The 1,153,433-nt window shown below is 36.0% G+C and overlaps 5 protein-coding genes across 7 annotated transcripts; 3 read left to right on the forward strand and 2 right to left on the reverse strand.

Annotated features, from left to right (window-relative positions):
• Positions 1-717: 717 nt before the first annotated feature.
• On the forward strand, positions 718-234,139 carry Xpc (DNA repair protein complementing XP-C cells homolog). The gene is made up of 14 exons (XM_090394599.1): positions 718-978; positions 12,664-15,291; positions 34,182-34,404; positions 46,065-46,233; positions 62,783-62,876; positions 82,105-82,198; positions 84,350-84,443; positions 91,819-91,939; positions 159,554-161,752; positions 194,301-194,526; positions 219,139-219,307; positions 229,326-229,419; positions 233,500-233,593; positions 233,683-234,139. Exons 2-14 carry the CDS (start codon positions 12,668-12,670, stop codon positions 233,776-233,778), a joined length of 6,297 nt encoding a protein of 2,098 aa, XP_090250725.1. The 5' UTR covers positions 718-978; positions 12,664-12,667; the 3' UTR covers positions 233,779-234,139.
• A 27,711-nt stretch (positions 234,140-261,850) lies between these two features.
• On the reverse strand, positions 261,851-585,015 carry Synd (protein kinase C and casein kinase substrate in neurons protein Synd). Of its 3 annotated transcripts, none has more exons than XM_090394450.1 (11): positions 584,769-585,015; positions 437,067-437,138; positions 427,973-428,219; positions 404,481-404,680; positions 367,075-367,212; positions 359,373-359,599; positions 340,202-340,322; positions 321,962-322,122; positions 299,815-299,883; positions 275,206-275,363; positions 261,851-267,214 (listed from the first exon to the last, which is right to left on the reverse strand). In XM_090394450.1, the coding sequence occupies exons 3-11, from the start codon at positions 428,184-428,186 to the stop codon at positions 267,102-267,104; spliced, it is 1,401 nt and encodes a 466-aa protein (XP_090250576.1). In that variant the 5' UTR covers positions 428,187-428,219; positions 437,067-437,138; positions 584,769-585,015; the 3' UTR covers positions 261,851-267,101. The 3 variants fall into 3 exon arrangements, with proteins under 3 accessions (XP_090250576.1, XP_090250577.1, XP_090250578.1); XM_090394451.1 differs by lacking the exon at positions 584,769-585,015 and adding an exon at positions 477,675-477,895; XM_090394452.1 differs by lacking the exon at positions 299,815-299,883.
• Positions 585,016-608,743: 23,728 nt separating this feature from the next.
• Positions 608,744-861,668, forward strand: Irbp (Inverted repeat-binding protein). The gene is made up of 16 exons (XM_090393723.1): positions 608,744-609,041; positions 631,015-631,095; positions 663,176-663,277; positions 671,745-671,819; positions 683,425-683,527; positions 705,873-705,966; positions 721,508-721,694; positions 725,482-725,561; positions 730,388-730,562; positions 737,714-737,828; positions 745,264-745,481; positions 783,104-783,299; positions 797,167-797,244; positions 811,914-812,023; positions 829,594-829,680; positions 861,377-861,668. Exons 2-16 carry the CDS (start codon positions 631,024-631,026, stop codon positions 861,491-861,493), a joined length of 1,809 nt encoding a protein of 602 aa, XP_090249849.1. The 5' UTR covers positions 608,744-609,041; positions 631,015-631,023; the 3' UTR covers positions 861,494-861,668.
• A 44,382-nt stretch (positions 861,669-906,050) lies between these two features.
• On the forward strand, positions 906,051-954,639 carry LOC150105960 (myotrophin homolog). The gene is made up of 4 exons (XM_090393724.1): positions 906,051-906,307; positions 938,307-938,417; positions 943,464-943,547; positions 952,693-954,639. Exons 1-4 carry the CDS (start codon positions 906,239-906,241, stop codon positions 952,777-952,779), a joined length of 351 nt encoding a protein of 116 aa, XP_090249850.1. The 5' UTR covers positions 906,051-906,238; the 3' UTR covers positions 952,780-954,639.
• Positions 954,640-1,004,645: 50,006 nt separating this feature from the next.
• Positions 1,004,646-1,062,239, reverse strand: LOC150105961 (calumenin-like). The gene is made up of 7 exons (XM_090394453.1): positions 1,062,007-1,062,239; positions 1,041,896-1,042,017; positions 1,035,523-1,035,687; positions 1,029,355-1,029,517; positions 1,017,095-1,017,331; positions 1,008,449-1,008,651; positions 1,004,646-1,005,400 (listed from the first exon to the last, which is right to left on the reverse strand). Exons 2-7 carry the CDS (start codon positions 1,042,004-1,042,006, stop codon positions 1,005,296-1,005,298), a joined length of 984 nt encoding a protein of 327 aa, XP_090250579.1. The 5' UTR covers positions 1,042,007-1,042,017; positions 1,062,007-1,062,239; the 3' UTR covers positions 1,004,646-1,005,295.
• Positions 1,062,240-1,153,433: the final 91,194 nt, after the last annotated feature.

Below are 1,153,433 nucleotides of genomic sequence, written 5' to 3' on the forward strand. Positions count from 1 at the left end.
GCATGAAGATTGCAACGGCAGACTTATTGGGTTTATTTTATAAACATCAAAGATGAATGCAGTTTAAACAAACATCGCAATTTTTTTGTGACCAGAGTGAAAACTTCTATGGCAATTATATAATGCATAGTGGGAACGGAAACTGTACAGATTATCCTCATTGGGCACATCTGTCGGCTAGTGCTATCTGAGGAGTACGAACAAATCGGATCTCACTTTAATATCAATTATTTTTGTGGCGGCTTGTGGTTTTAGAATGGCGTCGTAGGTTTCCTGGAAAATCATGTGCCAGCAATGGGAGAACGAGAAATGAAATTACAAGGTTTCTTTTCCCTTCTCAATCAACTTGTTCATTTTTTTTTTCAGACCTACAATTACTTTTTTACACCTACCTAACCTGTTTGAAAAAGTATGAGTGTGTATAAGTTCATACACCGCTATAGTTTCGTTAATAATGCGTGCTTAGATGATAAATTACTTCCTAAGATAGGTGATCACAAAATTGAATCATTTAAAAATAGAATTTTTCATATACTACTACTATTAATAATAATATAATAACAAGGAAGTTAGTTTTTATATTTTAAAAAGGCGTTTTAATTTTTTTTTTTTGGGGGGGGGTGTGATTATTTATATGGTTCTAGAATACATACTCAAGAAACTGAAATACTTTATTTCGTAATGTTTGTTCTGTGTCTGAGGAAGAAATGCGTTAGGATCAAAGCTATTTGATCTGATAAATGCACATTTTTATTTTACTTTTTTCTTCAACCTGATGTTTACTTTGGAGGTTATAGGCACCGTTCTTCATCTACTAAGTGGGATATCGTTCATCACAGTAAGTGGCGGGAAAAAGAGTTGCACAAGTAGGTTTTCAGTCTGTTGTGCAATCATTATTTCAAGGTCGGTTCGTAATGTGGCATTTTCAAGATTGTAACAAAGAGAGAAAACGTGATAATACCTCCGGCTTCAAATTGGGTAAGAGGCATTTTGATATTTTGTTAATCCATTTATTATTAATGAAATACTTAAACACTTCGATAGAGACGCGCATATACGGTTTAGAGTGCTTGGAATTAGATGCGAAAAATAATGATATTCGGCGTGAAAATGATTTGTCATGGAGGGGGAAACTACTATACCGCAAAACCCACAACGCTGGAGCTTCTTTTGTGTGTGTGTGGGGGGGGGGGGGAATTTAAGGCTTCTTCGTGAAGCGAGGTGGTGAAGGAAAGGGCCATAGGGTTTATACGATGCCTTTTTATATGTTCGTCGAAAACAATATTTATCAAATAAAGGTAATATACTTGTGTATTTTGCAAACTGCAGTGCAATTGGAAGAACGACGGTACATTGCGCCCTTCGATTGGAATAGGCCTAAGTTCGATTCTCGTCTTGACGGGAGGAATCTTTATATGGACTTTTTCAATCGAAGGTGAGTTAGCCGATCTCATACGGAGGTAGCAGGGTTTTTTCTCCTGGAAACTCGGTTTTTCATCCCGCATACAGACAAATCGGCCCTTCAGAACACACGCAATTTAGGGACAAAAATAATAGTTATGGTGGTGGGCGGTAGATGGCGTTGATTGGTAGTAGAGGTTCGGTGTAATGATGGAGACAGTTGTAGCTGTCCTCCCGCGATGAGTCTTTGGACTCCTTGGAGGTGTCACGAATAATAATAATAATAATAATAATAAACTGCAGTCTGTGAATCCTTCCATGAGTGAGGACGCTTGTTATATCCTAAAATTCCATAAAACTAATAATAAAAAACTATAGATACATTTTTTTTTTTTTTTGCAAAATTATGTAATCACATTTTCGACAGAGAAACTAATTCATCTGTATATATAATATAATAAGTTATACAGAAATAAACTAGTTAATGGTAAATTATAATTAAAATCATATCAATAAAGGATACCAAATGATGTAGGCACCTTGAGAGATTGCTCTTCTGAAGGAGTCAGTGTGTCAATGCAGGGAAACTAGAATGCCCAGGGGTGAATGTAAGCAGGGGGGGGGGGGTGGCCTCTTGTGCAAATGGGTACTTGGGAGAAGGGGGACGACATCAGGTAATGCTGAGCCCAGTTTAGTCTAGAGGGTATAATGCTGGGTAAAAAACAGTGTCATTTTTATTCTTTATAATAATGCCAGGAGTATCTGGAATAAAGGAGAGGGATTGGTGGTGCTGATAGCATCATTCTGGCCAAAGATTACTCGGATCACTGAGACGTGGTTGACAGAAGAGGATAAAATATCAGGAATATAAGTAAAAGGGTACAGCATTTTTCGGCAGGATAGAAAAGGAAAGCGGGGTGGTGGAGTACTGCTTATGATAAGTGACGACTTATGTCCTCTAAGAGTGGAAGCGTTGGAAGACAGTGACACTAATGATTTTGAAAACATATGGTGTGACGTAGAGATGGGCAGGATAGGATATTTAGGGGTGTTGCTACAAACCAAGGAGCACAGAGGGTGGGGATAGGAGATGTTTAGACAGTTGAGCTTGGCAAGTGCAAGAAGAATGATTGTTATGGGAGATTTTAACTGCAGTAGTATAAATTGGGGAGAGGAAGATGCATGTAGCAATAAGGGAATGGAATTTCTGGAATTCTTGATGAACAAATGTGTTATCTAACATGTGATAGAATGAACAAGAGGTTCAAGAGTTTTGGATTTGCTCAGAGCATCAGAAGAGTTGATAATAACGGAGATGCCATCTCTCCCACTAGTTGGAGAGATTGACCATATGGTTTTGACTTCCAAGATGAATAGACATGCAGGAGTATCAAAGAGACAGGAACGTATGTGGAATTATAAGGCAGGTGATTATATTAGTCTTAGATGTCAACTTGGGGAAGTTTCATGAAGGGAGGAATTGGATGGACGAGATATCATTAGTGCCTGTGAAATTGTGAAGCAATATTTAGCAGCAATAGTAAGCTGTATTCCACAAGTGAAGAAGAGGACACAATTTGGTGTAAAGTGGATGACAAACAATATTAAATAGGAACTGCATGTGAAAAAGAGGCCTATGGAAGAGATATAAGGAAACAGGTGAAGAACAGATGCATGAAGAATATGACACAAGCCAGGAGAGTGATTAGTATGGTATGAAAGGCTAAACTGGAATATGAGAAGAGATTGGCCCTAAGATCCAAAGAAAATCCTAGGAAGTTTTTAAGCTGTGTGGCCAGTTGGAGGAGAAATGATTGTGGAAGAATGACATTGTGAGATAAAAATTGGAATAGAGTGACTGATGCAGAGGACATAGTGGAATTGTTCAATGAACACTTTATTGGAGTATTTCATCCTGGAGGAGTAAATGTTAATGCTAGAGGGATAGGGCAGGTTCGAGGTTTAGATGTACAGGAGGAGAGTGTGTTTCAGATAATGAGTACTCTGGATGTCAGTAAAGCTGTGGTACTTGATGGTATTTCACCATGAGTTTTGAGAGAATGTGCTAAAGAACTGACGGTTCCTTTGACTTGGCTTTCAATGAAAGTCTGGCTACGGGAAAGGTGCCCAGAGAATGGAAGGAAAGTATGGTTTTGACTTCCAAGATGAATAGACATGCAGGAGTATCAAAGAGACAGGAACGTATGTGGAATTATAAGGCATTGCATAAGAGTGGTAGCAGACTGGAAGTGTTTAATTATAGGCCAGTTGTGTGTCATCAGTAGTTGTTAAGATCTTGGAGAAATTATTGAGGGACCATATACAGCATTGAGCAGATGAAGGTGATGTTATCTGTGAGAGTCAACATGGAATTGTGAAGGGGCGCTCTTGTTTTAGTAATATGCTAGCCTTTTATATTAAAGTGATAAGAGCAGCTGTTGTGGGAAAGGCATATACTGCTAGTTTTTTGGATTTTGCAAAGGCATTTGACAGGGTGCCACATGATAAGCTGATATTTAAGATGCAGCACATAGGTTTGGATGTCAGGTTGGTCAACTGGATTCAGAATTGGCTGTCCGATAGGTATCAAAGAGTTGTGTATGATGGGGCAGTTTCAAGGAGACAGAGGGTTACAAGTGAGGTCCCACTTGTAACCCTCAGTACTGGGACCTATATTGTTTAACCTTTATATCAGTGACATTGTCAGTAGATTGAAGGGGGATGTTCAGATGTTTGCAGATGATGTCAAGCTGTGAAGAGTTATTAGTAATAGAGCAGATGTGGTGGCCCTGCAAGAGGATTTGAATGGGCAAATGAATGGGGTATCCGTTTAATGCAGCAAAATGTAAGGTCTTGAGGTTTGGGACACATCGATGGAAGCTGCATACTCTATTTCAGGAGCTATACTGGAGGAAGTAGGGGGAGACAAGAGATCTGGGGTTGATGATTGATTGAAACCTGAAATTCATGGGACCTATTGCAAAAGTGGTGAAAGTAACACAGAGGATTGTTACAATAATGAGAAGGACGCTGACCTGCAGAGATAAAATAGTTATCATTCCGTTGTATAAGACCCTGATCAGATCACACGTATACTATTTTTCTCAGATTTGGTCCCCATGATTTGAAGGGGATAAATTAACTATGGAAAGGGTACAAAGACAGATAACAAAGACAGTTTTAGGACTGTACAATGTTAGTTATGAGGATCGGCTGAGGGAATGTGGACTGCAGAGTTTGGTGGATAGAAAAAGAGAGGTGACATGATTGAGACTTTTAAACTGTTGAGAGGTGGTTACAGGGTTGACACTTGGGAGTTCTTTCGCTTGGTTGAACAGTGGGAAGGAGTAATGAAAAGGGGCCATCCTTGGAAGTTTCGAAAGGAAACTGTGAGCAGGAGGGTGAGAAGTGGTTTCTTTGCATGGAGGGTGGTTGAACTGTAGATAGAATACATTGCCTGATAGAGTGGTGAGCATGAGAACAGTCAATGAGTTTAAGGAGTGGTATTGTAGACTTTGTGTTTCCTAGGAGGAACCTTCCCTGATGAGTCTTGATATACTTTGTGTTTCCTAGGAGAGACCTGCCGCTATGAGTCTTTTGATTACATGGAGGCCTGAATAATAATAATAATAATTATACTATATAAGAAATTATAATATTGTTTTAATACTTTTTGTAGAGCTATATCTGATGCAGATTATTTTAATAATGTGGTGATACACCATTTTACTACTTGTATTGGAAAATATATAATTTGTACATTGATTATTCATTATTTTCCTGAGTCTAGTTCCCACTGTTGAGATCCCAGTAAAGGTTGAAACTGGTCTTGGTAGTGAAGGTTTCCATAATATCTAGCAATATGTTTATTTAAAAGGAAGTTTTTCTGCACTCTTTGGGATACTAAAGCAGTAGCTGTGAAATAGCCTGGTTGTGATGATACCTTGCATGCATACTTTCTTTGCTTATGCTTGGATTAAAAGAATACAGGTAACCATCATATAATGCGGTACTTGTACAACGTGGTTTCGATATAACACGGTCTACAAAATATAGTATCTCTTTGAACACAGTACTTATACAGAGGGGTTTCTATATACGACGGTCTGCAAACTATAGTAACCCTAACACGCGACTTAAAAATCAAATTTTATCTTCATTAAATTTGTGTCTGCCTGTATCATACATGTAGATATAAGGAGCGAATTTATATTAGGAGAAATACTCTTTAGCACATATGTACGTCAATTGTTTACCATATAAAGTGTTTATTGTCGAAAATTGTCTTCGTTTTCTGCCAGGAAAGCACATTAAAAATTATAATCTTAACGTGTCTGTGTGATTTTTGTGTTTTCTGAGTATTTTAATTAGTAAATAGTTATAGATAGATACTAATATCACATGGTCCCCATGAAGAGAAATACAAAGATGGAGTCCAGGTTGGCATCTTTGTCTAAAAATTTTAATTTAAAGGATTTGAATCAGTGTACCATCATTTTTTATTTTGGTTTAACCAATAAGAATACAATTTGGTCAGCTAAATCCCAAATTGCCAGCCCATCCTCGTTCGTTCAGTATCCAAGTAGATACCCAACAGGGTGCACCATGAGAAGGTGAGGATTGGAGACATTAGGTCAGAAGCCCTGGTCGGTTCTCCGCATTCCTTTAAAGGCTATGTGGAGGTCTCCTCTCAGTTATACAGCTTTGACCCTTAAGCACCCCCTAGGAAATTAATTGTAGATAGGAAATTAATAATGATGTAATTTTTTTCATGTAGTACTATCATATCCTGTACACCCCTTGAGGGTACATGGCAGGAATTTGATGATGAATCAGTGTACCGTTTGCAAAATGTATGCATTGAGGAGAGCGGCTGGAGTCTGGTTAAAAAACGATAGTGGAGTGAAGGTCTGCAGAAAGTGTAAGGAATGTGAGGATTTAAAGAGTGTGTCAGGTCATGAGGGTGATATCGTTGTTGATATGCGAGGTATGAATGAGAGTGATATTTGCGAGGTAGTATCAGATAGCTGTGAGAGTGGCATTGAAAGTGAAAATGAAGGTAAACATACAGTATGAATGAATGAATTAACAGAAAATAAAAATAAACAGACCGATTCAATGAGTGAGATCGCACGGTTACGCAGAGCGATACACAGTGCAAATCGGCAGCTGGAGCTTTGGCATAAATGTTTACTGAGTGTACTGACTAATAAATGGCAAAAGTATGATAGGAAAAATAAGAGTATGATAGTGAGTGTAAACAAAATGAAAGAGTGAGTGTTGTATGGTGATTCTTTAGTAAGAGGTGTGATAGTTGAGAGTTTAACAAAATCGTACCAACCTGGTGCGAACGTTAAGGATGTAACGTTCAATTAGAATGCAAAAGCAGCGGGTAAAAGAATTGATAGTAGTAGCAGGTGCAAATGATTTGAAAGGAGACAAAATGGCTATGAGAGAGGATTTGAAGAAATTGCTTGAGGTAGCAAAAGAGAAGAGTGAGAGAGTTAGGATGGTGAGTCTGTTGCTGAGATATGACAGTGAAGAGTATAGAAGGAGGGCCATAATTGCTAATGACATTATGAGTGAATTATGCAGGAGGAGTGGTGTGGAATTTGTGGATGTGTGGAGTGAGTTCGATGGGCGAAACGATTTGTATAAGATGGATGGTTTTCATTTGAATGGATTTGGTGTACGGAGACTTGAAAAGGTGTTGAATGTAGTGGAAGTGGATGTGCAGAATCAGGGAAACTCAGGGAAGCAAAATCAGGAAGAGTATAGAAGGAGGGCCATAATTGCTAATGACATTATGAGTGAATTATGCAGGGGGAGTGGTGTGGAATTTGTGGATGTGTGGAGTGAGTTCGATGGGCGAAAGGATTTATATAAGATGGATGGTTTTCATTTGAATGGATTTGGTGTACGGAGACTTGAAAAGGTGTTGAATGTAGTGGAAGTGGATGTGCAGAATCAGGGAAACTAGAGTTATTCAGGGGGGGGGGAGTAGATATGCAGACTTCAGGGAGACGGTTGAGTGTATGAATGTGTGTAATATGCCTGAGCGAGTATGAAAGACAACAAATCAGAATGGGATAGTTAGTATAATGCATCAAAATAGGGATGGGACAAATGGGCTTCTTCAGTTCATGTATACAAATGCCAGAAGTATTAGGAACAAGAAGGAAGAATATTTGGCCTTGGTTGGCACTTCCAGACCACAGGTTATTGGCATTAGTGAAACATGGCTGACAGAAGATGACACAGCTAGTGGGATTGAATGTGAGGGGTATATGGTGTGTTCAGGAGGGACAGGGAGAATAAAATGGGGGGGAGGTGTGTTACTGATGATCGCGAATGAGCTACAGCCAAGGAGAATAGAAGTTGAACTGCAGGATAGAGATAAGAGCACATTTGAGGCCATTTGGTGTGAGATTGAAACTAGCATAACAAAATATACAGTTGGATGCTGCTATAGACCAGGTGATGGAATAAATGGTTGAGATAGTATGCATAAGCAAATAGAAGAAATGAGTGGAAGGAGGGTAATTATTATGGGAGATTTCAACTATGGTAACATTGATTGGAAGGAGGAGAGGACACATGGGAGGAAGGAATTGGATTTTAAGCAGTTATTAAGGGATAACTATCTGCGACAGCATGTAATGGAAAATACTAGGGTCAGAGATTGCTTGACCTAGTAATTGCATCTTTATGGGTAATGATCACTCAATGGAGCACTCCAGAAAATTCACAAGACAATTGGATATTTGTTTAGCTCCGTATTATGAACTTCATACTTCATAGATGTTCTTTATTTATGAGTGGCCAGACGTCGTCATCAATTGCAGCATAGTGGTAAGCAAGGTCTTATTACTGAATTCTTGATAACTAAATCAGCTTAAGTATGCAACGAGAATTATACAAATGATCTCCAAGAGATTTCAAATGATGACGACATCCGGTCACTCATAAATAAAGACCATCTACGAAATGTTAGTTTTGATGAGTGTTGACGATTAAAATACACACTTTATTTTATTTTGCCTAAAACATTTATGCAATATTACTATTATTATTACAGGCAACTCCAGGCAGTCATTAGACTCATCGAGGGAGGCCCCAAATCATATTCATCACAACTATTCGACATTCATACAGTATCTATCATACCTCGCCTTAAGCTCATTCACTGTCACAGCATCCACCACAGACTCAGGGAGCGCATTACACTCATTCACTACTCTAAAAGTAAAGAACCCAGCTCTAACACCTTTACTAACCATACTTTTGCCCAGTTTCCATGGATGTCCCCTAGTCCTCCCACAACCAGCCTTGTTCTCAAAAATATCTTCTTCTGAATTAATTTTATAGAAACCCTTCAGTAATTTGAATGTCTCAATCATATCTCCCCACCTCCGCCTATCAACCAATTTTTGCAACCCACAAATCCTCAACCTGTTCTCATAAGGTTCATTCCACAGACCTGCTATCATCTTGGTCACTTGCCTCTGGATCCTCTCCACCTCCTCCCCATCGAGAAGAAACCTATGTGACCAAATCTGGGCACAGTAGTCGAGATGGGGTCTTATCAAGGCTCGATAGTCTCTGCATTCTTCAGCAACCAAGTGATTTGATGAGCTGATTTGGCCACTTTTGCAATGTGTCCCCTAAATTTCAATTCCTTATCCACCAACACTCCTAAATCTCGTGCCTCATCAATTTCCTGGAGCACAGTTCCACCAATGCAGTAAACTTCCGCCAATCTTTTCACCCCAAAATGCATAACCTTACATTTTGCCACATTAAATTGACATCCATTCTCCTTAGCCCAGCCTCCAATCTATCCAAATCATCCTGCAAGATTTTGACATCTTCTGCATTCACTATTGCCCTACCCAACTTTGCATCATCAGCGAACAAATTAACTGTTCCTCTCAGATCCTTTCCTATATCATTAATGAACAAATTAAACAGCAGTGGTCCAAGAACAGATCTTTGTGGCACACCACTAGTAACAGGCCGTCTTGTGGACTCTACTCCTGAGTAAACCACTCTCTGATATCTCTCCGTCAACCACCCTCCTATCCATCTCACCAACCCTATGTCCATCCCCATATGCTGCAATTTACTGATTAGAATTCCATGTGGTATCCTGTCAAAGGCCTTAGCAAGGTCCAGTAGAATCACTGTAAACCCATTACCCTTATCCAGTTCAGCCGTCACTGTGTTATAATACGTGAGCAAGTTACTGAGGCATGACCTACCTCACAAAACCATGCTGTCCCCGATACAGTATCCCATTTTCTTCTATCCACTCTTGTATTTTCCTCTTGACAATTTTCTCTAAGACCTTGATAATGTTTCCTGTTATGCTGATTGGCCAGTAATTTTCAACAGCAGCCTTGGAACCACCTTTGTGCAGCGGAACTATTTTCCCCTCTTTCCACCCCCTTGGGACTGACCCAGACCCGAGGCTCAAATTAAACAAAATGATCAAGGGCACTGACAATTCTTTAGCCGCTTCACGTACAACATGAGCTGGTATACCATCCAATCCCACAGATGTATTGACATTGAGGTTCTGTAATAGACTAGTTACCTCTACTTCATTCATCACAATTCCAGTATAAGCTGTTGGTTCTTCCTTTCCTGCAAAGTCACCACCTGGATGATATACTGTTGCAAAGTGCTCACTCAGTAATTCCACAATATCGACTGATTCGGTTACCTCCCTACCCTCAGCATTTTTTAAGATCATTCTACCATGAGCATTTTTCCTTTTACTTGCAACATATTGAAAAAATTGTTGGATTCTCTTTAGCCTGCATGGCCAATTTTCTTTCGTAATCTGCTTTTGCTTTTCTTACCACCCTTGTTACCATCCTGGCCTGAGCTTTATACTGTTCCTGCACCTGATGGTCACCTTTCTCCTTAAATTCCCTCCACAATTGTTTCTTTTTTTGCAGCTCAAGCTTAATAGTGTTATTCATCCTTTTAACCCCTACTTGATTTATTATTCGGACTCTTGTTATACAGTCAACCATTGCCTCCTGCAAACAGTTCTTAACCACCTCCCATGCACTATCAACATCCAGCCCTTGCAGTTTTACATGACATGGCACTGAGCCAAGCACACACCTAAGCTTGTCATACTTACCAGCCCGTTAATTCCACATGTACCCTGTCTTAATTGTAAATCCCACTCCTTTAGCCACCTTCCAAGTCATGACCTTATGGTCACTCTCACCAATTGGTGGCAACATGGTCATGTTCGTTACAGCCACATTCTCAGTTGCAGTTACTAGGTGAAGCACTCTCTGCCCCATGGTATTTTTCACTACATGCTGCCGCAGATAGTTGTCCCTTAATAACCGCATAAAATCCAATTCCTTCCTTCCATGTGCCCTCTCCTCTTTCCAGTCAATGTTACCATAATTGAAATCACCCATAATAATTACCCTCCTTCCACTCATTTCTTCTATTTGCCTATGCATACTATCCCCACCATCTATTCCATCACCTGGTCTATAGCAGCACCCAATTGTATATTTTGTTCTGCTAGATTCTATCTCACACCAAACAGCCTCAAATGTGCTCTTTTCTCTATCCTGCAGTTCAACTTCTATACTCCTCGGCTGCAGCTTATCAGCTATCATCAATAACACTCCTCCCCCCTTTTTTATTCACCCTGTTTCTCCTGAACACGCTATACCCGTCGCATTCAATCCCACTAGTTTTATCATCTTCTGTCAGCCATGTTTCACTAATACCAACAACCTGCAGCCTGAAAGTGCCAACCATGGCCAAAAACTCTTCCTTCTTGTTCCTAATACTCCTGGCATTAGTGTACATGAATTGCAGAAGCTCATTTGTCCCATCCCTACTTTTATGCTTATACTAACTATCCCATTCTGATTTGTTGTCCTTCGTACTCGCTCGGGCATAATATACTCATTCATACACAACTGCCTCCCTAAAGTCTGCATATCTACTCCCTCCCCTCTTAATAAATCTAGTTTCCCTGAGTCTGTACATCCACTTCCATATCATTCATCAACACTTTTTCAAGTCTCCTTACACCAACTCCATTCAAATGTAACCCATCCATCTTATATAAGTTCTTTCGCCCATCGAACTCATTCTACACATCCACAAATTCCACACTGTTCTCCATGCATAACCCACGCATAAAGTCATTGGCATTATGGCCCTCCTTCTAAACACGTCGCTGTCATACAGCGGTAAGATACTCACCATCCTAACTCTCTCACTCTTCTCTTTTGCTACCTCAAATAATTCCCTTGCATCCTCTATCATTTCCATTTTGTCCTCTTTCAAATCATTTGTTCCTGCCACGATTATCATCTCTTTCACCCTCTGTTTTTGTATTCAAATAGATTCGCTGACATCCTTTATGTTCGCACCCGGCTGGTACGACTTCGTTAAACTCTCAACTATTACACCTCTTAATAGCGAATCCCCATACAGTACTCACTCCTTCATTTTATTGACGTTTACGAACATTCTATTATTTGCCGTCACAGACTTTCGCTGGTTATTTGTTGGTACGTTCAGCACACATTTTTCCATACGCTCCAGTTGCCTTTTAGCTCTGTGTATCGCACCGTTCAAACGGGCAATTTCACTACTCGCATTTATCTCACCATTTTCATTATCAATCAAATCATCCATATGCAATGAAGTTTATATTGCTTATATGCAATAAAGTTTACGTACAATTTTTAATTTTATACTCTGTATTTGTTTCATAGTTTATTTGTTTTCTTAACTTGCATGAATTACCTGAATTAAATAAAAATATATTTTTTGTTGGATATGTCATTGTTTATATAATCTTAAAAAAAAAAACGATTTCGGAACCTAACCTACTTTTCTATGTGATCTGAGTCTCGCATAACACGTTTATATAATGCGGCATTTCTATGGAACTTAACATCCACGTTATACGAGCGTCACCTGTAATATATCTTAGTATTTTATTATTACCTAGTATAATTTATATTGAAATCTATTATATGCTTGTAACAATTAATAAATTACAACTGTTGCAAATTTAAAATAATTATTACTCAAACATTTTATTATTATTGTTATTATTATTACATGGGAATGTAATAGATTATAGTACTGTATTAAAATTCAGTATTATGAACACAAACATGTTTACTTTTAAAATTTAATTTTCATTTTACATTATTGTTTTTTACCTTAAACAAATAAAACATGCTGTAATTTCTTTTACAGAATCATGGTTTTAAGAAGATTAGTTTCAAAAAGAAAGCATGTAGTTGAGAAGGCAATAGAATTACCAAAGAAAGCCAGAACAGTTCAAGTTAATAGTTACAAGAAGACTCACCCTAAACAAAAAGCATTCTGTTTATCATCAGTTAAATCAAAACCATGCGTGACAGTTAAGAGAAAAGGGCATAGAAAAAAAGATGCTGGTAACACGAGGAAGAAGAACCCAGCAAAATATAAACGAAACCAAATAAAGAAATCAAGATATTCCAAAAAGAAAAGGGAATTACAGAATTCAGAATTTCATGAAGCACATATTATTAATAACGATTCTACACACTGTTATAGTTTCAGAAAGCGAAAAGTATCGCCTGTTTCAGTAGTAGAACCAAAGGAAGTACATAGTTTAAAGAAAGGTCAACACAAGAGTAACTGTAATATGAAACTTGTAGATAAAACAAATACTATTAATAACAGGAAAGTATGCAGTTCCAAGGCAACAACGAATTTTCATGAGTTAGAAAAGAAGAAAAGTAATCTAAATGGAATAGAGATCTGTGAGAAAAGACAGTTATCATTTGCATTAGACTCATTAAATGCAAGATCTTGTAAGGTGATGGTAGAGAAAATGAATAGCAAAGAAATTTTTAGTAAGAGTAATTTAGATGACTTAATCACAAATAGAATGGGCAAAAGGAAAAGAAATGCTAGCAGTATGAATAAAGATAGCCAGAAAAAGATAAAAAATACTGAGTTCACAGATGAAATAAAAACAGAACAGTTTACATTCAAAATTAAAGATGAATCATTGTATAACAAATGTGTGCATACAAACAATTCTTTAGAGAGGAGCTTATCTTCTCCCATGGATAAAAAGCTAAATCAAAAAAATGCAACTTGTGCTGTGTACGTTGATAGTGATGAATATCTAGACTGCAAGACAGAATATCAGAATTCAGTTGGTATAAAAGTTTCAAAATCAGAGAATGGCATTCATGAAGACAAAGTAGCAGATGCAGCAATAGCTAAAACAGAAGAAAGTTCCTCAGGGAGTGAATCAGATTGGGAAGAAGTTGGCAATAATGAAGAAAACCTGTTAAATCTTGATGATTATAAACCAGAAATTCCTAAAGAAGGTGTTGAAATCATCATTGATACTTCCAATATAATGAGAAGACAGCTTAAAAGGCAGCATGTTGATGTACTTGCTGTTATCCGACGGCATTTGAATCGATTTAAGAAAAACAACCAAATAAATTTACACAAAATCAGTCTTCTGTGCCTTTTAGCCCATGGAATATATTTGAACAACTTTTTAAATTCTGCCCTTCTAAAGGGATTGGCCCTTTCTGTTATTCCATCTGAAATTTCAAATTTTGCCTCAAGAACTGTTACTATTTCCACTCTAGAAAGGCTTATTTCTTGGTATCGTAGTTTTATACATTATGAAAAAAAATATAATTCCAGGAGTTTGTTTTTGCTATCACCCAAATTTTTTATTCTGGGGTTTCAAGACAATAAGGCATATAGTGGTTGTTTTCTCAATCTGATGTTTATCATTATAGCAAGAGCACTGGGTTTAAATATTAGACTCTGCATTTCTCTTCATCCACTTCCACTGAAACCTGAAAAATTATTAACTTCTAAGAAACAGAATGCTAGGAAGAAACCTTTAAAAAAAATGAGAAAAAATAAAGCAAGGATGAGTTGTAATCATTATTCAGAAAAACTGAAGAAAAGTAGCAAACCCCCTTTGAAAAAATGCATAAATGTTTTAAGAAAACAGCAGCCTGAAGTGTTTGAAGATGATGATAATGGGAAAAAAAAACAAATGCTTAAGGGAAAACAGGTTGCAAATAAATTTAATTGGAAGCAAGGCAGAAAAAATAAGGCAAAGACAGAAATGTACTATACAGTTTATAAAACTTCAAGACCAACACGAGCTGCACGTCCCCAATCATTTAAGAATATTGACAATAGTAGTAGTGCTGATAGTAATATTGACTCTGGAAGTGATGATGACTTTGTTGCTACAAAGAATAGTAGTAGTAGTAGCAGCACTGTAGATGATATTAGTGATAGTAATGACTTTGAAAGCAATGAACTAATTGTGCAGTCACATCACCAGGCTTCCGAATATAAAAATTTACATACAGTAGAAATGGCATCTGCCACAACATATCTTAAAAATTCTTCAGATAAAAACTGTCTTAAGAAAAAAAATAGAAAGATCCTCTCATCAGATTCAGAAGATTGTGAGATAAGTGAAAATGAGGTAAATAAAACCACTTCCCAAAATGAATATTGGCTTGAAGTTTACTGCAAAATAAGGAGAAAATGGATCTGTGTTGACTTGGTTTCCAGTGTCATTGGAAGACCTTATGAAATTGAATCAAATGCCATCCACCCTATTACATATGTTTTAGCTTTTGATAATAATAATCATGTAAAAGATGTTACCAAAAGGTACTCAGCAAAGTGGTTAACCCACACAGTAAAGAACAGAGTAAATCAGGCTTGGTTTCAACAAAGCTTATTGCCTTTTATACCTCCTAGAGATAAAAAAGATCGAGAAGAAGATGAACAGTTAGAAGATATGCTAAGAGAAAAACCAATCCCAAAGACCATATCTGAGTAAGATTTATTTTTTAAAACAAAGTATTTCAGAAATCTAATTTTTCTGTATAATTAGATTAAATTTGATTTTTGAATTTTTATCATTGATTGTGCACTATGCTTGAGGAAGGAATACTAAGCATATGCATGCAGGCACACTAGCAAGAAGGCAAACATAAACTGAGTGTGAAAGGCAGGATTCTTCTTCGAAACAAACAAACAAAAGAAACTGGCAACTTCTATAGGTGCAGTGATGAAATCTTGTTGAAGGTCTCTAAATGGTCTCCCAGTCAAGTCAGCCCTGCTTTCTCAACATATCTCCTGTTTCAGTTTACCAGAAATCCCAGATTTTTGATAAAATGAGGCAGCCAAATTTATTAAAATTTGACAAATGTTGCAATGCAGTTCTGGATTATAGAAATAGAATCTCAGATTTATATCTGCTTCTGTATAAAAGGGAGGTTCCTCCATTTGATCTGCTGATCCATGCATAGGTCTGCTACTCCATTTTGGCTGTAGTGCAGGTGGGACATAGTTTGTGTTCCTCTGAATGGATATTGGTTCTTCTTCCTGTTTGTCCAAAGTAAGACAGTATGCAGGAGCAAGGGATGCTATAGTTCCCAAGATGGTCTAGATCAGCCTTTCTCAAAATATGGACTGTGGGCCACAAGACAATTTTATTAGTAAATAATATTTTTTATATTAGTTTGTAGATTTTCAGATGCAGTTTAGAAAAAATATGATAATAAATTATACTTGACAAAAAATTATATTATTGTTTAATCCTTTATCTAAGTGTAACAAAGATTGAAAGTAAAGTATCTTCATGACAAGGCTACTTGTACACATAGCAGCCAATGAATTAGAAACCTCTATGCAGATGTACATAAATGTCACTTATAAGCATATATTCAAAATACTTGATCATGTGCATCACTATGTGTTCTATGCAACTATTTAAGAATGCTGCTGATTAGTAATCATCAATAGTGTTGATCACAGTGGGAAAAACAAAGGATCTCTTGGAGTTTGATAAAGTTTACTGTGGGCACCTGTCTGGCTGGAGTAATAGCAGAGCTGAATGGTTTCTCAAAAGGTGAGATATCCGAATATAAAAATTTACATACAGTAGAAATGGCATCTGCCACAACAATTCTTAAAAATCCCAGGTGTTTAATTAGTGGAAAAATAATCCACATTGTTTGTCTAAGAGGCATAACCATGGGCCTAAGACAGTCTGTCAGGAACAAGATTGCCATCATCTAAGAAGGCTTGTATGGACAAACAGAACTTCCCACATGCAACACTTGACTGAAGCATTTAATGAAGGTTGTTCTTGACCTATACCCCACTGAACTATGTACAGGGGAATGAAGAGGATCAGTATTGGAAGTTGCATGCCTATGTGGAAACCACTAATTTCTGCAAAGAATCGGAAAGTTCATCTATACAGTGGTGTCAGGAACATTGTGACTGGACACTAGAAGACTGAAAAAAAGTCGTGATCTGATGAGTCATGGTACACCTTGTTCTGTACTAACAGTAGGCAGAGAGTTTGGCAGGAGTTCCATGAAGGAATGAACCCAGCTTGCCTTGTAAACACTACTCAGTGTTCTGGAGGTGGTGTCATGGTATGGGGCATGTTCTGTTAGTACACAATGGGTCCCCTGATATTGTGGGAAGGGTGGGTGTCCTCCAAGGAATATCTGAACACTTGCTGATCAAGTCCATCCTGCATACAATTTTGTCCATTCATCCTACTGGTTACTAAATTAGAAACTTTTATTTAATACTATGCTGGATCTTCTTTAGTGTGAGTTATAGTACATATGCTTTTGGTATAGATTCCACAAGGTGTTGGATTGCATCTAGATCTACAACATACCAGACAATCCATTAACTTGCTCAGATTTCATGGAAAAGGACTTTGCTCCCTGATCTGTTTTTCTAATATGTCCCTTACATGTTCAGATCTAGGATTTCTGGAGGTCAGGGAAGATGATTGAAGTCGCTGTCATGCTTGCTGAACTACTGCTGAACAATTCTTGCATGATAAATGGTAGCATTGTCATCCATGAAACAACTATCATTTGCTGGATAAAAAAAAGTAAAATGATAATTTAAGTAGGTAACAAGTTAGTAATATCAGTTTTACAGAATTCATGTACCTCTTTAAATGTTTATATATTTTTTTCTTTTTTGTCTAAGGATAAAATTAAAATAAGTCACCAGTTTACACAACTTGATTTAAAAAGAGTGTGGAATTTTCTTTTTTTGCTCTGGACATAGAACTAACAACTAATAGTAAGCTAATTAGTGCTATGCTTCCCCTTTGGTATTTATTAAATTAATTATTCTTTTTGGATTGTTGTGGGTTCATATTCTTTATTTTATTTTTAAAACCAGAAAAGAGATTTTTTTTTTTTTTTTTGAGTAGCTTCCTTACCAAATTGAATACAGTAGATTCCAGCTAATTTGGGACATATCGAGACTAGACACTTCGTCCCAATTATGTGAAATTTTACGTAATTGGAACAGCTAAAATATTCCAAAAAGTTAAAAATGTTTAAAAATAGACAAACTTTCAGTATAACCTTTGTTTACCATGTTTCTATTTAAAAAAACTAAATGTACACATATGTATCAGTATCCCTAAAGAGGTTAATTATTATTATTATTTAAGCTTCCAAGGAGTCAAAAGACTCATCATAGGAGATCCTTAATAGGAAACACAAGTCTATCGTCTCAACATAGGGAGGGGTCCCTCCCAGGAAACACAAAGTCTTTCATACCACTCCTTAAACTTATTAACCATTCTCGCTCTCACCACTCTATCAGGCAATGCATTACGCTTGGTTGAACCAGCTGTTCAACCAAGCATAAGGACCTCCCCCCCCCGAGTGTCAACCCTGTAACCACCTCTCAACAGTTGAAAAGTCTCAATCATATCACCTCTCCTTCTTCTATCCACCAAACTCTGCAGTTCACATTCCCTCAGGCAATCCTCATAACTAACATTGTACAGTCCTGAAACTGTCTTTGTTATCTGCCTCTGTATCCTTTCTATAGTTAATTTATCCCCTTCAAATCCTGGGGAACAAATCTGAGACCAATAGTCTAAGAGTGGTCTGATCAGGGTCTTATACAACAGAATGGTAACTCTTTTATCTCTGCAGGTCAGCGTCCTTCTCATTATTGCAGCAATCATTTGTGTTACTTTCACCACCTTTGCAATATGTCCCCTAAATTTCAGGTTTCTATCTATCATCAACCCCAGATCTCTCATCTCCCCTACTTTCTCCAGTATCTCCTCCAATAGAGTATGCAGCATCCCATCGATGTGTCCCAAACCTCAAGACCTTGCATTTTGCTGCATTAAACTGATACCCCCATTCATTTGTCCATCTGTCTAGCTTATTCAAATCCTCTTGCTTGACTACCACATCTGCACTATTATAATAATCCTTCTCAGCTTCATATCATCTGCAAACAGCTGAACATCCCCCTGCAATCCACTGACAATGTCATTGATATAAAGGTTAAACAATATAGGTCCCGGTATTGAGCCCTGTGGGACCCCACTTGTAACCCTCTGCCTCCTTGAAACTGCCCCACCATACACAACTTTCTGATACCTATCAGACAGACAGCCAATCCTGAATCCAGTTGACCAACCTGAAATCCAAACCTATGTGCTGCAACTTAAATATCAGCTTATTATGTGGCACCCTGTCAAATGCCTTTGCCAAATCCAAGAAAATGGCAGTATATGCCTTTCACTCATCTACTGCTCTTGTAACTTTATTATAAAAGGCTAGCATATTACTAAAACAAGAGTGTCCCCTAACAAATCCATGTTGACTCTTACAAATAACAGTACCCTCATCTGGCTGATGTTGTATACAGTCCCTAACTAATTACTCCAAGATCTTAATAAATACTGATGATACACAAACTGGCCTATAATTAGACACTTCCACTCTGCTACGGCCCTTATGCAATGGCACTATCTTATCTTCCTTCAATTCCCTGGGCACCTTTCTTGTAACCAGACTTTCGTTGAAAAGCCAAGTCAAAGGAACTGTCAGTTCTTTAGCACATTCTCTCAAAACTCGTGGTGAAATACCATCCAGCCCCACTTCTTTACTGACATCCAGAGTACTCAGTATTTGGAACACATTCTCTTCCTGCACCTCAAACCTGCCTTATCCCTCTAGTATTAAAATTTACTCCTCCAGGATGAAATACTCCAATAAAGTGTTCATTGAACAATTCCACTATGTCCTCTGCATCAGTCACTCTATTCCCATTTTTATCCTACAATCTTATTCTTCCACTATCATTTCTCCTCCTCCTACTGGCCACATAGCTAAAAAATTCCCTAGGATTTTCTTTGGGTCTTAGGGCCAATCTCTTCTCATATTCCAGTTTTGCTTTCCTTACCATACTAGTCACTCTTTCTGGCCTGTGTCTTATATTCTTCATGCATCTGCTCTTCACCTGTCTCCTTATATCTCTTCCATGACCTCTTTTTCACATGCAGTTCCTGTTTATTATTGTTTGTCATCCACTTTACACCAAATTGTGTCATCTTCTTCACTTGTGGAATACAGCTTACTATTGCTGCTAACAAATATTCCTTCACAATTTCCCAAGTACTAATGATATCCTGCCCTTCCAGTTCCTCCCTCCATAAAACTTCCCCAAGTTGATCTGTAAGACTATTGTAAATACCTGCCCTATTATTCCACATATATTCACTTTTCTTGATACTCCTGCATGTCTATTCATCTTCCAAGTCAAAACCACATGGTCATTCTCTCCAACTGGTGGGAAAGATGTCATCTCAGTTATTATCAACTCTTCTGATGCTATGACCAAATCCAAAACTCTTGAACCTCTTGTTCCCTCTATCACATGTTGCCTAAGATATTTGTCCCTCAAGAATTCTAGAAATTCCATTCCCTTATTGCTACATGCATCTTCCTCTCCCCAATTTATACTACTGTAGTTAAAATCTCCTATAACAATCATTCTTCTTGCACTTGTCAAGCTCAACTGTCTAAACATCTCCTATCCCCACCCTCTGTGCTCCTTGGTTTGTAGCAACACCCCACTAAATATCCTGTCCTACCCACCTCTATGTCACACCATATGTTTTCAAAATCATTAGTGTCACCGTCTTCCAACGCCTCCACTCTTAGAGGACATAAGTCGTCACTTATCATAAGCAGTACTCCACCACCACGCTTTCCCTTTCTATCCTGCTGAAAAATGCTGTACCCTTTTACTTATATTCCTGATATTATATCCTCTTCTGTCAACCACGTCTCAGTGATCCCAGTAATCTTTGGCCAGGCTGATGCTATCAGCGCAACCAATTCCTCTCCTTTATTCCAGATACTCCTGGCATTAGTATAAAGAATAAAAATGACACTGTTTTTTACCCAGCATTATACCCTCTAGACTCCACTGGGCTCAGCATTACCTGATGTCGTCCCCCTTCTCCCAAGTACCCATTTGCACAAGAGGCCACCCCCCCCCTGCTTACATTCACCCCTGGGCATTCTAGTTTCCCTGCATTGACACAGACTCGTTCAGAACAGCAATCTCTCCAGATGCCTCCATCCTTCCTCATTCAAATGCAAGCAGTCTCTTGCATACAATTCCTTTCTGTCCTCAAACACCCTCCAAGCATCCACATATTCCAATCCTCTCTTCTGACACATTCTAGCTATTATGTTATTCAATATTACTGCTCTTCTGCTCAGCTCGTCACTATTATACCTAGGCAACACACACAGACTATCTTTCCTCTCTGTGTCTTCTTTCATACAACCTCAAGCAAGAATCTCATATCTCTCACTGCCCAATTTACATTACCTCTCAAGTCATTTGTTCCTACCATCACAATCATCTCATCCACGCTTTCACCCCTCTTAATTGCCATAGCCACATTCTCTTCGTTGCTCCAGGTAAACACTCCTCATGCATCCTATCTTGCACACCACGGATCATTGAGTCATTGTACATCACAACTCTTGCCATTCCCTCCTTCCCTCCCTCCTACTGTTTCCATTCTCTCTTCTTCTATCATTCCCATAACTCTCTGTCATTCCCTCTCTTCCACTTATCCTATTCTCTCCTCTTCTATTGTTCACATAACTCTCTCTCATTTCCTCTCTTCTACTGTTCCCATTCTCTCCTCTTCTTTCATTCCCATACCCCTCTCTCATTCCCTGTCTTCTACTGCTTCTATTCTCTCCTCTTCTATCATTCCCAAAACTTTCTCTCACTCCTACTCTGATTCGCCTTGCATACATCTCTTCCATTCTTCTAATCTCATCTTTCATACTTCTCATCTCATTCACAAGATATTTCAGCTCATCTATCCCTTTCTGCAATTTAGTCACTCTTACTTGCCATTCTTTTACCCAATCAAAACCATCTCCGTAAACTTCACAGTCATTCAAGCCTTCCACACTCCCAACTCTTATTTTCTCGTTCATAATTCACTCATCATTCTCTCCTATCATGCTACTCGTCTCCCGATATTCTTTTCCCGTCCCTGAAGCAACTAGCTTGGTTATCGATATATCCAATTCATTAATTTCCTCCCATTGTCTGCATTTTGTCATATATGCAACCCCTTCTCTCACCTGCCACATATCCAACTCCCGGGAAGCATGCATGCCGCAAAGTCCTTTATTATATTAAATATAATAGAGTTCTTAAATGGCAGAGGACTCGCTGACACGCCGTTTATGATTGCAGTTGCATCTGCCATCATTCCTTACTGCCAAGTACGTAACTACTAAACTAATTGCCAAAAAAATATATGAACACTGTATTGCAGATATATAAATAAATAAACGCTAAATATAAACATATATAAATATAACGCTATAATCAACTATACTAGATAACAAAAACTTATCTTCTCTTCTACTGCAATGCTGCCGACTGTGACCTCTGGGCTTCTCGGTAACCTAACGAAACTCGGTAACAACGAAACTCCAAAAGCAGAACCGCTAAATAACACTTGTGTTACTGAGAAAAAAATGCAGCACAATTCACAAAAGAATTCACACTATACACTGTTTAAAAAAACACTTTTCCCTGCCACGGCTCAAATCGCCTGTCACGTGCTTCAGCGACCTTAGTGCCCTCAGCTATTATATGTGAGTATCTATCAAAGAAGTGTATTTTCCCTGACAATTATTTTGGAGAAATTTATCGAGTGTACCTTGACTTATTCCCTTTCTAGGCTGCAGCTGAACAAAATCAGCACAGGTATCTAATTCAGATAAAGCACTGCCTTCTTGCATAAAGTAGCATCATAATTCAGCAATAAATTTCCTGCTTCCTGGTTAGTCACTTGTTCAAGTGTGTCATCCTCATTACACTCAGTGTCTCTTTTGGGATCTTTAGGTGTTTTGTCGCAATTTGTTCAACGACTGCATCCTCACAATCTTCATTTTCATTATAACATTGAAGGCTATTGTCAGCAAAGCAATTCAAAACTAATTACTAAAATAAAGAGCCAAAAGGCTTTAGTTTGGCTATACAATATGAAGCCTTGGCTTTTTATTTTACTAATTACTTTTACATATACTGAGAGTTTCACTTATGAAAAATACATTTCTCTGACATTTCAAATTCTTTAGTACAACAAAAGTTTTTTGCACTCTTTATAATTTCTGACATGTTGCAGTTCCAAAATGGTTTCATTTTCATTATCAGTCATATCTGGCATTTCCTGGTCTGAATTCTTAAAACCACAATGAGTAAAGCAGTTTTGAATTGCATAAGCAAAGTGGATATTAGATCCAGCATTATTTTAAAGCCAAATGCAGAAACTATGAAAGTTTCATGAGTTGACCAGAGAGCTTGCAGGAATACGTTCCTTGGCATTCACAAGTTGCTTTAGTGCGGACTACTTAAAAGACATTGGCGCTGCCCAAGCATCTATATATTTGCCTTTTATTAGTCCATTTTGATAAGGTTTCACTGGCCTGACAGCTGTTTCGAACTGGTTAGTTCTCTTCAGAGACCAGGCAGAAACCTTAAGAGCAAAAACTCTTGTTGTACTAAAGAACTTGAAATGTTAGAGAAATGTACTTTTCGTAAGTGAACTCTTGGTATACATAAAAGTAATTAGTAAAATAAAAAGCCAAAAGGTTTTATATTGTATTGCATCTAAAATAAAGAGCCAAAAAACCTTTTTGCTCTTTATTTTAGTAATTAGTTTTGAATTGTTTTGCTGCTTATTTCTTGCCAGCTATCTGCAACAAATTGTACTGCTTGTAAAATGGTAACCTTTGTGCTGATTTCTTTGGCAGTTGAAGATGTCAGTAGGTTTCTTCAGTTGTTTCAAGAATGTAGTGTACCAACCTTCCAAGATACAATGTCTTCAAAATTTTTTATGATTCCATGGCTGTACTAGGGATGTGGTGTTAGCAAGAAGAAATTCAAGTTGAATATTTTTTCAAATAATCTAATTGAGACTATGCCACACAGCTGTCCAGAAGCAGAAGAATTTTTCTTGAATTTTGTTGCAATTCTGCATCGCAACTCATTAGCCATTCCTGAAAAATAACATAAGTCATCCATGCATTCTTGTTGATATAATACAGAACCAGCAAACTGTCCATTCTGAGCCCTTTAAAGCAGTGCTTTCCAACCCGAAGTGCCATGGCACACTGGTGTACCGTGAAAGGACTGGAAGTGTGCTGTGAAAAATTTAACCGCAAAGTCCTGATTATGGGGCGACGGTACCAGAGGGCTAGGCTGCCAAGTGGTTCCCTTTTTGCTTTATTGCTCTTTTCTAGCTATGCACATGTGAAGGCGACCTCTCAGAATGTCATAGGCGCCATTACTCCCTCCCTCACATTTTGCATCTATGACTCAGAAGATCATTACTCTGCTTCAGTTCCAAACTCGTCTGTTGTGTTGTGAGAGTACCAGTCAAGTGTTTCAAGAGCGTATCATTTTTGTAAGAACTGCGTTCAAATGGATGTTCAGTGTTGCTAAGTGGTCTGTGTAAAACACCTTAGCGGGGATGTCTTATTATGTCTTTTTCTGAATTTGTGTTTTAACAAATGTGATAGTTTGTGGAACATAAGTTGAATCGTTATTATTTGCTGACAAAGATGCTTCTTCCTGTTACCGTTGATCTATAACATTCATTTTAGCTGAAGCTGTAATGGTCATACAAGAAAGAAGTACCTTCGCATGATAAAATAAACACTGGTGAGTCATTTTTTTCTTATAGTTAACCATTTTTTCATAATGTATTTTCTTTGGAATCAAAAGGTATCTGAGATATTTTTTGGACAATGGATGCTGACATTATGAGTTACAAAATGATTAACGTGTAATTTGTATAGCTTAAGCTTGGTAAACATAGACTTTCTGTCATTAATAGGCATTTTCCTAACACAGTTTTGTGTGTGTTCTGGTATTTTGGATGCCCTAGTTGCAATGCCTATTTGATATCCTCGATTATAATATAGTATTTTTAGTTTCATGTGATTTATATCTTTCTATTCAATGGCTTGTTTATTTGCATATATTTTAATTCTATTAAATTTAATGGACAAATATTTAAAAAAAATCAGAAAATCCATCAAATTCGCAAGCCCAAGAAAGTGAACCAAAGAAAAAGTTTAAGGCGCAACATAGTCATAGACTATGTAAAGAGGATTATCTGAAATTTGGTTTCATGTGCTCTGATAATTCTTCTGTGCCTCAATGTCTCATATGCCTGGAAAAGTTGTCAAATGAAGCGATGGTGCCAAGTAAACTACATCGACACCTTTCTACCAAGCATCCTTCGTACATAGATAAGGATTTTAACTATTTTAAACGTCTGCAAACTCAAATTCAAATGCAAAGTTCTTTCATGAGATCAGCCACAATGGTATCTAATGGAGCTCTAAAAGCAAGTTACAAAGTCGCGAGATTGATAGCTAAAGCCAAGAAGCCTCACACAATTGCCGAATGATTCATTTTACCAGCTTGTGTGGAAATTGTCAAAACTATGCTTGGAATCGATGAAGTAAAAGAAATTGAAAAAGTGCCGCTTTCAAATAATACGATCAGCAGGTGCATTGAAGACGTCAGTTAGCATAGAAGGAACACTAATCCAGAAAATTTGTGAAGTTAAGAAATTTTCCTTACAGGTTGATGAATCAACAGATGTTAGCAACTGTTGTCAGCTAATTGCACTTGTTCGAATTCCTGATGAGAAAGGGTTAAAAGAGCATTATTTATTCTGCAAAGAACTTCAGAAGCAAACATCTGGGAAGGAAATCTTTAAAGTGATCAATGAATACTTTGATACAATCAAAATTTCATGGAAAAATTGCGTAAGTTTATGTACTGATGGCGCGGCTGCAATGACAGGAAGGGTCAGAGGCTTGGCGTCCAAAGTTCGGTCTGAAAACCCTGATGTTCAAATAATACACTGCTTTATTCATAGAGAAGCTCTCGTGTCAAATAATTTACCTCTAGAATTAAAGTCCACACTTAATGACAAAAATGGTGAATTTGATCAAAAGTAGACTACTTCAATCGCGTCTTTTTTTCAATTTTATGTGATGAAATGGGATCAGAGCATCAACTTTGTTGTTCCATACTGAAGTTCAATGGCTGTTGAGAGGGAGAGTTCTGTCCAGAGTTCATGAGTTGAAAGAAGAATTAAAAGTATTTTTTGAGGTTAACTCTCAGTATTCAGCTAAGTTGGAAGACAATTACTGGTTGCAAAAAATGGCCTACTTAGCTGACATATTGAATACCTAAATGAACTTAATTGAAAAATGCAAGGACTGCTTGAGAATATATTAACTTGTACTGACAAAATTAATGGATTCAAAAACAAAATTCAACTTTGGAAAGATGTGGTGAAAAATGCTTCACTTGAAATGTTTAGTCGGTGTTGTAGTTCGAATCCTGAAAAAAAGAACTACTAAAACTTGTAGATCAACACCTATGCATGCTTGAGAGAAAGCTTCATCACTACTTTGAATTAACAGAGACAAAGAAATTTGATTGGGTTCGAAATCCATTTGCATCTTCATTAGATCACATGGTATTCGATTTATCAGTGAAAGAAAAGGAGGAGTTATTAGACTTAAAACGTGATCGTACCCTTGAAGTTGAGTTTAAGGACGTTCCATTATCTCAATTCTGGGTAACTGCAAAAAAGTTATAAACAGTCTTTTACCATTTGCTACAACATACATGTTTATTTTGTCATTAAATTATTATTATTATTAGCATATTTATACATAGTCAGTAATTCTTTTGTGTATAATTAATTTTACTTTTGTATTTTCACATCATAATTTTATAAAATAAGTGTTCTAAAAATTTAATCACAGTTTCACTCAGTCAAATCTGACAATTTAGTTCATAGATGCGATATAAAAACTATGTCAAATATCAATCACCAAGGATGTATGGATTAGGTATTTTTATTCCATTTGTTTCATTTATTTCGTGCTCATGACTGCATAGAAGACTTATCTCAAACGAATGTCTAGCTGGAATGTTTATGTATTAGAATGCAAAAATATTTGTAAGAAAGATCTTATTAATTGAATCCCTGTATGAAATAGAAATTAATCATCTTAATAGAAAAATGTTCCTTCATAGTGTGTTGTGAAATTATATGCTTGTGAGGTGCACCGTGAAATTATTTATGCTTGTGAGGTGTGCCGTGACGCGAACAAGGTTGGGAAGCACTGCTTTAAAGCATCGAGGCTTAGCACTTTTTCCAATAACCAACAACTTCCATATGTCACTTCCCAACACAGTACACATCACGGTGACACAATCCTTTGCTTTTTTTGAAACTGACAATGCTGCAAGTGTATAGCTCAGGGAACCATCTGATGTGGCAAGAAAAACTTATCTGTTTCATCAGCATAATAGATTTCATCAAGATTAAATTTCTGCAGCAATTCGGGTAGCTTAGTTGATTTCCCCTGATCAGCGTTCACAGTATCAGCACTTTCCTTCTTTCCATGTCTTTTCTTAAATTTTATTTCATGTCTTTCCATCACGATACCCAACCATCTGTAGCTTTAAAGCTTACATGGCCCAGCTTTTTAGCTAACTCTTCTGATTTGGTTTTTAACTCTTGACCATTAACGGCACACCTCATCCAGTTACAATAGAGAACCATTGATTGAGAGCCTCATAATGTCTGAATCTTTCTTGCTTTCGTTTTTTGGGATCTTCCCTGTTGTCCCTTTGCGTGATGCCTATTCTTTTTGCAATTTGTCCATCTAGCCTAGCAAATGTGCGATTATAAATTTTGGAACACCATTTATCTCTGCCACTTGATGATGACTGATGTTGGAAGGTTGCTTTTTATTTTGTCAAGTAATGCAGATTTTATCTGCTAACGTTAGATCTTTCCTTGGCATCTTGACAGGGGCCTTATAAAAACAAAAAAATAAATAAATAAAATCACTACACTGTCTGTTACACTTTTTACTAAAAAATTTACACACACGTTTTAATCAAAAGTACACTACCTAGCAGTCACTCTAAGTAGAATCGTTACACTGCCAAAATATCTGCGTCCTCTCTACTCTGTTTCCTGGCACTAACTGAAAGTAACACCCACTATGCATCCAGTGGGTGTTACGGGCAGAGGCTGGCATCTACAGCCAGCCTCTGTCCCGATAAAGTGGCAAGGTGGCCCAAATAAGCAAAGCAACTTTGGGTTATATTTTCGATTTGTTTCAGTTTTTCAATATTTGTCCCAAATAAATAACTCCCCGATTAACCAGATTCTACTCTGTGTGTGTACACACACACATGCTTGTTTGCGCACGAACGCGCGCACACACACACACACACACAGTGGTGCCTTGGTTAACAACGGCCTCAGATAATGAAGTACTTGGTTAACGAGTGGCTGTAAGAAAAAATCTCTTGGTTAACGACACAGGCTTTGGTTAACGACTCTCGATTATGTGAACCTCTATCCCATCTAAAAAACGGAATTTTCCGATCGCACTCAGCCATGCACGGGAAGCCATTGTCAAATAGAGAACAGCCACGCGGCATAGCTGTGAAGCTCAGATATGTTTGACCCATCATAGCCAGCTGTTTACGTTTTCTATTTATTGTTTCTTTTCTTGTAGTGTACTGTGCTTTATTTTAAAATTTGTGGTTATAAATGCGTTTTATGATGAAAATGAGTATTTAAACATTTATTTTTTATGCGTTGGTTCATATAGACAATAAATCGGCGGGTGCGCGTCACTGTTCGTTCGCCATCAAAAGGTAAAATCAAATCTCATCTGTATAATAATCGTTGTATCTATAAGCTGCTAATCAGTGTATGTTATGGTAAGTGCTGTATCTAATATCGTCACATTACAAGCAAAATGCACTAAGCCAAAAATTGCAGGTTTCTAATTTAACTGTTAACTTTTATTTCAAAAAGTTTATTTTTTTTTGAACTTTTACTTTTATTTTCAGGTGACGATATGTTCTTTGTATCCCTTGTCTTAGTGTTGTGCAATTTGTAATAATACCGTATTTTTTTTTTATAGAGTGCATTTTTTTACTGTGTGACAAAATGGGTCTCAAAAAAAAAGCTAGTGAGGGGGGAAAAAACAGAAAAATTTTCTCTATTGAACAGAAGAAAGAAATAATAGCAAAACATCATGAAGGTGTGAAAGTTATGCAGCTAGCTCGAATATATGAAACCAGTCATTCTACAATATCAACCATTTTGGCTAAGAAAGAAGAACTTATGGTAGCTAAGGTTGCTAAGGGAACTTCAAGGTTGAATGTCAGAGGGCTTCTTTTTGAACAAATGGAAAATCTATTACTAATTTGGATCAAAGAAAGAGAAACGGTGGATGATACTACACCTCAAAATGTATTCTGTAAGAAAGCTAAACAGATTTATCAAGATTTGAAAAAGAAGACTTAGGGATCAAGTTCTGAGGTAGATGAATGATAATTTCAAAGGTAGCAGAAGTTGGTTTGACAACTTTGAAAAAATAACAGGAATTCATAGTGTGATCGGACATGGAGAGGCAGCTAGTGCTGACAAAGCAGCAACAGATAAATTTGTCAATAGCTTTACAGGAATTATAGAAGAAGGAGAATACCTACCTCAACAAGTCTTCAGTTGTGATGAGACTTGGTTATTTTGGAAGAAAATGTCCAATAGGACATTTATCACAAAGAAGAAAAAACACTTCCTGGGCATAAACCAATGAACGATAGGTTAACATTGCCTTTTAGCAGCAAATGCAAGTGGAGACTGCAAGGTAAAACCAATGTTAATCTACCACTCAGAGAATCCCCGAGCATTCAAAAAGTTCAATGTCTCTAAATCCAATCTCGGTGTTTTGTGGAAGTCTAACAGCAAAGCCTGGGTCACAAGAATAGAATTTAGAGACAGGATTCACGAAGTGTTTGGACCAACTGTCAAAGCCTATCAGCAAAACATTGCTGATAGGCTTTTGCCTATTGAACAAAACAATTTGCCTCTAAAAGCCATTTTAACCTTGGATAATGCACCTGGCTTCCAACAGGCATACAAGAAGAGCTACCAGAGGAATTAGATTTTATCAAGGTTATTTTTCTTCCTCCCATGACTATATCTCTGATTCAACCTATGGATCAGCTGATAATTGCAAATTTTAAAAAACTTTACACAAGAGCACTTTTTACCAGGTGCTTTGAAATGTGTGAGGCTACCAACATAATAACCCTAAGAAAATTTTGGAAGGAAGAATTCAACATTGTCATAGCAATTAGGCTAATTGTAAAGGCTTGGCAAGAAGTAACAATGAAATGTCTCAAAGCAGCATGGAGGAAACTGTGTCCTTCCTTTGGTAATGCAGAAACTTCAGATGAAGGACACAAATTGGTAAAGGATATTGTGGCAACTGCTCATGATCTTATTTGGAAGTAGAGGAAGAAGATGTTGAAGAATTATTGGAGATGCATGACCAAGAACTGACTACTGACAAGCTAAAAGAACTTTTCAAGCAGCAATGTGAAGAAAAGAAAATGGAAATTTCATCTGAAGATGAGGATGGAGAGAATGAACAAATTATGACTGCTGAAATCAAAAATGTTTTGGCAAAGTGGGAGGAAGTTCAAAATGTTGCTATGAAATGGAATCCAAACAAATCTGAGGTTATCAGAACTGTAGATCTATTTAATGAAAAGTCCATGCAGTTTTTCAGAAACATTTTAAAAAAGAGGCAGAAGCAAACAACCCTAGACATGTTTTTTACAGGTCCATTTGCCAAAAAACTTCGAAGTGAGCCCATTGTCCTTCTGGTGAAGTTTGATAATTAAAAACTGTTTTCATGAACAATTCATTTTATTAATGTTAATTTTTTTTGTAGCAAGTACATATACTATATAATAAATAAATGATATTTACTATATTTTTATGACATTTTAAATGAGTTTCATCTGAATTTTTAATATGTACTATGGTTGTGGGGAGGAGCCGGAACAAATTAATCGATTTTCAATTAAATCTTATGGGAAATCGCGCCTTGGGTAACGACGGTTTTGGTTAACGACGGTAATCCTGGAATGGATTACCGTCGTTAATCCAGTCACCACTGTGTATATATATATATATATATATATATATATATATGAGAGCCTCCATAACTCAGTTAGTATAGATGAAGCCCTTTGGTCAGAAAGACCTTGGCTCTATTCCCATCCAAGATGTGAGGACCCTTTATCTGGTCTCTTTTGACTAACGGTGAGTTAGCTGGTCTAATACAGAAGTAGGGTCTTTTTTTCACCCAGAAACTTGGGTTTTTCATCCCTTAGAACAGGCAAACTGGCCCTGTGAACACACACACAGATCTACACTTAGGGCTCAACCTGTCCTAAGGGATGGGGGAGAACCCAATATCAAATAAATAAATATATGTAAGGGCCGTGGTATTATGCCATTACACTACCTCTAGCTTGCACATAGCAGTGAGCTTATGCTGCTATCATCATGGAACAACTAGAATTAATCAAATCAAGCAATGTTTGTTCATTCTTTATTGTTGAGTGTTTGGGCCTACACAAATGTAGTTACATAATTTTACCTGACAGAGGTGGATCTTGGTAAAATTAACCCTTTTCCACTACTCAGGTGTTCAGCATCATTGAACACTGACACTGGATATCACGTCCACTTTATCCTTAACTGCTTGTTAAAAAAACTGACAGGAGTGGAACCAGGTGAGATTATTTGTTACTATATTGCATCCATGACAGTCTAATCCAATTGTGTATGCCCTTTTGTAGACCATTGCTATATTACGTTACCATCTGCCCATCGGTGGTTCATCTTTTTAGACTACTTGATTCTTGTAATCCCCTGCCTACCTCTCCTCCAAGCTATCTTCTGCCACAAGACTGTTAGATGTCTCTTGTGAATTATTTTCATTGTATTTGAGACTGTTTATGAACACTTAATCAATACAGCAGCTTCTATGATATGTGCATTGGCATGTATCTTACAGACTCTGCTGCTTTGCTCAGAGTCAAGTGTCAGAGTAATGCTGTTCATTAAACAAATTGCCTATGCCTTTTATTCTCCTCAAAGGAGGTAGTAGCACTTTCAAATCTTAACTTCTTGAAAATTGATTGGAAGTCATTTGAAAAATTAGTGTTATCTCTACTGGTAAGCACAGAAAAAAAAAGCATGATGGTATATCACATAAATGCTTCCACATGATAGTCTTAATACTAAACTGGTATTATTATGTGATATAATGTGTATTCTGCAGTTAAGTTTTCTGAGTTATATGGTTAAAAACCTGAGTTTCCAGGAGAAAGACTTCTAGTTACCTGTGCTGGAGATCAATTAATTCAGGAACCAGTTGTATAAAAAAATAACTATTTATTCACTTAAATGCTAATATTTTGCTGGTATTCTATCCAGCATCTTAGAGCACACAAAGTTTGTTACAGTAGTGAGGCAACCACAATCCAGTATAACAATGGGACTCATATGAGCAATTGTAGCGTGCAGAACAAAGACTAAAGTCCTAATTAGCCGCCATCTAAGTTGGAAAAAAAAGAAAAAATGAGAGAGAAAGTAGGTATTGATTTGGTCTTAGGATGACTGTCTCCCAAATCTTTGGTAGATTTATATGGCCATACTTGTTGAAGTTTGGAGTATGTTTCAAGGCTTCTGTTGATTTCAGGAACAACCTCTCTGACTTGTAAAAGTTTCTGTGCAGCACGTTTGTTTTTTTTCAATTGATCCTGTGTGCTACCATATCCAAATCATGGTCTGCTAAACCCCGACTTGCAATAGCAAAAGTGTTGGATATATTTCTTGTGTTCACTGAGGCAGATGTCCACAGTTCTTCCTGTCTGTCCATAGTAGACTACTTAACAAACACCAACTATGCACCATATTTAAACCTTATGTGAAGTTGACAACTCTCATATGTTCACCTAAGGACAGATTCTCTCCTTTATCACACCCGAAGTCTATGAAGTGCCCTGTTCGTGTCATCGAGCCTACAAGTCAGAGAGATTGTTCCTGGAATCAACAGAAACCTTGAAACATACTCCAAACCTCAACAAGTATGGCTGTATAAATCTACAAACGATTTGGAAGACAGTCATTCAAAGTCATCTAGGTTGTATAGTTAGTTCTATGTGGCTTCATTATCATGCTAAATTATATATGCCCCCCCCCCCCCAACACACACAGATTCCTTACAAAGTGGTAGATTCAGTGGATGATAAGGATATACATAATAAACTAGCCACTCAGTTATTTATCTGTGATTAAGTTGGTCACATTAAAGCAGTGTTTCCCAGCATTTTGCCCCACCTCAATGCCTCAAAGAATTTGATGCGCATCCTCTAGTATAATAGTCAGCCAAGTTCTGAAAATGTATAATATAAATAGGTACTTTAAATAAAAAAGGAACATAGATAAAACTTTTTAATTTGACTTTCTTCAATGAATTGAATATAAATTTTATATTATTATTATTACCACCCCAAGACCTCATGGAGTCAAAGACTCATCTGGAAGGTCCTTTTATCACACACACACAGCTCATCATACCGTGTTTTAAACACATTCAAACTCTTTGCAGACACCATATTCTCAGGCAAGGCATGATTATGCCTTGCCTGAGAATTTAAATATTATATTATTATGAATATAAATATTATAAACATAAATCGAACTGAACTTGGAAAAATAAAATCCAAGTTAATGTGATTCTTGAACTTGATGTCTGCTGCAAAGAGTTTTTATTTGAGATACTAATTTAGTCAATTTCAATCTCAAATCCCCATGGTTTGTGATATCCATACGATTTCTTTTTTTTCAATAACAAGTAATTTACAGCACTAAAGCCACATTCAACTAAATATGACGACAGAAGGGCAACAGTAATTTTTTGCAAAACGAGTTGAATTTCAGTATTTCGTTTCTGTCTTGTCAGAAAGCCATGTCATTGTTCTTTTTATGTTGAATAAAATTCTAATAAACTCATCATTTTGCTTTTCTGAGAGTTCTTGATACTGTATTTATGTTGACTGCTGTACTAGAGTTGTCAACTTTTTTCTCGGAAAGTCAGGATTGCAACATCGACAATTTATCGTCGACAATGGTGATTTTTTTGACTATATTGGTGATGAGATGACGAATGCAACATCATTTTCTAATTGCCCCCCCCCCTGTGGGGCATATGCCCCACGTTGGGAAACACTGCATTAGAGTGAAATTGCCAGCTGTCATTGTATTCAAATGTTAAATCAAAGTTAAATAAACTCTGATTAATGATTTATGTTGCATGAAGAAATAATGAAAAATCACAGTGAGCAATTAAAAAAAAAAAGTTTAGAATGTTTATTAATGCCTTTCATAGATTCAAGGATCATCCACTGTATGCTTTAAAACGTCATCTTCTCAAATTTCAAGCCATTTATCCTCCAGATGCACCAACTTTAGGCTTCATCCGAGGGGAGCCAATATATGCCAGAGATTGTATTCACACATTGCATTCTCGAGAATCCTGGATGAAAGCGGCACGGGTTGTGAAAATTGGAGAAGAACCTTATAATGTTGTGAAAACACTGAAGTGGGATAAAGTAAGTTGCATTGATATTTTTTGATATATCAGTGTACATTTAAGCTTTTATAGTAAATGCTGTTAGATGAAGAGGAAAATTATATCCCGAGAACTTCATGGAATCACTCTTATAATTGATTGTTAGAGGTCAACTTGAGCTCTTCCTTAAATTCATTAAATGCTATTTTACTAACTTTTTTCAGTAAGAAAGAAGTAGTGAGAAGTAAGTAAAAAAAACTTTCTTCTCACTCTACTGGTGACATCAAACTATTTTATAAAAAGATGTTTTATTAACTTGCTTTATATTTCACTGAATTTCAGATCAGTATCATCCGAGCATAACACAGCATGTGTACATGACACGTCACTGTTTAAATAAGTAATTATTATTATTATTATTCCTGACACTTCCAAGGAGTCCGAAGACACATCGCGGGAGGACACCTACAACTGTCTCAACCACTACACTGAACCTCTACTACGAATCATCTCCATCAATGCCATCTACCGTCCACCACAACTAGTATTTTTTGTCTGTAAATTGCGTGTGTTCTGAAGGGCCAATTTGTCTGTATGCGGGATGAAAAACCCGAGTTTCTGGAAGAAAAAACCCTGCTACCTCTGTATGAGATTGGCTAACTCACCTTCGATTGAAATCTTCCAGATAAAGATTCCTCCCGTTGCGACGAGAATCAAACTTAGGCCTATTTCAATCGAAGGGTGCAATGTACCGTCGTTCTTCCAATTGCACTATGGAGGCACTTACCAGGGAGTCCAAGGTCTCATTATGGAGATTCATTCAACCCACATTTTTTTTGGGAGGGGGGGGGGGACTCTCACTCAAGAAAGGTTGTAAACCTATGTACATTAATATGGGTGAGTTAAGGATTTTTATTATTTTTTTATTTTTTACAAAATCCTGAAATCCTGCTCTAGGGACCAAACAAGGAACTTTTTTAAGCTACTTGGATCTCCAGCAAGCAGAGAGGGAGAGAGAGAGAATCAAACTTAGGCCTATTTCAATCGAAGGGTGCAATGTACCGTCGTTCTTCCAATTGCACTATGGAGGCACTTACCAGGGAGTCCAAGGTCTCATTATGGAGATTCATTCAACCCACATTTTTTTTGGGAGGGGGGGGGGGACTCTCACTCAAGAAAGGTTGTAAACCTATGTACATTAATATGGGTGAGTTAAGGATTTTTATTATTTTTTTATTTTTTACAAAATCCTGAAATCCTGCTCTAGGGACCAAACAAGGAACTTTTTTAAGCTACTTGGATCTCCAGCAAGCAGAGAGGATGTCTCGCATCAGGTGATGAAAGTCATCTCCTACGTAAGTATAATTACAAACATCCATGCTTATGGTAGGATTTGGGCCCACAGCACCTGTTAGTTGGAGAAAAGCATATTATGGTAACCACTCAGCCAATTAGGCTGATAGCATTCCTTCGGTTATGCTCTCTCCTTAAATTTATTCAATGATATATTCACCATGCTTACTGACAATCCATTCCACTCCTTTACAAGGGAAAAAATCTAGCCTCGTCCATACTTTTTCCAACTACACTCCTACTTAATTTTTCGTAGATAGAGAACATATACACTGAACACTTGGTCAGCTAGACCAGTTCTGAAATGCATCCATCAAACCTTCTTCCTGCCTTGCATTGGACTAATTGACTGGGTGAATAAGGCTTTCCAACCTTATTCACCCAGTAAGGCTGTGGCAGATATATTTTATTAACATCTTTAGGCGATTTTCATTGTTCAATGTGCAATCTGCTTATAGGAGGCCAGAAGTTAGAAAAGACTGAGCTAGGTATTCTATAAATACAATACAATATTAATTATAATATTGCCTTGTGCTCACAGGTCATATGTACAAGAAGGTTTGATGGATGCATTTCGGAACTGGTCTAGTTGACCAAGTGCTGATGGGTCGAATCCCACTGTGAGCATGGATATTTGATAATAGTTTTATGTGGAAGATGAATTTCATTCAGCAGTATGAGATCATTGCCCTTCTCGCTGGATGCCTGAAGTGACTTGAAAAGTACCATGTTTAGCCTCTAAATCAGGATGTCCAGATTATTTAAAAAAATCAATTAAAAAAATAGTATAGTAATAAATAAAGAGGAATAAAGTTGATGTCCCACACAATGAAAATCCTAGAAAGGGTTCTTGATGAAAGATTGAGGAAGGAGGTGGAGATTGCAAAGGAACAATTTGGCTTCATGCCTGGTAGAGCAACAACAGATGCTATCTTTGGGTTATGGCAGATGATGGAAAAGTTTTGAGAGAAACAACGGGAGCTACATCTGGCATTTATTGATCTGGAGAAAGCATACGATAGAGTGCCAAGGCAAGAAATCTGGCGGTGTCTGAGGGAGACGAAGGTTCTGGAGAAATATGTCAGGTTGGTGCGGGAGATGTACAGAAATGTGAAGACAAGTGTTTGGACCTGTCTGGGACAGACAGAAAGTTTTCAAGTAACAGTTGGCTTGTATCAAGGGTCGGCATTTAAGTCTGTTTCTGTTTAACATTGTGATGGAGGTGGTAACGGAGGAGGTGAGAGAAGATGCGCCTTGGACAGTGTTGTATGCAGATGACATCTTGCTGTGTGCAGATTCAAAAGAAGCGGGAACTAAACTGGAAAGATGGAGAAAAGTACTGGAAGAGAGAGAGGTATGAGACTGAGCAGAAGTAAGACAGAGTATATGTGTTGCACAGTGGGCGGCGGCCAGGAGACAGACCTGGAGCTGGAAGGAAATGTCATCAGGTAGGTGAGGGACTTTAGATACTTAGGTTTAACAGTGGAAGAAGATGGAGGAGCTGAGAAGGAAGTGGGATGCAGGATACAAGCGGGTTGGAGGAACTGGAGGGAGATGGCTGGAGTGTTATGCGATAAGAGGGTGCCAATCAATCTGAAAAGCAAAATCTATAGGACAGTAGTGAGGTCAGCTATGACGTATGCTATAGAAATTGTGGCCCTGAGGAGAAATAACATCAGCAGGATGGAAGTAGCAAAGATGAGAATGCTTAGGTGGATGTGCAGTGCCAGAAAGGATCGTCTGAGAAATGACTATGTTAGGGGAACAGTGAGTTACGAACTTAGGAGCGAAAATACAGGAGGCAAGGTTGAGGTGGTTTGGTCATGTGATGAGGAGGGAGGACGAATATGTGGGAAGAAGGGTCATGCAGATGGATGTGCAAGGAAGTAGGAAGCGTGGGCAGCCAAAGAAGAGATGGAAGGAGCTGGTAGAAGAGGACTTGAGGATGAAGAACTTGGACCTGGTGACAGCCCAAGACAGGACGGATGTGGAGGAGACTCATCATCAACAGTGACCCCACTTAAGTGGGAGAAGCTGCAGAAGAAGAAGAAGAAGAAGCATAGTAATAGTCCCAGAAACTGGTTTTTCATCCTGCGTACAGGCAAATGGCCATGAGAACACATGCAATTTACAGACAAAAAATACCTTTGATAGGGAGTAGATGGTAATCCTGGTAGATAGGCTTATATGTTGGTTGCTCATAACTATTATTTTTGAGGAAATAACAATGCATACTAAAGCATTGATAGAGTGGCCTTTTACCGCATATCCTGTGGTGGGTGTCAAAACATGGTCAGCAAATCTTGAGTGCGATAATGGTGGAACCAGATGTCTTTGTATTCGGATATTCTGATAACAGGCAGGACAGCTAATATCAGAATATCTGAATACAAGGTCACATTCCCTCAACATACCAGGTCTCTTGCAGTTTGCAACTGCAAGAGACCTGGTATGTTGAGGGAATGTGACTAATCTTTGGAACGGGGCACTCTGTTACGCCAAAACAAATATTTATTATTTATTTATTTATTTAAATACCTATATTTTTTAAGAAATGTACAGTAATCATAATTGTAGTTTTTCGTACATAAAAAAAAAGAAAGTTATTTCGATGTCGATGGTTTCATAAAATCTAAATGAATAATGATGAAGGCCGTCAACATGAGATAAACTGGACAACAACCTCAAACCTTCATATATGCCATGACGAGGTGGAGCGCCGCATAGTCGAGTCTAAGGAAATTGTTATGGACCCTCATCACATAAATAATAACCTTAGCTATAATCTACCGGACTCTTTCAGCTCTGCTATCCGATATTGGCACATTCGTGAAATCAGACGCACGCAGCTGCTTAACAATAGAACTTCAACACGGGCTGTAGCTACAGTTCAAAACTAATTGAATTTTATAATAGTCGTTTGTATAGTGATACGATGTTTCTTATAGTGTTTATTTGCTTTTTATGTTCCCACTCCTGAGGAAGTCGGACAATCCGATAAAACATGTTGCATTTTGAATAAATTTAATTGTTATTCTAGTCTTGGTTATAGTCAGTATATATGAATATGAACATATATATATATATATATATATATATTTATATATATATATACACAGTGATACCCCGAAGTTACGCGGTAGGTGGGACCAATGAAAAGCGTGTAAGTCGAATTCGGGTAACTCAGGGTATAATTTTGCATGTAATTTATATATACAAACATACAATTGGGACCAAGGTTTACAAAAACACGTATATTTTTTAAGAAGTATACAGTAATCATAATTGTAGTTTTTCGTACATAAAAAAAAGAAAGTTATTTTGAAGTCGATGGTTTCATAAAATCTAATAGATTTGTCTGACGGCATAATGTCTCTTTCTTCTCATGCAAAATTTCTTCATTGCAAGCCAGTGATTTTTTTTATTCCTTACCTTGTGGCCACAATTCGTTCCCTCATTAGAATCTATGTCCTCCAAAATCTGTAAAGCTTTCTTAATTAAGCTGAGACCTTCTGTTAATTTTGCAATTGTTATGTGCTTTTCTGGTAAAACTGGATCTGAGGTTTCGGTCTCTTCAGTAGCGTTTTGCTTATGCATCTCTATGAGCTTGTCGATTGTAAGCTCCTTGTTATGTGAGTCTAACAGCTCGCTGACATCTTCACTGTCGGCTTCTAAATCTAATTGCATGGCAAGGTTGACAACTTCTTCTATTGCCTCAGCAACTTGATCAGTTTTTGGCAACATTTCCATTTCGCATTTAAAAAAGGATGGACAAAGTTTTTTCCAGACACCATTCAAGGTTTTTTGGGAAATTTCACCCCAAGAATTTCAGATAATCCTTACAGCATCTAAAACATTAAACTGTTTCCAAAACTCTTTAACAGGCAGTTGCTCATTTTGCCTCATAGCTTCATTCAGACTTGCAAACGAACGGCGTGTGTAGTACGCTTTGAATGTTTTGAAAACTCCTTGGTCCATCGGTTGAAGTAAGCTGGTTGTATTTGGAGGCAAGAAAACAACTTTTACACGTGGATCAAAATCAATTAAAGTTGCAGGAGGGTGACCAGGTGCATTATCAATAATGAGCATAACTTTAAACGGAATTTTTTTTTAAACTGGCAATAACGTTCAACTTCAGGTATGAAGTGGTGACCAAACCAGTCTTCAAAAATAGAAGCTGTCACCCAAGCTTTAGAATTTGACTTCCAAATCACTGGCAAGCCAGCTTTAGTTGTTTTTTTTTTTCAGAACTCTTGGATTTTTGGAGCAATAAATTAAGAGAGGTTTTAACTTGCAATCACCAGCTGCATTTCCACCAAGCATTACTGTCAACCGGTCTTTAGAAGCCTTAAAACCAGGAAACGGTTTTTCTTCATGTGCGATGAAAGTTCTCTTAGGCATCTTTTTCCAGAACAAGCCGGTCTCGTCTACATTAAACATGGTTTGACTGCTATAGCTACCTTCCTTGATGATAGTCTTAAGTGTCTCAGGAAAAGCAGACGAAGCCTTTTTATCAGCACTTGCCGCCTCTCCACTCTCTGTGATGCTGTGCCAGTTACAGCGATTTTTAAATCAGTTGAACTAACCATTACTGGCCACGAAATTTTCTTCTTTTGCTGCTTCTCCAGCTTCTACTTTTAGCCTCTCAAAAATCAGCTCGGCTTGGCTACATATCGTCGTTTGATCAACTGGGCAATTTTTTACTCTCACTTGATTATCACACCATAATTTATGCATCATTTCCATCTCACCAATAATCCCATGACATTTACAAATTATGCTTGAATTCAATGATTGGCCATTTTTCACAGCAGCGAGAATTCTTTCTTTATCTTTCATGATTGTTCTTACTGTGGATTCCTGTATATCGAACTTCTTTGATAGCTCACAAATTTTCATTCTGCCTTCAAAATCCTTAATAATGTTGAGTTTTGTTCGAAAGTCAATGTTTTTCTTTTCTTGCTAGCTGTAGAAGAATCGGACTTGCTTCTTTTGGACGACATTATTATTTTTTATGTGATTTTGTAGGCTATAAAAATCGTGTATGAATGGAGACCACGCGAAACACGTCAGTACTTGTTCACAGCATGTGCGACACCGGCAAATGTGGCTGGCGCGAAAAGATACAACTAGTGGTGAGTCGTGATGGGAATACGTACATATAAGAAACCGCGTAACTCTGGATTCACGTAAGTCAGGGTAGCATAAGTCGGGGTATTACTGTATACACACACACACACACACACATAGTTAAAAAATAAATTAATTAAAAATAAAATAAAGTTAGGTTAGATTAGCTGATTTAAAAAGTACTACCTCCCACAAAGGAGATATATAGATCATCAGATCTCTTTAAGTTAGAAAAATGAAGTAAAGTTTCACGTTTCTTTATGTGAAGGACTTTTGTGAAGGACTCTTGTCTTCTTCCAGTGAACCCTATGTCTAGTGTTGATAGCATGCTCTGCAAGTCCAGACTGTTCAGGTTCAAGGTATTGAATATAAGACTTCTGTTCTTCTAGCTGAATAAAAGCAGATCTTCCTGTTTGTCCGAAATAAGATAACCCATAAGAGCAAGGAATCTGGTAGACACTTGGATAATTGAGATGTGGAAGCTTGTCCTTTGGAGAAGTGAAAAAGGTGGAGATTTTTCTGATGGGGGGCGAAAGGCAACAAAAATATTTAGTGGTTTTAAAACATTTGCCTTGCAAAAAAGCGATAGGGATACGAATTATTTCTTCTGTATTTGAAAAGGTAGTGATACCAAAATTGCTTAAAGCTCTTTTGATGAAAGAATTCTTATAATAAATTTAGTTTAATCCTTTATCCAAGTGTGGGCAAACAAAATTTGCATCTGAAAATATCTTCAGGACTGGAGTAAGGTAGTACAACACTGGGCAACTCGTAGCAAAGGTGGACGACCAAACTAACATCACTCCTATCTCAGTATCTCCCATAATGCAAAACACATCTCCTTGCAGATATGTATAATGTTATGCATTAAGGGAAGGACCACTAGCCAGACTAGTTTTGATCTTTATTGAGGTCTCTTCAGTGGGAGCCAGGCCCAGAAGTGGAGATACCAGGCAGAAGCAATGGCGAGGTCATCTTTACCTATAGGAGTTGCCATACGGTGTGCATTATGGGAGATACTGAGATAGAAGGGATGTTAGCTTGGTCCACCTTTGCTACGAGTTGCCCAGTGTTGTACTACCTTACCCCAGTCCTGAAGATATTTTCAGGCGCAAACTTTGTTTGCCCACACTTGGATAAAGGATTAAACTAAATTTATTATAGTATAACCAATTGAAAGAATTCTTATAACCATTAGATAAAAAAGTGGAAATAATATGTTGTAATTCTTTCTGTAATAATTCATCTGAAGAACATAAGGAGTGAGCCCAATGAACCAGTGTTTTAATAGTTCCAGCCTTTTGACTGGGATGGTGATGAGATTCAGCATGGATGTAATGGCCTGTATGAGTCTTCTTCCTAAAAACTGAGAAATGTAGTTTACCATCTGGTTGACGAAGAATTAAAAGATCTAAAAAGGCTAACTGCTTATTTACTTCTTCTTCTAGGGTGAATTGGATCCTTGGATGAAGTGCATTTAATTTAGAGAGAAACTGTCATAATTCATAAGAGTCATTCCAGATAGCAAAAATGTCATCTACATATCTGAACCAGTGAGTAGGTCTAGGTAAAATGTTGAAAATACGTTGTTCAAAGTGCTCCATAAAGGGGTTGGCAAGAGCAGGAGAAATAGGATTGCCCGTTGCTGTTCCTTCAATTTGTTGATATAATTTGTTATTAGAGGAAAAATAACCAAAATCAAATATTTGAACAATGTCTGAAGAAAATTCTTGTCATAGTAATTCAATGCTGTCAGATAATAGAGTGGAGTATTTTCTGGGGGATGATCAATTTGGATTTAGAAAAGACAGAGGAACCAGAGATGCAATTGGAGTAATGAGGACCGTATGCGAAAGAAATATAGAAGTAAATAAAGAAGTTCATATTTGTTTCATCGACCTTGAAAAAGCATTTGACATGGTGAAATGGGAAAATCTGATGGAAATATTACTCAAAATAGGTTTAGATTGGAGAGACCGAAGGTTAATAGCTGAATTATATATGAACCAGACGGCCATAATAAAGACAAAAGTAGGAAAAACTAAAAAATGTGTGATTGGCAGAGGTGTAAGAGAGATGCTGCCTGTCACCGACGCTCTTCAATATATTTGCAAAAGAAATGATAAAAGAAGCATTTTATGAAGAGGAAAGAGGAATCACTATTGGAGGAAGAACAATACAAAATATTAGATTTGCAGATGATCAAGCAAATGTTAGGTAATACCGAAGATGAACTACAGCACCTATTCCAAAAATTTGAAAATATATGCAAGAAATATGGTATGAAAATTAACACAAAGAAAACAAAAGTGATGAGAGTCTCCAGGAAACCAGGAAGTGTCAAGGTGATGATGAATGGAGAAAGTGCACAGCAAGTGAGACAATACAAATACCTTGGTAGTATAATACAAGAAAATGGAAAATGTGACATGGAAATAAAAGAAAGAATTAACAAAGGAAAATATCCTCTGATAGCAAGAAAAATTTGTTTATTAATAAAATGAATAAAAATCTAAAGAAAAGGCTTATTAAGTGCTATATTTGGAGTATGACCTTATATTGGTCAGAAACATGGACAATTAGAAAGAAAAAAGCTAAAATGTTGGAGGCATTTGAAATGTGGTTATGGAGAACAATGGAGAAAATAATTTGGACAGAAAAAATCACTAATGAAGAAGTATTACAAAGAGTTGAAGAAGAAAGGAATTTACTAAAGACCATCAGAAGAAGAAAGCATAACTGAATAGGACATGTATTAAGAGGAGACAGCCTACTGAAAAGAATGATAGAAGGGAAAATTGAAGGAAAGCGACCAAGAGGAAGAAGATGACTAACGATGCCTGATGATATAATGGGAGCAAGAAGATATCAGGAAATGAAGGAGGAAGCAAGAGACAGAGGAAATTGAGGGAAGAGAATCTGCTGGGTTATACCATTGGACCTGTCAAGAGACAGAACACTAATGATGATGATGAATGCTATAATAATAATAATAAATATAATGCTGGTTCCTCATGGAATGACTTTATAAAGAAACATGAAACTTTACTTCACTCTCCTAACTTAAGCTGACCTGATGGTTTAAGCGTATCCCCTTTGTGGCAGATAATACTTTATAAATCAGCTAATCTTTCCTAAATTTATTTTATTTTATTATTTATTTATTTATTATTTTATTTTATTTTTTAAATTAATTTATTTTTAACTATAATATATATATATATATTTAAAAATAGGGGAGTGAGAGGCAGGTTTTTTCATGCAGAGTTGTTAATTATTGGAATGCCTTGCCTGAGAGTGTGGTGTCTGCAAGGAGTTTGAATATGTTCAAAGCACGGTGTGATGAGCTGTGTGTGTGTGTGTGTGTGATAAAAGGACCTCCCAGATGTGTCTTTGACTCCATGAGGTCTTGGGGTAATAATAATAATAATTTAATTAATTATTTATTTTTAATAAGTTAGGAAATTTAATGATCTTTTTTTAGCTATCTTACAGGAGATAATTACGTGGCATCTTTTGGAATTGTCAGTTATTGTTCGATTAGCTTCGTACTGAAGATGTCTTTCATACTTAGATGAAAATTATACTAATAAAATAATTTTGCATCAGTTTATTCTGATATTATAATTTATTTAAATATACCTACTCATGGTATTTCCTTATTGAAACACATATCTGAATGGTATTCCAGAGAATGAAAGAGAGCTACAGAAAGACCAAGGAGATGGTGGTAGGATGAGATTAAAGAGATGCCTATGAATTCAGTGGCATAGAAAAATCCAAGATAGAATTGAATGGAGGATTTTGAGGAAGGCCTTCGTCCAGCAGTGGACATGAAATGGCTGATAATGATAATGCAATTATTTGCAGATGATACAAAACTGGGGAAAGTTATGAATAATAGTGATGTGGCATTTCAAGAGGATTTGAATAAGCTGGAAAGGTTGACAAGTTAATCGAATGTCAGTTTAATGCAACTAAATGTAAGGTATTGAAATTTGTGATCCACCAATGGAAGGTTGTATACTCTGTTGGAATTATATCGGAGTAACTGGTGGAGGCAACTGATCTTGGAGTGATGGCTGATAGAAATTAACTGTTCATGGAATATATTGCAAACATAGTGCAGGCAGTCCATTGGATTGCCACAGTACTGAGAGAGACATTGACCAACATTCCTCATGAAATGGCTTGTCAAAAAAAGTGTATACCGTTTTATCAAACCACATCTGGATTACTGTGCTCAAATCTGGGCAGTGGGATTTGAAGGGGATGAAATAACCTCGAAGAGGATATGGAGACAGATAACTAAAATGGAATAACTGAAATCAGAACTCATATAATGCTTGCTGTGAGGATAGAGTGATTGCATGCAAACTGTGAAGTTTGGTGGATAGAAGATGAAGGGAATGTGGACTGCAGAATTTGGTGGATAGAAGAAGGAGAGGTGATATGATTGAGACTTTTAAACTGTTGAGAGGTGGTTACAGGGTTGACACTGGGGAGTTCTTTCGCTTGGTTGAACAGCGGGAAGGAGTGATGACAAGAGGCCATCCCTAGAAGTTATGAAAGGAAACTGTGAGCAAGAGGGTGAGGAGTGGTTTCTTTGCTTGGAGGGTGGTTGAACCGTGGAATGCATTGCCTGATGGAGTGGTGAGAGTGAGAACGGTCAATGAGTTTAAGGAGTGGTATGATAGACTTTGTGTTTCTTAGGGGGGGATCTCCCCTCGATGAGTCTTGACAGACTTTATGTTCTTAGGAAGGACCTCCCACGATGAGTCTTTCGACTCCATGAAGGCATGAATAATAATAATATTTACTGGATTGATACTAGGGGAGATTTTTCATATGGTTGAACACAAGGATAATTGTTCCTTCAACTTTGTTACTTCTGCCTTAAATGCTAGGCAGAAAGAACAAGGATGAGGAGCCACCCATGGAATTGCAAAAGGAAGTGATGTCTAAGAGGAAGAGAAGTAGTGTTTTGCCTGGAGAGTGGTTGGATAATGGAATGCTTTGCCTGAGAGGATAGTGGGAGTGCAGACAGTAAATGAGTTTAAGGTATGATATGATAGATTTTTGTGTTTAAGATGGACTTCCCAAGATGAGTCATGTGTGTAATTGGATGTTCTGAATAATAATAATAATGAAATTTAAAAAAAAGAAAACATTTAGAGAAAAAAAAGCTGTTTTCTGTTGTGTGTTTTATATTCATAGGTAGCAAAAGTGATTTTGAAAGATATTCCTTTGGAGCTGTTTGGCTATTGGCAGACAGAAAAGCATGTTCCACCAGAAGCAAAGGATGGAAAAGTTCCTCGTAATGAGTATGGGAATGTAGAACTCTTTCAGTCATCTATGTTACCTAAAGGAACAGTTCATCTTCAACGTAAGTTCATATTTCATTTATTATTATTATTACGTGACACCTCCTGAGAGTCCAAAGGCTCATCGAGGGAGGGCACCTATTCTACAACTCTCTGTCTCCACCACTCAATCCACCAACTACCTGGAAATGCAACTACACCAACGTCATCTACCACCCACCACCAGTAGTATTTTCACAGACAAACGCAAATATCCATGCCCACAGCGAGATTCAAACCTGCAGCCTTTGGCGGAGAGCAGATACACTAACCACTTGGCCAACCAGGCTCGTAATTTTTTTGTTAATGTTTTGCTTTGGGATTGGTACAAGTTTTTTTTTTTTAAATGTAGAGAATACTTTTTTTACATTTTCTCAAAATGTAGATTCCAATTTATAAGACAATACATTTTTCTTTTGAAAAAAGGACAAATGTTTTTCATCCAGCTGAGAAGCTAATCTAGTTTTGGTTCTGACTTTTATGATGTTTTGAATTGTCTCCCAATTATCAAAGACAAACTGGTCATCTCTACCAACTGGTCATATGAAAATGTTATCATTATTACTGTGACTAACATGAGCTTAGGCTCACATTTTATACATCCTGCTTCAAGCTGCTGTTGCCCATATTCAACATTATAATCAGTCTCAAAGGTGTTCTGTTGGGTTGAGATCAGCATTCTGCAGAGGCCAGCCAGTTTTTCCACATCTTTTCTTCAAACCATGTCACAACATGACATTATTACTATTATTACTATTATTACGGGCAACTCCAGGGAGTCATTAGACTCATCGAGGGAGGCCCCAAATCATATTCATCACAACTATTTGACATTCATACAGTACCTATCATACCTCGCCTTAAACTCATTCACTGTCACAGCATCCACCACAGACTCAGGGAGCGCATTCCACTCATTCACTACTCTAAAAGTAAAGAACCCAGCTCTAACACCTTTACTAACCACACTTTTGCCCAGTTTCCATGGATGTCCCCTAGTCCTCCCACAACCAGCCCTGTTCTCAAAAATATCTTCTGAATTAATTTTATAGAAACCCTTTAGTAATTTGAATGTCTCAATCATATCTCCCCTCCTCCGCCTATCAACCAATTTTTGCAACCCACAAATCCTCAACCTGTTCTCATACGGTTCATTCCACAGACCTGCTATCATCTTGGTCACTCGCCTCTGGATCCTCTCCACCTCCTCCCCATCAAGAAGAAACCTAGGTGACCAAATCTGAGCACAGTAGTCTAGATGGGGTCTTATCAAGGCTCGATACAGAGGAACAATAACCTGCTTGTCTCTGCTTGTCAACGTATTCTTCAGCAACCAAGTGATTTGATGAGCTGATTTGGCCACTTTTGCAATGTGTCCCCTAAATTTCAATTCCTTATCTACCAACACTCCTAAATCTCGTGCCTCATCAATTTCCTGGAGCACGGTTCCACCAATGCAGTAAACTGCCTCCAATCTTTTCACCCCAAAATGCATAACCTTACATTTTGCCACATTAAACTGACATCCATTCTCCTTAGCCCAGACCTCCAATCTATCCAAATCATCCTGCAAAAATTTGACGTCATCTGTATTCACTATTGCCCTACCCAACTTCGCATCATCCGCAAACAAATGAACTGTTCCTCTCAGATCCTTTCCTATATCATTTATGAACAAATTAAACAGCAGTGGTCCAAGAACAGATCCTTGTGGCACACCACTAGTCACAGGCCGTCTTGTGGACTCTACTCCTGAGTAAACCACTCTCTGATATCTCTCCGTCAACCACCCTCCTATCCATCTCACCAACCCTATGTCCATCCCCATATGCCCCAATTTACTGATTAGAATTCCATGTGGTATCCTGTCAAAGGCCTTGGCAAGGTCCAGTAGAATCACCGTAAACCCATTACCCTTATCCAGTTCAGCCGTCACTGTGTTATAATACGTGAGCAAGTTACTGAGGCATGACCTACCCTTCACAAAACCATGCTGTCCCCGATACAGTATCCCATTTTCTTCTATCCAATCTTGTATTTTCCTCTTGACTATTTTCTCTAAGACCTTGATAATGACTCCTGTTATGCTGATTGGCCGGTAATTTTCAACAGCAGCCTTGGAACCACCTTTGTGCAGTGGAACTATTTTCCCCTCTTTCCACCCCCTTGGGACTGACCCAGTCCTCAGGCTCAAATTAAACAAAATGGTCAAGGGCACTGACAATTCTTTGGCCACTTCACGTACGACACGAGCTGGTATACCATCCAATCCCACAGATGTATTGACATTGAGGTTCTGTAATAGACTAGTTACCTCTACTTCATTCATCACAATTCCAGTATAAGCTGTTGGTTCTTCCATTCCTGCAAAGTCACCACCTGGGTGATATACTCTTGCAAAGTGCTCGCTCAGTAATTCCACAATATCAACTGATTCAGTTACCTCCCTACCCTCAGCATTTTTTAAGATCATTCTACCATGAGCATTTTTCCTTTTACTTGCAACATATTGAAAAAACTGTTTGGGATTCTCTTTAGCCTGCGTGGCCAATTTCCTTTCGTAATCTGCTTTTGCTTTTCTTACTAATTATGTATTGGCATGCTGAAAGACACATCACTCTGTTCTTTAAAACTGCCATGATGTAGGAACATTGCATCGTCCATAATGTACAATCCCGGCAAAAGGCGTCTGATCAATGAATATAACACTAACATTGGATATAGATTAGGATTTATTTTTCCTCAATACATAAATTTTGTTCAATTTGAACAGTTATGAATATAAATATGATTAACATAGAAATAAAATTTACTACAAAAAAATTTTATGTTTTAACCAGAAATTAGGTGAATGGAAAATCAAACACTGAAGAAAAAAGTATGCGATATTTTTTGATCGGGAAATATGTATCCAATCACCTAACTCAGTATTTTGTTATTCCTCCTTTAGCCCAAGTGATGGCTAAAGGAGGAATAACAATAAGCGTTTGATAGTCAGTCGGCATAATTTTACTCCAGTTTTCCGTGATTTCTTAACATAATTCGATGACATTTGTGGGCCTTTTTTTTTTTTTTGCTTTAAAATATTCCAAACATTGTCGATCGGATAAAGGTCCGGGTTATTCGAAGGGCAGGTCATAGTTTTAATTGGAGTGTTTCCATTGTTTCCCAAATAGTTCTTGATTCATCTGCTGTGGTGACAAGATGCATTATCATCTTGAAAAATGACGTCATCAGAATCCTGGAATGATTTTTTGATACTATGAACCAAAAAATGCTCTAAAAGTTCTTTGTAGACTTTGGAGTTGACTCTATGCAACATGATACATAGTTTTCAAACACCTTGTGATGTCATGCGACCCCAAACGGTAAATGAGGGTGAAAATTAGCCTTGGTATTAATGCTCTCATTGAAGAACTTTTCACCAATTCTTCTCCATACAAAGGTACCGTAATTATCACCGATTCCAAGGCAAAATCGAGATTCATCACTAAAAATTACTTTTTTCCAGTCATCAAATTCCCAATTTACATGATTTTTACACCATTGGAAATGTACTTTTTTATGTTGCTTTGTCAAAAAAGGTTTTGTTTTTGCTTTGCAAAAGTGAAACGAAATCCTTGACCATTCAGGTGATCTCGTACTGTGCAGTCACTTACCTTCACTTTGTAGTTTGACGATGCAGCTTTGGACATTGAACTTCACATGGTCTTCACAAGTTCAGCCAGTTTTCTGTGCTGAACTTGTGAAGCACAGAAAACTGGTTCTCTGTTTTCTGAACAAAACTAATATTGTTCCACCTCATGCAGACAGCATGAGGTGGAACAATATTAGTCGAACAATATTTTTTCCAAATGTCACACACAATACTTTGAGCACATTTTAGTAATGTAGCTACTTGTCTTTGAGATATTCAATCATTCTATTTTTTAAATTGCTCGAAGGTTCTTTCACAGGAGCCATGCTTTAATACTGTAGATACAATTCAGATTTTGCAATCACGATTCTGCTCCTTATAAACATTTTCTTTTATGCTTTACGCATGCACAGACAATTCTAGATTTGCATATCGGGAAATGATACATGTTTGTTTCCTCAGTATCAGATACTTTTTTCTAACACAGATAATTTATTTTCTTTAAATTAGCCTTTAAATCTTTGAGTCATACAAAAAATTTTCTTTTCTTTTTATACTTTAAAGTAAGTTATTTTATTTCTTGCATGCTAAAACTTTCCAAGAAATGTACAGTGTGTATTGCAGTTGTAATAGTGATAACAACATTGATCAGATACTTTTTTGGCAGGTGTTGTAGTAGGCTTAAATTATTTAATAAAAGGGCACTAAAGACTTTTTCATTATATACCAGGAAGGGGAAAAACAAGCACCTACCCCTGCAAATTGTATACATGTGGTTAGCAAGAGCATTAGGACTGGATTTTTTGCTTGCAGGATGGGGGGTGCCTCATCAGCAAATGAGTTCAAGCAGAGTTTTGATAAGTATTGTGTGAACAGTGGTTACAGTGGGTCTCTTATGATGAGTCTTTGAGTGCATGCATGTCCAAGAAATAACAGTAAGATTCATTTGCTCTTTGCTGCTAATGGAAAAACTGGAGAGGGAAATAGTTAATAAAAGTGAGATAGAAATCTATTAGGCAAATTTGGAAAAAAAGTAAAGCTAATAATAATGGTTAATACCTGCTAGATTATCAATGCTAGGTATCAATTAACACCATGTTCCAACATAAAGTGCACAAATACACATGGGGATATAAAAAAACAACAACAAAAAAAAAACAACAGAAGAATCAAAATAAGTTTCATTGATTATGTTATTGTTGATAGTGATATTTTCATGTTGATTCCAGACAAAAGAGTATACAGAGGAATAGAAATAGGAAGTGATCACTATTTAGTTCTAAGCAGGATAAAATTGAATACCATATTGAAAAAAGAACTGTTTAAATAATTTTTAATAAGAATCAACGTTTAGCAACTTTTAGAGGTGAACTGTAGACTCAAATACACAACTATTATTCAAGAAAAAAATGAAAGAGTTTGAAAATGAGAACCAAACCTTGGAGAGTTGCTGGGAGACCCTGGAGAAAACATTATTATTATTATTACGGACAACTCCAAGGAGTCGACAGACTCATCGAGGGAGGCCCTAACATCATGTCAAGAACAACTATTCGTCTTTCACACAGTATCTATCATACCTCGCCTTAAATTCATTCACGGTCATAACACCCACAACAGACTCTAGCAGCTTATTCCACTCATTTACCACTCTCCAAGTAAAGAACCTAGCTCTAACACTCCTGTTAACCACATTTTTGCCCAACTTCCATGTATGGCCCCTAGTCCTCCCACCACCAGCCCTATTCTCAACTTCTGGATTAATCTTATAGAAACCCTTCAGTAATTTGAATGTCTCAATCTTATCACCCGTTTTCTGCCTATCAACCAATTTTTGCAACCCACATCTTTAATCTGTTCTCATAAGATTCATTCCACAGACCTGCCACCATTTTGGTTACTCGTCTCTGGATCTTCTCCACCTCCTCCCTATCAAGAAGAAACCCTGGTGACCATATCTGGGTGCCAGGGTTTCAGTAGTCCAGATGGGGTCTTATCAGGGCTTGATATAGAGGAACAATAACTTGTTTGTCTCTGCTCGTTAAAGTATTTTTCAGTAATCAAGTGATTTGATGAGCTGTTCTAGCCACTTTTGCAATGTGCCCCCTAAACTTCAACTTTCTATCCACCAACACTCCCAAATCCCTGGCCTCATCAATCTCCTGGAGTACGGTTCCACCAATGTGATATACTGCTACTAATCTTTTCACTCCAAAATGCATAACCTTACACTTTACCACATTAAATTGACATCCATTTTCCTTAGCCCAGTCCTCCAAACTATCCAAATCATCCTGCAAAATTTTATCATCCTGTGCACTCACAATTGCTCTACCCCAACTTTGCATCATCAGCAAACAAATGAACACTTCCTCTCAGATCCTTTCCTATATCGTTAATGAACAAATTGAAAAGTAGTGGTCCAAGAACAGAACCCTGCGGCACACCACTAGTCATAAGCCGTCTTTTGGACTCCACTCATGAATAAACCACTCTCTGGTATCTCTCCTTCAACCACCCTCCTATCCATCTCACCAACCCTATATCCATCCCCATCTGCTCCAGTTTACTGATTAGAGTTCCATGGTGAATCCTATCAAAGGCCTTGGCAAGGTCCAGTAGAATCACTGAAAACCCATTACCCTTATCCAGTTCAGTCGTTACTGTGTTATAAAACGTGAGCAAATTACTGAGGCATGATCTACCCTTCACAATACCATGTTGTCCCCCATACAGTATCCCATTTTCATCTATCCAATCCTGTATTCTTCTCTTGACTAGTTTCTCCAAGACCTTGACAACGATTCCTGATATGCTAATCGGTTGGTAATTTACAACAGCAGTCTTGCAACTTCCTTTATACAGTGGAACTATTTTCCTCTCTTTCTACCCCCCTCGGGACTAACCCAGACACGAGACTCAGATTAAACAGAATGGTCAAGGGTACTGACAATTCTTTAGCCGCTTTGCGACACGAGCTGGTATACCATCCAATCCCACATATGTATTGACATTGAGGCTTTGTAATAGACTACTCACCTCCACCTCATTCACCACAATTCCCGTATAAACTTTTGGTTCATTCATTTCTGCAATGTCACTACCTGGATGATATTGCAAAAGTGCTCACTCAATAATTCAACTATATCAACTGATTCAGTTAACTCCCTACCATCAGCATTCTTTAAAATCATTCTGCCATATACATTTTTTCTTCTACTTGCAACATATCGAAAAAACTGTTTAGGATTTTCTTTAGCCTGCATGGCCAATGTTCTTTCGTAATCCTTTTTTGCTTTTTTTACCACACTCATTACCCTTCTGGCTTGGGCTTTATACTGTTCATGTGTCTGCCGGTCACCTTTCTCCTTAAATTCCCTCCATAGTTGTTTCTTTTTTTGCAGCTCAAGCTTAATGGTGTTATTCATCCATTTAACTCCTACTTGATTTATTATTCGGACTCTAAGTATACAATCAGCCATTGCTTCATGCAAACACTTCTTAACCACCTCCCATGCACTGTCAACTTCTAGCCCTTGCAGTTTTACATGCCACGGCACTGTACCAATCAATCTCCTAAGCTTGTCATACTTACCAGCCCGATAATTCCACATGTACCTTGTCTTAATTGTAAATTCCACACCTTTAGCCACCTCCCAAGTCAAGACCCTATGATTGCTCTCACCAGTTGGTGGCAACGTGGTCATGTTCGTTACAGCCAAATTCTCAGATGCAATTATAGGTCAAGCACTCTCTGACCCATAGTATTTTCCATTACATGCTGTCGCAGATAGTTATCCCTTAATAACCACATAAAATCCAATTCCTTCCTCCCATGTGTCCTCTCCTCCTTCCAATCAATGTTAACCATAGTTGAAATCTCCCATAATAATTACCCTCCTTCCACTCATTTCTTCTATTTGCTTATGCATACTATCTCCACCATCTATTCCATCACCTGGTCTATAGCAGCACCCAACTGTATATTTTGTTATGCTAGTTTCAATCTCACACCAAATAGCCTCAAATGTGCTCTTATTACACATATTACATATTACACATATTACATATTGCACACATTCACATACTCAACTGTCTCCCTAAAATCTGCATATCTTCTTCTCTCCCCCCTTAATAACTCTAGTTTCCCTGGTTCTGTACATTCACTTCCACCACATTCGACAACACCTTTTTAAGTCTCCACACACCAAATCCATTCAAATGTAATTCATCCATTTTATATAAATCCTTTCACCCATCAAACTCATTCCACACATCCACAAATTCCACACCACTCATCAAACATAATTCACGCATAAAGTCATTAGCAATTATGGCCCTCCATCTGTACTCTTCACTGTCATGCCGTGGCAACAGACCCACCATCCTAACTCTCTCACTCTTTTCTTTTGCTACCTCAAGCGATTTCTTCACATCCTCACTCATAGCCTTTTTGTTTCCTTTCAAATCATTTGTACCCACTACCACTATCAGTTGCTTCACCCATTGTTTCTACATTCTAATTGACTCGCTTACATTCTTTTCGCACCGGGTTGGTACGATTTTGTTCAACTCTCAACTAACACACCTCTTACTAGGGAATCTCCATACAACACACTCTCTTTCATTTTGTTTACACTCACTATCATACCCTTATTTTTTTTATCATACTTTTGCCAATTATTAGCTGGTACGCTTGTTAAAGATTTTTGCCAACGTTCCAGTTGCTGGTTTACTCCATGTATTGCTCCGCATAATAGAGCTATTTCACTCATTGCATCAGTGTCGTCATTTTTATTTTCTGATGATTCATTCAATCATTCTGTATGCTTAACTTTATTCTCTCTTACAACGTCACGCTCACAGCTATCAGGTACTACCACACAAATATCTTCATTCATACCTCGAATATCACTGTTATCTAGATTCTCACAACATTGATTGATTGATTCTCCCGTGTTCTGAACTGCAAGTATTGAAAAATCAAAATTCCACATCAGGTTTAGGAAGTTAGACAATCATAGAAAAAGAAGAAAGCCATTTGAAAGTTTTTGGCAAGTAAGCCACAATGTGCTCTGAAAGAATACAAAAAAAATGTAAGAAAGTTTGCAAAGCAGTGTGCAAACTAACTAAACAAAAGTCATGGAAATACTTTGGTAAGAACATGGAAAATAAATATCAGGTGGGTGGCAAAATATTCTGGAGGCTATTGAGAAAGCTTAAAAATGAAGAAAGGAGGTGTTGCAAAAGGAATCAAATGATAAAGGGGACATGAAAACTGAAGATAAAGATATTCTAGATGTATGGAGTAATTACTTTGAAGAGTGCTGAATGAGGCAAAAAACAAGAATTACGAATGATATGTTAGCAGAAATGTGTGTAGAGAAAGGAGTGCAGGTTGTTAATGTGTGGAATGAGTTTGAAGAAAGAATTGAACTGTATAAGCAGTGGTGAGCTATAAGGGGCTCGCCCGAGCCCTTTGTTATTTTTTTCTCAAATTTGCGAGCTGTAAACAAAGTAAACAAGGTAATAAAAAAGTAAACAAGAAGAATTACTTTTTTATTAAAATAAAAAAAGTAAACAAGAAGAATATACTTCAAAAAACAAAACATAATTTTTTGAAATATGTTAAGCAACAAACTCATACGGTAACCTAACAAGGTGATTTTATTAAATAAAATATTGTAGTTACCGTTACTACCATTTTACAAATAAGAATTCCCTTTTGGTAATCGCATATAAATAAATAGGACTATAAAATAATGCCCCTTGATTGGTACCTTTGATTATGACTTGAAATATAAAAACAAAGAGCAATATAATGTACTTCAATATTATTGTGTTTAGATAATATTTATTTATTATTTATAGATTGTTTGTCATAAAACTTCTGTCGCAAACAAAAGAAATTTATTTTGTTTATAAAAAATGCGGACCATTTAATGTGCCATTATAAAAGATTTTATTCTTATTATATTTTGATAGTTAAAAATGTTTTTCTTGTGTAAGATAAATTAACACAGATGATCGTGTGCAAATATTTCATGTTTAGATCATGAAATATTGGTTTAAAAATGATAGCCTTTACAGGTTGTCCCTTCATACTTTTTGATTGGCATTTGTACATAGCTGTATTAATAAAAGTTTTTGTTTGTGTGAAATATGACCTTTTTTTTTTCGTCGATGATGCGAGCCCTTTGTTAAAATTTCCTTAGCTCACCACTGTGTATAAGAGTGATGGACTACATCTGAATGAGTTTGGTGTGAGTCATTTGAAGAGACTGCTGTTGGAAGGGAAAGTAATACAGCAGGATAGTAAAAATGAGAGATTGAAGTGGGGAGCATGAGTGTAGAGAATGACAGAACAAGTGTGCAAGTTAGGGAAACACAGTGTCAGAAAAGTTGACGCTCCAAGAGGATGTGAATGCATGAGTGTGTGTAAACAAAAAAGGGAAGGGGATGACATGGGATATAGGGAAAACAGTTGGATATGAAGAAGGTTCTGGGACAAGTAAGGAGAAAAAGAAATGGCTTGAGGAATATGGAGAAGTCACATCTACTGAATGCTATCAGTGAATCTTATTATAGATCCAGGAATGAGTTGTTATGTTTACTGTTTCTATACAAATGCTAGAAGTAACAGAAACCAGGGAAATGACATGATTGTATTGATTGAGTTTATTCACCCAAAGATTGTTGGAATAAGTGAGAAATTGTTGGTTGAATGAGGATGACATCCTGACAGGAATAGAGACGAAAGGGTATAATGTTTTTCACGAAGATAGAAAGGGTGAAAGGAAGTTGGAATGCTATTGATGATAGAAAAAGAGTTATGTTCATACAAGGGTGGTCTGAAACGTTCTCGGCCTCGACCATAGATGGCCACACTATCATCAAGATTTTTTTTTCTAAGTTGGTACATATGTCATAAGCATCCATGTGAAACTGCAAGTCATTCTATCAAGTAGTTTGTTTTATACAGCTGTCTGAAGCAAAAGTGTTGTCTGTATTCCTTGAAATGGATAAAATTGAGTATGGTCTAGTTATAAAATTCTTTGTAAAAGAAGGTTTAACGGCAAAAAAAAACTTATGAACTTCATTCGAAGTTCATAAAAGTTTATGGGCACTCTTCTTCTTCGTTTTTGACAATTAAGAAACGGGCTGCCAAGTTTAAATGTGGCCGTTCCAGCATTGAAGATGATCCACGCGAAGGGCATTCAAAAAAGTGTAACAACACCAGAACTCACTGATCAAGTGCACGATATGGTATTGAATGACCAGCGAGTCAAAGTGCATGAAATTGCTGGGACTATAGGCATTTCAAAAGAATGTATAGGATATATTTTGCATGAAGAATTGCAAATGAAAAAGCTTTAGGCAAAGATGGGTGCCCTGCTTGCTCACAGCACATCAAAAACGCACTCGCATGAAAATCTCTGAACAGTGCTTGGAGCGTTTTAACAAGAATAAAACTGATTTTATGCTTCCACTTATTACTATGGATGAGACGTGGATTCATCATTACACACCAGAATCCAAACAGCAGCCAAAACAGTGGGCAGAAACCGGTTGTTCAGTGCAAAAGAAGACAAAGTCGGTTCCATCAGCAGGATAGGTCATGGCATCGGTGTTTTGGGATGCTAAATATTATTCCGATCTTCAAATCAGACTAGACAAAAAAATTTTGTGAGAAAAGACCGAGTTTGCAGAAGAAAAAAAATCATCTTTTATCAGGACAATGCACATATCCACAAAGGTGTTTTGGCAATGGGAAAATTAAGGGATCTGCACTAGGAATTGTTGGAACATCCACCCTATTCCCCTGATTTGGTTCCCTCTGACTTCTATTTCTTCCCAAAACTAAAGCTCTTTCTCACTGGTCAGCATTTTTCTTCAAATCAAGAGGTGATTGCTGCTGTAGAAGAGTATTTTGTAGATCTTACTGAGAACCACTACAGGATAAGGCACTACAGGATTGTGCCCTCTCTCGATGAGTCCTTGGACTCCCTGGAGGCATCAAATAATAATAATAATGGGGCTGGAGCACTGCTGGAATAAATGTATTAGTCTTAAGGGAGATTATGTTAAAAAAATAAAAATAATTTTGAAATTATAAATTCGTTTTTTCATTGTTAGGCTGAGAACTTTTCAGACCACCCTCGTACATGGCACTACATTAGTTTTGAGGCAGTATCGTGTGAGATAAACACGATAGAATGAAATACATTGTTGGATATTGCTATAGAACTGGTAATGTGTAGGGTAGTGAACAGGAAATGTATAAGTAAATTAGCCAAGCATATGGGAAAAGGATGATCATTATGGGTGATTTTAATTACAGCAATATAGATTGGGATGATGAGATAACAACTGGAAATAAAGAAAATTAGTTTCTTCAGTTTTTGAGAGACAGCTACCTCAAGAAGTATGTAATGGAGGGCACAGGAGGATTGAGTGTGTTGGATTTGATCATCTCATCCAGAGAATGTTATTATAAATCAGGTGTCAGATCTCCTCCAGTCGGTGAGAGTGACCATGAAGTGATTACCTGGGCGGTTGCTAGCCATGTGAGGACTTCTGTGAGGAAAGGGTATATGTGGAACTACAAGGCTGGTGATTATGAGAATGTTAGGAGACAGCTTGGAGCTGTAGCATGGAATGAGGAATTGGGTGAAAAGGAGATCAATGCCACTTTGATGATATTCAAGAATCATCTAGTAGAAGCAATGTCTAAATGTATTCCAAAGGTCAGAAGGTTAAATAAGGTAGGTGTGAAATGGATGAATGAAGAAATTAAGAAGGCATTATGGAGGCAACATAAGAGGAGTGGTAATAATCAATTCCATGAGGAATACAAAGAACAGGCAAGGAGGGTGATGTGGTTGGTATGGATAGCAAATGTTCAGTATGAGCAGCAGTTAGCTATAGCTAATTAAGTCAAAAAAAAAAAAATCCCAGGGAGTTCTTTCGATATGCAGCCAGCAAAAATGATAATGATTATGGCAGAGTGGCACTGATTGGAGAAAATGGTATAAGGATAACTGCTGCAAAGGATAAGTTGATATTAATAAGGCTGTGGGCTGGCTTCAAAATATCTGCATATTTTGAAGAAATGTGCCAGAGAGTTAACATCTGCCTTGACATATTTGTTTAATATAAGTCTATTAAAGGTTCAAAGGAGTGGAAGGAAGATAAGATTGTACCACTTTGTAAAGGAGGTGACATAATTCAAACATCAAATTATAGGCCAGTCTTTGTATCAGATGTTGTGGTTAAAGTGTTGCAAAGACTGGTGAGAATCAAGATCCAGAGTTGAGTTGACAAGAATGGTATTATCTTTGACGGACAGCACGGATTTGCTAAATGTTTTAGTTAGTTAGTTACTTATTACAATCAGGTGACAGCAGCATTGGATGTGGGAGATGGATACACGGTAGTATACTTAGACTTTACAAAGGCTTTTGAAAGATTACCACATGATAAGTTGATAGACAAGCTAGAGTATATGGGGGTTGGATATTAGACTAGCGCATTGGATTGGAGATCAGCTGTTTGATAGGTATCAATAAGTTGTGTATGAGGGAGCAAGATACAAAAGAGGAAAGTCACTAGTGGTGTGCCTCGGGTCTGTTTTAGGGCCATTTTTGCTGTTTAACCTTATGTTAATGATATTGGGGAAAGATTTGAATGGGAATCCTTTCTTTTAGTGTTGCATGGTGATCAGCATTCATTTTAGAAAATATGGACTTTACAACCATGATTTTATAACACGGTTATAAAGTCCATAAAGTTTATTAACTATTTTAATTTCTCGACGTTTTGACCTTCATATTAAGGTCATCATCTGGAGTAAGGACAAATATACAAGGACAAGCCAAGTTACATTTCACACAGTAAGCTAAAGAAACAATGATTTGATCTCCGGTTATTCCACTGGCATGACCTCTAGTGAAAAAAAAAATTACAGATAAAATTACAAATTAATTAATTATTTAGAATCTGCATCAAAGCTAAATTCTATTTAAGATAACATGTTTCATAGAAATTAGTATAAAAAATTATTAACTCCAGCAATAAATAATTTACTGATATTAAGTGTTACCAAAAGTTTCACATTCTTTCTTATAGATAGTTTTCTTACAGTAATAATGATGTCCTATTTTTAACATTACAATTGTTATATTAGATTATTTAGGATTCTTGATTATCTATAGTCCTGTTTATAGTTAACTCTTATGGAGAAAGGTTCCATGAGTAGAATATGTGCCTTCAATATGCTTGGGATTTTTAGACCATCATTATTGTTCAGATTGGGGTGGTTGATAAGAATCTCACAGGCTTCCTTAAATTTGTGTTAAACATGGTATGAACGCAAATTTAAGGAAGCCTGTGAGATTCTTATCAACCACCCCAATCTGAACAATAATGATAGTCTAAAAATCCCAAGCATATGGAAGGCACATATTCTACTCACGGAACCTTTCTCCATAAGAGTTAACTATAAACAGGACTATAGATAATCAAGAATCCTAAATCTAATATAACAATTGTAATGTTAAAAACAGGACGTCATTGTTACTGTAAGAAGACTATCTATAAGAAATGATGTTTCTCTCATGTTATCTTAAATAGAATTTAACTTAGATGTAGTTTCTAAATAATGAATTAATTTGTAATTTTACCTGTAATTTTTTTTTTCACTAGAGGTACTGCCAGTAGAATAACCAGTGATCAAATCATTGTTTCTTTAGCTTACTGTGTGAAATGTAACTCAGTTTGTCCTTGTATATTTGTATATATACTCCAGATGATGACCTTAATATGAAGGTCAAAACATTGGGAAATTAAAATACTTATTTATAACATGGTCGTAAAGTTCATAATTTCTAAAATGAATTTGAATGGGGATATACAGCTGTTTGCAGATGATGCAAAGTTAGGACAAACTATGAAGAGTAGAGCAGATGTCTGATGCCAAACATGATACCTTGCTTGGCAAAGGGCTAGATGATTCAACTGCCATTTGAAGAGGAGGCAAATTTTCTTCACTTTGTCTTTCATAGTCAGATTTGGATTGTTGATTTAAGAAAAATCAACTGCCTTTTATTCCCTTATAGGGAATAGGTGAGGCTGTTTTAGCCCTATATAACTTTTGAAGACCGAGTGGACAGTTCAATCTCCACCAGTAGCCAATCAGAGATAGCTGTCACAAGACTATCACAAATTATAAGAGGCATCCATTGAAGGGACACGAGATGGTGATACATGCCATTCATCTCTTCATCAGATGTTTCTTATAATTAGTGATAGTCTTGTGACAGCTATTTCTGAATGGCTACTGGTGGAGATTGAAATAAACACTATTTCAATTTATAGTGTAGGCTATACAGTCAATTTCTTGAGTTTACAGGACAAAAAAAACTTCTGGAAGAAAAAACCCACTTGTCCATGCCAAAGATTGACTACCTCGGGAACCAGTCGAAGAAAAGCTTAGAAAAAGTTCCTCTAGTTGGCAACTAGATTTGAACTTAAGCATTTTCAGAGAGCTTAGTGCTGAGGATGCAAATGTCACTTCCAAAAGGGACACACATCTGGATTGTGAAATTTGGTGTCTACTTGAAAATATTTACTTTAGAAAATATAAAAAAGATATTTAAGTTTCTGGAAATAATTTAGGATCTGAAGAAATACTCTGTTACATGTAATATTATAGAAATATTTTTCATGAGTGCTTTACTGAATCATTAAAGTATACAAAAAAGAAAAATAAAGTGCTATACGATGAAGAAAATTTCTTTATAAAATTCAAGTCCAACATGTAAGTTATTTTATTATAGAATTATTATAGTATACAAAAAAGAAAAATAAAGTGCTATATGATGAAGAAAATTTCATTATAAAATTCAAGTCCAACATGTAAGTTGTTATTTTATTATGGAATTATTTGTTATCTGAAGTTCAAAATTATTAATGCATTCTTATTTATTTGTTTCAATAAAGAAACAAATTAATTATTTAAATTAAGGGGTTATTAAATCCCACATTGTTTTAAAACCGAATAAGAAACTCAAAGATTGGAATCAGAGAGTTTCATGCCGAATATAGTATAATAAACTATAAAAGTATTGATGACTACTAGCGTGAGCTAATGCAAGTAGTCCAAGTACGTTGTACAAACTCGGGCAACTCGCAGCAAAGGTAGTAAAGTTCTGATTGCTATTCTTGGTATTTTCCATAATGTAAAACACATTTCCTAGGAAATAACATTATGGTGGCAGGTCACTACCCAGACCGGTTTCAGTGGGATTTAATATCCCCTTAATTTAAATAATGTTTATATCGCTGAAATGAAGCCTATTGGCTCTTTATATTTAAGTAACTTAATTGGTTCACCTTTTTGACAACTCGTATAACAAAGAATATAAGTTCTTTTTCTATACCCTTTGGTATTAATTTGGTCTAGCTACTCACTGATGAAGCCTCAATAAAGGCTGAAACCAGTCTGGGTAGTGACCTCCCATCATAATGTAATAACAGCATATATTTCCTAGGAAATGTGTTTAACATTATGGAAAATACCAAGAATAGCGATCAGAACTTTACCACCTTTGTTGCGAGTTACCTGAGTTTGTACTACGTATTGGACTGCTTGCATTAGCTCACGCTAGTAGTCGCCGATACTTTTATAGTTTATTATGCTATATTCGGCATGAAACTCTCTGATTCCAATCTTTGAGTTTCTTATTCGGTTTTAAAACAATGTGGGATTTAATATCCCCTTAATTTAAACAATGTTTATATCGCCGAAATGAAGCCTATTGGCTCTTTATATTTAAGAAACAAATTAAAATTATTATAACTCAGCATTTTAATGCAGCTTTTTATTTTCATTATGTTTTCAATTTAATTTAGTATAATAATCTTCTTTGGTTTAGTTCCTGGAATAAATCGTGTTGCTAAAAAGTTGGGAATTGACTGTGCACAAGCAATGGTCGGTTTTAGTGTGAAACATTTTGGCATATTCCCAGTGTGAGTCCATTTTTATGAATTCTGTCTGTTTTCTTTGCCTTTAAAGTATATTATATTTCTAATATTCATAAATTTTTATGTACCAAGTGACATCAGATAAAATCTATAAAAATTAAATCATAATTGTTTGCATTAAAAAAACAGAATTATTTCTATCATCAACATAAATTATACTGGCCAAGAAATTATATTCCTGTTTAATCCTTGACCCAAGTGTAAACAAAGGAAGTTTGCAGGTGAAATATCATATTTTCGGGGTGCTTAAGGGTCTCAAAGCTGTATAACTGAGAGGAGACCTCCACATAGCCTTTAAAGGAATGCGGAGAACCGACCAGGGCTTCTGACCTAATGTCCAATCCTCACCTTCTCGTGGTGCACCCTGTTGGGTATCTACTTGGATACTGAACGAACGAGGATGGGCTGGCAATTTGGGATTTAGCCGACCAAATTGTATTCTTATTGGTTAAACCAAAATAAAATAAAAAAAATGATGGTACAACATGACAGAATTTCATGCCGGCTGGGGCATCGCCCGGTTAAACAAGGTCCCCGTTGTTTTCGCCAGGGAACCAGGGCGAACAGCGAAAAGTCAGCTATTGGAACAAATCTGAAAACAAACCCCAACTCAACATCACCAGAGTTAAAGATCGGTACTATCAACGTAGGAAGCCTGAATGGCAAAGAAATGGAGCTAGCTGAGGAATTAGATAAGTACCAGATCGACATAATAGGGGTGACTGAAACAAAAAAGACCAAAACTGGTGAGATCTTTCTGAGCAATAAATACAAAATGTTATATTCAGGCAATAACAATCAAGGAAAAGAAGGAGTAGCCATAGTATACAACACAAAATACGAGGCTAATCTTCTTGAATGGCAGTCAGTCTCAAGTAGAGTAATGTGGGCAAATATGAAAATGTGGAACTGGACAATGAGACTTATTTGTGCCTATGGTCCCACAGAAGGTTATACTAAGGTAGAAGTGGAGGAGTTTTTTGAGGCTTTAGAAAAAGCAACTGACACAATGAAAAATGAAAAGTTGGTCCTTGTTGGGGATCTAAATAGCAGAGTAGGAAATGATTGTGAGACATACAAAAATATTTTGGGAAAATTTGGAGAAAAGAGCAAAGCTAATAATAATGGCAAATATCTGTTGGATTTCTGCTCAGGACATGGACTGGTTATTACTAACACCATGTTCCAACATAAAAATGTGCACAAATTCACATGGAGAGAAGAGACTAGGAATAAGAAAAGTCTCATTGACTATGTTATTGTTGATAGTGATGTTTTCTCCCTGGTGCAGGACATCAGTGTGTACAGAGGATTTGAAATTGGAATTGATCACTATTTAGTCTTGAGCAGGATAAAATTGAATTTCATATTGAAAAGAATAACATGTAAGAATGTTTTAAAGCGAATAAAAGTTGAGCAGCTCTTAGATGTGAACTGTAGACTAAAATACATAAAGATTATTGAAGTAAAAATGAAAGAGTTTAAGAACAGGAATCGAATGTTGGAGATTCATTGGTAAACTCTGAAGAAAACATTGATTGATTCTGCCAGAGAGGCATGTGGTGAGGTGGTCTGTAAGGATAAAGAAATCAGAACTCCCTGGTGGACACAGGAAGTTAAAGAGGCAGTGAAGGAAAAGAAGAAAGCATATCAAAAATTCCTGTCAAATAAGTCAGCTTGTGCTCTTAGAGAATATAGAGACAAATGCAAGAATGCTAAACACTGTGTGAAACTAGCTAAACAAAAGTCATGGGAGGAGTTTGGCAAGAATACAGAAAATAAATATCAAGAAGGTGGCAAAATATTCTGGAGATTGTTGAAGAAGCTTAAGAATGGAGGAAAGAGTGCTGTAAAAGGAATTAGAGATGATAAAGGTGACATGAAAACGGGAGAAAAAGATATCCTTGAAGTATGGAGTAATTACTTGAAAAACTGCTAAATGAAACAAGCAGTGATGACAGCACAGTGGTAAAAATCACTGACCAGGCATGCAGTCAGGAATACATATCCATACTTGAAGTAGAAAAAGCCATCAAAGGCTTGAAATGTGGAAAGGCAGCAGGAGTAAATGATATTCGACCAGAAATGCTGAAGTATGGTGGTGTAAGAGTCTTACAGTGGCTGCACTGCATAGTTCAGAAAGCCTGGACAGAGGGACGAATTCCCGATGATTGGAGTAGACCTCTCATAGTACCCATATATAAAAAGGGAAATAAAACTGAATGTGAGAATTACAGAGGTATTTCCCTACTGAGTGTTCCTGGCAAGATCTATGCAAGTATACTTGAGAAACGGTTGAGAAGAATTGTGGAAGAAAAGCTTGGTGAAGAACAAGGTGGATTCAGGCCAAATACAGGCTGTCAGGATCAGATCTTCACTTTACGACAAATAGTCGACAAAGCATCGGAATATAACAAAGATCTGTATTTAAGTTTTGTCGATCTGGAAAAGGCATATGACAAGGTGCCAAGAGAGAAGCTATTCAATACGCTTCAGTTATATGGTGTCAATGGGGCATTATATCAAGCAATACTTAGTCTGTATTTGAGTTTTAAATCAGCAGTTAGAATTGAAGGAAGTACAGGAAGATGGTTTAATGTTAAATCTGGTGTGAGACAAGGATGTACATTATCCCCTCTGTTATTCATTATCTATATGGATCACATTATGAAGGAAAGTGGTATTAAACATGATATCAAAATTGGAGATGTTAATGTCAGCTCTTTGCTTTATGCAGATGATGTTATACTTCTAAATAAATCCGCTACAAGTCTGCAAGATTCTCTGACTAAATTGAATAGCTGTTGTAATAGATATGGTATGAAGGTCAGCAATAAAAAGACAAAGGCAATGAAAATAGGGAGAATCATTGAAAATGTCAACTGTGTTGTGAATGGAGAACCTGTGGAACAAGTAAAACATTTCAGCTATTTAGGCACGATTTTTACTGAAGATGGTAAATTAAATATAGAAATAGACAACAGAATCAGCAAAGCTGGTATGGTGGGAAGTCAATTGAATAAATTCATATGGAATAAGAGAGAAATTAGTCGGAACACTAAATTAGCTGTATACAAGACAGTGTTCAAACCAGTTTTAACTTATGGATCTGAGAGCTGGGTCAGAAGTAAAACACTTGACCAAAGACTAGAGACCACAGATATGAGAGTCCTGAGAAAGATTAGAGGCATGAACAGATGGCATCAATGGCAATATCATATTAAAAACGAGGATATTAGGAAAGAACTTGACATTGTCAGCATCCAGGAATTCGTTAGCAGAGCTAATCTCAGGTGGTATGGTCACTTAAACAGAATGGGCGAGGAAAGATTAGCAAAACAAGTGTTCTCTGCCAGGTTGGCAGCAAAACGACCCAGAGGAAGACCAAGATATAGGTGGATTGATACGGTACAAAGTGCTTTAGACGATAGAAATATAAGATCTGATAATGTTGTAGTCTTGATAAGTAACAGACTGATTTGGAGGAAAATTGTAGATAGGAAATTAATAATGATGTAATTTTTTTCATGTAGTACTATCATATCCTGTACACCCCCTTGAGGGTACATGGCAGGAATTTGATGATGATGATGATGAGGATATCATATTTTCGCACTAGGATATTTGTATGTAGAGGCTGTCGACTTTGAATGGGGATATACAGCTGTTTGCAGATGATGCAAAGTTAGGACAAACTATGAGGAGTAGAGTATCAATTGCCTCTGTATCCAATGATACAAAGCATTCTTCCATACTGACATGTATATTGCTGTGCATTATAGGAAGAGTTACTGCCTAGACTGGTTTTAACCTTTATTGAAGTCTCATCAGTGGGAGCCAAACCTGCAAAAATACGAAGGTTGAATTAATGCAGAAGTCATATGAGGAACCTTTGTACAGGTGCTGTTCAGCTAAAGATAAGTTAGCCATTATGCAGAACCAAAAGGGTTTTTTTTGGGGAACTCAATTTTTTTTTCCCCAACAAAACAGAGAAACCAGTTACTGGCCCACCACCACTAGTATTTCCACAAACAACAAACATCCATGCCCACGACTGGATTCAAACCTTGCAGCCTTTTGGCTAGAGAGCGAATACACTAACCACTCAGCCAACCAGGCTGTTTTTTATTTAATAAATAAAAAATCTCATGCCCTTAGTTTCCTCAGCTATAGTTTCATTCCACCATAATCACAAATAAAAAAAGGTGTGAAAGGCACACGGAATCAATAGCAAACCTTTCCAGCAAACTATTTCTTTGGTCCCTATGCATTTATTATTATTATTATCACTAGATCACCTTGAATACAAAAAAATTCACTGAGTTCCATACCATCAGACACAGAGTTCATGGACCATACCTTGAATTTATTTTCACTATTTCCATACTCACCACACTTTCAGGTAATGCATTTGACTCACTCTTCCACTGACAGAGTGAAAAAACCTGCTCCTCACTTTCTTGCTCACACCTTGCTTATATGGCTTCCAGGAATGATTTGTTGTTTTGCACCTTATGAAAATCTCTTCTACATTAATAGAAATGGGTATGTTATCCATCCTTATTTCATAGCCAAATGTATAGAAAAAGTTTAAAAAACAGAGAGCTTACGAGAATACAATCTTTTGCCTTGAATTTGCCTTTGCTTGCAAAACTTAGAGACACAAAGTATGCCCAGGAGCCTGTACATTTGTCTTTTATTAGTGATTATAGGTTTCACTGGCCTGACTTTTAAACTTTTTCTCATTAGATACCAGGCAGACGAAACCGTGAGAGAGAGAGAAAAAGTGAAAAACCTCTGGAATGCCATCATGTTTACATTTATGACCTCTCATCATTGTCAAAATCCTTGGATTTTCCTTCCTATTAATTTTCACAAAAAAGGTCACCTGATTTTTGAGATTTTGTAAAGATTCCAGAAAAGAGTGACTAAAGCAGTATCAAGTTTGGTTTAGTTAGAATTACAAAGCAAAATGCTACACTGCACTACACCACACAACACAACATATGTTAATTTTATGCAACTGGTTTACCTGTTTTAAGAGAGGCTTAAAAGAATTTCCAGGAAGGAAAGTTTGCATCAGATCTCTGGAATATCAAGAATAAAAACTGAGTAAGGAAATGCCATCTGTAGATCCTAGGGAAGGAGAAGAGGTGATAAAAAGATTGAAAAATATAAGTCAGGATACCAATTTGTGCCAGACTAATGTAGAAGAGGTTTGTATTCTCATAAGCTCTCTAGACTATTTTTGAAAAGCTTTCTTTAATGTTCTAAATAATCAGTTATGAAATTAGGATGGATTTATAATATCGCATACAGTAGTGCCTTGGTTAGTGACGGTAATGCGTTCCAGGATTACCATCGTAAACCAAAACCGTCATTATCCAAGGCGCGATTCCCCATAAGATTTAATTGAAAATCGATTAATTTGTTCCGGCTCCTCCCCACAACCATAGTACATATTAAAAATGCAGATAAAACTCATTTAAAATGTCATAAAAATATGGTAAATATCATTTATTTATTATACAGTATATGTATTTGCTACAAAAAAATTAACATTAATAAAATGAATTGTTCATGAAAACAGTTTTTAATTATCAATCTTCACCAGAAGGATAATTGGGCTTACTTCGGAGTTTTTTGACAAATGGACCTGTAAAAAAATGTCTAGGGTTGTTTGCTTCTGCCTCTTTTTTAAAATGTTTCTGAAAAACTGCATGGACTTTTCATTAAATAGATCTACAGTTCTGATAACCTCAGATTTGTTTGGATTCCATTTCATAGCAACATTTTGAACTTCCTCCCACTTTGCCAAAACATTTTTGATTTCAGCAGTCGTAATTTGTTCTTTCTCTCCATCCTCATCTTCAGATGAAATTTCCATTTCCTTTTCTTCACATTGCTGCTTGAAAAGTTCTTTTAGCTCGTCAGTAGTCAGTTCTTGGTCATGCATCTCCAATAATTCTTCAACATCTTCTTCCTCTACTTCCAAGTTAAGATCATGAGCAGTTGCCACAATATCCTTTACCAATTTGTGTCCTTCATCTGAAGTTTCTTCATTACCAAAGGAAGGACACAGTTTCCTCCATGCTGCTTTGAGACATTTCATTGTTACTTCTTGCCAAGCCTTTACAATTAGCCTAATTGCTATGACAATGTTGAATTCTTCCTTCCAAAATTTTCTTACGGTTATTATGTTGGTAGCCTCACATTTCAAAGCACCTGGTAAAAAAAATTATCAGCTGATCCATAGGTTGAATCAGAGATGTAGTCTTGGGAGGAAGAAAAATCACCTTGATAAAATCGAATTCCTCTGGTAGCTCTTGTTGTATGCCCGTTGGATGGCCAGGTGTGTTATCCAAAGTTAAAATGACTTTTAGAGGCAAATTGTTTTGCTCAAGATAGGCTTTGACAGTTGGTCCAAACACTTCACGAATCCAGTCTCTAAATTCTATTCTTGTGATCCAGGCTTTGCTGTTAGACTTCCACAAAACACTGAGATTGGATTTAGAGACATTGAACTTTTTGAATGCTCGGGGATTCTCTGAGTGGTAGATTAACATTGGTTTTACCTTGCAGTCTCCACTTGCATTTGCTGCTAAAAGGCAATGTTAACCTATCGTTCATTGGTTTATGCCCAGGAAGTGTTTTTTCTTCTTTGTGATAAATGTCCTATTGGACATTTTCTTCCAAAATAACCAAGTCTCATCACAATTGAAGACTTGTCGAGGTAGGTATTCTCCTTCCTCTATAATTCCTTTAAAGCTAATGACAAATTTAATGATATAATCATTAAATTTGCAAGTATCCTTAAAACAACTAATGACAAATTTATCTGTTGCTGCTTTGTCAGTACTAGCTGCCTCTCCATGTCTGACCACACTATGAATTCCTGTTATTTTTTTAAAGTTGTCAAACCAACCTCTGCTACTTTTGAAATCATCATCATCTACCTCAGAACTTGTAACTTTTACACCTTCATGATGTTTTGCTATTATTTCTTTCTTCTGTTCAATAGAGAAAATTTTTCTGTTTTTTTTCCCCTCACTAGCTTTCTTTTTGGGACCCATTTTGTCATACGGTAAAAAAAATGCACTCTATAAAAAAATAAGATATGCAAAATACGGTATTATTACAAATTGTACAACACTAAGGGATACAAAGAACATATCGTCACCTGAAAATAAAAGTAAAAGTTCAAAAAAATAAACTTTTGGAAATAAAAGTTAACAGTTAAATTCGAAACCTGCAATTTTTGACTTAGTACATTTTGCTTGTAAGGTGACAATACAGCACTTACCATAACATACACTGATTAGCAGCTTATAGATACAGTGATTATTATACAGATGAGATTTGATTTTGCCTTTTGATGGTGAACGAACAGTGACATGCACCCGCCGATTTATTGTCTATATAAACCAACACATAAAAAATGAATGCTTAAATATCATTTTCATCATGAAATGCATTTATAACCACAAATTTTAATATAATATATTTTATATATATTAAAATATATATAATATTATAATATATTATACAATAAACGGAAAACGTAAACAGCTGGCTATGATGGGTCAAACATATCTGAGCTTCACAGCTATGCCGTGTGGCTGTTCTCTATTTGACAATGTCTTCCCGTGCATGGCTGAGTGCGATCGGAAAATTCTGGTTTTTTAGATCGGATAGAGGTTTACATAATCGAGAGTCGTTAACGAAGATATTTTTTTCTTACAGCTGCTCGTCGTTATCTAAGGCCGTTGTTGTCCATGGCACCCTGTATTTCTATTGATTTATAAATGCAAAAATGAAGCCATTTAAGCTCTTATTCAATAATTACAATTATGCACTGACCAAAAATTCACTTATGAAAAAATACAACTCTCTGACATAGGATTGCTTTGGTATTGTGAAAACTAACAGTAATGACAACGATAGAATTGTGGCAATTATGAGAGGTCATAAATGTAAACACATCACTCAAGCTGTATTTGGATTATTTTGTGCAGATCACCTGATTTTTGAGATTTTGTAGACTCCGGAAAAGATTGACTGAAGCAATGTCAAGTTTGGTTTGATTAGAATTACAAAGCAAAATGTTCTAGAATTAGTAAGCTACACTACACCACACCACACAACACACACACATGTGTTAATTTTTTGCCTGGATTATCTGTTTTAAGAAAGGAAAAAAAGAAGAGTTTCCAGGAAGGAAAGTTTGCATCAGATTTCTGGAATGTCAAAAATAAAGACTGAGTAAAGGAATGCCATCATGTTTACATTTATGACCTCTCATCATTGCCACAATCTTTTGATTCTCCTTACTGTTAGTTTTCACAATGCCCCCCAGGTCTCTTGCCTGTCATCATCTCCAGATCCATTATCTCTTCTACTTCATTTAGTATATCTAATCAGTTTGAATAGGTGTATAGCATTCCATTTTTCTATCTAAATTTTGAAGCATACACTTTGCATTGCTGACTTGCCCTGTTCATTTCCCCATATATATATACAGCCTTTTCAGATCTACCTGAAAAGCCATAACATCAGTTTTTCACTCATCATAGTTCTTTCCAGTTTTTTGCATCATGTACCAAAGAAAAGGGAACGTATGGAATTATAAGGCAGGTAACTATAATAGTCTTAGATATCAACTTGGGGCAGTTCCATGGAGGGCAGAATTGGAAGACGACCGGGATATCATTAGTGCATGGGAAACTGTGAAGGAATATTTGTTGGCAGCAATAGTAAGCTCTATTCCATGAGTGAAGAAGAGGACACAATTTGGCGTAAAGTGGATGACAAACAATATCAAACAGGAACTGCAGGTGAAAAAAAGATTATGGAAGAGATATAAGGAGAAGGGTGGAGGGCATTAAGTATATAAGATTCAGACCAGGAGAGTGACTAATATGGTAAGGAAGGCAAAACTGGAATATGAGAAGAGACTGGCACAAAGATCCAAAGATAATCCTAGGGAATTTTTTAGCTATGCGACCAGTAGGAGGAGAAATAACTGTGGAAGAATGTCATTGTGGGATAAAAATGGGAATAGAGTAACTGATGCAGAGAACATATTGGAGTTGTTCAATAAACACTTGATTGGAGTATTTCGTCCTGGAGAACTAAGTTTTAATACTAGAGGGATAGGGCAGGTTCAAGGTTTAGAGGTGCAGGAGGAGAGTGAGTTCCAAATACTGAGTACTCTGGATGTCAGTAAAGCTGTGGGACTGGGTAGTATTTTGCCATGAGTTTTGAGAGAATGTGAGAGAACTGACAGCACTGTTGACCTGGCTTTTCAATGAAAATCTGGCTACAGGAGAGGTATGCAAGGAATGAAAGGAAAGTAAAAATAGTGCCATTGCATAAGGGCAGTAGCAGACTGGATATGTCTAACTACAGGCCAGTTTGTGTTTCATCAGTAGTTGTTAAAATCTTGGAGAAATTAGTGAGGGATCATATACAGCATTGGGCAGATGAGGGTAATGCTATCTGTGAGAGTAAACATGGATTTATTAATGGGGCACTCTTGCTTTAGTAATATGATTGCCTTTTATAATAAAGTGACAAGAGCAGCTGATGAGGGAAAGGCGTATACTGCCATTTTATTTGGATTTTGCAAAGGCACTTGACAGGATGCCACATAATAAACTGATATTTAAGTTGCAGCATATGGGTTTAGATGTTGGGTTAGTCAACTGGATTCAGGATTGGCTGTCTGATAGGTATCAGAGAGTTGTGTATGGTGGGGCAGTATCAAGTAGGCAGAGGGTTACAAGTGGGGGTCCCACAGGGCTCAGTACTGGGACCTCATTGTTTAACCTTTATATCAATGACATTGTCAATGAATTGCATGGGGATATTCAGTTGTTTGCAGATGATGTGAAGCTGGGAAGGGTTATCAGGGGAGAAAACGTGGCAGAGAATTTGAGCTGTGCTGAAAAAGTGCTTTTTTAATCGGTGAATAGTCTGTTTTTATACATTTTTGTAGTGCTACATTTTTTTCTGGAATATGAGTATCTTTCAGTGGTTGTTTTGGAAATTAGTTGTTGTAGCTATATTGTGTATTTTGGTTACCGAGAAGACAGGGTCGGAATCAGATGCATAATGCTGGAAGACAAGACGAAGGCAACATAAGTTTTCATTATTTTGTTTTATTTTATTTATATTTAGTATACTTAAATGTTTTGTTTGTAATTATTTGTACTTTTATTTATATAGTTATACTCTCTTATACTTATTTAATGTTTAGTTGCAACACTATTTGACACTAATTAGCAATACTATTTTGAATAAGGGCAGCAGTTGAAATTGCAATTGGCATATCACCAAGTCTTAGTCCATTTAAGGACTCCATTTTGCATGAAATGATAGATTTTGTAGCATGCGGGACTTGCGGAATGTATGTGTCCCGGCGGTTGTATATATGGCACGTAAGAGGGAGGGGGGGGGCATTTCGTATATGTGCAAAATGCAGGCAATGGGAGGAACTTGGTGAGTTAGAGATGACTATAACTGCCTCGTTGAGTCAGACAGGAGATTTCTCCACATAGAGAGATGAGTTGTATGATAGAGGGCGAGAGAAATATGAATAAAATAATGAGAGTGGGGAGTATAGAAAGGTTGAATGATAGTGAAATTTTCGTTGATGGTCTCAATTGGGAGGATGAATGGAAAATAAGAGTGGGTGACTTGCAGAAAGAGAGAGTGATAGATGAGCTGAAAGAGCAGGTGGAATGCTAGGGAATGAGATGAGAAGTATGAAAGATGAGATTAGGCAAATGGAAGAGACGAATGCAAGGCATATCAGAGTAGAAGTGAGAGAGAGAGAGAGTTATTGGAATGATTGAAGAGAAGAGAATAGGGAATGAGAGAGAGTTATGGGAATAGTAGAAGAGGAGAGAATAGGAACAGTAGAAGGGAGGGAATGAGAGAGAGTTTTGGGAATGGTAGAAGAGGAGAGAATAAGAACAGTGGAAGAGAGGGAACGAGAGAGTGATGGGAATGATAGAAGAGGAGAGAATACGAACAGTAGAAGAGAGGCAATGAGAGAGTTATGAGAAAAGTAGAAGAGGAGAGAATACAAACAGTAGAAGAGAGGGAATGAGAGAGTTATGAGAAAAGTAGAAGAGGAGAGAATACAAAGAGTAGAAGAGAGGGAATGAGAGAGTTATGGGAATGATTGAAGAGGAGAGAATACGAACAGTAGAAAAGAGAGAATGAGAGAGAGAGTTATGAGAATGATAGAAGAGGAGAGAATAGGAACAGTAGAAGAGATGGAACAAGAGAGTTATGGGAATGACAGAAGAGGAGAGAATACAAACAATAGAAGAGAGTTATGAGAAAGGTAGAAGAGGAGAGAATAGGAACAGTAGAAGAGGAGAGAATAGGAACAGTAGAAGAGAGGGAATGAGAGAGTTATGAGAATGATAGAAGAAGAGAGAATACGAATAGTAGAAGAGAGGGAATGATAGAAGAGTAGAGAATAGGGACAATAGAAGAGTGGGAATGAGAGAAAGAGAGTTATGAGAATGGTAGAAGAGGAGAGAATACAAACAGTAGAAGAGAGGGAATGAGAGAGAGTTATGAGAATGGTAGAAGAGGAGAGAATACAAACAGTAGAAGAGAGGGAATGAGAGAGAGTTATGAGAATGATAGAAGAGGAGAGGATACAAACAGTAGAAGAGAGGGAATGAGAGAGAGTTATGAGAATGATAGAAGAGGAGAGAATACAAACAATAGAAGAGAGTTATGAGAAAGGTAGAAGAGGAGAGAATAGGAACAGTAGAAGAGAGGGAATGAGAGAGTTATGAGAATGATAGAAGAAGAGAGAATACGAATAGTAGAAGAGAGGGAATGATAGAAGAGTAGAGAATAGGGACAATAGAAGAGTGGGAATGAGAGAAAGAGAGTTATGAGAATGGTAGAAGAGGAGAGAATACAAACAGTAGAAGAGAGGGAATGAGAGAGAGTTATGAGAATGATAGAAGAGGAGAGGATACAAACAGTAGAAGAGAGGGAATGAGAGAGAGTTATGAGAATGATAGAAGAGGAGAGGATACAAACAGTAGAAGAGAGGGAATGAGCGAGAGTTATGAGAATGATAGAAGAGGAGAGGATACAAACAGTAGAAGAGAGGGAATGAGCGAGAGTTATGAGAATGATAGAAGAGGAGAGAATACGAACAGTAGAAGAGAGGGAATGATAGAAGAGGAGAGAATACGAACAGTAGAAGAGAGGGAATGATAGAAGAGGAGAGAATACAAACAGTAGAAGAGAGGGAATGATAGAAAAGGAGAGAATACAAACAGTAGAAGAGAGGGAATGATAGAAGAGGAGAGAATACAAACAGTAGAAGAGAGGGAATGATAGAAGAGTAGAGAATAGGAACAGTAGAAGAGTGGGAATGAGAGAAAGAGAGTTATGAGAATGGTAGAAGAGGAGAGAATACAAACAGTAAAAGAGAGGGAATGAATGAGCGAGAATTATGAGAATGTTGTTTATTATTTTAACAGTATAATAGAATACAGAAACTAAGTAAATAATTAATTTATTAACTTGATGCTGATATTTCGCTGGTGTTATAACCAGCATCTTCAGAGCGCAAAAACACTGTTTGTCACAATACGCGAGACTAAAACAACATGGTGTACTTAAACAAAATTGTAGCAGCAATACAAAGACTAGAGTCCTGATTTTGGTGCCCTCTATCTGAAAAAAAAAAAAAAAAAAAAAAAGCTATCATATATTACTAGAGTCCTAGAAAAGTGCTAGTTTTTTCTTAATATGACTGTCTCCCAGATCTTCGGCAAGTTAATACAGCCATATTTGTTGAGATTTGGAGCGTGTTTTAGGGCTTCTGTCACCAGAACAATCTCTCTGATTTATATGGGTTTCTGTGTAGTACTTTTGTGTTTTTCCAGTTGATCCTGTGTGCAGGGGTATCCAGAGCATGGTCTGCTAGGCCCGACTTCCCATAATGATAATTCCGGACGTATCTTTTATGTTCGCTGATGCGGATGTTCACAGTTCTTCCTGTTTGACCGTAGTAGGCTTGATTGCATGAGCAGGGTACTTGGTAGACTCCTGGATGTGATAAAGGAGGAATGCTGTCCTTAGGTGAGCGGATGAGGGTGGCTAATTTGCTACATGGTCTGAATGTAGTGCGTAGTTTATGTTTATTGAGAATTCTTGAGATCTTTTCGGATGTGCCTTTAATGTAAGGGATGGTGACTGTTTTGTTGTAGTTCTCTGTGGTGGATGGTGGGAGGGGTTTCTTAGGAGTGTTTAGTATTTTGTTTATTTTATGTGGATTGTAGCCATTGGCCAAGAAGGTGTGGCGTAAGTGAGTCAGTTCAGTAGTAAGAGCCTTGTCATTGGAACAGATTGCTCTCGCTCTATGGGTTAGCGTTTTTAATATGCCATATTGTTGAGAAGGATGATGGTGTGATTGTTTGTGTAAGTATCTGCCTGTATGTGTGTGTTTTCTAAAAACTGAAAATGAGAAAGACACTGACCTGCAGAGATAAAAGTTATCATTCCGTTGTATAAGACTCTGATCTGACTACACTTAGACTATGGTTCTCAGATTTGGTCCCCAGGATTTGAAGGGGATAAATTAACTGTGAAAAGGGTACAAAAGCAGATAACAAAGATGGTTTCAGGACTGTACAATATTAGTTATGAGGATCGGCTGAGGGAATGTGGACTGCAGAGTTTGGTAGATAGAAGGAGAGGTGATATGATTGAGACTTTTAAACTGTTGAGAGGTTGTTACAGGATTGACACTGGGGAATTCTTTCGCTTGGTTGAATAGCGGGAAGGAGTGATGACAAGGGGGCCATCCCTGGAAGTAATGAAAGGATACTGTGAGGAAGAGGGTGAGGAGTGGTTTCTTTGCATGGAGCATTGGTGCACCCAGGAAGGGGGCCAAGGGGCCCTGGCCACCCCAAAAGAAAAAGGGAAAAAGACTAGAAAGTTTTCCAAAAATCTTTTCCTAATTAAAATTCTTTGTTTTTTTCAAATTATGTTGTATTTTTTTCAAATTTTTCATTTATGTTGTGTCGTGTCTTCTGTTGCTATACTACTTATGTATTCAGATAAGGTGGGAATACCCTCTGGCTCTTGGGAATCACGGGCGTTGTGAACGTAAGGCGAACGAAGTAGCGCTCGAGCGATACTTTGTTTGCCCGAGCCCGGCCAGAGATTATGGGTATCATGTATTGGCGATCGCTGCAGATGCTCAGTCATAGGTCGTATATGATGCATAGCGTGTATTCTCAAATCGTCTACTGAACTCCCCCCCCCAAGATTAAATCATGAGTGCTCCCCCCCTCCCGACTAAATATTGAGTACTTGGCCCCTCCAAGAGTAAATCCTGAGTGCGCCACTGGCATGGAGGGCTGTTGAACCATGGAATGCATTGCCTGATAGAGTGGTGAGAGCAAGAACAGTCAATGAGTTCAAGGAGTAGTATGATAGACTTTGTGTTTCTTAGAAATGACCTCCCACGATGAGTCTTTTGACTCCATGGAGGCGTGAATAATAATAATAATTAAACAATGTTTTCTAAATCATCAGACTGTGTATCGAACTTGATAGTGTCTCTACTTCCTGTTGTTTATAATGTTTACAAATGTTTAAAAAGATGTTTATATAATGTTTAAAAAAATCTTTATAATGTTTATAAAGATTTTTAAGTTATTGTTAAATTTTATTGTCCAATATGAGGCAATCACCACCTGTAATCGAAGCCTGAAATAGCTCAAAAAAGTTCTAGGTTTGATCTTTAGAGTAAGATTTCCAGATTAGCTATCCTTAGTCCATCTCCAGTGCCATTACAATGATTATAGGTTTACATCCCTTTTCTGAGTCAGCTTACCATAAAATAAAAATGAAATAAATCCTGTGGATAACTGCTAATGATTTTTCTCTTCTGGGATAATGCCTCTCTATGCACAACTTGCTTTTGATACCTGGGGAAATAGTCACTGTACTATTTGACTTACTAATATATTATTCAACCTAGTCTAGTTTAAATTAAATTCCAACTTGATATATAGCAACCTGTCCAAGACCTCTGCAAAAATCTAGATATGCTGCTTATATAAGCAATCAGTCTTCGACTTACAATGTATACAACTTATGACCACTCATACTTATGATGGCCATCCCATTAACACATTCACCGAATACCACTTCAGTCCTGCTTCCTGTGGATCAGAGTGTTATTAAGGCATATTGACTTGGAAGATGTAGAGCAATTGTTGGAAGCTGTGGGAGAAGAGCTCTCAAGCTAAGACCTTATAGAACTAAAAGCAGAAAGTTGCAAAAGAAGAAAAAGAAGACAGAAAAGATCAGAAAACAATGAGAGGAAGCTAAAAGTTTTACAGTGGAAAATTGGCCTGTTAATAAGGTGGTTCATTTGGGGAAATGGATCCCAACATGGAGAGATTTAGTAGAATGATGTAAACTGCAACTGCTTGCTGCAGAGAAATTTATGCAGAAAAGAAAAGCAAATGTGTAACTCAGCTGGATATAATATACACATTTTTTAAAGAAGCCCATGAAATTTGCCTAGGGTTATGCATCTGGTGAACCATCCTCAGAACACTTTGTTGCAGTTCCTGAATTTGAAGAATATGTTGTTAATTACCTAGCTGCTCCCTGCTTCTTCTGATGAATTGTCCTATTAATAAAACAGCAGCTTTGAATAATTACTATTGCTCCATGTATTTCCAATTGTTTTAGTGATAAATGAATAGAAACGCTGTACATTCATGTTTCACTGTAAACAAAGAGTGAAATTAGTTAAGAAATATAACAGACCTATATTTTAGCATTCAGACATGTTAACTCTAAACATGTCTGGTTCTCTTTGCTCGATCTTGTTATAAGTTGACAGGGTCAATACCCCCCCCCCCAATCATAAGTAGAGGACTGACTAATATATATATATATATATATATATATAAAATTATTTAATACATCTATCATCCTATTGTAATATGTAAGTAAATTGTTAAACACAACCCTCTCTTAATAAATTTATGCTGATTCTCATAGATAATCCTGACCAATTCAGACCAGGATTTTTAGCCTGCACCATTCTCTACCATTTTAACTGACATTCCAAATACAAAGATGGCTTGTAATTATGAACCAGCCATTTTTACTGGTCTGGTTGGCTGGGTGGTTATCATACCCACTCTCTAACTAACAGGCAGCAGGTCCGAATTCCACCATGGGCACGTATATTTATGAACGTCTTTAGGTGGATGATGAAATTGATCATCCAGTGTAAAACCAACTCCCCACTTATTAAAGGCCTGAAGTGTTGTGAAAAAAATTCTATGTATGGTATCTAGCGCATGGTGTCAGGACTATGTATAAAATAAATAAAAAATACAAAAAAATAAATACAGTTTCCACTTGAAGAACGTGTGTTTGAACTGCATGAATCTACTTGTATGGTTTTTTTTTTAATAAATATATTGGAAAATTTTTCAGAGATTTTGACAATTTGAAAAAACTCACAGATGAACCACGTGTCTTAGAAATATTGAAAAAATTAAGAAAAAGTTAGGTATGTCGTGAATGCAAAACTATTCGTAGATCAGTGGCGGCTTGTACATAAGCACTGCGACACTGCAACATCCCCAAGGAAAAAACAAAAAATTAAATTTTCTTTGTGTTTATAAATAATAACAATGCTTACAACATTATATAAATGCAATACAACATGTTAAAGGTTACATATTGTGTTTTGACATTGATTGAATAGTTAATAATTGGAATTGTTCGATTTACGCTTTAGATTACGAAACAAATGCACTGCGATCTAACAGTGCCAGAATTATCGTGTTCGGTCAGTTCTGTCTAGACTCACGGATATTCGTTTGCACTTGTCACTGCACGTAACAAGTGAATCCGACACTGCTTGTTGAGCAGTGTCGCTACAGATAAATTGTATGCTTGCTCACGTTATTTCTGTGAGATATGAAACTTTTATTATTGGTGTGTGTTCATGGTGAGGGTGAAATATTTATGGTAAATCTTATTTTATTCTGTTAAAATAACATATAATTATTTATTTATTATAAATAAGAGGATGAATTATAATGAGAGTGTCACTATTGTAAATATGAAAAGAATTATATTTTCTCAATTATCGTTACACGAAACAAATGCACTGCGATCTAATGCAGTGTCGCTACAGATATATTGCATGCTTGTGTGTGTTATTTCTATGTACAAAACTTTTATTATTGGTGTGTGTTCGTGGTGAGGGTGAAATATTTTTAATAAAGCAATATTTTAATATGTAAATTTACTTATTAATAAATTGGTTACTGATTAGGAAAAAATTAATTATTTTTTCTTATTTTGTATATGCAGCATCCCCCATTTAAAATTTTCATCAGGCACAATTGATGTAGATATTAGTCTTTATCATTTACTACTATAAAATACACTCAAATCTATTATAAAAAAAGTTAAAATTTATTAATATTTAAGCACACAAACACTTACAGACCTTACATGACCATTCACAATCAAGTAACAAAAATGTAAACAAACTTAGATGCAGTATTAACTCATAACTGCATAAAATTAACTGTATTAATAAATTAATTAGTTAAACTTATTTAATTAGCATAAAATAAACATTTTATAATGATTCATTCATTAGTGTACAGGATAGGCTACCGAGAAGCAGCTGTATAGTGGCCTACTGCAATCGATATGACTGCTTCTATTTCAGGTATAATAATCAATGCATGAATTATTATTATTATTATTATTATTATTTCGGGCTACTCCAGGGAGTCCTTAGACTCATTGAGGGAGGCCCTAAACATCATGTCCACACAACTATTCGACATTCTCACAGTATCTATCATACCTTGCCTTGAACTCACTCACTGTCATAGCACCCACAACAGACTCTGGCAGCTTATTCCACTCATTTACCACTCTAAAAGTAAAGAACCCAGCTCTAACACCCCTGCTAACCACACACTTGCCCAGCTTCCATGGTGTCCCCTAGTTCTCCTGCCACCAGTCCTGATCTCAAAAATATCCTCTGAATTAATCATATAGAATCCTTTTAGCAATTTGAATGTCTCAATCATATCTCCCCTTTTCCGCCTATCAACTAGTTTCTGCAACCCACAAATCTTCAACCTGTTCTCATATGGTTCATTCCATAGACCTGCTATCATCTTAGTCACTCGCCTCTGGATCCTCTCCACCTCCTCCCCATCAAGAAGGAACCGAGGTGACCAAATCTGGGCACAGGTATACCTGTAAATAAATATGAATAATTTCTTTTTCACATTATCTTTTCATTTTTGATGTGTAGTATTAGTAACATATAACATATACATAATACATATAACATCTACAGTGTTTTGTATTATATAAGACAATATTGATGACAATATAGACATAAGATTCATCTAGTAAACAGACAACGTAAACTTGCAGTATTAATAAATACAGTACTGTAAATGTATTTTCACTTAACAATTTTCTTTAATAACATTTTCTTTTCTCTAGCTTACTTTATTAGAATATAATATATAATACATACATACCCACAAAATATGTATTAATCGACAGTTTATGCTATTGGTAAGGTTTCTGGTAAGGATAGTTAAGTTTTGGGGGGAGTCAAAAGTTATACACAGATTTTTAAAAAATGCAGGAGGGGCTGCACCCCCCCATTGTTCAAGGGTCAACTGAATATAAAATTAATAAAAAAAGCAGAAAAAATATAGTACAATTGTACAGATGTTTTTATAAACATACCATACATTTGTGCTATATATTTATGAAATAAACGTTTTTTGGGTAGGAGCAACATAAAAAAAAAAGTTTTAATCTTGTCCCCTCCCAACCCACTTTTGTGTAGTTGAATAAATTTGATCTATTTCTAGTCTTTTAGGTATAATCAAATCTAAATTAATCTTTAAATTATTATAGACTGTGAAATGGCTTACATACTACTCAGTGCAGCTCTACTCCATACCTGTTTCACCACATATTCTCTGTCCTAAGTTAGTTTGTACTGTGATGGAGTTGCTGAATATAGAAAATCAAATTTCTCATTTTCAAATTATTAAAAGTTTTAAAATTAACATTTTATTTTTATTTTTCATGATTGTGTTAATGCTTAGTGTACTTATTGCTTCTATTAAAACAGATTTGATGGATGGATTGTATGTAAAGAATTTGAAAATATTCTGTTACTTGAATGGGAAAAAGAGCAGGAAAGTATGAAACAAAAAGAACAGGAGGTAATGCTGCATTTTGTTCCTTATTTTCATTTTATATATTTATAACAGAGATTACCAAATAAATTTTTATACCTTGCACCCACCCTGAAAATATTTTATAAATTTCACTTCCCCTTTCTAGAACTAGGGCAAATTATTATTACTATTATTATTATTCAGTCCTCCATGGAATTATATTCTTGGTTTAATCCTTTATCCAAGTGTAAGCAAACAAAGTTTACTCCTGAAACTTTTCCAGCACTGGGCAACTTGTATATAGAGGCTAATGACTCTTAGTATCCCATAATGCAAAGCACATATCCTTACAGACATCTATAATGCTATGCAAAATGGGAAGGGCCACTACCCAGGCCAGTTTCGACTTTTATTGAGGTCTTATCAGTGGGAGCCAGACCCAGAGGTGATACCAAGGGTGATGTAATGCACAAGTCATATTTTCCTATATGAGTAGCCAAAAGGAGTCACACCTTGTTATTAAAGTACTCTGGATTAGAGATGGTTGTTATAAGTTTTTCCACTTGGATATACTATAAATTAAAGATGCCAAAAAAAATTATATTCTTGGTTTAATCCTTTATCCAAATATAAGCAAGCAAAGTTTGCGCCTGAAGTGTTTTGGATAAAGTGGATGGATAAAGTGAACTTTATCCACTTTATCCAAAAATGGAACACTTTTGGATAAAGTGGATGGAACTTCAATAAAAGTTGAAACCAGTCTGGATAGTGACCCTTTCCATAATGCATAGCATTATACATGTCCATTTTGTCCTTTGCATTATGGGATACTAAGGCAAGTGATGTGAAGTCATTATACTCTATATATGAGTTCCCAGTCCCGAAAACACTTCACGTGAAAGCTTTGTTTGCTTACACTTGGATAAAGGATTAAACCAAGAATATAATTTCTTGACATCTTTAATTTGTACAAAGTCTATCATACCATTCCTTGAACTCATTGACCATTCATGTTCTCATCACTGTATCAGGCACTGCATTGCATTCCACTGTTCAACCACTCTCCATGCAAAGAAATCACTCCTCTTGCTCACAGCTTCCTTTCTTAACTTTCAGGGTTGGCCCCTTGTCCTCGCTCCTTTCTCCTGTTCCACCAAACAAAAGAACTCCCCAGTGTCAACCGTGTAACTACCTTTCAACAGTTTAAGTCTCAATCATATCACCTCTCCTTCTTTCCACCATTCCCTCAGCCTGGCTTCATAACTACCATTGTACACTTCTGATACCATCTTTCTTATCCACCTCTACACCCTTTCCACAGTTAATTTTTATCCCCTTCAAATGCTGGGGACCAAATTTGAGATTTGTCATATAAACGTTTTAGACCATTGACCCCCTTCATGGAATCTTTGATCCCTCATCAATCCCCATCATGTTAAATAAATGTTATCAGTAATAAATTTCTCAATTTAAAAATAATAATTCCTTCACCCAGGCCCAAATCAACACCTTCTTGTTGTCACCCCCCCAGTGCGAAGAGAAATGTGAGGCCCCCCATCATATTTCCTAATGTTCAGTAATAATAATAAGATACTCGTTGATTTTGAAGTCTCAAGCAATTCCATCGGTGGATGTGAAGGCGATATTCAAAACAAAATAACACAACAAATCACTCCTTCCCACCCACTTGCTTCCCCATAGCAAAACTAACATCATAAAGTGACTTTTCTACATTTTGACGTGGCAAAATCATGTATTAGGTCATCAAAGTTAATGATCAATGTTCATTAAACTTAGGTGGTTTAATCATGACTGTGCCATGCTGTTTCTTAATTCATTATTTAGTAATTTCATTTTAAAAAATTAACATTCACTGCAGGCTTTAGTAACCATCATTGAAAGAAAAATCCTCATAGAGATTTCCATATTACTTTATGAACTACAGTACAGCAGAATTTTAGTTGATATAGTATTGTATCAATTAAAATACTTCAGCCAAGGAGATTTAAAAACATTTCTCCATGTGTTGCTTAAAAAAAGTGTTGGATATCAACATTATATCCCTATACCCCATACTTTCGGAAACTCTGATTTAGTGCGAGGCTTCTATCATTAATCTTTTGAGCTATGAAGATATGATGTAATAATATTTAATTTTGTAAATTAAATTTAATGCATTATTTTATTTTATTTTAGAAACGAGAGAAAAGAGTTTATGGAAACTGGAAAAAATTAATAAAGGGACTTCTAATCAGAGAGAAACTTAAAGCCAAATACCATTCCAAAGATTAAATATTAATAAAGTAGCAGTATTTTGTGGGTTTTTATACACATTATAATTGTAATTGTTTTACTATTTTTGTTAACCCTGGCCATTCTAAAACCTCTTCACTGTAATTCTAGTAGCAAGGCTTATATGTTGGTCATATATAACTGGTAATTAACTTACGGAATTAATAACGCATAAAAAGGATATTAATTAAAGGCAACTTTAATGAATAACTTCAATATTTTGGCAGTGTCACGTTGCCATATTTAGGAAGATAAAATTATGGTATGTGCACGCAGGCACTAACAAAAGCGAAGGCAAGAAACTAATAATGTTCCTAAAGTTCCTAAAGTCAACAAATTTGGGTGCATGAAACTGCCCCAAATTTGGGAGACTTACATTATGAGAACTTCAGCCCAACGGCCAAGACAACCAAATTAGACTGCCAGAGGGGCATCATTAGGACTTTAGGAACGTTATTAGTTCCTTGCCTTCTTCCTCATTTGCTTTTGTACACATACCATACTTTGTACGTGTACAATTGTACACATACTTTGTATGTGTACGCCTGCGTACACATACCATACTTTTATGTTCCTGAAGATGGCAACGCGACATTGCCGATATTGAAGTTATTCATTAAATTGCTTTTAATTCATATCCTTTTTATGTGTTGTTAATTCCGTAAGCTAATTACCAGTTATCTTCACTGTAAATACGGTATTATTTTGATATAAATTTTTTTATTTGTTTACGTTTCTTTTCTTTGGATAAATGTTAGTATTAAACAAGCATAACAAAGTTTGTAAAGTTTCCATAATTTTACTGAAATGAAAAAGAATTTATGCTTGTCTATTTCACTTGAGCTGAGGATTTTTTAGTTAAACAATGTTGAGCACTAAATATATCTTCATAACAAGTTAAAGAATTGTAATATACAGGTTATCATAATGTTGCAAAGTTCAGTGCTACATTCAACATATTCAAATATAGTGCTATGAGTGTTAACATGTATTTTTTTTTTACTATAGATACATCGAGAGAGAACATGATAACATATCATCCTAGATTAAAAAAAAAAAAAAATCAGATTACAAATTATAAAGGTTCTTTCTGCAAGAAAAACCCTTCCACCTCAGTATGAGATTGAAGAACTTGCCCTCAATATTAGGGTTCCTTGCATACTGTCTAGGATGCATGGAACTCTTATTATAAGTTGCTTGCATCCTAGACAAAATGCAAACCTTGATCTTTCCAATCAAAGTGCATTGTCACTGTTGAATGACTTATGGAGGATCTCTCATAATGCAAAATATGACATTAATATAATATCATATTTTGCATTATGATATTATATTAAATGATACTGCAGAAAATAATTTCCATCTTAGACTTAAGGAAAACTTGGAAAACTCTAATGTAATACTAAAGAGATATGTAGGTTAAAGACAGGAGCCTGCATTTTATGGGGCTGAACTAGGACCTTAAATTTCAAAGTAGGATCACTATCCCAAAACACTGCAACACATTTATGTAGCATTTATTATTATGATTACTAGCTCTCCAAGAGCACAAAAGACTCATTGTGGGAGGTCTGCTGTAAATGTATGTCACAGTCTAAGCCAGTGGTGTGTTGGTAAATTTTTAACAACTGGCTTGCTTTATGAAAAATTTGATTCTTCACAAAGTTCTATTGTATCTTCAGATGTCTTTGTTTCTGCTTCTTCAAATTTTGTCCTTTTAATGTTTAAGAAGTTTCGTTCTATTTCATTTTTTCAACTAACAGCTATCTGCTTTTCGACCACAAAACTCTAACCCTGATTAAAATTATTTTAATTATTAAAAAACAAAGAAAAAACCGAAATAAAAACATATATTAAAGAAAATTTTCCTATATTACCTACAACTTACCTATTATCAAATGAAATCCTGAACAAAAAAAATGTAACACTAATATTACCACTCGTAGTTGATCAAATGACCAGAGACTGTAGCCGTCGCGATGAATTTTTGTATTTATCAATAGTGCAACAATGTTGCATTTCCAAGAACTTAATGTTGCAAGTTCTTGGAAATTCGCCGAAAAATAAGGCATTATTGTTTATTCAAATACCTAGTTCTGTATTCATTAAAACACAAACACGTTGTGTTTTATTGAATACAGACATTGTTTAGTAAATAAAATTGTTTCCAAATTCCCATTCGTAAATTGAGTTTGTGTTTTGTGAATTCTCTTTTATGCATTTATTTTTGATAATAATAATAATATATGTAAGTGTTTATTATACAATTTCAAAATATTTACGAGAAAAAGTGTATACCACCATTCATCATCTATCCTTTCATAAAGAATTTTAATAACCTGCTCGCCCAACTTAAAAACATTAACAACCGGCTCGCTAAATTTGAAAAATTTTAATAACCGGCTCGCACAAGCCGATGTGAGCCGGTCCCAACACACCACACCTTATTTTCTTGATTGTACACTCCATCTGCTGACAATGCATTTCATATACTCACCACTCTCCACGCAAATATATACTTCTTACTTCCTTTGTTATCTTTATTTCCTCCTCTTTTTTTTTTTCTTATTTTTTTTTGTCTCCTGTAAAGTCTTATGTTTATATTGTGTTATTTTTTTACAATATATTATTACTACTTATTATTATTACCCAAGACTCCATGGAATCAAAGACTCATCTAGGAGGTCCTTTTATCAAACACAGCTCATCATACCATGATTTTTTTTTAAACACACTGAAATTCTTTGCAGACATTCTATCTCAGGCAAGCCATTCCAATCATTCACAACTCTGCATGAAAAAACCTGCTTCTCATGCCCCTATTTAAACCCTTCCAGGGATGACCTCTGGCTCTTCCCCTGATCTCCCACTATTTTCTGTAGAATCTCTCCAGCATTGATCCTATAACAACTCCTTAATGACTTGTAGGTCTCTATCATATCTCCCTCCTCCTATCCAATGGACTCGGCAAGTTGCATCTTCTCAATGTTTCCTGATACTCGACATTCCAGAGGTCAGAAACTACCTTAGTCAGTCACCTCTGGACCTTCTCCAACATCTCTTCATCCTTCTGAAAACCAGGTGACCAAATCTGGGCACAATAGTCCATGTGTGGCCTAATCAAAGCATTATACAATGGAACAAGAATCTCCCTATTTCTACAAGTCAGTGTCCTCCACATCATTCCCAGAAGCCTTTGTGTTGTCTTCACAATTTTGCCTATGTGTCCCTTAAATTTCAGATCCTTATCCACCATCACCCCCAGATCTCTTATTTCCTTCACCTCCGACAATATATCCTCACTAAGCATAATTCTGCATCCCATTTTTGTTTTCCAAATTTTAAAACCTTACATTTTGCAACATTGAACTCGCATCCCCATTTCCATGCCCAATCACTCAATTTATTCAAGTCTTCTTGTAAGGCTACAACATCTTCACTACTCTTCATGGTTCATCCCAACTTTGCATCATCTGCAAACAACTGAATATCTCCTTCCAAATCTTCGTCGATATCATTAATATACAAGTTAAACAGCAATGGCTCTAAAACAGACCCCTGAGGCACACCACGAGTAAGTTTCCTTTTCCTGGATATCACTCCCCATACCCAACGTGTTGATACCTATCAGATAGCTAGTCTCCAATCCAATGCACCAATCTAATATCCAACCCCATCCACTCCAGTTTGACTATCAACTTATCATGTGGTAATCTATCAAAAGCCTTTGCAAAATCTAAGTATATTGCTGTGTATCCTTCTCCTCTGTCCATGGAAGCAGTCACCTTATTGTAATAAGTAAGTAGATTACTAAAACATGACCTCCCTGTAGCAAATCCATGCTGGCAATCAAAGATAATATCATTGTTGTCGACACAATTCTGGATCCTAGTTCTCATGAGCTTCTCCAACAACTTAACCACAACACGCAGATAGGCCTATAATTTGATGCTTGAGTTCTGTCACCTACTTTATGAAGTGGCACAATCTTGCCCTCCTTCCACTCCTTAGGAACTTGACTGAATGCAAGACTCGTAATTAAGAAAAATATGTCAAGGCCAGGGTCAACTCCCTGGCACATTCCTTCAGAATATGTGGTGATATATTATCAAGTCCCACAGCCTTATTTACATCTAGTTTGCTCAACTCCCCAAACGCCTCTTGCTCACTTACAGTCAGTCTCTCTTTCCCCATCATCAACTGCTTTCAATCTCTCCATGAAGTGACATTCACAAGATTGAAAGACTTTTATGAATTGCTCATTAAGTATCTCCACCACACCTTCTGCAACAGCTGTCTTTATACCATTTTCTCCAATCAATGTCATCCTTCCATAATCATTCTTTCTTTTGCTGACAACTTATCGAAAGAACTCCTTAGGATTAGTTTTGGCTTCATTAGCTAACTGCTGTTCATACCTCTCTTTAGTTACCTTCACCAACCAAGTCACCTGCCTTGCCTGGTCTTTGTAGTCCTCATGGAAGTCATTAGTCATTTCCACTTCTCTTATGCTGCCTCCATAATGTCAAGTCAAGGCCGGCCCTTTTTCTCTGTATCGCATGCTTAATCTCTTTATTCATCCATTTCACACCTACCTTATTTAACCTTCTCACCCTTGGAATACATTTAGACATTGCATCTATTAGATAGTTTTTGAAAATCCCCCAAGCCGCATTGATCTCTTTTCCAGCTAACTCCTCATTCCATGCTACACCTGCAAGCTGTCTCCTGAGCTCTTCATAATCACCCCCCCCCCCTTGTAGTTCCACATATACTTTTTTCTTACAGAGGTCCTCACACTGCTGGCAACCACTCAGGTAACCACCTCATGGTCACTCTCACCAGTTGGTGGGTGATTTGACACTTCATTTATAATTACATTCTCTGATGAGATGACCAAATCCAAGACCCTCAATCCTCGTGTGCCCTCTGTTACATACTGTCTGAGGTAGTTATCCCTCAAAAACTCAAGAAACTCATTTTTTTTACTTCGCGTTACTATCTCAGTCTATATTGCCATAATTAAAATCGTCCTTAATGATCACTCTTTTTCTTATTTGCTTGGCTAATTTGATTATGCATTTCCTAGTCACTACCATCCACATTTCCTGGTCTATAACAATATCCAACCAAGAATTTCATTCCATTCACCTCTATCTCACACCATACTTCCTTAAAACCACTGGCACTATTTCCCCTCTTGCATCTCTATTTTGTATGGACATAACTCTTTCTCTATCATCAATAGCACCCCCCCCCCTTTATTATTACTTATATGATTTTTCTTCTTATCTACCAAAATCTCAGATTTCTTTGTTAATGTATTTTATATCCTCTCCAAAGTTTTTCATCCTTGTCCTTCATAAAAAAAAAACTAATGATAATCAAAAATCAGGTCTAGATGCAATATAATTTCTGCTTTATTTCATTATCTTTCTTATTGCAGTAATCCTCTTGAGTTATCATTTGTCACCTTTGCTGTGTCTCACCCCCACCCCCCTCAAAAAAAATTTACCTACTTGTCCACCACTATCCACAACTGCTTTGTCTACTGCATTACATAGAATAGTAAGTAGGAAAACAGTACTCTTTGGTTGGTAAGAGCACTATTTTTCCTCAAACAGAATTTGAATGGAATGCATTCAAATTCTCTTGTTCAGGTTGTGAGAAATACTTATAAAGGTTTTGCAGCTAAAAGTAAGTTAGCCAGTGTCATGTGGTGGAACAGATAGGCTTGTCCATCCTGAAGAGTACAGACAACTGAGAGATATAGCTGACCATGGAAGTACAGTTAACTTCCCTATCCTGGTAATAATTGGGTTTATATAGTCAAATTACTTGGTTGCATCAGGCCATGAGACCTAATACATTAACTGAAGATGTGTTCGAAACTATCAGGGATCTCACTTAACATCAGAGGTCCTTACAGAAGGCTAGAAGGCTAGTCTTGAGCTATAGATATAAATATTAATTCTTGAATTTAAAAGGGTAATAAATATAAATTTATATGATGGTATCTCATAAAAACAGCTCGTATATATTAAATAAATAAAATAAGACCTCTTTTACCAACTACTTTACTGACATTATTTATAATTACTGGTGCTGTTGTTGCTGCTGTTATGGGGTAGCTCAAATTATTATGGGGACTTCAACTATGGAGAACATGAAGGAGGAAAGAACATATGAGCAGAATGAAATGGAATTTATGCAGATACAAAGAATATTACCTTAGAGAGCATGTAATGGATGGTCTTTGAGAGCAGTGGATTTAGTGAATGCATCACAGGATTTGTCTACAGAGTTTATCCTGGAAATTCCCAAACTTTTTAAATAAAAATTTTCCTGTCTAACTTAGAAGCCTCGTCTCCTTCAAAGTACTCTCCTCCACTTTGTATACATGGCTGCCAGTGTTTCTTCCATCCTTTGAAATATTTCTGGAATGCCTCTTTCAGGATACTGTGCAGTTCTGCTAGCAATTTTTTTTCTTTATTGAGTCAATCAGCTCAAAATGTTGGCCTTTCAACATTCATTTCAGTTTGTGGAATAAAAAAAAAGTCTGCTGGTGCGAGTAAGTAGACTGTGGAATGATCATTGTTTTGTGTTTTGCCAAAAATTGGATTAGTAATGATGTGCATACACATCATTACTAATCATGATGGATGCTTCATCATTATCATAATGAAGTATCCATCAGTTTCCCTCCAAGCATCAGGCCTTTTTTTCCTGATAGCTTCACAAAGACATTGCATTACCTCAATGTGACCCTTTTGACACCTACTGTGACAATTGAGCTTTTGGTTTGGACATCATGACCATAAACTCGCATGTCATCCCTGGCACTGATGTTTTTTAAAGTTTCATCCTTGTAAGCTCGACTGAAAATCTCTTGGCTCACAACAACTCTAATTTGTTTTTGATTGTCCGTCAAAAGGTGAGGAACAAATTTGGCTGCAATGCAATGAATGCCTAAAGAGTAAGAATCTCATGATAGACAGTTTTTTGAAATATTTACTTCTTCAGCTACCTCACGAACAGTTAAATGACAGTTAGAATGGATGACTTCATGAACTTTTGCAACATTTTTGTCAATTGTCATTGCTGACGATCGTCCTGAACAGGGATCATTATTGACTGAAGTTGGGCCATCTTTGAAATGTTTCCACCACCCATAGAGTACAGCCTAAAGCCTCATTCCCAAATGCTGTTTTTAGCATTTCAAATCTCTGGAAGATTTTCTCAATTTCATGCAAAACTTTGCACAAGTTCATTGATCATAAAAATCGCTCATTTTAAACACAACAAAAATTTACCAGTCAAATGTCTACTCAAACAGATGTAGTACAATAACTGAGAAAAATATCATGTTGCAGTTTTTGCTAAGCTATTTCCCAATGTTGTTGCTAGATTACAGCATATGGAGCATGCAGCTACTAGTGCTTGTTGGTGTGATAATTCAAAAGTTCATGAATTTCCCAGACAAACTCCTTATAAGTAAGTTGGCCACATTGTTTCCATTATCAGAAACATAAGGCCTGAATGGGAATTAGTAAGTCAAAGGTAATCCCTGAGTGATCACTTTATCCAGGTGAAGATGTAGCAGTGTCAGATATGACAGAGGCAGATGATGTAGAGGTGCATAAGATATTAAAGAATCTTAATGTGACTACAGCTATGGGATTACATGGGATATCAGCTCATACATTATGAGAATGAGCTAGTTCCTAGAAATTGACCAGATCAGATTTTTGGTCAGATGGTTAAAGTTTTTGCCCTTGTGGGATCTCAAGGGAGTAGAAAAAGGGGAAATTCCATTGCATAAAGGAGGCTTGAAGAAGAAAATTGCATATACCAAACTCTAGATGTTAAACATGGTACTTTTAAGCACTTTAAGCCTCTGCTAAGTATGCTCACACTGGCTGATGAAATTCCTTTACCACCTAAAGGTATTTCAGTTAGAATTTGGGATTTTAGGAGCTGAAAGATTATTATTATTATTATTAGCACGGGCTACTCCAGGAGTCCTTAGACTCATCGAGGGAAGCCCTAAGCATCATGTTCACACAGCTGTTCAACATTCTCACAGTATCTATCATACCTTGCCTTGAACTCGCTCACTGTCATAGCACCCACAACAGACTCTGGCAGCTTATTCCACTCATTTACCACTCTAAAAGTAAAGAACCCAGCTCTAACACCCCTGCTAACCACACTCTTGCCCAGCTTCCATGGGTGTCCCCTAGTTCTCCCACCACCAGTCCTGATCTCAAAAATATCATCTGAATTAATCCTATAGAATCCTTTTAGCAATTTGAATGTCTCAATCATATCTCCCCTTTTTCGCCTATCAACTAGTTTCTGCAACCCACAAATCTTCAACCTGTTCTCATATGGTTCATTCCATAGACCTGCTATCATCTTAGTCACTCGCCTCTGGATCCTCTCAACCTCCTCCCCATCAAGAAGGAACCGAGGTGACCAAATCTGGGCACAGTAGTCGAGATGAGGTCTTATCAGGGCTCGGTACAGAGGTACAATAACTTGTTTTTCTCTGCTCGTCAAGGTATTTTTCAACAACCAAGTGAGTTGATGAGCTGATTTAGCTACTTTCGCAATGTGCCCCCTAAACTTCATCTCCCTATCCACCAACACTCCCAAGTCCCTGGCCTCATCAATCTCTTGGAGTACAGTTCCACCAATGTGGTATACTGCTGCTAATCTTTTCACTCCGAAATGCATAACCTTACATTTTGTCACATTAAATTGACATCCATTCTCCTTAGTCCAGAACTCCAATCTATCTAAGTCATCTTACAAGACTTTGACATCTTCTGCATTCACTATCGCCCTACCCAACTTTGCATCATCAGAGAACAAATGAACTGTCCCACTTAGACCCTTCCCTATATCGTTAATGAACAGATTAAACAGCAGTGGTCCAAGAACAGAACCCTGTGGCACACCACTAGTCACAGGCCGTTTTTTGGACTCTACTCCTGAATAAACTACTCTTTGATATCTTTCCATCAACCACCCAGCCAGCCATCTCACCAACCCTATATCCATTCCCATATGTTGTAGTTTACGGATTAGAATTCCATGTGGTATCCTGTCAAACGCCTTTGCCAGGTCCAGCAGTATCACTAAACCCATTTCCCTTATCCAGTTCAGCCGTCACCTTGTTATAAAACTTGAGCAAGTTACTGAGGCATGATCTACCCTTCACAAAGCCATGCTGTCCTCTGTACAGTATCTCATTTTCATCAATCCATTCCTGTATTTTTCCCCTGACTACTTTCTCCAAGACCTTGACAACGACTCCTGATATGCTGATCGGTCGGTAATTTGCAACCATAGTCTTGGATCCTCCTTTATGCAGTGGAACTATTTTCCCCTCTTTCCACGCCTTCGGGACTAAGCCAGACCTGAGACTCAGATTAAACAACATGGTCAAGGGCATTGATAATTCATTAGCCGCTTCATGCAAGACCCGTGCCGGTATACCATCCAATCGCACAGATGTATTCACATTAAGGTTCTGTAATAGACTATTCACCTCCACTTCATTCATCACAATTCCCATATAAACTAATGGTTCCTTCATTTTTTCAACGTCACCACCTGGATGATATACTTTTGCAAAGTGCACGCTCAGTAACTCCACTATATCGACTGGTTCAGTGAACTCTTTACCATCGTCATTCCTTAAAATCATTTTGCCATGTACAGTTTTTTTCTTGCTTGCAGCATATTGAAAGAACTGTTTGGGATTCTCTTTTGCTTGCATAGCTAGTTTCCTTTCATAATCGGCTTTTGCTGTTTTTTACCACACTCGTTACCCTTCTAGCCTGTACTTTATACCGTTCGTGTGCCTGCAGGTCACCCCTTTCTTTAAATTCCCTCCATAGTTGTTTCTTTTTTTGCAGCTCAAGCTTAATGGTGTTATTCATCCATTTAACCCCTCCTTGTTTCACTATTCGGACCTTAGGTATACAATCAGCCATAACCTCCTGTAAATGCTCTTTGATCACTTCCCATGCTCTATCGACGTCCAGCCCTTGCAGTTGTACATGCCATGGCACTGATCCAAGCAATCTCCTAAGCTTGTCATACTTGCCAGCACGGTAATTCCACATATACCCTGTCTTAATCACAAATTTCACACCTTTAGCTACCTCCCAGGTCAAGACCTTATGATCACTCTCACCAATAGGTGGTAACATGGTCATATTCATTACAGTCAAATTCTCAGATACTATTACCAGGTCAAGCACTCTCACACCCCTAGTATTTTCAATTACATGCTGTTTCAGATAGTTATCCCTTAATAATTGAATAAAATCCATTTCCTTCCTCACATGTGTCCTCTCCTCCTTCCAATCAATGTTACCATAGTTGAAATCCCCCATAATAATTACCCTCCTTCCACTCATTTCATCAATTTGTTTATGCATACCATCTCCACCATCTATTCCATCACCTGGTCTATAGCAGCACCCAACTGTATATTTTATTCTGCCAGTATCAGTCTCACACCAAATAGCCTCAAATGAGCTCCTTTCACTATCCTGCAATACTTCAATTCTCCTTGGCTGCAGTTCATCAGCTATCATCAATAACACCCCTCTCCCAATTTTATTCTCTCTGTCCCTCCTAAACATACTATAACCTACACATTCTATCCCACTAACTATATTATCTTCCGTCAGCCATGTTTCACTAATGCCAATAACCTGTGGCCAGGAAGAGCCAATCAAGGCCAAAAATTCTCCCTTCTTGTTCCTAATACTCCTGGCATTAGTATACATGAATTGCAGTGTTCCCTTTGTCCCACCCCTATCTTGATGCGTTATTCTAAATATCCCATTCCCATTTTTTGTCCTTATTGCTAGCTCAGGTACATTATATACATTTTTACACTCAACTGTCTCACTGATGTCTGGATATCCACTTCCCCCCCTCCTTGGTAGTTCTAGTTTCCTTGGTTCTGCACATCCATTTTCACTTCATTCAGCAACACTTTTTCCAGTCTCCGCACACCAAGTCCATTCAAATGCAGTCCATCCATCTTGTATAAGTCCTTTCGCCCATCAAACTCATTCCACACGTCCACAAATTCCACACCACACCGTCCGCATAACCTGCGCATAATATCATTTGCGATTATGGCCCTCCTTCTAAACTCCTCTCTGTCATACCGCGGTAACAGACTCACCATTCTAACTCTGTCACTCTTTTCTTTCGCTACCTTTAACAATACTTTCAAGTCCTCTCTCATAAAAAATTTATCACCTTTCAATTCATTCGTACCAGCCACAATTGTTATTTCTTTCACCCTCTGTTTTTGCACTCTAATGCTCTCACTTACATCCTTAAATTTCGCACCCGGTAAGTACGATTTAGTTACACTCCCATCTATTACTCCTCTTAATAACGAGTCACCATACAACACTCTCTCCTTCATTTCGGAAACTCGCCCACGCTGTTTATTTACGTTAGCCGAATCACTCTGGAAAGAGTTTTGCAGGTGCTCTAATTGCCGCTGCGCATCTTGTATCACTGCACGCAGCCTAGCGATCTCACTTCCTACAAATAATTCCTCATTTTTTTTATCATTCAAGCCATTTTCTCTTTCTGTATAATTGCTCTCACTCTTTCTTAGATCACCGCTCACATTGCCATCTTGTACACCGCAATTCCCTATCGAGCCACTATTTTCACTCGCATTCAGGCTTTCTTCAACCAGGATAAATTGTTTATGAATATAATTAATGATAATTGATTCATTTTTTTCTGGATTACTATTTTTATGAGTGTTTGTTTGTTTGTAATGAGACAGATAAAAATAAGACCAGGTTATTTTTATCTGTATTGTGTTTTAGCACCAATGCAAAGAACAGTTGCATGCAATTTCAATGTGTGTGTGATTTTCTTGACTGCAGTGTGTGTGAAACATATTCATTTTGTATATTGAAAGATATGTGGTATTCTATTTTTATGAGTGTTTGTTTGTTTGTAATGAGACAGATAAAAATAAGACCAGGTTATTTTTATCTGTATTGTGTTATAGCACCAATGCAAAGAACAATTGCATGCAATTTCAATGTGTGTGTGATTTTCTTGACTGCAGTGTGTGTGAAACATATTCATTTTGTATATTGAAAGATATGTGGAAAGAGTGAAACTGGCGAGTGCTTGTGTCAGAAACATTTTAAAAGTGAGTGAGAAGGGTAAGAATGACAGCAGAGAGTAGAATGATGAAAGGCAGGAAAATGTAAGTGTAAATGTTGGCAGGGTTGTTGTTGCAAGTAAAGTGTTAGAAGAAAGCAAAGATGTACACAGTAAGAATAATAACTAGAATGAAATGGGTGGAAAATGAGTAATGATAACAAAAAATCTTATATAGAGTTCTTCATAAAACAAAATGTGAAATAGAATTGTAGGAGAAATTCATGGCAAGTGTTATGGCAGAGAACCAAAAGAAGAGGGGGATATGAGGGCAGAGAAGGCTGATTATGAAAGAGCAGAAGATAGATAGTGATTGAGTTATGCATGGAGATCTCATAAGAACAGTGGTTGAGAAGAGTGTAACGAAATCTAGTTTCCCTAGAGTCAGGATTAAAGATGTTAGCATTGCTGTGAGGATGCAGAGAGGAAAAGTGAAAGAAATGATTATTTTGGCAAGTACTAATGATTGCTACTATGAGCAAATAGAAAGGGTGAGATAGAGAATAAAGACTGTGATTCTCTTGCCACTGTATGATAAATGAGCTGAGAAGAGTTTTGATTGCAAACTAGTCAGTGCGCAGGTTGTGCAGAAAGAATGGTATAGAATATGTGGTTGTGTGAAGTAAAGTTTCATGCAGTGCTTCCCAAACTTATGGATGTAAAGGCCCCCTTAAAAATTAAAACATTTCACAGCCCCCATTGGAAAAAAAAAATCGAAATGCAGAAATGTATTATATTTATATTCAATACAAAACATACACAGCGAATATGGCAGAAATCAAATGCAAATATTATATTTTTAGTATCTTACATACACATTTGAGATGGCACACTTAGTGTTAAAACATTTTAAATTTGTTTTCATTATTTCACAGTCCCCCCCCCTCAACAAAACTAATGGCCCCCAAGGGGGGCCGTGGCCCAGTTTGGGAAGTGCTGGACTAAAGGACTTGTAAAAGGCTGAATGGATTTGGAGTGACGTGTGAGAAAGTGCTGTTCAGCAAGAGTTCGGAAGTACAGAGTCAGGAAAACTAAAGTATTCAGAGGATATTGTGGGTCTAGGCATCCTAGAAGTGAGTAAGTGAAAGAGTATTTAGATGATGCTGAATGTAGTTCTCCAAGTTCTTAACTTTAGTGAGATGATCAACAGATGAAGGTATGTGTGTATCTAGCTGATAGCCCTCATCTCATCTTCGTTATACCCTCTTTTACCTTGCGGTGTCGAGAGTTTATTAATCATCGGAACTCAAATCGTTCACAGGATAAGGTGGTCAGCCCTACACCCCGGTGTATCCTATGTCCTGTAGTGTTGAGTTCTCAAGGCCAGTTTGCCTGCTTTGCTGGATGAAAAATCCCAGGATAAACTGGGGAAAAAACCCTACTGTCCATGTCGAAGATCGGCTAACTTGGCTATGGCTGAGGAAGATCCTTCAGCTCCTCACGTTACTGATGGGAATCGAACCTAGGAGACACCTTCCCCAGGCATATGTTTGTGAAGCGCTCGGCCATTAGGTTAACCGCACGGACATTCCCTTCAAAATCATCTGTCCATGAATCTGCCCCAATTTCTGCAACTGTTATAATTATATTCTCTACTGACTCTTCAATTATCCAAATGGCAAATTGCCCTCCTGATGTGATTGGATAAATGATAGATTATTGTAATTCCACATAAATGTCTTTCTCCTTGATACCTGTTCATCCTTCGATGAACTAACCTTGGATGTCAACCTGGGACAAGTTTGACATCAAAGTCCCAGGATGGTGAAAGCAATCATGCATCTTCTGATGTTAGAACTAAATCCAAAACTCTTGATTGAAATTTCACTATTTGATGCCATAGATAGTCTTAATGAATAGGCCTGTGTAGCCCCCTTGGAAATGGCATTTGTGCATCTGTAGCACTTGGCTGCTAGAATTCAGCTGTTGCAAGCTGAATTCTAGTCGCCCACTAGAGGAGTTTGCCTAAGTTTTTCTTCGTCTGGTTCTCTAGTTTACAGACTTCTTCAACCAGAAACTTGAGTTATTCATTCTGTAAACTCAAAAAAAAAAAAAAAATTGACCATAGAACTTACACTATACCAGACAGAAATATTAATGCTGTTTTGGAAAATAAAAGGCATTAGCTGCTACTTTTCAATGTACAAACAATATACAACAATTTTATATTATTTGTACATTTAAAAGTACAAACAATATAAAATTAATTTAAAAAAAAAAGATGAAAAATTCTTAGCTCACTCATGGTACTAATATACTATAGGCGGCGAAATGCACGTATCACCCTTTGACAGTGGCGTATCTAGGGGGTTGCGGTGGGGACGGTCCGCCCCTGGTGGCACTTTGAACTTTTTGCATTTAATTCTAAAATACATTCTCCAGAGCTCAGTTCCAAATATTGTAATACCGCTGCAAATTTTCCTCACAATTGCTGTAAGTGTTGCTAGTTGTGAGAGGAGGTTTTCTAAATAAAATTGATTAAGAATTACCTACATTACTATGAAATAGACTTCGCCAGTGTCATCATACCAGAAAAGCAAGAAAAATAACATTTTAGAATATTGAAATTAAAAATTTTACTTCAAAAATAAAGTCTTTTAATTTATTTTCCTATACGTCGTTTTGATTTTTTGCAGTAATTTTGGCGTAGCTACAGCTTTTGCCGACCATCCGGGCGGCAAAAGCTGTAGCTACGCCACTGCCCTTTGAACGTGTTTAGGTAACAGTCTGTAACTATTATTCGTCGTATTTCCGACTTGTGTTACGCGGTATTGTTCAACTGCATATCGAATGATCAACTAATCGGCGTTTATTTGCTTGTGAGTAACTGATTGCATTTATTTCTACTAATCTGGTTTCATATTAATAAAAAAAAAAAAAAAAAAAGGTTGGTAGAGCCTCTGCTACTAATGGCTCAGTTAAGTAAGTTTGAGCGCGGTTAGTAGTTGGAAGGAGTCCAATCGTTCGATGCTGTTGGCACACTCTCCCTCGATGAGTCTTTGGACTCCCTGGAGGTGTCAAATAATAAAAAAAAAATCATCTAACGCCTTTTTATTCCCGTATATGGGGAGTAGGCGAGGCCATTTAGCCCTATCTAACTTTTGGAGACTGAGTGGGCAGTTCAATCTCCACTGGTACCAATCAGAGATAGATGGCCCAAGGCTATCACTAATTAAGCGGTACTCAGTGAAGAGAGACGGCTCAAATGTGCCGCCATCTCGTGGTCCCTAACCGTAACACTATATTTAATGTCTGAAATAATGTGGGTTCTACGGTCGATTTTCTTGAGTTTACAGGACGAAAAACCCGAGTTTCCGGGAGGAAAAACCTGCTTGCCCGTGCCAGAGATCGACTAACTCGGGAACCGGTCGAAAAAAGGCTTAGAAAAATTTCCTCTAGTCGCCGACTAGACTCGAAACCAAGTCTTCCTTCGTGCGGCCAAGCGCCGTGGTTGGCAAACCCCACATCCACTGAGCTACACAGGCTCTATTTGTACCACTGCCCGGAAAGATGTTACTTCTAGTGGCGGCTCGTGGCTTGAAATCGTGGGGATACTGCAACTTTCTAAATATAAATATGCACACTGTACTTTCAGTGTATACGTATTTGGATAGAATATCCAAATTAAACATGAATTTTTAATGTTTCATGTTTAATAAAATTAAACATGAAACAATATTGTTTATTATCGATAAAATTATACAGTTTGGTATAATTCAAAATTACTTTAAAATAAAATATATTCTTGTTTTGTTTCATGAAAATATTGTTTATTATCGATAAAATTATACGGTTTAGTATAATTCAAAATTACTTAAAAATAAAAGCCATTATCATAACCCCAATAATGTTCTAAAATAAAAACTATAACAAATGTTATGTCTTTAATTGTAATGTCCAAATATTTAAAGAGACAGAGTAAACACGATAAGCACTACGAACACTCGACTACTGGCTCAAACTGCATATCAACAACAGTGGAACTGCGCGATGGACAGTGTCGCATTACGCTAATAGCTCGCATCTCACTAGGACGAGCATATGTTTGTGCGCATAGCAATATGGCACTGATAAACACAGTGCTTCTAGCGTCCTTTGCGCTCCTAAGTGCTACAAGATTGATTTTTATTATTTTTTATACAAAATAAGAGGATTGTTGATGATAAAACTGAATATCACAAGCATATATAAATAAATTAATATATTTGTATATCGAGAAAAACTGGGAGTTCTGCAGTGCCTATGCATTAGCTGCCGTTGAGTACAGTGTATGCGTATTTGGATAAAATATCAAAATATATACCCACGGCCGTATGGCAGAAGGGCATAGAGACAGATTAGTGGAAGCGGGGCTTGCATCCACTGCGTTAGGCTGCTCGAAGATAGACTTAAGTTAGTCTAGTCGCCAACTGTAGGAATCCTTTATAAGCTTTTCTTCGACCGGTTCTCGAGTAAGTTGATCTCTGGCAGGGGCAAACGGTCTTTTTCTCCCTGTAAATTCAAGAAAATCGACCGCAGAATCCACATTTTTCTACAGTAACATACCCTGTTAGGATTAGGGATTGAGAGATGGCAACACTTGTTTTCCGTCTCTTCATCGGTTGCCTCTTATACTTAGTGATAGGCATAGGCAGATATCTCTAATTGGCTACCTGTGGAGATTGAATTGCCCACTAAGCCTTCAAAAGTCAGGATTAAAATGCCTTGCCTACTCCTTGTAATTGAATACAAACAGTTAGGTGATTATTTTATATTTTTATATAAAATGTGTGAACAGCTGCATGATTGAGGCACAGCAAATTTCAAATGTACTGTCACATCCAAATTTCTGCACTATTCTCGCTTCATCTTTCATTATAGCTACAATATATTTTTTTTAAATTATTCTTACATTCAGAAGACTAAAATATTTTGAATATCAACTGTCCTGGTATTCAAACTAATCGTAAATTAAAAGTTTTTGCATCACCTGAATGAACAACAGTACTGAAATATCCTTAATTTCCAATGCGGGTCTGCTCATCCCAAGTAAGACAAAAACGATGCTTCATTTCCTTAATTAATTTTTAATAATCGCTCTTAAGATATGTCCTTTTTTGGTAATACGTAATTCTTTGATATTGTTTCACATATAAAAGAATAATTGGAGTTGTTCAAAATAAGATTTTATCTTCGGCTTCCGATCTAGATACAAATCCACTTAAAATCCTTGTTAAACAAAAGTTTAGAATTGACCCATCAACCTTAATTCTTTTTTTTTTTTGTTACTTGACGGTTCTGTATGTTCATCGCCTTTAAAATTTTTTCATGCAACTTTCTAAATGCCTTATCAATCCACTCAGTGTTGGATCTTCACACGGATTCTGCTTTGGATAATAACTGCACTAAGCTACTTCCTCATTTTTCATTTCTTAAAGTATTTCCAAAGTTCGGATTGATTTATTTTCATTTTAAAGCTAAAATGAAAATGTTAAAATTATAAATTAAGAAAAATTAAAATTATAAAATAGCAATTTTTATCTTACCAATAAGTTATCAAATGTATTCAACATGTAAATATGAAACTGATAAATACACTTCGCTATCCATTATCGTGTGAAAGTATGTTCCTATTGGTAGTGATTTTTTCCTTTCGTTAATTAACGAATTATATGGAAAAAAATCAGCTAACGCCTTTTTATTCCCGTATACGGGAGTAGGCGAGGCCATTTAGCCCTATCTAACTTTTGGAGACTGAGTGGGCAGTTCAATCTCCACTGGTACCCAATCAGAGACAGATGGCCCAAAGCTATCACTAATTAAGCGGTACGCAGTGAAGAGAGACGGCTCAAATGTGCCGCCATCTCGTGGTCCCTAACACTATATTTAATGTCTGAAATAATGTGGGTTCTACGGTCGAATTTCTTGAGTTTACAGGACGAAAAACCCGAGTTTCCGGGAGGAAAAACCTGCTTTCCCGTGCCAGAGATCGACTAATTCGGGAACCGGTCGAAAAAAGGCTTGGAAAAATTTCCTCTAGTCGCCGACTAGACTCGAAATGAAGTATTCCTTCGTGCGGCCAAGCGCGGTGGTGTGCAAACGCCACATCCACTGAGCTACACAGGCTCCACGAATTATATGATAACATTGATAATTTTCGAACTGATTAGAAACTTACTAAGTGTAATTATTATCTGAGATCAGGCAGTCAAGAACTTATGGAGGAGGCTATACATCACCCAAACGAGGTGTGTTATCCTTAAACTCATTCACATGAGATTCCCTCACAAACTTCTATTCACCCAATGCTCTGGAAGAGAAAATCTAGGTCTTCACACTTTCTTAACCGCTAGCAAACTTAACTTCCAGAGATGTCTTCATGTTCTCTCCTCACCTTTCATATAATGAAATGTTTAATCAGACGACATCCTATGACACCCATTCATAAGATGTACGCCTCTATCACATCACCCTTATTTTTCCTATTAACCAGAGTCTGTAGTCAGCATACTCGCCATCTGCCCTTATATAATTTAGATTGCATCATCGCTATATAATTTTTGTAATAATTCTTTGTACCCTTTCCACAGCTTGATTACCTTGGAATCCAGGAGGTCAAATCTGTACACGGTAGTCCAGGTGCGATACTATCAAGGCAAAATGACTTCCTTGTCCTTAGATGACAAGGTTAGCTACATCATTGCAACTATCGTCTGAGTTGTATTTGCCATATTTTCTATGTCACCTTCGAACTTCAAATTCATATCCACCATTATCCTAAGATCTCTATCCTCATCATTTTCTTGTAGCGCATAACCAATTGCACTTTATTAACACCCACAGCAGTCATATAATGATATTATTGTATTATGTTTAAGAGAAACAAATCGATATATGAAATAACGAATAATATTATACTTATTGCAGTTATTAAATAGTATCATCAATTTTTAATAAAATTTATCATCATCTATAATCTATATGATACAATACTCATTTGACTATAATAAAAATTTAAACAAATACATAATGCATTTAACCCTTTTCTGTACAGATTTGTAAATTTAAAGTTATGAGAGGTTTCGAGCTGTTTTTCCCAGAACTCGAGACAAGAAAGATTATAAAAATTCCCAGGAATTTTATACTGAATTACCTGGACGGAATCCTCAGTCTATTACTATTATTATTATACAGGTATCCCCATGGGGTTAAAAAACTGATCGCTGGAGTCCATTGCTTTCACTCTAGCTATTATTATCACGATAGCTATCATAATTCATAAACTCATTCACTGATGAAGCACTCCAACCGTCACTGGCAACCCATTCACTGCTTCCAAGCAAAAAATGTAGTCCTAATACCCTTGCTTACCATACTCCTATACGATTTCCATTGGTGGCCTCGCGTTCTCTCCCTTCCTGCCATGTACTGAAAGAAATCTTCAGTGCCAATCCTTAAAATTCCTTTAATAACTCATATGCTATTAGTCCACAGACCCTCAACCTATTCTCATAGGATGCGTTCCATAGACCTGCCACAATGTTTATTACTCAGTTCTGTATCCTCTCCACCACTTCTTCGGATCGTATTTGTCAGTCTTCTAAGGGTCTAACTTCACACTTCTGACTGCATTAATCCGTTTAGATCTTGCTCTTCCCTTGGTCTTTTCCTACCATCCTGGCATCAAACTTCCTTTGCTAATCTTTCCATTCATATTTTGTTTAGACGACCATACCAACCTGAGATTAGCACTGCGAGATTTTCTGAATACTATCAATCTTCATTTTAATGACTCTGCTATGCATGCCATCTGTCTGCACACCTAATTTTTCACAAACTCTCAAATCTGCTGTCTCTAGTCTTTGATTAACTGTTCTTCTTCTAAAATAGCTTTTAGATCCATAAGTTAAATTTGGTTCGAATATTGGTACTGTACAGGTAGCGCAATTTGACTAATTTCTATCGTATTATATATATATATATATTCAGATAACTCCTTACTATACCAACTTTTATTCTGTTGTCTATTTCAATATTTAATTAGCGTATGAGGATACAATGGTGTGAAGCCCATCCTGCAGGTACCATCATCCTATGAAATTAACTTAAATCAATTTGTTAAAATGTATTTTTATCTGTCAATTGCGTATGTTCCCCTTCCCAGTTTACCAGCTTGAGGAACGAAAAAACTCGAGTTTCTGTGGGAGAAAGCTGACACCTATGTATAAGACTGGTTAACTCACCTTTATATGAAAAACCTTAATAAAAGCTCTTTGTGTGATAGACGGGATTCGAACTCTGGTCTTTCCAAATATTTTAGAAGCAGTATCTAAATAATAGAAATATTTTACTTTTTCTGTACGTGTCCATTCGGAATGGAGCTGAGGTTTTAGATGTACCTACCTGTTTTTATAGTATTGTTTTTCTTCTTTCAAGATATAGGCTAAAAGCCTGTTTTGGCATCTAAAGGAATGTGCTTGCATTCTCTTCCTAGATCCAGGTACTATATGTCCTTTCCCTTTATATTTATATTTTATTATTTCATTTGGTAGACTTCCTTCTTTGACTATTACCTCCAATTATTTTGGTGATCATTTATTTTTATCATTTATTGTCGAATTTGTATTTCCTTCCTTATTATTCATTTTTTATTTCCTTTACTTCCTCATTTCATATGATGAAATAAGAAATAGGGTGAACAAGAATGGCATTAGCCATTCTTGTACATCAGCTCTAAGAAACTTCATTTCAACTGTTGTACTCTATTTTATCTTTTTCCCCGTTTGTCAAACTTTCTGAACCATATAATATTTTTGGAATTGAATGAACTTGTGTTTCCTTTATTGTTTTTTTTTTGTTCGTCCTATAGCACCACAGATTGGTTGAAAGCACTGTAATTTATTATCTACATCATTATCTGTGTCAAATTTAATAAGTTTGCCAGCAAAGGTTGGTCGATTGGTAGAGCCTCTGCCACTAATGTCTTATGTAAAAAAAAAGTTAAGCAAGTTTGAGCGTAGTTAGTAGTTGGAAGGGATAAATCGTTCGATGCAGTTGGCACACTCTCTCTCTCTCGACGAGTCTTTGGACACCCTGGGGATGTCACATAAAATAATAATAATAATAAATATTGAAAATGTATTACTTGTTTAGAGTTTGGTTTTTAATTACTAATTTAGTTCATGTTTAATATTTACCACAGAGTTTCATACTTTTAGTTTTCTTAAATGAAATTCGTAAATTCTATTGTACACATTTCTGCTTTCTTATTAAGGCATCTACAATATATATATAATAATAATAATAATCAGCTAATGCCTTTTATTCCCTTATAGGGAGTAGGCAAGATCACGCTATCTAGCTTTTGGAGACCGAGCCGGCAGTTCATTGTCTACCAGTAGCCAATCAGATATAGCTGGGCTATGACTATCACTAATTATAAACGGCAACCGATGAAGAAACAGGCAAACAAGTGCTGCCTTCTCTTGGTACCTAACATTATGAGATACACTCTTCAGAAAAGTTGAACCCAAAGCATACATTTCTATTCCTTCGCTGCATACATAACTATAAACTATTCTCAGTGGCATTCATATAACTGTAACACTGACATCATATTTCGACTTACACTCATTGTCACCGTTCTTTTCTTGATAATCCTGCTTGCTTTAGGACTCAACCCGATTGTTAAAGTGGCGCCAGTGTCGTACATAGTAGAGATGCTTCTGTAAGTGGTTTAAATGTGTATTTTATTTTAGTGAATATTAGATAATTATTTTTGTTCATATATTACTTACTTTGGAATTTATAAAGGGTGCGTGTGTGATTTTATACGCGATATCGTTCCAAAAGCTTTTTTCATGGCACCGATGCGTATGAGGAAAATACGACTAAATCTTTCTTGTTCATTACTTGTTTGTTACTTGCTATGTAGAGCGTGTGTAGCTCAGTAGAAGTGGTGTTTGCACTCTACAATGTTTGACCTCACGAAGAAAGACTTGGTGGTTCAAATGTAGTCGCCGAATAGAGGAAATTTTTCTAAGCCTTTTTTCGACCGGTTCCCGAGTTAGTCGATCTCTGGCAAGGAAAAGCTGGTTTTTTCTCCCGTTTTGTCCCGTAAACTCAAGAAAATCGCCCTTCGAACCCACATTTTCAGACATGAAAAGTATTGTGTTAGGGTTAGGGACCACGAGATGGCGGCACTTGCTAGTCGCTTTCACTGCATACCGATTGTGATATAAATACTAAAGTGATAGCTTTGAGCCAGCTATCTCTGATTGGCTACCAGTGGAGACTGAACTGCCCACTCAGTTTCCAAAAGTTAGATATGGCTAAAACGGCCTCACCTACTACCTATACGGGAACAAAAAAAAAAAAAAAAAAAAAAGAAAGCAAAAGCCGTTAGCTGATTTTTACTTGCTGCATAACGGAAAAAATAAATACTTTGGCTTGCTTAGTTAATTTTCTCTCATAATCTGAATAGGCGTTTCTTACCATACCAGTCACCAGGGAAGCTGCGTTTGGCTGTGCAGGTTGTTCACTGCACAGGGGCAGATATTCAAAGAGGCGGCATTTTGATTATATATAATAAATTTTATTTTTATGGCAACATTTAAGTAATCACAGAATTATAAAGAGTCCGTCAAAATAATGCATTCACACTTTAACAGATGTCATCTATGGACTTTTTTGGAAGTTGAATCGAATTACGGCATCATTGTGTAGTATGATGTTCTCTCTCAAAAGATCTCGTTACATGAATACATTACTTGTAGGACAGTCAAATTGGCCGAGGCACGATTGTTTGAGGAACGCAAGACCATTTGAAAGTGTTGAGAATGTTGGTGAAGTTCAAAGACAATGAAGGTGTGAGTTTGCAACACAACATCTAACATGCCTGACAATTCCACGTATTTTTGAGATGAGATGTATATGTGCACAAGGGGAAGACCTGGGATGCCTCGCACAGCAACAAGTCCTGCTTCCTCAGCTATGGTGTTGAAACAGTTTACGCATTTGCCACAGAAGTCTACCATACAATGAGCACATGAGACAGGAGTTAGCAGTCCAAGCATATGACATTCTTAATGTAACTAAATGGAATGTTTACACTCCAAGGCAATGAATGAAGATGATCGAAGAATGCAGTATTGTGAGTGGTTTCAACACAATGGTAGATGAGAATGAGGAGTTTGGTCATTCATTCAGACCAAACCATATTTGTGAAGATGGTTTGGCCTGAATGAACACGATCCTGAAAGAACAATGAATCGGCATAATTGAGTTTAATTAGCTCTAGAGAATTCGGGCGTTCATGTGAACAAGGCAATCAATTTACCAGCGCTCAATGTCTTGTGTGGATTGTCATCTAGGGGTTTAATAGGACCATTTTTCTTTGAAGGTACCATTACTGGTCAAGTGTATTTAGACATGCTGTGCACATCCATTTTACCTACCATTCATGCACTTTATGGGAATGATCAATTTCTCTTTTAAGAAGATGGTGCACCACTACACTACAACCAAGACATGAGAGCTTACCTCGATTATAGGACGAAGAGGTGCAGTTGAGTTGCCACACATTTTCCTGATTTAACACCCTTGGACTTCTACCTGTGAGGGACTAAAGGATGTAGTGCAGTGTTTCCCAACGTTTTTTGGATCATGCCCCACCTCAATGCCTCAAAGATTTTGATGCTCCCCCCTCTAGCATAATTGTCAGCCAAGTTCTGAAAAAGTATAATATAAATATGTACTTCAAATAAAAAAGGATCATAGGTAAAACTGTTTTTAATTTGACTTTCTTTAATGAATATAAATTTTATATAACATTTTATATATTATAAAACATAAATCGAACTGAACTCGGGAAAATAAAATCCAAGTTAATGCGATCTTTGAGCCTGATGTCTGCTGCAAAGAGTTTTTATTTGAGGTACTAATTTAGTTATTTTCAATATCAAATCCCATGGTTTGTAATATCCAGATGATTTCTTTTTTTCACTAGCAAGTCATTTACAGCACTAAAGCCATATTCAACTAAATATGATGATGGGAAGGGCAACAGTATTTTTTTTTTTTGCAAAACTAGTTGAATTTCGGTATTTCGTTTCTGTCTCATCAGAACGCCATGCCATTGTTCCTTTTATGTTAAATAAATTTCTCATAGACTCATTATTTTGCTTTTCTGAGAGTTCTTGATGCTGTATTTATGTTGACTGCTGAGTAGTATGGATGGCACTTTAAATCAGATCAAGATCAAGATAAGATAAAGAATCGTGACGTCAAAAAAGCGTTTTTTTTTACTCCAAAATCATCAGTATCAGTTTGAGGTAAGTGACATCAGTAATAGATATCTAAAAAAGAAGAGGTCACGAAGCTCCCTGGTTATCAATTTGAGGTGACATCACTAAAAGATATCTGCAAATGGCAAGCTCGCTCCTCTCCCCTTGGGTGAGCAGACATCTTCTGGTGGAGATGATGGTGGGGGGAGTGGGGGGATAGCATTGTAGGGAAGACCACTGTCACCCTCTCGACTACCCTTTCACCTTCACTACCTAATGCTATATATATATATTTTTTCCATCCCAACAATTTCGGACATATGAGTGACAGAACTAGTCACATGCTCTTACAACAAAAACGCTGTTTGAGGATAAAAATACCGTACTTAACATAATAGGGATAAATAATATAGAATACCATTTGAGCACAGAAATAAGGTTTTCCCCATGATGTCACAAAGTAAGATAAAATCACATCATCATCATCATCATATCCACCAGCATGCGAAAACATGTCCGTGAGTCATCTGCGCGAAACTTTCATTTTTGAAGGAACGGTCAGGGTAAGGTCGGGTAAACATTACTATAAGGAAAAACAATTCAGTTGAGGGCCTTTTCAGTTACTGCAATCGTTCATCCAGTGCAGCTATCGTATTGTGTTGTGGTGTTTTGTGTCCAGTAAAGTAAAATAATGGATGAGCTACAAAAGTCTGAAATTGTCTTTCTTCAGGAAAATACCACGAGACAAAACTCTTCACAAAGCTCTAAAACGATGAAAACCGATTATTATTTTAGAACACACGTACATTGTGATGTATTTATCCAGGACCACTTGGGAAAAGTTATACAGGAAGTGCTCTGATATTCTCGCCTGCCTGCAAAGAAGAGCTTACTACAAAATGGACGTCGGCGACTGTGATATTCTGAAAAGCCAAGATGTGGAACTAATACTCAATGATATAGAAGCTGGCGGAAGTAAAGTTTTCTATATTAGTTATGAAGAAGTTGAGAGATTTTCACCAAACATGTACGACATTGATAATCATTTACTGTTTTTGGAAACTGAATTACCAGCTATTCGTATTATGAGAAGAATTATCGCTAACCATCTAAATTCATCACTGGTAAAATTAGACTTTCAAGATTTTTTTCTATTCGATAAAGATTCTTTATTTTGGGACATTTACGAACATTATACAAAAACTGCTTGTGTATATCTGGTGACAAAAGAATACACGTAAAGTTTAGGGAGGCATGGTGTCATTTCCAGATTGATGCAATATCAAATGTATGGAGCTGTGCTTCATGTGGTTTCCGTTTTAAGATTCTTTTGCGTGACCAGCTGTTTTGATGTAATGTAACCAAGAAACAGTGAGTAATGAACATTTTATTTATTGAACTCTTTGTAAAATGTTAAGAGTTTAAACTAAATATTGTGAAATATTTTTAGGTAATTACATCTTTCGAATTTTTCTCTGTGAATATACTTGTAAATAATATTTCATCAAAATAAAATATGCATTTGTAAACTTAAATGAACAAAGATGCTTGTTGTTATTCCACTTGTTGCTGTTTTCCACTGTGAAATTTTTACTCAGTTATTCTGTTTAGAAGATGATATATAAATCGATAACTTTATACCTTAACACTTTCATTGCCAGAGCTGAAAATTGGAATTTCGTATGGTGGCCAAATTGTTTTTATTTAGTTAGCGACGTCCACGCGATAACGCGTGATCGGCCGTTTCGTGAGAACTCGCATCGCGTGATGCGCGATATCGTTCATTGCCAAGCTGAAAATTGGAATTTCGTATGGTGGCCAAATTGTCTTTATTTAGTTAGCGACGTCCACGCGATAACGCGTGATCGGCCGTTGGTGAGAGCTCGCATCGCGCGATATCGCGTGCTTGGCAATGAACATGTTAATGCAATTCTGTTTAATTATAGTAAAAAATTGTGTGTGTGTGTGTGTGTGTGTGTGTGTGTGTGTGTGTGTGTGTGTGTGTGTGTGTGTGTGTGTGTGTGTGTGTGTGTGTTTGAGGTGACAGATATGATAGACTGTAATTAATTATTTAGAAATGTGAACATAAAAGAAAAGGTGTGTTTGAAGGACAGCAATGAAAGTCTGTAATTAATTATTCAGAAAAGTCTAAATGTTACCGCCATCTCTTGACTCTCAACTAAAATTCCCATACTCAATAACAGGAACGAAATACCTCACACCTATATTGGAAAAATTCGTGCTGCCACTTATAGACAAATATTTCCCAACACTTCCACAATCGAACCAAAGACCCCAACACATGAACTTTTATCCCCAGAACAATTATCCCCAGAACTCCATACTCTAAATATCACTCGAACCAAAGACAAAACGTGACGTCAATGACAGATGGGGTCCCCCAGTGAAATTCCAAACATTCAATCTTATCTCTAATCATCACACACAATTCCATATGCAAACCATTCACTTATCTACATCTCATAACAACACACACCCATGACAGTGATGTCGCTTCCCCCATTTACGCTACCCCTATTTGGTTTAAAGCATCCCACCAATCACGGCACAAATCCTTATCCACTATTATAATTTCCTTTTCCATTCAAATCAATGACGTCACTTATTTACAACTAACAAATTACGTCACTTATCTACATCTGATAACAACACACACACATCCATGACACTGACATCGCTACCCACCCCCATTCACCTACCCCTATTTGGTCTAAAGTGTCCCACGAATCACAACACGATTCCTTATCTCTAACCATCACCTGCAATTCCATATTCAAACCAAAACACATGACATGACGTCAATGACATCTTCCCCCAGGGAAATTCCAAACATTCCAAACTCATGATGTTACGATTCCTTATCTTATCTTGATCTGGTATAAAGTGCCACCCATACTACTCTGCTGTACTAGTGATGTCAGCTTTTTTTTTATCGGAAAGTAATGGTTGCAACAGCGACAATTTATCGCCGACAATGGTGAGTTTTTTGAGTATATCGGTGATGAGGTGACGAATGCAACGTCATTTTCTAATTGTCCCCCAAAATATTCAAATTTCTCCCTTGTAGGGCATACGCCCCACGTTAGGAAACACTGATGTAGTGTATCGTAGATGTATCCGGCCATTCGGAAAGAAATTGAAACGCTATGTGCAGCAATCTCACTGGACATGGCCAACGTTACCCAAGCAGTAGTTGGCCGCAATAATAAGTGTCTGGATGCTAATGGTAACCACTTTGAGCACCTCGAGTAATTGTAGACGTCAAAGGTAACTTGTATTCATCCCTTGATGTCTGTATAAATTTAGTATTACAATTTTTATACAGGTTTTTCTTTTGCAGAAGTGTTTATACTTTTTTTGACGGACTCTGTGTATATACAATTATATACACTGTGTGTATAAGGTGTGTATATACAATGTCCGTATGATGTAACCGACCTGTATTCATTTAGACATAGTATAGCTCTGGTTGCACGCGCCTGATATTGTCATTGTGTTATTGTATCTTGCATGATCCTACGTACATGTGAATTGACTGTTTTTCGAGAGAAGCTGCAAAATATTACTCAATAATTCTTGATACAACTCCAGGCATAACTCATACGGAACAATTAACACTTGTTATTAGATTTGTATTTCATAACAAAAATACAAACATTGCAGAAATTCACAAACAATTTTTTGAGATTTTGTGCTGTTGAGGACACCATTGGTCAGGGATTAAAAAAAAATCAGCTAATGCCTTTTTATTCCCGTATATACAGGGAGTAGGCGAGTCCGTTTTTAGCCCTATCTAACTTTTTGGAGACTGAGTGGGCAGTTCAATCTCCACTGGTACCCAATCAGAGACAGCTGGCCCAAGGCTATCACTAATTAAGCGGCACGCAGTGAAGAGAGACGGCTCTACAGGTGCCGCCATCTCGTGGTACCTAACACATGTATTTAATGTCTGAAATAATGCAGGTTCTATGGTCGATTTTCTTGAGTTTACGGGAGAAAAACCCACTTGCCTGTGCCAGAGATCGACTAACGCGGGAACTGGTCGAAAAAAGGCTTAGAAAAATTTCCTCTAGTCGCCGACTGGACTCGAAACCAAGTCTTCCTTCGTGCGGCCAAGCGCCATGGTCTGCAAACGCCACATCCACTGAGGGATACATGTGAATAATTACATACCGGTTCTGGGCATCAACATCGGAAGCTCAGAATCATACTAAGAACAGTGGAAAGAACTCCATGACGGCATAAAGAAGAAAATTAATGCAATGCGCCCTAGACAGCTGTCCGTCAGAGGAAGAGCCTGGGTTTGCAACATCTACCTAACATCTCGCCTGTGGTACAAGATACACAACACCCCATATCACGGAAGGTGGGCCGAAAAAATACACAGGCTCTGCGCTACGTACATCTGGGGGCTCTCAGTATGAACCCATGCGCAGATCAACACTCTTCCATGAAGTTGAAGCTGGAGGTTTAGCATTGCTAAACATCCATCTGAAAACTCTCATCGGCAGGGCAATAACAGCAGCCCGAGCACCCACAAAAACCTATCATGCCTATGCGGCAACATTCTTACAAAAGTGTTTGCCGCATAGGTTTATAAGCTCACTTCCAGATATAAAAAAAACCAAGCCCGAGAATGTTCAAAGAAATAGCCGAAGGGTACACATATATAATGAAACACTCAGATACCGAAACCTTACTGACAATCAAACCAAGAAAACTATATAAAACATTAAGTCAAGTGACATTCCTGCCTACCCAACACAGGGAAATAAGAAAAGGAGAAATTAGACTGAGTCCGGTGCTTAGCAAAGTTTTCCGACTTCCAATATCACCAAAATACAAAACATTTTTCTATAAAGTACATCATGCCTGTCTCCCCACAAAAATGTGCTGTGTAGCAAAAAAAATCTCATTACAAGGCCCTGCGACGTGTCATTTCTATCCCAGCCCACAAGCAATATATCATATTATGATGTTCTGTAGCAAAACGTCCACAGTATGGAGCACCATACAGAAACTCCTACACAAGACACAACCATTCTCTGAAAATACATTATTTTGGTTGGAAGACCAAAAAATGAAAAAAAAAAAAAACAGAACTAATAATCATAATAATAACAATGTATGCAATATGGTCCCACACATGTGACAAAATACACGGAAGAGACACAAGACCAGACATACTAGCAAAAATTAACAATTATTTAAAGGAAATTATCATAAACACTACACAAACCAGAAGCATAACAACACAGCAATGGAGGAAACTCGGCTTAATTGAAGAAGGAGAAGAAGAAGGAAAAATAAAACTCATACCGATAAAGGAACCCCCGTAGTTAGTGGTAAACAATAATGATAACCTACTATCTGAACAAAAAGCATAATCCCAGACAAAGGCTGTTAACCTAGGCTCTTTCGCCACAATGAGAGGAATAATGACAACAAGATATCAAATCTAATAAATAAATAAAAAATAAACAAATAAAAATAAATTAATTAATAAAATAAAATACATAATAATAATTTAAAAAATAAATAAAAATTAAATAATACTAATTATAATATATATATATATATATATATATATATATATATATATATATATATATATATATATATATATATATTTATAAAAATAAATTTAACTGACTAGAACCCGAGAAAGTATAACAAAAACCTTTAATACATCACAACTAGTTTCATCGGTGATCCGACTTCTTCAGGTGAGAAATAAAAACATAAGACATAAAATAACACGGTAAAAAATGAACTTTACAGCTTAATAAAAAGCAGAATTATAACAGTCATATTTGAATAGGTGACCGCGTGCTACCGTTGGCATGAGTAGAATGTGTGCGACAGCTAATTTTTGAGCGCTAGTACTGGATTACTGCGCTATGGGAATCGGGTAAATTGTAGCTAAGATTATTGTTTAAATGTGAAGGGTCCAGAACTATTTCTTTTGATTCGATGATTCTTCTTTCGAATTCATCCTTGCAAATATATAAATTAGTAGTGCGTTCCCAATCAACTTGATGTGGCTGTTCTTCAAGGTTAGAGTTTGCCGAGAAAAGGACATGACTGGAAAGGGCGCTCGCTCGTGCTCTACTGTAGGAGATGTCACGTCTATGTTCCTCAAGACGAAGTGAAACAGATTTGTCTGTCTGGCCAAAATAAGGTCGACCACAGTTGCACAAAACTTTATAAACACCAGGAAAATGCAGATGGTTGTGTTTTGGTTTTGGTCGACTCAGAAAAGAACGAAGTTTTGGCAGCGTAGTATAGTCGGTCTTTATGTTGAATTTTTTCAGAATCTTAGCTAGTTTTGGGGTAAGAGTGCTGATAAAAGGCAACTGTATATGAGTGATAGGGTTGGAGTCATCTTCTTGTCGAGGATGTTGGCGTGGTCTCAAACGTTTAGTGATGTTACGAGACGAATATCCATTATTTAAGAAGGTGTTTTTCAGGAAGTTAAGCTCTGTTTGAAGGTCTTCTTCTGTGGAAATGAGACATCTTGCTCGATGGGCGAGGGTGGAGATGATGCCCAGTTTCTGAGGTGGGAAGTGATGAGAAGAACCATGTAAATATCTATCAGTGTGGGTGGTTTTTCGAAAAATTGAAAATTTAAGACAGTCAGGAAATCTACTGATCTTTAGATCCAAGAAGGGGAGAACGCCGTTAACCTCTAGTTCAGATGTGAATTTAATGTTTTGATGTTGGTTATTTAAATGGTTTAGGAAGTTTTGCAGTTCCTCTAAACTATGTCCCCAAATAAGGAAGACGTCATCGATGTAACGTAACCACAGTTTAGGTTTCAAAGTAGCTGAGGAAATAGCTTTCTCTTCAAAATCTTCTAGAAAAAAATTAGCTAAGACTGGAGATAGAGGGCTGCCCATAGCTAAACCGCTAGTTTGTTTGTATATTTTCTCTTCGTAGCAGAAATAGCCGGAATTGATGCAGTGAGTTAGAAGAGCGAACACTTTTTTAGAAACCTTGTCCTTAAGAAGACTCAGAACTTCATCTGTAGGAACATTCGTAAACAATTTTTATTTCTCACCTGAAGAAGTCGGATCACCGATGAAACTAGTTGTGATGTATTAAAGGTTTTTGTTATACTTTCTCGGGTTCTAGTCAGTTAAATTTATTTTTATAAATGTATACATCCCGAGTAAATCCTAATTTCAACAATATATATATATATATATATATATATATATATATATATATATAGGCTATTTGGGAAAAAAAAAAAAAGGAAATGTAAATAGCAAATTACTCCTTAAGATAAATCAATACTATTCTAATAATAAATATGTAGATTAAGATATATTACCAGAAACATGTATATGTTCTTGTATATACAGACACAAGGACGGCAGAAATGTCAATTGTAAGAAATGCAGATAACATAAGTTCATAACATGATAATAACCCAAAATGTTAATAGGATAGGTTATCTATGTATAGATCTGTAACTTCTTCTACTACGCGTTATTCCCACTTCCCATGCAGGGTCTGCGTGTTACTTTTAGATGCGACTTCTTGTTAGTACTACTCCCAGCCGACCCGTGGCCTGGTCTGCCGCTGGGGGGGGGGGGGATATATTTTTGACTGTAGAGGCGTATGTTCATGGGGCCGGTTTGTCTGTTTGCGGGATGAAAAACGCCAGATAAACTAGCGGGAAAAACCCTACTGACCACGCCCAAGACCGGCTAACTTGGCTATGCCTGAGGAAGATCCTCAAATTCCTCACGTCTACAACGGGAATCGAACCTGGGACACTCCTTCCCCAGGCATATGGTTGCGAAGCGCAAAGCCACTAGGCTAACCGCGCGGTGTGTATAGATCTGTAACTAATTCTGCAATTCAGAAAACCTTTGTATATAAGAAATTACAGATTTATCTCTTAAGTTAAGCAAACAATATAATGTTAAAGCAATACGGAATTCATTTTGTAAAAAATAAGATTGCCAAAAAAAAAAAAAAAAAATCTGCATGAGCCATAGAGATACTACCAAAATGTATGCATATATAAATGTGAATAAAGACATAAGCAATGTATGTATTTGAAGAATAAGATGTGTATTTAAATTAAGTTAATAAAATAATCATCCAAAATATGTGAACAGAGACATAGAGTGGGGATATATATCTTCATTCTATATCTTTGCGGATATATATATATATATATATATGTGTGTGTGTGTGTGTGTGTGTGTGTGTGCGCGCGCAGAGCCGGTGCTAGGGTCTTTGGCGCCCGCATGCAATTTCTATCTAAGCGCCCCTGTAACGATCCGGGAGAGTGTGGTTCTTTTACGATAATAAAATTTTTAATTATTTGATATTTCTTAAATAAATTTTGACGGAACAATCACACGTTGGTTAGCTAAATGTAACGAACCGGGTGTGTTGGCTAGGCAGGATAATCGTTAAAAACCAGAATATTCAAAAAATTCTCAAAAGTTAAAGCAAATTTTGATAAAGCCTCTTCACTTTAATCGTTGAATATAATGATACAGGGATTATAGCCTTCTCACTGACCCGAATCGCTAACAAAATTAAAATTTATTTGAACTAAAGTTTAAAAAATTCTTGCATTTTACAAGTTACTAAATTCTTAGTAACTTGTAATAATTTTTATAAGTGGAACTATCTTTTAGAAAAATAAAAGAAACTCAAAATAGATGAGAAAATAAGAAAAGAATTCAGAAATAATTATGTTCTAATATTAAATGTTCAAAAAATGTCATCTTTACAGAATAGCAGAAAATAAATTAAATTACATAAATATACTTGAAATTTTTTAAATTAAAATTTCAAGGTTTTTGATTTCATATTCACAAAATCAGAAATAATGGTCTTAACGTCTAATTCCGCACATATATCATTTCCAATAGCTATTAACGAGCCTTTTTTTCTGACATACTTGTTCTTAAGTAGGTTTTAATCAATTTCAACTTGGAAAAGGAACGTTCACCGCTTGCTACACTAACAGGTAAGGTTAATAGTATTCTTAAAGCAATTGAAAAGTTAGGGAAAGATAAATTAGTGGACACAATAAAATTAAGAATATCGAAAGGGCTTTTGAATATTTAAATTATCCTTTCGAAAAATATCCCGGAAAGCACATAACTCTTCATATAGTTCTATTTCATTTACTTCTTTATTGTCGCAGTCCTTCAAGAGAATCTCTAAATCGTCACAATTTTTTCGTAAATCTTCGTTATTAATTTGTAGTAATCTATACAAGAAATTGAAATTATCATAATATGTTTTTAGTTGTTCAAAACGTTCTATTAACAAACACATTGCAACGTCTATAAGTGTATAAAAGACATAACTCTAAATTTATCTTCTGGCAATTGTGGCGTTTCGTCATGATGCAAATTGTCGTGTCTTCTTTCGTCGTCGAACTTCAGTATCAGTTTTAAATTCTCGTTCTCCATCCACCTCTTCACTCAGTTCTTTTGCCGTTTTTAGAACTTGTTTAAAATTTGTATCTGATCGATACTCTTGTAAGAATATTATTATTATTATTATTATTATTATATTATTATTATTTGACACCTCCAGGGAGTCCAAAGACTCATCGAGGGAGAGTGTGCCAACAGCATCGAACGATTGGACTCCTTCCAGCTACTAACCGCGCTCAAACTTACTTAACTGAGCCATTAGTAACAGATTTCGATAGATTCTAAAGCAAGTGTAATGTTCATATTTTTGTCTCGAAACATTTTACTCACAGGGTTTATTCTGTTAAGTATATCATGCCAAGTTATAAGAGAGCAAATAAATTTGTAGTCCTTTATTTTAGCACATAATGTTTGTGCTTCATGCTGAGTTTCTTTATTAAAATTTTCATTATTTAAAATTTCAAAAAGTGCATCATAAATTTCTCCTAACTGATATCGTAGAGGGTGGATTGCATTAATTTTACTTTCCCATAGCGTTTCTGATGGCTGTTTCAATGTTAGTTCTTTCACGAACTTTAAAAGGATTGCCCAACATTTGTAACAGAATGAAAAGAAATTTTATATCTCTTGAATAATTGCAAAGAAACTAAATGTATCTACATTATTTAGAGTATGAGCAGCACATGGCACATAAAACGCTCCAGGATTTTTGTTCAAAAGCAAATTTTGGAGTCCATATTTTTCCCTTTCTTATTTGCCACATTTTCATACCCTTGTCCTCGCATGTCTTCAATGGGAATGTTCAATTTTTCCAGTTGTTCCATTATTGTTGCACATAAACCACGTCCGTTCGAATCTGATATATCTGCAAAACCTAAAACGTTTTCCCTGATCTTGACAATTCCATTGTCACAGTAAACAAAGAGAATAATAATGGTCATTTGTTCTGTTTCACTTGCATCAGGTGTGCAGTCTAAAATTATGGAATAATATTTAGATTTTCGAATTGATAATAAAATTGTATCGCTGACTGCGTTACTTTAAGTTTCCAATATTTCATTTTGACTGTCTTTACTGAAATAGTGTACCCTATTGTATTCGTTGTAGGGTCCTTTCAACATGAGTTTCCATAACGGGATCAAACATAGCAAACAGTTCGACTAATTTTAAAAAATTGCTGTTACTCCTTTCATATAATTTATCAGATGATCCGCGAAAAGCTAAATTTCGACTACCAAGGAATTTTATAATTTCAATCAAGCGTTCTAAAACACTCGTCCAATGTTTCTTTTCCATTTCATACATGCTTTGAGTCTGGAAATAAATAGTAGTTTTGTTTTTTTAAATTATTATCAAGTTCTTTCCCTTTAAAGAAATTTTTCATGTGAGTTAAACTAGTCTCATGTCTATGTAAAGTTGTACTTACATTTCTCCAATCGTTATAACCTTCTACAAGACTCAGTAGGTGATTCAGTTGATTTAGTAGGTGCGACAAGTTTGCAACAAAAGCAAAAAACAGAATTTAAAGTTTCGGAATAAATGAGCCATGTTCTTGGCACGAGCTCCCGTTTTCCATTTTTCTATTATAATACGTGTCGCCAAATTTACGACCATATGTATCTCTGGGATATATTATATTTTTCTTTTGAACAGGCCCCATTTCAATTAAAACACCTCGTAATTTTTAATCAATATTTCCCCATTCACCTGGATCTTCTAAATTTACAGAGACTAGCAATGTGTTAGTTTCATGGTCAGCTACAACTAAATCTTGTTGTAGTTGATTAAGTCCTAACTATTTTTTACTTAAATCATGTTCAATTATCTTGTTCAATAGTTGCAATAGTACTTTCATGAAAACTGGATGATGTGCACGGTTCTTCAACTCTGATTTCTGATATCGAGTTGGTTACAATCTGAATCAGAATATTTTAATATTTTAACAAATTTATTAAGAGCCCCAGTTTGTTTCTTAATATCTGCTTCTTTCGCATCATGACGCTTACGATTTTGTGCACCGAATAACTTTTTTTTAAAATTTTTGATTCCATTTCTATTTTATATCCCACAAGAAATTATTACACAACACGACACAGAGACGAAATAATAGTCGGCACTGCGCTACTGTCAGTAGCCTACTGAGATGCGTACCATATGACTGGTTAACTAGCAACAAATGTTTTGTGCGAAAATTTGTTTCTGCGCATAAAAACCGTTATGCGCATCGTTTCACTTTAGATAGATTGCAGTAGACACAACATTCTGTAGGCAAGCATTTAGCCTGCTCTAGCTGCAAATTGTAAACAGCCAGCTGATCAAAGAGGCGGCAATATGCATTTTTTAAAAATTTTTATTCGGTGTATCCGGCCTTATTTATTTTAATATTGATCATTCTAAGAATTTTTTGTTTTTATGATAAAAATTTTGTTTCTTAAAAATTAACTTATGAACCGCTCTCTGGCGGCGGTGCCCGCATACATCGCATGCCCGCTTCCGCCGGCCCTGTATGTATGTATATATATATATATATATATGGATGGATGGATGTGTATGTATATGTATATGTAAATAGACTGATCTGATAATGGAATTTATAAATAGACTGTAATCCCGGTGTAATATATAACAAAAATAACAGCTCAAACAATTCAATAGGACAATAAGGAAAATAGAAATTGAACATGTGACATGTATCTTGTTAAAAAAAATAATTTTAAAACAGGTGTCATAAATATATTGTATCGGGCAAATGAAAATGCCTAATAGAATTAGCAGCCTATGTACAAATTGTAAATAGCTGTATATATATTTATTTTTAAAAATGTACACAGCTGCTGCTGTTGTTGATACAAGTAAAATCGGTTTGGAAGTACCAAAAAAAAAAAAAAAAAAACCTGAGCTCTACAGGCGTGGTCAGGGATTTTATGAATTTTAAATAATTTAAAATTGTGGAATCTTAATATTTCTTTACGCTGCCAAGGATATGACAATGGCTCGAATATGCATGGTAAACATTACAGGTTTCAATAAAGAATTATTGAAACAAATTACAATTTACAAATTACAAATTACTTTGTTCCATGATCTACACACACACACACATTAAATTTAGTAGTTTATGATGCGGCAAAAATATCTTTTGAAAGAGTTGATTTTTATTTTTACATCGTCCAAGAATCGTACAATTATTTTCCCATTTCTAGTAAACGATGGGCTATATTGAATTCTCATATTCAACATTTAACTTTAACACCATCGTCAAACACAAAATGGGAAAGCTGTATAGAAACCTCTTAAAATTAACATACATGGAATTTATCAAGCCCTCTTGGAAGTAACTCAAAACACAACTAAAAATATTGAATGAAGAGTGCAAGCTAATAATCTTATTTTAAAAATTACGTCATTTATATTTCTTTGTTCAATTATTATATGGCATGATATTTTAACTAAAATTAATGTCATCAATAAAATTATGCAAAATCTTTCATTTAATATACAAAAAATTATTGCATGTGTTGAACAAAGTACAAATGAATTAACAGATTATAGGACAGATCAAAATTTTGAAAGTCTTATTAATTCTACAAAGAAGATGGCAGATATTTTGAATATAGAACCAGTTTTTACAGATATTCGCAAAAGAAAAAAGAAAAGAATGTTTGGTTATAAAGCGAAAATTTGCCTTAGGGTGCGATCTAATCTGGCCGTCGCTAGATTAGATCGCAACCTAACGCAAATTTTCGCCGGCCAGATTAGATCTCGCCCTGATGGATTATAAGACAAAAATCTGGCTCTCTGTGCAAAGGCATCAAAAGCCATTGCTCAACTCTATCCTCTAATCAACAGGAACAGTAAACTAAACACCAGAATCAAATTGCTTATCTACAAACTGATGATCTATCCTATACTCACTTATGCTTCTTCAGCCTGGAGTCATACTTCTGATACTAATTTTCTCAAATTATGAGTACAAAATAAATGCCTTCGTATGATCCTAAACGCTCCATGGTTCGTCAGAACTGTGCAACTCCATCGGGACACAGATATCCCCCTACATTTACACTTTTCTGCAAACTACAAAAGCAAAGTTCTTCACAAAAGCATCTGCACACCCCAATGAATTGATCCAACTAGCTGCAAATTACGATGCCACGGACTGCTTCAAATACAAAAGACCCAAAGCCATTCTAACCCCCTATTCTGAAGTTTAACCTCCAAGCCCGCCAAGGGCGAGCAAGCAGCTCACAAACCTTTTCACTCATTGTTTCCATGTCAGATAGTGGGGAAGATGAAAAGCGCTTTGCTTCACCTTAGAGTCAGAAATGTTAATCGTATAAGACAAAAATATAAGAAAATCTTCAATTGCTATTTTAATTTTTATTACAATAGAAACATTGATGTAACACGATTACGTAATAATATAAATTAAATGTTTGCTCTACGTGATATTGCACAATAAAACTGTTTATAAGCTCCTTTAAATTTAAATTATAAGCTGTCCATCTCTATCGATATAGTTGCTAGACCAACCAATCTTTCTTGGGTCACTACTGTTCCCAAATAATTTTTAATCAGTTTAAGCTTGGAAAAACTTCTTTCTTGTTAGCGTACCGACGGCGCCTACCGCGGTATGGCTGAAAGAGTGCTCTTATTAAAGCGCGCCGTGAGGCATGCTGCCTCTGTGATGCACTCTGTCGACGGTACTGGTACTCTATCATCTATAATTGGAAGGTTTATGTTGACAGTATGTTCGTCAAAACATACTGTCAACTATAACTCGGCTTCTAATGAAACAAATGTCATATACGGTTGACAGAACACTAATGAAGGTTGCCGCTTTCGACAACAAAAAGATACAATAGGTGGCGCGACTAGTTTCTTCTATTTTCGAAAAGTTCGGTTTCTTTTTGGACAGAGGGTGTATATTATAATTATAAAAATGTTTCATTTTTAATTAATTTCATTGAAATCAAGGGGCAGTTTTTAAACTTTGCACAATAGTGGCTCATATGCACCTGGCAGCCCTACTAGTCACACTTCTTGCTTGCACCTTATATTGCTCAATACCTTTTCTTTATATACAGTATTTATACATTAATGATATTGCAGACGGTTTGAAGAGGAACATTCAGTTGTTTGCTGATGATCCAAACCTAGGGAGGATAATAGTTGATAAATGTGATGAAGATATATTACAAATTTAGGAAATTGACAGTGTTGGCAAAGGAAAACAGTATCCCTAAGTATGTCATAATTACCAGCTTTATAGGAAAAGAAACCCTTTTTTTTAAATAAAATTTCACATGTTTAGCAACCTCCCAGAATAAGATGGGATGGTCACTCTCCCCAGTTGGAACAGAGTGTCTATCTTGGTTATGGATTGATCTTCTCATGCTATTACCAGAGCCAACACTCTCAAGCCCCACTGGTCCACTCTTTAACATGCTGTTTCTGGTAATTACCCTTAGAAACGGAGAGTTGTACAACAGGTGTCCTCCCGCGATGAGTCTTCGGACTCCTTGGAGGTTTCACGAATAATAAAAATAATAAAAAAAACTGTATAAATTTCACTTACATCTTGCCATTCTTCTTCCCTCTTCCTTTCTTTCTTCTCTCTAATCTCTGTCACTATGGTTAAAGTTACCAAAAAAATCTCTCGTACTTATTTGGCCGATCTGCCAATGAATGCATCCACATCTTACTCTGAACTCCTAGGACTACAGCAGCAATTAACGATATATTTTGTCATACTGCCTTTGATCTCGCACCAATTAGTCCAAATGAACAATCTGTGTCAAATCTACAATCCTCCTTAACTTATATATATATATATATTTTTTTTTGCTCAATTTCTTCAGCTATGGTTAGTAATACTCCTCTGCTTATTGTCTCTATCAATATAATATCAATTGCATTCTATCCCTGTAGCTACACCATCTCTGTCAGCTAGATCTCGGTGCCGATCATTTTCGGTCAAGTTCAGCTGAAAATGACCAAACTCTTTTCCTTTATTTCTCATACTTCTGGCATTCGTTATTACCAGCCCATTCAGGTTCGAAACCTGTGAAACTATTTTCACTATGGCTTAATCATTTCTGTACGCACGCACCCACCCACCCACCCACCCACCCACCCACACACCCACACACACACACACACACACACACACACACACACACACACACACACACACACACACACACACACACACACACACACACACACAATCTCATAAGTGGCTGAACTGAACCCACATATGTCATTTCATCCATTAGAGTCACTTCATACATACATAATCTTACACCATTCCTCCCGAGGAACTTTTTCTAAGCCTTTCTTCTACCGGTTCCCGATTTAATCGATCCCTGCCACAGACAAGCGCGTTTTTACGTCCCGTAAACTAAAAAAAAAAAAAAAAAAAAAAAATCGATCGTAGAATAAAGATTATTTCATATAGTAAGATTCCTGTTAATGTTAAATACCAAGAGATGACAGTACTCGTTTGCCAGTCTCTTCATCGGTTGCTGCTTATAATTAGTGATATTCATGAGCCAGGTATCTATGATTGGCTACTTGTCGAGATTGAACTGCCTATTCAGTCTCCACTCCCTATATATATATTTTTTTTTTTTTTCTTTTTTTTTCTTAGAAATGTTTTTTAAAAAATTATTTTCTTCATAATACAGTATTTTAAAAAGTGAAAATGGAGCTTATTTTTAAGCCACTTCATGCCTCCAATAAGCAACGTAGTGGTCTCACTCTGGATGATGAAATTCATCTCCCTCCTGAGGAGAATCACAAAATCCATGCCCACAGCTCGATTAGAACCCCCAGCCTGTTGGTTGTTAAGCCACAGGTAAGCTGACCATCAGGCCATCTAATACATACATTACATGCATTTGGTTGCATATGATACTTCTTGGATGAGAACTAATTTCTTTGCTTTCATCCTCGAAGCTTATATGTAAACTTATCTGAGGATGACACCAGTTGGTTATTATGAATTTTTTTTTTTTTTGCTGTGTTGGAAAGCTGCGAAATCTGTGATTGAGAAATTCGCGCGCGCGCACTCACACGCACCCACGCACAATAACTTGGAATGCATTGATGCATCGCTGAACTGGAAGCCTGAACGAATATATTGTGTTTCATTAAATTTGTATGGTATTTTGGGTGCGTGTTTCTTGTTCATAGTATGTCCTTAGAGCTCTTTTCAGGCTATTGTAATTTGTAAGGTTTCTGTATTCAAAAGGTAATTTGTTTATCATGTCTGGGATGTAGAAGTTTCGCGTGGCCTTTCCGTAGTGATTATTGTATTTATATGTGATATAATTAGTAGTCTGAGGTCTTGTTATATGGTAAATATTTCTGACTGTCCTGTAGTTGGCATCGAAATAATGTTTTAGCAAAGCTGCATAGTGACATAAATGTTTTGCTGTCAGTATTTTGTGTTCTGACATTGCAATGTTTATAAGGTCGTGATTTTCTCTTTGTTCCCAAAAGATCAGTTTTGTCATTTTGTATTGTAGCGACATTAATCTATTTAATTTGTAGGGTGCGCAGAAAGCATACGTTGTTATAGCGTATCTTAGTATATTTTAGCATAGTGCTTTGTATATTAGTGTTTTTAGGCGTATTGGAACTATGTCTTTTAACCTGTACAGTTTGCCACTTATTGTTCGGAGTTTGTGGTGTAGGTGGTTTATGTGGCTATTCCAGTTCATATCTGCATCGAAGTAAACACCGAGGTATCGAATTTTTTCAACCTGAGTGATTGTAGCGGTTTTGCTGTTTTGTGTGTTTTGTGTGTTGGAAAGTGGATGTTGGATGGTTATATATTTGTTATCAACTGGTCGAGTCAGTGGATTTCTGAATATCATTAATTTTGCCTTTTCTGAGTTTACGTGTATGGAGTTTTTCGTGAGCCAGTCTATGATCAGCTTTATGTCATGTTGCATATTTGTTTGGGCTACGCTTGCGTTATTATGGATGGATATTATTGCTGTATCGTCTGCGTATTGGAATATCTTACATTTGAGTGGTAGCGGATTAACATCATTAGTGTAAATGTTGAATAGAGTTGGGGAGAGTACAGCTCCCTGGTTACTAAACTCCACAGGTTACTAGTAGCTCTCTGCTTTGGATTGACCCGATACGTGTGATATGCTTTCTATTTTGAAGGTAGTTTGTAAACCACCTGTGAAGAGGCCCGTCTATTCCAACATGCCTCAGCTTTTCTAACAAGGCTTGATGTGTAAGTGTATCGAATGCTTTAGTTAAATCAATAAAGACTACCATGGTAATTTTGTTTTTGTCTAAGGCGGTATTAATTACGTCTGTAAAGTCTTCCAAGAGAGATGTTGTTCCCTTATTTTTCTGAAAACCATATTGTGTTTTGGGGATAAAATGAAAGATCTCAGTGTATGCTGTGAGTTTCTTCAGTATGATCCGCTCCATAATTTGATTGATAATTGGTAATGTTGCTATGGGTCTGATTAAATTTCTTTTTCCATGTTTGTATATGGGTGTGATTATGGCTGTCTTTAGCATACTTGGTATCTGTCCTGTTTTAAATATTTTATTTATTAGTTTTAGTAGGATAGGAGAGCCTGTGTAGCTCAGTGGATGTGGCGTTTGCCAACCACGGCGCTTGGCCGCACGAAGGAAGACTTCATTTCGAGTCTAGTCGGCGACTATAGGAAATTTTTCTAAGCATTTTTTCGACCAGTTCCCGAGTTAGTCGATCTCTGGCACGGGAAAGCAGGTTTTTCCTCCCGGAAACTCGGGTTTTTCGTCCTGTAAACTCAAGAAAATCGACCGTAGAACCCACATTATTTTCAGACATTAAATATATTGTGTTAGGGTTAGGGACCACTAGATGGCGGCACATTTGAGCCGTCTCTCTTCACTGAGTACCGCTTAATTAGTGATAGCCTTGGGCGATCTATCTCTGATTGGTACCAGTGGAGATTGAACTACCCACTCAGTCTCCAAAAGTTAGATAGGGCTAAATGGCCTCGCCTACTCCCCGTATACGGGAATAAAAAGGCGTTAGCTGATTTTTTTTTTTTTTATAGTAGGATAGGACTTAAACTAGTTGCATGTTGCTTTATATCTTTAGGTCTGATACCATCTATTCCTGGGCCTTTGTTTGGTTTGATTTGATTTATTGCAGAGAGAAGTTCTGCTTCTTTTATGGTTGGGAACCATGATGCCTGTTTTGATTGTGGTCCAAGTGGAGGGTCTCGTTTTGTGATTGGGGGAATATTTCTGTGTAGTTCTTGGATGGAGTCTGCAAAGTATTGGTTAAAGTCATTTGCTAGTTGTTGGATAGGTTTTGCGTCTTTCATGAAGCTGTGTTTTATGGTTTTGGAGGCGGAAAATAATAATAATAATAATAATAATAATAATAATAATAATAATAATAATAATAATAATAATAATAATAATAATTCCTCTGGGCTCTCAATGCCAAGTCTATTTAAATACATTCCTCTTTATAAGTCATTTTCTATAATCAAACTCACTGTATGCTTTTAAAACCCACAACCAGCACATTGAATTATTTGTTGTCCTAGTCCTTCTTCAGTTCTATAGTACCAGAACCTTATTTAGGAAAATATATGTATTCCTGTACTTGCACAAGTTAAAACGTGATCTATTTCAAGTGTTTTTTCCCTTCAGTTTAAAAAACACATTTGCAGTGTAAGTTGGATTTGTATGGGGGAACCTGCATAAGTAGGCTATGATGACAGAATGTTGTTATCAGAGAAACATTATGACTTTCTCTTTTAAACTGACAACAGACAATACCTTAAATGAAAAACTGTTAGATATAGACAAGATATACTTAGTAGGGAAACAACTTCTGCACTTTTAAACATTTCTATTACGATGGGAACTCCCTTTGAAACAACTGTCATCCGTTGCTTTTGGTACCAATAAACTATTATTATTATTATTACATGAAATCTCCAAGGAGTCCAATGACTCATTGACGTAGGGCACTCTACATCTCTCTCTGTCTCCACAGCTTAATCTACCAGCTACACAAAACGCCACTAACATTATCATCATCATCATCTACTCACAACACCACCTACTGCCAACCAACACCATTAGTATTTTTTGTCTGCTAATTGTGTGTGTTCTCACGACCGATTTATCTGTATGTGGGATGAAAAACCCGAGTTTCCAGCATTAAAAAAAATGCTGCTGCCTCCCTATAAGATTGGCTAATTCTCCTGCAATTAAACAAACCCACATCTTGACGCGAATCGAACTTCGAACTTCGGCGCTTTCTAATCGAAAGGAGCAACGTACCGTCGTTTCTTTAAGATAGTTATATGGACTGTTTCGAAATTCCTAGACACTTCTCAATGAGCAAGTAATCTGCTCGTTATAAAATAATAATGGATATAATCCTATCATGAAATAAGGTTCGTTATCAAAGTGAAACATTTTTCGTTTTTTATCTCAATAATAAACGGAAGTTAAGGTGCTATTTAATCTTTGTGGATGAACACGCATGGTGGCGTGAAGTGCTGTATTTTTAAGTTTCATACATTAAATGAGCATGTTTGTTAAATGTATGATCGAAATAGTCAGTTTATATTACCGAATTTTTCGTTTCATTTTGTACTAGTTCTAGCTATGTGGTGCAGAGCTTGTAACGAACGAATAAGGAAATAATAAATAGTCCAGCAAAATTTCAGTTATTTGTATCTTTATTGATACAAATAACTGATGCACATCCATAATCGAAATAAGTTAAAATATGTATACATTTTCCCCTTTCCCACCATAGACTTCTTGGTTGTGTGGTTAGTTCTCACAAGCAGTACAATTTTTTTTTAAACATGTTTCTTTATATTTTTTAATAGACAATATTTATTGGTATGAGAACCAATGTAAAGATAGACTGAATATTCGTATCGCTCGAATGCTGTAGAATACTTGAGCATTGAAACTCGCAAAATTCGTGCCGAAACTCTGTTTTATTTTAGGAAATGTCAGTTTTGTGGTGACCTCCCCGCATTGCAATTTGGTGAGCAATATTTCATTATTTTTTCTTTGTTGACAGTGTAGAAATTGCAATACATTTTCTGAAAATGTATTGCAAGTCATGTTTATCAGTTTAGTGATGTGAAATTCACCAGTTGGTCCGAGAAAACCTAATAATAATATACAAGTACATTTGATGCTAGATAAATCTTAAAAGGTATAAAAGTTTTCGCTGGAAAGTTTTATCATAATCACTTTTTAAAATACTGTATATGAAATACGTGCAAAGGTTGGTTGATTGGTAGAGCCTCTGCTACTAATAGCTCGCAAAAAGTTAAGCAAGTTTGAGTGCGGTTAGTAGTTGGAAAGAGATCAATCATTTGATGCTGTTGGCACGCTGCTCTCCCTGATGAGTCTTTGGACTCCCTGGAGGTGTCACATAATAATAACTTTCGCCAGCAGTAACAAATGAAGAGTAAAATAAACTGCATCAGGTTAGACAAGCTTTTTTATACGTCCTTAAGTGAATACCAGTTGCTCTTTCTTTTTATAAGTACAAACTGAAACAAGAATCCCATGAGATCTCATTGTGTAGGCTTCTGCGGAGAAAGGAAACCGTTTCCTTTTGACCATGGCTGGCTCTACTGGCTCAAGACGTGCATTTGCACGGAGCGGCAAGTTTTTTTGGGGTGGAAAAGTTGGCATAAACTATACGAAAAATAAGGGAGAAGGGGCGGCCCTGTGTTTGACTTTGTGTTTGGTTTGATACCAGAAAATAGTGATTCTAATCCCATGGGATGTTTTGGAGAGGAAACTTAGTGACAGCAGAACAGAATCCAGATAGAGGAAGGAGCCACTTCTTTGTAATTAAGTGATTAATAGAAGTTCCCCTTTCCCACACAGATTCTTGGTTGTGTCGTTAGTTCTTACAAGCAGTACAATTTTTTTTAATATGTTTCTTTATATTTTTTAATAGGCAATATTTATTGGTATCAGAACCAAGTAAAGATTGACTGAAGATTCATATCGCTTGAATGCTGTAGAATACCTGAGCATTGAAACTCCCCAAATTCCTGCCAAAACTCTGTTTTATTTTAGGAAATGTCAGTTTTGTGGTAACCCCCGCATTGCAATTTGGTGAGCAATATTTCATTAATTTTTCTTTCTTGACAGTGTGGAACCAGTGCCGGCCTGGTTGGGCAAGTAGTTAGTGTATCTGCTCTCCATCCAAAAGGCTACAGGTTCGAATCCCGCAATGGGTATGGATGTTTGTGATTGTCTGTGTAAATATTAGTGGTGGTGGGCAGTAGATGGTTTTGGTGTAGATGATGATTGTAGTTGGAGAATTGGGTGGAGACAGAGTTGTAGAATAGGTATCCCCCCATTGATGAGTCTTTGGACTCCCTGGAGGTGTCACGTAATAATAATAATAAAGTTTTAATGGTCCTTGCTGATTTAAGTGCAATCTTGAGAGGAGAGTTAGTGTAGCAGAGATGCACCTTATGCAGTCTTCCTGTTTATAGGCAGGGATGAAGCTAGACATTTTATTCTTCATATTTGCCTTGTTACCGAAGGCCAATATTCTTCATATTTGCCTTGGGTAACAAAATGTTTATTAAAAGTACTTGTACTTTAAAATTATGTGTGTGTGTGTCTCACATGTGACACCCCAGGTAGTTTCTTATTAGCCTCATCTATCATGACAACCCTGGCATGATTTTTCTGATGTATTAGAGGATTTTTTTCTTTTAAATTGACAACATATCTGCTAAAATTTATGTGCACACCAATTGGCAGTACTCTAAATTGCAAAAGAAATGATGTTTCAAGCTTGCTAGCTGATAACAGTTGGCATGAATGACAAGTTTTGTCATGATAAGGAAAAATAGCATTTACAGTATTGAAGCATCATTGCTTTTCTTTGGTGACTTTGTTCTATGATACAGTCTCTAAAGCTTTAAAGAGAATACATACATGTGGATAATTTTTGAAATCTTGATTGGATGCAGGAAATTGCATATGGCAGAAATGTCTTACTTACCCACAACTAGCATTGCCTCTTACATGTGTTTTAACAAAACCAAAGGTATGCATGTGTGTGTGTGTGGGGGGGGTATTAGTAAGGCAATTTCACTCATCAGAATCTTGCACACTGCATTCAAATTTCCCCTTTAAGATTTGTAATAATAATTATGATATTCAATAATAATTGATGTATTCTTCACAACCTCCATGGAGTCATGTGATTCATTGTGAGATACTGTTTCATTCAGCTTTGTTTTTCTTGTCTGCAGGTTAATCTACATTTGTTCCACTGTGTTATTTTAAATAAGCAGGAAATCTTCTCCAGGTTCTTTTTTTCTTGTTTGTTTTCTCTTCTGTTCATTCCACTTTATGCCTTCAATAACCTTGTTATAAACAGGTGTGATGATAACCATCTATCACCTAAGAAGTCACTTGTGAGAGTGTCTTTCACACATATTAATGCCATAGTGTATCAACAGGGATGGTTGACTGATACGAGCTAGTGAGTTGTGTATGCAGGTGCAGTGTCCTGAAAAGGAGGGTGGCAAGTAGGATACCATAGAGTTCTCTTCTGGGACAGCTGTTGTTTACTCTTATATCAATGATATAGTTCATGGTGTGAAAGGAGATATTCAGTTGTTTGCTAATGATGCTAATTTAGAAAGAGCAATGTCAGACATTCTTATGTCTTGTTACAAGAGGATTTAAATAGATTTGTGCTTTGTGTTAAAGAATGGGAATGTTTTGCAGTGTTGTTAAGTGTAAAGTAATGCACTTTGACCAGAGGACTAGAATGAGGTTTACCATATTTGAGGAAATTTGCTTCAGGAGGTGGAGGAGACAAGGGATCTGGAGATCTTAGTGGATAGAAAACTGAAGTTCATGGGACACATTGCAAAAAATCAGGTTTACTCAAAAAATTGCTGCTATAATGTGAAGAATGCTGACATGTATGGATAAGGAGTAATAGTTCCACTGTATAAGGCACTAATTAGGCCTCATTTGGATTTCTGTGCACAGATCAGGTCATCTGACTACATTGGTGATAAGGAAACATTGGAGAGAGTATGGAGGCAAATAACTGTCCCAGGACTCTGGAATATTGAGTATGAGGACAGACTGAGGGAATATGGCATAGGATAATGGATGATGTGAGAATGAAGTTAACCCTAGAAACTATACAAAAGCCATGAGTAAGGAAGTGAAAAGGAGAATATTTGCTTGGCAGGTTGTGAATGAGTGGAATGCATTGCCAGAGTTGATGGTGAGTGCTCTAACATTGAATGTATTCAAGGCAAGATATGATACTTTGGTCTGTGAGTGTTTGACCTCTCTCAATCCACCCTTTGCAATCAGTGAAGGTGTGGAGGAAATACCATCCAACATCATGTGACTAGATCAAACCACATGTGGATTTCTGTGCACTGATCAGTGCTATATACAAAATTTATTATTTTCTTGGGCATCTCCAACGCATCAAGGACTCATTGAAGGAAGCCTGCGCTAGCTGGCTTCCTTCGATGAATTCATCAAATAGCTGTTATTCACACTGTCTGTCATACTTCTTGAACTCGTTCATTGAACAGAGTTAGTTGTTTTCACAGCTGACTTTGGCATTCCATTCACCATCCTCCAAGCAAAACCTGTAGTCCTCACATCTTTGCTAGCCAACCACACTCTTAAACAATTTCTAGGAGGTAACCCTTTGTTCTCTTTCTGTCAAGTATTGAAAAAAAAAATTCTATGTCAATCCTATAAAATATCTCCAATAACTTTGTTTCTATCGTATTCCTTTTTCCACTTATCAACAGACCTTCAATTTTGTAACCAACAAACCTTCAATCTTTTTCTTAGTGATTTCTGTAGACCTCTCAATCTTAGTCACTTGTCTTTGGATCTTCTCCACCACCTTTTTATCTCCAAGAGATCTAAGTGACCAGGACCTGCATCTCTCAATCACTGGATTCATCAAATTCCTGCAGTCAAGTTCCATTAATGTAATATACAGCTTGTAATTTCTTCATCCTGAAACACATAACTACAGTTTGGAAAAAAAAAAAAAATGGTAGCATTATCCTTTATCTATGAGCCAATAAATTTAAAATATCTGATGGGTGGGGAGGGGGTCTCTATATCATCTTCATTCTATCACTCTACCTGCTTCTGCATCAATAGCAAACAATATAGATATTTTCTCTAAAATCAGTTCCTGTGTTATTAATGTACAAATTAAAACACCAGCAGAAGTTCAAAGCCCTTCAATAAATATCCATCACCCCACCCTCTCTTGTATTCACTTTCTTCATATACTATTTGTTGATGTTTACCCACAGCCACCCTCTTATTTATATCATCAACTTTATATCCATCCTATCTTTCTCCTGTTTATGTGAATAATGTGGTATGTCCTATTGAATGCTGTCACACTGTCCCAGCAATATCATGTAACCATTTTTCTTGTTCAACTTAATTGTCACCTTAAGAGAGTAAATTAGTAAAGCAGGACCTGTCCTTCATGAAATCATGCTTTCCTCGCATAGAATATTATATTCCTGTCCACCCATTTCTGAATTATGCCTTTTACCAGTTTCTCCAATACCCATGCCACCACTCCTGAGATAACAATTGGTATGCAATTTGCTACACCTGTCTTGGAGTTTTCTTTATGCAGTATAACTATTTTGCCTTCTATTTCTTCCCTTGGTTTATTAGAGCTAAGATTTCAATTAAACTTGTTCAAAGGTACATTTGATTCCTTGTACATTCTTATAATATATGGACCATTAATCTATCTAATGCGCTGACCATATTTGCATTCAAGTTCTGCAATCTCTTAAGAATCTCCACTTCATCTGCTGCTATTCTCATCAGTATCACATGGGCACTGCAGTATCTCCACCTACTTAGTACCTTCTTGCAGATTGATTATTCAGTAACTCATCTATTTTTTCTGTTTCTGTTACCTCCCTTCCATCACCACTTGTTAAAGTTATCTTACTATAGTCATTCTGCCTTTTACTTGCTACATGACATAAGAACTTTTGGGTTATTCTTTGGCCTGCCCAGCTGATTTCCTGTTATAATTTGCTTTTGTCTTTTTGTACCATACTGGTCAAAAGCAGCTATGATGCTGCTATGCCACAGCATGCCAGTTCCAAGCACGGATAAATATTCAAGGATTGAGTGAAGAGCTGGCAATCCATCCTCATAAAATAGTGCTTTGCTGACCAGAAATCTGACCAAAAAGTAGTTTAAGTAAAGACAAAAAGGTTGAAAATGACATCCAATGAAAGCTGTTATGAAACAATTAAAGAACTGAAGAATACAGCAGCAGCAGCAGCAACAAATTGGACAACACTCAAAAACCAAGAGAGAGAGAGAAATCATTTGGAGCAAAAAAAAAAGATCTGAATGCTGGAATGTGAGAAGAAATTTCTTTTTATCTTAGCCAACTTTCAACTTTGTACAAATACCAAATTCACTCATCCTTAGAACATACTGTTCCCATGTTTTGGGTGGTGCACTTAGAACCTTCCGAAAAATGCTTGATGCTGTTCAAATGGAGAGTTATTTGGCTGATAGATGATCTCTCTCACTGACTCACTTCAACCACCATCTCACAGATTAACTACGACATCATTTTCCATCCAACTGCAAATACTGTACACCAAATCTCATCTATCTCTGTCCTCCAGAAGTGCCTTCCTCATGAATTGTTCTTTAACAATTACAACCCTCCAGTTCAAGAAAAATGTCAGTAGATTTCTTCCTTCCTACCCCCCCCCTCCCCATCCTCACATACACATCATTGATTTGTTGTAGGTTCTTGTACCTTTTTGTGTATGGGATCGACATAAAAAAAAAATCAGCAGTGAATGGGTAGGAATATGATACTGTATGGAGAACAATATAATTTTGTGAAGGTGAAGTTCTGTCTTAGTGATTCACTTTCTCCAGTCAAGTGACAGTTGAGAAGGGAAATGGCTAACATGATATTGCTATAGTCTTTGAAAAGCATTTGATAGGATTCTGCATGCAAACTCACCTCTGATGCTTGTGAAGCTGATAACATGGATAAGAGGGTGGCTGATGGAGAGATATCATAGAGTAGTACTTGATAGAGTTGAATCAAAGGCAAGGCAGATGATCATCACTAATGTCACGGGTACTTCTGTTCATTTTTTACATTAATGATATTAGAATAATTTGAGGGGGGGGGTTAATAAAGATAATTGTAGAGATTCTGCAGGATAATTTGAATAGACTGATAGCATGGGAAAAGACAATTGGTTGACAGTTTAACACAATACCATCTAACATGATGTTAGATAGTATTATGGCAAAGTGGAAGGTTATGCATTTTGGGGGTGAAGAGATTGCAAGCTATGTATTATCTTGATGGAACTGTATTACAGGAAATTAACAAGATTAATTTCCTGTCCATACATATCAAAACCTTGGTTTTGATATGACCTCATGCGGATTTGGTTGCCTGGCTTTCTTGGGAATGCAGAAGTAGTGAAAGGAATTCAGAGGTGAGTTGCTGAAGGTCTGTGGGTTACAAAGTTTAGCTCATAAGCAGATATAACTATCTGATTGGCCATCTGGACTTCCAGATGGCCAATCAGATATGCGATGGTCATATGCGGTCAAGCACATTTGCCTCCAACCACTGTTATGTGGTCCTTGCTTTTGTGTCCAGGAACTGAGTCCTGTTGGTAGGTCTGTGAAACACTGTGAAACAAGATGTTATTCAGAGGCTATCCCACAGGTTCCAGCACAGTGTCTTGATACACTTTGGCAGATTTTTTTTTTGCAGAAATGCAACTTGGATATCCCCTCTCCCAATACGTTATCCCCACCAAACCATTATTGACGTGGTCATTACTCTTCTGAATCCAGGATTCAGAGGGGTATTGACCTCTCTGAATCCTGGATGCTATGGCTGGATGTGATTGGATATATGCCATCCAGGGCATATATCCAATCGTTTTGGTGGTTAAACAGCTCTTCAATTGCAGATCTTCTCATCTGTGAAGAGGATAACTCTGTGTCTGTTGTTCATGTACTGCCGAAGAAGTGCTTTTGATTTTATCACCTTCAGCTGCATAAGTTGTGGGATTAGGAAGTCATCATCAAATTCCTGCCATGTACCGTCAAGGGGTGTACAGGATATGACAGTACTACATGAAAAAATTACATCATTACTAACTTCCTATCTACAATTTTCCTCCAAATCAGTCTGTTACTTGTCAAGACTCCAACATTATCAGATCTTATATTTCTATCGTCTAAGGCACTTTGTACCGTATCAATCCACCTATATCTTGGTCTTCCTCTGGGTCGTTTTCCTGCCAACCTGGCAGAGAACACTTGTTTTGCTAATCTTTCCTCTCCCATTCTATTTAAGTGACCATACCATCTGAGATTAGCTCTGCTAACGCATTCCTGGATGCTGACAATGTCAAGTTCTTTCCTAATATCCTCATTTTTAATATGATATTGCCATTGATGCCATCTGTTCACGCCTCTAATCTTTCTCAGGACTCTCATATCTGCGGTCTCTAGTCTTTGGTCAAGTGTTTTACTTCTGACCCAGCTCTCAGATCCATAAGTTAAAACTAGTTTGAACACTGTCTTGTATACAGCTAATTTAGTGTTCCGATTAATTTCTCTCTTATTCCATATGAATTTATTCAATTGACTTCCCACCATACCAGCTTTGCTGATTCTGTTGTCTATTTCTATATTTAATTTACCATCTTTAGTAAAAATCGTGCCTAAGTAGCTGAAATGTTTTACTTGTTCCACAGGTTCTCCATTCACAACACAGTGACATTTTCAATGATTCTGCCTATTTTCATTGCCTTTGTCTTTTTATTGCTGACCTTCATACCATATCTATTACAACAGCTATTCAATTTAGTCAGAGAATCTTGCAGACTTGTAGCAGATTTATTTAGAAGTATAACATCATCCGCATAAAGCAAAGAGCTGACATTAACATCTCCAATTTTGATATCATGTTTAATACCACTTTCCTTCATAATGTGATCCATATAGATAATGAATAACAGAGGGGATAATGTACATCCTTGTCTCACACCAGATTTAACATTAAACCATCTTCCTGTACTTCCTTCAATTCTAACTGCTGACTTACAACTCAAATAAAGACTAAGTATTGCTTGATATAATGCCCCATTGACACCATATAACTGCAGCGTATTGAATAGCTGCTCTCTTGGCACCTTGTCATATGCCTTTTCCAAATCGACAAAACTTACAGATCTTTGTTATATTCCCTTGCTTTCTCGACTATTTGTCGTAAAGTGAAGATCTGATCCTGACAGCCTCTATTTGGCCTGAATCCAGCTTTTCTTCCACAATTCTTAACCGTTTCTCAGGTATATTTGCATAGATATTGCCAGGAACACTCAGTAGGGAAACACCTCTGTAATTCTCACATGCAGTTTTATTTCCCTTTTTATACATGGGTACTATGAGAGCTCTACTCCAATCATCGGGAATTCGTCCCTCTGTCCAGGCTTTCTGAACTATGCAGTGCAGCCACTGTAAGACTTTTATACCACCATACTAAAGCAATTCTGGTCGAATATCATCTACTCCTGCTGCCTTTCCACATTTCAAGCCTTTGATGGCTTTTTCTACTTCAAGTATGGATATGTATTTCTGCCTGCATGCCTGGTCAGTGTTTTTTATCACTGTGCTGTCATCACTGCTTGTTTCTAGCAGTTTTTCAAAGTAATTACTCCATACTTCAAGGACATCTTTTTCTTCAGTTTTCGTGTCACCTTTATCATCTCTAACTCCTTTTACAGCACTCTTTCCTCCAAGCTTCTTCAACAACCTCCAGAATATTTTGCCACCTTCTTGATATTTATTTTCTATATTCTTTCCAAAGTCCTCCCATGACTTTTGTTTAGCTAGTTTTACACACTGTTTAGCTTTCTTACATTTGTCTCTATATTCTGTAAGAGTAAAAGCTGACTTGTTTGCCAGGAACTTTTGATATGCTTTCTTCTTTTCCTGCACTGCCTCTTTAACTTTCTGTGTCCACCAGGGAGTTCTGATTTTTTTATCCTTGCACACAACCTCACCACATGCCTCTCTGGCAGAATCAATCAGTGTTTTCTTCAGAATTTGCCACTGAATCTCCAAGGTTTGATTCCTGTTCTCAAGCTATTTCATTTTCTTTCCAATAATCTTTGTGTATTTTAGTCTACGGTTCACATCTGAGAGCTGCTCAACTTTTATTCGCTTTAAAACTTTCTTACATGTTATTCTTTTCAATATGAAATTCAATTTTATCCTGCTCAAGACTAAATAGTGATCACTTCCAATTTCAAATCCTCTGTACACTCTGGTGTCCTGCACCAGGGAGAAAACATCACTATCAACAATAACGTAGTCAATGAGACTTCTTATTCCTAGCCTCTTCTCTCCATGTGAATTTGTGCACATTTTTATGTTGGAACATGGTGTTAGTAATAACCAGTCCATGTCCTGAGCAGAAATCCAACAGATATTTGCCATTATTATTAGCTTTGCTCTTTTCTCCAAATTTTCCCAAAATATTTTTGTATGTCTCACAATCATTTCCTACTCTGCTATTTAGATCCCCAACAAGGACCAACTTTTCCTTTTTTATTGTGTCAATTGCTTTTTCTAGAGCGTAAAAAAATTCCTCCACTTTTACCTTAGTAGAACCTTCTGTGGGACCATAGGCACAAATAAGTCTCATTGTCCAGTTCCCCATTCTCATATTTGCCCACATTACTCTACTTGAGACTGACTGCCATTCAAGAAGATTGGCCTCGTATTTTTTATTGAATACTATGGCTACTCCTTCTTTTCCTTGATTGTCATTGCCTGAATATAACATTTTGTATTTATTGCTCAGAAAGATCTCACCAGTTTTGGTCTTTTTTGTTTCAGTCACCCCTATTATGTCGATCTGGTACTTATCTAATTCCTCAGCTAGCTCCATTTCTTTGCCATTCAGGCTTCTTACGTTGATAGTACCGATCTTTAACTCTGGTGATGTTGAGTTGGGGTTTGTTTTCAGATTTGTTCCAGTAGCTGACTTTTCGCTGTTCGCCCTGGTTCCCTGGCGAAAACAACGGGGGCCTTGTTTAACCGGGCGACGCCCCAGCCGATATGAAATTTTGTCATGTTGTACAATCATTTTTTATTTTGGTTTAACCAGTAAGAATACAATTTGGTCGGCTAAATCCCAAATTGCCAGCCCATCCTCGTTCGTTCAGTATCAAAGTAGATACCCAACAGGCTGCACCACGAGAAGGTGAGGATTGGACATTAGGTCAGAAGCCCTGGTCGGTTCTCCGCATTCCTTTAAAGGCTATTTGGAGGTCTCCTCTCAGTTATACCGCTTTGACCCTTAAGCACCCCAGTAGAAAAACGATAAACTCTCATCCCCAGATCATCAATTAGCACACATGACAGTACTGTCTGCAAAACGTTCATCTCTTGCAACATCACTTTCTGTATTCTCACAGATTTACAGCTGTGGCATGCCTTCATTGCCCTCACAAGCTGATGTGCCCTAACGCTGCATGGTCAACTTGTTCTTTAATGGTCAGATTCTTTTTTGTATTGTTATAACTTTTAATAGTTTGATGCACAAACATCCTACTTATCTCAAGTGTGTTTAGAATGTTGAAAATAACAGGTGGCTGCATTCCAACTGTGCGAGGTGCTATTACAGCTAAACGGTTCTTATAATCTCCCCACTGCATGTATAGCTAGACAACTCTCTCTCTCTCTACTGATAAACATGTAAATGTTGGCTGAACACAGTGCCATTAACAGAAACTGGTTCATGCAATTCTGTGGGCAGCCAGAAGTTGTAACAGTATTTATGGCAAGACTACGTAAATTTGTGCTGGCAGATTTCTTTCTTTTTTTTTTTTTTAAATGAAAGACTTTATTTCTACAAATATATTACTATGTTTTTGCAAATGTTTTGTTTAATATTATGTTATAAATCTATGGTTATTGACTGAAATGCCGAGTAGGTGCTCTTTGGCTCAAATTTTGTTTAATGGACTATAAAAAGAGTTTGGAAACCATTGATGTATAGTATTTTCATTCTTGTTCATTGAAAGTGTATTTCTATATTTAAAAAAACAAAACAAAAAAAAACTGCAGTCTGTTGTGTAGAATGTATCAATACTCTACGCTGATCACTGATTTGAATTGTGTTCAGTCTATTGTGTCAAGTGTTTATACAGTTTTTGCCCATGGTAAAGATATAATGGATAAATGTCCATAACAACACGAATATTAATAATATTAGTAATTTACATACGGGTGTGAATATTTCTGATGTTAATAAAACATGGTAAAGTTATATCATTTGAGGTTACCTGAAGTGTTAATTATACTGGCTTCCAAAGACCCCCACATGTCCTCCTTTTACTGATCTTTTATAGATGCCTTTGGCACTGGATGGCTCATAATTTCTGTAATGGGGGGGGGATAATAAAAATGAAAGCCTAACATTCTAAAATAAGTCACCTGTTGCAAGCATGATTGGGTGTTCTTTTCTGTTGAGCTTGAAGGTCTAAGGATGAAAGTTTGCTAGATGTAAGACAGTTTTATGCTTTTAAATTTATTACTGTTGGAATAATGTTTTAGGGCAAGACAGATTCATGAAAGAGTCTCATATGTATATTTACTACTTCAAAGTAAGGCAACTTTTCTTCTAATGCAGGCTTCTCAACCTATTGTATGCTCATGTACCACTGGTGGTACATCAGCCACTGCCTTACTGGTACATCTAATATCTTGAATTAAATATAGTGGTATGCCACTGGAAAAGGTGAACCCCTGTTCTAATGGATTTTGCGACAAGTATTCAAACCATAATCTGCAAGATGCAAGCCACCATAGTCATGGGACTGTATAAAGATTAAGAGTTGTTTTATATGTTAACGTCCTAGTTAGTATATTAACATTCCAATTAACATGACTAAAATGTTAACATATAAAACATTCCAGTTGACTAGTTTTAATGCCATTATTGTGTATCATCTCTCATTCTTTAGTGTTTCTGTTATTTGTTCTCAGAACTTCAGCCTTCTATTCACCATCATCTGCAGGTCCATTTTCTCTTTCATTTCATCCAGTACACAGTGTTCCATGTATTCAGTTCAAATTGCAGAAGCTTGCCTTGGAACTGTGGACATAGGTGTCTTCCCAACTGTCAGTCACTGGTCTGTTCAAATCCCTTTGAAGAGATGTCACACCCAGGTCACACTCTATAATGCTTCTCTTTGTATAATATATAGATTACCGATTCATTCAACCCTTCATCTCTCTGATAGTTCATTGATTTTTCTCAGTCAGTTTTCTAGCTAATCAGCCATTATCTTATTCATTTCCATTTCCCTTAATTTTGATAGTAACTTATCTGGGATTCTGTTAAAATCTTTTGGGCTTAATCCACAAAAATCACATTATATATTTTTTCTTCCTTTCACAGGTCATGTTACAAAATACAAGGAATGTTTGAAAAGTATTGAGACTACTTACATTTTTCAGTAGTATTTTAGATATCCTCAGATTTGAATGTCTTCTTTTCAAAGTAATGTCTTTTCTATATGTGATGTTTTTTTTTTTTTTTTGCATTGCTCATCCACATCTCAGGGGTGCTTAAGGGTCAAAGCTGTATAACTGAGAGGAGACCTCTACATAGCCTTTAAAGGAATGTGGAGAACCGGCCAGGGCTTCTGACCTAATGTCCAATCCTCACCTTGTTGTGGTGCACCCTGTTAGGTATCTACCTGAATACTTATCGAACGAGGATGGACTGGCAATTTGGGATTTAGCCGACCAAATTGTATTCTTATTGACTTAAACCACAATATAAAATGATGGTACAACATGACAGAATTTCATGCTGGCTGGGGTGTTGCCCAGTTAAACAAGGACCCCTTTGTGTTTGCCACTCCCCAACTCAACATCACCAGAGCTCAAGATCAGTACTATCAACATAAGACGCCTGAATGGCAAAGAAATGGAGCTAGTTGAGGAATTGGATAAGTATCAGATCGACATAGTAGGAGTGACTGAAAGAAAAAAGACAAAACTGGTGAGATCTTTCTGAGTAATAAATACAAAATGTGATATTCAAGCAATGATAATTAAGGAAAAGAAGTAGTAGCTATAGTATTCAACACTAAATATGAGGCTAATCTTGAATGGCAGGCAATATCAAGTAATGTGTTCATATATCAGAATGGGGAACTGGACAGTGAGACTTTATGCTTATCGTCCCACAGAAAGTTCTACTAAGGTGAAAGTGGAGGAATTTTTTAGGCTTTAGAGCAATGTTTCTCAATGTGGGGGTGTATGCCCCACAGGGGGGGGAAATTTGAATATTTTTTGAGGGGAATTAGAAAATGTACATGCACATATTTATACATATTTATATTATACTTTTTCAGAACTTGGCTGACTATTATGCTAGGGGGGGGCACCAAAATCTTTGAGACATTGAGGTGGGACATAATCCAAAAAACGTTGAGAAACTCTGCTTTAGAGAAAGCAACTGACAAAATAAAAAGGGAAAAGTTGGTCCTTGTTGGGGATCTAAATAGCAGAGAGTAGGAAATTATTGTGAGACATACAATAATATTTTGGGAAAAATTGAAGAAATAAGAGCAAAGCTAATAATAATGGCAAATACCTGTTGGATTTCTGTTCAGGACATGGATTGGTTATTACTAACATAATGTTTCAACATAAAAATGTTCATAAACTCACATGGACAGAAGAGGCAAGGAATGAAAAAAGTCTCATTGACTATATTATTGTCAATAGTGATGTTTTCTCCCTGGTGCAGGACACAGGTGATTTGAAATTGGATGTGATCACCATTTAGTCTTGAGCAGAATAAAATTGAATTTCATATTGAAAAGAAGACCATGTAAGAAAGTTTTAAAGCGATTAAAAGTTGAGCAGCTCTCAAATGCAAACTGTAGACTAAAATACACAAACATTATTGAATAAAAAATTAAAGAGTTTGAGAACAGGAATCAAACCTTGGAGTTTCACTGGCAAATCCTGAAGAAAACATTCATTAATAGATAACCCAAGTAAATTCCACCAGCCATATCACATGAATCTTGTGACTTTTTGTCAGAAAGTCCTGATGGTATTTTTACCAGCTGTACTTTAAAAGTTGCACTTCAGAAATAACACCTGATCTATATCATTCATACACTCTTTTATGCTCATTTATCATCTGCCCTACAATAAATATAGAAGCGTGTGTTTAGGTCATTCCAAAAACATTTCATAAGAGTCTGCCATCCAGGTATCACCCCCATTTATTCTTGCTGCTAACGTAATAGAGAACATCATTAAGAATCAAATTCTTCACTATGGAGGGCTACCATTTAATCAGTGACCAATGGATTCTTCCACTCTTGACCACATCAGACCTCCTGCCTTCATCACCTATCTCTGGACACATGCCGTGGGAAGGTTATGAGAAACCTGTGCTGCTTCTCTTGACATTTCCAAGGTATTTGATTGAGTTTGGCATAGAGCTGCTCAGCAAAATTGCCATCCTATGACCTTCATTTTCCCTTTGTAATTTATATAGTAATTTTTCACTCTAGTCATTCACTGTGTTGGCACCAAATTGCTTTTCCTTATCATATTTCTCTACCATTGCAGCAGTGTCCCACCTTTTCCCTGTACATATATTACCTCTCACTCATGGATTGTGACTTCAAACTCAATGTATAGTTTTGTTGATGAACCATGAAACTGCAAGATCTACATCCACTGCCTTCAATGCCAGTTTGCATACTATTCTTCAGTATGGTGGGGACATATTTGGGCATCTTCACTGCTAACAAAACACATTCAATATCGTTCTCACAAAAAAAAAAAAAAAAATCTCAGTTCACTTCCCCTTACCTTTGATAATGCCCAGCTCATCAAAAAAAAAAAAAGGATCAGATATTTTTTCTTGGGCTGATTTCTACCTCTAGCCTTTCCTGATGTTTGACATTGCTTCTGAAACTGTGTCCTTTTCTTCTGACAGTGTTACTTTACTGCCTCTCTACAAATATCAAATCCACTCAAACTTAGAATACTGTTTTCATAATTGGGGTGTGCACTAAAAATCTTCCTTTCTTTTAATGACATTCTACATTCTAACTGCTGTCTTACAGATTTGTTTTTGTTATATGTATTTTTTTTTACAGATACTTCATGTGAGTGTTCATCCACTGAACTAGCATCTATCATTCCTCCTTTTCCTGCTAAGCTTATAATAACATGATCAGCACCTACCCATCACCATTTACATTTCAACCACTAATCCATATCTGCTTTACCTCATCTTTAGTCTTCTTTATGAAGTTTCTTGCCATGTTTCTCAAGAATTGTAACCTTGAGTCATTCAGAAATAATATTGATTCTTTCTCTCATGACCACTGGCCACTTCACTAATGAGCTGTAGGTTCTGCAACCTCTGATACCAGATTGAAAACTACTACATTATTATTATTATTATTATTCAGGCCTCCATGGAGTCAAAAGACTCATCGTGGGAGGTCCTTCCTAAGAACATAAAGTCTGTCAAGACTCATCGAGGGGAGGTCCCCCCCCCCAAGAAACACAAAGTCTATCATACCACTCCTTAAACTCATTGACCGTTCTCGCTCTCGCCACTCCATCAAGCAATGCATTCCACGGTTCAACCATCCTCCATGCAAAGAAACCACTCCTCACCCTCTTGCTCACAGTTTCCTTTCGTAACTTCCAGGGATGGCCTCTTGTCATCACTTCTTCCCACTGTTCAACCAAGCAAAAGAACTCCCCAGTGTCACCCCTATAACAACCTCTTAACAGTTTAAAAGTCTCAATCATATCACCTCTCCTTCTATCCACCAAACTCTGCAGTCCACATTCCCTCAGCCGATCCTCATAACTAATATTGTACAATCCTGAAACCATCTTTGTACAATAGCCTTTGTACCCTTTCCACAGTTAATTTATCCTCTTCAAATCCTGGGGACCAAGTCTAAGTGTGGTCTGATCAGAGACTTATACAACGGAATGATAACCCTTTTATCTCTGCAGGTCAGTGTCCTCATAATTGCAGCAATCCTCTGTGTTACCTTCACCACCTTTGTAATATGTCCTCTAAATTTCAGGTTTCTATCAATCATCAACCCCAGATCTGTTGTCTCCCCTACTTCCTCCAGTATAACTCCTCCCATAGAGTATGCAGCATCCCATCGATGTTTCCCAAACCTCAAGACCTTACATTTTGCTGCATTAAACTGAAACCCCCATTCATTTGCCCATCTATCTAGCTTATTCAAATCAATACATGTTATGTTAATGTTATTTTCATTCCAGATCACTGTCATTATCACTATATTTTGCTTATTTTTCATTCAGTAGGCATAAATATGGTGATATTAAAATCACTTCCTCTCCTCCTGGAAAGAATATTCTTGATACTTTATCCTTGTCAGTATGTCATCTTCATTCAATCACTTTATTTTTATGATGTAACTTTTCATGTAGCATTGTCATAATGAGTCCAGGCAACCTAGAAGTTAGTAAGTGGGAGGGTGATCACATGATGCAAAGTGTAGCGCCACAGGTTAACTTTAGTCAGCTAAGTAACACAAGGTGTAAGGTAGGTATTGATACTAGCAATACCAATCAAGGGGTAGTGCAATTTATATATACTAATGCCAGAAGTATGTGGAACAACTTGGTCAAAAATTATAGGCATTAGTAAGATGTGGTTGACCTAGGATGATATGGTCTCATAGGAACAGAATGCAAAGGATGTTGTTTCTTCAGAGAGGACAGAAGGAACAGGATGGGGGAAAGGGTTTTTACTAATAATAGCAGAGGAATTAAAGCCAAAAAGAATAAAAGTTCATCACGGGAACAAGAATTCATTTTATGCTATCTGGTGTGAGATAGAGGCCAACAGGACTAAATATATAATTGGCTTCTGCTATAATCCGGGGGTATATGGGAGAATGTAGATGACATGCACTTGCAAATTAGCATGATGAGTACAGGTCAAGTAATTAGTTTGTGGGATTTCAGCAATGGAGACATAGATTGGGAAGAGGAAAAGCACAGGCAGGGAATGAAATGGAATTTATACAGCTTCTGAGATATAATTATCTGAGGCAATATGTAATGGAGGGGGACAATGTGGGGAGAATGTGCAAGGGAATTATCAGCTCCTCTGACCAAGCTGTTTAATTTAAGCCTCAGTACTGGGAAGGTGCCAGTGGAGTGAAAAGAAGGCAAAATAGTCCAGTTGCATTAGGGAGGCGCCAAAATAGAAGTAGCAGATTATAAGCCAATCAGCATCTCAGGAGTGGTGGTTATATTCGAGAAATTGGCAAAAGATTGAATTCAGGACTGAGTGGATAGGAGTATGATACTGTATAAGGGACAACATGTTTTTGCAAAGGGTAGGTCTTGTCGTAGTAATTTACTTTTTAAGATCAACTGATAATGGTGTTGAATATGGGAAATGGCTTTTCAGTGATATTGCTGGACTTTGCAAAAGCATTTGACAAGATTCCACATAGAACTCTATTGCATGAATTGGAGCAAATGTGTATATGATTATGAATCTAGAGGTTGATGGATATCAGAGGTTTATGGAGGAGTTGAGTTCAGGAGAAAGCAAATGACCAGTGGTATACCACAGAGCTCAGTAATTGGTCCTCTGTTGTTCAATTTGTATATCAATGATATAGGAAATTATTTGAGAGGAAATATTTAGTTGTTTGCTGACAATGCTAAAGTGGGAAGAGCAATGGTAGATGAAGGTTATGAGATCCTGTATGAACACTTAAACAGACTAGCAATATGGGCAAAGGTAAATGGCTGCCAGTTTAATGTGGCCAAGTGTAAGGTGATGTGCTTTGGAAACCAATCAGAAGCTGTATACTATATTGATGGAACTGAACTGCATGAAACTGATGAGGTCAGGGACTTGGATGTGATTGTAGACAGGGAGTTGAAGTTAAGAGAGGGCATATTGCAAAGGTAATCAAAACAGCCCATCAGATCATGGGGTTGTTAAAGAACACACACACGAACAAGAAGGGATAGAGAGGTTATTACTCCGCTTTATAAGGTTCTAATAAGGCTACATCTGAACTACTGCAAACAGATCTGGATTCCCAGATTTTGTGGTGATGAAGTTGTGGAGAGGATCCAGAGGCGAGTGACCAAGATTGTGGCAGGTCTGTGGAATGCTCCTTATGAGAATAGATTGATGGTCTGTAGGCTTCAAAAATTAGCTGATAGACGAAAAAGAGGAGACAATAGAAGCATTTAAGTTATTAAAGAATTCTATAGGATTAACACTGAAGACCTTTTTCAGTATATGGCAAGAAGAGAGAAAACAAGAGCTCACATTTAGCAAGGGTGTTAGGGCTAGATTTTATGCTTGGATGAATGGGTTGCCAGAAGTGGTTGTGGGTGCTTCACAGTGAATGAGTTTAAGGAGAAGTATGATAGGTGCTGTGTGAATGATGGTTAGTGTGTGAATAAATGGATCTCCCACAATGAATCTTCTGACTCCATGGAGATACTGTATAATAATTTTTTTTTTTTAAACATTTTATTGTCTCAGATAAATTACATACATAGATACAACAATGGTTTTATATACACGTATATATATATATATATACATAGTATTTATAATACATTACAATTGTGAATAACAAATACTGGCGAGTTATTAATATTTTTAAATTATAATAATTTTTTTTTTAAATAAATAATATTTTTGTTTACTGCTAAAATATTTACACATACATATATACAATAGTTATCTTTTTTTTCTTTTTTTTTTTTTTATTGTCTCAGTATAAGTTACATACAATAATAATATTTACAGTATTTACAATAAGGATTATACAGAATTTTTTTTTTTTTTTTTTTTTTTTTTTTTTTATTGTCTCAGTATAAGTTACATACAATAATAATATTTACAGTATTTACAATAAGGATTATACAGAATTTTTTTTTTTTTTTTTTTTTTTTTTTTTTTTTTTTTTTTTTATGTCTCATATGAATTGCATACATAGTTGCTGTAGTAATTATATGTATATAATATTTATAACGCATTACAAGTGTGTATAACAGATACTTGCAAGTTAGTAATTTTCTTCCTCGAAGCTTAGCAGAGCTTATCTGAGGAAGATAATAGATGACAGAGGGTGGTGGTTTCATGGTTGTGTTCCTATGGTGGTCACAAGCCAGGTGTTGATTTTACTGTTTGTTGGTACGTGTTTGAAAGACTTTGACTGCTATTACAGTTTAACTTTTTTTTTTTTTTTTTGTGCAAATAGGGTTGGATTTAGACATGGTGTGTTTGTTTCTTTGTGTTCTTGTAGTGGTAGTTTTTTGAGAGGGGGGGTTGTCGTGGTTTGTGTATGTGTGGTGGGGGAGAGAGAAACAGGAATTGCTCTAATTTTCATTCTCGCTATAATATTTATATAGTGCCTGTTTCAGCTCTCTGTATGTTCCTAGGTTTCTGTTGTCGAACGGCAATTTGTTTATCATGTCAGGTACGTAGAAGTTTCGGGTGGCTTTGCCGTAGTGATTGTTGTACTTATATGTTATGTAGTTTGTTGACTGTGGTCTTGTTATTTGATATGTTGTTCTGGTTACTCTATATGTTGGGCTGTAGTAGTGTTTTAACATGACTGTGTAGTGGCGTAAGTGTTTCACCTTAAATATTTTGTGTTTTGTCCATGCTTCCTGCATAAGAGTGGGTTGTTCCCAGAATATCAGTTTTATCATTTTATCTTGCAACCATTGTAGCCTGTTAAGTCTGTAGTCTGCGCAGAATGCGTATGATGTGATTGCATATCTTAAAATGTTTTCACATAATGCTTTATAGATTAGTATTTTTATGTGGGTTGGGGCAATGTCTTTTAATCTGTATAGTTTGCTTGCTATTATCCTAAGCTTGGTATGTAGGTAGTTTGTATGGCTATTCCAACTTTGATCTGCATCGAAGTGAAGTCCAAGGTAGCGTGTTGTTTTCACCTGTGTGATGGTTGTGATTTTAGGTTCTGCACTTTGTGTATAGGAGGATGAATGTTTGATAGTGAGATATTTAGTTTCTATGGGCAGGGTTTGGGGGTTTTTGAATATCATTAGCTTTGTTTTTCCAGGGTTTATATATATGCCGTTTTCGGTTAACCAGTTAGTGATTTGATTGATGTCGTGTTGCATATTTGTGTAAGCGATATTTGCATTGTTGTGAATGGATACTATGGCCGTGTCGTCTGCATACTGGAAGATTTTACTTTTTAGGGGGAGTTGGCTTATGTCGTGTGTGTATATGTTAAATAGAATGGGAGATAGGACAGCTCCTTGCGGTACTCCACAGGTTACATGTACCTCTTTGCTGTGTGCTGATCCTATACGTGTGATGTGCTTTCTGTTTTTCGTGTATGCTTTAAACCACTGGAGTAGATGACCTCCAATTCCGATATGGGTAAGTTTCGTTAACAAGGTTTTATGTGTTAGTGTGTCAAATGCTTTTGTTAGGTCAATGAATACCACTAATGTTATTCTGTTTTTATCCAATGCAGCGTTTATTAGATCTGTGAAGTCTTCCAGGAGTGTTGCTGTTCCTTTATTTTTTTGAAAGCCATATTGTGTTTTGGGTATGATTTGAAATTTTTCAACGTATGTGGAGAGTTTCTGATGTACAATGCGCTCCATGATTTGGTTGATTACAGGCAGCGTGGCGATAGGTCTGTAATTACTTATTATGTTTCTTTTTCCCTGTTTGTGTATGGGTGTGATTAGTGCAGTCTTCAGTGTTTCAGGTATGTGTCCAGTTTCGAAGATTTTATTTAACAGTTTTTGTATAACTGGAAGTAGGTCGGTTGAGTGTTTCTTGATGTCTTTTGGTCTGATTCCGTCTATCCCCGGTCCTTTGTTAGGATTAATTTGTTGAATTGCCAGTGATAGTTCTTCTTTTGTTACTGTGGGGAACCACATCGACTGGGTTGCTCGTGGACCTAGTGGAGAATGTTCGTATGTGTGAGGAAAGGTTGTTTCTTGTAGCTTTTGGACAGAGTTCACGAAGTGCTGATTAAAGTTGTTTGCCAACTGTTTAAGGGATTTGGGGTCGCAGGCAAAGCTGTGTTTTATTGTTTCTGTGGCAGTGGTTCTGTGTATATTGTCCAGCATTTCATTAATCAGGTGCCAGGTTTCCTTTATGTCATTCTGTGCTGTTGTTAATTTGTTGCTGTAATAGTTTCTTTTTGCCGTTCGAATCTGGGTTGTTAGGAGATTCCGTTTTCTTTTGTATTCAGCTTTTAAAGCGATATTGTTCGGTGACTTCTTAAGTTGTTTCCATAGGGCATCTTTTCTTTGTATGTCTGTTAGTATGTTGTCTGTTATCCATGGATTTTGTTTCGTTTGGGGGCGTATTTTTATTTTTGTTAATGCTTTGTTGTATATTTTGTTAAATGCAAGTTTAAGATTATTATATACAGCTTCAGCAGAGTCTAAAGATGCTATCTGCATCCAGTCTGTTTTTCTGATTTCATCGTTCACTATTGCTTCGTTTACAATGCTATGATACTGTTTTGTAGTCTCAGTGATTTTTATGGGTTCTGGTTCAGTGTGTAACTGCAATGCTGTGAAATAATGGTCTGCTAGTTTGCATGTTATGACGGCTGCTGTGTGGCTGTTTGGAGGGGCCCTTATATTTATATGATCAATGCAGGTTGAGGTTGTTGTGTTTCCGATTATCTCTTCTCGTGTATACGACTGTATGGATGGGGTTATGTTATATGCCGATAATAGGTCTAGGTATTGTTCTGTGTTGTTATTTATGTTCCTAATGTTTATATTAATGTCTCCTATTATTATCAAGTATTTTGAGGTGCCTACTTTCGTGGCTGAAAGCCATCTGTTTAGTTCTTCTAGGAATTTTGTGGTGCTTAAGTTGGGTGGTCTGTATATTGCGTTTAATATCAGGGAGTTTTCTTGTTTGATGTTTTTAATTTCGATGCATATGTTTTCTGCGTATTCTAATTTATAGTTTATTTCTGTTACTTCTAGTTTATGTTTGGTAAATATTATTATACCACCGCCTCGTTTTGTTTGTCTGCAGTGTTTGTGTTGTTGGAAGTGTGGCATTTGGTAGGAGGATGCCTCTTCGTTTGTCGTAGATACTTCAGTCAGTATTAAAATGTCTATTTCGTCTATATCTTCCTTCAGATAAGCTTGCAGGGTCAGCCAGTATTTTTGAATGCTTCTGATGTTGATGTGGAGAATAGATAGTCCTTTTTTGGGGATTGTCAGTTGTTTCCATTCTGATATTGATTTCAGAATGTGGCAATTATCATGTTCCGGGGTGATTACGTCTGCTTGATGGTGTGCATTCATGTTGGTTGGTGTGCTGTTCCTTCTTTACGAGTTGTCAATATTCCTTTCTATGTGACAGCCTGTTGAGGTTATCTACGGATTTTATTTCGATTGGTTTTGCATCTTGTGCCTTTCTAAGGAATATTTTGCTATCTCTTATCCATATAAACTGGTAATTGTTTTCTGTTTTTACTTTCCTTTGCTTGGTAGAATATTTTCTGATAGTGTGGAGTAAGGTATTCTGACAAGTATATTGGGGTGTTGTTGTGGTCTCCTTTCAGATCCTTTACTACTGGATTTTTAATCTTGCTAGCTTTTATAAGTATAGTTTTTCGTTAGGCTGTTGGTGAGTCGCACTACGACGGGAGAAGGACGATTATTATTTTCTCTTTTCCTTTTTTGTGGTAACCGATGCACTGACTGGATGTCTCTTGGTTCAATGGGGGAGCCGAGTTTTTGGCTTAGTTGTATTACAGTGTCTCTTAGAGGTTCCGTAGATATTTCTGGGAGACCATTTATGAGGAGGTCATTTTTGTGCTGCTGAGAGCTCGTACTGTTGCTTTAGAGAGTTTAATTCTTGCCGTAGGTCCGTTGTCTCTTTAATTAAATTATGCTGTCTTTCAGTTAGCTCTTTGACACAGTTTTTAATTTCTCTAACGGTCTGTAACATATCTTCTATCGAGTCATTATTAAATTTAATAAATGCCTCGTATTGGTTAAATTTTTCTGTAATTTGTGCAGTATGTTTTTTAAATAGTTCTCCAACAAAATCGATTAAACAGTCTTTTAGGTTTTGTAATCTATTTTCTAGTAATGCATTTAAAGATGGCTCAACTGGGTTTCCGTTGTTGTTTTCTTTGTTTTTAATTCCCTCTGTTGTTGATAGTTGTTTACTGCCTGCGGTTGTTTTCTGCGTTGGCTGTTTTCCGCCTGCGGTCGAAGGCAACGTTCCTTTGTTATCTCTGCAATGGGGACACTTCCATTCGTCACGATTCTTGTTTGGTTTTCGCTGCCAGGTAGTCTCGGGCAATCCTGAACATAAAAAATGCATGTTTCTTTGGCAGTTCCTACATGTTACGTGGTTTTCTTCTCCCGTTAGGACTTCTTGGCATTTGTAGCACTTCATACTTCTTGTTTAACGATCTTGCTGTATTTTCTAATATGGCGTCCTCCTTTGTTCTCTTCTCGCGTATTTGACCAACGTATACTTCGAAATTTGAATACTTATATTTTACTTATTACTTAACAGATACTTACAGTTTTTAAATCTATATGTTCGTCTTGAAGAAACGGAGTTCACTGATGTACTTTAAAATTTAATTCACAAGAGTAAATCTACTTTGCAACTTAAAATATAGGAGCATCAAAATAGCGTGCTTGCGACTGGTTATTATTATTAATTAAGGGCTGCTAAAGCACCCTTAATAATAATTTTTTTTTATTTTTAATTTTTTTTAAACATTTTATTATGTCTCAGTATAAATTACATACAATAATAATATTTACAATATTTACAATAAGGTTTATACAGAATTTTTGAATTTAGAATATAATAATAATAATAATAATAATAATTTTTTTTTTTTTTTTTTTTTTTTTTTATAAACGACTTATTTGTTTTTACAATGCAAATGATAAGGTTTACTATCACACAGAGTATTTGCACATACACAATGAAAAACATATTATCTTTTCTGTACAGTACAAAAATTCGATATACAAAATGCAGAGTACATTTTATAAATATGAATATACATTTTTTTTTAAACTAGCTAAATATGGATTGGCACCAATGTGCACACAATTCACGATACAATGCAGTAATGCAGCATACACACATAATTCAATAATAATAATAATATTTTTTTTTTTTTACATTTTATTGTCTCAGTATAAGTTACATACAATTATAATATTTACAGTATTTACAATAAGGATTATACAGAATTTTTTTATTATTATTATTTTTTTTTTAATTTTTTTTTTTATGTCTCAGATGAATTGCATACATAGTTGCTGTAGTAATTATATGTATATAATATTTATAACGCATTACAAGTGTGTATAACAGATACTTGCAAGTTAGTAATTTTCTTCCTCGAAGCTTAGCAGAGCTTATCTGAGGAAGATAATAGATGACACAGGGTGGTGGTTTCATGGTTGTGTTCCTATGGTGGTCACAAGCCAGGTGTTGATTTTACTGTTTGTTGGTACGTGTTTGAAAGACTTTGACTGCTATTACAGTTTAACTTTTTTTTTTTTTGTGCAAATAGGGTTGGATTTAGACATGGTGTGTTTGTTTCTTTGTGTTCTTGTAGTGGTAGTTTTTTGAGAGGGGGGGTTGTCGTGGTTTTGTGTGTGTGTGTGTATGTGTGGTGGGGGAGAGAGAAACAGGAATTGCTCTAATTTTCATTCTCGCTATAATATTTATATAGTGCCTGTTTCAGCTCTCTGTATGTTCCTAGGTTTCTGTTGTCGAACGGCAGTTTGTTTATCATGTCAGGTACGTAGAAGTTTCGGGTGGCTTTGCCGTAGTGATTGTTGTACTTATATGTTATGTAGTTTGTTGACTGTGGTCTTGTTATTTGATATGTTGTTCTGGTTACTCTATATGTTGGGCTGTAGTAGTGTTTTAACATGACTGTGTAGTGGCGTAAGTGTTTCACCTTAAATATTTTGTGTTTTGTCCATGCTTCCTGCATAAGAGTGGGTTGTTCCCAGAATATCAGTTTTATCATTTTATCTTGCAACCATTGTAGCCTGTTAAGTCTGTAGTCTGCGCAGAATGCGTATGATGTGATTGCATATCTTAAAATGTTTTCACATAATGCTTTATAGATTAGTATTTTTATGTGGGTTGGGGCAATGTCTTTTAATCTGTATAGTTTGCTTGCTATTATCCTAAGCTTGGTATGTAGGTAGTTTGTATGGCTATTCCAACTTTGATCTGCATCGAAGTGAAGTCCAAGGTAGCGTGTTGTTTTCACCTGTGTGATGGTTGTGATTTTAGGTTCTGCACTTTGTGTATAGGAGGATGAATGTTTGATAGTGAGATATTTAGTTTCTATGGGCAGGGTTTGGGGGTTTTTGAATATCATTAGCTTTGTTTTTCCAGGGTTTATATATATGCCGTTTTCGGTTAACCAGTTAGTGATTTGATTGATGTCGTGTTGCATATTTGTGTAAGCGATATTTGCATTGTTGTGAATGGATACTATGGCCGTGTCGTCTGCATACTGGAAGATTTTACTTTTTAGGGGGAGTTGGCTTATGTCGTGTGTGTATATGTTAAATAGAATGGGAGATAGGACAGCTCCTTGCGGTACTCCACAGGTTACATGTACCTCTTTGCTGTGTGCTGATCCTATACGTGTGATGTGCTTTCTGTTTTTCGTGTATGCTTTAAACCACTGGAGTAGACGACCTCCAATTCCGATATGGGTAAGTTTCGTTAACAAGGTTTTATGTGTTAGTGTGTCAAATGCTTTTGTTAGGTCAATGAATACCACTAATGTTATTCTGTTTTTATCCAATGCAGCGTTTATTAGATCTGTGAAATCTTCCAGGAGTGTTGCTGTTCCTTTATTTTTTTGAAAGCCATATTGTGTTTTGGGTATGATTTGAAATTTTTCAACGTATGTGGAGAGTTTCTGATGTACAATGCGCTCCATGATTTGGTTGATTACAGGCAGCGTGGCGATAGGTCTGTAATTACTTATTATGTTTCTTTTTCCCTGTTTGTGTATGGGTGTGATTAGTGCAGTCTTCAGTGTTTCAGGTATGTGTCCCGTTTCGAAGATTTTATTTAACAGTTTTTGTATAACTGGAAGTAGGTCGGTTGAGTGTTTCTTGATGTCTTTTGGTCTGATTCCGTCTATCCCCGGTCCTTTGTTAGGATTAATTTGTTGAATTGCCAGTGATAGTTCTTCTTTTGTTACTGTGGGGAACCACATCGACTGGGTTGCTCGTGGACCTAGTGGAGAATGTTCGTATGTGTGAGGAAAGGTTGTTTCTTGTAGCTTTTGGACAGAGTTCACGAAGTGCTGATTAAAGTTGTTTGCCAACTGTTTAAGGGATTTGGGGTCGCAGGCAAAGCTGTGTTTTATTGTTTCTGTGGCAGTGGTTCTGTGTATATTGCCCAGCATTTCATTAATCAGGTGCCAGGTTTCCTTTATGTCATTCTGTGCTGTTGTTAATTTGTTGCTGTAATAGTTTCTTTTTGCCGTTCGAATCTGGGTTGTTAGGAGATTCCGTTTTCTTTTGTATTCAGCTTTTAAAGCGATATTGTTCGGTGACTTCTTAAGTTGTTTCCATAGGGCATCTTTTCTTTGTATGTCTGTTAGTATGTTGTCTGTTATCCATGGATTTTGTTTCGTTTGGGGGCGTATTTTTATTTTTGTTAATGCTTTGTTGTATATTTTGTTAAATGCAAGTTTAAGATTATTATATACAGCTTCAGCAGAGTCTAAAGATGCTATCTGCATCCAGTCTGTTTTTCTGATTTCATCGTTCACTATTGCTTCGTTTACAATGCTATGATACTGTTTTGTAGTCTCAGTGATTTTTATGGGTTCTGGTTCAGTGTGTAACTGCAATGCTGTGAAATAATGGTCTGCTAGTTTGCATGTTATGACGGCTGCTGTGTGGAGGGGCCCTTATATTTATATGATCAATGCAGGTTGAGGTTGTTGTGTTTCCGATTATCTCTTCTCGTGTATACGACTATATGGATGGGGTTATGTTATATGCCGATAATAGGTCTAGGTATTGTTCTGTGTTGTTATTTATGTTCCTAATGTTTATATTAATGTCTCCTATTATTATCAAGTATTTTGAGGTGCCTACTTTCGTGGCTGAAAGCCATCTGTTTAGTTCTTCTAGGAATTTTGTGGTGCTTAAGTTGGGTGGTCTGTATATTGCGTTTAATATCAGGGAGTTTTCTTGTTTGATGTTTTTAATTTCGATGCATATGTTTTCTGCGTATTCTAATTTATAGTTTATTTCTGTTACTTCTAGTTTATGTTTGGTAAATATTATTATACCACCGCCTCGTTTTGTTTGTCTGCAGTGTTTGTGTTGTTGGAAGTGTGGCATTTGGTAGGAGGATGCCTCTTCGTTTGTCGTAGATACTTCAGTCAGTATTAAAATGTCTATTTCGTCTATATCTTCCTTCAGATAAGCTTGCAGGGTCAGCCAGTATTTTTGAATGCTTCTGATGTTGATGTGGAGAATAGATAGTCCTTTTTTGGGGATTGTCAGTTGTTTCCATTCTGATATTGATTTCAGAATGTGGCAATTATCATGTTCCGGGGTGATTACGTCTGCTTGATGGTGTGCATTCATGTTGGTTGGGGTGCTGGTCCTTCTTTACGAGTTGTCAATATTCCTTTCAATGTGACAGCCTGTTGAGGTCATCTACGGATTTTATTTCGATTGGTTTTGAGTCTTGTGTCTTTCTAAGGAATATTTTGCTGTCTCTTATCCATATAAACTGGTAATTGTTTTCTGTTTTTACTTTCCTTGCTTGGTAGAATATTTTCTGATAGTGTGGAGTAAGGTATTCAGACAAGTATATTGGGGTGTTGTCGTGGTCTCCTTTCAGATCCTTTACTACTGGATTTTTAATCCTGCTAGCTTTTATAAGTGTAGTTTTTGTTAGGCTGTTGGTGAGTCGCACTACGACGGGAGAAGGACAGGTATTATTTTCTCTTTTCCTTTTTTGTGGTAACCGATGCACTGACTGGATGTCTCTTGGTTCAATGGGGGAGCCGAGTTTTTGGCTTAGTTGTATTACAGTGTCTCTTAGAGGTTCCGTAGCTATTTCTGGGAGACCATTTATGAGGAGGTCATTTTTGTGCTGCTGTTGGTTTGAGAGCTCGTACTGTTGCTTTAGAGAGTTTAGTTCTTGCCGTAGGTCCGTTGTCTCTTTAATTAAATTATGCTGTCTTTCAGTTAGCTCTTTGACGCAGTTTTTAATTTCTCTAACGGTCTGTAACATATCTTCTATCGAGTCATTATTAAATTTAATAAATGCCTCGTATTGGTTACATTTTTCTGTAATTTGTGCGGTATGTTTTTTAAATAGTTCTCCAACAAAATCGATTAAACAGTCTTTTAGGTTTTGTAATCTATTTTCTAGCAATGCATTTAAAGATGGCTCACCTGGGTTTCCGTTGTTGTTTTCTTTGTTTTTAATTCCCTCTGTTGTTGATAGCTGTTTACTGCCTGCGGTTGTTTTCTGCGTTGGCTGTTTTCCGCCTGCGGTCGAAGGCGACATTCCTTTGTTATCTCTGCAATGGGGGCACTTCCACTCGTCACGATTCTTGTTTGATTTTCGCTGCCAGGTAGTCTCGGACAGTCCTGAACATAAAAAATGCATGTTTCTTTGGCAGTTCCTACATGTTACGTGGTTTTCTTCCCCGTTAGGTCTTCTTGGCATTTGTAGCACTTCATACTTCTTGTTTGACGATCTTGCTGTATTTTCTAATATGGCGTCCTCCTTTGTTCTCTTCTCGCGTAGTTGACCAACGTATACTTCGAACTTTGAATACTTATATTTTACTTATTACTTAACAGATACTTACAGTTTTTACATCTATATGTTCGTCTTGAAGAACGGAGTTCACTGATGTACTTTAAATTTTAATTCACAAGAAAAGATCTACTTTGCAACTTAAAATATGGGAGCATCGAAATAGCGTGCTTGCGACTGCTTGCTGCTAAAGCGCCCTCTTTATATAATAATAATAATAATAATAATAATATCTTGTGCCTGCAGGTACATGTCAGGAATTTGATGATGGTAATGATAATATTTTGACAAATCAGTCAATGCTGTCACCTCTTTTCCCTTATTCCTATCACTTCCTCATTAAAGAAGCATAGCATACATCTCTGTTTATAAGCAACATGTAATATCTTGGTCCAACTAAATAAATAATTATTTGGTGATCAGACTTAATGATTAATGACATATGCAAAATTATATTTTTCTTTTAATCCTTTACTAATGCTTGAGCAAACAAAAAAAGTTTGGCAGCCTGGTCGGCCAAGTGGTTAGCATACCCACTCTCCAACTAACAGGCTGCTGTTTTGAATCCTGCTGTGGGCATGAATGTTTGTGATTGTATCTAGGTAGGAGATGAATTTCATTGCCTGGTGTGAGACCACCATCTTGGTTATTGGATGCCTGATGTGGCTTAAAAAAGTTTTCATGTTTGATCTCTAGAGCAGGGTTGCTAGACTATGTAAAAAATAAATTAAAAAAAAAAAATATATATATATATATATATATATACATATATGAAATTGATGAAAATAGAAAAAAAATCCTTGGATCACCCATGCTACATAATGTACTATAGATTGGTAAATCCTTTTTCATGGGTGGAAGCAACATAAAAAAAAAAAAAAAAAGCCCAAAGTATCTTCATGCCTGGATTAGTCATACATGAGACTGTTGATTTCCAATCAGTTGCTACAAACTTTTTTTTTTTTTGCACACACTTTGGTAAAGGATTAAAGCAAGAATATATATATATAATTTGTCTTGTATAATTCTTTCTGAGTGAAAACTTTCTGTTTTCTTCAGACTTACTGATATCATAATAAAAGGCTATTATTAATAGCTTCCAAAAAATTATTTGAATTTACTTGATTAGTAATAAAGAAATTCATCTTCATTTCAGGATCATGGTTTCAAGAAGAAAGAGGAAGCAAACAGCACAGGAAGAAGATGAGCTATCCAAAATCACAAAAAGTAAAGGTTCCTGCAATGTATCTGTTCAGAAAAGCTTCAAAGAAGAGAAAAGTGGACAGAGAAAAGGATCAAAACAGTCTAAAGCACCAGCAAAATTGAAGAAAACATCTCATGTACAAACAAAAAAAGAAAATGAATTCAAACAAAGTGTCTGTGGTGGTAAGGTGAAAAATGTCGATAAGAAACTGCTTAATACAAGAAGAGGAAGGATTATTAAAACGAATTCTCAAAAGTCTAAGGAAATAAAAAGTGAAGCTAAAATGAATTCTCAAAAGTCTAAGGAAATAAAAAGTGAAGCATTTAATGCAAGTGACACTAAAGATTGTCCTCCATTTATGGAACATCCTTGCACAAGTACTACTTTCAATAGTAGTGACTTTTCAGTTCAAGAAAAATATACTTATTCTTCTTCTTCTAACATTAAAAGCAATGATTGTGATGTAGTAGATACAACACCTGCTAAAATAGAAAATACTGATTTACCTGAACTCAAATCGGAATATGGAGAATTTGTAGAAATTAAGAAAGAAAATTCCTCTGCCAGTGAGTCAGAATGGGAAGAAGTACAGATTAATGAGGAATCAAACCTTAATGATTATAAACCAGAGATTCCTTCAGAAGGTGTTGAAATCACACTTGATGTTCCCTTTTCAGTAAGACAAAATCGGAAAAGAACTCTTTTTGATATAAATGATGTTATTCGTCGTCACTTGAATCGTTTTAAAAAAAATGTTCAGTTAAATATACATAAAGTTAATCTGTTATGTCTTCTGGCTCATGGGTTACAGTTGAATAATTTTTTAAACTCTGAACTATTAAAATGCTTGGCTCTTTCTGTTATTCCACCTGAAATTTCAAAATTTTCCTCTCAGTGTCTCACAAAAAATAATCTTGAGGAACTTGTCATTTGGTTTCGTAACTTAATACTATATGAGAAAACTTATAACAATAGTGTTCCATTTTCTTTATCACTGAACTGGTTTTTACAAGGATTTGAAGAATGTAAAGTATATAATGCTTGTTTTCTCAATTTAATTCTTATTATTATTGGAAGAACATTGGGTTTAGATGTCCGACTTTGTATTTCTCTTTATCCACTACCTCTTAAGCCAAAAAACTTACTTTTGGCAAAGGAAAAGCTAGATGGAAAATCTTCACAGAATAAAGAGTCAGATCATGCTGTTATATTCAAAGAAAAAGGTGATTATGAAGAAAAAAATCTGGGCAAAAATCGAAAAAAAAAGCAAGCTACAAAACATAAAACAGGAATCAAATCATGTGGTACCTCAAAACATAATGACGAAAAACTTGAAATTATAGAAAAAAAAGGTGATCATGGTTTAAAAGAATTAGAAAGTAACAGGAAAAATGAGGATTTGGATATTCTGATTTCTGAAAAATCTGCAGAAAACAGGAAGAATAACAAAAGACCACAAAAATTGCAACGAAAAATAGGAGATAAAAATACCATTAATGCTTCAAGGCCAAAAAGAATTGCGAAGCCCCAATCCTTCAAGAACCTTAATACCATCAATGATGATGATGATAATGACAAAAGTGATGAGGAATTTCTTGTTGATAACAGTAAGGGTAATTCTAGCGATTCTGGAAGTGATTCTGATTTTATGAATGTTCCACAGAAACAGCTTTCAAAACGTCAGAGGCATTCTACTGAAACTGTAACCAAAACTAATTCATCTAAAAAACACACAAAAAAACAAAATAGGAATGTATTATCTCCAGATTCAGAGGACAGTGTGCCAGCTATATCAGATATTCAAAAGGGACAGTGTGAATACTGGCTTGAAGCGTACCATAAATTAACGGAAACATGGATTTGTGTTGACTGTGTTCACAACCTCATAGACAAACCTTATGAAATTGAATCAAAAGTTGCTCAACCTGTTACTTATGTATTGGCTTTTGATAATAACAGTCATGTCAAAGATGTTACAAAAAGATATTCTTCTAAGTGGTTAACCTATACTAGAAAAGCAAGAATAGACCAGAAGTGGTGGGAAGAAAGTTTACTACCGTTTGTTTCATGTAAGACTCAGAGACACAAAAAAGAAGATGAGCAGTTGGAAAATATGTTAATTAAAATGCCATTACCAAAGACTATATCCGAGTAAGATATTTTCTGTATTTATAAAATTAGTTTAGAGTTATTTTGCAATTTTTGAACAGCATATATACACTCATGAGCAGTTGAATTAGAGATACCTGCCTAGTAGCAGATAGCACCCCCCTTTCGTCTTGATGATGGCGGCAATGCGGTGTGGCATGGACTCCACAAGGCACTGGAAGCATTGGGGAGCTAAACTGATCCATGACTGCTGCACAGCCTCCTACAATGCATGGAGATTGGTCGGAGCAGGGTCCAAGGCGCGTATATCTCTCTCGACAACATCCCAGATGTGTTCAATAGGATTGAAGTCAGGGAACCTCGGGGGACAGCCAAGCATCCTCATGTCCGTGGAGTGTTCATCCATCCACTTGGCCACAATTCAGGAGTGGTGGGTTGGTACATTGTCTTGCTGTAGGTACAGGTCTCCTGCAGGGTGCTGTAAGTGCAGAAATGGGTGCACATGATCTGACAGCAGGTCCCTGTATCGTTCGCCGGTGAGGGACGATGGTAGATGTACCAGGGGACCCATTTCATCCCACGTAAACAGTCCCCATATGAGGATACCACCATGGCTTGAATTGTACCCTGCTGGCACAAGGGATCCATCGCTTCATGTGCTTGGTGACACACTCGTACCCTGCCATCAGTGTGTACCTCGACTCATCAGTCCAGGCGACCTTTTTCCATGTGTCGAGGGTCCAATGGCGGTGTTCCTGCGCCCATGCTAATCATTGTGCCTTGTGACCTGCGGCGAGCAGAGATACCCTAGTCGGACAGTGGCTTCTGTACCCCATAGCGAGGAGATGGTTCTAGATGGTGTGGCTGCTCACACGTCGTTGTTGTCCAGCATGGAATTGGCGAGTGATCTGCGGTACTGTGGCCCATCTATCCACTGTTACCATTCGAGCTAGCTGACAGCATCCCCTGTCATCGACATGTTGTACACCATGGCAGTTTTCCCTGGTGGCTGTGGTTTTACCCGATTCCATGTATTCACGGTACACTCTTGACACAGTGGCCTGTGAAAAGCCCAGTGCCTGCATGACTTCGGAGATGGAGTGCCCCATAATGTCTGGCTCCGACTATCTGGCCGCAATTGAATTCGCTGAGATCTCAAGTCTTCCCCATTCTGTGCTCGACTATTACTCAGACGTCAGTACAAGGTCTGACGACATCCCTGTCATGTGCCACATGACACTATTCCATTCGGCTGGGCGACCACAGCACCATTTCGCCAACACGGCAGGTATCTCTAATTCAACTGCTCATGAGTGTATATATATATATATATATATATATATATACACTCATATATATTGAAATGTGTAAATTCCTTAGTGAATTATTATTCTATAATCCAACCGGTTATTTCAGTAATTTTGAAATAAGCTCAGTACTCCTTGTTATTAAAATTCTTAGCAGGCATTGATAGAGTCAGATGTCCTTTTATTCATTGAAATTAAATGGATAACACTCATTATATGCAATTTATGGAGTCAATGACTGTTTGAGATAAAAACTTTAATTATTATTAAAGTTTTTATCCTAAGTGGTTGTTGACTCTATAAATCTTATATAATGAGTACTGTTATAACAAATTGCTCACTATATCAAACAACCTTCAAAGGAAAAAAATGGGAACTTGATAAACTGGAGAAATTATTGTCATGGGGTACAGCAGGTGGGAGAATGAAAGAAAAAGTGAATGGGGAAAGTATGAAAGTGCAAGAAACTTGAAACAAGGAAAAAGCATTGTATTCAGAGTAGATAATAAGGGATATACTTCCTGAGAAAGTGACAAAGCATGTTTTCCAGGGTCAAAGATCAAGGATGTTAGTGAAGCTATTAATTTGCAGAAGGAAGAAATGAAGGAGTTGGTTGTTTTGCAGGAACAAATGATTTGAAAGGGGAGAAATGTGCAATGAGAGATGATATAAAAGAATTGTTGAAAGTAGTGAAAATGAACAGTAAGGAAGTAGAGATATTGAGTCTGCTGCCTCAGTATGATAGGACAGAGTTGAGAAGAAAGATGATGATTGCTAATGAGTCAATGAGAAGATTGTGCAGGAGGAATGGTGTGCAGTTTATTGATATATGGAGTGAATTTGACTTTTATATATATATATTGTTTTGTTTTGCTTTTTTATATAGAGTGAAACCTGTGGAGTATCCATAACTATAGAATAACACGTATGCCATAGTAAATAACTTTTTTATTCTGTAAGTATTTCATCTTATGTATCATAAGACATCATCAGTATAATTATCGAAGAACAATAGGAATTGAATTAAAAAAATAGTAGTGTGCATGCTTAAATTGGAATCCCTCTATGTATACAGTCGCATGTTCATGAATTAAAACTACTGGGCTGAAATTAAAATTAATTATTATTATTACGTGACACCTCCAAGGAGTCTAAGGACTCATCGAGGGAGGGCACTTTCTCGACAACTCTCTGTCTCTACCACTTAATTCACCAACTACAACGAACCACAATTACCATCATCATCATCTACACCAACGCTATCTACTGCCCACTGCCACCACTAGTATTTTCACAGACAATCACAAACATCCATGCCCACGCCTGGATTCGAACCCACAGCCTTTTAGCTGGAGCAGATACACTAATCTTCTCTTGTTGGCAAGATTGACCGACAAGAGAAGAAGAAGGCCATAGGACTCCTTTACCATATATTACAGAAATCTCTGAACGTTTGGCAAAATTATGAAAAAATATCAACTCATTGCTATTTATCATCAACTCATTGATGATAAACTCATCAACCAAATTCACAACTTGCTAACTTCTCCAAAAGACAATCTCTCACCAATGATGCCACCTGGCATATACAACGTACCATTTAATTACATGTTCATGTAATTACAATTTAATTACATGTTCATGTAATTAAATTTAATTACATAATAATATATAAGTAATTTAATTAAATAATTAAATTAAAATATAACAGATAAATTATTTAATACAACTGAGGATAACAATTTCCCAAACTTTTGGAATAGTGAGACGGTTGTGCTGATTAAGATTAGGTCTGTGAAGTAAGGCTTCAGCATTTTCTTTATATAAATGTTCCTGTTTATATATGGATCTATGTAGTAGCTTAGCATTTTGAGATTGGATATTGGATCCTGTGGTTAGCATTTCAATTCCTTGTTGTGCAATGCCAGATTTGCGAGGTTTGATAAGACAAATGTGGTCTTGATGTTCAGAGATACGTTTATTTATAGATCTTCCTGTTTGTCCATAGTAAGACAAGTTACATGAACATGGTATGTTGTATACTCCAGGTGGCATCATTGGTGAGAGTTTGTCTTTTGGAGAAGGTATCAAGTTGTGAATTTGGTTGATGAGTTTATAGGCAGCAATGAGTTGATATTTTTTCATAATTTTTGCCAAACATTCAGAGATTTCTTTAATATATGGTATAGGAGTCCTGTGGCTTTCTTCTTCTCTTGATTGATTTGTAGGAGAGTGATTAATTATTTTTTCGGTTGTTATTGGATTATTTCCATTGAGTGTTCCAGGTTCAATTCCCATCGAAGATGTGAGGAACTTGAGGATCTTTCTCAGGCATAGCCAAGTTAGCCGGTCTTGGACGTGGACAGTAGGGTTTTTTCCTCCAGTTTATCTGGCATTTTTCATCCAGCAAGCAGGCAAACCGGCCCCGTGAACATACGCTGCTACAGTCAAAAATATATCCCCCAAGTGGCAGACCAGGCGACAAGTCGGTTGGGAGTGGTACTAATAGGAAGTCGCATCTAAGTAACATGCAGACCCTGCATAGGTAGCAGGAATAACGCATAGTGAAAGAAGAAGTAAGGCTGTTTCTTTGATAATTTCTAATTCTTGTTTTCGAGATTCTTCAGAACAAATCTTTTGTGCTCTGAATACTAAAGATTTTATGATGCCATATTTTTGAGATGGATGGTGAACAGATGTATTATGGATATAATAACCTTAAAAAATTGGTTTTTGGTAGACAGAAGTGGAAATTCATCTTGTTTATGCTGGATGTGTACATTAAGAAAGGAAATATTACCATTTGATTATTCTTTTTCTAGTGTGAACTTGATATGAGTGAACTTGAGAGAATGCAGGGTATTGATTTTATGTAGAAATGAGTAGAGTTTTGGTTTTGTGCGACTCCAAACTGCAAAGACTTCATGAATGACATAGCCTAATTGTTGGTTTTGGGTCAATGGAGATATCTTATAATAATGATAATAACTAAAACCATCCTTACCATTTCCTCACAGCAAAAGAGATTCACCATAACAAACTATTTCTGTGGTTCTTCTTATAAGTTTGCTGTAATGAGAGTTGAAAGTATTATTAAATTCTGTCAAACTACCAGATTCTGCATGGACTGGTTCCTTCTCTCCTGGTATTAATGAGATCTTTAATAATTGTATTGAGTCTCCATGTCTAAACTCTGCCCCTTATCATCTTTTCATCATCCATTCTCTTTTTGCTAAGCTGGACATGATGTAATGGAAAAGGATTTATTTATGTTATGTACGTCATTGGTGTACTTGCCAGCATAGTTGATCAATTGTTTAATGTACTTGCTCTTCACCCAACAGGCTGTGCAGGTTCAAATCCTGCCATGAGTATGGATGTCTGTAATGTCTTTAAAAACATGGAAGATTAATTCATTGTTTTGTGTAAGACATCATCCTTCTTGTCAGGGGACTGAAGTGGCTTGAAAATGTTCCATGTTTGGTCTGTAGATAGAAGGGTTTCTGGATTATGTAAAAAATAAATTAAATTTTTAAAAAATCAAAAAACTCTTAGAGCACCCACAACACTATATAGGTCTGCAATCATTCATGGAATGGGAGTTATGAAAAAACATGGGAAGGGTTTGTGAAATTTCGATTCTTCTGCACTAATATATTAGTACACCAAAATGACAAATGTTGCACATATTTAATAATTTATGTTCTTTTAATAGTTGTAGTATTAATATATCAAATCTCTTTCACCTGATGAAGAAGTTTTAATTTTTATGTACTTTTTTATTGAGTATAAAAATTATTTGTAATTAAAAATTGATGTTTTAAAATAAAATAAAATTCATTTAATTACATTTGAACTTAAAATTAATATTCTCAATAGGAAAATGTAAATTTATGTAATTATAAACAATTTTAACAATAAAAATTCAATTGGCTACTTTATATAGAGCTAAAATTTTTGTGCTCGAGATATAATTGTAAGTTATTATTACCTACTAAAGTATTTTTATTCTCATGGGAAGTAGACAAGATCATTTTAGTCCTATCTAACTTTTAGAGCCTGAAAGGGGGGGGGGGGTTGCAGTGAAATTCTGTTGTTAGGCAGTCAGAGATAGCAGGCCCAAGGCTATTATCAAAATAGTCATAATTTACAATTGTGAATCTTTTTATAGAGATACTTAATAAGTAGTTCATAAAGGTCTTTCAATCTTGTAAATGTGACTTCATGAAGAGATTGAGAGCAGTTAATGATAGGGAGGAGAGAATGACTGTAAGTGAGCAAGAGGTGTATGGGGAGAGCAAACTAGATGTAAATAAGGCTGTGGGACTTCATAATATATCACCATGTATTCTGAAGGAATGTACCAGGGAGTTGACGCTGGCCTTGACATATTTTTTTAATACGAGTCTTGCACTTGGTCAAGTTCCTAAGGAGTGAAAGGAAAGCAAGATTGTGCCACTTCATAAAGCAGGTGATAGAACTCAAGCATCAAACTATAGGCCTATCTGTTTGTCAGGTGTTGTTGGAGAAGCTTGTGAGAACTAGGATCCAGAATTGGGTTGACAACAATGGTATTATCTTTGATGGACAGCATGGATTTGCTAAAGGGAGGTCATATTTTAGTAATCTACTTACTTTGATAAAGAGCCAAGAGGCTCTTTATCGAAGTAAGTAGATTATAAGTAGATATAAGTTCGGTTCACTTAAACCTTGGTATTCCAGGTCTACCTACTCACTGATGAGACCTCAATAAAGGTTGAAACCGGTCTGGGTAGTGACCTCTCCTCATAATGTAAAACAGTAATACATCTCCTAGGAGCTGCGTTTTACATTATGAGAAAATATTAAGGATAGTGATGGATCTTGCTCCACCTTTGCTCCGAGTTGCCCTAGTGTTGTACTACCCAGGTGTTGACTTACGCTTGGACACGCTGATAGTTCTTCAGCATGAAACTCTTAGATTGCGATAGATTTCAATCTCCGAGTTTTGTATCCGGCTTTAAAATAATGAGGGATTTATTATCCCCTTAACTTAATCTACTTACTTATTACAATAAGGGTCACTGCTTCCTTGGACAGAGGAGAAGGATATATACACAGTAATATACTTAGATTTTGAAGGCTTTTGATATATTACCGCATGATAAGTTGATAGTCAAACTAGAGCAGATGAGGTTGGATGTTAGATTGGTGCATTGGATTGGAGACTGGCTATCTGATAGGTATCAACAAGTTGTGAAGATTTGGATGGAGATATTCAGTTGTTTGCAGATGATGCAAAGTTGGGACGAACCATGAAGAGTAGAGATGTTGTGGCCTTACAAGAAGACTTGAATAAATTGAGTGATTGGGAATGGGGGATGTGAGTTCAATGTTGCAAATTGTAAGGTTTTAAAATTTGGAAAACAAAGATGGGATGCAGAATTTATGCTTGGTGAGGATATATTGTTGGAGGTGGAGGAAATAAGAGATTTGGGGGTGATAGTGGATAAGGATCTGAAATTTAGGGGACACATAGCCAAAATTGTGAAGACAAAACAAAGGCTTCTGGAATGATGCAGAGAACACTGACTTGTAGAAGTAGGGAGATTCTTGTTCCATTGTATAAGGCTTTGATTAGGTCACATATGGACTATTGTACCCAGATTTGTTCACCTGGTTTACAGAAGGATGAGAGATGTTGGAAAGGGTCCAGAGGCGACTGACTAAGGTAGTTTCTAACCTCTGGAATATTGAGTATGAGGAAAGATTGAGAAGATATAATTTGCAGAGTCTGGTGGACAGGAGGAAGAGGGGAGATATGATAGAGACCTACAAGTTGGTAAGGGGTTGTTATAGGATTAATGCTGGAGAGGTTCTACAGAAAATAGTGGGAGATCAGGGTAGAACCAGAGGTCATCCCTGGAAACTGTATAAAGAGGGTGTGAGTAGGGGAGTGAGAGGCAGGTTTTTTTCATGCAGAGTTGTGAATGATTGGAATGCCTTGCCTGCGAGTGTGGTGTCTGTAGAGAATTTGAGTGTATTTAAAGCACAGTATGAAACTGTGTATATGATAAAAAGGACATCTCCCAGATGAGTCTTTGACTCCAACGGGTCTTGGGTAATAATAACGATAATAGTTTGCTCTTGTATTATTAGAATTTTGTTGGTTTTGGTTTCATAACCATATAATTGGCACTTGTGATGAAATTCATATTTATGTTAAAAATGTAAAGTATTTTTGATTGATGTACTTACTAGATATCTCATATGTTGTAATAGATTTCATGGTATGATATGAACACAGATGGATAAGAAAATAACTATTTATTAACTTAAAAGCTAATATTTCACTGGTATTATATCCAGCATCTTCAGAGCACACAACACAAAGTTTGTTACAAATGCAAGACAACCACAATCCAGTGTAACAGTGGGGCTAGTATAAGTAATTGCAGTGTACAACACAAGACTAAAGTCCTAATATGGCGCCATGTAGGTTAAAAAAAAAGAAAAAAAGTTCAAAGTTTTGAAATAGTAGTCCAAATGATAGTCTTAGAAAGTTTGAAAAAAAAAAAAAATAAATAAAAGTAATAAATATTAATTTGGTCTTAGGATGACTGTCTCCCAAATCTTTGGTAGATTTATATAACTTGTTCAGGTTTGGAGTATGTTTCAAGGCTTCTGTTGATTCCAGGAACAACCTCTCTGACTTGTAAAAGCTTCTGTGCAGTACTTTTGTTTTTTTCCAATTGATGGTGTGTAGGGGATATCCAAAGCATGGTCTGCCAGACCCGACAGACCACATTTTGGATACCCCTGTACACAGGATCAATTGGAAAGAAACAAAAGTAATGCACAGAAGCTTCTACAAGTCGGAAAGGTTGTTCCTGGAATCAACAGAAGCCTTAAAACATACTCCAAACCTTAACAAGTATGGCTGTATAAATCTACCAAAGATTTGGGAGACAGTCATCCTAAGACCAAATTAATATTTATTACTTTTATTTTATTTATTTTATTTTTTTCAAACTTTCTAAGACTATCATTTGGATTACTATTTCAAAATGAACTTTTTTTTTTTTTATTTATTTTTATTTTTTTTAACCTGGATGGTGCCATATTAGGACTTTAGTCTTGTGTTGCATGCTGCAATTACTTATACTAGCCCCACTGTTACACCGGATTGTGGTTGTCTTGCATTTGTAACAAACTTTGTGTTGTGTTGTGTGCTCTGAAGATGCTGGATATAATACCAGCGAAATATTAGCTTTCAAGTTAATAAACAGTTATTTTCTTATCCATCTGTGTTCATATCATACTGTGAAATCTATGTCTGATGAACACATAAGCCTATCCACGCATATAGATATCTCATAGTTGCAATAATTTCGATGTTTCTTTATAGTAATTCATAATTGTTAAGTATACTGTGATATTTGTCATTCATTGTAAAGACATTCTCATTTTTGCTGATGATGACAATGTGTCAGTTATTATTGAATTTTTTTTTTTGCAGCTTAGTGTCACAAGTGTGCATGCTTGCCTTTGATGAGAAATTGGCTGCAGACAGAGAGCGTTCAGTATCAGAGTAATGGAAAGAAAAGAGGAGAGAGAATGGATGTTTGAGAACGTAGACAAAAGAATTTTGTTTTTGGAAGTTTTTAAGAAAACTTGATAGTTGGAATATATTAATAGATGATTCCAAAAAGGGAATCTTAGCAAGGTGAATTCTTAGATTGATCAGATTTCTTGAGACATCTTCTGTCTCAAGAAATCTGATGATATTAATTATTGTATTGGAACAAGTGACAGAATTAGTGAAATCTGAAACTATAAAGTGGCTTTAATGAAAAGTTCTACTTTGATACAGTGTAGAAAATAGCAAAAGTAACTTTTTTTTCTCTGGTAAAGAATTTGTGATTTGTACTTCTTGTAATTAAATTGCCTAAGGTATTTTTCTTCTTATCATGGATTTTAGGCCAAGTGGTCTGTTCTGGTCTCATGCCATTGGCTTTTTTAATCTCTCAATTCTCCTTTTTCCCATTTATTTTATATATAGTATTTTTGGTGGTCTGCTATTGTCTGTTCAATTTGTTTATATTTGCTTATACATTACTTAGAAAGAAGTCAATGGCTGAAATCTCCCATGATAATTGCTTGTCTCCTGCACACTCAGTGCTAATCTGTTGATGCATGTCATCCACATCTTCTTTTGGACCTCCAGGTCTATAGCAGCAATGAACAATATATTTTGCCCTATTGGCCTCTATCTCACACCAGATAGCCTCAAACAAACCATTTTCCTGAGATTCATTTTAGAAATTATGGACGTTACAACCATGTTATAAATAACTCTTTTAATATCCTGATGTTTCGATCTTCATATTAAGATCATCATCTGGAGCATATACAAATATACAGGACAAGCTAAGTTACATTATATACAGTGAGCTAAAGAAACAATGAATTGATCATAAGTTATTCTACTGGCATGACCTCTAGTGAAAAAAAAAATAATAATAATAATTATTTATAAACTACATCAAGCTAAATTCTGTTTATGATAACAGAATGAGAAATTGGCTGCAGACAGAGAGCGTTCAGTATCAGAGTAATGGAAAGAAAAGAGGAGAGAGAATGGATGTTTGAGAACGTAGACAAAAGAATTTTGTTTTTGGAACAAAATTCTTCTGAATATGAATAAACATTCTTTCTTACAGATAGTTTTCTTTCAGTAACAATGATGTCCTATTTTTAGCATTACAATTGTTATTTTTGATTTAGGATCCTGGATTTTCTACAGTCCTGTTTATTAGTTGCTCTTAGAGAGGAAGGTTCCGTGGGTCGAATATATGCCTTCCATATGTTTGGGATATTTAGACCATCATTATTGTTCAGATTGGGGTGGTTGGTAATAATCTCACAGGCTTCCTTAAATTTCATACCATATTTTGGTGTGATGTAGACAACTAGTGCTTTTCCAATCAATTCTATGTAAGGTATTCAGGGCATGATCAGAAAGGCCAGCTTCATTATAATTATTATATTTAATGTGTCGTTTATGTTCTTTTTGTCTGATAGGAATTGTGTGTCCTGTTTCTCCTGTATATATGGTATGTTACAGGTGCAATAAATACGGTATACTCCAGGGTGGGCCAGCGGAGGGAGTGGGTCTGGATGAGTTGAGTAAGCTTTTTAATTTTGCAGGAGGCTTAAAGGTGGCTTTGAGGTTGTATTTTTGTAGTATTCTGTTTATTTTATCTGATGTCCCTTTAATGTAAGGAATGGTTATAGTTTTATTGTAGTCTAATTTGTCTTTGTTTATTATTGAGGTCTTGTAGAGAATTTTGTTAATAGTGTTTTGGCTGTACCCATTTTTTTGAAAAGTATTGCTGATAACTTTAAATTCATCTTTCAGTGCCTGTTCACTGGAGCAGATCTTCAGAGCCCTGTTTTTTAGAGTATTAATGACACCTAGTTTTTGTGTTGGGTGGTGGTAGGAGTTTATGTGTATATATTAGCCAGTATGTGTTCATTTCCGAAAGAAAGATTGCCAGAAGGAAGATGTGACAAGTGTATCTAGATATTAAAGAATATAAAGAAGATCAAAGGATATTAAAAGAGTTATTTATAACACGGTTGTAAAGTCCATAATTTCTAAAAGAATGCTGATCACCGTGTAAAAAAGAAAGGATTTTCCCGAGATCTATAATCTTAACTTCTATTTTTGTTGAAGTTTTTCAGTTGTCATTTATAATACCTCTCCTCCTGCTCTGTCTTCTCTGAAAATACAATATTTGTTATATTCTATCCCTATAACTACATAATTTTCTGACAAGCAGGTCTTGCTGGTGCCCATAATTTTTGGCAAAGTCATGCTGACCAATGCCAAAAACTCCTCTCCCTTATTTCTGATACTTTGGTCATTTGTGTGTCTGCATTTCAACCTCCCCTTGGGTCCACAGTTACTCTTACATAATGTCATTACCCCATTCAGATTCAAATGTTTTTCAAATCTATATACAGTATCAAGGAATATTTAATAATAAAATGTCTGAATATATTCACTGGATGGCTTAACAGCCCATTTACTATATGAATTTGCAAGAGAATTAGCTTTGCTTCTGACAAAGTTGTTTAATCTGTCTCAGCTCTGGCAGGGTTCCAAGGGAGTGGAAAGAGGATAAGATAGTACTGTTGTATAAAGGATGGCTCCAAGACTGAGATAGCAAACTACAGACCAATTAGCTCAGAGTGTTCTAAAAGAAATTAAAGATGATAAAGGTGACATGAAAATTTGAGAAAAAAATATCCTTGATGTATGGAGTAATTACTTTGAAAAATTGCTAAAAGAAACAATCAGTGACAGCACATTGATAAAAAAACACTCAACAGGCATGCAATTAGGAATACATATCCATACTTGAAGTAGAAAAAGCCATCAAAACCTAAAATGTGGAAAGGCAGCTGGAGTAGATGATATTTGACCAGGTTTGGAGGTGTAAAAGTCTTACAGTGGCTGTACTGTCGTGACGTTCTATTTTTATGTTGTGTTCTAATCTGCCATCTTGTTTCAAGACACTCTTATTAATAAAACAACTAATTGCAAATTGATCACCGATCCAAAAGTAGAGAAATTTATAATTATACTGCGCCACCCTATTTTTAGATTAGTCTATACAAAATAGTAGGATCAATTTTTAATTAAGTTAGCAGTCTCCTCATTTATTTAGGCCGAATTATTTACTATTCCACTTGGGGTTCCTGCAAGATTCGAATATTTATGAACGGTGCAATAAAAGGGAATTCAGGCAAACACAATATTTAGATTAACAAAGTAAAACATTTAATATATGATATATATAACAAATACAAGAATTCTGCTTTAAAATGAAACAATACAATCAACTTAATACATCTTGCTAAGTCACTCATGCCAATTCAATGTTCTAAACTTTCACATACAATTTACAGCTTCAAAATCACAAGCTTTCTTAACTCAAGTTAATAAAACGAAACTTCTTATTTAATCAGACTCCACATATCTATCAGCTGTACTAATGTTTAAATTCACAGGAAGCACTAATCAAGGTAGACAATATTCCAAGCAATTTTATTTCGGACTTTGAACTTCGAAGATATGTTAATGTTAGAATAAACAAACAAGTATGACTACTCTTACCAGATACAATCTTCAATACATCAATTAATTGCGAGCACACGTATGAATTAACTTATTCACGTTAGCGGAACACATTAATAAAAATTCTCCAACGATTTAACTGAACTACTGTTAGTTGCACTTCACTAAAAAAAAAACACATCAATAAGGCACTGATATCTTTCCTTGTTTACTTTTCTCAAACTAGTTAATTTCAATATAATTCTTCTCAGGGCAACATAGAATTAAGACGTAATCCTAGACTAACTGGAACTAATCAGAATTTTCCATTGAATGTCCAGTTCTGTATTTATCCGATTACGGCATTAATTTTCCTCTAAAACAACAGCTGACTTCACTTGCAGCTAAGTATATGATTCACTACGTTTTGGCTCACTTCTAAACACTATATCATGAATTTCTGCCCTAGAGAACTTATAATCTTCTTTCACTTCTTTTGCTTGTATCCTACCTTCCTTCCCGCTCCGCAAAAACTTCCTCTCTTCTCTAATTAAAATTCTTATTGCCTCCTTTCTCCTTTCTGGTTCCAAGGTCACGCACTCTTCGACTCGTGCTTGTTTATTTCATGCGTCTCCATGACAACGCATGAACGTAAACATTTCGCTAATGTAATACAACGCTCTACTCTTACATAAGTGATTACATAACATTAAATTTTCACAAATAAGAATAAACAGAATATTTGAGCTACTTAATCAGCTCTTTCATTACGTATACAATTATTTATAATACACTTTTCGTTACTTTACATATATATTTTAGTTATCATAAATTTCTACACATATTATTATTTAATAAATTAATAGTAGGTTAAGTTTAGAATAAATATTTAAATAGTAATCCTTAATTAAGGAACAATAAATAATCTTTATACAAATTATGATTAATACATAATAAGCAATGTTAAATGTGAATGAAAAAAAATAAATTACACAACATAGTTTCATTCACAATTTAACAGTACTGCATAGTTCAGAAGGCCTGGAAAGAGGGAAGAATTCCAGATGAATGGAGTAGAGCTCTCATACTATTCATATCCAAAAAAACGGAAATAAAACTAAATGTGAGAATTACAGAGGTATTTCCCTACTGAGTTTTCCTTGTAAGATTTATGCAAGTATACTTGAGAAACGGTTGAGAAGGATCGTGGAAGGGAAGCTTGGTGAAGAACAAGCTGGATTCAGGTCGCATTGAGGCTCTCAGGATCAAATTTTCACTTTATGACAAATAGTTGAGAAATCGTGGTTATATAACAAAGATCTGTATTTAAGTTTTGTGGACCTGCAAAAGGAATATGACAAGGTGCCAAGAGAAAAGCTATTCAAAACACAAAACACTACAGTTGTATTCTAGTAGCAAGGCTTATACGTTGGTTAGACATAACTGGTAATTAGTTTACGGAATTAACAACGTAAATGAAGTATATTAATTAAAGGTAACTTTAATGAATCACTTCTATATTTCGGCAAATTTAATCTGCTCAGATGACAAGGCCCTGACTATTGAACTAAACCACATCCTCAACACTTTCTTAGCCAATGGCTATAACCCCAAAAAAATCCAAAAAATACTAAAACCTGTAAACCACAACCCCCCTCCCCCTCCAAAATAAAGATTACACCAAGTCTATCACCATCCCCTACATCCAGGGCACCTCTGAGAAAATAACCAATATCCTCAAAAAATATGACCTTACTTCCTGTTACAGACCATATAAAAAGTTGGCATCCCTTATCCGCTCTACCAAAGACCAACCACTTCCCCTAGACCTACCTGGTGTATACCAGGTCCCTTGCAGCTGCAAATTGTCCTACTTTGGGCGAAACAGGCAGAACAACAAATATCAGGATTTCAGAACACCAAGACTACATCCGTTTTCACCAGTACAGCCGCTCTGGGCTGGCAGACCATGCCTTAGATACCCACCATAAAATTCGTTGGAAGAAAACAAAAATAATTCATCACAGCAAGTTTAAATACGAAAGATTATTCAAAGAATCTTCAGCAGCTCTAAAAAACAGTCCTAACCTCAACAAATTTGGGTGCATGAAACTGCCCCAAATTTGGGAGACTTTCATTATGAGAACTTCAGCCTAACTGCCAAGACTACCAAATTAGCCCGCAAGAGGGCACCATTAGGACTTTAGGAACAATATTAGTTTCTTGCTTTCTTCCTCATTTGCTTTGTGTTAGTTCCTGAGTGCACATACCATATCTTTATGTTCCTGAAGATGGCAATGTGACGTTGCCGAAATATAGAAGTGATTCATTAAAGTTACCTTTAATTAATATACTTCATTTATGTTGTTAATTCCGTAAACTAATTACCAGTTATGTCTAACCAATGTATAAGCCTTGCTACTAGAATCATGATCATCCACGGAGATGCAATCGCACGAAAGGCCCGTCAATACGGCAAATTGAGGTTGAAGATATCGAGGCAAATAAATCGTCTGACGTTCCTAAAACGCTGCCGGAATAACAAAATGATCCCTAATTGTGTCAAATTGAAGCACCGTTTTACTTCAGAGAAAGCTCTATGCATTTATAACCGCGCTAGCTTCGCCCTGTTAAGAGAACAAATTACCGCGACGCGCGTTCTCCTTGCCGACGAAAACAAATCCTTACGGGCACTAGAGGAGGAGCTTTCGGATACACTCGGCCGTGATCTATGGTCGATACTTCATGACATCTCATGCTCATCGGCAAGAAAAGAATTCGAAAAAATACGTAGTCGGCACGTAAAAAAATACGAAAACCTGACGAAGAATTCTACTTCCTTACCACAGCCACCACTCAACACTGTAGTCAACCTCTCGTTGGCAGTTTTAAAGCCTGCTCACCGCACTTTCACGTGGTCACAATTTCGCCCTAGCTCCTAAAAGGATACCTGCTGAAGAAATCATGATCCAAATAGAGCGTGGGATTCGCAACCTCCCTAACCATATCGCCAACAACGTAAGACTGGATGTAGTCGGTGTTCTGACTAAAGCCAAACCTCCAAAAACCAACTTATCCAAAAACGAATATGCAGCCCTACAAGAATTGAAAAACAACAAAAATATAGTAATCACCAAAGCTGATAAGGGAAGCGCCACTGTGGTACTCAATCAAAAAGACTATGAAGGTAAGCTAAATGCTTTAGTACTAGACCGTACTACTTACCTCCCCATTGAATACAATCCGACCAGCTCTCAGATTAGAACTCTCCACAGACTCCTTAAGAAAGTCACTTCTTGGCCTGTGGAAGTCACCAACAAACTTCAACCTTATAACTCTAGACCCCCCCCCCCCCCCCGATTATATGGACTCCCAAAAATACATAAACAAAATGTGCCATTGCATCCCATAGTGGATGGCATTGATTCCCCCACATATAAATTAGCCAAACATTTAGCCCAAACGCTCACACACTATGCTGGAAACACACCATCACACATAAAAAACTCAGCCCACTTTAAAGCCAGTATAGAAAACCTCACACTCCAACATACTGACATAATGGTCAGTTTTGACGTCTCCTCCCTATTCACTAATGTCCCACTCAAAGAAACCCTTGAGCTCATCCAAGCCAAGTTTCCTCCCGATATCTAGCCCTATTTCAGTTCACAATGAACTCAGGCTATTTCGTTTGGCAAGGAAAGTTCTACAAACAGATAGAGGGGACAGCCATGGGTTCACCACTTTCCCCACCCATGGCCAATTTCTTTATGGAGACATTTGAAGAGAAAGCCTTAAACTCCGCCCCACAAAAACCCACTATTTGGCTTCGTTATGTGGATGATGTGTTTGCTATTTGGCCACATGGCTCAGACACACTCCACTCCTTCCTAACACACTTAAACAACCAACACCCCAGAGTCCAGTTCACCTTAGAAAAAGAGGAAAACAACACCCTCCCCTTCCTAGACACTTTAATCACTTGCCAGCTTAATGGATCTTTGGTTTTCTCTGTTTACAGAAAACCCACCCATACTGGCCGATACATTCACCAGCAATCCCCCCCCCCCTCACAACAATATGGGGTGATAAAAACACTATATAACAGGGCAAAATTAATCTGCTCAGATGACAAGGCCCTGACTATTGAACTAAACCACATCCTCAACACTTTCCTAGCCAATGGCTATAACCCCAAAAAAATCCAAAAAATACTAAAACCTGTAAACCCCCCCCCCTCCACAATAAAGATTACACCAAGTCTATCACCATCCCCTACATCCAGGGCACCTCTGAGAAAATAACCAATATCCTCAAAAAATATGACCTTACTTCCTGTTACAGACCATATAAAAAGTTGGCATCCCTTATCCGCTCTACCAAAGACCAACCACTTCCCCTAGACCTACCTGGTGTATACCAGGTCCCTTGCAGCTGCAAATTGTCCTACTTTGGCCAAACAGGCAGAACAACAAATATCAGGATTTCAGAACACCAAGACTACATCCGTTTTCACCAGTACAGCTGCTCTGGGCTGGCAGACCATGCCTTAGATACCCACCATAAAATTCGTTGGAAGAAAACAAAAATAATTCATCACAGCAAGTTTAAATACGAAAGATTATTCAAAGAATCTTCAGCAGCTCTAAAAAACAGTCCTAACCTCAACAAATTTGGGTGCATGAAACTGCCCCAAATTTGGGAGACTTTCATTATGAGAACTTCAGCCTAACTGCCAAGACTACCAAATTAGCCTGCAAGAAGGCACCATTAGGACTTTAGGAACAATATTAGTTTCTTGCTTTCTTCCTCATTTGCTTTGTGTTAGTTCCTGAGTGCACATACCATATCTTTATGTTCCTGAAGATGGCAATGTGACGTTGCCGAAATATAGAAGTGATTCATTAAAGTTACCTTTAATTAATATACTTCATTTACGTTGTTAATTCCGTAAACTAATTACCACTACAGTTGTATGCCGTCAATGGGGCATTATATCAAGCAACACTTAGTCTTTATTTGAGTTGTAAGTCAGCAGTTAGAATTGAAGGAAGTGGTGGAAGATGGTTTAATGTTAAATCTGGTGTCAGACAAGGATGTACATTATCCCCTATGTTATTCATTATTTATATGGATCACATTATGAAGAAAAGAGGTATTAAACCTGATATCAAAATTGGAGATGTCTCTTTACTTTATGCAGATGGTGTTATACTTCTAAAGAAATCCTCTACAAGTCTGCAAGATTCCCTGACTAAATTGAATAACTGTTGTAATATGGTGTAAATAAATATATTGTAATAAATATAAGCAATAACAAGACAATGAAAATAGGCAGAACATTGAAAATATCAGCTGCATTGTGAATGGAGAACCTATAGAACAAGTGAAACATTTCAGCTACTTAGGCATAATTTTTAGTGAAAATGGTAAATTAAATATGGAAATAGACAACAGAATCAACAAAGCTGGCATGGTAGGAAGTCAACTGAATAAATTTATATGGAATAAGAGAGAAATGAGTCAAAAAATTAAATTAGCTATATACAAGACAGTGTTCAAGCCAGTTTTAACTTATGGATCTGAGAGCTGGGTTAGAAATAAAACACTTGACCAAAGATTAGAGTTTGCAGATATGAAAGTCCTGAGAAAGATTAGGGGTTATGAACAGATGGCATCAATGGCAATATCATATTAAAAATTAGGAAAGAGCTTGACATTGTTAGCAGAGTTAATCTCAGGTGGTATGGTCACTTAAAAAGAATAGGAGAGGAAAGATTAGCAAGTCAAGTGTTCTCTACCAAGTTGGCAAGAAAAAGACCCAGAAGATGACCAAGATATAGGTGGATTGATATAGTAAAAGTGCCTTAGAAGACGGACGTATTAGATTTGATAATGTTGGAGTCTTGATAGGTAACAGATTGATTTCAAGGGAAATTGTAGATAAAAAGTTAATAGTGATGTAGGTGTTCATGTTGTACTGTCATATCCTGTACATCCCTTGAGGGTACATGTCACGAATTTGATGATATTGATGTTGATATTAGTTGATAAAAATGGTAGTGGTAACTACTGCAGAAGATATAGTTAAAGTATTAAATGAGCAATTCATAAAAGTATTTCATCCTTGTGGGACATCAAGGAGAGCTTGAGTGCAGCAGAATGGAGAAGAATGAGTAAGAGAGCGAATCGAGTAAACTTGATGTTAATAAGGCAGTAGGACTTTGACATATTAATGTGTGTTTTGAGAGAATGTTCCAGTTGGTCAACAACCTTCACATACATGATTAACAAAATCATTGCAGAGGAGTGAGTCCCAAAGTGTAGAAAGAGGACAAAATCGTTTCAATTCACAAAGGAAATGATAAGATTGCTAGAGTAAGAAATAATCAGAGAGTGGTGGGATCTGAAATTTGATTGATGGCAGTAGCATTCTTTTTAATGATCAGCATATGTTTGCTAAAGGCAGACCATGTTTTAACAGTCTGCTTATGTATTACAACAAAGTGATAAATGCATTCACACAGGAGATATACAGTGATCCAGACAGGCAAGAATTATCATCACAAAGAAGAATAAACAACACTTTCAAGAACTAAAAAAAGAAGACATATTACAGGCAATTAGTAACATTCCAACAAACACATTCCCCCAAGAAAAGGAGAAATGGAAAAACTGCTACTTCAAGTACACCTATCCCTCCAGACACAATTTTAACTGGAGGATATTACACGATATCCTACCAGTAAACACAAAACTCCTAAAATGGAGAATACTTCAATATGCAAATTGTGCCTTCTGTACCATACAAGAAACACAAGAACATCTATTCTATGAATGCACAGTGGTAACACAAATATGGGCTAATGTCAGCAGCACTTTCAACATCCCCACACTCAGGAAGGAACAAGCACTACAAGGCTTACCAGGAAAAGGAAGCTTGAAAACTCAACTACTCTACCTACTAATTGAAATTAAGTATCACATTTGCAAAATCAGGAATATTGTAACATATGAAAAGCAAGCGAAAACAATAGAAGATATTAAAAGAAGTTGAAGGGTCTCCATTAAAAACTACCGGCAACTACAAGTAGAAGGACTAGGACCAAATCTGTTCAGGAAAAGATGGAGTTCCCCACCTGCATTATGTTACCTATCCGAAGGCAATATCATTGTGAAACTCCCATGACTGATTCCAAAGAAAAGTGAGTGAAATGGCCATAACACACCCACCTCCTCAAAATTGGGGCAGTCTTTTTTTTTTACTCCCCCCCTCCCCCAACAAATCTTTATAATAGCCTGTTAGCCTGTCTCCCATGCTTGAGTTTAATTAACCTTTTATGTTTACTTTATTCAATTAAAGCTTATATTATCATTCTCTTAAATTATACTTAAATAATGCCTATTTAAGTATAATTTAAGACTTATCAGAGCATTAGCCAAATTTCCCAAACAACTAACACCTGAGCAACTCTCTGGCTGCAGAAAAGACAAGCTAGTTATCGTTATCCCTTATCCAAAAAATAATAGATAAATAAATAAAAAATAATAATAACTAAATAAACAAAAATAAAATAAAACTTTACATAATATGGGGAAAAACATAACAAAATGAAAACAGTAAGGAAATACACCTAACTAATTATAAAAGACACTACTGTCCAGCCCAAAGAGTAGCCAGAATCTACTTTTGGAAAGCTGTTCCCCCAAAACTGGAGAGAGACTTCACACCCTCAAGTAAAATTAAATAGGAAAAATCCTATAAGATCTATAACTATCTCCAATTTCCCCATCTCCTCCAGGAATGAACACGCATTTCATCTTTCCTGCCTTCTTCTCTCTTAAGGCCATAGTTTCATAAGAGAACTGCCAACCCTGTCAGATGAGCAACAGACCTGTTCCTGTAAGAGTTGATAACAACCTGGAAAAATGCAGACAGTGTCAGTACTCAAGAAACAAGCTGGCAAGCAACTAATGATAGATAGATTGGTGGAAAGTTGCTGAAACCATTCTACCTATGACTTTGTAATGAATACAACCTTTTCTAAATTAAGGGGATAAAAATCCCTTATTATTTTACAGCCAGTATGTGAAACTCTGAGATCGAAAACTACGATCTAAGAGTTTCTCAGATCTCAGAGTTTCACATACTGGCTGTAAAGTAATAAGGAATTTTTATCCCCTTAATTTAATTAACTTTGCCAGAAAAAATAGCCATTTGGCTTTTTATTTTACAACCTTTTTCTGTTTTTGGTGGGTGAAAATCCGATACCACTAACAAAAAGGTACTAATTATATAATTAGTAAAACAGAGATCTGGTATTCAAACAAAAGTGATATGTTAGATTTTTCAAATGCTTTTGTTACATTACTGTGTGAGAAGTTGGTAATTAAATTGGAACACGTAAGGTTAGATAATAGATTAGTGCATTGGATAGGAGACTGGCTGATACGTATCAACATGATTTGCATTGGGGTAGTAGTGTCCCACAAGAGGAAATTCAGTAGTGGTGTGCCCCGTGGATCTGTTTTTGAGCATTTGCTTGCTGTTTAAATTGACATCATCATCATTATCCTTTAAGAGGTGTACAGGATGCTATGACAGTACTACATGATTAAGCTCACATTATTACTAATGTTCTGTCAACAATTTTCTTCAAATTAGACTTATCATCACTCCAGTATTGTAAGATTTATATTTTTGTCTTCTATGACACTACTGACTACATTGATCCACTTAGAAGTAGAGATATTTCTCTGGGACTTTTATCTGCTTTCTTGATATAAAACACCTTTTTTAACTTCCATCTTCCATCCTGTTTAAGTGACGCCATACCACCTTAGCCTAAGATTAATCCTGCTCGTATTCTTGAATGCAACAATGTCGAGTTCCTTCCTACTATCTTCATTTTTAATATGTTTTTGCCAGTGGTGCCATCTGTTCACTCCCCTTATCTTTCTAGGAACTCTGGTCACCATTCTTTGATCAACTGTTTTATTTCTAACTCAGTTCTGAGATCCGTGAGTTAAAATTGGTGTGAATACTGTCTTGTATATTGCTACTGTTTCATGTTTTGGCTACTTTCTCTCTTATTCCATTTTATTTAACCATCTTTTTATACTTCCTTCAATTTTAACTGCTGACTTACAACTTAAAATACATCGTATATCACTTGGTACAGTGTCCCATTTTCACCATATAATTGCAGTGTCTTGAACAGCTTTTCTAAGAACTTCATCATATGCACTTTCCAGATATACAAAACTTAAATACATATCCTTGTGATTTCTTAACTGTGTATCATAAAGTGAAAATCTGATCTGAATGACCCTGTTTGGCCTTAATTCGGTTTGTTCTTTTCTAAGATTCTTTCTCACAATTTTTCTTAGACTCTTTTTAAGTATGTAAATCATAAATAGATGGGAGCTATGAGAGTGCTAATCATCTGGAATTCAACCTTCTGACCATGGCTTCTAAATTATGCAGTATAAATCTTTTATACTGCTATATTTATGCATTTCTGGTTGAATATCACTACTCCAGCTGCCTCTTTTCATTTCAGGCTTTCAATATCATTTTCTACCTCAAGTGTGGAGGTATATACTCTTGCTTGCATTTCTCTTGAATATTTTCTACCACTGTTCTGTCATTGTTTCATTTTAACAGTCTTTCAACGTAATTACTCCATCAAACCAGAATATCTTTAGTTTTAGTTTTCATGTCACTTTTATCATATCTGAATTCTTTTTACTGTGCTCTTTCCTTTATTTGTAAGCATGTTCAGTAGCCTTCAAAACATTTTGCCACCCTCCCAATATTTATTTACTAAGTTCTTATCAGTCTTCTTTTTCTTATGACTTTTGTTCAGTTACTTTTTACAAATTCTGTTGTGTTGTACCATCATTTTAGACTGTGGTTTAAGCCAATAATAATAATACAATTTGGTTGGCTAAATCCCAAATTGCCAGCCCATCCTCATTTATTCAGTATCCAAGTAGATACCTAAAAGAAAAAAAAAGAAGAATAGAGGTTGTCAGGATCAGATTTTCACTTTAAGACAAATACTTGAGAAATCTTAGGAATATGACAAGGATTCATATTTAAGTTTTGTTGATCTGGAAAAGACATATGACAAGGTGCCAAGAGGAAAGCTCTTTAAATTGCTACAGGTATATGGTGCAAATGGGACATTATATCAATCAATATAAAGTTTCTATTTAAGCTGTAAATCAGCAGTTAGAATTGAAGGAGATACAGGAAGATGGTTTGAAATAAAATCCGGTGTGCCACAAGGGTGCACATTATCTCCACTGTTATTCATTATCTATATGGATCGCATTATGAAAGAAACGTAGTAAATAAATCCAGTAAAAGTCTGCAAGATTCCATGCCTAAATTGAATAACTGTTGTAATAGATTTGGCATGAAGGTCAGCAATAAAAAGACAGAGACAATGAAAATAGGCAGAAACATTGAAAACATCAACTGTATCTTGAACAATGAACCTATAGAACAAGTAAAACATTTCAGCTATTTAGGCACAATATTTAGTGAAGATGTTAAATTAAATATGGAAATAGACAACGTCCCTGCCCAGGATGTGAATCATCCCTTTGTTCAGCATATCCATGCTGTACGTTAATCACTTAGTAGCCATCTCAGTTATCAGATTGAGTGTTGCGATATCGCAGTGCTTGTGTTCGAGTAACCCTTATTTTATTTAATAATAGCCTAAAAGTGTGCAAGAGTAATGGCAATTCGTATATGCCAATCGTAAAGTGCTTCCTTTAAGTGATGAAAGTTCTTGACTTCATAAGGAAAGAAAAAAGAAATCGTATGCAGAGATTCCATTCACGTTCCCATAACTTTTATTACAGTATATTGTTATAATTGTTCTATTTTATTATTAGTTATCATTGTTAATTACTTGCTGTGCCTAATTTATAAATTAAATTTTATCATAGTATGTATATAGGAAAAAACATAGTATATATATATATATATAGGGTTTGGTACTATCTGCATTTTCAAGCATCCACGGGGGTGTGTGTGGTTTGGAACGTATCCCTTGTGGATAAGGGGGGGGGGGAATACCACTGTATTGGAATCTTGACATATAACAGATTAATTTGGAGGAAAATTATTGATCGGAATTTAGTAATGGTGTAACTTTTTCATGTAGTGCTATCATAATTTTCCTGTACACCTCCCCCCCCCCCCCCCCCCCCCCCCCGAGGGTAGATATCAGGAATTTGATGATGATGACGACTTTTTACATAGCTCTTACTCTCTTAAATTTCTCTGTATTCTCTTTGGTCATCTTAGTTGCGAAAATATGCTTCATCTCTATCAGGACTTTCTCTTTAAATTCTTATACTCATCCTGGTGTTCTGATTTTTTTTCTTTCCTTTCAGATGATTTCACCCCATGCCTTCCTAGCTGAATCAGTCAATGTTTTCAGCTTGCCACTGAGATTCCACTGAGGAGGTTTGGTTCTTGTTTTCAAACTCTTTCATTTTGTGCTTAAGAATTTCTTAGTACACTTTGGAATTGACACTTTTGCACACAATACACAGCCTACCTGGACCATCTGCAGTCAGTCATATAAGCCCAACCATGACAGAGGTTGCAAATTTCACCAAATACTTCATGCATTCTTTATCAAATGCTTCTTGCTTAAGACACCAAACATGTATCCCCTTGATGACCAAGGGACGCACAAAACATACTTTCATTGCAAAAAAGTACCTTTTTTACGGTCCTCTTGACCTCACAACAGTCTTTGCTTACACCATCACACTCTAGCTAACTTTTGTTTGGAAGTCATAATGGCTTTGTCTTAAGCACATGTGATTTAAAACCCAATTTGTGAAGTTATCTCAATGTCATAGATTTAAACACATTCACACCTAATTCTTTCCATCTCCTGTGAAAATATCTTACACTTTGGAAGTGGTTTTCTTCACGATATTCTTCAATCTCCTCTCATCTCTTGATGAGAGGAGATTGAAAAGTTTCTAATTATTCTAATTATTACCTTTCAACCCTATTGCAGCGATTATTTTGAAAACTCTGGTTATTAGAATACTGTCTCAATATACTCTACTCATGCTTACTTTAGAACATTTCAATTCCTTAGCTATAAACTGTTGAGTTTGTCCTTTTTTGTGTAGAGACACCATACAAAATTTCTTAGCTTCAGATATGTCACTCATTTGACTCATGTTTAGCAAATGATTAGCTAAAATCCATGTGCACACGATTCCTCACACACAAGTCAATTCCGCAGCTACTGAAAAAGATGCTGTTTCTATGCTTTCCTCAAAACCAGTCGAAAAAATTTGGAATATTCTAATATTTTGAACCATGTTAAAAATGATTCTAATTTTGTGAATGTTTTCAAATAATAGTTTTCTTATAATTTATATTACATTTTTATGTGTTTACATGGTTATATGATCTACAAAGTACATAGATTTAGATTATGCTAATTCATGTTTGGTATAGTTCGCCCACCGATTAGAGGTCCCTCGACACCTGCGCATGTCAGAAAAAGGAGAATCCATTCCAATAATAGGGTAATCAATCTGTCTTCTGGGATGTGTTTGTTTATTATTACAGGTCGGAAAATTTAGCTTTTCTTTTACGAACATTGTAGTTTTTAGAGTGTAACTATTTTGCTTGTATAACGGTTGGAAAAATGTATGTAGAGTATTAACAAAATTAAAAAAGGTATAGCATAAAACAAAAATTTAACTAAGTTTATTTTTAAGAAAGTTTTCTATAAAATAAAAATAATTATACAGAAAAACAGAAATTTTTTCAAATGAACTTAGATATTCTAAATTTACAGTTGAGAGAACTGAGACACTTTAATGTCCTAAACCGATTAATTATTTATGACTTGTTGTGACTCTTTTAACAAACCCATGCAAAAAAAGGTTGGAAAAAAATATCATTATCAAATCCTTTTAATCTTCATAGTCATCTGAATCGGTGTCCGAATCGCCATCACTTTCAAACTAATCACCAAAGGTTCGCATAATTCTTCGATAATTCTGTCTCTGTCCCAATACATATTTTCCAATGAGGTGACATGAAAGCAATATTTTTCCCAGTTTTGAACTGCAGTACTTTCATTCGCTTGTTCTGAAAGCTTTAAAAGTTTCGACATGTCAATATCTCCAGTTACGTTGCGATGGTGAATGAAACTTTTCACTTCTGCCCAAACATGCTCAATAGCATTGATATCGCAATGATATCGTGGTAGCCTCAAAGCTAGAAATCCATGCTCTTTGAGCATCATGTCGAATTTAAATAGTTTAGTTGCGGGCGAGTTTCTTTTGACCAAATTAAGCAATTCAATTTTTCGCATATCTGGGGAATGAGAAATGTTATTTGCAGAGAGCCAATCCATAAGAACTTGCTTCATATTAGACCAATTTGGAACTTTGTTTAATTGAATAGAGTAATATGAAGCGTTATCAATTATAAAAACAGCATTTTTAGGAAGGTTTGGAATCAGTTTTTCTTCTGCCCACTTTTCGAAGATCGTAGAATTCATTTGCCTATGGTAATTGGCTTTATATAGTAATTTGAATTCGGTAAAAAACCCATTTCTCCACCCGCACACAAAATTATCATGCACCCCGAGGCATCTCCGGTTTGGAGCACTCCACATTCTTCTTTAGACTGCCAACATTTTCCATAAGTTAAATTACTATCAATCCAAGTTTCATCTAGATACACAATCGGTCTTTTCTCCTCCCTGAAACGTCTTATTGCTCTCAAATACTGCGTTCTAGATAAAACAATGTCACTTCTCTCCATGATAAGTTTCCTTTTATTCTGGGACTTTTTAAAACAAAATCCGATTTCATGAAGTATTTTCCTTAAAGTTTCTCTTTTCCAAGGAAAATTAATTTTTTCTTTAAGCACAGGAATCAATTTCGGAACAGTTGGCACTCTTTTCTCAACCACGTAGAATTCGTGAATAGTTTTTCTTATAACGTCTACATCAAAATCATTCAAAGCTACGGTTTCGATGGTTTTCTTTACTCTGGCGCTTTTTTTTAGGAGATTTAAATTTTGGCTTACCTTCACCTTTTGATTCCCTACGAATTCTTTTAACAGTCAACCCCGATACACCCGCAATTGCACTTGCACGTTTTATGACTTGAGAAAGGGGAACAAGGAGACGATTCTTTTTTCGCAGAATGTCAGCACATTATTCAATATTCTTTTGGAAGAGCTGCTGAAACGTTTAACAACAGAACTTGTTGACTGTACTGGATCCATCATACAAATTAATAATAAAAAATAATGCAAAAAAGCGACAACAAAAATTAAGCTAGTACTAGTACAGCGGCAGACAAGAAAGCACGTGATTTCGCATGTTGGCGACCAATTTGTACATTCTTCATTTCTTTCTCCCCTTCAGCATGAATCGACTATTCTTGGCAAAATGCCAAGGAGATCTACAAACGGTGGGCGAACTATAATAATTATTTTCTATGCAATAAATTAGAATTGCAAATCATTCAACATATTTTCTTTGATTATTCTAATTTTTTGATTTGGAGGTGTAGAAGTAAGGAGATTATGATGGAAATGGTTCCTATGCATATGGATTAATGCATGCAGATTTGGACACCTGCTTTTCATGGAATGAGGATGTGCTGGAAAGGGTACAGAAATGATTGACTAAGATAGTTTCTGGTATTTGCAATGTTAGGTGTGAAAAGAATGGAGAGTATATGATTTATAGAACTTTGTAGGCAGAAGGGATAATATGATTGAGACATAAATTAGGTGTTATTACTGGATTAATGTGGAAGAGATGATGAGCTATGTTTGACGACAGTAGGTGACAGATGATGAGGTGGAAGATATTAGTTGATAGAAATGGTAGATAGATAACCACAAATGAAGATATAGCTGAAGTAGTTAATGAGCAATTCATAAAGTATTTCATGTTAGTAAGAACATCATGGTATTTCTTTCTGGTGAGTATTAACTTGTACAATGTTTGAATAAAAATGGAATGGTATAGGGAAATATATAAAGAACTCATTAAACTTGTCAATAATGGGATATGATTTTGAACAATCATAGAACATTGTGTTTTGTAAGGTAGTGTTCTGTTCCAGGAAGTTAATGGCACCATTGAAATGCATATTTAATAAGAGCCTTGCAGTAAAGGAAAGTCCAAAATGAGTGGAAAGAGGGGGGGGGAATCACTATCCTGCATACAGAATTGATAAGATCAGGGCTTCAGATTATAGGCCATTCTATCTATCTGAAGTTGGTTAAGATGTTAGGGAGGTTGGAAGACTATGATCTAGAATTGGATTGATAATAGTAGGTTGCTCTATGAGGATCAGCATGGATTTATTAAGAGGATGTTGCATTTAATAGTTTATTTAAGGATCAATTACAACAGGGCAACACATTGGACAAAAGATGCATATATAGTAGTATATTTATATTTTGCAAAGATTTTGATAAAATGCCACATGACAAGTTGATAATTAAATTGGAATGGATGGATGGAATTTGTTTAATAGATTATTAGTGAGATGGATGGGAATTTGGCTATCTGATAAACCTAGTTGTGTATGATAGAGCATATTCCAGAAGAAGAAGAAAGTCACTAGTGTTATTTCTTTTGGTGCATTATTATTATTATTATAAGGGAAGGACATAGTCACTCATATTTAAATACCTGTCTTATCTCTCTTTGAACACTTTCACTAAAGACACACTCACTATTCATTGTGAAAAGAGTCAGAATATCTTTAACTGGTTTCAGATGATCCCAAGTTCTGTCTGCACAAGCCGTAAGCTAAAAAATGTCACTTATCTATACTGTAGGGATACCCCTTACTAACTTATGTTTTCTCATATCTTCTCTTATCTGTCTGTTCCTCAAACTTTAAGACCACATTCCCTCATTTATGCAATTCCATAGGCTGGTTATCATCTTGGTTGCCCATCTCTGGATATTTTCAACTGTCTCTCCATCTAATTGGAACTAAGGTGACCATATTTGCACAGAGCAACCAGATGTGGTCTTATCAAAGCCTCGTAAATAGGAGAATAACATAGTTTTTCTTACAAGTTAATGCTATCTTCAACAGTGCACTTATCCAATGCAATAACTTAATCTTCTTATCAGTGTAGCCCCTAAACTTGAACACACTATCTACTATAATCCCCTAAGTCAATAGTTTCATTGACTGCTTTCAAGAAATTCTCATTAATATTAGTGATGCCTTTTGTTCATAACGCATAACCTTACATTTAGAAACATTAAACTGACACTTGCTAGCATTTGTCCAAGTGTTTGGACAAATGCTAACAACTTGAACAGACAAATGCTAACTTGTGGGACAGAAATCCCACAAGCATTTGTCTGTTCAAGTCAGCTTGTGGGATTTCTGTATCATATACCCTTATCACTCATCAACTTAGCATCATTAGCAAACAACTGGATATCTCCATCTTGTGCATCTCCAACATTAATGATATTGGGAAGATGGTCAAGACCACTCCTGCTGTATTTGAATTAAGCTCTTGTAACAGGATGCTATCTCTCAACAATGGCTCGAGTACAGAACCTCACAGTACACCACTGGTCACCTTCATTCCCTTGCTCAGCACCTCACTCGGCCACTCTCTTATCCCCATCAATTTTATCTTATCCCTTTGAGTTTATATAACATCCTCACATTGTGGAATCTCATCAAATGCCTTGGCAAGATCCAGAAGTATTATAATACACACTGCTTCGAAAGAGGTCGATGAACACCCCATGGACAGGATGCATTGTGCCATGTAACAAGCCACATGTTTGTAGCCAGTATAAATTAGAAGAATGTGATGCTCCTAAGTCAGTGCAGCTGTCCAGTTGAAAATGGTTGCAAGAAGGGAACTGACAGAGTTTGAAAGAGGTGTTGTGATAGGATGCCATGTTGCAGGTCTATGTGCTTGCTAAATTGTTGACAAATTGGGGCCATCCCAGTTCAACAATCAGTGATGCCATACTGAGATGGAAGCACAGGGAGTCAGCTACAAGTGCTGCCTGCAATGCATGACCTACCACACTCACTGAATGTGACTGTAGAGTGCTACAAAGGATAATATGTAAAAACCACCATTCATTGGTCAACATATTGAATTCAGAGTTCCAGGCATTGAATGGAACATGAATCTGTACTAAATATTCAGAATCAAGGCTCACAACATGCGGTTTTCATGAAAGGACTGCAATATGCAAGCCCCATATTACACGAAGCAACATGAATGCAGTGTCTTCTTCTTCTGTGACAGCTTTCCAAGGTTCCACTTGGAAAGTTGTCCGAGCACCAGGTATCTGCCACACCCTCTACTGAGCAGATGGATGAGTGTGGCAGATACCTTGTGCTTACCAGAGTTCATAACCCCAAATATAAAATTCATAAGTGGCAGTGTGCTGGTAGAGTCCTGTTTTTCCAGGTCTGGCCTCAAACCTCTGTTTGTGGTGCCACGAACATTGAAATCCTAGAGAGGTATCTGATTGTCTCTTTCAGCAAGACAATGCACCACGTCATAAGGTTGCTGCTGTAATTGTGTGGTTTGTGGACATGAATGATGCCACACTTGACTGGACTCCAGAGAGCCTTGATCTCAACTCTGTTGAACATTCTTGTTGGAATCAAGAGATGTCCCACAACAATCCAGGACTGCATTACATGCTTACAGGAAGAATGGTCCAAAATTTCTATTGATCACTATCGTACACTTGTGGAAAGTATGCCCATAGGATTGCTACATTCATCACAACTAAAGGAGGTCCTGTATCTTATTAAGATGGACACCATAGCTGTTTGTTTCTCACACTATGGCATCCATTAACTTCTTTCCAAGCAGTATATATCCATTCTCTTTATCTAATTCTGTCATTACTCTGTTACAGAACTTAGCAGATTGCTAAAGCAAGACCTGCCTTTAACAAGTCCATGCTCTTCTCTACAGTTGATCCCAGTGGCATCTAATCAGCCTCCAAAACCTTGATGATCTCATAAGAGATACTGACCTGTATCAGTCCTAGTTTCCCTCTTGTATATTGGAATTATCTTGCTCTCCTTTGCTCATTGGGAATCATACATGCATCGAGGCTCAAGTTAAGCAATGTCAGGAACATTGCTGACTTGCTTGCATATTCAATCAGCATCTGTGCCAACATCCAATCCACCTGCAATATTCAAATCATGCTCTTATAAATAGGCTGATACCTCTCTTTTTCTTCTATTTTTTATTCACTTTCTTTTTGACATCCAGAGAACTAATGGGACTGCATGGAATGTTTACTTCACTGAAATGAACACTTAACAGCTGAGTTACCTTTTCATCACTTTTCATCATCACTTTTCATAATAGCAGTTCATTTTCACAACATTCTTTTTTTTTATGCTGCATAAAATGTTATTCATCCATTTAAATCCCACATGAGTTATTCTTCTAACTCTGGAGATACAATGCAGTCATGTTAGTTGTAATACATGTAACATATATTAGTCAATGCATGTAAGGCCTCCTTAATTGGAGCCCTTACATGCATTGCTGCTTCCCAGGCAGGATTGCATAATCACTTTCACTGGTGAAAGTGATTATGGTGAACTCATTTATAGAACAGATTCTTATCGGTATTATTAGATTTAGTGCTCTCGTGCCATGAGTCCTTTCCATTATATGTTACTTAAAGAAGTACCATGGGTAATTCTATGAATTATTTTCTCCTTCCAGTCTGTATTACCATAGTTAAATTGCCCATAATGACAGCCCTCTTTATATCCATAAGATTTATCTGTTTATGCAGTTTAGTCCTTTTCAGATGATGCTGATCTGTAACAGTACCTGATTGTGTATTTTATCTTGTTACTCTTTATCTCACACCAATCTTCCTTGAGCCTGCTGTGTGTTACTCATATTACCACTACCATTTAAGATTGCTACTTCGATTCTTCTTCTGAATTGCAATTCAGAAGTCTTTTGCAAGTTTCTGCAATTTTTAGCAAAACTCTCCCCCCAACCTTTCCATCTCATCTGTCCTGCTTCTTATGTTAACACTGTTAGGAGAAATTTAAATGGAGATATGCAGTTTTTTTATAGATGATCCTAAGCTAGGGAACTGTAATGAGAGAAAACTGATGATGTGCCTCTCCAGAAGGATTTGAATAGATTGTCTCTATGTGCAGATGATTGGAGCTACAAATTCAGTTGTTAAGAGTGAAGTTTTGAAATTTGGATGCAACAGTGGGATGCAGTTTAATTGGTGGAAATGTATTGAAAAAGTTGAATAAGATACTACTGGAAAATTTTTGTTTTATAAATTTCAATGAATTCACATTTTTTACATTTATATTTTACTTTTTTATTATATTATATTTTTTCCCCCACTGCACTTCTCTAGGATCATGTGTTGGCACACATTGTTAAAATTTGAAAAGATCATACATTATTATGAAAAATATGTCTAAAAATGGTTAAACAATAATAAAAAAAAGATTGCAGTTGAGATCAAGTTATTTAAAACTTGTTTGTTACTGTTTTGTTGACCTGTTTGTTACTATCTTTTCATGTGTGCATATATGAATGAATGAAAATGAATGAAAGAAGGGGAGAGCATATACACAAGCATAAGGAGCTGCATTTGAACACCATTCATTATCATGTTAAAATCATTGGAAGATAATCACAAGAATTAGCAGTATAAAGAGTTAAGATCCATCCTGCAAGAAAAATATGCTTTGAAGGTTGTAATAGTCGCTATTGCCATAGAGGACCTGGAGTCGACAATTGAAAGAAAGGAGTGGGAATGGATATTGCTCTTGCCTAATCATTCATTTCCTTCATTTTGAATAATAGATATTTAGTTCATCTTACCACAGTTTGACGCTATGATCCTTTTTCATCTGCATAAAAAAATGATGCTCTTAATTTCATTGATAACAAATGAAATTATTTTATGGAGTGATTTCAGTTTTGTTATTTGTGATATTTTGCAAAATTAATTGGATAATATCAGTAATTGGACTGTTACTGATTTTTTTATATGAACATTTAGTTGATAAATTAGAAAAGCTGTGATCTCATATACAATGTATATTGTATTTTATTATTATTTTTTATTTTTAGCTTCAAGAATCATCCTCTGTATGCCTTAAAGCGACACCTTCTCAAATTTGAAAGCATCTATCCTCCAGATGCACCTAGTCTTGGATTCATCAGAGGAGAGCCAGTGTATGCTAGGGAGTGTATTCATTCGTTGCATTCTCGTGAAACGTGGTTGAAAGAGGCACGTGTTGTAAAAGTTGGCGAAGAGCCATATAAGATCGTGAAAGCAAGACCAAAGTGGAATAAAGTATGTTCATTATTATTCCATAATGATTTATTTATTCTAAATGAAGCAAATGTACATTACATCTAAACAGTTCTAGAATTGCATTATTACATTACTGCTCTGTCAGCATCATATGACCAGTGCCTACCAGAAATAGTTGCACTTCAGCATACTTTAATTCTGCATACTGTTTTATTAGCTTCACTTTGAGAAGGGATAAAGGGAGATGAGTTAGAGGTATTGAAGCTTTTGTAAGAGCTTGATTTGAAGACAGCAAAATTGAATGTGATACCAGCAAGAGTGCTGAAGGAATGTACAAAGTAATTAGCAGTTCTGATTAGGTTATTCAACTTGAGTCTCAACATGAACACATTTTGTAATAAGTGGAAGAAGGACCTGATAATTCCACTATATGAGGGTGGAGCAGCTAGAACAGAAGCACACAATTATGGACCAATCCATATATTTGGAGAGGCTAATTAGGATCTGGCTCCAGAGATGGGTCCTGTCCTGTCAAGTGTCAGCTTCATCCTGTTACGGATCTCCAATAATTTCCCTCTTGGTCTACTTTCTACGTAGTTCAGCCAGTCCTTTATATTTCTGAACAATGTGTGGCTGTCTTCCTTCTTTCACTTGCCTTACAATATGACTCATATATTAAAATTGTCTTTTTTTTATGTTCTTTGTTAGTTCCAATTTAGTGCCCATTATCTGCAAAACTTCTTCATTTCCCTCTGAATCTGTGAGACCATCAATGCTTTTCTGTTTGTCTGCATCTCAGAAGCATCAATTCTTCTCCCATTTTCCTTGTTTATTGTCCATGTAAAGTACACAATCATTCTTAATCTAGTTTTTTTTTTCCTTTTTTTTGCTTATTTCACTTGATGTTAGGATATTTTTGATTCTGTTACAAGTTGATTTTTCCATTTGTGTTCTCCTAATCTCTCTTTGGCATTTTCATCCTCTGGAATTAAGCATTTAATTAGTTCTATAATTTGGGCTGTAATTTTTAACTTTGGGGTATATTTTCCTCTGCTTACTGTCATAACTTTAATGTTCTTGGAATTTAATGCAAGGCCATATTTTTTACTCTGAATATTTCATGTTAGAGGTTTAATGGAATATTAACAGCACTGAGAAAGGATTAAAACTAATTTTAATACTTCCAATATTTCATCTCCGTCACAGAGACATCTTCGGGGATTACAAAAACTTTTTGTAACAACACACACACAAATACAATACAAAGTGAAACTAAAGTCCTATCTAGGTGGTGCGACTTCTATGGGCATTTGCAGGTGGCCTGGGATGTAAAGAGGGATCTCTGATAATTAAAAGTTCCCCAAATTTTGGGAAGTTTAATGCAACCATATTTGTTTAAATTAGGTTGATTCCTGAGTGCAGATGCAGATTCAAAGAATAGTCTTTCTTTTTTGAATTTGCTATATACTCTGTGACGGAGACGAAATATTGGAAGTATTAAAATTAGTTTTAATCCTTTCTCAGTGCTGTTAATATTCCATTAAACCTCTAACATGAATTCTTCACAGCACTTAAGCCTCAACACACGTACTCTGAATATTTATTTGAAAGTATAAAAAAACCCTCTGGTTTTTCTATACTTTCAAAAGTTTTTTCACTGTAGAGATTAAAGAGAACAGGAGAAAGTACACATCACTGCATATCACCTTTTTTGTATTTGGAAAGTTTCTGACAGTTTACTATTGATTTTTGTTCACAGTTTGATTGCAATATATGTAGGATATCAGTCTCATGTCATTCCGGTCTGTTCTTTTCTTTATTGATGTTTCTGTTAATTTCCTATGGTGAATACTCTTAATTTCTTTATTATAATATATACAGCAGGGATAAACATCTTTCTGCATTTCCAAGTTTATTCCTAGCATCATTCCGATATTGAATACTCTCTCTTGTTCCTCTGTTTCTCATCAATCCACTTTAGTGGAACTTTACAAGATTATTATTATTATTGTTTATATGGGTACTCGATTGAGTCAAGCAATTCATTGCGGGAGATCCATTAACACAGTGCCTATTATACATCTCCTTAAACCTATTCACTGGGTTTAAGGAGATGGGGCTGCTCACAACCGCCTCTGGCACCCCATTCCATTCATTCACCATTCTCCAAATAAAAAATCTAGTCTACGCACCCTTACTAACCAAACTCTTAGACAACTTTCAAGTGCAACCCCTTGTTTTCCCCCTACTTCCCATGTATTGAAAAATTTCTTTTGTGTCAATCTTATAGGATCCCTTTAGTAACTTATAAGTTTCTATCATATTCCCTCTTCTCCACCTGTCAGCTAAATTCTGTAACACACATACCTTCAATCTATATTTATAGGGTACATTCCACAGATGTGTCACAAGCTTGGCCACTCGTCTCTGAATCCTCTCCACCCAATCACCTAGAAATGCAGGTGGCCAAATCTGTGCACAGTAGTCAATATGCAGCCAAATCATAGCCTGATAACTTCCCTATCTTTACTGGTCAATGTGTTCTTCAGCATCCAAGTAATCCAGCCCATCCAAATAGGCTTCTGAGCTGTTTTGCCAACTTTTGCAGCAATATGCTGGGCTGGTTGGTTGAGTGGTTAGCGTATCCGCTCTCCAGCCAAAAGGCTGCAGGTTCGAATCCTGCCGTGGGCATGAATATTTGTGATTGTCTCTGAAAATACTAGTGGTGATAGTGGGCAGTAGATGCCATTGGTAGAGTTGGTGAAGACTGTGTTGTAGAGTAGGTGCCCTCCCTCGATGAGTCTTTGGACTCTCTGGAGGTGTAACATAATAATAATAATAACGTCCTCTGAATTTCAGATCTCTATCCACCATCACCCCCAGATTCCTAGCCTCATCAATATCCTATAATCCAATACCATCAACATGATACAAAATATGCAATCTTTTCATTCAAAAGTGAATTATCTTACATTTTCCAACATTAACTTGATAGTCATTGTCCTTTGCCCACACTGCCAATTTATTTAAAATACCCTGCAAGATAACTATAACACCTTTATCAACATTTTTTTTTATTTTCAACGATAACATAATTTTTTTTTTACGTTGAAATTTAATAAACAAAAACATGAGCCTGTGTAACTCTTTGGAAGTGATATTTACGCTCTACAGTTCTATGCTGCCCCCAAAAAAACTCAGTTTGATTCTTGTCGCCAACTAGAGGAACTTTTTCTAAGCTTTTCTTCAGCTGGTTCCTGAGTTAGTCGATCTCTGGCACGAGCAAGCAGTTTTTTTTCTCCTGGAAATTTGAGTTTCTCTTCCTGTAAACTCAAGAAAATCACCCGTAGAACCTACACTAATTCAGACAATAAATATAGTGTTAGGATTAGGAACTACAAGATGGTGGTGCTTTCAAACTCTCTCTCTTCACTGGATGCTGTTTATAGTTAATGATAATCTTAAGCTAGCTATCTTTAATTGGCTGTAGGTAGAGATTGAACTTCTCCCTCAATCTTCAAATATTAGATAGGTTAAAATGGCCTTGCCTACTCTCTATAGGGGAATAGAAGGCATTTGCAGTAACATATCATATGGACTTCTAAAGAGTGAGATTTAACAGTATGAGACATGATACTTCATCCATAGTACCAGCATTTTAATAAACCATACTAAGTTTATTTTAAATACTGACAGAGATTTGCCAATATTGTTGGCTATTCTTTTTCTAAGCCGAAGAGGATGCCAACACATGGTCTTAAGTTGAAAGATATATAGCTCTAAAACTGATTGCCTGTAAGTTGGATGTAAATATGAATGGCAAAGTTTGTCTTTGTTGTGTGCAGCATTCTCCTTATATAATTGCCTAAGTTATATTACCTAGGCAATTATATAAGGAGACTGCGCTTTCTTTCCTTCTCTTGTCTATTATTTTTATTGGGTGAATATTTTAATGAAAATGGAATACTTCCAAGTGGCAAAGATAATTGGGATTTTTGTATAAATTTTCTTTTTGTGATAGTGTTGCTTCAGTGATAATGATGATTATCACTGTTTCTGAACACTACCTGATTAAGTTTACATTATTATCAATTTCCTATCCTATCCACAATGTTGGACCTGGTTATTGGTTCAGAGGATATATGCATAAGTAAGGTGTCCTCGTTACCTCCAATTGGTGAAAGTGATCATGTGGTATTGACTTGGGAGGTTGCAAAATCTGATTTTTCTGTTAAGAAGGGGTATATATGGAACTACAGGTTAGGCAATTATAACAAGCTTCAGAATGCGCTTGCAGCCATCCCATGGCAGAACATATTGCAGGGGGAAAGATGTTAGCAGTGCATGGGATAAAATCAGCAGGTATCTCAGGAAAGCAATATCAGATTGTGTCCCCATGGTCAGGAAGACAACAAGGCAGGCGTTAGATGGATGAGCAGTAGTATCACACTTGATCTGCAAAAAAAGAAAATGTTATGGAGAATGTACAAGGAGAAATGCGATCAGTACACCCATGAGCAGTACAAGGCTCAAGCTAGGAAGGTTACCAGCATAGTAAGAAAAGCTAAATCTGAGTATGAGAAGACCTTAGCCAATGAGATCAAGGGTAATCCCAAAGAGTTCTTCTGTGATGTGGCAAGTAAAAGGAAGAATGACTTCGGAAGGATAACTTTAGTGTGTGCTGATGGTATTGAGGTAACAAAATCAGATGTAATAGTCGAGTTACTGAGTGATCACTTTTCAAAAGTCTATCACCCAAGTGAGGATATCTCTGTACCTGTAGCAACAACTAATGTGAAAATTGAAGCTAAGAAATCAGAGGTATTTAATATATTGCAAAATTTAAATGCAAACACTGCTGTAAGTTTAGATGGAATATCTCTTCTGGCTGAATCAATCCACCTAGACCAGTGGTTCCCAAACTTATTTTGCTTACTACTCCCTTTTCCAGAAAAAAAAAAAAAATTATTCAGCATCCCTCTTCTGGAAACTACTTCTTAACACCTGGTCAGCTCTCCCTGATATATATAAAAAAAATTGTATGAAAATTGGATCAGGAGTGCTTGAGTTTAAGCGAACAAACAGATAGATACAGGAAACAAATTTGCGTTTTATTATGCATAATAAAACTCTTTTTGAAGTTTGGAAATAAGACACCTTGGAACTGAAATTTGAAAACTATTTATTGAAGTCAACAAAAGAAACATAAATTGCACGTAAACATAGGATAAGTTGGAGCTGAAAATTTAATAACACTACTAAAATTAAGAAAACAAACATAAATTCATATATGTAAAAATTGCATATAAAATATTAAATAACGATTAGTAATATTAAATATTATGAATTGTTTTTAGGATGAGCCTGGTGTGCTGCTACCAATTTAGTGATATTTGGCTCTATATTGGTCAGCAGCATTCTTAAATCATCGCAATCAGCTATTTTCAGTCAGTTTCTTTTTTTAGTTAAAAGATTTGTGACCGCACTGAACCCACGTTCCACTAAATATGATGATGGAAATGCGATTATAAACTTTTTTTACTACAGCCCACAATCCAGGATAAAGTATGGGCATCTGCTTTTGCAACCAGAACTGTTGGTACCTGTTTTTGAATTTTAATTTAAATTCCTCATTTTGTTGTTACTTCTATCAGTTCTTCTGGTAATTGTAAAAATTCTTCTGTGTTTGTACTTGAAAACAGGTTCCAAACCTAATCTGGTTTTTTATTTCAAGAATATCTTTAAATAGTTGGTTGAAATCACAATGGAGAGCCTCCAAGTGCTGACAGTAACTGAGCACGTCTTCATCACATTTTTCCCCTGTTGATAGATTTGGAAACTGGCTGAATTCTCCTCATCCTAAGTTTTGTTCGTACAGGATAAGTTTTGACACAAATGTAGAAATAACAGCTTTTGTTTTTATTAAATTCAGCTCATCTCCTTGGAGCTGTAGATTTGTTTCATTAAATTTGTTAAACAAGTGGGCGAAATAAGCTATGTCACTTTTGAAATTAATCAAGTTGGCTCATAAAGAATCATCTCTGTTTTCTAAAAACTGTAGCACTGAGTCAAAGAGTTTATAAAATCGATTCAAACAGGCACCCTTTGATAACCAACAAACTGTATGGAACAGCAAATGATTGAATTCATCATTTTCAATACAAAGTTGTTGAAACAATCTGTCATTCAATGAATGACTTTTGATTTTGTTGACTGCTGTAATTACATAATGTAATGACCTGTGTAGGTGATCACTCAGATATTTGGCAACTAAATGTTGACAATGAATCACACAGTGTACAGTGAATACAATTAGCACCACCTTTTTGAAATATGCAATAAAACCACGATAGCGGCATACCATTGCTGGAGCTCATTGGTAGCAACTGACAAGATATTATTCAGAGGGATTTCTTTTTCTTTAAAAACTCTTCCAATGCATGAAATATCAATTCTCCTTTAGTATCAGTTAGCAAATTTTTAGCAAATAATAATTCTTGGCAAATTTTTCTTTTTTATGTATCATACATATGCTAAAAGTAAGGCTTCATTTCCTGGTAAAGTAGACTCATCAAGTTGTATAGAGAGCTTAGTTGTTTATAAATACTCGCATAATGAGTCTTCAACATCCTGGACTATTTCATCAATTGTTCATTGCACTGTATTATTGCTCAAAGGAATTTTCTTGATAATATCAGAGGCTGGCTTGTGCAGTACAGTGCGTTAGACCTCACTAACAGCTGGTAAGATTAGTTCTTCACCAACATTATGCAGTTTTCCCAATTTAGCTATCAGTAAGGAAATGTTGTAAGAGACATGCAACCCATCAATATCTAGTTTGGATGCTGCTGAAAACATACCTGCCAATGTTGGTTGTTTCAAAAATTTTTCTTTAAATGCTTGAAAATACAATAAATCCACATCTTTTGTCAAATGTTCTTCTAGTCTTCATAGATTCATTTGAAGAAATATTTTTTGGCAAATCAGGCACATCGGTAATGTTTTGTTTGTTGGCAACTGAATAAAGCCATATTTCAAATATTCAGTATTATGTTGTCCACATTTCTTCTTGGGTTCAGCCATGATATTATCTGTAATTAAATTTCAAAATTGCTAGAATGCAATTTCTCATGCTTAAACCAAATTATTTTTACAAGAAAAGGTATAAAGATACTCACATGAAACCTGCTGTTTTATTGGAACAACAATAATTTGCTTTGTGTATAATCCGTATACTTCCCTTGCTTCAATTCAACACCCCCTTTTGCTCATGAGGCCACTACCCTCCCCTCCTGGATTGTTCCAGTGCCCCAAGGGGGGGGGGGTGATACCACCCAGTATGGTAACGACTGACCTAGACAGACCCTGGTCTTTCTCTGTGTCTCTTTCTTGCAATCTTGTCATCAAATACCGGTTTTGCTAACCTTTCTTCACCAATTCTATTTAAGTGGCCATACCACCTCAGATTAGTTCTGCTTACACATTCTTGAATGCTAACAATGTCAAGTTCCTTTCTCATGTCTTCATTTTTAATATGATTTTGCCATTAACACCATCTTAGATCCCCTTCGGGAATTGGATAAAGGGCTAATCGCCACTCTCTGAAAATTATCTGATTATGGAAACTGCAAATCTGGATGAACAAATACTCCTAGCAATAGACATGAGTTGCGAGACCCCAGAAGATGGTTATCTAGCCTGGTCTGATGTGGATAACGTATATATGACACACCAAGGGGAAAGCCTTTCGGAACCCTCATTGTTGAAAGAGTCACTTATGAAGCCACAAAAAATTTTAAAGATTGGATCATGGAATGTCAGAACACTGTACCAGGTAGGAAAAACTAGTAATAGGCAGAAAACAAATGAAATGGACAATTACAAGTTAGACATTATAGGCATCAGTGAATTCAGATGGACTAGTTTTGGCAGACTTATAGCTAAAAACAACAAGACAATATTGTACTCTGGATCAGAGGAGTTGCACTAATATTGAACCCAAAAGTAACCAAAAGCCTGATGGAATGGGAACCAATAAATGAGAGAAGTATAAAAGCCAGGTTCTATTCCAAATTTATCAAACTTTCTGTTGTACAGGTTTACACACCTACTAATGATGCAAATAAAGAAATAAAAGAATGTTTTCATGAACAACTCCAAAAGGTAATAAATTCTATTCCAAAATACAATATGATAATAATCATTGGCGATCTTAATGCAAAAGTGGGTAAAAGGTCATGTGCATTAAGAAAACTCCTTAGGTTTCGAGGTTTGTGGAGACTGAAATGAAAATGGCATCATGTTTGTATCCTTATGTGAAATGAACAACTTTGTTATTGGAGGAAGTAAATTGGCTTGGATCGCACCGGACGGCACTACAAAGAATTAAAATGATTATGTTGCTATCAATAGTAAATTCGTAAGATCCATGCTTGATGTGAGAGTCAAACGTGGTGCTGATGTCGGTTCTGATCACTTCTTGATGAAGTTGAAATTAAAACTTCAAAGTGTATTAAGAAAGAAAAGAAGTTCAAGAACTGCATTTGATATTGAAAAATTAAAGAAACGAGAAAAGTTTGCCTCAGAGATAAAGAACAGATTCAATATATTAGAAATAGAAGAAAATCAAGATGTAACAGTAGAAAACAACAAAGTAGAAGAATATTGGAAAAACTTCAGGAACACATACAATGAAGTAGCTGACGATGTAATTGGTAAACGAAGAAAAAAGAAAAATAAATATCGGTTAACTGCAGAAACTTGGAAGATCATTGAAGAGAGAAAAAAGATTAAATCATTAATGGACAATATAAATTCAGAATGATTATATAAGGTACATAGCAATTGCTATAATGAACTAAATAAAAGCTTAAAGAGAGCTGCAAGAGCCATCAAGAGAAAATATATTGATGAATTAGCAAAAGAAGTGCAACATGCTGCAGAAAATGGACAAATTAGACAACTTTATCATATTATAAAATGAATCAACGATAACAAAAAAAGCAATTCCTTCCTCCATTAGAGACAAACAAGGAAAGTTATTGACAATTGACTTCTAAATCAAAGCAAGATGGAGAGAATATTTTGATGAAACTATGATTGTAAAAGTAGATACAGGATCCCAACAGGCGCAAAATATTACAACTTGTGTAATACCCACTTTGAACATTTCCGAAGATGAGATTTCGTTGCACGAAGTCAAAGATGCCCAGAAGGCACTAAAATCTAACAAAGTGGAAGTGATAAACCTAAACATATACACTTTACCTAAATTTCATCAATTTTATTAAAACGTTAACTCAGTAGATAGAGAGAAACTTTGGAAAATATTAGAAGAATACGGAACACCTAATAAATTTCTCAACATTATTAAGAATATATATAATGGCAGCAAGTCTTGCGTGGAAGTAGATAGAAAACTTACAGACTTCACTTCTTTATCATTGAAACTGGACTTAGGCAGGGTTGTGTTCTATCTGGTCGATTATTTATCATTTTAATTGATTGGATTATAAAAAACTCAATTAATCATCAAAAGAGAGGAATAAGTTGGGACTTTACATCCACACTGGAAGATCTTGATTTTGCTGATGACATAGTGCTCCTGTCCTCCAAGTTAAGTGACTTACAGCTGAAAACTGATGACTTTGCTCGGTGTGCAGAAACTGTGGGTCTTCATATAAACAAGAAGAAAACCAAGGTCATGCGAATAAATGAAACATCAATTAAAGAAATTAAGTTAAAAAGTTAAACAATTGAAGATGTTGATGAAAGTTTATTTTTCACTTGGTTAGACTATAATAAATTTAGTTTAATCCTTTATCCAAGTGTGAGCAAACAAAGTTTGCACCTGAAAATATCTTCAGGACTGGGGTAAGGTAGTACAACAACGGGCAACTCGTAGCAAAGGTGGCACAACAACAAAGGTAGTACAACAACAGGCAACTCGTACCAGTCCTGAAGATATTTTCAGGCACAAACTTTGTTTGCTTAAGGGGTGCTTAAGGATCAAAGCTGTATAACTGAGAGGAGATCTCCACATAGCCTTTAAAGGAGTGGAGAACCGACCAGGGCTTCTGACCTAATGTCCAATCCTCACCTTCTTGTGGTGCAACTTGTTGGGTATCTACTTGGATACTGAACGGATGAGGATGGGCTGGCAATTTGGGATTTAGCCGACTAAATTGTATTCTTATTGGTTAAACCAAAATAGAATGATCGTACAACATGACAAAATTTCATGCTGGCTGGGTCGTCGCCCGGTTAAACAAGGCTCCCCCGTTGTTTTCGCCAGGGAACCAGGGCGAACAGCGAAAAGTCAGCTACTGGAACAAATCTGAAAATAAACCCCAACTCAACATCACCAGAGTTAAAGATCGGTACTATCAATGTAAGAAGCCTGAATGGCAAAGAAATGGAGCTAGCTGAGGAATTAGATAAGTACCAGATCAACATAATAGGGGTGACTGAAACAAAAAAGACCAAAACTGGTGAGATCTTTCTGAGCAATAAATACAAAATGTTATATTCAGGCAATGACAATCAAGGAAAAGAAGGAGTAGCCATAGTATTCAACACAAAATACAAGGCTAATCTTCTTGAATGGCAGTCAGTCTCAAGTAGAGTAATGTGGGCAAATATGAGAATGGGGAACTGGATAATGAGACTTATTTGTGCCTATGGTCCCACAGAAGGTTCTACTAAGGTAGAAGTGGAGGAATTTTTTGAGGCTTTAGAAAAAGCAACTGACAATGAAAAATGAAAAGTTGGTCCTTGTTGGGGACCTAAATAGCAGACTAGGAAATGATTGTGAGACATACAAAAATATTTTGGGAAAATTTGGAGAAAAGAGCAAAGCTAATAATAATGGCAAATATCTGTTGGATTTCTGCTCAGGACATGGACTGGTTATTACTAACACCATGTTCCAACATAAAAATGTGCGCAAATTCACATGGAGAGAAGAGGCTAGGAATAAGAAAAGTCTCATTGACTATGTTATTGTTGATAGTGATGTTTTCTCCATGGTGCAGGACACCAGAGTGTACAGAGGATTTGAAATTGGAAGTGATCACTATTTAGTCTTGAGCAGGATAAAATTGAATTTCATATTGAAAAGAATAACATGTAAGAAAGTTTTAAAGCGAATAAAAGTTGAGCAGCTCTCAGATGTGAGCTGTAGACTAAAATACACAAAGATTATTGAAGAAAAAATGGAAGAGTTTGAGAACAGGAATCAAACCTTGAAGATTCAGTGGCAAACTCTGAAGAAAACATTGATTGATTCTGCCAGAAAGGCATGTGGTGAGGTTGTCTGTAAGGATAAAAAAATCAGAACTCCCTGGTGGACACAGGAAGTTAAAGAGGCAGTGAAGGAAAAGAAGAAAGCATACCAAAAGTTTCTGTCAAATAAGTCAGCTTGTGCTCTTAGAGAATATAGAGACAAATGCAAGAATGCTAAACACTGTGTAAAACTAGCTAAACAAAAGTCATGGGGGGACTTTGGCAAGAATATAGAAAATAAATATCAAGAAGGTGGCAAAGTATTCTGGAGGTTGTTGAAGAAGCTTAAGAATGGAGGAAAGAGTGCTGTAAAAAGAATTAGAGATGATAAAGGTGACATGAAAACGGGAGAAAAAGATATCCTTGAAGTATGGAGTAATTACTTTGAAAAACTGCTAAATGAAACAAGCAGTGATGACAGCACAGTGGTAAAAAACGCAGACAGGCATGCAGTCAGGAATACATATCCATACTTGAAGTAGAAAAGCCATCAAAGGTTTGAAATGTGGAAAGGCAGCAGGAGTAGATGATATTCGACCAGAAATGCTGAAGTATGGTGGTATAAGAGTCTTACAGTGGCTGAATTGCATAGTTCAGAAAGCCTGGACAGAGGGACGAATTCCTGATGATTGGAGTAGAGCTCTCATAGTACCCATATATAAAAAGAGAAATAAAACTGCATGTGAGAATTACACAGGTATTTCCCTACTGAGGGTTCCTGGCAAGATACATGCAAGTATACTTGAGAAACGGTTGAGAAGAATTGTGGAAGAAAAGCTTGGTGAAGAACAAGGTGGATTCAGGCCAAATAGAGGCTGTCAGGATCAGATCTTCACTTTACGACAAATAGTCGAGAAAGCAAGGGAATATAACAAAGATCTGTAAGTTTTGTCGATTTGGAAAAGGCATATGACAAGGTGCCAAGAGAGCAGCTATTCAATACGCTGCAGTTATATGGTGTCAATGGGGCATTATATCAAGCAATACTTAGTCTTTATTTGAGTTGTAAGTCAGCAGTTAGAATTGAAGGAAGTACAGGAAGATGGTTTAATGTTAAATCTGGTGTGAGACAAGGATGTACATTATCCCCTCTGTTATTCATTATCTATATGGATCACATTATGAAGGAAAGTGGTATTAAACATGATATCAAAATTGGAGATGTTAATGTCAGCTCTTTGCTTTATGCGGATGATGTTATACTTCTAAATAAATCCGCTACAAGTCTGCAAGATTCTCTGACTAAATTGAATAGCTGTTGTAATAGATATGGTATGAAGGTCAGCAATAAAAAGACAAAGACAATGAAAATAGGCAGAATCATTGAAAATGTCAACTGTGTTGTGAATGGAGAACCTGTGGAACAAGTAAAACATTTCAGCTATTTAGGCACGATTTTTACTGAAGATGGTAAATTAAATATAGAAATAGACAATAGAATCAGCAAAGCTGGTATGGTGGGAAGTCAATTGAATAATTTCATATGGAATAAGAGAGAAATTAGTCGGAACACTAAATTAGCTGTATACAAGACAGTGTTCAAACCAGTTTTAACTTATGGATCTGAGAGTTGGGTCAGAAGTAAAACACTTAACCAAAGACTAGAGACCACAGATATGAGAGTCCTGAGAAAGATTATAGGCATGAACAGATGGCATCAATGGCAGTATCATATTAAAAACAAGGATATTAGGAAAGAACTTGACATTGTCAGCATCCAGGAATGCGTTAGCAGAGCTAATCTCAGGTGGTATGGTCACTTAAACAGAATGGGCGAGGAAAGATTAGCAAAACAGTGTTCTCTGCCAGGTTGGCAGCAAAACGACCCAGAGGAAGACCAAGATATAGGTGGATTGATACGGTACAAAGTGCTTTAGATGATAGAAATATAAGATCTGATAATGTTGGAGTCTTGACAAGTAACAGACTGATTTGGAGGAAAATTGTAGATAGGAAATTAATAATGATGTAATTTTTTTTCATGTAGTACTATCATATCCTGTACACCCCTTAAGATTACATGGCAGGAATTTGATGATGATGAACTTTGTTTGCTCACACTTGGATAAAGGATTAAACTAAATTTATTATTGAAGATGTTGATACTTTTACATACCTTGGATCAGTGATAAATAAACAAGGTTGCACCGAAGAAGACATTTTATAAAGAATTGCTAAAGCACAAAATTGTTTGAGGTCATTAAATAAATTATGGAAGGCTTCAAATATTACAGTTAAAGTAAAAATTAATATCTATAAATCTGTTGTGCGAGCAGTACTGCTATATAGCTCTGAAACTTGGAAACTTACCAAGGCATAAAGTAATAAATTAAGAAGAATTTTAAAAATCTTCTATCCAAATACAATTACTAACAAGGAACTTTTATAGAAAACCTTCTCCAAGTCAATAGATGAAGCGATTCACCTAAGAAGATGGAAATGGACCGGACATGTTCTTTGCATGGGATCCAGAAGGGAGACGTTCTAGAGGTTGTCCAAAATTAACTTGGAGAAGATTGATGGAATCCAAAATGAAGGAGGAAGATTGGCGAGTTGAGCAGAAGCAAGAGAAGCTGCAAGGGATAGGGGCAGATGGAAAACCAGCATTGCAGCCTAATGTGTCAGTAGGCATGGAAAAACTTGATGATGATTAATGTCACGAGTTCATTGTTCTAATTTTTTTTCAGAACCCTCATATCTGTTGTCTCTAGTCTTTGATCAAGTGCTTTATTTCTAACTCAACTCTCAGATCCAAAACTTGAAACTGATTTGAACACTGTTTTGTATACTGCTAGTTTGGTGTTTTGTCTAATTTCTTTCTTATTCCATATAAATTTATTCAGCTTGCTACCCACCATGCCAGTCTTGCTTATAGTGCTGTAACTAACACATAACGGTGGCACATTTTTCTCTCTTCTTTACTGAAACTGAAAGTGTGATGCATAGTGGAGCACGCATGGAGTGAAAATAACACTATACACTACTATGAAAGAAATGAGGGAATTTTTGAAACTTAATAGTGGATATTTATTTAAAGTTTTCATATAGAAAGAAAACATTTAAAAGTTATCCATTGTTGTGTTATGGCATTGACGATGGAACAACTGTTGGGGGGAAAAGATATGGCAGGTTGATTTTTAATGACTGTTCTGTGAACCTTAAAGGAGATAAAAGGACAGAACAAAGTGAAGATGACTGAAGGTTGCATCATAACTTTTAGAGAAAACTGGCAACAAAAATTGTGTTTTTTGTGATTCTTTAACACTTTTGATTCCTAGACCTACTGGAACTTAAAGGACCATTTTTAGCTCTATTTAAAAACCTTGCTGTGCAGTATTTCTATGGAATATCCGAATAATTATTTTTTGTGTTTTAGTTAGCATCTGTGACAATTAATTGGAACAAAAATTTTTGTTATATATGTGGTATTGGCTCTTGAAACGGGTTGCAAGTAATCAAGGTTTTTGAAAAAACTAAAAAAGTAAATTTTTTATTAGTTTCTACTTGTATTTACTTATATTTACTATTTACTTCTCTTCACTGCGTGCTGCTTAGTTAGTGATAGCCTTGGGCCAGCTATCTCTGATTGGGTACCAGTGGAGATTGAACTGCCCATTCAGTCTCCATAAGTTAGATAGGGCTATAACCGGCCTTGCCTACTCCCTATATGGGAATAAAAAGGTGTTAGCGGATTTTTTTTTTACTTATATTTATTTCTTTAGTGTTCAAAATTCAACAAATTTAATCAAAATATTGCTTAGATGTTACATAAATAATGAAAATTATAAATAAAATTTATGTTATTATTATGATGAAAATATCATTTTACATAGGGTGTACATCACTATAATTATCCTCTATTGGCCACAAAAGTCGAGTGGCAAATTATCGAATTTATTCAATCCTCGTTTGTCCATGGTGACAGAGAAATTCAAACTGATCACTCAGGTCACAAGAAGAGAGTCGTGAATCCCTTGTATTGTTTAGAAAATGGAGCAGCTAGAGTTGTGATGACGCAATGTAATATAAACATGAACACGTGCGATTGTATTTGATGCAGCCAATGGGCAGGCTTTACGTTATACTTTATTTATTCGTATGGAGTTTCCTCCCTTTTTCTCCCCCATCCCTATTGGGGCGAGTTGAGTCCCCCTCATGGGGGTTAAGTATTTATGGCTGTAGACCCGTGTGTGTTCACAGGGCCAGTTTGCCTGCTTGCGGGATGAAACATGCCAGATAAACTGGTGGAAAAAACCCTACTGCCCATGCCCAAGACCGGCTAACTTGGCTATGGCAGAGGAAGATCCTCAAATTCCTCACGTCTTTGACAGGAATCGAACCTAGGACACTCCTTCCCCAGTCATATGGTTGCAAAGCACACAGCCACTAGGCTAACCCACGTGGACTATGAAATATAAATTCACTTTTTATTGATAAAAGTCAATCACCCTCATGGATAATGAAGCTGAAGGTTCAAATTTAACTACGGTATAGTCTGATAATGAATTTCAAGCACATATTATTATTTTCGGAATTTTTAATTTAGCGATGTATATTTGCATCGCTAAATTAAAATCTACGGGATTCTGGGTTCACGCGTGATCGATGTATATTAACATCAATAGGACTCAAAGTATTAAAGGGGAACACTCTAGTGTTTGAATTAAGGATTTCAGATTCAGAAGTTTTATCTCCAACTCTCTGGAATTTGTTGGTAGTCACTGTGATCAAATATAATGTTTTAAAATGAAAACAAAAAAATAAGTAAATTATGCAAAGAAAATAATATATTTTGAATGCATTTAGAATAAGACTGAAAATTTACTTGCCACTTGTGAATGGATTTCTGTGGTGAGTGGATTTCTGGAGCTCTGCTTATACTATGTTCATACATTTTTGAAAATAAAGGATAGGCAATTTTTTTTTTTTGCTTCTTCTTGGCTTCCCGTATTAGAATAAGACTGAAAATTTACTTGCCACTTGTGAATGGATTTCTGTGGTGAGTGGATTTCTGGAGCTCTGCTTATACTATGTTCATACATTTTTGAAAATAAAGGATAGGCAATTTTTTTTTTTGCTTCTTCTTGGCTTCCCGTATTAGGCAATTGTTTGCCTGTCACATTTTCAAGGGTTTATAAAGTCTTCTGCCCATCTCCTCCTGGGTCTTCCTCTTGATCGATGTCCCTTTGGTTTATATTTCCAAGCAATATTTGGCCATCTGCCCTCATTCATTCTTTCTATGTGGTTTTTCCAGTTCTTTCTATATGTTGCGATGTCTTCTGTTATGCTAATTATGGATAACTGTTTTCTTATTTCTTCATTTCTTATCTTGTCTAATCTTTTATAGCCTGCAAGTGGTCTTAGGAACTTCATTTCTGCAGCTTCCGTGTGTCTTTTATCTCATTCTCCCCAAGTCCATGTTTTACTGCCATATTTCAGAATTGGTTTGGCTATTATTTTATATAGTTTTATTTGGGTTGTTCTAGACATCTGTTTACTGAAGTGTCTATTCAAAGTTCCGGTGACTGCTAGCAATTTTTGCTTTTTATATGCAATGTTGATTTCTCCATTGGGGCTTATGTAATTTCCTAGATGTTTAAATTTGTTAACTTGTTCTATTACTTTGTCGTGGATGACTAGTTTGCATCTTTTAATTTCTTTATCTTGAAATGCTATTGATTTCTTTTTATTTATTGAGATTTTCATGTCATACTGTTCTGTTGTTTTGTTCAATATGTGTAGATTTTTCTGTAATTGATCTTCATTTTCAGCAAAAATAACTTGATCATCAGCATAAAGGGTGGTTAATTCTTTATTTCCTATTTTAATTTTAATGATTTTGTTTTTCTTCCATTCCCTTGAAATTTTTTCCATATTGAAGAGTATTGGTGATAATCCACTTCCTTGAATGAGACCGCTATTGGTTTTAATTTTTCAGTTGTTTCATTATTAATTTTAATATAGCTTTTTGAAGTTTATTTTGCACTTGGTTAGACTATAATAAATTTAGTTTAATCCGTTATCCAAGTGTAAGCAGAGTTTGCACTTGAAAATATCTTCAGGACTGAGGTAAGGTGGTACATCCTTTGGTAATTCGTAGCAAAGGTGGACCAAGCTCTCATCACTGAGATAAGGAGTGATGAGAGCTTGGTCCACCTTTGCTACGAGTTGCCAAGGGATGTACCACCTTACCTCAGTCCTGAAGTCCCATATTTTCAGGCGCAAACTTTGTTTGCTTACACTTGGATAAAGGATTAAACTAAATTTATTAATATTACCTTGATGGACCCGTGTTTCACTCAGGATTTCTCCATGAGTGCAGGTCACAAAGATGCTTCCAACGATCTCGATCTTGAGCCTCTCTCTTCCATGTTATACCCATAGATTTCACTAATGGATCTTTCCATCTTGTAGGTAGTCTTCCTGGTTTTTTCTTTATTCTTGGTTGCCAGTTGAGTATTCTATATGTCCATCTGTTATCGTTGAGTCTGGCTATGTGACCTGCCCATATCATCTTGCTTTCATATACTGCAGTTACCACATCTTTTATGCCTGATCTCTTTCTTAGTTCCGTGTTTCTAACATGTTCCATTCTGCTGATGTTACAAATCCTGCATTCTATTGCAGTCTCTTCTTCTTTTCTTGTCGTGTTCCATGTTTCTGATCCATATTTGAGTAATGGTAGAATATCACTATTAAATAGTTTTGCCTTCGGAGAGATGTCAAGATTTGGATCAGTAAGTGTTTCTTTTAGTCTGATAGTCGTGCAGCTTTCTTTCTTTTTGCTAGTTCTTCAGATAAATCGTTATTCATTTTTATTGTTTGTCCTAAGTACTTGTATGAGTCAACTTGTTCTATAGGGATGTTATCAATACATAGGTGACTGTCACTTGTGCAGATGTTTTTGATCCATTTTGTTTTTTCTAGATTCATTTCTAAGCCTTGTATACTTTTTCACCCATTTCTTCTAGGTCTTTTGGGTTGTGGGATATCAGTACTAGATCATTGGCAAACATAAGAATTTGTAGCTTTTTTACCATCTATGCTTATTCTTCCATTTAGGTCTATTTTTTTCAGAATGTATTCTAAGTGCTGGTAAATAGATTTGGGGAGATCACATCGCCTTGCCTGACCCCTCTCTTTATATCTATATTTATAGTTTGATCAAATAGGGTTATTTGTGTGGTCTGATTTTTGTTAATTTCTTTTATCATGTGGATATAAGTAGGGTCCACATTTATTTCCAGTAAGGCACTGATGACTGCATTGTGTTCTGTGGTATCAAATGCTTTTTTAAAATCAATAAAGAGGAAACATAGAAGGATTCGGTATTCTCTGCATTTTTCTGTTAGTTGTGAAATGACCTGGATATGATTTACTGTGGAGAAGCCTCTTCTGAATCCTGCCTTCTCTTCTGGAGTTGTCTTCTAGAGTGTTTTGGATGCCATTCAGTATTACTCTGTTCATGATCTTATATATGTGAGAGAGTAGACAGATTGGACGATAGTTTTTTATGTCTTCCTTGTTCCCTTTTTTGAATAGAAGTATGGTTTTTGAGGTTTTCCATTCCTCTGGAATCTTTCTTTCTTTGAAGTACCACGTGAATCTGGCAGCCAAGGCTTTGAAAATAATAGGTCCACCTTGTTGGATTTCTTCAGCCTTAACATGATCAAGTCCTGAGGCTTTACCTTTACTCATTTTCTTAAGGGCATGTTCTATTTCTTCTGGAAGTACATGTGGTATATTGCTTGGTTTTGGAATGATAGGTTCTGAAACTTGGCACTTAGTTGCATAGAGATCATTATAAAAATTCTGTACAATTTCTTCTATCCTTTTTCTATTAGTATGTTTTTCTCCATTTTGATCCTGTAAAGCAGATGGAATTGACTGTTTAAAATTTAAGTCTTTCTCTATTTTTTTCAGGCAGGTTTTTGCCTGCACTGCTTCTCTTAATTTTTGTATCTTGAAAGCTTTGTAGTCTTCTGGAGTTCTTTTCCTTAGTAACTTACAGAGAATTTTGTATTCTAGAAAATTTTCTTCAGATTTCTTCAGTTCTTTTCTCTTTTTCAATAGTTCTATAGTTTGAGGTGAGAGTCGTTCTCTTTTTTGTTTCACAGGAATTTCTGATTTTTTCTTGCACTCATTGAATTTATTAATAAAGTCAATATAGTCATCATTTATGTAACAGTTTTTAATAATCCATTCGGTCTCTTCTATGTACTTCCTGAACTTGTGATAGTCTATTTGTTTGGGTTGTCTTTTATGGTTTGATGTTGCCCTGATTATGTTGTTCTTTTTTGTGGTCTATTCTTATAATGGCTCTGAGGAGTCTGTGGTCAGAATCTATGTGAAGTATGTTTCGCTTATTGTACCAACATTTTGTACCAGTCTTTTACAGTCTGTTAAAATCTAGTCAATTTGATTTTTTGTGTCTCCATTCAGTGATTGCCAAAAGTGTTCATGATAAAGAGTTGTTCAGCTGCAGCAAATTCAGCTAATCTCTCTCCTCTTCTATTTCTTTATCCTAGGCCATGTGGTCCTATAAACTTTTCATCTTCTTTTCCATATCCTATTTTGGCATTAAAGTCACCACCAACAAATGTGTATGTTGACTTGTAATTTAATGCCGGTTCAAGATTCATGTAAAACTTTTCTATTTCTTGATTATCAGCTACAGATGTTGGAGCATAGCAGGATATTAATTTTATTGTTATATTGTTCTCTATTCCAATTACGAGTACACCTATTCTTTCAGATATGATGTTACAAGAAAGGATCGACTTGGTGAGCTTAGATTTAACCATGAAGCCCACTCCGCCTTGTTTGCTGTTGTTTGAGGATGCTCCGAGGAGTATCTGTGAGCCATTGTACCATCTTGCTGTCAGTTCTTTCAATCTTTTTGTTTCATTCACTAGCAGGATATCCAAGTTGTTATTGGTTAGTTCTTTGATTAATAAATCTATTCTGTAATCTCTTGCCAAAGTTCGAGTATTGAGGGTACTGATTGCCATTTTCATAGATTTAAGAGGCGGCCTGTTTTCATCTGCGAGATTCTTAGCACCCCTGGCCACACTCAGTGCCTTACCACCGCTGTAGAAAGGTGAGTTTGGGCCGCGCAGGACTCGGGGCTGTTTCTGTTGTTGTAGTGGCATCTTTGCTGTGGTCGCATGTACACTTCAGATCCTAACCAGGGTTCTGAAGTATTTGCCTATATTTATTAATATAGCTTTCTTTTATTATATTTGCTATTGCTTTTGTGGTTTGGGGTGGAGCTTTCAATTCATACAATATATAGATTAATTTTGTTCTGTTGATTTGATCATATGCTTTCTCATAATCTAGGAAGGCCATATATGTTGGCAGGTTAAATTCTATTCTTTTTTCTATAATTTGTTTGAGCGTAAATGTGGGATCTGTGCAGGATCTTCCTTTCCTAAAGCCACATTGTTCTTCTCCAATAATTTTCTCAGTCCATGGTGTTAATTTACTTTTAATTATATCTAGATATATTTTCTAGCATGTATAAGGATATTCCTCTGTAGTTTCTGCAATTCTTTCTGTTTCCTTTTTCTTTTTTTTGATGAATATATTTATGACTATTGCTATCTTCCATTCTTCTGGGATGTTTCCTTCTTTCCATATTCTGTTTAGAAATTTGATTAATTATAATTGAAATGGTTTAGAGCTGTATTTGTATAGTTCTGAATTTATTCCATCATCTCTAACTTTTCGTCTATTTTTTAGTTTTTCCAATATTTTCTTTAGATCATTTAACTGTATTGGTTCTTCATTTGTTTCTTGACTTATTACTTGTTTTATTTCAATTTGATTATTATTGTTTAGAAGCTGGGTGTAGTGATTGGTCCATTCTTTTGTGGAGGGGCCTTCTAATGTAAATTATCCTTTGTTTCTTGAGTCATTTTTTGAATGATTTTATAGCTCTTTAATTGAGGTCCATTTATGTCATGCTCTAATCTTGATATAAATTTTTCCCAATCTTGCCTTCTGATTTTCCTGTTTTCTCTTCTTGTTATTGCTCTGATTCTTTTATATTCTATTTCATTTCCTATGGTTCTGTCATTTAACCATTTAAGGGATTTCTTTTTTCTTTCTTATTAAAGATTCTATTTCTGGGTTCCAGGTTCTTAGTCCTTTCCTTTTTCTTTGCAGTTTTGTTACTATGGTTTCATATGCTGCTTGCTTTACTATTTGTTTAATGTTTTGCCATTCATTTTCTATATCTGTATCTTCATTCATTTTCTTTTTATGATTTGTAAGTCTTCTTTGATATAGTTATCTGATACTATCTTGTTGTAACAGTTCTATCTTAAATTGCTCCTGCTTTTGTTTCTATGTTCTTGTATTGTTTCTATTTCTCTGGTTTGGGATCTTAATAGTACTGGTTAATAAATAGTGGTCTGAGTCAATATTGCATCCTCTGTATACTCTGCAATTTCTTACCAACTTCTTTAGTTTTTCACCCACTATTATATAGTCAATGATGCTTTTATATCCTCTGGCTTCCTGTGTATATTTATGTATATTTTTATGTTTAAAGAAGCTGTTGGTGATTTTCAAACTATCATCGTCATCATGATCATCATCAAATTCCTGCCATGTACCCTCAAGGGGTGTACAGGATATGTACAGGATACTATTTGAAAAAAATTACATCATTACTAACTTCCTATCTACAATTTTCCTCCAAATCAGTCTGTTACTTGTCAAGACTGTAACATTATCAGATCTTATATTTCTATCGTCTAAGGCACTTTGTACTGTATCAATCCACCTATATCTTGGTCTTCCTCTGGGTCGTTTTGCTGCCAACCTGGCAGAGAACACTTGTTTTGCTAATCTTTCTTCGCCCATTCTGTTTAAGTGACCATACCACCTGAGATTAGCTCTACTAACGCATTCCTGAATGCTGACAATGTCAAGTTCTTTCTTAATATCTTCGTTTTTAATATAATATTGATGCCATCTGTTCACGGCTATAATCTTTTTCAGGAATCTCATATCTGCAGTCTCTAGTCTTTGGTCAAGTGTTTTACTTCTGACCCAGCTTTAGATCCATAAGTTAAAACTGCTTTGAACGCTGTCTTGTATACAACTAATTTAGTGTTCCGACTAATTTCTCTCTTATTCCATATGAATTTATTCAATTGACTTCCCACCATACCAGCTTTGCTGATTCTGTTGTCTATTTCTATATTTAATTTACCATTTTCTATTTTCCTTTTTATATGTGGGTACTATGAGAGCTCTACTCCAATCATCAGGAATTCGTCGCTCTGTCCAGGCTTTCTGAACCATGCAGTGCAGCCACTGTAAGACTCTTATACCACCATACTTGAGCATTTCTGGTCGAATATCATCTACTCCTGCTGCCTTTCCACATTTCAAGCCTTTGATGGCTTTTTCTACTTCAAGTATGGATATGTATTCCTGACTGCATGCCTGGTCAGTGTTTTTTACCACTGTGCTGTCATCACTGTATGTTTCATTTAGCAGAAAATGGGAGATGAAACTGTTTGTTTCATCTCCCATTTTCATGTCACCTTTATCATCTCTAACTCCTTTTACAACACTCTTTCCTCCATTCCTAAGCTTCTTCAACAACCTCCAGAATATTTTGCCACCTTCTTGATATTTATTTTCTGTATTCTTGCCAAAGCGCTCCCATGACTTTTGTTTAGCTAGTTCTACACACTGTTTAGCATTCTTGCATTTGTCTCTATATTCTCTAAGAGCACAAGCTGACTTATTTGATAGGAACTTTTGATATGCTTTCTTCTTTTCCTTCACTGCCTCTTTAACTTCCTGTGTCCACCAGGGAGTTCTGATTTTTCTATCCTTGCAGACAACCTCACCACATGCCTCTCTGGCTGAATCAATCAGTGTTTTCTTGAAGGCTTGCCACTGAATCTCCAAGGTTTGGTTCCTGTTCTCAAACTCTTTCATTTTTTCTTCAATAATCTTTGTGTATTTTAGTCTACAATTCACATCTGAGAGCTGCTCAACTTTTATTCGCTTTAAAAATTTCTTACATGTTATTCTTTTCAATATGAAATTCAGTTTTATCCTGCTCAAGACTAAATAGTGATCACTTCCAATTTCAAATCCTCTGTACACTCTGGTGTCCTGCACCAGGGAGAAAACATCACTATCAACAATAACATAGTCAATGAGACTTTTCTTATTCCTAGCCTCTTCTCTCCATGTGAATTTGTGCACATTTCTATGTTGGAACATGGTGTTAGTAATAACCAGTCCATGTCCTGAGCAGAAATCCAACAGATGTTTGCCATTATTATTAGCTTTGCTCTTTTCTCCAAATTTTCCGAAAATATTTTTGTATGTCTGACAGTCATTTCCTACTCTGCTATTTAGATCCCCAACAAGGACCAACTTTTCCTTTTTCATTGTGTCAGTTGCTTTTTCTAAAGTCTCAAAAAATTCCTCCACTTCTACCTTAGTAGAACCTTTCAAACTATTATAGGCCATAAATTCCCTGAGTTCTCTTCCATTATTATTTATGGTGTTTTCTACTTGATTACCTATTAAATCTTTAAATGTATTTGATCCAATTCTAGCATTAAAATTGCCTGCAATGATTAAGTAATTTTGTTTATTTGTGTTCTGAATTACGTTTTAGAGATTTTTATAGAATTCTTCTGTTTCAGATTTTTTTCCTTCTTTGGGTGCATATATTCCTATGATTGTAATAAAATTCTTATTTAAGTCTAGCTGTTATTATTCTTTCAGAGATCCAGTTATGTGATTCAATTTTGTCTTTACATTTATTGCTGATAATGATGTCTATACCTGCTGCTGCTCGTTTTTTGTTGGGTACTCCACTGTATATTAAACTGTAGTCCTGAAGTTCTGTAGAGCCTTTTGATTTTTTCTTTGTTTTCTGAAATTACTGCTATTTCTGTTTTCATTTCTATTAGAGCTTTTTGTATTTCTTCGATCTTGTGAATGATGCTTCGTATGTTTACTGTTCTGAGATATATCCAGTTCATAATCCTTTTTTCCACTTTCGTTTTGTTATTCGTTTGAGCTGTCTGGTTTTTATTCCCTTGAAATTTCTGAGTAAAATAATTTGTCAGCTGGGCTGGTCACAGCCTAGTTGGATGATGGGGCAGCATTCTTAGGGCCCCCAGACATTTGGTCCAGGACTGCTTATTGGGTATTCGCAGCCAACCACCATTTCTGATGGCCATTCCCCTACCTACCACCTGGGGACCTACTTGGTTTCAGTAGCTCTGCTCCAAGTTTTTTTTTTCTTTCTGAAAATAATCAGTAATATATATATGTGTGTGTGTGTGTACTGTTGTCAATTGTTGCAATTAATATTTGCAGATAACAAGAGAATTCAAAACAGATCTTCCATTAGAGCTTTTTGGTTACTGGCAGACAGAAGAATACACACCTCCTGTGGCTAAGGATGGCAAAGTTCCCCGGAATGAATATGGAAATGTAGAGTTGTTTCAGCCATCCATGTTACCTAAAGGAACAGTGCACCTGCAAAGTAAGTTTACTTAATCAAGTTTAAGTAAACATCAAGTTTACTTAATTCCTCATATACTTCTTGCATGCGTGCCATTAGTCAGTCCTCTCCCATTCTCTCTGCACTAGAGCTTCTCATGACATCACACTTATGAGGATGAAATAAATACTCTGAAAATTTGCTCACAGAATACCTTGATTCTGTGCTCTACAGCAGTTATCACTCTACCATTTTCATCCATTAAAGTCATCTTATCATAATCATTCTTTCTTGAACTTGTCATATATTGAAATAATGCTGTGATTTTTCTTGCTTTTATTGGCTAGTTTCTTCTCACCTTTCTTGCCTGCTATTTATGCATTTGATCCTTACCAGTATTTAACTTGTGCCCTCAACAATACCTCCTTCTTCTTCCAGGTTGCATGTTTAATCTCTTCATTCATCCATTTTATACCTACTTTATTCAACCGTTTGCCCTTTAGAATACATTCACACATTACTGTTGTTAAAGAGCTCCTGATCAGTTGCCCAGGCAGCATTTATCTCCTTTCTGCTTAATCATTCAGTATTATAGCTCCAGCTGTCTTCTAGGTTTGTCATAATAACAGGCCTTGTAGTTCCACTTATATCCTTTCCTCATAGAATTCTTCATATGGCTAGTAACTAGAAAAATATTTGACATTGACATCCTCTTATGATCTGATCATATCTAAAACCTATATTCTCTGCCTGATATGTGACAACATTTATAATGACATTTGAAGTAAAAGTGGGTTTGTTTGCCTCATATCCCAAAAACTAAGTTATGTTCCTCACTCACATACATGCAAACCATCTGGAGAATATATATGCAATTAACAAACGTGATATACTTGTTTCATTTCTTTAGTTTCTTGGCATGATCAAAACAGCTTCAAAATTTCAAAATTTATAATTGTTATTAATAACAACAAATCTGCATGGAGTCAACAGATTCATTGTGAGTCTCAGTCACCTAGTAACATATCTTTCATACTGAGATCCTTAAACTCATCACACTCTTAGCATTCATTACACAATCTAGCAAAGCATTCCACTCACCTGCGACTCTCCATATGAAAAAAAAATCTCCTCACTTCCTAGTTCACCACACTCGTACAACTTTAAGAGATGGCCCCTTGTCCTTCTTTTCTCCCTCCTACTTTGTATATAGTTTCCTTCCTATTAATCTGGTAAAACTCCTCACCAATTTAGTCTCTATCATGTCATCTCTTCTTTGTCTGTCAACTAAATTCTGTATATGTCTCGAAAGCTTAGGTGTCATTAATTAAATACTATAATTATTTATAGTAGTGCTTCATGATATAAACAACACTAAGAAGAGAAAAATAATCATTTTATTGTACCTACTAATATTTCATTGGTTTCCCTCCCTGCATCTTCAAGCACAAATTTTAACTGTGAACAGGCACTACATTAAAATTACATAGGCAAAGTGGATATCAGATCCAACATTACTTCAAAGCCAAATGTTTGTGAAATCTATGAAAGTTTCATAAGATTTTGATAAAGGTTTCACTGACCTGACAACTGTTTCGAACTGACAGCTGCTCTCTTAAGGCAGAAACCTTAAAAGAGCAAAAACTCTCATTCAGTACTAAGGAAATTGAAATGCCAGAGAAATGTATTTTTCGTAAGTGAGCTCTTAGTCGGTGCCTAAAAGTAATTACTAAAGGAAGAGCCAATAAGGCTCTTTGGCTTTGAAATAATGTTGGATCCAGTATCCGCTTTGCCTATGTAATTTTACATTGCTGAAATGAAACTGTATGGCTCTTCCTTTAGTAATTACTACACTAAAAACATTTTAAACAATTCAGTTTGTAACTGACACAGAACTAATGTCCTAAGCGTCCTCTCTGAGCCAGTTAACTGTAAAGTTAATTTGGAGAAATCAGGCTATCTGGTCTCCCCAATCTTTAGCAAAGTACTGCAGCCATATTTGTTAAGGTTGGGTGGATTCTTCATAGTAAATGTTGATTCTAAAAATAGTCTTTTGGACCTATAGTGACTTATGCATAAAACCGATATATTCCTCCATTTAATCCAATGTGAAGGAGTATTCAGAGCATAGTCTTCTAGTCCTGACTTATATTAAAGATGATCATGGATATAATTTTTGTGTTCTTCAAGGCAGATATTAGTTGATCTACCAGTCTGTCCAAAGTAAGTCAAATTGCAGGCACAAGGAACTTTGTACATTCCAGGATGCACAAAGTGAATGGTTTAAAAGTGGCATGGAGATAATATTTGTAGAGCATTTTAGCTGTCTTTTCTGATATGCTCTTAATATATGGGATGGGAATGCATATAGTATTTTGTCTATTTCACTTGGGCTGTAGCAATTAGCTAAAATGGTGTTGTGATCTCTGAGCTGTTTAAAGGGCTATGCCATATAAATAAATAGCCCTGTCTCAGTGAGTAAGTGTTTTGAGGATGCCATACTATTAGAATGGGTGGTGGTGGTGGTGTGATTGCTTCTTGTATGTGGATTTTCTGTAAATGGAAAAAAATAATAAGTCATTAGGAAATCTTGTCACTAGTGTATCTAAAAAGGGGAGACAATTATTACTTTCTTTTTCTATAGTGAAGTTTATTTTAGGATGCTGAGGTGTGCTAAAAATGTGTCTAATGTGTCTGTGCCATGAGGCCAAACAACAACCACATCAACAATTGGAAATTTATTAAGAATAAAATGATATCTATTCAAGCTAAAAAGTCTGTTTAAATCTTCCCAAAGGAATCTTACATCAGCATCACTCCTTATAGCTCACTCCAACTTTGCATCATCAGCAAACAGTTGAATATTCTGCTATCAGCTGACATGAAATATCATTAATAAATAGGTTTCAGTATCACTAGTTACCTTCCTTTTCTTGGACATTTCCGTTTGTACAAACTTTGATATTGTAAATAACCAATCTCCTGTCCAACAAGTTGATCTCTGAAATATCTGAGGGATTATTTGAAATTTCACTGCACACTACTTAATCTAAAACTATAGCTATAATTCTGTAACACTTTCTTTTTAATTTAAGAGATTGCATGAAAGTTTACATTTATACCATTCAAGTAGAAAATCCAGAATATTTAGGAAGGTTCTATCTTATTGGCCAATGAAACAGAAGCAAAAATTCTATATGACTGCATACACCTTTGTTTCAGAAATTTTCAAATAGCCATATGCATTTTGTCTTATAACAAAAATCATTTGAACTCATTTTCTCCTTTATAAGGAACAATGGTATCTCGCTAATCCGAACTAATAAAAACCGTGCTCATTTGGATTAGCAAAAAAAAGTTCGAATTAGCAAATTTTCCCCCAAGAGACAATAACTAGAATTTAAGACAAAAATAATCAGATTCTAATGGTAAATCAATTTAATTCTGTAAATAAATGAAGTAACTGATAGAAAAAAAGCTACTGTACTGTAATGTAAAACTTAAAAAAATAACACAGTACACTTTTTATAGTACAAGTTTATTTTAGTAAAAAATTTAGTATTTAGTATGTACCTGTATTGTTGAGGATTCTGGTTTAATAAAATTGCATAGTTTTTCTTGTACACAACACAAAAAAAAAGTTTCATTATTTCTTTGTAAAAAGTCACTGATTTTCTTTTGCGTCTTGGAAGCTAAACTTTTTTCGAATGCTTCTTCTCAGAGCTGCATTAGCAATAAAATTTTGTGGAATGCCGCATCATTCTGCTTAAAAAAATACTATAGTGTAAATAATAATAAAATAAATATTAATAGTTAAAATAATAATTATTAAATAAAAATAATAGTACATAAAATAATAACACATATTAAATAAAACTTTTTTTTTCTTCAAACCACAGTTCGGGTTACTGGAGGGTTCGAATTAGTGAGATCCCACTGTATTTTGATACAACAAACTTAAAAAAAAAAAAAAAAAACTTAAGTTGCATCGGATGATAGAACCCATATTTGAAATTTATATTTGGCTATAGCATGAAACTAAACTAATTGTAAGTATTTTGAATAATACTTAATATTTCAAATACTTAATATTATAAAATATAATTGTCACTTTACACATTTTTATATCTGGTTTTATTCACATTAACACATAATTTTGTTTCTTTTTTGCCACTCCATTTAGTTGCTGCCTAGGGCAAGTTCCCCAGTTGCCCCCCTCTTCTAGATCCATATCCATTCCTCTTTGTTCATCTGATTAATCTGTTAGCCATCACCCTGTATGTAGCAATCTGTGAAATGCCTTTGCAAATTCCAAAAATATGATTATTATTATTGCATAAAACCTCCAGGGAGTCCAACGACTCATCGAGGGAGGGGCACCTATTCTTCACCAACCACAACTACCTCCATCATCTACACCAACGCCATCTACCACCGACCACCACCACTAGTATTTTCACAGACAATCACAACCATCCATGCCCATGACGGGATTCGAACCTGCAGCCTTTTGACTGGAGAGTGGATACGCTAACCACTCAGCCAACAAGGCCGGCTGTATATTGCTGTATATGAGTTCCCCTTATCCATCATATTCATGATATTTTCATAAAATGCAAATAGATCACTAAGCTAAATGCACTTTTTTACAAATCTGATATAGACAGATATTTTCAGTTATTACCAGTGTGTATATCAGTAGTTATACTTAAGGTATTGGAGAGATGGATTGAGAATAGAATCCTATATCTATCAACCCTTATTATCAGTTGAAAGAATCCTATATCTTTCAACTAATAAGGTGATAAGGATTTGACAAACAGATCTTACCTATTTTACATTACTTCTGTGCAATAACTGTTTGTCACTTTTTATTTCCATTTCTTTGAGATACAACAAACCTTCCTTATCAAGACTTGCTGAAACCCCCCCCCCCCAGACTTGTTCAATTCTTTTGTGCATTTCCTAAAAATATTTGTTGCTATGTATTCAACTCCACGGCTTTGTATGATGACTTCTATCCTGCTCAATACTTCCACAACTAGTTTATTCACTTATAGTCCCTGTAATATTTGTCACCCTTCTGGGTGTTAACATAGTATCATTCATATTGGTTTGGAATACATTGATAAAATGCTGATTAAATAATTTTACTACATTTCAGACTAGTCATTTTGCCACATGTGACACCTTTCTATAGTTATTCTTTTTCTTACTTATCATATAGCAAAACTTATTTGGATTTCCTTTGGTTTGACTGCCCATTCTTCTCTCATATTGGAAGTTTCATATTATTATTTTCATCTTATTATTGAATAAGGTGGTACGCCTTATTCAATAATGAGGTGGTACACCTGTTGGCAACTCGTATAGGTAAATATGACCTCTCCTATTGCTTCTGCCTTAGTATCTCCACGTTTGGGTCTGCCTCCCACTGAGGAGACCTCAATAAAGGTTGAAACTGGTCTGGGTAGTGGCCCTTCCCTTAATGCATAGCAGTATACATGTCCATAAGGAGATGTGCTTTGCATTATGGGAGATACTGAGACAAGGAGTGATGAGAGCATGGTCCACCTTTGCTCAGAGTTGCCTGGTGTTGCACCACCTTACCTCAGTCCTGAAGATATTTTCAGGCTCAAACTTTGTTTGTTTACACTTGGATAAAGGATTAAACTAAATTTATTATATTCTTCTCTCATATTTCTCCTATTCTTTTCTTACTATGATTGTCACTTTTTTTGGCCTACGTTTTATATTCCTTATTGTTTGATTGGAACCCCGCAAAGCTACTAAGGCCAGTTTGCCTGTTTTATGAGGTTAGATTTTGCTTTTACTGAGATTTTTCAATTGTTGTAGTTAGTGAGTTTCATAACCTGTGCTTCAAAAGTTCTATTTGTAGTCTAGTTGTAGTTGTAACATGGTAGTAGAAAATGTGAGTCCTCTGCCCTTTTTGACTGATGGTTTGAGTAAAGACTTATGAATGGCTATCTACTAATGTTTAATTATCACTATGAACTGTGTAGCTACACTGTTAGCAGTATCATGGACAATTTTGGCAGTGACAGACCACTACTGTACTTAGAGAATAAGAAGGAAAGCAATGAGAGAGAGAGAGAGAGATGGTGCCATTACTTTGATCTTCTTATTATTATTATTACGGGCAACTCCAGGGAGTCATTAGACTCATTGAGGGAGGCCCCAAATCATATTCATCACAACTATTCGACATTCATACAGTATCTATCATACCTCGCCTTAAACGCATTCATTGTCACAGCATCCACCACAGACTCTGGGAGTGCATTCCACTCATTCACCACTCTACCCAGCTCTAACACCTTTACTAACCACACTTTTGCCCAGTTTCCATGGATGTCCCCTAGTCCTCCCACAACCAGCCCTGTTCTCAAAAATATCTTCTGAATTAATTTTATAGAAACCCTTCAGTAATTTGAATGTCTCAATCATATCTCCCCTCCTCCGCCTATCAACCAATTTTTGCAACCCACAAATCCTCAACCTGTTCTCATAAGGTTCATTCCACAGACCTGCTATCATCTTGGTCACTCGCCTCTGGATCCTCTCCACCTCCTCCCCATCAAGAAGAAACCTAGGTGACCAAATCTGGGCACCTAGGTTTCTTCTAGTAGTCGAGATGGGGTCTTATCAAGGCTCGATACAGAGGAACAATAACCTGCTTGTCAACGTATTCTTCAGCAACCAAGTGATTTGATGAGCTGATTTAGCCACTTTTGCAATATGCCCCCTAAACTTCAACTTCTTATCCACCAACACTCCTAAATCTCGTGCCTCATCAATTTCCTGGAGTACAGTTCCACCAATGTAGTAAACTGCCGCCAATCTTTTCACCCCAAAATGCATAAAATTACATTTTGCCACATTAAATTGACATCCATTCTCCTTAGCCCAGACCTCCAATCTATCCAAATCATCTTGCAAAATTTTGACATCGTCTGCATTCACTATTGCCCTACCCAACTTTGCATCATCTGCAAACAAATGAACTGTTCCTCTCAGATCCTTTCCTATATCATTAATGAACAAATGAAAGAATGATCTTCCTGAAAAGATTTTTGTACAACTATTGGTCCTTGTTGGGGATCTAAATAGCAGAGTAGGAAATGATTGTAAGACATACAAAAATATTTTGGGAAAATTTGGAGAAAAGAGCAAAGCTAATAATAATGGCAAATATCTGTTGGATTTCTGCTCAGGACATGGATTGGTTATTACTAACACCATGTTCCAACATAAAGATGTGCACAAATTCACATGGAGAGAAGAAGCAAGGAATAAGAAAAGTCTCATTGACTATGTTATTGTTGATAGTCATTTTTTCTTCCTGGTGCAGGACATCAGTGTTCAGAGGATTTGAAATTGGAACTGATCACTATTTAGTCTTGAGCATGATAAACTTGAATATCATATTGAAAAGAATAACATATAAGAAATTTTTAAAGCGAATAAAAGTTGAGCAACTCTCAGATGTGAGCTGTAGACTAAAATACACAAAGATTATTGAAGAAAAAATGAAAGAGTTTGAGAACAGAAACTAAACCTTGGAGATTCAGTGGCAAGCCTTGAAGAAAACCCTGATTGACTCAGCCAGAGAGGCATGTGGTGAGGTGGTCTGCAAGAATAGAAAAAGAACTCCATGGTGGACACAGGAAGTTAAAGGCAGTGAAGGAAAAGAAGAAAGCATATCAAAAGTTCCTGTCAAATAAGTCAGCTTGTGCTCTTAGAGAATACAGAGACAAATGTAAGAAAGCTAAACACTGTGTAAAACTAGCTAAACAGAAGTCATGGGAGGACTTTGGCAAGAACATAGAAAATAAATATCCAGAAGGGTGGCAAAATATTCTGGAGGTTGTTGAAGAAGCTTAGAAATGGAGGAAAGAGCACGAAAAAGGAGTTAGAGATGATAAAGGTGACATGAAAACGGGAGAAAAAGATATCCTTGAAGTATGGAGTAATTACTTTGAAAAACTGCTAAATGATACAAACAGTGATAGCACAGTGGTAAAAAACACTCAGCAGGCATACAGTCAGGAATACATATCCATACTTGAAGTAGAAAAAGCCATCAAAGGCTGGAAATGTGGAAAGGCAGCAGGAGTAGATGATATTCGACCAGAAATGCTGAAGTATGGTGGTATAAAAGTCTTACAGTGACTGCACTGCATAGTTCAGAAAGCCAGGACAGAGGGATGAATTTCCGATGATTGGAGTAGAGCTCTCATAGTACCATATATAAAAAGGGAAGTAAAACTCAATGTGAGAATTACAGAGGTGTTTCCCTACTGAGTGTTACTGGCAAGATTTATGCAAGCATACTCGAGAAATAGTTGAGAAGAATTGTGGAAGAAAAGCTTGGTGAAGAACAAGGTGGATTCAGGCCAAATAGAGGATGTCAGGATCAGATCTTCACTTTACGACAAATAGTTGAGAAAGCATGGGAATATAACAAAGATCTGTATTTAAGTTTTGTCGATCTGGAAAAAGCATATGACAAGGTGCCAAGAGAGAAGCTATTCGAAACGCTACAGTTATATGGTGTCGATGGGGCATTATATCAAGCAATACTTAGTCTGTATTTGAGTTTTAAATCAGCAGTTAGAATTGAAGGAAGTACAGGAAGATGGTTTAATGTTAAATCTGGTGTGAGACAAGGATGTACATTATCCCCTCTGTTATTCATTATCTATATTGATCGCATTATGGAGGAAAGTGGTATTAAACATGATATCGGAATTGGAGATGTTAATGTCAGCTCTTTGCTTTATGTGGACGATGTTATACTTCTGAATAAATCTGCTACAAGTTTGCAAGATTCCCTGACTAAATTGAATAACTGTTGTAATAGATATGGTATGAAGGGCAGCAATAAAAAGACAAAGACAATGAAAATAGGTAGAATCGTTGAAAATGTCAACTGCGTTGTGATTGGAGAACCTGTGGAACAAGTAAAACATTTCAGCTACTTAGGCATGATTTTTATTGAAGATGGTAAATTAAATATGGAAATAGACAACAGAATCAACTAAGCTGGTATGATAGGAAGTCAACTGAATAAATGTATATGGAATAAAAGAAATTAGTCAGAACACTAAATTAGCTGTATACAAGACAGTGTTCAAACCAGTTTTAACTTATGGATCTGAGAGTTGGGTCAGAAGTAAAACACTTGACCAAAGACTAGAGACTGCAGATATGAGTGTCCTGAGAAAGATTTGAGGTGTGAACGGATGGTATCAATGGCAATATCATAATAAAAATGAAGATATTAGGAAAGAACTTGACATTGTCAGCATCCAGGAATGCGTTAGTAGAGCTAATCTCAGGTGGTATGGTCATTTAAACAATGGGTGAGGAAAGATTAGCAAAATAAGTGTTCTCTGCCAGGTTGGCAGGAAAACGACCCAGAGGAGGACCAAGATATCGTTGGATTGATACGGTACAAAGTGCCTTAGACGACAGAAATATAAGATCTGATAATGTTGGAGTCTTGTCAAGTAACAGACTGATTTGGAGGAAAATTATAGATAGGAAGTTAGTAATGATGTAAATTTTTCATGTAGTACTATCATATCCTGTATACCCCTTGACGGTACATCAGGAATTTGATGATGATTACCGTACTACTTGAGTAACTGCTAAGCTTTAGAGATGCTGTGATAATGTCGTAATGGCGTTGTCATTGATATTTCTCCTTGTGTCATAGTCATAATCAGCACTATTTTGGAAAGCATTGATATAATTTTAATTCAAAGTTAATAATGATTCCTAAAGATTCTCTTGTAGTTTGTAGAGTAAAAGAGGGTAAATGCATATGGGATAAAAGTTTTTTTCCATTAATGGAGCCACATTGTATTCCAATATCCTCTCTTTGAAATGATACCAAATTACAGTTTATATATTAAGAAAAAACATATACGTATGAAAATCATATTTGATTGTTATTTTTATTTATCTAATTTTTTGTTTATTTTTGAATATTCTGAACAACTGAAGAAGAGTTATTTTAATTCTTCTCTTTCAGTACCAGGCCTGAATCGTGTAGCAAAGAAGTTGGGAATAGACTGTGCACAGGCAATGGTAGGGTTTGATGGGAACTGTGGTGGATCATTTCCAGTGTAAGTTTTTATTTTATCGTTTACTTTTTTTTTTCTTCTGCTAAATTAATTCTTATTGTTTTACTTGATTTCAGTTGTGAAACTATTTATAAATTTATGATACGATGAAAAATATCGTGTTTTTCAGAATGCACTTTATTGAAAAAAATAACTGAAGTTTAATCATTAATATGATTATTAATGATAGCCTCCCATCTCATGAGGAAATTTTCAATTTTCCATAAGAAGAACTTAAATAGTTTTATACATGGAATGAATAATATCGCCTCATTGTCTTCATTTTTAGATGCTTTACTGCTCAAGTGATATTGAAATCAGTGAAACACATTTGTGGATGCCATACCTGAAGTGCACGGTGGACATATGCAGAATCAAAAAAAAACATATTACACCTGATTTTTTGAGTCATGCTATAGTGAGATGGGTGTTGTACTTGGAATACATGAGTATATTTCCAGTATAGGGCCAGTACCTGTCAGTTTTGATGAAGTCTTTTGTTTCAAAAAAAAAAAAAAAATCAGTAGAGGTTCTTTACATCCTGTCTAGGACAGAAAGGAATCATTATCAGGACTTTTCAGTTGAAGGTGAGTTAACCAGTCTTTTTCATCGTGCATTAGGCAAACCATCCAGGAGAACACACACAAAAAATATATATTTATGCATAAGACTAATCATCTTATCCTAATATTGTTAATTATGGTTACATTGTGGGCCTAGAGGTCCTGTAAGTATTGCAGATTATTATTATGTATTAACAGTATATTGCTCCATATTTCATCCTCATTATATTTTCTTCCAAACATCTATATCTGTTTACCACTTGTATGCTTTTGACAAAGATAGTGTGGTTTAAATGAATTTAATTGTTGATATTGCAGTCAGGAGCTATGTAATGCTGATTCAGGGAGTTATCCTCTTCCCACAAAATTCAAAACATTATCTTCTGTGGAAAGATTTAACAATTCGAGATGTGAATTGGTATTTTACTTGGACATAACCTTAGTTAAACCACAGGCTATTCAGTCCTAGTTACAATCTTTTCTAGAAATAGTCAACAAGGAGAAGCAATAATGTATTATAAACTGTCTCCCTCTCTCTACCTCTTTTTACTAAGGGTGATTTCTTCTTAGATCTCTTAGATGATTTCTTCTGATTTTTAATTAGCATAAGTAATATATGATGCAGTTAAAATAGCCTGAATATTCCTCAGCTGTTTAGTTTTGTCACAGTTTTCATTGTATGTGTGTCTGTGTGTCCATACACACACACACACACACACACACACACACACACACACACACACACACACACACACACATATATATATGTATTTTTTTAATGTAACAAAAGGTCATAAACCAGTGGATAGACTGACTTATTTGTATTTTTTTTTTTTTTTTTTTTCCATATTCCAGAAATCTTACTGGAGAGACTAAACAAGAACTTTTTCAAGCTGCTTGAAGTTAGATGTCTTGGTTATACACCCATTGGGTCTGAGACCTGACGAGCATGGAGGTAGGCCGCCTCCTAGTAGTGTGATATGGGTACCTTCGGGTGACCACCACACTATTTTCTCCTTTCTGGGGTTAACAGCCTCAGAAAGGTTTGTTCCTCACTATGAGTTTAACAAAGCAGAATAAAGACTCTCTCTCTCTCTCTTGCTTAGGGACCATGGAACTCCACTTCTGTGATTGATGTTCCTCTTGACTTGGATGGTGGCAATGCCTAAAAAAAACTTTCACCACCTTCATGAGAAGACCAGCCATTAGATCAGCAGTGAATTCTAGAATGAATATGACTCTCTCACAATCATCAATACAGAGACAGTATATTTGTCCCACTTGCATTACTTACAGTAAGGCCTTTACTGCTCTACTCCAGCAAGCCTGGGTATGCATCGGCGAGCAAAACATTCCATCATCCATGTGAACACTTCTGCAAATTTAAATCTTCCTATCACATCCACTTATCAAAATATCTTGGTTCAACCAGGACCATTATTTCAGAGATGCTTTGTCTCTTCAGACTGTCAGGCAGCCTTTATCACTACTATTGGTCTTGGTGTTTGTCACCATGCCAAACATTCAAATGCTGAAGTTTATACTGAGCTGGAAAAAAGCAGGATGGACTACTGAAGAGGCACATTCTGCAACTTTCAATGTTCCTCCAACATCCAACTATCAGAATATCTTAGTCCAACCAGAAACATCATCTCAAAGACACTTTGTCTGCCCAGAATGTCAGCGAGACTTATCTACCTCTATCAGTCTTGATATTCACCACCATGCAGAAAAATCCCATTGCTGTTAATGCTGAAATTTGTACCAAACATGCAAAGCATGGTGGACTGGTGAAGAGGAATATCATCTTGCTTTTTGTGAATCCTCGTTAGCTACAGAAGATATAGCTCATATCAGTGAAGTTTTAGCAGCGGTTCTGCCTAGGAGGACAATAGCTGCAATCAGATTGCATCATAAATTACTATCCTACAGAGAATTAGTGTTGTAATTGCTGGAATTACCTTCATGCCTCCTGCTCCATTGCTATCATCTCAAGAGAGGAGTAGGACAAGTAGAATTCCCTTTCTTCTTAAAGTATGCCTTACAAAATCTCAGGATCAGCCTCCTCTCCCTCAATATAATCACAGAGTGTTAAAGAATATTATTAGACTGTCTCTCGGTGAAGTATCTATTACATTAAAGTTGGATCATTATTTGAAGATGGAATTTTCCAGGCAATGTCCTCCTTCCTGGTTAATTGAGAATCATCCTGCATCATCAGTTCACTCCAGGTAGAAAGAGAGAAAGCAACTCGATGCCCAAATGCAGGCATTATGTAAGAGGAACAGAAGCATTTGTGCAAGAACAATACTGTGTGTAGCAGTCTCCTCCCCAAGTGAGCTGCTTGAGGGGTTTGTCCACTTTTGGAGGGATCCTAGAGCATGTGGTATGTGGAACACATACCACATGCTCTAGGATTTTGCTACTTTCCCTTTCATGTGCCAATTTCGCTTTCCCCAATACACCTATCACCTGCCCTGCATCTTATACTTTTCATACCATTGGTGAAATATCTTCCTCAGCATAATGTCATAATTAATCCATTTCACCCGTATAATGTGACACTGCCATCAGTAACTGATCTTAAACTATATCCTTCCATATCTTTTGACCATACCACAGTCCATCAATCTTTTTCCTTAGTCATAGTCTCCTGCTCTGTAGTTTTACACATCTCCTTTGTTCAGTGCAGGTTTAATCTGCTTAATCACATTTTATAGTTGGTAGCATTGTAGTTATTTCTGTTTGTTATCATATGAATTGATATTATTAGATCCAATGCTTGTATGGCCAACTGTGTATGCATGTTGTTTCCTGCTTCAAGTTAATGTTTCTGTAGTTAAAGTAACTCATTATTATTACTCATTTGTCACTGACCAATCTCATCTCCCTGAACAGTATAGAATCATTTCCCTCTATTGAAACATTCCACTTATAATAACAAACTACTGATAAGTCCTCCTCTGGTTTTATAATTCTTTTCATTACAGATAAGTCCTGACCAAAACTCCATAAGTTCAATGCTATTCTAAAAGAAATTCACTGTAGCAAACTGTTCACTATAAAAACTATTGCTGTGGTCTCTACATGTTTGCCATAGTTAGTCTTTTGTATTGCTTAGACACCAGTGCAAGGAATATTAAGAGTAAACAAACTGAGTCTGTAGTCTTGATAAAGTTATTAGTTCTGAAATCACTGATGATATACTGGTGGAAATAGATGTGATGAAGATAGCATTTTTTTGAGAAGTTCACCTCGGTCTCACACCCAATAGCTTCAAGACTGCTATCACTATTAATTAAAGATGCCAAGAAATTATATTCTTGGTTTAATCCTTTAGCAAAGTTTGCACCTGATCTCTAATTCAGAGTATTTTAATAATAATGTGTGACCTTATTGAATTGAGTTAGTTCTGCATCTTCTCTAGTACTTAAATAGTTTAGAGGTAGATAAGTAAATAATAATCATTTAAGTAAATAATTTATTTACTTAAATGATTGATAATTTTTTGTTTTAACAGGTTTGATGGGTGGATAGTTTGTAAAGAATTTGAAGATACATTAATAGCTGCATGGGAAGAATATCAGGCCATTATGGAAGAAAAGGAACGAGAGGTAGGTTATATTTTTTATTCCTGTTTTTTTTTATTTTTACAAGTTAACATTGAAGATTAACATTCTTAAAACATACGTTTTTGTTTCAGAAACGTGAAAAAAGAATTTATGGAAATTGGAGAAAACTGATAAGAGGTCTTTTGATTAGAGAGAGACTTAAAGCCAAGTACCATGCCGATGATTAAACTGCAGATCATCCTCCCCCCCCCCATTTTCTTTTTATTATAAAGTGAAGCATTTGTACTTGCAAAAAATCTCATAAACCAGTGACTTTTTTTTTTGTTTGACAAGTTTTATGTAAATATTTCTAGATACCTTTGTGGTGTAAGAAATAAAAGTCAAGCTTGTAAATGTAGTAATTCACTGCATTTGCTTACTAATAACTGAATTTCACTCGTTAAAATTTTTTTTAAGTGTTTTTAGAAGGATTTCTTTATATATAATAATGTTCAGGTTTAGTTTGATTAGTTTTAATGTTCAGGAAAAGTATTTTTGCTGGTTGTTTATATATATTTTTTATATCTTTGAATGAAGTGAATCTTACAAATGTCATGGTAAGTGTTCTGTAATTTTTTTCCTAAGATCTCTGCATTGTTCATGAAGTAACATACACAGGAAAATAATTAAAATTATTTCAAATCTAAAATGTGAGCGATTTTTTTTTTAATTTTTCAAAAAAAAACTTGTTAAACACTTGCTGTTAACTGATTTTCTAAAATTCTTGTATAGTCAATTCTCACTATATTAAACACTACTATAACAGATTCACTGACTACTAAACTAACTAAAAAAGTTATTTATTATCGTATGGGGGAAATACAAGAAATTATTGAGCAAAACTATATACAGACTGACAGGTCAGTTATCCAGTCGATGGCACTCTCTGGGAGTAAATGCAAATTCCTGAGGCCTCTGGGAAAGGAGTATATGGGGCAATCATGAGTGATATGATGCATAGTCTGCACAGAACCACACACATATGCAGAAAAGGTGACTGTGAAATTCCTCACGGATGTAGTGAGCGGACACAGCAGCCTTGTCCAATCCTAAATCTTTTTAGCTGACTCCAGAGGTGTCAAGGTAGGTTGAACCTATGATCAGGTACTTGTTTGTAGTTCATTCCAGAGTCTTCTCCACCAGTCCTGGGGACCATCTGAATTACAACGCCAATTAGTGGGGTTGTAATACTTGTCAGCTTGTTTATGATATTGTTCCTGGCAATATCTTTAAGTTAGTTTTTTCAAATGTTTTTGGTAAATTAGGTCAAGTGTGACACCAAGGTAACAAGGGTTAGGTTACTTTCCTAGATTAGAGTTCTGTTGCAGAAGTTTATTTTAAGTTTTATATGAGCCTTGTGGTTATTTAGGTTGAAAGCAAAAACAACAGTTTTGCTGGGATTAGGAGATAGTACCCCAGCATTCAAAGTAATTTTTTAGTGAGCTCAGATCTTTGCTTAGTGTTTCCTCAAGGCCTTGGAAGATACTGTCTTGGATGGTGATAGCTGTATCATCAGCATAGATGAACTTTTGACTAGCCATCGGAGGGGGCATTCACTTGTGTACAGGTTGAATAAAGCTAGGGTGAGGACAGATCCTTGTGGCAATCCATCTTGCAAGATAAATGTTCTGCTTTTTTATGAATTCAGATGAACTTTTATTTTCCTATTGGAAAACATTTGTTCTAGTAATTTTAGTGTTTAATGCCGATTGATTATTTTAGTTGCTTTATACAGTTTTCTTCCATATGGTCTCATGCTGAAAAGTTATAATTTGGTTTAATGGAATGAATACATCACAGAAAGATAAATAAACACAAGTCTCACGCACAAAACACCCAAAGTGACAAGTGGAAGATGTAGAGTAGAAGCCTGAAGTCCTACCCTTTGTGGATGCCAATAGCTAGTCTTGGCTATGGGAGGTTTAAGAATTAATGTCTCCCAAATCTTGGGACACCCTAATCTATTTCTTTAGATTAGGTTGTTTTTTTTAAGTCTGCTGCTGACTGAAAAAAAGTCTTTCAATGTTATATTTGCTGCAGTGAAGCATATGATCCAGTGCAAGGTATCCAAGCATGGTTAGCTAAACCTGACTGACTAAAGTTGTGGTGGCAGATGTATTTCTTGTGTTATCCAAGGCAGATGTTGGCAGATCTCTCAGTTCATAATATGACAACCTGCAAGAACAATGAACCTTGCATACATTTGGGAAAAAGGATAGGAGTGGATCTTTAGGAGAGTGGGCAGCCAGCTTCAAAGGAGGTTCAAAAGCAGTGTAAAGGTTATATTTCTTTAAATTTCTGGCTGTTTTTTCTGAGGTGCCATGAATATAGGGAATAGCAATAGCATTGCTATAACCTTATGTTATGAGAATGATGTGAGATGGTAATGAGAGGAACAACAATTATTTTGTTAATCTTTTTGACATTGTAGTCATTTGATAGGCAAACACCAAATGAAGGAGAGTTAAGCTGTTTGGTGAATCCTGATTGGAAAGGTGGTTGGACCCTCTGTTAACAAAGGTTTTTATAATATTGTATTGTTGGGAGGAGCAGTGATGAGAACGTTTGCATGTGTCCACCCGTATGGATAGGTTTCCTGTAAACTGAGAAAGATTGAGTATCATTCGGAAGATCTGTGATTTGAGAGTCTAGAAAAAAAAGGCAGGCTATTGTTATTCTCCTTTTCTATAGAATTAGATGATTCTGAAGTGCTGGCAAGTTGATGTGGAAGAGGATTATTATTATTAAGAGAGACCTCCAGGGAGTCAGGGACTCATTGAGGGAGGCCACATACTACATGCACCAGCTATCATACTTATTCTTGAATTACACACTGTTTGCACATCCAATGCATCCATTCCAATCACACACCACCCTATGAGAGAAAAATCTAGCCTTCATCCCCTTCTTAGTGGCATTCATTCTCAGCTTCCAAGGATGCTCTCCTGTCCTTTCCTCACCCTCCATAAAATGAAAAATTCCATCAACTGAAATCCTGTATGATCCTTTCAGAAGTTTGTAGGTCTCAATCATATCACCCCTCATTCTCCTTTTTGCAGTCTGCAGTCATTAAATTCCCAATCTGTCTTCATAATCAGTATTCCACATTCCTGATATCATTTTTAACACTCTTCTTTGCACACTCTCTCTCTCTCTCCACTGTATCAGAATCAGAACGGAAACCAGGAGACAGACCTATGCACAATAGTCCAAGTGAGGTCTTATCAAGGCCTTGTAAAGAGGCAAAATGACATCCTTATCTTTACATGTGAAAGTTCATTTCAGCATTGCAATTAACTTTTGAATTGTATTTGCAATCTTTGCTACATGGCCTCTGAACTTCAACTTGCTATCTACTAACACATTTCAAGATCCCTAGCTTGATCAGTTTCTTCTAGCATAATCCCACCAATATAATATGACATTGGATATCTAATCATGCCAAAGTGCATGACTTTGCATTTACTGACATCTATTTTCCAATACCCACAATTTCGGCCTATTCAAATTATTCTGCAAGTACTGCATCATCAGCAAATAGTTATATGTTGCATGTAAAATACACTTACCAATATCATTAATGTACAGATTGAATAACAGTGGACTAAGGACTGATCCTTGTGGTACACGACTAGTTACCTTAAATCTTGCAGACTTGCATCCCCCTGCATACCACTTTTTTGATATCTGTCAGTCAGCCATCCTGTTATCTACACTAATATGTAGTCTTAGTTCATATACCCAGAAAATGTTCGTCAATTGATGTGCATCATTATAACCACAACATTCAGAATATTGTGGTTATAATGATAGATGAAGCAAGGATGTAGAAATTTCGATGTGAAAAACTCAATTGAAAATCTTGCACTTAACCAAGCCATTCATTTAGCAGTTGCTGGCACAGTTGATAAAATCATATAATAAAATCTATATTAATATATAATAAATAAACATATGACTCACAGCCAACAAGCCGGCCTGGTTGGTTGAGTGGATAGCGTATCCACTAGTGGTTAGCTCTAGCCAAAAGGCTGCAGATTCGAATCTTGCCATGGGCATGGATGTTTGTAATTGTCTGTGAAAATACTATACTAGTGGTGGTGGACAGTAGGTGGGTGGCTTTGGTGGAGATGATGCAGTTCGTTGTACTTGGTGAATTGAATTGTACTTGGTGAATCTCCAAGGAGTCCAAAGACTCCCTCGATGAGTCTTTGGACTCCTTGGAGGTGTCACGTAATAATAATAATTTGAAAAAATAATTTTTATTAGCAAAAATGTATAGTTCCTGCAATTCCTAGGGCTTGGAAAAACAGTGTTTCAACTCCTGGGAACAGAAAAATAGCTGAGACTCAGAAACCCTAGTACCAAAGATGGGATAAGATTATTTATTTTATTTTTTCTTTTTATATGAAATCAACTCCAAACATGGAACTTTTTCAAGCCACACTAAGTAGTTATGGTGCTTTCACACCTGGAAATGGTATTCATTTTCTACTAAAGATATTCATAAACATCCATGCCTATGCTGGGATTTGAACTTGCATTGTCATACTTGTGCTCTCTGTGAAGATGCCAATGACTCAGGCAAAATACCCTCCCTGTGATGGTACTGCCCTTTTCATTCTTCTTTTTATTTGTTTTTCTTTCTGTATTTTTTGCTCTATCCCGAGTCTTTTTTACTATCCTATCTTCCAGGACAACATCACTAGGATCCAGCACCCTGCTGGTGTATGGTGAAACCCAGGGACATTCAGAAAGGTAGTCTTACACTACTTTGGCTTCTGCGTCAGCAAGATGGATGGTCCAGATGGCCAGGATCAATTGGCTATTGAGCTTGCCTGTTGCAGTAAGTCTCCCACGTGGATTGGGACACAAGGCTAACTGTGATGCTGATATAGCATCTGGGATAGCACTGGCTTTCCATTCCTGAGCGCAGTCATTGCTTGTCAGTTGGTGGGCATCCATGTGTGGCTCCATGGTGGGTGGGAAGCTCTGTGTCGAACAGAAAAAATCTCTTGAGCATGAATCCTTAATTCTCAAATATTTCAGGGTCCCTGATATTGCAGATACATCATTTCATAACAGAAGAAAGAAACAAAAGATGTGCAATGTACCAGTGTTTCTGATCATCCATGCAACAGGTTAGCCAATAAAGAAAATGTCACTCTTCTTTATTCAAAAGGGTTTAGAACTGGTAGGATCTTACAAAACAGGCAAGAAACTACATTCTGGTAATATACCTGTGGAAACATCTAGTGAGCAACACTCAGAAAAATTATTAAAGGCTGCATCAATGGGTAGAATACCAATTACATTGATGCCTCATAAACTAAATTCTTCTTGGAGTGATATCAGAATGGGATCTCTTTGATGAGGAGATATGTTCAGAGCTTAAAAATCAGGGCGTGACATGTATAAGCTGCATCCTCCAACATATGCAGAAGCAGGGTATCTCAACTGTCCTGTTATAATCTACATCCCTAATTGACTGAGATGCTTTCAATGTCAGAAATGTGGACATTCCTAAACTGCCTGTTGTGGCTCTCTACCACCTGTGCCTGATATGATAGTAAAGAGCATGTTAACAAATCTTGCCTAAAACTAAATGTGTCAACTGTCAGGGAGATCATCCAGTTTACTCTCGTGTATGTCAGAAGTGGAAGAATGAAAAAGAAATACAAAAGATTATAACAGAACAAAATATATCAGGATGCAAAAAGGAAGTAAGCCACCATCACATCTGTCTTGAAATCCTCCTATGCTACGAGGGTAGCAGTTAAGTAAATATCAACAGCATCTCAAACTTGTATGTCTATTCCACCATTTGGCAATTTTACCATATCTGTACTACTCTGGGGAGTGTATCAGTCTCATGACCTACAGTCTCACTGCTGACACAACTCCATAAATGGTCCCATTTGATGAGAGCCTACTTGTTAAAAAATTATTATTATTTATACGGGCACTCCATGGAGTCAGAAGACTCATTGCAGGAGATCCACACTATCCATTAACATAATACCTATCATACATCTTAAATTTATTTACTGTTGTAGTGCTCACATCCACCTCTGGCAATCTATTCCACTCATTCACCATTCTCCAAGTAAAGAGCCTAGTTTGCACACCCTTACTAACCATACTCTTAGGCAACTTCCAAGTGTGACTCCTTGTTTTTCCCTTACTCCATGTATTGAAAAATATCTTTTGTGTAAATCTTATAGAATCCCTTTGGAAACTTATAAGTTTCTATCATGTCCCCTCTTCTCCACCTATCAGCTAAATTCTGTAAACCACACACCTTCATCTATCCTCAAAGGGAACATTCCAAAGATGTGTCACCAGTTTGGTCACTTATCTCAGAATCCTCTCTACCATCTCTTGATCCCCAAGAAATGCAGGTGACCAAATCTGTGCACAGTAGTCAACATATGGCCAAATCATAACCTTATAAAGAGGGATAATAACCCTTCCTGTCTTTACTTGTTGATGTGTTCTTTAACATCCAAGTAATCCTCTGAGCTATTTTGCCAATTCTTGCAATATGCATTTTGAATTTCAAATCTCTATTCATCATCACCCCCAGATCCCTAGCCTTATCATTTAAGGCAAAGATAAACCACAGACACTCCAACAGAAAAAAAAGGATCCTTCTGTATATTTGAATGTAACTTAATCTTACCAAATGATCCTAAAGCATCAGATGATGTACTGAACAATTTTCCAGAGGAAGAGATGGATACTGGATGTCCATACTTCCCAAAATCAATACACAAATATAAATCTGACAGGTAAGTCTTCACACTCTTTGAAATTGGACAGTCTACAAAGACAAAATAATAGGAAAATTTTACAGTGGAACTGTCATGGGTTTTGCCAGAGCACAAAACATTTAAAACCTAGTGGGGATCCCACCTTAAGGAATTTCACTGCTGCTTGTAAGGGCAGAACTGGAGATGGTTGTTCTCATGGTGTAATCTTAGTAGGCAATCATACTCCTTTCCGTCATGTCCAGCTTAATACTCTGGAGGCAGTAACAATTCACCTATCTGTGGGATTTCTTATTACAATATGTTCCATATATTTACCACCAAGTTATGAGTTAAGTGAGATGAAACTTGATAATCTTATGTTGCAACTGCCTCAACCCCATATTTTTCATGGGTGACTTTAATGGACACAACACTTTGTAGGGTAATATGAACATGAACAGTCAGTCAACATTTATCATTGAAGTACGTTACAGATTGTACTGTTCAGGCAGCAACAACTGCAGTTCCAAAAACATCATCTAGATTTCCACTATATCCAAAACCTTGGTGGACCCTGAGTGCCAAGCAGCCAAAAGAGAATCAGGACAGAGCATGGGATATATTTTGTAGATAACCTACCTGAATCAAATCTCACTGCTTTCAAAAGTGCTCAGAGCCAAAGAACATTATGTTGCATGCCAGAGTCAAAAGTAATCTTGGATTTTATTTTAAGAAATTGTATGGGATAAAATTCAGAAAATGAAAGGTAGATATAAAACACACCATTTGTCTACCTTGGATTATAATGGATGTAGTTTTGCTGAAACCAAAGCCATGGCCAACATTCTGAGAGGAAATTTTGCTAGAATTTCAGCAACAGCTTCATACCTATCTGAATTTTTAATATTGAAAGAACAATAAGAGAAACAGCAGTTCTATTCTACAAGTGGACTACAGCCATTTGTTAAGGAGGAATTAAAAAGAGCACTGTTACTCTCTCATCCCAGTGTAAGTGGTGTCTGATGACATCCATTATGAGATGATGAAACATCTTCCATCACCTTCTCTGGATCTTCTTCTCTTACTATATAATAGAATACTGACAGAGGAAAAGTTTCTGGATTGTTGGCATAAGTCAGGAGCACAGAGGGTGAGCTTATTGAGTGTAAAAAAATGACTTATGGGAGATTTCAACTATAGCAGAATAAACTAAGATGAGGAAACTGCATGTAATAGTAACAAAATGGAATTTCTGGAATTCTTGAGGGACAAATGTTTCAGGCAACATGTAGTAGAAGGAACAGGAGGTTCAAAAGTTTTGGATATAGTGATAGCATCAGAAGATCTGATTATAATTGAGATGGCATCTTGCTCTCTGGTTGGAGAGAGAGTGACCATGTGTAAAATTATAAGGTAGGTGATTATAATAATCTTAGAAATCAGATTGGAGCAGTTCCATGGATGGAGGAATTGGAAGGGCAAGACGATATCAGTCATCACTGCTTAGGAACTGGTGAAGGAATATTTAGAGGTTATGGAAGAGAGAGATGTAAGGAAAGGGGGTGGGTGGAGAGCAGATGCATGAAGAATATAAGATCAGGCCCAGAGAGTGACTATTATAGTAAGGAAGGCAAAACTGGAATATGAGAAGAGATTATTGGCCCTGAGATTCAAGGAAAATCCTAAGGAATTCTTTCGTTTATGGAAGAATGACTGTTGGATAAAGGTGGGAGTAGAGCGACTGATGCAAGGGACAGAGTGGAGTTGTTCAGTGAACTTTTTACTGGGGTATTTCATTCTGATTTTTACTCCAATTGCTATATTGACATCCAGAATACTGACTATTGTGGATGTCAATATAGCAATTGGAGTGAATGTGATTTCTCCAGAGGTTGTGAGGGAATGTACTAGGGAACTGACAGCTCCATTGACCTGTCTTTTCAATGAGTCTGGCCATGGGAAAGGTGTCCAAGGAGTAGAAGAAAGGTAAGGTAATGCCATTACATAAGGGTGGTAGTAGAATGGAAGTGTCAAACTATAGACCTGTTTGTTTCATCAGTAGTTGTTAAGAATTTAAAGAAATTAGTGAGGGGATCATTTCAGCATTAGGAAGATGAGGCTAATGTTATCTGGGAGAGTCAGCATGGATTTGTTAAGGGGCACTCATGTTTTACTAATCTGATTGCTTTTTATTATAAAGTAACAAGAGCTGCTGATGAATGAGAAGCATATTCTGCCATTTTTTTGGATTTTACAAAGGCATTTGACAGGGTGTCATATGATAAGCTAATATTTAAGTTGCAGCACATGGGTTTGGATGTGAAGTTAGTGGATTGGCTGTCTGATAGGAGAGTTGTGTATGTGAACAAGTAATATCAAGGAAGTAGGTTTCAAGTGGAGTCTCACAGGGATTGGACCTGTATTGTTTAACCTTTATATTAATGACATTTTCAATGGATTGCAAGGGGATATTCAGTTGTTTGTAGATGATGTGAAGCTGGGAAGGGTTATTAGTAATAGTGCAGACGTGGCAGCCCTTCAAGAGGATTTGAATTGGACAGATGAGTAAACGAATGAGGATATCAGTTTAATGATAATTCAGCTAAACACAGTCTTGAAGATTGGGATACATCGATGGCTGCATATTTTGTTCGAGGAACTGTACTGGAAGAATTGGGGGAGGCAAGGGATCTGGGGTGATGATTGATAGAAACCTGAAATTCAGGAAACATATTGCAAAGGTAGTGAAATAACTAGGATTGCTGCAATACCAAGGACACTTCTTGGTATTGCAGTATATGACCAGCAAAGAGTTGTCATTCCATCATATAAAGGTGATAAGACCACCCTGGACAATAAAGATACCAAGAAATTATATACTTAGTTTAATCCTTTATCCAAGTGTAAGCAAACAAAGTTTGCACCTGAAGTATTTTCAGGACTGGGACAGCTCTTGGTAAAGGTGGTATGACTTCACATCACTTGCCTTAGTATCCTATAATGCAAAGCACATCTTCTTGCAGGCATGTATAATGCTATGCATTAAGGGAAGGGTCACTACCCAGACTGGTTTCGACATTTATTGAGGTCTCATCAATGGGAGCCAGACTCAGAGGTGATACCAAGGTTGAGTAATGCCTAAGTCATATTTTCATATACGAGTTGCCCAAAGGTGTCACACATTATTATAATACTCTGGATTAGAGATATATAGTTGTTGAAAGTTTTTCCACTTGGTTATACAATAAATTAAAGATACCAAGAAATTAAATACTTGGTTTAATCCTTTATCCAAGTGTAAGCAAACAAAGTTTGCACCTGAAGTATTTTCAGGACTGGGACAACTCGTGGTAAAGGTGGTATGACTTCACATCACTTCCCTCAATATCCCTCACCTTTGGGCAACTCGTATACTTCAACCTTGGTATCACCTCTGGGTCTGGCTTCCACTGATGAGACCTCAACAAAGGGTCTGGGTAGTGACCCTTCCCTTAATGCATAGCATTATACGATACTAAGGCAAGTGATGTGAAGTCATACCACCTTTATCACGAGCTGCCCCAGTCCTGAAAATACTTCAGGTGCAAACTTTGTTTGCTTACATTTGGATAAAGGGTTAAACCAAGTATATAATTTCTTGGTATCTTTAATTTATAGTAATAACCAAGTGGAAAAACCTGCAACAACCGTCCTGGACAATTGTGCTCAAATTTGGTCCTCAGGAATGAAATCAGTACTATAATTGAGTTATGAGGATAGACTAAGGGAATATGGATTGCAAAGTTTGGTAGATAGAAGGAGAGGATGACTGAGATATTTAAACTGTTGATACACTGCAGAGGTGAAATTTCATCTCAGTAACTGAGATCACAGTCTTGTGCAAGTCTCCTTTCTCATAGAATGAGAGAGGAGACATTACCAAAAAATTCATATGAAGTAATGCCTCCCCCTCCCCAATTCTAATGGGAGGGAATCTTAATGCTGTGGCCTAAAATCACATAAAATCAGAGTGCAACCAGTGTGCTGAAGTGTGTGGCAATATTAAAAATCACCTGCTCTTGATTGAAACACTGCTGAGTTTTGAAATGCCTCTGCAAGCAATGCCAGCATCACAACTGTTTGCTGGGAACTGAAGAACATGGGTATCCATGGCTATGCTGTCACACACAAATCTAACACCAGCAAGGATAGTGCCAAGTGTTGGGTGGAGCGCTGTGAAGCTAACTCGCAGTGGAAATATATTCTTTGGAGTGGTGACTCATGCTTCACCACGTGGCAGTCCACTGGATAAGTCTAAGTTTGGCAGATGCCAGGAGAATGCTACCCGCCTGAATGTGTTGTGCCAACTGTGAAGTTTGGTGAAGGAGGAATCATGGTCTGTGGTTGTTTTTCATTGTTTAGGCTGCCCCCCCCCTCAATTCTAATGGCAGGGAATCTTAATGCCATGGCCTATAATGATGTTATACACGATTCTATGCTTCCAACTTGATGGCAACAGTTTGATGAATAACCTTTCCTGTATCAACACAACAGTTCCCCTAACCATTAAGTGAGGTCTGCGTAAGAATGGTTTGATGAGCTGGGTTGTGAAGAACTTTGCTGGATTACACAGAGCCTACATCTCGACCTTGGTGAACACCTGTGGGATGAAGGTTGTGAAGAACTTTGCTGGATTACACAGAACCTACATCTCGACCTTAGTGAACATCTGTGGGATGAATTGGAATGCTGAATTACCTGACATCAGTGACTAACCTCATTAAATGCATAAACCAGTTTCATGTTTTAAGATTTGTCTGCATAAGCCCTACTAGAAATTGTCTGCCAATGAAAGTTTACTTCATATTTAGTACTGAATACTATGCCTTCATTTCCCCAATTTCTATTTCCTGAATATAACATCCTACCTTTAGTAGGATCTCACCTATTTCAGTCTTTTTCACCTCAGCAACATCAGTTATGCTTATGTGCTCCTTATCTCGTTCTTTTGTGAATTCAACTTCTTTTCCATTGACCCTTCTTATCATGGCACCTATTCAATTCTGATGACAATGACTTTGTTCCAGTAGCTGAATTCTCACTGTTCACCCTGGATCCTTGATGAAAGCAGTATGTGTGTTTGCTGTGGGTAAAGCAACCTTGTTTAACCAGACAATGCACCAGCTGGCATGACATTTATTGTATCTTCATGATTATTTCTGGTTTAAGCTAATACAGAATACAATTTTGCTCAGCTAAGTCTTCTTATGCTGCTGCCACTGCCTTCCCATCCTCATTTGTTTAATATTCAGTGGATACCTACTAACAGAGTGCACCAAATGAAGGTGAGGAATAGACAGATCAGAAAAACCCAGTTCTCTGCATTTCTTAAAGGCAGTTGTGGGGATCTCCTCACAGTTATCCAAGACAATATGGAAAACATTAATATCTGACCTGAAGTTTCTGTGATTTGAATCGTCTGTATTATTTCTGTTATGAACCATAAAGAGAAAACACTAAAAATTGTTTATTCAACCAGTTTCCTATGTTCTATGGCATACACTATCGGGAATAAAATGTAATTAAAAAAAAATATATATATATATCCTAAAATATAAACTGCCATTTATGAAATTACATTCTATATATATGGCAGTCCAAAGGCATCTTCTAATCACCCCTATGCATAAATTCGCCAGTCAACACAATTCACTTTTCAATAGTAAGTGTTTTATCTCAATCACTTTCATTTTTTTTTTTTTTTTCAAGATTCAGAATGATGTTTATAATTTTCAAGTCAGTATAGTGATGAACGGTAGTGTTTCTTGTCAATGTTCATTCATTCGGGCAGATTTTCTTCATTACGCATTGTCAAAGGTATATTTCTATACGTTTGACAACAGGTCATGTAACACTTTTTCGCTTACTCAAGCAACTCCTTTCTCATTCGATGCATTAAATCCTATAATAGTCATTGCCAACATTTATCAGGAGAGGTTACAACTTATGCCAACATTTCATTAGTGTTAATGGTTATATTTCCTCCTGGCAAATGGCAACGAACCAGAACACCTTTTTCATGTTAAATTCTTGAATAAATGTCTCTACAGGCTTGTCAACATTTACATCTCGCAAATGCTCATGAAAAATGAGCGATACTTAGCCTTCACAGAACATAATATTTCTTGGTCTTGGATAAGGGATGTACAATTGGGTGGTAATATTTGCAGCGAAACTGTATATGACTTGCGTATAAACATTTTTCTTACACTCATGTTCAGTCCATCTACCAATAGGCCTACAGAGATAAGCAGTGGGCATATCTTTTCAAACCATTATAGTAATATCAATGATAAAGGCATTTTTATTTGCATAGTATATTCCAGGGTTAATTTTGATGTTTTTCAAGGACCTATGGCATTTTAGTTTTTCCTATCAATAGTAACTGACATCTGAGTATGTCTGTTGTGTGTTTGAGTACCACTCTAGGATAGTAACTTTATCCATAGATTGTTTGAATACTGTTAACCCTTCTTCCTCCTCTGCTTTATTGTTGTTCATGGTCAATATCATGTAATTTCATCAGCATTATATACTTGATTGAGACTGAGGTGCTTGTCATCTACAAGGTCATCAGATTCATCCACATACTCAACAGCAACTTCATAGTTTGCAGACCATTTTTCACCACAAAGGTTATGGATGGAAATTCTGTGACACTTCTTAAACCAATGAAGCCATCTTTCATTATAGTCACACTCATATTCTAATTTAAATTCTTTATTTAATAACAGTCTGTTCCATTAACATGCTATCCTAGTGCAGCCTGACAATTTCAAAACTATTTCATCAACTGATCATGCTCACTACTCTTACCATTTTACACTGTTTTTTTCTAGAATTGGCATCTGTGAAGAATTTCAATATTTGTTCCTTTGCTTCTTAACATAATATGTATCAAACAGTTGCTGCACCAAAAAAACTATGATCAAGTTGTTTCATCAAATGTAAGTCCATATCGATAATACAAGATAAAGTAAAAGTGTTGAAACAACTGCATCACATGTAATGTCATCTGTTGCAGCTCTGTGGATGAGTCACAACAATTTTAAGTGTGTTCTTATAATTTTTTCTGGACTAAGAGAGATATCAGATCATCCATTGCTGGAAAATTGGTGGTGAACCAGTATATAATTTTATGCTAATAAGTAGTTATTTTTTTTTAAAAGTGAAGTTGTATTATTTACCTCACATATTGTCTAATTATGCTCCCATTCTTAAAAATATTTTCTGTCTATTGATATCTATCTTACTATTAGCTGGAATTAATTCAAAAACTTTTAAACCTAACTTTCTAAATGCAAGTACAGTTAGTGTGACAATGGATGCAATAAAATTGCATGGCCATATCTATGAAGAATTTCTGTTGTTTATTGATCCATTTGCCAAACCAAGGAATGCACTTCATGAGGATAGGCTTTGCAAGAGTTGAAAAACATTGTTTTTTCAACTCTTGGTCTGTGAACATTAAGTTGCTCAGCATGGTCGAGTGATATTTGTATATAATAATTACTGTGCATGTAAAACAATTAAATAATGAATAAGAATAAAGAGCTAGTGAGTATTTAAACTTCTATAATTACAAAATCTTAAAAAGGACCCCAAGAAACAAGATAACAATTAATTATTCATATCAGTTAATTCTAAGTCACTGATAACAGATAAAAACAAAAATTGTAAACAGATTGATAATTATTGCATTATTAATTTAAAAGGCTTTGAATCCAGTTAGTTGGAAATTATTAAATGAAAAGTTTTGTATATACTTTATTTTGTCTTAATAAAGATACGTATTTTTTAAAATTTGCTCTTGAGGGAGAGAAACAAGGCATCAATAAGAAACGAATAATTCCATGTGATTTTTGATCTACCATTAAATATTAAAGTATAAATATAGATGTGAGCACAAAGTGGGTTAACGATGGGATTATAAGTGTTAGGGGGTGCTGGTGAATTGCTGAGAAGTCTAAGTTCAGAGGGCATGTTGCAAAAGTGCTAAAATAGCTCATAGGATAACCTTGTTACTGAAGAATCTTGACAAGCAGAGTTAAGGAGGTTACTGTATCTCTTTATAATGACTTGATAAAGCTCCGATCTGGTACTGGGTTTCCTGGGGATGAGGCAGAGAGGATCCAGAGTCAAGTGACCAAACTGGTGTTAGATCTATGAAACACTTCTGATACTGGTTGAAGATTTGTAGGTTACATTAATTGATTGATACACAGAAAAGGGGTGATATGATGAAGACATAAATCACTTAAAGGTTTTTAAATGATTGATATAGAGGAAATTTTTCAGTCCAGAACTGAATGTGTGTGTGTGAGAGGGGAATTAGAGGTCATCTCCAGAAATTTGAATAAGAGTATGGTTCACAAGAATGTAAGGACTAGATTTTTTGCTTGGAGAGTGGTGAATGAGCAGAATAGGTTGCCAGTGTTGTGGGTGCCATGTTGGTGAATGAATTCAATATGAAGTGTGAGATATTGTGTAAATATTGGTTAGTGCTTGGCATAACATTTAGAACCCCTCCCCCCATCAGTGTATGGAGTTGCCTGTGCAACAATAAATAATTATTTTTAAAAAGGTAAAAAAGAAAGAGTGAGAATGGTAATAAAAATAGACATATGGTGCTTATTTTTTTTTATTTTATAGGAGCCATATAATGGTTCTTACAAAGAAGAGAAATATGACAAACCATTATTCATGAGACCAATCAACTGTGTCATACCTTATCATCCAAAATTACAAATCGGTCTTTTCTAAGGTGAATTTGATATGCAGTTATGCTTATGGCATACGAAGGCACTTTGGATGCAACTTTTTCCCAGACACTTCCGCTATGTTTTAGTAGTTAAGCTACAGTAACGAAGGATCAGGTGAATGATTTTTATCCCCTATGGGGGATTACCACTTTGCTTTTAGATGACAGAAGTGACATGAAAAAAGATGTCTAGTCTCGAGGGAAGAGTTTATGACTAACCAATATGACAAATCCCATCTACGAAAGGTTGGAAAGAAACCTAGAGCTGCTTATAATTGGGTCTGCAAAAGAAATTCCATTATAAGTTCAGTTAGTCAATGATCACAAAAACATTTCTAAGCTTTTTCCCTAGCAATTCCAGAGTTAGTGAACTGGCACAGATAAGCCTTTTTTTACTCCTTCTCCTGGAAGAAACTCAGGTTTTTAATCTCACAATTCACCGGAATTGACTACAGAAGACAATATGGAGTACATATGAATAAATGTAGCTGGGATCAGGAACATTACTTCTTATCTAGTATGCAGTGGGTATACTCAATTTTGGCAGCTGTGAGAGTGCAGAGACTCTGCCTAATAATTTTTAAGTTTCCTTTGGGAATGAAAATGCATGAAAGTTAATCTACCATTTTGTCTTTTATTTTTTTTATTATTACATGACACTTCAAGTGGAGTCCAAGGACTCATTGAGGGAGGGCACCCACTCTACAACTCTCTGTCTCCACCACTCAATACACCGACTACAACAAAATGCAACTATCACCATAATCTACACCAATGGCATCTACCACCCAACTGGAGTTCCAACTTAATTTAATTTTTTTCTTGGACTGCTTTGGCACATCTGTTGGAGAATTAAGGCTTTGATACTGATTAAAGGTTCTAGATGGAATAGGGATGAGGGGCTACAATCCAATTATTTCAGTTTTTGCTCAAAGCAGGTGTTTGGATCAGAAGAAATGAAACAGTAACAAGATTAAGGAAAGGAATAAAGTCATGTCAGTCCATTTTTTGCCATTGTAGTTCCAAACTATGCAAGACTGAGTGTGGCTGGGGTGGAAGGGTCTTTCACAGAAAAGGAAACTCAGATAAGATTACTCAAATATAGCTTTCCAATGACATTTACAGTATACCTAGGAGAAATGACTAAGAATTTTCGGAGGATTATCTGGCATTACAGAGGGTAGATGAACAATGTGTTAGATCACTGCTAACAGTAAATATCCCATTAGTCAGTCATGGGATAGCAGTGATCTAATCTCCTTGACATTTCTAAGGTACTTGACTGTGTGTCTGACAGAGGCCTCCTTACCAAGCCACTTATCTGCCTTTGCAAATGAGTCACTAGTTGACTCATTTTCTTGTGTAGCAAGGCCTGTAGTTTCCATAATTAAATATTATCATGTGTGCCACAGTAAAAATATTTATTTTACAAATATTTCATCTTATGTATTGTAAAACATCAGTGAGAGTGAAGAACAACAGTAAGGAATTTGAACAGTAAAACAGTGGCACATGTGCCAAATTCGAATCCCTCTGTATCTGTACAAGTAATTGTGCATTTGTTAAGTTAAAACTATTGGACTGAAATGATAATTAAGTTAACCATGCTACCGGCCAAGATGTCTATAGACATCAAGGTTATCACAGATGTGAAGTGCATATTAAAATTGTAATACCATTGATATTACATTGAAATATATGAAGCATATGAGGATGCTTATTTGATTCCTAATGGCAGGTAAGGTGGTTAATTATGATATATAATACAATTGATTATAACAATTTCCCAAACTTTTGGGATAGTAAGGCAGTTGTTATGATTAAGGTCTTGGTCTATGAAGTAGAGCTGCTGTATTTTCTTTGAATAGCCTTTTATATTTGTAAATAGATCTGTGTTTTCCCATTAGATCCTATGGTTTGCATTTTCAATTCTTTACCATGTCAGGCCCAATTTGTGCAGTTTGATGAGCTGGTCTCTATGTTCAGAAATAGATTTATAGATATAGATTGATTTTCCTGTTTACCCATAGTATGACCGATTGCATGAATGTGGGACTTGGTATACTCCAGGTAGCATCATTGTTGAGAGTTTATCTTTCAGAGAAGGTAACAGATTACAAAATTGGTTAATGGGTTTGAAGGTAGTGATGAGTTGGTATTTATTTAATAATCTTTGCTACTCATTCAGAGATATCTTTGATGTAAGGTGTGGGATCCAGTATAGTTCTACTTCTTCTCTTGGATGTTGTCTTGGGCTGATGTTAACTATTTTTTGTGTTGTTCTTGGGTTGAATCCATTTAGTAGAGCTGTTTGTTTAATAATTTCCAATTCCTGTTTGAGCAACCCTTTGGAAGAACAAATCCTGTGTGCTCTGATCACTAAGGATTTTATGCCTTATTTCTGAGATAGGTGGTGTTATATTATTAATATATCATCCTGTAAAGATCATTTTTCTGTAGATGGAAGTAGAAAGCAATCCATCAGGGTTACATTGAATAGGAACGACCAGAAAGAAAATTCCACTTGTTTCTTTTTCTAACCTGAATTTTTTTGTAAAAATAAATGAAGTTCTGGCTCTGTGTGATTCCATACTGCAAATATGTAATCCATGTATTGTAGCAAAATGGATGGTTTGGGATCAAGAGCAAAGATTCTTACTTCCAGATAAAAATTTGTTAGATTAGGTGATAGTGGTGAACACATGGAAGTTCCTTCCACTTATTGATATAGCTGTTCTTTCCATGTCAAGTATCTTGATGTGATTGTGAATTTCCAGTAGACAGTGGATCTATTTGTCACTCTTATGAACCACCAACACCACAACCTATCATTACATTTATTCTATGAAACGTTAGAAAAGAAAAGTCCTCTGTTTAGTTGGCTGCCTCTTCTGGAGAGCATCAAATATTTTTTAGGAAAGCTTTTGATACACTATCTCAAATGTGAAAACTGCATGCTAAATTGTTTGAAGGCTGAATACCTGGAAAAGTACAAGAGATGAAATCTGATCTTGACTGGAGATTAGAATGCTATCAAAAGTTAGGGGAAGGTGATCCATTGGAGAGTAGATAAACATTGTTAGTTGGATGGGTGGTTTGAAAGTGCATGTAGATCATACACTGTGTGGTCACTTTATTAGGAATGAATCATTTATGAAAATTGGGAGATATTCCTAAGAAAGTGGTCACTCAGTGTATTTATGAAAAATTTTAGCTATCTTTTCATGTGTAGGAGGGATGGAGGAGTATGCAGGATGCCATCTTATTTTATGGGAGGTTGTAGTCATTGGCTAAAAAAAAGTGTCCCAAAGATAATCGAGTTCTGTGTCGAGGCTGTATCATTAGTCAGTCATGGGTCCAGAACAGACAGTCCTGGCTCTTTGTGCAGTTTGAAGATGATGTACTTTTGGGATGGATGGTGGTATGACTTCTTATACCTTCCAGAGTGTGTTGGTTTCCTCTTAAGAACATAAAAGGGTAATGAACTATTTGGTTTTTGTATACTTAGTGTATCCATGAAAGAAAGATAGATATTCATTTTTGTCTAGTGAAATGTAATTTTAGATGTTGGCAGTTTAAAATGTATTTAATATGTTTAGGACATGGAACAAAACAGCACATCCTATCTGCATACATAGTGGACTATTAATGTGCGTGTAACTGTGTTTAGTGCTTGGTTTTTTTTCTAGAAATTCTACACAGATATTGGCTGTGGAAGAAAGGGAGTGCCCATTGCACTCCTATCTAGTTCCTGTATATTTTTCTTTCCACGAGAAAGAACTTGAGTGTATGTCAAATTTTAATAACTCAAATATGTCTTTGGAGGAGGGGGAGTATGTAGCTTAATGAAGTCAAGGGTTTCTTGTCAGGTACATTTAGCAAATAATGGATATCAATGCTGATCATTATTATATCACACCTCCAGGGAGTCCAAAGACTCATCGAGGGAGGGCATCAACTCTTTGTCTCACTACTCCACCAACCTTCATCATCTACTGCCGACTACCACTAGTGCTTTCACAGACAATCACAAACATCCATGCCCACAGCGGGATTCGAACCCACGGCCTTTTGGCTGGAGCGGATATGCTAGCCACTCAGCCAACCAGGCTGGCAAATAAATTCTTTAAGTTTTTTTTTTTTTCCCCCTTTAGTAAGGGTTTAAAAGTGACCAGACTTTTTAATGAAGGAGAGATGGTTTCCCATGAGGAGGGAAAGTAATTTTGTAAACTATTTTAGTAAGTCTGTAGGTGAAGCTGTTTATGCTATCATCGAAAAGGTGTGTGTGCAGGGGTGAATTTTTTGGGCCCTATACAGGGTGCTTTATCATTGGAAGTTTTTTTTTTTTTAAACTGCACATGAAAACTACAGTGTGATTTCTAATTTATACACATTTTTCCTTTGAAATTTAGTGAGATCTTGATCTGATAAGTGGAGATATTTTTAAGAAGGTTGTCCATTTTCTTATTATATTCTGATTGATCGATAATGAGTTTCACTATCCTTAATTGCTTTAGTTATAATATTTCTACTGCTGTGTAAGTTTTTTTTAAAGCTACTATTTCATTTGGTGGAATGTGGCTTTTTGGAGGTTGTTTTTGACAGAATGCTGGCCCAAATTTCTAGAACAGGTAGTTGTCTAGGAGTGATCAAAATTATGACTTTGCCCAAAAGCAGCAGTTGCATTTTCTGTAAGTGATTGTGATCACTACTACGCAATCTTGTTGCAGTTGTTGCCAAAATGTTTTTCACTGTTGAGGGCTTCAAATTTTATCACGTGACAGCTTCTAACATTTTCAAATTATTTAGATGCTGCAGTGTGAGATTTTATAGACAATCAACCACTGGATTTAGTATTCCAAACAGTTCTATTTGGCAGCACCAGCATGGAGCTTTCCAATATCAACACAACCATGCAGTGATGGGTGTGTTGATTTTGGAAAGCTCCATGTTGGTTCCTTTATTCACAGAACAAAGTGCACAGCTATGAAGAAGAAATCACAGTGTACAGTTTGGTTAGTTGAGATGGACAACATTTGTGGCTGCCAATTGAAATTAAGCAAGAAATAACAGGATTGATTATTTAGATACTTGTGAGTAGCAGTGCACACTTCACTTCTCTTAAGGCTATTGATGTTGGTGAAGTGGATGCTTTTTTTTTTTGTATGGATTTTTCGTTTTTTTTACTTTTGATATGGTTTGTGGGAGATTTTTGGCGATCTGCAGTGTTGCACTGTATGTGTATCATACATGTATAGAAAGCATTCAATCTCTTGCTCATATAATGCCTTGACAGCCCCCCCCCCCCCCCCACTACTATGTCTGGACTTCCTTCAGGCTTATAGTTAGGAATTTATGGAGACACAATACACGTGTTAAAGTAATTACTTAATATATTCGACCTCTGTATTGAGGTCATCATCAAGAAAATACATGTGTATATCCAAGCTACATGCTACTGCACTTTATAAAGGTAAAATGAATCTAACTGCTTATTAATCTTTTACCTAGCCAGATCTCTTGTGGAAAAACTAAATTAATAATACTAAATTTAAAAACAATTATAAATAGATGAAAAAAAAATTCCTACATAGGAGAAACAGGATGCACAATCCTAATCAGAAAAGATGAACACAAATGACATATTAAATACCTCCATTATGGTAAAACAGGCCTATCAGACCACACGCTCCAACCATACCATAAAACTGACTGGAAAGGCAATAAGTCCCTACACCAAAACCTGGTTTGAGAGAAAATTCAAAGAAGCCTGTGAAATGCTAAAACACTATTCAAACCTGAACAAAAATGACAGATTAATCATTCCAAGAACGTGGGGGACCTATCTGCAACAACCAGAACAAGCCCAGAAGAAAATCTCAATACAAGAGGACTTTAGAAATGTTTAATGTAGTTCTATTTTTAATTAATTTTTTAAAAATATTTTGTATTTATTTTTATACTTATCTGTTTTTTTTAAAATTTAGTACTATTAAAATATTTTCCAGAAGTGGTCAGGCTAGGTAAAAGATCAATAAGCAGTTAGATTTCTTTTCTTTTAAGCTTACACGGTGATCCGAATGCATTTTTTTAAAATTATGGTGACAACTACCGTGTTTCAATAAAAACTTTAGTTTAATATAACTAAAATCTACATTCGACGTTTCAACCCTTATGTTAAGGTCATCTTCTGGAGCATACAACTATACACAGAAAACAAGCTACATTACAATCAGACTGGTTTGTTAAAGATACTGACCAACTGCTACAACAATTGTTGGTCTGACCTCTGGTTGGGAAAAAAAAAAGTATACATCAACTCTAGAGTCCTATTATTAGTGTTATCTGTTGGTTGTAGAAATACATTGGGTGTAACAACAAGTATCTATCTATATACATATATTAACATCATGAATATACTTGTACATTCCAGCCAGTTGGTATGGAATGGTTTCTAATACTAGTTGAAGATTGGTTAGAGTTCTGACTTATGTTGGATTTTATGTATTAGGTAGGCTGAATGTGTGCCATCCAGATGCTTGGAATTTTCATGCCATCTTTGTTGTTATTTGGGTGGTTTATCAGGATTTTGAGGGTTCCTTAAATGTCCTTTCATACCAGGTTTTTGTGTGGTGTAAAGAGTGGGTGCTTTTCTAGTTGATTTGGTGTAAGGTGTTGAGCGCGTGGTCTGAGAGGCCTGCTTCACCATAATGGTTATATTTAATGTGTTCTTTCTTGCTTATAGGGATTGTCCGTCCTGTTTCACCAATGTACGGTAAGTTACAGGTGCAGTGGATGCAATAGACACCAGGATGTGCTAATGGGAGGAGAGGATCCTTAGAGGAGTTGAATATGGTTTTAAGTTTAGTGGGTGGTTTAAAGGTGGCATTGAGGTTATGTTGTAGGATTCTGTTGATTTTTTCTGATAACCCTTTAATGTATGGGAGCTATGGTTTTACTGTAATCTAGATTCGTTTATGTTGTTTTTTGGAGTATTTTATTAATAGTATTTTTGTTATAGCCATTATTTATGAATGTGTCGCTGATGATTTTTAGTTCATGTTTCAGGGCTTGTTGATTAGAGCAAATTTAATTTAAGGAAGCCTGCAAAATCCTGATAAACCACCCAAATATCAACAACAAAGATGGCATGAAAATTCCAAGGATCTGGATGGCACACATTCAGCCTACCTAATACATAAAATCCAACATAAGTCAGAACTCTAACCAATCTTCAACTAGTATTAGAAACCATTCCATACCAACTGGCTGGAATGTACAAGTATATTCATGATGTTAATATATGTATATAGATAGATACTTGTTACGCCCAATGTATTTCTACAACCAACAGATAACACTAATAATAGGACTCTAGCATTGATGTATATTTTTTATTTATTTTTTCCCCACCAGAGGTCAGACCAACAATTGTTGTAGTGGTTGGTCAGTATCTTTAACAAACCAGTTTGATTGTAGTGTAGCTTGTTTTCTGTGTATAGTTGTATGCTCCAGATGATGACCTTGACATAAAGGTTGAAACGTCGAATGTAGATTTTAGTTATATTATTAAAGTTTTATTCAAACACAGTAGTTGTCTCCATAATTTTCAAAAAATGCAAGCAGTTAGATTCATTTTACCTTTGTAAAGTGCAGTAGCATGGATCTTATATACACATGTATTTTCAAATGATGGCCTCAATACAGAGGTCGAAACATCGAATATTACTCTCCTAATATTAAGTAAAGTAATTACTTTAACACATGTGTTGTGTCTCCATAAATTAACTGTGAATGCTGACCACCAACTTAAAAGAACGATTCCTTGGCTTAATCTGCTAGAGAAAGTGGCAGTAGGATTATTCGTTAGATTGCTGGGAAACTTCATGATGCATTACCATTGAATTCAAGACTCGTGCTATTGAGTATCAGCCAGCAAAACTACTTTATTGATATGTTTCACATGGAAATTATGGGTGCCCTTGAAGGGTATAATCTTTGTTTAGTCCATTCCTTACATGTAGATGATACCCTTCAAGGTCACCCATAATTTCCATGTGAAACATATCAATAAAGTAGTTTTGCTGGCTGATACTCAATAGCACATGAGTCTTGAATCCAATGGTAATGCATCATGAAGTTTCCCAGCAATCTAACGAATAATCCTACTGCCACTTTCTATAGCAGATTAAGCCTGAAGGAATCTTTCTTTTAAAGTTACATGGTGGTCAGCAAGAACCATTCCTCTGAAGACAAAATATGGCAACAGCCATTCAGACTTCTAATTTAGAGGCCTGAATTGGAATTGAGATCTTCAATGAACAACAGAAGTCATCGAAAATGGTGTAATTGGCATTTCCTGTAACTAGGAATGGCATACTCTTAATTGTAGTAATATTTGTTAGAATCTCAGTTGTTGAAACTGGTCACACTTGAGAAAGGTGAACTGGTCTTGTGTGAGAAAGGGCTACTTGTGGTATCACTAGTCCAATCAACCTGCTGTTGTCAAGTTGTGTGAATAGTCAGAACAAAGAATTTGTGTTACTTTTGTATGAACTTTGTGGAAGGTCTGCAAGTAGGCTACTTGAAGTGTCAAAGAAAGTCTATGAGAATCAAGTGATACTGCTCTTAATTATTACAGAAATATGAATGTAAGGACAATATGCCAGTTCACCACACAGCATTGACATTATCATCATCATCATCAAATTCCTGCCATGTACCCTCAAGGGGTGTACAGGATATGACAGTACTACATGAAAAATGTACATCATTACTAACTTCCTATCTACAATTTTCCTCCAAATCAGTCTGTTGCTTGTCAAGACTCCAATATTATCAGATCTTATATTTCTATCGTCTAAGGCACTTTGTACCGTATCAATCCACCTATATCTTGGTCTTCCTCTGGGTCGTTTTCCTGCCAACTTGGCAGAGAACACTTGTTTTGCTAATCTTTCCTCTCCCATTCTATTTAAGTGACCATACCACCTGAGATTAGCTCTGCTAACGCATTCCTGGATGCTGACAATGTAAAGTTCTTTCCTAATATCCTCATTTTTAATATGATATTGCCATTGATGCCATCTGTTCACGCCTCTAATCTTTCTCAGGACTCTCATATCTGCGGTCTCTAGTCTTTGGTCAAGTGTTTTACTTCTGACCCAACTCTCAGATCCATAAGTTAAAACTGGTTTGAACACTGTCTTGTATACAGCTAATTTAGTGTTCTGACTAATTTCTCTCTTATTCCATATCAATTTATTCAATTGACTTCCCACCATACCAGCTTTGCTGATTCTGTTGTCTATTTCTATATTTAATTTACCATCTTCAGTAAAAATCGTACCTAAGTAGCTGAAATGTTTTACTTGTTCCACAGGTTCTCCATTCACAACACAGTTGACATTTTCAATGATTCTGCCTATTTTCATTGTCTTTGTCTTTTTATTGCTGACCTTCATACCATATCTATTACAACAGTTATTCAATTTAGTCAGAGAATCTTGCAGACTTGTAGCAGATTTATTTAGAAGTATAACATCATCCGCATAAAGCAAAGAGCTGACATTAACATCTCCATTTCTGATATCAGGTTTAATACACTTTCCTTCATAATGTGATCCATATAGATAATGAATAACAGAGGGGATAATGTACATCCTTGTCTCACACCAGATTTAACATTAAACCATCTTCCTGTACTTCCTTCAATTCTAACTGCTGACTCACAACTCAAATAAAGACTAAGTATTGCTTGATATAATGTCCCATTGACACCATATAACTGCAGCGTATTGAATAGCTTCTCTCTTGGCACCTTGTCATATGCCTTTTCCAAATCGACAAAACTTAAATACAGATCTTTGTTATATTCCCATGCTTTCTCGACTATTTGTCGTAAATGAAGATCTGATCCTGACAGCCTCTATTTGGCCTGAATCCAGCTTGTTCTTCACCAAGCTTTTCTTCCACAATTCTTCTCAACTGTTTCTCAAGTATACTTGCATAGATCTTGCCAAGAACACTCAGAAGGGAAACACCTCTGTAATTCTCACATTCAGTTTTATTTCCCTTTTTATATATGGGTGCTATGAGAGCTCTACTCCAATCATCGGGAATTCGTCCCTCTGTCCAGGCTTTCTGAACTATGCAGTGCAACCACTGTAAGACGTTTATACCACCATACTAAAGCATTTCTGGTCGAATATCATCTACTCCTGCTCCCTTTCCACATTTCAAGCCTTTGATGGCTTTTTCTACTTCAAGTATGGATATGTATTCCTGACTGCATGCCTGGTCAGTGTTTTTTTATCACTGTGCTGTGATCACTGCTTGTTTCATTTAGCAGTTTTTCAAAGTAATTACTCCATACTTCAAGGATTTCTTTTTCTCCTGTTTTCATGTCACCTTTATCATCTCTAACTCCTTTTACAGCACTCTTTCCTCCATTCCTAAGCTTCTTCAACAACCTCCAAAATATTTTGCCACCTTCTTGATATTTATTTTCTATATTCTTGCCAAAGTCCTCCCATGACTTTTGTTTAGCTAGTTTTACACACTGTTTAGCTTTCTTACATTTGTCTCTGTATTCTGTAAGAGTAAAAGCTGACTTATTTTCCAGGAACTTTTGATATGCTTTCTTCTTTTCCTTCACTGCCTCTTTAACTTCCTGTGTCCACCAGGGAGTTCTGATTTTTTTATCCTTGCACACAACCTCACCACATGCCTCTCTGGCAGAATCAATCAATGTTTTCTTCAGAGTTTGCCACTGAATCTCGAAGGTTTGATTACTGTTCTCAAACTCTTTCATTTTCTTTTCAATAATCTTTCTGTATTTTAGTCTACAGTTCACATCTGAGAGCTGCTCAACTTTTATTCGCTTTAAAACTTTCTTACATGTTATTCTTTTCAATATGAAATTCAATTTTATCCTGCTCAAGACTAAATAGTGATCACTTCCAATTTCAAATCCTCTGTACACTCAGGTGTCCTGCACCAGGGAGAAAACATCACTATCAACAATAACATAGTCAATGAGACTTTTCTTATTTCTAGCCTCTTCTCTCCATGTGAATTTGTGCACATTTTTATGTTGGAACATGGTGTTAGTAATAACCAGTCCATGTCCTGAGCAGAAATCCAACAGATATTTGCCATTATTATTAGCTTTGCTCTTTTCTCCAAATTTTCCCAAAATATTTTTGTATGTCTCACAATCATTTCTTACTCTGCTATTTAGATACCCAACAAGGACCAACTTTTCCTTTTTCATTGTGTCAGTTTCTTTTTCTATTGCCTCAAAAAATTCCTCCACTTCTACCTTAGTAGAACCTTCTGTGGGACCATAGGCACAAATAAGTCTTATTGTCTAGTTCCCCCATTCTCATATTTGCCCACATTACTCTACTTGAGACTGACTGCCATTCAAGAAGATTAGCCTCGTATTTTGTGTTGAATACTATGGCTACTCCTTTTCCTTGAGTCATTGCCTGAATGTAACATTTTGTATTTATTGCTCAGAAAGATCTCACCAGTTTTGGTCTTTTTTGTTTCAGTCACCCCTATTATGTCGATCTGGTACTTATCTAATTCCTCAGCTAGCTCCATTTCTTTGCCATTCAGGCTTCTTACGTTGATAATACCGATCTTTAACTCTGGTGATGTTGAGTTGGGGTTTGTTTTCAGATTTGTTCCAGTAGCTGACTTTTCGCTGTTCGCCCTAGTTTCCCTGGCAAAAACAACGGGGGCCTTGTTTAACTGGGCGACGCCAAGCAGGCATGAAATTTTGTCATTTTGTACCATCATTTTTTTATTTTGGTTTAACCAATAAGAATACAATTTGGTCGGCTAAATCCCAAATTGCCAGCCCATCCTCGTTCGTTGAGTATCAAAGCAGATACCCAACAGGGTGCACCACGAGAAGGTGAGGATTGGACATTAGGTCAGAAGCCCTGGTCGGTTCTCCGCATTCCTTTAAAGGCTATGTGGAGGTCTCCTCTCAGTTATACAGCTTTGACCCTTAAGCACCCCGCATTGACATATTTTTTTAAAACAAAAAATTATCACATACTTTCTTTTCCAGCCTTGATGTCAAATGACTTCTCTTTCCAGAAATAAAGCTGTTTTGAAAGGGCAAAATATTTGATAGCACTGAAGATATTCAAAAGTGATGAAAATGTTTGAAAACAATTTCAAAAGAAAAGTTCAACAAGGTACTGAACAATGGCAGCATCATGGTAAGTGATACTCCTGAAATGATTCTGACTCCATGGAGGCCTAGAAATAACACTAGTACTATTGATGCTATTACATATATGGCTTCCCAAGATTGAAAGAAAAAAATGAAGAAAAACATATTTTAATTAGAATATATTAAAAGAATATATCTTATTACTTTATAGCTATTTTTTGTTATAACTGAAAGTTTTTACACATACAAATTATAATCATACTATCCTATTAATTTTTGTTACTAAGAGCTCTTCCAATACACACACACACACAATGAAATAAGTTATTAGTCATACTGATTTTGTTAACACCAACTGAAGATAATGCAAAATATTTTAAAAAAATGTTATTACATTTTCTTTCATCATGCTAAGGATATGCTTTGAAGTAGAAGGTGGTATAACTTAGTTTTCAACTGATATATAAAAATTATTTATCCATTCTTATACAATAATTTAGAAAAGACATTCAACATGCTCACTCTATTGTCTTTATTTAATTAATTCTGAAGCCTAGATGTGTAAGGTTTACAGATCAAGGATATCACTCCAATAATAACTATTAGAAAGATTAAAAAAAAAATCTCTTCAGCATGAGATTTGGAAGACTTGATATTTTGATGTTGCCATTTGATACAAAACAAATTACAAATTTCAATATTTTTTCAGTAGCAATTCTTAATTAAAACAATGGTCTAAGTAACAAGTTGACAAAATCATCCTACTTAATATTTTTATTGCTACTTTTCTTTTCTTTTTCTTTTTTATTAATATACACAGGGATGCAGCTGCCTTTTTTTCTCTGTTACAGTAACAGACAAACAATTAGGGGCATGTGTGTGTATTTATATATATGATTGTGGGAAAACATTGTACATATAGTTACAGAAAAATAATGAAAAGATACATGACACTATTTTTTTGCATATTATGCAATATATAATTCATCTTTTTTTTTTTTTTTTTTTTTGAACCATCCATGGCTATTCAGAACTAATGCTCAAAATCTTAATTATAAAATTTAAGTTATTTACATGGTTAGAAACTAAGAGAAAATATAATGACTATCATACTACAGTTATTCATAAATGTTTGAATTTACTTAAAAATTAAATAGAATACAAAAGTATGCAATTTTACATACAGTAAATATGGACATAGTAATGGAATGTATAATTAAAATTCTGTAAACTAAAGAAAGCTCAGTAAACTAAACAAGAATTTTAATTATTTTAATGTCAATCTATAACTACACATCTGAATTAATATTTATATTTTCACAGTAGAATTGCACTTATTATTCAAAACTTTGTACACTTAGTAGGCTTGCTTCTGTTAACATTTTTAGCTACCAGGTTTGAGCATAAAATCAGGTATGATGAACAGTCAGCAAGTCTTGATTTACATAAATTATACAATTTTTTTTTTTTTAAAAAAAAAGGACATAACTTATTCCTCTGTACAAATTAAAAAAAAAAAATTTGATCATAGCAATAAAGAAAAATGCATAAATGAAACAGCAGTTGCATAAAAAAAAGAAACCCAATGTATACATTCTAATAACAGAGGAAAAGGTTAAAATATATGCAAGTACATATAAAAATACAAATTAGGCAGTGAAATGCAAAACTCTAAAAATTATCTCATCTAGAAGGTGATAAAAAAATAACATTATAAAGTTTCCATTTATTAACTAAAAATTTGTTTTGTTCATTGATATTAAATATGCTCTTAATCCCTACTACTGATGAAAATGTTGAACAAGACAATGATACATGCAGTTTTGTATCCTCTTGAAGTAGCTCTATCAATTTTATATAAAATACAGCATTAATTTTCTAAGCATAAACCCCCTTCATACAATGCCATTATAAATGCTTACAAATTATAATGAAAGCAATTATAATGCAAGTTAATTTTAGAACTGCAATGACCATCCATTAAGAGATTTTTTTGAATATTGCTAACTATAATCTACAAATGATAACTATTTTTTTGATAAAGGGTAGGAAGAAAATATTAAAAAATATGCAGTTTCATGTTTTCAATAAATGAACTTAAAAAATGGTTTACATGTCTCCTTCAGATGCATGCTATAATAATTGCATGACTGATTAATTTATCAATATAAATAATTTTCATTCAATCTAGCTGAGCAAACCTTTTGTATGTATTGCATAAAATAAAGTTTCTGAACAATATTCAATATTGATTTTTACCAAATACTGATCAAAATAAAATAAACTTCATACTTTTTTTTTACTTTAAAAAAAGTTAAAAGAAAATAAATCTGAATGTTAACCTTTTCACTGCTAAGTTCAAGTTATCTCATGCAGTTTAAAAATGGTGTTCTCACTGAGCTTGAATATTCTTGAGTGTGCATTTGCATTAAAAAATTGCTGCTGAAACAAACGACTTTTAAACATATTTGTATTTTGTTGGCAAAGTGTGACATCTATTATGAATATCATTTAATTCAGTTCAACTCAAGCACATTTGTCTATATTTACTATCAGGAGGAAAATATTTGTACTGGTGCACATAGAGAAATATCCTGGCTGATGTGTCACACAGTCCATGCCCTCCCAAGGATAGTAAAAGAAATATTGGGAAGTCTGCATGCTAACCACAAGTCATGAAAACTGCATGAAATCATCAGGAAAGAAAGAGACAATTAGACTTCAATCAAAAATAAAAACCTAATGTGTAACAGACTGCAATAACAATATATGGGAGCAGATGACAGATCAAATATGATGAGTAGTTCTACTAAATGCTTGTCTTGATGCAGTAGAGAAAGTTATTTTTTTCCAACTCTTGCACATAACAGTTCTAAATTCTCAGACACTACAAAGTAAAACATAATACTTGCAGTTGAGTGGGTAGCATATCCACTTTCCAGCCAAAAGGCAGCAGGTTCGAATTCTGCCGTGGGCATGGATGTTTGTGATTGTCTGTGAAAATACTAGTGGTGGTGGGCAGTAGATGGCATTGAGTGGTGGAGATGGAGAGTTGTAGAGTAGGTGCCCTCCCTTAATGAGTCTTTGGACTCCTTGGAGGTGTCACATAATAATAATATTTTCAAGTGACTCTCATAAGAGAAATTTCAAAACTGCCATACACCAAAAGCAACCACTAAAATGGGATGTTCATCACTTGGTGACCAACCCATTAGACTGAAAGGAAGATACTTCCCAATGTTAGTTTTCTATCTGCAAAAATAGAAAAATCCCACTAAGTATTGCCATGTGTGTTCAAACATCTCACTTAAAGAGAAGAAAAGGAGAGCGAGCGAGCTGATATACGTGTATCTCAGTTTCAAAAAATATTGTAAAATGGCTACATTTTGAAAAGATGATGGAGGCGATATGATTAACCTCGATTTTGGGTTTAAATCGAGGTTTGGTTAACCTCGATTTGAAAACAAACAGCCTTTATATGTTCTTTTTTTAATTTACATTATAAAAGAAATTTTGAAAATAAGTCAGCAAGGAGAGTTTTGGCTGGCTTCTATTTTCTCAGCAGTGAAAAGGTTAAAAGCAAATACTTCAACTTACATGTAATTCTGGCTTTCAAGAGTCACTTTTTTCTTTTCTTTTTAGTATTTGACTTCACATATATTTATAAATACAAATATATTGATCCAGATTATGCATAGTTTAAGACTATTTTCAACACCAGTAAAACAGTTACAAAGTTGTTTTTAATTTCTTATACATGCCTGAAAAACAAAGCTGTGAAAAGCACCTTTGTAAAATTTATTTCATTAAAAAATACCAATAGGCAAATAGAATTAATAAAATCTTGTCTTGCAGAAAAAAGCTTATTTGAAGCTTATGACTACAGAGCCTTTGGTCAGCTGGCTAATTAAATGCTTCTGTTTTGCTCTGCATCAATAAAAACGTATACCCCATGAAAACATATATAAATATATATATCTTGGTCTTTGACTCCTGTGTGTCATTAATCCACAAAAATTCATGTTACACTGGGATAACAAAATACTAGCTACTAAACACAGTATATTACATCTATTAATATTAGGTATTATTATTATATTTACTGGTCCTCTATACTGGGAGATTGGTTTTAATATGGCTGAGCAAAATGTACTTTGAGAAATTCCTTCTATGTCTGCCATACGCTAACTACAAGTGCACAAATACATCATTTAAACTTAACAGATTATCATATATATTAAACAGTACTTCACAACATCTGTTAACAAGTGCTGATGAGGTATCCTGATTACTTAATTAACCACTGATATGTTTTAAATATGTAAAATACCAAAAATTAAATCTTAAATATTTATAGATCAGGTCTGATGCACAGAGAGGAAGTGCAAAAAATATATATAGTGGTTTTAGTATAAAAGAACATTTTGTTCATACTAGCTAAAGAACATTATAGAAGTATGAGCCAAGGACTAGTAGGGCTGTAGGTAACAATTACAAACCCAGGATTAGAAAGAGGAGTGGAGAAAAATATTCATTTACAAACATAAAATATAAAAATTAACAATAAACAACAGTACATTTTTTATCATTAATATCAAGAAGACTATAATTCCTTTTATATCATGAACACAATATATTCACACATGAATTGCCCCTTTCATACTCACTTATCTCATCATTTCAAGAATGCAGGTGGAATAACCAGCAAATCCTTAAATAAATGCCTTCATACTGAAATTAGTAGCAGATTATCAAAACTGCATATATAATCACTTGTACCAAAATAAAGTAATATAATATGTAGCTATATCTGCTGTGCCTTTTTTTTTTTTTTTGCCAGAGATGATATGTCAGTCATAATTCCAACAAAACAGTAACAAACAGAATACTGAATTTCACATATTAACATTAGCTCATGCATAAAATTAAGAACGTTCATATAATAGAAGACAAAACATTCCACACAGTGGAATGTTTATATTTGTAAGCTTTATGATGTTTCAAATAGTAACTTCCACAAAATTTAAATGTGTGCACATCTCTTCATATCCACATAGCAGTAAGTAGAGTAGAAGTACACACAAATCTTTGTAGTAGGTGGGCAGGATGAAGGGTATAACTTGCATTGAGCACTAAGTATATATGGGTGGGATCAGCAGCTAACCTCAAATTACTTTTCATGCTGTTTATAAGAAGTGCATCATTGAGATTATCCATGAAATTTTATCCAGTGTTATGCGATCTAAAAGCAAATCCAGTCATTTCACAGTTCACAACACATATGTAAATATATATATATATATATTTTTATATATAATCTGCGGAAATTGCTGCGTGGCCTTTAGCAATGACTACCACTATTGAAAAAATAGTGCAAAGGATTTCATTTCCTGCATTACATACATGTGCACCGACCAAGGTATGCACACATTTCTACATATATTACTTACAAATTTCTCCCTTATTTCAGAATCCCATTATTTCCTGAACAGTTTGAGATTCAAAAACTTCTCACTCTCTCATGCACACACACACACTCTTGCTAGCAAAAATATTTATCATTATAGAGAAACATACTCCTTCCTTCTCAATTAAATGACTGCAGGCTGCACCTATTCAAAAATCACTATACATGGAAACACGATGCAGCTAGGAGGTATTATTGGCACACCAGAACATTAACAAACCTGACACTTCTACAAATTCTGCTCTGAATCTTGCCAGTTTTTTGATTTATTATCAATGCAGCCTGCCCGCATTGATAATCTAATTACCAATAACCTCCACATAGTTAGCTGGATAGAGACCAACACGTCCATCTTTGCGTCCTTTACACCATCCTTGCTCATCTTCATCTTCAAGCTTCTCAAACATATCACCTTTGAAAATTTTAAAAGAAAACTATTTACTAAATAATTTTACTCCAAAAAAATTATTATAAAATATAAAGTTTAATTTTTTTTTTAACTTCCACCCACTAAAGATTGTAAACCTATAGTGCATTAGTACTGTAGGTGGGTTTATTTATTTATATTATTAACATTGTGGTGTTAAAGGAAATTAACAATGTAGACTAACTACAAATATTTAATTATTACTTCCTATATTTTGCTGAAGTTAAATCGACATCTTCAGGGATTAAACACATGCACCAAGCAAACTTCCGTAACAAACATGGAACAGGAGATAATTACAGGAAGACCTAAAGTCCTATAATTATGCCACCTATTGGGTGTTCTTGATTTTGTGTTGACTGTCTGCAAATGAGGGTTTTTTTTTTTCATATGACAGGCAGTCTGATAGAACCATATTTGTTTAGGTTGGGATAGTTGGTAAGGGCTACAGCAGATTTGAGGAAAAGCCTATTTTTTTCTCAAATCTGTGGAAATTGATCCTGTGCCTGGTATCCAGGGCATGTTCTACTAATCCTGAGTGACCGTAATGATGGAATCAGATGTAATCCTGATGCTCTGATATACAGATGTTGGCTGTCCTATCTGTTTGTCCATAATATAAACCATTACAGCTGCAGGGTACACTCTGGCCTGGCACACACTGGGTAAATCCAGAGGTTGTAGCTGGTCTTTTGGGGGAGTGGAAACGGGTTGCTAGCTTTGCATATAGTTTATAAGTGGTTACAAGATTGTACTTTTTAAAGATCTTGGTCATCTTTTCTGGGACACCATGAATATAGGTGATAGTGAGGAATTTATTGTAATCTATGTTTGGAAGGGATTGTGTGGGTACATGGTGTTAAAATTCTTTTTATTTGGTGGGAGATGTAGTCATTGGCTCAAAAGGCATTTTTTATGTGGATGAGTTCTGTGTTGAGGGTAATGTTATCTGAGAAAGTTAATTTTGCCTGGTGGACTAAGGTTTCTATAGTCCCAAATTGTTGGAGGAGGTGGGGGGGGGGGGTTATGTGACTGTTAATGGATATATTTACCTGTGTGTGTGTGAAGGTTTTCTGTAGACTGTGAAGGTCAGACCCATTTGATTGTCTTCTAATTAGGGTGTCTAGGAATTGCAGACTGTTCTTACTTTCTATATCTGTTGTGAATTGGATCCTTGGATGTTCAAATGGGATAGGAAAGTGTGTAAGGTGTCCTGGCATACGGCCAAATTGTGAACATATTGTCTGCATAGCATAGCCAAGTAGTAGGTTAAAGTGTGGGGAGGGGGGAGGATTTAGGGCATTCTTTTCAAACGTCTTAATGAAAACGTTAGCCAAGGTGGGGAAAATGGGAAGCCCATGGTTATATCCTTGATTTGTTAGTAGAATTTTCCTTGCCAAACAAAAAGTCCGAGTTCACAGTGAACTGAAACAGGGCTGAGATATCAGGAGGAAATTCTGTTTGAATAAGTGCCAAGGTGTCCTTATGTGGGACATTTGTGAATAAGGAGACATTGAAACTGACCATTAAGTGTTGTGGAGTGTCAGGTCTTGTATACGGAACTTGAAATGGGCCGAGTTTTTGATAAGTGATGAAATATTGCCAGTAGTACAAGAAAGCACTTTAGCTATATGTTTAGCTAGTTTGTAGGTGAGTGAGTCTATACCATCTGCAATTGGGCACAGAGATACATCCTCCTTATGGATTTTTGGAAGTTCATAAATACATGGTGGTGGGGGGGTCTGGAATCACAGGGTTTATTTTCTTGGTTACATTTGCTGGCCAGGAAGTAATAACATTATTAGCAGTCTATGGATGGTTGTAATTTGTGTGTGGGAGGGTCATAATTTAGTAGGCGGTAGGTGGATCGATCTTTAAGAAGGGTGGTCATTTTCCCATTATAATCTGTATAGTTTAAAATGTAGACAAGGGCAATGACAGTAGCATTGCCCTTGTCTACATTCAGGATTATTATATTTTTATTATTTCTTAGATGTAGAAGGGCTTTATGTTCTTTGTTGGGAAGGTTGCATCTATGATAGCATGTTGTTGGTCTCACTGGCAGGAAGGTTTTACATTCCACACTCGATCATCATCATCAAATTCCTGCCATGTACCCTCAAGGGGGGGGTGTATAGGATATGATAGTACTACACGAAAAATTTACATCATTACTAACTTCCTATTTACAATTTTCCTCTAAACCAGTCTGTTACTTGTCAAGACTCCAACATTATCAGATCTTATATTTCTATCGTCTAAGGCACTTTGTACCGTATCAATCCACCTATATCTTGGTCTTCCTCTGGGTCGTTTTCCTGCCAACTTGGCAGAGAACACTTGTTTTGCTAATCTTTCCTATCCCATTCTATTTAAGTGACCATACCACCTGAGATTAGCTCTGCTAGCGCATTCCTAGATGCTGACAATGTCAAGTTCTTTCCTAATATCCTCGTTCTGTTCATGCCTCTAATCTTTCTCAGGACTCTCATATCTACGGTCTCTAGTCTTTGGTCAAGTGTTTTACTTCTGACCCAGCTCTCAGATCCATAAGTTAAAACTGGTTTGAACACTGTCTTATATACAGCTAATTTAGTGTTCCGATTAATTTCTCTCTTATTCCATATGAATATGAATCCATAAGATTTCAAGTCAATTATTCAATTGACTTGAAATCTTTGCTTGATGTGTGTCTGGACGTGATGGCAAAGTTTTGGCCTGCAACTTGAGTATGTTGATGGCTTCTGCTTCGAGGATAGTGGAATGCAAAGCACATCTCCTTGCAGACATGTATAATGGTATGCATTATGGAAAGGGTCATTACCCAGACCGGTTTCTACCTTTATTGAGGGCTCATCAGTGGGAGCCAGAACCCAGAGGTGATACTAAGGTTGAAGTAAGGCACACTTCAGCTTTGTTACTGAAGTGTACCTTTGTCCATGTGTTTAATACTAGTGTATTTATCCCTGAAGATGCCAATTTAACTTTGGTGAAATGTACGAAGTAATAATTAAATATTTTTAGTTATTATCTAGTCTACATTGTTAATTTCCTTTAACCACATGATGCTGGAGAATCAATGTATAAACACCAGGATTATTTTATTTATTTTTTACATAATCTGAAAACCCTGTTACAGAGATCAAACATGGAACTTTTCCAGCCACTTCAGTCCTCCAATAAGCAGAGTAGCAGTCTAACACTAGGTGATGGAATTCATTTCCCACCTAACAACCATCCCCCCCCCTCACCCTCACAGTTTCTTTTCGTAACTTCCAGGGATGGCCCCTTGTCATCACTCCTTCCTGCTGTTCAACTAAGTGAAAGAACTCTGTAGTGTCAACCCTGTAACCACCTCTCAACAGTTTAAAAGTCTCAATCATATCACCTCTCCTTCTTCTATCCACTAAACTCTGCAGTCCACATTCCCTCAGCCAATCCTCTTAACTAACATGGTACAGTCCTGAAATCATCTTTGTTATCCACCTTTGTACCCTTTCCAGCAGTTAATTTATCCCCTTCAAATCCTGGGGACCAAATCTGAGAACAATAGTCTAAGTGTGGTCTGATCAGAGACTTATACAATGGAATGATAACCCTTTTATCTCTGCAGGTCAGTGTCCTCCTCATTATTGCAGCAATCCTCTGTGTTATCTTCACCACATTTACAATATGTTCCCTAAATTTAAGGTTTCTATCAATCATCAACCCAGATCTCTTATCTCCCCTACTTCCTCCAGTATAACTCCTCCCATAGAGTATGCAGCATCCCATCGATGTTTCTCAAACCTCAAAACCTTACATTTTGCTGCATTAAACCGATACCCCCATTCATTTGCCCATCTATCTAGCTTATTCAAATCCTCTTGCAGGGCTACCACATCTGCACTATTACTAATAATCCTTCCCAGCTTCGCATCATCTGCAAAACAACTGAATATCCCCTTGCAATCCACTGACAATGTCATTGATATAAAGGTTAAACAATATAGGTCGAAGTACTGAGCCCTGTGGGACCCCACTTGTAACCTTCTGTCTCCTTGAAACTGTCCCACCATACACAACTCTCTGATACCTATCGGACAGCCAATCCTGAATCCAGTTGACCAATCTGACATCCAGACCCATGTGCTGCAACTTAAATATCAGCTTATCATGTGGCACCCTGGCTTAGGTTATTTATAATAATGCTTCACTGCATAAACAACCAAGAGAGGAAAAAAATTTTAAAAATTAAATATATTTTTTCCTCTCTTAGTGTTGTTTATAGCATAAAGAATTATTAGAGATCCTTGTCTTAAAATGAAAATCTAATTCTGACAACCTGTTTCGCCTAAATCCAGCTTATTCTCTAAATTTTTCTCTTCCAGAATGTTTCTTAGCTTCTTAAGTATGCTTGCATAAACCTTACTTAGAGCACTCAGAGTGGAAATTCTTCTGTAATTCTTCCATTCAGTTTTCTTTCATTTTAAGTTGGGTAGTAAGAGAGTTATACTCCAATTATCCCAAATTTAACCTTCTAACTATGCTTTCTGAATTAATGTAGTGCAGCAACCATAAAACTTCTGTACCTCCATATCTGAGCACTTCGGTTCAAACATTATCTACTCCAGCTATATGTTCACATTTTAGGTTTTTGATGGCTTTTCTACTTCAAGTATTGTATTCCTCTTAAATGTTTTCTGCTACCATTCTCTCACTTCTTGTTTCATTAGCAGTCTTTCAAAGTAATTACTCCAAACTTCTAATATATCTTTATCTTCATATTCTGTAAACTTATTTTTACAGTAGTATTTTGATTTGTAATTTATCGGTATATGAGGTTGTAGGAGATACAAGCAGCTCTTTCCCATTACTGATTTTGTTTGCAATATGATTGTTCATTTTTATTGAATTTCCAAGGGACGTAGGTTACTGTTTTTTGTATTATGTTGCTTCCCAAAAAGACAATCAGTATGGAAAAAAAAAAAAAAAAAAAAAAAAAAAAAAAAAAACCACTAATTTTTATGGATTATGAGAAATTAAACATTATCAAATGGATATATGAGGGTGGTCTGAAAAGTTCTCGGCCTAACAATGAAAAAACAAACATAATTTCAAAATTATTTTTATTTTTCAACAATTATTCCAGCAATGCTCCAGTGCCATTATCCTATCCCTGTAGTGGTTCTCAGTAAGATCTGCAAAATTCCTCTCTACAGCTGCAATCACCTCTTGTAATTGCAGCTGTAGTGCAGCTGACCAGTGAGAAAGAGTTTTAGTTTTTGGAAGAAATAGAAATCAGAGGGAGCCAAATCTGGGAAATAGGATAGATGTTCCAACAATTCATAGTGCAGATCCCTTAATTTTCCCATTGCCAAGAAACCTTTGTGGGCAGGTGCATTTTCCTGATGAAAGATGATTTTTTTTCTTTGCAAACCGGGTCTTTTCTCATGAATTTTTTCGTCTAGTCTGGTTAAAAGATCAAAATAATATTCCCCGGTTATTATTTTACCTTTTTCAAGATAATTAATAAACAAAATGCCTTTAGCATCCCAAAACACCGATGCCATGACCTCTCCTGCTGATGGAACTGACTTTGTCTTCTTTGGCACTGAACAACCGGCTTATGCCCACTGTTTTGACTGCTGTTTGGATTCTGGTATGTAATGGTGAATCCAAGTCTCATCCACAGTAATAAATCGATGCACAAAATCAGTTTTATTCTTGTTAAAATGCTCCAAGCACTGTTCGGAGATTTTCATGAGACTACGTTTTTGATCTGCTGTGAGCAAGCATGGCACCCATCTTGCGCAAAGCTTTTTCATTTGCAATTCTTCATGCAAAATATATCCTACACGTTCTTCTGAAATGACTATAGTCTCAGCAATTTCATGCACTTTAACTCGCCGGTCATCCAATACCATATCGTGCACTTGATTAATGATATCTGGTGTTGTTACGTTCTTCATGTGTGGCTCATTTCTTGTGTTGGACGTCCTTAATGTGACTCATCTTCAAGGGTGGTACGGCCACGTTTAAACTCGGCAGCCCATTTCTTAATTGTCAAAAATGAAGGAGAAGAGTGCCCATAAACTTTTATGAACTTCAAATGAATTTCTTTTGCAAACCTTTTACAAAGAATTTTATAACCGCACAATACTCAATTTGATCTATTTCAAGGGACACAGACAACACTTTTGCTTCAGATAGTTGTATAAAACAAACTACTTGATAGAATGACTTGCAATTTCACATTGATTCTTATGACAGACGTACCAACTTATAAAAAAAAAAAAAAAATCATGCTGATAGTGTTGCCATCTCTGGTCGAGGCTGAGAACTTTTCATATCACTGTCAAATGGAGAAACTATAGAACAAGTAAAACAATTCAACTATTTAAGCACAATTTTTAGTGAAAATGGCAAATAAATATGAAAATAGACAGAATAAACAAAGCTGGTATGGTGAAGAATCAAATGATTAATTTATATGGAATAAGAGAGAAATTAATCAAATACTACACTAACTCATATTCAAACCAATTTTGGCTTATGTATATGAGAACTTGATCAGAGTTAAAACAGTTCATCGAAAACTAGAAATCACAGATATGAGAGAGAAAATTAGAGGAGTGCAGAGATGATCAATGGAAGAAGATATTAGAAAGGAACCTTGACAATGATAGCATCCAGGTATGTGTGAGCAGAGCTAATCTCAAAATGATATGGTCACTTAAACAGAATGGGGAGGGAAAATTAGCAAACAAGTATTTGATGCCCATATACGAGAGGATGGCTGGTCAACCATTAGTACCGTATATGGGTAGTGGGATGGAAAGGAGAAACTTGTTGACATTCAATTTAAAAGCCTGTATATTGTATTCTTTGGGAAATACATCAGGGGGAAGACTGTTCCACAGTACAGCAGTAGCAGTGATGAAAGAGGAGGAAAAGAAACTTGTTCTGTGGGTTTCAAGGTGTACTGTGAAGGGATGTTGGGAGGTAGCTGTACGCGTTCCAAAATTGTTGGTGGATTGATAAATTAGTGCCTTAGAAGACCGAAATATAAGTTTTGACAATATTGGAGTCCTGACAGGTAATAATAGAATTTGGAATAAAATTGCCAGAAAGTCAGTAATAATGTAAACTTTTCATGTAGTACCATCAAAGTATCCTGTAAACTCTTCGAGGGTACATATCAGGAATTGGATGATGAAATAAGATTACATTTATTTAATAGTCACAGCCTTTCAGCAGAAATATGGAATACAACATTAAAAGAGGAATATCTCTAATCCTAATCCAACAAATCAGAGAAAGGATAATATGCAATATAAGCAAATTAGAGCATATCTTTAATTTGTGTATGTACATTTGTTACATATATGCAGATCAGAAAGATGCCTGAAATAAATAGTGTAACAAGAACAACACATTAAAAAAATTGGCAAGAAACAAAGGATGGACAGTTAATAAATGGTATTCTTGAGAAGTCAAAAAGAAAACCAGGAATTCCCCTTCCCTACATATAGAAAAATTCAGTTGTCAAATATCACCTGCAGAAGAAGTGGAAAAGATTAGTCTAGAATAGGGCAAGCTAGAATCTTTATGACCCCACAGAGAATCCATAGCTGAAATTACAAGTCCATTAAGGTAATATGTGGAAAAATAGTCTCTAATAAATAATTTTGTGTATTAATGGTTGAATAATTTAATAATACACCTAGTTATTTTGTTTCGGGAACACAGAAAGCTGACTAGGAAAGTTTTTAATCTTACACTAATATAACAAATTAGTTTTAATTATGAAAATTAGTCATATTAAGTTTTGTACATTATGTACATTTACTGTCTACAATCCTGAAGGAACTGTCTATAAGAGGCTAAGGAAAGAAAGAGAAAATATCATTAATAATGGAATCTTGATTGTGTTAGGGCTATTATAGCATGATGTACATGCTTCAAAAACAGAATGGTTATATGTAAAGCAATACCTTGTTTAAATGATAATTCATCAGCTTCGGCACCTTCATAATCATATAAAGCTCTCACAGGAATTCCTGGTTCTCCTGTATCTACAAGGGCATCAGCAGTACCTTCATCCCATTCATCATGATCTTCATCAAATGGATTCTGTTCTTGCTGTCCATTTCTATTAAATGAATTATTTTGGTCATTATATCTCACTAAGTTTTAGTATTAACCTTAATTCTGACAGTAATAAATAAATGTTAAGATAGTTTGTCATTCTACTTACAAAAATGAGAATAATAAACATGCTCAGTTCTAGATTGAAGCAAAACAAAAAGCTTGATGGCATGAATAGTAAGTTAAATGCATAACAGTAGCTGCATGGCATTTAATTAAATGCTGGAAGTGCATAAAATAATAAAATTCTCAGTAAAACAAAGGCAGAGATTATGGTCCATAAATCACTTTTAAATGGTCTTTATGTGAGGAGAATAATTATTATAAATATGTGTGATTACACATACATGTTAAAGTATATACTTCAGTTATTCCATAAAATAACAAGGTATTTTATAGAATAACATTTTAAGTTAAAGTATGAAATAAGAATTCTATTTCATATTTTAACTAGGTAATTTATAAAATACCTAGATGTTCTACAGAAGTAATTATTTCTGAAATAAAGAATATAAATAAATTTATGAAAGTGAAAATCATAATTTTTGCAATTTTCACCTAATGAACCATAATATATTCAAACTGCAAACATTTCTTTTCACATAAACATTTTGTAGTATGACATTTTGCTTAGATACATCGCAAAACCCTGACCTGCATCAGTTGATTATACTATAGGTACCTTTCAAAGACATTTTTATGGTGGCACTTCTTCAGAGGAAATAAGTTTGTCATCATCACCACCAAATTGTGACCTTGTACAAAATTCTTTTATAATTACATTCCTAATGCCCAATTTATAAAAGCCATCCTTAATTTTGTACTTGTCATTGATGATACAGTAGTTGAGCCTTGCTGATTATCTGACAGTGTGTGGATGTATAGCTGCACAATAAACATCTAGATTTAATAAATGAAGTACAAAATAAAAATACTGAAAGGAAGGTTCCTCCTGATTATGGTTGAAGAGAGAGAAAAAAACTCTGTTCCAATGGAAGATTCAGAGAATAATATATGACATTACTAAAGAAGATTACACCCACTTGTCAAGTGATCATAGAGGCAGAGATAGAATGATTCATAAATTAAATAGGCATTAGAACAATATAACAGACCAATATAAAGGCATTTCTCACTTTTTTGAAGCATGTGAGAAGAAAAAGAAAAGTGAAGAAAAAGGTGTGGTTGTAAAGCGAATGGCAGTGTCAAGTTCAAGTTTATAGTGATGTATTAAATTTATAATGGCGTATATTTTCTTAATGAGATTCACTGCAGAGTGGGTCTGATTAGTTTGTTTTTGTTTATTAAAACTAGCTGTATCCTAATTTGATATGATCTGCAAGATATTTAAAAAATTACCATTCACTTTTGAGAATAAAAGAAATTTGGTAAATCATATATAGTATAATAACTTACCAAATTTTTTGACTAAATATTTTTTGATTATACAGTGGGTAATACAAGATAAGACTTCCTATAGTGATTTTTAACTGTTTAGCTCTTTGGCTGTTTAAAAAAAAATGGTAACTAAACATACACATGCATGTGTGTGTGTTCATTCATTTTGCTTTCTGAAGACCAATCTTAGATTTGTAGTTTAAAAAAATAAAATAAATAAATAAAGTTAAGTAAAGGCAGCTTGTGTCAGTTGAGCTATTACCACTGATACTTATAGAAAGGCAAGCATAAAGCAGATGGTATGAAAAATCCTCCCACCTTTTAACCACTGTACTTTTCCTCTAAAATCATAAAATATTACTGGCAATCCAAGTTTGTGTTTGTTTGAAATGATATGTCAAGGAAACACTTTTTTTGATAAAACTCAAACTTTTTTTTTTTTAAATTAAGTAAAATTAGGAAAAACTTAATTTTGATTTTTATCTTTTTTATTTATATCATCGAAACCACCTTTCCATTCTAGTAGAACCCTTGAGGAATGCCATAACATATTATAGGTTCTGCAACCTTTTGTATATGAGAATATAAAAAAAAGTGCACACACAGGCAATTTTGACTGACTTATAATTGCTCATCTTGCACTCATTATGCTAATCTGCTAATGCATGGCATTCACAATATATTTTGTGTTATTGGCTTTTATCTCACACTAAATATCTGCAAATAAATGATGCTTATCAATATGAATGTTGCAAATACAGGAAGAGTGGTATGTCATGTGTCATACAGAAGCCTTTTTATTTCAGAAAATGGTCATGATACACCTTCTGTCCAAAAAGAAACTGAACTTTTGATAGAAAATAAAACACAGGCAAATTATAATTATTCAAATCATTTATTTCAATCAATATACTCTCCCTCAACTTCGACATGGTCAATTAATTCATTAAATGAGTTTTTTATATCGGTTTTTGGGATACAGTTGAGGGTCGTGGTTACTGCCGCTTGAATATTTTCAATGGTGTCGTATCGCTTTCCTTTCATCGACAAAGGAAGTCGGGGGAAGAGAAAGAAGTCACAGGGTGCTAAATCAGGTGAATACTACGAGTGATCCAACACACAAACTTGGTTTTTGCTCAGAAACTGTCTCACAATATTCAAACGATGAGATGGTGCATTATCTTGCAAAAGTGACCAGCTGCCTGCATCACGATATTCATACCGTATGCGATGAATTCTCGCTATCAATCACTTTAAAACTTTGAGATAAAACTTACCATCGATCATTTGGCCAGGCAGAACGAATTCTTTGTGGATAATGCCCTTGAAATCGTAGAAACAAATCAGCATTGTCTTTACTTTTGACTTCTCCAAGCGACTTTTTTTCAGATGCCCATCTTCTGGTGGTCGCCACTTAGCACCCTGGTGCTTTTTTTCGGGCTCATACTCAAAACACCATGTTTCGTCACCAATAACGATCGTTTCAAGGAAGTTTGAGTCATTATGAGGTCCTTGCAGTTCAATTCGATATATTTTTTGGTCGTCGGTCATCTTGTGGGGAACAAATCCCGAATTCAATTTACGAAGGCCCAAACTCTTGATCAAAATGTTGTGCACAGTTGATTTTGAAATTCCCAATTCATCTTCAATCAATCTCATGGATGATTTTGGGTTTTCTTTGATGAAATCGCGCAGTTTTTTGATGTTAACTTCGCTCAGTGCAGTTTTTGGACAGCCCGGCTTTTCGTCGTTCTCAAGCTTCTCACGACCACTTTAAAATCACTTAAACCACTTGTAAACTTGAGTACAGGATAAGCATTCATCACCATATGCTTTTTGAAACATCTGATACATTTTGGTAAAACTTTTACCAAGTTTAACACAAAAGTCAATCGCAGCTCTCTGTTTGAAACTCATTTTCCAACGGTTTGTCAAAACACACTGTCACTCTTAGCACTATAACTCGGCTTCTAAAGAAACAAATGTCAAACAGTTGACACAACACTAATGAAGGTTGCAGCTTTTGACAACAAAAAGATACAACAGGTGTGCCACTAGTTTCTTCTATTTTCGAAAAGTTCGATTTCTTTTTGGATAGAGGGTGCATTGCTAATCATTATTGGTAGTATTTTGTTTACTTTATGACTGTGATTGTGTTTGTTTGCAAATCTTATTATGCAATACTGTTTAAAGAGCATTCCTGCATGGCAACTGCATACAAGAAAAATGGCAGATAAGGCTTTCTTATTCAATGAATTTAATGAGGGATTTTGTAAGATGCAGCATGTGTGCAATGTAGTCATTTGCAAGAGCAAATGGCTTGTGGTATGAAAGCGAGAATGGAGAGGGTGTGTCAGAAATGATTCATGAGCAAGTGCAAAAAATGCAAGACATGTCAAAACCAGGAGAATAAAGTGGCAAAAGTTAACAAAGTAAAGTGTGTTAGTAAAAATGTTGTAGAGAATGCAGTGGAAACTGAACATTAGTGAACAAAATATGAATGAGAGTATGAAAGAAATAGTTGATGGTTATGTAGCTGATGTGGATGCAGTAAGGAGAGAAATAGCTGTTTATGCAGTTCTTTAGGACAAGATGTAAGCTTAAGTGACTCTAGAAATGTTTGGCATGTGGCAGAGCAGCATGGAGAATGAAAGAAAACGTGAATGACAAAAGTATGACAAATTGGGAAACTGTAAGTAAGTTGCAGACATTGTACAGATTCTATGATACGAGGCATACTTAATGAGAATGTATGAAAACATATTTCTCAGGTCAGAAGATCAAGGATGTTAGTAAAGCTTTAGTCTGCAGAGAGAAGTGAAAAAGCTGACTGTTTTAGCAGGCACAAATGATTTAAAAGATGAGCAATATGCATTGAGAGAAAATATGAAGAAGCAAAAAAGAAATGTGAGAAAGTAAAGATCGTGAATCTGCTTGACACAGCTGATATGAATTGAATTGAGAAGGGCCATAATTGAAAATGAGTCAATGAGAAGATTGCGCAGGAGAAATGGTGTGTAGTTTATGGATGTATGGAGAATTTGATGAACAAAAGAATGTAGAATGCCTGACAGCCTGTGTTTGAACAATTTCAGAGACAGATGTGTTCAGAGATATCAGTGAGAGTTTGGAAGTACCAAATCAGGGAAACTAGATGTGTGTGTGTGGGGGGGTAGAACAGTCAAGAATGGGTTCAGCCACTGCTGTGAAAAGTGAGTGGAAGAACATAAATGATCATGCAATGCTAAGTGCAGTATCACAGGTTTTGTATCTGACTGGGTTGGTAATTGCATCACACAAGGGTAATTGTAGGTCCAAAGGGATGTTGAAATGCATGTACATAAATGTCAGAAATAAAGGGGAAGAGCAAGATTTTGGTAATGTCCAGCATGACAAAAGGTGATACAGTTATGGGAATAGAATGTAAGGGGGTATTGTATTTTTTTTGTGTGTGTGGGGAGGGGGGGAAAGAGAGTAGAATAGAAGGAGGAATGTTACTGATGACAACTGAAAAACTTCAACCAACAAAATAATAAGTTAAGGAGGATTTTAGGTCTAAGGAAAATGTTCATTTGAGGTTATCTAAAATGAGATAGAGGCCAATAGCATAAAATATATTGGGGGTTGGACCTGGTTGTCCAGAGGAGGATGTGGATGTCATGTATCAGCAGGTTAGCGCAATGTATGCAGGCTGAGAAATTATTATTGGGGACTTCAACTATAGGGATATAAACTGGAAGAAAGAAAGGGCACATGGCAAGATGGAAATGAAATTTATACAGTTACAAAGGGATAATTACCTGAAACAGCATGTGATGAAGGGATCAGGGGTTTGAGAGTATTGGATCTCGTAACAGCATCAGAAGATCTGGCTATAATTACAGTAGTAACATGTAGAATTCTCAGTCAATGAAAGGTTAATGTTGAATTACTAGGAATTATAGTAATTATGACCAAAGGAGGCAGCTTGGAGTACTGCCATGGAATAAGAAGCTACAAGGAAAGAATATGGATACTGCATTGGATGTGGTCAGGGATTGTCTGAAAGAAGCAGTATCAGACTGTATACTCAGGGTCAAGAGGATAAACAAAGTGGGAGTTAAATGGATGAGTAGCAATATAATGCAAAAGGAAAAAAATCAAAATATTGTGCAAGGAAAATAAACCGAAAAAAAATTATGAAAGTTCATGAGCAATACAAAGCACAAGTAAGAAATGTAACTAGTATACAATGAGGACTAAATCAGATTATGACAAAGAATTAGCTAAGCAGGCAAAAGAAAATCCTAAAGAATTTTTTCACTATGTGGTAAGTAAGAGGAAGAATGATCCTGAAAGGATAACGTTTGCATTGGTATATTATTCAGGTGGAGATTTTGTACTTGCCAATATGAGAGGGACTTGATGTGAATATTAAGGTAGATTTCATCTACCCTCAGTATACTGAAAAATTTCAATGTCAATACAGTGGTGGGATTGAATGGCATGTTGGCCCATGTGCAGTATGAAAATATGCAAGAGAACTGGTAGTGCCTTTGATGACTCTTCTTTCCACTCTCTTGAAACCCTATCAGAGTTGAGACTTAAATTAAGTCTCAGCTCTGATAGGGTTTCAAGAGAGTGGAAAGAGGGTAAGATAGTTCATTACAAAAAAAGGTGGCTTCCAGTCAGAAGCAACAAATTACAGACCATTTATCATCACAGCAGTGGTAGTTATGGTACTGGAAAAGTTGGTTAAAGGTAGGATTCAAGAATGGGTTAATAGTAATATGATACTCTATGATGGGAAGTATGGCTTTGTAAAAGGACAACAAAATTAGATAAAGGTAATGGCTACATCATGATACTGCTGACTCTGCAAAGGCATTTGACAGAATTCTGCATGGAAAGCTATTGCATAAGCAAATGGAAATGAAGTAGCATGGATGGGGGTTAGGAGGTGGCTGATAGATAGACACTAGACAGCAGTATATAGTGCCATGAGGTTCTTCACCATATACTGCAATAAGGGTTTGTAGGTAGCTGCAGTAAGTAATTTCTTCTCAAAGTGTTCTATGTACAAGTTAGCTAAGGGGAGAGGGAACCCATTGTAGTACCAATAATCTGTTTATGGATTTTCCTCAAGTAGAGTAACCTGCACACACAGTAAATTTGAATAATTGAAAGATATCAGGCAGGAACTTTATTAAATCAACAGTATCTGTTAGTGGTACATTAGTAAATAAAGAAGGGACACCAAAACTAACCATTATGTCTGAATTTTTAAGGATATAATTTTTAAATTTTAAACAGTGATTGAAAATGGACAGAATTTTTTTTTTTTAAATAAAAGTAGGGGGGGGTGCTTAAGGGTCAAAGCTGTATAACTGAGAGGAGACCTCCACATAGCCTTTAAAGGAATGCGGAGAACCGACCAGGGCTTCTGACCTAATGTCCAATCCTCACCTTCTGGTGGTGCACCCTGTTGATATTACTTGGATACTGAACGAACGAGGATGGGCTGGCAATTTGAGATTTAGCAGACCAAATTGTATTCTTATAATAAAAATTAAAAAAAATGATGGTACAACATGACAAAATTTCATGCCGGCTGGGGCGTCGCCCGGTTAAACAAGGCCCCCCGTTGTTTTCGCCAGGGAACCAGGGCGAACAGCGAAAAGTCAGCTACTGGAACAAATCTGAAAACAAACCCCAACCCAACATCACTAGAGTTAAAGATCGGTACTATCAACGTAAGAAGCCTGAATGGCAAAGAAATGGAGCTAGCTGAGGAATTAGATAAGTACCAGATCGACATAATAGGGGTGACTGAAACAAAAAAAGACCTAAACTAGTGAGCTCTTTCTGAGCAATAAATACAAAATGTTACATTCAGGCAATGAGTAGCCATAGTATTCAACACAAAATACGAGGCTAATCTTCTTGAATGGCAGTCAGTCTCAAGTAGAGTAATGTGTTCAAATATGAGAATGGGGAACTGGACAATGAGACTTATTTGTGCCTATGGTCCCACAGAAGGTTCTACTAAGGAAGAAATGGAGGAATTTTTTGATGCTTTAGAAAAAGCAACTGACACAATGAAAAACTGATCCTTGTTGGGGTTCTAAATAGTAGGGTAGGAAATGATTGTGAGACATACAAAAATATTTTGGGAAAATTTGGAGAAAAGAGCAAAGCTAATAATAATGGCAAATATCTGTTGGATTTCTGCTCAAGACATGGACTGGTTATTACTAACACTATGTTCCAACATAAAAATGTGCACAAATTCACATGGAGAGAAGAGGCTAGGAATAAGAAAAGTCTCATTGTTCAAAAGAATCAAAATTCCTATGTTATTGTTGATAGTGATGTTTTCTCCCTGGTGCAGGACACCAGAGTGTACAGAGGATTTGAAATTGGAAGTGATCACTATTTAGTCTTGAGCAGGATAAAACTGAATTTCATATTGAAAAGAATAACATGTAAGAAATTTTTAAAGCGAATAAAAGTTGAGCAGCTCTCAGATGTGAACTGTAGACTAAAATACACAAAGATTATTGAAGAAAAAATGAAAGAGTTTGAGAACAGGAACCAAACCTTGGAGATTCAGTGGCAAGCCTTCAAGAAAACACTGATTGATTCAGCCAGAGAGGCATGTGGTGAGGTTGTCTGCAAGGATAGAAAAATCAGAACTCCCTGGTGGACACAGGAAGTTAAAGAGGCAGTGAAGGAAAAGAAGCATATCAAAAGTTCCTATCAAATAAGTCAGCTTGTGCTCTTAGAGAATATAGAGACAAATGCAAGAATGCTAAACACTGCGTAAAACTTGCTAAACAAAAGTCATGGGAGCGCTTTGGCAAGAATATAGAAAATAAATATCAAGAAGGTGGCAAAATATTCTGGAGGTTGTTGAAGAAGCTTAGGAATGGAGGAAAGAGTGCTGTAAAAGGAGTTAGAGATGATAAAGGTGACATGAAAACAGGAGAAAAAGATATCCTTGAAGTATAGAGTAATTACTTTGAAAAACTGCTAAATGAAACAAGCAGTGATGACAGCACAGTGGTAAAAAATGCTGACAGGCATGCAGTCAGGAATACATATCCATATTTGATGGCTTTTTCTACTTCAAGTATGGATATGTATTCCTGTGGAAAGGCAGCTGGAGTAGATGATATTCGACCAGAAATGCTGAAGTATGGTGGTATAAGAGTCTTACAGTGGCTGCACTGCATAGTTCAGAAAGACTGGACAGAGAGACGAATTCCCGATGATTGGAGTAGAGCTCTCATAGTACCCATATATAAAAAGGGAAATAAAACTGAATGTGAGAATTACAGAGGTATTTCCCTACTGAGTGTTCCTGGCAAAATCTATGAAAGTATATGTTAAAAGATACCAAGCAATTTTAAACCTGCTTTTACTCCATTTTTTCCAAGTAAGCAAACAGATAAAATGTCAAGTTTGCACCTGCAATTTATGCAAGACTAGCTGATCCCACAGGTAGTGCAAGACCAAGGCAACTCGTGGTAGAGGTGGAGCAAGCTCTGGTATCTTTAACATAACTATACCCAAGTTAAAAATACTTTCTACATCTATGCAAGTATACTTGAGAAACGGTTGAGAAGAATTGTGGAAGAAAAGCCTGGAGAAGAACAAGCTGGATTCAGGCCAAACAGAGGCTGTCAGGATCAGATCTTCACTTTACGACAAATAGTCGAGAAAGCATGGGAATATAACAAAGATCTGTATTTAAATTTTGTCGATTTGGAAAAGGCATATGATAAGGTGCCAAGAGAGAAGCTATTCAATACGCTGCAGTTATATGGTGTCAATGGGGCATTATATCAAGCAATACTTAGTCTTAGCAATAACCGTTTCTCAAGTAATGTTTTAACAAGTAAAACATTTCAGTTACTTGGGCACGATTTTTACCTAAGATGGTAAATTAAATATGGAAATAGACAACAGAATCAGCAAAGCTGGTATGGTGGGAAGTCAATTGAATAAATTCATATGGAATAAGAGAGAAATTAGTCGGAACACTAAATTAGCTGTATACAAGACAGTGTTCAAACTAGTTTTAACTTATGGATCTGAGAGCTGGGTCAGAAGTAAAACACTTGACCAAAGACTAGAGACCACAGATATGAGAGTCCTGAGAAAGATTAGAGGCATGAACAGATGGCATCAATGGCAATATCATATTAAAAATAAGGATATTAGGAAAGAACTTGACATTGTCTGCATCCAGGAATGCGTTAGCAGAGCTAATCTCAGGTGGTATGGTCACCTAAACAGAATGGGTGAGGAAAGATTAGCAAAACAAGTGTTCTCTGCCAGGTTGGCAGGAAAATGACCCAGAGGAAGACCAAGATATAGGTGGATTGATACCATACAAAGTGCCTTAGACGACAGAAATATAAGATCTGATAATGTTGGAGTCTTGACAAGTAACAGACTGATTTGGAGGAAAATTGTAGATAGGAAGTTAGTAATGATATAATTTTTTCATGTAGTACTATCATATCCTGTACGTACATGGCAGGAATTTGATGATGATAAAAGTAGAGGGGGGGGGGGACTAGTGACTTGGCTAACTGTTGAGCACGTTTATAAGTACGACTGTATATACTATCAATTATAGGATGTGGGAAATGTTAGATTTGTGGATTTTAGATACCTCATATATATATATATATATATATATATATATACAAGGTGATATAACATGAAAAGGTTTTGCAGAAAAATTTTGTTACTGAAGCCATACGTTTTTAGACATACTAAGTTTAATAAATAAACAATATAACCCTACAAGTTTTGTAAGTTATCAGACTTACATTGTCAGGGGTAATAACAAAAGTTAAACATTTTTGTTAATTAACACCTGCTGTGTGTAATTAATTAATTACACACAGCAGGTGTTATCAGAACTTCATAACTGGTACATATAAACAACTGACCAGAAAAAATGTTAGATTAATTATTCTATACATGTTGGAATGACACTAGTTATTGATGTCACATTTTGTAGCATGGTCTGTTTCATATCCCAGATCAGTGGTAGTTAGATTTTTAATGAAAGCAGACCAAACTTGGTGCCTTACTTTTTGTTACATTGTGTGGGGATCTGCAGCAGTTCAAAGGCTTTCTGTAAAACTGCTATGATCAATAGATGGCATATTTGGCCAAACTTGGATATCTTTTACATATTCAAACTTTCCTGACTGACCTATATAGCAAATGCAGCAAAAGTAATGAATCGCTTAAAAACCTGGTTTTTATCATCAGATGATGTGGAGGTTTTGGTGGATGTAAGAACCTGGAGATTTTATATAGTGGCAGAAAAAAAAAGCCACTTTGTTGTAATCACAGAGCAACATTATCTAACATTTCTGATGCAAGGTAACATGATTGCATTCTTAATATCTCGTTTTTGATGTACTGGTAATGTTGCATGCTCTATCTCAGTGTTCTAATCATTTAATCTTTTGTAATGGATGATGGGGTAAAGTGGCATGTAAAAATTTCTGTATACTGAAAAGATCAATCTTTTTTCTTCATTGCTTACTTCAAGAAGAATATAAAGAAACAGTAATTTTTTTTGCAATCTTCCAGTTCAAGAGTGAATTTTATGTTTTGACACAAGATATCCAGATAGTCTCTAAACTGAATTAAGTCATCAATTGTTCCTGGAGAAACAACAAAAATATCATCACTGTAATGTAGCCAAGTTTTTGGTTTCTCATGATAGTTTTCAATAGCATTTGTTTTGAAATTTTTCATAAAGAGGTTAGCTGGGGGACTGGTGATGGGGGGGGGGGGAAAGACCCATGGCAAGTCCTTTTTTTGTTACCAATATTTATTCTGAAATATGAACAAAGTGTTTTCCATACAATGTTTGAATAGTCTGACTTCTTCCAGCTGAAAAAAGTTTTGAAGAAGATCTACCATCTCACTCCTAATGGAATATCCTTTTTGCGAATTTTTGGTGCTCCATAAATTCTTGGGACTAAAGATTCCCAGTTCACAGCAACATCTATATCTTTTCAAGACCATACCATTTCCCTCTAGATTATCTACCTGGGAGACCACAACGCATCGCCCCATTTATTTCCCTATCCTGGCAAAACATGCTACTGTAATTTCTGTTCCTGTCAAGTCCAACTCCTTTCATCTCTATGCTCATCTAATTTTCCAAGCCACTATCCCCATTTGAGGCCATCCTTGCTACTTTCTGTCCTGGAAACATCAGCTTCCCTGCCTAACCCACTTACCTATCCAGAAAACAACAGTCTTTCCAAATGCTTGCATTATTCTAAATTCAAATGTAATTCATCACTTGCATACTGCTCCCTTTTATCAGTGATGCACTCCAAGCATACATTTTCAACACCATCTCATCCATTACCAATGCTCTTCTTCTCCACTCTACATTACCATATTTAGGCAACACACTCCCTATCTTCCTCATATGTTCTTCTGCTGCAAAATTGCTAACACTAATCTCAAATTTCTTGCTGCTTGATTCATACCTTCTCAGAGCATACATATCAAGTATGACTATCACTCATCTCACCTATGTTTTCATCTTGTTTCATTACTAATGCCACACTTCCTATTATTTCTCCAGGTAAATACTCCTTTTACCACTTTATGCTGCACCTGAAATCATCAAATTTCCATACATCACACTTCCATTTATTTTTCTTTCGCTGGCATCTCTAACTTTTTCTGTTTTCTCTATCTTCTGGCATTTCTATTTCTTGGGCCCAAACTTGACTTTTTCTCTTTTTATGACTCTTCCTTTTTCATGCCTTCTTCTCTTCCTTATTCCTTCACTGTCACACCTTTCTTGCATATCTACTCTTGTTCTCCTTGCACAGTTAATCTCTCAAATTTCCATATCTTCTTTTACAGCCTTTAACTTTTAAATTGTCATAATAAATTAGAGAGATTCAAGGACAATCCTGGAGATAGATGTTTCTTTAGTGCTAGACCAACTACTGGAAGAAAGTTATGCCTTTGATTCCAGTCAATGACTACAGGAACTATTGCTAGGCCTTTTTTCAAACTGTTCCTATGTTAGTCAATATTTGGCAAAGGCAAGTAGTATCCCCCAGCCCAAACTTGAGTTTTTAAAACTACAACTAAAAATGGACTTTATAACTCATGCTATTTCAGACAATGTATACAACTTAAGTTTTAGGATAGCAACAGTCTTCCATAGTCTCTTCTTTGATGCCCATGAAATCACTGACAGCCTTATGTTCAACCATCAGTGACAGCCAAGAATAGATGGAGATTAGCTACCTACCAATCTTTCAATTATTATTAGGTTAAAGGAGCTCTGCCTACTCCCTATGGGAATAAAAGGCATTAGAGGATTTATTTCTTGGTAATTTACAGATTTAAGGATGAAAACTGTGCTTGACTGAATATGTACAGAAATAGGACAGGTTCAGATGCATACAAGCCATGCATCCATTTTTAAGCTACCATTACATGGACATTTGAGTCAAAATAGCTACAAAAAGGAATAAGTGACAATTTAAATTTATTGTATCATTACTTACTAATTCATGATAAAATATTCCAAAAATCTATGATTCATCATAATCATATTTCAGACATGCACAGGATGATATGATAATATTACATGAAAACATTTACACTTCATGTAGTATTATTGTACAAAATGTATGAAAAACATCCATATTTGTCCAAGACTACAAGATGGAACTTTCTGGATTGCAGATTCAGAATCAACACCTCAAAATACATTAGAATATCAGCTAAACTGGATAAAGGATTAAACTAAATTTATTATAGTCTAACCAAGTGGAAAATAAACTCCCAACATCTTTCTCTAAATTGAGAGTAAATTAATAATAAGGTGATACACCTTTTGGCAACTCGTATAAGTAAATATGACCTCTCCATTGCTTCTGCCTTAGTATCACCACTTCTGGGTTCCCACTGACGAGACCTCAATAAAGGTCAAAACCGGTATGGGTAGTGGCCCTTCTTAATGCATAGCATTATACATGTCCGCAAGGAGATGTGTTTTGCATTATGGAATATACTGAGACAAGGAGTGATGAGAGCTTGTTTTGATGAGAAATTTATTATAGTCTAACCAAGTGGAAAATAAACTTCCAACATCTTTCTCTAAATCCAGAATAAATTATTCTAGTAGTAAGACTTATACGTTGGTTAGACATAACTGGTAATTAATTTACGGAATTGACAACGCATATAAAGTAAATTAATTAAAGATAACTTTAATGAAACACTTCTATATTTCGGCAATGTCACATTGCCATCTTCGGGAACATAAAGATATGGTATGTGCACTAAGGAACTAACAAAGCAAATGAGGAAGAAAATAACAGCTTTAGGAACAAAATAACTAATTTTGTTCCTAAAGTCCTAATGGTGCCCTCTTGCGGGCTAATTTGGTAGTCTTGGCAGTTGGGCTGAAGTTCTCAAAATGAAAGTCTCCCAAATTTGGGGCAGTTTCATGCACCCAAATTTGTTGAGGTTAGGAACGTTTTTTTAGAGCTGCTGAAGATTCTTTGAATAGTCTTTCGTATTTAATCCTACATCCGATTTCACCAGTACAGCCGCTCTGGGCTGGCAAACCATGCCTTAGATACCCACCATAAAATTCGTTGGAAGAAGACAAAAATAATCCATCGCAGCAAGTTTAAATATGAAAGACTATTCAAAGAATCTTCAGCAGCTCTAAAAAACGTTCCTAACCTCAACAAATTTGGGTGCATGAAACTGCCCCAAATTTGGGAGACTTTCATTTTGAGAACTTCAGCCCAACTGCCAAGACTACCAAATTAGCCCGCAAGAGGGCATCATTAGGACTTTAGGAACAAAATTAGTTCTTATTTTCTTCCTCATTTGCTTTGTTAGTTCCTTAGTGCACATACCATATCTTTATGTTCCCGAAGATGGCAATGTGACATTGCCGAAATATATAAGTGATTCATTAAAGTTATCTTTAATTAATTTACTTTATATGCGTTGTCAATTCCGTAAATTAATTACCAGCCAGAATAAATTAATAATAAGGTGATACACCTTTTGGAAACTCGTATAAGTAAATATGACCTCTCCATTGCTTCTGGCTTAGTATCACCACTTCTGGGTTCCCACTGACGAGACCTCAATAAAGGTCAAAATCGGTATGGGTAGTAGCCCTTCTTAATGCATAGCATTATACATGTCCGCAAGGAGATGTGTTTTGCATTATGGAATATACTGAGACAAGGAGTGATGAGAGCTTGGTCCACCTTTACTACGAGTTGCCTCAGTCCTGAAGATACTTCAGGCGTAAACTTTGTTTGCCTACACTTGGGTAAAGGATTAAACTAAATTTATTATCAGCTAAACTTATTTCAGCAACAAAGACTTCAACTTCCTGATCAGCGAAATATGACTGAAACTATATTAAGTTTTAACAGAGGCAGAAAAGGAAGAGAAAGATCTCAATGAAAGCCAGTTGCAAAATCTTGAATTTTGTTTTAGCATATTTCTTGGAGAAGAATAAAAAAAAAAAAAAACACTGTCAACTACATCCCATTTTTGTTTTCCAAATTTTAAAACCTTAAAATTATATATGCCATGTCGTATATAATTCTCCAAACAGTTACTGAAGCAGACTAAACTGAAATTCTGGACACAGAGCAGCAGAACTACAAATCAAAACGGTATAACCTTCAATGACACAGTGACGGCTGAACTGGATAAGGATAATGGTTTACAGTGATTCTACTGGACCTTGCCAAGGCCTCTGACAGGATACCACATGGAACCCTAATCAGTAAACTGGAGCAGATGGGGATGGATATAGGGTTGGTGAGATGGATAGGAGGGTGGTTTATTCAAGAGTTGGGTCCAAAAGACAGCTTGTGACTAGTGGTGTGCCGCAGGGCTCTGTTCTTGGACCACTACTTTTCAATTTGTTCATCAATGATATAGGAAAGGATCTGAGAGGAAGTGTTCACTTATTTGCTGATGATGCAAAGTTGGGTAGAGCAATTGTGAGTGCACAGGATGTCAAAATTTTACAGGATGATTTGGATAGTTTGGAGGACTGGGCTAGGAAAAATGGATGTCAATTTAATGTGGTAAAGTGTAAGGTTATGCATTTTGAGGTGAAAAGAATAGCAGCAGTATATCACATTGGTGAAACCATACTCCAGGAGATTGATGAGCCCAGGGATTTGGGAGTGTTGGTGGATAGGGAATTGAAGTTTAGGGGGCATATCGCAAAAGTGGCTAAATCAGTTCACCAAATCACTTGGCTTCTGAAAAATACTTTAACATGCAGAGACAAACAAGTTATTGTTCCTCTGTATCGAGCCTTGATAAGACCTCATCTGGACTACTGTGCCCAGTTATGGGTGCCAGGGTTTCTTCATGATGGGGAGGAAGTGGAGAGGATCCAGAGACGAGTGACCAAGATGGTGGCTGATCTGTGGAATGAACCTTATGAGAATAGGTTGAAGATTTGTGGGTTGCAAAAATTGGTCGATAGGCGGAAAAGGGCTGTATGATTGAGACATTCAAATTACTGAAGGGTTTCTATAAGATTAATCCAGAAGATATTTTTGAAAATAGGACTGGTGGTGGGAGGACTAGGGGCCATGCATGGAAGCTAGGCAAGAATGTGGTTAACAAGGGTGTTACAGCTAGGTTTTTTACTTGGAGAGTGGTGAATGAGTGGAATAAGCTGCCAGAGTCTGTTGTGGGTGCTACGACCGTGAATGAGTTCAAGGCAAGGTATGATAGATACTGTGTGAATGTCGAATAGTTGTTCTTGACATGGCAAAGTCAATTAGGGCCTCCCTGGATGAGTCTGTCGACTCCTTGGAGTTGCCCGGAATAATAATAATAATAATGACTTTGTTGCTGCAAGGAACATAGTGATCATAGGACCTCCAGAACCCACATGCTGTAATGTGTCAGGATTTCTTTATCTCCTTGACATAGGGATACTACAAAATATCGTGCATCAATACCAAATAGGTGTGATGGATGATCTCAGCTCTGACCACAACCCAGTTTTACTCCAATGGGACTTGCAACATGAAAATAATGCAGGTCAGGTCCCTATTGTCAACCAGACAAAACTAAAGACCACTGCACATGAATCTGTTAGCCAGTTGCAGCCATTGACTTGAAGGAAAAAATCGATCAATTTCAAGCATAGATGAGATTAAAAACTTAATCCACACAAAAAAAAAAAGAAGCCAGCTACCAATACCACAGAATTCTGTCCCTCAGATCACCAACAAGCACTCAATAGGACTACAAAGGAAGTTTGATATGTGCTTAAAACTATCAAAATCAACAGTGAGAGGCAAAACTTCGGTCCTTAAACACAGAGGACCAGATATTTTAGAAAAGGACCTAAGCTCTACTTAGACCATAAACCTATCCCACCAATCCATGGTGAGTGTGATTTAGTTTATCATGATACACACCAAGTTGAAGCCTTTTTCGACAGCCTAGAGAAGCAGTGTAGTCCAAACTACAGCCATGCAGATCCAGATTTTATCAGTAACGTCTGAGTACATTGTATGCTAAAATGCAGAGAGTATATAAACCCCATCCAACTGACATCATCTGGTGAGGTACATGAAATCATTACCCATCTTAAAATTTAGAAAGTGACAGCCTCAGATGGGATTTCTAACAAAATCATCAAATGATTGACTCATAAATGTCATAATGCACATTGCTATTACTAATGCAATATTAAGATATTACTACTTCTCTGAATGATGGAAAGTAGCAGGTGTGATCTTAATCCCAAAAAAACAGGAAAAGCAGCACATCTTCCCTAAACTATCACCCAATCAACCTACTTTCCTGCCTAGCAAAAATAGCTGAGAGGATAATACTAATAAGACTGCAGAAAGTCACTAAAGAATTAAATCTAATCCCTGATGAGCAATTTGGATTATGGGAGAACCACTCTACAGAACACGTTCTTATTGTCATGGAAAACATCAGCATAGGGTTCAGCTGGAGGCAGCACACAGGGGGTGATCTTCCTGGACACTGCCAAAGCATTCAAATAATATGACATAATGGGCCCTCTTTTCAAACGTTCCAAATTGCACCTTAGTGACTGCAAACTCTGAAGCCATAAGGAATTAGATCATCTGAACACAATATCACTGCAGGCATCCCTCTGAGCTCCCTGCTGCTTTTTTATTATCTATGTGGCTGACATCCCATGCACACTTGCCACCACAATTATTGCAGTATCATCATGCAGATGATACTGCAATAATGATCTGCTGCTGGCAACCTAGATTGATAGCCAAAAAATTGCAAAATGCAGTCTCAGTACTAGAACAATGGTTCAAAAAATGGCAAATTGATGTTAATGCAGACAAGAGCACAACAGTGCTATTCACAAGAAGATGAGGGTGTTCCAAGAGGGCAAAGTTGTTATGTTTGGCACCTCATTCCATGGCAACCAGTATCCAAATAGTTACAGATACAACTAGATAAAGGGCTTTGCTTTACGACTCATAAATTGTCTATGCTCTAAAGCAAATAGGACAATGGGAGCAGCTATACCCATTACTGAATTGTCATAGCGGGCTAAGCACACAACTCAAACTGCAGCTATACAAGATGCTTATCAGGCCAGTCCGGATGTATGTCTCACCCACGTGGAGTTGCACAGTGCATTCAAACATTAACACACTACAGACAATCCAAAACAAATGTTTTTACAAATAGCATTTAATGCACTATGATTTGTAAGAAACATACAGCTTCACTGAGAAGCCAATATCCCTGAGATCAAAACTTTCCTACACCAAAAGGCTGTGAAATTCTTTGCAAATGCTATCCACATTAATCCACCAAGCGGTAAACTACAGTGAGCATGACTCTGCAAAACACAAACATCCCATAACCATAATGAAAACAAGTTTTTCTAAAAACACTGCCAGAAGCAGAAAATTGACGAGTCAAGTCTCAATAATATTCCAAGCCTGTTACAGCCTACCACTGTGGTAGACTAAAACAAATATCTCAGGACAAGTATGCCAAACAAGTCAATTTTTTTGTTGGTTTACTTTCTTATAAAAAAGAAAACAAAAGAACATAAAAAAGATTCACTGGTAGTTAATAGCCCATAATGGGTGAGCCAAGTGCTCCATAATATTTCTTAATCCAGAAATTTCATTGTAAATCCCACAAAGAGATAAAGAACCACAGGTCTAATCATCATCATGCTAGAACAGTTACCAGTTAACCTGGTAACTCTTCCAAGCCTGGCTCCCACTGATGAGGCATCAGTAATCGAAACTGGTCTGAGTAGTGGTCCTTCCCCATAATGCATAGTATTGTAACATCCAAAAGGGTGTGCACTTTGCATTATGGGATACAAAAGCAATTAATGTGAAGTCATTAGTCTCTATATACAAGTAACTTAGTTGTGAATGTATTTCACACACAAACTTTGTTTGCTTAAACTTGGATAAAGGATAAAACAAGAATATAATTTCTTGGCAAGTTTAATGTAATGGATATAGGATAACTGATTCTTCAGTAAACCTTGTCCATTAAGAAGTTCATCTAGATCCTCTACAAATCGTAGCCTTGGAAGTGCTTCCCATATATGCTTAATCAGCATTCGGTGTCATAAGTGTTTTAGAAGACTTCCAAGTTTAGCCTAATCTTTATTAGCTCTGTCAAGAAAAATATCTGAGCCCACCCTTTTAGGTCCAGTTTTTCTATTTGCTGAGAAGAATTCTAAAAAGGCCTGGTATCCTGTAGTGATGTTTTTTTTTAAATATGTTGAGCCCATACTTGAGAGGTTGGTTAATCAACCTATAGTACATTAGTATATATGGGTAGTGGGTTGGGAAAGGAGAAACTTCTTTACATTTGATTTAAAAGCCTGTATATAGTATTCCTTGGGAAATACATCAGGGAGATGACTGTTCCACAATACAGCAGTAGCAGGGATGAAGGAAGAGAAAGAGAAACTGTTCTGTGGGCTTCAAGGTGTACTGTGAAAGGATGTTGGGAGGAATCTGCACATGTTCCAATGGACTTAGTACTCAGTGGAGGAATTATTGATGCCATTTCAGATGAACATGGAAATATTTATAGAATACACACATTGCAGAAACCAAATGCCTGTGCAAAATTGGGAGGAGTGAGTTAGTAAGAGATGGGTTATTAATCAATCTAATTGCCCTCCTCTGTATTGAGTCAAACATATGTGATAACATATTGCTCTCTATTAGGAAATGCGTAGTTCCATTACAGTAGTTCGGTATTGAGCGATTTTCTGAAAGTAGTCACAAGCTTACAAAATAACGATTACACCAAGCAGAAACTTTCAATTTGGGCATAATAGTTTTGTTATGGTTAAAGACTTTAATACAATCTTTTGAACTTCAGCTAGGTGATGAATGATGGATAATTGAAAATATTTGTCTGTACTGCCAAGCAAAAAGCCTATAGAGGTTCTCACTGAAAGTAAATTAGTAGTCTATATGTAAATACAAACTTAGGCAATAACTACTGATGATGGCAATCTTTAATGACATATACTTTTTTCTATATTACAATTAACTGGATACTGTATGGGTTAGTTTATGATTTATGAGTGGCCTAATGCATAGGTAGAAGTTCATTTTAGATTTTCTTACCATATACTCTGAAAAGAGATGAAGATAAAAGAAATGGACTTATAATTAATGAAGGAATAAATTATGTATTTCTTAACTTACCTTGGTTTGATTGGTGGCCTAGCTTTTTAGCAACATTATTTGAGCACTGTTTACAAAGCATAAAACATAAGAATAAGACAAATCGAATCTGTCACGGGATTAGAGGATGAAATAAATATAAAGGATGTTAACACAGACATTAAAAGGAATGAAGAAAGAAATACCAGGAAACAGATAAAAATGTGATGACCGGAAGGGAGAACACATTATGTTTTTAACAATGTAACATTAATTTTATAGCACCATGAAATTTGAAATTAAATGGTCCTGAGCATTAGAAGTACTAAAATAATAAGAAGTGACTCTTAAAATTTCACCACCCTTACACTGATTTCCAGTTATCTTGGAGAGCACCTCATAAATAAACAAGAACAAACAATATGTGACATACCACTGTTTTTTGTTGCATATAGAAAATCTTGGGTCATAAGGGTTGAAGATGCACAAAATATAGTCTCTCTATCTCTCTCTCAATCAACTGTCATCCCCACCTTTCTGCAGTACAATCATCATAGAATGGATTCTAGCAACTAAGTATTGCTGATATATGCATAACATCTTAAGTTACAGGAAATACCAACTAAATTCCTGCAAGGGCATGCAGCCAGAAAACCTTGCCAGATTATCTAAATGCAGACAAATCTCAAGGAAGTGGATAGGCATAGGGCGAACCCTAGAAACAATGCATGTGAACTTTGTCTGGCACATGAAAAATGGGCAATGACTACTGTATGGTGTGGCAAAGAAAATAGCTCAGAGCAAGGGGAGAGAGAGTGACTCTAAAGTCAAAAAAGTCTTCACACATCAGAAACATGAAACCCCCAATGTGAGTTCCCTCACCAGAAGAAGCTGAGAGGTTGCAGACAATGCAGTGGAGGAGGGTGGCAATACTGTGTATAAGAAACAAAATGGAAAGGACAAACAGCATGAGACATTGTAGGATAAGTTATTTTATTGTAGCATGAACAGAAGTGGAATGGAGTAAAAATTGCACTCAATTGAGAACTTAAAGAAAATATGTTAGAAGTGAATAGGACATCAGATAGAAAAATTGCAGTGCATATAGACCCTGGTGGTGAAATTCTGACTTTGGTGAGTGTATGTGCACCTGAAGTTGGTTGTGAAGAAGATGAAAAGGAAAAATATGGGAGAGACCTAGAATGTATAATAAGTAGATTACAAAGTAGGTAATGGGTCTTGGTGTGTGGTGATCTTAATAGTTACGTTGGCAAAAGTAACGAAGATAGGGAGACAATACAAGATATAGAGACTGCAGAAGAAATGTGACAGGATTGCTGATTTTCCAAAGGAAGGAAATCTTGCTATATTAAACACCTTCTATAGCAAACCACACACCAGTGGAAAGAGAGAGTCCATCTGGGAGAGAGATACTCCAAGATGGACTATATACTCTGCAGAAGATAACATATGAAGGAGGTCAATGATTATAAGGTAATACCAGGAGAGGCAGTGGCAGAGAAACACAGGCTCCTACTCTGCCAAGTGGAAATACAAGGGATAAAACTGAGGCAAGTGAAAGGAATCATCAAAACAAGATGATGGAAGCTAGGAGAAAATCACTTTAGAGAAAAGTTTGTCAAAAAAAGTACAAGCAATGATTGCTGGAAATGAACCAACAAGAGATGGAAAATGGGAAAATAAAATAGACTGGGAAAGAGGTGTTGGGAAAGATAACAGGTAATATTAAGGTGGACAATAAAACATAGTGGTGGAATGACAAGGTGCAAAAGTGTATTAAGGAAAAGAAAATGACCAAGTAAAAGAGGGACAAATTAGATGATGAGAATAGCAGAACAGAATATAGAGAATCAAAGAAAAAGGCAAAGTGAGCAGTAGCATAATCTAAAGTTGAAGCCAATGCTAACCTGTATGAAGTCTGCAAAATGATGAAAGGGTCAAAAGGGCCCTCAAGATAGCCCGACAAAAGATGTGAAAAAGTAAAGATATATATGAGCCGTTTTTTTTTTAAAGTGGTATAAGTCTGTTTTTGGAAAAAAAATGAGACATAGATGTCCTCTTTTTATATTTTTAATAACATAGTCAATGGTGTACAATATCCTCATAAATTAATCAAAATTTATTAACGTTTGCCAATATTTTCTTAGTTGATTCAAACGCAAACCCTTAAATATCTCAATGTATGAATAAATGGACTCATACCACTTTCAAAAACAATGGCTCATATATATATATATATATATATATATATGGATGTTAAGGTGGAAAGAACAAGAGGTCATTCCTGGAAGTTGTGAAAAGATGTAGTGAAGAAGGGAGTGAGAGGAGTAGATTTTTTATGTGAAGAGTTGGTGGTGACTGGGCCTCCTACAATGAGACTATTGACTCCATAGTGGTTACTAAAATATATATATCAGCAAGGGAGAGGATGGTATTGTATTGTATGAAGAAATGGATCTATTTGATAGATGGAAAGAGTATTCATTCATTCATTTTTAGAAATTATTGAATGAAGTAAATAAGAGTATACAAAAGACTGAAGGAAATCCAGTAATAGGCCTACTTCCTAACATAACGAGAATGGAAGTGGAAGAAGCACCGAGGAAGATGAAAATTAGGAAAGCAGTAGGACTTGATAACATTCCCCATAGTAGCATAGAAATGTCTACGTGAATTGGGTGTGAATCTATTAATGGAGTCACATCCAATTTACACAGACATTTTATGGGAAATGCTATCAACTCCCACTGCTTTCCTATTTTTCATCTTTCTCAGTGCTTCTTCCACTTCCATTCTTGTTATGTTAGGAAGCGGCCCTATTACTGGATTTGCTTCATTCTTTTGTATACTCTTATTTCATTCATTGATTTCTCAAAATAATTTTTCCATCTTTCACCATTCCCCCCCCCCCCCCCCCCACCTTTAACAGAATCATTAAAAGTGTATGGGATTATGAGATTTGGTGTCAATTAGCAAACAGCAATTTAGATTTATGACCAGCTGGGAAACAACTGATGCCATCTTCGCTTTAAGACAGCTCATAAAAAGGTACTGAGAGAAATACTGAACCCTCTGGTCTTCATTGATTTGGAAAGGGCATTTGACAGTGTTACAAAAAACAAGATATACAGAAGCATGAAAATTATCCCAGAAAAATATGTACACCATGTAAGACATATATGATATCAGCAAAGCAAAGGAATAACTGAGGATTCCCAGTGAAGTGTGGGTTCACGGGTAGCTTGGCCTCTTCTAATTTGTTATGCTCTTAGATGTGTTGATAGAGATGGTAAGAACTGAATCATCCTGAATGATGTTGATGATGTAGTGATTTGCACCAAGTATGAGCAAGAAGCAAAAGAAAGATCTGAACAATGGAGGAAAACTTGGGAAGATAGTGGCTTGAGAATCAGTAGGCATTAGGAAACATTTTGTAGTGAAGCAGCAGGGAATATAACATACAAGGCACAGACATGTCACAAGTGCCCAGGTTCATATATCTAGGAATCATGCAATCAAAGTAATGGATACTAGACTCAGAACTCAATAGGAAGATCCTAAGTGTCTGGCAAGTTAAAAGGAAAGAGCTATAAAATAGTAGTGACACCACCACTAATATATAGCAGTGAGACCTGGCAGATGATCAAGAGATGGGAGAAGAGAATGTTGAGACTTGCAAGTGGTATAACAAGAATGGATAAGATGAAAAACTTATTGGTTGGGGGAGGGGGAGGGAGGTGACCTAAGTATCTAAAGAGATTAGGGAATCAAGGCTGAGGTGTTTTGGCCATGTTATGTAGGAAGGAGAGAGTGCTTTAGATGAAGTCACCAGGAAAAAGAAGTAAGGGGAGAGATCTAAACAATGACCAGACAGCTTGAGAAGGGACTTCGGATTTGAGGAGAACATGGCCTTAGATAGAAACTGAACAGAGGCGGCTGATCCACTACAGCAACCCCACTTGAGTGGGAATGAAACCGAAAGAGGAGATAGAAAATCTTTTAACTGAAAAAACCTGGAGAAGTATCTTTACATTAGTGAATATAAAATTAATCACAGCAGCACACTAATTTTGAATGAACTAAAAATTAATTTGTGCAAGGCAGTGCATTTTTAAAGCAGCTTTGTCATTAAGGCAGCATTTGCCTTTATTTCTTTCATTTTCTTTATGAATATAGTGTATAAAAATAAGCCTGCAAAATTATTGTGAAAGCTTTAAGGCATGATATTAGCATGCATTGCACAGGATTCTGCTGCAAGAACCTAGTCATGCTGAATGAAATGCAGCAGATACTGAGCAACTGCTACTTTACATTTTTTCTGGACTATATTTCCTTTCATCCTGATCCTCTTCTTCAAATGGATTGTAGGAACTTTGCATGCTAACAAAGGGAAACTGGAAATTAAAATCTCCACAAGCTCTAATCTATTCACATAAGTCATAATGGCTAAAATTTACACAACAAAGTACTATCTAAATGTTAGGTAATATTTGTCACACAAGACAAAACTCTTTATATATATATATATAACACATAAAATACCAAGATCTTAAATGTGAAAAAATCCTCTCTATTGTACTGAAAGAAATACATTAAAATATCAGATGGGCAAAAATCTTTAACCAAAACAATAACTAAACAACTGAATATTAACTTGAACTATTCTGTATGTAAATAATTATGCTCTGCTCTATATGTTGAACATGACATGTATAGAATAAGAAATCGATTTTGAAGCTCTTTGGTTATTCTCAGGAAGAACTGATACACAAGTTTCTGTGGTTCAAGAACAGGAGTATCCACTCATTTTCTTGAGCCACGGAAGTTCTCAGTACTGTACTAACAAATGAGTTATAAAAATATCTAACCATTCAAATCAAAATAGTCTTGTTTTCTTGTATACTATACTTGCTTAGAAATTATATTCTTGTCTTTAATCCTTTACCCAAGCATAAGTCAACAAGTTCACTTATACAGAAGCTGCTAACTTCTTATTATTTACCTCAATATCCCATAAAGAATCTTTATGTGAAGAGCCACTATACAGATTCAGGAAGATAAAGTTAAATCCAGGCAGAAATCATATATTTTCTATATACAAATAGTCAAGTTGTATATCATGCTAATATTGTGAGAAATATTAGTGTAAAACTGACCAACAAGTGTGGAATCTAGTCTCTCAAGCAAAAATACTGAATACAATACAGCAGTCCCTCGATTAATGCACCTAATGCATTCTTTAAAACAGGCGCATTAATCAAATATAATAACAAATGGGAAAATGTATAATTCGTTCCACCAATTTCTTTTTTGACCCTTAATTTTTTTTATAAAAGAATTAGGGTATGTCTCAGGGTCTAGTTAAAGGAAAACTATGAAGCTGAAAGACAATAAAACATGTTCAGAATATAAACTTATTATTCTGCTTCTTAACAAAGAATTGAGCTAACGTAGTTTGGCGGGCATTCTGTTTCTTTTTTTCATACAACTGACGGTATGGCCCTATTGCCTCTTCTACTATTTCTGCAAATTTTACTGCTTCTTTCTTCATCAGGGTCAGCCACTAAGCATTGCTGCTTAAAAACTTCGACTGTACAGAAACTATTTTCAAATTGTTTCTGTGAAACCTCTTTGGGCTTGTAAGTGATTAAATTTTCTTCATATTCTTCAGGATCTTCCTGCTGTGCATCTAAATTTAGCAGGTCAGAATCACTCAACTTCTCAGAATGAGATTTAATTAACTTAGATTCATTTGAAAAGAATCATTTGCACAATGTGGAAGAATGTGCTTCCAAATGGCTCGCATATTGCTAGCAGTAATTTCATTCGACTTTGCGACTTTATAACCAGGCTGAGATTTCTCTGATTTGGTTAGAAAAGTCTTAGAAGGCATTCGCTTCTAAAAAAAGGCCGGTTTCATCGACATTGAATATTTGATGATTACAATCCCTTCTTACACAATTTTCTTCAAAATCTCTGGATATCTCCTTATCAGTACTTGCAGCTTCGCCTGTGATTAGAACATTATGTAGGCTATTTCTCATTTTGAAATGCTCAAATCACCTAGCACTAACGTGGAATTCTTCTTTTCCATCATTGATATCCCTTTCTTTCTTTCTTTCTTTCTTTCCAGATTACAAAGAGACAATGCTTTTGATTTAATAAGGCCAGTGTTTAGCAGGATCCGTTTTTGGTTACAATCTTCAATCCACGTAAAAAGAAATCTCTCCAATTCAATCATTATAATACTTTGATTTCGAGTGCATGCATGATGAACTTGAAGCAGCCTTACCTTTCTTTTTGTATTCAGCAGTTGATTCACCCATTTTTGTGTTCTTGTCTTATCTTTGCTCTGGACTTGCCTTGTTCATTTTTCTTCATTATTTCAAGTTTTTCTTCCAATCAGATTACTTTTCGAATAATTTTCACCCTTCTATTTTTTGCTCACTAATTCTTTTATTCGTGATTAAAGGTTAGGAAAATAATTTAAAATAAAAAAGTAAGGAAAACAATTGCACGATATATGATCAGCAAAATGCTATGTACAGCAGACGTCATAAATTTTGGCGGTAAATTTGGAACATAGTGTACATAGAAATAGTGTAGTATGCCATTAAAAAATCATCATCATCATGATGCATATCAAGGATTTAGGCCTAGCATGGCCTGTTCTGGCCTTAGAAGTCATCGTTGAATCATTTAAGAGGACGTCCTGGTTTTTTTTTTTCCTAATGACTTGTACTTTAAGGCTTGTTTTGGTAATTTTTCTATTTTCATTCTTTGAACGTGTTTCACCCATCCATTCCATCCAGCCATTAAAAAATAACTTTGTAAAATGTTTCAAATTGGTAACTAAATTATTTTATCCTGGTGAGCGATTTTTTGAAATAGTTAGCCATAAAAAATATATAGATCGAAAATTTTTAAAATCTGTAATATTTATTTTTAAGATGTATATAGGCGCACCAATCGAATTTTAGAGGTGCACTAATCAAATTTGGGTATAAAAAAAATGATGCACTAATCGGGGGCGCATTAATCGAGGGATTGCTGTAGTTAATTAAGGAAGTAAAGATGGTTGGGAGCTTAAGAGATGCTACCATTTCTATATACTAATGCCAGAAGTATCAAGAACGAAAGAGGAGTTTTTGGCATTGGCTGGGGCAACTTTGCCAATTGTTATAGGCCTCAGTGAGACAGCTAACAGTAGATGATGTATACAGGGATAGAATGTGAAGGATTTAGTATTTTCAGAGAGGATAGGATGGGGGAATGGTATTGCTGATGCTAGCAGGTGAATTGCAGCCAAAATGCCTGCAGATAGCAGTTCTTTTGAATCAATCTGGTATGAGATTGAGGCCAATAGGACAAAATATAAAACTGATTTCTGAAAAGGCTAGGGTTGCCGGGGAGGATGTGGAAGATGTGCATCGACAAATTAGCATGATGAGTGTAGTTCAAGTGATTATAATGGGAGGGGGGAGGGAGGTACTTCAACAATGGAGATACAGACTGGAAGGAAGAAAGTTCATATGACAGGAAGGAAATGGAATTTATACACCTACTAAGAGATAATTACTTCTTCTGGCACCATGTGAGAGAGGTGGATTTGGAGTGCTAGAGTATTGGACCTGGCCATAGGATTAGAACAGTTAACAGGTGGTCGGCCACATTGCCTCCAAATGAAGAAAATCACCATACATATCTTAACTTGGGAGATTATAAAACATTAGGAATATTTTGTCAAGAAGGGGTATATGTGGAACTACAAGGCAGGTGATTATGACAAGCTTAGGAGAAAGCTTAAACCTGTGCCATGGCATATAGCAAAAGAAAACAGTGAGAGAGTTAGAATGATTAGTCTTTGCCACGGTATGACAGTGAAATGTTTAAAAGGAGGGCCATAATTGCGAATGACTTTATGCGTGGGTTATGTATGACGAGTGGTGTGGAATTTGTGGACGTGTGGAGTGAGTTTGATGGGCGAAAGGATCTATATAAGATGGATGGGTTGATTTGAATGGTTATGGTGTAAGAAGACTTGAGAAAGTGTTGCTGAATGTGGTGGATAAGCAAATTCAGGGAAACTAGATTTATTAAGGGGGGGGGGGGGGTAAACAGTCCTTAGGGAGGCAGTTGGATGTAAGAATGAATATAATATGTCCGAGCAAATAAGGACAACAAATCAGAGTGGGATAGTTAATATAAGGCATCAAGGTAGGGTTGGGGCTAATGGGAGTCTTAAATTCATGTACACTAATGCTAGGAGTATTAGGAACAAGAAGGAAGAGTTTTTGGCCATGGTTGGCACTTCCAGACCACAGGTTATTGGTATTAGTGAAACATGGCTGACTGTAGATGATATAGCTAGTGGGATTGAATGTGATAGGTATAGTGTGTTCAGGAATGACAGGGAGAATAAAATGGGGGGAGGAGTATTGTTGATGATAGCTGATGAGCTGCAGCCAAGGAGAATAGAAGTTGAATTGCAGGATAGAGAAAAGAGCACATTCGAGGCCATTTGGTGTGAGATTGTGGCTAGCAGAACTAAATATACAATTGGGTGCTGCTATAGACAAGCTGATGGAAAAGATGGTGGTGACAGTATGTACAAGCAAATAGAAGAAATGAGTGGAAGGAGGGTGATTATTATGGGAGATTTCAACTATGGTCGCATTGATTGGAATGAGGAGAGGACACATGGGAGGAAGGAATTGAATTTTATGCGGTTATTAAGGGATAACTATCTGCGACAGCATGTAATGGAAAATACTAGGGGTCAGAGAGTGCTTGACCTAGTAATTACATCTGAGGATTTGGCTGTAACAAATATGACCACATTGCCACCAATTGGTGAGAGTGATCATAGGGTCTTGACTTGGGAGGTGGCTAAAGGTGTAGAATTTTCAATTAAGACAGGGTACATGTGGAATTATCGGGCTGGAAAGTATGATAAGCTTAGGAGTTTGATTGGTTCAGTGCCATGGCATGTACAACTGCAAGGGCTAGAAGTTGATAGTGCATGGGAGGTAGTTAAGAAGTGTTTGCATGAAGCAATGGCTGACTGTATACCTAGAGTCCGAATAATAAATCAACTAGGGGTTAAATGGATGAATAACACCATTAAGCTTGAGCTGCAAAAAAAGAAACAACTATGGAGGGAATTTAAGGAGAAAGGTGACTGGCAGGCACACGAACGGTATAAAGCGCAGGCCAGAAGGGTAATGAGCGTGGTAAGAAAAGCAAAAAAGGATTACGAAAGAACATTGGCCATGCAGGCTAAAGAGAATCCTAAACAGTTTTTTTAGATATGTAGCAAGTAAAAGGAAAAATGTACATGGCAGAATGATTTTAAAGAATGCTGATGGTAGGAAAGTAACTGAATCAGTTGATATAATTGAGTTACTGGGTGAGCACTTTGCAAGAATATATCATCCAGGTGGTGACATTGCAGAAACGAATGTACCAGTAGATTATACGGGAATTGTGGTGAATGAAGTGGAGGTGAGTAGTCTATTGCATAACCTCAATGTCAAGACATCTGTGGGATTGGATGGTATACCAGCTCGGTTGTGTATACGTGTTGTACAAGAAGCAGCTAAAGATTTGTAAGTACCCTTGACCATTCTGTTTAATTTGAGTCTTGGGTCTGGATTAGTCCCGAGGGGGTGGAAAGAGGGAAAATAGTTCCACTGCATAAAGGTGGTTCCAAGACTGCTGTTGTAAATTACCGACCAATTAGCATATCAGGAATCATTGTCAAGGTCTTAGAGAAATTAGTCAAGAAAAGAATACAGGATTGGATAGATGAAAATGGGATATTGTATGGGGGACAACATGGTTTTCTGAAGGGTAGATCATGCCTCAGTAACTTGCTCACGTTTTATAACACAGTGACGGCTGAACTGGATAGGGGTAATGGGTTTACAGTGATACTACTGGACCTTGCCAAGGCCTTTGATAGGATACCACATGGAACCCTAATCAGTAAACTGGAGCAGATGGGTATAGATATAGGGTTGGTGAGATGGATAAGAGGGTGGTTGAAGGAGAGATATCAAAGAGTGGTTTATTCAGGAGTGGAGTCTAAAAGACGTCTTGTGACTAGTGGAGTGCCACAGGGCTCTGTTCTTGGACCACTGCTTTTCAATTTGTTCATCAATGATATTGGAAAGGATCTGAGAGGAAGTGTTCACTTGTTTGCTGATGATGCAAAGTTGGGTAGAGCAATTATGAGTGCACAGGATGTCAAAATTTTACAAGATGATTTGGATAGTTTGGAGGACTGGGCTAGGAAAAATGGATGTCAATTTAATGTGCCAAGGTGTAAGGTTATGCACTTTGGGGTGAAAAGAATAGCAGCAGTATATCACATTGGTGGAACCGTACTCCAGGAGATTGATGAGGCCAGGGATTTGGGAGTGTTGGTGGATAGGGAATTGAAGTTTAGGGGGCACATTGCAAAAGTGACTAAAACAGCTCACCAAATCACTTGGCTTCTGAAAAATACTTTAACATGCAAGAGACAAACAAGTTGTTGTTCCTCTGTATCGAGCCTTGATAAGACCCCATCTGGACTACTGTGCCCAGTTATGGGCACCAGGGTTTCTTCGTGATAGGGAGGAAGTGGAGAGGATCCAGAGATGAGTGACCAAGATGATAGCAGGTCTGTGGAATGAACCTTATGAGAATAGGTTGAAGATTTGTGGGTTGCAGAAATTGGTCGATAGGCGAAGGAGGGGTGATATGATTGAGACATTCAAATTACTGAAGGGTTTCTATAAGATTGATCCAGAAGATATTTTTGAAAATATGACTGGTGGTGGGAGGACTAGGGGCCATGAATGGAAGCTGGGCAAGAGCGTGGTTGACAAGGGTGTTAGAGCTAGGTTTTTTACTTGGAGAGTAGTGAATGAGTGGAATAAGCTTCCAGAGTCTGTTGTGGGTGCTACGACCGTGAATGAGTTCAAGGCAAGGTAAGATAGATACTGTGTGAATGTCGAATAGTTGTTCTTGACATGATGTTAGGGCCTCCCTCGATGAGTCTGTCGACTCCTTGGAGTTGCCCGGAACAATAATAATAATAATAATAATAATAATATACCCCTGCTAGGAAAGGATAGTTAAAGGGCAGCTAGAAGAAGAAATATTAAATTGTATACCTAAGATCAGGTGGGTTAATCAGGTAGGAATTAGATGGATGAGTAATATCATTAACCATGAGCTATTGAAAAAGAAACTGCTTTAGAGGGTATATAAGGAAAAAGGTGACTAGCAAGTTCATGAACAATGAAAGGGTCAGGAAAGAAGGGTAACCAGCATGGCAAGGAAGGCAAAATCAGATTATGAAAAGAATCTAGTCAAGTAGGCAAAAGGAAATCTCAAAGAGTTCTTTAGTTACGTGGCAAGTAAGGGGGAACAATGACTATAAAAGATTAACCATAATGAGTGATGATGGTCATGAGGAGAGAGAAGCAGATAAAATAGTTGAGTTGCTGAGTGACCACTTTGCAAGAGTATATCATCCTAATGAGGTTACTGCTTTAACTTACGTGACAGACACTGATTTGGGAATATAAGTGGATGAACTGAAGGTTCTTAAGATATTGAAGAAAATCTTAATATAAATACAGCTGTGGGATTAGATGGGATATCAGCTAGGGTTTTGTGAGAATGTGCAATGGTAATGCATCTGACGGCTCTTTAATTTAAGTCTCAGCTCTGATAGAGTCCCAAGGGAATGGAAAGAGGGCAAAATAATTCCCTTCCATAAGGGAGGTTCTAAGACTGCATTAGCAAATTATAGACCAATCAGTATCTCAGGTGTGGTGGTAAAAGTACTAGAAAAGTTGGTCAAAAAGAGAATTCAAGAATGGGTAGATAAAAATATGAGGGTCAATGTGGATTTGTGAAGGGTCAGTCATGCCTTTAGTAATTTACTAATTTTTTATAACAGAGTAACAGCTGAGTTTGATAAAGGAAATGATGCAAAATTAGATAGGGTAACAGTTAATCCAGATGATATAAATATGCTATCAGTACGAGCAAAAGATAATGGGTATCAGTTTAATCTGGAAAAATGTATCTTGGGATATGCTTATGCCTCTTGGGATAAATTGATTTGAAGCTGTGTACCACACTGATGAAACTGTATTCCAGGAAATAGATGAAGCTAGAGATTTGGGGTTGGTGGTAGACAGAAAGTTGAAGTTTACACATATTGCAAATATAGCTCGTAAGATTACTTAGCTATTGAAGAACACTAACAAGTAGAGATAAGGAAGTTGCTATTCTTCTTCATAAGGCCTTGATAATCTTGATCATCAGGATTACTATGCGTAGGTGTAGTCTTCTGGTTTTTTGGGGGATGAGGAAGTGGTGGAGAGGATTCAGAGGCAAGTGAACAAAATGGTGAATGGTCCATGGGGTGCATCCTATGAGGGAGTGTGGATTGCAGAAGTTGGTTGATAGGCAAAAAAAGAAGGAATATGATAGAAACATTTATATGCTATCCGTATTACTCAAAGGGTTTTATAGAATTAATCCACGGGAAAGAGGTCATTCTTTTAAGTTGAGTAAAAGTGGTTGTAGGGATTTGATGACTAGATTTTTCACTTGGAGAGCTCTAAATGAATGCCATAGTCATTTGTGAGCACTTTGTCTGTTAATAGCTTCAAGGAGAGGTATTACAGACTGTGTCATACGTCTCCTTGGATAGTTTGAGTCTCCCTCTCATTCTGTATTATTGCATAATACAGATGAGACACAGTTGTAGGAAATTTTATTACTGGGCTACAAAGTATATTACACTTGACAAGAAATTATGTTCTTGATTTGATGATACTGTAATAATTTAAAGTGTGATATTTAGTTGTTTGCTAGTGATGCAAACGTGGGAAGAGCAATAGTTGATAAATAAAAGTGATGTAGACATCTTGTAGGATGATTGAAATAAATTGGCAGTGTGGGAGAAAGATGATGGTTGCCAATTTATAATATTGCAAATGTAAGGTTATCCATTTTGGGATGAAATAATCATATACTATGTATTACACTGATGGTACTGGACTGCAAGAAATAAAGCTGGGGATCTGGAAATGATGGCAGACAGAGAGCTGAACTTCAGAGGACATTTGCAAAACTTTACAAAATAGTGCAAAGAATTACATAGATGTTCAAGAACACACTGACAAGAAGAGATAGGTTTACATCCTTTCAGGGTGGAAGTCACAGAAAAGCATTGAAACAACAATAGAACTGAATCATCGATATAACAAAATTCAACAGAAAGGGATAGAGATTATGGAATGACTAGGATGACAAATGCAAAGAAATTAAGGATAATCTTCAATAGAATAACCATACAATGCATATTGTATGGTTATTCTATTGAACAGTGCCTTTTGTTCATAAGAGCTGGATAACTGAGGATGAAGATGGAATAAATATTACTGATCATAAAAAATATTGAAAAGATGGTATGATTATTCAAGTATAATGATAACTTTAGAGAGAAATGACTCAGTGATAACAGAATAGTGATTATCATATACTTTAGAAAAGAAGTAAAAAGAGCTATTTTTAAGATCAAAAACAGGTAAAAACAGGAATTGACAATATCCATTTCAAACTGCTTAAGGAAGGGAGAGAAAACTATTGTTAGTACACTTCACAAAATTTGCTAGCAGGTATAGAACACTGAGATCTGGCCAAAAGATTGGTACACAGTTATTCCCATTCCAAAAAAAGGAAACAGCAAAAACTGAAAGACACATCTCATTAACCATCTGAGCAAAATATTTTTATGATCGTACAATCCTGAATTGAAGCAAAAATGAAACCTAATTTTTCAGAACTCCATGGAGACTTCATGGAAGTATCATCCTTATTATTATTATCACCATCATCAAATTCCTGATATATATATATATAGCCAGCAAAGGTTAATCAATTGGTAGAGCCTCTGCTACTAATGGCTCATGTCAAAAGTTAAGCAAGTTTGAGCACAGTTAGTAGTTGGAAGGGGTTCAAACGTTCGATGCTGTTGGCACACTCTCCCTTGATGAGTCTTTGGACTCCCTGGAGATGTTACATCATAATAATAATAATAAATATATACATCAAGAAGTGCACAAGATACTATGGTAATACTACATTAAATATTTACATCACTGCTAACATCCTATTCAACAATTTTTCTTCAATAAATTAAAGATACTAAGAAATTATATACTTGGCTTAATCCTTTATCCAAGTGTAAGCAAACAAAGTTTGCACCTGAAGTATTTTCAGGATTGGGCAACTCATAGTAAAGATGATATGACTTCACATCACTTGCCTTTCAACAACTGTATCTCTAATCTAGAGTAATTTAATAATCTCTAATCCAGAGTAATTTAATAAGGTGTGACACCTTTTGGCAACTCATATATGAAAATATGAGTTCTGTTTATTCTACAATTAAGTGCTCACCAAGTTAAAATTAAGCACTTAATTTTATCTTGGTATCAACTCTGGGTCTGGTTCCCACTGATGAGACCTCAATAAAGGTCAAAACCGGTCTAGTAGTAGTGACCCTTCCCATAAGGCATAGCATTATACGTGTCTGCAAGGAGATGTGCTTTGCATTATGGGATACTAAGGCAAGTGATGCGAAGTTATACTACCTTTACCACAAGTTGCCCCAGTCCTGAAAATACTTCAGGTGCAAACTTTGTTTGCTTACACTTGGATAAAGGATTAAACCAAGTATATAATTTCTTGGTATCTTTAATTTATTGTATGACCAAGTGAAAAAACTTTCAACAAGTTTTCTTCAAATTGATCTGCCATCTGTCAGGACTACTGTCTGATCTCACATTCTGGTCTTCCAGGGCACTTCTAACTGCATCAAACCACCTAGACAGTCTTATTGTGGGTCTTTAAACTGTCATCTTGGCATCAAATGCCTCCCCTCCCCCTTTCCTCTCTCATTCTGTTAAGACCATACTACATTAGATTAACTCTACTCACATTTTTTAATGCCAACAATATCAAGCTGCTTACTGATATCTTCATTTTTAATATGATTCTGCCAATCGTATCTATACTTACTAATTTTTCACAATACTCTTGCATCAGATGTCCCCAGTCTTTGAGCAAATGTTTTTTTTTTTTTTTTTTCCTCTCGAACCCAACACTACTGCTAATTTAGAGTTTTGGTTAATTTTTTTGCTTTTTCCATACATAGAAAAAACAGAACTAGTAATACTCCCCAGTATACTAGTTCTGCTTATTCTATTGTCATCTTCACTAAAAAGTATACTTAAATAATTTGGTGTCATGTGTAATAATAATTTAGCATTAGAAAATATTTTAAATAAATTATTGAAAGAGAAAGCCTAAAAGTTGCCTAGTTGACTGAGTGGTAGCATACCCACTCTCCAACCAACAGGTTGTGGGTTAGAATCCCACTGTAGGCATTGATGTTGGTAGAAGCTTGCTCTAGATAAGCTTGTATAGCTCCCCGAGTTTATTATTCTTATGATTCAGGCCTCCATGGAGTCACAAGACTCACTGTAGGTAGCCCATTCTAGAAAACAAAATCTATCATACCACTCCTTGAACTCACTGACTGTTCATGCTCTCACCACTATCAGAAAATGCATTTGGTTCAACCATTCCCCATGCAAAGAAACCACTCCTCATCCTCTTGCTCAACTTCCTTTTGTAACTTACAAGGGGCCCATCTCTGGAAGTTACAAAAGAAAGTCTTCTTAATCATATCACTTCTCCTATCTAACAAATTCTGCAGTCCACATTCCCTCAGCCTGTCTTCATAATTAACATTGTGCAGTCCTGATATCATCTTTGTTATCTGCCTCTGCACTCTTTCCACTGTTAACTTATCCCTTAAAATCCTGGGGACCAAATTTGAGCGCAATAGTCCAACTCTGGTCTGATCAGGGCTTTATACAATGGAATGACAATTCTTATCTCTCAAATTTCTTTATGGAACATTTTGAACAATATCTTTGAGAACATTTCTCCCAGACCTACTCATTGGTTCAGATATGTCGATGACATTTTTGCTGTATGGAATGGCTCTTCGGATGACCTTCAACAATTTCTCACTAAGTTAAACGCACTTCATCCTAGGATCAAGTTTACCCTAGAAGTAGAATCAAATAAGCAGTTAGCCTTTTTAGATCTTCTAATTCTTCGCCAACCAGATGGTAACCTACATTTCTCATTTCTCAGTTTATAGAAAGAAGACTCATACAGGCCATTACATCCATGCGGAATCTCATCACCATCCCAGTCAAAAGGCAGGAACTATTAAAACACTGGTTCATTGGGCCCACTCCTTTTGTTCTTCAGACGATCTTTTACAGAAAGAACTACAATATATAACTTCTTCCTTTCTATCAAATGGTTATAAGAATTGCTTCATTAAAAGAACTTTGAGTAGTTTTAATGTCTTCCTCTTCAAACACAGAAGAAATAACGTGCATTCCTCTCCGTTATGTACAAGGCATCAGTGAACGTATAGCAAAAGTTTTAAAACCACTAAATAATTTTGTTGCCTTCGACCGTTTAGAAAAATCTCCACCTTTCTCACTTCTCCTAAGGACAAGCTTCCACATCTTAATCATCCAGGTGTCTACCAGATTCCGTGCTCTTGTGGATTATCTTATTTCGGACAAATGGGAAGATCTGCCTCTATTCGGCTAGAGAATACTTTAAATTTAAACTTATATTGAATACTTTAAACCTGAAAAGTCTGGACTTGCAGAACATGCCATCTTCACTAGACACAGAGTTCATTGGAGAAAGACAAGAGTTCTTCACAAAAGTCAGGTTCTCATGGAACGCTTTTATAAAGAAACATGTGAAACTCTGCTTCATTCTCCTAACTTAAACAGATCCGACGGCTTACGTCTGTCCCCTTTATGGGAGATAGTACTTTACAAATCAGCTAATCTTTCCTAACTTTTTATTGTATTGATTTTTTTTTTTAAGGAAATTTATTGAATCTTTTAAGTTATCTTACACCAGCTACTTAGGTGGTGCTTTTTGGAATTGTCAGTTATTATTTAATTTGAGCTTAATAGGTACTGAAGATGCCTGTGACACACAGGCGAAAATTATACTATTAAATAATCTTTGTACGTGAGGTTTTCCATTATTAATTTTGTATCAATATTAAGTTTTGGATAACAAATAATATACAACTTTTTAATTTGACTTTTTTTGCTGATAAGAAAAGCCTTGTTGAAACTATTATGTTATCATGCTATCTAGAAGTGTCCATACGTCTCTTTCTATATTGTTTGAAATATCTTCATAAAGTTGGAAAAATATTAGATCCATTTTGCTAAGTTCGTATCTGATATTTTGTATTCTATCACGTAATAGAACCAGGGACGTTTTGAAATATATTCGTTTAGCCCTTTTTGAGTGGAATTTTTCTTTTATAACTAGAAATTTAGGATGATGTTGAAGTTCCTGCATCTTTTTAAGAAAGTGAGATGGTTGAAGAGTCTAGCTTTCTTACATTTGACTTTCTCAAAACAACGTACTTTATGTTTCATTGTCCCATCGAGTCTGTTCATTGTGAGTATATTTTTTTTGGCTATTAACTTAATTTTAGGATAAGATTACAATGTTTTTTTTTTATGGACCAATGAATTTAATGATAAATTATGCCAACAATTTCACCAACTGGGCTGTTTGGCTTCTTCAGGGCATACAAAACGGTAAAGACAACTCAAAGTTGCTAGTACATAGAACAAACGTATAAAATATAACAAAATTAAAAAGATGCATAACATCATACACATGGAGCGTGTGCACGCTCTGTAGTTTGCAGTGAAATTAAATTCTGGCAAGCTTAGCGATCTTATTATGGTTTTCCATATGTCAGGCAGGATCATTCCTTGATTTCTGTTTAGGCTGCTATCAGAGCAGAGAATCACTGTGGCTTCTTTGAAATTGCGACACCAGAAATCTTCTAGATAAGGCATGGAACTTTTGTCCCATTCAATGGTGTGGCTTGTGTTGAAGTGGAGGGCTAATCCAGAGCTATCTATTCTTTTTTTTTTAACATCCCTTACGTGTTCCTTTATTCTTATTTCAAGACTTATTTGATGTCTGACCTATGCAGTTTAAACCACAAGAGCAAGAGATGGTGTATACTCCAGTGTATTTGGAGAAGGCATTGCTGTCTTTTGGTGACCTTAATATGTTCCGGATCGTCTTGGTCAGTTTGAAAGTTACTCTAATTTCAAAAGGTTCAAAGAGTGTTGCAATCTTTTTTGACACTGTTTATGCATAAGGGAAGGAAATTGAGGATTTATATTGAGTCTTGGAAGATTATTGTGTAATCTTATCCAAAAATTAAGTTAGTGGCCAAAAAAATATAGTCACAATGAACAGACTCAATGGAACAATGAAACACAAGGTACATTGTTTTGAGAAACTCAAATGTAAGAAAACTCGACTCTTAAAAAGATGCAGGAACTTCAACATCATTCCTAAATTTCTAGTTATAAAAGAAAAATTCCACTCAAAAAGGGCTAAAAGAATATATATCATATAGGAAGTGGTTAAGGAGCGTTTGAGGGAGGTAATGGCTGACTGCATACCTAGAGTATAGAGAGTAAATCAAGTGGAAGTTCAATGGATGAATAACACCACTAAGCTTGAACTGCAAAAAACGAAACAATTGTGGATGACATTTAAGGAGAAAAGTGACTTGCAGGCACACGAACAGTACAAAGCACAGGCCAGAAGGGTAACCAGTGTGGTTACCCTTCTGGCCTGTGCTTAACCAATGTTAAGAAAAGCAAAAGCAGATTATAAAAGGAAATTAACAATGTAAGCTAAAGTTCTTTCGATATGCTGTAAGTAAAAGAAAAAATGTATACGGTAAAATGATTCTAAGGAATGCTGATGGCAGACAGATAACTGAATCAGCTGAAATAGTAGAATTACTAAGCGAACACTTTGCAAGAGTATATCATCCAGGCTGTGATATTGCAGGAATGAGAGAATTGCAGACTGACACAGGAAGTGAAGTGAATGAAATGGAGGTGAATAGTATATTACAGAACCTTAATGTAAATACATCTGTGGGATTGGATGGTATACCAGCTCGAGTCTTACGTGACGCGGCAAAAGAATTGTCAGTTCCCTTGACCATATTGTTTAATTTAAGTCTCAGCTCTGGGTTAGTCCTGAGGGGGTGGAAAGAAGGGAAAATAGTTCCATTGCATAAAGGAGGTAATTTGCTGTTGCAAATTACAGACTGATCAGCATATCAGGAATTGTTGTCAAAGTTTTGGAGATATTAGTCAAGAGCAAAATGCAGGAATGGATAGATGAAAATGAGATACTATATGGAGGACAGCATGGTTTCGTGAAGGGTCGATCATGCCTTAGTAACTTGCTCACGTTTTATCATACAGTGATGGCTGAAATGGATAAGGGTAATGGATTTACAGTAACACTACTGGACTTTGCTAAGGCCTTTGACAGGATACCAAAAGGAATTTTAATCAGTAAACTGCAGCACATGGGGATGGATATACAGTTGGTGAGATGGATAGGTGAGTGGTTGATGGAGAGATATCAGAGAGTAGTTTATTCAGGAGTAGAGTCCAAAAGAAGACCTGTTACTAGTGGTTTGCCACAAGGTTCTGTTCTTGGACCACTGCTATTTAATTTGTTCATTAATGATATGGGAAAGGATCTGAGAGGAACTGTTCATTGCTGATGATGCAAAGTTGGGTAGAGCAATAGTGAATGCACATGATGTTAAAATTTTGCAGGATGATTTGGATAGATTGGCAGACTCAGCTAAGGAGAATGGATGTCAGTTTAATGTGGCAAAGTGTATGGTTATACATTTTGGGATGAAAAGATTATCAGCAGTATACCACATTAGTGGAACCATACTCCAGAAAATTGACGAAGCCAAAAACTCGGGAGTGTTAGTGGATAGGTAGTTAAAATTTAGGGGCACATGGCAAAAGTGGCTAAAGCAGCTCATCAGATCACTTGGTTACTGAAGAATACTTTGAATAGCAGAGATAAGCAAGTCATTGTTCCTCTTTATCGAGCCTTGATAAGATCCCATCTTGACTACTGTGCCCAGATCTGGCCACTGGGTTTCTTCTTGATGGGGAGGAGGTAGAGAGAATCAAGAGGCGAGTGACCAAGATGATAGCTGGTCTATGGAATGAACCGTCGAGAACAGGTTGAAGATCTGTGGGTTACAGAAATTGGTTGATAGGTGGAAAAGGGGTGATATGATTGAGACATTCAAATTACTGAAGAGTTTTTACAAGATTAATTCAGAGAAAATTTTTCAGAACAAGTCTGGTGATGGGAAAACTAGGGGCCATCCATGGAAATTGAGCAAGAATATTGTTAGCAAGGGTGTTAGAACTAGTTTTTTTTACTTGGAGAGTGGTGAATGAGTGGAATAAGCTGCCAGAGTTTCTTGTGGGTGCCATGACTGTAAATGAATTCAAAGCAAAGTATACAGATACTGTGCGAATGCGAATTGTTGTTCTTGATATGATGTTTAGGGCCACCCTTGAGGAGACTAAGAACTCCTTGGAGTTGCCCGTAATAATAATCCTACCTGACATAAAGAAATCCCTAATAAGATCACTAAGCTTGCCAGAATTTAATTTCACTGCAAAGTACAGAGCATGCACACACACACAACAATAACTAATGAAACACAAGCTCCATGCGTATGATGTTATGCGTCTTTTTAATTTTGTTATATTTTATACATTTGTCCTATGTACTAGCAACTTTGAGTTGTCTTTACTATTTTGTATGCCTGAAGAAGCCAAACAGCCCAGTTGGTGAAACTTGTTGGCATAATTTATCATTAAATTCATTGGTCCATAAAAAAAAACCAGTGTAATCTTCTCCTAAAATTAAGTTAGTGGCCAAAAAAAAATATACTCACAATGAACAGACTTGATGGGACAATGAAACACAAAGTATGTTGTTTTGAGAAACTAAAATGTAAGGAAGCTAGACTCTTAAACCATCTCACGTTCTTAAAAAAGATGCAGGAACTTCAAAATCATTCCTAAATTTCTAGTTATAAAAGAAAAATTCCACTCAAAAAGGGCTAAACAAATATATTTCAAAAAGTCCCTGGTGCTATTATGTGACAGAATACAAAATATCAGATATGAACTTAGCAAAATAGATCTAACATGCTTCTGACTTTATGAAGATATTTTGAACAATATAGAAACCGACGTATGGACACTTCTAAATAACATGATACATAATATACAACTTTCATATAGTAATATTCTTCAGTTCATACCATATCATTCAATAACAAAGGAATAGGGAATGAACCTCACTTTTTTTTTTCCATTATCGACTGCATGCGTGCACGCACACAGAGAGAGAGAGAGAGAAAAGAAATCTCTTGAATGGATGGATGGCTAAAGTCATTGGGAACAATGGTATGTGGAAAATGTGGATGGTTATTCCAAAGATAGAAGAGGGGAAAGTCAGTATGATAAATCTGAATTTAAGCTGTGTATAGCTATCAACCAGCAGCTTCTCATTGTTTTGCAGGATTAGAGGAAAATATAGGAATGATGGTGGCCAGTTTGATGGAACAGTATCCATAGAAATACCTACCAGGGATTCTCAGAGAAGTTCTCCGTGCATCACCTTAAATGTGAAAAAGAGTATTTTTTTTCAAGTCAAGTAGATTTTGGATTTATGCAGTGTTTCGAGTTGTGCAAGAGAGGATACCAAGTTTTTTTTTTTTTTTTTAAACTAGTGGTGTACCACTAGTCACAGGTCTTCTTTTGGACTCTACTCCTGAATAAACTACTCTCTGATATCTCTCCATCTCACCAACCCTAAATCCATCCCCATGAGCTGCAGTTTACTGATAAGAATTCCATGTATCTTGTCAAAGGCATTTGCAAAATCCAGCAGTCTCCCTGTAAACCTATTACCCTCATCCAATTCAGCCCTGACTGAATTGGATAAGGGTAATTATAAAACGTGAGCAAGTTATTGATTCATGATCTACTCTTCACAAAACCATGCTGCCTCCCATACAGTATCCCATTTCCATCTATCCATTCCTGTATTTTGCTCTTGACCAACTTCTCCAATACTTTGACAATGACTCCTGATATGCTAATCATTTGGCAATTTGCTACATCAGTCTTAGAGCCTCCTTTATGCAATGGAACTATTTTCCCCTCTTTCCACCCACTCAGGACTAACCCAGAGACTTAGATTAAACAATATGGTCAAGGGCACTTGACACTTCTTTTGCCACTTTGTGTAAGACTTGAGCTGTTATACCATCCAATCCAACAAATGTATTCAATATTAAGGTTCTGTAATATGCTATTCACCTCATTTCCTGTATAAGCCATCGATTCCCTCATTCCTGCAATATCACTGCATGAATGATGATAAACTCTTGCAAAGTGTTCACTTAGTAATTCTACTATTTCAACTGATTCAGTTACCTTCCTACCATAGGCATTTCTTAAAATCATTCTGCCATGTACATTTTTTCTTTTACTTGCAGCATATTGAAAGAACACTGTTTGGGATTCTCTTTAGCCTGCTTTGCTGACTTCCTTTCATAATCTACTTCTGCTTTTCTTACCACACTAGTTACCCTACTGGTCTGTGCCTTGTGCTGATCGTGTGCCTGCAAGGTCACCTTTCTCTTTAAATTTCATCCTTTATTTTCCAGCTTAATGTGTGTTATTCATCCATTTAACTCCCACTTGATTTACTCTCCTGACTCTAGGTATGCAGTCAGCCATTACCTCCCTCAAACATTCCTTTACCCCTTCCCATGAACTATCAACATTCAGCCCTTGCAGTTTTACATGGCATGGCACTGATCCAAGCAATCTCATAAGCTTGTCGCTTGTCATACTTACCAGTCCAGTAATTCCACATATACCCTGTCTTAACTGAAAATTCCACACATTTATCCACCTCCCGGGTCAAGACCAAATGATCACTCTCACCAATTGGTGGCGACGTGGTCATATTTGTTATAGACAAATCTCAGATGCAATTACTAGCCTGAACACCCTTGACCCCCCCCCCCCAAAGATCCAGTTTTTCCTGATTCTGCCCATCCACTTTCACTTCATTCAACCACAATTTTTCCAGTCTCTAAACACCAAATCCATTCAGATGCAAACCATCCATCTTGCATAAGTCCTTTTGCCTGTCAAACAAACTCCACATACAAACTCCTGCTATATAACCTATGCATCAAGTCGCTATTATGGCCCTCCTCAACTCTGTCATACCATGGCAATAGACTCACTACCTTAACTCTCTCACTCTTTTCTTTTGCTACTTTCAGAAATTTTTTCAAGTTCTCTCTCATACCCTCACTTACATCATTAATTTTTGGACCAGGAAAGCACGATTTTGCCGAACTTGCATCGATTGGCTGAATCGCCATTATAACACTCGCTCCTCAATCTTTCTTTCTCTCCTGATCATGTCCTCATTTTTCTTCTTGCACTTGTTTCTTTTTGTTATTAGCTGATCCACTTGGTATATATTTTTTGCAATCGCTCCAGCTGCTGCTTTGCCCTATGTATCACTCCGAAATTAAAATTAAGTCAGTGTATTTGGAAGAACAATGAGGCACTCCTTATGTGGGAGCCATTTTCATGAGTCTTTCACACACACACACACACACACACACACACACACACACACACACACACACACACACACACACACATTTCAGGCCACTGTTCTCTAAATTTACAGTTGCTAATTATGAAATAATGTTGGCACTGTAGATTAAAAAAAAATCTTCCACAAAAAATGCAGTGGAAAAATAATGAAAAATTTACAAAATGAAGAAAAATCTATTTAAAAATGTAACACTTTCACATTCACTTTGCTAACTTTCATGTCATCAATTCAAACTTAAATGATCTACAGTTCGCCTGAACTATCGTAGGTTCTGCATGATTCTACGATAGTTCAGGCAAACTGTAGATCATTTAAGTTTAAATTGATGACATGAAAGTTAGCAAAGTGAATGTGAAAGTGTTACATTTTTCTTCATTTTGTAAATTTTTCATTATTTTTCCATTGCATTTTTTGTGAAAGTTTTTTTTAATCTGCAGTGCCAACATTATTTCATAATTAGCAACTGTAAATTTAGACAGACAGTGCAATCGATCCAAAGAGGATCGATTGCACTGTCTGTTTAGGTAATCAGATTGGTGGAAACCAATCTTCAGAGATAAATAATCAAGGAGGTGAACATAGTCACTGGAATTAGGAAATGGTAAAGTTACAGATGGAAGCAACAAAGTGAGACAAAGAAATCACGATGAATCAGATGATACAGAGGAGATTCAATGATTAGTATAGAATGGCAGATCTCATAAATGCATATGTTCTGCTCTTCTTACAGAAAGAATCATGAAAAATATAGTTAGGATAGTTAGAAAACTATAAAACATGCCAAGTAAGGTTAAGTAAGGAATAACAGATCAAGTTTGGATGCATGCCTTGCATGAACATCATTTAAATTTAAATTGAGGACATGAATGTACGGAAAGTGAAAGCAGTTTTCTTTTTAAATTTTTTGTTATTTTTACGATTCACTGTTTTTTTTTGTTGCATTTTTTGTGGATTTTATTTATTTTTTTAAAAATCTACATGCAGTACCAACTTAATTTGTGATTGGTAACTGTAAATTTACGGACCAGTGGCCTGAAATTGGTGGGTAAAAGACAAATGAACATAGCTTCTACATAAGAAGTGTCTGGTCTTCTATCTAAATGTAACTTGAACTATGCTCCAACCATTCAGGACAGATAAGGAAGAGTAAATGGTAGCAAGATTAACTAGTAGTTAGTCAAGAAGCATCCTGACATATTATCATCAGGTTTGGTACCACATACTATTTGGCAGTTGGCCTGTGGAACTACTTTAATGTTGTACCTTCAAATAGAGGAGGTAGAGCTGTTGTTCTTTGGAATTATAGCCAAAGCAATAGAGGTTATAATGATGCCAGTGTATTATACATGTTAATTGCATGCATTCTTCCAGCCAGTTTACATGTTTTGTGGGATGTAGTACCTTAACAGTTTATCCTACACATGAATGACTAAATAAAATTATTTTAGCTCTCAATGTTCTTCACTAGTGTTAAAAATATTTTTTCTCTCTCTTATGACACCTCTTTAGTCAGTTAAGGATGACATAATATTTATTTTTCATTATGAAACTCAAAGACATCACATCAGATAATTTCAATGATGTGGAGGACTCTGATACGTAGAAATAGAGAGGTTATGATGCTGGAAGTTGTTTTTACTTTTTTATCTGTTATAAAGGATAAAACCCAATATATAATTAGTAGCATAGCCAAGTGAAAAAACTTGCATAAACTTATCTCTAATCCAGAGAATTTTAATAACAGGGTGTGACACCCTTTGGCAACTCGTATAGGTAAATATGACTTCTTCATTACTTTAACCTTAGTATCACCACCTCTGGGTCTGGCTACCACTGATGAGACCTCAATAAAGGTCGAAACTGGTCTGGATTGGCCCTTCCCTTAATGCATAACATTATACATGTCCACAAGGAGATGTGCTTTGCATTATGGGAGATACTAAGGCAAGTGATGAGAACATATACTACCTTACCTAAGTTGCTTCAGTCCCGAAAGTACTTCAGGCGCAAAATTTGTTTGCTAACACTTGGATAAAGGATAAAACCCAATATATAATTAGAGGTTATGATGCCATTGTATAAGGCCTTGATCAGGCCTCATGGATTATTGTGCACAGATTTGGTTGCCAGGTTTTCATGGTGATGAGGATATGCTGGAAAGGGTGCAGAGAAGATTCACAAAGGTGGTCAGTGGACTTTGGAATGTGAAGTATGAGGGCAGACTGAGAGAATGAAGTTGCAAAGTCTCATGAATGGGAGGAAGAGGGGGGGGGGAGTTATGATTGAGACATATAAGCTAGTCAAGAGTTGTTATCAGGTTGACATGGAAGAGATTTTTCATAGAATGGGAGGGTAGAGCAAGAAGCCATCACTGGAATATTGTAAGGTGAGCACATTCTTTGCATGGAGAGTGGAGTGCATTGCCTGAGTATGTTGTGAATGTGGAGGATGTGAGCAGAGGAGTAGGTTCATTGCATAGAGAGTGGAATGCATTGCCTGATTGTGTTGTGTTGTGAATGTAAACACATTGAATCAGCTTAAGGCACAGTTGGATGAGCATTGTGTGTTTAATAGTGTGTACCTCCCATGATGAGTCTCTGACACCATGGAGATCAGATGTTAATAATAATAACAACTTGGGATTTTATGTAATGCATAACTTAATTTCTAAATTTACACAAATTACAAGGAAAGATATAAAACAAAATAACTGGGGTATGCTACTTACGAACTAGCTGCTGAATTCCTATTTGATGAATCTTTTCCCTTATCTTTGTTGTTTTTAGGAGTACTATTTTGATTATTAATACTAGTCAACGTCACTCCTGTGTCGCTAGTATGACCTTTCTTTTCTTTTTTTGAGATATTATGAAATTCTGGTGTATATTCCTATATAAAATATATAATACTCAATTATTCACAGTTTAATTACATTAAGAAGGGGATGGGGAAGAGAAATAAGATGACATGTAAGTGCAAGGAATGTGACATTAAATTATAGTAACAATTTCTGTTTAGCCTCTGTTGTATTTTCAACTACCTATTTTCTTTCTTTCTCTCTCATATTGGTAATCCCATGCATGAGAGATTCTCTAATTTTTAGTACACGAGCACTGCAGATGGGTAGGAAGTTGAGGAAAAATAAGAAGATTGTTAACTCTGAAGATTGTGCTCTTTTGTAAATATATAAGAGAGGGAAACTGTTTCAAAAGACAGCAGACTATTTGGATGCAAACTATGAAGAAGTGTTGAATAACTGTTACAAATCTTTCAATAAATTCATTAGAGGAGAGCAGAAGAATTGTCAATTCCATGGTTACTGATGAACAGTGACCAGGGAAATTTTTGTAGAAAATATAAGCATCAGGAACTATCTGTGCAAAGTGTGGAGATATCAATTCCTCAGTGGGCTGTAGTTTTGCAGATTGGAGATAGATATGAATATCACTGAGGCTGGAACTAAGACTACATATATTTCTGAAGCAAATACAGAGGATCTGGGAGGTTTGTCTTTTTTTTCCCACATATAATCTATTTCATCTTTCCTTGATTGTTCATGACTGTTGTTTCAAGTGTTGGAATCTGTCAGGAGATATGAATACACAGTAACAGATTTTTTTTTTTATTAAGCCCATGGAGACCTTCACCCAATTATTCTGCAAATCGCAGTGTTAAGAGTGTTCCCACATACCCCTAGTTACACATCCTCCAAGAACAGTGGAGAGAAACTCCAACAGCAAAAGTATCCACTAGCTAAGTTGAAGGTAGTACAGTAAATCTGTACTCACAAAAGAAGAAATATTAGAGTTTTGCCATACCATAATGTCTGACTTAACTCTGAAAATATAAATTCAAATTGATGGAAGAAATAGGAAAAATTAAACTGTATCTTTGCTCTCATTATCATCACAAAATCCTTGATATGTACCCTCAAGCAGTGTACAAGATACTATGACAGTACTATATGGTTAGATTTGTAATTTGGTTACAGCTTGAGTGGTACAAGGACAACTAAGATCATGATGCACCAATACAGATTACAGCAGTATACAAGGCAATAATAATAAATAAATAAAGCAATGGCATGAACAGGTATAGAAACCAGCATATAAAAAACAAATGTAAAAAGTGTATAAGTATAAAGAATTTCATAAAAAACAGACAACACCAACCAGGTATTAGCCTATCCCTTTTTTTTCTCCTATCAACCAATTTCTGCAATCCACAAACCTTCAATCTGTCCTCAGGGAACAACATTCCACAGGCCTACTCACCATAGTCACTCACCTCTGAATCCTCTTCATCACTTCCTCATCCCCAAGAAACCCAGGGGACCAGACCTGAGCACAGTAATCCAGATGTGGGTATGTCAAGGCCTTATAAAGAGGAATAACAACTTCCTTATCTCAACTTGTTGATGTGTACTTCAATAGCCAAGTAATCTTATGGGCTACCTTAGCAATATGTCTTCTAAACTTTAACTCTTTGTCTACCATCACACTTAAATCTCTAGTGATCTATTTATCCCAAAATGCATAACTTTACATTTCTCGACATTAAATTGACACTCATTAACTTTTGTCCATACTGACAGCCTATTTAAATTATCCTGCAAGCTCTATTACTATTATTCTGCCTAATTTCACATCATCAGCAAACAATTGAATATTTCCTTTCAGGCTATTTCCTATATCATTTATGTACAAATTAGCTGTTTTAGCAATTTGCTCATATTTTATAACAATGTTACGGCCGAGTTGGCTAAAGGAAATGGATACACTATGATAATGTTGGATTTTTCTAAGGCATTTGATAGGATACCACACAATAAGGTGTTGCGTAAACTGGAAAATATGGGATTGGAACATAATCTATTGACTTGGATCAGGGGATGGTTAACAGATAGATATCAAAAAGTGGTATACAGGTGTGAATCTGACAGATTTAAGGTAACCAGTGGTGTACCTCTGGTCTTGGGCGCGGGCTGTAGGGTTTTTTCAGGCAGTTTATCTGGTGTTTTTCATCCCGCAAGCAGGCAAACCGGCCCGTGAACACACAGGGATGCAGCCAAGAATACCTTGAAGCATAGGAGTGGCCATTCTATCCTCGTATTTCAGTTACGAAATCCAAGCATGCTTGGAAGGTTGTGGGCCTTAAAGGCCTGTTAAAGCCATTGGGATAGATAGATAGTGGTGTATCTCAGGGTTCAGTCCTTGGGCCATTATTGTTCAATCTATACATTAATGACTTCAAGCAGGGTCTATCATCAGATTTGCAATTGTTTGCTGATGATGCAAAGATAGGCAGGGCAATCAGGGATGCTACTGATATTCAGCAATTACAAAATGATTTGAATAGACTGGAAATCTGGGCAAACGAAAATGGCTGTCAGTTTAATGTTAGTAAATGTAAAGTTATGCACTTTGGCATGATTAGAGATCCCGTGGCATATTATATTAGCGGGGTTATGCTACAAGAAACCGAAGAGGCAAGGGATCTTGGTGTATTGGTGGATAAGAATTTAAAGTTCAAAGGTCACATAGCAAAAGTTGCAAATACAACTCAGAGGATAATTTCTATGCTGAAGCAAACATTGACATGTAAGGATAAGGAAGTTATTTTGCCTCTTTATAAGGCTTTGATAAGACCACACTTGGATTACTGTGCGCAGATTTGGTCTCCCGAGTTCCAAGGGGATAAAGAAGCTGCGGAAAGGGTGCAAAGAAGAGTTACAAAGATAATATCCAAATTATGGGATTTAGATTATGAGGACAGATTGCAAGTATGTGGATTACAGACTCTGGTTAACAGGAGAAAGAGGGGTGATATCGATAGAGGTCTATAAACTTTTGAATGGGTGTTATAGCATTTCAAGTGATGAAATTTTTCGTTATATGGAAGGCGGGGAGAGAACACAGGGGGATCCATGGAAGACTTAAGGTTGTTCTCAGTCAAGAAAGGGGTAAGAGCTAGGTTTTTCTCTCAGAGAGCAGTGAGTAGAATAATTTGCCCTTAGGGGTAGTGAGTGCATCTAGTGTAAATAAATTTAAGGGAAGGTATGATAGCTGGGTTGGGTAATTTACAGCCTCCCTTAATGAGTCCTTGACTCCCTGGAGGTCTCAGATAATAATAATAATTAAACAGCAACGGTCCCAGCACCGAACCTTGCGACACACCACAAGTCACCTGTTTTTGCCTTGATTCTGCCACTCCATATACCACTTTTTGACATTTGTCCAGCAGCCACCTTCTTATCCACTTAACCAGAGTCATATCCATCTCCATTTGTTCTAATTTGTAAAGCATGGTTCCACGTGGTATTCTGTCAAATCCCTTGCAAAATCCAGCCATTTCCTTTATCCAACACAGCTGTTACTCTATTATAAAACGTTAGTAAATTACTAACGCATGTTCAACCCTTCGCAAAGCCATGTTGACCCTCACACAGTACCATATTTTTATCTATCCATTCTTGAATTCTCTTTTTTTACCAATTTTTCTAGTACTTTTACCATCACATATGAGATACTGATTGGTCTATAATTTTATACTGCAGTCTTAGAACCTCCCATATGCAAAGGAATTATTTTGGCCTCTTAGAGCTGAGATTTAAATCAAACAGCTAGTCAAAGGCATTGCAAATTCTCATAAAACCCTAGCTGATATCCCATCTAATTCTACAGCTCTATCTACATTAAGATTCTACAATATCCTAAGAACATCCAATTCAATTTTGATAGAATATTCATCATGTTTTACAATTTCCCAAGTCAAGACCGCATGGTCACTTTCACCAACTGGAGGCAATGTTGTCACCTAGGTTATAGATATTTCTTCTGATCCTATGATTAGGTCCAATACCCTAGTCCCCTCCATCACATGCTGCCTTAAGTAATTATCTTTTTGCAGGTATATAAATTCTATTTCCTTTCTGCCACGTGATTTTTCTTCTTTCCAGTCTATATCTCCATAGTTGAAGTCCCCCATAATAACCACTCGATCTGTACTCATTGTACTAATTTGATGATGCATGTCTTCCAGATCATCTGTGTAACTCCCTGGCCTATAGCAACAACCAACTGTATATTTTGTCTTACTGTCCTTAATCTCACACCAGACTGCTTCAAATAAACAGCCACCCTTCTACCTGTCTTTTATTATTTTTGGCTGCAATTCATCTGCAGTACTCCTCCTCCCATCCTGTCTTCCATGTCTTACCTGAAAATACTAAACCCTTCACATTTTATTTCTGTAACTACATCATCTGTTGTTAGCCAAGTTTCACTAATGCCTATAACTTTTGGCAACATTGCACTAACCAATGGCAAAATCTCCTCCCTCTTGTTCTTGATACTTTTGGCATTAGTATATAGAAACTGCAGCATCCCTTTAGTCTGCCACCCACCTTTACTTCCTGAATTGACTACCCTATTCAATATTTTTGCTTTAGAGACTAGATTCCTAACTTGATCATTCTCACACTGACTATCTTCATGAGTGCCTTCACATAAACTCACTTGCTTCCACCCTAATTGCTTAAGTTTCCCTGAATTTGCACTTCAGCATGCTCAGTGAACAAAGTTCTCTCTCTCTCTCTCTCTCTCTCTCTCTCTCTCTCTCTCTCTCTCTCTCTCTCTCTCCCTCCCTCCCTCCCTCCCTCCCTCCCTCCCTCCAGACACTTAACACAAAAACAATTCAGATGCAGTCCATCAGCATTGTAGAAATCTTTCTTTCCTTCTTTGAAAAAAAAACATAGCAAAAAATAGTTTAAAAAAATAATAATATCTTTTATGAACTGCACACATTTTTTCTTCACAGACTAATAAACTCACTAAGAAGTTAGCACACTAATACATAAGTAGTTAATGTGCACTAGTTTCCATAAATTAAGGAACAAAGATAAAAAATTGCAATAACTCACAGAGGGAAAGGGAAAAAAAAATCTGAAGTCAGGTACATTATGTAACAAGTGACACTGACTCTGGTTATCAATTACAAATCTGTGATGCTGTCAGCGTTATATGTAAATGGCCCATGGAAGAGAAGCAGACGTTTTGGAATGGTTTTTTCGTTTCATGTCTGGAGTAAGAACAAGACATTTTGTAATAGCAGAATTCTTGGGTGTGGCTCAGGTACCAAGCCATTGTAAGACTAGAGCTACTCAAAGTCAGATGGAGGTAGCCAAATGGTTGCATGTGAGTTGTTCTGTGATTCGCTAACAGCATCCTGGAGATATAGAGAAGGAATGCTGCAGGCTACAATTGCAGTGGGTGACCAATATCTCTGATTATATGCTCTCCAAAACAGGAGTGCTATCCCTAATCAGCTATGATCTGGGATAGTACTCCTTCCATTGACTACCACAACATTGGCATCTGCTTTCCCCTATCCCCATGCCACAGGAGAGATTGTTTGAAATAGACCTGTCTCCATGTCAACTGGATACACCACCAATGGGAATTGGTATTTTGTACAGACGTCCTGATTTGCTGTACAAAGTGATACCAGCAGTGCTCTGATCTGAAGAGAATATGTTGTTGTTCCTCTAAATGTCTCTGAAAGGAACACAACACTTATGGTGGAGGTAGTGTGAAAGTTTGGGAAGGCATCTCATTGGATAGATTCACAATCTGCATGTACTTCCTAGTGGAACCAGAAATCTTGAAACTTATAGAGATGAGGTCCAAGACCTCATCTCTATAAGACTTATGTCACTTGCATGCTTTTCCATATACAAGTATGATAGTGAAGTCATTTATACTATAAGATAATAATACAAGTGTTCATGAAGCGAAGCTCGTGGACCAACATCTTCAAGAAGAGACTATCCTACATATAGACTGCATACAGGTCTCTTGACCTTAATCCTATTCAGCATGTCTGGGATGCTCTAGGTAGATGTGTTGCTGCTCTCAATCCCCTACATCTCCCAAAACAGTGACAGACTTAGGTGAGTTTTGTACAAGCAGTTGTTATTACCAACTGAACTCCTGGACACCATTATAAACAGTATGAAACATCGTTTTTGAGTACTGTATTGCTGTGCAGGGTGACTACATTCCTGATTGAAACACTCTGACAATCTCATTTTGACCTCTTACTGAATTAAACTATTTATTTACAATTTTTATAGTGTTTCTTTCACACCTCATATTATATTATATTATACTGCTTTTCAAATAATTGTATAAAAATTTATTATATAGTTTTTGAGTTATCATGATTTTCCTTTTGTTTATGAAAACCAGTGTTCGGTTTTAATACTGGGGGTTACTTCTTCCTATCGTGGATTTTAGGCCAAGTGGCCTGTTCCACTCTCATACCGTCACTTTCTTGGCTTTCCATTCTTCTTTTTTTTCTATTTATTTTATATCCGTATAGTATTTTTGGCTGCTATTGATCCGATTTAGATGTTCTAACCATTTTTGTTTATATTTATTTATATAGCGGTTAATTGGTTTTATATTTAGAGATTGTAAAATTTTTTCATTTGTTTTATGGTCCCACTTCGTATATTCAGCTATTTTTCGGAGAATTTTTATTCCTGCTATATGAATCTATTTTTCATTCTTCTTTTTTATGGTCCATGTTTCACTTCCATATAATAAAGTTAGTTTAGGCAGAATATTATATAGTCTGATTCTGGTGTGTGTTTGTACCAAGAATGGCTAAAATATATTATTTATTATGCTGTTTTGATATTTTAATGTCTATATCTTTTTTATCTTCATATGATTAATCACATCCCAGGTATCTGAAAATATTCACTTGGTCTAACATTTTATTATCTATCACTACTTCTTATTGGGTTTTCTCCTTCAAAAGCCATTATTTTTGTATTTATTTTTGATATTCTCATATTTCATTTAATGATTTTACTGTTTTCTGTAGATCATCTGATGTAGCTAATATAATATAATAAAATACAGTTTGGTCATCTTCAAATAATAGTGTACCTATCTTTATTTGTGGGTTTATTTTTATACCAAATGGATTATGCTGTTCCAGACTGTTATAATTTTAATTATATATATATATATTGGTAGTTATACAGAGTTAAAATTATCTATAGCATTAACAACAGCTTATAAATTGATCACATCCAGGAATTAACATGTGACTGATATATTAGATGACCACAGTAAAGTACCCAGGCTAATGTCTGACAAGTGGAATATTTGCCTGACTGGGGAGCCAGCACAAATTTTTCAAGCCCTGTAGACTCACAAAACTCTCTACAGGCAATAAGAAGTCTAGAGCTGCAGAAACATCTGCAGCTCTCTCTTATCCAACATGTCCTCTCTCATTAAAGGAAGCTACATTTGGATATGCATTTCTTTTGAGTCCCAAACCATGTTGGGATCAAAGGAAATGAGGCTGAAGCTAAGTCAGCTCATTTCTCAAGTTTACATCACCATCTGCTTGTCTCCTACACTGATTATAGATGATCATAAGACAGAAACCTTTATCTCAACAGTAAGCGCCATCAAATTAAGCAATCTAGTCTATGCTGGGACTGTAAACAGGAAGAGATTACTTGGCTCTACATAGGTCACAGAAATCTTACACACTCCTTCCTATTGAGAGGTAATGGCATGGCTGTGTGTAAGTTCTATGGTGCTGGTCACATTTTAATCAGTTGCTCTCATTTTGTTGATGAGCACCATCAACTATTTTAATCATATTCATAATCCAACTGAGCCCTATACACTCAGTCAGATTTTATCAGCTACATTAAATGTTTTTTTGGTTTTAAATTTTTACATCAATAATATTTATTGATATAAATAAATAAATAAATATTTATCACTACATATAGATTGTGTACATATTGCACACAATTTTTTATTTTATTTTTATTGATAGTTGACTAGTTGGGGGGGGGGGGGTATTGCAGTCTTATCTACTGTCTGTATACCTTTCTTTATCATAAGATATAACCAGAATAAACGGTTGATCTAAATATTTCAAATATGTCACAGGGGTTATGTGGCTTAATCAGAGCTGTTTATGCTATTCAACTTTTGGACAAATGGGAAGTGTTAAGTTCATGAATTCTAAGGACTCCATATATATATAGGATCCTCAGATTGATTGACAAGATAGGGTTTTAGCTTTTTGGCAATTTCTTTAGGCCAATATGTAACTATTTTTAATAATTTACATACTTTATTTTGAGATTTGGTAGGATACCAATCTATATTCTGATATGTGGAGGAGTCCTTACAATGACTCATTTTTTTTGTTATAATCCGTCTGATCAATAATGACAGTTGCACTTTCTTTATTAGCTCTGGTTATAATAAATTTTGTGTTCCTGTATAACTTTTCAGTGCTCATTTTTTTTTTTTTACATGGAATATTACTCTTGGGCAGCTTGGATTTTGTCAGAACATTTGCATGGACATGGCCAGTGACTGGCCATGTCCAAATGAATATTATTAGCCACTGTAAGTGATAGATCATAGATGCTAAGTTCCTGTCATTATTTTCAAAACACACCTTTTTTGAGACAATAGCAAAATTAAGTTTTCAATTAAGCATATTGACTGCATCTGCAAAGACTGACTAACCAATGCATGTTCTTTCTTTAGCTGCACACAGTCAGACAGACAGTGCTTCACTTTTGAAGAGCTTTTTTTTTCTTCTTCAAATGATTGAGTGTGAAGAGATTTTTTTCAAATAATGGCCCTTCACTTTTTCAAGTTCTTTAGTTACAGCATTATCAGAGATCACATACAGTATAGACCACATTTCTGGATTTAGGATTGCAAAAACACTCTTCTGACAATACAGTGATTTTAGCTAGCTCGATGAGGATGCTGCTTATCTATAAAATACTTTTAGCTTTTGCTGAATGGAACTTGTCTGAACCTTAGACAGTTAGGTATGGTTTTAGCATCCTGGCATATTGTAATAAAGGTAGGCCAATTGAGTTGTTGTGACAGTTTTAGTTTTCATTTACTTCACTGATGTGCTTTAATTGTTTTACAGTGCCTGCATTGAGTACCAAATACAAAGATAAACTTCTTGGTGGGCAATGTGAGCACAGTAATGTGGACACATGTCAAAAATGACAAATTAGACATATTTGTGTCAATGGTCCAACAGTATCTCAGTAGATGGTCCTCTTCTTTAAATGGAGAAATTTCTTGAGTCATTAGAGAAGGAAGTTTACACAAAGAAAAAGGAAAAGTTGGTCCTTGTTGGAGGTCTTAACAGCAGAGTAGAAATTGAATACCAGACATACAGAATTGTTTTGGGTAAATGTAGAGTAAAGAGCAAAAGCTAATAATAAAGGTAAACACATGATGGATTCTTGTTCCGGACATGGGCGAGTCATTACCAATACCATGTTCCAGCATAACATGTCACGTGTAAAATTTGCAGTTTTACATGTCAGAGCATGTTTATATCATCATAATATTATAATATCATCATTAAGCTGGAGCTGCAAAAAAAGAAACTATTGTGGAGGGAATTTAAAGAGAAAGGTAACCAGTAGGCACAAGAACAGTACAAAGTACAGGCCAGAAGAGTAACTAGTGTGGTAAGAAAGGCAAAAGCAGAATATGAAAGGAAGTTAACAATACAGGCTAAACATAATCCCAAACAGTTCTTTTGATATGCTGCAAGTAAAAGAAAGAATATATATATTATTATTATTATAACTATTATCTGAGACCTCCAGGGACCTCAAGGACTCATCGCGGAAGGCTATAAATCACCTTCAATCACTCATTGCTCTGTGAGAGAAAAACCTAGTTCTTACCCCTTTCTTGACTGTGAACAAACTTAACTTCCGTGTTCTCTCCCTCCACCTTCCATATAATGAAAAATTTCATCATATGCTATAAAACCTATTCGAAAGTTTAGAGACCTCTCTCATATCATCCCAATTTCTCCTGTTAACCAGTCTGTAATCTGCATACTCACAATCTGTCCTCAATCTAAATCCCATAATCCGGATATATAATCTTCGTAACTCTTCTTTGCGCCCTTTCCACAGCCTCTTTGTCCCCGTGGAATCCGGGAGACCAAATCTGGGCACAATAATCCAGGTGCAGTCTTATCAAAGCCTTATAAAGACAAAATGACTTCCTCATCCTTAGATGTCAAAGTTGCTTCAACATCGCAATTATCCTCTGAGTTATATTTGCAACTTTTGCTATGTGACTTTGAACTTCAAATTCCTATCCACCAATTCACCAAGATCCCTTGCCTCTTCAGTTTCTTGTAGCATAACCCTGCTAATAAAATATACTGCTGGAAATCTCATCATGCCAATGTGCATAACTTTACACTTGCTAACATTAATCAGACAGCCATTTTCGTTTGTCCGAATATTCAAATAATTTTGTAAGTGCTGAATATCAGTAGCATCCCTGATTGCCCTGTCTATCTTCACATCATCAACAAACAATTGCGCATCTAATGTTAGAACCTATCAAATGTCATTAATGTATAGAATGAACAATAATGGCCCAAAAACTGAACTCTGAGGTACACCATGGTCACCTTAAATCTGGCAGATTCACACCCGCTGTATACCACTTTCTGATATCTGTCTGTCAACCATCCGATGATCCAAGTCAAGAGTTTATATTCCAATCCCATATTCACCAGTTTAGGCAAGAGCCTTTTGTGTGGTATCCTATGGCATAGTATACATGCCTTAGAAAAATCCAACATTATCATAGTGTATCCATTCCCTTTATCCAACATAGCTGTAACATTGTTGTAAAATATGAGCAAATTGCTAAAACCATGACATTCTTTAGTCAACCCATGCTGCTCCTTGCAGAGTATAGCTTGTTAGTCTACCCATTTCTGTGAGTTCTTACCAACTTCTCTAAAATCTTTACTACCACACCAGAGATACTGATAGGTCAGTAGTTAGATACATTAGTTTTTGCACTACCCTTGAACAATGGAAATATCATACATCTGTTCCATTCCTGTGGTATCTGAGCTGAGACTCAAGTTATACAAACATGTGAAAGGTCTAGCCAATTTGGCTGAACATTCTTTAGCAAATGGGCAGATATTCCATCTGTTCCTATAAACAAATTCTTATCCAGGTTATGCAACAGCACTTCAACCTCATTTTCATGACCCTCTAGCTCTTCATCCAATGTAGCAGTAGAACTGTGCACCATGTTACATACAACTGGTTGATGTATCTTAGAAAAGTGAGCACTCATTAATTGAACAATTTCATTAGCTTCCGACACTAGAGTACCATGTGCATTCAATAAAGTTATTCTTGCATGGACAATTTCTTTTCATACTCTGATTTAGCTTTCTGCTAAATCAGAGTATGAAATACTCGTTATTTTTCTGGCCAGAGTTTTATATATTTTATAATTCCTCTCACTCTTGTTCTTTCCACATTATCTTCTTCTTGTGGATGTCTTGCTTAATAAGGTTGCACATCCATTTCACTCCCAACCTATTTGTTCTTCAAACACTAGGGATACATTCAGATACAGCCTTATTTAAGCATTTTTTTCAAATATTTCCATGAATTGCTGACATTTTTCCCATTCAGTAACTGATACCATGGGACCAAAGATAGTATATTCTCTTAAGTTGATCATAATTTCCACCTTTCTAGTTCAACATGTAACTTGTTCTAATCGGAGAATCAATACAATTAAATACTTCCCAAGAAATCACGGCATGATCACTGTCACCAAATGGTGGTAAAATAACTATATTCTTAACAGAGATCCCTTCTGACGTTATGAGCAAATCCAACACTCTTTGACCTCGAGTTCCTTCTTTCACATGCTGCTTGAGAAAGTTGATCTTCATCCCCTGCAACTGAATCACCAGGTCTGTAGCAACACCCACCATATATTTTGTTCTGTTAGCCTCCCCTTCACACCTGATAGACTCAAACTGACCGCTACATTGGACATTGTTTTCTTGCATTCTGTACCCTAACTAGACTTAAGTCATCTAATATCATTAGTAGTACTCCTCCTCTTCCTCTCCTATCTCTTCTGTCATTCATAAAAACAGTATACCCATTACAGTTGATGTCAGTTACCATATCTGATTCTAATAGACAGGTTTCACTAATGACAACAATCTTAGGCCATATCATATTTGATAAAGCAACGAACTCAACCTCTTTGTTTCTGATGCTCCTGGCATTTGTGTATAGATGTAATAAATCACCACCTTGCCTATTCTTATAATTAGATATGCAATCTATTTGGCATTGTCGTAGAATTTTTCTCTTTTCCCTCCCACAGGCATACTTAAAAGGTCCAAACCCAAAGCATATTTTCCCACTCCTTTGCCACATACATAAACATGTTCAAAGACATTCATATCTTTATCACATTTGCATACAACATTTGAACTTTCACATACATTTTTCCCATTCCTCCCTTGATGATTTAGTTTCCCTGATTCTTTCATTGGATCTCATACCAAGAAGTAATTTCTCCAGGCCCCTGATGCTAAATGAATTCAAGTGCAGGCTATCCCTCTAATACAAGTCTTTTCTGCAATCAAACTCACTCCACACACGAAATCATTTGCTATCATTGCCCTCCTTGTTAATTTGGTACTATCATATCTGGGTAGCAAACCTACAATTTTTACTCTTTCACATTTCTTTCTCATTTCTTCCAAGACCTTTCATATGGCAGAATGATTCTAATGAATGCTGATGGGAGGAAGGTAACTGAATTAGTTGAAATAGTAGAATTACTAAATGAACATTATGCAGGAGTATATCATCCAGGTGGTGATACTGCAGGAATAAGAGAGCTAAAGGCTTATATGGAAACTGAAGTAAATGAAATGGAGGTGCATAGAATATAACAGAACCTTAATGTGAATACAGCCATGGAATTGGATGTATACCAGCTGAAGTTTTATGTGAAGCTGTGAGGGAATTATCAGTGCCTTGACCATATCGTTTAATCTAAGTCTCAGCTCTGGGTTAGTCCTGAGGGGATGGAAAGAGGTGAAAACAGTTTCATTGCAAAAAGGAGATTCCAAGACTGATGTAGCAAATTACTGACTGATATCAGCATATCAGGAGTTTTTGTCAAAGTATTGGAGAAGTTGGTCAGGAGCAAAATACAGGAATAGACAGATGGAAATGGGATACTGTATGGGGGTGGGGGGGACAGCATGGTTTTGTGAAAGGCAGGTCATACCTCAGTAACCTGCTCACATTTTATAATACACTGACAGCTGAGTTGGATAAAGGTAATGAATTTATTCAGATTTACAGTGATACTGCTGGAGTTTGCAAAGGCCTTTGAAAGGATACCACATGGAATTCTAATCAGTAAACTGCAGCATGGGGGATGGATATAGGGTTGGTGAGATGGATAGGAAGGTGGTTGATTGAGAGGTATCAGAGAGTAGTTTATTCAGGAGTAGAGTCCAAAAGAAGGTCTGTGCCTAGTGGCATGCCAAAGGGTTCTGTTCTAGGACTGCTACTGTTTAATTTGTGCATTAACGATATAGAAAAGGATCTAAGAGGAACTGTTCAGTTATTTGCTGATGATGCGAAGTTGGGTAAAGCAATAGTTAATTTAGCAAGGGTGATATCAAAATTTTGCAAGATGATTTAGATAGATTGGCAGACCAGACAAAGAAGAATGGATGTCAGTTTAATGTGGTAAAGTGTAAGGTTATGCATTTTGGGGTGAGAAGTTTATCAGCTATATACAACATTGATGGAACTGTACTCCAGGAAATTGACGAAGCCAGAGACTTGGGAGTGTTAGTGGATAGGGAGTTAAAGTTTAGGGGACATATAGCAAAAATAGATAAAGCAGCTCATCAGATTACTTGGTTACTGAAGAATACTTTGACAAGCAGAGACAAGCAGGTTATTGTTCCTCTTTATCGAGCCTTGATAAAACCCCATCTTGACTACTGCATGCAGATCTTGGCACTAGGATTTCTTGGTGATGAGGACATGAAGAGAATCCAGAGGTGAGTGATCAAGATGATAGCAGGTCTATGGAAATGAACCTTGCGAGAACAAGTTGAAGATTTGTGGGTTACAGAAACTAGTTGACAGGCAGAAAAGGGGTGATATGATTGAGATATACAAATTGCTGAGGGGTTTGTATAGGATTAATTCAGAGGAAATTTTTCCGAATAGATGTGGTGGTGGGAGAACTAGGGGGCCATCCATGGAAACTGAGTAAGAGTGTTTAGCAAGGGTGTTAGAACTAGGATTTTTCTTGGAGAGTAGTGAATTGAGTGTAACAGGTTGCCATAGTCTGTTGTGGATGTCATAACTGTGAATGAGTTCAAAGCAAAGTATGATAGATACTGCACAAATGTTGGATAGTTCTTGATATAATAATAATAATAATAGATGTATACAAATCTTTAAGACAAAAGAAATAAGTCAAGTTTCATTGACTATGTTATTGTCACCAGCAATATCATCAAACCAGTTCAGGACACAATTAGTATACAAGGGATGATCTGAAACAGGAAGTGATCATTTAATTTGAGCAAGATTTGAATACGGAATATCAAATTGATAAGAAATTTTTAAAAAGAATTAAGGTCAAGCTGCTTTCAGAAGTGAACTTCAGACTCAACTATACAAATATTCTAGAAAAAAATGAAAGCATTTGAAGACAAGAATTCAACTTTGAAAACTCATGCAAACTCTGAAGAAACCTTTGATTAATTCAGCCAGGAAAGGATAAGGTGAAGTTAACAAGGAGAGAAAAAAAATCAGACCATGGTGGATACAAGAAGTGAAAGAGGCAGTCCTCAAAAGCTCCTATCAAGTAAGTTAACAGACATAAGTTAACACCATAAGAGAATACAGAGAAAAGTAAAAACAAAGCAGCATGTGAAAGTAACTGAAAGTCTTGAGAAAACTTGAGTAAGAATATATCAGGAAGGTGGCAAAATGTTTTGAAAGTTAGTGAAAAAGTTTAGAAACAGAAGAAAGAGTGCTACTAAAGAAATTAGAGACGATAAGAGTGATATGAAAACTAAAGTGAAAATATCTTAGATGTTTAAAGTAATTATTTTGAAATACAGGGTGATCAAAATTAAAGTATTCCTGTTTAAGGCCTCGTGGAGAGCCACCCAGTGATCGAAACGTGTCAAGCAGAAGAAATATATTGGGGGGGAGGGATTCCAAAATTCACCACCAGGGGAGCTGTATGAGGTACCAAATACAGATGCAGTAATTTTTTTTTGTGTGTGTGTGTGTGTGTGTGTGTGTGTGAGAGAGAGAGAGAGAAAGAGAAAAGGGGACACAAGCATAAGTGACACATTTTATTCACTTCCATTATGCATTCATGGGCTGTGCTGTTCAATGTGCTGCCCTGTATGCCACAAACTGCATTCTTTGCACAGTGTGTTCAATGACAGAACACACACTGGTTGGGACTGATGTTGTGTACATGCTATGTTATGCTGTCTTTCAGTGCTGGCAAGTTATTAGGGTGATCCTGATAAATCTTGTTTTTGAGAAATCCCCAGAGCCAGAAGTCAGAGGAGGTCAGATCATGTGAATAAGGCAGCCATGTAGTGGGAAATGAATGGCTGATCGCGCTGGCTTTCCTAAAATGTTTCTCGAAGAACCTCCTGCATGGATCAATCAATCTGTGGAGGGTCCCATCCTGATGAAAATGACTGAATCCATGCAAAGGAGTTGCTATAGCTGTGGCACAACAAAATTTTTTATCATATCATGATACCTCCCAGCAGTAACTGAGCAGGTCACAGGACCCAAATGGCAAATGTCCTCAAAGAAGAATGGTCCAATAATAAACGAAGCTGTAAACCTGCACCAGACAGTATGGGTGAATGCAAAGAAATTCATTGAATTATATGTGGGGTTTTGCATAGCTCATACCTGGAAATGATGGATATTGACAGCTCCATTCAGGTGAAAGTTAGCCTCACCTCCCTACAAAATTATCCACAGCCAGATAATGTCCAACTCCACTTGAGCAAGGAATGTTAAAGCAAATCTCATTCAACTTTCAAAGTCCTGAGGGTGCAAATCTTGAAAGGGTAGAAATGTAGAATCTTCAGTAGAATTTTCCAGACAGTTGCATAAGGCACATCCATGTGCATCTTGATATAGCATGTGCACTGCAGGAACCAACACTGTTATTCATGGCCTGCTCCACAACAGCAGTAGCAACTTCATTCACCTGTTGTGAATTGGCTTGTAATTTAAATTTAACCAGATTTATCACTGCTCTTGAATGTCTGGGGAAAGTCTCCCATTCCTGTCAGCAAACTATTTTTTGTTAATGTATTGGATAAGTCAGTCATTTTAGCAGAAACTTGTCAATGGATATGACATGTTTCTGTTATATCCTATGGGGTGGAAAGGCTTACTTTCAGCTTAGAGAACACACTGAAGTTTGGAGGGCTCATGTAACATTAGCCCTCCATACTTTTCCATATGATTAGGCAATATATGATTCAAGTAAGTTTTTCCTATATTCTAAAAAGAATGCCTTAGACAGAAACTAAACAGATACAACATAATTACTCAGATCTGGCTTACAACTGACACAGAAACTATTACATTATCCCACTGGCCACACATCTGCAGCATGTAGAACTTCTGAAATGGCCCTCATAAATAACACAGAATGTTTTGTTTTTTCAAATATCTTTTTCTTCATTTTTTTCTAACAAAGAGAAGGAATAAAGGAAGGGAAAAGAATAAAAAATATTTATATAAAATTATACATAATTTTTATAACATTTAAAGTGAAATATCTAAAAAAAAGAAATGTTACGTTAAAAATGTACATAAAATATTTTTGAAAAATTACTTAGGTGGTAATAAAAGATATAGTCATAATTATTATAAAACCACAACTACTTAGTTATTCTATAAAAACAGCAATGGGAAAGGATATGACAAGCCATCTACCACCACCAAATTGCTACCAGTGCATTTCAAGTAAAGCATCATTTTGATTAGAGTGAAAAGGATGAGAAACTTTAGGGGTCAAGTAAGCATTAATCTGGACTGCTCAACATAAAAAAAGTTACAGTATGGTTTCTGTATTTAAAAAAAATACTATACACTGCTTATAATTCTAATCTATGAAATGTTGAGCATCCAAAAATAGTTTGAGCGGTGACTAAATCTGTGCAAACTGTTAAGGAATCAATCACAGCAAGGAGATAATTGAATGTTAAGGAAAGACAAACAATGTGAGTAAAACAGGGCAGCAGAAAGTGCTTTCCAGGTGCTAAGGAAATATCTAGGTTGAAGGGCATTGTAAAAAATAAGGACCAAAACAGACAACTACTACTAAGGAAGTCTGTTTGTAGCAACAAGCAAAGAATGATTACAGGCAGATCCTCTCCAATTCTATGCTGATTCACAAGGGTGATGCCACTTTCTGGAAATGAGCCCTTCTTGTTCCTCCCTATGATGTCACGGAATTCTTCAGAATAATCCTAAATGACGGCAAATTAAAGATATAGCATTAAAAAACTGCATTGTGCAAAGTTTTATTGTATTTGTGTTTCGTTCACTGATGTGAACTGTTTGCTTATTTGCATCTGATTTTGGTAATTTCCACAACTTGATTTTAAGATCTTAACAACATGTTGGCTAATTTCTTTTTTAAATCATTATTGGGATGTAACAAAAACTTTAAGAAATAGTCTACTTAATATCCAATAAGATGAAATCAACACACACACACACACACACACACACACACACACACACACACACACACACACACACACACACACACACACACACACACACAGAGAGAGAGAGAAATGGCGGTGGTGGGGAATAAGAATTTCTTTATTTCTCTCTCTCTCTCAAGATAAATAAACAATAAGTCACTTGTGTAAGCATTCCAAATAAAAAAATAATGAACTCAAAACAGTGGAGTCCATATTAACATCAGCTACTTTTTTTAAAGAATTCAGGGGGGGGGGGAGAAAAAAGAAAACAATGTACCTCGAACTGTGGCCAGTTCATTGCCATTCCTATTCCATGCTTATTTGACCACCATTTTAGATCTTTTGTAGCATCGGCGTTTTGTATAGTATGTCTGTACTCCTCATAAATCTGGGGTAGTCTATAAAATAAGATAACAAAAAATCATTAAATGAAATATGTACATAAAAATGTCAAATGCACTCACATATATGACCTTAAAATTCCAGCAGTATTGTAATATACTATGATAAATATAATTATAATTTCAAGATGAATCTAAATTGAATATATTTAAAATTAGGAATACCTACTTTTAGGTATTCCTATTTTTAAATATATTCAATCTTATTTAATCTAATCTAATTTTATTGGCAGCATTTTACGACAATATGCCAATGACATCTAGCTTTAAGCTAACCAGATAAAAGTCTATTATTGTTCAAAAACTTCATAAAAGCATTTAAGATTGTTATAATCTTAAAAACAATTAACAGTTCTTACTATACTGGTACTCTTTAAAAGTACATTGATATAACACAGAATTATGGCCACTTGCCTGGTATCATATTAGGCTGCCCATTTCCCCCATCCCACCTTCTCCACTGTTAACAGTCTGCATCAAACATTGATTCCACTACTCTATTCTCAAAATCCTTGAATGAATGAGAATGTGAATGTCACATTCTCTGGAGTGTGTTCTGTAACTAGGCAAGTTACAGATCACACTCCAGAACATCCCACGGCTTTCTGAGCGGGCTGATAAGAACTCACTTCCCCCATTCATGTGTGATCCTTAACTTATTCTATATAGTGTGAACCTGGTGATAAGATGCATTACTGTCCTAGAAGATTCTGTCTGGGAATGTACACCATAGCATAGAGCATATAGCCTATCATTAGCTTCTGGTTAGCTACAGCAGTCATACTGTGGTCAATACACAATTCATATTTCTTGCCTAGTTACAGATCAACTTTCTTCCAGTCTCTAAATGTTTCAGATATGAAGCTATTGTTGGATCCTACTTCGTCTTAATCTATACTTTGGATCCGATATTTAGTTATTACGATGTTCTTAAACAATTGATAGGTTGCTAGTTGATTTCTAATCCAAATATAGAGAAAAATCTATATTTATAGACTGCGCCACTCTATATCTGAATTAGTTCAAGAATTGAAGAAAAACCAACTCTCAACTATTTCTCCTTTATATGTTGTTATTATGTTTACAGGCCGAGTTTGTTCAACTTACTTATCTTTCCCGCTTTGGTTCGAATATTTTTATGGATGGTGCAGTAAAAGATTCAAGCAAAATACAACTTCAGATTAACAAAAACAAACATTTAATTTAGGATCACAAATTCTACACTTAAGTTCAAATCACTAAATGAGATATTATAAACATTTTAGCTCTTCTGATAATACAGTCATATAATTTTAAGCAATGGTAAATCTGTTGTCCGAAACACAGCCTTTACAAAATTCAATTAAACACTTGGTAAAGCTCAAAGTCATAAAGTTCTTTGGTAACCACTTACACAAATATCTCACAGTGACTTAAGTTTCAAATACAATATAATGGCAGCAACACTTTTTCACAAGTATACACTTTTAAATCCACACTTCAGCTAATCTTTGCAAAAATGTTACTGTTAATATAGGGATATTTTAGGAGGAAACACACATATCTCTGCATAGGAATATCAATGGTTGGAATATTCTTACCGGTAATTTTCCTTCTTCATCTACTTATGTACGAACACTTTTTATAACTTTATACACTTTAAAGAATTAAGGCACTCATTAAAACAAATCTTCCTAGTAATAATTGAATTAATTAACGGTCACAATTCACATGGTTAAATGTTCTTGCATGAAGTAAAACGCTTGTACTATCTTAGACATTACTTGACCAATTCATTATTCTACTAATCACTCATGAACTAAGGTGACACACAATAATTCCTTAACTTGAAGTTTTCATGCACAGTTGCCTATTCCTCTGGCATTCAATTAATCTTTTAGCCACTATAATTCTTAACACAGCTATCATTAAACTCAACCTTGTTGCCTCTAATTACTCTCTAGTTACTCCATGTTATGCTTCAAGTTTCTGCGTGTCCTTGAAAAGTCGGCCCTGAAATTAAATCTCAACTAAAGTACAGCTAGTCATTTAGTAGTCACTTAGCTATCTTCCATTGCTTCATTTGTTATTCTGCAACTTACTAGCTAACCTGCTCCACGACTAGCAGACTTTAATTAGCTACTTGAGTGACTCGCTAATATCGCACGCTGATTCCCCGAATCACTCTCCTTTTTTCTTTCCTTCCTCCGAATGCCAAATTAGAATATCCTCTCTTTTTTCAGCGTTCCTAGCTTATATAATAACCCATATATCCCTTCTTCCCGCCTAAATTGTTCTCGTGCTCTCTTTAACTAAAATCCTTTCTAGTAAACTTTCAACATTCTCCCTCACGCTCTGTTCCAAACTCATGCAAGCTATCTAACATACATTTCCATGACAACAGAACAAAATATAATAAAATTGAGGCATTGCATAACATTATACCTCTACAAACAGGAACAAATAAAGAATATTTACATTTCAATTAATACGCAGTTAAATGTTAAATACAAACTCCTATAATATTAACATAGCAATAAATAAAATAACTTAATAATATTTTAATACAGAGTTTTTTCCTTATTAGTACACATACTTGATTAAATAATTAAATATTAAATCAACTTATAGGTAGTTATATGAATATTAATTTATAAATAAGTGATTTACATTAAATATTTACAAATGTAGCCTTTGCCATGGTGGATTATGTTGGATTCTGAAGAGAGTATTAATAATTTAAATTTCTCTTCATTCAGAATCCAACACTATCACTATTAACAATAACCCTTTATTTTTTATGTGTTCTCTGCAAGTGTTTTCAGCAATGAAAAAAGTCCTTATTCTAAAAAGAAGTAGTGTATTCTTCACATTGTTGAATAGTGGTCTAGTGGAAACAGTCCTTCCAGCAAATTGTTTGCTGGGAATATTGTTAAAAAGACTTGCTACATCCATAAGTTCTATTGCAGTTCATCTGCTTCCTGGAACAGTCACTGTGATTTAAATTGGGACTTAAGTATTAGCCTGGCTTTGTTTTACTTGCTGAAATGGTCATTATCCAATGCATGTTGTGCTAGTCCACCACACTAAATATACTTTTTTTTTTTTTTTTAAGTAGACTAGTGGAAAAGGCCATTTCATTAGGTGGAAGAAAGCCAGGCTAAAACACAAGTCCAATTTAAATCATAGAGGCTACTTCTAGAAGCGGTGAAGTTCTCCAAAGCAGCAATATAGCTGACAGTGTTCGTATTATCCTACACAAATATTGGTGCACTGCCCTGCCCAATCCTCCCATCAGCCGTAATCACAAAAGATACTATGAACAGCATCGCTGTTGTTCCCATGCACGAGCCTATCCTTGTTGTCGAAGTCATTTCATTCTCAGTTTGCAAAGTGAATGTGAGTGAGTGTGTGTCTGTCTTTCAACTACCTTTTATAATGCTAGCTTGAGCTGACAAAATGTTAACATGCAAGTAATTAATTTAGTTAGTGTATTATTTATTATCATTCCAGTTCCATAGTTTCTGTTCAGAAATTAGAACACTGATGATAAATGTTTACAGTACACAACTTAATACAGTTTTAGGTTGAATAACTATGATAATAGACAATGACCCATTTTTTACTGCAAAGTGCACTTTAAAATAAAATAAAAAATACTTCTCTTGAATCATTTCTGTACTTCTGGAAAACACTTGTTGGTATACAACTCTGCTAGAAGGAAGTGATATTAATATTAAATTCTAATCTGTTTCCCCCACCCATTCTTTGTCTGTATGCCTCTCCCTCTCTCTCTCTGATATGCATCCTATCCAAAAAAGGGTGTAAACTATAATATAACAAATAATGGTAATAACAAGTTGAACGAAGAGTATAAAGAGCAGGCCGGAGAGTGACACAGTTGGTAAGGACAGTAAATCAAGCAGAAATTAGGAAATCAAGCAAAGAGAAACCCTTGGGAGTTTTTTCAGTATATGGCAAGTAGAAAGAAGAATGATTATAGCAAGATGATGTTAATGACTGAAAATGGGATACTGGCAACTGCTGCAGAGGACATAGTCAAGGTATTCAGAGAGAAATTCATCAGGGTGTTTCATCCTCTGCATGAAATGAGAAGCTAAGTGCAGAGAATGAAATAAGATGAGAGAAGACTTAATGGTTGGTAAGTAAGCAAAAACTAGATGTTGATAAGGCAATAGGACTTGATGACATATCACCAAGTGTTTTAAGGGAATGTTCCAGGTAGTTAGCATCAGCCTTGGCCTACCTGTTTAACAAGAATCTGGAAAGAGCACATTCCAAAGGAGTGGAAGTAAGATAAAATTGTTCCACTTCAGAAATGTGGTGATAATTCTAAGGTTACAAATTATAGGTTGATAACAGTGGTATTCTTTGTGCTTGTCAGCATGGATTTGTTAAAGGCAAACATTTTGGACAAGGGAAATGCATATACAGTGGTATACTTAGATTTTGCAAAGGCTTCTGATAGATAGCCACACCACAAGCTAGTAACTAAATTAGAGCAGATGGTATTGGATGACAGATTAGTGAGTTGGATAGGCAACTGGCTCTCATTACCAGGTATCGCTGGTAATGAGAGCCAGGTATACTGAAAATTACCAGGCGCACCCTATGTTCTTATCACTGGTAATTTTCAGTATCTCAAAAGAGATAGTAGTGGTGTGCTATCTGTTTTGATACAGTTGTGTCCAATGCACTCACTTGATATCCAAACCCAGATGATGCAACTTAAAAATCAACTTATCATGTGGCACCCTGTCAAGTTCGTTGGAAAAATCCAAAAAATTGACAGTGTAAGGCTTATCCTCATCCACTGCTCTGTTACTCTACTATAAAAGGTTACCAGATTACTAAAACAAGAGCACCCTATGACAAATCCATGCTGGCCTGAATAAATAATATTGCCCTCATCTGTCCAATTGTACATATCAGCTCTTATCAATTTCTCCAAAATCTTAACAACTACAGAAGAAATATAAAAGGCCTATATGAGAGTGGTGGTGGTGGGGACTGGAAAATTCTGATAAACCTAGAACAAGAGTTAGAGTTATGAAGGTAATTTATGTTCTTATATCCTCCTTTGTTCTTTCATGTGGTTATATCAATTGCTTTAATATCATTTTTGTATCATTTTAATATCATTTATCATGTTTATCACAACTTTCCAGTCCCTCCCCTGCTCGTAGTTTCTTCTTCTTTGAGTGCCATCTCCTATCGGAGGTCGGCAACCACCTTGGCAAATTTTGAGTGATCTTCAACTACTCTGAGCAGTCTCTAAGAGCTCATACCAGTCCAATGTCTGATAGCCAATATTTTCTTCGCCTTCCTTGTCCTCATAGTTTGATACCTCCATTCTACTGTTGCAAAATATCAAAATTATACATGAAATTTTTATACAGAATCACATCACCAAGTGATCTGCAAAACCAATTGTAATTCAAATGTACAGCAGATAAACATTTTCTTGACACCTTTTTTTATCAACTGCTTTGGTTTGATACATTCTACTATTCTCTAGAAGATGCTTCTGTAATCATCTTCTAGTAAATATTTTTCATTAACATTCTTTGTAACATTATATTGTATAAACAGCTGGTATTGGTCTCGTCTCTCTCTCTCTTTTTTTATACACATATACAGGGATCCCACTTCACAAATGCTTTTTTTTTGTCAAGTATCAACAAAAAAAAAAAAAAAATCTAAAATATGAGCATTAATCGCGATAAATAAATGCTAAACATTCATAAACGTGACAAAACATGGCATTTCAAATACATGTATGTCTATACAGTATAATACTACTGTGCATTTGTTCAAGACTCATTGTATTGCTCTTTGTTTTCGGTGTCTTACCTTATTTTACATTAATTCATCTTATTAATACTGTGCCAAAACCAAAACAAAATAATACTATGGATAGTGATGTTAACAGAAAGAAACAGCAAAGGTTGAATCATCATCAAATGCACACCAATGAATGTGCATCTTATGAAGATTAAACATTAACATTTGCATGACATAAATAATTTCTTTATAATTATAATTTGCTTGATTTTTAAAGGCTATGTGTTCATTTATTGGATAAATAAATCATTGTTTAAACATAAACTACCATTTTGTTGATCTTTATTTAACATTACTATGGTCAAATTTATTGTTAAAACATAATCTCTGTTTTTAACATTATGTTTATAAGAAATAAATTACTGCTTTACAAGCTCGCACTAAGAAAGAATTTATTTGATAAGTTGAAAACTACCTGTATTTTTCATTTTGGTGGAGCACTTTTCTTCTATCTACTTCACTCTTTTTCAAAATCTTTCTCTGTTTAAACTTATGGATTTGTTTTTTTCTGCATTATCTTTGTGTTTAGGCTCTGGGTGATAATCAGGATCTCGAACAGAGCAGCCTGAATCAAAATCAAGTTGAGCCTCATCAAAATCTACTGTCAATGAAACTTACTACTGATTGAGAAAAAATAAAAAAAATTGTGATTTTATTTATTTTTGGAAGTACTAGAGTTCTGTTACTTGGCTTAGAACATTATCTAAATTTAGATAAGTAATTTCCAAATTTGCACCGGGAGAGGGCACTAGAGTCGGTGGATAATGTGGTGGGGAATTTGAGCTGTGCTGAAAAAAGTGCTTTTTAATCGGTGAATAGTCTAACTTCTGTCAAGATTTGTGCTACGTTGTTTTTCTGGAATATGAATGTCCTTCAGGTTGTTTCTGAAGTTAGTCATTGTCGCTATACTGTATATTCTGGTTACTAAGATGACGGGTGGGAATCGGATGCATGATGGTGAAAGAGAAAACGAAGATAACATAAGTTTTCGTTATTTAGTTTTATTTTATTTATATTTAGTATATTTAAATGTTTTGTTTATATTTGTTTGTACTTTTCCTTTTATAGTTATACTCCATTATACTTATTTAGCGTTTAGTTGTAATAGTGCTTTGATATTTTGAATAATGGCAGCAGTGGCAATTAAAATTGCAAATGGCATATCGCCAAGTCCTCACCGATTTAAGGACTCCATTCTGTGTGATATCATATGGGATTTTGTAGCATGCGGGACTTGTGGAATGTATGTGTCCCAGTGGTTGTATATGTGACAGGTGAGAGAAGAGGAAATATGTATATGCGCAAAATGCTGGCAATGGGAGGAACTTGGTGAGTTAGAAATGACTATAACTCGTTGAGTCAGAGGCAGGAGATTCTCCATGCAGAGAAATGAGTGGTATGACAGAGGACGAGAATGGTGAGAGAAATATGAATAAAATAATGGGAGTGGGAAGTATGGAAAGGCTGAAGGATTGTGAAGTTTTTGGAGATGGTCTCATTTGGGAGGATGAATGGTAAATAAGAATGGCTGACTTGTAGAGAGAGAGATCAGGTGGAATGAGATGAGAAGTGTGAAAGATGAGATTAGGCGAATGGAAAAGACGAATCAGAGTAGCAGTGAGATGGAGTTAAGGGAATGATAGAGGAGGAGAGAATAGAAACAGTAGAAGAGAGGGAATGAGAGAGAGTTATGAGAATGGTAGATAGAGTGATGTCAGTAGAAGAGAGGGAATGAGAGCGAGTTATGAGAATGGTAGAAGAGGAGAGAATAGGAACAGTAGAAGAGAGGGAATGAGAGAGCGTTATGTGAATATTAGAAGAGGAGAGAACAGGATAAGTGGAAGAGAGAGAGATATGGCAATGATAGAAGAGGAGAGAATAGGAATAGTGGAGGGAGAGGGAATGAGAGAGAGTTATGGGAATGATACAAGAGGAGAGAATGGAAATAGTAGGAGAGAGGGAATGAGAAGAATGAGAAGGGAACACTGGAACCATGGATAGAGTGATGTCAGGAAGGCAGGTAAGTAGGGGAACACAGAGAGAAAGTATTAGAGGAGAGAGAGAGAGTGAGTGAGGGATGCATTGTAAAAATATTTATGTAGCTCCAAACAGTCTAAATATTTTTACATAAATTTTATCAAGGTCAAGCCCAGTAAGAATTGTAACTTGTACATAGATGTTTGTTTAAATGTCAATAATCCCAATGGGAATTGTAGATGCTCTCTGTCAAATAAGGGAATATTCTACAAGGTGTAATATTAAGGCAATACCTTGCCACTAGTAAACAGTATATTTTTAGCTCTTTGTAAAGACGTCAAATTTTGTGTGTGTGTTCTACATGGAAACGCTCAAGGTCAGTGCTGGATGGACCGACAAAAGCTTCAAACGAATGTCTGCTGCCAGAACAAATAGAATTTAGGGAAAAAACAAAGGAAGGGTCAGTCTAAGAAAAGGATCAAGGGATTTCACCGAAATGTTCGGGGTCACATATCTCTGTACAAGGATTCACAAGTGACCGAATAAAAGACGTTGACGAAAAGATCGCAACATCGGTTCCAGAAATTTTCGTCAGTGATCCAGAGGTCATCGGTCAGTTGTCAAGAAGTTGTCGGCAGTTATCCATCAGATGCACTTCATCAGGAACGTGACTTCAGGAGAAATCATGCCAGTGATCTAAAAGAAAGATGACGAGGAGCCGATCCGCCAGGCAATGCAGATATTTGATGATGAATTGACGAGTCTTCGCCGGGAGCTGTTAACTAGAGGGAAGAAATTGCTCTGTTAGTCCAACGTGCATGCAAGCATTCCACAAGCCAATAATCTTCGTCCGAAGTGCAAGTACAGCGTCCCAGAAGCGTCAATGAATCTATCGCTGGCGTAAAGAGGGAGAGAAAAACCTGACACGAAAGAAAAGGGAATAGAAGTCCAGTTCGAAGCCAAGTGCACAGTGGGTAGCAGCTATAAAGTGAGTTGACCCGTTTGTTCAATTTTCTTGAGCTTTTAAGAGAACTTATTAGTGGACTGTAAAATAGAGGCTGATCTAAATAGGCATATTTAACAGTTGAAGATTATAAAGTAATTAATTGTCAGGAATTTGTAGTTGAAATAAGTCATAGTATAACTGTTTGCTGAATTGGTGAAACTTGCCTATAGAATATTCTCAGCATAGAAAGGAAGGAGCAATTGTGTATAAAAGATATTGTCTATGTGTTTGATGAATAAGAGTTAACAATAAGTAATAAGTACCATTGCTCAGTATGAATGATTTATGATATATTAAGAAAATTAGTTAAATATGTGATATGATTTGTGTGAGTAAAATGCAGGAACTTAACTAATTTATTTATGCAGATTTGAATTGAGATGTTTTTTTCTATTACTGAAAATGCAGTGTGAATTTGTCTTATGTGAATTAAATTTTGTTGTTTACATTTAAATAAGTATCGCCTGATTCTTAATTATTTGATGCACTGTTCTTGAAAAAATATTAGAGCCTATTAGCAGGAACCCAAGGATAGTAAAGAATAGATAGTAGACCACAACTGCAGATACTAATTAAATTAGGGATATTCTAAGGGTAAATGGAAAACTACTGGACGCATTTTTACACTTCTTGTTAATAGAAAACGAACATCAATGGTGCAGCATTTAATCAAATAAATTTTCTGGTGTTCGAAGAATAAGAAGGCAAGTGCGGAAAGCAGTTTAGCGTAAGGAGATATTAAAGATATACCAAAGAGTGATAAGGAAGAATAGTTAGAAGTACATAACAAAAAGCTGTATATAAACATATAAATATATAAGAGATTAAAGAGAGATAAGGAAAGCGAATTAAGTATAAGATAATAAAAGAAAGATATATAAAGAGATAAGATTGAGATATAATTAATATATATATATATAAAAAAAAGATAGAATAATAAATAAGATAATAGACTCCCCCCCCCCCCCCGTTTACAATTGCGCAGTTCCGACAGGATTACCCCCCCCCCATTACAATGGCGCAGCGCTGACAGGATTAAGCCCCTCATAATTTACAGCATGTGAGCAATCGAAGAACAGGGTGGTAACAGGTGTAATGCATGGGGACTCAATGATCTGTGGTGTTCAAGATAGGATGCGTGAGGAGTGTTTGCCTGAAGGAACGACAGAAAGTGTGGCTATGGCAATTAAGAGGGGTGAAAGGGTGGATGAGATGATCATGACGGTAGGAACAAATGACTTGAGAGGTAATGTAAATTGGGCAGCGAGGGATATAAGATTCTTGCTTGAGGTTGTACGAAAGAAGACACAGAGAGGAAAGATAGTGTGCGTGTTGCCTAGGTATGATAGTGACAAGTTGAGCAGAAGAGCAGTAATACTAAATAACATAACTAGAATGTGTGAGAAGAGAGGATTGGAATATGTGGATGCTTGGGAGGGTGTTTGAGGAGAGAAAGGAATTGTATGCAGGAGATTGCTTGCATTTGAATGAGGAAGGATATAGACATCTGGAGAGATTGCTGTTCTGAACGAGTCAGTGTGTCAATGCAGAGAAACTAGAATGCCCAGGGTGGATGGCAGCAGGGGTGGCCTTTTGTGGGAATGGGTACTTGGGGGAAAGGGGGATGATATCAGGTAATGCTGAGCCCAGTGGAGTCTAGCGGGGGAATAATGCTGGGTATAGAAACAATGGCATTTTTATGCTTTGTACTAATGCCAGGAGTTTCGAAATAAAGGAGAGGAATTAGTGGTGCTGATAGCATTAGCCTGGCCAAAGATTATTGGGATCACTGAGACGTGGTTGGCAGAAGAGGATATAATAACAGGAATGGAAGTAGCAGGATAAAGCATTTTTCGGCAGGATAAGAAGAGAAAGGGGTGGTGGAGTACTGCTTATGATAAGTGACGACTTATGTCCTCTAAGAGTGGAGACTTTGGAAGGCAGTGACAATAATGATTTTGAAAGCATATGGTGTGAGGTAGAGATGGGAAGGACCGGATATTTAGTGGGGTGTTGCTACAAACCAAGGAGCACGATTATTATAGGAGATTTTAACTACAGCAGTATAAATTGGGGAGAGGAAGATGCATGTAGCAATAAGGGAATGGAATTTCTAGAATTCTTGAGGGACAAATGTCTTATGCAACATGTAATAAAGGGAACAAGAGTTTTGGATTTGGTCATAGCATCAGAAGAGTTGATAACTGAGATGACAGCTCTCCCACCAGCTGGAGAGAGTGACCATGTTGTTTTGAAATGGAAGATGAATAGATATGCAGGAGTATCAAAGAGACTGGATCTTATGTGGAATTATAAGGCAGGTGATTATAATAGTCTTAGACATCAACTTGGAGAAGTTTCATGGAGGGAGAAATTGGAAGGTCAGGATATCATAGGTGCTTGGGAAATTGTGAAGGAATATTTGTTAGCAACAATAGTAAGCTGTATTCCACAAGTGAAGAAGAGGACACAATTTGCAAGGGAACAAGAGTTTTGGATTTGGTCATAGCATCAGAAGAGTTGATAACTGAGATGACAGCTCCCACCAGCTGGAGAGAGTGACCATGTTGTTTTGAAATGGAAGATGAATAGATATGCAGGAGTATCAAAGAGACTGGATCTTATGTGGAATTATAAGGCAGGTGATTATAATAGTCTTAGACATCAACTTTGAGAAGTTTCATGGAGGGAGAAATTGGAAGGTCAGGATATCATAGGTGCTTGGGAAATTGTGAAGGAATATTTGTTAGCAACAATAGTAAGCTGTATTCCACAAGTGAAGAAGAGGACACAATTTGGTGTAAAGTGGATGACAAACATTATTAAACAGGAACTGCATGCGAAAAAGAGGCTATGGAAGAGATATAAGGAGACAGGTGAAGAGCAGATGCATGAACAATATAAGACACAGGCCAGGAGAGTGACTAGTATGGTATGGAAGGCGAAACTGGAATATGCGAAGAGATTGGCCCTAAGATCCAAAGAAAATCCTAGGGAGTTTTTTAGCTATGTGGCCAGTGGGAGGAGAAATGATTGTGGAAGAATGACATTGTGAGATAAAAATGGGAATAGAGTGACTGATGCAGAGGACATAGTGGAATTGTTCAATGAACACTTTATTGGAGTATTTCATCCTGGAGGAGTAAATTTTAATACTAGAGGGATAAGGCAGGTTCGAGGTGCAGATGTGTTCCAAATACTGAGTACTCTGGATGTCAGTAAAGCTGTGGGACTGGACAGTATTTCACAAGAGTTTTGAGAGAATGTGCTGAAGAACTGACAGCTCCTTTGACCAGGCTTTTCAATGAAAGTCTGGCTATGGGAAAGGTGCCCAGGGAATGGAAGGAAGGTAAGATAGTGCCATTGCATAAGGGCGGAAGCAGACTGGAAGTGTCTAATTATAGGCCAGTCTGTTTGTCATCAGTAGTTTCTCATGCTGTTTCTCATGATCTGGCCAAGATATGATGTTTTTTGTTTCTTGATTATTTGTACAAGATGTAAAGCTTTGCCAATGCATTTTAAGACATCTTCATTGGTAATTTTTTCTGTCCATGATATCTTTAGCATTCTTCTGTATAGCCACATCTCAAAGGCTTCGATTTTCTTGATGGTTGTCGCCTTCAATGTCCATGTTTCAACTCCATAGAGCAGAATAGACCACACGTAGCATTTCAGCATCTGACTTCCATGTTTAGGTCTTTATTGCAGAATAGTGTTCTCATTTTCATGAAGGACTGCCGTGCAACTTCAATCCTTGTCTTTATATCTATTTCTGAATCCCACCGTTCATTAAGCCAGCAACCAAGATATTTATATCTTGACACTTGATCAATATTTTTCCCATTGAGTGTCAGTTGCATTGATGAGGCTGGATGTTTGCTGATGATCATGTATTTTGTCTTGTTGATGTTTATATTTATTCCCATTCTTTGGCTTTCTATGTATACTCTGTCAACGAGTTTTTGGAGATCCATAATGTTATCTGCAATTAGCACGGTGTCATCTGCATATCGTAGGTTGTTAACAATCTTTCCATTTATTGTGATTCCCTCTGGACATTCTTCCAATGCTTTTTTAAAGATTACCTCTGCATATATGTTGAACAGGAGTGGTGAGGATCCTTGTCTCACTCCTCTTTTGATGTTAATATCACTGGTGGTAATGTTGTCTAATTGAACGGTAGCTGACTGATTCCAATACAGATTTGTTATTAGTCTTATGTCTTGTTCGTCTAGCCTTATTTGTTCAAGGACTTCTATTAAGTTAGTGTGTCTGACTTTGTCGCATGCTTTTTCAAAATCTATGAAACACATAAAGACAGATTTCTCTTTTTCTATGCATTTTTATATCAATATTTGGGTACAGAAAAGGGCCTCTCTAGTACCAAAACCATTCCTAAAGCCGAATTGTGTTTCACTTAGAGTTTCTTCACTTTTTCTATAAATACGATTCTGAATTACTTTCAAAAATATTTTTAATGTTTGGCTCATTAGACTAATAAGTCGGAAGTCACCACAGGAATTCACTTTGGGTTTCTTTGGGACAGTGATAAATGTACATTTGAGCCAATCTGATGGAAATTCATCACTTTCATATATTTTATTAAATAGTTTTTCAAGAAGTTTGATGTTATCTGGTTCTATTAATTTTAAAAATTCTGTTTGCACACCATCTGGTCCACTGGCTTTTTCTGTTTTACTTGTTCGTATAGCATTCTCTATTTCGCATTTCATGATTGCTGGTCCTTGAATGTTATCTTTTATATTTATAGGCTTCTGTCTAGTATCATTGAAAAGTTCTGTTACATATTTTATCCAAATCTGTGCTTTATTCTCTTCTTCTAGAACTATTTTTCCATTTTCGTCTCTTAGAGACACTATTAGCTTTTTCCTCAGTTTTCCAGAAATTTCGTTGATTTTCTTATACAGATTGAAATTATCATGTTTCTTCTGAAGCAGTTCAATTTCAGTACATAAATTTTTCATCCAATTTTCCTTGGCTTCTTTTATTTTTTTCTTGATGATGTTATGTGTTTCTGTATACCTGGCAAGGTCTTTGTTTTTGTACATTCTTCTTGTATCAATAAGAGAAAGAATCTCATCTGTCATCCATTCCTGTTGTTTTATATTATTCACATAACCTACTTCTTCAATACTTGTTGTTACGATGGCATTCTTTAAGCTATTCCAAAGAGATTCCACACTTTTATTTTCTTCTATGTTAATCTGTTGTAATTGCAGGTTAAGCTGTGTCTTGGCAATTTTATTTATGTTCGGGTCTTTCAGTTTTTCTACATCAATTTTCTTTTTCTTCTTTTGTGATTTTTTAGCTGATTTTAATCTAAGACGTACTTCTGCAACTATGGGATTGTGGTCTGATGAGATATCTGCTCCAGGATAAGTCTTTGCACTCTTTATACTACTGTGGAATCTTTTATTTATCAGTATATAATCAATTTGATTTCTGACAATGTTATGTTGATTATCTTGAGGCGATTTCCAAGTGTACAGTCTTCTGGGTGGAAGTTTAAACCAGGTATTTGCTATTGTTAGATCTTCTTCCTGACAGAACTGGACTAGGCGATCTCCTCTGTCGTTTCTGGTGCCTAAGCCATGTTCGCCAACAATTTCTCCATCATCACCCCCCTCTTCCCAGTTTTGCATTGAAGTCACCCATCACTATGTTTATATCATGTTTCTTTGTTAGGTTTTTAATCTCTTTTAGGTGTTCATAAAACTCTTCAACATCTTCTTCACTTTTGTCAGCTGTGGGTGCATAAGCTTGGATGATATTTAGGTTAATGGAGTTTCCCTTAAGTTGTAACAGTATTATCCTTTCAGAAAATGGAATCCAATTTATTACTGATTTATTGATTTCTTCATCTACTATTACAGCTACACCATGTCGATGTTTGTTCTCATCATTCCCAGAGTAATACATCGTCGTATTATCTTGTTGACACTTTCCAGATCCTGGCCATCTTGTCTCGCAAATTCCCAAAATCCGGATGCCCAGCCTCTTAATTTCTCTTGTGGCATTTCTTAATTTGCCAACTTCATACAGAGTTCTGACATTCCAAGTTGCAATTTTAAAAGTGGACACCATTTTGAGCCCGGAGATTCTTCGCACCCCTGTCCCATTTAAGGGACGCCGGGAACTTGGGGCCAATTGTAAGGGTTTGCTCGCCGTGGTGGTTGTTCTGGAGATAAGGTAGAGCAGTAGTTTCTCTGTTTGCTTTCTGCTCTGCAGTATTACAGACGTACACAATATAATCATATTGCCATCTGCAAATCTCTGATCACAAGCTTTTCCGTCATCATTTGGCTTCAACCTTGTGTCAGTACTGACAATGCTGCTCCCCAATGTCAGGGGCAGTGACCCCAGCAGGTGCTTATTTAATGGCGGCACTACTCGCCATGTCACCGAGTTGTCATTGGGCTTTGTGAGGTTTTAAGTGAAACAGAGTTGCCACTTCTGCTCCCCCACGCCCTGATAGCTCAGTCGCTGTTGGTCCACGGCTGCTTATTCGCCAGATTGCTCTGCTTATATCGCAGCTAGCATCCATATCTGAAGGCTGTTCCCCGATCCGCCACCAGGGGACGCAGCCGGTAGTAGTCAGCTCTGCCCCAGGTTAGAAACCTGAAATTTAGGGGGCATATTGCAAAGGTGGTGAAGGTAACACAGAGGATTCTGCAATAATGAGAAGCACGCTGACCTGAAGAGATAAAAGAGCTATCATTCTGTTGTATAAGACCCTGATCAGACCACACTAAGAATATTGTTCTCAGATTTGGTCCCCAGGATTTGAAGGGGATAAATTAACTGTGGAAAGGGTACAAAGGCAGATAACAAAGATGGTTTCAGGACTGTACAATGTTAGTTATGAGGATCGGCTGAGGGAATGTGGACTGCAGAGTTTGGTGGATAGAAGATGGAGAGGTGATATGATTGAGTCTTTTAAACTGTTGAGAGGTGGTTACAGGGTTGACACTGGGGAGTTCTTTCGCTTGGTTGAACAGCAGGAAGGAGTGATGACAAGGGGCCATCCCTGGAAGTCACGAAAGGAAACTGTGAGGAAGAGGGTGAGGAGTGGTTTCTTTGCATGGAGGGTAGTTGAACCATGGAATGCATTGCCTGATAGAGTGAGAACGGTCAATGATTTTAAGGAGTGGTATGATAGACTTTGTGTTTCCTAGGAGGGACCTCCCACGATGAGGCTTTTGACTCCATGGAGTCCCGATTAATAATAATAATTAACATAAATTTCTGTTTAACAGCAACAGCATTTCTTGTAAATAAAAATCAAACACTTCACTCTATCCTGACATGAACATCATAGATTTACCTTTTCAAACTAAACCAAATTTAGTGATTTAATTCAAGATTATTTTAAAATCAAACTGAAATTTTTTTGCCTGACATAACTTTTAAACTAAGCTACCATTTTTACTCGAAGGTACAGGTACCTGTTAGTGCAATATTTAATTATTTTTATAACCTAGCCAAACTACAATATGAAATGATTACATATTGAAACTTGTTTTTATTCTTATGTACGTATCTGATTCTTCATTTCTCCTTGATATTATCTCTAACACTTCTGGGGCAGATTTTGACTAGCTTCCTTTACTCTTTTCACACAATTTCTTATAATCAAAAATACTTATAAGATTTTTGCTGTATAATATTTCTCTAGAGTTGAGTATAATTTAGTAAAATCCTGTAGGAGGAACTCACTTGATTTTTACTGTAGAAGCATTTATTATCTTTTGTATAATTATTATGAGGGATTTCAACTATGGTAACATTGATTGGAAGGAGGAGAGGACACATGTGAGGAAGGAACTGGATTTTATGAGGTTATTAAGGGATAGCTATCTGAGACAGCATGTAATGGAAAATACTAGGGGTTAGAGAGTGCTTGAACCTAGTAATAGCATCTGAGAACTTGAATGTAATGAATATGACCATGTTGCTACCAAATGGTGAAAGTGATCATAAGGTCCTGATCTGGGAGTTGGCTAAATGTGTGAAATTTTTGATTAAGACAGGGTACATGTGGAATTACCATGCTGGAAGTATGAAAAGCTTAGGAGATTGCTTGGTTCAGTGCCTTGGCATATAAAACTGCAAGGGATGGATGTTGATAGTGCATGGGAAGTGTCAAAGAGCGTCTGCAGGATGTAATGGCTGACTCTATACCTAGAGTCCAATAGTAAATCAAGTAGGGGTTAAATGGATGAATAACACCATTAAGCTTGAGCTGCAAAAAAAGAAACAACTGTGGAGAGAATTTAAGGAGAAAGGTGACCTGCAGGCTCACGAATGGTATAACGTGCAGGCCAGAAGGGTGACGAGTGTGGTAAGAAAAGCAAAAGTGGATTATGAAAGATAATTAGCCATGCAAGCTAAAGAGAATCCCAAACAGTTTTTTCGATATGCTGCAAGTCAGAGAAAAACTGTATACGAGAGAATGATTTTAAAGAATGCCGATGGTAGGGAGGTCACTGAATCAGTTGATATAGTGGAAGTACTGAGTGAGCACTTTGCAAGAGTATATCATCCAGGTGGTGACATTGAAGGAATGAAGGAACCATTAGTTTATACGGGAATTGTAGTGAATGAAGTGGAGGGAATAGTCTATTACAAAACCTTAATGTGAATACATCTGTGGAATTGGATGGTATACCAGCACGGGTCTTATGTGAAGCGGCTAAAGAATTGTCAATGCCCTTGACTATATTGTTCAATCTGAGTCTCGGATCTGGTTTAGTCCTGAAGGGATGGAAAGATGGGAAAATAGTTCCACTGCATAAAGGAGGATCCAAGACAGCTGTTGCAAATTACCGACTGATCAGCATATCAGGAGTCGTTGTCAAGGTCTTGGAGAAAGTAGTCACGAGTAAAACACAAGAATGGATTGATGAAAATGAGATACTGTATGGGGGACAGCATGGTTTTGTGAAGGGTAGATCATGTCTCAGTAATTTGCTCAAGTTTTATAACACACTGACGGCTGAACTGGATAGGGGTAATGGGTTTACAGTGATTCTGCTGGACCTGGCTAAGGCCTTTGACAGGATGCCACATGGAATTCTAATCCGTAAACTGCAACATATGGGGATGGATAGATGGGTGGTTCATGGAGAGAATCAGAGAGTAGTTTATTCATGAAAAGATTAGCAGCGGTATACCACATTGGTGGAACGGTACTCCAGGAGATTGATGAGGCCAGGGGTTTGGTAATGTTGGTAGATAGGGAGTTGAAGTTTAGGGGGGCACATTGCAAAAGTGGCTAAATCAGCTCATCAAATTACTTGGTTGCTAAAAAATACATTGACGCAAGTTATTGTTCCTCTGTATCAAACCTTAATAAGATCCCATCTCGACTACTGTACCCAGATTTGGTTGCCTGGGTTTCTTCTAGATGGGGAGGAGGTTGAGAGGATCCAGAGTTGAGTGACCAAGATGATAGGTCTATGGAATGAACCTTATGAGAACAGGTTGAGGATTTGTGGGTTGCAGAAATTGGTTGATAGGTGGAAGAGGGAGAGGATTATGATTGAGACATTCAAATTACTGAAGGGTTTCTATAGGATTAATTCAGAGGATATTTTTGAGAACAGGACTGGTGGTGGGAGGACTAGGGGCCATCCATGGAAGCTGGACAAGAATGTGGTTAGTAAGGGTGTTAGAACTAGGTTTTTTTACTTTTAGAGTGGTGAACAAGTGAAATAAGCTGCCAGAGTCTGTTGTGGGTGCTATGACTGTGAATGAGTTCAGGCAAAGTATGATAGATACTGTATGATTGTTAATTAGTTGATGAATATGATGTTCAGGGCCTTCCTCGATGAGTCAAAGGACTCCTTGGAGTTGCCTGTGATGATGATGATAATAATAATAATAATAATAAACAGCAGCACATACATTCAAAGTGCATTTAGTGTGTTTTGATTGTATAAATATGTTACTGTTTGGACTAATTAGATATGAACTATTAAGGTTATGAAGCCTTACATCCAACCATACTTAAATGATGTTTGTCAGTAGATTATAACTTGTAATTTGCACTAAACTGTGTAGAATAACTAAAAAGTGCACCAAAAAATAGACTTAATGGGCTTTGCAAGAACTCCACAATATATAAAAATATAAATTAAATGAATCTATTTTCTATTCAGTTATGCATGCAAGTATTAAATTAAACAATTATCACATACTCTGAATCTGTGGAAATGTTCAGGCATGAATGAATACCAAACAACATTTCCTTGAAAAAATTCAGCCTTTTTTCTTCAAATTCTTGGCACTTGTCAAAAACCACAGTCATGTCTTCCATATATTTGGCATTGTAATCATTTATCTCTCGAAGTGCCTGTTCATACCGCTCCTTAGTTTTTTGAACCTCTTCTTTGCACTTAGTTACACGGTCCTGAAGTTTTTTTACCTGTAACAATAATTTTTTAATTAATTTTTGATAACACTAAAATAGAATCGCAACAACAACTGAGATTTAAACTTTAAGAAGAACATCTAGTAGTGTATGTTTACGAAAATAATCAAAATATTTCTGAATTTCTAATGACTTTTTTTTTAAATATTAAAAATTATGGTGGGAAGGGGATGATATCTCTTTCTGTATTTATATAAAAAAAGAATTACAAATTGGCATTATAAAAATGAATCTAATATATAAATATTAGATTCTTTTTTATAATATCAATTTCTTGTTTTCAGAGATCTTCAATAGTAATACTCTGGCAGCTATTAAAAAAAAAAATGGGACTTTTAGTCTCTTCTTGTATATTAGGTAATAAGATTCGATGTTGCACACATATATTCATATTTGTATTGGTTTCTAATATACTGGTTTTCCTCAATAGTCAGTTTTTATACCCCCACAGTATCTACACTGACTACAGTAACCACATAAAATATCATTTCTGAGATGTATGTAGTTGTATATACAGTAATTTAAATGAGCTCTGACTTCACATCAACTTGACCCTCTAGTCTCTAACTGTCATCACTTACTTTGACGTTTGATCTTGAGGTAAAGAAGTAATAACAGATATGCAATAATGATCACAGCTACTGTCTTTTGTAGATAACTGTTTGAAAAGAAAAAATAAAACAACATAAAAACAAACCTGATAACTTTATGCATTCTCTTTTTAAATGTGATCTGTTTAATATTATTATATTATTCTTTATTTCAGAATGCCAGTCCTCTGAAGTTAAAAAGCAAGTTGTAAAAATCAAACAAACATTGACCTATGACTACTAAATGAATTCATTACAACAGTAATCATAATCATGATTAATAATTGTTGTTGATAATCATAAGAATTTAATAATTACTTAAAAAAGGCAAATTTAAGATTGATGGTAATAAAAAGATCACTCAAGGACTGAAGCAACATTACTAAAAGATCTCTGTATAGCCTATAGAAACGTGGAGAATTATTATCATCAGATCTCCATGAAGTCATAAGCACATCATGTGAAGTCGCACTGCCACACATAGCTAATCACACCATAACATAAATGCATTCACTGTCTCCACACACACCACACTGATGGGCAATACATTCATATCACCTACCATTTTCCATGCAAAAAACCTACTCCTCACCCCTTATAACAGCTTCCAGGGATGGCCTCTCGTTCTCCCTCTGTCTCTACCTATTAGATGAAAAATCTCATCCACATTAATCTGGTAATAATCACTTACCAACTCATATGTTGCAATCAGGTCCCACACTCTTTCCCTCTATCCACTAGACTGTAAATTGCATTCCCTCAATCTGCTTCACACTCAATATCATACAACCGTATATCAACAATTCAAGCCTTTCCCAATATCATTTATAAACAAATTAAATAGCAATGGCTCCACAAGTTATTTACCAGCTTACCACATGGCAATCTATCAAAGACTTTTGCAAAACCTATAAATATACCACTGTGTATGCACCCCCCCCCTTGTTCAATGCATTTGTAACCTTATTAGATTAAGCAGACTGCTAAAAAACAATCTTCCTTTAGCAAATACATGCTGTTTATCCAAGAGAATGCTGCTGTTATCAACCCAATTCTGAAGTCTGGTCCTTATTAGCCTCTCTAACATTTTGACCACAACCAGGCAAAAAGATTGGCTTATAAGTTGAGGCAATTCTTATCAACCTTTTATGAAGCAGAACAATTTTTCCCTTTTTCTACTCCTTTGGAACTTGAGCTCTAAGGCTCATGTTAAAGCTGTTGTTAACTCCCTGCAATATTCCTTCAAGACATATAGTGATATATTGTTGGATTCTGATTATGTAGAGATTAGAGTAATTATTATTCGCTTCAGAATCCAATTGATCTTCCATCACAAAGGCTAGACTTGTAAATATTATTTAATGTAAACAACTTATTTTACAATTTAATATTCATATAACTACTTTAATTTTGTCTAATATCTAATTATTTAATCAAAGATATATTAATAGTGATAAGACTGTATTAAATATTATTAAGCCATTTTAATTATTACTATGTTAATATTATAAGAACTTGTATTTGATAATTTAACTGTGCATTAATTGAAATATAAATATTCTTTATTTATTCCTATTTGTAGAAGTTTAGCGTTATGCAATACCTCAATTGTATTATATTTTGTTTGGTTGTCATGGAAACGTATGTAAGCGAGCGAGCACGTTTTTGGAACACCACGTGAGAAGGTTTATTGAAAAGAGTTTTAGAAAGAAATCACGAGAATAATTTAGGCGGGAACAACAGATATATAAGGATGAACGCTGAAATTATTATTTAATTAAGAGATAGATTAGAGAGAGAAAGGAGAGGATTGGCATTAGGTTGGAATCGGAGCTTTCGGCATTCAGGAATCAGAGTGCGATAATAGCAAGTCGGCAAGTCACTCAAGCAGCTAAATAAAGTCTACTAGTCGAGAGGCGGTTAGCTAATAAATTGTAGAATAACAATTATAGCTACAGAAGACAGCTGAGTGACTACTAAATAGACTAGCGATTGAAGGACATACAGAACCTTGAAGCAAAGCACAGCGTTATTAAGGAATAGTAGAGACTGTAAAGTTGAAGTTACCGTTAGCTGTGCTTAGAAATATATTGCCTAAAGAATTAAATGAATGCAGGAAGAATGAACAGCTGTGCATATGAAAACCTCAAGTTAAGGAATTATTGTATATTGCCTTAATTCATAAGCGATCAGTAGTATTTCATGCAAGAATGTTTGTTTATGTGTATAGTGACCGACAATTAATTCAGTTATTGTTTAGAAGAATTACTTTAATGAGTGTCGTATACTGTTTAAGTGTTTACAGTTATAAAAAGTGTTTACATATAAGCAGGTGAAGAACAAAGATTATCGGTAAGATTATTCCAACCGTTAATATTCCTATACAAAGAAGTGTGACAGTTTCATCCTAGAATTTCCTTATACTAACAGTAACTATTGCGGAAATTAGCTAAAGTGTAAATTTATAAGTGTTTGCTTGTGAAGAGGTATTACTGCAATTTTTATTGTATTTAAAACTTAAAGAACTATGAGATATTGATGTGAATGATCATTAAGGAACTTTATTAAATAGCTAAAAAGAACTGTGAGAAGACTGTATTACAGATAACAGAATTACCATTGTCTGAGTTTGCATGACTTTATTATCAGAAAGGCTGAAGTGTTTATAATAACTTATTTAGTATTTTGATCTTAAGTGTATAATTTGTGATTATAAAATTAAATGTTTGTTTTTGTTAATCTAAACCTGAATCTCTTTTACTGCACCATTCATAAAATATTCGAACTAAAGCGGGTAAATTAAGTAAGTCAAATATACTCGGCCAGTATATATTTTAAGGAGAAATAGTTGAAGGTTGATTTATCTTCAATTCTTGAATTAATTCAGATATAGAGTGGCGCAGTCTTTAAATATAAATTTTCTCTATATTTGAATTAGAAACCAACTAGCAACTTATTTTGTTTAAGAACATCATAGTGACCAACATGTCAGATCCAAAGTATAGATTGAGAAGTAGGATCCAACAATACCATCAAGTCTTCTTCTTCTTCACACATTAGATGTAATATCTGTAGCGACCAAGATTTCATCTTCTTTAATGTTATTTTTTAATCTTTTTCTGGGTCTTCCTGTTCTTCTCTTATTCATTGGTTTCCAACTATAAATTTGTTTTATTATTCTATCTTCACTTCTTCTCTCCACATGTTCAATCAATTTTATTCTTCGGGTTGATACCCAATTGTTTATTGCTTATATTTCACATTTTTTCTTATATCTGGATTTTTTATTTTATCTAGTCTAATTTTATTGATTATTTTTCTTAATATATTCATTCACATTCATCAAGTTAGACAGGACTAAAACGGCCTTGCCTACTCCCTATATGGGAACAAAAAAGCATTAGCTGATTTTTTTTCTGATTTTATTCAATTCACCTGTGTTTAACATTTGTCTTGTTTTCCTAGTGTTTGGTCTTGTTTCTGCATTATGTCATAATAGGCCTGATCTTTATAAATTCCACTTTTTGTTTCTACTCTAAGATGTTTATTTTTCCATATTGTTTCATTCAAGCATCCTGATATTCTTGCAGCTTTTGCAACTTGTTCTCTGACTTCTAGATGTGCCCTTCTTCTCAGTTCAATTGTATTCCTAAATAGTTGCAATTTGTTATTTGTTCGATAATAGTACCTTCCAATTTTAATTTGCATCTTCGTGGTTCTTGTGATATTGTCATACATTTTGTTTTAATTTTCGATATCTTCATATTATATAATTTTGCTGCTTTATTAAATGTATACAGTATATTTGTAACTGAGTTTCATTTTCTGCAATTAATAGTACATCGTCTGCATAACATATGATTCTTATTATTCTATTATTTATTTTCACTCCTGTATTTTGTATTTTATTAACTTTTTGTATTGAATATTGTTGGACTTGAGTCTCCTTGTCTAATGCCATTATTATGTATCTCTTTACTTATTTTCCTATTATATCAGCTATTAATATCATATATTTTAATTGCTTGTATTATGTTTTCTGATACTTTTCTTCTCTGCAATATTTCTATTGTCTTATGAACATCAAGTTTGGCTCTTTTAAGTTTACTCAATTCCTCATACACTCCTGCTAACTCCCAATTAGTGGCTCGTCCCTTTAACTGCTCTCAAGTTATGCATGATATTACATTCACAAGGATGAAACACCTTTATGAATTACTAATTTAACATTTTTACTATATATCTTTCTTGGTGGTTATGATTCTTTCATTCTCACTAACCAATATCATCCTTCAATAATCATTCTTTCTTATGCTTGCCATGTATCAAAAAAGTCTAGGATTTTTCTTTTGGCTCTTTCACTACCCTTAGCAAGTGAGTCGCCTTTCTTGCTTGATGTTTGCACTCCCCATGCAACTGACTATTACTACTCATCCTGTGTTGCCTCCACAATGCTTTCTTTCAAACTGGATACTTCACCTCTTCATTCATCCATTTCATTTTGCAGAAATCAGTGAGAGAGCATTTACAGAATTAGACAGATGAGGGTAATGTTATCTGTGAAAGTCAGCATGGATTTGGTTAAGGGGTGCTCTTGTTTTAGTAATATGATTAACTTTTATAATAAAGTGACAAGAGCAGTTGATGAAGGAAAGGCATATTCTGTCATGGATTTTACAAACATGTGAAAGGATACCATATGATAACATGATATTTACATTGCAGCACATGGGTTTAGATGTCAAATTAGTGAACTATATTCAGGATTGGAACATATCTGATAGGTATCAGAAAGTTGTGTATGGGACAGCAATATCAAGGAAGCAAGAAGGTTATAAGTGGAGACCCAAAGGGCTCAGTACTGGGACCTGTACTGTTTAACCTTTACATCAATGACACTGTCAATGAATTGCAGGGGGGGGGGGGATATTAAGTTGTTTGCAGATGATGTGAAGCTAGGAAGGGTTATTAGTAATAGTGCAAATGCGGTAGTGATGTAAGAGGATTTGAACAAACTCGACAGATGGGCAAATGAATGAGGATTTCAGTTTAATTCAGCTAAATGTATATTCTTAAAGTTTAGGATATATTTATGGGAGGCAAGGGATCTGAGGGTGATGATTGATAGAAACTCTAAATTCAGGGAACACATTGCAAAGGTGGCGAAGTTAACCCAGAGGATTGCTCCAATACTGAGAAGGATGCTGACCTGCAGAGATAAGAATTGTCATTGTACAAAGCCCTGATAAGACCACACCTGCTCAAATTTGGTCCCCCAGGATTTGAAGGGAATCAAATAAGTGTGGAATGAGTGCAGAAGCAGATAACAAATATGATATCTGTGAGTTAAGGCTTAAGTGCTGGGAAGACATCATGATGGCAGTTTAATAGAGTATTGACAGCACTAGGAAATGATTAAAAACTAAAAAAAAAAATTTAATGCTTCCAATATTTCATCTCAGTCACTGAAACAGCTTTAGCGAGTACAAATAACACACACACACACACACACACACACACACCACCCCCCCCCCCCCCCACCCCCCCCCCCCCCCACCCCCCCCCCCCCCCACCCCCCCCCCCCCCCACCCCCCCCCCCCCCCACCCCCCCCCCCCCCCACCCCCCCCCCCCCCCACCCCCCCCCCCCCCCACCCCCCCCCCCCCCCACCCCCCCCCCCCCCCACCCCCCCCCCCCCCCACCCCCCCCCCCCCCCACCCCCCCCCCCCCCCACCCCCCCCCCCCCCCACCCCCCCCCCCCCCCACCCCCCCCCCCCCCCACCCCCCCCCCCCCCCACCCCCCCCCCCCCCCACCCCCCCCCCCCCCCACCCCCCCCCCCCCCCACCCCCCCCCCCCCCCACCCCCCCCCCCCCCCACCCCCCCCCCCCCCCACCCCCCCCCCCCCCCACCCCCCCCCCCCCCCACCCCCCCCCCCCCCCACCCCCCCCCCCCCCCACCCCCCCCCCCCCCCACCCCCCCCCCCCCCCACCCCCCCCCCCCCCCACCCCCCCCCCCCCCCACCATACATTCCAGGCCACCTACTACCGCCCTTAGAGGGCGCTCCACCTAGATAGGACTTTAGTGTCACCCACGTGGTTGGGCTTAGTATTGTAAGTTTTTGTGTGCATGTTACATTAATTGTTTTTGTAATCCCCGTAGATGTCCTAGTGACTAGGATGAAATATAGGAAGTATTAAATTCTAATTTAATTCTTTTTGAGTGTTGTAAAAAATCCATTAAACCTCCAACATAATGTCCTCAACAGCACTTAAGCCTCTACACAAGGCAGCAGAATTGTATGGCAGAAAATCATGGGTAGATATGAGCCTTTGTGTGCTTTTCTTTCAAAATCTATAATTTTTTGTTTATTATGTAACACATAGAAGTTATTTTATGAAGCAATATCTCTAATACACTTCTACTCAAATCAACATATTTGACAATATTATACCAAATTAATACGTCATTAGTTAAATGAATCTTAGTTATGCTGAATGTTATCTAATTTGTCACCATAAAGTGAGAGTATTATTCCAGTATATAGAAATTTCTTTAACCTGAATACAAAGTATATTATAATTTATAAGAAATCATGTTCTTATTTTATCTGGGTATGATCAAACAAAGTTTGCATGTGAAGTATCTTCACAAACAGTCTGCTTGTTTGTGAAGATAACTCCTACTGTTGTAGAGGCATACTTCCTTTTCATCGTGTACTTTGCATCAAGGAAGGAAGGAAGACCCTATTATTTTATTTTATTTGTGAACTAGTGGGGCTTTTAGGTCTTTGAGAACACCAATTGATGAAGGCTGTTACTTATAAACTATTATTAATCACATATTGGCTAAATTATCATATACTTTAAATCATACTTTTACCTGATCAGGAGATAAAGATGTGTCGCTACTGGCATTTCTTTCTTGATTGACAGCAGATTTCTCATTTTTACAAGCTGTGTGGTAATCAGTTTTACATTTGTTAACTTTTGCCAGAACTTTAGCCCAAGGTTTTTGAGCCTGAAAGAATTAAAACATTTTTTTTAGATCTTCAATATTTTAAAATCAACACAAATATACAGTGACACAGTTTACATTTTAAAATATGCATAGTCAAGATGCAGTGAAATCAGGTATGCCATACCATTGTGTGGTATGGCATACTTGATTTAAAAAAAAGCACTGGTTATACAGGGTGACCCGTAAGCCACAGAGTTTAAACATTTAAACTTATTTATTATTTTTAATCTTTTTTTTTTTTTTTTTTTTTTTGTTATATTGAAACACACCACCTGGAAATTTTTTACTGCCCACACCACTGAAGATGTGGTGTGGGCAGTAAATCATATATCATTGTATGGGGATGTGTGTGTGTGTGTGTGTGTGTGTGTATTAGAAGTGTGATGACTAATAAAGTGCACAAAACATGCTTCCTAACAATGAAGTGGAACAATGATGCAAATAACTGACATTGTAGAAAAGGAAAGACTGGGCATCGAAATTAGTGGTATAGTCATGGGCACAAATGACTTGGGGAAAAAAAGAATGCTGATAGAGACTTGAGGAAGTTGTTAGGGCAGGTAAGGAATAATAGTGATGTTGGAAAAGTTGTAGGCAGATTGCCCAGATATGACAACAGGGAATTGAGAAGGAGAGCAGAGATAATGAATAGTAAGATGGCTGAGTTGTATGAGGCAAAGGGGTTTAATTTGTAAATCTGTGGAGTGAATTTAAAGAAAAGTTGAAATGGTTTAAAGTTGATGGATTGCATTTGAATGGGTTTGGTGTTGGGCATTTAGAAAGGCTATTGTTTTCTGAGAAGGAACAGAGTCAAGAAGTTAATGTAGTAAATAATCAGAGTCTACTGTGAAGCAGGATAGCACAACTAAACAGATTTTACGACATGAGGAAGATGGATATGAGGTTGAAGAGGTGGTTGCAGCAGCACAAGGTGACGAATACATAAAGGTCAGGATAAGACAGGTAGGAATGGAAATGCAAATCAGAATCAGGGAAATGGAAGTTGTCAGACTGAAGAGAGAAAGTTGTGGTATAGCAGCAAGAATAGAGAATACATCATGAAAATTATGGAAACAACTACTGTGTTAGAGTAAAACTTTAGTTTAATATAAACAAAAATAAACACTTGATGTTTCGACTTCACATTAAGGTCATCACCTAGAGTATACACATATATACAAAGAAACAACTGCACTACAATCTACATGGTATGCTAAAGTTACTGATCAACCGTTACACCTATTGGCCTGACTATTTGTGAAAAAAAAAAAAATCTTACTATATCAAAGCTAGATCAACGGTTGATCAGTAACTTTAACATACCATGTAGATTGTAGTGCAGCTTGTTTTACTCTAACAAGGTAGTTGTTTCCATAATATTCATGATGTATTCTGTAAGCATGAAATGAAACAGGGGTTGTTATGTTTGTACACAAAAAATGTAAGGAGTATTTGGAAGTTTTTTCCACTTGGTTAGACTATAATAAATTTAGTTTAATCCTTTATCCAAGTAAGCAAACAAAGTTTGTGCCTGAAGTATCTTCAGGACTGAGGCAACTCGTGGTAAAGGTGGACCAAGCTCTCATCTCTACTTGTCTTAGTATCTCCCATAATGCAAAGCACATCTCTTTGCGAACATGTATAATGCTGTGCATTAAGAGAACTTGTATAGGTAAATATGACTTCTCAATTACTGAAGGATTAAACTAAATTTATTATAGTAAGGAGTATTTGAAACAAGAGAGCTGAATTTGTTGCAATGATCTAGTCAGTATACCCAAAGATAATTGGAATAAGTGAAACTTGGTTGTTTGAGGAGAATGTGATGTTGGGAATAGAAATAGAAGGATATATAATTTTCCAGAAGGTTAGAAATGGGAAAAGAGGAAGGGAAGTGCTGTTAATGATCGCAGAGGAATTGTGTCCACAAAGTGTGGAAGCTGATGGTGCATGTACAGATTTTGAATCTGTGTGGTATGAAATTGAAATAAACAGGCTAGTATATCTGATGTCCGCACGGTTAGCCTAGTGGCTATGCGCTTCGCAACCATATGCCTGGGGAAGGAGTGTCCTAGGTTCGATTCCCGTCGGTGACGTGAGGAGCTGAAGGATCTTCCTCAGCCATAGCCAAGTTAGCCAGTCTTGGGCGTGGACAGCAGGGTTTTTTCCCCAGTTTATTATGGGGTTTTTCATCCCACAAAGCAGGCAAACTGGCCGTGAGAACTCAACACTACAGGCCATAGGATACACCGGGGCATAAGGCTGACCACCTTATCCTGTAAACGGAGTGAGGTCCGATGATCAATGGACCCTCGACACCGCAAGGTAAAAGAGGGTATAAGGAAGATGAGATGAGAATATCTGATAGGATGCTGTTATAGGCCATGGAATGGAGAGAATATTTACTGTGAAATGTTTAGCAAATAAGTTGGGCATGTAAAAAGAAGGTGATCCTAATGGGAGACTTTAATACAGGAATATAGAATGGAAGGAGAAGATAGTGTACTGGAAAAAGGAGAGAGGGTTTGTTGAGTTTGTGAGAGATAAATATCTTAAGCAGCATATGACTAAAGCAACTAGAGGCTTTAATGTTCTGGCCTTGGTGATAACTTCACAAGATGTAGTTCTTAATGAAGTGTTGACACTGCCAAAGGATGGTGAGAGTGATCATGAGGTACTTGTTTGGGAAGTAGTAAAACAAGAAAATATTACTGCCAAAAATGGATATATGTGAAAGTATAAAGCAGGCAATTATAGGAAGCTTTGTGGACAGCATCAGTAAGTTGGGTAGATGAGCTGAGCAGAAAATATGTCGACCAGGACCTCCCATGCAGGTGTGCCCCACACAAAGGCACCTGATCAGAAGGGGTTGCATTTCAAGATGATAAATAAAAGTAAATTTTTATACAATGCTCTTATTCATGAAGTAAAACTTTACTACAAAGATAGCATGACTTAAAATAAACAGTAAGGCGATAAAAAAATGAACAGTAAACTCAACAACCGATTAGCCGCTTTGCTTTGATGTAATGCTTCATGAGTGGTGCATCAAAGCAGGTTTGAATTGTGTTGTGATTTTTTGTGATAACTGAAAAAAAAAAAAAAAATTTTTTTTGACATACTCTATTTTTATTTACACATACATATATCTTGTGAGTCTCCATAGCTCAGTCAGTATAGATGAAGCTCTTTGGTCAAGAAGGTCTGGATTTGATTCCCCATCAGTGATGTGAGGAACCTTTATCTGGTCCCTTTCGACTAAAGGTGAGTTAGCCAGTCTCATACAGTGGTAGAGGCTTTTTCTCCTGGAAACTCAGGTTTTTTTGTCCCTCAAAACAGACAAACTAGCCAGTAGGGGACACACAATTTACAGACAAGAATACTTAGAGGCATAGGGGTAACTGCTTGATCCTCATATTACGAGGATATGGAAGGCTATGGGCACTTAAGTGCTCGTTTAAGCCACTGATGGATGATGGACATCAGTGGCTTAAACACTGATGTCCATCATCCATCAAACACTGTTCATTTACATACCAAATAAATAAAAATTTCTTGAAATTAATTTCATTTTAATTTGCATATTTATTTTATGGGAGCAGTGAAATATAATTTTGAACACCTCTTGTCTACAGGGCAGCTCTGATGTCGATAGTGCATGGAAATTCACAAGACAATATATATCTGACAAAAGCAATGCATAACTACATATCAAGGGTGAAGTGAGTAAATAAAGTAGAAGTGAAATCAAGCAAACTCTGCTGGGGAAAAAAATGCTATTGAGGAGGTACAAGACAGTTGATGGTGATTAGATCCATGAAGGGTATAAAGTGTAGGCTAGAAAAGTGATGAGCATGGTAAAGAAAGAAAAGATGCAGTATGAGAGGAGATTGGTGGGTCAGGCTAAAGTTAACTCAAGGGAATTTTCCTGCTATAGGGCAAGCAAGAGGAAGAACAATTATGGCAAGTTGACACTGGTGGATAGTCATGGCAGTAGAATTATTGAATGAGTACTTTATCAGAGTATCCGGTGTAAATGATGTGGTGCAATATATACAGAAGGAAGGCAAGTATTAGGAGAAGTGGAAGTGAAAGAGTCAGTGGTGTATCAGGTGTTGGTTGGGTTAGATGTTAATAAAGCTGTGGGAATGAATAACATATCACCATGCATTCTTAAGGAATGTGCCCACAGCTGGCTATGTCCTTGACCTGGTTAATTAATGAAAGTCTTGCAGTGGATAGGGTTCCTAAGGAGTGGAAAGAAGGCAAAATAGTACCACTCCACAAGCATAGTTCTAGGACAGAAGTTTCCAGTTAAAGACCCGTCTGTATAACTGTGGTTGTGGTCAAGGTGTTGAAGAGATTAGTTAAGGATTGGGGTTGATGAACATAGCATTCTTGATGATGGTCAACATGGATTTGTAAAGATTAGGCCTTGTTTTAACAATTTACTTGCATTTTATGATAGTGAAAAGGGTATGTTAGATAAGGGAGATTCATATTCAGTGATATTCTTGGACTTTGCAGAAGCTTTTGATAAATTATCACATCTGGAGTTATGGTGAAAGTACTGGAGAGATTGGTGAGAAGTAGGATACAGAAATGGGTTGATAACAGTGGTATTCTCTGTGGTTATGAGCATGAGTTTGTTAATGGGAGAACATGTTCTGCAGCTCATGATCTGATCTGCAGCTATTTGCATGATGCAAAATTGGGGAGAGCAATGCCGAGTCAAGCAGATGTTATGCCCTTACAGGAGGACTGGAATAGATTGCATGAATGGGCAGGTAAGTGAAATGTTGCAAAGTGTAAGGTTTTGAGATTTGGTAAGCAACAATGGGATGGGGAAATTTTCCCCACTTGGTGGGGAAACTTTAAAGGAAGCAGAGGAAATGAGAGATCTAGGGGTGATGTTGCACAAGGACCTGAAATTCAGGAGCCACAATGCACAAGTTGTGAAGATGTCACTTTGGATAATAGTAATGATATGAAGGACCCTGACATGCAGAAATGGAGGTTATGATGCCATTGTATAAGGCCTTGATCAGGCCTCATACAGATTATTGTGCACAGATTTGTCGCCAGGTTTTCATGGTGATGAGGATATGTTAGAAATGGTCCAGAGAAGATTCACAAAAGTGGTTAGTAGTCTTTGGAATGTGAAGTACGAGGTGAGGTCATATTGAGTGAATGTAAGTTGCGAAGCATCATGAATAGGAGGAAGACTGGGGAGATATGATTGAGACATATAAGCTAATTAAAGGGTTGTTATCAGGTTGACATGGAAGAGATTTTTCATAGAATGTAAGAGGAGATGGAACAGGAGGACATCGCTGGAAATTGTATAAGGAGGGTGTGAGCAGAGGAGTGAGGAACAGGTTCTTTACATGGAGATGGTTGGTGAGTGGAATGCATTGCCTGAGTGTGTTGTGAATGTAGACACATTGAATAAGTTTAAAGCATGGTTGGATGAGCATTATGTACAATAGTGTGTGCTTCCCCACGATGAGTCTGACTCCATGGAGGTCAGATGATAATAATAATAAGTTGGTGTACAAACTGCACAGGATGGGAATAGATAGTATATTGGTTAGATGGATCAGAGATTGGCTCTCTGAATGCTACCAGCAGGTCATGTATGGAGCAGTGTCTCAAAAAAGGAGGGTAAATGATATATAGTTTACTTATTTGTAAATAATATATCATTTGGACTGAGTGGGGATTTTCAGTTGTTTGCTGACGATGCAAAGTTGGGAAGAATTATAAGTAGCACTGCTGATGTTAATTCCCTTCAGGAAGATTTGAATACTTTTTACTTGGACAAAGGAGTGGAGAGTTGTAGTTTTAATATCAATAAGTGCAATGTGTTGCATTTTGGAGTGCAGAAATGTAAGGCTGTGTACTATATTGATGATGCCATACTGCAGAAAGTGGAAATTAGATATTTGGGAGTAGACTGAAGTTTAGAGGTCATACTGCTAGTGTTGCAAAGGCTGCACATTGTAGTGCTGTATGATAAGAAGCACTCTAACATGCTGGACTAAGGAAGTGGTTGTGCCAGTGTATAAAGCACTAGTCAGACCACACTTGGACTATTGTGCTCAAATTTGGTCACTTGATTTTCAGTATGATGTGGAGACATCGGAGAGGGTCCAGAGGCAAGTGACTAAGACAATATCAGAACTTTGGAAAGCTGGATATGGAGAGGTTTAAAAAATGTGGATTGCAGAGTTTGGTGAATAGGAGGAAAAGAGGTGATATGATAGAGATATTTAGGCATTTGAGAGGATTTTATCAGATTGATCCAGATGAGACTCTAAAAAGAGTAGAAGGCAAGAAGGGAAAAGCCAGAGGTCATCCCTGGAAGTTATGTAAGAGCATGGTGAAGAGAGGGTGTGAGGAGTAGATTTTTTACATGGAAAATTGTCAGTGAATAGACAATTCTTGCATTGACAACACATTCTGGTAATGTGTTGTCAATGCAAGGAATGTTAAGGATTTTAAGATTTGGTATGATAAATATATTGTCAATTGAATGAACCTCCCACGATGAGTCTGTTGATTCCATGGAGGGTGCAGCAATAATAATAATAATTATTATTATTATGGGCAACTCCAAGGAGTCCTTAAACTCATCGAGGGAGGCCCTAAACATCACGTCAAGAACTATTCAGCATTCGCACAGTATCTATCACACTTTGAACTCATTCACAGTCATGGCACCCACAACAGACTCTGGCAGCTTATTCCACTCATTCACCACACTCAAAATAAAAAACCTAGTTCTAACATCCTTGCTGACCACACTCTTGTTCAGTTTCCATGGATGGCCCTAGTTCTCCCACCACCACACCTGTTCTGAAAAATTTCCTCTGAATTAATGTTGTAAAAACCCCTCAGTAATTTGAATGTCTCAATCATATCACCCCTTTTCCACCTATCAACCAATTTCTGTAACCCACAGATCTTCAACCTGTTCTCGTAAAGTTCATTCCATAGACCAGCTATATCTTGGTCCCTCACCTCTGGTTCCTTTCTACCTCCTCCCCATCAAGAAGAATCCCTGGCACCCAGATCTGGGCACAGTAGTCAAGATGGGGTCTTATTAAAGCTCGACAAAGAGGAACAATAACCTGCTTGTCTCTGCTCATCAAAGTATTCTTCAGTAATAATAATAATAACATAAATATGAAGCCAAAACTTTTTTATGCAGACTCTTCACAACACTATCATCATCAAACTCCTGATATGTATCCTCAAGGAGTGCAGGACACTATACTACATGAAAAAATTATATTTTTACTAACCACGATCTTACTCAACTTCCAGGGATGATCTCTTGTTCTTCCCCTCTAGCCATGGGCTGAAATATATCCCCTGCATCAATCCTATAAAACTGTTTAATTATCTTAAATGTTTCTATCATATCACCTCTGTTTTGCCTATCAACCAATTTCTGAAACCTACAAACCCTCAATCTATCCTCAGAGGGTGCATGCACTCCACTCACTTATGGATCCTATCAACTACCTCCTCATCCCAAAAAACCCAGGTGATCAGCTCTGAGCACAGTAATCCAGATGTGGATATATCAAAGCCTTATAAAGAGGAATAAGACTTCATTATCTCTACTTGTTAGTCTATTCTTCAATAACAAAGTAATCCTATGAGCTTCCTTGACAACTTTAGCAATATACTCTTTAACCTTCAACTCTGTCTATTACAACTCCCAAATTGCTAGCTTCATCTATTTTCCCATGTACATTTCTATCAATGTGGAACATAGCTTGTAAACTATTTATCCCAAAATGCATAACTTCACATTGAACTGACACCCATTATCTTTTGCCTATACTAACAGCCTATTTAAATCATCCTGCAAGCTCTCTACATTGCATTGATTGACTTTTTTTTTTTATATATATGTGGATTCCACCTATGAAAAGTTATTAGTAAACCTATAGTATTTGTACGATGGGTGGGCTAAGGATTTTATTTTTAAAGATTTTTAGATATTTTTTGTAAATTTTTATTCCTTCATTTTTACATATTCTGGAAACCCTGCTCTAGAAACCAAACATGGAACTTTTTTCGAGCCACTCCAGGCCTCCAATAGGTGGGGCGGTAGTCTCACACTGGGTGATGAAATTCATCTCCCACCTAAAGACAATCACAAACATCCACATCCAAGTCAGGATTCGAGCCCATGACCTATTAGTTGGAGAGTGGGCATGCTAACCTCTTGGCAAACAGACTGGCTGTCAAATGCCTTTGTAAAATCCAAGCAGATTCATCATGTAGCCATTCCCTTTATATCTCCTAACTATTACTCTACCCAATTTTTGCACCATCAGTAAACAACTGAATATTTCCTTTCAGATTATTTCTTATAACATTTATGTACAAATTAATCAGTAGTGGTCCTAGTCATTTGCTTTTGCTGGATTCTACTCCTCCATATACCACTTTCTGATGTGTGTCCAGCAGTCACAATCTTCACATAATCAGTGTCACATCCATCCCTATTTGTTTTAATTTGTGTAACATCCATCCCTATTTGTATTTGTGTAACAGAGTTCCATGTGGTATTCTGTCAAATGTCTTTGTAAAATCCAAGCAGAATCATCATGTAACCATTTCTTTTATACCTCCATATCTGAGCATTTTATTTCTGTTTGTATATCATCTAATCCAGCTTTCTTTCTCCCAGTTTTTTCTGCTTCAAACACTGAAATATGTAACTATCTTCGTCTTTGATATTTTATACCACTGTTCTGTCACTGCTTAATAATTTAACAATCTTTTAAACTCTATACACATCCAGAATATCTTCATTTTCCATGTCACTTTTATCATCTCTGAATCTTTTTATGGTACTCTTTCCTCCATTTTAAGCTTTAAAGAATTTGGAGATTTGTGACCTTTAACTTTTCTTTATAGTCTTTCCATGCCTTTTAACTCATTTTATGGAGATTAACTTCCTTACATTTTTTTCTATATATTCTCTAAAGGGGCACATGTTGACTAATTTACCTGGTACTTTTGCTATAATTTCATCTTTACTAGAACTGCCTCTTTGACTTTGAGTCCACCTTAAAGTTTTCTAGCCTTATAAACAATTTAACCACATGAGTCAGAGTTCACCCCAGAAAGCTGCTGATTTTGATTCATTTTAAAAATCTTTATACATATATTTCTTTTCAATATGATATTCATTCATTTAAGTTAAGGGATATTACATCCCATATTGTTTCTTAGCCGAATAAGAAACTCAAAGAGTTTCATGCCGAATATACAAACTATATGAAGTTTGGCGATTCCAAGTGTAAACAAATACCTGGATAGTGCAGCAACTGACCCTTAAGGTAGTACAAGCTGAGGCAACTCATAGCAAAGGTGGAGCAAGCTCTGATCACTATTCTTGATATTTACCCATAATGTGAACTTAGCTCTCAGGAGCTGTATTACTGTTCTACATTATGAGAGAAGGTCACTACCCAGGCCAGTTTCAACCTTTATTGAGGTCTCATCAGTGAGTAGGGGAGCTAAGTTCACATTATGGATAAATATCAAAAATAGTGATCGGATCTTGCTCCACCTTTGCTATGAGTTGACTCAGCTTGCACTACCTTAAGGGTCAGTTGCTGCACTATCCAGGTATTTGCTTACGCTTGGAATCGCCAAACTTCATATAGTTTCTATATTCAGCATGAAACTCTTTGAGTTTCTTATTTGGCTAAGGAACAATATGAGATGTAATATCCCTTAACTTAAATAAGTTATGTCGCCGAATTGAAGCCTTTGGCTCTTCATATATTTAGATATTCATTCATATTCTGTTTGAAACTAAATTAACTAATCTTGGATAACAGAGTATATCGGTGATTTCTATTTTGAAATCACCGATATACTCTGATATCCAAGCGCAAGATGTCACTGACAACATAACATAGTACATAAAACTTCCATATTTCTTGCATGTTTTCTCTTGTGCATTTCTGCACATTTTTATGTTGGAGCATGAAGTTAGTAATGACTAGTTGATGCACATATCCTGAATCAAAATCCAATAATTACTTATTACTATTAGGTTAGCTCTTTCCTCCAAATTTTTACAAAACATTTTTATGTCTTGCATACAAGTCTGGTGAAGGATCAATAAAACTGAGAGTGTATGAATTACTTAATGGCTTCATCTTATGGTGATGAGAAAGATTTATACAATGCTAATGAGATCTGAATTTCCCAAATACAATTAAATACTCCGGATATCTTATTTCTAATTTAAAAAGAATAAGTAGCCACTATTAAATATGTGTTTGCATTCACAGCACTGGTATGTTTCACATTAGCATATCTCAGTTTTATTTTTTTTTATTAGGATAAGGTCAATATATTTCATCGGCATTTTTTTACAGCAGCATTACTGACAAATAAATGCCTCAATGTAAGTTAAACAGCAAGAGATAAAATAATAATAATAATAAAAACACTTTACAAAGTTGACAACCTGAATCAACAAACTTCTAAAAAATGTATTTTGTTTTGAACTCCTAGCAAAGTATGGCAAACAAGGTGAGTTCAAAATGATTGTGTGTGGGTGTCAGTTCAGTAAAATTTTATCCTAAGCTATATGCTTAAGTTTTAACAATAGTTTTTGCTGCTACCAAAAAAGAGAACTTTGATCCTGATGCAGTTCATAATAAAATAACAGCAAAATATGTAGATTGTAGTTTAATTAACTTCTAGTGTACAATAGTAAAACATAAAAACCTGCACAAGCAATACAGTCTATGGTGGTCCTAGAACTAGGTATGGTGATACCATAGTGCAATTAGCAAGGTATTCTTATGAATGCATCATTCATTCTTAAAACTGATAATTTTAAATGTTAATAAATGGAAAGAGATACAGAGAATTTATAAAGAGTGATTTTTAAAGGCCACCCAAGTCCTGTCCAACAGAGTACGTTGAGCAAGTAACATTTCCTTACTTATGTAAGCAAGGCCACAAGAACATGGAATATTGTTATGTTCACCTAAGGACCACCACCCTCTCAATAAACATCCTGGAATTTACAATATTCCATGTTCTTGGAATAGTTCTTGCTTACATAGGGCAAACATCTAGAAGTTTGGAAATTAGACAAAAAGAGCATATTGGAGAGGTTAATAACAGCAGAGAAGACAATTCAAGCCTAGCTTTCCACTTCTCCCATACTCACCATATTGAATGGGACAAGAGCTCCATGCCTTACACAGAAGCCAACTTCAGTGTCCACAACACCAAAGAGTATGACGATTATCCACTCACAAGGTACACTCAACAGAAACCAGGGAATGATTTTATGTGATATTTGCAAGTCACTTATTAGATCTTTCCACATGTCAGACTTAACTTTTCTGCCAGCTATTGCGCATACCTACTGAACAATGACTAACCTATGCCATCTTCATGCTCTAGGTGTTTCTGTTTTTTTTTTACTTTTGTGTAACAGTTCCTACATGTTCGGTTTTAGTTATGTAATGGTTCGTGTTACCACTTATTATATTTTTTTGTTCTTCCTAACCCAGAAGAAGCCACTAGCATATGTGGCAAAACTAATCACTTTAGTGATCTATATTATCACAACCTATTACACCCAATGTCAGTTATCATTTGTCTACCTTTAGTAAATCCATGCTGTTTCTTGCCAAGTATGGCTTCTTTGTCGAGCTATTTCTGTACGCAAGTTCTTACCAATTTCTCTAAACTTTCTGCTGGATCAACAGTCAGACACATTAGTTGCACCACTCTTGTGCAATAGGATTATCATGTTTTTTCCATTTCTGTGGGATATTTCCTGAGCCAAGACTTAAACTATACAAACATATCAACTGAACCTAGCCAGTTCAGCTGAGCATTCCTTTGGTATAAATGCTGATATCCCATTTGTCCTAAGTGCCATATTCAACATCTCTAGAACCCCCTTCTCATGCATTTGTATCTCTTCATCCAATGTAGTGGAAGCATTGTGCACTATGTTACATACATCAAGCTGACTTTGGAAAATGTGTACAGAAAGGCTTAGGTGCTGTTTATTTATAATGTTGCATGGTATAAACAACACCAAAAGAGAAAAAATATACATTTATTAAACTTACAAATATTTCACTGGTTTTATTTCCCATCATCTTCGTAGCACAGTTATAACTGTGACAAGCACAGTACCAAACTAAATAATTGTGGAAAACAATTCAACTTGTAATTGAAACGGAGCTAATGTCCTCACATGGCACCTTGTATAGGCTATTGTACTCTATCACCCTTCCTTACTGTATGGCACCCTCAGAACACTCACTTACTGGGCCAAGGCTATTTGTCCAAATGATAAAGCTCTTGAAACTGAACTCAGGGATCTTCACAACGCCTTTTTTAGCCAATGGCTACAGCCCATATAAAACAGATAAAATACTACATGTACTCACTCATTCCTCCTGCAACCAACACCAAAGATCACAGCAAAACCATCGTCATCACATATATTAAGGGCACATCAGAAAAAATAGTCACTCTCCTAAAGATCAACTTAATCCTCTTGCACATCCTGGGGTGTTTAAAGTTCCTTGTCCTGTAGCTTAGCTTACTTTGAACAGGCTGGTGGATTAGTTAACATTTGACTTGAAGAACAAAAAAATTACATTTCCAATCATTCCTATGGCAAGTCAGGATTTGCAGACCATGCTCCAGATACTCCTCCTTCACATAAGATTGCATGGAGGAAAACATCGATGCTATGTAGAAGTTGATATAGGACTATTTTTAGAATCAGCATCAGCTATGAAGCTCTCTTCCAATCTCAAGAAATGTAGCATTAATTTGCCAATGATCTGGGAAACTGTCATTTTGAGACGTGATAGCCTGGCTTCTTCAAATTAACTTCATGATCACCTGCAAACATTACACTAAGTAAGTTCTGTTTCAGTTGCAATTTGAACTGCTATTTTTCACAATTATTTAGTACTATGTGCTTGTCACAGTGATAATTGTGCTCTGAATATGCTGGTCAGAAAACCAGTGAAATATTAGTAAGTCTCTTGATGAGTCCTTGACTCCCTGGCGGTCTTCTCAGATCATAATAAGAACAAAGTTGAATAAATGTATTTTTTCCTCTTTTGGTGTTATTTATAGCATGAAGCACTATTATGGCAGAGTGAGCACTCATTATTTGAACTATTGCATCTGCTTCTGACAGAAGAGTACTTCTGTATTTAGTAAAGTTATTCTTCAGCACCCATTCTTTCTTTTACTTCCAACATAATGATAAAATTCTTTTGGGATGCCTTCAGCCTGTGAAATCAATTTCTTTTCATACTCCAACTTAGCTTTCCATACAACACTTGTAACTTTTCTGGCCAAAATTTTTTATACATTTATAAATTCCTCTCACTCATTCTCTCGGTATTCCTTTCACATCATCCTCTTCTTATGGGTCTCTTGCATAATAAGTCACACCACTTCACTTCCATCCTATTTGTTAAACTGCAGGAACACATTCAGATATCACATCAATTAAGCACTTTATTCAATAATTCCCATGCAGAGTTGATATCAGTTTCCATTCAGCAACTGATATCATGGAACCAAAGATAGTATTCTCCTGAGATTATCATAATTTCCAGATTTTTAGTGTTTCAGCATGTAGTCAGTCCTGATTTGGACATCTATGTGGTATGCTATGCTACTTCCCAGGTCAGTACGGCATAGTCACTGTCACCAACTGGTGGCAAAACAGTCGTATCCTTAACTGAGATACCTTCTGACACCAAGATAAATTTAACACTCTTTGTCCTCAAGGTCCTTCTTTCATATGCTGCTTGAGAAAGTTTTTGTGCAACAGCTCAAAATATTCTCCTTTGTTCTTATCATGAGATTTCTCTACTACCCAATCAATATTTAGATACTTTAATCTCTCATCATAGTTACTTGTTTAGTACCAATCAGGGTAATAATTTGGCGATGCATTTCTTCATCCCCAGAAAATGAACTGCAAGGTCTGAGGTACATTCCACCAGATATTTCATCCCATTAGACTTTATTTCACACCAGATAGTCTGAAAATCAATGCTACACAAGACAATGTTACCATTATCACTTTCTGTGTTTCTATCCTAATTGGACTCAAGTGATCTGATATCTTTAGTAGTACTCCCCCTCCTCTCCTATTGCTTTTGTCATTCTTAAAAATACTACATCCTTTACACTCAATTCCATTTGAAGATGATCAATGTGAAGGACTTTCAAAAAGTGTAACAACACCAGAAATCATTGATCAAGTGCTCGATATGGAATTGGATAACAGGCGAGTCAAGGAGTGAAATTGCTGAGACTATAGGCATTTTGAATGAACGTGTAGGATATATTTTGCATGAAGAATTGCATATGAAAAATCTTTGCGCAAGATGGGTGCCACGCTTGCTCACAACAGATTAAAAACGCACTCGCATGAAAATCTCTGGACAGGGCTTGGAGCATTTTAACAAGAATAAAACTGATTTGTGCATCGATTTATTACTATGGATGAGACTTGGGTTCACCATTACACACCAGAATCCAAACAACAATCAAAACAGTGGATAGAAGCTGGTTGTTCAGTGCCAAAGAAGACAAAGTCGGTTCCATCAGCAGGAAAGATCATGGCATCGGTGGTTTGGGATGCTAAAGCATTTTGTTTATTAATTATCTTGAAAAGGGTAAAACAATAACCAGGGAATATTATTCTGATCTTTTAACCAGACTAGATGAAAACATTCATGAGAAAAGACCCAGTATGCAGAAAAGAAAAATCATCTTTCATCAGGACAATGCACCTGCCCACAAAGGTGTTTTGGCAATGGGAAAATTAAGGGATCTGCACTATGAATTGTTGGAACATCCACCCTATTCCCCAGATTTTGCTCCCTCCAACTTCTATCTCTTTCCAAAACTAAAACTCTTCCTTGCTGGTCAGCATTTTTATTCGAATCAAGAGGTGATTGCAGGTCTTACTGAGAACCACTACAGGGATGGGATAATGGTGTGGAGCATCACTGGAATAAATGTATTAGTCTTAATGGAGATTATGTTGAAAAATAAAAATAATTTTGAAATTATATATTCGTTTTTTCATTGTTAGGCCAAGAACTTTCCAGTCCATCCTTGTGTATATATATTTTTTTTTCCACATTTTTTTTTTTTTTTTTGTAAAGTTTTTGAGCACAATACTATTTGCAATATCAAGGAGGCAGAAGGTTACAAGTGGGGTTCTACAGGGCTCAGTACTGGGACCTGTATTATTTAACCTTTATATCAATGACATTGTCAATTGATTGCAAGGGGATATTCAGTTGTTTGCAGATGATGTGAAGCTGGGAAGGGTTATTCAGTAATAGTGCAGATGTGGCAGCCCTGCAAGAGGATTTGAATAAACTAGACAGATTAGCAATGAGGGTTTCGGTTTAATGCAGAAATTGTTAAGTCTTGAAGTTTGGGATACAAAGATGGCAGGCTGCATACTCGATTGGAGGAGCTGTACTGGAGGAAGCAGGGGAGACAAGAAATCTGGGGGTGATGATTTGATAGAAAATTGAAATTCAGGGAGCATATTGCAAAGCTGGTTAAGGTAACCCAAAGGATTGCTATAATACTGAGAAGGACGCTGACCTGCAGAGATAAAAGAGTTATCATTCCGTTGTATAAGACCCCGATCAGACCACACTTATACTATTGTTCTCAAATTTGGTCCCCAGGATTTGAAGGGGATAAATTAACTGTGGAAAGGGTACAAAAGCATGTGGACTGCAGAGTTTGGTGGATAGAAGAAGGAGAGGTGATATGAGTGGCAGTTACACGGTTGACACTGGGGAGTTCTTTCACTTTGTGAAAGAAGGAGCGATGGCAAGGGGCCATCCCTGGAAGTTACGAAACGAAGCTGTGAGACAGAGGATGAGGAGTTGTTTCTTTGTATTGAGAGTGGTTGAACAGTGGAATGCATTGCCTGATTGAGTGGTGAGAGCATGAATGGTCAATGAGTTCAAGGAGTGGTATGATAGACTGTGTTTCCTAGGAAGGACCTCCCACGATGAGTCTGTTGACTCCATGGAGGCCTGAATAATAATAATGATGATGTTAACAGAGTGAAATGAATAATCACAAACACTTAAGATTTGCATATGACTGCCTATTCTACAAGAAGATATTATCATATATAAATTGCTGACTGAAACATAAATTTCAGTTAGTAAAAGTCCAATGCTTATATAAACAGTTGAGTTTATCACAGTAGGGGAACAAATCATTGCCATTCATGTAGAGCTCTCTAAAACAAATACTATTAATGTCCCAATTAAGATGCTGTTAGAATTCTAAATCCAGAATTATGGTCTTCTTTTATAACACTAACGAAGTTGAAGCAAAATAATAGAATATGAGAAAATTCAAAAGCCTCTAACTGCATGTAACTTGCTGGCAACAACCACATTCAGCTTATTCTGTTAGTGGTAGTAATGATTTATTACTACCACTAAGAAAGGAGTAATTCATGATGGAGGCTTAATTGAATAAAACAGCACTTGTAAAAGATAAAAAGAACTGTTAATTTCTTCCAGTATTTCATCTCAGTCATAGAGACATTTTCAGTTAGTACATCATAACTTGTAACATGGATGCACACAAAGGCAACACAAAAAGTGAAACTCATCGACAAAAGACTAGAGTTCTAAATACATGGGGTTCTCTCTGTGAATGCTTGCTGGAGGCCTCAGTTGAGATCTGAAACCTCAGATGATTAATGTTTCTCACAATTTGGATAGTTTTAAACAATATTTATTCAGATTACGCTGGTTTCTGAGGGAAGCTACATGATAAAGAAAAGATAATAATACTGGGCAACTTCATGGAGTCCTTAGACTCACTGAGGGAGACCCTAAACATCATGCTGTTGGTTTAGTCTTTCATCCAACCTTATATTTGCTAGCTGTTGTTTGACCCCACTTTCAAACATAAAGAAAATTTTTATTATACTGTGCCACTCTATGTTTGAAATCACACAATTTTTGTGAGAGAATCAAGCACCAATTAGCACTACAGCTATGAGAACTTATTACAGGTCGAAATTGTCTTACTTATATATAGGGTTTCCCGCAAGATTTGTATTTTAATGAGCGGTGCAATGAAACTGAAATTAGGCAAGCATAAGAATCAAGTTAAACAAGATATTTAATTCTCTCAAAAAATTATTCTTACATAAGAAACAAGAACTCTATTAAGATCAATACAATTAGAAAACAATTTACGCATTCTATAAAGAAATTAGATTCTACTCAGCTGAGTATATCATTTACTGCTAGAACTTATGTATAAAGTTTTCACAATTCTCAACTGTTATGATTTCAACTTAGTTTCACTTTAAACAACATCAATATTCAGCAAAACATTCAAAAGTTAATTCTTTTTAGTCTCAGAGAAATATTCATAATCTTCAATTTATCAAACACTTAACTGGCAACTTCAATATCTATCAGAGGATTAAAATAGTTCTTAAAAGGTTCAGTCTTAAGTATACATATGCATTGTGAGATAACACATTCAAACACGAACTATTTCTTTAATGAAGTTTCTCACATTTTGTTTCACAAGGAAATGTTTTATAATATTACTCAATCAAGCTGGACTTCAGCAACACGAAATTTTACCAAGTTCTCCGGACACAAGCATCACTATCACACGTTAGTTATAGAATAGATATTCTTACCGGTGTGATCATTATAGCATGCACATTATGGAAAATTCTTACATCACTTCTAGGCACTCGATAATCTTCCACTTTAGACGACACAAAACTTGTAGTATCCCTGAGTTCAACAACTTATTTGCCAAGACTGGAAAAGATATTTTCTTGCTCGTAATAACTTGTTTTATGATAAATCTCAATTATATTATTATTATCCATTCACTCAGGTAAATTCCTTTACAAGGTGACAGGAAATTATAAATAATTATGAGTTCGAAGTAAGATTCATTAAAATCGGAACAAGCTTCCAAATCTTTGTTGCAACGTTTGATCTCAGGTTAGGTCACGTCTCACTACCTATCTACACTCACTCCATTTTCCTTCTGATTCCTTCTTCCTCTATCTCATAAATCCTCTCTCTTTTTCCCGCCCAAATCACGAAATTATCACACGATCGTTGTACAGTTCTCAATGCTAAGGCACGTGCTATCATGAAATAACTTAGTTTTCTGACAGCAGCCAATCAAATCACATTAGCAGAGTCTGTTAGAAATACTTTCACTTTCCGTAACAACAAATAAAATGAATATATTACAGTTCACTTAGGATGCATTTACAAATTATATTAATAATTTTTTATTAATATAATTTGTTACCTATCTACACTCACTCCATTTTCCTTCTGGTTCCTTCTTCCTCTGTCTCATAAATCCTCTCTCTGAAGGGATATTGAGCAGCAGTTGGACGTGTTCCAAAGGACTTAGTACTGAGTGGGGGGATTATTGATGCTATTTCAGCTGAACATTTGCAATGGAAATATTTATAGAATACACATATTAAGTTTTAAAAATTAATTCTCTTATAAATAATGTATCTACATGGAATGAAGATCAAAAGAAAAAATTTAAAACCTTCTTCGGTCGTCCACCTAGATTATATGGTCTTCCAAAAGTTCATAAACCAGGTATTCCATTAAGACCAGTCGTAGATTGTATAGGTTGCCCCACTTACAAAATCTCAAAATTTTTTATCAAATTTACTCTCCTCTTCAACTAGAAAAACTCATACTTATATAAAAAATACTTTGGATTTCAAAAATAAAATTTCAGATCTTCATTTGGACGTTTCTGATATCATGATCAGTTTAGATGTTCTTTATTTACAAATGTGCCTCTTTCGAAAAGCATTGAATTACTACAACAGGAATTTCCTTCAGATATTGTAAACATATTTGATTTTGTAATAAATTCTGGTTATTTTTCCTTTAAAAATAAGTTGTATCAACAAATTGAAGGAACAGCAATGGGTAATCCTTTCTCCTGCTATCTCCAATTTCTTTATAGAACATTTTGAACAACGTATCTTTGACAACATTTCTCCCAGACCTACTCATTGGTTCAGATATGTCGATGACATTTTTGCTGTATATGGAATGGCTCTTTGGATGAACTTCAACAATTTCTCACTAAGTTAAACGCACTTCATCCTAGGATCAAGTTTACCCTAGAAGTAGAATCAAATAAGCAGTTAGCCTTTTTAGATCTTCTAATTCTTTGCCAACCACATTAACCTACATTTCTCACTTTATAGAAAGAAGACTCATAATTTTCATTATGAGTCTTCTATGAGAAGATTCATTATATCCATGAGGAATCTCATCACCATCCCAGTCAAAAGGCAGGAACTATTAAAACATTGGTTCATTGGGCCCACTCCTTTTGTTCTTCAGACGATCTTTTACAGAAAGAACTACAATATATAACTTCTTTCTATCAAATGGTTATAAGAATTGCTTCATTAAAAGAACTTTGAGTAGTTTTAATGTCTTCCTCTTCAAACACAGAAGAAATAACGTGCATTACTATCCCTTATGTACAAGGCATCAGTGAATGTATAGCAAAAGTTTTAAAACCACTGAATATTTTTGTTGCCTTCGACCGTTTAGAAAAATTTCCACCTTTCTCAGTTCACCTAAGGACAAGCTTCCACATCTTAATCATCCAGGTGTCTACCAGATTCCGTGCTCTTGTGGATTATCTTATTTCTGACAAATGGGAAGATCTGCCTCTATTCGGCTAGAAGAACACCAATCTTATATTGAATACTTTAAACCTGAAAAGTCTGGACTTGCAGAACATGCCATCTTCACTAGACACAGAGTTCATTGGAGAAAGACAAGAGTTCTTCACAAAAGTCAGGTTCTCATGGAACGCCTTTATAAAGAAGCATGCGAAACTCTACTTCATTCTCCTAACTTAAACAGATCCGACAGCTTATGTCTATCCCCTTTATGGGAGATAATACTTTACAAATCAGCTAATCTTTCCTAGCTTTTTATTGTATTAATTTTTTTATTTATTTATTTTTTATTTATTTTTTTTAGGAAATTTATTGACCTTTTTAGTTATCTTACACCAGCTACTTAGGTGGCGATTTTTGGAATTGTCAGTTATTATTTAATTTGAGCTTAATGTACTGAAGATGCCTGTGACACACAGGCAAAAATTATACTATTAAATAATCTTTGTACGTGAGTTTTTTCCGTTATTAATTTTGTATCGAGAATACACATATTGCAGAAATCAAATGCCTGTATGCAAGTGGGAAGAGTGAGTTGGTAAGAGATGGGTTATTAATCAATCTAATTGCTCTCCTCTGTTTGGGCTGAACATTTTGAGGGAATTCTTAGGATCCCACTCCAAATGTGATAGCAGTATTCAACAGCTGGGTAGGTTTGTGATTTGTATAAGGTTAATAGCTTTTCAGAGGTGAAATAATGTCTCGAGCTAAAGAGAAATCATAGTTTTTTTTAGAAGCTGAGAATGCAATGGTTGTGAAATGTTTATGCCAGGAGAGGCTTGATGTTAGGGCGATTCCAAGAAAAGAAATTCCATTTTCTGGAAATTTGAGTGTTGTCAAAAATAATACTGGGAGAAAAATGGTTCCTTTTTGTGAGAAATAAGGCAAAACTGGCGTTTGCTAGCACTGAAATTGAACCCTACTGGAGGTTGGCTCAGAGATCAGAATTGAGGGCAATGGTGGTTGATGTTCTGCAGGTTGAGGTGATTTGTGTAGAATAAGGTTTATCAAATGAAAGGAAGGAGTGAAATGTGCTGTCATCTGGAAAACTGTGTATTGGGTTGGAGGTCAATTGAAGTAGGTCATTGATATATAGAGGGAAGAGGGTTGGTGAGAGAACACAACCTTGTGGAATCCTGGCATTAGTTGAATGGTGAGAGGATAAGGAACCATCCACCATCACACATAGTGTGCATCCAGACAGAAAGCTGGCACTCCAACTGCAGAAGTCCTGAGGCAAACGAAATGATGGGGGAATTGTGCTTGTTATATGTGTTCATTATTTTTTTTATTTATTTATATTTTTTATTTTTTTTCTCTAAAATTAATATTATTTTATTTAGTAACAGTGTAATAATCAGCATACACTTTTTCATAGTATATGAATATATATATACTTTTCTTTTGTTATTCTTATATCTATAATTTTACAATCCAGAAATATACAATATAAGAATTTCTTTTGTTATCATAATTATTATTTGTGATGATAAATAATAATTATGCTTTCAGTTTCCACAGTATGTTATCACTTTCTTTGATTTATTGCCCAACAATTTGCATCTATCAATCTTGGAATTTTTTGGTAGCATTCTTTGCAAGCATACGGATTTTTTGACTGACCTTCCATTTTTCTTAGATGATGATTTTTGGGTGCTTTTGATATCATCTTGGTGGTATTTAAATATTATTATATCATCAACTATCTGAAGTGTAGGATGAAGAGATTTCTTGAGTAGCTGAATTTAGTGTGAATAATCTACAGCAATTTATATACCACCTGATGATCTTACTGCAATTGAAATAATAACATGCTATTTAGTCTGAGAGACTGATTCCATTCTTAGTGGCATTATAGCTTATCATGGTATATCCAGTGTACAACTCCTCTGTTCTTATGAGCAATACCAGGCTATTTCAATATCTTTATGCTTTTTTGCCTCTCTATGGCTATGACTTTTTCCATCTTTTCCGAACTTCTGCCAGAAGATCAATTCTATTAATCCTGATTGTTCACAATTTTTAGAGAGAAGTTTCTCAGCCAGTGGTAAACTCATATAACAATTATTGTCATACAGAATCTGACCTTTATACAGGAGATCACCAAGCAGTTTTATGGCAATGGAATGAGCATGGCCCTCCACTTGCAGTATCACCTTTAAATGAATACAAATGGATGTTAGATGTTATCAGCTCACTAAACTTTTAAACTTTCATTCCATATAGTTGTCTGCTTTGCTAAGAATATATCATTGGAAGACCAGCCTCCCATGGCAAGGAATCATGCTTTCACCAACTATTAATTAATAACTTAACATGTATAAAACCAACAATAATAACTTTAATGAATTAAAGGTACAAATATTTCATACTAAAAGTAACAGTACATCATCAGTGTTGGACAAACAGTTAAAGGAATGGAATAAAAAGTACAGAACAGACGGTGGATTACCAATGAAAATTGTTGCCGCATGCCAGAAAATTAATATTAATAAATTATTATTAAATAATTCTTAAAAACTATTTCATTGATGGTTGCATAAGATAAGAATCTCCCAAACTTTTGGGAGAGAGAGACAGTCATTTCGATTCAAATTCGGCCGATATGAAAGGGCTTCACAACTTTCTTTGAAAAGGCGTTCCATATTTAAACTTGCATCTGTGGAGAAGACAAGCTTTATCCCATTGGACATTATGTTTAGTGTCAATGTTATGTTGTGCTAGACCAGACTTATGGGGTTTCATGTATACGATATAATGCTGATGTTCCTTCATTCTTTTTTTTCCCCCACAGAACGGCCTGTTTGTCCAAAGTATGATAAATTGCATTCACATGGTATCTGGTAAACACCAGCTAATGAAAGAGGTGCCAATTTGTCTTTTGTAGATGGCAATGAGTGAGAAAGTTTGTTGATAGGAAAATATGTGGGAATAAGATGATACTTCTTCAAAATTCTGCCAATAGGTTCTGAGATGCCTGAAATATAAGGGATTGGAACATAGGAGTCAATTATCTGTTGGATTCGATTAGGGTTGTAACCATTAGATTCTATTAACTTTTTTTATAGTGAAAAGTTCTTGTTGTAAGCTTAAGGGGAGGAGCACACTTTATGTGCTCTATTAATTAAAGATTTGATAACACCGATTTTTTGAGAGGTGTGATGAGACTTTTGATGAATGCATCTGCCAGTAAAGGCAGGTTTTCGATAGACACTTGTGGACAAAGTACCAGAGGATGTGCGTGTAAGGAGGATGTCCAAGAATGTCCAACAATTTTTCGACCATGTCAGCATCTAAAGAATGTTTTGTCCAATAATAAATAAAAAAAAATAAAAAAAAAGAATTTACTCATTTACTCAACAAACTTGTGTTTTCTAAAGCAATGTCACAGTGCTGATAATGTTCTTACTTTTATTAAAATCAATGAGGCTATTATATCATGTACTGCACACAAGTCATCAATAACCTGATCTAACTAATAATAAGCAAGACCTTATTATTAGATCATATCAATTATACTAAGAAGCTTTTCTTTTCAAATAATGCTGAAATCTATTAGCTCAAAAACTAACCTTGTGAACATTTTGAAATATTTGTAGAATTTCTCTTCCCCCAGCCAGATAGGCACGTTTAACTTGCAAAAAAAAAAAAGATTGATTCACAAGTTGCAAATGTTAGAACAAAGCCATGATATTTCTTAATTACCACCTGTTTTTGTCTGTGACAAATGAGTTAGAAATTTAACTAATAGGCCTTTCACCTACAAACAGTTAAATGTATTATCAAAAGGTCTGGATTTTGCATTAACACCTAGACAAATACCTTATTATTTCATATCAATATGAAAATAGGCAAAAAAGACTTACATTCAAATGAAACAAACTTGGTTTGAAATTGCACAGATTTAATCCTTTTGCTAAAAGGCTAATACTGTCATCACACAAGCTGACAAAAGTAATGCCACTGTTCTGAATGGAGTTATAACTGCAAACTTAAAGTTTTATTATGGAAAGAGCTACATATAGTAAAGTCAGCACTCAAAGTCAAATAAACAAATTAACCCCCCAACCGGCCATGACGTCAATAGACATCCAGCTAAATCTGGATACGATTCTGTAGCACCTATTGAGTAACATGGTTAAGAAGTGTAATTTAGTCCCACTATTTTATCCATCTCGGCTGGTAGGGAGGTTAAATAAATTACTGGATCAAATATATTCTTTAGATGACGCTAATACTGTTGAAAAATTTTTAAATTCATCATACTAGTCCTCCATGCATTATCTATTGACTTCCCAAGGTAAACAAATCTGGTTATCCACTAAATCTAATACTTGCTTGCATCGGTTCACCTACTTAACATTTGGCTAAATATCTTTCTAATCATCTTCGAATCCTCGCTAACCAAACTTACTCTTACATTAAAAACAGTACTGACTTCAAGGAAAAAATTAAAGATATTTGTTTGCTGGACTCTGAAATTATGGTCTCTTTTGATGTGGTTTCTCTGTTTATGAAAACATCTCTACAAGAAATTCTAGTTTCTACAAGATGATTTTCCTGAGGGTGTAGTTAAATTGTTTAAGTTTGCACATCGATGCAGGATGCTTCATTTGGAGGAGCAAATTGTATTTGTATATAGAAGGCACTGCCATGAGCATTCGTATCTCATCTACTTTGGCTGATTACTTCATATAGCATTTCGAAAGCCAACTTTTTAATACCATTCTTACTCAAACCTCATATCTGGCTACATTTTGTTGATATATTTGAGGTCTGGTTACACTCTTAAACAGAATTACTTCAGATTTTGGACAGAATAAACTTCTTATATACCCACATCAAGTTCACTATTGAACATGAATCTAACAATATTCTTCCCTTCCTGGATACCTTAATAATCCATAATTCTATAGGCAATATTGAATTTTCAATCTATATTAACTATTCAATTACTGGCATCCACCCATCTTAATATTATCGTCACCCTTCACAAAAGAGTGGTATTATCAAAAGTCTTGTAAACACAGCATGCACAATTTGTTATTCAGACTCCCTTCTATTTGAAGAATTAAATAAAATAAGAATTGTGTTGTCATCTAATGGATAGATACAAAACATCTTCCATCTAAAATATGCTTGATAATTATCATCCTTCAACCAGATTACAATTTGATGTTAAAAGGATTTCCAGACTTGTGAACAAATAAGAAGGATTCCCCAAAAATACAATTTGTAATTTATTTTCAAAACAGCATGATTATCATCATCATCAAATTCCTGAGATGTACCCTCAAGGGGCGTATAGGATATGATAGTACTACATGAAAAATTTACATCATTACTAACTTCCTATCTACAATTTTCCTCCAAATCAATCTGTTACTTGTCAAGAATCCAATATTATCAGATCTTATATTTCTATCGTCTAAGGCACTTTGTACTGTATCAATCTACCTATATCTTGGTCTTCCTCTGGGTCATTTTTCCTGCCAACCTGGCAGAGAACACTTGTTTTGCTAATCTTTCCTCGCACATTCTGTTAAAGTGAACACAGCATCTGAGATTAGCTCTGCTAATGCATTCCTGGATGCTGACAATGTCACGTTCTTTCCTAATATCCTAATTTTTAATATGATATTGCCATTGATGCCATCTGTTCACGCCTCTAATCTTTCTCAGGACTCTCATATCTGGGGTCTTTAGTCTTTGGTCAAGTGTTTTACTTCTGACCCAGCTCTCAGATCCATAAGTTAAACTGGTTTGAACACTGTCTTGTATACAGCTAATTTAGTGTTCCGACTAATTTCTCTCTTATTCCATATGAATTTATTCAATTGACTTCCCACCATACCAGCTTTGCTGATTCTGTTGTCTATTTCTATATTTAATTTACCATCTTCAGTAAAAATCGTGCCTAAGTAGCTGAAATGTTTTACTTGTTCCACAGGTTCTCCATTCACAACACAGGGACATTTTCAATGATTCTGCCTATTTTCATTGCCTTTGTCTTTTTATTGCTGACCTTCATACCATATCTATTACAACAGCTATTCAATTTAGTCAGAGAATCTTGCAGACTTGTAGCGGATTTATTTAGAAGTATAACATCATCTGCATAAAGCAAAGAGCTGACATTAACATCTCCAATTTTGATATCATGTTTAATATCACTTTCCTTCATAATGTGATCCATATAGATAATGAATAACAGAGGGGATAATGTACATCCTTGTCTCACACCAGATTTAACATTAAACCATCTTCCTGCACTTCCTTAAATTCTAACTGCTGACTTACAACTCAAATAAAGACTAAGTATTGCTTGACATAATGCCCCATTTACACCATATAACTGTAGTGTAATGAATAGCTTCTCTCTTGGTACTTTGTCATATGCTTTTTCCAGATTGACAAAACTTAAATACAGATCTTTGTTATTCCCATGCTTTCTCAACTATTTGTCGTAAAGAAGATCTGATCCTGACAGCCTCTATCTGGCCTGAATCCAGTTTGTTCTACACCAAGTTTTTCTTCCACAATTTTTCTCGACCGTTTCTCAAGTATACTTGCATAAATCTTACCAGGAACACTCAGTAGGGAAATACCTCTGTAATTCTCACATTCAGTTTTATTTCCCTTTTTGTATATGGGTACTATTAGAGCTCTACTCCAATAATCAGGAATTCGTCCCTCTCTCCAGGCCTTCTGAACTATGCAGTGCAGCCACTGTAAGAGTTTTATACCACCATACTTCAGCATTTCTGGTAGAATATTCTACTCCTGCCGCCTTTCCACATTTCAAGCCTTTGATGGCTTTTTCTACTTCAACTATGGATATGTATTCCTGACTGTATGCCTGTTGAGTGTTTATTACCAATGTGCTATCACTGCTTGTTTCATTTAACAGTTTTTTAAAGTAATTACTCCATATTTCAAGGATATCTTTTTTCTCCTGTTTTCATATCACCTTTTTCATCTCTAATTCCTTTTACAGCACTTCTTTCCATTTCTGAGCTTCTTCAACAACCTACAGAATATCTTACCACCTTCTTGATGTTTATTTTCTATGTTCTTGCCAAAGTCCTCCCATGACTTATGTTTAGCTAGTTTTACACATTGTTTAGCTTGCTTACGTTTGTCTCTGTATTCTCTAAGAGCAAAAGCTGACTTATTTGCCAGGAACTTTTGATATGCTTTCTTCTTTTCCTTCACTTTCTCTTTAATTTCCTGTGTCCACCATGGAGTTCTGAATTTTCCATCCTTACAGACAACTTTACCACATGCCTCTCTGGCTTAATCAATCAGGATTTTCTTCAAGGCTTGTGACTGAATCTCCAAGGTTTGGTTCCTGTTCTCAAACTCTTTCATTTTTTCTTCAATAATCTTTGAGTATTTTAGTCTACAGTTCACATCTGAGAGCTTCTCAACTTTTATTTGCTTTAAAACTTTCTCAGATGTTATTCTTTTCGATATGAAATTCAAATTTATCCTGCTCAAGACTAAATAGTGATCACTTCCAATTTCAAATCCTCTGTACACTCTAGTGTCCTACACAAGGGAGAAAACATCACTATCAACAATAACATAGTCAATGAGAATTTTCTTATTCCTTGCCTCTTCTCTCCACGTGAATTTGTGCACATTTTTATGTTGGAACATGGACTTGTTAGTAATAACTAGTCCATGTGCTGAGCAGAAATCCAACAGGTATTTGCCATTATTAGCTTTGCTCTTTTCTCCAAATTTTCCCAAAATATTTTTGTATGTCTGACAATCATTTCCTACTCTGCTATTTAGATCCCCAACAAGGACCAACTTTTCCTTTTTCATTGTGTCAGTTACTTTCTTTAAAGCATCAAAAAAATTCCTCCACTTCTACCTTAGTAGAACCTTCTGTGGGACCATAGGCACAAATAAGTCTCACTGTCCAATTCCCGATTCTGATATTTGCCCATATCACTCTACTTGAGACTGCCTGTCATTCAAGATGATTAGCCTCATATTTTGTGTTGAATACTATAGCTACAACTTCTTTTCCTTGATTGTCATTGCCTGAATATAACATTTTGTATTTATTGCTCAGAAAGATCTCACCAGTTTTTGTCTTTTTTGTTTCAGTCACCCCTATTTATGTCAATCTGGTACTTATCTAATTCCTCAGCTAGCTTCATTTCTTTGCCATTCAGGCTTCTTATGTTGATAGTACCGATCTTTAACTCTGGAGATGTTCAGCTGGGGGGATGTGCTTTCAGATTTGTTCCAGTAGCTGACTTTTCGCTGTTCACCCTGGGTCCCTGGCGAAAACAAGGGGACCTTGTTTAACCGCACGATGCCCCATCCGGCATGAAAGTTTGTTGTACAATCATTTTGTATATTGGTTAAAGCCAATAAGAATACAATTTGGTGGGCTAAATCCCATATTGCCAGCCCATCCTCGTTTGTTCAGTATCCTGGTAAATACACAACAGGGTGCACCACGAGGTGAGGATTGGACATTAGGTTAGAAGCCTTGTCGGTTCTCCGCATTCCTTTAAAGGCTATGTGGAGGTCTCCTTTCAGTTATGCAGCTTTGACCCATAAGCACCCCCCAAAACAGCATAATAGGTATCTTATTTCCAACCATCTACTAAAGATAAATTGTCTCCACTATCTTTACCTGGTTTATCAAAACTGTTCATAATGACTGTTATTTTGGTTGTTCTGCTAGGACAGAAATCAAGAGCACACAAGATTTCTAGAATTAGAAAGTTCAGGTTTTTGCTTCTAATGCCATCGACAGTAGACAGAGTTAATTGGGATCAGAAAAAGATGTTACAGTACAGTAGATTTAAATTCAACCATCTATCCTTGAAAAACATGTGAAGCCTTGCTTCATTGCTCTAATCTTAATCAAACAGACTACAAGCTTATCTAGAAGTTTTCGGAAGATATCACCATAAATTCATAAATATTTTATTTTATTATTATTTTTTTTAATGAAATGTGGAAAGGCAGCTGGAGTAGATGATATTAGACCAGAAATGCTCAAGTATAGAGATATAAACGTTTTACAGTGGTTACACTGCATAGTTCAGAGGGCCTGGACAGAAGGACGAATTCCAGATTATTGGAATAGAGCTCTCATACATAGTACTCATTACAGAGGTATTTCCCTACTGAGTGTTACTGGCAAGATTTATGCAAGTATACTTGAGAAACGGTTGAGAAAAATTGTGGAAGAAAAGCTTGGTGTAGAACAAGCTGGATTCAGGCCAGATAGAGGCTGTCAGGATCAGATCTTCACTTTATGACAAATAGTCGAGAAAGCATGGGAATATAACAAAGATCTGTATTTAAGTTTTGTCGATTTGGAAAAGGCATATGATAAGGTGTCAATGGGGCATTATATCAAACAATACTTAGTCTTTATTTGAGTTGTAAGTCAGCAGTTAGAATTGAAGCAAGTGCAGGAAGATGGTTTAATGTTAAATCTGGTGTGAGACAAGGATGTACATTATTCCCTCTGTTATTCATTATCTATATGGATCACAATATGAAGGAAAGTGGTATTAAACATGATATCAGAATTGGAGATGTTAATGTCAGCTCTTTGCTTTATGCGGACGATGTTATACTTCTAACCCCTCTGTTATTCATTATCTATATGGATTACAATATGAAGGAAAGTGGTATTAAACATGATATCAGAATTGGAGATGTTAATGTCAGCTCTTTGCTTTATGCGGACGATGTTATACTTCTAAATAAATCTGCTACAAGTTTGCAAGATTCCCTGACTAAACTGCATAACTGTTGTAATAGATATGGTATGACGGTCAGCATTAAAAAGACAAAGACAATGAAAATAGGTAGAATTGTTGAAAATGTCAACTGTGTTATGAACGGGGAACCTGTGGAACAAGTAAAACATTTCAGCTACTTAGGCACAATTTTTTAGTGAAGATGGTAAATTAAATATGGAAATGGACAGCAGAATCAACAAAGCTGGTATGATAGGAAGTCAGTTGAATAAATTCATATGGAATAAGAGAGAAATTAGTCGGAACACTAAATTGGCTGTGTACAAGACAGTGTTCAAACCAGTTTTAACTTAACTTATGGATCTGAGAGCTGGATCAGAAGTAAAACACTTGACCAAAGACTAGAGGCCACAGATATGAGAGTCCTGAGAAAGATTAGGGGCATGAACAGATGGCATCAATGACAATATAATATTAAAAACGAGGATATTAGGAAAGAACTTGACATCATCAGGATCCAAGAATGTGTTAGCAGAGCTAATCTCAGGTGGTATGGTCACTTAAACAGAATGAGTGAGGAAAGATTAGCCAAACAAGTGTTCTTTGCCAGGTTGACAGGAAAAAGACCCAGAGGAAGATCAAGATATAGGTGGATTGATACGGTAAAAAGTGCCTAAAAAGAAGATAGATATATAAATATAAGATCTGACAATGTTGTAGCTTTGACAGGTAACAGATTGATTTGGAAGAAAATTGTAGATAGGAAGTTAGTAATGATGTAAATTTTTCATGCAGTACTATCATATCCTGTACACCCCTTGAGGGTAAATGTCAGGAATTTAATGATGATGATTATTTTTTTTATTAGTTTTGAATTACTCAAGTACAACTGTATTCCTGAAACCTTTGTAGGCTATTCTCCTGTTCACTCAGCTGCAAAACATGGAAGTATACTCCTGATGTTTGACTCATTCTTATGTTAACATTTTGAATGTTGCAACCAATTCTTTTGTTTATCACTTATTTTATTTCTAAAGTAAGTGATTTTGATGATTTACTTGATTAGAGTATGGAGGTGAAGTGTACATGGAGAGTGATTAGTGGAGTGCCACATGTTTAATATGTATATTAAGGAGATTGGGGACAGTCTGGATGATATCCTCATAATGCTAAGGTGCAGAGTGAAAAAGAACATATCAGATACAGAATCTCTGCAAGCTGACTTGAACAGACTAATTCAGAAATGTTAATGAGTATCAATTTAATGTTTCTAATTGCAACGTTATTCATTTTGGATTAAGAACAATGCAAGTGAAGTATTACATTAATGCGACATTTCTGCAAGCAGTCAACACTGTTAAGATGATTAAGTCACTTCACAATAATGTTGAAGAGAACACTAATCTGTAAGACAAATGGAGTTAATTCATGATGTGTGATGAACAGATGGAAAAAAATGAGATATGATAGAAATGGAACAGGCTATCATAAATGCTATGATTATTATTATTATTAACATCTTACCACCATGGAGTCAGAGAATCATTGTGTGTGGTATACACTATTGAACACAATGCTCATCCAACCGTGCCTTAAACTGATTCAATGTGTTTCAGTATTTACAACATACTCAGGCAATGCATTCCACTCACCAACCACTCTCCAAGCAAAGAACCTGCTCCTCACTCCTCTGCTACCCCCCCCTCCTCACAGTTTCCAGCGATGGCATCTTGTTCTACCCCCCTCTCCCATTCTATGAATAATATCTTCCATGTCAACCTGAGAACAACCCCTAACTAGCTCATACTGTATGTCTCAATCATACCCACCACCATTTCCTCCTATTCATGAAGCTTTGCAATTTACATTCTCTCAATCTGTCCTTGTACTCAACATTCCAAAAACCACTGACCACCTTCGTGAATCTTCTCTGGATCCTTTCCAACATATCCTCATCATCATGAAAACCTGGCAACCAAATCTGTGCACAATAATCCATATGAGCCCTGATCAAGGCCTTATACAATGGTTTAATAATTGTTAATGTCAGGGTTCTCTGCATTATTACCATTATCCTTAACATCTTCACAACTTGTGCAATGTTGCCCCTGAATTTCAGGTCATTTTCCACCATCAATTTTAGATCTCTCATCTCCTCTACTTCCTTTAAAGTTTCCCCACCAAGTGTATACTTCACATCCCATTGTTGATTACCAAATCTCAAAACTTGACACTTTGCAACATTGAACTGACAATTCCACTTATCTGCCCATTCATGCAATCTATTCAAGTCCTCCTGTAAGGCTATAACATCTGTTTGAGTCTGCATTACTCTCCAATATTTTGCATCAGCAAACTGCTCAGATCACCAGTTAAACCCATCCAAATATCATTAACATACAAATTTAACAACAATGGTCCCCAAACTGACACCTGCAGTACACCACTAGTAACCTTCCTCTTTCAGGATAATGCACCCTCATATACAACTTTCTGATACCTATCTGACAGCCAGTCAGTGATCAAACTCAGAAGTCTGTTATCCAATCCCATCTGTTTCAATTTATTTAACAGCTTGTCATGAGGTAGTCTATCAAAAGATTTTGCAAAATCAAAGTACACCATTGTATATTTGTATATGCATCTTCCCTGTCCACAGTATTTGTCACCTCGTTATAGTACATAAGTTGGTTAGTAGAACCTCCGTAGCTCTGTTGGTGTAGACGAAGCCTTTTGGTTGGAAAGACTTGGATTCGATTCCCGTCCAAGATGTGAGGAACCTTTATCTGGTCTCTTTCAAATTAAAGGTGAGTGAGACTGTCTCATATGCGAGTAGGGTTTTTTCACCCAGAAAATTGGGTTTTTCTTCCCCAGAACAGGCAAACTGGCCCAGTGAACACACACACAGATCTGCAGTCATAAAATACATATTTAATCCCTCATTGGGAGGGCACAACCCATCCTAAGGACGGGGAGGGCAACCCCATATGAAATAAACAAAGTAAGTTAGTAAAACATGATCTCCATTTAATGAACCCATGCAGATAACCCCAGAGAATACTGCTGTTATCAACTCATTTCTGTATCCTACTTCTCACCAATCTCTCTAGTGTTTTTCACCACAACTCCAAATATAGAGATTGGCCTATAATTTGCAACCACAGCCTTATCGCCACATTTATGTAGTGGAACAATTTTATGTTCTTTCTACTCCCTCGGAGCCTGTGCTGTTGTAAGACTTTTATTGAACAGGCATGCCACTGCTACTGCCAATTCCTTGGAACATTCCCTTAAGATGAATGGTAATATGTCATCAAATCCTATTGCTTTATTGACATCAAGGTTATTTATTTCCTCAAATACCTCCTGCTCACTTACAATAAAGCGATTCCCTCCTATGTCCTCTACACTTAATTTCCTCATGATTCCACCCTGTTCAGGATGAAACACCCTTATAAATTACTCACTGAATACCTCAACAATGTCTTCTGTAGCAATTACCATTCTACCATTTTCATCCATTAACATCATTTTACAATAATCATTCTTCCTTCTTCTTGTCACATATCTTAAAAACTCTCTAGGAGTTTTCTTTGTCTGATTTGCCAATTTCTGCTCATACTCCACTTTTGTTTTCCCTACTAACTGAGCTCTTCTGGCTTGTTCATGCTGTTCCTGTAACCTCCAAAGTATCTTTTTCTTCTAGATTTCATGTTTAAGCCCCTCATTCATCTATTTTACACATACTGTATTCAGCCTTCTGGCATTCAGAATACATTCACACATAGATGCTGTTATGTATTTCTTTGTCACTTCCCAAGCAGAATCTATTTCTTTCATTCCATGCTATAGCTACCAAGCTGTCTCCTAGACGTGTCAAAATCACCAGCTTTGTACTTCCACATATATCCTTTCCTCACAGAAGTCGGCATATGCCTAGCCAACCCAGGCAATCACTTCATGATCACTGTCACGAACTGGAAAAAAACGTGAAACTCCACTCACAATTACATCCTCTGATTAAATGATCAGATCTAAAACTCTAGATGTTAATTTATTTCAGAGAGAGCAAGAGAGAGAGAGAGAGAGAGGGGGGGGGGATAATAGGTATTTAGGGGTATAACTCTAAAAAAGGGCCCTCTCTCTTTTGATGAGCAATAACAATAATAATTCAAAGAGAACTTTTTTTTATTTACATTAAACAATTGTTGTGTCTATCTTTCATCCAACCTTATATCTGCTAGCTGTTGGTTGACCCCACATTCAAACATAAAGAAAATTATTATTATACTGCGCCACTCTATGTTTGAATTCACACAATTATTGTGAAGGAATCAAGCATCAAATAGCACAACAACAACTTGAACTTACTATAAGCCAAAATTTTCTTACTTATATATAGGGTTTCCTGCAAGATTCTTATTTTAATGAGCAGTGCAATGAAACTGAAATTAGGCAAGCACAAGAATCAAGTCAAATAAGATATTTAATTCTCTCACAAAATTATTCTAACATAAGAAACAAGAACTCTATTAAGATCAGTACAATTAGAATATAATTTATGTATTCTATAAAGTATTTATATTCTACTCAGCTGAGTGCATCAATTACTGCTAGAACTCATATATAAGGCTTTTACAATTCTCATCCGTTAGGATTTCAACCTAGTTTCACTTCAAACAATATCAATATTATTCAGCAAAACACTTAAAAATTAATTCTTTTTAGTCTCACAGAATAATCATAAACTTCAATTTTTTTATCAAACACTTAGCTGGGATTATCAATATTTATCAGAGGATTAAAATAGTTCTTAAAAGGCTCAGTCTTGAATTTACATATACATTGTGAAATAACACATTCAAACACGAACTAATTCTTCAATGAAGTTTCTCACATTAGTTTCACAAGGAAATGTTTTATAATATCACTCATTCAGGCTTGACTAGCTGGCTCCAGCAACACGAAATTTTACCAAGTTCTCCGGACACAAGTAACACTATCACACGTTAGTTATAGAATAGATATTCTTACTGGTATGATCATCATGGCTTACACATTATGGAAAACTCTTACACCACTTCTAGGCACTCGATAATCTTCCACTATCGGCAACACAAAACTTATGGTATTCCTGAGTTCAATGACTTATTTGTTAAGACTGGAAAATGTATTTTGTTGCTCGTAATAACTTATCTTATGATAAATCTTGATCATATTATTATCCTTGCACTCAGGTAAATTCCTTTACAAGATGACAGGAAACTATAAATAAATAAGAGTTCGAAGTAAGATCCATTAAAATCGGAACAAGTTTCCAAATCTTTATTATGTAGTACGATCCAAGGTTAGATCACATCTCACTACCTATCTACACTCACTCCATTTTATACGTCCATTTATAAATTAATAATTTATACGAGATAAAATAACTAAAAAAAATTACAATTATTATTTCAATGAACAAATAACAGTAAGTGTTTAAATTACAATTTAACACAATGTCAATACACAATTTCACATTATGTACAATAATTATACTTGTACTGCATGTAATGAAAATGTTTAATCCTAAACCAGTCTTAATTCAAAGTGGGTTCATTTATTAATATCATCTTTTTTTTAATAAATTTAGTTTAATCCTTTATCCAAGTGTAAGCAAACAAAGTTTGTGCCTGAAAATATCTTCAGGACTGAGGTAAGGTGGTGCAACACCAGGCAACTCCAAGCAAAGGTGGACCAAGCTCTCATCACTCCTTGTCTCAGTATCTCCCATACTACGCCTCCCACTGATTAAACTAAATTTATCATACTCTAACCAAGTGCAAAATAAACTTTCAACATCTTTCTCTAAATCCAGAGTAATTTAATAAAAAGGTGGCAGACCGATTGGCAACTCCTATAGGTAGAGATGACCTTGCTAATGCTTCTGCCTGGTATCTCCACTTGGGCCGTGATGAGAGCTTGGTCCACCTTTGCTCGGAGTTTCCTGGTGTTGCACCACCTTACCTCAGTCCTGAAGATATTTTCAGGAGCAAACTTTGTTTGCTTACACTTGGATAAAGGATTAAACTAAATTTATTATAGTCTAACCAAGTGCAAAATAAACTTCCAATATCTTTTTTTTTAAATGATTATCTCAGCTCAGGAAGAGACAATGCTTTAAATTTTTTAGAACAATAACAAAAAAACATTGATTACCTAATATACTTGATTACCAAAGTATATTAGGTAATCAAGTTATCCTGCTTATCCAATCAAAAGCTAAGTTTAATGACTAAAATAAATTAAAATTTTATATTAAAGAGTAATTAAAAGATATACCTGGTTGTATATTTTTTTTACAGGGAAGAGATGACAAATATTCGGAACTAAACTTGGTTGAGCTAAAACATACAGTAAGAGAAAAAAAAGATGTCGAACACGAAGCTCTGTTATGTGAATTTAAATATGTATCTTAAACGGTAGAAAAAGAAACATAAATAAAACAGGAAAACAAGTAAAATGTTGAATCAAATGGACTGCAGAGTTTGAAAAATTAAGAATTAAATATGAAAACTAAAATTTACAGACCAAAGACTAGTAAAGTATATGTAGAACCAGCAATATTGTATAAACTACTGTATACACACTTCACTAGTTTTTGTTCTTCAGTCTGTAAATTTTTAGTTTTCATAGTTTAATTCTTAATTTTTCCAAATCTATAGTCCATCTAATTCTTTTCTTTTCCACTTTTATTTATGTTTCATTTTCGACTACTGAAGATACATATCTTAGTTCACGTAGTTGAGCTTCATTTTCAACATCTTTCTCTTACTGCATGTTTTTGGCTTCACCAAGTTTGGCTCCAAATATTTGTCATCTCTGCCTTTGAAAATATACAACCAAATATGTTTTTATTGCTTGTTTAATCCAATTTAAAATTTTATATTAGTCTGGTTAGACATGCAGGGTAGCTCCATTACCTAGTAAGCTTTGCTATTGTTTTAATGAGCCTTCATAGCTCAGTCAGTACAGGCAAAGCACTTTGGTCAGAAAGACCTGGATTCGATTCCCATCCAAGACATGAGGAACCTTTATCTGGTCTCATATGGAGGTAGAGGGTTTTTTCACCTAGAAATTCAGGTTTGTCATCCCTCAGAATAGGCAATCCAGCCCTGTGAACACACACACACACATCTACAGACATAAGACACTCCTGAAATAAGGAATTATCAACCTATTCCATAGGATTTCAGTTTCGAATGCATACATGGTGAAGTGTGAGTCTACACATGAGTGTAAATCATCAATTCTTTTAACAATCTGGAGCAAGATAAAACCTAGTTTCTAAAACTTTTATAATTTTTGATACATAAAGTACAAGTAATCCAATATGCTTCCCAGAATTCCTTTATTTGCAACATTTGTTTCCTTTTGTAGAATATGAAAATGTGAAACTCAAATATAGTGAAAAATTTCTTATAGTAGCAGTTTTGCAACATGTTTTGACACACTGTCTTCAAATTTTGTGCCTGGTCTCTAAGGCATAACATTGTAGGTTGCTTCTTCTTCACACTTAAGAACAGCACTTCTCTTATACTGTTTAAATTATGTTAAAATCAGATTATCTTTTAAAAATTTTGAAATTTGTTGTATCTACAATTTCTTATTATTGTTCTTTTTAAGTAATACTAAAATAAAAATAAAATACATACCTTCTTAAATGCATCATCCATTTCTTTCTTCTCTTTGAGTGTCATCATAGATTTATGGTAATTATCTTTCTGCCACTGTTTAATTTGAGTCACTACTTCATTTAATAAACGTTCTCTAACACGTAAATGCATATCACAACGGCGTTCTGCTTCAACTAAAACACCTTTCCAAGCTGCTTCTGTTGTACCATATTCTGGTCCTAATAAATACAGATAACATTATAAATACAGGAGTAAAAATCTAAATGCACAATTACAATGCCTCTCCTACCATTTTACCTATTATACCTAAGACCCCATGAAGTCAGCAACTCATCTAGGAGGTCTCTTTATCATACACACTGCTCATCATACCATGCCTTAAGCACATTCAAATTCTCTGCAGACACCACACTCGCAGGTGAGGCATTTCAATCATTCACAGCTCTGCATGCAAAAAAAACCTTTTCATTCTCTTGTTCACTCCCCTCCTTATACAAGCTTCCAGGGATGACCTTTTGTTCTCCCCTGATCTCCCACCATTTTATGAAAAACTTCTTCGACATTGATCCTATAACAACCCCTTATCAACTTGTATGTCTCCCTCATATTATCCCCTCTTCCTCCTATCCACTAGACTCTGTAAATTGCATCTTCTCAACCTTTCCTCATATTCAGCATTCCAGAGATCAGAAACTGCCTTAGTCGGTTACCTGTGGACCCTTTCCAACATCTCTTCATCCTTTTGAAAACCAGATGACCAAATCTGTGCACAGTAGTCTACGTGTGGCCTAATCAGAGCCTTATGCAATGGAACAAAAATCTTCTTACTTCTACAAGTCAGTGTCCTCTGCATCATTCCCAGAATTCATTGTGATGTCCTCTAAATTTTAAATCCTTATCCATCATCACCCCAAGATCTTTATTTCCTCAATCTCCAACAATATATCCCCACCAAGTGTAAATTCTACATCCCATCTTTGTTTCCTAAATTTTAAAACCTTACAATTTGCAACACTGAACTTACCCATTCACTCAATCTATTCAAGTCTTCTTTGTAAGACCAGAACATCTGCTCTACTCCTCATAGTTCATCTCAACTTTGCATCATCTGCAAACAACTGAATATCCCCCCATCCAAATCTTTGTACAGGATTTACTTGTGATGGGCCTGATAAGAAATGGATATTTATGTTTAAAAAAATGTAAACTATTTGAGATTGATGTACATACCAAATATCTAATAACTCTAATAATTTCAGTGATGCTTTAGAGTGGCGACTGATATCAGTCATCATCGTAAAGACATTCTCTTTTTGCTAACGATGAGAGTGTGTCGGCCATTACTGATTTCATGCTTGCTGCTTAGTTGAACGAGTGTGCATGCTCACTGAGGAAGTTGACAAGTGATTGACAACTGACAAAGGCATTCAGTACATGGGTAACAGGGAAAAACCAAGAAGAGAGAGAGAGAGAATAGAAGGTTGATAATGCATATCAGAGGAATTTTAGGAAGTTTTTAAGAAAACTTAACAGTTGGAATAAATTAATAAAGGATTTCAAAAAGGGAATTTTAGCAAAGTGAATCCTTTAACTTTACTGTTAAAACAAATGGTAAATAAAAAGAGATATTAAGTAAATGTTCTATTTCAACACTCAAAGAAACACTAAATGAATAGTTTCATCTTCTGTCTCAAGGACACCGAAGATATCAATTAATTTCTCCAAACCAAGTGATGGAATTAATGAAATCTGAAACTGTAAAGTGGCTTTAATGAAAAGCACTACTTTAATACAGTGTTTATAAAGTAGCAAAAGGAAATGTTTTTTTTTTCTCTGATAAAGACTGCATAATTTGTGATTCTTGTAATAAAATTGCCTGAGGTAAAATGTTTATACTCTGTGAAACAGTGAGGATGGATGGAACAATATATGTAAATAAGGAAACATTGCACATTCCCATGGAAGTTTAAAAGGTTTTTATTTTGAGAAGAGGCCTAATAATGAACTGACTAATGAACCATTTATTGTTTTGCAGGAATATTTTATTATTATATGGGTACCTGCATAGAGTCTGAAGACTCATTATGGGAGATCCAAACTATCAACACAATATCTGTCATACCTCGCCTTGAAACCATCAACAGACAAAGTGCTAACTGGACTCTCGCAACACATTCCATTCACTCACAACTCTTCAAGCAAAAAATCTAGTCCTCACACCTCTTACTAACCACACTTTTACTCAAATTCAAGGATAACCTCTTGTTCTGCCCACTCTAGTCAAGTGCTGTAACGTTTCCCTGCATCAATCCTATAAAGCCCTTTAAGTAACAAATGTTTCTATCATATCCCCTCTTTTTCACCTATTGATCAACTTCTGCAGCCCACATATACTCAATTTATCTTCATAGAGAACTTCCACAGACCATTCACCCTCTTGGTTGCTTGCTCTGGATCCTCTCTGCCACTTTCTCATCATCAAGAAATCCAGGAGACCAGACCTGAGCACAGTAATACAAATGTGGCCATACCGAAGACTCATAAAGAGGATAACTTCCTTATCTCGACTTATTAGTGTTTTCTTCAATAACTAAGTAATGTTATGAGATACCTTAGCAACATATCCTGTAAACTTCAACTCTCTGTCTACCACCACCTCTAAATCCCTAGCTTCATCTATTTCCTGGAGTACAGTTCCACCAATGTGGTAGTAAACAGCTTGTATATTTATCCCAACATAACTTTACATTTCTCCACATTAAACTGATACCCATTATCTTTTGCCAATACTAGCAGCCAATTTAAATCATCCTGCAAGCTCTCCACATTGCCTTGTTCATTATTACTCTACCTAATTTTGCATCATCAATTAACCGAATATTTCCTTTAAGGTTATTTTGCATATCATTTATGTATAAATTAAGCAGTAGTGGTCCTAGCACTGAACCTTGCAGCACACCACTAGTCACCAGCTTTTGCCTGGATTCTGCTCCTCTGTATACAACTTTTTAATACCTGTCTAGCAACCAGTGTCATATCTGTCAGCATTTATTTTAATTTGTGTAACAGACTTCTTAGTGGTATTCTGTCAAATGCCTTTGCAAAATCCTCCAGAATCGTGTAGCATTTTCTTCATTCAACTCAGCTTTCTTTACTTCCTTACTTTTCTTTTTTGCTGCACTCTTTCATATCTTCTCTCACTGCACATATTTCTCACCATTCAACAAATCATTCATGCCAGCCAAAACAATCAATTCTTTCACACACACCCTGCTACACACACTAACAGCTTTATTAACATCCTTGATTTCTGCATCTGGGTAACATGCTTTTGTCATTTTCTCATTAACCACCCAATCAGCCACACAGATCAAATATGCAATAATATTCGCTTTGTATTCATATCATTTTTTTCTATAATATCCAATTGTCATATTGACTTCAATGAACACTTTGCATCCATGTAATTAATTATGGCCGTATATCCACGTTCAAGCTGGTATGGTGGTAAGTACACCACTTATCACTGAATCTCCATATAATACCTTTTCCTTACTCACAGTTTCTTGCACTTTCATACTTTTTCCCATTTGTTTTTTCTTTCATTCTTTTTTTCTGGTGTACCACCAATTGTTTCTCCAGTCACTTTCTAGCTTATGTTTTATCCTATAAATGACTCTGCATAAGTATGCTATTATATTCCTCATTATCATCTGATTACCCATATTAACTTCACTCTCCCATTTTCCACACAACTCATTTCATGCACTTGTACATGAAACATTTCTGACACATAGTCACTCTCTTTCTCTCTCTACTCTAGTTTTCATATCATAAACAATTCACTCTTGGACACACTGGACATATAACATTGTATGAAATCGCTCATGCTAAATTCAGTGAAAAATCTAACAAGTTTTAAAAAAATATGGCATACTAAAAATTAGCTACCTTTATCCACTCATTAAAAGATCCTGTCTATCACCTAGACCATCCTGGGATCAACAGCATTCCTTTGCAGACTTGCCTATTTTGGACCAGCAAAAAGAACCACCAATATCCATCTGAAGGAACATAGAAACTATACCCATTATCTGCACTATACAGCCGTGCTGCAGTACCACAGTATGCATGGATATGAATTACTGTATCCAACACAGGGGAGGAACTTCCCTTTTATACAGGAACAGATACAACTTGGAAAGAGAATTTCTATAATCTGCCACAGTATTACATCACTCAACAAATCTGAACAAATTTGGCTACCTCACTTTACCAAAAAGTCAGCTGTTAGAACAAATCCCAACTCAATACCAGCAGAGTTCAAGATTGGCATCATCAACATAAGAAGCATCATTAAAAAAAAAAAGAAACAGAACTAGCAGAAGAATAAAATAAGTACCAGATCAACATAATATATGTTGCAAAAACAATGAAGAACAAAAACATGTGAGATCTTTCTGAGCAACAAATACAACATGTTATATATGGCAGGCAATGTTAAGTAGAGTGTTGTGGGCAAATATCCAAATCAGGAACTGGACAATAGACTTATTTGTGCCTAGGGTCCCACAGAAGGCTACTAAGGAAGAAATGGAGAAATTCTATACAGCACTAGAGAAGGCAGCTGACACAATAAAAAAGGAAAAGTTGATCCTTGTTGAAGAGCTAAACAGCAAAGCATGAAACTATGATTACCATACAAATAGAAATGTTTTGGAAATACATGGAGAAAGAGCACGTCAAATAATAATGGTAAGCACTTACTGGATTTCTGTTCAGGACATGGCCTACTTATTACTAACACTATGTTCCAACAAAAGAAGGTGAACAAATTCACATGGATAGAGGATGTAAAAAATGTAAAGTCTCATTGACTATGTTCTTGTTGATGCGAAGTTTTCCCACCGGTGTAATCAACATTTAGTTTTGAGCAGGATATATTCAAAAGAAAGCATGTAAGGAAGTTTTAAAACGAATCCTAGTTCTGCAGCATTCGGAGGTGAACTGTAGATTGACGTACACAAAATCATTTAAGAGACAATGAAAAAGTTCGAAAACAAGAACCAAATATTGGAGATTCAGTGGAGAGTCCTGAAGAAAACATTGACTGATTCAGCCAGAGAATCATCTGGTGAGGTTCTATGCAAAGAGAAAAAAAAATCAGAACTCTATGACAGACTCAGGAGGTTAAAGAGGAAGTTAGGGAAAAGAAGAATGTATATCAAAAGTTCCTGACAAGTAAATGAACTTGTGCTCTTAGAAAATACAGAGAAAAATGTAAGAAAGTGAAGCACTGTGTAAAACTAGCTAAACAAAATTCATAGAAAGATTTTGGTAAGAATATAAGAAATAAATATCAGGAAGGTGGCAAAATATTCTGGAGGCTGTTGAAAAAGCTTGAAATGGTGGAAAGAGTACTGTAAAAAGAATCAGAGATTATAAAGGTGGAACCAAAACTGAAGATAAAGATATTCTAAATGTATGGAATAATTATTTTGAAAGGTTGCAAAATGAAGAAAAAAAAAGAAGAAAAATGTGGAATGGAAGCTTGAAGAAGAACAAGCTGGGTTCAGGCAAAACAGAGGTTGCCAGAAGACAAAAAGCTGAGAAATCATGGGAATATAACAAGGTACCAAGAGAAAAACTTGTTCAAATGCTACAGTTATACGTTCTAATTGAGATATTATATTCAAGCAATACTTAGTCTATATCTGAGTTGTAAGTCAGCTGTTATAATAGAAGGATGTACAGGAAGATGGTTTGATGTTAAATCAGATGGAGACAAAATGTCATCATCTTCACTGTTATTCATCATCTATATGGTTCATATTATTATTATTATGTAACACCTCCAGAGAGTCCAAAGACTCATCGAGGGTGGGGCACTACTCTACAACTCTCTGTCTCCACCACTCAATCCAACAACTATAACGAACTGCAACTACCATCATCATCATCTCCAACAACGGAATCTACCAATCATCACCACTAGTATTTTCACAGAAAATCACAAACATTAATGATCACAGTGGGATGCAAACCTGCAGCCTTTTGACTGGAGAGTGGATACGCTGACCACTTAGCCAACCAAGCCGGCAATATTATGAAAGAAATGTGGTATTAAACCCGATAGCAAAGTTCAACATGTTAATTTCAGCTCTTTACTTTATGCAGATTATGTTGTATTTCTAAATAAATCCAGTAAAAGTCTGCAGGATTCCCTGATTAAATTGAATAACTGTTATAATGCATTTGGTATGAAAAATAAGCATAAAAAGACAAAGCCAATAAAAATAGACAGAAACACCGAGACATTTGCTACATTCTGAATGGAGAACCTATAGAACAAGTAAAACATTTCAGCTATTTAGGCATAATTTTTAGTGAAGATGGCAAATTAAATTTGAAAATAGACAACAGAATTAGTAAAGCTGATATGATATGAAGTCAACTGAATAAATTTACAAGGAATAAAAGAGAAATTAGTCAAAACATAAAACTACCAGTATACAAGATGATATTTAAACAAATTTTAATTTATGGATATGAGAAGTGGGTTAGAAATATAACACTTGCACAAAGACTTCAGACCAGAGATATGCAAGTTCTAAGAAAGATTAGGGGAAATAAATAGATGGCATCAGTGGCAGTATTATAAAAGTGAGGATATTAGGAATGCACTTAGCATTGTCAGCATTCAGGAATGTGTTAGCAGAGGTGATACTAAACAGAATGGTCACTTAAACAAAATGGGATAGGGAAAGTTTGCAAAACAAGTGTGCTTTGCCAGAATTGCTTGAAAAAAGACCTAAAAGAAGACCAAGATTTAGGTGCCTGATGAAGTGAAAAGCCTTAGAAGACAGAAATATAAGATGTGATAATATTGGAGTGTTGAGAGATACCTAATTTGGAGGAAAATTGTTAATAGGAAGTTAGTAATAATGTAACATTTTTTATATAGTAGTATCATATCATGTACATCCCTGAGGGTGCATGTCAGGAATTTGCTGATGATGATGATTAATGTGTGACATGAATTTTATATAGAAATGGCTACATAATGACAATGCCAGATTTTGCATAGGCATTTGACTAGAATACCACATAGAACTCACTTGCATGAACTGAGGGAAATAGGGATGGATATAAAGCTGGCAATATGGTTGGTTGGTTGGTTTAGTTTATTTGGCACAAAAACTACAAAGGTCAACTGTGCCATACTAAAGGTTACAACATTAGCATTTACAGAAAATCATAAACAATATGTCTGTACAAGAATCTAGTTTCACAAAACAGCATCTCTAGGTAAACAGAACTGCTGCAGAGGGCACAGCAACACACAAGGTGAGAGGTTATTACAATAGTGCAAAAATAGTTAACAATATAAGTTAATACATAATATATGAAACACTAAGCCAAGGAATGCAGTATCTACATATATGTAAAATTATAATAGATGCCTTTAAAGCAGTACAAAAATAGGCAAAAAGAGATTATTATACAATATGCATGGATGAAAATTAAATTTAGCAATGCAGTATAAACAGAATTTAGCAATACATATAAACAGAATTACTAGAAAGTACACAAATAGGTAAGATGTCCTACAGCACTACATGATTATTTGAAAAATAAAGTAGTAAATAAGATGCAAACACAAAATGTATGTTAAGTGATGCAGTATCTACATATAAACAAAATTACTGCAGAGATTTCAGCAGTACATAAATAGATAACTATAGGTTAGCCTATGTGTATACAAAACAAGTCAAGGAAAGGAGTGTCTACATCTAGTAAGATTACAACAAACATTATCATACTAATACTTAAAGAGTCAGAAAGGAATTATTATACAGCATTGATGCATAAAATTTAAGTTTAGCATTATGGTATTTACATATTAACAAAATTACAGCATGGTGATACAAATATACAAGATCAAGGCCTATGGTAATACATAATTGGTCAGATTTAACCTAATGAATAATATGTATGTATAAAAGTTAAGTTAAGCAAAAAAGTTAAGTTTAAGGGAGATAGTAAATCCCATATTATTCTATAGCCGGGTACGAAACTCGGATCGAAATCCTAGAGTTATTATTATTATTATTATTGTTCCGGGAAACTTCAAGGAGTCAGACTCATCGAGGGAGGCCCTAACATCATGTCAAGAACAACTATTCAACATTCACACAGTATCTATCATACCTTGCCTTGAACTCATTCACGGTCGTAGCACCCACAACAGACTGGAAGCTTATTCCACTCATTTACCACTCTCCAAGTAAAGAACCTAGCTCTAACACCCTTGTCAACCACGCTCTTGCCCAGCTTCCATGCATGGCCCCTAGTCCTCCCACCACCAGTCATATTTTCAAAAATATCTTCTGGATCAATCTTATAAAAACCCTTCAGTAATTTGAATGTCTCAATCATATCACCCCTCCTTCGCCTATCGTCCAATTTCTGCAACCCACAAATCTTCAACCTATTCTCATAAGGTTCATTCCACAGACCTGCTATCATCTTGGTCACTCGTCTCTGGACCCTCTCCACTTCCTCCCCATCACGAAGAAACCCTGGTGCCCATAGCTGGGCACAGAAGTCCAGATGGGGTCTTATCAAGGCTCGATACAGAGGAACAACAACTTGTTCGTCTCTGCATGCTAAAGTATTTTTCAGAAGCCAAGTGATTTGGTGAGCTGTTTTAGTTACTTTTGCAATGTGCCCCCTAAACTTCAACTCCCTATCCACCAACACTCCCAAATCCCTGGTCTCATCAATCTCCTGGAGTATGATTCCACCAATGCGATATACTGCTGCTATTCTTTTCACCTCAAAGTGCATAACCTTACACTTTGCCACATTAAATTGACATCCATTTTTCCTAGCCCAGTCCTCCAAACTATCCAAATCATCCTGTAAAATTTTGACATCTTGTGCACTCACAATTGCTCTACCCAACTTTGCATCATCAGCAAACAAGTGAACACTTCCTCTCAGATCCTTTCCAATATCATTGATGAACAAATTGAAAAGCAGTGGTCCAAGAACAGAGCCCTGTGGCACTCCACTAGTCACAAGACGTCTTTTAGACTCCACTCCTGAATAAACCACTCTTTGATATCTCTCTCCTTCAACCACCCTCTTATCCATCTCACCAACCCTATATCTATACCCATCTGCTCCAGTTTACTGATTAGGGTTCCATGTGGTATCCTATCAAAGGCCTTGGCAAGGTCCAGTAGTATCACTGTAAACCTATTACCCCTATCCAGTTCAGCCGTCACTGTGTTATAAAACGTGAGCAAGTTACTGAGGCATGATCTACCCTTCACAAAACCATGTTGTCCCCCATACAATATCCCATTTTCATCTATCCAATCCTGTATTCTTTTCTTGACTAATTTCTCTAAGACCTTGACAATGATTCCTGATATGCTAATCGGTCGGTAATTTATAACAGCAGTCTTGGAACCACCTTTATGCAGTGGAACTATTTTCCCCTCTTTCCACCAGCTCGGGACTAACCCAGACCCGAGACTCAAATTAAACAAAATGGTCAAGGGTACTGACAATTCATTAGCTGGTATACCATCCAATCCCACAGATGTATTGACATTGAGGTTATGCAATAGACTACTCACCTCCACTTCATTAAACACAATTCCCGTATAATCTACTGGTTTATTCGTTTCTGCAATGTCACCACCTGGATGATATACTTTTGCAAAGTGCTCACTCAGTAACTTAACTATCTCAACTGATTCAGTTACCTCCCTACCATTGGCATTCTTTAAAATCAATCTGCCATGTACATTTTTCCTTTTACTTGCTACATATCTAAAAAACTGTTTAGGATTCTCTTTAGCCTTGTTTAGGATTCTCTTTAGCCTTTGTTTCATGCGAAAAAACTATCGGCGAGTCCAAGTGTAAGTAATCACCTGGGTAGTACAACACCAGAGCAACTTGGAGCAAAGGTGGAGCAAGCTCCGTCACTGTCCTTAATATTCTCTCATAATGTAAAATGCAGCTCCTAGGAGATGTATTACTGTATTACATTATGAGAAGTGGCCACTACCCAGACCGGTTTCAACCCTTTTTACCGGTTTCAACACCAGTAAAATAGCCTTTTGGCTTGTAATAGTAAGCAAAAAAGTATTTACATATAAACAAATTTATGGTCAAATGTGTTTGTACAAATTAATTCTTTCTAAAAAATTAAAAACATCATGCAATTTGCCTGAGTCTGCTAGCATTTCTCTGAGTGTATATGGCTTGGTTAGATAAGTGAAAATTTCATTCCTCTCTCGTGTAAATTTTTGACAATCTACCGGAATATGATGAATCGTGAGATGTGTGTGTGTTGCATTTTTCACATATGGGAGGGTCATCAGTTGACTAGAATGCCAGTGTTTAATTTCAGGTTTAATGTTATATAATTTGTTTGTTGATGCTTCTTGCCAAGTTAACTCCCACCGAGCAATTAGCTTTGATCTTATAAGTTGTCTGTAGTCTGTATATGGAACTGTCAAACAGTATATGGAGAAGGTATGAGCTGATTTAGCATCTGCAGCCTCATTTCCTTCGATTCCGATGTGGCTGGGAATCCAGCAGAACTGAACATCGAAATTAAGGATTTTCATTTTGTGAAGCAAGTGTAGCACCTCATAAAGAACTGGATGTGGATTATACATAGGAGAGGAGTTAGCCTATAAAGAGCTCAATGAGTCTGTATAAATTATACACTTTTGGTAGCAGTTTTCTTTTATATGCGCAAGTGCAAGCTGAATGGCATGTAACTCTGCTGTATAATTACTGCAGTCTGGTGGGATCTGATTTGAGATAATAATGTCAGGAAACACAGCAGCACAGCCAACGGAGATGTTAGTTCTTGAACCATCAGTATAGATGGGTAAGTAATCAGCGTGTGCTGCTCTGTGTGCATTAAACAATTGCGGGTAAATGGATGATGGGGTATAAGATTTCTGTAGCTGACAAAGTGAGAGGTTGCAGGATGGTGTGCAAACCTGCCATGGAGGAATGCTGTTGTATTTAGTGTAGCTAATGTTGTCAACATTTATACTAACAGCTTACACAGTTTCGCTTTAATACGCATACCAAAAGGATGTATAGCAGTTTGATGTCTGTGATATTGAGCTTCCCAATGCAGAGAGAAGATACTATTCCATGTAGGGCGATCTGGGAGAGATTTTATTTTTAGTGCGTAATTAAAAGACAACTGTTTCCGTCGAAGTGATAGAGCCGGTTCATTTGCTTCAACATAGAGACTTTGAGTGGGTGAGGTGCGAAAGGCACCAGTAGCTATCAGTATACCCTGATGATGGATAGAATCCAACCATCGTAGGTTACTCTGTCTTGCCGAGGCATGGACTTGGGACCCATTATCCAGCTTTGAATGTATAAGTGCATGATAAAGATGGAGCAATGAAGCTCGATAAGCACCCCACTCAGTAGAGGATAGAGTGCGAAGGAGGTTCAAAGTTCTTTTGCACTTTTCTCTTAGTTGACGAATGTGTACTAGAAATGTGAGTTTTCTGTCAAAGATGAGTCCCAAGAACTTGCTTTCTGTAACTACTGGAATAACAATATGTACCATTCTTAGTTCAGGATCTGGGTGATGAGTGTGTTCACTTCTGTCGAAAACGCAGACGCTTTTTTCTGTTGAAAACCTAAACCCATTATTAAGAGCCCACAGAGAGAGACATGATCAATTGCTTGCTGAAGTTGTCTTTCAATTACCCTCATGTTACGTGAATGACAGTAAATTGTGAAGTCATCGACATATAGAGCATTGTCTACAGTGGGAGGAAGCTGTTCAATGATTGAGTTAATTTTAATAGCAAAAAGGGTTAGACTTAAGACAGAGCCTTGGGGAACACCTTGTTCTTGATGATATGGTTGAAATAGCATACCTCCTACTCTGACTTGGAAAGTTTGCCTGGACAGAAAGTTTTTAATAAATATAGGGAGGTGTCCTTTGAGACCTAGGTTATAGAGGTCTTTTAATATGCCACATCTCCAAGCTGTGTCATAAGCTTTTTCCATGTCAAAAAAAAACTGAGACAAGATGTTCTTGCTTCAGAAATGCATCTCTTATACAAGTTTCTAACTGAATTAAATGGTCTAAAGTTGATCGATGTCTACGGAAACCACATTGTGTATTGGAGAGAAGACTGTTGCTTTCTAAATACCAGAGAAGTCTGGCATTAACCATTTTTCTCTAGTATCTTACAAAGACAGCTGGTCAGAGCAATGGGTCGATAATTATTTGCTTGTGTTGGATCTTTTCCTGGTTTTGGGATAGCAATGACAACTGACTGATGCCAAGAATTTGGAAACTCTTCCTCTGCAAGTATTCCATTGTATAATAAGAGAAGAAGATCCAAAGAAGATGGTGGTAGATGTTTTATCATTTCATAACGGATGTCATCAGATCCTACAGCACTAGAGTGAGATTGTAGGAGAGCTCTTTTAAGTTCCTCCTTGATAAATGGCTGATTATATGGCTGAAGAATGTTGGTAGAAAAATTAAGCCTTTGTTTCTCTTGCTGCTCTTTCAGTATTAAAAATTCCGGAGAATATGAAGCTGTTGCTGAGATTTTAGCAAAAGTTTCTCTCAAAGTATCTGCAATAGCTTTGGGATCAGCAAGAACACTTCCATTATAGTCTAAGGTGGACAAATGAAAGGCAGATACTACATCTGCCATTCATTTTCTGGATTTTATCCCATACAATTTTTGGACTGGTCATTTGATTAATTGATGTAGTAAATTGGATCCATGATTGTTTTTGATTCTGACGTCTTACATAACGTGCTTTGGCTCAAGCCCGCTTGAAAGTTATTAAATTTGATGTGGTGGGGTATCTACCAAATATGTTCCATGCTCTGTATTGATCTTTTTTGGCTGCCTGACATTCTGGGTTCCACCAAGGCTTTGGATAGACTGGAAATCGAGATGATGTTTTTGGGATGGAGGTTGTTGCTGCCTGGACAATGCATTCTGTTATATATTTTACAGCTTCATTGATAGGTGTTTGACTGATGGCATCAGCATTAAATTTTGCAAGATGAGAGAAAGTTTTCCAGTCAGCCTGGTCCATTTTCCATATAGGTAGCCGTGTGGGTGAACATGGTTCCTGTGAAGACATTGTACAAAGAACAGGAAAGTGATCACTTCCATATATGTTCTCTTCAACGTCCCACATGAGCAGTGGAAGAATGGAAGGGGAACAGATTGTAAGATCAATTGCAGAACATGAGTGGGTAGGCATATGGAAGAAAGCATCGAGTTAATTATTTAGAAGGGAAAGGTTATTATTATCAAGAAATTTCTCAATGATTCGACCTCGTCTATTAGTGTTGGCACTACCCCATAGAGTATTGTGACCGTTAAAGTCACCCATCAAAAGTATGGGTTCAGGCAGTTGTGAGATAAAGTTATCAAGATCAATTTCATTCAAATCAGCATTTGGTGGTAAATAAATTGAGCATACTATAATAAGAAATCCCAAAGCGAAGTGAATCGCTACTGCTTCCAGAGAAGTATTAATTTGGACCTGATGGAAAGGAATATGACTGCCCACTAGGATAGCTACTCCTCCATGAGCAGGACCATCTCCAGTTCTATTCTTAAGTACAATAGTGAAATTCCTAAAGGCATGGTCCTAATTGAGTCTTAAGTCTGCAACAACATCTTGATTTCGTCAATATTCTGGCAGATCCCATGACAGTTCCATTGTAAAAATTTTCTTATTGTCTTTATTTTATTGACTTGTCTGATTTTCGAGAGGTTGAGGGCTTACCTTTGTCAGATTTATATTTATCCACTGTTTTAGGGAAGTATGGATGGCCAATGTCCATCTCTTCCTCTGGTAGAGTGTTTAAAACATCAAATGTATTAGGGTCAGTTGGTATGTTTAGTTTGCTTTCAGTGGGTATCGAGGTATCCATTTTTTCTGTGCGAGTGTCTGGTGGTTTATCTTTGAGTGAAGTCTCCACCATAATTTTTTTGACAGGCGAGTTTTCATCGAATGGGACTATTTTTGAAGTTGTCTCTGGAGTAAGGCCATAGGTCTTGTGATTAATGCGCTCAAGAGAGAAGCACTTGCAATCGTAAAGTTCAGGTATGGTGAAATTATCAAATCGTGGAATAGACATGCATGTTTGAGTTGCTGTTGGCACTTTTTTTAATTGTTACTTTTCCAGCATAAGAGGATCATAGAACGGGTGTAATCGTGGCCAGCTTTCTTTTTGCATCCTGATATGTTATGTTTTGTTCTGATTTAATTTTTTGTATCTCTTTTTCATCTTTCCATTTCTGACATGCACGAGAGTATGCTGGATGATCTCCCTGACAGTCGACACATTTAGCTTTTTTTCACAGCAAGATTTATTATCATGTTCATTACTACCATATCGGGCACAGGTAGTAGAAACATGACAGGCAGTTTGGGCATGTCCATATCTTTGACATTTAAAGCATCTCAGTGGGTTAGGGATGTACATTCTAACAGGACAGCTGAGATACCCTGCTTTGATAGATGTTGGAGGCCTAGGTGTATCAAAAGTAAGGATGATGTTCTTGGTTGAGACCAGGCGACCACCCGGCATATCAGAATGCGCCTCACACCCATCACTCCTTGATCTTTAAGCTCTGAACATATCTCCTCATCAGGAACATCAAGGAGATCCCATTCTGATATCACTCCTCTACTGAAATGAAGTGTTCTGTGAGGTGTTACTGCAATTTGTATTCCACCCATTGTCGTTGCTCTCAGTAATTTCTCGGAACGATGTTTGCACATTGTTTCCACGAGGATATCACCAGAACGCAATTTCTTGACAGTTTTGGGAGGTCCTGCCAGTCCTTCTAAACCTTTCTGGATAAAGAAGGGTGACATTTTCCCAATTGGTTTTTCACCTGTTGCATGAATGATTAAAAAGGTTGGTACATTTATGTTAGTATCCGATATCTTTTGTTTCTTACTTCTGTTTTCATATGCTGTGTCTATATTATGAGTACTTGGTTGGGACTTTGTTAAGGTCCCTGAAACATTTGAGGATGAAGAATTCATATTTAAGGAATTTTTAATTTGGCGCCAGAGCTCCCCATGGATGCCCACTGCCTGGCAAGCAAAGCCTACTCTCAGGAGTGGAACGCCAGGGCTACCCTGGACGCTATACCGGCACTGCAGCAGGTCTAGGATCTTGACCCCGGACCATGGGGTGAGAGACTTACTGCAACACCATTGACCCTTGCAGGCAAGTCCACTAGCCGATTGATCCTGGTTGGGCCATTTGGGACCACCCGTCTTGCCGAAGCAGAGGCCAAAGTAGTGCAAGACTACCAGGATCCCCTTTTCTGGATGTCCGTGGGTCGCACCGCACGGCAAACACGGCGGCAGGGCGTTGGATCCCAGTGATGGTGGTCTGTAAAAAGGATAGTGAAGAAGACTCAGGAGAAGTAGAGCAAAGAATACGGGAAGAATGAAAAGGACCAGTACCATCACTGGGAGGTCCCCTCCACCACGAACAGGTGCCCCACATGGAGGGGGTGGCAATATGGATGTGAGGGTGGCCAAATGGCAGACACGAGTAGTATATGCAAGAGCAGAATCCAGGAGAAGACCAGGTGACTAGCAATGTACTGCTTGAAGGAAAATAATATTCAGTTGTTTGTTGATGATGTAAAATTAGAGTACAAGACAAAGAGGGGTAATATGATTGAGAGTTACAAACTTCTGAAAGGGTTATTCAGAATTTCAGTAAATGGAATTTTAATTTCATGCAGGGTGGGGAAAGAATGCCAGGAAGTTGAGAATGCTGTTAAGAAGGGGGTGAAAGCTAGATTTTTTCTCTGGTGCATAATTGGAATGGATTGCTGTTGGATATTGTGTGCAAGTAGTGCGAGTGAATTCAAGAACAAGTATGACAGCTGATGCAAATAGTATGGCTTCCCTTGATGAGTTCCTGACTCTCTGGAGATCTTTCTTAATAATAATATCACCACATTCATTATAACAGTGCCAAGTGGGACAGCCCCCCCGTAACTTCTATGCCTCATTCCCATGATTAGACTATTGTTTCTGACCTTCCAACCCAAACACATGCACTGAACTCATAACCAAAGTAATCCTCACTGGCATGGAATCATACATTCCCCACAGTACTCTGACCTACCTGCCATTCCCTAACTAAACCCTGGTTTTCCAAAACATGTGCCAAGGCAGTACAAATAAAAAACCATCACTGACTCAGATCAAGAACCCCATCCTCCTTTAGAGCTTATATCCAAGCCCAAAATAAATGCAAAAAAAAAAAAAAAAAAACAATCAATGCTTCCAAAACAGAGTTCGAAAGAGCAAGCAGAAAATTAGCAGCCTGTCTGAATGGCAGCCGAGCCTTTGGGTCTCTCGCCAAAGCAATCGGCTGTAACTTCTGCCCAACACTATTCCCACCTCTATCATATCCAGATTTCTCCATTGCATCATCTCCTACAGAAAAGGCTAATCTCCTGGCCTCACACTTTGCCTCCAATGCACGCACAATCGACAATGGCAAACCCCCCCCCAACTCTTCTGGATGCCCCCCTATATGCTTTTTTCAGAAAGAGATCAGCAAAACACTGTCTAAATTAGACACAAAAAAGTCTCCTGGCCCCGATGGCATTCCTCCAATTGTCCTGGAGGTTTGTGCACCAGAACTGTTTCCTGTCCTATGTTGCTTATATATGCTGTCTTACTCCACTGTATCTATTCCTCGGCCTGGAAATTGGCCTATATTTTCAACCCATTCCCAAAAAGGGTAACAAGTCACTGCCGTCCAAATATGCCTCATCTCGCTCACCTCAGTCCTATCTAAAGTAATGGAAAAAATCATCAATTCTCAACTCCTACACTACCTTGAAGCTAGCTGTCTAATAAATGACTGCCAGTATCGATTCCATTGCTGCCGATCAACAGGAGATCTTCTCACATGTCACCCATCTCTGGTCAAATGCCATGGAGAAGTTTGGCAAATCTCAAGCGGTTGGACTTGATATTTCCAAGGCATTTGACCAGATCTGGCACATGAGCCTACTAAGCAAGCTACCATCGTTTGATCCATCTCAAGACCTCTGTAACTGGATTGCCAGCTTTCTGTCTGGACACTCACTATGTGTGGTGGTGGATGGCTCCTTATTTTCCCACCATTCAATTAATGCTGGCCATCCTCAAGGTTCTGCCCTCTCACCAACCCTCTTCCTACTATATATCAATGACCTACTTCAGCTTACCTCCAACCCAATACACAGTTTTGCAGATGACAGCATATTGCACTCCTCCCTTTCTTTTGATAAACCTTACTCCACACAACTCACCTCAACCTACAGATCAGCAACCACCACTGCCCTTAATTCAGACCTCCAAGCCAGCCATCCTCCAAAGGGGTTCAGATAACCTAGTCAATTTTAATGCATACTGTCTCATTTCTCATAAAAAAGAATCAGTTTCTCATAGTATTATTTTTGACAATACCCAAATTTCCAGACAATCTGCGATTTCTCTTCTTGGAATTACCCTGACATCAAGCCTCTCCTGGCACAAACACATAACAACCATTGATCCTCAGCTTCTAAAAAACTAGAATTTCTCTTTCGCTCAAGACATTACTTCACCCCTGAACAGCTATTAACCTTATACAAATCACAAATCTGCCCAACCATTGAATACTGCTCCCACATATGGGGTGGAGCTCTGCAAAGCTCCCTCAAATTCCTCGACTCCATACAGAGGAGAGCAATCAGATTTATTAATGGCCCATCTCTTGCCAACTCACTCCCCTCCCACTTTCACACAAACGATTGGTCTCTGCACTATGTGTCTACTACAAATATTTCCATGGAAAATGTTCATCTGAAATAGCAACAATAATTCCGACCACTTAATACCAAGCTCACTGAAACATGTGCAGCTGTTGCTCAACATCCCTACACAGTGCACCTTGAAACCCACAGAACAAGTTTCTTCTTCTCCTCCTTCATCCCTGCAACCTCTATACTATGGAACAGTATGGAACCCTTGATGTGTTCCCTAGGGAATGTGTACAACAGTTAGCTATGCCCTTCTATCTATCCCAATGGCTTTAACAGGCCTTTAAGGCCCATAACCTTCCAAGCATGCTTGGATTTCGTAACCGAAATACGAGGATAGAATGGTCACCCCTATGCCTCAAAGTATTCTTGGTTGTATCCTGTGTGTTCATGGGGCCGGTTTGCCTGCTTGCGGGATGAAAAACACCAGATAAACTGGCGGAAAAAACCCTACCACCCGTGCCCAAGACTGGCTAACTTGGCTATGGCTGAGGAAGATCCTTCAGCTCCTCACGTCTCCGACGGGAATCAAACCTAGGACACTCCTTCCCCAGGCATATGGTTGCGAAGCGCAAAGCCACTAGGCCAACCGTGCGGACAGCTATGCCCTTGACATAGTTATTTAATGAAATTCTTGCAGTGAGTAAGTTTCGTAAGGTAGAAGGTAAAATAGTACTACTCCACAAGCATCATTCTAGGACAGAAGATTCCACATAGACCAGTCTGTATAACTTCAACGCCTTCAAGGTGTTGAAGTGATTATTTAGGAATGGAATCAAGATTGGGTTGCTGGACATAGTATTCTTTATGATGGTCAGCATGGATCTGTGAAAGGTAGGCTTTGTTTTAGTAATTTACTTGCATTTTATGATAAGGTGATGAGTGTGTTAGATAAGTGACAATCATATAGTGATATTCATGGATTCTGCAAAAGCGTTTAATAGATTACCACACGATAAGCTGATGTACAAACTGCAGAGGATGGGAATAAATACTACATTGGTTAGATGGATCAGTGATTAGCTCTCTGAACGATACCAGCAAGTTATGTACGAAGGAGCAGTGCCTCAAAAAAGGAGAGTAACCAATGGCATGCCAGGGTTCTGTTCGTGGGCCCCTGCTAATTAACTTGTTTGTAAATGATATATCATGTGGACCGACTGGGGATCTTCATTTGTCTGTTGATGATACAAAGTTGGAGAGAATTATAAGTAGCAGTGCTAATGTTAATTCCCTTCAGGAAGATTTGAATAGACTTTTGACTTGAACAAATGAGTGGGATTGTAGTTTTAATATTAGTAAGTGAAAGGTGTTGCATTTTGGAGTGAAGAAATATAAAGCTATGTATTATACTGATGGTGCTGTACTGCAGGAAGTGAATGAAATTCGAGATCTAGTAGTGATGGTTGACAGTAGACTGTTATACAGTCAAAGCTTTCTTTTGAGATCCTTTATCTCAAAAGGATAACATTATTATTATTAAGAGCAACTCCAGGGAGTCCTTAGACACATCGAGGAAGGTCCTAAACATCATGTCCACACAAATATTTGACATTCTTACAGTATCTATCATACCTTGCCTTGAACTCATTCACTGTGATAGAACCCACAACAGACTCTGGCAGCTTATTCCACTCATTTACCACTCTAAAAGTAAAGAACCCAGCTCTAACACCCCTGCTAACCACACTCTTGCCCAGCTTCCATAGGTGTCCCCTAGTTCTCCCACCAACAGTCCTGATCTCAAAAATATCCTCTGAATTAATCATATCTCCCCTTTTCTGCCTATCAACTATCTGCAATCCACAAATCTTCAACCTGTTCCCATATGGTTCATTCCATAGACCTGCTATCATCTTAGTCACTCGCCTCTGGATCTTCTCCACCTCCTCCCCATCAAGAAGGAACCTAGGTGACCAAATCTGGGCACAGTAGTCGAGATGAGGTCTTATCAAGGCTCGGTACAGAGGTACAATAACTTGCTTATCTCTGCTCGTCAAAGTATTTTTCAACAACCAAGTGAGTTGATGAGCTGATTTAGCCACTTTTGTAATGTGCCCCCTAAATTTCATCTCCCTATCCACCAACACTCCAAAGTCCCTGGACTCATCAATCTCAAGGAGTACAGTTCCACCAATGTCGTATACTGCTGCTAATTTTTTCACCCCAAAATGCATAACCTTACATTTTGTCACATTAAATTGACATCCATTCTCCTTAGTCCAGAACTCCAAGCTATCCAGGTCTTCCTGCAAGAATTTGACATCTTCTGCATTCACTATTGCCCTACCTAACTTTGCATCATCAGCGAACAAATGAACTGTTCCTCTTAGATCCTTCCCTATATCATTAATGAACAAATTAAACAGCAGTGGTCCAAGAACAGAACCCTGCGGCACACCACTAGTCACAGGCCATCTTTTGGACTCTACTCCTGAATAAACTACTCTCTGATATCTCTCCATCAACCACCCACCTATCCATCTCACCAATTCTATATCCATTCCAATATGTTGTAGTTTACGGATTAGAATTCCATGTGGTATCCTGTCAAAACAGTATCACTGTAAACCCATTACCCTTATCCAGTTCAGCCGTCACTGCATTATAAAACTGGAGCAAGTTACTGAGGCATGATCTACCCTTCATAAAGCCATGCTGTCCCCCTGTACAGTATCTCATTTTCATCAATCCATTCCTGTATTTTTCCCTTGACTACTTTCTCCAAGACCTTGACAACGACTCCTGATATACCGATCGGTCGGTAATTTGCAACCGTAGTCTTGGATCCTCCTTTATGCAGTGAAACTATTCTCTCCTCTTTCCACACCTTCGGGACTAAACCAGACCTGAGACTCAGATTAAACAACATGGTCAAGGGCACTGATAATTCCTTAGCCACTTCACGTAAGACCCGTGCCGGTATACCATCCAATCCCACAGATGTGTTCACATTAAGGTTCTGTAATAGACCATTCACCTCCACTTCATTCATCACATTTCCCGTATAAACTAATGGTTCCTTCGTTTTTTCAATGTCACCACCTGGATGATATATTCTTGCAAAGTGCTCGCTCAGTAATTCCACTATATCGACTGATTCAGTGACCTCCTTACCATCGTCATTCCTTAAAATCATTCTGCCGTGTACAGTTTTTTTTTTTGCTTGCAGCATACTGAAAGAACTGTTTGGGATGCTCTTTAGCTTGCATAGCTAGTTTCCTTTCATAATCCACTTTTGCTTTTTTTTACCACACTCGTTACCCTTCTGGCCTGTGCTTTACACTATTTGTGTGCCTGCAGGTCACCTTTCTCTTTAAATTCCCACCACAGTTGTTTCTTTTTTTGCAGCTCAAGCTTAATGGTGTCATTCATCCATTTAACCCCTACTTGTTTTACTATTCGGATCCTAGGTATACAATCAACCATAACCTCCTGTAAATTATCCTTGACCACTTCCCATGCTCTATCGACATCCAGCCCTTGCAGTTGTACATGCCAGCAAGGTAATTCCACATATATCATGTCTTAATCGAAAATTCCACACCTTTAGCCATCTCCCTGGTCACGACCTTATGATCACTTTCACCAATAGGTGGCAACATGGTCATATTCATTACAGTCAAATTCTCAGATGCTATTACCAGGTCAAGCACTCTCAAACCCCCAGTATTTTCAATTACATGCTGTCTCAGATGGTTATCCCTTAATAACTGAATAAAATCCATTTCCTTCCTCACACGTGTCCTCTCCTCCTTCCAATCAATGTTACCATAGTTGAAATCTACCATAATAATTACCCTGCTTCCATTCATTTCATCAATTTGTTTATGCATACTATCTCCACCATCTATTTCCATCACCTGGTCTATAGCAGCACCTAACTATATATTTTGTTCTGCCAGTCTCAATCTCACACCAAATAGCCTCAAATGAGCTCTTTTCACTATCCTGCAATACAACTTCAATTCTCCTTGGCTGCAGTTCATCAGCTATCGTCAATAACACTCCCCCCCCATTTTATTCTCTCTGTCCCTCCTAAACACACTATAACCTACACATTCTATCCCACTAACTATATCATCTTCTGTCAGCCATGTTTCACTAATGCCAATAACCTGTGGCCAGGAAGAGCCAATCAAGGCCAAAAATTCTTCCTTCTTGTTTATAATACTCCTGGCATTAGTATACATGAAATGCAGAGGTCCCTTTGTCCCACCCCTATCTTGATGTGTTATTCTAACTATCCCATTTCGATTTCTTGTCCTTAGTACTATCTCGGGTACATTATATACATTCTTACACTCAACTGTCTCACTGATTTCCGCGTATCCACTTCCTCCCCTCCTTGGTAGTTCTAGTTTCCCTGGTTCTGCACATCCATTTTCATTTCATTCAGCAACACTTTTTCCAGTCTCCGCACACCAAATCCATTCAAATGCAGGCCATCCATCTTGTATAAATCCTTTCGCCCATCAAACTCATTCCACACGTCCACGAATTTCACACCACACCGTCTGGATAACCTGCGCATAAAGTCATTTTCAATTATGGCCTTCCTTCTAAACTCCTCTCTGTCATACCGTGGCAACAGACTCACCATCCTAACTCTGTCACTCTTTTCTTTCGCTACCTTTAACAATACTTTAAAGTCCTCTCTCATAAAAAATTTATCTCCTTTCAATTCATTCGTACCCGCCACAACTATCAATTTTTTCACCCTCTGTTTTTGCGCTCTAATACTCTCACTTACATCCTTAAATTTCGCACCCGGTAAGTACGATTTAGTTAAATTCTCATCTATCACGCCTCTTAATAACGAGTCACCATACAACACTCTTTCCTTCGTTTCAGAAACTCTCCCACTCTTATGCTTATTTTTCCTTTCAAACACTTGTTTATTTCCGTTAGCCAAGGCACTCTGGAAAGAGTTTTGCAGGTGCTCCTCTCGCTGCGTACTGTGTATTACTGCACAAAAACTAGCTATCTCACTCCCTACGAATAATTCCTCATTTTTTTCATCATTTAAACCATTTTCTCTCTCTGTATAGTTGCTTTCACTCTCTCTTTGATCACCGCTCTCATTGCCATCTTGTACAACATCGCAATTCCCCATCAAGCATTATACTATTTTCACTCAACCATAACTATCTCACGACCTGAAACATACTTCAATTCCTCACTTTGCTTACACTTTCTGCACATTCCCCCACCACTATCACTTTCCATTCAATCTCCAGCCTCCTTTGGGAATGCATACATCCCACACACATCACATTGGACAAACTCCCTCACATTTTGAACAAAGCCGTCGTATTTTTGGATGCCATTATCTTACGTCACATTGCCGCCATGTGCCAATTCTATTCTATTCAAATGCTATTCTATGAAACGTATTGTTAAAATACTAAGTTAAATAAAACGTAATTCACACCAAAATCACACAGACACAACAAGCTACCAAAAATAAACAATACTCCGTTAAAATTTAAACCAATATTCCAATTTTCACTCAAAATTATACTTAGCTTTCAGGAGCTCTCTGAAAACACTACACACCATGTAGCCCTCTATAACATTAAAATCAAAATGGCAGTAAAATGAAATCATGACAAAATTTCTTCTACTCACCTTTTTCAATTAAATCATTCCATTTCTTTGCCCAATTTTTCATACTCTTTGCATAGTTTTTCTCAATCTCACTTCGCTCCTGAATCAGTTGTATCATGTCATTAGATAATCGAAAGCCATCTTCAATGTGTTTCGTGGTCCTTTTATAATTTCCAGGTTCCCAAAAACTATCACTTGAAGCAATGAGCAGAGCATCATCACTATGGTGAGACATGGTGGGATTTTAACTGGAAGTCTTATTATAAACCTAGAAATAAAAACATGCCATTCTAGCAGTAAAAACACCAACATGATGATTAAATTTAACTTTTTCCAAAACCTTTCAGTGACCCCTAATTCTCTAATTCATGAATAACTTCATACAAAATCACTTTCTAATTTAATCCACTTTCTAATTTAATAGGTGCAATGGATGCAATTAACTCCATGAAGTGCCAATGGAGGAAGAGGATCCTTAGAGCAGTTGAATACGTTTTTTATTTTTAAAGGTGGTTTAAAAGTGGCATTAAGATTGTAATGGTATAGGATTATATTAATTTTTTCTGATAACCCTTTAATGTATGGGATACCTATGGTTTTACTGTAATCAATATTTTTTGATGACATTTTATGAAGAACTTTATTAATAGTACAGCTAATTCTCTTTTTACACGGCTTTTTTTTTTTTGAAATAACATGGTATATTTTTATTTAACATCATTCAAATGGCACTTATTTTTAAAATTTCTGTTTGAATTCAGTTCTGTTAAAAAGAGTATTTCCATTATAATTATCATTTCCTAGTATGGGTATATATGTACTTAAACTTGAATTTTGGGACCCCCCCCCCCCGATGTTTTAAATATCAAGGCTTACTCTTCGCTACAGAATATAGACAAATGCCAAGTAAAACTTATATAGCGAAATCACAAAAAAAAATTGAAAAATTAGAGATATGTTTCAGAATTTTCTAAAACCGCATAAAACTGAAGCAATTAATTAAAATAAACCTAAAATCGCATAAAACTGAAGCAATGAATTAAAATAAACCTAAAATCACATAAAATAAGAATGCCTAAGTTTATTTTAAAGCTTTATTCATTTAATTTTATTGAAAAATAATTTTTTTTTACATTTTTTCGCTATTAGACAATATTCGGCACTGTTTGCGACCTGGTGCAAAATCACTTTCATCGCCAGAAGAGATAGCCAATCAGATCTGTATGGTAATGGCAATGGTTTTCATAAACAGAATTCTTCACCCTCATTCTGTGCTGATTTTTTTCTTCTGATAATGTCATCAGTGATTAAACTTTGATGATGATTTTACTAATTTTTTATACAGCTCGTGATATCCAGACATGCAGTTCTTCAGCTCACATTGGAATTTAAAGGCTCGTTCAGAATTTGTATCATTAACAGAAGTAATTTTCCAATTTACTGCACAGTTCAAGACCTTCTCCAATTATATTTGCAGTGAGGGGGACAGGTTTTTCTTCTGCTTCACTATCATTTTCTGGATCATCTTCGACGATATCTAAAGTTAATCGATATCCAATATCATCGTCACTCAAGACATTATCCACAAGCGATTTGTCTACAACAGTCTGGCTAAATGTATCAAAACTAATTTCATGTGCCAAAGTAACGATTTCAGCTGATAATGCAATCCAGGTCAAGCTGCTTTCCACCAGACATTTAAAGTTTGTGGTCTTATTTCAGTGATAGCAGATGCAACATGGTTTAAGCAGTCCAAAATAGAAAATTTTTTCCAAACGTCAGTTACTGTTAATGATTCATTTTCTAGTTTATCCAATATAAATTGAAAACTGTGTTTAATGTAATCTTTTTTAAAAGTAGCAATTATGCCTTGATCTAATGGCTGAATAATGCTTGTTGTATTGGGTGGAAAAAACATGACCTGCGCATTTGGATGTTCTAAATGCGAATAACTTGGTGCATTGTCAAAAATTAATTAAAATTTTTAAATCAAGAGCTTTTTGCTTCATACATGTTTCCACTTCTGGTACAAAGCAATTATTGAACCATTCAGTAAATATAGCAGTTGTTACCCAGGCCTTTGTATTAGCCATCCAATGTACCGGCAACTGTTTTAGATCTTTGCCTTTTAGAGCACGGGTCTTAGAGATCGATTTACTAGGAGAGTTTCCACATTCGCTCCCCTGATGCATTGCTACAAAGTAGCAACGTTACTCGATCTTTGCTTGTTTTTTTCTCAGACTTTGCGATATAAGTTTGACTAGGCATTTTCTTCCAAAACAATCCTGTTTTGTCAGCTTTAAACACTTAATCAGGACAATATCCACCATCTTCAATAACTCTGGCTAACTTTTCTTGAAAATTTTTGGCTGCTTCTTCATCTGTTGCTGCAACCTCGCCTGTAATCTTCACATTATGAAGCGCATTTCTTTTTAAAAACCCAGTTAGCCATCCTTTGCTAGCCGAAAATTCTTTATCACCCTGGGAAGTGGAAATAGATGGCTCCAATTGCTTCATCATAAAAATGAAGAGTTTTTTGTTTAATTAAATAACCACTTATAGGAATTCTTCTTTGAGTTAATTCTTCAATCCAAATTACAAGTGCTCATTCCTTTTTTTTCTAATAAAAATTAGCAAAATTTAGACTTACGATAATGAAAAGACAAACACTTGCATGCAAAATTAAACTTCACGGATACTCACTGCTTACACGTTATGGATGTTATGCCAGAATGTGCTGCAACACACTGTTCATTATGTACAATGGTACATAAGCTTTGAAGTCATGCAGTGCATAACTTCAAAACCGCATAAAAAGAGACCCAAGTGTATATTAAAACCAACGCATTGCCAGTGCACTGGAAGGCAAATAAAAAAGGTTGGGTTACAAAAGAAATTTTTAATAAATGGTTCTATCAATGTTTCATTCCAGAAGTTAAATGCTATTTGATAGAAAAAAATCTGGATTTTAAAGTTTTATTGATTATAGACAACGTGCCTATCCATCCTGTTTTAGAACACCCGAATGTGGAATTTTGTTTTCTACCACCTAATACAACATCCTTAATACAACCACTAAACCAGGGTGTGATCGCTACCTTCAGAACTTACTAAATAAGAACATTCCAATACATTTTGGATAAACTAGATAAGGATAATTTACTGAGAGTTTTTGATGTGAGGAAGAAATTTTCTAATTTGGATTGCATGAAATTTGCTAAGTTGTTGTTATCAGAATTGAAACCATCAACTTTAAATGCATGCTGGAAAGCTACTTGGCCAGAATGTGTGAAAGAAAAACCTTGTACCTTTGCATACAACTGAATATCCCAATATCATCAGATTAGCACATGCAGTTGACGGAGAAGGATTTGATGATTTTTCGTCTGCAGATATTGAAGAATTCATAGTTGACAAGGCTGTTAGTGATGACAAAATAATAGAAGTGGTCCTTGAGAATCTCGATGAAAAAGAAAAAAAGTGATGATGATGAAGAGATTCTACTCACTGCAGGATTAATTAAAGAGGGGCTTCAAATGGCTAGGAAAATTGCAAAGTCATTTTCTTACACATGATCCAAATACTGAATGAGCTGATCAATTTAAATGTGAACCGAATGCATGATGCAATATGAAGAATTATACAAAGATCTAGTCAAAACAGGATTTCAATGATTAATTACCGAGTTCGCGGTTTAAAAAAAAAAAAAAAAAATCAGCCTTCAGAATTAGTGCTTATTTAGTTCCTTTTACTGAAGAAAAGGTTTTGTTGGCATTGCAGTATGAACAGGATGGCCAAAGTGTTTGAAGTGATTTAATTCCAGTCTCACACAAAATAATGTGGCTACTGTCAGAAAGTGACGGAGAATAAAATTTAACTAATAACCATATGCGCAGGTGTATTTGGACCTTTTGGAATTTCTGTTTTATTAGTGACACACTATTTTCTTTAAGAGATGCATATATATGTTAAAGATACCAAGTTATTTTAAATATAAACCTGGTTTTTCTTTTACTCCATTTCCCAAGTAAGCAAACAGACAAATCAGTCAAGTGTGCACCTGCAGGTGTTGCAAGTCTAGCTGACCCTGCAGGTAGTGCAAGTCAAGGCAACTCGTGGTAAAAAGTAGAATAAGCTCTGATCACTATTCTTAATATTTACCCTTAATGCAAAGCACATCTCCTGGAGGAGATGTATGATGCTATGTATTAAAGGCAAGGGGCCACTACCCAGACCGATTTCGACCTTTATTGAGGTCTCATCAGTGGGAGCCACTAAGAAAGACTAAGTTTTAAGTAATACAGAGCTTATAAATATTTTACCAACACAAGTTACCATAAGGTGCTTTGACCTTATTAAATAAAAATCTCAGGATGAGAGATAGATGTAGAAAGTTTTTTACCTTGGGTATAATATATGTTAAAGATACCAAGTTATTTTAAATATAAACTTGTTTTTTTTTATTTTAACTTAATTTTATTTTATATTTTTTTATTTTATTATGACTTGGTATCTTTAACATATATTATACCCAAGGTAAAAAACTTTCTACATCTATCTCTCATCCTGAGATTTTTATTTAATAAGGTCAAAGCACCTTATGGTAACTTGTGTTGGTAAAATATTTATAAGCTCTGTATTACTTAAAACTTAGTATTTCTTAGCCTGGCTCCCACTGATGAGACCTCAATAAAGGTCGAAATCGGTCTGGGTAGTGGCCCCTTGCCTTTAATACATAGCATCATACATCTCCTCCAGGAGATGTGCTTTGCATTAAGGGTAAATATTAAGAATAGTGATCAGAGCTTATTCTACCTTTTACCACGAGTTGCCTTGACTTGCACTACCTGCAGGGTCAGCTAGACTTGCAACACTTGCAGGTGCAAACTTGACTGACTTGTCTGTTTGCTTACTTGGGAAATGGAGTAAAAAAAAAAAAACAGGTTTATATTTAAAATAACATGGTATCTTTAACATATATTATACCCAAGGTAAAAAACTTTCTACATACATACATACATATATATACATACATACATTATATATATATGTTTTGGATGTTTATGATGGACTAAGGTGTTGCACTACCTTACCTCAGCCCTGAAGATATTTTCAGGTGCAAACTTTGTTTGCTTACACTTAGATAAAGGATTAAACTAAATTTATTATATACAGGGTGTTCGGGATAAATTTGACAGTTTCGTAAGGAAAAAGAAAATCTTCTTTGTATCTATTAAATTTAATGAATTGACAAAAAAACATTACAGGCAGAGTTAATTACAATACTATCAACAAGATTTACTCAAAATAACCACCATTAGCATCGATCACAGCTTCAATTCTGCTTCGGAACCTCGAACAAGCTGATGCTACAGTCTCCCTGGGAAGGGCCGCAAAAACTGTTTTAATTTTATCCATTAACTGGGCTTTTGTATTACTGGAAGTGCGATTGGTGTCTTTTTCAACTGCGCCCCATACAAAATAATCCATGGGGTTAAGGTCTGGGGAGTTTGGAGGCCAAACATTTGGACTGGTGAAGTCGTAGAAATTTTCAGACAACCATTTTTGACTTTTCCCAGAGGTGTGGCAAGGGGCCGAATCCTGCTGCCATACATACGGCCTACCATTGGCTACCCTTGTTATCCAGGGCTTGACTACAGTTAGCAACTCCACGAACAAAGCCCGAATTCCAATGCCAGGGTTCTTCAACACCTGTTCCTGCAGATTTGCGAGGAATTCTGCTGTACGAACGCAATCAGATCGTCTGCTAGTCACCATTGCAAGTCTCTAGTTCATGCCTGATTGTTTTTACTGTATTCAGGGAGCATTGGGCAGCAGTCGTAATATCCTTATTTTGATGGCGGGCACGAATCATCATGATACAAGTTATTCTCTTCCATGATTCAGGTGGGTTCCAGCTATCCATCCTTTCTGACATCTTGTATATGAATGAAGAAGGGTCCAAACTTTTAAATGAAGAGAAGTGTGTGTTAATACATGTAACTTACGGAAAAATATAATTAATTATAAATATGTCAAATTTATCCCGAACACCCTGTATATGTTTAGTTTGAAAATAACTTATGGTTCACATCTGGAACCATTCTTCCATTTTTTCATATGCATTGTATTTTTGTTTTTACAGGGTTTTCATTTACATGATTTTTTCTGGAACCCAAACTATCGTGTAAATGGAGAATTGGGTGTATTTTTGCTATAGTCATTATTTATAAATGTATTGCTAATAATTTTTAATTCTTGTTTAAGAGCTTGTTCATTAGAGTAAATTGTTATAGCTCTGTTTTTGAGGGTGTTAATGACTCCAAATTTTTGTGAAGGGTAGTGATATGAGTTAGCATGTATATATTGGCCAGTATGTGCAAGCTTGCAGTAAACAGTGAAGGATAGACAGAGTGAGGGAAGATGTGTGACCAGTGTATCAAGGAAAGGGAGGATTTCTGATTTTCAAGTTCAATAGTATATTGTATGTGCTCATGTTGTTTGTTCAGGTGGCTAAGGAATGTGCTTAAAGTTTGGCGACCGTGTGTCCAGTAACAAAAACATTGCCAACATATCTAAGCCAAACTGTAGGTTTTAGAGTAAAGAAATCAAGAGCACATTGCTCAAAAGTTTCCATGTAAAAGTTAGCAAATGGGGGGGGGGGGGGAATAGAGGCGAGTCCATGCCTGTATCTTCTTTTTGCAGAAATTTATTTTGCCACATGAAGTAATCGGAACGCAGTACATGGACAAAGAGAGAAGTAATGTCGAGTGGAAATTTGTTCTGTAGGAGAAGAATTGTATCATTGATTGGGACATTTGTGAAAAGGACAGAAACGTCAAAACTGACTAACAAATCATCTTTGCCAAGTGTTATGTTTTTAATGTTGTTTATACAGTGTTGTGTGTTCTTTATATAGGAGGGGGGGATGACCTACCAACTCCTTGAGTGTTGATGCTAATTTCTTGTCTAAGTGATAATTAGGGCTGTCTATTCCCTCAACTATCAGCTGAAGTGGAACGTTATGTTTGTGTACCTTGGGAACACCATATATTCTGGGAGAAGGGGCGTAATAGGGTATAAGTTTTTTAACAGTGTCTGATGGCCAAGAAGTGACAGGCTTAAGTAATTTCAGTTTTTTCTTTATCCTGTTCGTCAGATTATAGTTCACAAGTTGACAGGTGCTGTTATCGGAGACTAGTTGATTCATTTGATGGATGTAAGTTGATCTGTCAAGGATGACCGTTGCATTACCTTTGCCCAATTTTGTTATAATTATATCTTGATTAGCTTTTAATGACTTGATTGCTGCTAGATCTGTTTTTGTAAGATTGCTACATATGGTTTTCTTTTTATTCAAAACATTGCTGGTTTCTAAACGAATATTATCAGCTATATTATTTGGAAGAGACTTAATGCCTCTTTCTATATGGTATATAACATCCAGTTTATTAACAGTTCTAGGTGCTACTGTGAAGTTTAGGCCTTTATCAAGTAGTGCAAGTTGACTGTTATTTAAGGTGTGGTTAGATAAGTTGATCACATGACAATTGCTTATATGTGGTTGGTCGGTCTACACCCGACACCAAATTTATTAGAAAAGTACTTGCTCATTACATCATACAAAAACTCTGGTATGAGCAGAAATTTAAAGAAGTCTGTGAAATTTTGATTAACCACCCTAATCTTAATAATGGTGGCATAAAAATTCCAAGAATTTGGACGGCACACATTCAGCCCACTTAGTTTCCAGCAAGCCCTGACTTTAGGATTCCAAGCAATTTTCAGCTTTTATTGGCCTATCCATACCAGTTGGCTGTAATTTATATGTATACTTATATAAGTAATATTTTTTTTTTATTTATTATCTATTAATTTTTCCTTTTTGTAAACCTTTTTGTAAGCTCTCAGGTAAAATTCACAAAACTTTCATAGTTTCTACATTCTGCTTTGAAATAATGTTGGATCTTTAATATCCACGTTTTCTATGTAATTTACATGAGCAAAATGAAGCCATATAGCTCCTTCTTTAGTAATTACTTTTATGCACCGACCAAGAGCTCACTTGTGAAAAATACATTTCTCTGACAATGGATTTCTTCAATACTAAATTAGAGTTTTTGCTCTCTTAAGCTTTCTGCCTTGGAGAGTTATTGGGCATCCAGGGATTTGGGTCTGTTGGGATGTCTCAGTGGATGCTTTTCCATGGAATATGAGTGGTTCTTCTCAGTAGTAGAGTGAGCTTGTTGCTGAGAAGAGCCACTGCTGAGTTAAATGATCCTTTGGATCACTCATTGTTGGGTGATCTGAGGGATTGCCTGAGTTTTTGGAGAGGCAACACTGCACATAAACAAGCTGCCTCATCTCTGAAGAGAACCAGTTTGAAACAGCTGTCAGGTCGGTCAAACCTTTATAAATGCACTAATAAAAGGTGAACATATGGACGCTTGGGGAGTGGTCATGTTCTTTTAAGTAGTGCAAGTTAAGCAACTCCGATGCCGGGGATTGTATTCTCATAAGCTCTCAGGTCAAATTTACAAAACTTTCATAGTTTCTACAAACATTTGGTTTTGAAATAATGTTGGATCTTTAAAATTCACTTTTCTATGTAATTTACATCATTGAAATGAAGCCATATGGTTCTTTCTTTAGTAATTAATATCAAAGAACATCATTCAAAGTTTCATTCATATTACTCCAAAAATTTCAGCGAGTGATGGTACTTTTGTAAAAAATCAAACAAATGTGTCAAAAGTTATAATGCATTTTGTTAAGCTGAAACCTGTTTCATCTTAAATTTTTTTGCAATTTAATTAACAAAACAAAGAAAATAAATAAGATTTAATTATTTAGCAGTTAACATTTTGCTGCTTTATACATGTAGACAGACTTCAGTAGTGCTGGTTATTTAATCACCATTATTTTCTAACCAAGAGAGAAAAAACATTCATGTATTGAAAATAAATAAAAGAACTTAATATGTACATAAGGAGAATAACATTTTGTGCTGACCTCTGTAAAGTACCACAAAGCTGAAAGGATGAAAATGTCATTCCCCATAAGATGAATGATGTATACTATGGTTATATTGTATATCTCATAAAAACACACATACCTCAGCAAAGAAAGATATATTTCACTGGTAGATCAATAAATTATCATAATTGGCTCTGACAACCACACGTTTCTGAGAAAAGAAAACGGAAAGAAAATGATAAATTAATAAAAGTAAATAAATCTGTGACATTTCAGTGAAATATCTCTGCATATTATTAATATAAGGTAAGTGAACCATTTAATGTGAAAACTCAATATATTACAATGGAATTATAATAAGATACAACAAGATATATACACACTGATTTCAAAGTAATATACTGCAAAAACTATGTAGAACAACTTGGGGTGCCTCAGCAACAATGGTTCGCTGCACTGCTCTTGGTCTCGTTTACTATACAGCTGAATACTGCTCACCCGTATGGCTGAACAGCGCCCATGGTTGATGTACAGCTTAACACCACTATGCGCTTATTTCTGGAACTGTAAAATCAACCCCAACCTACTGGCTCCCAGTGCTAAGCAACATCCTGCCTCCACACATCCAACTTTCTTCTACATGAATACAGCAAAATCATGGAAATCCGAAATCTTCCAATCCATGAAGACATCCCAGCCCTAGAAATAAACAGGCTAAAGTCAAGGCACCCTCCAATCTTAACAGCAAAAAATCTTGCTGAGACAAGTTTCGACATGGAGGAAAAGTGGAAAGAGTCCTGGTGTAACACTTCAACAGGGATCTTCCAAGAATTAGTGGACCCAACACAGATAACTTTGGGTTTTGACCTACCTCGGAAAACTTGGTCTGCCCTTAACCGAATCCGCACCAACCATGGCAGATGTGCAGACCACTTTTACAAATGGGGCATGATTGCCTCACCCAGGTGCAACTGTGGATCACCCTGCCAGACAATTAATCATATTATAGCAGAATGTGTCCTACGTGCATACAGTGGAAACCTGTCAGACTTCATCCATGCTACACCAAGTGCAGTCGATTGGATAATCAACCTAGACATTCAGTTGTAGCCTATTCTTGAGTGTCTCTTTTATGACTGTATTATGTCTTATTATTGTATATATGTCTATTACTATGTGCATATATATTAAGGATTAATGTAATGTAACTTTTCATTTGTGAGCCATACACTAAATAATAAATAAATAAATCAAAGTAATGCCTGCACACTGATTCATGGAGATCGGTTAGTGCACATTCATCACTTGGAAATCAATACATAGTCTTGTGAATCATAAATAACCTTAGCTATATCAGAGAAAAGGAACTGAAAATCAAACTCAGACTTACTCGAAACTTAAAGTCTGGTATTTGAATATTTCATGCCAAAAAACTGAAACAGCCTGAAATGTTTGCAGAGCTACATTTTGTCTATTAACTAAATATGTTCTCTGACTGGTCTGCTGGATCAAAAACATGAGTTTAAGAAAATAAACTTTGACAAGCCCATATGAAACAAGTATGTCCTATCTGATAATTCATGCCATTGGATAATTGAAGGATTATTTTATTTATTTATTTAGCTGCATTTCCAATCAGAATCTTCACAGCACAAAGAATTTGTATTGCATCACAGTATGCAAGCACACTAACAATCGATTATTAGTGGGAACAATAATAATTGTTATAGACATAAGAAAAGAACTAATATTCTGTTTTGGCACTCTCTAATATTGGATAAAAAGAACTTCACAGGATTAATGTTACTTTTAAAACAATTGCCTCCGAAATTTTGGTAAATTAATATAGCAAATACTTAAGTTTTATTTATTTATTAATTTTGAGAGTACTGTGTCATTGCTGCTGACTTTGAAAACAGTCTTTCTGCTGTAATAAATTTCTCTGTAGCACTATGGTTTTCTTACAACTAATCCATCTTGAAAAATTTAGGATATACATTTGATAGAATTTTTCTGGCAAGTTTAAACTGGCAAAAAACCCTTTAGATCCATCAACAACAGCAGTATTGAAAGCATAGTCAACAAGTACTGACTAGCCTTAACAATGGTAGCAAATGTATATTTCTTATGTTCTTCGAGACATGTTAACAGATCTTTACTGTCCATAGCAAGCTAATTCAGAGGTACAAAGCACTTCAACTTCATACATATCTAGGTAGGAGTTTGTTTTTAGGTGAATAGATGAGGGCTGCTAGTTTAATATGTGATATGAAGCTTATATTTATATTGTATATTATCCTAACATGCCATGGAGTCAAAGACTCATCTAGGAGATTCCTTTGTTATATGCTTACTTAATCACACCATGCCTGAACCTTCCAAACGGCTAGGACGTCTATAGACGTCCAACTAAATTTGGATATGTTTCAGCCCACCTGTTTAAAGAACCTGGATAAGAAGTGCAATTTGACCCTCATGTCCATTAGAAAGTGTGATAAACCCTCACGCTGAAGAGAACGGTTAATCGGATTATCTCGCGTTCGTAGCTACTCTCAGTTGCCTATAACAAGAAACGCACTTCCTTGTTCCATGCTGGTCAACTGGATTTTAGTTATATAGGATAAACTAAAAATAGAGAAATTATTTATATTTTTGTTTTCTCTTTTTATTGTACAATACAATAAAAAGAGAAAATTTTAATGTCTGGACAAAATAAAGATCTTTTATAATTTGTTCACTTAAAAATATTTAAGTGAACAAAGCCTTACCTTGGAGAACTAATTTAATTTTTTATTTTTTTTGCGATAATTTTTTTCTAATCGCTTACTAGACAAAAGATTTTTCTTTGTTCTCGAAGAAATTTAATTCACGATAATTATTTGAAATATTCTTTTAAAAAAAGAAAAGAAAAGAAAACCGGCTGCCGACGTTCCAGTTTATATTATTTTTATTTTTGTACAAAACCTTCGAAATAGAATAATACTTCACAGATTTCCTTTAGGACATGCTTGAGCAACTTTGCTTTATAGAGAATAACATGAAATTCTTTAATCATATTACTAAATTTTTTCTTCATGTTGTATAGTGATCTACTGTTCTTTGTACTTTCTTTGTACTTTTCACTTTCTTGGTTTCCTTGTATAATTGGTCATTACAAAATGAAATTAACAGTTATGATTTAAATTTATATTTTCTGCATAATTCAGATATTTTATTCTCCAATTTTTAAAGTAAGCGATAGATTTGCTTATTTTTATCATTCAAAATATGTATATCAAAATTTCATTTCCTTTCACAATAGAATTGAACTTTATTTCGCCTCTGATAGTTTAACCCCCCCCCCCCGTGGCATTACTATCACACGCCCGAAAACCGTTATGAAACATAGGTACAGTTTTTATTTAATTCGTTATTTTCCTCTAGTAATTGTTCCACATAACTTTAATTTTTCGATACTGAAACTATGTGGTGATTATTATAAATTAACAAATTATAAATCAGACAATATACATATTATTTATGTATATTGTCTGATATTGAGAGACCCCTTTACTGGGGAAAGGTTACTGCATTACAATGGATAATTACTATATGTGTCCTGAACTCATTGATTTGCTTTTACAGCATTGTACAGATAGTTATGGTACTGTAAATGCAAAAAGGCGAAATATGCCTCCAGATCTCGCTTCAGGAAAGCTATCGAAGGGGGAAATCCGAGCTTATCAGTGAGGGAAAGTCTTTGCACTACCTTGGAAAGACAAAAAAGATGTTTTTCTGCTGTCTTCCCTGCACAATCCATCAACGGAATCCGCGGAGAAGCATGGTTTGAAGAAAGAAAAACCCATTGCTGCGTGTGCATACAATGACACTATGGGTGGAGTCGACAGGTGCGATCAGCAGCTATCATTCTACTCTGTAATGAGGAAACAGAATAAAAAATATTACAAAAAAGTGTTTGGACATGTATTAGATTTTGTTATTTGGAACAGTTTCCTCCTGCACAAAAAAAAATGTTTGTCTACCATAACATATCTAGAATACAGAATAGAAATTGCAAAAGCATTGCTGCATGCACATGCGCCTTCTTCAGCAAGCAGAAAAACAGGAAATCCTGCCAGACATCTGAGGTTGAACGCTGCTAACTCAAACCATTTTCCCGAAAATCTACCACTAACGGCTAATAAAAAAAAACTGCATGCAAATGTCATGTATGTAATAAAAAAAATATCAGAAAGGAAACAAAAATCCGGTGCCCTGAGTGTAAAACTGCTTTGTGTGTTTACCCTTGCTTCAAGGTATTCCACACTGTTCAAGAATTTTAAATTCTGAACAGTATGAAATAAAAAATGTTTGTTTTCAAGGCCATCAAAACAGTCCTTTTCAGGACTACAAATATTGATAGAGATACCTGAATGAACTGTTTCCTTTTCATCTTGAAGGGAATTTTTAAGTTCTTTTTATGACAGAATGATATTTTCGAAGGAATAAAATATAAGAGGAACTGGAATACTCTTTCCAGTTCCAGAGGAACTGGAAAGAGTATTCCAGGTAAAGTATTTCACCAAAACAATAAAAAATAATGAAATAAAATCTACCCTATATACATATAAAATGATAAGCCTTTTTATGTCATGTTTTTTGGAACGTTTTGAAACTCAGGGGCTACCCTGAGTGTAGAGTTTTCAAAATTTGAGTCATCAGAATTCGAATATGTATGTATGTAATACATAACATTTGAATGGAGAACTGGCCTACCAGACCGGAACACGGGGGGTTGGGCATAGCCCCCCCTAGTTAATAAATGAAATATATAAATAATAACGGGAACATTTTCACCTTGCCAACACTCAGCATTGATGTGATATGGGTTCCAAATTTCTTGTTTCGGAGATATATATTACAAAGTTTTGTAATAAAAATTTCTGCTACAATGAAGTTTGGCAGAATCAACAATATTATTACTACCTTATTTTCTGTTTCTCATGTGGCAGAAAAACAGTAAAATGTCACTCTTATAATTATATGAGATGTTATAATGGCAAAAATAGTAAGAAAAAAAAAAGTCATTTGCACTTTCTCTTCAAAACACAAAGAAAGAACATTGTAAATTCAGCCAGTGGAAAAGAAAATACTACATATTTTTCTTCTGTTATCTGATTTTTTTTCTTGTAGTACAAAGAAGAAATCACTGCATATAACATAGGGTCTGCATGAGGGAAAAAATCTGGAAATTGGTTACATTATAACGAATAGAGAAATCATGTCAGAAAAATTATTCACGTAAGATTCTAATCTCAGCAGACATAACATTTTCTTCTAGATTACATATCTAAAGTAACTGAACCTTTGCTACTATTTTACACTAAAATGAATGGGTACGTTCCCCAAGTGATTTACATTTTTTACATTTGTAACAGCTGTCTTGCGAACGATTTATGAAATAAATTATCTGAAATATCCGCAGATTGATTAGGTCTATACCCCCCCCTCAAAAAAAAGAAGATTATGAAATGCATATGCACCTTTTCTTTGAAAATAATTCAAATCCTCTTTTTCAAGATAATTGTATGATTTAATTTCTAATTTTTGATAAAAGTGAAACTGATCATTATAAATTAAGCAATTATTTTGGCATAAATAATGTATAAGCATGTAAACAAAATGTCAGTATTTCTGTTAGGATATAGGTAATCAACAATCGAAAAGGAAACAAGACATTCTTGACATATTCGGCACTACAGCCTGAGGCACTTTAGTACGACTTTAGTGTTCTCCCCTTTCTTCTCAATAGCACTGAGTAAGCCTTCAACTTTTCCTCCAGCTAAGAGGATATTACCAAGTATTTATAAGACGTAGATTATTTCAGAAATAGCTTCCAGCAGCAGAAGTAATATTTAGATTTTTTTAAAGAAAAACAAACAAAATAATACTACTGAACTTTCTTTTGTGTGGTATGCATATAAACAATTTTGCATAGTGAAAATATAGCATATTATTTCTAAAATTTCACATAATTTCAGTGGACAGTAGAACAGCTGATTTTAGATTGCAAATAAATAGAACAGAATTAGAAGCTTCGCGGTACAATCTGATTGCCGTATATCTTTTGTCAAAATGGTAAAATGAAGTAATTGATTTTGAATGATGTCTAGAAAAGCTTTCAAACCTGTATAGAAATTTAGCGTAGTTATGCAATTCAGTTCCAGGAGAGAATAAGGAGGCGGGGGGGCATTAGAAAATCTTCAAAATGAGCAAAAATTTCGAATCATTCCGTATATGATATTTTTCACATATTTTCAACATATCTACGAGGATATGCATTAGATATTATCATAATATGCATAATACAAATAAATAAATAAATAAAAGACAACAAATCACTGCTAAAATATCATTGGATATAAATTTTTGATACTAAAAAGACACAATCGGAAACCAAGTAATGCAATTTAGCATTTTAATATTTTTTTTTTATTCTGTCTTTATGAATAACAAAAAATCGTTTCTAAAACTGAAATGTGATGATTCATATAATGCTATTTGGCTAGAAACAAAAGCAAAAGGACATATTTATTTCAATAAATATTATTTAAAAATATTAATATTTGACATAATATTTTCAAAGCAAACATTTGAAAATTCTGAAATTCGAAAAAAAAAGTATTCAATTATTATACGTAAAGTGAAAGAACAATCAGTGCAACTCTTCCGGTGCACTGATTTGTAGAATAAAATACTCCAAATTTACTATCACTAAATAGATTCATTGCAAAAGCTGATCAGTGGTCATTTCAGGATTGATTTCTTTCGCATATGTGAAATTCGTTTCAATTTTTGGGAAGAGACATAATAAATCATTTTAGAGGCAAGAAAGGTCAAATAACTTAGGACAGTAAATGAAATTCTAAGCAACACAATAGACGTAAAGACAGGGGGACACAAAGGTCACTCAGCAACAGTTAATCCACTAATGGCTATAGAATAGCCGTAACGAGATTAACGGTGGAGGAAGGTAATGGCATGATAAAAGGTAGAATGCCGACGAAGTTTTGATCCATGAAAAAAGCTAGGGAGAGCTGACTATATCATCCACACCAGCTGGTTAGGAGGTTAAGCACATTCAAATTATCTGCAGACACCACTCTCAGGCATTCCAATCATTCACAACTCTCCACACAGAACACTTGATTCTCACTCCCTTGCTCACATCCTCTTTAATGCTTCTAATGAAGACCTCTTATTCTTCCCCAATGTCTCACCATTTTATGAAAAACCTCTTCAACATTAATCCTACAGCAACCCCTTACCAACTTGTTTCTATCATATCATCACTCTTCTTGTATCCACTATAGACTCTGCTAATTGCATCTTCACAACCTATCTTCATATTCAACATTCCAGATATCAGAAACTACCTCAGTCAATCGTCTCTGGACCCTTTCCAACATCTTCATTCTTTTGAAAACCAGGTGACCAAATCTCTGTGCAGTAGTCCATATATGGCCTTATACAATGGAACCAGAATCTCTTTACTGCTATAAGTCAGAGTCCTTTGCATCATTCCCAGAAGTCGTTGTGTTGTCCTCTAAATTTTAGATCCTTATCCACCATCACCCTAAGGTCTCTTATTTCCTCCACCAAGAGCCTAATTCTACATCCCATCTTTGTTTACCAAATTTTAAAACCTTACATTTCGCAACATTGAACTGGCATGCCCACTCCCATGTCCATTCACTCAGTCTATTCAAGTCTTCTTGTAAGGCCAGAACATCTGCTCTACTCCTCATAGTTAATCTCAACTTTGCATCATCTACAAACAACTGAATATCCCTAACAAAATCTTCTCCAATATCATTAACATACAGGCTAAACAGCAATGGCCCTAAAACAGATCCCTGAGGCACACCACTAGTGACTTTCCTCTTCAGGGATAATATTGCTTCCCTATACACAACTTGCAGATACCTGTCAGATAGTCAATCTCCAATCCAATGCACTAGTCAAGGGATCGGCAACTGGTGGCCCGCGGGCTGCATGCGGCCCAAACTTGAATTTTTGGTGACCCATTAAAGATTGACCATACTTACATGGCATGTGGCCCGTTTAAATAATACATTTTATAATATGAATAATAAATTTAAAATAATTTTATACCTATACTTCGTGATATCGCCGTGCAACTTCACATGAGTCAACCGTGTAAGTCATCATGAGTGGGGATAACAAAGACGACTTCATCCGACGACAACAGAGATTTTGGCGCACTTTCGCAGTCGCATTCCCTGGTCAATCTTTTAATATAATTCAATAACATCAACTATTATTTTCAGAGGATGTATGTTTGTTAAAAATAATTTCAAAACTGGGTTCAAGAAAACGTAAAATTGCAGATGAAGGAAGGTGATTTAATGCTGAATGGAACAGCAAGCATTTCTTTATTGAAAATGGGGATAAGTCCCTTTGTCTTATTTGTCATAAAAGTGCTTGTGTTATGAAAGAATATAATATTCAATGTCAGTACAAGAATGTCGTAATCTTGTAATCTCGTACTTTAAATATTTCTGTATAATAAAAATTGATAACTTAAGTATTTTTTTCACTCACTATTTTCTCTTAATTAAACGCTTGTGGCCCGATTATAAAAAATAAAAGTTGAATGTGGCCCTCAAGTCCGAAAAGGTTGCCTACCCTTGCACTAGTCTAATATCCAACCTTATCCACTCAACTTATCATGTGGTATTCTATCAAAAGCCTTTTAAAAAATTTAAGTATAACACTGTGTATCCATCACCCTTGTCCAATGAAATTGGACAAGGGTGATGGATATTATAATAAATAAATAGATTACTAAAACATGACATCCTTTTAGCAAATCCGTACTGTCCATCAAAGATTATAGCACTTTTGTAAATTCAAATTCTGAATACTGAGTCTTACTAGCCACTCCAATGTTTTAATTACCACACCTGACACACAGACTGGTCTATAATTTGATGTTTGAGTTCTGTGACCTCTCTTGTCAAGTAGTACAATTTTCCCTTCTTTCCACTCCTTTGGAACTTGACCTAATATAAGATTCATATTAAACAAGTATGTCAAGGTAGATGCACTGACAGATTCCTTCAAAATGCCTCATGATATATCATCAAATCCCACAGTCTTATTAACATCAAGTTTGCTGATATACTTCTTGCTCACTCACGATCACTTTTTTTGGCTGGCTATATATCGAAGGAACTCCAGTTTTTTTTTTTTTTTGCTTCGTTAGCTAACTGCTGCTCATGCTGTCCTTTTTGCTATCCTTATCAAATCGACCTCCTTGCCTGTTCTTTGTACTACTCATGGAATTGATCATTACCACTTATCTTATGTTGCCTTTATAATGCCTTCTTTCTCTGTATTGCATGCTTAATCTCTTCGTTCATTCATTTCAAATCCACCTTATTTAACCTTCTGACCATTTAAGAATACATTTAGACATTGCTTCTACTGGACAGTTCTTGAATATCATCCAAGGAGCATTGATCTCCTTTCCACCAAACTCCTCATTCCATGCTACACCTGCCAGCTGTCTCCCGAGCTTCTCGAAATCAAAAGCCTTGTAGTTTCACGTATAACCTTTCCTTACAGAAGTCCTCACATGGCTGGCAACCATCCAAGTAATCACTTCATGTTCATTCACTTATACCAACTGGAGAGAGATCGGGAGACATTAGGTGATTTTAATAATGGGTGATTTTAAAATCACCCATTATTAAATTATGGTGAATGGGTGATTTTAAAATAAAATATGGGTGAATGGGTGATTTTAAAATCACCCATAAGGGTGATCATTATGGGTGATTTTAATTATGACATCCTCTGATGAGATGATTAAATATAAGACCTTCAAATTCTCGCATGCCTTCTGTTACACACTGCCTGAGGTAGTCTCAAAAAACTCAAGAAACACATTTCCTTTACTTCCGGTTGCTATCTCATCATTCCAGTCTATATTGCCATAATTAAAATCACCCATAATGATCACCCTTTCATATTTGCTTATACATTTCATGGTCACTATCCTCCATATTACCAAGTTTATAGCAACATCTGACCAAGTATTTCATTCTATTCACCTCTAGCTCATACCATACTATCTCAAAACCACTGCCACAATTTCCCCCTTGCTTCTCTACCTTGTATGGACATAACTCTTTTTCTATCATCAATAGCACTATCTCCCTTTTACCCTTTTTTTTTCATGAAAAACATTATACTCTTTCATCTCTATTCCTGTCAGGATGTCATCCTTCTCCAACTATGTCACTTATTCAAACAATTTTGGGGTGAATGAACTCAATCAATACATCCATTTCACATCTCTTGTTTCTAGAACTTTAGCATTCATATACAAATATAACAGCTCATTCCTGGATCTATAACCAGTTTCACTGATACCACTCATTAGAAGTGATTTCTCCATACCTTCCTTGAGCCATTTCTTCTCCTTACCCATCCCAGAACCTCCTTCAAATCCATCTATTTTCACTACATCCCAGGCCATCCTTCCCTTCTTGTATATGCACACATTTTCATCCTCTTTGAGCATCAATCTTTATTTCCTAGAAAATAAACCTTGTGCATCTTCTTGTATACCACACCTCTAATAATCAAATCCCTACAATGCCACTTGCAAATATTTTATTACCTCTTTCATACTGACATCATTTGTGTTCATCTTCTTTGCTCTTCCATACATATCTACAATTCTTTTCATTTCACTCTGCATCTGTGTCATCTTCACCAACACAGCTTTCAAATTTGCCACTTTTTTGCTATCATTCACTCTTGCTATTTACTGCCAGTCACACACTCGTTAACAGTGTACCCAACTTGCCATTACTTGTACTGTGTTTTTCAATATCATTATTGCCTGCTTATTGTCAAACTGAACTCTTTTCCTTGCTATCACTTCCACACAATTTTCCTCATCTGTCATTCCAGTTACAATGCCATGTTCCCTACTCATATTTAAACAAGCCTCATAATCCATCAGAATATCCTACATACCCACACTCGCTCTTTTCTCTTATTCAGCCTCTTCACATAAACATCTGTAACATCTTCCTATGCATACATACATTCACAGCACCATACTATTTTTGAAAAACACACACCATTTACTTTACTTGCGTTTCACATGGATCTACACAACAATCTTCCTTTCGCTGCCATTTTGTATTAGTGTAATAAAAAGAACAATGAATTTATAGTAATAGCACCTAACAAATTAATTCAAACACCATGTTCCACACTACATTATCTCACAGTAACACTCAATCTACAAATTAGACAATATCAGCACACATTAAATATAAAATTTACTTATCTTGTCACAGTCCACATGACAACCAAAGCACTTCTGGCTATCATTTTGGAAGTGCCTCAATATAAGAGATAGTTTTGCTATGGAGTATTAAAAGAGAATACAATAAAGGAACATCTAGAAATTTTATCTATTTTATAGGAATTATAGCTACTGGAAAAAAGCATGATAAATGTAGTTTCTATGCATGCTAGTATTGTTGGGCTTAGGGGCATGATTGTGCAAATACCTTCCAGTGCATGTGCGTGTTAGCTTTCTATAAACAGAAAATATAATGAGCATCTGAACGGCATGCAATTAATGTGCCTTGTGAGGGATAGACAGTTATTTCAATTTTTTGTGTATTGAGGATGTTGCCTAAAAATATATCTAATGCATCTGGGACAGGGAGCCAAATAACAAACACATCATCTACATGGCCACATGTCAACAACGTTGGTCTCTGTGTTCTGTACAAAAATTTAAGGGAAAAAGAGACAGAAACCATTGTGAGATTGCAGTCCCAAGTTGTTTGTATATTTCTCTTTTACCATGTAAAATGCATGCAATCACTGTAAATGAAATGGATATTAGAAGTGCATGGAAAGCTTTGAAAAGATGCAGTATCTGAATGTGTTCATACAAATCAAAGAACAATTAGAATGGAAGTAATGAATGTGCAATATCTTAACGAGCAAGAAATCCATAAGATGTGGAAGGAATATCATAAGAATAATATGAGAGAAGTTATGAAATAAAATTTTTCTGGCCTGCATTTTATGAGTAACGTAAGGAAAGCTAAGTTTGAAATATGAAAGTACAAATATAAAAAGAAATTTGCTATGCAAAGGCAACTCAAAATAATTTATTGTTATGCTACAAGTAAAAGAAAGAATGAATGCAGAATAACTTTACTGAATGCAGATGGTATCCTTGTATCAGAAGCAAAAGTAATAGTTAGAATTATTAGTAGTCACTTTGGCAAGATCTATAAACCTGATGGACATAACTTAGTGTGCAGTGCCAATGCTACATTGGATGAAGAGATATAAGTGCATGAGAAGGAGATTCTAGAGCTGTGGAATAAAATGGATAAGAATTTTGCAATTGGGACATATGGGATATCAGCACATTTAATAAAAGAATGTTCAGCTGAACTGGCTAGGCTCTTGATATATTTGTATAATTTCAGTCTTAGATCAGGAAAGATCCTACAAGAATGGAAATACTGTATGATAATCCCATTGTGCAAGGGTGGTGCAAAGATAAATGTATATCTCTGGAGTGACTGTGAAGATTTTAGAAAAGTTGGTAGGAACTCGCATAGAGAAATGATGGATAAAGAAGCTATACATTGCAAGGAACAGCATGGGTTTACTAAAGGGAGGTCATGTCTGAGCAATTTGTTCATATTTCATAATAATGTCATGGCTGAGTTGTATAAAGTAAATGGATACACTATGATACTGTTGGACTTTGCTAAGGCATTTGATAGAATACCACATGAAAGGCTCTTGAATAACTTGGAGAATATGAGACTGGAATGGGGGGGGGGGGGGTAGAACAAGATGTCATCCTTGGAAATTGTATAAGGAGGGTGTGAGCAGAGAAGTGAGGAACATGTTCCTTACATGGAGAGTAGTTGGTGAGTGGAATGCATTGCCTGAGCATGTTGTGAATGTAGACATGGTGAATCCATTTAAGGCACACTTGAATGAGCTTTGTGTGTGAACGTCTCACAATGAGTCTTTGACTCCATGGAGGTCAAATGTTAATAATAATAATAATATAAACTAGTGGCTTGGATAAGCAGGAGGCTGATTGACAGCTATCAGACCATGATATATATATATATATATGGTATAAGTGATACATATTGATGAGGGGTGTGAATCTGCCAGATTTAAGGTGAAGGACTAATGGATTACCCAGGGATCAGGTTCTTGGACCATTTTCATTTAATCTATGCATCAATGATATTGGAAAATGCCTAACAGGAGATGCTACTAATATACAACATTTACATAGTGATTTGAATAGGTTGGAAGTGTGGGTAAATGATGATGGCTATCAATTCAATGTAAGTGTGAAGTGATGCACTTTGGAGTGATGGGGAAACTTTAAAGGAAGTAGAGGAGATTAGAGATCTACGGGTGATGGTGGTCAAGGACCTGAAATTCAGGGGCCACATTGCACAAGTTGTGAAGATGTCACATCGGATAATGGCATTGATGCAGAGGACCTTACATACAGAAATAGAGAGGTTATGATGCCATTCTATAAGGTCTTGATCATGCCTCATATGGATTATTGTGCACAGATTTGTTTGCCAGGTTTTTTTTGGTGATGAGGATATGTTGAAAAGGGTACAGAGAAGATTCACAAAGGTAGTCAGTGATCTTTGGAATGTGGAGTATGAGGACAGATTGGGAGAATGTAAGTTGCAGAGCCTCTTGAATTGGAGGAAGATGGGGATTATGATTGAGACATATAAGCTAGTTTGGGGTTGTTATCGGATCAACATGGAAGAAATTTTTCATACAATGGGAGAGGGAAGGAGAACAAGAGTCTATTGCTGGAAACTGTATAAGGAGGATGTGAACAGAGGAGTGAGGAGTAAGTTCTTTGCATGGAGAGTGGTTGATGAGTGGAATGCATTGCCTGGGTGTGTTGTGGGTGTAGACACATTGAATCAGTTTAAAGCACGGTTGTATGAGCGTTGTGTGCAATAGTGTGTACCTTACACAATTAACATCTGACTTCATGGAAGTCAAATGTTAATAATAACAATAACAACGATAACTGTGCATGTGATAAATGACAGAGAAAGAAATCCATAAAACTCTGCTACTTCTGTATGAGGAGAAAAACTAACTGATCATCAAGCTGAAAAGTCCTTATAAAGGCGACTTGTATCCTAAATGAGATTTAAACTCAGGTCTTTCCAACAATGAGAATGTATTATGTTGTCTTTTAACAAGAGTTTCTTGGTTCCGAGTACTAGTACTTAGCAAGTTTTTAATTTTTATTTGTAATCAGCACTCAATATAAAACTTAATGAGTCTGAATCCAAATTTTGTATATTAATTAATGATTACAAAATGAAAAAACAATCACCTGTGTTCATTTTTACTACTTGTACTTGTTTACCTTTATTAATAATGCTCTGTTCATCATCATATCTAAATTCTAACATAACACTGAATGAATTTGGATTTAGAAAAAAATGTGTCATCTAGGACTAACATTCAATTAATAAAAATTAATTTTCTTAATTGCAAAGTTAATAAAATTTATATATAAATTTATACACACATGTGCATATGTGCTATAAAAAAATTACAATAAGCACTAAGGAATAGTATTTATTATAGTAAAGTAGCATAAATGAACAACTCTTTCGGCAACATAACATACATCATGTGGACTGACTAGGGATCTTCAGCTGTTTGCTGATGACATAATGTTGAGGGGGGGCGCATTATAAGTAGCACTATATGATGTTAATTCCCTTCAGGGAGAACTAAATAGACTTTTGGACTTGGACAAAGGAGTGGAGTTATAGTTTTAATATTAATAAGTGCAAGGTGTTGCATTTTGGAGTGCAGAAATATAAGGTTGTGTACCATACTGATGGCGCTGTACTGCAGGAAGCGAGTGAAATTCAAGATTTAGTAGCGATGGTTGACAGTAAACTGAAGTTTAGAGAGAATGTTGCAAAGACTGCACATCACAGTGCCACACAATAAGAAGTGCACTAACATGTTGGGATAAGGAGATGGTTGTGACAATGAATAATGCACTGGTCAGAACAACACCTGGACTATTGTGCTCAGATTTGGTCACCTGGTTTTGTTTTCAATGTGATGTGGAAACATTGCAGAGGATCCAGAGAATAGTGACCAAGACAATATGAAGACTATGGAACGGTGGCTATTATGGGGGGAGAGAGAAAGAGAAATTGAAGAAATGTGGACTACAGAGGTTGGTGGATAGGAGGAAAAGAGGTAATATGATAGAGACATATAAGTTAGTGAGGGAATTTTACTGGATTAATCCAGGAGGGATTATAAAAAGAGTAGAAGGTGAGAGGAGAAGAACCAGAGGATATCTCTGGAAGTTATGTAAGATTGTGAAGAAGAGGGACGTAAGGAGAAGATTATTATTTTTTTTTTTCAGATGGAGAATTGCGAGTGAATGGAACGCATTATGAGAATATGTTGTTAATGTGAGGAGCATCAAGTATTTTAAGATTTAGTATGATAAATATGTTGTCAGTTGAATGAAAACCTCCCACGAAGAGTCTGCCAAATCCATGGAGGGTGTAATAATAATAACAACACACAGACACACACACACTATAAAAATAAATTACAATAAGCACAAAGGAATAATATTTGTTATAGTAAAGTAACATACACTCATTTTCAATCGTTTCTTTGTCATAAATCTAGGATTTTCATTCTAATTTTTTTGTGTGGCATTTAAGTAAAAATGGGAGGTTGTTATACACTTTTTAAAATGAAGTATGATCAACAATTTAAACGTATTTACAAATGTAAATTATTTAATGATAAAATCTTTTTTTTTTTTTTTAAATTTTAGTTTTCAAATAAAATAATTTTTCTACATTTGTTTAGACTGAACTCAGTCTCTGACTTGACATGTGGTCTAGACTTTACTTCAAACTCAAAAGATATCAAAATACGGAGTTTTCCAAACCCTATTTTCAACTGTGGTATGGAAGTGATTTAGTGATTTGCTGTCAAAGCGGAGCATGACATTTTGGACAAAAAAACCAAAATTATCTCAGCACCAAATATTTGAGTATTATCTTATGTCAAAAATAATTTCAATCATAACTTCTAAACCAAATACGAAAACTGGTGAGATAAGTGGATGGCACATCTACTCTCTAACCAACACTGCAACAGGTTCAAAATCTCACTTAACATGGAAGTTTGTGATTGTCTTGAGAAAGATAACAGATGTGAGACAGGTATTCTGCTTACTGGAATCCTGAAGTGGCTTCAAAAGGATCTGTCTGGTATTCACAGAGAATTTATGAATTATCTAGCCATTCCACAACACTAAATTTACAATGCTTTTTGGATGGGATGCACAAGCTGTTCAGCCAAACTGTGGCATAGATGTCATTCAAATTTTTACTTCTCTTCTCATATACGGTTTTATACATACATTAATTAAGCAATAATGCATTGATATGTGGATATGATATTTAATAGTGATTTTAATAAGTATATTATTAAAATACACAATTTTAATTATTCATGACACCTCCAAGGAGTCCATAGACTCATCACGGGAGGACATCTACTGTAGAACTCTGTCTTCACCACCACACCGAACCTCTACTACCAATCACTTACATCAACGCCATCTATTGCCCACCACCACCACAACTAGTATTTTTTGTCTGTAAATTGCGTGTGTTCTGAAGAGCCAATTTGTCTGTATGTGGGATGAAAAACCTGAGTTTCTGGGCATAAAAACCCTGCTACCTCTGTATGAGATCGGCTAACTCACCTTCTACTGAAAAAGTCCATATAAAGATTCCTCTCATCATGATGAGAATTGAACTTAGATCTTTTCTAATTGAAGGGAGCAACATACCATTGTTCTTCCAACTGAGCTATGAAGGTGCTTAGTTGCCTCTGTAGCGCAATTGAAAGAATAGCAGAACATTGCACTCTTCGATTGGAAAAGATCTGGGTTTGATTCTCGTCGTTATGAGGGGAATCCTTATAGAGCTTTTTCAATTGAAGGTGATTTAGTCCATCTCATACGGAAGTAGCAGGGTTTTTCATCCCGCACACAGACAAATCGGCCTTCAGAACACGCAATTTAAAGACAAAAAAATACTGTTCTTGGCAATGATAGGTGGTAGATGGCGTTGATGATAGTAGTGTAGTAGTAAGAGAATGAAGTAGTAGTGGAGAGGGTGAGATGTATTTGGCAAAGTTGGGGTAGAGTGTCCTCCCATGATGAGTCCTTGGACTCCATGGAGGTGCCACGTAATAATAATAATCATTTACCATACCTGATGCTTGCATTGTATATGTATGAAGTGTATTTACAATTTACAAAAACAAAACTTCATATTCCTGATATCAAGTTTTGCAGGATACTTTGATGATGAGCTCACATTATTAACTTCCTATTGACAATTTGATTCAAAATTATTATTACTACTACTTGACACCTCCAGGGAGTCCAAGGACTCATCATGGGAGGATACACTACTCTACTTTGCTAAATACATCCCATCCTCTCCACTACTACTACTTAATTCTCCAACTACGACACTACTACCATCAATGGCATCTATCACCCATTATCACCACCAGCAGCCTGTAAATTGCATGTATTCCGAAGGCTGATTTGTCTGTAAGTGGGATGAAAAACTCTAGTTTCAGGGAGAAAAAAACTCTGCTACCACAATTAGTCTCTTATTTGTTAGGATTGCCATGCGTAATGACATTAGCAGTTTCTGTTTTCAATTTGTTTTCCACAATAATTTAGTTAAATGATGTGTGTTTGTCACAGTTCTAATTGTGCTCTTAAGATGCTGGGTAGAAATCCAGCAAAATATTAGTAAATTTAATCAATTTATTTTTTCCTTGGTGTTGTTTATACCATGAAGCACTATTATTAATACTCAATGGCACCTAAGCCCTTCCATATGTAAAAATTTATTTAGTTGCTTCCTACCATACCAGCTTTGCCTATTCTGTTATCTACTTCTATATGTAATTTGCACCATCACTAAAAACTGTGCCTAAACAGTTACATTTGTTTTACTGGTTTCTCACTGAGAAGGCAGGTAATTAATCAATTAGCTTGTCACTTTTTTGCACTTTTATAATCTCTTAATAACTTAGTTTTAAAAGTTTTATAAATTTTAAAACTTATTACACAAAAATTTTTCCAAATGGTAAAAGGAAAAAAAAAATCACCACATCCAGGTCATGTTACTTTATTGCTATCTCCAAGGATTCTGTTTTTGTCTATACTGCAAACTTTTTCGAGAGAAAAATGTCAATTCGTTTTGTTTTTTTTTGTATCATCCAAGAATTATACAGCTACTTTTCAGCTTCAACGTAAAATTCAAGTATACTGGAAATACATTTACCAAACATATCAAACATGCCAGAGTAGTTGGCCGAGTGGTTAATGTACTTGCTCTCCAACCAACAGGTTGTGGGTTCAAATCCTGGCATGGGCATTGATGTTTTTTGGTGGGAGACGAATTTCATCACCCAGTGTGAGACCCTGCCCTGCTTAGTGGAGGCCTGAAGCAGCTTCAAAAAGTTCTGTGTTTGGTCTCTAGAGTAAGCCTGTGTAAAAAAGAAGTTAAAATACAAAAACAATAATGTCAATAAAAATAGGAAAAAAAATCCTTATTCCACCCATGGTAGAAAATTCACTATAGATTTGCACATAACCTTTCGTGGGTGAGAACAACATAAAAAAACATTGAAAGCATCAACTTGGATTTCCCATTGTGTAATTCCACATCATGGCACTATATAACTATTGATTCTAAAGAACAGAAATCACCGGGAAAAAAATATATTTCGATGCTGTCATTGAAAACATAATCTACATGATTTCGAGTTTTTGTAAAGCAATTCTAGAGTTCAGATGATCAGCTAAGAAGCATGATATTAGGAATTTTCTTGATTTGGTAGAAACTATCATCACAAAAGTTAATAACATTATGGAAAAACATTTGTGCAGAATACACCGACACCAAATAATATTAGAATTTAAAATTATAGCAGATACAATGAATGAAATCATTTTGATAAGGTAAGAAATGCTAAATATTACTAAATTATTTTAGATACAATCTCTGATTGTAAGTCACGTATAAACAGATAACAATTATTCACACAGTTGTAGATTTCATGCAAATATTCCTATATGTGAACATTTTTAGGGTTTTGTTCAGTAGATGACATGACTGGTTATGGATTATATGCATAAAAAATTATATAAATGAGCTGGGGAGCTAGAGATACTACAGCAATCACTCGATTAATGCGCCTCTGATTAGCACGTGATTTTTTTTCTATACACAAATTCGACTATTACACTTCTAAAATTTGATTAGTGTGCTATATATATATATCTTAAAAATAAATGTTATTTATTTTAAAAATTACCAATTTAAAATATTTTACAAAGTTATTTTTTAATGGAATACAGTACAACACTGTTTCCACGTACCCTATGTTCCAAATTTATTGCCAAAATTTATGTCGTCTGATAATTACATAGCATTTTGTTGATCATATCTCATGCCTCCTTTGCAATTTTTTTACTTACTTTTTTTATTTTAAAGTATTTTCCCAACCTTTCACCATGAGTAAAAAATTAGTGAGCAAAAAACTGGAAGTGTGAAAATGATTCGAAAATTATCCCATTGGAAGAAAAACTTGAAATAATAAACAAAAATGAACAAGGCAAGTCTAGAGCAAAGATAGGACAAGAACATAAAGACAAAGGTAAGGCTGCTTCAAGTTCATCATGCATGCACTTGAAATCAAAGTATTATAATGATTGAATTAGAGAGACTTCTTTCTACATGGATCAAAGATTGTAACCAAAAATGGATCACGCTAAGCACTGACTTTATTAAATCAAAAGCATTAAGTCTCTCTGCGACCTTGAAAGAAAGGGCAGTCAATGATGGAAAAGAAGAATTCCATGCTAGGTGGTTTGAGCGTTTCAAAAAGAGAAATAGCCTACATAATGTTCTAATCACAGGCGAAACTGCAAGTGTAGATAAGGAGGTGGCCACAAATTATCCAGAGATTTTGAAGAAAATTGTAGAAGGGGGCTATTATGACCAACAAATATTTAACGTCAATGAAGCTGGCCATTTTGGAAGCGAATGCCTTCCAAGACTTTTCTGGCCAAATCAGAGAAATCTCAGCCTGGTTATAAAGTCGAAAAGTCGAATGAAATTACTGCTAGCAATGTGTGAGCTATTTGGAAGCACATTCTTCCACATCGTGCAAATAATTTTAGAGGTTTTTCAAATGTATCTAAGTTAATTAAATCTCATTCTGAGAAATTAAGTGATTCCTAACTGCTAAATTTAGATGCACAGCAGGAAGATTCTGAAGAACATGAAGAAAATTTAATCACTGACAAGCCCAAAGAGATTTCACAGAAACAAAATAATTTTCGTACAATCGAAGTTTTTAAGCAGCAATGCTTAGAGGCTGACTCTGATGAAGAGAGAAGCAGTAAAATTTGCAGAAGTAGTACAAGAGGCAATAGGGTCATACCATCAGTTGTATGTAAAAAAGAAACAGAATGCCTGCCAAACTATGTTAGCTCAATTCTTTTTAAGAAGTAGAATAATAAATTTATATTCTGAATGTTTTATTGTCTTTCAGCTTCATGGTTTTCCTCTAACTAGGCCCTGAGATATACCCTAATTCTTTTTATGAAAAAAATTAAGAGTCAAAAAAGAAATTTGAGGAATGAATTATACTTTTTCCCATAGTTTATTATATTCGATTAGTGCATTTTTGAATAATGCACCTGTTTTGAGGAGCGCATTAATCAAGGGATTGCTGTATAATGCTATAATTTGTGTGCAAAACCTAATGGATTGCTACAGAAAGGTGTTCCCAACCCTATGACCGTGGGCACCATGGCGCCCGAAGATCAATTTGTGTGTGCCCGCCGCTGTTCAACCGTGTGCTGTATAGTTTGAAATAATCAGTGCACATCACACAACAATTCATGACATGCTATATGACGCATGTGTTAATGACACATGACGATTATTAAACGCATACAATGTAAAGTAGACCCGCATTCGAAGTTGCATTCATTTAACAAGAGAATTCAAAAAATTTCCTTGAAAAAATAGATGGTGCCTGTCGCCCTACCGGTATTTTAGAATGTGCTCTAGGAAACAAAAAGGTTGGGAACCCCTGCTACAGAAGATCCTCAAAAAAATTTTGGGGCATTCTATATTCTTCGTTCTGTGCATTCTTTAAATGATAGCAAAAAGTGCTTTTTGACATCCATGAATTTTTTTTTTTTTTTTTTTATATCGTCCAAGAACCATTCAGTTACTTTTTTTTGACTTCAACGTAATATTGAAGTGTATCAAAAATGCATTATCAATATAAATTGAAATCATCCATTCAACTTTTCTATCACATTTTCTACATCATTACACAAAAATTTCAGTTAGGATGGTATGCAATTCTCTTTTAGAAACTATTAATAATAATAAATATATAGACTTCAGAATGCAAGACATACTGTTTGAAAAAGATCCACTTTTAAATTTATTTGCTCAATACAAATTTGGCATGATGCTTTAAGCAAAATAAATATGATAAACAAAATTAAGCACAAACAAAAGTTTAAAGTATATAATGCCCTTGAAAGCATCAAAAGGGGAAATTCTTTTAAGAAACATGACGACATGATATTTATGAAAATACATTACTGGTGATAAACAAATTGTAGTCTCTTGACACTGATGCCAGCTTCTCCAGACAGAAAATACCAGAAAAAAGAGGGAGAAGACCTGCTTCAAATGCCAATACTGCAATTATCCCATCTATGGTTCAAAATTAAATTTCAAAAGTAATTTTTTTTTCTATGGTGGAATACAACAACACCATCAATAAAACACTTCCACCATCTACATCATCTTTAAAGAAAGGCATACAATAATGAAAAAACATCATGGCATTTTCAGCGTTCTAGAATATGTCAATTGAAGAATTATGGTGAACGCAGATTACTGTAACTAAGAAAAAATTTTAAATCAAAACTGACTGATGAATATGAGAGTGGTACAAACAACAGTATATGTGATGTTGGTGAAAGATAGGCATATGAGGAACTAAAAACTTTAAGTTGTTTTCTAAAATCTAGTAACTCCCACTGAAGTATTGAACTACGTTTACAGCAATAATTTACTGGATATATTTCGGATAGTTTTGTTGCTCTCAGATTATATGTAACTTTGTCATTAGTAGAGAATGTAGTTTCTCAAAAACTTTTTTTTTTATTATTAAGAAACTATTTACTTCAAGTATACAATCTCACAAGAAAGAAAAATGATATACTTAAGTATTGCAACTGTCATAAACAATTCTCTTTCCATAAAAGTAAAATGTGCAACTATTTTATAAAAATTAATTATACTTTAGTTACTATGCGTTCCTAATTACTGTGATTAAAAATTTGAATTCTCTATTCTTTTAGAATCAATAATCTGATTCCTATAATTTATACAGAATGAGTGTATGTTTGTCAATTTTCATTATTGAAAATAATTCAAAAATAATTCAGGTGCCCATTTACTTCAGAAATGGGCACCTTTTTCCTAATTTGCACAAAGGCATCAACATGCCTTTGTGCAAATTAGGTGGCAGCCCTGAATGAGATCTAGCATCATATGCCAGAAAAATGCTAAACCATGAATCACTTTTCTTTATTATCTACTTGAGATCAAAATTTCCTGGCCAGACTTTACTGCTATCATTTGTTGTTTGTACGACTCTTAATTTTCTCCTCTGACCTCTGATTATTTTTTTCTGAAGGTCTAATTTTTTGCAGTCCAATTACCTGAACAATGAAATCACCTTCCTTGGAGACTCTCTAGCTTCAATGATCAGGTTGAAAAGAGATATCCAAGTATTTGCTATGGATAATGACCTAACACAAATTGCTCACTACCAGCCAGAATACCAGTTAACTCATCTTTCCAATACCATGGTCCATTTCTTCAACTAATTCTCCCTCGAAATACATTGCAGATGTCAAATCTCCTCTTGGTAACTCAGACCATAACCTTGCCCACAGTACCCTTTCTACGGATTGACCTTCACCTTTCTTCAGCCTTGTGGCCTTTGGTACTATAATAGTACCAACTGGGATAGTGTCCTGGAATGAGGGCCTTCATTCTTCATTCAATACAAAATCTCCAACCACTATCCAAACTGCATGCTTCAGCAAGTGAATCAAAGTAGTCCCATATAAAAATTCAGCCTATTCAAGCAACTCAAGTCAAAAATCCCAAGCTTAGCACTCAGCTGATGCTACAGCCTGCAAAAAAAACATGAACAAATGTAAATCAGACCAAATCTGAAAGGACATAATGAAGAAAACTTGCCTTTGGTCAAATAGCAGTTGAGCCTTCTGGTCCCTTGATAAGGCTAAAGATGCCACCTCCACCTATATGTTTTAATAGACAGAAGCTGTTCTTCCATTCTTTTATCTTTTTCACATCCTGATGTCACCCTACCCACATCACCAAAAGATAAAGTTGATCTCTTGACATTAGTCTTCAGATATTTTCCTGCAACTTTTGTATAGATGACCAAGGATATTCACCTTCCAATATACTATGAACAGCTCAATGCATGCTCCTATCACCTTTTGCCTGAAAGACATTGGAAAAATCCTCGTTAATCGGGATACCAGTAAGTCTTCTGGCCCAAACAGTATTCACCAAAATCCAGAATTAACACTCATCCTCAAGCTAGCATATAATCAACAGCAGAAGAGAGCCAATTCCAGACCATCACTAAAAAAAGAAGATAAGTCGGTCATCAACTATTATCCTACTACCTTCACCTTAATCCTCTCAAAAACAATGAAGAGGAAGATCCATAGCCAACTTCTTCATTACCTGGAGGCCCCAGTAATTAGTGATTGTTCATATGGATTTCACCACTGTCAATCAATAAAGGTGGGTAAGAATGCCTAACTAATGTTATCCACTTTCGTACATGCTTTAAAACAATGTTTCACGAACTTTGTGAGGTTGTCTTGATGTTTCCAGGGCATCTGATATAGCATAGAGACCTAATTACTAATCAGATGCTCTGGAAACATTAAAAGTAACTACAAGTTCTCCAAACCTTTTATTTATGGTATGCCTTTCACCCTTTGGAGATGAGTTACCAGTTTCCTCTCTCTGTTTATTCACTGCATATCAGAGTAAATGGTTTCCACTTTTCTCAATCAATGCCTGGCTATACTGGGGTTCTCTGCTTTTTCCTACACTCTTCTTACTATATGTTAATGTTCTTCTCTCACTAACCTTAAGTCCTACCCAACAGTTTTGCTGATGAGAGTATGCTTGATTCCTCTTCTTCATCTAGAAAATTTTCAGCAGTTAAATGATTCAAGCTTCAAGGTCTTCCATAACAAATCTTAAGTGGAATGAAGATAATCTGTGAAATTCAACACTAACAAAACACAGTACTGTCTCATTTCTCATAAGAAAGAACTTGTTTCCTTCCCCCTAACTTTTGATAAGACTCACCCTGCAGACAAGATCAGCTTTCTCCTTTTTGACTTGTATACCTTTCCCACCACAATCGTATCCAGAGCCTCTTCAGCCTTCAAAAACCTTTGTATTCTGTGCCATTAGAGACCTTACTTTCTGTATAAGCCAGAAAGTAAGGTCTCTAAGGTCTGTGCCATTAGAGACCTTACTTTCTGGCTTATACAACTTCAGCCACTCCATAAATTTTAAATCTGCTCAACTCTAGAATACTTTTCTTATATTTGTATGTTGTTCATTAAAATCCTCACTAAGAATGCTCGATGTTATCTAGAAGAGCAATCTGCTTAACAGATGTTCCTTCCCCCCTTCTCTCTAAGTTTCTATCCATTTTCTCACAGCTGTTCTCCCCTCCCCCCCCCATTTGATTAGACAAACAGAATGATATAAGTGTTATTCGATTCATAAGTGATGCAAATGACTCTGTCATGCAATTGGAAGAACAGCAGAACATTGCACCCTTCGAGTGGAAAAGACCTGAGTTTGATTCTCGTCACTATGAGAAGAATCTTTATATAGTCTTTTTCAATTGAAGGACAGTTAGTCGATCTCATATGGAGAAAGCAAGATTTTTTCTCCTGGGAACTCTGATATTTCATCCCATGTAAAAGGCAAATCAGCCATGAGATACATACAATTTACAGACAAATAAATACAGTGCTGGTAGTGATGGGTGATAGATGGAATTGATGTTATAGTAATATTGTGAGAATTTGGAGAATTGAGTAGTAGGTGAGATGTGTGTAGCAGAGTACAGTAGAGTGCCCTCCCACGATGAGTTCTTGGACTTCTTGGAGGTGTCACATAGTAATAATAATATAATATTGCTTCCCTGACTTTTTCACTAGAAGTTAATAACCTTGATACAGCTGTTGCAAGTTTTTTCCTACTTGGTTAGACTATAATAAATTTAGTTTAATCCTTTATCCAACTGTACGCAAACAACGTTTGTGCTGAAGTATTTTCAGGACTCTGCAACTCGGGGTAAAGGTAGACTAAGCTCTCATCATTACTTGTATCTCCCATAATGCAAAGCACATCTCCTTGTGAACATGTATAATGCTATGCATTAAGGGAAGGGCCACTACCCAGACCAGTTTCGACCTTTATTGAGGTCTCGTCAGTGGGAGCTAGACCCAGAGGTGGTGATACTAAGATGGAAATAATGGAGAAGTCATATTTACCTATACAAGTTGCCAAAAGGTGTCTCACCTTATTGTTAAATTACTCTGGATTAGAGAAAGATGTTGGAAGTTTTTTCTACTTGGTTAGACTATAATAAATTTAGTTTAATCCTTTAATCCAAGTGCAAGCAAACAAAGTTTGTGCCTGAAGTATCTTCAGGAGTGAGGCAACTCATGGTAAAGATGGACTAAACTCTCATCACTTGTCTTAGCATCTCCCATAATGCAGATCTCCTTGCAGACATGTATAATGTCTATGCATTAAGGGAAGGGCCCCTACCCAGATTGGTTTCAACCTTTGAGGTCTCATCAGTGGGAGCCAGACCCAGAGACAAGTGATAAGAGCTTAATCCACCTTTACCACGCGTTGCCTCAGTCCTGAAGATACTTCAGGCACAAACTTTGTTTGCTTACACTTGAATAAAGAATTAAACTCATTTTATTATAGCTTAACCAAATGGAAAAAACTTCCAACATCTTTCTCTAATCCAAAGTTAATAATAAGGTGAGACACCTTTTGGTAACTTGTACAGGTAAATATGACTTCTCCATTACTTCCACCTTAGTATAGTGCGACCACATAAGCGAGAGCTATCGTTGGCAGACCAAGAAGAGTTGATTCATGTTGAAGGGTAGAAAGAAATAAGGCGATGTACAAATTGGTCACCAACACGCAAAATAACGTGCTTTATACGTAAAATTTTCCAACTGTTATACAAGCAAATTAGTTACCACTTTAATAAGGTGAGACATCTTTTGGCAACTTGTATAAGTATATATGACTTCTCCATTACTTCCACCTTAGTATTACCACCTCTGGGTCTGGCTCCTACTGACGAGACCTCATGAATGGCAATGCTGTAGCCCATGAAGTTTTAACTGAGGCTCAGCTGTTGCTGTCACCCAGGTCCTGTGGTGGTGGTGGTGGGGGGGGGGGGGGGAATAATGGCAATGCTGTAGCCCATGAAGTTAACTGAGGCATGGCTGTTGTTGTTACTCCCCCCCCCCCAGATGAAATATGAGCAGCTCTGCTTGGCAGTGGGATGAGCCTGCCACAGGGTAGAGCCAACACTGAGAGTCCTCAGTGGCAGGGTGAGCCAGTGTGGGTCACTCACCCAGATCGATGATTGACTGCGGATCACTCATTGATCCGGGAGGATCTCACAAGTTTTTGGAGAGGTAACCCCGCACTTAAACAGGGCAACTGGTCTGGGTAGTGGCTGTTCCTTTAATACATGTCTGCAAGGAGATGTGCTTTGCATTATGGGAGATACTAAGACAAGTGATGAGAGCTTAGTCCACCTTCACCACAAGTTGCCTCAGTCCTGATGATACTTCAGGTGCAAACTTTGTTTGCTTACACTTGGATAAAGGGTAAAACTTGATACAGCTCTTGTTTTATTTCAATATCTTGATTATACTAGTACCCTGTGGAAATGTGATAGATAAGTATTCCAAAAAATTGTCAGTATAAGCATCAAACACCTGATTATTATTTAACTTCAACTATTCAAGTTATTTCAAGGTTCAAAACTGCAGTTATTACCACACACATCTCAACATGCATTTCTTTTTCTTCTTAATATGCACATTTTTATATACGATGATGGAACTTATACAAATCATTATTATTATCAAACCATAGTCAACAGATGTATCATGAGATGTTTTTCAACTAGAAACAGCTGTCATATTGACCCTTAAATTCAGTACTGGAATGTTCTGGATGTGTATAACTAATTTAGTTTTTCGGATATGCTAAATTTTTAAAAATTTTGTATCTGATATATAAAATGATATCACATTAATTAAAATGTTAGCAAGTTTATACTTGCTTTTCTCTTTTTGCTGTTACTAATACACACAAATATCAGTGCTGAACATTTTGTGATATTTCAGTAAACTCCTATGTAGTATGTGCTGAAAAGAGTATTTTTGTGAAATTCAGCTAAAAAAACAGTACTGCAGTATTGAAGAATATGTATTCACCAAGTTCTCCAAAGGATTATGAAATTTTTTTTAATATTTGTATAATGTTTTAATTTTTTTTATAATTTGTAATATATTAGAAGTAATTAAGTTAAACAAAACTTCTGCATTTTTCCTTAAAGCAGTAAATTATCATAATTAAAGTTTAAATGCCATAGTTCCTGGCATGTATTAATGCTTAACAAAAATGCTTTTGTTACATTAAAACATTTTTGGCTGATTTCCAGCTTTGTTTGGAATTAAGATGGTAACTGCATAGGTTGCTTTTTTAGATAAGTAATATAATGAACATAGTGTATGGCTTTAATCAGTGTAAGTGCACTTGAAGAACAGTGCCCTACAAATATAAAGAATCTTCAGTGTTTACATGTGCTGTTTTATAAGACATCTTTTATACGTTATGCACTCATTGACAGGGTTTCTTACTCGCACACTTTTCTGTCAAGTGTTTGAAGTATTTTTACTAATATTTTTTATTATAATGAATTATATTTTAATGTCTTAGTAGCAGACAGCTGTTTCAAAATTAATGTAAAAACTTTTTTCTTACATTTTAAAATAACCATGAAAAATAATTTTCCAAGAGGCTTTTCAGATAGGCAGCACACTATTCATGTAGATATTTGAGAACTACCTTGATTTTGAGATGCTCAAATAAAATAATTGTTAACATGGTCAGATACATGGATGCTGGAAAGAAACACACACACACACACACACACACACACCTAGGGAGAATAATTAACTAAACTGTATTTATCCATTAGGTCAATAAATATTTCAGCATGGTCAGCAAGGCATCTTCACATGTAAAGTAAGTATATGTAGGCACAATGAAGGAAGATGGACGATAGATTGTACTACATTTGCCAGGCTGGTTGGCTGAGTGGTTAGAGTACCTGCTCATCAACCAAAAGGTATAGGTTGAAATCCTGCTGTAGGCATGGATGTTTATGAATGTCTTTAGGTGGGAGATGAATTTCATCACTCAACATGAAACCAACCCTAATTATTGGAGCCCTGAATTGACTTGTAAAAGTTTCATGTTTGGATATCTGATAGGTATCAGACAGCCAATCCCAAATCCAGTTCACTAACCTGAAATCTAAAACCAATATGCTGCAACTTAAATAAGCTTATCATGTGGTACCCTGTCAAATCTTTTGTAAAAAAAAAAAAAATTGTGGGATATACCTTTCCCTCATCAACTGCTCTTGTCACTTTATTATAAAGGTAATCATATTATAAAACAAGAACACCCCTTAACAAACCCATGCTGACTCTCAGAGATAACATTACCTTCATCTGCCCAATGCTATATATGATCCCCCACTAATTTCTCCAAGATCTTAACTTCTGATGAAATCAAACTGGTCTATAGTGTGACACTTCCAGTCTGCTACCACCCTTATGCAATGGCACTATCTTACCCTCCTTCCACTCCTTGGGTACCTTTCCCATGGCTAGACTTTGAGTGAAAAGTCAGATAGTCAGATCACAAGGTCAGGAGCTGTCAGATCTTTAGCACATTCTCTCAAAACTCATGGCAAAATCCCATTCAGTCACATTGCTTTATTGACATCCAAAGTACTCATTATTTGAAACACATTTTCTTCTTGCACTTCTAAACCTTTAACCTGCCCTGTCCCTCTAGAATTAAAACCTACTTCTCCAGGATGAAATATCCCAATAAAGTGTTCACTGAACAACTCCACTATGTCCTCAGCATCAGTCACTCTATTCTCATTTTTACCCAACAATGTTATTCTTCCGCAATCATTTCTCCTCCTACTGGCCACATAGCAAAAAATTCCTTAGGATTTTCTTTCGATCTCAGGGCCAATCTCTTCTCATATTCCAGTTTTGCCTTCCTTACCATTTTAGTCACTTTCCTGGTCTGTGTCTTGTATTCCTCACGCAACTGCTCTCCACCCCTCTTCCTTATACCTCTTTTTTACCTACAGTTCCTATTTGATATTGGTTGTCATCCATTTTACACCTAATTGTGTTCTCTTCTTCAAAGATAGAGATGCCATCTCAGTTATAATCAGATCTTCTGATGATACAACCAAATCTAAAACTCTTGAACCTTATGTTCCTTCTACGTGTTCTCTAAAACATTTGTCCCTCAAGAATTTCAGAAATTTTATTCCCTTATTACTACATGCAGTTTCCTCTTCCCAACTTACACTGCTATAGTTAAAATCTTCCATTACAACCATTCTTCTTGCATTTGCCAAGCTCATCGCCTACTCTTCACCTGCTATGCTCCCTGGCTTGTAGCAATATCCCACTAAATATCCTGTCCTGCCCACCTCTACCTCAACACATATGCTTCTAAAACCATTAGTGGCATTGCCCTCCAAATGCTTCACTCTGAGAGGACATAAGTTATCACTTACCATAAGCAGTTCTTCACCACCACATTTTCTCTTCTTATCCTGCTGAAAAATGTTATACTCTGCTACTTCTATTCCTGTCAGTATATATCATCTTCTGTCAATCACATCTCAGAGATCCCAATAATCTTTGGACAGGCTCATGCTATCAGCGTCACCGTTGCATCTCCTTTATTCCAGATACTCCTGGCATTAGTATAAAGAATCAAGGCACTAAAACTCAACACCTATCATTATCCTCTCCAGACCACTGGATTTTCAGCATTACCCAATGTATCCCCCCCCCTGCCATCATCCACCCTGATAATTCTAGTTTCCCTACATTGACACACTGACTTGTCCAGAGAAAAGCATACTCTCCAGCCTACATCCTTCCTCATGCAAGCCACCTTTCTGTCCCCAAACGCCCTCCAAGCATCCACATATTTCAAGCCTCTCTTTTGACACATTCTAGCTATTATACTAGTTATTATTGATGCTCTTCTCCACAGATCTTCATTATCATACCTGAGCAACACACTCACTATTTTCCCTCCTCTCTCTCTCCATTCATAGCGAAGAATTTATGGAGACACAACACACATATTAGAATAATTACTTTACTTAACATTAATAAAGTAACATTTGATGTTTCGACCTCTGTATTGAGGTCATCAGCAGGAAACCATACATATGTACAGGATACAAGCTACATGACACCGCACTATACAAAAGTAAAACTAATCTAAATGTTTGTTAATCATTTACCTAGCCTGACTTCTGGTGAGAAAAAATATAATAAAAATAAATAAAAAAAAAACAGAACTACATTAAACAATTTCTAAAGTCCTCTCATATTAAGATTTGCTTCTATTTGGGGTTGTTCTATAGAGTTGAAGATGGATCCTCCAAATTCTTGGAATAATTATTCCATCATTTTTGTTCAGATCTGTATGTCTTAGCATTTTACAAGCTTCTCTGAATTTTCTTTCAAACCAGGTTTTGGTGTGGTGCAGGGTGGCTTTCCAGTCAATTCTATGGCATGTTTGGAGTGCCTGGTCTTATAGGCCTGTTTTACCATAGTGGAGGTATTTAATGTGTTTGTGCTCATCTTTTCTAATTGGGAAGGTGTGTCCTGTTTTCCCTATGTAAGGTAGGTTATAGGTATATTGAATTTTGTAAACCCCTGGGTGGGCAAGGTATGGAAGAGGATCTTTGGAAGAGCTAAGTAAATTTCTTAATTTTGCTGGGGCTTTGAAAGTTGTCTTAATATTGTATTTATTACTGTATTTAATATTAAAATGCAATATTAAGGTAGCTCTCAATCCCCTGAAAAAATTAAAAAATTTACTTAGCTCGTCCAAAGATCCTCTTTCATACCTTGCCCACCCAGGGGTTTACAAAATTCAATGTACCTGTTTCCCCTACCTTACATAGGGAAAACAGGATGCACCATCCCATTGCATGGTAAAAAGATGAACACAAACGCCACATTAAATACCTCCACTATTGTAAAACAGGCTTATCAGACCATGCACTCCAAACATGTCACAGAATTGACTGGAAAGACACCAACTCTCTACACTACACCAAAACCTGGTTTGAAAGAAAATTCAAAGAAGCCTGTGAAATGCTGAAACATCATCCAAATCAGAACAAAAATGATGGATGTTGTACTACGGACAAACAGGAAGATAGATCTATAAGTAAACATATCTCTGAACACTAAGACCACATCCATCTGATCGCATCGCACAAATCTGGCCTCACTCAAAAATGAAGCTGAAAACCCTAACCATAGGATCCAATGGAAAAACACCAAGCTGCTACATAGATACTTATATAAACATGAGCGTTTATATAAAGAAAGTGCTGAAGCCTTAAGTTACAGACCCAATCTTAACCGTAATGACTGTCTTACTATCCCAAAGGGCTGGGAAATTATTCTCAATTATACAAAATAAATTTATCAGATATATTTTAATTTAATTTTAATTACAGCCAAATATTTTTAGTCTTCAAACACGCTACTGTATGGAGGGATTCCAGTGTAAGCATGTGCACTAACTGCTCCTTTGAATGTAATTCCTAGTATTGTTTGTAATAACTGTACTGATGATGTCTTAAGATACTTCAGACAAAATATCTACATACTGCCAGCCTGGTTGGCCAAGTGGTTAGTGTATCTGCTCTCCAGCCAAAAGACTGTGGGTTCAAATCTCGCTGTGGGCATGGATGTTTGTGATTGTCTGTGGAAATGCCAGTGGTGCTGGTCAGCGGTAGATGCCGCTGGTATAGTTGTGGTCAGTTGGTGAATTGAGTGGTGGAGACAGAGTTGTAGAGCAGGTGCCCTCCCCTCGATGAGTCTTTGGACTCCCTGGAGGTATCAAATAATAATATTATTATTAAAATTTAATTACTGTGGTATACATGTGAATTTTTAGTAATGCTATTCAGTTGAAAAGACCTGTATTTGATCCCATCTAGGATGAGAAGCCCTAATGATAAAGAAGAACCTGTATCATCAGGGCTTTCCAATAGAATGAAAGTAAGCCAGTCTCATAATAAGGAAGCAGGGTTTTCCTGGAAACTTGGATTTTTCATCATGCAAACAACAGCCAGCCAGAAGTGTATGCATACACGCACAATTTACAAACATAGCAGATATGATTAACTGCCTTATTGTATGCAATAAGCAGGTTTCTAAGAAACCACATTATTTGGCTGTGACATGCCATTGGGATGTCAAAAAAGGATGATGGAATGGATTTCAGAGGATGGGAAGGCCATCCTCTGAAACCATATAAGAAAGCTGTGAAGAAAGAAGTGAGAAGTATATTTTCTGCAAGGTGGAGGGAGAGAGAGGGTGGAAGTTGCAAGACATTTTTCCACTAATAATAGACCAACGTAATTCCACATTGTCAAAAGACAGTTTATCAAATGCCATTTCTTTGAAAGAAAATACACTGAGAAAGCAATCCACTGAATAAACAATAATCAAAATAATAATGACAATTTATCCAAAATGCACTTAACTGGGAGAGATTCACTCAACAACATTATAAAAACAGTAAGCAATTCTCCAATAATTTTTGATGAATTCCATTTCATAATTTATCGATACAGCTATTTTCTTAAGAAATACTGCTTTAATGTTTTGATAAAAATTACCTAACATACAAACAACATAAGCAGGTAGTCATCGAGATATTTAAGAATTCTTTTGTTCAGTTTTAGAAAATTGAATAATGTGTGTATTCTACTTCGCAGAGAGGCTGGCTATTCTCCTTCAGTAACAGTTACTGTTGTCATGGTGAAGAACATGGGACTTACTCCTGTAGATTGCATTTAATCAACTTGAGTAGAAAATAACTTTTCTTATTACTGATCCATTTAGTTTCCACCTTGTGGAAACCCTGCTGTTCTGATAATTGCTAATCATAACGTCTACTAATTTTAGTCATCTTTACTTTGTTCTTATGAACAAAATGATTCCTAACAACAAATTATTATTATTTATTTTATAAGTTATTATTTACTGTTTTCATGGAAAACAAAAGTGCAATACTTTTGGCTATAGTTAATTTTTTGGATGGAGAGGATACACCAACCACTCAGACAGGCATATAAATATGCAGTGTGTTGAAATAAGTATTAAGACTCTATTTTAGATTAAAGCATGCTTATAAGCTCATCCAAGTTATAAAATGTATAACAAATACAGAAATTGATATACAATGCATAACAACACAGTGCACAAAAGATATTGGCGAGAACAATATATAGAGGATAAAAATATACATATACCTAAGTTATACCTATAGGTTTCAGAAGTTCAGAAACTTCTATCATATCATATCATCCCTCTTTGTCCTGTTTATTTGTTTCTGCAGCCAACATACTCTCAATCTGTCCTCATAATCTACATTCCATAATTCTAATATCAACTTAGTTACTCTTCTTTGCAACCTTTCATTGGTTTCCTTATCCCCTCTGAACCCAGGAGACTAAATCTGTGAACTTTGGATGCATTGATATCAAGGCCTTGCAAAGAGGCAAAAAAGACATTATGCTTATATGTTAATGTTTGTTTCAATACTGCAATTATCCTCTAAGTTATATTGTAATTTTTGCATTGTGACCTTTGAACTTCAGTTTCCTATCCACCAAAGCTCCAAAATCCCTAACCTCATCACACAAAACTAAATAACTTGACACTTACTAAAAATGAATTGACAGCCAGTATCATTTTTCCACTGTCAGCTTATTCACATAAATCAGTAAGTGCTGTATATCAGAAGCTTGATCACCCTGCCTATCTTTGCATCATCACCAGCAAACAATGAAACATCTGTTGTCAGGGTCTTCCCAATATCATTAATGGACAGATTGAAAAACAATGGTCCAAGGACTGATCCCTGGAGTACACCACTTGTCACTTGAAATTGGGTAGATTCACACCTACCATATACCACTTTCTGACACCTATAGCCACCCACAATACAAGTCAATAACTTAATATTCCAATTCCATATTTTATAGTTTATGCAACAGCCTTTCATAAGATATTGTATCAAATGCCTTAACGAAGTATTACAGTATCATAGTGTGTCCATTCCATGTATCCAACTCAGCTATAATGTTATTATAAAATATGAACAAATTGCTAAAACGTGACCTCCCTTTAGTAAACCCATGATGTTCTCAGCAAACTATAGTTTGTCTGTCAAGTCATTTCTGTATGCAAGTTCTTACAAATTTTTCTAAAATCTTCACCACCACTCCAGTTATACTGATAGGTTGGTAACTGGACTCATCAATTTTTACATCACCTTTGTACAATGAACTTATATATTCTTTTCATTCCTGTGGGATCTTTCCTGAGCTGAGACTCAGGAAAGATCCCAAGTTATACAAACATGACAAGAGGCAAGCCATTTCAGCTGAACATTCAGATGTGCTATTTCATCTAGCCCTACTGCAGAATTGATATCCAATGTTGTGCAGCACTTCTTGAATCTCATTCTTATGCACCTCTACCTCTTCATCCAGTGTAGGGACATCATTAGGCACTATGTTACATACATCTGGTTGATAGATCTCAGCAAAGTGAGCACTCATTATATGAACAATTTCATCTGCTTCTGATCGTAAGTATTCACTAAAATTATTTTCCCACACTTATTTTTTCTTTTACTTGCAGTATAATGCTAAAATTCTTTTCAGTTGCATTTAGCCTGAACAGGCAATTTCTTTTCATACTCTGGTTTAGCTTTATGTATTCATAACAATTGTGTAGTTTATATATTTCATAAATTCTCTCACTTTTATTCTCATGATATTCCTTCCATATCATCATCTCCTTATGAGTCTCTTGCTTAATAAGGTTACATAACCATTTCACGCTCATCTTATTTGTTTCAAACTCTAGGGATACATCCAGATATTGACTCACTGACTTCATTAGCTAACTACTGCTTATACTTCACTTTTGCTACCCTTACTAACCAAGTTACCCTTCTTGCCTGTTCTTTGTAATCCTAATGAAATGCATTATTACCACTCCTGTTGTTTCCATAATTCTTTTTCCTCTGTATTGCTCTCTTCATTCATCCATTTCACACCTACTTACTTAACCTTCTGACCTTTTGAATACAATACCTTCAAGCTATCTCCTGAGCTTCTCATAATCACCAGCCTTGTAGTTCCACATATATCCTTTCTTCACAGAGGTCCTCACATTGCTGGCAGCCTGCCTTTTACAACTGGTTGATGTTTCTTCCTGGTGGTATGTCTATGAGAACATGCTTAGTATGTCGTTATGCCCACTTAATACATGTCTTTATGATAACAAGGTAAATTGCTGGATGAATAATTAATTAACTACATTTATTCAGCTATTATATTTACATATGTATTTTCTAAATTTAACATCAACATGACTGATAAAATAGCTGAAAAGTTTATGGATAAAATTTTTTTTATAATTAATTGGTTTTTATGTTTGTTTCAGATGACCACTTTCTGTTACCATTTAAGAAAAACTTAAAAATAGCATGATTCAGTAAATTTTTTTCTTCATTAAGAAAGCTTTAAGTCTTGTTTTATTCAAATATATTTGTCACTAGAAATCTATTAAGTGCTTCCATAGAAAAATAGTGGGACACTGTGGCCTCCGAATGGAAAATAATAGTTCAATTCTTATTATGATGAGAGGAATCTTTATATGGGCTTTTTTCAACTGAAAGAGAGTCAGCTGATCTCATACGGAGTTATAAGGGATTTTCTCCCAGAAACTTGGGTTATTCATCCCACAAAGGTAAATACGCTAAGAGAAGACATACAATTTACAAAACAAAAAAATACACTATATGGTGATGGTGTTGTGTGTTTGTAGTTGGCAGATCTTTATATACACTTTTACAATATCAAAAGGTCGATTGGTAGAGCCTCTGCTACTAATGGCTTCAGTAAAAAGTTAAGCAAGTTTGAGCACGGTTAGTAGTTGGAAGGGAGTTCAATCGTTCGATGCTGTTGGCACACTCTCCCTCGATGAGTCTTTGGACTCCCTGGAGGTGTCACATAATAATAGGATTAATTAGGAGAAACAGTGAGTTTTGTTCAGTGGATCAGAACAAATCAGTGAATGGCAAGCAAGTAGCTAGTGAATGCCTAGATAACAGCACCCATAGAGGGTGTTCCTCATAGGTCTTTAGACTTCTAGCCTAACTTCTTCCACTTATTATTCTGTGTTATTACAATTTTAACATTGTATCCCTGATGATATCTAATAGTTCAATTCTTATTATGATGGCAAAATATAGGATTAAACTTGTACTTAATTATTTCTCTGTGCTACATTCATTCCATTAATCTAATGTGAGTGGCAAAGTTTTGCAGTGAAAGAGAGAGAGAGAGAGAAAGCACCAATAAGTGGGGGGTAGAAAACTATTTTAGCACAGTTATGTTGAACTGTGAATGGAACGAAATGAGAAACAAATGAAAAAAATTATAAATAAAATCAAATTTTATAACATATACTATTTAATGAATTATTTTTTTTTGTTTTGTCATAGATGTTTGAAAGTGGTTCTACACACTACACATAAAGAAAATTATTTCAAGTATCTTCATCCAATTTTTCATCATGATGTGGCATCACTATTGTTATTTAGAATGCTTGAAATGGAGTAATGGTTTTAATCCATTTTTTTGGTCTTCAGAACATGGTTCCTGGCATTAACTTATCTTTGGCCCATCTACTATACTATGTTACCTATTGTGGATGAGACTCATATAAAAAAATATAATCGATTCCCACCAAGAAGTGAAAGTCTTCTATGCAAAAAAGGAGAAATGTGAAATATAACTGGCTCATGAAGAGTATTATGAATCACAAAGGAGAAACTTCATTTTGGATATTTTAAAAGGGTTATTACCATTTGCATGTTAACAAGCAAATATGAAAACATGGTCATATATGAAAAACAGTTTTCATGAGTGCTAAAACTGGAGTGGTTTACAGGCTTATTTGGCTGAGAGGTTAGCATATTCACTTTCCAAAAGGTTGCAGATTCAAATCCTGCTATGGGCATGGATGTTTGTGATTGACTTCAGAGAGGAGATGAAATTCACTGCCCAGCTTATTGGGGACCTAAAATGGCTGAAAAAAGTTCCGAGTTTGGTCTCTAGAGTAGGGTTTCCAGACTTGGTAAAAAATTAACAAAAATACAAAACTTAAAATTAATGAAAAACATGGGGAAAAAATTTTTACCCACCCACAGCATGAATGTACTGTAATCTTTCATAAGTGGAAGTCATATGAAGGGGGGGGGGAATTTTGTTGGTTCTTTTTATACAGTACTTTAAAATGTAGAAATAATAACATGAAAGACTTCTTTATTCAAGGCAATATTAATTTTGAAAGCTAACTGCACGACCATGACCAGTCCGTGCGGTTAGCCTAGTAGCTGTGCACTTCGCCATATGCCTGGGGAAGGAGCATCCTAGGTTCGATTCCTGTTGGTGATGTGAGGAGCTGAAGGATCCTCCTCGGCCATAGCCAAGTTAGCTGGTCTTGGGTGTGGACAGTAGGTTTTTTTCTCCAGTTTATCCTGGGCTTTTCCATCCCACAAAGCAAGCAACCTGGTCTTGAGAACTCAACACTACAGAACATAGGATACACTCGGGCATAGGGCTGACCACCTTATCCTATACGATTTGAGGTCTGATTATTAATAAACCCTCGACACCGCAGGGTAAAAAGAAGATGAGATGAGAATTGCATGACCATCCACATTAGTAAAATGAAACGTTATTAAGTATATTACTATTCTGAATGTACTATAACTTTTCATGAGTGGGAGCTATATGAAGAAAAAAAAATGTTGGTTCCTTTTATACAGTACAGTACTTTAAAATTTAGAAGTAATAACATGAAAGACTTCTTTATTCAGGGCAATACTAATTTTGATAAGCTAATTGCAATGACCATCCACATTAGTAAAACGAAACATTATTAAGTATATTACTATTCTAAAATATTTTCTGCTCAAGTGATCAACAAGGTAGTGAAATCATCAATATGAATAAATTCGGGTGCTGTTAACAATTAACTTTATGCGAAGAACTTTATAAGTGGTGCACTTTCTATTTTCACACAGCCACAACTGGTAAAACAGAAATTCAAGCAGAGGCCAAGACCAAAAAAAAAAAAAAAAAAAAACACTATAATCTAAATAAACCAAGCAGCAACAATAAAACCTCAAAGAACATCCGGGAGTATATCACTCCAGACATCTCAATGATAAAATATAAAACAATACAGGAAAATATATGTAGTACGCAGTTCTCATCCATATTAATTAGTTACAGTGAGAGAGGGAAAAAATATATAAGTTTTGGTTTGCCTATAGAAGGCTAATTCAGTTCTTCTCTACAACCAACACGAACATAAATATACCCATTTTTACTTAAGATGGATAAAAAGCCTTGCGCAGATCCATGAAAGATTCCGGGAACAAGTAAATAAACGATTCAATGGTAGTAGTATCCAAGTGGTGTAACAACAATCAGGAATTTTTACCTGCGGGCTGTTCAGGTGAATGACCACGAAGGACTAAAGGATAGTGCATATCTGCAAACAGATATTTATTACTCCGTTTATGTATTGGTTGGAACCAAAGCAAAGCGGAGAATAAAACAGAAAAGAAAAATAATTCGGCTATACAACTATTTTTGAAACACAGTTGATTTTCTCATTTTCTTTCAGTTTTCCAAAAATAAAGGGAAATGTCTGACATTTAAAAACAGAATAGGGAATATTAGTATTCTGTATGAATTTAATTCGGCAATATGTCATATTAATCCCGCAAACACCGCACTGATACCAACTATCGGATCCAGCAATTCAATGTCAGTAGGACAAGGCTAACGAGTATATAAGCAAGCAAATTAAAATAGTTTTTAAAAAAAGTTTTACAAAAGCAAGCCAACAAGACAGCTGAGATCAAAGCTCCAAAATATTAAGTATAAATACAAGCAATAATCGGATTTATTTATTTTTAATGTTACGAATTCTTCAGGTATAAATAAAATACGTATATGTACAATAATAATAAATGCGCTATCGCTGGCTAGGAATGTTACTGATCTTCAGATTCAAGTATAATAAATCAAATACTGCTTTAATCTGTGTAATGAACTAAATTAAAGTTAACTGAAATATATAACTGAACTGACGCGAGACCCTAGTTTAGGTAGATATCTTAAATTTAAATTGAATATACTATGGTTCCTTGAAAATCTAAACAGAAGCTTAGACCTACTACGCACCTCTCAGTGATATTCAAAATAAATAACATAATCAAATTACTCAAGCAAAATGGAATGCATAACTCATACACATACTGATATTAAACTATCATAATACGGTAACATAATTCTGAATCAGTGTGGTATGCTAATAACGAATGGATGAATGAATGGTGAGATAAAGATATCGTATTGCTTTATCCACTCCATCACAGCAAAACCGGCATCAATATGCGCTGGAATCGGTGCTTTAGAGGCGGTACGCGCGTTAAAAATGTTTTTCTATTCACACGAAGTAAATATTGAACTACTTATAATAAGATTTTCTTCCCGAAACTTCCCAACAGCCTATACGGTAATATAGAAATAAAACTATTTTAAATATCTCAAAGAGCTACAAAAAGTTCACCCGATTCTGTTGCCCAGGAAACAATCTAAAACGCTAGCTGAACACATTTTATCACATATGAGTTTAAACCCGAATGATTATATTGGGTTTAGGTTCACTGCTGAAAAACTATGATATAACTTTATATTTCTCTTGTCTGAAACGAAGAAAGAAATACTGTACTTGAATACTTAAATATTGTATATGATAATTTATAAAATACATATTATAAATTACATAATTAATTTCATTCATTACTTCACTAGTAGATTAAGGTAACTGCTTTACCTGCTATACCGCACGAATTAATCAGATCCGTATCAAATAAAATGTATCACTGGTTATTATTACACTGAGCATCGCTTTTCTTACAGATCACAACAGTAGCAAGGCACAAAATCTCTTAGCCTTTCGGGAATGCCACCTTGACAGTTAAGCGTTCAACCGCGAAACATCAATGGCCTCAGGATGTAAAAAGTAGCATTACGCTGTCTGGCGGGTCAAGGCTTAGGAATGTAGAAAGCCCATGACGTACCTAACTAAACTTGCAGAATGAACAGATTCCCTTACTTTCTACACGAGGGAAATCACTGCAATGAGTACGTTATCACTGGATGATTACTGCCATCTAGTGGCAAAAGATAAATATTCCACAATACATCCATTTTACGAGTTGACAGTAAAGGGATAGTTATTTGGCTAACGCTCGACATTTTTATATATTTGGATATAAATTATTTCAAGTATACATATTCTAATTAAGCATTGAATATATTTCGAGATCCCCAAACGCAACTTTTTAAATGACTGTATGAAAAACTTCCTGTCATTAAAATAAGAATAAAAGAAAAGTATATATATCAGATTAATTAATCAAGCAGAAGTACAGTTGATCCGTCAACAACAAAGGTTTGAACTGCGCGGGTTCCCTTATAGGAGGATTTTTTTCAATAAATATACTGGAAAATTTTTTGAAGATTTGTGACAATTTGAAAAAACTCGCAGAAGAATCGCGTAGCCTAGAAATATCCAAAAAATTAAAAAGTGTAGTATTGAATATATTTCGATATATTCAATCGAATGCATAAAATGTATGTAGATATCAGTCTATCATTTACTACCATAAAATATATACAAACCTATTATAAAAAGTTAAAATTTATCAAAACTTACAGACCCTACATGGCGCCATTCGCAATGAGAGAAATATAAACAAACGCAAAGATACAGTATTAAATCATAACATACTCATCTTGTAAATAACTCTTATTTATCAATCAATTAATTTAATTAATCAGCATAAAATAAAAATTTATATCATTCATACTAGGCTACCATAAGCAATCATACTGCTGCTGCTTCGTTATCAATGCATGAGTCGTTATACCTGTAAATAAATAGGAATTTCTTTTTCATATTACCTTTTCATTTTTGATTTCTTGTGTTAGTATTCTGTATCACAGCGTTTCTCAACCTTTCTAAGCCCAAGGACCAGTAAAATGCATAAAACAATTCTACGGACCACTAAGTTACAGAGGCGTAGCTAGGAGGGGGGGGGGGGTCCGGACGACACTTTTTTGGCGTTTAAGAAATCTTGCCATACTGTCTATGGCAATAAAACTATAGTGTTGTTCACCCCTCTTTTATTATTCGTCATTTGGCCGCTACAAATTTAGCGGCAGAATGATGAATAATAAAAGAGGGCTGAAGTGAACAACAATATAGTTTTATTGCCTCTGCCTTGGAATATTCTGACGCTATTTGTTGGTTTTTTAGTAACCATTTGATTTCAATAATTTTTACTTATTCAATTTTAATTTGTTTTGTTTGGATAATTAAAAATATATATATTTATTTAATTAATTTAAGTCTGCCTGCGGACCACAGGTTGAGAAATACTGACAGACAGACGATTCATCTTGTAAACAGACGACGTAAACTTACGGCATCAATAAATACAGTACAGTACTGTAAATGTATTTTCTCTTCCTTATGATTTTCTTAATAACATTTTCTTTTCTCTAGCTTACTTTATTGTAAAAATACGGTATATAATACATATAACCAGAACCGGCACTAGGGTCTTCGCCGCCCGCATGCAATTTCTGTCTAAGCGCCCCTGTAACGATCCGGGCGTGTGTGGTTCTTTTACGATAACAAAAATTTAAATTATTTGAAATTTCTTAAATAAATATTGACAGAACAGCCACACGTTGGTTCGCTAAATGTAACGAACCGGGGGTGTTGACTAGGCAAGATAATCGTTAAAAACCCGAATATTCAAAAAATTCTCAAAAGTTACAGCAAATTTTGATAAAGCCACTTCACTTTAATCGTTGAATATAATGATACAGGGATTATAGCCTTCCCACCGACCCGAATCGCTAACAAAATTAAAATGAATTTTAATTAAAGTTAAAATTTATTTGAACTAAAGTTTAAAAAATTCTTGCATTTTACAAGTTACTAAATTCTTAGTACCTTGTAAAAAATTTTTAATAATTTTTATAAGTGGAACTATCTTTTAGGAAAATAAAAGAAACTAAGATAAATGAGAAAATAAGAAAATAATTCAGAAATAATTAGAACATTTAATATAAGTATGCAAAAAATAACATCTTTACAGAATAACAGCAAATAAATTAAATTACATAAATATATTTGAACATTTTATTTTAAATTTTAGGGGTTTTGATTTCATATTCACAAAATTAGAAATAATGGTCTTAACGTCTAATTCCGCACATATATCATTTCCAATAGCTATTAACGCCAAACTAACAAGCCTTTTTTCTGACATACTTGTTCTTAAGTAGGTTTTAATCAATTTCAACTTGGAAAAGGAACGTTCATCGCTCGCTACACTAACAGGTAAGGCTAATAGTATTCTTAAAGCAATTGAAAAGTTAGGGAAAGATAAATTATTGGACACAATAAAATTAAGAATATCGAAAGGGTTTTGAATATTTGAATTATCCTTCCGAGAAATATCCCGGAAAGCACATAACTCGTCATATAGTTCTATTGCATTTACGTCTTTATTGTAGCTGTCCTTCAAAAGAATCTCTAAATCGTCACAATTTTTTCGTAAATCTTCGTTATTAATTTGTAGTAATCTATACAAGAATTTGAAATTATCATAATATGTTTTTAGTTGTTCAAAACGTTCTATTACCGAACACATTGCAACGTCTAGAAGTGTATAAAACGCGTTCACTCTAAATTTATCTTCTGGCGATTGTGGCGTTTCGTCACGATGCTCGTAGTCAAATTGTCGTGTCTTCTTTCGTCGTCGAACTCCGTACCAGTTTTAAATTCTTGTTCTCCATCCACCACTTCACTCAGTTCTTTCGCCGTTTTAAGAACTTCTTTATAATTTGTATCTGATCGATACTCTTGTAAGAATATTTCTAAGTTTTCGATAGATTCTAAAGCAAATGTAACGTTCATATTTTTGTCTTGAGGCATTTTACTCACAGGGTTTATTCTGTTACGTAAATCATGCCAAGTTATGAGAGAAAATAAATTTATAGTCCTTTATTTTAGCACATAATGTTTGTGTTTCATGCTGAGTTTCTTTATTAAAATTTTTATTATTTAAAATTTCAAGAAGTGCATCGTAAATTTCTCCTAACTGATATCGTAGAGGGCGGATTGCACAAAACTTTAAAAGGATTGCCCAACGTTTGTAAGAGAATGAAAAGAAATTATATATTTCTTGAATAATTGCAAAGAAACTAATTGTATCTGCATTCACTTTGGCTGCATCGTTAATGATTAAATTTAGAGTATGAGCAGCACATGGCATGTAGAAAGCTCGAGGATTTTTGTTCAAAAGCAAATTTTGGAGCCCATATTTTTTTCCTTTCATATTTCCCCCATTGTGATACCCTTGACCTACATGACTTCAATGGGAATGTTCCATTTTTCCAGTTGTTCCATTATTGTTGCACATAAACCATGTCCTGTGGAATCTGATATATCTGCAAAACCTAAAAAGGTTTCCCTGCTCTTGACAATTCCATTGTCACAGGAAACAAAGCGAATAATAATGGTCATTTATTCTGTTTTACTTGCACCAGGGTGTGCAGTCTAAAATTATGGAATAATATTTTGATTTTCAAATTGATAATAAAATTGTATTCCTGATTGCGTTACTTAAAGTTTCCAATATTTCATTTTGACTGTCTTTACTTAAATAGTGTTCTCTATTGTTTCGTTGTAGCGCCCTTTCAACATGATTTTCCATAACGGGATCAAACTTCGCAAACAGTTCGACTAATTTTAAAAAATTGCCATTATTCCTTTCATATAATTTAGCAGATGATCCGCGAAAAGCTAAAATTTGGCTAGCAAGGAATTTTATAATATCTATCAAGCGTTCTAAAACCCTCGTCTAATGTTTCTTTTCCATTTCATACATGCTTTGAGTCTGGCAATCAATAGTAGTTTTGTTTTTTAAATTTTTATCAAGTTCCTTCCATTTTAAGAAATTTTTCATGTGAGTTAAACTAGTCTCATGTCTATGCAAAGTTGTACCTACATTTCTCCAATCGTTATAACCTTCTACAAGACTACTTCATTCAGTAGGTGCGAAAAGTCTGCAACAAAAGCCAAAAACAGAATTGAAAGTTTCGGAATAAATGAGCCATGTTCTTGGCACGAGCTCCCCGTTTTCCATTTTTCTATTATAATACGTGTCGCCAAATTTACGACCATATGTATCTCTGGGATATATTATATTTTTCTTTTGAACAGGCCCCATTTCAATGAAAACAACTCGTAATTTTTCATCAATATTTCCCCATTCACCTGGATCTTCTAAATTTACAGAGACTAACAATGTGTTAGTTTCACGGTCAACTATAAGTAAATCTTCTCCTAACTGTTTTTCACTTAAATCATGCATCTTGTTTTCTTATTCAATAGTTTCAATACTACTTTCATGCAAACTGGATAATGTGCACGGTTCTTCAACTCTGATTTCTGATGTATCGAGTTGGTCACAATCTGCATCAGAATATTTTAATATTTTAACAAATTTATTAAGAGTCCTAGTTTGTTTCTTAATATCTGCTTCTTTTGCAGTATGACGCTTACGATTTTGTGCACCGGATAAGTTTTTTTTTTTAAATTTTTGATTCCATTTCTATTTTATACCCACAAGAAATTATTACAAGACACGACACAGAGACGAAATAATAGTCCGCACTGCGCTACTGTCAGTAGCCTACTGAGATGTGTACCATATGACTGGCTAACTAGTAACAAATGTTTTGTACGAAAATTCGTTTCTGCGCATAAAAACTGTTCACCGTTTCACTTCAGATAGACTGCAGTAGACACAACATTCTGCAGGCAAGCATTTAGCTCTCGCTGCAAAATTGTGAACAGCCGGCTGATCAAAGAGGCGGCAATATACAATTTTTTTAAAATTTTTATTCGGTGTATCCGGCCTTATTTATTTTAATATTGATCACTCTAAGAATTTTTTTGTTTTTATGATAAAAATTTTGTTTCTTAAAAATGAACTTATGAACCGTGCCCGCTTCCGCCGGCCCTGCATATAACATACAAAATGTGTCAATCGACTGTTTATGTTATTGGTAAGGCTTCCGGTCAACGATAGGCTATTAGTAGTTAAGTTTTTGGGGAGTCAAAATTACATGCGAATCTTTAGCTGCGTGGCGGGTCGTCGCCCCTAGCTCCTGCGTTGTTCAGGGATCAACTGTACTTTTAATAAAACAATTGTATAGTATTACATACTCCACCAATTAAATGTATTTATGTTTTCAGCCTGGTTGTTTACTTAGCCAGGGTTGGGAACCCGAGTTTCTGGAGGGGGGGGGGAATTCTTTAATCATGGCAAGATTTAAACTTGGATCATTTCCAACCAAAACACAGGCCACGCTGTTCTTACTGCCAAAAGACAGGCACAGTATTCCTATGGTAAAAAGAATAATAAACCTGAATCACAAAAAACGTTCTTCTAAGCCAGAAAAAAGTTTTCAATAAGCATATTGAAAATAAGCATATTTTCAATAACTTAATTTAAAATAAGCATATTTTCAATAAACATATTGGAGGTATCAGGAATAATAATAATAATATTTAGAAGGGACTCTTTTTTTTTTTTTTTTAAGTTGAAAAACGTACGGGTTGCATGTGCAAAGGAATATCTACTGTCAGGGCCGTCGCGAGATTAGATTGCGCCCTGAAGAAAACAATTAAATATCGTCCCTGAGATTATAAGACAAAAATATAAGAAAATCTACAATTGCTATTTTGTTTTTATTACAAGAGAAACATTAATGCAAAACGATTACATGATAATATTAATTAAATGTTTGCTCTATGGGGATATCGTACAATAAAACTGTTTTATAAGCTCTTCTAAATTTAAATTATAAGCTATGTCCGCCTCTATCGGTATAGTTGCTAGACCAACCAATCTTTCTTAGGTCATTGCTGTTTGCAAGTAATTTTTAATAGTTTAAGCTTGGAAAAACTTCTTTTCACACTTGCTACGCTAACCATTCCTGTTAACGTGGCAAGTAGCGACGGCGCCTATCACAATATGGCTGAACGAGCGCCTTATTAAGCCGCGCCGTGAGGCAGGCCGCGTCTATGCTATATCCTGACGACGGTACTGTCTACTGTATTAGATTAACTACTTAGATGAATTAATGGTTAACATTGATTTTAATCTCAATAACCAGATGAAAATAAAATAAAATAAGGAAACAAAAGAATGATGAAATCCAGCAGTGTTATTACTGCCATGCCGTGAAGCCCAGTATGGTGAAGTAAGAAGCATCTTAAAACTTTCAAGAGCTCAGTTGAAATATTATCGCTGGGAAGGGTAAAAAATTGTCTTAATCTGGTGGGGATGAATTTGGACAATTTTGAAATCTTATTGAAAATGTCAATTTAGCAATCGCAAGAGATATTAGGTGTTAGCTTGTCACAAGGCAAATACAACTATGATGCACGCACATTTTCAGTAAACTTATGTTTGCATGTTATGAGGGGAAAAAAAAAAGTAAATATTCTAACTGCCGTATTTTATCAAACTCCTTTCCGGAATGAGAGTGCGTTATATAATTACGAACATGCAGATGAAATCACAGATAAAGAGCGTTATTAGATGTTTATGAAATCTGAAAAAAATCCTAAAACGACACACAAAAAAACTCCTTTATGAATATGATTTATAGAACAGATATTTATTCTATTTATAGCCAAAAATGTTGAATGGTTGCGCGTACAGAAATATAGCACAAGAAACCTAAAAAAAAAAAAAAAAGTCATTACACTCTGCGTTTCGAAAATGCTTTACGACAGAAACTACATTCATTGCATTCAAGCAAAGAAGAGTTACAATTTACGAATGTTAGCATGGCAGTGGTTGTGATCAAAAGACATTCCAAGCGAAATAATTTTGATACGCCATAGAAGTGATGAAAGTATATCACGATATCAAACGGAAAGCATTCTTGTTATTCATCTGTTCGATTCTACGAGATTATTAAAATTAAATATTGTTTCTATATACAAAATATTCTACAGAACTAAGAATAGCATGACGATAATCCAGAAAATTAACTTATTGAAATCTGAAACAGATCTCAGATTTTGTTGTTGTTTTTTTAGCTCCTCTCTCTTTCTGGAGAATGAATTTAATTATTTAATCCTTTGGTTTCTGACCTGATGGGTCTGTAACCTATAAAATAACCTACTCTGGGAAGCGATGAGAAATACCAGAGAACAAAACGTTTTTGACAAAGTTAATTTTACTTCAAATCTACGAGTAAATCCCGTGTTTTTTATTTTTTTTTTATAATAACTTACTGATGACTCCAAAAGCAAAATGTTTTAAACTTGCAATAGTATGTCATGGACTAAACTAAAATTATATAAAGTAAAGTAAATTTATTTCTTTTTCGGTGGCGTTTTGTGAAAGAACAGCATCGGGGTTATAACCTCTCTCTCTCTCACACACACACACACACGCGCGCGCGCAAACAGAATAGGCAACGGCTTGAATCGAAGCAATTCCTGTGTTATTTTTCTCACAGCAAAACCAAGATAACTAACTGGTAACAAAAATAGTGCGGGATATTAATGTGTGCATCTTTTATGTTTAATGAATTTTTGTGTATATTTGTCTCTCTGTTCTCTATTTTCTCATATATCCCTTTCGTCTTTCCAGAATGCTAGAGGACGGATTTGGGCAGATTAATGCAAGAGCGGTCATATTAAGTCCTTGTGATAAAGATGCATGACGTCTTTATCCTAAAATGTCAGTGTCCTTTTCAACACTTTTCAGCATAGTCTCCTAGCTGCAACTCCTTGTCGATTATCGCACACTGATCTCTTAGCATCATTAATTTAATTCTTGGAAAAAATTTCCATAAATATCGTAAACCTCCTGAATTGGAAAATGCTTGAACTGGCCTGCATTATCATTTAACTATAGCACCAGTCTATTCAGATTCTCTCACAGCTACGCCATACGAGAAATGCTCGTTATCACTATGCAATTTTTCATGTTATCTATCCTGTCAGGTGTCATCCCCATTCATGAGGATGGATATTCTGGATTTTCATATAACTCGTATTATCTTTGACTATTCTTATGCTCTCTACGTAGTTCAGGTTTACGAGTCCTTTGTTTTTTGAACCATGTGTTTCGTAATCTTCCTTTTTTCGTTTGTTTCAACTCTTTTCTCTAATAAATCTTTCTGAAGGCTTTCATGTCTCACAAATTTAACATAAACAAACAATTGGATCTCTCTCTCTCTCTCAAGTCTTTCCCAATAACGACAATCCGTCTTCTCATACGGTACAAAAATTGAAATTTCAAACCACGGAAATGCTGCGTTCATGTGCAACAAACAAGAAAATTCCGAAATCCAACATATATTTGATTATCCCATTTTTTTTTGAAGGAAAAAAAAGTAAGTGTTTTACAAGCTGCTCAAGCACTTACTACATTTCGCATTGTCTGTTCGTACTCAAGTTATTAATGGCGTTGCCAATAACGTGGCGTTGGTGGATGCATTTTAAGGAAATTTCACATTTGAAACCCTTAAAACAAATTGAAATGGTGCGACAATTTTTTTTTTTTAATCTAACAATATGAAGGGACAAACTGTTTTCAATCGGACTAATTTCAGTAGCAAAATTAGATGAAATGTCTATAGTACACACACACATGCCAGCAAGTGAGGGTATGATCTTGGGATAGCATAAAACAATACGCTTGGAATAACATTTTTGTATACAGATATCATTAATGATTACAGCGATTGTAGTATAGACATCGTTTTTCCAATTAAATGTCATTATATTCAATAGAACCAGAGTAATTCCGAATTGATTTTGCCAAAACCATTCATAAACCAGTCTTGAAATCTGACTAACATACTATATTATAATGTACATTATGGTGACAACTACCATGTTAGAGCAAAACTTTAGTTTAATATAAACCAAAATGAACACTCGACGTTTCGACCTTCATATTAAGGTCATCATCTGGAGTATACACATATATACAGCGAAACAAGCTGCACTACAATCTACATGATGCTAAAGTTACTGACCAACCGTTACAACAATTATTGCCCTGACCTCTGGTGAAAAAAAAATGCATTATAATGTATTCATATAAACAGATGTAGTCCGAATTAGCAGGATCTTTTATTCATTTACGATTATGATCTGAGTTTTCATTGTTGATAATTCGGTCGTCGGCGACAAGGTTAACGTTATGATACTCGAAGATACGTATGTGTGTGGAAACGTGTTGGTTTACCACTACAAAAAATCCGACTGAACATGTTTACGATTCAATATATTTAAAAAAAAAACGTAAATAACAGTTTTACATTAAATTCCATTCAGACAATGAGGAATTATCATTCCTATCAGTTCGACATGTTTTGCTAATTAATATGAAACGATTGCATCAATACTATATGAATATTCTAGTGTGCATCATAAATACCAAACATTAAATTCTATCCGGGCAGAATGAAGCTATTTCTGCATGTTTTATAACGTTTATTCCTAGCTTTAAAGGATTCTAAAAAAAAAAAAAAAAAAAATGAGATGGCTGGACATATTTTTGAAGAATCTACGAAATACCATCTTTCAATAAAAATATCAAAATCTATCCACATCGAGTCCAGAAACAACATACAAACGGATGTCCGGATAAAATGAATCCAAAAGGATAATAATGAAATTTGTGAAACGCCCCTAAATAGTTCTGCAATAGTTTGCAAGGCATTGTAGTAAGCAGTTCATTATCATAACAACCAGAGCCGTGAAGGCAATTTTGTTTCTGAATTTTGGCATTAAAAAATCTAGCTGAAAATAAAATTGAAATAATTAGAAAATTGGCGTTCCTGAATAGCAAATTTTATTAAACTTAACGAAACAAGGGAGGATTACGAGTTTTCGATTGCTATTATTTCCATTTCATTTTTGACAACTATTTCTTTTTATGGTGTATCTGAAAAATTTATGGAATTCAAAAAAATTATAGATGGTATTATTTTAGAAAAAATTCTCAGCATATAAAAAGGCACACGGTTTATTAAATAAAGCATTTTTTGCTTATGTAATGAAAAACAGATTTGATTTGCCTAATATTTTCTACAAACGAGTTCGAATGGCACAGATAATCAAACAAGTTTTAATAGAAACCTTAACATCAAAATTTCATTAAATTCCTGTAAGAGCTTATCTAGAATTGTTATTCTTAATTTGATATTAATATTGTCCTGTGGGTACATCGATCAATTTTATTGTTTCATTCAGCTAGTGAGGAATTCTTAATTAGCTGTTCGAACCGTTTTTATTCCGCATAAAATCCAATGAAACCAAACTGAACCACGGGGACATTTGGTTCAAGTTTGATTTGTGCTGATTCAGATGTAAATAGCTTAAGCACTCGTTAGAATTCATTTTATCCGTTGACTCAAATTTTTTCTGCTCATTCGCCTAATTCTCAATTTTGGTATCGGCAGGGACCCTTTCATGATTAAAATTTCATTAGGATCCTTTTCAAGACGAAAACTTCTTTCACTACGCGTTATTCCCGCTTCCTATGCTGGGTCCGCGTGTTACTTAGATGCGACTTCTTGTTAGTACCACTCCCAACCGACCTGTCGCCTAGTCTGCCGCTGGGGGGATATATTTTTGACTGTAGAAGCGTATGTTCAAGGGGCGGGTTTTGCCTGCTTGCGAGATGAAAAACGACAGATAAACTGGCGGAAAAAACCCTACTGCCCGCGCCCAAGACCGGCTAACTTGGTTATGCCTGAGGAAGATCCTACAAGTTCCTCACGTCTTCGACGGGAATCAAACCTGGGACACTCTTTCCCCAGGCATATGGTTGAGAATCGCAAAGCCACTAGGCTAACCGCGCGGACCTTTTCAGGACGAAAACTAAACCATGGAAACAAGTGATTCAATTTTGGTCTTGAAAACAGTCCTACTGAAACAGAAATGAGGCAACGAGCAGATACAACTTGAGTATAGACAGGAAAAACTGAATTCCAATCTGTCCTTAAGTTTTTTTGTTTTTTTAATGCCTAAATCATCGTCTAAGTTTAATTCCTGTGATAATGAATGCTCAATGTCCCAAAGCAATTTTCAGTGACTCAAACGAACTTCGGTCTGTCCATGTATATGATATTCCTGCAAAGATACTTCTTGAAATTCATTCGTTTCGCAAAACGTTTCGAAATTTTATGTAGCAATCATAAATCTGATATTTAGGATCTTTTAAAATGTATTGAATTGTTTCAATTCGATCATTTGTAGTAGCAACATGAGGTAATATATATATATATATATATATATATATATGATGATGAACAGCCTATTTTTCTACCCACTGTAGGGTGAAAGCCTCCCCCATTGCGGGAGGTTTTAGGTCTACTACTCCCATGGTGACCCAGTCATATATATATATTACCTCATATAATATATAATATTACCTCATATTATATAATACATATATATTATAACTCTACGGATTTTGTATCATACATTAAGGATATTACTGTTAAAGAAAATGAATTCATGGCTAGCTTTGACATAGTATCCTTGTTCACAAATGTTCCTACAGATGAAGTCCTGACACTTCTCAAAGGCAAGTTATCCAAAAAAATGTAAGCCTTACTTACTCATTGCGTCAAGTCTGGATACTTTAGATTTCAAGACACCATCTACAAGCAAAATCATGGTCTAGCAATGGGTAATCCTTTATCTCTTATACTTGCCAACATTTATCTGGAAGATTTTGAAGTCAAAGCTATCTCTTCCTATTCCTTAGCACCTAGAATTTGGAAACGATATGCAGACATTTTTCTCATTTGGGGCAATGGACGTGATTCTCTCCTGGATTTCCTTGAACATCTCAATAGTCAACACCTGAATATCCAATTCACGGCTGAGTTTGAAACTAATGGCCACCTGCCTTTCTTGGACGTGAAACTAATCCGTTCTTCAGGAAAACTTAAAATTTTGATGTACAGAAAACCTACACACACTAATAGGTATCTCCATAGTCAGTCCCATCATTTCCCTCCTCAGAAACTTGGAATTATTTCTACTTTGGCACATACAGCTCGCTCTCTTCTTGACGACACTGATGAACTTCGTAAAGAAATCAATTTTCTTACATCTACCTTCAGATGAATGGTTATTCTCAAAAAAATACTAAAAAATTCCTTTTTAATCCTCCTAGTCGCCATACTCAAGAAATGAATAATGTTAAAGGCAATATATCTATTCAATACATAAGCACAGTTTCTCAAAAATTAGCCAAGGTTCTCAAAAAATATAACATTAGAACTCTATTTACTCCGCTTCCTAAGATCCGTTCCCTAGTCAGTTGTCCAAAGCCTAGCCGTCAGAATCTAAAATATCCCGGTGTGTATAAGATATAGTGTGACTGCGACATCCCTTACTTTGGCCAGATGGATAAGTCCATTGAATTGCGTATGGAGGAGCACAGGAGGGATATCGCTTACAAGAGAACACGAGCCAGTGCTTTATCCAGCCATGTCATTTTTTCGGCCAATTCTGATGATGAAAACCATGGTCATGCAATCCTTTGGTCTAACAACATTTTCCGTTGCCATGACGAATTGGAGAGAAAAATTGTAGAATCTAGAGAAATCATTCTCAACCCTGTACATTTAAATAATAATTTAAGCTATAACTTCCCAGACTGTCATTCTGCTATCATCAAATACTAGCGCTCACGAGATGGCATGCGCGCGCGCGCACGCACTCACTCAACAATGTGACCAACGAAGGAACTACTTCTACAACGTTTTCACGTTAAATATGTATAGTCACTTCCTGTGCTGTTCACAGTTTTTATCTTCAATGTTTAATGTTTTTTCTTTTATAAAAACACCTGAAGAAGACTGTAAAAAGCCGAAACTAGTCGTGTGATACTCTTAAACCTTTTTCCTTTTTTCTCGGTTTTTGTCATTCAATTCTTTTTAAAAATATGTTTAACAACTGAGTAGATGAACCTCCATGCACGCACACACACAATACATACATATATGTAATTAATTTTTTAACTTGGGGATACTGTATATTAGGGTTACCGAGTAATTTTATAAGCTTGGTTATTTAACTCATAATCCCAAGTATGCAAACAATTAAGTTTGCGCCTGAAACATAGTTCAAGTCTTAAGATGATACAACACCAGGTCAACTCATTGTAAAGGTGGGTAAAGCTCTGATCACTATTCTTAGTATTTTCCCATAATGTAAAGCACATCTCACTAAAAGATGTATACTGCAATACATTATGGGTGGGGTCACTACCTCAGACCGGTCTAGCTATACCCTAAATACCACAGTTTAGTAATACAGAGTCTTATCAACTTTACCTACAGAAGTTGCTACAAGGTGTTTTTATTTTTAATAAGAATCTCTGGAAGAATAGTGATCAGATCTTTACCCACCTTTACAATGAGTTGCCCTGGTGTTGTACCATCTTTAGACTTGAACTATATTTCAGGTGCAAACTTAATTGTTTGCATACTTGGGATTAGGAGTTAAATAACCAAGCTTATAAAATTACTCGGTAACCTTAATATACAGTATCCCCAAGTTAAAAAATTAATTACATCTATATCTCCTCCAGAGATTCTTATTAAAAATAAAAATGCCTTGTAGCAACTTCTATAGGTAAAGTTAATAAGGCTCTGTATTACTAAACCTTGGTATTTAGGGTCTAGCTACTCACTGAGGAGACCTCAAAAAAGGTTGAAACCGGTCTGGGTAGTGACCCCACCCACAATGTATTGCAGTATACATCTTTTAGTGAGATGTGCTTTACATCATGGGAAAATACTAAGAATAGTGATCAGAGCTTTACCCACCTTTACAATGAGTTGCCCTGGTGTTGTTCCATCTTTCGACTTGAACTATGTTTCAGGCGCAAACTTAATTGTTTGCATACTTGGGATTAGGAGTTAAATAACCAAGCTTATAAAATTACTCGGTAACCGTAATATATATATATAAAGAATTGAATGACTAGAACCGAGATTTAAGTAAAAAGGTTTTAATATAAAAACACGACTAGTTTCGGCTTGTAACAGCCTTCATCAGGTGACATTATAAAAGAAAGAAAAAAGAAAAAACACTAAAATACTGAAGCTTAAATAAACTATGAACATCATAGAGAGTCTCTATACATAATTGACATTAAATCGCTGTGGTTGTATTTAAAGCGGTTCTTTTGTTGTATTGTTGGGAAAGTGCGTGCTAGTAGCATCTCGTGAACGCCAGTACATGATTACAGCTGAATGACAATCTGAGAGGTTGTAGCTCAAGTTATTATTTAGATGAACATGATTTCTCTAGATTCCACGATTTTTCTCTCTAGTTCATCATTGCAACGGAAGACGTTAGTAGATTTTTCCCAGAAGACTTTGTGAGTTTGGTTTTCATCATCAGGATTAGCCGAAAAAAGGATATGACTTGATAATGCACTGGCTCGCTGTCTCTTGTAAGTAATGTCCCTCATGTGTTCTTCCATACGCAATTCGACAGATTTGTCTGTCTGCCCAAAATAAGGAATATCACAATCACACAATATTTTATATACACCGGGGTATTTGAGTTGATGATGACAAGGTTTTGGGTGGCTTATTAAGAAACGGATCTTTGGAAGTGGAGTGAACAAGGTTCTGATATTGTATTTTCTTAGAACTTTTGCTAATTTATGTGAAACTTTACTTATGTAAGGAATAGATATATTGCCTTTGAATCTATTTGTTACTTCTGAGTGATGTCTAGGAGGATTAAGAAGGAATCTTTCAACGATTCTCTTGGAATATCCATTAACTTCGAAAGAAGTTTTGAGATGGTTTATTTCTGAAGTTCATTTGAGTCATCCAGAAGAGAAGGGGCTCTATGTCCCAAGGTGGAAATTATTCCAAGCTTATGAGGAGGGAAGTGATGGGACTGACTCAGATATCTGTTGTTATGTGTGGGCTTTCTATATATCGATATTTTGAGTTTACCAGAAGAGCGAGTCAGTTTGACATCAAGAAAAGGCAAGGAATTATCCATTTCAAGCTCGGCAGTAAACTTAATACTTTGATGTCGGCTATTGAGATGTTTGAGGAAAACCATAAGGGAATCATGTCCATGTCTCCAAATAATGAAGACATCATCTAGCGTTTCCAAACTTTAGGTGTTAAAATAAAGTTTATAGTTTATTTAAGCTTCAGTATTTTAGTGTTTTTTCTTTTTTCTTTCTTTTATAATGTCACTTGATGAAGGCTATTACAAGCCGAAACTAGTCGTGTTTTTATATTAAAACCTTTTTACTTAAATCTCGGTTCTAGTCATTCAATTTTTTATAAAAACATGTATGTTAACCGAGTTAATGATCATTCTTTCATCTATAACCTTCATGACGAGGCTTCTATTATTAATAATAAAAGAAACTTCAACAAGACACTGAAGAGGATTGGACTAAGCATCAACAGGTTGGTTTTCTTGAAACGTTGCAAATTTCACGTTGTCTTTCCTAAATTTATGTGCTTTAAAGAAAATATAACAACTGAACGTGCGAGGAGAATCTATCATAAAGCTAAGTTAGACCTACTGTCTGAAAGAATCTCGGATACTAAACGAACTCTCGCTTTTCTTTTCAATAAAAAAAGAACTATAGCGGAGAAACTGGAAGAATCTCTAGATAATGAAAGTTGGCATACCTTTAATACATACTGTGAATCTCAAGCAGCCACAATACAATATAATAACAAAGTAAATCTTATAAGTAAATTTGAAACATTAAAAATAATACAAAATAATAGAAACTTCTCAAAACCACACATCAATATTGACAAAGTCGTTATCAACAAATCTTCTTATATACTTTCAGATGTAGAAAAAATCATCCTTAGTAAAGGTCTAAACTTTATTCCTTCCCCAAAATGTATACCAAAGGAGACACTACTTACAAAAATAGAAAAAGCTACTTCTTTTCCCCCTCCACAAGATGCAAAACGTCTACGTATTGAATCAATCTTTATTATTAATAACGCAAAACCACCTGCAGATAATATTACTTCAACAGAACGCAATGCTATTAAAAGTTTAAAAAAAAAACAGAGATATAATTATCCTTCATCATATAAGATCAATAAGAATTCATCAATAGGGACTGATGGGATATCAGCCCGAGTGCTAAAAGAGTGTTCAGCTGAAATGACTATTCTTTTGAACAGACTATATATTATTTCCGTCTCAGAACGGGAAGGATTTCGCAAGAATGGAAAGAATGTATTGTTATCTCATTGCACAAGTGGTGTTGAAGATTTTGAAAAAAATTGTCAGGACTCACATTCAGGAATGGGCTGACAGCGAATCTCTACTTTGCAATGAACAGCACTGGTTTACTAAGGGAAGGTCATGTTTTAGCAACTTGATCACGTCCTATAATAATGTTACCATTGAACTAGACAAGTGGAATGGATACACCATGATACTTTTGTATTTTGATAAGGCTTTTGATAGAATATAGCATGAAAGACTTATGTTGCATAAATTGGAGAATATGGGACTGGATTAAAAAATATTAGCATGTATAAGAGGATGGCTGACTGACAGTTATCAAAAATTGGTATAGGGGAAATTTGAGTCTGCAAGATTTAAGGTAACTAGTGGTGTGCCACAAGGATCAGTATTTGGTCCACTGCCAATGTTATTCAATCTGTACATTAATGATATTGGGAAGGATTTCACAGGCGACATACAGTAATATGCTGATGATGAAAAGATAGGTAGGGTAATCAGGAATGCTGCTACTCCTGATGTTCAGTACTTGCATTGAATCGGCAAAATTCAAAATGATTTGAATGGCAGGAATTGCGGGGATAAAAAATTGGATGTCAGTTCAAAGTCATGCAATTTGTCGTGATTAGATATCCAATGTCACATTCAGGGACGAACATTCCGGGTATGCTAGATGTGTGGTGCTCATCACACCGAATAGCAATATCACCGATATTATAGTTTTGCATTTATTCCCGTTTAAGACTTCCCTAACTGTGACTTCGCATGATTACTAAAAGTAAACAGAATATACTAATGTTTCACGAAGAGGACACTTTCGACGCGTAAACATCACATTCGCGTTAATAGCCCGGGTGGGCGTTCAAAATACATACACCTTTGAGCCCTTTGAAAAGATGTAGAGATAGCGCAGCGGGTCAAATTCTTAGCGTTCTAGTAGTTTTAAACCGCTCAGAAGGCGAAGCAGAGCGAGCTCTGAGACGATAGCACCTAGAGGCTGTGATTGGTTATCGTGTCAATCAATCCAATGAACGTTGCCATTCGTCATGAGTTGCTGTTTTTGTTTTCTGAGTTTTATCTGTTTTGCATGCGTGAAGTGTGAACTGACGTGGTAGGTTTTTATATTACATATAAAAACTTGTATCATACCTGATACAAGTTTTTATATGTAATACAGACAAGATTTTAATATATAATTTTCGATAAATTTAACTCAGAAATTATAATTTCTTAGTTATAATTATAACTTTTTTTTGCCCATATTTACAATGGGAAACAGTATTGTAGTCGAAGGAGGTAAGCCTCCTCCTCCAAATTTTATACCTTTGAGTAATTATATACCAACCAAATATAGCATTCTCCTTCATTATCTTTTCAAATGTGTATATATTATGAACGCACATCCGGGCTATTAACGCGAATGTAATGCAACGTTTAAGCGTAGAAAAGTGTCCTCTTCATGAAGCATTCGTATATTGTGTTTCCTTTTCAAGCGAAGTCTGGAAACAATTAGGGGTCTTTAAATGGAAATAAATGCAAAAATATAACGGTGATATTGCTATTCGGTGGATGAGCACCGCACACTTTGAATATTCGCTCCTGTTAGACAGAGATATGTGCTTTCTTCTCTTGTGTTCAATCTGTAAGGTGAAAAAAAATTTGTCTAGAAGAACTGGAGAAAGTAAAAAATAGGAGGAAGAAATATAAATAATCTTTATTGTGCATACCTGATACAAGCACTGATAGCTTCTATTAGTGTTTATCCTCTCTGGATCTTTTCTTTGGCTCATTCTTACAAATTCATTTGTTGTCCTCGCTCTCCTAATGCCATTAACCATTCTGATAACCATTAATAAAGTTATCAGAATTTCACACTGAATTACTTTGAAGATCAAAATTTAGGATTGCAGAAGTTGATATTCTGAAAGGTTTGCTGATTTTTGTTGTATAAGATTTGTCAAATGGGAAAGAGAAGTATACTGTATCCACAAAACTGTGGGTTGGATTTGCAGTCAACTGGAAACGCAAATTTGTATAATCACAACAATGGCTGCAATCTGCGGATAAAAATCCGTCATATAATGTGCTCTAGAAAAAAAGAAGACAACTAGTGCGAAATTTCGACGGATCTACTTCTTTATGCCCAACATATCGAATGCCTTGGAAATATCAATCTCTGACTACATGAGATTCGTCAAACGTTTCCACTATATTTGTTCAAAATTCGGTAAATAAGCAAGAAGCTCCCCCCCCCCACACACACACACATACTGACCAACAGCCGCAGAATTCATATAAGCGAGCGTTTATTCTTCTTTGAAGTGAATCTGGAAAGTTTGGGGAGGCTGATTACAGCAAATATAAAATATACAATAATACATTTTTGGCTAAGCATGGTGAATTTCACATTTGTGCAAATTACGATTTCAGCAGGTACTTTTATAAAAACTACCTTTATAAACGACTGCTTGGACTTCCTCTAGGCACATCTTGCAAAACTGCGGCAGCATGATTATTTACTAGCTGAATTGGAATCCTCAAAACATTGCAATTAGGTTCGATTCAATATACTCTTTAGCAGCCAGTCTACAAAATAATTGTTTATCTGTATATCCTGAAAAAATTATCCACGATGTACCTCAGAAGTCATCGATCACACTGCATACTGCTGGAAAAATGGAGAACTTTGTTCTGGAGTCCATATGTGGTGTTCATAGTCACTTTCCAGTAAGCAATGCGGTATATTATACCTGTAATCCTTTACGATCAAATAATGCTTGCGTATGAAGTATCTTTACAACTGGTCGTAGACAGAGGCTATTGACTTCAAACTGACACACTAAGATCTCATCAGTGGGAGACAGACCCAGGAAAACACCAAGGCTAAATCAATGCAGAAGTCATCCCTGTCTAGCTAATACCAGACTCGTTTCTACATCTGTCTCTGATCCGGAGTAGTTAAAACGTGGTGATACACCATGCTACTACTTGTGCATAAGAAATACAGTATATAACTTCTGCATTGATTTAACCTAGGTATCTTCGTGGATCGCCCACTGATGAGGCCTCAATAAAGATCAAAACCGGTCTGGGTAGCGGACCGTCCCATCATGTTTATGCATTATTGGATACTGAAGGAATTAATGTGAAGCCAATAGCATTCAGTCGTGAAGACACTTCACGAACTGAAGTGTCTTCACATATAAACAAGAATATAATTTCTTATCAAGTACAATATACTTTATAATCCACTGGTAAATCTTTCTACAAGGCAGTAGATGATGAAACGTGCACTGGATAGTGGTCCACGAATTGGAGTTGCAGCTGTACACATTATAGCAGTGCTGATTCTTAAGTGGTTCTTAACCGCTATTCGGTTTCTAAAGTAATGTAATGGAGAGCGGCAGGTCCATCTGGCTAAATTATCGTTCTATTCAGTGATTTCTTAAGAACAAGAGTGTCCTCACTCTGAATTATCATTTGAGCAGTATAAAGACGGTTCATGTATAAGCAACCAATCAACTCCAAGTTCTTTTCAATAAGAATTACATGGAACAACTACCACTTTCTATGGCTAAAGACGTGGTATCTTAGCCATATCAGCAATCGGATTGATGATGTTGATCGACGATGAAAATGATGCCATTTTTTTCAGTGTGATCGCTTCCCGTTTTTCCTAAACAGTGTTCTTCACTATTTCTCAGAGATTGCAAGAGGCTTACCAAGAACTTCTGGCTTTTCTTTAATTCTTCCCTATTGAAGTTAATTTTTCTTCAAAGCTACGAAGGGAAAAATCATTTTCTACCGAATGAATAGTGCATTTATTTATTTTTTTATGCTAATAAAACTCTCTTGACAACAGCAGAATTATCACCCTGAGAACTGAAGTGCTTCTACAAATAATTAATTGTGAACTACTTCAGATATAAAATCAGGGAATGCAACACTGCCATTAATAATACTTGATTTAATTTTTTCCGCCATTTTTTTTTTTTTTAATTGAGAAGGTTGCTATCAATAGCAGGTCTTGGGACTAAATAAATTATCGTATTCGAAAAGTTGTTGCCTAAAAGCAATAATTTAAATTAAAAGTTGAACATTAATCCTTATGTCTAAAGGCATATTATATTCAAAGTTTTAACCAACGATGTTCCCCCTCTACCCCCTTTTTTTCTTGATTAATCATTCATAAAATTACTCGCATGAATGTAGCCATATACAGGAACATAGAAATGATTGGAAAATGGAAAACAGCTACAGCATCTCAGATTTGTAACAGCATTATAACGCTTAGTATTTCACTCTCCATGGATGTCTGCCATCTATACATTTACAAAGACGGCGTTTTACATTCTCTTGACACAGTGGCCTATATAAGTGCTATTAAAATCCCAATGTAATTATATATTTCTTAAATTAGATTACAGCGAGCTGACTTAGATAAGTACTCTCATCCTCACACCGCCGCACTGGCTAAGAACTTAATTACTTAAGCAACGGTAGGCATAGAAATTACGTGGCGAGTTTAATCATCTCATGTTGGTAATTAATCATATGAATGCTATTTTGAGTAGCATTATATTTCCTACATGTATTGAAGTAATAACAATTGGAGAAACATAATTTCCTGTTGTGTGCAATAGATCGTATATTCACAACGTAAAAAATCATTTTATACACCATTTCCTACGTCATCATGACTGCATTTTGTGACGTAAGGGTTACTATAGGATTTTTTTTGTAAGAGGAGAAAGGAAAGACAGCACCTTAAAATCTAATTTCAGCAAAAATTTAATATTAATACACATTAGTGCGTTTATTTATGATAAAAATACTGATTTTATCAAAAAAAGAATACACACACACACTGCTTGAAATAAGTCAACGGACAACATAGTGTGAGAAACAAACACCCATGGCGCTCACCTTATTAAGATATAGGACCTCCTTTGGCTGCGATGACTGCAGCAATCCTACGGGGCATAATTTTCACAAGCGTACGATAGCAATCAATGGGAATGTTGGACCATTCTTCCTGTAGGCATGCAAAGAGGTTCTGGACAGTTGTGGATCGGATACCCATTGAACTCACCAAACGCTCCAGTTCATCCCACAGATGTTCAATAGGTTCATGTGGAGACCAGTCGAGTGTGGTGACGTTCATGTCCACGAGACAGAGACACCACAGAGTAAGAAGCATGGCATTGTCCAGAATGTTCAGATACATCTCAGAGTTCAACGTTAGTGGCATCACAAACAGAGATCCGAGGCCAAACCAGGAAAAACCATCACACCGCCACCTCCGAATTTCATAGTTGGCTTACCCAGTTTGGTAAAAGACGCTCACCGGGCATCCGCAACATTAACACTCGTCCATCCTGTGTGAATCACGCTACAGAGTGTAGCGTGATTCGTCTCTCCATAGCACAGCTTTCCAAGCACTACTGTGCACGCTCTTTACACCAGTGCTTCCCAAACTTCTAGATGTCAGGGCCCCCCTATGGAAAAATTAAAATATTTCACGGCCCTCCCCCTCGAAAAAAAATCGTAATATCTACTCTATACTATAAAATGATAAGCTGAAAGTGGAAACGGATGTGACGTCGGCTTGAAATGGATGTAAGCTGTAACGTTTTCGTCAAGTTATTTGAAACGTTTTGAAACTTAGGGGCTACCCTGAGTGTCGAGTCTTCAAAATTCGAGTCATCGGAATTTTGAAGTCTACCAGTCCGGAACACGGGGGGGGGGGGGGGGTTGAGCTCCGCAGGCGTCAGAGCCCCCTAGTAGACATATATTATTATAATATTTATTGTATTTATATTCAATACAAAACATACACACCGAATATTGCAAAAATGAAATGCAAATATTACATTTTAGCATTTTACATACACATTTGACATGGCACATTATCTCATATATATATATATATATATATATATATATATATATATATATATATACAGGGTGTTCGGGATAAATTTGACAGTTTCGTAAGGAAAAAGAAAATCTTCTTTGTATCTATTAAATTTAATGAATTGACATAAAAACATTACAGGCAGAGTTCATTACAATACTATCAACAAGATTTACTCAAAATAACCACCATTAGCATCGATCACAGCTTCAATTCTGCTTCGGAACCTCGAACAAGCTGATGCTACAGTCTCCCTGGGAAGGGCCGCAAAAACTGTTTTAATTTTATCCATTAACTGGGCTTTTGTATTACTGGAAGTGCGATTGGTGTCTTTTTCAACTGCGCCCCATACAAAATAATCCATGGGGTTAAGGTCTGGGGAGTTTGGAGGCCAAACATTTGGACTGGTGAAGTCGTAGAAATTTTCAGACAACCATTTTTGACTTTTCCCAGAGGTGTGGCAAGGGGCTGAATCCTGCTGCCATACATACGGCCTACCATTGGCTACCCTTGTTATCCAGGGCTTGACTACAGTTAGCAACTCCACGAACAAAGCCCGAATTCCAATGCCAGGGTTCTTCAACACCTGTTCCTGCAGATTTGCGAGGAATTCTGCTGTACGAACGCAATCAGATCGTCTGCTAGGGATCTTTCTTCTTGCTACATCCTCGTAGTCACCATTGCAAGTCTCTAGTTCATGCCTGATTGTTTTTACTGTATTCAGGGAGCATTGGGCAGCAGTCATAATATCCTTATTTTGATGGCGGGCACGAATCATCATGATACAAGTTATTCTCTTCCATGATTCAGGTGGGTTCCAGCTATCCATCCTTTCTGACATCTTGTATGTGAATGAAGAAGGGTCCAAACTTTTAAATGAAGAGAAGTGTGTGTTAATACATGTAACTTACGGAAAAATATAATTAATTATAAATATGTCAAATTTATCCCGAACACCCTGTATATATATATATATATATATATATATATATATACAGTATTGTTATTGTACATTTGCAGTACAAGCACATGAAACGTAAAACGGTTAGTGACAAAGAAAGAATTTAAACATAAAAGAAGTTTAATAACAATTTAATGTGATGGATGTGTTTCAATACCGCTGCAGAAAAAGTCAATATCGGGTGAAATATTTGAAACTGCAATTCTTAGATTTCTGCTTTGAAATGAAACTTGTATGAATAAGCATATATTTACTAATATTCATTAAGCGCCAAAATACGCAGGAAACAAAATTTGTGAACCCGCACCAATGTGCGATTTTTTTTCCATTAAAATATAAAAAATAACGAAAAAAAAACATTTTTATCATTTCACGGCCCCCTCAACAAAACCTACCGCCCCCAAGGGAGCTGCAGCCCACAGTTTACACCACTGAAGAGGACGTTGGTTCCGCTAACGTGGGCTTTTATATTGTGGCCGTACCATTGAAGCCCATGTTGTGAGCCTCGGTTCTGAATGTTTTTGTGCAGATTCGTGTCCAGTCGATACACGGAACTGCACATTCAACGTGTCGGCTGACGAATGGCGGTTGTTACATACACCCTTCGTAGAAGCCTACGGTCACGTTCGTTGAGTCGTCCACTGCGGGTGGCACTTGCAGTTGACTCCCTGCGCTTCCATCTCAGTATGGTATCACTTATTGTTGACCTAGTATGGTCTAATTTGTCAACAATTTGTCGGACAGATAGACCTGCAACATGGCATCTTAATACAACACCTCTTTCAAAATTGCCGTCAGTTCCCTTTCTCGCAGCCATTTCACCCAGACACATTTGCACTGACTTTGAGAGCATCATATTCCTCCAATTTATATCGGCTACAAACTCGTGACTCGTTACATGCAATTGCACCTTGCCCGATGGGTATCTCCGCTGACTTCTAAGCTGTGTGTGCGCGCGCAGGGTTCGACAACTTATGCCCGGAAAAAAATCTACTCGCCCAAGACTCCTTCCTCCTCTCCATTTTTTTTCCAGCAAGTCAACAGTATTTGCCAGCCTGGTTGATCAAGTGGTTAGCATATCCGTTCTCCAACTAACAAGAAGCTGTGGGTCAAAAACTACGCCGTGGGCATGGATATTTGTAATTTTCTTTAGGTGGCATATGAATTTCATCGCCTGGTGTGAACCCACTTCTCCGCTTACTGGAGGCCTGAAGTAGCTTGAAAAGTTCCTTGTTTGATCTTTAAGGTAAGGTTTCCCGGACTTTGTAAAAAACAAATGAAAAAATACAAAAAAATATATAAAATTAATAAAAAATGAATAAGAAATCCTTAGCTCACCCACGGTACGAATGCACTATAGGTATATAGAAGCCTTTCGTAGGTGAGAGCTATATATATATATATATACACCGGTATATATAGTTCCATAAAATGGAATAAGAAAAATACTAAAACAACATTGATATTAGAAAATATAATTTGCTACATTTTATTACCAGAATGGCCCTTTACATTTCTCCACAGAAACATAGTCTGTGTTTTCTTAAAGTTAAAAAAGACTTTCTTTGCAAAAATTATTTAATTATTTTTTATTACATAAAATATATTATATTTTGTCCAGACTGGATTTGTATTTGTCGAACTCACACACTCTCTCTCTCTCTCTCTGTCTGTGTGTGTCTACACACAGTCTCTGGTGGAATACACTGCTACTCCAGAATTCCTTTTCACAAAAATTTCATGACACGTCCATGTTTAATATGTTTTGTTGTCTGAATTTATGAGTGTCGATTATTCCGTGTTCTTTTCTACACTAACTCGCTGGCGGTTAGATGAGTAATGGCTTCATACACTGAATATAACGCTAGTCAACCTAGTAATAAAAAGTGGTCCGTGAGTTAGCCAATTTTTAGTGATCATCCTTCCGCATTCTGTGTCAACTAATTGCAAGGAATATTCTCATTATTAGTAATTTAAATTAAAGACAACGGATGGGTCGTTTTTAAATTTTGAAACTATCCCAAGTCCTGATAATTATCGCCGAAGGCTGTTAAGACCACCAAGATGTACATCTGGTGGTCACCCGCATATTATCATAAAGAGGAAAACAAGAGTTTGCTGGAGAAAATACTCGTCACTGTAGTCAGAAACTGGCTAACTCAGCTTCGAATATTTATGAATAACCCTTTAGGATATTCATAAGTATTCGAAAAACATTAAAGATAACACAACAATAGCAATATGAAGATATTCAGATAATATATACCAAGTTGAAGAAAATGCTGAAGACAGAATAATATTGAGAAAACTGAAAAGTGCTGATGAAAAACTAGGATAACAAGCAGAGTTTAAAACCGAAATATACAAGACAATAATAAGATCTATTGTTTTATATGGGGCAGAAATCCGGAGCATAACAAAACCAAGATGCAAAATCTCTGCAGATCTTTCGCAAATTCTTTGAAATCAAAATCCTCAGAAAAGTCTATGCACCTGTATAGATTTCCACTGTCTGATAAAATCAAAGCCTACAGATCGAGATGGCTTGGACATGTGGAAGGGTGAGAAGAAAATTTGCTAAACAAGAATTCAAGATGAGACCTGATGGAAAGCGACCTAGAAGAAGAAGACCGCAGCAGTGCTCTGAGGATAATATCCAAAAGGACTTAATTGAGATGAGAATTTTGGACTGGATTGAAAGAGCTCAGCCCAGAAATTAAATGGAAGAAGCAGTACTTGCAGAAAAGAACCTTAGAGGTTCACTGAGCTAAGAAAAAAAAGAGTCCTTCGGGTTATTCAGAATCAATGATGAGGATGCTAAGTACATAAGGCGAATGTCTATTGAACTCGTGTGTTGATCGGCCAATTTAGCAAGTTCAGCGAAAGTATAAAAGTTGGAAGTTGTCATCCCCTATTTGTGATTGATTAACAAAAAGATCCAAAATGTTCCACGTATCTTTGACAAATTCGAAATCAAACTGACGTCTTTTCAGATGAAATACGAGTATCATTCTTCCGAAAGTACCAATAAAGCTTGAAGACTTGGCCATTTAATTTAATGTGTGCGTTAATTTTATACATCAGTCATACACCAGAGAGATAGAGAGGTTGAAGAACCCAGTGGCGTAGCTAGGGAGGAGCGGTCCGCTCCGGGCGACACTTATCTGGGGGTTTTCACTTGAGACACAATTTTATTTTTCGACGATTCTTTTATTTATGTCAACTTAGTAATTTTTATTACTTAATTAATAATTAATTTTTAACAACTATACTTATAACAACCATAAATGTCACAAAATCGTTACATTTCCCTATCAGAGTATAACTCAAATTCTTAAAAATAAAGCAATAAAACGCATGGCACGGCGATCGCTTTATTGCTTTTACGCGGCAGCACCGCACAGTCAGTACACATGCGAAAACTTTTTTTTTTTTTTTTTTTTTGTTGTTGTTGTTCTAATTTTGCATATAACTAAGGCCATCGACAGGATTTTAGGGCCCCGGTAATAATAATATTTCTGCCATCAGGGTTTTTTTCTTAGCCCTTTCGATGCGTTTATGCAGTGTATAAAAATTAACAAGCATGATTCCGTTTTTACCCTAAAAATGTTAACATGCCTGATTCATCATTAGCTTTTTTAATCTGTTACACATTTATATTCATTTGGTGGTTATCGAAACCGTTGAAAAAATATTTATTGTATTGTTTTATGTATGTTTAATCCAGAGTCTAGATTTAAACTTTTGTTGCAGACAGAAGTCATTCAAATTTTGATTCTGAGGATGGATTCAACATGCGGTGGAAACTTAATCCTAAAATATTCGACCATGAATCCAGTGTGGCCCATGTTCGATCTTTCACACAATGGAAGGAGTTTGAAATTGGAATCCAACGTGGAGCAACAATTGATAAAAAAGGAACAAGAACATGCTGAAAACGAAGTGAATGGATATACTTTCAAGATTGTCGGATTCCTAGCAAAACAAAATTTGGCTTTACTGGAATCACCGAGAAGGAAATCATTACGAGACTGATGATGAATTTGAATCAATGGGAGAGGAAATTTTTTAGAATTAGTTCATTTGTTGGCGAAATACGATCCAGTGCTACGTGAACATATTCTAAGAATCAAGGTGGGGAAAAAAAATCTAAATCCTATATGTCGCCTACTATTCAGAACGAGTTTATAGAATTTTTTGGGTAAAAGTAAGAAACAAAGTTATCGAGCAAGTAAAAGAAGCATAGTATTTTTCTATGATATTCGACAGCCCTTCTGATATTTCTCATAAAGATCAAACGAACCAAGTTTTACGCTACGTTATGATCGATAAAAATAAAGTGAAGGTTGTGGAATCATTTGTTGATTTAATCGGAAAAAAAAAAGTAAAACCGCCGAGAATATTTCAACTATGAATTTGCAAAAATTAGAAAACGACGGAATTGATATTCAAAATTGTAGAGGAATGCTGCTGTGATGGCTGGTCAACATACTGGCGTTCAAAGATGCATCAAAGAAATTAACGGAAAAGCAGAATTTGTCGCATGTACAAATCACTCGCTGAATTTGGCGGGTGTACATGTGGCTTCTATTGCTGTGAATTCTGTTACCTTTTTTGGAACGATGGAGCGTTTGTTCACGTTTTTATCTTCCTCAACCCATTGCTAGGATGACTTCAGTGACTGGTCAAAGTGTCAAGCGTGTAGTAGAAACTCGGTAGAGAGCACGTGAGTGTTGAAAAAAAAAAAAAATCAAAAATCTTATGTGCTGTAGAACATTTTAACTGGTGAAGAAGAAAATAGTTACTAGGTCAGATGCTGGCGTGCTGCTTGTTGCGTTATACGTTTTCCTTCCTGTGCTTTCTTGGCCTGTGGGAATCCGTCCTTCTAGAAATTAACGACACACAGGCCTACCTCCAAACCAAAGGATTGAATATACGTAGGCTGTTCAATAAGTAATAAGACTATATTTATACAGAAAACAGATTACCTTTAATCGTCATCATTTACATGGTCTTTTTCGAAGTAACTACTGTGAGACGCGATGCATTTGTCCCAACGTTGCGTCCACGTCTTAAACACATGTGAGAGTCCGTTTTTTGAGAGTTCTATCAAAACCGCCTCCGCAGCTTTTACACATGCTTTGTTGCTTTCGAAATGGCGGCCTCTTAGTGGTTTCTTGAGCTGAGGAAACAGCCAGAAATCGCACGGTGCGAGATCAGGACTGTATCGAGGGTGTGGTAGGATATCTGTGTTGTTCTGCAAAACGTCCACTACACAACCAGCAATATGCGGCCTTGCATTATCGTGGTGCAATAAGAAGCCATTCTTCAGCAATGGACGCTTCCTTTTGACGTGCTTGATGATAATCGCTGCTGTGTTGATCATTGTCTCTGTGATGGACGTTGAAGGTCTTCCCTCACGTTCAAGATCTTACCCATTTTGCCTTCCTTCCTTTAAAGATTTATGCCAGCGAAAAACACTTGTCCTCGACATTGCTTCATCGTGGAAAGCTTCGCGTATCATGTTAAAAGTGTCCGATGCCGATTTTTGCAAACGCACACAAAATTTAATCGCATAACGCTGTTCCAAGGACGCTTCCATTTCAAAGACTGATCGCACCTCGTAGGCGCGCCGATGAGCACTTGCGTTTAGTCACGTGACACTCTGGCACATCAGCCCTTATACGCCATCTATCAACCTCTTTTATTAATACATACAGCAACCATTCTTTATTCCACAGAAATTAATATTGTGATGAGTGGTTTCGCCACAGTAAAATTAGTCTTATTACTTATTGAACAGCCCGTGTACAACAATGGGACATAAAACTCGAGGCTTTAAAAGCGTTTTTAACTGAAATAGGGACGAATTAGTTAACAATTCAGTAGCTTACGCCAAAGAAATTTGTGATGATCTGGAGATAGTAATGTCTCATATGTCTCTAATAGGATCGTCGGTGTAGAAGAAGAAACTGATTGCAGGTAACGAATCACGAGATGCTGAATTCATACGAAACTGAGTTGAGGAGAGAAATGTTTTTTTTTCCCCACTGGACAGAGTGATCCAAGAAATCACCATGTCATTTCAACAGCTTCATGTTCTTGCTGAAAAATATGCCTTCTTACTCCATCGAATCTTTTGAATGATAAATACGAATGTCAACAAAATCATGATCACGATGACATTAATAAGGAAGGGTTCCTCTTTGTGAGAAAAATACTTCACACTTTTATTTCTGTTGTTGCTACGCAAGGCGAAACAGAGACGTGGAAGGACGGTCCCCTTGAACTTTTGCAGTTTATTTTAAAATACATTCTTGAGAACTCAGTTCCAAATATTGTAATATTACTGCGAATTTTCCTCACAATTGCTGTAAGTGTTTCTAGTTGTGAGAGGAGTTTTTCTAAATTAAAATTACGAATTACCTAAGATCTACAATGAGTACCTTGCATTTAAGAAATCTTGCCATATCAATGTCTATAGAACAGCAACTGAGTGATGAAATAAGACTTACACAATGTCATCGACGATTTTGCTAACAGAAAAGCAAGAAAAATAACATTTTAGAATGTTGGAATTAAAGTTTTACTTCAAAAATAAACATAGTGTTTTAATTTATTTCCCTATACATAGTTTTAACTTTTTTTTAGTATTTTTGGTGTGTACTGAGAGGAGCGGCAAAAGCTCTAGCTACGCCACTGGAAGAACCTATAAGTAGAGTAGTGCTGTGTGCAGCAAGGATAGGTGAGAAGTAAAGTAATGATACTTTTCTTTGAGAAGCTGGAGATTATAGTGTTGGAGAAGGAAACGCTTGGTGAAGATAGCAATTCTGGAGAACATAAGCATATTAAAGAAAGAGGAGCAGATTTTTGGTGGATTTGCAGTTCGAATATAAAAGGATGATGGACAGTAGCTGTTCATGTTATAAAGGGCTGAATTTTACGAAATTGGGGAAATGATTGATACTAGATCAGTAAAATAGAGCCCATGGAAACACTAAAAAGACATAAGGCAGAAACAGCATCGTCTGTGAGTGAGATAGCGTTGAAGTGAGTTTATGAGAGAGGAAGTGCGGTTCAGGAGATGACAGTGGCCTGAACTGCTCTGTGGATCACTTATATTGTTGCCCAACATTTATCTTCTTCCTGGAAAACAACAGACTGGGAGGAGAAAGATAAATATAAGTCGAAAGCATGCAGAAGGGGATCACAAAAGTCGTATTAACAGTACTCGATAAGGAAAAGTGGAGCCTCTGAAACAGGGGTGCAGGGGATACATCTTACCAGGGCCCGGTGTCAAAAAGGGGAGCCGGGAGCCATAAAAACAGAATGACTCATGGAGAAAATAAGGGCCCAAGAAAAACTTTGTAACCCATGACAAAATCCCTCTTAGTGGGCCCCTTAAGGAAGGGGGATTTATACCCTGTTTTCCCCTTCAAAAAGAAAAAGCACCATGACACCACACTAATATGTTAGGCTAAATGACTGTTTGAGATTTTAATTTGCTAGAGTCGAACGGAGTAAATGGAACTAGAAGAAGGAATGTAGTAATAAAAGCAGTAAATATAAAAACAGTAATTACCGATTTGTTTTTCCTTTGTTGCTATTCTGAGTTGATAGTAAAATCCAAAATTCTGAATTTGTTTTCCTTTTCAGCATTTATAAAACACATGGACTCAAACAAGAATTTGCAGTCTAGAGTAATTTTCATACAGTTTTATAATGTGTGTATATTCCCATTACAGAATAATTAATATGGAAAGCATGCAGACTTCCCCCCCCCCACACACACACACAGAAGTTTGATTCAAAAAAATGCGCGCGGCGCACACACACACATATAATTATTTACAGAAATAGTGAATATTAAAGATCCAACATATTTCAAAGCTGAATGTAGAAACTAAAAGTGTTATAATAATTATTATTATTACTAATAATAATTATTATTATAAATAATAATAATAATGAGGAGGAGGAGGGTTCTATTCTACTCTATTCGACTACAAACATCTCACCCCCCCCAACTACTTAATTCTCCAACTACACACAACGCCATCGCCAACAATATTTTTTGTCTGTAAATTGCTTGTGTTCTCACAGCCGATTTTCCTGCACGCAGGATGAAGAACCACAGTTTCCGGAAGAAAAAAAAATACCCTGCTACCTCCAAATGAGATCGGCTAACTCGCCTTCAATGAAAATACTTTATATAAAGATTCATCTCGTCACGACGACAATCGACTCTCTGGTCAAATTACGAATCTTTCATAGTTTCTACATACATTCGACTTCGAAATAATGTCGGATCTTTAATATAATAATAAAGTTAAAATAATACTTCGTTCCGTGTATTATTTTAACTTTAACAAGTTACACGATAGGTAATTTTTAAAAATGGTACATGCGCAAAGCAAAGTAGCTGTGACGTCACGATTGCCTGTCTACTTACGATAATCGGTTAGTAATAATGTTAACACATTTTATAATTCATCTATTTGTCATATGAGTATTTTGTTTTCGTAGGTGCGGTTGCTACAATTAATTATCAATACTAGGAAACGGTAAAAAATAAATTCTACAATAAAGCAGGGCCAAGTAGGAAACGCAAACTACAGGATGAAAAACGGCAGTTTCAGGATAGCTGGACCGAAAAATATGGTTTTGTGCAGTCGTTTAATAATATCGTGTGTTTGATTTGCAAAAGTGCTGTAGCCATACCAAAAGAATACAATATAAGGAGACACTATGAAAGTCAGCATTCTACATTTTCAAATCTACCCGAAGAACTACGTAAACAAAATATTTCATTTTTAAAACGAGAATTGACCGGTCAGCAAGTAATGTTTACAAAACCTATTCATGATTCGGAAATCGCAACAGAAATAAGTTTTGAAATATCTCGCCATATAGCAAAAAAGATGCCGACAATTTACAGACGGAGATTTCGTTAAAGATTGCCTTGAGATAGCTGCTAAAAAAATTTGTCCTCAATCAGCCAAACATGTTGAGAAAATTCAGTTAAACAGGATGACTGTGCAAAGAAGAATTATTGCAATGTCGGAAAATGTAAAGGACCAATTAACATCTTATTCAAAGAAATTTGCCTATTTTTCATTAGCTATTGATGAATCAACTGACATTACTTCCACAGCCCGGTTGTTAATATTTGCACGTAGAATTGAGGTAAGTGAGGAGCTGATTGAAATGAGTTCACTGTTAGAAACATGTCATTACCTTTCAAACGAAAGGTAATGACATGTTCACTGGGCTTTTGGAACAGTGTTCCAAAATTGATTTAGATCTGACAAAATTATGAGGTATCACGACTGACGGAGCTCCTTCCGTGATAGGAGCTAATTCTGTATTGGTAACATTATTGAAACAGCATTTGGGACGGCACGACGATGAGTTGATACAATTCCACTGTATAATCCACCAGAAGAGCTTGTGCCCTAAGAAACTTGGATTTGAACATGTAATGAAAGTTGTGGTTTCAACGATTAATTTATACAATCCGGTGGCCTTCATCACCGATAATTTAAAAAGTTTCTTGAAGACATTGAAAGTGAATATGGTGACTTAATTTTTTACACAGAAGTGGGGTGGCTAAGTCGTGGACAAACATTGGAGCGGTTCCTAAATTTAATTGATGAAATTGAAATCTTCATGACTGATAAAAACATAAACGTCCCTGACATAAAAAATCCGGATTGGTTATGTGACTTAGCCTTTCTGGTTGACATTACTAATAATTTAATTAAATACGCGACTTCAGGGCAAAGATCAATTGGTTACTCAACTTTACAGCCACATTTTGTCTTTTCAGTGCAAGTCAAATCTATTTCAAATCCAACTGAAGTCAGGGAATTACATCCATTTTCCTAATTATAAGAAAGTTTCTGAAAATTTCAATGTCAACTTCAAAACTGTGTATGTTGAAAAGATTGATAACTTGATATCAGCCTTCAAGGATCGGTTTTCTGATTTTAAAAAAGTGAAACCGTTGCTAGATTTATTTAGCAATCCTTTTGCCAGTTTGCCCGAAAATGCACCCGAATCAGCACAGCTTGAACTCATCGACATTCAAAACGATGAGAGCCTGCGAAATAAATTTAACGAAGGCAACTTATTAAACTTCTATCGTTGTGTCGATAAAAACAATTATAAATGGTTGCTAGATAATGCATTAAAATGTGCAAGCCTCTTTGGCTCAACATATATTTGTGAACAAACTTTTTCAGTCATGAATATTAACAAATTGAAAAATAGGAACCGCTTGACTGATGAAAAAATAGAATCAATTTTGCGGTTGGCTGCTACAAAACTCGAACCAAATATCAAAACAATTGTCAAATCAATGCAATGTCACGCATCAAATTAAATTCACTTACTTTTTATTACCTTTTTTGTAACAATTATGATAGGTATAAATAAAATAAACAATATATGGTAGATAACTTTCAAGTTTTTTTTTTTTTTGGCGACCCTCGGCCTTAACAAGTTTGTGCACCCCTGCATTAGATGCTTGCGTATGGTATAGCGTCTATTGGTGGTCTTCATCTGGACCTTTTGGTGGGTGGTTTTCCGTGGGATATGAGCGGTTCTGCTCGGTAGTGATGAGCCTGTCACTGAGTAGAACTACCGCTGTGTAATGAGTTAAATGATCCTTCAGGTCACTCAGTGAGGTTAGAGTGATCTGAGAGATCACCCAGTTTTTTGGAGTAAACCTATTAATTATAAACTGTGTCCGCTGAAGTGGTTTCGATCACTGCATTCCATTAGATGCTTGCCTATCGTATATCTTCTAGTGACGTAGCCTTTATCGGGACCTTTCGGTGGTTGCTTTTCCGTGGGATATGAGCAGTTCTGCTCGGTAGTAAGGTGAGCCAATCACCGAGTATCTTTGAGGATTGAGATTTATGAATCAAAATGATCCCTTCGGGTCACTAACTGAGGTTAGAGCGATCTGAGAGATTACCCAGTTTATGGAGAAGACCCTTCACAGTGGTCTCTGAAAACAACCAACAGTTCGAACAGCTGTCAGGCCAGTGAAACCTTCAGCAAATTCACCAATAAAAGGCGAATATACGGACTCTTGGGCACGATCGTGTTCTTTTAATTAGCGCAAGCTAAGGCAATTCGAATGCCGAGTAGTGTATTCTCATAAATTCTCTAGTCAAAAGTTCATAGTTTCGACATACATACATACTATACATTCGGCTTTGAAATAATGTTAGATCTTTAATATCTACTAGTTCTATATAATTTACGTCGCTGATATGAAGCCGTATGGCTCTTTTTTTAATATATATATATATATATATATACAGGGTGTTCGGGATAAATTTGACATATTTATAATTAATTATATTTTTCCGTAAGTTACATGTATTAACACACACTTCTCTTCATTTAAAAGTTTGGACCCTTCTTCATTCATATACAAGATGTCAGAAAGGATGGATAGCTGGAACCCACCTGAATCATGGAAGAGAATAACTTGTATCATGATGATTCGTGCCCGCCATCAAAATAAGGATATTACGACTGCTGCCCAATGCTCCCTGAATACAGTAAAAACAATCAGGCATGAACTAGAGACTTGCAATGGTGACTACGAGGATGTAGCAAGAAGAAAGATCCCTAGCAGACGATCTGATTGCGTTCGTACAGCAGAATTCCTCGCAAATCTGCAGGAACAGGTGTTGAAGAACCCTGGCATTGGAATTCGGGCTTTGTTCGTGGAGTTGCTAACTGTAGTCAAGCCCTGGATAACAAGGGTAGCCAATGGTAGGCCGTATGTATGGCAGCAGGATTCGGCCCCTTGCCACACCTCTGGGAAAAGTCAAAAATGGTTGTCTGAAAATTTCTACGACTTCACCAGTCCAAATGTTTGGCCTCCAAACTCCCCAGACCTTAACCCCATGGATTATTTTGTATGGGGCGCAGTTGAAAAAGACACCAATCGCACTTCCAGTAATACAAAAGCCCAGTTAATGGATAAAATTAAAACAGTTTTTGCGGCCCTTCCCAGGGAGACTGTAGCATCAGCTTGTTCGAGGTTCCGAAGCAGAATTGAAGCTGTGATCGATGCTAATGGTGGTTATTTTGAGTAAATCTTGTTGATAGTATTGTAATTAACTCTGCCTGTAATGTTTTTTTGTCAATTCATTAAATTTAATAGATACAAAGAAGATTTTCTTTTTCCTTACGAAACTGTCAAATTTATCCCGAACACCCTGTATATATATATATATATATATTTTTTTTTTCCTTCGGTTCTGTTACAGACATCAACTCTTCAAATTATGGTTCCATGAATTTCTTAACTGGTTAAGTGGTGTGACGAGTCGTCGTACGAAGAGTCAAAGCGCCTATTCATGCTGATTAGACAGGCGCCAAAAGCGCTTCGAAAAGTAAAAACGGTACCAATTCTAATTTGACCTAAACAAGGTACGTGAACTTAAGTAACTGCTGAAGAAATTTGCTCAATGTGATCAAGCTGCAAAATTACCAAGTTTTATGTTACGCGTTAAATTTTTATCCCTTTTGTCATTGCTATTACAAGATGCAGATTGAGATTTTGTTATGTTTTTCGAACATTTTCTCTCTTTTTATTATTTATAAAATAATTTCAAAAACAGCACTACAATCAAATAATTTATTTCCAATGAATAAACGTGTACCACTTAAAGATACTATTATCCATTATAATTAAATACAATGCTTTCAAAGGAGTGAATTTGTATATAATTGTCGTGGAGCCAGGATTTTTATCTGAAAATATTTTTTCCTGGGAACAAAGGTGTGTTTGTGAGCTCTGGTATTGTAAGGATTATATTCTGACTAAAGAAATATTAGCAGCATTACAAAATAATGAACAAAATAAACTTCGGAAATGTGGATCTAGGGAAAATCAGCATCCCTAAGAATTACAAATGAAGGCGCAAACTCGAGTGCTTAAATTTCTTTTTCTTATATTGGTGTGTGGTCAATTTTTTTTCAATATATTTTTTTTAACTTCTGTGGCACATCAAGTGAGGAAAGCGCATACTACAGACTGCATGGTCTGAGTTTTCGGACAGTACCCGAGATCCGAATGATCACCACTTCCAAAATCCAAATGTGACGGATTATCGTATAACTGGAATTGAGATCAACTAACTGATATTCCTGTGAACATTCTACGATGACACCGGTCAATGAATCGGAGATTCAGGTGACCGGTGTCATCACTGAAAGAGAACGACATTTGACGACAGTCAGACAGGCCATACTCTTTCAGCCCTGGTTTTAAGGTATCGAGCTGCTACCTTTAATACTGTAAAACGCTGGTCCTGACTTGGACCAACGTTTTACAGTATTACAGGAAAGAGAGAGAAAACCATGAGCATGTGACAAAATTCCTTTTTGAGACTGCAGAATCCCTATGAAAATTTTCATATATAATTTATCAGTAAGGAATTAACAATGAGCAGTTACCTGTATAATATATTAATCCATAATATATAACACATAATATTAAATAATCAAGTAGCATAACTTGTAGAAATAAGTTAATTTAATAAAAATTAATATTTCACCCATTCACTGAAGTATTTTTTTTTCTCCCCCCCAAAAAACTATAATCTTCTTCTCTCCCGTAGTCCTAAATGGACCGTTGGGTCACTCATGGCTGGTAGGTGATTTTCTTTGTTAGCCTCCTCCAATCATCTCGGTCTCTTGTTCTTGATGTCAGTTGAGAAAGGGAGGAATTTGTCCATTTTTTGATGTTATCAGTCTATTTTAATCGAGGCCGGCCCCTAACCCTTGATCCCGGAACGATTCCTTCTAGTGCTTGCTTTGGGATGTCATTAGCCCACTCCACATGTCCAAAACATTTCATCGGTCTTCTTCTGATGACTGTCGGAATATTTTCCCGTCTATTGAATCAATCAGTTTTCGGGCATTTTCATTGGTCTCGTGAGCGGTATAGGGAATTCTCAATAGTCTTCTGTAAGTTTTCATTTCAAAAGACAGGAGTCTCCTCTCATCTTCCCTCAATAAAGTCCAGGCCTCACAACTATACAAGAGGATAGAATTCACCAAAGTGTAATTTAGTCTTAGTCTGGTTGTGTTTGCTGTGTGAAAACTATAATACAAATTATAAATGTCTGTCTGCTTTGGGAAATCTCTACAAGTTTTCGTTGAATCTAGGTTCCTCGGAACACAGTTTAAGAAACAACAATGTCCTAGGCCATCATTGCCTTACAATTGTTACAACCAAGTATATCGGCCTATGGTTTCCGTTGCTGTCACTTTTTGCTCATATGAAATAATAGGAACTGTGGTTCATCACTCTATGCGACCTTCCTGCACTCTTGTAGTATCCACTACAGATGTTCCTCTGTCCCTTATAAGTAACCATTTGTTTATGTTAGATAGGAATTGAATCTAAGATGTTCGTCTTCTGTTATATATTGCATTAGAAACAACATTAGAAAATCTTCCCTGCGGTCTAATGCAATATATATATATATATATATATATATATATATATATATATATATATATTAAGACACTCCATACTCAACGGTAGCGAATCAAACATTTTGGCAAATACTGATCTGTGATGTGTACCAGAGATAAATGGTTTAAGTGAACCCTTAAAATTTTAATCAATCGAGTTACAAAGCTTGCACTCTTAATCTCGCAACATATACCTCTGTGATATCAGTGCAAGGGCCATTTTCCGAGACAATATATCTGAAATGACTGGCTCTGCTAATTTAATTTATATCTATACTCTGAGAGAGTGAGAAGGACACGATACCCGTGAGATTTACTGCAGATCCAATCTGGATGTAATAGGATAGAATAAAAGACAAGACAACTAAGTGCCAATAAGATAAATATTTTGTTCTGTATGGGATTACACATGTTCTGAGGTCGAGTTGTCTGTTTTGAGGATGTTCTCATCTACAATCAAAAATTTTGGCGAGATAAATGCGTCCGCTAAAAGAAATTTAAGAGGAAACGACACAGGGATTGTGTCGATGACAGAAAACAACATTTAAATGTTAGTGAACAAATTAGGGGTTCCCGAAAGAAAAAGTCAACAAGGAATATATCATAATCTTCTGATGTAAACCTAATGGTGTGAACAGATACTCTAATCTGGTATAATAAAATAAAATAAAAAAATCAGCTAAAGCCTTTTAATCCTTTATAGGGAGCAGGCGAGGCCGTTTTAGCCCTTTCTAACTTTTGGAGACTGAGTGGGCAATTCAATCTCCACTAATAGCTAATCAAAGAAAGGCTATCACTAATTTAAGCGGAACGCGGTGAAGAGACGGCTCAATGTCTGAAATAGTGCGACCTCTACGGTCGATTTTCTAGAGTTTACAGGACGAAAAACCCTGCTTGTCCGTGCCAGAGATCGAAAAAAGGCTTAGAAAAAATTCCTCTAATTGGCGACTAGAATCGAACTGACGACACTCTTTCTTCAGGAGGTTTAGCGTTGAGGAGTACAAACATCACTTCCACTCTGCTACACAGGCTAATTACAGTATACAATTACTATTCATTATAAATTTCCTATCTTTCTGCCAAATTGATCTATTATTTGTCAACTCTCCGAATTTATCAGTCTCTTATTTTTCTACCTTCTAAAGCATTCCTAACTGTATTGATTCACCTCAATCACGGTCTTCTTCTAGACTTTTTCGTTTCACATCTATTTTAACAATCACCTCCCATTCTTTTTAAGGGATCAAACCATGTCAGGTTAGCTCTGCTTACACATGCTTGAAAACTCTCCATTGTTAACAATTTTCTAATATATTGGTTTTTAATGTGCTTCTGTCATTGTACCATCTCTCCATTTCCCCTCCCCGCTTAGAACCCTCACATTTGTGGATGTCCAATTATATTAACTCAATTCTCCAATCTATAAGTAAAAACTGCTTTCAACACTGTCACACGGCTAGCTTGATGTGAATGATTTCTTTCTTGTTCAATATATTCAACTGGTTTCCCACCATACCTGTCTTATTCTGTTGTTTATATAGTTAAAATGTCTTCTATAGGTTTTGTCTTTTTTATTATTAATTTTCATACCACATATATCACAGCGATTATTTGGCTAAAGACTTGAAAACGTGTAGTATATTTATTTAATAGGATAACACCGCACAGAGCGAAAAAAAAAAAAAAAAAAAAAGAGCTTAATATCTCCTGTTGTGACCTCAACTTCAGTAGCACTTTCTTTTATAACGTAGTTCATAAACATTAAATAGCAGTGCCAATAACGAAGAGTCCTGCCTTCTACCTGAATTATCACACCATCTTCCCCTTCATCCATCAAATCTAACTTGATTTTTGTAAGCCATGTTTCGCTGTTATGTTTCCATTACACGACAAAGTTTATTTTTAAAAGTATTGCCCCTGCTCTGGATACCTTTATTTAATCCTAAAACCAAACTATTCATACTCAAATCTAGTTAAATCGCTCAATATTGTAAAAAGAACTGCTGACTAACATAAGATGTTCACTTATTTTATTTTCAGTACTGCTTTCTTCCTTTCTTTTTTTTTTTTTGTACTCTTTTCTTTTGTTAAAAAGTGTGAGAGTTTCTGCGTTCTTCCCACAACAGAAGTATCACTAAGAATAAAAGAATAAAAAGTTGTAAATTACCGACCGATTAGCATATCAGGAATCATTGTCAAGGTCTTAGAGAAAATAGTCAAAAGGAAAATACAAGATTGGATTGAAGAAAATGGGATACTGTATCGGGGACAGCATGGTTTTGTGAAGGGTAGGTCATGCCTCAGTAACTTGCTCACGTATTATAACACAGTGACGGCTGAACTGGATAAGGGTAATGGGTTTACGGTGATTCTACTGGACCTTGCCAAGGCCTTTGACAGGATTCCACATGGAATTCTAATCAGTAAATTGCAGCATATGGGAGTGGACATAGGGTTGGTGAGATGGATAGCAGGGTGGTTGACGGAGAGATATCAGAGAGTGGTTTACTCGGGAGTAGAGTCCACAAGACGGCCTGTGACTAGTGGTGTGCCACAAGGATCTGTTCTTGGACCACTACTGTTTAATTTGTTCATAAATGATATAGGAAATGATCTGAGAGGAACAGTTCATTTGTTTGCGGATGATGCGAAGTTGGGTAGGGCAATAGTGAATGCAGATGACGTCAAAATTTTGCAGGATGATTTGGATAGATTGGAGGTCTGGGCTAAGGAGAATGGATGTCAGTTTAATGTGGCAAAATGTAGGGTTATGCATTTTGGGGTGAAAAGATTGGCGGCAGTTTACTGCATTGGTGGAACCCTGCTCCAGGAAATTGATGAGGCACGAGATTTAGGAGTGTTGGTGGATAAGGAATTGAAATTTAGGGGACACATTGCAAAAGTGACCAAAACAGCTCATCAAATCACTTGGTTGCTGAAGAATACGTGAACAAGCAGAGACAAGCAGGTTATTGTTCCTCTCTATCGAGCCTTGATAAGACCCCATCTAGACTACTATGCTCAGATTTGGTCACCTAGGTTTCTTCTTGATGGGGAGGATGTGGAGAGGATCCAGAGGCGAGTGACCAAGATGATAGCAGGTCTGTGGAATGAACCGTATGAGAACAGGTTGAGGATTTGTGGGTTGCAAAAATTGGTTGATAGACGGAGGAGGGGAGATATGATTGAGACATTCAAATTACTGAAGGGTTTCTATAAAATTAATTCAGAAGATATTTTTGAGAACAGGGCTGGTTGTGGGAGGACTAGGGGACATCCATGGAAACTGGGCAAAAGTGTGGTTAGTAAGGGTGTTAGAGCTGGGTTCTTTACTTTTAGAGTAGTGAATGAGTGGAATGCGCTCCCTGAGTCTGTGGTGGATGCTGTGACAGTGAATGAGTTTAAGGCGAGGTATGATAGATACTGTATGAATGTCAGATAGTTGTGATGAATATGATTTGGGGCCTCCCTCGATGAGTCTAATGACTCCCTGGAGTTGCCCGTAATAATAGTAATAGTCATAATTCCCACAACAGAAGTATCACTAAGAATAAAAGACATAAAAAAGTAATCTCATTATGCTTCGCCTTTAAAATTTCCATATAAATGTATTTTTACTTTGTAGCTTCAATAATTAGATATATAATATCAACACTATGATTTTTAAAATCAAAAATGAAATAATGGGATTTAATCGGATTCAGCAAGTTTCAAAAATATTTTAACAATTTTTAAACTATCTTAAAAAGAGTTGTGTTTCTAATCTGAAAAATTCGAAAAGCGTTTCTATAAGAAGGTAATATACAGAATGTGCCCTCGCAAACTCAAAGCATTTTCTCGGAAAGATTTTAATTTCAGACTCCGCTCCCCCTTACAACCCTGACGTTGGCTTGTAATGTTCATCATGTTAATTTCTAATCTTACAAAGGATAATCTGGTTATATTCACATTTTAATAAAATCTCAACGTAACTACTAAACCCTAAATTCAAATACACAATTAATAGTTTTGAGTATATAATAATTTTACATCGTAATAACTGCGTACCGAGAGCCTCTAGTCGGTATAGACGAAGCACTTTGGTTGAAAGTACCTGGGTTCGAATCCCGTCTAGGACGCGAAAAACCTTTAGCAGAGCTTTTCAACAGAAGGAGAGTTAGCCGGTCTCATATGGAGTTGGAAGGTTGGAAAGTTGTGGGACGAAAAATCCGGAAACCGGGTTTTTCGTACAGCAACCAGGCAAACTGGCCAGTAGAACACACACCATTTACAGATAAAGAATACTTATAGGCATAGGATTAACTACCTTATCCTGGAGTTATGATTACGATGGACGTGGGCGCTTAAGTGCGTGTTAGAGCCACTGATGATGGAGAAAAGCTGCGATGCATTACAAAAACTGCCAGTCACTTAATATTATTCGTGACAGTATATAAAATTCTACCGATGAAAAGTTGAAATCTATATAACGGGTAGCTCAGGTTGTACTGTCAGCCTTAGCTAATTTAATTGCTAACAAAAATCAGCAATGTGTGAAGTGTAACTATTAAAGCGGTTGCTTCATATAATGGTATACATATTTAAGTATTGAAATCATATTCCATCGTTCCTCAAAATCAGTCAAACAGTTTACGAGAAAACCAAAGGCAATATATGACGGATTAACACGATATGTTCATACTGCAGTTTTGCTCTTATCAACTTTGATAGCCAATTACGTCTAAAGATAATTTTATCCAGACCCCAATTTTTTACAAATCTTAAGTTCACTACAAAAAATCGTTTGACAAGTACTTGCTTCCGTGGCATTCTACGAGCTACTTGAGTGATCTGCAAAAATTTCCCTATTCAAATTGAATTTTTAGGCAATATATATATATCAATCAAATTTCGGTTTAAATAAAAAAGGAAATTATCTAGCACAGCTGTAGAGAGAAAAATTTCATTCTCAGAGCATTGAAAACAAAAGAATTAACTATTTCTTTTAATGCAACTATTAAAAAGGAAAAAAAAAACTGTATACAGATACAAGTAATTATTAGCATGTGACAGAAATGATTTAGCTGTAGTACAACGTTTTCACTGGATTCTGACACGGTGCACATGGCATCACAGATTAATTTTCTACTCTCACCTCTAAAGAATGCTTCAAGCCCAATATTTCATACGACTGGTGAAAAGATTCTAGATTATAAACAGTAAGTTACCAACATCTTTTTTGTTGTTGTTATTAATTCTTGTTAACAGATTTAAGGAGCAAGTACTGTTAAAAAAAAGTTTCAACAGAACTATTTCAACTATTTATTTTGTTATTTTTTCCCAACCTACTCATTCGTCTTCCTCAATGAGTCTTTGCCTATACGGGAATTGTAACAATAATAATAATAATAATAAAACATGAGCTATCTCTTAATTTTATTTACACTTTATTTTGATTTTTCCGTGCATGTATAAAGCAGAATAACATCGGAAATAAAAAAAAAAAATTACAATTATTAGTCAATGAAACATGCACTTATTTGGTTAAATTCTCTTTCTAGTAATCATTCCTGACATCTTTAGCTTTATGTGTTTTATTTAAGCGACGGTTTGGTCATTTTAAATGAGTTTATTTCTCTGTAACAAGCTTTCACTCTATAAAGTTTGTTTCCTGGTGTCCATAACTAGCTCTTTCCTGTTCTCAGACAGCAATTTTCCACCCTCTTTCACTTCCTCTAGAGAAGTCAGTTCAAGTCCAACATTAGCTTTGTTTCAAAGTTTACTTCAGAACAGGTTTTATAACTCTGTTCTTCACATAGAGATATTTAAATATTCCTGGCTCAGTGCCAACATTTAAATATCCTGCCAGATGACCATCTTCGTAATAAACAAATTATTGTACGCGAGTAAAACACCCCAGTCTCACATATTTCAACTTAAAAATCAAGATCAGCTTTAAAGATCTGCATTTAATTTGTCATTATACATCTATTTAGCCAAATTTTAAAGCATGTGGTCTTTCTTTCTGATATATTCCTAAATTTAAATCCTTAAAAGAGAAAGCCGTAGTATTCGATATTCTCAAATTTAAGACCTTGACGTCCCTGGGTCTCGGATCAAGATGAGAAAAACAGCATACAAGTCAAAACCACCTTCTGCCAAATACCTAGCATCTCACCAGGATAACTAACAGGATACATCTTTATATAACTGTGACTTATAAGTAGAAAATGACAAATATACAAATCATATAATGATATTTTCCAGTATACAGGTAATGTATTAAATCAAGCCACGGTAGTCGTGCTAAAATCAATCTGTCTACAGTATACTGATTATTCTATTATGAATCATTACAGTCCCATTCGACCTGCGATAACTACTAAATTAATATCATCAATCCACCACTTTTGTTTCATGGGGTATTCAACCAACAGTTAGTGTAAAACTAATCAGAGCACGTTGAAAATAGCTAAAAACGCTAAAAACTCCTCCTCTTCTCCTCTTCCACCCACATCTCTATAGGTTCAGCTGTGCTACCTGTAGGATGTCGATATAATAGAAGACAAATGGAGATTTGGAGGCATTTCTAGACTAAATTTGAAATATAGTTGTTTGTTACGTTTATGCTCGCCTACAATTTGTGACAATTTAGACCAAAATATGCTGGAATATAGATTTTTTAAAAATTATTTATGATTCCCCTGAGCATTTCGGCACAATCGGATCAAATAATGGAAGAGAAGAATTATAAGGGAGAAAGAAGAAAGCAAAATGTCAGACTCTACGAATTACATCCTTCGGCCAATTCGATTTCTACCAGTTTACTCCTCAACTGTTTCATTTAGTTCATCTAAAAAGATGCAGGATTGCAGTAAACCAACTAAGCAGGATGGTTTACTGCAATTCTGAAGCGGCTACTTTGCTGACATTATTGTTTTAATTGTTGGGGATGTAAAATTCTCTCTGGTCTATTGCAACATATCACGACCAATATCAAGTAGCTATTTTTAAATTGTAGAAAGTAAAAAAAGTTCGCCTTTCTCAGTACTTCGCTTATTATACATATTTCTCGTGCGTGCGTGTGTGTGTGTGTAAAGCAGAAGGATGACGCCTAGAATCTAAAAGTTACTACTTACGCACGTTTTTATTAGTGTTATAATATTGTGGAATTTCACAAAAATTCTGCATCCTCAACAATTAAAATAATGTAAAATTAGTTGCTTCTAAATTGCAGCCAATCTTCCTTTCCTGGGTAGCTGGCTGACTTTTTAAGGAGATTTTTTAATGATATGTCACTCTTTTCCTTTCTTTCAAGATAAAGTAGGCAAAACAGACGAATGAAAAGTCAAAATCGACTGCACGATGCAATCTGTAGCGAGTCTGCATCTTTAGTTTTCACCCCTTTACTATATCACGCTTTCCAATTTAGTCTAAATGAAGGTAAAAATGACGGAGAACCTTTAGCCATAGAAGAAATAACTATATTCTAAATCTGTGTAAAATGGTGGATTCGATTTATACACGCGTATAAATCAAATATAAAGGAAAGACAGTAGCTTTCCTACAATTCAACCCTTTAATATTTTTGCCAGATTAGACTGATTTCAGGAATATCGTTAGCAAAGTAAAGATTCATAGAGGGTGGGCACTCCAAACAATCCACCGTCCACACTACTTAATACTCTATCAACATACAAAGCCCTATCTATCTACTCGAATGTCAGCTGATAGACAAACTGAAGTTTTGAATTTGTAATACAAACGAAGTCTTCATACTCTGGTTGAACAGCCAGGCTCTTTCACAGTGTAACTTTTTATAAATAAAATAAGATGATTGAGTACATTCTAGAAAAAGGAAACGGAGGCAAAAAAAAAAAAAACCTATTAGCAAAAAAGAGAAATCTAAAGTAGCACTGCATTCTCTTGATGTTCAAAAGAGAAAATCTACATCTTCACATACATTCGCACGAAATCCTGTACAAAAAGTAAGAATCAACAGGAAATGTAAGCGCGAAGAAATTATTGCAAGGGCCAACTCAACTCTCTGGTAAGAGCTGATGCTTTTCATTGAACACCGGAAAAAAACTATCCATTCACACAAAAGTCATTACAAAGAAGCCACCTCATTTCCATACACTGAAAACACAGTAATTCTACGGAATCAACAATATAAAGGTTGCATTTATGTTATGAACTTTATTTATTTATTCGTGTGAAGCTCCCCCGTTTCTCGACCGCCCCTTAGAACTGGTTGAGCCCTCCTAATGAGGGATTAAGTATGTATTTTTGGACTGTGGCAGCCTGTGTTCACAGGGCCGGTTTGCCTGTTCTGAGGGACGAAAACCCCGAGTTTCCGGTCGGGAAAAAACCTCTACCTCCGTAGGAGACCGGCTAACTCACATTTATTCGAAAGAGACATTTATTCACAATAAATGTTCCTCACGTCATGGACAGGAATCGAATCCAGGTCTTTCCGACCAAAGGGCTTCGTCTATACCGACTGAGCTACGGAGGCTCTTGTTATGAATTGAAAAGACTAATCAAATCACCGAAAGATCGCTATCCATTTCAGACGGATTCGGTCGTTTATAAGATTTGACACAAATGTGAAGAATTGTGTTCGATGCTCGATTTATGTTTTGCTGAGGGCAAAATCCTAGTTTACTGGAGAAAGAATCTCCTACTTCCTTCGTGTATGACCGAATAACTTACTCTTTATAAGTTAATGAATTATAATGAATTTTTGTGGATCGAAAGTTTAATAAAAGTTTTGAAGTCATAGAGCACTTATACTTACAGCATAGGTTATCGTGTTACTGCTCTACTAAAAGTCACGAAGCCCTTATTAATATTCCTGTGTATACCAAAAAGGATTAGAACCCCCCCCCCCCCAGTCTTTCTAACCGAAATGGGCGCGTGTTGTTCCTTCCAGTGAATTATACAGGATGGTATGTCGAGATTAGATTAAAAAAAAAAAAAAACTCACCAAGGCAGTACAGTACATATACGACACACGAGAGAAAATGAATCGGGTCTAGCAAAGCACGCAACTAAACAGGTAAACTGGAGTTTTTTTGTGCGCGTGTGGCGTGTGTGTGTAGCTTCAAAGAGGATGCTGCTGAAATCCTGAGAGGACTTTCCTCGTCAAAAAGATCATAGGAATCTGAACCATCATGATAAAAATGTAAAACAGGGGGATTGGCTTATTCAGACATCTGCAACAATCAGAGTACCGTGGTTAGGAGAATTCTGTTCAATTTATGAAGCCAGTGCTTAAAAACTTCATAGTTAAATGGATCCTATTTGTTGGCTGGTTTCTGTTAAGTAACGAACACTTAATAATATGTACTATCTCTTCTTTTAGATGTTATTTTATGTAGCTCTAGAGCCAATATGTTCCAGCAATAAGTCTTCACTGGGCTCTCAACTTCACCTTCCTGAACTATTAGTCAACTATTAACTTTGAAATCATTAAATAATTTAGTAATCTGATTTTTGTCGTATTTTTCGATTTTTAAATCGTTCAAACGGATCTAGATTGGATATATATTTCGATGTCAACTGCGACTTTGCTATTATAATTGTGTAGAACCTATCTAACATATAAGCTTAGGTGTTGAATATTATTCATAACTTATTTCTAACGGTATTAACAACACCAAACGAACGCTTTTATAAAAAAATATGTTTATTAGCTTGCTTATATTTCGCTGAATTTCAACTCGGCATCATCAGAACACAACACAGCATGTATACACGACAGTGAGTAAGTGAAACAATACAATTCGTAACGGACAAAGATCTAAAGTCCTAATTTGCCGATCTCTAATATTGCAAAAAAAAAAGTATTACAGCTATGTGGGAGTCGCTCTTAACCCAAATTTTTGGCAAAATAATACATCATATTTGTTGAGGTTAGGAAAATTCTTCATAGCCATGGCCGACTGAAAAATATTCTTTCCGATCTGTAACGACTTCTAAATAGCACATTAGGTTTCTTCCATCTAATCTTGTGTGAATGGATTTCCAAAGCGTGGTCTACCGGTCTTGACTTGCAAATGACGATGGAAGCGAATGCATTTCTTTTTTTTTTTTTTTTTTTTGTTCTTCCAGGAGGATGTTAACAGATCTTGCTCTCTGCCCATGGTAGGCCAGTCACAAGGAACTTCATACATTCCACGGTATGCTAGAGGGTGAAGTTTATCCTAAAGAGAGCGGATCAGAGTTTCTAATTTAAAATGAGGTTTGAATGTGGTGTGAAGGCCATGTTTCATTAGTACTTTGGCTATCTTTTCTGATGTACCTTTGACAGGGAATAGGAATGGCAATGTTGTGTTCCTGTGTATTAGAGGATTAAGAAGTAATGGGGTTTGGAAAGTAATTGGAAAGTTCATATCCGTGCTATGTCCCAGCAGTTCATGGCCAGAAAAGTCCAAGGAAGAAATGCTCTTAAACAAGTTTGAAAGGTCAGATTTATTGATCTCAAGTGTGTTTAATATTTGGAAATAAGGAAACTAAACTCGTTATTCCTTGTGCATCGAATCAGGATAGTTTCTGAACTTTTTAAGATGTAAAAAGGCTACGTTTCTAATAGAAAAAAAAAAGTTTACATATTTCTAAGAAAATGCTCCGACTTCTTTGTTTTATTGTTTCAGATATGCACCACCATCACAGTTTATCATATCCCTCCCCGGACACCTCATAAAAATGACATTGCTAACTAAACTGGAAAGCGCTCGGTATTCTGTTCAAGGCAAGTAAAAGAATGAATATTTGCTGAAAGGAAGTTGATCACAAAGTAAAACTAGCAAGATAATTTTTAGGTTGAAGAAGCGATTAATGATACTGTATTAATTATGTCTGAAACTTACTGACACGTGGAAAGATGCCATGCTTTTGAACTAGGTGAAGAGGAAGGTAATATAAACAATTTTAAAAGTTCCTTAGGGCGTATACAGTTATAAAGAAGTGACGCATCTCCGTATACGACGAACATATTTGAAATGAAAGAACTGTCTGCATATGATTAGAAAACCACCCACACATGAATGCAAACAGCCGGGACCGTTTTAATTTCCTTACAGTTGATATAACACAATCGGAAGTTTTTATTTCCGTGATGACTATACTGTCAACAACATGGTTTCTGAAAGTGAAAGCCTTGTGATTATTGGTCTTGTGGTGTAGTATTTTTCAGCAGTGCAATAATTTATTTAATTAAAATAAAATAATTTCTATAATTAAACATATTTTCTTTTTTGTAAAATACCAAATTTTCTGGCATACTAATGTTTGTGCCCAACACTTCAAATTTTAATCTTATCATAAATCATATCAAAATTTGAGGAGTTGCAAAGTTCACGTTCCAAGTGTTTAAAAGCAATCACATCAACTTTATCCATTAAATGCATGTAGTTGCAGACTATTAATGCATACATTTCACTGAAAGAACTGTGAACTCATGCTCGAATGAATATTCTATCGTCACTGATGACATGTATCAAAGGAGACGGTACCTGAGATGATTTATTTTTCTTATTTCTAATCCCACTCAGTATAGCAATTATTTCACGCAACGCTTGTTATTCCCCAGCAGTTATTTTGGGAGAAGTAAAATGGTAGATGGTTTTCCGAACAGTAATACTTCCGCCACTACATTTTCAAATCAATTTAATGCATTAAAAACCACTACAGAATTTCTATAATTGGTTGAATATATCCCTATGACATACTTATCCATCAATCCTTCCTTTTAAATATTCATATTTTTAATATTGCACATTGTAAATATGATGAGATAGCATATTATCTAACCACCGCCCTAGAAATTATTACTTAATACCAACAATGAGTCACCGGACACATTGTAGATGTCACTTCACATTCCATGTGTATTCTCCTGCCGGTCTGCCTGTTTTAACGGAAGAATCCAACAGTTGGATTTTTTACAGGGGGAGGGGAGGGGGAGCTGTATGAGCAAATCTCAGCTAATTTTCATCACACTGATTATAGGATCCAAAGCTGGTTGAAAAGTAGAATGCTTGAAGAAAAAAAAAAAAAAAAAAGCTTCTGGATTATCTCATAAAAGGGGTTAAAGATGGGAAAAAAGCAAGAAGCTCTAATTGGTCGGATTAATTTCTATAACTTTTAGCGCGTAAAAGATACGAAATTATAGGCTACAATATTATTTTAAAATATTACCGATGAGAAGGTTTCACAATCCGTGGTCATGGCAATTACAGCTGCAGTTGTTAACGAAACTGATCGAGGGAAACATGACCTCTGAAAAATGTTTTTGTCTTGCAGCACACAAAAGTAATACATAATCTCGATTTAAAAATAAAATTTAAATAGTGGCGTGTGAAGTTGCCATGCTGTAATGAGAATTCAAGGTGCCGAATTTCCTACATCAATAGAAATAACGAAAACACTTGTGATCAGTAGATAACCAATCAAGTCAGAAACAAGAAAAATATAATCGAACAAGTGATGCATTTTAAATACTTAGCATTTCAGATCAACTCCGAAGAAATAACAAAAAGATAAAGTAAAGATAACAATATAGAAATAAAAATTCTCAATACTGTAACTAAGACACACACACACACACACTTATAAGATCAATTTTAACTTATGCATCTGAAATAAAGAGATGTATAATAATGTGCCTTACAACCAGTAAATGAATGGATAGCAAACAGGAAAAAGAAATGGCAAAATCAGGTAAACAGAATACAAATAAATATAAAAAAATAAAATAAAATAAAAATAAAAAACTAGACGAACAGAAAAGTTAAAACCAAGCACGTCTACGAAAACGGTGGAAAGATATGGATTGCAATAACATTGTCTAAGGCGAAAGACGCAGAAGAATTTCAGTCGGACGTATTTCTCAGGTCAGTTTGAGATGGTGGTTTCTTTCTATTGTGAAAGGGGAGGGACACACTATTAAAAATATTTAAAATGATTAAAAGCGGTACACACTATTAAAAAGGATTTAAAGGTTTAATATAAATTGGTAATAATACTGGAATAATACTGAAAAGTATCATTGATAATAATACTTTTTTTCATTTAAAAAATTCCGAAGATATCATACGATGACATTCTTGTCGAAGTGCAATTAAATTACATCAATTCCATATTGCAAATAGCAGTTTTTGAGTTTAGATTTAAACATCTGTAACCTATTTCAGCAGCTGCGAGATGTCAGAATCTCAACTAAAAACTAAACAGATATTTTTAAAATCGAAAACTAGCTAAGATAATCATATGAGAAATACTTCCATGCTCAAACAAGTTGAAAATGCCGTTAAATAATAATAATAAGACCTGATTAGTTGGCTGCTATACATTATTATTATTATTCAAACCTTCATGGAGTCCAAAAACTCATCGCGGGAGGTTCAACTGTTACACACTCAGGTTGTTTAATTTTGACGGTGTATTGATAGCTAGTTTTTCCAGATGTTCTATGTATAGCCACTATATATATATATATATATATATATATATATACACACAGGGTGTTCGGGATAAATTTGACAGTTTCGTAAGGAAAAAGAAAATCTTCTTTGTATCTATTAAATTTAATGAATTGACAAAAAAACATTACAGGCAGAGTTAATTACAATACTATCAACAAGATTTACTCAAAATAACCACCATTAGCATCGATCACAGCTTCAATTCTGCTTCGGAACCTCGAACAAGCTGATGCTACAGTCTCCCTGGGAAGGGCCGCAAAAACTGTTTTAATTTTATCCATTAACTGGGCTTTTGTATTACTGGAAGTGCGATTGGTGTCTTTTTCAACTGCGCCCCATACAAAATAATCCATGGGGTTAAGGTCTGGGGAGTTTGGAGGCCAAACATTTGGACTGGTGAAGTCGTAGAAATTTTCAGACAACCATTTTTGACTTTTCCCAGAGGTGTGGCAAGGGGCCGAATCCTGCTGCCATACATACGGCCTACCATTGGCTACCCTTGTTATCCAGGGCTTGACTACAGTTAGCAACTCCACGAACAAAGCCCGAATTCCAATGCCAGGGTTCTTCAACACCTGTTCCTGCAGATTTGCGAGGAATTCTGCTGTACGAACGCAATCAGATCGTCTGCTAGGGATCTTTCTTCTTGCTACATCCTCGTAGTCACCATTGCAAGTCTCTAGTTCATGCCTGATTGTTTTTACTGTATTCAGGGAGCATTGGGCAGCAGTCGTAATATCCTTATTTTGATGGCGGGCACGAATCATCATGATACAAGTTATTCTCTTCCATGATTCAGGTGGGTTCCAGCTATCCATCCTTTCTGACATCTTGTATATGAATGAAGAAGGGTCCAAACTTTTAAATGAAGAGAAGTGTGTGTTAATACATGTAACTTACGGAAAAATATAATTAATTATAAATATGTCAAATTTATCCCGAACACTCTGTATATATATATATACAGCCTCTCTCTCTCACACACACACATAATACAGCCACTCTCAAACCAACGCTTCAGCTACTCTTTGTTAAAGATGTGCTTGCTATGTGGCCACATGGCCCAGGCACATTGATACATTCTTAACGTATTTAAATAGCCAACACCCAAAAATCCACTTTACAATGGAATGGAAGCAAATAACTGTCTGCCCTTCCTGGATACACCAATCACACGTCTTCCAGATGGTTCCTTATCATTCTCAGTTTTTAGAAAACCCGCACATACAGGGAGATATTTACACAAACAATCACACCATCAACCTTCTCATTAAAAACGCTAACCCACAGAGCGAGAGCAATCTGTTCCAATGACGATGCTCTTGCTGCTGAACTGACTCACTTACGCCACACCTTCTTGGCCAATGGCTATAATCCCCATAAAAAAAACAAAATACTAAATGCTCCCAAGAAACCACTCCCACTATCCACCACGGAGAACTGCAACAAAACAGTCACCATCCTATACATTAGAGGCACATCGGAAAACATATCTAGAATTCTCAATGAACATCAACAACGCACTGTATTCAGACTGTGTGTGTCAAATTACCAACTCTCATCCGTTCACCCAAGAACAACATCCCTCCTTTATCACATCCAGGAGTCTACGAAGTACCCTGCTCGTGTGATCAAGCTTACTGCGTTCAAACAGGAAGAACTGTGGACATCCGCATCAGTAAGCATAAAAGATACATCCACCACTATCGCTATGACAAGTTGGGCCTAGCAGACCATGCTTTGGATACCCCTGCACACAGGATCAACTGTAAGAAAACAAAAGTACTGCACAGAAGCTTTTACAAGTCAGAGAGATTGTTTTTAAAAGCAACAGAAGCTTGAAACATACTCCGAATTTCAACAAATATGGCTGTATAAATTTATCTAAGATTTGGGAGACAGTCATCTTAAGACATAACTAGGTACCTGCTTTCTCTGTTTTTTTTAAGATAGAAGGCGCCTAATTAGAACTTTATCTTTGTGTTGTTGCTACAATTTTTTAAACCAGTCCCTTTGTTACACCATGTTGTTGTAGTCTCGCGTACTGTGACAAACTGTTTTTGTGCTCTGAAAATGCTGGTTATAACACCAGGAAATATCAGCAATAAGTCAATAAATGATTATTTATTTATAATTTTGTTCTGAAATATACTGTCAGAATTAAACATGTACGACGAACACATAAGCCTTTCTACGTGTTACACACACAGTTTCTCATACCACGCCTTAAATATGTTCACTGTCTCCGCGTCACCACACTCTCGGCCAATGTATTCCAATCACTACTCTCCATGTTAAAAACCTGCTCCTCACTCTCTTTATACAGCTTCCAGGGATGACCTCTTGTTCTCTCTCTATCTTCACTCATTCTATGCAAAACCTTGCCAACATTAATCTAGTAATAATCTCTTAACAGCTTATATGTCTCGATCATATTCCCTCTCCTCCTCTAACTGAGAAAATTGCATTTTCTCAGTCTGTCATCATACTCAACATTCCAGAAACCACCTTAGTCAATCGTCTTTGGACCTTTTCCAATGTGTCTTCATCTTTTTGAAAATCAGGTGACGAAATCTGTGCACAGTAATCCATATGTGGTCTGATCTTTGATCTGTGCTATTCTCACAATTTTAGCAGCATGCCCTCGAAATTTTAAGCTCTTGTCCACATCACTTCCAGATCGCTCATTTCCTCTATCTCTTCCAAGATATTTCCCCCGATTGTGTACTCTATCCATCTCTGCTTCCCAAATTTCAAAACCTTACACTTCGCAACATCGAATTGATATCTCCACTCATTTACCCATTCAGCCAGTGTATTCATGTCTTCTTGCAAAGCCATGGAATCTGCTAAACTCCTGATAGCTCTCCCCAACTATGCATCATCTGCAAATAACTGCATATCACCATTCTTACAGCATTATGGCTGTAAATGTGTTATTTGGGCTAGTTTTGAAGAAAAAAAAAAAAAAAAAACGAGATTCCACGAGGGGAAAACTGCTATTTTCGTATGAACCCGGATTACTTACTTTACGACAGGGAGTAATAAGAGCAGGAAGTTCCATACATATATGGGAGAATAAGAAATATTACATATTTAAATGTTACAAAAAAAAAAAAAAAACTTATTTGTTTGTTCAAACATAATGAACTTGATATATAGATCACTAGGAAATATATTTATAGTACACATGTTCAGTATCCTCCAATTTATTTAATAACTAAGCCATACATTAATGTAATGTTTGATCCTACGACGCATGTCTTTGTTAACGTTGCAACATAATCATGGAACTCATATATTAGCAGGTTTCACAGGGAACATTTCTTTTATAAGTCCATAAAATTCACACGGATTTAAGTCAGGATTAAGAAATGGCCGAAAGTGCACGAAATTGCGTCGATTAGGATAAACGGTGTGCACACCGTTATAGGATATGAAAAAACCGAGATTCCACGAGGGGAAAACTGCTATTTTCGTATGAACCCAGATTACTTATTTTACGAAAGGGAGTAAGAGCAGGAAGTTCTATATATATATGGGAGCATACGAAATATTACACATTTAAATGTTTCACAAAAAAATGGAGGATCCAAGGCGGGGTGCAGAAAATTCCAGCGCAACAGTTGCTGTGTGTGTAGTGTCGTGCAAAAGAATAAATGCAGACAGTGGATCGCGCAGTGTTGTCATAACTTGAAAGTAATAATAATAATACACAAAATCGATGTCACTTTATTTGCAAAGCATGGCTTCAAATCTCTGAAATAGCTTTTCTCAAAAGGTTTTTTTATTATTATTATTATAAAAACCTCCATGAAGTTAAAGACTCATCGTGGGAGGTCCACTGTTATACACACAGTATCATACCGCGCCTTAAACATATTCACTGTCTGCGCTCACCACACTCTCGGGCAATGCATTCCAATCATTCACCACTCTCCATGCAAAAAACCTGCTCCTCACTCCCTTGCTCACGCCCTCCTTATACAGCTTCCAGGGATGACCTCTTGTTCTCCTGCTATCTTCACTCATTCTGTGCAAAGCCTCCTCGACATAAATCTGGTAATAACCTCTAAAACGTTTATATGCCACGATCATATCCCCCCCTCTCCTCCTTCTATCCACCAATTTCTGCAAATTGCATTTTGTCAATCTGTCTTCATACTCTACATTCCAGAGACCAGAAACTACCTTAGTCAATCACCTCTGAACTTTTTTCAACGCATCTTCATATTTTTGAAAACCAGGTGACCAAATTTGTGCACAGTAATCCATGTGTGGCCCGATCAAAGCCTTATATAAAGGAACCATAACATCCTTACTTCTACAAGTCGGTGTCCTCCGCATCATTCCCATTATCCACTGTGTTGTCTTCACAATTTTAGTAACATGTCCCCGAAATTTTAGGTCCTTGTCTATAATCACTCCAGATTTCTCATCTCCTCTACCTCTTCCAAGATATTTCCACCGATTGTGTACTTTACATCACATTTCTGCTTCCCAAATTTCAAAACCTTACAAATCCCCACTCATTTACCCATTCAGCCAGTGTATTCAAGTCCTCTTGCAAAGCTACAGCATCCGCTCTACTCCTGATAGCCCTCCCCAACTTTGCATCATCTGCAAACAACCGCGTATCACCATTCAGACCTCTCCAAATATCATTTACATACAAATTAAACAGCAATGGACCTAAAGCAGACCCTTGTAAAGTACACCGCTAGTAACTTTCCTCTTCTGGGATATAGCTTCCCAATAGACAACTCGCTGATACCTATCAGACAGCCAATCTCCAATCCAGCGAACTAATCTACTGTTCAGCCCCATCCGTTCCAATTTAATTACCAGCTTGTTATGTGGCAATTTATCAAACGCCTTTGCAAAATCTAAATATACCACTGTATATGCAACACCCTTATCCAACGCATTTGTCATTTTATTATAAAAAATAAGCAGATTGCTAAAGCACGATCTTCCTTTAGTAAATCCATGCTGGCCATCAAAGAGTATTTTTCTGTTGTCAATCCAATTCTGAATCTTAGTCCTAACCAACTTCTCTAATACCTTAACCACAACTTCAGACACACAGACTAATCTATAATTCAAAGCCTTACTCTTATCACCTCTCTTATGAATTTTACCATCTTTCCACTCTTTTGGAACTTGACCCAGTGAGAGACTTATGTTGAAAAGACATGCAAAAGCTGTTGTTAACTCTGGCACATTCCCTCAAAACACGTGGTGAAATAGCATCAAGTCCCACAGCCTTATTTACATCAAGTGTATTCAATTCCTCATATAACGTTTTAACAATACGTTTCAGTGAACCGAAATAAATATATCTGGCGAAATAAACAAAATATCCAATTTTATTAAACGAGCTCAAGGATACAATGCACTTAAAGACTGCATATTAAAAAATAACTGACGTTATCTATTTTCTAAAATTTTAAATGTCCCTCTTTCTTTTCAAACTTAAAAGAGACTGTCATGTTTAGCTTTACCTACGTGAAAGCACGATAAAGCTTTATTATTACTACTATTATTCAAATTTACTCAAGAATGTCACTTGAGATATGTTAGTACAATAATAAAATGAAAAAGCCTTGAAACAGTACTTTTTATAAACTATTTTGTAATTGAATTCGTTTTGAAATTAGAAATCCAAAATTGCCACAAAATAATGTGATAAATATTATTATTGTATAGAATAGCTAAATATCTGAATGTTTATTTATTTTATCTAATAGAGCTGGTGATCTTTTCCTTTTACGCTACGTTAACCTTGACAATCTATTGTGAAGCGTAAACAGAAGAAATGCACGGAGGATTACATTATACTATTGTGATGCCAAGGTTATCACTAACCGTACAAGAGGAAGTTACTTTAAAGAGGAGCTATCTGAACGAAGCTGTTTATACAGCACGCAGAAAACACGCAAAAGGAAATAATATAATTCAGTGAATTATTTTTAGCAACTGAAATATCTGTGAATATCGTAAAGAATCGCCAGATTACTGGTGACATCTTAAACAAAATGAACAAACTCTCCTCTGCTAAAGAGGCTGCTGAGTTTTCTAAACTCAAATACTCTTATCTTCTGTCATTATCTACTCCTCGGGCAAAAATTAATTCTTCACTCTTTGGATTTAAATTTGAACTACTTCCTTTAAAAAAAACAAAATTTTGAAAATCGGTGATTTTCAAAATTTTTTGTGATTTTTTTTTTTAAATTTGGCCCTTAGGCCTAAGGTCTCATTTTGCTGACTTCGATGAACTTCGCAAGAACAGTCATGACTGAAGAATTTCACTAACTCACACAATTATTTCTTTGTCTTTCAGCAAGAAATATCAGCACAAAGACGCATTCCTCACTTGTAGAAAAAATGTAAATAACTGATGACACACACGACTTACCACTAATTGCAGAAAATGAAGAGGGTCTGCAAGACATAGTTAATTAACAGAGGTGCGATAAATTCGGTCTAAAAATAAACACACAGAAAACAAAACCAATGATAATTACAGAATTATCACTGAATTATATGAAAACTTAAACATAAAAGACTCTCCCACAGAACACACACATGGAATGTCTAAGGTCATTTGCAATGGGAAATGATGTGAACAAGAAATAACAAAATACACTTAGCCATAAACGGCCTTTCTTAACATGAAACAAATACTAACAAATATGAATATCAAAAATACTGATGGCTCTAGAAATGTGGTTGCTAAGAAGAGTAATGCAGAATTAACTGCATAGAAAATATTCATAAGCAAACAAGTATTTCAAAGCCAAACCAAAAAATGAAGCTTACTGAATCAGATCGTAAGTGGAAAATGAAATTCTTAGGAAATACTAAGAATTTGGTAGACGCTTAGGACACAGTCAATTTCTTCCTCTTTTTCTTAGTTTTCCAAGAAAAAGAGGAAGAAACTGACTGAGTGTCTGACTGACTGAAACTGAGTTTTATTCCTTTAGATAAATTAGAGACATTTCATGTCTCTAATATAATATAAAGGTATCCTCTCACAGATTGATTTCTTGGCTTTTCACTTTCTGCATTATTTCAATCGTACAGTATACTATTTTTGGTCTCATCATAAGTCCCATATTAAAAAGTCCTATAAGTAATCAAATCTGAGGATTCTAGAAATGGCTATTACCTTTATTTTAAGAAATATCTGAGTAGGTTCCCATGTCAAGATATCAAGAACATTTCAACAACATTGTGTTCTTGATATACTGACAACTTGATGTTTTCATGCCAATGTATCTTTCAAAAATAAACTGACTTCAGTCATTTCAAAATCATTAGCACTGCGGGTTGGAGCAGTTATATGTCCATTAAAATCATTTCTTGAAACGCGGACTTTACTCAAGGAAATTTTACAACCTGAACATAATAATGATCCGATTTTTAACGCCTCTGAACGAACAATATAATTTACATCAACAAAAATTCAGCAGGGCTAGTCGAATAACTGAAAACATCAATTAAGATGGGTGGAGTATTAAAAGTTAATAAAATTACGGACGTATCAAATACAAGTTGGTAAAGAGTTACGAGGTTTTTGTTTAAAGAGATTCTTTCTGCGACGTGATGACTTCAAATATATATTTGAATTCTTCACGTTGGTTGAAACGGAAGGTGGCTAATCTACTATTCGTTCTACTACTGCATATTACTATTCAACAAAAACTTCTATTAAATGTCAGTGCTGAATTGAAGGGCACTGAAAAGACCTGCTGCTTGTTCCAAGAGTATATGATAAATGTTTAAAACCCACGAAACAGAATTAGGTCATGATACTGATAACTAGTAAACGGAATGTGAAATACACATGTTCAAATTTTCTAGATTCATGGGAATTAAACAGAATCGAAACATTTTAAAGGATCGTTCCAGCTGGTAAATGAAAATATTGAATATTTCTCTCTGTGTGTGCGCGCGTATTCTTTCTTTTCATATGCAGCACAAATAGTCCAAAGCCCAATACGAAACCTGTGCCGTTGTCATAATCGATATCATGACCTTTACTCACAACTCCAGTATGCATTTAGCAAGTTACAAGCTTGCAACTTGTCATTAAAAAATAGGAAACATATTACACATGAATATACTAAAATCTTTTTTTTTTCCCCTATGTATCAGAAAATACACAGAATTGCTTCTATAAGTTAAGGGGAACCCAAATATGACAATCGTTATCAAATTTTGGTTCCATTTTTTTTCCCCTGACCATATTGCTCGTTTATATTACATTGATACTTTTTAGAAGACATTTTTAAAACACAATACGCTCACCAAAAAGTTTCGTGATTTACTAGATATCATATATCGATCTGAATATGAAAGCAGAGTTGATGAAGACGAGACAAGAGATGAAGTTCATGCGAAATGAAATTAAAGGAATTACGGACCTACATAAAAGGAAGTGGAAGCGGAAGGAAAGATGGGCATGCAAAAGATGTAACGAATGATTCGAGAGTGGCTCTCTGTGGTGATTCCATTATTAGAGGTGTGGTGAATGAAAAGATGCATAAGGTTTGTTTTCTTGGAGGTATAATGAGCAGAGTGATTGAAGCGTTGGACATGAAGAATAAGAGAGGAAAGGAGTTGATGGTTGTAGTAGGGACGAATGATTCCGACGGAACAAGGAAAATGTCAGATTGGATATTAGGAGATTATTAAGGAGAGTAAAAGATAACAGTGTGGCAGCAAAGGTAGTCAGTGTGTTGCCAAGGTATGATAGAGATGAATTGAGGCGACGAGCAAAGATTTTGAATATGTTAGCGTAGTTATGCGAGGAGAAAGGAGTGCATTTTGTAATGTGTGGGATGAATTTGAGGGACTGATGGAACTGCATGAAGAAGATGAGCTGCATTTAAATGGTTTTGGTGTAAGTCGGCTGGAGGTTTTGGTGTAAGTCGGCTGGAGGGATTGTTTCTGTAAGGAGAGATAATGCCTATAATGAATAGATCTGAGATGGTGAGAGGTGATATGAAAGAGCAAAAAAGCAGGGTAGGGAGCCTTGCAAATGGAGAGATGAATATCATGAAGTAAATGAGAGTGTGGAAGCACAACACAAACAGGGAAACGGGGAGAAACATGTGGAAGTCGAATTCAGAGGTGAATATGTGAGTGGGCAAACCAGATGACCTGGGATGAGAGTTTGGGTGTGAGGAAAGTTGTGGAATTGGTGGCAATATGGAGGAAGGCACTGAAGAGTCATATCGCAGAAGTGATGTTCGTAAGATTTGTAGAACCAGAAATGATGTCTTATGCTTGTTTACTAATACCACAAGTAAACGAAATAAGGGGAACGAAATTGTTGCATTGAATGGATTTATTCGCTCCAAAATTGTTGGTATAAGCAAGACATGGTTAGATGAGGATGACATCCTGATAAGAATAGAGTTGAACGGATGTGATATTTTTCGTGAAAACAGACAGGCAAGAAAGGGAGGAGTAGTAGTGTTGATGGTAGCAGATGAGTTGTGTCCATCTAACGTGGATTTGCATGGTTCGAATAGTGGCCACGGTTTTGAGGCGGTATGGTGTGAAGTAGAGGTGAACAGGAAGAAATATTTAGTCGCGTGATGCTACATACCTGATAATATGGAGAGTAATGAGAAAGGAATCTATATACAAATTAGCCTGGTTAGCAAGAAGCTATTGATCATTGAGCAACTTTAATTATGATAACATAGACTGGAATCAAGAGACTACATCTGGGGCAAAAATGGAGTTTTTGAGAGACAATTACCTTCGGCAGTACTTAACATAGGGTACACGAGGACCAAGGGTATTGAATTTGATCATCTCATCGATAATGTTATTATAAATGAGGTATCAAATCTTCCACCAGTTGGTGAGAATGACCATGAGGTGATCGCTGGCAGTCATTTGAGCTTCTGTAAGAAAGGCATAAGTGAAATTATATGGCTGGCAATTATGAAAAGTTCAGGAAACAGCTTGTGGAAATAACTTGTAAAAAAGGAAATGGATGAAAAGGATATCACTGCTTCTTGAGCCCTACTCAATAACTATTTGGTGGAGGCAATATGAGAATGTGTTCCAAAGTCAAGAGGGTAAATAGAGCAAATGTGAAATGGATGAATCAAAAGTAAGGTATGCAATGTGGAAAAAGAAGGTATTATGGAAGAAGCACAAGATAAGTGGTTATAACACTCAGTTACATGAAAAATACAAAGAGTAGGCGAGGACGAGGAGGTGAGTTGCTTGATAAGAATAACAAAAGTACAGTATAAGCAGCAGTTAGCTAATGCGGCTAAAAAAAATCCTAGAGAATTTTTTCGATATCTGGCAAGTTGAAGAAATAAAGATTATGGAAGGACGGCATGAATTGATGAAAATGGAGGAAATGATAACCGCTGCAGAGGTTATAATTGAAGAACTGTATTTATTAAGCAATTTATAAAGCTATTTCATTCTTGTGAATGAGACATTATGCAGAACTTGAAAACAGTGGGAAAGGAGGAACTGAGTAGGAGGTATATGAGGAATTGAAAAAACTTCGTGTAAGGAAGGCTGTATGATTTGATGCTGTTTCACCACGTTTTGAAGAATATTCCATGGAGTTAACGGGTTTTACGTTTTTAACGTGAGTCTTGCACTGAGCCAAGTTCCAAAGAAGTGGAAAGAGGATAAAATTGTTCCGATTAATAAGGGAGGTCATAAGACTAGAGCTTTGAATTATAGGGCAGTCTGTGTGTTCGAGGTGGTGGGTAAAATGTTAGAGATTAGTTAAGCACAAGATTCAGAATTGGATTCACAACAGAAAAATACTCTTTAGTGGTCGGCATGAATTTGTTGAGGGAAGATCGTGCTTTAGCAATCTGCTTAAATATAATAAAGTGACATATGCATTGGATAAGGGTGCTGTATACACAGCGGTATATTTAGATTTTGCAAAGCCGTTTGATAAATTGCTATATGACTAGCAGTAATTAAATTAGAACCGATGGGGATAAACAGTACATTCTGGTTTGGATATCGGCTGTCTGATAAATATCAGCGAGTTGTCTATGGAGGAACGATATCCCAGAAGAGGAACGTTACTAGTGGTGTACCCCAAGGGTCTGTTTTGGGTCCATTGCTGTTTAATTTGTATGTAAATGACACCCAGAGAGGTCAGAATGGTGATATGCAGTTATTTGCAGATTATGCAAAGTTAGGGAGAGCTATCAGGAGTTCAGCAGATTCCATGGCTTTGCAAGAGGACATGAATACACTGGCTGAATGGGTAAATAAATGAGTGGCGATTTCAATTCGATGTTGCGAAGTGTAAGGTTTTGAATTTTGGGAAGCAGAGATGGGTAGAGTACACAATCGGGGGAAATATCTTGGAAGAGATAGAGGAGATGAGTGATCTGGGAGTAATGTGGACAAGGGCTTAAAATGTTGGGGGGGGGGGGGGAATATACTGCTAAAATTGTGAGCACAGCACAGCGGTTAATGGAAAAGATGAGGAGGGCACTGACTTGTAGAATTAAGGATGCTATGGTTTCCTTGTACAATGCTTTTATTAGACCACATATGGATTACTGTACACAGATTTCGTCACCTGATTTTCAAAAAGATGAAGACATTGGAAAAGGTCCAAAGACGATTGACTAAGATGGTTTTTGGAATGTTGAGTATGAAGACAGAGTGAGAAAATGCAATTTTCTCAGTTGGAGGAGGAGACGGAATATGATCGAGACATATAAGCTGTTAAGGTATTATTACTAGATTAATGTCGGCGAGGATTTGCAGAGAATGAGTGAAGATAGGGAGGGTACAAGAGGTCATCCCTGGAAGCTGTATAAGGAGAGTGAGCAAAGGAATGAGGAGCAGGTTTTTTACATGGAGAGTTGTAAGTGATTGGAATACATTGGCCGAGAGTGTGGTAACGCGGAAACAGTGGACATATTTAAGGTATGGTATGGTAAACTGTGTATATAGCAGTGGGACCTACCAAGAGGGGTCTTTTGACTTCATAGAAGTTTAATAATAATAATAATTTTCTATGAAGATTCCATCTTGATTCAATTAATGCTAAAATGATTCAAACTTCTAAATATTCCATAACCATTACCTTAATCAGTGATCGCAATATTGTCAAATGGGGCGAAGAAAATGTAGGGAATTTTGATGCTACCAAAACACAATCCTGTTTTATTCACAAGAAGGGTTTTACTTTATATGTTCTTACTTTCGATAATATTCCGATATCCAGTACTGCTGATTTTCACATCCAGCCTATCTTGGCACATATCTATAAAATCTTTCGACTCAAAAATTCCTGATGTCCTCTTTCGTTTAAAAGGCTTCTCAACTGCAGAACGTCTAACACTATAAATCTCAAATCAGCTTGATTTCAGAATACTATTCTCACATTTGGAGTGGTACACAAAATATTCCTTAAGAATGATAAACGTTAACCGGAAGAGGCCAATTTATTTAATAGACGACCTCATTGCAACGACTTCCATTCTTTCTTTACTTTCCTCTAATGGCATAAAAAAAAAAAAACGAGCAACTGCTGGTCAATATCCGTACAAATTTCAATCTAAACTTATCATACCAACTTCTGATCCTCTTCTTTCACACCATTCACCTCTGTACATTGGAACCGCCTTTCCCATAGTTCATCATCATCAAATTTCTGCCATGTATCCTCAAGGAGTGTACAGGATATGATAGTACTACATGAAAAAATTACATCATTACTAACTTCCTATCTACAATTTTTCTCCAAATCAGTCTGTTACTTGTCAAGACTCCAACATTATCAAATCTTATATTTCTATCGTCTAAGGCACTTTGTACCGTATCAATCCACCAATATCTTGGTCTTCCTCTGGGTCGTATTCCTGCCAACATGGCGGAGAACACTTGTTTTGCTAATCTCTCCTCTCCCATTCTATTTAAGTGACCATACCACCTGAGATTAGCTTGCTAACGCATTCTTGGATGCTAACAATGTCAATTCTTTCCTAATATCCTCGTTTTTAATATGATATTGCCATTGATGCCATCTGTTCACGCCTCTAATCTTTCTCAGGACTCTCATATCCGCGGTCTCTAGTCTTTGGTCAAGTGATTTACTTTTGACCCAGTTCTCAAATCCATAAGTTAAAACTGGTTTGAACACTGTCATGTATACAGCTAATTTAGTGTTTCGACTTATTTCTCTCTTATTCCATATGAATTTATTCAGTTGACTTCCCACCATACCAGATTTGCTGCTTCTGTTGTCTATTTCTATATTGAATTTACCATCTTCACTAAAAATCGTGCCTAAGTAGCTGAAATGTTTTACTTGTTCCACAGGTTCTTCATTCACCACACAGTTGACATTTTCAATGATTCTGCTATTTTCATTGTCTTTGTATTGCTGGCCTTCATACCATATCTATTACAACAGTTATTCAATTTAGTCAGAGAAAAGTTGCAGACTTGTAGCGGATTTATTTAGAAGTATAACATCATCCGCATAAAGCAAAGAGCTTACATTAACATTTCCAATTTTGATATCATGTTTAATACCACTTTCCTTCATAATGTGATCCACATAGATAATGAATAACAGAGGGGATAGTGTACATCCTTGTCTCACACCAGATTTAACATTAAACCATCTTGTACTTCCTTCAATTCTAACTGCTGACTTACAACTCAAATAAAGACTAAGTATTGCTTGATATAATGCCCCATTGACACCATATACAACTGTAGCGTATTGAAAATCCTGTACTTCCTTCAATTCTAACTGCTGACTTACAACTCAAATAAAGACTAAGTATTGCTTGATATAATGCCCCATTGACACCCATATAACTGTAGCGTATTGAAAATCCTGTACTTCCTTCAATTCTAACTGCTCACTTACAACTCAAATAAAGACTAAGTATTGCTTGATATAATGCCACATTGACACCATATAACTGTAGCGTATTGAATAGCTTCTCTCTTGGCACCTTGTCATATGCCTTTTCCAAATCGACAAAACTTAAATACAGATCTTTGTTATATTCCCATGGTTTCTCGACTATTTGTCGTAAAGTGAAGATCTGATCCTGACAGCCTCTATGTGGCCTGAATCCAGCTTGTTCTTCACCAAGCTTTTCATCCAAAATTCTTCTCAACCGTCTTTCAAGTATACTTGCATAGATCTTACCAGGAACACTCAGTAGGGAAATACCTCTGTAATTCATCACATTCAGTTTTATTTCCCTTTTTATATATGGGTACTATGAGAGCTCTACTCCAATCATCGGATATTCGTCCCTCTGTCCAGGATTTCTGAACTATGCAGTACAGCCACTGTAAGACTTTTATACCACCATACTTCAGCATTTCTGGTCGAATATCATCTACTCCTGCTGCCTTTCCACATCGTAGGCCTTTGATGGCTTTTTCTACTTCAAGTATGGATATGTATTCCTGACTGTATGCCTGGTCAGTGTTTTTACCACTGTGCTGTCATCACTCCTTGTTTCATTTAGCAGTTTTTCAAAGTAATTACTCCATACTTCAAGGATATCTTTTTCTCCCGTTTTTATGTCACCTTCATCATCTCAAAGTCCTTTTACAGCACTGTTTCCTCCATTTCTAAGCTTCTTCAACAACCTCCAGGATATCTTACCACCTTCTTGATATTTATTTTCTATATTCTTGCCAAAGACCTCCCATGACTTTTGTTTAGCTAGTCTTACACAGTGTTTAACTTTCTTACATTTGTCTCTGTATTCTCTAAGAGCACAAGCTGACTTATTTGCCAGGAACTTTTGATATGCTTTCTTCTTTTCCTTCACTGCCTCTTTAACTTCCTGTGTCCACCATGGAGTTCTGATTTTTCTATCCTTACAGACTACCTCACCACATGCCTCTCTAGCTGAATCAATCAGGGCTTTCTTCAAGGCTTGCCACTGAATCTCCAAGGTTTGATTCCAGTTCTCAAACTCTTTCATTTTTTCTTCAATAATCTTTGTGTGTTTCAGTCTACAGTTCACATCTGAGAGCTGCTCAACTTTTATTCGCTTTAAAACTTTCTTACATGTTATTCTTTTCAATATGAAATTCAATTTTATCCTGTTCAAGACTAAATAGTGATCGCTTCCAATTTCAAATCCTCTGTACATTCTGGTGTCCTGCACCAGGGAGAAGACATCACTATCAACAATAAAATAGTCAATGAGACTTTTATTCCTTGCCTCTTCTCTCCATGTGAATTTGTGCACATTTTTATGTTGGAACATGGTTCCCATAGTTTTCCCCACAAAATACGTCTCCTCAAGAATCTCATCGACATAATTTTCCTTTTTCTAAATCACTTGCCTCCCCCCCCCCCCGCCAAACACACACGCACTAGATTCTTATAAATTTTGTGACCTCTCTTATATAATGTAACAAAAGTGAGTCAAAAGTTAAGAGTTAACTTTGCTTAATTTAGCAACCAGAAATAGTCTGATTGAAACAAAACAAAAACAGTTCTCTTGAATTGCATTCCCGGTGTGACACCATCTCCCCATTGATGATGGCCTGTACTGACTTGAAAAAAAAAAAAAAAAGTTTGGTTGCTAGACTTGGGAGCTTGTTTACATTTCACCAAACAATATCTATCGATCAAGCGTAAGCATAACACTGCCTTACTTGATGTTGATCTCATTCACTGACAAAGCATTCACAACTGACTCAAGTAACTTAAAAAACAGTCTACACGTCCCTTCTAATGACACTCTTAACTCAATTTCGAGGAAAAAGTTCTCTGCACACTAGTCAAGTACTGACATTTTTTCTGCATCAATCCTATAAAATATTTTCAGTAATTTAAATGTCTATCTTATACCTCTTCCCCTTTTCCACCTATCGAAAAACTTCTACAACCCGCAAATCTATTCCCATAAGTGTCATTCCGTAGACCTGCCACCATCTTAGTCGTTCACCTCTAGACGGTCCACCTCATCTACATCCCCAAGAAATCCAGATTACCAGATGCACAATAGTCCAGATGATGTGATATCAAAGCCTTATAAAGAGGGATAACAACCTTCTTTTCAGTTTGTTCAATAACCATATTAGCTATTTTGGCCATCCTTGCAATATGACCTATGAATTTCAATTCACAGTTCACAAATCGATAATATGAATTTCCAGTGGTCCAATTCCATCAATGTAGTACACGGCTGGTAATTTCTTCATCCCAAAGAGCCTTACACTTTGCTACATTAAATTAACAGCCACTGTCCCCTACCCACAGCATCGCTCTACAACCTGCAAGTTCTCTGCACATCTTTATTAACTATTGCTCTAATCAGTTTTGCATCATCAGCAAACAACTGAATATCGCCAGTCACATCATTTCCTATGTCATTAACGTACAATTTAAATAGAAGCAACCCAAATAGAGTGCCTTTAGTATACTTTGAAGAAGGCCTTCTCCTGGACTGCTTCTCCATAAACTATACTCAGATGTCTATCCATTAGTCATCCTTCTATTCACATTATCAGCTTCATATTCAAATCCAATTTGTTACAAAATTCCAAACACAGAATTTTGATAAAACCTGTCCATACAAAGCCTGGAATAGGAGGGCAAAGGATTCTATTACGTTACGCATTTTACGAAAATAACTGAATCAAGTTGAGAGCATTTAAAAAACTTAACTTGATACAGAGAATCAAGAATTGTTCTCTGTATCAAGTTGGTGCTGATGAAAACATTTGCAAAACTGTTTCTGAATTCGCTAAGTATAGTCTACTTTTTCCTTTTGAATCACGATGACATTATCAAACTATCTTCCTTTATTCATAATTAAAAACCTTGCAAACATAAATATGCATTTTCAAAAAAAGAGCTCGAACCTTTTTTTCACTGGGTAAATATAAAGACACTAAGCCAAAATAAAATATTTCACGCCGACACACATACATACATTAATCAAAATAACATATCAATATCGGAATGAATTCAAACCGCTTCGCTCAGAAGTAATTTCAATTTTGTATGCCGAACGATGACTAAATGGAGAGTTAAGGAATGCGTTGTGAATCGAATGCAAAATCCCTTTCCTTTTGCGTATGATACCAACTAACTTGCTTTCAGCTGAAAAGTCTTTATAAACATCCTTCGGGTTCTACACCGAAATTGAGCCTACGTCATTCTAACTCAAAGGAACAGTCTAGAGTATTGTCGAGTTACTAGACAGAATGTCAATCAGAAGTCATTGGGATGGGGGTCTGTACACGCTTTTGCACACCATATTAAGTATTCTTAAGCTTGCGGATGACAAAGATACGTGCCAAAGATAAAATTCCAGAGATGACTAAGCCCATGGACTATATAGGCCTAAGATACTAACAGCATCATCATCATCCGAAACTAAAGGGTATTCACTGCTGTCACACCCTACAGATGGGTATCAAGGTGCAAAACGTCATCTCATGAGTTTTCTCAAAAAGCAGAGCTGTATGTCATGAATTTGCAAGAAAGAGCTGAAGCACACAAGCCTTTGTTAACAACGAATACACATATGTATGACGCGATGAGTTCCTCCGGTCCGATGAACTTCAGTATAGAGGATTTTATATATATATGCAAGTCCAGCTCACGAAAGGTGGCAAACCAATAGTTCATTAGGATAATCAGTGGGCTACATAAGTAATCCAGAAATCTTCCTTTACAGACTTTGATTTAAATCTCCGGTACTTTTTTAAAGCCATTTCAGAACAAAACAGAATCCAAAGTTGGAATTATGACCAGAAGCTACTAATTATGAGGCCAGTACAGTACGTGTGTTAAGTATGTTTTCTTATGGACAGTCTGCCTGTTTTGAAGATGTTCAACTTTTCCACTTCTGCATGAGACTGGATAATGTACCTTCACAATCAAAGAAGCCTTTTATTGAAAATACAATTTTCTTTATACCAGTGTTTTAGATTGAAAGGATGCATGTCTTGTCATCCTTACATGTGCGCCTAGTAAGGTGTCTTCATGGGTGAGATTCATACACATACAAAATTAAAAATTATTGTTTCACGACATAAAAGGCCTGTGTCGCTCAGTGGAAGTGGCATTTACTTCCTCAGCACTAGGTCAACCAAAGAAAGATCTTAGTTGCCGACTAGAGGAACGTTTTCAAAATCTTTCTTCGACTGGCTCCCAAGTTAGTCAAATCTCTGGCACAGCAAGCAGGTTTTTCTCCCAAAAAATCGACCGTAGAACCCACACGCAATTTAAGACAATAACATATCTGGTTAGTGACCACTAGATGGGAGTACTTGTTTGCCAGTCTCTTCAGTGGTTGCCATTTAAAATTACTGACAGTCTTAGACCATCTGTCTCTGATTGGCTACCAGTGGAGACTGAAAAGTGCGTCTCCGAAAGTTAGGGCTAAAACGACCTTGCATACTTCCTATAAGGGAATATAAAGCGTCAGCTGATTTGAAATAACAAGAATATAACACAAAGAGAACCATAATTTCTAGTGTAATAAAAGAATAAGTACTTTGAAAATTTTAAACAGGAAATGTACCAAAATTGACGTCGCTTGAGTGCGATATCTTTAATTTTGTCAATAAATAGGAAGCTCGACATTTCCAATTTCCATGCTTTAATCAGAATCAGCTAAATTAAAAGTACAACTCTAGGACCACGAAAAATTTTATTATAGCAATCTTAATGAGATCCTGCAGATTTAAATTAGGACTCCAGAGCAGCTGTTCAACTAGGAGTCCAAATTAGTTGTAGATGGAATTTCCAACCCTAGAAGAAATGCGAACCTAGATCCAAAGGAAAAGAAAATGACATATTACATCAGAATTGCCCAACACCAGGTGATAAAGAATACCAACCGAAGGCATTATCTATACCAAAGTTAAATTTGAATTCAACACTTGTGTGCTGAGTAAAGGAACCCATTCACTAGGCATCAGGCCAGCAGATACTGAGGCATCAATCCCATAATGCTGACTTAATTCTAGAAGGCAGGAATTTTATGGTGTCGGCTCTTATATCACCTAACACATCACAAAGCAGTTATTTCAAATACATTTCAAAGAGAATAACATCGGTTCACTAGTCACCACTATACAGCTACGACCTGCAGCAGACAAAACACCTATGGGATGACCTGAAATGCAGAATTAGGGCACAGCCAATAACATTAATATTTATTCGTTGAAGAAGAGCAAAAACATGAAATCGCAACATTTCTAGAAAGATTTCCATGATACATTTGAAGCAGATATTACAGCTAAAAGCAAGATAAAATATTAATTTCTGTCAATAAAGACACGTTCTAATTATACATCAGTAGAAATCTAATGAATTTAATAGATAATATGCTAAAAGTATTCAATGTAGAGATTTCAATATGCAGTATTGTCATAAACATTAAAATAAACTGAGCGGGCGTCGAAACAATATCTGGTTGTTTCGACGCCCGCTCAGTCGAAACAACCAGATATTGTTTCGACGCCCGCTCGAAACAATATCTGGTTGAATGACAATCGTGTCAACATGCAAAATGAGAAGTAGTACTAGGATTAATTAAGATACAACATAGCAAAGGCCTGTCAGCTACCAAAACAGGTTGCTATTAAATGTAGCTTTATAGCATTCATTACTAGCGGCGCTGATAACAGAAAATGCATGTGTCCTTAACGTTGCCCATTGCATCTTTTAAACCGCTATATGGATTTTGATAGTTTTTTTAGAATTTTCATTATAAAAATATGTCCAAAGTCAGTTTTTGGCCAAAATAGACCGATTGATCTACTGAATTTATCCACTGTCCCATTGTATTTAATTTACTCAATAAAGTTAACAATCACACTACTTTTTATTATTATTATTATTATTATGGAGCAAACACAATATCACTGACTTTCTAAAAAGACTTACACGATGTATCTGAAACAATTATTACAGCTAAAGGCAAGACAAGCACGTTTTAATTTCGGTCAATAAAGACATGTTCTGCTTATGTCTGCACAAGTATAACGACTTTTAGTATTTAGAGTATGTAGTGAAAGATATTCTGTGGAGAAATTTTCAACCATGCAGCATATATAGATGAACACAAACTCAGGTCAAAAAATACTGATTCCTTGATATTGGAGATGGAACGTCTGAAACAAAGCATTAAGTAGACGACAAAGGTTTCATTCACAGTCATACATCTGAAGAGTGCTGTCTGTTTATAAGGTATGCAATTGCATATTATGTGTTTTCACTGTAAGTCCATAAATCTGGTATTTATGGAGTAACATTGAAATATTATCGATGTTCGGTGTTTGTGAAATGATAGTGAACGAATTTTTCAGATGGTGGTACATGTATAATCAGAATAATCAGAAACTGAAAAAAATCAGTTAAACCCCGAAAACTGATGAAGGATGTCAATTTTTCTGGTCTGGCAGTAAATGCAAATTTACTGCATTGAGGAGAACATCAAAATTTCCTCTCTCAAAAAGTATTTCACGGCACTGAAGAATGAAGACGATTGACTTCGGACTTAGATGTGCCTAGTAGATATCCAATAATTTCTTCTCATAAAGCTAGTAGAATCTCCATTCTTTCTGTGGAAATGACGTATAAATATTTGCTACTGAACAGTAAACACATGTGTCAAAGCAAACCGAAAATTTCAGGGAGCTGTGAATGAGCAATTTGGCATTGCTTGTCTCGATGTTCTCAATGTAGGTAACTGTAATGAAATAAGTACTGGGAATAGCACCATATTTCAAAGAAAAAATCGATATTGCATACACACACCTCAATGGCCTGCGGGTATTCTTAGAGTACACTCTCGACACTTTGGACTATTCCATGAAATTGAAGAATATCCCAAAACGTCCTTCCATGTTATGTACATCTTTGAATGCACTGGTCCGATAGAATACTTTTTTAGGGGACGTTCTAGCACGTCCCCTAAAAAAGTATTCTATCGGGATTTGAGGCATGCCTGACTACTTTATCTACACAATTTTCCTCAAAATCCTACTCTTTCAAGTACCTTTCATGTTAAGTTCTTTTTGTACGTTTCTTGGCTGTGGTAGCACTTTAATGTTTCCATTATCCGATAATGTTGTCTATAACTGATTTCGCAAGATGCAGTTTTTTTAATCATTGTGATGAGTGGATATCACTAATACAGCATCTTAAGTGACACTGCTTTCGAAGTCCGAAAATTACAGTCAACTGCAGGGTTATATCTGTCTTATACAGAGGTGTAAGCCAAGTCGAAAAACAAGAATATACGTGACTGCATGTTTTATTTAAAACGGGATGGAGTAGTCTAATAACTTATTTCAACACAGCATCTGAGAATTAGATCATTACTAGATTCTCCAATGTAGCATTGGCCACTATTCCCAAATTAAATATACATATATTTTAAGTCATGTTCGTGAAATTACGTCGGGAGCTACACATGGTCCATAGGTCGACTAATCCCATTTTTTTCAATGGTGTCGTAAATATTTCAACTTCTTTTGTTTTGTAGTGTTTATTTTCCGCTCATATCCGAAATATTCTTTAACTCTGGTGGCTATCTGGAAAATGCACTAAGCATTATGCTCATAGTACAATAGGCTTACTTTGTCACAAAAACAATCTTGTCCGCCTTTTTCTCAAAGCATTACGGATGCTCTCAACGAATAAATAATTATTAGTTAAAACCTTTCCTAATTACATATTATTTAAAATCATTAGTATGCATTTAAAAGGATTTAAAATCGTTATTTTAAATTCTCTGAAATGCACAAGATAAATTCTAAGCGATTTATATTTCGATTGACGATCAGTCTTATACTGACATTGCTTCGATTATTCTACTGATTGCAAAATCACGCGCTACAGTGGCAAATCAGAAATCCTGGTGATACACAGTGGGATTTCTTAGTAATTTCTTTTAAAAGCAACGCCACTTTAAGAATCTGTGAAGTGTTTACTTCCTGTTATAACTCTACAGGAGCTCCTCCACTGTGATGTTTCATACTCACAGGGAGTATATATATCTGCAGGAGAGAGATGCATGTTTCATATCCCACTCTAAAAATTAAGATCTTTCAAATAATGCCAGACAGTGACTCTTGGATTCACCTGCAGGTCCTGTTGACCTCCTCTAATTATGCTATTTTCGATGCCTTAAATAACTGTCTTATAACTACAGAATGAAAATTTAATATCCCACAGTTAATTCTGATGTGCAAAAATCTTATAGTTCTAAATTTGCCGATCTGTAATGATGTTAAACTGGATAGGGAAATACGTAAAAATACATGCACTTCTGAGTTCAGACAGAATTAAGGGGATGTATAACTAACGATCACGAATTTTTGATTGTTGAAGCTAAATTGAAATTAAAGGCTAAGAAGAAACTAAAGGACTATCAAATTTGAATTAAATCATAAATAAAACAATTAAAGTAGAAGCTGTAAAAAAATTAAAACGTTTGGATACGACAGGAAGATAATTAGAACTATGGGAGGAATCAAAAAGAAAGAAAGAGTGTAAATGGCTGTCAAAGAACTTCCTGACCTGACTTGCCATTTCAAAATCTGCTAGTGAAATGGCAGGTCAGGTCAGGAAGTACTAGGTTTCACTGAAAATTTAAAAATATTCCTTCGTGAAGGTATAACGATTGTAAGCCCTCAAACATATTGATTAGCTACTGTATTTGTCAGTTAAGTAGTGCTAACAGTTTTAAAAGATTTCATATTTAGATCACGTGTCGATGAATAGATGTAAATATATACATATACACTGCTCTGCCAAACGTTTGGCAGGTCATACATGAGGGATGTAGTCAATAACATGTTGGGCCACCCTTTGTGGCAATAAACCCTGCAACATGTAGTGGAAAGCTGTCTACAAGTTGCTGACACTGTTCTGGTGGGATACGTTACCATTCGGCCTTTGACGTACCAACAATTGCTGGTGGTTGATGACAGGTGACTTGCACAGGCGTATGCGGCGCTCTAGTATATCCCACATTACTTCAATCGGCCAAGGCAAAAGGTGAACCACCTTTGCATTGTACGCGCAGCATGGCATGGCACATAGTCCTGCTGGGAGAAACAATCGGCTGCATTCCCAAGAACATTGCCATCGCTCCAGGAAGATGGTTAGCCAACATCTCTTAGTACCTAGAGGCACTGAGTCTCATGCCTATACTATTTCTGTTACTTTCCTTTTATAGTGGATCCCATGCCGTGCTTTATGATAGGCCTGTATATTATATCTAGGGATGTCCGGATACTTTTAGCAGGGCAGTGTACATGTATACATTTTATCACTGTTCTATAACGCCATGATTTTTCTTAGTTCATTTATGAAAGCTATGAAATTCTCCCGTTGTAGAGCACTGGGTAATTTGTAGCTGATGAATGTCTTTAGTAGGAAAAATATCTTTTAACATAGATACATAAAAGAAAACGTTCTTCAACGTTGGTCGATTGGTAGAGCCTCTGCTACTAATGGCTGAGTTAAGTAAGTTTGAGCGCGGCTTAGTAGTTGGAAGAGGACCAATCGTTCGATGCTATTCGCACACTCTCCCTCGATGAGGCTTTGGACTCCCTGGAGGTATCTAATAATAATAACTATGTAGTATCTCCTAGAAATACAGCTGGAACACGTGAAGACAAACATCTCAGTATGTTTTAATTTTCGTGTTCCATCTATATTTAATTATTTCTACTTAAATGTCATTAATTTCATAACTGAAATGAAATGTTTGCTCTAAAAATATCTACCCTATGTATATATAAAATGATAAGCCTTTTTATGTCACGTTTTGAAACTCAGGGGCTACCCTGAGTATCTAGTCTTCAAAATTCAAGAACCGACCTACCAGTCCGGAACACGGGAGATTGGGTGCCGGGGGGGTATCCCCCTAGTTTAATTATAAAAATACTTTATAATTAAATCTATAAGGTATTTACTTATCTGCCTAGTTGGCCACGTGGCAGTGTACTCGTTCTCAATCAGTCTGGCGTTCGCATTCTGCCGTGAGCATAGATGTTTTGTGAATGTATTTTAGGTGGAAGTGGCTTGAAAAAGTTCTCTGTTGTTTGGTCTCTAGGGCAGTTTCCAGATCATGTTAAAAAATAAATAACCTTTGGATCATTTGGAACTAATGGTTTATATACCACGGTTTACATCTTTAGTGGGTGGGAATTACATGAAAGCTTGTGGTAAATACTACTGGATTGGTAATATGACCTAGTAAACAAAACATATCTGCAAACACTAAGACTTTCAGAGTTGGCACGAACAGTGAAGTGAATCGATGAGGTGGAGTCTGGTGTCAAGAGGTAGATATTAATTTAAAAATGAAATCAGATGGCATTACTTTCGAGTTTCTTGTGAATGAAACTTTGACTATCAAAAATAACTTTATAAAATGAGGTCTACAAAATAAAAATAAAAATAATAAAAAAACACTATAGTTAGCTCAATGCTCATCACTCCATTTATTTCAAAGTAGCAGCGAATTCACTCTCCAGCCTGCAGGTTGGAATCGACTCTTACATGAATATTTGTGACTGTTTTTGTGGGAAGGTATACTCACGTCTGGTATAAGATCACCAGGCTTTCAACAGGCAAGAAGTGGCTTGCAAAAGTCCCGGTGTGCCAATCGTGGGTGTTTTGCAAGCCGATTTTTCTAGGGATTGGTTTCCAGATTATCTAGTCCTTTACCACGCCCATTTTACGGATATGCTATAGGTTTACGTCCTTTCGTAGATGTGGAATGCCATAAATACATATTAATAAACTTTGCTGCATCTGGAAAATACCAGCTTGTCAAAATAGTTTTTCCTGGAAAAAAAAAAAAAAAAAATAATAATAATTGTCAAGTACCAAGTTATCAATCAGGAAATGCTACGCGAAAAGAGAAAGTACATACTGTGCCAAAAAGAGCAAAGATACAGAGAGGGATTAATTTTCCAGGGGAAAGGGAGGGATTTCTGGCATTCATAACAAGCCAAATTTTTGGTTTGGTTTTAATTCATTATTTTTGGTTGAGTGCTTCGTTTTAACTGTCTTGACGATGTTTATTAATAGCGATGTGCATTTCTAATAGTAACAAGTTGACATTCGTAGTGTTTTGTTCATTTTGTGCAGCTATAAAATGGATACATCTCCAAGAAAGCGTTCAAAAATACGTGCTCTTTGTCAGCACACCTTCATGACTCAAAGACAAATTGCCAATGAGTGTATGTTGTGTTGGTTTGGGTACTCTTATAGTACGCCCACACTTTGTAGAGCTTCGCTTGGCTTGATGCCAAGAATAGTCAATTCATGCTGAAGGGGAGAAAGAAATGAAGGACGTACGAATTGGTCGCCAACACGCGAAATCACGTGCTTTATAGATAAAATTTTCCAACTGTTATACAAGCAAAATAGTTACCACTTTAAAAACAACAATGATCATAAAAGAGAAGTTAATTTTCCGAGGTGTAATAATAAACAACTCATCCCAGAAGACGGATTGATTACCCTATTATCGGAATGGATTCTCCATTTTGTGACATGTAAAACAGGTTTAGACATATACCTTTTCTCCTGACAAAATGAAAATGTGGGCGAAAAAAGAAAAGTACATCATCTCACGATCGTTTACTAGTTAAGAAAAGCAAAATGAATCCAAGATTGTCTGCTGTAGACTTAAATAGAGACTCGGCAGCTAGTCGGGTTAATGTTTCTAACATAGTCTGTCAAAGATTGTTGGAAGCAGGGAGGACTGCCAACAGACCAAAAAAGAAACAACTGCTGACGAAGGCTATGCAGAAAAATAAGCTCCAGTGTACAGAAGTGAAAGGTCATATTCTCTGATGATAGCCGTTTCTTTGTCCAAGGAGAGCGAGTACCTTATGTTAACAAATCAGCGGTTGAGAAGACTTCTCTCGCCAACCTTCAAGCTCCTAAACATCCAACTAAAAATATGTTCTGGGGTTGTTTTACACATGACGATCCAGGATCACTTGTGCCTATTGACGGTATGATGAAAAGTGACCAATGCATAAAAATGTTGGGGGAAAACAGTGGTTCCACAGATCCAGAAAGACAATGAACTCATTTTCAAACAGGATCTTGCTCCATGCCACGTTTCAAAAATAGTGAAAGAGTTCCTCAAAAATCACAACATCCAATTGCTTCAGTGGTCAGGTAACTCTCCTGTTACCTGGAAATTTGTGGGCCATAATGAAAGAGACTTGGAAAATTAAATTGTGATACAAAGGATAACTTAATATAATCCATTATAAACGTATGGTTTCGAGATGCAGAAATAAGTGAAATATGTTCTACGTTGGTAGAGTCCATGCCTAAGAGAATCGATGAATTTATTAGGAACAGAGGAGAACATATGATTAATTAAAGTTGTTCAAAAATTCAAAAAAAAAAAAAAAAGTTTAAATTTTGTACTTATTTTCTTGGGAAATTAAAATTTTTCTTTAAAATGTGTGTTCGGATTAATTTTTTCACTACTATATTTATAACAAACGATCGTAACTTTATATAGGTTCGCTAATAAATATAAATAGAATGAGAAAAGTAATATTTTCCAGTTTTAATTACTGACACTAGGTTGGAAAACAGCACTTTTTTTTTTTTTAATGTTGGACTTACAAATGCTGTAATATTGTTGCAATGAACTTAGTGAATTAAATCAGATATAGCTAACCTTTTGAACTAATTTCACTTTCATATTAATTTCGAATTTAATGAATGTTATACTTAGTTTCAAAATGTTTGGCACGAAGGAGATGTTGGACCTTGCTAAGGTTCATTCCGTTGGCTACTAATATAATCAAAGATATATCACACAAATCGTTCTACATCACCCATCACTAAACTTATGAATCCGATTGGTAAATGATTCATCATATTTTCTTCATTCTAATTTGTTTGTTCCACTTTGAAAGTGGAACAAAATGCATTTCTATTTCTCATTTCGCTCTCGAAAAGAGTACAGTTAATTTTTACCGGACTTTTTAAAATTTGACATTAAGAAATAAACAATGTTTGAAAAATAAACATATGGATAGTAATTAAAATAATATATTTTATATAATATAATTTAAATAATATAATATAATAAAATTATTCTTAAAAACATTTCTGCACAGTTCAGATCTTCATTGCCGGCAAAGGTTGGTCGATTGATAGAGCCTCTGCTACTAATGGCTCAGTTAAGTAAGTTTGAGCGCGGTTAGTAGTTGGAAGGAGTATAATCGTTCGATGCTGTTGCCACACTCTCCCTCGATGAGTCTTTGGACTCCCTGGAGGTGTCAAATCATAATAATAATAATTACTTTCCACTTGAAGCTGCATTTAGCCATCCAGTGATCCAAATGCTGCGAAACTTTGTAGGAATACACTGAGCGTTATGCGGAAGCGATATCTCAGGGGAAAAAAAAAGTTCCAAAATTCACCACCAGCGGTACCGTGTGATGTACCAAATGTCGATGTAGTAATTTTTCTGTGTCATTCTCTAAGTTCTCTTGTTATTATTATTTATGCCTTCACGGGCAGTACTGTTCAATGTGCTACACTTCCCGTTATGCCACAATGGGAATCCTTTGCACAGTGTGTTCAATGCAGATGGTCGGGCCTGATGTCGCACATGCTGCGTTATACTGTTATGGTCTCCTCGTTCATCTGATCTGACTACCTTCCGGGAGTCAGATCAGATGAAAGAGGTGGCCATGTAGTGGGAAACGCACAGCTGATCACTGGCTTGCATGAAATGTTCTCAGAGAACTTTCTGTAGGAGGCTCTCCGAGAATCGACCGATGTGTGAAGGGAGCCCCATCCTGCACGAAAATGAGTGAATCCATGCACAGGTGCTGCTGTAGCACAACAAAATCGTTTATGATATCGCGATACCTCTCGGAAGTAAATGAGCAGGTCACAAGACCTGCTGGCGAATGCCCTCAAAGAAGAATGGTCCAATGATAAACGAAGCTATAAACCCGCACTAGACATAACTTTGAGTGAATGCAATGGAATTTGTTGCACTGCATGAGGATTTTGTGTATCCCATATCTGGCAATTATGGGTGTTCACAGCTCCATTCAGGTGAAAGTGAGCCTCATCTTTCCACCAAATGATTCTTGGGCACGCAGTGGGCAACTCCAACTCAAGTAAGGAATTTTAAAGCAAATGCCAGTCGGCTTTCAAAGTCCTGCAGGCGCAACTCCTGTATCAGGTTATCTTGAATGGGTAGAAATGCAGAATCTTTCGTAGAACTATCTTGACAGTTGTGCAGGCAAATCCACGTCTTGATAAAAGCACGTGCACTATAGGCACTTGGCCTCCAGGATTTCACAGGAGACCAAGGCTTGATTTGGGTTGTAGGTTTCACAACTGTGTGTAACAATTGGACGAATTATGGATTTATCCATTGGAAGAAAAGTACAAATTTATATCTTATGAGCTTTTAATATGCAAGAGAGAATAATAACCCTTAATTACCCCTTTTTATTTGATTTTGCTCATTTGGTTGGCTTGTAATCATTACTAATAAATATTTAAATTGTTCCACTTTTTCTATTTCAAGGTTCTCAACTTACATACTTGTATCAGTTAACTGATTTCAGACAATATATTGTTTTAGGGACCACAAGATAGTGGCACTTGTCTGTCGCTCTTCATGGGATGTGGTATATAATTAGTGTTACTCTTGAACTGGCTATCTCTGATTAGTTATCGGTGGAGATTGAACTTCTCCTCCAAAAGTTAGATAGGACTAAAAAGGCCTCACCTACTCCCTATATAGGGAATAAAATGTGTTCGAGAATTTTTTTTTTTTTTAGTTTTCTGATTAATTTTTAGTCTTATCTTTTATGCTAATTTTTCTAATTCCAAATGTTTCTTCTGCTTTCTGTTTGGTTCTTGACATGATGTTATTGTCATCTGCATTTGCAACTATTACTAAGACAAGACCTACCCTTCATTAAACCATGTTGCCCATTATAAAATATCACATTCCTGTCCACACAGTCCTGGATTTTGTTTTTTACCAATTTCTCAAATACCTTAACCACCACACTAATAAACAAATCTACACTGATTTGTTTATTAGTGTCTTAACTATCTACTGGCAACAATCGTATAATGTATTCCAAAGGTAAATGAAAACGTATTAATCCTTGAAATATTCAAAAGGGATCTGTTAACCTGTGCTTCTGAGTTTTCCATTGTTAATCTTGTAATTCTTACTAGCTTATATTTATTTATGATATATAAATATTTATATCAAATTCCCAAAATTTTGCTAATATTTGCGATACTGCTGCACTTTTCAAAGTGCAGCAGTGTCATTGAGTAGCCATTTCCCTTCATAAAATTTCATTGTCACTATTATAAAAAGTAAGCAAATTACTCAGACAAGATCTACCCTTCATTAAACCATGTTGCCCATTATAAAGTATCACATTCCTGTCCACGCAGTCCTGGATTTTGTCTTTTACCAATTTCTCAAATACCTTAACCACCACACCTGAGATACAGGTTGGCCTATAATTTGCTACTTGTATCTTGCAGCTTCCTTTATGCAGTGCAATGCTATTTTGCCACTCCACTGGCATTTTTCCAGTGCTGAAGCTTAAAATAAACAGTTTGATAAAAGGAGTAATGCCTTTGCACACTCCTGTAATACATGGGCAGATATGCCAACTAATCCCATGGATTAGAAACTTAAATCACATTAAGGTTCTACAGTATCCTAAGCATTTCCAATTCTCAACTTCCCATTAGTAAATATCACATCTGACACTGCAATATCACCAGTTGGATGGTAAACATGCAATATTTGGTCAACTATTTGGTTTGCTTCTGCTACCTCCCTACCATCAGCATTTTTTAAAGGCATCCTTCTATAGTCATTTCTCCTTCTACTTGTTCAAAGTTTATTTTTCACTTGGTCAGACTATAATAAATTTAGTTTAATATTTTATCCAAGTGTATGTGCAAACAAAGTTTGCACATGAAAGTATCTTCAGGACTGGGGTAAAGTAGTACAACACCGGGTGTTGTACCACTTTACCCCAGTCCTGAAGATACTTTCAGGTGCAAACTTTGTTTGCACACACTTGGATAAAGGATTAAACTAAATTTATTATCTCCTTCTACTTGTCACAGGGGGAAAAAAAGCTATAGGATTTCTTTTAGTCTCATCAGCCATCTTCCTCTCATAATTAGCTTTGGCTTTCTTTACTACCTTGTGTACCTTGAACTGCTCATGGTATGCTGATCTATTTTTTTTTTTTTTATAATTGGACCAAAACTTTTTTTTTTTTTTTGCAACTCCTGCTTAATGATGCTATTCATTCACCTAACTAATATCTGATTTATTCTGCTGAATCTTGGTATACAGCCTGATTTACTTTGTCTGCTTTCTTCAAATATCTCTTCTCTGTAAGTTCTTATACTACTCTAAATTAATATTTATATCTAGTGTTTTTTTAGAGCCTGTGTAGCTCAGTGGATGTGGCGTTTGCACACGCGCTTGGCCGCACGAAGGAAGACTTGGTTTCGAGTATAGTCGGTGACTAGAGGAAATTTTTCTAAGCCTTTTTTCAACCGGTTCCCGAGTTAGTCGATCTCTGGCACGGGCAAGCAGGTTTTTCCTCCCGGAAACTCGGGTTTTTCGTCCTGTAAATTCAAGAAAATCGACCGTAGAACCCACATTATTTCAGACATTAAATATATTGTGTTAGGGTTAGGGACCACGAGATGGCGACATATTTGAGCCGTCTCTCTTCACTGCGTACCGCTTAATTAGTGATAGCCTTGGGCCATCTGTCTCTGATTGGGTGCCAGTGGAGATTGAACTGCCCACTCAGTCTCCAAAAGTTAGATAGGGCTAAATGGCCTCGCCTACTCCCGTATACGGGAATAAAAAGGCGTTAGCTGATTTTTTTTTTTTTTTTTTTTTTATCTAGTGTTTTTACTCCTAAAACAAATCTAGTCAAGTCTCAATTTTTTTTTTTAAAGTAAACCAAATACTGCAGTAACAAATTTGAATGAAAATCAGCAATAAAAAGACCAAAAACTATGGAGATGGGCAGGAACAATGCAGCTGCAAGAGAACTGTCTTCTTTTACTACGCATTACTCCCGCTTCCTATGCAGGGTCCGCATGTTACTTAGATGCAACTTCTTGTTAGTACCACTCCCAACCGACCTGTCGCCTAACCTGCCACTGGTGGGGGATATATTTTCTGGCTGTAGTAGCGTATGTTCACAGGGCTGGTTTGCCTGCTTGCATATGAAAATGCCAGATAAACTGGCAGAAAAAACCTACTGCCTGAGCCCAAGACCGGCTAACTTGGCTATGGCTGAGGAAGATCCTCAAGTTCCTCACGTCTTCGACAGGAATCGAACCTGGGACACTCCTTCCCCAGGCATATGGTTGCGAAGCGCAAAGTCACTAGGCTAACCGCGCGGACAGCTGCAAGAGAATCTATAGAACAAAAAACATTTAACTATTTTGGCACAATTTTAAGTGAAGATGATAAAATATAGAAATAAACAGGACCAGTATTATAGGGGAGCCAATCAAATAAATTGATATGTCTAATGATAAGATAAGATGATATAAGAAATACAAGAAATTATTAGTCAAACCACTGACCTAGCAGTGTACAAGAGAGTTCAAAACAATTTTAACTTATCTGAAAGTTTGGTTAGAAATAAAACAGTTGATAAAATACTACACACCTCAAATATGAGTTTAGCAAAATATTAAGCATGTGAACAGATAGCATCAATGCCAGAATCATATGAAAAATTATACATTAACAAGGGACTTGATATTGTTACCATTTAAGAATGTGTGAGCAGATCTAATCTAAGGAGGTATGCAATTAAACAGAAAGCGAGAAGAAAGGTAATCAAAAAGGCCAAGATTGCTAGAAAAAGATCCAGAGCAAGGTCAAGATCTAAGTGAATTGAAGTAGTTAGAAGTGTCTTAGAAGAAAATAATTATAAGATTTAATAATATTGAAGAAATTCGATGACATGAGATTAGTAATAATGTAAATTTAATCAAACAGCTGTCATAGTATCCTGTACATCCCTTGACAATATAAACAGAATGAATTTGATGAAGTCGGGTAGGGTGATAAAGGACATTTTTCATACAGGCTGCTCTGAACAAACTAGTATCATTATTAACACCAGACCTCTGTGAAGTCAAAAGACTCATTGCAAGAGGTACAGACTGTTATCCATCAAACTGTGCTTTAAATCCATTCAATAAATCTACATTCACCACACTGCTGGGCAATGCCTTCCACTTATCAACCACTCTCCATACTTTGAATTGTATAGTTGCCTACCCAATTCACTGAGGATATATTGGACCCATTCTAATACATCATCATCATGTAAATCAGGGAGCCAAATCAGTGCAAAATAATCCATATGAGGCCTTGTACAATAGAACCATAACCTCTTTATTCCTGCATGTTAAGATCCTCCACTTCATTGCCATAATCTGATGTGATGACTTTACAATTTTTGCAACGTCACTTCTGAAATTCAGATCCCTGTCCACCACCACCACTCCCAGGAATCTCACATTTTCAAACTCCTCCAAAATTCTCCCGATGCATCCCATTGTTGCCTAACAAATTTCAAAACCTTATACTTTGTAACACTGAACTGATAGTTCCACACACACTTACCAATGAATACAACCTGTTCAAGTCCTCCTGTAAAGACAAAACATCTGTTTGATTCCTCATCACAAGTTAAATAACAATGGCTCCAAAACAGATCCTTGCAGCACACTACTAATGACCTTCCTCTTCCATGATACCTGATAGTCAGTCACCTATCCAACTCACTAATCAAGCATTTAATCCCATTTGTGGTAATCCATCAAAAAGGCTTTGCAAAATCTTTGCAAAGCCTCTTCAACACCTTAACCACAACTCTCAGGACACACATCAGCCTATAATTTGTAGCTTAGCCATATCACCACCTTTGTAAAGTGAAAGAATTTTACTTTCCTTCTACTCCTTTAGGATTTGAGCTGTTGCAAGATTCTTGTTGAAAAATGTTAAACTGGTAGGCTAAGGCCAACGCTAACTCCCTCGAACATTCTCTTAAGACAAGTCATTGTCTTACTAACATCATGCTTAACTGCTCATATACCTCTACACTTGAGCTTGTCCTGATTAAGGATGAAACACCTGACGAACTGGTCATTGAATACCTCGACCATGTCCTCTACAGCACTTATCAATCTACCATATTCATCAATTAACATCATGTTGCCATGATCTTTCTACTTAATATACATTGAAAAACTCCTTAGGATTTTTTTTTTTCCCTGGATTTACAAATTTCTGGCACTACTACATTCACTACTACTTCAATATCCACTCTCCCTATGCAAACTCCCCCTGTTTGTCTTGCATCCCCAATAGAAGAATGACAATTGATTTTGAATTGACAACAATTCACTTAATTGAAATTTCCTACAAATGGTTAATGAAACTAAAGGTCAGGGGTGACGGTATATAGCAGTGGTGTTCAACCTTTTTTACTACACGAGCTACGTTTCTATAAAAAGTTATTCGGCGATCTACTCTCTTATATAGATCACATTCCCCCAACCTGATATCTGATTATGCACAAATAAACAATTAAAAAAAAAATGCACAACTAAAAACTTTATTTGTATATTTAAAAATTTATTTATCACTTTTAATTATTTTAATACAACAAAAAAAAAAAAAAAAAAAAAAAAATATATATATATATATATATATATATATTGGAATAAAATATTTATTTCTCTATTTTGGAAAACCAAAGTTAGAAAAAACAACAGATTGATTACAAACTCACAAGTTACAGGAAATGCTGGTTGATTAAAAAAAAAAAAAAGTTAATGTGAAATTTGGCATTGTTTGGACCTCACGATATTTTCATAGTCAAGTTGATATGAAGAAGTGGCCAATCACAGACAATCATCCAAATGATCATTTGTAATTTGGTTTCTTAATTGATTTTTTATGACTGTCATATTTGAAAAAGCGGATTCTGACAGTATGTAGATCCGAAACACGACAGAAATTTTCGTGCAATATCAGTTAATATTGGGAATTTTTCATGTGCATACTTCCAAATGACTTCATTGTTTATTGATGTTAAATGTAAACTATTCTGAATGTTTATTATCTCAAGTTCTACTTCAGCTTGGTTTATATCAAACAGCCCACTAATTTTATTTGAAATTTCTGTGATGTTCAAGTTTTCTTGAAATGGATTATTGATAAAAGATACAATCATTTCAGTTTTATTAAAATCTTTAAATCTTGAATTTATTTCTTCCTCAACTAATTCTATTTCATGAATGAATTCTTTTAAATCATAGCAAAGCATTTCTTGATTTTGTTCAAACAATTTTAATAAATATGGGAGATGTCTAAATTCGCAGTCATTTATATTTTTCTTTAATAAAAGTAAGTATTGTTGGAAAGTTTTTATTGAACTTAACATGTCAATTAAATTTTTATCTCTATCTTGTAACTCTAAATTTAAACTGCTTAATTTTGTACAGAAATCCACTAAAAATGATAACTGTAACAACCATCTTTTATCACTCAATTGTGGATAAATATCTCCTTTTTCATCAAGAAAAATTTTTATATCATTAATTAATACAAGAAATCTTTCTAAAAATTGACATCTGCTGAGCCAGCAAACATTATTGTACAACAGAAGTTCCCTATCATTATCTGCCTGTAATTTAAATAACCACCATTGCAGGGCTTTTCCTCGAACAGAATTTACAATTTTAAATATAATATCCAAAACATCTTTTGTGTTTAATCTTTTACTACACAGTACTTGTTGGTGAATAATACAATGGTATGTTAAAAAATCTGGATATTTGTCATCGTTTTTACATAATGAAACGAAGCCTGATTTATTACCTATCATTGCAGGAGCACCATCAGTAGTAATAGACACAACCTAACCTAAGTTTAAAAAGCGGAAGTTTGTGTTGTTTCACAAATTCATCAAATGCCGAAAAAATGTGTTCTCCCCTAGTCCTTCCCAATAATGGTAAAATTTTCAAAAGTTCTTCTTTACTTGAATAATCTTGAAATACCATGTGAATAAATACCATTAACTGAGCAATATCAGTGAAGTCATTTGATTCATCAAATTGTAATGAAAACACAACACACTGGTGAATGTCTGACATTAACCTGGCCTGGAAACTTTTCTCCGGCAACTGGAACTCTTCCTTTCGGCAATTTGAAACGTTGTCTGCAGCCTAGAAGTAGTCTCTCTCTAGTGACGTCTCGAACCGAGAAGCTCCTTTCTGGAAGCGGGAAACTCCTCTCTCAAGCAACGTGGATCCAGGCAGTCTCTCTGACAGCGACTCTGCACTGGGCGGCCTCCTCTCTGACAGCAATTCTGGAACCGGGACCGCCTTTCTGCTTGCTTCAGTCCCTTTTTATTAGGCCTCCTCTGAGACCTCGCATGAAGTTTGGCAACCCCCAAAGAATCAGTATGAGTCTTTCATCTTGAGTTTCAAGTTCGGCACACCTTTTGTTCTGGTTTCTGGTTTCTTTTGATTGTAAGTTGCCGGCCATCGGAAAGTTGTTTGAACTCTTTCTGACTTCAGAGATGTTTACACTTAGAGCCTGCAAGCCTTTCTCATACATACAAGTTTCAATAACAATCTTTCTAATGCTGCCATGTACAGCTTCAGCGACAAAAACATTGCCTTTGTTTTTAACACTCTAACATATTCTTATTAAAGCAGTATATACAGTTAGCTTCAAAAGAGTTATTTACAGAAACATCTAATACAAACTATACCGAGACAAACAAAGTATATTTTTTTTATAATATTCACATGGGACTTAACCTAAGTAAAAAATTGATGTAATGTGCTCTGGAATATTTAATATTTAAGCTAGTTTTTACACTTTGCTTATAATCGAATTCACTCCGCTCGCTGTTTGACTTCCACTCATCCAAATTAATTCATTTACCCGGACTTATAAGAAAATTACTGATTTGACAATTTTAACGAAACATAAATAAACAATAGCAATACACTTAAAGCGAATTAAAAATAATACAAAATAATGATAAATAAAATATTATGTTTTTAGTTTTAATTAAATTTATGTAAGGAGGAATACACAAGAGATCAACCGGTTGAACACCCCTGGTATATAGAGTTAAAGCTTAAGGTCGCAATGTTAAAGTGGTTACATCAGATAACTGCAACACCAACTAGTATGAATAAAATGTTATTTTCCCATTTTAAATAACATCTTATTCATCTGAAGATGAGATCCAGCATTCATTTGGATAAATATTCATCTGGAGATGACATCTGGAAGTAAATGAACAAATGATATATCACTTATGGAAGTGTATATGAGGACAGACTGAGGATATGTGCACTTCAAAGTTTGAGTGTATATAGAAGTATCTCCTCTCTTCTATATCAAAATATATCAGAGAGAGAGAGAGAGAAAGGGAAAAGACATGATTAGAATCAAGTTGGGAAGAGGTCAGACATATCCTTACATTATGAAGCTTGTGAGGTCCATGTCTAATGTTTAAAATGTGTTACCAGTGGATGTTGTAAGTGCATCTTCAGTGAATATTTTCAAATAAAGATATGAGAGGTATTTAGGAATAGTGTGGTGTGGAAAAGAACTTCCCTCAATGAGACCATGACTACCTGGAGGAGACCTTAATAATAAAATAACTGTACTGGAGAGGTTAAAATTTTTGGGTCCCTCACTGAACTGGGCAAAGAGTGAACTTTTCACTCTTTTTAGAACATTAGTTATGAGGATAGATTGGGGGAAGGGGTAATTTGTAAAGTTTGGTAGATAGAAGATGAAGAGATGATATGATTCAGGTATTTAAGATGGTCTGGTCTAGTACTTGACTATATTGACAAAGAATTTTCAAATGGTGAAACAAGGGGCAGGTAGTACAAGTACAAGGTATTAGTGATTAAGAAAATTAAGGAGATTTCTACATGAAGAGTGATAAGTGCATAGAATACATTGCTTGTGAGAGAATGGTGACAGTGCAGAACAATAAATGAGTTTAAGGTATATGACAGATTTGGAGGTTCTGACTAATAATAATTATTTCTCCCTTTCAAAAGAAGATATTAGTCCATGTGAGATGGAGACAGGCATAAACTCTATGAATGGCCCAATTCCAATACTAACTGTATTCTAAATATGGTAAAAGCCAGATTTACATTTTTGAAGAAAACCGATCTGAGACTGACTACCTGTGTTTAAAATATTGAATAAAAATTAAAATAAATAAAAATAAACTATCTCATCATTATTATCATGTGAAAACTTTAACATCTCATTTTCTCAGCACAATATGTAGAGTTTACAACCATGGTGTATGATTTCCTGAGGTATGGAGCACTTCAGGCTTCTGTACTCTCACAGACTCTTTTCCTCTTGAAAGAGTTGCCTCTCAAAAACAAACAAACAAAAAAAAAAACATTTTTCTTATTCCAAAATGCTATCTCTACATTCCAATCTATACTGTCATAATTAAAATCATCAATAATAATCACCCTTCCCTTGTTCACTTACCAAAGTTGCTTATACATTTCTTCATCACCACATTCCCTAGTTTACAACAACATCCAAGTAAATATCTGTTCCTGTCAACCTTCACCTCCCTACCTCAAATGTGTCAACCTTCACCTCAGTGCCCTCAAAACCATTGCCACTATTTCTTTTATGTTTCTACTATTTCTACCTTATGTGGACATATTTCCCCTGTTATCATCAGCAGAACCCCCTCCCTTCTTGTCATTTCTATCCTTGCAAAAAACACTATACCCTTCCATTTCTATTCCGATTAGGATATCATCTTCATTCAACCATGTTTCACTTATTTCAACAATTTTGGGACAAATAAACTCAACAAGTGAAACAATTTCATCTTCCTTATTTCTCCTACTCTTGACATTTGTAAATAAACACAGTAGTTCACCATTAGATCTATAACCATTCCTAACTCAAGCCACTTGTTGGATGTGATTTCCCTACCACATCTGCCCTTGTCCAATCATCTTTATCACTGTTTACCACATATATCCGCTCAGTCTCAACTACCCCATTCACATCCTGATCTATTCCATTCCTATGCTGATTATCTCCATATATACATTCACTACTACATCCAACATCCACTCTCACTAGACCAGTGGTCGCCAAAGGGGTCGATATGACATTGTTAGGGGTCGATTCGGGTTCAGGGGTCGACAGAAAAATATAAGACATCATCGTATGGGTAATATTTAATTCGGTTAACTTGGATTACCGCCATGACAAAAGACATGGAGGTAATGACAACGCAATTAAGAGTGAATCGTGGGATCAGTACCTTCATCTTACAGGTCCATGAATAGGACCTGTAAGATGGAGTAAGGTCATGAAAATAGTTACTGAGGCCAATCAAGTAGGCCAAAATGACGTATTTACCAATAAACGGATGTTGGTGGTTCTTACCGGCCGGCGCAGTGGGAGCGAGATTGCAACACGTGCGTGGTTCTTATTTACTGATACTTACAAGTATTCGATCCCAGTCTCATTTTTGAGCATCGATATACAAGTGAGCGTTAATGTTCTAAAATTCATCAACATACGTATTATAATTCAATCGTTATTCATTCACGAACTAAACTTCTCTATGTTGAAGAGTTGAGCAGCGCTGGTAGTAATACCAGTAGTTTATTAATATCACTAGTAATACCAGTGATATTACTAGTAATAGTAGTAGTAATAGTAATATAATAATATATACTATATTATACATACAATAAACACTAACTATAAAATAAACAATCTAAAAACTCACATAAGTGTCTTTTTTTGCTTGTCCTATTATAATTACGTAATAGTAAAATATAGGGGGTCGATAACAAGTCAAGAAACTCTTGAAGGGGTCGACGGGCAAATAACTTTGGCGACCCCTGCACTAGATTGTCTTCCTATTCTCTATTCATCTCTCATTACTACTGTTTCCATTGCCAAGCACTTCAGTCTCTTCTGTATAACTCTCCTGATCTTTCGCAAACTCTTACTTGTGCTCTCTTGCTTGCATCACACACTTCTATCCAGCAATGGTTTCTCTAGTTCACTCACTCCAAAGCCATTCAAATACATTCTGTCAAGTCTGTATAATTTCACTCTTCCCTCAAATGAATGCTATACACTCACAAACTCGTTCTCTTCTCCTCACACAGATCTAACAGCATATCATTCATAATTCTGGCTCTTCATCTCAAATCATCATTGTCGTACCTCGACAACACATTGGCACGTTTTCTCACTATACTGTTATCATCACAGACGAAAAAGATCTCCTTGATGAGCTCTCACTCATATCAAAAACTCTATCCAAAAATGGTTTTCCACAAAATATAATTCAAAAGATTCTCTATAGAAACAGCCCACAGCAACAACCTCAAGTGACACAGTACATATCGTCCATCGTCATACCTTATGCAGGCTCAGTCTCCACCAAAATAGCAAAAATCATGAAGTCTTTCAAAATCAGGGTTGCCTTTAAACTTATTTTAACTACACAGCACATGTTTAGATCTCCTAAAGACAGCATTGTTTTCTACAAATACGCAGGAGTATACAACATCCCATATTCCTGTGGACTGAATTATGTAGGTCAAACATCATGAAGCCTAGAAATCCGAAAAAAAGAACATATCGGAGATGTCAACAACAACAGAACAGACACCTCAGGATTAACCCATCATTTCTCAATTTCGAACCAATCCATTGACTGGGATTGGTTCGAAATTGAGAGTACAGGAGACAATCTCAATAGAAATCAAGGCATGATATTAAAAGACATTTGGAAAAGCTTAATAAATTCACTATATTTAGCAGAACTGAATTACGTGAAAAACTATAAAACATGATCTACTAACAATGATTAATTCTCCGCACTTTATGCTCTTAATGTCGTGCGTCCTTTTCAATTTTTTTAACTGATTTTAAGGTTGTTACTGCATTTTTCTGTTGTAGCATTTACTGTTAATGTAACCATTCTCGTCCTAAAGAAGCCAGACAGACCCAAGCTGGCGAAACTGGTTGACGATTGTATATATATATTTATATAAAAAATCATGGTCCAATAAAATCCAAAGAAAATATCTCATATACTGTTCTTTCACTCTCCTCAATAACCTCCTGATATCTGCCCTTACATTGTCCACTTAAAACGACGATTTCTCGTCGTTCTTCCAATTGCACTACGGAGTAGTGCAAATGGAAGAACGACGATACGCTGGGCCCTTCAATTGGAAAAGGCCTAAGCTCGAGTCTCATTGTGACGGGAGGAATCTTTATATGAACTTTTTCAATCGAAGGTGAGTTAGCCGATCTCATACAGAGGTAGCAGGGTTTTTCCTCCCGGAAACTTGGGTTTTTCATCCTGCATACAGACAAATCGGCCCTTCAGAACACACGCAATTTACAGACAAAAAAAACACTAGCTGTGGTGGTGTTGGGCAGTAGATGGCGCTGATGTAGATGATTGTTAGTAGAGGTTCAGTGTAGTGGTAGAGACACAATAGGTGTCCTCTCGCGATGAGTCTTCGGACTCCTCGGAAGTGTCACGAATAATAATAATAATTTGTTCCACAACCACCACTAACTCTTGCTCGTTTCCTCCTCATGTCCAAAGCATGAATTATATTGCTCATTCTCCGTCCTGAATAGTAGACCTAATGGACTATCTCATTAACTAATCCTCTAACAATGGAATCTCCATACACTGCTATTCTCGAATCGCTTGGCACCTCTTTTTCTATTTTTTCTTTTATTCTATTCTTTTGCATTCTTTCATTTGTTTACACTAAATATCTAATATCATTCCACATTCCTTGTTTCATTTTTTATTTTGAATAACTCTTTCTTCAAATCTTGCATTCTGACAATTCCACTCTCTGTTCCTCCTGCAGTCTCACTACCTCTCATTTGTTTCCTCATTCATACTTCCTTTTGTTTCCATATGACTTACTTTCATTTCTTCATTCTTGCATTCTTTCCCTCCCTCAGTCACACTAGCTTTCGTTTTCTTTCATTTACACTAACTTTCATTCCTTCAGTCTGTTTCACATTCGTTAACTCACAGACTAACAAAATATTGTGCTTTCTACAAATCCATACATTTCCTCATCTGCTGTTAAGTCTTTCCAGACATATCCAGACACAGGTGTCAGTTTTAGGGCCATTGCTTTGTTCAATTTGTATGTTAATGATATTGGAATGGGTTTAATTAGTGATATGTAGATGATGCAAAACTGGGAAGAGCAATGCAGAGTCAAGCAGATGTTATGGCCTTAAGGTAAGTGGAACTGTCAGTTCAATGTTGCAAAGTGTAAAGTTTCGAGATTTGGTAAAAAATGATGGGATGCAAAGTATATACTTGGAAATTTTAACAGAAGTAGAGGAAATGAGAGATCTAGGAGTGATGGTGGACAAGGACCTGAAATTCAGGGGCCACATTACACAAGTTGTGAAGACGTCACATTGGATAATGGCAATGATGAGAAGGACCCTGACATGCATAAATAGAGAGGTTATGATGCCATTGTATAAGGCCTTGATCAGGCTTCATATGGATTATTATGCACAGATTTAGTCACCAGGTTTTTGTGGTGACAAGGATATGTTGGAAAGGGTCCAGAGAAGATTCACAAAGTTGGTCAGTGGTCTTTGGGATGTGGAGTACGAGGACAGATTGAGAGAATGTAAGTTGCAGAGCCTCGTGAATAGGAGGAAGCCATTACACAATGACACGAGAATAAAAATATTAAGATGAATGAAAAAACAACAACAACAAGAGTTGCATAAAAGGAACACTGAAAGGAATACAGAAAAGAAACTTTTATATGAAGCACAATCTTGGGATGGAGAAACAATAAAAAAAGATTTGAGTTCATTAGGAAACAACTCATAGGCTACATGGACTTCCAAAAATTCAGAAAGAAAATGTTTTTTAAAAATTTCAAGATATTTGTCTACAGTTCTCTTATCATTTACTGATAATTCTCCAACATATGTTAAAAACTCTGAAGATTACAAAAGTAAGATTTTTAGAGTTAGTATGGAATGATTTTGCTATAAACGCAGGGTAGTTCTCCAGCCAAAATAAACCATACAAGCAAACTGAAGGAAATGCTGTGCTCATCTTTCTCTCCTGCATTGACAAACTACTATATGAAACACTTAGTACAACATATATGTACTACTTTCTCTTCCAAGCCTTCTGTATAGCTTTGTTATGTAGATAACTTTCAGTTTGGAATTCCTATTTATCTCACCTCAATGATTTTTTTTCCTCTACAAAATTAATCCTATTTATACAAGAATGAAATTTACTCTTGAAACAGATGACAATAAAAATCCTTCCTTTCCTCAATGTTCTCATCCAAACATAACCTTTTATGTGTCTTCCACCAACAAAAGACTTTTATAAACCTAGAGTACGTTCGTACCATGAGCAGATCAACAACAAAATTTTTCTATTTTTTAAATTCATTTTTTATATTTTTTTTTACAAGTTCAGAAACCCTTATCCAGAGACCAAATATGGAACTTTATTTCAAGCCACTTCAGGCCTCTAATAAGTAGGGCAGAGGTCTCACAATGAAGTTGATATCCCACCTAAAGAAGATCACAAACATCCATGTCTGTGGTGGGATTCAAACCCATAACCTGTTGGTTGGAGAGTAGCTATGCTAACCACTCAGCCAACTAGGCCAGTAAATAGCAATCTTCAGTTTTTGGCATACAAAAAAGAAATCAAGTGCAGGCAAGTAGGTACACTGATGCTCATCATCTGTCAAAGAAGTCGGACATTATCAAAACATCAGTTTCATTTTTAATTTTATATAAGTCTGTTATCATCAGAAAAATAATAGAAGACTATGGCCTTCATCCTAGTTCTTATCAAGAACTAGAATGAAGTTCCCTAGCATTTGTCATAGGTTTACATCAAAAGCATGTCAGATTTCTATTAAGCTGAAGTCTTCTTCCATTCTGTTCAAAAATTAAACTCATTTTTATGCTCTTCAAATGATAAAGTTTCCTCCTCTTTCCTACACAGTATGTTATGTGTAGGAAAGAGGAGGAAATGTTATGTCATAAGTGTACCAAGAATACATCAGTTCCATGATTCTGACAAATCAGATGTCACTAATACCACTACAACAAATGAGGTCCACTGGAAAGAGACTAAAGTGTAACGTTAAGACATTTTTTCTTAGAAAGATTATAGAAAGGAAGTTGTGAAGCTTGTATTCATTGACCAAACTTGGGAATGAATTTTGGAAATTTTAGTTTAGGAATGAATAAATTTTTAAAAAGTGTATTATTATTTTGGTAACTTCCATGAAGTCAATAGACTCATTGTGGGAGGCATGCTCAACCAGCAACATGTCTATCATAATGAACTTTGAAGTTATTTACACTCCATGCATTCACAATGCACTCTGGCAATGAATTCCACTCGCCAACATCCCTCTACATAAAAAATCTACTCCTCGCACCTTTCTTCACCACATTTTTCTAGAACTTCCAGGGATGGGATCTTGTTCTTCCCATCTTAACATCCACGATTTTTATAATTCCTTGTATTAATCTGGTAGAATCCCTTAATTAACTTGAATGTCTCTATTGCATCTCCTCTTTTCCTCCTATCCACCATACTCTATAATCCACCTTCCCTCAAACACGCAACATAACCAACATGCCAGAGTCATGATGTCACTTTGGTCACTGATCTTTGGACTCTCTCTAATGTTGCCACATCACAATGAAAACCAGGCAACCAAATCTGAGCAATGCCTTATACAGAGGCACCACTACCTTCTTATCCCTACATATCAATGTAATTTTTATCATAACTGCCATACAATCTGCAATCTTTGCAACACTTGCAATGTGTCCATGGAACTTTAGTCTACTGTCTACCATCACCACAAGATCCCAAATCACATCTACTTCACCAATACAGTATGTAGTCTTATATCTCTGTACTCCAAAGTGTAACACCTTGCATTTATTAATATTAAAACTACAACCCCACTCATCTGTCCAAGCTAAAAGTCTATTCAAATCTTCCTGTACAGAATGAACAACCAGCAATCCTCCTGATAATTCTACCTAACTTTGCAAACTTTATTTATTTATGTTGCAGTAGCAATTCCTGTGTTCTTTAAAATTTTTCTTTAAATTTTAATAGTTATAGACAGGGCTCCTCCTGCATTTAATATCATATATTGTAATATGCTATAATCTTCTCTTCTTTCACTGTATCTAGCATTGACAATGGTCATGAAACATTAGATCATTTTCAATGTAAGTGAATATTCATTTTTGGTATATCATGTCTATTGTTTATGTATTGATATTTCAATAATTCAATTTGTAGCAGTCGACCAGATACTGCCTAAAAGATTATTACATAAATTGCAATAAATGGAGATGATAACGAAGCTGGAGATGATAATGAAGCACGGTCACTTGTATTCAATGAGAATACAAGTGACCGTGATGTACAACAGGACTCCATGTGTGATTGTGGAGTCTTTGTTGCAGCATGCTTTTTAATTTGCAGGTTAATAATAATGGAGATGCTCAAAAAGGAGATATCTAACTAGTTGTTGATGCTAACTTGATAAGGGTAATTGAGAGCCTGTAAAAGGATCTGAATAGACTGGCATAGTTGGAAAAGGTCAATAGATGCTAGTTCAATGTTTTAAAGTTATGCATTTTGGATTTACAAGATTATAAGATGCTTATTGCCCTGATGGGATTGCAAAATAAAAAACTGACAATTACAGGGATTTGGGAGTGACAGCAGATAGAAAATTGAAGGTCAAGGGACACACTAATGAAGTAGTAAAAACAGGAATAAAGGATCACAGTTTTGAAAAGACAACAAATATGGATAAGATGCATTATCCCTATTATCACACATTAAAATAAGCCTTTAAAAGGCCAGTTTTAATATATAAATCCCTCCGACAAAGGGCTGTAAACCTATTGTACACATAGCAAGTACTGTGGATAGGTTAAAGGCTGGATAACCTAGAAACATTGGTTTCATGTTTGGCCACTAAGGGCAAACTATTTCAAGCCTCCAATAAACAGGGGTACAACGATAAAATTATAGAAAACATGCAGAAAAGAGTGGATATGATAGAAATGTAACTGCAAAATGGATTTTATAGGCTGAATACAAGATTTCAAAACAAGGTGGGAGGCACACACTTAAAAATGGATTAGAATATAACTATCAACCATTTTATACTTCATATCCATGTTATTTCAATGCTATGCTTCACATCCAGAAAGAAAGGAGAAGCAATTGCATTCACTATCAAATATGAAGCTAAACTTCTTTATTAAAAGGCAGTTTCAAGTAGAATTATATGATCAAACTTCAAAATGGGGAGATGGACAATGAAAGTTATTTTTACCTATAGTCCTACAGCAGGTTCTAAGGAAGAAGTGGAATTTTTTAAATCATCAGAACAGGAAGCTGACATAAAGAAAATGGAAAAAAGTGGTCCTTTTTATTGATCTAAACAGCAGAATAAGAAATAAATCCCAACAGGCCATATAGGAACATTTGGGGAAAATTTGGAGAAAAGGGCAAAGTTAATAATAATAATAGTAAGTATTTACTGTACTTCTACTCAGGACATGGACTAGTCATTACCAACACCATGTTTCAACATAAAGATGTGCACAAGTTCACATGGAGAGAAGACACAAGAAATAAGAAAAGCTGCATTGACTGTCATTCTTGATAGTGATATCAAGAATGACAGTTGCTGGTTCAGGATACAAGCGTGTACAGAGGATTTGAAATTGGAAGTGACCATTACTTAGTACTAAGCAGGATAAAAATGGATATCACATTGAAAACAACACTACGTAAGAAAGTTTTAAAAAGAAATAATGTTCAGCAGCTTTTATGAGTAAATTGTAGACTTGCCTATGTAAACATTATTGAAGAAAACATGAAACAAATTGACAACAAGAACCAAACCTTGGAGTCTCAGCAGCAAACTCTGAAGAAGACATTAACTGATTCAGCTAAAGAGGTATGTGGTGAAGTTGTCTGCAAAGATAGACAAATAAGAACACCATGGTGGACACAAGAAGTTAAAGAAGCAGTCCTGGAAAAGAAGAAAGCATACCAAAAGTTTCTAGCAAATAAGTCAGCAGATATCCTAAAAGAATACAGAGAAAAATGTAAGAGAGCTAACCTATGTGTAAAAGTAGCTAAACAAAAGTCATGAGAAGACGTTCATAAGAGTGTGGAAAATGAATTCCAGGAAGATGGTAAAATGTTTTCGAGGCTATTGAAGAAGCTTAGAAATGAAGGAAAGAGTGTTGTAAACGGAATCACAGATGATAAAGGTGACATGAAGACTGAAGAGAAGGATATACTAGATGTCTGGAGTAATTACTTTGAAAGACAAACAAAGCAATGACAGAAACATATTAGAACATTTTCAAGAGAAATGCAAAAATAATACTGGGGGAAAATGGTTCTTTTTTGTGAGAAATAAAAGTTTTAATAGCATTGAAGTTATCTGAGCCCCATTGGAGGATGGCTTGGAGGAATTGAGGGCAGTAGTGGTTGATGTTCTGTAGGTTGAAGTGAGTTGCATAGAGTAAGGTTTGTCAAATGAAAGGGAGGAGTACAATGTGCTGTCATCTGCAAAACTGTGTATTGGGTTGGAGGTCAGCTGAAGTAGGTCACTGATATACAGAAGGAAGAGGGTTGGTGAGAGAACAGAACCTTGTGGAACTCCAGCATTAGTTGGATGGTGAGAGGATAGGGAACCATCTGCCATCACACATAGTGTGCATCCAGACAGAAAGCTGGGAATTCAACTGCAGAAGTTCTGAGGCAGTCCAAATGATAGCAGTTTGCTTAAGTAAGCCTTTGTGCCAGACCTGTTCAAAAGCTTTGGAGATAAAGTGCAGCCACTTGAAATTCACCAAATTTCTCCATGGCATGTGTCCAGAGATGGGCGATATATGATAGTGAATTTCCAGTTGATCGGCAGCGACAGAATCCATACTGGTGGTCACTTAATAGCTGGGTGACTTCAAGGTAGAAGTTGAGAATTGATGGTTTTGTCCATCAATTAGATAGGACTGAGGTGAGTGAGATAGGGGCAGTGGTTAGATGGTAGTGATTTGTCACCTTTCTTAGGAATGGGTTGAATATAGGCCAATTTCCAGGCTTTGGGATAGTTCTGGTGCACAAACTTTCAGGAACACAATCGTCTCCTTCCTACTCTCAACCTTTTCAATTTTAGTTTCCTTCCCAATTACTTCAACTCGCTGAGAAAAACAGCAACCTCTTCAAAGGCTTATGGCCTTCCAGGTTCAGATGCAGCCCATCTCTTGCATACAGCTCTCTTTTGTCTTCAAACACACTCCAGACATCAACAAATTCCAGACCTCTTTTTCTGCACATTCTTGCAATCATATCATTCATTAATATCGCTCTTCTACTTAACTCAATTATCAAAACGACAGCACACACACACTATCTTCACACATATTGTGAAGAAGAAAAGTGTCAATTTTTGACACTTTTCTTCTTCACAATATCTAACATTGTTCATAAATCCTTTGCTACCCAATTAATAGTACTGCTCAGATCATTTGTGCCCACCATCACTATCTTCTCTTCTACATCTTGCCCTCTCTTTATTGCTAAAGTCACTGTTCTCTCTCTATTGTTCCACCAGAGAAGCACTCCTCAGGAATTCTACTCTCCATCACCATACATTATACCACTCATAACTTCATTCACACCCGAACAAGCATCTCTCACACCCTCCTTTCCTACACTTTTCTGCATCACTCTCCCAATTTCATTACTTTCCCTCATCACTCTTTTTCTTACTCTCACAACATCTCATATAAAAAAAAAAAAAAAGACAACAGCAATATTCATTGTCATTAATGACCAATTAGAACTAAGACTACAGAAGTAGTCTTAGTTCTAATTCATTTCAGTTATCTGAAGCAGATAACTGAAATAACATTCACTTATTTACCTATTAACTTATTATTTAACTTATGTACCATCTTGGTATGTTGAGATTAATATATAAATAATACTAAACCATATTTATGTTTTAGTCTAGTACTAGTACTTGATTTACATGATACTACTCATTTTTTCATACTTAAAATTTTTAATCTTAAAAATTTATTTCAATTTTTGTACAGAAATAATACTACAGAAATTTTTATCAAAAATATTTTTTCTAATACTTCTTCCTTAACATTAAACTAAACTTCTGCATTAGTTTTATATATATATATATATATATAAATACACACACACACACAGTAAAACCCCGTTTTTACGTTCCCGCAATTTATGTTTTCCTGCCATCTACGTCATTTTCCGTTGGTCCCATCTTAAGGCCTATTCTTACGATATATTGTTTCCCTCCATTAACAACTTGATGTGGAAGTTATTTCCCGTGATTTGCGTTTTTTCTCGGGTGGCAATATTGATTTTCAAAACTATTTCTGTGGAAATCTGTGCATTTCTGTTCCCAGATGGCGTTGCTTTTGGCTGTAGTTTCGTTTCCACCATTATGGTGACTTGCACGCTTGCAGCAGTAACATAGTGATGAGCGATACCGTGATTTTTCAATCACAGTACGAATTGATATTGCAGAATTTCTGCTATGTAATTTAGCGTGTGAAAGTTGCTTTCAAGTTGCGGTGGTGGATTATTCATGTCAGTAACATGGAGAAAAAAAGACAGAAAATGTATTTCGGTAGAAGAAAAGATGGCAATTCTGCGAGGTGTAGATTAACATGCCGGAACACGTGTGCATTTAGCAAAAGATCTTGGACTCTCCATGTCCACTTTGAACACGATAGTAAAAAACTGGTCAAGCACTGACCTCAAAATGCAAAGCAATCTGGCACTATGTGAAAAAAAAAAAAAAAAAAAAACGAAAAGCAAAAACAATCACCAATTAAAGATTTTTTTAAATAGATAAATGTAAATAATTGTAAATTCATTTATTTTCAGTTATTAAATTTTGTAATCTAGTATGTAGACTCACTAAAGATGACTTACTAGTAGCAAGTCATCTTTAGCCTTTTTTAAATGTTTTTTACATTTCCTGCTATTTACACTTTTCCTCATCAGTCCCCTGAAAAGTGTAAAAAAGGGGGTTTTACTGTGTGTGTGTGTGTGTGTGTGTGTGTGTGTGTGTGTGTGTGTGTGTGTGTATATATATATATATATATATATATGCAATACATAAAATTGCCAAGGGCACTGGTTTATTACAAGAAATGTGGTGACCTCCTTTCATCATTCATCACAGATCAGTACACTCACACTACAGTACTTCAATTTCAATGACTGTCATCCATACAGACAAAAGTATACCTATACATCATGACTTGCACCTTTTATTAAGTACGTATCTGACATGCTGAACTTACTGACTTGATGTTTTCCTTGTGTTTATTTTTTTAAGCTTTGTCTTTTGTTAGATATATGAAGAGCCAAAATTTGTCTTTTGTAAATATCCAACTACAATAAAAATACAAAATCTGACTAATTATATTAAACATTATAAATACTAATAATTAAGTTTTTCTACTCTCTCTTCTACATATCAATAATAATATCGTGCAAAGTCTGATATCTGACAAAAATTGACAATGATAATATATGTTAATTAAGTACAATATTTACAAATATATTCAACAATGGTATAACTTTTGGAGAAGTGTCACAATCCAGAGGATAGCAAAACTAGATATTTAAAAAAAAAAAAAAAAAAAAAAAAAAAGTGTTTCTGCATCCTTCCTACTTATTTCTGCCCACATCTCAGAGGCAGCAGCAAAACTAAAACTACATTGTGATTAAATAAATTAGTTCTGAATACTTTATACAGTTAATAAATTTCACTCTCCAGTAACATACGTGCATGTGAAAACAGCAATTTTTTTCAGGTGGGGTGATAAAAGTAACATAAGAGTTGTAGAGTAGAGTGCCCTATCTTGATGAATCCTTGGACTGACTCCTTAGAGATACTTTGTCACGTAATAAGAATAATACATATTAGCCCAAAGTGGAAATAACCCTGTTATGCCAGAGAATAAACAAAAATGCACAGACAAAAAAATTTCATATGTCTCCAAGCAAAGTATATTACAGTTAGCACAACATATGCACAGACAAAGCACTCACAAAATGATTCTAGCAACTCATTCCATTCATTCATTACTCTGCAAGAGAAAAATCTTCTCCTCTCACATTTGCTAACCACACTCTTACCCAATTTCCGGTGATGACCGTTTGATCTGGATAAGTGCTGAAAAATTTCCTCTATAAAAATCCTATAAAATCTTTAAAGTAGCTTAATTCTTGTAGAAAGGCTTAAAATTATTATAATTAATATTCAGTATACATCATAACTTTCTCAAAAATATTAGTTATGTTTTTAAGGAACTTAAATGTTTCCTATTCTCTTTTTTCGCCTATCAATCAACAATCCTGATGGCATCTCGCCAATTCTACTCAAATGTACTCCAAAACAAACACCTGTCCAATATAGTTTATCATCTTTTATACACAGTTGGCACTTATCCCAGTGCATGAAAGCAAGCATATGTCCAACCTTTTCTAAGAAAGGGTTGGACATATGCTGCCTGATTCCATCATCTCAGTTCTCTCCAAAATAATGGAACATCAACGGTCAACTTCTCCACTACCTAGAGGCCTTAACCAATGACCACTGCATGGATTCTGGCACTGTAGAATCCATCTTGCCATCCTCTATAATTGGGTGGACAGCTTTATTTTTGATTATTCGTTGTGTTATGGTGGATGGCCAACTCTCTGAGCTTCAGCACTAATCAAAAGTGCCTCAGGACACTGATCTACAGTCTATACACTTTCTCCTTCACACATCTCATTTTTTTTTTTTTAATACTGACCCCATACATGAGAAGCAGAAGAACATATAAGGATATCAGTGCTGTGGTTGAGTACCAGTGAAGGAAAGAAGTTTATTGACATTTTTCTTTAAGAGATGGAGATTTTATCTATTTGAGAATACTTCATAAAGAAGGAAGTTCCAGATGACATAGGCAGACAGAATAAAAGAGGAAAAGGAGAACGTGACTCCACCACACCAAAAGTTGTAATAAATTAGTACTCTAGATAGGTTAATCACTTTTTATCTTCTTCTTTTTTTTTTTTTTTTTTTTTATTAATGTTATATACTTTTTGTATTTTTATTTATTTCACAATACATTCGTGCGGGGACATGTATTGTGCTCTATTAATGTAATAACACAGAACAACAGCCTGGTGTGAACATATTAAATAATCCAGAAATCCTTCTCTAAGAGACCAAACAGGGAACATTTTCAAGCCACTTCACAATTCCAATAAGCAAAAGTGGTTTCACACTGAGCAATGAAATTCATCTCCCACCTAGACAATCACAAACATTCATGTTTGTGATTATCTAGGTGGGATTCATATCTACAGCCTGTTGGTTGGAAAGTTGGATATATTAACCACTCAGTCAACCAGAACCAGGTGGTGTGTTCGTAGTTATATTGCATTATACACCACAATATAAATGCAAACAACAGCAGGCAGCCGCAGCTGTAGTTTAACATAGGTGCAACAAAAAGTTGAGGAATGATAGTTGCCAATTCAGTGGAGCAGTAACAATGGAAGTACATCTAGAAAAGACAGTTGAAAGAGTGCATTTATAAAATAGTGGAAGTGAATCAGCGAGGAAGCGAGGCATCAACTGAATCTCTCTCTTCGCATTGAGAAATTGAGAATTTTTAGGGAGATTTTTGGGTGCACAACCCCACACATGTGAACAGTATTCTAAGGATGGAGGGATATGGAATATGTAAAGTTAATAGCTAGGTGGGCAAAAAATAACATCTTGAGTGGAAAGAATGCCTAATTATTTTAGAGGCTGAAGAAGCTATAATTGTGATGTATTTATGCCAGGAGATACTGGAAGTAAATGTCAGTCCAAAAGGATTTGATTCTGTCTGATTTGTATATTACTGAGGATAAGGATAGATGAGATCTCTTTTGCAAGAGAAAAGGCAAGACTGAATTTTGGAGTGTTGAATATGACCATGTGGTCCTCATCCTATTGAAAGATGGTACACAGATAAATGTTTAGGGCTTGCAGATGACTGAAATTTGGGATGCCTGAGCACTGCATGGTTTGTTTAACAAGGGATGAGTGACGTGTACTATCATCAGCAAAGCAGTGGGTAGGGCCACAGCTTTGCTCTCGATCACCAATCCCATCCATAGCTTATAATGATAATATACAACAGCAGCAGCTGACCAACATCTCTTTTCAGTACAAATGCAAACATGCTGAACCTACTTTTCTTCTTTTATTCCATCTACCTTTGTCCTCTGTTCATCCAATAAACCATGCAGTGCTCATATATCCCAAGAGACAAGATTGTCTGTAACTAGTTTCTTAAATGCTGATTTCACTACCATTTTTCAACAGGACAAGGATAATCTGGTTACCTTGAATGTTACAAAAATCTGACAGGTTCAGATCAAATCTCACTCCCTTGAGCTGACATTTACCTTCAGCCCCTTCTGGAATAAATAAACACATCACATCAATAGCTTCTTCAGGCATTCCTTTCTGTCCAAGTTACTAATTTTCACCCATTCAGTGCTAACTCAATAAAATTTCCAAATCTTTCCATCCTTAAAATCTTTAACATTTTTTTGAGGCAGTTCACCCAAAACATCACCAAAAATTGTTGATGCTGTCCAGGGAAGAGTGATTTGGCTCACAGATGATCCCTCTTCTCACTGACTCATTTCAACAGCTATCTTACAAATGCACTGTTAGAACTCTGTCATTTCTCCACAGGTACTTCCATGGGGAAGTGCTCTAAGTGGCAACCATCATTCCTCCACTTTCTGTGGGTCATGTTAAAAAAAGAGCAGTAGCTGACCAACATCTCTTTTCAGTACAAATGCAAACATGCTGAACCTACTTTTATTCCATCTACCTGTGTCCTCTGAAACAGCATTTCTTATGAAAAGTTTCCCAAAGAAGTACCTCTAGTTCTTCAAGAAGAATATCTATTTATTATTATTATTACGTAACACCTCCAGGGAGTCCAAAGACTCATCGAGGGAGGGCACCAACTCTACAACTCTGTCTTCACCGCTCAATGCATCAACTACAACATCATCTACACCAACACCATCTACTGTCCACCACTACTAGTATTTTTCACAGATAATCACAAACATCCTTGCCCATGGCGGGATTCGAACCCGCAGCCCTGGCTGGAGAGCGGATACGCTAACCACTCGGCCAACCAGGCCAGCTTCTTTAGATAGCTTCTTTACAAATCCTCATCTGCACCTTACAAGCAGTACTGATGTGCTATATGTTCTTCTGCCTCATGCATGAGGCAGATAAATTATACCTAAGCAGTTTACTCTAAGTAAATATTTCCTTTCTTAGGAAATTATAAATTTTCCCTTCTCAATAACTAAGTACAAAGAATACTAACAGTTGAAAAAAAACTGCAATAATTTAATGAATTAGTAAAATGAATGTGCAATAAATGGTACAAAAACAGTTTAAAAAACAAACTCAATATTTAAAACTGATAGTATCCATACAAAGAATTGCTATGGATTTGCCATGCAAAGCAACAGTCAAGTATAATCACCCTGAAGATGTTAGTGGCAACCATATTCAAAGTTTAGTGGCAAAATCTTTTATTAAATAGTTTTTATCACTCTTGTGTACGAGCAAATTTATATGCATGCAATTTCATGGATAAAAATTTGATTAAATTTTTATATTTTATTTTTGAAATTATAAAAAAAAAGAGATAAGATTTAATAATTTTTCTGTCGTGTTTACACCAGAGGAAGATATTAACAGTAGCCTATAGCAGATGCAATTGCCTAATAATGCATAACACACTGCAAAAAAAAAAAGGCATACTGGCAAAACCAGCTGCAGTGATAATTACTTCTCCAAACAGTAGTCATTTCTGTAAACTTAAATTTCTTATTCAAATTCTTCACGTGGTAAAAAATAAAATAAAATAAAACAGAATTGATATATGAAATTTGCAATTCTTGCTACTACAGTGGTTTAATTTGCTTATATCATCTTGCAAGGTAGTGATAAGCTGCTAAAGATTTCAAAGTTAAAAAAAAAATATATATATATATATATAATAATCATCCAAGCTTGATTTGCTTCCTCAGTCTTAAGTAAACTGGTTATATTCCACTAATTCAAGCCTACCCAAGGGCCTTATGAGTTGTGGAAATACTTTCTGAATGCTGTGCCAAACAAAGCGGCCTTTTGCAGCTGCCCAATTTTTAATCCATCTAACTCGAGTGCTTCTAGATGTTTTTTCAATGTTTATAGGGATGGTGCCTAAAGCACCTATTATATATATATAAAATCGTTGTCCAACAAAGATAAATGGTCGGGGCTTCTAGACATTCCTCAGAAAACTAATTTCACTTTTTAAGTCGGTGAAAGAACTATTTTGATTCAAAAATTGCACACTTTATTTCCCCAATCATCTCATAATATACCTTCATAGGACTACAACTGCCATTTCTAACACATGAATATAATTATTGATCATCTCAAAGCCAAAGACTTGCAATGCAGTTGCACCATTATATGTATCACCGTTGTCACTTCAGAGATGCATAATGATATAACTCATGTGGCAGGGTAAATCAGTTAGAAACATATGTCATTCAAATAGTTTTTACCTTCCATCAAGATTTTTCCAAGCGATTATAATATTACAGATATATCTTTAACGATCATATCTTTACCTTTATATTTTGTGGGGTCTCAGGAATCACTGTAATCCAATTATTTCATGTGTATGTAGTGCATTGAAACCAATGCTATCCAATTCTCAAATTGATCTACCGCCTTTCATTCTCCCATTTGAAACGGATATGCAATCCTATTTGCCTTCTTAAACCTATTAATGGGCAATACGTATAGCAAATTAACACATCGCGTTTCAACAACTATTTTACAATGGATGATAAAACTCATCGCAAAAGTTTGCAGTGTGTGTGTGTGTAGGAAATTGTTTTACATCACAAGCTTGGATGTTTGATCCTTCCAAAAGTGCCACAAAAATTCCTGAAAATTCATAATAATAATAATAAAACCCTTTGCAGATGTAGAAATACGCGAACGCACAGTTTAAAAAATGAACTCAACATTTAAAACTGATAGTATGATCTGCTAACTTAGCTACTGCAGTATTTTCTAGGTGTATCATACGACGATAATTATGATTTGCCGGAACTTGTATTCACTGTAATACATCTCGCTTTGCAGCAGAAATCCATGCTCCCCCAAATACCCACTTCTGCTGAAGTTTATTTCTCTCTACCAATAACACAGAACACTTAAAATTTATAAATTGTTTCTCATGTTTTCTAGTTTACAACATCAAGAAAGATTTACTTACTTGGCCACTTTTGATGAGACAGAAAAGTAAAGCTTCACATTTCTATACCTTCGGTACAGCTAATAATAATAATAATAGGTAATGTTTGAATTGAAATTCTTGTTCATATATTGAAATCCAATACAGAAAAAAAAGCACACACACAATCAATTATAATAAGTCAAGCCAAAAGGAAGTTGTAAAACACAGAAACAGTTGCGGGAGCCAAGAATAATAACGTGTCATATAACATTTACGATATGTTGCAGTCTGCAATGCACCACTGGTTACAGCTTACGTTTAAGCTGTTCAGCCGGGAATAATTCGTAGTTCGGACACTTACGTAAGTATCATTTTACTTTTACAGTGCCAACTATAACTTTATCTCCGCCAAAAGCAGAAATGTGTATTTTAAACTTCATTATTATTGAGTTCATTATTCAGCTTATAAGTACAGTATTCTGTAAAGAATCCTACACAGTTTTATTAGTTTATTAATGTGACGAAAATATGAAAACCGATTTTAACAACATATCAATATCGAATATATGTATTGCATTCATATTTAAAGATCAGCTGAGGAATCTGAAGAATAATCTTTTAAGGGGTTTATATAATTAATACTGTACCAATGTATGAAATCAGTCAGTAAGGATAAATCTAATTTTCATAAACAATTTTCCATGACCGGAAACATTTATCAGTTATCAAAACTATAATTAGAGTATAGAATAATGCATTTTCAGAAAAGAAGGAAGTGCTCCGAAAATTCTAGGAGAAGTAGCACTGTTCCTTTAACTTGGTACATTCTCTAACTCAGTAAATGAACTCAAGGAATACTGGAGGAGTCAAGAGATACCTATAAATCACATTAGTTTAATTGTTATTTGAAGCTAGCATGTATTTTCTAAATAGTTTTGTAATTCTTATATATTCGACTATAAATGATTTGACATATTCCGGATCACATGAGTGATGAATGTAAAATTGCAGTACTCAGCAGTGGGTAGACACAACTTTTCGACGGAAGGCAAGCTAGCTGATCACCTCTCTCAATGGACAAGTTTTTTCTTTGGGAATCTGTTTAATCCAACAACAACTGCAAATGGGTCTGAAAATGGTCAATTTACAGAAGACGTTCACCTCATAACTTATGCAGTATTCCTCCTCCCTTTTTTTAAGGAACAAACTAACACACATTTTAAAAATGGAGCGACTCGATTAACAAGAAGCTAAATTAAGAAATAATAGTATGCTGAACACGATATTCGCTCCAATAAAGTGGTAAAATATCTATCTTGTTCATATGATATGGGCAGACCTTAATTGGCATTCAGGCGGTATGTAGGTTTCATTTTAGACCGCTGGAAGAAAGCCACGATTCTAGTCGACAACTACAGAAACTTTTTCTAGGCCTTTTCGTAACCACTTCCCGAGTTAATCGATCTATGGTATAGATTTTTCCCTCCTGAAAACGCAGATTTTTAACTCCAACTCAAACAAATCTACCCAACACTCACGTTATTTGAGACAATAATATATAATTTAGCGAAACTGGCCACAAGATTCCAGCAGTTGTCTGCCATAGTTTCCTTCCCTGATGTCTTGGGATCGTTGCATCTTGAATCAGCAATCAGTGACGACTGGGGGATTTGGACTAACTATTTTTTAAGCAACTATCAGTTGCTTAAAAAAAGAAAATAGTTTAAAATGATGATATAAATGCGTCCCTTATCTCTTCCAGGGAATGGCAGAGCTAAGGGTAGAATGTATTTCTTTTTTGGCCATTAAAATGCCTTCTTTGAGAGAAAAAGAAACGAACATGACTGTTATAGGTACAGGAAAATTTTCAAAGTTTATTTCAGGTAGTTCCTTTTAGAGAAGGTAAGTACTATGTTTTCCCAAAAATTCTTTATTTAGATCTAAAAAATCGACTGTAGAATACACACAGACGCATCATTTCATGAAATGCCATTTAAAGTTAGTATCACACAGTGATGACAGTTATTGTATCCCCATCTCATGCACTTTTGCTGTGTTATTTGCATATGAATATATCACTAATCTTCCAATGAATGACAACTACCAACACCAGTTACCAACTGATTTACAAAAACAGTTTGGACTAGAGAGTGTGCATAGTTTGTCCCCTTCTGGGGATTAAAAACGGCGTCATCTGATTTGTTTGTTATATCTTTCAAGAGATTTATCCACTCATTTGTTATGAGAACAAATGTAGAGAGCTAGTCTGGATGGTTTAGCATTGCATGCATCTACTTTGCAACTGACAAGTTGTAGGCTGGAAAGAAGTATGCAGTTCTTTAAAAAGTGGCCAACCCAGCTTATTGGAAGAAAGATTGCTTGAAAACCGCCACATTTGTTCTCCAGAGAGTATCAAGTTATCTGTAATTTTGACATTCCCGGATATTATAGCACAAGAGGCTTCTGATCTGCCATGTGTAGTATCATCATAAACAGTAATAAAGAACAGTGTGAAAATTATTGATGCATCTAATATGATAACATATATTCTGATAAATTGTATTCTGTCAATAATAATAACTCGATAGCATAAGGGAATGTAGATGAAAACAGAAATTGATTCTGTTTCTGCTTTTTATCCATATCGATGTCTTCAGTTTTAATTGTCCATTTATGTGAGAACAATCTGACATGGAAGAAAGCAAACAGGCATGGGGAAACACTTGCTCCAAGATACCGAGAGGAAGATGGATATCTATAGATATACAGAAAAAGAGCTTATCTAAAAAATATGTATTTTTTAAAATAAAATTCCACGTTTAAAATTAGCTATAGGCTACCTCTAATTGGCTAAGGGTGGAGTTTGACTACTCGTTCTCAGTCTCCAAAATTTAGATAGGGCTAAAACGGCCTCACTTACTTCCTTTGGGGAATAAAATGCGTTAGCGGATTTATTTTAAAAATAAAGCTGCTGTATTTTATATCTGGATGTTATAAACAATGTTTTTGGTTAAGTAGAGATGTCTACTCCGCACCCACCCACACCCCCACACACAATAGGGAAAAAGCATGACTGATAACACACTGTGTTATCACTGCCTGATAACACACAGTGATAACACACTGTAGAGACGATTAACTGTGTTAGTGTGAACTCAGTTTCTATCGACCAAGATATGTGTACATAAGAGAAAACGGAAATAATTTATTGCTCATTGCTTGAACAAATTAGATTGAGACGTAGGAACGAGCCTGAAAAATATAAGTGAAAAGCTTTTATTTATTTATTTATTTTCTTGGTTAGAAAGTAAGTTATATTTTTATCTTAACCCAAGCGTTAGCAAATAAAATTTCAAGTGAAGTAACTTCATGATTATTTTCCTTCTACATAGACAGATGATTTTATATCAGTTTGGTCTTATATCATATAATGCGTACCACACTTTCTTTATTGTATATTGCAAATGCATAGATGTATATTTCAAAACATTATAGGAATAATCGCCATTCACACAGGTTTCAACCTTTAATCAGGTATCAATGGGAGCTATACGAGTGAATATGCTGCTAGCTATCTCAATGGTAGAAGTCATATTCTATATACAAGTAGGAAAATCTGTTTCAGTAAATTAATAAAATATTCTAGATGAGAGATAACTGTAGCACGTTTTCTTTTCGCTTGGTTAGAAATGTACAGTTAACTTTTACATTTCTTCTTTGCGATTTAACACCATTCTTGCACCCGTCTTACTGCCCCGTTTGTCCAGTTTCCTCTGTAGCTCTTCTAAATGTGGCTAGATCACAACATGATCTGCGAATACAGCTGTTTTTCCCTTTCAGGTTATTAACGGTATCTAATACACTAATCCTCACCATAGTGAACAGCAATGGAGATAACACACCCATAATGGAGATAACACACCCATAACACACCCATGCATAATAATAGACTGCAACCAGGTTGCAGTCTATTATTATGCATAAATGGCGGTAGATGACGTTGATGGAGATGATTCGTAGTATAGGTTCGGTGTAGTGGTTGAGATAGTTCTAGGTGTTCTCCCGCGATGAGTCTTCGGACTCCTTGGAGGTATCAGGAATAATAATAATAAACAACTCCAAATGACTAAATTTAGCATTCTCGCAGTTCATACACATAATCTTGATGATAAATATTTCTTCTTTTCATATGCCTACGTTTTCCCACTTTTTCTCACTGAATCCGACCAAAGGCTTTTACCAAATCAGAAAATGCCATAAATGGCCGTTTTCCAAATTCAGTTTCTTTCCATCATTAGCATTAAAGCAAAATTTTGAAAAACGGAGTCAAAAGTTGACTCCGTTTTTCAAAAACAAAACAGCTTTACTCACAGCTTCCTCCATTTTATCGCTAATTCCTGATTCCATTATTATTTTATAAATCTTTGAAGAGTGATCATAATATTATTCCTCCAAAAGCTTAGTACATTCCTTTCTTGAACCTCCATTATATATTTGGAGCAAAATCCCCTTTCGCGAGTCATCAGATATCACCTGCTTTCTCTAAATCAGTTTAAAGATGTCAAACAACCATTTCAATCCTCAAATATCAGAGGTTCTGAATCAGCCATAATACGGCAATTCATTTATTCCAGGGGATTTTCCATATTCCGTCTTCCTTAATGCTTCTTAAACCTTTCCCATAAGTATTTTCCTATCAATTCTACCATTTCTATATTCATTTCAATTTATGCCACTATGGATCTCATATTTCTTTAACAGATCTATCAAAAAAGAATGTTATCGCAACATCGTGATCTCTCTCTCTCTCTCTCTCTCTCTCTCTCTCTCTCTCTCTCTCTCTCTCTCTCTCTCTCTTCTGCTACACAAATGATTTCTCTCTTCATTTAGTTTAAAAAAACCTAGTTTCCCTATTAATTAATAGATTATTTTCGTGTTCACTTTAATAGCTTGCTCCGGGTTATGTAAATTCAACCCAGCTCTCTATCGTTTTCCACTTCAATTTTGTGTCCGTGTGTCTTTTTCTCATTAAAAATAATAATATCATCCTTGAGCTAGTCTTTATAGACTTTTAAAAAAAAATTCTCAAAAATAAAATTTTTGGCGTTCCTAACATTAGTCATTACATTTAGATTCGAGAATAAAATTCTTGTACTTTACCTCCAACATCCAAAGATTCAGCTCTCTCTTCCTTCCCTCATCTCTCTTTTTATCTCCTTATTTATTTTTCCATACACACATCAGAGGTGGCTATGAGAAGTTTAGGATCTCCATACATTGCATACTAGATCAGTTTGCAATATATGTCCCACTCTATTTTCCCTATCCCACTCTGTCATGGATGTCCATGACTTCCCTGCTCCATTGTTCATAAAGAATTAAATAATCTACTCTTGATTTTTTTCTCAAAATCCCAACAACTTTTGATTTTGTGGTTTTCAGCTAATCAGTTTGCAATATATGTCCCACTCTATTTTCTCTATCCCACTCTGTCATGGATGTCCATGACTTCCCCGCTCCATCCATTGTTCATAAAGAATTAAATAATCTACTCTTGATTTTTTTCTCAAAATCCCAACAACTTTTGATTTTGTGGTGTTCTCTCTCTCTCTCTCGTCAAACCAGCTATTCCCAAATTTCAGCTAAATTCGAAAATCTAATAGTAATTATTCTTCATCAAATGGCTCTAAAACTTTTTCTATCCCACACTGTCTTCTCCAACCTGTGCTTTACGACCTCCTAAGACGATTAGTCTCATTTTTGAATAATTTCTCTAACTGATTCTGCAGTAATTTCTACTCCATTTCAAACATTATTGTTGTACTTATTCTGGAAAAGTAGTTTTGTTTTCCGTTGTTTTAAAATGAGTAATTATACTGTCTCTAATTCTATCACATTATTGATTATTATTATTATGTGACACCTCCAGGGAGTCCAAAAAACTCATCGAGGGAGAGTATGCCAACAGCATCGAACGATTGCTCTCCTTCCGACTATTAACCATGCTCAACTTGCTTAACTTTTTGCTGAGCCACTAGTAGCACAGGCTCTACCAATCGACCAACCATTGCTGGCCAATTATTATTTACTATTTTTTGACTAGCCATTCTTCTCCTTTCCGAAACGGAACGTAGTATACCCTTCAGTTCACCTTTCCTTTATTTTTCATTTTTTCTCATTCAAAAACCAAAGCTCATTTTTTCGTATAAACCACACATCAAAGGTCACAAGACCTATCAGATCAGTGGCGTATGTGGGCAAGAGGATGAGAAGAAATAAAAGGAATTACATTTTTTAAAAGAATTAAAGATTTTTATAAACTAAAGAACCATCCTTACTTCCTGCACTGACTTAACCAAAGTGTTCTTTGGTTAAGGCCAGTGGGGAAGTGGGGATGGTTGTTCCAAAGCAGTAGTCAGAAGTAGATGGAATGAAACAGGAAGCAGAAAAGTTGCTTAATCTTGTTTTGTTCTGAAAGTTACTAGCTGGACTTTAAATGGGTAGGTTAGCAGCAGCTCTTGTGATTTTGGAGGAAAGTGTACGGAAAATAATGGCCAATTCGGCAGAGCACTGTCCGTGATATCTGTAGAAGATGCATAAGGCGGAAAATGACCTTCTATGGGGACGAATGAAGCAATGTATGAGAAAGGGCCATACATACATACATGTATGTATGAGAAAGGGCCATTAATTAACCGGATTGCACTCTTCTGGATAGAATCGAGCAATCTTAAAGAGTAGTTTGGTATGCCACTCCAAATAATTGAGCTGAGCAGTATTTCATGGATATCCCAAATATGCTAGATTTGGGATATATAGAGTTAGCAACTGCTCAAGTGTGATGTAGTGAAAAAGTAACCAAGATTAATAGCTGCTGCAGAAGCTATCTTTGAAATGTGTTTGTGTCAGAAACGTTTGGAGGAAGAGGACAGTCCAAAAAATGAAAATTTGAACGTGATCGATATCTGGGTATTATTGAAAGTACGACGGAGGGAGGGATGTGAGTTCTTTCTTGCGAGAGAGAGAGATTACACAGAACTAATTTGTGGTAGCATTGAACTCTAGCAGGTTATCCCTTTTCCATTGAAAAATAACTAGGAAATCAGAGCTCAGGTCATTGGTTTTCGTGAATCTTAGAAATTCTAAGAGTTGCGCACTACAAGGTTTGTCTAAAAAATGGAGAAATTGGAATGTACTACCACCGACAAAGATATGAATAGAAGTCAGACAACTTATAACGATTCTGGCAACATGGACTCGACATTTTGTACCTTATTAGTTTATCAGTTTCTGAAAGAAAAAAAAATCTAACTTAGGTTTGTATAGTGAGCTCTTGGCAACCCGTTGTGGTCGGATTAGCAGTGTATTTCCTACTTACTTGCACAATGACGCTTTGAGCCGTTTGTACCTTGTAGACGAATTCCTCGTTGTCCACTGTCTGAGGATTAATGTGTTAGAGTGGATCTGATCTACATGGGACACAAAGCATAGTCCTTTGCTACCGTTTCGCGTTTAGGAAGGTTGCGATACTGGGATATTTATGGGATTGTCGGTGAAGCCCTCTTTTCCTCATGAACAATGGAACGTTGAACGATATGCGATTGCATGTGTTTATTTATGATTTATATATTTTTGACGTTTGAGACTGCCATGTCTACCCAGCTAGTGATCCGTATGTCAGTTTTTAGGCATCGTTTTGTATAGGAGCAGCTTGATATCCGAGCCGAGTCGACTGCTACATTTCATAACGGGTAATTGTCTTATTATTTGTATGCTTTTCAGCATGCGTAATCTACATGGGACGCAAAGCATAGTCCGTTGTCTAGCTATAATCCCAAGTATCTGGCGACTAGCTACCAGGGGATGGGGGTGTGAAACATGATTACCTCGCCTTCATGGTGTATCCGTTTTCTTGTAAAGAGGACAGCGACACTCTTCTCTGCATTGAAGTCACTGCATTATATCCCCTGAACCATTGCCGTAATTCTGATATAGCGGTCTACAGCTTTTCGGTTACCAAGCTCGGCCATAGGGATCGCGCCACTGTTGTGGTCACCGTGCGTGGATGTGAGGCATATTAATGGTGAAGAGTAAATGTGACAGTAGGGAGTCCTGAGGAACTCCTTCTGTAATTCTGCTTTCAGATGATTTGATTCCCTGTAGTTTCGCGCCAAGCATCCCATGCTGGAGATAGGAACCGATAAAGGCTGGTCACGGCTAATGGCGGTTTGACATCGATTAGTTTATAGAGTAACCCTCTATGCAGGACCTTATCAAATGTCTATGCAACGTCAAGACGGCACAGGTGTCTCCAATTGTATTGAACACTGATGTGCTCCACAACTCTGACGATTTATTTAAGAGTGGAGAGAGATTCTCACGGAAGTCAACTGGTCATCGGGTATTAGGTTTTCTTTTTTTTTTGTTTCTCGTGAGATTTTGTAATCTTCTCAGTATCTCTCGTTCGGCAGTCCTTCCTATTCTGCAGAGCAAGCTGATTATGTGGTAGTGTCTAAGAGAACTGTTTGCTTTTCCCGGTTTCGGACTTAGGATTATGTCAACTTCTTTCCAGCATGGTGGAAATTAGTGAAATCTTAGTATTGCATTAATGATTGCTACAAAGTGCATAATGGCTTGGTGAGATACACATACCGGCCACTAATTTAGAAACCTTTATTTAAAGCCATGTTGGACCGCCTCTTTAGACAGAATTACAACACATATGTGGTTTGGCTAGATACCAACGGGTATTGGATTGCATTCTATTCTACGTTTGCCATGTGCCAGGCGTTCAGACAATTCTTTAATTCGCTCAGATATGATGGAAGGGGGACTTCGCTCACGGATCTGGGGTTTGTGGTGGCCAGGAAAGATCCTTGAATTCTGACTTTTATCTAGTAAGTGACGGTTTTTTCATGGACGATAATACTGCTGCCCATCGCGCAAGAATTTTTCGTCATTGGTTCAGTGAGCATGACAGACTTCTACCATCTTCAATATGGGATATGTTATAAAAACAGTTCCACAAATAACGTCCTCTTCCGTCAAATCTGAGGCAGTTAAATGACTGTTAAATGTATGTGGTAGATACAGATGCAACCCAACACTATGTGGGATCCATGTCAAACCGCATATGTGCTGTAATTAAATATTTTACACCTGATTTTCTGTAGAAGTATTTTTCCTAATGCTTACATACTGGTTATCGGACTTTAGGAAAAATAGCATCGTGTAAACATATTATTGTATATATCGTAAGATATTCAATAGGATATAATTGGCGTTTACTGTAGTGGCTCTTTATTTATTGTTTATTTTGTATAGATAGGGTGTCAGTTTAGTATGATATGTTACTCCCTATCTTAGTATACCGTACTCTATTACAGACTGTATCGTGCGAAATATAATGTTCTTAACATTGTCACGGTTAAGAATCCTTTGAAAAAGAAGACACCATATAGCATAAATCTTACCACATGTTACATACTTCTCTAACATGTGGTTTCTAGCATGAGTTGTAAATTTTTTAATCCTAAATTATAGTATTCACGTTTTCTATCTCTACGCAGTCATAATTTAGATTACTTTTAGAATTCCAGTTATGTAGGAATATAGGGAAGAAAAAATTAGTTTTACTAAGAAGAACATTTCTGAGTTTAGGAATTATAAAATTTGTTTTTTCTAACATTCAGAGTAAGTTTATTCCCTGGAAATCATGCTGCCGCTATTTTGAGATCTGTGTTGACTATGTTTTGCATTTACAGAATTTACCGTTAATATCACTGCAGTGAATTTGGGTAAAAGAAAATAGCCAAGCAAAAGTGGGACAGAGTAGTTGATGAAAACAGCAGAATGGAATATAGAGAAGCAAAGAGTGCAGTAGCAAGATCAAAAGCTGAAGCCTATGCTAACCTGTATGAAAGTCTGGATAACGAAGTTGTCAAAACGGCCCTCAGGATAGCCAGACAAAAGAAGTGAAAAAGAAAAGATATATGTGCCAAGCCAGGGTGAATAAGGCAGAAGATGGTATTGTACTGTATGAATAAATGGATGTACTAAGATAGATGAAAAAAGTGTTTTTAATAATTAATGAATGAGTAAAAAAGTGTATACAAAAGAATGAAAGCGATTCGGTAATGGGGACAATTCTTAACATAACAAGAATGAACGAAATATATATATATATATATTTCTGGGGTGAATATTCTGGCTGTGCTAGGTGTGCGGTGCTCATCCACGAAATATCAGTATCACCGATATTATATTTTTGCATTTATTCCCGTTAAAGACTTGCTCAATTGTTTGCAGACTTAAAATCGAACAAAATATACTAATGCTTTATTGTCCTCTTCAGGATGGGGTAATAATGCATTAGTGCTTCATGAAGAGGGCACTTTTCGACTCGTAAGCATTGCGTTACATTCGCGTTACCTTAATAGCCCGGGTGTGCTTTCAAAATGCATACACCTTTGCGCCCTTCGAAAAGATGCAAAGAGGGCGCAGTTGGTCAAATTCTTAGCTTTCTAGTATTTTAAACGGTTGAGAAGGCGAGGCTGGATGATCTAACATTTTGAGCTGCTCACCAAGCACCTAGCATCTGTGATTGCTTATTGTATCAACCGATCCAATTAAACTTTGTCACTTGTCATGAGTTGAGCGCTTTCTATATCTGATGGCTGTATTAAAAACAGCTGTTACACATATTTTCTAGAACGAACTGAAAATTTGAAAGTGGATGTTAGGAGAAAAAAGTTAATTGTTTTTTCTTTTGCTTGTGCAGTATAGCATCTGTTGAGGTTGCAAAGTTTTTTAACGGTATATAGAGACAGTTTTATTCTAGTCTTCAGAAACATGACAGTAAAAAATATCTATTCCTGAATAAAAATGAATATTCTGTGTATTATAAGACGTTGTTGATCTACAACAAAATACCAGCATAATGTGAGATTGTTAAACAGAAGAACCGCTGATACTAAAAAAAAAAAAAAAAAAACTAACTAATCAATGTAGGATTCCCGAAAGTGTGGATAATTCCGATAATGATCGGATGTTATGTATACTGAGTCTCAGTAAACAAAATAAAGTTCTTGGAAAATGGAGCGAAATATACACAAAACAGAGAAATACACATATGCAACAAATTTTACGAAATACCATATTTATTCCTGCAACACACACACACACACACACACACACACACACACACACACACACACACACACACACACACACACACACACACACACACACACACACACACACACACACACACACACACACACACACACACACACACACACACACACACACACACACACACACACACACTCTCTCTCTCTCTCTCTCTCTCTCTCTTCATAAGTTTTTTTTTAAAATTATGCCATCATAAATTCACTTATTTATGTTCAGACTTTATAGGATTGTGCTATTCGCTGTACCCAGTAACTTATAGGACACACATATCAGAAATGATAATTATTAATAATTCGTTTACCATTAATGAAAGTGTTTCTACTGACACTTATTCTTTCCTATTCTTATAAAATGATGGTTCACATATTTCATCTTTGAGTATTTCAAATATACCAATAAAATATAGCATTCTCCTTGATTGTTGTTTTCTAACAAATCCTAAAACAGATTTATCCCCCACTCTATGCAGAAATATTCAAAGTTATCCTGCAATTAATTGCATTGGACCAATTAAGATGAGCGCAGTTGTGTTATGCCCTCTGAAAACTTTCATACATCATTAAAAATGCAATCACATGGTCATGGTCGTCTGCAGGGGAAGGGAACGGCGCACTTTTCCCCGGGATCGATTAAAAAATTCCCCAACTTCTAATCGTAAAATTGATTGAGATATGTAATCTTACACCCTTGATCCTGGGACACTTTGTCTGTCTTAAAATTATATTATGGGTTTGCCTGTTTCGGCCCACGGCAGGATAGCGATAGAACAAGTATTTTATTGCAGCAATAAAACATGTGTTCCTGTTTTCGGTTCATCTTTTTCTGATTTGTGAATAGTACCCGGTTAGTTTTCCTTCTGTGTCTAGTGAGTCACTGAGTGTAGTGTGAATAGTAAATTTATAGTGAAACAAATTTAAACTGAAAAATACATTTTTTAAAGGTATTTTATGTCATTTAATAATATTTTACTTTGTAAATTTTTTTTTGCTTTTAAACTGAAATAATTTAATTTAAAATGAATTAATTAGTTGATTTTTAATGAAATATGCCCGGTATATTTTTTTATATATGAAATTCTGCTACAAACTATTAATTCTGAATGCTTCCCCCCCTTCAGAATTAAAGATCAGTAAAATCGATGCAAAATGAAAATAATGTATTTATAGTTTATATCGACAAATAATTATATCAAAAAAAAAGGTAAAAGACGTTTATTGATGTAATTATTTAATTAAATCAATAAATATAAAAATTTATTGATGTAATTATTTGCCTCCAAGCTTTGCTCTTCCTCCCCTTGAAAACTTTTCTGTGGATGCATGCCCATGCATATGGTAAAATTGAGGTGAAATTTGTAATGCAGGTTGCATAACCCACACGACAGCACACCCAACCGGAATGGGCATGCGATGCCACTGACACACACACACACACACACACACACACACACACACACACACACACACACACACACACACACACACACACACACACACACACACACACATCACTCTGATGTATTTTTAATGGAAATGTTTAATTACTTCCTTAAAAGGTAATTCAATTCATCCCCACCACACACCATTACTCAAGACATCAAATATACGTGGTATTAAGAAGAATTTTTTAAAAAATATATAGATCTGAAAAAATCACCTAATTAGTATGTAAATAAATGCAAATAACAATCATTAACCAGATCATTCATTAAATACTATAAAAGTAAACGAACTGAAATCAGGTAGAAGAGCTATAATCAATTATAAACATTTTATGGGCAATTCAGAAAAGATTGAGGCAAACAGAAATTAATGGAATTATCCAGAATATCAAGGTACTGAGCTGCTTTCATGGAACTACGGACAACTACCAGTGATCCCACTCCAAACTAACTGAATGCATCCCACACCATTACGCCACCATCAAATTTTACTGTGGGTACAACACACTGTGGTAACAATCGTTCATCAGACTGCCTCCACACCCTTCCATCAAATTAGAAACAGGAGAACCTTGATTCCTCGCTCCAAAGTATCGTTTTCTACTGGTCAATTTTCCAGTTCACACACTCTTTGCACCAGGCCAGACCCACCTTGTTCGTTGTTGTGATATTTGGCTTGTGTGCCACTACTCTTCCGTGGATATTCAGTAAACAAAGATCGTTTCGCACAGTATTGGTGCTCGCCAGTGGCGGCTCGTGCATAAGAGCAGCAGGGCTGTAGCCCCTCCAGTATAAAATGAAAGTTCGTGTTTTTTTTATCGCCTTTCTTAAATTTTTATATATGTATCTAAAAACCGTTATTTTCTTGTTTGTAATAAAATACCGCACGAATAGTATTTTATATAATTCATTTTGTACCAATAGTTATATTTTGCAATAGTCAATGTTCTGTGAGGACTAGGGCTAGTATCAGTACTGGTTAGTATACTCAATGCTGGAGCTGCATTCAATGCAGACCGCACCAAATCGCTACCTAGTGGGGGTAACCCGTGATTTACGTGCAGTTTGGGTTTGTAGCATTGCAACCCAAGATACGTTGCTACTACACGAGCACAAATAACACAAATTAACGTCGTTGTCGTTATCGTAGGTAAATATGGTGCGGTTTTTCTTTTTTCTATTTAATTCTAGCATTTAAGTTATTATATCTTTGTAGAAATGAACGAAGAGAAGAATTCTGTTAAATATGGTTAAATTAGGTTGTATTTTAGTTTTATTGATGATATAGCCTGTGTAGCTCAGTGGATGTCGCGTTCGCACACCATGGCACTTGACTACACGAAGGAACACTTCTTGGTTTCGAATCTAGTCGGCTATTCGTCTCCGTAGCGCTGTTGGAAAAACAATGGGACATTTCGTCCTTCGATTAGAAAAGACAAGATTTGGATATTATTCGTGACAAGAGGAATCTTTATATCGACGTTTTCCTTTGATGGTAAATTAGTTGGTCTAGGAAACTCTGCTACAGAGGTAGCAGATTTCATCCTTACGGGAACTAGGGATTTTCATCTCATAAAGCAAATCTGCCACATGAACACACGCAAAGAACAGGAAAAAAAATACTGTTGTTGGTGGTTGTAGGTGGTGCTGTGTGATCATGACAGTAATGTCCCTGTGTGTCTCCAACCACTATAACGTAATAATAATGGTGGTTGGAGACTTCAGTACTGGCGATTGTAAATTTTGTATAGTGATTAGGATGGCCTCCCATGATGAATCCTTAAACTCCTTGGAAGGTGTCACGTAATAATTATTATAATATTTACGTATCAGTATGTTGTTATTTTCTGTTCCCATTTTGTAAAATTTGGTTATGCAAAAGAAAAAAAAAGAAAGAAAGAAAAAGAAATCTGTTTTCAAAACTAATAGATCCTAATTAGAAAAATGCATATTACAAGGAAATTAAACGATGAATTGAGAAGGTGAGCAAAGATTATGAATGGTATGCTAGCAGAGTTGTGTGATGAGAAAGGACTTCATGTTGTAAATGTGTGGGATGAATTTGGGTGGCAGATAGAGCCATTGGCGCACCCAGGGAGAGTACCAAGGGGCCCTGCCATCCCCTCCCCAAAAAAGAAAAAGGAAAAAAGTCTAGAAACATTTTCAAAAATCTTTTCGTAATTAAAATTCTTTTTTTATTTTATTTATGTTGTATCCTGTCTTCTATTACTATACTACTTATGAATTAGCGGTCACATAAGGTGGGAATACCCTCTGACTCTCAGTAATCACTGTCTCCGTTCGCGTTGCGTTCACAACGAACGCAAGGCGAACGAAGTAGTGCTCGGGAGATACTTTGCCTTGGCCAGGTCAGAAATCACAGGTATAATAATAATAATAATAATAATAATAATAATAATAATAATAATAATAATAATAATAATAATAATAATAATAATAATAATAATAATAATAATTATTATTATTATTATTATTATTATTATTATTATTATTATTATTATTATTATTATTATTATTATTATTATTATTATTATTATACACCACTGCCTCCGAAACCATAAAACACAGCTTCATGAAAGACGCAAAACCTATCCAACAACTAGCAAATGACTTTAACCAATACTTTGCAGACTCCATCCAAGAACTTAACAGAAATATTCCCCAAATCACAAAACGAGACCCTCCACTTGGACCGCGATCAAAACAGACATTATGGTTCCCAACCATAAAAGAAGCAGAACTTCTCTCAGCAATACATCAAATCAAACCAAATAAAGGCCCAGGAATAGATGGTATCAGACCTAAAGATATAAAGCAACATGCAACTAGGTTAAGTCCTATCCTACTAAAACTAATAAATAAAATATTTAAAACAGAACAGATACCAAGTATGCTAAAGACCGCCATAATTACACCCATATACAAACAAGGAAAAAGAAATTTAATCAGCAATTACAGACCCATAGCAACAATACCAATATACAATCAAATTATGGAGCGGATCATACTGAAGAAACTCACAGCATACACTGAGATCTTTAATATTATCCCCAAAACACAATTTGGTTTTCAGAAAAATAAGGGAACAACATCTCTATTGGAAGACTTTACAGACGTAATTAATACCGCCTTAGACAAAAACAAAATAGCCATGGTAGTCTTTATAGATCTAACCAAAGCATTCGATACACTTACACATCAAACCTTGTTAGAAAAGCTGAGGCATGTTGGAATAGACGGGCCTCTTCACAGGTGGTTTACAAACTACCTCCAAAATAGAAAGCATATCACACGTATCGGATCAAACCGAAGCAGAGAGCTACCAGTAACCTGTGGAGTGCCACAGGGAGCTGTACTCTCCCCAACTCTCTTCAACATTTACACGCACGATATTATTCAGTTACCACTCAAAGGTAAGATATTCCAGTACGCAGACGATACAGCAATAATATCCATCCATAATAACGCAAGCATAGCCCAAACAAATATGCAACATGATATAAATCTGATGATAGACTGGCTCACGAAAAACTCCATACACCTAAACTCAGAAAAGACAAAATTAATGATATTCAGAAATCCACTGACTCGACCAGTTGATAACAAATATATAACCATCCAACATCCATTTCCAACACAAAAAACACCCAGAACAGCAAAACCACTACAATCACTCAGGTTGAAACAATACGATACCTTGGAATTTACCTCGATGCAGATATGAACTGGAATAGCCATATAAAACATCTACACAACAAACTCCGAACAATAAGTGGCAAACTCTACAGATTAAAAGACATAGTTCCCATACGCCTAAAAACACTAATATACAAAGCACTATGCCAAAATATACTAAGATACGCTATAACAACGTATGCTTTCTGTGCACCCTACAAATTAAATAGATTAATGTCGCTACAGTACAAAATGACAAAACTGATCTTTGGGAACAAAGAGAAAATCACGACCTTATAAACATTGCAATGGCAGAACACAAAATACAGCAAAACATTTATGTCACTATGCAGCCTTGCTAAAACATTATTTCGATGCCAACAACAGGACAGTTAGAAATACATACCGTATAACAAGACCTCAGACTACTAATTATATCACATATAATTAGTAGCGTCTCCGTAGCGCAATTGGAAGAACGACGGTACATTGCGCCCTTCGATTGGAATAGGCCTAAGTTCGATTCTCGTCGCGACGGGAGGAATCTTTATCTGGTCGATTTCAATTCGAAGGTGAGTTAGCCGATCTCATACGGAGGTAGCAGGGTTTTTTCTCCCGGAAACTCGGGTTTTTCATCCCGCATACATACAAATCGGCCCTTCAGAACACACGCAATTTACAGACAAAAATTACTAGTTGTGGTGGTGTTGGAGGTGGGCGGTAGATGGCGTTGATGGAGATGATTCGTAGTAGCGGTTAGGTGTAGAGACAGTTGTAGATGTCCTCCCACGATGAGTCTTCGGACTCCTTGGAGGTATCAGGAATAATAATAATAATAATAATAATAAATACAATATTCACTACGGAAAGGCCACGCGAAACTTCTACATCCCAGACATGATAAACAAATTACCTTTTGAATACAGAAACCTTACAAACTACAATAGCCTGAAAACAGCTCTAAGGACATACTACGAACAAGAAACACGCACCCAAAATACCATACAAACTTAATGAAACACAATATATTCGCTCAGGCTTCCAGTTCAGCGACGCATCAGTACATTCCAATTTATTGTGTGTGTGGGGGGGGGGGTGCGCGTGTGTGTGTGTGCGTGTGCGTGTGCGTGTGAGTGCGCGCGCACGAATTTCTCAATCATAGATTCCGTAGCATCCTAACACAGCAAAAAAAAAGAAAAAAAAAAACATAATAACCAACTGGTGTCATCCTCAGATAAGCTTACATTTAAGCTTCGAGGATGAAAGGGAAAAAAATTAGTTCTCATCCAAGATGTATCATATGTAACCAAATGCATGTAATGTACGTATCATAAGAAAACCAATGTATGTATTATATGTAAACCAATGTACGTAATGTAAATATCACATGTAAACCAATGTACGTAATGTAAATATCACATGTAAACAAATGTAAGTAATGTATCATATGTAAACAAATGAATGTAATGTATATAATAATTGTAACAAATGTATGTAATGTATATAATAACTGTAACAAATATATGCAATGTAAAAAAAATATATTTTAAAAGTAAATAATTTATTATTTTAAATAATAAATAATTGTGAAAATAAAGACACATAATATTCAGATTGCATATGTGTAAATACTGTTGTATAATCACACCTTTTCAAACTTGAAAAAAAAAAAAGTAAACCACAACATGTAATATTATACAACTTATGTAAATCTGAACAATATAATTGTAAATTATCATTATGATTGTTATATAAAATACAGTTATCATCATTACTATTTAAATCTCATTATATGTAGCACAAAGTGCTGAACCTTGTAAAATAATATACTGAATAGATGATCATTGTACATATGTAATTATATATGTACATTGTACATTGTACATATTTGAAAGAACAATAAAAAAATTATTATTATTATTATTATTATTATTATTATTATTATTATTATTATTTTAACGGTGTCTCCATGTAGTCAAAAGACTCATCGCGGGAGACCCGACATTGACACACTAACCATTATTTACACAATACCTGTCATACCTCTCCTTAAATTCATTCACAGTTGAAGCATTCACAACCACCTCTGGCAAAAGCATTCCACCCATTCACAACCCTCCAAGTAAAAAATCTAGTCCTAACACCCTTGTTTACCACACTCTTACACAATCTCCAGGGATGGCCCCTCGTTCTCTCACATCCTGCATGGTCTTAAGAATATCATCAGTATCAAACCTGTAAAATCCCTTTAACAATTTAAATACCTCTACCATATCTCCTTTCCTACGTCTATCAGCTAGTTTTTGGAGCCCACAGATCATCAATCTATCCTCATAGGGAACATCCCACAGAAGACCTGCAACAATCTTTGTAACCAGCCTCTGAATCCTCTCCACCACTTCCGTATCACCAAGAAATCCTGGCCACCAGATCTATGCACAATAGTCCAAATGCGGCCTTAATAATGCCTTATAGAGTGGAACAATAACTTCCCTGTCCCTGCTTGTTAGTGTGTTCCTCAACAACCACGTAATTTGATGTGATATTTTGGCAATCATAATGTATTGGCGATCACTGCAGATGCTCAGTCATAGGTCGTATGCAAAAATCATCTACTCAAGTCGTCCTCCGCAAGATTAAATCATGAGTGCTCGTCCCCACCCCAAGATTAAATCCTGGGTGCGCCACTGGATAGAGCTGTGTAAAATCGATAGAATACATTTGAATGAATTTGACGCGAACATATGGAGAAATTTTTGCACAAAGAGAAAATGACAAAGTGAATGTAAGATCTGAGGAAGCAAGGATTGTTGTGAACGAGGAGAAGCGTAAATTGGGCAAGTTTATGAATGGACACCTAAGTGGTACTAGTGAAGAGAATGAGGGAGAAGGAACACAGAGTGTACATGGAGACATTATGTGAGAAGTGTAGATGATGGTTTCAAGAGATGATTTGTGAGTGCGAAAGAAAGGATTACGACAGTCAAGGTTGTAACAGTGATATTTAGGTTTGGGAGGGTGTATTATCAGCGATGGTAGCCAAAAGAACGGGGAGAGTGTGGCGGAGTTATATCCAAGAAGTGGGGTCAGAGGGACTTCTTATAGAAACAGAAATGAGTTAGTGAGCATGCTTACAAATGCTAGAAATATTCAAACAAGCTGAAATGAAATCGTACCATTGAAAGAATACGTTCCTCCAAAAAATGTTGTTATATTTAAGACAGTTGAATGTGAATGACATTCTGACAGGAACAGAGATAGATGTGTAGTCTTTCGTGAAGTCAGACAAGGCAAAAAGAAGGAGTGCTATCGATGATGGTAGAGGAGTTGTGTCCATCTAGGGTGAAGATGCAAGGAGGCAAATACTGACAGTAGTTTTGAAGCAGTATGGTGCGAAGTGGAAGTCGACAGCATGAAATGTTTAGTAGGGTGCTGATATAGACCTGGTAATGAAGAAGGCAGTGAGAAAGAAATGTTTAGCAAAGTGGTCTGGCTAATAAGAAAAGGTGAACATTATGGGCGATTTCAATTATGATAATGTAGCCTGGAATGAACGGACTAGGAACCAAAGAACAAGTACCTTATGTAGTACTCAATAGAAGGCACACATGGATCGACGGTTTTAGATTTGATTATCTCATTAGAAGATATTATTGTAAATGAAGTGTGATATCTTGCTGCCGTTTGTGAAAGTGACCATAAAGTTATCACATGGGTGATAACTTCATGGTCACTTGATAACTTCATAATGTGTTAACCAAGTGATAACTTCATGGTCATCACTTTCACAAATTTATGATATGGCCAGTCATAAATTTTGTGAGAACAGGTTATATGTGAAACTATAACGGGAGGGGGGGGTATTTTGATAAACTCAGGAGGCGGTTTGCAGCGATATCATGGAATGAGGAATTGCATAGAAAAGAAATCGATGGTGCTTGATCTCTACTCAAGAAATATCTGACAAAGGCAATGAGTATATTTTAAACTCAGTGGAATAAATAAGGTAGGTGTAAAATGGATGAAAAGAGGTATGCAATTCTCAAGAAAAGGGCATTGTGGAGCAGCATAAGATGAGTGACGATAATCAGTTACATGAGGAGCACAAAGAACAAGCCATGAAAGTTACTCACTTAGGAAGGGCAACAAAAGCATAATATGATGAGCAATTAGTAAATGAGGCCAAATGAAATCGTAGGATTTCAATTGATATATGGCCAGTAGACGGAAGAATGTTTATTGGAGGATGATGTTGGTCAGTGATAATGGGAGAATGATAAACACTGAGGATGATATTATTATTATTATTATTATTATTATTACGTGACACCTCCAGGGAGTCCAAGGTCTCATCGTGAGAAGGCACACCACTTCACTTTGCTAATTGCATCTCATCCTCTCCACCACTACTTAATTCTCCAACTACGACACTACTGTCATCAACGCCATCTGTCGCCCATTATCACCAACAGTATTTTTTGTCTGTAAATTGCGTGTATTCTGAAGGCCGATTTGTCTGTACGCGGGATGAAAAACCCGAGTTTCTGGGAGAAAAAACCTTGCTACCGCCGTACATGTTAACCACTTTGTCAACCAGGCCGGCTAGGCTGGTAGCCGGTCTGATTGGCCGAGTGATTAGCTCGCTCTCCAGCCAAGAGGCTGGGGGTTCGAATTCTGCCGTGGGCATGGATGTTTTTGATTGCTCTACAAACTTTGTGTGGAAAGGGAATCTGCGACCCTACCACTTAGCAGAAGAGATCATTGCCAAAACCATGTGAGGTACGGCAGTGACCATACAGCGTCTATGGACATCAAATGTAAATTTTTTTTTTCAGCCGTATGAGGTCGGCTAACTCACCTTCAACTGAAAAAGCACATATAAGGATTTCCCTCGTCGCGACGAGAATCGAACCTAGGTCTTTTCCAATCGAATGGTGCAATGCTCCGCTGTTCTTCCAATTGCGCTATGGCGTCTATTAGTATTGAGCAGTTCATTAAAGTATACCATCCTTGATTGTGACATAACACAGAACTTCAGAGCAGTGGGAATGGGGGAGCGACCATTGAGCAAGAGGTACTTGAGAAATTTAGTAAACTTGATGTTAACAAGGCAATGGGGTTTAATGGCTTACTGCCGCGTGTCTTGCTCTTAATTTCCTGGAAGGGAGTTAATAACTTTCTCTGGAAAGCAACTAACAACAGCTTTAACTTATATTTTTAATATGAGTGTTAAATTATCCCATGTTTCAAAGGAGTAGTGGAAGGGTGGCAAAATTGTTCTGCTTCATAAAGGGGGTGATAAGACTGTGGAATCGAATTATTGGCTAATCAGCTTGTCTGGAGTTGTGGGTAATGGTAATGTGTTAGATGAGCTAGTGAGGATTCAGAACTAGGTTCAGAGAATTCACTTTAATGGACAGCTTGGGTTTGCTAAATGAAGATCTTGCATTAGCAGTCTACTTACTTATTGTAACAAGGCGATAAATACATTGGACAAGGGGGATGCATATACAGTAGTATATTTAGATTTTGCAAAAGACTTTCGATAGTTTGTATATGACAAACTAGTAATTACATCGGAACAGTTGGACAGTAGATTTGTTCGTTGAATTGGATATCAGTGCCTGATCGGTATCAGCAGGTTATGCATGGGGAGTGATATCACAAAGAATGAAATTACTAGTTGTTTGCCCCATGGGTATGTTTTTTGGGCATTGTTGTTTAATTTGTATGTAAATGACATTATCAAAGTAATTATTTGTAATATACAATTGCCAAAGTTGGGAAGAGTTATGAGAAGTATTGTAGAACAGATTTTGTAGTTTTGCAAGAGGGCCTAAATAGATTATCTGAATGCGGTAGAGTATGGAAATGTCAGTTTAATGTAGCAAAAGTGTAAGGTTTTAAACTTTAAAAAACAAAATAGAATGCAGGGTATAGGATTGGTGGGGATATTTTACAGGAAGCAGAGGATATGAAAGTTCTGGTGGTGATTGTGGATAGGGATTTGAAATTTCGTGGAGATTTTACTAAAATTGTGACTACAACACAGCGAGTTATGGGAATTATGTGGACACTGACGTGTAGAAGTAAAGATATTATGATTCTATTGTAGTGGGATTTGATCAGACTACATATGGATAACTGTGCACAGATTTCGCCTGGTTTTCAGAAAGATACTGAGTTGTTGTAGATGATTCAGAGTCGATTCACTACGTTAGTTTTTGGTCTCTGGAAAGTGGAACATGAGGATATATATTGAGGGAATGCAAATTACAAAGCCTAGTGGATAGAAGGAAGAGGGGAGACATGATCGAGACGTATAAGTTGGTAAGGGATAATTGCGACATTAACGTGAATGAGATTTTTCATAAAATATCTGGAGACATGAGGGGGGAACATGAGGTCATCCCTGAAAGCCGTATAAGACGACGAGTAGTGGATTTTTTCATGGGGAGTGGTGGATGATTGAAATGCATTGCGTGAGAGTGTTGAGTGGAGAGACAGCGAATGCATTTATGTCAAAGTATAATGAGCTGTGCATGTGACAGTGGTCAGTTACGCACTCAGGGTTTAATCTTGGGGGAGGGGACCGAGTTGAATAGACGATTTGAGAATACACACTACGCATCGCATACGACTTATGACTGAGCATCTGCAGTGATCGCTAATTCATAAATAGTATAGAAATAGAAAACACGACACAACATAAATAAAAAATATGAATTTTATTAATTAGGAAAAGATTTTTGGAAAATATTCTAGTGTTTTTTTTCCTTTTTTCTTTTAGAGGGCCAGGATCCTTCCCTCCCCCCTCTGGGTGTGCCACTGACGGTACCTCCCGTGATGAGTCTCTTGCCTCCATGGAGATCTGTTGATAATAATAATAATAATAATAATAATAATAATAATAATAATAATAATAATAATAAAACTTTAAAAAGTCTCAACTTCTAAATTCATTTAAGAGAATTTATTTTTTATTCTTATAATAAAATGTTTTTATTGTGTTCAAGTACAGAAATAATAAAAATGAACAATTATTAATTTTGTATTAATAAGGCACCCTCTTTCCAATTTGTAAACCATTCTCATGAAACCGAAAAAAAAGCCTTGTTTTAAAATTAGTGTAGCTAAATTATGAATACCCATATTACTTGTAAAATCAACCTTAAAACCTCTCAATTTCTAGACTTGATGATATTAATGAATATTTATTAAATATCATATTAGTATTTCAAGATATATATATATATATATATATATATATATATATATATATATAAATTTCAATATATATATTGAAATACTTTAATTTCCTTTATATATATATATATATATATATATATATATATATATATATATATATATATATATATATATATATATATATATATATATATTGAATAGTATTATACACGTTTTTTTTTTTTTTACGCATCTCATTTTTTTTTACTTTCTAGAAAGAAGGGATAGCTACCTTTATATTTATGTTTATTTAGTCTAACTGAAGTTTTTATTTTAACTATTCCACAAACATAACAAATAATAAAGTAATTCAAAAATTATGAATTTTCTTCGAGTTATCCTACCTTTATATATATATATATATATTATAGTAGTTGATTTATTTTCCATTTATTTCATTTATTTTCCAAGTGCAAGAAAATATACACATGTTGATCGTCACTACTCGTACTGAACTCCAATTTGAAACCATGGAAAACCAAATGCTTAAAGCGACTGAGCATTGGATACAATTATTTTTTAAGATGGGGAATGTTATTAAAACTGAGGGAACGCTGTCTAGATCGTTAAATGGTGTTCCTGAAATGTGAATGTTTACCGCCAAACTTTAACATGAATGTTAAGAATTGAAAGCTGACATTTTTATTAACTTTATATCCATCATTCACAATTATTTTCAAGTAGCGTTATTTATTAACTGCTTACGAAACGGCAAAGAGGTATTACTGTGAAGGGTAAGTTTACCTGAAATGATGGTCTCATTAATTTTCTCTAACCCTTTTCCTTTAAATGATTACTTTAAATCATCTGATTATTCATATCTTTCAGATAATACATCGTTTAAGAACCTGCATTAAACTTGTTCACTTGTATATGGTTTTTATATACGTATTCTACTGAATATTCAACAAAATTTAAATCTAGCATGGTATAGCACTTCCAGAGAAAATTTGTTTAAAGTATTATCACTGATAAATTATTTTTGATGCGGCTATTTTACTACTAACCCGAACTAAATTTTACATTGTATCGACGTCAAGTAACAATTGTGGCGCTTTGAATGATGCATCCAGCGTATATTGATATTCGCATTTATTCGTTATTCAGGCTATTCTCACGTTGGATTTATATATTCCCCTTTTTTAGTTAGCATTTGCAGAAGCACTTTTATTTAAACGAAATTTGTTTTGTTAGTATCAAGTTGCCTAGTGAATATGTAAGCTGGCTGCCGATGTTAAGTCGTGATTGAGTGCCACTTACTGAATGCATTGTTATTATTTACAAACACTTCCTGGAGTCTAGATGATTCTACATACACACTCATACATAGATGATTTTACACACACTCATACATAGATGATTTTACACACACTCATACATACATGATTTTACACACACACATACATATACGTACATACATGATTTTACATACACACATATATGTACATGCATGATTTTACATACACACATATACATACATACATGATTTTACAAGCGCGCGCACAAACACACATAAATAAATACACACACACACACGTATTTGTAGAATCATGTGTAAAATCGTCTCGACTCCAGGAAGTGTTTGTAAATAATAACAATACATTCATGAAGTGGCACTACTAACTCCCGCCTTATATGGGCAACCGGTTTACATATAATCCACTAGCCAATTTTAATACTAATAACATAACAAATTTCGTTATGTATGTGTGTAAAATCATGTAGAAATGAATTTTTTTTACGTTAATATTTAACATTTCCAAATTTATAAATAAACAAAAAAAATACAATTAAATATTTAAGCAGTATTAAGAATGAATGAATAGTCATTCCATATTTAGAAATCGAAATATTTAGCATTAAAAACGGTTAAAAGTGAGGGGGGGGTTGTTTCAAACCATTATGAAGTTCATAATGGTTTGAAATTGAATGAAGCAAATATTACATTACTGATGTACTGTATATAATAACTGTATTAATCAGTTTATGAATTTCTTTATTATATAATTTCTGTTTACAGTGTGATGATAGAGATGCATTATTTTCTCCAATCTTGGCATGCACATTTATGATAACCTGATAAATATGCATGTAAGACTATTCAAATAAGTAAAACTTTTATTTATGATTCATGTGATGGCATCAGGTAGTTTTAGTAAATTATTAGACGTTTAATGGAAACCTGCACATTAATATAATGCTTTAAATAATGGCTTCACACATATGAGAGAAAACTACATAGAATTTATTACTCCTATATGTTTTGTTCAATGAATGAAATATAAAGGAGCAATGAATTCTATTTAATTTTCTCTTGCATGTGTGCAGCTGTTACTAAAACATCACACTAGTTGTAGTAAAATATTATGTCTAAAAACTTTTCATGAAATTTCTGAAAAAAGAGGGAAGAAAATAGGCTCTTCTATTTTTAAATAGTACAATAAACCAATCAGTATCTCAGCAGTAGTGGTGCAGATTTTGGAAAAGTTGGTTAGGGCTCGCATTCAGAAATGGGTTGACAGAGAATCTGTACTTTGCAGTGAATAGCATGGGTTTACTAAGGGAAGGTCATGTTTTAGCAACTTACTCACATTCTTTAATAATGTTAATGCTGAGTTAGACAATACGTTTGGATTTTGTTAAGGCTTTTGACAGAATACAGCATGGAAGATTGTTCCATAAATTGAAGAATATGGGATTTGATTTTGAGCTGTTGACATAGATAAGAGGATGGCTGACTGACATATCAAAAAGTTGTATATGGGGAGTGTGAATCTGCAAGATTCAAGGTAACCAGTGGTGTACCTCAGTCCTTGGTTCGTTTTTATTCAATCTGTACATTAATGACATTGGGAAGGATTTGACATGCAACACACAGCTGTTTGCTGATGATGCAAAGATAAGTAGGGGTAATCAGCAATGTTGCTGATGTGTAGTACTTCCAGACTGATCTGAATAGGCTGGAATTGTGGCCATGTGAAAATGGCTGTCAGGCCTTACCTAATCACACCAACTTTGGTGTGATTAGGTATCCAATGTCATATTATTTATTATTATTATTACAAAATCTTATATTCAGGAAATGACAATCAAGGAAAAGAAGCAGTAGCCATAGTATTCAACACAAAATGTGAGGCTAATCTAATTGAATGGCAGGCAGTCTCAAGTAGAGTGATGTGGGCTAATATCAGAATGGGCAATTGGACCATGAGACTTATTTGTGCCTATGGTCCCACAGAAGGTTCTACTAAGGGAGAAGTGGAGGAATTTTTTGATGCTTTAGAAAAAGCAACTGACACAATGAAAAAGGAAAAGTTAGTCCTTGTTACAGATCTAAATAGCAGAGTAGGAAATGATTGTCAGACATACAAAAATATTTTGGGAAAATTTGGAGAAAAGATCAAATCTAATAATAATGGCAAATACCTGTTGGATTTCTGCTCAGCACATGGACTGGTTATTACTAACACCATGTTCCAACATAAAAATGTGCACAGATTCACATGGAGAGAAGAAGCAAGGAATAAGAAAAGTCTCATTTACTATGTTATTGTTGATAGTGATGTTTTCTCCCTTGTGCAGGACACCAGAGTGTACAGAGGATTTGAAATTGGAAGTGATCACTATTTAGTCTTGAGCAGGATAAAATGAATTTCATATTGAAAAGAATAACATGTAAGAAAGTTTTAAAGCGAATAAAAGTTGAGCAGCTCTCAGATGTGAACTGTAGACTAAAATACACAAAGATTATTGGAGAAAAAATGAAGGAGTTTGAGAACAGGAACCAAACCTGAGATTCAGTGGCAAGCCTTCAAGAAAACCCTGATTGATTCAGCCAGAGAGGCATGTGGTGAGGTAATTTGCAAGGATAGAAAAATCAAAACTCCATGGTGGACACAGGAAGTTAAAGAGGCAGTGAAGGAAAAGAAGAAAGCATATCAAAAGTTCCTGGCAAATAAGTCAGCTTTTGCTCTTAGAGAATACAGAAACAAATGTAAGAAAGCAAAACACTGTGTAAAACTAGCTAAACAAAAGTCATGGGAGGACTTTGGCAAGAACATAGAAAATAAATATCAAGAGGGTGGTAAGATATTCTGGAGGTTATTGAAGAAGCTTAGAAATGGAGGAAAGAGTGCTGTAAAAGGAGTTAGAGATGATAAAGTTGACATGAAAACGGGAGAAAAAGATATCCTTGAAGTGTGGAGTAATTAATTCCCGTAGACAGGCTTATATATTGGTTATGTATTTCTAAATCACTTAGGGAATTGAACAACGTAGATCCGAATATAAATTAAATTATACTTTAATAAATATTTCCGATATTTCGGCAACGTCATGTTGCCATTTTCAAAAGGAACTTAAATAAAGGCACGTGCACGCAGGCACTACAACACAGTAACTGAGAATAAAGATATGAAGCTATCGTTCTCCTAGAAGTCCTGATGGTGCCCTCTAGTGGACTAAGTAGGTGTTCTTGGCCGTTGGGCTGAAGGTCTGCTGATGTATGCCTCCCAAATTTGGGGCAGTCGCATATAACCAAATTTGTTGAGGTTTGGAGAGTTTCTTTCGGCTGAGGCTGATTCCATAAATAGTCTTTCGAATTTGTATTTGCTACGGTGTATTACTGTAGCTTTCTTCCACCATATTCTGTGGCGTGTATCCAGAGCATGGTCTGCAAGACCAGAATGGCTGTACTTGGGAAACCGGATGTAGTCCTTGTGTTCAGAAATTCTGATATTTGCTGTCCTGCCTGTTTGGCCAAAGTACGACAGTTTACAACTGCAAGGGACCTGGTATACACCAGGTAGGACTAGGGGAAGTGGTTGGTCTTTGGTGAAGCGGATAAGGGATGCCAATTTTCTGTAAGGCCTGTAACAGGAGGTGAGGTCATGTTTTTTTTAAATTTTGGTAATTTTTTCCGAGGTGCCTCGGATGTAGGGAATGGTGATGGATTTAGAGTAATCTTTGTTGTGGAAGGGGGGGGGGGGGTGGCTGTGGTTTGTAGGTTTTAATATTTTTTGGATTTTTCTTTTGGGGGGGGGGGTAGCCACTGGCTGAGAAAGTGTTGAGGATGTGATTTACTTCAGTGTTTAGGGCCATGTCGTTAGAACAGATTAGTTTAGCCCTGTTGTATAGTGTTTTCACCACTCCATATTGTTGTGAGGGGGGGGTCGTTGGTGAATGTATCTGCCTGTATGGGTGAGTTTTCTATAAACTATAGAAAATGAGTTTTCTATGGAACCTTGGTTTTCTAGAAAACCAAGGTTCCATCAGGCTGGCGATTGACTAGTGTGTCTAGGAAAGGGAGGCTGTTGTTTTCCTCTTTTTCCAGGGTGAACTTGATTCTGGCGTGTTGGTTGTTTAAGTGTGTAAGGAAGGAGAGGAGTGTTTCAGAGCCATGTGGCCAAATAGCATACACATCATCAACGTAGCGAAGCCATATGGTTGGTTTTTGTGGGGCAGAGGCTAAGGCTTTTTCTTCAAAGGTCTCCATAAAGAAATTGGCCAAGGGTGGGAGAGTGGTGAACCTATGGCTGTCCCCGCTATTTGTTTGTAGAATTTCCATGCAGTGTTTGCCAGGAGGAACAATAGAAAGGGTGGCTATGGCAATTAAGAGAGGTGAAAGGGTGGATGAGATGATTGTGATGGTAGGAACGAATGACTTGAGTGGTAATGTAAGTCAGGCAGCGAGAGATGTAAGGTTTTTGCTTGAGACTGTACGGAAGAAGACAGAGAGAGGAAAAATAGTGTGTGTGTTGCCTAGGTATGATAATGATGAGCTGAGCAGAAGAGCAGTGATATTGAATGGCATAATAGTAAGAATGTGTGACAAGAGAGGACTGGTATATGTGGATGCTTGGAGTGCATTTGAGGAAAGAGAGGAATTGTATGCGAGAGACCGTTTACATTTGAATGAGGAAGGACGTAGGCATCTGGAGAGATTGCTGTTCTGAAAGAGTCAGTGTGTCCCAGGGAGGATGATAGCAGGGGTGGCCTCTTGTGGGAATGGATACTTGGGAGAAGGGAGACGATGTCAGGTAACACTGAGCCCAGTGAAGTCTAGAAGGGATAATGCTTGGTATAGAAACAATGGCATTTATATGCTTTATACTAATGCCAGGAGTATCCGGAATAAGGGAGAGGAATTGGTGGTGCAGATAGCATCAGCCTGGCCAAAAATTATTGGGATCACTGAGACGTGGTTGACAGAAGGGGATATAATAACAGGAATAGAAGTCGCTGGGTATAGCATTTTTCGTCAGGATAGGAGGGGAAAGCGTGGTGGTGGGGTACTGCTTATGATAAGTGATGACCTATGTCCTCTAAGAGAGGAGGCTTCGGAAGGAAGTGAGACAAATGATTTTGAGAGCATATGGTGTGAGGTAGAGGTAGGCAAGACAGGATATTTAGTGGGGTGTTGCTACAGACCCAGGAGCACGGAGGATGGGGACCAGGAGATGTTTAGACAGCTAAGTTTGGCAAGTGCAAGAAGAATGATTGTTATGGGAGATTTTAACTACAGTAGTATAAAATGGAGAGAGGAAGATACATGTAGCAGTAGTGGAATGGAATTTCTAGAATTCTTGAGGGACAAATGTCTTAGGCAACATGTAACAGAGGAAACAAGAGGTTCAAGAGTTTTAGATTTGGTTATAGCATCAGAAGAGTTGATAATAACTGAGATGACATCTCTCCCACCAGTTGGAGAGAGTGACCATATGGTTTTGACTTGGAAAATGAATAGACATGCAGGAGTATCAAAGAGACAGGAACTTATGTGGAATTACAATGCAGGTGATTATAATAGTCTTAGACGTCAACTTCGCGAAGTTTCATGGAGGGAGGAATTGGAAGGCCGGGATATCGTTAGTGCGTGGGAAATTGTGAAAGAATATTTGTTAGCAGCAATGGTAAGTTGTATACCACGAGTGAAGAAGAGGACACAATTTGGAGTAAAGTGGATGACAAACAATATTAAACAGGAATTGCATGTGGAAAAGAGGCTATGGAAGAGATGTAAGGAGACAGGTGAAAAGAGGATGCGTGAAGAATATAAGACACAGGCCAGAAGAGTGACTAGTGTGGTAAGGAAAGCGAAACTGGAATATGAGAGGAGATTGGCTGTAAGATCCAAAGAAAATCCTAGGGAATTTTTTAGTTATGTGGCCAGTAGGAGGAGAAATGACTGTGGAAGAATGATATTGTGGGATAAAAATGGGAATAGAGTGACTGATACAGAGGACATAGTGGAATTGTTTAATGACCACTTTATTGGAGTATTTCATCCTGGAGGAGTCGGTTTTAATGCTAGAGGGATAGGGCAGGTTCAAGGTTTAGAGATACAGGAGGAGAGTGTGTTTCAGATACTGAGAACTCTGGATGTCATTAAAGCTTTTGGACTGGATGGTATTTCACCACGAGTTTTGAGAGAATGTGCTAGGGAACTGACAGTGCCTTTCACCTGGCTTTTCAATGAAAGTCTGGCTTCGGCAAAGGTGCCCAAGGAATGGAAGGAAGGTAAGATAGTGCCATTGCATAAGGGTGGTAACAGACTGGAAGTGTCTAATTATAGACCAGTCTGTGTGTCATCAGTAGTTGTCAAAATCTTGGAGAAAGTAGTGAGAAACCGTATACAGCACTGGGCAGATGAGGGTAATGTTATCTGTGAGAGTCAACATGGATTTGTGAAAGGGCGCTCTTGTTTTAGCAATATGCTAGCCTTTTATAATACAGTTACAAGAACATTAGATGAGGGGAAAGGCATATACTGCAATTTTCTTAGACTTAGCAAAAGGCATTTGACAGGGTTCCACATGATAAGCTGATATTTAAGTTGCAACACATGGGTCTGGATGTCAGATTGGTCAACTGGATTCAGGATTGGCTGTCTGATAGGTATCAGAGAGTTGTGTATGGTGGAGCAGTTTCAAGGAGACAGAAGGTTACAAGTGGGGTCCCACAGGGCTCAGTACTAGGACCAATATTGTTTAACCTTTATATCAATGACATTGCCAGTGGATTGCAAGGGGATATTCAGTTGTTTGCAGATGATGCGAAGCTGGGAAGGATTATTAGTAATAGTGCAGATGTGGTAGCCCTGCAAGAGGATTTGAATAAGCTAGATAGATATGCAAATGAATGGGGGTGTCAGTTTAATGCAGCAAAATGTAAGGTCTTGAGGTTTGGGAAACATTGATGGGATGCTGCATACTCTATGGGAGGAGTTATACTGGAGGAATTTGGGGAGAAGAGATCTGGGGTTGATGATTGATAGAAACCTGAAGTTTAGGGGACATATTGCAAAGGTGGTGAAGGTAACACAGAGGATTGCTGCAATTATGAGAAGGACACTGACCTGCAGAGATAAGAGGGTTATCATTCCATTGTATAAGTCTCTGATCAGACCACATTTGGATTATTGTTCTCAGATTTGGTCCCCAGGATTTGAAGAGGATAAATTAACTGTGGAAAAGATACAAAGACAGATGACAAAGATGGTCTCAGGACTGTACAAGGATTGTTATGAGAATCGGCTGAGGGAATGTGGACTGCAGAGTTTGGCGGATAGAAGAAGGAGAGGTGATATGATTGAGACTTTTAAACTGTTGAGAGGTGGTTACAGGGTTGACATTGGGGAGTTCCTTCACTTGGTTGAACAGCGGAAAGGAGTGATGACAAGAGGCCATCCCTGGAAGTTACGAAAGGAAACTGTGAACAAGAGGGTGAGGAGTGGTTTCTTTGCATGGAGGGTGGTTGAGCTGTGGAATGCATTGCCTGATAGAGTGGTGAGGGCGAGAACGGTCAATGAGTTTAAGGAGTGGTATGATAGACTTTGTGTTTCTTAGGGGGAACCTCCCCTCGATGAGTCTTGACAGACTTTATGTTCTTAGGAAGGACCTCCCACGATGAGTCTTTTGACTCCATGGGGGCCTGAATAATAATAATAATAATAATAAACGAATTTGGAGTAATTACGTCGAAAAATTGTTAAATGAAACAAGCAGTGATAGTACAGTGGCAAAAAACACTCATCAGGCATACAGTCAGGAATACATATCCATACTTGAAGTAGAAAAAAGCTGTCAAAGGCTTGAAATGTGGAAAGGCAGCAGGAGTAGATGATATTTGACCAGAAATGCTGAAGTATGGTGGTATAAAAGTCTTGCAGTATCTGCACTGCATAGTTCAGAAAGCTTGGACAGAGGAATGAATTTCTGATTATTGGAGTAGAGCTCTAATAGTACCCCTATATAAAAAGGGAAATAAAACTGAATGTGAAAATTACAGAGGTATTTCCCTACTGAGTGTTCCTGGCAAGATCTATGCAAGTATACTTGAGAAACGGTTGAGAAGAATTGTGGAAGAAAAGCCTGGTGAAGAACTAGCTGGATTCAGGCCGAATAGGGGCTGTCAGGATCAGATCTTCACTATTTAAGTGTTGTCGATCTGGAAAATGCATATGACAAGGTGCCAAGAGAGAAGCTATTCAATATGCTACAGTTATCTGGTGTCAATGGGACATTATATCAAGCAATACTTAGTCTTTATTTGAGTTGTAAGTCAGCAATTAGAATTGAAGGAAGTACAGGAAGATGGTTTAATGTTAAATCTGGTGTGAGAAAAGGATGCACATTATCCCCTCTGTTATTCATTATCTATATGGATCACATTATGAAGGAAAGTGGTATTAAACATGATATCAGAATTGGAGATGTTGATGTCAACTCTTTGCTTTATGTGGACAATGTTATACTTCTAAATAAATCCAGTACAAATCTGCAAGATTCCCTGACTAAATTGAATAACTGTTGTAATAGATATAGTATGAATGTCAGCAATACAAAGACAATGAAAATAGGTAGAATTGTTGAAAATGTCAACTGTGTTGTGAAAGGGGAACCTGTGGAACAAGTAAAACATTTCAGCTATCTAGGCACGATTTTTATTGAAGATGGTAAATTAAATATGGAAATAGACAGCAGAATCAACAAAGCTGGTATGGTAGGCAGTTAGTTGAATAAATTCATATGGAATAAGAGAAATTAGTCAAAACACTAAATTAACTTTATACAAGACAGTGTTCAAACCAGTTTTAACTTATGGATCTGAGAGCTGGGTCCGAAGTAAAACACTTGACCAAAGACTAGAAACCGCAGATACGAGATCCTGAGAAAGATTAGAGGCGTGAACAGATGGCATCAATGGCAACATCATATTAAATACGAGGATATTAGGAAAGAACTTGACATTGTCAGCATCCAGGAATGCGTTAGCAAAGCTAATCTCAGGTGGTATGGTCACTTAAACAGAATGGATGAGGAAAGATTAGCAAAACAAGTGTTCTCTGCCAGGTTGGCAGGAAAACGACCCAGAGGAAGACGAAGATATAGGTGGATTGATATGGTGCAAAGTGCCTTAGACGATAGAAATATAAGATCTGGTAATGATGTTGGAGTCTTGACGAGTAACAGACTGATTTGGAGGAAAATTGTAGATAAGAAGTTAGTAATGATGTAAATTTTTCAGTTAGTACTATCATATCCTGTACATCCCTTGAGGGTACATGTCAGGAATTTGATGATGATAATTATGTCATATTATTAAAAGAAGTTGACAATGGGCAGAGAAAATTAAAAGCTTAGATATGAAACATAGTAGCAGGAAAACCTGGCTCTTACTGAAATAATTATCTGGTGATCCCACAACAGCAGCAACGCAGTTAATATAAATGCAAACCAATTTGCAACTCAGCTATCTCTGAATGGTAAACCAGATACCGAAGAAAAAATACCTAAAGATTATATTAAAAAAAGTTAGGGATTCAGTAAATAATCTCTTCGAAGCACCATTTACTAAAGAGGACCTAGAAAATGCCCTAAAGTCCTTAAAACCAGGAAAAGCTTCCGTCAAAAACGAGATACTAAGGAATCTGGGGGGAAAAGGCAAGAGTGGTTATTAGAATTTTTCAACTTTTGTTGGAAATTTGCTGAAATACTCAGCATATGGAGGCAAATGAAAGTAATACCTATCCTGAAACCAGGTAAACCTACTGAGGATCAAAAGAGCTACAGCTCTTTTGATCCTCAGTAGGCCTATAGCTTTCCTATGCACAACACTGAAGCTGAATGAGAGGTTAATCTTGAGCAGACTAAGACCAGAGATAGGGAAAGTACTGATAAAAGAACAAGCAGGATTTAGACCTGGAAGATCATGCACTAGACAAGTATTAAACTTAACACAGTTTATTGGCTTTGAAATGGCTTTGAAATGGGGTTAGCAACAGGAGCTGTATTTATAGATTTGACAGCAGCATATGACACACCAAATCTTAGAAAACGCATAGTCAAAATTTACAGCATGATAAACAGCTTTCGATTAGTGGAGATATTTATGTGGTTGCTGTTCAGCAGGAGATTCTTTGTTGATTTTCAAGGAAAAAAGAGCAGATGATGTATCCAGAAAAATGGTATACTCAGGTCATCAATATATATTATATACTAATGACTAACCTATAAGCCCATGGTTAAGAACTTTTTTATATGCAGATGACCAGGCAATAGCTTATCAAGCAAAATCCTTTGATGACATTGAGAAGCAGTTCACACAAGAGCTAGAAACCCTTACAGTTTACTATAAGGAAAACCAACTGAAACCAAATCCCAGTAAAATCCAAATGTGTCTTTTCCATCTCAATAATAGGGAGGTGAGGAGAGAGTTGAATATAGAATGGAATGGTGTGAAATGGGTCAATTATCCAAATCCAATTTACCTAGGTGTTTCACTAGATAGGACCTTAAATTATAAGTGACACATAGAGAAGACAGCAGCTAAAACACAAACGTAATAATATTCTGTGCCAATTAACATAATCTAGGTGGGGTGCAAATCCACAAGTACTGCACACCTCTGCACTGACACTCTTCTTTTTGGCAGCAGAGTATGGTAGTCCTGTTTGAGAAAGATCATCACATGTCAAAATTATTGACAAGGTTCTTAATGAAACATGTCGGCACATCACTGGCTGTCTTAAGCCTACAAAAATTGACCATCTATACTCACTGTCTGGTATTTCAGCTCCTCACATCAGGACTACACAGAGTGGATATGAGTGGAAACAACAACTAAATGATGACCGCCATCCTTTGTATGGACATGTTGCAGTACATAAGAAGCTAAGATCAAGGAAAAATTTTATTCACTCAGTGAAACCGTTGGTTGATTCCATAAAAGCTACTAGGTCAACAATGTGTCAAGAACAATCTCCAGAGGCTCTGAACTTAAACAAATCTCTTCCTTCTGGCTTACATCTAGACTGGCAAAGATGGAAGACATTGAATAGACTTTGTTCTGGAATGGGCAGATCAAAGCAGAATATGGCCACATGGGCTAAACAGACAATGACAGCTGCTAATGTGGTGAAACACAAACCATGGATCATCTTCTGCAGTGCTGCTCAATAGACAATAATAATATATGTATCCCGAGAAGATTTAATGCAGTGCAATGAAACAGCTTTAAAGTATGGTCACTGGATGAGTGAAATTTGACATTTTATGTTTTTGCTTAATATTTTATGCAAGTGGCATTTTCGTCTTTTAATGTATGCTTTTAATCCCTATTCTTTTAATGTGTATTTCTTTAAATGTACGCTTTTAATCATTTATATGTATGCTCTTACATTTTTCTGTAGTTTGCACATGAAATAAATATATTATTATTATTTGACACCTCCAAAGAGCCCAGAGACTCATCGAGGGAGGGCAACAGTGAACTGCATCATCTACACCAATGCTGTCTACTGCCCACCAATACTAGTATTTTTGCAGACAATTACAAACATCCATGCCCACAGTGGGATTCGAACCTGCAGCATTTTGGCTGGAGAGCATACACACTAACCACTCAGCCAACCATGCCAATGTTGGTAAGATTATGCTAGAAAAAACTGATCAGGTTAGGGATTTGGAGGTCTAGTAGACAGGAAGTTGAAGTTCAAGGGTCATATGACAAAAATTGTAAATACAACTTAGAGAATAATTGCAATGCTGAAATGAACCTTCACATGTAAAGATTAGGAAGTCATTTTGCTTCTTTACAAGGCCTCAGATATGGACTTGGACTATTGCATGCAGGTGTGGTCTCTTGGTTTCCATGGAGATTCTGATATAGTGGAGAGGATATCAAAAATGATATCAGAATTGTGGAATACTATGAAGATTGATTGAGAATTTGTAGCTGCGGATGCTATCAAACAGGAGAGAGCAGTGTGATATGATTGAGAATTCTGTAAGGTTATACATCATTTTAGTAGATGGAATTTTTTCATTTTATGGAGGACGAAGAAAGGACATGAGATCATCCTAAGAAGTTGAGAATGAATGCTGCAAGAATGGAGTGAGGGCTAGATTTTTCTCTTGTAGAGTGGTGTGTGATTGGAATGGATTGCCATTGGATGTTGTGTGTGCGCATGTGCACGTGCCAGCAGTGTGAATGAATTTGAGAACAGGTATGACAGCTGGTGTGAATAGTATGACTTCCCTTGATGCGTTCCTGACTTCCTAGAGTTTTCTCTTAATAATAATAATAAATCTGGGAGGTTAGTAGAAGATCTGTATTTTATCCAAGAATTTTTCAAACAGATACTTGCAGAGAGGAAACATATCTGATGAATTATATTTCATTACCATGGATTGTTGAAGACATAAACATTATGTAAATACTATGATCTCTCAGTTATTCAACCTTCAATTAATGCATCATCCAGTTAGCCAATACTTGAATGACTTAAGCATATCACTCAAGTAGTACATATTTACGAAAGCTACTCTTCTCTTAAAACTTACAAATCATGTTATTAATGTCACTGGAAGGGATATCAATAATATGACATTGTGTTAAGAAAACATCGTATGTATGTATATATATATATATATATATATATATATATATATATATATATATATATATATATATATATATATATAAGAAAATGTGATACTGATGAAACAGTCCAAAGCTTTGTGTGCATGCATGCACACAACACACATATATGTACATACATGACAAAGAAAAAAAACATGATACAAAATATACACACTAATGAAAACTAATAAATTTTGCTTAAAAAATACACATATATAATAAAAAGAGCAGATATCATTCATAATACTACACCCACATATAACACGAAGAAGCAACAACAGTAACTAACAGCAAACACTTCAAGATACTTGTTTTGTGATGAGACTAATAAAATGTCATGAGAGGGTACAGCAGAAACAAAACATAAATTGCCAAAGAAGGACATATAAATAAGAAATAACAACAATAACTTCAATAATATTCCTAACACAAATACAGGTAATCCTCGTATAACGCGGTCTAAAATTGTAGTAACCCTTGTTGAACGCGGTACTTACAACACTGTTCCGATAAAAACACGGTCTACAAATTGCAGTAACCCTTTATCTTTTCATATGTTTTTCACCTCGCGACTTAAAAATCAAATTTTATCTTCCTTAAATTTGTGTCTGCCTGTATCCCTAATATAAGTAGCTAATTTATATTAGGGGTAATACCCTTTAGCAGGCATGTACTTCAATTGTTTACCATATAAAACGTTTATTGTTGAAAATTGTCCTCGTTTCTGCCAGGAAATTGCATTAAAAATCATAAGTGTGTTCATCTGAAGCTGAGCACTTTATTTTCTGGTGAGTTAACCTGACCTAAAGCCAAGTGAAAAAAACTTTTGACATCTATATCTAATCCAGAGTATTTTAATAAGGTGTAACACCTTTTGACTACTTGCATATGTGAAATATATGATTTCTGCATTACTTCAACCTTGGTGTCTCTTCTTTGTCTGGCCTCCCACTAATGAGATCTCAGTACAGGTTGAAATTAGTTTGGGTATTGGTCCTTCTTACAATACATAGCATTATACATGCCAATAAGATGTGTGCTTTGCACGCTTATGCAGACTCCCTCACAGGACAAAATATGAGCTTTAGTGACTGAAAAACGATTGGTACAAAAGGAAATGGGAAAAGCATAAAAGTGTTAGAAACTTGGAGAAAAGAGATAGTATGGGGATTTGATGATGAGAGGTATACTTAATGAGAAAGTGATGAAAGCATGTTTTCCAGGTGCAAAGATAAAGGTGTTAGTAAAGCTTTAAGTTTGCAGATGAAAGAAGTGAATGAATTGATTGTTTTGGCAGGCACAAATGATTCAAAAGGTGAGACATATGCATTGAGAGAGGATATGAAATAGTTGTTAGAAGAAGCAAAAATGAAGACCAAGAAAGTAAAGATTGTGAGTCTTCTGCCTCAGTATCATATCATCACTTCTCAAAATATAGAATTGAGAAGGACCATGATTGTGCGGGAGGAATGATGTGCATTTTATATACGTGGAGTGAATTTGATGGATGTAAGGATTTATGTTGGCTGGCAAAATGGACTGCACTTAAATTGTGCTTGGAGAAAATGTTGTTCAGTGAGAGTTTGGAAGCTTAAAACTAGGAAAACTAGTGATATTAGGGGGGGGGAGCACTCAAGCATGTGTCTAGCCACCCTTGGGATAAGTATGTGTGCAGGAATGATTATGAAGAGCTGAGCACAGTTTCCCAGGTTTTGAACCTGAATGGGCAGGTAATGACATTATGTAAGGATAACTGTGTGCCCAACAGGATGTTGAAATGCATATACACAAATGCCCAAAGTATCAGAAATAAAGGATAAGAGTTTGTAGCATTGGTCAGCTCAACTTGGCATCAGTGAGACCTGGTTGTCAGAGAACACAGTTACAGGGATAGAAGGTAATGGATGTATTTTCAGAGAAGATAGACGAATACAGCAGGAGGAGAGGTATTATTATTACTGATACCTCCAAGGAGTCCAAAGACTCATTGCGGGAGGACACAACTGTCTCAACCACTACACCGAACCTCTACTACGAATCATCTCCATCAACGGCATCTACCGCCCACCTTCACCACCACAACTAGTATTTTTTGTCTGTAAATTGCATGTGTTCTGAAGGGCTGATTTGTCTGTATGCAGGATGAAAAACCCGAGTTTCCGGGAGAAAAAACCCTGCTACCTCCATATGAGATCGGCTAACTCACCTTCAATTGAAATCTTCCAGATAAAGATTCCTCCCGTCCCGACGAGAATCGAATTTAGACCTATTCCAATCGAAGGGCGCAATGTACCATTGTTCTTCCAATTGTGCTACGGAGGCGCTTCAATTATTAATTATCAATTATTAATACCCCTCCTCCTGACAACTGAAGAACTTCAACTAACCAAAATAGAAGTTAAGGAAGATTGTAGATCTGATGGAAATGGTTTATTTGAGACTGTCTGGTGTGAGATAGAGGCCAATAGGACAAAATATATTGTTGGTTGCTGCTATAGACCTGAATGTCCAGATGAAAATGTGGATGACAATCATCAGCAGATTAGCACAATGAGTGCAGGCTGAGCAATTATCATGGGAGAATTCAACTATTGTGATATAGTTTGGAGGGAAGGAAGAAAGGGTACATGGCAAAATGGAAATGGAATTTATACAGTTACTAAGGGATAATTACCTGAAACAGCACATGATGGAAGAGACAAGGGGTTTGAGAGTATTAGATCTGGTAATAGCATCCAAAGATCTATCTATAACTGCCGTAGCAACTCCACCTACGATCAGGGAATGTGACCATGTAGTCTTGACTTTGGAAGTTGCTCAACATGTGGAAATTTCAGTCAAGAAAGGGTTTATGCAGAACTACAAACTGGCTATTATGACAAACTGAGGAGGCTACTTGAGCAGTGCTATGGCATAAGAAGCTACATGGAATTAATGTTATTAGTGAATGGGAAGTGATCAAGGATTGTTTGAGTGCATACCCAGGGTCAGGACAATAAACTGAGAGAGAGAGAGATGACTAGCAGTATAAAGCAGGAACCACAAAAAAGAAAGCATTGTGGAAGGAATATAAACAACAAGGTGATTAGCATGCCCATGAGCAATATAAAGCACAAGCAAGAAGGGTAACTAGTGTGATAAGGGAAGGCTAAATCAGATTTTGGGAGAAAATTAGCTAAGCAGGACGAAGTAAATCCAAAAGATTTTTTTTTTTCACTACATAGCAAATAAGAGAAAGAATGATTATGGGAAGATAACTTTACTCAGTTCTGATGGTAGGAAAGTGACAGAAGCAGAAGAAATAATTCAGTTACTAAGTGATGACTTTTGCAAGGGTATATCATCCAGGTGGTGGCTTTGCAGTTACTGAGGTGATACAGAACTGGTGTGAACATTGAGGTAGATGAACTGGAGGTACTCAGTATATTGAAAAATATCAATGTTTATACAGCAGTGGGCCTGTATGGTATGTCTGCTTGTTGCTACAAGAATGTGCAAGTGAACTGGCAGTGTCTCTGACGAAGTTGTTTAATCTAAGTTTTAAGCTCTAGTTAGGTTCCAAGAGAATGGAAAGAGGGTAAGATAGTTCCGTTACATAAAGGTTGCTCTAAGACAGAAGTAGCAAATTACAGACCAATAGTATTATCTCTGGAGTTGGTGGTTAAAGTATTGGAAAAGTTGGTTAAAAGTAAAATTCAGTAATAGATGGATAGGATAGTTTATAGTGGGCAGCATGACTTTGTAAAAGGTAGGTCCTGCCTCAGTAATTTATTCACATCTTATAATAAGGTGATAGCAGAATTGGATAATTTGGTGGATAGTGGAATGGATCATAGACAGACAGACATGAGATGATAGTGTATGATGGAGTGGAGTGCTCCAGGGCTCTGTACTAGGACCACTATTCTTTAATTTGTATATTAATGATATAGCAGAAAATTTGAAAGGGAACATTCAATTGTTTGCTAATGATGCAAAACTAGGGAGGGCAATAGTTGATAATTAAATATACTGGCAGTGTGGGCAAAGGACAGTGATTATAATTCAGTGTTGTAAAATGGAAAGTAATGCACGTTGGGATGAAAAGATTACACATATCATATTTCTGGTAATAGTTTACAAGAAATTGATGAGGCTAGGGATTTAGGGATGATGGTGGATAGAGATTTGAAATTCAGAGGACATATTGCAAGAGTTGGCACAATAGCTCAGAGGATTACTTGGATGCTGAAGAGCACATTAACAAGTAAAGATAGGGATGTTATTATCCCTCTTTATAAGGCTGTGGTTCGGCCACATGTTGACTACTGTGCTCAGATTTAGTTCCCTGCATTTCTTGGGGATTGGAGGTTGTGAAGAGGATTCAGAGAGTGACCAAGCTGGTGACAGGTTTGTGGAATGTTTTCTTCTGAGGATAGATTGAGGGTGTGTGGGTTGCAGAGTTTTGCTGACAGGCAGAGGAGAGGAGATATGATAGAACTTATAAGTTACACAGTGTTGTGTGGATAGTAGAAGGAATGGTTATGAAAATTGGCTTTGTTGGTTGGAAATGGTGGTAAGAAGATGTATAGAAGACACTTTTTTAGGGAATTTCATATTTTCTTAGTCTTTAGGTGGTAGACAATTTTTGTTCCTCAGTGTGAGACTTCCCTTCTTATTGGGGATCTGAAGTGACTTGAAAAAGGGAAGTCCCAGGTGCACCATCCCCAAATGTCAGAACACTATTCTAAGGTCAGGCAGATTTGAGTTTTATAAAATATCAGAAGTTGAGTAGGAACTAAACTGTTTAGAACGAATAATAATACCAAGTGTTTTGAAGGCTACAGAGGCTATGAATTTGATGTGCTTGTACCAGGATAGGTTAGATATGGGAGTTAACCTAAAAAGAGAAACTGGTCCTGATTGACAAGCAGAATATTTTAATTAAACATGCAAAGAAATTAAATTCTTGTTTAATTCTTTACCTGAGTGTAAGCAAACAAAGTTTGTACATGAATTATCTTTATGACTAGGCTACTTGTATATAGAGTCTACTGACTTCACATCAGTTGCTTTAGTAAATCTTGAAGCACTAGTTACCTGAGCGCTACAAGGTTTTGAAAATAAAAAGAGAAGTGGGGAATGCTGAAGTCAGTAGCCTAGTCATGAAGATACTTCATGCTCAAAATTTGGTCTTTTACACTTGGATAAAGGATTAAACAAGAATAGAATTTCGTGGCATGTTTAATTTAAACTATAACCAAGTGAGAAAAACTTTCTATAAAAAGTAGAATATTGTCTGAAGTCAGAGAGAGTGAGTCATAATCATTCTTCCTGGAAATAAGACAGGATTGTGTTTTGATGACATTAAAGTTCACTAGGTTATCCTCATCCCATTTGAGAACAGTAAGGAGATTAGTGTTTAAGGCATTGTTTAAAAAATATAATGGAGCACTGATTACCTGAGCACTACAAAATTTTGAAAATGAAAAATGTGAAGAGTGCTGTAATCAGGAAAGCTATGAATAGGATTGGATGTCAGAGAGAGGAGATCATTGATGTATAGAAGGAAGAATATAGGTGAAATCACAGAGCTAATAGGTACACAAAGGTTAACCATGGGCTCTGTGCTTTCTGATGAAAGGAAACCATTGACTATGACCACTATAATTTGCACTGAATGACTGGTGAGGAAGCTCTCAATCCCTTCAAAAAAGAAAAGGAGAAATACTATGAGATGGTATCTTAGTAAAAAGCCCACGATGCCAGAATTGATCAAATGCTTTAGAAAGATTGAGAGCCACCACTCAAGTTTCTCTAGACTTTTCTGTGGTTTGTATCCAAAGGTGGATGAGGTTGGCTAGAATAAGAATAATGTAATCAATATTTGTGATCACTAAGTAATTAGTGGGTTTCAAAGTAGTGAAGCTGTTGATAATCTTTACTATTATTTTGGAGAGTACATAAATTAGAGCAATAGGATGGTAGTTTGATGGTTGACTTTAATCTCCTTTTTAGGAACCAGCAGGATAAAAGCTTACTTCCAAGGTGTAGAATAGATGCCAGATGAGCATGACAGTTTGAAGAGATAGTACAATATGCTTCTATGGTCCTGGTGAAATTTCAAATGCAGCATATTATGAATAGTTTGTGGAATAGTGGGATTAGATCTGCCATGTCCATCTGTACAAGAGTTGGAATAAAAAAAATGATGCCAAGATACCTTATCTTCAGGAGATGTTGCTATTGTATCAGGATGTAAGAGAGATGGAAACATGAAACTACAGAAGTTGCATTTTACAGTTTTGACAAGGGACCAGAAGGCTTTGACTGCCATTTGAACATGAGACAAGCTTGGGAATTTGGTCCTTATAGAGCCAGCTTAAGATTTGTGGATTTTTTTTTTTTTTTTTTTTTTTTTTTTTTTTTTTTTTTTCAGTTGTTACAAGTTTTAGTATAAAATGATGCTGGATTTTTTGGCATGGACCATTGGGCACATGCTGGATTTTTTTTGACATGGACTGCTTTAGCACACTTATTAGAAGATCAGTTTCTATAAAAGTCAAGGGTTTTTACTGGAGTGGGGGAGAGATAAAAGCACTCATCCTCATGAGAATAATTGCTCTTATTAGATCAGAGTAGGTGCTAGGATCATAAGAGCAGAAGCAATAATCTGACCATGGAAGTCCAGTAGGTCATTCATTTGACACCAGTGTAGTGTCACAGGATCTTGGAGAAGGACAAACTGTAGAAAACGACACAAGGACAAGGTTATGTCCAAAAACTCATCAAGGGAGGGCACCTACTCTACAACTCTCCATCTCCAAGAGACTTGCCAAGAGGAGAGCTCACATCATATGTATGTTTGAAGGGAGAGTTAGTTAAGAAAAGTTCAGGGTTTGGCAAATTTGGAAAAATGCCAGGTTGGCAATTTTGGCTGGTTGGTGAATAATTTGTGTTAGATTATTACTAATAGCAAACAGTTCAGCTGATCTTTCAGTTTGGTCTATGAAGTTGGGAAAGAGAAGCCAGTCTGAATTGCAGACATAAATCCAAGAAGAATATTATTATGTAGTACCTCCAGGGAGTCCAAAAACTCATCAAGGGAGGGCACCTACTCTACAACTCTCCATCTCCACCACTTTTTCATCCACAACTACTTTCATATCTACACCAATGCCATCTACTGCATTATATCACTGTTGGGATAATTAGATTGTATGTGATTGACTTTCAGTGATAAATATAAAAAATAGTAGTATAAAAATAGTAGAAAAAATATTACTATTTTTATATTATTACAAAGTTAGAAGTACAGAGCCAAATAAATGCAACAGAGTGAGGTAAGGATATCTTGAGCCAAAGTAAATCATATAAGGAGTATTCCCAGTCTGATAATCTTAATTATGAAATATGAGATTTGACAATTGCACAAATCCCACAAATGCACAATTACCCTTCTAACTGAAGACCTTATGGAGTATATAGTGAGGAAAGTTGAGGTGAAATGTTGTTACAGAGGATGCCATTTGCAGTTCATGATGAATAACATATCTCAACTTTGGGTATGCAGTCTGATACAGCTTTTCTCAAACAATCCCTGACTACTTCCTATGCATTACTGACATTCTTTCCTTGTTGCTTTTCAAGGTAGCACAGTGTCATAGCACTGCTCCAGGCTACCTCCTGCTGTCATAATTTCCAGCTTTCCTCTCTTGACTAAGAATTTCACATAGTAACTTCCTAGAAGAAGGCTGCATGGTTTTACTAAATCAGATGGAAACAAAGGGTAACTATGCATTGTTAATAAACAGTAAATACCTAGATTTAATACATGAAGTAAAAAAAAAGAAGAAAAACTACTGAAAAGGTCTTATGTTTTTGTAGGAGTTTATTGGGGGGAAAAAATGCTCAGTCTGGTATGTAAAGCAAACTAATAATAGCATGATTCATGAGAGAATGAATTTATCCTTTAAAGATAAGGAGAACTCATAAGTATAGTTTTATTTATATATATATATAAAATTATATATATATATATATATATATATATATATATATATTATTATTATTTATTTGTTTATTTTTAATTAACTTATTTTTTATTTTGTCTCGAGTCAAATTTTAAATTAAATTATACTTGCCAAAAAAATTATATTCTTGTTTAATCCTTTATCCAAGTATAAGCAAACAAAGTTTGCACATGAAGTTTGCACACTTATTACTTATTTACACTATTACACTATTCATTTGATAGATGCAAGAGAGGGAATATGATAATGTTAATAAAGGGGTTTTAGTAACTCTATGCTATTTCCATATATCATACTTTTTAATATATGACAGGACAGGAGAGAACAAGGATACCTGTGGAAGTTGTGAGTATTGTTACCAAGGGATTAACAGTACTATAAAGTTACTCTAAAGTCAATTAGCTTACTTGATGGGACTAGTGGATACTCTGCCTGCCTCTTTAATCAACAAGTTCTGGATTCATGCATCATGGATGTTTATTATTGTCTTTAGGTGGCAGATGAATTTCTTTGCTCAGTGTGGAACTACTGTTCTACTTATTGAAGGGCTGAAGTGGATTAAAATAAACTTCCACATTTGATCCCTAGAGCAGAGTTTCTCTACCCTTAGTTCACCCATAGTACTTAAGTACCATAAGTTTGTAACCTTTCATGCATGGGATTCGCATTAAAAAAAATATATATATATATATTTTGATACTCTGAGGTCAATCCATCATATACTGTAATATAATGTTAGTTTTTTTTTTTTTTTTTTTAAATGAATATAAAGGAACACAAAATGGATCCTGTGTGGGAAGAAATGGATGAACAGGAAGATGAGGAGGATGAGAGTGAAGATAAGTCTTTCGAGGTAATTTTTACTCACAGTTGGTATGCAATTGTTGAGTAATATAGTATTTATTACCTTTGATTTATTTTTTTGAAAAGTAAAAACTGCGATTAGTTTTTGCTTTTAATGTTTGTGCGTCCATTAAAAAAAAACACTTATAAATAATACAAGAAATTATATTATCTTCATATTATATCTAATCACACCAAACTGAAAAATAATTTTTTGTTGTGAACTTATTCATTTAGTCCTTCGAGAGACAAACTTTACAGAACTGCCAGATAAGATTAAGAATGTGGCTTCATAAATATTGATAACATTTTCATCATCTGGCTAGGTGTAAGGAACAACTGAACAAAATTAAGGGCTGTTTAACAACCTATATTTGTATATCTGCTTTACTGTAGAATTAAAGACTAGTATTTGGAGGGTTTCTCTTGGGGAAGGGGTGTCATCCTGAACAAACTTAAATATGCTGTTGACAAGAAACAAGCACTTGCTGAGATACCTTCATACTACATCTCGCCACCCAGTAACAACAACAACAACAAAAAAAGTATAATCAAAATCCTGCGATGGGGCTTTCGACATTTCAAATAATGATAGTAGAACCAAGAACTGGTTCTTCTCAGTGTGACTATTGCGAAAATGATGAGGGGCAGGGAGGAAAAAGAACAAGCCTGTAACTGTCTCCCAAGGAAACATTAAACAGCCAGAAAAAAAAACAGGACTGCAGAGGAGGTATAGATCTTCCATATATCCAAAATGTGACTGATAGAATAATAATATTGAATTAGCATGAAATAAAGGTAGCTTCGAACCATATATTTAATCTCTTTATTTTTATATCCATCTAAATCAAATCTTCCCTTAAAACTGAGGGTTGACAAAATCTACTGTTCATGGGATATCTGCTCTATGCAGGACAAATATGCTGCTTTTAGGGAAATCTTCATTGGCAGAGCACATTAAAGATGTTACGAAGCAAAGAAAACATAAGCTTTCCATAGAATAAATGAAGGTAATTAAGTACCACAGTGGTTTTCAGTAGTTACATCCAGAAATTCAAGGAGATTTCTGAAATGTCATGTATCCCTTCTCCAATACAGTAAAAATCAAGGACTTATTAAACTAGGTCTGTTGCTCTGTCATCAAACATCTGAATTATGTGGAGTTAGGATATGATGAACATTGTTTTTCATTGCAGCAATACTTCACATGAATGGTTTGCTACATGCATGTAATTGTTTCTATTTTTCTATATTATTCCATTACTGTTGCATGAATAATTGTAGTTGTCACCATAATTTTAACATCTTAATTTATGTTTTTTTGCTATTTTTTTTTCTCCTGAAGAAGCATCCCATAAGGAATGCAAAACGTATTGGAGTTAATATTAAACAGTTTTTGTGTCTTATGTAGCTATTTCCAGCACACTTTTGACATGAATTTAAATCACAGACTTGTAAGAAGTGCAAGATTCACTACAGTTTTAATTGGACAAAAATTATCTGCATTCCAGTACTGACTGCAAAACTTTCAAAGTTCAAGAAGATATATTTTTGACCTCAAATTAGGGAGCAGTTAAAAGATGAAGAATTTGAAAAGTCTCATGAAAAAGAACTAGAATTCTGAACTCTTTCTTGGATACTGTTAAAAAGTTTTTGGATAACAGCAGAACTCAAAATTATAAAGAACTGTAATAAATTTAGTTTAATCCTTTATCTAAGTGTGAGCAAACAAAGTTTGCACCTGAAAATATCTTCAGGACTGAATATGGTGTTGTACTACCTTACTGGGGTAAGGTAAGTGTTGTACTACCTTACTGGGGTAAGGCAGTACAACACTGGGAAACTTGTAGCAAAGGTGGACCAAGCTAACAACACTCCTATCCCAGTATCTCCCATAATGCAAAACACATCTCCTTGCAGTTATGTATAATGTTATACATTAAGGGATTGGCCACTACCCAGACTAGTTTTGACCTTTATTGAGGTCTCTTCAGTGGGAGCCAGGCCCAGAGGTGGAGATACCAGGCAGAAGTTGTTAGCTTGGTCCACCTTTGCTACGAGTTGCCCGGTATTGTACTGCCTTACCCCAGTAAGGTAGTACAACACCATATTCAGTCCTGAAGATATTTTCAGGTGCAAACTTTGTTTGCTCACACTTGGATAAAGGATTAAACTAAATTTATTGTAGTCTAACCAAGTGAAAGATAAACTTTCAATATAAAGAACTGGTTTGATCAAATTATAATGACAATTCACTTCTTTCACTCGCACCTGGACTTCGTTCTGGAAAACCATCTTGCATTACTATCAGGGTGAATATTTCCACCAGGACATTGAGCAAGGGAAAATAGAATGTTAGTATGATGGGAGACTACTGTTTGTTTTTTTTATTCAGAAAGAGAGAGAGAGACAAAGAGAAAACAAAGTATTTATAATCTGGTATCGACACTTATTGCCAAATTAATATTGCCAAATATTACTTATGATTTTTTGTCTAATGGAAAGAAAGAAATGTCTAGGGATAATAAATACATTTTATTTTATTATTAATCAACATCTTAACAGCCATATTCTTATTGTTATGCTTGTTAAAAAGATGCCTTGGTAACAAAGCAAAATATAGCTTAATAATTAAATGAAATTATTGTTAATAACCTCAGCCCTCCAAGGAGTCAAAAGATTTAAGGATGTCCACATTTTCATGCAGAAAGATCATTGACTGTGCCTCAAACCTGTTCACAGTTTTTGCACTTGCAACAATTTCAAGCAGTGCATTCTACTCACCAACTACTCTCGATGCAAAGAATAGAGCTGATCTTGTTCTACTCTTGTCTTCCTGTATTCTATAAAAATCTCTCTTTCGCTCTCTTTCCACATTAATCTGGTAACAACCCCACTCTTAATGTGCAAAATTTAATAAAATTTAGTTTTCTTTCCATTAAACAATTAGTAAGGAAATGATTATATTTAGGCATGAAAAGGTGCATTTTGTAATCACATTCTTCTGTATTCCATTCATTATTTATTATCTAAACAGATAAACTTAGAGGTGTGTTTTTCACATTAATACAGTAGATATAATTTTGTTTTACCTAATTTTTCCATTAATGGTCCAGTAATTAGAAAAACTAAATAAAAAAAAAAATATAAATTATAATTTCAAATCATTTTGTTAATAAACACTTAATGATGAAAACCAAGAAAATTAATTTTTCAGGCTATTCTTGAATTCACAGATAGTTTAGTACTGAAAACTCAAGTCTTGCAAGCCACTGATTTTGCAAGAACTGTTATGATCTAACTGTCTGAGGCAGAGTTACATTCAGAGAACTCATCAATAAAAGCAGTACTCTTGTAAGAATTTGACAGCTATGTCAAAAGTTAGCATTTTATGATACATATACCCATTTTTGTAATAAGTGACTTGATTAAAAACTAAAATTGAAATAGTTTCATAAATTTTAATAGAATTAATGTTTGATTTATTTACCACATGGAGACTGTTGGTTAAATAAAATCGCAATTTACTATTTAAAATCTCAACCGGTTTTTTTGCGCATTATAGTACTAGTACACTTCTTTCAGGATCTTGGACATTATATGCATTATATTGCTAGACATAATGCATCAAGAATCATGCACATGCAGTATTGTTAGTCTGTTTCAAACATTTCTTACTACTGATGTCATTGGCTTGATTGCATGTAAAACTTAGTTACTGTAACCAAGTAATTTTATTTTGCATTCCTGAGGAAGGGTTACCTCAAAGGCTCACTTTAGTGAGTACTGGAATGGCAAACTCAAGGTACCAGATACTGGACCATGCCTGACTTCATATCTGTTATATTATCTGTAGACTGGTCCCTCCCTTTCATTCTTTTCTTCTTGCTCCTTACCCCTCAATGCTGTTAGAGTATTTGAGGGCCAGGAATAAATCTTTCCTATTTATCCTTTTTGTTTCGTCCTATGCAGTGGGAGTCTGCCTTTTCTCCTAGGTATTTGCCTCACTTAGTAGGCTGAAGTTCCAACCCACCTGGCCAATGTGGGATGTATTGGGACCAGAACTTCCTGGATATATGAAAAGGGCCTCTGCAACCCTATCACTTTTTTTTTTCCTGCAGTGACTTCACTCCAAAATGCTAATATAGTTGTGACTAATAATACATTTCGTACCGCATTAGTTGTTGTACAGAATAATCAGAGCCATGTTCAGGGTTTAGGCAGAGGGTCCTGTTTGAAAAGTATATTACAGTCTCCAACAAAAAAGTCAGTGATATTGTGAATGAGGAACACAGAAGGTATGGGAGGGGAACTTTACATAGACACATTGAGTGTACGAGGTCTGCAGATGGGTACTCTTGATATTGTCTGTAAATAGATGAAGAGGTATAAAATTGACATGTGAATTATGGAGACCAGATGGAATGGAGGAGGTCACGTCACAAGATAGGATAGCAAGCTAGTTGTTTATCTTTAAGTGACCCTAAACATCATGGGGAGCTGTGATGCTGAAGACAGTTCAGACAAGAGCCCTTCTTGGTTATAATCCTGTTAATGACGGATGCTTTTGTATTAGACTTGGGGTCATTCCACCAATGTGTTGGTCATGGTAGTTTATGCACCCTACACAAATAGGCCTGATAAAGAGAGTGAGGAGTTCTATGAAAACCTACAAACTCTTTTGGACTGCCTACCAAGGAGAGATGTACGTTAAAGTCTCCTAGAATGTAAAGTACATCTCTCCTTGGTAGGCATAACATAACACCCATGGTGAAAGACTTTTGGAATTTGCCCATGCTAACAGATTAGTTATTACCGATACTTGCTTCCAGAAACACCCATGACAGACCTATACTTGGACATCTAACATTGATAGGTCAAGGCACTGGATTGATTACATCCCGGCTCGCCAGTGATGGAAGACGAGCATCTCTGATGTGCATACTTTTCCTGTAGCAGACTGTGGTACAGATCATCAGCTAGTAACAGCCCAAAGAGACTAAGACTCTGAAACCTTTCAAGTCAGGCATATCCCACTACACTGGGTGTCAGAGTAATTCCTAGTGGGTTCACAGAATAAACATCAACTCGGTTGGATGATTTTTTGGAGACTAGTGTGGAGAACTCACCTGAAATGCTTTAGGAAGGAGTCAAGGTTATAATACAGGATACAGCCAAAAAGTATCTCAGCCCAATAACAAGACCAAGAAACCTAAGGATATCAGGTTCAACATGGGATCTAATCAAAAGAAGGTGGTTGGAGAAATAAAGAGACACAGGGATGGAAGAATTTAAGCAATTACATAGAGAAGTCAGAGTCATCAGGCAGGACATGGAAAATATTTATACTAATAAATGTGAAGTGATAGTTCATATGAGGAGGCACAATTATAAAAGGCTATTTCATTTTGTTTCTGACCTAAAGCACAAGTTTAAGCCCAAATGGAATGTCATCAAAGACAGGAATGGAGCAGTACTAACAGATGGAAAGAATACTGTGAGGAACTGTACAGCAGAGAGAATGAGGAAAATTTGTAAGAGCCCTCTCACCAGGAAAATTCCAATTTGGAACCTCTTCCACTTAGGCATGAGGTTGAAAGAGCATTAAACTGCTTAACAACAATAAGGTCCTGGGTGTAGATGGAATCTCAGCAGAGTTAAGAACCTCCCTTTCAAATCTTCAAAACTCGAGTCATCAGAATTCAAGGAGAACCAGCCTACCAGTTCGGAACACGGGGGGGGTGGGGTGCCCCCTAGTTAAATAAGAAATAGTAATTAAAATGTGTTTCAAAGAGAATATTAAAATAAATATAGCATGGAAAAAAAAATCACTCCCTAGCAGACATCCAACTATTTTTGGGTAAGTAAAGGTGCCTAAACCAGACTATTCCCCCCCCCCTCCCCAACATACATGCACACATGCACACACCATAATCTTTTGCAAACACACTACAAGTCCTGTTCTCCCTTATCAAAATTTGTCTCTTATCTAATAAACCTGTTATCAAAACTTTTTGTAATTTAAGGTCATATCACCTGACAGTATTCTCCCTTTTTTTTGTTCACTTCTCTGTACACTAACATTGATGTTTCAAAACCCTGGACATCATCTATACTCTGCTTATAAATGATTACAGTTTAGCAGAATGTAGGAAATTAACTTCTTCAGATATTGGTGAAAATATCAGTATAATAATCTCAGCATTTTTTTTTTTTTTAATGTAATCAGAACATTCATGAACAGGATTTTGATCTTCCAGTTGCTCTTCCCTTACATGAGTGAACAACGTGCTTACAGAACTTTCCACAATCCACAACATCCACATTGATTCACAACTTTATACCTTTTATAGGGATTTCCTATAGGGATTTCTCACCCTTCCTATAGGGATTTCTTATTATGGTAGATATGTTAATGATGTCCTATGTATTGATAATGAATAGTTCCATACTAAAACTCTTTCAGTCTCTTATTGCCTTTTGCTACAGATCAGTGTACCATCAGATATGAAAATGAAATAATAAATTAAATTTTTTTTTTTTTTTTTTTTTAAATTTGACACTAACAACACTGGATCATCACACAAATACAACAGTATATCATAAACCTACAACTATATGAAATTATTTGCACTCTTCATCCTATCATCCTTATTGTATATAAAAGAAATCATATTAACACAATATATTAATACTTACAAATACTCATCATCATGCACTATATTAAACCAAGAAATATCTTCTTAAGCATGGTATCCACAATAACTAATAGATTGTGTTCCCCACAATCATATTCCGTCATCCCCCCCCCCCCAAAAAAAAGAAATCAAAAACTTAATGCAGTCCTAACGTCTCACTATTTGTCATATTCTGGTGGAGTGCCAGCACTTTACGCTATAGAGGAATGAAATTTTTACCTATCTAGCCAAGCCATATGCACTCAAGCAGATTGCATGATGTTTTTAATTTTTTACAAACAATTAATTTGTACAAACACATTTGACCGTAATTTTGTTTACATGTAGATACTGTATTGCTTAACTTAACTTTTGTACATATATAATATTTATTAGTTTATTTTTTGAGTAATTATGTATTGCTGTAGCCTTTGATCTTGTATATTTATATAATGTTGTAATTTTGTTAATATGTAAATACCATATTGCCAAACTGAATTTTTATGCATGCATATTGTATAATAATTCCTTTTTGACTATTTATGTATTGCTGTAACTTTTTTGACCTTGTGTGTTGTTGTGACCTCTACAATAATTTTCTTTATATGTCGATACTGCATTGCTTAACTACAGTGCATACATATTATTTATTAGTTTAATTTTTAACTACATGTATTACTGTAGGACACCTTGTATATTTGTGTAACCTTGCTGCAATTTTGTTTATATGTAGATACCACATTGCTAAACTTAATTTTTCTGCATGCATACTGTATAATAATTCCTTTTTGCCTATTTATGTACTTCTGTAATAACATTTGTTGTAATTTTATCTATATGTAGATACTACATACCTTGGCTTATTTTTGTACATGCATTTTGTTTATTAATTTGTATTGTTGACTATTTATGTACTGCAGTAACATTTGATCTTGTGAGTTGCTGTGTCCTCTGCGGCAATTTTGTTTGCCTGTAGATGCTGCATTATGGAACTTAATTTTTGTATATGAATATTGTTTACAATTTTCTTTAACTGTTTATGTATAGCTGTAATCTTTACTATGGCACAGTATGATCTTTGTTGTTTTTGTGCCAAATAAACTATAAATCAAACCAATCCATACCCCCCCCCCCCCCAATCTTCTTGTCCACTTATTTCTATCATCATCATCATCACTGATCTTACACCTCTCCTCAGACATGTTTGCTTCCCCCACATTCCTGGTCATCCCAATCCTTTCTTGGACACTTTGTATATTATTCTTTCGTTCTCTTCACTCATGCCACAAATCTTTGCATTTCCAAGCTCTCCTACCTACCTACTTACCTGCTGTTTCATGTCACATCTACCATCTCTTGTAGCATCTGTTTCTCCAGCTGATTCAGATTCATCCTACACATTCACAAAATGAATTCCTTTCTCTTCCCAATTCGCAGCTAGCATCCCATTCATTTCATAATCCCATTCTCTTCACAATTCTCGCTAGCTGTCTCATCTCATCACTATCAATCATACTTAGCAACACAATGACTACCCTTCCTGCCACACTGTTTTCTTTTACTCTTCTCAGCAACCTCCTAATATCATTCATCCTTACCTTCTCCTTGTTGCCATCTGGATGAGTTGATGATGCTTCTAGTGCTTCAATCACTATGCTCTTCTATCACTTGAAAAGCAAACCTTATGCACTTCTCATTTACCACACCTCTAATAATTGAATCTCCATACATGATCACCTCAAATCATTGGACTTCTATCTTTTATTCCAGCCTTCTTTTCCTTTCCACACATACCTGCTATTCTCCTCATTTCACTTTGCAATTGCCTCATCTTCACCAACTTCGCTTTCATATCCTGAATTACTTTCTTTCTGCTCTTTGCCATCTCTACCAGGTCAATTGCACTTTCATTCTCACCACTTATCATGCTTGTTATCTTACAGATTGTCGATTTAACTTTCGCATGCACTATCATACCGCTACTTTCAATCACATCCTTTATACTCTCTTTCACCCTCGTTTAAACCCAGAACTCCATTTACTCCAACGCTTCCAGTTTCATGGCTTTCAACATTAACTTCCAATGTGTAATTTTCTTGCTTTTGACAAGTCTCGCATTTTTGGCTCATAAAACATCTGTGATACACTCTCTCACCATTGTCATTCTCATATCACAATCCATTTTCTTTTGGCAACGAATACATCACATGCGCCCGTATGCACACTACATTCCACAAAATCCCCCATGTCACCCTCCCCCCAATTATGTCTTTGCTGCCATTGTTCTTGTTTGCATCAATGTCATGAATACCACTGATTATCTATTGTGCATGGTATAAATATAATAAAAATTTCAAAAAAATAAATTATACTCAACCACACAGTCATACACAAGGATACTACAACCAGTAATTAAAAAATATGAATTTAATATCAAAACGGTGACTTATCTGTAAGCTCACAATCATGTGGTTGGTCCGGTATGTGCCACCTACCACAGAGATTGTTGAGATGGAAAGGTTGATGATTTGATATGGTCAATAACATTAAAAAAATATCATGGCATCACAGTGGATGAGTTTTTAAATTTTGTTCAAAGTTTATATGAACAATAAGTATAGTTCCTTGGAGACCATTTTGAAGAAAACTGTTAATAATGTAAATCATGAAAGTAGGTGAAATCACCACTTGCTTATTTAGAAGCCTGAAGTGACTTGAAAAAGAGTTCTGTGTTAGTTCACTAGAGCAAAATTTCTGGATTTTCTAATCACGAGCCCACCCATTCAGAATGCAAATACTGTAGGCCAACTGTCTATAGTATTTCAACACACACACACACACACACACAAAAACTGCCATGGACCTGTCACCACTACTATACATAGAATAGAGAAAGAATTAAACAGAAAAAACATCTGAAATATGCAGTTGTTCTTGAAAATGAGCCTTACTTAAATATGGATATGTGAGGCTCCCTAGTTTCTCCATGTGAGTTATGGGGAAACTAACATTTTAAGGCTTCCTGTCCTTAAAATCTGCTGACTAGTGCCCATATACTGTCCTTCCTGGAATTTTAGGTATTTGTTTCTGCTCCCATGCTGAAGTTTTATATTTTATCCTACAAGTTTAATGCTTTACAACAGTGGTTGGCAACCTTTTTCATATGAAGGGCGCAATACTGTGGGTGCCATGATGCTCTCGGGCGCTGCCGACTCCTCCTGATTTAAATAATTAAACTTAAAATTACAATTGGCATGAATGATTTTGAAATGTCTTTCTATATTACTTCTTTTAGAAATAGCCACACTATTATTGCATAATAAACAAATACATTTGCCATTATGATTGATAAAGCAAGGCGCTGTCATCTAATCTGACAGATACATGCTAATTGTTAACATGAATATTTTTGTATTCATTTTTTATTTTTATTTTTTATGGTATTTTATATTCATTCATATGTGACAAAAATATGTTGTAAAAGCGAGGTAAATAAAATAATGTTAAAATTTGAAATCTCATTTTTCTTAAAAACAACTAATCATAGAATTTCTAAGCCTGAAATGAGAGAAAAAATGCCTGTGTCATGAGCCCTCCATAATTTTCAAATTTTATACTGCGCTCTTCATATTAAAAAGGTTGCTGACCTCTGCAAGATGTGCTTTACATTTATGAAAAATACTAAGGAAAGAGGTCTGGAGCTTGCTCCACCTTTACTACGAGTTGCCCATAAGGCACTACTTATGCTTGCATCCGCCGAAACTTTTAGTTTCTATATATTCGGCACGAAACTCTTGTAGTTTCTATATGCAGTTATGAAATAATATTGGATTCAGTATTCACTTAATTTGTACCATCGTGTATATTTGGTTTTTTCTTTATGTTTTCTTGCATTTTAGCACATACTAGTAAGGAATGTATCTCTCAGATATACTGCGATCTATGCTGCAAAATTACTGCTGCAATCTCCAAAGCAGTTTATAATAATTTCTCTGAGGGTGCACTAAAAATTCATTGCGGGTGCTGCGTTGCCGACCTCTGCTTTACATCATGTTGGAAGCATTAAACTGTTGTTTAATTTCTTTCCTCTGCTGTGCTTCCTTTCTATTAAATCCACAGCATGATTTTAAAGTCTTTGTGGCATGTGTTTTCAAGCTTGTGTGTTGGTCACAACTAATTTATCAGGAGAATGCACCATTAGCTTTCAAAGGAGAAAATGGATAGCTTTTGTAAGTCAGAATTAAATAACTTATTTAGTATTATGATTTTTAAAAAAATTATGAAGAGTTAATTGTTATTATTTCCCATAACTTGGAGATTGGCATGCAATCAGAGCGATTAAGATCTGTATGATGTTATAAAATTTCAAGGAAATTTGCTGGAAGGAAGAATTTTGGTTTGGTTCCAAAGACTCTGTATATAGTGTCAATGGCATTGCAGGCAAGGCCATTCTGAAATAATGTGATCCTGATGTTCTTGGATTCTTATCTTACTAGAATGGCCAGTCTGTCCAAAATAACAAAGCTTATATGAACAGTGCACTTGATATATACCTGGTAGGGAGAGGCATGGTGATTTGTCCTTGGAAGATATTAAAAAAGAAGATGGCTTCTGAGCTGGTTTGAGAGTAGTGTATAGATTGTATTTGCAAAGCATGTGGTGTTTGGCTCAACGTTCCTTGGAAGTAGAGTACGGAGTTTTTTTTACATCAGAACGTGGTCTGGCTGAGGGATGATAAATGTCAAACTTTTGGGTGGTGGTTTTGTTATAACTTAGTTTTCAAAGTAAGTTTTTTTTTTTTTTTTTTTAATTTAATTCTTCAATTTAAAGGAACTGAAGAAATAACTAAAATAATAAATTTAATTTATAACAAAGGAGAACTACCAAAAGATTTTATGACCTTAATATTTATACCTATATCAAAGAAAAGTAATGCAGTGAACTGTAAGGATTTTAGAACAATAAGCCTCATTTCCCATACATCAAAAATACTTATGAGAATCTTAACACGAAGAATTGCATCTAAAGTGGAAGAATTTCTTGGAGAAGATCAGTTTGGTTTCAGGAAGGGTAGGGGAACAAGAGATGCGATTGGACTGTTAAGAATAGTAAGTGAAAAAAGTCTAGACGTGAATAAAGAAGTTAACGTCTATTATATAGATTTTAAGAAAGCTTTTGACTATGTAAAATGGGATAAGATGGTGGAAGTAATGGAAAAGATTGGCATAGATTGGAAAGACAGAAGGCTAATTATCTCACTATATATGGGACAAACTGCTATGGTGAGAGACATATATGGTACAACAAAATCAGGTATCATTAGACGAGGAGTAAGATAAGGCTGTTCTCTGTGACCAATTTTGTTCAACATGTATTCCGAAGCAATGCTAAAAGAAGCACTGGAGAATTCGGAAGAAGGAATAAAGATTGGAGGTAGTCAGATATTTGCAATAAGATACACAGATGACACGGCATTACTATCAAACATTGAAGCAGGACTACAACATTTGTTGAACAGATTACTGGAATCCTGTATCAATATGGAATGAAAATTAACATCAGAAAAACAAAGATAATGAAAATAGTAAGGAAAGAGGCAAATATGGATATCAGAATAAATGAGGAAAAATTGAATCAAGCAAAGACATTTAAATATCTAGGAAGTGCTATTAGCAGTGATGGAAGATGTGAAAGTGACATAAAAGCAAGAATAGCAATGGGAAGAGATACCTTTAATAGAAAATGGAATTTATTCAGAAGTAAAAGAAAAGACTAATAAAACATTATGTGTGGAGTGTTGCCCTCTATGCATCCGAAACTTGGACATTGAAGAAAGAAGAAATTAAGATTTTGGAAAGCTTTGAGATGTGGATTTGGAGAAGGATGGAAAAAATCAAATGGACAGATAAAATAACTAATGAAGAGGTTTTAAAAAGAGTAGAAGAAGACAGAAGTCTTCATGTTGGAGGCTTAATGGAATGTATACAGCACTCAGAAAGGATTAACATAGGTTTAATACTTCTTATATTTCATCCTAGTCACTAGGACATCTTCGGGGATTACAAAAACAAATAATGTAGCATGAACAGAAATATTATACAGTACTAAGCCCAACCACGTGGGTGACACTAAAGTCCTATCTAGGTGGAGCACCCTCTAAGGGCGGTTGTAGGTGGCCTGGAATATAAAGTAGGATCTCTGGTGATGAGTGTTTCCCAAATCTTCGGAAGCTTAATGCAACCGTATTTATTGAGATTTGGTTGATTTCTGAGAGCCTGCTACTTCTAAGAATAGTCTCTCTTTCTTGAATTTGCTGTGGTGGAGCATGGTGGTTTTCTTCCAAGAGACCCTGTGGGTGGTGTCTTAGATCTGTAAACACAACTATGGTCAGTCAGCCAAGCCTGACTGACCATAGTTGTGTTTACAGATGTAAGACTTGTGTTCCTCCAGGCGGATGGATGTTGATCTGCCTGTCTGTCCAAAGTATGCCAACTTAAAGGAACAGGGTACTTTGTAAACTCCAGGCTGAGAGAGAGGAGGGAACTGATCTTTAGTAGAACGGATAAGGGTAGCAAGTTTGTGGTGGGGCTTATATGCTGTGTGTAGATTTTACTTTTTTAGAATCTTGGCTATTTTTTTGGATGTGCCACAGATGTAGGGTATGGTGATGGCATTTTTAAACTCTTGTTGACAAGAAGGATGGGGAATCGGGGAGGAACTGATTATTTTTTTGATACTGTGATTGCTGTAGCCATTGGAGAGGAAAGTGCTGTGTATGTGGTTAAGCTCAGTAGTGAGGGCGATTCCACTGGAACAAAGATTGTGGGCTCTCTTGGTAAGAGTTTTAATAATGCCATATTGTTGAGAGGGATGGTGGTGGGAGAGTTTGTGAATGTATCTGCCTGTGTGTGTGTGTGTGTGTGTGGGTTTTCTGTATACAGTGAAGGCAAGTGTACCATTAGGCAGGTGTGTAACTAAGATGTCTAGGAAGGGTAAACAATTGTTCTTTTCCTTTTCCATAGTAAACTGGATTCTTGGATGTAGGCTGTTGAGATGACTGAGGAAGGAGTCTAACGTGTCTGGGCCATGAGGCCAAATAGAGAACACATCTACTTATCTTAAGATAGAAGGTTTGAGTGGGGCTGAGTCTATGGCTCGTTTTTCGAATTCTTCCATATAAAAATTGGAAGAAGGGGTGAGAGGGGGGGGGACCAATGGCTGGTTCCCTCTATCTGCTTGTAGATTTTGTTCTTCCAAGAAAAATACCAAAAGTTAATGGCAAAGGTAAAGAGATCTAAGATGTCAGACGGAAAAACATTTTCTAAGAGAGAGAAGGTGTCAGTTAAGGGAATATTGGTAAACAAAGAGGAGACATCAAAGCTTACCAATATGTCTACATTATTCAAGGTTAAATTTTCTATGAGGGCTTTAAAGTTTAGAGTTTTTTTATATAGGATGTGAACCTTCCAGTGAGGGGGAGTCAGAGAGTTGACCAGCTGTTTAGACAGTCTGTAGCAAGGTGCATTGGTGGCATCTACTATAGATCTAAGTTGGAAATTGGGTTTGTGGATTTTTGGTAAACCGTATATTTGGGGGGAGGACGGGAACGGAAAGGTTTAAGTTTTTTCATGATGTCAGGGGGCCAGGAAGATACTTTTTTTAAGTAAGATTTTTAATTTCTTAACTTGTGTTTTTGTGTGGTCATGTTCTAGTGGGATGTAGGTAGCGCAATCGCGGAGGATAATATTCATTTTACGATTGTATTCACTGGTATTAGGAACGACTGTGGCATTGCCCTTATCCACTCTGGTGATGACGATACTTTTTTCTTTGTGTAATTTCAGGAGAGCCGTGAGTTGGGCATACGATAAATTACTTTTTTGGAGGCAAAGAATGAGTGAGGATGTTGGCTATCTTCTACTAAAGATCAGCTCCCTCCTCTCTCTGCCTGGAGTTTACAAAGTAGCTTGTTCCTGTAAGCTGGCGTACTTTGAACAGACAGGCAGATCAGCATCCATCCGCCTGGAGGAACACGTCTTACATCTCTAAACACAACTGTGGTCAGTCAAGCTTGGCTGACCATGTCTTGGACACCACCCACAGGGTCTCTTGGAAGAAAACCACCATGCTCCACCACAGCAAATTCAAGAAAGAGAGACTATTCTTAGAAGCAGCAGCTCTCAGAAATCAACCAAATCTCAATAAATATGGTTGCATTAAGCTTCCGAAGATTTGGGAAACACTCATCACCAGAGGTCCCACCTTACATTCCAGGCCACCTGCAACCGCCCTTAGAGGGCGCTCCACCTAGATAGGACTTTAGTGTCACCCACGTGGTTGGGCTTAGTATTGTGTATTATTTGTGTTCATGCTACATTAGTTGTTTTTGTAATCCCCGAAGATGTCCTAGTGACTAGGATGAAATATAGGAAGTAATTAAACCTATGTTAATCCTTTCTGAGTGCTGTATACATTCCATTAAGCCTCCAACATGATGTCCTCATAGCACTTAAGCCTCTATACACGAAGACAGGAGTCTGTTAAGGAGGATAAAAAGAAGCAAGGGGAGAAACTGGATCGGACATATTCTGAGAGGGAAGGGAATCATCAGAGATGCCATCAAAGGAAAAATAGACGAAAGAAGACTTAGAGGAAGAGTAAGGAAAACACTGCTAGATGACATGCTCAATGGTGACAGGTACACAACCTTGAAAGAGAAGGCTCATAACAGAAGAGAGTGGAAGGAAAGTTTCTGCTACTAAAAGAAGAACCTGCTCAATTGCAGAATACTAAAGAAGCAGAAGAAGATTTAATTCTAGAATTAAATAAAAAATTTTTTGTTTCTTTCTTTCAACAGAATCAGAAGAGTAGATTGCATGAACTTTGTGAACAGTATGGTGCATTAGAAAATTTACTTGGAATAAATACAAAATTGTCCTATATTTATCTGCTTAAAATTTATGGATTCCGACTATGCAGATGTGAGACTGAAGTTTGTCTGCTGTAAGGACTTCACAAGAGTTTTAATACTTGTCTTCTGTGATGGATGTATCTTATCTGTGAAGGAAGGTTTAGGTTTCTGTAAACAGGAAATTCCTATGGAAATATGTATTATTAAAGTATCAAGAAAGGGTAGACTGTTGTTGTATTCACATTCAACAGTGAATTTGGTTTGGATGTCTATTTTTTTCAAAATTGTAGTAAATCTGTCTCTTATAATTCTTGTTCTTCTTCCAGCTTAATGGACCATTTAGGTCTAATGCTGCTATCATTTTTCTCTCTTGTTTTCTTAGTTTGTATTATTGGCTGCATCTGGAGTAAAGTGTTCATCGAGTTATCTTTGTTCTTTCATTATCATATTCATCGACCTTGCTCAGAATCATGCTTCACTTTTTTTCTTGTTAATTTTATTTGTAAGCACTCGTTTGATCAACTGGTCATCTGTCTTTCAGACACGGACAAATCATTCATTTCTCTTACTTATGAATGAGAGAATGTTGGATTTTTGAAACAGGTTTGATAGTTCCTCATTATGTCTTCATTCAGTTCAATATTCTGATTATAAGGTGATCAAAAAATCTTTCTGCATACTTTTCTTTAAAATATAATAAGTTTATCTCTCTTTACTGTTGACCATGTTTCAGAGATAATATAGTGCATAGATAATTTAGAGTTCTTTGGATTTTAGGAGTTGTGTAGTTGCAAATTATTAATATTTTGCATTTTCAGTTCTGCATTTTATCTCTTGATGCATATCATTATTGCTGTTAATGTTGACTCTTAGATATGTAATATTATCCGCTTGCCCAAAGATATAATTTAATTTATTGTTTATTGTTTTTTAATTGTTTATTTTTAATAAACTCTTTATATTAGAATGTGGTCTCAATACCGAAAAGTCATAAACTATGACAAAAGGTTATTTGTCATAGGTTTATTTCCTATGACAAAGTGTTAGACTAGAGCTTCATGAGCGTTGGTTCTTAATTTTGAATATGACTTATCAATTTGCTTCCCGTTGGCCAGGGATCCTAAAAATCTCCCTGGGTTATGGACTCTAACAAATTTATTTGTTCTGTGCCAGTTAGAGTTGTCTATCTTGATAAACTGTGGGCCCTTTCCCTGATCTAGATAACTATCCTGCTTGACTCTAATCAGGCAGGATGGTGTCTGGATTTTTGGGAGATTGCAGTCATGCCCTTTTCTAGCCTTAATATTACTTAATCACTCTTTCCCCTTTTTGTCACGGTCCGTATTTTGGTGAGTGGCAATGTCATTCTCAAACACAATTCGATGACCAGGATTCAACTATAAACAAAGTTTTATTTTACACTATCAGTATACGTGAAACATAAATCAATCAATTCGTTAATTCCCTTAAATTATATTGAACACTTTAAGTAGCATTACATGACAATTTCAGTATATGACATATCTATTATCTTCTAAGAGAGGGCATGCACATAGGTATATACTAAGAATTGTCTAGACATGTATCTTTAGGGAGACAGCTAAGGTAGCATACACATACAAATTCTTTTGCAAAGATCACATAATATGGCTCTTCGGACTACCAGTCCAATGTCCCTAAAAGTTCCACTAACTAACAAAATAGTCTTAGTCTTCCTTTCTGCAAATGTGCTTAAACCGAATTTTTCATTCAACGCTCCCTCTCGAACTTTAGATAGGTCAAAATTACCTTACCATTTCTTGCAGCATACAGTCTCCTTCAATCACCACGTGTGAGTCACGTGCATATCCTGGTTGGACCTTTGTTCATTCTGCAGATTACTCTCCCATCTCATGGATTGATGCGCACTGGATTTTCGGCGTCGTTGGGAAACATCTGAGGTGCTTGTCTGGAGCATCTGTATCCTACAGGAGAGACATCACGGTTCAGGTTTCATTTTGGATCCGAGCCTTTTTTCTTTTTGTCGGTCTGCATTTGGAGGCTTTTTGTCGGACCTCCTTCACACGTCATACTTCTTTCACCTTCTTTCTCCCACTCTCTCGATTTTCTGACCATCAACTCCCTTTTTTACCTGCAGTTTACGGTCACAGTCGCATCGAAGACTTTCATCTCGAACCCGCGAGAGAGCTCCTCCCAGAGAATTTGCGAAATCTTGCTTGTAAGGTTCAACAATGGGTTTATCAAGGTCATCACTGTGGCATGCACAGTTTCAAAGAATCTGTCCTTGGGTTGATTGTCAACATTTCCCTTTTAATTCGCACATATTAATATTTTACAATGTTTCCTCTCCATTGAGTGAATGGATATACACTTAATAGACAATTATATGATACACTTCACCCCTTTTCTTATTTCTTTCTAGTACAATTTTCACCAGCAGTACAGATATTTTCTTCATTTAGGCTCCATTCTTGTTAGATCCTGAATGAGGGTCTGTCTAGCAGAGGCAAGCCTCATTCACGATCTAACAAAAGGAATTAAGTTCCTTTATTCCTTTGTCTTAGGAATGACAAAGATTTATTTGTCATAGGTTTATTTCCTTAATTAAATTATATGAAGATTGTATAACATCCTTGCTGAGAGGCTCCATGGATAATGATATCAATATAAGCCAGACCGATGTTTTAATTGTTAGGTCTTTAATGACTTCTTTCTAGTGCTAAGTTGAACAGGATGGATGTGTGTGTGAGAGAGAGAGAGCATCCTTAGCAAAGTCCAGATTTTATTTCAAAACTTGATGAATATTTCTGTAGAAAATATACCTTGCAGAGGGTGTGGCATTTGCACAATTGTATCGTGTTTATATGATTTTGTGTTATTTTATAAAGTCTTATTACATTCCATAGTGCATTTTAATATATACATGTATACTGACATATACCTGTTTATAGTTCACACTTCAATTGTTGAAGTGTGAACATATGATCAGTTGTTGACTTATTTTTGTAGAAACCATGTAGATAGTCTCTAATTCTTAAATAAAGTACCGTAGATTCAAGTTAATTGGTCCACCAGTTAATCTGGGTAGCTATTTTATTGGGACAAATCTGGAAGAACAAAATAAGAATATAACAAGAATCTGCTTCATCTATTTGGAACACAGTATTGCTTAATTGGAACCAGCCAGTAACCTCTACCACATGGAATGTTATAAAAACTATGTAATTGTGCTTCATGATAACTAAATACTTAAGGAATTGACAGTGTAAAGAATTCGAACAGATATGGAGTCGACATATCAACAAGTTTGATAAATTAAAAAAGAACTTGACGTCCAAACCAAAACTACAAACCAACATTGTAGTTAACCTTTCTTCAGTCATCTTGAAGCCTGAAGCACTCAACACTCTGTCACTTGGTCACAACTTCGCCATTGCTCCTAGGAAATTACTGGCAGAGGAATTAATGATCCAGATTGAACTCGGGATTTGCCACCTTCCAAACCACATTGCCAATGATATAATGTAACATAACAAAAGCAAAACCACCAAAAACCAACATATCCATTAGTGAATACAAGTCTCTACAGGAATTGAAGAAAAACAAAGAAATAGTTATCACCAAAGCAGATAAGAGGAACGCCACTGTGGTACTCAATCATAATGACTACACAGGTAAACTTAAGGCATTACTATTAGATCGAGCTACTTACCTCCCCATTGAATACAATCCCACTGACTCACAAATTAGAAAACTCCATAGGCTCCTTAAGAAGGCCGCTTCTTGGCCTGTGGAGATTACTAACAGACTAAAACCATATAACTCTAACCCCCCCCCCCTGTATATATGGGCTCCCAAAAATACATAAAGAAAATGTGCCATTATGTCCCATAGTGGATGGCATTGATTCCCCCACTTACAAACTAGCTAAATATTTAGCCAAAGCGCTCTCACACTATACTGGCAACACACCATCACACACAAAAAAACTCAGCCCACTTCAAAGCCAGTATAGAAAACCTTACACTCCAACATAATGGCATAACAGTCAGTTTTGACGTCTCCTCCTTATTCACAAATGTCCCCCTCAAAGAAACCTTAGCACTAATCCAAGCTAAATTTCCTCCCGATATCTCAGCCCTATTTCAGTTCACAATGAACTCGGGCTATTTTGTTTGCCAGGAAAAATTCTACAAACAGATAGAGGGGACAGCCATGGGTTCACCACTTTCCCCACCTTTGGCCAACTTCTTTATGGAGACTTTTGAAGAGAAAGCCTTAAACTCTCCCCCTACAAAAACCTACCATATGGCTTCGCTATGTTGATGATGTGTTTGCTATTTGGCCACATGGTCCGGATACACTCCTCTCCTTCTTAACACATTCAAACAACCAACACCTTAGAATCAAGTTCACCCTGGAAAAAGAGAAAAACAATAGCCTCCCCTTCCTAGACACACTAGTCACTTGCCAACCTGATGGAACCTTGGTTTTCTCAGTTTATAGAAAACCCACCCATACAGGCAGATACATTCACCAACAATCCCACATCGCCTCTCCCACAACAATATGGAGTTATTAAGACACTATTCAACAGGGTAAAACTAATCTGTTCAAATGACCAAGCCCTAACTACTGAACTAAATCACATTCTTAACACTTTCTCAGCCAATGGCTACCCCCCCCCCCCAAAAAAAAAATTTAAAAAATACTAAAACCAGTTATCCACAACCCCCCCCCTTTCACAAAAAAGATTACTCTAAATCCATCGCCATTCCCGGCATCTCGGGGAAAAAATCAACAAAATCCTAAAAAAACATGACTTGACCTCTTTTTGCAGACCATATAGGAAATTGGCATCCCTTATCTGCTCCACTAAAGACCAACCACTTCCCCTGGACCTACCTGGTGTATACCAGGTCCCTTGCAGGCCGTAAATTGTCCTACTTTGGCCAAACAGGCAGGACAGCAAATATCAGAATCTCAGAACACAAGGACTACATCCGATTTCAACAGTACAGCCACTCTGGGCTTGCAGACCATGCTCTGGATACTCGCCACAGAATAAGGTAGAAGAAAGCCACAGTAATACACTGCAGCAAGTTCAAATATGAAAGACTATTCGTGGAATCAGCCTCAGCCCTTAGGAACATGCCAAACCTCAACAAATTTGGATGCATGAGACTGCCCCAAATTTGGGAAACATATATCAGAAGAACTTTAACCCAAAGGCCAAGAACACCTAATATAGCCCGCCAGGGGGTACCATCAGGACTTTAGAAAAATGGTAGCTTCTTCGCTTCATTTCTCATTTGCTGTTATGTAGTACTTGCGTGCATGTGTCTTTATCTTAAGTTCCCATGAAGATGGCAACGTGACATTGCCGAAATATCGGAAAGTATATATTAAAGTTGATTTGATTTTTATTTCTAGTGTACGCTGTCAATTCCTTAAGTATTTAGTTATTATGTTTAACCAGCATATAAGCCTTTCTACAAGAATTGTGCTTCAGAAATTTAGTGTTGATGACATCTGCAATGCTGATGAACCAGGACTATTTTATTGTGTCACATTGGATGGTTTCCTGTGTTTTTAAAATATGCTACACCCTTTGGATAAGTGAAAGCAATGAATTGGTAACAGTATTATGCTGTTCCAATATGTTGGAAACTGATAAATGAAAGCTGTTGGTTATTGGAATAAGAGACAGGCCTCAATCCTTTAAAGGAATTAAAATGCAAACAAAAGTACATGGATGAACTGAAATTTTTAAGAATTGGCTTATGAGTTGGTACATAGAATTCCAACAGAAATCAAGAAATATTTTACTGGTTCTTGACAGATGCTAAGGAGGTCAGCTCAAAAGTTGATACTTTACAGGCAATACAGTTTATGACCAATAGTTGGCAAGGAGTAATTCAAAACTGTTTTGCTCACTGTGGTTTTAAGCAATTTAATCATCGATATGCCAACCTGGCCAATAGTGAAAATGATGAACCATTAGATACGAACCACATCAGAAACTATGAAGTTTTTGCATCCCTTAACCCTTCTTCGATACAATAATGAAAATGAAGACTTTGAGGAGGAAATTGAAGCAAAATATCAGAGAACATTAGAAGATCAAGCAAGTGATGAGGATGATTCTCTCAAGCTTGAATGAATGCCCACTCTGGATGCTAGAAATTTATTACTGGATTACAAATCTGTTTCATGCAGGAAGGCAATGCTATATCTGCTCTAAATACTTGCACTGATTTTGTTTAATTACAGTCAATTAAAAAAATGTTTAAAAAAAATCTGACATGCTATGTTCAATCAATTCCTAGGTCATTAACTGCTAAGAATTGCATGCATGCTTAATATGTATATAAATGAAAATTATTTTTATAGCAAATATTTTACTTTAATTAAAGCCAGTTGTTTAAGTTTATCTTTAAGTTAGTAATTTTGCTATGCAATAAATGAAAAAACTTATCTAAAGTTGCATTTTGTCTTATGCACATACACTTTTGAAACTCTTGATGTATAATTTTGTTTAATTGGGCCACCTACTTAATTCAGCTAAATTATGTTATTTCCAATGTGGCCCAATTAATCAGAATCCACTATACATTCTTTCTTTTTTTTTTCAATTCAGTGTGAATTGGAAAAATTCGTAGATAGTATCTTGAAGCAAGTATCCAAGGAAGAGAGATACTTCTATAGTTATTGGTATTCATTGAATCTTCTTTTTAAAAAATAGATCATAATATGGTTTTATTCCAATGCACTGGAATTTCTTCTTTTTGTCATATTAGCTTGAATAGGCTTATAAATTTCAGTTTTTAATGGTATTAATCTAGTAAAAGTTATCTGCTGCAATTTATTTTTGCTAGCTGCCTTCTTATAGTGTTTTAGTAACATTATCAGCTTCAGTTAGAGATGATTCTGCGACATTTTCTTCTATTCATTCACCTCAAGTTTTCTTTGGTTGTCAGTATTAGGTTTTAAACATCAAATTACACGATAACCACAGTAATTAACTTTAATGAAAGTACAGATATTTTGTAATTGAAATAACAGTATGTCATCAGTGCATAGAAACAGGCAAACGAAAAGAAACAGATACAATATTGATGAACAAATTGAAAAGCAGCGGTCCAAGAACAGAGCCCTGTGGCACTCCACTAGTCACAAGACGTCTTTTAGACTCCCTCTTATCCATTTCCCCTCTTTCCACCCACTCCCGAGCAGGTGGAAAGAGGGGAAAATAGTTCCACTGCATAAAGGTGGTTCCAAGACTGCTGTTGTAAATTACCGACCGATTAGCATATCAGGAATCATTGTCAAGGTCTTAGAGAAATTAGTCAAGAAAAGAATACAGGATTGGATAGATGAAAATGGGATATTGTATGGGGGACAACATGGTTTTGTGAAGGGTAGATCATGCCTCAGTAACTTGCTCACGTTTTATAACACAGTGACGGCTGAACTGGATAGGGGTAATGGGTTTACAGTGATACTACTGGACCTTGCCAAGGCCTTTGATAGGATACCACATGGAACCCTAATCAGTAAACTGGAGCAGATGGGTATAGATATAGGGTTGGTGAGATGGATAAGAGGGTGGTTGAAGGAGAGATATCAAAGAGTGGTTTATTCAGGAGTGGAGTCTAAAAGACGTCTTGTGACTAGTGGAGTGCCACAGGGCTCTGTTCTTGGACCACTGCTTTTCAATTTGTTCATCAATGATATTGGAAAGGATCTGAGAGGAAGTGTTCACTTGTTTGTTGATGATGCAAAGTTGGGTAGAGCAATTGTGAGTGCACAAGATGTCAAAATTTTACAGGATGATTTGGATAGTTTGGAGGACTGGGCTAGGAAAAATGGATGTCAATTTAATGTGGCAAAGTGTAAGGTTATGCACTTTGGGGTGAAAAGAATAGCAGCAGTATATCGCATTGGTGGAATCATACTCCAGGAGATTGATGAGACCAGGGATTTGGGAGTGTTGGTGGATAGGGAGTTGAAGTTTAGGGGGCACATTGCAAAAGTAACTAAAACAGCTCACCAAATCACTTGGCTTCTGAAAAATACTTTAGCATGCAGAGACGAACAAGTTGTTGTTCCTCTGTATCGAGCCTTGATAAGACCCCATCTGGACTTCTGTGCCCAGCTATGGGCACCAGGGTTTCTTCGTGATGGGGAGGAAGTGGAGAGGGTCCAGAGACGAGTGACCAAGATGATAGCAGGTCTGTGGAATGAACCTTATGAGAATAGGTTGAAGATTTGTGGGTTGCAGAAATTGGACGATAGGCGAAGGAGGGGTGATATGATTGAGACATTCAAATTACTGAAGGGTTTTTATAAGATTGATCCAGAAGATATTTTTGAAAATATGACTGGTGGTGGGAGGACTAGGGGCCATGCATGGAAGCTGGGCAAGAGCGTGGTTGACAAGGGTGTTAGAGCTAGGTTCTTTACTTGGAGAGTGGTAAATGAGTGGAATAAGCTTCCAGAGTCTGTTGTGGGTGCTACGACTGTGAATGAGTTCAAGGCAAGGTATGATAGATACTGTGTGAATGTTGAATAGTTGTTCTTGACATGATGTTAGGGCCTCCCTCGATGAGTCTGTCGACTCCTTGGAGTTTCCCAGAACAATAATAATAATAATAATAATAATATACATACAACAATCGGTGGTTTACCAATTAAAAATTGTTGCCGCATTCTAGAAATTAATATATTAGAAAATAATATTATTAAAACTATTTTTGATGGTTACATAAAATGAGAATCTCCAAAACTTTTGGGAGAGAAAGACAATTCAGATTCATATTTGGCTAATGTAAAAGGGCTTTGCATCTTTCTTTGAAAAGGCATTCATATTGAAAACTGCTTCTATGGAGAAGATGAGCTTCATTCCACCAGATACTGTGTTTAGTGTCAATACTATGTTGTGCCAGACCAGACTTTTGCGGTTTCATGTATTCAATATAATACTGATGTTCATTAATTTTTTTTTCTACAGAACAGAGTTTTTAATTGGTAAACCACCAATTATTGTATGTATCTTGTATTCCTGTTTCTTTTATTTTCTTTTTTCTATGCACTGATGTATTGTTATTTTCAGACAGCCTGGTTGGCTGGTTAGCGTATCCTCTCTCCAGCCAAAAGGCTGCGGGTTCGAATCCTGCCATGGTCATGGATGTTTGTGATTGTCTGTGGAAGTGGTGGTGGGTGGTAGATGGCGTTGGTGTAGTTGATTGAGACAGAGAGTTGTAAAGAAGGTGCCCTCCCTCGATGAGTCTTTGGACTCCCTGGAGGTGTCATGTAATAATAATTTCATTAAAGTTGATTATTACGCTTATCATGTAATTTGTTGTTTATAGTCATGCCGCAGGTACCTTTAAAGATTAGTATTAGAGTTTGTGGTTTGTATCCTCTGAAGTATTTCCTCTACATCTGAAGAACTTTGAATCTCTTTGAGTCTTTTTGAGTTGTTTGCATTATTTTCAGTTCTTCAATTAATTTTTTCTCTGCCAGCCTTTTTTCTCGATGCAATATTCTACTTAAATTTCTGCAGCTCCTGTATATTTCACTATTTTATGGTGTTGGGTCCTGTAGCATTTTTAACCTAATCTCATGTGCATTTACTGAGTTAACTAAAAATTCACACATATACCACAGTAATTAAATTTTAATAATTATGTAGATATTTTGTCTTAAGTATCTTAAGACATCAGTACAGTTATTACAAACAATATTAGGAATTATATTTAAGGATCTCCCCCCCCCCAAAAAAAATTCAGCTGTAATTAAAATTAAATTAAAATATATCTGATAAATTTATTTTATACAATTGAGGATAATAATTTCCCAGACTTTTGGGATAGTGAGACAGTCATTGCAGTTCAGATTGGGCCTGTGACATAAGGCTTCATCACTTTCTTTATATAAATGCTCATGTTTATATAAGGATCTATGTAGCAGCTTGGTGTTTTTCCATTGGATCCTATGGAAAAGATTTGTGTGGTTTGATAAGACGGATGTAGTCTTGATGTTCAGAGATGTGTTTACTTATAGATCATCCTGTTTGTCCATGGTAGGACATCTTACAAGAACATGGAACTTCGTATACGGCATGTAGCATCATATGTGAGAGTTTGTCTTTTGGAGAAGGTAGCAAATTGTGGATCTGATTGATTTGTTGTCTGGGTTGATATGTAGGGAAGTGGCTGATAAATTTTTGAGTTGTTTTTGGATTGTATCCATTTAATAAGGCTGTATCTTTAATAATTTCCAATTCTTGTTTTAAAGATTCTTCAAATGAACAAAATGTGTGTGCTCTGGATACCAACGATACCATATTTTTGAGATGGATGGTGAGCCGATGAATTGTGGATGTAATGACCTGAAAAAGTTGGTTTGCAATAGAAGTGGAAATGGAACCATCTTATTTTCGTTGGATGTGTATATCAATAAAGGAGATACCTTGTGATGATTCTTTTTCTAGTGTGAATTTGATGCTAGAATGAAAGTTGATCTTATCTAACAATGAGTTTAGTTCTTGTTCAGAGTGACTCCACACTGCAAAGACATCATCAACATATCATATCCATATTTTTTGGTTTTGGTGCAAGAGCAAAAATTTTATCTTCTAGATGTTCAAGAAAAATGTTGGCTAAGTTAGGTGATAAGGGAGAGCCCATTGCTGTTACTTTGTCTATTTTGAAACGCAGTCTATAGGCTTCAATATTTGGCAGATGGCTGGTGTTCCATTTAATGTTGTGTGTGAAATATAGATACAGAATATGTTTATGCGAAATGGCAAACTTATGACACTATGCTAATACGTTCAATTTTTCTTCTGTTAACAGATGGCCAGATAAATTTACAACCCATTTGTCAGCCGGTAATTTGGTATATTTTTCTTGATTTATCTAATCTAAATTTTTATCTAGATTAAAAAAATACAAACTCGCCGCTACTATAAACCAATCAACCAGATCCACAATTTGCTACCTTCTCGAAAAGACACTCTCACCTAGGTTGCTACCTGGCATATACAAAGTTCTGTGTTCTTGTAGGATGTCCTAATACGGACAAACAGGAAGATCTATAAGTGAACGCATCTCTGAATATCAAGACCACATCTATCTTATCAAACTACACAAATTTGGCCTCGCACAACATGGAGTTGAAAACCCTAACCATAGGATCCAATGGAAAAACACCAAGCTGCTACATAGATCCTTATATAACATGAGCGTTTATATAAAGAAAGTGCTGAAGCCTTACGTCACAGATCCAATCTGAACCATAATGACTGTCTCACTGTCCCAAAAGTCTGGGAAATTATTATCCTCAATTGTATAAAATAAATTTATCAGATATATTTTAATTTAATTTTAATTACAGCCAAAATTTTTTATATTTTTTTGTTTTGGGGGGTCGGGTCCTTAAACACGCTACTGTATGCATAGAGGGATTCCAATGTAAGCATGTGCACTAACTGTTCCTCTGTAATTCTTAGTATTGTTTGTAATAACTGTACTGATGATGTCTTAAATACTTAAGACGAAATATCTATTAAAATTTAAGTACTGTGGTATACGTGTGAATTTTTAGTTATGAATACTCCACAGGTTTCACTATATAATAGAGAGATTTACTGAGTTGATTTGTTTTCTATGTTTCTCTGTTATAGGAGGAAATGAATATTGTATTTCTTACTCTATCTTTTTTGCATGTTGTCTTCATATGCTTACATCCTCACACTTTTCAATATGATATTGATTAATATTTCTATTTCTGTTAACATGGTGTTAACATATTAACACTACCCAGTTCTATCCTATTTCCCATAAAAAGAACCATTTTTTCCCAGTATTCTTTTTTGATGACACCCAAATTTCTAGACAGTTTGAGATTTCTCTTCTTGGAATTACCCTCACATCAAACCTTTCCTGACATAAAGACATCACAACCATTACATCCTCAGCTTCAAAAAAAACTAGGATTTCTCTTTCACTCAAGACATTACTTCACTCCTGAACAGCTGTTAACATTGTACAAATCACAAATCTGTCCAGCTATTGAATACTGCTTCCACATATGGGGAGCATATGTGGGAGCAATATTCGATATGCGGTGGAGTCCTAAAAACATCCTCAAAATGTTTGACTCAATACAGAAGAGAGCAATCAAACTTATTAATGACTCATCTCTTACCAACTCACTCCTCCCACTTTCGCACAGATGTTTGGTTTCTGCAATATGTATATTCTACAACTATTTCCATGGGAATTCTTATCTGAAATAACATCAGTAATTCCTGCACTCAGTCCTAAGCTCGTTGGAACACGTGCAGCTGCTTCTCAACATCCTTCACAGTACACCTAGAAACAAACAGAACAAGTTTCTTTTCCTCTTCTTTCATCCCTGCAACTTGCACCATGGAACAATCTCCCCGTTGTGTTTCCCTTCTTCTTCTATACTCATTAGATGTATTTTTTGCGACCAAGACTTCATCTTCTTTAATAGTATCTTTTAATCTTATTCAAAATTAAGTGGATATTGAATACCACATTATTTCTTACCCGAATAAGAAACTCAAAGATAGGAAATCTAATCTAAGAGTTTCATGCCGAATATAGAAAACTATGTATAAAGATCGGCGAGTCCAAGCGTAACCCAACAGGTGGTAGTGCAATGCTAGGGTGACTCATAGTAAAGTTGGAGTAAGCTCTGATCACTATTCTTAGTATTTTCCCATAATGTAAAACACAACTCCTAGGAGATGTATTACTGTTCTACATTATGAAAGGAGGTCACTACCCAGACCGGTTTCCACCTTTACTACGAATCGCCCTAGCATTGCACTACCAGGTGTTGGCTTACGCTTGGACTCGCTGATCTTTATATATAGTTTTCTATATTTGGCATGAACTCTTAGATTTGATTTCCCATCTTTGAGTTTCTTATTCGGCTAAGAAATAATGTGGTATTCAATATCCACTTAATTTTGAATAATTTTACTTCGCCGAAGTGAAGCCTGTTGACTCTTATATCGGTAATAATCTTTTAATCTTTTTTTAGTTCTTCCTATTCTTCTCTTATTCTTTGGTTTCCAACTATAGACTTGTTTTATTATTCTATCTTCACTTCTTCTTTCCACGTGTTCAACTCATTTTATTCTTCGGTTTGCTACCCAATTGTTTATTGCATGTATTTCACACTGTTTTCTTATATCTGTATTTTTTATTTTATCTAATTTAGTTTTGTTTACTATTTTTCTTAATATATTCATTTTACCTGTGTTTAACATTGTCTTGTTTTCCTAGTGTGATCTTGTTTGTTTTCCTAGTCTGATCTTATTTCTGCATTATATGTCATAATAGGTCTGATTACTGCTTTATAAATTCTGGTTTTTATCTCTACTCTAAGATGTTTATTTTTCCATATTGTTTTGTTCAAGCATCCTGATATTCTTGCAGCTTTTGCAACTTGTTCTCTGACTTCTAGATGTGGCCTTCCTTCCCAGTTCAGTTGTATACCTAAATAGTTTTTTTTTTTTTATTTGTTCAATAATATAGTACCTTCGAATTCTATGCATCTTTGTGGTTTTTGTGATATTGTCATACATTTTGTTTTAGTTTTTGATATCTTCATATTATATGCTTTATTAAGTGTATGTAGCTGAGCTATTTGTAGCTGAGTTTCATTTTCTGCAATTAATATTACATCATCTGCATAACATATAGTTCTTATTATTCTGTTGTTTATTTTTACTCCTGTATTTTGTATTTTATTAACTTTTGTATTATTTCATCCATTATTATATTGAATATTGTTGGACTTAAAGAGTCTCCTTGTCTAATGCCATTGCTAATTTGTATCTCTTTACTTATTTTTCCTTGTGTTTTTATTATACAGCTATTATTATCATATATTTCTTTAATTATTTGTATTGTTTTCTGCTACTTTTCTTCTCTGCAATATTTCTATTATGTCTTGAATTAATATTCTGTCAAATGCTTTTTCCAGGTCTATAAAGCATATAAATAATTTCTTATTGTATTCTATTGTTGCTGTGTTTCCCAAGGAATACATTTAAAGTCATTTAAATCAAATGTAAATAAGTTCCTCCTTTCCCAACCGACTACCTATACACGGTACTAATGTACTATAGGTTGATCAACCAACCTCTTGTGTATGGGCACAAAAAAAAAAAAAAAAAAAAAAAAAAAAAAAAAAAAAAACCATTTCTCTATTTGACAGACAGCTTGAATTCTGCTCTTTGCATATTTCCTGCTATTATCAGGTAATGATCAGTATCTACATCAGCTACTCTGGAAGTATGGACATTTTGTTTCTTATATGTCTTGTGCTTTTGATTATCATGTGGTGTTTGATTGTTTAGTGTTCCCTCTTAGGAGAACTGAAGTTTGTTTTTGGATATTTCTTCTGGGAAAGTATGTGCTACTAACTGTAAGCCTTCTGGAGGATGTGCAAACATAATAGTTCTAATCTCATTGTCATTATCATTGTCATATAGACTACCTGGACCAATTATTGGTCTCTGTCTTGCTTCATTTGTTATTTTAGTGTTAAAGTCACCCATAACTAATTTTATATAATACCCAAGTAAAGAATCATATCCCCTTTCTAGCTCTTCATAAAATGCACCTTTGGTATCATCATCTTTATTTTCAGTTGATGCATCACTGTTAACAAATACAGCATCAAACAGATGACCAGAAATGTAGATATGTCAGTCTATCATTTACTGGTGTAAGAATTGTTGCATGTGGCCGGATGTTATGCATGCCATAAAACCCACCATTTTCATGTCTTCATTTTTTTCACTATAGAATATTAAATAAATAACGGCTAAGGATTTATTTACTTACGTAAGTCTTTATTTAACATAGAGCAAAAATTCTATCTTCAGTATGACTTTCAAATTAAACAAGTAGAAGAGAAACAGAAGGTTCAACAATGAGAACATGTGAGCTACATGTGCATGATGTAGTGGCACAGTACAAAATACATTAAGGACTTAACCGTACAAATTTCAACAAGAGACAAAGTATGAATTAATTTTCTAAAAAAGTATTTAGTATGGAACACGTGGAGAACTATTTCTCACAATAGTGATCATTTCGGGCCATCATTTCTATTCAGATTTGGACAGTGGAACAAGGTTTCATAAATTTCTTTGTATAAGATATTAATTACCTTTATTGAAGGACTTTAATCATCTCCCAAAGGACTCGATGTTTGTTAGAGGTAGCATGTTCTCTGAGTCTCGACTGTTCTGGCTTATGAAATTTCATGTAATTGAGGTGGTCATCACAATGAATAGCCAGTGATCTGCTAGTTTGGCCGAAATGTGATAACTTGCCCTGTCACAGAATTTGATAGATTTGATAGATTCCATGGTGGTTGTAACTTCTTTTTTTATTTTTTGCAGAGCCTAAGAAAAGCAGAAATCTAAAGCTTGTTAATAGGGTGAAAGGACACATGTGGACAACTACTCTAAGCAGTTTAGCTATTCCTTCAGAGGACCTTTAACATGATGGACCACCTTTTGGGAGATAGATGACAAGGAAACTCTATAGCTATTAATGATTTTGTTGATAGGGCTTGTTGAAGCCATTAGCAAAGAAGGTGGACCTGAAATAATTTATTCCTCAAGACAGCAATGGTTTAGTAGAACATTACCATTAAAATTTTGGTGCGTCAAGTTCACTCGATGTAGCAGGATCTTAATAGTGTTAGATTTTTGGAATGATGATGATGAGAAAGAGCATGAATGTAAATTCTGGTATGGTTTTCTCTCAGAAATCAGAGAAAGTGAAGATTACTGTCTGAAGAAGAAAGGCAATCTGATGATACCGCTACCATAAGGATGGTTTAGGAGGGATATTGTCAAATAAGCATTGTTAAAATCTCTCCATGAAGTAGTCAGAAAGTGTTGAAGGAAAAGGACTACCCATGGTGGCTCTACCTTCAATTTGCCAGAAATGTTATTTGACATGTGATAGCTCACTCTGGGGAGTGAGCTGTCACGTCAATATTTTGGGCACATTGGTAGTTTTGCAGACACTTAAATGATTAAATAAAACCCTGAAATATTACTGAATTATGTTTGATGTAGATTGAAATTCTCTTTCAGAATGATCCCTATTATAATTGTTTAAAAGAACAATGAGATTGTGATGAAAATGTGTACCTCCTGCATTTCACAACTCTTGTGAAATGTAGGAGTGCACCATACTATTTTGATTGAATAGGTAATTTATTATTGTTGCATTTCAAGTAATTCTAACAGTGTCGAAAACCTTAGTATGTGGTTTTCAACACTGTTAACAATAAAATAATAAAAGGATGCATATTTAATAATTATTAAGCATTATCATAATTTGAAGTAACCAGTTACTATTACCTCGTACTTCACATGGATTTAAGTTTAAATATGAGTTAATGTTTTAACTTTTTGTTTAATCTTACAGTCTTTTACATATGGAAGAGATGCTCTAATTTTTCTTATTGATGCTTCAAAGGATATGTTTTCTGAAGACATGAAGGAGTCTTTCTTCCATCTTTGTGTGAAGGTAATGAATGCCACTTTTTTTTCTGTCATTCTTCTTTGCTTTAATGTACTAAGATTTTACACACGCACGCGTTCGCACACACACACACACACTCTCGCTCGAACAGAAACTAATACTTTTAGTTTCATATGCAGTGAAGTGTCAATTTCTAAGTTAATGCCTTCCATTCTTTCTAGAAAATTTAATAAACATAAAGGAGAAATTAGAATCATTTCTCCTTTATGTTTATATTAGAAATATTAGAAAGCAATGTGGATTAACTTTTTTGCAGGTTTGATGAGATTATATAGATCTGGCCCATAGGATGCTAATTGGCCATTTCTTGTGTGTGTGTCATTATTTGCCACTCATCCATCTGTTATGGATGAAATATATCAATCATTTCATGCTTCATATCCAACAATTTTATGAAACATTTTGAATGTAATTTTGATCGACCCTTCACATCTCATTTTTTTTTTTATTTATGTAAAAAAAAAAGTCGTATCCTGTAATGTGGTTAAAAATGGTGAATAATAGTAATAAATGTGTATTTGTTATGAGAAAGATATGAAACTAATAAGGTAGTTAAGATTAAGAGAGAAAGAGAAGAAGAAATTGCAGGTACAGGTGATTTTTTGGAAAGCAATGAACATAGAGATGCACTTGAAATTCTACTTGAGGTAGAGAAAATGAATGATGAAAGAATGAAATTTTTGAAATGAAATAAAATTTTTGCAGTATAAAAGAAGTATAACTCTGAAAGGAATTGTTGTCATGAAAATGCAAGGAGAGCTGAAATATGTTGTCAAGCAAAGTAATAATTTGTTGTATGGTAGTTGTATAGGTTTAGTAATAGCTTTTTAGGGATGTCAAGAGCAAATAAATGCAATGGAACAGAGAAATTGAAGTAGGAGGAATAAAAAAAAAAAAAGAGTAATTTTCAGTGAAACATGATAATTTAAAGAATTTATAGATGAAATGCTGAAAGATGATTTGAATAGTAAAGATATGTAATTTCTAAATTTGCTGTTTTTGCTGGTTTCAAATACACATTTGTGTATTTCTAATTGAAGCTCATTTTTGACTTAATGTAATGATGACATTACTTCGAAAAATTACTAAATGAAACAATCAGTGACAGCCCAGTGGTAAAAAACACTGACCAGGCATGCAATCAGGAATACATATACATACTTGAAGTAGAAAAAGCCATCAGAAGCCTGAAATGTGGAAAGGCAGCTGAGTAGATGATATTCGACCAGAAATGCTCAAGAATGGAGGTATAAAAGTCTTACAGTGACTGCACTGTACAGTTCAGAAGGCCTGGACAGAGGGACGAATTTCAGAATTGAAATACAGCTCTCATAGTACCCAAACTGAGTGTGAGAATTACAGAGGTATTTCTCTACCGAGAGTTCCTGGTAAGATATTATTATTTATTATTACGGGTATCTCCATGGAGTCAGTAAACTCATTGCGGGAGACTCAAACTAGCAAAACAATATTTGTCATATCTTTTCTTGAATTCATTTACAGACGAAGAGCTCACAACTAAGTCAGGCAATAAATTCCACTCATTCACCACCCTTCAGGCAAAAAACCTTGTTCTCACACCCTTGTTGACCACACTCTTCTTTAATTTCCAGGGATGACCTCTTGTTCTTTCATCACTATCACACAGCTGAAACATTTCCCCCTGCATCAATCCTATAAAAACCTTTCAGTAATTTAAATGTTTCTATCATATCCCCTCTTCTCTGCCTATCAACCAACCTCTGCAATCCACAAGCTCTCAATCTATCAATGTAGGGAGCATTTTTTAAATCACTCACCAACTTGATCACTCTTCTCTGAACCCTCTCCACAGCCTCCTCATCTCCAAGGAGTCCAGGTGACCAGACCTGAGCACAGTAATCCAAATGTGGAAGTATCAACGCTTTATAAAGGGGAATAATAACCTCTTTATCTCTGGATGTCAGTGTGTTCCTCAACATCCAAGTAATCCTATGTGCAATCTTGGACACCTTAGCAGTGTGTGTGTCCTGAACTTCATCTCCCTATCTACCAACACCCCTAAGTCCCTAGCCTCATCAATCTCTTGGAGTACTGGTCTATCAATGTAGTACACAGCTGGTAATCTTTTAATCCCCAAATGCATGATTTTACACTTTTCCACATTGAACTGACATCCATTACCTTTTGCCCATTCTACCAGCTTATTTAAATCATCCTGCAAACTTTCAACATCAGCTTGATTTTTTATTGCTCTACCCAACTTTGCATCATCAGCAAACAACTGAATATCTCCCTTTAAGCCATTTCCTATATCATTTATATACAAATTAAACAACAATAACCCATGCACAATGCCGTGAGGCACACCACTGGTCATCTGCCTCATCCTGGACTTGGCTCCTCCATACACCACCTTATGGTATCTCTCCCTGAGCCATTCTCCTATCCATATCACGAATTTAGTATCCATTCCCATCTGCTCAAATTTGTGTAACAGTGTTCCATGGGGTACAAAAGCCTTAGCAAAATCCAAGTAAGAGGGGTTGACAATTCCTTTACACATTCACGCAACACCCAAGCTGATATTCCATCTAAACCTACAGCAGTGTTTGCATTTAAATTTGCAATATATTAAATACCTCTGATTTCTTAGCTTCAATTTTCACATTAGTTGTTGCTACAGGTACAGAGATATCCTCACTTGGGTGATAGACTTTTGAAAAGTGATCACCCAGTAACTCGACTATTACATCTGATTTTGTCACCTCAATACCATCAGCACACACTAAAGTTGTCCTTCCAAAGTCATTCTTCCTTTTACTTGCTACATAGCGGAAGAACTCTTTGGAATTACCCTTGATCTCATTGGCTAAGGTCTTCTCATACCCAGATTTAGCTTTTCTTACTATGCTGGTAACCTTCCTAGCTTGAGTGTACTGATCGCATTTCTCCTTGTACATTCTCCATAACATTTTCTTTTTTTTGCAGATCAAGCTTGATACTACTTCTCATCCATCTAACGCCTGCTTTGTTTGTCTTCCTGACCATGGGGACACAATCCGATAATGCTTTCCTCAGATACCCGCTGATTTTATCCCATGCACTGCTAACATCTTTCCCCTGCAATATGTTCTGCCATGGGATGGCTGCAAGCTCACTCCAAAGCTTGTTATAATTGCCTAACCTGTAGTTCCATGTATACCCCCCCATTCTTAGCAGAAAAATCCACAGATTTTGCAACCTCCCAAGTCAATACCACATGATCGCCTTCACCAATTGGAGGTAACGAGGACACCTTACTTATGCATATATCCTCTGAACCAATAACCAGGTCCAACACTCTCACACCATGTGTCCCTTCAGTTATGTACTGTTTCAAGTAATTATCTCGTAGAAGATGTATGAACTCCATTTCATTTTTTGCTATGAGATATTTCCTCCTTCCAACTGATATCACCATAATTAAAATCCCCCATAATAATCACTAAACCTGCACTCATTGCACTAATTTGCTGATGCATGAATTCAATATCTCCCCCTGTACCCCCTGGCCTATAGCAGCATCCAACTGTATATTTGGTTGCATTGGTCACTATTTCACACCAGACCGCCTCAAATGAACCCCCATTCACATGTCTATCATCTTGATATACTACTCTCTTTAGCTGCAACACATCAGCTATCATTAACAGTACTCCTCCCCCTGTTCTATCTTCTCTATCTTCCCTGAAAATACTGTACCCATCACATTCAATTCCAGTGACTACATCTTCTGCTTACAGCCAAGTTTCACTAATGCCTACAACTTTTGGTGAGATTGCACTGACTAATGCCAAAAATTCTTCTCTCTTATTTCGAATGCTTCCTGCATTGGTATACAAAAATTGCAAATTCCCTCTAGTTCTTGTAGCTGCTTTAGAACTGATATACAAGTCACTAATTTCAGTAATCCCATGCCGATTTTTATCCCCTCTCATCTGTAATTTATTCTGCGAATAAGGATCAATAAATATACAATCACTGCTATTAAAGTTTCTCTCTCTTACACTCAACCTTTTCAATATTAGTTTCCCTGCCCAATTACAAGTATACTTGAGAAATGGTTGAGAAGGATTGTGGAAGGGAAGCTTGGTGAAGAACAAGCTGGATTCAGGCCAAATAGAGGCTGTCAGGATCAGATTTTCACTTTACGACAGATAGTTGAGAAATCATGGGAATATATTTAAGTTAAGGACTGTATTTAAGTTTTGTAGATCTGAAAAAGGCATATGACAAGGTGCCAAGAGAGAAGCTATTCGAAATGCTACAGTTATATGGTGTCAATGAGGCATTATATCAAGTAATACTTAGTCTTTATTTAAGTTGTAAGTCAGCAGTTAGAATTGAAGGAAGTACAGGAAGGTGGTTTAATGTTAAATCTGGTGTTAGACAAGGATGTACTTTATCCCCTCTGTTATTCATTATCTATATGGATCACATTATGAAGGAAAGTGGTATTAAACCTGATATCAAAATTGGAGATGTTAATGTCAGCTCTTTGCTTTATGCGGATGATGTTATACTTCTAAATAATCCGCTACAAGTCTGTAAGATTCCCTGACTAAATTAAATAACTATTGTAATAGATATGGTATGAAGGTCACAATAACAAGACAAAGAGAATGAAAATAGGTAGAAGCACTGAAAATATTAAGTGCATTGTGAATGGAGAACCTATAGAACAAGTAAAACATTTCATCTACTTGGGCATGATTTTTTGTGAAGATGGTAAATTAAATATGGAAATAGACAACTAGACAACAGAATCAACAAAGCTGGTATAGTGAGAAGTCAACTGAATAAATTTATATGGAATAAGAGAGAAATTAGTCAAAACACTAAATTAGCTGTATACAAGACTGTTCAAACCAATTTTAACATATGGATCTTAGAGCTGGGTTAGAAGTAAACATTCGACCAAAGACTAGAGACTGCAGATATAATGTTGAAGTAGTGCAGAAATCATATGTTCATATACAAGTTGCCATAAGGTGTCGTACCTTATTATTAAAATACTCTGGATTAGAGAAAGTTGTTGGAAGTTTTCCACTTGGTTATATTATAAATTAAAGTACCAAGAAATTATATACATGATTTAATCCTTTATCCAAGTGTAAGCAAACAAGTTTACGCCTGAACTATTTTCACGACCTGGGTAACTCATATAAAGAAGCTGACGACTTCACATCACTTGCCTTAGTATCCCATAATGCAAAGCACATCTCCTTGTAGACATGTATAATGCTATGCATTATGGGAAGGGCCTGGCTCCCACTGATGAGACCTCAATAAAGGTTGAAACTGGTCTGGATAGTGGCCCTTCCCATAATGCATAGCATTATACATGTCTGCAAGGAGATGTGCTTTGCATTGTGGGATTACTAAGGCAAGTGATATGGAGTCATGAGCTCCTTTATACAAGTTGCCCCAGTCCTGAAAATAGTTCAGGCACAAACTTGTTTTCTTACACTTGGATAAAAGATTAAACCAAGTATATAATTTCTTGGTATCTTTAATTTATATTATATCCAAGTGGAAAAACTTCCAATAACTATCATATCCTGTACACCCCTTGAGGGTACATGTCAGTAATTTGATGATGATTTAATGACTCCATTATATCATATCTTTTTCTTAGAGAGAGAGAGAGAGAGAGACATAATCAAGTTTTAAGAATTATAACATGCACATAAGCAAGTGGTAGTGATTAGTCTGAAAGCCTAAGTTCTGGAGAGGTATCCTTTATGGGCATTGGTATGCAGCTTTGGTTGTTGGGCCTGATAATTACAGTTTCACCCAACCATATTTATTGAGGTTAGGTTAGTTTTTAAGATCCAGCTAATTCTGAAAAGCCATGTTTGTACTTACTATGATGAAGCATAGCATTTTTCCTCCATTTGAATCCTTTTAGAGCATCCAACCATACTATAATCAGCTAGACCTGATTGGACTATAATTGTGGTGGATGTATTTCTTATGTTCTTCAGGATTGATGCTTGCAGATCTTCCAGTTTGTAGTAGATGTGTGAAGTTGCTATATTTTTACCAAATTCCTGATATGCAGCCATCAGTGGTATATAGATCATACATGAAAAACATTGTTACTAACTTTCTATTTATAATTTTTCTTCCAAATTAGTCTGTTGTTTGTCAGGACTCTAGTATTAACTGATCATATATTTTACTCTTTCAAAATCATATAACTGCATCAATCCAAGTAGATCTTTGTCTTCCTCTGGAAGATCAAGATCTTACTTTACTTACTTTGCACATGAACTCTGGCCGAATAAATCAATGATTTTTTTTTTTTCATAGTTTCTCACTGAATTTCCAAGGTTTGATTCTTGTTTTCAACTTGAGAATTTTTTTCTCGAATAATTTTTGTGTAGTCGGATTTGCAATTAATCTCTGAAAGCCACTTGATTCGCTTTAAAACTTTTGTACACACTTTTTTTTTTTTTTTCAGTGTGAAATTCATTTTTATTCTCATTAAAACTACATGGTGATCACTTTTATTTCCAATTCCCTCTATATCCTGTCCTGAACCAGCATGAAGATCACTATCAACAATGGCACAGCAATGATGCTTTTTATTTCTTGTGTGTTTCCTCCATGTGAAGTTGTGCACATTTCTGTGTTCAAATATGGTATTCGTAATGATGTCCATGCCCTGAACAAATCTAGCAGCTATGTAATATTATTATTAGTTATACTCTTTTTTTTCATATTTTTCCTAAACATTTTTATATGTCTGGTATTCACTTCCTACTCTCTTATTTAGATCTTCTACAAGGGCCAACTTTTACTTTGTCAGCTTCCTTCTTTAATGACTTGAAAAATTCCACTTCTTCCTTAGAAAATTTTTTTGTGGGAACAGGCATAAATAAGTCGCATTGTCCAGTTCTCCATTGAATATTGTATTCGATACTGCTTGTCATTCAAGATCATCTTCATGTACACACGCGCGCGCGCACACACACACACACACACACACACACACACACACACACATGTATATTTATATGTGTGTGTTGTCGACTATTAACTACTACTTCCTTTCCTTGAACATTATTTTCTGAATATGATATCTAAAGTTAATTAGAAGAATCTGACCTGTTTTTGTTCTTCTTTCTTCTTTGTTTTGATAACACAGATTATGTTGTTATGGTACTTCCCTAGTGATTCTGCCGATTCCACTTTGTCTTTTCCATTGAAAAGAAGTGGAATTTTGATAATGCATATCTGAATTCTACAGATATTGAGTTATTTGTTTCAGTATCTGACTTTTCGCTGTGTTTATTCTGAGTCTTTTATGTAAACAGCAGGGGCCTTTTTTAAGCAGGTGGCACCCCAGCTGGCAGTGCATTTCATCTTGTTGTATTATCATCATCTTTTGGTTTTAGCCAATCCAGAATATAATTTGGTGAGTTATATCTCAATTTGCCATGCTATCTTTAATTTTTTCAGTAACTAGGTAGATCTATTAAGGTTATTATGAAAATGATATCGTAGTGAATACCAATGGAATTCACTATGATAAGGTATGGTTTGTGCATTATGTTAGAAATCTCAGTCACTTCTTGGCATTCCTTAAAAGGCTGTGTGGATGTCTCCTTTCAGTTATATAACTAATGCTTAAAATATACTAGTTTGAGATATACATATATAAATGTATGAGGAACATCCAGTCACATTTATCAACCTGCTAGCTAACTGTATTACTTTGATGTGTTTGTTAACTATGTCCCAGATTATGTTACATCTTCATTGCATTTAAATAGCCAGCTTCCAAAAATAGACTTCACTATGGAAAAAGAATCAAATAACTTTGTGCCCTTCCTATACACACATCTTTCACATTGCTATCATCCTCTATTTGCACACAATTTTCAACAGTGCAGTGCTGTATAGATATGCATTGCCACAGATAGCCAAAAGGTCTTTGTTCCATTGACATGGCTCTTGCCACTGAATTGACTATCACTGCCATACATTTTTAGCCAATGTTACAGACTGTAAAATAGAAAACAAATTACATCTTCATTTCTATTACAACACATCAGGTCATAGCAAAACTATTCCCTTGTCTTATAATCTGGGATACATCTGATTAAAAACAAAAATAGCCACTTCATAAATATAAATATTCATACCACTTACACCATGCATCAAACTAACAACCTGCATTTATTCACCTGATGATCATCTCCTCCTTTGAAACTCCCTGGGGTATACATTATAAAGTTGTTGCTGCCTTGATTATTATGGACAGACAAGAACTGTTAATATTTTCAAGGTAGAACATAAATAATACATACATGTTCATATTAATTTTTATTTAATTGTATATTTTCTTTGTCTTTTTTATTTAATACTATTTTTGTATTATTAAGTTGGATTATAATTCATTATGTTTCACATATTCATGTAGTGTGCTCGAACTACTGTACAGAACAAGATTATCAGCAGTGATAAAGATCTTATAGGTGTTGTGTTATTTGGCACAGTGAGTATGTCTTTTAAAATTTAATAGTATTTGTATTAATTGGACTGAACATTTTGATCTTCAAGTTTATAATGTATTCTAATAAATATGCAGGCCCAAGCTTTTCCAAGAACACAGTGCAATCTTGTGAGTCAGAACTAATTAAATCTTTATATAAAAATTGCATTTTTATATAGTAAAAGATTAGTAAAAAATTTTGGCAAAGTTATTTTACTAATTTGTTAATTTAAATAAATAGTAGGGGGAAAAAAAAGCATAAGGAATTTTCTTTTTACACTAAAAAAAAACAAACCAAAAAAACTTTACTTTCTGGTTTACTGTTTCTCTATTCATATAGATCTTTCTCTCTAAAGGAAACCAAATTCATCATGGGTCCTGACTTTCATTTGTATGTTTTGTGTCCACCAGGACCTATTTTCAGTTGCCAGATGAATCCAGTAATATTTCTTTTCTCACATTGTAATTTGCTTATCATAGAATAGCAGTATTTCAAATGCCCTCTCAAAAATTTTTACAATGATATGAAGTATACCACACTATACTTCATTTAATTTCCAAAGTAACAAACATAAGCACAATCGTCTCATCAGTGCCAACTAACGGTGCACGCTATTCAATTCGTGAAGTCATGATTAATATGGGTTCTGATTATCAATATTTAATTATATTTTGGGCAATTTCCATTTTATAAATACATAATATATATTTTATAAGCATAAAAATGGTTCATAATAAGTATAACACATAAAATTGTACTCTGGCATGAACTTTCCCTTTGAGACTTTTTTTTTTGAGATCATGTGCTAAGCCCTTTTAATAATTATTTTTTGTTATAAGCTTCCCCTCCCCCCTTCATCTTTCTCTATTGAAGGCTTTCCAATTCCAGAATTCTCTGACATTTCCACTAAGCCTTATGGTTATCAAAGCACTTGTCTTCCTTCATATGGACACTACTGAGTGAGTGATTGTGTTTGTCCATCTGTCACTTTTCATGTAGATAATATGTGCCTTTTACATTTTAATTTTAAAATCTCTTCTCAGTATATCCAACACTTTTGATACTTTTCTTATATTTTCCTTTATTATGTCTTGCAATCTGATGTTTAGCTTAGTTTTTCTCATTTTGTACAGTATTAGTTTCTTTATGGCTATGATCTGCATGTCATAACTCGGATGACATGCTAGTTGAAAAGTTTGGCTCTATTTTCAAATTTTATTATTACACAGGAAAACTACTATACCTTGATTAAATTTCTGGTACATTTCACCTTTTTATTTTAGAATCGTAAAATGAATTTAAGGATCAATAAAGAAACATGGGGGTGCTTAAGGGTCAAAGCTGTATAACCGAAAAGAGACCTCCACATAACCTTTAAAGGAATGCTGAGAACCGACCAGGGCTTCTGACCTAAAGTCCAATCCTCACCTTCTCGTGGTGCACCCTGTTGGGTATCTACCTGGATACTGAACAAACGAGGATGGGCTGGCAATTTGGGATTTAGCCGACGAAATTGTATTCTTATTGGCATAAACCAATATAGAAGATGATGGTAAAGCGTGACAAAATTTCATTCCAGCTGGGGCGTTGCCCGGTTAAACAAAGCCCCCGTTGTTTTCTCCAGGGAACCAGGGCGAACATTGAAAAGTCAGCTACTGGAACAAATCTGAAAGCACACCCCAACTCAACATCACCAGAGTTAAAGATCGGTACTATCAACAGAAGCCTGAATGGCAAAGAAATGGAGCTAGCTGAAGAATTAGATAAGTACCAGATTGACATAATAGGGGTGACTAAAACAAAAAAGACAAAACTGGTGAGATCTTTCTGAGCAATAAATACAAAATGTTATATTCAGGAAATAACAATCAAGGAAAAGAAGGAGTAGCCATAGTATTCAACACAAAATACGAGGCTAATCTTCTTGAATGAGCACTCTAATTTCGTCTTGAAAGTAGACTGATGTGGACAAATATCAGAATGGGGAATTGGACAATGAGACTTATTTGTGCCTATGGTCCCACAGAAGGTTCTACTAAGGTAGAAGTGGAGGAATTTTTTGAGGCTCTAGAGAAAGCTACTGACACAATGAAAAAAGAAAAGTTGGTCCTTGTTGGTGATCTAAATAGCAGAGTAGGAAGTGATTGTCAGACATACAAAAATATTTTGGGAAAATTTGGAGAAAAGAGCAAAGCTAATAATAATGGCAAATATCTGTTGGATTTCTGCTCAGGACATGGACTGGTTATTACTAACACCATGTTCCAACATAAAAATGTGCACAAATTCACATGGAGAGAAGAGGCCAGGAATAAGAAAAGTCTCATTGACTATGTTATTGTTGATAGTGATGTTTTCACCATGCTGCAGGACACCAGAGTGTACAGAGGATTTGAAATTGGAAGTGATCACTATTTAGTCTTGAGCAGGATAAAATTGAATTTCATATCGAAAAGAATAATATGTAAGAAAGTTTTAAAGCGAATAAAAGTTGAGCTGCTCTCAGATGTTTTAATCAGCTATAGATTAAAATACACAAACATGATTGAAGAAAAAATGAAAGCATTTGAAAACGGGAACCAAACCTTGGCGATTCAGTGGCTAGCCTTGAAGAAAATCCCTGATTGATTGAGCCAGAGAGGCATGTGGTGAGGTTGTCTGCAAGGATAGAAAAATCAGAACTCCATGGTGGACACAGGAAGTTAAAGAGGCAGTGAAGGAAAAGAAGAAATCATATCAAAAGTTCCTGGCAAATAAGTCAGCTTGTGCTCTAAGAGAATACAGAGACAAATGTAAGAAAGCTAAACACTGTGTAAAACTAGCTAAACAAAAGTCATGGTAGGACTTTGGCAAGAACATAGAAAATAAATATCAAGAAGGTGGCGAAATATTTTGGAGGTTGTTGAAGAAGCTTAAAAATGGAGGAAAGAGTATTGTAAAAGGAGTTAGAGATGATAAAGGTGACATGAAAACAGGAGAAAAAGATATCCTTGAAGTATGGAGTAATTACTTTAAAAAACTGCTAAATGAAACAAGCAGTGATGACAGCACAGTGATAAGAAAACACTGACCAGGCATGCAGTCAGGAATACATATCCATACTTGAAGTAGAAAAAGCCATCAAAGGCTTGAAATGTGGAAAGGCAGCAGGAGTAGATGATATTTGAACAGAAATGCTGAAGTATGGTGGTATAAAAGTCTTACATTGGCTGCACTGCATAGTTCAGAAAGCCTGGACAGAGGGATGAATTCCCGATGATTGGAGTAGTGCTCTCATAGTACCCATATATAAAAAGGGAAATAAATCTGAATTTGAGAATTACAGAGGTATTTCCCTACTGAGTGTTCCTGGCAAAATTTATGCAAGTATGCTTGAGAAACGGTTGAGAAGAATTGTGGAAGAAAAGCCTGGTGAAGAACAAGCTGGATTCAGGCCAAATAGAGGCTGTTAGGATCAGATCTTCACTATTTAAGTGTTGTCGATCTGGAAAATGCATATGACAAGGTGCCAAGAGAGAAGCTATTCAATACGCTGCAGTTATATGGTGTGAATGGGGCATTATATCAAGCAATACTTAGTCTTTATTTGAGTTGTAAGTCAGCAGTTAGAATTGAAGGAAGTACAGGAAATTGTTTTAATATTAAATCTGGTGTGAGACAAGGATGTACATTATCCCCTCTGTTATTCATTATCTATATGGATCACATTATGAAGGAAAGTGGTAATCAACATGATATCAGAATTGGAGATGTTAATGTCAGTCTTTGCTTTATGCGGACGGTGTTATACTTCTAAATAAATCCGCTACAAGTTTGCAAGATTCCCTGACTAAATTGTATAACTGTTGTAATAGATATGGTATGAAGATCAGCATTAAAAAGACAAAGACAGTGAAAATAGGTAGAATTGTTGAAAATGTCAACTGTGTTGTGAATGGGGAACCTGTGGAACTAGTAAAACATTTCAGCTACTTAGTCGTGATTTTTATTGAAGATGGTAAATTAAATATGGAAATAGACAGCAGAATCAACAAAGCTGGTATGGTAGGCAGTCAGTTGAATAAATTCATATGGAATAAGAGAAATTAGTCAAAACACTAAATTAGCTGTATACAAGACAGTGTTCAAACCAGTTTTAACTTATGGATCTGAGAGCTGGGTCCGAAGTAAAACACTTGACCAAAGACTAGAAACCGCAGATATGAGAGTCCTGAGAAAGATTAGAGGCATGAACAGATGGCATCAATGGCAACATCATATTAAAAACAAGGATATTAGGAAAGAACTTGATATTGTCAGCATCCAGGAATGCGTTAACAGAGCTAATCTCAGGTGGTATGGTCACTTAAACAGAATGGGCAATGAAAGATTAGCAAAACAAGTGTTCTCTGCTCATGTTGGCAGGAAAACGACCCAGAGGAAGACCAAGATATAGGTGGATTGATACTGTACAAAGTGCCTTAGACGATAGAAATATAAGATCTGATAATGTTGGAGTCTTGACAAGTAACAGACTGATTTGGAGGAAAATTGTAGATAGGAAGTTAGTAATGATGGAAATTTTTCATGTAGTACTATCATATCCTGTACACCCCTTGAGGGTACATGTCAGGAATTTGATGATGATGATAAAGAAACATGAATCTTATATGAAAAGAACTGTATATTATTTTTCTAATTACTAAGTAAAATAAAACTGATTTCAAAAAATGTGAGGTTTCCAATACATAATTGTTTTTAAATGCAGATATTTCTCAAACCAATTGTTCACTATTACCCAACTCAAGATGAATAGATAAATAGAGTTCGAAGAATAAATGGATGTGTAATTTTATTAAGCAAGAGATTCATAAGAAAAGGGTGATGTGGAAGGAATACTATGTGCATAAGGATGATATGAAAATTATAAGCAGCAAGGTTGATGATAAAGTCACAACCATTGTACGAATAGCAAAGTCTGAGTATGAAAAGAAACTGGCTCTGCATGCTAAAGACAACCCATGAGAATTCTGTTGGTATGCTACAAGTAAAAGAAAGAACAAATATGAGAGAATAACTCTTCTAAATGCAGATAGTGTTAAGGTTACAGATGCGGAAGAGGTTGTTCAACTAATGAGTGCCTGTTTTGTTTAAGCTATCAACATGGTATACACGACATTGAGCTCACTGCTACTTCTTCACTGGATGAAGAAACTCAAGTGTATGAAGATAAATATTACGGCTGTTGCACAAACTGAATAAGAATTCAGCAGGGACTGATGGGGTATCAGCACGTGTGCTAAATGAGTGTTCAGCTGAACTGGCTATGCCTTTGATCAGTCTGTTTAATATGAGTCTCAGAACAGGTAAGATTCCGCTGGAATGGAAAGAATGTATGGTAAGTCCATTGCATGAGGGTGATGCAAAGACTGATGTATCAAAAAGTGGTATATTGGGGGTGTGATTCTGCAAGATTTAAGTTAACCAGTGGTGTTCCACAAGGATCAGTGCTTGGTCCACTATTATTCAATCTATACATTAATGATAATGGGAAGGATTTGACATACAGCTATTTGCTGATGATGATGCAAAGATAGGTTGGGTAATCAGGAATGCAGCTGATATGCAGTACTTGCAGAATGATTTGAATAGGCTGGAATTATGGGCATGGGAAAATGGATGTCAGTAAATGTCAAGTCATTCACTTCAGCATGATTAGGTATCCAATGTCATATTATATTGGTGGGGTTATGCTTGAAGAAACTGATGAGGCTAAGTGATCTTGGAGTTAGTAGATAGCAAGTTGAAGTTCAGGAGCCACGTAGCAAAGATTGCAGATACAACTCAAAAGATAATTACAATGCTGAAACGCACATTCACATGTAAAAGATAAGGATGTCATTTTGCCTCTTTACAAGGCGTTGATAAGACCTCACTTGACTATTGTGCACAAGTCTGGTCTCCTGGTTTCTGTTGTGATTCTGATATATTGGAGAGAGTGTAAAGGAGAGTGTTGAAAATGATATCAGGATTATGGAATACTGATTATGAAGACAAATTGAGAATTTGTAGACTGCAGACACTAGCAAACAGGAGAAAGAGGGGTGATATGATTGAGACTTACAAACTTCTGAAAGGGTTATACAGGATTTCAGTTGATGGAATTTTTCAATTTATTGAGGGTGGGGAAAGGACAAGAGCATCCTTGGAAGCTGAGAATGAATGCTGCTGAGAAGGGATGAGGGCTAGATTTTTCTCTCAGAGGATGGTGCATGGTTGAAATGGATTACTGGATGTTGTGAGTGCAAGCAGTGTGAATGAATTCAAGAATAAGTATGATAGCTGGTGCGTGTAGTATGTGGCCTCCCTCGATGAGGACCTGACTACCTGGAGGTCTCTCTTAATAATAGTAATAATAATATTCACTTACAGCGTTTTACACACATGTGCATCCCATTCCATTCTCATCAGTAGCTATTAAGATGAAACGTTGAGTAGAAAACACCATATTCATACCCCATTCTCTTCTCTTTGATAGTCGAGATGAAATCTTCGGTCGAAAGTTCCATATGTTTTATGGCATGCAAAATTGGACTCATTGATTTTTTTGTACATTGAAAATTTAGGTAAATCATTCTGATCTGTGATGATAAATTCATCAAGTGATGGTATAATCAATTTTAAAAAACTGGCAATGTTGGACACATTGTTGGAGTAACCATAACTTTGATGATCAGCTATATTTTCATCCAGTACAGGGTTAAGGCTTCTCCCATTGCAGGAGAATTGGGTTTACTTCTCCAATGGTAGTCCATCTTGGGAGAGTGTATACATATTTGTATGAAGGTGAAAGACAATCACAAACATCCATGCCCTTGATGGGATTTGAACCCACAGCCTCTTGGCCTGGAGAGCAGATATGCTAACCACTCTGCCAACCAGACTGGTCCACATACCTTACATTCTCTTATTTTTTCTGTGGAGTTACATAAAGGAAACAAACTATACACATTGAAAGTTATTTTTTTTTTAAAAAAAAAGAGACAAGCTCTATAACTCAAGAAGCTATTATATAAACTTATCCAGAGCCGAAATTTACAAACATTCATGCTTTATGTGGGATCTGAACCCACAGCCTTTGCTGTAAATAAACAATAGCTCTTACAGACTAAGCTACTGGGGCAGGCGTCTACAAAATTAGAGATGATGTATCTCTAATTTCACAGCTTCAACATTGTTGGAGTAACCATAGTTTTTCTGGCATTGTTACATGGTAAGAGCTGATGAATGCACATAGTGGTGGCTCGTGGCTTGAAATTGTGGGGGTGCTGCAACTTTCGAAATATACATATACACTGTAAGTAAGTGTATACGTGTTTGGATAAAATATCAAAATTATGGTAAAAAATTAAATATGAAAAAATATTGTTTATTATCGATACAATTTTTGATCATTACAATTAAATTCTTTAATTGTAATGTCCAAATATTTAAAGAGACGGAGTAAATACAATAAGCATTATGAACACTCTACTACTTGCGCAAACTGCATATAGACAACAGTGGAACTGCGTGACGGAGAGTACCGCATTACGCTAATAGCTCGTATCTCACTATGACGTGCATATGTTTGCGCGCATAGCAATATGACACTGTGGTAAACACAGTGCTGCTAGCGTCCTTCACTCTCCTAAGTGCTACAAGATGGATTTTTATTATTTTTTATACAAAATAAGAGAATTGTGTAGGATTGTTGATGATAAAATTAAATATTACAAGCAAATATAAATAAATTAATAAATATATTTATATATCGAGAAAAATTTGGGGTGCTGCAGTTCCGCAGTGCCTATGCACGAGCTGCCCCTGGATGCACATTATGGTACATGTGGAGCTCAAATCATACTTGTTTCTTCCCCTTCCAAATAAAAATCTTTCATTTGCAGTATGTTATTACTTCATCTTAAAAAATGAATAAATATTTCTATTTAAAATAGATTTTCTGAAATGAACCCTGTATATATAGCTGTATAAATAGCAGTTTAAAAATGTTAATTGTAAGCTGTATTAGGTGCAGTTTTTTGGTTTTATAATGAAAAAAATTTTTTTTTGTCCTCATTCCAATAATTTCTTTTTTTTCCATTAGAAAAATGTAAGTTTAATTCATAAGTTTTAATACAAAGTGCCTACGTTATGATAATTTAATTTTCAATGTTAAATGGCAATTACTGTAACTGTTGTTTTATTATTTAGGAATATGAACTTAGTAATTTTACTCGTTAAAAGCTGAATGTACTGAATAAGTAATTAATTACAAATGTGATTAGTTAATTATTATGAGGGAAAGGGAGGGTTACTTAGCTCAGTTTTTATGATAAAGGAGGTAAACATTACTGATCTCCACTCCATTTGTGTGCTTTTATTGTATTACATTAATACCCTCTCTAAAAGTTACTGAATCTGTCCAAAAGAAGGTAGTCTAAGTTACCAATAGGAGAGGTGACCTATACTGTCATCAGCAAAGCTATGAATGCTTTAATATAGGTACATAAACTGACATATTTAGAAAAATTAAAGATGAAAACTTAAACTTACATGAAATATTAGCTGTAAAATTTTTGCCATATCATAGACATCCTCAGTTCAATAAAAACTATGGAATACACAGTAAAATTATAATAAAAGAATATTTCTAGTTCAAGAAACTCCACTACAGTGTCAGTAGGAAACTGACAATCAGTGAATTCCCAATTATTTTTTTAAAAAAAAATCACAATAATATAATAATCAGGAATTTACATAAAAATTATATAATAAATATTTCCCATAAAGAAGATAACCAATTTGATATAATTGGTTATATCACAAAAAAAAAATTAATAATTCAAACCCACTGTTCATTCTTTTCTTTTAGGGTTACACGTGATCAGCATTCATTTTAAAAATTTTATGGAATTTACAACCGTGTTAAAAAAAACTTTTTTTTTAACACTGTTCATTCATTGTATGTCATGTTAGATGGTTCCTCTTGTCAGATTTACCCATCAATGCTGGAGTTCCTCAGGGTTCTGTACTCTCACCTACACTCTTTCTCCTTTATATCAGTGACCTCCTTTCTCTTACTTTCATTCCTCTTCATCATTCAATAAAGCCTGCAATACACTAATGTTAGATGCCTCAAGGTATTCCATAACCAGTGACTTGAACACTGACCTCCTCAACATCCTCAAATGGGGTGAAGACAACTTAGTCAATTCAGTGTTAAAAAAAAATTAAGCCTCATTACTCACAAGAAATCTCTTACTTTATCCCCTCTCATTTTTGGTAATGTTCCAATTTCTCATCAAGATCAACTTTCTCTTCTTGGGTTGACTGTCACATCCAGTTTATCCTGGCACAAATATATTATTCACATAGCCTCCTTGCCTCTAAAAAGTTTGGTGTTCTTTTCCATTCTGAACATTACTTCTCTTCCTCTCAACTACTAACACTACAAATCTTTTTGCAATACTGTTCCCACATTTGAGTTGGAGCACCCAAACCCTCTCTTGATACTTAAACGTGTGGACAGATTTATGTGTTCGTCGAACATGTTGTTTATTATTTTAACGGTATAATAGAACACAGAAACTAAGTAAATAATTAATTTATTAACTTGATGCTGATATTTCGCTGGTATTATAACCAGCATCTTCAGAGCACAAAAACACTGTTTGTCACAATACGCGAGACTAAAACAACATGGTGTACTTAAACAAAATTGTAGCAGCAACACAAAGACTAGAGTCCTGATTTTGGCACCCTCTATCTGAAAAAAAAAAAAAAAAAAAAACGTTATCATATATTACTAGAGTCCTAGAAAAGTACTAGTTTTTTCTTAATATGACTGTCTCCCAGATCTCAAGAATTCTCAATAAACATAAACTACGTACTACATTCAGACCATGTAGCAAATTAGCCACCCTCATACGCTCACCCAAGGACAGCATTCCTCCTTTATCACATCCAGGAGTCTACCAAGTACCCTGCTCATGCAATCAAGCCTACTATGGTCAAACAGGAAGAACTGTGAATATCCGCATCAGCGAACATAAACGATACGTCCGGAATTATCATTATGGGAAGTCGGGCCTAGCAGACCATGCTCTGGATACCCCTGCACACAGGATCAACTGGAAAAACACAAAAGTACTACACAGAAACCCATATAAATCAGAGAGATTGTTCTTAGAGGCAACAGAAGCCCTAAAACACACTCCAAATCTCAACAAATATGGCTGTATTAACTTGCCGAAGATCTGGGAGACAGTCATATTAAGAAAAAACTAGCACTTTTCTAGGACTCTAGTAATATATGATAGCGTTTTTTTTTTTTTTTTTTTTTTTCAGATAGAGGGCGCCAAAATCAGGACTCTAGTCTTTGTGTTGCTGCTACAATTTTGTTTAAGTACACCATGTTGTTTTAGTCTCGCGTATTGTGACAAACAGTGTTTTTGTGCTCTGAAGATGCTGGTTATAATACCAGCGAAATATCAGCATCAAGTTAATAAATTAATTATTTACTTAGTTTCTGTGTTCTATTATACCGTTAAAATAATAAACAACCTCTCTTGATACTATCCATAAGAAAGCAATCTGCTTAATAGATGATCCTTCCTCACAGGTGCTTTGTTTCAGCTTTGTGCCTTTTCTATAGGTACTTGTCATGGGCATTGCTCCTCTGAATTGGTTGCTACCATTCCTCCACTTTCTTCTAATCATAGACAAACTAGAGCAGCCAGTGGCCAACACCCATACGCTGCCTAGCTTCAAACACCCCAAACCAACATCTCAGCATCCACCTCTATTCTTTGGAACAATCTCCCTCATACTGTTTTACCCACTGAATATAATCTCCTGCTCTTTAAGAAACATATCAACAGGCTACATTTTTCTCCTTAACCACTTGTCTACACATGGCACTGTAGTGTTATAGGTCTTGTGACCTTGCATGTGTGGGGTCAGCATTAGAAAAAGAAAAAAAGATTTTATATTAAATACCTTATTTTCCTTTATATGTAATTTACATGTATAGTCATTTCATCATATCTGTGAATTGCATTAGTATTAATAATCAAATAAAAAATAACTTTGAATTTGATGTTCTCAGATGAGGCATAATCTGTTATATAATAACTAAGATGGAGTGGAGAAAGAAATAAACTATTTTAAGTGAAGGGATATTACATCCCATATTGTTTCTTAGCCGATATGAGATGTAATATCCCTTCACTTAAACAAGTTATGTTGCCAAATTGAAGCCTTTGGCTCTTCATATAATTAGAAATAAACTATTTTCATACTAACAAAAAATATATATATAAAAATTTGCTTGCTTTTGCTGAACCCTAGTGTTATTTTGTCCAGTTAATACAATTCACGTTAACTGGAGTTATGTAATTGACTGTTTTTTTGCCTTAACTGATTATTTAATATATTTATTTATTTTGTTAAATCAGTTATCTTTAAAATTCACATACTTTTGCTGCTTTATATATATACATCTTAGCTTTTTAAAACTGTCATGAATAAGTTATACAAGTTTGTGATAAATATATAATTGCATATTTTTTAAATACATATTTTAAGGAAAAGGAGAAAAATTCAAGTGATTTTAAGCATATCTATGTTTATCAAGAATTGGAGCAGTCAGGTGCAGAAAAAGTGCTGGATCTAGAAAAGTTATTAGAATGTAAGTTTTATCATTTTCATTGTGATTGGTTTTATAAGATTTTTGTGGATATTTGGTTATCAAGGCTTATTTGACATAGAGTTTTCAAACATAACCAGCCCAGAAGACTAATAACTATTAAATGTTCATGATTTTACTTATTAATTTTTTGAAGGAGTTTTTGCAAATTTTTACTGCAAAACCTCCTAAATTGCAAAACTTGATTATATGGAAATTTCAAGATCATTAAAGTTTTTTTAAAAAAATTTTATTTTGGGCATAATGAATAGCTTCTTCATGTTAGTTGTCGTGAATACTGCTGCTGAAGAAAATATCTCTAAGGCACATGATTTCTTTTTTTAAGGCAGTAATTAATGATGAGTATTTCTAATTATAATAAATTGCTTTAGCATGGCTAATTTCTTGATATAATAGAAGTGCAAGTAATTTCCAGTATTGCATGTTCATGGTATCTTTTGGTACTGGCACGATCATCTGATTTTGTAACAGTTAAAATTTAAAAAGTTGATAGATTTTTATTTTCTCATATAAAATTACAAGCTGTAATCTGTGACTGACTAAGTGAAATAGTTCTGGCAGAGTGTTTGTTGCCAGTACAAAGAAGGTTAACAATATATCATATAAAAAAAATGTCTGTGGGAAAGGAGGGAGATAGATGTGAATCTAAGTGAGCAAGGAATAGTTTTATAAGTCCACTAATATTTTTGTTCACTAGAAATCTGAAAATGTATTTGTAAATATTTTTGTTTACATTTTAAAAAATTGAAATAATTAATCAATGCTAACAATGTATTCAGGAATTGCTAACACATTCCTGAATACATTGTTAGCATTCAGGAATGTGTTAGCAGAGCTCATCTGAAATGGTATGAACCCTTAAACAGAATGGGAGAGGAAATATTAGCAAAACAAGTGATCTTTGCCAGGATGGTAGGAAAAAAATCCAGAGGAAGACCAAGATCTAGATGGATTCATAAAGTAAAAAGTGCCTTAGAAGGTAGAAATATAAGATCTAATAATCTTCGAATTTTGACAGATAACAAATTAATTGGGAGGAAAGTTGTCTATAAGAGGAGTTAATAATGATGTAACTTTTTTCATGTAGTAAACTGGTGTCCAAAAGATAAGGCTAAACTACATTTTTACCTGTATATGAAAACATTTTCCTGACTACAGCCAAATGTGGACATAAATTTATTGCCAGCATACTAATAAATTATATCACTCACTCACTCACACACACACACACACACACACACACACACACACACACACACACACACACACACACACACACACACACACACACACACACACACACACAAAGTATTATAAATTTTGTACACATTAAATTGCAATACGTTTTGGCAAAAGTTGCAAATTTCCTGACAATGTAGTTAAGGAAATAATGTACATTGATACATAAAACTATGCAGAGAGAAATTTCAGTATGGAATAATATCCCGATTAATGCTCACGATGCGTTCCTAGAAGAAAAGCGCACGGAGTATTTTAACATTTTGAAAGTTTATTTTTCACTTGGTTAGACCATAATAAATTTAGTTTAATCCTTTATCCAAGTGTGAGCAAACAAAGTTTGCACCTGAAAGTATCTTCAGGACTGGGGTAAGGTAGTACAACACCAGGCTACTCGTTGCAAAGGTGGAGCAAGGTAGCATCACTCCTATCTCAGTATCTTCCATAATGAAAACACATCTCCTTGCAGATATGTATAATGTTATGCATTAAGGGAAGGGCCACTACCCAGACTAGTTTCGACTTTTATTGAGGTCTCTTCAGTGGGAGCCAGGCCCAAGTGGAGATACCAGGCAGAAGCAGTAGCAAGGTCATCTCTACCTATAGGAGTTGCCAAACGGTGTGCCACCTTTTTATTAAATTACTCTGGATTTAGAGAAAGATATTGAAAGTTTATTTTTTGCATTTTTATTTTTTATAATTTATTTATTTATTTATTTTTTTGGTGTTGTACTATCTTACCTCAGTCCTGAAGATACTTTCAGGTGCAAACTTTGTTTGCTCACACTTGGATAAAGGATTAAACTAAATTTATTATGGAGTATTTTAACACATAGTAAATAGGGATAGGGGAACATGTGACCAAGAATAAACAAGTTTTACTTTAATTAAGTTATTTTTATATTAACTTGCAAAATATACATAACACATATACATACATACACAGAAATACATAATAAATATTTATAAGAAATAAAAATAAACAAAGTTTATTTATTTTATCACTGATAGGACCTTGTCATTGCTTCATCACTGTTGTCGATTTAATGGAAGCAGATCCTTTCACAGCCTTTACGAATTTATCCTTATTTTTTAAAATGGTTGTCACTGTAGAATGAGACCATCCTAATTTCAAGATCAATTGCTCGCCTCTTTTTCTGTGATTCTTCACTAGTTTTTTTAATTGAATGTGTAGGGGCCTTGTTGCACAAAACATTGCAAAATATTTAATGATAAATACACAAATAAACCATTTCTCAAACACAAAATCAACATTGGAACTGTTGAAGGCACATACCGACTGCCTAGGGAGGTCGCCGCTGAAAGTGCTGTTGCCACTGTGCATGCGTTACCTTATGCTCGCTTGCATCTTGTTCACAGTATAGCTGAAAATGTTATTTATTCCCTTATGGGATCACGGATGTATCTTCGAGAGGATGTAACTCGAACGGATGTAAGTCGAAGACTGTATATATATATATATGATCATAGGCTTTTACTTGGTTGTTGTGATACATTTTAAGACATAGATTTAATGACTAAAAAACTGAGATAACTTATAAAGATTTTAATGAAAATAATACAACTAGTTTCGGCTTATAAGAGCCTTCCTCAGGTATTCATAAAGGAAAAGAATAGTAATAAACATTGAAGTATCTAAAAAAAAAAAAAAGCTGGAAATTACAGATAAAAATTACCACACATAATTGATACATAAAAAACGTATTTTTTCAAGTTGTTCTAACAGGCATGCCATTGTTTATTGCAAGTGTGCGTGCAGGCTCACGTGAACACCAATATTGAATAACTGCAGCATGGCTATCTGGGATGTTATAACTCAAATTGTTGTTTAAATGGACAGGGTTCAGCAGGATTTCCCTTGATTCTACAATTTTTCTTTCCTACTCATCATCACAGCGAAAAATATTTTCTGATATATCCCAGTTTTTTGTGTATCAATTATGTGTGGCAATTTTTACCTGTAATTTCCAGTTTTTTTTTTATTTTTTTTTAGATACTTCAATGTTTATTACTAAGTGAGCCTGTGTAGCTCAGTGGATGTGGCGTTTGCACACCGCCGCGCTTGACCGCACGAAGGAAGACTTGGTTTCGAGTCTAGTCGGCGACTAGAGGAAATTTTTCTAAGCCTTTTTTCGACCAGTTCCCGAGTTAGTCGATCTCTGGCACGGGCAAGCAGGTTTTCCCTCCCGGAAACTCGGGTTTTTCGTCCTGTAAACTCAAGAAAATCGACCGTAGAATCCACATTATTCAGACATTAAATATATTGTATTAGGGTTAGGGACCACGAGATGGCGGCACCTTTGAGCCGTATCTCTTCACTGCGTACCGCTTAATTAGTGATAGCCTTGGGCCATCTGTCTCTGATTGGGTACCAGTGGAGATTGAACTGCCCACTCAGTCTCCAAAAGTTAGATAGGGCTAAATGGCCTCGCCTACTCCCGTATACGGGAATAAAAAGGCGTTAGCTGATTTTTTTTTTTTTTTTTTTTTTATGTTTATTACTATTCTTTTCCTTTATGAATACCTGAGGAAGGCTGTTATAAGCCGAAACTAGTTGTATTATTCTCATTAAAATCTTTATAAGTTATCTCGGTTTTTAAGTCATTAAATCTATGTTTTAAAAAAAAAAATATATATATATATATATATATATAAATTTCTATATATATAGAAATGCCTACAATCTTTAATCATAACATATTCATCAAGGTAACAGACTCAACATCTTTGTTCTTGATACTTCTGATCAGGCATATCGAGACTCTTTTTCTTTTCTTTTTGATATTCATTTCCCTATTTCATGTCTCCTGTATACCCTTGTATCTTGAGACAGTGTGAGGATATCATTATTATCAAAAACATAGTCAGGAAGACTTCTTTTCTTTTTTTTTTTTTGCATGTCTTTTCCCCTTGTGAATTTTTCTGATCTTAATGTTGGAACATGGTATTAATAATAATTAGTCTGTTTACTGAAAAGGAATCTACAGGTACTTACCATTATTATTAGCTTTGCCCTTTTCTCTATTTTTCTCCAAAACATTTTTATATGCCTAGAATTCATTTCCTAGCCTTCTCTAATGAGCCAAAAAATTTAATTTCTTTACCTTCTTTGGGACCAAAAGCAAGTTGTGCAATTGTTTTGAAATTTGCCACATAATTCTACTTGAAACTGCCTGCCAATCAAGAAGCTTTTCTTTGTGCTTAGTATTGACTGCTATCACTACTCTTTTCTTTTCCTGATCACTATTTGATCAGGAATTATGATGATCACGATTATGATGAACATAACATCCAATGTTTATTATTTTGCAGGATGTCACGTGATTAGTCTGTTTACTGAAAAGGAATCCACAGGAACTTTTGTACCTGTTTTTGCCAGCTATATCCATTTCGTACTTCTCTAGTTCTTCTGTTAGTTTGACTTCTTTTCTGTTGATGGTGTATATTAAGTTCTGATTCTTTTGAGTTTGTTTCAGTAACTTACTTTCCCTGTTTTTTTTTTTTTTTTTTTTTCCCTGTGTCTTTTCCCCTTGTGAATTTTTTTCTCATATTTATGTTGGAACAAAAAAAGCTGCACTAATTAGAATTCAAGATATGTGAAATAATGTGTATAAATAAACAGGAAAATTAATTATGAAAATTTTATTTATTTTAAATCATTACAAGACATAAAATAATAGTATAATCATCATCATTAAATTCCTGACATGTATCCTCAAGGGGTATACAGGATATGATAGTACTACATGAAAAATTTACACCATTATTAACTTCCTATCTACAATTTTCCTTCAAATCAGTCTATTACTTGTCAAGACTCCAATATCATTATCAGATCTTATATTTCTATCGTCTAAGGCAGTGCTTCCCAAACTTCTGGATGTCAGGGCCCCCTTTGCAAAAATTAAAATATTTCACAGCCCCCCTCGAAAAAAAATCGTAATAGAGAGATATATTATTATAATATTTATTGTATTTATATTCAATACAAAACGTACACAGCGAATATTGCAAAAATCAAATGCTTATATTATATTTTTTGCCTTTTACCGTTTGGTTCTGAAGACGATGTGGGCTGTTCTGGTAAAATATGAAATACTGTCCTTTTTTTTTTGAGTCTGTTTCTGCTGCTTCTGATAGTTTGTGGGAATTTTTTTTTATTTTTTATCAGTCACTTATCCATCTCAGGGTTAAATTTTTTAACGTAGAATAGATCAAATAATATCACCACTTACCGATACTGGCACACCACAAACTGATAACATGAAATTAGTGAATATTACCTGAATAAGGGAATCCCCGAACCAGGAACATTTTTCTCTTTTGTGACTTTTCTCCCTTTACGGTAATTAAGCCTAACACGAAACAGACAGCAAAGGCAGGTTCTTAAAACATGCATGTGATTGGTGCGGTATTAACAAAAGATCGCGCAACCGAAAGATAAAAGCATAGCTGACAATTGAGTTGAAATGCTAACTCTCTTCAACCGAATTCCATATGTGAAACTGCCATAACATTCATTATATATATATATTACTTAGTTTTAACACGTTCGGTTGAATTTTATTGCTGCCTTAGGAAATCGAACTCGCACACATCTAATTAATAACAATAGTTTTTAGTTAGATACTGTGTTTGCCCATGCAACATATGGTTTTGTTTCAGTCTATACAGCATAGTTTTTGTATGAAGGGACATGTGATTCATTAATTAGTGTGTTTTTATCCCAGTTGTCTCTAATTGCACTATTTGTTGAGAAATATATTACACAGACTCCTCATACCTTATTCACTGGCATAATATAGCCAGTGAATAAGGTATGAGGCAATAAAAACAAATACTTGTTTTTATTGCCTTTGCAATATAGCAGCTGTTAGGGAGGGCGTGTTGGTTACCACTGCAAGCAAGTTACTATTTCCCCACATGAACTTGTTTAAGCTTTTTTTCATGTGTGAAGTATATGCAAAACTTATATTGGTAACAGAAAACTAGCTTGGATGATAGTGATAATATAAAATGAGTTTTGATATGTATATAAAGTCAATATCAACAGTCCCTGATTACGGATGCTTGATGAAAGGGACAGGAAGATTTGGAGCTTCCCTGGAGAGCATTCGAAGTAAATCCAATTAACCACTGCATTGAAATGAAACATATGAATAAGCAATATTTACTAATATTCATTAAGCGCTGAAATATGCAGGAAGCAAAGTTTGTGAACCAACACCAATGTGTGAATTTTTCCATTAAAATATAAAAAATAACAAAAAAGAAATAATAAAAGTTAAATACGTTTCTTTTAAAATAAAAAAACTACTCAGTCTTAAAACATTTTAAATTTGTTTTCATTATTTCACGCCTCCCCCCTCAACAAAACCTACGGCCCCCAAGGGGCCCACGGCCCACAGTTTGGGAAGCACTGGTCTAAGGCACATTGTACCATACCAATCCACCTATATCTTGGTCTTCCTCTGGGTTATTTTCCTGCCAACCTGGCAGAGAACACTTGTTTTGCTAATCTTTCCTTGCCCATTCTGTTTAAGTGACTACCACCTGAGATTAGCTCTGCTAACGCATTCCTGGATGCCGACAATGTCAAGTTCTTTCCTAATATCCTCATTTTTAATATGATATTGCCATTGATGCCATCTGTTCACGTATCTAATCTTTCTCAGGACTCTCATATCTGCAGTCTCTAGTCTTTGGTCAAGTGTTTTACTTCTGACCCAGCTCTCAGATCCATAAGTTAAAACTGGTTTGAACACTGTCTTGTATACAGCTAATTTATCGTTCTGACTAATTTCTCTCTTATTCCTTATGAATTTATTCAATCGACTTCCTACCATATACCAGCTTTGTTGATTCTGGTGTCTATTTCCATATTTAATTTACCATCTTCACTAAAAATCATGCCTAAGTAGCTGAAATGTTTTACGTGTTCCACAGGTTCCCCTTTCACAACACAGTTGATATTTTCAACAATTCTACCTATTTTCATTGTCTTTGTAATACTGACCTTCATACCATATCTATTACAACAGTTATTCAATTTAGTCAGGGAATCTTGCAAACTTGTAGTGGATTTATTTAGAAGTATAACATCGTCCGCATAAAGCAAACAGCTGACATTAACATCTCCAATTCTGATATCATGTTTATTACCACTTTCCTTTATAATGTGATCCATATAGATAATGAATAACAGAGGGTATAATGTACATCCTTCTCTCACACCAGATTTAACATTAAACCATCTCCCTGTACTTCCTTCAATTCTAACTGCTGACTTACAAATACAAACTAAGTATTGCTTGATATAATTTTCCATTGACACCATATAACTGTAGCATATTGAATAGCTTCTCTCTTGGCACCTTGTCATATGCCTTTTCCAGATCGACAAAACTTAAATACGGATCTTTGTTATATTCCCATACTTTCTCCAGTATTTGTAGTAAAGTGAAGATCTGATCCTGACAGCCTCTATTTGGCCTGAATCCAGCTTGTTCTTCACCAAGCATTTCTTCCACAATTCTTCTCAACCGTTTCTCAAGTATACTTGCATAAATCTTGCCAGGAACACTCAGTAGGAAAATACCTCTGTAATTCTCACATTCAGTTTTATTTCCCTTTTTATATATGGGCACTATGAGAGCTCTATTTCAATCATCGGAAATTCGTCCGTCTGTCCAGGCCTTCTGAACTATGCAGTGCAGCCACTGCAAGACTTTTATACAACCATACTTCATCATTTCTGGTCGAATATCGTCTACTCCTGCTGCCTTTCCACATTGTAGGCCTTTGATGGCTTTTTCTACTTCAAGTATGGATATGTATTCCTGACTGCATGCCTGGTCAGTGTTTTTTTTATCACTGTGCTATCACTGCTTGTTTCATTTAGCAATTTTTTGAAGTAATTACTCCATACCTCAAGGATATCTTTTTTCCCCGTTTTCATGTCACCTTTATCATATCTGACTCCTTTTACAGCAATCTTTCCTCCATTTCTAAGCTTCTTCAACAACCTCCAGCATATCTTACCACCTTCTTGATATTTATTTTCTATGTTCTTGCCATAGTCCTCCCATGACTTTTGTTTAGTTAGTTTTACACAGTATTTAGCTTTCTTACATTTGTCTCTGTATTCTCTAAGAGCACAAGCGACTTATTTGCCAGGAACTTTTGATATGCTTTCCTCTTTTCCTTCACTGCCTCTATAACTTCCTGTGTCCACCATGGAGTTCTGATTTTTCTATCCTTGCAGACAACCTCACCATATGCCTCTCTGACTGAATCAATCAGGGTTTTCTTCAAGGTTTGCCACTGAATCACCAAGGTTTGGTTCTTGTTCTCACACTCTTTCATTTTTTCTTCAGTAATCTTTGTGTATTTTAGTCTTCAGTTCACATCTGAGAACTGCTCAACTTTTATTCACTTTAAAGTTTTCTTGCATGTCATTCTTTTCGATATGAAATTCAGTTTTATCCTGCTGAAGACTAAATAGTGATCACTTCCAATTTCAAATCCTCTGTACACTGTGGTGTCCTGCATCAGGGAGAAAATGAAAACATCACTATCAACAAAAACATAGTCAATGAGACTTTTCTTAGTCCTTGCCTCTTCTCTCCATGTGAATTTTTGCACATTTTTTATGTTGGAACATGGTGTTAGTAATAACCAGTCTATGTCCTGAGCAGAAATCCAACAGGTATTTGCCAATATTGTTAGCTTTACTCTTTTCTCCAAATTTTCCCAAAACATTTTTGGATGTCTGACAATCACTTCCTACTCTGGTATTTAGATCCCAACAAGGACCAACTTTTTCTTTTTCATTGTGTCAGTAGCTTTCTCTAAAGCCTCAAAAAATTCCTCCACTTCTATCTTAGTAGAGCCTTCTGTGGGACCATAGGCACAAATAAGTCTTATTGTCCAGTAGGCTTGTGTAGGCTGCTCATTTCCATGAAGCACAAAACCTGCTGATGAAGAATGCCTGGAAAGATTTCAGTTTTAGAATGTCTGGATATATTTCCTTTAACTTTGCTCTAAGTCTTGATACAAAACATTTATTTTTGCCTGTCATTGCTGGAGCACCATCAGTTGTCACAGCTATGAGCCTGTTCGTAGGAAGTTGATATTTTTCCAAAATACTCCACATTGGATCATGAATATCTTCCCCTGTAGTGCTTCCATGGATGAGAATCATTTCCAAGAATTCTTCAGTAGTATTCACATTGTTGTTGCAAGTCCGAAAAAACAGATCAACTTAAGCCATGTTGTGAATATCAAAATTTTTGTCAAGTGCAAATGAAAAGCAATGTATGTTTGCGGATATTTCTTGCAACTGGTCGTGCAGATTATCTGCCATTTCGGTTATTCTTTCGATCACAGTATTTCTGGAGAAAGAAATATCACGAAATACTTGCACATATTTGGGAGAGATGTTTTGGGCTGCTTTTATCATATACTCCTTAACCAAGGATCTATCACTAAAAGGTTTGGAATGTTTTGCCATTAAGGAGCTGATATCATAACTGGCTCTCACTGCTGATTCATTGCCTTTCATAATTTTTGAAAATGCTGCTGTAACATTTTCACCCTTTTTGAGGCACTTAGAAGGATTACACCATCCATATCCCAAAAGATAATGGCAAGAACCTCTCTGCTGACGTTTGGGTTCGGAACTTCTTTGGCCGTTAAGAACCTTTTTGTCTCCATTCCACTGACTGTTTGGTATCTGAATCATAGTGATGAAGCCATGTTTCATCAGCAGTCACAAAAATCAGTGACTGCTGATTGCACCTGATTTTTTAAAATGAACCAAAATCCCATGAGATGACAACACATGTTTTCTCTTTTTTCCTGGCATTCAAACAATTTGGGAGCTACTTTGCTGAGAGCTTCTATATGTCCAGATGTTTGTGGTTAATGACCCAGACTCATTCCCTGGATATCCCCCAGAGTCTTTGCAGTGTTTTTGACTGGTATTTGTCTATGATCAAGGATCATGGCATGCACTGCATAGATGTTTTCAGATGTGATCACTGAGGAAGGTCTTCCTGACCGGGGGACATCTGTTGTCTCAGGATGTCCAGTTTTAAATGGGCACTCATCTGGCAACTGTTGAATATGCTGGGGCATGGTTCCCTAAAGTCTCGCACAAAATCTGCTGAATTTCAGTTGTGGACTATTTTTGCAGCATGAAATACTTGATGACATCAAGTTTTCCTGAGTTTCTGAGAGAAAAAAATCCTTTTGCCTATGTCAAAGAATGATTAACTCAAGAGCCAGTCAGAGAAAGGCTTAGAAAAAGTCCGTCATTGACTAGAATCAAACTTAGAATGGTCCTCCTTCAGGTATCCTGGATCTATAGATGCAAATGCTATTTACACAGGGCTACACAGGCCGTAAATCTCATTTATGTGGGCATAATTATTTCCAATGGCCCATACGTGTGTGACCTGCATAAAATCTAAAAAAAAAAAAAGATACAAGCAATATCATTATCTGTCTTCTCAAATGTTGTTGCATTTTATTGAATCCAAATTCACCCATGAGATTGAAGATAACTACAGTCTTTATTATTTATCTTCAGTCACAAGATAATACAACAATGCCATTTGTTGTGGGCAAGTAATTAAGGAGAAAGAAGTAACCGTTAATCAGTTTTGAAAAGCTGGGAAAGGCTGTTCCAAAGAACAGAGGGAGATGGAATGAAAATGATGGGACATTGGTTCAATTTGGAGTTGCTGCATTCAGAGATTGATCAATGGCTGCTTGTGTTCTTACATAATTAAAATGGATGAATGATAGTGGCCAGTTCAGTGTAGGATTGCCCATGAAAGTACATATAAAAAAAAGCAGAATGCTGAAATAGTGCACGTATTAGAAATGGACAAAGTCCTTGGGGGTGGGCTAACCTGTTAAGCAAATTTGCCCCTTCTGTATCAAGTCAGGAATTTTTAGAGAGGTTTTGAGTAGATCATCCCAAATGTGAAACAGCATTCTGAAGTTGGTCTAATTTGAAGAAGTTTTTGAATACTGGAGAGTTTTTGCCAAGATTTTAACAGGCTGAGGAAGATTTTAATGTGCTGTATTTACTTGAATATAACTCGCACTTTTTTTTCCCAAAATTAAAGTTAAAAAATTATGGTTTGAGATGTGCAGATTTTCGGAAACTAAAGTTTTTCAGGAAATATCTAAATTGATATTTATAATTAAATCCTCAGTATTCATTATAATTATAATTGTTCACATTATTTATAAAATGAATGCATTTAAATTTTAATTATCAACGTTATTTATGCAATCGGCTGCTCACCTTCATCACTCAATATATTTGAGTCTTTAGCAACAATGCTACTGTAATTAAATTAAAACAAACAGTTTCGTTATTACATAGGCAAAGTGGATACTAGATCCAACGTAGTCATTATTGCTTGTCCTTTTATCACTTCGGAATCATAAGATCTTTGAGTTTATCATAACTTTGAGTTAAAAACCATTACTGTAACTTGAACGTTTCTCCATATTTCAAGCAAAAATTGCCAGTAATTTACAACACTTGAGATATGTTATGAACAATCCTTCGCAAATGACTAATGAGAAGTGAAAGCAGAGCATGAAACAGACAACAATGGTAGGCCGGCAGAGATAGTGCACCTATGAAGACTTTGTCAATGTCAAAGGCAAGCCGATGAGTGTTTAGTTGAAATGCTGATTCTCTTCAAACAAATTCCAAAATATCTGAAACTGTCATAACTACATTCACTATGCATTTCTTAAAGTTTTAAACTTTTTTCATGTGCAAGGTATATGCAAAACTTTTTAATTCCTTTTTTTGTAAAGTAAAATCAGGAGTGTGAGATATACGTGAGGACGAGTTATATTCTAATAAATACAGTAATACATTTATGCCAGAATAAGCTGAATGCGAAAGTGAGCTCAAGAAGAGAAAATTGATTTGAAAGGATATCGGAACATTATCAAAAGTAAGAGGAGTAAAGTAGGATCTTTGTTCGATTAACAAGACAGGATTATGTTTTAATAGCATTTCAGTTTTACTCAGTTGTCTGCATACCATAAGAATGGTGAGGAGATCATCAGTTAAGACATTGGTTTGACAATCTTATTCATCAGCAACATTATGAATAAGATTTGAAGTATGAAAGAGAAGGCGATTGAATAAAGAGGAAGAGATGTGTGAGTGTATAATGCCTTGGTAATCCAGCATTGATTACTCTGTATCATTGATTACTCTGTACATAGAATATCCTCTGTGGGACAAGTATAACTCATAAGCATACATAATTGTTATAAGACCGTTATCACAGTTAATTCTCTTCTATCACATTTTTTAATTAAGGCTAATTCAGATATTGTATCAAGCATCCCGAGAATCAGACCCAGAGTTCTTCCTAAAACAAAACATTTAGTTCACATATAGCTGCCAGTTAACAATTAGCCTCTTTCTTTCTATTTACGATTTCTAGACACATACTGCAAAACAAAACGAGGGCTTACTTGTTTACAATTTCCTGAGAGGCAAGTTCGATTCCTTAATGATACACATGGATACTTCTATCAGGTCAAATCCTCGCTAGTCTTCCTTCGAATTATGCACTGGAGTTCTGCCGTGGCTATCCGCAGCCTAGAGCGAGCGGGCGGGCGGCAAAAGTACATCAGGCATCGGTGGCGGGAAAAACAACCATCTTTCAACTCCGGAAGGAGCCCTCGTAGATGCTGTGCTAAAGTCCAGGAAAGGTCAGCCACAGGTCGAAAAAAGTCCTGAACCACGTGCTGTATTGCCCTTTTATTCAAATCACAGCTCTTTGTTCTCAATTCGGAACATTCCAGGATTAGCCACAAGCAATGAATGAACCTACGTCATCGCAGGCCGTTTGACCTTACGAACTTTGTGGCGCTCAGCGCTAATCCGACTTATGTCTTTTTAAGCTCTTATTAACATTTCCATAGTGCAGGTGCACTTTTAACAGCATATACATCTTTACAATTCTTTTATTATTGCAACTACATAGTACATTCTTATAATTTATTATTCTAGACAAAAATTTAATTGCAAAATAATTAGCGAAATTTGTTAAACAAAATTTATGTCTCGCAATATTTTACATGCAGGACACACATTAAGTGGATTAATAGGGAAAACATTTATGTAAATAGTGAAGGGCAAATTAGAGGGAAGATCTCTTGCTAGACAAACTTCTTTGGTTGGTGATGTAAAGAAATGGATGGGTAACTATTATGAGATCAGAAGTATGGCAGAGACACTGGTATACCTGCTAACCTCAAATTGGAGAAGCTACTTTAAAAGAAGAATTGAAACATGTTTGTTTAATCAAATAATTGCATTTCAACTTACCTTCTTTTCATCAACAAGTTTCATGAAATTTGGCTTAATATCTGTGCCCAGTGAGCATCTTTATCGTTCTCCATTTATAGAAAACTAACAAACACAGGAAGATTCTTTCATGCTACCTCACACCACCACCCCAAGCCAAAAATAGGCCTAATAAAAATCTTAAGGGATAAAGCATACAACATCCCCAGTACAGAAGAAAAGCAGAAAAAAAAAGCAGAAAGAAGAAATACAATACTTAACACAGATCCTACAACTGAATAGTTTCAAAACTAAGACAATTAAGAAATTTCTCAATACAGCACCTACAAGAAACTTAAATAAGACTTCAAGAACACAGTCACCCTTCCTTATATCAGGAATGTAACAGATAAATTAGCCAAACTTTACAAGTATTACATAAAAAGTGACTTTCCTGCCACTTGTAAAAAATATCAAAATATCTTCATCCTCCAAAACCTCCACATCACCCGATGAAAAAATCAGGGGTTTATATTTACTGTTCCTGTGGCATCTGCTACGTAGGCCAGATGGGGAGATTGGGAGAAATCCGCATGAGCGAACATCAGAAGGACTTACAAAAAAGGAGAGAACATAAGTCTGGCTTGGCATTTCACACAGCTTCTACTCGTCATGATGTACTATGGGACAGAACAAACATGTCCTAGATTGATAAAAACTGTTTCACAAGAAAATTCGAGGCAGAAAATATGATTAAAATTCCTACGCAATGCAACAAAAATTAGGGTTTGATTTTAAATCAAGTTTGGTCAGCATTTATTAAAAATTTACCCAGTTCAGACCTTGGAGAGAGTGAACGTGAACCACAGAACGCGACATCAAATAGCATTGTTTCCAGCTAACACGCATTAACGGTTGTATAGATCTGCCATTCGGTTTTTTTAACGCACTTTCTTGATGTTTATAATACCAGCAAATGAATTAATTTTCGTAATTTCTTGTAGTTTCTACTTTAAACTTTTAGTTCTCTTTACCCCTGAAGATGTTAGGCTGACGACTAACAAAACTTGTCGGGTTTTTTTTATACTTGTTTAGTTTTAAAAACAGTTTTTTAATAAACATTCGGTCACAAAACTAGAATAATTTGATTAATTGTAAATTATTTACCTTTTGAAGAATATCTTTTATTTTTGAATCATAATTCTCCATTAGAGTTTCAGTGATCACAATCAATATTTCTTTTATTAGTTCAGCATCAGAAAATGGCTTCTTTTTTTTTTTTTTTTTTTTTTTTTTTGAGCTACAATCCTAGCTGTGTTATAGCTCACTAACATAAATAGTTCCATCAATAATGAAAATCATTTTAGGCTTCTCTTTTGTTCATAAAGTTATGCTTTGAGGCTGATAATTTCACTCAACTGATTTTTGCTGTGAACTTGGATTTTACTTCAAATTTGCTGTGAAAATTCTTTAAGTTACATAGTTTTTTATCACTAAAGACTTTGTTACACACTGGCTTATTATTTACTTTCATCACTACAAAATTCAACTCTCAACTTTCGTAAGATGTCACTTCATGTTTTTCCAGTCACGTGCCATTCTCTTTTCATAGCAATGCCAGAATCAATGTAATTGTCTTTACTTTTTGAGTTTTCACCATCATCTTCTGAATTCTTTCATTTTCGAATTTTCCACTTACCCATAATATATTATGATCAATTTCCTGCTTAAACTAAGCCAGACTGCTACTACAAAATGTGCTGAGTCATGTTTGAAAAATATATGCTCAAGGCATTGCAGTTGCTGCATATTATCAAATTTGTGATAAAAGAAATAAATGTTAGAAAAAGTTTATTCCTGAACTCCAGAATTAAGAAAATAAGATTTTACCAAAATAAATAAAATAAAATTTTATTTATTTTAAAAGAACATAAAATTTTGAAAATATACAAAAAAAATTCATAATACAAATAAAATAAAATAATCACTTTAATTTTAACTTTTTCCAAATATGCCATTACTCACAATTGTGTTGGCCATGGGATTGCCCACCTTTGCTCTATATCAAGGTCATAATCAGGAAAATATAAGACACAAGCTTTATTTGAGTTGTAAATCAACAGTTAGAATTGAAGGAAGTACAGGAAGATGGTTGATGTTAAATCTGGTGTCAGACAAGGATGTACATTTATCCTCTCTCTTATTCATTATCTATGTGGATTACATTATAAAGGAAATATTAAACCTGATAACAAAATTGGAAATGTTAACTCAGCTGTTTACTTTATGCAGATGATGTTATACTTCTAAATAAATCCAGTACAAGTCGGCAAGATTCTCTGACTAAATTGAATAACTGTTGTAATAGATATGGTATGAAGGTCAGATTAACAAGACAAAGACAATGAATTTAGGCAGAAGCATTGAAAATATCAACTGCATTGTGAATGGAGAACCTATAGAACAAGTAAAACATTTCAGCTACTTAGGCACTATTTTTTGAAGATGGTAAATTAAATATGGAAATAGACAACAGAATCGGGGTGCTTAAGGGTCAAAGCTGTATAACTGAGAGGAGACCTCCACATAGCCTTTAAAGGAATGCGGAGAACCGACCAGGGCTTCTGACCTAATGTCCAATCCTCACCTTCTCGTGGTGCACCCTGTTGGGTATCTACTTTGATACTGAACGAACGAGGATGGGCTGGCAATTTGGGATTTAGCCGACCAAATTGTATTCTTATTGGTTAAACCAAAATAAAAAATGATGGTACAACATGACAAAATTTCATGCCGGCTGGGGCGTCGCCCGGTTAAACAAGGCCCCCGTTGTTTTCGCCAGAGAACCAGGGCGAACAGCGAAAAGTCAGCTACTGGAACAAATCTGAAAACAAACCCCAACTCAACATCACCAGAGTTAAAGATCGGTACTATCAACGTAAGAAGCCTGAATGGCAAAGAAATGGAGCTAGCTGAGGAATTAGATAAGTACCAGATCGACATAATAGGGGTGACTGAAACAAAAAAGACCAAAACTGGTGAGATCTTTCTGAGCAATAAATACAAAATGTTATATTCAGGCAATAACAATCAAGGAAAAGAAGGAGTAGCCATAGTATTCAACACAAAATACGAGGCTAATCTTCTTGAATGGCAGTCAGTCTCAAGTAGAGTAATGTGGGCAAATATGAGAATGGGGAACTGGACAATGAGGCTTATTTGTGCCTATGGTCCCACAGAAGGTTCTACTAAGGTAGAAGTGGAGGAATTTTTTGAGGCTTTAGAAAAAGCAACTGACACAATGAAAAAGGAAAAGTTGGTCCTTGTTGGGGATCTAAATAGTAGAGTAGGAAATGATTGTGAGACATACAAAAATATTTTGGGAAAATTTGGAGAAAAGAGCAAAGCTAATAATAATGGCAAATATCTGTTGGATTTCTGCTCAGGACATGGACTGGTTATTACTAACACCATGTTCCAACATAAAAATGTGCACAAATTCACATGGAGAGAAGAGGCTAGGAATAAGAAAAGTCTCATTGACTATGTTATTGTTGATAGTGATGTTTTCTCCCTGGTGCAGGACACCAGAGTGTACAGAGGATTTGAAATTGGAAGTGATCACTATTTAGTCTTGAGCAGGATAAAATTGAATTTCATATTGAAAAGAATAACATGTAAGAAAGTTTTAAAGCGAATAAAAGTTGAGCAGCTCTCAGATGTAAACTGTAGACTAAAATACAGAAATATTATTGAAAAGAAAATGAAAGAGTTTGAGAACAGGAATCAAACCTTGGAGATTCAGTGGCAAACTCTGAAGGAAACATTGATTGATTCTGCCAGAGAGGCATGTGGTGAGGTTGTGTGCAAAGATAAAAAAATCAGAACTCCCTGGTGGACACAGGAAGTTAAAGAGGCAGTGAAGGAAAAGAAGAAAGCATATCAAAAGTTCCTGGCAAATAAGTCAGCTTTTACTCTTACAGAATACAGAGACAAATGTAAGAAAGCTAAACAGTGTGTAAAACTAGCTAAACAAAAGTCATGGGAGGACTTTGGCAAGAATATAGAAAATAAATATCAAGAAGGTGGCAAAATATTCTGGAGGTTGTTGAAGAAGCTTAGGAATGGAGAAAAGAGTGCTGTAAAAGGAATTAGAGATGATAAAGGTGAAATGAAAACAGGAGAAAAAGATATCCTTGAAGTATGGAGTAAGTACTTTGAAAAACTGCTAAATGAAACAAGCAGTGATGACAGCACAGTGATAAAAAACACTGACCAGGCATGCAGTCAGGAATACATATCCATACTTGAAGTAGAAAAAGCCATCAAAGGCTTGAAATGTGGAAAGGCAGCAGGAGTAGATGATATTCGACCAAAAATGCTGAAATATGGTGGTATAAGAGTCTTACAGTGGCTGCACTGCATAGTTCAGAAAGCCTGGACAGAGGGACGAATTCCCGATGATTGGAGTAGAGCTCTCATAGTACCCATATATAAAAAGGGAAATAAAACTGAATGTGAGAATTACAGAGGTATTTCCCTACTGAGTGTTCCTGGCAAGATCTATGCAAGTATACTTGAGAAACGGTTGAGAAGAATTGTGGAAGAAAAGCTTGGTGAAGAACAAGCTGGATTTAGGCCAAATAGAGGTTGTCAGGATCAGATCTTCACTTTACGACAAATAGTCGAGAAAGCATGGGAATATAACAAAGATCTGTATTTAAGTTTTGTCGATTTGGAAAAGGCATATGACGAGGTGCCAAGAGAGAAGCTATTCAATACGCTGCAGTTATATGGTGTCAATGGGGCATTATATCAAGCAATACTTAGTCTTTATTTGAGTTGTGAGTCAGCAGTTCGAATTGAAGGAAGTACAGGAAGATGGTTTAATGTTAAATCTGGTGTGAGACAAGGATGTACATTATCCCCTCTGTTATTCATTATCTATATGGATCACATTATGAAGGAATGTGGTATTAAACCTGATATCAAAATTGGAGATGTTAATGTCAGCTCTTTGCTTTATGCGGATGATGTTATACTTCTAAATAAATCCGCTACAAGTCTGCAAGATTCTCTGACTAAATTGAATAGCTGTTGTAATAGATATGGTATGAAGGTCAGCAATAAAAAGACAAAGACAATGAAAATAGGCAGAATCATTGAAAATGTCAACTGTGTTGTGAATGGAGAACCTGTGGAACAAGTAAAACATTTCAGCTACTTAGGCACAATTTTTACTGAAGATGGTAAACTAAATATAGAAATAGACAACAGAATCAGCAAAGCTGGTATCGTGGGAAGTCAATTGAATAAATTCATATTGAATAAGAAAGAAATTAGTCGGAACACTAAATTAGCTGTATACAAGACTGTGTTCAAACCAATTTTAACTTATGGATCTGAGAGCTGGGTCAGAAGTAAAACACTTGACCAAAGACTAGAAATCGCAGATATGAGAGTCCTGAGAAAGATTAGAGGCGTGAACAGATGGCATCAATGGCAATATCATATTAAAAATGAGGATATTAGGAAAGAACTTGACATTGTCAGCATCCAGGAATGCGTTAGCAGAGCTAATCTCAGATGGTATGGTCACTTAAATAGAATGGGAGAGGAAAGATTAGCAAAACAAGTGTTCTCTGCCAGGTTGGCAGGAAAACGACCCAGAGGAAGACCAAGATATTTATGTGGATTGATACGGTACAAAGTGCCTTAGACGATAGAAATATAAGATCTGATAATGTTGGAGTCTTGACAAGTGACAGACTGATTTGGAGGAAAATTGTAGATAGGAAGTTAGTAATGATGTAATTTTTTCATGTAGTACTGTCATATCCTGTACACCCCTTGAGGGTACATGGCAGGAATTTGATGATGATGATGATGATGACAACAGAATCAACAAAGCTGATGTGTTAGGAAGTTAACTGAATAAATTTATATGGAATAAGAGAGAAATTAGTCAAAACACTAAATTAGTTATATACAAGACAGTGTTCATAGCAATTTTAATTTGTGGATCTGAGAGCTGGGTTAGAAATAAAAAATCTTGACCAAAGACTAGAGACTGCAGTTATGAGAGTCCTGAGAAAGATTAGGGGCATGAACGGATGGTGTTGTTATCTTAGGATATTAGGAAAGAACTTGGCATTATTAGCACCCAGGAATGTGTTAGCTAGTGGTATGGTCACTTAAGTAGAACGGGAGATGAAAGATTAGCAAAAGAAGTTTTCTCTTCCAGGTTGACAGGAAAAAGACCCAGCGTAAAACCTAGGTATAGGTTTATTGATACAGTAAGAAAGTGCTTTAGAAGACAGAAATATAAGATCTGATAATGTTGGAGTCTTGACAGGTAACAGATTGATTTGGAGGAAAAGTGTAGATAGGAAGTTGGTGGTGATGTAAGTTTTTCATGTAGTACTATATCTTGTATACACCCCTTGAGGGTATATACCAGGAATTTGATGATGACGACACAAGCTACATAATACCACAAATAAATGCACTAACTGTTTTGTTAACCATTTATACTAGCCTTACCTGTAGTATGAAAAAAATTTAAATAAAATTAAATAAATAATTTAATTTAACAATACAAAAAAAAATTATTTTAGGCACATTTACACAGCCTCACTTAGAAATAACATGTTTATCTAAAACTGTGAAGAAAATCTTCAAAAATTATTTTCTGTTAGGGTTCTACATCAGTTACAGATGGGCCTTTGAGAATCTTGGAATTATTAATACGTAATTCTTGTTGAGATTAGGATGATGAATTAGCATCTCATAAGCTTCTTGAATTTTCTTTCAAACAAGATTTTGGTATGGTGTAGGGACTTTAATTCTGTGACAAGTTTGTAGTGCAAGGAAAAGTATTTTGTATTTTATTTGCTGCAATGGAGTAGAGTGGCTTTCTTCCAGTGGCAGGTGTCCAAAGTATGATCAGTGGTTTACAAAATCCTGTGCACCTGCAACTTGCGGGGAAATAAGATGCACAATTCCGTTAAAAAAAGATAAACACAAAACACCACATTAAATTCCTTCACTATGGTAAAACAGGCCTGTCAGGCCATACACTCCAAGCTTGTCAGAGAATTAACTGGAAAGTTAATTTCAAGTCCCTACAGTACACTAAAACCTGGTTTGAAAGAAAATTTGATGTTGTGAGATACTAATTCAACATCCTAATTTCAACAAGAATGATGATTTGATAATTCAACAGTCTGGAAGACTCATCTGCAACAATACTTTAGCATACTTATGTGTAGTGTTATCTAGCTTGTGTCTTACTCATATGTTTTCCTGATGATGACCTAGATATAGAGGTTGAAACATTGTGTTGGCCTAATATGTGGGTTTTTGTCTCCATAAATTCTGTACAGTCATCATAATGTGATTTAATGCATTCACTATCTGTTCAGCCACAATCTGGCAATACATTCCAATCTCTACTACTTTTCATGCAGAAAAACTACTTACCTTTCTTATACAGCTTTCAGGGATGACCTCTTGTTTTCTCCCCTATCTCCATGCATTTTATAAAAAAAATCTCATCCATATTAATCTGGTAATAATTCCTTACCAATATGTCTGTAGTGGTGGAAACAGATATATCTGTTCCCACCACTGCAACCACTCAGGACTTGCTGACCATACTTTGGATACCTGCCACTGGAAGAAAGCAGTGGCAGGTATCCAAAGTATAAATACAAAATACTTTTCCTTGAATTTGCTTTAAGAAACTGCCCTAACCTCAACAAATTTGGTTACATAAAAGTGTCCCAAATTTGAAAAGCACTCATCCTCTATACTTCAACCCAATAGTCAAGGATGCCCAATTTAGCACACTAGAGGGCACTATTTAGGACTTTGGGCCTACTCTTAGTTGATATACTTCAGCTTCATTACTTAGTGTAATGCCTGCATGCAATACTATATTTTGTTCCATGATGGAGGCAATTTGACTTTGCTGAAATATTGGAAGTATTGATTAAATTTATTTTAGTTAATATATTAGTGTACATTGTAATTTCCATAAAAATACAGTTAATATCATTGTCGTGATGCAACATGAAACCATTTGCCCACTTCTGCGGTCGTTTTTGATGCACATCATTCTGCAAACATTCCAGTGTTCCCTTATAATATTCAGAGTTGATTGTAGCGTCTCTGGGTATGAACTCTGCTCTCATTTTCTCCTCCAGATCAAAAAAGTTAATCACTGTAACTTTGACATTGGATTTCAGTTAGCATGCCTTCTGAAAAAGTTCGGATCTTATGTTGTGATCACTCAATTCTGATCGCTGCTTTCCATGTTCATGACAATGATGCAAAACACGGATACAAAAAAAATTATGTTTACAACTAAGTGAGCAAACTGATCAACTTGAAACTCATCATGTGACTGAAATGGTCGTATTCAAAACATGAATATGACCATGCAATGGTTAAAACACAAACATTTAAGCTATTTTGTTTACATTTAAGCCAAAGTAATGCTGGAGCTTTATTGTCCATATATCTTAATAAATTTATATTAGTACAGTTTGGCAGCCTCCTTTATTTATTTACCTTTGTTGTGTAAGATAAAGATCATCTACTTTTTCATTCACTTTAAATTTTTTGATTATGTATGGAGAGCAGGGAGAAGACAGTAAACTGACAGACATTTTACTGTCTTATGTTTAAAACTAACCTTTAATTTCTTTCTTTTTTTTTTTTTATTAGGCAATGCAGAAACTTTTAAAGTTCAGTATGGTCACAGTAGTGATTTTTCTTTATCCGATGCATTTTGGACATGTAGCATGCTATTTAATAGCTGGTGAGTATAGTCTTTCACATTATTTCTCTACTTAGTTCTTTTGTTCTCATAGGAAGGCTTGTATGTTGGTTATACATGCTTACTAAATAACTTAAGGAATTCACAACGTACAATAGAGTTAGTTCTTTTGTACATTCTCCACTTATTTGTACTACTGAATTTACATTTACAGGGTGTTCGGGATAAATTTGACAGTTTCGTAAGGAAAAAGAAAATCTTCTTTGTATCTATTAAATTTAATGAATTGACAAAAAAACATTACAGGCAGAGTTCATTACAATACTATCAACAAGATTTACTCAAAATAACCACCATTAGCATCGATCACAGCTTCAATTCTGCTTCGGAACCTCGAACAAGCTGATGCTACAGTCTCCCTGGGAAGGGCCGCAAAAACTGTTTTAATTTTATCCATTAACTGGGCTTTTGTATTACTGGAAGTGCGATTGGTGTCTTTTTCAACTGCGCCCCATACAAAATAATCCATGGGGTTAAGGTCTGGGGAGTTTGGAGGCCAAACATTTGGACTGGTGAAGTCGTAGAAATTTTCAGACAACCATTTTTGACTTTTCCCAGAGGTGTGGCAAGGGGCTGAATCCTGCTGCCATACATACGGCCTACCATTGGCTACCCTTGTTATCCAGGGCTTGACTACAGTTAGCAACTCCACGAACAAAGCCCGAATTCCAATGCCAGGGTTCTTCAACACCTGTTCCTGCAGATTTGCGAGGAATTCTGCTGTACGAACGCAATCAGATCGTCTGCTAGGGATCTTTCTTCTTGCTACATCCTCGTAGTCACCATTGCAAGTCTCTAGTTCATGCCTGATTGTTTTTACTGTATTCAGGGAGCATTGGGCAGCAGTCGTAATATCCTTATTTTGATGGCGGGCACGAATCATCATGATACAAGTTATTCTCTTCCATGATTCAGGTGGGTTCCAGCTATCCATCCTTTCTGACATCTTGTATATGAATGAACAAGGGTCCAAACTTTTAAATGAAGAGAAGTGTGTGTTAATACATGTAACTTACGGAAAAATATAATTAATTATAAATATGTCAAATTTATCCCGAACACCCTGTATATGTGTTTCCACTTAGCATTGCCCATAGGGGTTAAAGTTAAAATAAGGAACTTTTTTTTCAAGTGTTTGATTCTTAGTTTTTCATGTAGTGAAAGTTAATGAATTGTAAGCAGACAATTTACAGAACTTCAGTTATCATGTAGAAATTGAATAGATGTCTGTGATTGTTTTTAGACGAAAAATGAATTTTGTAGCCTCTTCTTTTGTCTGAGATCATCACCCAGTTTTTTTTTTCAGGTTACACGGTGATTGGCATTCATATTTACGAATTTAGGGATACCAAATGCACACGTTGACATGATTATTTTACTCATTATTAATAAAATAACACTTGACGTTTCGATCCCTGTATTGAGGTCATCATCAGAAGGATACATGTGTATAGGGAACCAAGCTACATGCTCTTGCACTCTATACTGGTAAATTAAATCTAAGCTGTAAATTAATCTTTTTCTTAGCCTGACCTCTAGTGATAATTAAATAAAATAAAATAAAAATTGAAAAAATAAATAAATTTAAAAAATAAAAATTAAACATACAAACTTATTGTTTTAATACTGACCATATGTAATGCGTACAAACATCTTGCATTCTTTGCCTACCAATTTCGCTAGCAAACTGTCTAACTTTTTCAAGGTGTTACGGAAAAGCATAAAAAAACTAGTAAATGCAAATTGAAAGGAACATAAAAAACGTTGTAAACAATCTAGTAGCTAAGGTTACACGTTTGCGTGACAGAGACTATTCATTATCACGCATGCATGTTTGTTGTAAATGTGTAATGTGATTACTGGCTAGCTGTAGTTCAGATGGATTTTGAGAGAGAGGATCAAGTTTTTCCACGAACTGTTCAGAATAGTACCCTGATTTCTGTTGAGGTGTCTGCCGGTTATTAACACTATTGTGGCTTCCTTGAATAAATGATGTCTGTAGTCGTCATCCAAATATGGCAAGGAGCTGTTTTGCCACTCTATCGTGTGGGTGGACATACAGAAGTGATGTGCTAAGCCAGAAGAAATACTTCTGTTGTGGTTTACATCACCAACGTGTTCTTTTTGTCTGGTCTCTAAACTCTGTGAAGTTTGTCCGATGTAGGCAAGACCACAGGAGCAAGGAATGTAATATACTCTTGGATATTTGTAGAATGGCAGCTTATCTTTTGGTGATCCTAAAACCTGTTTGAAGACTACTCTGATGTTGTAGGCTCTTAGTATTCTGGCTATTTGATAAGAAATTGACCTGATGGAAGGGATCACTACAGTAGAAATGTGCTGGGAGTTTGATTCTTCTTGTCTGAGGTTGTCACCGTATAGATATTTTTTGATGATGTTCAGAGGATATCCATTTTGTGATAATGTGTTGGCTATTAGTGAGAGTTCAGTCTGTGTATCCTCCTCTTCTGATATAAACTTTCGGGCTCTATTTTTCAACATGTGGATAATGCTCAGTTTGTGTCCTGTGATGGTTTGAAGTATAATGAAGATATCTTCCAGTGTCTGTAGGCTTTCTGTAAATAGATAATTTGACATTATTTGATTATCTCTTTATCAAGTTGTCTAAAAAATACAGTTGGCTGTGTTTTCTACTTCCAGAGTGAATTTTATCTTGTTATGTATTGAGTTGATTTTATTCACAAACGATTTTAGATTTTCTAAACTGTCTTGCCATATAATGAAAATATCATCTACATATCTCCACCATATAGATGGTCTAGGGGGAGAGAATTTCTTTTTCAAGTTTTTCCATGAAAAGGTCTGCACACGATGGTGATAGCAGGCTTCCCATTGTTAGGCCTTCTAATTGTTGGTATATAATGTTGTTAACCTTGAAGAAATTAGACTTAAGGCAGTGTTTAAACATCTGTGTGATGTGTAGAGGAAAGAGGTCTTGAATGATGTTTATTACCTCTTCTACTGGTACATTGGTGAAAAGGGGAAACAACATCTAGACTGGCTAGCATGTCTGTTGGTGCAATCTTAATGGCTTGGAGTTTATTTACAAAGTGCTGACTATTCTTGATATAGGATTCTGTTGATCTTATTTTATTATTTAATAAGTTTGCAAGATGCTTGGCCAAAAGGTAAGTTGGGGATGACCTTCCATCAACGATTGAACGAAGAGGTATATCCTTTTTATGTATTTTAGATGTCCCATATAGTTTGGAAGTGATGGGATGTGAGGATTTTAGTGTTCTCTTCACTTTTTCTGGCCAAATGTTACAATTTCTGATTAGTCGGTTTGTTTCATTATGATTTTTTATGGTGGGGTCTCTGTCTAGGATCTTATAGGTAGAGTTGTCTGATAGTAATGCGTTTAACTTATCATGATAGTTGGAAGCCCACTATCACCATCTTGTGCAGACCTTTTCATGGAAAAACTTGTAAAAGAAATTCTCTCCACAATCTCCCCTAGACCATCTATATGGTGGTGATATGTAGATGATATTTTCATTATATGGCAAGACAGCTTAGAAAACCTAAAATTGTTTGAATAAATTCAACTCAATACATAACAAGATAAAATTCACTCTGGAAGTAGAAAAAAACAACAGCCAACTGCATTTTTTAGACATCTTGATAAAGAGACGATCAAATAGTGTTAAATTATCTATTTACAGAAAGCCTACAGACACTGGAAGATATCTTCATTATACTTCAAACCATCACAGGACACACAAACTGAGCATTAGCCACGTGTTGAAAAATAGAGCCCAAAATTTTATATCAGAAGAGGAGGATACACAGACTGAACTCTCACTAATAGCCAACACATTATCACAAAATGGATATCCTCCGAAGATCATCAAAAAATATCTATACGGTGATAACCCCCCAGACAAGAAGAATCAAGCTTCCAGCACATTTCTACTGTAGTGATCCCTTTCATCAGGTCAATTTCTTATCAAATAGCCAGAATACTAAGAGCCTACAACATCAGAGTAGTCTTCAAACCAACCACCAGCATCAGACAGGTTTTAGGATCCCCAAAAGATAAGGTGCCATTCTACAAATATCCAGGAGTATATTACATTCCTTGCTCCTGTGGTCTTGCCTACATCGGACAAACTTCACAGAGTTTAGAGACCAGACAAAAAGAACATGTTGGTGATGTAAACCACAACAGAAGTATTTCTGTACGTCTAACCACACGATAGAGTGGCAAAACAGCTCCATGCCATATTTGGATGACGACTACAGACATTTATTCAAGGAAGCCACAATAGTGTTAATAACTGGCAGAAACCTCAACAGAAATCAGGGTGCTATTCTGAACAGTTTGTGGAAAAACCTGATTCTCTCTCTAAATCCATCTGAACTACATCTAGCCAGTAATCACATTATGCTTTTACAACAAACACGCATGCATGATAATGAATAGTCTCTGTCATGCGAACATGTAACCTTAGCTACTAGATTGTTTACAACATTTTTTATGTTCCTTTCAATTTGCATTTACTAGTTTTTTTATGCTTTTCCGTAACACCTTGAAAAAGCTAGACAGTTTGCTAGCGAAACTGGTAGGCAAAGAATGCAAGATGTTTGTACGCATTACATATGGTCAGTATTAAAACAATAAGTTTGTATGTTTAATTTTCAAACGACCAAATATGTTTAATTTAAATAAAAATTAAATAAAAAAATTAAAAAAAAATTAAATAATTAATAAATAAAATAAATAAAAAACCTACAATAAACTCTGCTCAAGTCCTCATGTACTAAGATTCTTCTGGATTTGTACAGTTCAGATTGTTATACTATGATTTTCTTCAGGGCTTGTACAGTTCAAGTTGCTATTGAATGTTAAAGGAGAAAATAAAAAAAAAACACTTTATCAAGTCTTCTTGTAGTGGGATTTTTCTTTCTTTGGCTTGTTCAGGTTGCTATAAAGGTTGCCAATGGGTCCTCCACATTCTTGGAATGGTTAGGCCATCATTTTTGCCATTTGGCCCCACAGCCGCGAAGCACTAAATGCATTCCTTAGCCACCTGAACAAACAACACAAACGTATCCAATTCACCATTGAAATAGAAAAAAACAACTCTCTTCTGTTCCTAGACACACTCGTCACACGTTTTCCCTCAGGCTGTCTCTCCTTCTCAGTCTACCACAAACCTACACACACACACAGGCCAGTACATGCACAAAAATTCTTATCACCACCAACACAAAAAAGTAGGTGTCATTAGCACCCTTAAACACAGAGCTCAAACTATTTGTTCAAATGAACAAGCTCTAAACCAGGAATACAAGATCATCAACCATACATTTATAAAAAAATGGATACAGTAAAAAAACTATTCAACAAGATCCTCCACAGAGATACTAGTAAAAACAAAAAAGATTTCAAGAATGCTATTGCCATACCTTATGTTAGAGTCATTTCCAAAAAAATAGACAGAACACTACACAAATACAACATCTAAACCACCTTTAAACACCTGACAAAATTAAGACACCTACTCAGTTCTTCCAAAGATCCTCTTCCAAACCTAGCCCACCCAGGGGTATACAAAATACAATGCACATGTAACCTACCATACATGGGGAAACAGGGCGAACCATCCCAATTAGGAAGGACAAACACAAACGACACATTAAATACCTCCATTTTGGAAAAACCGGCCTTTCTGACCACACACTCCAAACATACCATAGAATTGATTGAAAAAATACCAAGTCCCTACACCGCACCAAAACCTGGTTCGAGAGGAAATTTAAAGAAGCGTGAAATGCTCAAACATAATCCAAATCTGAACAAAAATGATGGCCTAACCATTCCACGAATGTGGAGCACCCATTTGCAACCTTTATAGCAACCAGAACAAGCCAAAGAAATCAAAATCCCACTACAAGAAGACTTGGTAAAGTTTTTTTTTTTTTTTCCCCCAACATTCAATAGCAGCTTGAACTGTACAAGTCCTGAAGAAAATCATAGTATAACAATCTGAACTGTACAAATCCAGAAGAATCTTAGTACATGAGGACTTTAGCAGAGTTTATTGTAGTTTTTTATTTATTTTATTTACTAATTGTTTAATTTTATTTATTTATTTATTTAATTTTTAATTTTTTGATTAATTTATTTTTTCAATTTTTATTTTATTTTATTTAATTATCGCTAGAGGTCAGGCTAAGAAAAAGATTAATTAACAGCGTAGATTTAATTTACTGGTATAGAGTGCAAGAGCATGTAGCTTGGTTCCCTATACACATGTATCCTTCTGATGATGACCTCAATACAGGGGTCAAAAATGTCAGGTGTTATTTTATTAATAATGAGTAAAATAATCATTTCAACACTTGTGTTTTGCATCATCCAGTTTATTGCAGGCCTTGGAGTGATTTGAAAAAGTTCTTTTGGTCTCTAAAGTAGTTATCAATTATTTGAAATAAAAAATACAAAAAATCCCTAGCTCACCCATAGTACTAATGTACTATAGGTTTTCAAAAATATCACTGTGCATTGAAATTCATCTCCCACTTTAAAGATGTTTACAGACATCCTTGCCAGAATGGGATTTGAACCACCAACCTAGTGGTTGGAGAGCAGGGAGAAGACAGTCAACTGGTAGACATTTTACTGTCTTCTTCCTGCTTTCTCATTTTATATAGTTTGCATCATTCTTCTGATTTTTGATAATATATTCCTTGGTTAGATGTTTTTAAAGGATACTCTGTTTTGAATAATGACACAGAAAAATATAATTTATTAATTCCAGTATATTTCATCCTTGTTACAATTATATTATTAAGGAAAGAAGAGAAGATTAGTTTTACTAGAGTAATTTTAAGTTTCAGTCTCAGAACCTGGTTCACAAGTTTACTGCCGCTACAAGTAACTTGTAGCGACAGTAAACTTGTGAACCAGGTTCTGAGACTGAAACTTAAAACCATCAACTAAATCCATGTCTGAAAGGGACAAATACAGAAAATTTGCCTCCTGCACAAAGTGCAGTCAGACCTAGTCTGTTATCAAGACTGTTGGATATAACCTCTGTTGTTTTGTGTTTTCACATCAGAATCATACCATCATTCCATTACCCATAGATAAGGCTGATCTCCTATCATTTTTCTCCTTGAATATCTATAGACATTCAAGGAGAAAAAGACTTATAGGACAGATGAATGTCATCTGTCCTATAAGTAAACCATAAACTATCATCCCCATTGCTCTCGTCTCAGTTTTTTTAAAAAAAAAAAAATTATGGGGAAAGCCATCAACAGCCAACTTCTTTGACATCTGGAAGTTCTCCAGTTAATTACTGACCACCAGTTTGTATTTCACGTTATGTTTGGTTCACAACAAACCACCTAAAACAATATTACTACCCTTGGACACAATATTTGGAAAAACATGGGTTACTTTTGATATTTCTGGGGTATTTGATTGCATCTGGCATAGGGCCCACCTGCTGAACTACAGTCTTATGGTCTGCCACTTTCCTCTCTGGCTGTTTGTTACACATGTCATTGTGGATGAATTTCTCTCCTGAGATTTCTCCACCAATGCTGGGTATCCCAGAACTCTGTACTTGTATCCACACTCTTCCTCTTATACATATCCTCCTATATATTGGAGGAAAATTATAGTGAAAGTACATACCCTCTCTCTCATTAATACCTGTGGTTCAGGGGCTATACCATCCAAAGTTTTGCTGTACACCCCACTTGCCTTCTTTATTTAGCAGACCTTGTGAGTGTGGTGCTCAGCCATTCAAACTTTCAAGCTCTGTATTATTTCTTGCCAGAAAGGTCTTAGTTTTACTTGTCGAATTGGAATATAAGACATAATTAGTTAATGTGGATTTTACTTAAGTAAATATTTTAATGCCATAAAATTTGAGCAATTTGAATGATTTGAGTAGCGGATACTGAATAGCATATTTCCTAAACTGTCTTTATGATGCAGATATGATAATGATGTGTTTGACATGGTTCCCATACAGATCAACATTTTTCACCGTCGTATCCAGTTCATTCTTGAGTTAGAACAATCGGATTGCCTTTTTAGATCATGTTACTGCATCATCCCGATGGCAGCCTTCGTTTCTCAGTTGTTGTTTTTTTTTTTAAAAAAAAGAAAGTTAAATGATTGTGAAGTTTTCGGAGATGGTCTCAATTGGGAGGATGAATGGCAAATAATGACTTGCAGAGAGAGGGAGATAGATGAGTTGAAAGAGCAGGTGGAATGGCTAGGGAATGAGATGAGAAGTGTGAAAGATGAGATTAGGTGAATGGAAGAGATGAATGCAAGGCGAGTAGGAGTGAGAGAGAGAATTATGGGAATGATAGAAGAGGAGAGAATAGGAACAGTAGAAGAGAGGGAATGAGAGAGTTATGAGAATGGTAGAAGAGGAGAGAATAGGAACAGTAGAAGAGAGGAAATGAGAGAGAGTTATAAGAATGAGATAGAAGAGAAGAGAATAGGACAAGTAGAAGAGAGGGAATGAGAGATATGGGAATGATAGAAGAGGTGAGAATAGAAACAGTAGGAGAGAGGAAATGAGAAGAATGCAAGGGAGCACTGGAACCAGGGATAGAGTGATGTCAGGAAGGCAGGTAAGTAGGGGAACACAGAGAGGAAGTGTTAGAGGAGAGAGTGAGGGATGCATGCGAGCAATCGAGGAACAGGATGGTAAGAGGTGTAATGTGTGGGGACTCAATGATCCGTAGTGTGCAAGATAGGATGTGTGAGAAGTGTTTGACTGGAGGAACGATAGAAAGTGTGGATGAGATGATTGTGATGATAGGAACAAATGACTTGAGAGGTAATGTAAATTGGGAAGTGAGAGATATGAGATTCTTGCTTGAGGTTGTATGAAAGAAGATGCAGAGAGGAAAGATAGTGTGCATGTTGCCAAGGTATGATAGTGACGAGCTGAGCAGAAGAGCAATAATATTGAATAACATAATAGCTAGAATGTGTCAGAAGAGAGGATTGTAATATGTGGATGCTTGGAGGGCGTTTGAGGACAGAAAGGAATTGTATGCAGGAGATTGCTTGCATTTGAATGAGGAAGGACATAGGCATCTGGAGAGATTGCTGTTTTGAATGAGTCAGTGTGTCAATGCAGGGAAACTAGAATGCCCAGGGTGGATGGTAGCAGGGGTGGCCTCTTGTGGGAATGGATACTTGGGAGATGGGGGATGACATCAGGTAACTCTGAGCCCAGTGGAATCTAGAGGGGATAATGCTGGGTATAGAAACAATGGCATTTTTATGCTTTATACTAATGCCAGGAGTATCTGGAATAAAGGAGAGGAATTGGTGACACTAATAGCATTAGCCTGGCCAAAGATTATTGGGATCACTGAGATGTGGTTGACAGAAGAGGATATAACAGGAATAGAAGTAGCAGGGTACAACATTTTTCGGCAGTATAGGAAGGGAAAGCGTGGTGGTGGAGTACTGCTTATGATAAGTGACGACTTATGTCCTCTAAGAGTGGAGGCTTTGGGAGGCAATGACACTAATGATTTTGAAAGCATATGGTGTGAGGTAGAGGTGGGCAAGATAGGATATTTAGTGTGGTGTTGCTACAAACCAAATAGCACAGAGGGTGGGGATCAGGAGATATTTAGACAGTTGAGCTTGGCAAGTGCAAGAAGGGGAGAGGAAGATGCATGTAGCAATAAGGGAATGGAATTTCTAGAATTCTTGAGGGACAAATGTCTTATGCAACATGTAATAAAGGGAACAAGAGTTTTGGATTTGTTCATAGCATTCAGAAGAGTTGATAATAACTGAGATGACATCTCTCCCACCAGTTGGAAAGAGTGACCATGTGGTTTTGACTTGGAAGATGAATAGACATACAGGAGTATCAAAGCAATGGGAACATATGTAGAATTATAAGACAGATGATTATAATAGTCTTAGACATCAACTTGGGGAAGTTTCATGCAGGGAGGAATTGGAAGGTCGGGATATCATTGGTGCTTGGGAAATTGTGAAGGAATAGTTGTTAGCAGCAATAGTAAGATGTATTCCACTAGTGAAGAAGAGGACACAATTTGGTGTAAAGTGGATGACAAACAATATTAAACATGTGAAAGTCTGCATGTGAAAAAGAGGCTATGGAAGAGATATAAGGAGACAGGTGAAGAGCAGATGCATGAAGAATATATAAGAATCAGGCCAGGAGAGTGACTAGTATGGTAAGGAAGGCAAAACTGGAATATAATATGAGAAGAGATTGGCCCTAAGATCCAAAGAAAATCCTAGGGAATTTTTTAGCTATGTGGCCAGTAGGAGGAGAAATGATTGTGGAAGAATGACATTGTGGGATAAAAATGGGAATAGAGTGACTGATGCAGAGGACATAGTGGAATTGTTCAATGAACACTTTATTGTGGTATTTTCCAGGAGGAGGAAATTTTAATACTAGAGAGATAGGGCAGGTTCGAGGTTTAGAGGTGCAGGAGAAGAGTGAGTTCCAAATACTGAGTACTCTGGATATCAGTAAAGCTGTGGGACTGAATGGTATTTCTTCACAAGTTTTGAGAGAATGTGCTAAAGAACTGACAGCTCCTTTGACCTGGCTTTTCAATGAAAGTCTGGCTATGGGAAAGGTGCCCAGGGAATGGAAGGAAGGTAAGATAGTGCCATAGCAGACTGGAAGTGTCTAATTATAGGCCAGTTTGTGTATCATCAGTAGTTGTTAAGATCTTGGAGAAATTAGTTAGGGACAGTATATAGCACTGGGCAAATGAGGGTAATGTTATCTGTGAGAGTCAACATGGATTTGTGAAAGGGGCACTCTTGTTTTAGTAATATGCTAGCCTTTTATAATAAAGTTTCAAGAGCAGTAGGTGAGGGAAAGGCATATACTGCCATTTTCTTGGATTTAGCAAAGCCATTTGACAGGGTGCCACATGATAAGCTGATATTTAAGTGTGGCACATGGGTTTGAATGTCAGGTTGGTCAACTGGATTCAGGATTGACTGTCTGATAGGTATCAGAGAGTTGTGTATGGTGAGGCAGTTTCAAGGAGGCAGAGGGTTACAAGTCTCAGGGTCCCAGGGCTCAGTACTGGGATCTATATTGTTTAACTTTTATATTAATGACATTGTCATTGGATTGCAGTGGGATATTCAGTTGTTTGTGGATGTTGTATACCTGGGAAGGGTTATTAGTAAATAGTAATAAGATGTGGTAGCCCTGGAAGAGGATTTGAATAAGCTAGATAGATGGGCAAATGAATGGGAGTGTCGATTTAATGCAGCAGAATGTAAGGTCTTGAGGTTTGGGACACATCGATGAGATGCTGCATACTGTATTGGAGGAGCTATACTGGAGGAAGTAGGGGGAGACGACGAGATCTAGGGTTGATAATTGATAGAAAACTGAAATTCAGGGGACATATTGCAAAGATGGTGAAGGTAACACAGAGGATTGCTGCAATAATGAGAAGCATGCTGACCTGCAGAGATAAAAGAGTTATAATTCTGTTATATAAGACTCTGATCAGACCACACTTATACTATTGTTCTCAGATTTGGTCCCCAGGATTTGAAAGGGAAAAATTAACTGTGAAAAGGGTACAAAGTCGGATAACAAATATGGTTTCAGGACTGTGCAATGTTAGTTATCAGGATCGACTGAGGGAATGGGAACTGCAGAGTTTGGTGGATAGAAGAAGAGGTGATATGATTGAGACTTTTAAACTGTTGAGAGGTGGTTACAGGGTTGACACTGGGGAGTTCTTTTGCTTGGTTGAACAGCGGGAAGGAGTGATGACAAGGGGCCATCCCTAGAAGTTATGAAAGGAAACTGTGAGCAAGAGGGTGAGGAGTGGTTTCTTTACATGGAAGGTGGTTGGACTGTGGAATGCATTGCCTGATAGAGTGGTGAGAGCGAGTATGGTCAATGAGTTTAAGGAGTGGCATGATAGACTTTGTGTTTCCTAGGAAGGATCTTCCACGATGAGTCTTTTGACTCCATGGAGGCCTGAATAATAATAATAATAAAAACATATACTGGACTTTAACATTTATTCTTTTTCACACCACCATAATTGTCAAAAATCTGGCACTATTAAGATTCTTGTACATCCGAGCACTCACTTACTCTCTCTCTCTCTCTCTCTCTCTCTCTCTCTGCTCTACCGAAGTGGCTTTCTCAAGAAATAAATCACATCAAGTCCACCTTCTTTTTTAATGGCTTTACCAAATCTTATGTCAACAATTGATTATAATATTCCTGTCATCTGCTTCTCATCATGATAGTGATACAAAGGTGGTCCATCGTATTATGTTAAATGCGTCTTGGAAGGTATAGCCAGACCACTTAAATCTGTTGGCCTGTAAGTGTTCAAGTGCAAGTTTTTATCAACAAAATATTTACTTTTCTAAGCTCAGGTGAAGATAAGCTTCTGCCTTTTGTCTGCTCTGGAGTGTATCAAATTCCTTTCTAGTTTGTATTATCGTATTATGGGTAAACAGGTTGATTGCCACCATGCGTCGTGATGAAAATTTAGACTACATCAAGTTATGAGCCAGAACACATTATCGCCACCAGACATCGAATCCTTAGAAAAAAAATTAAGGTTCTCCATAAAAGTAATAATATCTTAGAATGTTTATACAAAAAAAGTTTTGAAACCTTGGACTTAAATTATCCCTCTATGGGAAACAGTTCTTCACAAGTTCCAGAATTAATTTATCTTTTATTTGTTTTTTAATCGTGTTAAAGTTTATTTTTACTAGAACATAAACTAGGATTTTTTTAGACTATAACACTACATTATGTACCTGCAGTTTGCATGTTTTCATTGTTGAATCTGTTGTTTTCTGTTCTAGTTGTTTAATTTAATTTGAAAGTCGCACTGAAGATGTCTTGATACCGAGATGAACATTTTATTCCAATAAAATATTTACATAAGTAAAATCTGTATTAGTTTACTTATTCCTTACCTTTAATAATACTCAGATCACTAGGCAAGATCATATTTCTATTTTCTAGTCTTTCCTGGAACACATCACATCCATAGCTTCCTTCACCTGCAAAGTTTACCTAGTCTAGCCATTATACTGTTACAACTTGAACAGTGCATAAATCTTTAATCCATCAGTAAATCATTTTCATCGAATTAAATAATTTGCATCTCTCAGCACATACAAACCACATGTCTAACGTGCATATAACAATACTCAATGTTCTAAATGTCCCCCTTTTGCCTTCACACACACCCAAAATCTGTGAGATCACACATTAATGGCAGCACTCAAAGTATCCAATGGAAACTCTGCCACTGCTCACTCCAAATCCACCTTCAGACTGGCAATGCTGGGGTGTCGTTTCTTGAAAGAATCAGTCAATCAGATGGTGATATGTGTGGTTGGACACATTCACTTCCAACCACTGTTGTGTGGTCCTTGCCTTGTGTGTAGGGGCGGAGTCCTGTTGGAAGGTCCACTGTCTACCATTAAACAAGGTGTTGTTCGGGGCTGTACCACAGGTTCCAGGATAGTGTCTTGATACATTTTGTGGAGGTTTATGACCCCTTTCTTGCAGAAATGCAAATTGGATACCCCTCCCCCAATACATTGCCACCCACCAAACCATTGCTAATGTGGGATGATGACCTCTCTGAATTCTGGATGCTAATGGCAGATGCTGTGTGACCATCTGGGGCATATACTCGATCATTTTGGTAGTTAAACAACTCTTTAATGGTGAAAATTTCATTTGTGAACAGCATATCTCTGTGTCTGTTGTTTGCATACAGCCAGAGAAGTGCCTCTGATTTTATCACCCTCTGCTGTATAAGTTGAGGTGTTAGAAAGTGTCCAGTGGAATGATGATAGGCTCTTATTCCCCCCCCCCCCAAAGTCATCACTTAGTACACATTTCAATGTTCTCTGTGAAATGTTCATCTCTCACAGCATCACTTTTTCTGCATTCTCACAGGATTACTGCAGAGATGTGCCTTCACAGTTTTTGCATTTTAAAGCAGCATGGTCAGCCTGTTCTTTGGCCATCACATACATCTTCTGTATCATTATAACAGTTAATAGTCTGATATACAAACTGATCCCAAGTGTTTTTGGCATGTTGAAAATAACAGGTGGCTGCATTCCAACCTTGTGAAGTAACATTCCAGCTTCACAGTTCTCATAATCTTCCCACTGCATGTTAACCTGCACAGCTAATGTTGGCTTCCCACAGAATTGCTTGAGCCCAGTTCCGTTAGTGGCACTGTAAAATCCTTAAAAATCCACTGAATATAGATTACTGTTCTCACATTTGGGATGGTTCACCAAACCTCCCTAAAATGCTTGCTACAATCCAGGAGAGAGCATCTCAGTTAATAGATGATACTCCTTTTCCTCACAGACTCAGTCCAATCACTTTCTCATAGATGTTCTATCTCTGTTTTATGCCTTTTCGACAGCTTTGTTCATGGATGCCATTCCAATGAACTGGACACTATCATTCTTCCATTCCCTTAAGCCTGTAAAAACACGAGCAGTTTCTGGTAAATGTTATGTACACATTTGCAAATCTACCAACCCATCTTACTTCTGTTTCATTCCATCTACCTCTGTTCATTGGAACACCTTCTTCATACCATTTTTTTTTTCCCCTCATGACTACTTTCTCCAGCTGTTTGTGAGACTTATCAGCATATTTTTTCTTACTCATTACCTGCTTACTCTGTGATGTCATTGATATGCTGTAATTTGTAGTCCTCTCCTGTATGGATTGATGTATAAAATTATGTTGCAGAGTAAGAAATAGAAAGAGTTAGTTTAGTAAGACATGGAATTCATATTTATTGTAGATATTGCTATATCTATCTAATGTTGGAATCACTTTAGTTCTTTTATTAATGAATTTCTTTTTCTCTCTCTCTCTCTCTTCATTTTTGAAGAATTAAGTAAAGCACATTCATTTTCATTTTATTTGCCAATTTAGTATATGCCGAGAAATGAAAAACTTCCATTTTACTCTGCCATTGTCTATCTTCTTTTGATGATGTATCATAAACATATCTTTAAAGAAATTTTTTGATACTTCATTTTGATAATGCATATCAGTTCACATAATTTTCAGCAGTGGCTGCTGATATTATTGGACTTTGTTGTCGTTCAGGAGCAAGAAAGATCATATCCATCAGATAAGTGAAATCCATTAAAATGTACTCTAATATTAAAATAACTTTGGAAAAATGGAGTGGTGGGAGAGGGGCTGCTTTGTATATGACACTGATGGAAATAAACTGCCTCACAGTATAAACCTTAATTTACTTTTAAGTTGTTCAGAAATATGGATTATCCTTCTTAAATATATGATATATTTGTCGGTCTGGAATATTTTCAGATTCTGTCAACAACATCCATTAAAAAAGCTTTTCTTGTTTTCCAAACATATTCATAAACTCTTTGATCCTCTTAAGATTAATGAAACGAACCAACTTCAGAAATGTTTATTTTTGTTATATTTGATAGTAGTAAGAGGCTGTCTCATAAGAGGATACTAGTGTTTACAAATGAAGATAATCCTCATGAAGAGAACAACCAACTACAACAGCAAGCCAAAGCTAAGGCCAAAGATATATATGATTTAGGTATAGACTTAATTTTGATGCATCTTCATAAACCTGGAAGCACTTTTGATGCCAGTAAATTTTATAAGGTAAGCTTATCAACATATTTGATATATTTTAAATGGGATTGTTACACGATAGTATAGTAATTTATATATATTATTTTTGATGCAAATATAAACACAGCAAGATGACTGATGATGGTTGTCATTAATAAATCTTCACAAACTTAACACTTTGTCTCATTTAGAAATTATAACCAGTTACTAAATCTCATCCATATATCACATGTCACAGAAAGAGAGAGTAGGATTTTTTAGTTTTTTTTTTTTACTCAGGGAAGAAAATAATTTTTTTTTTTTTTTTTTTTTCTGTATGTTAAATATGACATTTCCCCCCCTCAAAACAGACCAGCTAGCCCTAAGAACACATAACTATCATCTAGTAAATACCATCAGCAGGTGGCATTTAGAACACAGAATAGAAGAATGTAGACATCCAGAACAATCTTGCATTAAATATTTCATAGAAGATTTATCTGATACCAGGATTAATCATCCTAACTAAAGAGCTAGAACAATTAATTCTACTACAACAACAAAACAACAATATATATATATGTGTGATTTGGGTATAGACTTAATTCTGATGCATCTTCACAAACGCAGAAGTACTTGATGTCAGTAAATTTTATAAAGTTTGAATATATTAACAAGTTGGATTATTTTAATTGAGATTGTTGTATGTCAGTTTAAAATCTTCTGGACAGAAAAATAAAATCCCCGAGAGTTGGTTAGGACTTCAGAGGATTGGAAGCGAAACACTTACTTTCCTTTAAGTTATATAAGTTATATAAAAATATCATCTGAGATAGCTAATGGATAACATCACTCTACAGAACAAAATTTTTCTGAAAAAATTAAAATAATAAGATCCATTTTCTACAGATGAGATTTACTCGAGCAAACTCTCAGGAATTGCAAGAATAGGTTGTTATAGTAGATAGGTTGCTATAGTGAATTTTCTTTAGGAACAAAACTTAATCATAGCATTTTGATCAGGACTTTCTGATAGTTTGTTATAACATGAAAGGTTCACTATAGCAAACACTGTTCTAACAGAATTAGATTATCATCTAATTTTAATGTTTCCAATATTTCTTCTGTCACTGAGACATCTTCAGGGAGTACAAATAACACTTGTAACATATACACACAAAAACAACACAATCTAAATGAAACACGTGGGTGACTAAAGTCCTATCTAGATGGTACACCCTCTATGGGCATTTGTAGGCAGCCTAGGATGTAAACTGGGACCTCTTATGATTATTATTCCCAAATTTTAGGAAGTTTTATGCATCTGTATTTGTTGAGATTAGGTTGATTTCTGAGTGCTGCTGCAGATTCCAAAAATAGTCTTTCCTTTTTAAATTTACTGTGGTGAAGCATGTTGGGTTTTCTTCCAGAAGATCCTGTGAATTGTGTCCAATACATGGTCTGCAAGGCTAGATTGACCATAGTTGTGATTGCAGATGTAAGATTTCTGCTCATCTGAATGGACAGTGGCTGATCTTCCCCTCTCCAAAATAAGCTAACTTGCAGGAACAGGTTACATTATATACTTCAGGCACTAAGAGAGAAGGGAGCTGATCTTTGGTAGAACGGATAACAGTAGCAAGTTTCTGGCGGGGCTTAAAAGCTGCGTAGAGGTTGTACTTTTTTAATGACCTGGCTACTTTTTCCAGTGTGCCATTGACGAAGGGGATGGTTATATCATTTCTGAAATCCTTCCGACGATGCTGTCAGCACCCTTCCAGTTGTATTCTAGTGGTAAAGTTTATGTGAACTTTATAAAAGAAATCCCGTGGTCTTAGTTCTTATTTAATCTTTTTTTGTGTGTGTTTCCATCGCATGGACTTCTTTTCTGCATGTGGTTGTTCAATTGAATGGAAAGAAAATAATTGCTGCCACATTGTCATTAGTGAAACAAGAATATCTTTATCTACAAACTGCTGCTGTTTGTAAAAAGTTTTTCTACTTGGTTACTAAGTAAATCATACTAGACAAGAAACTGTTTTTACTTTATTCTTGTTATGTATTTTCATTTTAATCCTTTAATCAAATATAAGCAAAGTTTGCACTTCACAATTTGGTTACTTGTATATAGAGGCTGTTGACTTCACATCATTTGCTTCAGTATCCCATAATGCATATCGCACTTTCTTTCAGATACGTATTCATATCCAAAAGGAAGTGTACTATACATTATGGGATACTGAGGCAACTGATATGAATACATATCAGTTGTATTCATATCAGTCAACAGGCTGTGTATACAAGGCAGCTGAGTGGCAAAGGTACTTCACTTGCAAATTTTGCTTACACTTTAGCAAAGGATTAAACAAAGATAATTTTTGTCAAAATTGTAATTTTTTGTAATTAAGTGAAGAAACATTCTGCAATATTCTCTGATCCAGAGTATTTTAATATGGTTATATACCATTTTACTATTTGTGTAAGAAAATGCATGACTTCTGTATTGATTTAACCTAAGTTAAATATCCTCCTGAGTTTTGCTTCCACTGGTGAGACCTCAGTAAAGGTCAAAACTTGTTCAAGTAGTAGCACTTCACATGATGTATAGCAATACACATGTCTGAAAGGAGGTGTACTGCACATTAATTTGGACAATTGATGTGAAGTCAACAGCCTCTGTATAGAAGTGGTCCAGGTGTAAATATACTTCATATGCAGACTTTGTTTACTTATGCTTTGGTAAAGGATTGAAACAAGAATATAATTTCTTGCACAGTATAATTTACTTTAAACTGGTTATTACTGTGCAATTAACAAATTCCTCAAACTAAATAAAGACCATTGAAATTATTAAATATCAAGTCCATGGTAGGTTACAGTTTAATCTAGAACACCTTTCATTCTCTGTACATTAATCATTTGTAATAAATATGTATTTATTAAGCAATCAATTAAAAAAAAATTAATATGAAAAAAAAAACTTTAAAAACGTTCATAATTTACAATTATGATTATTTTAATAAAAGCTTTAAATCATTTTGTGTAATAATTTTTACTGACTAACACATTTGAAAATTTGCATATCTGATGCTATTTACATATAGCTCAGAAAACCTAAAATTATTTTTCTATTTCCGTGAAGGATCGTTATCAAGGTTTCTTGCAACATGCTAAAAACAACCAAAGTCTCAAACAGAATATTAAACATTTTTGATTCACAATTTTTCAGACTTGTAAACTGCTAACTACTTTTTTTTATTTACTGATTTTTAATTGCTGGAAAGCTGTTATTTTTTCACAGAGTCAGTGCAATAGAATTATTTTGTGAGTGGTGGGGAAGGAGAGTTCTTGTAGCCAACTCAACTCTGAATGAGTTATGTATAGCATCAGATATGTGAATTTTCAAATGTACTATTCAGTCAAAAATGACTTGAAATGTATTGATAAATTTAAGTAAACATCCTAGAGACCAATTTTTACGAAAACCTGAGCAATTCAAGAGATGAAAAAGACAGAAACAGATATGTACTAATATTCTGTTTTCCTTTTGCTAGCTTAAAAAGCCTTGTTTGTGGTGCCATGACTTTAAAGTGTCTCTGAGTGTTTTTTTTTTTTTTTTTTTTTTTTCCCATATGTATATCAAATGAAATGTGATAAAGTGATATTCTGATCAAATATCAGAACAATGATACAATATCAGGGTTTTGAGTTTTGAAAACAGTTTTAATGCATGCAAATTTCTAAAAGAAAAATTTTAAGATCCTACAGCTCCTTTATCCTCTATTTGTATATCATCCAGCTAGCTTTTTTATGGAAGTGGTTATTTATTTATTTTTAGGATATTGTGTATCTAAATGCAGATGAAGAAGGATCTAGTCTACCTGATGCATCAGAACGATTTGAAGAACTTTTAACAAGGTACTGCAAACGTCATTTATTTCCTTTAATTTTATATCACTTGAACGTAATGTAAAACTAGTCGCATCTGTCGTTTGGTACATGATGAGGAAGTACCAAGTTGAAGCACATTTTTTATTGCTTGAATTACTTTTTTCCCCTTTTTTTTCAGTAGTTTAAAAACAGTTTTTCTCTACTAATTATTATACCTTTTAGGTGTATGTTATTTACTATTAGTTCAAAATATTTATTCTACCTCTTTTATAGCTCAGCATTACATTTTCGAACCAGCAGTTGAACATCAAAAGGCTGTTTTCACTTTTTTAAAAATTTTTTTATTCTTACAGTGCCACTTTTTTACATTACAAGTTCCAAAATAATAACTCATTTTCATGTTTTATAATCCTTGGAGGTCTGAAAAGTATATAGTAAAGCACTAAAAGGAAAGTTTTTTTTGAAATTTTTTTATTTATTATTTTTTTTATGTATATACCAAATTTTGAGCCACAGTTTATGTATTTATGTATTGTTTGTTTTGTTTCCAGTTAATCACAGAGAAAGGACAGATCTTCAGGTTTTCATCTTGTCTCATGTGATGTAATAAAAAAAATGCAATAAAATATTCTTTGGTCACATGTTGCAGTTAAGAACTTGCACTCATAGAATACAAATAGATACACGTCGTGATCAATTGCAAAGAACTTTAATTATTATTAGTAAAGACTTGCAGAACATGCAGAGAGCTCCATAAAAGTGATTAGCAAAGAGAGGAAATTTTACCATATCCTGAAAAACTACTGAAATGATTTGCAGATAGATATTAAAAAAGATACAGCAGAAATTATTTCTAAGAGGAGAGAATAAGACATTTTATGGTCATACATTGTGCATGAACTTTCAGTTAAGTGATTGCACTCATAGAGCGCACATAGGCATTCATGATTTAAGATACATGCATGGAGTATTTGAATGATTTTTATTCTTAAAATAAAAATTTAGTGATTCAAGATAATTTTTGTAATTTAGGTGAATTGTTTACTCAGTTATGATGTGCAACAGAAAAGGAAAAGTGATGCTAGTGAATCTGTTTCAACAAAAACAACATTAGTGAACTTAAAAAGCTTACTGATTTGTGTACAAATCTTTACATCATTAATATTGGCATATTCAGCTATTAAAGTTGTTATTATCAATAAGGGCAAAAACTGTGAGATTGCAAACACATATGATGATTCCTAACTGGTTAAAGCAAGTTAGATGTGTTCTATTTATTTTTTTTTTAATTGCAATATCCTTGAAATGTCACAAAAGCATTTTTTGCGTATATTCTGTATTAAAATGCCATCAGTATAATTATAATAGTCAGCATATAGCAACATTTAGGTAATTTTATGAGATGGAGAGAGAACTGGCCCCTATTACTTTCTGTCTTGGTTAGTCATGGATAAGTACACACACCCACAGTATTTCAAAATTCTTGCATTTCTCTAGCTCTCAACAACCACAAAATCAAGTGATAAGTAATCCAATTGCAGCACTGCACTAAGTTTTGATACGACAAAAAATCGAATGCTTGCATGAGGGCATCATTAGTTATCCCATCCTAAATACAAATGATAGCCTCAATATCTTGAAACTTGGTCTGCTAGCATCCAGCCCTCACTGCCATTATTGCACCCTAGAGTATGCGACACCAGTTGTCAATTTTCAACATATGACTTTTCTACAAGCAGCCATTTTCTAGGAACACATTACATCAGGAAATGTCTCCTCTTAGTTGTTCCCTTATTTAGCCCAGAATTAATAAGGTATACTGACTCAGTCATGATAATTTTAGTACTCTAAGTCACAACTGCATTGACTCTTTCATTGTACAATCCCAGGACTTCATTAATTTCCAAAATATAGACACTTCTACATCATCTTCCAGCAAGTCTACTACTGCATATCTGCAGGAACTATAGGAATAGTTTGGAATTTGGTTAAGATTTTTTTTTTTTTTTAAGTTTGTTATAATGATGTTTGCAGTAGTAAGATTTGAATGCATTTTATGTATATGCAAACCTTTTGCTAACACAGACCAGTAAAAGGTATGTTGTTATTGCATCAGTAGACATGAAAAAGATCGAGACTCTGGGATGCACAACATCTGTATTCACCTTACCATCAGAAAATTTTAAAGGTCAGCAAAAATTTAAAAATATGACTAACCAAAGATTTAAATTTTTACATCCATCAGTTTATTATAACTTATAAGACCAGTAATTTTTCACTTTTATGTTTCTGATTTTTGAATGTTTATTTTATTTTATTTTTTTAACCTCCACTAAGAGAAAATTTCAATATTAATGAAGAAATGGATTATTTCTTCATTAACATTGAAATTTCCTCTTGGATTAAGCTTACGGCATGGTTACTGATAACCATTCTGTAAGCCTACATCTTTGTTTGGATATAGTAATCCCTCATTTATCTCACTTCAATTATCTGACGATGCTAGTCATTCAGTATGTTTTATATACAGTTACCTATGCTGTGTCCCAAGTTAGTTGACACTACCCCATGGAAGGTTGGTTAATTGAAAGATAACTGTGTGTGTGTGTTTATATACATTGCTGATAGCAGCCTTAAGTGTATTTATTTGTAATAAATTTATTATCTCAGGTGATAATAAAATTCTCAAGTGATTATAGTATAAATCATCTAATTAATTGAGCAGATCAATGAACATTCATATATTTCAATGATATTTGCAATTCTTTACTGAAACAAACTGCAGTGTGTATTGTCAAATAGTTTCTGTTAGTTATAATTAACTTCTGCTGGACTTTTTTTTTAGGAGTAACATCACAACATGGTGGATTCACTTGGATAAAGGATTAAACTAAATTTATTATAGTCTAACCAAGTGGGAAAAAACTTCCAACATCTTTCTCTAAATCCAGAGTAATTTAATAATAAGGTGGTACGCCTTTTGGCAACTCGTATAGGTAAATATGACTTCTCCATTGCTTCTGCCTTAGTATCACTACTTCTGGGTCTGGCTCCCACTGACGAGACCTCAATAAAGGTCGAAACCGGTCTGGGTAGTGGCCCTTCCCTTAATGCATAGCATTATACATGTCAGCAAGGAGATGTGCTTTGCATTATGGGAGATACTAAAGCAAGGAGTGATGAGAGCTTGGTCCACCTTTACCACTAGTTGCCTCAGTCCTGAAGATACTTCAGGCACAAACTTTGTTTGCTTACACTTGGATAAAGGATTAAACTAAATTTATTATGGTGGATTCAGGAAGTAGCATTCAGGTGGGACAACAATAACGTACACTAATAATTGTCTAGACACCCCTGTTATTTGAAGTTATGGAACATTCCAGGTTTGTTAATAACATAAAAACCAGTGTACAATGTACGATAGTAGGAAGCAGTATTTCATCATAGCAGTTGAATACAGGTAGTATTCAACTATACACTTATGGCAACACAACATGAACTCAGTGACTTCGAGAGAGTTGTCATTGTAGGCTGTCACATTGGTGACATGTCTATACATGTCATTGCTGCTCAACTGGAGCATCCAAAATCAACAGTTGGCAGTTTTATCAACAAATAGAGACATTTGAAGTTTATTTTTCACTTGGTTAGACTATAATAAATTTAGTTTAATCCTGTATCCAAGTGTGAGCAAACAAAGTTTGCACCTGAAAATATCTTCAAGGACTGTAGCAAGGTGGTGCAAGAATTGGCAACTCTTGTTGAGAGCTTGGTCCATCTTTGCTCCGAGTTGCCAACAGTTGCATCACCTTGCTAGTCATGAAGATATTTTCAGGTGCAAACTTTGTTTGCTCACACTTGGATAAAGGATTAAACTAAAGTTATTATAAAATGGAGACATTCTGGCATCATTAGTGCAGGAAAACACCCGGGATGGCCTCTGAAAATGACTGACAGAGATAGGAGGGTGTTAAAAATGGGTGGCAGACAAAAACTGACTACAATGGGCACAGATCATCCATGATGAGTTCCAGAGTGCCAGTAACACCATGGTGAACAACACTAATACTGAATGAAACGAACTCTATTTACTGAGGTTTCCACAGAAGAGCAGCGGCACACAAACCAAACATTGCAGTGAACACGGTGACTCATCTGGCCTGGTGCAAAGAGCATGTGAACTAGACATTTGATCAGTAGAAAACAGTACTCTGGAGCGATGAATCAAGGTTCACCTGTTTCCTTTCTGATGGCAGGGTATGGAGGCAGCCTGGTGAATGCATACTTATTACCACAGTGTATTGTATCCACAGTAAAGTTTGGTGATGGAGGTGTAATGGTGTTGGGTGCATTCAACTGGTTTGGAGTAGGACCACTGGTCATTATCCTTGGTTCCATGAAGGCAGCTCAGTATGATATTGTGGATAATCAGGTACTGCCTACAGTGTGGAGTTTTTATGGAATGGACCTGTGTTACTATCAAGATGACAGTGCCCCATGACACACAAAACTGCAGCTGTTATGGAATGGTATAAAGAGATGGGTGCTAAACACAGGATGGCATACACACAGTCCTGACCTCAACCCCCATCGAACACTTGTGGGATGAATTGGAGCAACTGAGGTCCAGAACAGCACATCCTCTATCTGTTGCTGAACTCAGTGCTACTCTGATGGAGGAATGGAGACAAATTACAAATGATGTCTGCTGCACATTGGTGGAAAGCTTCCCTCAAATGGTGATCAGAGCCAAAAGTTGACATACGCGATATTAATGTTTGCCTGTTGGTATTAATTGTAAATTGCTAAAGTGTCCATATATATGTATATATATTATTATTATTTTTTTTCAGGGTTCAGTCAAAAGAGCACATGAGGAAAGAATACTTAAGATTTTCACTAGGTGAAGGACTTCAGATGGCAGTATACATATGCAATCTTGTTCAGCCTGCAGGAAAGCCACTTCCAGTTAAACTTGCTAAAAGTAATAATGCAGAATTAAAGACAATGTCTAAAATGTATTTAAAGGTAATATGTATGTATGTAATTCAGCATTTTTATTGAGTCTAGATATTATTTCTGAAATATTTTTTGAACTACTTGGAAATGTAGATATTTTATGAAAGATTTCTGTAATATTGCATTGAAAATTCTGTGAAATTTTCATATGCAATATTACATATGTACCTACTTTGCTCTCTAACAGGATGTGGGTTTTTTGAATCCAATCATGAGGATAGCTTTTTGAGAATGTCTTTAGGTGATAGATGAATTTCACCAGGTGGATGATTTACCAGGCATGTGGTGAGGTTATCTGTAAGGATAGGAAAATCGTAATTCCATGGGTGATTCAGGAAGTTAAAGAGGCAGTCAAGAAAAGAAGAAAGCATATTGCAAGTTCCTTTCAAGTAAGTAGGCTTGTGCTCTTACAGAATACAGAGAAAAAAGTAAGAAAGCAAAGCACTGTGTAAAACTAGCCAAAGAAAAATCAGAATAAGCCTTTGGTAAGAGCATAGAAAATAAATATCAAGAAGGTAACAGAATATTCTGGAGGCTATTGAAAAAACTTAGAAATGGAGAAAAGAGTACTGTAAAAGGAATCGGAGATGATAAAGGTATCATGAAAACTGAAGATAAAGATATTCTAGATGTCTGGCATGATTACTTTGAAAGATTGCTAACTGAAGTAAGCAGTGTCAGCATGGTGGTAGGAAACTGCCAACAGGAATGCAGTCAGAAATAAAAACTTGAAATGTAGAAAGGTAGCTGGAGTAGATGAAATTTGACTAGAAATGCCAAAATGTGGAGGTATAAAGTTTTACAGTGGCTGCACTGCATAATTCAGAATGCCTGGTCAGAGGGTTGAATTGTATCCATCTATAAAAAGGAAAATAAAACTGAATGTGAGAATTAGAAGTATTTCCCTGCTGAATGTTCCTGGTAAAATTTATGCAAGTATATGTGAGAAATGCCTTAGAAAAATTGTGGAAGGGAAGCTTGGTGAAGAACGAGCTGGATTCAGGCCATAGAAGGTGTCAAGATCAGATTTTTACTTTAAGACAAATAATTGAGAACTATTGGGAATATAACAAGGATTTGTATTTATGTTTCACAGATCTGAAAAAGGCATATGACAAGGGTGCCCAGAGGAAAGCTGGTCAAAATTGTGCAGTTGTATATGGTGTAAATGGACTGCTAAATCAGTTGTGTGACAAGTATGCATGTTATCTCCACTGTATTCATTATGTATATGGATCACATTATGATGGAAGTTGTATTAAATCTGATATCAAAATTGGTGATGTTAATCTTGCTCTTTGCTTTATGCAGATGATATAGATGCTGGCCTGGTTGGCTGAGTTATAGATTAGGTGCCTTCCCTTGATGAGCCTTTGGATTCCCTGGAGGTGTTATGTAATAATAATAATTGTTCTTTATTTGGCTTCATGGCTTAGACACATTAGGCTCTTTCCTTTGTCACCTCAATAGTCTTCATCCTAAAATCCAATTTACGATGGAAAAAGAAACTAATAACAATTCAGCCTTCCTAGACACTTTGGTTACCTGTCCTTTCACTATACAGGAAACCAAGTTATACAGGCAGATTCATTCACAAACTTTTCCGTCAGCCCTTCCCTCGCAACAATATGGTATCATTAAAACACTTAACTAATAGAGCCTATAACCTTTGTTCCATTTAGGTCTCTAATGTAGCAGAACTCAGTCATATATATATATATATATATATACATCACACCTTCCTATCTAATAGCTATAGATCTCACAGAATCAAAAACAGAGTCAATCCTTTCCCAATCTTCTCTTCAGAAGGATTTTAATATTGCTATCACCATCCCCTGCATTTTGGGAAGTTTTATGCAATAAAATTTCCCAAAATTTATGAAACATTAATTATCAGAGATACCACTTTTACATCCTAGGTCACCTACAAATGCCCACATCACCTAAATAGGACTTTAGAGTCACCCACATGTTTCACTTAGTATTGTGTTGTATTTGAGTGTATTACAAGAGTTTGTAATCCCTGAAGATGTCTCAGTGACTGAGATGAAATATTGGAAGCATTAAAATTAGTTTTAATCCTTTCCTAGTGCTGTAAATATTTCATTAAACCTCCAATATGAAGTCCTCACAGCACTTATGCCTCAACACACGAATAGACTTTTTTCTTGGACAAAGGAGTGGGGTTGTAGTTTTAATATCAATAAGTGCAAGGTGTTGCATTTTGGAATGCAGAAATAGAGGAAGTGGATGAGATTCAAGATTTGGGAGTGATGGTTTGAGAGTAGATTGAAGTTTAGAGGGGGACATATTGCAAGTGCTGCAAAGATTGCCCATCATAATGCTACTATGATAAGAAGTATTCTAACATGTAGGAATGAGGAAGTGGCTGTGCCACTGCATAAAGCACTAGTCAGACCATACTTGGACTATTGTGCTCAAATTTGTTTACCTGGTTTTCAAAGTGATGTGGAAACAATGGAGAGGGTCCAGAGACGAGTGATTAAGACAATATCAGGACTTTCGAATGCTAGCTATGGTAAGAGGTTGAAGAACTGTTTATTGTAGAGTTTGGTAGATAGAAGAAAAAGAGGTGATTTGATAGACATTAAAGTTAGTAAGAGGATTTTATCAGATTAATCCAGATAAGATTATAAAAATAGTAGAAGGCGAGAGGGGAAAAAACCAGAGGTCATCCCTGGAAATTATGTAAGAATGTGGTGAAGAGGGATGTGAGGAGTAGATTTTTTACAAGGAGAATTGTCAGTGAATGGAACGCATTACCAGAATATGTTGTTAATGTAAGGAGTGTTAAGGATTTAAAGATTCGGTATGATAAATGTGTTGTCAGGTGAACGAACCTCCCACGATGAGTCTGCTGACTCCATGGAGGGCACAATAATAATAGTGATCTCTCGTGTGTGAAATTGATATATATGTATATAAAATTGGAAAAAAAAAAGTACACATGTTTTGAATTTATGTAGGTAACAGATGCCAACCAGCAGTTTGTGTGTGCTGATTATTTGACCGTGGTACAGTGCGAGTAAGTTTTGAAATCAAAAGATTTCTAAACTTACTCACACTGTACCAAGAAGATTTGCTGTTATGCTCATTAGAAAATTACATAAGAAAGGAGGTTATCTCAAAGGACAGCAGTAGAGGGAATTAATGAAGAGAAAGGAAGGTGTGTGTGTGGGGGGGGGGTGGACTTATTCTGTGAGTATGGAGTAGAAATGTGAAGGAACACTGAACAGTTGCAGCATATGTTTTAAGAAGTAGTGAGAGAATTATGGAAGCTTGTTCTGGTGAACAGTGACTATAGATATATTTGTAGAAAATGCAGACAGCAGAAATAGTCTGGTGCATGTGAAATACAAGTCATTATATTTAAATGTATGGGACCAAAGAATTTCAGAGTCCTTAGGGGAATCATCCTAAGTCCACGCGGCTAGCCTAGAGGCTTTGCGCTTCGCAACCATATGACTGGGGAAGGAGTGTCCCAGGTTCGATTCCCGTCGAAGATGTGAGGAATTTGAGGATCTTCCTCAGCCATAGCCAAGTTAGCTGGTCTTGGGCACGGGCAGTAGGGTTTTTTCTGCCAGTTTATCTGGCGTTTTTCATCCCACAAAGCAGGCAAACCGGCCTTGTGAACATACGCTACTACATCCAAAAATACCCCCCCCCCCAGCGGCAGGCTATGCGACAGGTCGGTTGGGAGTGGTACTAACAAGATATCGCATCTAAGAACATGCGGACCCTGCATAGGAAGTGGGAATAGCATGTAGTGAAGGAAGAAGGGGAATCATCCTAAATTTGAAAATCCATCCAACCACTGGATTCAGCAGTTGGACGGATTTTCAAATTTATAGAGTTATATTTTGTAAGTTAATAATTGTACAGTAATGCAATTCTTAGATACTGAGGAGGCAATACTTATAAATATGTTTTGCCAAGAAAGATTGGTGGTAATAGTTATTCTGAGAAGAGAAATCTTCTGTCCAGAGTTTGAATATTCTCTTACATAAAACTGGAAAAAAGGTATCCCTTTGTCAGGTTGGTGTTAGGGATGAATATTGACTACTTGGCTCACCCATTATGGCCTATTGGCAGTAAGTTATTTATTTAAAAAAAAAAATTGCCTGTTTGGTGTGTGTGGTTTTGGAATGTTTGTTTATTGTATTTTGCTACTAGGTAGTAGATCACAATGGACTTAGGACATTATTGAGCCTTTGGCTTGACTGTTGTAGGATTCTGGCAATGAGTTTAAAAACTTGATTATTCAGTACTGTTTAGGGGTGCTGATGTATTAGAGAGTCATGTTCTCTGTATTCTACTGGTTGGCAGATTAATGGGTTAGGATAGATAGTGACATTTGCAAAGAATTTTGCAGCCCTTTCACTTTTTCTCAATTTTGCAGCTTTCCTTGAAGCTGTATGTTTCTCACATGGTATGTTGACTACTGTACATAACATTTGTTCTGGATTGTCTGTAGTTGATAATGTTTCACTCCACCACATGATTCTAGTCAAGTGACCTATATGTCAAGACTGGTCTGAACATCATCTTTTATAGGAGTAGTTTAAGGTTCTTACTTAGCCAGCTTCATTAGTGGAGTATTGGATACAGTTATCCTATTTGCTATTGAGCAGACATGATCAACATAGATCGTGAAGTGAAGCTATTTATCTAGTTGTGTGTGTTATATTCTATCGAGTCATTTTCGACTCCTGGAGACTCCATGAACATGCACTCTCCATTCAGATCTGTCCCTGACCATGTCTTTCAGAACCTCCAAGTGCACTCCAGTTGCTTCTTTAACTCCATCCACCCATCTAATTCTTGGTCTTCCTGTTCTCCTGCTTCCATCAACTTTAGCAAGCCTCATCATCTTCTCCAGACTGTCATTTGCTCGCATAATATGTCCGAAGTATGACAATTTTTGCTTGATGATCATAGCTTCGAGGGAGCAATCTGGCTTTATTCTGTCTATCACTGATTTATTGATTTGTTTTGCAGTCCATGGTATTCTTGGTGAGCGTCTCGAAACCCATAATTCAAATGCATCTATCTTTCACTCTTTCTCAGAGTCCAACTTTCAAATCTATACAGTACCACAGGGAATACCATATCTAGTTGTACCCCTAAGTATTTGGCTACCAGTTACCATGGAATGGGAGTACTAAACATGACTAGTTCTCCCTCTGAGGATACTTATTTTCTTGTGAATAGCACTGCAGTGTTCTTGTCTGTGCTGACATGGATTCACTTTTTTTTTCCAACTATTCTTCTAATTCTGACATTGGAATTTGTGATTGCTGAGGTAGGATTTGGTGAGATTTACCAGTCTTAGTTAGAATTTGGCTTCCTGGAGTTTGAAAATGCATGTTGTGCCATATTTTGTCAAATGCTTTGGCAACATCCAGGAAGATTATGCTGCTTTCAGTTGTATACCATACACTGATATTCTCCATGACTCTGAGAACTTGTTGTCCAGTGCATTAGTTCTCTTGTTATCCAAATCTCATCAGGAATGAGATTTAATTCTTTCATGACTCTCTGCAGTCGTGTTTGTATTACCCTCTCAGCTATTTTTCCTAGTCAAGAAAGCAGACTGATGGGGTGATAGTTCGGGGGAATTGTGCTGCCTTTCCTAGTTTTGGGATTAAGATTATATCAATGGCTTTCCAAGATGGTTGGATGTAGTGAAATCTTAATATTGCATTAATAATGGCCCCAGTGTACATTATAGTCTTGTGCATCATACATTTGATGATTTTGATAGAGATCCCATCTTGACCCAGTGTTTTCCTATTCTTAAGTTTGGTGATGATTTCATGTATCAAGGCAGAGCATGTTGGTTGGATGAAGTTTTATAATCTGAGCATTTTAGCATACGATGTACCTGGGTATGTACTTTACCAATAAAGTCTAGATCTGCATGGGTGTAGTATGGACTACACTGCTTTTCAGGCTGTTTGGCAAAAAGGTTTAGCTTTGTCTATTCACATTAAACCAAGCCATGTTTGCTATGGACTTGGGAGGAGTTTATGGTCTGTGTTGGGAAGCTTTGGTTGCAGATTATCTAGTCTTCTGTATTTAAGAAGGTTTCCTCTCCCATCATTGATTTCAATAGTTTCTAAACACTTATCAGACTTTATTCATAGCCCTGAGCTCATATCATTGTTCTTTGGCCAGCATTCTATGGAAATGGCACCTGGCTCTATTCTTTTCACAAAAGCTTTTTAAATCTTGTCCAGCAGTTGGTTAGAGTTCTCAAGTGGTGCATTAGTGATGCCACATGTTAAGGCAGTCAAATTTGCTTTTCCATGTTTGAAAGTGAGTGGTCAGTTTTGGGGTTGATGGTCAGAACTGGACCAATAGATTTGTGTAGAGTAATCATTAGTTTTTTTTTTTTTTTTTTTGTCCATTTGATAGTTGGGAACTGATCTGAGATATTTTTGTGTTTTGAGCCAAGTAGAGTAAAACTGTTGCATGATCAGAGCTGAGGCCCTCCATCACACTTATTTGGTGTTGCTCATGGTATTTTGGAGTATGACTATGTCAAGGACATCAGAAAGTTCTGCCACATTATAGTATATGGGTTCTGGGGCCTCAAGATCATGATGTTCCTGCTGAAGCAAAGCCATTGAGTGTTATATTGTTTTGGTTTGTAGTTTTGTTGTTCCAGGCTATGTGTTTGGCATTCAGGTTTCTTGTTACTAGCACAGCTTGGTTTGTATCTATAATGAGGACCTCTATCCCCCTGTGATTCCAGATTGGTAGTGGTTGGATTTACTATTTCACTGTGTGTAACAAATATGACTTCTGCATTAATTCAACCTTGGTAACCTTCTGGGTCTGCCTTCTACTGATGAGATTTCATTAAATGTTGAAGCCATCTGGATGGTGACTCTTCCATGCTTAGTAATATACAGGTCTGAAAGGAAGCATGCTTTGCATTATGACATACTGAGACAGTTGATGTGCTGTGAACAACCTGTATGTACAAGCAACTTAGTCATGAAGATACTTTATGTTCAAACTTTGTTTGCTTACTCTTGGGTAAAGGATTGAACATGAATTTAATTTCTTTTCAAGTATAATTTACTTTGTAATCAAGTGAAAAATCTCTATTAAATTATTTTTGTTTACAGGACACTGGAGAAATACTCATGCCTTCAGATAAAATGGTATATCAAGAATATGGAGGGAAGAAAATATACATGGAGGTGGATGAATCTCGTTCATTGAATTGTTTTGGTGATCCAGGTTTGTAAGCTTGTTACTATCTATATATATAAGCTTATAACTTACTATTTTTCCAATAGAAAACTTGTTTATATATAAACATTGCTTTTAATTTTTAAAATGTTTCTGCTTAAGATAACAGAATTTCAAAAACTTTAAAAATATTATGACAATGTATAAAAGTGGCCTAAAAGTTTGTGAAACACTTGAACAAAACATGTTGTCATATTATTACTATTATTATCATGTACTGTGAGTTCACTCTCACAAATTTCATTATAAAGTTGTCAAATTTCATCACAAACATCCATGCCCACGACGGCATTCAAACCCACAGTGTTTTGGTTGGAGAACGGATACTCTAACCATTCGGCCAACCAGGCTGGCCATAACTGAGATGATATCTCTCACAGCAGATCAAAAACGCACACATGAAAATTTCAACACTGCTTGGAGCGTTTTACCAAGAATAACACATTTTGTATTGTCAATTTGCTTAAGGGTCAAAGCTGTATAACTGAGAGGAGACATCCATATAGCCTTTAAAGGAATGTGGAGAACCGACTAGGGCTTCTGACCTAATGTACAATCCTCACCTTCTCGTGGTACACCCTGTTGGGTATCTACCTGGATACTGAACGAATGAGGATGGGCTGGCAATTTGGGATTTAGCCGACCAAATTGTATTCTTATTGGCTTAAACCAATATAGAAAATGATGGTACAACATGACAAAATTTCATGCCGGCTGGGGCGTCGCCCGGTTAAACGAGGGCCCCCATTGTTTTCGCCAGGAAACCAGGCCGAACAGCGAAAAGTCAGCTACTGGAACAAATATGAAAGCACACCCCAACTCAACATCACCAGAGTTAAAGATCGGTACTATCAACATAAGAAATGGAGCTAGCTGAGGAATTAGATAAGTACCAGATCGACATAATAGAGGTGACTGAAACAAAAAAGACAAAAACTGGTGAGATCTTTCTGAGTAATAAATACGAAATGTTATATTCAGGCAATGACAATCAAGGAAAAGAAGGAGTAGCCATAGTATTCAACACAAAATACGAGGCTAATCTTCTTGAATGGCAGGCAGTCTCAATTAGAGTAATGTGGACAAATATGAGAATGGGGAACTGGACAATGAGACTTATTTGTGCCTATGGTACCACAGAAGGTTCTACTAAGGTAGAAGTGAAGGAATTTTTTGAGGCTTTAGAAAAAGCAACTGACACAATGAAAAAGGAAAAGTTGGTCCTTGTTGGGGATCTAAATAGCAGAGTAGGAAATGATTGTGAGACATACAAAAATATTTTGGGAAAATTTGGAGAAAAGAGCAAAGCTAATAATAATGACAAATATCTGTTGGATTTCTGCTCAGGACATGGACTGGTTATTACTAACTCCATGTTCCAACATAAAAATGTGCACAAATTCACATGGAGAGAAGAAGCAAGAAATAAGAAAAGTCTCATTAACTATGTTATTGTTGATAGTGATGTTTTCTCCTTGGTGCAGGACACCAGAGTGTATAGAGGATTTGAAATTGGAAGCGATCACTATTTAGTCTTGAGCAAGATTAAATTGAAAATAATAACATGTAAGAAAGTTTTAAAGCGAATAAAAGTTGAGCAGCTCTCAGATGGGAGAACTTTGGCAGGAACTTAGAAAATAAATATCAAGAAAGTGGCAAAATATTCTGGAATTTGTTGAAGAAGCTTAGGAATGAAGGAAAGAGTGCTGTAAAAGGAATTAGAGATGATAAAGGTGACATGAAAACAGGAGAAAAAGATATCCTTGAAGTATGGAGTAATTACTTTGAAAAACTGCTAAATGAAACAAGCAGTGATGATAGCACAGTGGTAAAAAACACTGACCAGGCATGCAGTCAGGAATACATATCCATACTTGAAGTAGAAAAAGCCATCAAAGGCTTGAAATATGGAAAGGCAGCAGGAGTAGATGATATTGGACCAGAAATGCTGACGTATGGTGGAATAAGAGTCTTACAGTGGCTGCACTGCATAGTTCAGAAAGCCTGGACAGAGGGACGAATTCCCGATGATTGGAGTAGAGCTCTAATAGTACCCCTATATAAAAAGGGAAATAAAACTGAATGTGAGAATTACAGAGGTATTTCCCTACTGAGTGTTCCTGGCAAGATCTATGCAAGTATACTTGAGAAATGGTTGAGAAGAATTGTGGAAGAAAAGCTTGGTGAAGAACAAGCTGGATTCAGGCCAAATAGAGGCTGTCAGGATCAGATCTTCACTTTACGACAAATAGTCGAGAAAGCATGGGAATATAACAAAGATCTGTATTTAAGTTTTGTCGATTTGGAAAAGGCATATGACAAGGTGCCAAGAGAGAAGCTATTCAATATGCTGCAGTTATATGGTGTCAATGGGGCATTATATCAAGCAATACTTAGTCTTTATTTGAGTTGTAAGTCAGCAGTTAGAATTGAAGGAATTACAGGAAGATGGTTTAATGTTAAATCTGGTGTGAGACAAGGATGTACATTATCCCCTCTGTTATTCATTATCTATATGGATCACATTATGAAGGAAAGTGGTATTAAACTTGATATCAAAATTGGAGATGTTATATCAGCTCTTTGCTTTATGCAGATGATGTTATACTTCTAAATAAATCCACTACAAGTCTGCAAGATTCTCTGACTAAATTGAATAACTGTTGCAATATATATGGTATGAAGGTCAGCAATAAAAAGACAAAAAGACAATGAAAATAGGTAGAATTGTTAAAAATGTCAACTGTGTTGTGAATGGAGAACCTGTGGAACAAGTAAAACATTTCAGCTATTTAGGCACGATTTTTACTGAAGATGGTAAATTAAATATAGAAATAGACAACAGAATCAGCAAAGCTGGTATGGTGGGAAGTCAACTGAATAAATTCATATGGAATAAGAGAGAAATTAGTTGGAACACTAAATTAGCTGTATACAAGACAGTGTTCAAACCAGTTTTAACTTATGGATCTAAGAGCTGGGTCAGAATTAAAATACTTGACCAAAGACTAGACCACAGATATGAGAGTCCTGAGAAAGATTATAGGCATGAACAGATGGCATCAATGGCAATATCATATTAAAAACGAGGATATTAGGAAAGAACTTGACATTGTCAGCATCCAGGAATGCGTTAGCAGAGCTAATCTCAGGTGGTATGGTCACTTAAATAGAATGGGCGAGGAAAGATTAGCAAAACAAGTGTTCTCTGCCAGGTTGGCAGCGAAACGACCCAGAGGAAGACGAAGATATAGGTGGATTGATACGGTACAAAGTGCTTTAGACGATAAAAATATAAGATCTGATAATGTTGGAGTCTTGACAAGTAACAGACTGATTTGGAGGAAAATTGTAGATAGGAAATTAATAATGATGTAAATTTTTTCATGTAGTACTATCATATCCTGTACACCCCTTGAGGGTACATGGCAGGAATTTGATGATGATGAAATAATAACATGTAAGAAAGTTTTAAAGCGAATAAAAGTTGAGCTACTTTCAGATGTGAACTGTAGACTAAAATACACAAACATGATTGAAGAAAAAATGAAAGAGCTAGAGAACAGGAACCAAACCTTGGAGATTCAGTGGCAAGCCTTGAAGAAAACCCTGATTGATTCAGCCAGAGAGGCATGTGGTGAGGTTATCTGCAAGGATAGAAAAATCAGAACTCCATGGTGGACACAGGAAGTTAAAGAGGCATTGAAGGAAAAGAAGAAATCATATCAAACGTTCCTGGCAAATAAGTCAGCTTTTGCTCTTAGAGAATACAAAGACAAATGTAAGAAAGCGAAACAGTGTGTAAAATAGCTAAACAAAAGTCATTGGAGGACTGGCAAGAACATAGAAAATAAATATCAAGAAGGTGGCAAAATATTCTGTAGGTTGTTGAAGAAGCTTAGAAATTGAGGAAAGAGTGCTGTAAAAGGAGTTAGAGATGATAAAGGTGACATGAAAACGGGAGAAAAAGATATCCTTGAAGTATGGAGTAATTACTTCGAGAAACTGCAAAAAGAAACAAGCAGTGATAGCACAGTGGTAAAAAAACACTCAACAGGCATACAGTCAGGAATACATATCCATACTTGAAGTAGAAAAAGCCATCAAAGGCTTAAAATGTGAAAAGGCAGCAGGAGTAGACAATATTCGACCAGAAATGCTGAAGTATGGTTGTATAAAAGTCTTACAGTGGCTGCACTGCATAGTTCAGAAGTCCTGGACAGACGGACAAATTCCCGATGATTGAAGTAGAGGTCTCATAGTGCCCATGTATAAAAAGGGAAATAAAACTGAATGTGAGAATTACAGAGGTATTTCCCTACTGAGTGTTCCTGGCAAGATTTATGCAAGTATACTTGAGAAACGGTTGAGAAGAATTGTGGAAGAAATGCTTGGTGAAGAACAAGCTGGATTCAGGCCAAATATATATATATATATATATATATATATATATACTGTTTGATATATTACAAAGAATAAACATATCTACTACATGCAGTATTGAATGTATACAAAGATAATGAAATAAAAATAAATGAAAAAATGTCTGAAAAACAATGTATAAACCAAGCAGTAAGACATGGATGCTGTCTGTCTCCAACACTTTTTAATATTTATATTAATGAAATATTAATACAGTGGAACACCTTAAATAATCCAGGGGTATTGAAATTTCCCAGAATAACAAAATAAATACACTATTATTTGCAGATTCAATGGATTAGTGCTGCTTGTTTGATATGTGGTCGAAACAGTGTAGATATCTTTACAAAATTTCTCTGAATGTATGGGATAGTAGCAGTTTTGTTTACCTTGTGTATTAGGGAAGGGAGGAGATTCAGGGAGACATTTAGTACTTTTTCAGTTTTTAAGGGATTATTGCCATTCGCCAAAAGAGTGTGGTGAAGGTAATTTAGTTCAGTTGCAAGAGCAGCCACTGAACTAAATCACAGTGTGTTGCTGTTAGTAGCCTAACAGAAGAAGCTTGAAAAAATTTAAGTCATAACTTTACTGTTACACTTAGGCAGTTCCAAAAGGGGCATTTATTGAATGCAAAGTACGTTATGTACCTCTTGTTATAGCCAATAACATTTGTTTGGATATAGTTAACAACCTAATCCCAACCAAATCCAAACCTCCCAAAAGCAATATTTCACTAAAGGAAAATGCCTTAAAAGAGTTACCCTGTAGCAATAATATTTTTATAACCAAAGCAGACAAAGAGAACACTACTGTTATAATGAATTGAAACAGAATATGAAAGCAAAATGCACAATCTTCTATGAGATCATTTTACATACAAAAGAATGAAGTTTGTAAATTACTGAAAAAGTAACTTCTTGGCCCAAAGAAAATGTTAACAGACTCAAGTGATTTCATGCAAAGCCATCTAGAATATATAGAGCACAAAAATTCATAAACCAGATGACCCTTCCCATGTCCAGTTGTTGACAGAATAAACAGTTATACATAAAAGGTTGCTAAACATTTGGCTAAATCATCAGCTTCCCTCTCACAGGTAACTCTTTCTCCTTTGTAAAAAAATTCTATTATCTTAATGACGTTATTAAAAAACCATATCCTAAAAAGTTCAGACATAATAATTATCTTCAATATTACTTCATTAGTTTTCACTAACATGCTATTAACTGAGCTCCTCGATTTGATAAAGTCCCATTTCCCTCCAGATGTATTTGAATTATTCAAATTTACAGTGCACACTGGTTATTTCATATGGGAAGAAAAAATATAAAACTAAATGGGACAGTTATTCCTCCCCCCCCCCATCTTTTCATAAAACATTTTGGAAACATAGCCCTAAACTCTGCACCTCCCAAACCCACAATATTGCTATGCTACATGGACAATGTTCTGGCAGGGATACATTAGAAACATTTTTAGCATACTTCAACAGCCAACACCCAAGGATGTCCTTCACCATAGAAAAGGAAAACAATAGTTGTCTGCCTTTCCTTTACACTGTGATCACTCAACTATCTGATGGATCCTTACCATTTTCTGTCTGTAGAAACCTTACCCACACCAGAAGGCACATACATCACTTGTTACATCACCACACCTCCCAGCAATGTTCCGCATTATGGTATCCCTGCCAGCAATGTTCTGGCAGGGATACATTAGAAACATTTTTAGCATACTTCAACAGCCAACACCCAAGGATGTCCTTCACCATAGAAAAGGAAAACAATAGTTGTCTGCCTTTCCTTTACACTGTGATCACTCAACTATCTGATGGATCCTTACCATTTTCTGTCTGTAGAAACCTTACCCACACCAGAAGGCACATACATCACTTGTTACATCACCACACCTCCCAGCAATGCAGTTTTATCAAAATCTTAGCAGATGTAGGAAGTTTTTTTTCACTTGGTTGCAAATTAAATTAAACTTGCCAAGATATGTTCTTAATTTATCCTTTATCCAAATATATATAAGCAAAGTTTGCATGTGAAATACATCCATGACTAGGCTACTTCATATCTCTCTGGTATGGCTCCCACTGATGAGACCTCAATAAAGGCCCAAACCAGTTTAGGTAGTAGCCCTTCCCATAATGCATTGCATTGCACATGTTCAAAAGGGTGTGTGTGCTTTGCATTATGGTATACAAAAGAAGTTAATGTGGAGTCATTTAGCCTCTATATACAAGTAGCATAGTCGTGAATGTACTTCACATGCAAACTTTGTTTGCTTACACTTGGATAAAGGATAAAACAAGAATATAATTTCTTGGCAAGTTTAATTTAAAACCTTAGCTAATTGAACTAGCACCATTTATTTGGACCTCATTAGTCTATCCACAGAAAACAATCACATCCATGACACTTTTTTAGCAAGTGACACAAAATCAACAGAACACTCTGCCCATTCACTAAACCTAACCCTCTCCACAAAATCCAGAATACACAAAATTAACTTCCATTCCCCCATGTCCAGGGGAATGCCAGTTAATTTTGTGTGTTTGCTCCTTTCAGAAAAAGTCTCAAGTGTTAAGAAGGTAGGTATGACATACAAACTGCCTTCAAGCCATGTCAAATATTAGCTACCCTTATCCGCTCCCTCTACTTATTTGCACCTAAGATTTACTAACTTGGGAAGGAACTGGCCTAAAAAAAAAAAAAAAGGTAAAGTTTCTTTAATTAGTAACTACATCAAAATATAAATCTTTCTTCTACCAGTCTTATATCATGGAAGTTATTGTGAGATTATGCATGCTAAGTTGTTATAAATGTATGCAGGATATAGACTAACTATACTGATTTCTAAAAGTTGTCTAAATAGAGATGTAAGTGTACTAAGATTTAGAGATGTAAGATTTTACTAAGATGTAAAATTTTCACTAGTTCATTAGGAACTTAAAAGTAACATGCAGTTGACTTGCTTTCTATTTTCCATTTACTAGGTCTTGTTTTAATGGGTTTTAAACCCATTTCTTGCTTAAAATATAATCATCACATTCGTCCTGCCAGGTTTATATATCCTGATGAGAAATCTGTCATGGGAAGCACTAGACTGTTTTTTGCTTTACTGCAGAAGTGTCAGAAACGAAACTATGTACCTATATGTAGGCTTATTCCTTCTAAAAATAGGCCACCAAAATTTGTGGCTTTGTTACCGCAGGTAAGTTTTCTTTTATAGATCCATTTTTCTCCCTTTTCTTGAGTGTGAGATATTAAGATAACTTAGTGCATGAAAAAATAGCAGCAACTTGTAATATCCAAAGCACTGAGAATCCCTTATGTTTTAATAAGGAAATACCGTGAGCAGACATATGAATTCAAAATTATAATAATGGAATAACTCATGTAAAATATTATTTAATAGTAAAATTTTTGCCTGTGTATCGCAGGCATCTTCAGTACATTTATAAAGCTAATTGAACAATAACTGACAATTCCAAAGGGTGCCACCTAAGTAGCTAATGTAAGATAACTAAAAAGGTCAATAAATTTCCTTACTAAAAACACACACACACACACACACACACACACACACACACACACACACACACACACAATAAAAAGCTAGGAAAGATTAGCTGATTTATAAAGTACCATCTCCCATAAAGGGGATAGACATAAACCATCGGATCTGTTTAAGTTAGGAGAGTGAAGTAAAGTTTCACATGTTTCTTTATAAAGCCGTTCCATGAGAAATCGACTTTTGTGAAGGACTCTTGTCTTGTTCCAGTGAACTGTATGTCTAGTGATGATGGCATGTTCTGCAAGTCCAGACTGTTCAGGTTCAAGGTATTGAATATAAGACTGGTGTTCTTCTGTCCGAATAGAGGCAGATCTTCCTGTTTGTCCGAAATAAGATAATCCACAAGAGCAAGGAATATGGTAGACATCTGAATAACTAAGATGTGGAAGCTTGTCCTTTGGAAAAGTGAGAAAGGTGGAGATTTTTCTGAAAGGTCGAAAGGCAACAAAAATATTCAGTGGTTTTAAAACTTTTATTATAAGTTCACTAATGCCTTGTACGGGATAGGAATGGCATTATTTCTTCTGTATTTGAAGAGGAAGACATATTAAAACTACTCGAAGCTCTTTTGATGAAAGAATTCTTATATCCATTAGATAAAAACGAGGAAATAATATATTGCAGTTCTTTTTATAACAGATCGTCTGAAGAACAAAAGGAATGGGCCTGATGAACCAGTGTTTTAATAGTTCTTGCCTTTTGACTGGCATGGTGATGAGATTCAGCATGGATATAAGGGCCTGTATGAGTCTTCTTTCTATAGACTGAGAATGTATTTTACCATCTGGTTGGCGAAGAATTAAAAGATCTAAAAAGGTATTCCGTTGAGGTCAGTTGTAGATTGTATAGGTTGTCCTACTTATAAAATTTCTGATCTTCATTTAGATGCGTTTCGGATATTATGATCAGTTTAGATGTTGTTCCTTTATCTGAAAGCATTGAATTACTGGAACAAGAATTTCCTTCGGACATTGTAAAATATTTGATTTTTACATTTACTATTACATTTTATTATTTATTACATTTTACATGTAATACATTCTGGATATTTTTCCTTTAAAAACAAGTCGTATCAACAAATTGAAGGAACAGCAATGGGGGGCGATCCTCTTTCTCCTGTTATCGCCAACTTCTTTATGGAGCACTTTGAACAACGTATTTTTGACAACATTTCTCCCAGACCTACTCATTGGTTCAGTTATGTCAATGACATTTTTGCTATCTGGAATGGCTCTTCTGATGAACTTCAACAGTTTCTCTGTAAGTTAAATGCACTTCATCCAAGGATCCAGTTCACCCAAGAAGTAGAATCAAATAAACAGTTAGCCTTTTTAGATCTTTTAATTCTTCGCCAACCAGATAGTAACCTATATTTCTCAGTCTATAGAAAGAAGACTCATACAGGCCATTATATCCATGCTGAATCTCTTCACCATCCCAGTCAAAAGACAGGAACTATTAAAACACTGGTTCATCGGGCCTACTCCTTTTGTTCTTCAGATGATCTGTTACAAAAAGAACTGCAATATATTATTTCCTCAATTTTATCTAATGGATATAAGAATTCCTTCATCAAAAGAGCTGTCCGTGCAGTTAGCCTAGTGGCTTTGCGCTTCGCAACCATATGCTTGGGGAAGGAGTGTCCTAGGTTTGATTCCCGTCGCCGATGTGAGGAGCTTAAGGATTTTCCTCAGCCATAGCCAAGTTAACTGGTCTTGGGCATGGACAGCAGGGTTTTTCATCCTGCAAGCAGGCAAACCGGCCCCGTGAACACACATGGATCTACAGCATTAAATACTTAACCCCCTATGAGGGGGCTCAACTTGCCCCAATAGGGATGGGGGGGGGGGGAAAGGGAGGGAACTCCATACAAATAATTAAATAAAATCAAAAGAGCTTTGAGTATATGTCTTCCTCTTCAAATACAGAAAAAATAATGCCATTCCTATCCCGTACAAGGCATTAATGAACTTATAGCAAATTTTAAAACCACTGAATATTTTTGTTGCCTTTCGACCTTTCAGAAAAATCTCCACCTTTCTCACTTCTCCAAAGGACAAGCTTCCACATCTTAGTTATTCAGATGTCTACCATATTCTTTGCTCTTGTGGATTATCTTATTTTGGACAAACAGGAAGATCTGCCTCTATTCGGCTAAAAACACCAGTTTTATATTATATTCAATACCTTGAATCTGAACAGTCTGGACTTGCAGAACATGCCATCATCACTAGATATAGAGTTCATTGGAACAAGACAAGAGTCCTTCACAAAAGACGGTTTCTCATGGAACGGCTTTATAAAGAAACATGTGAAACTTTACTTCACTCTCCTAACTTAAACAGATCCGATGGTTTACGTCTATCGCCTTTATGGGAGATAGTACACTTTATAAATCAGCTAATCTTTTCTAACTTTTCATTGTGTATATATATATATATTTTTTTTTTTTTTTTCAGAAAATAAACCTAAAATCTGAAAATAAACCCCAACTCAACATCACCAGAGTTAAAGATCGGTACTATCAACGTAAGAAGCCTGAATGGCAAAGAAATAGAGCTAGCTGAGGAATTAGATAAGTACCAGATCGACATAATAGGGGTGACTGAAACAAAAAAGACCAAAACTGGTGAGATCTTTCTGAGCAATAAATACAATATGTTATATTCAGGCAATGACAGTCAAGGAAAAGAAGGAGTAGCCATAGTATTCAACACAAAATACGAGGCTAATCTTCTTGAATGGCAGGCAGTCTCAAGTAGAGTAATGTGGGCAAATATGAGAATGGGGAACTGGACAATGAGACTTATTTGTGCCTAAGGTCCCACAGAAGGTTCTACTAAGGTAGAAGTGGAGGAATTTTTTGAGGGTTTAGAAAAAGCAACTGACACAATGAAAAATGAAAAGTTGGTCCTTGTTGGGGATCTAAATAGCAGAGTAGGAAGTGATTGTCAGACATACAAAAATGTTTTGGGAAAATTTGGTGGAAGGAGCAAAGCTAATAATAATGGCAAATACCTGTTGGATTTCTGCTCAGGACATGGACTGGTTATTACTAACACCATGTTCCAACATAAAAATGTGCACAAATTCACATGGAGAGAAGAGGCTGGGAATAAGAAAAGTCTCATTGACTATGTTATTGTTGATAGTGATGTTTTCTCCCTGGTGCAGGACACCAGAGTGTACAGAGGATTTGAAATTGGAAGTGATCACTATTTAGTCTTGAGCAGGATAAAATTGAATTTCATATTGAAAAGAATAACATGTAAGAAAGTTTTAAAGCAAATAAAAGTTGAGCAGCTCTCAGATGTGAACTGTAGACTAAAATACACAAAGATTATTGAAGAAAAAATGAAAGAGTTTGAGAACAGGAATCAAACCTTGGAGATTCAGTGGCAAACTCTGAAGAAAACATTGATTGATTCTGCCAGAGAGGCATGTGGTGAGGTTGTCTGTAAGGATAAAAAAATCAGAACTCCCTGGTGGACACAGGAAGTTAAAGAGGCAGTGAAGGAAAAGAAGAAAGCATACCAAAAGTTCCTGTCAGATAAGTCAGCTTGTGCTCTTAGAGAATATAGAGACAAATGCAAGAATGCTAAACACTGTGTAAAACTAGCTAAACAAAAGTCATGGGAGGACTTTGGCAAGAATATAGAAAATAAATATCAAGAAGGTGGCAAAATATTCTGGAGGTTGTTGAAGAAACTTAAGAATGGAGGAAAGAGTGCTGTAAAAGGAATTAGAGATGATAAAGGTGACATGAAAATGGGAGAAAAAGATATCCTCGAAGTATGGAGTAATTACTTTGAAAAACTGCTAAATAAAACAAGCAGTGATGACAGCACAGTGGTAAAAAACACTGACCAGGCATGCAGTCAGTAATACATATCCATACTTGAAGTAGAAAAAGCCATCAAAGGCTTGAAATGTGGAAAGGCAGCAGGAGTAGATGATATTCGACCAGATATGCTGAAGTATGGTGGTATAAGAGTCTTACAGTGGCTGCACTGCTTAATTCAGAAAGCCTGGACAGAGGGTCGAATTCCCGATGATTGGAGTAGAGCTCTCATAGTACCCATATATAAAAAGGGAAATAAAACTACATGTGAGAATTACAGAGGTATTTCCCTACTGAGTGTTCCTGGCAAGATCTATGCAAGTGTACTTGAGAAACGGTTGAGAAGAATTGTGGAAGAAAAGCTTGGTGAAGAACAAGCTGGATTCAGGGCAAATAGAGACTGTCAGGATCAGATCTTCACTTTATGACAAATAGTCGAGAAAGCATGGGAATATAACAAAGATCTGTATTTAAGTTTTGTTGATCTGGAAAAGGCATATGACAAGGTGCCAAGAGAGAAGCTATTCAATACGCTGCAGTTATATGGTGTCAATGGGGCATTATATCAAGCAATACTTAGTCTTTATTTGAGTTGTAAGTCAGCAGTTAGAATTGAAGGAAGTACAGGAAGATGGTTTAATGTTAAATCTGATGTGAGACAAGGATGTACATTATCCCCTCTGTTATTCATTATCTATATGGATCACATTATGAAGGAAAGTGGTATTAAGCATGATATCAAAATTGGAGATGTTAGTGTCAGCTCTTTGCTTTATGCGGATGATGTTATACTTCTAAATAAATCTGCTACAAGTTTGCAAGATTCTCTGACTAAATTGAATAGCTGTTGTAATAGATATGGTATGAAGGTCGGCAATAAAAAGACAAAGACAATGAAAATAGGCAGAATCATTGAAAATGTCAACTGTGTTGTGAATGGAGAACCTGTGGAACAAGTAAAACATTTCAGCTATTTAGGCACGATTTTTACTGAAGATGGTAAATTAAATATTGAAATAGACAACAGAATCAGCAAAGCCGGTATGGTGGGAAGTCAAATGAATAAATTCATATGGAATAAGAGAGAAATTAGTCGGAACACTAAATTAGCTGTATACAAGACAGTGTTCAAACCAGTTTTAACTTATGGATCTGAGAGCTGGGTCAGAAGTAAAACACTTGACCAAAGACTAGAGACCGCAGATATGAGAGTCCTGAGAAAGATTAGAGGCGTGAACAGATGGCATCAATGGCAATATCATATTAAAAATGAGGATATTAGGAAAGAACTTGACATTGTCAGCATCCAGGAATGCGTTAGCAGAGCTAATCTCAGGTGGTATGGTCACTTAAACAGAATGGGCGAGGGAAGATTAGCAAAACAAGTGTTCTCTGCCAGGTTGGCAGCAAAACGACCCAGAGGAAGACCAAGATATAGGTGGATTGATACAGTACAAAGTGCTTTAGACGATAGAAATATAAGATCTGATAATGTTGGAGTCTTGACAAGTAACAGACTGATTTGGAGGAAAATTGTAGATAGGAAGTTAATAATGATGTAATTCTTTTTCATGTAGTACTATCATATCCTGTACACTCCTTGAGGGTACATGGCAGGAATTTGATGATGATGATGATATATTTTTTTTTTAGTTAGGAAATTTATTGACCTTTTTAGTTATCTTACATTAGCTACTTATTGTTCAATTAGCTTTATAAATGCACTGAAGATACCTGTGATACACAGGCGAAAATTTTACTATAAAATAATATTTTACGTGAGTTATTCCATTATTATAAATTTGAAATCGAGAATCGCTTAGTTATCTTATCAGTAGCCACAATCATTACTTTGTGTTACTTGTAGGTGTTTCACATCTGAGTCCACTTATCTAATGAAACTATAAAATGTATAGTTAAATGTTTTTTTAGTTATATTTCTTTCTGTATTCAAAATATTGATCATATTGAGAGTTGAATATTGAATGTTTTTGAGAGATATAGTAAGAGAGATAATTATTAATTACTTCTCTTAATATTCATTTTATAAATCTTAATGGTATCAGCCACAGGATTAACTGACATTGATGAATTTTCTTGTGCTGTTACAATACTGTGAGTAGCAAAGTATTTGGTGTTAATTACAAATGTACATTCATTACATTTTTTGCAGTGTATACTGTTTACATATTCTATGCGAACTTAATTCCCTTAAGAATATTAAGTACCTCTAGTAATATGTGATGTCAGAGTAAAATTTCCTCTCTTATCTTCCAATGTGAGTTTTTGTTTATCTCTAACATCATGTAAAAGGTAAACTTTCTTACTCAGGCACTTTATATCATTTAGAAGTTATTCAGTCAGTAAACTTTAAATTTAAAATTTTAGGTGGAAAGGAGATCATTTCTGCTTGGGGGATGCATTTAAAATCTAGTAGAAGCAGTGTCTAAATGTATTCCAGGTCAGAAAGTTAAATAAGGTAGATGTGAAATGAATGAATGTAGAAATTAAGCATGCAATACAGAGAAAGAAGACATTATGTAGGCAACAAGATGACTGGTAATAATCAGTTACATGAGAGATAATAAAACAGCAAGGAGGGTGACTCGGTTGGTAAGGGGGGTAGCAAAAGTGCAGTATGAGTTTTGGATAAAATGGTATAAGGACAACTGCTGCAGAGCATATAGTTGAGATATTTAATGAGCAATTCATAGATGTGCTTCATCCTTGTGAATGTGACAGCATGGAGAATTTGAGAGTAGTGGAGGAGTAGAGACTGGCTGAGTAAGCAAGATGTATTTGGGGAATTAAGCAAACTTGATGTTAATAAGGCTGTGGGACTTGATATATCACCATGTATTTTTAAGGAGTGTGTCAGAAGTTGACATCTACCTTGGCATATTTGTTTAATGAGTCTTACATTGGGTCAGATTCCAAAGGAGTGGAAGGAAGGGAAGATTGTACCACTTCATAAGGGAGGTGACAGAACTCCAGCATCAAAGTATGGGCCAATATGTATGTCAGATGTTGTAGTTAAAGTGTTGGCGAGATGAATGAGAACCAGATCCAGAATTGGATCGACAATAGTGGTATTATCTTTGATGGACAGCACGGATTTGCTGAAGGGATGTCATGTTTTAGTAATCTACATATTACTTATTACAATAAGATGACAGTTGCATTAGATGAGGGAGATGGATACACATTGGCATACTTAGATTTTGCAAAGGCTTTTAATAGATTACCCCATGAGAAGTTAATAGTCAAACTTGAGCAGATGGGGTATTACACTAATGCATTGGATTAGAGATTGGCTGTCTGATAGGTATGAGCAAGTTGTGTATGGGGGAGCAATACTCAGAAGAGGAAAGTCACTAGTGGTGTGCCTTGGGGGTCTGTTTTAGGCCCAATTGCTGTTTAACCTGTGTGTTAATGATATTGAGGAAGATTTAAATGGGGATATTCAATTGTTTACAGATGCTAGGAAGTTGGGAAGATCAATTAGGAGTGGAGCAGATGTGTGGCTTTTCAAGAAGACGAATAGACTGAGTGAATGGACACAGGAGTAGGGATGCCAGTTTAGTTTGCGAAATGTTAGGCTTTAAAATTTGAAAAACAAAGTTGGGATGTAGAATTTTCTCTAGGTGGGGATATATTGTTGCAGGGTGGAGTAAATAAGAGATCTTGGAGTGATAGGAATAAGGGTCTAAAATTTAGAGAATATGTTGCCAGAACTCTCAGGACAACATAACAAATTTTGACAATGACGTAGAGGACATAAACTTGTAGAAGTAAGGAGAGTCTGATTCTAATACGTATATAAGACTTTGATTAATCCACATATGGATCACTGTGCACATATTTGGTCACCTGGTTTTCAAAAGGACAAAGAGATATTGAAAAAGGTTCAGACTAAGTTTCTGGTCTCTGGAATGTTGAGTATGAAGAGAGGTCAAGAAGATGCAGTTTGCAGAGTCTAGTTGGTAGGAAGAGGGATGATATAATGGAGATGTACAAGTTAGTAAGGGATTGTTATAGGATTAATGTTGAAGTGGTTTTTCATACAATGGTGGGAGAACAAGAGGTCATCCCTTGAAGCTATATAAGGAGGGTGTGAGAAGCAGGTTTTTTTGCATGGAGAGTTGTAAGTGATTGGAATGCATTGCCTGAGAGTGTAGTGTCTGCAGAAAGTTTGAATGTATTTAAAGCAAAAGCATAGTATATGATGAGCTGTGTGTGTATAACAAAAGAACCTTCTAGTTGAGTCTTTGACTCCATTTGGGATCTTGGGATAATAATTAATTTTAAGCACCTCTAGCACATGTGTAATTTTTCTATATGATCCAAGGTATCACTTGGTATCCAAGGTATTTTATGTATCACTTAAAATTTGGAGAATCTCATTCCAATTATATCCAGGGTCCAAGGAAGGCTTTTTCAATTGTTGCACAAGAGTGAGCAATAACGCCAATAATCAGAATTTAGAGCATAAGCCTTTAGCCTAACCAACATGCTTATGCTCTAAATTCTGATTATTGGCGTTATTGTACAGTAATAATATTATTAGAGACCTGCAGTGAGTCAAGGACTCATTGAGTGATGAAACCATACATCACCCTCACCAGCTGTCATACCTTTTAAACACATTCCCACTAGATACATGCATATTTCAACATGCATATTCATCCACTCACTCTTTGCTGTTTGAAAAAAAAAAATCTAGCTCTCGTTCCTTAACTGCAAACAGATGCAGCCTCCAGATGTCCACTTGTTATCTCCCAAACTTCCATATAACAGAAAAAAATTTCATCAAGCAATATTCTATAACACCATTTTAGAAGTTTATAGACTTATATTACTACCCTTTCTCCTGTCTACCAGTGTCTGCAGTCTATATACTTTTCAATCTATCCTTATAATCTAAATTCCATATTCCTGATATTTTAAACTCTTCTTTACATCCCCCACCCCTCCCAGTTCCTTCATTCCCTCAGAACCAGATATGTGCACATTAGTTCAGATGCAGTCATATTAAGCTCTTGTAAAAAGGCAAATTGACTTCCTTATCTTAACATACCAATGTTTATTTCAACATCGCAATTATCCTCTGAGTTATTCAGCAAATAATTGAATATCTCCTGTCAGATCCTTCCTAATTTCATTAATATATGAATTGAACACCAGTGGCCCAAGGGCTGATCTGGACTAGATGTTTTATAGAAATATGTGTTCAGTAATGTATATTTCAACAAACAATTAGCATGTAAAAGAAATTAGAATAAAAAATGAAAGAGTTTGAGAACAGGAACTAAACCCTGGAGATTCAGTGGCAAGCCTTGAAGAGAACCAGATTGATTCAGGCAGAGAGTCATGTGGTGAGGTTGTCTGCAAGGATAGAAAGATCAGAACTCCATAGTGGACACAGGAAGTTAAAGAGACAGTGAAGGAAAAGAAGAAAGCATATCAAAAGTTCCTGGCAAATAAGTCAGCTTTTGCTCTTAGAGAATACAGAGACAAATGAAAGCCAAACACTGTATAAAACTAGCTAAACAGAATTCATGGAAGGACTTTGGCAAGAACATAGAAAATAAATATCAAGAAGGTGGTAAGAGATATTCTGGAGGTTGTTGAAGAAGCTTAGAAATGGAGGAAAGAGTGCTGTAAAAGGAGTTAGAGATGATAAAGATGACATGAAAACAGCAGAAATAGATATCCATGAAGTATGGAGTAATTACTTCAAAAAATTACTAAATGAAACAAGCAGTGATAGCACAGTGGTAAAAAACACTCAACAGGCATACAGTCAGGAATACATATCCATACTTGAAGTAGAAAAGGTATCAAAGACTTGAAATGTGGAAAGACAGCAGTAGTAGACAATATTCGACCAGAAATGCTGAAGTATGGTGGTATAAAAGTCTTACATTGTCTGCACTGCATAGTTCAGAAGGTCTGGAAAGAGGGATGAATTCCCGATGATTGGAGTAGAGCTCTAATAGTACCCATATATAAAAAGGGAAATAAAACTGAATGTGAGAATTACAGAGGTATTTCCCTACTGAGTGTTCGTGGTAAGATATATGCAAGTATACTTGAGAAACGGTTGAGAAGAATTGTAGAAGAAAAGCTTGGTGAAGAACAAGCTGGATTCAGATCAGATCTTCACTTTACAACAAATAGTCGAGAAAGCATGGGAATATAACAAAGATCTGTATTTAAGTTTTGTTGATTTGGAAAAGGCATATGACAAGGTGCCAAGAGAGAAGCTATTCAATATGCTAGTTATATGGTGTCAATGGAAAATTATATCAAGCAATACTTAGTCTTTATCTGAGTTGTAAGTCAGCAGTTAGAATTGAAGGAAGTACAGGAAGATGGTTAAATGTAAATCTGGTGTGAGAGAAGGATGTACATTATCTATATGGATCACATTATGAAGGAAAGTGGTATTAAACATGAAATCAGAATTGGAGATGTTAATGTCAGCGATTTGCTTTATGCAGACGATGTTATACTTCTAAATAAATCCACTACAAGGTTGCAAGATTCCCTGACTAAATTGAATAACTGTTGTAATTGATATATTATGAAGGTCAGTAATAAAAAGACAAAAAGACAATGAAAATAGGTAGAATCGTTGAAAATGTCGACTGTGTTGTGAATGGAGAACCTGTGGAACAATTAAAACATTTCAGCCACTTAGGCACGATTTTTAGTGAAGATGGTAAATTAAAGAAATCAACAACAGAATCAACAAAGCTGGTATGGTAGGAAGTCAATTGAATTAATTCATATGGAATAAGAGAGAAATTAGTCAGAACACTAAATTAGCTGTATACAAGACAGTGTTCAAACCAGTTTTAACTTATTTAACTGAGAGCTGGGTCAGAAGTAAAACACTTGACCAAAGACTAGAGACTGCAGATTTGAGAGTCCTGAGAAAGATTAGAGGCATGAACAGATGGCATCAATGGCAATATCATATTAAAAATGAGGATATTAGGAAAGAACTTGACATTGTCAGTATCTAGGAATGCGTTAGTTGAGCTAATCTCAGGTGGTATGATCACTTAAACAGAATGGGCGAGGAAAGATTAGCAAAACAAGCGTTCTCTGCCAGGTTGGCAGGAAAACGACCCAGAGGAAGACCAAGATATAGGTGGATTGATACAGTACAAAGTGCTTTAGACAATAGAAATATAAGATCTGATTGGGGTCTTGACAAGTGACAGACTGATTGGGAGGAAAATTGTAGATAGGAAGTTAGTAATGTTGTAAATTTTTCATGTAGTACTATCATATCCTGTAAACCCCCTTGAGGGTGCATGTCAGGAGTTTGATGAAGAAATTAAAATTTAGACTGCTATATATTTCATTCGCTGTAACATGAACATCTTTCAGGGAGAGTATTGAAGACTGGTTACAACATTAAAAATATGAATCACAAGAATGTCACATAGCATGAGTATTATACTTCCTCATGACTTGGTCACAGCTGAATGAATGAGAGAATGCACTAATAGAGTTCAAGGGAACCAAGTACAGCTCTGTAATTCAAGGTTAACTAAATGATTGATTTTAAAAAAATATGAACAGTTTATAGCAATGACATCCTAGAAGTGTTGCAGGGTTTTTGCAGTGGATGGTGGTTTTGTTATATCCATTAGTTGTCAAGTGAGATTCTTATTTTATTTAATTCTTCCATAAGAGATAATCTGAAGAACAGATTGTGCAAGCTCTATGAACAAGTCTTTGATAATACCTGTCCTTTAGGATAGAAGATAAGTGGATGCCAATGAAAATTCAATACTGACTGTAGAAGTACAGATTATTCAAGTATCCACAAAGGGATTCACATCTAGTTGTTAATTTGATGCAGGAATACATGGAATTTATTTTGTGCAGAAATTGGTGTAATTCTGCTTCAGAATGGAATCAAACTGCAAAGATATTCACAAATTAAAGTCAGATACAAGGTTGAGAAAAATGGTGTTGAAATGCTGCTTTTCCAGATGTTGCATAAATAATCAACCAAATCTGGTGAAATAAGACTGCCCAAGATTGTTTCCTCTGTTTATACAGTTCATTCTTCCATGTTAAGTTATCCTCCATTGATACTAAATTTAAGCAAGTTAACATCCTTGAGAAATCAGCTCACAAAAATTGAAGTTTCTTGGAGTTTCATAAATTAAAATTGGTTTGAATACTGTCTTGTATACAGCTGATTTAGTGTTTTGACTAATTTTTCTCTTCCACTGCTAGACGAAGGCCTCCTCCAATTCCTTCCACCTTTCTCTGTTCTTGGCAGTGGTTGACCAGATTTTCCCAACAAAATTTGACAATTCATCACTCCAACTTCTTTTAGGATATCCTCTGCCTCATTTCCCTTCTTTTCGAATCCAGTTCATTAATATGGTGGTCCATCGCTCATTTTCTCTTCTGGATAAATGTGCACCATTTCCATTTTAGTTGTTTGTGGTGAAGATTGATGTCAGTGATGAGAGTCTGGCTTCTTATCCAAGTGTTTTGCATCTTACCTTTTAATGTGATGCCTAGCATCAGCCTCTCTATTTTTCTTTGTGTTGTTGCTAAATTATTTGTCAGTGCTTTTGTTAGAGACCAAATTTCACAACCATATGTATTGACGGGAAGTATACAGCTAATAAACCATAAACCTGATAATGAAACTTGGGCTACAATAATAGCAGGATGGGCAGCTTTAACCATTATAGAGATTTATTTAAAAGAAATTTACCAAACTGCCTAAAAAGAAGGATCTATAATCAGTGTGTACTCCCAAAAGTGACCTATGGTAGTGAAACCTAAGAGCTTGATAAAAAAAAAAAAAAACAAAAAAAAAAAAAAACTGGAGAATTTGAAAAGAACACAACAAAACATAATAAATTTAGTTTAATCCTTTATCCAAGTGTGTGCAAACAAAGTTTGCGCCTGAAAGTATCTTCAGGACTGGGGTAAAGTGGTACAGCACAGGGCGACTCCTTGCAAAGGTGGAGCAAGATACGAACACTCTTATCTCAGTATCTCCCGTAATGCAAAACACATTTCCTTGCAGATATGTATAATGTTATGCATTAAGGGAACGGCCACTACCCAGACTAGTTTCGACCTTTATTGAGGTCTCTTCAGTGTGAGCCAGGCCCAAGTGGAGATACCAAGGCATAAGCATTAGCAAGGTCATCTCCTCCTATAGGAGCTGCCAAACGGTGTGCCACCTTTTTATTAAATTACTCTGGATTTAGAGAAAGATGTCGGAAGTTTATTTTTCACTTGGTCAGACTATAATAAATTTAGTTTAATCCTTTATCCAAGTGTGTGCAAACAAAGTTTGTGCCTGAAAGTTTAATGAAACTTTATCCAAGTGATAAAGTGTGTGCAAACTTGGATAAAGGATTAAACTAAATTTATTATAGTCTGACCAAGTGAAAAATAAACTTTCAACATCTTTCTCTAAATCCAGAGTAATTTAATAAAAAGGTGGCACACCGTTTGGCAGCTCCTATAGGAGGAGATGACCTTGCTAATGCTTGGTATCTCCACTTGGGCCTGGCTCCCACTAAAGAGACCTTAATAAAGTTCGAAACTAGTCTGGGTAGTGTCCCTTCCCTTAATGCATAACATTATACATATCTGCAAGGAAATGTGTTTTGCATTATGGGAGATACTGAGATAGGAGTGTTTAGACTATAATAAACTAAATTTATTATAGTCTGACCAAGTGAAAAATAAACTTTCAACACAACAAAACATTTTGACATAGCTATATTGATTGGAAAACCAAGATTTAGATAACGTGTATGTTTAAAGTGGAATAAGAAATCTTATTTTTCACTGTTGTAACAGTACTGGCAGTAATGCGATGAAATAAATGATTAGCTCATTGAAAACGGTATTGCAAACAAAAAAAATAGAACCAGAGGTCATCTCATTTGGAATTATTCCAAATGCTATGAGTCCTAAGAATGATTATAGAAAATTGGGCACTTTCTTAGTGGAAAGCTGACATCTACGGTATAATTGCCAGAATGCAACCAAATTTAAACATTTTTAGATAGTATTATTAACCATATATAAATATTTTACTTTATAAATTAGAGAACTGATTTTATTGCTTAATTTTTGAGTTCCAGATATGTGAAATATTGTCTCCATTCTCATCTCAATATAAAATATATAAAGCTTGAGTATAATAATTCTCAGAGAAATTGGTTATGTATTTTTTACTAAATAATTTAAGGAAATTACAACGTCCACTAGGATATACATTAAAATAAATTTTAATATACTTCAATATTTCGGCAACATCACGTTGCGATTTTCAAGAAACTTAAGAACAAGACATATGCATGCAGACACAACAAACAGTAAGTGAGGAAGAAGCAGGAAGCTGTTAATTTCTCCTAAAGTCCTGATGGTGCCCCCAGCGGGTAATGTTGGTATTCTTGGTTGATTGGGCTGAAGGTCTTCTGATGTAGGTTTCCCAAATTTCAGGCTGTCTCATGCAGCCAGATTTGTAGAGATTTAAATTGTTTCTTAGGGCTGAAGCTGATTCCATGAAAAGCCTTTCATATTTGTATTTACTACGGTGTATTATTATTATTACGGGCAACTCCAGGGAGTCATTGGACTCATCGAGGGAGGCCCCAAATCATATTCATCACAACTATTTGACATTCATACAGTATCTATCATACCTCGCCTTAAACTCATTCACTGTCACAGCATCCACCACAGACTCAGGGAGCGCATTCCACTCATTCACTACTCTAAAAGTAAAGAACCCAGCTCTAACACCTTTACTAACCACACTTTTGCCCAGTTTCCATGGATGTCCCCTAGTCCTCCAGCCCTGTTCTCAAAAATATCTTCTGAATTAATTTTATAGAAACCCTTCAGTAATTTGAATGTCTCAATCATATCTCCCCTCCTCCGCCTATCAACCAATTTTTGCAACCCACAAATCCTCAACCTGTTTTCATACGGTTCATTCCACAGACCTGCTATCATCTTGGTCACTCGCCTCTGGATCCTCTCCACCTCCTCCCCATCAAGAAGAAACCTAGGTGACCAAATCTGAGCACAGTAGTCTAGATGGGGTCTTATCAAGGCTCGATACAGAGGAACAATAACCTGCTTGTCTCTGCTTGTCATCGTATTCTTCAGCAACCAAGTGATTTGATGAGCTGTTTTGGTCACTTTTGCAATGTGTCCCCCCCTAAATTTCAATTCCTTATCTACCAACACTCCTAAATCTCGTGCCTCATCAATTTCCTGGAGCACGGTTCCACCAATGCAGTAAACTGCCGCCAATCTTTTCACCCCAAAATGCATAACCTTACATTTTGCCACATTAAACTGACATCCATTCTCCTTAGCCCAGACCTCCAATCTATCCAAATCATCCTGCAAAATTTTGACGTCATCTGCATTCACTATTGCCCTACCCAACTTCGCATCATCCGCAAACAAATGAACTGTTCCTCTCAGATCATTTCCTATATCATTTATGAACAAATTAAACAGCAGTGGTCCAAGAACAGATCCTTGTAGCACACCACTAGTCACAGGCCGTCTTGTGGACTCTACTCCCGAGTAAACCACTCTCTGATATCTCTCCGTCAACCACCCTCCTATCCATCTCACCAACCCTATGTCCATTCCCATATGCTGCAATTTACTGATTAGAATTCCATGTGGAATCCTGTCAAAGGCCTTGGCAAGGTCCAGTAGAATCACCGTAAACCCATTACCCTTATCCAGTTCAGCCGTCACTGTGTTATAATACGTGAGCAAGTTACTGAGGCATGACCTACCCTTCACAAAACCATGCTGTCCCCGATACAGTATCCCATTTTCTTCTATCCAATCTTGTATTTTCCTCTTGACTATTTTCTCTAAGACCTTGACAATGATTCCTGATATGCTAATCGGTCGGTAATTTACTACAGCAGTCTTGGAACCACCTTTATGCAGTGGAACTATTTTCCCCTCTTTCCACCCGCTCGGGACTAACCCAGACCCGAGACTCAAATTAAACAAAATGGTCAAGGGTACTGACAATTCTTTAGCTGCTTCTCGTACAACACGAGCTGGTATACCATCCAATCCCACAGATGTATTGACATTGAGGTTATGCAATAGACTACTCACCTCCACTTCATTAACCGCAATTCCCGTATAATCTACTGGTTTATTCATTTCTGCAATGTCACCACCTGGATGATATACTTTTGCAAAGTGCTCACTCAGTAACTCAACTATCTCAACTGATTCAGTTACCTCCCTACCATCGGCATTCTTTAAAATCAATCTGCCATGTACATTTTTCCTTTTACTTGCTACATATCTAAAAAACTGTTTAGGATTCTCTTTAGCCTGCATGGCCAATGTTCTTTCGTAATCCTTTTTTGCTTTTCTTACCACACTCGTCACCCTTCTGGCCTGTGCTTTATACCGTTCATGTGCCTGCCGGTCACCCTTCTCCTTAAATTCCCTCCATAGTTGTTTCTTTTTTTGCAACTCAAGCTTAATGGTGTTATTCATCCATTTAACCCCTACTTGATTTATTATTCAGACTCTAGGTATACAGTCAGCCATTGCTTCATGCAAGCACTTCTTAACTACCTCCCATGCACTATCAACTTCTAGTCCTTGCAGTTGTACATGCCATGGCACTGAACCAATCAAACTCCTAAGCTTGTCATACTTTCCAGCCCGATAATTCCACATGTACCCTGTCTTAATTGAAAATTCTACACCTTTAGCCACCTCCCAAGTTAAGACCCTATGATCACTCTCACCGATTGGTGGCAATGTGGTCATATTTGTTACAGCCAAATCCTCAGATGTAATTACTAGGTCAAGCACTCTCTGACCCCTAGTATTTTCCATTACATGCTGTCGCAGATAGTTATCCCTTAATAACCGCATAAAATCCAGTTCCTTCCTCCCGTGTGTCCTCTCCTCACTCCAATCAATGCGACCATAGTTGAAATCTCCCATAATAATCACCCTCCTTCCACCCATTTCTTCTATTTGCTTGTGCATACTGTCACCACCATCTTTTCCATCACCTGGTCTATAGCAGCACCCAATTGTATATTTAGTTCTGCTAGCCACAATCTCACACCAAATGGCCTCAAATGTGCTCTTTTCTCTATCCTGCAATTCAACTTCTATTCTCCTTGGCTGGAGCTCATCAGCTATCATCAACAATACTCTTCCCCCCATTTTATTCACTCTGTCATTCCTGAACACACTATACCCATCACATTCAATCCCACTAGTTATATCATCTACAGTCAGCCATGTTTCACTAATACCTATAACCTGTGGTCTGGAAGTGCCAACCATGGCCAAAAACTCTTCCTTCTTGTTCCTAATACTCCTAGTATTAGTGTACATGAATTTAAGACCCCCATTAGCCCCAACCCTACCTTGATGCCTTATATTAACTATCCCACTCAGATTTGTTGTCCTTATTTGCTCTGGCATATTATATTCATTCTTACATTCAACTGTCTCCATAAGGACTGTATCTCTACTCCCCCCCCCCCCTAACAAATCTAGTTTCCCTGAATTTGCACATCCACTACATTCAGCAACACTTTCTCAAGTCTTCTTACACCATAACCATTCAAATGCAAGCCATCCATCTTATATAGATCCTTTCGCCCATCAAACTCACTCCACACATCCACAAATTCCACACCACTCGTCATACATAACCCACGCATAAAGTCATTTGCAATTATAGCCCTCCTTTTAAACATTTCACTGTCATACCGTGGCAAAAGACTAATCATTCTAACTCTCTCACTCTTTTCTTTTGCTACCTCAAACAATTCATTCAGGTCTTCTATCATTTCCATTTTATCTCCTTTCAGATCATTCGTACCTGCCACAACAATCATTTCTTTCACCCTTTCCTTTTGCTCTCTAATAGACGCAGTTACGTCCTTTATGGTCGCACCAGGTTGGTACGATTTTGTCAAATCCTCTACTAACACACCTCGTACTAACGAGTCTCCATACAGCACTCTATCCTTCATTTTGTTCATGTTCACATTCATACGTCTATTTTTCCTGTCATACCTTTTATTATTGGTTGGTTCATTCAGTCTACTTTTGTTCATGCACTCTAGCTGCTGTTCTTCCACCATATTCAATGGCAGATATCCAGCGCATGGTCAGCAAGACCAGAGTGGCTGTATTTGTGAAACCGGATGTAGTCCTTGTGTTCTGAAATTCTGATATTTGCTGTCCTGCCTGTTTGGCCAAAGTAGGACAGCTTACAGCTGCAAGGGACCTGGTATACAGGTAGGTCTAGGGGGGGGGGGGGAGGTTGGTCTTTAGTAGAGCGGATAAGGGATGCCAATTTTTTATATGGTCTGTAACAAGAAGTTAAGTCATGTTTTTTAGGATTTTTGTAATTTTTTCTGAGGTGTCTCGGATATAAGGTATGGTGATGGATTTAGAGTAATCCTTGTTGGGGGGGGGGGGTTACTGGTTTCAATATTTTTTGGATTTTTTTGGGGGGGGGGGGGGGTCCAGCCATTAGCTGAGAAAGTGTTGAGAGTGTGGTTTAGTTCTGTAGTTAGGGCATTGTCATTTAAACAGATAAGTTTAGCCCTGTTGTGTAGTGTCTTAATGACTCCATATTGTTGCGAGGAGGGGTGGTGGGAGAAGCTTTCTGCTTCTTCCTCACTTACTGTTTGTTATGCCTGCGTGCACGTTTCTTGTTCTTAAGTTTCTTGAAAATGGCAACGTGACGTTGCCAAAATAATGAAGTATATTAAAATTTATTTTAATGTGTGTCCTAGTGGATGTTGTAATTTCCTTAAATTATTTAGTAAAAAATGAGTATAATAATATTTATGGTGACTTGCAGTATTGTTGTAATTACCAACTCGTTATTGTAATTACCAACTGGTTATCAGGTTTCTGATAACCAGTTCTTGATAACCCATCATCCCATCTTACTAGTGGTAAGATGGGATGATGAGATAATAAGATGTTATGAACATTTATGGTGGGAAGATGCACAAGATCAGCCAAAATGGAAGAAGCATGGAGAGGCAATAATCCAGCAGCGGACTGAAGAAAGCTGTTGATAATGATTGGTATAATAATTCTTGGTAATTACAACAATACTGCAAGTCACCATAAATATTATTATACTCATTTTTTACTAAATAATTTAAGGAGATACATTAAATTATACTAGGACATACATTAAAATAAATTTTAATATACTTCAATATTTCGGCAATGTCACGTTGCCATTTTCAAGAAACTTAAGAACAAGAAACGTGCATGCAGGCACAACAAACAGTAAGTGAGGAAGAAGCAGGAAGCTTCTCCCACCACCTGGTTTCTGATAACCAGTTCTTGGCATCCATCTGTTGATTAGATATTCTCATCACATGTCCTGCCCAGAACCATTTATTGCATAGTATTACTAATTTAGTGTCCATCACCTTTGTTTGCTTCCTAATCCAAGTATTAATTTTTTTTTTATATGTGTTATTTCCAAAATGGCTCTTTCCATGTTTAATTTTTTTTGTCATGAGTGTTTTCAATTTCTCCAGGTGTTTTCGTCAGGCTCTAGGTTTCACTACCATAGGTCATTGTTGGGCGTACACACTGGTTGTAGATCCTTTTTAGGCAGTTTGTTAAATTTCTTTTAAATATATCTCTGTAATGGTTAAAACTGCCCATCTTGCTGTTTATTCTAGCCGAAATTTCATTATCAAGTTTATCATTGGTTGTAATGATTTGTCCTAGATATTTTTATGACCTATTTCGATCTTTCTTTTATTTATTTTCATTCTGGAGTACTTTCTCTATACATTATTTTTGATTTATCCATATTTATAAGTAGGCCTATCTCCAAACTTACCTCATTTAATTCAGTAATCATGGGTTCTAGTTCTGTTGGTGATGTTGCTATTAGTATGATATGAATTGCTTAAGTATTCTCCATCAATATTCAGTCCTCTGTTCAGTTGTTCTCCTAGTTCAGTTTTCTCATGTCATATCAAGGACTAGCAAATAATTTTGGTGAGATAGTCCCCTGTCTGATTGCTCTTTTTGTTTCTCTTTCTTTTCTATTTAAATTTATTACTTTTGAACTCTGAGTTAATATGAACATCGTCTATTCCTATATGTTTTAAATCTTCAAGCATTTTACACATCTGTTTAATCGAAAGCTTTTTCATAATCTGTGAAAGCAAACGAATTGGTATGTTATATTATTTTGTTTATTCCGTTACTTGATTTAAGGCTTGTAAATGATCTAAAGTTGAGAAGGGTGTTCTGAAACCTGCCTGGTCTTTTTTTTTTTTTTTTTTTTGGTTGATGGAAATTTAATATATTGTTTATTCTGCCATCTATCATTTTTGCAAAAAGCTTATGAAGGACTGGGAAAAGGGTTATAGATTCTATAATTTCTTTTATCAGTTTTATCACCTTTCCTATAATAAATTTAGTTTAATCCTTTATCCAAGTGTGAGCAAACAAAGTTTGCACCTGAAAATATCTTCAGGACTGGAGTTAGGTAGTACAACAGTGGGCAACTTGTAGCAAAGGTGGACCAAGCTAACATCACTCCTATCTCAGTATCTCCCATAATGCAAAACACATCTCCTTGCAGATATGTATAATGTTATGCATTAAGGGAAGGGCCACTACCCAGACTAGTTTCCACCTTTATTGAGGTCTTTTCAGCAGTAGCCAGGCCCAGAAGTGGAGATACCTGGCAGAAGCAATCACGAGGTCATCTTTACCTCCAGGAGTTGCCAAAAGGTGTGCCACCTTTTTATTAAATTATTTTGGATTTAGAGAATTATTTTTCACTTGATTAGGCTATAATATAATAAATTTAGTTTAATCCTTTATCCAAGTGTGAGCAAACAAAGTTTACGCCTGAAAATATCTTCAGGACTGGGGTCAGGTAGTTTAATCCAGAGTAATTTAATAAAAAGGTGGCACACCTTTTGGCAACTCCTATAGGTAAAGGTGACCTCGCGATTGCTTCTGCCTGGTATCTCCACTTCTGGGCCTGGCTCCCACTGAAGAGACGTCAATAAAGGTCGAAACTAGTCTGGGTAGTGGCCCTTCCCTTAATACATAACATTATACATATCTGCAAGGAGATGTGTTTTGCATTACGGTAGATACTGAGATAGGAGTGATGTTAGCTTGGTCCACCTTTACTACAAACTGCCCGGTGTTGTACTACCTGACCTGAAGTCCTGAAGATATTTTCAGACCCAAACCTTGTTTGCTCACACTTGGATAAAGGATTAAACTAAATTTATTATTGTCTAACCAAGTGAAAAATAAACTTTCAACATCATCACCTTTCCTGTACTAAGATGATTTTTCCAGTATTCCAGTTTTCAGCTCTTCATTTTCTTAAACACTCAATATATAATTCTTCTAGTTTTATATGCAAGAGATCCCCCTCCATTTTTTTAATATGTCTGTTAGTATTCTATATTCTATCAAGACCAGGTGCCTTTCCAATTTTCACTTTTGTAAATGCATGTTTTAGCTCATCATCTTTGTATATTCATTATACTTTTTAGTATCCTTTTCTCTTAATTTTTGTACATAAGCTTATATGTTGGTTATGTATAGATTTAATTTTTCAGGAAATGACAATGTATAATAGAATATTAATTAAAAAACTTTAATCAATACCCTCCTATATTTCAGCAATGTTACATTGCCAAAATATAGGAAGGTAATCTCATTCAGAACTTAAACTAAATTCAGAACATCCCTTTGTATCTAAACCAGTGTGTTTCCAACTGATGAATGCTAAATAGCTAAATGAATTACAATTTTATTTATGATTTTTTTTTTTTTTTATGTTGAGCCCATATGTGAGAGGATGGTTGATCAACCTACAGCACATTAGTACCATGTATGGGTAAGTGGGGTAGGAGAGGAGAAACTTGTTTACATTTGATTTGAAAGTCTCTACACTGCATTTCTTGGGAAACACATAAGGGGGAGACTGTTCCACAAAATAGCAGTAGTAGCAGAGATGTAGGAGGAAAAGAAACTTGTTCTGTGGGTTTGGAGTTGTACTGGAGGGATGTTGGATGATAGTTGCACAGGTTCCAAGGATTTAGTGGAGTGAGAAGGAATTATAGATGCTATTTCATGTGAACTTTTGCCATGGAAATAATCTGTAATATGCATTAGAGAAGGTAGATATTGTTAAAACCAAATGATTGTGGATGGAGTGAGTTGGTAAGAGATTGTTATTAATCAATTTTATTGCCCTTTTATTACATATTACATATTTTAGGTAGTTCTTGGGGGCCTCATCCCAAATGTGAGAGCAGTAGTTGGATGAATTTGTGATTTACATAAGATTAACAACTGTTTGGAGGTGAAGTAATGCCTTGAGTGACAGAGATATCCTAGTTTTTTGGAAGCTGAGGAGAAATGGTTGTGATTTGTTTATGCAGGAGAGGTTTGATGTCAGGGTGATTCCAAGAAGAGAAATCTCATTTTGTTTAGGGATTTGAGTGTTGTCAAGGATAATACTGGAAGAAAATAGGTTTTTTTTCTGTGGGAAATAGGTAAGAGTCAGGCTTTGGTAGGATTGAAACTAAGGTTATCTGAACCCCAGTGGAGGCTGACCTGGAGATCAGAACTAAAGGCAGTTGAGGTTGATATTCTGTAAGTTGAGGTGATTTGTGTAATGTAAGGTTTGTCAAATGAAAAGGAGGAATGCAATGTGCTATCATCTGGAAAACTGTGTGCTGGGTTGCTGACAAACTGAAGTAGGTCGTTTCAGCATTCATATATTACCTTCCTATATTTTGGCAACGTAACATTGCCAGAATATAGGAAGGTATTGATTAAAGTTTTTTAAATAATATTCTAGTATACTTTGTCATTTCCTGAAAAATCAAAAGCTATGTATAACCAGTGTATAAGCTTATCTACAAAAATTAAGAGAAAAGGATACTGAAAAGTATAATAATGTAGTAATAATAATGTAAGGTAATATAGAAATGCCAAAATAATTAATCTCCTGTCATATGAAAATTAATTACCTGCATTATCAAGTTATCAAGGAGTTTTCTTTATTATTACAGATACCAATATAAAATTATGGTATTTTTGAAAGTCATTTTATAATAATTCAGAAAAATAATTATAATTTTAAAATTAAAAATTATAATGCATAGTATATTCATTTGTAGTACTAATTTAAGTACTTCAGATGCTGTAATATACATTAGCAATATAATGAATTATGTGTATTTGGTTATTTTCAATTACACCACTGTTGCAAAGTAGCTGTCATATAGCTGTTGCTCATCATGTATCATTAGTGTAATAAGAGCACTTAAGAATAAATTGCTAGTTTGCAATAATTAATCCACATTTATTAAGCACTTAGCATATTTAAGTTTAAAAATTATAGGAAGTGTATTTACATATACACACACACACACACACTGCTTGGAAAGAAGTCAGCAGACACCTCCCCCCCCCTCCAATGGGCTTTGAAAGGCGATGGAGTTTGAAAGGGATGTTATGATAGGATGTCATGTTGCAAGCTTATCTGTTTGGCAAATTGTTGACAAATTGGGGCCATCTCAGATCAACAATCAGTGATACCATATTGAAATGGAAGCACAGGTAGTTAATAGCAAGTACTTAAAATCTTAACTAGAAACAAATATAAGGATACTGCAATGTGTAATAAATACACCATACTAAACATACTACCCCTTAGATATTTATACGTCTATAGGGTACTATTATTCATAAAAAATGACAATGAATACGTAAATATCAAACAAGATACTTTCTTTAGTAGACATAAGGGCCTAAAATATTTAGTTCCAAAAGCAAATAATGAAACAATACACAAACATTATACTTATTTAGCACCAAAAGTATTCAACAACTACCTTTAACAATAAGAAAGGAAACTAACCCAAACAAATACAAAACTCTAATCAAAGAGTATTTATTTTCCCATAGAAATGAGGAAGCTCTGTTCAAAATAATTGTATAAATTATTAGCATATTTGTATTTAAAGATCCAGTCTTATGTATAAAACGCAAAATTTAAATGCTATTTAACTGCTTTGTTTTATTTTGTTCCTAATTAATTGTTATGCAACTTTCTCTGTATGATGAAATTTTATTTGCAATTTTATTATGTAATTATATTATAATAATAATATGTAATATGTATATTATATGAATGTACATATGTGTATATTATGAAAATGCATTACATAAATTTTTGTAACTTTATGCATATCATAACCTGGATGAGCTGTTGCCCTTAGGTTACACATATGATTAATCAACATATTGTACTATTATAGGAAGCTTACAAATAAATAAACAAAACTTCTCACAGCAGATGACCCACCACACTCACCGAACATGACCATATGATGCTATGAAGGGTAATATGTGAAAACTGCCATTTGTCGACCATCACATTGAATGCAGGGTTCCTGGCATCGACTGGAACATGAATCTGCACAGAAACATTTAGAACTGAAGTTCACAACATGGGTTTCCATGGTAGGAATGCAATATGCAAGCCCTACATTACCCAAAGTGATCTGCAGCGTAATCTTCAATAGTGTAAAGAGCATTCACAGTGGGACATGGAAGCTTGGAAGGCTGTGTTATGGAGCAATGAATCATGCTATATTCACTACCAAGCAGATTGGTGTTGGTGTGGCAGATGCCCAGTGAACTTTTCTTACCAACGTGTGTAATCCTATGAAATTAAGAGGTGACGGTGTGATAGTATGGTCCTATTTTTCCTGGTTTGGCCTCGGACCTCTGTTTGTGGTGCCATGAACATTAAACTTTGAGAACTATCTTAACATTCTGACAATGCGATGCTTCCTATTTTGTAAAATTTTTTGGAACTGACCATTGTCTTTCTCAGCAAAATAATGCACCATGTCATAAGGCTGTTGCTGTAACTGTGTGGTTTGTGGTTGTGAATGTCACTACACTTGACTGGCCTCCACAAAGCCCTCATCTCAACCCTATTGAACATCTGTGGGATGAGCTGGAGCTTTAGGAGAGGTCAAGGGACATCTGCCCTGAAACAGTCTAAGATCTCATTACATGCCTACAGGAAGAGTGGTCCAAAATTCCCATTAATTGCTATCGTACACTTGTGGAAAGTATACCCCCATAGGATTGCTGCAATCATCACAGCAAAAGTAGGTCCTACATCTTGTTAAAGTGGATGCTATAGCTGTTTGTTCCTCATACTTTGGTGTCCTTTGACTTCTTTCTAAGCAGTGTGCACATATATATATACACACACACAATAATCCCTCGATTAATGCCCCCCCCGATTAGTGCGCCATTTTTTTTCGATACCCAAATTCGATTAGTGCACCTATATACATCTTAAAAATAAATGTTACAGATTTTAAAAAATTTTCTATCTGTACATTTTTATGGCTACCTATTTTAAAAAATCACTCACCAGAATGAAATAATTTAGTTACCGTTTTAAAACATTTTACAAAGTTATTTTTAATGGCGTACTACACTACTTTCATGTACACTATGTATACTATGTTCCAAATTTTTACAGCCAAAATTTATGTCATTTGCTGTAGTACACCCACAGATTCGAGATCTTTCGACACTCTTGCGCATGTCACAAAAAGGAGAATCCATTCCGATAATAGGGTAATCAATCCGTCTTCTGGGATGAGTTGTTTATTATTACACGTCGGAAAATTAACTTCTCTTTTATGATCATTGTTATTTTTAAAGTGGTAACTATTTTGCTTGTATAACAGTTGGAAAATCTTATCTATAAAGCACGTGATTTCGCGTGTTGGCGACCAATTCGTACGTCCTTCATTTCTTTCTTCCCTTCAATGATAACGTCCAAGAGTTAATTGAATCGCATTCTGAATTGAGTGATTCTGACCTACTAAATTTAGATGCACAGCAGGAAGATCCCGAAGAATATGAAGAAAATATAACCACTGATAGTCAGCCTAAAGAGATTTCACAGAAACAATTTGAAAATATTTTTCATACAATTGAAGTTTTTAAGCAGCAATGCATAGAGGCTGACCCTGACAAAGAGAGAAGCAGTAAAATTTTCAAAAGAGTAGAAGAGGCAATAGGGCCATACCGTCGGTTGTATGAAAAAAAGAAACGGAATGCCTGCCAAACAACGTTAGCTCAATTCTTTGTTAAGTAGAATAATAAATTTATATTCCGAATGTTTTATTGTCTTTCAGCTTCATGGTTTTCCTTTAAATAGACTCTGAGACATACCCTAATTCTTTTATTAAAAAAAAATTAAGGGTCAAAAAAGAAATCTGAGGAATGAATTATACATTTTCCCATAGGTTATTATACTCGATTAGTGCGTTTTCGATTAATGTGCCTGTTTTAAAGAATGCATTAGGCACACTAATCGAGGGATTGCTGTGTGTGTGTGTGTGTGTGTGTGTGTGTGTGTGTGTGTGTGTGTGTGTGTGTGTGTGTGTGTGTGGTTTTAAAATTAAAACTGCAACCAAACATATAATAATTTAGTGATGTTTAATATGTGAAAGAAAAAGCTTTGCAGAGTAGAAAAGTTTTCAAAAAAAGAGTAAGTATATTTATTCTCTCTCACCTCAGTCCTTTCAAAAGGAATGGAAAGAACCATCAGTACCCAACTCTTGTGCTACTTTGAAGGCTAATAAATGACCACCAGCATGGATTCCTCCACTGCTGATCAACAGGAGATCTGCTCACATGTTGCCCATCTCTGGACAATGTCATGGAGAAGTTTGATGAATCTCAAGTGATTGCACTTGATATCTCCGAAGCTTTTCACCTGGCACAAAGGACGATTAAGCAAACTCCTATCATTTGGTCTGCCCAGCAACTTTTGCAATTGCTAATGCTGGGGTTCTACAAGGTTCTGTTCTCTCATCAACCCTCTTCCTTCTGTATATCAATGACCTACTTTAGTTGACCACCAACCCATTACACAGTTCTGCAGATGACAGCTCATTGCACTTCTCCTTTTCATTTGACAAACCTTATATTACACAAATCACCTCAACTTACAGAACATCAACCTCCACTGCCTTCACTTCTGATCTCCAGGCCATCCTCTATTTGAATGCTAGCAAAACCTGGCCTATTTCTCACAGAATAAAAACTATTTTCTTCCAGTATTATTCTCAACAACACTCAAATCCCTAAACAAAATGAGATTTCTCTTCTTGGAATCACCCTGACATCAAGCCTCTCCTGGCATAAACAAATCACAGCCATTGCCTCCTCAGCTTCTAAAAAACTAGGATATCTCTTTCACTCAAGGTGTTAGTTCATCTCCAAACAACTGTTAATCTGTATAAATCACAAATCCACCCAGCTATTGAATACTGCTCTCACATTTGGGATGAAGCTCCCCAAGAGCTCCCTAAAATATGTAATAAGAGGGCAATCAAATTGATTAATAACCATCTTTTACCAACTCACTCTGCCCACTTTCACACAATCATTTGGTTTCAGCAATATCTATCTTCTCTATATTTCCATGGCAAAAGTTCACATGAAATAGCATCAATAATTTCTCCACACTCCACTAAATTCTTGGGACATGTGCAACTGCCACCACCTAACATCCCTTCATAGTACAATTCCAAACCCACAGAACAAGTTTCTTTTCCTCCTCCTTTGTCTCTGTTACTACTGGGGAATCCTCCCCCTCTTATGTGTTTCCCAATAAATGCAGCGTAGAGGCTTTCAAATCAAATGTAAACCATCCTCTTTGGAACATATGTTGAGTCCATACATGTGAGGATGGTTGATCAACCTATAGCACATTAGTACCATGTATGGGTAGTGGGTTAGGAGAGGAGAAACTTGTTTAAAAAATTATAAATAAAATTGTAATTCATTTAGCTATTAAGCGTTCACCAGCCTGGAACACTGGTTTACATACAAAGGAGTGTTCTGAAAGTAATACTTTCAGTGTACTAGTTTTCCATGCAAAAGAAATGTCAGTGAATAAAAAGCAAAAGATAGTTTGATGTCTCTATTTTCATACACTGTTTATTAAATAATATCCTTCCTTCCCTCCCTTACAATATATTTTATCCTCCATATAAAAAAAATTTTTGGAGCCATCCTAGTAAAACTTTTCTGGTTGTTTTTGGAACAATTTCCTTACCTCTGCTTTGACTTCATCATTTTCATCCTTGAGATCTGTCCAGAAGTTTGATGGAGTCAAGACTAGGCTGTAGGCAGAATGTTGCATAACTTCAAATCTGATTTCCCAATGGCATTGGGAAACATCCTGCCTACATACATCCCAGACTTCTAATTATTTAATAAATAACCACAAAGTATCTGATTTTGAAAATGATGAGCAGGGCAAAGAAAAGTGAGAAAGATTACAAAAACAGTTTGAAGAACTACAATGGTTTTGAAAAACTTGTTGCTTGATAGAGAAAAAGCATTAATTGAAAGGGAGGAATACATCATGAAAATTATGGAAACAATTACCATGTTAGAGTAAAACTTCAGTTTAATAAAAAACAAAATAATCACTTGCCGTTTCGACCTTCACATTAAGGTCATCATCTGGAGTATACACATATATACAAAGAAACAAGCTGCACTACAATCTACATGGTATGCTAAAGTTACTGGTCAACTGTTAAAACTATTGGCCTGACCTCTGGTGGAAAAAAAAAACTTTACTACATCAAAACTTAGAGTCCTGTTATTATTACTATCTATTAGGTTACAAAATTAAATTAAGCTAGAGAGTAACATGTTCACAAAAAAGTTGCTCATATATGTATACACATAAATTAAAACATACCACTATGGATGGTGGCCAATAAAAAACTGAAAAATTGCTTAGAATTTTTCTGGCATCCCTTGCTGGAAAACTTGAAAAACTAAGTAGGCCGAATTTGTGCAATCCAAATTCTTGGGATTTTTATGCCACCATTATTGTTAAGATTAGGAGGGTTGATCAAAATTTCACAGGCCTCTTTAAATTTCCATTCATACCAAGTTTTTGTATGATGTAAAGAACATGTACTTTTCCAATCAATATGGGTAGGATATTAAGAGCATGATCTGAGAGGCTTGCTTCACCAAAATTGTTAAATTTAATGTTGTCTGTGTTATATTTTACGTTTCCCCAATATAATGTAAGTTACAGGTGCAATAGATACAATAAACTCCAGGGTGAGCCAATGGGGGGAGTGGATCCTTAGAGGAGTTGAATGTGTGTTTTAATTTTATAGGTGGTATAAAAGTGGCATTAAGAATATAATGGTGTAGAATTCCATTAATACGTGAAGGTACCCATGAAGTGAATGAACAAAAAATGAATCTAGTCTCTTCATTGTTAAGCTATATTTGGTCAGCATTAGCATCCCTTATCTCTGCTCTTCTTTAGATCAGTTACAATCTCTGAATTTATCTGACTCTACCAAGTAACCTAGCCTCAACCTTTCTTGCTTTGGCCAAACAAATAGAACAGTTATCATCAGGATCTCAAAGCATGATGATTGCATCTAATTCCACTACTATGGGTACTCATGTTGTTTAGATAAGGTTTCCTCCCAAGACTTCCTGGGTAAATTCGTAATTTTAAGATTCCTGATTACTGGGAATTGTTATGTTTTTTGAGAAATTTGAGATATTTTTATAATCTCATCCAATTATTAAAAAACAATACAAGTCAAATAGCTCTTGCTAGAAGTAGATAAATTCGATACTAAACTTTCAGAAGTAGATGGAATTTCTATTAATACTATAATGAACTATAAATTGTTTAAATATTCTCCAACAAGAAATTCTGTTTTGTAAAAATACAAAATAATAATAATAATAAAGAGTGAAAAAATAGATACAAGTCAATTTTAGACTGCAAAATATGTTGGAATATGTTAGAAAATATAACTGCAGATTTTTAAGGATTTTAGAAGTAGTAATGATTCTTTTGCTTGAGCTAAAGCTCTCTTCTTTATGGATTCAAAAATTGCTGAAGATATATTAAATTGTATAATTACATAGGCAGAGTGGATATTAGATACAGCATTATTTCAAATCTGAATGTTTGTAAAAACTATGAAAGTTGACCAGAGAGCTTATTAGAATACAATCCTCAGCACCGGAGTTGCCTTAGCTTGCACCACTTAAGACTGAGCACTGCCCAAGCATCCATATGTTCGCCTTTCATTAGTGGATTTTTACTGTTTCCCTGGCCTAACAGCTGTTTCAAACTGGTTGTTCTCTTCAGAGACCAGGCAGAAACCTTAAGAGAGCAGAAACTCTCATTCAATACTAAGGAAATCAAATGTCAGAGAAATGTACTTTTTGTAAGTGAACTCTCAGTCGGTGAGTAAAAGTAATTACTAAAAAAAAGAACCATATGGCTTCATTTTGGTGATGTAAAATTACATAGGCAAAGTGGATATTAGATCTAACATTATTTCAAAGCCGAATGTTTATAGAAACTATGAAAGTTTCATAAAATGGACCAGAGAGCTTATGAGAATACAATTTGGCATTGGAGTTGCTGCAGCTTGCACTACTTAAAAGACATGAGCACTGCCCAATTATCCATATATTTGCCTTTTATTAGTGCATTTTTTTAAAGTTTAAGATCTAATGAAAGGCAAATATATGGACTCTTGGGCAGCGCTCATGTCTTTTAAGTAGTGCAAGCTAAGGCAACTCCGATACTGAGGATTATATTCTCGTAAGCTCTCTGGTCATTTGATGAAACTTTCATAGTTTCTATAACATTCGGTTTTGAAATAATGTTGGATCTAATATCCACTTTGCCTATGTAATTTTGCATTACCAAAATGAAGCCGTATATCTCTTTTTTAAGTAATTAAATTGTATAAAATCCATAAGACTTACAATTGAAGTACCAAGCCATCATGCAGACTACTAACAAGCAGAGGAATTTTTAGATTCTTCTTTCTTAGTTTGGAAAAACAAAATTCTGTTTTCATCTTAAAATTTCTGTTTTAATCAAATTTTGGAGACTATTGCCTTGTTAAGAATAATTACTTTAATTTCTTGAAGTTTTCAACTTTAAGATCATCATCTGGAGCACACATACACACAAGCTACATTACAGTTCAAACAATATGCCAAAGTGACACTAATTTGATCAGTTATTCTGCTGGCCTGATCACTAGTGAGAAAATTTTAAAAAAAAAGAAAAAAAAAAACATCTAGCTATATCCTATTTTTACATGACCAGAGAACAAATTCATGTTATTTTTGAATACAGCAATAGTGGCCTAATCATTAATTTAACATAGGTGTCTGTTATGTTAAGGCTCTGGAATAAAAAAAAAAAAGGTTATGCAAGTAGAATATGTGCCATCCATATTCTTGGGATTTTTAAACCATCATTATTGTTGAGATTTAGGATGGTTGATTTCAGGCTTCTTTAAATTTGTGTTCATGCCAAGTTTTGGTATGATATAATGAATGTGTGCCTTTCCAGTTAATTCTATGTAGAGTATCCAGGGCAGAAACATTTACCAGTAGTTATTGTTAATGTGCCGTTTACATTTCTTTTTTCCAAATAGGAATTGTGCATCTAGTTTCACCTATATAAGGCAGGTTACAGAATATCAGATAAAATAAATGCTACACAGATACATGTTTAATGCCACCTTTAAACCTCACAAAATTAATGAACTTATTCAACTCCTTCAAGGATCCCCTTCCTTCCTTGGCCTGGAGCTGTGTCAAGTGCACTTGTAACCTACCTTACATAGGTGAAAGTGGATGCACAATTCCTGAAAAATAAATAAATAAAAATTCTACTTTGGTATCCCCCTGGGTCTATTTCCCACTGATGAGACCTCAATGAAGGTCAAAGCTGATTAGGGTAGCAAAACTTCCGTTAATGCATAACAATTTACATGTCCTAAAGGAAGTATGTTTTGCATTATGGGACATGGAATATGTTATCAAAAGCAGAAACTCAGCTGCTGGAACAAATCTCAACTCAACATCAGCAACAGAGTTAAAGATTGGCACCACCAACATAAAAAGCATCAATGAAAAAGAAATGGAACTAGCAGAAAAAATGGATACGTATGAGATCAGTGTGATAGACATTATTGAAACAAAGAAGACAGAAACAGGTGAAACTTTTCTAAGCCACAAATACAAGATATTATACTCACACAATGATGATGATAAGGGGAAAAAAGAGTAGCTGTAGTATTCAACACTAAATATGAAGATGTTCTTGAATGGCAGGCAGTATCAAATAGTGTAATGTAAACAAATATCAGAATGGAGAACTGAACAGTGAGACTTATTTGTGCCAATGGTTCCAAAGAAGGTTCTACTAAGGAAGAAATTGAGAGATTTTTCAAGCATCGGAGAAAGAAGTTGAAAAAGGAAAAGTTGGTCCACATTGGACCAACTTTTCTAAACAGAAGAGTAGGAAATGATTGCCAGACACATATTTTGGGACATTTGGAGAAAAGAGCAAAGCTAATAATAATAGTAAGTACCTGTAAGTAAATAATAGTAAGTACTTTGCTAGATTTCTGTTCAGAACATGGACTAGTTGTTACTAACACCATGTTCCAACATAATGCTGTGCACAAATTCATATGGAGAGAAGATACAAGAAATAAGAAAGTGTGATTCACTATGTTATTGTCAAAAACAGTTTCTCCTCGCTAATTCATGGCACAAGAATATACAGAGAATTTGAAATAAGAAGTGATCACCATTTAGTTTTGAGCAAAATAATATAATTGAAAGTTTTGGTTCCCTTCCTTCCTTGGCCTGGAGCTGTGTTGAGTGCACTTGTAACCTACCTTATACAGGTGAAAGTGGATGCACAATTCCTAAAAAATAAATAAATAAAAATTCCTTTGGTATCTTCTTGGGTCTATCTCCCACTGACGAGACCTCAATGAAGGTCAAAACCGATTAGGGTAGCGAAACTTCGAAAGAAATTGAGAGATTTTTCTCTCAATTTCAACTTCAATTTAATTAAAGTTGAGCAGCTTTCAGGAGAGAAATGTAGACTCAATTACACAAACATTATGCAGAAAAAAAATGAATGTTTCCAATACAAGAACCATAGAAAACATAATTTGATTCGGCCAGAGAGGCATGTGGTGTGGTTGTCTGCAATGATCGAAAAATTAGATGTAGACTTAGGAAGTTAAAGTGGCAGTTAAGGAGAAGAAGAAAGCATATTGAAAGTTCCTCGCAAGTAAGTTAGCCTGTGTTCTCAGTGAATACAGAGAAAAATGTAAAAAAAGCAAGCACTGTGTAAAACAAACAAACAAAAGTAATGTGAAGACTTTGGTTAGAACATAGAAAATAAATATCAGGAAGGTATTCTGGAGGTATTGAAAAGTTCAGAAATGGAGAAAAGAGTACTGTAAAAGGAATCAGAGGTATCGAAGGTGATGTGAAAACTGAAGATAAGATATTCGGAATGATTACTTTGAAAGATTCTTAAATGTGACAAGTAGTGAGAGCACTGTGGTAGATGACGCCTAACAAGAATGCAATCAGGAATATATATCAGTAAACTAGAAGAAGCCATCAAAAACCTGAAATATGAAAATAGAGCTGAGGTAAATGATTATTCAACCAGAAATGCTCAAATATAGAGGTATATATACAAGTTTTGTGGTGATTACAATGCATTATTCAGAAAGCCAGGTCAGATGGTCAAATTCCAGATTGGAGTAGAGCTCTCAACCCATCTCTGAATGTGTGAATTACAGAAAAATTTCTCTATTAAGTGTTCTTGGTAAAATATATGCAAGGATACTTGAGAAAAAGTTAAGAAAAATTGTGGAATGGCAGCTTGGGGAAGAACAAACTTGTCCAGGCCAAATAAAGGCCGCCAGGATCAGATTTTCAATTTAAGACAAGTTCAGAAATCATGGGAATATAACACGGATCTATATTTAAGTTTCTTTTAATCTGAAAAAGGCAAGGCATATTGAGAACGTGGCAAGACTCATGCTGTTCATAATGCTACAGTTATATCGTGTAAATGGGAAATTATATCAAATAATACATAGTCTGTACAGTGGTATCTCGCTAATCCGAACTAATAAAAACCGTGCTCGTTCGAATAAGCGAAAAGTTCCAATTAGCGAATCCCCCCCCCCCCCAAGAGACAATAATTAGTGTTTAAGGCAAAAATAATCAAATTCTAATGGTACATCAGTTTAATTCTGTAAATAAATGAAGTAACTGATAGTAAAAAAAGCTACTGTACTGTAATGGAAAACTTGAAAAATAATACAGTACACAAGTTTATTTTTGTAAAAATTTAGTTTGTGTGTACCTGTATTGTTGAGGATTCTGATTTAATAAAATTGCTTAGTTCAGTACATTAGTTTATTTGCTTAAAAAAAATCACTTTCTTGTACAGAACACAAAAGAAAGTTTTTTTTTTTATATATTTAAATAACGTTTGTCGCCGAAATGAAGCCTATTGGCTCTTTATATTTAAGTTTTTTTTTTTTTATTTCTTTGTAAAAAAAAAAAGTCACTGATTTTCTTTTGCTTCTTGGAAGCTAAACTTTTTTTGAATGCTTCTTCTCGGTGCTGCATTAGCAATGAAATTTTGGGGAATGGCATATCATTCTGCTTAGCACATTCTATACACATATTAAAACTTTCAGCTGCCTCTTCGAGTTCTTTATTGTCATCATATAGCGTCATATTTATAATTTCAGCATCTGATTCAATTTCGAATTCACTTTCAGTTCTACCTGTAATCCATTCTGTAACATCTGTTTGTGAAATTTCAACATCTAGATTTATATTTTTAACCAAATTTTGCACGTTTTGAATTTCCTCTTTTTGTATATCACCGTAGTTATCTTGGTAAATTCTAGATGGCCACAGTTTTTTCCATGATGCTCGAATTGCTTCAGGTTCTATGGCTTCCTAAGCAAACGTGAACACACAATAAATCAAAATAGGCCTACACTATAACCGTATAATCGCCAGTATGAAAAAAAAATACTGTACTCTAATAAAATAAATAATAATAGTTCAAATAATAATTATTCAATAAAATAATAGTACGTAATAAATAAAACTTTTTTTTTTCCCTTTCAAACCACGGTTCGGATTATTGGAGGGTTCGGATTAGCGAGATACCACTGTATTTGAGTTGTAAATCAGCAGTTAGAATTGAAGGAGGTACAGGAAGATGGTTTGTTAAATCAGGTGTGAGGCAGGAATGTATACTATTCCCTCTGTTATTCATCATCTATATAGATCACATTATGAAAGAAAGTTGTATTAAACCTGGTGTAAAAATTGGACAAGTTAACTCGGCTCCTTTTATGCCAATGACGTTTTACTTCTAAATAAATCCTGTACAACTCTGCAAGATTCCCTAAGTAAATTGAATAACTGCTGTAATAAATTTAGTACAAAAATTGGCAATAAGACAAAGACAATGAAAATGGACAGAAATCTAAAACATCGACTGCATCTTGAATGAGGAACCTATGAAACGAGTAAAAGCATTTCCACTAATTAATTAGGCCTAATTTTTTTAGTGAAGAGGGCAAATTAAATATGGATATAGAAAACAATTCACAAAGCTGGTGTGGTAGGAAGTTTACTGAATAAATTTATATCAAGAGAGAAATTAGTGAAAACAACTAGCTGTATACATGATAGTGTTCAAATCAATTTTGAATTATTGACCTGAGAACTGGTTAGAAACAAAACATTTCATGAAAGACTGGAGGCTACAGATATGAGAGTTCTGAGAAAGATTGGGTCAGTGAACTGAGGATATTAGGATGGAACGTGATATTGTTAGCATTGAGAAATGTGTTAGCAGAGCTGATCTCAGGTGGTATGGTCAATTAAACAAAGGGGAGAGAAGGGTTAGCAAAATAAGTTTTTTTTTTTTTTTTTTTCCCCCCAAAATGACAGAATGAGATCAAAGTCTAGGTGGATTGATACAGCAAGATCTATTTGAAGACAGAAATATAAGATCTGACAATACTGGAGTCTTGACAGAAAACAGATTAATTTGGAGGAAAGCTGAGTAATGATTGAACTTTTTCATTTAGTACTATCATAATATCCTGTACATCATTTCCCCTTAGGGTACATATTAGGAATTTGATGATGTGATGATGATTGGGCATTCTCAAGCTGGTTCAAATTTCAGTAATTTCAAGTGACAAAATCACTTGAAATTACTGAAATTTGAATTGCATATTTACATTGAAAAATGGAATACTGTACAAATATTTTCTTACAGAAAGAAAAATTTGCTACTATTTCCACAGCTCTTCATATTCATTTACTTTCTTTTAAAATATTCATATTCAGTTTAACACTCTCATTTAATTGAGCACCAAGAAACAAATTACCAAAAGTAAAGAACAAAGAACATTCTCATCTGGAAAAAGACCCAGAGAAGACCAGGCTCTATGTGGATTGATGCAGTTAGAATTAACTTACAAGATTGAAATATGATATCTCTTTAATTATAATCTGACAGATAAGACTAATTTGGAGAAAAACTGTCAATATGACATTATGATGTCATAATACATTTACACTTAGTAATAGACTTTTTTATAGTACCATTATTAGTATTCTGTGTATATCTTGAGAGTACATATTAGAAATTTGATAACTGAAATCAATAATGTTCTCATTGCAACATTTAGTATATTTTATATAATGTTTTAAGTTTGAAAATAAATTTCACCTTTCAAAAGAATTGTTCTTTTATTATATGTTTCGGTGCTAAAAACAGTATCTCATATGTTGTATTATGTTAAATAGTTTCCTGTGCACTGAACATATATATATATATATATATATATATATATATATATATATATATATATATATATATATATATATATATATATAATTGATTGTTTATTTTAAAAATTATACTAGTGGGCAAAGAGATTTTACCCAGCTATCATTTACATGTTGATGTCAAATCTTAGAGCCTAAATTTGAATGTGAGTTTAATAAACTTGTAGCTTAATACTGAATATTCATGGTAGTGGGACTGTATGGGGGAGGGGAAAAAAAATAAACTTGTAAAATACATAAAGTAAATGCAAATTAGCAAATAACAACAGACTTAACAGCACTTATGTTTGTTTTTTTGATAACTGTGTGAATCATTCCACATGCAGTGATTATTGTGTTACTGCTGTTTCATATATAATAAGTGATCTTTGATTACTCAGTTTCTTAAAATTTATTTTTGTTCTGTCAGCTAAATATTTGTATTTGCCTTCATTCAGGGAATAGCATTTACTTTTGTAGTGTTTACTTATTGATACTCTTTGACATTAGCTCATTTCTCTTTTAGGAAGAGGAATTAGATGAACATGGTGTGCAATTAGCACCACCAGGGTTTCATGTTATTTTTCTGCCTTACATGGAAGATTGTCGAAGCTTACATTTGGGACAGAGGCATGAACCAGATACCAGATTGGTAGATAAAGCAAAAGATATTATTAAGAAGCTGCAATTCAAATATTCACCAGAATCTTTTGAAAATCCTGGTATGTTGTATTATGTAACTAGATTTATTGATCAATAATTTTAAGTTTTTTTAAGGGGGATGCTTAAGGGTCAAAGCTGTATAACTGAGAGGAGACCTCCACATAGCCTTTAAAGGAATGAGGAGAACCGACCAGGGCTTCTGACCTAATGTCCAAGCCTCACCTTCTCGTGGTGCACCATGTTGGGTATCTACTTGGATACTGAACGAACGAGGATGGGCTGGCAATTTGGGATTTAGCTGACCAAATTGTATTCTTATTGGTTAAACCAAAATAAAAAAATGATGGTACAACATGACAAAATTTCATGCCAGCTATGGAGTCGCCCGGTTAAACAAGGCCCCTGTTGTTTTCGCCAGGGAACCAGGGCGAACAGCGAAAAGTCAGCTACTGGAACAAATCTGAAAACAAGCTCCAACTCAACATCACCAGAGTTAAAGATCGGTACTATCAATGTAAGAAGCCTGAATCGCAAAGAAATGGAGCTAGCTGAGGAATTAGATAAGTACCAGATCGACATAATAGGGGTGACTGAAACAAAAAAGACAAAAACTGGTGAGATCTTTCTGAGCAATAAATACAAAATGTTATATTCAGGCAATGACAATCAAGGAAAAGAAGGAGTAGCCATAGTATTCAACACTAAATATGAGGCTAATCTTCTTGAATGGCAGTCAGTCTCAAGTAGAGTAATGTGGGCAAATATGAGAATGGGGAACTAGTCAATGAGACTTATTTGTGCCTAAGGTCCCACAGAAGGTTCTACTAAGGTAGAAGTGGAGGAATTTTTTGAGGCTCTAGAGAAAGCTACTGACACAATGAAAAAACAAAAGTTGGTCTTTGTTGGGGATCTAAATAGCAGAGTAGGAAGTGATTGTCAGACATACAAAAATGTTTTGGGAAAATTTGGAGAAAAGAGCAAAGCTAATAATAATGGCAAATATCTGTTGAATTTCTGCTCAGGACGTGGACTGGTTATTACTAACACCATGTTCCAACATAAAAATGTGCACAAATTCACATGGAGAGATGAGGCTAGGAATAAGAAAAGTCTCATTGACTATGTTATTGTTGATAGTGATGTTTTCTCCCTGGTGCAGGACACCAGAGTGTACAGAGGATTTGAAATTGGAAGTGATCACTATTTAGTCTTGAGCAGGATAAAATTGAATTTCATATTGAAAAGAATGACATGTAAGAAAGTTTTAAAGCGAATAAAAGTTGAGCAGCTCTCAGATGTGAACTGTAGACTAACATACACAAAGATTATTGAAGAAAAAAATGAAAGAGTTTGAGAACAGGAATCAAACCTTGGAGATTCAGGGGCAAACTCTGAAGAAAACATTGATTGATTCTGCCAGAGAGGCATGTGGTGAGGTTGTCTGCAAGGATAAAAAAATCAGAACTCCCTGGTGGACATAGGAAAGTTAAAGAGGCAGTGAAGGAAAAGAAGAAAGCATATCAAAAGTTCCTGTCAAATAAGTCAGCTTGTGCTCTTAGAGAATATAGAGACAAATGCAAGAATGCTAAACACTGTGTAAAACTAGCTAAACAAAAGTCATGGGAGGACTTTGGCAAGAATATAGAAAATAAATATCAAGAAGGTGGCAAAATATTCTGGAGGTTGTTGAAGAAGCTTAGGAATGGAGGAAAGAGTACTGTAAAAGGAGTTAGAGATGATAAAGGTGACATGAAAACAGGAGTAAAAGATATCCTTGAAGTATGGAGTAATTACTTTGAAAAACTGCTAAATGAAACAAGCAGTGATGACAGTACAGTAGTAAAAAACACTGCCCAGGCATGCAGTCAGGAATACATATCCATACTTGAAGTAGAAAAAGCCATCAAAGGCTTGAAATGTGGAAAGGCAGCAGGAGTAGATGATATTGGACCAGAAATGCTGAAGTATGGTGGTATAAGAGTCTTACAGTGGCTGCACTGCATAGTTCAGAAAGCCTGGACAGAGGGACAAATTCCCGATGATTGGAGTAGAGCTCTCATAGTACCCATATACAAAAAGGGAAATAAAACTGAATGTGAGAATTACAGAGGTATTTCCCTACTGAGTGTTCCTGGCAAGATCTATGCAAGTATACTTGAGAAACGGTTGAGAAGAATTGTGGAAGAAAAGCTTGGTGAAGAACAAGCTGGATTCAGGCCAAATAGAGGCTGTCCAGGATCAGATCTTCACTTTACGACAAATAGTCGAGAAAGCATGGGAATATAACAAAGATCTGTATTTAAGTTTTGTCGATTTGGAAAAGGCATATGACAAGGTGCTAAGAGAGAAGCTATTCAATACGCTACAGTTATATGGTGTCAATGGGGACATTATATCAAGCAATACGTAGTCTTTATTTGAGTTGTAAGTCAGCAGTTAGAATTGAAGGAATTACAGGAAGATGGTTTAATGTTAAATCTGGTGCGAGACAAGGATGTACATTATCCCCTCTGTTATTCATTATCTATATGGATCACATTATGAAGGAAAGTGGTATTAAACATGATATCAAAATTGGAGATATTAATGTCAGCTCTTTGCTTTATGCGGATGATGTTGTACTTCTAAATAAATCCGCTACAAGTGTGCAAGATTCTCTGACTAAATTGAATAGCTGTTGTAAGAGATATGGTATGAAGGTCAGCAATAAAAAGACAAAGACAATGAAAATAGGCAGAATCATTGAAAATGTCAACTGTGTTGTGAATGGAGAACCTGTGGAACAAGTAAAACATTTCAGCTACTTAGGCATGATTTTTACTGAAGATGGTAAATTAAATATGGAAATAGACAACAGAATCAACAAAGCTGGTATGGTGGGAAGTCAATTTAATAAATTCATATGGAATAAGAGAGAAATTAGTCGGAACACTAAATTAGCTGTATACAAGACAGTGTTAAAACCAGTTTTAACTTATGGATCTGAGAGCTGGGTCAGAAGTAAAACACTTGACCAAAGACTAGAGACCACAGATATGAGAGTCCTGCGAAAGATTATAGGCGTGAACAGCATCAATGGCAATATCATATTAAAAAAGAGGATATTAGGAAAGAACTTGACATTGTCAGCATCCAGGAATGCGTTAAGAGAGCTAATCTCAGGTGGTATGGTCACTTAAACAGAATGGGCGAAGAAAGATTAGCAAAACAAGTGTTCTCTGCCAGGTTGGCAGGAAAACGACCCAGAGGAAGACCAAGATATAGGTGGATTGATACGGTACAAAGTGCCTTAGACGATAGAAATATAAGATCTGATAATGTTGGAGTCTTGACAAGTAACAGACTGATTTGGAGGAAAATTGTAGATAGGAAGTTAGTAATGATGTAATTTTTTTCATGTAGTACTATCATATGCTGTACACCCCTTGAGGGTCATGGCAGGAATTTGATGATGATGATGATAATTTTAAGTTAAATAAGTGTTGAAAATTTTAAATTCAATTAGAGGAATCATGGTTCTATTGCTATTGATCAATCAAGAAAAGTAACCAGATTAAGTGTGGCTTGTTTTTCTTTGCTATAATGTGCGCATAGGAGATTTCTTATTATGATTAAAGTTTTCAGAACAGAACACTTCTTCATCTGTTTTTATGTACAAACTCAGATCCAAACTGTTAATGGAGACTGGCTGCAATTTTACAGTCTTATGCTGCAAATGATTATTATTATATGGGTATCTCCATGAGATATCTGTAAAATCAGATGAAAGTAGAACAAAGAATGAATTACATTTTGCCTTCAGTATATTCTCAAGGTATGTTTGTACAAAAAAATTAATATGACCATTTCTGTTTTAATTTCTGAAATTACTTTTAGCACCCATTGTATTTTTTTTTTTTAATCACTAAACTATAGGGTTCAAACTAACAAGTTTGACAAAAGGGGAAGAAGGAGGGGGGAGAGCTTCATGAATGCTACTTGCGGAAGTGTTATACAGTTTTTATCTCTTTTATGTTATTTTAAGTCTTCATTGCCTTGTAGATTTACTTAGAAGATGACATCTGCATAAATTGTGTAACTGAACTGAAATTATATAGTGAATCTCACTACACAATGAACTATTCGGACTACAAAATTTCAAGTAATGATTCTTTCTTGTATAATCAGGCCTGTGGAGTATCCATTAATATAAAATCACATGTGTGCCATAGTATTAATTTATTATTCAGAATTTTGTATAACATTATGTGTTGTAAGACATTATTAGTGTGAACAGTGAACAACAATAAGGAATTCAAATAAAGTAATAGTAGAGCATATGCGTTAAATTGGAATCTCTTCACGTATACAGTTGTGTGTCATGTGTTAAAATTGTTTGGTTAAAAAGAAAATTAAAATAGATAAGTTAAAAAAAAACTTGTGATTACAAATTTATTTAATACAGTTGGAGGATGGCAATTTCTCTCACATCAGGAATAGTAAGGCAGTCATTACGAAGGTAGGTCAATGAAGTAGGGCCTCAGCACTTTCTTTGTATAAACATTTATGTTTGTATATGGATCTATGTAATAACAGCTTGGTGTTTTTCTGTTGAATCCTATGTCTAGTGTTTTCAATCCCATGTTGTGCCAGGCCAGATTTATGAGGTTTGATAAGACGAATGTGATTTTGATGTTCAGAGATACGTTTATTGACAAATATTCCTGTTTGTCCCTAGTCAAACAAGTTGCACAGACATGGTACTTTCTATATGCCAGGTGCATCAGTGGTGAGAGTTTGTCTTTTGAAGAAGGTAGCAGGTTATGAGCTTCTATTTTTTCATAATTTTTGCCATTTGTTCAGAGATGCTTTAAACATGGTATAGGAGTGCTGTGGATTTCTTCTTGTCTGGGTTGCTGTATAAGAAAGTCATTAATTATTTTCTGAGTTGTTCTTGGATTATAACCATTTAGTAGGGCTGTTTTTTGGATTTGTAGTTCTTGTTAAAGAGATTCTTCAGAAGAACAAATCTTGTGTTCTCTAAATACAAGGGATTTTATGATACATATTTTTGAGATGGTTGGTGGGCTGATATATTGTGGATATAGCAACCCATAAAAGTTGTTTGAAGTAGACAAGTGGAAATGGATCGATCTTGTTTATGTTGGATGTGCACATCTAAGAAGGAAATTCCTTTTGATGATTCTTTTTCTAGTGTGAACTTAGGATGTAGGGTGTTGATTTTGGGTAGAATGGAGTTTTGGTTCTCTGTGTCTCAAAACTGCAAAAACATCATCAATGTATCACAGCCAAATTGTTGGCTTTGGGTTGAGAGAGAGAGGATTCTTTCTTTATTATTATTATTAACATTTGACCTCCATGAAGTCAGATACTTATATACAATCTATATACCCCATATATAACTTTCTGATAGCTGACAGCCAGTCACTGATCCAACTCAGAAGTCATTTATCCAGTCCCATCTGTTTCAATTTATTTAAGAGCTTGTCATGTGGAAGTCTATCAAAAGTCTTTGCAAAATCTAAGTACATCTCTGTATATGCATCTTCCCTGTCCAAGGTATTTGTCACCTTCTTATGGTACATAAGTAAGTTAGTGAAACATGATCTCCCCTTAACAAACCTATGCTAATAACCACAGAGAATACTGCTGTTATCAACCTAGTTTCCACAGTCATTCCAGTAAGGTTCAGTAATCTCTCCAGTACCTTCACCACAACTCCAGATATACAAACCAGCCTATAATTTGAAGCTACAGCCTTATCACAACCTTTATGCAGTGGAACAATTTTACCCTCCTTCCACTCCCTTGGAACCTGTGCTTTTGTTAGACTTATTAAACAGGCATGCCACTGCTACTACCAATTCCCTGGAACATTCCTTTAAGATGCGTGGTGATATGTCATCAAATCCTATCGCTCTATTGACATCAAGGTTATTTATTTCCTCAAATACCTCCTGCTCACTCACAATTAAGCCATTCCCCTCCTATGTCCTATACACTTAATTTCCTCATGATTCCACTCTGATCAGGATGAAACACCCTTATAAATTGATCACTGAATACTTCAACAATGTCTTCTGCAGCAGTTACCATAATACCACTTTCATCCATTAACTTCATCTTACCATGATCATTCTTCTTTCTACTTATCACATATCTAAAAACACTCTCTAGGGTATTGTTTTTGGGAAAAAGTAAATATTATTTTTATGGCTATTTAGCCTATTTGTGTTTGCGGTAGGGTTTTCTTTGCCTGATTTGCCAATTTCTGCTCATACTCCACTTTTGTTTTCCTTACTAAGTCACTCTCCTGACATGTTCTTTATACTCTTCATGTGACTGATTATTACCATTATTCATCTTGTACTTCCTCCAGATTACTTTCTTTTTCCAGATTTCATGCTTAAGCTCCACATTTATCCATTTTACACCTACCTGATTCAGCCTTTTGGCCTTCGGAATACATTCACACATTGATGCTGTTGTGTATTTCTTTGTCAGTTCCCATGCAGCATTTATTTCCTTACCGCTCAACACCTCGTGCCATGTTATAGCTCTAAGCTGTCTCCTAAGCTAGTCATAATCACCAGTCTTATAATTCCACATATATCCTTTCCTCACAAGAGTCTGTATATGATTAGCCACAACACAGATGATTACTTCATGATCACTTTCACCAGCTGGAAGAAAGTGTGAAACCCCCTCTCACAATTACACCCTCTAATGAAATGATCAGATCTAGAACTCTTGATTCTCGCATGCCCTCCTTTGCATGCTGCCTGAGATGGTTATCTCTCAAGAGCTCGAGAAAATATTATTATTAGGATTATGTGACACCTCCAAGGAGTCCCAAGACTCATCAAGGAAAGGCACCTGCTCTACAACTCTCCATCTCCATACTTAATCCACCAACTATAGCGGACCACATCATCTACACCAATGTCATCCATTGTTCACCACCACTAGTATTTTCACAGACAATCACAAACATTCATGCCTATGGCAGGGTTCAGACCTACAGCTTGTTGGCTGGAGAGCGTATATATGCTAACCACTCGGCCAACTCTCAGATGTTAAAGATAAAAGTTGACTAGGTTAGGTGATAGCAGTAAGCTCATTGTATTTCCTTCCACTTGTATATTTTATGAGGGTGGTCTGAAAAGTTCTGGGCCTAACAATGAAAAAACGAATTTATAATTTCAAAATTATTTTCATTTTTCAACATTTAGACATTTTCAACATTTCTCTTTAGACTAATACATTTATTCCGGTGCCATTATCATTTCCCTGTAGTGGTTCTCAGTAAAATCTGCAAAATACCCCTCTACAGCTGCAATTATCTCTTGATTTAAAGAAAAACGCTGACCAGTGAGGAAGAGTTTTAGTTTGGGAAGAGATAGAAGTCAGACGGAGCCAAATCTGGGAAATAGGGTGGATGTTCCAACAATTCATAATGCAAATCCCTTAATTTTCCCATTGCCAAAAACACCTTTGTGGGCAGGTGCATTGTCTGATGAAAGATGATTTTTTTCTTCTGCAAACCAGGTCTTTTTTCACAAATTTTTTTGTCTAGTCTGGTTAAAAGATCGGAATAATATTCCTCGGTTATTGTTTTACTCAAGATAATTAATAAACAAAATGCCTTTAGCATCCCAAAACACTGATGCATGACTTTTCCTGCTGATGGAACCGACTTTGTCTTCTTTAGTGCCGAACAACTGGCTTCTGTCCACTGTTTGGATTCTGCTGTGTAATGGCGAATCCAAGTCTCATCCATAGTAATAAATCGATGCATAAAATCAGCTTTATTCTTATTAAAATGTTCCAAGCACTGTTCAGAGAATTTCATGCCAGTGCATTTTTGAACTGCTGTGAGCAATCGCAGCACCCATCTTGTGCAAAGCTTTTTCATTTGCAATTCTTCATGCAAAATATATCCTACACGTTCTTTTGAAATGCTATAGTCTCAGCAATTTCGCGCACTTTGACTCGGCAGTCATCTAGTGCCATATCGTGCACTTGATCAATGATTTCTGGTGTTGTTACACTTTTTTGGATGTCCTTCACATGGATCATCTTCAAGGCTGGTACGGCCATGTTTAAACTCGGCAACCCATTTCTTAATTGTTGAAAACAAAGGAGAAGAGTACCCATAAACTTTTATGATTTTTATGAACTTTGAATGAATTTCTTTTGGCATTAAACCTTCTTTTACAAATAATTTTATAACTGGACGATACTCAATTTTATCCACTTCTAGGGATACAGACAACACCTTTGCTTCAGAGAGCTGTATAAAACAAACTACTTGATAGAATGACTTGCAATTTCATATGGATGCTTATGACAGATACCAACTTAGAAAAAAAATTTCTTCCAATAGGGTTGCCATCTATGGTCGAGGCCGAGAACCAGATGTGAAGTAACCAGATGTAATTGTAAATTTGAATAAGTCTACTATGGAAATTTTTAGGCTAGAAATTCTATTGTTTATTTTTATTTTATTTTATTTTTTTTTAATATTTATTTATTTAGGAAGCTGAGTGGCCAGTGAGGGGGTGGAAAAGGTTAGACAAAAATCTTGAAATTTTATATATGCTGGACTGCTTATAGAATTCACAGTAGGTCTAAGTGGACAGTTACTTTTATGTAATTTCGGTGAGCCATATATTCCCGGGAGTTGAGAGGTTGCATGGTATGTTCTGAGTCTTTTGATCATTTCTTGATCTATGCATGTTGTTTTATCCAATAACTTGAGTTTATTGAGTTGACTTTTGATAGGATTCGTATTAAGCATGGAGTGTGTAATCTGATCACAAAGAAGTAATTTCATTTTTCAATCATAAGATTTGAAATCTAAGACTACAGTGGTATTCCATTTGTCAGCTTTGGTGAAAACTGTTATTATTGCACTTTTAAAGACATCAGGGTTTTTAATTCTCACTGTGCAATATTCGGTTACAATGGTCATGCATCATAGATCAACTTGGCTACTTCAAAATGTAGTCTGTTAGCTTTATTACTAAATAGATGACTTATGTTCTTTTCAATGTTGCGCTTGAATTCTCATTAGAGAATTCATTTGAGCAAAATCACAAACTTGTGCCCATGTGCTAGTACATTCAATTCATCTTTGGTTAGGGGACAGCCAGATAAGTTAATAACCCATTTGTCCATAGGTAATTTGATTGTATTTTTCAACAGTCATTCCAATAAGGTTCAGTAATTTGCATGAAGATATCACAAATCTCAATTTTTATTGAGATTTGTGATACTTTTTTCAAAGGCTTTAGAGTCTGCATTTTTTTATATATTAATAACAATATTTAGTAAGTTGGGATTTAATGTATTTGACAGATCAGCTTCCATCTGTGTTAATTTTATGATATTTAATGCTAAGCCCTTTTTTGAAACTCATAACTGATTAAGCACCAGAGAATGGCTAACTTTTAGATAAATTTTATGAGCTCTTGTTAAATGGTTATAATCCAAAAATAATTCAGAAAATAATTAATCCAGACAGGAAGTCCACAGGATTCCTATACCATATGTTAAAGGCATCTCTGAATGGATAGCAGAAAATTATGAAAAATTATAAACTCATCAACCAAATTCATAACCTGCTACCTTCTCCAAAAGACAAACAAGAAGATCTGTCAATAAACATATCTCTGAATATCAGGATCACATCAGGCTTATCAACCTTCACAAATCTGGCATCGAACAACATGGAATTGAAAACACTAACTACAGAATCCAGTGGGAAAACACCAAGCTGTTACATAGATCTATACATTAACGTGAATATTTATACAAAGAAAGTGCTCAGGCCATACTTCATTAACCTAATCTTAATTGCAGTGCCTGTCTTTCTATTCCTAAAGTGTGGGAAATTGTCATCCTCAACTGTAGTAAATAAATTTGTAATATCAAGTTTTTTTTAGCCCAAAGTTTTAACCTATGAACACCTGACTGTATACATAGAGGGATTCCATTTTTTAATGTGTGTGTTCTACTGTTTCTTTATTTGAATTCCTTATTGTTGTTCACTGTACATGCTGATGATGTCTGAAAATATCTGTATAATAAATTAATTTTTCCTGTGGTATACATGTGATTCTTTAGTTAACTAACAAATCTTTTAGTTCACTGATGAAATTTGACTATATAATAAAATTGCTATGAACTGAAAAGAATCATCTACATTTATAGATACTTTTATAGCGTACACATGTATATAAAATATAGAATTTCATTTAAAAACTGCAATATATTTCATTCAGTGTAACATGAACATTGTCAATTAGAAAGACTAGTAACTACTTCACGATGTTCATGTCAAATAGCTCTTCAGAATGAGACATAATCTTTATCCCAGCAGGTTCAGATTTGATCGTCTTTACCTTGAAAGATGTAAAAAACTACAAAGTCATCCAAACCTTAACTGCTCTGACTGTATACCAATCTCCAAGTTTTGGGAAGTGATTACTAATAACTGTTCGTAATTGATTTTTTTTTTAGGTTATTTAATCTGCAGAAACTTTTACGATAGTTGCTGGTCTTTCCTACTTGGTGACATTCATACTACACGGAATGAAATATATTGCAGTTTTTAAATGAAATTCTATATTTTTTATACATGTGTATGCTATAAAAGTATCTATAAATATAGATGATTCTTTTCAGTTCATAGCAATTTCATTATATAGTCAAATTTTATCAGTTAACTAAAAGATTCATTAGTTAACTATAGAATCCTGCTATACCAGAGCAAATATTAATTTATTATACATTTTTATCATGCATGAAATATTTGAAATTTGAACCTGTTGGGGTAAAGATTGTGTCTCATTCTGAAGAACTCTGGGCATAGTGTCAGTAGCATGAGAAGCAAGGCCAAACTTGTTGGATTCCAAAAATGTAATTGTAATATGGTCTTGAAGTTCTTGGATTTTAATCAAAGCAGAACAGCCAGCTTATCCAAAATAGCAAAGGTGGCATGAGTGGGGCACTTGATAAACACAAGGTAAGGAGAGAGATGGTAATGTCTTCCATAGATGATAAGAAAGGAAACAGTTTCCAGGCTGATTTGAAGGAAGTGTATAGATTGAATTCCTGAAGAATCTGTAATGTTTGTTCATATATCCCTAAGTAGATGCTGCATGACTCATTCTTATCATTTATGTTTTTGATGTACCGTATTTGCCGGCATATAAGATGCACTTTTTTCTTTGAAAATAGGTCTGAAAAACAGGGTACATCTTATACACCAATACTCAGTTTTTTTATTACTTTCATTTCTGGAAATTTTCTCTGTTCCGAGTTACGTGATTTCTCTTGCTTCCTTGTGGTGTGTGAGAGCATCCCAGTTACGTAGAGTTCAGTGGATGCACATGTTGTTGCGGTTGTTGTGAACAGTGATAAATTTCTGCCGTTCAATTTTCTCTAAATTTCTTGGCAAATTATGGCTGAAAAATGTCGGCATTGCTACAATATTGCATACAAGATACGTGCGATTGCGTATGCTAAAGAACATGGAAACAGGGCTGCAGAGAGGCAATTTGGGCCACCCCCAATTGAAAAAATGATAAGATCTTGGCAGAATCAGGAAGAGGATCTAAAAAAAGCAACTCACAGTAAACATAACCTACCAAGTGGAACTGCAAAATGGCCAGAACTTGAGGCAGAACTGAATACTTGGATTTTTGACCACAGAAAAGCAGGACTTTCAGTGTCTACCAAAATGATTATTCATCAAGCGAAAGCAATAGCCACTAACAGAGGGATTGCTGCCTTTACTGGATCAGCATCATGGTGTTCCAGATTCATGCATGCGGACTGAAACAAAAATATCACAAAAGATGCCAGCTGAATATGAAGGAAAAAATGGTTGAATTTCATCAATTCGTCATTAACACAAGGAAACGAGAAAATTTTGAACTTGCGCAAATAGGAAACATGGACAAGGTGCCGCTGACTTTTGATATGCCCTCAAACAAAACTGTAGATTCCAAGGGCACAAAAGGTGTTACTGTTAAAACTTTGGGGCATGAAAAAACTTACTACATGGTTGTTTATCCTGCTGTGCTGATTGGACAAAATTGCCGCCGTTATTAATTTTTAAAAGGAAGACGCTACCCAAAGAAAAATTGCTTAAAGGAGTGTTTGTACATGTTCATGCAAAAGGCTGGATGGATGGAGGAGGAATAAAGTTATGGATAGATAAAATTTGGTCTAGGCGCCCTGGCGGACTGTTGAAGAAGTCTGCCCTGCTAGTATGGGATCAGTTTTGTTCTCACAGAACAGAAGATGTGAAAAATAAACTCAAGGAATTGAAAACTCAGTTAGCTTCAACCTTTAGATGTCTGTATTAATAAACCATTTAAGGGATTTATGAAGGAGAAGTGGAACAGCTGGATGCAGTCTTCAGATTTTGAGATTACGCCATCAGGAAGAAGGAAGAGGCCTGGCATTTCGCAAGTTTGTGAGGGGGTCAAAGCTTCATGGGATGCTGTGAAATTGGGACAGTGGTTGAATCATTTAAGAAGTGTGGCATTAGTAATGCACTGGATGGTACAGAGAACAATTTGTTGTATGAGGACTCAGATTCTGATTTAGAAGAGGTTTGAAGTATCTCTTCATTTAACTCTGGAGATGAATTTCTGGGTTTTGACGAAGAAGATTAAAAGGTGGATACTCTTTCCTAGTTAGATTAGGTATTTGTTGAAAGTAGACCTATTTATTACTCTATATTTGAAATATTGTAAATTCATTATTATATTCAGGGATAAAGTTTTTTCCTAAAAAATGTGTACAAAAAAGGGGGTGCATCTTATAGGCTGGTGCGTCTTATACGCTGGCAAATATAGTAATTACTGGTCTTTCTCCCTGATGATGTCCATATTACATTGGATGAAATAGATCAAATCTTTTGAATTAAATTCTGGATTTTTTTTCTATGTGTATAAGTCATATAACTATTTATAAATATGTCTAGTAGAGTTTCTTTGAAATGTTTGAAAAGAATCATGATTTTTCATGAAAACATCTCAGTTGTCTGTGGCAATGTGTCAGCTAATTACAGTGATGTTTATCATGCAAACTTGCTATGGCCTTCTTTTCCATAAACTTGGGCATCTTTTTTTATGTTGTTTGCTTTTGTGCATTGAGCATTCAGAACTTTGTGCTCATTGAATACAATATTATTAATATTGTACACATCATGATATATTTTTTTAATCAAGTATTGACTGTTCTTTGCTGTAATTACTAATTCATTAGTACATATATGAATGTGCTATACTCTATTTTAGTTTAAATTTAAATTATACATTATGCTACAGTTGCAATTTTATGGTAGAACTATCTGAATTCTGAATTATATCAGCATGTACAAATTATCTATTTTCCCATTAAAATAGCTGCTTGCATTATGAAAATTTTTCATAGTAACAGACGCTTATGGAGCCAGTGGATTTTGTTATGCTATGAATTCATTCTATTTGTAGTAAGTGATTTGCTATTAACCACCTAGCTGGCCATTATGGATAAAATATGCATACGCTTCGTATCGATCATATATTTTAATATAATATCAATGATATTACAATTTTAATATGCACTTTGCATCCATGATAACCTTGACGTCTATAGACATCTTGGCCAGTAGCGTGGCTAAAGGAAATTCATTATAGTGAATTTCCTTTAAATCAGCATTGATGATTTTTTTGGAAGTTGGTTATAGTGAGTGAGTGAGTTTGCTATAATGGTAAAGTTGATAAAGTCAACTGTATCTCTTATATTAACATCAATTTAAATATCTTAGATAAGATACCAGTTTTATCTGAAAGTGCTTTTTTGTACATGCTGATATAAAATTCAATGATACTTTATTAATGATTGAGCATTTTCATTTTATTTTAGCTCTTCAAACCCACTGGAAAAACATTGAAGCATTGGCTTTAGATAGGGATGCCCCTGAAAGTATTACTGATTATACAAGTAAGTATGCTTATTGCAATAAGTTCACAAATAAGTTCTAGATATTTTAAGCAAGGATGCTTAACCTCCCTACTGGCCTAGGTGGATGAAATGGTGAGACCAAATTGCACTTCTTATCCATGTTATTCAATGGGTGTTACAGAATCATATCCAGATTTAGCTTGACGTCTATAGACATCATGGCTGGTTTGGGGGTTAATAGAAAATAACTTACAAACTTTGTTTGCAGCAAAATTTTCTATGATCTCCTGTGAATAAAATTAATCCATTTCTTCATATGGGAATGTCTCAAGTGCTCTATTCAGTCTGTCATATTTTAGCCAATCTCCAAGTTGAAAGATTAGAGAAAATGTCTGCCTAGAACTCTGACTTTATTCAATGTCGAAAACAAATAAGTATAGTCTTGCATGTTGTTTATTATTTTAACAGTATAATAGAACACAGAAACTAAGTAAATAATTAATTTATTAACTTGATGCTGATATTTCGCTGGTGTTATAACCAGCATCTTCAGAGCACAAAAACACTGTTTGTCACAATACGCGAGACTAAAACAACATGGTGTACTTAAACAAAATTGTAGCAGCAACACAAAGACTAGAGTCCTGATTTTGGCGCCCTCTATCTGAAAAAAAAAAAAGCTATCATATATTACTAGAGTCCTAGAAAAGAGCTAGTTTTTTCTTAATATGACTGTCTCCCAGATCTTCGGCAAGTTAATACAGCCATATTTGTTGAGATTTGGGGTGTGTTTTAGGGCTTCTGTCGCCTCTAAGAACAATCTCTCTGATTTATACGGGTTTCTGTGTAGTACTTTTGTGTTTTTCCAGTTGATCCTGTGTGCAGGGGTATCCAGAGCATGATCTGCCAGGCCTGACTTCCCATAATGATAATTCCGGACGTATCTTTTATGTTCGCTGATGCGTATGTTCACAGTTCTTCCTGTTTGACCGTAGTAGGCTTGATTGCATGAGCAGGGTACTTGGTAGACTCCTGGATGTGATAAAGGAGGAATGCTGTCCTTGGGTGAGCGGATGAGGGTGGCTAATTTGCTACATGGTCTGAACGTAGTGCGTAGTTTATGTTTATTGAGAGTTCTTGAGATCTTTTCGGATGTGCCTTTAATGTAAGGGATGGTGACTGTTTTGTTGTAGTTCTCTGTGGTGGATGGTGGGAGGAGTTTCTTAGGAGTGTTTAGTATTTTGTTTATTTTATGTGGATTGTAGCCGTTGGCCAAGAAGGTGTGGCGTAAGTGAGTCAGTTCAGCAGTAAGAGCCTTGTCATTGGAACAGATTGCTCTCGCTCTATGGGTTAGCGTTTTTAATATGCCATATTGTTGAGAAGGATGATGGTGTGATTGTTTGTGTAAGTATCTGCCTGTATGTGTGGGTTTTCTAAAAACTGAAAATGATAAGGAATCATCTGGGAGACGTATGATGAGTGTATCCAGGAAGGGCAGACAGTTGTTGGTTTCCAGTTCCATAGTAAAGTGGATTTTTGGATGTTGGCTATTTAAATGTGCTAAGAATGTTTTCAATGTCTCAGGGCCATGTGGCCAAATAGCAAGCACATCATCAACATAGCGTAGCCAAAGTGTTGGTTTGAGAGTGGCTGTATTGATTGCTTGTTTTTCCAGGTGTTCTATGTAAAAGTTGGCTAAGGGGGGGAAGGGGGGAGCCCATGGCTGTCCCATCAATTTGTTTGTATATTTTCCCTTTCCATGTGAAATATCCTGCATATATTGTGAATTTGAATAGTTCAAATATATCAGGGGGGAAGTGTGACTTCAGTAGATGGAGGGTTTCTATTAGTGGTACATTTGTGAATAGTTATAACACCAGCGAAATATCAGCATCAAGTTAATAAATTAATTATTTACTTAGTTTCTGTGTTCTATTATACCGTTAAAATAATAAACAACATGTTCGACGAACACATAAGTCTGTCCACACGTTTATAGTCTTGCATGTTAAACAATTCATCTAGTTTTTGAATCCATTTGAATAACACAGTTCTTTATGTAAACTGATTCTTACTTGAAAGATTAGAACTTTCCTTTCTTGCTCTCTCTCTCTCTCTCTTGGAAAGAAATTGGAAACCTACCTTCACTAGATGTTATATACAGCAAAACTCCACATACCATCCTTCTCAAAAAATGGGCATCATCAAAACATTGCTTAATAGATTTCATATTGCTCTCCAATATTCATGATGTGAAACTAGTTTGGTTAAACTTAACGCCCTACATGTTATGCAACAGAATAGCTTTTTCTCAGAAAGGATTCAAAGCATTTTTAACTCTTACTTCCCTCTTTCTAAGAACCCTGAAACTGGAGGCTTCCATTTCCTTATGTTGCTGCAATCTCTGAACAAATTTCAAAATCCTGTTCTTCTTAGTTGCAAACAATAGAATTTTTTTTTTACCACATTTTGCAATTTACTGTACTGTATTGTACCATTCAGCTTTTATCTTTTAAAAAAGCATTACCGTTATTCCACTTTATGTGAATTATCTGCTTACCTTCATTAAGCACACAATTCAAATTCAGAACTTTTTTTGTGTGTGTGTGTGTGTACACGTTCATTTAATACTTGTGTGTGTGGGGGGGGGTGCTTTAGTCATCATCAGTACCCAGTACCCATGGGTCCAATGCCTGTTAATGTCTGATATTAGTTTCACCTTTCTTTGCCATTTCTCTCTGTCCATTGCCAGATGACTCAAACCCTATAATTCTTTCCAAACCACTCCTTCACATCTACTAATTCTCTTCTGTTTGTACCATCCATTGTTTCTGATCATCCCTATTGTTGTTATCCTTGATGATATATCCAAAAAATTTTTAGTTTCTTTCAAATTATTTTGCAGAAAGAATCTAACATATGAACTGCTATACAGTTCATATGTTATCTTTTGCACCAATCCAAGTCATAAAATATTTTTATGACATTTTCTTTTGAAAACCAGTATTCATTTCACAGAGTGACCACTACCCATGTTTCACAACCACAGAGAAAGAGAGAGAGAGAGAGCCTTGCAGATATGCATGTTTTCAGTTTTGTGGGAAGGCTCACTGATTTACTTTTCCATATCTTGTTTATTGACTGTAGGTTTACTTTCACTTTTGTTATCCAAGTTCTTATCTATTTTTTAGAGTCTGAATCATATGTCATGTTTCACCCTAGGTGTATGAAGTTCCTAACCTAATCTAATTCATGCCCAGTATTTATGCAATAGAGTAATTAGTAACAACCAGAATGAAAATGGCCCTATATATTAAAAACATCCTCCCCACACTGACACCATGCCGTACAGGTTCAAGTCAAACCAGGTTACTTTTAATAAATTTAGTTTAATCCTTTATCCAAGTGTGTGCAAACAAAGTTTGCGCCTGAAAGTATCTTCAGGACCGGGGTAAAGTAGTACAACACCAGGCAACTCCTTGCAAAGGTGGAGCAAGATACCAACACTCCTATCTCAGTATCTCCCAAAATGCAAAACACATCTCCTTGCGGATATGTATAATGTTATGCATTAAGGAAAGAGCCACTATCCAGACTAGTTTCGATCTTTATTGAGGTCTCTTCAGTGGGAGCCAGGCCCAAGTGGAGATACCAAGGCAGAAGCATTAGCAAGGTGTTGTACCACTTTACCCCAGTCCTGAAGATACTTTCAGGCACAAACTTTGTTTGCACACACTTGGATAAAGGATTAAACTAAATTTATTATAGTCTGACCAAATGAAAAATAAACTTTCAACAGGTTACTTTTATTATAGCACTAAATACTGTGCATTGTCCTAACAACCTATTTAAAACTAATATATCCAGATAAGGGAAATTTATTTATTCATATATACTTCACTAGGTACACAAACCAACTGATTTATCTAATGTGCAACTTTTCAAATTCAAATATTGTTTTTGTACTTGAAATAAGATAATATTATGTTTGAGATTTTCTATACTTTCAGGCTACTTCAGAGATACTGATTTTACACAGAAAATTCAAATAAAATTATACTGAAACTGGCATGCCACATGTATTAATTAACTTGTAAAAACGTGCCCATTCATTTCAGAAAGGACTTAATATTCTGTCAAGCAAGTTCCTGCCTGATGCTCAACTTGCCCAAGATGCAGACTGCCACAAATATGTTAAACAGTTAAAAAAAAAACAAAAAAAAAAAACATGTGAAATAACAAAAAGCTGTATTCAAGTTTTATTTTTGTTTTTTGTTAATTTATATTTTGCCAGGACTGCTTTGGCAAAAAACTTGCCAAAGCAGTCCTGGATAGCCCAGCCAGGATCAATTGGCTAGTGGGCTTGCCTGCAAGGGTCAACGGTTTAAGTCTCTCATTCCATTGTCTGCGGTCGAGATCCTAGGCTTGCTGTAGTGCTGATATAGCATCTGGAGTAGCCCTGGCATTCCACTCCTGAGTGCAGTCATTGCTTGCCAGTCAATGGATGTTCATGTGTGGCTCCATGTGGGTGTAGAGTTTTGGCACTGAACTAAAACTCTTTGAGCATGAATTCTTCATCATCTAATGTTTCAGGGTGACTCTAAGTACTAATACTGTAGATACGGCATATGGTAACAGAAGTAAGAAACAAAAGATATATGATACTAGTATAAATGTACCAACGTTTTCGATTATTCATGCAACAGGTGAAAAGCCAATAAGGAAAATGTCACCATTCTTTATTCAAAAGGGTTTAGAAGGACTGGCAGGACCTCCCTGCCACTGTTAAGAAATTGCATTCTGGTGATATCCTTGTGGAAACGTGTCAGCAACATTCCAAGAAACTACTGAGAGCAACAACAGGTGGAATACCAATTACAGTAACACCTCATAAAACACTCAGTTCCTGTAGAGGAGAGATATCAGAATGGGATCTCCTTGATGTTCCTGATGAGGAGATATGTTCAGAAATTAAAGATCAGGGAGTGACAGGTGTGAGGCACATCCTGATACATAGGGATGATCGCCTGGTTTCAACCAGGAACATCGTCCTTACTTTTGACACACACTAAGCCTCCAACATCTGTAAAAGCAGATGTTGGAGGCCTACTACCTGTGCCCGGTGTGTGTGATAGTAAAGAGCATGATAACAAATCTTGCTGTGCAAAAAAAGCTAAATGTGTCAACTGTCAAGGAGATCATCCAGCTTACTCTCATGCATGTCAGAAGTGAAAAGATGAAAAAGAAATATAAAAAATGAAAACAGAGCAAAATGTAACATATCAGGATGTAAAAAGAAGCTAACTACCAGCAGACCTGCTCTGAGACCCTCTTATACTGAGAAGGTAACAATTAAGAGAGTGCCGACAGCAACTCAAACTCGTATGTCTGTTCCACCATCTAATGATTTCACTATACCTGAACTTTATGATCGCGAGTGCTTCTCTGTTGAGTGCATCAATCGCATGACCTATAGCCTTACTCCAGAGACAACCCTAAAAATGGTCCCATTTGATGAGAACCCACTTGTCAAAAAAATTATGTCAAAGATAAACCACCAGACATTCCCACAGAAAAAATGCATATTTCAGTATCCACTGAATGTAAATTAAACTTACCAACTGATCCTAACATATCAGATGTATTGAATACTTTACCAGAGAAAGAGCTGGACACTGGGCGTCTATACTTCCCAAAAACAATTGATAAATATAAACTTGACAAAGGTAAGCCCTTGGCCTCCTGAAAACCAGACAAGTCTATAAAGCCAAACCAATACGAAAATTTTTACAATGGAACTGTCATGGATTTTGCCAGAATACTGATGATATTGAGATTTTGTTGCAGAAACACAAACCTTTCTGTTTCTGACAATAAGGACCCCCACCTTTTAGGAATTTCACTGTTGTATGCAAGGACAGAACTGATGATGGTCTTGTTCATGGAGGAGTAGCTATCCCAGTGCACAGTCATATTCTGTTAGAGGCAAATCACTACTGCTCTGGAAGCAGTAGTGATTTGCCTCTCTGTGGGATTTCTTATTACAGTATGTTCAATTTATTTATCACTGAGTGCTGAGTTCAATGAAATTGATCATGATAATCTTATCTTGCAACTGCCTGAACCTATGTCTTTTGATGGGTGACTTTAATGGTCACAGTACTCTGTGGGGTAGTACCAACACTAATAGGCGAGGTCAAATCATTGAAAGAATCCTTAATTGATAGACTTAATACTTTCTTCCATATGCCTACCCGCTCATATTCTGCAATTGATCTTACATTCTGCTCTTCTTCCATTCTTTCACTGCTCACGTGGGATGTTGAAGAGAACATATATGGAAGTGATCACTTTCCTGTTTTATGCACAATGTCTTCACAGGAACCATGTTCACCCACATGGATACCCATATGGAAAATAGACCAGGCTGAGTGGAACACTTTTTCTCATCTTGCTAAATTTAATTCTGATAACCATCAGTCAAACACCTATCAATGAAGCAGTAAAGTATATAACAGTGCATTGTCCTGGCAGCAACAGCCTCCATCCCAAAAACATCATCTCAGTTTCCATTCTGCCAGACATCCAAGAAAGATCAACACAGAGCATGGGGTATATTTCATAGATACCCCCACCACATCAAACTTAATAGTTTTTAAACGTGCTCGGGCCAAAGCACATTATGTGAGATGTCAGAGTCAAAATAATCATCAGTCCAATTTACTACATGAGTTAATCAAATGACCAGTCTAAAAATTGTATGGGATAAAATCCGGAAAATGAAACGTAGATATAGAACACCGTTTATCTACCTTAGACCATAATGGAAGTGTTATTGTTGATCCCAAAGCTATTGCAGACACTTTGGGAGAAAACTTTGCCAGAATATCAGCAACAGCTTCATATCCTCCTGAATTTTTAATAATGAAAGAGCAGCAAGAGAAACAAAGGCCAAATTTTTCTACCAATGTTCTTAAGCCATACCATCAGCCATTTGTTAAGGAGGACTAAAAAGAGTACAGTCTCACCCTAGTGCAGTAGGGCCTGATGACATCCATTATGAAATAATAAAACATCTACCATCATCTTCTATGGATCTTCTTCTCTTAATATACAACAGAATACTTGCAGAGGAAGAGTTTCTAGAATCTTGGCATCAGTCAGTTGTCATTGCTATCCCAAAACCAGGAAAGGATCCAACACAAGCAAATAATTACCAACCTATTGCTCTGACCAGCTGTCTTTGTAAGATACCAGAGAAAATGCTTAATTCCAGACTTCTCAGGTATTTAGAAAGCAACGATCTTCTCTCCAATACACAATGTGGGTTCCATAGACATCGTTCAACTTTAGACCATTTGGTTCCTTTAGAAACTTGTATAAAAGATGCATTTCTGAAGCAAGAAACACCATGTTTCATTTTTTCTTTGACATGGAAAAAGCTTATGATTCAGCCTGGAGATATGGCATATTAAAAGACCTCTATAACTTGGGTCTCAAACAACACCTTCCTATATTTATTAAAAACTTTCTATCCAGGCGAACTTTCCAAGTCAGAGTGGGAAGTACACTATCTCGACCACATTATCAAGTACAGGGTGTTTCCCAAAGCCCTGTCTTAAGTGTGACACTGTTTGCTATTAAAGTTAACTCAATCACTGAGCAGCTTCCTCCCACTGTAGATAATGCTCTATATGTTGATGACTTCACAATTTATTATCACTCTCATAACATGAGGGTAACTGAAAGACAACTTCAGCAAGCAATTGATCATGTTTCTCTGTGGGCTCTTAGTAACTGGTTTAGGTTTCAACAGAAAAAAAGTGTCTGTGTACAATTCTGTCAAAAATGCACTCTTCTCCCAGATCCTGAATTAAGAATGGGATGAACTATTATTCTAAAAGTTACCGAAGCCAAGTTCTTGGAACTTATCTTTGACAGAAAACTTACATTCTAGCACACATTTGTCAACTAAGAGAAAAGTGCCAGAGAGCATTGAACTTCCTTTGCACTCTATCCTCCACTGAATGGGGTGCTGATCGATCTTTGTTGCTCTGTCTTTATCCTGCACTTATACATTCAAAGCTGGATATTGGGTCTCAAGTCTGTGGTTCTGCAAGACAGAGTAACTTGCAATGGTTGGATTCCATCTATCATCAGGGTATACGGATAGTTACTGGCGCCTTTCGCACTCACTCACAGTCTTTATGTTGAAGCAAATGAACCAGCTCTATCACTTTGGCAGAAACAGTTGTCTCTTAATTATGCCCTAAAGATAAAGTTTCTCCCAGATCATACTATATGGACTAGTTTCTTTTCTCTGCATTGGGAAGCTCAATATCACACACTTCAGACTGCCATATCCTTTTGGCATGCATGTTAAAGAGACTATGCAAGCTGTTGGTAGTATGAATGTTGACAACGTTGCCTACACTAAACATAACAGCATCCCTCCATGGCAGGTTTGCACTCCATCCTGCAACCACTCGCTTTGTCAGCTACCGAAGTCTCATACTCCATCTGGAATACCTGGAATTGTTTAATGCACACAGAGCAGTACACTCTGATTTCTTGCCCACCTATACTGATAGTTTAAGAACTGACATCTCTGTTGGCTGTGCTGCTGTGTTTCCTGATATTATTATCTCCAACCAGATCCCACCCGATTGCATCAAATTATACAGCAGGGTTACATGCCATTCAGCTTGAACTTGTGCATATAAAAGAAAACTGCTACTAAAAGTGTATAATTTATACAGACTCATTGAGCTCTTTACAGGGTATCTCCTCTCCTGTGTATAATCCACATCCAATGCTTGTTGAGGTACTACACCTGTTGTACAAAATGAAAATCCTTAATTTTGATGTTCAGTTGTGCTGGTTTCCTAGCCATTAGAATTAAGGGAAATGAGACTGCAGCTGCTAAATCAGCTCATACTTTCTCCACATACTGTTTAAGAGTACCATATACAGACAGTTTATAAGATCAAAGTTAATTACTCAACGGCAGTCATCATGGCAGGAAGCACTAACAAAAAAAATATATGATATTAAGCCTGAAATTAAGCATTGGCATTCTAGTCAACATATAAAGAGAAGAGAGTAAGTTGTTCCTGCTAGGCTATGCATAGGTCACAGTCATCTTACACACTCTTATTTACTGAGGACTGATGACCCTCCTATGCATGAAAAATGCAGCAATACGTGTCTCACTATTTGTCATATCCTGGTGGAGTGCCAGCACTTTACACGAGAGAGGAATGAAATTTTTACGAATCTAGCCAAGCCATATACACTCAGGCAGATTTCATGATGTTTTTAATTTTTTACAAAGAATTAATTTGTACAAACGCATTTGATTTTAATTTTGTTTATATAGACACTGTATTGCTTAACTTAACTTTTGTACATATATTTATTAGTTATTTATCAGTTTATTTTTTTGACTAATTATGTATTGCTATAGCCTTTGATCTTGTATATTTGTGTAACCTTGTAATTTTGATTATATGTAGATACTGCAGTGCTTAACTTAACTTTAGTGCATACATATTATTTAGTAGTTTATTTTTTGACTAATATGTATTGCTATACTACACGTTATATATTTGTGTAACCTTGCTGTAATTTTGTTTATATGTAGATACCACATTGCTAAGCTTAATTTTTATGCATGCATATTGTATAATAATTCCCTTTTGCCTATTTATGTACTGTTGTAATAACATTTGTTGTCATTTTATCTATATGTTGATAAAATGCAGTCATTTTATCAACATATAGATAACCAAGCCAAGGAACTGCATTCCTTGGCTTGGTTTTGTACATGCATTTTGTTTATTGATTATTTATGTACTGCTGTAACTTTTGACCTTGTATGAGGGTGGTCTGAAAAGTTCTCAGCCTAACAATGAGAAAATTGAGAGCCTAGCATATTGTGTTGATTGACTGTTGTAGGTGTGTGTATAATCTTAAGATTCTGTGCTTCCCATGTTGTCTAATGGCTAGGATATCTGGCTTTCATCCAGGAGGATGAAATGGAGGATGTATACCCGGGTTCAATTCCTGGCATGGGAACCAAGCCGGCCTGGTTGGCCGAATGGTTAGAGTATCCGCTCTCCACCCAAAAGGCTGCGGGTTTGAATCCTGCCATGGGCATGGATGTTTGTGATTGTCTGTGAAAATACTAGTGGTGGTGGTTGGCAGTAGATGGCATTGGTGTAGTTGTGGTTCATCGTAGTTGGTGAATTGAGTGGTGGAGACAGAATTTGTAGAGTAGGTGCCCTCCCTCGAAGAGTCCTTGGACTCCATGTAGGTGTCACGTAATAATAATAATAAAAACGAATTTATAATTTCAAAATTATTTTTACTTTTCAACATAATCTCCCTTAAGACTAATACATTTATTCCAGTGATGCTACATTATCCTGTCCCTGTAGTTGTTCTCAATAAGATTATTATTCGTGACACCTCCAAGGAGTCCAAAGACTCACTGCAGGAGGACACCCATTGTACAACTCTGTCTTCACCACTACATCGAAACTCTACTACCAATCATCTACATCAGCACCATCCACCGCCCACTACCACCATAGCTAGTATTTTGTCTGTAAATTGCGTGTGTTCTGAAGGGCCGAGCTCTCTGTATGCAGGATGAAAAACCCAAGTTTCCGGGAGAAAAAACCCTGCTACCACTGTATGAGATCGGCTAACTCGCCTTCAACTGAAAAAGCCTATATAAAGATTCCTCCTGTCATGATGAGACTTGAACTTAATCCTTTTCCAATTGAAGGGCGCAACGTACCGTCATTCTTCCAATTGCAATCTGCAAAATACCCCTCTACAGCTGCAATCCCCTCTTGATTCAAAGAAAAACGCTGACCAGCGAGGAAGAGTTTTAGTTTTGGGAAGAGATAGAAGTCAGAGGGAGCCAAATCTGGGGATTAGGGTTAATGTTCCAACAATTCATAGTGCAGATCCCTTAATTTTCCCACTGCCAAAACACCTTTGTGGGCAGGTGCATTGTCCTGATGAAAGATGATTTTTTTCTTCTGCAAACCTGGTCTTTTCTCACGAATTTTTTCATCTAGTCTGGTTAAAAGATCAGAATAATATTCCCTGGTTATTGTTTTACCTTTTTCAAGATAATTAATAAACAAAATGCCTTTAGCATCCCAAAACACTGATGCCATGACCTTTTCTGCTAATGGAACCGACTTTGTCTTCTTTGGTGCTGAACAACCAGTTTCTGCCCACTATTTTGACTGCTGTTTGGATTCTGGTGAATCCAAGTCTCATCCATAGTAATAAATCGACGCACAAAATCAGTTTTATTCTTATTAAAATGCTCCAAGCACTGTTCAGAGATTTTTATGCCAGTGCATTTTTTAGCTGCTGTGAACAAGTGCGGCACCCATCTTGTGTAAAGCTTTTTCATTTTCAATTCTTCATGCAAAATATATCTTACGTTTCCTTTTGAAATGCCTATAGTCTCAGCAATTTCACGCACTTTGACTCGCGTCATCCAATACTATATCATGCATTTGATCAATGATTTCTGATGTTGCACTTTTTTGGACATCCTTCACGTGGATCACCTTCAAGGGTTGTACTGCCACCTTTAAACTCAGCAGCCCATTTCTTAATTGTCGAAAACGAAGAAGAGTGCCCATAAACTATTAACTTCAAATGAATTTCTTTTGGCATTAAACCTTTTTTTACAAAGAATTTTATAACTGCAAGATACTCAATTTTATCCATTTCAAGGGATACAGACACACTTTTGTTTCAGACAGCTGTACAGTAAACCCTCAATTTAATGGACAAAATTTCCGATCCGTATGTCACATGAGAAAATTAACACCCTCTTAATTCTAAAATGCTTTTAACCAAGATTTGCTTATAATTAAATTAACAGGTTATTTTTTGTTATTAATTTCCTGATATTTTTAACAAATTTTGGCAAATAGGCCATCATATGTTTGAAAAACACTGTAGTAATTTAGCCAACATAAATGAGTCACTGTTCATAAAACATGTTCGGCGAATGATTAGCACGTGATCACACCAATCTCGCTGTAATTGGTTCTTTGGTCGGGTGGCGTGATTTTCTGCAGCAGTTTTAACGCTTGCCGGCCGATACATTCGGAAAATCTACTTTATTATATAACGGACTTTCAGATTTAACGGACACCCCCTTGCCCGAATTAGTCCGTTATATCGAGGTTTTACTGTATAAAACAAACTGCTTGATAGAATGACGTGCAGTTTCATGTGGATGCTTACGACAGATGTACCAACTTAGAAAAAAAAATCTTACCAATAGTGTTGCAATCTCTGGTCAAGGCTGAGAACTTTTCAGATCATCCTCGTATGTTGCTGTGTCGTCTGCAGTAATTCTGTTTATATGTAGATGCAGTATTGTGTAAGTTAATTTTTGTACATGTATATTGTTTTCAATTTTTTTTAACTATTTATGTATAGGTGTAATCTTTAATATGGTGCAGTATGATCTTTGTTGTTTTTATGCCAAATAAACTATAAACCAAACCATATACTATGTCAGCTCAAAGTCCTGTACCTTACCTTCAAAAAAATACATACACAACACTATGACAAATTCATAATCCTCTTTAAAATATCATTTAGTTAAAATTTAATTATTGCCTAGGTTGGATTACAGGGGCAGCTCCATGAGAATTATTATTTATATTGGCACTCCATGGAGTTAAGACCTGTCCATTAACACAATACCTATCATGCATCTCCTTAAACCTATTCAATTTTGGGGTATTTAAAATCACCTCTGGCAATCCATTCCACTCATTTACCAAGTAAAATATCTAGTCTGCACACCCTTACTAACCACACTCTTAGACTTCCAAGATGACCCCTTGTTTTCCCCCTACTCCCCATGTATTAATTTTTTTTTTTTTTTTTTTTTCCCGTTAGAGGGCGCCAAAAATAGGACTTTAGATCTTTTGTCTTTTGCAATTATATTGTTTCACTCACTCACTGTCACGTTTACATGTGTGTTGTGCTCTGATGATGCTGAGTTGAAAATCAGCGAAATATAAGCGTTAATAAAACATCTTTGTTGTTAAAAGTGTTTGTGGTGTTGTTAATACCGTGAAAAATAAGTCATGAATAACCATCAACACCTAAGCTTATCTGTTAGATTGGTAAATAATATTAAAGTTAATTATGATGTTTGAATTTTTTAGGTTATTTTTTATTAATGTTTTAAAATAAATAGAATTTTTGATGAAGAGGGAAAGTGATTTTCCTTTTTTGGCAAGTTTGCAGTGGTCACTGTATGTTCTATATCAGCTGTTGGACAAGGCATTGTGGTGTATGTAGGGAGGGGAGGTGTGCTGGGTTTGTGAATTTTTGGAGCACCACATATCCTTGGTGTAACTTTTTTTTAATAATTTATAATATTTTTCTCTTTAGCCAGGTGACAAGATGTGCACACAGAAATCCAAATGAGATAATTAGTACTTATACATTGGAGCTATGACCTCCTTATCTATACATGTCAGCTTTCTTTACATTCTATCAGCAGTTCTCTGGGTAACTCTTACAACTTTTATGATGTGACTCTGAACTCCAGTTCTCTGTCTTTGAATATCCCCAGATCACTTGACTCCTCCATTCCTGAAGCAAAGTTCCTCCAATATGATAAACTTCATTTCACCTTCTATGGCCAAAGTGCATAACTTTGCTTATAGCAACATTAAAATTACATCCTCATTCTTCAGTCCAAAACACCAATCTGTTCAAATCCTCTTGTAACATCACATTAGAACTTTCTGTCATTGTTCTTCCTAATTTAGCATCATCAGCAAACAACTGAATATCTCTTCTCTTTCATTCTGAACTAAATAATTGACGTATAGACATATAAATTAAGCAATAGTGGGTCCCAGAACAGAATCCTGTGGTACCCTGCTTGTAACCTTTCTTTTTTAGGACACTGCACCCCCATAAATTGGTAAGTATCCAGTCTCCAAACTCACAGACTACAAATCACAAGTTTCATGAAGGGAAAAAAAAAGCCTACTTGCTTGTTGCAAAGATTGACTAGAATCAAATGACCAGTAGTAGTAGTCCTTCTTATGCCACGTTATCATCATAGAAGTTACCACAGGGTATTCCAGTAGTAGAATTCCTCTCTTATTCTTCTTGATTGGTTGATACAATAAAAACTCTACATTAGGTGCATCTAGACTTGTTCTTTTGACCAGGTTTCTAGATTTTGTGGTGTAGCTGTTGAAAAATATGCATAATCCATATTGTATGTCAAATATCTACTTCAACTTCCTCTGCATTTCAGATCTTTGATATCTTTTAACCTTCAACATTGAAATACATTTATCTCCTTTCTTCTTGAATATTTCTTCTTCTTTACTTTTATCATTGATTCCTTCATTTAGTAAATTTTCAAAGTAACCCCAAACATGACACTGAGGTGCTTATAGGTCCTTCGACCTCTGTGTATGGGATCAATATATTAAAAAAATAATAATCTAGATATTCTGTATTAGTATAGGTGTTAGTATTGATATCTGTATTAGTAATTGGTGGAAGGGAAACACTGAGTTTGAGTGGAGTGAGAATTCTTTGAAGGTGTCACATAATAATAATGTATGAATTATTATTTTACACATAATTTGTTTTCATATTTCATAAACTGTTGTTATATTTAGTGCCTCAACATGATAAGATGCAGGACAGAGCAGGAAAAAAAATTGAGGAGTTCAAAGAATTTGCATTTCCTGAAGGGATGGAGTCCCCCACTATTCGAAAAAGGAAACAGGTAAATAGTGATTAAATAAATAAACTACAAATTATCAATATTTTCTACTAAGTAAAAATGCTTAATTTTTTTTCAACTTTTTATTATAATTCTACGTGCCAAAGTTGTAGTATGTCAATACTTAGATTTTGCTGGAGGCTAAAAAATGAGCTTATTAGCATCTATGTTTTATAAAATATACATCTTAATATCTCCCATAATGCAAAGCACATCTCCTTGCTGACATTTTAGAGAAGGTGGTAAGAAATAACATATAGAAATGGGTTGACAAACAAGCTATACTTTCCATGGAATAGCATGAGTTTACTAAAGGGAGGTAATGTCTATGCAGTTTGTTCATATTTCATTGTTACAGCTGAGTTGGATAAAAGGAATGGATATGCTTAATAGATAATAGTTTGATCAGAAAGTAGTATTGATATGTGTGCGTGCGGGGGGTGAACCTGCCAAATTTAAGGTTACTACCGATGATGTACCTGAACCCTAGGGATCATCCCTTGGACCATTCTTCAATCTGTACATTAAATATTGGGAGGGAACCTGATGCATCCATAGCCCATTTGGTTTTGATAATGCCTTTCAGTTTGAAGGAACTTAGTTTGAATCCTCTGTGATGCAAAAAACCTTTATCAGGATTTTCAGTCAAAGATCAGCTAACCTGTCTCAAATGGAGTATTTCTTTCCATCCTGGATACTTGAGTTTTTTGCCCTGCTGAACAAGCAAACTGGCTAGATGAACACATGCAATTGATAGCCATAGTATGCAAGCTGGTAGAGATGACTGCTCTTTCTCAGAGTATTAATCAAGTTTTATAGCAGCCAAGTTACTTGGCTGTGACAGGCGATTTAGCTTAACGTGCAGTGGGAAATAAAAGGTTGGAAAGGACTAGACAGAAGATATTCCACTATTGCTGACATTCGAAAGATGCAAGGCAATCAGAAATGCTACTGATGATGTGGAGCACTTAGAGGATGACTTGAATATGCTAAAACTGTTGGAAGATGATGATGGTTGTCATTTCAGTGTTATACACTTTATCATAATGAGATTTCCAATGGCATTCTATATATGTAGATTATGCTTGGGAAAATTGTGATGCTAGGAATCTTAGCATTATGGTGGATAGGAAGTTGAAGTGTAACATAGCAAAATTTGCAAGTACAGCTCAAAAGTCAAAGGATAGCCTCGGTCTTCTATTGCATATTTTTTTTTGTGTTAACTGTCAGAGGCTTTTTCATAATCTTTGAATGTCAGGTGAGTCTGTAAATTAAATTCTCATCTTTTTTTCTTTTTTTTTTTTCGATGAGTAGTTTTCGTGTGAATACATCAGCAGTGCAACTTTTACTCTTCCTAAATCCAGCCTGTTCCTCTAATAACAAACTATCGATAATAGTGGCAAGTCTTTTATTTAAAATTTTACTATACAGCATATCAAAACAGAGTTAAAAATTTCCTATGAAGAACAAGTGGAAGAAAAGCAAATGGAATTTAGAAGTAATAGAAGCACAATAGATACAATTTTCATATTAAATTACATCTAAACTCTGATGCTTTATAAATTTCAAACAAGCCTTTGACTCAATAAACAGAAGTAAATTCATTAAAATTCTAGAAAATAGAGGGATTGACAAATACCTATTGTATTAAGAATTATTATTCAGAAACAAGCAGTAGTAAAATACAAAAATACAGAAACAGACCAAATAGCAATTAAAAAAGGAGTTATGCAAGGATGCCCATTGTCACCATATTTATTTAACCTATACCTAAAAGAAGTAGCAGATGAAGCACTACAGATGTGCAAAAGCATAACTGTAAATGGAAGAAATATAACATACTTAAAGTATACTGATGACATAGTTATCACTACAGACAACCAATAAACGTTAGAAAATATTCTGACCAAACTGCATCAAACAAGTAACAAATATATGAAAATCAATTTTAGTAAAACAAAACTAATGGTAATAGGAAGAAAAAGGGGAAACAGTCCAAATGAAACAATAATATAGAACAAGTAAAAAAATGTAATTACCTAGATCACCGAAGATCTCAATTATTTCAAAACCATAAAACATAGAATCAATAATGGATGGATAACAATGAGAAGACTAGAAAAAATATGGAACAATAAAAGATTAAGTAAAGAACTCAAACTAAAGATATATAAAACGATAATTCTTACAATACTTTGTGGCTCAGAATGCTGGATCCTAAGAAAAAAAAATAAATGGATGAAATATCTAAGAAAAATCAATAAAACAAATGAAAAAGTCAGAGAAGAACTTAACTTCAAGGAAACAATAATTACGACACTAAAAAAAGCAAACTAAGCTGGTTTGGACATGTTTCAAGAATGAACCCAGAAAGACTACCAAGCATATTAAATGGCAGAATTGAAGGATTGCCCAGCAGAGGAAGATCAAGAAAAATATGGATTGACAACATAAAAGAATGCACCCACTTAAACTCCATAATAGAACTACACAAAAAGACAGCAGACAAAAGAAATGCCGAAAATTTGTCTTTGAGGAACTCAACCCGCCATGAGTGGAAGAGGAAGAACAGGTGTGCTTGCCATAGAATGTAGGATTCTTATACATCATGCAGTAGGATTTTTATATTTTCACTGAACTTATAGTTCATGCTTCTCCTTTTTTAATCTTTTATGTAAAGAGATAACCAAAGCTTTTATTTTTTATGGAGCACCCTTGGATCTGAATGTGCCTTTTGACTGCATTTCTTTTAAATTAAAAAATTTAATGATCATTTATAGGCATTATTTGTCTACTTTTGCTGTTTTTTTTGGCAGTTATGAACTTTGAAACTTGAAATGAAGATAGTAGATGGTAACGAATGAATGGTATTAATAAGTAGAGATGGAGCTCCATCGAATCTTAAAATTTAAGATATTTTAATCTTAAATTTTATAACATGGAAAATTTTCCATGTTACTTTTCTAAATAAATATTCATTTTTATGGCTACTTTTTCTATATTTCTTTGCAGTACCCCCTTTTATGTCATTGGCTTTTTACTCAATTTTTAGCATTACTGATGTTTTAAAGATATAGATCTATGAAGAATATAAGGAATGAATAATTTTGGACATACCTTTGTAGAATGTTGCTGATTGTCTTCTTATTGAGCTGCATCTAACACACGACAGTAAACATTTATATACCACTGCTGAAGTATGACTGAAAGGAGGTGGGGGTTGAAAATGTGGAGAGAGAGAGATGTGAGAGAATTGCGGGTAAGACAAAGTTATGTGAATTTAAAACCCGGGTTTCAAGGGTGGGCTGTGAATTAATTCTTTGGGAAGAAGGTGAAAAATAGACATTTTGGGGGAAAGGAGAAGGATAGGATATGATGAAACAAAGATTAGAGGTGGGAGAAATGGGGTGTGAGCTGTTTCTACTGTGTAATTTTAAACTTTAAAATCTGAGATATAAATAAAACAATCTTAAAGTGTAAAAAAGATATGATAATTATTAAAAGATGATGGAACATGGACAAAGAATGAATTCAGTGATGAATGATGCGATATTAATAATAAATACACTTCTCTTCTTGAATATTCTGCAATTGAGCAGGTTCTTCTCTTAGTAGCAAAAACTTTTCTTCCACTCTCTTCTGTTCTGAGCCTTCTCTTTCAAGGTTGTGTACCTGTCTCCATTCAGCATGTCATCTAGCATTGTTTTCCTTACTCTTCCCCCTGGGTTTTTTCTGTTTACCTCCAATCTTTTTCCTTCGATGGCATCTCTGATGATTCCATTCCCTCTCAGAATATGTCCGATCCAGTTTCCCATTCTTCTTTTTATCCTCCTTAACAGGCTTCTTTCTTCTTCTACTCTTTTTAAGACCTCTTCATTAGTTATTTTATCTGTCCATTTGAGTTTTTCCATCCTTCTCCAAATCCACATCTCAGAGCTTTTCAAAATCTTAATTTTTTCTTTCTTCAATGTCCAAGTTTCAGCTACATAGAGGGCAACACTCCACACAACATTTTATTAGTCTTTTTTTAGGTTTCTATCCATTTTACTTCTGAATAAATTCCATTTTCTATTAAACGCATCTCTTCCCATCGCTATTCTTGCTTGTATGTCACTTTTACATCTTCCATCACTGCTAATAACACTTCCTAGATATTTAAATGTATTTACTTGATTCAATTTTTTCCCATTTATTCTGATATCCATATTTGCCTCTTTCCTTGCTATTTTCATCACCTTTGTTTTTCTGATGTTAATTTTCATTCCATAATTGATACAGGATTCTGGTAATCTGTTCAACAGATGTTGTAGTCCTGTTTCAGTGTTTGATAGTAATGCCTTGTTATCTGTGTATCTTATTGCAAATATCTGTTTACCTCCAATCTTTATTCCTTCTTCCGAATTCTCCAGTGCTTCTTTTAACATTGCTTCAGAATACGTGTTAAATAAAATTGGTGACAGAAAACAGCCTTGTCTTACTCCTCGTCCAATGATACCTGGTTCTGTTGTACCATATATGTCCTCACCATGGCAGTCTGTCCCATATATAGTGAAATAATTAGCCTTCTGTCTTTCCAATCTATACCATTCTTTTCCATTACTTCCACCATCTTATCCCATTTTACAAAGTCAAAAGCTTTTTCAAAATCTATATAACAGATATTAACTTCTTTATTCACTTCCAGACTTCTTTCGCTTATTATTCTTAATAGTCCAATCGCATCTCTTGTTTCCCTACCCTTCCTGAAACCAAACTGATCTTCTCCAAGAAATTCTTCCACTTTAGATGCAATTCTTCCTGTTAAGATTCTCATAAGTATTTTTTTTTGATGTATGAGAAATGAGGCTTATTGTTCTAAAATCCTTGCAGTTCACTGCATTACTTTTCTTTAGTTATAGGTATAAATATTAAGGTCATAAAATCTTTTGGTAAATCTCCTTTGTTATAACTTAAATTTATTATTTTGGTTATTTCTTCAGTTCCTTTCTTCTGAAGTTGTTCAGGAATTCTGCAGGTATTTCATCTATTCCTTCTGCTTTTCCACATTTTAGTTCTTTAATGGCCATTTCTTTCAACGTATTCCTTCCATCTCATTAGGATTTTATCTTCTTCAGTTATGATTTCTCCATTCTTATTTTCTATGCCTCTATCTCGAATTCCATTTCTCTTGTGATTCATGCTTCTTGCTTTTTCATACAAAAGATCATACCTTCCCACTCTCTCATAATTTTCTATTTCTTCACATTGTTTTTTTAAGCCAATCTTCTCTACTTCTTTCTGCTTTCCTTGTATTTTCCCTTCTGGGGTGTCTTTATTTTTCCATTTTCTTCTTTCTTCCATCAGAGAAATCATCTCATTAGTTATCCAAGTTTTTTTTATTCTTTTAGATCTTACATATCCAGTTTCTTATTCTGCAATCTTCTTTATTTTCTCTTTAACTTATTCCCATTTCTTTTCTGGATCTTCAGTTTTGACAAAACTTGTTTCCTCTAATTCTTTCTCCGATCTATTTCCAAATTCCTTGGTATTTTTTAATTTCTCTAAGTTCCATTTTTTTCCTTTTCATAGCTTCTTTTATTTTCTTTAGTTTCACATTTATTTCTATGAATAGTAGGTTGTGGTCAGAGTAAATATCAACTCCAGGATACATGCATGCATTTTTTACACTATTCTTGTATCTTTGCTTTACTATAATGTAATCAATTTGATACCTTTCTGTATCTCCTGGTTTTTTCCATGTGTATAGTCTTCTCTTAGATTTTTTAAACCAAGTATTCATAATTATTAGCTTATTTTCTTTACAGAATTCCGCTGACCTTTCCCCACCCTCATTTCTACTACTTAGTTTGTATCTTCCTACTACACTCCTGTCCTCTTCTTCACCCACAACTCCATTCCAATCTCCTTATAATCATATAGTCTTTTCTTTTTTCTTCCTTAATTAGGTCTTGTAATTGTTTCATTTACATTTATGTTTACATTTCCTCTATTTCCTCATCTGAATGGTCACTTGTTGGCATATATACCTGCATTATTGTTATGTCCACTGATTGTTCAGCCTTCAATTTTACCACCGTAATCCTGTCATTCAGACATTTTATGCTAATGATGCTCTTTGCTGTTCTTTTATTAAAAACAAGTGCAACTCCTTTTTCCTTTTTATCTCAACCTGAGTAATTTACTCTTACTTCGTCACTATAAAAATCACCTATTCCTTCCCATCTGACTTCACAGAGCCCTGTGATATCAATTTTTCCTTTATCCATTTTTCTAATTTTCCACAGATGTGGAAAATTTTCTGATTTTCCACACCTGTTCATTGTTCTCACATTCCATGTTGCAATTTTGATTCTCTGACAATCTTTCATTTTCAGTTTGTTTATAGCTTGTTTTAAGTCACTTTTAGAGGTTTGATCGGGAGGAACATCAGCCCTTAAAGCGTCCTTATTTCCCAATGTTGTATCCATTCCAATGTGCACCTTCTTTTCCTCTCTGTGCCAAGAGAGACCACCTTGGTTTGCTGGGCTTGTAGCTGCCCCTTATAAGTTCTATTCATTGCTACTAAAATTTTCTAGGGATATTAGTGGAGTGGTTTCTCGTTGCCTTCTCCACTGCAGTGCTCCAGCAAGTACTAGTAGAGCTGCTGCCCTCTATCAGCTAGAGTAGGAGTTGGGAAAAGGAGAGCCACCTTCAGGCCTCAAGTATTCTAATACCCTCAGGGTTGAAGTAAGCAAGAGTCAGCCAAGTGAGGCCATATAGGAAAGAATATAGAAGGAAACTGACACAAGTGGAAGCAATGTCAGGCTCAGCTCGGGACCCCATGACTGCTAACCACATACTCCCAAGACGGAAGCCCCTGGGAAAATAAATACACTAAAACATGTAAAAATTAAAAGTCGATATATATTGAAGGATTAAAAATCTAGAACTTAAAAACTGTGAAAGATGAAAAAAAAAAAAAAAAAAGACTAATTTTTAAAGGCTTGTTTTAGAAAGCTGTCATCAGAATAAAAGAACAGAATTTCATAGTGCACGTTATGTAGGCTGTGTCAGTGCTGTAAAAGCATTTTGATTGGTTAAGGGTTTTTTATTGTTCGGGAGCTTCCAAACATCAGATATGATGGGAGTAGTGGACATTGATAGTGTTGTGGCGATGTGTTTTTATTTCAATTTTTTCTGATATTTTCTGATAAAACTGTGTTTTATCTTTTTGGAAATTAAGAATGGTTACTTTTTCTATTTGTGGAACATGACTGTATCTGATTGCATTTATTACTATTTCTGTGGTTGGAACTTTTTTGGGTTTGATTAGTTTGTTTTTTGGTTTTCCTTTGGAAAAAATTGGGTAATGGTATACAACAATCACAAGAATGCTCATACAAGCAGGAATGAAGTGATCTGATCCTATACCCAATATAGGTGGCATTACAGTTTGGTTGACAATGGAAGTGGTAAACAACATTGCAACACTGTAGAATTTCATGGATTGTATTCCACAGTGTTATCTTTAATTGATTTGATAATTTAGAATAGTTGGTGAAAACAACTTTGTAATCAGAATGTATAAATTTATGTTTATAGCTTTATGTATATTTTATACATATGGAAATTTCAAGATTTTATTATAAGAAGTATTTATTTTCTTTTGTGAGTTGGCAACTCTTATTTTAGCTGTCAAATTAACATAGTTTATTAATTGTTGTGGTTAATGCAGTTTAAGAAAATCTGCTTTACATGGGTAATTTACTGGTTTAAATCTTCGTGAACCATTGTATATTTATATGCATTTAGAAATAAAAGTGCTTCTCATTCTCCTTCATGCTCTATGCAATCTATCACTGAAGTTACTAGAAAATCTTTAATGTTTTGTTTGTCCCCAATACACAAGACTCTGTCAACATAACATCCATAAAAAGGTGTGTTGTTGTTGACATCTGCGATATGTTCTTTTTTTCGGGGATGTCAACAACAACAGAACAGACACCTCAGGATTAACCCATCATTTCTCAATTTCGAACCATTCCATTGATTGGGACAACAGCTCCATGCCATACATGGAGCTGTTGAAGAAGAAGAAGATTTCAAATGTAGAAACTTTAAAGAAGCTGCAGTGGTACTCGTACAGGAGACAATCTGAATAGAAATCAAGGCATGATATTAAAAGGCATTTGGAAAAGCTTAATAAATTCACTATGTTTAGTAGAACTGAATTACACGAAAAACTATAAAATGTGAACTACTAACAATGATTAATTCTCCACTCTTTATGCTCTTAATGTCGTGCGTCCTTTTCAATTTTTTAAACTGATTTTAAGGTCATTACTGCATTCTTCTGTTGTAGCATTTAATGTTAGTGTAACCACTAGCTGGCGAAACTGGTTGACGATTGTATACATATGTTTATAAAGAATCATGGTCTAATAAAATCCAAAGAAAATGTCTCATGTTTAGTAAATAAACATCATCATCATCATCATATGTATCAAGGATTTAGGCCTAGTATGGCCTGTTCCAGCCTTAGAAGTCATCGTTGAATCGTTTAAGAGGACGTCCTGGTTTTCTTTTTCCTAATGGCTTGTACTTTAAGGCTTGTTTTGGTAATCATTCTTTCATTTTCATTCTTTGAACGTATTCCATCCATCTATGTTTATATTTTTTAATTTTTTCAATTACTGGTTCTTGGTTTAATTCTTTCATAATATCTTCGTTTCTTTTGTAATCAAATAGGGTATACTTTGCAGTTTTTCTCATAAACTTCATTTCTGCTGTTGTTAATCTTTGTTTGTCTTTTTGTTTTATTGTCCAGATTTCGCTTCCATACATTAAGACCGGTAGGGCTAATGTATTGTATACTTTTAGCCTGGTTTGTTTTTGAACTAGGTTTGGTTTAAATATAGAGTTAATTACTCCTGTTATTTTTAAATATTTTGCAATTTTTATGTTTATATCTTTTTCATTTCCATAAGTGATCATACATCCTAGGTAGTTAAATGAATTCACCTGTTCTAAGATCTTGTTATCTAATACTATTTTAGTTCTTGCTGGATCTTGTCCTTTAAAGGCCATAGTTTTTGATTTTTCCGTTGATATTATCATACCATAATCTTTGGATATCTCATTTAGATTTAAAATAGCTTTCTGTAAGTTATCTTCAGAATTTGTAATTATTATTTGGTCGTCTGCAAAGAGGAGAGTGTTTAAGTTAACTGTAGGTGAAAGTTTTATTCCTTGATGTAAATTTTTACTCCATTTTATTATTATTTCATTTAAGTAGATATTAAAAAGAGTTGCTGAGAGGGGACATCCCTGTCGGACCCCTTGGTTTATCTCTCTTGTATATGATAGCTCATGATTTAATCCTATTTGTATTTGATTATTTTCATATATACTTGTGACAGCTTTTAGGATATTATTTGGTATTTGTCTTTCTTTTAATATGTTAAATAATATGTTTCTTTTAACTTTGTCAAATGCTTTTTCAAAGTCAATAAATGCAATATGTGTTTCTAAATTACATTCTCTTCTTTTCTCTATTATTAATTTTAGGCAGAAGGCTGAGTCTATACATGATCGTCCTTTTCTAAATCCATTTTGTACCTCTAGAATAAAGTTTTCGGAATATTTCATTAGTTTGTTATTTAAGATTCTGCTGTATATTTTGTAACATGAATTTAGTATACTGATACCTCTATAGTTTTTAGGGTCATCTCTATTACCTTTCTTAAAGATAGGAATCACAATTGCTTTTTTCCATTCTATTGGGGGGATACCAGTTGAGTAAATTTTATTTAAAAATAATAAGAGTCTTCCTTTGAATCTTGTTCCTGCATATTTATATAGTTCTGAACCTAGCTTATCTTCTCCAGGTGATTTTCCGTTTCTTGTTTCTTTCAGGCTGATTTCTAATTCTTCTTCAGTTATTTCCTTTTCGTTTTCGTTAATTGTTTGCCAGTTGTCTTTAAGACAACTGGCAAACAATTATTCTTCTGTTGTAACAAATATTCTTCTGTTGTAGCATTTAATGTTAGTGTAGCCATTCTTGTCCTGAAGAAGCCAGACAGACCCAAGCTGGCAAAACTGGTTGACGATTGTATACATATGTTTATAAAGAATCATGGTCTAATAAAATCCAAAGAAAATGTCTCATGTTTAGTAAATAAACAATTCTGAAATAGTAAAGAAGAAAAAAGTGTGCATTTTGTAAAATGAAAATTTGATTTTTCAAATGGATATTGTTTTTACTGCTCGATTTCAGTTTCTTTGTGAGTTCATTAAAAGAACAATAAAATAAAACTAAGTTTAAATTTTAGGCGTTCTGCAAAGAGAATAGGTGGAACCCTTTAATTCTAATTACTTCTATATGGTTTACCTTTTTGGAAACTGCTAAGAAACAACTAGAGTACCTCAAGCAGCTGCAGCCATCTTGTGATCCTAAACTTAATGGGTATTATAGCCTAAATAGTGTCATAGCTTCTGTTTATTTTTTTGAAACCTAAAAATTAGTTCCCAGGTGAGAGAGAGGGAAACACACATGCTTGCGTGAAGAATCAGATAACTTTAGAACTATCTGAAAAACTGGCCCTGAAATTATTTCTCTAGTCAGTGACTATAACCAACTCAATAATAATAATAATAGTAGTCACTTCTGGTGGGCTAGTGGTATGGAGCCAGAAACATTGCTACAAGACTTAAAATGTTTTGAAAATAATGCAGGTTTAATGAGAAAGAAAGATACTTTACTTTTTTATTTTAGGAGCAAGGCAAAAAGTATACAGGTTTATTAAACACTTTCTTTGGTAATTTTTTTTAATTTACAAACCCTGATGATAACATGAATTTTCTTAGCGTGTAAAAGTAGTTGTATATACATGGGCTGTTCAATAAGTAATAAGACTAATTTTACTGTGGCGAAACCACTCATCACAATATTAATTTCTGTGGAATAAAGAAATGTTGCTGTCTGTATTAACAGAAGCGGTTGATAGATGGTGTATACGGGCTGATGTGCCAGAGTGTCACGTGACTAAACGCAAGTGCTCATCGTCGCACCTACGAGGTGTGACCAGTCTTTGAAATGGAGGGGTCCTTGGAACAGCGTTATGCGATTAAATTTTGTGTCCGTTTCCAAAAATCGGCATCGCACACTTCTAACATGATACGCGAAGCTTTCCACGATGAAGCAATGTCGAGGGCAAGTGTTTTTCGCTGGCATAAAACTTTTAAGGAAGGAAGGCAAAATGTGAGAGATCTTGAATGTGAGGGAAGACCTTCAACGTCCATCACAGAGACAATGATCAACACAGCAGTGATTATCATCAAGCACGTCAAAAGGAAGTGTCCATTGCTGAAGAATGGCTTCTTAGCACCACGATAATGCAAGGCCACATATTGCTGGTTGTGTAGTGGACGTTTTGCAGAAGAACAACACAGATATCCTACCACACCCTCTATACAGTCCTGATCTCGCACTGTGCGATTTCTGGCTGTTTCCTCAGCTGAAGAAACCACTAAGAGGCCGCCATTTCGAAAGCAACAAAGCATGTGTAAAAGCTGCGGAGACGGTTTGAAAGAACTCTCAAAAAACGGACTCTCACATGTGTTTAAGAAGTGGACGCAACATTTGGACAAATGCATCGAGTCTCACAGTAGTTACTTCGAAAAAGACCATGTAAATGATGACAATTAAAGGTAATCTGTTTTCTGTATAAATATAGTCTTATTACTTATTGAACAGCCTATGTAATAAAACAGCTTTTGAGCTCATTTTTTAAATCAGACTTTTATGACTTATCAATCATTATAACTCTTAAATTTCATTCAATGTATAAACGAAGTTTGAATTACAGACTACTGGTTAACTTTTGATATACCACAGTCATTTAGCAACACATAATACTCACCAGTGAGTATTATGTGTGGACTTAAAAAAGTAACTTAAGGAAAATTAAAGATATATATATATAAAAATGTAAGAAAACAGACTATAAAATAAGCTGACTGGTGAATTTACATGGTACACATTTTGGCCAGAATGATTATTACTTCTGATATGGTCAAAATGCTATACTATCAAAATGAACAAGTCATTCTTGGACTCCAGTTGTAGTATTATCTTTCTTCTAGATGCAACAGTTGTACTTTTACAAACAAAAAAACTCATCTCAAATGTGTTTAGTAGTTGTGTTACACAAAGTGTAGTCAGAAGATGAATTCCATCACCAGCATGTTTAAATATTGTTGATGACCACAACTCCATTACCCTGCTCATTTGGAAACATGAAATGGTTTAAAAAAAATTCTATGTTTAGTCTCTGCAGCAAGGTTTCTGGATAATGTTGCTCTTAGCACACTCACAGTGCTAAATATGTGATAAGTTTATCCCCTTTTATGGATGGGATTTTCGTTAAGAAAATAATGTGAATGCCATACTAAGTCTTATAGTGTTTATCAAACTGTGGGTTGCAAATCGATAGTGGGTCATGAACAGCATTTTTTCAAATATAATAGAAAATATCAGTGTATCATAAATTCTATAGCTTTAACACATTCACATCTTGCAGCGACATTATACCTTACAAACTGCACTCCTATGTGGAACTTACTTATGGCATATTACAACCCTTCCACATATAATTCCACATAATTTTAAACGCAAACAAAGATGTGTATATATATATATATATATATGTATGTGTATGTATATGTGTGACCCTTTCACTCTATATATATATATATATTACAACCCTTCCACATATATAGAGTGAAAGGGCCATATATATATACACATCTTTGTTTGATTTTAAAATTTGCTTTATATTAATCGGCTGGTTTCTGTACCCTTTGACTGCATTATGAACAGATGTAACCACATATTTTCTGCAACTGAAAATTTGAAACAGGATGTTAGGACACATGTACTTAGATAAGTGTGTTTGGCACTGCAATAAAACTTTGTTTTGCTTGCCTGAATGGAGTGTAGGATGTGTGGGAGGGAAGATTTTTTTTTTAGTATATATTTTAACATTTTCATTTTTTATTAATATTTGGCTCTTTTTAGTACAAGATGGACATAATTAGAAAATGACAACAAACTTGACAAATTTGCAAATTTCAAAGTGGAGTTAGACAGTGATATTTTCACTGGAAAAGCAAATACAATGGTACCTTGGTTTGCGAGTATAATTCATTCCAGAAACATGCTTGTAATCCAAAGTACTCGTATATCAAAGCAAATTTCCCCATAAGAAATAATGGAAATTCAGATGATTCATTCCAAAACTCAAAAATATTCATATGAAAATGATTAATACAAAATACATATACCTTCGTATACCTTATATATGTATACCTTTTTATATTTTTATTATTTAAATGTAATATACATAAAGTAATCGAATTTATTAATTACATTACAATTACATATTACAGTAATTGTATTGGGTAGGACAACTTTCATTGTCACTAACGGAATCACTTCTATCTGTTGACTCTTTTTCTTTTTGCACGACTTTAATAAGGAACCTATCCTGTTTAGTCTGGAAGTAGTTTTGCTCAATAATTTCTTGTATTTCTCCATATGCTAAATAAATAATAAATAACCTCCTGGTATCACTCTTTTTCTCCATCTCCTGCATTGATGACCAAGGCAAATCACCATCAGCCATGCCAACAAATGAGCACCTGTGGTTTTTCGGCAGAAGGATATCTGAAAAATGCTAAACAACTTGGGCACTATGAAGTCTTCTGTTTCTGATGGCATCACTCCGGTTGTACTTAAAATGCCATGCTCCAGAGCTAACATCTGTTTGTTATTTGTTGTATAAATAAATAAATAAATAAATATCTTTCTTGTGATTACGTGATTATATCATTCATCTGTTTGTTATGCATGTATCCAACCTGTTCCAAAAAAGGAAGATAAAAGTCTACCATCCAGCTACTGACCAATTGCCCTCAATCCTTTCCAAAATAATGGAGAAAATTGTTAACAGTCAACTTCTCAACTACTTAAAAGCTCACCAGTTAATCAGCAACCACCAGTATGGTTTCCATTAATCTACATCCACAACTGACCTGTTAGTCTACATCACCCCACCACTGGCGATGCGCCATGAAAAGGTTCAGTGAAACATTGCTCTCTATATACAAGTAGCTTGGTTGTGAAGAAACTTCACATGCAAAGTTTGTTTGCTTATGCTTGGATAGAGGATAAAACAAAAATATGATTTCTTGACATTTTTAATTTAATTTATAACTAACTGTGAAAGAACTTTCAATAACTAGCTCTAATCCAGCATATTTTAATAATAAGGTGTGACACCTTTTCACTACTTGTATGTGAGATAAATATAATTTCTGCATTACTTCAACTTTGATATCTCCTCTGTGTCTGCCTCCCACTGATGCTGCCTCAATATCTCTTCTGGGTGTGCCTTCCACTGAGCCAGATTAATAAAGTGGTCTGGCTAGCATTATATCTCTTCTGGGTCTGCCTTCCACTGATGCTGCCTCAATAAAGTGGTCTGGCTAGCATTATACACACCCAAAAGGATGTGTGCTTTGTGTTATTGGATAACAAGCCAATTGATGTGGAGTCATTAGTCTCTATAATACAAGTAGCCTAGTTGTGAAGAAACTTCACGCAAACTTTGTTTGTTTACACTTGGTTAAAGGATGAAACAAGAATATCATTTCTTGGCATTTTTAATGTAATTTATAACCAGGTGAAAAAACTTTCTACAATTTTACATATTATCTCTGCGTTACAAGTATCATATGTTATTAATATTATTATTTGACACCTCCAGGGAGTCCAAAGACTCACTGGGGGAGGGCACCAGCTCCACAACTCTGCCTCCAACACTCAATCACCAACTGACCTCAACTATGCTAATGCCATCTACTGCTGACCACCACTGGTATTTCCACAGACAATCACAAACATCCATATCCACGGTTGGATTCGAGCCCGCAGCCTTTTGTCTGGAGAGCAGATACGCTACTCACTCGGCCAACCAGACCGGCTAATCTCTGTCTAATTTAAATAAATATAATGTGGTATAATAAAGTCAGCCTTCTTTAATGGCATATCTAGGAAGCAAGGTGATCGCTCCAAAAAAATCAAAACAAAATATTCTGAATTTTCCTGTCTGTATAACAGACAAGTTGATGTGTAAGGGAGAATGATGCTGATGAATAACATAATGACTACATGGATTGGAGACTGGATTCCACCTCCTGAAATGGTATTTCAAGAGATGGATGAAATTCAAGATCTGGGGATGATGGTCAAGAGTACTCTGACAAACAGGAATAAGGAGATGTGGTTTTGCCATGGTTTAAAGCATTGATTAGACTATACATAGCTAGTTTCCATTATGACTTCCATTAGGTTCCATTATGATGCAAAAAACTGGAATGTTGATTATGGGGAGAAGTTGAGAGAAAAAAACTGCAGTTTTGTGTATAGGTAGAAAAGAAAATATGGTAGAGATATTTTAAGTTAATGAGGGGATGTTACTAGATTAATAACAGAAGATATATGTAGAGTGGAATGTGATTTCACATTTTTTTACATGGAGGATGATGGCAAAAGTTAGCAAAAGCCAGCTGAGCTTCTGAGTGATAAGCATATTCTGTACTTTTTTACTTAGAAGGCTATAAACAGTCTTTGCACTTGTTTATAGCATGGATGCTTGTAACAGCCTGATCTGGACAAATTTGTATAAAATCTTTTTTTTTTTTTTTTTTTTTTTTTTTTTTTTTTTTTTTTTTGAGTTACAAGGTTTGACTTTTAAATAAAAATAAAAATTAAGATTTTAGTATAATATTAAGATATTTGGAAGGCAAGGATGGAATACAGTACACACAGTTGAGATACCCTGAAAGAAGTAGAGGAGATAGAGGACCTGATGACAATGGTTGATAAGGACATAAAATTTATGGATACCATTGCTATAATTGGTGAGGATAACAGCACTGGATGTGGCAGCAGTAAGAAGGACATTTATATATAGAAGTAAAGATTATACTTTAGATTATAAAGATTATAGTTCCACCTCATATGGGTTACTTGTTTATGGATTTAGTCACTTCTCAAGGAGATGATGAGATTTTGACAGTCGGAGAAACATAACTAAGGAAGCGTCGTATATCCATAATGTTGTGTATAGATTAGGGAAATTCCATTTTCAGAGCCTGCTGGATAGAAGCAGGAAGTGATACAATTATGATATATAAGTTGGTAAGGAGTTTTTATACCAAAGTAATGTTGAAGTTTTTTATGGAGCAAAAGAGGCATTCCTGGCAGTTTTGTTTGTTTGTTGATGAATGAAATGCATTGAGTATATAGTAAATATGGAAACACTGAATGACTTTAAGAGCATAGTTTGATAAGCAAATCCTAAAAGCAATCACAAGTATATATGAAAATAATCAAATACAATTAAGATTAAATCACAAGCTATCATATACCAGAGAGATAACCAAGGGGTCCGACAGGGATGTCCCCTCTCAGCAACTCTTTTTAATATTTACTTAAATGAAATAATAATAAAATGGAATAAAAATTTACATCAAGGAATTAAATTTTCTCCTACAGTGAACTTAAACACTCTCCTTTTTTTGCCGACAACCAAATAATAATTACAAATTCTGAAGATAACTTACAGAAAGCTATTTTAAATCTAAATGAGATATCCAAAGATTATGGTATGATAATATCAACAGAAAAATCAAAAACTAGCAAGAACTAAAATAGTAATAGATAACAAGATCTTAAAACAGGTGAATTCATTTAACTACCTAGGATGTATGATCACATATGAAAAAGATATTAATGTAAAAATTGCAAAATATTTAAAAATAACAGGAGTAATTAACTCTATATTTAAACCAAACCTAGTTCAAAAACAAACCAGACTAAAAGTATACAATACATTAACCCTACCAGTCTTAATGTATGGAAGCAAAATCTGGACAATAAAACAAAAAGACAAACAAAGATTAATAACAGCAGAAATGAAGTTTATGAGAAAAACTGCAAAGTATACCCTATTTGATCACAAAAGAAACAAAGAAATTATGAAAGAATTAAATCAAGAACCAGTAATAGAAAAAATTAAAAAATATAAACATAAATGGATGGAACACGTTCAAAGAATGAAAACAGAAAGATTACCAAAACAAGCCTTAAAGTACAAGCCATTAGGGAAAGAGAAAACCAGGAGGTCCTCTTAAACGATTCAACGATGACTTCTAAGGCCGGAACAGGCCATGCTAGGCCTAAATCCTTGATACCCATGATGATGATGATGATGATTTTCACAAAGATTTGCTGTAGAAGCTATTTATGTAGCAAAAACAAACATTAAACCTTTGAAATTTTTTTTACTTAAAAAAAAAATTTATATTTCACTATACTTGTAAACCTTTCTTAATCTGAGAGTGTATACTTTTTTTTTTTCAGTAATTCTAGTGTCATTTATTTATCTTTACTGATTCATTTTTGTTATTTGAGAAATATACGAAATTTCATTTAATTTATTCGTTATTTTTGAATATCTTCTTTATAGCCAACACAGACAGCAACTGGTAAAAGAGCCAAATCAGATGATAGTATTGCAGTAATTGACATTCCTAAAGAAGCTGAATTAGGACAAGTATATTCTCTCTTTCTCTCTTCATTAAGTATAAGAAACTATGTTGCATATATTTTTAAGAAAGTATGTAATGATAGTTTAGATTGGGAAATGGACCAGTAATGGAAAATGTAGTATTTATGCTTTGGTCAGTTAACTGCTTTGCTTCTATCATATCATTGACATATTCAAAAACTCATGGAATAATTACACTATTCATGACATAGAAACCGTTTATTATATTCATTATACAAGAGCTGATCAAGGGGTGCTTAAGGGCCAAAGCTGTATAACTGACAGGAGACCTCCACATAGCCTTGAAAGGAATGCGGAGAACCGACCAGGGCTTCTGACCTAATGTCCAATCCTCACCTTCTCGTGGTGCACCCTGTTGGGTATCTACCTGGATACTGAACGAACAAGGATGGGCTGGCAATTTGGGATTTAGCCAACCAAATTACATTCTTATTGGCTTAAACCAATAAACAAAATGATGGTACAACATGACAAAATTTTATGTCGGCTGGGGCGTCGCCCGGTTAAACAAGGCCCCCTGTTGTTTTCGCCAGGGAACCAGCGCAATCAGCGAAAAGTCAGTTACTGGAACAAATCTGAAAGCACACCCCAACTCAACATCACCAAAGTTAAAGATCAGAACTATCAACATAAGAAGCCTGAATGGCAAAGAAATGGAGCTAGCTGAGGAATTAGATAAGTACCAGATCGACATAATAGGGGTGACTGAAACAAAAAAAGACAAAAACTGGTGAGATCTTTCTGAGCAATAAATACAAAATGTTATATTCAGGCAATGACAATCAAGGAAAAGAAGGAGTAGCCATAGTATTCAACACAAAATACTAGGCTAATCTTCTTGAATGGCAATCAGTGTCAAGTAGAGTGATTTGGGCAAATATCAGAATGGGGAACTGGACAATGAGACTTATTTGTGCATATGGTCCCCAGAAGGTTCTACTAAGGTAGAAGTGGAGGAATTTTTTGAAGCTCTAGAGAAAGCTACTGACACAATGAAAAATGAAAAGTTGGTCCTTGTTGGGGATCTAAATAGCAGAGTAGGAAGTGATTGTCAGACATACAAAAATGTTTTGGGAAAATTTGGTGGAAGGAGCAAAGCTAATAATAATGGCAAATACCTGTTGGATTTCTGCTCAGGACATGGACTGGTTATTATTAACACCATGTTCCAACACAAAAATGTGCACAAATTCACATGGAGAGAAGAGGCAAGGAATAAGAAAAGTCTCATTGACTATGTTATTGTTGATAGTGATGTTTTCTCCCTGGTGCAGGACACCAGAGTGTACAGAGGATTTGAAATTGGAAGTGATCACCATTTAGTCTTGAGCAGGATTAAATTGAATTTCATATTGAAAATAATAACATGCAAGAAAGTTTTAAAGTGAACAAAAGTTGAGCAGCTCTCAAATGTGAACTGTAGACTGAAATACACAAAGATTATTGAAGAAAAAATGAAAGAGTTTGAGAACAGGAATCAAACCTTGGAGATTCAGTGGCAAACTCTGAAGAAAACATTGATTGATTCTGCCAGAGAGGCATGTGGTGAGGTTGTCTGTAAGGATAAAAAAATCAGAACTCCCTGGTGGACACAGGAAGTTAAAGAGGCAGTGAAGGAAAAAAAGAAAGCATATCAAAAGTTCCTGGCAAATAAGTCAACTTGTGCTCTTAGAGAATACAGAGATACGTGTAAGAAAGCTAAACAGTGTGTAAAACTAGCTAAACAAAAGTCATGGGAGGACTTTGGCAAGAACATAGAAAATAAATATCAAGAAGGTGGCAAAATATTCTGGAGGTTGTTGAAGAAGCTTAGGAATGGAGGAAAGAGTGCTGTAAAAGGAGTTAGAGATGATATAGGTGACATGAAAATGGGAGAAAAAGATATCCTTGAAGTATGGAGTAATTACTTTGAAAATTTGCTAAATGAAACAAGCAGTGATGACAGCATAGTGATAAAAAAACACTGACCAGGCATGCAGTCAGGAATACATATCCATACTTGAAGTAGAAAAAGCCATCAAAGGCTTGAAATGTGGAAAGGCAGCAGGAGTAGATGATATTCGACCAGAAATGCTGTAGTATGGTGGTATAAAAGTTACAGTGGCTGCACTGCATAGGTCAGAATGCCTGGACAGAGGGACGAATTCCAGATGATTTGAGTAGAGCTCTCATTCTTCTTCTTCTTCTTCTTCTTCTTTCACTCTGCCTTATCCCATGTTAAATGGGGTCGGCGCACGAATCTTTAACCTTCCTCTTCCAAGTTCTCCGGTCCAGGGCATCCTTCGGACTCCATCCTTTCTCCCTAAGATCCTCTGTCATCTTATCCCTCCACCTGAGCTTGGGCCTGCCTCTTTTCCTCCTTCCCTCCAACTCCATATACTCCACTCGTTTACCAACATACTCCTCACCCTTCCTCTCAACATGTCCAAACCACCTCAGCCTACTTTCTTGTATCTTCTTGCCAATTGGTCCCACCTTAACCGTCCCTGTGATGTAGTCATTCCTTATCCTGTCCTTCTTTGTCACACCACTCATCCATCTCAACATCTGCATCTCCGCTACCTCCATCTTCCTCTCCTGTGCCTTGGTTATAGGCCACGTCTCCGCACCATGGAGCATCGCCGGCCTCACCACCATCTTATAGAGCTTTCCTTTCCTCTTACAACTCACTCTCTTGTTGCACAGGGCCCCACTCATCTTCCTCCAATTCATCCAACCGCATGTTATTCGGTGCTGTGTTTCCTCATCCAGGTCACCATTCCTCTCGACAACCGACCCAAGGTACTTGAATTTCTTCCCTGAAATTAGCCTTTCACCCTGGAGTCATATGACGATATCCTCGTCACTCCCCGTTGACATATATTCAGTCTTCAACCGGTTAATTCTCATGCTGCTCTCCTCCAATGCCTTTCTCCACTCTTCCAGGGTATTTTCAAGCTTCTCTCGGGATGATTCGCATAGAACAATGTCATCGGCAAACAGCATGCTCCATGGTGCCTCCTTCTTGACATCCTCCACTAGTACATCCATGACCAGGTCAAAGAGGTAGGGGCTCAGAGCTGACCCTTGATATAGCCCTACGACAATAGAGAACCCTTCTGTCATGCCGACACTAGACCTGACCTGAGTTTCTGTTCCCTCATACATCTCCTTCACCAACTTCACGTACTTCTCCGACACTCCCTTCTTCCTCATATACCTCCTGCCTGGCCACTCTGTCGTATGCCTTTTCCAGATCTATAAACACCATGTGCAGATCCACTTGCATCTCTCTATATTTCTCCATCAATCGCCTTAGCGCAAATATTGCATCCGTTGTCCCTCTTCCTGGCATAAATCCAATCTGCTCCTCACCAATTTTCATTTCCTGCCGTAACCTTGCTTCAATTACTCTTTCCCATATTTTTAATGTGTGTGTGACATCAGCTTGATTCCTCTATAGTTGCCACAGTCTTGAACATCTCCTCTTCCTTTGTAGATTGGGACGAGAATACTTTTCCTCCATTCCTCTGGTATCTTTTCCTGTTGGGCTATTTTACACATCAGATCCCATAACATATCCACGCCATCACTGCCCAAACTTTTCCATACTTCCCCAGGTATCTGGTCTGCTCCCACAGCCTTTCCATTCTTCATTTTTCTCAGTACCCAAGCCACTTCCTCTCTACTTATGTCTTGCACCGGTCTCATTTACCTCTCCATCCTCGCACCTCTCTCTTGGATTCTCCTCATTTAGTAGTTTTCGGAAATATTCTTTCCATCTTCCTCTGATTTTGTCCTTGTCTTGTAATACTACTCCTGAGGCATCCTTTATCTGCTTGACTGATGTTATGTCTTTCGAGGCCTTATCTCTGGCTTTCGCTATTCTCAACAACTGAGCTTCACCACCATTTCTCTCCAGTTCTTCATAAACCTCATCAACTGCCCTCACTTTCGCCCTTGCCACAGCTCTCTTTGCATTTTTCTTTGCTAATCTATATGCCTCCTTGTCGGCTCTAGTTCCAGTCATGTCCCATTTTTTCTTTGCCTCGTTCTTTTCCTTGATCTCCAACTGCACCTCCTCATTCCACCACCATGCCTCCTTATCCTCAGGTGGTCCCTTTCCTGATGTTATACCAAGCACCTCTTCTCCAATTTTTCTAATATTCCGACTATTAACATCCCACCATTCTTCCACATCCTCTGGTAACTTCATTTCTTTCAATACCTCTTCTTTAAACTTATTCCTTGGTCCTTCCTCTTCCAATTTCCACCACTTTATTCTCCTCTGTACCCACCACTTCCGTCTATTCTTCTTTCCCCCTTTTATATCACAGTCTACCACAACCAACCTGTGCTGTGCTGTGCTGCTACACTTTCTCCATTAATCACTTTACAGTTTTTCACCTCCTTCAGATGTTTCCTACGGCACATAATATAGTCAATCTGACTTATTCTATCCCCACTCTTATAGGTTATCAGATGCCCAGCTCTCTTCTTGAACCACGTGTTAGCTATAGCCAGATCGAAGGCCACAGCATATTCTATGATTTTTTTACCTTCTTCATTTCTTTCACTACTACTCCAACCTCCATGTACCCTTTCTTCACCACTTCATCTCCTTCCTACATGCCTGTTCAGATCTGCTCTGACGATCACTCTCTCACCATCAGGGATTCCCATTACTACTTGGTCAAGTTCTCTCCAGAATGTCTCTTTCTCCTCATCATCACAACCTACTTGCGGGGCGTAGCCACACTTCCTCCCATCTCAAGCTTAGCGCTCATAATCCGATCATTCTTCAGGCACACCTCATAGACTCCACTCTTTAGCTCCTTATCGATGAAAATTCCAACTCCGTTTCTTCCCTTCTCATCCACACCGCTATAAAACAGTTTATATCCCTCCGGCAGCTCCTTTGCTTTATTGCCTTTCCACCTTGTCTCCTGCACGCACAAGATCTTCAGCTTCCTTCTTCTCATCATGTCCACTATCTCCTTACTGTTCCCATTCATCATACCCACATTCCGCAACCCGATTCTTACTTTACACACACTCTCTTTCTGTTGGACTTGCTTCTTTAGCTGAACCCGTCCTTGGTTCAGTAGCCCTAGCCCACTTCTCGCAGTCCTCAGGCGACAGAACTGCATGTCGCTTACGGGGGATGCCCTAGCCGTGATCCTTTCTCTGTTATCTAACATTTCATCTTGGGTTTTGGCATGGTTTTTTTACGGCCAGATGCCCTTCCTGACACCAACCCTCCCCATTTATCAGGGCTTGGGACCGGCACTGAGAAGATTAATTTGCCCTCCCCAGTGGCTGGGTTAGTAGAGCTGTCATAGTATCCATATATAAAAAGGGAAATAAAACTGAATGCGAGAATTACAAAGGTATATCCCTACTGAGTGTTCCTGATAAGATATATGCAAGTATACTTGAGAAACGGTTGAGAAGAATTGTGGCAGAAAAGCTTGGTGAAGAACAAGCTGGATTCAGGTCAAATAGAGGCTGACAGGATCAGGTCTTAACGACAAATAGTGGAGAAATCATGGGAATATAACAAAAAATCTGTTATTTAAGTTTTGTCGATTTGGAAAAGGCATATGACAAGGTGCCAAGAGAGAAGCTATTCAGTTTGCTACAGTTATATGGTGTCAATGGGGCATTATATCAAGCAATACAGTCTTTATTTGAGTTGTAAGTTAGCAGTTAGAAATGAAGGAAACACAGGAAGATGGTTTAATGTTAAATCTGGTGTGAGACACGGATGTACATTATCCCCTCTGTTATTCATTATGTATATGGATCACATAATGAAGGAAAGTGGTATTAAACATGATATCAAAATTGGAGATATTAATGTCAGCTCTTTGTTTTATGCGGACGATGTTATACTTCTAAATAAATCCACTACAAGTTTGCAAGATTCCCTGACTAAATTGAATAACTGTTGTAATAGATATGATATGAAGGTCAGCATTAAAACGACAAAGATAATGAAAATAGGTAGAATTGTTGAAAATATTAACTGTGTTGTGAATGGGGAACCTGTAGAACAATTAAAACATTTCAGCTACTTAAGAACGATTTTTAGTGAAGATGGTAAATTAAATATAGAAATAAACAACAGAATCAACAAAGCTGGTATGGTAGGAAGTCAATTGAATAAATTCATATGGAATAAGAGAGAAATTAGTCGCAACACTAAATTAGCTGTATATACAAGACAGTGTTCAAACCAGTTTTAACTTATGGATCTGAGAGCTGGGTCAGAAGTAAAACACTTGACCAAAGACTAGAGACCGCAGATATGAGAGTCCTGAGAAAGATTAGAGGCGTGAACAGATGGCATCAATGGCAATATCATATTAAAACAAGGATATTAGGAAAGAACTTGACATTGTCAGCATCCAGGAATGCGTTAGTAGAGCTAATCTCAGGTGGTATTAAACACTTAAACAGAATGGGTGAGGAAAGATTAGCAAAACAAGTGTTCTCTGCCAAGTTGCAGGAAAACGACCCAGAAGAAGACCAAGATATAGGTGAATTGATATGGTACAAAGTTCCTTAGACAATAGAAATATAAGATCTGGTTATGTTGGAGTCTTGACAAATAACAGATTGATTTGGAGGAAAATTGTAGATAGGAAGTTAGTAATGATGTAAATTTTTCATGTAGTACTATCATATCCTGTACATCCCCTTGAGGGTACATGGCAGGAATTTGATGATGATGATGATGAAGAGCTGATCAAAACTATGTCACAGAATTTTTTATAGAGCAACTACTAAAAGTGTTGAAGTGCCTTTGTGATAATTAAAAATTAAGATCTAGGGGGGACCAGAAGTCACTATATCCGCTGAGATATTTTACACACATATTACACTAAAGTTAATCTGACATGTGTGTTGTTAATGTCATTATCACTTGCTATGTGAGGTGTAGTTAATGCATATGTTTGCAGAAACTTCAGTGATTAATTTGTGTCAAAGCACTATCTAAATGCATGCTTCCTGAGGTAGTTCACAAGAAATTGTCAGATATTCCAGTCCTATAGCTGTTGGGGATCCTCAACCCATTCTCATAATTCTTGATGACAGGCTAGCAGCTGCTGATTTCCTTTTTATAGCTTTGTAGTGAATTCTAAATTTTGGCATTTAGTTTAGACAAATGATGGTAATACGGAAGAAGTTCGTTGTGATTTTTTTTTTTTTTTTCATTAAAGAAGTATAATCCTTAATTAAGTTAAGGGGATAATAAATCCCTCATTATTTTAAAGCTGGATACGAAACTCGGATATCAAAATCTGAGAGTTTCATGCCAAAGATCTTCGGCATGAAACTCTTAGATTTCGATATCCGAGTTTCGTATCCTGCTTTAGAATAATGGGAGATTTATTATCCCCTTAACTTAATTTATGCCGCCGGAAAAATAGCCTCTTGGCTCTTTATTGAAGTATAATCCTTTTTAAAATCCATTCCGAGAACTGAAAACATAGCTTGTAGAAGTCTTTTTTTGCTGATATTATGAAGAATTCAGTGTTGGGATAAGCTTCTCTAAGAACATAGCTTTTCTAACTTAAGATTAATATGTGTTTTCCTGATTAATCCAAAAGCACATTCTATTATATTCCATAAAAAATAATAATAATTACCCACTACAAAATATAGTTGTGCATGCTTTTTAGTTCTTTTTTGAAATGTGCTTATGAATACAAACTGCGCTCCATTTAGTTTTGATTGATTCATATCTTACAGTATTGTAGCTAAAAATACTTTGAATTTTCCTTCTTATTTTCTAAACATCAGTGTGAATACAGCAGTAGACCTGTACAGTTTGTCAGCTCATGTGCTACAAGAATGTGCAAGTGAACTGGCAGTGCCTCTGATGGAACTTGTTTAATCTAAGTCTCATCTCAGCAAAGTTCCAAAGGAGTGGAAAGAGGATAAGATACATAAAGATGGCTCCAAGACAGAAGTGGCGAATTACAGACCAATTAGTATCTCTGGAGTGCTGATGGTAAAAGTATTGGAAAAGTTGGTTAAAAGTAAAATTCAGAAATGGGTGGATAGGAATATGATACCCTTATAAGAGGAAACATGGCTTTGTAAAAGGCAGGTCTTACCTCAGTAATTTATTCACATCTTATAATAAAGTGACAGCAGAATTGGATAAAGGAAATGGCTACACGTGATACTGCTGGACTTTGCAAGGGCATTTCACAGAATACCGCATGGAAAACTATTACATAAGTTGGAACAAATTTGAATGGATATGAGGCTGGTAGCATGTATAGGGGTTGGCTGACAGACATCAGAGGGTGTTGGGGTGGAATCAAGGCAAATGAGGGTGACTAGTACAGTGCCCCAGGGCTCTATACTAGGCCCACTACTCTTTAATTTGTACATTAATGATATAGCAGTAGATTTGAAAGGGGGTATTCAGTTGTTTGCCAATGATGCAAAACTAGGGAGAGCAGTAGTTTATAAAGATGATGTAGATATCCTATATGATTTAAATAATTTGGCATTGTGAAAGGACAGTGGTTGTCGATTCAGTGTTATAAAATGTAAGTTATGTTGTAATAGGTTTCACGGTATAATAAGAACACAGAAGGTTAAGAAAATAACTATTTATTAACTTAAAGCTAATACTTCGCTGGTATTATATCCAGCATCTTCAGAGCACACAACACAAAGTTTGTGTTGTGTGCTCTGAAGATACTGGATATAATACCAGCGAAATATTAGCTTTTCGCTGGTATTATATCCAGTATCTTCAGAGCACACAACACAAACTTTGTGTTGTGTGCTCTGAAGATGCTGGATATAATACCAGCGAAGTATTAGCTTTAAGTTAATAAATAGTTATTTTCTTAACCTTCTGTGTTCTTATTATACCGTGAAACCTATTACAACATGTCTGATGAACACATAAGCCTATCCACGTGTAAAAATGTAAGTTAATGTACTTTGGGATGAAAAGATTACATACTTCATATCATATTGATGGTACTAGTTTACAGGAAATTGATGAGGCTAGGGATCTGGGGGTGATTTTGAAATTCAGAGGACATATTTCAAGAGTTGACAAAATAGCTCAGAGGATTACTTGGATGCTGAAGAACACATTAACAAGTAAAGATATGGAGGTTATTATCCCTCTTTATGAGGCTATGATTAACTGACATGTTGACTACTGTGCACAGATTTGGTCACCTGCATTTCTTGGGGGGGGGATTGAGAGTGGTGGAGAGGATTCAGGGACAAGTGATCAAACTGGTGTTAGATCTGTGGAATGTTCCCTATGAGGGTAGATTGAGGGTGGTGTGTGGGTTAGAATTTAGCTGACAGGTGGAGGAAAGCGGATAGATATGATATAAACTTATAAGTTACTAAAGGGATTCTATAAGATTGACACAAAATAAATTTTTCAATACTCAGATTACATCATGACACAAAATAAATTTTTCAATACACAGAGAGTAGGAAGAAAACAAGGGGTCACACTTGGAAGTTGTCTAATAGTGTGGTTAGGGTGTGAAGGTTCTTTACTTGGTGTGTGGTAAATGAATAGAATGGATTTCCAGAGGTGGTTGTAAGCACCCCAACAGCGAATAGGTTTAAGGAGATGTATGATAGGTATTGTGTTAATTGATAGAGTGAGGACTTTAAAGTATTGTTAAAGGTAGCGAAAGAAAAGAGTGACAGAGTTAGAATGGTGAGTCTGTTGCCGCGGTATGACAGAGAGGAGTTTAGAAGGAGAGCCATAATCGCAAATGACATTATGCGCAGGTTATGCAGACGGTGTGGTGTGGAATTCGTGGATGTGTGGAATGAGTTTGATGGGCGAAAGGACTTATACAAGATGGATGGACTTGGTGTGCGGAGACTGGAAAAAGTGTTGCTGAATGAAGTGAAAATGGATGTGCAGAACCAGGGAAACTAGAACTACCAAGAAGGGGGGGGGGTGGATATGCGGACATCAGTGAGACAGTTGAGTGTAAGAATGTATATAACGTACCCGAGTCAGCACTAAGGACAAAAAATGGGAATGGGACATTTAGAATAACGCATCAAGATAGGGGTGGGACAAAGGGATCACTGCATTTCATGTATACTAATGCCAGGTGTATTAGGAACAAGAAGGAAGAATTTTTGGCCTTGATTGGCTCTTCCTGGCCACAGGTTATTGGCATTAGTGAAACATGACTGATGGAAGATGATATAGTTAGTGGGATAGAATGTGTAGGTTATAGTGTGTTTAGGAGGGACAGAGAGAATAAAATGGGGGGAGGGGTTTATTGATGATAGCTGATGAACTGCAGCCAAGGAGAATTGAAGTTGTATTGCAGGATAGTGAAAGGAGCTCATTTGAGGCTATTTGGTGTGAGATTGAGACTGGCAGAATAAAATATACAGTTAGGTGCTGCTATAGACCAGGTGATGGAATAGATGGTGGAGATAGTATGCATAGGGAAATTGATGAAATGAGTGGAAGAAGGGTAATTATTATGGGGGATTTCAACTATGGTAACATTGATCGGAAGGAGGAGAGGACACATGTGAGGAAGGAAATGGATTTTATTCAATTATTAAGGGATAACTGTCTGAGACAGCATGTAATTGAAAATACTAGGGGTGCGAGAGTGCTTGACCTGGTAATAGCATCTCAGAATTTGACTGTAATGAATATGACCATGTTGCCACCTATTAGTGAGAGTGATCATAAGGTCTTGAACTGGGAGGTAGCTAAAGATGTGGAATTTTCGATTAAGACATGGTATATGTGGAATTACCCTGCTGGCAAGTATGACAAGCTTAGGAGATTGCTTGGATCAGTGCCATGGCATGTACAACTGCAAGGGCTGGATGTCGATAGAGCATGGCAAGTGGTCAAGGAGCATTTACAGGAGGTTATGGCTGATTGTATACCTAGGGTCCGAATAGTAAAACAAGTAGGGGTTAAAATGGATGAATAACACCATTAAGCTTGAGCTGCAAAAAAAGAAACAACTGTGGAGGGAATTTAAAGAAAGGGGTGAGCTGCAGGCACACGAACGGTATAAAGTGCAGGCCAGAAGGGTAACGAGTGTGGTAAAAAAAGCAAAAGCGGATTATGAAAGGAAACTAGCCATGCAAGCAAAAGAGAATCCCAAACAGTTCTTTCAATATGCTGCAAGCAAGAAAAAAACTGTACACGGCAAAATGATTTTAAGGAATGACGATGGTAAGGAGGTCATTGAATCAGTCAATATAGTGGAGTTACTGAGCGTGCACTTTGCAAAAGTATATCATCCAGGTGGTGACATTCAAAAAAAAAATGAAGGAAACATTAGTTTATACGGGAATTGTGGTGAATGAAGTGGAGGTGAATAGTCTATTACAGAACCTTAATGTGAATACATCTGTGGGATTGGATGGTATACCGGCACGGATTTTGCGTGAAGCGGCTAAGGAATTATCAGTGCCCTTGACCGTGTTGTTTAATCTGAGTCTCGGGTCTGGTTTAGTCCCAAAGGTGTGGAAAGAGGGGAAAATAGTTTCACTGCATAAAGGAGGATCCAAGACTACTGTTGCAAATTACCGACCGATCAGCATATCAGGAGTCATTGTCAAGGTCTTGGAGAAAGTAATCAAGGGAAGAATACAGGAATGGATGATGAAAAATGAGATACTGTACAGGGGACAGCATGGCTTTGTGAAGGGTAGATCATACCTCAGTAACTTGCTCAAGTTTTATAACAAGGTGACGGCTGAACTGGATAAGGGTAATGGGTTTACAGTGATACTGCTGGACCTGGCAAAGGTGTTTGACAGGATACCACATGGAATTCTAATCTGTAAACTATAACATATGGGAATGGATATAGGGTTGGTGAGATGGATAGGTGGGTGGTTAATGGAGAGATATCAAAGAGTAGTTTATTCAGGAGTAGAATCCAAAGGACGGCCTGTGACTAGTGGTGTGCTGCAGGGTTCTGTTCTTGGACCGCTGCTGTTTAATCTGTTCATTAACGATATAGGGAAGGATCTAAGTGGAACAGTTCATTTGTTCGCTGATGATGCAAAGTTGGGTAGGGCGATAGTGAATGCAGAAGATGTCAAAATCTTGCAAGATGACTTAGATAGATTGGAGTTCTGGGCTAAGGAGAATGGATGTCAATTTAATTTGACAAAATGTAAGGTTATGCATTTTGTGGTGAAAAGATTAGCAGCAGTATACCACATAGGTGGAACTGTCCTCCTGGAGATTGATGAGGCCAGGGACTTCGGAGTGTTGGTGAATAGGGAGATGAAGTTTAGGGGGGCATTTTGCAAAAGTAGCTAAATCAGCCCATCAACTTACTTGGTTGTTGAAAAATATCTTGACGAGCAGAGACAAGAAAGTTATTGTACCTCTGTACCGAGCCTTGATAAGACCTCATCTCGACTACTGTGCCCAGATTTGGTCACCTTGGTTCCTTCTTGATGGGGAGGAGGCGGAGAGGATCCAGAGGCGAGTGACGAAGATGATAGCAGGTCTATGGAATGAACCATATGAGAACAGGTTGAAGATTTGTTGGTTGCAGAAACTAGTTGATAGGCGGAAAAGGTGAGATATGATTGAGACATTCAAATTGCTAAAGGGATTCTATAGGATTAATTCAGAGGATATTTTTGAGATTAGGACTGGTGGTGTGAGAACTAGGGGACACCTATGGAAGCTGGGCAAGAGTGTGGTTAGCAGGGGTGTTAGAGCTGGGTTCTTTACTTTTAGAGTGGTAAATGAGTGGAATAAGCTGCCAGAGTCTGTTATGGGTGCTATGACGGTGAGTAAGTTCAAGGCAAGGTATGATAGATACTGTGAGAATGTCGTATAATTGTGTGGACATGATGTTTAGGGCCTCCCTCGATGAGTCTAAGGACTCTCTGGAGTCGCCCGAAATAATAATAGAGTTGATCTCCCATCATGAGTCTTTTGACTCCAGGGAGTACTCATATAAATAATAATAATAATCACCCACTACAAAATATAGCTATGCGTGTTTAGTTCTTTTTGAAATATGCTTAATTTGAATACAAATTGCATTCCAAATCTTACAGCAATTTAGCTTAAAATACTTTGAATTTTTCCTTCTTATTCTTAAAATTTTTCAGACTTCAAAGATTATTCTAAAACATAATTTTGAACACTAGTATGAACTAAATTTGTAACTTTCAGTTGAATAGGTGACATCAACTACTAAATACCACAGCATATTCAACTAATACAATACAAATAGATATTTTTAGTTATTAAATTATCAGGTTAAAGTTTTATTCCTTGCAAACCTGCTTGAGATACACTTAGAAATGATGCTTAAAGAAATATTTTCATAATGTGTGCATATTTCTTTTAACTATTTTCTTAACATAATTAATTATAGTATTTATTATATTTATTGTTTTATAAGTGTGTAAGATAGACTGAGTTATTTAGGTACAATTAAAACATTATATTTTTCTTAAATTAGATATATTGTTGGTATAGCACCAATGCGTAGCAGAACTGAGCGAGCTAAATTTCTGTGATTTTGTGCAGTGTAAAATTTGTGAGATGCATTCCCTTTGAAAGTGAATGCAGAGTGAACAAATTATGTGATAGTAGAATAAAAAGCATTGCTATGAAACCAGAAAATGTAAATATTGGTGATAATACTGAAATTGTCATGGCAGAACTTCAGGAGAATGTAGAAGATCTGAATAAAGACGTTGCGCACTTGCATGTAGTCCTTTACAGGACAAAGTGGGAGATTGAAAGGCTGTAGAAATAGCAAAAGATTAGCCAAACTGAGACAACAGAAAAAAGCAAGATGTATGAAGCCAAAAAGAAAATTGTAAGAATAAACGAGACAATGAGTGTGTGCAAATAATTATTATGGCAATTCTAAGATATGGGGAGTTCCTAATGAAAATGCTACAAAATCATGTTTCCTTGGTGCCGTAAGAATGCAGAAAGGGAAAGTGAAAGAATTGATTGTTTTGGCTGGACTCAATGACTTGAGAGGTGTTTGAGAGAAGATGTGAAAGAGTTCTTAAAAGAAGCAAAAAAAGAAGAGTGAGAGGATTAGAAAGAGGGTGATAATAGCTAATAAACAGTACTTAAATTTTGTTCAATACAGAAGGAATGATGCAGAATTTTTGGGCCTATGGCTTGAGTTTGATGGATTGAAAGATTTGTACAATGTTGATGGGCTGCATTTAACTGGATTCGGAGTCAGGTGTCTAGGAGAGCATTGTTCACTGAGAGTGTGGAAGCACAAAGTCAGTAAAGTTAAAGAAATTAAGGCGAATATAGACAGTGCGTATGTGAAAGCACCCGTGAAGCAAATGGTTTGAATGGTTGGAATTTATACACAGCAAAACATGTGGAAATTCCAGTTGAAGAATGGGCATATGTGGAACTGATGCAGAATCTCTCTTTCTCTCTCACTCTCAGGCAATAGTATTGAATAGGATAGTAATTCAGATGGTAAGTTGTTGGGGCCTACAGGGATGATACAGTTTCTATGTACTAATGCTAGAAGCATCAGGAATAAAAGGAAACAGTTTTTGACATTGGCTAGTGAAACCTTGCCAAACTTTATAGACATTAGTGAGACTTGACAGAGTAGATGACATGGTTACAGGGATAGAATGTGATGTATTTAGTATTTTCAGGAAGGATAGAGTAGATGGGTTGAGAGAATAAAGTACTGCTGATGATAGCAGATGAATTTCAGCTAACAAGATTAGTGGTCAGTCAGCCAAATTGCAGTTCTTTTGAGTCAATCTGGTATGAGATTGAGGTCAGTAGGAAGAAATTATTATTATTATACGTGCACCTCCATCCGAAGACTTATCGCAGGAGACCCAATCTATCCACATAATCTATCATACCTCTCCTTGAACCCATTAATAGACAAAGCACTCACAACTGACTGTGGCAACAAATTCCACTCATTCACCACTCTCCGAGCAAAAAAATCTAGTCCTCACACCCCTACTCACCACACAGAAATATCATAATGATATTACTCATTCATCTAACTCCTACCCGATTAACCCTCCTTACCTTAGGTATACAATTTAATGCTGCTTCCTCTAGATGACTCTTAACTACAATGATGTACTACTAACATCCTTACTCTGCAGTGTTTTATGCCATGGTACAGATTTAAGCTTCTTCCTAAGTGTGTAATAATCACCTGCCTTGTAGTTCCACAAATATTCCTTTTTGATAGAATATTCCTCGTGTTTTACAATTTCCCAAGTCAAGACTGCATGGTCACTTTCACCAACTGGAGGCAATGTTGTCACCTTGGTTATGGATAGCTCTTCTGATTCTATGACCAGCTCCAATACCTTTCCAAGTAATTATTTAATTACTTGGAAAGGTATTGGAGTAATTTGCACACCTGCTAAGAGATAATTACTTAAGTAATTATCTCTTAGCAGGTGTACAAATTCTATTTCCTTTCTGCCATGTGATCTTTCTTCCTTCCAGTCAGTCTATATCTCCATAGTTCAAGTCCCCCATAATAACCAACAGCAAACAAGCAACAACCAACTGTATATTTTGTCTTACTAGTCTTAATCTCACACCAGATTGCTTCAAATGAACATCCACCCTCCCGCCTGTCTCCTATTCTTTTTGGTTGCAAGTATAAAATTGCTTGCTGCTATAGGCTCAGTGATGATGTGGAAGACATGCATCAGGAGATTAGTACAATGAGCACAAGTCAAGTACTTATTATAGGGAATTTCAGCTTTGGAGACATAGATTCGAAGGAGGAAAAATCACATGGCAGGAAGGAAATGGAATTTCTACACTTACTGAGAGATAATTACTTGAAGCAGAATGTGACAGAGGGGACTTGGGGAATGAGAGTTGAAAGTTTTTCCACTTGGTTATGCTATAAATTAAAGCTGCCAAGAAATTATATTCTTTGTTTCATCCTTTATTCAAGTGTACGTGAACAAAGCTTGCACATGAACTAACTTCACAACTGGGCTACTTGTATAATAGAGGCTAATGACTTCAGATCACTTGCCTTAGTATCCCATAATGCAATGCACATATCCTTACAGACATGTATAATGCTATTCATTATGGGAAAGGCTACTACCTAGATCGTTTCAACCTCTATTGAGGTCTCATCAGTGGGAGCCAGCCCCAGAAGTGATACTAAGGTTGAAGTAATGCAGAAGTCATATTTTCATATACAAGTAGCCAAAAGGTGTCACATCATACCTTATTACTAAAATACTCTGGATTAGAGATAGATGTTGAAAGTTTTTCCACTTGGTAATACTAATCCAGAGTATTTTAGAAATAAGGTGTGATGTGACACCTTTTGGCATTGAAATTACTAAATGTGTAGTAAATTATTTTTCAACTTATGGTAATGAGACATAAACCAATTTTGCATATGATTTTCCTATTTAGATTCATTATGGAGGATAAATATCCAGTATATTGAAAGGCTTAGATGTTTTTGATTATTCATATTAGCATTTCATGGTGTTAACATTACCAACAGACAAAAAAAAAAATGAACTTATTAAAACTTACTAATATTAGTAAGTTTTAATAAGTTCATTTTTAAGTAAGTTTTAATAAGAGTACAAATAATAACTATAACCAGCAGAACTCACTCAACTAAAGCATTGGAAACACTTAAAATGTAACTGACAAATGTCGTAATAAAGCACCCTCTCTCTCTGGGCTGGATAACTAAAGTTAATTATTTGGAGAAGTCCAGTTTCCTGGTCTTAGAATGACTGTCTTCCCCTCTTTGGTAAATTAATGCAATCGTATTTATTGAGGTTTGGGGGTGAGCTTTTTAGCTGATACTGATTCTAAAAATAGTCCCAGACCTATAGTGATGTCTTATTCCATTTAATACTATGTGATAAAGTATTTGGCATGATCTACCAGTCCCAACTTGTTATACAGGTGAACACGGATGTAATTTTTGTGTTCTTCAAGGCAGATGTTAACTGATCTATCAGTCTGTCCAAAATAGGCTAAACTGCAAGCACAAGGAACTTTATACACTCCAGGATAAGGAAGAGGATGAAATTGATCTTCGGGAGAACAGATGAAAGTAGCAAGCTGAAGGAATTACTACTTTCCCAAAGATCAACTTCCTCCTCTAACTCATCTAGAGTGTATATAGTTCCTTGTGCCTGCAGTTTATATTTCAGCTTATGTTAATAAGGCGTGAACCATTTTTGCATATGATTTTCATGTTTACTGTAGATAAATTATGGATCAAATATCCTCTTACTCATCTGGAGTGTATGTAGTTCCTTGTACCTACAGTTTAACATGTTTGGGACAGACTAGTAGATCAGTTAATATCTGCCTTGAAGAACACAGACATTACATCCACGATCATCTGTATGGCAAGTCAAAACTGGCAGACCATTTTCTGGATACTCCATCACATAGGATTAAATGGAATACAACATCACTATTACATAGAAGTTACTATAGGTCTAGAGACTATTTTTGGAATCGGCATCAGCTATGAGGCACTTTCCCAACTTCAACCAATATGGTTGCATTAATTTGCCAGAGGGTTCTAATGGGTGGTGATTGCATAATATTATGAAGTCCTTGACTTCATAATATATAACATGTAGCCTCTCCTACTCAGATACCACCCTCACCTTCTCGTGGCAGAACCTGTTATCACAAACAAGGCTCTCGTGACCAGGTATCGGCAGTATAATCAAAACATCTACACCAGAGTAAATGCTTGTGTATAAAATGCATGTCTGGATGCTGAGGTATTAGCCCTACTACCAGAATAGGAACTCTGTGAACTAACAACCTGCAAGTCTCTGAAACTGACCCAGAGCCAGACCCAGAAGAGATACCAAGGTCCTTATATCCTTATAAGGACTGGCTTAAAGGGGTGAAGCAAGAATGCTTTTCATCTTCCACGTTATCTGTAGAGGACAGTGTAGGGATAGGATGTTATTGCGCTATTAAAGCTCTGATCATGGCAGGAGTGTAACAGCAATAGCCGAGCCTCAGTTAGAACTTCATTGACTACAGCATTGCCATCCATTACCCTCCAAGGGCACTCCAACTCTTTCCAGTCAGAGATACCAAGGTTGAAGTAATGCAGAGGTCATATATTTCATATATACAAATAGTCAAAAGGTGTCACCCCTTATTATTAAAATACTCTGAATTAGAGATGCATGTTGAAAGTTTTTTTCACTTGGTTGTACTCTAAATTAAAAATGCCAAGAAATTATATTCTTGGTTCAATTCTTTATCCAGGTGTAAGCAAACAATGTTTGCACATAAAGTATCTTCATGACTAAGCTACTTGTGTATAGAAGCTAATGACTTCACATCATTTACTTTAGTAATCATGGATTGATTAGAAAATGTAAGAGCTGTGTGATGTTATACATAAAACAATGCAATGATATAACTTAGGAAATATTGATAATTAATTAGTTATTTAAAAAAAAAAATTATTGATGTGCAATTAATATGTACATGAAGTATCAGGATTTAAGTTCATACAGCAAAGTAAGGCCTCAGCACTCTTTTTAAACAAGTGTTCAAATTTATACCATCAGTGAAGTAAGAGTGTTTCAGACCATATAATGTTGTGGTCTGTATCTATTCCATGCTATTCCAGCCAGATTTTTCAGATTTACTGTTACTAATCTAAAATTGGTGTTTTTGTATTCTCTTTTCTACAGAGCATCCAATTTGTCCAAAGTAAGAATGATGATAGTCAAATGGAACTTGGTAGACACCATGCTGATTATTTGTTGATAGGAAGAAAAGTAGCAACTAAATTGCATTTCTTAAGAATTCTAGAAATGGGTTTTGACCATTTCTAGAATTCATTGCCAGAAATGTATGGAATTGGAACTCAACATACTATTTCTTTGTTATTTGAGCAAGGATTATTATCATCCTTTCTTTTAGGCTTGCACGGTGATCCGAATGCATTTTTGGAAATTATAGAGACAACTACCGTGTTTGAATAAAAACTTTAGTTTAATATTACTAAAATTTTACAATTCGACGTTTCGACCTTTATGTCAAAGTCATCTTCTGGAGCGTACAAATATACACAAGGAACACAAGGATTATTATCATCATCGTTGTCGTCATCATGCTTGTCAAGGATTTAGGCCTAGAGTGGTATGTTCCGGCCTTAGAAGTCATTGTTGAATCTCTTAAGAGGACATCTTAGTTTTCTTAATGTTTGTAATTTAAGGCTTGTTTTGGTAATCTTTCTGTTTTCATTTTTTCAATGTGTTCCATCCATTCATGTTTATATTTTTAAAATATTTCTATTACTGATTCCTGGTTAAATTCTTTCATAATTTCTTCATTTCTTTTGTCATCGAATAGAGTATACTTTGCAGTTTTTCTCATAAACTACATTTCAGCTATTATTAATCTTTGTTTGTCTTTTTGTTTTATTGTCCAGATTTCGCTTCCATACATTAAGACCGGTAGGGCTAATGTATTGTATACTTTTAGCCTGGTTTGTTTTTGAACTAGGTTTGGTTTAAATATAGAGTTAATTACTCCTGTTATTTTTAAATATTTTGCAAGTTTTATGTTTATATCTTTTTCATTTCCATAAGTGATCATACATCCTAGGTAGTTAAATGAATTCACCTGTTCTAAGATCTTGTTATCTAATACTATTTTAGTTCTTGCTAGATCTTGTCCTTTAAAGGCCATAGTTTTTGATTTTTCTGTTGATATTATCATTCCATAATCTTTGGCTATTTCATTTAAATTTAAAATATCTTTCTGTAAGTTACCTTCAGAATTTGTAATTATTATTTGGTCATCAGCAAAAAGGAGAATGTTTAAGTTCACGGTACGAGAAAGTTTAATATCTTGATGGAAATTTTTATTCCATTTTATTGTTATTTCATTTAGATAAATATTAAAAAGAGTTGCTGAAAGGGAACATCCTTGTTGGACTTGGTTTATCTCTCTTGTACATGATAGTTCATAATTTAATCTTATTTGTTTATGTGATTTGATTATTTTCATATATACTTATGATAGCTTTTAGAATATTATTTGGTATTTGTATTTCTTTTAATATGTTAAATAAAATGCTTCTTTCAACTTTGTCAAATGCTTTTTCAAAGTCAATAAATGTAATATGTGTTTCTAAATTATTATTATTATTCAGGCCTCCATGGAGTCAAAAGACTCATTGTGGGAGGTCCTTCCTAAGAACATAAAGTCTGTCAAGATTCATCGATGGGAGGTCCCCCCCCCTAAGAAACACAAAGTGTATCATACCACTCCTTAACTCATTGACCATTCTCACTCTCACCACTCCATCAGGCAATGCATTCCACGGTTCAACCACCCTCCATGCAAAGAAACCACTCCTCACCCTCTTGCTCACAGTTTCCTTTTGTAACTTCCAGGGATGGCCTCTTGTCATCACTCCTTCCCGCTGTTCAACCAAGCGAAAGAACTCCCCAGTGTCAACCCTGTAACCACCTCTCAACAGTTTAAAAGTCTCAATCATATCACCTCTCCTTCTTCTATCCACCAAACTCTGCATTTGGTTATGAGGATCGGCTGAGGATCTCCTTCAGCCAATCCTCATAACCAAAATAGTACAGTCCTGAAACCATCTTTGTACCCTTTCCACAGTTAATTTATCCCCTTCAAATCCTGGGGACCAAATCTGAGAACAGTAGTCTAAGTGTGGTCTGATCAGAGACTTATACAACGGAATGATAACCCTTTTATCTCTGCAGGTCAGTGTCCTTCTCATAATTGCAGCAATCCTCTGTGTTACCTTTGCAATATGTCCCCTAAATTTCAGGTTTCTATCAATCATCAACCCCAGATCTCTTGTCTCCCCTACTTCCTCCAGTATAACTCCTCCCATAGAGTATGCAGCATCCCATCGATGTTTCCCAAACCTCAAGACCTTACATTTTGTTGCATTAAACTGACACCCCCGTTCATTTGCCCATCTATCTAGCTTATTCAAATCCTCTTTTCTCTTTTATTAATTTTAGGCAAAAGGCCGGGTCTATACATTATCATTCTTTTCTAAATCCATTCTGTACTTCTGAAATAAAGTTTTCAGAATATTTTATTAGTTTGTTATTTAAAATTCTGATATATATTTTGTAACAGGAATTTAGAATAAATTCCTGTTACAAATGTCCCAAAAAATTATACCTCTATAATTTTTAGGGGCGTCTCTGCTACCTTTTTTAAAAATAGGGATCACAATTGCTTTTTTCCATTCTATTGGTGGGTTACTTGTTGAATAGATTTTATTTAAAAATAATAGGAGTCTTTCTTTGAATCTTATTCCTGCATATTTAAAGAATTCTGAACCTAACTTATCTTCTCCAGGGATTTTTCCATTTCTTGTTTCTTTCTGGCTGATTTCTAATTCTTCTTTAGTTATTTCATTTTCATTAAATGTTTGCCAGTTATCTTTTTTAAAATATTTATATCTTAACAGTTCTGTAGAGAAATTTAGAAATTCTTCTAATTTCAATTTGGTGTTCAATTTTATGTTTTCTTTAGTATCTGTACTTAAATGTTTCAAAATCTTATATACATTGAGTCTTGTTTTATATAAATCATGTTCTAAATTATAAACAAATTTGTTCCATGATTCTCTGTCTTTTTTTTTTCTTTCAGACTTCTCTTTTTAGCTATGGCTCTTATTCTTTTATATTCTATTTCATCTTCTAATCTTTTACTGCTTAAGCATTTTTTATGATACGCTTCATTTTTCATTTGATTATTTCTTTAATTGTGTCCCATATCTTCAGTTTTTTCTTTTAATTAAATTTTTTGGTTTTCCTAAGCTTTCATTTGCTGCTGTATTTAGTATTATTTTTATATTAAGCCATTCTATTTCTTCATTTCATCTAAATATTGTTAATTATTTGTTCATATAGCCATTGTATATTTGTGCCATTTAGGTGGTAATCTTAATTTTTTATTAACAAGGAAGTGGTCACTACTTATTTCATATCCTCTGTGAACTCTAACATCTAAAGAGGACTTTGATGTCTTTTCATTGAAGATAAAGTAATCTAATATTGATTTCCATCCTCTTGCTGCCCAAAAAGTAGATTAATGTTCTCCATGTCAGATGACTAGCCTGGCGATGGGTAGTCCAGTGGTAGAGCTGCTACCCTAAGGCTTCTGAACTAACCTTCTTCCAAATTTAAATCCACTTTTAACCCAGGAATTTAAGCTCATGATTATAGGAATGCAAATGCTGTTGCATAGTCCTTTCTTAGTCCTTTTTGCATGTACATGAATGCAAGAAGAATAAGGGATAGGAGTTTTTGGCATTGGTCAGCTCTGTTTGGCAAAAAATTATAGGCATCAGTGAGATCTGGTTGACATTTTTCATTTGATTATTTCTTTAATTGTGTTCCTTTCTTCAGTTTTTTCTTTTCATTGAATTTTTTGGTTTTCCTAAACTTTCATTTGCTGCTGTAATTAGTATCATTTTTATATTAAGCCATTCTATTTCTTCATTTCATCTAAATATTGGTTAATTATTTGTTTATATAGCTATTGTATATTTGTGTCATTTAATAATTTAGTTTTATAAATGAATGTTTTAAATTTTCTTTCTATTCTTGTTATTTGGGTCTTTATGCTTATAGAAAGAATTCATTATTTTAAGGTTATTATAAACTACAAAGTTGATAAATTTTTTACCATTCCTGTTTAGAGTATATTCTCTATATTATTATTATTATTCAGGCCTCCATGGAGTCAAAAGACTTATCGTGGGAGGTCGTTTCTAAAAAACACAAGTCTATCAACTCATCGAGGGAGGTCCCTCCTAGGAAACACAAAGTCTATCATACCTCTCCTTAAACGCATTGACCGTTCTCACTCTCACCACTCTATCAGGCAATGCATTCCATGGTTCAACCACCCTCCATGCAAAGAAACCACTCCTCACCCTCTTTCTCACAGTGTCCTTTCATAACTTCCAGGGATGGCCCCTTGTCATGACTCCTTCCCACTGTTCAACCAAGCAAAATAACTCCCCGGTGTCAACCCTGTAACCACCTCTCAACTATATTATTAATTCTTGTGTTTCCAATTCTTGTATTTATTCAGTTCTCATGGTTCCTTTTAATTTCTTTTTTTGTTTAAGTGCTACTTGAAAATTTCTTTCATTTAATATTTGGTCTAATTCTATTTCTTTATATGCTATTCCTCTTACTTTCCAGTTTGCTATATGTATTATATTTTGTCATTTCCATTTTTGTTTTACCTTTTCCATTCCAGGGTCATTTTCCATAGATTCATTTCGATTACCTTTCTCTGTTGGCTTAAAAGTAGATTAATGTTCTCCATGTCAGGTGACTAGCGTGGCAATGGATAGTCCAGTGGTAGAGCTGTTACCTTAAGGCTTCTGAACTAGCCTTCTTCCAAATTTAAATCCACTTTTAACCCAGGATTATAGGAATGCAAATGCTGTTGCATAGTCCTTTCTGAGTCCTTTTTGCATGTACATGAATGCAAGAAGTATCAGGAATAAGGGAGAGGAGTTTTTGGCATTGGTCAGCTCTACTTGACAAAAACTTATAGGCATCAGTGAGATCTGGTTGACAGAAAGAAAATGATATAGTTACAGGAATAGAATGTACAGGATATTGTATTTTCAGGGAGGATAGAGGGAATAGGACAGGAGGCGGGGCATTGCTGATGATAGCTGAAGAATTACAACCAACAAAATTAGAAGTTAAAGAGGATTTTAGGTCTTGGGGAGATGGTTCATTTGAGGCTGTCTGGTGTGAGTAGAGGTCAATAAAATAAAATATGTTGTGGAGTGCTGCTATAGACCAGGGGATCCACAGGAAGATATAGATACCATGTATCAACAGATTAGCACAATTAGTGCAAGCCAAACAATCATTATTGGGGACACTTTAACTATGGGGACATACATTAGAATAAGGAAAAGGGATATGACAATCCATAACCAAGGTAAACACTCTGCCTCCACTCTCCACTTAGGGAGAGTGACCATTAAATCTTATTCTGGAAAGTTGCCAAACATGTAAAATTCTATGTCAAGAAAGGGTTTATGTTGAATTATAAGGCTGGTAATTGCGACAGACTTAGGAGTCATCTTGGAGAAGTGCCAGCTTGAGAAGTTACAAAGAAAGAATGTCAGTAGCGTATGAGGAGTTGTCAGAGATTGTTTCAGAGAAGCAGTATCAGACTGCATGCCCAAGGTCAGGAGGATAAACCAAATAGGAATTAAGTGAATGAGTAGAGATATAAAGCAAGAGCTGCAAAAAAAGAAAATGCTGCAAAGGGAATATAAAGAAAAAGGTGATCGGCATGCTCTTGAGCAGTACAAAGTGCAAGCAAGATGGTTGACTAGTTCGATAAGAAAGGCCAAATCAAATTATGAAAAAAAAAAATAAAAGTAAACCCAGAAGAGTTTTTTTATTATGTGGCAAGTAAGAGGGGAAATGACTAGGATGATTTAAACAATGCTTTGGTAAGAAAGTGACAGAAGCAAAAGAAATAGGTGAATTGCCGAGTGATCATTTTGCAAAAGTGTGTGTCATCCAGGTGGAGACTGCAGTTGCTGATGTGACAGATGCATGTGATAATTGAAGTAAATGAAGAGGAGGTGTTCAGCATATTGAAAAATATGAATGTGAACACAGCAGCAGGATTGGATGGCATGTTGGCCTGTGTACTGTGTGAATGTGCAGGAGAATTGGCATTGCTTCTGATGAAGTTGCTCAATCTTTGAATATAAGTTCAGCTCTGGCAAGGTTCCAGGGGAGTAGAAAAAGGGTAAGATAGTTCCATTGCATAAAGGTAGTTCAAAGATGGAGGTAGCAAATTAGAGGCTAATTAATTTATCAGGAGTGGCTGTTAAAGTATTTAAAAATTGATTAAAGATAAAATCCAACATTGGGTGGATAGGATGCGATACTGTATAGTGGGTAACACGGCTTTGTAAAAGGTAGGTCCTGTATTAGTAAATTATTCACATTTTATAATAAAATGACAACAGAATTGGATAAAGGAAATGGCTACACCATGATATTGATGGACTTTGCAAAAGCATTTGACAGAATATCACATGGAAAAATATTACATAAGTTGGAGCAAATGAGAATGGATATGAAGCTAAATAGTATGGAAAAATGGAGTGTGTGTGGGGGGGGGGGGCCTGGCAGACATACACCAAAAAGTAGTATATGGTGGAGTGGAATCTAGGAGAATAAGAGTGACCAGTGGAGTACCTCAGAGTGCTGTACTAGGATCACTACTGTTTAATTTGTATATCTATGATATATAGAAAGATTTAAGAGAAGATATTCAGTTTCTTGCTGGTGATGCAAGTTTAGAGAGCAATAGTAGATAAAGGTGTTGTAGATATCCTGCAGGATGATTTAAATAAATTGGCATTGTGGACAAAGGATAACGATTGCCAGTTTAATATAATTGACATACGTAAGGTATATCATACTGATGGTACTGGATTGTATGAAATTTATGAGGCTAGGGACTTGGTGATAATGGTGAACAGAGAATTGAAGTTCAGAGGTCATATTTTAAAAGTTGGTAAAATGGCTCAAAGAATTACTTGGATGTTGTTGAGAAATGCTAAGTAAAGATAGGAAGTTATTATCCCTCTTTATAAGGCTCTGATTTAGCCACATCTTTACTACTGTGCATAGATTTGGTCACCTGGTTTCTTGACGACCAAGTGGTGGTAGAGAAGATTAAGAGACGAGTAAATAAACTTGTGACAGGTCTATGGAATGCTTCCTATGAGGACAGGTTGAAGGTTTGTGGGTTACAAAGTTTAGTTGATAGGTGAAAAAGAGGGGACATGATAGAAACTTTTAAGATATAAAAGGGGATTTATGAAATTGATGCAAAGGAAATTTTTCAATATATAACAAATAGAGAACTAGTGGGGTCATCCATGGAAGTTGTGTAAGAGTGTGTGGACCAAATTTTTTTGCATGGAAAGTGGTGAATGAATGGAATGGATTGTCAGAATTAGTTATTAGTGCCCTGAATGAGCTTAAGGAGATATGATAGGATCTGTGTTTATAATGGTTAGTTTAGGTCTGACACAATGAGTCTCCAGACTCAATGGAGATACCATATAATAATAATGTTTATATCTATTTCTTTTAAAACTAGGTAACTAAAAGAACAATTTTTACTTACTTTCTCTGATGTGAAGCTGCAAAGGCTTCAAGGTAAAATAAATGTAAATAAGTAAATTGGCCTTTTAGTTAGTTTTAAAAGAAATAGAATATGAACATATTATTATTAAAATAACCAGTAATGCTCAGCACAGTGAGACATTTTCTCCTACTGACTCCTGGTATTTTTACCACAGTTTTTGGGAAAGAGAGAATAAAAATTCACACCTGTTCTTATTTCACCAGCACTATTAGTTGCAGCAAATTACAGTACATGTTAAAATTAGTTAGTAACCCATTATGACTGAGAACTACAGATTGATTCAAAACATAAATATTAATTTATTACTGTGGTTTATTATTTTTATTACAAAATCCCAGAGATTTTGTATCATCCTGATAAATCTAGCTATAGCATCAGCAAAATGCATATAAGCATGTTCATCACTGTTAGATCCTGAATAAAGGAATCTTGCAAAGAAATCATTCATTCAGAATCCAACATATTAAACTTACAAAAAAAGAGAAATACCTGCACATCAGCTAAAATTAAAAGTGAAACTTTATGTATAAAAATTTGCATTCCTTATTTCATGTACGATATATTTAATCTATTGTGTTCATATTAAGATTTTATTAGAGTTTAATTGAAGCCTTTGGCTCTTCATATAATTAGTAATTTTATTAGAGTATGTTTTATAAGAGGGATAATCTGACTTATTTAAGCCTCACTTAAGCTGTGTAAAATTAACTGTGAGTCATCAAATAGTTACTAAATAATAATTCTTGGAAGGTATAAAACTACACGTGTACAACGTAATGGTGATGGCAGTAGCTTAAGTGGAACATATATTGACATGAATTCTGGGAATACAAGAGCATAACAGTGTTGGGAAAAAAGCAAGGGATGAACCCAAGGGATAAAAAGATATGGATCGTGTGCAAAGGGGGCTGAGGAAAAAGAAGGCACTCTAACGAAGAATATAAGGGGATGAGCACCGTATTGGGGAGGTCTCTTGTCGTATCGTTTTTCTGTTTGGTGGCTCGGAAATTAGCGGGATTTTGCGAAAAGGGGGAGGATGAAGTGTCTGTGCTAAGATAAGATGTCGGACAGCATGCTTTCTTGAAAATGGAGAAGGATTCTACGCAGAGCTGAAGGTAAAAATTTCCAGTCCTAGCAGAATCAAGCCGACACTGAGAAGTCCCATCGAGTTGTTCCTGAAATGCAAAGATTTAAGTCAGTTTTCGGCAGAAATAATGAAGGTAGCATAACCCCTATGTTGGCGTATGGACAGCCAATAGACAAGAAGTAATCAGACATACACGTGGTGCTGAAAGTCGCAGAAAAAGTTCAGTAAGGTAAAATCACTCTATTCCATCACCATACCCTATATCCGCGGCACCTCGGAAAAAATTACAAAAATCCCATGAAAACATGACTTAACTTCTTGTTACAGACCATATAAAAAATTGGCATCCCTTATCCGCTCTGCTAAAGACCTACCTGGTGTATACCAGGTCCCTTGCAGCTGTAAGCTGTCCTACTTTGGCCAAACAGGCAGGACAGCAAATATCAGAATTTCAGAACACAAGGACTACATCCAGTTTCACCAATACAGCCATTATGGTCTTGCTGACCATGTGCTGGATACCTGCCATAGAATACGGTGGAAGAAAGCTGCGATAATACACCGTAGTAAATACAAATATGAAAGGCTTTTCATGGAATCAGCTTCAGCCCTAAGAAACAATCCGAACCTCAACAAATTTGGCTGCATGAGACTGCCTCAAATTTGGGAAACCTACATCAGAAGACCTTCAGCCTCAATCGCCCAAGAATACCAACATTGCCCGCTAGAGGGCACAATCAGGATTTTAGGAGAAATAATAATTCTAGTAGCAAGGCTTATACGTTGGTTAGACATAACTGGTAATTAGTTTACGGAATTAACAACGCAAATGAAGTATATTAATTAAAGGTAACTTTAATGAATCACTTCTATATTTCGGTAACGTCACATTGCCATCTTCAGGAACATAAAGATATGGTATGTGCACGCAGGCACTAACACAAAGCAAATGAGGAAGAAAGCAAGAAACTAATATTGTTCCTAAAGTCCTAATGGTGCCCTCTTGCGGGCTAATTTGGTAGTCTTGGCTATTGGGCTGAAGTTCTCATAATGTAAGTCTCCCAAATTTGGGGTAGTTTCATGCACCCAAATTTGTTGAGGTTAGGAACGTTTTTTAGAGCTGCTGAAGATTCTTTGAATAATCTTTCGTATTTAAACTTGCTGCAATGAATTATTTTTGTTTTCTTCCAACGAATTTTATGGTGGGTATCTAAGGCATGGTCTGCCAGCCCAGAGCGGCTGTACTGGTGAAACCGGATGTAGTCTTTGTGTTCTGAAATCCTGATATTAGTTGTTCTGCCTGTTTGGCCAAAGTAGGACAATTTGCAGCTGCAAGGGACCTGGTATACACCAGGTAGGTCTATGGGAAGTGGTTGGTCTTTGGTAGAGCGGATAAGGGATACCAACTTTTTATATGGTCTGTAACAGGAAGTAAGGTCATATTTTTTTAGGATATTGGTTATTTTCTCAGAGGTGCCCTGGATGTAGGGGATGGTGATAGACTTGGTATAATCTTTATTGTGAAGGGGGGGAAGGGGGTTGTGGTTTATTGGTTTTAGTATTTTTTTTGGTTTTAGTATTTTTTGGATTTTTTTGGGGTTATAGCCATTGGCTAAGAAAGTGTTGGGGATGTGGTTTAGTTCAGTAGTCAGGGCCTTGTCATCTGAGGAGATTAATTTTGCCCTGTTATATAGTGTTTTTATAACCCCATATTGTTGTGAGGGGGGGGGACCAAAGATCCATTAAGCTGGCGGGTCCTAGACACTTTAATCACCCGCCAGCTTAATGGATCTTTGGTTTTCTCTGTTTACAGAAAACCCACCCATACTGGCCGATACATTCACCAGCAATCCCACCGCCCCCCTCACAACAATATGGGGTTATAAAAACACTATATAACAGGGCAAAATTAATCTGCTCAGATGACGAGGCCCTGACTACTGAACTAAACCACATCCTCAACACTTTCTTAGCCAATGGCTATAACCCCAAAAAAATCCAAAAAATACTAAAACCAGTAAACCACAACCCCCCTCCCCCCCCTTCACAATAAAGATTATACCAAGTCTATCACCATCCCCTACATCCAGCGCACCTCTGAGAAAATAACCAATATCCTAAAAAAATATGACCTTACTTCCTATTACAGACCATATAAAAAGTTGGCATCCCTTATCCGCTCTACCAAAGACCAACCACTTCCCCTAGACCTACCTGGTGTATACCAGGTCCCTTGCAGCTGCAAATTGTCCTACTTTGGCCAAACAGGCAGAACAACTAATATCAGGATTTCAGAACACAAAGACTACATCCGGTTTCACCAGTACAGCCGCTCTGGGCTGGCAGACCATGCCATAGATACCCACCATAAAATTCGTTGGAAGAAAACAAAAATAATTCATCGCAGCAAGTTTAAATACGAAAGATTATTCAAAGAATCTTCAGCAGCTCTAAAAAACGTTCCTAACCTCAACAAATTTGGGTGCATGAAACTACCCCAAATTTGGGAGACTCACATTATGAGAACTTCAGCCCAACAGCCAAGACTACCAAATTAGCCCGCAAGAGGGCACCATTAGGACTTTAGGAACAATATTAGTTTCTTGCTTTCTTCCTCGTTTGCTTTGTGTTAGTGCCCGCGTGCACATACCATATCTTTATGTTCCTGAAGATGGCAATGTGACGTTGCCGAAATATAGAAGTGATTCATTAAAGTTACCTTTAATTAATATACTTCATTTGCGTTGTTAATTCCGTAAACTAATTACCAGTTAGGAGAAATAATAGCTTCCTGCTTCTTCCTCATTTACTGTTTGTTGTGCCTGCGTGCACGTGTCTTGTTCTTAAGTTTCTTGAAAATGGCAATGTGACGCTGCCGAAATATTGAAGTATATTAAAATTTATTTTAATGTATATCCTAGTTGACATTGTAATTTCCTTAAATTATTTAGTAAAAAATGCATAACCAACATCTAAGCCTTTCCACGAGAATTACTCTATTTTGTGTATAATATTCCTTAGAAGAGAGAAGATTATATGTGTATGTAAATTAAGAATATTTTCAAAAGAACTTTGTGGACAGTCCCTAATTAGATAGTTAACCTCTTTTGAGAAAAAGAAGAATTGTTTAGAAGAGATCTTTTGTGTTGTTTGTGATAGAATTAACTTAACAAGATTAGAATAGTGGATTTATAGTAACTGGGTAACATAATGTTTGTTTATATTATCTTTTGAATAGCATTGCAGAAAGGAAATTTAACCTAACTTCATATCATTTGCAATCTATCTCAATTTTCAATTACTGTGTTTTACGATGTTTCTTAACCTTTGATTTAATTTAGAGTATGTTAGTTTCTTAACTCGAGTTATTTATTTAGTATTGAGTCAAATTGAGTGTATGAATTTTTGTGTATTCTGTTTAGATATTCCAATAAACATGCCATATTTACCTAAACCTGAGTCATGCCTGATTACGATTCCAAACTACCACTTATAAAAATAGAACCTATTTTGGCGGGAAGGAATTAAGAAGTGTATATAATTATAGATTTAGGTCATGACTGCAATAATCTGAATCTATACGGCAGAGTTAAAGTAAGATATAGTGTAAGAAAGCCTCAGAATCTAGTATTGTCTCCCTGAGTAAGGATCTTCTCTACTATAGGATACTGGCTGGCGCAGCATAAAATAAATATGCCAGTATCCGAAGAGGAAACAATCCTAAATATAAGTATATTAGGCCTGATATCTGAAGAAGTAAAATAGCGATAGAAAGATAGAATAGATAGATATATAAAACAGAATATATAGAGAAAGTAACGACATAACAATAGAGCAGCCAGTGGGACTTTAATTGAATAAGGTTTTAAATGAGAAAGGATTTAATCAAGTAACAAACTAATTAAGTATAAATCGTATAGAATAAATATATTTAACATCACTCTTAAGTTTATATTATGGATGTACAATTGGAATGACAACTACAGCTCACCATGCTAGCTGTTTCCCGATAATGAATTGTATTGCAGTCAAACAAATACGATAAATTTGTAACTTCCCTGAATACTGCATCTGTTATACCATATCATTAACCTGAAGTTTATTATCAAGTTTTATGCAAAACTTAAACATTCACTTTTATATATATATATTTTTTTTTTTTTTCCCCATTAGTAGACAATATTTCTAGTTAAGCCTTTGATAGAACAATCAAGTATTTATGGTGGCCATAAATTGCACATAAATCTGTAATGTCATTTCCTCATCCTAATAGATTTTAGAAACAGTCATGAAATAAATCTAGTTAATTTATGTCAGTATTTTTAATTTTTTTTAATTTTTTATTTTTGTAGCTAGGACATCTTACTGTCAGTGTCCTGAAAGAGTTTTGTAAAAACCATAAAATCAAGTGTGGAACAAAGAAAGCAGAAATTATTGAAGCAATCACAGATTTCTTAGGACTAGGATAACAAATTGCCATTTAATGCATTTAATTTTACCAGTTATTAGTACAACTGGAATCTGTCAAGTCTTTCAGAAGTATTTTTGTGTTGTAATTATTGCCTGAATATTTTTCAAGTGTTAAACACTTGGGGAGAAGAAGGGGGGGAAAAAAGCCAAATAAACATTTTTGCATTGTTTTAATGTTTCTCTGAAATGTTGTCTTAATGTAGAAGTTTTTTGTATGGCCATGATCTTAAAAGAAAGAATAATGCTTTTCTTAATATTTAATTTTTTAAAAAATACATGTGTAGATTATAATAGTTGAAAAGAGGAAATTAGTTGATTTTTAGCACTAGATTAAGTTGTTTTTATTAGACACACCTATTTACAAGAATATAGTAATTTTATTAGTGCAAATATTTCAACCAGAAACTAACTGGCCATCATCAGTCCATCAGCATAATCACAAGATGAAACTATAACAAAAAATGTTAATCCTATTTGCAGAGCTGAGCCATGTACCTGATGCCACCTAGTGGGTGGTTACAATAAAATAAGATTGCAGTTAAGGCCCAAATTTAAAATTAACTGGTTTCAAATAAAACTAAATTAGATAATGAAATGACATAGTATTATATTAAATTAATTTTTTTTTTAAATAAATAAATATAATTAAAATAGGGAGGGGGGGGGAATATACTATTGCTTGCCATTTATGAGAATGAGATCTCCCAAATTTTGGCAGTAAAGAGACAGTCATTTCAATTTAAATTTGGGCAGTGTAAAGATGCTTCAGCACTCTCTTTAAATAACCGCTGAAATCTAAACCTGCACCAATGTAAAAGGCAAAATATTGGACCATAAGATATCATGGTCAGTGTCCACTCCATGCTGAGCAAGGCCAGATTTTTCAGGTTTATTGTTAATATAGGATTGGTGTTCTTGTAATCATTTTTCAACAGAATGTCTTGTTTGTCCTCAGTACAGGCAGAAGCACTCACAATAAACTTGTAAATGCTGGGGGGAGAGATGGGGGGGGCTCTGTTTATCTTTCATGGATGGTAATGAAGAGTTTTATGAAGACATCCAAACTGCAATCTCTAGTTCTAAGTCAGATGATATTATTATAATAATGGGCGATCTACATGCAAAAGTGGATTCAGAAAAAATCTCATTTTGCATGGGAAACCAAGGGTTTTGAATCAGAAATGAAAGAGGTGAAAGATTAATTAAATTCTGTGAAACCAATGACCTAATAATTGCAAACACTATTTAAACATCCTCCCAGAAGATTATATGCATGGAAAAGCCCTGAAGACATCTATAGAAACCAAATTGACTATATAATAATAAACAAAAGATTCTGAAATGCAATAACACAAACAAAAACATAGGATTAGACCACAACCCAATGAGTGCAAAAATCAAAATAAAACTTAAAATACCAAGCCAACCATTCATTAGAGAAACTTACAATTCAGACTCAACAACCAAGAAGTTAAAGACTGCTATTTTATAAAAGAATTTACAAAATCCATTAAGTCCGACACCACAACTTACACAGAAAATAGAAGACCACTTGATGAAATTACCATGAACTGGCAAACATTCAAAAATAGCATCAACATACCAGCCAAAAATGCACTCCCACGATTAAAAAGGAAAAGGAATAAACCTTGAATAAATGAAAAAAAATATTATTAAAGTTGATGGAACAAAGAAAAAAAGTTAAGTTAAAGAACAAACCTGAATATAAAAAGGATGAATAAAGAAATAAAAAAAGAATACAGGAAAGCCAAAGAGGAATAAATTAGGAATAAATGTGCAGACATAGAAAACCTTGATAGAAAGCACAGAAGTAGAGAAATGACATGCAGGACAAATACAGTAAATCATGTAAGTGTCATTAGAGACTTAAGGGATCACATTTTAATGAATAAAAAAAAGAAATCATCGGAAGCTGGATTGAATACATAAAGTACTGAAATCGCAAGGTCAACTTTCAATAATATGAAAAATCTACTGATATCTAGAGAATTAAATCTGAAAACAAGACTAAGAATCTCTAAATGTTACAAGGAAATTATACAAGCAACAAAGAAATAATATTTCTGAACAGACAGATTTAGAAGGACCATCCATTTTACTTTGTGAAGTTGAAAACACTGTCAGAAAACTAAAATCACATAAAGCTGCAGGAATAGATAATATCTTGGCAGAATGGTTGAGGGCTCTAGATGAAAGAGGACCGAAATTCCAAACAAAATTATGCAATAAGATATACGAGACTAGATTTCTACCCAAAGATATTAATCAGTCGATTTGCAGTTCTCAAAAAAAAAAAAAAAAAAAAAAAAAAAAAAGCTACAAGATGTGAAGAGTTCAGGACAATTAGCCTCATCAGTCAAGTATCAAAAGTCCTCTTATATGTTATTCTTGAAAAAAATAAACAGAAATAAATTATACACAAAGTGGCTTCAAGGAAAATGTAGGAACAAGAGAAGGCATTTTCAAGTCAGAACCATCATAGAAAGATATCTAGAAAAACAAAGATGTGTACCTCTTCTTCGTAGATTACAAAAAGGCATTCAACAATGAACAACATGAGCAATTAATTGAAATCCTTTCAAAAATAGGCATGGATGGAAAAACGACATTAGGCTAATAACTAATCTTTACTGGGAACAGACTGCATTTTTGAGAATAAATAGAGAGACCTCAGAAGAATTCCCAGTTCAGAAAGGTGTGAGACAAGACTGTGTCTCATCTCCAATTCTCTTTAACCTATACACAAAAGAAATATTTAATAAAATTAGTAACCTCAAAGGAATCACTGTAGAGGGCAGAAATATTAATATTAATAACCTAAGATATGCAGATGACATGGTTCTTCTAGCTGAAAACAAATATGTCCTCATGATTCTTATAGATGGAAACCCTAAACTGCAGTGAACAGTATGGCCTCAGTTTCAACTTTAAAAAGACAAAAATCATGATAGTTTCAAGAGAAAAGGAAATATCAAAAATATGCATCAATATAAAAGGAAATAAATTAGAACAGGTGCAAACATACATATACCTCGGACAGTTGATCACAGAGAATTGCAAGACAGAAGATGAAATTATCTCTCATACGAGGAATGCAGCTGAGAAGTGCAGAATAGGACATGGTGGAGATGCGTGGTAGTTGATCTGGAGGGAGAAGACACCTGACAGGAATAAAGAGGAGATTTTGTTGATAGGGAAAAAAAGTAGGGACTAAATTATATCTTTTATTATGTCTTAAATTATATGGGATTGAGACTCACCATACAGGTCCAGTTGGCGATGGGCTTCCAAGATGCATTTAAACTTCCTTGAGATGAAACCATTCTGTAGTAAGATGCATTGGATGGTGCTCAATTCTTGTTGGAGAGCTTGGGAATTGGAGCAGATAACATGTGTTCTATTGAGCAAAGATTTGAAAATGCTTTTTTTTTTATATATATGGATGATGTGCTGCATCTTACTGTATGTAGCAGCCTTTGAAAGTAAGTATTTCAGGAGGGGTACGAGAAAGGAAGATGTCCACGAAGGCTAATTGTCCATCTTCTTTTTCCATAGTGAAGTTGATGTGTGGGTATAGGCTGTTGATTTTGGTTAAAAAGGTAAGTAGAGATGCTTCTCAGTGGTTAGATGGCAAAAACATAATTTACATATCGAGTCCAAAAGGAAGGTTGGGGTTGTATTGAAGAGAATAGGGATTCTTCAAGATGCTCTAATTAGAAATTAGCAAGTGCATGTGATAAGGAGCTTCCCATGATGGTTCCTAAAGATGAACTAGCCTGAGTGTATGACAAAGTCAAACAATTCAACTATGTATGGAGGATACTCATCTGATACAGTTGGATAGTGTCAGCCAGAGGTACTGTAAACTTGAGTGTGTTTTTTTATCTATATTATCCTTATTTCTTTAATTTCCCTCTTCTATATTATATATCTTATCGTCAATTCCCAAATCTTTAACTTGTCTCTTTCCCTTATACAACTCTATTAACTTTAAACTTATATCCTCCTGTTCCTTATTTTTACCTCCAGTATTCCTATTTTTATTATACCAAGGATCTCTAGATATTTATTTGAATTAGTGACTGCGCCTCAGGAAATCCTTTTATGGCATTAAATATTACTTCTTTTGGTAGATATCATTCCTTACTCTTATATACAGTCGTGACTATCCCTTTATCTAATTCTCGTATTAATTATCTATCTTCCCCGCTCACAAGCTCGGTTGTTTTTTTTAGAACAGTGCATCAAAGAACTAAAATATCAGGCAACACTCTATTAATATTTAAACAACAAAATTTTAATTCACATAATCAGCTTTGCCTGGTGGATCGGCTCCTCGTCATCTTTCTTTTAGATCACGGGCATGATTTCTCCTGAAGTCGTGTACTCGATGGCCTACATCTGCCGGACATCCGTTGGTGACTTCTCGATCACAACCTCTGGATCACTGACGAAAATTTCTCGAACCGATCGTGTGATCTTTTCGCCCACGCCTTTTATTCGGTCACTTCCGAATCCTTGTGCAGAGATATGTGAACCCCGAACATTTTGGCGAAATCCCTTGATCCTTTTCTTTACCCTTCCTTTGTTTTTCTCCTACACTCCCTAAATCCTATTCGTTCTGGCAGTGGACATTTGTTTGAAGCTTTTGTCGCTCCACCTAGCACCGACCTTGAGCTTCCCATGCAGAACACGCACAAAGTTTGACGTCTTTACAAAGCTCTAAAATTATACTGTTTACTAATGGCAAGGTATTGCCCTAATACTACACCTTCTAGAATATTCCCTTATTTGGCATAGAGCAATATACAAATTCCCATTGGGATTATTTACATATAACATACATCTATTTACAAGTCACAATTCTTACTGGGCTTGACCTTGGTAAACTTTATGTAAAAATATTTAGACTTCTTATAGCTACATAAATATTTTTACAGTACACTAATAAATAAAGACTGGATAACAAAGTCAATCATGAGGCATGTAGGCTGAAGGATTAAGTTTTTTGTTTTGAATTTTTTATTTTTTTTTTCCAAAAAATCTGATAAATTCCTAATGGAGATGTGTGTGTGTGGCAAGTATGGGAGCTTAAAAGATGAGCTAGGAATTTGGCTGAGCGATAGGTGGTGAGTCTATGCAATCTGAGTGGAACTCCTTTATGTATTTTTTTGGAAGGCCATAAAAAGGTGGACTTCTACCAAAATGGGTCTTCAATTTTTTGATAGTGTCTTCATCCCAACTAATTACTTTGTTGAGTAAGAAATTCATCATCATGCATATCAAGGATTTAGGCCTATCATGGCCTGTTCCAACCTTAGAAGTCATCGTTGAATCTTTTAAGAGGACGGCCTGGTTTTCTTTTTCCTAATGGCTTGTACTTTAAGGCTTGTTTTGGGTAAGAAATTAAGTTTGTTAATTTGGCTATTGGTAGGGTTCGGGGAAGTGAACAGATCTTATAACAGAAGAGAAATTTTTTGTTGTACTCAGTTTTTGTTGTTTTTTACTTTTTTTTTTAACATCATCCTTGCACATGAGAAATTGCAGATTCTATGACACAGTGCACTGCATAGATAAGTGGCTAAGGAGAAAGAAGGAATATGTTGATGTGTTTCTTGAACTAGGTGTAGTTCCTTGAGGAAAATAGTACCTCTACATTCCATCTACCTCTGTTCTTTTCCAAAGAACAGAGGTAAACGGAATGAATGGACACATGAGAAGTTGGTTATGTTTGAAACTGAACTGCAGATAGATGTTGGCCAGTAGCTGCTTATACTTTTACAAATAAATCAATCAGCCAAAGCCTTTTATTCCCTTATAGGGAGTAGGCGAGGCCTTTATACCCTATCTAGCTTTTGGAGACTGAGTGGGCAGTTCAATCTCCACCGGTAGCCAATCAGAGATAGCTGGCCCATGTCTGTCACTAATTATAGCAGCCACTGATGAAGAGGCTGGAAAACAAGTGCTGCCATCTCTTGGATGCATCGCAGAGGATGCAAGCACCACTTCCACTCAGCTACACAGGCCTTATACTTTTACAAGCTTAGAGAAAAGTGGAGGAATGATGGTGACTAGTGGAGCAGCATCTATGAAAATGCTTGTAGAAAAAGCATAAACAGGATGTCTCTGAGAGAGCGAGTAGTTGAATCGAGTCTGTGGTTATCTATTAAGCAGATAGCATCAAACAATTTTAGGAAGAGTTTGGTAAACCACCCAAACATGACAACGGTGTTCTAGGGTTGGATAAATTTGAAATTTATGCAGTGTGTGTTAGGTGTATTATAGTTGAGAAATAGTGAACAGAAAGAAATGGATAGCAAGATTTTTGGAGGACAAGGCAGCAATGGATGATGTTCATGGAAGGAATGTCTAGAGGTGTTTACTCAAGTAGAAAATTTTAATTTTGACTGGAAATCTGAGTAATTTCAAAAGTAAAGATAAGTTCTTGACTAAACTTCTCTTTGCCACCACCCAGGTCAGATTAAAGGAAAAAAAGAAGCCTGTTGATATGTTACTTGAACAGATAGAGTTTGGAGTAGTGAGAATAAAAGAAATAGTTGCGAAGAACAGAATTAGATAGAATGAAAGAGGAGCAAGAGAAGTTGGTTCGGTTGTAGGTTCACTTTTGGAGAGAAAATGGATGTTGACCAGGAGTTACTCATGTTCTTTACAGTCTTGGAAGCAAATGCAAGAATGATGGTAGTCAGTTCAATACGTCACTGTATATAAAAATACCTTCAGAAGATGCAAAAAACAGGGGAGAGAATCTCAGTGAAAGTGAGTGAAGTGAATTGAATCTGTGAGAGATGGGATCATCATCAATTAATCAGCTTGATGTCCTCTGGATAGCCTCAAGCATTCTTATAGAGTTTTTGGTCCACCATCCAAAATGTTTTATGGGAGGAGAAACTTGAGTTTCACCTCCTATAAAACAGATCAAACTTGTATGAGGTTGGCCAGAAGTACATATGCAGTTGTTTACAGACAATATATCGCCTTAGTCTTAGCATTTTCAGCTATAATTCCAATCAATCAAAACCCCAAATGTTTGAACAGTATTCTAGGGGTTGGTAGATTTCTTGAGCTGAAAAGTATGCCTAGATTTTTGGAGGCTGAAGTACCCATGGTTGAGATGGTTCTACCAAGAAGGCTTAAAACTAGACATTTTTTTTATGGACTTTATAACCATGTTATAAATAACTATTTTAATTTTCCAATGTTTCGACCTTCATATAAGGTCATCATCTGGAGTATATACAAGGACAAGCTGAGTTACATTTCACACAGTATGCTAAAGAAACAATGATTTGATCACCAGTTATTCTACTGGCATGACCTCTAGCGAAAAAAAAAAAATACAGATAAAATTAAAAATTAATTATTTAGAAACTACATCAAAGCTAAATTCTATTTAAGAACATAAGAGAAACTTTCTTTCATACAGATAGTTTTCTTACAGTAACAATGATGTCCTATTTTTAACATGTTATATTAGATTTTAGATTCTGGATTATCTACAGTCCTGTTTATAGTTAACTTTTAGGGAGAAAACTTCCGTCGGTAGAACATGTGCCTTCCATATGCTTGGGATTTTTAGACCATCGTTATTGTTCAGATTGGGGGTGGTTGATAAGAATCTCACGGGCTTCCTTAAATTTATGTTCATACCATATTTTGGTGATGTAAACAACTAGTGCTTTTCCAATCAATTCTATATAAAGTGTTATTATATTTAATGTGTCGTTTATGTTCCTTTTGTCTGATAGGAATTGTGCATCCTGTTTCCTTTATATATGGTAGATTACAGGTGCAATAAATACAGTATACTCCAGGATGGGCCAGCAGAGGGAGTGGGTCTTTGGATGAGTTGAGTAAGCTTTTTAATTTTGCAGGAGGTTTAAAGATGGCTTTGAGGTTGTATTTCTGTAGTATTCTATTTATTTTATCTGATGTCCCTTTAATGTAAGGCATGATTATAGTTTTATTGTAGTCTGGTTTATCTTTGTTTTTTGTTGAGGTCTTGTAGAGAATTTTATTAATAGTGTTTTGGATTTGTTAATAGTGTTTTTGTGACTAAGGAAAGTGTCTAGTGTCTGGCCGCTATGGGGCCAGATTGTGAAAACATCATCAACGTATCTAAGCCAGACTTTGGGTTTTAAAGGAGAGGAATCTAGAGCGTGTTGCTCAAAATGTTTATAAAAGTTAGCAATGGGGGGGGGGGGGGGAATAATGGTGAGCCCATGACTGTGCCTTCTTTTTGTAGGTAGAAAACATTTTGCCATACAAAACAACCTGAACGTAATACATTGTCAAAGAGCGCCATGATATCTGGAGGGAATTTGTTCTGTAAAAGGATTGTATCATTGATTGGGACATTCGTAAAGAGGGCAAAGATGTCAAAACTGACTAATAAATCATCTTTTTTCTAATGTAATGTCTTTATGTTTATGAAGTGTTGCATGTTTCTGATGCCAGACACGAGACACCTTCCTTAGCCACCTAAACAAACAGCACAAATGCATACAGTTCACAATTGAGATTGAAAAACAGAATACACTTCTGTTTCTAGATACACCTGTCACACGTCTTCCTTCTGGCAGTCTTTCCTTTACTGTTTACCGGAACCCGGCACATACTGGCCAATATATACACATAAACTCCTACCAACCAACACAAAAACTAGGTGTCATGAATACTCTAAAAAAACGGGGCTTTGAAGATCTGCTCCAATTAACAAGTGCTGAAAGATGAATTTAAAGTTATCAGCAATATTTTTCTAAAAAAAAAAACAGTTTCAGCCAAAACACTATTAACAAAATTCTCTACAAGACCTCAATAAAAAACAAAGACAAACCAGACTAATAAAACTATAACCATTCCTTACATTAAAGGGACATCAGATAAAATAAACAGAATACTAAAGTAATACAACCTCAAAGCCACCTTTAAACCTCCTGCAAAATTAAAAAGCTTACTCAACTCATCCAAAGACCTACTCCCTCTGCTGGCCCACCCTGGAGTATACGGTATTGCGCCTGTAATCTACCATATATAGGGGAACCTGTAATCTACCATATGGACACACAATTCCTATCAGACAAAAGGAACATAAACAACATATTATTATTATTATTATTATTATTCGTGACACCTCCAAGGAGTACGAAGACTCATTGCGGGAGGACACCTATTGTACAACTCTCCACCTCTACCACCAATCATCAACATCATCACCATCTACTGGCCACTACCACCACCACAGCTAGTATTTTTTTTGTCTGTAAATTGCATGTGTTCATTTAATATAATAGCTATTGTGAACCTGGCCTTTCTGATCATACCCCTGAATACTTTACATAGAATTGACTGGAAAAGCAGTTGTTTACATCACACCAAAACATGGTATGAAAGTAAATTTAAGGAAGCCTGTGAGATTCTTATCAACCATCCCAGTCTGAACAATAATGATGGTCTAAAAATCCCAAGCATATGGAAGGCACATATTCTACCCATGGAAGCTTTCTCCCTAAGAGTTAACTATAAACAGGACTGTAGATAATCCAGAATCTTAAATCTAATATAACATGTTAAAAATAGGACATCATTGTTACTGTAAGAAAACTATCTATATGAAAGAATGTTTCTCTTATGTTATCTTAAATAGAATTTAGCTTTGATGTCGTTTCTAAATAAGTAATTTTTAAATTTATCTTTTTTTTTATCCCCTTAATTTATCCCCTTAATTTTTATCCGGCAATGAAAACATTACTAAAATTAAGGGGATTTAATATCCCCTTAATTTTAGTAATGTTTTCATTGCCGAAATGAAGCTTATTAGCTCTTTATACTTAAGTAACTTAATGGTTGCACCTACTCGGAAAACTCGTTCGCAGAGTATATAAGTTCTTTTCGCTACACACTTCGGTATTAGGTCTAGCTACTCACTGATGAAGCCTCAAAAAAGGCTGAAACCGGTCTGGGTAGTGACCTCCCTCCATAATGTAATAACAGCATACATTTCCTGGGAAATGTGTTTTTACATTATGGAAAATACCTAAGAATAGCGATCTGAACTTTACTCACCTTTGCAACGAGTTGCCCGAGATTGTACTATGTACTAGGATCACTTGCATTGGCTAACGCTAGTGTTCGCCGATACTTTATAGTTTACTATATTCGGCAAGAAACTCTCTGATTCCTATCTTTGAGTTTCTTATTCGGTTTTAAAACTATGTGGGATTTAATATCCCCTTAATTTTAGTAATCTTTTTTTTTTTTTCACTAGAGGTCATGCCAGTAGAATAACCGGTGATCAAATCATTGTTTCTTTAGCATACTGTGTGAAATGTCACTCAGCTTGTCCTTGTGTATACTCCAGATGATGACCTTAATATGAAGGTCGAAACATCGGGATATAAAATAGTTATTTATAACAGTTGTAAAGTCCATAATTTCTAAAATGAATACCGATCACCGTGCAACACTAAAAGAAAGGTTAAAACTATAAGTAATTCCAAGGAAAGAAATTCAGTTTTGTTTAACAAATCTGAATATTGCTAAAGAGAAGGGAATTTGAAATGAGATTTTTCTTGCGGAAAATAAAACAGGACTGTGGTTCTGCAACATTGTAGTTCACAGGATTATCCTCAACCCACTGAAGAATAGAAAAGAAATCAGTTTAAGGTCTTGAGGCTCTAAGTTATTATGTAATACACAGTATGCCAAATGAAGTATGCCAGGAATGGAGCATACTGTCTTCATCTACACTGGATAGGATTTGAGGTCAGCAAGAATTCATATATTTATAGAAGATAATGGGTGAAAGAACAAAGCATTAGTGAGAAAATTCATTACATGCCATCTACTATGATGTCTTGAAAGTAAGCTAGCAGGTCAGAAATAAAGGATGGTAGACAGACCATAAGATGATAGGTTGCTAAGTTTTCCTCTGTGTCAGACAACAATCAGATGCCAAATGTCAAGAATGAACTTTGTCCACAAGTGAGTAATGATGGCTAGTCTAATCTTTAAAGGTGTTGTGACATAACTATAAACAACAAATGAAAGTACAGATATTTCATACTGAAAATAATGGTACATGATCAGAGTGTTGGAACAAGCAAACGAAAGAACAGGAATACAAAATACATACAACAATCGGTTTACCAATTAGAAACGGTTGCTGTGTGCTAGAAATTAATATATTAATAAATAATATTAAAACTATTTTTGATGTTTACATACAATGAGAGAGAGAGAGAATCATTCCAATTCGGGTTAGGCCGATGTAAAAGGGCTTTGTAACTTTCTTTTGAAAAGGTGTTCATGTTTAAAACTGCTTCTGCGAAGAAGACAAGCTTCATCCCACCAGACACTGTGTTTATTGTCAATACTATGCTGAACCAGACCAGACTTTTGTGGTTTCACATATTCAATGTAATATTGATGTTCATTAATTATTTTTTTCCACAGAATGGCCTGTTTACTCAAAGCATATCAAATAACATTCACAAGAATCTGGTAAACACCAGCAAACAATAGAAGTGACAGTCTTTTATAGATGGTAACAGATGAGAAATTTTGTTAATAGGAAAATATGTGGGAATAAGGTGATATGATACTTCAAAATTCTACCAATAGGTTCAGAGATACCAGAAATGTGAGGGATTGGAATCCTGTGTTCTGATGAAGAATCCTGAAAAGTGTTGTAACATAGGAGTCAATTATCTGCTGGATTTGATGAGGGTTGTAACCATTTAATTCCATTAAAGTTCTAACGGTGAGTTAAATGGGTTCTCCCTCAGTGAATCCTTAAACTCTGTGGAGGAGCATTCATGATGACAATAATAATGTATCAAACCTAAGATGTGTACAAGTCTGAGTTTGTAACAATTATTTAGTCTGAGAGATCTGGTATTCTGTTTGAAATATACTCTATTTAGTTTCTTATACTTTGTCTTTCAATAAGCATTTCATTAGGAAACTATTTCTTAGTGAAATCCCAAATTATTACCATAGCTCTAGCCTAATAATGGTCAGTTATTAGGCTAACCCACTTAATTTTTCTATTTCAACTAATAATCTTTCTAGTTTTGCTTCCTAATAATTATATACATTTATGGATGTAATCTTTAGAGCAGGGGTTCTGGATTTTATAAGAATTAGATAATCATAATCCACAAACCCTTCTCTAAAGACTATACACAAAATTATTTCAAGTCATTTTAGGCTTCCAATAAATGTCAACTCCCATACCAACAGCCTTCTCTTTGGAGACCATGTATGCTATCTGCTCAGCCAGTTCTTCATTTTCTAGTTTATGTTAAGTTTTTTCCATTTTCTTATAAAGAGTTTTTGTCAAATATGACAAAATATCAAAATGTCAAATACATGACGAAAACCTCCAACGGTTTTTGTCATATATATTATACTTCAAGAATTTATATTATTTTAATCCTTATCCAAACAAAGTTTCTGCATGACTACACTGCTTGGAAAGAAGTCAATGGACACCATAGTGTGAGGAACAAATAGACACAATGCCCACCTTAATAAGATGTAGGACCTCCTTTTGCCACAATGACTGCAGCAATCCTACAGGGCATGCTTTCCACAATACAATAGTGATCAGTGGGAATTTTGGACCATTCTTGCTGTAGGCATATAATGAGGTCTTCGATTGTTGTGGGACAGGCATCCCTTGACCTTACTCAACACTACAGTTCATTCCACAGATGTTTAATAGGGTTTAACGTGGACATGAATGTCACCAATCAAGTGTGGTGACTTTCATGTCCACGGACCATTTAGTTAAAGCAGCAGCCTTATAACATGGTGTGTTGTCTTGAAAGAGACAATGGTCAGTTCTTTAGAAAAGTCACAAAGTAGGAAGCATTTCATTATCCAGAATGTTTGGTCACCTCGAGCAGACATCCCTTGACCCCACTCGATGCTCCAGTTCATCTCAATAGATGTTCAATAGTGTTGAGATCAGAGCTCTGTGGAGGCCAGTCAAGTGTGGTGACATTCATGTCCACAGACCAAGCAGTTAAAGCAACAGCCTTTTGACATGGTGCATTGTGGGGAGGACATCCCTTGACCTCACCTGATGCTCCAGTCCACTTGGCTGGCTCTCTCAATGCTCCAGTTCATCCCAACAGATGTTCAATAGTGTTGAGATCAGAGCTATGTGGAGGCCAGTCAAGTGTGGTGACATTCATGTCCACAGACCATGCAGTTAAAGCAACAGCCTTATGACATGGTGCATTGTGGGGAGGACATCCCTTGACCTCACCTGATGCTCCAGTCCACTTGGCAGGGCTCTGTGGAGGGCAATCAAATGTGGTGATATTTGTGTCCACAAACATGTAGTTACAGCAGCAACCTGCTTGGATACCTCTTGGAATTTTCACTATTTGTGGCATCACAAACAGAGGTCCAAGTCCAAAACAGGACCATACCATCATACCACCACCACCACCACCACCTCTGAATTTCATAGTTGGGGGTTATGCACTCTGGTAAGAGGCTTTCACCAGGTATCTGCCACACCCACACCCATTCATCTGCTCAGTAGAAGGTGTTGCATGATCTGTTGCGCCATAACAGCTTTTCAAGCTTTTCAACACTGCCTGTTGGTTCAGGTAATGTGGGGCTTGCATATTGCTGTCCTACCATGGAAACCCATTTTGTGAGAATTAGTTCTGAATGTTTTTATGAAAATTCGTGTTCCGATCGACACCTGGAACTCCGTATTCAACATGTTGGTCAATGAATGGTGGTTACTTTTGCTTATTATCCTTCATAGCACCCTACAGTCGTATTCAGTAAGTGTGGTAGGTCGTCCACTGCAGGAAGCACTTGCAGTTCCCCTCTAGCATCCATTTCACCCTAACACAGTTACACTGACTTTGAAGCATCATATTCCTTCAATTTATACCAGTTACAAACACTTGATTCATTACATGGTATATGCATCTTGCCCATGGGGGTGTCTGTCAACTTCTTTCCGATTTGTGTGTCTTCAAAACTAGTTTAGGTGTATATGGAGGCTATTGACTTCACATCAATTGGTTTAGTATCCCATAATTAAAAGTACTTCCTTTCTGCCATGTATGTATATATTGCTGTGCTTTATAAAGAAGAGCCATTACCCTGACTGCTTTTGATCTTTATTTGAGGTTTCATGAGTGGAAAATAGATCTTGTCTAAGGTTGAGTCAGTGCAAAAATGATATATTATTATTATTATTATATTATATAGGTATCTCCATGCAGTCAAGAAGACTCATTATGGGAAATCCATTATTCACACACTAGCCATCATTCACACAATACCTGTCATACTAGTTTTGACTAAGGTCAAAACCAGTCTGGATTTTTTGCATTTTGGGATACCAATACAACTGATGTGAATTCAACAGCCTCTGTTATACTAATAGTGAAGGTACTTCACACCCAAACTTTGCTTTTGCTTGGGTAAGGATTAAAACAATAATATAAATTTTGTTCAAGTATAATATACTTTATAACCTAGTGAAAATGCTTCCTGTGGGTTTCTCATATGTTTGTGAAATAGTAGTAGTAGTAGTGGTTGCCATGAATTGTATAGTCTGTACATGTTTTCCATTATTTGAGGAGTTATTGGTGTAATATCATGGTGTAATCCTGAGCTGATCAATATCAATGAACTTTATTTGTATTGGAACATGATAATCAGCACTTGGTTTACATTAATACCTTTTTTTTTTTATGTGAATCCTACCCATTATACATTAGTGGTATGGTGGGCTAAGGATTAAATAATGAAGAAACCCTTCTCCTAAAGACAAAACTTTGAAATTTTTCCTGCCACCAATAAGCAGTATTGTGGTCTCATGCCAGATGGTGAAATTCATCTACCACTTAGCCAACCAAGCCAGCACTTGATTAGATGATTGCTTCAAATATAATATATAATAGTTTCATTCATTTTGAAGTTTTGCATGATGCCTATTATATAGCATTCCAATAGACTGATAGGTGAGCTGCCACTTGCTGTTATATAAATAAATGGATTTTTTTGCAGTGAATTTGTATATAGAAGAAACTTATTTTGACATTTTCTGTCATCCATGTTATGAAAATGTTGCTTAGTAAATTATTGAACAGTTAGTATAGGTTAAGCTAATTATTATGTGACACCTCCAGGGAGTCCAAAGACTCATCGAGGAAGGGCACCTACTCTACGACTCTCTCTCTCCATCCACCACTCAATTTACAACAAACAGCAACTACACCAATGCCATCTACCACCCATTACCACCACCACTAGTATTTTCAAGACAATCACAAACATCTATGCCCGTGCATGGATTCAAACCCACAGCCTTTTGGCTGGGCAGATGCGCTAACCATTTGGCCAACCAGGCTGGCAATGGTGCAAAGGCAAAGAATTTTGTTTGGATTGTAAATTTTCAGTAGGCACTACAGTTGGTTAAGTGACTGAAAGAAGGGTATAACCACAAAAGACATCCATCAAATGTCCTGCATTCTTTATTCTCTTCACTATTTTATTCCTGGGTGACCTCGTCTTACACAGCAGTCAAAATATCTTATTAAGCCCTTGTAAATGGAAATAAAAATAACCCTTTGCCCTACTTGTCAATATGTTCAACAACCATATAATACGATGTGCTGTTAGCCATAGGGCTTTAAAATGGCCTCGCCTACTCCCTATATGGGAACAAAAAGCAGATTTTTTTTTTTTTTTTTAATTAGCCATTTACCTTTACCCATACTGTGTGTCCATATTGAACAACTGAATACTTCCAAATCATTTGCCATGTAATTGATATATAGCAAATGATTATATATATATATATATAAATTAAACACAGTACACCTGCCATCGTTTGGATTCAACTTCTCCATAAACAAGTCTGGTATCTGTCCATCCTCTAATCTGAACCGCCAGCTTCATATCCGTCCTCATTTACTCCAATTTGTACAGCCAAATTTCATGTGGAATCGTGAGAGTAATTGAGTAGCCAATTCCTTTATCCAACTCAAATGTCAGTGTATTGTAAAAAAAGTAAGCAAATTGCTAAAGCAAGACCTACCCTTCACAAAACTATGTTGCTCCCTGTAAAGTATCATGTTTCCATCCATGTACTCTCAAATTCTGTCCTTTACCTTCTCGGATACCTTAACTACCACACCTGAGATGCTAATTGGCCTATAATTTGCTACTTTTTAATTGGAGCCTGCTTTATGCAGTAGGATTATTATGTTCTCTTTCCACTCCATTGACACCTTTCTAGAACTGAGGTTTAATTTAAACAGCTTAGTCACAGAAGTGCTAATTACCTTGTAAATTCTCATAGTACATGGACTGATATATTATTCAATCCCATGTGCTTGTTTACATTAAGGTTCTGCAATATCCTAAGCACATCTAATTCATAAACCTCTGTTCACCCATTGCTGAATGTCACATCTGGTACTAGGTATCACCATCTGGATAGTACACCCTTGTAGAATGGTTACTCAGTACCTCAACTATTTATCTTGCTGTTACCTCTCTACCATCTTGTTAGTCTTTCTTCATTTACATGACACATAGCAAAAGAATTCTAGTATTCTTTTTGCCTCATCTAGTTTCTCACAAAAGCTTTGATCTTCATTATCATATTGGTAATGATATGGTAATAGCACAAGGAACTGACTCCTTGTCAGTTCCTTGTGTTGGTATGCTGATCACTGTTTTAATATTCTTTCCCCACAACCTTTTCAGAAACTTCCGCTTAAAGATGCTATTCATTCAACTCCTACCTGAGTCTGGAACGCAGTTCAAGCACTTCATGACCATATTCCGTGCACTGCAAATATCTATCTGTTGTATGTGAAGCACCTGTTTATGATGGAGGAAACTTCCAAACTATAGTACTCTCACTTTTTAGGCTTTTCTTCCTGTATTCTTTGCTATACTTTTTTTTTTATTGTCCTATCTTACAGACTGCCATCAATGGACATCCAACACCTTGACACCATGTTTTCTGTGTGGTGCAATGGTCAACATCCAGAAAGGGTGGGGGTGTGTGTGGGGGTACCAGTAGTCCTGGATATACCCGCCATGAACAATCAGCTTGTGGAATTGCCTGCAAGGATCAAAGAAATTGCCGTAATCATTCTTTTCCTTAGTCTTGAACAGGGTGCATGGTTTGCTAGATACTGGCATGGTATCTGGAGCAGTGGTGGCTTGTCCATTTCCAGTATAATATGAAAGTTCCTGTTTTATTATTGCAATTCTGAAATTTTTATATATTTATCTAAAAACCATTTTCTTGTTTGTAATACGATACTGATCGATAGTATTTTATATAATTCATTTTGTAGCAATAGTTGTGTTTTGCAATAGTCAGTGTGCTGTGTGGGCTAGGGCTAGTATCAGTATACTCAATGCTGGAGCTGCATTCAATGCAAATCACTACCTAGTACAGAAAACGTAGTGGGGGTAATGTGTGATTTGTGTGCAGTTTAGGCTGGTAGCATTGCGGCCCCACCACTACAAATTCTTACGAGCTGCCACTGATCCGCCACTAAACCTTAGCATTCAACTTCTGAGTGCAGTCATTGCTTGCCAGACAGTGGGAGTCCATGTGTAGCTGCATAGTGGATGGGGAGCTCTGGTTCTGATTCAAACTACCTTTGAGGATGGGTAATATTTCATCCTCAAGTTTATCAGAGGGTCCTGAATGAGTGCTACATCTAGAAACCATTGAAACATCAACTAAAAACACAAGAATCAGTGGCAACAACAAACGGATTGATCCTTTAAATACGATACTCGACTGAAGACATCCACTTGGGAAAATGTCAACCTTCAACTAATAAGATTTTAAAATATTTCCAAAATTAGACAAGAAGCTTCATTCAAGAAACGTATACAAAGTGTGGCTATTAAATAATGAGACAAAGTGCACTGTGAATCGTGTACTCATAGCAGTGGGATGCACTTGTGCCGTGAATGACCTTGAAGGTTCTAGAAGCAGTTGAGATAAACATTTAAACCCCCAAATAAGTTAAGACACCTACTCAGTTCTAAAGATCCTCTTCCACACCTAGCACACCCAGGAGTATACAAGATACAATTCACATGTAACATACCATACATAGGAGAAACAGGGCGAACTATCCCAATCAGACAAGACGAACACAAACAACACATTAAATACCTCCATTTTGGAAAAACCGGCCGTTCTGACCACACACTTTCAAACATACCACAGAATTCATTGGAAAAATACCAAGTCCCTACACCGCACCAAAACCTGGTTTGAGAGAAAATTTAAAGAGTCGTGAAATGCTCAAACACAACCCAAATCTCAACCAAAATGATGGCCTGATCATTTCAAGAATGTGGAGGACCTATCTACAACCTGTATAACAACCTAAACTAGCCCTAGAAAAATCCCAATACAAGAAGACAACCTGGTGAAGTGTTTGTAACATCCAACAACAACTGAAAGAAATCATATAACAATCAGAACTATCCAGAAGAATATTAATACATGAGGACTTTAGCAGTTTATTGTAGTTGTATTTATTTTATTTTTTATTTTTTTTCATTAATTTTTTTTATCACTAGAGGTCAGGCTAGGGAAAAGGATTAATTAACTACGTAGATTTAGTTTACCAGTATACAGGGCATGAGCATGTAGCTCCTTATACACTTGTATTCTTCCGATGATGACCTCGATACAGGGGTCGAAATGTCAAGTTTTATTTTGTTAGTAATTAATAAAATAAACTGTTCAACACGTGTGTTTTTGTGTCCCTAAATTTACAAATATGAGTGAGATAAACATTGTTCACTTATTCGTGGTTAGTCTGTAGGCAGTTATAAAAGAAATACACGTGAAGTTACTTTGCCGGAATAATGCCTAACGTTGACAGTGGAGCTGGACTTGCAGGAGAAGATCATTGTATGTGATGAGAAGTGGATTTTCCAGTACGATCCAGAAACAGACAATCGATCCACTGGAGAACTCCCACGTCACCGAGAATGAAAAAAAAAACATGAATGAGCAAGTCAAAACTGAAGACAATGCTGATCGTTTATATATATATATATATATATATATATATATATATATATATATATATATATATATATATATATATATATATATATATATATATCAATGGCATGGTAATAGTTGAATGGGTACCAGAGGGTTAGACAGTTATCCAATATTATTTCCTTGAGGTTCTGGCCAAGCTGAGAGAACGAGTGAGGAAGAAGAGAACCAATCTGTGGAAGAATAATGATTGGATTCTCCATTGGACAATGCTCCACCACACAGTGCATTGTCTGTAAAGCAGTGTTTGACTGATAAGATGATCCCAGCATTGGACCATTCACCTTACTCGCCAGATTTAGCTCCATGTGACTTTTACCTTTTCCCAAAGTTGAAATCTGCATTGAAGTGCACCCATTTTCAGTCAGTGGATGAGGTAAAGCAGAAAACGGCAGCGCTACTGAAACAGGTAGCACCTGATGACTTGCAGCACTGCTTCCAACAATGGAAAATTCGTATGCAATGGTGTATACATAGAGGAAAGGAGGATTGTTTAATATCCACACCTCGTATATAGACAATTAGAGGTGCTCTATCCAAGGAATACCAGTGGCAGTTTTGCTTTATGTAACTTTGAACTACTCCCGAGGAGTAATGCCAGAATGGGCTCTACTTGATGTTCCTGATCATGGTGTATGCTCTGAAGTGAACGACCCAAGTAACAGCCATGAAGAAAATACTCATATAAGAATGGTCAGCGAGTTGCAATAAAGTTCTTCAATTTCATGTTCGATTGTTCCGAGGTGCTGTAAGTGAAAAATTCATTTTTATGGACAATGCCACACCACATCCTATTCGAGCAGTGAAGATACTAATCGAATTGTGGGGTCAGCACACTCTCCAGATCTCAATCTCTACAATAGGGAGAGGCACTTCTGCTAAAAATTCCTCCCCAGAAAGCCAATGAGGGTTTATCCTTGCTCTGAAGGAAGAGTCGGCTAGTTTTCTTCAAGAACTCCTGAATCACTTGGTGCTATTCGTGGCAACATTGCGAGAGCTGCATCTCAGTTTGTGGTGAACATATTCCATACCCATACTGAAATGCCTGACCGCATAGTTTTCTGTAAGCACTTTACATTAATTCCTTAAGTATGTCCTTAGGAAATTTGTAACTTTTGCCAAAAATGTACTGCAATATAATTTGTACCAAATTTATAATTCATTTTTCTGTAATATAATTTATTAATATGCCGGCAATAAATTTATATCCACATTTGGCTGTAGTCATGAAAATGTTTTCATATACATGTAAAAATGTAGTTCGTCGTTAGCCTTTGGACACTAGTATATTTCAAACATGCTCAATGAGGCATATCCGTGATCATAGCCAAAAAGATCCTGGATCCAATACACTTCATCCGTCAGAAGAGCAACCAAGAATGAAATCAATTTGGTCCAAAATCAGGAAAATCAAGAACAGATACACCACACATCAGTTGTCCACCCTTGAACGTAATGTACATATTTATAAGCCAACTGTAATAGCTGATACCCAGGGTGATATTTGCTAATACAACAACAACAGTATTTTCTTATCATCCAAAGAAAAAAATGTCTATTTTGTTCAAGCCTCACACAAGAATACAAGAGGCCATTGAAAAAAGAAGAAATAAAAGCAGCGTGCTTACATGCTGCCGAACTGTTGATGCACCGCATTGCATCCATTATTAGATGATCTCACTTCTGTAGGAATGTTTGTCCAAATATTTGTCATGCCCCTCTCTTCATCAAAAACGTTTATCGAACTAAAACTTCCAAGTGGGAACTGCTCGTGGCCGAACGTTTGGTTATCAGGATAACCGGTTAACCAAACAACACCTTCGAACTGTGAATAATTATCCCGATATGTGAGTGACTATTATCTTGTGTCATAGAAAAGACAGTTACTTTATGCCATTTACCATATATTGAAATAGGCGCTTGTAAATTGGTTCAGATTTTTCCAACATACGAGTATAACAGTTGTGTGCATTTTTGCTGCAGATATGGGCTTCACCCAGACCGAGAACTCAGGGTAGAATAAACTTCAATTGCAGTTATGCAAAAAGGCAAGTTCTTGGGCTTGTATTTGATTAAAAATTTAGTTTCCTCTCTCACGTACACCAGTTGCTAGAAAACTACCATAAATCAATGATAATCATTCAGCCCTAAATTTCACCTCATTGAGAGTGCTGACAGAAGCTATCGAGACAAACATTCTTTTCCTTGAACACCCACAGCTTCCTGCTATAAGCAGCCAAAATAAAATCGCTTCCAGACCGTTCCTGGTGGCCAAGTCTTTTTTGTCCACAGAGGAAGAATCTATATTCTTCAAACATTTATTAGATGCAATATGACCTTTTGATTTTGAAACAAAACAACTTTTAGAAGCTCCAGATGTTAGGTTAGACAGTACTGCATAGATGCCATCTAATACACTCCCATCTCCGCATTCAGATATACTGCCAGGCAATATATCTGAATGAACAAATAACAGTCCTTTCAAGCACAATAGAATGGAATACTCTTGTGCCTGTCTACTCAGATAGCTAAAAATTATAGTCTCTATTGGAATCTTCTGCTGTCTTCCCAGACAGGAAAATATAAGCTTAGATACCATTAGAATGTAATAACTTCACTGATAAAGTGTATGCTATAAATAGCAACGCTACCAACAATAATTTATATATAAAGAAAGAGTTCCCTAAATTCAATAAGTAGTTTAAAGCAAGCTGCATACATATCCGAGGCTCTCTCATATTCAACATATCCTATCTCAATTATAGAAACTACACTTAAATGTCCGCTTATGTTGGATTCCAAGACAGGTTCAGAAACCACGCTACTTGCCAAGACGTGTGTTGACGTCAAGGTTATCATAGATGCGAACTAATACCATTGTAATACCATTGATATTACATTGAATATATATATATATACGTAGCGTATGAGGATGCCTATTTTATCCATATAGGCCAGTTAGTTGGTTAAGGAAAACGAGACTGTGGATACTGCAGCGGTCGTTTGTCAAGCTTTTGCCTGTCCCTTACATCGATTACAAGCAGATCATTATAAACAAACTTTTACGTATGTTGCCCTCATTATGGAATCAATAATAAGCTCCATGAAACCTGAAATGAAATTGTGCCATTGTAGTTTACTCCAGAACGGTGAAGAGGAAGCTTGCAATTTTTACTGGTGTTTGCATAAGTCATACTCCCCTTACACACTCCTTTCTATTGAAGGCTGATAATATAACCGTGTGAAAATTATGGATTATCTAAATAAGCATCATAATTTTTTCAATCGACTGCCCTAATTTGACCAATGAGTGCAGTAACTAGTCTAGTCACATTGATAATCTGCCTGAGCTCTATAAACTCAGGAAGATTTTTTCAGATTAATAAAATGTAACCACTGTTTTTAAATTGTGGAGTATCAGTATTGCTTTTATGTTTGCTTTTATATATTGATTTCTCTACAGCGCTTGACCGCATCAAGAAAGACTTCTTGGTTTCAAATCTAGTCGGCGAATAGAAGAAATTTTTCTAAGCCTTTTTTCGAACGGTTCTCGAGTTAGTCCATCTCTGGCACGGGAAAGAGGGTTTTTTCTCCCGGAAACTCGGGTTTTTCGTCTCGTATACTCAAGAAAATCGACCGTAGAACCCACATTATTTCAGATATTAAATACGAGTGTTAGGATTAGGGACCACGAGATGGTGGCACTTGTTGAGCCGTGATAGCCTTGGGCCAGCTATCTCTAATTGGGTACCAGTGGAGATTGAACTGCCCACTGTCTCCAAAAGTTAGATAGGGCTAAAACAGCCTCTCCTCCTCCATATATACGGGAATAAAAAGGCGTTAGCTTATTTTTTTTTACTTGTAGGCCGTTTATTTATTACTTTGTGTACTGGATTATGACCATAGCTATTATGACCTTGCGCCATTAAACACGAAACAACTAACCCAACATCCTTTCCACTCCAAATTTCATGCCGTGGCACTGCTGCAAGCTGACCCTTCAGAATGTTATAATCACCTGTTTTATAATTTTACATATATCTGTTGCTGTTAAATTCCACATATACCCCTCCTTTTTAGAAAATTCTGAAAATGGAAACGATTGCTTTGCTGCCAATTTCCCAGGTAAAGACTGCATTTAGCTTTCCCGAAGTGGTGATAACCTGCCTAATTTGGTGACTGCTAAGTTCTCTGATGCTATGATTAGAGCTCACATTCTCAAACCTCTTTTCTCCTGCATTACATGCTGTCTGATGCAGTTATATTTTAGCAGATATATAAATTTCATTTCTTTCCTTCCATGTAACCATTCCTCCTTCTGTACCATGTCTCCATCGATGAAATACCCGATAATAATTACTCCAGCAGGTACTCATTGTGATAATTTGCTAGTGCCTGCTTTTCCCCTAGCTTACTAATTATATTCACGTAGCAGCTACTGAATTAAAACCTTTTATTTAATATCGTGTTGGACCAACTTTAACCTGAATTACGGCATATGTGCGGTTTGAAATAGATTTCATAAGGTATTGGATTGCATCCACATCTACAACATATCAGGTGTTCACCAGACAGTGCTTTAACTGGTTCAGATGTCACAGAAAAGAACTGTAAATTAATGATGATAAGAAATTATATTCTTGATTCCATCCTTTATCCAAGTGCAAGCAAACAAAGTTTGCACATGAAGTCACTTCACGAATGGGCTACTTCTATATAGGGACTAATGACTTCACATCAATTGCCTCAGTATCTCATAATGCAACGGACATACCCTTCCCATAATGCATAGCATTATACATATCCGTAAGAATTTCTGTGTTGCATAGATTCCAATTAGCCAACGCACAGGTTTGAAGAATTTGTGACCACTCACTACAATGTTGAATTATTTATATAAAATAAGTTACTTTTTTTTTACTAACCATGACCAGTGTCTGTATTATCCACAACATATGTAATTATAGAGATAGAGCTTAACTGTTACTTCATTTCTTTATAGCTCAATTTGAAGAAAATACGGTAAAATCTTTCTGTTATTTACCACTCCGTTGTTATATACCATTCCCTTTCTTATTTACCATACTGTGCCCGTTGCCAGGTGACTGAAATTCTCAAACTATTTCTACACCACTACTATAGATTATCTACCCACACTTGCCGTGGCCTTCCTCTTATGTTTGTTTATACTGTCCATTGTAACAAGCATCCAGGTTTGCCATAAGACCAGATAATTCACCTTTTGGCTAAAAAAAGTCATCATAATGGTTCCTCGAAGCACAGACGGTATTTGAATCCAGGTCATTACATTTAACGAGCTCAGTTCCCAACTGAACTATCGAGGGTTCTCTATCAAATACGAAAAAGCTAAATCTGTTAAAAAAATCTGTTGTCTTTTATTCTATTACAGGGAGTAGGCAAGACCGTTTTAGTCATATCTAGGTCTTGGAGACTGGGTGGGAAGTTCATTCTCCACTAGTAGCCTACCAGAGATGAAAGTTTGGAGATTAAACTGCCCACTCGCAGTCTCCAAATGCTAGATAGAGTTAAAAGAACCTCACCTATTCCCTATAAGAGAATAAAAATTATTATTATTATTATTATTATTATTATTATTATTATTATTATTATTATTATTATTATTATTATTATTATTATACATTCTGTGTAGAAGTGTCGTTTGCACTCTACGGCGCTTGACCGCATGAAGAAAGGATTTGGCTGGTTAAATCTAGTCGCCGACTAGAGGGACTTTTTCTAAGCCTATTCTCGACCGGTTCCCGAGTTAGACGATCTCTGGCACAGGCTAGCGGGTTTTTTCTCCCGGAAACTCGGGATTTTCGTCCCGTAAACTCAACAAAGTCGACCTCCGACATTATTTTCAGACATTAAAAATATTGTGATAGGGTTATGGACCACGAGATGGCGGTACTAGCTTGCCGCCTTCTTCACTACATACCGATGAATCAGTGATAGCCTTGGGCCACCTATCTCTCTGATTGGCTACCAGTGGAGATTGAACTGCCCACTCAGTCTCCAAAAGTTAGATAGGGTAAACGGCCCCGCCTACTCCCTATACGGGAACAAATAGGTGTTAGCTCATTTTTTTTTTCTTTTATAGATTATTGATTATGTATATAGCATTTACGCACTCTATTGAGTTGAAAGTCACCAAAACTTGCTTGAAAAAATTCTCATGATTTCCGCATTCTCTATCGTTCTGTTGTAGTAACGACTATTGATTATATACAAATGATATGCATTAATTTGCAATGAAATACGAGGGTGGTCTAAAAAGTTCTCGGCTTAACAATAAAGAAACGAATTTATAATTTCAAAATTATTTTTATTTTTCAACATGATCTCTCTTAAGACTAATACATTTATTCCATGCTACAGCGCCATTATCCTGTCCATGTAGTGATTCTCAGTTAGATCTGCAAAATACCCTTCTACAGCTGCAATCACCTCTTGACTCGAGGAAGCTGACCAGAGAAGAAGAGTTTTAGTTTTGGGAAGAGATAGAAGTCAGAAGGAGCCAAATCTGGGTAATAGGGTGGATGTTCCAGCAATTCATAGTGCAGACCCCATAATTTCCCCACTGCCAAAACACCTTTGTGGACAGGTGCATTGTCCTGATGAAAGATGATTTTATTCTTCTGCAAACTGGGTCTTTTCTCACGAATTTTTTCGTCTAGTGGGGTTAAAAGATCGGAATAATATTCCCCGGTTATTGTTTTACTCAAGATAATTAATATACCAAATACCTTTAACATCTCAAAACACTGATGCATGATATTTCCTGCTAATTGAACCAACTTTGTCTTCTTTGGCGCTGAACAACCAGCTTCTGTCCACTGTTTTGACTGCTGCTTGTATCCTGGTGTGTAATGGTGAATCCAAGTCTCATCCATAGTAAAAAATCGACTCAAGAAATCAGTTTTATTCTTATTAAAATACTCCAAGCACTGTTCAGAGATTTTCATGTGAATGCATTTTTGAACTGCTGTGAGCAAGCACAGTACCCATCTTGTGCAAAGCTTTTTCATATGCAATTCTTCATGCAAAATATAACCTACACATTCTTTTGAAATGCCTATAGTCTCAGCAATTTCACGCACTTTGACTCTGCAGTCATCCAATATCATATCGTGGTCAATGATTTCTAATGTTGCTACACTTTTTGGACATCCTTCACATGGATCACCTTCAAGGGTTGTACGGCCATCTTTAAACTCAGCAGTCCATTTTTTCTTTATTGTCGAAAACGAAGGAGAAGATTGCCCATAAATTTTAACTTCAAATGAATTTCTTTTGACGATTCTTTTGATTTCGTTAAACCTCCTTTTACAATGAATTTTATTACCACATGATACTCAATTTTATCCATTTCAAGGGATACAGAAAACACTTTTGCTTCAGACATCTGTGTAAAGCAAACTACTTGATAGAAATACTTGCAATTTCACACGGATGCTTAAGACAGATGTACCAGCTTAGAAAAAAATCTTTTGCCGATAGTGTTGCCATCTATGGTGGAGTCCGATAACGTTTCAGACCACCGTCGTATGTTCGTATGTTATAATTCTGAAAAAAAAAATGTTATCATTTAATAAAATTATTAATATTTTCCTATAATCATCAAATTCTGATCACTGTGAGAATAGAACAGGTTGAGAATATTGGCAGTAGTAATTTATCAGTGAATTAAATCATACCAGCAGGGTATAATTACTGATATGATTACATGGTACGATTTAATTCAGTGATTCAGAGAGAGAGAGAGAGAGAGAGAGAGAGAGAGAGAGAGAGAGAGAGAGAGAGAGAGAGAGAGAGAGAGAGAGAGTGGTACATCGTTAAAATTTTCCAACACACACACAAAGGGCTCATACTGGTATTAGAAAAGTACTAAAGATGTTCTTGGCTTAGCACTATACAGGAAATGTTTTAATTTATATCGAAGTTTCAAAGTGGAGATTTTTTTTTTTAAAAAAATCCGCACTTTGAAATAAAGGTAATCTTTTTTTTAAAAAAGATTACTTTTATTTCAATTTATTTTACTTCACACTTTAGTGTTTCATACTTATTAAATTGAAAATAAATGTAACTTCAATATGTACCCTCAGGAGATGCTATATGGATATACTATATACTTTAATCTATACAATCATGTGTCCATCCATATACAATATATCTTGCAGAACATATTATATTTCAGTATCTGAATGGAGACAATGATTTCCTAGAACAAATAATGATGTTTGTTCTAGGAAAAAATGACACCAATACCCTGTTGGTGTCATTCTATCATCAACAGGACAATGAAATGGCAGTAGTTTCAGAAATCATTTTTAAATAAATAGAATTCTCACAATTTTACCGCTTCAATTCCTTTATTTCATTGCTTTTAACAATTCTTTCATGTATGCGATAATTTTAGGAAGTCCCTAAGTCCCTATAAAGATTCGTGAAACAAAATCCAAAAAAATGAAAGACTTCTAAATAAGCTGACCATATTTACTTGACACAAAAACGAGACATTGGGATGGCAAAAATTTCATTGAGACAAAAACGGGACGGGGATTATGTAATATTCTGTATTCATGAAAAAGTAGTACGATAAAAAAGTTTTACTTTGTCCAATATGCCTGGTGATAACACGTTGGTAATTATTGCTTCTGATTTGGTACGTGCTGAAAAACGTTTGGTTCATAAAATTTGTTGATCAATGTCGACAAGGTATCATTTGCGCGAAAACTTTGGTCGTGACCCACAGTATGATAAGCAACAAGAGCTTCACTTGATGCAATTTTATCACTTTCGCTATCGCATCACGTCTCACCATAAACGAGCTAATGGTTTTTATTTTATTTTTTTTAAACTAAAGCCAGAGTGTTTTCAGCATCCTTATGTGTCCGGGTACGTAGATGTTGATGTCGCTTCTGCCTTCATGAGCAACGGAAAAATGGACATTACGATGTTGGCATATCACTTTTGTTTCATCACTACACAGCTTGTCCAGTTTAATAAATTTGAATTCTCTCTGGAGATCGTCATTAAAACTGCAGTTTTGTCTCTTTGACATTGCAAGGATAGACTTAAAGCTTTAATCATAAAACTTAAAACTTAAAAAAATACCAAATTTAAACCACTGGCATTGAATAACAAAGCCACCGGTTAGCATAGAGACAAAACAAAAACTAACGCTACAGCAGAACAGACGCCGCGTCTGAGACGCGCAAGTGTTGCTAACATGTATTTATTTTCTCTGAATAAATCACTGCAGATATCGATATTTATTATCGAACAATGCAACTCCATGGTTATACAAATTACTGGTATCCATGATATCGATATACGATTATAGGTTATGAATAATAATTTATGATTGACCAATATTGAAGTATATTTATAGGTTTCATTAAAAACGGGAAAAATTGATATTTTTATTAAAACGACGGGACTGCCGGGAAATATGAAAAAAAAAAAAAAAAACTATACTGTCCCGTTCAAAACAGTACGTATGATCAGCCTACTTCTAAAACAAGTACTGCACTTCATGGTCTCAGTGTAGTACTACATCCATTGCTTTATTCAAAGACGAAGGCTTGCGATAAAGTTTGCAAGTATAGAAAAATCAGAATCCTCGGTGGACGCAAGAAGTTAAAGGGACAGTCGGCAGTAATTAAGGGGAGTAATTCGGCAGATGGCCTAAGAGAACAAAGAGAAAAATGAAAGGCAACTGAGTTATGTTTAAAAGTAGCTTAAATAACGGAGAAAGGTAATGGAGGAAAATGTACAGTAAAAGGAATCAGTGGTGTTAAACCTAAAACAACGATATGCTGGATGCCCCCAAGTAATCGCATTGAAAAAATTGTGAAATGAATCAACAATTTATAGAACAACAGAAGAAAAAAATTGAAGAGAATTGCAATCAAGAATATACATTAGTAAAAGATATCAAAAGCCTGAAATGAGGAATGCAGTTGGGCGATGACATTGAACAAGAATTTTTAAATATAGTTGTATAAAAGTTTATCCCGAGTATACAAGTACATTGGCCTTCAAAACACACGCTGTTTACAAATAAAGAATTTACATAAAGAATTAAAGGATTAAATTAAAAGAATTACATAAAGAATTAAAGAATTTAAAAATAGAAAAATGTTTCTTGTTGTGATGGGCGGTATACGGCGCTGATGGTAGTTGCGTGCAGTAGGAGAATGAAGTAGTAGGGAAGATGGTTGGACATGTGTAGCGAAGTGAAGTGAGCACTCCTGTCTCAGTATCTCCTATAACGCAAAACACATCTCCTTGCGGATATGTTTAATGTTATGCATTAAGGGAAGGGCCACTACCCAGACTAGTTTCGACCTTTATTGAGGTCTCTTCAGTGGGAGCCAGGCCCAAGTGGAGATACCAAGCAGAAGCATTAGCAGGTCATCTCTGCCTATAGGAGTTGCCAAATGGTGTGCTACCCGTTTTTAATAAATTACTCTGGATTTAGAGAAAGATGTTGAAAGTTTATTTTTCACTTGGTTAGAGTATAATAAAATTAGTTTAATCATTTTTCCAAGTGTGAGCAAACAAACTTTGCACCTGAAAGTATCTTCAGATCTGGGGTAAGGTGGTACAACACCAGGTCAACTTGTTTGAAAGGTGGCGCAAGCTACCAACACTCCAATCTCAGTATCTCCTATAATGCAAAACACATCTCCTTGTGGATATGTCTAATGTTATGCATTAAGGGAAGGGCCACTACCCAGACTAGTTTCAACCTTTATTGAGGTCTCTTCAGTGGGAGCCAGGCCCAAGTGGAGATACCAAGCAGAAGCATTAGCAGGTCATCTCTGCCTATAGGAGTTGCCAAATGGTGTGCTACCCGTTTTTAATAAATTACTCTGGATTTAGAGAAAGATGTTGAAAGTTTATTTTTCACTTGGTTAGAGTATAATAAAATTAGTTTATTCCTTTTTCCAAGTGTGAGCAAACAAAGTTTGCACCTGAAAGTATCTTCAGGACTGGGGTAAGGTGGTACAACACCGGGTAACTCGTTGCAAAGCTAACATCACTCCTATCTCAGTATCTCCCATAATGCAAAACACATCTCCTTGAGGATATGTATAATGTTATGCATTAAGGGAAGGGCCACTACCCAGACTAGTTTCGACCTTTATTGAGGTCTCTTCAGTGGGAGCCAGGCCCAAGTGGAGATACCAAGCAGAAGCATTAGCAGGTCATCTCTGCCTATAGGAGTTGCCAAATGGTGTGCTACCCGTTTTTAATAAATTACTCTGGATTTAGAGAAAGATGTTGAAAGTTTATTTTTCACTTGGTTAGAGTATAATAAAATTAGTTTAATCATTTTTCCAAGTGTGAGCAAACAAACTTTGCACCTGAAAGTATCTTCAGATCTGGGGTAAGGTGGTACAACACCAGGGCAACTTGTTTGAAAGGTGGCGCAAGCTACCAACACTCCAATCTCAGTATCTCCTATAATGCAAAACACATCTCCTTGTGGATATGTCTAATGTTATGCATTAAGGGAAGGGCCACTACCCAGACTAGTTTCAACCTTTATTGAGGTCTCTTCAGTGGGAGCCAGGCCCAAGTGGAGATACCAAGCAGAAGCATTAGCAGGTCATCTCTGCCTATAGGAGTTGCCAAATGGTGTGCTACCCGTTTTTAATAAATTACTCTGGATTTAGAGAAAGATGTTGAAAGTTTATTTTTCACTTGGTTAGAGTATAATAAAATTAGTTTAATCCTTTTTCCAAGTGTGAGCAAACAAAGTTTGCACCTGAAAGTATCTTCAGGACTGGGGTAAGGTGGTACAACACCGGGTAACTCGTTGCAAAGCTAACATCACTCCTATCTCAGTATCTCCCATAATGCAAAACACATCTCCTTGAGGATATGTATAATGTTATGCATTAAGGGAAGAGCCACTACCCAGACTAATTTTGACCTTTATTGAGGTCTCTTCAGTGCAAAGGTGGCACACCGTTTGGCAACTCCTATAGGTAGAGATGACCTTGCTAATGCTTCTGCTTGGTATCTCTACTTGGGCCCAGCTCCCACTGAAGAGATCTCAATAAAGGTCGAAACTAGTCTGGGTAGTGGCCCTTCCCTTAATCCATAACATTAGACATATCCGCAAGGAGATGTGTTTTGCATTATAGGAGATACTGAGATAGGAGTGTTGGTATCTTGCTCCACCTTTGCAACGAGTTGCCCTGGTGTTGTACCACCTTACCCCCAATCCTGAAGATACTTTCAGGCGCAAACTTTGTTTGCTCACACTTGGATAAAGGATTAAACTAAATTTATTATATTATATCATACTGTTGTTCATCACAACAGTTACAATTCCATGGAGTGGGCTCCTGGATTGTTGAAACAAATTTTCAGCGATTCAAAAATTGCAGCCAAAGTGTCGGGTGGCCATACAAAAACACAAGCCGTTGTAAATTTTGTTCTTGCTCCCCATTCGATAGAAACCAGTGGCGGCCGGTGAAATTTTAAGGTGCTGCCTATACAAAATGAAAAAAAAAAATTTTTTTTCCTAATTAGTAACCAATTTATTAATAAATAAATTTGTAGATTTATTTATTAATAAATAAATTTGTAGATTTATTTATTAATAAATAAATTTGTAGATTTATTTATTAATAAATAAATTTGTAGATTTATTTATTAATAAATTGATTATTATTATTATTATTATTATTCCTGATACCTCCAAGGAGTCCGAAGACTCATCGCGGGAGGACACCTACAACTGTCTCTACACCTAACCTCTACTACGAATCATCTCCATCAACGCCATCTACCGCCCACCTCCAACACCACCACAACTAGTAATTTTTGTCTGTAAATTGCGTGTGTTCTGAAGGGCCGATTTGTATGTATGCGGGATGAAAAACCCGAGTTTCCGGGAGGAAAAACCTTGCTACCTCCGTATGAGATCGGCTAACTCACCTTCGATTGAAATCAACCAGATAAAGATTCCTCCCGTCGCGACGAGAATCGAACTTAGGCCTATTCCAATCGAAGGGCGCAATGTACCGTCGTTCTTCCAATTGCGCTACGGAGGCGCGTTATGATCTGTGTAGCTCAGTGGATGTGGCGTTTGCACACCACCGCGCTAGGCCGCACGAAGGAAGTCTTGGTTTCGAGTCTAGTCGGCGACTAGAGGAAATTTTTCTAAGCCTTTTTTCGACCGGTTCCCGAGTTAGTCGATCTCTGGCACGGGCAAGCAGGTTTTTCCTCCCGGAAACTCGGGTTTTTCGTCCTGTAAACTCAAGAAAATCGACCGTAGAACCCACATTATTTCAGACATTAAATATATTGTGTTTGGGTTAGAGACCACGAGATGGCGGCACATTTGAGCCGTCTCTCTTCACTGCGTACCGCTTAATTAGTGATAGCCTTGGGCCATCTGTCTCTGATTGGGTACCAGTGGAGATTGAACTGCCCACTCAGTCTCCAAAAGTTAGATAGGGCTAAATGGCCTCGCCTACTCCCGTATATACGGGAATAAAAAGGCGTTAGCTGATTTTTTTTTTTTTTTTTTAAATTGATCACTGACTAAGAAAAAAAATAATATTTTTATTTTTATTTTGTACAGGCAGCACCCCCACTTAAAATTTCACCGGCCGCCACTGATAGAAACTATAATCAAATCCATGGCAGATATTCCCTTTATAGGTGTTTCAATAGATGCTAGTAACTATGGTAATGTGAAAGTATTTTTTATCCTTGTTCAATATTTTGACTATAAGAATGGAGATTTACAGATTAAAGTAGTGAATGGTGAGAGCAGTGGCGCCCCGTACATAAGCACTGCAGCACACCGAAGGAAATATGAAAAAATTAAATTTTGTTTGTGTTTATAAATAATAACAATGCTTACAACATTATATAAATGCAGTACAACATGCTAAAGATTACAGCTAATGTTTTGACATTGACTGAATAGTTAATAATTGGAATTGTTCGATTAACGCTTTAGATTACGAAACAAATACACTGCGATCTAACGCCGATATTCGTTTGCTCTTGTCATTGCACGTTACCTCATTCCCAACTGTAACTGCTCAAACGGCAGTGTATTTTTAGTATCCTTACGCGCCTTATTTCTGTGAGATATGAAACGTTTATTATTGGTGCGTGGTGAACTATTTTTTGTAAATCTTATTTTATTTTGTTAAAATAACATATAATTATTTATTTATTATAGATACAAGGCTGAATTATGACGAGTGTCACTGTTGAAAATATGAAAAGAATAATATTTTTTCAATTATCGTTACACGAAACAAATGCACTTTGATCTAACGCCGATATGGCCCTTCAGAACACACACAATTTGCAGACAAAAAAATTCTAGTTATGGTGGTGGAGGTGGGCGGTAGATGGCGTTGCTTGAGATAATTCGTAGTAGAGGTTCGGGGTAGTGGTTGCGACAGTTGTATCAGTTGAAGCAGTTGTAGGTGTCCTCCCGCGATGAGTCTTCAGACTCCTTGGAGGTGTCAGGAATAATAATAATAATAATAATAATAATAATAATAATAATAATAATTTTTTTATTGTTCTTTCAAATATTTACATATGTACAATGAACATCTATTCAGTATTTTTTTTTATTGTTCTTTCAAATATTTACATATGTACAATGAACATCTATTCAGTATTTTTTTTATTGTTCTTTCAAATATTTACATATGTACAATGAACATCTATTCAGTATATTATTTTACAAGGTTCAGCACTTTGTGCTACATATAATGAGATTTAAATAGTAATGCTGATAACAGTTTTTTTTTTTTTTTTAGGTAACAATCATAATAATAATTTACAATTATATTGTTCAGAGTTGCATAAGTTGTATAATATTACATGTTGTAGTTTACTATGTTTTTTTTTCCAAGTTTGAAAAGGTGTGATTATACAACAGTATTTACACATATGCAATCTAAATATTATATTTCCTTATTCTCACAAACATACAGTGTAAACTCATGATTTACATTTAAAATTTCTTTTTTTTATTACATTGCATACATTTGTTACAGTTATTATATACATTACATACATTTGATTACATATGATACATTACTTACATTTGCTTACATGCGATTTTTAAATTACGTACATTTGTTTACATATAATATATACATTACATACATTGGTTTTCATGTGATACGTACATTACATGCATTTGGTTACATATAATACATCTGGATGAGAACTAATTTTTTGCTTTCATCCTCGAAGCTTATATGTATGTAAGCTTATCTGAGGATGACACCGGTTGGTTATTATGTTTTTTTTTTTGCTGTGTTGAGAAGCTACGAAATCTGTGGTTGAGAAATGCGCGCGCGCACACACACACACACACACACACACACACACACACACACACACACACACACACACACACACACACACACACACACACACACACACACACACACACACACACACACACACACACACACACACACACACACACACACACACACACACACACACACACACACACACACAATAATAATAATAATTATTATTTTAACGGTGTCTCCATGGAGTCAAAAGACTCATCGCGGGAGACCCGACATTGACACACTAACCATTATTTACACAATACCTGTCATACCTCTGCTTAAATTCATTCACAGTTGAAGCATTCACAACCACCTCTGGCAAAGCATTCCACCCATTCACAACCCTCCAAGTAAAAAATCTAGTCCTAACACCCTTGTTACCAAAAATTTCTTCCACAATCTTTAGGAATGGCCCCTCGTTCTCTCACTTCCTGCACTGGTCATAAAAATATCATCAGTATCAATCCTGTAAAATCCCTTTAACAATTTAAATACTTCGATCATATCTCAGCTCTTACATCTATCAGCTAGTTTTTGGAGCCAACAGATCATCAATCTATCCAGATAGGGAACATCCCACAGACCTGCAACAATCTTTGTAACCGCCTCTGAATCCTCTCCACCACTTCCGCATCACCAAGAAATCCTGGCGACCAGATCTGTGCACAATAGTCCAAATGTGCACAGATCTGGTCGCCATGATTTCTTGGTGATGCGGAAGTGGTGGAGAGGATTCAGAGGCGGTTACAAAGATTGTTGCAGGTCTGTGGGATGTTCCCTATCTGGATAGATTGATGATCTGTTGGCTCCAAAAACTAGCTGATAGATGTAAGAGCTGAGATATGATCGAAGTATTTAAATTGTTAAAGGGATTTTACAGGATTGATACTGATGATATTTTTATGACCAGTGCAGGAAGTGAGAGAACGAGGGGCCATTCCTAAAGATTGTGTAAGAGTGTGGCTAACAAGGGTGTTAGGACTAGATTTTGAGCAAAATTGGGAAGAGCAGTAATCAATTCAAATGATATAAATATCTTACAGGATGACTTAAATAAGCTGATGGTATGGACTAAGGTAAACGGCTCTCAGTTCATGGCAAAGTGTAAGGTGATGCACTTCGGCAGGATGACATCGCATGCTGTTTACTATATTAATGGAACTAAACTGCAAGAAGTTGATGAGACAAGAGACTTGAGAGTTATTGTGGACAGAGAACTTAAGTTTAGAGGGCATATTGCAAAGATTGCCAAAACATCACCTCAATTTACACGGGTATAGAGGAGCAACCATGTCATTTGGTTTGATAACCTCCCTGTCCCAACTAACAAGCAGAGATAGAGAGGTCCTTATTAATGCCTTATAAAGTGGAACAATGACCTCTCTATCTCTGCTTGTTAGTTGGGACAGGGAGGTTATCAAATCAAATGACATGGTTGCTCCTCAATAGCCATGTAAATTGAGGTGATGTTTTGGCAATCTTTGCAATATGCCCTCTAAACTTAAGTTCTCTGTCCACAATAACTCTCAAGTCTCTTGTCTCATCAACTTCTTGCAGTTTAGTTCCATTAATATAGTAAACAGCATGCGATGTCATCCTGCCGAAGTGCATCACCTTACACTTTGCCATGAACTGAGAGCTGTTTACCTTAGTCCATACCATCAGCCTATTTAAGTCATCCTGTAAGATATTTATATCATTTGAATTGATTACCGCTCTTCCCAATTTTGCATCATCAGCAAACAAGTGGATATTTCCATTCAAGGTATTTCCAATATCATTGATGTACAAATTAAAATTAGAGGACCAAGCACTGAGCCCTGAGCTACACCACTAGTCACTTGCCTTTTCCTGGACTCAGCTCCTCCGTAAACCACTCTTTGATATCTGTCTACCAGCCATCCTTTAATCCAAATCACCATCTTCGGATCCATACCCATTTGCTCTAATTTACATAACAGAGTTCCATGTGGAATCCTGTCAAAAGCCTTTGCAAAGTCAAGCAGTATCACTGAGTGAGGATTTCCTTTATCGAACTCCAAGGTTACTTTATTATAGAAAGTAAGTAAATTACTTAGGCAAGAAACCATGTTGCCCCTTATAAAGTATCATATTGCTGTCCATCCAGTCCTGAATTCTAATTTTTACCAATTTCTCCAAAATCCTAACCACCACTCCAGATATATTGATTGGTCTATAATTTGCAACCGCAGTCTTAGAGCCTCCTTTGTGCAATGGACTATTTTTCCTCTTTGCACTCTATTGGCACTTTACCAATAAAGTGGAAATGAGGGTTAAATTAAACATCCTGGTTAGAGGAGTTGCTAATTCTCTTGCCCATTCTCGTAAGACATAGGCCGATATGCCATCAAACCCAATGGCAGTGTTAGCATTAAGGTTCTTTAATATATTAAGCACCTCAATTTCGTCTATCTCTAGACTCTCATCAGTCAATGGCGTATTTGACACTGCACTATCACTACCAAGATGGTACACGTTTGCGAAATTATCACTAAGCAACTCAACTAATTGATTAGCTTATGTAATTTCCCTACCATCAACACTTTTTAAAGTAATCTTTCCATGGATATTTTTCCTTTTACTAGCCACATAGCGAAAGAACTCTTGAGAGTTTCTTTTGGATTCATCGGCTAGCTTCCTCTCATTATTAGCTTTGGTTTTCCTTACCATACAGGGTATTCTCTTTGCCTGTACCTTGTATTGCTCGTTGGAACGCTCATCACCTTTTTCTTTATACGTCCTCCACAACCTTTTCTTTATCTGCAACTCCTGTTTAATAGTATTATTCATCCATTTTACTCCTACTTGATTTCTCCTTCTGACTCTGGGAATACAGTCTGATTCAGCATTCTTCAAATACTCCTTGAGAATCTCCCATGCACCATCAACATCTCTCCCCTTGAAATTCTCACGCCATAGTACAGCTGAAAGCTGACTTATCAGCTTGTCATAATCACCAGCCTTGTAATTCCACATATACCCATTCTTAATAGAATATTCAGCACATCTTACAATCTCCCAGGTCAAGACCACATGATCGCTTTCCCCACGTGGAGACATTGTAACTAAATTACTTATTGATATGTTCTCCGATGTTATGACCAGATCTAACACTCTAGAATATCTTGTCCCTTCCATCACATGCTGCCTCAGATAATTATCTCTTAGCAACTGTACAAACTCTATTTCCTTTGTTCCTTGTGACCATTCCTTCTCCCAATCTATGTCCCCAAAGTTAAAGTCCCCCATAATAATTACTTGACCTTCACTCATCGTACTAATTTGCCAATACATGCTATCTACATTCTCCCTTATTCCCCTTGGATTATAGCAACAACCAATTACATATTTTGCCTTGTTAATCTCTATCTCACACCAAACAGCCTCGAATGAACTGCCCTCTACATACCTGTCACAGTGAAGTACTTCTATCTTTTTTGTCTTTAATGCTTCGTCTATTATTAATAAAACTCCTACCCCCATTCTGTCATCTCTGTCCTGCCTGAAAATACTGTATCCATTACATTCAATCCCAATAACTATATCATTCTTAGTTAACCATGTTTTGCTAATTCCTATAATTTTTAGCCATGTTGTACTAAGTAATGACAAAAATTCTTCACACTTATTCCTAATACTTCGAGCATTAGTATACATAAACTGCAATACTCCCTTCCTCCCATAATCTCCCGTATGCGAATTAGCCCACTCCGTATACTGTTAATATTCTGCGAACAATTAATCCCAAATTCACAGCGATTGATGACCTTAGTACTATTTACAACTGACTCTATCACCTGCCACCCTAGCAATAATGATAAAGCAAAAACGAATAATGACGTCATTAGATACACTGCTGCTTGGGCAGTGTTCTTATGCATGCGCTCGTTATTTCTGTGAGATATGAAACGTTTATTATTAGCGCGTGTTCGTGGTGAACTATTTTTTTGTAAATCTTATTTTATTTTGTTAAAATAACATAATTATTTATTTATTATAGATACAAGGCTGAATTATGACGAGTGTCACCGTTGAAAATATGAAAAGAATTATATTTTTTCTATTATCGTTACACGAAACAAATGCACTGCGATCTAACACCGATATTCGTTTGCACTTGTCATTGCTATTGATACGAAACTTTTATTATTGGTGTTTGTTCGTGGTGAGGATGAAATATTTTTAATAAAGCAATTTTTAATATGTAAATGTATTTATTAATAAATTCGTTACTGATTAGGAAAAAAAAATTTTTTTTTTTTTGTATATGCAGCACCCCCACTTAAAAATTTCAATTTTCACCGGCCGCCACTGGTTGAGAGCAAACCAAATGAAACTACAGAAACTATTTCAACTTATCCCAGTGAAACACTAAACAATTTGGGACTTCAAAATAAATGTGTAGCTTTTTGGGGTGATAATTGCAATACGATGTTTAGGGGTTTTGCAAGAGGTCAAGGCAATAATGTATTTGCCAATTTGAAGAGGAAGGGTAACCAATTATTGGTCGGAGTGGGATGCCCTGCACACATCCTTAATAATTGCATCCAACATGGTACAGACCTGCTTGACATTGACCTACAAACTTTAATAGTTAAAATATATAATTACTTTTCAATATACACTGTCCATGTGGAGTCTCTCAAGGAGTTCTGTGAGTTTGTGGATATAGAATACCAACAACTTTTAAATCACAGTAAAACACGATGGCTATCTTCATACCCTGCTGTTCAAAGACTAATTCAAATGCATCCAGCTCTTAAATCATTCTTTTTATCTCAAAATAGACCACCAGCTGCAATAAAGAACTTTTTTGAAAACCCCTTTCAGTGAAATCTATCTATAACATTTGAAGTCTTTAATTGGTGTGTTCCATTCACATAATAACAGGCTAGAGAAAGAAGACAATTCCCTTATTGATGTAATGGAAATACTATCTTCATTACATGATCTTCTTCAGGAAAGGAAAAATTAACATTTCGTACCATTGAAAGCAAGGACATGTTGAAGAAAATGGAAAGTGATGGCTTCAAATCTGGGGTAAAAATGTTTTGGTGTAATGTAGAAACTCTCCATGTAGAGTATTTAAACTATTTGAACATGTGGATGCAACAGTTTAATGAATTTTCCTGTTTTGAGTGGCTAAGTCTTAAAGAACTCTCCTGGGAAAGTGTAGAAGAATGTATACACTTCTTGATGGAGCAAGGTGTAAAAGATGATGACGACAGCAAATGTTCTGACCAATTTTCCAACCTGAAGAGATTTGTTGCTTCATATGATGGAAAAGAAGTGTCATGTCAGAAAAAATGGTGTGACTACATCGAATTCTGCAAGAATGAAGAACAGTACAATGAAATTGTAAAGATCGCTCAGTTTCTGTTTGCAACTCCAGGTCACAATGTAAGTGTAGAAAGGCTCTTTTCATTAATACAAGCTCAGTGCACCAAGGAAAGAAATAGACTTACCATAGAATCTCTGAAAGGACTTGCTATATTTAAATTTAATTACAGACATTTTACATGTAAAAATATGTTCGTCTATTTGTGTCGAAACAAAGAACTGCTAAAGAAAATTAGGTCTAATGAAAAATATGCATGGGCTGCAAAGTAATGTATGTAGTGTGATAAGTCTAATTCTTTTTCATCTAGGCCTACTCTTGTTTCATAATACTTATGATGACACTTAAATTCTCATATTTTTGTTTGCTAATAAGCATACTCAACACATCTAATTAATGAAAAGCTCACAAAAGTAAAGATATCAGACATACGTATTTATTTTTGTGTTAGATGTTTGTGTCAGGAACGAGTTGGTCAGGCGATGGGGTGTCAGAATTTCGACATTTTACAATATGGTAACCCTACCTATACGAGAAAAATAGGCGTTAGCTGATATTTGATTTTTAGTTTATAATTAGAGAACCAGCTAAAATAAAAACTAAAATAAAATAAATATTTATTTATGTACAAATTATTGAGTTAGGTTTATGTCACCCTTGCTGCTGAAGAATCAGTTGGGAAACTAGATATACACTGCAGTCCATAACTTGGGAATATTGTATTCACAAATATCCTTTCCTCTTTGCATTATTTATTTCCATTATTCTTAATAACATTTCTGAAGTGAATCATCAATAGCTGGTTACTTGTTAATTTCTGTCATTAACAAGTAACCAGATCATTTATGTTTATAACTTTAAAAATCATAAATGATATGAGATGATATGGAAACTCCTGAATCATCATCATGGCTAGAAATTTTCAAATAATGTTTAAAGTATAAAACAGTTTCAGATACCTTTAAATCAACTCGCAATCTTTGTAATTACTATTTTGCCCTACACGCATTGTGTAAGAAAAAGTAGGACTTGCAGATGCAAAAATATTGACACAAAATATATAAAGAGAAAGAATTATTTAAAGTAAATAGGAAAAAATGAGGAAAATAGAAATGATTCTTTTATAATTAATACTGACAAATGTATCAGTCTAAACATTGTCTATTACTATTACTATTAATATAAGGTGATTCCATGGAGTCAAATGACTCATCGTGGGAGACTAACATAGACATACTAATCATTATTCACACAATACATGTCATACTTCTCCTTAAAATCATTCACAGACGAAGCATTCGCATCCACCTCTGGCAATGTATTCCACCCATTTACAACCCTACAAGCAAAAAATCTAGTTCTAACACCCTTGTTAACTCTTACACAATCTCCAGGGATGTCCCCCCTCGTTCTCTCCCTTCCTGCACTGGTCTTAAAAAGTTATCAGTATCAATCCTATAAAACCTTTTGAATAATTTATATGCCTCCATCATACCTCCTCTCCTACGTCTATCAACTAGTTTTTGAAGTCCACATACCTTCAATCTATCGTCGTAGGAAACATCCCACATGCCTGCAACAATTTTCGTAACCCGTCTCTGAATCCTCTTCACCATTTCCTCATCACCAAGAAATCCAGGTGACCAGATCTGTGCACAATAGTCCAAATGAGGTCTTATTAATACCTTATAAAGTGGGACAGTCATTTTCTTATCCTTGCTTGTCAGTGTGTTCTTCAATAACCATGTAATTTGGTGTGAAGTTTTGGCAATCCTTGCAATATACCCTCGAAACATAAATTATCTGTCCACAATAACTCCCAAGTCCCTAGCCTCATCAATCTCTTGCAGTTCAGTTCCATTAATATAGTAAACAGCATGTGATCTCATTCTTCAGAAGTGCATCACCTTACACTTGGCCACTTTAAACCGGCAGCCGTTTAGTTTAGCCCAAACCGTCAGCCAATTGAAGTTATGTTGCAGGATATTCACATCATCTGAAATGACTGTCGCTGTTCCCAGTTTTGCATCATCAGCAAACAAGTGAATGTTTTTTTCGAAGTATTCCCAATATCATTGATGTACAAATTAAATAATAGAGGATCAAGCACTAAGCCCTGAGGCACACCACTAGTCACCTGTTTTCTATTGGTCTCCATCATAAACCACTCTTTGATATCTATCCACTGGCGACTACATGTTCGTCAATTTTCTCTAGAAATTATTCTAAATGTCTTTAACTTGCATCCAGTCCAATCGTCAATATTCCAAGCAACAGAATCAATGATGCTTGTAAAATAAAACTTGCTTGTATTACATTCGAGTAAAGTACGTATTTATTATCCACAAAATTTTTTCCATGACTAGAAATCTGATTCGTACATTTCTGATTCATTTAAGTCTGCTAATGCGTTTTATTCCACACAAGCAGTAAACAAAATTTTTTCTAACCTTTTCCTTTTGTAAAACTGAGAGGAAGTCAATATCGTCCGTTAGCCAATCAGAAACAGCCGGTTCAAGACTAGCACTAATTTTTAAATGGCATCTAGTGGAGAGAGAGGCAGACATGTCCGCCATCTCTTGATTCCTAACCCTAACGCAATATACTATAATAATTATCTGAAATAGCATAATTAGTGATCATGGTCGAATTTCTTGATTGGATATTTTCTTCCTCCCGAGAGAAATAACCTCTTGGACATGCTACAAATCTACCAACTCAGAACCAATCAAAGAATGGTTTAGGAAAACTTCCTGTTGTGGGGACCTAGAATCGAGTTTACAACGTTCTTCCTCTTTGCAGCTTAGCATTCCCGCATCAGCGCGCTTAGCCTAGCAGTTATGTGCTTTGCAACCATATGCCTGGGAAAGGATTGTCCTGGGTTCGATTCGCGTCGCCGACGTGAGGAGCTTAAGAATCTTTCTCAGACATGGTCAAGTTAGCTGGTCATGGGCGTGGACAGCAGGATTTTTCTCCCCAGTTTATCTGGAGTTTTTCTTCCTGCAAGCAGGCAAACCGGCCCCGTGAATACACGCAGCTACAGCTATAGAATATACTGAAAGGTATAGGGCTAGTCACCTTATCCTCGAACTGGTACGACTTATAGGGGCTTAAAGCTCTGTAACAGGCCAGCAGGCCTAACACGTAGAAGGCCATTTCTACAGATCTACACAGGCCTGATTCATAATATTCACAAATGATTTCATATTATTCACTTGATCCACAGGTTCAAAAATAAAATTCAGTTTTTTTGTGAAATATAATTTTATTTCTTGAATATTGAATGAGAGATTATTCTTCACCTTTATTTCCCTATCATCATCATCAGTGACTTTTAACAGGCACTTAAGCGCCCGTAGCTTTTCAAGCATCCTTGGATTTCCTAACCGTAATACGAGGATAAGGCGGTTATAGTATGCCCACACTTTGTAGAGCTTGGCTTGGTGCCATGAATAGTCGATTCATGCTGAAGGGCAGAAAGAAATGAAGGATGTACGAACTGGTCGCCAACATGCAAAATCACAGCCTTTATAGATAAAATTTTCCAACTGTTATACAAGCAAAATAGTTACCACTTTAAAAACTACAATGATCATAAAAGAGAAGTTATCATAAGAAGTTACACATGTAATAATAGGCATCCCAGAAGACGGATTGATTACCCTATTATCGGAATGGATTCTCCTTTTTGTGACATGCGCAGAAGTGTCGAAGGCTCTCGAATCTGTTGGTGTACAATATCCCTATGCCTCTAAGTATCATTGTCTGTAAATTGTGTATGTTCTACTGGCCGGTTTTCCCGTTCTGGGGAACGAAAAACCCGAGTTTCTGGGTGAAAAAACCCCTTACCCGAATGAGACCAGCTAACTCACCTTTCGTCGAAAGAGACCAGATAAAGGTTCCTCACTTCACTGACGGGAATCGAACCAAAGGGCTTCGTCTATCTGTTTCATTTCCTATACAAAGTATATTTTTTGCTTCTAAATTAAATTTTACATAAAATCAATTTACAAAATAAAAATAATAAGTCTGCCAATGTCTTTTAAACACTATAGAGAGTAGCCTATGACGTTTCAGCTCTATCTAACTGTTGGAGACTGATGGGAAGTTCATTCTCCACCAGTGGTAATCAGAGATAGTTGACCTAAGATTATCCATAATTATAAACCCGACCAATGAAAAGAAGCAGACAAGAAAAAAGTAGTATGTTACTGCCTGCAATAACGTGTGTTCTACGGTCCATTTTCTTGAAGTGACGGGATGAAAAACCAAATTTTCGAAAGGATAAAAAAACGCTTGCTTGTGCTCGACTACCTCGAAAAGTGTCTAAGAAAGAGTTAGAAAAATTCCTCTAGTTGGCAATTTAATTTGAATTGACATCGGCTTTTTTCTCGCATATCATGTTTGGTAACTTCCAAATTGGAGAAGCTACTTAAGAAGAAGAAGATTGATATTTCCAAATTTTGAGAAGCTAAAAAATAACGCAAAAGAATCTTTTGCGTTATTTTGTTGAACGTTGACATCCTGTAAAGAAACCGAAACAATTAACAGTAATTTGTTCCAAGATAGGAGATTTTCATCTGTTCTGCTTCTGTCACAACAATATTTTTGTCATTAGAGGTCAGTAGCGGGCTAACGTTTGATAATCTGTCAGCGATACGGTTGGTTGAAGCACGCTTGTTTCGATAGTTGGCTGTCTGATTTCCGCTTGAGGGCGGTGGTTATTTGAAACGCTGTCAACCAAGTTTAATTTTAATGCTGAGCAGCGGACTTTAATTTAATCATCTTGCTGTTGGTTTTGTGAAGCCCTTATATTTTTTAAAAATCATTGACCCGACTATTTCCAAGGCAAAACATGAGTGATTTTTTGTGGAGTTTGAAAAACGGTGATCTTGACCAAGTTAAAGAGCATATTGAAAGTAAGGTAGGGTTAACGAACAAATGTTCGTATATGTTTTTTTTTTTTTTTTTTTTAATAGAGTTAGGTATTTTTAATTTCCAAATGATAACTTGAATTGAGGATCGAGCCCCAACGTTGGGTTATAATATATATGTTGTAGCAAGTTTAAGAACTGATTAATTTTGCAAACAAGTCTGACTACATATTCTTTCAAAACTTTTTCGTGGAACTTCAGAAATCATTGAGGCAATTTCAAAGATTTCCATTTTGAACGATTTATAAAGAGCTAGCCTATAATTCAGGATGGTTTGCTAGTCACCATTTCATATTAAATCATTCGTGTTTTGTTTTTTCGTCCTTCATATTCGTGAACTTAGACAAGTTTTGCATAGTTTTAAATATATAGTGATATTTGGAATGTGCATTTTTGTAGAACGTTCAGTTCAACACAACCCGTGAATGGTGCGAATTTTTTTATGCTTTCTGCATATGTATTTTTTTTAGAAACTATTTTGGCTCTAGGATCATTTCCCTAAATACTCTGACCTGTTGTTCCTCCATTTTTGTTTGATTTAAAAAGTATGGTAAAATTCCCCATGTCATGCTTTTAGCATGGTATGGGAGCAGATGTTGGGTTCTGTGATGCGCCCATGATAGGTCCTTATGATCTTTGAGATTCATATTACTATTATTACAGGCAACTCCAGGGAGTCATTAGACTCATCGAGGGAGGCCCCAAATCATATTCATCACAACTATTCGACATTCATACAGTATCTATCATACCTTGCCTTAAACTCATTCACTGTCACAGCATCCACCACAGACTCAGGGAATGCATTCCACTCATTCACTACTCTAAAAGTAAAGAACCCAGCTCTAACACCTTTACTAACCACACTTTTGCCCAGTTTCCATGGATGTCCCCCAGTCCTCCCACAACCAGCCCTGTTCTCAAAAATATCTTCTGAATTAATTTTATAGAAACCCTTCAGTAATTTGAATGTCTCAATCATATCTCCCCTCCTCTGCCTATCAACCAATTTTTGCAACCCACAAATCCTCAATCTGTTCTCATAAGGTTCATTCCACAGACCTGCTATCATCTTGGTCACTCGCCTCTGGATCCTCTCCACCTCCTCCCCATCAAGAAGAAACCTAGGTGACCAAATCTGGGCACAGTAGTCGAGATGGGGTCTAATCAAGGCTCGATACAGAGGAACAATAACCTGCTTGTCAATGTATTCTTCAGCAACCAAGTGATTTGATAAGCTGATTTGGCCACTTTTGCAATGTGTCCCCTAACTTTCAATTCCTTATCCACCAACACTCCTAAATCTCGTGCCTCATCAATTTCCTGGAGCACAGTTCCACCAATGCAGTAAACTGCCGCCAATCTTTTCACCCCAAAATGCATAACCTTACATTTTGCCACATTAGATTGACATCCATTCTCCTTAGCCCAGACCTCCAATCTATCCAAATCATCCTGCAAAATTTTGACGTCATCTGCATTCACTATTGCCCTACCCAACTTCGCATCATCCACAAACAAATGAACTGTTCCTCTCAGATCCTTTCCTATATCATTAATGAACAAATTAAACAGCAGTGGTCCAAGAACAGATCCTTGTGGCACACCACTAGTCACAGGCCGTCTTGTGGACTCTACTCCTGAGTAAACCACTCTCTGATATCTCTCTGTCAACCACCCTCCTATCCATCTCACCAACCCTATGTCCATCCCCATATGCTGCAATTTACTGACTAGAATTCCATGTGGTATCCTGTCGAAGGCCTTAGCAAGGTCCAGTAGAATCACTGTAAACCCATTACCCTTATCCAGTTCAGCCGTCACTGTGTTATAATACGTGAGGAAGTTACTGAGGCATGACCTACCCTTCACAAAACCATGCTGTCCCCGATACAGTATCCCATTTTCTTCTATCCAATCTTGTATTTTCCTCTTGACAATTTTCTCTAAGACCTTGATAATGATTCCTGTTATGCTGACTGGCTGGTAATTTTCAACAGCAGCCTTGGAACCACCTTTGTGCAGTGGAACTATTTTCCCCTCTTTCCACCCCCTTGGGACTGACCCAGACCCGAGGCTCAAATTAAACAAAATGGTCAAGGGCACTGACAATTCTTTAGCTACTTCACGTACGACACGAGCTGGTATACCTCCAATCCCACAGATGTATTGACATTGAGGTTCTGTAATAGACTAGTTACCTCTACTTCATTCATCACAATTCCAGTATAAGCTGTTGGTTCTTCCATTCCTGCAAAGTCACCACCTGGATGATATATTATTGCAAAGTGCTCGCTCAGTAATTCCACAATATCGACTGATTCGGTTACCTCCCTACCCTCAGCATTTTTTAAGATCATTCTACCATGAGCATTTTTCCTTTTACTTGCAACATATTGAAAAAACTGTTTGGGATTCTCTTTAGCCTGCATGGCCAATTTTCTTTCGTAATTTGCTTTTGCTTTTCTTACCACCTTTGTTACCATCCTGGCCTGAGCTTTATACTGTTCCTGCGCCTGATGGTCACCTTTCTCCTTAAATTCCCTCCACAATTGTTTCTTTTTTTGCAGCTCAAGCTTAATAGTGTTATTTATCCATTTAACCCCTACTTGATTTATTATTCGGACTCTTGGTATACAGTCAACTATTGCCTCCTACAAACAGTTCTTAACCACCTCCCATGCACTATCAACATCCAGCCCTTGCAGTTTTACATGCCATGGCACTGAGCCAAGCACACACCTAAGCTTCTCATACTTACCAGCCCAGTAATTCCACATGTACCCTGTCTTAATTGTAAATTCCACTCCTTTAGCCACCTCCCAAGTCATGACCTTATGGTCACTCTCACCAATTGGTGGCAACATGGCCATGTTCATTACAGCCACATTCTCAGTTGCAATTACAAGGTCCAGCACTCTCTGCCCCCTGGTATTTTCCACTACATGTTGCCATAGATAGTTGTCCCTTAATAACTGCATAAAATCCAATTCCTTCCTCCCATGGGCCCTCTCCTCTTTCCAGTCAATGTTACCATAATTGAAATCACCCATAATAATTACCCTCCTTCCACTCATTTCTTCTCATATAATTCATCATTCATATAATTATTCTGTTTACAATCATGATGTTGCTTATCAAAACGCGCAAATTATATCATTGGAACAAATTCATTCTGAATTTTGCTGCATTGTCAGTTCATAAGACATCTTTTATGCTTATGTCATTCACTTATTCACATTTGGACAGGTGTAATGGAAAGATTAAGAAAGTTCATGCAAACACTCTTGATATTTCTATGGCATTTTGTATAAAAACTTAAGTGCATGCTGTTCGGTGGCTTCTGTCCCTTGAAGTTTGTTGATCTCTGCCATTCTAACTGCTTTTTACATGTGTTGTGTACAGATTTTATCTGTAGTGACTTGTACCAAATGCTAGAATACATTAAAGCATTGGTCTTTTGCCTGTTGATTTTCTTTTTGTATTATTAGTTATCTTTCATTGCTACAAATCTAATTTCTAATTGTAAGATTATGCTGCATTCTTGTTTGTTTAGCAAATCATTTATCATATAACTTTGTGACATCAGTTTCCCTGAAGTCACAAAATCCAAATGTAATGGAAAAGTAATCTAAACAATACTTCAACTACTCATGGCAGTTCTGTGGGCCATGGCTTGGATATTACTACTAATTTAAATATAAAACAGTTATTTATCTGCTGTCTTGTATTGTTAATGGCAGAATTGTGTGATAGAAAGATTTGCATTCCAATTGGAAATTAGTTGCTTTAGTCTTGCTTGACAGAAAAATAAACATTCTTCACAATGTTGAATGAATTTGAAATCCAGGCCCGTCTATCCAAATGATTCACAGGTATCCAGTCCTGCATGATTGGTTCCACAGATTGGTTTGGTACTTGGACATCATCAGGAATTTATATAAGATATCTTTGACTGTGCTCTATTATGGCATTTGTTCTTGTTGATAATGAGTGTTTAGTGTTTGTTCTGCATGCCCTCAGGGCATGTATATATATTTAGCATCCTATGTTGGTCTGGATTTGTTTATTTTGACACATTTCCCAGACTTGTTGCATTCTAGTAACCATATTTGTAGAGGTTAGAACTAATATCATGGCTGATTTGATGATTAGAAATTTATTTTTCTAAAGTAAGATTTGACCTACTTGGCTGAATGAATAATATTGCAGATCTCTATCTATCAAGTGATTGGTTTGAATCCTGCTGTATGTTTCTGCAAGTTTTATGTGGTAGATGATTTTCATCACTCAGTAAGAGACCACCATCCTGTTTATTGGAGCCATAAGTGGCTTATAAAAGTACCATCTTAGAGTAATGCCCTCCCTCGATGAGTCTTTGGACTCCCTGTAGGTGTCATGTAATAATAATAATAATAATAAAACATTCCAACTGGTGGAAGAGCAGGCGCAGTTAACATAGCATATTCTATGTTAACTATATTTTTTTTTAAAAACAGTTGGCCGAGTGGTTAGCGTATCTGCTCCCCAGCCAAAGGGCTGCAGGTTCGAATCTCGCCATGGGCATGGATGTTTGTGATTGTCTGTGGAAATACTAGTGGTGGTGCTGGTGGGTAGTAGATGGTGTTGGTGTAGTTGCAGTTAGTTGGTGGAATATGAGTGGTGTGAAACAGATTTGTAGAGTAGATGCCCTCCCTCGATAAGTCTTTGGACTCCCTGGAGGTGTCATGTAGTATTAATAGTAATAATCTTTTGTTTCTAGTGTAAGAGAACCAAATTATTTAAGCTTAGCTCACGTACAGTACACTATGAGTAGGATTTGTGTAATATCCTTTCTAGGATATGGTCTCCCAATCCAGATTTACCCATCTCTCTCTCTCTCTCTCTTTCTCTCTCTCTCTCTCTCTCAGTATGCATGCAAGCAAAGTGCTGTATCCTTTTCTTTTTTCCTTTAGAGATGCTCACTCCACACCCAATGTAACCATTAAAACCCTTTACAGTCTATGAAAATGCTATAAACTTTGTTAATGAAATTATTTTTCAATTTGGCTGTAGCTGTGTTGGTTCCAGTCTGATATTTTGGCATAGTCGCACTTCTTTTTAAAAGGCAATAACTATTCATCTTATGTCATTATATGATGTCTCCTAGGAATCATTTTGGGATACTCCACTTCACTCTGCAGAACCCATTGTTTCTGCTACTTAATGCATACTACCTGTTTGTCATACTGACTGTTGGCTATAAACTTTGTTATAAAATATTGTAAACTAGACATAATATTGATATCCACAAAAACATACAAGAATTAGTCTTTTTCTTTATCAAATGAACAAATATTTCAGAAAATAACCATCATCAAACGATAATGATTACACAACATTAAAAGATAGGACTTGCAGTGGTCAACTATTCGTGGCAAGTGCCATGTGCTAGTTTGACGATATGTGATTGTATCTTTAATGTTAAGTTTAATTAATGAATTAAAAAAATTAATTTATTACTAACGTTTAGAATCTTCTAGATTTTGGGTAAGGAAAGGCTATCTTTCAAAGGCTTTGGGGAGCGATATCCTAGAGGAGGAATCATACCAGTGGTGTGTGTCAAGGGCCTGTTTTGGGCCCATTGCTGTTTCATTTGTATGTAAGTGATATTGGGAAGGTCCAAAATAGTGATTATACAGTTGTTTACAGATGATGCAAAGTTGGAAGGAGATATGAGGAGTACAGTGTATGTTGTAGCCTTGCAAAGGGACTTGAATAGATCCCCTGAATTAACAAATGAATGCCGTTGCCAGTTCAGCATAGCAAAGTGTAGGTTTTCAAGTTTGGGAAGCAAAGATGGGATGTAGAGTGTAAGATTGGGATGTTGGTGCATAAGAACCTGAAATTTTGATAAAATTGTAAACAGCACATTGCATTATGGAATGATGCAAAGAACACTGACAGGAGTAAGAATGTCATGATTCCATTGTATAAGGCTTTGATTAGACCACACATGGATTACTGTGCACATATTTGGTCACTGGGTTTTCATAAAGATGAAAATATGTTGGAACAGGGTTCAGAGATAATTGACTAAAGTGGTTTCTGGTCTCTGGAATGTAGAGTATGAAGGCAGAATGAGGGAATGCAAATTACAGTCTAGTGGATAGAAGGACGAGCTGAGTGGGACATAATTGAGATATAAGTTGGTTAAGGAGTTATAACTAGATTAATGTGAATCAGATTTTTCGTAGACTGGGTGTAGATAGGGGAAGAATAAGAGGCCATCCTTGAAAGCTGTATAAAGAGGATGTGAGCAAGGAATAAAATCTGTTAATTTTATTATCTTATTAAAATATGTTATAAAATCTTCAATTATATCTTGTTTTCTGCACCTTTGTAAAAACTATAGTTATCTCGTTTAAAGCTTATCTTCTTGACCCTTATTATACTTCAGACTTACGGTCGCAAATAATAAAGCTCACGTGTGCAAAACTTACAGAACAAAAAAATTGCGTCAGGCTGAAGCCAATCTCTTTATCTGACCTACTGGTGTTTATTCTCAACCGAATTTGGAATATTTATTTAGTTTCTAGCTGCGCCACCAAATTCGTGGGTAGGAGTTGAATCTCCCTCCAAAAGAATAACACACAGTAAAATACACGGAACCTCTCTCTTAATTCTAATTAAATCTAGCTACTTAAATTTTCTGTTATGCAGTCATTACAATATCTACTTTAAGGCTCACACAGATTCAAGTTTAATGAGTAGTGCATTGGACTCGGAAATCAGGCAAGTTATTTAAACAAGAAAACAATCTATTTAACATTAATGAAATGTACAATGGGTCAATTTTAAGTTCTAAGTAAATTAGCTTCTATGCTTCAAATTACAACTAATGACTATTATTATAATTACGGCTATTATAGCCTGTTTTTGTTTAGGAGTGACCCTTATTTAAACACATTGGCTATCAATACTCAGAGGGGTATATATATTTAGGGCATTATTGGTGAGTATAGAAGGCAATTAAGGTAGAATAAAAGAGGTGGAAAATGGTACATACCTTTATTGATTCTACGATGTCTTCCACTTCCATGATCTCGCTGAAGGTTGTTTACAAGAGGGGGGGGAAGCGTGGGGGTATGTTTAGACGTGGGAAAATAAGTTTGGATAACCTGTGTTAATATTAATAATATATATATAAATGTATACATATATTATTTTGAATTAGGGCGCATTTTTGTGAAGGGGGGGTAAAGACTATTGTGGCAACTAGGGCAGGGTTAATGGGGTGTGGAACTGTTTCGGTCATGTGACCATCCTCGGAACTTTGTCGGAAATGAGTGTAGGGCTATGTCGGGGCAAGTTTGCAACTGTCAAATAAGGGCATTAGTTGCCGCTACATGACTGGAGGTGTGGCTTAAATTGTAGGTTCTGGAACGTCCAACATTCGGAAATTAGGTAGGGGCGGTGGACGTTGATAGAATTTTCATCGCATTTTATGGCAATAGTTTCGGATATTCTTAGCATTGTTTCGTTGTCTTGTTTGTCTATGATTACAGCCTTGTCAATTTGGAGGATATGTTTTAGTTCAAGGGCATGAGCTGCAATCTCTTGTAATCTAGTCCGTAGGGACCTAATTGTGGAGCCGGTGTAGGTGACGTCACAATCCTCTTGACAAGGAAATTTGTAGACAACGTTGTGGAGTTTGAATATTTCTTTGTGTGTGAGAGATTTTTTAGGTTTTAGGAGAGTTGCTAACTTTTGGTTCGTGGTGAATACTAGCTTATAGTCCATGTTTATGAAAATGTATTTGTAGGCTTTGTATGTATTTTTGATGTATGGCAATTTGATGACCATACGTGTTGGGAAGTCTGTTTTGGTTGTATTATCGTTATGACGGGATTTTGCCATATTGTTCACATAATTTATTAGATGTGTAGGATAGTTGCGATTTTTGAAAACCTGTGTTAAATATTTTAATTCTGTGTTAAGATAATTGCTGTTGGTTGAGAATTTGTAAGCATTAATAAACTTTGATAGGATGACTGATTTTTTGACGGAATATGGGTGGAATGAATTGAAATGGAGGTAGTTTCCGATATGTGCGAGTTTGTGGAATATCTTTGTGGCTATATTGTTATTGCTTCTGATTAATGTCAGGTTTAAGAAATTGATGGATTTGTTTTGTTCTGTTTCTAAGGTTAATTGTAGTCTGTTACTATAATCGTTGAGGGATGTTTGTAAAACGGAGATGTGCGAGGGTTTTCTAATGCATAGAATATCGTCTACGTATCTGCCATAAAAGGTGATGCCAGGGGGAACGGTGGAGTAGAAGTGATTCAATGTGTGCCAGGAATAATTCTGCTAGATGACCACTGATGTTTTGGCCCATTGGGAGACCGAAAATTTGAACATATAAGGAGTTGTTGAACTTAAAGAAGTTTGCAGGTATTGTGAGTTTGATCAAGCTAATGATGTCAATTGGTGTTTGTTTTGTGTGTGTGTGTAGGGTGTGGTCCCTCTGTGAGTAGTGTGTGCACAATGTCTAATGTCCTGGGGACATCCACGTTTGTGTATAATGAAGTTGCATCTAATGAGGTGAGGATGTCATCTTGTGATGGAGTAGTGTTATTTATTTTCCAGAATAGGTCATCCATATTTTTGATCATACAGATAGACGTTGTTAGTAGTGGTTTGATGAGTTTGGCGACAAATTTAGATAAAGGAGCTGTGGTGGTGTTCTTGTAGGAGACTATGGGTCGTATCGGACACCTGACGAAACTTACATCTTTGAAAAACTCCATCAAAAATCTGTCAGATTTTTGATGGAGTTTTCAAGTGTGGGTTGTGGGGCAGTGGTGTCTGAAAGATTGGAAACAGTATATGTTATGCATTTTGTGCCTGTTAAAGCAAACCATTTTTTTGTGTGTCGAGCTTCAGTTAACAGTGCGTAGTCGTTGATGTGTGTTTGGATACTTAGCATTGTTCTCCCCCCCCCTCAGTGACACAAAATACATGTTTATAATAAAATCGTTTCAGCACACGCTCCTAACACTAGGCTAGGTCATGGACTCACGCAATACTTTCAACGAATGTATAACCCTCACAAAAATAACCTACCAGAAAACTATCCTCACATACACCGTGCAAAAAATGCACATAACATTCCTCAAAAACTGCCTACATCACAACATCACGCCAAACTTTGCTACAGTTCGCGGTAACCGCTCCATTCCCAGGAATAAAAAAATTTGCTACCAAGCTTCACGTGCACTCATAAAACAGGCCATACATGACAGATTTAGAAAGAAAAATCAGGCTTATTCATACATCCACAATACAAAACGTAGATTAAAAACCTTATTATCCCCAAATGAGTGGGCAAGTTTCTCCGAAAGTACCCAAACACACATCAACGACTACGCGTTGTTAACTGAAGCTCGACACACAAAAAAATGGTTTGCCTTAACAGGCACAAAATACATAACATATACTGTTCCCAATCTTTCAGACACCACTGCCCCACAACCCACACTTGAAAACTCCATCAAAAATCTGTCAGATCACACCCTTACATCTGACGAAATCACCATCTTGAACAAAGAACTTAACTTTGCGATATCCCCTAAATACGTACCGAAAAAAGACATCATCATTGAACTCCAAGCGAAACTTGAGAATGACCCAAACAGAGACACAATATTCCAAAAAATAAACAACATTTTAAATAGCAAAATAATAGTGAAACCCAACATTACCTCCAATTTACATAGAACCCTATTATCTTTAAGGATAATATCGGGATAATCATGATTACAAAAGCTGACAAAGGAGACACTGTAGTTATCATCAACAAAACCGATTACCACAACAAAATTATGGCTGTCTTAAACGACCAACACACCTACCAAAAAATCCACAATGATCCTATCCCCGACCTCATAAAACAAATCAACAGCACCCTACACACCTTAAAAAGTCAAAACAAAATAGATAAAACCACAATGAGACATACAACCCTCCACACTACACGCACCCCCTATATGTTCGGGAACATCAAAACCCACAAGGACGGTTATCCGATACGACCCATAGTCTCCTACAAGAACACCACCACAGCTCCTTTGTCTAAATTTGTCGCCAAACTCATCAAACCACTACTAACAACGTCTATCTGTATGATCAAAAATATGGATGACCTATTCTGGAAAATAAATAACACTACTCCATCACAAGATGACATCCTCACCTCATTAGATGCAACTTCATTATACACAAACGTGGATGTCCCCACGACATTAGACATTGTGCACACACTACTCACAGAGGACCACACCTACACACACACGCACAAAACTAACACCAATTGACATCATTAGCTTGATCAAACTCACAATATCTGCAAACTTCTTTAAGTTCAACAACTCCTTATATGTTCAAATTTTTGGTCTCCAAATGGGCCAAAACATCAGTGGTCATCTAGCAGAATTATTCCTGGCACACATTGAATCACTTCTACTCCACCGTTCCCCCTGGCATCACCTTTTATGGCAGATACGTAGACGATATTCTATGCATTGGAAAAATCCTTGCACATCTCAGTTTTACAAACATCCCTCAACGATTATAGTAACAGTCTACAATTCACCTTAGAAACAGAACAAATCCATCAATTTCTTAAACCTGACATTAATCAGAAGCAATAACAATATAGTCGCAAAGATATTCCACAAACCCGCACATATCGGAAACTACCTCCATTTCAATTCATACCACCCATATTCCGTCAAAAAAAAATCAGTCATCCTATCAAAGTTTATCAATGCTTACAAATTTTCAACCAACAGCAATTATCTTAACACAGAATTAAAATATTTAACACAGGTTTTCAAAAATCGCAACTATCCTACACATCTAATAAATTACGCGAACAATATGGCAAAATCCCGTCATAACGATAATACAACCAAAACAGACTTCCCGACACGTATGGTCATCAAAAAACACATACAAAGCCTACAAACACGTTCTCAAAAACACGGACTATAAGCTATTATTCACCACGAACCAAAAGTTAGCAACTCTCCTAAAACCTAAAAAATCTCTCGCACACAAAGAAATATTCGAACTTCACAACGTTGTCTACAAATTTCCTTGTCAAGAGGATTGTGACGTCACCTACACCGGCTCCACAATTAGGTCCCTATGGACTAGATTACAAGAGCACTTCAGTGATTGCAAGATTGCAATATTCCCATTCTGGAATATCTGAACACAAAAAAACATAGCAACACCAAAAAGAAAAATAAAACACAGAGTACAGGGAAGACTGAGATTGCAGCTCATGCCCTTGAACTAAAACATATCCCCCAAATTGACAAGACCATAATCATAGACAAACAAGACAACGAAACAATGCTAAGAATATCCAAAACTGTTGCCATAAAGTGCGATGAAAATTCTATCAACGTCCACCGCCCCTACCTAATTTCCGAATGTTGGTCGTTCCAGAACCTACAATTTAAGCCATGCCTCCGGTCATGTAGCGGCAACTAATGCCCTTATTTGACAGTTGCAAACTTGCCCTGACATAGCCCTACACTCATTTCCGACAAAGTTCCGAGGATGGTCACACGACCGAAACGGTTCCATACCCTGTTAACCCTCCCCCAGTTGCCACAATAGTCTTTACCCTTCCTTCCTTCCCCCTCACCCCACAAAAATGCGCCCTAATTCAAAATAATATATGTATACATTTATATATATATTAATAATATTGACCCGGGTTATCCAAACTTATTTTCCCGCGTCTAAACACACCCCACGCTTACCCCCCTTCTTCCCCCCGCTTGTAAACATCCTTCAGTGAGATTATGGAAGTGGAAGACATCGTAGAATCAATAAAGGTATGTAACAAATTTTTCCACCTCTTTTATTCTACCTTAATTGCCTTCTATACTCACCAATAATGCCATAAAAATATATAACTCTCTGAGTATTGATAGCCAATGTATTTAAATAAGGGTTACGCCTAAACAAAAACAGGCTATAATAGCCGTAATTATAATAAGTGTTTAAGAGGAGTAACATGGGATTTTTCCCAGAGACTATACTTAATTTACAACTAATGACTATGTCTACAATTTAGTTCCTCATCATATTCAATTCTAGTAAGATCACGTGTCTATAATTTTCTCTCGTTAAACTTAGTTATACTCAAATTAATGTTACATAACATTCTGCAGGCTTAAGCAATAGCTATAACATTGAATACATAATGTTTCACCTTAAATTTTTAACCTGACCTCTCACATAAAACAAAACATCTTAACTATCAGCATAAGGCCTCAAGTATCACTATAAAACAAGTCCCTTAATTAAATCACCATCTCAATCTTTTTATCTAGTTAAGCAATGGATAGATCTTACTTGAGCAGAAGTCTGTACTTCACTGAATGATCCATGAAATCATCACCTTCTGTTATCGTTCGACTTTAGCATTGAACTCGGGTAACTCTTCTGGGGCTTGTGAAATCCTTCTTTAATATTAGCGAACATCAGGAATGTGCGCACGGAAAATCGGCATCTAATTTCTTCTAAAACAGCTTATCTTAGTCGCGTTGGTCCCCTTGGCAATTTTCTATCTGGAACACAGGTCTCCGATGGCGATTACAAATTATCTCCCACGATGTTAGCAAAACTCTGCTGCCGTATACATCGTAACTTCAGGTCGGAACCCCACGAGACCTCAACTTTTCTCTGACCCGGGAACCGTACGAAATCAAACTCCACGAACTGCCCTGCCAGGAACCAAACTGAATTGCTGCACTGAACTTCCTTTCTCGCCATCGCAACCCGCTATTTATTTGGCTCCGATGACTTTGGGGTTTGTTTACGTCATCGCCCCTTGGTACTTCGGTGGTCTGCACCTGCCACCCTTCTCGGTCGTTGCGTTCAGACAGGAAACCCCTGCGCACTGTTGACCCTCGAGGTTGCAGTTGCCCCAGGTCATTTGTTAATATCTTAATCCGTCTGGAATTACCAGTGACTAAGAGGTTTCTTCAGACGCAATCAATCTTACACTTATTTTTCTGTTCTTTTACAAAACCCTTTGAGATGACAATATTCAGTAATATACAAAAAATATTTCCAAATTAAAAATATGAAAATTTTTCTCTATTTACCCACAACTATTTTTAGTGAATTTTGCTTACCAGTAAAATTGGTATACAAGAGGTTTTTGAATAAAGTTCCTTGAATACACGATAGGTCTAATAATAATAAAGCATTTTGTAATTTTGGTAGATCTAATACTGGTGCTTGATAAATCTCTTTTCTTCTTAATGGCCTGTTTTTTTGCCCAAAATATGAATGATAACACTTGCATGTGACTGGTCAATCTCAGGTAAACAAAAAGGAGAACGTTTATCCTTGGTGGTAAGCAAAAAATTGTTAATGGGGGAAAAAATTTTAAGTATTGATTTGATACTTCAGGATTCTATTAACAGGTTCAGAGATGTACAGGATGGGAACTTGGATGACAATACCTGACACCTGTTATGAATATTCAGGTGACTGTTTTAAGTTCTGAATTGTTTTACCTAATTTATCACTTGATGGATATTATTTTCTGTCCAGAATATTTGATTTGTTTGATTAACCCAGCATTAGTAGGTGGGGTATCACAGACCCCAAAGATTTTAAATTGACTATAACTGTGACATCCCACCTTACTAATGCCAGGTTAATAAAAAATATAATTGTGTTGATATCAATATAAATACTAGTCTTATAGACAGCATTTCAAATTATGCATATCTATAGACCAATAAACTCTAAGTTCTCTTTGTTTTGTGATGCTGTCTCTTCATTCCAGTCTATATTACCATTATTATTATTATTTGTCCCCTCCAGGGAGTCCAAAGACTCATCGAGGGAGGGCATCTACTCTACAACTCTGCTTCCACCACTCACAATTCACTAACTGACCCCAACCACACCAACGCCATCTACCACCTACCACCACTGGTATTTCTACAGACAATCACAAACATCCATTCCCACAGTGAGATTTGAACCCGCAGCCTCTTGACTGGAGAGCGGACACGCTAACCACTCGGCCAGCCTGGCTGGCCGAGTGGTTACCATAATTGAAATTGCCCATAATGATCACCCTTTTCTTATTAGCCAGACCAATTTGTTAAACATTTCTTTCTTACTGCCTTCCACATTTCTAGGTCTATAGAAACATCCTACTAAACATTTCATCCTGTCGATCTCCACTTCACACCATCTGCTTCAAAACCACTGTCAGTATTTGCTCCTTGAATCTCCATCCTAGATGGATCCAACTACTCTGCCATCATCAGTAACACTCTTCCTCCCTTTTTACTTTATCTGTCTTCACAAAAGCCTAAATATCTCTTTATCTGTTCTTGTGAGAATAGAGATGGAGAGATCCTATTATCCTCATTCAACCATGTTTCACTTATATCTACAATTTTAGGGTGAATGAACTCTATTAATGCTACAATTTCATTCCCCTGTTTTGAATACTTCTAACATTTGTAAACATATACACTAGCTCATTTCTGCTTCTATAACAAGTCTCACTAACCCCACTTCTCGGATATGACTCCTCCACACTCCCTACCATCCATTCATTCTATGATCACTGATATTACACCCCCCCTTCCCAGACCTAAATGTCATCCCCACATCCTTTGACTATCTTAATCTTTTCTTGCACACTCATACATCTACTCCTAAAACCATCATCTACACTTCTCCTGTCTGCCCTGACCTCCCCTCTCTCTCTCTCCACTCCATGTTCCTCCTCTCTCATTCTCTTCACTTGTGCCACTCATCTCTATTCATAAACTTGCATACCTTGTTATCCTGCTCTTCCACACCACCTCTTGCTTCCTTAGGTCTTATATTCACTTCGGTCATTCTCTCTTGCAGCAACAGTTTCTCCAACTGATTCACACCAAATCCATTCAAATGTAGCCATCTTTTTTATACAGTATCTGTTCCTCAAACTCATCCAATATTCACAAAATGAACTCTTTCTCTTCACACAACTCTTCTAGCATACCATTCATAATCTTCACTTGCCTTCTCAACACATTGACTACCTTACCTACCACACTGTTATCTTTCACTCACTGTCATGTTATCATGACATCCCTTGTGTTCTTCTTGTTACCAGTCAAATCATTCAGGCCAACTACCACTACCAACTCTTTTACTCGTGTACTCCTCTTATCCAATGCTTCAACTACACTGCTCATTCTTCCACCCGAAAAACAGGCCTTGTGCACCTTTTCACTCACCACACTTCTTATCATTGAATTTCTGTGCATTGCCACTTTCAAATCATTCGATATTTTTCTTAAAATCTTTTGTCCCATTCTTCCTCACACTCCCATGCAAATGCATAATTCTCCTCAGTTCATTCTTCCGGCGTTTAATCTCTTGTATCATCTTCACCAACTCTGCTGTCATACCCTCAATTAGTTTTTCAGTGCCATTAATGCACATCGCATCTTCACATCCAGTGTTTTACTACTGCTGACTTGCCACCATCTATGCACAAAATCTTTCATCCCATTCTTCTTCACATTCCCATGCAAATCTGTTTCCTCAGTTCGTTCTTCATACGTTTAATCTCTTGCCTCATCTTTACCAACTCGGCTTTCATATCTTCAATTAGTTTTTCAGTGTCATTTACACAAATTACATTTTTGCTACTTTGCATGTCCACTGTCTTACCAATCAGCATTGCAAACTGATCGCCACTTTACCCACTCTTACCATTCAAGTGCTCAGTTGTACTCTCAACTCTGCTTGCTCCCATAGCTACATCTACGATCTTTTGCCTGCTACTGCTTACATTCAATGATATCTCATAATCCATAAATATGCTACACTTCGTACACACCCAAATTCTTATCTCTCCTATTAATCCTCTCAACATAAATATCTTGAATCTCTCCAAGCATACATACTGCATTCATGATGTCTTGCCATTTTTGAAAAATCCATACCACTTGCATTCGTGTTTGGTGCTATCTTACATTTCACTGCCATTTTACTCACTCTCATAGCTGCACACAAGAAACAAAAAAATTTAAGAAATACAGAATTATAACTATACTGAACACTGCCCCACTGATCATAACTATTCATACAACAAATATTTAAAAAACTAATTATCACTATTGCCACATGCACAGTTTAAAATCAAACATCTTTTCATAGCTATCTCAATGCTGTTAGCTTTTATAATTAGACTATATTTTATATAGTATTATTTGCAGGTTTCCATATAGTTACAACTTATGGGATACCAATCTCTCTGACTATAGTACACGTCACACCACAACTTGAATACTTCAATGTTGGTATATAATCATCTTCCACTCCAGCAATGCATTCTAGTGATTCACTGATCTTCATGTAAAATATCTACTTCCTTACATGATTCTTATAGAATTTCCAAATGATGATCTCCTGTTTTCCCACTACCTAATACCTTGCAATATTTCTTCTATATTTGTCTTTCTCTTGCCGCTTACATCACAATCAGATTATCTCTTATTTGCCTGAATCTGTAGAGTGCATTCGTACAGTCTATCCTCATACTTGGCATTCCATAATATTTCACATGCCTCTGCTGCTTCTTTTATCACCCAGATATCCAGATTACATCTGTGCACAAGAATTCAGAAGTACCTGATGATTGCATTATGTGATTTTCTGAGTATTGTTTACTTCTTTAGAAATGTGATCATAGAACTTCACCTGTGCATCAATACTCCAGATTTCTACCTCCACTTGCTGGAGAATTCAGCAGATCTGTTCCAGTGATATCCTCTTCCTTCACCATTGTATTTAACACTCCATCTATCCCAGCATGAAATACAAAATATTCACTGAACATTTCTACTATACTGCCTTTTGCAGATGTAACCTATGTGCCATGTTCAGCACCTAAAGTCAATGTTCCATACTCCTCCTCTTCAAAATCCTGGAATTGTACAGAATTTTGTTTGCTTCCTCATACACTCTCCTTACATATACTAGTTTCTCTCCTTGCTACACTCATCACCTTCCTTATTGCACCTTACTCAAGCAGCTGAGGAATATACTATACCGTTCTTTATACTTTCTTTCCCATAATATCTGCAGTTTTGCATAATTCTATGATTTACTTATTTTCCCTGCTGTCCTCACGTGAATAGTTTAACCTTGCATCAGTAACTAATGTCAAACAAAGTTCCAGGCATTGCTCATTTCCTTTCCTTATAGTTGATCGTGCTTCCTTAGTTTGTCATTCTCCTTTGTAGTTCCACACATCTCTTGTTTAGTGAAGCTTGTACTGCATAACCATCTTATGTCAAAACCACTTGATCATTTGCATTATCTGCATGGTATCATGGTAACTTTTATTATCACCATATGCAATTTATTAAATCCAACATGCATGTGCCACCTGTTGCTTCCTCTGCATAGAGCATAGTTATCCTAACTGCTTTAAACAGTTAACTTAAGGAACTGATTCTCCTTATTCATTTCCTGCTTTAATCAATACTTCTATAGTTAGTCACCCATTATTGTTATCTGCCTGAACATTTCAAGATTACCTAACTCTTAATTTCCTGTCTTATAGACCATGCTAAATATCAAAAATTCATGCTCATTTCAACTTCACTTCTTGCTGCTTCTTCCTTGACCTTCCATATATCGAGAGTTGGCTAATCTTCTGTGATCATTAATAAAACTTTTTCTTCTTTTATTCCTTCTCAAAATATGTTAGATCCATTGTATTCTATTCCTATGATTTTCTGTCAACCACATTTTGCTGATACTAATGATTTGTGGACCAACTAATTTTACCATAATCCTAGAACTCGTGTTATTTTTAATCATCCTCCTCATACTTAACCTAGTATATTTAGTATTATAACAAATCACACTTTTTTGTAAAATAACACCTGTGGCATATCGATAACTATAGAATAATACATAATACCAAAGTAAAAATAAATTTATTATGTAAATATATCGTCTTATGTATAGTAAGACATCATTAGCGCAAACAACAATAAGGAATTGAATAAAGAAACAGAGCTCATCTTTTCCTCTTTTGGGAACTGACAAGTGCATTATGTGTTTAACACATATTGAGTAACAAGTTTACTTCATAGTAATCATACACTTAGTCCTGCTGTAAGTGCCAAAATTTAATCTGAGAGTTAATGCTAAACTTATTAGCACTGATATTTTCTTTGGTTCATCTACTACACAGGAAAACTAAGGAAACGATGTCAGATGGTACTAACAGTCACTGTTAATACCAGATAAAATAAGTCACCAATTATTTATTTTAATTTTACATGGTGATCAGCATTCATTTTGTTAAAATTATGAAGAATAATAACTTTAATTTCCTGACATTTAAACCTTCATATTAAGGTCATCATCTGGAGTCATCATATACAGAGACACATTGTGTTACAAATCACACTTTTTTGTAAAATGACACCTGTGGCATATCTATAACTATAGAATAATACATAATACCAAAGTAAAAATAAATTTATTATGTAAAAATATCGTCTTATGTATAGTAAGACATCATTAGTGCAAACAATAATAAGGAATTGAATAAAGAAACAGAGCGCATGCGTTAAATCGGAATCCCTCTATGTATCGTAATGTGTTGTTGTTGTTATTATTAAGACAGACCTCCAGAGAGTCAGAGATTCATCGAGGGAGGCCACATACTACACACACACACACACACACCAGCTATCATACTTATTCTTGAATTCGTTCACACTGGTTGCACTCACAACAGCCAATGGCAATCCATTCCAATCACGCACCACCGTCTGAGAGAAAAATCTACCCCCCCCTTCTTAGCAGCCTTTATTTTCAACTTCTAAGGATGCCCTGTTATTCTTTTCCCTCCCTTCATGAATTGAAAAATTCCATCAACTGAAATCTTGTATGACCCTTTCAGAAGTTTAAGTCTCAACATCACCCCTCTTTCTCCTGTTTGCTAGTGTCTATAGTCTACAAATTCTCAATGTTTTCATAATCAGTATTTCACAATCCTGATATCCTTTTTAACTCTCCTTTGTACTCTCTTCAATATCAGAAACCAGGAGACCATACCTGTGCACAAAAGTCCAAGTGAGGTCTTATCAAGGCCTTATAAAAGGCAAAATGAAATGACATCCTTGTCTTTTTATGGCACAGTTGGTTTCAGCATTGCAATTATCTTTTGAGTTCTATTTGCATTCTTTGCTACATGGCCCCTGAATTTTAACTTCCTATCTACTAACACTCCAAAATCCCTAGCCTGATGAGTTTCTTCTAGCATATTCCCACCAATATAATACTACATTGGATGTCTAATCACCCCAAAGTGAATGACTTTACGTTTACTGGCACCCATTTTCCCATGCCCAAAATTCCAGCCTATTCAAATCATTCAGCAAGTACTGCATATCAGCAGCATTCTGGATTACCCTACCTATCTTTGCATTATTAGCAAATAGCTGAATGTTGCTTGTGAAATCCTTCCCAGTATCATTAATGTACAGATTGAATAACAGTGGACCAAGCACTGATCCTTTCGGTACACCACTGGTTACCTTAAATCTTGCAGACTCACATCCCCTGTATACTACTTTGATATCTGTCATCAGCCATCCTCTTATCCATGCTGATATTCTATAACCCAAACCCATTTTCTCTAATTTATGCAAGAGCCTATCATGCTGTTTTCTGTCAAAAGCCTTAGCAAAATAAAAAATTTTCATGGTGTATCCGTTCCCCCTTGTCTATTTCAATGCTAACATTACTAAGTTTAACACACGTGAATCACAATAGTAGGTTTTTTTTATTACGTAAATATTTCGTCCTAGGTATCTTAGAACATCATCAGTACAGTAAGGCAATACTAGGAATGACAAAAGAAAGGGCGCATACGTACAAAGGAATTCAAATTGCATGCAGTGGCACGTTGCGACCTGAACTTAAATTAAATTGAACTAAATTACTTAAATTAAAATTAATTACAGTTAAGTTATTATTTTACACAACTTTGTATGACAATTTCCCGTACTTTAGGAATGGCAAGAACATCATTGCAGTTTAGATTTGGTTTGTGGAGTAGGGCTTCAGCACTTTCTTTATATAAACGTTCATATTTATATGAAGATCTGTGTAGAAGTTTTGTCTTTTTCCAATGGATCTTGTGGTTTGGGTTTTCAACTCCGTGTTGAGCAAGGCCTGATTTATGCGGTTTGATGAGGCGGATATGGTTTTGATGTTCCGAAATGTGTTTAAAAACTGATCTGCCTGTCTGTCCAAAATAAGAAAGTTTACAGGAGCATGGAACCTCGTATACACCAGGTAGTAGCATAGGTGAAAGTTTGTCTTTAGGCGAGGGTAAAGTTTTGGATCTGGTTGAGGTTTGTAGGTGGCAGCAAGATTGTATTTCTTCATAATTTTCAAGAGCCGTTCAGAGATGCCTTTGATATAAGGTATGGGAATCCTATGTGGTTGTTGTTTAGGTTGAAGTGCGGAGAAATTGCTGATGATTTTTTTTAGTTATTTTGAAATTGTAACCATTTAGAGTGGCTGTGTTTTTGATTATTTTCAATTCTTGTTTTAGAGAATCCTCGGAGGAGCATGATCTGTGTGCTCTGGTTACCAATGATTTAATGATGCCAAATTTTTGAGAGGGATGATTAGCTGAAGTATTGTGAATGTAGCGGCCTGAAAATGTCTGTTTGCGATAGACCGAGGTGGAGATGGAACCGTCTTCTTTTCTTTGGATGTGTAAATCCACAAAGGGGATGCCTTGTGGGGATTCTCTTTCTAATAAATCTGATGTGTGGATGAAGAAGGTTGATTTTTTCTAAAAACTGAAGTAGCTCTTGTTCGTTTTCGAGCAAGAGCTACTTCAGCTCTTGTTCAAAATAATCGAAATAATCAAAAACACAGCCACTCTAAATGGTCACAATCTCAGAACAACTCAAAAAATCATCAGCAATTTCTCCACACTTCAACCTAGACAAGAACAACCCCATAGGATTCTCATACCTTATATCAAAGGCATCTCTGAACGGCTCTCGAATATTATGAAGAAATACAATCTGCCGGAAAAAGAAATGCTGCCACCTACAAACCCATCAACCAGATCCAAAACTTGTTACCATCGCTTAAAGACAAACTTTCACACATGCTACTACCTGGTGTATACGAAGTTCCATGCTCCTGTAAACTCTCTTATTTTGGACAGACAGGCAGATCAGTTTTTAAATACATTTTGGACCATATCCTCCTCATCAAACCACATAAATCAGGCCTTGCTCAACACGGAGTTGAAAACCCAAACCACAAGATCCATTGGAAAAAGACAAAACTTCTACACAGATCTTCATATAAATATGAACGTTTATATAAAGAAAGTGCTGAAGCCCTACTCCACAGACCAAATCTAAACCGCAATGATGTTCTTGCCATCCCTAAAGTATGGGAAATTGTCATACAAAATTGTGTAAAATAATAACTTAACTGTAATTAATTTTAATTTAAATAATTTAGTTTAATTTAAGTTAAGGCTGCAATGTGCCACTGCACGCAATTTGGATTCCCTTGTACGTACGCGCCCTTTCTTTTGTCATTCCTGGTATTGCCTTACTGTGCTGATGACGTCCTAAGATACCTAGGACAAAATATTTACGTAATAAAAAAACCTACTACTGTGGTTCACATGTGTTAAACTTAGTCATGAATTCTCCACAGGTTTCTCTATATAATCAAATGCTAATATTGTTATAGAATGTGAGCTAGTTGCTAAAACATGACCATCCTTTAGCAAACCCATTTCTGAATGCACATGCCATAATCAATTTTTCCAAAATCTTCACCACCATTCCTGAGATACTAATTGGTTGATAGTTGGATACATCGGTCTTTGCACCACCCTTGTGCAATGGAATTACCATACGTTCCTTCCATTCCTGTGGCATCTTCACTATTCTGACTCATTAAACACCCTGGTCCAAAGAATAGCCAGTTCAGCTGAATACTCTTTTACCACACATGCTGATATCCCATCAGTCCCTATTGCTGAATTCTTATTCAATTTGTGCAACAGCTCTAATACCTCGTCCTCATGCACCTGCGTTTCTTCATCCAGTGAAGAGGTAGCAGTGAACTGAATGTTGCGTACACCAGGTTAATAGCTTTAATAAAATGGCCACTCATTAGTTGAACAACCTCTTCTGCATATGTAACCCTCACGCCATCTGGATTTAGAAGAGCTATCCTTTCATATTCATTCTTTCTTTTATTTGCAGCATATCGAGAGAATTCTTGTCGGTTGTTTTTAGCATGTAGAGCCAGTTTCTTTTCATACTCAGACTTTGCTTTCCGTACAACACTTGTGACTATTCTAGACTGCTGCTTGTAACGTTCATAATTGATGTCATCCTTATGAACACGGTATTCCTTCCACATCGTTCTTTTCTTACAAGTCTTGTTTAATATGATTACACATCCATTTGACTCCTACCCTATTTATTCTTTGAACTCTTGTGATGACACATTCTGATATTGCATCATTTAAGTATTGTTTTAAATGCTTCCCATGCAGTATCAATATTCTTATCTAGCATAATGTTGGAGTCTTGACAGATAACAGATTAATTTGGTGAAAGTTGTCTATAGGAAGTTGCTACCATAATATCTCTTGACGGTACATATCAGGAATTTGATGATGATGATAAAAATAAAATATACAAGAAATCACAAATTTATTTAATTGAGGATAACAAGTTCTCACATTTTTGGAATAGTCATTATGATTGTGGTAAATATAACTTCAGCACTTTCTGTGTATAAAAATTCATATTTTGTATGGATCTATGCAGCAACTTGGTGTTTCCCCAATGGTTAGTGTTTTCGATTCCATTTTGTGCCATGCAGATTTGAGGTTCGATAAGTCAGATGTGGTCTCGATGTTCAGGGATACATTTATTTACAGATCTTCTTTTTTGTCCATAGTAAGACAAGTTGCATGAACATGACACTAGATATATGCCAGTAGCATTGGTTGAGAATTTCTTTTGGAGAAGGTGGCAGGTTATGAATTTGGTTGATGGGTTTGTAGGTAGCAATGAGTTGGTATTTTTTCATAATTTTTGCCACACATTCAGAGATGCCTTTAATATATGGTAATGGGAGTCCTGTGGGCTTGTTTTTCTGGGTTGCTGTATAGGAAAGTGGTTATTTTTTGGATTATTCTTGGATTTTATTCATTGAGTAAGGCTGTTTCTTTGACAGTTTCCAGTTCCTGTTTTATAGATTCTTCAGAAGAACAAATCCTATGTGTGCTTGATACTAGAGATTTTGTGATTCCATATTTTTGAGATGGATTGCAGATTGATGTTTAGTGGATATTATGACCCAATTCTTTTTGTGGTGGGAATTTAATACAAAGGATGTAGATTGTTGAAATTTTTGTAGTAATGATTGAAGTTCTGGTTCTGTGTGACTCCACACTGCAAAGACATCATCAGTGTACCATAGCCAATTTGTTCATTTTGGGTCAAGAGAGAAAATTCTTTTTTTCTAAGTGTTCAAGATAAAAGTTAGCTAGGTTAGGTGATAGTGTGAGCCTAACCTAGCCAACTTTAACATTCACGCTTGAAAAAGATTCATCAAAAAGTATTTTCTTTCTAGATGTACACATGTAGCATAAGCAAGATGGATGCACTTCCCCTTCTGTCTGCCAAAAATCAACTTTTTCAGGTTGTTATATCCATTCTACATCTGCCCACAATCTCCAAAATATGGCATCATAAAATCCCTAGTGTCAAGAAGACAAGATTTGTTCTTCTGAAGAATCTCTAAAACAAGAACTGGAAATTTTCAAAGAAACAGCCTTACTAAATGGGTATAATCCAAGAATAACCCAAAAAATAATTTACCACTCCTATACAGCAACCAAGACAAGATGCTCACAGGACTACTACTGTAGTAGTAGTCTGACATCCCAGGCTAAAAGATCATCTGCAATTGGTGCCCTAAACATTGATCTTCATACTATCCTTCAACTGGGCAAGGATAACTTAATTTTATTTATATGGATACTCCCTGGAGTCAAAAGACTCATTGTCGGAGACCTGCTGTATCCCTTAACACAATACTTATCATGCATCTCTTTAGACCTATTCACTGTTGGGGTGCTCATCTCTTGCAATCCATTCCACTCATTCACCACTCTTCAAGTAAAGAACCTAGCTTGTATGTCCTTACTACCCATGACCCCTTGTTTTTCCCCTACTCCTGGTGTATTGAAAATTTTCTTTTGTGTTAATCTTATAGAATCCCTTTAGTAACTTATAAGTTTCTATCATATCCACTCTCCTCTGCCTGTGGGCTAAACTACAACCCACACACCCTCAGTCTATCCTCATAGGAATCATTCCACAGATCTGTCACCAGCTTTGTCACTCGTTTCTGAATCCTCTCTATCACCTCCCAATCTCCAGGAAACACAGGTGACCAAATTTGTGCACAGTAGTCAACATGTGGCCCAATCATAGCTTTAAAAAGAGGAATAATAACCTCCATATCTTTACTTGTCAGTGTGTTCTTCAGCATCATTTATCCTTGGCGCTATTTCTCAACTCTTGAAATATGTCCTCTGAATTTCAAATCTCTATCCACCATCAAACCAACCCAGATCCCTAGCCTCATCAATTTCCTGTAAACTAGCAGTACCATCAATGTAATACAAAGTATGTTATCTTTTCAGACCAAAATGCATTACCTTGCATTTTACAACATTCAGTTGACAGCTATTGTCCTTTTCCCACATTGCCAATTTATTTAAATCATTCTAGTAGCAAGGCTTATACGTTGGTCAAACATAACTGGTAATTAGCTTACGGAATTAACAACGCATATGAAGGATATTAATTAAAGGCAACTTTAATGAATAACTTCAATATTTCAGCAACGTCACATTGCCATCTTCAGGAACATAAAAATATGGTATATGCCTGCAGGCACTAACAAAAGCAAATGAGGAAGAAGGCAATAAACTAATATTGTTTCTAAAGTCCTAATGGTGCCCTATGGCGGGCTAATTTGGTTGTCTTGGCTGTTGGGTTGAAGTTCTCATAATGTAAGTCTCCCAAATTTGGGCTAGTTTCATGCACCCAAATTTGTTGAGGTTTGGAACGTTTTTTAGAGCTGCTGATGATTCTTTGAATAATCTTTCGTACTTAAACTTGCTGCAGTGTATTTATGTACCAAAGACCAACCACTTCCCCTAGACCTACCTGGTGTATACCAGGTCCCTTGCAGCTGCAAATTGTCCTACTTTGGCCAAACAGGCAGGACAGCAAATATCAGGATTTCAGAACACAAAGACTACATCGGTTTCACCAGTACAGCCACTCTGGGCTGGCAGACCATGCCTTAGATACCCACCATAGAATTTGTTGGAAGAAAACTAAAATAATACACCACAGCAAGTTTAAGTACGAAAGATTATTCAAAGAATCATCAGCAGCTCTAAAAAAACGTTCCAAACCTCAACAAATTTGGGTGCATGAAACTACCCCAAATTTGGGAGACTTACATTATGAGAACTTCAGCCCAACAGCCAAGACAACCAAATTAGCCTGCCAGAGGGCACCATTAGGACTTTAGGAACAATATTAATTTCTTGCCTTCTTCCTCATTTGCTTTTGTTAGTGCCTGTGTGCACATACCATATTTTTATGTTCCTGAAGATGGCAACTTGACGCCGAAATATTGAAGTTATTCATTAAAGTTGCCTTTAATTAATATCCTTTATATGCGTTGTTAATTCCGTAAACTAATTACCAGCTATTTAAATCATCCTGTAAGATATCCACATCATCACCTTTATCAACTATTGTCCTCTCCAGTTTGCATCATTGGCAAACAACTGAATACCCCCTTTCAAATCTTCTGCTATATCATTAATGTACAAGTTAGCATAGTGGTCCTAGTACAGAGGCACTCCACTAGTTGCCATCATTCATCTTGATTCCACTCCACCATACACCAATCTGATGTCTGTCAGCCATCCCCAACCATGCCTCCAGCCTCATATCCATTCCCAATTACTCTAACTTATGTAATAGTTTTCCATGTGGTATTCTGTCAAATGCCTTCGCAAAGTCCAGCATAGCCATTTCCTTTATCCAGTTTCCTGTCTCCTTATTATAAAATGTGAGTAAATTATTCAGGCAGGAATCTGCTTAAAAAGCCATGTTGTCCCTTATAGGAGTATCATATTCCTATCCACCCATTCCTGAATTCTACTTTTACCCAACTTTTCCAAGACTTGAACCATCACTCCAGAGATACTAATTGGTCTGTATGCATCTTATCTTTCCACTTCCCTGAACTTTGCTAGAGCTGAGATTTAGATTAAACAATTTCATCAGTGGCACTGCCAGTTCACTTGCACATTCTCATAGCATAGCTGAAATACCATCCGGTCCTATTGCTGTACTCGCACTGATATTTTTCAATATACTGAGTACTTTCAGTTCATCCACTTCAATTTTAACACCAGTCTGTCACATCAGTAACTGCAAAATCACCACCTGGATGATATACTCTTGCAAAAGTGATCACATAGTAACTAAAATATTTCTTCTGCTTCTGTCACTTTCCTAGTAAATCCAAAAGAGTTTTTTTGCTACATAGCAGGTAAGAGAGAGAGAATGTTATCTTTTCATAACATTCTTTCTCTTACTTGCTATGTAGCAAAAAAACTCTTTTGGATTTACTTTGTCCTGCTGAGCTAATTTTCTCTCAAAATCTGATTTAGCCTTCATTACCATACTAGTTACCCTTCTTGCTTGTACTTTATTTTGCTCATGGACATTGTAATCACCCTGTTTATATTCATTCCACAATGCGTTCTTTTTTTGCAGCTCCTGCTTTATATTGCTAGTCATCCACTTAATCCCTACTCGGTTTATCCTCCTGACCTGGGGCATGAGCTCTGATACTGCCTTGCTCAAAAAGTCCTTGACCACTTCTCATGCACTAATGACATTGGAGCAGTGCCATAGCATAGGAAACTATATGGAATGTAGTTTCTTATGCCATGGTACTGCTCCTAGTTGCCTCCTAAGTTTGTCATAATTGCCATCTTTGCAGTTTCGCATAAACCCTTTCTTGACTTAAATTTCTTCATGTAGACCCAGGACAAGACTGTATAGTCATTTTCCTCAATCGCAGGTAGAGTTGCTACTGCTGCTATAGATAGATCTTCTGATGCTGTTACCAGATCCAACACTCTCAAACTTCAGGTCCTTTCCATCACATGCTGTTTCTGGTAATTATCCCTTAGTAACTGTATAAATTCCATTTCCATTTTACCGCGTGCCCTTTCTTTCTTCCTTCTAATCTATATCACCCATAGTTGAAGTCTCTCATGATGATTGCTCAGCCTGCACTCATTGTCCTAACCTACTGATGCATGGCATCCGCTTCTTCTTCTGGACCCTCAGGTCTATAGCAGCAACCAACAATATATTTTGTCCTATTGGCCTCTATCTCACACCAGACAGTCTCAAATAAACCATTTTCATCAGATCTACAATCTTCCTTAACTTCTATTTGGTTGGTTGAAGTTCTTCAGCTATCATTAATAACACTCCTCCTCCTGCCCTATCTATTTCTTCTGTCTTCTCTGAATATACAGTATGTATTACATTCTCTTCCTGTAACTACATTATTCTCTGTCATCCAGGTCTTGCTTGCCAATCATTTTTGGCCAAGTCAAGCTGACAAATGCCGAAAAACTTCTCTCCTTTATTTCAGATACTTCGGGCATCAGTGCCACCAAAACACAGTTTTGTCTTTTCTCATAAAAAAAAAAAAAAAAAAAAAATCCAGTTCACCTACCCTTACTCAGTAATACACAAATCACCAGACAAGCTCAGATCACTCTCTGCTTGGACTAACGTTTATCTCTAGTCTCTCCTGGCATGAACATGTCACATCAGTAACCTCCTCAGCATCCAAGAAACTAAGCATTCTCTTTCATTCAAAAGGATATTTTGCACCCAACCAACTCCTAACTATATACAAATCCGAAATCTACCTATGCGTTGAATATTGCTCACATGTTTGGGGTGATGCACCTAAAACTTCCTTTAAAAATCTTGATGCTGTCCAAAGATGAGCAATTAGGTTCATTAATGATCCTACTTTTACATATTCACTTCAACCTCCATCTATGCAGTATTTCAGCACTGTGTCTATTGTACAGGTACTTCCATGGTCACTGCTCCAGTGAATCGGCAACTATCATTCTTTCACTTTCAGTTGCACCTGTTAATACAAGAGCAGTAGCTGCCTAACGTCCCTTTATTGTGCAACTGCAAATGTACCGAACCTGCTTCTCTTCCTCTTTTGTTCTATCCACCTCTGTCCTCTGGAACAGCCCTCCTCATGAAGTATTCCTAAACTTGCAGCTTTTCAAAAAAAAAAAAAAAAACAATAAACCTATTTTAGTCCTCATCTGCATCCCACACACAGCACTGATGTGCTTACAGGTCTCTTGACCTCTTGTATATGGGATCAATATTGAAAAAAAATACACACACACACACATGTATATATATATATATATGTGTGTGTAGAAAGTTTACCTTGGGTATAATATATGTTAAAGTGTTATGTTAAAAAAAAAAACTTTCTACATCTATCTCTCATCCTGAGATTTTTATTTAATAAGGTCAAAGCACCTTATGGTAACTTGTTTTGGTAAAATATTTATAAGCTCTGTATTACTCAAAACTTAGTATTTCTTAGCCTGGCTCCCACTAATGAGACCTCAATAAAGGTCGAAACCGGTCTGGGTAGTGCCCCCCCTTGCCTTTAATACATAGCATCATACATCTCTTCCAGGAGATGTGCTTTGCATTAAGAGTAAATATTAAGAATGGTGATCAGAGCTTATTCTACCTTTGCCACGAATTGTCTTGACTTGCACTACGTGCAGGGTCAGCTAGACTTGCAACACTCTTGCAGGCGCAAACTTGACTGACTTGTCTGTTTGCTTACTTGGGAAATTGAGTAAAAAAACCAGCTATTATATTTAAAATAGCTTGGTATCTTTAACACACACACACACCTTCTGTCCAAAAAAGAAACCGAACTTTTCGAAAATAGAAGAAAGTAGTGGTGTCATCTGTTGTATCTATTTGTTGTCGAGAGTGGCAGCCTTCATTAGTTTTGTGTCAACTTTTTATGACATTTGTTTCATTAGAAGCCGAGTTATAGTGCCAAGAGCGACAGTGTGTTTTGACGAACGGTCGGAAAATGAATTTCAAACAGAGAGCTGCGATTGACTTTTGTGTTAAACTTGGTAAAAGTTTTATCAAAATGCATCACATGCTCCAAAGCATACGGTGATGAATGCTTATCTCGTACTCAAGTTTGAGTGGTTTAACTGATTTCAAAGTGGTCGTGAGACACTTGAGGACGACGAAATGCTGGGCTGTCCAAAAACTGGACTGAGCGAGGTTAACATCCAAAAAGTGTGTGATTTCATCAAAGAAAACCCGAAATCATCTGTGAGATTGATTGAAGATGAATTGGGGATTCCAAAATCAACTGTATACATAACATTTTGACTGAGAGTTTGGGCCTTCGTAAATTGAATTCGCGATTTGTTCCCCACAAGTTGACCGACGACCGAAAAATGTATCGAATTGAACACTCCAAGGACCTCGTTAAAACCACTCGTAAGGACTCAAACTTCCTTGAAACAATCATTACTGGTGACGAAATGTGGTATTTTGAGTATGAACCTGAAACAGAGTGCTGAGTGGAGACCACCAGAAGAGGGGCATCCAAAAAATAAATCGCTTGTAGAAGTCATAAGTAACGACAATGCTGATTTGTTTGTATGATTCCAAGGGCATTATTCATTCTGCCTGGCCAAATGGTCAATGCTAAGTTTTATCTCGAAGTTTTGAAGCGATTGATAGTGAGAATTCGTCCTGTACGGCATGAATATCATGATGCAGGCAGCTGGTGCATTTTGCACGATAATGCACCATCTCATCGTTCGAACATTGTGAGACAGTTTTTGAGCAAAAACCAAGTTTGTGTGTTGGATCAATTGCCGTATTCACCTGATTTAGCACCCTGTGACTTCTTTCTCTTCCCCCGACTTCATTTGCCGATGAAAGGAAAGCGATACGACACCATTAAAAATGTTCAAGAGGCAGTAACCACGACCCTCAACAGTATCTCAAAAACCGATATAAAAAAAACTCATTTAACTAATTAATTGACCGTGCTAAATGCTGTATGGAAGCTGAGGGAAAGTATATTGATTGAAACAAATGATTTGAATAATTCTAATTGACCTGTGTTTTATTTTCTATCAAAAGTTCGGTTTCTTTGTGGACAGAGAGTGTATAATAAAGGCATCTCTAAATGTGTGGCAAAAATTATGAAAAAATATGAACTCATTGCTACCTATAAACCCATCAACCAAATTTGTAACTTGCTGCCTTTTTCTAAAAAAGATTCTCACCAATGATGCTACCTGGCTTATACCAAGTGCCATGTTTATGCAACTTGCAATGGACAAACATGAAGATCTATAATTAAATTTATCTCTGAAAATCAAGACCATATCTGGTTTATCAGACTCCACAAATCTTGCCTGAGAACATGGAATTGAAAACACTAACCACAGGATCCAATAGGAAAACACCAAGCTGCTGCATAAATCCATATATAAATATGAACATTTACACAAAGAAAGTCCTGAAGCCCTACCTCATCAACCTAACCTCAGTCGTAATGACTACCTCACTGTTACAGAAGTGTGGGAAATTTTTATCCTCAATTGTATTAAATAAATTTGTAATCTCTTATATATTTTATTTTTAACTAATTTTAATTATTTTCAGCCCATTAATTTTAATCCATGAGCATGCGACTGTATACATAGATTCCAATTTAACATTTGCCATACTGTTTCTTTGTTCATTTCCTTATTAGTTGCTATTTGCACTAATATCTTACAATATATAAGATGAAATTACATTATCAACTTGTAAGTTAAGGGATATATATCCCATATCGTTTCTTAGCCAAATAAGAAACTCAAAGAGTTTCATGCCGAATATAGTAGAAACTATATATATAAAGTTCGGTGATTCCAAGCGTAAGCAAATACCTGGATACTGCTGCAACTGACCCTTAAGGTAGTGCAAGCTGAGGCAACTCATAGCAAAGGTGGAGCTAGCTCCGATCACTATTCTTGATATTTACCCATAATGTGAACTTTGCTCCTAGGAGCTGTATTACTGTTCAACATTATGAGAGGTCGTCACTACCCAGACCGGTTTCAACCTTTATTGAGGTCTCATCAGTGAGTAGGTAGACCTAGTTAATATCAAGTTTGTAGTGAACAGAACTTATCACCCTTCTATGAGTATTGCCAAGAGGTGTCCTAATAAATTGAAGCCTTTGACTCTTGATATGTCTAATAATTACATTATCAATTTATTTCTACTGTAGTTTTATTTGTTATTTTATAGTTAACTTGCAATATGGCAAAGTAACACTAATTTGGTCAACTAGTTAATTCTATTGACCTGACCTCTAGTGTGTTAGGTGAGTTAGTCTCATACAGAAGTGGTATGGTTTTCCTTCTTGGAAATTTGTTATCTTATAAAGAATCAAACTGGCCAGAAGAATGCATACATCATACACTGGCCTCATAGCCTTGTTTGCTTCTGCCATAAATCCAAAACAACCATTGAATAACAGAATGTGTTAAGTAGTTTAATTTTTAGATTTTTTCAAAAAGGATTTCAGACATTATCTTATTAAAAATGATGAAATTCATGAGGTTATTTATTGTATGACAACCTTGTTTATTAACAGAAAGTTGATGTAAATACCAGCATTGATGGTCGACCACCAATCCATTATGCAGCAGATTATGGACAAACTGATGTTGTCAAATACTTATTAGAAAAGGGAGCAGATGTTAATGTAAGCATTAATTTGACATTTGTTGTAGATTGTACTTTCATTGGTTAGAAACTTATGTTGACTTTGAAAATGTTGTAGCATACATTAATATTGTCATGTCTAAAGAGTTGCTTTCTTAAGTATATTTAACTTTAGTAGTTTTATTAATACTATCTTCCTTAATATTCAAGGCCAGTATACTGAATCAGCTGTTAAATTAAATATGAACCATTATGAACTGTATGAAACATTGTTGAGCACTGTATTGCTGTGGGCGTTGATCACATTCCTTATTAGGGCACTTTAACAATATTATTTTGACCTTTTGTTTTTGACAGTTATCTTCATGTATCCATTTGCTACTGCATTAAATATTTATTTACAATTTTTGTGAGTGTTATTTTTATATCTCATCATACTGCTTTTCATCAAATTGAATAAAAATTCATCATACAGTTTGAGTTATTGTAATTTTTCTCTTTGTTTCTTAATTTAGAGAAACCGGTGTATATTAATCCACCTAGATCTTGGTCTTTTTTTCACCATCCTGACAACAAATGCTTGTTTTGCTAATCTGACTTGGAACTCAAATATTCACTGTATTGCTCAGTATGATGTCCTGTTCACACTGTTATTTTCATGTTTTTGAGCAGTTTTTTGCTTGGCACCTAACTAGCAATTATCATTCCACTTTCTGTTGCCTTTTTCTATCTATAGTATTGATATTTACAAATTGCATTCCTCTTGAATATATTTTACTACTCTATCACTTATCAGTCTTTCACAGTAATTACTCTAGTTACACAGAATATTTTTATTTATTTATATTTTTAATCTCTGAATGTTTTCCATTTCTAAGCAATAGTTGCCAGAACATTTTTATGCATTGCTGATATCATTGTTATTTGACATTTCCAAGGACTCATCAAGGGAGGACACTCTACTGCTGTCTTACCACTTAATCCATCAACTAAACAGAATGCCACTACCATCATCATCTAAACACATCATCTACTGCTTACCATCAACACTAGTGGTTTTTTTTTGTCTGTAAATTGTATGTGTTCTCATGGCCAATTTGTCTGCATGAGGGATGAAAAACCAGAGTGTCTGGGAGAAAAAACCCATATAAAGATTCCTCTCATCGTGGCAAGAATTGAACTTAGGCCTTTTCCAATCAAAGAGTGCAAAGTACCATCGTTCTTCCAAATGTGCTATGGAGGTGCTTATCTTTTGATTCTTATCAAAATCTTCTTTTACACATAGCTTTGTTTTCTTACTTTCCTTATCTCTCAAATAAGGCATTGATTTACTTGCCAAGAATTTTACCATGACCACCTCATTTACTTCTTGAGTCCATGATGGAGTTTTGATTTATCAGGGGAAGTGTGAGTTTGCATACTTTACCATATGCTTCCCTGGATGAATCAGAGTTTTTACCACTGATTCTTGTCTTTGCATTTTTATTTTTTCTTTAGTAATATTTATGTTTGAGTCTACAATTCACATGAATAAATTCCTGTGTAATAAGAATAAATTAGTCAAAAACCTTATACAAGAGTGTACAAACTATTTTAACTTTGGATGCAAGAGATAGCTTAAAATTAAGTTGATCAATGACCATAGACTATGGATAATTTTTTTTTAATACGTGATCAACAAATGAAAGGTTACAAGACCTGTATCATTGTGCATAGAGAGGAAAGTTAAAGAATAGGGACATGCAGTGGGAGGTGAAATGCTTGCATATATACCACCCAGTGGAACCCAATCTCCTGACCATTTGTGGCCTCTCCAATTTTCCCTGCAGGGAAAGCAAGTGACAGCATGGTTTAACACTAGTTGATTTGGAAGTCTGGATTCCTAACTCTTAGATTTGGTCCAATGCACTGAGTAATAGCCAGCCTATTGAATTGTTTTACTGCTGTATCCACAAATAGAGAAGAGTGTGCAGTCCCCTACAGAGTATTTGACATGTCCTTGAATGGTGTCACCCACCCTTCATGTGAGAAACGGGGAGAGAACTGGAGCCATTGCTCTGAAGACCAAACATTCCAGTAAGCCACTTCAGGCGTCATGCCTTATACTGCTCATCTGAGATGAATTGATAACACTGGCCAACAAAAAAAAAAAATTTTTTTTCTGCTGATTATGATCTGACACTTGTTTTTTACTAATTTGGGTGCGCTGATTTCAAATATCAAACCTATTTTTCTCTGTCACGTCAGGTTTTTCCTCTATGGCATTTTCTTTTTGCTAATTTGTAAGTTTTTGATAGTTTAAGGAGGCAGTACTATTTAGAGGATCAAAAAAATCGATTTTTTAATATTATTTTCTGAAAGTATATACTTCTAAAAATCTGTTCCTAACTTTTTATCAAGAAATTCGAAAAATTCCCGAAGATATAGCCTATTATTCAAAGCAGTGCGCAGATCAGAATCGGAGCGCTCGCCGCTCTCGCTTGTTAGTAAACGAATAAATGCGTAAGAACCTGCAACGGCACGTACTGGCACTTTGAATGCAAGAGAGGCCAATAACCGACCTAATACATTTAGGCAGTTGTCATCGCCAAAAAGTAGGCGATGACAACTGCCTAAAACAAATGAATGCTATATGCGTCATAGCGGACAAAGAACGATCGAAATCAGTCAATCGTTAACCGATCGTGAAAGTATGATGAGCGCTTATAACGTTTCGATAAAGTCTCTGGTTTTTTTTGTCTTTTTAGTTGCATGTTAGTCGGCAGTGAAGAAAATACATCATGTCTACTACTCGAAAATGTGTCAATAGTGTAGATTCCTTCTGCTACGTTTGTGGCAGCTTTACTGTTCCCAGTCAAAGGACAAATATCACTGATTTCATTAAGAAAGTGTACTTTGCATACTTTGACATAAAACTTGCAGATCAGGACAATTCATGGGCTCTAAATAAAGTGTGTAAGTCATGTGTAGAAAATTTACGACAGTGGAGCAAGGGAAAACGCCAAAAATTAGCTTTTGGCATTCCAGTGATTTGGCGTGAACCGAAAAATCATGTAGATGATTGCTATCTTTGTTTAGTTCAGACTTCTGGTTATAATAAGAAGAATAAGAAAAAAATTGTGTATCCAAATCTCGACTCAGCAATTCGGCCAGTTGCTCATTCCAATGAAATAGCCATGCCAATTTATAAAGGACTTCCTTTACTTGAGAACGAGCATGATCGGGATATGCCAGATGTTCTTGAGGAGCAAGACCCGGATGTTGATTTAGACAATGAAAATTTAATTTCTAGTTCTGGACCGCAATGTTTTACTCGAGCAGAATTGAATGACTTAGTAAGAGATTTGGGCCTATCAAAGGAATCATCGGAATTGTTAGCTTCAAGATTAAATGAAAAAACTTACTGGAACGAGATACAAAGATAACTTTTTATCGTAGCAAGGAAAGTAATCTTGTACAATATTTTAATCACGAGTGTGGATTTGTTTACTGTAACATCGTGTCAGGTTTACTAACTGAAATGATTGTTGTACAATATCATTCAAATGAGTGGCGTTTATTTATCGACAGTTCAAGCAGAAGTCTCAAGTGTGTCTTACTACACAATGGGAATGTATATAGCTCAATTCCTATTGGCTATTCAGTCCACTTAAAGGAAACATATGAGGACATTAAAAAGGTTCTGAAGTTATTAAAATATATACAGACCATAACTGTATCATCTGTGCGGATCTTAAAATGGTGAACTGTTTACTTGGCTTTCAAAGAGGATATACAAAGTTTCCATATTTTCTATGCTTCTGGGATAGTCGAGCTAGAAACCAACACTGGAGTCAGAAACATTGGCCTCTTAGAATATCCTTAAATGTTGGAGAATAGAATGTTATAAATCAACCTTTAATCGACAGAGAAAAAATCATTTTTCCACCTCTACACATCAAACTAGGTCTTATGAAGCAGTATGTTAAAGCTTTAGATTTACAAGGTGACTGTTTCCAATACATATGTGAAAAATTTCCACGACTTAGTTATGAAAAAATTAAAGCCGGTGTATTTGATGGACCGCAAATTAGAACTTTAATGAGAGACCCAAATTTCATCAACTCTATGAACGAAATTGAGAAAGAGGCCTGGACTTCATTTATGATGGTTGCGAATAATTTTCTTGGAAACAAAAAAGCGTGCAATTACAAAGATCTAGTGGAAACAATGCTTGAAAATTTTCAGCGCCTAGGTTGCAACATGAGCATAAAGCTTCATTTCCTATACAGTCATCTTGATAGATTTCCCGAGAATTTAGGTGCTGTAAGCGATGAACAAGGCGAAAGATTTCATCAAGACTTAAAAACTATGGAAGATCGGTACCAAGGAAGATGGGATTCTCACATGATGGCCGACTAATGTTGGAGTATTCAAAGGGATTGCCAAAACAGAACACACAGCAGAAATTGCTACAAACAAAAATTTATTCCCTGAAACTCATGTGTAAGTAAAATTGTTATTTTTTTATAAATATTCTTGTAATTTTTAATGAATATTGTTAAGTAGTTATGTATCTAATTATCGGCCTCTCTCGCATTCAAAGCGCCAGTACGTGCCATTGCGGGTTCTTATGCATTTATTCGTTTACTAATAAGCGAGAGCGGTGAGCCCTCAGATTCTGATCTGCGCACTGCTTTGAATAATAGGCTATATCTTCGGGAATTTTTTGAATTTCTTGATAAAAAGTTAGGAACAGATTTTTAAAAGTACATACTTTCAGAAAATAATATTAAAAAATCAATTTTTTTGATCCTCTAAATAGTACTGCCTTCTTAAAAAACTTACTCAGCGCACCCAAATTAGTAAAAAAACAAGTCTCATATAAAAGTCAGCAAAAATTGTGTTGGACTGTGTAATCATCTGAACTATCTTGATTATTACTGATATTGCTTTTTGTTTGTTTTTTCCTTGTTTCATTTCATTAGAATATATACATCTATTATGAAGTAAAGTGGGGAGAGATTCTAATTAGTAAACAAGTGATAAATTATAAATACTTGATTGAAGACTAATATTTTTTTTTTTTTTTTTTTTTAATTTCTAGGCTAAGGATAAATATGGTATTAGTGCTTTGCTGGCAGCTATTTGGGAAGGACATACGAATTGTGTTAAATTAATGCTTGAAATGGTTAGTTTTCTCTTTTTATTAAGAAATGAAGTCTTTGTTAACTTTATATTGAATATCAGATATCAGATACTAAAATTATTTTGTAAACATGTCTATTTGTTTTGGTCATGAAGTAAATTTATCATATTATGTAGTAATCATATAGATAGATGGTGAAATGATTGGAGTATTATAGAACAGCTAAACACAGAAAAATGAAATTCATGCCATTGCAGGAGAACACATGTTCAATTTGGATTTCAAAGGATTTTTAGAAAGTGTCAGTGAACTATCAAACCCATTGATATCTAGTGTGCTAAATATTTTCTCTGAGTGGATTACATTTTACAATCCCGTCAATGCTTTGTTCTAAGTAGTGATTGTTAGAATTACCTCATTTATTTTAAGTTCTGATCATGTTTAATTTTTGTATACATTTTGTTTTTTTAAATAAATATTTTTTTAAATTACTTGACAGTATAGAGACTATCAAATGAACTCAATATTTAATTATTTCATTATATATTTAATGTACATAAATATACATTGAAACAAGAAAAGCTTAGAAATAGAAGGCCTTAAAAGGAATCAGATGATAGAGGTGGCATAAAACTAGTATATGGGCGATTTTTTATCGGCCCCACATATGAGGGATCCTAAGACCTATGACACAACAGTGCCATGTGTGGGTAAGTGGTTAGAAGAAGAAGAGGATTTGTTGTTTTATTTGAACACTTGAAGCTTATAGTCATTGGGGAAGATAGTATGGGAAAAGACTTCCAAAGAGCAGAGGTGTTGGAAATGAAGTTGGTTCGTTTTGATATGCTTTCTTCTTTTCTTTCACTTCCTGTTTAACTTCTTGTATCCTGGAGTTCTGATTTTTTTTATCCTTGCAGACAACCTCACCACTTGCCTCTCTAGCTGAATCAATCAGGGTTTTCTTCTGGGCTTGCCACTGAATCTGCAAGGTTTGGTTACTGTTCTCAAACTCTTTCATTTTTTCTTGAATAATATTTGTGTATTTTAGTCTACAGTTCACATCTGAGAGCTGCTCAATTTTTTTTCGCTTTACAACTTTCTTAAATGTTCTTCTTTTCAATATGAAATTCAATTTTATCCTGTTCAAGACTAAATGGTTGATTACTTCCAATTTCAAATCCTCTGTACACTCTGGTGTCCTGCACCAGTGGAAAACATCACTATCAACAATAACATACTCAATGAGACTTTTCTTATTCCTTGCTTCTTCTCTCCATGTGAATTTGTGCACATTTTTATGTTCGAACATTGTGTTAGTAATAACCAGTCCATGTCCCAAGCAGAAATCCAACAGGTGTTTGCCATTATTATTAACTTTGCTCTTTTCTCCAAATTTTCCCAAAATATTTTTGTATGTCTGACAATTATTTCCTACTCTGCTATTTAGATCCCCAACAAGGACCAACTTTTTCGTTTTCATTGTGTCAGTTGCTTTCTCTAAAGCCTCAAAAAATTCTTCCACTTCTACCTTAATAGTACCTTCTGTTGGACCATAGGCACTAATAAGTCTCATTGTCCAGTTTCCCATTCATATTTGCCCACATCACTCTACTTGAGACTACCTGCCAGTCAAGAAGATTAGCCTCGTATTTAGTGAATACTATGGCTACTCCTTTTCCTTGATTGTCATTGCTTGAATATAACATTTTGTATTTATTGCTCAGAAAGATCTCACCAGTTTTTGTCTCAGTCACTCCTACTATGTCGATCTGGTACTTATCCAGTTCCTCAGCTAGCTCCATTTCTTTTCCATTCAGGCTTCTATGTTGATAATACCAATCTTGAACTCTGGTGATGTTGAGTTGGGGTAAGTTTTCGGATTTGTTCCAGTAGCTGACTTTTCACTGTTCATCCTGGTTCCCTGGCGAAAACAACGGGGGCCTTGTTTAACTGGGTGACGACCCAGTCAGCATGAAATTCTGTCATGTTTTACCATCATTTGAAATTTTGGTTTAAGCCAATAAGAATACAATTGGTCAGCTAAATCCCAAATTGCCAGCCCATCCTCATCCGTTCAGTATCCAGGTAGATACCTAACCGGGTGCACCACGAGAAGGTGAGGATTGGACATTAGGTCAGAAGCCCTGGTCGGTTTTCTGCATTTCTTTTGAAGGCTATGTGGAGGTCTCCTCTCAGTTATATAGCTTTGATTCTTAAGCACCCCTTTTCAGTTTTCATTATCATAATTCTTAAATTAATCCTCAGTAGTCTCTCTCTCTGTCTCTTTGTGTGTTTGTTTTCATATGGAGCATTATTTTCTGGGAATGAAATGTTCCAATCTGGATAGATAAAAAAAAATCACAATAAGGAAAAAATTTCTATCCAGGATTATTAATTCACGTGATTAGGGGAAAAAAAAGTTCCTTTTGAATTGTTCTGAGAGGAACATTTTATTTTGATTCAAAACCATTTCAGCAGAGAGGAATTGGAGAGTAATGGTTAATACAATAAGGTGAATTCAGTGTTGTTTAATGAGAATAAATTGCCTTTTCAGTTTTACACTGTCTTGAAAGACAGAATCATAATGCCATTTCAGCTAAATTAAAGATTATTTTGCAGCTTTCTCCAAGTAAGAACAAAGTATTCCATAACCCATTTAAAATTTACATATTCTGTGTATCTCTATGTGGGTGCACGTTTTATATTGCAAGAAGTTAATTTTAACCTATGTAGTTTGGTCATGCTGCTATGTTGAACATAAAATATTTAAGAAGCATTGAATTAGATGCTTTTAAAGTTTTCACGCATGGAACTTATTCAAAATATAAAAGGATTCCACATAATGAATGAATTTCTTCCACAATCCAAGATAGTAAGCAAGTATTATCTTGAGTTAATGGCTTCATGAGGCTATCAGAAAAGAAGAAAAAAAAAGGCCTGATGCTTGGAGGGAAAACTGATGGATGTTTCAGCATGATAATGCTCCTATACATGTATCATTATTAATCTGTCAATTTTTGGCCAAACACAAAACAGTGGTTGTTCCACAGCCTGCTTACTTGCCTGACCTCGCACCAGTAAACTTTTTTTTTTATTCCCAGAATTGACATTGAGAGATCAGTGTTTTAAGTCGATTGATTCGATAAAGAAAACTTTGCTATCAGAACTGCGCATCCTGAAAGTTTATTGTAGTCATTAATCTGTATAGGATTTATTCAGTGAAAACTGAAACTTTATTTCTTTACAGTTCATAAAGAAATGGACCAGTTAAGTTTGTGTTTTATTTAGGATTCTCAGTATTAAGGGGATTTGAAGCTATTGATATGATATTTCTTAAATGAAATATTGTTGGAAATTTCAAGTAATGAAACTGTTGATTTGGTTTTAGTAGTTTATTCAATGGATTGCTGTGACATTCATATACGAAGTGAATTAAGTTACTGAGGTGTTTTAAATAAAAACATGGCATACTAAATTCAATTATTCTGTTATAAAAGAAGCAGTTTTGTTAGTATTTCCTCTTATGTGAATTCAAGAGAACAAAGCCCTTGCTAGAAGCAAGACTAAAATTTCAGAAGTTTTATCCACAAAGGATAATACTGTTTAGTGTATACGAGGTTTGTCTGGGCAATTCCCAAATTTTTTAAATAAAAATGTTCCTGTCTAACTTACAAGCTGTTTGTCCTTGTTGCCTTCAAAGTACTCTCATCCACTTTGCCAGCATTTCTTCCATCCTTTGAAACGTTTTTGGAATACTTCTTTCAGGATACTGCGCAGTTCCGCTAACAGTTTTTTTCTTTATCTAGTCGACTCAAAACTCCGACCTTTCAATGTCAGTTTCAATTTGGGGAATAAAAAGAAAGTACTGGTGTGAGGTCAGGGAGTAAGCAGGCTGTGAAACGACCGTTGTTTTGTGTTTCACCAAAAATTGATAGCTTAGTAGTGATGCATGTGCAGGCACATTATCGTGATGAAGCATCCATCAGTTTTCCCTCCAAGCATCAGGCCTTTTTTTTTTTTTTCCTGATAGCCTCACAAAGACATTGCATTAACTCAAGATAATACTCCTTGTTTACCATTATAGATGATACTAGTATATTCTACCTTCATGGAAGGAGAATGGAACAACTCTTAATCAAATCATGACATGCCACCTGGTCAGTATAGTCCATTTTACTGAGAGTGCTGATACATTTGGTCATTATGCAGACATTGTTGTATGTCTGCTTCATGGCCTCTTGTAAACATTCATCTTGGATTTCTACAGATAGGCTCACATATGAGATTAAGTGGACAGGTAACAGGGTCACTTGCTGTAAGAAACCAGGATCCTCCTAACCTTAATTTTAGGGTAACAGACTTAAGATTATTAGAAGGCATGCATGATGGATCAGACTGTCCTTATGAGGTTATTATGAAATTAGTAACACACAAGGAAAAGCTGCTCTTGCACTAAATGCTAGAGTCCTTGAAAAAGGTAAAGGTATTCCATTTTTTATAGATGGCATTCATTGTATTGTAGTTACTATTATTATACAGGCACCTCCATGGAGTATAAACACTCATCTCTGGAGACCCAATTGATCCACACAATCTGTCATATCTCTCCTTGAATATATTAACAGACAAAGCACTTACAACTGACTCTGACAACCCATTCCACTCATTCACAACTCTCCAAGCAAAAAATCTAGTCCTTGCACATCTCTACTAACCACACCTTTATTCAACTTCCAGGGATGATCCCTTGTTCTGGTCCCTCTAGCCAAGTGCTGAAAAATTTCCTCTGCATCAATCTATAAAACTCTTTAAGCAACTTAAATGTTTCTATCATATCCCCTCTTTTTTTCCCCCTATCAATCAACTTCTGCAATCCACATAAGGAACATTCCACATCACCATCTTGGTTACTTGCCTCTGAATCCTCTCCACAGCTTCCTCATCACCAAGAAACCTAGGGGACCAGACGAGCACAATAATCCAGATGTCGGCGTATCAAGGCCTTATAAAGAGGAATAACAACTGCTTTAATCTCTATTTGTTAGTGTGTTCTTCAGCAGCCAAGTAATCTTATGGGCTGCCTTAGCAATATGCCCTCCAAACTTTAACTCTGTCTACCACCATACTTAAATCTCTAGCTTCAGCTATTTCCTGGAGTACAGTGCCATCAATGTGATATATGGATTGTAGTCTGTTTTTCCCAAAATGCATAACTTCACATTTTTCCACATTAAACTGATACCTATTATCTTTTACCCATACTGACAGCCTATTTAAATCACCCTGCAAGCTCTCCACATCACCTTTATTAACTATTATTCTACCTAATTTTGCATCATCAGCAAACAACTGAATATTTCCTTTCAGGTTATTTCCTATATCATTTATGTACAAATTAAACAGCAATGGTCCCAGCACTGAACCTTGTGGCACACCGCTAGTCAGTGTTTTCACCTCAATTCTGTCCCTCCATATACCAATTTTTGATATGTCATGTTAATCCCTGTTTGTTCTAATTTGCATAACAGAGCTCCATGCAGTATTCTGTCAAATGCCTTTGATAAACATGATCATTGTGTAGCCATTTCCTTTATCCAACTCAACTGTTACTCTATTATAAAAAGTTAGTAAATTATTAAGGCATGACTGACTCTTCACAAAGCTATGTTGACCCTCATTTAGTATCATATTTTTATCTACCCATTCTTGACTTCTCTTTTTGACCAATTTTTCTAGTACTTTTACCACCATGTCTGAGATACTGATTGGTCTGTAATTTGCTACTAAAGTCTTCGAATCTCCCTTATGCAAAGGAATTATGTTGCCTTTCCACTTTCTTGGAACTCTACCAGAGCTGACACTTAAATTAAACAGCTTAGTCATTGCTGTTCCCTTGCACATTCTCACAAAACCAGAACTGATATCCCATCTAATCCCACAGCTGTATTTACATTGAGATTCTGCAATATCCTAAGAACCTCCAATTCTTCTACCTCTATTTTCACATCAGTATCTGTCACATATGTTAAAGCAGTAACCCTGCAATTTGCACTAGGATGATATACTATTGCAAAGTGATCACTCAGTAATAACCCAACTATTTTATCTGTTTCTCTCTCCTTGTGACCATCATCATCCCTCATTAAGGATAATCTTCCATAGTCATATTTCCTCTTACTTTCTACATAAAGAAAAGAACTCTTTGCAATTTCCTTTTGCCTGCTTGGCTAGATTCTTTTCATAATCTGATTTTGCCTTCCTTGCATGTTGGTCACCTTTCTTGTCTGAGCCTTGTACTGTTTTCATTAGTTTGCTGATACCTTTTTCTTTATATACCCTTCTCATTTTCTTCTTCTGCAACTCATGCTTAATATTACTTATCTGATTAACCCTCCTTACCTTAGGTATACAATTTAATATTGCTTCCTGTAGATGACCCTTAACTATATCCCATGCACTACAAACATCCTTACCCTGCAGTGTTTTATGCCATGGCACAGATTTCAACATCTTCCTAAGCTTGTCATAATCACCTGCCTTGTAGTTCCAAGTTGAAATGGAAGAAGACTCAGAATTTAGTGATTAGCAGGGATTTTAAATATGTTTTTTGAAAGGGATTAATTTGCAAATTATCAGTGAAATACCATATTCTTTTTTTTGGAAGTAGGGAAGAAAAGTATTTTCATCTGTGAATATATAAAATTAAGTAGAATTTAGATTAGCTATATCTGAAATGTGAAAGCTAATAAATTATTCAGGGATCAGGCTTTCATAATCTTGAAATTTTAATGTTTTCCAAATTTGGGGCAGTCTCATGCATCCAAATTTGTGAGGCTGATTCCATGAATAGTCTTTCATATTTGAACTTGCTGCAACGTATTACTGTGGCTTTCTTCCACCTTATTCTATGGTGAGTATCCAGAGCATGGTCTGCAAGCCCAGAGTGGCTGTACTGGTGAAATCAGATGTAGTCCTTGTGTTCTGAGATTCTGATATTTGCTGTCCTGCCTGTTTTGGCCAGAGTAGGACAGTTTACAGCTGCAAGGGACCTGGTATACACCAGGTAGACCCAGAGGAAGTGGTTGGTCTTTAGTCAAGCGGATATGGGATGTCAATTTTCTGTATGGTCAGTAACAAGAGGTCAAGTCATGTTTTTTTAAGATTTTGTTGATTTTTTCCGAGGTGCCTCAGATGTAGGGAATGGTGATGGATTTAGAGTAATCTTTTTTGTGAATGGGGGGGGGGGGGAGTTGTGGATAACTGGTTTTAGTATTTTTTGGATTTTTTTGGGGGGGGGGGGGGGTAGCCATTGCCTGAGAAAGTGTTAAGGATGTCATTTAGTTCAGTAGTTAGGGATTGGTCATTTGAATAGTGCTAGTTTGGCCTGTTTGAATAGTGTCTTAACAACTCCATATTGTTATGAGGGTGGGGAATTGTTGGTGAATGTATCTGCCTGTATGGGTGGGTTTTCTATAAACTGAGAAAACCAAGGTTCCATCAGGTTGGCAGGTGACTAGTGTGTCTAGGAAGGGGAGGCTATTGTTTTTCTCTTTTTCCAGGGTGAACTTGATTCTGGGATGTTGGTTGTTTAAGTGTGTTAGGAAGGAGAGGAGTGTATCAGAGCCATGTGGCCAAATAGTAAACACATCATCAGCGTAGCGAAGCCATATGGTAGGTTTTTGTAGGACAGAGTTTTAGGCTTTCTCTTCAAAAGTTTCCATAAAGAAGTTGGCCAAGGCTGGGTAAAGTGGTGAACCCATGGCTGTCCCCTCTATCTGTCTGTAGAATTTTTCCTGCCAAACGAAATAGCCTGAGTTCATTGTGAACTGAAATAGGGCTGAGATATAGGGGAAATTTAGCTTGGATTAGCTCTAAGGTTTCTTTGAGGGAGACATTTGTGAATAAGGAGGAGATGTTAAAACTAATTATGTTGGAGTGTAAGGTTTTCTATACTGGCTTTGAAGTGGGCTGAGTTTTTTTTTGTGTGATGGTGTGTTGCTAGTATAGTGTGAGAGTGCTTTGGCTAAATATTTGGCTAGTTTGTAAGTGTGGGAATCAATGCCATCCACTATGGGACATAATGGCACATTTTCTTTATGTATTTTTGGGAGCCCATATATACAGGGGGGTTCTAGAGTTATATGGTTTTACTCTGTTAGTAATCTCCACAGGCCAAGAAGTGACCTTCTTAAGGAGCTACTTTTATGTAACCTTTTTATAGCTACACATGAGCATTGTTAGGGTTAAATGTAAAGTATTACCAAAGTTCCAAAACAGTTTGATGTAATGCTGGGTGCAGTAAGATTAGTTTCTTTTGGAAAGTTCTTCTTTGTGAATTAATTTCAGTTATCGAAAGTATATTTTGTAGTATTCCCAATTTTACCTGTATAAGCTAGTAGCTGTTTAAATATATATCACCAACATGCATATAATGTGAGCCATAAGAGGTATATCTATATTTTAAAATGTAGATATGTATATATCTTTAAAAAATAAAAAAAACTAATTCAAGGTTTGATTTTTATTTTCAGGCTGTTTCATTTTTCTTCAGTAATGTTTGTATTGTTTAGTCTACAATTTACCTGTAAAAGCTGCTCAACTTTAATCCTTTTTAAAACATTTTTTACATAATGTTCTTTTCATGTGATATTCAGTTTTATCCTACTTTAAACTAAGTGATGGTGGCTTCCAACTTCAAATCCTCCATACATTATTGTATTCTGAACATGAAGATATCACTATTAACGATGACATAGTGAATGTGGCTTTTCTCTCCACACAAACATGTGCACATCTTTATTTCGGAACACAATGTTAGTAATGACTAGTCTGTGTCCTGAGGAGCAATCCAGCAGATTTCGTTATTATTAGCTTTGCCTTTTACTCTACATTTACTTTACACCAGGCTTATAGGAATTTTTCCTCAAAACTTCTATATTTATGGTGGGATGTGTTTCCTACCCTTCCATTTAGATCTCTAATAACAAAGTCTACTTTTCCATTTTCTTTGTCATCTACCTTCTCTAATAACTTAAAAAAACAAAGAAAAAAAAAGCCATTAATAATATATTCACGTTTGTGAGTTTGCTAAAATGAGATAAGACTGCACTACATTCCAAATTTATAAATTCTTGTTTACATAATTACATTTATGATTTTACATTAGTTATATATATATGTATTTTAGGGTGCTTCAAAAAATGGAACAACTCCAGATGGAACAACATATCTTGATGCTGCAGAAAAGGAAGAGATCAAAATTCTACTCAAGTAATGCTCAGAAAACATGTATCATGGGACTTTGTAGTATTCTCAAAAAAAAAAAAAAAAAAAAAGTACTGCAGAAAAGCAATGGTAATCAAAGAATTTCATTAGCATTTTTGCATTTATTATGTATACTCAAGTCATCAACATCTGTGAAGTGTAAGCTTTTTCTTAAAAGAATGTCAGCTTCAAAGGGATTTGGAGTATTGACAAACAAAAAAAGCAAACAGTCATACTTGGGATTATAAGAAAAATTATGTATAATTAGCAAAATAAGTGATATGAATCTCTGAAAATGGATGTATTCACACGAATCCTTTCTCCTAAAAGCTTTAATTAGATAAATCTGCTTTTAGATTATTTGATTTTAGAAATGGTAGGGGGGTGAGAGAAAAAGAGAGATGTATTATACACTCATTTTTTTGCTAAAAGATCAAATCCCCTGTGCCTTAAGCAATAAATTCTAGCCTAGTGAAAATGTCATGTCATAATTGTTAATTTTTAAGTTCTGTTTGTGAACTTTTGAAAATATTTGCTAATTGTTGCAAGGCTGTAAGGAAATATGTAAAAATGTATGCATGTGGGTGCAATGTCTGTAATTTTCCATTTTATATGTAGTTAGTGTTTTTAAAATGCATTAGTTTATTTTAAATAACATTGTGAATGAAATTGAGTCTGGATGAATGTTGCTAAAAGAATCTGACTGGTTGAGATCAGAATTATTTTCCCATGCACTTATATCATGTTGCTAAATGAATATGGATACATATCGGGCAGTAGATAGATCATGCTCATAGGAAAAGTGTAAGAAAATAGCTACACATTTAAACTATATGTGCAATTTAAAAAAAAAAAATAAGTGATCTCTTTATTAGGTACATAATAAATTTAAAATCTTATTTGAAATAGAAAAACATTTCATTGATGTTAATCATAGCTTTTGAGAACTAGTTATACTATTTAGCTTGAATATTTTTGCAGATCTTTGTTCTGCTGCTCATAGTTGGTATTAGTATATCAAGCTAAAAGTAATTTCTTGAAAGGGAAAAACTAGCTTGTCTAAACTTAAATATTGTCCTATTTTTTAGCGTTAATTTAATAAATATTAATTCATAGTTGCAAAGAATATTAACTTATCTCGTGCAGCTAAGCATGTTGTTTAGTTAATGTAATTAATTATAAAGTACAGATTTCTTAGTGTTATTGTTTTGGAGATGTTTAGAATTTTTGTCCGTGAGAGCTTGTTGCTAAAGATGCTGAAATGTAATGTGTACATTGTGTAGTGAGAGTTCTAAGAGTGCCTTCATTTTTCATAAACTGTATAAAGAACAGTATGCAAGCATGTGAGAAGCAAATTTCATTGTTAGCAGAGCATTAATGATTGTAACTTTACAGTAAAACTGTCTAGTTGCACAAAACTGTTTCTTATAGTTTACTGTTAAATTATTGTTTAGTGATTGTTTTTCAGGTATTTTTAATAATTAAAGAAACTAACTTGTCTGTAAATTTATTTCAAGGAGGAATGAAAAAGCATAATACAGGTGTGTGTGCATGTTTACGCATGCTTGTATTATGTTTTCTTTCCCCTTCTTTGAAATGAATTTGCACAGTTTTCTTGAAACATCTACTTCTGCTAATATCTATTACCTTAGTTACAAGTAGAGAGAAAGATGTTATGCAAGACTGTGTTATTCTGGCATGTATATGCTGTGAAAATAATGTATGTCACTGTTCTTTATAGCAGATCTAACTGATGAGTTAGCATTGGTGCTAAAACTGAAGAACTGTTGCGAAAAACAGGAAATTCACTGTATAGTTTAAATTACATGCTCCTATTTGTGGATGTATGTAATAAAACTGTTCCATTTTGTGCTGCTGTTTTATTACACCCTCCAAATATGAGAATATTTGCAGAAACAAAGTGATGTTTTTGAATTATACATTTTTACCTTGTACATCACCACTTTTAGGCAATGTAATACTGAGAAATGCCTTCATTCTACACCTAAAATTTATTAACTTCATTGATACAAATTTTTTTCTATAGTTTTTATATACTCATTTTATACATATGGGGAAAATATTTTTTGAAGATAATGAATTAAGTCAATGTGTATATACAAGCACTTTAAATGATTTCTGAAACTTTTCAAGTTATAGGTCATTCTTTTTACTTGAATGTAAAATTTTGAATATATTGAAATATTGAATATGTATAAGAATTTGATATTTCAAGATCTTCAAAGTATATTTCAAAACTTTTTTTTTGCAACTGTGTAGTTATTTCTGAGTGTAAATGCCTTGAGTCAGGACTTTTTTAAAAATTAAATTTATTTTGGTAAGGAAAATACAGCTGAGTACCACTATAGTAAACTTATGGGAACTACAAACAGTAGCATAGGAACACTGTCATTGGAGCAGTTGCAATAAGCACTGGTGTCAGAAGGGCACCAGTGACATTGTATTTTACTAATTATTGAAATTCTCACACTAAAAGGAATAATTCTTGTAGAAAGGCTTATATGCTGGTTAAACATAATAACTAAATACTTAAGGAATTGACAGCGTACACTAGAAATATAAATTAAATCGACTTTAATATATACTTTCTGATATTTCGGCAACATCATGTTGCCATCTTCATGGGAACTTAAGATAAAGACACGTGCACACAAATACTGCATAACAGCAAATGAGAAACGAAGCAAGGAAGCTACCGTTTTCCTTTCTAGAGTTATATGGTTTTACTCTGTTAGTAATCTCCACAGGCCAAGAAGTGATCTTCTTAAGGAGCCTATGGAGTTTTTTAATTTGTCAGTTGGTGGGATTGTATTCAATGGGGAGGTAAGTAGCTCGATCTAATAGTAAAGCCTTAAGTTTACCTGTGTAGTTATTATGATTGAGTACCACGGTGGCATTTCCCCTTATCTGCTTTGGTGATAACTATTTCTTTGGTTTTCTTCAATTCCTGTAGAGACTTGTATTCACTAATGGATGTGGTGGTTTTGCTTTTGTGAGAACACAGGCTACATCCAATCTAATATCGTTGGTGATGTGGTTTGGAAGGTGACGAATCGCGCATTCAATCTGTATCATTTTTTTTTTTTTAAATAATATGTATTTTATTGATTGCTAAAATATTTATACATAGAATAAACATCTTGTGTGACATTGCATCTTATAATTTTACAGAGTTCAGCACTAAGTGCTGCAATTCCTACATTGGATTTCAATTAAAAATTTTAATAATACTTTTATGCCTTTATATTATGTATTTATAACACATGTTCTTTTAATATTAACAATGAAGATTATACAGAATTTTTTGTATAATTTTTTATTTTATTTTATTTTTTTTTTAAGTTTGAGAAAGAATGATTATACATACAAATTTCTTCATTTGCTTATAAAGATTACTTGTAGATGAGTGATGCAAGTTAATCCCACCTACTTCGAAGCTTGGGATAGCTTTTATGAAGAGAGTGGGATTTAGCCTTCGCTATTTGTGTTGTTACTACTGTTTATGTATGGGATGTAGGCATTGGATGCTAGTGATTTGTGATGTGTATATTAGTGTTAATGGTTTCTTAACTTTGTTGGTATATTTTCCAGAGTTCGTTTTTTAATGTTCTGTAGTTATCTACGTGTTTTAACTTTCTTGGTAGGTTGTTGAGTTGCATGGGTATCTGATGTGATCTCACAAAAAAACTGTATGAGTTGTTGAAGGTGTGGGGATGTAGAGAGTTGTTGTAGGTCGTGTTATACGATATGTATCTCTGTTGTTTCAATAGATGATGTTGAAGTAATTCCTTGTTAATGTCATGTAGTGTTTCAGGTTTTTAATGCTCAGAATTCTGTGTATTGCCATGTGCTTGTTGGATATTGGTTGTTGCGTGTAAGGTGTCCAGATCACTGTTGACACGATTTTCCTGTGTAGTGTTTCTAATTTTGTTAGGTGGCTGTTTGATGTATTTGTATAGACTGTTATTCCGTATCTGAGTAGGGATTCACAGATACCGTGGTATAGAAGTTTTTTTGTGTTGGGTGGAATAATGTCTTTAACTTGGAAGAGTTTTGCTTTGGTGTGTAGGTATTCTATATGTTTTGTCCATTTAAGGTGGGAATCTATATAGAGACCGGAGTATTTTGCTTGTGTTACAGGTTTGATTTCAGAACATTGGCAGGTATTTTTGTTGTTAATGCAGCGGTATGTGTGACAATGTATTGATAGTGATGCGGGGTATATGATTCTTGGGTTGTGTATTATCAACATCTGTGTTTTCGTGCCATTGATTAGAATTGCGTTTTGGTGGAAGTATGTTGTGATTTCGTTTAGGTCTTGTTGTGCTTTGCAGAGAGCTGTGTTAATGTCTGTGTCGATTGCTAGTAGTGCAGTGTCATCTGCGTATTGAAATATTTGACTTCTTATGGATATGTTATGAACATCATTAATGTATATGTTGAATAGAGTGGGTGATAATATGGCACCTTGAGGTACACCGTGTTTTACTTGTATACTCTGACTGTGACATGTACCTATTTTTGTTACTTGTGTTCTGTTTGAGAGGTAGTTCTTGAACCATGTATGCAGTGTTCCTCTTATACCTATTGAGTATAGTTTGGTGAGTAGTGTCATGTTCAAGTGTGCCAGATGCTTTGGTTAGGTCCAGCAGTATAAGGACGGCGTACTTGTTTTTATCAAGAGCTTTGTTTATTGTGTCGGCGATGTCTTCTAATAAAGTAATGGTGCTTTTTGTTTTCTGAAAGCCGTATTGGTTTTGTGAGATGATGTCGTACTTCTGTAAATAGTTCTGTAGTCTGGTGTGTGTTATTTTTTCTAGAATTTTTGAGATGACTGGTAGTGTAGCTATTGGTCTGTAGTTCTGAGTATCGTTTCTTTTACTGTGTTTGTATATTGGCGTAATTACTGCAGTTTTTAGTTGTTGTGGAATAATGCCTGTGTCGAATATTATGTTCACGAGTTTCAAAAGTATTGGATTTATTTGTTCAAAGTGTGTTATAAGGTCTGTGAGTCTTATTTTGTCTATTCCTGGAGTGGGCTTTGGTTTTAGTGTTAGGAGTGCTACTTTCAGTTCCTGTTTTGTTATGGGTGGAAAACACATCGTTTGTTGTTGAATTTGTGTTGGTAGTTTTTTGTTGATCGTTGGTGGTTTGTCTTTTTTGAGTTGTGTGATGTTGTTTGTGAAAGCATGGTTGAATGAGTCTGCTAGTTCCTCATGGTTTGTGTCCTGACCGAAGCTTTTTGCAATAAAATCTTGTGCTGAAGTTTTCTTTTTTCGGGTTACTAATTCGTGGAGTGTAGCCCATGTTTGCTTAATGTTGTCGTTATATTCCGTGAATTTTTGGAAGTAGTAGCGTCTTTTTGCCCTACGAATTTTTGTTGTTAGTTGATTTCTTGTGTTTTTGTATAAGGTTTGTAAATGTGTGTTGCTGGGTGATGTTTTGAGTTTTTTCCATAGATTTTCTTTTACAGTAATACTATTTAGTATGTCGTCATTTATCCATGGATTGTTGTCTGTTTGTCGCCTCGTTTGTATAGGTTTTGTTGCTTTTTTGTATATTTCTGTGAACTTTAGTTGAAAATTCTCATATAATGTTACAGGATCGTTTATTTTAAGTAGGGAAATTCCAGTCTGTATTTTTTACTTGGTTATCGACAATGCTCTTTAGTATGATCGAGTTTTGTCGACTTTTGTGGTGGTGGGAGGGGGGGATAGGAAACGTAATAAAACGAAGTTGAGACAAAGTAGTGATCGGCAATTTTTACGTTAATTACTGATGATGTATATGTATGGATTGGAGCTCGTATGTTGATATGATCAATGCATGATTGTGTTAGTGAGTTATTGAGTATTTCTTCTCTTGTTGGGGAGTTAATGGTAGGGTTTATGTTGTACTGACTTAGTATATCAAGATATGTGTTAGTGGTTGAAGAAGCACGGTCAAGAATGTTTATGTTAATGTCTCCTATTAGGATGAGCCTGTGTGTTGTACACGGTTCGATGCTGCTTAGCCATGTTTCTAACTCGTGAAGAAAACTGAGTGGATTATTATCTGGGGGTCTGTATATTGTGTTTATTGTGTATTTGATACTATTGTGGCTATTTGTGAGTTCCAAAATTAGTGTTTCCACATGTTCGAAGTGAGTTTGTTTTTCTGTCGCATTGTATTTTTCTTTGATAAATGCCACAATGCCACCTCTTCTTTTTTTTGGTCTGCATAAGTTGTAGGTTTGATAATTATTTATGTTGTATGCGTAAATTTCTGTGTTGTTTATTGCAACTTCGGTCGGTATTAGCGCATCTATGTTTATCATGGTATAATTGAGCTGTGTTATCAATGTAAGCCAGTGTTTTTTTATACTTATGTTTGTGTGTATGATAGTGAAGTTGGTGTTGGTGGAAATGTTGTCTGACCATTTCTTCAAAGAGTCAAAGACCTTGAAGTTTATGTTGTCTGACTGGATATGTTCGCCTATGTTTGAGATCTCCATTATATAGTTTTTAAATGAGTTCTAATCTTATTCTTAAGGATTTAAAAAGTTAGTGTTTTATATTATATTAGGCTGTGTAAGTCGGATTCACTTGTATTTATGTATACTCGAGTGTTTTCGTTCTTTCTCAAAAATATCTGGGAATTCTTTGTCCACAGAAACTTGTAGTTTTTCTCTGTTTTTGTCTTCCTTGCTTGGTATAGAAGATTTTTGAAGTATGGAGTCCAGTGTTCCGTTATATAGATTGGTGTTGGGAGTTTCTTATCAGTTAGGATCGTTGTTGTCGGCCTTGTTTTCTTGCTTGCTGTAAGAATGGAGTCTCTCAGATTTCTGTTGGTAAAACGAGCAATGATTGTCTCTCTTTATTTTTTTGTGGGCCTCGGTTGATATAGGTGATGTCTGTGGTTGCGATTTGAATTCCAATTTTGCTGCCGATCAGTTGCATTATGTTTCTTAAGTCTTCTGTATTTTCTTTTGTTATTCCCTCAATTTGAAGTTCTTTTTTTCTTTCTTTTTGTAGCATGTGTTTCATTTGACACTTGAGTGTGTTTACTTCCTTCTGCAATTCTTGATTTTCACGTTGGAGTGTTTCTTGCATTTCTATCGCTACTGTTAATTTCGTCTTTATTTCTCGCACAGTTCCTAACATTTCTTCAGAGGTCTCGTTATTGAACTGTATGTAATGTTCATACTCCTCGAATTTTTTGTTCATTTGTTCCATGTGTGCATTTAATAAGTCTTTCACCATGAGTTTAAATGAATCAAAGTTATCTATAATTTTAGGATTCGGAAGCGGCTTACCTTGATGTGCGTTGTTACTTTTCTTTAGTGTCTGGTCTTTGTTCTTCGTTTTCTCATGGCACTGTTGACATCGTCATTCAGTCCGTTTCACAGCTCCTTTTGCTTTCCACGTGCTTTCTGAGATCCCTGAACAGTGGAAGTGTTGTTTTTTGTTACATCTGGAATACTGCGGCCCGTCCCCTTCGTCGCTTAATGGCTTATTGCATTTGTTACAGCTCATTTTGCTTGAACTTCGCTGTCTCGGTGACCTTTAGCCTTTCTTCCTGTTAGCGACTATAGTGCGACTTTTAAAATGGCGACGTCCTTTGTTCTTCGTTGGCTGGTGACTGCAGTACACTCTATGAACTTCCAACACTGAAAATTTGAATCTTACTTATCCGATTTTGGTAATTTGAATGTCCCTGTCTTCAGCGTGACTAGTAGAGTTAAATAGTAGCACTTTCAAGTTAGAAACATGAGTTAATTAACACTTTAAACCTATAAAACCTGGAGCAGCGATACAGCGTACGTGCATCTGTCTGCCTACACAGCGCCCTCTGTGATCTAATAATAATAATAATAATGATCTAATTAATTCCTCCGTCGGTAATTTCTTAGGAACAATGGCGAAGTTGTGACCACATGACAGAGCGTTGAGTGCTTCAAGCTTTGAGATGACTGAAGAAAGGTTAACTACAGTGTTGGTTTGTAGTTTTGGTTTAGATGTTGAATTCTTTAATTTATCAAACTTGTTGATATGTCGACTCCGTATTCGTTCAAATTCTTTGTTTGCCGCAGTGCATGAGACATCATGTAGAATTGACCAAAGCTCGTGATTTAGCGTACTTGAAAGCTCATTCTCTAGCGCTAAAATAGTTCTGTTTACGTCGGCTAGGGCACCGCATGTAGCGGTAATTTGCTTCCGAAGTAAAGCCTGGCTCGCCCGGTTGTAGATACGGAGAGCTTTCTGTGAAACGAAATGGTGCTTAAATTTTACACAATTTGAGATTACCTAATTATCCCGGCAGTGTTTTAGGAAGGTCAGACGATTCAGTTGTCTAGATAGTTTCAGTTTGCCGTAATGGCGGGCCTTGCGTGCGATGGAATCTCCGTGGATGATAGTAATTCTTGTAGAAAGGCTTATATGATGGTTAAACTGATAACTAAATACTTAAGGAATTAACAGCGTACACTAGAAATATAAATTAAATCAACTTTAATATACACTTTCCGATATTTTGGCAACGTCACTTTGCCATCTTCATGGGAACTTAAGATAAAGACAAATCGGAAAGTATATATTAAAGTTGATTTAATTTATATTTTTAGTGTACGCTGTCAATTCCTTAAGTATTTAGTTATCATGTTTAACTAGCGTATTAGCCTTTCTACAAGAATTACTATCATCCATGGAGATTCCATCACATGCAAGGCCTGCCATTACGGCAAGCTGAAGCTATCTAGACAACTGAATTGTCTGACCTTCCTAAAACGCTGCCAGGATAATCAGGTAATCCCAAATTGTGGAAAATTTAAGCACAATTTCATTTCACAGAAAGCTCTCCATATCTTCAACCGGGCGAGCCAGGCTTTACTTCGGGAGCAAATTACCGTTACACGCGGTTCCCTAGCCGACATAAACAGAGCTATTTTAGCGCTAGAGAACGAGCTTTTAAATATGCTAAGTCACAAACTTTGGTCAATTCTACATGACGTCTCGTGCACTGTGGCAAACAAAGAATTTGAACGAATTCGGAATCGACATATCAAAAGTTTGATCATTTAAAGAACTCGACGTCCAAACCCAAACTATAAACCAACACTTCAGTTAACCTTTCTTCAGTTATCTTGAAGCCTGAAGCACTCAACGCTTTGTCATGTGGTCACAACTTCGCCATTGCTCCTAAACGCGGGATTCGCCACCTTCCAAACCACATCGCCAACAATATTAGATTGGATGTAGCCTGTGTTCTCACAAAAGCAAAACCACTAAAAACCAACATATCCATTAGTGAATACAAGTCTCTAAAGGAATTGAAGAAAAACAAATAAATAGTTATCACCAAAGCAGATAACGGGAACATCACTGTGGTACTCAATCATAATGACTACACAGGTAAGCTTAAGGCTTTAATATTAGATCAAGCTACTTACCTCCCCATTGAATACAATCCTACCAACTCGCAAATTAGAAAACTCCATAGGCTCCTTAAGAAGGTCACTTCTTGGCCTGTGGAGATTACTAACAGACTAAAACCATATAACTCTAGACCCCCCCCCCCCCCCGTATATATGGGCTCCCAAAAATACATAAAGAAAATGTGCCATTATGTCCCATAGTGGATGGCATTGATTCCCACAACAAACTAGCCAAATATTTTGCCAAAGTACTCTCACACTATACTGGCATCACACATAAAAAAAACTCAGCCCACTTCAAAGCCAGTGTAGAAAACCTTACGCTCTAACATAATGGTTAGTTTTGACATCTCCTTATTCACAAATGTCTCCCTTAAAGAAACCTTAGAGCTAATCCAAGCTAAATTTCCCCTATATCTCAGCCCTATTTCAGTTCACAATGAACTTGGGCTATTTTGTTTGGCAGGAAAAATTCTACAAACAGATAGAGGGGACAGCCTTGGGTTCACCACTTTCCCCACCCTTGACCAACTTCTTTATGGAGACTTTTGAAGAGAAAGCCTTAAACTCTGCCCCACAAAAACCTACCATATGGCTTCGCTACGTTGATGATTTGTCAGCTATTTGGCCACATGGCCCCGATACATTCCTCTCCTTCTTAACACACTTAAATAACCAACACCCTAGAATCAAGTTCACCCTGGAAAAATAGAAAAACAATAGCCTCCCCTTCCTACACACACTAGTCACCTGCCAACTTGATGGAACCTTGGTTTTCTCAGTTTATAGAAAACCCACCCATACAGGCAGATGCATTCACCAACAATCCCCCCCTCTCACAACAATATGGAGTTAAGACACTATTCAACAAGGCAAAACTAATCTGTTCAAATCACCAAGACCTAACTAATCTAAATCGCATCCTTAACACTTTCTCAGCCAATGTGAAATTGGCTGAGAAAGTGTTAAGGATGTGATTTATATCACACGCTTTCTTGTAATATAACCACAAGAAAGAACATGTCTTAAAACCCTTTAACCCCCATGTTTCACCAAATTGTAATAATTTGTTCTTTTTCTTTTAGGATATACAAGAAGACATGTCAGAGGTTTTGAAGAAATTTGAAGGCACAGGCTGTCATCAAGTTTTTGTGCTGCAAGACGAAATCTGCAACTAAGATTTGCCAGACTTTGTGTGAGATTTTAGGGGATTGTGCCCCCCCAGCATATCCGACAGTTGCTCGATGTGACCAAGTTTAAAATTGGGCATCCTGAGACAACAGATGCCCCCAGATCAGGAAGATCTTCCTCAGCAATCACACCTGAACTCATCGATGCAGTGCTTGCCATGATCCTTGATGATAGACAAATACCAGTCAAAAACATTGCAAAGACTCTGCAGATATCCAGGGAACGAGTTGGGGTCATTACCGACCAACATCTGGACACGCAGAAGCTCTTAGCGAAGTGGTTCCCCAAATGTTTGAATACCAAAAGAGAGAGAACATGTGCTGTCATCTCAAGGGATTTTGGGTCATTTTGAAAAATCAGGTGCAAATGTTTTGGCCTCATATTTTGACTATTGATGAAATATGACTTCAGCACTATGATGCAGAGACCCAACAATAGTCAGTGGAGTGGAAACAAAGATTCTACACATCCAAAGAAGTTCCGAACCCAAAAGTCAGCAGAGAATCATTCTTGCCATTGTCTTTTGGTAATTCTTACCAAGTACCTCAAAAAAGGCGAAACTGTAACAGCAGCAGTTTAATCAACAGCTCTCAAGGAATTGAAGGAGGTACTGAAGGAAAAATGGCAAGTGAAACTGAGCAGAGGCATGTTGCTTTTGCACATTACCTGTTATGAAAAAATAACAGGTAAAAATGTAGTTTGTTCCTTAGCTTTTGGACACCAGTATACTATCAGCTCATGTTGTTAAATACATTACATTATTTAAAATCTGTCAAGGTCAGTGTGAAACAATTATGAATTTTAAAAAAATCTGTATTCATCACAAATGTGGAGCAGTAGGCTATATTATTTATAAGTTTCATGATTTGTACCTCCAAGAGGACATACAGGATGCAATGACAGTGCTACATGATTGCTTTTGCATTATTACTAATCTGCTGTAAACAGTTTCCTCCAAACTAATTTGGTGGTAACCGTTTGATGGCATCAAACACCAGTTTTGCTAAATCTTTCTCCTCCTATTCTGTTTAAGTGACTGTACCCTAGATTATCTCTGTTTTCATATCTTGAATATTAACAGTTTGTGATATCTTTTGTTATATTATATTTGGAGATATCACAATTCCTTTGTGATATCTCCATTTGTTTATTATTTTTAACACTAGACCTCCATGGAGTCGAGGCTCATCATGGGAGGCACACACACACTGTTATACACAAACCATACTTTAAACTCATTCTACATATCTGCATTCACCACAGTGTCAGGCAATACTTTCCACAGTGCATTGCATTCATGCAATGCTTTGTGGAAAGACCCTGCTCCTTATGTCCCTGTTCACATCCTCCTTATACAGCTTCCAGGTATGTCTTGCTCTACTCCTCCCATTCTATGAAAAATTTCTTCCTAAATGTCTCAATCATATTCCTTCTTTTATTCATAAGGTTTTGCAAACTGCATTCCCTCAATCTCTCCTCATATCTGACATCCCAAAGAGCAGTTATGACCTTAGTCTTCTCTGGACCCTTTCCAATAGATTCTCATTAAATAGTGGTTGCAAAAATCCATGAGGTTTGATCAAGGTCTTATTTAGTGGAACCAGAATTTCTTTATTTCTGCAAGTTGAGGTCTTCTGCATCATTGACATAATCTGATGTGATGTATTCATATCTTATGTAATGAACCTCTGAACTTCAAATCCTTGCCTACGAAATTTCAGAACCTTACACTTTACAACATTGAAGTGACAGTTCCGTATACCATTGTCCACTCATACAATCTATTTAAATCCTCCTGTAAGGCCACATCTGCTTGGTTCTTCATCACTCTTTCTAGTTTTGGATGATCTGCAAACAGTTATATATCAGCAGTTAAACCTATCCCAATATCATTAATATACAAATTAAATAACAGTGGTCCCAAAACAGATCCCTATGGCATACCACCAGTAACTTTCTTCTTTCAAAATAGTGCTCCCCCCCCCAAAAAAAAATTGCTGATACCAATCTAATAACCAGTCACCTATCCAACTCACTAGTCTGTTATCCAGTCACATCTGTTTCAGTTTAGTGACCAGCTTGTGGTGTGGCTAATCTATCAAAAGCCTTTGCAAAATCTAAGTACACCACCTCCCTTGTCCAATACATTCATCACCTTGTTATAGTACAATAAGTGGTTGGTAAAACATGACCTCCATTTTGGGTTTGTTAAAGATTTATTTCCCATGCTGAAAAGCACAAAGAATCCACTGTTATCATCCCACTTTTGTATCTTATCTCTCTCACCAACCTCTCTAATAACTTAACCACAACACTCCAGATATACAGATCAGGCCATAATTGTAGCCTTAGCTTTATCACCACAAAGGTGGTGATATGGTATAACCCATAAGGTTATACCACCCATATACTTCCTTTTGCTCATACATATTTCTATATGTAATTTGCCATTGCTAAAAATTGTGACTAAAGTAGCTGACAATTTACTTCTTCCATAGGTTCTCCATTGAGAATGCAGCTAAAGTTTTCTATGTTCCTGCCTATTTCATAGTGTTGGTCTTTCTGTTGCTGATTTTTGCCAAATTTGTTACAAAGGTTATTCATGAAGTATCCTTGAGACTAGTCTGTTGTATATAGAGTTTGTTGCCTTCACATCAATTGCCTCAGTATTCCATAATGAAAAGAACATTAGGATACTGTAAGACTCTCCTGATAATGTTTTTTCATTATGGGATACTGAGGCAATTGATGAGAAGTCAGTAGTCACTATATGGAAGTGACTAACTGTGAAGATAATTCACATGAAAACTATTTGCTTACACATGAGTAAAGGATTAAAACAAGAATATTTCTTGAATAGTGTAATATAAAGATCCTTGTTATATTTCCACTATTTCTCAATTATTTGTTGTAAAGTAAAAATCTTATCTTGACAACTCCTATTTGGCCTAAACTTTGCTACTTTAAGTTTCTCTTCCCCAATTTTCTTAGTTTCTTCAAGTATGCTTGCATAAAATTTTCCCAGAACCCTTAGTGAAATTTCTCCCAATTTTTGCATTCAGTTTTATTTCCTTTTTTATAGTTTGGGGGGCACGTTGATGGTAGGACTACGTTTGAAGAGCTGTGAAAGATAAGTTATTTAGTTTTAACCCTCTCATGCATGAATTTTTATATTCATTTATAAAAAATTATAATGGTGATACAGTATCATTTAATCTTACAGTATTACCATGAATTCATTAATTTTGCTAAATTTGTGCCCTGTATATGTTAAAAATGATGGGCACATAATACGTGCCCATTGTTTTTAACAAATTATGACGACACATAATATGTGTCCTCATATGAGAGGCCCTTATGCATGAGGGTTAAAAAAATAGCATCATCAGTTAATAATTGTGCTAGAATTATAGTATATTGCGGAGTTAATCTGTTTAGCATAAAAATTTTCTTTTAATTGGTGTTAAAAATCAGTATTTTGATAAGATACATACGTAGCGTAGCACATGGCACCAATGAGAAGAAAGGCAATGGCATCTTTGTTGAATAAATTATCCCAAGGGAGTTTGTTCAGTGTAACGTCTGCGGGATGTATGCTTTTCCGAGAGCGGCTGGAGTTTGGTTCGATAATGATAGTGGTGGGAAAGTATCAGGAATGCGAGGATTTGAAGTGTGTGTCAGGTTGCGAGATTGATGCAATAGATGAAAGCCATAATGTGATAGAAAATATTGACATGATAGAAATTTGCGATGTAGTGCCAGATAGCATTGAGAGCGGTGTAGAGAGTGAAAGTAAAAGTACAGAGCGTGAGAATGGTTTGAGTGATAAAAAACAAACAAACAAAGAGTTAGTTGCAATGAGGGAGATCGCACGGTTGCGCAGAGTGATACATAAGGTGAAGCGGCAGCTGAAGCGATTACAAAATTGTTTACCGAGTGCAAAAATGAGAGCGAGTGTTGTAAGGTGATTCATTAGTAATCACCGTACTTACTGGGTGTGCAAATTAAGGATGTAAGTGAGGCTATTAGAGGGTGAAAGAAATGATAGTGGTGGCAGGAAGAACGAATGATTTAAAAGGTGAAAAATTTGCTATGAGAGAGGACCTGGAGGAATTAGTAGAGGTAGTAAATGAAAAGAGCAAGAGAGTTAAGATAGTGAGTCTTAATTAAGTCATAATTACAAATGACTATGTGCAGGTTATGCATAAGGAGTGGTGTGGAGTGAGTTTGATGGGCGAAAGGACTTATACAAGATGGATGGTTTGCATCTGAATGGATTTGGTGTGTGGAGACTGAAAAACGTGTTGCTGAATGACGTGAAAGTGGATGTGCAGAATCAGGGAAACTAGAGCTATTGGGGGGGGGGGATATGCAGTGAGGCAGTTGAGTGTAAGAATGTGTATAATATGCCTGAGCTAGTACGAATGACAACAAATCAGAATGGGATAGTTAGTATAACGCATCAAGATAGGGGTGGGACTAACAGGCTTCTGCACTTCATGTACACTAATGCCAGGAGTATTAAGAACAAGAAGGAAGAATTTTTGGCTGGAAGAGCCTTGGTTGGCTCTTCTTGGCCACAGGTTATTGGCATTAGTGAGACATGGCTGGCAGAAGATGATATAGTTAGTGGGATAGAATGTGAAGGGTATAGTGTGTTCAGGAGGGACAGAGAGCAAAGAATGGGGGGAAGGAGTGTTGATAACTGATGAACTACAGCCAAGGAGAATTGAAGTAAAACTGCAGGATAGTGAAGAGAGCATTTTCAATGTTTCTTATATCTTTAAGACTCTTTAACTTGTATCCACCATGAAGTCCTGATTTTTCTATTCACACAGATGGCTTAACCATTTCTCTAGTTGAATCAATGTTCTCTTCAGAGTTTGCCACAGAGACTGCAAGGTTTGATTCTTGATTTCGTTTCATTTTTTCTCGAGTATTTCTTGGGTACAGTTCACCTCTAAAATCTGCTTTACTTTTTAATTTTTTTTAAAAAACTTTCTTATTTATTTTTCTTTTCATTTAGTTTTATCCTGCTTAAAACTTAAGTGATCACTTTCAATTTCAAGTCTCCTGTATATTTTTGTATCCTAAACCAACATGAAGATATCACTACCAATCAATGGCAGTCTTCTTTTTTCTTATCTTCTCTCCATGTGAATTTGTGTACATCTTTATGTTGAAGCATGGTATTATGACTAGTTATGATACCATTATTATTAGTTATTATTGGTGACTGTCATTATTGTAATCCGATCATTGATACTAATGATATAATTGTAATATGATTGAGAGCCTGTTTCTCAGTGTCACTTCAAAGATATTTGCTACTTTTTTGTATACGTTTAGAGAATATAGAGAAAAATGTGGAAGATATAGTTGAATGAGCAAATTGTCTCACTTTCCAAATAAATGTGTTCAGATCACACTGAGGCAAGGTTGTATGTCAGTGTCTTTAATAGGTGGGGAATGAACTTCATTGCTCAGTGTCAGACCACTGCCTCCCATTTATTGGAGACCTGAAGTGGCATGAAAAAGCTCCATGTTTGGTCTCTACAGCAGGGTTTCTGGACTAGGTAAAAAATAAATTAAAAATAGAAAAAAATCAGATCAGCCCACTCATGATACAAAATGTACTATAGGTTTACAAATTACCTTTTGTGGGTGAGAGCAACATAAAAAAAAAAAAAAGTAGTAGGCTATTTTTACCATCACAGACAAACCTACCTTAATTATTGTATGTTTAAAGTACCATGTATCTCTTGAGTAGGGAAACCAGATTATCTTAATTCATGGTACTTAATGTAATCTTATTACCTTTTGTTGGCGAAATGCACATTAAAATTTCAAAAATATTAAATTCGTTAACAGATAAAACAATGATAAATATCAGCAAAGAATGGATACAATCAGTACTTGAGGTTATTATTATTACATGACACCTCCAGGGAGTCCAATGACTCATCAAGGGGAGGGCACCTACTCTACAACTCTCTGGTTCCACTACTCAGTTCACCAACTGCAACGAACCGCAACTACAATCATCATCTACACCAACGCCATCTACTGCCCATCACCACTAGTATTTTCACAGACAATCACAAACATTCATGCCCACAGCAGGATTCAAACCTACAGCCTTTTGGCTAGAGAGCAGATATGCTAACCACTCAGCCAACAAGATGGAAAATAAAATGGAGATTGGATTTTGCAGTGATACCTTGTCCTGATTTATGAAAAATGGAAATAAATGATGCAAGTATGGAATTTCCATACTAAATCCTCCAAAAAATGAGATTATGTAAGCATGATTGAAACAAGCCCATTTAAAAAAAAAAATTTGAGCAGAAAGCCAGTAATACAAGATTTTAATTGTCTCAACAAATAGTTGCAAAATCATTGGTGTGTCATTTAGTCTAGCTCTGTTAATTAAAAAAAAAAAAAAAAAAATCATATAAAGTACCAACAGAGAATGTCCAGAACACTTTGTATATATCAGTTGAATCTTATACAGAGCAATGTCATACATATGTCAATTGTTAACAGCTGGAATATTCTACTTCTCTCTTAATTTCAGCTCAACTAAAAACAGCCACTATGATAAATTGAGCAAAGAGAAATATGTGGATAAAGGCTAACCTACCAGTAATAATAGATTTAGTTTAATCCTTTATCCAAGTGTGAGCAAACAAAGTTTGCACCTGAAAATATCTTCAGGACTGAATATGGTGTTGTACTACCTTACTGGGGTAAGGTAGTACAACCGGGCAACTCATAGCAAAGGTGGACCAAGCTAATATCCCAGTATCTCCCATAATGCAAAACGCATCTCCTTGCGGATATATATAATGTTACTATCTTACCCCAGTAAGGTAATACAACACCATATTCAGGCCTGAAGATATTTTCAGGTGCAAACTTTGTTTGCTCACACTTGGATAAAGGATTAAACTAAATTTATTATAGTCTAACCAAGTGAAAAATAAACTTTCAATGCTAACCTACCAGGTTCACTTTTCAGATATATGTTGTTTAGTTCCAATCTGAAAGATATTAATTTTCGCTTCTGGTCTGCAAAAATCACACATATTTTTCCTAAAAAAAAAAACTTAAACTTCAGCTGTCTCTAAGTACTGACACTACAGATCTCAATTTTCCCATTTGCTGTATTTTCATCTGTAAGAGGCATTTGTGCATCTTATTCATTCTGATGTGCTATGTCAGATTTTCTAACTTAATCTCCTTTTGATCTTTGGCTAAAAATCTCATTCTAATGTTACCAGCCATTTTGAACTTCAAACTTTTCTAATAGTAATCTTTCTTGGATGTTTTAATGTTCACAGCTCAAACCGGTTTTCTTTTCCAACCAGGTGAAATCAAGCAGGTAGAGATGCTGAGATTGTTATCATCCAGTGATCTTAAACTGTTTGTGTGTTTATCAGTAAATAACCCTAACCATTCTACAAAGATCTCTTTCTCAGTAAAAAGGTCACTAACCATAATCTTGTGGATATTATTTATCTAGGCAGTCCTGCCCATAAACCGGTATTTTCTTCTGTGGAGTAATTTATGGTCACTAATTCATGTGCTGTGCAGCATAAAACTGGGATGATCTCTGTGACTTCTGCACTAATTTCCTTTGGGTTGTTTTCAGTCTTCCAATCTAAACATTTGCACTGAAGCAATTTTGTAATTGTTATGAAATCATTTATTTCCATTCCACTTGAAACCCTTATCTAAGCCTTGATTCTCCAAGAAGTGTGCCAGGCTATATGAGAAAATGAAGGGCATGCTGCAGTTAGCTATCATCAAAATCTCGATATTTCTTTTCTGTTTACATAAGAGCCTGAATTAACTGCAAGCACATCCAAAATTTTGAACTGAAAATGAGAAATTTTCATTTCAAGGAGGAAAACCATTTACATGACTTGTGCTGCTGCAAACTCTTTCAACTAATAAATGATTGCGACTGTTGAGGAAGAGGGAATCTTGTTACCTTTTTGGCATGAAAGCTGTGAGGTGGTGGTGTACTCCATTTAAACCACACCATGTGCCAATACACTAATCATTGAGAATTCTTGTGTGTCTCTCTAACAGTGATGTGCTCATTGAAACATAGCTGTTGGTCTCGATTGGTTAATCCCAGTCTGCTGATGACTAGTTGTGTTAGGAACTTCAACTTTGGGTTAATTGGGAAGGTAGCAATAGGGAAGGTTAAGTTAGTTAGCTATAGATAGGTTGAATTGATTAGAGGTTCAAACTTAGGATTATCAGATAAAGGTGCAATGTTTGGCCGGTCCTGACCTGGCATTAGCTAGTATGGTCTGGAAATCTCAGTTAATAGTGGCTAAGTATTTATCAAAAAAAAAAAAAAAAAAAAAGAGCCATATGGCTGCATATCAGCAACATAAATCATATCTCTAATATGATAAAATCATAAATCAATTACTATAGAAGTAGTGGATATCAAAGAGGAAGATATGTAGAAACTTAGGAAGTATCAAAATTTTGATCAGAGAGAATATGAGAATACAGTTCTTGACATCAAAGGCTGTGAAGTGTGTCTCACACAATTGCTATTGTGCAAGAATAAACCAATTTCAAGGGAGAAAACCTCTATGAAGTTGATCAATTTACCTTAAGTCAAAATTTTTCTAAAGAAAAACCATAAGTTTTTTAAAAGGATTCTTATATTAAATGAGGTTCAAACTGTTCTTTCAAATGAATTGGTAAGAGAAGAATCATTAACCAGCCTGATTATGCTCTGCTAAACAGCATTTAAGATTCAGATGGTTTCAAGTGAGAATTGGAGCTTGACGAAGTTAGTTAATTCTGTCAGATCAGTATAGTGATCAAGGAAATATCTGATTTTTCTTTATATGAATGGTAGAGATATGGGAGTTTATAACCTTCATTTCATCTGCTCTAATAATATATCTAAATAGTGAAATGTGGTTTGACAGAAGATATTGTGATAAGAATATAGGTTGAAAGACAAAAAAAAAAGAAAAAAAAAAGGAAGGTAAAAAGGGAAAGTATTATGGCAAGTGCCCACTCAAGGTAGAGAATTAGAAAGAAAATGGTGATGCAACAGACGATGGGCATAGGTTGAGAAATGCATGAGAAGTTGAGGCACATTAGCACATACAATGAAAAGGGTTCTTGATGGAAGACGGGCAGGTTGAGATTGCAAAGGAACAATTTGGCTTCATGCCTGGTTGATCGACAACATCTGGTGTTTATTGATCTGGAGAAAGCATATGATAGAGTGCCAAGGCAATAAGTCGAGGTGTCTAAGGGAGAAGAAGGTAACAGAGAAATATGTCAGGTTGGTTACAGTAGCATATTTGGTTGATAATAGGAAACAGAAAACAATTATCAACAGCATGTTATAGATGGAATCAAGAATTTTGGTCACAGCATTATTTCTGACATCCATGGAGTAGCGCCTTTGTGAAGGCAACGATCTAATTGTATATGACATCACCTTGACTGAATCGCATGATCTCCATTTGGTGTGGTAAGCAGTGCCTACTAAATCAAGAGAAAGTCTCGAGAATAAAGGATTGTTTTTGAAATTACGAGTAGTATTTTTTGACAAGCTGCCATGAATGATAGAAATCGAAAGAATAGGAGATACTTCTTAGCAGTGACAAACTACTCAGAATGAAGGGAGGTAGGTGAGGTTAAATTGATGGCTGAAAGAAATGATACAGGAATTGCAGAGGAGGAAAAGGTTATGAGCAAAGTTAAAGAAGATTTGGATAGCAGTTGCATAAACACAGTAAGGAGGAAAACATTACAGTACTCTGCCAAGAAAAATACAAACTTCTTTTATATGTGGTAGTAGCAGCCAAAATGATTACAAAAGAATGATTTTGCTGGATATGATTAGTTTTAGAGGGTATAATGTAACTCTTTAATAGTCATTTTATCAGGGTATTTCGATTAGAAGGGAGGAATTGAAATTGCATTAAATGGACTGATTTGGACTATTAAATTCAGATGTTAACAAAACAAGTGTTATGTAATGTGTCTCCCAATCCTTTCTTGTATAGTTACACTGTTATCAGCATTCATCCATAATTTTGTTATAATCGATCTGTTCAAGCAGTGGCGGCTCGTGGCTTGAAATCGATGCTGCAACTTCTTTCGAAATATATATACATACACACTGTAAGTACAGTGTATACCTGCTTGGATAAAATATCAAAATGTTGGTAAAAATTTTAAAAAAAAATTAAACGTAAAATGATTGTTTATTATCGATAAAATACGGTTTGGTATAACTCAAAATTACTTAAAAATAAAATACTTGTTTTGTTTCATGAAAAAATATTGTTTATTATCGATAAAATTATAGTTTAGTATAATTCAAAATTACTTAAAAATAAAATCCATTCTTGTTTTGTTTCAAGCGAAAAGGTCAATAACTTTTTCTTTGATGTTTGTGTGACTAGAATTTGTAGTTCACTTAGTCGCTACTGTCACAGAACTTATTTCTTGAGGTTGCATTTCTGAGGTCATAATTGTCAATAACCCCAATAATGTTCTAAAATAAAAACTATAACAAATGGTATGTCTTTAATTGTAATGTCCAAATATTTAAAGAGACTGAATAAACACGATAAGCACTACAAACACTCTTATACTGATGCAAACTGCATATAAACAACAGTGGAACTGCGGGACGGCCAGTGCGCATTACGCTAATAGCTCGTAGCAAGATGACACTGGTAAACACAGTGCTGATAGCGTCCTTCGCCCTCCTAAGTGCTACAAGATGGATTTTTATTATTTTTTTATACAAAATAAAGAGAATTGTATAGGATTATGCACGAACCGCCCCTGGTCTCAAGATAATGTAAGGAACAGAGTAACATTGAGTTAAAGTTCCTTCATGCTTAAGATGTAAATTGCGATGGATCTAAGATAATGCAGTTGCATAAGAGTGGCGGTAAATGAAAACACACTATAGACCAGTTTGTACTTTCGTTTGGTGGTAGTTAGATTTTGGAAAAATAAGGGAGTGTACATATACCGTATTTATTCTAATATAACTCGCAATTTTTTCCCAAAAAAATAAAGTTAAAAAACGTAGTGCGAGATATATATATGCGAAAACATATATATGAACATATAAGAAACAACTATGAAGACCGGAAACTAAAGTTTTCAAGGAAAAACAAGATGGTATGACTTACCAAGAATCTCATTCATTATCGCTGCTTCCAGCCTCGATAGAGGTTTCCTTGTGTTTCGACCTTTATTGAGGTCTCTTCAGTGGGAGCCAGGCCCAAGCTGAGATACCAGGCAGAAGCATTTGCAGGTCATCTCTACCTATAGGAGTTGCCAAATGGTGTGCCACCCTTTTTTAAGAAATTACTCTGGATTTAGAGAAAGATGATCTCAGCTTGGGCCTGGCTCCCACTGAAGAGACCTCAATAAAGTTCGAAACTAGTCTGGGTAGTGGCCCTTCCCTTCATGCATAACATTATACATATCTGCAAGGAGATACTGAGACAGGAGTGTTGGTAGCTTGCTCCACCTTTGCAACGAGTTGTCCTGGTGTTGTACCACCTTACCCCAGTCCTGAAGATACTTTCAGGTGCAAACTTTGTTTGCTCACACTTGGATAAAGGATTAAACTAATTTTATTATACTCTAACCAAGTGAAATGTAAACTTTCAAAAAATGCTCCCTACATTGACAGATTGAGAGCTTGTGGATTACAGAGGTTGGTTGATAGGCAGAGAAGAGGAGATATGATAGAAACATTTAAATTAAAGGTTTTTATAAGTTTGATGCAAGGGAAATATTTCAGCTGTGTGATAGTGATGGAAGAACGAGAGGTCATCTCTGGAAATTAATGAAAATTGTGGTTAACCAGGGTGTGAGAACTAGATTTTTGCTTAGAGGGTGGTGAATGAATGGAATGCATTGCCTGACTCAGTTGTGAGTGCATCGTCTATAAATGAGTTCTAGAAGAGGTATGATAGATATTATTTTGAAAGTTTGAGTCTTCTGACTCCATGGAGATACCCATATAATAATAATAAATATATTACATCACACAGACTGCAAATATCTATACCTTATTTAGTGATATAATAAAACTATTTGTTTTTCTTGCATCTACAGTATAATAGCTGTTGGGGAGGATGTGCTGTTTACTGTGGGGAGTGAGTTACTATCGCCCTGACGTGAACGTGTTTAAACTTTTTTCGTGTGCGAGGTATATATATCGAAACTAATTTCTTTCTTCGTAAAGTAAAATCAAGAGTCCGAGGGCGAGTTATACCCCCCCTCGGACCCCTGATTTTTGTAATACCGAGTAAATACGGTATTACAAAAATGAACAAGAAGGGAGGTTCTTCCTAATAGCCATTATACATTTGCAAAGGGGTATTCAGGGTACTAAAACCAGTTACATTTTATATAATAGATAAGCATAAATAGTTCATGAGAAGAGTGTATACACTGACATTTCATTTTATTTTATTATTTATTATGACACATTCAAGAGCTTGTGTAGCTCAGTAGAAGTGGCGTTTCCACTCTACAGCGCTTGACCACACGAAGAAAGGATTTGGTGGTTCGAATCTAGTCGCCGAATAGAGGAAATTTTTCTAAACTTTTTTCGGCCGGTTCCCGAGTTAGTCAATCTCTGGCACGGGCTAGCGGGTTTTTCGTCCCGTAAACTCAAGAAAATCGACCGTAGAACCCACATTATTTTCAGACATTAAAAATATTGTGTTAGGGTTAGAGACCACGAGATGGCGGCACTAGCTTGCCGCCTTCTTCACTGCGTTCCGATGAATCGTGATAGCCTTCGGCCAACTATCTCTCTGATTGGCTAACAGTGGAAATTGAACTGCCCACTCAGTCTCCAAAGTTAGATAGGGTAAACGGCCCCACCTACTCCCCATATGGGAACAACATAGGCGTTAGCTGAAAAACTTTTTTTCGTGTGCGAGGTATATATCGAAACTAATTTCTTTCTTTGTAAAGTAAAATGAGTCCGAGGGCGAGTTATATTCGCCCTCGGACCCCTGATTTTTGTAATACCGAGTAAATACGGTATTACAAAAATGTCTCTCATACTATACACAACTGCCATCACCACCACCAACAGTATTTTTTGGCTGTAAATTGTATGTGTTCTGAATGCCTGTATGCAGAATGAAAAACTTGAGTTTCTGGGAGGAAAAACCCTGCAAAAAGCATTTGCAGGGTTTTGCTGCTAACCTATTCAATGCTGCTAATCTATTCAATTAAGAAAGGGATGATGCCAATTGCAGGAGAATTATCAAGAATGGTGTTAGTCAAAGAGGATTTGAAAACGAAGGTGGATAAACAAATTGAATGTTAGTTTATTAAACTTGGATTTAGAGGTGGAACCATATGCTGGAGGAAGTGGTAAAGGACAAGGAACTTAGGTGAACGGCAGTAGTGGAAAAGGATTTAGTGACTACTATGCACAGCTAACATAGCATAACATACACAGGTGGTACCAAATTTCAGGAATGCCAGCTATAAGGAGAGAATGAGAGGACAACTTGCAGCATTTTATGAATAATTGAAGGTGAGATATGACTGGGAGTAATAAAGTTATTATTACTCCCACTCATATCTCACCTTGTTGAGAGGTATTTACTAGAAGATAGAACAATTTCGTGCATGGAGAGTAGTGGATGGGTAGTTGGGTGTGTGGAATGCAGTGTTGGAAATGGAAATTAAGAAGTGCAGATTAAATGTGTTTAAGTGCAATATTACGAGTACTTTGTTAAGACCAAAAATAGAGACCATGGTTCTCTCGTCTATGAAGGTACTATACTACTTTTAAGAGCACTCTCCCAAAGATGTAAACAGTATTCTATACTGGTTGGTAATTCATTATATAAATGCTCTGAAATAATGCCCGGATGCAATATTTTTACATCTAGAAAAGCAAAGATAGTATTATAAATACTGGACATTTCTAGGAAAATAGGCATTTCAAAAGAGCTGACGTTGAAAATGATTTTGAACTTACACCATCTGAACAAACATATCCAAATGCTGGCTCCTAGTTCTCAATCTAATATGAAAGGCATTAATATTTACCTCGATATATGATATGATAAAAATGAATTAACAGAAGGTCTATGATGACAAACGATTCGATGCGTAGGCTGTGTAGGAGGAACGGATGCGAATTGTTGGATGTGTGGAGTGAGTTTGAGGGAATATTGGATTCGTATTCGAAGGACGGTGTACACTTAAATACGTTCGGTATCAGGAGTCTTGAAAACTAATAACTGGCATGAGACCTAACACAGAGAGTCAGGGAAACCAAATTATAAAGGAAGAAATGGTGAGAATGTGAGTGTAAGAGCGACAATGTTATATAACTGCTAATGACAGAATGGACTCTGTCATGGAAATGTCGACGAGAGAACGATCCGGTTCGTACCCATAAAACGAGTGCAAAGATATCAGCATGTATAAGGCACTAGAGAAGAATAGAGATCTACAAGTTATCCAACTGTGTCATGCAGACTACAGAAACCAGTTAGAGTTGAGAACTATTATTGTAGTACCAACAGTATTTCATGTGGCAGTGAGTTTGAATTTAACAGGATCAGTTACAGAGTTGAGACCTATGATTGCAGTACTACTACTAACAGTATTTCATGTGGCAGCGAGTTTGAATTTAACAAGATCAATTACATAGTGACGTGTTGTTACAGACCTGGTGGTTCGGTTGGAAGTGATGAAAAAATGCATCACAAATAGAAAAGATGAGCGTGCGAAAAGACTAATAATAATTGGACTTTAATATTCCAAACATTGATTGGGTAGCAGTAGATTCTCATGAGAAGAATGAAAATGCATTTATTGAGCTATTGCGTGACAAATTCCTCAAGCAGCATTTCACAGAAATCGAGATCAAACAGTGCTAGATTTGGTTATGGTGTTAGAGGGCGTTTCTGTTAAAGACGTAACTATTCTGTCTTTAGTGACAGTTTTTATTTATCCATATGGAGTTTCCTCCCCACCCTATTGGGGCGAGTTGAGTCCCCTCATGGGGTGGTTAAGTATTTATGGCTGTAGATCCGTGCATTCATGGGGCCGGTTTGCCTACTTGCGGGATGAAAAACCCCAGATAAACTGGGGGTGGGGGGAACCCTGCTGTCCACGCCCAAGACCAGCTAACTTGGTATGGCTGAGGAAGATCCTTAAGCTCCTCACGTCGGCGACGGGAATCGAACCCAGGACACTCTTTCCCCAGGCATATGGTTGAAGCGCAAAACCACTAGGCTAACCGCGCGGACGTTAGTGACACTGATCGTGCAGTACTCACTTCGGAAGTGACTACGTTTATGAATGTTCCATTCAGAAAAGATTATATGCTGAATTACAAAGCAGGAAATTATGACCAACTGAGAAGTGTACTGAGTTCAGTAGAATGGGATCGGTTGCTGGATGGAAAGAATATCGACAGTGCATGGGAAGCATTTAAACAATACTTAATTGATGCAATATCAGAATGTGTCACGAGAGTTCGAAGAATAAAAGGTCTGTCTGTTAAAAAATAGTCGATCTGTTAGTATCTCGGGAGTGTTGTTGGTGAAAATTTCGTAAAAATTGACTAGGGCACGCATTCAGAAATGGGTTATGAGTGAATCTCTACTTTGCAATGAGCAACATGCGTTTACTAAGGGAAGGTCATGTTTTAGGAACTTCTTCACATTCTATAACAATGTTACCATTGAACTAGACAAGGGGAACAGATATACCATGATAATTTTGGATTTTGCTAAGGCTTTTGACAGAATGCAGCATGGAAGACTGTTGCATAAATTGGAAAATATGGGTTTGGGTTATAGAATATTAGCGTGGATAAGAGGATGGCTGACTGACAGATATCAAAAAATAGTATTCGAGGGATGTGAGTGTGCATGATTTAAGGACCAGTGGTGTACCACAAGGATCAGTGCTTGGTCCACTGTTATTCAATCTATACATTAATGATAATGGGAAGGATTTGACAAGTAACATACAGCTATTTGCTGATAATGCAAAGATAGGTTGGGTAATCAGAAATGCTGCTGATATGCAATACGTGCAGAATGATTTGAATAGGCTGGAATTATGGGCATGGGAAAATGAATGTCAGTAAATGTAGTCATTCACTTCAACATGATTAGGTATCCAATGTTGTATTATATTGGTGCGATTACACTTGAAGAAATTGATGAGGCTAAGGGATCTTGGAGTGTTAGTAGATAGCAAGTTGAAGTTCAGGAGCCATGTAGCAAAGATTGGAAATACAACTCAAAAGATAATTACAATGCTGAAACGAACATTCTCATGTAAAAGATAAGGATGTCATTTTTCCTCTTTACAAGGCGTTGATAAAACCTCACTTGAACAATTGTGTGCAGGTCTGGTCTTCTGGTTTCCGATGTGATTCTGATATATTGGAGAGAGTCCAAAGGAAAGTGTTGAAAATTATATCAGGATTATGGAATACAGATTATGAAGACAGATTGAGAATTTGTAGACTGCAGGCACTAGCAAACAGGAGAAAGAAGGGTGATATGATTGATACTTACTACATCAATTAATAATAATAATAATAATAATAATAATAATATGAAGTTGGTTCAGCCTTGGCTAACAGCTTTCTGTCTTCCAGAAAGGCGTTTCATAGATGTTGTTATATATCTACTGCAGCAATTATCCTGCATTCGTTCAGAAGAAAGACCATTAGTAACATTGGTGCGTGATGTTAGGCGATTCGGCATGGTTGCAATCGGCATTCGATTGGGTTCAGATCACGGCTCTGTTCAGGCTAGTCAAAGTTCTTCAACTCCAATCTCATCAGACCATACCTGCACAGTCCTTTTTCTTGGATGGAGGTCGTGCTGATATGGCGAAAAGGCCTTTACTGAACTATTGCAATAAGGTTAGAAGAACAGACTTGTTTACAATGTCAGTATAGGCAGCAGCAGCGTTGATTTTCCATATCATTGGAACTAAAGAGCCTTGCACCAGATCATGATGCCTTCTCTGTTAAGCCTCGTAGCTGGTAAAAATTCTTTCCAGCGAGTAATGATCTGACATTTGCCAAGCCTAGACCTTTTCTATTGGATTGCAAGATTCTGAAACATTATTATTATTATTATTATTATTATGTGACACCTTCAGGGAGTCCAAAGACTCATCGAGGAGATTGTGCCAACAGCATCGAATATTGATTCCTTCCAACTACTAACAGCGCTCAAACTTGCTTAACTTTTTGCGAGCCATTAGTAGCAGACGCTCTATCAATCGACCAACTTTTGCTAGCTAATTCATTACTTCAGAGATATTTCAACTCTTAAAGTCCATTGGTGGTGAGCTTTACACTACATCCAGTGCTTAGCATTTTCCTTATTGATGGTGCCCTTGGCTATGTTCTTCAGCTCTTGAACAGTTGTGGTGTTGGCCTACTGTGTTGCGATTGTGCTGTTGCTCCTTGGCATTTGTACCTCACTGACAGTTGATTAGGGGAAGCAGCAGCATGGTAGAAATTTCCTGAACTGAGTTATTGGAAAGGTGGCATCCAATGATATTGTCACGTCGAAAGTCAATGAGTTCTTCAGTACGGCCCATTTTACTGGTAATGATTGTCTGTGAAGATCGTAAGAATGTGTATATAACTCATACAGGTATATCCTTTTATATCTGTATGAGCTATGATTGTGATATATACGTCTATGTACAACTTCAAAGCGGAGGGGGGGGGGATGTTCTGATATATTTCATTAGATAGTATATGATCAGAAAACTTGAATATTAGTGTGCATTTAGAATTAGTGTGCTAAAAGGTCTAACATACTTTACATATTTTTACATATGTAAAGGAAATTGTAATTTATTAAAAGCGCACATACAGTACTTTGCTCACTGTAACTTGAGCATTATTCGAAGGGACAGTAAAAGAAACATGTTATATCAGCATGATAACATGTTGTCAAATGACAACATATTTATCATCTGAATCTTAAAATCCTTAACACTCCCTTCATTAACAATATATTCTGATAATGTGTTCCATTTATCCACAATACTCCATATAAAAAAAATATACTCCTCACATCCCTGTTCACCATATTCTTACATATCTTTCAGAAATGGACGGTGGTTCTTTCTTTCTCGCCTTCAACTCTTTTTATGATTCCTTCTGGATTAATATGATAAAATCGCCTCAGTAACTTAAACATCCATATCATACCACCTTTTTCCATTTTATATATCAATGTCTTAATTACTCGTCTCTGCATCCTCTCTGTTGCTTCCACATCATAAAGAAAACCAGGTGATCAAATCTCAGGACAAAACTGGCTACAATAATAAACTGACTACAAGAGAAAATTACAGGAATGGATAAATGAAAATGGGATACTGTATGGGGACAGTATGGTTTTGTGAAGGGTAGATAATGCCTCAGTAATTTGCGCACGTTTTATAAAAGAGTGATGGCTGAACTGGATAAGGGTAATTGGTTTACAGTGATACTGCTGGACCTTGCTAAGACCTTTGACAGGATACCACATGAATTCTAATCAGTAATCTGCAGCATATGGGGATGGACATAGGGTTGGTGAGATGGATAGGAGGGTGTTTGATGGAGAGATATCAGAGAGTAGTTTATTCAAGAGTAGAGTCCAAAAGACAGTTTGTGACTAGTGGTGTGTCGCAGGGTTATGTTTTTGGACCACTAGTATTTAATTGGTTCGTTAACGATATAGGAAAGGATCTGAGAGGAGCTGTTCATTTGTTTGCTATTGATGCAAAGTTGGGTAGAGCAATGGTGAATGGACAGGATGTCAAAATTTTGCAGGATGATTTGGATAGTTTGGAGGACTAGGCTATGGAGAATGGATGTCAACTTAATATGGCAAAATGTAAGGTTATACATTTTTGGGTGAAAAGATTAGCAGCAGTATACCACATTGGTGGAACTGTACTCCAGGAGATTGACGAGGCCAGGGATTTGGGAGTGTTGGTGGATAGGGAGTTGAAGTTTAGAGGAACATTACAAAAGTGGCTAAATCAGCTCATCAAATCACTTGGTTACTGAAGAATACTTTGACGAGCTGAGACAAACAAGTTATTGCTTGTCTCTGTATTGAGCTTTGATAAAACCTCATCTTGACTACTGTGCCCAGATCTGGATGTCAGAGTTTCTTCTTGGTGGAGAGGATTCAGAGGCGAGTGACCAAGATGATAGCAAGTCTATGGAATGAACCTTATGAGAACAGGTTGAAGATTTGTGGGTTGTAGGAATTGGTTGATAGGCGGAAAAGGGGTGATATGATTGAGACATTCAAATCACTGAAAGGTTTCTATGAGATTAATTCAGAGGATATTTTTCAGAACAGGACTGGTGGTAGGAGGACTAGGGCCATCAATGGAAACTGGGCAAGAGTGTGGTTAGCAAGGGTGTTAGAACTAGGTTTTTTACTTGTAGAATGGTGAATGAGTGGAATAAGCTGCCAGAGTCCGTTGTGGGTGCCATGAGTGTGAATGAGTTCAAGGCAAATTAAAATAGATACTGTGTGGATGTTGAATAGTTGTTCTTGACATGATGTTTAGGGCCTCCCTCGATGAGTCTGACTCCTTGGAGTTTCCCGTAATAATAAACACCAGTTAAGAATAGTGGTGAAATTTATCCTTAGTAGATGGTAGTATTAAAGAAGACAACTTCTGCACAGGTTTGAAAGTTGTGTACAGATTGTATTTGCAGAGAACCTTTGGAAACGTAAATAATTCTATTACATGAATGTAAAATAAAATATATATTGGTGATAAATATAACAGCTTACGCCTTTTATTCCCTACAAGGAGTAGGTGAGGCAGTTTTAGTCCTGTCTGACTTTTAGAGACAGGAGTAGTTCAATCTTCACTGGTAGCTAATCAGAGATAGCTAGCCCAAGACTATTACTAACTATACAAAGCACTGGTGAAGATATTCGGTTAATGAGTGTTGCAATCTCGTGGTCCCTAGTCCTAACACTATGTTTTACTGCGTTTCATAGAAGCTATACTATGAAAACGGTATGGCTTCTGCATTCGATTTTCTTGAGTTACTGGACAAAAACATAGTGAAACCTGAATAGTTTCCAGTAGAAAAAAAAACAGCCCCTTACCCGTTCCAGAGATCGACAAACTCGGGAACCGGTACAAAACAGGCTTAATTAAAGTTCTTTTAGTCGGCAACATCACTAACTCTTCTTTCGGGCGGTGTAGCACCATAGATAGCACAAACACCACTTCCACTTATCTACAGATCGTTAAAAATTATCGTTAAAAATAGACATCTTAAAATTTTTAAAAAGAAACTTGATATTATTCGAAATCGTGTATGGAAAGCTAATTAAGATTATTATTATTACATGAGATATATCCATGGAGCCCAAAGAATTATTGCAGGAGGATTATTACTATCCACATAATGCACTGTTATACATCTCTTAACACATTCACAATGGGTTGTGACTAACTTTTCAGTCTGTCCTTGACATCGCCGCAAGATGCGATGTGTTCTCATTTTTCCACTTTAAGTATCAATGGCACCACTGAGGTCCAAGGCTAAACCAGGAAATACAGGACTATACCATCACAACGCCACCTCGAATTTACTAGTTGGGGTTATGCCCTCTAGTACGAGACGTTCACAGGACATCCATCCATCTGCTTAGTACAAGATCTAACGCTTCATAACATGCTTTTCAAGATTCCACATCCCACTCAACATGCTCTTTGTACTACTGCAGCTGACGTTGTATCGTGTTGGTTCAGGTAAGGTGAGGCTTGCATATTGCAGTCGTACCATGGAAACGAGTATTGAGAACCTCTCTGTATTTAACTTGTCGGGCGACGAATAGCGGGTTTTACATATTATCCTCTGTAACAACCGATGGTCACGTTAGGTGAATATGGTGGGTCGTCCACTATGGGTAGCACTTACAGGTGATCCCTGCAATTCCATTTTAATAGAAAATGCAGGGACTTGGAAGCATTATATGCTTGCATGGAACGATGCATCTCATTCCAAGCAATGTACGTCTCAATCATAGCCCCTTCTACTCGCAAGGTTCTGCAAGTTGCATTCCTCAATGTTTCCTCGTATCTGGCATTCCATAGACTTCACACTTAGTAAACCTTCTCTGGGCTCTCTCCAATATATCCTCATCCCCCTGATAACCAGGAATAGACCAAATCTCTGCACGATAGTTTATATTTTGCCTAATCAAAGTCTTATACAAGGGCCTCTTTACTTCTGCATTTCGATGTCCCTCTCCTTATAGCCATAATCCGTTTGGATATTCTTGCATTATTAGTAACTTGACACCTACACTACTTCTTTCTCCCATCGCCCTCTTAGATCTCAAATCTTCAAATTTCTCCATTAATTGCATCTCAACATTTCCTACCAAATTTCAAGACTACTCTTGTCTTAAACACAATCAGTTTTAATGCTTCAAAATGCAGCATTTAATGACAGCTCCACTCATAATCTATTTAGATTATACGAGTGGAGATACAAAGTTGGGAAGTGCTATGCGAAGTAGAGCAGATGTAATCTACTGTTACGCCGTTGTTTTCTCTAAAAATCTTAAAGCTTTCCTTAATGCAATTTCCATCCCTATACTGTGATCTATCCCTTCCTGAATTTTCAAATCTTAAACTCCGAATCACCCTTTTGTAATTTCTCTATGAAAGTGAAAATTAGCCACCAACTAAGAGTGAATTATCTAGACCTTCTTTCTTGGCCCGTCTCCTTTTCAGACACTGGCAAATTTGTTTTTTGACGCTGTGCCAGTCAGAGTCCTAGGACAGAAGAATCCTTGTTCAGAGAGACCTTTCCAGAATCTTAACGCCTATTTTATCTTACTAAAGTTCTACAGCGTCTGTAGAATTCTTAGCTTGCAGTCGTGACTCTAACGTTGCAAATTCCCCTTTCTTATTCCTTATGCATAGGTTTCAGATTTTATGAGCGGTAAGTTGGCCTCATGCTCAGGCAACATTCAGGTTTACATAACATGTTTATTAGGATCATAGAGTACTTACAATTAGATTCAAATAGACACAAGAATTTAATCAATTAAGCACTAAATAGAACTGGCGAATACAAATGAACATTCTAATAAATAATCAACAACTCTAGCCTCTAAGTTAATCAATGATACACATAACATACACAAAATGCAAAATTTTTAATCAGAATCTATCTACAATTTTAGCTCCTCACATTAATTTGGTCGCACACACATGAGCATAAGTTTTCAGACAACCAGTCCAATGAAAACACCAACAAATTGTTAAGAATATTAGTCATTAAAAGTTCCCTAAGTATCTGTCCATAATTTCTTTCTCACTAGAAACTAATTGGCCCTTCCTTCTAATACTATTTGAAAATAAGTAAGAAAGTTCTGTACTTTACCATCACTGTGTCTGATTACCATCTCCGAGTGGTCCATCTTTTGTTGGATAAGACTCTGCATTTCCATCAGTTTGCGTCCACGTGGAGGTCGTGTTGTTCATCCGATAAGGCCTTTCTCTGCACTTTGCACTCTGCACTTTGCGATGTTTGCGTTCTTCTCGATCTTTTGCGGGTCAATATGATCAGTGTTCCCTCCTTTGGGAAATAACTTTCCGCTGCCTCATTCCGTTAGAACTTCTATCGACTGCCCGAAACAGCGGACGCCGACATTTCGCGTACTGCCCGTCCGGTACTCATCAAGCATTCACGGGGAAGAGCTCGCCGTCCGACATGGTAGCACTTTCTTCTATTGGTCAGCAACCACAGGTCCAAGGGAGAACAAGAACAAAACTCGAGCTTGAAACTCGCGCGAATCCTTATTTATTCTATCTCCGTTGCGCCTTCTTATCCCCTGCAGAAATCTTCACATGGTGCTTTCCCTTGTGCCCTTAAGCTGTCTTGTCATAACTCTTCTCCTCGAGGAGCGCGAGCTCAATTTGCCTTCACCTCAGGCATTACGCTAAACTGGTTGGCTAGCACACGACCCTTGGACTTTTGTTTACACTGGATATACATTTCACATAGAATACATTTTGATCGCTACAACTTACAAAACGGAATTTCTATTTAGACAAACAAAAGTAATTTTTCCTTTGTACTTCTCATTAAAGTTATTCATTTATGCTCCCTTTTTACAATTTGTTTCCTTACTAGTTATTTTGTTGTTGTTAAATCTTGAATGAAATAATTTTAATGAAAATTCCTCATTCAAGATCTAACACTACATAAGCAAACAGTTACACATCTCCAGTTAAGCTGGTCCCAATTTCATTAATGTACAAATTAAACAATAATGGTTCCAAAAGATCCATGTGGCACTCTAGTTACCCACCTCTTTTGGGATACCACTCCGTCATACACAACCTGCTTATACCTGTCTAACTGCCAATTTGCTAGCCAACTCAATGATCTTATCTAATCCCATCTGTTGCAATTAGCTACGAACTTATCATGTGGCAGTCTATTAAAGTGAGCTATAAGCCTTTTCAAAACGATTGGAAAGTATAAAGGAGAGAAAGAACAGGTGTGAATACTGTTATCAGAAGCAAATGAATTACTAATAATTTAGAGTTGTGGTATTCTATGCACATGTATAAGTTGCTCAAGTTGAGAGAATTTGATCCTATAATCTCTATTTGTGCATGTTCACATTTATGATGTTCATAATAAAAAATGAGGACGAATATATATTTTTTGAAATGTAACTAACAGATGGTAATAAAGGCCCATGTAGCTGGGTGGAAGTGAGACCTGCATTCTCTGCTCTAAGACACCCGAAGAAAGACAAGTTCTAGTCGCCGACTAAAGAAGCTTTATATAAGCCTTTCTTCGACCGGCTCCCAAGATGGTAGTTCTCTGACATGGGCAAGTGAGAACGATCATAAACTCAAGAAAATAGACCGTACAACCCCACACAATTTTAGACAAAACATAGTGTTAGAGAACACAAGATTTCGAAACATCAGTTCTCTTCATCGGATGCAGCTTATAATCAGTGATAGTGTTGGGTTATGTATCTCTGATTGGCTACAGATGGAGATTGAACTGTCCACTGTCTCCAAAGTTAGGGAATAAATGACCTCGCCTACTCCCTATAACAGGAACAAAAGGAATTAACTGATTTTTTTTATACTAACGAATAATAAACAGCATTTGGATATATTAGTAGCTTAGTGAATGACTATGAAGTGAAATATCAATTGAATTAATGTCATTCAGATTATTCACACCTAAGCGTGACATAAATACATGTTGATGGAGGTTAGGCAAGAATATCATTTTGTACATATTTTGTTTATGTGTATTTCTTTATTTAGTCTTGCTTATTTTTATAAGAATTTTATTCCATTCAGTAATGATTGTTATGATCAGCATAGTCTTCTTTGCATAGCAATATACAGTCATACCCCGACTTACGCGGTTCTTATATGTACGTATTCCCTCCCGCCTCACCACTATTCGTATCTTTCTGGCGCCGGCCGCATTCGCCAGTGTCGCAAATGCTGTGAACAAGCACTGACGTGTTTCGCGCGGTCTCCATTCTTACACGATTTTTATAGTCTACAAACCTTGCGGTTGTTTAATGTTATGTTCTTGATAAAAAGTTTATCACATAAAAAATAATAATGTCGTCCAAAAAAAGCAAGTCCGATTCTTCTACAGCTAGCAAGAAAAGAAAAACATTGGCTTTAGAAATAAAACTCAACATTATTAAGGATTTTGAAGGCGGAATGAAAATTTGTGAGCTAGCAAAGAAGTTCGATCTACAGGAATCCACAGTAAGAACAATCATAAAAGAAAGGTTTACAGATTTTGGAGGACATAGATTCTAACAAGGAATGAATTGTAGCCACAAGGCAAGGAATAGAAAAATCATTAGCTTGTTATGAACAAATGTTGCATGACAAGAAAAAGACATTATGCCGTCAGACGAATCTATTAAATTTTATGAAACCATCGACATCGAAATAACTTTCTTTTTTTTATATACGAAAAACTACAATTATGATTATATTTCTTAAAAAATATAGGCATTTTTGTAAACCTTTGGTCCCAATTAACTAATATTTTGTATTAAAACTAAGAACTTTTATTGTTAAAAACCATAAGATTTAATTATTCCAAATACAAAGAGCCAACAAGTTTCACTAGCCACTGTCTAGTTTTTTCAAGGCTATATTGGTGTGAAAACAAATGCATCAAGTTACATGAAAACACAATTTAGTAACTGCTAGGCCGTTATAAACCTTTCGTCCCAATTAACTAATATTTTGTATTAAAACTAAGAACTTTTATTGTTAAAAACCATAAGATTTAATTATTCCAAATACAAAGAGTCAACAAGTTTCACTAGCCACTGTCTAGTTTTTTCAAGGCTATATTGGTGTGAAAACAAATGCATCAAGTTACATGAAAACACAATTTAGTAACTGCTAGGCCGTTACATTTGATAATTTGCGTTTGATGGTGTGCATGCGTTCGAATGCTTCAGTCAGAATCCGGTACAAGACCACGTGTTGTGTAGTTTTTCGCATACTGTAGTTCTGTTGAGCTGAGAGAATTGATGAGATATTTCCATATGTCTTTAAGAATAGCACCTTGATTTCTATTTAAATTATTGTCTGTGCATAGCACCACTGCTGCTTCTTTGAAAGTTCTGTGTCTGTAGTCATTCTCGATGTAAGGCATAGAACTGTTTTTCCAATCTATAACGTGATTTGATGTTGAGAAATTATGAGCTAAACCAGATGTGACGATGTTGATTCTATTGTGATTGACATCCCCCACATGTTCCTTCTGTCTTATTTCAAAACTTCTAGAGGTCTGTCCAATGTAAGAAAAGCCACGTGCATGGAATTTTATATACTCCAGGAAATTTGAAGGTACCACATCTTTGGGTAATCTTAAGACTTCTCTGATCATGGTAGTTGGTTTAAAACTACTCTGATGTTATGAGCTTTTAACATTCTCGCCAATTTTGTGGATATTGAATTAATATATGGAATGACAGCTGTGGACACATATTGGGACTTCGTTCCACGTTGTCTTTAAAAAGCAATTTGTTTAAAATGTTAGAAGGGTATCCATTCAGAGATAGAGTGTTTGCTATTTGTGACAGTTCTCTCTGTACATCTCCTTTCGAAATAGACCTTAAGGCTCTATTACAGAGCATACGAATGATGCTGTGTTTTTGTGATCTATGATGGTTGGACGAATGATGTAGATATCTACCTGTTTCTGTGGGTTTCTTGTAAATGGACAGTTGGACATTATCTTCTCTCCTCACCAGTATGTCAAGAAAGGGTAGTTCTTTGTTCTTCTCGTTCCATAGTGAATTTGATCTTATGTAGCGAGTTGATTTTATTAAGAAACACGAGGTTTTCCATGGTATCCTTCCAGATGGTGAACGTCATCGACATATCTCCACCAAATCGACGGTTTAGGTGAAATGGTTGAAAAAATATCTTTTTAAAGTTTTTCCATAAATAGGTCTGCACTTGGTTGTGAGAGGGGGCTACCCATGGCTAGACCTTCTGATTGTTTGTATACTGTTATTTACTTTGAAGAAATTTGATTTCAGGCAATGATGAAACAACTGGGTGATGTCCTGAGATCTTTTAGAATGTTGACCACCTCTATGACCGGTACATTAGTGAATAAGGACACTACATCTAAACTAGCCATAATGTAATGTCCGTTTGTGATATATTGATTTTTTTCCCACAAATTGTTGAGAGTTTTTAATGTAGGTCTCTGTCTAATTTTTCCTTTCATTAAATTTGCCAGATGCTTTGCTAGTACGTAGGTGAGGATCTTCCATGAACTATTGGACGAAGTGTTACGTTTTCTTTATGAATCTTCGGTGCCCCATAAAGGCGTGGAGTAATAGTGTGCAAGGATTTAAGTTGTTTTTTCAGTTCATCCAACCAACCAGTCATATTGGATAATCATATGGAGACTAAGAGCATTAGTCTCCATATGATTACTCATGATGGGATTTTTATCTAAGAGTTGGTAAGTGGGACTGTCTGCTAGTAACAAGTTAATCTTATTAAAGTAATCTTTTGAGTTGAGAATGACTGTTGAATTTCCTTTGTCCGCTTTGGTTATTATGTCATTGTTGTTATGTAAATTGAGATTGCTTTCTTATCATATGGAGTAGTATTAGGTATTGGTGGTTTTGCTGAGGCAAGAATAATCGTACTATTGAATCTGATAGTATTTGCTGTAGCCTCTGGAAGATGATAAAGACTTTTTTCTATCCCACATATGAAATCCATTTTATTAATAAAATTTGGGGTAATAGCAAAGTTAAAACCCTTTTTAAGGATTTCTGATTCATGATTAGAAAGCCTGTAATCAGATAAGTTGAAAATCACTTTAATATCTTGTATGTTTGTATATATAAATTACATGCAAAATTATACCCCGAGTTACGCGAATTCGACTTGCGCGTTTTTTTTTTTTTTTGGTCCAACCTACCGCGTCACTTCGGGGTATGACTGTATATGCACATAAATAATTTCCGTTTTTATGTAGACATTTTAAAAACACAAATATGTCATATGTACGCTAATATATATCGTTGGTCTTTTTCTCAGAAAAGATATTCGCCTTTATTCACAGGAATAAATTTCCATTTATTTTGATCATTGAATCTATTCTCTTTCAAAGACTGTAATAAAAACGCATACCAAAATACATCATTCCCCCAAGATTGCATCCCTAACTACAACATCAACAACTAGATTTTATGTACTATATATATACTCAGTGACGATTAATATAATTAGACAACTGACATGAAAATGACTTGCCTCCCACACACACTGTACTGCACAGGCAAGCAAAACCAGTTTATTATATTATAGCAGCAGAGTAACTACATTGTGCTAACAACTTATTTCAAAATTTCTGTTGAAGAAAATATGTAGTCTCGTACCTGTTCATTATGCAGCAACTAGCAAATTAAGTAAAGATTTATACATTTCATTTCAAATTTTCTGTTGAAGAAATATATAGTGATATCTGTTCATTATGCAGTCATTGGGTGCAGAAACTAGCAAATTAAGTAAAGATTTATATATATATATATATATATATAGCTTAAAATCAGAAATGCATTTGAGACTATATACATACACATCTCAATTTCCTCAGTCACTATTCTCATATTCTCACCTTTCTGCTAACCACACTCAACTTGCAGGACTGAACTCTGATACTTGAATTTTTTTTTCTATATCTATTCTAAAAAACTTCTTTAGTGATATATATATAGTTTGTATGTGACACCATAGTGTGATGAACAAAGTCACACTAATAACATGCATGACCTCCTTTTGCTGTAATTCTATGGGGCATACTTTCCACAAGTGTACGATAGTGATCAATGGGAATTTTGGACCATACTTCCTGTAGGCACATAATGAGATCCTTGACTGTTCTGGGGAACTCACTCAATACTCCAGTTCATCGACAGATGTTCAAAAGGGTGAGTTCAAGGCTCCCTGGCCAGTCCAGGTGATGTGATAGTCTTGCTGAGACAATGGCCAGTTTCATAGAAATGCCACAAACCATCCAGAATGTTCGGATACCACGGAGTTCAGTGTCACAAGAAAAAACAGGACCATACCATCACCTCCGAATTTCATAGTTGGGGTTATGTACTCTAGTAAGATGTTCACTGGGCATCCATCTGCTCAGTAGTGGGTGTGGCGTGATTCTTCTGCGTCCCACTATACAAGCTATTTGTACCACTGAAGACAATGCTGCATTTTGGTTCAGGGTTTGCATATTGCAGTCATACCATGGAAACCCATGTTGTGAGCCTCGATTCTGAATGTTTTGTTCCAGTCGATACCAGTAGCGGCCCGTACATAAGCACTGCAACACCCCCAAGGAAAAAATGAAAAATTTAAATTTTGTTCGTGTTTATATAAATAATATATATAATAACAATGCTTACATTATATAAATGTAATACATGTTAAAGGTTACAGCTTAGGTTTTGACATTGATTGAACAGTTAATTGGAATTGTTTGATTATGAAACAGATGCACTGCGATCTAAAGGCGATATTCGTTTGCGCTTGTCATTGCACGTTACGTCATTCCCACACTGCCCAAACAGCAGTGTATTGTTAATATCCATATGCACGTTATTTCTGAGATATGAAACGTTTATTGGTGTGTGGTGAACTTTTTTGTCAATCTTATTTTTTGTTAAAATAACATATTTATTATATTATAGATACAAGGCTGAATTATGACGAGTATCACTGTTGAAAATATGAAAAAATTATATTTTTTCAATTATTACACGAAACAAATGCACTGCGATCTAAAGCCGATATTCGTTGGCGCTTGTCATTGCACGTTACGTCATTATCACACTCCCAAACAGCAGTATATTTTTATTATTATCCATAAGCATTTCTGTGAGGTATGAAACATTGCGCGAGCATGAACTCTTTTTTGTCAATCTTATTATATGTTGTTAAAATAACATATTATAGATACAAGGCTGAATTATGACGTGTCACTGTTGAAAATATGAAAGGAATTATATTTTTTCAATTATCGTTACACGAAACAAATGCACCGTGACCTAACGCCAATATTCGTTTGCACTTGTCATTGCTATTGATAAACGAAATTTTTATTATTGGTGTTTGTTCGTGGTGAGGATGAAATATTTTTAATATGTAAATTTATTTATTAATAAATTCATTACTGATTAAGAAAAAAAAAATTTTTTTTGTATATGCAGCACCCCCACCTTAAAATTTTCACTGGCCGCCACTCAGAACTCTGCATTAAATGTCAGTCAATGAATGACTGTTTTTACATATCCTTTGTAGCACCTATTGACACATTCTGAGTGTGGTGGGTTGTGTGCTGCAAGTAGCAATTGACTCCATGTGCTTCCATCAGAGTATTGTATTGCTGACCTAGGATGGCTGAATTTGTTAAACAGATAGGCCTGCAATATGGCATCCTATCACATTCCATCAGTTTCCTTCTCACAGCCATTGCACTGACTTAGGAGCATCATATTCCTCCAATTTGTACTGGCTACAAACACATCACTCATTACATGGGACAATACAACTTGCGCAAGGGGAGGGGTGTTCGACTTCTTTCAAAATAGTGCATTTGTTTATGTTTGGACAAAGGATTAAATCAATAATATAATTTCAAGGCATCTTTAATTTATAGTGTAACCAAGAAACTCTGATCCAGAGTATTTTAATAGGGTGAAACACCTTTTCACTACTTGTATATATATATATGGGACATATGACTTCTACATTACTTCAACCTTAGTATCTGTTTTGGGTCTGGCTCCCACTGATAGCATTTAATGTTCATCTTTGGGATTACTCGATTTCTGGGGAGAAGAGAGGCTCTGCTTGGTAGTGGATTTCTGCCTGTCACTAAGTGGAGCTATTGCTGAGCTTACTGTCCAGGAGTGATTCAGACCAAGATTGATGAGTTTGGTAGTGATCCTTCAGGATTGCTCAGTGAGATTTAGAGTACTCAAAGATTATTCAGAATTTTTGGAGAGGTATCCCTGACCTTTAGCATATCTCAAAAATCGAAACTGGTCTGGGTAGTGATCCTTCTCATAATGCATAACATTATATTATACATGTCTGGAAAAAAAAAAAAGGGAGAAGGAGGAATGTATGCTTTGCATAATGGGATACTAAGAAATGCATGTGAAGTCATTAACCTCTATATATACAAATGTTAACAACTAAGTGATCCTTTGATTTACTCTATACATTTGTACAATGTGCCTACTCCCAAATCCTTAGCCTTGTCAATTTCTTGCCACATAGTTTTATCACTTTTATATTTATAATTATAGCTTATAATCCCCAACTCCTATTATGATGTCTGTCCATCAACCACTATTAGAATATGAAACAAAAATGAAAAATGGCAGGAAAATATGCAGAGGAAGGCAGATATATAAATTAATACTTTTAGGATTGCTTAATCATTCAGCTGGCATTGACATGTTTACATATCAATAATTGCAAAGTGTCCATTGAAGTTAATATAACATTTATACCACTGAAATAACAAGGATAGAAAAGTTTATATTTTTTTGATATATTTTATCTGTGATGATGCTTGGGTGGTTAAAAGATGTAAGAGCTGAATTTGGAAGATAATTACTAATACAGAACTAGTGATGAATGGTGTGTCATATCCTATGCAACTCAGGAAACAATGACTGACCTTATACCTGAACAAGCAGAATAAATTTGATTCAAAAACAGTGCTTGTTGACTGTCACACTGGATACAATACATTCTTATGATCTTTGGTATATTGCTCTTTTAATTGCAATTTTATACAAATTTAGCAAAAGTAATTCGGAAAGTAACTCTGAATGGAATGACAGGTTACGTTAGGATTACTGTATGAACTTTTTTCATCTAAAATTGAAAAACAGAAACTGATAGAAGTTTTATTATCTATATATATGTAATTAATCATTATTAATGATTATAACATAATTATGTTACCAAGCTTATAAAATTACTTGGTAACCCTAATATACAGTATCCCCAAGTTAAAAAATTAATTACATCTATATCTCCTCCAGAGATTCTTATTAAAAATAAAAACACCTTGTAGCAACTTGTATAGGTAAAGTTGATAAGGCTCTGTATTACTAAAACCTTGGTATTTAGGGTCTAGCTATTCACTGAGGAGACCTCAAAAAAGGTTGAAACCAGTCTGGGTAGTGACCCCACCCATAATGTATTGCAGTATACATCTTTTAGTGAGATGTGCTTTACATTATGGGAAATACTAAGAATAGTGATCAGAGCTTTATCCACCTTTACAATGAGTTGCCCTGGTGTTGTACCATTTTTAGACTTGAACTATGTTTCAGGCACAAACTTAACTGGTTGCTTACTTGGGATTAGGAGTTAAATAACCAAGCTTATAAAATTATTTGGTAACCCTAATATATATACAGGGTGTTCGGGATAAATTTGACAGTTTCGTAAGGAAAAAGAAAATCTTCTTTGTATCTATTAAATTTAATGAATTGACAAAAAAAAACATTACAGGCAGAGTTAATTACAATACTATCAACAAGATTTACTCAAAATAACCACCATTAGCATCGATCACAGCTTCAATTCTGCTTCGGAACCTCGAACAAGCTGATGCTACAGTTTCCCTGGGAAGGGCCGCAAAAACTGTTTTAATTTTATCCATTAACTGGGCTTTTGTATTACTGGAAGTGCGATTGGTGTCTTTTTCAACTGCGCCCCATACAAAATAATCCATGGGGTTAAGGTCTGGGGAGTTTGGAGGCCAAACATTTGGACTGGTGAAGTCGTAGAAATTTTCAGACAACCATTTTTGACTTTTCCCAGAGGTGTGGCAAGGGGCCGAATCCTGCTGCCATACATACGGCCTACCATTGGCTACCCTTGTTATCCAGGGCTTGACTACAGTTAGCAACTCCACGAACAAAGCCCGAATTCCAATGCCAGGGTTCTTCAACACCTGTTCCTGCAGATTTGCGAGGAATTCTGCTGTACGAACGCAATCAGATCGTCTGCTAGGGATCTTTCTTCTTGCTACATCCTCGTAGTCACCATTGCAAGTCTCTAGTTCATGCCTGATTGTTTTTACTGTATTCAGGGAGCATTGGGCAGCAGTCGTAATGTCCTTATTTTGATGGCGGGCACGAATCATCATGATACAAGTTATTCTCTTCCATGATTCAGGTGGGTTCCAGCTATCCATCCTTTCTGACATCTTGTATATGAATGAAGAAGGGTCCAAACTTTTAAATGAAGAGAAGTGTGTGTTAATACATGTAACTTACGGAAAAATATAATTAATTATAAATATGTCAAATTTATCCCGAACACCCTGTATATATATATATATATAAAATGAGAGCAAATTATTTTGTAAAATATTCTTATAGTGGATATCCTTCAATAAAGTAGGATTAGTAGAATATCTTATTGGGGCAGAGACTGAAGAAATAAGCGATTTTTTTTTTTTTTTTTAGAAATTGTCTGTAGGAACAAATTAAGTGTCCACTGCTTTTTGTACTTCCTGTGAATACAAACTTTAACAATAACATATACAAAAAAAAAAAAAAAAAAAAAGAAAAAAAAAAGTGAAATTTGAAGCTTTTTGTTTTAGTCTATTAAACAGTTAAATTTTAATATGTACCACAAATTAAAGGATAAGATGGTACTGCTAACAGAATACATTGCAATAATTAGCAAAATCACTACCCTAAAATTACTAATAACATGTAGCACGTATGTTAATGAAAGAACTTAAAAAATTACATGATATCCATTTACATATGAAATTTGTAACTAATAACTTTTCTGAAATTTAAGGTATACAAACTTAAAAGTTTTACTGTATAGCACAACTAGAAACTCTTCTACAATGCATGCAAAAGCACGTGCATACATGTACACATACACAAAATTTCTACAAAAGAATACCAGTATCTTTAAATATATATATATTTCAAACTAAAACTGCTCATCTACTAAAATATCAGAATGGGGCACATGCACATCCATCCCATTCTGAGACATTGACAGATACTTTTTTTTTAGGAAAAAATCCTCTAATACTTTGGTTTCCTGAAAAGGAGCAGACAGAACTCTTTTAGCCTAAATAACTTCTGGAAAATTATTAAGGGCAGCTGGTCACTCCACCTTTACCAGTTACTAAATGCTGAGCTTGATTTTAGAGGCAGGAGTAGGCCATCTCATGATACTATAAAGCCAGCCTAACACTCAATTATTGCCTGAAATAGAGTTCTGTAGCCAGTTTTTCTAAGATACGATAAACACCGAAGTTTCTGAGAGGGAAAAAGGCCTACTAATAAGGCTTTATTATATTCAACTCCTGAAATGGAAAAGAGAAAGACTGATAAAGAAAGCGACAGTAATAAAAACAGAAGAAAAGTAATTACGTTAGAGGAAAAGCTGGAAATCATTAAGAGACATGAAAGTGGCACTAGTAATACAATGATTGCATTAAGCAAAGAATACAAACAAGAAGGAAAAGTTGCTACTGCTAAAAGTGCAAGGACTGTTCAGACAAAAGCTCTCAATATTTTTTACATCATTGAAAGAGACCAAATTTCAAGAGGAATGGGAAAGCTTTACTGTGAGTTTAGGATGGTTTGACTGTTTGAAAAATCGAGCTGCAGGACTGCATAACATAAGAATAACTGGGGAATTTGTTAGTGCCGATAAAGATTCTGTGGCCAAGTTTCCTGAAGAATTGCAAAATTCAGAATATTCAGGAGGGTGATTATGACAATCATTAAATATTCAATGTCAACGAAACTGGTCTCTTTTGGAAGCAGATGTCAACAAAACTTTCCTAACTAAAACTCTAGCATCTCAATTAGAATACAAAGTACCTAAAGATTGTCTTACGTTTTTATTAGGAGACAATGCAGAAGGAGACTTTAAACTCACACCTATGTTAGTTTATCATGTACAAAATCCAAGAGCTAACATTATTGAAGAGATCAGCACAATTGGAAAAGAATTTCGATTTAATGAACTGGATAATAAAGATGAGAAACCTGCTTGATTCCCATTCAGAACAGTTAAGCGAGAAGGATCTCCTTTAACTAGAAGAACAGCATGCATATGAAGAAGTTAAGCAGTGTGAACAAGAGGAGAATATCACGACCAAGAAACTAATTGCAAAGGAACTTGAGTTAGTTTTCAATCACATTGAGTATGCAAAGGAAATTTTGTTTGATGCTAATACTGATGTGTGAAGCTTTGAAGTCTGTCGAAATCTTGATAAAGTGATTGCCAGTTATCACAAATTGCATGACAAGATGAAAATGTCAAACACTATTCAAACATCTTTACTGAATTTTGTTTTGTAAAAAACATAGCTCAATTAAATGTTTAGACATTAAATAAAAATTTAAGCAATTGATTTTTTATTAACTTTGATGATTTTATCCTCTAATATAGCTTATACCATAATTTTTTTTTTCAGATTTATGCTAACTGATGGATGAATTATAATTTTATTATTTATTGCATTCGCTTAACACTATTTCACTTAGCGCACATTAATTGATAGATTAATTAATCATGTTAAGCGAGGTTTTTCTGTATAATCATAAAGTTGATATTTTACTGAGAGATAGGTCAACCTACAGTGTAATCAGTAGAAATCCAACAAAAATTCAAATCAATACATTATCAGACAATGTACAATATTGGGATGTCACTACTGTTGAGAGATTACAAATTCATCATGCCTGTCAGTCTCATCTCTATGGTTGTCATAAAATACAAAAGGATGGCAATCTACTATGCTCAATAGTAAACTGTATTGGCTCTCTTCTACTTAATACCTTACAAAGCATCTTTGGAATCTCACTGGCCACAACAGCCTTGATTTGAAAGAAAAAAATATGTCTAACAACAAGATTATCGTTCCGTTTGATGTAATCTCCCCTATTCACCATCAATGCACACTATTTTACTATTATAATAAGTAGTTCAAACAAATCAAAAAACAGCAAGGGCAGCCCTATCTCACCAGTCTTAGCTATTTTATGGAGCATCTAGAAAAACAACTCTTTGACACTATATTTTCTCAGCCTCGTATATGGTTACATTTTGTTGATATATTTGCAGTCTGGTCCTACTCTGAGTCAGAATTACTTAATTTTCTAGAGAAAATAAACTCCTTGTACTCTTATATCAAGTTCACTACTGAACGTGAATCCAATAACCAACTACCTTTTCTGGATACCTTAATAATTCGCAATCCCAGAAGTCATGTTGTTTATTGGAAGCCAACCTTTGCTGGCAAATACATTCACTCATCTTCTCACCATCATTCACAACAGAAGATGGGTATTATCATCTCGTACACAGAGCTCATATAATCTCCCCTTTGTTAGATAAACTGAATAAAATTAAAAGCAATCTGATGTGTAATCGATACAACAAAACTACCATTCAAAAAACTATTGATAATTATCATCCTTCTACTGGACTACAACCTAATGTGAGAAGAATTTCAATACCCTACCTTAAAGGTACCTTCAAACAAATAGCATGGATTCTTTGTAAATTCAATTTATACTCTTCCTTCAAACCAGCTTGGAAACTGTCTTCATTTTTACTACCTCTTTCTTACCTGGTGTTTAATAGGTGTCCTGCTCATGTCATCTTTGCTATTTTGGACAGACTAGCCATTCTGCTTTGATCAGAATCCAATAAAATAATATGAAAGACTATATTACATTTTTAGAATTCAGCAAGTTTATCCTTGTTTCTTCTATGCTATTGACACTAGGCACATAGTTCTTTGAAACCAGACAAAGTTCTTCAATTCCAGAGAGTTCAAATTTCATGTTTTTCAAGGAAAAGACACCTTAACTATTCAGACTGTATGCCAATCTCTAAGTTTTGGGAAATGATTACTCTTAACTGTTTATAATATTTTTTGTTTATTTTAAATAATTATTTAATTTTATTTTTTTTTATCTACTCAGCTTTTACAATTCTTCCTTTGAACTGTAATATTGTAATCTCATACTTCAGATGTGGCTGAATAAGGAGCTAATATGATTTGTGATTAATTTTTATGATTCATGTTTTGATTACTGGTCTGTTTCCCTGATGATGTCCACATCAGGGAAACAGACTACAATACAAGTGTATAAATTTTTTACATGTGTAAGCCATCAAAGTTTTTAAATATATCTGGTACACATGATCTATTAAAACTATTAGCACATTATGTAGTTACATGAGAATAGCAGCTGCATCTGATAGCAAGAGAAAGTAAAAATGAATACAATAAAATCCATAAAACCCAGTTACTGCATGAAATGTAGCATCTACAAATACTGCCATTTTGATGGATGACAGCATTTATTAGGTTAATTAGTCCATGGACATCACACTCTATACAAGTACTGTGAATCTCTTTGTATGTGGGATTTATGTATATTATGTATATAAAGCTGATGGAAAGGAATTCTGTGCATGTTGCTCTATATTTAATAGATGGTGGACAAAAAGAAAAAAAAAATTGTCAAAAATAATATGTCAAGACTACATTTCTAGGAAATATAAGGAAACTGACAATCCGTCAAGCCTTGATTACATTCACTATTAAGTCCTTTATTTTAAACTGACTTGACAAATTTTTGGTAAATATGTGAAGTTTCAGAAAAATTGCTTTTCTTCAAAGAGAAATGACATAACTGAAAAGACACGAGTTTAGCAGATCTGGTTGGCCAAGTGGATAGTGTACCCACTCCCTAACAAACAGGTTGTGGATTCAAATTCTGGGGTTGAGTATGGATATTTGTGAATGTTCAGTGGTAAATTAATCTATAAAATCCAGCAAAACTGACCCTCCCCCTGTTTACTGGAGAGCTAAATTGTCTCGAGTTTGTTTTATGTGTAGTCTATCTCTAAAAGCAGGATTTTCATATCATTTTAACCTTTAGATGTCCTAAACTAATACACTATATATTTATAACCTTTTATGGGTGAGATTCATATGGGGAGAGAGGATGGGGGAGAGAGAGAATCCTTAAGAAATGAGAACATTTGTCCAAGCTTAATAAGTAATTTTGAAAGATGGACGGCTTCTTTAAATCAGTGGGTCTTAAACTATGGGACACAATTCCTGAAGGGGTCAAGAAAAAGATTCTGGCAGTTATAGCAAATATTGATACACATGAGTAAATTAAATATTTATTATAGGACTGTTGAAATTATATAACTACAACCTTTCATTCTACCTTTTCTAATTTTCTTATTTTTACTGCATATGTAAAATTTGTAAACTACAAAAATGTAATTATATAATATTAAATTATAACTGTATGCATGCATTTTTTGCAATAAAATAAGTTCATTATTTCTATCTCATTTTATTTAAAACTATTCAAAAACTGACACTAGAGTATAAAAAACCTAGTTTAGCCAGTACTGCCAGGAATCACTAATTATTTCATCTTATGAAATGTGGTCACAGATAAAAAAAAAAAGTTTAAGAACCTATGTTCTAAACACTATTTTTCTTCCCTTTCAAAACACAAAAATCAGTTTTTAAAAACATAATATTGCAGTTAACATGAGCAACAGAGAAACTACCATGGCAAGAAATTTCTTCCTTAGCATTCCTCATTCATCTTCAATGGTCAATGTATCAAGTGCCCCCACTACCACCTTCACATTCATAATTGCAACACTGCTACTTTTACACATTTGTATAAAAGCAGCAGTAAAGCTAGCATACGATTTTAGTCAAATTCTCTCCTCAAAGCATTTCGAAAAATCCTCATTCATCACAAATTTCAAACACATGAATGAAGCAAGCACGGGAAAGTTAAATTCCACTTTGGAAATATATTTAAGATATTAATTAACAATTTTTTAAAAAATATATATATAAACATTTTTTTTTTTTTAATTTTCCTTCCCTTATGTGTTAGGTCAACAGTCTGTTAAGAACATAATCAATTTCTGATATATATCCTCAAATAGTGTTCAGGTTACTATAACAACACTACATGATTAGGTTTACATTATTAACCTCCTATCAATAATTTCCCTCCAAATTAGCCTATTACTTGTGAGTACTCCAATACTGTCATATCAACATTTCGCTTTTCTAAGGCACTTCTGACTGAATCAATCCACCTCTTGGTTTTCATCTGGGTCTTTTTCCTGCAATCTTGGTATCAAACGTTTGTTTTCCTTTCTTCTCCCATTCTGCATAAGTGACTGTATCACCTTAGATTAGCCCTGCTCAAATTTTCTTGAATGCTAAAAATTTCACATTTGTTCCTAATATCTTCATTTTTAATATGATTCTGTCATTGATGCCATCTATTCAAATTTTTCTCCGAACTCATATTTGTAGTCTCTAGTCTTTGATCAAGTGCTTTATTTCTTACCCAACTCTCAGATCCATAACTTAAAACTAGTTTGAACACCATCGTGTATACTGATAGTTTAGTGTTTTGGCTAATTTCTCTTTTATTTCATATAAGTTTATTCAACTGGCTCCCCATCATACTGGCTTTGCTTATTCTGTTGTCTATTTTCAAATTTAATTTGCCATCTTCACTAAAAATTGTTCCTAAATAGATGAAATATTTTACTTGTTCAATAGGATCTCCATTGAGAATGAATCTGAAGTTTTCTATGTTCCTGCCTATTTTCATAGTTTTGGTCTTTTTAGTGCTAATTTTCATTCCAAATTTGTTACAGTGTTATTATGTTTAGTTAGAGAATCTGTAGACTTGCACTGGATGTGTTTAGGAGTACAAGATCATCTGCATAAAGCAAAGAACTAAGTTTCGTATCTCAAATTCTAATATCAAGCCTAATGCCACTTTCTTTTTTAATATGATCCATAGACGATGAATAAGAGTAGAGATAATGTGCATCCTTGTCTTACCCTTGATTTTACATCAAACCATCTTCCTGTATTTCTTTCAATTATGACTGTTAACTTACAATTTAAATATACGCTTAAATATGTATAACGCTCCATTTATCCCATATAATCAGTGTTATGAGAGGCTTTTCTCTGGATGCTTAGTTGTATGCCTTTTCCAGATTTACAAAAACTTAAGTAGTACAGATCCTTTGTTATATTCCCACAATTTATGAACTATATGTCATAAAGTGGTTATGAACATCTGTTCCTAAAAAAAAAAAAAAGGGGAGGGAGGGAAGGAATTACTAGTCCTTGCAGGAAAATTCCTATATTGATCAAAATTATCATTGCTCACGTTTTCACTTCGGTAATTTCCATGGAAGCATTCTTTCATTAGCAATAAAAATAATATTACTATTGCTATCCAACATTATTTCTTCAAATAGATACTAATTTCTTTTTCTTTTTTGATCCAAATGATTTAGTAAAAACTTTGGCAATTAATGCTAGATCAAAAAGTCTGGCTGAAGCAAAAATATCCTAGTTTAGTTAGCCATATACGTATTTATCAGTGAGCAAGTTCACCATAACAGCATTTGTTGCAGCTAGATGACTACAGCAAATAGTTCCAGAAGCAATTTTTAATCTTCTAGGAATCAGAAGCAGTATTTTCAGAAGAAAAGAAATTCTTCCTTCTTGAAAGCCCAAGGAAGGACTTTCTTGGCCTTTCAAAAGACAATGGAATAGCAAAAAGGTCTTACCACTAGAGTCTAAGATGCAGGAGGTAAGACTTCTGCTAAAAACAGATATTTTGTGATAGGAGTTGTTCATCTTGGTAACAAGATAGACAATGCCTATGACAGAATAATAACTTTTTATCATAGATATATCTTAGACATTGATATATCACTGATATTTGAAATATATAAAAATAAATTAAGTGGACAGTAAATACAGATAATGTTGCCTTCATCTAAACTGGAATCTATAATTCTACTACTTTCTTGTGAACTTGTTAAAACATTTGAAAATGGTTCAAGTAAAATTGATAAAATAATCTTTCTTCATGTATCTCTTCTGCTCTTTGGAGCAACTTTCTCACCATTTTCTTAAAACTACAATCTACAAATATTCATATGCTAGTGTTAATGAACTTTTCCTTGAACCTATCTAGCATAAACATTCTATAAATATATAGCAACTGTATGGGAATATAACTAAAAAATGAATAATTATCACAAATCAAGGCTTAAGCTAATTACACAATTATTCAAAAATTTCACATGCTAAAAGTGTAAAAATAGACAATCTGATTATGACAAAGTCTCAGGTAAGCCTATACAGTTCCATATACAGAATTTTTAACAAATTTCATGAAAAATCAAGAATAGTTAACTTTAAAAAAATGTATCTTTCCAATCTTCTCAAAAATTATTAATGTATATATTTGAGTGTATTTTTAATTTAGAATGCATCTTTCCCAAATATTTGTCTCCAATACCCGTATGTAACTAAGTACTGTGTACTGAGCATGTATATAAAAACACACTTTATAAACAGTAAAATGTGGCACTTTAGATGACAATATATAAAGTAAGAAGCATATAGATAAAATGGCATTACTACATTAAATTATGAAGTAATTCCTTAGTATGCAAAAAAAAAAAATAATAATACTAAAATAATAACAATAATGTTAGCTTCATAAAATTTATAAAACTGCTTTAACATACAAAGCTATATTTAAAAAACTTACAAAAAAGCTCTTGAATTGTTGATGATGTTTTGAATTCAAAACACCAGCCAGTCCAAAATCTTCATCTGGAGAGCGAGTGACTGTACAAATGATTTAGCATAAAAATATTCTCTGCGGTAATGTTTTCACATAAATCAAGGAAAATTAAATTCACTTTCTGTTTATGTTGTTAGAACAATTAAATAATTGGCACTAGTCTTGCACTATCAGTTTCTCAGGATCTTCAAGCAAATGACTGTACATACAATTGTGTACATGAAATAACATCTAATACAATATACATTAACTTAGTGAGGCATTTTCAATGAGATAATTATCACTCAGGTGACATTTGAAATATGATAGTTCAGAAACAGCCTAAATTTTAGATGTTTCAATAACTTTGAAATGCTTATATGACAAAAATACAAAAGTATAAAAATGCTTCCACAAAAATGCATTGGGTTTCACAAATAAATGTAAAAATATACAAACTGTAAATGATACTATAACTAAAAATTTAGTTATAATTAAACAGAAGTATTACAAACTGTACATTAGTCAATTAAAAAAAAAACATCCGGAATAAGATTACTATTGCACGCTAGCTTTCAAAATTCATCGTGTCTGACTAGTGCTTCGCCAAAATCTGTAGCTTGACTTCCAACAAATAAATCATATTTGCTGACTATCTCATCTTTAGTGAGTTTCTGATCCTATATATATATAAAAAAAATTCATTTAAATATATATACTATACATTATAATCAATAAATGTAAATAGGTTTGAAAGGAACATTTTAAACTGAGTATGAGAAATATATATATATATATATATATATATATATATATATATAGCCTTTCTCCAAGTTCATTACAATCTAACAGTTTCCAAGGATTGGGGGAGGGGGAAGAAATTGATGAACTTTTATAAAAGACAAATCACCAATAATTTTTTATAAGATCTTTCCATAATTCATTGGAACAAGTTTCTGTACTTGGAGTAGATATGTATATATTCCATATAGAGCATTCAAAATATGACTTGGATGAATTGGATGATAAGTCAACCACACCTTCCCATGTTATGGCTTGTGTCCACAAACAGGGATCTGGGTAAGGGAAGGCACATATTGTTGCTTTATAAGCATATCTTCCTGAGTTGGAGAAATTGCCAACTAGACCTTTAGGTAGTAGATGACCCTGTTCAGTGAAATACCACCTGCATGCTTATTCAAGGCAGGAAGTGATTATCGTCTCAATGCACAGTAATGAACTAACTAGGAAACCAACTCCACCATTTAAGGATACAGAATAAGACCAAACCTGTTGGTAATGCTTTAATAGATTCCCCACCTTTCTGGGTAGGAAATATTGTTCCAAATGAACATTATAAATCTCAAATCTGCATGACCTTAGAATATCACTCTCATATCTGTGATGATGCACCAAAACCAGCCTCAGAATGTTTGACTGTATTCAGAAGAGGGCTAGCAATTTGATAAATGATTCCCTTTATTCATACATAAAATATGGATGATAGCTATGAAGAGTATGTCCAACACACCATAACTAGGGAACAGTAATCCTCCATTCAAGGGTACTAAAGCAGGCTAGACCCTTCTTTCATGACTATTTCTAATTACTTTCCACATGATATCTTAGCTGGGTGCTGCTCCATTGAACTGGTCACATTTACTCCACTTTCCTCTAATCATGTACAAACACACAGGCTGGTCAATATCCATATATACTGTCCAACCACAGATGCCAGACCTCTTGACACCTCTGTGCATGGTAGAAGAAGAAGACAAATCCATTCTGATAACAGGGTAATCAATGATGAGTGTTTATTATTATACATCGGAAATTTAGCTTTTCTTTTATGAAAATTCTAGTTTTTAAAGCAGTAACTAACTATTTGGAAAATTGTTGGAAAATTTTATGTATAAAGTACGTGATTTTGTGTGTTGTGATGAATTCATACAATGCCTTATTCCTTTCTCCTCTTCAACATGAATCTACTCTTCTTGGTTCTCAGCAGGGTTTTTGAATATGTGGTCGGACAGTAGTAATACTTACAAAGCCATACCAATGGAAAGGATTAGGTGTTGTTGATTACTCATAATAGCATTTCATAGTATAAACACCACAAAGAGATGAAAAAATAAATTTAATTAACTTACTAATACTTTGCTGGTTTTCAAACCAGCATCTTCAGAGCACAGATTACAACTACAACAAGTACATAGTGCTGAACTAAATAACTGTAGAAACAATTGAAATTGTAACAAACAAAACTAATGTTCTCACATGATGCCCTCTATGGGCCAGATAACTATAAAGTTTATTTGGAGAAGTAAAGCTATCAGGTCTCAGAATGAATGTCTCCCAGATCTTTGGCAAATTAATGCAACCATACTTTTTGAGGTTGGACTGCTAGCTGGTAATGATTCTAAAAATAGTCTTTCAGACCCACAATCTAATCCAATCCTATGTGAAGGAGCAATCAGAGCTGTCAATCCAAACTTGCAATACAGATTACACAAATACCTGAACCCAGACTATATTATTATTATTTGACACCTCCAGGGAGTCCAAGCATTCATTGAGGGAGGGCACCTGCTCTATAACTCTGTCTTCACCATTCAATCACCAGCTGACCGCAACTACACTAACGCCATCTACCACCACCACCACCTCGTATTTCCACAGACAATCACAAACATCCATGTCCACAGCAGGATATATATATCCTACTGTGGACACACACACACACACACACACACACACACACACACATATATATATATATATATATATATATATATATATATATATATAACTGTTTCTATAAATATGTTGCTCTGATGATGCCAGTTTGAATTACCTGAAAAATATGAAGTACAAATACATCTGAACTTAGATTTTTCTTCCATCAAACAATCACAATTAGCAATCAAATATGATAGATAAAGATATATCTTAAAAGAAAAGAGAAATTAATTAGGAAGGTCAAGGAAACTGAAGGGATTCAGAGAAAAACACTTACATAATTAGAAAAGTAAGCAAATGATAGAAGCCAAATAATTCAAATTCCAAAACGAGATGAATAAAGACAATTTAAAAAAAGGTATCCTAAAAGAGAATGTATCATTCAACAATCAAATTACTGTTGTATGATGTTTGAAGATATTTCAAAGCAGAAAAAAAAAAACACCAAACCATTTTTTAACAACTTTATACATTCATATTTGTATGCTAAAACAGATCAGTGATTCTTTTTTCTTACTTTTTTCCAGTTGAACATCACACAAAAAACTGTCATGCTTTTTTTTCTGTATATATAGTTGCTCTAATTAATTTTGCAAATACAAAGGGAGGTTGTTTCAGACAATCGCACAACAGGGGTTATGTGATTGTCTGAAAGACAGTAAAAAATGGTGCGTGCTGTTGCAAGGCATCGTGACTTTCTTGAACCATCTACTTCTTTGTCTAGCATCCCTCTTAAACAATCCTTAACACCCAATAAGGATGATTATGATCCACACTAAGAACCATCAGGTTAGAATGACTTCCATTTTAACATATAAAATAGACATCAAGATTCCAAGAGACTTGACATTTCATTCACACTTGATTTTAGCAGATCACTGAATAAATATAATACTATAACCAATTTATACACCCAAATGGAGATATAAGTTTCTTAACATACTGAATACACACACAACAACAATCACATATATGTACAGCAATTTTACCTTATCAGAATCAGATTCATATATGAGATGTCTTGCTTCAGCTTCACTATGATTGTAGTCTGATGGCAAAATCCACTCTCGCACCTCATCTTTGTCCATATACCCATCACTATTTTTGTCCCTATATGTGTGGAATTGTTCTCTCTCATTTTTTACCCAGTCAGGTTCTTCTTCTCCTTCTCCAGCACCACCATACATATCACCTAAAATTGTAAAACAATACATATTAAATATCAAATATAACTAGCCAAAAGGTGTTAGGATTTATGCCTTTATATTATTTTTTATTTTGCATTATATTTGTACTGTATATTGAATTAAGAAGCCCATTCTTGCAAGCAAAATGTTATAATCATTTGTGTTTAATATTTAATGAGATTTTTGCATTATTGTGTGGACCATACAGTTAAAATTGATTCATTCAAGAACTTTTATTAGTTTAAACTTCAGTATATACTGCAGCAGAAAAAGGTACAAAATAACTGCAGAGGAGAATGCTGGAATTCTGTTAAGAGAACAGAGCTATATTTGATGAGTACAAAAAACTTGTAGGCTATCATCATTGCTTTCATTACTAAGCTCACAACCACTCAACTGATTCTAAGATAGGTGCATCATACCATCAAAGCTGATCTAAGCATTTGTAGATTACCAGCCAAACTTTATATTATATAAACTAAAATAAATCGTGCAATGTTGTCTTCAAGACTGGCAAGGTTAGTAGAACCATTCCACATGAACTGACAACATCAAGCTCAATAATGAGTTCATGTTTCTTAACAGTCAGTCAGCACCTTAACTTGTCAAATTATTACTTACAATATAAAGTGGGTCTCCAACAATATGAGTACACAAAATCAGCTCAATCAGATAAAGTAGCACTTCTGGTCTAGTTAAGGGGATCAGCTTGAGAAGATCATATTTAGTGATTGAAAGAATTTCAAAGCATAGCCCACTATGAACTTGTCTGGAAGGACATATCACTAATGCTCACATTATTCTCCAAAACTAGAGATAATATATGCTATTCTTCAAGAGCATTAATTGGTACCAAAGTTAAAACAAGTGTTTCTTTAGCATAATAATGCACCCCCCCCATCCCATGCACACAGAAGTTTATGCACCAAGTTTATTCTTGATAGTTAACTTCCTGTGTGGACAGGACTTTACCAATCTTGATTAAAAAAATAAATAAATAATAATAATCCTCTGTGTCTAGAGTATTTTTTTTTTTTTTTTGGAATTGATTGCAATACAGAGATAGCAGGAAAGGAGAATAATCTTTTGCTGTTTGTAGAAGAATTAGGTGCAATTGAAGTAGAGATTGGAGAAAAAATAAGTAGATTTAAGGCTATTTATTTGAGAGGAGTTGGAAACTATCAAGATATAATATATCAGAGGTTGCAAACTGGGGGCCTGCGAGCCAGATACGGCCCATGACCTTAATGATTTCTTTTCTAAAAATCAATGTTTCTGACATCCTGCGAGGATTAAAACAGGAAAAATTCAAACTTCTAAATGTTTTATGACAGCTTTAAACAAAAGTAAAACTTATTACTATAATTAAAATTTAAATGGTGGTGTAACTGTTTACGTAAGTCGTAAAGGCCCGGCAACAAAAGGGCCTTTGTTAGAGCCTTTTTTTTTTAGTTTATGTTTTGGTTCACAGAACAATATTGAATATGGCCTGCATCTGATATACATCTAATTGACTGACCCTTTGCTGCATTGAGTTTGAGATCCCTGTAATATATCATAGTGTTCTGACAGATCTGGAGCATTAACAAAGATAAATGGAAGATACATCAGCAGATTAACTCAGTAGTTACCACCAAAGCAAACAGCAGGTAGACAGTAAAATATTATTCAATCTATAGTAGGAGGAGAAAGAACAAAGATTCATCCATATGCTTGTGCAGCTGATAGTACTGTAAGCAGATTTAGATTCTATAAAGGTGAGTGTAGAAGTAGTGAGTTGGACAGTTCGTTTGGAATTGTGCACGTAATTAAGGACCGGTATATTACACTGTTTGTTCACTGTGTGCATCTCATATGAATTACAGAATTTTTTTTTTAAAAAAGTTTCCAGGGAACATTCATATAAGGCTGGATATGTCACCTTGAAATGAATTATTATTATTATAATAACGGTGTCTCCATGAAGTCAGAAAACTTATCATGGGAGATCCTACGTTAACATGCTAATCATTATTCACACAACACCCATCATACTTTTCCTTACTCATTCACAGATAAAGCACTTGCAACCTCCTCTGCCAATGCATTCTACACATTCACCACCCTCCAAGCAAAAAATATAGTCCTAACATCCTTGTTAACCACACTCTTACACAATTTCTAGGAATGACCCCTCATTCTCTCCCTTCTTGCTGTACAGAAAAAAAGTCATCAGTATCAATCCTATAAAACCCACTTAATAACTTATATGCTTCTATCATATCTCCTCTCTTACACCTATTAGCTAGTTTTTGGAGCCCACAGACCTGCAACAATTTGGTCACTCGCCTTTGAATCCTCTCTCCACCACTTCATCAGGAAGGAATCCAGCAACCTTCTTCAGCTTCAATGCTGTCAAAATACAATCCAGCCTTATTTGCCATAGGAAAGATGTTACCTTGCTTCTGCTTATTTTGATAATTGTATCTAGACATAGATACAACTTCTTCTCTTCCCAACTCAAAGCTCTAACATTTTCTATACATCCATAACCTACTCAGGCTCAAAAAACTGTCCTTTTTTGCTTTGAGATATGTCATACAATTGCTAAACACTACACAAATCAATCTTCTCAAACTTAAGGCTACCATTCTTACATGTATGGTCATAAACCAAAAATTTTAACCTCCTTAAAAATGTTTGCTGCTATTCAGCTAACAGACTGTTCCATAAACTCACTACAATCACTCTATAGTGAACATTCTGTTCCTGCCTTATGCTTTTTTTTATAGGTATTTTCATAGGCTTTGTTCTGCAGAACTGGTCACCATCAATTCCTCCGCTTTCCATGAAGCCTGTAAAAACACTAGCAGCTGCTAGTATTTTCTCACTATGCGAGAAATGTGACAGGGTTCTTTCTTTTTTTACTTAAACTACAAAAGGCATTAATGTGCATGAGAATTTGCAACCTGTTGTGTGCAAGGTTACATACAGAGAGAGAGAGAGAGAGAGAGAGGTTATCCTTATCATTAATTTAATTTACACCTTCAATTAACAGAACTGACAGCTTCTTGGGAAAATGATGAGTAAGTTTGTGGGTAATTTTTAAGAAGTCTGAAACATTAAACTACATAACGTTTGAATATGGGCTTTCCGTGGTCTACAAAATATTTCAAAAGATTCTGATATAGCTTCATAAGTTACAGATTATTCAGTATTATTATTATCTGAGACCTCCAGGGAGTCAAGGACTCATCAAGGAAGTCTATAAATCACCCAAACCAGCTATCATACCTTTCCTTAAATTCATTTACACTAGATGAACTCACTACCCATAAGGGCAAATTATTCCAATCACTCACTGCTCTCTGGGAGAAAACCTAGCTCTTACCCCTTTCTTGACCGAACAAACTTAACTTCCATGGATGACCCTGTGTTCTCTCCCCAGCCTTTCATATAACGAAAAATTTCATCAGTTGAAATGCTATAACACCCATTCAAAAGTTTATAGACTTCAATCATATCATACCTGTTTTTTTCTCCTGTTAACCAGTCTGCAATCCACATACTCGCAATCTATCTTCATAATCTAAATTCCACAATCCAGATATAATCTTTGTAACTCTTCTTTGCACACTTTCCACAGCTTCTTTATCCCCTTGGAACCCAGTAGACCAAATCTGCACACAATAATCCAGGTGTGGTCTTATCAAAGCCTTATAAAGAGGCAAAATGACTTTCTTATTCCTTACATGTCAAGGTTCACTTCAACATCGCAATTATCCTCTGAGTTGTATTTGCAACTTTTGCTATGTGACCTTTGAACTTTAAATTCTTATTCACCAATACGCCAAGATCCCTTGCCTCTTCAGTTTTTTCAAGAATAACCCCACTAACATAATATGCCGCTGGAACTCTAATCACGTGAAAGTGCATAACTTTGCACTTACTAACATTAAACCGACAGCCATTTTCCTTTGCCCCGATTTCCAGTCTATTCAAATCATTTTGTAATTGCTGAATATCAGTAGCATCCCTGATTGCCCTGCATCACTTCGCATCATCAGCAAACAATTGCACATCTGATGACAGACCCTGCTTGATGTCACTAATGTACAGACTGAACAATAATGGCCCAAGAACTGAACCCTGAAGTACACCACTGGTTATCTTCTGGTGAATCTGGCAGATTCACACCCACTGTATACCACTTTTTGATATCTGTCTGTCAACCATCCTCTGATCAAAGTCAAGAAATCATATACCAATCCCATATTCTCTAGTTTATGCAACAGCCTTTCGTGTGGTATCCTATCAAATGCCTTAGAAAAATCCAACATTATCATAGCGTATCCATTCTCTTTATTCAACTCGGCCGTAACATTGTTATAAAATATGAGCAAATTGCTAAAACATGACCTTCCTTTAGTAAAACCATGCTGTTCCTTGCAGATTATAGCATGTTTGTCTTCCCATTTCTATATGCGAGTTCTTACCAACTTCTTTAAAATCTTCACTACCACACCAGAGATACTAATAGGATGGTAGTTAGAAACATCAGTTTTTGCACCACCCTTGTGCAATGGAACTATCATACATTCCTTCCATTCCTGACGTGAGACTCAACTTATACAAATGTGTGAAAGGCCTGGCTAGACCTTTCAGCTGAACATTCCTTTAGCAAACAGGCTGATATTCCATCTGTCCCTATTGACAAATTCTTATCCAGGTTATACAGCAGCTCTTCAAACTCATTTTCATGAACCTCTAACTCTTCATCCAATGTAGCAGAAGCACTGTGCACCATGCTACATACACCTGGTTGATATATCTTAGCAAAGTGAGCACTAATTAACTGAACAATCTCCTTAGCTTCCAGCACTCATGTACCATCTGCATTCAATAAAGTTATTCTTCCACATTCATTCTTTCTTTTGCTTGCAGCATAATGATAAAATTCTTTTGGATTGCCTTTAGCTTGCATGGCCAATTTCTTTTCATACTCCATTTTAGCTTTCCTCACAATACTTGTTACTTTTCTGGCCTGAGCTTTATATATTTCATAATTCCTCTCACGCTTATTCTCATGATATTCTTTCCACATCATCTTCTTCTTGTGGTTCTCTTGCTTAATAAGGTTGCACATCCATTTCGCTCCCAACTTATTTATTCTTCGAACACCAGGGATACATTGAGATACCACCTCATTCAAGCAGTTCTTCAAAGATTCCCATGCATTGCTGACATTTTTCCCATTCAGTATTGATACCATGGGACCAAAGATAGCATTCTCCTAAGTTGATCATAATTTCCAGCTTTGTAGTTCAGCGTGTAGCCTATTTTAATCAGAGTTTCAATACAAGTAGATACTTCCCAAGAAAGTACAGCATGAACACTGTCAACAACTGGTGTAAAATAGCCATATTCTTGACAGAGATCCCTTCTGATACTATGAGCAAATCCAACACTCTTTGACCTCTAGTTCCGTCTTTCACATGCTGCTTGAGAAAGTTGCCTCGCAACAATTCAATAAATTCCTCTTCTTTCTTATCATGAGATTTCTCGTCTACCCAATCAATGTTGGAAAATTAAAGTCACCCATAATAATTATTCACTTGGTACCCATAAGGCTAAATTGGCAATGCATTTCTTTGTCCCCTGCAACTGAGCCACCAGGTCTGTAGCAACACCCCACCATCATTCTGTTAACCTCCGCTTCACACCAGATAGACTCAAACCCACTGCTACATGGGACATTGTTATCATCACTGTTTTCTTGTATTTCTACCCTAACTGGACTCAGTCACCTGACATCATTAGTAGCACTCCTCCTCCTCTCCTATCTCTTCTGTCATTTCTAAAAATAGTATATCCGTTACACATGATCCCACTTATCATATCTGATTCTGATAGTCAGGTTTCACTAATGCCAACAATCTTAGGCCACATCGTATTCAATAAAGAAACGAGCTCAACCCCTTTGTTTCTAATGCTCCTGGCATTTGTGTATAGACATAATAAATTACGACCTAGCCTTTTCTTATAATTAAATATGCAGTCTATTTGGTCTTGTTCTAGAATTTTCTCTTTTCCCTTCCCAGATATACTTAAAAAAGGTCTGAACCCAAAGCATATTTTCCCACTCCTTCGCCATACATAACCATTTTCGAAAGCATTCATATCTTTATCATGTTTGCATACCATAGCTGAACTTTCACACACATTTTCCCCATTCCTCCCTTGATGATCTAGTTTCCCTGACTCATACCAAGAAGTAATTTCTCCAGGTTTCTGATGTTAAATGAATTCAAGTGCAGGCCATCATTCTTATACAAATCTTTTCTGCCATCAAACACACACCACGTCTAAAAACTCGCATCCATATCTTCTACGTAGCCTGCACGTGAAATCATTTGCTATCATCACCCTCCTTCTTAACTCAGTACTATCATATCTGGGTAGTAATCCTATAATTTTTACTCTCTCACATTTCTTTCTTGCTTCTTCCAACAGACCTTTCATATCTTCTCTCACACTAAATTTGTTAAGACCTAAATTATTAGTACCTACCAGAACTACCATTTCTTTTACTTTTCTTTTTGGTTTTCAATTACGTTTGTCATATTTTAAATTTTCGCTCCTGGGAAACTAGAAGTGGTGACTCTCTCGACAAGCACAAATTTTAAAATTAAGTCACATACCATATTACCTCTTTTCTTAGATATTAACTGACTTGCCTTGTTATTAATATTTTGATTACCAAGTTCAGCATTTACCTGCCTGTTCCTTTTTCTTATCCTGTCTAAGTTTAGTCAAACGTTTTTTCACCTTTTCCAATTCCCTGGTCGATTTTCTAATAATTTCTTTTAATCGAGTTATTTTTAATGTCAAGATATCCTCAGATAAATTATTATCATCACTGCAGCAGTGCTTTTGTTCCTCAGGACAAACACTCTCCTCAGTAGCAATAAGTTGAGCTTTAGTCACTGTGTTATGACGTTTTTCGGCGCCATTTTTAAGAGGTAAAAACTAATAATATTTCTGAAATTATGTTATAAAATGCTTTAGTACAATAGCTACACTAAAAAACTACAATAATATACTAAAAATACACAATTAAATCTAAGAAAACACTTAATAATTCAAAAATCACAAATCTTTCAGGAGCTCTGTGACAGTACATCTTTTCATCTGATAGCCTTGACGCCCTTAACTTCTTGAATGATAGGCAATTTCACATAGCATAAATGTGGGCAAACATCAAAATGGAGAAATGGACAATGAAGGTTATTTGCACTTATGGCTGCATAGCATTTTCTGCACTACCTTCAAGTTGTACTTAAAAATGGCGGCATTTATCCATTTCCTTAAGGACCAACTCCTTCTTCTCTCATTTTCTGGTGTATAGGATTCCTTGTCCCTGCAAGTTGGCCTACTATGGACAGACTGGAAGATCAGCTGACATCAACTTGAAAGAACATAAAAAAAAAAAAAAAAAATACATTTCTAATCAATGACTACAGTCATGTCTAGCAGACCATACTGGACACCAAACACAAAATGAAATGGAGAAAACTACCATGCTTCATTGCAGCAAATTCAAACAGGAGAGGATTTTTCTATAATTTGAACTGTCCTTAAAAACTAACCTAAACTGAAAGAAATACGATTGTGTAAATAGTAATTCTTAGGCAGCTGAAGTTACACCAGGCTTCCTCTTAGCACCTGTAGTACCGTTTATCTTGTGAAGATGTCCATAACAAATGAAATATTAGAACCATTAAACTGTTGTTTAATTTTTTCCTTTTGTCATTTTTATTTCGTTACATATTTAGCATGAGTTCTAAATTGCTATAATGTGTGCATATTGTCAGTGTTCCATAAGTGACGCACTTATATGAAATAAGCCTCACTTATTTCCTGTTATTCAATTTGAGATAGAAAGTATTTTACTCTAATTATTAACTACGTGGAAGCTGCCAACTTGAATGAGGTGATGTTTATTCTTTTCATCACAATGGCAAAGAACAATAAATGTGTTTTGGAACAGTAATAGTCATGAAGGATATATTTGTCTAAGGAAGGTTTAAAAAATTTTTAATATGCTAATTATAATCAAATTGAGCTGTTAATTTTCCACAACTGAGTCATTTATTGTTATGTCTAAATTTATGCCAACATATACAATTTTATTTTTTTATAGTAAAGTTAGCATGAAAGAGTAATTGAGTCATATATATAAATAGATATATAAGATCTGCAAAGTCGAGTGTGTGTGTGGGGGGGGGGTGTTAAAAGATATACAATGATTTTTCCTTATTTTCTTTCCTCTGAGAATTATCCTTGCATAGAAGCAGACAATTATTTTAGCCCAAACATGCAGCACCAATTATACTTTTCTAGAGATGTTTAACATTTTTGGCAAAAGATATATATAAAAGATAAATATATATATATAGCATATTTTACCTATATATTCTTCAAGTGAGATTTTCCCATCCTTATCTTTATCTATATCCTCTAAAGTTTCTGTGACAACAATATCTTGCATATGGGGTGCTTCTTCTGGATGAAGAAAATCAGCAAACTCTTCTTTTGCTAATAAGCCATCTTTGTTCTTATCGGCTGCTTCCCACCTCCGCTTGTCTCTTCGTACCATTTCTTTATATGTTAAGGTATCAGCATCATTCTCTGAATCATCCATTTCTACAAAATGCAAACATGTCTTTCAAAATGAATGTTCAATATAAATCTCTCATTAGTACCATCTTAAAAGAATTTAAAGGATCTGGCTGAATTTTTTTATTCTTTATATAATGAGGATTATATAATTCATTATCTAATGTTCATATAATAATCAAGTGAGAATACAATACGCAATACACACTGCATACAAGATATAAGAAAACAATTTCTATAACAAAGTAAATGTATTGTCGTCAGATGCCCAATGATCAAGAAATATGTCTTGTTTCACATTTTTTAAACAACCACAGGTTATTTAAAAAAAAACTGATAATTGTCTTTGTTCGCATTAACATGATGCGTTTTATTTTGAAATCATCTGTATTAAAAGTTTAAAAAGATACTGTAAAATCTCTCATGATATGTAACTTATGTTCATTTTTGCATGTTTTTCTAGGGGAAACGCACTTAATGAAATATCAGTTTTGTCTGCAATAATTTTGTATTTGTAATAACTTAACCATGGGCATTGTTAAAATAATGTGACATATGACACCATTATGTAATGCTGTTAACCCATGTCCATATATGGCAATTTCAAAAGACACATGCATTGACATCCGATCATCATGATCGGATGTCAATGCATGACCATATATGGAAGTTTTGAGAGACGCATGCATGTGTACAATGGAGGTCCAGGCCTTCATAAGCCGAATCGTTGAGAAGGAATTTGTCTTAGGTTTCTCATTCTTCTCTTAACTGGGTCTGCATTTATCAACATTGTACAAGCTGGCACACTGATTATTGTACTGTACTTCAGTCTGCTCTCACACTGATGTGACAGCTTCATATGTGTATAAACTGAAATAGAGATTGAAGAATTCTCCCACCCCCTTACTCTCTCCATACTATCTTAGCAATATAATACATTATAATGTATCATATCACAGCAATGATGTATTTCAGATCTTTCCCATTGTAACTTACATCCAAAACATCCTATTTCTAACTAATGAAATGAATGGACAGAAAGTGAATCTGGTGGATCTGATTTTGTATTCGTAATAGTCTATTGCTAGTCTGATGGATATCAGACTACACATAACATTCATCATAGTGCTATTCTTCACAGGGAAGATTTCCATTCTGATGCATTACAATTTCTTGACTTTCATGGAAGCAAAACACCTTTATAAGAAATAGTTTCAATGGAACATGCACTATACATATTTAAATAACTTTTGCAGCTTACAAGTGTAAGAAAAATATATACAGAATTTGCTGCCATGAAAGTTAAAAACTCCAATATATTTCATCCTATGTTAAGTGAACATCATCAGGGAGACAGACTGTTAACTACATTCAAAACATGAATTACAAATATTGTGATTAATCTACATTTATGAATGAAATATGCTTGTCTGGCTGAGAATATTATAATACAAGATATTAATTCAAAATGGACTTGACTGAGAATGTCTTTTATAGTACAGGTAAGTATTCAAAAATCCGGCAACCTCTGAACCTGAAGGGTGCTGGATTTTTGAAAGTGCCGGATTTTGGATGGTTATATATGCTGTATATTTTTAACAGAAAATGACTACCTGTACAGTCCTTTAAAGCAAGAAAATTAAACACTAAATGAAAAGCTTATGAAATTTTAATGTTCACCAACTAAATATAATGGTTCTACAGAATTTAAGTTCAACTGAATAAAATAACTGGTAATTAGCTTATGGAATTAACAACACATAAAAGATATTAATTAAAGGCAACTTTAATGAATAACTTCAATATTTCGGCAATGTCACATTGCCATCTTCAGGAACATAAAAATATGGTATGTGCACGCAGGCACTAACAAAAGCAAATGCGGAAGAAGGCAAGAAACTAATATTGTTTCTAAAGTCCTAATGGTGCCCTCTGGCAGGCTAATTTGGTTGTCTTGGCCGTTGGGCTGAAGTTCTCATAATGTTAAGTCTCCCAAATTTGGGGTAGTTTCATGCACCCAAATTTGTTGAGGTTTGGAACGTTTTTTAGAGCTGCTGATGATTCCTTGAATAATCTTTCGTACTTAAACTTGCTGCAGTGTATTATTTTAGTTTTCTTCCAACGAATTCTATGGTTGGTATCTAAGGCATGGCCTGCCAAGCCCAGAGTGGCTGTACTGGTGAAAACGGATGTAGTCTTTGTGTTCCGAAATCCTGATATTGAAAATACCATATTTTTATGTTCCTGAAGATGGCAACATGACGTTGCCGAAATATTGAAGTTATTCATTAAAGTTGCCTTTAATTAATATCCTTTATATGCGTTGTTAATTCCGTAAGCTAATTACCAGTTATGTATGATCAACGTATAAGCCTTGCTACTGAATAAAATAGTTCCTCAGAATTTTAATTAATAAAATGGTGGTGGTGGTGACGGCACATCTGGTCGACTTGAAGTTAATGGCAGTGGATTATTAAGTGTGGACACCACTGCTTCTTCCTACTTCCTAGCTATTTTCTTGAATATATCGTGCAGTGTCTGCTGCTTCATATATTTGGGTCTTTCTCTAATAAGTTTATCTTGGAGCAAGTAAACATTCGTGATTTCTTGTTCACTTACAAAACTTCGTTGCTCTAGTCCAGCCAGCAGTTCAGTTGTCAATGTAATTAACCTGTCAATAGAAATTCTTTCTCTCACATCTTCCTCATTTTTGTCACTGCTTTCATCTTCATCACTATCTGTAGAGGCATTTCTCTCCAGACTTTTAACCACATCTACAATTTCAGAATCAGTGTGATGATGAACTGTATGCACATTATCATCGACATTCATCCATTCTGTTAAAATATTTTCATTTATCCTTGATGAAAGCTCCTTGGCATCAGGATTACCATATTTTCCGGTGTATAAGATGCACCCAAGAAATTTAATACAATTTTCTGGAAAAAACCTAAACTTTAAAGTATGATTAAAAAAAAAAAAAAAAAAAAAAAAAACGGATAAAATAATAGGTAATTTTTAATAGTAAACTGACCTTTCAGAAACCTGCAAAACCCATGTCACTGTCATCTGACTCTTCTCTATCATCAATTTCTTATAATATAGAAATAATTTTGTCTTCATATTCTTTTGGCATTTTTTGACTGATTTTTGTTTTTGTACGCATACAAAGGCCACTGCGTTTCATGAAACGCTAACACCATGACGCTCCACCTTTAAAATCTTCAACGTTACGCTCACAGGCTACTTTGACTGCATGTGTACGAATAATTTTTGTTGAAATGGCAATGCCATTTTGCCGATTTTCTTGCACCCATTTCAAAACTTCGGTCTCTAATTCTGGCCACTTCGCAATTTTTCCAAGTTCCGCGCACTTTTCTTTATGCAAATTGTACAAAATCTCCTTCTGACCATGCCAAGTTCTTAGCCAATGACGTGCTAGAAGTCACGTGAAGGTCACGCATCAATTTGATTGCACCATTAACTGCCTACAAAGATCTTGGAACATAAAAGGGAGTGCATATGACTTTGAAAAGAGGAAACAATCTTTACCTTCATTATATAAGACGCACCCATTTTTAAGGTAAAAAAGTGCGTCTTATACACCAGAAAATACGGTAGTTACATCTTTAACATAAGCAAGAAGTTCCTGTATAAGCTGCTTTTCTTTGGGAACCCTAAACTCTGCAATATTATTTTCAGTGTCTTCTTCAGAATGAGAAGTAAACATTCAACTTGGCCACAATTTATGAAATCTATTTTTCAGTGTTGATGTTTTCACAGACTTCCATGCATTGGCAACACAGTACACTGCATCCTTAATGTTGAATTCTTATATGAACTTCTGTACTGGGGTGCCTGAATTAACTGAACTCACTAGAATACGTGTGTAGAGGCTTAAGTGCTGTGAGGACATCATGTTGGAGGCTTAATGGATTTTTTACAACACTCACAAAGAATTAAAATAGAATTTAATACTCCTATATTTCGTCCTAGTCACTAGGACATCTACGGGGATTACAAAATCAATTAATGTAACATATGCACAAATAACAAACAATACTAAGCCCAACCACGTGGGTGACACTAAAGTCCTATCTAGGTAGAGCGCCCTCTAAGGGCAGTAGTAGGTGGCCTGGAATGTAAGGTGGGAACTCTGGTGATGAGTGTTTCCCAAATCTTTGGAAGCTTAATGCAACCATATTTATTGAGATTTGGTTGGTTTTTGAGAGCTGCTGCTGCTTCTAAGAAAAGTCTCTCTTTCTTGAATTTGCTGTGGTGGAGCATGGTGGTTTTCTTCCATGATACTCTGTGGGTAGTGTCCAAAGCATGGTCAGCCAAGCCTGAATGGCCATAGTTGTGTTTGAAGATGTAAGACTTGTGTTCCTCTAGACGGATGGATGCTGATCTGCCTGTCTGTCCAAAGTACGACCAGCTTACAGGAACAGGGTACTTTGTAAACTCCAGGCAGAGAGAGAGGAGGGAGCTGATCTTTCGTAGAACGGATAAGGGTAGCCAGTTTGCGGTGGGGCTTATATGCTGTGTGTAGATTGTACTGTTTTAGTATCTTGGCTATTTTTTCAGAAGTGCCACGGATGTAAGGTATGGTGATGGCATTTTTAAAATCTTGTTGACGAGAAGGAAGGGGAATGGGGGAGGAGTTGATTATTTTTTTGATACTGTGATCACTGTAGCCATTAGAGAGGAAAGTGCTGTGTATGTGGTTAAGCTCATTAGTGAGGGCGGTTCCACTGGAACAAAGATTGTGGGCTCTCTTGGTAAGAGTTTTAATAATGCCATATTGTTGAGAGGGGTGGTGGTGGGAGAGTTTGTGAATGTATCTGCCTGTGTGTGTGGGTTTTCTGTATACGGTGAAGGTAAGTGTATCATTAGGCAGGCGTGTGACTAAGGTGTCTAGGAAGGGTAAACAATTGTTCTTTTCCTTTTCCATAGTGAACTGGATTCTTGGATGTAGACTATTGAGATGACTGAGGAAGGAGTCTAACGTGTCTGGGCCATGAGGCCAAATAGAGAACACATCATCTACATATCTTAGCCAGATAGAAGGTTTGAGTGGGGCTGAGTCTATGGCTCGTTTTTCGAAATCTTCCATATAGAAATTGGCAAGGGGGGGTGAGAGGGGGGAACCCATGGCAGTTCCCTCTATCTGCTTGTAGATTTTGTTGTTCCAAGAGAAATTGCCATTAACTCTGGATATTCGAAATCCATGCCAGAGATCTGAAGGAACCGGATTATCGATGGCCGGATTTTTGAATGCCTACCTATACTTTCACGTTCCGGAAGCAGAGCATTATTTCAATATAAATACTTCTTCTTTTCATGTATTTGATTTACTAATAACCCTTTGCTTGCTGTTTGATAAATCTTCTGCACAGAACATGACTGGATTGTCTCTAATTTTAACAAAATTAGGAATAATATAAGCTGTACAACAGTGCTTAAGGAACAAAAGTCTATTATGCAGATTAACTTTCTTCAAATGTAGCTTACCATATCTTCTTCTTGTAGATTTCCAATGTTCCTCATCATAGAGATTTGTAATAAATAGTTTTAATGGAATACATGCACTAGACATATTTAAATAACTTTCACTGCTATGTAACAAAAATATCATCATCACCAAATTCCTGATATGTACTCTCAACGAGCGTACAGGATATTATGATAGTGCTACATGAAAAACTTCCTATCAACAATTTTCCTCCAAATCCATCTATTATCTGTCAAAATTCTAATATTATCAGATCTTATATTTCTGTCTCTAAAGCACTTTTTACTGTATCAATCCACGTATGTCTTTGTCAGGATCTTTTTTTCCTGTCAACCTGGCAGAGAACACTTGTTTTGCTAATCTTTCCTCTTCCATTTTGTTTAGGTGACAATACTACCTGAGATTAGCTCTGCTAACACATTCTTGGAAGCTAACAATATCAAATTCTTTCCTAGTATCATCGTTTTTAATATGATATTGCCATTGATGCCACCTGTCCACACCCCTAATTTTTCTCAGGGGTCTCATATCTGTGGTCTCCAGTCTTTGGTCAAGTGTTTTATTTCTAACCCAGCTCTCAGATCCATAGGTTAAAAACCATACACATAACTGTTGCAATGTATCCACTGCAAAAAACCCAGGAAAAAACTTGGAATTGAAACCCTCTGCATTGCTGGTTTGAGCTTCTTTACTGCCACCATTTTTGTAACTTAACTAGCCCATTAATAAAAACAACAACCAAAGCCTACAATTTTAATATCACAATATCTTAACAATGCCTATATGTAGTCTGACTATCACACAAACATACTATTACAAAAGACAATCCAATATAAGAGGGAAAAAAAAAAAAAAAAAAAAAAAACCTTAACACCATTCAAATACATCACCTCTCCGCGTGTCACTAACAACTTTACTGGTAATAACTGTCAACAGTTCAAATGAATCCTTTTGTAATATATAAATATTAAAGAAAAAACATGTTTGGGGTGCTTAAGGGTCAAAGTTGTATAACTGAGAGGAGACCTCCACATGGCCTTTAAAGGAATGCGGAGAACCGACCAGGGGTTCTAACCTAATGTCCAATTCTCACCTTCTCGTGGTGCACCCTGTTGGGTATCTACTTGGATATTGAATGGACGAGGATGGGCTGGCAATTTGGGATTTAGCCGACCAAATTGTATTCTTATTGGTTAAACCAAAATATAGAATGATGGTACAACATGATAAAATTTCATGCCAGCTGGGGCGTCGCACGGTTAAACAAGGCCCCCGTTGTTTTTGCCAGGGAACCAGGGCGAACAGCGAAAAGTCAGCTACTGGAACAAATCTGAAAATAAACCCCAACTCAACATCACCAGAGTTAAAGATCGGTACTATCAACGTAAGAAGCCTGAATGGCAAAGAAATGGAGCTAGCTGAGGAATTAGATAAGTACCAGATCGACATAATAGGGGTGATTGAAACAAAAAAGACCAAAACTAGTGAGATCGTTCTGAGCAATAAATACAAAATGTTATATTCAGGCAATGACAATCAAGGAAAAGGAGTAGCCATAGTATTCAACACAAAATACGAGGCAAATCTTCTTGAATGGCAGTCAGTCTCAAGTAGAGTAATGTGGACAAATATGAGAATGGGGAACTGGACAATGAGACTTATTTGTGCCTATGGTCCTACAGAAGGTTCTACTAAGGTAGAAGTGGAGGAATTTTTTGAGGCTTTAGAAAAAGCAACTGACACAAAAAAAAAATGAAAAGATGGTCCTTGTTGGGGATCTAAATAGCAGAGTAGGAAATGATTGTGAGACATACAAAAATATTTTGGGAAAGTTTGGAGAAAAGAGCAAAGCTAATAATAATGGCAAATATCCGTTGGATTTCTGCTCAGGACATGGACTGGTTATTACTAACACCATGTTCCAACATAAAAATGTGCACAAATTCACATGGAGAGAAGAGGCAAGGAATAAGAAAAGTCTCATTGACTATGTTATTGTTGATAGTGATGTTTTCTCCCTGGTGCAGGACACCAGAGAGTACAGAGGATTTGAAATGGGAAGTGATCACTATTTAGTCGTGAGCAGGATAAAATTGAAAATTGAAATATTGAAAAGAATAACATGTAAGAAAGTTTTAAAGCGAATAAAAGTTGAGCAGCTCTCAGATGTGAACTGTAGACTAAAATACACAAAAATTATTGAAGAAAAAATGAGAGTTTGAAAACAGGAATCAAACCTTGGAGATTCAGTGGCAAACTCTGAAGAAAACATTGATTGATTCTGCCATAGAGGCATGTGGTGAGGTTGTCTGTAAGGATAAAAAAATCAGAACTCCATGGTGGACACAGGAAGTTAAAGAGGCAGTGAAGGAAAAGAAGAAAGCATACCAAAAGTTCCTGTCAAATAAGTCAGCTTGTGCTCTTAGAGAATATAGAGACAAATGCAAGAATGCTAAACACTGTGTAAAACTAGCTAAACAAAAGTCATGGGAAGACTTTGGCAAGAATATAGAAAATAAATATCAAGAAAGTGGCAAAATATTCTGGAGGTTGTTGAAGAAGCTTAAGAATGGAGGAAAGAGTGCTGTAAAAGGAATTAGAGATGATAAAGGTGACATGAAAACGGGAGAAAAAGATATCCTTGAAGTATGGAGTAATTACTTTGAAAAACTGCTAAATGAAACAAGCAGTGATGACAGCACAGTGGTAAAAAACACTGACCAGGCATGCAGTCAGGAATACATATCCATACTTGAAGTAGAAAAAGCCATCAAAGGCTTGAAATGTGGAAAGGCAGCAGGAGTAGATGATATTCGACCAGAAATGCTGAAGTATGGTGGTATAAGAGTCTTACAGTGGCTGCATTGCATAGTTCAGAAAGCCTGGACAGAGGGAGGAATTCCCGATGATTGGAGTAGAGCTCTCATAGTACCCATATATAAAAAGGGAAATAAAACTGCATGTGAGAATTACAGAGGTATTTCCCTACTGAGGGTTCCTGGCAAGATCTATGCAAGTATACTTGAGAAACGGTTGAGAAGAATTGTGGAAGAAAAGCTGGATTCAGGTCAAATAGAGGCTGTCAGGATCAGATCTTCACTTTACGACAAATAGTCGAGAAAGCATGAAAATATAACAAAGATCTGTATTTAAGTTTTGTCGATCTGGAAAATGCATATAACAAGGTGCCAAGAGAGAAGCTATTCAATATGCTGCAGTTATATGGTGTCAATGGGGCATTATATCAAGCAATACTTAGTCTTTATTTGTGTTGTAAGTCAGCAGTTAGAATTGAAGGAAGTACAGGAAGATGATTTAATGTTAAATCTGGTGCGAGACAAGGATGTACATTATCTATATGGATCACATTATGAAGGAAAGTGGTATTAAACATGATATCAAAATTGGAGATGTTAATGTCAGCTCTTTGCTTTATGCGGATGATGTTATACTTCTAAATAAATCTGCTACAAGTCTGCAAGATTCTCTGACTAAATTGAATAGCTGTTATAATAGATATGGTATGAAGGTCAGCAATAAAAAGACAAAGACAATGAAAATAGGCAGAATCATTGAAAATGTCAACTGTGTTGTGAATGGAGAACCTGTGGAACAAGTAAAACGTTTCAACTACTTAGGCACGATTTTTACTGAAGATGGTAAATTAAATATAGAAATAGACAACAGAATCAGCAAAGCTGGTATGGTGGGAAGTCAATTGAATAAATTCATATGGAATAAGAGAGAAATTAGTTGGAACACTAAATTAGCTGTATACAAGACAGTGTTCAAACCAGTTTTAACTTATGGATCTGAGAGCTGGGTCAGAAGTAAAACACTTGACCAAAGACTAGAGACCGCAGATATGAGAGTCCTGAGAAAGATTAGAGGCGTGAACAGATGGCATCAATGGCAATATCATATTAAAAATGAGGATATTAGGAAAGAACTTGACATTGTCTGCATCCAGGAATGTGTTAGCAGAGCTAATCTCAGGTGGTATGGTCACTTAAACAGAATGGGAGAGGAAAGATTAGCAAAACAAGTGTTCTCTGCCAGGTTGGCAGGAAAACGACCTAGAGGAAGACCAAGATATAGGTGGATTGATACGGTACAAAGTGCCTTAGACGATAGAAATATAAGATCTGATAATGTTATAGTCTTGACAAGTAACAGACTGATTTGGAGGAAAATTGTAGAGAGGAAATTAATAATGATGTAATTTTTTTCATGTAGTACTATCATATCCTGTACACCCCTTGAGGGTACATGGCAGGAATTTGATGATGAAAACATGTTTTCAAATAACATACTGAAATATGATTTGAGCAATTTCCCCTCACTTTCTACACAAAATATCAACATGTAACTTGCTATCAATCAATCAATTTACTGGTATGTACCTACAAGGAATGTTCAGGCTACTACGACACCACTACTTTATTAGTTTACATTATTGTTAATCTCCTATCCACAATTTTCCTCCAAATTAGTCTACTACTTGTCAGCACTCCAATATTGCCATATCTAACATTTCATGCTTCTAAGTCACTTCTAACTGAATCAATCAACCTACAGCTTGGTGTGTCTGTTTCCTGCCAAACACCTGTTTTGCTAACCTTTCCTCAACCATTCTATTTAAGAGGCCATACCACTTAGATTAGCTGCTTACACATTCCTGAATGCTAACAATGTCAAGTTCCTCCCTAATCTGTTCAGTCTATTAATTTTTCTCAGAACCCTCACATCTGTGGTCTTTGATCAAGTGCTTTATTTCTAACCCAACTCTCAGATCCATAACTTATAACTGGTTTGAACAGTGTCTTGTATACTGCTAGTTTGGTGTTTTGGCTAATTTCCCTCTTATTCCATATAAATTTATTCAGTTGTCTATTTCCAGATATTGGTATTTTGCAAGGAAAAAAACAAACCAACAACAACAAAAAAACCCCTCTTGAATGGTTACTGCTACTACTACTACTACTGCCATAGTTGTCTTAGAAATACTACTTCATAATACTCTCTGTCCTAGGAATAAGCTTAAAGCTGACATTATGCACCACTATCAAGAAAGCCTCAAGTATATATCAAATTACATTTCAATTTCATACTTTTAATTGATTTTAGAACAACATTTCTCTTTAGAACAACTTTAGCAGTTATTCTAAAGAGAAATGCTGGTATTTGTTTTGTACAGTATTTTTGTATCAGTTTACAAAAACCTGTCACAATTTCTTAATTTATAATAATCAGAGCTTCAGTTTTATTATTAAAAAATTATCTTGAAAAAAAATTACAGCCATGTTACGTAGGTGTTCTGATTTTGAGTGTGGAATACACATTAACAGCTTTTTTTAAGTTGTGTCAAGAATGCCAAATACCTATATCTAAAAAGGTTTATATCTTACTGCAAAATATTTGAAATGTTTCTTTTTAATTTATTATTATTATGCAACATAACACCTCCAGGGAGTCCAAAGACTCATTGAGAGAGGGCACCTACTCTACAACTCTCCGTCTGCACCACTCCACCAACCGCAACTACCTTCATCATCTACACCAACGCCATCTACCACCGAACACCACCATTAGTATTTTCACAGACAATCACAAACAACCATGCCTGCGGTAGGATTCGAACCTGCAGCCTTTTGGCTGGAGAGCAGATATGCTAACCACTTGGCCAACCAGGCTGGGTGGCATTTAATATAGATGGACAATCTCATTCTAATATTTTATGTTAAATGATGAAAACATTCTCAGAAATCCTTTTTTCTCTCTAAAACTAGACTGACTTATACTTTTAAGAAAACAAAAACTGGAAAATAAAGGGAAATGATTTGAATATGTACATTCAGCTTATGTAACCATGCATATTTAAATAAAGAATTACTTTTGTGATCCCACTTTAAATGAGTTATAAAGGCATATTATTGCTGTGACCTCACAAGCAAACTATAGGATAGCACCACTGCCACCAGCATGAGAATAAAGCTTCTATTGATCGACAGTCTATAAAAACAAAGTGCAGTGCACATTGTTTATTTTCCATTAGGATGGCTGTTCATCAGAAATTAATCAGATGCATGAGTGTTGATACGGACAGATTATGGACTCACCAGGTTAACTTGCTTTCAACTGAAAAATTCTGATAAAGGTTGTATCCTAGATGGGATTCTAACTCAAGTCTTTCATGGGTTTCCAAAGGGTTTCATTAAAACTGACCAAACTGCAAAGCTCTAAGCTAATTAGCTAATAATAATGTCCAAGGCATTCCCTTAATTGATTGACCTGAAATGCATTCTGGTCAAATTATAAACTATTTTTACTATCATAAACAAACTGAAAATAGGTTCCATATGCAGCTGCAACAAAAATGCCCTGCAGCATTGATGATAAACTTTCTTAACAAGTAGGCATTACTGTATAATTTGATATATTATTTTCCTGGCTATTCTTAAAATATTACTCATTCAAATCTTAATGTTTACATAAAATTACAAGACAGCATATGACATATGAAAATAAATTCACAAACCATCCATGAATCCATAAGTAACCTTTTTATAATCTTCCCAAGATAACATCTCTTTCTGATCAGGATTGTGAGCTTTCCATTGCCTTTCAACATCATCCATAATGTATCGCTTTTGTGTGTATTGAATCCAGTCCTTTAATTCCTCGTGGGTCACAAAGCCATCCTATAATTAATAAAATTGTCAAATTCTGGATCTTTAAAATAAATCATTCTAAAGTTGAGAGATAAAAAAATTCCAGTTTTTAATTTACAATGTTGGATCAACATTATAAATTAAACAGCAAGTCAAATAAACAGGTCATAAGTAGAGAAAAAACAACAACTAAAGGCTACATCCAAAGCATTGATAGCAAAAATTTAGAATTATAATAATTTAGCTTAAAATTAATCTAAATACTTACAATTAAAATTAATATTCATCAATTTTTTCACCAATTATTTTACATTTATTTAGAATTAAAACAAATTCCATCTAAAATTAATAAACAATACATATACTTAGTATTTTCAAAACCATTTTTTTTTATTTATTCCCCACTATTTTTTTAAGAAAGTAACTTATTAAAATTTATCAAGCATTTAGAGTTTAGTAATATTTCTTAACATTTTGAAGTAAAAGATGAAGTTGGTTCATGATATAAGAAATATTTTAGGACCAAATGGCTCAAATTAGTTTTATTTTGATGCTATTATGATAAGTTGTTTCAATATGCACACACTTTTTTCCCAATGGGCAGGGCTGTTTTAGGTGAACCCCCCCCCCCCACCATTCTCTTATTTTTTAAAATAGAGAAACCAAACAAATTTTCAGTGCTTGAAATGGACCGGTTAAAATATTACATAACCCTAATATAACTTGATGCAAAAGTATTTTATGAAAATGCTATGAGGAAAGAACTTAAAATTACGTTGAAAAGCTTAATTTAGTTTTGTCAATTGTTGTTTTTCAAACTCCGGTTACAAGAAATCTGGATAAACAAAAACTGCTATTAAACTTCGTTTTACTTCGGTGCTAAGCTATGAATTACTCACTTTTATGGAGTTAACATTAACTTGATTTGGTGCATCCTACATCGACAGTCACGAGTTTCTGACCAACGCATTGTTAATAATGCTTATGTGCAAAAGTTTTGAGCGCCAAAACCGATTAATGCAAATCGAACCCCGGAAAGTATACTGGCACCTCTAAATTTCTATTTCAAGCAATCTTGAACAACTTTCATAGCTGGAATGCCGCATGTTATGTCGTTGCTTTCTAAGCTATGAATTACTCACTTTTATGGAGTTAACATTAACTTGATTTGGTGCATCCTACATCGACAGTCACGAGTTTCTGACCAACGCATTGTTAATAATGCTTATGTGCAAAAGTTTTGAGCGCCAAAACCGATTAATGCAAATCGAACCCCGGAAAGTATACTGGCACCTCTAAATTTCTATTTCAAGCACTGCAAAACATAATACATAAATGAATAGAAACTTTTTATAATCTTGAACAACTTTCATAGCTGGAATGCCGCATGTTATGTCGTTGCTTTCTCTATATTTTACTGATTTATATCTTCCTATTCTATCTTTCAATTGCTAATCTACTTCTTCAGATATCGGGTCTAATATGCTTACATCTAGGATTGTTTCCTCTTCGGATACTGGCAAATTTATATTATGCTGCACCAGCCAGTATCCTATAGCAGAAAGGACCCTTGCTCAGGTAGACAATACTAGATTCTGAGGCGTTCTTACACAATATCTTACTTTAATACAGCTGTATAGATTCAGACTGCAGTCGTGACCTAAATCTATAATTATATACACTTTCTAATTCCTTCCCGCCAAAAGAGGTTCTATTTTTATAAGTGGTAGTTTGGAATCGTAATCAGGCATGACTCAGGTTTAGGTAAATATGACATGTTTATTGGAATATCAAAACAAAATACACAAAAAAATTCATACATTCAATTTGACTCAATACTAAATAAGGAAACTCAAGTTAAGAGATTAACATACTCTAAATTAAATCAAAGGTTATAAAACATCAACATCACAGTAATTGAAAATTGGGATGGATTGCAAATGATATGATGTTAAGCTAAAATTCTCTTCTGCAAGCTATTCATAAGATAATATACACTAACATTCTAATGTTACTCAGTTACTAAAAATTCAAATCCTAATCTCGTTAAGTTAACTCAATCACATACAACACAAAAGACTTCTTCCAAACAATTCTTATTCTCAGAAGGAGGTTAACTATTTAATTAGAGTCTGTCCACAAAGTTCTTTAGAATAATGTTCATAATTTACATTCACATATAATTTTCTCTCTTCTAAGGAATTCTAAACACAAAATAGAGTAATTCTACTTTACCGAACTTTTTCCCGAGGTCTCTCAGCACCACGTGTATGTCTGGTCACCTCTTGTTTATTGGCTGTCCTTACGCCAGTGCAGAGGCTACGCTATCTTCATAATTACTGTTGATCACGGACTCGATTTTCTTGCGTCTCAGGGAACATCTCTTTTCCTTTTGATGGGACTTCTCAGCGAGGGCTCGATTCTGCTAGAGCTGGAAATTTCACCTTCAGCTCTGTGTGAAATCCTACAGCATTCTCAGGAAAACTCGCCGATCTGACATCATAGCACTGATGCTTCATCTCCCCTTTACTTGAAATACCGACTAACTTCCGAACCACGAACACGACTAGACAAGAGAGAGTCGATACGACGCTCATCCCCTTATATTCTTAGATCGAGTGTCCCCTTTGCACACGACCTATATCCTTTCTCCCCTTGGGTTCATCCCTTGCTGTTATGCTCTTGTATTCATGGAATTCGCATCGACGTACCTTCCACGTAAGCTACTGCCGCCAGCGTTACGCTGGACACGTGTAGTAGTATACCTTCTAAGAATTGTTACTTTATTTCCATCTGGTGACTCATAATCACTCTATACAGTTAAAGTGAGGCTTAAATAATATTAACAAATTCCTCTTTTAAGACATTCTCTAATTTGATCTTAATATGATCACAATAGATTAAATACATGGTACATAAAATGAATGCAATTTTATACATATGTGAAGAAGTTTCACTTTAATTTCAGCTGATGTGCAGGTATTTCTCTTTGTCTGTGTAGTTTAGTATGTCAGATTCTGAATGAATGATTTCTTTGCAAGATTCCTTCATTCAGGATTTAACACGCAACAATGAATGTATCTTCTCGTGTGGCCTGTAGGTGAATGTTGAGTAACAACTGTAATATATATATCGCAGTTCAGGTTCAGCTTTCTGCTTTACAAGTTTAAACTAGTAGATAAGTATTTTGTGTTATTGTCCTGGTCTAGTTTGAAAATAGTTAAAAATTATAGGCGAGTCATAGGGATATTAGGAGAACACGCCTCTCCCTCAGTATGAAACATTACGAAAGTGGTTGTGCCAAACGAAAGAAAATGAAAGAACGGGCAAAGGCTATTCAAACACTTCCAAAACTAACATTTTTTAAGAGCAGTGAAAGTGAAGTTGTTGGGGAGAATGAAGTGCAAAGGGAAAGGAAAAATGCAGAATCGCCAGCAAATTCTGTTTCAAGTGCAGAAGGGTTTCTTCCTTGTACAGGAAGAAACAACCTCTGCTGGTGCTACAGCAAACGTAAGCACAAGTAATGACAATTATAAGAGTCATATCCCGGACTACGGCCAATGGCAAATCATATCTCACAGGAGTACTGAGTTCAAAAAGGTCCATCCGAATGCCAAAATAATCAGTGCTGCTTTAGTCAGTCAGCCCGAGAATATATGGTAGGAAGTAACAACTCAGATAAAGAAACTAGGTATTTAACACTGGCGATGTTTTTGCAACGGTTGTCGAATGGAGAAACTCCACTTCAAGATTGGCTTATTTATTCTCCCACAAAAGGAAAAGTATATTGTATAACAGTACGAAGAAATATTTAATAAATTTGACTTCTTAGAAACTCTTCATACTTTAGAAGATCAAGACATAAAAACTCACTGTGATGATCTAGCCAACTTTTATAGCGAATATCTTACTTCTATAGAACTATTTGTGGAATGTCTCTACTTTAGGTCACACATGATGATGGATATAGAATCAGTGAAGAAAGCAAACGTAGGTGATAAGACCTTAACCACAAATGAAGGACTGTGCTACCATTAAAAAATTTATGCTTATATGCATAATGAACATATATTTTCAGTATTTCCTAATATGGAAATCTGAGGATTTTTCTTTCAATGATGGTTACTAATGCCTGTGATGAACATTCATTTACTAAAATGAAATTACTAAAAAATGAATTAAGAAACAGTATGGCACAGTCACGATTAAACCACCTAAGTTTAAGGATCATTGAGCATGAGATTTTACAAAATATTAACTTTGATGACCTAATACATGATTTTGCAACATCAAAATGTAGAAAAGTCACTTTATAATGTTAGTTTTGTTATGGGGAAGCTTGTGGGTGGGAAGGAGTGAATTGTTGTGTTTATTTTTGTTTTAAATATCGCCTTCACATCCACCAATGGAATTACTTGGGACTTCAAAATTGATGAATATCTTATTATTATTATTATTATTATTGAACATTAGGAAATGTGATAGGGGTCTCACATTTCTCTTCCTGTCAGGGGGCCCAAGAAGGTGTTGATTTGGCCCTGCCTGCTGGTATTACATGCAAGGTTGTCAAAGTACACCACTATGGATGGTTGAGAAAGCAATAAACTTAAAGTTGATTTTGATAACTATCAAGCATGTATACTCTAGGAAATGTAGAAGGAAGACTGTTTCAAAGGAGTAGGAGTAGAGGAAATGAATAAAAGAAAAATATGTCAGAGTTAGGAAGACAGGAAAGCAGCTAGTCTGACTAGCTGCTTTGAGTCTTCACAAACTTAGGGGAGAATAGAGCATTAATGATGCCAATTCCAATGAATAGCAAAACACAAAATGTTGGCAAAAAATGAGCCCAGCTCATAAGAGCTGGATAAGAATTTTCATGCAACTTTTAAAGTCGGGGAGGCTCCCAAAAGTGAGAATGATATTCAATAGTTAGACAATGTCTCCATAGTGCAATTGAAAGGATTATGCAATATACACTCTCTGGTTGGAAAAGTCACATGTACATTTCTTTCTGCAATAAAAGGGCTTCTCTCACTGTAGATAAATTAGCCAGTTTCATGGAGATAGAAGTTTTTCTCCTGCCAGATAATTCTGGTTTTTCACCTAGAAAACCAAGGATCTGAGGACTATAAACTATTAGAATTGTAAACAAGAAGACAAGTGAACACTGAAACGAGGATGGTACACTGGGACCAGTTGGTGGTAGTTACATATCAGCCAATGAAAACATCTAACACAAGGAATAGATTAAACAGATTGTAAGACTTAATTACACAGTGATTTTTTTTTCCCAAGATAAAATACAGAGATCACAGGGCAAGAGGCACCATGGCTACAAGCATGCATGTTGGCAGTATGAATATCGTCCATATGCACGTATGCAGCAATTTGTTTATTTAACGATATATTAGCAAATTTAATAATAATTTTTTATTTATTTTTCTTTCCTTGAAAGGGGTGAAAAATCCATATTTGCGATCATGACAATCCCATAGTTTGTCATTTCATTTTGCGACAGCTTACTGGCCAAATACTTGTAAATAGTGACTTGTTTTCTAAGAGAAGTCTTTCCATTTTGTGACATCAACAAGTAAGAATAAAATGTTTAAAATATGTGTAAACTTAAGCATTCAAGGTTCTTGACTTAAGGAAGTGCAACTAACTATAGGCTACATGCAGCTGCTTTATAGTATAGTATTTATGTCTGTGTAGGAAACCTCTTCAACAGATAACAAATGAAAATTTGGAAGTCTAATTTCTGAAGAAAAAAAACAAAACAAAATATAGTTTTTGGAAAACCACTATTTGAAATGTGTTAAAATTTGACTAGTAGACAAGTTATATGCAAATAAGCAATATGTAGTTAAGTGTTAGTCTGTATTTGCAAATATTCAAAAAAGCATAGGACTCATTTCATTCGGTAAACCAAATATTATTATTTACTAAAGCATAGGACTTAAATTTATAATTAAAGAATGAACATATAATGTAATACAGAATTACATATAACAGTCAAACTTAGTCATGGAGCTAACCTTGTCTTTATCAATTTTATCTACTATCAAGCCTAGTCTGTTTTTACTTTGCTCTGGTGTTAACTGATCAAATGTCTTTGCTTCATCCTCTCCAAGAAATGCTTCATGATCATAATCCAGATTGTGCTCTTCATTCTCACCATAATGCTTCTCGTCACTTAGTGGCTGTAAAAGGTAATATAAATAAATATATTAACTGATAATGACAACAGTAAAAGTTAAAACAAGCCCAGTATATAATTTTTTAAACATGTTTGAAATGAATTAAGATTTTTTAGATCTAAAAATTATAAAAAGGACAATGTTTTTAATAATTTTCTGTAAAGTGTAACTATAGATAGCTATTATTAAAAAGAATTATAACACCGCAGGAAAATTCATGTAAAATACTTCATTAGCGTAGAATTTTCACCTAAGTTTCATAAGGTATCATTACCACAATATCGCAAAATGGCAATTAAACATTAACAGACAATTCTAAAAAGCACCACCTAGGAGTATCAGAAACAAATGGGTAGAGTTTGTTTGCCTTGGTCAATATGTTGGAACCTCAGATTGTAGGCATTAGTGAGACCTAGCTATTAGAATCAGACATACTAACTGGTATTGAGTGTAAAGGTACAATATTTTAAGGAAGGACAGACAGGATAGGAGAGGAGGGGCATGCTGTTAACAATATGACTTAAATCCATTAAGCGTTAAGACCTATGATTGTAATACTAGTAAAAGTTTTTCATGTGACATTGAATTTGAAGCCACCTGGTGTGAGGTGGAATCTAACAAGATCAATTACATAGTGGGACATTGTTACAAACTTAGTGGATCGGTTGCTAGTGATAAAGAAATGCATCACCAAATAAAGATGGGTGCAAAAAGAGTAATCATAATAGGGGACTTTAATTATCCAAACATTGATAGGGTAGTAGTAAAATCTCATTAGAAGAATGAAGCTGAATTTATTGAGTTGTTGCAAGACAACTTCCTCAAGTAGTATGTGACAAGAAACTCAAGATCAAAGTGTGTTAGATTTGATTATAGTGTCTGAGGGTGTTTCAATTAGAGACATAACTATTCTGTTCTGGTTGGTGACAGTGATCATGCAGTACTTGGTTGGGAAGCAGCTAAATTTATGAATGTTCCATGCAGAAAAGGTTACATATGCTGAACTACAGAACAGGAAATTATAACCAAATGAGGAGAAAACTGAGTTAAGCGCAATAGTATTGGTTGCTGGATGGGAAGAATATCAACAGTACATGGGAAGCATTTAAAAAACACTTAAAATGATGCAATATTACAATGTGTCCCAAGAGTTCAAAGGAAGAATAAATAGGGTAGGAAGGAAATGGATGTGTAATCTTATCAAGCAAGAGATTCATAAGAAAAGGATGATGTGGAAGGAATACCATGTGCATAAGGATGATGCCTGTTATGAAAATTATAAATTATATGCAGTAGGCCAGAAGTGTCAACTGTTGTAGGGAAAGCTAAGTCTGAGTATGAAAAGAAATCAGTTCTACATGCTAAAGACAACCCACAAGAATTCTATCGATATGCTGCAAGTAAATTAAAGAATAACTCTTCTAAATGCTGATGGCATGAGGGTTACATATGCAGAAGAGATTGTTCAACTAATCAGCACACATTTTGTTAAAAGCTATCAACTTGGTGTATGCAACAATGAACTCACTGCCACCTCTTCACTGGATGAAGAAACTCAAGTCTACGAGGAGGAAGTATTAGAGCTTTTGGACATACTGAATAAGAATTCAGCAATAGGAACTGATGAGATATCAGCACAGGTGCTAAAAGAGTGTTCCGTTGAACTGGCTCTACCTTTAACTAGACTATATAATTTGAGTCTCAGAACATGGAAAATTCCACAGGGGTGGAAAGAACTTATGGTAATGCCATTGCACAAGAGTGATGCAAAGAACAATATATCGATTAATCAGTATCTCAGGAGTGGTGGTGAAGATTTTGGAAAAGTTGGTTAGGGCTTGCATTCAGAAATGGGCTGACATAGAATCTCTACTTTGATGAACAGCATTGGTTTACTAAGGAAAGGTGATGTTTTAGTAACTTGTTCATATTCCATAATAATGTTATCATTGAGGTAGACAAGGGGAATGGATATACCATGATACTTTTGGATTTTGCTAAGACTTTCTGTTAAGGCAGAATACAACATGGAAGACTGTTATATAAATTGGAGAATATGGGTTTGGATTATAAAGCATGGATAAGACTTTGGGATGACTGACAAATATCAAAAAGTGGTATATGGGAGATGTGAGTCGGCAATATTTAAAGTAACCAGTGGTGCGCCACAAGGATCAGTTCTTGGTTCACTGTCATTCATTCTGTACCTTAATGACACTGGGAAAGATTTGATAATGATAGGCATTACATACAGTTATTTTACTGATGATGCAAAGATAAGTAGGGTAATCAGGAATGCTGTGATACACAGTACTTGCAGAATGATTTGAATAGGCTGGAATTGTGAGCATGGGAAAATGGATGAGAGTTCAATGTCAGTAAATGTAAAGTCATTCACTTCGGCATGATTAGATATCTCATGTCGTATTGTATTGGTGGGAATATGCTAGAAGAAACTCATCAGGCTATGGATCTTGGAGTGTTAGTAGATATAGCTTAAGTTGAACTTCAACTTAAATTCAAGGGCCATGTAGCAAAGAATGCAAATACAACTCAAAAGATAATTGCAATGCTGAAACAAGTTTTGCCATGAAATGATGTCATTTTGCCTCTTTACAAGACCTCACTTGGACTATTGTGTGCAGATATGGTGTCCTGATTTCCATGGTGATTCTGATATATTGGAGAGAGTCAAAAATGATATCAGGATTGTGGAATACTGATTATGAAGACAGACTGAGAATTTGTAGCCTGCAGACATTAGGAAACAGAAGAAAGTGGGGTGATGTGATTGAGACTTACAAACTTCTGAAAGGGTCATATAGGATTTCAGTTGATGGAAAATTTTATTTCATGGAGGGTGGGGGAAGGACAATAGGGCATCCTTGGAAGCTGAGAATGAATGCCACTAAGAAGGGGGTGAGATCTAGATTTTTCTCTCATAGAGTGGCACATGATCAGAATGGATTGCCATTGAATGTTGTGTGTGTGTGTGTGTGTGTGTGTGTGTGTGTAAGCAGCATGAATGAATTCAGGAACAAATATGATAGCTGGTGCATGTAGTATGCAGCCTCCCTCGATAAGTCCTGACTCTCTGGAGGTCTCTCTTAATAATAATAATGAACCTTGGCTCCACCCAGTGAAAGGCAAAAAATCTACTACTACTAAACCAAAAACTTGCTTCCATAAGCATCCATGCTGATACTGAGGTAACTGATGTGAACGGCCTCTCTATATACACAAGAGACCTAGTTGTGAAGATACTTTGCTTGCAAACTCTGCTCATGCTTGGATAAAGGATTCAAACAATAATATAATTTATTCTCAAATATAATATACTTTGCAACCTAAAACCAAGGGCTTAATTGAGAACCTTTTCAAATGATCTGACTTCCAAATATTCAGTCATTTGAAGAAATGAATACCTGAAGTTCAAACCAGAAGTGTTGTGCCCTATCACTGATGACAAATTCCACAACATAAGACTCAACAAGATATTTATCCAAGCTATTAGTCACACACATTACAAAAGATACTCATACATAAAAAAATATGAAGATTTTATTGAAGAAAAATTAAAAATATGATCCTAAAACCAATGGCCTTCTTAGCCAGTCTATATGTGGTCAACCTATTCACAAACATATCTTGAAATGAAATTATTTAAATGAGCCTCTTCACACCAGACACCATTACTCTTCAAATAGTGTTTACTCAGTACTTTCTTCCGTTATTACAACATACAAAATATGAGAAGGGAAGCTTGGCAATGGATTAATCAGCCTTAAAGTTTGCCATCCAAAAAACCTTAACTAAAGAGGTGCTGTTGTGTTCTCTTATATAAAAGAATATGACTGACAGAATAGTCCATATCTTGAAACAACATAAGTTGGTTTCACTCCTCAAAATTAAGCTTTATTCTATAATAACCAGACTTCCACCTCATCTTACATTAAAGAAACCAAAAATCTACAAGATATACTGGTCTTGTAAAATTTGTTAGGTAGGCTAAATGGGTTCTTCCTCGGAGAACCACTGGTGGCTTGTTCTTATAAAAGTTTAATTTAGACATGGTATGAATGAAAGGCAATACAACAACCAAATCAATGATGCTCACAATTATACACAAAGTATAAATAGGGTGTTATTATTATTATTAATTTCTTAATCAGCTGTTCCAGTTATTTAAAAAAAAAAAAAACTGTCAGCTTGCATCATTGTTTATTTTAATTCTTTACTGTCTCTGTAAAGAGATTTTTACTCTGAGTGTTTATTAAATAAACAGTCAGAGTAAAAACAGTCAATTCCAATTGGTGCAATGACTGGTCTCTTTTAGAAACCAGGAAAAATCACTGACTTAAGACCAAATTTAAAAAAATTTATGCATCGACTGAAACTAAAACAATATATACATTTTAAATAAAATTACATAAATAACTATAAAATTAACTGGATCCAACGCCTTCTAAAATAAATCTACACTTTAGAGATTTTCTTATCCAAAAATATTAAAATCATTCATTCTTTGGCTCATTCTAGTATTGGATTGTTTGACATATACTTAATCATGTCTACCAGACTAAACACCTTGTTTTCACAATAAGAAAATGTGCACCATAGAGTCAGTTTCTTTGTTAGGCCCTTTCTGAAAATATAAAATTTTCTTCTTTTCCATGGGATCCTTTTTTTTTTTTTTTTATCTACCTTATTGAAGTATAAATATTTTTACCTCTTGTAGTTCTATTTGTCACACAATTTACTAATTTTTGTACCACAGAAAGAAGTTTCTTCTACCACTTCATACACAACATATCTAAGTTGAGCTCTTTATGTTAAGCCACTTTACAGTTTCAAATTTCACCAATTGCTTTTTCCATAGTAATCCTATGTCCTTAAGACAGAAGATAAAACTTTCATTCAGCGTTTCCTCGAACATTCAATTAGAATGTTGACTGAAATATCTTCTTTTATTTACTAATACTTGCTGACAGTCTCAACTCCTCCACTTTAAAGACTCTCAGTTCTACGACTCCTTTTTGGAATCTTCTATTATTATTCTCCCGACTGTCATGTAAAATTTAAAAACTTCCTAAAAACAAAAATTCTTCAGTTACCATTCTCAAATTTCCATTAGGTCTCTTTACTTGTTTTCTCATTACTCCTGATACCAAATGCTCAGCCCGTCAATTACTCATCAATCTCCTCAGTGAGCATGCGCACTCCATGTAAATGGCAAGCTAGAAGTTACGGATAATAATAATAATTATGTGACACCTCCGGGGAGTCCAAGCTCATCACAGGCAGGCACTGTACTCAACTACGCTAAATACATCTCCCCCTCTCCACTACCAAATTCTCCTACTAAAATGCTACTACCATCAATGCCATCTACCGCCCATCATCACCAACAACAGTATTTTTTATCTGTAAACTGCATGCATTCTGAAGGTGATTTGTCTGTACATGGGATGAAAAACCTGAGTTTCCAGGAAAAAAAACCCTGCTACCTCCATATGAGGTCAGCTAACTCACCTTCGATTGAAAAAAGCCCAAAAGGATTCCCCTCGTCATGCCGAGAATCGAACCCAGGTCTTTTCCAATCGAAGGACGCAATGTTCTACTGTTCTTCCAATTGCGCTACAGAGGCATCTATGTCTTGTTAGCACAAATAGAATGTCTTTACAAACCACAACAAAATCTCAACGCTTAATAATTTTATATTACAATAAAGATTAAAATTTATTACAGACTATCAGAATGTAGCAAGTACATCAATTTCAAATGTTTTACATTTCATTTTAACAATAATAATATCAATAACAGGCACATCGCAAGTGGTGTTCATAAATGTTATGAAACCAAAATTAATAATATATCAGAACAGAGAAACAATTGTAAAAATATATTCATAATTATAAATTATGATTATTTTGACAGTGTTTTATAAGAAAATGTAACAAGATTTTTACTTTTTTGAAGGGTGTGCCATAACATCTTTTAAGGTTATTTTTATACAATCTTTATCCTGAGGAAGGAGCCAAAGAACTTGTGAAGCCAGGCAACATAACTGGACTGTGAATATACCACATAATCACACATAATATGGAAAGTAACTATAGAAGTGTGCAAAAGCAATATTTTTGTCATGGCTTTTATAATTGCTAATTAAGAGAAATTCCAACAAACAATATGAAACACATCAAATTATTACCTTATCAACTATTCGGCCTTGATTTCCATTTTCTGGTTTAGGAATTGCTAAACCCAAAGTAATAAAAAGAAGTCCAATGAGAATAAGCATTTGTGTCAACCAGAATGACATGCCTGAGATACCTGTAATAGAAGAACTATAAAAGTCACTGATTTTGGGAATTAAAAAATGCCACACACAAATGGCAATGTTACTGATATTTTCTTCCAAACCAATATTAAATATTCAAAAATTAAATTTTTAAGAGAAATGTGATAAATTATTTTTCATCCATATTTTATTCTAGTATAAACAAAAGTACAACTAAGCTCCATTTTAGCAAAGTGGAGCTTAGTTGTATAGTTATATAGGCAGCTGACTTCACATCAAGTTGCTCTTTGTGTACCATAATCCAAGAATATGCCTTGAGAAGGTAAATCTAGTGCTACGTTTATGGTGAGTCACTTCTCAATCTGGTCCTAATCTCCAAGGTCTTATCAGTGGAAGCCTGGCCAGTGGCATTGTTTGCTATTAAAAACAATATTTTGTAATGTATAGTATACTTCCTAATCCAACGGAAAACTGCAAAGTCTTAAAATTTTCATGAAATTTTAAGATCAAAATTCTCATTCAAAATCTAGTAGATAAGATGTTCTTTTTTGTGTAAATCCTGTTTACAAACAAAACAATTTTTATTATTATTATTATTACTTTTTTTAAAGATGTATCAGATTTTCTTGAATAAGTATGGAACTGTAACCAGCAGTGTAGTTGGCACAGGAAACATGTTCAGTCAAGACAGTCTTTTCTCATTTGTTATGTTTCATGTTGCTTGCTGTCTGATTTCCAAAGTTGGATCTGTTGAACAATATAAGGTTGATTTCACAAAAAGACTGTGCAAACTATGGAGTTTATGGGAACCTTTTTGACTTAGCTTGCTAAAATTGTCTGTCTTATCTCCTAAATATAACTTTTAAAGAATTACTGTTTTCTAAATTTTATATAGATTATATAGAGATACAGATAAGAGGTGGTTAGCAATATAGAGAACCTGCAGGATGACAGACTGACAGTATGAGCAAAAGATAACAGCTACTCTTTTAATGTGGCCAAGTGTTATGTCATGCACTTTTGGAAGAGATTACAAGTTATACACTATACTGATGAAACTGGACTACAGGAAATTGAAGAGCCCAGGGATTTAGGTCTGACTGTGAGCAGAGAGTTGAACTTCTGGGTGACATATTGCAAACTTGGTCAGATAGCTCATTAGATTACTTGGAGAATACACAGACAAGCATGGATAATGAGGTTGTTATTCCTTTTTATGTAAGGCTACATTTGAATTACCACAGAGATCTGGTCATAATAGATGTGGAGATGGTTTAGAGGATTCAGTGATGAGTGACTAAGATTGTGACAGGTCTATGGAATACTCCATATGAGGCCAAATTAAGGTCTATTGGTTACAAAGGTTAGTTAAAGGTGGGTATATAGTAGAAACATACATTATTAAAGGGGTTTATGCAAGGGACACAGAAGACTTTTCAATACAAGGCACAAAGCAAAAGAACACAGGATCACACCTGAAAAGTATGTAAGAGGTGGTTAGCAAGTGTATGATGACTAGATTTTTTACATTTGGGGGTTGTGAATGCTTCACTGCTGACTGAGTTCAAGAAGACCTATGATAGTCATGGTGTGAATAATGGTTAATATGGGATTCCTACACAAAATCTGACTCCCTTGAAATGTCCTCCCCCCCCCAAAAAAAATAATAATAAAATATGTCCTGCATATTTTACTATCCTCTTTTCTTTTATCACTAATTCCATTACTTTTTCTTCTCCACCACCTATTCCCTCCCTCATTTATTTTTTGTATATTTTCTTGTCTCTCCACAAATCTTTGTAGATATCTAATTCCGATATGATAAAATCATATTCATACAGTACATACCAAAGAGCCTGTTCCCATCCTTCATAAAAAAAAATAATAATAATAATAACTGGAGTCATTAACATCTTCAAAAACAGAGCCATAAAATGAGCAAGTGTAGATATTTATTATTTATTTATTTTGTATTGTTGACTTGCACCATTTGTAATAGTCCTTGTTTTCTAGTTACTCTTATCTTTAATGAATACCCCCCCCCCTACATTGAAATCTGTGTCTGCTTGAGATATGTTAAAATTTCTTCAGTGACGGTAACCTCTATCTTTGCCTAAAGTATTCTAATCTTAAAACTCATGTTTTAAGATTAGAATAAGGAAAAAAACCTCTAGTTAAGGGCAAATCCTCGATTTAGATTGCTATTGCTCATGTTTAATAGTCCTTGAAAAATTTCTATTAGTTAACGACTGAGGCATCAAGGACTATGTAAATTTTTTTATTCTTTACAAACATGAGAATTTTTCTGCTAAGCACATATAAGAACCCTTTGTTCATTAATCTCAAGCAACTCTGAATTGTACAGTCATGGCAGTTACTTTACCTTAGTCACACAGCTCCAATTAGTTTTTGTGAGACAGTGCATTGGTTAACAAAGATCAGGCAAGCTACTTACAAAACAAAACATGTTTATTTTAACTAAGACAAGTATTTTACAAACAGCAATGGGTATATCATGTGCTTGAATCACTCTCTAGACATTAAACAAATAAATCTCACACTCAACTTGTTTATCACATGAAAGGTCCTTAGGGCAGTTATTTGCTTACGTGGCATATTGCTTTTTGGAGGCTTAGCCTTGTTTAGAATAAAAAAAAAAGCAATATGACACGTAAGCAAATAACTGCCCTAAAAAAGTTATATAATAATAAAAATATTATTATTACAAAAGCCGATAAAGGAAATGCATCAGTTATCATGAATCAAGAAGAGTATAACAGAAAAATGCAAGATCTCATACGTGACAGTTCCACATATCAAATTATACATCGAGACCCTACAATGCCTCAAAAGAAAAAAGTCCGAAAATTGCTGAAAAAAGTGACATCGTGGCCCAAAGAAATCATCAAGAAAATAAAACCAATTCATGTTAAACCACTCCTTATTTATGAATTACCAAAAATCCACAAAACTAATATCCCCCTATGCCCCATAGTCGATAGCATAGGACATCCCACATATAAACTGGCCCGGGATTTAGCCAAGTCGCTTGCACCCGTTACTGGCAACTCCTCTACTTTTATAAAAAATTCAGTCCATTTCAAAACACTGGTTAAAAATCTAATCCTAAAAGATTCAGACATGATGGTTATTTTCGATGTCACCTCCTTATTTACCAATGTACCATTTATAGACACTCTTGATTTAATTAAGTCTAAATTTCCCCCTGATAATTTTGAATTATTTCAATTTACCATGAATGCAGGTTACTTTACATGGGGAGGAATGTAAAGTAAATTTACTTTACTTTACATTCACCTTACCGTTAGCAAATTTTTACATGGAACACTTTGAAAACAAAGTACTTACCACAGCTACATACAAGCCACAAGTGTGGTTACGCTATGTAGATGATGTGTTTGCCATCTGGCCCCATGGACAAGACACTTTGGATGCTTTTGTCATCTACCTAAACAGCCAACACCCCAAAAAATCCACTTCACAGTAGAAAAAGAATCAAATAACTGTTTACCATTTCTTGACACATTAGTCACCCGCCTTTCAGATGGATCACTACCTTTTTCTATTTACACACACACACACACACACACACACACACACACACACACACACACACACACACACACACAGGAAGATACCTACATAAACAATTGCATCATCATCCAGTCCAACAGTACAGCATTTTAAAAACACTTACACACAGAGCTAGAGCCATTTGTTCTAACGATACAGTTCTGACCACAGAACTCCAATACCTGCGCCATACGTTCTTAGCCAACGGTTACAATCCCTACAAAATAGATAAAATACTACATAGGCCCATTACTCTGCCCTCCCCTAATATACAAGAATACAACATGACCATTTCTATTCCCTATATCAGAGGTACATCGGAAAAGATAGCCAAAGTTTTGTTGAAACATGGCCTTCGCACCACTTTCAAACCTCATGTCAAGCTGGCAACCTGATCCGCTCGCCTAAGGATAAACTTCACCCTTTAGCACACCCAGGAGTGTATGAAGTTCCTTGTGACTCGCCTTATTATGGGCAAACAGGAAGATCAGTGAACATCGAACACGAAAGATATATTCACTACTATTACTATGGCAAGTCGGGACTGGCAGACCATGCTTTGGACACTCCTTCACACAGGATTAGATGGAGGAAAACGAATGAGCTATTTAGGAGTCGTTATAGATCTGAAAGATTATTTTTTGAGTCAGCAATGGCGTTGAAGAATTCTCCCAACCTTAACAAATATGGTTGTATTAATTTGCCAAATGTTTGGGAGACGATTATCCTAAGAAAAACTCCTGCATAGCTTTTTTTTTTATTTTTTTCGTTAGAGGGTGCCAAAAAGAGGAATTTAGATCTTTTGTCTTTTGCAATTATACTGTTTCACTCACTCATTGTCGCGTATACAAGTGTGTTGTGCTCTGATAATGCTGAGTTGAAAATCAGCGAAACATAAGCGTTAATAAAACATCTTTGTGATAAAAGTGTGTGGTGTTGTTAATACCATGAAAAATAAGTCATGAATAACCATCAACACCTAAGCTTATCTGTTCGATTAAATATTTTATGACCTATGTAAAATCGATAATATAGGTGAAAAAAATTTTCTTTATTTCACCATAAAAGCACAAGCTCTTAAGCAAGAATTACAAACTATCAGCAATATGGTTATAAACAATGGCTATAGCAAAAATACCAACAATAAAATTCCTCAGAAAACTACACCTAAAAATGAAAATAATATAGATTACAGTAAAACCATAGCTATTCCATATATTAAAGGGATATCCAATAAGAAAAATAGACTGCTACACCATCACAGCCTTAATGCTGCAAAACATAAGGTTTTAAAATCTCAAAACCAATGATTGGATGTAGAATTTACTCTTGATGGGGATATATTGTTGGAGATAATGAGATCTTGGGGTGATGGTGATAAGGATCTAAAAGTTGGAGGACACACACTGCCAAAACTGTGTGGACCATACAACGAATTCTGGCAGTGATGCGGAGGAAACTAACTTGTAGAAGCAAGGAGATTCTGGTTCCAATGTATAAGGCCATGATTAGGCCACATGGACTACTGTGCACAGATATGGTCACCTGGTTTTCAAAAGGATGAAGAGACTGAAAAGCATCCAGAGGTGACTGACTATGGCAATTTCTAGTCTCTGGAATGCTGAATATGAAGAAACTTGGATAAGAGGAAGTGGACAGGAGGAAGAGGGGCAATATGATAGAGATGTACAAGTTAGTAAGGGGTTGTTATAGGATTATTGTTGGAAAGGTTTTTGATAAAATAGGGGGAGAACAAGAGATTATCCCTGAAAGCTGTATAAGGAGGGTGTGAACAAGGGAGTAAAAAGCAGGTGTTTTGCATGAAGAGTTGTGAATGATTGGAATGCAATGCCTGAGAGTAGTGTCTGCAGGGAATTTGAATGCATTTAAGGCACAGTATAATGAGCTGTGTGTGTGTATGACAAAGAAATCTCCCACCATGAGTCGGATTCCATGGGGATCTTGGGATGATAATAATTAAATCACTTATAAAATGAAAAAACATATTCAACTCCTCCATCTCCTTCCCTCCCAGCTCACCCTGGGATATACAGAATCCAGTGCACCTGTAACTTACCATATATTGGTGAAACGGGATGCACAATTCCATAAAAAAAAAAATTTCATAAAAAATAATGCAAACAATACATCAAATTTAATAAGTATGATAAATTGAGCCTCTCTGATCATGCTTTTACTATCCTACACCAAACTGATTGGAAAGTTACTTGTTCTGTACATTATACAAAAACTTGATAAGAACAAAAATTTAAAGTCCATGAAATTTTGATCGTTTCTTAATCTAAACAATAATAGTGGCCCAAAAATCACAAGAATGTGGATGACACATTCAGCCTGCATAACTTCTCTTTCCAGTTCTCCTAAAATGATATAGGTGCTGAAATTATTGCTTTAGGACTAAGCAATAATTTCAGCATCTATATCATTTTTCTTCCAACCAGCAGCAGTGTTAATGGTTGATAAAATGGTTGAAACACAGCACTGTGGATCACTTAGAGAAAAAATTTTGCCTAGTAGAAACAAAGTCATTATCCCTCTTTATATTGTTTTAATATGTCTGTACCTTAATATTGTGCTTACATTTGGTCACTTGGTTTTCTTGAGGATGTAGAAATGGTTGAGATGATTCAGAGGAAGGTGATCAAGATGGATTTTAGGGCAAAGACAAGTCAGCTGTAGAAAGTCTAAGATATTTCATGCCAACTTGGTTTGCCTACATTTGGGTAAAGGATTAAAGAATACAATTTCTTGACAAGTATAATTTACTAGAGAATTATACTTATGTAGTACTCATATTTTGTATCCAACGATAATGCAACAGTAAAAAGTGCATTATTAATTAAATCATTATTTTAACTAGCATATTCCAAATGCTTAATTTATTTAGTATTAAACAACAAGATGAATTCAAGTCAAAGATCTCAAAAACAAACTATAATAAACAGTGTCGTCCCTGAAAACGAATAGTGAGAAGGAATAAATTTTAAAAAATATTATTCTTTTTCACCATTTAAACACAATTTTCAATATCTTTTAATTGATTTACAGGAAATAAAACTTCCATGACTAAATAGTCTTTATTATGGCATTTTTTTTGACATCATAAAAGGATGTTTTTAATCTTTATCAGCTGGTTTAAAAAGCTACATACTCCTGAATTTTGTCAATATGCAGAAATAAAACTTGAAAATATTGATTGAGAATTTATTTATTGATATAAATAAATATAAATGGAATTATTTATAAGCAATTTATATTTTGCTCCATGAAATTTTTTCAAGTTCCTAAACAATTTAACTGTATATAAAAAATTAAAAATTATTTAACATAAGGGCACATTTATTTAAAAACAATATGAATATGTATTTTAATTTTCATAAAAAAGTGATTTGAAATGATTTAAGAAATTTAAGGATGATTAGAAATCAAAATAGTCGGCAAACAGAAAACTGAATGTTTTGCACTGACCACCTACAAGTTTTCAAATATCCTTGAGCATGGACAGTGTGATGAGTGAAATATCCCAAATTACATCCATCTGTATCATTTCATTAGCACCAACAATAATACCATATGGTCAATGTGAAAGTCAGTGTCCTCATTTAACATTCGCCTTACAAACAAAAATATTAAATTATCTTTTTCATCACTTGGAATGTTTAAAAAGAATAAATTCAGATAAGCAAAGGAAAAAAAAAAAAGGAATTCCTTAAACTGTTTTTATTTACCAAGAGAATTAGTCCAAAATGAATGGTGCAAGATGCGGGTAGTCAAATTTAGTTCTCCACCCTTTAAACCACTTAATTGTATTTGAAATTGCATATAATCTGAAAAGGGACTATATGATATTATATATATAATGACAAATTGTTGCTTTCATGCATGCTCATATTCTTGAATGAGAGCATTATAATAATAAAATCATTAGTAATAAATATACATATCATTTACACTTATCAATTGTTCAACTGTGTGAGGGCTTATTTAAACATTAACAGAAAATGACCATTAAATTATGTAATAGTTACTATTACTTTGGAATAAGCAACTGAAAGACAAAATTTAAATTTCTGTTAACAAAAAGCATTATTTTTGGTGCTACTTTTTTTTTTATGTAAATTTCCTAAGGCTGTAAGCTTATAGTACAATGGATAGGCTGTTAAGTAATTCAGAAATCCTATGCTACAAAGAGCATGCATACAACTTTTCAAGGTGCTTCAAGTCTCCAATAAGCAGTAATCTCACACCAAGTGATGAAATTCATCTACCAGTTACAGATATCTTGAAACATCTATGTTTGTAATGGGATTTGGACTTGCATCCAGTTGGTTGGAAAGCAGCCATATTATCTGCTCAGCCAACCAGGCTGGCAATTTACAGATAAATTTTAATTAAATATATAGGAAAATTAGTTAAATTTCAATTTTTATTAAATTTTATTGATTCAATAAAAATCAGCGAATAATTTTATTCAATATTTTTACTGAATACTGCATTTATTAAATTTTGGCAACAGTGCTACTGCATAAGGGAATATGCAAATCAGTAATGTCCAACTGTAGGCCAATGTGCATGTCAAATATAGTGGAAGGTGTTAAAAAGGGCTGTTTAAAGAATACAAACTTGAATTGATGAGAATGGAAATCTTTCAAGAGAGCAGTATGGGTTTGTTAATGGGAGATCATGCTTTAGTAACTTGGTTAAATTTTATAATAGTGACTAGTGTACTGGATAGAGCAAATGCTTATATTGCATGATAAACTACTACCGAAGCTGAGTAGGATGGGAATGGATAGCCATTTGGTAGCTTGGCTACAAGGATGGTTGACTAACGGAACCAGCAAGTTGTGTATGGAGGTGCAGTGTCCCAAAAAAGGAAAGTGATGACTGGGATGTCATGGGGAGGGGGTTCTGTTCTGGGACTACTGTTGTTTAACTTATACATCAATGATACAGTTCGTGGTGCGAAAGAAGATATTCAGTTGTTTGCTGATGATGCTAAATTAAGAAGAGTAATGTCAAGAAGTTCTGATGTGTTGTTGTTGTTATTACAAGCAGATTTGAATAGGTTGGTGCTTTGAGCTGAGGAATGGGGGATATCATTTCAATGTTGCTAAGTATAAAGTTATGCACTATGGTCAGAGAAGATGGAATGAATGAAGCTTACCATACTGGAGGAGCTTTGCTTCACGTGGGTGAAGAAACCGGAGATCTGGTTGGATAGGGAACTGAAGTATAGGAGATACATGTAAAAGCTGTAAGGATTATCCAGAAAACTGCTGTTATAAAGTGAAGAACACTGACATATATGGATAAGGAAGTGATAGTTCCACTGTACAAAGCACTAATAAAGCTTCATTTGGATTTATGTGCATAGATCTTTATCTGATTATTTTGGTGATAAGGAAATATTGGAAAGTGTAGAGGTAAAGAACTAAGACTGTCTCAAAAAAAGATGTACAAGTTGGTGACAGAAGCCTATCAAACAGATACAGAAATTATTGCACAGAATAACAAGTGATGCAAGAAAGGCACCTGCCTTTCTTGCATCACTTGTTATCTTTGCACTCATTCCCTGGATGCAAGAAAGGCACCTGCCTTTCTTGCATCCAGGGAATGAGTGCAAAGGTCATGTGAGCAAGGAACTAAAAAAGGAGTTTTTTTGCTTTGGTAGGTAGTGAATGAGTTGGAATGCATTGCCAACATGGGTGCCAAGTGCTCCAATATTGAATGTATTTAAGGCAAGGTGTGATAGTTATTGTGGTCTGTGCATGTTTGATTTCCAGTGATGAGTCTGACGTCATGGAGACTTGGAAATAATACTAATACTCAGATAAACACTTATAAAACCTTGGAATAGTATTTTTTTTTTTTTAAACATCCAACATTACTACTTTTTCAAAATGAAATGGTGATAGTGTGTTCTCTCTTAATTTCAAATTATTTATATAATTAAATATTACTTTCATCTGAAAAATGATTTAGATTTAAAATGTAATGAAAAAAAATCAGTTATTAATGACAGTTTTTTTTTTTAAATTACATTTATGATGATTTGAAGTATCTATGTCTATCCACACACACACACAATATATATATATATTAAAGATACCAAGTCATTTATTAAACTTGGTTTTAATCTTTTTTTCCCAAGTAAGCAAACACATGTTTGCTTACTTGAGAAAAAAGGATTAAAACCAAGTTTAATAAATGACTTGGTATCATTAACATAATATACCCAAGCTAAAAAATGTTATTTGAATGTGTGAAAAAAATTGTATGCTACATATAGGATAGAAAAATGAATGTATGCTGAAACAATACTTCTGAAATTTGCTGCTCATCTATCGTCTGAATTATGCACAAACACTGGTCAAACGTTCTGGACATGAATGGCATCATCATGTAGGCTAAATTCTTAAGGACTGTTACTTATAAAGTCTTAAATCTTGAATTTACATTTATAGATAACAGCAGTCTTTTCCTGTTTGTTTTATGGCATATTGCAGTCCATTCTCCTTATAGCAAATCCACTCACTAACTACTGAAAAGTTCTGGCCAAAATACCATATTAGCAATGGACATTTAAAGAAATTCCAATTCAATTCTCATTTGTCTAAGACAGGTGGAGTCCCCTAATTAGATAATTAATGCAGCTGGCTTGCCACTTTTCTGCTGCATCCCCTAAGGGCAAGTATTTTTATGTATGTAAACATGGGATGAAAAACCCCCAAGTTTAAAGGAGAGAAAAAAACCCTCCCTCCATATGAGATGGGCTAAGTTAACTCACTTTCTTCATCATCTATGGGATTTGAACCCAGGTCTTTCCAACCATAGTTCAGTCGAAACCAAATGAGTACAGAGGCTTCATTAACCACTCATATGGATAAAATATTAAAAATATAAACTTCATATCCATGTTATTTCTATAATATCCAAAGATTATATTGACTTCAATGAACACTCCAAATGTAATTACAGACATGATTGAGACATTCAAATTACTGAAGGGTTTCTATAAAATTAATTCAGAAGATATTTTTGAGAACAGGGCTGGTTGTGGGAGGACTAGGGGACATCCATGGAAACTGGGCAAAAGTGTGGTTAGTAAGGGTGTTAGAGCTGGGTTCTTTACTTTTAGAGTAGTGAATGAGTGGAATGCGCTCCCTGAGTCTGTGGTGGATGCTGTGACAGTGAATGAGTTTAAGGCGAGGTATGATAGATACTGTATGAATGTCAAATAGTTGTGATGAATATGATTTAGGGCCTCCCTCGATGAGTCTAATGACTCCCTGGAGTTGCCCGTAATAATAGTAATAATGTACACATCAAGGCGGTACAGTGGTTAAAGAAATTAGTTGAGCAAATAGTCGCATTGTGTCTAGATTGAGAGTTAAATGTAGACGGTGTGTGGAGTGTCCTCCCACTATGAGTCCTTGGAGGTGTCATATTAATAATGACTGTCCAAAAAATTATAACTTCTATTATAGAGAGAAAAATAGGCAGTGAAAGCAAGATGGTGTGACTTGCAGTGTTATCAATTAATTATGTTTATAATTAAAAAAATTATCAGATTTCTCCATTCAGGCCCACACTAACTCAACCACAATATCTATCATGCCTTTCCTTATACTCATTCACTGATAATGCAACCATTCCACCTATTCACCACTCTCCAAGCAAAAAATATTATACAGACATCTCCATGGGATCTGAAGGAATATTGCAAGAGATATGTGCACATACAAACCATTATTCACACATTACCTGTCATACCTGTCCTTAAACTCATTTATTAACACAATCATAACTTCTGGCAGCACATTCTTCCACCCATCCCAAATCAAAAAATCTAGTCCTTGAATGTTTACTAACCATTCATGCAACCTCCAGGAGTAGCCCTTTGCTCAAGCTCAACCCCTACTTGTGTATTGAAAAATTTCTTCTGCATAAAAATACTCTAGTAACTCATGTAGTCTTCTAAAATAGTGTAGTAACTTATGTTTCTATCATCTCTCTTTTTCCATCTATCAACTAAACTTTTGCAATCCACACCCATCCATCTTCAATATATTCTCATAGGAGCATTGTGACTTGCCACTATTTCAGTCACTCACCTCTGGAAAGTTTCCAAGAAACACAAATAACTAAATATGTACTCAGTAGTCTACATGTGGCCATATCAAAGCCTTATAGAGCGGATATAATATTATAAGTCAGTGTTTTTAAATATACAAGTAATCCTTGGAGGTATTTTGCTCACTTTTGTTGCAATATGTCCTCTGAACTCTAACACCATCATTATCCAAATCTGTACTCATTAATTCTTGCAGTCCAGTTCTGTGTAATATACAGCACAATCTTTATGTTCTAATGAACAGGCTTGCATTTTGTAACATTAAACTGACTAAAAATAAATGCACATTCCTCTCCCCCTTATATCTAGCCATATCCTTGTTAACCATGGCTAACCCCTTTGTTCTCTCCACAACTGCCATGTATTAAGATTTCTTTTGCACCTATTTTATAAAATCCCTTAGGTACCTTATATTATCCCATTTTCTCTCTTTTCATCTGCCACCCAAATTTTGCAATTTACAATATCTTAATAAACATAATAAATCCACATAATAAACATTCTACAAACCCATAATATGCAGAGAAAAGGTGCTGTTGTTGGTTATTCATAATAGTGCTTTGCAGTACAAACAATGGCAAAAGAAGAAAAAAAAAAAAAACTTTCTTCTTTTGGTGTTTATACCATGAAGCGCTATTATATACAAATCCATTATCATCCTTACCTTTATCTGAATCATCTCACCACCTATTGAAATTCCTTTATAAGAAACCCAGGAAATCAGATCTAGGCACATGAGCCCCTTATCCCTATCCATTAGGGTGTATTTTTCAAAATCCTAAAGCTCTTTTGTACTATTTTGACATGTTCACAACGTTGTTCTTGAATTTCAATTCCTTATCTTCTCTCTCAGATTCTTAGCTTAATTTCTTGCAGCCAGTATTAGGAATGTAACACACAGCTTACACTTTAGAAACATTGAAATGGCCACTATTATTCCTTTGTCTCTGTGTTAACTTATTCTAATCCTACAAAGATTTCTTTATTTTCAGTTACTATTGCTCTCATCATCTTCATCAGCAGTAGCAAATAGCTGGGTATTTCCCTTCAAATCATCATCAGTGATGTAGAAATTAACAAAAGTGATCCATGCACAAAGCCCTATGACACACTTGTGGTTACTTGCATTTTCCTAGAATCAACTATACTGTGTACTACTTTGTGGCCTGTATGAGCCACCCTATTATCCATCAGCTTCATTCATTCTCATCTGTTCCAATTTACATAATAGCCTCTCATGCAGTATTCTATCAAATTCCTTTGCAGTATGCCAATATCACTGTATTGAAGGTGTCTGGTTACAGTTAGGTTTAAAGCCAAAAAAGAGGAAATATAAGATAAACATATAAGTTACTAAAGGAGCTTCTATAGGATCATGGAAGAGAAAGAAACAAGGACTTGTTATTATTATTATTATTCAGACCTCCATGGAGTCAAAAGACTCATCGTGGAAGGTCCTTCCTAGGAAACACAAAGTCTATCATACCACTCCTTGAATTCATTGACCATTCTTGCTCTCACCACTATCAGGCAATGCATTCCACCGTTCAACCACCCTCCATTCCATGCAAAGAAACCACTCATCACCTTCTTGCTCACAGCAAGAAGGTGATGAGTGGTTTCTTTGCATGGAATGGAGGTTTCTTTGCAAAAAGGTGATGAGTGGTTTCTTGCCATCCCTGGAAGTTCCTTTTGCAACTTCCAGGGATGGCCCCTTGTCATCGCTCCTTCCTGCTGTTCCACCAAGCAAAAGAACTCCCCAGTGTCAACCCTGTAACTACCTCTCAACAGTTTAAAAGTCTCAATCATATCACCTTTCCTCATATCTACCAAACTCTGCAGTTCACATTCCCTCAGCTGATCCTCATAGCTAAGCTAACATTGTACAGTCCTGAAACCATCTTTGTTATCTGCCTCTATACCCTTTCTACATTTATCCCCTTCAAATCCAGGGGACCAAAGTGGTAAGGAGGGCAACGAACTGTCAGAGGCAGTTGTGCATGTTTTGATAAGCAAGTTTAAGAGGTATGGCAGACACTGTGTCAAATAATAGTGTGAGCTTCCCTTTCTAACTCCATGGAAATGCTTATGTAATAATAATTATAAGTGAAACCACTCATATAAGCAGCTAGATGGTTCACTCTTGCAGTTTAAACCAAACCAAGAAACATTCAGGAACATTTACACTATAATTTAAACCCAGTGGCATGACTATGATCTTTAGATTTCCCAACAAAAACGTTTTGTGCATACTTTTAGAACTCAAATTGGGACAGTATGAAATATTTTCAAAAGGGTCATGATTGCTAATGAGTCAATGAGAAGATGGTGTGCAGTTTATAGATATGAGGTGAATTTGATGAATAAAAGAAATTGTATATAACTGATGGACTGCATTTGAATGGTTTGGAGTTTTATGTTTGGAGAAAGCATAGTTCACGCCTCCCATTTCTGTTAGATCTACAGGAACTTGTGCTCCAGCTGTTCAACGTCCTTTTACAGTCGAACTGCATACTCACCAAACCTGCTACTCCATTTCATCTTTCATTCCTTCTACCTCAATTCTGTGGAGCAGAACAGTCTCCCTCATGAAGCATTTCCAAAGGACTAGAATTTTCAACAGATTACTCTATACTGATCCCATCCTGACACAGCATCTGTTTGCTATAGGCTCTTCTACCTTCCTTTTGTGTGGGAAAAAAAAAAAAAAAAAAAAAAGTTGCATTACTAAGCAATCACTCTGCAAGAGTGTATTACCTGAGCATAGACTTGCAGTTGATGCCTTATGCGAGTTCATCCTTTATCCAAGTGTAAGCAAACAAAGTTTGCACTTGAAGTAACTTCACAACTGGGCTACTTGTATATAGAGGCTAATGACTTCAAATCAATTGCTGTAGTAGCCCATAATGCAATGCACATATTCTTATGGACATGTATAATGCTATGTATTATGGGAAGAGCCACTACCCAGACTGGGTTCAACCTTTATTGAGATCTCATCAGTGGAAGCCAGACCAAGAAGAGATTACCAAGGTTGAAGTAATGCAGAAGTCATATTTCCATACCGAAAAATATCAAAGTGAATAGTGAGCAGTAAGAATAGATGGTATGGCAGCCTGTCTGCTATGAGAATGTGCAAGAGAACTGGCAGCACTTCTGACAAAGTTGTTTAATCTAATTCTCAGCTCTGGTAGGATTCCAGAGGAGTCTGAAAAGAGGGTGAGATAGTTCCATTACATAAAGGTGTCTCCAAGACAGAAGCAGCAAATTAGAGCGCAATTAGTATCTCAGGAGTGATGGTTAAAGTAATGTAAAAGTTGGTCAAATGTAAAATTCAGGAATGGGCAAATAAAAATATGATACTCTATGGGAGGGCAGCATGGCTTTGGTTCTGCATTACTAAGGCAGAATTGGATGAAGGAAATGCTCACGCTACATAAGTTGGAGCAAATGGGCATGGATATGAGGCTGGTAAAATCGATGGGGAGAGCTAATGGTAGACATCCTCCTTATCTCATACACCACCCTCCGAGTGGTGTATGGTGGAGTGATCCAGGGCTCTGTACTCGGCCACTACCCTAATTTGTATATTAATGATACAGGGAAAGATTTATTAGTATTATTTTGGTAACATCCATGGAGTCAATAGACTCATCATGGAAGGTGCACTCAACTAACAACACATCTATCATAACGAGCTTTGAGGCTATTTATACTACCTGCATTCATAATGCACTCTAGCAATGCATTCCACTCACTAACAACTCTCTACATAAAACATCTACTCCTCATACCCTTCTTCACCACATCTTTATACAACTTCCAGGGATGGCCTCTTATTCTTCCCATCTTAACATCCACTCTTTTTATAATTCCTTCTGTATTCATCTGATAGAATCTCTTAACTAACTTGAAGGTCTCTCATATCTTCTCATTTCCCTTCACCAATCTTTGCAATCTACTGCACTCAAACACTCTTCATAATCAACACTCTAGAGTTGTGATATCACTTTGTTATCACACTAGTGTTTCCACATCGCAATGAAAACTAGGTGCCAAATCTGAACACAATAGTCCATATGTGGTCTGACCAATACTTTATTATTATTACTACATGGCACCTCCAAGGAGTCCAAAGACTCATCGATAGAGCACCTACTCTACGACTCTCCATCTCCACCACTCAATCCATCAACTACAGCAAATCGCAACTACCACCATTACCATTTACACCAATGCCACCTACTGCTCACCACCACCAGTAGTGTTTTCACAGATAATCACAAATAGCATGCCCACAGCAAACCCATGGGCATGCTACTGGGGGCATCTTTTGGCTGGAGAGCAGATACGCTGACCACTTGGCCAACCAGGCTGGTGGTGCCTCTACCACCACCTCCTTATCCTAAAATGTCAATGTACTTTTTATCATAGCTGCAATATGATGTAGTCTTTAACATTTGTGATATGTCCACAGAACTTCAGTTCACTGTCTACCATCACTCCCCATTAACTTCCTGAAGTACAGCTCCAACAATACAATACATAGCCTTATATCTCTGTATCCCAAAGTGTAACACCTTGCATTTATTAATCTTAAAACTGCAACCCCACTCATTTGTCCAAGCTAAAAGTCTATTCAAATCTTCCTGTAGAGAATTAACATCAGCACTACTCCTCATAATTATACCTATTTTGCATCATCAACAAACATTTGAAGATCCACAGTCAATCCACATGAAATATTAACAAATATATTAAGCAGTAAGGGTCCAAAGAAAAGAACCCTGAGACACTCCACTTCAGAAAAGTGAAGTGACTCCACTAGTCACTTTCCTTTTCTGAGACACTGCTCCATCATACACAACTTGCTGGTATCTTTCAGAAAGCCAATCTTCAATCCATTCTAACTAATCTGCTATCTAATCTCATTTTCTGAAGCTTATAAACCAATCTGTCATGTAATAATTATCAAATGCCTTTGTCCAACAAAATAACTCTATATGAATTGATCTTATCAACATTCGTCACCTTATCATAAAATATAAGCAGACTGCTAAAACAAGACCTGCCCTTCACAAACCCATGCTGACCAGGTCAATGGCAGCATTCTTTAAAAATATGCAGTGATATCTCATCCATTCCAACAGCCTTATTAACATTAACTAAAGCAACAATTGATACATCTCTGGTTATTCTTTCATTTTTAATTCTCCTAATCCTTGCCTCCCTTCCACATGCTGCACAACATCATGCACACCCATATAATATACACTGATTAAAAGTGATATTCAGTTCTTTGCTGACAAAACAAAACTGGGATGGGGGGAGGGGACAATAGCTGATAAAGGTGATGTGATTATCCTACAGGGTGATTTAAATTAATTGGTGTTTTGGGCAGAGATAATGTTTGTCAATTTAATGTAGCAAAATGTAATGTAGTGTATTTTGGGAAGAAAAGATTACAGGAAATTGATGAAGCTAGGGATTTGGAAGTGATGATGGATAGAGATTTGAAGTTCAGAGGACATATTGCAAAAGTTGGCAAAACAGATCGGATTACTTGGACATTGAAGAACACACTGACAAGTAAAGATAGGGAGGTTATTATTATCCTTCTTTATAAAGCTGAGTTGGCTGTATTTGACCAAGTTTGTGACAGGTCTGTGGAATCTTCCCTATGAGGATAGATTGAAGGTTTATGAGTTGTCGAGTTTAGTGTTGACAGACAGAGAAGAGAGGACATGATAGAAACTTATAAGTTACTAAAGAGATTCTATAAGATTGATGCAAAAGAAATTTTTCAATACACGATGGGTAAAGAGTCACTCATGGAAGTTGTATAAGAGTTGCCGGCCTGGTTGACTGAGTGGTTAGCATATCCACTCTTCAGCCAAAAGGCTGCAGGTTGAAATTCCACCATGGGCATGGATGTTTGTGATTGTCTGTGAAAATACTAGTGGTGTTGGTGGGCAGTAGATGGTGGATTGAGTGGTAGAGACAGAGAGTTGTAGAGCAGGTGCCCTCCCTTGATGAGTTTTTTGGACTCCTTGGAGGTGTCACGTAATAATAATAATAATAATAATAAGAAGAAGAAGAGTGTGCTTAATAAGGGGATGTAGACAAGATTCTTTGCTTGGAGAATGGTGAATGAGTGGAATGGACTGCCATAGATAGTTGCGAGTTCCTCGACAGTGAACGAGTTGAAGAGGTATGATCGGTATTATGTGAATAATGGTTAGTGTTGGCCTCTCACAATGGGTGTTTTGACTCCACGGTGACACTCATATATAATAATATTTTTCTACACTATGTTTCTCGATATATGCAAACTGCAACAAATGGGAATGGATAAGAAACTGGTGATAAGGATAAAAGGGTGGCTAATGGACAGATACCAAAAAAGTAGTATATAGAGGAGCAGAATCCAGGAGAATTGATACAAAATTGGGGTAGTAATAGCTAATCAAGGAGAGCTTGCAGAATTATTTGAACAGGCAATCAGTATGGGCAAAACACAATAGATGTCAATTTAATGTGGAAAAGTGTAAAGTTATGCATTACGGGATACAAAGATTACAAGCTATGTATCACAATAAGGGAATTATACTCCAGGAAATTGATGAAGCCAGGGATTTGTTTATAGTAGTAGATAGAGAGCTGAAGTTTAAAGGGCATATTGCTAAAGCAGCCAAGGTGGCTCACAAGATCACTTATTGAAGAACACACTAACAAGCAGAGATAAAGGAGTTATCATTCCTTGATATGACTAATGTAGATTACTGCTCAGGTCTGGCCACCTGTGTTTCTTGGGAATGAGGAAGTTGTGGAGAGATCCAAAGGCGAGTAGTCTATGGAATGCTTCCTATGAGGATAGATTGAGGGTTTGTGAGCTGCAAAAGTTGGTTGATAGGGGGGGGGGGGATGATAGAAACATTTAAATTACTTAAAGGAATTTATAAGATTGATGCAAGGGAAATGTTTCAGCATTTGGCTAGAGGAAGCAGAACAAGATGCCATCCCTGGAATTAGCTTAAGTGTGGTTAGCAAGGGCGTGAAGACTACATTTTTCGCTTGGAGAGTGGTGAATGATTGGAATGAGTTGCCGGAGTCAATTGAGAGTGTTCTGTCTGCTAATGGTTTCAAGGAGTATGATAGATATTGTGGTGATAGTTTGGGTCTCCCATGATGAGTCTTAGGACTCCATGGAGGTGCTTATGCAATATAATAATAATATTATTATTACTATTATTTTCTATCATTTATTTTGGATGATCGTATTAAATAAGCAATGTAAAAAAACCCAGGGTTCTAGATGACAAAGATAAAATTCAGTTACCAATGAAGCAATGCAATGCGTTGTGAAACAAAATAGTACATTGCTGCATTTTATTATTACATGACGACACCTCCAAGAATTCATCGTTGGAAGACTGAGGTGGTGATAAGGCTGTGGTTATTATAGGCCAATTTGTATACCTGGATTTGTTTTGAATTTACCGGAGAGGGAGAGTGAGAGATTGGTAAGAACTAGGATACAGAAATGGAATATATATATATATATATATATATATATATATATATATATATATAATGCTTAAAGCGTAAAATACATCTGGCCTCGCATGATGAGTCTTAGGACTCCATGGAGGTGCTTATGCAATATAATAATAATAATATTACTATTATTTTTATTCATTTATTTCGTATGGTCGCATGATGTACGCATGATTAAATGCTAGATGTAAATTTGTCTTTGATAATTCGGCGAAGGACTTGATGCATACTATATTTACTGAATTAGGCTGATCTGATAATATAAACATTTTTGTTTTGTAGGTTTTATAATTACGATATATTGAATAAGAAAATTTTTGGCATCTTCAAGTTACTGAATAAGAAAGGACAATCATTATCGCACACTACCAAGCAGTTTGTTTATATATAAGAAAAATATCAGTGACAGCATTCAACATACAGGAACTTTCGTTTACATCTGTCACCATGAAAATGAAAAATTTATTTTAAATTATTCTACTAAAAGTACGTAAATGCTGGTGCAATTACATGTATTTATTGAGCCTATCACTTTGGATACGATCTCTCAGGATGAAAGAGGAGTTTAGGAAAACTTCAAAGCATTGTGTCAATGTCAAGTTTAAAATAAACACAGCCTACACAAAACAAATTTTAAAAGACTAACTATTCTTAATCATAAAAGTAGTAATAAATATCTTATATTTGCCAGTCGTGAATAGATAGTAATTACCTTAGCAAGTGTAAATTCACAAGCACAAATCCGTTCCCTGCCTACTGATGAACACAGCTAACGACTGTCACACTTGTATACATAAGACGACGCACACATGAAACAAATCGAGACACGCGGCCACGTTCACCATTCCAACTCACCAAAAATATCTTTTTTGTTGTTGTTTTTCTTTCTAACATATAGAGGATAATACGAACCAATAGCAGGCTGTCCACGTGGCTTTCTTAGAAGAAAGTTAATGACACTAACTAAAAAAACAGCAAACAAATGTAAGGGTATATACGTTTAAGTTTATTAATTTGTTAGGCTAAACTTCGAAATATGACGGTATGCATTTTGAAAGCTTATACTATGATTTATTATTAGATGAAAAGAATTAGTAGACGTTATAATTCTATACAATGATATCGAATTTAAGTTTACACACACACACACACACATATATATATATATATATAATGTGAGGGTATATACGTTTAATTTTATATATATATATATATATAAGCCTGAAAAAGTCGGACAATCCGATGAAACATGTTGCGTTTTGAATAAATTTAATTGTTATTCTAGTCTCGGTTATAGTCAGTATATATATATATATATATATGGTGTCCTGGAGACGACTGATCGCCAGGTGTGGGCGGAGAGATCTTGTCATTAAGGCTGTGTCATCCGCGTATAGGGCTGTGATAGTAGTCCTCGGGTTTGTGGGATGTCGCCCACGTAGATTGTGAAAAGTAGGAGAGCCAGCAGGGATCCCTGTGGTACTCCTGCCAGGATTTTTTGCCTAGTTGAGACGGTGCCATTTATTTTTATCTGCATGGATCTGTCAGTGAGGTATGATTTTATTAGCCAGATGAGGTTTGTTGGTATGTTAGCCTGTATGAGTTTGTAGAGTAGGTTGATGCCATATCTTGTCAAAGGCCTTGGCGACATCCAGAAAGACTGCAGCTGTGTGCAGGTTCCAGTTGTATCCCTGTGCGATGTGTTCCACTAGTCGGTGTATTTGTTGCATCGTGCTGTGTACATGGCGGAAGCCAAATTGTTCGTTTGGTATTATTTCTAATTTGTCTGATTTTTCTTGTAGTCTTGAGGGGATGATTTTTTCAGCAATCTTTTTCTAGGTTGGATAGCAGGCTGATGGGACGGTAGCTTTGCGGAAGTTGTGGATTGTGTCCTGGCTTTTTTATTGGTACGATGTCGGCAGCTTTCCATGCAGTTGGGAAGTGTTATATCCTTAGTATTGCATTGGTTATGTTAATCAGGTGCACAATACCATTTTGAGAAAGCAGTTTAATGATTCTGTTTGTAATTCCTAAAGTTTTTTTGTTGTTTAGATGTTTTATGATGTTGGTTATTTCCATTGGAGTAGTGGGAGTGATGCTGTCTGGCTTGTCCGTGGTCAGTCTTATGGTATGCTCGACCTGCTGGTGGATTTTTTAAATGTGGATGATGTTTATGTTGTCATATGATGGGCTGCATTGTTTTTCTAGGTTGTCTGCTATTGCTTCTGCTCTTTCTGTATCAGTGCGTGCAATTTGCATGGGGGGGGGGGTAGTGGGTTGTGTTTAGCGCACAGGGTCTTCAGAAATTTCCATATTGTGTGATCTTCTGGATTGAGTGATGACAGTTTATTTTCCCAGTCCTGATTCCTGTGGTTTTAAAGTGCTTTTCTGACTTGGTTCAAGTTGTTCAGAGTTTTCTTGTCCTGTGGGGCTCTTGTGTTGTGGTAGCTTTCACTGGCTTTGTTTTTTGTTCTGATTAGGTCCATGATGTTTTATGGGAGCTGTCTGATCGGGTGGTTGGTTGTAGTTTTGGTGACTACATCTAGTGCTTTTTTCATTTGATTTGTTAGATTCTTTACTGCTTCATCTATTTCATCTTTTTTGTGGATAATGGGTGCAGGGCCAATGTAATCTGGTAGGATTTTGGCTAGTTTGACACCATGATATGAAGGTGTGCAGGGAAGCCAATTGGTCTTGCATGACAAGTTTGATAAGGATTGGGTTGTGGACAGATGATAATTCATTGATCGTCTCTACTTGGTACTGGTAACTGATGTTTCTAAGGATAGCTATGTCGAGTACATTTGATCTGCCATGAGGGCTGTAATGAGTGTGGTCGATGGGTCCTGCTTCACAACTGAGTTGAGTGTTGTGTAGTTGTGTGGCCATTTCTGTTGTTGGTGATGCTGAACCAGGCTGCATGCATGGCATTTAAATCTCCTGCTATGATGGTGGGGTCTGTAGTGCCAAGGATGGCATCCAGGTCTGCTGTCAGTAGAGGGTTGCTTGGTGAGTTTTAGACGGCTATTATCTTGAGGCTTCCTGCATTGTTTGTGTGGACTTGGATTCCTGTAATCTCCAGGTTGGTGGTCTGTGGGTTGGATATGGCGTTGTGGTGGAGGTATGGTTTGATATAGATGGCAGTGCCTCCCCCCTCTGATGCTGAGTCTGTCCGTTCGGTACATTGTGTATCCTCTCACTTTTGGGTTGTTAGCAGGTCTCAGGTGGGTTTCGTTGATCAGCATTATGTCAGGGTTGTGTCTGAGTGCAAATTTTTGTAGTTCTAGTATCTTGCTGGGGAGGCCGTTGGCGTTACAGGCGGCTATCAGGACCGAGTTGGGTTTTACTTTGGTTTTATTCATTGTTGAATGCTGTCAGGATGGAATGGGTGCCTTGAAGGAATTTCTTCGTGGAGAATGGCGTAGGATTTGTTTTTCTGAATTCCTGAAGCATGGTAGCTAGTGAGGAAGTTAGAACTGATGTAAGGTTGGAGCTTGTAAATTCATTGGAGGAAGTATTCTTTGATCGTGCAGCCTTGGCATATGTTTTGTTCCTGGTTTCAAGTTGATTTCCTTTCTGAGTTGTCAAGGTGGCGGTTATTTGAACTGGATGGTGATCTGCACAGTTGCTTGGAGTGTTACTGCTGGGCGGTGGATGCGCGGTTTTGGGAGACCCGCGGTTTTGTGGGTGTGCTATGCATCCTTTATAGTTGGCAGGGTGAGGATCTCCACAGTTTGCGCACTTAGTTGGTGTAGATCTTGGCTTGGTGCATATGATGGTCTGGTGGCCTTCGCCACATTTTAAGCACCTGAAGTTGGCCCAGCATAGCTTTTGGGCATGGCCGAACCACTGACATCTGTGGCACTGTCCTGCTGACGCTCTCTTTCTTAGAATTTCCGTAGTAATTTTGAGGCTGCAGACAGCAGTCAACTCATATTTTCTTCTGGGTGCTATCAATCTCCATGAGTACTAAAGTCATTGGCTTTTATCAGACCTGAGCATCCTGCAGAGTTTGATTGGGATCAGGCTTTGGTTGCTTAGATCAGCAGAGATTTCGTCTGGTGTGATTCCTACTGTGACACCGCGTATCACCATCTTTAGGGTCTTTTCGCTTGGTAAACAAATGTATGATAAAGAAGATTTTTTGTTATCCAATAGGCTTGTCATCTGCCTGTAGTCAGTGACGGTAGCCGGCTGGATTTTGACTCCCTCATTTGAGTTTTTTGCCCAGGAGTATGTCATGTTTTGCTCCCTGAGGGTTGATATGACAGAAGTCCATTTCTCCTTGTCCCAGAGTATAACTGGCGGGACCTCCGAATTTTTTGGAGTGTCCTGTGTGGGTGAGTCATCCTCCATAAGATCGTCTGTTGTTCTTCTCCGTTTGTTTGAATGCTCTTCTTGTGAGTTGTTATGACAGGGGTTTTAGATGGCAGAACAGTAATAAATTCCCCTTTTTATACTTCGTCCTCTCCTTCTGGATCATTTGTTTGGGAGCAGAGGTTTAAATAATCCGGCCAGTCAGTCTCAAACTTTGCCATAATAAACTTTAACACTTCTAATGACTCCTCCTTGTTTAGAGTCTTGATCTGTTCCTTGACGCCTTCCATACCAATCGGGAGTCTCCTGGAGTTATCTGAGCGCTACGAAAAAACCCTGCAACAAAGTGGGGCAGTGAACCTACGATTATATTCCGGCAAGCCTAAGGACCTGCCAGCACAATCCTGTTGACTGAAACGTCAACTAGCAAAGATTAAGAAACGGTGTTGTGTTATAGTGATGTGGGAGGAGAACAGGAAAGGGCCTGGGAAAATTGTATCAAAAGTCAAAGTCTTATCTTGCATTCCACTATCAATGAAGATTCACAAAATCCAAAACTTGCTAATCACCACTGAAACAAATTGCGAAAAAGAAGCACGTCCAATCGCCATACTGTCAACATCAATATCTATCATTCTTATATATATATATATATATGTATATATATATATGACAGAATGATCATTGACTCGTTTAACATACAGGGTGTTCGGGATAAATTTGACATATTTATAATTAATTATATTTTTCCGTAAGTTACATGTATTAACACACACTTCTCTTCATTTAAAAGTTTGGACCCTTCTTCATTCATATACAAGATGTCAGAAAGGATGGATAGCTGGAACCCACCTGAATCATGGAAGAGAATAACTTGTATCATGATGATTCGTGCCCGCCATCAAAATAAGGATATTACGACTGCTGCCCAATGCTCCCTGAATACAGTAAAAACAATCAGGCATGAACTAGAGACTTGCAATGGTGACTACGAGGATGTAGCAAGAAGAAAGATCCCTAGCAGACGATCTGATTGCGTTCGTACAGCAGAATTCCTCGCAAATCTGCAGGAACAGGTGTTGAAGAACCCTGGCATTGGAATTCGGGCTTTGTTCGTGGAGTTGCTAACTGTAGTCAAGCCCTGGATAGCAAGGGTAGCCAATGGTAGGCCGTATGTATGGCAGCAGGATTCGGCCCCTTGCCACACCTCTGGGAAAAGTCAAAAATGGTTGTCTGAAAATTTCTACGACTTCACCAGTCCAAATGTTTGGCCTCCAAACTCCCCAGACCTTAACCCCATGGATTATTTTGTATGGGGCGCAGTTGAAAAAGACACCAATCGCACTTCCAGTAATACAAAAGCCCAGTTAATGGATAAAATTAAAACAGTTTTTGCGGCCCTTCCCAGGGAGACTGTAGCATCAGCTTGTTAGAGGTTCCGAAGCAGAATTGAAGCTGTGATCGATGCTAATGGTGGTTATTTTGAGTAAATCTTGTTGATAGTATTGTAATTAACTCTGCCTGTAATGTTTTTTGTCAATTCATTAAATTTAATAGATACAAAGAAGATTTTCTTTTTCCATACGAAACTGTCAAATTTATCCCGAACACCCTGTACATAGTTTTATGAAGAATTAAATGACTAGAACCGAGATTTAAGTAAAAAGGTTTTAATATAAACACACTACTAGTTTCGGCCTGTAACAGCCTTCTTCAGGTGACATTATAAAAGAAAAAACACTAAACATTGAGGGTTAAAAGACTATGAACAACACAGACAGTCTTTATACATAATTAGCATAATGCTGGCTATGGGTAATCCTTTATCCCCTGTACTCGCAAATATTTACTTAGAGGATTTTGAAACCAAGGCTATCTCTTCCTTTATTTTAACACCTAAAGTTTGGAAACGTTATGTGGATGATGTCTTCATTGTTTGGAGCCATGGACATGAATTCCTTATGGTTTTCCTCGAACATCTCAGTAGCCGACATCAAAGTATTAAGTTTACTGCTGAGCTTTAAACGGATAATTCCTTGCCTTTTCTTGATGTCAAACTGACTCGCTCTTCTAGTAAATTAAAAATATCGATATATAGAAAGCCCACACACACACCAACAGATATCTGCACAGTCAGTCTCATCATTTCCCTCCTCATAAGCTTGGAATAATTTCCACCTTGGGACATAGAGCCCGTTCTCTTCTTGATGACCCAAATGAACTGCTTACAGAAATAAACCATCTGAAAACTTCTTTCGAAGTTAATGGATATTCCAAGAAAATCATTGACAAATTCCTTCTTAATCCTCCTAGACATCACTCAGAAGAAACAAATAGATTCGAAGGCAATATATCTATTCCTTACATAAGTACTGTTTCACACAAATTAGCAAACGTTCTAAGAAAATACAATATCAGAACCTTGTTCACTCCACTTCCAAAGATCCGTTCCTTAATTAGCCACCCAAAACCTTGTCATCATCAACTCAAATACCCTGGTGTATATAAAATATTATGTGACTGCGATATTCCTTATTTCGGGCAGACAGACAAATCTGTCGAAATGCGTATGGAAAAACACATGAGAGACATTACTTACAAGTAACAGCGAGCGAGTGCTTTATCAAGTCATATCCTTTTCTCGGCTAATCCTAATGATGATAACCAAAGTCACAAAGTCTGCTGGGAAAAATCTACTAACATCTTCCGTTGCAGTGACGAAATAGAGAGAAAAATTGTGGAATCTAGAGAAATCATCTTCAATCCTGTTCATCTAAATAACAACTTAAGCTACAACCTCCCAGATAGACATTCAGCTGTAATCATGTACTGGCGTTCACGTGATGCAGCAAATACGCACTCTTCCAATAATGCAACAAACGAAAGAACAGCTTCAAATACAACTACAACGTTTTCATGCTAATTATGTATAAAGACTGTCTGTGTTGTTCATAGTCTTTTAACCCTCAATGTTTAGTGTTTTTTCTTTTATAATGTCACCTGAAGAAGGCTGTTACAGGCCGAAACTAGTAGTGTGTTTATATTAAAACCTTTTTACTTAAATCTCGGTTCTAGTCATTTATATATATTTATATATATATATAAATAGTACTAATCATCATATATATATATATATATATATATATATATATATATATATATATATATATATATATATATATATGATGATTAGTACTATTAACTCGGGGTTGGGATATGTTCATTTTTCTAAATTAACTGACTTAAAACCCGAGAATTATAACACAATGACATTTATTTGAAAAGACGCAACATGTTTCGTCAAGAATGACTTCATCAGGCGATAAGAACATAGAAAGATATTAAGAGACACGAAATTAACATTGACACACTCTAAAGCTATACAATTATAAAGCCATAATATTCGACTGTAAATTACAGTTATTATGAGCTTGAACTACAGTCCGAGTTAAAGTTCTATTGTTGTACACCTGTGCGTGTGTGGAATCACGCGATCTCCCGTATCTAATAGTAGAGTTGAAAGAGTCAGGCAAATTATAGCTAAGATTGTTATTCATGTGAAATGGGTCCAAGGTGATTTCTTTTGACTCGACAATGCGGTGCTCTACTTCATCATGGGAGATGTGTAGGTTTGAAGTTGATGTCCAGTTTATTTCATGTTGGTGGCTTTTGTTGTTCGTGTTTATTGAAAACAGGACATGGCTTGACAGAGCAGTTACTCTGGTTCTCTTATAAGGAGAACCAGAGCAACTGCTCTGGTTATATATATATATATATATATATATATATATATTCATTTTTCTAAATTAACTGACCTAAAACCCGAGAATTATAACACAATGACATTTATTTGAAAAAACGCAACATGTTTCGTCAAGAATGACTTCATCAGGCGATAAGAACATAGAAAGATATTAAAAGACACGAAATTAACATTGACAGACTCTAAAACTATACAATTATAAAGCCATAATATTCGACTGCAAATTACAGTTATTATGCGCTTGAACTACAGTCCGAGTTAAAGTTCTATTGTTGTACATATATATATATATATATATATATATATATATATATTTCAGGCGCAAACTTAATTGTTTGCATACTTGGGATTAGGTGCTAAAATAACCAAGCATATAAAATTGCTTGGTTATCCTAATATACAATATACCCAAGTTAAAAATTTATTCCCATATATATATATATATATATATATATATATATATATATATATATATATATATATATATATATATATATATATATATCTGTATACATATTTATATATGTATATGTATACATATGTATATATGTATATGTATACATATGTATATATGTATATGTATATATGTATATGTATACATATGTATAGTTGAAGAACAGTGCACATCATCCAGTTTTCATAAAAGTACTACTGCAACTATTGAACAAGATAACAAGACGGATGATTTAAGTGAAAAACAGTTAGGAGAAGATTTAGTTGTAGTTGACCACGAAACTAACACATTGTTAATCTCTGTAAATTTAGAAGATCCAGGTGAATGCGGAAATATTGATGAAAAATTACGAGTTGTTTTAATTGAAATGGGGCCTGTTCAAAAGAAAAATATAATATATCCCAGAGACACATATGATCGTAAATTTGGCGACACGTCTTATAATAGCAAAATGGAATACGGGGAGCTCGTACCAAGAACATGGCTCATTTGTTTTGAAACTTTAAATTCTGTTTTTTGATTTTGTTGAAACGTTTCGCACCTGCTGAATCAAGTAGTCTTGTAGAAGGTTATAACAAAAAAATAAATAAATCAGCTAACGCCTTTTTATTCTCGTATACGGGGAGTAGGCGAGGCCATTTAGCCCTATCTAACTTTTGGAGACTGAGTGGGCAGTTCAATCTCCACTGGTACCAATCAGAGATAGATTGCCCAAGGCTATCACTAATTAAGCGGTACGCAGTGAAGAGAGACGGCTCAAATGTGCCGCCATCTCGTGGTCCCTAACCCTAACACAATATATTTAATGTCTGAAATAATGTAGGTTCTAGGGTCGATTTTTTTGAGTTTACGGGACGAAAAACCCGCTTGCCTGTGCCAGAGATCGACTAACTCGGGAACCGGTCGAAAAAAGGCTTAAAAAATTTCCTCTAATCGCCGACTAGTCTCGAAACCAAGTCTTCCTTCGTTCGGCCAAGCGCCGTGGTGTGCAAACGCCACATCCACTGAGCTACACAGGCTCTAGAAGATTACAACGATTGGAGAAATGTAAGTACAACTTTGTATAGACATGAGACTAGTTTAACTCAGATGAAAATTTTCTTAAAATGGAAGGAATTTGATAAAAATTTAAAAAAGAGAACTACTATTAATTGTCAGACTCAAAGCATGTATGAAATGAAAAAGAAACATTGGATGAGTGTTTTAGAACGCTTGATTGAAATTATAAAATTCCTTGGTAGCCAAAATTTAGCTTTTCTCAGATCATCTGATAAATTATATGAAAGGAATAACGGCAATTTTTTAAAATTAGTCGAAATGTTTGCGAAGTTTGATCCCGTTATGGAAAATCATATTGAAAGGGCCCTACAACGAAGCAATAGAGTACACTATTTGAGTAAAGACAGTCAAAAGGAAATATTGGAAACTTTAAATAACGCAATCAGGGATACAATTTTATTATCAATTCGAAAATCTAAATATTATTCCATAATTTTAGACTGCACACCTGGTGCAAGTAAAAAAACAGAACAAATGACCATTATTATTCGGCTTGTTTCCTGTGACAATGGAATTGTCAAGATCAGGGAAACTTTTTAGGTTTTTCAGATATATCAGATTCCACAGGACGCGGTTTATTTGCAACAATAATGGAACATTCCCATTGACGACATTCGAGGTCAAGGGTATGACAATAGGGCAAATATGAAAGGGAAAAAATATGGGCTCCAAAATTTGCTTTTGAACGATAATCCTTGAGCTTTTTAAGTGCGTGTGCTGCTCATACTCTAAATTTAATCATTAACGATGCAGCCAAAGTGAATGCAGATACAATTAGTTTCTTTGCAATTATTCAAGAAATATACAATTTCTTTTCATTCTCTTACAAACGTTGGGCAATCTTTTAAAGTTCGTAAAAAAATTAACATTGAAACGGCCATCAGAAACGAGATGGGAAAGTAAAATTAATGCAATCTGCCCTCTACCATATCAGTTAGGAGAAATTAACGATGCACGTTTTGAAAATTTTAATAAAGAAACTCAGCATGAAACGTTCCTTTTCCAACTTGAAATTGATTAAAACCTACTTAAGAACAAGTATGTCGCAAAAAAGGCTTGTTAGTTTGGCGTTAATAGCTATTGAAAACGATATATGTGCGGAATTAGACGTTAAGACCATTATTTCTAATTTTGTGTATATGAAATTAAAACCCCTAAAATTTTAATTAAAAAAAATGTCAAGTATATTTATGTAATTTAATTTATTTTCTGTTATTCTCTAAAGATATCATTTTTTGAACACTTATATTAAATTCTAATTATTTCTAAATTCTTTTCTTATTTTCTCATCTATCTTGAGTTTCTTTTATTTTCCTAAAAGATAGTTCCACTTATAAAAAATATTAAACAATTTTTACAAGTTACTAAGAATTTAGTAACTTGTAAAATGCAAGAATTTTTAAAATTTAGTTCAAATAAATTTTAACATTATTTAAAATTCATTTTAATTTTGTTAGCGATTCGGGTCGTGAGAAGGCTATAATCCCTGTAACATTATATTCAACGATTAAAGTGAAGTGGCTTTATCAAATTTTGCTTTAACTTTTGAGAGTGTTTTGAATATTCAGGTTTTTAACGATTATCCTGCCTTGTCAACACCCTCGGTTCGTTACATTTAGCGAACCAACGTGTAGCTGTTCTGTCAAATTTTTTTTAAGAAATTTCAAATAATTTAAATATTTATTATAGCAAAAGAACCATATCGTTACAGCGGCGCTTAGATAGAAATTGCATGCGGGCGGCAAAGACCTTAGCGCCGGCTCTGTATATACATATACATAGTTAAACAAGTCTTGTTTAACTATAGGATCACTTAAAATGGATTTTATTTCAATGAAAAACTTATTATATTAAAAAAAAAATCAAAAATAAGTTAATGCCTTTTTGGTCCCGTATAGGGAGTAGGCAAGGCGTTTTTTAGTCCTATCTAACTTTTGGAGACTGAGTGAGCAGTTCAATCTCCACTGCTAGCCAATCAGAGATAGCTGGCACAAGGCTATCACTAATTAACTGATCGGCAGGCAGTGAAGAAGGCGGCTAGTAAGTTCTACCATCTGGTGGTCCCTAACCCTAACACAATATTTTTAACGTCTGAAAATAGTGTGGGTTCGACCCACACTATTTTCAGGGACGAAAAACCCGAGTTTCCTGGAGGAAAAACCTGCTAGCCTGTTCCAGGTTTTAATCCATTAACTCTGGAACTGGTCGAGAAAAGGCTTAGAAAAAGTTCCTCTATTCGGCGACTAGATTTGAATGCCTTTCGTCGTGCGGTCAAGCGCTGTAGACTGCAAACGCCACTTCTACTGAACTACACAGGCTAATATTTTATTATAAGTAGAAAAGTAATATCTTTCGAGAAATAGAGGATTACGATTGACCATTAGATGAGTGGGAGGAGAATAAGGTGCCTTTTGACGAAATCGGACGTGTTATTTTAGACTGTGCCTCAGTGGCGGCCCGTGAAATTTTAAGTGGAGGTGCTGCCTATACAAAATTTAAAAAAAAATCATTCTTTTTTTCCCTAATTAGTAACTAATTTATTAAAAAATAAATCTGTAGATTTATTTATTACCCGATTGAATTTTATATAAGATTTTTCGGGAACTCACATTGCACTGGCGCTAACACAGTTCGAAACCCACTGTCTCCCCCTCTGCATGAAAAATGCACGAGGTCTAATGGCCGTGTAGGCTCCACCCGCGACGATGACCAGTGGTGGATGTATGGTACTTTAGGGAGGTAGGAGTGTCTAGAACAGTGAGTTCTTGACACTTCTTTCCCCTTTTATTAGGGCATTATAAACGTTAACGTATATTGTTTTGCTGGTAGACACCGGTATGTGTTCTACAGGATTATCTATAGACACCGGAAGATTCTTTGACAATATACGGTTAGCAATAATCGAAAAAAAAAAAGTCATTAAGGACGCCATTCAAAATTTAAACAAAGATCTGACTCTCAACGTTCTTAAACTTACCTTAAAGAAATTTGAGACAGAATATCCTGGCTGTCTGAATTTCTACACTCAAGTTAATGACATGGAAGAATTTGATGTGGACACTGAAGGGGACTTCACACCTGATCTACCACCAAAGACGCCCCGACAACATGACTGTTTTTTCAACATGACGATTTTTAAAATGACTGATGTTGAATTTAATGAATATGTGGATAGAATAACTGTAAAATATCATAACGATATTGACATTAAATATGTTCAAGATGAAATTCTTCATTTCATTGCATTCATAAAAGGAGAAAATATCACCGATCCCGTTGACATGTACAAGTTATTAATAGGGGGTTTGCAGTCTACATTTCCAAATTTAGAAACAATTCTAAAATTTTTTTAACAATATCTATTTGTAAAGCTAGTGGCGAGCGTTTATTTTCGATTTTAAAACGTATTAAAAATTATTTACGAAATTAGTTAACTCAGTTCCATTTAACTAATTTGTCAATGATGTTCACATAAAACGATGTAGTTCAGTTATTAGATTATGAATATATTATTTGATAAATTCGCTAAACATAAAGCGAGAAAAGTTCCAATTTAGTTTTTTTTTATATTTACAATTCTAATGTTCCAACAGTGTTTACTAATTTTTGATGTAAATTTAAGCAATTTTAATAATTATGAAAAATAAATTTTAATAATTTTTAATGTAAATTTTAATAATTTTTAATGTAAATTTTAATAATTATTAAAAATAAATTTTAATAATTTTTTATATAAATTTTATATGAATTTTCTGCGATAAATAAGATACACAATGTAACTTTTCCTATTCTTTTTATTAATAAATAATTAATATTATATTTTGCACTTTATTTTAAACGCCAAAACAATAATGAGTTATGATGATCATATCTGTGACTGCAAAAGGCTAAAAATAGAGATTTACTTTTAAGGAAACAATTGATTGATCAGTATTTTTTTATTATTATTAAGTAATAAATTGATCTGATAGCATTACTTAGTATTTAGAACAAGGAGGCCTCAAAACTAGGTTGCACTTGGGGCCCTCCAAGTGCTTGATCAGCCACTGGTTCCAATCAATACTATGGAAGGCTTTCTCCAAGTCCAGAAAGACTATCAGAGTATTTTGGTTCTTCTGAAATCTTCTTTCAATAACTGTTCTTAGAGGGAGGATTGCTTCTCTTGTTTCTAGTTGTTTCCTGATCCAAACTGGTCATTGCCAATATACTCTTCAGCCTTCTTTGTTAGTCTTTTTTGTATAATTTTTAGTAGTATTTTCGAAGAATGTCATATTAAGCTTATTGATTGATGATTTTCACACTTGTGAAATGTTATAAGCCTTATCGATTCTCCCATATTTGCTTTAGGAATGGGTATAATAGAGCATTGTGTAAAGTCTTTGAGAATGACCCCTGTTTTATATCCATTATGATCTTGAAAAGGTATGACTTAGTTTGTTTCCTGAATATTTTATTAAATTTGAGGGGGATGTTATCAATGCCTGGTGCCTTGTTAGCCGACAATTCATTTAGTGCCCATTCAAATTCATCTTTTAATATAGTTGGACCAATTTGTTCCAATTTGCTGTTTGCTGATGAGTCCTGTTTCATCTTCTTTTCCTTCGCATCTAGATCTTCTCCAACAGAGAGATCTAAGTACTTCCTCTATCTTTCCGAAATTTCTTCCTTATCTATAAGTATATTCCCCTGATTATTTTTGATAATTGTGCTTCTTGTCTTGTTTTGCTGGCTTATTCCTTTTATAATGTTATAAGCCTTATCGATTCTCCCAGTTTTTGTTAAATCTTTTATTTCTTTATATTTCTCTATATACTGTTGTTCTTTTGTTTCTTTACACTTTCTATATATCATATTTTTATATGTTTATATTTGTTTTTGCTTTCTTCATTTAAGGAGGTTTTGTGTTTTCTTCTTCATCCATTAGATCTAGAATGTCCTGGGTATTTCATGGCTTTTTTATTTGCTTATTCCGTAATACTATGAAGTCATTGGCAGCCTTGATTGTATCCTTCAAGTGAGTCAATTTTTTTCTCTGTGTTTTTCTTTTCACTCTCTCCAGTTTTAATGCTTTCATTGGTTTGCTGTTTACAGTTGCTATGGTTTTCCTCTGTTTTCAGGTTACGTATGTTCCATTTGGGCTTTTTCCTTGGTTGTGACAGCTTTATTCCAAAAGAATCTCTACTTACTAAAATAGAAAAAGCCAGTTCACTTATTCCTAATCATTTGGCAAAACTTCTCGGTATTGAATCCATCTTCATTATCAATAATGCTAAACCTCCAAGAGATAATCTTTCTCCTGCAGAAAGACAGGCCTTAAAGAATCTTAAAAAGAACAAAAACATCATTATTTTACCTGCAGATAAAGACAATGCCACAGTCGTCCTCAATTCTGATGATTACCACAATAAAATGCTTCAATTGCTTGAAGGCAACATATTCAATTCTTCAGGATGTTCCAACAAGGGAACTACAAAAGCGCACAAACAATCTGTTAAAGACTACATTTGAACTTCCTCACAATATGCGCCTGTCTTTACGTTCTCTTCACCCTCTTTTTCCACGCATGTATGGAGTTCAGAAGATACACTAAGAAAACACCCCGCTTCGCCCAATTGTGGAAGGAATTGATGGTCCTACTTATAAGCTGTCGAAACATCTTGCAGAATACCTCAAGTATTTCTCCAATAAATCTTCATCATTCATCAAAAACACCTCAGACTTCGTTTCTCATATCAAAAATATTTCAATCAGTGAAAATGATATCATAGCAAGTTTTGACATTATCTCATTATTTACTAACGTCCCTACTGAGGAGGTATTATAAGGACAAATTGTCTAAAAAGATATTTGCTTTACTAAAGCATTGTATTCAATCTGGCTACTTCAGATATAGGGACTCCATTTACAAACAAAACCAAGGCCTAGCAATGGGCAACCCTTTATCCCCAGTTTTAGCAAACATTTTCCTGGAAGATTTTGAAACGAAAGCCATATCGTCCTTCTCATTTAAGCCGAAACTTTGGAGACGTTATGTTGACGACATTTTCATTATATGTAGTCACGGACATACATCTCTCATGGATTTTCTTCAACATCTTAACAACCAGCATCCTAATATGAAATTCACTGCCGAACTAGAACGAAATAACTGCCTTCCTTTCCTGGATGTAATTCTTACACGATGTTCTGATAGATTTAAAATCTCTATATACCGAAAACCAACCCATACTAACAGATATCTGCACTGTCAATCTCATCACTTTCCACCACAAAAGCTCAGAACTATTTCTACCTTAGGACACAGAGCACGATCTCTTTTAAATCAGCCAGATGAACTCCAAAAAGAAATTGAACAACTTTTTCTTATCTTTAAACAAAATGGATATTCTGAAAAAACAATTAAGAAATTTCTTCTGGATCCTCTAGGCAGCATACTACGGAAACAACTGATTTTAAAAGTAGCATCTCAATACCTTATATTAGTTCAGTCTCCAATAAATTGGCTAAAGTTTTTAAAAAATAAAACATCAGGACGTTTTTCACTACACTCCCTAAAGTCCGTTCTCTTATAAGCCATCCGATGCCTATTCATCATAACCTGAAATATCCAGGTGGTTACAAGTTATGGTGCGACTGTAATATTCCTTATTTTGGACAGACTAACAAATCTGTTGAACTGCGTGTTGAGGAGCATAAGAGAGACATCTCCTATAAAAGATCACATGCATCTGCGCTATCCAGTCATGTTCTTTTCTCTAATAACCCTCATAACGATCTACAGAGCCACTCGGTTTTGCTGGGATAAATCCGAACACATTTTTCTCTGTAGTGATGAGTTAGAAAGAAAAATCGTGGAGTCCAGAGAAATCCTCCTTAATCCTGAACATTTGAACAGCAATTTGAGTTATAACATAATATCCCTGATAGTCATACTGCAGTTGTTTAATACTGGCGCTCACGAGAACCTGCAAGCACGTATACAACAAACAATAGCACGTTAGATAGAACGACTTGAAAAATACAACGTTTTTTGTGTCAATTATATATTGCATACTTTGCCTTCTCAGTTTTTTGTAACTTCAATTTTTTATTACAGTGTTCTACCTTTAGTGGATACCTGAAGAAGGCTGTAAACTAGTTGTATCATTAAAATTTAATATTTTAGCTCGGTTTAAAGTCATTTAAAATTTCTTCTCGAAAAAAAAAAAATATATATACTGTATATATATATTAGGGTTACCAAGTAATTTTATAAACTTGGTTATTTTACTCCTAATCCCAAGTAAGCAAACAGTTAAGTTTGCGCCTGAACGTAGTTCAAGTCTAAAGGTGGTGCAACACCAGGGAAACTCATTGTAAAGGTGGGTAAAACTCTGATCACTATTCTTAGTATTTTCCATAATGTAAAGCACATCTCACTAAGAGATGTATACTGCAATACATTATGGGTGGGGTCACTACCCAGACCGGTTTCAACCATTTTTGTGGTATTTAGGAGTAAAATAACCAAGTTTATAAAATTACTTGGTAACCCTAATATACATTATTTCCAAGGTAAAAAAAAAACAAACTTATTTACATCTATATCTCCTCCAGAGATTCTTATTCAAAATAAAAACACCACCTTGTAGCAACTTGTATAGATAAAGTTGATAAGACTCTGTATTACTAAAACCTTGGTATGGTATTTAGGATCTAGGTACTCACCGAAGAGACCTCCAAAAAAGGTTGACACCGGTCTGGGTTAGTGACCCACCCATAACATAATGTATTGCAGTACAGTATACATTGCAGTACAGTATACATCTCTTAGTGCGATGTGCTTTACATTATGGAAAATACTAAGAATAGTGATCAGAGCTTTATCAACCTTTACAATGAGTTGCCCTTGTGTTGCACCACCTTTAGACTTGTACTAGGTTCAGGCGCAAACTTAACTGTTTGCTTACTTGGGATTAGGAGTAAAATATCTATATCTCCTCCAGAGATTCTTCAAAATAAAAACACATTACAGCAACTTGTATAGGTAAAGTTGATAAGGCTCTGTATTACTAAATTACTAAAACCTTGGTATGGTATTTAGGGTCTAGCTACTCACTGAGGAGACCTCAAAAAAGGTTGAAACCGGTCTGGGTAGTGACCCCACCCATAATGTATTGCAGTATACATCGCTTAGTGAGATGTGCTTTACATTATGGAAAATACTAAGAATAGTGATCAGAGCTTTACCCATCTTTACAATGAGATTCCCTGGTGTTGCACTACCTTCAGACTTGAACTACGTTCAGGCACAAACTTAACTGTTTGCTTACTTGGGATTAGGAGTAAAATAACCAAGTTTATAAAATAATTTGGTAACCCTAATATACATTATTCCCAAGGTAAAAAAAAAAAACTTTATATATATATTAAAAAAAAAAAAAAAATATATATATATATATAGTATATACAAGGTTAAAAAAAAGAAGCTCTGAAAGGGCATATATATAATATACCCTTTCAGGACGAGCAATCTGCTCATAAATTTTACCTTCACTGTAACCACAACAGATAGCGGGGAATGTGAAAAAGCATCTTGCTTCACCCCCCCAAAGTCATAAATGTCAATTGTCAATATATATATATATATATATATATATATATAATGATCTGTAATATTAACTCGGAATTGATTGGGATATGTTCATATTTATATATACTGACTTAGATCCGAGAACTAGAAAAAATTTAATTGTTTTTTTCTAGTTCTCGGATCTAAGTCAGTATATATAAATATGAATATATATATATATATATATATATATATATATATATATATATATAGAGAGAGAGAGAGAGAGAGAGAGAGAGAGAGAGAGAGAGAGTAAGATTTCTGGACATTTTAAATGATTGATTATTGCTGGCCACCACGCAGCATCGAAGGCTTCTTGCACATCGGGTGAGATCAGCAGTTCGTCATTTTTTTTGCTGTAGACCGTCCATAATTGCATCTTCTGTGCTTGATTGAGGTCTAAATGCACATTGATTGCTGCTTAATAGGTTTCATGAGTAGACATAGTGCATTATTCGGTTTATCAGTTTTTCTAGCACCTTACAAACAATGTTTATGAGACTGATTGATCTGTATTTGCTAATTTCGTCGGATGTTTCTTTTCCTGGTTTGATTATGGGTATGATTTTTGAGCGTTCCCATACTAAAGGAAACCGCCCTCTTTTTAGGCCTTCGCTGTAAACTGTTGTTGTTGTTGGTGGTGGTGGTGGTGTGTGCGTGTGTCATGTCCGTCGCAACTCACTAAGCAACTAAGGTAATGCCCGAGTATAGAAAAAACCAGAAAACGCAGGATTGGTTATTGTCTCAACCAGTCCAACTAAACGTTGTCATTTGTCACGAGTTGCCGTTTTCGTTTTCTGAGTTTCATCTGTTTTGCGTGCATGAAGTGTGAACTGACGTGGTAGGCAAGTTTTTATATATAATATAGACAAGTTTTTAATATATAATTTTCCATGAACTTATAACTTTTTTGCCTATATTTACAATTGGAAAAAAGATTCAGCTAATCCAGGAAATTATATAGAATTTTTAAATGTGCTCCGTTAGTATGATTGGACTGCATTTCAAAGAACTTCTTCCATAGTTCAAAATGATATCATTGGCACTTATATCTGATGTGTTTAAAGACGTTAAACGGCACGTTGGTCGCACCTCTACAGTAGAATTTTATTTCTAAAATTAACATTTGTTAAGTATCGAATATCTCATATTGATATCGAATTTCTCAAATTTCTCAAATACAATTCAACCTAATTTCGAGTTATACGAGTAACTTGAGTTATATATATACAGTATATAAACTGTTGATATTATGCCCAGATTTTTTTTCTCTTTCTGTGGTTACTATTTTATTTTAATAAACATTTTTTTGCTATTGTATAGTTTTTCTTGCATAAATCATTAAAAAAAACCCAAACAAACAGCTAATGCTTTTTTTTTTTCGCGCAGTGAAAAGACGGCTAACAAGTGCCACCATCTCATCTCGTGGTACCTAACCCTAACACAATATTTGTAATGTCTGAAAATAATGTGGATTCTACGTTCGATTTTCTTGAGTTTATGGGAAGAAAAAACCCAAGTTTCCGAGAGAAAAAAACCTGCTTTCTCGTGCTAGAGATCGACTAATAAGAACGATTATATAATAAAAAAGGCTTCGTCTACACACATAAAGAAAATTTAGAAACATGCACCACATAATGGTGTTTGACCACCTATCCAATATTTTTTTATTTGTTTGTATACTTGCAGTTTAATAGTGAAATATTAGAGAAATTAAGATTTCACTTCATACTGTTCTGCAAAAAATCGACAATATATACGCTTCTTAGCTAATTATTAATTATAAGGCCTCTGTATTCTCTCAAACAGAATATAGAGATTTCTACAGGAACTTGTATCGCCAAATCAAACATGCATAACAAAAGGAAGAAACATAGCAGATACCATAACACATCTGGGATGTATATACGAATACTATCAATTAACCAACAGACCATGCATATTACCAAGGCTAGATTATCGAAAGAGCTTTCGGCACAGTGAGCCATGAATACATATTTCAAGTAATAAAAGGAATAGGATTTGGAGCAAACTTCAAGAACTGGTTAAAAATATTTCATGAAAATGCAGAAAGCCGTGTAATCAGTAGCGCACTCAGGATTTAATCTTTGGGGGGAGGGGAGGCAGTTGAGTAGACGATTAGAGAATACACACACTGCACATCGCATACGACCTATGACGGAACATCTGCAATGATAGCTAATTCATAAGTGGTATAGAAACAGAAGACGACACAACATAAATTAAAAAAAAAAAAAATTAATTAGGAAAAGATGTTTGGAAATTTTTGTAGTGTTTTTTTTTCCTTTTTCTTTGGGGTGCGGGGTCCCATTGTCCCACCTGTGGATGCGCCACTGCGTATAATCATAAATAAAAAAACCTTCGCACCTATCCAACTCAACTGTTCCGTACAAAAAGCTGACCCTTTCCCTCTCTCTACGGCCCTCTTTGTATTAGCATTTGAACCACTAATTAGAGCAATTAACACATATGAACAAATATTAATGGACAAAGCGAACGAAGCAAAATTCTAGTTTTTCCGATGACATAACACTCGCTAGAGAAAGTGAAAAATCCATGGAGGAAACGAGAATATTGTACTCCTTTGCAAAGGTCTCAACTCCTAGGGTGAACGTGGCGAAGTTTTGCCGTTTGGTTGGTGGTCTGCGACTGGAAAAAGGAACCTAAAATACCGTTGGGAATGTTGAGAAAAAACTACTTGCCAGTATTAGGAATAAAAATTGGAGGCTAAGACACATATGTAGTTCAATGAAAAGAGTTGTATGTAGCCATATTAAAAAAAACAAAAAATTGTAATATGGGAAATAGACGCCTTTCTCTGAGAAGCAAAGCTAGGATGTGCAATATGTACTTAGCCTCTCGACTGCCGTACAAAATACATGACATTCCAAACTGCGGACAATGGGCAGATAAAATTCATAGGTTCTTTGACATATATGTGGGGCTCAGAATATGAACCAATACGCCATATAATGCTCTTCCACGAAATAGAAGCTGGAGGTCTCTCTAGTTAACATATAAAACCTAAAAACGTTGATAATCAGAAGCATTACTGCAGTAAAAGCACATAAATATTTCTACAAAAGTTCCTTCCTGACAAAATCATCAGCTCTCTTCCTTCGATCAAAAAAAAAAAAAAAAAGACCACTGAGCATGTTCATTGAAATAGACGAAGGATACTCCTTTATAGAAGAAAATCATGGTATTGAGAATTATTACATAACAAACATACACTTGATGAAATTTAAGATTTTCATGCAGAGTTTAAAAGGTTTTTCAAATCGTTCTGACATAGCTTTAGATACCAATGCTTCTCTATGAAGACTACGTGAGTCCACGACGCATTCGGACTTAGTTTAGCTCTTTTCACCAAACATAACTCCAACAGCATCTTCTATCAATGGGAGCATTAATGACTCGCCAGTGCTGTGAGGTTTACCAGATTGGGCAATTCGCAAACTAATGAACTGTTCACCAAACGATTCTGGCAGAGTAAAACTCTCCTAATGAAAATCTAAACTACTCTTATATTTTAATATTTAACGCGACCCACCAAAAATCAGCTCGCGACTCACCAATGGGTCTCGAATCACACTTTGGGAATCTCTGGTCTAATAGAATCAAAATGTATTATCGTTTTGTTTATATTCATATTTGAACGCATTAGATTTAATATCGATATAAACATAAAATTAATGAGAATTGTAAAATTGAAAGACCTACTGATATTTGCTTACAAACAGCGCATTAAAAAGAATAGCGTCCATGAATGGGCATGCGTACGAAACATTACAACCTCATACACCGGCATTTGTATATTTTAACGAAGTCTGTAAAATAAAAGTATTATGACTGTCCGCGTGGTTAGCCTAGTGGCTTTGCGCTTCGCAACCATATGCCTGGGGAAGAAGTGTCCTAGGTTCGATTCCTGTCGACAATATGAGGAGCTCAAGGATCTTCCTCAGCCATAGCCAAGTTAGCCGGTCTTGGGCGTGGACAGCAGGGTTTTCCCCCACAGTTTATCTGGGGTTTTTCGTCCCCTCAAGCAGGCAAACCGACCCCGTGACACACACGGATACAGACTTGAATATCGCCCTTAGGGGATGCAGCAGAGAAGTGACGAACACTATCCGAAAATCACGACAAAACAGCTACTCAACGAATCCCAAGAGAACTAAAAGAAGAACAAAGTATTGGCTAAAAAACATAATAACCACAGTAATAAGTTTTAATAAGTAAATATTTCATCCCAAGTATCTTAGGACATCGTCAGTACAGTAATTCAAATAATACTAGCAATAACATACAGTTAGGGCGCATGATTACAATGGAATCCGAATATGCGTGCAATAGTGTGTTATAGAATTAAATTAAAACATGTCTGGAAGGAAAAAAAAGATTACATTAAAATAAATAACATATATAAAGAAATTATTTAACACAATTTTGTATGACAATTTCCCATACTTTAGGGATAGCAAGAACGTCATTACGGTTTAGATTTGGTCTGTGCAGTAGGGCTTCAGCAGTTTCTTTATACAAACGTTCATGTTTATATAAAGATCTATGTAAAAGTTTGGACTTTTCCAAATGGATCCTATGGTTTGGGTTTCAACACCGTGTTGAGCGAGGCCAGATTTCTGCGGTTTGATAAGACGAATGTGGTCTTGATGTTCTGAAATGCGTTTCTGAACAGATCTACCTGTCTGTCTATAGCAGTGGTTCTCAAAGGGTGCGCCCTGTGGTATTCCAGAGAAATATGTGTTCAGATATAAAAATAATTATAGTTACTCTATTATATCTTTTCATTACGGATATACCGCTCTTTTTTGTCAACACATCATTATTATGTTAATTAACAGCGGTTTTTCTTGCAAAGAGAACAAGAATATGGTTTATTCTTGTTGTGTATATTACTTATTTTAAGTGTTGGAAGTGGATGTTATGTGCATATTACTTATTTTCAGATAAATACATCCAAATAAAATGGATAGATTTCTCAAAAAGAAGCAAAATATTGAAGAATCAGATTCTGGAAGTGAGCAAAAGTTAAGTGCAAGTAAGAAAGCAAAATCGCGGCTTACTCGCAAATATAATGAAAGTTATTTAAGCTTTGGTTTCACTTGGACCGGAAGTGAAGATCATCCTTTGCCGCTATGTTTAGCGTGGATGTAAAATGGCAAATGAATCATTGCTTCCTAGCAAATTGAGTAAACATTTTAAAACTATACACTCTAATTTACAAGATAAATGTGTAAGATTTTTCAAGAGATTGTCAGAACAGCAAACAAAAGCGGCAAATTCTTTTAAAAGTATAATGACTGTTTCTGATAAAGCTCAAATCGCTTCTTATCAAGTCTCAGAACTGATAGCAAAAAATATGAAAGATCATACTTTAGCTGAGTCACTTATTTTGCCTGCATGTAAAAAAATGGTCATGATAATGCTAGGAAATGAAGCAGCAATGAAAATAAGCAAGATTCCTCTGTCCAACGATACAGTTCACAGGCGTATTATAGAAATGTCTTCTGATATCGAGAAAAATGTATGCAGTAATAAACTTCAGTATTCAAATTTTGCATTGCAAGTTGATGAGTCAACAGACATTACCAACAAGGCGCAACTCTTAGCATTCGTCCGTTTTATTAATGAAGATCAAATAGTAAATCAGTTTCTTTTTTGCAAAGAATTAAGTGTGTCTACAAAAGGTGAGGAAGTTTTTAACATTTTGAACAGCTATCTTGATAAATGGCAGTTAACATGGAAGTCATGTGTAGGCATTTGTATAGATGGAGCCCCTTCCATGGTAGGCTGTGTTAAGGGCCTTACATCTTTTGTAAAAAAACAAAATGAGAATGTTATCGTAACTCACTGCTTTCTTCATAGGGATGCCTTGATGGCAAAAACTTTGGGAGAAAAATTAAGAGAAGTTTTAGATCAAGTTGTTCAGATGATAAACGTTATTAAAACAAGACCTGTCAAATAGCGTTTATTCGAAAAGCTTTGTATCGATATGGATTCACAACACAGACAGCTGCTTTTACACACTGAGTGAGGTGGCTGTCAAGGGGGAAAGTACTTACCCGTGTACACGAGCTACGACAAGAACTTCTTGCATTTTTTGAAGAGATGAAACAATTACATTTTTGTAACTTCCTTCGGTGCGAATTTTGGATTGCCAGGTTACAGTATTTGGCCGATATGTTTCAGCAGCTCAATATTTTGAATACTAGCATGCAAGGGAAAGAAGAAAGTATTCTCACATCCACTGACAAAATGAAAGCGTTTCAGAGAAAACTACAGATTTGGAAAAGAAAAGCTGTTGAAGGTAATTTGGAAATGCTTCCATTGGTAAGTAACACTTGCATAAATGAGTTCAAAATTCAGAATGAAGGCTCCCATATAATCAATGTGATCAGCAGTAGAAAAATTCAGATAAAAACTTTACATTTATCTTTTATAGACGTGTTTATTTTTTGCTGGAGTTATTTATTTGCCGTAAAAAGTGAAGTGCATTTAAAATTAAAACTATGAAATAGTTTCACTTTATGGTTATTGGTTTTGTTTAATATAGTACTGTTAGTAAGCAGCTAGCTATTAGAAGCGATCCATATTTTAATATTAATTTGTTTTTTCCTCTTTATTAAAAATTGCCTCTATTATTGTTATTACATAACATTTAAAAATATCAAAATAAAATTAATTACATTTTAATTTTATGCAACATATTGGAAACAATTCTGAATTTTATTACAACACCTTTTTATCTCTAAAATAACGTTACTACTAAACATTAACAGACAAGACGAAGGCTACTTTAGGTCGTTTCAAGATGGCGTCTCGCATGTTAGTAAACACTAAAGTATTTTTGATGGTGAATTGTATGATATGTATAGAGGTAAGCGTTCTTCATTTTCTGAAATTTCATATGCTATTGATTTGTACATTTAGTTAATCGCTCGATATTGCTGGCAATCCTTTCCATCTACAATATCCTCTACAAAATTTCTGCTGGCAGGTCTCAAGACCTGCGGGATTTCTAATTGCGATCATAAGCAATTTTCCAATCACTACCTACTAGATATAACAACAAATAAAGCAGACATGGATAATATTACTGATCTGCTAGAGCATCTAAACAAAGAACAAGCATTAAAATTGTTTAAATTACTGCTTAAAAAATTTGACACTGAATGGCCAGGTTTCCTAAACCTGTACACACAACCGGAAGAATCCGATGATATGGACGGCGAAGTGGAAGAGATCAATGACACATCAATCTCCCTGCCCGAGAGCCCCAGTCAGACGGTCTTCACAGGAGAACAGACGGGCAAGAGACGGCGAATCGAGGAAGATCAACTACCTCACAAACAGTCCCGGAAAAAAGGGAAAAGGTCCCTCCGGTAATTCTCCGTGAAAAGGAAAAATGGACCACAGTTGCAAGAAACCTAAGAGAACATCAAATTGGATACTCCTGGGCCAAAAACACCGACGAAGGTATAAAAATTCAACCAACAACAGTGACAGACTACAGAGGAATAACAAAAATGATGGATAACAACAAACTACAGTACCACACCTTTGCACTAAGCAGCGAAAGAAATCTGAAGGTTGTACTGCGAGGTGTCACAGAAGGCATTACCTCCGAGGAGATCGCGGCTGACCTTACCCAGCAGGGCCTATCACCTATCAAAGTCAGCCGGATGTACAGATCCGATAAACAACCAATGCCATTAGTATTGGTTGAGATACAGAACACTCAAAGACAAATTTATGACATAACTGCAGTCTGTGGACTTAAAATATCAACAGAGCCACTCAGGAAAAGGGCATCAGCAGGGCAATGCCATCGTTGCCAAAAGTTTGGCCATGCCCAAAGACTCTGTAAAGCCGAGTTCAGATGCCTGAAGTGTGGTGAGAAGCATCAAACCATTACATGCACAAAAGCAAGAACCACACCAGCCAACTGTGGAGGTCCCCACCCAGCAAACTATAAAGGATGCAGCCACCATCCCAGAAATCACGGAACTACAAGACCCGTCCAACATCCCCCTATCTGGACCACCAATCAAAGCATCTCTGCTGCACAGTCATCAAACCATCAAAACCCAAGCCATAAAAGTCAGGAAAGGGCTCAACCTTCCACCAAGACCTATGCTGAAGCAGCCCGCCCAAAGGACACAATACAAAGCAATCAAATAGGCTCCAACATCACAGCAATACTGACTTCTTCGCTAGCCACTATGCTCCAGGAATTCAGCAGAACAAACCCAACTCCATCCTCCACAAAGAGATTCCTGCAAGGAACCCATTCCATACTCACAGCACTCAACTATGAATAAAACAAAAGTAAAACCTAACTCGCTTCTAATTGCAGCCTGGAATGCCAATGGCCTCACCAACAAAACATGAGAACTACAGGAATTCACACAAAGACACAATCCGGACATAATGCTGATCAACGAGACCCACCTAAGACCTGCCAACAACCCAAAAGTGAGAGGATACACAATATACCGAACGGATAGACTCAGCTCCAGAGGGGGGGGGCACTGCCATCTACATCAAACCATATCTCCACCACAATGCCATATCCAACCCACAGACTACAAACCTGGGAACCACAGGAATACAAGTCCACACAAACAATGCTGGAAGCCTCAAGATATTTGCTGCCTACAACTCACCAAGCAATCCTCTACTGACAACAGACCTGGATGCAGTCCTCGGCACCACAGACCCCACCATCATAGTAGGTGACTTGAACGCCAAACACACAACATGGTTCAGCACCACCAACAACAGAAGTGGTCGCATACTACACAACTATTCAACACTTTACTCAGTTGTGATAGCAGGACCCACTGAGCACACTCATTAAAGCCCGCATGGCAGATCAGATGTACTTGACATAGCTATCCTTAGAAACATCAGTTATCAATATAAACTAGAGACGATCAATGAACTATCATCCGACCACAACCCAATACTGATCAAACTTGGCACGCAAGATCAACTAGCCCACCAGCACACCTTCATATCGTGGGATAGGCTAGCTAAAATCCTACCAGAATACATTGGTCCTGTACCAATCATCCACAAAAAAGAAGACATAGATGAAGCAATAAGCAATTTAACAAGCCAAATTAAAAAAGCACTAGAAACAGTCACCAAAACCGCAACCAACCACCCATCCGGTCGGCTCCCAGAAAACATAATGGACCTCATCAGAACAAAAAACAAAGCCAGGAAAAGATACCACAACACAAGAGCCCCACAGGACAAGAAAACTCTGAACAAGTTGAACAACCAAGTCAGAAAAGCACTTCAACTCCACAGGAACCAGGATTGGGACAATAAATTATCATCACTCAACCCAGAAGATCACACAATATGGAAATTTCTAAAGATTCTGCGCACTAAACACAATCCCCTACCGCCCATGCAAACTGCTCAAGGAACGGCGCACACGGATAAAGAAAAAGCAGAAGCAATAGCAGAAAACCTAGAAAAACAATGCAGCCCGTCATATGATAATATAAACATCACCCACATATATAAAGTCCACCAGCAGGTCAAGCGTACCTTAAATCAGTCCGAAGACAAACCAGCCAGCATCACCCCCACTACTCCAGTTGAAATAACCAACATCATAAAACATCTAAACAACAAAAAAGCTCCAGGGCCAGATGGAATTACTAACAGAATCATCAAATTACTTCCTAGAAAGGCTATTATGCACCTGGTTAACATAACCAATGCAATATTGAGGATACAACACTTCCCCTCTGCATGGAAAACAGCAGACATCATACCAATAAAAAAGCCAGGAAACAATCTGCAACTCCCGCAAAGCTACCATCCAATAAGCCTACTCTCCAACCTGGGAAAGATTGCTGAAAAAATTATCCTTTCTAGACTACAAGAAAAATCAGACCAATTAGGAATAATCCCAAACGAACAATTCGGCTTCCGCCGTATGCACAGCACAGTGCAACAAATACACAGAATAGTGGAGCATATCACTCAAGGATACAACTGGAACCTTCACACAGCTGCAGTTTTTCTGGATATTGCCAAGGCCTTTGATAAGGTATGGCATCAAGGATTACTCTATAAACTCATTCAGGCCAACATACCAACAAACCTTACCCGTCTAATAAAATCATACCTCACTGACAGATCCATGCAGATAAAAATAAATGGCACCATCTCAACTAGGCGCAAAATCCTGGAAGGAGGACCTCAGGGATCTCTTTTGGCTCCTTTACTTTTCACAATCTACGTGGCTGACATTCCACAGAACCTGAGGACTACCATCACAGCCCTATATGCAGACGACACAGCCATAATGACAAGATCTCTCCGCCCACACCTGGCCATCAGTCGTCTCCAGGATACTATCACAAAGCTAGAGAAATGGTTCTCCGACTGGAGGATACAAGTAAGCCCCGTCAAAAGCTCAGCTATACTCTTCACCAGACGCAAAGCCTTCATCCAAGATGATATTGAACTTCTCGGAAAAAAGATACCATGGCAGACAGAAGCCAAATACCTTGGAGTACAGCTAGACAAAAAGCTAAATTTCAACAGCCATATCAAGCTCATAGGCACAAAGACATCCAGAACCATAGCCCAACTCTATCCCCTGATCAATCGCAACAGCAAATTGGATAAACGCAACAAGCTGTTATTATATAACAGCTTGTTATATAATAACAGCTTGTTGCTGTTATTATATAAGATGGTAATTCAACCAGTAATCACATATGCATCCCCGGCATGGAGTCACACATCCAAATCTAACATCCAGAAACTACAGAGGATACAAAACAAATGCCTGCGGATGATCTTAGATGCCCCATGGTTCGTCAGAAACACGCAGATCCACAGAGAAACCGGAACCCCTGACATCCGTTCTCTCCTTCATGACCATGCCGAAAAGTTCTTCAGCAAGGCACATTCTCATCCTAATCCACTAATCAGACAAGCTTCCAGTTATAGTGAACATGACTATCAAAAACACAAAAGACCCAAGGCAATCCTGCTTTCAGCAGAACAGAGCTAATTCCATATTGACAAAGTGCGAGCATAAGTCTCACAACCTCCCCCATCAAGCTTCTCCACACAGATAAAGGGGAAAATAAAAAGCATTTTATGCTTCACCCAGCAAGCCAGTAACGTTGTTGTTGTTGTTGAAGGCTACTTTAGGAGCGCTGGTGCGTAATGGCGGTTGCCAAGTGTTTATATATTTATATATGTGATCAGTGATTTAAATAGTTGTTATGAATAATTCGGAGTGTTGATTCAGATTTTTGCTATAAGCGGAAAGCGAAGGTAATCAAGTAGCTGATGATTGTGTTGTTAATTAGTGATTGCGGTCTCGCGATAGTCCTTTATTGTGTTATGTTTTGTGTTTATACGCTATACGGAAATCATTGAGATCCAGTTCAGGAAAGCATATATTTGAATATTTCAAACATGACCAGTTTAAGTCCCGATGACTTTATCCAATCGTTGGATAAGAAGCTAGCGCTCGACCTCCTCAAAAAACTGCTGAAGAAATTTGAGGTAGAGTGGCCAGGGTTTCTAAACCTATATTCAGCGACAGACGACTCCACAGAACGGGACAACTCAACATCAGTGTAAGAAGGGAAGATGAACCTGACATTCTCTGCTCCCACTCCAAAACATGATACAGAAACCCATGCACAGAAAAAACGTAAAACAACGGAGACTCAGATAAACGAGGGGATTGAAGAAGATGCCCCCAACACTGACCTCCCCACGCCCAACAACAAAAGAGTTCCCCCAATTGTTCTACGGGAAAAAGAACGTTGGATGGCCCTTAGGCCTATTATGCAAAACCACCAAATTGCCTATTCTTGGGCAAAAAACGTAGACGACTGAGTTAAAATCCAGCCTACCACAGTAAGCGACTACAGACTCCTCACAAAAACCATGGACGAGTCAAATATTAAATATCATACTTACTCACTGAAGTCGGAGAAAAACCTAAAAGTTGTACTCAGGGGAGTAACAGAAAACATCTGCACAGATGAAATTACTGAAGACCTCTGCCTCCACAATCTCCCACCTGTCAAAGTTAGCAGAATGCTACGGGTTGACAAGAGTCCAATGCCCCTAGTACTCGTTGAGATACCTAACACACACAAGAACATATACAACTTAACAACGATCTGTGGCCTGAAAATCACAAGTCAGAAGTACGGACAAGCATAGAAACTCTGGAGAGCAGACTACAAATGCCTCAAATGTGGGCAAAACCACCCCACAGCAACCTGCTCAAAACCCAGGACCTCACCAGCCATATGCGCGAACTACGGGGCCCCCACCCGGCAAACTACAGAGGCTGCAGTCACTACCCTAAGAATAAAACAGACAACAAAAGGAAACAGATCTCTGAACCCTGCCCACAGGCATCTGAGTTGACTGCTCCCCAGTTGCCTGACACGCAAAAAGACAACAAAAAACATCAAAATACCAGCTCTCACAAGTGAAAAATACCAACAGTCTGGAAAGCCACCGTCGAAGCAGGACATATGCCGAAGTAGCCCCCTCATCCAAATATATCCAGCAGGACCAAATTCTTCCAAACATGACAACAGTCATCACAGCCTCATTGGCAAACATGCTTCAAGACTTCAGTAAGTCAAACCCTTCACCAAACTCCACAAAAAGATTTCTAAAAGAAACTCAAACCATATTATCAATGCTTGTTAATGAATAAAACTAGATTAATGCCAGACTCACTACAGATCGTCACTTGGAACGCCAATGGCCTAAAAAACAAGACTCTGGAACTTCAAGAATTCTCTCACAGATACAACCTTGATGTCATCCTAATTAATGAAACTCATCTAAGACCTACAGACAATCCAAAACTGAGAGGCTACACACTATACAGAAACGACCGACTGGACTACCAAGGTAGTGGTACAGCCATATTTATCAGGAACTGCATCAGGCACAATGGAATACTCACCCCCCCCCCCAACCTCCAACCTAGAACTCACCGGTGTCGAAGTCCACACAAATTCAACTGGAAGACTTAAAATCTACGCCGCCTACAACTTCCCTGCTAAGACCCTGCTATTTTCTGACTTGGATGCTGTACTAGGCACAAATGAATCCATCATCGTCGCTGGGGACTTAAACTCCAAACATCCCTCCTGGAACAGCAGAACCACAAATAAAAATGGCCGTATCCTCTTCAGCTACACAGGATTAAACAACGCTGTCGTAACAGGACCCAGTGAACCAACCCACCACAGCCCAACTGGCACAGCCGACATCCTAGACATCGCCATTCTACACAACATCAAATACCAGCACAGCATTCAAGCACTGAACGAATTATCATCAGACCACAACCCAATCCTACTTCACTTAGGGAACAAAGATCAGTCACCTCTCCCCCCCCAAACCTCCATCATCTGGGAGAAACTCAAGAAAGTGCTACCAGAACACATTGGTCCGGTTCCCCCATATAAAAGCCAAGGAAGAAATAGACACGGCAATAAAGAACCTCACCAATCAAATCAATAAAGCTATAACAGCAGCCACAGTATCCACGATCACCCACAAACAAAATCGTCTCCCGGAAGAAATCATGGACTTAATAAGGGAAAAAAACAGACAAAGAAAAAGATATCACAACACTCGTGCTCCCCAGGACAAAACAGCCCTCAACAGATTAAACAAATCTGTCCGAGAAGCTCTTCAGAACCACAGGAACCAACAATGGGACAACAAGCTCACCTCCATTCCACAGCAGATCATTCTATATGGAAATTCCTAAACAACCTCAGGATCAAGAGCAAAATCCCCCCCCCCCCCTCTGCAAGCAGAACAGCACCTTGCATGCACAGATGCTGACAAAGCCAAAGCCATAGCAAGAAACCTAGAGAAACAATGCAGTCCTGCATATGATAACCTAAACATCAGCCACGTATACAAGATCCATCGTAAAGTCAGGTTCACAGTAAATCGTCCCGATGTCAATCCAAGTCCTATAATGCCTACCTCACCTACCGAAATAATCGGCATCATCAACCATCTCAAGATCAAAAAAGCCCCAGGTCCGGATGGCATCACTAACCAAGTCATCAAGGCACTACCACATCTGGCAAACATCATAAACTCCATCCTCAAATGGCAGCACTTCCCCCAGTCATGGAAAATAGCTGACATCATCCCAATTCACAAACCAGGCAAAGACCCATGACTACCTGAAAATTACCGTCGGTAATTTTCAGGTAGTCATGGTAAAAAGTACGGATATATGTATTTTTAATTGTTAAATATTTTCTATAAAATACTTAATGAAATTTATAATAACAGAGAATTTTATTTGAGTTTTTTATCTTAATAAAAAGTTGACTAAGAATAAAAAAATCATCTTACACACCATTTTGTTTTTAATATAAATTTGATATCAATATAATGAAAATAGATAATTTAGCCAGAGAATCTAGGAGATTGTACTGGATTTATTTTAAAGTATAACATTATCTGCATAAATAATGATAATGAATATAATAAATATAGATAATGAATAACAGTGGGGATAATGTGCACTGTTGTCTCACACCTGATTTAACATCAACTATCTACCTGTACCTAATGTACTTCTAACAGCTGACTTAGAACTCAAGTACAGACTAAGAACTGCTTAATAAAATGTCTCATTTACACAATGTTTTTCTTTAATTGAGTGAGGATTGATTCATTCAATCCAATATCCTTGGAGGGTAAATGGATGGCAATGCTGTAGCCAATGAAGTTCTAACTGAGGCTCGGCTATTGCTGTTACCCTCCTGCCATGATCAGAGCTTTAATAGCTCAATAACACCTTATCCCTACACTCTCCTCTACAGATAACGGGGAATATGAAAAGCATTCTTGCTTCGCCCCTTTAAGCCAGTCCTTATAAGGACTATAAGGAGGTTACTTCATACAGTGCAGTCTTTATAGATGCTGCAAAGGCTTTTGATAAAGTGTGGCATCAGGATCACCTCTACAAGCTCATCGCATTCAATATGCCTACTAATCTAGTTAAAATAATTCACTCTTACCTCAGAGACAGATACATGCAAGTCAAAATAAATGAAACTGTATCAACCAGACGCAAGGTTCTGGCGGGAGTGCCGCAGGGCTCACTCTTGGCCCCCTTGCTGTTTTCTATCTATATTGCTGATATCCCTCAAAATCCAAGCCAATCACTGCATTATATGCTTATGACACTGTATTATTAGCAAGATCTCTCAGCCCCAAACTAGCTGTCAAAAGACTCCAAAACAGTATCCACATATTAGAGAAATGGTTGATGGACTGGAGAATCCAATCCAATCCACAGAAGAGTTCAGCCATACTGTTCACTAGAAAAAAGCCTCAAATCAAGGAAGATATACATTTACTAGGTGTTAAAATCCCATGTCAGGATACAGTCAAATATCTCGGAGTAATTCTCGATAAAAAACTACAATTCACCAATCATATAGAACACATAAGTTCAAAGACATCCAAAGTAATAGCGCAGCTCTACCCCATGATCAACAGAAAAAGTAAATTCGACACTCAGAACAAACTGCTCATATACAAGATGGTAATACGCCCAGTCATCACTTACGCATCTCCTGCATGGAGTCATACTTCGAAAACAAATATTCAAAAGCTGCAGAGAATACAGAACAAACGTTTGAGAATGAGTTTGGATGCTCCGTGGTTTATCAGAAACTCCCAAATTCACAGAGACGTCAACATTCCCTACATCACATCTCTCCTTCACGACCTAGCTGAAAAGTTCTTCATCAAGACAATTAATCATCCGAACCCACTGATCAAGTAAGCTTCAGACTATAATGAAGCAGATTTCTGCAAATACAAGAGACCCAAATCAATTCTATGCTCAGCTGAACACAGCTAATCTCATGCACTTTCAGGGCGAGCTTAAAGCTCAATAATTCTCCACCCAAAGAACTTTCCTTTTCAGATGGAGGGGAATATGAAAAGCATTTATGTTTCACCCATCAAAACAGTAGCGTTCTGCGTTCTGCAGAGGTTACTCGAGCTCTCTGATCTGTCTATCCCCGTGTGGTTGCCGGGATAAAAATAGCTGAGTTTCGAGAGTTGACTCTCTCAGGTTTCTTCCGGAATTTTGCTCTCTGTGAGGGGGGGGAGAGGATGATTTCGCGGGAGTTTTCCCTGAGAGAGAATTTTGAATCTCTGAGGAGAGTGTTCTCCGGCGTGGGTCGAGAGGGGCCTTGCCGGGGGATGCTTTTCTCTGGAATATGAGAGGTTCTGCTCAGTGGTGGGGGGGGGGGGGCGTCATTGAGTGCAGCCAACGCTGAGTTGGACGGTCTTTCGGCCACTATGGGGTGGTCTAGAGATCGTCCTAATTTTTAGAGTTTGCTTTACTTTAAAAAAAAAAGCACTAATGTAGCTAATGCATGTCGTACGAGGCGACTAAAATTGGTACCCAGGGAGGGTAATGCTGTAACCAATGAAGTTCTAACTGAGGCTCGACTATTGCTGTTACCCTCCTGCCATGATCAGAGCTTTAATAGCTCAATAACACCTTATCCCTACACTGTCCTCTACAGATAACGGGGAAGATGAAAAGCATTCGTGCTTCGCCCCTTTAAGTCAGTCCTTATAAGGACGGTTACGAAGATCGCAATCAATTTTCGTATATTTCATATATCGTTCAGCACAACAGTACAAGATACTGTGAAAAAGGATGTTCACACATGCTAGATAACAGATGAACTGAAAAATATATAAGAACGAAAGAAAAGCTCAATGATAAGCATAAGAAGAATTGCTACAATTTAATGTTTGAGCATGACTATAAAAAGTTCGCTAAACACTTAGAGGAAAAAATAAAGCAGGCGAATGAACATTTGCCTCCGAACGAAATTTCTTGTTTGTGTGAATGATAAAAGTAAAGAATAGGGGTTAGTTAACATAATGGGTAATACAAAGCAGAATACACATGAATTCAAAGAGGACAATGACGTCACCAATGTACTTAACGAAATGAACAACCACTTTGCAAAGTATGGGAGATGTGATTTTGATAATACAGAGAGGATCAACTACGTGACTCACCTTCTGAAGATTATGAATTTGGCGTATCTACATGCACTAAATGAGGACGAGTTAAAGAATGTACTAATCGAATTAAAAAAAAAGGACGTGATCATATAAGTGTCGAAAACTGTATATTGCAATTAACCTTTAATTAAAGTTCTTACACATATTACTAATAAATCGTTTGAACATGGGGAATTTATAGAACACTTAAAGATTGCTTCTGTGTGAGTGTATTTTGTGGAGCACCACAAACAAATCTTCCTTAAGGTTACTGTGAAATAAACATCGCGAAACGTTTTTGTTAATAAGGTAAGGATCTTTTTCCATATTTATGTATACATGTTTTGTGCTTTTATTTGTTTTTCTTTACCAGGTCTGGAAACCTTACTCTGCAGAACAAAACAGAACTTTTTTTCAAGACACTTCAAGCGTGGAGGAAGCTTACACCGGACTTATATTTTTTAATTTTATATATCCATACACCTTATCCTATTACATATAGAATATTTTATATAAATGTAATTTTAACTTTAAAATTTAAATTGTAGGTAAATTTGAATTTAAATTTAAACTTTTCATGCTAATAATTTATTTACAATTATGCCTGCAATTTATTTATTTATATATTATTATTATTATTATTATTATTATGTGACACTTCCAGTGAGTCCAAAGACTTGTCGAGGGAGGGCACCCACTACACGACACTCCGTCTCCACCACTCAACCACTAACCTCAACTAACCGCAACTACACCAAAGCCATCTACCGCCGACCACCACTATTAGTGTTTAATTATGTATTTAAATACAAATTTATTTTTATGTATTTTAGTATGTATTTTTTAAAATTTTAATTGTAGTATACATTTGATGATTTTTTTTTAATTTGCTTAATAAAATGCTATTCTAAGTAACTTCACGTTCTGCAATTAAATATTTTTGGAAGAAAAAATCTTCGCAGGTTTTATTTGCTTTAAACAGAGCTTTCAAAGAATCGAATCTGGGTTGGAGATTAGGATGCAAAGTAGCGTCTGCCTGAGTGCTTGAAATCAAGTCATCATTACTTAAAATATAAACACGTTAACATTCAACTTTTCTGGAACTTACTTCCTTATCCTGCTCCGCCATTCCGGGGAGGAAAAATAAAAAAGTAAGAATGATGCAAACAATTTGATATTTGCAACTGATGTATGAAAAAGAGAATAACACACGCAAATGCTGAGAAGAGAGACCAAATTTAGAATCTAGATAATAAAAAAAAAAAATCAAGAATACTCTAAGAGTGCACAAGAAAATGACTGAAGGAATATTTTAAAGAAATAGAAAAATCTCGCTTCAGTGCACGAATTACTGGCTGACTGAAAATATGATAATCGTTATTTCAAATATTTTAATTAAAACCTTTTCTAAATTTCCCAACTTTTTAAAAAAATTTAGCACATTTAAACTTTCATATAATTATTTTTAATGTTTTCAGTTATATTTAAAATTAAATTACTCTTATTTCTTTTAACTTCATACACCATTTATTATTTAAATGATTGAATATTAATAAAAAATCTCATAGAGGCATAAACCGAATTGTTTCATGAGATTGTTTCACAATCGTTTCCATGTTTCATTATTATTTAGTTTTTTCTTAATTGAAAATGAAATCAAAATTATTTTTGTTTATATATTTTTTTATTTTTGGATCCGAAAAAACAGATATTTTTCTTCAAAAAGCTGCCTTTCGCTTATAATTTGAGTCATCTTGTTAAGTTATATCCTTTCATCAACAACCTTTAGCGAAGAAATATTCGCGTAACGATAAGCAAAAAGCCCATGCAGGCGACAAACACAACGTGGTATAGAGGTTAGTGCAGAGCTCAATCTCGTGGTAGCAGCAGTTAGAGGGATATCGTCAGGTCCTGCGCATTGGTGAGTCATTTCCGTAAAAGAAAATATAAAAATTCATTTTTCTGATTCTACCAAAATCCCTCGTGCGAGTTTCACGTTTGGATTTCTTTCATCAGAGATTTCCTCCCTGATTTTTTTTTTTTTTTTTTTGTTGTTGTTTGTTTTGTTTTCCTGTTTCTCTGTTAAGAGAAACAGGAAAACAAAGTAGCAGGGTTTTTTCTCCCGGAAACTCGGGTTTTTCATCCCGCATACATACAAAGCGGCCCTTCAGAACACACGCAATTTACAGACAAAAATTACTAGTTGTGGTGGTGTTGGAGGTGGGCGGTAGATGGCGTTGATTCGTAGTAGAGGTAAGGTGTAGAGACAGTTGAAGATGTCCTCCCGCGATGAGTCTTCGGACTCCTTGGAGGTATCAGGAATAATAATAATAATAATAATAATAATAATAATAATAATAATAATAATAAGAGCTCGATACAAAAGACTCGGTCCACCCTAATTATTTGTTATTTTTACGAAAATTGTTGAAACGGCAAAACCGTCAGACCGGTTTTTCTTTATTGGGATTCTTATCTGCACCCTGACGACAATTGTTTTCTTTCCCTTTGTAATACAAGTATAACATACCACTTGTGCTAAATCTTCTGATTATACTTACCACCGCCTGTATTCCCTAAACTGAAGATTATTTTCTTTATTTTTATTTGTGTTTGTTTTCATCAGGGCTGCCCCTATGAATTTTGCAGCGCCGTGCAGTAGCATATTTTACTGCCCCTTTCCCCTTATTTTTTGTATAGTTTATGCGAATTTTGTCACCCCGTGCAAATGCACATTTCATGCCGTCGGTAGAGCCGGCCCTGGCTTCCATTCGTGTCAGCGATGGAGAAGAAATTGCAGTCCTTGTTAGAAAACTCGCCTTTCTGGGATGTGACCTTTGCGATCGGCAAAGAAAGGACTCGACTGCACGCGCACAAACTGTTACTCGCCCTGTGTTCGAGGATATGTTGTATGGAGCTTCGAGAGAAAGTGGAGATCTTGTGATTGCTGACGTCATCCCAGAAGCATTTCAAATCACGATCAGATGAGGATCCTTCCTTAGCTTTATTCGGTGCACATTTTCAGTTTTAAAAAAATCTAAATATTAAATTTAGTACTACATGTTTTTTTTTATTTTTATGCCGATTGACGTGGTCAGTTGCAGAACCCACCTCAGTGAGGAATTCTCTTTTGTTTTTTTCTTCTTTCTAACTCGACGGATCTGCTGAAGGCAGATCCCTCGGTGGATGCGAATCCCCTAAGAGGAAACGGTGACCACTCGCCCACCTCTGGCGAAGAAGGGCACGTCTATCCTTGAGGTAGCCTTAATATGCAAAAGGGATCACGATGAGCACGCCTACATTGTCATCCCAGAGGAGAGGGTGAACCATACGACGCATCCCATCCTGTAGCGGTGTGATGAAACACATGATCTGAACCCGATCTTCACCTTTAACTGTCCCATCCAGACCGAGATGACGTATTTCCTGTCTTATGACCTTCTTTATCTGAACCTTCCCAATTAAAAGATCTTCGTCAATACACGAAGATCTGCTTTTTACGGGGCCGGTTTTCCCCTTTTAAAGGTTGAAACCCTGGGTTTCCAGGAGTAAACCCTTTGCCCCTGTATATGACCAGACAATTGAAAAGGGCTGATAAAGGTTGGCGCCAGGGATGGGACTTTAACCAAAGGGTTCAGTCGAAACCAAATACGGTACGGAGGCTCCTTTTCTTTTATCCGAAATTTCAGAATAGTTTGTGTGAGGATTTGTTAGTGGAGCGGCGAATCCTCTACTGCTGGTATGAGACATTGAAGATCCAAAGCAACCCTTAACATGAAGTAGCTTGGACTCCCCACCCATGTGGTGTAAGAAGTAGGCTGGACAGGAAGAGGATGAAATCGTACCGGAGAGAAATTTTGCTTCAAACTTGCGACCTCGTGATAAGAGGAAATGGGTTCGCGTGTCGACTTCAAGCGTGCACAAATGGCTGCCAAGCCGGTGAAATCCAATTCAGTTACTTTTTATTTAGTGGTGGATCATGAAACAGTTCGGATTTTCATCTGATGTCTTTCTCAAAGTGCCATGATCATCGTCAATTCCCCCCCCCTCCCTCCACCCACCCACACACGGTCTCTCTTTCACATACAGAAACATTGTCCATTCGTATCTTGTCAATCCATTTCTCTGCTTGTCCACTAACGGACTCTGCTCGTGCGAATAAAATACTTTGAGATCGTCGTCACAAATCGCTCCGCTATTTCAGCGTTGCTCTACTTTTTTTTCAATGCGAAGAGAGTGAATGTACGGCAGGATAATTATAGCATATCTGCACGCAATTATATCATCCACACTATGTCGTAGGCCTGTAACTCCTTACTAATACTAAAAAAAGTATTCCCGAAAAACGAAGCTTCGAAATCCAATTAGAATAACAACCAAATGTGTACACACATCCATTTCCCAAACACATCCGATTTCAGCACCACCATAAATACCCCCCCCCCCCCCATCTCCATCTTACACACTTTTTCATTTGCAGCCTCTTCATGTGTTGTTGTCCATCTTTAAATCTAAAATCGTCGCTGGACGATTCCTTCAACTAAAAAAACGCGTTTTCTGTCATATTTCCACCACCAGAGGGCGATTCGCTCATGTTTGAGTTCAATGAAAGACAGATTTCATTATTATCCGAGAATTTTTCGGCTTGGTAACCAAGGCATCTTCCGTAAGCATATGAACAACCTGACACACAACAGAATGGTCATCTAAGACTACGGTAAAGAAATCTGGAATAATTATTTTATTTATTTATACTTTATTTTATTTTTTAAATTAAATGAAGACGTTATTGTAGTTGACGTGTAAAAAGTAATTATTAATATTTTTATGCGAGATTAAATTTTCAGTTCAATACACACTCCTGGACACACCCGAGCTGTGCCCAGGAATCCGTACATTCACCTTTTATGAGCGCATTTAAGTTTCGCTAGGCTGACGGTTGTTTGAATCTCTCGGTTGTCATCGGAGTCCTGGCAGAAACCTTAATAACAGGTGAATATACGTGTCCTTGGGCAGAACTCGTGTCTTTTAAGTAGCGGAAGCCAAACAGCTGCAATGCCGACGGTTGTTTTCCCATAAGCTCTCTGATGTGTTTTAAAAACTTTATTATATATTCGGCTGTGAAATAACGATGAATTTGTGATGTTGGACATTTTTCGTAATTTTCAATTTAAAATAATAAAATATAGAAGTAAAGTGTTATTATTTGGTTTAATAATAATCTACTAATATTCAAGGTGATAATTTATAATATTTCACTCATGTATAGTTGAAAAAAGTATGATTATTATCACGTGATATTTGCAAGATTCCAGGAACTCCTCGTGGGAGCCCGGACTACACACACCTCAGCGTCTCCTCTACTTAACGGTTCAACATCACACACAACGCCATCTACCGCCCATCACCACTACATCCGTATATTTTTTTTGTATAGTATGTGCAGTATAAAACATAAATTAGGAAACTAGAATTAAATGTCTTAAAATAATCACGTGACACGATCTTTACTTGAGTGTTTAAAACAAAAGTGTTTCTCTTTAATTGTTAATTCCGCATGTTGTTCCTTGGAGGTACTTAATGCCGCACACGAATTCCAAATCCCGCTGCTGAAACGGAAGACTATGGATTTTATTCTCGCCCACATGGCATCGAACATCAGAAGCGTGTGTTCAATTTACGAGCTTGTCGTGCAGAAGGATCTTCCTCTTCTGGTGCTGACGTGTCTGGAGATGATCGACAGACACGCAGAACTCATCCTCCTGTCGCCCGATTTCTTGGATTGCCGGATGGACACTCTCGAGTTCGTAGCGAGCAGGGATTCGCTGAGCCTCGGATCGGAATATTTACTCTTCTATGCTGTTCGGAAATGGGGAATGAATCGCCTCTCGAAGCACGGGAAACAATCGAACCCGGTGGAGTTGAGAAATCTTTTGAACGATGTCTTCGCCCACATCCGGTTCCATTTGATGAGCGCGCAGTATCTCGCCCTCGTCTTAAGAACGAAAATATTTACGCGTCAAGAAATTAATCCCCTGCTGAAGAGCGTTGGCAAGATCAACATTTATTCTCCATCAGTGGAGGTTGCGTACTTTATCCGAGGGAATACTGCGATTACACATTTTGAAGAACCCTCTTCGATGGACGAGAAAGGGTCGACCCACTGGAAAGCCTTCGGAGTTTCCAAATCGCTCGCTGTTTGAAAAAAGGAACGAAATCAGCTTCGTGTTGGAACTTGTCAATGGAGTGAGGGTGCTTAATTTTATTGACGTCACCGTGCAAAAACACGGTGCTGCTCACAGCTCCAGAAAGGCTGTCGTGAAACCGCTCTCTCTGCCCGGAAAAGAAATGCGATTTATTCTGAGTGAGAGACTCAGCTTCCCCCAATTTTTACCGAGAAGGGAGACAAGTTCCACGTGACCGTCACGTTCGGCAAAGGATTCGAAAAGTATTTGAAATCGCCTCGTGTGTAGAGGAAGCGATACGATAAAAACGGCTGCAAATTCAGCGTGGAGTTGGAGGATGTTTGGAAGGTGAGGTCCCTCAGCGTCGAGTTATTTTACTAATCATGACTGCCCAGCGATGATATTTTTACTCTCACTTCGTGCTGTTTGTTTAGTTCAGTACCCAAAGACATTATTCTTTGCCACCTTCCTCGGCTTCAACATTAAGAATGTGGCTTTGGAATCATCACTGGACAACCTTTCATGGATCTGAAGGAATCGTCAAAACCTAAAAAGTGCCATCATGATAATGTTTAGCAGAGAGAGAGAAAAGCTCGTAGAAATGAATTGTGATATTTTTTTAGGAAAATTAAAACTGTTTAAGGCGTTTAAAGATTAAACGTATTTCAAATGTATTTAAAAATATGATTAAATCCTTTTTAAGATATTTCTTCTTTATTTACTTAAGATAGATAATTTAATAAATATCACAAGTTTATTTATAAAATAAGATAAAATGAGAAAAGTAAACATTTCGACACAAAGAATACTCTCGTACACAGCTCCGCTAATAATATTGCAGTGAAATGTGGCCTTGCCCTCGTACATACAATTAGGTTTGGTCTGCACTTTCATACAACACGAGCTCATTTCTTCCTTTACCGACGGAGGACAGCAAGATTGTTCGTTTTCTGGTTTGTTACTTTTTGCTGTTCAACCTTTTCTAATTTAATGGTTTTAAAGTAACATTTTTTTTGGGGGGGGGGGAGAGATTTCTATCGATTCAAGTTATCAAACACATCATTTTAGTTGACTGCATTTAAAATGAAAAGCGGATGTATTCGCGGAAGATTTGACGATCTCAAATGGAAGATGATGTAATCAATGTACAGAAGCAGTACCTTAAAATTTTTGAGAAAAAAATCCTGGATTACCTAAATCTCAGCCTATCCATGGTGATAATGTCCGATAGGCTTATGACCTTTAGTGAGTGGTTAATATTTTTAATGTGATATTAAAGTTTCGATTAGATACATATCCGAGCTGTGCCCAGGAATTCGTAGATTCACCTTTTATGAGTGCTTTTACGTTTCGCTAGTTTGACGGTTGTTTCAAGCTTTTTTGTTGTCATCAGAGACCTGGCAGAAACCTCAATAAAAGGAGAATATGAATATCTCTAATCGCATCAGCAGCACAGCATGAGACAGTGTAAAAACTCGATGTAGCTTAAAAATACCAAAGCGCTTTACAGAGGTCAAGTCTGATGAGAATTGTAAATAACCTTGTTGGTTTCTATGTATATTTTGCTAAATATTAATGTAGTTAATCCTATGGGAAGTGACTGTATTTACTGTTTTAAAGTCAAAAACAAAGGCAATGTTTGCCACCGGAACTTTGTATAATAGCTCTATATGATGGCTTAGGAAAGTTGTTTACATTTTTAGCGTATGAGAAAGTTGCTTACAAGCTCTGCATATAAACACCTCCAAAGACAGTGCCTGAGAGATCTGAAAGGTCCAAACAAGTTTCTGCTGCCCCGGCAACATACGATCAAAGAGTGTACAGAAGAGAAAAAAGAGCGTGTCGAACTTAAAAAGAAGATGAAAGAGTCATGCCGAATCTTTGGGGTTTACTACCCTTAATGAAAGGACTCGAGATCGCAAAATAAAAGGGGACTGAGCCGAGCAAAAGGGGCTTCCAGTCTTCGACAGAGGAGAGGCAGTTGGAACCAGAGGAGGTCGAAACCAGAGCAGTGTCGGCTTAGAACGTGGAGAGGCAAGGCCCCAGTTACGAAGCAGTAGAGTCCAGGTCCAGTTGCCAAGAGAGAAGAGCTGAGAGAGAGAGGAAAGGCGAAGCGCTGTTACCGAAGAGAGCCAGAACAGTCATCGGCGGTCGGCAGTTAGAGGCCCACTCATCGGTAATTAGAAGCAGAAGTTCCCGAAGTAGGATCCAGAGAAGAATTTGCCCGTATACTGAAACCTCTTGCATGTGCTAATCGAGTACCGCAGATTGTAGTCCAAAGACCCGCCAATATCCCGACGTAATACCGCTGAAGCAAGACACTCCTGAAGGAAGCCTAAAACTCCAGATGAAAGAAATGCCATAAAGACTTTAGTGCAAGACTCTTGACTGAATATGCAATACAGAGCCTCTGTAAGTTTCACCCTTTTGTACAATTTCTCTTATAATCTAGGAGATATGTTATAGATGGACTGTTAAGAACTAGTTTAACAGTAATAAGAAGTGTCCATAAGAGAGTCAGTTGGCATGTTAGAAGTTGATATAAAATTTGTAAAATGACTTAAGAGAGTTAGCTAACCTCTTTGCGAGTAAACAAGGAGTTTAATAAGTTGAATTTTTAAGCTGAGAGTAAATAAGTTTTTGAGTTAAAATTTAGTGTTGAAGTAAAATGTTTCTAATTTTATGCTAAAGATTTTATAGATGGGTAGAGAAAGAAATCTCCCTATCGTTTGATTCATATATATTTCATACTAATGTAAATAAATGTGTTTTAATTATTTGCTAAAAGAGTGCAGCCTGATCTTTTATTTTACAATGCACTGTTACTAAAAACTTGTGAGTGGGAAACAACTAAGGCATTAAAAGCGCAGTTTAATTACTGCGCTTTTAATGACCACGACTGTTTATATAAATTTGTTGAAGGTATTTACGCTAGTAAGAGAGACAAATCTACCGGACGTTTTACTAATTCTTATGCCAATATTGAAATACTGGATGGCACAGTCTTAACAAATAAAATTTCCAGTGTTCATAGGCATACGACTAATAAAGAATGAAATATAGATAAACATGGTACGCAGTAGAATAAGTAAGGAAGGTTACAAGAGAAAAAGCGCAGAGTGCTAATTAGAATAACAACATATAAATAGCAACAAACAGCCTTCGTTTACAATAGTGCATGACATGGGGTTACTATCTGTGTGGTTATGCTGTGCATCATGCTGTTGATATTTATTCAACTGCATTTGGCTATTTATCTGTCATTATTGCGTGACTTGATTATTATTGCATATATTAAGAAGACATAATGCTCTGCGGCCTTTGATGAAAAGAGCAGAAGGAGTAGGCTGCTGTTTTAACCACAACTGTTTTGTTCTGTTCTAGCAAAAGTTGGTTTATTTATAAATGCCATTTCGATGCGAATACCACTCGCGAAAGGTCAGATGCTTATCAGACATTATTAGCCGTGGATAGGCTAAGATTTAGGTAATCCAGGAAATGTTTTTTGAAATATTTGTTTTACAGTGGCGATGACAATTAATTCCTGTCTAAAGGATATCCACGCACAGTTGGAGTCAATCCCACGTAGGGTAAATAGAATCGAGACGAGTCTGATAGAATCCTGCCACACATCTTGGGACGTGTGCTGATATGCAACACAACACATGGATACATTTTTGTAACAAAGTGTTCATCTGTTTTTTTCACTGATGTCTCTCATACTAATTTATGGTAGAAAGTTGGTAGTATTGCAATTCCTTTTCCTTTAAAAGGTTATGAAGTTCTCACTAATGAATTTAGTTCGAATTACTACTTATCATTACATTACATTAGCATTTGCATATCGTTACATTACATTACATCATATATTTAAATTTTCTTTCAAAATGATAATATTGTAAACCAATGACATCCCATTTATAACACAAGAGCTCATCCGGGTTACAAAAAAGTGTAACAATGATACAGCATGAATAGTATGAAAAAATATTGACAATATATTTAGAGAATAATATGTGTGTGTGTGTATATATATATATATATATATACACTGCTCATATGTAGACATGGAATAAGAACAATGAAGTTCAGTCATTCAAAAAACGATAATAGTACACAAAGATATATATAGTTCAGTAATTACTTGAATATTTTGTATTGATTAATTTCTCTTGGTATAAATTGATTATTTTTGGTTAATTTATTCTTGGCATGTCCTAATTCCGAAGTCCAGGTCATCTTACAGATGTTCAGGAGACTGTGCTGGCCATATCAATGCTCTGATGTCATTCCCTGTATCGTGTTGTCAGAGTACAAAGGGCAGTATATAAAATTGTGACAGCAGAAGACCCACGGTTACTAAGGGGAGTGATTCATATCGCTTTTGACCCCCAATTCCTCCTTTTCGCAAACAATACATTCCCACACCCCTCTTTAAAATTGATTTAAGGATATTACAGATTTAATTTTTGTTTTGTGTTTGGTAATGTAAAAATAATGGGTTAGCCACAAATTCTTTGAAAGTTTCTTTGTGAAAAGTTCTAATTGTTTAGAATTTTGTAAACGAAAGTTACCATAAAGTATATGATCAGAGCTAATAATCAGTGAAATAATAATAATAAATAACTATTTATTTGTGGTGCCATATGAAGTAATCTAAGAAGAATGAAGGCAAACGATTATGAAAAATCGACAGTGGGTGAAAAATATGAATTTTCAGTTATCATTGCTATAATTGATTGCCAATTTCTTTTGAATAAGAGTTCAAATTTATTTCCTAAAGAAATTTGTATTTCTGATGGAATTAGTGTAAGATATGCATTGACAAAATCACCTTGTAGTTGAAAAGAATTACCTGAAAGAGTTAAAAAACAGAATTCTTGGTTAATAAAATATAACCATCAGCTGAGGTGGGAAATTGGTTCACTATCCTTGGACAAACTAAGAAATTGGATGATAGAATCAACATGCAAATATCATATATTACTTGCCAAAGGAAGAGAAAAATCAAAAACATTAGCGAGGTTAATAGGGTGGCCTGTTCTTGATTTAAATGAAATTGGATGCCCAAAACGTGAAAACATAACGTGTACTTTTAAATGCTTTTGGAAACATAACGAAAGATTCTTTGCTTTTAATAATTCACAGAAGTATATGTATTGGTTTCAAAGAAATAAATATACAACCCTTAATTTTACTACAGTAATAAATTCCCAACTTTGTGCTTTTAATAATTCACAGAAGTATATGTATTGGTTTCAAAGAAATAAATATACAACCCTTAATTTTACTACAGTAATAAATTCCCAACTAACACCAAATGAAAAATTAACTTTCAGATGAGAGTCACATTGTCAAAAACCATATGATGGCAATTCCACAAGCATGGGCAGAACCTTTGATGTATTTTGCAATTTATTTATTTTCTGTATTATTAGATTCAGTAAATACAATTTGTAAATAATATTTTATTCAAATAAAATGTGTAAATTTAAATGAACAATTGGGTGTCATTGATGTGTTATACAAATTTAAGAAGGAAAATAACATTTTTCCCCCATGTGAAATTTCATGCCACAAAGTAACCAGAGACTTTTTTTTTGATTCATTGAATTAAAAGTCTTATTTGTTCATACAAGCCCTCAAATATTTCAATAAACTGTCAAATCTTGGAAGCAAAAGGAATAATCAGGTATTAAATTAATAGCCAGAATTTCAGTGGAGAAGATTTCACCTGAAAAGTTACAATACTGTAAGAATTTGGCTATTTTATTTTACAGAGCCATTTGTTAATAATATTACAGTCAAATAAAAGGTAACATAGAAATTAACAAAGTATATATTACAGAGTTAATATTCATTTGAAATAATAAGAAATAACTATTTATCTGTTGTGCTGGCAAAAGAAATTTCTAAAAGAAAACACAAGGGCTAGTTCAAAAACCTTGGTTCTCGCAAGCATCCGTTACTTAAATTTACTAATGCTAAAGAAAAAAAAATTCAGTTACAGAAATAGTTTAAGAGCACAAAAAATTGCAGGTGAAATTAATAGTCAATATTGGTTTTAAAAAAATTAAAGGTAAGCATTAATTTACTACATGAATAAATTCCGACGGTAACGAAGAATGAATAATTTTAGGATATGTGTCATTGCTATCATGTGAATGCTATAATCCCTTAGTCATATGTAAGTATTTGAGAAATATCCAAACTTGAGGAAATGCTACCTTTTGAACAATACCGCAATTTACGGATGTGACTCATGTCATCTTCATGAAAGACCCTTTGAAGAAAACTGCTCACTGGGCGATATTGCTCATGACGATAACATAGCATATACAGCCTGTAATCGAAAGGAATAAGTACTCAACTATTTTAGGGTACAGTATTTACAGAAATTTCGCTCTTTGTGGTTTTTGTGTTTGTGTTGTGATGTGGATATAAAATTCAACTATTTTGGAATCTTCATATTTAGAAGAGACATTCTGGAAAGCTGTAAGTAATTTTAACTTAAACATAACAATTGATAATTGTAATTTCAATAATCACTGCTCATATGTTTTTGGTAAGCGTAATTCTAATACTGAATAGTTTTTTTCCCATAAGAATAATCATAGGGTATATATTAGAGTATCAAAATGGATACATTAGGGACTTTTCATGTCTAATGTTAATGTGTATGTGTGTTCCCACCCTTTAACAGTAAAGAAATACACCAAAATGTATTGGAAAATTAGTACAACCATCTATAGAAGGAAAAAAAGTGTGTTTGAATTACATTAGTATTATATATAATTAAATTATTCAGAAAACCTAATCACACCCACCATCACGACATACTCTAAGAATTCCCACCCTTTAACAGTAAAGAATTACGCTAAAATGTATTGGAAAATTAGTACAACCATCTATATAAAAAAAATGTATGTTTGAGTGACATAACATATAATTAAATTATTCAGAAAACCTCAAAACTGTGAATTTCCAAACACATAATGTCATGATTCTTATCTCTAAATATCACCAAACACACCAGGTGATGTCCCCGACAGACGAGGGCCCCAGCGAAATTCCAAACATTCCAAACTCTATAACAACAAACATTCACGTCACGATTCCTTATCTTATCTTGATCTTGTCAGAAGTGTCCCACCAATCACGACACGATTCCTTATCCACTAATATATCTCCCATTTCCATTCAAAACAATAACGTCACTTATTTACAACTAACAAATGACGTCACTTATCTACATCTCATAACAACACCCACGTCACGATTCCTTATCTTATCTTGATCTTGATCATGTCAGAACAGCACCACCAATCACAACACGAATCCTTATCTCTACCATCACCCATAATTCCATACGTGAACTAAAACACAAGAACTGAAGCCATTGACACATATGCCCACAGGGAAATTCCTAACATTCCAATCCCATGACGTCACGACCACAATGACGTCATCAAATCAACAACCAATCATGTCACGATTCCTTATCTTATCTTGATCTTGATCTTGTCAAAAGAGGCTCCCCTACTACTCAGGCGTCTATGTGAAAGTGAGGAGAGTGAGTTGGTGAGAGATGGGTCATTTATCAGTCTAACTGCTCTCCTCTGTATTGAGCCAAGCATTTTGAGGGAGCTTTTAGGGGCCCCACCCCATATGTGAGAGCAGTATTTCATAGCTGGGCGGATTTGTGATTTGTATAATAGTAACAGCTGTTTAGAGGTGAAGTAACGTCTTGAACGAAAGAGAAATCCTAGTTTTTGGAAGCTGAGGATGCAACGGTTGTGATGTGTTGATGCCAGAAGAGGCCTGATGTCAGGGTAATTCCGAGAAGAGAAATTTCATCTTGTCTGAGAATTTGAGTGTTATCAAAAACAATGCTGGGGGAAAATGGTTCTTTTTTGTGAGAAATAAGACAGAACTGGATTTTATTAGTGTTGAAGATGACGAGGTTATCTGAGTCCCATTGGAGGATGGCTTGGAGGTCAGAATTAAGGACAGTGGTGGTCGATGTTCTGTGGGTTGAAGTGAGTTGTGTAAACTAGGGTTTGTCAAATGAAAGGGAAGAGTGTAATGTGCTGTCGTCTGCAAAACTGTGTATTGGGTTAGAGGTCAACTGAAGTAGGTCATTGATATAATAGAAGGAAGAGGGTCGGTGAGAGAATTGAACCTTGTAGGACCCCAGCACAGTTGGATGGTGAGAGGATAGAGAGCCGTCAGGGGAAGACTGTTCCACAGTACAGCAGTAGCAGGGATGAAGGAGGAGGAAAATAAACTTGTTCTTTGGTTTCAAGGTGTACTGTGAAAGGATGTTGGGTGACAGCTGTACATGTTCCAATGGGTTTAGTAAAGAGTGAAGGAATTATTGATCACACATGGTGTTCTTCCAGACAGGAAGAACACTATGTGTGATCGTAGTCCTGAGACAGTCGAAATAATTTAAGTTTGCTTAGTAAGCCTTTGTGCCAGACCCGATCAAAGGCTTTAGAGATATCAAGTGCAACTACTTGGGATTCGCCGAATTTCTCCATGGCATTTCTCCAGCAATGGGTGATGTATGAGAGTAGATCTCCTGTTGATCAGTTTCGATGGAATCCGTACTGATGGTCTCTTAATGGCTGGGTACCTTCAAGATAGATTAGGATTTGAGAGTTTTCTCCATCATTTTAGATAGGACTGAAGTGAGTGAGATAGGGCAGCAGTTAGATGGCAGCGATTTGTTACCCTTTTTAGGAATAGGTTGAATATAGGCCAATTTCCAGGCTTTGGGATATATATTACAGTCGATTAATAGAGTATGTACAGACGGCATAGGATAGGAGTCAGTTCTGCTGCACAAACCCTCAGGACAATTGAAGGAATACCATTAGGGCACGGAGAGTTTTTGTGTCTACTTTAGACAACAGGTTTATGATATCTTTTTGGCAAAAGGATACAGGGGCATTGTATGTTGGGCAGTTGGAATGACCGGAAGGCATTTGCCATTGTCATTGAAATAATTCCTTTCCCTTATATATTCATACAAGATTTATGCAGATGTCTGAATGATTATACGAGTAGCACTAACAGTGAAACTTACAAGAGGCTTTGTCATTCTTAATGATTTACGAGCAGCACGTGATGTAATACATGTTTACTGAATATGATCCACGGACAACAAATGTGACAAGGAAGTTGTTTCCATTCTCTCCTCTGCAAATATTGAAATATCTTTTACAATTAGATGAGTTCAAAATATTTTCCATTAAGTAGAGAGAATTGCGGATAGATACCTCTGGTGTCCACATTACCAGTAAAGCATTTTTTTTTAAAGTATTGGTCTGGTTACGATATTGTTTATACTACTGTTAACAAGTTTCACAAGAAATTATTTATCGTTATTTATTCGATTTGCTTCGATGATGTAAGTAGAATACAGATATAATCCTTTCATTCTATTATACGTTGAAACAGTTGTTTCTAGTAGTTTCCTTTTTTTTTTTTTCGTTTCTGCTAGCCTCATGAAAAGTTTACAGCAGTAGATCAATACAACTTCTAAGATATGCGAATAATAATGCGTTAACCAGTTTGATTACTTTATTTTATCTGTTATTAATATTAATAAATGTTTCAGAGAAAAAAAAATAACTACTTACAAAAACAAAACAAAACAATAAAAAAATCCACCAGGACGATAGGGAAATAGAATCCTTTAGAAAAAATTAAATGGTGTTTTAAGTTTTTTAAATTTAAACTTGAGTTACTAATCTTTTTACAATAAATTTAATAAACATTTCAATAATAATATAAGATTACTTATGATTTTTAATAATTTAAGTTATTTTTTTTTTAAAAGAAGAACTACGCAACTTTCAGATATTTCAAAGCGAAAAGAAAAAAAGAAAAAATATCTCCGTCCGTTCCTTGTAAGTATAAATTTAGTTCGTTTAATTTTGAAAATATATCTGCCAAATAAGTGAGTTTCAGAACAAAGTTCTTATCATGAAAAGATTTTGTGTAATCGTTTTATCCATCCAGAAACATTTGCGACTTCTTCGCGGAGTTCAGCAAGTCTTGTTAGCACTGAGAACCTCGACAGCCAACGTACTCCAGGATGAAAAAGAAGAAATTTATGGAGACTTCCCATCTTTTCGCACAGTTTTTCAAATAAGCGTGACTGTAACTGTTTTATTCTTGATGAAATTTACGATTTTCACGGCGGAGTTTAAAAGGTTTTTCAAATCGTTCTGACATAGCTAATGCTTCTCTATGAAGACTACAGTGAATCCACGACGCATTCGGACTTAGTTTAGCTCTTGTCACCAAATAAAACTCCAACAGCATCTTCCATCAATGAGAGTATTAATGCTGTGAGGCTTATCAGATCGTGCAATTCGCCAACTAATAAGGTATGAGGCATGCATAGCTTTTTCATTAATACTGGTGAAATGAGAAAACATATTTTTTGAAGTATTCAAAAATACGAAGCTGCTTGTTTTTGAAATCTACATGCTTTCTTTCAATATGTCAAAGTCATTTGTTTGGTCGCCTATTCTCATTTGCGAGGATTTCACAGCAAATAAATTCAAGTCTTAAGTAGTCTGAATCACATTTTCTTACTACTTTTCGTCGTTTTGATAATTGAAAACTTGTTGAAGGATTTTCATCAATTTTTCTTCGATTGTCCTAACGGACGTCTGTAGCAGATTCTTCTTTTTTTTTTTTTTTTTTCTTCAGCGACTTGCAATTTTGCTGGATTCCTTAACAACACCTCGTCCATTACTACGGTAAATATTAAAAAATAATAATTAGAAAAACCCTTATTATTTTCATAACACGCTAATTATTAAATTAAGAAAATACATTTTATTTGCAATTACAAACAACTAACTTGTTTGGTAATTGCTAACTTTATTTTTATAATTGTTTGTAATTGTAATTGCAACTAACTTTGTAAAACTATCCTAATGAACATGTAAAATACTCTAATATTTTAATATTTAACACGACCCACCCCAAATCGACTAGCGACCCACCACTGGATCGCGAATCGCACTTTGGGTGGATTAGATTATATTAGATTTTAACGGATTAGATTTAATACCGATGTAAACATAAAATTAATGCGAATTGTAAAATTTAAAGATCTATTGGTATTTGCCTACAAACAGCCTATTAATAATAGAAATTACGTTTATTGAAATCGATGCATGGTATAATTAAGCCTTTGAAGCCATATTGTCATTTGACCTAATACATGGATATAAGATTCGATATATTGTTAATCATGGCTGTGTACCATGTGGAAATAGCATTTGTTCCATAGTGCTAAGAGTAAGAAAGAAATAACTTCGATTATAGTCGTCAAATAGAGAAACCTTTTTAGGCCTTTCTTTGACAAATTCCAAAAAGTACGGTTTTCTCAAAGAAAGTGCTGTTAAATGCACTTCTCACAAGAAAAAAGAAAAGAAAAAAAAAACCCGTAAAGCTTACAATGTGACACACAATGATAGACGTATTAAGGTTAAGCACCACGAGATGGCAACGGGTGTCTGTCATACTTTCTCTCCCGAAAGAGTCGGTTCATTGACAGCTTGGGCTCAGTGAAGGCCAAAGGAAGTGGTGACTGGATTTCTACGTGTGAGCATAGATCAGAAACTAGAGATGCATTTGGAGTAATGAGGACCATATGCGAAAGAAATACAGAAGTAAATAAAGAAGTTTAGATATGTTTCGTCGACTTGAAAAAGCGTTTGACATGGTGAAATGGGAAAAGCTGATGGAAGTGTTATTACGCAAAATGGGACTAGATTGGAGAGACCGAAGGTTAATAGCTAATTATATATAAACCAGACTGTCATAATAATAGCAAAAGTAGGAAAAACTAAAAAAATGTATGATTTTTTTAGTTTTTCATAAGACAAAGATACTGCCTGCCACCGACGCTGCAAATAAATGAAAAAGAAGCATTTTATGAAGAGAAAAGAGGAATTACTATTGGAGGAAGAACAATACAAAATATTAGATTCGCAGATGATCACGCAATATTAACTAATACTGAAGATGAACTACAGTATTTAATGCAAAAAATTTGAAACTATATGCAGAAATTATGGTTTTCTTCGAGAACAAAACAAAGAAAACAAAAGCGATGAGTATCTCCAGAAAACAGAAAATGTTAAGGTGATGATGAATGGAGAAAGTGTAGAGCAAGTGAGACTATATACGATATGGAATTAAAAGAAAGAATTAAGATAGGAAATTATGCATTTTATAGCAAGAAAAATCTGTTTATTAATAAAATAAATAAAAATTTAAAGAAAGGGCTTATTAATTAATTTATAGATTAATTTATGCATGGACAATTGGGAAGAAAGAAGCTAAAATGTTGGAGGCATTTGAAATGTGGTTATGGAGAAGAGTGCAGAAAATAAAGTGGACTGAAAAATTACCAATGAAAAAGTATTACAAGGAATTGAAGAAGAAAGGAATTTACTAAACGCCATAAGACAAAGAAAGCATAACTGGACAGGATATGTATTTAGAGGACACAGCTTACTGAAAAGAAAGCTAGAAGGGAAAAATTGAAGGAAAGCGACCAGGAGGAAAGAGACGACTAATGATGCTTGATGGTAATAATGGGCACAAGATGATATCAAGAAATGAAGTAGGAAGCAAGAGATGGAGGAAATTGGAAGAGAATTTCCTGACATATGATTGGATCTAACAAGAGAACAATCCCTCATGATGTTGATGATGAGTTTACATTTCACAAAAACTATAACGTATAACGCTACTGTCAAGATGGGTGAAGCAAAAATGCTTTTTCATATTCCCCTTTGTCTGTAAAGGAAGTTATTTGGGAAAGGGAGTTTTGTAAGCTTTAAGCTCGTCCTCAGTGGTCAATTCTATAAGTTATGATCAGTAGAATAGTGTTATGGGAGTAGAATAGCCGTCGGCCTTTTGTATTTGTAGTACTCTGTTTCTATGTAATTGACAGCTTGTACGATCAGCTGGTCTGAATGCGAACTTGACGAAGAATTTTTCTGCGAGATCGCAAAGAAGGGAGGAGATGTATGGAATGCCGGTTTCTCGATGAATCTGTGAATTTCTGATAGACCATCTAGAATCATCCTTAGGCACTTATTTTGGATATTTTGGTTGAAATCTTTGATCGTGAAGTGTGACTCCATGCTGGTGAGGCGTAGGTAATAACTGAACGTATAACCATCCGGTAAAGTACTAATTTGTTTTGTAAGTTTAGTTCATTCTTGCGGTTGATCATTGGGTAGAGTTGAGCTATTACTTTGGATATCTTAGAGCTAATGAGTTTGATGTGCTTGTTAAAAAGGAGTTTCTTATCTAGTAGGCCCAAGATTTTTAGTCTCTGATTGCCATGGAATCTTTTGATCAGAGAGCAAAATATCTTCTTTAATGCAGACCTTTGTTTCTAGAGAATAACATGGCTGAGCTTTTGAGGGGGTTTACTTGAATCCTCCAGTTGGCGAACCATTTTTTCAGTGTGCTGATATTTCCCTGGAGTCTACTGATTGCCAGGCGAGGGATGAGAGACCTTGCTAGAATAGTGGTATCGTAGGCATAAAGGGCCGTAATGGTTGTTCTTGAACTTAGAGGGATGGCTGATATGTAAATTTTGAATAGTAGTGGGGCCAGAAGGGAACGTTGAGGTAAACCAGCTAGAATTTTGTGCCTTGATGAAACAATTCCGTTAAGCTATACTTGCATATATCTTTCACTAAGGTACGAGTTAATAAGTTTTACTAGATTAATTGGGATATTGTTTTCAATAAGTTTGAAGATAAGGCCTTGATGTCAGACTTTATCAAAGGCCTTGGCAACGTCCAAGAACACAGCAGCAGTGTGGAGGTGCCATTTGAAACCATGGATGATGTGTTCTGTTAATCGTTGAATTTGTTGCACTGTGCTGTGAGCTTTTCGAAAACCAAATTGCTCATTTGGGATTATTTTATGTTTGTCCAGTGCTAGTTGTAGCCTTGTTAGGATGACTTTTTCTGTTACTTCGCCGAGGCAGGAAAGAAGACTGATGGGCCTGGGGCTCTGGAGAGTTGTGGGTTATTACCAGGCTTTTTCAGAGGGATAATGTCAGCAGTTTTCCAAACTGTGGGAAAGTATTGGTGTCTTAATATGGAATTGGTTATATTAACTAGATGAATTATGGCCTTCCTTGGCGGTAATTTTATTATTCTATTGGTGATGCTGTCGGGACCAGGAGCCTTTTTATTCTTCAATTGGGATATAATGTTGATTATTTCTGTTGGAGTAGTAGGGGTGATGAGATCTGACCTGAGGATGAACTTTATAAATGAGATTAATATTTGGGTTTTCGTAAGAGGGGCTGCATTGATTTTCCAGGTTGTCAATTAGGGCATTTACTTTTCTTCATCTGAGTGTTCAATTCCATGTTTAGTTTCCATGTTTATTGTGTGCTTATTTGAATGCGAACTTGACTTGATGAAGACTTTTTCTGCGAGATCGCGAAGAAGGGAGAAGATGTATGGAATACATCTAACTAACCAGTTGTGTTTCTGGAGAGCTCTCCAAACAAACTGTTCAAGATATTTATGGTTGTTTTGTCCTGCAGTGTTTTCCTGTTGTGGTAACACTTTCTGGCTTTGTTTTTAGCTCTGATCAGGTCCATAATCTCTTCCGGAATCCGAATGGACGAGCGGTTTGCGTAACTGATGCTATTGCTGTGCTAAATTGTCTTGTTAGGTTGCTTACAGCTAAGTCTATGTCTTCTTTTTTGCAAATGATAGGAGGTGGGACGATGTGCTCTGGGAGAACTAGAGAGCTTGTCTCATACTATAAAAGAGTGTTGTGGAGAGAGTTGATCCCGGTACCTAGCTTGAGCTGGGTACCGGGATCAACTCTCATGTGTAGAAAATTTATGACAGTGGAGCAAGGGAAAACGCCAAAAATTAGCTTTTGGCATTCCAATGATTTGGCGTGAACCGAAAAATCACGTACATGATTGCTATTTTTGTTTAGTTCAGACTTCTGGTTATAATAAGAAGAATAAGAAAAAAATTGTGTATCCAAATCTCGACTCAGCAATTCGGCCAGTTGCTCATTCCAACGAAATAGCCGTGTCAATTTATAAAGGACTTCCTTTACTTGAGAACGAGCATGATCGGGATATGCCAGATGTTCTTGAGGAGCAAGACCCAGATATTGATTTAGACAATGAAAATTTAATTTCTAGTTCTGGACCGCAACGTTTTACTCAAGCGGAATTGAATGACTTAGTAAGAGATTTGGGCCTATCAAAGGAATCATCGAAATTGTTAGCTTCAAGATTAAATGAAAAAACTTACTGGAGCAAGATACGAAGATAACTTTTTATCGTAGCAGGGAAGGTAATCTTGTACAATATTTTAAACACGAGTGTGGGTTTGTTTACTGTAATAATGTGTCAGGTTTGCTAACTGAAATGAGTGTTGTACAATATCATCCAAATGAGTGGCGTTTATTTATCGACAGTTCAATCAGAAGTCTCAGGTGTGTCTTACTACACAATGGCTCAATTCCTATTGGCTATTCAGTCCACTTAAAGGAAACATATGAGGACGTTAAAAAGGTTCTGAAGTTATTAAAATATACAGATCATAACTGGATCATCTGTGTGGATCTTAAAATGGTGAACTTTTTACTTGGCTTTCAAAGAGGATATACAAAGTTTCCGTGTTTTCTATGCTTCTGGGATAGTCGAGCTAGAAACCAACACTGGAGTCAGAAACATTGGCCTCTTAGAATATCCTTAAATGTTGGAGAACAGAATGTTATAAATCAACCTTTAATCGACAGAGAAAAAATCATTTTTCCACCCCTACACATCAAACTAGGTCTTATGAAGCAGTATGTTAAAGCTTTAGATTTACAAGGTGACTGTTTCCAATACATATGTGAAAAATTTCCACGACCTTGTTATGAAAAAATTAAAGCCAGTGTATTTGATGGACCGCAAATTAGAACTTTAATGAGAGACCCAAATTTCCTCAACTCTATGAACAAAATTAAGAAAGAGGCCTGGACTTCATTTACGATGGTTGCGAATAATTTTCTTGGAAACAAAAAAGCGTGCAATTACAAAGATCTAGTGGAAACAATGCTTTAAAATTTCCAGCGCCTAGGTTGCAACATGAGCATAAAGCTTCATTTCCTATACAGTCATCTTGATAGATTTCCCGAGAATTTAAGTGCTGTAAGCGATGAACAAGGCGAAAGATTTCATCAAGACTTAAAAGCTATGGAAGATCGGTACCAAGGAAGATGGGATTCTCACATGATGGCCGACTACTGTTAGAGTATTCAAAGGGATTGCCAAAACAGAACACACAGCAGAAATTGCTACAAACAAATATTTATTCCCTGAAACTCATGTGTAAGTAAAATTGTTATTTTTTTATAAATATTCTTGTAATTTTTAATGAATATTGTTAAGTAGTTATGTATCTAATTATCGGCCTCTCTCGCATTCAAAGCGCCAGTACGTGCCATTGCAGGTTCTTACGCATTTATTCGTTTACTAACAAGCGAGAGCGGTGAGAGCTCCGATTCTGATCTGCGCACCGTTTTGAATAATAGGCTATATCTTCAGGAATTTTTCGAATTTCTTGATAAAAAGTTCTCAGCTAACGCCTTTTTATTCTCGTATATACGGGAGTAGGCGAGGCCATTTAGCCCTATCTAACTTTTGGAGACTGAGTGGGCAGTTCAATCTCCACTGGTACCCAATCAGAGACAGATGGCCCAAGGCTATCACTAATTAAGCGGTACGCAGTGAAGAGAGACGGCTCAAATGTGCCGCCATCTCGTGGTCTCTAACCCTAACACAATATATTTAATGTCTGAAATAATGTGGGTTCTACGGTCGATTTTCTTGAGTTTACAGGACGAAAAACCCGAGTTTTCGGGAGGAAAAACCTGCTTGCCCGTGCCAGAGATCGACTAACTCGGGAAAAGTTAGGAACAGATTTTTAAAAGTACATACTTTCAGAAAATAATATTAAAAAATCGATTTTTTGATCCTCTAAATAGTACTGCCTCCTTAAAACTATCAAAAACTTACGAATTAGCAAAAGGAAAATGCCATAGAGGAAAAACCTGACATGATAGAGAAAAATGGGTTTGATATTTGAAATCAGCGCACCCGAATTAGTAAAAAACAAGTCTCATATAAAAGTCAGTAAAAATTGTGTTGGACTGTGTTATGTATCTGTAAAACTTGATTTTCTGCAGTGAAAATATCACAAAAAAGAATATCTTTAATTGGGACTTAAATGTTCACTTGTGGAAATGGATTCAACTTCCACAGTAATCCACGTGTATGCATTCCGATAACATTTGCTGTTAGCAATCCCTTAACATAAACAAACCCATCTACGTACCAAAGTACACAAAAATTCTCACCAATTGTGTCAGCAACGTTCACATTTATTACCTGCTCTCCTCTTTATAAGCTAGACTATAGCCGATCGAAATTTTCTTTACTACGCAACTCCTTCACTCAGTCACGTCCTTTGATATGATAGTGGTGTTTACATGGATGTCCGTAATTTCTGCTATCCTGTTCCATGGTTTGATGACTTTTTTCCGATCTAAATATTTGTTACCACAGAATAGCAGAAATAATTGAAATTGTAAAGAAGAATTTTCCTAGCTAGTTCTACCCATAACCCCATCATACTAATGAAAACAAAGGTTCTTCAAGTGTTTGTTACGAAATCCAAGAAAAAAATGTAGACTATTATGAAGTTGAAGATGAAACCTGCAGCTACACATGCATTTTGCGCTGAACATCGCAACAAATGAAAAACAAATCATTAAAAAATCCTAATCTAACTTCAAAATGCCAAGGCAACTGTTGATATTACAATCACAACTTCTATTCCTTCACCAGAACTATGTGGTGTAAGTCTGCCATTTCAACCTTTATTTTCCTGATGGAACAGTTGCATCCTTACCAAACCATAAGTTAGACATTCGGCAATCATTCTTCTTAAATTTTATCTCTGCCATTATCCAGAGCTGTTTTTTCCATTTCTCTTCTAAACCGATAAAAATTGTTGAAACCAAATATTGTTGCAAGCCTAATTGTTGTACTGTTCGAAAATTTTGTGCACATGCAAGGGAAAACATTATGAGGATGTTTAATTCTTTCATCACTTAACAATGAAACTGAAGTAGAAAAGAAGGTACTGTTCCGCGCTCTCCTCGTGAAAGAATGGCAAACTCATGTTGGAAGATCCGGACAAGCTAGCCTAGCTGCACAGCTCGGTCTGATGAGGATAAATGAAGCGTTTGTGGACAAGGTAGTCTGAAGCTTATTCTAATAGCTAATAGATGAAAATTTTTTCAAACGAGATCGATGTCTGCTGCAACTGGTTTCGGCTGGTGTGCGTGGGATTTTTCTCTTGGAACTCCAGTTTTTACCTATAGCAATCCCAGACACGGAATACACAAGCAAATGACAGACGTAATGCACTCGCCTCATTAGTGCTCCTACATAGAAGTACGGTTAAAGTTTATCTAATTTTATTTAGTGTAATCCCTTCATAATTAGTAATGCTATTTCCGAGTCCTCAGAACATACATAGCTCCATTCCACCGAATCTACAACTGTTTCAATCCTGCATTTTTTTTTACCTGTGCGGTAACGCTTGTGGAAGCACACGACGATGGGTGAACCACATGGGTGAACTCATGAGGACGTTAGCCATGAAAAGCGGAATTGAGGATGTGGGGGTTCGTGGTTTTTTGCGTTCAGTTTTGTGGGGTAGTGGCATAACATCACGGTTCAAAAAAGCCGTATGTGTGTCATGGCCTTGCGGAGGGTTAGAGGATTTTGCGGTAGAACTGAATGAATAGAGTGAGGTGAAGCTAGTTCTTCGGATACCGAAGATATGGGAAAGAGTGAATGCGTGTGTTTATGAAGTGTGTTTAGCTGCATGCGTAGCCTCATGGTTTGTATTTCCCCATGATGTCTGTGGAAGAAAGAGCATTATAGCCTTTTTTCATCAGACTCCAGAGTTAGTCGATCTTTGGCGTAGGCTATTGGGTTTTTCCCCCGAAATATACTCGGGTTTTTTTCCCCTCAACTCATCAAAATCGACTTCTGAGCGCATTGAACAGAAAAATGCGTTAATTATCGCGAATTCGGGTAATTTTGCAACATATTTTGGATTCTATTGTATTTGAAATAAAATATTAAAATCTGTTAACTGATTTGAATTTCTTTCGTGTCGTAGTATATAATCTTTTATTCTGTTACATCGTATGTAACAATTGTTTCCTAATTATATCGTGTGGGATAAATCCACTTCATTCCATGCAATATAAAAGATGAAACTATATAATTTCTTGGTATAATCATAATACATAAATATTAACTACAATAACCAATTCTCCAATTCTTCCACCATCTTATTATTACATTAATGTTACTGTACGGACTTATAGGATACTTTACTTGCAACAATATAATTCATGAACATCTTGGGAAGTAGATGGTATTTCGAAGTCCAATGTAAGCAGTATATCGTATGGTAATATAACAATTTCAATATAAACCAATATTGAAGGCTCTTTATAAAGTAAATTTAAACCAACCAACCAACCAGTTATAAAATTTACTATCTACAGATATTTTTTAGATGTATTGCTTATTGAAAAAATCAAAATACATCGAGAGTGAACAACAGAAGGCAGTATAAACATTAACAATTACAATACATCCTGGTTCTAATTAAGGAAAATGTGCAATTAAATCGCTCTTAATTTTATTTCTGAAGTTTTATATTTTAATTTATTTTATTTTTTTAATATTACAATATATCATATTGAGAGAAACATACGATCCATTTCTAGTTTAGACATAAAAATCCTCTTGTATTATATTATGAATTCCATTTTTTAAAAGAGTGTTTTGAGTGATGGTTATCGGGATTCATTCGAAGTGCATTCAAAAGCGCATATTCGGATTCAATAGAAGGCATTATAAACATTAACAATGTTTAACATGTTCATTGTCAATCACGCGATATCGTGCGATGCGAATTCTCACCAAACACCGATCACGCGTTATCGCGTGGACGTCGCTAACTAAATAAAAAATAAAAAAAAAATTTGGCCACCACACGAAATTCCAATTTTCAGCTTGGCAATGAAAGTGTTAATGCTTACTTAAATGCTTATAAAAACATTTAAATATTACAACAATAAACTATTTCTTGTAAAACATATTATTCGAATACATTGAACATATTCGCACTGTCCAATTAGAACCAGGATGTTCGTTTATGCAAAATTATGCATTTTGCATAAACTTTGTGTAAGTGACGTTCATATCATTTACACATAAGTGACATAAACGTTCCACACTAAGTGACATTTTAAAGGTCACACCTAAGACATAACGCAATCATATTAAACAACTACATCGGTAATGAAGATCACAAACATACACATACTGTACATATTGCATCAGTGAAGAACCATTGCACACTGGTTCTCCAGTTATACTTGATGAAGAGAAAATTAAGTGTAAAATGCATAATTAATATAAAGTAAATAAATAATGTATATATAATAAAATGTATCATTTAATTTTTTATTAAATTTATATTTAATATTATTTAGGAAATTTCAAAATAATTTAGAACAAAATCTATAAATATAAAGCTGCCAAATATTTTTTACATGAAACTGATTATAAATTAATCTCTTATTTTTTAGTTTCAGTTCATAAAATCGCTTTTATGAATTTTCGTAGGAACGTAGTACACAATTCAGTGAATGCATCAAAAGTAATTGATGAAGAAAATCTCATAAATTCGTTGATCAATTTCCTTTCGCATATTTCATTAAGGTTATTCAAGAAGCTGCAGTTTATTAATTGTAAGTTTTCAGGTTGTACACATGGTAGAAACTGCTGAGTGATGGAATTATTTCTGTTGCGTAGTCTGCATAAGCGAAAATTCATGAAATTCTCAAAACAGAAATGGTATAAAAGGAGCATTTGAAAATTCGATCCAAATAAATAACTATAAAATAGTATAAAATTGTAGTATAAAAGCTGGAACGGACTCAATAAATGCTGAAGCTATGAATGAATGATATATTATACAGCTTTCTTCCTATTTTATCCTGTTTTCATTTTTTCTCTCTCTCCTCAAGCCCTTTTCAACCTCACTCTCCACATAGGCTTTCTCCACACTCTCCTTTTACGCAATGAGTATTGAACTCGCTTGCTATTTTTACTTCAATAGGATATGATGTGAAGCCGTTACGTTTTTCACCGTCTTGCTTAGGTTCTGAAAAGTATTCTTCCAAAATTTTTCAATGTACATTAGCGTATCAATTATCAATTTCATGCAGTTTTTTTCTGAATTTGATGGTGGTATTGATAAGCATCTTTTACTAATAGCAAAATTATATCGTTTTATAGATTTTATTTATTTCTTTTTTCCCTACTAGTGTATAACTGCAGGATATGCCGGTGATCCTTCTTTTGATTACAGAATTTTTATTATTATTTTTTTTTCAGTTAGGGATGAAGTCGCAGGGGAAAACATCTCTTCAAAGTAGAGTGTACAGTTTATAGAAATGCCTTCGTTCATTCTTGGAGAGAGAGGGAGAGAGAAGTATCAATTTCTGGACTTACGAGATATAATGAGTCCAGGCAGGTGGTCAAAGTTCTTTTAGAGAACGTTGGCAACATGAAGGTGCATGACTTTATACCATTAAGAGTTAGATTTCAAGTTTTGACGAGTGATACTGATGCACGAAATAAGCGTTTAAAGGGTTTCTATTTAAGAGCTAATTAGGAATACTTTTCCATATCGGAAGTTCACTGCTTGCCATTAAGATAAAGATGATCCCACTAGTTTTCAAATGAGGTTGGTCAAATCCCTTGCAAAATAATTCACTGGTAAACAGATACAAGGATGAGGGTTCAAGGTCCATTATTATATATATAAATCGAATTATCACTGATAGTGAAATGTTGAACCTCCTCCATTTGAGGAAACAGTACCTGCGGTTCAACCAACCACATTGGTTCGAACTGTAAAAAAGAAGCTTCAGTTTCGTTAGTACAGGTACAAGGCCAGTCTCTGTAGCATGTCTTGTAAAAAGTGTAAAAGCACAGTGCATGAAGTTAACTCCTGTCCGCATTGAATTCATACTGAAATGTTTTGAGTTTGGGTTACATCTGAGTGATTCATCCCAAACGCAAACCGTGAAAAAGCATAAATCAATATATTCTAACCTAAATGTGCGAAATTACAGATCAGATTCAAGGCGACTCGAAGATGCTAACAACGTTCGAATGAGACGGGCTGGTCTGAGATAACATCGAGAGGCTTACCGGCATTTCTTTAGCATGCAATACCGAATGCTGAATCAGCATTTTCTTGTGCTTGATGTAATTATACAAATTGCAAAGATTTCAAGAACTTCCAAAGAACTAGTGTGAGTACTTAATTTCACACAGCCTAGTATCACACAAAAGAGGCCCTTTTAAAAAGAAACAAGTAAGAAGAAATATGGAAATCCTAGCGCGTATCATCTTTTTTATATTTATCCTTGATTAGGTGTTCGAACCCACAGCAGATGAATACGGAATATCTCTCGAAGATTCATCAGGATAAATCCACATAAGCAGTCTCTGATTTGCATATGATATTGTACTGAGTGACTCTGGCATTCAGATTGCCCAGTACTATTTAGATAATTTATGATTTATGTAAAATGAAGCAGTGATTGGGTTGGCTGTTAGTAGCAGTAAAACTAAAGTCCTAAAGAATTTAATAGATGGAAATATTAGGCTAAATGATACATTATTGAAAAGTAAATAATTTTCACTACCTTGGTTCATACATCGATGCTGTAAAAAACAAAGCGAAAAGAGAGCAAAATGCTCTTCAATTCTATAAAACAATAATATCTGGAAATCCATTCTTATCACCATAAATATCAAACTCAACTTCACAAACCACCAGTCAAGACATCTTTACATATAGTGGCCAAGCATTGTAACATTACCACTTAGCGAGCAATTAATATTATCAATAGCTTTGGGACAACATGCCTTCGAACAATACTCTGGTAGACATTGCAAGATCGCATTCCTAATATGTCATTCTTGCAGAAAGCCAGCAAAAAGCCCCAACAGAAATAATTCAAGAAGCCTAGAGTTGGTTGGTACCAACTCAGACATCCATTTTTATATATGCTCGGTGGACTTGCTCTATACAGACCAACTAATAGACACAGTAGAAGACCATGAAAACAGTTATAACAAAACATCAGAAAACTTCGTTTGGAAGATGAGGCTTAGGCAGCATCTGGCATTTAGTATTTGGCAGAAAACAGCAACTTGGCTCATTTTCATTCGAGAGATTATCTCCATGAATTTTTGTTACATGAACATTTCATGAATGAAGAAGTTTGAAAAACTTTGATCTCAAACTTCTTTCCAAGCAGGGTACTAAACAACATTACTGAGAAACATCATCTGTTTTATTTCATTAAGTTTCTTACCGAACATTTAGAACCATCTATCATTTGAATATTCTCATAAGGACTGCAATTGCATTAAACCTTCATAGTAAACACAATTAAATCGAAGGAAGTCAGTGAAATCAGATCATTTGTCACATTTTATAACGTGATATCTTCTTTTAGACTACTTCTGATACGGAATTATCTGCATTTCGTTTGTTTTAGGGGAGTTGCGAGGAATCTGATTTCACAGCTGATTGAGCTTCTTCCGGAACCCTAAACAAATGCAAAAATATAGCTTAGTTTGTTTTCTGATGAATTTCGTATTATAAACGTATCGATTCTCTTATTATTTTTTTAATTGTGTCTTTATATTAAAATGTATTGTTTACCTAAAATGAAATAGAAAACAATGTCTATTTATGGATATATATGAAATTATAAATCTTCTCATCGGGAAACCACCCCTTCTCCCGATATGAATCCAGCATCACTTCATGAAAATGACTGCGTTTTCAACCAGCCGTCCCTTGGGATGAGAAGAATTCCCTGATTAAAGGGTCATGGCGAATTAGTGCAGCCGTTACGCCACTCCCCTGCAGCGGGCAAATATTAATATCAATAGATCTGTGTGTACATGGGATCAGTTTTTTTTTTTTTTTTTTTTTTTCAGAAAAAAAAAAAAAAACATTTTCGTACAAGGCCGTCTAATTCATTATTTGATTGCAAAACTGATCAAAATTCCACATGCTATAGACAGAAAGGTCTTTCCATCCAAAATATTCGTCTATGACAAATTAGCTACGTACATACGAAAATTACAACGATCTTCCTAAATCCTTTATAATACCACATTTACAGTACGTTGCATTTTATAATGTAATAATATTCACTAAAAATCTCAATGTCCATAAATTTATATTTAATATTTATAAATTATTCATTAGTGAGTTATTATTATTATTACTATTATTATTTATTAAAAGTTTTAGCAATATTTTCAAGTATGCATTTGGTTTCTATAAGAATTTTAATAATTAATAAATTTAAAATTTTATTTTATAGATAAACTTGACAGCAATTAAAAAGAAATATTAATTTACGACATGAATATGTATTGATATATAAATTGACAACCAGAAATAAAAAAAGAATTTTCAGCGCACTCACAGGAGAAAACCTGCTTTATAATTGTTTATGGGAACATTGTGCCTTTCCTACATAGACTAATTTACTAAATAAGCTGTATTCTTTCATTAAAGAACGCACTTCAGTTTCTCAAGATAACTGATGCGAGCGAAAATACCAGTGTATTGTACAAGGAGAAAATTTTCTTTTGCTTTTCTTCTGTTCTCGTTTTTATTATAAAATTTATAATAAAAACTTATGAAACTTAAAACACTATTTTGATTTTATTATGAAATATACTTATTTTATTGTTTTGCAAAACACATCTTAGGGTTACGTGGAATTATGTTACCTGCCTTAGAAAATCCAGTGAGAATTCAACTTATCCTTTATAGGGAAAATAGGACTCACAAATCGCGAAAGTAAAATAAATTTTATTGGAAATCGGCAGGATTTCCAGAAAACACTCTTAGCCACAAGAGGGGTTACGAAAACTTATGACAGTTAAGAACGGATAAATATATTTTTAATTATTAAGTATTTTCTATAAAATACTTAATAAAATTTATAATAACAGAGAATTTTATTTAAGTTTTTTATCTTAATTAAAAAGTTGACTAAGAATAAAAAAATCATCTTACACACCATTTTATTTTTAATATAAATTTGATATCAATATAATTGCATTGTAAGGAACGTTCAATGCGAGGGAGTGGGGGATCAATCGACCGTGAGATGCGGTGATTGATTCATTCATTCAATCCAATATCCTTGGAGGGTAATGGATGGCAATGCTGTAGCCAATGAAGTTCTAACTGAGGCTCGGCTATTGCTGTTATATTCTCCTGCCATGATCAGAGCTTTAATTGCTCAATAACACCTTATCCATACACTGTCCTCTACAGATAACGGGGAAGATGAAAAGCATTCTTGCTTCGCCCCTTTAAGCCAGTCCTTATAAGGACTATAAGGAACGTTCAATGCTTAAATTTTTTTACTTTGACTTTTGGTATAGTAAACATTACATTAATTTTGTTTAAAGTCACTCCAAGTCTTCATCCAGTCTAGATAGTCATAAAATCTATCTATATCTATATATCTATATCTATATCTATAGAGCCACCAAACACGTCGTCATATATCATATATGCTATAATTTGAAAATAATATTAAAATGATAAATATATATTTAACACGTAAACACAAAAAGCGTTATTAACGCATCATCTTCATCATGTGTCGTCTCCATCCAAGAGATTGACTAGGGATGTAAGGAGAACCCTATCTCTTCTACATTGTTGTAAGTATTCATGGCTCTGTCAGTTTGTATTCAAGGGGCTTGTTCTGTGGGACGAAAAATCCGAGTTTCCGGGTGAAAAACTTTCTACCTCCGTATGACAATGGGTAATTGACATTTAGTCAAAAGAGACCCAATAAGAGGTCCTCACGTCATGGACGGGAATCGAACCCAAATCTTTCCGACTAAGGGCTTCGTCTGTACCGGATGAGCTACAGAGCCTCTCATAAACACTATTTACAAGTATTTCGGGTTGAAAGTAAAAGCATCATTCACACCGATGCATACTATTTCATAATGTTGTTTGCAAGTTAACTGACAAATCAGGAGTGCCATGCATGCTCTACTACTTTTTCTTTGAAGTATTCTTTATTATAACATTACTGAGATTGTAATATACTCCGAGTAGAATTCTTCCATTCACGACTAAAAAGTACTCTAATAACATCAACAAAAATCTCATTGCTGAAATACCACTGCATGCTTTACAATCCAAACAAAATCCTGAAATTGAAAAATATCCATCATTGAGTTTCAAGAAAATAAAACCAAATTGAGCTACTCCTAATCTCTAGCAATGGGAATCCAGAAAGGATGCTATAATCCACAAAAACCTATCTCATTTATCCTGTTGGTAATTAAACAAATAAATTACTCTCTATTAACGTTGAACCACTCAAACTCTCAGTTCCTCTCTAACCAACCAAATTCCTGTTCATTAATAATCTTAAACCACGGTCTGAGCTCATATTTTTTATCTGTTTATCATCTGACATTGATTCTCACGAAAGGACGGCGCACCTTTAAATTGTTGGTCTTATATGCACTTCATTAGATTTTAATTGGCTCAACTGGTAGCCAATTAGAGATAGCTGGCCCAAGACAATCACTAATTATAAGCCGCAACCGATGAAGAGACTGGAAACAAGTGCAGCCATCCCTTCATAACTAATTCTAACAGGATATCCTCTTGTCTGAAGTAGTGTGGGTTCTGCGGTCGATTCGGTTCAGTTAACAGGAGGAAAAACTCGAGGTTATAGGAGAAAAATACTTGCTTGTCAGTGCCAGAGATGGACTAACTCGGGAAGCGATCGAAAAGCTGTTCGGCTTAGAAAACATTCCGCTAATTGCCGACCAGAACTATTCTTTTGGTTCTGTCCACTGCTGGACGAAGGTCTCCCCCATGATTTTCCAGATCACTCGGTTTTCTGCCTCTCCCATCCATTTCACTCCAGCAATTTGTTCCAGTTCATCCCTCCACCTTCTTCTCGGTCTTCCTCTTTGTCTTGCTCCATCCATTGGTCTCCACTCTATTGTTTTTCTAGTCCATCTCCCGTCACTGCATCTGGCAATATGGCCAGCCCATCTCCACTTAGCCTGTTTAATGTATTTTACAATATCCATGACATCTGCTTGAGATCTTATCTTATCTTAGGTATTTGTTTTCCTATCTCATACTTCTTTTCATGCGATGTTGTGTTGTTTTCAGCTTTTTGTTTAGGGCTTCTGTTAAAGTCTTTTTTATTAAAGAATTTTAATTTCATTAAACTAATACCTCCGCTTTGAGTATTAGTTTAATGAAATTAAAATTTTACATTAGTTATCTAAGTTTGTCATTGGTTGGAGAGCAAAGTAATAACACTAACCAATAAGCTTTGCTTTTTGATTGTATTCTGATAATTTTTAATTGTGTAATGGGAAAGTTAGAACTATGAATGCCGTTGCTGTTGCAATAAAGCAATTACAGAACCATGGAGCGTATTTATTTCAAATATAAAATGATACATTTGAAGGTCTAAATCATTACAATAAAAGGTAATAAAATACATTGAACATTTGAAACACTTACTAAAAATGCTTTTTACCTGAAAATTGTAAAACAATTTAGTGTTTCAGAGTTCATTTCAGTGTTTCAATCTCAGAGTCAATTCTTTAGAATACAGGCTAAAGAGTTGACTGCTAGCAAAATAATAATCCCAATATGATAAATTTGTAAAAGTTAAAAAAAAACATTCAGAATTAACGCAAAAATGAAGTATTATATCTTATCATTATCAAGATATTCCACAATAAATTACTTGCACATAAAGCACATAAACATAAACTCAGGAGGAACCAATTTTTGGAAGGCACATATTGGAAGGTAATATAGTGCTATAAGCTCTGATCATGGCAAGAGAGTAGCAGCAATAGCCGAGCCTTAGTTGAATCTTCATTGGCTACCCTGTATTATGTGCGGGGTTACTTTTCCAAAAACACGTAATATCCCCCAACAATGAGTGACCCGAAGGATTAATTCAGCATTGTTCCACTCAGTAGCAGACTCACCCCGTCACTGAGAACTGTCAGCGCTGGCTCTACCCAGTGGCAAGCTCACCCCACTACAGAGCAGAGCCGCTCATATCTCATCTGAGGGGCAACAGCAACAGCCGAACTTCAGTTAGAACTTCATGGGCTGCAGCACTGCAATTCATTACCCCTCATAACAGCAACATCTCAGCCTCAGTTAAAACTACCTTGGCTACAGCATCGCCATCCTTTACCCTCTGACCTGCATTCTTTTTTTTTTTTGGAGGGGGGGGGGGGTAGATGGGTGAAGCAAGAATGCTTTTCATATTTCCCGTTATCTGTAGAAGAAATTGTATGGATGGAGTGTTATTTAGCTATGAGTTCTGGTCATAGCTAAATAACGGCAATAGCCGAGCCTCAGTTAAAACTTTATTGGCAACAGCATCGCCAACTGTTACCCTCTAGAATGTCATAATCACAATCTTAAATCTCGATTCATTCATATTTAACAATCCATTTATTAATATTTAACATTTAAGTATTATGAATTAATGTACTTATTTTACTAAAATTATTTAGCAAAATTTTCTATTGTATATTTAATTTCTGAAAAAAAAATTAAAAATAATAAATTTAAAAATTTATTTTATAGATAAATTTGACTTCTATTAAAAATAAATTTTAATTTACGACATGAATGTCTATTAATATATAAATTGACAACCATAAATAAAAAAAGAATTATATAGCTCACTCACAGGAGAAAACCTGCTTTATAATTGTTTATAGGAACATTGTGCTTTTCATACGTAAAGTAATATACCAAACAGCTTTGTTCCTTTCATAAATAAAGCACTTCGATTTCTCAAGATAATTTAATTTCATGACTTAACTGAAGCGATCGAAAATACCAGTATATTGTACAATGAGAAAATTTTCTTTTGCCTTGTTTTCTTGTTTTATTTTATTTACATTTCAATAAAGACTAATTGAAAATCGCATCTCACCTCCCTCAACATCAATTTTCAAGAGATCAGAATCCTATCAACAGAGTGATATAAAGTTTATGAATTAATAAACATTTTATTATTATTATTTGACACCTCCAGGGAGTCCAAAGACTCATCGAAGGAGAGTGTGCCAACAGCATCGAACGATTGGCCCCCTTCCAACTACTAACCGCGCTCAAACTTACTTAACTGAGCCATTAGTAACAGAGGCTCTACCAATCGACCAACGTTTTACATATGTTTTTTATTATTTTAAAATAAGATATTTTAAAAACGTAATGTAAATCACATGTTTTTTTATTTGCATAAATTTTATTGAAACCTATTTCTTAAAATAAAAAACGTAAACAGCATGAAACTTAAAACACCAGTTTGATTTTATTATAATATCTACTTATTATATTGTTTTGGACTATATTTTCATGGACGGGAATCGAACCCAAATCTATTTTACATTAGTAACAAACCTACAAATACAGTACGTCTCGGCTAAAAATACGGATGATGGCATTAAAATCCTCCGCTCACCTCCGCTCACCAAGAGCGGGCATAATACCCACCCAGCTACCTCTAGTAAAATAGAGATAAAGGGATAAAGAGCCAAGGGCTCACTCCATCTACCACAGAAGTTAACAGTTAACAGACACCTCCAGGGAGGGAATGGAGTTAAATCGATTATCCTATATCCTGTACGCAGTGAGAAGAGCTAAAAGTGAACTTGAATGATGTAATAAAGTTTTTAATGTAGTTCGCGAGCGAGTATTTTTAGTCAGTGAGTTGAATTCTGGAATTCTGAAACTGCAAGATTCAATAGAACAGAAGTGATTGAGAATATTAAAACAAAACACACAGGCAGGTGAACTGTATTTATAAGAGGGTGATTCGCTAGGCCTAACCGCTGTCACAACTGCCATTGCTAATATACTTTGCTAAATACTTCACAATGAGCGAAGAAGAAGAATATGATGCTTATATTAAATCACTCAACAACAAAGGGCGCGTGATTAACATTCTCAAAAAGATACTGAAAAAAGTAGAAAATGAATGGCCCAGCAGCCTTAATTTCTACTCCTTGCCAGGAGAAATCGAAGAGTGCGAAGACACTCCCCAGACAGAGGAGAAATTTGATTTGGTGATTTCTCCTTCTACAGACTTGGAAGAAGCTCGGGCGCTCAAGAAACGTAAAACCTCTGACGCAGAACGTCTCATGGATTTGGGTATGGAAGAAGACACTCCCAGTTTTGATCCCAAAGAGAGGGTACCTCCGATTGCTCTTCGGGAAAAGAAAAAATCGACACACTTAAGGTCCACCATGACAAACCTACAAATACAGTACGTCTCGGCTAAAAATACGGATGATGGCATTAAAATCCAGCCTGCTACTGTAACAGACTTTAGAAAAGTAACAAAAGAACTGGATTCAAATAATATCCAGTACCATATATTCTCTCTTGGATCGGAACGAAATCTGAAGGTGGTCTTAAGGGGTGTTACAGAGGATATAACCTCTGACGAAATAGAGGCCGACCTCCGCCACCAGGACCTACCACCCATCAAGGTCAGCAGGATGACTAGAGCGGACAAAACCCCTATGCCTCTAGATTTAATAGAGATACATCAAGCCTATAAAAACATCTATGACCTCAAATCAGTATGTGGACTCAGAATCACCCCAGAGCCTTTGAGAAAAAAAGGCTTCAACGGCAATGCCAAAGATTTGGTCATGCTCAGAGACTCTGCAAGGCAGAGTACAAATGCCTGAAGTGTGCAAAAAGCCACCCCACTAACATTTGCACAAAACCAAAAACCACCCCGGCAAAATGTACCAACTGCAGCGGCCCTCACACTGCCAATTATAGAGGTTCCCCCCCCCCCAAACCCGAAAAACAGACAGTCGGAAGCAGGCAGACTCTCTTACTTCCCTAGCAGATCTTCCCCAGAGATCACAGCTCCCCACGGACAAGCAAAAACGCTCAGAAATCCATCCTCTGAAACTAGAGGTCTCTAAAAGATCAACTCAGCAGAGTCAGATAAGAACAAATGCAGACGTAGTTCGTACAAAAAAGTCAACCCAGGTAAAGAATCAGCCAGCACCACTATCAAATTTGACAGCTATTATCACCGCCTCCCTAGCAAATATGCTGCTGAACTTTAGCAGATCCAACCCCTCACCATCCTCCACTAAAAGATTCCTAAAGGATACAAAAACTATCATCACAGCACTCATTATTGAACAGGAATAAATTAAAACCAGACTCACTAGAGATCATCGCGTGGAACGCGAACGGACTGAGGAGTAAGATCATGGAACTCCAGGACTTCGCCCAAAGACATCAGCCGGATGTACTTTTACTAAACGAAACGAATCTAAGACCTTCAAACAACCCAAAAATTAGGAGATGTCAACTGTACAGAACAGACAGACTCACAGAGGATGCGGCACTGCCATTTTCATTAAGAATTACATCACTCATCATTCTATAAACATCCCTCCTACCACTAACCTCGGCTGAAAAACTAAAAATCTTCGCAGCATATAATCCTCCACAAAAAATATTACTGTCCTCAGATTTCAACCCCATATTGGATACCAGAGAGCCTACCATCATGGCCGGCGACTTAAATGCCAAGCATCCAGTCTGGAATAACCGTTCTACCAACAAACACGGACACATTCTAGCAAACTATACAGGATTCAACTACGTGGTTGTGGTAGATCCCGCCGAGCACCATCACAACACATATGGTCAGGGGCGATGTCTTGGACATAGCCATGCTACAGGATATCAGACTCCAATACAGTATAATGACACTTAATGATCTATCATCTGACCACAATCCAATACTGTTAAAGTTGGGAAATCAAGAAAAACTGTCTCGCCCCTCCCACTCATTCATTCCTTTGGAAAGGTTTTCCACTCCCGAAATATATTGGTCCCGTACCCATCATAAAATCCAGAGAGGAAATTGAAACAGCTGTAAAAGATCTAACTGAACAAATTAATGCAGCCTGTGCAGCAGTTACTACCTCCGCAACTACCCACAGATCCAACCACTTGCCAGAAGATATTATGAACCTGATCAGAGAGCAAACAAAGCAAGAAAAAGCCACAACACCAGGGCACCACAAGACAAACGGATCTTAAACAGACTCAACTCCGCAGCAAAGATGCCCTCACAGCCCATACAAGTCAACTTTGGGAAGAAAAACTGACCTTCATCTCTCCTGATAACCACGTCATATGGAATCTTATCAGAAAGATCAAAAACAGAAATGAACCTCTTCCCCTCTCCAAACAGATGATCTAGGCCTCATCCACACCGATGCAGGTAAAGCTGAAGCAATAGTAAAACATTTAGAAAAGCAATGTAAACCCTCATATGATCATCTCGATTTCAATCACATATATAAGATCCATCGAGACGTCAGATGTTCACTCAAATCTTTTGTCACATACTCCAGTCAAACTGCACCTGCATCACCTGCTGAAATATATGATATAATCAAGAAGTTAAAGAACAAAAAGTCTCCCGGTTCTGACGGCATCTCCAAAAAGATAATAAAGCTACTACCTCGCAGAGCTATTGTGCATCTGACAAATATAATAAACTCCATCCTTCACTACAAATATTTCCCTTCCTACTGGAAGCTGGCGAACATAATGTCAATCCATAAGTCTGGAAAAGACCCGCGATTGGCTCAAAGTTGCAGACCAATCAGCCTCATCTTAAACCTGGGCAAAATTACCGAGAAAATAATTCTTATCAGACTCCAAGAATCAGTACACAAGCTAAATATTCTTCCCGAGGAGCAGTTTAGGTTCCGTCAATTTCACAGCACCACCCAACTAATATACAGATTAGTGGAATATATCACCACGGGTTTCAACTAGCATCAAAGCACTGTGGCTGTTTTCCTTGACATAGCCAGTGCATTTGACAGGGTCTGGTTTTTACATTACGGTTTCTATAGAAACTGATATCAACTGGAATAGCAGTGGGAATGATTCATCTAATTAAATCATACCTTTATGATAGACGCATACAAATCAAGATAAACGGTACAATATCAGCACAAAAACGCATCCTGGCTGGAGTCCGTCAAGGATCCTTTCTGGCACCAATTCTGTTTTCCATATACATGTACAACCCATTGTCATCGATCAAAGCCCTATACGCAGATGATACAGCGATATTAGCCGTATCTCTAAAGCCGCATCTAGCCATCAAGAAACTGCAAGAAAACCTACTGCTAATCGAACAACATTTCGCCAAATGGCGACTCCAAGTAAATCCTCAGAAGAGTGTAGCTGTACTATTCTCAAGAAGATCAATGCCCTATTGATCTTCTTGATGCATGGCTAACTGAGATCAAATATCTAGGCAAACTGCTGGACAGAAAACTGACTTTCAGCTCCCATATCAAGACTCTGTGTAAAAACATCAAAAATCATAGCCCAGCTCTATCCTCTAATTAACAGGAAGAGTAAGCTGAGCACCAGAATCAAACTACTCATATATAAATTTATGGTTCGTCCAATACTCACCTACGCTTCTCCGGCCTGGAGTCATACCGCTAATACTAATATTCTTAAGTTACAACGTGTGCAAAATAAATGTCTCAGAATGATTCTGAACGCCCCATGGTTCATACGAACTGTGCAACTTCATCGGGACACAAATGTCCCCTATATGTACACTTTCATGCAGACTATAGCAACCAAATTCTCAAAAGCATCTGTGCACCCTAACAAACTGATTCAACTGGCTGCGGATTATGACACGACGGATTATTTCAAACATAAAGGACCAAAAGCGATCCCAAACTACAATTCTGATGACTAATCTTCAAGCCCACTCAGGGCGAGCTAAATTTTATAAGCTAAATAGCTTATAAAGTTTTCACCACTCACAGTTTCTCTCCAGATAGTGGGGAATATGAAAAGCATTTGCTTCACCCCTTAGGTCAGTAATGTTGTAAGTTGTGAGTTAGACACCACCACCCTCAATTCTGTTCTCTGAGCCATCCTCCAATTGGGTTCAGATAACCTCATTCATTTCAATATTACTAAAACCCACTTCTGGCCTATTTCTCATAAAAAAGAACCATTTTTTTCCAGTATTCTTTTTGACGATACCCAAATTTCCATACAATTTAAGATTTCTCTTCTTGGAATTACCCTGACATCAAACCTCCCCTGACATGAACACATCACAACCACTGCATCCTCAGCGGAACATTAAAAAAAAAAAAAAAAAAAAAAAAAAACTGGGGTGGCCGGATAAGAACAGGTTCACTGCAGCCCATGCATGTCGTACGAGGCGACCAAAATCGGCTCTCAGGGAGAGTAATGGATGGCAATGCAGTAGCTAATGAAGTTTTATCTGAGGCTCGGCTATTGCTGTTACTCTTTTGCCATGATCAGAGGTTATAGCCTTATATTACCCCACCCATCCATTTTCTTCTACAGATAACGGGAAATATGAAAAGCATTCTTGCTTCACCCATCTAGCCAAAAAAAAAAAAAAAAAACATTTTAGGGGTTAATGCAATAATTGTGAATTGAATTGATTTGAGTTTTCACAATTGTTATGCGACGGATTTGACTGGAAGGATTTTGCCGATTGGATTTGTTCAGCACAAGGTAAGGTTCTGGCTTTAATGAAAATTTCCCAGGCCCTCTCCTGTCCCCTGCCCTGTACCCATCAGTAGCCTTCAGCCTCTAGTAGGAGACTTTGACCGCCAGTCTACACTTGGTGGAAAGAAGGAACAAAGCAGGTCCTGAATCACACAGCCCCCATTAAATCACGGAGGGTTGATTTAATTTAAATCATTGCTACTTCGAGCGTTTTGCTAATGCTCGGTTTTGCTGGCAGTCCTTTGCGGCTGCGGGATTCCCTCTACGGGTAGACCATTGATTGGGTCTACGGCACTTTTTTTTTTTTAAACTGAGGTGTAAACAGTGCTCTTATACCTCAGTTTCTTAAAATGTGCAAAGTTGCCGCTGACGCCCTGGTAGGTCACTAAAGAGAGGGCTAGCCATAAACATACTTAAAAAGATTCTAAAAAAATTGAAATCAATTTTTATTCTATGTCGGAGGACGACGAAGAGGGTGACGACAATGCTCCAACAGAAGAGAAGCTGGACTTAGTGCTCTCCGCCTCTCAGACTTCACAGAGGTCCGAGCGCGTAAGAAGCAAAAAAACACGGCCACTGAACTACCAAAAGAGGATGGAATGGAAGAAGATGGCCCAGTTTCGGACCCCTCTGCCTCCACTAGAGAGAAGGTACCTCCAATCATACTCGGCGAAAAACAAAGATGGATGTCTCTTAGGAACACCATGTCCAATCTAAAGATCTCCTATATCACCGCCAAAAATGTCACCGACGGCATCAAGATACAGCCCACCACAGTGATGGACTACCGAAAACTGACAGGTGAAATGAATGTCAGAGGCATTCAGTATCACACCTTCTCACGCAGCTCAGAGGAAAAATCTGAAGGTGGTGCTGCCAGGAGTGTCTAAAGAAGTATCCACAGAAGAAGTGGCTGCTGATCTACGCCATCAGGACCTGCCACCCATCAAAGTTCAGCAGAATGACCAATAAAGGACAAGGCTCCGATGCCACTAGTACTAGTTGAGATCCATCAAGTTTAAAAACAAATTTATGACCTGACGTCAATCCGTGGACTTAAAATCAGCCCAGAACCCTTGGCTTCAACAGGTCAGTGCCACAGATATTAAAAATTTGGCCACGCACATACAATGTGTAAGGCTGAGTTTAAATGTCTAAAATGTGGGGACAGTCACCCAACCAATATCTGTACAAAGCGGAAAACCACCCCGGCTAAATGTTCCAACTACGGTGGCCATCATCCACCCAACTATAAGGGATGTGTTCAACACCCGAAGAACAGACGGTTGGAGACAACAACTAAACAATCCGCCTCCTCTAATACACGAATACCAGAGGCCCATGCACCACAGCCGGAGGCTAAGAGGGCACAATCAGAGCCCTTCAAAAATAGAGAATACCAAAAGCAAACAAGAAGTTATGCAGATGTGGCCCGTTCAAACAAGTCAACACCAGAACTGAACCAGCCAACAGCACCTACACAACTGACAGCGATTATTACTGCCTCTCTAGCAAACATGCTACAAGAGTTCAGCCTGTCAAACCCTTCAGCAACCTCCACTAAAAGATTCATACGTGAAACACAAGCCATCCTCACAGCACTTATAGATGAATTGAAACAAACTTATTCAGCCTCTCTTCAGATCGTTGAATGGAATGCAAATGGCCTCAGAAACAAAATTTTAGACCTCCAAGACTTTACTCATAGATATCGGCCAGATGTTATTCTAATAAGCGACACACATCTGAGACCCTCGGACAACCCTAAAATAAGGGGTTATCTCCTATACAGAACCGACAGGCTAAATTATAGAGGCAGCGGCACTGCCATTTTCATTAAAAATTATATCAAACACCATTCTGTAAACAACCCCCCAATCACTAACCTTGAGGTCACAGGGGTGGAAGTATTCACTAGCTCGGCTAGCAGACTGAAAATCTTCTCAGCTTACAACCCACCGTTAAAAACTCTACTGCATTCTGATCTAAATGCCATCTTAGGAGTTAGAGTGTCCATCATTATTGCCGGAGACTTAAACTCTAAGCACCCTGCCTGGAATTGTAGAACCACCAACAAGAATGGATGCATCCTTTCAAACTACATAGTATCAAACTGTGGCACGCCCCACCGAATCAACTCATCTCAGTATGTAATCCAATTCTATTACAGCTGGGAAAACAAGAATACCTGTCTCCTCCCTCACACTCATTTATATCGTGGAAAAAATTGTCAAAAGTACTCCGGGATTACATTGAACCTGTTCCTCATATAAGTTCAAAAGAAGATGTTGAAACCGCAGTCACAAGCCTCACCCAACAAATTAACTCCGCTATAATGGCAGCCACCTCCTACAAATCTGTCCCCAAGCCTGGTCGTCTGCCCGAAGCCATTATGAACTTGATCAGAGAAAACAACAGAGCAAAGAAAAGTTTTCACAACACCCCCGCACTGCAAGACAAAACAGTTCTTAACATACTAAATGGTGCAGTGAGAGATGTACTTAAAGATTACAGAGATCAATTATGGGAAGAAGAGTTAGCTTCTATCTCACCTACTGATCACTCTATTAGAAACAAGGGCAAATCGCTTCCCCCTATACTTTCTGAACAGGGCCTTGTTCACACAGACGTAGAAAAGGCAGAAGATTTAGGAGAGCAGTGCAAATCTTCATATGAAAACGTAGACTTCGATCACTTGTATAAAATTCACAGACAGGTCAGACACTCATTAAAACTCTCTGATACCGGTGCTCACCATATTGCATCCACATCACCTGCTAAAATATATGATATTATAAAAAATTTAAAGAGCAAAAAAGCTCCTGGTCCAGATGGCATCACAAATAAAGTGATCAAGCTGCTTCCCCGAAAAGCTGTATTGCACTTGACCATAATCATAAATGCAATCTTGAGGTTTCACTATTTTCCTCTCACTTGGAAACTGATTGATGTAATCCCTATACATAAGCCAAGCAAAAGACCCATACCTGCCTCAAAATTATCGTCCAATCAGTCTCATCTCCATCCTGGGTAAGATCGCAGAGAAGTTCATCTTCTCACGACTTCAAGCTTCAGTAAATGAATTAAAATCCTTCCTGAAGAAGAATTTGGTTTTCGGCAATACCATAGTACTACCCATCAAATCCTCAGAATAGTTGTATATATTACTACCAGCTACAACTGGCGTCCATATACTGGAGCTGTTTTTCTTGATCTATTCAAAACATTTGACAAAATATGGCACTTCGGATTGCTACATAAACTTATCTCAGCCGGTATCCCACTGAAAATGGTACTCCTAGATAGATCTTATCTACAGAATAGAAGCATGCAAGTCAAGATCAATAGTACTACCTCATCCCAGCGCCATATCTTGGTCAGAGTACCACAGGGATCCCTGCTGGTTCCATTGCTGTTCTCTATATACATGTCAGACATTCCGCAGAACCCAATGTCATCCATCATGGCCCTATACGTAAGGATGATACAGCATTATTAACCAGATCTCTCAGGCCACACCTCATTACTAGAAAGCTTCAAGAAACCTTCTAAAGTTAGATAAATGGTTCTCCAAATGGAGACTATAAGTGAATCCCCCATAAAAGCTCAGTCATTCTATTCATTCAGGAAAAAGATCGATATCTCCTACATCTCCATAATCTTATAGTTCTTATAAGAACTGGGCGATGGACTGAGTCCTTGACTCTTTATCCCGTCATCTGAATGAAGAAAATCTGTGTGGATGGAGTGTTATTGAGCTAAAAAGCTCTAGTCATGGCTGGGTAACGGCAACAGCCAAGCCTCAGTTAAAACTTCATTGGCTACAGCATTGCCATTTGTTACCCTGGAAGTCCTAAAAAGGACTTTTTTTTCTTCTCAAAATCATCTCCATATCATCTCCATAATGTTTCCAAAACAATTTAATAAATAGATTTTATAATCAAATCAAAATGGTGTTTTAAGCTTTATAGTATAATTTAAGACATCAGTTTTAATAAATTTATACATATGAAAACATTTTTGATTTACATTATATTTTTAAAAACCTTATTTTTAAATAGTAAAGGAAATATGTAAAACCAGTATTTATTAATTCACTAAACTTTAGTTATAAAAGTGTGCAATGATGAATACATCGTTGATGATATTATGGAGTTTAAAAAAATTATTTTACGTAAGAGAGGCACACTGCTCCTATAAACAATTATAAAGTAGATTTTCTTCTGTAAGTGCACAGAATGTTCTTTTTTTTATTTATGGTTATCAATTTATATATCAATACATATTCATGTCGTAAATTACTACTTCTTTTTAATAGCTGTCAAGTTTGTCTATAAAATAAATTTTTAAATTTATGAATTATTAAAATTATTTTAGAAACTAAATATATAATTGAAATATTTGGTAATTAATTTTAATAAATCAAGTACACTAAATAATAATTTAGAAATATTAAATATAAATTTATGGAAGGCGTGATTTCGATGAATGTTATTGCATTAAATTATATTGCATTATATTATATATAAAATGCAATGTTAATGAATAAATTTTATCTAAATGACGTATGAGCCAGCTTTGTATGGAATTTTTTTTTTCGTGTAAATCTCGAGTATTTCATCTTTTATGATGTATGAGCCGGCTTTGTATGGAATTTTTTTTTCGTGTAAATCTCGAGTATTTCATCTTTTAGAGCGGACAATCAGATCCCATGTACTCACAGAACTACAGACATAAACATTTGCCATGTGGCAGCAGAAGAACGACGCACCGGTTGCACTAATTCGCCATGACCCCCTAATCAGGGAACTCTACTCATCTTAAAGGACAGTATGTGTTGAAAAAGTAGTCACTTTCATGAAATGATGCTGGATTCATATCGGGAGAGGGGTGGTGTCCAGATCAATGATTATAGACAATGAAACTGAGTGCGGTGAGAAGCAATATGTGAAGAATTTACTACTAGCAAATGTACCAATATTGTTTTTATTTAATTTTAGGATATTTTTATTTTACTTTACAACATCGCAGAATATATACAGAACAGATTCCTTAAAACAAAAAAAAACAAAAAAAAAACAGTCTTTTATAATTTCATGTGTATTCATAAATACACCCTGTCTTCTATCTCATTTTATGGGTAAACAATACACTGTAATATAAACACAAAACTAAAATAATAATTGTAATCGATAAGTTTACAATACGAAATTAAACAGAAACCACGTAGACAAAGAACAAACTAAGGCTAATTTTAAAAAAATTTGTTTAAGGTTTGGGGAAAAGAGCAGTTATGAAGACGTAACTGCATTGGAGTCTTTATCCAAATGTTGAAATGAAAAATGGTTCTGAATATTCGGTGAGAAATTAACTGAATTAAAACAGACGATGTTTCCCAGTACTGTTGTTTAGTACACTGCTTGGAAAGTTTGATTTCTCATAAAAAGAGAATTTTGCTGTTGTATAAACCATATCATAATTTACTCATTTTTAATATAAAATATATACTGAAATATTCAGGTAACAAAATCTCATGGAGATAAAGTCTATCGGATGAAAGTGAGCCAAATTGGTCTGTTTTTCTGCCAAATGCTAAACCAGATGCTGCCTAAGCCTCATCTTCAAAACAAAGTCTGCTTATGTTTTTCCATAACCGTTTTCTTGTTAGTCCGCTTTCTTTGTGTCTAATGGCTAGTCTGTAGACAGCAAGAGCATTGCACGCAGGTGAAGGCAGATGTCTAAGTTGGTGTACCAACCAACTCTGGATTTTTTTTTTTTTTTTTGAATTGTTTCTATTAGGGCTGGCTTTCTTCAAGAATGACAGTATTAGGAATGCGATCTTGCAATGTATACCGTAGTATTGTTCGAAGGCATGTTGTCCCGAAGCTATGAAGATATTAACTGCTCGCTAGATAATGATGTTCTATGGCTAGGTACTAAATTCAAATATTTGAAATTTGTAGTACATCTAGCATAAGAAAATGCTGATTCCGCATTCTTTTATTGCATGCTGAAAGTGTCCGGTAAGCCTCTCGATGTTATCTCAAATCAGCACGCCTCATTCGAACGTTGGTAACATCTTCGAGTCGCCTTGTGTCCGTAATTTTAATATTTCGGTTAGAATATATTAATTTCTTCTTTCCACTTTTTTTTGAGCTTGGTTACATCGCTCATAACAACCTTATGATCGAGTGTGACAGGAGGAACATTGCTTGTCTCAGAAGTCAAGTGTTACTTTTACTTTCACTGCTGTTGCCTATATTTTGTTGTTTTGTGGAGACGTACCATTAAAATGTTAGTTATGCTTGAAGCTTAAAATTCGTTTGTTATTATAAATGTTTATGCTAAACATTTCAGTAGCATTTCAATGAAGACAGGAGTTAATTTTATTCACTCCTGTCTTCATTGAATATATTAATATTTAATGAATATATATATATATTCATTGAATATTAATATTCATTGAATATATATTCAATGAATATATATATATATATATATATATGAGAGCCTGTGTAGCTCAGTGGATGTGGCGTTTGCCAACCACTGCGCTTGGCCGCACAAAGGAAGACTTGGTTTCGAGTCTAGTCGGCGACTAGAGGAAATTTTTCCAAGCCTTTTTTCGACTGGTTCCCGAGTTAGTCGATCTCTGGCACGGGCAAGCAGGTTTTTCCTCCCGGAAACTCGGGTTTTTCGTCCTGTAAACTCAAGAAAATCGACCGTAAAACTCACATTATTTCAGACATTAAATATATTGTGTTAGGGTTAGGGACCACGAGATGGCGACACATTTGAGCCGTCTCTCTTCACTGAGTACCGCTTAATTAGTGATTGCCTTGGGCCATCTATCTCTGATTGGTACCAGTGGAGATTGAACTGCCCACTCAGTCTCCAAAAGTTAGATAGGGCTAAATGGCCTCGCCTACTCCCCGTATACGGAATAAAAAGGCGTTAGCTGATATATATATATATATATATATATAATACCCTTTAAAAGCTTATTTCAGGCATAAGTATCACTCGTCATAACTTGAAATCTATATCTTAAAGGGATAAATCCATAAAATTTCATGCTACTAACTTTCTGTAACAGAACTTTGACCACCTGCCTGCACTCTTGATACACCTCACTCCAGAACCTGAAACTTCGCTGTTATTTGTATTGTACATTCTACTTTAGAGAGATAAGGTTCCTCTGTGTTAGATCCTGAATGGAGAGCTTTACAAGTAAATTCTTTATTCAGGATTTAACATGATATTTACTACTAATTAAGGAGATACCTGCACATCAACTAATAATTATGAGAAATTTCTTTATGTTATGTGATAATGCGTAGTCCATATGTGCTATATATTAAAATTTATTCCTCTATAACTGAAATGAGAAGCAGAGAATTTTGTATCAGAATAGTAAGAACTATGTAAGGGAATTGAGACTTACAAATAAGTTATTTGTAAGTCTCATTAAGCTGTCTAGTACATTACGAAACTTCAGAAAGTTTCGTAATGTACGTGTATAATCTGTACGGGTCGAGCATAGCGATGGAGGCTGTACATACGCGGAAAGTGACGTCAGAACGACTACCTGGAATAGGGTAACCTAACAGATTAGGGAGGGTGTAGGATCCCCCAAGGGGCATGAACGATGGGGGTTCGTGGGTAAAAAACACATCGAACAGAGGGCGCCCGTAAAAGACGATGCGCGCGATATTACGGGGCATTTTCTTCTTCGGTTCCTGGATTTCAGTTTAGGAGTTTTGTTGGGGGATTCTTGAGAGAGCGGTGGGTCGACTACAGTGATGTCGGACGACGAGGGCTATTCTTGAGAACGCTTGAGGATTTCCAAGCGAAGCTGATCGTGTTACGACGGCGTATGCAGAATCGAGCCGTCGAATAAAGTCCCATCGAGGAGAACGGAGAAAATTTCCTGCGGAGTGGTAGACAGCACGCCACAGGCCGGAAATGATTCAAAGAAAACCATAGTGCATCGCCAGGCACAAAAGACGGCCGATAACTTACACAGTAAGGTAATCCAGATCTACATGAAATGGCGGCATGAAATCTGAAAGGATCAGTAATGTAAAGATTTTCATTCTATGTTAAAAATCGCTTAGAAGAATAAGAAATTTGTGTATACTGTAAACCAAGGACACTAATAGAGAACTCTTAAGTCACAATTTGATTGAATTAGTTAAGACCACGTGGAACAAAGAAGAATTGTTGATAGGCAGTATTTTGATTAAGAATGGCTAGATTGACTAATGAAATTTAGAATTAAGATGGTTATTGATAGAGTATTAATGAAATTAATTAACGTGTTCAATGCGTGTTCTGTGAATAACTTGTGAAAGTAATTATATCCTAGTAGTGTTATGCTTACACTTAATCTTATCCTTTCGTAATTGAAGGATTTAACTTACTCAAATTCATTGTTGTGATTTAGTATGAACCTTAACTTAGAGTGGGTTTTGTTCTATTGAGTATTTGAATTTTCTTAACTGTAAATGTTTTATGCTTTTCCAATAAACATGTTTTGTCCCTTATACCTGAGTTTATGCCTGATTACGAATTCAAACCAGCACTTATGAAATAGAACCTTTTAGTGGGAAGGAATTAGATATTATTGCTTAAGTGAGATTTAGGTCACGACTGCTAACCGAATCTGCACAGCGCTAGCGTAAGATTAATTATTGTGTGCATCCCTTTTGAATTTAGAATTGTTTCCCTGAACAAGAGTCTCTTCTGTTATAGGATATTGGCTGGCGTAGCATAATAAAAATTTTGCCAATATCCGAAGAGGAAATAGATCTGAATTAATATTTTAAAGGCACAACAGTAGATTAGAAAGAGGGCTATTTAGAGGTAGAACAAGGTATAATATAGTGAAAGCAACGACACAACATCTGGGACTTCACCAGTAACGGAAGAAATTCTGTGATGAAAAGAAGGATCACCTGCATATTCTGCATTTATATGTATACTGTTGGCAGAATAAGCAAATTAATAAAAGCTATAAAATCATATAATTTTGCTATTGGTAAATGTTGTTTAGCAATACCACGATCAAATTCAGAAAGCAATTGCATAAAATTAATGTGACACGCAAATGATTACTCGAGTACATTTAGAAACAGTACTTTTTCAGAACCTAAGCTGCTAGAACGCTACTCCCTTAGCTATGTCTTATCTGCACGACGGTGAAAAAAAAAAAAAAAAAAAATGAGATCACACCAAACCCTAATGAAGTAAAAATAGCAAGAGAGTTCAATACACATAGCGTCAAAGGAGAATGTAGTGTGACAGAAGAAAGAGAATAATGCAGTAGGGAAGTAGTTTAACAAGGGCTGGGGGGAAAGAGAAAAAGAAAAGAGATGGAAAGAAAGAGGATAAAATATGAAGAAAGCTGCATGGTACATCATTCATTTATAGCTTCTCATTTTAAGAGTTTGTTGCAGCTTTTGTTAATTTATATTCCAATTTTATACAATTTTACAGTTATTTGTTTGGATCTAATTTTCAAATGCTCCTTTTCTATCATTTCGGCTTTGAGAATTTCATAACTTTTCACTTAAGCAGATTATGCAGCAGAAATAATTCCATCATTCAGCAGTTTCTGCCATGTGTACAACCTGAAAACATATACAATTAATAAACTGCAGTTTACTGAATAACCTTAACCAAAAGAATAAATAATATTTACTTCATAAATTCCTTATGATGCAACTGAAATTAAACGATTAGAGAGTAATTTATAAAATATTTCATCTAAAAAAATATTTGGCTGCTTTATATTTATACAATTTTTTTCTGAATATTTTAAAAATATCTAATTATTCAATTTAAAATTTATAAAATATTAAGTAGTACATTTTATTATATATATATTATTATATATATGTTATATATTAATATTTATTTACTTGAATACATTAATTATGCATTTTGCATTTAATATTTTGTTCATTAAGTATCACTGGAGAACCAGTGTGCAGCGGTTCTTATGTAATATGTAGCATATTACCACAACGGTAATATGTTTAGCCGAAGAAGGATCGAAGAGGAACATTTCAATTGGGATTTTATCGATTTTTATTTATATTAATAATTTAATAAAACTGTGATTTCTAAGAAAACTTAAAAAAAAAAATCAGCTAACGCCTTTTTATTCCCGTATAGGGGGAGTAGATGTAAAATGATAAAAGAAAAATTTAAAAAAATACCCTTGGATACCCTTGGAGGGTAATGGATGGCAATGCTGTAGCCAGTGAAGTTCTAACTGAGGCTCGGCTATTGCTGTTACCCTCCTCCCATGATCAGAGCTTTAATTGTTCAATAATACCTTATCCATACACTGTCCTCTACAGATAACGGGGAAGATGAAAAGCATTCTTGCTTCGCCCCTTTAAGCCAGTCCTTATAAGGACTATATAATTTTAAAAATATAAAAAATGATAAAAAAAAGAATAAATAATAATGAAATTTAAGATTATTTTTTATTTTTTAAATTTATAATTTTCATTATAATAATAATAAAAATTTTCATATTTTCATTAGCTAAACCAAATTTCATTATCAATGAACGATAAGTGCGTGAATTTTTTTATAATATTATTAGTTTTTATTTAATTATAAATTTGTAAGTATTATAAAATTGTAAGTATACTGACAGATGCGATTAAGGAAAAACAATATTATGATATATATGCGGTATGCGTTGTGTGTGTATATGTTTACGGGAATCAATACCAAAGTAGTTGTTTAATATGATTACGTTATGCCATAGTACAGGGGTCTTAAACGCATGGCCCGCGGGCCGCCTGTGGTCCGCGGAGTTCTTTGCCGTGGCCCATCGGCCATTTTGAAAAAATAACTACTTAACAGTAAAACGCAATTAAATAAAAATAATTTCAATGAAGCCCGCGGGCCACTAAGCTATTCTGCGCTATTTAGAACTGTAAGATGCTTTCCAGATTCACAAGGGAAGCTGTGCATTTGATACTTTACATGAAATCCTATCTCATCTCATCTCATCTTCTTTATACCCTATTTTACCTTGCGGTGTCGCAAGGTAAAAGAGGGTATGTGATAAGGTGGTCAGCCCTACACCCCGGTGTATCTTATGTCCAGTAGTATTGAGTTCTCAAGGCCGGTTTGCCTGCTTTGCGGGATGAAAAGCCCCAGGATAAACTAGGGAAAAAAACCCTACTTATAAAATCCTATAAGAATAAATATTAAATAGATATGCTTCTACAGCCATCTACCAGCGCCAAGCGGTACTTAAGTACTAGTACTAACGTCGCAGGTAGATGGCTGAAGCAGTAGTTCGTTCGAGTGTGCTGTCTAGTGCCTTCCAGATACATTTCGAAGGTTCTCGACGCTTCGTTGTTTTCATCTAAATACAAGAGTATCTCATCCACGTCAGTCGTGAACAGTGTGATATTCGTCGTGTTAGTCATAACCTATTGTGGTTTTATATTGCCAGACTTTATTCATTAGTGTGAGACATATTCAGTGAATAATAACCGTTACACGGCCATTTTGGATCATTGTTTTGGTGCACCTTCCATCACTATGGGGGTCTAAGAGTAAAAAGCGTAAATCAAGTAATTCTTTTCGAGTTTTTAATGAAAAGTGGACCAATTTGCACTTTTTTTGTGCCGATCGACGAAAAGCCGTGTTTAATTTGTCGTGAGTCAGTATCAAAAGAATACAATATAAAACGACACTATGAGACAAAGCATGCTTCCAATTCCGATCACCTTCAAAGGCGGTTTCGTGTGAACAAAGTAAACCGTCTCCAAATTGATTTAAAATGCCAACAGGGTACGTTTAAAAGGCAGAGGGAAGAGAGCGAAGCGTGTGTCAAAGTAAGTTATGTAATAGCTGAACAAAATGCTAAAAAATCAAAAGCCTTCTTGGATGGCGAGTTTGTGAAAGAGTATCTCATCGCTGATGGGGAGATTCTGTGCCCAAATAATAAGGAAGTGTTTAAAAAATCTAGTTTGTCTGGGGTAACTGTAGCACAACGTGTCGAAAAACTTGCCAATGACATTGAAGAAAGTTTAAAAACACGGTCGTCCGAATTTACGTCATATTCACTTGCTTTAGATGCTGGCTATCTTTGTCTGTGGCACTGATTAACAATTCAATGTGATCAGTGCCACATTGAATTGTTGAGCATAGAAGACCTGCTAGGGCTCGTACCTATGATGGGAACGACGAAAGGCACTGATATTCTTGAAGCCGCAAAGAAAACGCTCCAGCGTTTCGACCTCAGCTTTACCGACCTCGAGGGTGTAGTAACTGATGGTGTCCCTGCTATAGTGGGAGAGAACGAAGGGTTTGTTACGCTGCTACCGAAAGAACCGGAACTAGAAGGAAAAGATTTCGTCCATTACCACTGTTTAATCCACCAGGAGAATTTGTGCCTGAAAACTATTGGATCTGAGAATGTCGTGAAAGTTATTGTGACTGTCGTCAACATTAGAGGATTGAATCATCGTCAATTCCAAGGCGTTTTTGACCCAAGAGTGCGAAGCGGATCACGGCGATGTGGTTTATTATAGTGAATAAACCATCAATCAACGCACATCAATGTGCGTTGATTGATGGTTCTTAAAAGAGTCTTTGACTTAAGGAGCGAAATACAGCAGTTCATGGAAACGAAGGGGAATCCGATTGCGAATTTAACGATCCGAAGTGGATGACAGACTTTGCCTTTATGACCGACATCTCGTTGCATCTGAATGAATAAATACGCGGCTACAATCCAAAGATCAACTGATGCACACTCTGTTTGATCACATCAAAGCTTTTTTTGGCCAAGCTTAAACTTTGGGAGGCAAAACTCGCAAAGAAACATTTAACTCATTTTCAGCTTCTCGCTGAAACAACTGTTCGTCTCTTCATGAATACGCTACAAAATTAGCCGTGTTGCGAAGTGAGTTCGAAGAGAGATTTAGTGATTTTCGTAACGAACAGTCTTCTTTAGATTTATTTTCAATACCATTCAGTGTCAATACTGCCAAAATGTCAGGCTCAGTACGAATGGAGCTGCTTGAACTCCAAAACAACTCTTCTTTGAAAGAAAAATTATTCAATGTGCGCTTGCTTACATTTTACAAAGACTACATTTCTGAGGACGCATTCCCTAATCTTCACCGGCATGCTTTGAAGATGTGCGCTTTGTTAGGAAGAACATACTTATGTGAACACTTCTTCTTCATAATGAAGCATGTGAAGTCCAAGACAAGAACTCAGATTACGGATCAACTTCTCGGGAATACTCTTCACATAGAGATTTCCAACTTTGATGCCAACATCGACAAGCTGGTCAAGGAAAACATTGCCAAGTTGCCCATTGACATTGTAAAAAATGAATGTTTTCTTCATTAAATTATCTTTTTTCAAGTATTGATTGTATTTACTTATCATGAACCCGACTCCTACCTACGCTATTCAAGCTGAGTTTGTTTATTTTTATAGGATTTTATGTAAAGTATCAAATGCAGCTTTCCTTGTGAATCTGGGAAGCATCTTACAATTCTAAATACCGCAGTATAGCTTAGTGTCCCGCGGGCTTCACTGAAATTTTTATTGCGGCCGGCACTGTCTGAAAGGTTGGAGACCCCTGCCTTAGTATGTGACTGTGCCGTGTAATTTGGACTGGAAGTATGCTAATTCAGAAGCATAAAGTGAATTACTGCGTTCCATTGAAAGGCCTGGTTCTGTAAGGATTGCGGTCCAGCGACTGAGGTAGCAACACATTAACGCAAAGTGATTATCATAACACATGAAATCATTTATAGATGGTACGTGCTGTGTGATATGAGACATTATCCCATTGGAAGTGTCCATCGCATGTAGGACAGTGAATTTGATCTCTATTTGTGTTCACCCTATCTGAGCATCAAATTGATTATCTTTATTTTCAAGGTACCTATAGAGCGTCAGGAAAAGGTTTAGTTCATGTAAAACATCCAGTGTTAATTCCGCCCATATCTGTTTGCTTTGGTTTCGATTTGTAAATAATAATAGTTAATATTATTCTAGAGACATTGGTGAAATCACAGATCGCCTTCTTTTTATTTCGATAATTTTGAAGATAGCATAGAGGAATGACTGTCTGCTAGTTATCGTAAAATTGGTGATGATAAGTTAGCTTTGGTTTTTGTATTGTCATTTCTGTAAAAAGACACATTTCTCTACGTTATTTAAATCGTTTTGCTATTTTTTAAATATTTTAATCGATACTACAGTGTAGGGGCCTCTTTTGCATATTAATTTCTGATTTCCCTGAAACTATCATTTCTAAGAAGACATCAATTCTAAGAAACATTTCTTTACCTATTGGAGATCCGAAAGGAAACCAAAATATTCCTATAGATATGACTGTATTACACTGTTCGTCCTTTCTTTCTGCAACATTCCTAGCATCAGTGACGAATACATATCTCCCAAAGAATCCTTGAGAAATTTAAAAATATTTGCGTTTCGACGTCTCTCGGTTTTTGGTGCGACGTATTTCTGCGAGCAAATATTTTGAAAATTATTAAAAGTAAATGAAGAAACCATCTGAATGAAAATTTGAAGCATACTTCTGATGTTGAGAGACTAGCTCGAGACGTTTGTACTTAATTGGATGGTTTTTACTTTTTGTTTAGTGTTAATAAATACCATTTCAAAAAATATATATATTTAATAAAAATCTTTACTATATTCCATATCGTGAACCTCTCCACCTCTTCCTTCCAGATTAATCCTACATGTTGGGGTTCTTCACATTCAATTTTTTTTTTTTAAATTAAAGATGGCTCTTCACTCAAAAATGCATATCGATCCCTGCTAAGGGAATTTAGGAAGCACAATCTTAGCGCTGTCATTTTTTGAAATCAGGTTTCCAAAGTTCCTCAAAGGTTTTTGAATTGTAGGTCATCACTTATCACTATCGTAGTGATTGACAGCATTTCCAGCCCGCGTGAATTCTGGGCTAAATATCGAAATTTGTGTATCGAAAAAAATTCTACTTAATAATAATAAATCATAAAACAATCATGATTCTCTGTAGCTCAGAGATTAGTTGACGAGGTCAAATCCGGTCTATGAAGCGAGGAACAATCATCGGATATCTTCAATCAAATAGTAAGTTATCAGGTTTCAAAATGGAGATAGAGGGGGGGGGGTCTTTTCTCCTTGAAACTCTGGTTCTTCGTTCCTCAGATCACGAAAATATCCCCGTGGTCGCACAGATTTGCAGCCATAAACATTTCGCCTTTGGAGATGCAGCAGAAGAATTACGTGTCGGTTGCATTAATTCGTCGGGACCTCCCACCTAAGGGACGGATGGATTGAAGAAGAATACGTTCATATTATCAATGATCACCAGACCGCATACAAACATCATTTTCATTTTTATTATTTTTCCTCTCCTTTTTTATTTGTTCTTTCTTTACGTTAGAAATCTTGTATCGTGGCCTGTTTTGATTTTCTGCCATCGGATTTTTGGTAATTTTGTCCTTCTCGTCACCCTAGTTTATATTTCGTTTCATTTTTGTAGCCTACTGAATGATATTCGATATTCATATACTGGATGTATGTAATTCAATGTTTCTTGTGTGTTTAATTTACGTTGTAGTACTTATAAAATTTGTGTTACTTTTCCTGTCTAGTTTACATTCCGCTAAATTTTGCTAAAATGATGCTCATTTTTATGG

Source organism: Typopeltis vanoorti, chromosome 6 (assembly GCF_054136105.1).
Source record: "Typopeltis vanoorti isolate ZY-2024b chromosome 6, IOZ_Tvanoo_1.0, whole genome shotgun sequence".
NCBI classification, from domain to species: domain Eukaryota; kingdom Metazoa; phylum Arthropoda; class Arachnida; order Uropygi; family Thelyphonidae; genus Typopeltis; species Typopeltis vanoorti.

Excerpts from the sequence above, each read along its gene's own strand:
- Xpc (XM_090394599.1), top strand. The coding sequence starts at position 12,668 with ATGGTTTTAAGAAGATTAGTTTCAAAAAGAAAGCATGTAGTTGAGAAG. Across the intron at positions 62,877-82,104 it reads CATTTTGGCATATTCCCAGT|ATTTGATGGATGGATTGTAT; the intron begins GTGAGTCCATTT and ends CTATTAAAACAG. Across the intron at positions 84,444-91,818 it reads CAAATACCATTCCAAAGATT|TTTTTGCTAAGCTATTTCCC; the intron begins AAATATTAATAA and ends ATCATGTTGCAG.
- Synd (XM_090394450.1), bottom strand. The coding sequence starts at position 428,186 with ATGTCTCACCATAGTGATGATGCTCTGCTCATTGCTTCAAGTGATAGT. Across the intron at positions 299,884-321,961 it reads AGGAATTCAGCAGCTAGTTC|CATGCAAAGTTCCTACAATC; the intron begins GTAAGTAGCATA and ends TCCCTTTGTTAG. Across the intron at positions 267,215-275,205 it reads TGAATTATCATTTAAACAAG|GTGATATGTTTGAGAAGCTT; the intron begins GTATTGCTTTAC and ends AAATTTTCAAAG.
- Irbp (XM_090393723.1), top strand. The coding sequence starts at position 631,024 with ATGGATCCTGTGTGGGAAGAAATGGATGAACAGGAAGATGAGGAGGAT. Across the intron at positions 671,820-683,424 it reads GTGTTGTGTTATTTGGCACA|GAAAAGGAGAAAAATTCAAG; the intron begins GTGAGTATGTCT and ends ACATATTTTAAG. Across the intron at positions 737,829-745,263 it reads GAATTGTTTTGGTGATCCAG|GTCTTGTTTTAATGGGTTTT; the intron begins GTTTGTAAGCTT and ends TCCATTTACTAG.
- LOC150105960 (XM_090393724.1), top strand. The coding sequence starts at position 906,239 with ATGAGTGATTTTTTGTGGAGTTTGAAAAACGGTGATCTTGACCAAGTT. Across the intron at positions 906,308-938,306 it reads AAGAGCATATTGAAAGTAAG|AAAGTTGATGTAAATACCAG; the intron begins GTAGGGTTAACG and ends GTTTATTAACAG. Across the intron at positions 938,418-943,463 it reads AAAAGGGAGCAGATGTTAAT|GCTAAGGATAAATATGGTAT; the intron begins GTAAGCATTAAT and ends TTTAATTTCTAG.
- LOC150105961 (XM_090394453.1), bottom strand. The coding sequence starts at position 1,042,006 with ATGTCATTCTGGTTGACACAAATGCTTATTCTCATTGGACTTCTTTTT. Across the intron at positions 1,029,518-1,035,522 it reads ATAAAATTGATAAAGACAAG|GATGGCTTTGTGACCCACGA; the intron begins GTTAGCTCCATG and ends TATTAATTATAG. Across the intron at positions 1,017,332-1,029,354 it reads TACTTATGGATTCATGGATG|AAATGGATGATTCAGAGAAT; the intron begins GTTTGTGAATTT and ends TGCATTTTGTAG.